Source organism: Rattus norvegicus, chromosome 6 (assembly GCF_021556685.1).
Source record: "Rattus norvegicus strain SHRSP/BbbUtx chromosome 6, alternate assembly SHRSP_T2T, whole genome shotgun sequence".
Classification (NCBI taxonomy): Eukaryota; Metazoa; Chordata; class Mammalia; order Rodentia; family Muridae; genus Rattus; species Rattus norvegicus.
In genome coordinates this window covers 1,572,624-2,726,056 of record NC_141539.1, presented here as the reverse complement: position 1 = coordinate 2,726,056, position 1,153,433 = coordinate 1,572,624, and the positions used below count along the sequence as shown (strand labels likewise).

Here is a 1,153,433-nt window from a genome sequence, read left to right as displayed (position 1 = left end):
GATAAATCTTCAAATGTACACATATTACAAGAGCCTGCTACTGGGAACTAACTGAATTCACAAAGAAACAGTGTTTCAGTTTTTTAAAACGTTGCTCTATCTTGAATAACAAGCTTATTACATGCGAATTATATTGGGATCCTACTGAATTCACCATGATACTTAGATTCTATTCCTTAAAATGTTGCTATATATTGAAAAGCACACTCATACAAGCATGTCCCATTGGGAACTCTCTGAATTCGCCTAGAAATTTTGATTCCATTCGTGAAAATTTTTCTATATCCCGAACAGTCCACTTATTACTACTGCCCCCTATTGGAACTAATCGAATTCACCAAGCTGCTGTGATTCGGCTCAACAAATTTTGATAAATCATTAAAAGTACACATATTAAATGAGCCTGGTACTGGGAACTAACTGAATTCACAAAGAAACAGTGTTTCAGTTCGTTAAAACGTTGCTCTATCTTGAATAACAAGCTTATTACATGCGAATCCTAATGGGAACCTACTGAGTTCACCATGATACTTAGATTCCGTTCCTTAAATGTTAGTATATATTGAAAAGCACACTCATACAAGCATGTCCCATTGGGAACTCACTGATTTGCTTAAAATTATGATTCCATTCGTGAAAATTTTTCTATATCCCGAACACTCCACTTATTATTACTGCGGCCTATTGGGAACTAACCGAATTCACCAAGTTACTGAGATTCGGCTCACCAAACTTTGATAAATCTTTAAAAGTGCACATATTACAAGAGCTTGCTACTGGGAACTAACTGAGTTCACAAAGAAACAGTGTTTCAGTTCCTTAAATCGTTGCTCTATCTTGAATAACAAGCTTATTACATGCGAATCCTATTGGGGACCTACTGAATTCACCATGATACTTAGATTCCGTTCCTTAAAATGTTGCTATATACGGAATAGCACACTCATACAAGCATGTCCCATTGGGAACTCACTGATGTCGCCTAGAAATTTTGATTCCATTCGTGAAAATTTTTCTATATCCTGAACAGTCCACTTATTACTACTGCGGCCTAGTGGGAACTAACCGAATTCAACAAGTTACTGAGATTCGGCTCACCAAATTTTGATAAATCTTTAAAAGTACACATATTAAATGAGCCTGGTACTGGGAACTAATTGAATTCACAAAGAAACAGTGTTTCAGTTCGTTAAAACGTTGCTCTATCTTGAATAACAAGCTTATTACATGCGAATCCTATTGGGAACCTACTGAGTTCACCATGATACTTAGATTCCGTTCCTTAAATGTTGCTATATATTGAAAAGCACACTCATACAAGCATGTCCCATTGGGAACTCACTGATTTGCTTAGAAATTTTGATTCCATTCGTGAAAATTTTTCTATATCCCGAACACTCCACTTATTATTACTGCGGCCTATTGGGAACTAACCGAATTCACCAAGTTACTGAGATTCGGCTCACCAAACTTTGATAAATCTTTAAAAGTGCACATATTACAAGAGCTTGCTACTGGGAACTAACTGAATTCACAAAGAAACAGTGTTTCAGTTCCTTAAATCGTGCTCTATCTTGAATAACAAGCTTATTACATGCGAATCCTATTGGGGACCTACTGAATTCACCATGATACTTAGATTCCGTTCCTTAAAATGTTGCTATATATTGAAAAGCATACTCATACAAGCATGTCACATTGGAAACTCACTGACTTTGCCTAGAAATTTTTATTACATTCGTGAAAATTTTTCTATATCACGAACAGTCCACTTATTAATACTGCGGCCTATTGGGAACTAACCGAATTCACCAAGTTCCTGAGATTCTGCTCACCAAATTTGATAAATATTTAAAAGTACACATATTACAAGAGCCGGCTATTTGGACCTAACTGAATTCACAAAGAAACAGTGTTTCAGTTTGTTAAAACGTTGCTCTATCTTGAACAACAAGCTTATTACATGCGAATCCTTTTGGGAACCTACTGAATTCACCATGATACTTAGATTCTGTTCCTTAAATGTTGCTATATATTGAGAAGCACACTCATACAAGCATGTCCCACTGGGAACTCACTGATTTGCCTAGAAATTTTGATTCCATTCTTGAATATTTTTCTATCTGAACAGTCCACTTATTACTACTGCGGCCTATTGGGAACTAACCGAATTCACCATGTTACTCAGATTCGGCTCACCAAATTTTGATAAATCTTTAAAAGTACACATACTACATGAGCCTGCAACTGGGAACTAAGTGAATTCACAAAGAAACAGTGTTTCAGTTCGCTAAAACTTTGCTCTATCTTGAATAACAAGCTTATTACATGCGAATCCTATTGGAGATCTACTGAATTCACCGTGTTACTTTATTCCGTTCCTTAAAATGTTGCTATATATTAAAAAGCAAACTCATACAAGCATGTCCCGTGGGAACTCACTGAATTTGCCTAGAAATTTTCATTCCATTCGTGAAAATTTTTCTATATCCCGAACAGTCCACTTATTACTACTGCGGCCTATTTGGAACTAACCGAATTCACCAAGTAACTGAGATTCGGCTCACCAAATTTTGATAAATCTTTAAAAGTACACATATTACAAGAGCTTGCTACTGGGAACTAACTGAATTCACAAAGAAACAGTGTTTCAGTTCGTTAGAACTTTGATCTATCTTTAATAACAAGCTTATTACATGTGAATCCTATGGGGACCTACTGAATTCACCATGATACTTAGATTCCTTTCCTTAAAATATTGCTATATATTGAAAAGCACACTCATACAAGCATGTCCCATGGAAACTCACTAAATTCGCCTAGAAATTTTGAATCCATTCTTGAAAATTTTCTATATACCGAACAGTCCACTTATTCCTACTGCGGCTTAATGTGAACTAAACGAATTCACCAAGTTACTGAGATTCGACTCACCAAATTTTGATAAATCTTTAAAAGTACACATATTACAAGAGCCTGCTACTGGGAACTAACTGAATTCACAAAGAAACAGTGTTTCAGTTCGTTACAACGTTGCTCTATCTTGAATAACAAGCTTATTACATGCGAATCCTATTGGGAACCTACTGAATTCACCATGATACTTAGATTCCGTTCCTTAAAATGTTGCCATATATTGAAAAGCACACTCATACAAGCATGTCTCATTGGGAAATCACTGAATTCGCCTAGAAATTTTGATTCCATTCGTGAAAATTTTTCTATATCCCGAACAGTCCACTAATTACTACTGCGGCCTATTGGAAACTAACCGAATTCACCAAGTTACTCAGATTAGGCTCAGGAAATTTTGATTAAACTTTAAAAGTACACATATCACAAGAGCCTGCTACTGGGAACTAATTGATTTCACATAGTAACAGTGTTTCAGTTCGTGAAAACGATGCTCCATCTTGAATAACAATTTTATTACATGCGAATCCTATTGGGAACCTACTAAATTCAACGTGATACTTAGATTCCATTCCTTAAATGTTGCTATATATTGAAAAACACACTCATAGAAGCATGTCCCATGGGAACTCACTGAATTCTCCTAGAAATTTTTATTCCATTCATGAAAATTTTTCTGTATCCCGAACAGTCCACTTATTACTACTGCGGCCTTTTGGGAACTAACCATATTCACCAAGTTCCTGAGATTCGGCTCACCAAATTTTGATAAATCTTCAAATGTACACATATTACAAGAGCCTGCTACTGGGAACTAACTGAATTCACAAAGAAACAGTGTTTCAGTTTTTTAAAACGTTGCTCTATCTTGCATAACAAGCTTATTACATGCGAATTATATTGGGATCCTACTGAATTCACCATGATACTTAGATTCTATTCCTTAAAATGTTGCTATATATTGAAAAGCACACTCATACAAGCATGTCCCATGGGAACTAACTGAATTCGCCTAGAAATTTTGATTCCATTCGTGAAAATTTTTCTATATCCCGAACAGTCCACTAATTACTACTGCGGCCTATTGGGAACTAACCGAATTCACCAAGTTACTCAGATTAGGCTCAGGAAATTTTGATTAAACTTTAAAAGTACACATATCACAAGAGCCTGCTACTGGGAACTAATTGATTTCACATAGTAACAGTGTTTCAGTTCGTGAAAACGATGCTCCATCTTGACTAACAATTTTATTACATGCGAATCCTATTGGGAACCTACTAAATTCAACGTGATACTTAGATTCCATTCCTTAAATGTTGCTATATATTGAAAAACACACTCATAGAAGCATGTCCCATGGGAACTCACTGAATTCTCCTAGAAATTTTTATTCCATTCATGAAAATTTTTCTATATCCCGAACAGTCCACTTATTACTACTGCGGCATTTTGGGAACTAACCATATTCACCAAGTTCCTGAGATTCGGCTCACCAAATTTTGATAAATCTTCAAATGTACACATATTACCAGAGCCTGCTACTTGGAACTAACTGAATTCACAAAGAAACAGTGTTTCAGTTTTTTAAAACGTTGCTCTATCTTGAATAACAAGCTTATTACATGCGAATTATATTGGGATCCTACTGAATTCACCATGATACTTAGATTCTATTCCTTAAAATGTTACTATATATTGAAAAGCACACTCATACAAGCATGTCCCATTGGGAACTCTCTGAATTCGCCTAGAAATTTTGATTCCATTCGTGAAAATTTTTCTATATCCCGAACAGTCCACTTATTACTACTGCCCCCTATTGGAACTAATCGAATTCACCAAGCTGCTGTGATTCGGCTCAACAAATTTTGATAAATCATTAAAAGTACACATATTAAATGAGCCTGGTACTGGGAACTAACTGAATTCACAAAGAAACAGTGTTTCAGTTCGTTAAAACGTTGCTCTATCTTGAATAACAAGCTTATTACATGCGAATCCTATTGGGAACCTACTGAGTTCACCATGATACTTAGATTCCGTTCCTTAAATGTTGCTATATATTGAAAAGCACACTCATACAAGCATGTCCCATTGGGAACTCACTGATTTGCTTAGAAATTTTGATTCCATTCTTGAAAATTTTTCTATATCCCGAACACTCCACTTATTATTACTGCGGCCTATTGGGAACTAACCGAATTCACCAAGTTACTGAGATTCGGCTCACCAAACTTTGATAAATCTTTAAAAGTGCACATATTACAAGAGCTTGCTACTGGGAACTAACTGAGTTCACAAAGAAACAGTGTTTCAGTTCCTTAAATCGTTGCTCTATCTTGAATAACAAGCTTATTACATGCGAATCCTATTGGGGACCTACTGAATTCACCATGATACTTAGATTCCGTTCCTTAAAATGTTGCTATATATTGAAAAGCACACTCATACAAGCATGTCACATTGGAAACTCACTGACTTTGCCTAGAAATTTTTATTCCATTCGTGAAAATTTTTCAATATCCCGAACAGTCCACTTATTAATACTGCGGCCTATTGGGAACTAACCGAATTCACCAAGTTCCTGAGATTCTGCTCACCACATTTGATAAATATTTAAAAGTACACATATTACAAGAGCGGGTTTTTGGACCTAACTCAATTCACAAAGAAACAGTGTTTCAGTTTGTTAAAACGTTGCTCTATCTTGAATAACAAGCTTATTAAATGCGAATCCTTTTGGGAACCTACTGAATTCACCATGATACTTAGATTCTGTTCCTTAAATGTTGCTATATATTGAGAAGCACACTCATACAAGCATGTCCCACTGGGAACTCACTGATTTGCCTAGAAATTTTGATTCCATTCTTGAATATTTTTCTATCTGAACAGTCCAATTATTACTACTGCGGCCTATTGGGAACTAACCGAATTCACCATGTTACTCAGATTCGGCTCACCAAATTTTGATAAATCTTTAAAAGTACACATATTACATGAGCCTGCAACTGGGAACTAACTGAATTCAAAAGAAACAGTGTTTCAGTTCGCTAAAACTTTGCTCTATCTTGAATAACAAGCTTATTACATGCGAATCCTATTGGAGATCTACTGAATTCACCGTGTTACTTTATTCCGTTCCTTAAAATGTTGCTATATATTAAAAAGCAAACTCATACAAGCATGTCCCGTGGGAACTCACTGAATTTGCCTAGAAATTTTCATTCCATTCGTGAAAATTTTTCTATATCCCGAACAGTCCACTTATTACTACTGCCCCCTATTGGAACTAATCGAATTCACCAAGCTGCTGTGATTCGGCTCAACAAATTTTGATAAATCTTTAAAAGTACACATATTAAATGAGCCTGGTACTGGGAACTAACTGAATTCACAAAGAAACAGTGTTTCAGTTCGTTAAAACGTTGCTCTATCTTGAATAACAAGCTTATTACATGCGAATCCTATTGGGAACCTACTGAGTTCACCATGATACTTAGATTCCGTTCCTTAAATGTTGCTATATATTGAAAAGCACACTCATACAAGCATGTCCCATTGGGAACTCACTGATTTGCTTAGAAATTTTGATTCCATTCGTGAAAATTTTTCTATATCCCGAACACTCCACTTATTATTACTGCGGCCTATTGGGAACTAACCGAATTCACCAAGTTACTGAGATTCGGCTCACCAAACTTTGATAAATCTTTAAAAGTGCACATATTACAAGAGCTTGCTACTGGGAACTAACTGAATTCACAAAGAAACAGTGTTTCAGTTCCTTAAATCGTGCTCTATCTTGAATAACAAGCTTATTACATGCGAATCCTATTGGGGACCTACTGAATTCACCATGATACTTAGATTCCGTTCCTTAAAATGTTGCTATATATTGAAAAGCATACTCATACAAGCATGTCACATTGGAAACTCACTGACTTTGCCTAGAAATTTTTATTACATTCGTGAAAATTTTTCTATATCACGAACAGTCCACTTATTAATACTGCGGCCTATTGGGAACTAACCGAATTCACCAAGTTCCTGAGATTCTGCTCACCAAATTTGATAAATATTTAAAAGTACACATATTACAAGAGCCGGCTATTTGGACCTAACTAAATTCACAAAGAAACAGTGTTTCAGTTTGTTAAAACGTTGCTCTATCTTGAACAACAAGCTTATTACATGCGAATCCTTTTGGGAACCTACTGAATTCACCATGATACTTAGATTCTGTTCCTTAAATGTTGCTATATATTGAGAAGCACACTCATACAAGCATGTCCCACTGGGAACTCACTGATTTGCCTAGAAATTTTGATTCCATTCTTGAATATTTTTCTATCTGAACAGTCCACTTATTACTACTGCGGCCTATTGGGAACTAACGGAATTCACCATGTTACTCAGATTCGGCTCACCAAATTTTGATAAATCTTTAAAAGTACACATATTACATGAGCCTGCAACTGGGAACTAACTGAATTCACAAAGAAACAGTGTTTCAGTTCGCTAAAACTTTGCTCTATCTTGAATAACAAGCTTATTACATGCGAATCCTATTGGAGATCTACTGAATTCACCGTGTTACTTTATTCCGTTCCTTAAAATGTTGCTATATATTAAAAAGCAAACTCATACAAGCATGTCCCGTGGGAACTCACTGAATTTGCCTAGAAATTTTCATTCCATTCGTGAAAATTTTTCTATATCCCGAACAGTCCACTTATTACTACTGCGGCCTATTTGGAACTAACCGAATTCACCAAGTAACTGAGATTCGGCTCACCAAATTTTGATAAATCTTTAAAAGTACACATATTACAAGAGCTTGCTACTGGGAACTAACTGAATTCACAAAGAAACAGTGTTTCAGTTCGTTAGAACTTTGATCTATCTTTAATAACAAGCTTATTACATGTGAATCCTATGGGGACCTACTGAATTCACCATGATACTTAGATTCCTTTCCTTAAAATATTGCTATATATTGAAAAGCACACTCATACAAGCATGTCCCATGGAAACTCACTATATTCGCCTAGAAATTTTGAATCCATTCTTGAAAATTTTCTATATACCGAACAGTCCACTTATTACTAATGCGGCCTATTTGGAACTAAACGAATTCACCAAGTAACTGAGATTCGGCTCACCAAATTTTGATAAATCTTTAAAAGTACACATATTACAAGAGCTTGCTACTGGGAACTAACTGAATTCACAAAGAAACAGTGTTTCAGTTCGTTAGAACTTTGATCTATCTTTAATAACAAGCTTATTACATGTGAATCCTATGGGGACCTACTGAATTCACCATGATACTTAGATTCCTTTCCTTAAAATATTGCTATATATTGAAAAGCACACTCATACAAGCATGTCCCATGGAAACTCACTAAATTCGCCTAGAAATTTTGAATCCATTATTGAAAATTTTTCTATATCCCGAACAGTCCACTAATTACTACTGCGGCCTATTGGGAACTAACCGAATTCACCAAGTTACTCAGATTAGGCTGAGGAAATTTTGATTAAACTTTAAAAGTACACATATCACAAGAGCCTGCTACTGGGAACTAATTGATTTCACATAGTAACAGTGTTTCAGTTCGTGAAAATGATGCTCCATCTTGAATAACAATTTTATTACATGCGAATCCTATTGGGAACCTACTAAATTCAACGTGATACTTAGATTCCATTCCTTAAATGTTGCTATATATTGAAAAACACACTCATAGAAGCATGTCCCATGGGAACTCACTGAATTCTCCTAGAAATTTTTATTCCATTCATGAAAATTTTTCTATATCCCGAACAGTCCACTTATTACTACTGCGGCCTTTTGGGAACTAACCATATTCACCAAGTTCCTGAGATTCGGCTCACCAAATTTTGATAAATCTTCAAATGTACACATATTACAAGAGCCTGCTACTGGGAACTAACTGAATTCACAAAGAAACAGTGTTTCAGTTTTTTAAAACGTTGCTTTATCTTGAATAACAAGCTTATTACATGCGAATTATATTGGGATCCTACTGAATTCACCATGATACTTAGATTCTATTCCTTAAAATGTTGCTATATATTGAAAAGCACACTCATACAAGCATGTCCCATTGGGAACTCTCTGAATTCGCCTAGAAATTTTGATTCCATTCGTGAAAATTTTTCTATATCCCGAACAGTCCACTTATTACTACTGCCCCCTATTGGAACTAATCGAATTCACCAAGCTGCTGTGATTCGGCTCAACAAATTTTGATAAATCTTTAAAAGTACACATATTAAATGAGCCTGGTACTGGGAACTAACTGAATTCACAAAGAAACAGTGTTTCAGTTCGTTAAAACGTTGCTCTATCTTGAATAACAAGCTTATTACATGCGAATCCTATTGGGAACCTACTGAGTTCACCATGATACTTAGATTCCGTTCCTTAAATGTTGCTATATATTGAAAAGCACACTCATACAAGCATGTCCCATTGGGAACTCACTGATTTGCTTAGAAATTTTGATTCCATTCGTGAAAATTTTTCTATATCCCGAACACTCCACTTATTATTACTGCGGCCTATTGGGAACTAACCGAATTCACCAAGTTACTGAGATTCGGCTCACCAAACTTTGATAAATCTTTAAAAGTGCACATATTACAAGGGCTTGCTACTGGGAACTAACTGAATTCACAAAGATACAGTGTTTCAGTTCCTTAAATCGTTGCTCTATCTTGAATAACAAGCTTATTACATGCGAATCCTATTGGGGACCTACTGAATTCACCATGATACTTAGATTCCGTTCCTTAAAATGTTGCTATATATTGAAAAGCACACTCATACAAGCATGTCACATTGGAAACTCACTGACTTTGCCTAGAAATTTTTATTACATTCGTGAAAATTTTTCTATATCACGAACAGTCCACTTATTAATACTGCGGCCTATTGGGAACTAACCGAATTCACCAAGTTCCTGAGATTCTGCTCACCAAATTTGATAAATATTTAAAAGTACACATATTACAAGAGCCGGCTATTTGGACCTAACTGAATTCACAAAGAAACAGTGTTTCAGTTTGTTAAAACGTTGCTCTATCTTGAATAACAAGCTTATTACATGCGAATCCTTTTGGGAACCTACTGAATTCACCATGATACTTAGATTCTGTTCCTTAAATGTTGCTACATATTGAGAAGCACACTCATACAAGCATGTCCCACTGGGAACTCACTGATTTGCCTAGAAATTTTGATTCCATTCTTGAATATTTTTCTATCTGAACAGTCCAATTATTACTACTGCGGCCTATTGGGAACTAACCTAATTCACCATGTTACTCAGATTCGGCTCACCAAATTTTGATAAATCTTTAAAAGTACACATATTACATGAGCCTGCAACTGGGAACTAACTGAATTCACAAAGAAACAGTGTTTCAGTTTGCTAAAACTTTGCTCTATCTTGAATAACAAGCTTATTACATGCGAATCCTATTGGAGATTTACTGAATTCACCGTGTTACTTTATTCCGTTCCTTAAAATGTTGCTATATATTAAAAAGCAAACTCATACAAGCATGTCCCGTGGGAACTCACTGAATTTGCCTAGAAATTTTCATTCCATTCGTGAAATTTTTTCTATATCCCAAACAGTCCACTTATTACTACTGCGGCCTATTTGGAACTAACCGAATTCACCAAGTAACTGAGATACGGCTCACCAAATTTTGATAAATCTTTAAAAGTACACATATTACAAGAGCTTGCTACTGGGAACTAACTGAATTCACAAAGAAACAGTGTTTCAGTTCGTTAGAACTTTGATCTATCTTTAATAACAAGCTTATTACATGTGAATCCTATGGGGACCTACTGAATTCACCGTGTTACTTTATTCCTTTCCTTAAAATATTGCTATATATTGAAAAGCACACTCATACAAGCATGTCCCATGGAAACTCACTAAATTCGCCTAGAAATTTTGAATCCATTCTTGAAAATTTTCTATATACCGAACAGTCCACTTATTACTACTGCGGCTTAATGTGAACTAAACGAATTCACCAAGTTACTGAGATTCGACTCACCAAATTTTGATAAATCTTTAAAAGTACACATATTACAAGAGCCTGCTACTGGGAACTAACTGAATTCACAAAGAAACAGTGTTTCAGTTCGTTACAACGTTGCTCTATCTTGAATAACAAGCTTATTACATGCGAATCCTATTGGGAACCTACTGAATTCACCATGATACTTAGATTCCTTTCCTTAAAATGTTGCCATATATTGAAAAGCACACTCATACAAGCATGTCCCATTGGGAAATCACTGAATTCGCCTAGAAATTTTGATTCCATTCGTGAAAATTTTTCTATATCCCGAACAGTCCACTAATTACTACTGCGGCCTATTGGGACTAACCGAATTCACCAAGTTACTCAGATTAGGCTCAGGAAATTTTGATTAAACTTTAAAAGTACACATATCACAAGAGCCTGCTACTGGGAACTAATTGATTTCACATAGTAAGAGTGTTTCCGTTCGTGAAAACGATGCTCCATCTTGAATAACAATTTTATTACATGCGAATCCTATTGGGAACCTACTAAATTCAACGTGATACTTAGATTCCATTCCTTAAATGTTGCTATATATTGAAAAACACACTCATAGAAGCATGTCCCATGGGAACTCACTGAATTCTCCTAGAAATTTTTATTCCATTCATGAAAATTTTTCTATATCCCGAACAGTCCACTTATTACTACTGCGGCCTTTTGGGAACTAACCATATTCACCAAGTTCCTGAGATTCGGCTCACCAAATTTTGATAAATCTTCAAATGTACACATATTACAAGAGCCTGCTACTGGGAACTAACTGAATTCACAAAGAAACAGTGTTTCAGTTTTTTAAAACGTTGCTCTATCTTGAATAACAAGCTTATTACATGCGAATTATATTGGGATCCTACTGAATTCACCATGATACTTAGATTCTATTCCTTAAAATGTTGGTATATATTGAAAAGCACACTCATACAAGCATGTCCCATTGGGAACTCTCTGAATTCGCCTAGAAATTTTGATTCCATTCGTGAAAATTTTTCTATATCCCGAACAGTCCACTTATTACTACTGCCCCCTATTGGAACTAATCGAATTCACCAAGCTGCTGTGATTCGGCTCAACAAATTTTGATAAATCTTTAAAAGTACACATATTAAATGAGCCTGGTACTGGAAACTAACTGAATTCACAAAGAAACAGTGTTTCAGTTCGTTAGAACTTTGATCTATCTTTAATAACAAGCTTATTACATGTGAATCCTATGGGGACCTACTGAATACACCGTGATACTTAGATTCGTTTCCTTAAAATATTGCTATATATTGAAAAGCACACTCATACAAGCATGTCCCATGGAAACTCACTAAATTCGCCTAGAAATTTTGAATCCATTCTTGAAGATTTTCTATATACCGAACAGTCCACTTATTACTACTGCGGCTTAATGTGAACTAAACGAATTCACCAAGTTCCTGAGATTCTGCTCACCAAATTTGATAAATATTTAAAAGTACACATATTACAAGAGCTGGCTATTTGGACCTAACTGAATTCACAAAGAAACAGTGTTTCAGTTTGTTAAAACGTTGCTCTATCTTGAATAACAAGCTTATTACATGCGAATCCTTTTGGGAACCTACTGAATTCACCATGATACTTAGACTCTGTTCCTTAAATGTTGCTATATATTGAGAAGCACACTCATACAAGCATGTCCCACTGGGAACTCACTGATCTGCCTAGAAATTTTGATTCCATTCTTGAATATTTTTCTATCTGAACAGTCCACTTATTACTACTGTGGCCTATTGGGAACTAACCGAATTCACCATGTTACTCAGATTCGGCTCACCAAATTTTGATAAATCTTTAAAAGTACACATATTACATGAGCCTGCAACTGGGAAGTAACTGAATTCACAAAGAAACAGTGTTTCAGTTCGCTAAAACTTTGCTCTATCTTGAATAACAAGCTTATTACATGTGAATCCTATTGGAGATCTACTGAATTCACCGTGTTACTTTATTCCGTTCCTTAAAATGTTGCTATATATTAAAAAGCAAACTCATACAAGCATGTCCATTGGGAACTCACTGAATTTGCCTAGAAATTTTCATTCCATTCGTGAAAATTTTTCTATATCCCAAACAGTAAACTTATTACTACTGCGGCCTATTTGGAACTAACCGAATTCACCAAGTAACTGAGATTCGGCTCACCAAATTTTGATAAATCTTTAAAAGTACACATGTTACAAGAGCTTGCTACTGGGAACTAACTGAATTCACAAAGAAACAGTGTTTCAGTTCGTTAGAACTTTGATCTATCTTTAATAACAAGCTTATTACATGTGAATCCTATGGGGACCTACTGAATTCACCATGATACTTAGATTCCTTTCCTTAAAATATTGCTATATATTGAAAAGCACACTCATACAAGCATGTCCCATGGAAACTCACTAAATTCGCCTAGAAATTTTGAATCCATTCTTGAAAATTTTCTATATACCGAACAGTCCACTTATTCCTACTGCGGCTTAATGTGAACTAAACGAATTCACCAAGTTACTGAGATTCGACACAACAAATTTTGATAAATCTTTAAAAGTACACATATTACAAGAGCCTGCTACTGGGAACTAACTGAATTCACAAAGAAACAGTGTTTCAGTTCGTTACAACGTTGCTCTATCTTGAATAACAAGCTTATTACATGCGAATCCTATTGGGAACCTACTGAATTCACCATGATACTTAGATTCCGTTCTTTAAAATGTTGCCATATATTGAAAAGCACACTCATACAAGCATGTCCCATTGGGAAATCACTGAATTCGCCTAGAAATTTTGATTCCATTCGTGAAAATTTTTCTATATCCCGAACAGTCCACTAATTACTACTGCGGCCTATTGGGAACTAACCGAATTCACCAAGTTACTCAGATTAGGCTCAGGAAATTTTGATTAAACTTTAAAAGTACACATATCACAAGAGCCTGCTACTGGGAACTAATTGATTTCACATAGTAACAGTGTTTCAGTTCGTGAAAACGATGCTCCATCTTGAATAACAATTTTATTACATGCGAATCCTATTGGGAACCTACTAAATTCAACGTGATACTTAGATTCCATTCCTTAAATGTTGCTATATATTGAAAAACACACTCATAGAAGCATGTCCCATGGGAACTCACTGAATTCTCCTAGAAATTTTTATTCCATTCATGAAAATTTTTCTATATCCCGAACAGTCCACTTATTACTACTGCGACCTTTTGGGAACTAACCATATTCACCAAGTTCCTGAGATTCGGCTCACCAAATTTTGATAAATCTTCAAATGTACACATATTACAAGAGCCTGCTACTGGGAACTAACTGAATTCACAAAGAAACAGTGTTTCAGTTTTTTAAAACTTTGCTCTATCTTGAATAACAAGCTTATTACATGCGAATCCTATTGGGGACCTACTGAGTTCACCATGATACTTAGATTCCGTTCCTTAAATGTTGCTATATATTGAAAAGCACACTCATACAAGCATGTCCCATTGGGAACTCACTGATTTGCTTAGAAATTTTGATTCCATTCTTGAAAATTTTTCTATATCCCGAACACTCCACTTATTATTACTGCGGCCTATTGGGAACTAACCGAATTCACCAAGTTACTGAGATTCGGCTCACCAAACTTTGATAAATCTTTAAAAGTGCACATATTACAAGAGCTTGCTACTGGGAACTAACTGAGTTCACAAAGAAACAGTGTTTCAGTTCCTTAAATCGTTGCTCTATCTTGAATAACAAGCTTATTACATGCGAATCCTATTGGGGACCTACTGAATTCACCATGATACTTAGATTCCGTTCCTTAAAATGTTGCTATATATTGAAAAGCACACTCATACAAGCATGTCACATTGGAAACTCACTGACTTTGCCTAGATATTTTTATTCCATTCGTGAAAATTTTTCAATATCCCGAACAGTCCACTTATTAATACTGCGGCCTATTGGGAACTAACCGAATTCACCAAGTTCCTGAGATTCTGCTCACCACATTTGATAAATATTTAAAAGTACACATATTACAAGAGCGGGTTTTTGGACCTAACTCAATTCACAAAGAAACAGTGTTTCAGTTTGTTAAAACGTTGCTCTATCTTGAATAACAAGCTTATTAAATGCGAATCCTTTTGGGAACCTACTGAATTCACCATGATACTTAGATTCTGTTCCTTAAATGTTGCTATATATTGAGAAGCACACTCATACAAGCATGTCCCACTGGGAACTCACTGATTTGCCTAGAAATTTTGATTCCATTCTTGAATATTTTTCTATCTGAACAGTCCAATTATTACTACTGCGGCCTATTGGGAACTAACCGAATTCAACATGTTACTCAGATTCGGCTCACCAAATTTTGATAAATCTTTAAAAGTACACATATTACATGAGCCTGCAACTGGGAACTAACTGAATTCAAAAGAAACAGTGTTTCAGTTCGCTAAAACTTTGCTCTATCTTGAATAACAAGCTTATTACATGTGAATCCTATTGGAGATCTACTGAATTCACCGTGTTACTTTATTCCGTTCCTTAAAATGTTGCTATATATTAAAAAGCAAACTCATACAAGCCTGTCCCGTGGGAACTCACTGAATTTGCCTAGAAATTTTCATTCCATTCGTGAAAATTTTTCTATATCCCGAACAGTCCACTTATTACTACTGCCCCCTATTGGAACTAATCGAATTCACCAAGCTGCTGTGATTCGGCTCAACAAATTTTGATAAATCTTTAAAAGTACACATATTAAATGAGCCTGGTACTGGGAACTAACTGAATTCACAAAGAAACAGTGTTTCAGTTCGTTAAAACGTTGCTCTATCTTGAATAACAAGCTTATTACATGCGAATCCTATTGGGAACCTACTGAGTTCACCATGATACTTAGATTCCGTTCCTTAAATGTTGCTATATATTGAAAAGCACACTCATACAAGCATGTCCCATTGGGAACTCACTGATTTGCTTAGAAATTTTGATTCCATTCGTGAAAATTTTTCTATATCCCGAACACTCCACTTATTATTACTGCGGCCTATTGGGAACTAACCGAATTCACCAAGTTACTGAGATTCGGCTCACCAAACTTTGATAAATCTTTAAAAGTGCACATATTACAAGAGCTTGCTACTGGGAACTAACTGAGTTCACAAAGAAACAGTGTTTCAGTTCCTTAAATCGTGCTCTATCTTGAACAACAAGCTTATTACATGCGAATCCTTTTGGGAACCTACTGAATTCACCATGATACTTAGATTCTGTTCCTTAAATGTTGCTATATATTGAGAAGCACACTCATACAAGCATGTCCCACTGGGAACTCACTGATTTGCCTAGAAATTTTGATTCCATTCTTGAATATTTTTCTATCTGAACAGTCCACTTATTACTACTGCGGCCTATTGGGAACTAACCGAATTCACCATGTTACTCAGATTCGGCTCACCAAATTTTGATAAATCTTTAAAAGTACACATATTACATGAGCCTGCAACTGGGAACTAACTGAATTCACAAAGAAACAGTGTTTCAGTTCGCTAAAACTTTGCTCTATCTTGAATAACAAGCTTATTACATGCGAATCCTATTGGAGATCTACTGAATTCACCGTGTTACTTTATTCCGTTCCTTAAAATGTTGCTATATATTAAAAAGCAAACTCATACAAGCATGTCCCGTGGGAACTCACTGAATTTGCCTAGAAATTTTCATTCCATTCGTGAAAATTTTTCTATATCCCGAACAGTCCACTTATTACTACTGCGGCCTATTTGGAACTAACCGAATTCACCAAGTAACTGAGATTCGGCTCACCAAATTTTGATAAATCTTTAAAAGTACACATATTACAAGAGCTTGCTACTGGGAACTAACTGAATTCACAAAGAAACAGTGTTTCAGTTCGTTAGAACTTTGATCTATCTTTAATAACAAGCTTATTACATGTGAATCCTATGGGGACCTACTGAATTCACCATGATACTTAGATTCCTTTCCTTAAAATATTGCTATATATTGAAAAGCACACTCATACAAGCATGTCCCATGGAAACTCACTATATTCGCCTAGAAATTTTGAATCCATTCTTGAAAATTTTCTATATACCGAACAGTCCACTTATTACTAATGCGGCCTATTTGGAACTAACCGAATTCACCAAGTAACTGAGATTCGGCTCACCAAATTTTGATAAATCTTTAAAAGTACACATATTACAAGAGCTTGCTACTGGGAACTAACTGAATTCACAAAGAAACAGTGTTTCACTTCGTTAGAACTTTGATCTATCTTTAATAACAAGCTTATTACATGTGAATCCTATGGGGACCTACTGAATTCACCATGATACTTAGATTCCTTTCCTTAAAATATTGCTATATATTGAAAAGCACACTCATACAAGCATGTCCCATGGAAACTCACTAAATTCGCCTAGAAATTTTGAATCCATTCTTGAAAATTTTTCTATATCCCGAACAGTCCACTAATTACTACTGCGGCCTATTGGGAACTAACCGAATTCACCAAGTTACTCAGATTAGGCTGAGGAAATTTTGATTAAACTTTAAAAGTACACATATCACAAGAGCCTGCTACTGGGAACTAATTGATTTCACATAGTAACAGTGTTTCAGTTCGTGAAAACGATGCTCCATCTTGAATAACAATTTTATTACATGCGAATCCTATTGGGAACCTACTAAATTCAACGTGATACTTAGATTCCATTCCTTAAATGTTGCTATATATTGAAAAACACACTCATAGAAGCATGTCCCATGGGAACTCACTGAATTCTCCTAGAAATTTTTATTCCATTCATGAAAATTTTTCTATATCCCGAACAGTCCACTTATTACTACTGCGGCCTTTTGGGAACTAACCATATTCACCAAGTTCCTGAGATTCGGCTCACCAAATTTTGATAAATCTTCAAATGTACACATATTACAAGAGCCTGCTACTGGGAACTAACTGAATTCACAAAGAAACAGTGTTTCAGTTTTTTAAAACGTTGCTCTATCTTGAATAACAAGCTTATTACATGCGAATTATATTGGGATCCTACTGAATTCACCATGATACTTAGATTCTATTCCTTAAAATGTTGCTATATATTGAAAAGCACACTCATACAAGCATGTCCCATTGGGAACTCTCTGAATTCGCCTAGAAATTTTGATTCCATTCGTGAAAATTTTTCTATATCCCGAACAGTCCACTTATTACTACTGCCCCCTATTGGAACTAATCGAATTCACCAAGCTGCTGTGATTCGGCTCAACAAATTTTGATAAATCTTTAAAAGTACACATATTAAATGAGCCTGGTACTGGGAACTAACTGAATTCACAAAGAAACAGTGTTTCAGTTCGTTAAAACGTTGCTCTATCTTGAATAAGAAGCTTATTACATGCGAATCCTATTGGGAACCTACTGAGTTCACCATGATACTTAGATTCCGTTCCTTAAATGTTGCTATATATTGAAAAGCACACTCATACAAGCATGTCCCATTGGGAACTCACTGATTTGCTTAGAAATTTTGATTCCATTCGTGAAAATTTTTCTATATCCCGAACACTCCACTTATTATTACTGCGGCCTATTGGGAACTAACCGAATTCACCAAGTTACTGAGATTCGGCTCACCAAACTTTGATAAATCTTTAAAAGTGCACATATTACAAGGGCTTGCTACTGGGAACTAACTGAATTCACAAAGATACAGTGTTTCAGTTCCTTAAATCGTTGCTCTATCTTGAATAACAAGCTTATTACATGCGAATCCTATTGGGGACCTACTGAATTCACCATGATACTTAGATTCCGTTCCTTAAAATGTTGCTATATATTGAAAAGCACACTCATACAAGCATGTCACATTGGAAACTCACTGACTTTGCCTAGAAATTTTTATTACATTCGTGAAAATTTTTCTATATCACGAACAGTCCACTTATTAATACTGCGGCCTATTGGGAACTAACCGAATTCACCAAGTTCCTGAGATTCTGCTCACCAAATTTGATAAATATTTAAAAGTACACATATTACAAGAGCCGGCTATTTGGACCTAACTGAATTCACAAAGAAACAGTGTTTCAGTTTGTTAAAACGTTGCTCTATCTTGAATAACAAGCTTATTACATGCGAATCCTTTTGGGAACCTACTGAATTCACCATGATACTTAGATTCTGTTCCTTAAATGTTGCTACATATTGAGAAGCACACTCATACAAGCATGTCCCACTGGGAACTCACTGATTTGCCTAGAAATTTTGATTCCATTCTTGAATATTTTTCTATCTGAACAGTCCAATTATTACTACTGCGGCCTATTGGGAACTAACCTAATTCACCATGTTACTCAGATTCGGCTCACCAAATTTTGATAAATCTTTAAAAGTACACATATTACATGAGCCTGCAACTGGGAACTAACTGAATTCACAAAGAAACAGTGTTTCAGTTTGCTAAAACTTTGCTCTATCTTGAATAACAAGCTTATTACATGCGAATCCTATTGGAGATTTACTGAATTCACCGTGTTACTTTATTCCGTTCCTTAAAATGTTGCTATATATTAAGAAGCAAACTCATACAAGCATGTCCCGTGGGAACTCACTGAATTTGCCTAGAAATTTTCATTCCATTCGTGAAAATTTTTCTATATCCCAAACAGTCCTCTTATTACTACTGCGGCCTATTTGGAACTAACCGAATTCACCAAGTAACTGAGATACGGCTCACCAAATTTTGATAAATCTTTAAAAGTACACATATTACAAGAGCTTGCTACTGGGAACTAACTGAATTCACAAAGAAACAGTGTTTCAGTTCGTTAGAACTTTGATCTATCTTTAATAACAAGCTTATTACATGTGAATCCTATGGGGACCTACTGAATTCACCGTGTTACTTTATTCCTTTCCTTAAAATATTGCTATATATTGAAAAGCACACTCATACAAGCATGTCCCATGGAAACTCACTAAATTCGCCTAGAAATTTTGAATCCATTCTTGAAAATTTTCTATATACCGAACAGTCCACTTATTACTACTGCGGCTTAATGTGAACTAAACGAATTCACCAAGTTACTGAGATTCGACTCACCAAATTTTGATAAATCTTTAAAAGTACACATATTACAAGAGCCTGCTACTGGGAACTAACTGAATTCACAAAGAAACAGTGTTTCAGTTCGTTACAACGTTGCTCTATCTTGAATAACAAGCTTATTACATGCGAATCCTATTGGGAACCTACTGAATTCACCATGATACTTAGATTCCTTTCCTTAAAATGTTGCCATATATTGAAAAGCACACTCATACAAGCATGTCCCATTGGGAAATCACTGAATTCGCCTAGAAATTTTGATTCCATTCGTGAAAATTTTTCTATATCCCGAACAGTCCACTAATTACTACTGCGGCCTATTGGGACTAACCGAATTCACCAAGTTACTCAGATTAGGCTCAGGAAATTTTGATTAAACTTTAAAAGTACACATATCACAAGAGCCTGCTACTGGGAACTAATTGATTTCACATAGTAAGAGTGTTTCCGTTCGTGAAAACGATGCTCCATCTTGAATAACAATTTTATTACATGCGAATCCTATTGGGAACCTACTAAATTCAACGTGATACTTAGATTCCATTCCTTAAATGTTGCTATATATTGAAAAACACACTCATAGAAGCATGTCCCATGGGAACTCACTGAATTCTCCTAGAAATTTTTATTCCATTCATGAAAATTTTTCTATATCCCGAACAGTCCACTTATTACTACTGCGGCCTTTTGGGAACTAACCATATTCACCAAGTTCCTGAGATTCGGCTCACCAAATTTTGATAAATCTTCAAATGTACACATATTACAAGAGCCTGCTACTGGGAACTAACTGAATTCACAAAGAAACAGTGTTTCAGTTTTTTAAAACGTTGCTCTATCTTGAATAACAAGCTTATTACATGCGAATTATATTGGGATCCTACTTAATTCACCATGATATTTAGATTCTATTCCTTAAAATGTTGGTATATATTGAAAAGCACACTCATACAAGCATGTCCCATTGGGAACTCTCTGAATTCGCCTAGAAATTTTGATTCCATTCGTGAAAATTTTTCTATATCCCGAACAGTCCACTTATTACTACTGCCCCCTATTGGAACTAATCGAATTCACCAAGCTGCTGTGATTCGGCTCAACAAATTTTGATAAATCTTTAAAAGTACACATATTAAATGAGCCTGGTACTGGAAACTAACTGAATTCACAAAGAAACAGTGTTTCAGTTCGTTAGAACTTTGATCTATCTTTAATAACAAGCTTATTACATGTGAATCCTATGGGGACCTACTGAATACACCGTGATACTTAGATTCGTTTCCTTAAAATATTGCTATATATTGAAAAGCACACTCATACAAGCATGTCCCATGGAAACTCACTAAATTCGCCTAGAAATTTTGAATCCATTCTTGAAGATTTTCTATATACCGAACAGTCCACTTATTACTACTGCGGCTTAATGTGAACTAAACGAATTCACCAAGTTCCTGAGATTCTGCTCACCAAATTTGATAAATATTTAAAAGTACACATATTACAAGAGCTGGCTATTTGGACCTAACTGAATTCACAAAGAAACAGTGTTTCAGTTTGTTAAAACGTTGCTCTATCTTGAATAACAAGCTTATTACATGCGAATCCTTTTGGGAACCTACTGAATTCACCATGATACTTAGACTCTGTTCCTTAAATGTTGCTATATATTGAGAAGCACACTCATACAAGCATGTCCCACTGGGAACTCACTGATCTGCCTAGAAATTTTGATTCCATTCTTGAATATTTTTCTATCTGAACAGTCCACTTATTACTACTGTGGCCTATTGGGAACTAACCGAATTCACCATGTTACTCAGATTCGGCTCACCAAATTTTGATAAATCTTTAAAAGTACACATATTACATGAGCCTGCAACTGGGAAGTAACTGAATTCACAAAGAAACAGTGTTTCAGTTCGCTAAAACTTTGCTCTATCTTGAATAACAAGCTTATTACATGCGAATCCTATTGGAGATCTACTGAATTCACCGTGTTACTTTATTCCGTTCCTTAAAATGTTGCTATATATTAAAAAGCAAACTCATACAAGCATGTCCATTGGGAACTCACTGAATTTGCCTAGAAATTTTCATTCCATTCGTGAAAATTTTTCTATATCCCAAACAGTAAACTTATTACTACTGCGGCCTATTTGGAACTAACCGAATTCACCAAGTAACTGAGATTCGGCTCACCAAATTTTGATAAATCTTTAAAAGTACACATGTTACAAGAGCTTGCTACTGGGAACTAACTGAATTCACAAAGAAACAGTGTTTCAGTTCGTTAGAACTTTGATCTATCTTTAATAACAAGCTTATTACATGTGAATCCTATGGGGACCTACTGAATTCACCATGATACTTAGATTCCTTTCCTTAAAATATTGCTATATATTGAAAAGCACACTCATACAAGCATGTCCCATGGAAACTCACTAAATTCGCCTAGAAATTTTGAATCCATTCTTGAAAATTTTCTATATACCGAACAGTCCACTTATTCCTACTGCGGCTTAATGTGAACTAAACGAATTCACCAAGTTACTGAGATTCGACACACCAAATTTTGATAAATCTTTAAAAGTACACATATTACAAGAGCCTGCTACTGGGAACTAACTGAATTCACAAAGAAACAGTGTTTCAGTTCGTTACAACGTTGCTCTATCTTGAATAACAAGCTTATTACATGCGAATCCTATTGGGAACCTACTGAATTCACCATGATACTTAGATTCCGTTCTTTAAAATGTTGCCATATATTGAAAAGCACACTCATACAAGCATGTCCCATTGGGAAATCACTGAATTCGCCTAGAAATTTTGATTCCATTCGTGAAAATTTTTCTATATCCCGAACAGTCCACTAATTACTACTGCGGCCTATTGGGAACTAACCGAATTCACCAAGTTACTCAGATTAGGCTCAGGAAATTTTGATTAAACTTTAAAAGTACACATATCACAAGAGCCTGCTACTGGGAACTAATTGATTTCACATAGTAACAGTGTTTCAGTTCGTGAAAACGATGCTCCATCTTGAATAACAATTTTATTACATGCGAATCCTATTGGGAACCTACTAAATTCAACGTGATACTTAGATTCCATTCCTTAAATGTTGCTATATATTGAAAAACACACTCATAGAAGCATGTCCCATGGGAACTCACTGAATTCTCCTAGAAATTTTTATTCCATTCATGAAAATTTTTCTATATCCCAAACAGTCCACTTATTACTACTGCGACCTTTTGGGAACTAACCATATTCACCAAGTTCCTGAGATTCGGCTCACCAAATTTTGATAAATCTTCAAATGTACACATATTACAAGAGCCTGCTACTGGGAACTAACTGAATTCACAAAGAAACAGTGTTTCAGTTTTTTAAAACGTTGCTCTATCTTGAATAACAAGCTTATTACATGCGAATTATATTGGGATCCTACTGAATTCACCATGATACTTAGATTCTATTCCTTAAAATGTTGCTATATATTGAAAAGCACACTCATACAAGCATGTCCCATTGGGAACTCTCTGAATTCGCCTAGAAATTTTGATTCCATTCGTGAAAATTTTTCTATATCCCGAACAGTCCACTTATTACTACTGCCCCCTATTGGAACTAATCGAATTCACCAAGCTGCTGTGATTCGGCTCAACAAATTTTGATAAATCTTTAAAAGTACACATATTAAATGAGCCTGGTACTGGGAACTAACTGAATTCACAAAGAAACAGTGTTTCAGTTCGTTAAAACGTTGCTCTATCTTGAATAAGAAGCTTATTACATGCGAATCCTATTGGGAACCTACTGAGTTCACCATGATACTTAGATTCCGTTCCTTAAATGTTGCTATATATTGAAAAGCACACTCATACAAGCATGTCCCATTGGGAACTCACTGATTTGCTTAGAAATTTTGATTCCATTCGTGAAAATTTTTCTATATCCCGAACACTCCACTTATTATTACTGCGGCCTATTGGGAACTAACCGAATTCACCAAGTTACTGAGATTTGGCTCACCAAACTTTGATAAATCTTTAAAAGTGCACATATTACAAGGGCTTGCTACTGGGAACTAACTGAATTCACAAAGATACAGTGTTTCAGTTCCTTAAATCGTTGCTCTATCTTGAATAACAAGCTTATTACATGCGAATCCTATTGGGGACCTACTGAATTCACCATGATACTTAGATTCCGTTCCTTAAAATGTTGCTATATATTGAAAAGCACACTCATACAAGCATGTCACATTGGAAACTCACTGACTTTGCCTAGAAATTTTTATTACATTCGTGAAAATTTTTCTATATCACGAACAGTCCACTTATTAATACTGCGGCCTATTGGGAACTAACCGAATTCACCAAGTTCCTGAGATTCTGCTCACCAAATTTGATAAATATTTAAAAGTACACATATTACAAGAGCCGGCTATTTGGACCTAAATGAATTCACAAAGAAACAGTGTTTCAGTTTGTTAAAACGTTGCTCTATCTTGAATAACAAGCTTATTACATGCGAATCCTTTTGGGAACCTACTGAATTCACCATGATACTTAGATTCTGTTCCTTAAATGTTGCTACATATTGAGAAGCACACTCATACAAGCATGTCCCACTGGGAACTCACTGATTTGCCTAGAAATTTTGATTCCATTCTTGAATATTTTTCTATCTGAACAGTCCAATTATTACTACTGCGGCCTATTGGGAACTAACCTAATTCACCATGTTACTCAGATTCGGCTCACCAAATTTTGATAAATCTTTAAAAGTACACATATTACATGAGCCTGCAACTGGGAACTAACTGAATTCACAAAGAAACAGTGTTTCAGTTCGCTAAAACTTTGCTCTATCTTGAATAACAAGCTTATTACATGCGAATCCTATTGGAGATCTACTGAATTCACCGTGTTACTTTATTCCGTTCCTTAAAATGTTGCTATATATTAAAAAGCAAACTCATACAAGCATGTCCCGTGGGAACTCACTGAATTTGCCTAGAAATTTTCATTCCATTCGTGAAAATTTTTCTATATCCCAAACAGTCCACTTATTACTACTGCGGCCTATTTGGAACTAACCGAATTCACCAAGTAACTGAGATACGGCTCACCAAATTTTGATAAATCTTTAAAAGTACACATATTACAAGAGTTTGCTACTGGGAACTAACTGAATTCACAAAGAAACAGTGTTTCAGTTCGTTAGAACTTTGATCTATCTTTAATAACAAGCTTATTACATGTGAATCCTATGGGGACCTACTGAATTCACCGTGTTACTTTATTCCTTTCCTTAAAAAATTGCTATATATTGAAAAGCACACTCATACAAGCATGTCCCATGGAAACTCACTAAATTCGCCTAGAAATTTTGAATCCATTCTTGAAAATTTTCTATATACCGAACAGTCCACTTATTACTACTGCGGCTTAATGTGAACTAAACGAATTCACCAAGTTACTGAGATTCGACTCACCAAATTTTGATAAATCTTTAAAAGTACACATATTACAAGAGCCTGCTACTGGGAACTAACTGAATTCACAAAGAAACAGTGTTTCAGTTCGTTACAACGTTGCTCTATCTTGAATAACAAGCTTATTACATGCGAATCCTATTGGGAACCTACTGAATTCACCATGATACTTAGATTCCTTTCCTTAAAATGTTGCCATATATTGAAAAGCACACTCATACAAGCATGTCCCATTGGGAACGCACTGAATTCGCCTAGAAATTTTGATTCCATTCGTGAAAATTTTTCTATATCCCGAACAGTCCACTAATTACTACTGCGGCCTATTGGGACTAACCGAATTCACCAAGTTACTCAGATTAGGCTCAGGAAATTTTGATTAAACTTTAAAAGTACACATATCACAAGAGCCTGCTACTGGGAACTAATTGATTTCACATAGTAAGAGTGTTTCCGTTCGTGAAAACGATGCTCCATCTTGAATAACAATTTTATTACATGCGAATCCTATTGGGAACCTACTAAATTCAACGTGATACTTAGATTCCATTCCTTAAATGTTGCTATATATTGAAAAACACACTCATAGAAGCATGTCCCATGGGAACTCACTGAATTCTCCTAGAAATTTTTATTCCATTCATGAAAATTTTTCTATATCCCGAACAGTCCACTTATTACTACTGCGGCCTTTTGGGAACTAACCATATTCACCAAGTTCCTGAGATTCGGCTCACCAAATTTTGATAAATCTTCAAATGTACACATATTACAAGAGCCTGCTACTGGGAACTAACTGAATTCACAAAGAAACAGTGTTTCAGTTTTTTAAAACGTTGCTCTATCTTGAATAACAAGCTTATTACATGCGAATTATATTGGGATCCTACTTAATTCACCATGATATTTAGATTCTATTCCTTAAAATGTTGGTATATATTGAAAAGCACACTCATACAAGCATGTCCCATTGGGAACTCTCTGAATTCGCCTAGAAATTTTGATTCCATTCGTGAAAATTTTTCTATATCCCGAACAGTCCACTTATTACTACTGCCCCCTATTGGAACTAATCGAATTCACCAAGCTGCTGTGATTCGGCTCAACAAATTTTGATAAATCTTTAAAAGTACACATATTAAATGAGCCTGGTACTGGAAACTAACTGAATTCACAAAGAAACAGTGTTTCAGTTCGTTAGAACTTTGATCTATCTTTAATAACAAGCTTATTACATGTGAATCCTATGGGGACCTACTGAATACACCGTGATACTTAGATTCGTTTCCTTAAAATATTGCTATATATTGAAAAGCACACTCATACAAGCATGTCCCATGGAAACTCACTAAATTCGCCTAGAAATTTTGAATCCATTCTTGAAGATTTTCTATATACCGAACAGTCCACTTATTACTACTGCGGCTTAATGTGAACTAAACGAATTCACCAAGTTCCTGAGATTCTGCTCACCAAATTTGATAAATATTTAAAAGTACACATATTACAAGAGCTGGCTATTTGGACCTAACTGAATTCACAAAGAAACAGTGTTTCAGTTTGTTAAAACGTTGCTCTATCTTGAATAACAAGCTTATTACATGCGAATCCTTTTGGGAACCTACTGAATTCACCATGATACTTAGACTCTGTTCCTTAAATGTTGCTATATATTGAGAAGCACACTCATACAAGCATGTCCCACTGGGAACTCACTGATCTGCCTAGAAATTTTGATTCCATTCTTGAATATTTTTCTATCTGAACAGTCCACTTATTACTACTGCGGTCTATTTGGAACTAACTGAATTCACCAAGTTACTGAGATTTGGGTCACCAAATTTAGATAAATCTTTAAAAGTACACATATTACAAGAGCCTGCTACTGGGAACTAACTGAATTCACAAAGAAACAGTGTTTCAGTTCGTTAAAACGTTGCTCTATCTTGAATAACAAGCTTAATACATGAGAATCCTATTTGGAACCTATCGTATTCACGATGATAATTAGATTCCCTTTGTTAAAATGTTGCTATATATTGAAAAGCACACTCATACAAGCATGACCCATTGGGAACTCACTGAATTCACCTAGAAATTTTGATTCCATTAGTGAAAAATTTTCTATATCCCGAACAGTCCACTTATTACTACTGCGGCCTATTGGGAACCTACCGAATTCACCAAGCTACTGAGATTCGGCTCAACAAATTTTGAAAAATATTTAAAAGTAAACACATTACAAGAGCCTGCTACTGGGAACTAACTGAAATCACAAAGAAACAGTGTTTAACTTCGTTAAAACTTTGCTCTATCTTGAATAACAAACTTATTACATGCAAATCCTATTTGGAACCTATTGAATTCACAATGGTACTTAGATTCCGTTCCTTAAAATGTTGCTTTATATTTATAATCACACTCATACAAGCATGTCCCATTGGGAACTCACTGAATCCGCCTAGAAATTTTGATTCCGTTCGTGAAAATTGTTCTATATCCTGAACAGTCCACTTATTACTACTGCGGCCTATTGGTAACTAACCAAATTCAAAAATTACTGAGATTCGGATCACCAAATTTTGATTAATCTTTAAAAGTACACTTATTACAAGAGCCTGCTACTGGGAACTAACGGAATTCACAAAGAAACAGTGTTTCAGTTCGTTAAAACATTGCTCTATTTGAATAACAAGTATAATACATGCGAATCCTACTGGGAACCTACTGAATTCACCAAGATACTTAGATTCCGTTCCTTAAAATGTTGCTATATATTGAAAAGCACACTCATACAAGCATGTCCCATTGGGAACTCACTGAATTCGCCTAGAAATTCTGATTCTATTCATGAAAATTTTCTATATTCCGAAAAGTCCACTTATTACTACTGCCGCCTATTGGGAACTAACCGAATTCACAAAGTTACTCAGATGCGGCTCACCAAATTTTGATAAATCTTTAAAAGTACACATATTACAAGAGCCTGCCACTGGGAACTAACTGAATTCACAAAGAAACAGTGCTTCATTTCGTCAAAACGTTGCTCTATCTTGAATAACAAGTTTATTATACGTGTATCCTATTGGGAACCTACTGAATTCACCATGATACTTAGATTCCGTTCCTTAAAATGTTGCTATATATTGAAAAGCACGGTCATACAAGCGTGTCCCATGGGAACTCACTGAATTCGCCTAGAAATATTGATTCCATTCATGAAAATTTTTGTATATCCTGAACAGACTATTTATTACTACTGCATCCTATTGGGAACTAACCGAATTTTCCACGTTATTGAGATTCAGCTCACCAAATTTTGATTAATCTTTAAAAGTACACATATTACAAGATCCTGCTACTGGGAACTAACGTAATTCACAAAGGAACAGTGTTTCAGTTCGTTAAAACGTTGCTCTATCTTGAATAACAAGCTTATTACATGCGTTTCCTATTCGGAACCTACTGAATTCACCATGATACTTAGATTCCGTTCCTTAAAATTTTGCTATATATTGAAAAGCACACTCATACAAGCATGTCCCATTTGGAAATCACTGAATTCGTCTAGAAATTCTGATTCCATCATGAAAATTTTTCTATATTCCGTGCAGTCCACTTATTACTACTGCGGCCTATTGGGAACTAACCGAATTCACCATGTTACTCAGATTAGGCTCACCAAATTTTGATAAATCTTTAAAAGTACACATATTACAAGAGCAGGCTACTGGGAACTAACTGAATTCACAAAGAAACAGTGTTTCAGTTCGTTAAAACGTTGCTCTATCTTGAATAACAAGCTTATTACATGCGAATCCTATTGTGAACCTATTGAATTCACCATGATACTTAGAATCAGTTCCTTAAAATGTTGCTATATATAGAAAGAAACACTCATACAAGCATGTCCCATTGGGAACGCACTGAATTCGCCTAGAAATTTTGATTCCATTCGTGAAAATTTTTCTATAACCCGAATAGTCTATTTATTACTACTGCGGCCTATTGGGCACTAACCGAATTCTCCACGTTATTGAGATTCGGCTCAGGAAATTTTTTTTATTAACTTGAGTATTTCTTATATATATTTCAAGTGTTATTCCCTTTCCCGGTTTCTGGGCAAACATCCCCCCCTCCCCTTCCTTGTGGGTGTTCCCCTCCCAACCCTCCCCCCATTGCCACCTTCCCACCATAGTCTAGTTCACTTGGGGTTCAGACTTAGCAGGACCCAGCGCTTCCTCTTCCACTTGTGCTCTTACTAGGATATTCATTGCTACCTATGGGGTCAGCGTCCAGGGTCAGTCCATGTATAGTATTTAGGTGGTGACTTAGTCCCTGGAAGCTCTGGTTGCTTGACATTGTTGTACTTTTGGGGTCTCGAGTCCCTTCAAGCTCTTCCAATTCTTTCTCTGATTCCTTCAACGGGGGACTTATTCTCAGTTCAGTGGTTTGCTGCTGGCATTCGCCTCTGTATTTGCTGTATTCTGGCTGTGTCTCTCAGGAGCGATCGACATCCGGCTCCTGTCGGTCTGCACTTCTTTGCTTCATCCATCTTGTCTAATTGGGTGGCTGTATATGTATGGGTCACATGTGGGGCAGGTTCTGAATGGGTGTTCCTTCAGTCTCTGTTTTAATCTTTGCCTCTCCCTTCCCTGCCAAGGGTATTCTTTTTCCTCATTTAAAGAAGGAGTGAAGCATTCACATTTTGATCATCCGTCTTGAGTTTCGTTTGTTTTAGGGATCTAGGGTAATTCAAGCATTTGGGCTAAAAGCCACTTATCAATGAGTGCATACCATGTATGTCTTTCTGTGATTGGGTTAAGGAAATTTTGATAAATCTTTAAAAGTACACATATTACAAGATCCTGCTACTGGGAACTAACTGAATTCACAAGGATACAGTGTTTCAGTCGTTAAAACGTTGCTCTATCTTTAATAACAAGCTTATTACATGCGAATCCTATTGGGAACCTACTGAATTCACCATGATACTTAGATCCCGTTCCTTAAAATGTTGCTATATATTGAAAAGCACACTCATACAAGCATATCCCATTGGAAACTCACTGAATTCGCCTAGAAATTTTGATTCCATTCGTGAAAATTTTTCTATATTCCGAACAGTCCACTTATTACTACTGCGGCCTATTGGGAAGTAACCGAATTCACCAATTACTGAGATTGGCCCACGAAATTTTGATAAATCTTTAAAAGTACACATATTACAAGAGCCTGCTACTGGGAACTAACTGAATTCACAAAGAAACAGTGTTTCAGTTCGTTAAAACGTTGCTCTATATTGAATAACAAGCTTAATACATGAGAATCCTATTTGGAACCTATCGTATTCACGATGATAATTAGATTCCCTTTCTTAAAATGTTGCTATATATTGAAAAGCACACTCATACAAGCATGACCCATTGGGAACTCACTGAATTCACCTAGAAATTTTGATTCCATTAGTGAAAAATTTTCTATATCCTGAACAGTCCACTTATTACTACTGCGGCCTATTGGGAACCTACAGAATTCACCAAGCTACTGAGATTCGGCTCACCAAATTTTGATAAATCTTTAAAAGTAAACACATTACAAGAGCCTGCTACTGGGAACTAACTGAAATCACAAAGAAACAGTGTTTAACTTCGTTAAAACTTTGCTCTATCTTGAATAACAAGCTTAATACATGCAAATCCTATTTGGAACCTATTGAATTCACAATGGTACTTAGATTCCGTTCCTTAAAATGTTGCTTTATATTTAAAATCACACTCATACAAGCATGTCCCATTGGGAACTCACTGAATCCGCCTAGAAATTTTGATTCCGGTCGTGAAAATTGTTCTATATCCTGAACAGTCCACTTATTACTACTGCGGCCTATTGGTAACTAACCAAATTCAAAAATTACTGAGATTCGGATCACCAAATTTTGATTAATCTTTAAAAGTACACTTATTACAAGAGCCTGCTACTGGGAACTAACGGAATTCACAAAGAAACAGTGTTTCAGTTCGTTAAAACATTGCTCTATCTTGAATAACAAGTATAATACATGCGAATCCTACTGGGAACCTACTGAATTCACCAAGATACTTAGATTCCGTTCCTTAAAATGTTGCTATATATTGAAAAGCACACTCATACAAGCATGTCCCATTGGGAACTCACTGAATTCGCCTAGAAATTCTGATTCTATTCATGAAAATTTTCTATATTCCGAAAAGTCCACTTATTACTACTGCCGCCTATTGGGAACTAACCGAATTCACAAAGTTACTCAGATGCGGCTCACCAAATTTTGATAAATCTTTAAAAGTACACATATTACAAGAGCCTGCCACTGGGAACTAACTGAATTCACAAAGAAACAGTGCTTCATTTCGTCAAAACGTTGCTCTATCTTGAATAACAAGTTTATTATACGTGTATCCTATTGGGAACCTACTGAATTCACCATGATACTTAGATTCCGTTCCTTAAAATGTTGCTATATATTGAAAAGCACGGTCATACAAGCGTGTCCCATGGGAACTCACTGAATTCGCCTAGAAATATTGATTCCATTCATGAAAATTTTTGTATATCCTGAACAGACTATTTATTACTACTGCATCCTATCGGGAACTAACCGAATTTTCCACGTTATTGAGATTCAGCTCACCAAATTTTGATTAATCTTTAAAAGTACACATATTACAAGATCCTGCTACTGGGAACTAACTTAATTCACAAAGGAACAGTGTTTCAGTTCGTTAAAACGTTGCTCTATCTTGAATAACAAGCTTATTACATGCGTATCCTATTCGGAACCTACTGAATTCACCATGATACTTAGATTCCGTTCCTTAAAATTTTGCTATATATTGAAAAGCACACTCATACAAGCATGTCCCATTGGGAAATCACTGAATTCGCCTAGAAATTTTGATTCCATTCGTGAAAATTTTTCTATATCCCGAACAGTCCACTTATTACTACTGCAGCCTATTGGGAACTAACCGAATTCACCAAGTTACTGAGATTCGGCTCACCAAATTTTCATAAATCTTTAAAGCTACACACATTACAAGAGCCTGTTACTGGGAACTAATTGTATTCACAAAGAAACAGTGTTTCACTTCGTTAAAACTTTGCTCTATCTTGAATAAAAAGCTTATTACATGCAAATCCTATTGGGAACCTACTGAATTCACCATGATACTTAGATTCCCTTCCTTAAAATGTTGCTATATATTGAAAAGCACACTCATACAAGCATGTCCCATTTGGAAATCACTGAATTCGTCTAGAAATTCTGATTCCATCATGAAAATTTTTCTATATTCCGTGCAGTCCACTTATTACTACTGCGGCCTATTGGGAACTAACCGAATTTACCATGTTACTCAGATTCGGCTCACCAAATTTTGATAAATCTTTAAAAGTACACATATTACAAGAGCAGGCTACAGTGAACTAACTGAATTCACAAAGAAACAGTGTTTCAGTTCGTTAAAACGTTGCTCTATCTTGAATAACAAGCTTATTACATGCGAATCCTATTGGGAACCTATTGAATTCACCATGATACTTAGAATCAGTTCCTTAAAATGTTGCTATATATAGAAAGACACACTCATACAAGCATGTCCCATTGGGAACGCACTGAATTTGCCTAGAAATTTTGATTCCATTCGTGAAAATTTTTCTATATCCCGAATAGTCTATTTATTACTACTGCGGCCTATTGGGCACTAACCGAATTCTCCACGTTATTGAGATTCGGCTCAGGAAATTTTTTTTATTAACTTGAGTATTTCTTATATATATTTCAAGTGTTATTCCCTTTCCCGGTTTCTGGGCAAACATCCCCCCCTCCCCTTCCTTGCGGGTGTTTCCCTCCCAACCCTCCCCCCATTGCCACCTTCCCCCCATAGTCTAGTTCACTGGGGCTTCAGACTTAGCAGGACCCAGGGCTTCCTCTTCCACTGGTGCTCTTACTAGGATATTCATTGCTACCTATGGGGTCAGCGTCCAGGGTCAGTCCATGTATAGTATTTAGGTGGTGACTTAGTCCCTGGAAGCTCTGGTTGCTTGACATTGTTGTACTTTTGGGGTCTCGAGTCCCTTCAAGCTCTTCCAATTCTTTCTCTGATTCCTTCAACGGGGGACTTATTCTCAGTTCAGTGGTTTGCTGCTGGCATTCTCCTCTGTATTTGCTGTATTCTGGCTGTGTCTCTCAGGAGCGATCGACATCCGGCTCCTGTCGGTCTGCACTTCTTTGCTTCATCCATCTTGTCTAATTGGGTGGCTGTATATGTATGGGTCACATGTGGGGCAGGTTCTAAATGGGTGTTCCTTCAGTCTCTGTTTTAATCTTTGCCTCTCCCTTCCCTGCCAAGGGTATTCTTTTTCCTCATTTAAAGAAGGAGTGAAGCATTCACATTTTGATCATCCGTCTTGAGTTTCGTTTGTTTTAGGGATCTAGGGTAATTCAAGCATTTGGGCTAAAAGTACTTATCAATGAGTGCATACCATGTATGTCTTTCTGTGATTGGGTTAAGGAAATTTTGATAAATCTTTAAAAGTACACATATTACAAGATCCTGCTACTGGGAACTAACTGAATTCACAAGGATACAGTGTTTCAGTCGTTAAAACGTTGCTCTATCTTTAATAACAAGCTTATTACATGCGAATCCTATTGGGAACCTACTGAATTCATGATGATACTTAGATCCCGTTCCTTAAAATGTTGCTATATATTGAAAAGCACACTCATACAAGCATATCCCATTGGAAACTCACTGAATTCGCCTAGAAATTTTGATTCCATTCGTGAAAATTTTTCTATATTCCGAACAGTCCACTTATTACTACTGCGGCCTATTGGGAAGTAACCGAATTCACCAATTACTGAGATTGGCCCACGAAATTTTGATAAATCTTTAAAAGTACACATATTACAAGAGCCTGCTACTGGGAACTAACTGAATTCACAAAGAAACAGTGTTTCAGTTCGTTAAAACGTTGCTCTATCTTGAATAACAAGCTTAATACATGAGAATCCTATTTGGAACCTATCGTATTCAAGATGATAATTAGATTCCCTTCCTTAAAATGTTGCTATATATAGAAAATCACACTCATACAAGCATGTCCCATTGGGAACCCACTGAATTCGTCTAGAAATTCTGATTCCATTCTTGAAAATTTTTCTATATTCCGAACAGTCCACTTATTACTACTGCGGCCTATTGGGAACTAACCGAATTCACATATGTTACTCAGATTCGGCTCACCAAATTTTGATAAATCTTTAAAAGTGCACATATTACACGAGCAGGCTAGTGGGAACTAACTGAATTCACAAAGAAACAGTGTTTCAGTTCGTTAAAACGTTGCTCTATCTTGAATAACAAGCTTATTACATGCGAATCCTATTGGGAACCTACTGAATTCACCGTGAAACTTAGATTCCGTTCCTTAATATGTTGCTATATATAGAAAGGCGCACTCATACAAGCATGTCCCATTGGGAGCTCACTGAATTCTTCTAGAAATTCTGATTCCATTTATGAAAATTTTCTATATCCCGAACAGTCCACTTATTACGACTGCGCTCTATTGGGAACTAACTGAATTCACCAAGTTACTGAGATTTTGGTCACCAAATTTTGATAAATCTTTAAAAGTACACATATTACAAGAGCCTGCTACTGGACACTAACCGATTTCACAAAGAAACAGTGTTTCAGTTCGTTAAAACTTTGCTCTCTCTTGATAACAAGCTTATTACATGCGAATCCTATTGGGTACCTACTGAATTCACCATGATACTTTGATTCCGTTCCTTAAAATGTTGCTATATACTGAAAAGCACACTCATACAAGCATGTCCCATTGGGAAATCACTGAATTCGTCTAGAAATTTTGATTCCATTCGTGAAAATTTTTCTATATCCCGAATAGTCTATTTATTACTTCTGCGGCATATTGGGAACTAACAAAATTCTCCACGTTATTCAGATTCGGCTAAACAAATTTTGATAAATCTTTAAAAGTACACATATTACAAGATCCTGCTACTGGGAACTAACTGAATTCACAGGGATACAGTGTTTCAGTCGTTAAAACGTTACTCTATCTTGAATAACAAGCTTATTACATGCGAATCCTATTGGGATATTACTGAATTCACAATGATACTTAGATTCCGTTCCTTAAAATGTTGCTATATATTGAAAAGCACACTCATACAAGCATGTCCCATTGGGAACTCACTGAATTCGCCGAGAAATTTTGATTCCATTCGTGAAAATTTTTCTATACCCCGAACAGTCCTCTTATTACTACTGCGGTCTATTGAGAACTAACTGAATTCACCAAGTTACTGAGATTTGGGTCACCAAATTTTGATAAATCTTTAAAAGTACACATATTATAAGAGCCTGCTACTGGAGATAATGGAATTCACAAAGAAAACGTGTTTCAGTTCGTTAAAACGTTGCTCAATCTTGACAAGCTTATTACATGTGAATCCTCTTGGTTACCTACTGAATTCACCATGATACTTAGATTCCGTTCCTTAAAATGTTGCTATATATTGAAAAGCAGACTCATACTAGCATGTAGCATTGGGAACTCACTGAATACGCCTTGAAATACTGATTTCGTTCGAGAATATTTTATTATATCCTGAACAGTCCACTTATTACCTCTGCGCCAATACGGAACTAATTGAATTCACCAAGTTACTGAAAATCGGCTCACCAAATTATGGTAAATCTTTAAAAGAACACATATTACAAGAGCCTGCTACTGGGAACTAACTGAATTCACAAAGAAACAGTGTTTCAGTTCGTTAAAACGTTGCTCTATCTTGAATAACAAGCTTAATACATGCGAATCCTATTTGGAACCTATCGAATTCACGATGATACTTAGATTCCCTTCCTTAAAATGTTGCTATATATTGAAAAACAAACTCATACAAGCATGACCCATTGGGAACTCACTGAATTCACCTAGAAATTTTGATTCCATTCGTGAAAATTTTTCTATATCCCGAACAGTCCACTTATTACTATTGCGGCCTATTGGGAACCTACCGAATTCACCAAGCTACTGAGATTCGGCTCAGCAAATTTTGATAAATCTTTAGAAGTACACACATTACAAGAGCCGGCTACTGGGAACTAACTGAATTCACAAAGAAACTGTTTCACTTCGTTAAAACGTTGCTCTATCTTGAATAACAAGTATAATACATGCAAATCCTATTTGGAACCTATTGAATTCACAATGATACTTAGATTCCGTTCCTTAAAATGTTGCTATATATTTAAAATCACACTCATACAAGCATGTCCCATTTGGAACTCACTGAATTCCCCTAGAAATTTTGATTCCATTCTTTGAAATTTTTCTATATCCCGAAGAGTCCACTTATTACTACTGCGGCTTATTGGGAACTAACCAAATTCAACAATTACTGAGATTCGGATCACCAAATTTTGATTAATCTTTAAAAGGACACATATTACAAGAGCCTGCTACTGGGAACTAACGGAATTCACAAAGAAACAGTGTTTCAGTTGGTTAAAACATTGCTCTATCTTGAATAACATGTATAATACAAGCGAATACTATTGGGAACCTACTGAATTCACCAAGATACTTAGATTCCGTTCCTTAAAATGTTGCTATATATTGAAAAGCACACTCATACAAGCATGCCCCATTGGGAACTCACTGAATTCGCCTAGAAATTCTGATTCCATTCGTGAAAATTTTTCTATATCCCGAAAAGTCCACTTATTACTACTGCGGCCTATTGGGAACTAACCGAAACCACCAAGTTACTGAGATTCGGCTCAACAAATTTTGATTAATCTTTAAAGTACACCCATTACTGGTGCTTGCTACTGGGAACTAACTGAATTCACATGGAATAGTGTTTCAGTTCGTTAGAACGTTGCTCTATCTTGATTAAGAAGCTTATTACATGCGAATCCTATGGGGACCTACAGAATTCACCATGATACTTAGATTCCGTTCCTTAAAATGTTGCTATATATTTAAAAGCATACTCATACAAGCATGTCCCATTGGCAACTCACTGAATTCCCCTAGAAATTTTGATTCCATTCGTGAAAATTTTTCTATATCCCGAGGTGTCCAGTTATTACTACTGCGGCCTATTGGAACTAACCGAATTCACCAAGTTACTGAGATTCATCTCACCAAATTTTGATAAATCTTTAAAAGTACACATATTACAAGAGCCTGCTACTGGGAACCAACTGAATTCACAAAGATACAGTGTTTCAGTTCATTAAAATGTTGCTCATTCTTGAATAACAAGATTATTACATGCGAATCATATTGAAACCTACTGAATTCACCATGATACTTAGATTCCGTTCCTTAAAATGTTGCTATATATTGAAAAGCACACTCATACAAGCATGTCACATTGGAAACTCACTGTCTTTGCCTAGAAATTTTGATTCCATTCGTGAAAATTTTTCTATATCCCGAAAAGTCCACTTATTACTACTGCGGCCTATTGGGAACTAACCGAATTCAACAAGTTACTCAGACTCGGCTCACAAAATTTTGATAAATCTTTAAAAGTACACATATTACAAGAGCCTGCTACTGGGAACTCACTGAATTCACAAAGAAACAGTGTTTCAGTTCGTTAAAACGTTGCTCTATCTTGAACAAAATGCTTATTACAGGCGAAACCTATTGGGAACCTAGTGAATTCACTATGATACTTAGATTCCATTCCTTAAAATATTGCTATATATTGAAATGCACACCCATACAAGCACATTCTATTGGAACTCACTGAATTCGCCTAGAAATTTTGATTCCATTCGTGAAAATTTTTCTATATCCCGAACAGTCCACTTATTACTACTGCGGCCTATTGGGAACTAACCGAATAATCTTTAAAAGTACACATATTACAAGAGCCTGCTACTGGGAATTCACTGAATTCACAAAGAAACAGTGTTTCAGTTCGTTAAAACGTTTCTCTATCTTGAACAACATGCTTATTACATGCGAATCCTTTTGGGAACCTACTGAATTCACGATGTTACTTAGATTCCGTTTCTTAAAATGTTGGTATATACGGAAAAGCACACTCATACAAGCATGTCACATTGGGAACTCACTGAATTCGCCTAGAAATTTTGATTCCATTCTTTAAATTTTTTTTATACCCCGAACAGTCCACTTATTACTACTGCGGCCTATTGGGAACTAACCGAATTCACCATGTTACTCAGATTCGGCTCACCAAATTTTGTTAAATCTTTAAAAGTACACATATTACAAGAGCCTGCTACTAGCAACTAACTGAATTCACGAAGAAACAGTGTTTCAGTTCGTTAAAACGTTGCTCTATCTTGAATAACAAGCTTATTACATGCGAATCCTATTTGGAACCTACTGAATTCACCATGATACTTAGATTCCGTTCCTAAAATGTTGCTATATATTGAAAAGCTCACTCATACAATCATGTCCCATTGGGAACTCACTGAATTCGCCTAGAAATTTTGATTCCATTCGTCTAAATTTTTCAATACCCGAACACTCCACTTATTACTACTGCGGCCTACTGGGAACTAAACGAATTCACAAATTTACTGAGAATCGGCTCAGCAAATTTTGATAAATCTTTAAAAGTACACATATCACAAGAGCCTGCTACTGGGATCTCACTGAATTCACAAAGAAACAGGGTTTAGATTGTTAAAACTTTGCTCTATCTTGAACAACAAGCTTATTACATGCAAATCCTAATGGGAACCTACTAAATTCACAATGATACTTAGATTCCGTTCCTTATAATGTTGATATATATTGAAAAGCACACTCATACAAGCATGTGCCACTGGGAAGTCACTGAATTCGCCTAGAAATTTTGATTCCATTCATGAAAATTTTTCTATATCCTGAACTGTCCACTTATTTCTACTGCGGCCTAACGGGAACCTACCGAATTCACCAAGTTACTGAGATTCGGCTCACCAAATTTTCATGAATCTTTAAAAGTACACACATTACAAGAGCCTGCTACTGGGAACTAATTGAATTCACAAAGAAACAGTGTTTCACTTCGTTAAAACGTTGCTCTATCTTGAATAAAAAGCTTATTACATGCAAATCCTAATGGGAACCTACTAAATTCACAATGATACTTAGATTCCGTTCCTTATAATGTTGCTATATATTGAAAAGCACACTCATACAAGCATGTGCCACTGGGAAGTCACTGAATTCGCCTAGAAATTTTGATTCCATTCCAGAAAATTTTTCTATATCCCAAAGAGTCCACTTATTACTACTGCGGCCTATTGGGAACTAACCGAATTCACTAAGTTACTGAGATTCGGCTCACCAAATTTTGATAAATCTATAAAAGTACACATATTACAAGAGCCTGCTATTGGGAACTAACTGATTTCACACAGAAACAGTGTTTCAGTTCGTTAAAACGTTGCTCTATCTTGAATAACAAGCTTATACATGCGAATCCTATTGGGAACCTACTTAATTCACCATGATACTTAGAAACCGTTCCTTAAAATGTTGCTATATATAGAAAAGCACACTCATACAAGCATGTCCCATTGGGAACCCACAGAATTCGTCTAGAAATTCTGATTCCATTCATGAAAATTTTTTCTATATTCCGAACAGTCCACTTATTACTACTGCGGCCTATTGGGAACTAACCGATTTCACCAATTTACTGAGATTCGGCTCACCAAATTTTTGATAAATCTTTAAAAGTACACATATTACAAGAGCAGGCTACTGGGATCTAACTGAATTCACAAAGAAACAGTGTTTCAGTTCGTTAAAACGTGGCTCTATCTTGAATAACAAGCTTATTACATGCAAATCCTATTGGGAACCTATTGAATTCACCATGTTACTTAGATTCCGTTCCTTAAAATGTTGCTATATATAGAAAGACACACTCATACAAGCATGTCCCATTGGGAACGCACTGAATTCGCCTAGAAATTTTGATTCCATTCGTGAAAATTTTTCTATATCCCGATTAGTCTATTTATTACTACTGTGGCCTATTGGGCACTAACCGAATTCTCCACGTTATTGAGATTCGGCTCAGGAATTTTTTTTTATTAACTTGAGTATTTCTTATATATATTTCAAGTGTTATTCCCTTTCCCGGTTTCTGGGCAAACATCCCCCTCCCCCCTCCCCTTCCTTATGGGTGTTCCCCCCAAAACCTCCCCCCATTGCCGCCCTCCCCCCATAGTCTAGTTCACTGGGGGTTCAGACTTAGCAGGACCCAGGGCTTCCCCTTCCACTGGTGCTCTTACTAGGATATTCATTGCTACCTATGGGGTCAGAGTCCAGGGTCAGTCCATGTATAGTATGTAGGTAGTGACATAGTCCCTGGAAGCTCTGGTTGCTTGACATTGTTGTACTTTTGGGGTCTCGAGCCCCTTCAAGCTCTTCCAGTTCTTTCTCTGATTCCTTCAACGGGGGACTTATTCTCAGTTCAGTGGTTTGCTGCTGGCATTCGCCTCTGTATTTGCTGTATTCTGGCTGTGTCTCTCAGGAGCTATCTACATCTGGCTCCTGTCGGTCTGCACTTCTTTGCTTCATCCATCTTGTCTAATTGGGTGGCTGTATATGTATGGGTCACATGTGGGGCAGGTTCTGAATGGGTGTTCCTTCAGTCTCTGTTTTAATCTTTGCCTCTCCCTTCCCTGCCACGGGTATTCTTTTTCCTCATTTAAAGAAGGAGTGAAGCATTCACATTTTGATCATCCGTCTTGAATTTCGTTTGTTCTAGGGATCTAGGGTAATTCAAGCATTTGGGCTAAAAGCCACTTATCAATGAGTGCATACCATGTATGTCTTTCTGTGATTGGGTTAAGGAAATTTTCATAAATCTTTAAAAGTACACATATTACAAGATCCTGCTACTGGGAGCTAACTGAATTCACAAGGATACAGTGTTTCAGTCATTAAAACGTTGCTCTATCTTGAATAACAAGCTTATTACATGCGAATCATATTGGGAACCTACTGAATTCACCAGGATACTTAGATTCCGTTCCTTAAAATGTTGCTATATACGGAAAAGCACACTCATACAAGCATGTCCCATTGGGAACTCACAGAATTCGCCTAGAAATTTTGATTCCAATCGTGACAATTTTTCTATATCCCAAACAGTCCACTTATTACTACTGCGGCCTATTGGGAACTAAACAAATTCAACAATTACTGAGATTCGGATCACCAAATTTTGATTAATCTTTAAAAGTACACTTATTACAAGAGCCTGCTACTGGGAACTAACGGAATTCACAAAGTAACAGTGTTTCAGTTCGTTAAAACATTGCTCTATCTTGAATAACAAGTATAATACATGCGAATCCTACTGGGAACCTACTGAATTCACCAAGATACTTAGATTCCGTTCCTTAAAATGTTGCTATATATTGAAAAGCACACTCATACAAGCATGTCCCATTGGGAACTCACTGAATTCGCCTAGAAATTCTGATTCCATTCATGAAAATTTTCTATATTCCGAAAAGTCCACTTATTACTACTGCCGCCTATTGGGAACTAACCGAATTCACAAAGTTACTCAGATGCGGCTCACCAAATTTTGATAAATCTTTAAAAGTACACATATTACAAGAGCCTGCTACTGGAAACTAACTGAATTCACAAAGAAACAGTGTTTCAGTTCGTTAAAACGTTGCTCTATCTTGAAAAACAAGCTTATTACATGCGAATCCTATTGGGAACCTACTGAATCACCATGATACTTAGATTCCGTTCCTTAAAATGTTGCTATATATTGAAAAGCACTCCTATGCAAGCATGTCCCATTGTGAACTCACTGAATTCGCCTAGAAATTTTGATTCCATTCGAGAAAATTTTTCTATATCCCGAATAGTCTATTTATTACTTCTGCGGCCTATTGGAAACTAACCGAATTCTCCACGTTATTCAGATTCGGCTCACCAAATTTTGATAAATCTTTAAAAGTACACATATTACAAGATCCTGCTACTGGGAACTAACTGAATTCACAAGGATACAGTGTTTCAGTCGTTAAAACGTTGCTCTATCTTGAATAACAAGCTTATTACATGCGAGTCCTTTTGGGAACCTACTGAATTCAACATGACACTTAGAATCCGTTCCTTAAAATGTTGCTATATATTGAAAAGCACACTCATACAAGCATGTCCCATTGGGAACTCACTGAATTCGCCTAGAAATTTTGATTCCATTCGTGACAATTTTTCTATACCCTGAACAGTCCTCTTATTACTACTGCGGTCTATTGGGAACTAACTGAATTCACCAAGTTACTGAGATTTGGGTCACCAAATTTTGATAAATCTTAAAAAGTACACATATTACAAGAGCCTGCTACTGGGAACTAATTGAATTCACAAATTTACCGTGTTTCAGTTCGTTAAAACGTTGCTCAATAGTGACAACAATCTTATTACATGTGAATCCTATTGGGTACCTACTGAATTCACCATGATACTTAGATTCCGTTCCTGAAAATGTTGCTATATATTGAAAAGCAGACTCATACTAGCATGTCCCATTGGGAACTCACTGAATTCGCCTAGAAATACTGATTCCATTCGTGAAAATGTTTCTATATCCCGAACAGTCCACTTATTACTACTGCGTCCTACTGGGAACTAACCGAATACACCAAGTTACTCAGATTCGGCTCAGGATATTTTGATAAATCTTTAAAAGTACACATATTACAAGAGCCTGCTACTGGGAACTAATTGAATTCACAAAGAAACAGTGTTTCAGTTCGTTAAAACGTTGCTCTATCTTGAATAACAAGCTTCTTACATGCGAATCCTATAGGGAACCTACTGAATTCAATATGATACTTAGATTCCATTCCTTAAAATGTTGATATATACTGAAAAGCACACTCCTACAAGCATGTCCCATCGGGAACTCAATGAATTCGCCTAGAAATTTTGATTCCATTCTCGAAAATTTTTCTATATCCCGAATACTCCACATATTACTTCTGTGGCCTATTGGGAAGTAATTGAATTCAGCAAGTTACTGAAATTCGGCTCACCAAATTTTGGTAAATCTTTAAAAGTACACATATTACAAGAGCCTGCTACTGGGAACTAACTGAATTCACAAAGAAACACTGTTTCAGTTCGTTAAAACTTTGCGCTATCTTGAATAACAAGCTTAATACATGTGAATCCTATTTGGAACCTATCGAATTCACGATGATACTTAGATTCCCTTCATTAAAATGTTGCTATATATTGAAAAGCACACTCATACAAGCATGTCCCATTGGGAACTCACTGAATTCACCTAGAAATTTTGATTCCATTCGTGAAAATTTTTCTATATCCCGAACAGTCCTCTTATTACTACTGCAGCCTATTGGGAACCTACCGAATTCACCAAGTTACTGAGATTCAGCTCACCAAATTTTGATAAATCTTTAAAAGTACACACATTACAAGAGCCTGCTACTGGGAACTAATTGAATTCACAAAGAAACCGTGTTTCACTTCGTTAAAACGTTGCTCTATCTTGAATAACAAGCTTATTACATGCAAATCCTCTTTGGAACCTATTGATTTCACAATAATACTTAGATTCCGTTCCTTAAAATGTTGCTATATATTGAAAGCACACTCATTCAAGCATGTCCCATTTGGAACTCACTGAATTGGGCTAGAAATTTTGATTCCATTCGTGACAATTTTTCTATATCCCGAACAGTCCACTTATTACTACGGCGGCGTATTGGGAACTAACCGAATTCAACAATTACTGAGATTGGCTCATCAAAATTTGATAAATCTTTAAAAGTACACATATTACAAGAGCCTGCTACTGGGAACTAACTGAATTCACAAAGAAACAGTGTTCCAGTTCGTTAAAACGTTGCTCTATCTTGAAAAACAAGCTTAATACATGCGAATCCTATTTGGAACCTATCGAAATCACGATGATTCTTAGATTCCCTTCCTTAAAATGTTGCTATATATTGAAAAGCACAGTCATACAATCATGACCCATTGGGAACTCACTTAATTCGCCTAGAAATTTTGATTCCATTAGTGAAAAATTTTCTATATCCCGAACAGTCCACTTATTACTACTGCGGCCTATTGGGAACCTCCAGAATTCACCAAGCTACTGAGATTCGGCTCACCAAATTTTGATAAATCTTTAAAGTACACCCATTACTGGTGCTTGCTACGGGGAACTAACTGAATTCACATGGAATAGTGTTTCAGTTCGTTAGAACGTTGCTCTATCTTGATTAAGAAGCTTATTACATGCGAATCCTATGGGGACCTACAGAATTCACCATGATACTTAGATTCCGATCCTTAAAATGTTGCTATATATTGAAAAGCACACTCATACAAGCATGTCCCATTGGGAACTCACTGAATTCCCCTAGAAATTTTGATTCCATTCGTTAAAATTTTTCTATACCCCGAACAGTCCCCTAATTACTACTGCGGCCTATTTGGAACTAACCGAATTCAAAAGTTACTCAGATTCGGCTTACCAAATTTTGATAAATTAAAAGTACACATATTACAAGAGCCTGCTACCAGCAACTAACTGAATTCTCAAAGAAAGAGTGTTTCAGTTCGTTAAAACGTTGCTCTATCTTGAATAACAAGCTTGTTACATGCAAATCCTATTGGGAACCTACTGTATTCACCATGATACTTAGATTCTGTTCCTATAATGTTGCTATATATTGAAAAGCTCACTCATACAAGCATGTCCCATTGGGAACTCACTGAATTCGTCTAGAAATTTTGACTCCATTCGTGAAAATGTTTCTATATCCGGAACACTCCACTTATTACTACTGCAGCCTATTGGGAACTAATCGAATTCAACAAGTTACTGATATTCTGCTCACCAAATTTTGATAAATCTTTAAAAGTACACATATTACAAGAGCCTGCTACTGGGAACTCACTGAATTCACAAAGAAACAGTGTTTCAGTTCATTAAAACTTTGCTCTATCTTGAAAAACGAGCTTATTACATGCGAATCCTATTAGGAACCTACTGAATTAACCATGATACTTAGATTCCGTTCCTTAAAATGTTGCTATATATTGAAATGCACACTCATACAAGCACATCATATTGGGCACTCATGGAATACGCCTAGAAATTTTGATTCCATTCGTGAAAATTTTTCTATATCCTGACCAGTCCACTTATTACTACTGCGGCCTATTGGGAACTAATCGAATTCACCAAGTAACTGAGATTCGGCTCAGGAAATTTTGATAAATCTTTAAAAGGACACATATCACAAGAGCCTGTTACTGGGAACTAACTGAATTCACAAAGAAACATTTTTTCAGTTCATTAAAACGTTGCTCTATCTAGATTAACTAGCTTATTACATGCGAATCCTATTGGGAACCTACTGAATTCACCATGATACTTAGATTCCGTTTCTAAAATTGTTGCTATATACGGAAAAGCACACTCATACAAGCATGTCCCATTGGGAACTCACTGAATTCGCCTAGAAATTTTGATTCCATTCGTTGAAATTTTTCTATATCCCGAACACTCCACTTATTACGACTGCGGCCTATTTGGAACTAACCGAATTCCCCATGTTACTCAGGTTCGGCTCAACAAATTTTGATAAATCTTTAAAAATACACATATTACAAGAGCCTTCTACTAACAACTAACTGAATTCACACAGAAACAGTGTTTCAGTTCGTTAAAACGTTGCTCTATCTTGAACAACATGCTTATTACATGCGAATTTTATTGGGAACCTACTGAATTCACCATGATACTTAGATTCCGTTCCTTCAAATATTGCTATATATTGAAAAGCACACTCCTACAAGCATGTCCCATTGGGAAGTCACTGAATTCTCCTAGAAATTTTGATTCCATTCGTGCAAATTTTTCTATATCCCGACAGTCCACTTATTACTACTGCGGCCTATTGGGAACTAATCGAATTCACCAAGTTACTGAGATTCGGCTCACCAAATTTTGATAAATCTTTAAAAGTACACATATTACAAGAGCCTGCTACTGGGAACTAACTGAATTCACAAAGAAACAGTGTTTCAGTTCGTTAAAACTTTGCTCTATCTTGAATAACAAGCTTATTACATGCGAATCCTATTGGGGACCTACTGAATTCACCCTGACACTTAGATTCCGTTATTTAAAATGTTGCTTTATATTGAAATGCACACTCATACAAGCATGTCCCATTGGGAATTCTCCGAAATCATCTAGAAATTTTGACTCCATTCGTGAAAATTTTTCTATATCCCGAACAGACCACTTATTAATTCTGTGGCCTACTGGGAACTAACCGAATTCAACAAGTTACTGAGATTCGGCACACCAAATTTTGATAAATCTTTAAAAGTACACATATTACAAGAGCCTGCTACTGGGAAATAACTGAATTCACAAAGAAACAGTGTTTCAGTTCGTTAAAACGTTGCTCTATCTTGAATAAAAAGCTTATTACATGCGAATCCTATTGGGAACCTACTGAATTCACCATGATACTTAGATTCCGTTCCTTAAAATGTTGTTGTATATTGAAAAGCACACTCATTCTAGCACGTCCCATTGGGAACTGACTGAATTCGCCAAGAAATTTTGATTCCATTCGTGAAAATTTTTCTATACCCCGAACAGTCCAATTATTACTACTGCGGCCTATTTGGAACTAACCGAATTCACCATGTTACTGAGATTCTGCACAACAAATTTTGATAAATCTTTAAAAGTACACATATTACAAGAGCCTGCTACTGGGAACTCACTGAATTCACAAAGAAACAGTGTTTCAGTCGTTAAAACGTTGCTCTAACTTGAACAAAATTCTTACTATATGCGAATCCTATTGGGAACCTACCGAATTCACCATGATACTTAGATTCCGTTCCTTAAAATGTTGCTAATACGGAAAAGCACTCTCATACAAGCATGTCCCATGGGAACTCACTGAATTCGCCTAGAAATTTTGATTCCATTCGTTAAAATTTTTCTATATCCCGAACACTCCACTTATTACTACTGAGGCCTATTTGGAACAAACCGAATTCCCCATGTTACTCAGATACGGCTCATCAAATTTTGATAAATCTTTAAAAGTACACATATTACAAGAGCCTGCTACTAGCAACTAACTGAATTCACAAAGAAACAGTGTTTCAGTCCGTTAAAACGTTGCTCTATCTTGAATAACAAGCTTATTACATGCGAATCCTAATGCGAACCTACTGAATTCACCTTGATACTTAGATTCTGAACCTAAAATTTTGGTATATATTGAAAAGCTCACGCATACAATCATGTCCCATTGGGAACTCACTGAATTCGCCTTGAAATTTTGATTCCATTCGTGAAAATTTTTCTATATCCCGAACACTCCACTTAATACTACTGCGGCCTATTGGGACCTAACCGAATTCACCAATTTTCTGAGATTCGGTCACCAAATTTTGATAAATCTTTAAAAGTACACATATCACAAGAGCCTGCTACTGGGAACTAACTGAATTCACAAAGAAACAGTGTTTCAGTTCGTTAAAACATTGCTCTATCTTGAAAAACAAGCTTATTACATGCGAATCCTATTGGGAACCTACTGAATTCAACATGATACTTTGATTCCGTTCCTTAAAATGTTGCTATATATTGAAAAGCAAACTCATAAAAGCATGTCCCATTGGGAACTCACTGAATTCTCCTAGAAATTTTGATTCCATTCGTGATAATTTGTCTATATCCCGAACAGTCCACTTATTGCTACTGCGGCCTATTGGGAACTAATTGAATTCACCAAGTTACTGAGATTCGGCTGACCAATTTTGATAAATATTTAAAAGTACACATATTATAAGTGCCTGCTACTGGGAACTAACTGAATTCACAAAGAAACAGTGTTTCAGTTCGTTAAAACGATGCTCTATCTTGAATAACAAGCTTATTACATGCGAATCCTATTGGGGACCTACTGAATTCACAGTGATACTTAGATTCCGTTCTTTAAAATGTTGCTATATATTGAATGCACACTCATACAAGCATGTCCCATTGGGAACTCTCTGAAATAATCTAGAAATTTTGACTCCATTCGTGAAAATTTTTCTATATCCGGAACAGTCCACTTATTACTTCTGTGGCCTATTGGGAACTAACCGAATTCAATAAGTTACTGAGATTCGGATCACCAAATTTTGATAAATCTTTAAAAGTACACATATTACAAGAGCCTTCTACTTGCAACTAACTGAATTCACAAAGAAACAGTGTTTCAGTTCATTAAAACTTTGCTCTATCTTGAAAAACGAGTTTATTACATGCGAATCCTATTGGGAAACTACTGAATTAACCATGATACTTAGATTCCGTTCCTTAAAATGTTGGTATATATTGAAAAGCATACTCAGACAAGCACATCATATTGGGAATTCATGGAATTCGCCTAGAAATTTTGATTCCATTCGTGAAATTTTTCTATATCCCGACCAGTCCACTTATTACTACTGCGGCCTCTTGGGAACTAACCGAATTCACCAAGTTACTGAGATTCGGCTCAGGAAATTTTGATAAATCTTTAAAAGGACACATATAACAAGAGCCTGCTACTGGGAACTAATTGAATTCACAAAGAAACAAGATTTCAGTTCGTTAAAACTTTGCTCTATATAGATTAACAAGCTTATTACATGCGAATCCTATTGGGAACCTACTGAATTCACCATGATACTTAGATTCCGTTTCTAAAATTGTTGCTATATACGGAAAAGCACACTCATACAAGCATGTCCCATTGGGAACTCACTGAATTCGCCTAGAAATTTTGCTTCCATTCGTTGAAATTTTTCTATACCCCAAACAGTCCACTTATTACGACTGCGGCCTATTTGGAACTAACCGAATTCCCCATGTTACTCAGGTTCGGCTCAACAAATTTTGATAAATCTTTAAAAATACACATATTACAAGAGCCTTCTACTAACAACTAACTGAATTCACACAGAAACAGTGTTTCAGTTCGTTAAAACGTTGCTCTATCTTGAACAACATGCTTATTACATGCGAATCCTATTGGGAACCTACTGAATTCACCATGATACTTAGATTCCGTTCCTTCAAATGTTGCTATATATTGAAAAGCACACTCCTACAAGCATGTCCCATTGGGAAGTCACTGAATTCTCCTAGAAATTTTGATTCCATTCGTGCAAATTTTTCTATATCCGGACAGTCCACTTATTACTACTGCGGCCTATTGGGAACTAATCGAATTCACCAAGTTACTGAGATTCGGCTCACCAAATTTTGATAAATCTTTAAAAGTACACATATTACAAGAGCCTGCTACTGGGAACTAACTGAATTCACAAAGAAACAGTGTTTCAGTTCGTTAAAACTTTGCTCTATCTTGAATAACAAGCTTATTACATGCGAATCCTATTGGGGACCTACTGAATACACCCTGACACTTAGATTCCGTTACTTAAAATGTTGCTTTATATTGAAATGCACACTCATACAAGCATGTCCCATTGGGAACTCTCCGAAATCATCTAGAAATTTTGACTCCATTCGTGAATATTTTTCTATATCCCGAACAGACCACTTATTAATTCTGTGGCCTACTGGGAACTAACCGAATTCAACAAGTTACTGAGATTCGGCACACCAAATTTTGATAAATCTTTAAAAGTACACATATTACAAGAGCCTGCTACTGGGAAATAACTGAATTCACAAAGAAACAGTGTTTCAGTTCGTTAAAACTTTGCTCTATCTTGAACAACAAGCTTATTACATGCGAATCCTATTGGGAACCTACTGAATTCACCATGATACTTAGATTCCGTTCCTTAAAATGTTGTTATATATTGAAAAGCACACTCATTCAAGCACGTCCCATTGGGAACTCACTGAATTCGCCTTGAAATTTTGATTCCATTCGTGAAAATTTTTCTATATCCCGAACAGTCCACTTATTACTACTGCGGCCTATTGGGACCTAACCGAATTCACCAATTTTCTGAGATTCGGTCACCAAGTTTTGATAAATCTTTAAAAGTACACATATCACAAGAGCCTGCTACTGGGAACTAACTGATTTCACAAAGAAACAGTGTTTCAGTTCGTTAAAACTTTGCTCTATCTTGAACAACAAGCTTATTACATGCGAATCCTATTGGGACCTACTGAATTCAACATGATACTTTGATTACGTTTCTTAAAATGTTGCTATATATTGAAAAGCAAACTCATAAAAGCATGTCCCATTGGGAACTCACTGAATTCTCCTAGAAATTTTGATTCCATTCGTGATAATTTGTCTATATCCCGAACAGTCCACTTATTGCTACTGCGGCCTATTGGGAACTAATTGAATTCACCAAGTTACTGAGATTCGGCTGACCAAATTTTGATAAATCTTAAAAAGTACACATATTACAAGAGCCTGCTACTGGGAACTAATTGAATTCACAAAGAAACCGTGTTTCAGTTCGTTAAAACGTTGCTCAATATTGACAACAATCTTATTACATGTGAATCCTATTGGGTACCTACTGAATTCACCATGATACTTAGATTCCGTTCCTGAAAATGTTGCTATATATTGAAAAGCTGACTCATACTAGCATATCCCATTGGGAACTCACAGAATTCGCCTAGAAATACTGATTCCATTCGTGAAAATTTTTCTATATCCCGAACAGTCCACTTATTACTACTTCGGCCTACTGGGAACTAACCGAATACACCAAGTTACTCAGATTCGGCTCAGGATATTTTGATAAATCTTTAAAAGTACACATATCACAAGAGCCTGCTACTGGGAACTAATTGAATTCACAAAGAAACAGTGTTTCAGTTCGTTAAAACGTTGCTCTATCTTGAATAACAAGCTTCTTACATGCGAATCCTATTGGGAACCTACTGAATTCACCATGATACTTAGATTCCATTCCTTAAAATGTTGATATATACTGAAAAGCACACTCCTACAAGCATGTCCCATCGGGACCTCCATGAATTCGCCTAGAAATTTTGATTCCATTCTCGAAAATTTTTCTATATCCCGAATACTCCACATATTACTTCTGTGGCCTACTGGGAACTAATTGAATTCAGCAAGTTACTGAAATTCGGCTCACCAAATTTTGGTAAATCTTTAAAAGTACACATATTACAAGAGCCTGCTACTGGGAACTAACTGAATTCACAAAGAAACACTGTTTCAGTTCTTTAAAACTTTGCTCTATCTTGAATAACAAGCTTAATACATGTGAATCCTATTTGGAACCTATCGAATTCACGATGATACTTAGATTCCCTTCATTAAAATGTTGCTATATATTGAAAAGCACACCCATACAAGCATGTCCCATTGGGAACTCACTGAATTCACCTAGAAATTTTGATTCCATTCGTGAAAATTTTTCTATATCCCGAAAAGTCCTCTTATTACTACTGCGGCCTATTGGGAACCTACCGAATTCACCAAGTTACTGAGATTCGGCTCACCAAATTTTGATAAATCTTTAAAAGTACACACATTACAAGAGCCTGCTACTGGGAACTAATTGAATTCACAAAGAAACCGTGTTTCACTTCGTTAAAACGTTGCTCTATCTTGAATAACAAGCTTATTACATGCAAATCCTCTTTGGAACCTATTGATTTCACAATGATACTTAGATTCCGTTCCTTAAAATGTTGCTATATATTGAAAGCACACTCATTCAAGCATGTCCCATTTGGAACTCACTGAATTGGCCTAGAAATTTTGATTCCACTCGTGACAATTTTTCTATATCCCGAACAGTCCACTTATTACTACGGCGGCGTATTGGGAACTAACCGAATTCACCAATTACTGAGATTGGCTCATCAAAATTTGATAAATCTTTAAAAGTACACGTATTACAAGAGCCTGCTACTGGGAACTAACTGAATTCACAAAGAAACAGTGTTCCAGTTCGTTAAAACGTTGCTCTATCTTGAAAAACAAGCTTAATACATGCGAATCCTATTTGGAACCTATCGAAATCACGATGATTCTTAGATTCCCTTCCTTAAAATGTTGCTATATATTGAAAAGCACACTCATACAAGCATGACCCATTGGGAACTCATTTAATTCGCCTAGAAATTTTGATTCCATTAGTGAAAAATTTTCTATATCCCGAACAGTCCACTTATTACTACTGCGGCCTATTGGGAACTAACCGAATTCACCAATTTTCTGAGATTCGGTCACCAAATTTTGATAAATCTTTAAAAGTACACATATCACAAGAGCCTGCTACTGGGAACTAACTGAATTCACAAAGAAACAGTGTTTCAGTTCGTTAAAACGTTGCTCTATCTTGAACAACAAGCTTATTACATGCGAATCCTATTGGGACCTACTGAATTCAACATGATACTTTGATTCCGTTTCTTAAAATGTTGCTATATATTGAAAAGCAAACTCATAAAAGCATGTCCCATTGGGAACTCACTGAATTCTCCTAGCAATTTTGATTCCATTCGTGATAATTTGTCTATATCCCGAACAGTCCACTTATTGCTACTGCGGCCTATTGGGAACTAATTGAATTCACCAAGTTACTGAGATTCGGCTCACCAAATTTTGATAAATATTTAAAAGTACACATATTATAAGTGCCTGCTACTGGGAACTAACTGAATTCACAAAGAAACAGTGTGTCAGTTCGTTAAAACGATGCTCTATCTTGAATAAGAAGCTTATTACATGCGAATCCTATTGGGGACCTACTGAATTCACAGTGATACTTAGATTCCGTTCTTCAAAATGTTGCTATATATTGAATGCACACTCATACAAGCATGTCCCATTGGGAACTCTCTGAAATAATCTAGAAATTTTGACTCCATTCGTGAAAATTTTTCTATATCCGGAACAGTCCACTTATTACTTCTGTGGCCTATTGGGAACTAACCGAATTCAACAAGTTACTGAGATTCGGATCACCAAATTTTGATAAATCTTTAAAAGTAAACATATTACAAGAGCCTTCTACTTGCAACTAACTGAATTCACAAAGAAACAGTGTTTCAGTTCATTAAAACTTTGCTCTATCTTGAAAAACGAGTTTATTACATGCGAATCCTATTGGGAAACTACTGAATTAACCATGATACTTAGATTCCGTTCCTTAAAATGTTGGTATATATTGAAAAGCACACTCAGACAAGCACATCATATTGGGAATTCATGGAATTCGCCTAGAAATTTTGATTCCATTCGTGAAAATTTTTCTATATCCCGACCAGTCCACTTATTACTACTGCGGCCTCTTGGGAACTAACCGAATTCACCAAGTTACTGAGATTCGGCTCAGGAAATTTTGATAAATCTTTAAAAGGACACATATCACAAGAGCCTGCTACTGGGAACTAATTGAATTCACAAAGAAACAAGGTTTCAGTTCGTTAAAACCTTGCTCTATATAGATTAACAAGCTTATTACATGCGAATCCTATTGGGAACCTACTGAATTCACCATGATACTTAGATTCCGTTTCTAAAATTGTTGCTATATACGGAAAAGCACACTCATACAAGCATGTCCCATTGGGAACTCACTGAATTCGCCTAGAAATTTTGATTCCATTCGTGAAAATTTTTCTATACCCCGAACAGTCCCCTAATTACTACTGCGGCCTATTTGGAACTAACCGAATTCAAAAGTTACTCAGATTCGGCTTACCAAATTTTGATAAATTAAAAGTACACATATTACAAGAGCCTGCTACCAGCAACTAACTGAATTCTCAAAGAAAGAGTGTTTCTCTTCGTTAAAACGTTGCTCTATCTTGAATAACAAGCTTGTTACATGCAAATCCTATTGGGAACCTACTGTATTCACCATGATACTTAGATTCTGTTCCTATAATGTTGCTATATATTGAAAAGCTCACTCATACAAGCATGTCCCATTGGGAACTCACTGAATTCGTCTAGAAATTTTGACTCCATTCGTGAAAATGTTTCTATATCCGGAACACTCCACTTATTACTACTGCAGCCTATTGGGAACTAACCGAATTCAACAAGTTACTGATATTCTGCTCACCAAATTTTGATAAATCTTTAAAAGTACACATATTACAAGAGCCTGCTACTGGGAACTCACTGAATTCACAAAGAAACAGTGTTTCAGTTCATTAAAACTTTGCTCTATCTTGAAAAACGAGCTTATTACATGCGAATCCTATTAGGAACCTACTGAATTAACCATGATACTTAGATTCCGTTCCTTAAAATGTTGCTATATATTGAAATGCACACTCATACAAGCACATCATATTGGGCACTCATGGAATACGCCTAGAAATTTTGATTCCATTCGTGAAAATTTTTCTATATCCTGACCAGTCCACTTATTACTACTGCGGCCTATTGGGAACTAATCGAATTCACCAAGTTACTGAGATTCGGCTCAGGAAATTTTGATAAATCTTTAAAAGGACACATATCACAAGAGCCTGTTACTGGGAACTAACTGAATTCACAAAGAAACATTTTTTCAGTTCATTAAAACGTTGCTCTATCTAGATTAACTAGCTTATTACATGCGAATCCTATTGGGAACCTACTGAATTCACCATGATACTTAGATTCCGTTTCTAAAATTGTTGCTATATACGGAAAAGCACACTCATACAAGCATGTCCCATTGGGAACTCACTGAATTCGCCTAGAAATTTTGATTCCATTCGTTGAAATTTTTCTATATCCCGAACACTCCACTTATTACGACTGCGGCCTATTTGGAACTAACCGAATTCCCCATGTTACTCAGGTTCGGCTCAACAAATTTTGATAAATCTTTAAAAATACACATATTACAAGAGCCTTCTACTAACAACTAACTGAATTCACACAGAAACAGTGTTTCAGTTCGTTAAAACGTTGCTCTATCTTGAACAACATGCTTATTACATGCGAATTTTATTGGGAACCTACTGAATTCACCATGATACTTAGATTCCGTTCCTTCAAATATTGCTATATATTGAAAAGCACACTCCTACAAGCATGTCCCATTGGGAAGTCACTGAATTCTCCTAGAAATTTTGATTCCATTCGTGCAAATTTTTCTATATCCCGACAGTCCACTTATTACTACTGCGGCCTATTGGGAACTAATCGAATTCACCAAGTTACTGAGATTCGGCTCACCAAATTTTGATAAATCTTTAAAAGTACACATATTACAAGAGCCTGCTACTGGGAACTAACTGAATTCACAAAGAAACAGTGTTTCAGTTCGTTAAAACTTTGCTCTATCTTGAATAACAAGCTTATTACATGCGAATCCTATTGGGGACCTACTGAATTCACCCTGACACTTAGATTCCGTTATTTAAAATGTTGCTTTATATTGAAATGCACACTCATACAAGCATGTCCCATTGGGAATTCTCCGAAATCATCTAGAAATTTTGACTCCATTCGTGAAAATTTTTCTATATCCCGAACAGACCACTTATTAATTCTGTGGCCTACTGGGAACTAACCGAATTCAACAAGTTACTGAGATTCGGCACACCAAATTTTGATAAATCTTTAAAAGTACACATATTACAAGAGCCTGCTACTGGGAAATAACTGAATTCACAAAGAAACAGTGTTTCAGTTCGTTAAAACGTTGCTCTATCTTGAATAAAAAGCTTATTACATGCGAATCCTATTGGGAACCTACTGAATTCACCATGATACTTAGATTCCGTTCCTTAAAATGTTGTTGTATATTGAAAAGCACACTCATTCTAGCACGTCCCATTGGGAACTGACTGAATTCGCCAAGAAATTTTGATTCCATTCGTGAAAATTTTTCTATACCCCGAACAGTCCAATTATTACTACTGCGGCCTATTTGGAACTAACCGAATTCACCATGTTACTGAGATTCTGCACAACAAATTTTGATAAATCTTTAAAAGTACACATATTACAAGAGCCTGCTACTGGGAACTCACTGAATTCACAAAGAAACAGTGTTTCAGTCGTTAAAACGTTGCTCTAACTTGAACAAAATTCTTACTATATGCGAATCCTATTGGGAACCTACCGAATTCACCATGATACTTAGATTCCGTTCCTTAAAATGTTGCTAATACGGAAAAGCACTCTCATACAAGCATGTCCCATGGGAACTCACTGAATTCGCCTAGAAATTTTGATTCCATTCGTTAAAATTTTTCTATATCCCGAACACTCCACTTATTACTACTGAGGCCTATTTGGAACAAACCGAATTCCCCATGTTACTCAGATACGGCTCATCAAATTTTGATAAATCTTTAAAAGTACACATATTACAAGAGCCTGCTACTAGCAACTAACTGAATTCACAAAGAAACAGTGTTTCAGTCCGTTAAAACGTTGCTCTATCTTGAATAACAAGCTTATTACATGCGAATCCTAATGCGAACCTACTGAATTCACCTTGATACTTAGATTCTGAACCTAAAATTTTGGTATATATTGAAAAGCTCACGCATACAATCATGTCCCATTGGGAACTCACTGAATTCGCCTTGAAATTTTGATTCCATTCGTGAAAATTTTTCTATATCCCGAACACTCCACTTAATACTACTGCGGCCTATTGGGACCTAACCGAATTCACCAATTTTCTGAGATTCGGTCACCAAATTTTGATAAATCTTTAAAAGTACACATATCACAAGAGCCTGCTACTGGGAACTAACTGAATTCACAAAGAAACAGTGTTTCAGTTCGTTAAAACATTGCTCTATCTTGAAAAACAAGCTTATTACATGCGAATCCTATTGGGAACCTACTGAATTCAACATGATACTTTGATTCCGTTCCTTAAAATGTTGCTATATATTGAAAAGCAAACTCATAAAAGCATGTCCCATTGGGAACTCACTGAATTCTCCTAGAAATTTTGATTCCATTCGTGATAATTTGTCTATATCCCGAACAGTCCACTTATTGCTACTGCGGCCTATTGGGAACTAATTGAATTCACCAAGTTACTGAGATTCGGCTGACCAATTTTGATAAATATTTAAAAGTACACATATTATAAGTGCCTGCTACTGGGAACTAACTGAATTCACAAAGAAACAGTGTTTCAGTTCGTTAAAACGATGCTCTATCTTGAATAACAAGCTTATTACATGCGAATCCTATTGGGGACCTACTGAATTCACAGTGATACTTAGATTCCGTTCTTTAAAATGTTGCTATATATTGAATGCACACTCATACAAGCATGTCCCATTGGGAACTCTCTGAAATAATCTAGAAATTTTGACTCCATTCGTGAAAATTTTTCTATATCCGGAACAGTCCACTTATTACTTCTGTGGCCTATTGGGAACTAACCGAATTCAATAAGTTACTGAGATTCGGATCACCAAATTTTGATAAATCTTTAAAAGTACACATATTACAAGAGCCTTCTACTTGCAACTAACTGAATTCACAAAGAAACAGTGTTTCAGTTCATTAAAACTTTGCTCTATCTTGAAAAACGAGTTTATTACATGCGAATCCTATTGGGAAACTACTGAATTAACCATGATACTTAGATTCCGTTCCTTAAAATGTTGGTATATATTGAAAAGCATACTCAGACAAGCACATCATATTGGGAATTCATGGAATTCGCCTAGAAATTTTGATTCCATTCGTGAAATTTTTCTATATCCCGACCAGTCCACTTATTACTACTGCGGCCTCTTGGGAACTAACCGAATTCACCAAGTTACTGAGATTCGGCTCAGGAAATTTTGATAAATCTTTAAAAGGACACATATAACAAGAGCCTGCTACTGGGAACTAATTGAATTCACAAAGAAACAAGATTTCAGTTCGTTAAAACTTTGCTCTATATAGATTAACAAGCTTATTACATGCGAATCCTATTGGGAACCTACTGAATTCACCATGATACTTAGATTCCGTTTCTAAAATTGTTGCTATATACGGAAAAGCACACTCATACAAGCATGTCCCATTGGGAACTCACTGAATTCGCCTAGAAATTTTGCTTCCATTCGTTGAAATTTTTCTATACCCCAAACAGTCCACTTATTACGACTGCGGCCTATTTGGAACTAACCGAATTCCCCATGTTACTCAGGTTCGGCTCAACAAATTTTGATAAATCTTTAAAAATACACATATTACAAGAGCCTTCTACTAACAACTAACTGAATTCACACAGAAACAGTGTTTCAGTTCGTTAAAACGTTGCTCTATCTTGAACAACATGCTTATTACATGCGAATCCTATTGGGAACCTACTGAATTCACCATGATACTTAGATTCCGTTCCTTCAAATGTTGCTATATATTGAAAAGCACACTCCTACAAGCATGTCCCATTGGGAAGTCACTGAATTCTCCTAGAAATTTTGATTCCATTCGTGCAAATTTTTCTATATCCGGACAGTCCACTTATTACTACTGCGGCCTATTGGGAACTAATCGAATTCACCAAGTTACTGAGATTCGGCTCACCAAATTTTGATAAATCTTTAAAAGTACACATATTACAAGAGCCTGCTACTGGGAACTAACTGAATTCACAAAGAAACAGTGTTTCAGTTCGTTAAAACTTTGCTCTATCTTGAATAACAAGCTTATTACATGCGAATCCTATTGGGGACCTACTGAATTCACCCTGACACTTAGATTCCGTTATTTAAAATGTTGCTTTATATTGAAATGCACACTCATACAAGCATGTCCCATTGGGAACTCTCCGAAATCATCTAGAAATTTTGACTCCATTCGTGAATATTTTTCTATATCCCGAACAGACCACTTATTAATTCTGTGGCCTACTGGGAACTAACCGAATTCAACAAGTTACTGAGATTCGGCACACCAAATTTTGATAAATCTTTAAAAGTACACATATTACAAGAGCCTGCTACTGGGAAATAACTGAATTCACAAAGAAACAGTGTTTCAGTTCGTTAAAACTTTGCTCTATCTTGAACAACAAGCTTATTACATGCGAATCCTATTGGGAACCTACTGAATTCACCATGATACTTAGATTCCGTTCCTTAAAATGTTGTTATATATTGAAAAGCACACTCATTCAAGCACGTCCCATTGGGAACTCACTGAATTCGCCTTGAAATTTTGATTCCATTCGTGAAAATTTTTCTATATCCCGAACAGTCCACTTATTACTACTGCGGCCTATTGGGACCTAACCGAATTCACCAATTTTCTGAGATTCGGTCACCAAATTTTGATAAATCTTTAAAAGTACACATATCACAAGAGCCTGCTACTGGGAACTAACTGATTTCACAAAGAAACAGTGTTTCAGTTCGTTAAAACTTTGCTCTATCTTGAACAACAAGCTTATTACATGCGAATCCTATTGGGACCTACTGAATTCAACATGATACTTTGATTACGTTTCTTAAAATGTTGCTATATATTGAAAAGCAAACTCATAAAAGCATGTCCCATTGGGAACTCACTGAATTCTCCTAGAAATTTTGATTCCATTCGTGATAATTTGTCTATATCCCGAACAGTCCACTTATTGCTACTGCGGCCTATTGGGAACTAATTGAATTCACCAAGTTACTGAGATTCGGCTGACCAAATTTTGATAAATCTTAAAAAGTACACATATTACAAGAGCCTGCTACTGGGAACTAATTGAATTCACAAAGAAACCGTGTTTCAGTTCGTTAAAACGTTGCTCAATATTGACAACAATCTTATTACATGTGAATCCTATTGGGTACCTACTGAATTCACCATGATACTTAGATTCCGTTCCTGAAAATGTTGCTATATATTGAAAAGCTGACTCATACTAGCATGTCCCATTGGGAACTCACAGAATTCGCCTAGAAATACTGATTCCATTCGTGAAAATTTTTCTATATCCCGAACAGTCCACTTATTACTACTTCGGCCTACTGGGAACTAACCGAATACACCAAGTTACTCAGATTCGGCTCAGGATATTTTGATAAATCTTTAAAAGTACACATATCACAAGAGCCTGCTACTGGGAACTAATTGAATTCACAAAGAAACAGTGTTTCAGTTCGTTAAAACGTTGCTCTATCTTGAATAACAAGCTTCTTACATGCGAATCCTATTGGGAACCTACTGAATTCACCATGATACTTAGATTCCATTCCTTAAAATGTTGATATATACTGAAAAGCACACTCCTACAAGCATGTCCCATCGGGACCTCCATGAATTCGCCTAGAAATTTTGATTCCATTCTCGAAAATTTTTCTATATCCCGAATACTCCACATATTACTTCTGTGGCCTACTGGGAACTAATTGAATTCAGCAAGTTACTGAAATTCGGCTCACCAAATTTTGGTAAATCTTTAAAAGTACACATATTACAAGAGCCTGCTACTGGGAACTAACTGAATTCACAAAGAAACACTGTTTCAGTTCTTTAAAACTTTGCTCTATCTTGAATAACAAGCTTAATACATGTGAATCCTATTTGGAACCTATCGAATTCACGATGATACTTAGATTCCCTTCATTAAAATGTTGCTATATATTGAAAAGCACACCCATACAAGCATGTCCCATTGGGAACTCACTGAATTCACCTAGAAATTTTGATTCCATTCGTGAAAATTTTTCTATATCCCGAAAAGTCCTCTTATTACTACTGCGGCCTATTGGGAACCTACCGAATTCACCAAGTTACTGAGATTCGGCTCACCAAATTTTGATAAATCTTTAAAAGTACACACATTACAAGAGCCTGCTACTGGGAACTAATTGAATTCACAAAGAAACCGTGTTTCACTTCGTTAAAACGTTGCTCTATCTTGAATAACAAGCTTATTACATGCAAATCCTCTTTGGAACCTATTGATTTCACAATGATACTTAGATTCCGTTCCTTAAAATGTTGCTATATATTGAAAGCACACTCATTCAAGCATGTCCCATTTGGAACTCACTGAATTGGCCTAGAAATTTTGATTCCACTCGTGACAATTTTTCTATATCCCGAACAGTCCACTTATTACTACGGCGGCGTATTGGGAACTAACCGAATTCACCAATTACTGAGATTGGCTCATCAAAATTTGATAAATCTTTAAAAGTACACGTATTACAAGAGCCTGCTACTGGGAACTAACTGAATTCACAAAGAAACAGTGTTCCAGTTCGTTAAAACGTTGCTCTATCTTGAAAAACAAGCTTAATACATGCGAATCCTATTTGGAACCTATCGAAATCACGATGATTCTTAGATTCCCTTCCTTAAAATGTTGCTATATATTGAAAAGCACACTCATACAAGCATGACCCATTGGGAACTCATTTAATTCGCCTAGAAATTTTGATTCCATTAGTGAAAAATTTTCTATATCCCGAACAGTCCACTTATTACTACTGCGGCCTATTGGGAACTAACCGAATTCACCAATTTTCTGAGATTCGGTCACCAAATTTTGATAAATCTTTAAAAGTACACATATCACAAGAGCCTGCTACTGGGAACTAACTGAATTCACAAAGAAACAGTGTTTCAGTTCGTTAAAACGTTGCTCTATCTTGAACAACAAGCTTATTACATGCGAATCCTATTGGGACCTACTGAATTCAACATGATACTTTGATTCCGTTTCTTAAAATGTTGCTATATATTGAAAAGCAAACTCATAAAAGCATGTCCCATTGGGAACTCACTGAATTCTCCTAGCAATTTTGATTCCATTCGTGATAATTTGTCTATATCCCGAACAGTCCACTTATTGCTACTGCGGCCTATTGGGAACTAATTGAATTCACCAAGTTACTGAGATTCGGCTCACCAAATTTTGATAAATATTTAAAAGTACACATATTATAAGTGCCTGCTACTGGGAACTAACTGAATTCACAAAGAAACAGTGTGTCAGTTCGTTAAAACGATGCTCTATCTTGAATAAGAAGCTTATTACATGCGAATCCTATTGGGGACCTACTGAATTCACAGTGATACTTAGATTCCGTTCTTCAAAATGTTGCTATATATTGAATGCACACTCATACAAGCATGTCCCATTGGGAACTCTCTGAAATAATCTAGAAATTTTGACTCCATTCGTGAAAATTTTTCTATATCCGGAACAGTCCACTTATTACTTCTGTGGCCTATTGGGAACTAACCGAATTCAACAAGTTACTGAGATTCGGATCACCAAATTTTGATAAATCTTTAAAAGTAAACATATTACAAGAGCCTTCTACTTGCAACTAACTGAATTCACAAAGAAACAGTGTTTCAGTTCATTAAAACTTTGCTCTATCTTGAAAAACGAGTTTATTACATGCGAATCCTATTGGGAAACTACTGAATTAACCATGATACTTAGATTCCGTTCCTTAAAATGTTGGTATATATTGAAAAGCACACTCAGACAAGCACATCATATTGGGAATTCATGGAATTCGCCTAGAAATTTTGATTCCATTCGTGAAAATTTTTCTATATCCCGACCAGTCCACTTATTACTACTGCGGCCTCTTGGGAACTAACCGAATTCACCAAGTTACTGAGATTCGGCTCAGGAAATTTTGATAAATCTTTAAAAGGACACATATCACAAGAGCCTGCTACTGGGAACTAATTGAATTCACAAAGAAACAAGGTTTCAGTTCGTTAAAACCTTGCTCTATATAGATTAACAAGCTTATTACATGCGAATCCTATTGGGAACCTACTGAATTCACCATGATACTTAGATTCCGTTTCTAAAATTGTTGCTATATACGGAAAAGCACACTCATACAAGCATGTCCCATTGGGAACTCACTGAATTCGCCTAGAAATTTTGATTCCATTCGTTGAAATTTTTCTATACCCCCAAACAGTCCACTTATTACGACTGCGGCCTATTTGGAACTAACCGAATTCCCCATGTTACTCAGGTTCGGCTCAACAAATTTTGATAAATCTTTAAAAATACACATTTTACAAGAGCCTTCTACTAACAACTAACTGAATTCACACAGAAACAGTGTTTCAGTTCGTTAAAACGTTGCTCTATCTTGAACAACATGCTTATTACATGCGAATCCTATTGGGAACCTACTGAATTCACCATGATACTTAGATTCCGTTCCTTCAAATGTTGCTATATATTGAAAAGCACACTCCTACAAGCATGTCCCATTGGGAAGTCACTGAATTCTCCTAGAAATTTTGATTCCATTCGTGCAAATTTTTCTATATCCGGACAGTCCACTTATTACTACTGCGGCCTATTGGGAACTAATCGAATTCACCAAGTTACTGAGATTCGGCTCACCAAATTTTGATAAATCTTTAAAAGTACACATATTAAAAGAGCCTGCTACTGGGAACTAACTGATTCACAAAGAAACAGTGTTTCAGTTCGTTAAAACGTTGCTCTATCTTGAATAACAAGCTTATTACATGCGAATCCTATTGGGAACCTACTGAATTCACCCTGACACTTAGATTCCGTTTTTTAAAATGTTGCTTTATATTGAAATGCACACTCATACAAGCATGTCCCATTGGGAACTCTCCGAAATCATCTAGAAATTTTGACTCCATTCGTGAAAATTTTTCTATATCCCGAACAGACCACTTATTAATTCTGTGGCCTACTGGGAACTAACCGAATTAAACAAGTTACTGAGATTCGGCACAACAAATTTTGATAAATCTTTAAAAGTACACATATTACAAGAGCCTGCTACTGGGAAATAACTGAATTCACAAAGAAACAGTGTTTCAGTTCGTTAAAACGTTGCTCTATCTTGAATAACAAGCTTATTACATGCGAATCCTATTGGGAACCTACTGAATTCACCATGATACTTAGATTCCGTTCCTTAAAATGTTGTTATATATTGAAAAGCACACTCATTCAAGCACGTCCCATTGGGAACTGACTGAATTCGCCAAGAAATTTTGATTCCATTCGTGAAAATTTTTCTATACCCCGAACAGTCCAATTATTACTACTGCGGCCTATTTGGAACTAACCGAATTCACCATGTTACTGAGATTCTGCACAACAAATTTTGATAAATCTTTAAAAGTACACATATTACAAGAGCCTGCTACTGGGAACTCACTGAAGTCACAAAGAAACAGTGTTTCAGTCGTTAAAACTTTGCTCTATCTTGAACAAAATTCTTATTATATGCGAATCCATTGGGAACCTACCGAATTCACCATGATACTTAGATTCCGTTCCTTAAAATGTTGCTAATACGGAAAAGCACTCTCATACAAGCATGTCCCATGGGAACTCACTGAATTCGCCTAGAAATTTTGATTCCATTCGTTAAAATTTTTCTATATCCCGAACACTCCACTTATTACTACTGAGGCCTATTTGGAACAAACCGAATTCACCATGTTACTCAGATACGGCTCATCAAATTTTGATAAATCTTTAAAAGTACACATATTACAAGATCCTGCTACTAGCAACTAACTGAATTCACAAAGAAACAGCGTTTCAGTCCGTTAAAACGTTGCTCTATCTTAAATAACAAGCTTATTACATGTGAATCCTAATGCGAACCTACTGAATTCACCATGATACTTAGATTCTGAACCTAAAATTTTAATATATATTGAAAAGCTCACACATACAATCATGTCCCATTGGGAACTCACTGAATTCGCCTTGAAATTTTGATTCCATTCGTGAAAATTTTTCTATATCCCGAACACTCCACTTAATACTACTGCGGCCTATTGGGACCTAACCGAATTCACCAATTTTCTGAGATTCGGTCACCAAATTTTGATAAATCTTTAAAAGTACACATATCACAAGAGCCTGCTATTGGGAACTAACTGAATTCACAAAGAAACAGTGTTTCAGTTCGTTAAAACGTTGCTTTATCTTGAAAAACAAGCTTATTACATGCGAATCCTATTGGGAACCTACTGAATCACCATGATACTTAGATTCCGTTCCTTAAAATGTTGCTATATATTGAAAAGCAAACTCATAAAAGCATGTCCCATTGGGAACTCACTGAATTCTCCTAGAAATTTTGATTCCATTCGTGATAATTTGTCTATATCCCGAACAGTCCACTTATTGCTACTGCGGCCTATTGGAAACTAATTGAATTCACCAAGTTACTGAGATTCGGCTGACCAAATTTTGATAAATCTTTAAAAGTACACATATTATAAGTGCCTGCTACTGGGAACTAACTGAATTCACAAGGATACAGTGTTTCAGTCGTTAAAACGTTGCTCTATCTTGAATAACAAGCTTATTACATGCGAATCCTATTGGGAACCTACTGAATTCACAATGATACTTAGATTCCGTTCCTTAAAATGTTGCTATATATTGAAAAGCACACTCATACAAGCATGTCCCATTGGGAACTCACTGAATTCGCCTAGAAATTTTGATTCCATTCGTGACAATTTTTCTATACCCTGAACAGTCCACTTATTACTACTGCGGTCTATTGGGAACTAACTGAATTCACCAAGTTACTGAGATTTGGGTCACCAAATTTTGATAAATCTTAAAAAGTACACATATTACAAGAGCCTGCTACTGGGAACTAATTGAATTCACAAAGAAACCGTGTTTCAGTCCGTTAAAACGTTGCTCTATCTTAAATAACAATCTTATTACATGTGAATCCTATTGGGTACCTACTGAATTCACCATGATACTTAGATTCCGTTCCTGAAAATGTTGCTATATATTGAAAAGCTGACTCATACTAGCATGTCCCATTGGGAACTCAGAGAATTCGCCTAGAAATACTGATTCCATTCGTGAAAATTTTTCTATATCCCGAACAGTCCACTTATTACTACTTCGGCCTACTGGGAACTAACCGAATACACCAAGTTACTCAGATTCGGCTCAGGATATTTTGATAAATCTTTAAAAGTACACATATCACAAGAGCCTGCTACTGGGAACTAATTGAATTCACAAAGAAACAGTGTTTCAGTTCGTTAAAACGTTGCTCTATCTTGAATAACAAGCTTCTTACATGCGAATCCTATTGGGAACCTACTGAATTCACCATGATACTTAGATTCCATTCCTTAAAATGTTGATATATACTGAAAAGCACACTCCTACAAGCATGTCCCATCGGGACCTCCATGAATTCGCCTAGAAATTTTGATTCCATTCTCGAAAATTTTTCTATATCCCGAATACTCCACATATTACTTCTGTGGCCTACTGGGAACTAATTGAATTCAGCAAGTTACTGAAATTCGGCTCACCAAATTTTGGTAAATCTTTAAAAGTACACATATTACAAGAGCCTGCTACTGGGAACTAACTGAATTCACAAAGAAACACTGTTTCAGTTCGTTAAAACTTTGCTCTATCTTGAATAACAAGCTTAATACATGTGAATCCTATTTGGAACCTATCGAATTCACGATGATACTTAGATTCCCTTCATTAAAATGTTGCTATATATTGAAAAGCACACCCATACAAGCATGTCCCATTGGGAACTCACTGAATTCACCTAGAAATTTTGATTCCATTCGTGAAAATTTTTCTATATCCCAAAAAGTCCTCTTATTACTACTGCGGCCTATTGGGAACCTACCGAATTCACCAAGTTACTGAGATTCGGCTCACCAAATTTTGATAAATCTTTAAAAGTACACACATTACAAGAGCCTGCTACTGGGAACTAATTGAATTCACAAAGAAACCGTGTTTCACTTCGTTAAAACGTTGCTCTATCTTGAATAACAAGCTTATTACATGCAAATCCTCTTTGGAACCTATTGATTTCACAATGATAATTAGATTCCGTTCCTTAAAATGTTGCTATATATTGAAAGCACACTCATTCAAGCATGTCCCATTTGGAACTCACTGAATTGGGCTAGAAATTTTGATTCCATTCGTGACAATTTTTCTATATCCCGAACATTCCACTTATTACTACGGCGGCGTATTGGGAACTAAGCGAATTCACCAATTACTGAGATTGGCTCATCAAAATTTGATAAATCTTTAAAAGTACACATATTACAAGAGCCTGCTACTGGGAACTAACTGAATTCACAAAGAAACAGTGTTCCAGTTCGTTAAAACGTTGCTCTATCTTGAAAAACAAGCTTAATACATGCGAATCCTATTTGGAACCTATCGAAATCACGATGATTCTTAGATTCCCTTCCTTAAAATGTTGCTATATATTGAAAAGCACACTCATACAAGCATGACCCATTGGGAATTCATTTAATTCGCCTAGAAATTTTGATTCCATTAGTGAAAAATTTTCTATATCCCGAACAGTCCACTTATTACTACTGCGGCCTATTGGGAACTAACCGAATTCACCAATTTTCTGAGATTCGGTCACCAAATTTTGATAAATCTTTAAAAGTACACATATCACAAGAGCCTGCTACTGAGAACTAACTGAATTCACAAAGAAACAGTGTTTCAGTTCGTTAAAACGTTGCTCTATCTTGAACAACAAGCTTATTACATGCGAATCCTATTGGGATCTACTGAATTCAACATGATACTTTGATTCCGTTCCTTAAAATGTTGTTATATATTGAAAAGCACACTCATTCAAGCACGTCCCATTGGGAACTGACTGAATTCGCCAAGAAATTTTGATTCCATTCGTGAAAATTTTTCTATACCCCGAACAGTCCAATTATTACTACTGCGGCCTATTTGGAACTAACCGAATTCACCATGTTACTGAGATTCTGCACAACAAATTTTGATAAATCTTTAAAAGTACACATATTACAAGAGCCTGCTACTGGGAACTCACTGAAGTCACAAAGAAACAGTGTTTCAGTCGTTAAAACTTTGCTCTATCTTGAACAAAATTCTTATTATATGCGAATCCATTGGGAACCTACCGAATTCACCATGATACTTAGATTCCGTTCCTTAAAATGTTGCTAATACGGAAAAGCACTCTCATACAAGCATGTCCCATGGGAACTCACTGAATTCGCCTAGAAATTTTGATTCCATTCGTTAAAATTTTTCTATATCCCGAACACTCCACTTATTACTACTGAGGCCTATTTGGAACAAACCGAATTCACCATGTTACTCAGATACGGCTCATCAAATTTTGATAAATCTTTAAAAGTACACATATTACAAGATCCTGCTACTAGCAACTAACTGAATTCACAAAGAAACAGCGTTTCAGTCCGTTAAAACGTTGCTCTATCTTAAATAACAAGCTTATTACATGTGAATCCTAATGCGAACCTACTGAATTCACCATGATACTTAGATTCTGAACCTAAAATTTTAATATATATTGAAAAGCTCACACATACAATCATGTCCCATTGGGAACTCACTGAATTCGCCTTGAAATTTTGATTCCATTCGTGAAAATTTTTCTATATCCCGAACACTCCACTTAATACTACTGCGGCCTATTGGGACCTAACCGAATTCACCAATTTTCTGAGATTCGGTCACCAAATTTTGATAAATCTTTAAAAGTACACATATCACAAGAGCCTGCTATTGGGAACTAACTGAATTCACAAAGAAACAGTGTTTCAGTTCGTTAAAACGTTGCTTTATCTTGAAAAACAAGCTTATTACATGCGAATCCTATTGGGAACCTACTGAATCACCATGATACTTAGATTCCGTTCCTTAAAATGTTGCTATATATTGAAAAGCAAACTCATAAAAGCATGTCCCATTGGGAACTCACTGAATTCTCCTAGAAATTTTGATTCCATTCGTGATAATTTGTCTATATCCCGAACAGTCCACTTATTGCTACTGCGGCCTATTGGAAACTAATTGAATTCACCAAGTTACTGAGATTCGGCTGACCAAATTTTGATAAATCTTTAAAAGTACACATATTATAAGTGCCTGCTACTGGGAACTAACTGAATTCACAAGGATACAGTGTTTCAGTCGTTAAAACGTTGCTCTATCTTGAATAACAAGCTTATTACATGCGAATCCTATTGGGAACCTACTGAATTCACAATGATACTTAGATTCCGTTCCTTAAAATGTTGCTATATATTGAAAAGCACACTCATACAAGCATGTCCCATTGGGAACTCACTGAATTCGCCTAGAAATTTTGATTCCATTCGTGACAATTTTTCTATACCCTGAACAGTCCACTTATTACTACTGCGGTCTATTGGGAACTAACTGAATTCACCAAGTTACTGAGATTTGGGTCACCAAATTTTGATAAATCTTAAAAAGTACACATATTACAAGAGCCTGCTACTGGGAACTAATTGAATTCACAAAGAAACCGTGTTTCAGTCCGTTAAAACGTTGCTCTATCTTAAATAACAATCTTATTACATGTGAATCCTATTGGGTACCTACTGAATTCACCATGATACTTAGATTCCGTTCCTGAAAATGTTGCTATATATTGAAAAGCTGACTCATACTAGCATGTCCCATTGGGAACTCAGAGAATTCGCCTAGAAATACTGATTCCATTCGTGAAAATTTTTCTATATCCCGAACAGTCCACTTATTACTACTTCGGCCTACTGGGAACTAACCGAATACACCAAGTTACTCAGATTCGGCTCAGGATATTTTGATAAATCTTTAAAAGTACACATATCACAAGAGCCTGCTACTGGGAACTAATTGAATTCACAAAGAAACAGTGTTTCAGTTCGTTAAAACGTTGCTCTATCTTGAATAACAAGCTTCTTACATGCGAATCCTATTGGGAACCTACTGAATTCACCATGATACTTAGATTCCATTCCTTAAAATGTTGATATATACTGAAAAGCACACTCCTACAAGCATGTCCCATCGGGACCTCCATGAATTCGCCTAGAAATTTTGATTCCATTCTCGAAAATTTTTCTATATCCCGAATACTCCACATATTACTTCTGTGGCCTACTGGGAACTAATTGAATTCAGCAAGTTACTGAAATTCGGCTCACCAAATTTTGGTAAATCTTTAAAAGTACACATATTACAAGAGCCTGCTACTGGGAACTAACTGAATTCACAAAGAAACACTGTTTCAGTTCGTTAAAACTTTGCTCTATCTTGAATAACAAGCTTAATACATGTGAATCCTATTTGGAACCTATCGAATTCACGATGATACTTAGATTCCCTTCATTAAAATGTTGCTATATATTGAAAAGCACACCCATACAAGCATGTCCCATTGGGAACTCACTGAATTCACCTAGAAATTTTGATTCCATTCGTGAAAATTTTTCTATATCCCAAAAAGTCCTCTTATTACTACTGCGGCCTATTGGGAACCTACCGAATTCACCAAGTTACTGAGATTCGGCTCACCAAATTTTGATAAATCTTTAAAAGTACACACATTACAAGAGCCTGCTACTGGGAACTAATTGAATTCACAAAGAAACCGTGTTTCACTTCGTTAAAACGTTGCTCTATCTTGAATAACAAGCTTATTACATGCAAATCCTCTTTGGAACCTATTGATTTCACAATGATAATTAGATTCCGTTCCTTAAAATGTTGCTATATATTGAAAGCACACTCATTCAAGCATGTCCCATTTGGAACTCACTGAATTGGGCTAGAAATTTTGATTCCATTCGTGACAATTTTTCTATATCCCGAACATTCCACTTATTACTACGGCGGCGTATTGGGAACTAAGCGAATTCACCAATTACTGAGATTGGCTCATCAAAATTTGATAAATCTTTAAAAGTACACATATTACAAGAGCCTGCTACTGGGAACTAACTGAATTCACAAAGAAACAGTGTTCCAGTTCGTTAAAACGTTGCTCTATCTTGAAAAACAAGCTTAATACATGCGAATCCTATTTGGAACCTATCGAAATCACGATGATTCTTAGATTCCCTTCCTTAAAATGTTGCTATATATTGAAAAGCACACTCATACAAGCATGACCCATTGGGAATTCATTTAATTCGCCTAGAAATTTTGATTCCATTAGTGAAAAATTTTCTATATCCCGAACAGTCCACTTATTACTACTGCGGCCTATTGGGAACTAACCGAATTCACCAATTTTCTGAGATTCGGTCACCAAATTTTGATAAATCTTTAAAAGTACACATATCACAAGAGCCTGCTACTGAGAACTAACTGAATTCACAAAGAAACAGTGTTTCAGTTCGTTAAAACGTTGCTCTATCTTGAACAACAAGCTTATTACATGCGAATCCTATTGGGATCTACTGAATTCAACATGATACTTTGATTCCGTTTCTTAAAATGTTGCTATATATTGAAAAGCAAACTCATAAAAGCATGTCCCATTGGGAACTCACTGAATTCTCCTAGAAATTTTGATTCCATTCGTGATAATTTGTCTATATCCCGAACAGTCCACTTATTGCTACTGCGGCCTATTGGGAATTAATTGAATTCACCAAGTTACTGAGATTCGGCTGACCAAATTTTGATAAATATTTAAAAGTACACATATTATAAGTGCCTGCTACTGGGAACTAACTGAATTCACAAAGAAACAGTGTTTCAGTTAGTTAAAACCATGCTCTATCTTGAATAACAAGCTTATTACATGCGAATCCTATTGGGGACCTACTGAATTCACAGTGATACTTAGATTCCGTTCTTTAAAATGTTGCTATATATTGAATGCACACTCATACAAGCATGTCCCATTGGGAACTCTCTGAAATAATCTAGAAATTTTGACTCCATTCGTGAAAATTTCTATATCCGGAACAGTCCACTTATTACTTCTGTGGCCTATTGGGAACTAAACGAATTCAACAAGTTACTGAGATTCGGATCACCAAATTTTGATAAATCTTTAAAAGTACACATATTACAAGAGCCTTCTACTTGCAACTAACTGAATTCACAAAAAAACAGTGTTTCAGTTCATTAAAACTTTGCTCTATCTTGAAAAACGAGTTTATTACATGCGAATCCTATTGGGAAACTACTGAATTAACCATGATACTTAGATTCCGTTCCTTATAATGTTGGTATATATTGAAAAGCACACTCAGACAAGCACATCATATTGGGAATTCATGGAATTCGCCTAGAAATTTTGATTCCATTCGTTAAAATTTTTCTATATCCCGACCAGTCCACTTATTACTACTGCGGCCTCTTGGGAACTAACCGAATTCACCAAGTTACTGAGATTCGGCTCAGGAAATTTTGATAAATCTTTAAAAGGACACATATCACAAGAGCCTGCTACTGGGAACTAATTGAATTCACAAAGAAACAAGGTTTCAGTTCGTTAAAACCTTGCTCTATATAGATTAACAAGCTTATTACATGCGAATCCTATTGGGAACCTACTGAATTCACCATGATACTTAGATTCCGTTTCTAAAATTGTTGCTATATACGGAAAAGCACACTCATACAAGTATGTCCCATTGGGAACTCACTGAATTCGCCTAGAAATTTTGATTCCATTCGTTGAAATTTTTCTATACCCCAAACAGTCCACTTATTACGACTGCGGCCTATTTGGAACTAACCGAATTCCCCATGTTACTCACGTTCGGCTCAACAAATTTTGATAAATCTTTAAAAATACACATATTACAAGAGCCTTCTACTAACAACTAACTGAATTCACACAGAAACAGTGTTTCAGTTCGTTAAAACGTTGCTCTATCTTGAACAACATGCTTATTACATGCGAATCCTATTGGGAACCTACTGAATTCACCATGATACTTAGATTCCGTTCCTTCAAATGTTGCTATATATTGAAAAGCACACTCCTACAAGCATGTCCCATTGGGAAGTCACTGAATTCTCCTAGAAATTTTGATTCCATTCGTGCAAATTTTTCTATATCCCGACAGTCCACTTATTACTACTGCGGCCTATTGGGAACTAATCGAATTCACCAAGTTACTGAGATTCGGCTCACCAAATTTTGATAAATCTTTAAAAGTACACATATTACAAGAGCCTGCTACTGGGAACTAACTGAATTCACAAAGAAACAGTGTTTCAGTTCGTTAAAACTTTGCTCTATCTTGAATAACAAGCTTATTACATGCGAATCCTATTGGGAACCTAGTGAATTCACTAGGATACTTAGATTCCATTCCTTAAAATATTGCTATATATTGAAAAGCAAACTCATAAAAGCATGTCCCATTGGGAACTCACTGAATTCTCCTAGAAATTTTGATTCCATTCGTGATAATTTGTCTATATCCCGAACAGTCCACTTATTGCTACGGCGGCCTATTGGGAACTAATTGAATTCACCAAGTTACTGAGATTCGGCTGACCAAATTTTGATAAATATTTAAAAGTACACATATTATAAGTGCGTGCTACTGGGAACTAACTGAATTCACAAAGAAACAGTGTTTCAGTTCGTTAAAACGTTGCTCTATCTTGAATAACAAGCTTATTACATGCGAATCCTATTGGGAACCTACTGAATTCACCATGATACTTAGATTCCGTTCCTTAAAATGTTTATATATATTGAAAAGCACACTCATTCAAGCACGTCCCATTGGGAACTGACTGAATTCGCCAAGAAATTTTGATTCCATTCGTGAAAATTTTTCTATACCCCGAACAGTCCAATTATTACTACTGCGGCCTATTTGGAACAAACCGAATTCACCATGTTACTCAGATACAGCTCATCAAATTTTGATAAATCTTTAAAGTACACATATTACAAGAGCCTGCTACTAGGAACTAACTGAATTCACAAAGAAACAGTGTTTCAGTCCGTTAAAACGTTGCTCTATCTTGAATAACAAGCTTATTACATGTGAATCCTAATGCGAACCTCCTGAATTCACCATGATACTTAGATTCTGAACCTAAAATTTTGATATATATTGAAAAGCTCACGCATACAATCATGTCCCATTGGGAACTCACTGAATTCGCCTAGAAATTTTGATTCCATTCGTGAAAAGTTTACTATATCCCGAACACTCCACTTAATACTACTGCGGCCTATTGGGACCTAACCGAATTCACCAATTTTCTGAGATTCGGTCACCAAATTTTGATAAATCTTTAAAAGTACACATATCACAAGAGCCTGCTATTGGGAACTAACTGAATTCACAAAGAAACAGTGTTTCAGTTCATTAAAACGTTGCTCTATCTTGAACAAAATTCTTATTATATGCGAATCCATTGGGAACCTACCGAATTCACCATGATACTTAGATTCCGTTCCTTAAAATGTTGCTAATACGGAAAAGCACTCTCATACAAGCATGTCCCATGGGAACTCACTGAATTCGCCTAGAAATTTTGATTCCATTCGTTAAAATTTTTCTATATCCCGAACACTCCACTTAATACTACTGCGGCCTATTGGGACCTAACCGAATTCACCAAGTTTCTGAGATTCGGTCACCAAATTTTGATAAATCTTTAAAAGTACACATATCACAAGAGCCTGCTATTGGGAACTAACTGAATTCACAAAGAAACAGTGTTTCAGTTCGTTAAAACGTTGCTCTATCTTGAAAAACAAGCTTATTACATGCGAATCCTATTGGGACCTACTGAATTCAACATGATACTTTGATTCCGTTTCTTAAAATGTTGCTATATATTGAAAAGCAAACTCATAAAAGCATGTCCCATTGGGAACTCACTGAATTCTCCTAGAAATTTTGATTCCATTCGTGATAATTTGTCTATATCCCGAACAGTCCACTTATTGCTACTGCGGCCTATTGGGAACTAATTGATTTCACCAAGTTACTGAGATTCGGCTGACCAAATTTTGATAAATATTTAAAAGTACACATATTATAAGTGCCTGCTACTGGGAACTAACTGAATTCACAAAGAAACAGTGTTTCAGTTCGTTAAAACGATGCTCTATCTTGAATAACAAGCATATTGCATGCGAATCCTATTGGGGACCTACTGAATTCACAGTGATACTTAGATTCCGTTCTTTAAAATGTTGCTATATATTGAATGCACACTCATACAAGCATGTCCCATTGGGAACTCTCTGAAATAATCTAGAAATTTTGACTCCATTCGTGAAAATTTTTCTATATCCGGAACAGTCCACTTATTACTTCTGTGGCCTATTGGGAACTAACCGAATTCAACAAGTTACTGAGATTCGGATCACCAAATTTTGATAAATCTTTAAAAGTACACATATTACAAGAGCCTTCTACTTGCAACTAACTGAATTCACAAAGAAACAGTGTTTCAGTTCATTAAAACTTTGCTCTATCTTGAAAAACGAGTTTATTACATGCGAATCCTATTGGGAAACTACTGAATTAACCATGATACTTAGATTCCGTTCCTTAAAATGTTGGTATATATTGAAAAGCACACTCAGACAAGCACATCATATTGGGAATTCATGGAATTCGCCTAGAAATTTTGATTCCATTCGTGAAAATTTTTCTATATCCCGACCAGTCCACTTATTACTACTGCGGCCTCTTGGGAACTAACCGAATTCACCAAGTTACTGAGATTCGGCTCAGGAAATTTTGATAAATCTTTAAAAGGACACATATCACAAGAGCCTGCTACTGGGAACTAATTGAATTCACAAAGAAACAAGGTTTCAGTTCGTTAAAACCTTGCTCTATATAGATTAACAAGCTTATTACATGCGAATCCTATTGGGAACCTACTGAATTCACCATGATACTTAGATTCCGTTTCTAAAATTGTTGCTATATACGGAAAAGCACACTCATACAAGCATGTCCCATTGGGAACTCACTGAATTCGCCTAGAAATTTTGATTCCATTCGTTGAAATTTTTCTATACCCCAAACAGTCCACTTATTACGACTGCGGCCTATTTGGAACTAACCGAATTCCCCATGTTACTCAGGTTCGGCTCAACAAATTTTGATAAATCTTTAAAAATACACATTTTACAAGAGCCTTCTACTAACAACTAACTGAATTCACACAGAAACAGTGTTTCAGTTCGTTAAAACGTTGCTCTATCTTGAACAACATGCTTATTACATGCGAATCCTATTGGGAACCTACTGAATTCACCATGATACTTAGATTCCGTTCCTTCAAATGTTGCTATATATTGAAAAGCACACTCCTACAAGCATGTCCCATTGGGAAGTCACTGAATTCTCCTAGAAATTTTGATTCCATTCGTGCAAATTTTTCTATATCCCGACAGTCCAATTATTACTACTGCGGCCTATTGGGAACTAATCGAATTCACCAAGTTACTGAGATTCGGCTCACCAAATTTTGATAAATCTTTAAAAGTACACATATTAAAAGAGCCTGCTACTGGGAACTAACTGAATTCACAAAGAAACAGTATTTCAGTTCGTTAAAACTTTGCTCTATCTTGAATAACAAGCTTATTACATGCGAATCCTATTGGGGACCTACTGAATTCACCCTGACACTTAGATTCCGTTTTTTAAAATGTTGCTTTATATTGAAATGCACACTCATACAAGCATGTCCCATTGGGAACTCTCCGAAATCATCTAGAAATTTTGACTCCATTCGTGAAAATTTTTCTATATCCCGAACAGACCACTTATTAATTCTGTGGCCTACTGGGAACTAACCGAATTCAACAAGTTACTGAGATTCGGCACACCGAATTTTAATAAATCTTTAAAAGTACACATCGTACAAGAGCCTGCTACTGGGAAATAACTGAATTCACAAAGAAACAGTGTTTCAGTTCGTTAAAACGTTGCTCTATCTTGAATAACAAGCTTATTACATGCGAATCCTATTGGGACCCTACTGAATTCACCATGATACTTAGATTCCGTTCCTTAAAATGTTGTTATATATTGAAAAGCACACTCATTCAAGCACGTCCCATTGGGAACTGACTGAATTCGCCAAGAAATTTTGATTCCATTCGTGAAAATTTTTCTATACCCCGAACAGTCCAATTATTACTACTGCGGCCTATTTGGAACTAACCGAATTCACCATGTTACTGAGATTCTGCACAACAAATTTTGATAAATCTTTAAAAGTACACATATTACAAGAGCCTGCTACTGGGAACTCACTGAATTCACAAAGAAACACTGTTTCAGTCGTTAAAACTTTGCTCTATCTTGAACAAAATTCTTATTATATGCGAATCCATTGGGAACCTACCGAATTCACCATGATACTTAGATTCCGTTCCTTAAAATGTTGCTAATACGGAAAAGCACTCTCATACAAGCATGTCCCATGGGAACTCACTGAATTCGCCTAGAAATTTTGATTCCATTCGTTAAAATTTTTCTATATCCCGAACACTCCACTTATTACTACTGAGGCCTATTTGGAACAAACCGAATTCCCCATGTTACTCAGATACGGCTCATCAAATTTTGATAAATCTTTAAAAGTACACATATTACAAGAGCCTGCTACTAGCAACTAACTGAATTCACAAAGAAACAGGGTTTCAGTCCGTTAAAACGTTGCTCTATCTTAAATAACAAGCTTATTACATGTGAATCCTAATGCGAACCTACTGAATTCACCATGATACTTAGATTCTGAACCTAAAATTTTGATATATATTGAAAAGCTCACGCATACAATCATGTCCCATTGGGAACTCACTGAATTCGCCTTGAAATTTTGATTCCATTCATGAAAATTTTTCTATATCCCGAACACTCCACTTAATACTACTGCGGCCTATTGGGACCTAACCGAATTCACCAATTTACTGAGATTCGGTCACCAAATTTTGATAAATCTTTAAAAGTACACATATCACAAGAGCCTGCTATGGGGAACTAACTGAATTCACAAAGAAACAGTGTTTCAGTTCGTTGAAACGTTGCTCTATCTTGAAAAACAAGCTTATTACATGCGAATCCTATTGGGAACCTACTGAATCACCATGATACTTAGATTCCGTTCCTTAAAATGTTGCTAATACGGAAAAGCACTCTCATACAAGCATGTCCCATGGGAACTCACTGAATTCGCCTAGAAATTTTGATTCCATTCGTTAAAATTTTTCTATATCCCGAACACTCCACTTAATACTACTGCGGCCTATTGGGACCTAACCGAATTCACCAAGTTTCTGAGATTCGGTCACCAAATTTTGATAAATCTTTAAAAGTACACATATCACAAGAGCCTGCTATTGGGAACTAACTGAATTCACAAAGAAACAGTGTTTCAGTTCGTTAAAACGTTGCTCTATCTTGAAAAACAAGCTTATTACATGCGAATCCTATTGGGACCTACTGAATTCAACATGATACTTTGATTCCGTTTCTTAAAATGTTGCTATATATTGAAAAGCAAACTCATAAAAGCATGTCCCATTGGGAACTCACTGAATTCTCCTAGAAATTTTGATTCCATTCGTGATAATTTGTCTATATCCCGAACAGTCCACTTATTGCTACTGCGGCCTATTGGGAACTAATTGATTTCACCAAGTTACTGAGATTCGGCTGACCAAATTTTGATAAATATTTAAAAGTACACATATTATAAGTGCCTGCTACTGGGAACTAACTGAATTCACAAAGAAACAGTGTTTCAGTTCGTTAAAACGATGCTCTATCTTGAATAACAAGCATATTGCATGCGAATCCTATTGGGGACCTACTGAATTCACAGTGATACTTAGATTCCGTTCTTTAAAATGTTGCTATATATTGAATGCACACTCATACAAGCATGTCCCATTGGGAACTCTCTGAAATAATCTAGAAATTTTGACTCCATTCGTGAAAATTTTTCTATATCCGGAACAGTCCACTTATTACTTCTGTGGCCTATTGGGAACTAACCGAATTCAACAAGTTACTGAGATTCGGATCACCAAATTTTGATAAATCTTTAAAAGTACACATATTACAAGAGCCTTCTACTTGCAACTAACTGAATTCACAAAGAAACAGTGTTTCAGTTCATTAAAACTTTGCTCTATCTTGAAAAACGAGTTTATTACATGCGAATCCTATTGGGAAACTACTGAATTAACCATGATACTTAGATTCCGTTCCTTAAAATGTTGGTATATATTGAAAAGCACACTCAGACAAGCACATCATATTGGGAATTCATGGAATTCGCCTAGAAATTTTGATTCCATTCGTGAAAATTTTTCTATATCCCGACCAGTCCACTTATTACTACTGCGGCCTCTTGGGAACTAACCGAATTCACCAAGTTACTGAGATTCGGCTCAGGAAATTTTGATAAATCTTTAAAAGGACACATATCACAAGAGCCTGCTACTGGGAACTAATTGAATTCACAAAGAAACAAGGTTTCAGTTCGTTAAAACCTTGCTCTATATAGATTAACAAGCTTATTACATGCGAATCCTATTGGGAACCTACTGAATTCACCATGATACTTAGATTCCGTTTCTAAAATTGTTGCTATATACGGAAAAGCACACTCATACAAGCATGTCCCATTGGGAACTCACTGAATTCGCCTAGAAATTTTGATTCCATTCGTTGAAATTTTTCTATACCCCAAACAGTCCACTTATTACGACTGCGGCCTATTTGGAACTAACCGAATTCCCCATGTTACTCAGGTTCGGCTCAACAAATTTTGATAAATCTTTAAAAATACACATTTTACAAGAGCCTTCTACTAACAACTAACTGAATTCACACAGAAACAGTGTTTCAGTTCGTTAAAACGTTGCTCTATCTTGAACAACATGCTTATTACATGCGAATCCTATTGGGAACCTACTGAATTCACCATGATACTTAGATTCCGTTCCTTCAAATGTTGCTATATATTGAAAAGCACACTCCTACAAGCATGTCCCATTGGGAAGTCACTGAATTCTCCTAGAAATTTTGATTCCATTCGTGCAAATTTTTCTATATCCCGACAGTCCAATTATTACTACTGCGGCCTATTGGGAACTAATCGAATTCACCAAGTTACTGAGATTCGGCTCACCAAATTTTGATAAATCTTTAAAAGTACACATATTAAAAGAGCCTGCTACTGGGAACTAACTGAATTCACAAAGAAACAGTATTTCAGTTCGTTAAAACTTTGCTCTATCTTGAATAACAAGCTTATTACATGCGAATCCTATTGGGGACCTACTGAATTCACCCTGACACTTAGATTCCGTTTTTTAAAATGTTGCTTTATATTGAAATGCACACTCATACAAGCATGTCCCATTGGGAACTCTCCGAAATCATCTAGAAATTTTGACTCCATTCGTGAAAATTTTTCTATATCCCGAACAGACCACTTATTAATTCTGTGGCCTACTGGGAACTAACCGAATTCAACAAGTTACTGAGATTCGGCACACCGAATTTTAATAAATCTTTAAAAGTACACATCGTACAAGAGCCTGCTACTGGGAAATAACTGAATTCACAAAGAAACAGTGTTTCAGTTCGTTAAAACGTTGCTCTATCTTGAATAACAAGCTTATTACATGCGAATCCTATTGGGACCCTACTGAATTCACCATGATACTTAGATTCCGTTCCTTAAAATGTTGTTATATATTGAAAAGCACACTCATTCAAGCACGTCCCATTGGGAACTGACTGAATTCGCCAAGAAATTTTGATTCCATTCGTGAAAATTTTTCTATACCCCGAACAGTCCAATTATTACTACTGCGGCCTATTTGGAACTAACCGAATTCACCATGTTACTGAGATTCTGCACAACAAATTTTGATAAATCTTTAAAAGTACACATATTACAAGAGCCTGCTACTGGGAACTCACTGAATTCACAAAGAAACACTGTTTCAGTCGTTAAAACTTTGCTCTATCTTGAACAAAATTCTTATTATATGCGAATCCATTGGGAACCTACCGAATTCACCATGATACTTAGATTCCGTTCCTTAAAATGTTGCTAATACGGAAAAGCACTCTCATACAAGCATGTCCCATGGGAACTCACTGAATTCGCCTAGAAATTTTGATTCCATTCGTTAAAATTTTTCTATATCCCGAACACTCCACTTATTACTACTGAGGCCTATTTGGAACAAACCGAATTCCCCATGTTACTCAGATACGGCTCATCAAATTTTGATAAATCTTTAAAAGTACACATATTACAAGAGCCTGCTACTAGCAACTAACTGAATTCACAAAGAAACAGGGTTTCAGTCCGTTAAAACGTTGCTCTATCTTAAATAACAAGCTTATTACATGTGAATCCTAATGCGAACCTACTGAATTCACCATGATACTTAGATTCTGAACCTAAAATTTTGATATATATTGAAAAGCTCACGCATACAATCATGTCCCATTGGGAACTCACTGAATTCGCCTTGAAATTTTGATTCCATTCATGAAAATTTTTCTATATCCCGAACACTCCACTTAATACTACTGCGGCCTATTGGGACCTAACCGAATTCACCAATTTACTGAGATTCGGTCACCAAATTTTGATAAATCTTTAAAAGTACACATATCACAAGAGCCTGCTATGGGGAACTAACTGAATTCACAAAGAAACAGTGTTTCAGTTCGTTGAAACGTTGCTCTATCTTGAAAAACAAGCTTATTACATGCGAATCCTATTGGGAACCTACTGAATCACCATGATACTTAGATTCCGTTCCTTAAAATGTTGCTATATATTGAAAAGCAAACTCATAAAAGCATGTCCCATTGGGAACTCACTGAATTCTCCTAGAAATTTTGATTCCATTCGTGATAATATGTCTATATCCCGAACAGTCCACTTATTGCTACTGCCGCCTTTTTGGGAACTAATTGAATTCACCAAGTTACTGAGATTCAGCTCACCAAATTTTGATAAATCTTTAAAAGTACACATATTATAAGTGCCTGCTACTGGGAACTAACTGAATTCACAAGGATACAGTGTTTCAGTCGTTAAAACGTTGCTCTATCTTGAATAACAAGCTTATTACATGCGAATCCTATTGGGAACCTACTGAATTCACAATGATACTTAGATTCCGTTCCTTAAAATGTTGCTATATATTGAAAAGCACACTCATACAAGCATGTCCCATTGGGAACTCACTGAATTCGCCTAGAAATTTTGATTCCATTCGTGACAATTTTTCTATACCCTGAACAGTCCACTTATTACTACTGCGGTCTGTTGGGAACTAACTGAATTCACCAAGTTACTGAGATTTGGGTCACCAAATTTTGATAAATCTTAAAAAGTACACATATTACAAGAGCCTGCTACTGGGAACTAATTGAATTCACAAAGAAACCGTGTTTCAGTTCGTTAAAACGTTGCTCAATATTGACAACAATCTTATTACATGTGAATCCTCTTGGGTACCTACTGAATTCACCATGATACTTAGATTCCGTTCCTGAAAATGTTGCTATATATTGAAAAGCTGACTCATACTAGCATGACCCATTGGGAACTCACAGAATTCGCCTAGAAATACTGATTCCATTCGTGAAAATTTTTCTATATCCTGAACAGTCCACTTATTATTACTTTGGCCTACTGGGAACTAACCGAATACACCAAGTTACTCAGATTCGGCTCAGGATATTTTGATAAATCTTTAAAAGTACACATATCACAAGAGCCTGCTACTGGGAACTAATTGAATTCACAAAGAAACAGTGTTTCAGTTCGTTAAAACGTTGCTCTATCTTGAATAACAAGCTTCTTACATGCGAATTCTATTGGGAACCTACTGAATTCACCATGATACTTAGATTCCATTCCTTAAAATGTTGATATATACTGAAAAGCACACTCCTACAAGCATGTCCCATCGGGACCTCCATGAATTCGCCTAGAAATTTTGATTCCATTCTGAAAATTTTTCTATATCCCGAATACTCCACATATTACTTCTGTGGCCTACTGGGAACTAATTGAATTCAGCAAGTTACTGAAATTCGGCTCACCAAATTTTGGTAAATCTTTAAAAGTACACATATTACAAGAGCCTGCTACTGGGAACTAACTGAATTCACAAAGAAACACTGTTTCAGTTCGTTAAAACTTTGCTCTATCTTGAATAACAAGCTTAATACATGTGAATCCTATTTGGAACCTATCGAATTCACGATGATACTTAGATTCCCTTCATTAAAATGTTGCTATATATTGAAAAGCACACCCATACAAGCATGTACCATTGGGAACTCATTGAATTCACCTAGAAATTTTGATTCCATTCGTGAAAATTTTTCTATATCCCGAAAAGTCCTCTTATTACTACTGCGGCCTATTGGGAACCTACCGAATTCACCAAGTTACTGAGATTCGGCTCACCAAATTTTGATAAATCTTTAAAAGTACACACATTACAAGAGCCTGCTACTGGGAACTAATTGAATTCACAAAGAAACCGTGTTTCACTTCGTTAAAACGTTGCTCTATCTTGAATAACAAGCTTATTACATGCAAATCCTCTTTGGAACCTATTGATTTCACAATGATAATTAGATTCCGTTCCTTAAAATGTTGCTATATATCGAAAGCACACTCATTCAAGCATGTCCCATTTGGAACTCACTGAATTGGGCTAGAAATTTTGATTCCATTCGTGACAATTTTTCTATATCCCGAACAGTCCACTTATTACTACGGCGGCGTATTGGGAACTAACCGAATTCACCAATTACTGAGATTGGCTCATCAAAATTTGATAAATCTTTAAAAGTACACATATTACAAGAGCCTGCTACTGGGAACTAACTGAATTCACAAAGAAACAGTGTTCCAGTTCGTTAAAACGTTGCTCTATCTTGAAAAACAAGCTTAATACATGCGAATCCTATTTGGAACCTATCGAAATCACGATGATTCTTAGATTCCCTTCCTTAAAATGTTGCTATATATTGAAAAGCACACTCATACAAGCATGACCCATTGGGAATTCATTTAATTCGCCTAGAAATTTTGATTCCATTAGTGAAAAATTTTCTATATCCCGAACATTCCACTTATTACTACTGCGGCCTATTGGGAACTAACCGAATTCACCAATTTTCTGAGATTCGGTCACCAAATTTTGATAAATCTTTAAAAGTACACATATCACAAGAGCCTGCTACTGAGAACTAACTGAATTCACAAAGAAACAGTGTTTCAGTTCGTTAAAACGTTGCTCTATCTTGAACAACAATCTTATTACATGCGAATCCTATTGGGACCTACTGAATTCAACATGATACTTTGATTCCGTTTCTTAAAATGTTGCTATATATTGAAAAGCAAACTCATAAAAGCATGTCCCATTGGGAACTCACTGAATTCTCCTAGAAATTTTGATTCCATTCGTGATAATTTGTCTATATCCCGAACAGTCCACTTATTGCTACTGCGGCCTATTGGGAACTAATTGAATTCACCAAGTTACTGAGATTCGGCTGACCAAATTTTGATAAATATTTAAAAGTACACATATTATAAGTGCCTGCTACTGTGAACTAACTGAATTCACAAAGAAACAGTGTTTCAGTTAGTTAAAACGATGCTCTATCTTGAATAACAAGCTTATTACATGCGAATCCTATTGGGGACCTACTGAATTCACAGTGATACTTAGATTCCGTTCTTTAAAATGTTGCTATATATTGAATGCACACTCATACAAGCATGTCCCATTGGGAACTCTCTGAAATAATCTAGAAATTTTGACTCCATTCGTGAAAATTTCTATATCCGGAACAGTCCACTTATTACTACTGCGGCCTATTGGGAACCTCCAGAATTCACCAAGCTACTGAGATTCGGCTCACCAAATTTTGATAAATCTTTAAAAGTACACTTATTACAAGAGCCTGCTACTGGGAACTAACTGAATTCACAAAGAAACAGTGTTTAACTTCGTTAAAACGTTGCTCTATCTTGAATAACAAGCTTATTACATGCAAATCCTATTTGGAACCTATTGAATTCACAATGGTACTTAGATTCCGTTCCTTAAAATGTTGCTTTATATTTAAAATCACACTCATACAAGCATGTCTCATTGGGAACTCACTGAATTCGCCTAGAAATTTTGATTCCATTCGTGAAAATTTTTCTATATCCCGAACAGTCCACTTATTACTACTGCGGCTTATTGGGAACTAACCAAATTCAACAATTACTGAGATTCGGATCACCAAATTTTGATTAATCTTTAAAAGTACACATATTACAAGAGCCTGCTACTGGGAACTAACGGAATTCACAAAGAAACAGTGTTTAACTTCGTTAAAACGTTGCTCTATCTTGAATAACAAGTATAATACATGCGAATACTATTGGGAACCTACTGAATTCACCAAGATACTTACATTCCGTTCCTTAAAATGTTGCTATATATTGAAAAGCACACTCATACAAGCATGCCCCATTGGGAACTCACTGAATTCGCCTAGAAATTCTGATTCCATTCGTGAAAATTTTTCTATATCCCGAAAAGTCCACTTATTACTACTGCGGCCTATTGGGAACTAACCGAAACCACCAAGTTACTGAGATTCGGCTCAACAAATTTTGATAAATCTTTAAAAGTACACCCATTACTGGTGCTTGCTACTGGGAACTAACTGAATTCACATGGAATAGTGTTTCAGTTCGTTAGAACGTTGCTCTATCTTGATTAAGAAGCTTATTACATGCGAATCCTATGGGGACCTACAGAATTCACCATGATACTTAGATTCCGTTCCTTAAATAGTTGCTATATATTGAAAAGCACACTCATACAAGCATGTCCCATTGGGAACTCACTGAATTCCCCTAGATATTTTGATTCCATTCATGAAAATTTTTCTATATCCCGAGGTGTCCAGTTATTACTACTGCGGCCTATTGGAACTAACCGAATTCACCAAGTTACTGAGATTCGGCTAACCAAATTTTGATAAATCTTTAAAAGTACACATATTACAAGAGCTTGCTACTGGGAACCAACTGAATTCACAAAGATACAGTGTTTCAGTTCATTAAAACGTTGCTCATTCTTGAATAACAAGATTATTACATGCGAATCATATTGAAACCTACTGAATTCACAATGATACTTAGATTCCTTTCCTTAAAATGTTGCTATATATTGAAAAGCACACTCATACAAGCATGTCACATTGGAAACTCACTGTTATTGCCTAGAAATTTTTATTCCATTCGTGAAAATTTTTCTATATCCCGAACAGTCCACTTATTACTACTGCGGCCTATTGGGAACTAACCGAATTCAACAAGTTACTCAGATTCGGCTCACAAAATTTTGATAAATCTTTAAAAGTACACATATTACAAGAGCCTGCTACTGGGAACTCACTGAATTCACAACGAAACAGTGTTTCAGTTCGTTAAAACGTTGCTCTATCTTGAACAAAATGCTTATTACATGCGAATCCTATTGGGAACATAGTGAATTCACTATGATACTTAGATTCCATTCCTTAAAATATTGCTATACATTGAAATGCACACCCATACAAGCACATTCTATTGGAACTCACTGAATTCGCCTAGAAATTTTTATTCCATTCGTGAAAATTTTTCTATATCCCGAACAGTCCACTTACTACTGCGGCCTATTGGGAACTAACCGAATAATCTTTAAAAGTACACATATTACCAGAACCCGCTACTGGGAATTCACTGAATTCACAAAGAAACAGTGTTTCAGTTCGTTAAAACGTTGCTCTATCTTGAACAACATGCTTATTACATGCGAATCCTATTGGGAACCTACTGAATTCATGATGTTACTTAGATTCCGTTCCTTAAAATGTTGCTATATACGGAAAAGCACACTCATACAAGCATGTCACATTGGGAACTCACTGAATTCGCCTAGAAATTTTGATTCCATTCTTTAAATTTTTTTTATACCCCGAACAGTCCACTTATTACTACTGCGGCCTATTGGGAACTAACCGAATTCACCATGTTACTCAATTCGGCTCACCAAATTTTGATAAATCTTTAAAAGTACACATAGTACAAGAGCCTGCTACTAGCAACTAACGGAATTCACGAAGAAACAGTGTTTCAGTTCGTTAAAACTTTGCTCTATCTTGAATAACAAGCTTATTACATGCGAATCCTATTTGGAACCTACTGAATTCACCATGATACTTAGATTCCGTTCCTAAAATGTTGCTATATATTGAAAGCTCACTCATACAATCATGTCCCATTGGGAACTCACTGAATTCGCCTAGAAATTTTGATTCCATTCGTCTAAATTTTTCAATACCCGAACACTCCACTTATTACTACTGCGGCCTACTGGGAACTAAACGAATTCACAAATTTACTGAGATTCGGCTCAGCAAATTTTGATAAATCTTTAAAAGTACACATATCACAAGAGCCTGCTACTGGGATCTCACTTAATTCACAAAGAAACAGGGTTTAGTTCGTTAAAACTTTGCTCTATCTTGAACAACAAGCTTATTACATGCGAATCCTATTGGGAAACTACTGAATTCACCATGATACATAGATTCTGTTCCTAAATGTTGCTATATATGGAAAAGCTCACTCATACAATCATGTCCCATTGGGAACTCACTGAATTCCCCTAGAAATTTTGATTCCATTCGTGAAAATTTTTCTATATCCCGAAGAGTCCACTTATTACTACTGCGGCCTATTGGGACCTAACCGTATTCACCAAGTTCCTGTGATTCGGCTCACCAAATTTTGATAAATCTTCAAATGTACACATATTACAAGAGCCTGCCTCTGGGAACTAACTGAATCACAAAGAAACAGTGTTTCAGTTTTTTAAAACGTTGCTCTATCTTGAATAACAAGCTTATTACATGCGAATTATATTGGGAACCTACTGAATTCACCATGATACTTAGATTCTCTTCCTTAAAATGTTGCTAAATATTGAAAAGCACACGCATACAAGCATGTCCCATTGGGAACTCACTGAATTCGCCTAGAAATTTTGATTCCATTCGTGTAAAATTTTCTATAATCCGAAAAGTCCACTTATTACTACTGCCCCCTATTGGAACTAATCGAATTCACCAAGCTACTGTGATTCGGCTCAACAAATTTTGATAAATCTTTAAAAGTACACATATTAAATGAGCCTGGTACTGGGAACTAACTGAATTCACAAAGAAACAGTGTTTCAGTTCGTTAAAACTTTGCTCTATCTTGAATAACAAGCTTATTACATGCGAATCCTATTGGGAACCTACAAGTTCACCATGATAGTTAGATTCCGTTCCTTAAATGTTGCTATATATTGAGAAGCACACTCATACAAGCATGTCCCATTGGGAAATCACTGATTCGCTTAGAAATTTTGATTCCATTCGTGAAAATTTTTCTATATCCCGAACAGTCCAATTATTAGTACTGCGGCCTATTGGAACTAACCGAATTCAAAAAGTTACTGAGATTCGGCTCACCAAATTTTGATAAATCTTTAAAAGTACACATATTACAAGAGCTTGCTACTGGGAACTAACTGAATTCACAAAGAAACAGTGTTTCAGTTCGTTAAATCGTTGCTCTATCTTGAATAACAAGCTTATTACATGCGAATCCTATTGGGGACCTACTGAATTCACCATGACATTTAGATTCCGTTCCTTAAAATGTTGCTATATATTGAAAAGCACACTCATACAAGCATGTCACATTGGAAACTCACTGACTTTGCCTAGAAATTTTTATTCCATTCGTGAAAATTTTTCTATATCCCGAACAGTCCACTTATTACAACTGCGGCCTATTGGGAACTAACCGAAACCATCAAGTTACTGAGATTCGGCTCAACAAATTTTGATAAATCTTTAAAAGTACACCCATTACTGGTGCTTGCTACTGGGAACTAACTGAATTCACATGGAATAGTGTTTCAGTTCGTTAGAACGTTGCTCTATCTTGATTAAGAAGCTTATTACAGGAGAATCCTATGGGAACCTACTGAATTCACCATGACACTTAGATTCTGTTCCTTAAAATGTTGCTATATATTGAAAAGCACACTCATACAAGCATGACCCATTGGGAACTCACTTAATTCGCCTAGAAATTTTGATTCCATTAGTGTAAAATTTTCTATATCCCGAACAGTCCACTTATTACTACTGCGGCCTATTGGGAACCTCCAGAATTCACCAAGCTACTGAGATTCGGCTCACCAAATTTTGATAAATCTTTAAAAGTACACTTATTACAAGAGCCTGCTAATGGGAACTAACTGAATTCACAAAGAAACAGTGTTTCAGTTCGTTAAAACTTTGCTCTATCTTGAATAACAAGCTTATTACATGCAAATCCTATTTGGAACCTATTGAATTCACAATGGTACTTAGATTCCGTTCCTTAAAATGTTGCTTTATATTTGAAATCACACTCATACAAGCATGTCTCATTGGGAACTCACTGAATTCGCCTAGAAATTTTGATTCCATTCGTGAAAATTTTTCTATATCCCGAACAGTCCACTTATTACTACTGTGGCTTATTGGGAACTAACCAAATTCAACAATTACTGAGATTCGGATCACCAAATTTTGATTAATCTTTAAAAGTACACATATTACAAGAGCCTGCTACTGGGAACTAACGGAATTCACAAAGAAACAGTGTTTCAGTTGGTTAAAACATTGCTCTATCTTGAATAACAAGTATAATACATGCGAATAGTATTGGGAACCTACTGAATTCACCAAGATACTTAGATTCCGTTCCTTAAAATGTTGCTATATATTGAAAAGCACACTCATACAAGCATGTCCCATTGGGAACTCACTGAATTCGCCTAGAAATTCTGATTCCATTCGTGAAAATTTTTCTATATCCCGAACAGTCCACTTATTACTACTGCGGCCTATTGGGAACTAACCGAATAATCTTTAAAAGTACACATATTACAAGAGCCTGCTACTGGGAACTCACTGAATTCACAAAGAAACAGTGTTTCAGTTCGTTAAAACGTTGCTCTATCTTGAACAAAATGCTTATTACATGCGAATCCTATTGGGAACCTAGTGAATTCACTATGATACTTAGATTCCATTCCTTAAAATATTGCTATATATTGAAATCACACCCATACAAGCACATTCTATTGGAACTCACTGAATTCGCCTAGAAATTTTGATTCCATTCGTGAAATTTTTTCTATATCCCGAACAGTACACTTATTACTACTGCGGCCTATTGGGAACTAACCGAATAATCTTTAAAAGTACACATATTACAAGAGCCTGCTACTGGGAATTCACTGAATTCACAAAGAAACAGTGTTTCAGTTCGTTAAAACGTTGCTCTATCTTGAACAACATGCTTATTACTTGCGAATCCTATTGGAGATCTACTGAATTCACCATGATACTTAGATTCCGTTACTTAAAATGTTGCTATATATTGAAAAGCACACTCATACAAGCATGTCCCATTGGGAACTCCCTGAATTCGCCTAGAAATTTTGATTCCATTCCTGAAAATTTTTCTATATCCCGAAGAGTCCACTTTTTACTACTGCGGCCTATTGGAACTAAGTGAATTCACAAAGTTACTGATATTCGGCTCAACAAATTTTGATAAATCTTTTAAAGTACACATATTACAAGAGCTTGCTACTGGGAACTAACTGAATTCACAAAGAAACAGTGTTTCAGTTCGTTAAATCGTTGCTCTATCTTGAATAACAAGCTTATTACATGCGAATCCTATTGGGGACCTACTGAATTCACCATGTTACTTAGATTCCGTTCCTTAAAATGTTGCTATATATTGAAAAGCACACTCATACAAGCATGTCACATTGGAAACTCACTGACTTTGCCTAGAAATTTTTATTCCATTCGTGAAAATTTTTCTATATCCCGAACAGTCCACTTATTACAACTGCGGCCTATTGGGAACTAACCGAAACAACCAAGTTACTGAGATTCGGCTCAACAAATTTTGATAAATCTTTAAAAGTACACCAATTACTGGTGCTTGCTACTGGGAACTAACTGAATTCACATGGAATAGTGTTTCAGTTCGTTAGAACGTTGCTCTATCTTGATTAAGAAGCTTATTACATGCGAATCCTATGGGAACCTACTGAATTCACTATGACACTTAGATTCTGTTCCTTAAAATGTTGCTATATATTGAAAAGCTCACTCATACAATCATGTCCCATTGGGAACTCACTGAATTCCCCTAGAAATTTTGATTCCATTCGTGAAAATTTTTCTATATCCCGAGGTGTACAGTTATTACTACTGCGGCCTATTGGAACTAACCGAATTCACCAAGTTACTGAGATTCGGCTCACCAAATTTTGATAAATCTTTAAAAGTACACATATTACAAGAGCCTGCTACTGGGAACTAACTGAATTCACAAAGAAATAGTGTTTCAGTTCATTAAAACGTTGCTCATTCTTGAATAACAAGATTATTACATGCGAATCATATTGAAACCTACTGAATTCACCATGATACTTAGATTCCGTTCCTTAAAATGTTGCTATAAATGAAAAGCACACTCATACAAGCATGTCATATTGGAAACTCACTGTCTTTGCCTAGAAATTTTTATTCCATTCGTGAAAATTTTTCTATATCCCGAACAGTCCACTTATTACTACAGCGGCTTATTGGGAACTAACCGAATTCAACAAGTTACTCAGATTCGGCTCACCAAATTTTGATAAATCTTTAAAAGTACATATATTACAAGAGCCTGCTACTGGGAACTCACTGAATTCACAAAGAAACAGTGTTTCAGTTCGTTAAAACGTTGCTCTATCGTGAACAAAATGCTTATTACATGCGAATCCTATTGGGAACCTAGAGAATTCACTAAGATACTTAGATTCCATTCCTTAAAATATTGCTATATATTGAAATGCACACCCACACAAGCACATTCTATTGGAACTCACTGAATTCGCCTAGAAATTTTGATTCCATTCGTGAAAATTTTTCTATATCCCGAACAGTCAACTTATTACTACTGCGGCCTATTGGGAACTAACCGAATAATCTTTAAAAGTACACATATTACAAGAGCCTGCTACTGGGAATTCACTGAATTCACAAAGAAACAGTGTTTCAGTTCGTTAAAACGTTGCTCTATCTTGAAGAACATGCTTATTACATGCGAATCCTATTGGGAACCTACTGAATTCACCATGATACTTAGATTCCGTTCCTTAAAATGTTGGTATATACGGAAAAGTACACTCATACAATCATGTCACATTGGGAACTCACTGAATTCGCCTAGAAATTCTGATTCCATTCTTTAAATTTTTTTTATACCCCGAACAGTCCACTTATTACTACTGCGGCCTATTGGGAACTAACCGAATTCACCATGTTACTCAATTCGGCTCACCAAATTTTGATAAATCTTTAAAAGTACACATAGTACAAGAGCCTGCTACTAGCAACTAACGGAATTCACGAAGAAACAGTGTTTCAGTTCGTTAAAACTTTGCTCTATCTTGAATAACAAGCTTATTACATGCGAATCCTATTTGGAACCTACTGAATTCACCATGATACTTAGATTCCGTTCCTAAAATGTTGCTATATATTGAAAGCTCACTCATACAATCATGTCCCATTGGGAACTCACTGAATTCGCCTAGAAATTTTGATTCCATTCGTCTAAATTTTTCAATACCCGAACACTCCACTTATTACTACTGCGGCCTACTGGGAACTAAACGAATTCACAAATTTACTGAGATTCGGCTCAGCAAATTTTGATAAATCTTTAAAAGTACACATATCACAAGAGCCTGCTACTGGGATCTCACTTAATTCACAAAGAAACAGGGTTTAGTTCGTTAAAACTTTGCTCTATCTTGAACAACAAGCTTATTACATGCGAATCCTATTGGGAAACTACTGAATTCACCATGATACATAGATTCTGTTCCTAAATGTTGCTATATATGGAAAAGCTCACTCATACAATCATGTCCCATTGGGAACTCACTGAATTCCCCTAGAAATTTTGATTCCATTCGTGAAAATTTTTCTATATCCCGAAGAGTCCACTTATTACTACTGCGGCCTATTGGGACCTAACCGTATTCACCAATTCCTGAGATTCGGCTCACCAAATTTTGATAAATCTTCAAATGTACACATATTACAAGAGCCTGCCTCTGGGAACTAACTGAATCACAAAGAAACAGTGTTTCAGTTTTTTAAAACGTTGCTCTATCTTGAATAACAAGCTTATTACATGCGAATTATATTGGGAACCTACTGAATTCACCATGATACTTAGATTCTCTTCCTTAAAATGTTGCTAAATATTGAAAAGCACACGCATACAAGCATGTCCCATTGGGAACTCACTGAATTCGCCTAGAAATTTTGATTCCATTCGTGTAAAATTTTCTATAATCCGAAAAGTCCACTTATTACTACTGCCCCCTATTGGAACTAATCGAATTCACCAAGCTACTGTGATTCGGCTCAACAAATTTTGATAAATCTTTAAAAGTACACATATTAAATGAGCCTGGTACTGGGAACTAACTGAATTCACAAAGAAACAGTGTTTCAGTTCGTTAAAACTTTGCTCTATCTTGAATAACAAGCTTATTACATGCGAATCCTATTGGGAACCTACAAGTTCACCATGATAGTTAGATTCCGTTCCTTAAATGTTGCTATATATTGAGAAGCACACTCATACAAGCATGTCACATTGGGAAATCACTGATTCGCTTAGAAATTTTGATTCCATTCGTGAAAATTTTTCTATATCCCGAACAGTCCACTTATTAGTACTGCGGCCTATTGGAACTAACCGAATTCAAAAAGTTACTGAGATTCGGCTCACCAAATTTTGATAAATCTTTAAAAGTACACATATTACAAGAGCTTGCTACTGGGAACTAACTGAATTCACAAAGAAACAGTGTTTCAGTTCGTTAAATCGTTGCTCTATCTTGAATAACAAGCTTATTACATGCGAATCCTATTGGGGACCTACTGAATTCACCATGACATTTAGATTCCGTTCCTTAAAATGTTGCTATATATTGAAAAGCACACTCATACAAGCATGTCACATTGGAAACTCACTGACTTTGCCTAGAAATTTTTATTCCATTCGTGAAAATTTTTCTATATCCCGAACAGTCCACTTATTACAACTGCGGCCTATTGGGAACTAACCGAAACCACCAAGTTACTGAGATTCGGCTCAACAAATTTTGATAAATCTTTAAAAGTACACCCATTACTGGTGCTTGCTACTGGGAACTAACTGAATTCACATGGAATAGTGTTTCAGTTCGTTAGAACGTTGCTCTATCTTGATTAAGAAGCTTATTACAGGAGAATCCTATGGGAACCTACTGAATTCACCATGACACTTAGATTCTGTTCCTTAAAATGTTGCTATATATTGAAAAGCACACTCATACAAGCATGACCCATTGGGAACTCACTTAATTCGCCTAGAAATTTTGATTCCATTAGTGTAAAATTTTCTATATCCCGAACAGTCCACTTATTACTACTGCGGCCTATTGGGAACCTCCAGAATTCACCAAGCTACTGAGATTCGGCTCACCAAATTTTGATAAATCTTTAAAAGTACACTTATTACAAGAGCCTGCTAATGGGAACTAACTGAATTCACAAAGAAACAGTGTTTCAGTTCGTTAAAACTTTGCTCTATCTTGAATAACAAGCTTATTACATGCAAATCCTATTTGGAACCTATTGAATTCACAATGGTACTTAGATTCCGTTCCTTAAAATGTTGCTTTATATTTGAAATCACACTCATACAAGCATGTCTCATTGGGAACTCACTGAATTCGCCTAGAAATTTTGATTCCATTCGTGAAAATTTTTCTATATCCCGAACAGTCCACTTATTACTACTGTGGCTTATTGGGAACTAACCAAATTCAACAATTACTGAGATTCGGATCACCAAATTTTGATTAATCTTTAAAAGTACACATATTACAAGAGCCTGCTACTGGGAACTAACGGAATTCACAAAGAAACAGTGTTTCAGTTGGTTAAAACATTGCTCTATCTTGAATAACAAGTATAATACATGCGAATAGTATTGGGAACCTACTGAATTCACCAAGATACTTAGATTCCGTTCCTTAAAATGTTGCTATATATTGAAAAGCACACTCATACAAGCATGCCCCATTGGGAACTCACTGAATTCGCCTAGAAATTCTGATTCCATTCGTGAAAATTTTTCTATATCCCGAACAGTCCACTTATTACTACTGCGGCCTATTGGGAACTAACCGAATAATCTTTAAAAGTACACATATTACAAGAGCCTGCTACTGGGAACTCACTGAATTCACAAAGAAACAGTGTTTCAGTTCGTTAAAACGTTGCTCTATCTTGAACAAAATGCTTATTACATGCGAATCCTATTGGGAACCTAGTGAATTCACTATGATACTTAGATTCCATTCCTTAAAATATTGCTATATATTGAAATCACACCCATACAAGCACATTCTATTGGAACTCACTGAATTCGCCTAGAAATTTTGATTCCATTCGTGAAATTTTTTCTATATCCCGAACAGTACACTTATTACTACTGCGGCCTATTGGGAACTAACCGAATAATCTTTAAAAGTACACATATTACAAGAGCCTGCTACTGGGAATTCACTGAATTCACAAAGAAACAGTGTTTCAGTTCGTTAAAACGTTGCTCTATCTTGAACAACATGCTTATTACTTGCGAATCCTATTGGAGATCTACTGAATTCACCATGATACTTAGATTCCGTTACTTAAAATGTTGCTATATATTGAAAAGCACACTCATACAAGCATGTCCCATTGGGAACTCCCTGAATTCGCCTAGAAATTTTGATTCCATTCCTGAAAATTTTTCTATATCCCGAAGAGTCCACTTTTTACTACTGCGGCCTATTGGAACTAAGTGAATTCACAAAGTTACTGATATTCGGCTCAACAAATTTTGATAAATCTTTTAAAGTACACATATTACAAGAGCTTGCTACTGGGAACTAACTGAATTCACAAAGAAACAGTGTTTCAGTTCGCTAAATCGTTGCTCTATCTTGAATAACAAGCTTATTACATGCGAATCCTATTGGGGACCTACTGAATTCACCATGTTACTTAGATTCCGTTCCTTAAAATGTTGCTATATATTGAAAAGCACACTCATACAAGCATGTCACATTGGAAACTCACTGACTTTGCCTAGAAATTTTTATTCCATTCGTGAAAATTTTTCTATATCCCGAACAGTCCACTTATTACAACTGCGGCCTATTGGGAACTAACCGAAACAACCAAGTTACTGAGATTCGGCTCAACAAATTTTGATAAATCTTTAAAAGTACACCCATTACTGGTGCTTGCTACTGGGAACTAACTGAATTCACATGGAATAGTGTTTCAGTTCGTTAGAACGTTGCTCTATCTTGATTAAGAAGCTTATTACATGCGAATCCTATGGGAACCTACTGAATTCACTATGACACTTAGATTCTGTTCCTTAAAATGTTGCTATATATTGAAAAGCTCACTCATACAATCATGTCCCATAGGGAACTCTCTGAATTCCCCTAGAAATTTTGATTCCATTCGTGAAAATTTTTCTATATCCCGAGGTGTACAGTTATTACTACTGCGGCCTATTGGAACTAACCGAATTCACCAAGTTACTGAGATTCGGCTCACCAAATTTTGATAAATCTTTAAAAGTACACATATTACAAGAGCCTGCTACTGGGAACTAACTGAATTCACAAAGAAATAGTGTTTCAGTTCATTAAAACGTTGCTCATTCTTGAATAACAAGATTATTACATGCGAATCATATTGAAACCTACTGAATTCACCATGATACTTAGATTCCGTTCCTTAAAATGTTGCTATATATTGAAAAGCACACTCATACAAGCATGTCATATTGGAAACTCACTGTCTTTGCCTAGAAATTTTTATTCCATTCGTGAAAATTTTTCTATATCCCGAACAGTCCACTTATTACTACAGCGGCTTATTGGGAACTAACCGAATTCAACAAGTTACTCAGATTCGGCTCACCAAATTTTGATAAATCTTTAAAAGTACATATATTACAAGAGCCTGCTACTGGGAACTCACTGAATTCACAAAGAAACAGTGTTTCAGTTCGTTAAAACGTTGCTCTATCGTGAACAAAATGCTTATTACATGCGAATCCTATTGGGAACCTAGAGAATTCACTAAGATACTTAGATTCCATTCCTTAAAATATTGCTATATATTGAAATGCACACCCACACAAGCACATTCTATTGGAACTCACTGAATTCGCCTAGAAATTTTGATTCCATTCGTGAAAATTTTTCTATATCCCGAACAGTCAACTTATTACTACTGCGGCCTATTGGGAACTAACCGAATAATCTTTAAAAGTACACATTACAAGAGCCTGCTACTGGGAATTCACTGAATTCACAAAGAAACAGTGTTTCAGTTCGTTAAAACGTTGCTCTATCTTGAAGAACATGCTTATTACATGCGAATCCTATTGGGAACCTACTGAATTCACCATGATACTTAGATTCCGTTCCTTAAAATGTTGGTATATACGGAAAAGTACACTCATACAATCATGTCACATTGGGAACTCACTGAATTCGCCTAGAAATTCTGATTCCATTCTTTAAATTTTTTTTATACCCCGAACAGTCCACTTATTACTACTGCGGCCTATTGGGAACTAACCGAATTCACCATGTTACTCAATTCGGCTCACCAAATTTTGATAAATCTTTAAAAGTACACATAGTACAAGAGCCTGCTACTAGCAACTAACGGAATTCACGAAGAAACAGTGTTTCAGTTCGTTAAAACTTTGCTCTATCTTGAATAACAAGCTTATTACATGCGAATCCTATTTGGAACCTACTGAATTCACCATGATACTTAGATTCCGTTCCTAAAATGTTGCTATATATTGAAAGCTCACTCATACAATCATGTCCCATTGGGAACTCACTGAATTCGCCTAGAAATTTTGATTCCATTCGTCTAAATTTTTCAATACCCGAACACTCCACTTATTACTACTGCGGCCTACTGGGAACTAAACGAATTCACAAATTTACTGAGATTCGGCTCAGCAAATTTTGATAAATCTTTAAAAGTACACATATCACAAGAGCCTGCTACTGGGATCTCACTTAATTCACAAAGAAACAGGGTTTAGTTCGTTAAAACTTTGCTCTATCTTGAACAACAAGCTTATTACATGCGAATCCTATTGGGAAACTACTGAATTCACCATGATACATAGATTCTGTTCCTAAATGTTGCTATATATGGAAAAGCTCACTCATACAATCATGTCCCATTGGGAACTCACTGAATTCCCCTAGAAATTTTGATTCCATTCGTGAAAATTTTTCTATATCCCGAAGAGTCCACTTATTACTACTGCGGCCTATTGGGACCTAACCGTATTCACCAATTCCTGAGATTCGGCTCACCAAATTTTGATAAATCTTCAAATGTACACATATTACAAGAGCCTGCCTCTGGGAACTAACTGAATCACAAAGAAACAGTGTTTCAGTTTTTTAAAACGTTGCTCTATCTTGAATAACAAGCTTATTACATGCGAATTATATTGGGAACCTACTGAATTCACCATGATACTTAGATTCTCTTCCTTAAAATGTTGCTAAATATTGAAAAGCACACGCATACAAGCATGTCCCATTGGGAACTCACTGAATTCGCCTAGAAATTTTGATTCCATTCGTGTAAAATTTTCTATAATCCGAAAAGTCCACTTATTACTACTGCCCCCTATTGGAACTAATCGAATTCACCAAGCTACTGTGATTCGGCTCAACAAATTTTGATAAATCTTTAAAAGTACACATATTAAATGAGCCTGGTACTGGGAACTAACTGAATTCACAAAGAAACAGTGTTTCAGTTCGTTAAAACTTTGCTCTATCTTGAATAACAAGCTTATTACATGCGAATCCTATTGGGAACCTACAAGTTCACCATGATAGTTAGATTCCGTTCCTTAAATGTTGCTATATATTGAGAAGCACACTCATACAAGCATGTCACATTGGGAAATCACTGATTCGCTTAGAAATTTTGATTCCATTCGTGAAAATTTTTCTATATCCCGAACAGTCCACTTATTAGTACTGCGGCCTATTGGAACTAACCGAATTCAAAAAGTTACTGAGATTCGGCTCACCAAATTTTGATAAATCTTTAAAAGTACACATATTACAAGAGCTTGCTACTGGGAACTAACTGAATTCACAAAGAAACAGTGTTTCAGTTCGTTAAATCGTTGCTCTATCTTGAATAACAAGCTTATTACATGCGAATCCTATTGGGGACCTACTGAATTCACCATGACATTTAGATTCCGTTCCTTAAAATGTTGCTATATATTGAAAAGCACACTCATACAAGCATGTCACATTGGAAACTCACTGACTTTGCCTAGAAATTTTTATTCCATTCGTGAAAATTTTTCTATATCCCGAACAGTCCACTTATTACAACTGCGGCCTATTGGGAACTAACCGAAACCACCAAGTTACTGAGATTCGGCTCAACAAATTTTGATAAATCTTTAAAAGTACACCCATTACTGGTGCTTGCTACTGGGAACTAACTGAATTCACATGGAATAGTGTTTCAGTTCGTTAGAACGTTGCTCTATCTTGATTAAGAAGCTTATTACAGGAGAATCCTATGGGAACCTACTGAATTCACCATGACACTTAGATTCTGTTCCTTAAAATGTTGCTATATATTGAAAAGCACACTCATACAAGCATGACCCATTGGGAACTCACTTAATTCGCCTAGAAATTTTGATTCCATTAGTGTAAAATTTTCTATATCCCGAACAGTCCACTTATTACTACTGCGGCCTATTGGGAACCTCCAGAATTCACCAAGCTACTGAGATTCGGCTCACCAAATTTTGATAAATCTTTAAAAGTACACTTATTACAAGAGCCTGCTAATGGGAACTAACTGAATTCACAAAGAAACAGTGTTTCAGTTCGTTAAAACTTTGCTCTATCTTGAATAACAAGCTTATTACATGCAAATCCTATTTGGAACCTATTGAATTCACAATGGTACTTAGATTCCGTTCCTTAAAATGTTGCTTTATATTTGAAATCACACTCATACAAGCATGTCTCATTGGGAACTCACTGAATTCGCCTAGAAATTTTGATTCCATTCGTGAAAATTTTTCTATATCCCGAACAGTCCACTTATTACTACTGTGGCTTATTGGGAACTAACCAAATTCAACAATTACTGAGATTCGGATCACCAAATTTTGATTAATCTTTAAAAGTACACATATTACAAGAGCCTGCTACTGGGAACTAACGGAATTCACAAAGAAACAGTGTTTCAGTTGGTTAAAACATTGCTCTATCTTGAATAACAAGTATAATACATGCGAATAGTATTGGGAACCTACTGAATTCACCAAGATACTTAGATTCCGTTCCTTAAAATGTTGCTATATATTGAAAAGCACACTCATACAAGCATGCCCCATTGGGAACTCACTGAATTCGCCTAGAAATTCTGATTCCATTCGTGAAAATTTTTCTATATCCCGAACAGTCCACTTATTACTACTGCGGCCTATTGGGAACTAACCGAATAATCTTTAAAAGTACACATATTACAAGAGCCTGCTACTGGGAACTCACTGAATTCACAAAGAAACAGTGTTTCAGTTCGTTAAAACGTTGCTCTATCTTGAACAAAATGCTTATTACATGCGAATCCTATTGGGAACCTAGTGAATTCACTATGATACTTAGATTCCATTCCTTAAAATATTGCTATATATTGAAATCACACCCATACAAGCACATTCTATTGGAACTCACTGAATTCGCCTAGAAATTTTGATTCCATTCGTGAAATTTTTTCTATATCCCGAACAGTACACTTATTACTACTGCGGCCTATTGGGAACTAACCGAATAATCTTTAAAAGTACACATATTACAAGAGCCTGCTACTGGGAATTCACTGAATTCACAAAGAAACAGTGTTTCAGTTCGTTAAAACGTTGCTCTATCTTGAACAACATGCTTATTACTTGCGAATCCTATTGGAGATCTACTGAATTCACCATGATACTTAGATTCCGTTACTTAAAATGTTGCTATATATTGAAAAGCACACTCATACAAGCATGTCCCATTGGGAACTCCCTGAATTCGCCTAGAAATTTTGATTCCATTCCTGAAAATTTTTCTATATCCCGAAGAGTCCACTTTTTACTACTGCGGCCTATTGGAACTAAGTGAATTCACAAAGTTACTGATATTCGGCTCAACAAATTTTGATAAATCTTTTAAAGTACACATATTACAAGAGCTTGCTACTGGGAACTAACTGAATTCACAAAGAAACAGTGTTTCAGTTCGCTAAATCGTTGCTCTATCTTGAATAACAAGCTTATTACATGCGAATCCTATTGGGGACCTACTGAATTCACCATGTTACTTAGATTCCGTTCCTTAAAATGTTGCTATATATTGAAAAGCACACTCATACAAGCATGTCACATTGGAAACTCACTGACTTTGCCTAGAAATTTTTATTCCATTCGTGAAAATTTTTCTATATCCCGAACAGTCCACTTATTACAACTGCGGCCTATTGGGAACTAACCGAAACAACCAAGTTACTGAGATTCGGCTCAACAAATTTTGATAAATCTTTAAAAGTACACCCATTACTGGTGCTTGCTACTGGGAACTAACTGAATTCACATGGAATAGTGTTTCAGTTCGTTAGAACGTTGCTCTATCTTGATTAAGAAGCTTATTACATGCGAATCCTATGGGAACCTACTGAATTCACTATGACACTTAGATTCTGTTCCTTAAAATGTTGCTATATATTGAAAAGCTCACTCATACAATCATGTCCCATTGGGAACTCACTGAATTCCCCTAGAAATTTTGATACCATTCGTGAAAATTTTTCTATATCCCGAGGTGTACAGTTATTACTACTGCGGCCTATTGGAACTAACCGAATTCACCAAGTTACTGAGATTCGGCTCACCAAATTTTGATAAATCTTTAAAAGTACACATATTACAAGAGCCTGCTACTGGGAACTAACTGAATTCACAAAGAAATAGTGTTTCAGTTCATTAAAACGTTGCTCATTCTTGAATAACAAGATTATTACATGCGAATCATATTGAAACCTACTGAATTCACCATGATACTTAGATTCCGTTCCTTAAAATGTTGCTATATATTGAAAAGCACACTCATACAAGCATGTCATATTGGAAACTCACTGTCTTTGCCTAGAAATTTTTATTCCATTCGTGAAAATTTTTCTATATCCCGAACAGTCCACTTATTACTACAGCGGCTTATTGGGAACTAACCGAATTCAACAAGTTACTCAGATTCGGCTCACCAAATTTTGATAAATCTTTAAAAGTACATATATTACAAGAGCCTGCTACTGGGAACTCACTGAATTCACAAAGAAACAGTGTTTCAGTTCGTTAAAACGTTGCTCTATCGTGAACAAAATGCTTATTACATGCGAATCCTATTGGGAACCTAGAGAATTCACTAAGATACTTAGATTCCATTCCTTAAAATATTGCTATATATTGAAATGCACACCCACACAAGCACATTCTATTGGAACTCACTGAATTCGCCTAGAAATTTTGATTCCATTCGTGAAAAATTTTCTATATCCCGAACAGTCAACTTATTACTACTGCGGCCTATTGGGAACTAACCGAATAATCTTTAAAAGTACACATATTACAAGAGCCTGCTACTGGGAATTCACTGAATTCACAAAGAAACAGTGTTTCAGTTCGTTAAAACGTTGCTCTATCTTGAATAACAAGCTTATTACATGCAAATCCTATTTGGAACCTATTGAATTCACAATGGTACTTAGATTCCGTTCCTTAAAATGTTGCTATATATTGAAAAGCACACTCATACAAGCATGCCCCATTGGGAACTCACTGAATTCGCCCAGAAATTCTGATTCCATTCGTGAAAATTTTTCTATATCCCGAAAAGTCCACTTATTACTACTGCGGCCTATTGGGAACTAACCGAAACCATCAAGTTACTGAGATTCGGCTCAACAAATTTTGATAAATCTTTAAAAGTACACCCATTACTGGTGCTTGCTACTGGGAACTAACTGAATTCACATGGAATAGTGTTTCAGTTCGTTAGAACGTTGCTCTATCTTGATTAAGAAGCTTATTACATGCGAATCCTATGGGGACCTACAGAATTCACCATGATACTTAGATTCCGTTCCTTAAAATGTTGCTATATATTGAAAAGCACACTCATACAAGCATGTCCCATTGGGAACTCACTGAATTCCCCTAGAAATTTTGATTCCATTCGTGAAAATTTTTCTATATCCCGAGGTGTCCACTATTACTACTGCGGCCTATTGGAACTAACCGAATTCACCAAGTTACTGAGATTCGGCTCAGCAAATTTTGATAAATCTTTAAAAGTACACATATTAGAAGAGCCTGCTACTGGGAACCAACTGAATTCACAAAGATACAGTGTTTCAGTTCATTAAAACGTTGCTCATTCTTGAATAACAAGATTATTACATGCGAATCATATTGAAACCTACTGAATTCACCATGATACTTAGATTCCGTTCCTTAAAATGTTGCTATATATTGAAAAGCACACTCATACAAGCATGTCACATTGGAAACTCACTGTCTTTGCCTAGAAATTTTTATTCCATTCGTGAAAATTTTTCTATATCCCGAACAGTCCACTTATTACTACTGCGGCATATTGGGAACTAACCGAATTCAACAAGTTACTCAGAATCGGCTCACAAAATTTTGATAAATCTTTAAAAGTACACATATTACAAGAGCCTGCTACTGGGAACTCACTGAATTCACAAAGAAACAGTGTTTCAGTTCGTTAAAACGTTGCTCTATCTTGAACAAAATGCTTATTACATGCGAATCCTATTGGGAACCTAGTGAATTCACTATGATACTTAGATTACATTCCTTAAAATATTGCTATATATTGAAATCACACCCATACAAGCACATTCTATTGGAACTCACTGAATTCGCCTAGAAATTTTGATTCCATTCGTGAAAATTTTTCTATATCCCGAACAGTACACTTATTACTACTGCGGCCTATTGGGAACTAACCGAATAATCTTTAAAAGTACACATATTACAAGAGCCTGCTACTGGGAATTCACTGAATTCACAAAGAAACAGTGTTTCAGTTCGTTAAAACGTTGCTCAATCTTGAACAACATGCTTATTACAAGCGAATCCTAATGGGAACCTACTGAATTCACGATGTTACTTAGATTCCGTTCCTTAAAATGATGGTATATACGGAAAAGCACACTCATACAAGCATGTCACATTGGGAACTCACTGAATTCGCCTAGAAATTTTGATTCCATTCTTTAAATTTTTTTTATACCCCGAACAGTCCACTTATTACTACTGCGGCCTATTGGGAACTAACCGAATTCACCATGTTACTCAGATTCGGCTCACCAAATTTTGATAAATCTTTAAAAGTACACATATTACAAGAGCCTGCTACTAGCAACTAACTGAATTCACGAAGAAACAGTGTTTCAGTTCGTTAAAACGTTGCTCTATCTTGAATAACAAGCTTATTACATGGGAATCCTATTTGGAACCTACTGAATTCACCATGATACTTAGATTCCGTTCCTAAAATATTGCTATATATTGAAAAGCTCACTCATACAATCATGTCCCATTGGGAACTCACTGAATTCGCCTAGAAATTTTGATTCCATTCGTCTAAATTTTTCAATACCCGAACACTCCACTTATTACTACTGCGGCCTACTGGGAACTAAACGAATTCACAAATTTACTGAGATTCGGCTCAGCAAATTTTGATAAATCTTTAAAAGTACACATATCACAAGAGCCTGCTACTGGGATCTCACTGAATTCACAAAGAAACAGGGTTTAGTTCGTTAAAACTTTGCTCTATCTTGAACAACAAGCTTATTACATGCGAATCCTATTGGGAACCTACTGAATTCACCATGATACTTAGATTCTGTTCCTAAATGTTGCTATATATTGAAAAGCTCACTCATACAATCATGTCCCATTGGGAACTCACTGAATTCCCCTAGAAATTTTGATTCCATTCGTGAAAATTTTTCTATATCCCGACGAGTCCACTTATTACTACTGCGGCCTATTGGGAACTAACCGTATTCACCAAGTTCCTGAGATTCGGCTCAACAAATTTTGATAAATCTTCAAATGTACACATATTACAAGAGCCTGCCTCTGGGAACTAACTGAATTCACAAAGAAACAGTGTTTCAGTTTTTTAAAACGTTGCTCTATCTTGAATAACAAGCTTATTACATGCGAATTATATTGGGAACCTACTGAATTCACCATGATACTTAGATTCTGTTCCTTAAAATGTTGCTATATATTGAAAAGCACACGCATACAAGCATGTCCCATTGGGAACTCACTGAATTCGCCTAGAAATTTTGATTCCATTCGTGAAAAATTTTCTATAATCCGAAAAGTCCACTTATTACTACTGCCCCCTATTGGAACTAATCGAATTCACCAAGCTACTGTGATTCGGCTCAACAAATTTTGATAAATCTTTTAAAGTACACATATTACAAGAGCTTGCTACTGGGAACTAACTGAATTCACAAAGAAACAGTGTTTCTGTTCGTTAAATCGTTGCTCTATTTTGAATAACAAGCTTATTACATGCGAATCCTATTCGGGACCTACTGAATTCACCATGATACTTAGATTTCGTTCCTTAAAATGTTGCTATATATTGAAAAGCACACTCATACAAGCATGTCACATTGGAAACTCACTGTCTTTGCCTAGAAATTTTTATTCCATTCGTGAAAATTTTTCTATATCCCGAACAGTCCACTTATTACTACTGCGGCCTATTAGGAACTAACCGAATTCAACAAGTTACTCAGATTCGGCTCACAAAATTTTGATAAATCTTTAAAAGTACACATATTACAAGAGCCTGCTACTGGGAACTCACTGAATTCACAAAGAAACAGTGTTTCAGTTCGTTAAAACGTTGCTCTATCTTGAACAAAATGCTTATTACATGCGAATCCTATTGGGAACCTAGTGAATTCACTATGATACTTAGATTCCATTCCTTAAAATATTGCTATATATTGAAATCACACCCATACAAGCACATTCTATTGGAACTCACTGAATTCGCCTAGAAATTTTGATTCCATTCGTGAAAATTTTTCTATATCCCGAACAGTCCACTTATTACTACTGCGGCCTATTGGGAACTAACCGAATAATCTTTAAAAGTACACATATTACAAGAGCCTGCTACTGGGAATTCACTGAATTCACAAAGAAACAGTATTTCAGTTCGTTAAAACGTTGCTCTATCTTGAACAACATGCTTATTACAAGCGAATCCTATTGGAAACCTACTGAATTCACGATGTTACTTAGATTCCGTTCCTTAAAATGTTGCTATATATTGAAAAGCACACTCATACAAGCATGTCACATTGGAAACTCACTGACTTTGCCTAGAAATTTTTATTCCATTCGTGAATATTTTTCTATATCCCGAACAGTCCACTTATTACAACTGCGGCCTATTGGGAACTACCCGAAACCACCAAGTTACTGAGATTCGGCTCAACAAATTTTGATAAATCTTTAAAAGTACACCCATTACTGGTGCTTGCTACTGGGAACTAACTGAATTCACATGGAATAGTGTTTCAGTTCGTTTGAACGTTGCTCTATCTTGATTAAGAAGCTTATTGCATGCGAATCCTATGGGAACCTACTGAATTCACCATGACACTTAGATTCTGTTCCTTAAAATGTTGCTATATATTGAAAAGCACACTCATACAAGCATGTCCCATTGGGAACTCACTGAATTCCCCTAGAAATTTTGATTCCATTCGTGAAAATTTTTCTATATCCCGAGGTGTACAGTTATTACTACTGCGGCCTATTGGAACTAACCGAATTCACCAAGTTACTGAGATTCGGCTCACCAAATTTTGATAAATCTTTAAAAGTACACATATTACAAGAGCCTGCTACTGGGAACTAACTGAATTCACAAAGAAACAGTGTTTCAGTTCATTAAAACGTTGCTCATTCTTGAATAACAAGATTATTACATGCGAATCATATTGAAACCTACTGAATTCACCATGATACTTGGATTCCGTTCCTTAAAATGTTGCTATATATTGAAAAGCAACTCATACAAGCATGTCATATTGGAAACTCACTGTCTTTGCCTAGAAATTTTTATTCCATTCGTGAAAATTTTTCTATATCCCGAACAGTCCACTTATTACTACAGCGGCTTATTGGGAACTAACCGAATTCAACAAGTTACTCAGATTCGGCTCACAAAATTTTGATAAATCTTTAAAAGTACACATATTACAAGAGCCTGCTACTGGGAACTCACTGAATTCACAAAGAAACAGTGTTTCAGTTCGTTAAAACGTTGCTCTATCGTGAACAAAATGCTTATTACATGCGAATCCTATTGGGAACCTAATGAATTCACTAGGATACTTAGATTCCATTCCTTAAAATATTGCTATATATTGAAATGCACACCCACACAAGCAAATTCTATTGGAACTCACTGAATTCGCCTAGAAATTTTGATTCCATTCGTGAAAATTTTTCTATATCCCGAACAGTCCACTTATTACTACTGCGGCCTATTGGGAACTAACCGAATAATCTTTAAAAGTACACATATTACAAGAGCCTGCTACTGGGAATTCACTGAATTCACAAAGAAACAGTGTTTCAGTTCGTTAAAACGTTGCTCTATCTTGAACAACATGCTTATTTCATGCGAATCCTATTGGGAACCTACTGAATTCACCATGATACTTAGATTCCGTTCCTTAAAATGTTGGTATATACGGAAAAGTACACTCATACAAGCATGTCACATTGGGAACTCACTGAATTCGCCTAGAAATTCTGATTCCATTCGTTAAAATTTTTTTTATATCCCGAACAGTCCACTTATTACTACTGCTGCCTATTGGGAACTAACCGAATTCACCATGTTACTCAGATTCGGCTCACCAAATTTTGATAGTCTTTAAAAGTACACATATTACAAGAGCCTGCTACTAGCAACTAACTGAATTCACGAAGAAACAGTGTTTCTGTTCGTTAAAACGTTGCTCTATCTTGAATAACAAGCTTATTACATGCGCATCCTATTGGGAACCTACTGAATTCACCATGATACTTAAATTCCGTTCCTAAAATGTTGCTATATATTGAAAAGCTCACTCATACAATCATGTCCCATTGGGAACGCACTGAATTCGATTAGAAATTTTGATTCCATTCGTCTAAATTTTTCAATACCCGAACACTCCACTTATTACTACTGCGGCCTATTGGGAACTAACCGAATTCACAAAGTTACTCAGATGCGGCTCACCAAATTTTGATAAATCTTTAAAAGTACACATATCTCAAGAGCCTGCTACTGGGAACTCACTGAATTCACAAAGAAACAGGGTTTAGTTCGTTAAAACTTTGCTCTATCTTGAACAACAAGCTTATTACATGCGAATCCTATTGGGAACCTACTGAATTCACCATGATACTTAGATTCTGTTCCTAAATGTTGCTATATATTGAAAAGCTCACTCATACAATCATGTCCCATTGGGAACTCATTGAATTCCCCTAGAAATTTTGATTCCATTCTTGAAAATTTTTCTATATCCCGAAGAGTCCACTTATTACTACTGCGGCCTATTGGGAACTAACCATATTCACCAAGTTCCTGAGATTCGGCTCACCAAATTTTGATAAATCTTCAAATGTACACATATTACAATAGCCTGCTACTGGGAACTAACTGAATTCACAAAGAAACAGTGTTTCAGTTTTTTAAAACATTGCTCTATCTTGTATAACAAGCTTATTACATGCGAATCCTATTGGGAATCAACTGAATTCACCATGATACTTAGATTCTATTCCTTAAAATGTTGCTATATACTGAAAAGCACACTCATACAAGCATGTCCCATTGGGAACTCACTGAATTCGCTTAGAAATTTTGATTCTATTCGTGAAAATTTTTCTATATCCCGAACAGTCCACTTATTACTACTGCAGCCTATTGGGAACTAACCGAATTCACAATGTTACTCAGATTCGTCTCACAAAATTTTGAAAAATCTTTAAAAGTACACATATTACAAGAGCCTGCTACTGGGAACTCACTGAATTCCCAAAGAAACAGTGTGTCAGTTCGTTAAAACGTTGCTCTATCTTGAAAAACAAGCTTATTACATGCAAATCCTATTGGGAACCTACTGAATCACCATGATACTTAGATTCCGTTCCTTAAAATGTTGCTATATATTGAAAAGCATTCTTATGCAAGCATGTCCCATTGGGAACTCACTGAATTCGCCTAGAAATTTTGATTCCATTCGTGAAAATTTTTCTATATCCCGAATAGTCTATTTATTACTTCTGCGGCCTATTGGGAACTAACCGAATTCTCCACGTTATTCAGATTCGGCTCACCAAATTTTGATAAATCTTTAAAAGTACACATATCACAAGAGCCTGCTACTGGGAACTCACTGAATTCACAAAGAAACAGGGTTTAGTTCGTTAAAACTTTGCTCGATCTTGAACAACAAGCTTATTACATGCGAATCCTATTGGGAACCTACTGAATTCACCATGATACTTAGATTCTGTTCCTAAATGTTGCTATATATTGAAAAGCTCACTCATACAATCATTTCCCATTGGGATCTCATTGAATTCCCCTAGAAATTTTGTTTCCATTCTTGAAAATTTTTCTATATCCCGAAGAGTCCACTTATTACTACTGCGGCCTATTGGGAACTAACCATATTCACCAAGTTCCTGAGATTCGGCTCACCAAATTTTGATAAATCTTCAAATGTACACATATTACAAGAGCCTGCTACTGGGAAATAACTGAATTCACAAAGAAACAGTGTTTCACTTTTTTAAAACATTGCTCTATCTTGAATAACAAGCTTATTACCTGCGAATCCTATTGGGAATCTACTGAATTCACCATGATACTTAGATTCTATTCCTTAAAATGTTGCTATATATTGAAAAGCACACTCATACAAGCATGTCCCATTGGGAACTCACTGAATTCGCTTAAAAATTTTGATTCCATTCGTGAAAAATTTTCTAGATCCCGAACAGTCCACTTATTACTACTGCCCCCTATTGGAACTAATCGAATTCACAAAGCTACTGTGATTCGGCTCAACAAATTTTGATAAATCTTTAAAAGCAAACAATTAAAAGAGCCTGCTCTGGGAACTAAAGGAATACACAAAGAAACAGTGTTTCAGTTCGTTAAAACGTTACTCTATCTTGAATAACAAGCTTATTACATGCGAATCATATTGGGAACCTACTGAGTTCACAATGATACTTAGATTCCGCTCCTTAAAATGTTTCTATATATTGAAAAGCACACTCATACAAGCATGTCCCGTTGGGAAATCACTGAATTGGCCTAGAAATTTTGATTCTATTCGTTAAAATTTTTCTATATCCCAAAGAGTCCACTTATTACTACTGCAGCCTATTGGGAACTAACCGAATTCACAATGTTACTCAGATTCGTCTCACAAAATTTTGATAAATCTTTAAAAGTACACATATTACAAGAGCCTTCTACTGGGAACTCACTGAATTCCCAAAGAAACAGTGTTTCAGTTCGTTAAAACGTTGCTCTATCTTGAAAAACAAGCTTATTACATGCGAATCCTATTGGGAACCTACTGAGTTCACCATGATACTTAGATTTCCTTCCTTAAAATGTTGCTATATATTGAAAAGCACACTCATACAAGCATGTCCCATTGGGAACTCACTGAATTCGCCTAGAAATTTTGATTCCATTCGTGAAAATTTTTCTATATCCCGAACAGTCCACTTATTACTACTGCGGCCTATTGGGAACTAACCGAATTCTCAAAGTTACTGAGATTTGGCTCACCAAATTTTGATAAATCTTTAAAAGTACATATATTACAAGAGCTTGCTACTGGGAACTAACTGAATTCACAAAGAAACAGTGTTTCAGTTCCTTAAATCGTTGCTCTATCTTGAATAACAAGCTTATTACATGCGAATCCTATTGGGAACCTTCTGAATTCACCATGATACTTAGATTCCGTTCCTTAAAATGTTGCTATATATTGAAATGCACACTCATACAAGCATGTCCCATTGGGAACTCACTGAATTCCCCTAGAAATTTGATTCCATTCGTGAAAATTTTTCTATATCCCGAACAGTCCACTTATTACTACTGTGGCCTATTGGGAACTAACCGAATTCACCAAGTTACTGAGATTTGGCTCACCAAATTTTGATAAATCTTTAAAAGTACACATATTACAAGAGCTTGCTACTGGGAACTAACTGAATTCACAAAGAAACAGTGTTTCAGTTCCTTAAATTGTTGCTCTATCTTGAAGAACAAGCTTATTACATGCGAATCCTATTGGGAACCTACTGAATTCACCATGATACTTAGATTCCGTTCCTTAAAATGTTGCTATATATTGAAATGCACACTCATACAAGCATGTCCCATTGGGAACTCACTGAATTCCCCTAGAAATTTTGATTCCATTCGTGAAAATTTTTCTATATCCCGAACAGTCCACTTATTACTACTGTGGCCTATTGGGAACTAACCGAATTCACTAAGTTACTGAGATTCGGTTCACCAAATTTTGATAAATCTTTAAAAGTACACATATTACAAGAGCCTGCTACTGGGAACTAACTGAATTCACAAAGAAACACTGTTTCAGTTCGTTAAAACGTTGCTCTATCTTGAATAACAAGCTTAATACATGCGAATCCTATTTGGAACCTATCGAGTTCACGATGATACTTAGATTTCCTTCCTTAAAATGTTGCTATATATTGAAAAGCACACTCATAGAAGCATGTCCCATTGGGAACTCACTGAATTCGCCTAGAAATTTTGATTCCATTCGTGAAAATTTTTCTATATCCCGAACAGTCCACTTATTACTACTGCGGCCTATTGGGAACTAACCAAATTCAACAATTACTGAGATTCGGTTCACCAAATTTTGATTAATCTTTAAAAGTACACTTATTACAAGAGCCTGCTACTGGGAACTAACGGAATTCACAAAGAAACAGTGTTTCAGTTCGTTAAAACATTGCACTATCTTGAATAACAAGTATAATACATGCGAATCCTACTGGGAACCTACTGAATTCACCAAGATACTTAGATTCCGTTCCTTAAAATGTTGCTCTATATTGAAATGCACACTCATACAAGCATGTCCCATTGGGAACTCACTGAATTCCCCTAGAAATTTTGATTCCATTCGTGAAAATTTTTCTATATCCCGAACAGTCCACTTATTACTACTGTGGCCTATTGGGAACTAACCGAATTCACTAAGTTACTGAGATTCGGTTCACCAAATTTTGATAAATCTTTAAAAGTACACATATTACAAGAGCCTGCTAATGGGAACTAACTGAATTCACAAAGAAACACTGTTTCAGTTCGTTAAAACGTTGCTCTATCTTGAATAACAAGCTTAATACATGCGAATCCTATTTGGAAATTATCGAGTTCACGATGATACTTAGATTTCCTTCCTTAAAATGTTGCTATATATTGAAAAGCACACTCATAGAAGCATGTCCCATTGGGAACTCACTGAATTCGCCTAGAAATTTTGATTCCATTCGTGAAAATTTTTCTATATCCCGACCAATCCACTTATTACTACTGCGGCCTATTGGGAACTAACCAAATTCAACAATTACGGAGATTCGTTTCACCAAATTTTGATAAATCTTTAAAAGTACACTTATTACAAGAGCCTGCTACTGGGAACTAACGGAATTCACAAAGAAACAGTGTTTCAGTTGGTTAAAACATTGCTCTATCTTGAATAACAAGTATAATACATGCGAATCCTACTGGGAACCTACTGAATTCACAAAGATACTTAGATTCCGTTCCTTAAAATGTTGCTATATATTGAAAAGCACACTCATACAAGCATGTCCCATTGGGAATCTCTGAATTCGGCTAGAAATACTGATTCCATTCGTGAAAATTTTTCTATATCCCGAACAGTCCACTTATTACTACTGCGGCCTACTGAGAACTAACCGAATACACCAAGTTACTCAGATTCGGCTCAGGATATTTTGATAAATCTTTAAAAGTACACATATTACAAGAGCCTGCTACTGGGAACTAATTGAATTCACAAAGAAACAGTGTTTCAGTTCGTTAAAACGTTGCTCTATCTTGAATAACAAGCTTCTTACAAGCGAATTCTATTGGGAACCTACTGAATTCACCATGATACTTAGATTCCATTCCTTAAAATGTTGATATATACTGAAAAGCACACTCCTACAAGCATGTCCCATCGGGAACTCAATGAATTCGCCTAGAAATTTTGATTCCATTCTCGAAAATTTTTCTATATCCCGAATACTCCACATATTACTTCTGTGGCCTATTGGGAACTAATTGAATTCAGCAAGTTACTGAAATTCGGCTCACCAAATTTTGGTAAATCTTTAAAAGTACACATATTACAAGAGCCTGCTACTGGGAACTAACTGAATTCACAAAGAAACAATGTTTCCGTTCGTTAAAACTTTGCTCTATCTTGAATAACAAGCTTAATACATGTGAATCCTATTTGGAACCTATCGAATTCAGATGATACTTAGATTCCCTTCATTAAAATGTTGCTATATATTGAAAAGCACACTCATACAAGCATGTCCCATTGGGAACTCACTGAATTCCCCTAGAAATTTTGATTCCATTCGTGAAAATTTTTCTATATCCCGAACAGTCCTCTTATTACTACTGCGGCCTATTGGGAACCTACCGAATTCACCAAGTTACTGAGATTCGGCTCACCAAATTTTGATAAATCTTTAAAAGTACACACATTACAAGAGCCTGCTACTGGGAACTAATTGAATTCACAAATAAACCGTGTTTCACTTCGTTAAAACTTTGCTCTATTTTGAATAAAAAGCTTATTACATGCAAATCCTCTTTGGAACCTATTGATTTCACAATGATACTTAGATTCCGTTCCTTAAAATGTTGCTATATATTGAAAGCACACTCACTCAAGCATGTCCCATTTGGAACTCACTGAATTGGGCTAGAAATTTTGATTCCATTCGTGACAATTTTTCTATATCCCGAACAGTCCACTTATTACTACGGCGGCGTATTGGGAACTAACCGAATTCACCAATTACTGAGATTGGCTCATCAAAATTTGATAAATCTTTAAAAGTACACATATTACAAGAGCCTGCTACTGGGAACTAACTGAATTCACAAAGAAACAGTGTTCCAGTTCGTTAAAACGTTGCTCTATCTTGAAAAACAAGCTTAATACATGCGAATCCTATTTGGAACCTATCGAAATCACGATGATTCTTAGATTCCCTTCCTTAAAATGTTGCTATATATTGAAAAGCACACTCATACAAGCATGACCCATTGGGAACTCACTTAATTCGCCTAGAAATTTTGATTCCATTAGTGAAAAATTTTCTATATCCCGAACAGTCCACTTATTACTACTGCGGCCTATTGGGAACCTCCAGAATTCACCAAGCTACTGAGATTCGGCTCACCAAATTTTGATAAATCTTTAAAAGTACACTTATTACAAGAGCCTGCTACTGGGAACTAACTGAATTCACAAAGAAACAGTGTTTAACTTCGTTAAAACGTTGCTCTATCTTGAATAACAAGCTTATTACATGCAAATCCTATTTGGAACCTATTGAATTCACAATAGTACTTAGATTCCGTTCCTTAAAATGTTGCTTTATATTTAAAATCACACTCATACAAGCATGTCTCATTGGGAACTCACTGAATTCGCCTAGAAATTTTGATTCCATTCGTGAAAATTTTTCTATATCCCGAACAGTCCACTTATTACTACTGCGGCTTATTGGGAACTAACCAAATTCAACAATTACTGAGATTCAGCTCACCAAATTTTGATTAATCTTTAAAAGTACACATATTACAAGAGCCTGCTACTGGGAACTAACGGAATTCACAAAGAAACAGTGTTTCAGTTGGTTAAAACATTGCTCTATCTTGAATAACAAGTATAATACATGAGAATACTATTGGGAACCTACTGAATTCACCAAGTTACTTAGATTCCGTTCCTTAAAATGTTGCTATATATTGAAAAGCACACTCATACAAGCATGTCCCATTGGGAACTCACTGAATTCGCCTAGAAATTCTGATTCCATTCATGAAAATTTTTCTATATCCCGAAAAGTCCACTTATTACTACTGCGGCCTATTGGGAACTAACCGAAACCACCAAGTTACAGAGATTCGGCTCAACAAATTTTGATAAATCTTTAAAGTACACCCATTACTGGTACTTGCTACGGGGAACTAACTGAATTCACATGGAATAGTGTTTCAGTTCGTTAGAACGTTGCTCTATCTTGATTAAGAAGCTTATTACATGCGAATCCTATGGGGACCTACAGAATTCACCATGATACTTAGATTCCGTTCCTTAAAATGTTGCTATATATTGAAAAGCACACTCATACAAGCATGTCCCATTGGGAACTGACTGAATTCCCCTAGAAATTTTGATTCCATTCATGAAAATTTTTCTATATCCCGAGGTGTCCAGTTATTACTACTGCGGCCTATTGGAACTAACCGAATTCACAAAGTTACTGAGATTCGGCTCACCAAATTTTGATAAATCTTTAAAAGTACACATATTACAAAAGCCTGCTACTGGGAACCAACTGAATTCACAAAGATACAGTGTTTCAGTTCATTAAAACGTTGCTCATTCTTGAATAACAAGATTATTACATGCGAATCATATTGAAACCTACTGAATTCACAATGATACTTAGATTCCGTTACTTAAAATGTTGCTATATATTGAAATGCACACTCATACAAGCATGTCCCATTGGGAACTCACTGAATTCCCCTAGAAATTTTGATTCCATTCGTGAAAATTTTTCTATATCCCGAACAGTCCACTTATTACTACTGTGGCCTATTGGGAACTAACCGAATTCACTAAGTTACTGAGATTCGGTTCACCAAATTTTGATAAATCTTTAAAAGTACACATATTACAAGAGCCTGCTAATGGGAACTAACTGAATTCACAAAGAAACACTGTTTCAGTTCGTTAAAACGTTGCTCTATCTTGAATAACAAGCTTAATACATGCGAATCCTATTTGGAAATTATCGAGTTCACGATGATACTTAGATTTCCTTCCTTAAAATGTTGCTATATATTGAAAAGCACACTCATAGAAGCATGTCCCATTGGGAACTCACTGAATTCGCCTAGAAATTTTGATTCCATTCGTGAAAATTTTTCTATATCCCGACCAATCCACTTATTACTACTGCGGCCTATTGGGAACTAACCAAATTCAACAATTACGGAGATTCGTTTCACCAAATTTTGATAAATCTTTAAAAGTACACTTATTACAAGAGCCTGCTACTGGGAACTAACGGAATTCACAAAGAAACAGTGTTTCAGTTGGTTAAAACATTGCTCTATCTTGAATAACAAGTATAATACATGCGAATCCTACTGGGAACCTACTGAATTCACAAAGATACTTAGATTCCGTTCCTTAAAATGTTGCTATATATTGAAAAGCACACTCATACAAGCATGTCCCATTGGGAATCTCTGAATTCGGCTAGAAATACTGATTCCATTCGTGAAAATTTTTCTATATCCCGAACAGTCCACTTATTACTACTGCGGCCTACTGAGAACTAACCGAATACACCAAGTTACTCAGATTCGGCTCAGGATATTTTGATAAATCTTTAAAAGTACACATATTACAAGAGCCTGCTACTGGGAACTAATTGAATTCACAAAGAAACAGTGTTTCAGTTCGTTAAAACGTTGCTCTATCTTGAATAACAAGCTTCTTACAAGCGAATTCTATTGGGAACCTACTGAATTCACCATGATACTTAGATTCCATTCCTTAAAATGTTGATATATACTGAAAAGCACACTCCTACAAGCATGTCCCATCGGGAACTCAATGAATTCGCCTAGAAATTTTGATTCCATTCTCGAAAATTTTTCTATATCCCGAATACTCCACATATTACTTCTGTGGCCTATTGGGAACTAATTGAATTCAGCAAGTTACTGAAATTCGGCTCACCAAATTTTGGTAAATCTTTAAAAGTACACATATTACAAGAGCCTGCTACTGGGAACTAACTGAATTCACAAAGAAACAATGTTTCCGTTCGTTAAAACTTTGCTCTATCTTGAATAACAAGCTTAATACATGTGAATCCTATTTGGAACCTATCGAATTCAGATGATACTTAGATTCCCTTCATTAAAATGTTGCTATATATTGAAAAGCACACTCATACAAGCATGTCCCATTGGGAACTCACTGAATTCCCCTAGAAATTTTGATTCCATTCGTGAAAATTTTTCTATATCCCGAACAGTCCTCTTATTACTACTGCGGCCTATTGGGAACCTACCGAATTCACCAAGTTACTGAGATTCGGCTCACCAAATTTTGATAAATCTTTAAAAGTACACACATTACAAGAGCCTGCTACTGGGAACTAATTGAATTCACAAATAAACCGTGTTTCACTTCGTTAAAACTTTGCTCTATTTTGAATAAAAAGCTTATTACATGCAAATCCTCTTTGGAACCTATTGATTTCACAATGATACTTAGATTCCGTTCCTTAAAATGTTGCTATATATTGAAAGCACACTCACTCAAGCATGTCCCATTTGGAACTCACTGAATTGGGCTAGAAATTTTGATTCCATTCGTGACAATTTTTCTATATCCCGAACAGTCCACTTATTACTACGGCGGCGTATTGGGAACTAACCGAATTCACCAATTACTGAGATTGGCTCATCAAAATTTGATAAATCTTTAAAAGTACACATATTACAAGAGCCTGCTACTGGGAACTAACTGAATTCACAAAGAAACAGTGTTCCAGTTCGTTAAAACGTTGCTCTATCTTGAAAAACAAGCTTAATACATGCGAATCCTATTTGGAACCTATCGAAATCACGATGATTCTTAGATTCCCTTCCTTAAAATGTTGCTATATATTGAAAAGCACACTCATACAAGCATGACCCATTGGGAACTCACTTAATTCGCCTAGAAATTTTGATTCCATTAGTGAAAAATTTTCTATATCCCGAACAGTCCACTTATTACTACTGCGGCCTATTGGGAACCTCCAGAATTCACCAAGCTACTGAGATTCGGCTCACCAAATTTTGATAAATCTTTAAAAGTACACTTATTACAAGAGCCTGCTACTGGGAACTAACTGAATTTACAAAGAAACAGTGTTTAACTTCGTTAAAACGTTGCTCTATCTTGAATAACAAGCTTATTACATGCAAATCCTATTTGGAACCTATTGAATTCACAATAGTACTTAGATTCCGTTCCTTAAAATGTTGCTTTATATTTAAAATCACACTCATACAAGCATGTCTCATTGGGAACTCACTGAATTCGCCTAGAAATTTTGATTCCATTCGTGAAAATTTTTCTATATCCCGAACAGTCCACTTATTACTACTGCGGCTTATTGGGAACTAACCAAATTCAACAATTACTGAGATTCGGATCACCAAATTTTGATTAATCTTTAAAAGTACACATATTACAAGAGCCTGCTACTGGGAACTAACGGAATTCACAAAGAAACAGTGTTTCAGTTGGTTAAAACATTGCTCTATCTTGAATAACAAGTATAATACATGAGAATACTATTGGGAACCTACTGAATTCACCAAGATACTTAGATTCCGTTCCTTAAAATGTTGCTATATATTGAAAAGCACACTCATACAAGCATGTCCCATTGGGAACTCACTGAATTCGCCTAGAAATTCTGATTCCATTCATGAAAATTTTTCTATATCCCGAAAAGTCCACTTATTACTACTGCGGCCTATTGGGAACTAACCGAAACCACCAAGTTACAGAGATTCGGCTCAACAAATTTTGATAAATCTTTAAAGTACACCCATTACTGGTGCTTGCTACGGGGAACTAACTGAATTCACATGGAATAGTGTTTCAGTTCGTTAGAACGTTGCTCTATCTTGATTAAGAAGCTTATTACATGCGAATCCTATGGGGACCTACAGAATTCACCATGATACTTAGATTCCGTTCCTTAAAATGTTGCTATATATTGAAAAGCACACTCATACAAGCATGTCCCATTGGGGACTGACTGAATTCCCCTAGAAATTTTGATTCCATTCATGAAAATTTTTCTATATCCCGAGGTGTCCAGTTATTACTACTGCGGCCTATTGGAACTAACCGAATTCACAAAGTTACTGAGATTCGGCTCACCAAATTTTGATAAATCTTTAAAAGTACACATATTACAAGAGCCTGCTACTGGGAACCAACTGAATTCACAAAGATACAGTGTTTCAGTTCATTAAAACGTTGCTCATTCTTGAATAACAAGATTATTACATGCGAATCATATTGAAACCTACTGAATTCACAATGATACTTAGATTCCGTTACTTAAAATGTTGCTATATATTGAAATGCACACTCATACAAGCATGTCCCATTGGGAACTCACTGAATTCCCCTAGAAATTTTGATTCCATTCGTGAAAATTTTTCTATATCCCGAACAGTCCACTTATTACTACTGTGGCCTATTGGGAACTAACCGAATTCACTAAGTTACTGAGATTCGGTTCACCAAATTTTGATAAATCTTTAAAAGTACACATATTACAAGAGCCTGCTAATGGGAACTAACTGAATTCACAAAGAAACACTGTTTCAGTTCGTTAAAACGTTGCTCTATCTTGAATAACAAGCTTAATACATGCGAATCCTATTTGGAAATTATCGAGTTCACGATGATACTTAGATTTCCTTCCTTAAAATGTTGCTATATATTGAAAAGCACACTCATAGAAGCATGTCCCATTGGGAACTCACTGAATTCGCCTAGAAATTTTGATTCCATTCGTGAAAATTTTTCTATATCCCGACCAATCCACTTATTACTACTGCGGCCTATTGGGAACTAACCAAATTCAACAATTACGGAGATTCGTTTCACCAAATTTTGATAAATCTTTAAAAGTACACTTATTACAAGAGCCTGCTACTGGGAACTAACGGAATTCACAAAGAAACAGTGTTTCAGTTGGTTAAAACATTGCTCTATCTTGAATAACAAGTATAATACATGCGAATCCTACTGGGAACCTACTGAATTCACAAAGATACTTAGATTCCGTTCCTTAAAATGTTGCTATATATTGAAAAGCACACTCATACAAGCATGTCCCATTGGGAATCTCTGAATTCGGCTAGAAATACTGATTCCATTCGTGAAAATTTTTCTATATCCCGAACAGTCCACTTATTACTACTGCGGCCTACTGAGAACTAACCGAATACACCAAGTTACTCAGATTCGGCTCAGGATATTTTGATAAATCTTTAAAAGTACACATATTACAAGAGCCTGCTACTGGGAACTAATTGAATTCACAAAGAAACAGTGTTTCAGTTCGTTAAAACGTTGCTCTATCTTGAATAACAAGCTTCTTACAAGCGAATTCTATTGGGAACCTACTGAATTCACCATGATACTTAGATTCCATTCCTTAAAATGTTGATATATACTGAAAAGCACACTCCTACAAGCATGTCCCATCGGGAACTCAATGAATTCGCCTAGAAATTTTGATTCCATTCTCGAAAATTTTTCTATATCCCGAATACTCCACATATTACTTCTGTGGCCTATTGGGAACTAATTGAATTCAGCAAGTTACTGAAATTCGGCTCACCAAATTTTGGTAAATCTTTAAAAGTACACATATTACAAGAGCCTGCTACTGGGAACTAACTGAATTCACAAAGAAACAATGTTTCCGTTCGTTAAAACTTTGCTCTATCTTGAATAACAAGCTTAATACATGTGAATCCTATTTGGAACCTATCGAATTCAGATGATACTTAGATTCCCTTCATTAAAATGTTGCTATATATTGAAAAGCACACTCATACAAGCATGTCCCATTGGGAACTCACTGAATTCCCCTAGAAATTTTGATTCCATTCGTGAAAATTTTTCTATATCCCGAACAGTCCTCTTATTACTACTGCGGCCTATTGGGAACCTACCGAATTCACCAAGTTACTGAGATTCGGCTCACCAAATTTTGATAAATCTTTAAAAGTACACACATTACAAGAGCCTGCTACTGGGAACTAATTGAATTCACAAATAAACCGTGTTTCACTTCGTTAAAACTTTGCTCTATTTTGAATAAAAAGCTTATTACATGCAAATCCTCTTTGGAACCTATTGATTTCACAATGATACTTAGATTCCGTTCCTTAAAATGTTGCTATATATTGAAAGCACACTCACTCAAGCATGTCCCATTTGGAACTCACTGAATTGGGCTAGAAATTTTGATTCCATTCGTGACAATTTTTCTATATCCCGAACAGTCCACTTATTACTACGGCGGCGTATTGGGAACTAACCGAATTCACCAATTACTGAGATTGGCTCATCAAAATTTGATAAATCTTTAAAAGTACACATATTACAAGAGCCTGCTACTGGGAACTAACTGAATTCACAAAGAAACAGTGTTCCAGTTCGTTAAAACGTTGCTCTATCTTGAAAAACAAGCTTAATACATGCGAATCCTATTTGGAACCTATCGAAATCACGATGATTCTTAGATTCCCTTCCTTAAAATGTTGCTATATATTGAAAAGCACACTCATACAAGCATGACCCATTGGGAACTCACTTAATTCGCCTAGAAATTTTGATTCCATTAGTGAAAAATTTTCTATATCCCGAACAGTCCACTTATTACTACTGCGGCCTATTGGGAACCTCCAGAATTCACCAAGCTACTGAGATTCGGCTCACCAAATTTTGATAAATCTTTAAAAGTACACTTATTACAAGAGCCTGCTACTGGGAACTAACTGAATTCACAAAGAAACAGTGTTTAACTTCGTTAAAACGTTGCTCTATCTTGAATAACAAGCTTATTACATGCAAATCCTATTTGGAACCTATTGAATTCACAATAGTACTTAGATTCCGTTCCTTAAAATGTTGCTTTATATTTAAAATCACACTCATACAAGCATGTCTCATTGGGAACTCACTGAATTCGCCTAGAAATTTTGATTCCATTCGTGAAAATTTTTCTATATCCCGAACAGTCCACTTATTACTACTGCGGCTTATTGGGAACTAACCAAATTCAACAATTACTGAGATTCGGATCACCAAATTTTGATTAATCTTTAAAAGTACACATATTACAAGAGCCTGCTACTGGGAACTAACGGAATTCACAAAGAAACAGTGTTTCAGTTGGTTAAAACATTGCTCTATCTTGAATAACAAGTATAATACATGAGAATACTATTGGGAACCTACTGAATTCACCAAGATACTTAGATTCCGTTCCTTAAAATGTTGCTATATATTGAAAAGCACACTCATACAAGCATGTCCCATTGGGAACTCACTGAATTCGCCTAGAAATTCTGATTCCATTCATGAAAATTTTTCTATATCCCGAAAAGTCCACTTATTACTACTGCGGCCTATGGGGAACTAACCGAAACCACCAAGTTACAGATTTCGGCTCAACAAATTTTGATAAATCTTTAAAGTACACCCATTACTGGTGCTTGCTACGGGGAACTAACTGAATTCACATGGAATAGTGTTTCAGTTCGTTAGAACGTTGCTCTATCTTGATTAAGAAGCTTATTACATGCGAATCCTATGGGGACCTACAGAATTCACCATGATACTTAGATTCCGTTCCTTAAAATGTTGCTATATATTGAAAAGCACACTCATACAAGCATGTCCCATTGGGAACTGACTGAATTCCCCTAGAAATTTTGATTCCATTCATGAAAATTTTTCTATATCCCGAGGTGTCCAGTTATTACTACTGCGGCCTATTGGAACTAACCGAATTCACAAAGTTACTGAGATTCGGCTCACCAAATTTTGATAAATCTTTAAAAGTACACATATTACAAGAGCCTGCTACTGGGAACCAACTGAATTCACAAAGATACAGTGTTTCAGTTCATTAAAACGTTGCTCATTCTTGAATAACAAGATTATTACATGCGAATCATATTGAAACCTACTGAATTCACAATGATACTTAGATTCCGTTACTTAAAATGTTGCTATATATTGAAATGCACACTCATACAAGCATGTCCCATTGGGAACTCACTGAATTCCCCTAGAAATTTTGATTCCATTCGTGAAAATTTTTCTATATCCCGAACAGTCCACTTATTACTACTGTGGCCTATTGGGAACTAACCGAATTCACTAAGTTACTGAGATTTGGCTCACCAAATTTTGATAAATCTTTAAAAGTACACATATTACAAGAGCTTGCTACTGGGAACTAACTGAATTCACAAAGAAACAGTGTTTCAGTTCCTTAAATCGTTGCTCTATCTTGAATAACAAGCTTATTACATGCGAATCCTATTGGGAACCTACTGAATTCACCATGATACTTAGATTCCGTTATTAAAATGTTGCTATATATTGAAATGCACACTCATACAAGCATGTCCCATTGGGAACTCACTGAATTCCCCTAGAAATTTTGATTCCATTCGTGAAAATTTTTCTATATCCCGAACAGTCCACTTATTACTACTGTGGCCTATTGGGAACTAACCGAATTCACTAAGTTACTGAGATTCGGTTCACCAAATTTTGATAAATCTTTAAAAGTACACATATTACAAGAGCCTGCTACTGGGAACTAACTGAATTCACAAAGAAACACTGTTTCAGTTCGTTAAAACGTTGCTCTATCTTGAATAACAAGCTTAATACATGCGAATCCTATTTGGAACCTATCGAGTTCACGATGATACTTAGATTTCCTTCCTTAAAATGTTGCTATATATTGAAAAGCACACTCATAGAAGCATGTCCCATTGGGAACTCACTGAATTCGCCTAGAAATTTTGATTCCATTCGTGAAAATTTTTCTATATCCCGAACAGTCCACTTATTACTACTGCGGCCTATTGGGAACTAACCAAATTCAACAATTACTGAGATTCGGTTCACCAAATTTTGATTAATCTTTAAAAGTACACTTATTACAAGAGCCTGCTACTGGGAACTAACGGAATTCACAAAGAAACAGTGTTTCAGTTGGTTAAAACATTGCTCTATCTTGAATAACAAGTATAATACATGCGAATCCTACTGGGAACCTACTGAATTCACCAAGATACTTAGATTCCGTTCCTTAAAATGTTGCTATATATTGAAATGCACACTCATACAAGCATGTCCCATTGGGAACTCACTGAATTCCCCTAGAAATTCTGATTCCATTCGTGAAAATTTTTCTATATCCCGAACAGTCCACTTATTACTACTGCCGCCTATTGGGAACTAGCCGAATTCACAAAGTTACTCAGATGCGGCTCACCAAATTTTGATAAATCTTTAAAAGTACACATATCACAAGAGCCTGCTACTGGGAACTCACTGAATTCACAAAGAAACAGGGTTTGGTTCGTTAAAACTTTGCTCTATCTTGAACAACAAGCTTATTACATGAGAATCCTATTGGGAACCTACTGAATTCACCATGATACTTAGATTCCGTTCCTGAAAATGTTGCTATATATTGAAAAGCAGAGTCATACTAGCATGTCCCATTGGGAACTCACTGAATTCGGCTAGAAATACTGATTCCATTCGTGAAAATTTTTCTATATCCCGAACAGTCCACTTATTACTACTGCGGCCTACTGGGAACTAACCGAATACACCAAGTTACTCAGATTCGGCTCAGGATATTTTGATAAATCTTTAAAAGTACACATATTACAAGAGCCTGCTACAGGGAACTAATTGAATTCACAAAGAAACAGTGTTTCAGTTCGTTAAAACGTTGCTCTATCTTGAATAACAAGCTTCTTACAAGCGAATTCTATTGGGAACCTACTGAATTCACCATGATACTTAGATTCCATTCCTTAAAATGTTGATATATACTGAAAAGCACACTCCTACAAGCATGTCCCATCGGGAACTCAATGAATTCGCCTAGAAATTTTGATTCCATTCTCGAAAATTTTTCTATATCCCGAATACTCCACATATTACTTCTGTGGCCTATTGGGAACTAATTGAATTCAGCAAGTTACTGAAATTCGGCTCACCAAATTTTGGTAAATCTTTAAAAGTACACATATTACAAGAGCCTGCTACTGGGAACTAACTGAATTCACAAAGAAACACTGTTTCAGTTCGTTAAAACTTTGCTCTATCTTGAATAACAAGCTTAATACATGTGAATCCTATTTGGAACCTATCGAATTCACGATGATACTTAGATTCCCTTCATTAAAATGTTGCTATATATTGAAAAGCACACTCATACAAGCATGTCCCATTGGGAACTCACTGAATTCACCTAGAAATTTTGATTCCATTCGTGAAAATTTTTCTATATCCCGAACAGTCCTCTTATTACTACTGCGGCCTATTGGGAACCTACCGAATTCACCAAGTTACTGAGATTCGGCTCACCAAATTTTGATAAATCTTTAAAAGTACACACATTACAAGAGCCTGCTACTGGGAACTAATTGAATTCACAAAGAAACCGTGTTTCACTTCGTTAAAACGTTGCTCTATCTTGAATAACAAGCTTATTACATGCAAATCCTCTTTGGAACCTATTGATTTCACAATGATACTTAGATTCCGTTCCTTAAAATGTTGCTATATATTGAAAGCACACTCATTCAAGCATGTCCCATTTGGAACTCACTGAATTGGGCTAGAAATTTTGATTCCATTCGTGACAATTTTTCTATATCCCGAACAGTCCACTTATTACTACGGCGGCGTATTGGGAACTAACCGAATTCACCAATTACTGAGATTGGCTCATCAAAATTTGATAAATCTTTAAAAGTACACATATTACAAGAGCCTGCTACTGGGAACTAACTGAATTCACAAAGAAACAGTGTTCCAGTTCGTTAAAACGTTGCTCTATCTTGAATAACAAGCTTATTACATGCAAATCCTCTTTGGAACCTATTCATTTCACAATGATACTTAGATTCCGTTCCTTAAAATGTTGCTATATATTGAAAAGCACACTCATACAAGCATGACCCATTGGGAACTCACTTAATTCGCCTAGAAATTTTGATTCCATTAGTGAAAAATTTTCTATATCCCGAACAGTCCACTTATTACTACTGCGGCCTATTGGGAACCTCCAGAATTCACCAAGCTACTGAGATTCGGCTCACCAAATTTTGATAAATCTTTAAAAGTACACTTATTACAAGAGCCTGCTACTGGGAACTAAATGAATTCACAAAGAAACAGTGTTTAACTTCGTTAAAACGTTGCTCTATCTTGAATAACAAGCTTATTACATGCAAATCCTATTTGGAACCTATTGAATTCACAATGGTACTTAGATTCCGTTCCTTAAAATGTTGCTTTATATTTAAAATCACACTCATACAAGCATGTCTCATTGGGAACTCACTGAATTCGCCTAGAAATTTTGATTCCATTCGTGAAAATTTTTCTATATCCCGAACAGTCCACTTATTACTACTGCGGCTTACTGGGAACTAACCAAATTCAACAATTACTGAGATTCGGATCACCAAATTTTGATTAATCTTTAAAAGTACACATATTACAAGAGCCTGCTACTGGGAACTAACGGAATTCACAAAGAAACAGTGTTTCAGTTGGTTAAAACATTGCCTTATCTTGAATAACAAGTATAATACATGCGAATACTATTGGGAACCTACTGAATTCACCAAGATACTTAGATTCCGTTCCTTAAAATGTTGCTATATATTGAAAAGCACACTCATACAAGCATGTCCCATTGGGAACTCACTGAATTCGCCTAGAAATTCTGATTCCATTTGTGAAAATTTTTCTATATCCCGAAAAGTCCACTTATTATTACTACTGCGGCCTATTGGGAACTAACCGAAACCACCAAGTTACTGAGATTCGGCTCAACAAATTTTGATAAATCTTTAAAGTACACCCATTACTGGTGCTTGCTACGGGGAACTAACTGAATTCACATGGAATAGTGTTTCAGTTCGTTAGAACGTTGCTCTATCTTGATTAAGAAGCTTATTACATGCGAATCCTATGGGGACCTACAGAATTCACCATGATACTTAGATTCCGTTCCTTAAAATGTTGCTATATATTGAAAAGCACACTCATACAAGCATGTCCCATTGGGAACTCACTGAATTCCCCTAGAAATTTTGATTCCATTCATGAAAATTTTTCTATATCCCGAGGTGTCCAGTAATTACTACTGCGGCCTATTGGAACTAACCGAATTCACCAAGTTACTGAGATTCGGCTCAACAAATTTTGATAAATCTTTAAAAGTACACATATTACAAGAGCCTGCTACTGGGAACCAACTGAATTCACAAAGAAACAGTGTTTCAGTTCGTTAAAATGTTGCTCTATCTTGAACAAAATGCTTATTACATGCGAATCCTATTGGGAATCTAGTGAATTCACTATGATACTTAGATTCCATTCCTTAAAATATTGCTATATATTGAAATCACAGCCATACAAGCACATTCTATTGGAACTCACTGAATTCGCCTAGAAATTTTGATTCCATTCGTGAAAATTTTTCTATATCCCGAACAGTCCACTAATTACTACTGCGGCCTATTGGGAACAAACCGAATAATCTTTAAAAGTACACATGTTGCAAGAGCTTGCTACTGGGAACTAACTGAATTCACAAAGAAACAGTATTTCAGTTCGTTAAATCGACGCTCTATCTTGAATAACAAGCTTATTACATGCGAATCCTATTGGGGACCTACTGAATTCACCATGTTACTTAGATTTCGTTCCTTAAAATGTTGCTATATATTGAAAAGCACACTCATACAAGCATGTCACATTGGAAACTCACTGACTTTGCCTAGAAATTTTTATTCCATTCGTGAAAATTTTTCTATATCCCGAACAGTCCACTTATTACAACTGCGGCCTATTGGGAACTAACCGAAACCACCAAGTTACTGAGATTCGGCTCAACAAATTTTGATAAATCTTTAAAAGTACACCCATTACTGGTGCTTGCTACTGGGAACTAACTGAATTCACATGGAATAGTGTTTCAGTTCGGTAGATCGTTGCTCTATCTTGATTAAGAAGCTTATTACATGCGAATCCTATGGGAACCTACTGAATTCACCATGACACTTAGATTCTGTTCTTAAAATGTTGCTATATATTGAAAAGCACACTCATACAAGCATGTCCCATTGGGAACTCACTGAATTCCCCTAGAAATTTTGATTCCATTCGTGAAAATTTTTCTATATCCCGAGGTGTACAGTTATTACTACTGCGGCCTATTGGAACTAACCGAATTCACCAAGTTACTGAGATTCGGCTCACCAAATTTTGATAAATCTTTAAAAGTACACATATTACAAGAGCCTGCTACTGGGAACTAACTGAATTCACAAAGAAACAGTGTTTCAGTTGGTTAAAACATTGCCTTATCTTGAATAACAAGTATAATACATGCGAATACTATTGGGAACCTACTGAATTCACCAAGATACTTAGATTCCGTTCCTTAAAATGTTGCTATATATTGAAATGCACACTCATACAAGCATGTCCCATTGGGAACTCACTGAATTCCCCTAGAAATTTTGATTCCATTCGTGAAAATTTTTCTATATCCCGAACAGTCCACTTATTACTACTGTGGCCTATTGGGAACTAACCGAATTCACTAAGTTACTGAGATTCGGTTCACCAAATTTTGATAAATCTTTAAAAGTACACATATTACAAGAGCCTGCTAATGGGAACTAACTGAATTCACAAAGAAACACTGTTTCAGTTCGTTAAAACGTTGCTCTATCTTGAATAACAAGCTTAATACATGCGAATCCTATTTGGAACCTATCGAGTTCACGATGATACTTAGATTTCCTTCCTTAAAATGTTGCTATATATTGAAAAGCACACTCATAGAAGCATGTCCCATTGGGAACTCACTGAATTCGCCTAGAAATTTTGATTCCATTCGTGAAAATTTTTCTATATCCCGAACAGTCCACTTATTACTACTGCGGCCTATTGGGAACTAACCAAATACAACAATTACGGAGATTCGGTTCACCAAATTTTGATTAATCTTTAAAAGTACACTTATTACAAGAGCCTGCTACTGGGAACTAACGGAATTCACAAAGAAACAGTGTTTCAGTTCGTTAAAACATTGCTCTATCTTGAATAACAAGTATAATACATGCGAATCCTACTGGGAACCTACTGAATTCACCAAGATACTTAGTTTCCGTTCCTTAAAATGTTGCTATATATTGAAAAGCACACTCATACAAGCATGTCCCATTGGGAACTCACTGAATTCGCCTAGAAATTCTGATTCCATTCATGAAAATTTTCTATATTCCGAAAAGTCCACTTATTACTACTGCCGCCTATTGGGAACTAACCGAATTCACAAAGTTACTCAGATGCGGCTCACCAAATTTTGATAAATCTTTAAAAGTACACATATCACAAGAGCCTGCTACTGGGAACTCACTGAATTCACAAAGAAACAGGGTTTAGTTCGTTAAAACTTTGCTCTATCTTGAACAACAAGCTTATTACATGCGAATCCTATTGGGAACCTCCTGAATTCACCATGATACTTAGATTCCGTTCCTGAAAATGTTGCTATATATTGAAAAGCAGAGTCATACTAGCATGTCCCATTGGGAACTCACTGAATTCGGCTAGAAATACTGATTCCATTCGTGAAAATTTTTCTATATCCCGAACAGTCCACTTATTACTACTGCGGCCTACTGGGAACTAACCGAATACACCAAGTTACTCAGATTCGGCTCAGGATATTTTGATAAATCTTTAAAAGTACACATATTACAAGAGCCTGCTACTGGGAACTAATTGAATTCACAAAGAAACAGTGTTTCAGTTCGTTAAAACGTTGCTCTATCTTGAATAACAAGCTTCTTACAAGCGAATTCTATTGGGAACCTACTGAATTCACCATGATACTTAGATTCCATTCCTTAAAATGTTGATATATACTGAAAAGCACACTCCTACAAGCATGTCCCATCGGGAACTCAATGAATTCGCCTAGAAATTTTGATTCCATTCTCGAAAATTTTTCTATATCCCGAATACTCCACATATTACTTCTGTGGCCTATTGGGAACTAATTGAATTCAGCAAGTTACTGAAATTCGGCTCACCAAATTTTGGTAAATCTTTAAAAGTACACATATTACAAGAGCCTGCTACTGGGAACTAACTGAATTCACAAAGAAACACTGTTTCAGTTCGTTAAAACTTTGCTCTATCTTGAATAACAAGCTTAATACATGTGAATCCTATTTGGAACCTATCGAATTCACGATGATACTTAGATTCCCTTCATTAAAATGTTGCTATATATTGAAAAGCACACTCATACAAGCATGTCCCATTGGGAACTCACTGAATTCACCTAGAAATTTTGATTCCATTCGTGAAAATTTTTCTATATCCCGAACAGTCCTCTTATTACTACTGCGGCCTATTGGGAACCTACCGAATTCACCAAGTTACTGAGATTCGGCTCACCAAATTTTGATAAATCTTTAAAAGTACACACATTACAAGAGCCTGCTACTGGGAACTAACTGAATTCACAAAGAAACAGTGTTCCAGTTCGTTAAAACGTTGCTCTATCTTGAATAACAAGCTTATTACATGCAAATCCTCTTTGGAACCTATTCATTTCACAATGATACTTAGATTCCGTTCCTTAAAATGTTGCTATATATTGAAAAGCACACTCATACAAGCATGACCCATTGGGAACTCACTTAATTCGCCTAGAAATTTTGATTCCATTAGTGAAAAATTTTCTATATCCCGAACAGTCCACTTATTACTACTGCGGCCTATTGGGAACCTCCAGAATTCACCAAGCTACTGAGATTCGGCTCACCAAATTTTGATAAATCTTTAAAAGTACACTTATTACAAGAGCCTGCTACTGGGAACTAAATGAATTCACAAAGAAACAGTGTTTAACTTCGTTAAAACGTTGCTCTATCTTGAATAACAAGCTTATTACATGCAAATCCTATTTGGAACCTATTGAATTCACAATGGTACTTAGATTCCGTTCCTTAAAATGTTGCTTTATATTTAAAATCACACTCATACAAGCATGTCTCATTGGGAACTCACTGAATTCGCCTAGAAATTTTGATTCCATTCGTGAAAATTTTTCTATATCCCGAACAGTCCACTTATTACTACTGCGGCTTACTGGGAACTAACCAAATTCAACAATTACTGAGATTCGGATCACCAAATTTTGATTAATCTTTAAAAGTACACATATTACAAGAGCCTGCTACTGGGAACTAACGGAATTCACAAAGAAACAGTGTTTCAGTTGGTTAAAACATTGCCTTATCTTGAATAACAAGTATAATACATGCGAATACTATTGGGAACCTACTGAATTCACCAAGATACTTAGATTCCGTTCCTTAAAATGTTGCTATATATTGAAAAGCACACTCATACAAGCATGTCCCATTGGGAACTCACTGAATTCGCCTAGAAATTCTGATTCCATTTGTGAAAATTTTTCTATATCCCGAAAAGTCCACTTATTATTACTACTGCGGCCTATTGGGAACTAACCGAAACCACCAAGTTACTGAGATTCGGCTCAACAAATTTTGATAAATCTTTAAAGTACACCCATTACTGGTGCTTGCTACGGGGAACTAACTGAATTCACATGGAATAGTGTTTCAGTTCGTTAGAACGTTGCTCTATCTTGATTAAGAAGCTTATTACATGCGAATCCTATGGGGACCTACAGAATTCACCATGATACTTAGATTCCGTTCCTTAAAATGTTGCTATATATTGAAAAGCACACTCATACAAGCATGTCCCATTGGGAACTCACTGAATTCCCCTAGAAATTTTGATTCCATTCATGAAAATTTTTCTATATCCCGAGGTGTCCAGTAATTACTACTGCGGCCTATTGGAACTAACCGAATTCACCAAGTTACTGAGATTCGGCTCAACAAATTTTGATAAATCTTTAAAAGTACACATATTACAAGAGCCTGCTACTGGGAACCAACTGAATTCACAAAGAAACAGTGTTTCAGTTCGTTAAAATGTTGCTCTATCTTGAACAAAATGCTTATTACATGCGAATCCTATTGGGAATCTAGTGAATTCACTATGATACTTAGATTCCATTCCTTAAAATATTGCTATATATTGAAATCACAGCCATACAAGCACATTCTATTGGAACTCACTGAATTCGCCTAGAAATTTTGATTCCATTCGTGAAAATTTTTCTATATCCCGAACAGTCCACTAATTACTACTGCGGCCTATTGGGAACAAACCGAATAATCTTTAAAAGTACACATGTTGCAAGAGCTTGCTACTGGGAACTAACTGAATTCACAAAGAAACAGTATTTCAGTTCGTTAAATCGACGCTCTATCTTGAATAACAAGCTTATTACATGCGAATCCTATTGGGGACCTACTGAATTCACCATGTTACTTAGATTTCGTTCCTTAAAATGTTGCTATATATTGAAAAGCACACTCATACAAGCATGTCACATTGGAAACTCACTGACTTTGCCTAGAAATTTTTATTCCATTCGTGAAAATTTTTCTATATCCCGAACAGTCCACTTATTACAACTGCGGCCTATTGGGAACTAACCGAAACCACCAAGTTACTGAGATTCGGCTCAACAAATTTTGATAAATCTTTAAAAGTACACCCATTACTGGTGCTTGCTACTGGGAACTAACTGAATTCACATGGAATAGTGTTTCAGTTCGGTAGATCGTTGCTCTATCTTGATTAAGAAGCTTATTACATGCGAATCCTATGGGAACCTACTGAATTCACCATGACACTTAGATTCTGTTCTTAAAATGTTGCTATATATTGAAAAGCACACTCATACAAGCATGTCCCATTGGGAACTCACTGAATTCCCCTAGAAATTTTGATTCCATTCGTGAAAATTTTTCTATATCCCGAGGTGTACAGTTATTACTACTGCGGCCTATTGGAACTAACCGAATTCACCAAGTTACTGAGATTCGGCTCACCAAATTTTGATAAATCTTTAAAAGTACACATATTACAAGAGCCTGCTACTGGGAACTAACTGAATTCACAAAGAAACAGTGTTTCAGTTGGTTAAAACATTGCCTTATCTTGAATAACAAGTATAATACATGCGAATACTATTGGGAACCTACTGAATTCACCAAGATACTTAGATTCCGTTCCTTAAAATGTTGCTATATATTGAAATGCACACTCATACAAGCATGTCCCATTGGGAACTCACTGAATTCCCCTAGAAATTTTGATTCCATTCGTGAAAATTTTTCTATATCCCGAACAGTCCACTTATTACTACTGTGGCCTATTGGGAACTAACCGAATTCACTAAGTTACTGAGATTCGGTTCACCAAATTTTGATAAATCTTTAAAAGTACACATATTACAAGAGCCTGCTAATGGGAACTAACTGAATTCACAAAGAAACACTGTTTCAGTTCGTTAAAACGTTGCTCTATCTTGAATAACAAGCTTAATACATGCGAATCCTATTTGGAACCTATCGAGTTCACGATGATACTTAGATTTCCTTCCTTAAAATGTTGCTATATATTGAAAAGCACACTCATAGAAGCATGTCCCATTGGGAACTCACTGAATTCGCCTAGAAATTTTGATTCCATTCGTGAAAATTTTTCTATATCCCGAACAGTCCACTTATTACTACTGCGGCCTATTGGGAACTAACCAAATACAACAATTACGGAGATTCGGTTCACCAAATTTTGATTAATCTTTAAAAGTACACTTATTACAAGAGCCTGCTACTGGGAACTAACGGAATTCACAAAGAAACAGTGTTTCAGTTCGTTAAAACATTGCTCTATCTTGAATAACAAGTATAATACATGCGAATCCTACTGGGAACCTACTGAATTCACCAAGATACTTAGTTTCCGTTCCTTAAAATGTTGCTATATATTGAAAAGCACACTCATACAAGCATGTCCCATTGGGAACTCACTGAATTCGCCTAGAAATTCTGATTCCATTCATGAAAATTTTCTATATTCCGAAAAGTCCACTTATTACTACTGCCGCCTATTGGGAACTAACCGAATTCACAAAGTTACTCAGATGCGGCTCACCAAATTTTGATAAATCTTTAAAAGTACACATATCACAAGAGCCTGCTACTGGGAACTCACTGAATTCACAAAGAAACAGGGTTTAGTTCGTTAAAACTTTGCTCTATCTTGAACAACAAGCTTATTACATGCGAATCCTATTGGGAACCTCCTGAATTCACCATGATACTTAGATTCCGTTCCTGAAAATGTTGCTATATATTGAAAAGCAGAGTCATACTAGCATGTCCCATTGGGAACTCACTGAATTCGGCTAGAAATACTGATTCCATTCGTGAAAATTTTTCTATATCCCGAACAGTCCACTTATTACTACTGCGGCCTACTGGGAACTAACCGAATACACCAAGTTACTCAGATTCGGCTCAGGATATTTTGATAAATCTTTAAAAGTACACATATTACAAGAGCCTGCTACTGGGAACTAATTGAATTCACAAAGAAACAGTGTTTCAGTTCGTTAAAACGTTGCTCTATCTTGAATAACAAGCTTCTTACAAGCGAATTCTATTGGGAACCTACTGAATTCACCATGATACTTAGATTCCATTCCTTAAAATGTTGATATATACTGAAAAGCACACTCCTACAAGCATGTCCCATCGGGAACTCAATGAATTCGCCTAGAAATTTTGATTCCATTCTCGAAAATTTTTCTATATCCCGAATACTCCACATATTACTTCTGTGGCCTATTGGGAACTAATTGAATTCAGCAAGTTACTGAAATTCGGCTCACCAAATTTTGGTAAATCTTTAAAAGTACACATATTACAAGAGCCTGCTACTGGGAACTAACTGAATTCACAAAGAAACACTGTTTCAGTTCGTTAAAACTTTGCTCTATCTTGAATAACAAGCTTAATACATGTGAATCCTATTTGGAACCTATCGAATTCACGATGATACTTAGATTCCCTTCATTAAAATGTTGCTATATATTGAAAAGCACACTCATACAAGCATGTCCCATTGGGAACTCACTGAATTCACCTAGAAATTTTGATTCCATTCGTGAAAATTTTTCTATATCCCGAACAGTCCTCTTATTACTACTGCGGCCTATTGGGAACCTACCGAATTCACCAAGTTACTGAGATTCGGCTCACCAAATTTTGATAAATCTTTAAAAGTACACACATTACAAGAGCCTGCTAATGGGAACTAATTGAATTCACAAAGAAACCGTGTTTCACTTCGTTAAAACGTTGCTCTATCTTGAATAACAAGCTTATTACATGCAAATCCTCTTTGGAACCTATTGATTTCACAATGATACTTAGATTCCGTTCCTTAAAATGTTGCTATATATTGAAAGCACACTCATTCAAGCATGTCCCATTTGGAACTCACTGAATTGGGCTAGAAATTTTGATTCCATTCGTGACAATTTTTCTATATCCCGAACAGTCCACTTATTACTACGGCGGCGTATTGGGAACTAACCGAATTCACCAATTACTGAGATTGGCTCATCAAAATTTTATAAATCTTTAAAAGTACACATATTACAAGAGCCTGCTACTGGGAACTAACTGAATTCACAAAGAAACAGTGTTCCAGTTCGTTAAAACGTTGCTCTATCTTGAAAAACAAGCTTAATACATGCGAATCCTATTTGGAACCTATCGAAATCACGATGATTCTTAGATTCCCTTCCTTAAAATGTTGCTATATATTGAAAAGCACACTCATACAAGCATGACCCATTGGGAACTCACTTAATTCGCCTAGAAATTTTGATTCCATTAGTGAAAAATTTTCTATATCCCGAACAGTCCACTTATTACTACTGCGGCCTATTGGGAACCTCCAGAATTCACCAAGCTACTGAGATTCGGCTCACCAAATTTTGACAAATCTTTAAAAGTACACTTATTACAAGAGCCTGCTACTGGGAACTAAATGAATTCACAAAGAAACAGTGTTTAACTTCGTTAAAACGTTGCTCTATCTTGAATAACAAGCTTATTACATGCAAATCCTATTTGGAACCTATTGAATTCACAATGGTACTTAGATTCCGTTCCTTAAAATGTTGCTTTATATTTAAAATCACACTCATACAAGCATGTCTCATTGGGAACTCACTGAATTCGCCTAGAAATTTTGATTCCATTCGTGAAAATTTTTCTATATCCCGAAGAGTCCACTTATTACTACTGCGGCTTACTGGGAACTAACCAAATTCAACAATTACTGAGATTCGGATCACCAAATTTTGATTAATCTTTAAAAGTACACATATTACAAGAGCCTGCTACTGGGAACTAACGGAATTCACAAAGAAACAGTGTTTCAGTTGGTTAAAACATTGCCTTATCTTGAATAACAAGTATAATACATGCGAATACTATTGGGAACCTACTGAATTCACCAAGATACTTAGATTCCGTTCCTTAAAATGTTGCTATATATTGTAAAGCACACTCATACAAGCATGTCCCATTGGGAACTCACTGAATTCGCCTAGAAATTCTGATTCCATTTGTGAAAATTTTTCTATATCCCGAAAAGTCCACTTATTACTACTGCGGCCTATTGGGAACTAACCGAAACCACCAAGTTACAGAGATTCGGCTGAACAAATTTTGATAAATCTTTAAAGTACACCCATTACTGGTGCTTGCTACGGGGAACTAACTGAATTCACATGGAATAGTGTTTCAGTTCGTTAGAACGTTGCTCTATCTTGATTAAGAAGCTTATTACATGCGAATCCTATGGGGACCTACAGAATTCACCATGATACTTAGATTCCGTTCCTTAAAATGTTGCTATATATTGAAAAGCACACTCATACAAGCATGTCCCATTGGGAACTCACTGAATTCCCCTAGAAATTTTGATTCCATTCATGAAAATTTTTCTATATCCCGAGGTGTCCAGTTATTACTACTGCGGCCTATTGGAACTAACCGAATTCACCAAGTTACTGAGATTCGGCTCACCAAATTTTGATAAATCTTTAAAAATACACATATTACAAGAGCCTGCAACTGGGAACCAACTGAATTCACAAAGATACAGTGTTTCAGTTCATTAAAACGTTGCTCATTCTTGAATAACAAGATTATTACATGCGAATCATATTGAAACCTACTGAATTCACAATGATACTTAGATTCCGTTACTTAAAATGTTGCTATATATTGAAATGCACACTCATACAAGCATGTCCCATTGGGAACTCACTGAATTCCCCTAGAAATTTTGATTCCATTCGTGAAAATTTTTCTATATCCCGAACAGTCCACTTATTACTACTGTGGCCTATTGGGAAATAACCGAATTCACCAAGTTACTTAGATTTGGCTCACCAAATTTTGATAAATCTTTAAAAGTACACATATTACAAGAGCTTGCTACTGGGAACTAACTGAATTCACAAAGAAACAGTGTTTCAGTTCCTTAAATCGTTGCTCTATCTTGAATAACAAGCTTATTACATGCGAATCCTATTGGGAACCTACTGAATTCACCATGATACTTAGATTCCGTTCCTTAAAATGTTGCTATATATTGAAATGCACACTCATACAAGCATGTCCCATTGGGAACTCACTGAATTCCCCTAGAAATTTTGATTCCATTCGTGAAAATTTTTCTATATCCCGAACAGTCCACTTATTACTACTGTGGCCTATTGGGAACTAACCGAATTCACTAAGTTACTGAGATTCGGTTCACCAAATTTTGATAAATCTTTAAAAGTACACATATTACAAGAGCCTGCTACTGGGAACTAACTGAATTCACAAAGAAACACTGTTTCAGTTCGTTAAAACGTTGCTCTATCTTGAATAACAAGCTTAATACATGTGAATCCTATTTGGAACCTATCGAGTTCACGATGATACTTAGATTTCCTTCCTTAAAATGTTGCTATATATTGAAAAGCACACTCATAGAAGCATGTCCCATTGGGAACTCACTGAATTCGCCTAGAAATTTTGATTCCATTCGTGAAAATTTTTCTATATCCCGAACAGTCCACTTATTACTACTGCGGCCTATTGGGAACTAACCAAATTCAACAATTACTGAGATTCGGTTCACCAAATTTTGATTAATCTTTAAAAGTACACTTATTACAAGAGCCTGCTACTGGGAACTAACGGAATTCACAAAGAAACAGTGTTTCAGTTCGTTAAAACTTTGCTCTATCTTGAATAACAAGTATAATACATGCGAATCCTACTGGGAACCTACTGAATTCACCAAGATACTTAGATTCCGTTCCTTAAAATGTTGCTATATATTGAAATGCACACTCATACAAGCATGTCCCATTGGGAACTCACTGAATTCCCCTAGAAATTCTGATTCCATTCGTGAAAATTTTTCTATATCCCGAACAGTCCACTTATTACTACTGCCGCCTATTGGGAACTAACCGAATTCACAAAGTTACTCAGATGCGGCTCACCAAATTTTGATAAATCTTTAAAAGTACACATATCACAAGAGCCTGCTACTGGGAACTCACTGAATTCACAAAGAAACAGGGTTTAGTTCGTTAAAACTTTGCTCTATCTTGAACAACAAGCTTATTACATGCGAATCCTATTGGGAACCTACTGAATTCACCATGATACTTAGATTCCGTTCCTGAAAATGTTGCTATATATTGAAAAGCAGAGTCATACTAGCATGTCCCATTGGGAACTCACTGAATTCGGCTAGAAATACTGATTCCATTCGTGAAAATTTTTCTATATCCCGAACAGTCCACTTATTACTACTGCGGCCTACTGGGAACTGACCGAATACACCAAGTTACTCAGATTCGGCTCAGGATATTTTGATAAATCTTTAAAAGTACACATATTACAAGAGCCTGCTACTGGGAACTAACTGAATTCACAAAGAAACAGTGTTCCAGTTCGTTAAAACGTTGCTCTATCTTGAAAAACAAGCTTAATACATGCGAATCCTATTTGGAACCTATCGAAATCACGATGATTCTTAGATTCCCTTCCTTAAAATGTTGCTATATATTGAAAAGCACACTCATACAAGCATGACCCATTGGGAACTCACTTAATTCGCCTAGAAATTTTGATTCCATTAGTGAAAAATTTTCTATATCCCGAACAGTCCACTTATTACTACTGCGGCCTATTGGGAACCTCCAGAATTCACCAAGCTACTGAGATTCGGCTCACCAAATTTTGACAAATCTTTAAAAGTACACTTATTACAAGAGCCTGCTACTGGGAACTAAATGAATTCACAAAGAAACAGTGTTTAACTTCGTTAAAACGTTGCTCTATCTTGAATAACAAGCTTATTACATGCAAATCCTATTTGGAACCTATTGAATTCACAATGGTACTTAGATTCCGTTCCTTAAAATGTTGCTTTATATTTAAAATCACACTCATACAAGCATGTCTCATTGGGAACTCACTGAATTCGCCTAGAAATTTTGATTCCATTCGTGAAAATTTTTCTATATCCCGAACAGTCCACTTATTACTACTGCGGCTTACTGGGAACTAACCAAATTCAACAATTACTGAGATTCGGATCACCAAATTTTGATTAATCTTTAAAAGTACACATATTACAAGAGCCTGCTACTGGGAACTAACGGAATTCACAAAGAAACAGTGTTTCAGTTGGTTAAAACATTGCCTTATCTTGAATAACAAGTATAATACATGCGAATACTATTGGGAACCTACTGAATTCACCAAGATACTTAGATTCCGTTCCTTAAAATGTTGCTATATATTGTAAAGCACACTCATACAAGCATGTCCCATTGGGAACTCACTGAATTCGCCTAGAAATTCTGATTCCATTCATGAAAATTTTTCTATATCCCGAAAAGTCCACTTATTACTACTGCGGCCTATTGGGAACTAACCGAAACCACCAAGTTACAGAGATTCGGCTGAACAAATTTTGATAAATCTTTAAAGTACACCCATTACTGGTGCTTGCTACGGGGAACTAACTGAATTCACATGGAATAGTGTTTCAGTTCGTTAGAACGTTGCTCTATCTTGATTAAGAAGCTTATTACATGCGAATCCTATGGGGACCTACAGAATTCACCATGATACTTAGATTCCGTTCCTTAAAATGTTGCTATATATTGAAAAGCACACTCATACAAGCATGTCCCATTGGGAACTCACTGAATTCCCCTAGAAATTTTGATTCCATTCATGAAAATTTTTCTATATCCCGAGGTGTCCAGTTATTACTACTGCGGCCTATTGGAACTAACCGAATTCACCAAGTTACTGAGATTCGGCTCACCAAATTTTGATAAATCTTTAAAAATACACATATTACAAGAGCCTGCAACTGGGAACCAACTGAATTCACAAAGATACAGTGTTTCAGTTCATTAAAACGTTGCTCATTCTTGAATAACAAGATTATTACATGCGAATCATATTGAAACCTACTGAATTCACAATGATACTTAGATTCCGTTACTTAAAATGTTGCTATATATTGAAATGCACACTCATACAAGCATGTCCCATTGGGAACTCACTGAATTCCCCTAGAAATTTTGATTCCATTCGTGAAAATTTTTCTATATCCCGAACAGTCCACTTATTACTACTGTGGCCTATTGGGAAATAACCGAATTCACCAAGTTACTTAGATTTGGCTCACCAAATTTTGATAAATCTTTAAAAGTACACATATTACAAGAGCTTGCTACTGGGAACTAACTGAATTCACAAAGAAACAGTGTTTCAGTTCCTTAAATCGTTGCTCTATCTTGAATAACAAGCTTATTACATGCGAATCCTATTGGGAACCTACTGAATTCACCATGATACTTAGATTCCGTTCCTTAAAATGTTGCTATATATTGAAATGCACACTCATACAAGCATGTCCCATTGGGAACTCACTGAATTCCTCTAGAAATTTTGATTCCATTCGTGAAAATTTTTCTATATCCCGAACAGTCCACTTATTACTACTGTGGCCTATTGGGAACTAACCGAATTCACTAAGTTACTGAGATTCGGTTCACCAAATTTTGATAAATCTTTAAAAGTACACATATTACAAGAGCCTGCTACTGGGAACTAACTGAATTCACAAAGAAACACTGTTTCAGTTCGTTAAAACGTTGCTCTATCTTGAATAACAAGCTTAATACATGTGAATCCTATTTGGAACCTATCGAGTTCACGATGATACTTAGATTTCCTTCCTTAAAATGTTGCTATATATTGAAAAGCACACTCATAGAAGCATGTCCCATTGGGAACTCACTGAATTCGCCTAGAAATTTTGATTCCATTCGTGAAAATTTTTCTATATCCCGAACAGTCCACTTATTACTACTGCGGCCTATTGGGAACTAACCAAATTCAACAATTACTGAGATTCGGTTCACCAAATTTTGATTAATCTTTAAAAGTACACTTATTACAAGAGCCTGCTACTGGGAACTAACGGAATTCACAAAGAAACAGTGTTTCAGTTCGTTAAAACTTTGCTCTATCTTGAATAACAAGTATAATACATGCGAATCCTACTGGGAACCTACTGAATTCACCAAGATACTTAGATTCCGTTCCTTAAAATGTTGCTATATATTGAAATGCACACTCATACAAGCATGTCCCATTGGGAACTCACTGAATTCCCCTAGAAATTCTGATTCCATTCGTGAAAATTTTTCTATATCCCGAACAGTCCACTTATTACTACTGCCGCCTATTGGGAACTAACCGAATTCACAAAGTTACTCAGATGCGGCTCACCAAATTTTGATAAATCTTTAAAAGTACACATATCACAAGAGCCTGCTACTGGGAACTCACTGAATTCACAAAGAAACAGGGTTTAGTTCGTTAAAACTTTGCTCTATCTTGAACAACAAGCTTATTACATGCGAATCCTATTGGGAACCTACTGAATTCACCATGATACTTAGATTCCGTTCCTGAAAATGTTGCTATATATTGAAAAGCAGAGTCATACTAGCATGTCCCATTGGGAACTCACTGAATTCGGCTAGAAATACTGATTCCATTCGTGAAAATTTTTCTATATCCCGAACAGTCCACTTATTACTACTGCGGCCTACTGGGAACTAACCGAATACACCAAGTTACTCAGATTCGGCTCAGGATATTTTGATAAATCTTTAAAAGTACACATATTACAAGAGCCTGCTACTGGGAACTAATTGAATTCACAAAGAAACAGTGTTTCAGTTCGTTAAAATGTTGCTCTATCTTGAATAACAAGCTTCTTACAAGCGAATTCTATTGGGAACCTACTGAATTCACCATGATACTTAGATTCCATTCCTTAAAATGTTGATATATACTGAAAAGCACACTCCTACAAGCATGTCCCATCGGGAACTCAATGAATTCGCCTAGAAATTTTGATTCCATTCTCGAAAATTTTTCTATATCCCGAATACTCCACATATTACTTCTGTGGCCTATTGGGAACTAATTGAATTCAGCAAGTTACTGAAATTCGGCTCACCAAATTTTGGTAAATCTTTAAAAGTACACATATTACAAGAGCCTGCTACTGGGAACTAACTGAATTCACAAAGAAACACTGTTTCAGTTCGTTAAAACTTTGCTCTATCTTGAATAACAAGCTTAATACATGTGAATCCTATTTGGAACCTATCGAATTCACGATGATACTTAGATTCCCTTCATTAAAATGTTGCTATATATTGAAAAGCACACTCATACAAGCATGTCCCATTGGGAACTCACTGAATTCACCTAGAAATTTTGATTCCATTCGTGAAAATTTTTCTATATCCCGAACAGTCCTCTTATTACTACTGCGGCCTATTGGGAACCTACCGAATTCACCAAGTTACTGAGATTCGGCTCACCAAATTTTGATAAATCTTTAAAAGTACACACATTACAAGAGCCTGCTACTGGGAACTAATTGAATTCACAAAGAAACCGTGTTTCACTTCGTTAAAACGTTGCTCTATCTTGAATAACAAGCTTATTACATGCAAATCCTCTTTGGAACCTATTCATTTCACAATGATACTTAGATTCCGTTCCTTAAAATGTTGCTATATATTGAAAAGCACACTCATACAAGCATGACCCATTGGGAACTCACTTAATTCGCCTAGAAATTTTGATTCCATTAGTGAAAAATTTTCTATATCCCGAACAGTCCACTTATTACTACTGCGGCCTATTGGGAACCTCCAGAATTCACCAAGCTACTGAGATTCGGCTCACCAAATTTTGATAAATCTTTAAAAGTACACTTATTACAAGAGCCTGCTACTGGGAACTAACTGAATTCACAAAAAAACAGTGTTTAACTTCGTTAAAACGTTGCTCTATCTTGAATAACAAGCTTATTACATGCAAATCCTATTTGGAACCTATTGAATTCACAATGGTACTTAGATTCCGTTCCTTAAAATGTTGCTTTATATTGAAAAGCACACTCATACAAGCATGTCCCATTGGGAACTCACTGAATTCGCCTAGAAATTCTGATTCCATTCGTGAAAATTTTTCTATATCCCGAAAAGTCCACTTATTACTACTGCGGCCTATTGGGAACTAACCGAAACCACCAAGTTACTGAGATTCGGCTCAACAAATTTTGATAAATCTTTAAAGTACACCCATTACTGGTGCTTGCTACGGGGAACTAACTGAATTCACATGGAATAGTGTTTCAGTTCGTTAGAACGTTGCTCTATCTTGATTAAGAAGCTTATTACATGCGAATCCTATGGGGACCTACAGAATTCACCATGATACTTAGATTCCGTTCCTTAAAATGTTGCTATATATTGAAAAGCACACTCATACAAGCATGTCCCATTGGGAACTCACTGAATTCCCCTAGAAATTTTGATTCCATTCATGAAAATTTTTCTATATCCCGAGGTGTCCAGTTATTACTACTGCGGCCTATTGGAACTAACCGAATTCACCAAGTTACTGAGATTCGGCTCACCAAATTTTGATAAATCTTTAAAAGTACACATATTACAAGAGCCTGCTACTGGGAACCAACTGAATTCACAAAGATACAGTGTTTCAGTTCATTAAAACGTTGCTCATTCTTGAATAACAAGATTATTACATGCGAATCATATTGAAACCTACTGAATTCACAATGATACTTAGATTCCGTTCCTTAAAATGTTGCTATATATTGAAAAGCACACTCATACAAGCATGTCACATTGGAAACTCACTGTCTTTGCCTAGAAATTTTGATTCCATTCGTGAAAATTTTTCTATATCCCGAACAGTCCACTTATTACTACTGCGGCCTATTGGGAACTAACCGAATTCAACAAGTTACTCAGGTTCGGCTCACAAAATTTTGATAAATCTTTAAAAGTACACATATTACAAGAGCCTGCTACTGGGAACTCACTGAATTCACAAAGAAACAGTGTTTCAGTTCGTTAAAACGTTGCTCTATCTTGAACAAAATGCTTATTACATGCGAATCCTATTGGGAACCTAGTGAATTCACTATGATACTTAGATTCCATTCCTTAAAATATTGGTATATATTGAAATGCACACCTATACAAGCACATTCTATTGGAACTCACTGAATTCGCCTAGAAATTTTTATTCCATTCGTGAAAATTTTTCTATATCCCGAACAGTCCACTTATTACTACTGCGGCCTATTGGGAACTAACCGAATAATCTTTAAAAGTACACATATTACCAGAGCCCGCTACTGGGAATTCACTGAATTCACAAAGAAACAGTGTTTCAGTTCGTTAAAACGTTGCTCTATCTTGAACAACATGCTTATTACATGCGAATCCTATTGGGAACCTACTGAATTCACGATGTTACTTAGATTCCGTTCCTTAAAATGTTGCTATATACGGAAAAGCACACTCATACAAGCATGTCACATTGGGAACTCACTGAATTCGCCTAGAAATTTTGATTCCATTCTTTAAATTTTTTTTATACCCCGAACAGTCCACTTATTACTACTGCGGCCTATTGGGAACTAACCGAATTCACCATGTTACTCAATTCGGCTCACCAAATTTTGATAAATCTTTAAAAGTACACATAGTACAAGAGCCTGCTACTAGCAACTAACTGAATTCACGAAGAAACAGTGTTTCAGTTCGTTAAAACGTTGCTCTATCTTGAATAACAAGCTTATTACATCCGAATCCTATTTGGAACCTACTGAATTCACCATGATACTTAGATTCCGTTCCTAAAATGTTGCTATATATTGAAAAGCTCACTCATACAATCATGTCCCATTGGGAACTCACTGAATTCGCCTAGAAATTTTGATTCCATTCGTCTAAATTTTTCAATACCCGAACACTCCACTTATTACTACTGCGGCCTACTGGGAACTAAACGAATTCACAAATTTACTGAGATTCGGCTCAGCAAATTTTGATAAATCTTTAAAAGTACACATATCACAAGAGCCTGCTACTGGGATCTCACTTAATTCACAAAGAAACAGGGTTTAGTTCGTTAAAACTTTGCTCTATCTTGAACAACAAGCTTATTACATGCGAATCCTATTGGGAACCTACTGAATTCACCATGATACTTAGATTCTGTTCCTAAATGTTGCTATATATTGAAAAGCTCACTCATACAATCATGTCACATTGGGAACTCACTGAATTCCCCTAGAAATTTTGATTCCATTCGTGAAAATTTTCTATATCCCGAAGAGTCCACTTATTACTACTGCGGCCTATTGGGACCTAACCGTATTCACCAAGTTCCTGAGATTCGGCTCACAAAATTTTGATAAATCTTCAAATGTACACATATTACAAGAGCCTGCCTCTGGGAACTAACTGAATCACAAAGAAACAGTGTTTCAGTTTTTTAAAACGTTGCTCTATCTTGAATAACAAGCTTATTACATGCGAATTATATTGGGAACCTACTGAATTCACCATGATACTTAGATTCTCTTCCTTAAAATGTTGCTAAATATTGAAAAGCACACGCATACAAGCATGTCCCATTGGGAACTCACTGAATTCGCCTAGAAATTTTGATTCCATTCGTGTAAAATTTTCTATAATCCGAAAAGTCCACTTATTACTACTGCCCCCTATTGGAACTAATCGAATTCACCAAGCTTCTGTGATTCGGCTCAACAAATTTTGATAAATCTTTAAAAGTACACATATTAAATGAGCCTGGTACTGGGAACTAACTGAATTCACAAAGAAACAGTGTTTCAGTTCGTTAAAACGTTGCTCTATCTTGAATAACAAGCTTATTACATGCGAATCCTATTGGGAACCTACAAGTTCACCATGATAGTTAGATTCCGTTCCTTAAATGTTGCTATATATTGAAAAGCACACACATACAAGCATGTCCCATTGGGAAATCACTGATTCGCTTAGAAATTTTGATATCATTCGTGAAAATTTTTCTATATCCCGAACAGTCCACTTATTAGTACTGCGGCCTATTGGAACTAACCGAATTCACCAAGTTACTGAGATTCGGCTCACCAAATTTTGATAAATCTTTAAAAGTACACATATTACAAGAGCTTGCTACTGGGAACTAACTGAATTCACAAAGAAACAGTGTTTCAGTTCGTTAAATCGTTGCTCTATCTTGAATAACAAGCTTATTACATGCGAATCCTATTGGGGACCTACTGAATTCACCATGTTACTTAGATTCCGTTCCTTAAAATGTTGCTATATATTGAAAAGCACACTCATACAAGCATGTCACATTGGAAACTCACTGACTTTGCCTAGAAATTTTTATTCCATTCGTGAAAATTTTTCTATATCCCGAACAGTCCACTTATTACAACTGCGGCCTATTGGGAACTAACCGAAACCACCAAGCTACTGAGATTCGGCTCAACAAATTTTGATAAATCTTTAAAAGTACACCCATAACTGCTGCTTGCTACTGGGAACTAACTGAATTCACATGGAATAGTGTTTCAGTTCGTTAGAACGTTGCTCTATCTTGATTAAGAAGCTTATTACATGAGAATATTATGGGAACCTACTGAATTCACCATGACACTTAGATTCTGTTCCTTAAAATGTTGCTATATATTGAAAAGCACACTCATACAAGCATGACCCATTGGGAACTCACTTAATTCGCCTAGAAATTTTGATTCCATTAGTGAAAAATTTTCTATATCCCGAACAGTCCACTTATTACTACTGCGGCCTATTGGGAACCTCCAGAATTCACCAAGCTTCTGAGATTCGGCTCACCAAATTTTGATAAATCTTTAAAAGTACACTTATTACAAGAGCCTGCTACTGGGAACTAACTGAATTCACAAAGAAACAGTGTTTCAGTTCGTTAAAACTTTGCTCTATCTTGAATAACAAGCTTATTACATGCAAATCCTATTTGGAACCTATTGAATTCACAATGGTACTTAGATTCCGTTCCTTAAAATGTTGCTTAATATTTAAAATCACACTCATACAAGCATGTCTCATTGGGAACTCACTGAATTCGCCTAGAAATTTTGATTCCATTCGTGAAAATTTTTCTATATCCCGAACAGTCCACTTATTACTACTGTGGCTTATTGGGAACTAACCAAATTCAACAATTACTGAGATTCGGATCACCAAATTTTGATTAATCTTTAAAAGTACACATATTACAAGAGCCTGCTACTGGGAACTAACGGAATTCACGAAGAAACAGTGTTTCAGTTGGTTAAAACATTGCTCTATCTTGAATAACAAGTATAATACATGCGAATACTATTGGGAACCTACTGAATTCACCAAGATACTTAGATTCCGTTCCTTAAAATGTTGCTATATATTGAAAAGCACACTCAGACAAGCATGCCCCATTGGGAACTCACTGAATTCGCCTAGAAATTCTGATTCCATTCGTGAAAATTTTTCTATATCCCGAAAAGTCCACTTATTACTACTGCGGCCTATTGGGAACTAACCAAAACCACCAAGTTACTGAGATTCGGCTCAACAAATTTTGATAAATCTTTAAAAGTACACATATTACAAGAGCCTGCTACTGGGAACCAACTGAATTCACAAAGATACAGTGTTTCAGTTCATTAAAACATTGCTCATTCTTGAATAACAAGATTATTACATGCGAATCATATTGAAACCTACTGAATTCACCATGATACTTAGATTCCGTTCCTTAAAATGTTGCTATATATTGAAAAGAACACTCATACAAGCATGTCACATTGGAAACTCACTGTCTTTGCCTAGAAATTTTGATTCCATTCGTGAAAATTTTTCTATATCCCGAACAGTCCACTTATTACTACTGCGGCCTATTGGGAACTAACCGAATTCAACAAGTTACTTCAATTCGGTTCACAAAATTTTGATAAATCTTTAAAAGTACACATATTACAAGAGCCTGCTACTGGGAACTCACTGAATTCACAAAGAAACAGTGTTTCAGTTCGTTAAAACGTTGCTCTATCTTGAACAAAATGCTTATTACATGCGAATCCTATTGGGAACCTAGTGAATTCACTATGATACTTAGATTCCATTCCTTAAAATATTGCTATATATTGAAATCACACCCATACAAGCACATTCTATTGGAACTCACTGAATTCGCCTAGAAATTTTTATTCCATTCGTGAAAATTTTTCTATATCCCGAACAGTCCACTTATTACTACTGCGGCCTATTGGGAACAAACCGAATAATCTTTAAAAGTACACATGTTGCAAGTGCTTGCTACTGGGAACTAACTGAATTCACAAAGAAACAGTGTTTCAGTTCGTTAAATCGTTGCTCTATCTTGAATAACAAGCTTATTACATGCGAATCCTATTGGGGACCTACTGAATTCACCATGTTACTTAGATTCCGTTTCTTAAAATGTTGCTATATATTGAAAAGCACACTCATACAAGCATGTCACATTGGAAACTCACTGACTTTGCCTAGAAATTTTTATTCCATTCGTGAAAATTTTTCTATATCCAGAACAGTCCACTTATTACAACTGCGGCCTATTGGGAACTAACCGAAACCACCAAGTTACTGAGATTCGGCTCAACAAATATTGATAAATCTTTAAAAGTACACCCATTACTGGTGCTTGCTACTGGGAACTAACTGAATTCACATGGAATAGTGTTTCAGTTCGGTAGAACGTTGCTCTATCTTGATTAAGAAGCTTATTACATGCGAATCCTATGGGAACCTACTGAATTCACCATGACACTTAGATTTTGTTCCTTAAAATGTTGCTATATATTGAAAAGCACACTCATACAAGCATGTCCCATTGGGAACTCACTGAATTCCCCTAGAAATTTTGATTCCATTCGTGAAAATTTTTCTATATCCCGAGGTGTACAGTTATTACTACTGCGGCCTATTGGAACTAACCGAATTCACCAAGTTACTGAGATTCGGCTCACCAAATTTTGATAAATCTTTAAAAGTACACATATTACAAGAGCCTGCTACTGGGAACTAACTGAATTCACAAAGAAACAGTGTTTCAGTTCATTAAAACGTTGCTCATTCTTGAATAACAAGATTATTACATGCGAATCATATTGAAACCTACTGAATTCACCATGATACTTAGATTCCGTTCCTTAAAATGTTGCTATATATTGAAAAGCACACTCATACAAGCATGTCATATTGGAAACTCACTGTCTTTGCCTAGAAATTTTTATTCCATTCGTGAAAATTTTTCTATATCCCGAACAGTCCACTTATTACTACAGCGGCTTATTGGGAACTAACCGAATTCAACAAGTTACTCAGATTCGGCTCACAAAATTTTGATAAACCTTTAAAAGTACACATATTACAAGAGCCTGCTACTGGGAACTCACTGAATTCACAAAGAAACAGTGTTTCAGTTCGTTAAAACGTTGCTCTATCGTGAACAAAATGCTTATTACATGCGAATCCTATTGGGAACCTAGTGAATTCACTAGGATACTTAGATTCCATTCCTTAAAATATTGCTATATATTGAAATGCACACCCACACAAGCACATTCTATTGGAACTCACTGAATTCGCCTAGAAATTTGATTCCATTCGTGAAAATTTTTCTATATCCCGAACAGTCCAATTATTACTACTGCGGCCTATTGGGAACTAAACGAATAATCTTTAAAAGTACACATATTACAAGAGCCTGCTACTGGGAATTCACTGAATTCACAAAGAAACAGTGTTTCAGTTCGTTAAAACGTTGCTCTATCTTGAACAACATGCTTATTACATGCGAATCCTATTGGGAACCTACTGAATTCACCATGATACTTAGATTCCGTTCCTTAAAATGTTGGTATATACGGAAAAGTACACTCATACAAGCATGTCACATTGGGAACTCACTGAATTCGCCTAGAAATTCTGATTCCATTCGTTAAAATTTTTTTATACCCCGAACAGTCCACTTATTACTACTGCGGCCTATTGGGAACTAACCGAATTCACCATGTTACTCAGATTCGGCTCACCAAATTTTGATAAATCTTTAAAAGTACACATATTACAAGAGCCTGCTACTAGCAACTAACTGAATTCACGAAGAAACAGTGTTTCTGTTCATTAAAACGTTGCTCTATCTTGAATAACAAGCTTATTACATGCGCATCCTATTGGGAACCTACTGAATTCCCCATGATACTTAAATTCCGTTCCTAAAATGTTGCTATATATTATAAAGCTCACTCATACAATCAAGTCCCATTGGGAACGCACTGAATTCGCCTAGAAATTTTGATTCCATTCGTCTAAATTTTTCAATACCCGAACACTCCACTTATTACTACTGCGGCCTATTGGGAACTAACCGAATTCACAAATTTACTGAGATTCGGCTCACCAAATTTTGATAAATCTTTAAAAGTACACCCATTACTGGTGCTTGCTACTGGGAACTAACTGAATTCACATGGAATAGTGTTTCAGTTCATTAGAACTTTGCTCTATCTTGATTAAGAAGCTTATTACATGCGAATCCTATGGGAACCTATTGAATTCACCATGACACTTAGATTCTGTTCCTTAAAATGTTGCTATATATTGAAAAGCACACTCATACAAGCATGAGCCATTGGGAACTCACTTAATTCGCCTAGAAATTTTGATTCCATTAGTGAAAAATTTTCTATATCCCGAACAGTCCACATATTACTACTGCGGCCTATTGGGAACCTCCAGAATTCACCAAGCTACTGAGAATCGGCTCACCAAATTTTGATAAATCTTTAAAAGTACACTTATTACAAGTGCCTGCTATTGGGTACTAACTGAATTCACAAAGAAACAGTGTTTAACTTCGTTAAAACGTTGCTCTATCTTGAATAACAAGCTTATTACATGCAAATCCTATTTGGAACCTATTGAATTCACAATGGTACTTAGATTCCGTTCCTTAAAATGTTGCTTTATATTTAAAATCACACTCATACAAGCATGTCTCATTGGGAACTCACTGAATTCGCCTAGAAATTTTGATTCCATTCGTGAAAATTTTTCTATATCCCGAACAGTCCACTTATTACTACTGTGGCTTATTGGGAACTAACCAAATTCAACAATTACTGAGATTCGTATCACCAAATTTTGATTAATCTTTAAAAGTACACATATTACAAGAGCCTGCTACTGGGAACTATCGGAATTCACAAAGAAACAGTGTTTCAGTTGGTTAAAACATTGCTCTATCTTGAATAACAAGTATAATACATGCGAATACTATTGGGAACCTACTGAATTCACCAAGATACTTAGATTCCGTTCCTTAAAATGTTGCTATATATTGAAAAGCACACTCATACAAGCATGCCCCATTGGGAACTCACTGAATTCGCCTAGAAATTCTGATTCCATTCGTGAAAATTTTTCTATATCCCGAAAAGTCCACTTATTACTACTGCGGCCTATTGGGAACTAACCGAAACCACCAAGTTACTGAGATTCGGCTCAACAAATTTTGATAAATCTTTAAAGTACACCCATTACTGGTGCTTGCTACTGGGAACTAACTGAATTCACATGGAATAGTGTTTCAGTTCGTTAGAACGTTGCTCTATCTTGATTAAGAAGCTTATTACATGCGAATCCTATGGGAACCTACAGAATTCACCATGTTACTTAGATTCAGTTCCTTAAAATGTTGCTATATATTGAAAAGCACACTCATACAAGCATGTCCCATTGGGAACTCACCGAATTCCCCTAGAAATTTTGATATCATTCCTGAAAATTTTTCTATATCCCGAGGTGTCCACTATTACTACTGCGGCCTATTGGAACTAACCGAATTCACCAAGTTACTGAGATTCGGCTCACCAAATTTTGATAAATCTTTAAAAGTACACATATGACAAGAGCCTGCTACTGGGAACCAACTGAATTCAAAAAGATACAGTGTTTCAGTTCATTAAAACGTTGCTCATTCTTGAATAACAAGATTATTACATGCGAATCATATTGAAACCTACTGAATTCACCATGATACTTAGATTCCGTTCCTTAAAATGTTGCTATATATTGAAAAGCTCACTCATACAATCATGTCCCATTGGGAACTCACTGAATTCGCCTAGAAATTTTGATTCCATTCGTCTAAATTTTTCAATACCCGAACACTCCACTTATTACTACTGCGGCCTACTGGGAACTAAACGAATTCACAAATTTACTGAGATTCGGCTCAGCAAATTTTGATAAATCTTTAAAAGTACACATATCACAAGAGCCTGCTACTGGGATCTCACTTAATTCACAAAGAAACAGGGTTTAGTTCGTTAAAACTTTGCTCTATCTTGAACAACAAGCTTATTACATGCGAATCCTATTGGGAACCTACTGAATTCACCATGATACTTAGATTCTGTTCCTAAATGTTGCTATATATTGAAAAGCTCACTCATACAATCATGTCACATTGGGAACTCACTGAATTCCCCTAGAAATTTTGATTCCATTCGTGAAAATTTTCTATATCCCGAAGAGTCCACTTATTACTACTGCGGCCTATTGGGACCTAACCGTATTCACCAAGTTCCTGAGATTCGGCTCACAAAATTTTGATAAATCTTCAAATGTACACATATTACAAGAGCCTGCCTCTGGGAACTAACTGAATCACAAAGAAACAGTGTTTCAGTTTTTTAAAACGTTGCTCTATCTTGAATAACAAGCTTATTACATGCGAATTATATTGGGAACCTACTGAATTCACCATGATACTTAGATTCTCTTCCTTAAAATGTTGCTAAATATTGAAAAGCACACGCATACAAGCATGTCCCATTGGGAACTCACTGAATTCGCCTAGAAATTTTGATTCCATTCGTGTAAAATTTTCTATAATCCGAAAAGTCCACTTATTACTACTGCCCCCTATTGGAACTAATCGAATTCACCAAGCTTCTGTGATTCGGCTCAACAAATTTTGATAAATCTTTAAAAGTACACATATTAAATGAGCCTGGTACTGGGAACTAACTGAATTCACAAAGAAACAGTGTTTCAGTTCGTTAAAACGTTGCTCTATCTTGAATAACAAGCTTATTACATGCGAATCCTATTGGGAACCTACAAGTTCACCATGATAGTTAGATTCCGTTCCTTAAATGTTGCTATATATTGAAAAGCACACACATACAAGCATGTCCCATTGGGAAATCACTGATTCGCTTAGAAATTTTGATATCATTCGTGAAAATTTTTCTATATCCCGAACAGTCCACTTATTAGTACTGCGGCCTATTGGAACTAACCGAATTCACCAAGTTACTGAGATTCGGCTCACCAAATTTTGATAAATCTTTAAAAGTACACATATTACAAGAGCTTGCTACTGGGAACTAACTGAATTCACAAAGAAACAGTGTTTCAGTTCGTTAAATCGTTGCTCTATCTTGAATAACAAGCTTATTACATGCGAATCCTATTGGGGACCTACTGAATTCACCATGTTACTTAGATTCCGTTCCTTAAAATGTTGCTATATATTGAAAAGCACACTCATACAAGCATGTCACATTGGAAACTCACTGACTTTGCCTAGAAATTTTTATTCCATTCGTGAAAATTTTTCTATATCCCGAACAGTCCACTTATTACAACTGCGGCCTATTGGGAACTAACCGAAACCACCAAGCTACTGAGATTCGGCTCAACAAATTTTGATAAATCTTTAAAAGTACACCCATAACTGCTGCTTGCTACTGGGAACTAACTGAATTCACATGGAATAGTGTTTCAGTTCGTTAGAACGTTGCTCTATCTTGATTAAGAAGCTTATTACATGAGAATATTATGGGAACCTACTGAATTCACCATGACACTTAGATTCTGTTCCTTAAAATGTTGCTATATATTGAAAAGCACACTCATACAAGCATGACCCATTGGGAACTCACTTAATTCGCCTAGAAATTTTGATTCCATTAGTGAAAAATTTTCTATATCCCGAACAGTCCACTTATTACTACTGCGGCCTATTGGGAACCTCCAGAATTCACCAAGCTTCTGAGATTCGGCTCACCAAATTTTGATAAATCTTTAAAAGTACACTTATTACAAGAGCCTGCTACTGGGAACTAACTGAATTCACAAAGAAACAGTGTTTCAGTTCGTTAAAACTTTGCTCTATCTTGAATAACAAGCTTATTACATGCAAATCCTATTTGGAACCTATTGAATTCACAATGGTACTTAGATTCCGTTCCTTAAAATGTTGCTTAATATTTAAAATCACACTCATACAAGCATGTCTCATTGGGAACTCACTGAATTCGCCTAGAAATTTTGATTCCATTCGTGAAAATTTTTCTATATCCCGAACAGTCCACTTATTACTACTGTGGCTTATTGGGAACTAACCAAATTCAACAATTACTGAGATTCGGATCACCAAATTTTGATTAATCTTTAAAAGTACACATATTACAAGAGCCTGCTACTGGGAACTAACGGAATTCACGAAGAAACAGTGTTTCAGTTGGTTAAAACATTGCTCTATCTTGAATAACAAGTATAATACATGCGAATACTATTGGGAACCTACTGAATTCACCAAGATACTTAGATTCCGTTCCTTAAAATGTTGCTATATATTGAAAAGCACACTCAGACAAGCATGCCCCATTGGGAACTCACTGAATTCGCCTAGAAATTCTGATTCCATTCGTGAAAATTTTTCTATATCCCGAAAAGTCCACTTATTACTACTGCGGCCTATTGGGAACTAACCAAAACCACCAAGTTACTGAGATTCGGCTCAACAAATTTTGATAAATCTTTAAAAGTACACATATTACAAGAGCCTGCTACTGGGAACCAACTGAATTCACAAAGATACAGTGTTTCAGTTCATTAAAACATTGCTCATTCTTGAATAACAAGATTATTACATGCGAATCATATTGAAACCTACTGAATTCACCATGATACTTAGATTCCGTTCCTTAAAATGTTGCTATATATTGAAAAGAACACTCATACAAGCATGTCACATTGGAAACTCACTGTCTTTGCCTAGAAATTTTGATTCCATTCGTGAAAATTTTTCTATATCCCGAACAGTCCACTTATTACTACTGCGGCCTATTGGGAACTAACCGAATTCAACAAGTTACTTCAATTCGGTTCACAAAATTTTGATAAATCTTTAAAAGTACACATATTACAAGAGCCTGCTACTGGGAACTCACTGAATTCACAAAGAAACAGTGTTTCAGTTCGTTAAAACGTTGCTCTATCTTGAACAAAATGCTTATTACATGCGAATCCTATTGGGAACCTAGTGAATTCACTATGATACTTAGATTCCATTCCTTAAAATATTGCTATATATTGAAATCACACCCATACAAGCACATTCTATTGGAACTCACTGAATTCGCCTAGAAATTTTTATTCCATTCGTGAAAATTTTTCTATATCCCGAACAGTCCACTTATTACTACTGCGGCCTATTGGGAACAAACCGAATAATCTTTAAAAGTACACATGTTGCAAGTGCTTGCTACTGGGAACTAACTGAATTCACAAAGAAACAGTGTTTCAGTTCGTTAAATCGTTGCTCTATCTTGAATAACAAGCTTATTACATGCGAATCCTATTGGGGACCTACTGAATTCACCATGTTACTTAGATTCCGTTCCTTAAAATGTTGCTATATATTGAAAAGCACACTCATACAAGCATGTCACATTGGAAACTCACTGACTTTGCCTAGAAATTTTTATTCCATTCGTGAAAATTTTTCTATATCCAGAACAGTCCACTTATTACAACTGCGGCCTATTGGGAACTAACCGAAACCACCAAGTTACTGAGATTCGGCTCAACAAATTTTGATAAATCTTTAAAAGTACACCCATTACTGGTGCTTGCTACTGGGAACTAACTGAATTCACATGGAATAGTGTTTCAGTTCGGTAGAACGTTGCTCTATCTTGATTAAGAAGCTTATTACATGCGAATCCTATGGGAACCTACTGAATTCACCATGACACTTTGATTTTGTTCCTTAAAATGTTGCTATATATTGAAAAGCACACTCATACAAGCATGTCCCATTGGGAACTCACTGAATTCCCCTAGAAATTTTGATTCCATTCGTGAAAATTTTTCTATATCCCGAGGTGTACAGTTATTACTACTGCGGCCTATTGGAACTAACCGAATTCACCAAGTTACTGAGATTCGGCTCACCAAATTTTGATAAATCTTTAAAAGTACACATATTACAAGAGCCTGCTACTGGGAACTAACTGAATTCACAAAGAAACAGTGTTTCAGTTCATTAAAACGTTGCTCATTCTTGAATAACAAGATTATTACATGCGAATCATATTGAAACCTACTGAATTCACCATGATACTTAGATTCCGTTCCTTAAAATGTTGCTATATATTGAAAAGCACACTCATACAAGCATGTCATATTGGAAACTCACTGTCTTTGCCTAGAAATTTTTATTCCATTCGTGAAAATTTTTCTATATCCCGAACAGTCCACTTATTACTACAGCGGCTTATTGGGAACTAACCGAATTCAACAAGTTACTCAGATTCGGCTCACAAAATTTTGATAAACCTTTAAAAGTACACATATTACAAGAGCCTGCTACTGGGAACTCACTGAATTCACAAAGAAACAGTGTTTCAGTTCGTTAAAACGTTGCTCTATCGTGAACAAAATGCTTATTACATGCGAATCCTATTGGGAACCTAGTGAATTCACTAGGATACTTAGATTCCATTCCTTAAAATATTGCTATATATTGAAATGCACACCCACACAAGCACATTCTATTGGAACTCACTGAATTCGCCTAGAAATTTGATTCCATTCGTGAAAATTTTTCTATATCCCGAACAGTCCAATTATTACTACTGCGGCCTATTGGGAACTAAACGAATAATCTTTAAAAGTACACATATTACAAGAGCCTGCTACTGGGAATTCACTGAATTCACAAAGAAACAGTGTTTCAGTTCGTTAAAACGTTGCTCTATCTTGAACAACATGCTTATTACATGCGAATCCTATTGGGAACCTACTGAATTCACCATGATACTTAGATTCCGTTCCTTAAAATGTTGGTATATACGGAAAAGTACACTCATACAAGCATGTCACATTGGGAACTCACTGAATTCGCCTAGAAATTCTGATTCCATTCGTTAAAATTTTTTTATACCCCGAACAGTCCACTTATTACTACTGCGGCCTATTGGGAACTAACCGAATTCACCATGTTACTCAGATTCGGCTCACCAAATTTTGATAAATCTTTAAAAGTACACATATTACAAGAGCCTGCTACTAGCAACTAACTGAATTCACGAAGAAACAGTGTTTCTGTTCATTAAAACGTTGCTCTATCTTGAATAACAAGCTTATTACATGCGCATCCTATTGGGAACCTACTGAATTCCCCATGATACTTAAATTCCGTTCCTAAAATGTTGCTATATATTATAAAGCTCACTCATACAATCAAGTCCCATTGGGAACGCACTGAATTCGCCTAGAAATTTTGATTCCATTCGTCTAAATTTTTCAATACCCGAACACTCCACTTATTACTACTGCGGCCTATTGGGAACTAACCGAATTCACAAATTTACTGAGATTCGGCTCACCAAATTTTGATAAATCTTTAAAAGTACACCCATTACTGGTGCTTGCTACTGGGAACTAACTGAATTCACATGGAATAGTGTTTCAGTTCATTAGAACTTTGCTCTATCTTGATTAAGAAGCTTATTACATGCGAATCCTATGGGAACCTATTGAATTCACCATGACACTTAGATTCTGTTCCTTAAAATGTTGCTATATATTGAAAAGCACACTCATACAAGCATGAGCCATTGGGAACTCACTTAATTCGCCTAGAAATTTTGATTCCATTAGTGAAAAATTTTCTATATCCCGAACAGTCCACATATTACTACTGCGGCCTATTGGGAACCTCCAGAATTCACCAAGCTACTGAGAATCGGCTCACCAAATTTTGATAAATCTTTAAAAGTACACTTATTACAAGTGCCTGCTATTGGGTACTAACTGAATTCACAAAGAAACAGTGTTTAACTTCGTTAAAACGTTGCTCTATCTTGAATAACAAGCTTATTACATGCAAATCCTATTTGGAACCTATTGAATTCACAATGGTACTTAGATTCCGTTCCTTAAAATGTTGCTTTATATTTAAAATCACACTCATACAAGCATGTCTCATTGGGAACTCACTGAATTCGCCTAGAAATTTTGATTCCATTCGTGAAAATTTTTCTATATCCCGAACAGTCCACTTATTACTACTGTGGCTTATTGGGAACTAACCAAATTCAACAATTACTGAGATTCGTATCACCAAATTTTGATTAATCTTTAAAAGTACACATATTACAAGAGCCTGCTACTGGGAACTATCGGAATTCACAAAGAAACAGTGTTTCAGTTGGTTAAAACATTGCTCTATCTTGAATAACAAGTATAATACATGCGAATACTATTGGGAACCTACTGAATTCACCAATATACTTAGATTCCGTTCCTTAAAATGTTGCTATATATTGAAAAGCACACTCATACAAGCATGCCCCATTGGGAACTCACTGAATTCGCCTAGAAATTCTGATTCCATTCGTGAAAATTTTTCTATATCCCGAAAAGTCCACTTATTACTACTGCGGCCTATTGGGAACTAACCGAAACCACCAAGTTACTGAGATTCGGCTCAACAAATTTTGATAAATCTTTAAAGTACACCCATTACTGGTGCTTGCTACTGGGAACTAACTGAATTCACATGGAATAGTGTTTCAGTTCGTTAGAACGTTGCTCTATCTTGATTAAGAAGCTTATTACATGCGAATCCTATGGGAACCTACAGAATTCACCATGTTACTTAGATTCAGTTCCTTAAAATGTTGCTATATATTGAAAAGCACACTCATACAAGCATGTCCCATTGGGAACTCACCGAATTCCCCTAGAAATTTTGATATCATTCCTGAAAATTTTTCTATATCCCGAGGTGTCCACTATTACTACTGCGGCCTATTGGAACTAACCGAATTCACCAAGTTACTGAGATTCGGCTCACCAAATTTTGATAAATCTTTAAAAGTACACATATGACAAGAGCCTGCTACTGGGAACCAACTGAATTCAAAAAGATACAGTGTTTCAGTTCATTAAAACGTTGCTCATTCTTGAATAACAAGATTATTACATGCGAATCATATTGAAACCTACTGAATTCACCATGATACTTAGATTCCGTTCCTTAAAATGTTGCTATATATTGAAAAGCACACTCATACAAGCATGTCACATTGGAAACTCACTGTCTTTGCCTAGAAATTTTTATTCCAATCGTGAATATTTTTCTATATCCCGAACAGTCCACTTATTACTACTGCGGCCTATTGGGAACTAACCGAATTCAACAAGTTCCTGAGATTCGGCTCACCAAATTTTGATAAATCTTCAAATGTACACATATTACAAGAGCCTGCCTCTGGGAACTCACTGAATTCACAAAGAAACAGTGTTTCAGTTTTTTAAAACGTTGCTCTATCTTGAATAACAAGCTTATTACATGCGAATTATATTGGGAACCTACTGAATTCACCATGATACTTAGATTCTGTTCCTTAAAATGTTGCTATATATTGAAAAGCACACGCATACAAGCATGTCCCATTGGGAACTCACTGAATTCGCCTAGAAATTTTTATTCCATTCGTGAAAAATTTTCTATAATCTGAAAAGTCCACTTATTACTACTGCCCCCTATTGGAACTAATCGAATTCACCAAGCTACTGTGATTCGGCTCTACAAATTTTGATAAATCTTTTAAAGTACACATATTACAAGAGCTTGCTACTGGGAACTAACTGAATTCACAAAGAAACAGTGTTTCAGTTCGTTAAATCGTTGCTCTATCTTGAATAACAAGCTTATTACATGCGAATCCTATTGGGGACCTACTGAATTCACCATGTTACTTAGATTCCGTTCCTTAAAATGTTGCTATATATTGAAAAGCACAATCATACAAGCATGTCACATTGGAAACTCACTGACTTTGCCTAGAAATTTTTATTCCATTCGTGAAAATTTTTCTATATCCCGAACAGTCCACTTATTACAACTGCGGCCTATTGGGAACTAACCGAAACCACCAAGTTACTGAGATTCGGCTCAACAAATTTTGATAAATCTTTAAAAGTACACCCATTACTGGTGCTTGCTACTGGGAACTAACTGAATTCACATGGAATAGTGTTTCAGTTCGTTAGAACGTTGCTCTATCTTGATTAAGAAGCTTATTACATGCGAATCCTATGGGAACCTACTGAATTCACCATGACACTTAGATACTGTTCCTTAAAATGTTGCTATATATTGAAAAGCACACTCATACAAGCATGTCCCATTGGGAACTCACTGAATTCCCCTAGAAATTTTGATTCCATTCGTGAAAATTTTTCTATATCCCGAGGTGTACAGTTATTACTACTGCGGCCTATTGGAACTAACCGAATTCACCAAGTTACTCAGATTCGGCTCACCAAATTTTGATAAATCTTTAAAAGTACACATATGACAAGAGCCTGCTACTGGGAACCAACTGAATTCACAAAGATACAGTGTTTCAGTTCATTAAAACGTTGCTCATTCTTGAATAACAAGATTATTACATGCGAATCATATTGAAACCTACTGAATTCACCATGATACTTAGATTCCGTTCCTTAAAATGTTGCTATATATTGAAAAGCACACTCATACAAGCATGTCATATTGGAAACTCACTGTCTTTGCCTAGAAATTTTTATTCCATTCGTGAAAATTTTTCTATATCCCGAACAGTCCACTTATTACTACTGTGGCCTATTGGGAACTAACCGAATTCAACAAGTTACTCAGATTCGGCTCACAAAATTTTGATAAATCTTTAAAAGTACACATATTACAAGAGCCTGCTACTGGGAACTCACTGAATTCACAAAGAAACAGTGTTTCAGTTCGTTAAACGTTGCTCTATCGTGAACAAAATGCTTATTACATGCGAATCCTATTGGGAACCTAGTGAATTCACTAGGATACTTAGATTCCATTCCTTAAAATATTGCTATATATTGAAATGCACACCCACACAAGCACATTCTATTGGAACTCACTGAATTCGCCTAGAAATTTTGATTCCACTCGTGAAAATTTTTCTATATCCCGAACAGTCCAATTATTACTACAGCGGCCTATTGGGAACTAACCGAATAATCTTTAAAAGTACACATATTACAAGAGCCTGCTACTGGGAATTCACTGAATTCACAAAGAAACAGTGTTTCAGTTCGTTAAAACGTTGCTCTATCTTGAACAACATGCTTATTACATGCGAATCCTATTGGGAACCTACTGAATTCAAAATGATACTTAGATTCCGTTCCTTAAAATGTTGGTATATACGGAAAAGTACACTCATACAAGCATGTCACATTGGGAAGTCACTGAATTCGCCTAGAAATTCTGATTCCATTCGTTAAAATTTTTTTTATACCCCGAACAGTCCACTTATTACTACTGCGGCCTATTGGGAACTAACCGAATTCACCATGTTACTCAGATTCGGCTCACCAAATTTTGATAAATCTTTAAAAGTACACATATTACAAGAGCCTGCTACTAGCAACTAACTGAATTCACGAAGAAACAGTGTTTCTGTTCGTTAAAACGTTGCTCTATCTTGAATAACAAGCTTATTACATGCGCATCCTTTTGGGAACCTACTGAATTCCCCATGATACTTAAATTCCGTTCCTAAAATGTTGCTATATATTGAAAAGCTCACTCATACAATCATGTCCCATTGGGAACGCACTGAATTCGCCTAGAAATTTTGATTCCATTCGTCTAAATTTTTCAATACCCGAACACTCCACTTATTACTACTGCGGCCTATTGGGAACTAACCGAATTCACAAATTTACTGAGATTCGGCTCACCAAATTTTGATAAATCTTTAAAAGTACACCCATTACTGGTGCTTGCTACTGGGAACTAACTGAATTCACATGGAATAGTGTTTCAGTTCGTTAGAACGTTGCTCTATCTTGATTAAGAAGCTTATTACATGCGAATCCTATGGGAACCTACTGAATTCACCATGACACTTAGATTCTGTTCCTTAAAATGTTGCTATATATTGAAAAGCACACTCATACAAGCATGACCCATTGGAAACTCACTGTCTTTGCCTAGAAATTTTTATTCCAATCGTGAAAATTTTTCTATATCCCGAACAGTCCACTTATTACTACTGCGGCCTATTGGGAACTAACCGAATTCAACAAGTTCCTGAGATTCGGCTCACCAAATTTTGATAAATCTTTAAAAGTACACATATGACAAGAGCCTGCTACTGGGAACCAACTGAATTCACAAAGATACAGTGTTTCAGTTCATTAAAACGTTGCTCATTCTTGAATAACAAGATTATTACATGCGAATCATATTGAAACCTACTGAATTCACCATGATACTTAGATTCCGTTCCTTAAAATGTTGCTATATATTGAAAAGCACACTCATACAAGCATGTCACATTGGAAACTCACTGTCTTTGCCTAGAAATTTTTATTCCAATCGTGAAAATTTTTCTATATCCCGAACAGTCCACTTATTACTACTGCGGCCTAATGGGAACTAACCGAATTCAACAAGTTACTCAGATTCGGCTCACCAAATTTTGATAAATCTTCAAATGTACACATATTACAAGAGCCTGCCTCTGGAAACTCACTGAATTCACAAAGAAACAGTGTTTCAGTTCGTTAAAACGTTGCTTTATCTTGAACAAAATGCTTATTACATGCGAATCCTATTGGGAACCTAGTGAATTCACTATGATACTTAGATTCCATTCCTTAAAATATTGCTATATATTGAAATGCACACCCATACAAGCACATTCTATTGGAACTCACTGAATTCGCCTAGAAATTTTGATTCCATTCGTGAAAATTTTTCTATATCCCGAACAGTCCACTTATTACTACTGCGGCCTATTGGGAACTAACCGAATTCACCATGTTACTCAGATTCGGCTCACCAAATTTTGATAAATCTTTAAAAGTACACATATTACAAGAGCCTGCTACTGGGAACTAACTGAATTCGCAAAGAAACAGTGTTTCAGTTCCTTAAATCTTTGCTCGATCTTGAATAACAAGCTTATTACATGCGAATCCTATTAGGAACCTACTGAATTCACCATGATACTTAGATTCCGTTCCTAAAATGTTGCTATATATTGAAAAGCTCACTCATACAATCATGTCCCATTGGGAACTCACTGAATTCGCCTAGAAATTTTGATTCCATTCGTGAAAATTTTTCTATATCCCGAACAGTCCACTTATTACTACTGCGGCCTATTGGGAACTAACCGAATAATCTTTAAAAGTACACATATTACAAGAGCCTGCTACTGGGAACCAACTGAATTCACAAAGATACAGTGTTTCAGTTCATTAAAACGTTGCTCCTTCTTGAATAACAAGATTATTACATGCGAATCCTATTGGGAACCTACTGAATTCACCATGATACTTAGATTCCGTTCCTTAAAATGTTGCTATATATTGAAAAGCACACTCATACAAGCATGTCACATTGGAAACTCACTGTCTTTGCCTAGTAATTTTTTTTCCATTCGTGAAAATTTTTCTATATCCCGAACAGTCCACTTATTACTACTGCGGCCTATTGGGAACTAACCGAATTCAACAAGTTACTCAGATTCGGCTCACAAAATTTTGATAAATCTTTAAAAGTACACATATTACAAGAGCCTGCTACTGGGAACTCACTGAATTCACAAAGGAACTGTGTTTCAGTTCGTTAAAACGTTGCTCTATCTTGAAAAAAATGCTTATTACATGCGAATCCTATTGGGAACCTAGTGAATTCACTATGATACTAAGATTCCATTCCTTAAAATATTGCTATATATTGAAATGCACACCCATACAAGCACATTCTATTGGAACTCACTGAATTCGCCTAGAAATTTTGATTCCATTCGTGAAAATTTTTCTATATCCCGAACAGTCCACTTATTACTACTGCGGCCTATTGGGAACTAACCGAATAATCTTTAAAAGTACACATATTACAAGAGCCTGCTACTGGGAATTCACTGAATTCACAAAGAAACAGTGTTTCAGTTCGTTAAAACGTTGCTCTATCTTGAACAACATGCTTATTACAAGCGAATCCTATTGGGAACCTACTGAATTCACGATGTTACTTAGATTCCGTTCCTTAAAATGTTGGTATATACGGAAAAGCACACTCATACAAGCATGTCACATTGGGAACTCACTGAATTCGCCTAGAAATTTTGATTCCATTCTTTAAATTTTTTTTATACCCCAAACAGTCCACTTATTACTACTGCGGCCTATTGGGAACTAACCGAATTCACCATGTTACTCAGATTCGGCTCACCAAATTTTGATAAATCTTTAAAAGTACACATATTACAAGAGCCTGCTACTGGGAACTAACTGAATTCACAAAGAAACAGTTTTTCAGTTCCTTAAATCTTTGCTCGATCTTGAATAACAAGCTTATTACATGCGAATCCTATTGGGAACCTACTGAATTCACCATGATACTTAGATTCCGTTCCTAAAATGTTGCTATATATTGAAAAGCTCACTCATACAATCATGTCCCATTGGGAACTCACTGAATTCGCCTAGAAATTTTGATTCCATTCGTGAAAATTTTTCTATATCCTGAAGAGTCCACTTATTACTACTGCGGCCTATTGGGAACTAACCGTATTCACCAAGTTCCTGAGATTCGGCTCACCAAATTTTGATAAATCTTCAAATGTACACATATTACAAGAGCCTGCCTCTGGGAACTAACTGAATCACAAAGAAACAGTGTTTCAGTTTTTTAAAACGTTGCTCTATCTTGAATAACAAGCTTATTACATGCGAATTGTATTGGGAACCTACTGAATTCACCATTGTACTTAGATTCTCTTCCTTAAAATGTTGCTAAATATTGAAAAGCACACGCATACAAGCATGTCTTATTGGGAACTCACTGAATTCCCCTAGAAATTTTGATTCCATTCGTGTAAAATTTTCTATAATCCGAAAAGTCCACTTATTACTACTGTCCACTATTGGAACTAATCGAATTCACCAAGCTACTGTGATTCGGCTCAACAAATTTTGATAAATCTTTAAAAGTACACATATTACAAGAGCCTGCCTCTGGGAACTAACTGAATCACAAAGAAACAGTGTTTCAGTTTTTTAAAACGTTGCTCTATCTTGAATAACAAGCTTATTACATGCGAATTATATTGGGAACCTACTGAATTCACCATGATACTTAGATTCTGTTCCTTAAAATGTTGCTATATATTGAAAAGCACAAGCATACAAGCATGTCCCATTGGGAACTCACTGAATTCGCTTAGAAATTATGATTCCATTCGTGAAAAATTTTCTATAATCTGAAAAGTCCACTTATTACTACTGCCCCCTATTGGAACTAATCGAATTCACCAAGCTACTGTGATTCGGCTCAACAAATTTTGATAAATCTTTTAAAGTACACATATTACAAGAGCTTGCTACTGGGAACTAACTGAATTCACAAAGAAACAGTGTTTCAGTTCGTTAAATCGTTGCTCTATCTTGAATAACAAGCTTATTACATGCGAATCCTATTGGGGACCTACTGAATTCACCATGTTACTTAGATTCCGTTCCTTAAAATGTTGCTATATATTGAAAAGCACAATCATACAAGCATGTCACATTGGAAACTCACTGACTTTGCCTAGAAATTTTTATTCCATTCGTGAAAATTTTTCTATATCCCGAACAGTCCACTTATTACAACTGCGGCCTATTGGGAACTAACCGAAACCACCAATTTACTGAGATTCGGCTCAACAAATTTTGATAAATCTTTAAAAGTACACCCATTACTGGTGCTTGCTACTGGGAACTAACTGAATTCACATGGAATAGTGTTTCAGTTCGTTAGAACGTTGCTCTATCTTGATTAAGAAGCTTATTACATGCGAATCCTATGGGAACCTACTGAATTCACCATGACACTTAGATACTGTTCCTTAAAATGTTGCTATATATTGAAAAGCACACTCATACAAGCATGTCCCATTGGGAACTCACTGAATTCCCCTAGAAATTTTGATTCCATTCGTGAAAATTTTTCTATATCCCGAGGTGTACAGTTATTACTACTGCGGCCTATTGGAACTAACCGAATTCACCAAGTTACTCAGATTCGGCTCACCAAATTTTGATAAATCTTTAAAAGTACACATATGACAAGAGCCTGCTACTGGGAACCAACTGAATTCACAAAGATACAGTGTTTCAGTTCATTAAAACGTTGCTCATTCTTGAATAACAAGATTATTACATGCGAATCATATTGAAACCTACTGAATTCACCATGATACTTAGATTCCGTTCCTTAAAATGTTGCTATATATTGAAAAGCACACTCATACAAGCATGTCATATTGGAAACTCACTGTCTTTGCCTAGAAATTTATTCCATTCGTGAAAATTTTTCTATATCCCGAACAGTCCACTTATTACTACTGCGGCCTATTGGGAACTAACCGAATTCAACAAGTTACTCAGATTCGGCTCACAAAATTTTGATAAATCTTTAAAAGTACACATATTACAAGAGCCTGCTACTGGGAACTCACTGAATTCACAAAGAAACAGTGTTTCAGTTCGTTAAACGTTGCTCTATCGTGAACAAAATGCTTATTACATGCGAATCCTATTGGGAACCTAGTGAATTCACTAGGATACTTAGATTCCATTCCTTAAAATATTGCTATATATTGAAATGCACACCCACACAAGCACATTCTATTGGAACTCACTGAATTCGCCTAGAAATTTTGATTCCACTCGTGAAAATTTTTCTATATCCCGAACAGTCCAATTATTACTACAGCGGCCTATTGGGAACTAACCGAATAATCTTTAAAAGTACACATATTACAAGAGCCTGCTACTGGGAATTCACTGAATTCACAAAGAAACAGTGTTTCAGTTCGTTAAAACGTTGCTCTATCTTGAACAACATGCTTATTACATGCGAATCCTATTGGGAACCTACTGAATTCAAAATGATACTTAGATTCCGTTCCTTAAAATGTTGGTATATACGGAAAAGTACACTCATACAATCATGTCCCATTGGGAACGCACTGAATTCGCCTAGAAATTTTGATTCCATTCGTCTAAATTTTTCAATACCCGAACACTCCACTTATTACTACTGCGGCCTATTGGGAACTAACCGAATTCACAAATTTACTGAGATTCGGCTCACCAAATTTTGATAAATCTTTAAAAGTACACCCATTACTGGTGCTTGCTACTGGGAACTAACTGAATTCACATGGAATAGTGTTTCAGTTCGTTAGAACGTTGCTCTATCTTGATTAAGAAGCTTATTACATGCGAATCCTATGGGAACCTACTGAATTCACCATGACACTTAGATTCTGTTCCTTAAAATGTTGCTATATATTGAAAAGCACACTCATACAAGCATGACCCATTGGAAACTCACTGTCCTTGCCTAGAAATTTTTATTCCAATCGTGAAAATTTTTCTATATCCCGAACAGTCCACTTATTACTACTGCGGCCTATTGGGAACTAACCGAATTCAACAAGTTCCTGAGATTCGGCTCACCAAATTTTGATAAATCTTTAAAAGTACACATATGACAAGAGCCTGCTACTGGGAACCAACTGAATTCACAAAGATACAGTGTTTCAGTTCATTAAAACGTTGCTCATTCTTGAATAACAAGATTATTACATGCGAATCATATTGAAACCTACTGAATTCACCATGATACTTAGATTCCGTTCCTTAAAATGTTGCTATATATTGAAAAGCACACTCATACAAGCATGTCACATTGGAAACTCACTGTCTTTGCCTAGAAATTTTTATTCCAATCGTGAAAATTTTTCTATATCCCGAACAGTCCACTTATTACTACTGCGGCCTAATGGGAACTAACCGAATTCAACAAGTTACTCAGATTCGGCTCACCAAATTTTGATAAATCTTCAAATGTACACATATTACAAGAGCCTGCCTCTGGGAACTCACTGAATTCACAAAGAAACAGTGTTTCAGTTCGTTAAAACGTTGCTTTATCTTGAACAAAATGCTTATTACATGCGAATCCTATTGGGAACCTAGTGAATTAACTATGATACTTAGATTCCATTCCTTTAAATATTGCTATATATTGAAATGCACACCCATACAAGCACATTCTATTGGAACTCACTGAATTCGCCTAGAAATTTTGATTCCATTCGTGAAAATTTTTCTATATCCCGAACAGTCCACTTATTACTACTGCGGCCTATTGGGAACTAACCGAATTCACCATGTTACTCAGATTCGGCTCACCAAATTTTGATAAATCTTTAAAAGTACACATATTACAAGAGCCTGCTACTGGGAACTAACTGAATTCGCAAAGAAACAGTGTTTCAGTTCCTTAAATCTTTGCTCGATCTTGAATAACAAGCTTATTACATGCGAATCCTATTAGGAACCTACTGAATTCACCATGATACTTAGATTCCGTTCCTAAAATGTTGCTATATATTGAAAAGCTCACTCATACAATCATGTCCCATTGGGACCTCACTGAATTCGCCTAGAAATTTTGATTCCATTCGTGAAAATTTTTCTATATCCCGAACAGTCCACTTATTACTACTGCGGCCTATTGGGAACTAACCGAATAATCTTTAAAAGTACACATATTACAAGAGCCTGCTACTGGGAACCAACTGAATTCACAAAGATACAGTGTTTCAGTTCATTAAAACGTTGCTCCTTCTTGAATAACAAGATTATTACATGCGAATCCTATTGGTAACCTACTGAATTCACCATGATACTTAGATTCCGTTCCTTAAAATGTTGCTATATATTGAAAAGCACACCCATACAAGCACATTCTATTGGAACTCACTGAATTCGCCTAGAAATTTTGATTCCATTCGTGAAAATTTTTCTATATCCCGAACAGTCCACTTATTACTACTGCGGCCTATTGGGAACTAACCGAATAATCTTTAAAAGTACACATATTACAAGAGCCTGCTACTGGGAATTCACTGAATTCACAAAGAAACAGTGTTTCAGTTCGTTAAAACGTTGCTCTATCTTGAACAACATGCTTATTACAAGCGAATCCTATTGGGAACCTACTGAATTCACGATGTTACTTAGATTCCGTTCCTTAAAATGTTGGTATATACGGAAAAGCACACTCATACAAGCATGTCACATTGGGAACTCACTGAATTCGCCTAGAAATTTTGATTCCATTCTTTAAATTTTTTTTATACCCCAAACAGTCCACTTATTACTACTGCGGCCTATTGGGAACTAACCGAATTCACCATGTTACTCAGATTCGGCTCAACAAATTTTGATAAATCTTTAAAAGTACACATATTACAAGAGCCTGCTACTGGGAACTAACTGAATTCACAAAGAAACAGTTTTTCAGTTCCTTAAATCTTTGCTCGATCTTGAATAACAAGCTTATTACATGCGAATCCTATTGGGAACCTACTGAATTCACCATGATACTTAGATTCCGTTCCTAAAATGTTGCTATATATTGAAAAGCTCACTCATACAATCATGTCCCATTGGGAACTCACTGAATTCGCCTAGAAATTTTGATTCCATTCGTGAAAATTTTTCTATATCCTGAAGAGTCCACTTATTACTACTGCGGCCTATTGGGAACTAACCGTATTCACCAAGTTCCTGAGATTCGGCTCACCAAATTTTGTTAAATCTTCAAATGTACACATATTACAAGAGCCTGCCTCTGGGAACTAACTGAATCACAAAGAAACAGTGTTTCAGTTTTTTAAAACGTTGCTCTATCTTGAATAACAAGCTTATTACATGCGAATTGTATTGGGAACCTACTGAATTCACCATTGTACTTAGATTCTCTTCCTTAAAATGTTGCTAAATATTGAAAAGCACACGCATACAAGCATGTCCTATTGGGAACTCACTGAATTCCCCTAGAAATTTTGATTCCATTCGTGTAAAATTTTCTATAATCCGAAAAGTCCACTTATTACTACTGCCCACTATTGGAACTAATCGAATTCACCAAGCTACTGTGATTCGGCTCAACAAATTTTGATAAATCTTTAAAAGTACACATATTACAAGAGCCTGCCTCTGGGAACTAACTGAATCACAAAGAAACAGTGTTTCAGTTTTTTAAAACGTTGCTCTATCTTGAATAACAAGCTTATTACATGCGAATTATTTTGGGAACCTACTGAATTCACCATGATACTTAGATTCTGTTCCTTAAAATGTTGCTATATATTGAAAAGCACAAGCATACAAGCATGTCCCATTGGGAACTCACTGAATTCACTAGAAATTTTGATTCCATTCGTGAAAAATTTTCTATAATCTGAAAAGTCCACTTATTACTACTGCCCCCTATTGGAACTAATCGAATTCACCAAGCTACTGTGATTCGGCTCAACAAATTTTGATAAATCTTTTAAAGTACACATATTACAAGAGCTTGCTACTGGGAACTAACTGAATTCACAAAGAAACAGTGTTTCAGTTCGTTAAATCGTTGCTCTATCTTGAATAACAAGCTTATTACATGCGAATCCTATTGGGGACCTACTGAATTCACCATGTTACTTAGATTCCGTTCCTTAAAATGTTGCTATATATTGAAAAGCACAATCATACAAACATGTCACATTGGAAACTCACTGACTTTGCCTAGAAATTTTTATTCCATTCGTGAAAATTTTTCTATATCCCGAACAGTCCACTTATTACAACTGCGGCCTATTGGGAACTAACCGAAACCACCAAGTTACTGAGATTCGGCTCAACAAATTTTGATAAATCTTGAAAAGTACACCCATTACTGGTGCTTGCTACTGGGAACTAACTGAATTCACATGGAATAGTGTTTCAGTTCGTTAGAACGTTGCTCTATCTTGATTAAGAAGCTTATTACATGCGAATCCTATGGGAACCTACTGAATTCACCATGACACTTAGATACTGTTCCTTAAAATGTTGCTATATATTGAAAAGCACACTCATACAAGCATGTCCCATTGGGAACTCACTGAATTCCCCTAGAAATTTTGATTCCATTCGTGAAAATTTTTCTATACCCCGAGGTGTACAGTTATTACTACTGCGGCCTATTGGACCTAACCGAATTCACCAAGTTACTCAGATTCGGCTCACCAAATTTTGATAAATCTTTAAAAGTACACATATGACAAGAGCCTGCTACTGGGAACCAACTGAATTCACAAAGATACAGTGTTTCAGTTCATTAAAACGTTGCTCATTCTTGAATAACAAGATTATTACATGCGAATCATATTGAAACCTACTGAATTCACCATGATACTTAGATTCCGTTCCTTAAAATGTTGCTATATATTGAAAAGCACACTCATACAAGCATGTCATATTGGAAACTCACTGTCTTTGCCTAGAAATTTTTATTCCATTCGTGAAAATTTTTCTATATCCCGAACAGTCCACTTATTACTACTGCGGCCTATTGGGAACTAACCGAATTCAACAAGTTACTCAGATTCGGCTCACAAAATTTTGATAAATCTTTAAAAGTACACATATTACAAGAGCCTGCTACTGGGAACTCACTGAATTCACAAAGAAACAGTGTTTCAGTTCGTTAAACGTTGCTCTATCGTGAACAAAATGCTTATTACATGCGAATCCTATTGGGAACCTAGTGAATTCACTAGGATACTTAGATTCCATTCCTTAAAATATTGCTATATATTGAAATGCACACCCACACAAGCACATTCTATTGGAACTCACTGAATTCGCCTAGAAATTTTGATTCCACTCGTGAAAATTTTTCTATATCCCGAACAGTCCAATTATTACTACAGCGGCCTATTGGGAACTAACCGAATAATCTTTAAAAGTACACATATTACAAGAGCCTGCTACTGGGAATTCACTGAATTCACAAAGAAACAGTGTTTCAGTTCGTTAAAACGTTGCTCTATCTTGAACAACATGCTTATTACATGCGAATCCTATTGGGAACCTACTGAATTCAAAATGATACTTAGATTCCGTTCCTTAAAATGTTGGTATATACGGAAAAGTACACTCATACAAGCATGTCACATTGGGAAGTCACTGAATTCGCCTAGAAATTCTGATTCCATTCGTTAAAATTTTTTTTATACCCCGAACAGTCCACTTATTACTACTGCGGCCTATTGGGAACTAACCGAATTCACCATGTTACTCAGATTCGGCTCACCAAATTTTGATAAATCTTTAAAAGTACACATATTACAAGAGCCTGCTACTAGCAACTAACTGAATTCACGAAGAAACAGTGTTTCTGTTCGTTAAAACGTTGCTCTATCTTGAATAACAAGCTTATTACATGCGCATCCTATTGGGAACCTACTGAATTCCCCATGATACTTAAATTCCGTTCCTAAAATGTTGCTATATATTGAAAAGCTCACTCATACAATCATGTCCCATTGGGAACGCACTGAATTCGCCTAGAAATTTTGATTCCATTCGTCTAAATTTTTCAATACCCGAACACTCCACTTATTACTACTGCGGCCTATTGGGAACTAACCGAATTCACAAATTTACTGAGATTCGGCTCACCAAATTTTGATAAATCTTTAAAAGTACACCCATTACTGGTGCTTGCTACTGGGAACTAACTGAATTCACATGGAATAGTGTTTCAGTTCGTTAGAACGTTGCTCTATCTTGATTAAGAAGCTTATTACATGCGAATCCTATGGGAACCTACTGAATTCACCATGACACTTAGATTCTGTTCCTTAAAATGTTGCTATATATTGAAAAGTACACTCATACAAGCATGACCCATTGGAAACTCACTGTCTTTGCCTAGAAATTTTTATTCCAATCGTGAAAATTTTTCTATATCCCGAACAGTCCACTTATTACTACTGCGGCCTATTGGGAACTAACCGAATTCAACAAGTTCCTGAGATTCGGCTCACCAAATTTTGATAAATCTTTAAAAGTACACATATGACAAGAGCCTGCTACTGGGAACCAACTGAATTCACAAAGATACAGTGTTTCAGTTCATTAAAACGTTGCTCATTCTTGAATAACAAGATTATTACATGCGAATCATATTGAAACCTACTGAATTCACCATGATACTTAGATTCCGTTCCTTAAAATGTTGCTATATATTGAAAAGCACACTCATACAAGCATGTCACATTGGAAACTCACTGTCTTTGCCTAGAAATTTTTATTCCAATCGTGAAAATTTTTCTATATCCCGAACAGTCCACTTATTACTACTGCGGCCTAATGGGAACTAACCGAATTCAACAAGTTACTCAGATTCGGCTCACCAAATTTTGTAAATCTTCAAATGTACACATATTACAAGAGCCTGCCTCTGGGAACTCACTGAATTCACAAAGAAAGAGTGTTTCAGTTCGTTAAAACGTTGCTTTATCTTGAACAAAATGCTTATTACATGCGAATCCTATTGGGAACCTAGTGAATTCACTATGATACTTAGATTCCATTCCTTAAAATATTGCTATATATTGAAATGCACACCCATACAAGCACATTCTATTGGAACTCACTGAATTCGCCTAGAAATTTTGATTCCATTCGTGAAAATTTTTCTATATCCCGAACAGTCCACTTATTACTACTGCGGCCTATTGGGAACTAACCGAATTCACCATGTTACTCAGATTCGGCTCACCAAATTTTGATAAATCTTTAAAAGTACACATATTACAAGAGCCTGCTACTGGGAACTAACTGAATTCGCAAAGAAACAGTGTTTCAGTTCCTTAAATCTTTGCTCGATCTTGAATAACAAGCTTATTACATGCGAATCCTATTAGGAACCTACTGAATTCACCATGATACTTAGATTCCGTTCGAAAATGTTGCTATATATTGAAAAGCTCACTCATACAATCATGTCCCATTGGGAACTCACTGAATTCGCCTAGAAATTTTGATTCCATTCGTGAAAATTTTTCTATATCCCGAACAGTCCACTTATTACTACTGCGGCCTATTGGGAACTAACCGAATAATCTTTAAAAGTACACATATTACAAGAGCCTGCTACTGGGAACCAACTGAATTCACAAAGATACAGTGTTTCAGTTCATTAAAACGTTGCTCCTTCTTGAATAACAAGATTATTACATGCGAATCCTATTGGGAACCTACTGAATTCACCATGATACTTAGATTCCGTTCCTTAAAATGTTGCTATATATTGAAAAGCACACTCATACAAGCATGTCACATTGGAAACTCACTGTCTTTGCCTAGTAATTTTTTTTCCATTCGTGAAAATTTTTCTATATCCCGAACAGTCCACTTATTACTACTGCGGCCTATTGGGAACTAACCGAATTCAACAAGTTACTCAGATTCGGCTCACAAAATTTTGATAAATCTTTAAAAGTACACATATTACAAGAGCCTGCTACTGGGAACTCACTGAATTCACAAAGGAACAGTGTTTCAGTTCGTTAAAACGTTGCTCTATCTTGAAAAAAATGCTTATTACATGCGAATCCTATTGGGAACCTAGTGAATTCACTATGATACTAAGATTCCATTCCTTAAAATATTGCTATATATTGAAATGCACACCCATACAAGCACATTCTATTGGAACTCACTGAATTCGCCTAGAAATTTTGATTCCATTCGTGAAAATTTTTCTATATCCCGAACAGTCCACTTATTACTACTGCGGCCTATTGGGAACTAACCGAATAATCTTTAAAAGTACACATATTACAAGAGCCTGCTACTGGGAATTCACTGAATTCACAAAGAAACAGTGTTTCAGTTCGTTAAAACGTTGCTCTATCTTGAACAACATGCTTATTACAAGCGAATCCTATTGGGAACCTACTGAATTCACGATGTTACTTAGATTCCGTTCCTTAAAATGTTGGTATATACGGAAAAGCACACTCATACAAGCATGTCACATTGGGAACTCACTGAATTCGCCTAGAAATTTTGATTCCATTCTTTAAATTTTTTTTATACCCCAAACAGTCCACTTATTACTACTGCGGCCTATTGGGAACTAACCGAATTCACCATGTTACTCAGATTCGGCTCACCAAATTTTGATAAATCTTTAAAAAGTACACATATTACAAGAGCCTGCTACTGGGAACTAACTGAATTCACAAAGAAACAGTTTTTCAGTTCCTTAAATCTTTGCTCGATCTTGAATAACAAGCTTATTACATGCGAATCCTATTGGGAACCTACTGAATTCACCATGATACTTAGATTCCGTTCCTAAAATGTTGCTATATATTGAAAAGCTCACTCATACAATCATGTCCCATTGGGAACTCACTGAATTCGCCTAGAAATTTTGATTCCATTCGTGAAAATTTTTCTATATCCTGAAGAGTCCACTTATTACTACTGCGGCCTATTGGGAACTAACCGTATTCACCAAGTTCCTGAGATTCGGCTCACCAAATTTTGATAAATCTTCAAATGTACACATATTACAAGAGCCTGCCTCTGGGAACTAACTGAATCACAAAGAAACAGTGTTTCAGTTTTTTAAAACGTTGCTCTATCTTGAATAACAAGCTTATTACATGCGAATTGTATTGGGAACCTACTGAATTCACCATTGTACTTAGATTCTCTTCCTTAAAATGTTGCTAAATATTGAAAAGCACACGCATACAAGCATGTCCTATTGGGAACTCACTGAATTCCCCTAGAAATTTTGATTCCATTCGTGTAAAATTTTCTATATCCCGAACAGTCCACTTATTACAACTGCGGCCTATTGGGAACTAACCGAAACCACCAAGTTACTGAGATTCGGCTCAACAAATTTTGAATAATCTTTAAAAGTACACCCATTACTGGTGCTTGCTACTGAGAACTAACTGAATTCACATGGAATAGAGTTTCAGTTCGTTAGAACGTTGCTGTAATTTGATTAAGAAACTTATTACATGCGAATCCTATGGGAACCTACTGAATTCACCATGACACTTAGATTCTGTTCCTTAAAATGTTGCTATATATTGAAAAGCACACTCATACAAGCATGACCCATTGGGAACTCACTTAATTCGCCTAGAAATTTTGATTCCATTAGTGAAAAATTTTCTATATCCCGAACTGTCCACTTATTACTACTGCGGCCTATTGGGAACCTCCAGAATTCACCAAGCTACTGAGATTCGGCTCACCAAATTTTGATAAATCTTTAAAAGTACACTTATTACAAGAGCCTGCTACTGGGAACTAACTGAATTCACAAAGAAACAGTGTTTAGCTTCGTTAAAACGTTGCTCTATCTTGAATAACAATTTATTACATGCAAATCCTATTTGGAACCTATTGAATTCACAATGGTACTTAGATTCCGTTCCTTAAAATGTTGCTTTATATTTAAAATCACACTCATACATGCATGTCTCATTGGGAACTCACTGAAATCGCCTAGAAATTTTGATTCCATTCGTGAAAATCTTTCTATATCCCGAACAGTCCACTCATTACTACTGCGGCCTACTGGGAACTAACCGAATTCACCATGTTACTCAGATTCGGCTCACCAAATTTTGATAAATCTTTAAAAGTACACATAGTACAAGAGCAGGCTACTGGGAACTAACTGAATTCACAGAGAAACAGTGTTTCAGTTCGTTAAAACGTTGCTCTATCTTGAATAACAAGCTTATTACATGCGAATCGTATTGGGAACCTACAGAATTCACCATGATACTTAGATTCCGTTCCACAAAATGTTGCTCTATATTGAAAAGCAGACTCATACAAGCATGTCCCATTGGGAACTCACTGAATTCGCCTAGAAATTTTGATTCCATTCGTGAAAATTTTTCTATATCCCGAACAGTCCACTCATTACTACTGCGGCCTACTGGGAACTAACCGAATTCACCATGTTACTCAGATTTGGCTCACCAAATTTTGATAAATCTTTAAAAGTACACATCGTACAAGAGCAGGCTACTGGGAACTAACTGAATTCACAGAGAAACAGTGTTTCAGTTCGTTAAAACGTTGCTCTATCTTGACTAACAAGCTTATTACGTGCGAATCCTATTGGGAACCTACTGAATTCACCATGATACTTAGATTCCGTTCCACAAAATGTTGCTCTATATTGAAAAGCAGACTCATACAAGCATGTCCCATTGGGAACTCACTGAATTCGCCTAGAAATTTTGATTCCATTCGTGAAAATTTTTCTATATCCCGAACAGTCCACTCATTACTACTGCGGCCTACTGGGAACTAACCGAATTCACCATGTTACTCAGATTCGGCTCACCAAATTTTGATAAATCTTTAAAAGTACACATAGTACAAGAGCAGGCTACTGGGAACTACTGAATTCACAGAGAAACAGTGTTTCAGTTCGTTAAAACGTTGCTCTATCTTGAATAACAAGCTTATTACATGCGAATCGTATTGGGAACCTACTGAATTCACCATGATACTTAGATTCCGTTCCTTAAAATGTTGCTATATATTGAAAAGCACACTCATACAAGCATGCCCCATTGGGAACTCACTGAATTCGCCTAGAAATTCTGATTCCATTCGTGAAAATTTTTCTATATCCCGAAAAGTCCACTTATTACTACTGCGGCCTATTGGGAACTAACCGAAACCACCAAGTTACTGAGATTCGGCTCAACAAATTTTGATAAATCTTGAAAAGTACACCCATTACTGGTGCTTGCTACTGGGAACTAACTGAATTCACATGGAATAGTGTTTCAGTTCGTTAGAACGTTGCTCTATCTTGATTAAGAAGTTATTACATGCGAATCCTATGGGGACCTACAGAATTCACCATGATACTTAGATTCCGTTCCTTAAAATGTTGCTATATATTGAAAAGCACACCCATACAAGCATGTCCCATTGGGAACTCACCGAATTCCTCTAGAAATTTTGATTCCATTCGTGAAAATTTTTCTATATCCCGAGGTGTCCACTATTACTACTCCGGCCTATTGGAACTAATCGAATTCACCAAGTTACTGAGATTCGGCTCACCAAATTTTGATAAATCTTTAAAAGTACACATATTACAAGAGCCTGCTACTGGGAACCCACTGAATTCACAAAGAAACAGTGTTTCAGTTCATTAAAACGTTGCTCATTCTTGAATAACAAGATTATTACATGCGAATCATATTGAAACCTACTGAATTCACCATGATACTTAGATTCCGTTCCTTAAAATGTTGCTATATATTGAAAAGCACACTCATACAAGCATGTCACATTGGAAACTCACTGTCTTTGCCTAGAAATTTTTATTCCATTCGTGAAAATTTTTCTATATCCCGAACAGTCCACTTATTGCTACTGCGGCCTATTGGGAACTAACCGAATAATCTTTAAAAGTACACATATTACAAGAGCCTGCTACTGGGAATTCACTGAATTCACAAAGAAACAGTGTTTCAGTTCGTTAAAACGTTGCTCTATCTTGAACAACATGCTTATTACAAGCGAATCCTATTGGGAACCTACTGAATTCACGATGTTACTTAGATTCCGTTCCTTAAAATGTTGGTATATACGGAAAAGCACACTCATACAAGCATGTCACATTGGGAACTCACTGAATTCGCCTAGAAATTTTGATTCCATTCTTTAAATTTTTTTTTAACCCCGAACAGTCCACTTATTACTACTGCGGCCTATTTGGAACTAACCGAATTCACCATGTTACTCAGATTCGGCTCACCAAATTTTGATAAATCTTTAAAAGTACACATATTACAAGAGCCTGCTACTAGCAACTAACTGAATTCACGAAGAAACAGTGATTCAGTTCGTTAAAACGTTGCTCTATCTTGAATAACAAGCTTATTACATGTGAATCCTATTTGGAACCTACTGAATTCACCATGATACTTAGATCCGTTACTAAAATGTTGCTATATATTGAAAAGCTCACTCATACAATCATGTCCCATTGTGAACTCACTGAATTCGCCTAGAAATTTTGATTCCATTCGTCTAAATTTTTCAATACCAGAACACTCCACTTATTAATACTGCGGCCTACTGGGAACTAAACGAATTCACAAATTTACTGAGATTCGGCTCTGCAAATTTTGATAAATCTTTAAAAGTACACATATCACAAGAGCCTGCTACTGGGATCTCACTGAATTCACAAAGAAACAGGGTTTAGTTCGTTAAAACTTTGCTCTATCTTGAACAACAAGCTTATTACATACGAATCCTATTGGGAACCTACTGAATTCACCATGATACTTAGATTCTGTTCCTAAATGTTGCTATATACTGAAAAGCTCACTCATACAATCATGTCCCATTGGGAACTCACTGAATTCCCCTAGAAATTTTGATTCCATTCGTGAAAATTTTTCTATATCCCGACGAGTCCACTTATTACTACTGCGGCCTATTGGGAACTAACCGTATTCACCAAGTTCCTGAGATTCGGCTCACCAAATTTTGATAAATCTTCAAATGTACACATATTACAAGAGCCTGCCTCTGGGAACTAACTGAATTCACAAAGAAACAGTGTTTCAGTTTTTTAAAACGTTGCTCTATCTTGAATAACAAGCTTATAACTTGCGAATTATATTGGGAACCTACTGAATTCACCATAATACTTAGATTCTGTTCCTTAAAATGTTGCTATATATTGAAAAGCACACGCATACAAGCATATCCCATTGGGAACTCACTGAATTCGCCTAGAAATTTTGATTCCATTCGTGAAAAATTTTCTATAATCCGAAAAGTCCACTTATTACTACTGCCCCCTATTGGAACTAATCGAATTCACCAAGCTACTGTGATTCGGCTCAACAAATTTTGATAAATCTTTTAAAGTACACATATGACAAGAGCTTGCTACTGGGAACTAACTGAATTCACAAAGAAACAGTGTTTCAGTTCGTTAAATCGTTGCTCTATCTTGAATAACAAGCTTATTACATGCTAATCCTATTGGGGACTTACTGAATTCACCATGTTACTTAGATTCCGTTCCTTAAAATGTTGCTATATATTGAAAAGCACACTCATACAAGCATGTCACATTGGAAACTCACTGACTTTGCCTAGAAATTTTTATTCCATTCGTGAAAATTTTTCTATATCCCGAACAGTCCACTTATTACAACTGCGGCCTATTGGGAACTAACCGAAACCACCAATTTACTGAGATTCGGCTCAACAAATTTTGATAAATCTTTAAAAGTACACCCATTACTGGTGCTTGCTATTGGGAACTAACTGAATTCACATGGAATAGTGTTTCAGTTCGTTAGAACGTTGCTCTATCTTGATTAAGAAGCTTATTACATGCGAATCCTATGGGAACCTACTGAATTCACCATGACACTTAGATTCTGTTCCTTAAAATGTTGCTATATATTGAATAGCACACTCATACAAGCATGTCCCATTGGGAACTCACTGAATTCCCCTAGAAATTTTGATTCCATTCGTGAAAATTTTTCTATATCCCGAGGTGTACAGTTATTACTACTGCGGCCTATTGGAACTAACCGAATTCACCAAGTTACTGAGATTCGGCTCACCAAATTTTGATAAATCCTTAAAAGTACACATATTACAAGAGCCTGCTACTGGGAACTAACTGAATTCACAAAGAAACAGTGTTTCAGTTCATTAAAACGTTGCTCATTCTTGAATAACAAGATTATTACATGCGAATCATATTGAAACCTACTGAATTCACCATTATACTTAGATTCCGTTCCTTAAAATGTTGCTATATATTGAAAAGCACACTCATACAAGCATGTCATATTGGAAACTCACTGTCTTTGCCTAGAAATTTTTATTCCATTCGTGAAAATTTTTCTATATCCCGAACAGTCCACTTATTACTACAGCGGCTTATTGGGAACTAACCGAATTCAACAAGTTACTCAGATTCGGCTCACAAAATTTTGATAAACCTTTAAAAGTACACATATTACAAGAGCCTGCTACTGGGAACTCACTGAATTCACAAAGAAACAGTGTTTCAGTTCGTTAAAACGTTGCTCTATCGTGAACAAAATGCTTATTACATGCGAATCCTATTGGGAACCTAGTGAATTCACTAGGATACTTAGATTCCATTCCTTAAAATATTGCTATATATTGAAATGCACACCCACACAAGCACATTCTATTGGAACTCACTGAATTCGCCTAGAAATTTTGATTCCATTCGTGAAAATTTTTCTATATCCCGAACAGTCCACTTATTACTACTGCGGCCTATTGGGAACTAACCGAATAATCTTTAAAAGTACACATATTACAAGAGCCTGCTACTGGGAATTCACTGAATTCACAAAGAAACAGTGTTTCAGTTCGTTAAAACGTTGCTCTATCTTGAACAACATGCTTATTACATGCGAATCCTATTGGGAACCTACTGAATTCACCATGATACTTAGATTCCGTTCCTTAAAATGTTGGTATATACGGAAAAGTACACTCATACAAGCATGTCACATTGGGAACTCACTGAATTCGCCTAGAAATTCTGATTCCATTCGTTAAAATTTTTTTTATATCCCGAACAGTCCACTTATTTCTACTGCGGCCTATTCGGAACTAACCGAATTCACCATGTTACTCAGATTCGGCTCACCAAATTTTGATAAATCTTTAAGTACACATATTACAAGAGCCTGCTACTAGCAACTAACTGAATTCACGAAGAAACAGTGTTTCTGTTCGTTAAAACGTTGCTCTATCTTGAATAACAAGCTTATTACATGCGCATCCTATTGGGAACCTACTGAATTCACCATGATACTTAAATTCCGTTCCTAAAATGTTGCTATATATTGAAAAGCTCACTCATACAATCATGTCCCATTGGGAACGCACTGAATTCGCCAGAAATTTTGATTCCATTCGTCTAAATTTTTCAATACCCGAACACTCCACTTATTACTACTGCGGCCTATTGGGAACTAACCGAATTCACAAATTTACTGAGATTCGGCTCACCAAATTTTGATAAATCTTTAAAAGTACACATATCTCAAGAGCCTGCTACTGGGAACTCACTGAATTCACAAAGAAACAGGGTTTAGTTCGTTAAAACTTTGCTCTATCTTGAAAAACAAGCTTATTACATGTGAATCCTATTGGGAACCTACTGAATTCACCATGATACTTAGATTCTGTTCCTAAATGTTGCTATATATTGAAAAGCTCACTCATACAATCATGTCCCATTGGGAACTCATTGAATTCCCCTAGAAATTTTGATTCCATTCTTGAAAATTTTTCTATATCCCGAAGAGTCCACTTATTACTACTGCGGCCTATTGGGAACTAACCATATTCACCAAGTTCCTGAGATTCGGCTCACCAAATTTTGATAAATCTTCAAATGTACACATATTACAAGAGCCTGCTACTGGGAACTAACTGAATTCACAAAGAAACAGTGTTTCAGTTTTTTAAAACATTGCTCTATCTTGAATAACAAGCTTATTACATGCGAATCCTATTGGGAATCAACTGAATTCACCGTGATACTTAGATTCTATTCCTTAAAATGTTGCTATATACTGAAAAGCACACTCATACAAGCATGTCCCATTGGGAACTCACTGAATTCGCTTAAAAATTTTGATTCCATTCGTGAAAAATTTTTCTAGATCCCGAACAGTCCACTTATACTACTGCCCCCTATTGGAACTAATCGAATTCACAAAGCTACTGTGATTCGGCTCAACAAATTTTGATAAATCTTTAAAAGCACACAATTAAAAGAGCCTGCTCTGGGAACTAAATGAATACACAAAGAAACAGTATTTCAGTTCGTTAAAACGTTACTCTATCTTGAATAACAAGCTTATTACATGCGAATCATATTGGGAACCTACTGAGTTCACCATGATACTTAGATTCCGTTCCTTAAAATGTTTCTATATATTGAAAAGCACACTCATACAAGCATGTCCCGTTGGGAAATCACTGAATTCGCCTAGAAATTTTGATTCTATTCGTGAAAATTTTTCTATATCCCGAACAGTCCACTTATTACTACTGCAGCCTATTGGGAACTAACCGAATTCACAATGTTCCTCAGATTCGTCTCACAAAATTTTGAAAATCTTTAAAAGTACACATATTACAAGAGCCTGCTACTGGGAACTCACTGAATTCCCAAAGAAACAGTGTTTCAGTTCGTTAAAACGTTGCTCCATCTTGAATAAAAAGCTTATTACATGCGAATCCTATTGGGAAACTTCTGAATTCACCATGATACTTAGATTGCGTTCCTTAAAATGTTGCTATATATTGAAAAGCACACTCATACAAGCATGTCCCATCGGGAACTCACTGAATTCGCTAGAAATTTTGAATCCATTCTCGAAATTTTTCTATATCCCGAATACTCCACTTATTACCTCTGCGGCCTATTGGGAACTAATTGAATTAACCAAGTTACTGAAATTCGGCTCAACAAATTTTGATAAATCTTTAAAAGTACACATATTACAAGAGCCTGCAACTGGGTAATAACTGAATTCACAAAGAAACAGTGTTTCAGTAGGTTAAAACTTTGCTCTATCTTGAATAACAAACTTATTACATGGGAATAATATTGGGAACCAGCTGAATTCACCATGATACTTAGATTCCGTTCCTAAAAATGATGCTATATATTGAAAAGCACACTCACATAAGCATGTCCCATTGGGAACTCACTGAATTTGCCTGGAAATTTTGATTCCATTCGTGAAAATTTTTATATCCCAAACAGTCCACTTTTTACTACTGCGGCCTATGGGAACTAACCGAATTCAACAAGTTATTCTGATTCGGCCCAGGAATATTTGATAAATCTTTAAAAGTACACATATTACAAGAGCCTGCTACTGGGAACTAACTGAATTCACAAAGGAACAGTGCTTCCTTTCGTCAAAACGTTGCTCTATCTTGAATAACAAGCTTATTATACGTGTATCCTACTGTGAACCTACGGAATTCACCATGATACTTAGATTCCGTTCCTTAAAATGTTGCTATATATTGAAAAGCACGCTCATACAAGCGTGTCCCATGGGAACTCACTGAATTCGCCTAGAAATATTGATTCCATTCTTGAAAATTTTTGTATATCCTGAACAGACTATTTATTACTACTGCGGCCTATTGGGAACTAACCGAATTTTCCACGTTATTGAGATTCAGCTCACCAAATTTTGATTAATCTTTAAAAGTACACATATTACAAGATCCTGCTACTGGGAACTAACTTAATTCAAAAAGAAACAGAGTTTCAGTTCGTTAAAACGTTGCTCTATCTTGAATAACAAGCTTATTACATGCGAATTATATTGGGAACCTACTGAATTCACCATGATACTTAGATTCTGTTCCTTAAAATGTTGCTATATATTGAAAAGCACACGCATACAAGCATGTCCCATTGGGAACTCACTGAATTCACCTAGAAATTTTGATTCCATTCGTGAAATTTTTTCTATATCCCGAAGAGTCTATTTATTACTACTGCGGCCTATTGGGCACTAACCGAATTCTCCACGTTATTGAGATTCGGCTCAGGAAAATTTTTTTTATTAACTTGAGTATTTCTTATATATATTTCAAGTGTTATTCCCTTTCCCTGGTTTCTGGGCAAACATCCCCTTCCCCCCTCCCCTTCCTTATGGGTGTTCCCCTCCCAACCCTCCCCCCACTTCCACCTTCCCCCCATAGTCTAGTTCACTGGGGGTTCAGACTTAGCAGGACCCAGGGCTTCCCCTGCACTGGTGCTCTTACTAGGATATTCATTGCTACATATGGGGTCAGAGTCCAGGGTCAGTCCATGTATAGTATTTAGGTACTGACTTAGTCACTGTAAGCACTGGTTGCTTGACATTGTTGTACTTTTGGGGTCTCGAGTCCCTTCAAGCTCTTCCAGTTCTTTCTCTGATTCCTTCAACGGGGGACTTATTCTCAGTTCAGTGGTTTGCTGCTGGCATTCGCCTCTGTATTTGCTGTATTCTGGCTGTGTCTCTCAGGAGCGATCTACATCCGTCTCCTGTCGGTCTGCACTTCTTTGCTTCATCCATCTTGTCTAATTGGGTGGCTGTATATGTATGGGGCACATGTGGGGCAGGTTCTGAATGGATGTTCCTTCAGTCTCTGTTTTAATCTTTGCCTCTCCCTTCCCTGCCAAGGGTATTCTTTTTCCTCATTTAAAGAAGGAGTGAAGCATTCACATATTGATCATCTGTCTTGAGTTTCGTTTGTTCTAGGGATCTAGGGTAATTCAAGCATTTGGGCTAAAAGCCACTTATCAATGAGTGCATACCACGTATGTCTTTCTGTGATTGGGTTAAGGAAATTTTGATAAATCTTTAAAAGTACACATATAACAAGATCCTGCTACTGGGAACTAACTGAATTCACAAGGATACAGTGTTTCAGTCATTAAAACGTTGCTCTATCTTTAATAACAAGCTTATTACATGCGAATCCTATTGGGAACCTACTGAATTCACCATGATACTTAGATCCCGTTCCTTAAAATGTTGCTATATATTGAAAAGCACACTCATACAAGCATATCCCATTGGAAACTCACTGAGTTCGCCTAGAAATTTTGATTCCATTCGTGAAAATTTTTCTATATTCCGAACAGTCCACTTATTACTACTGCGGCCTATTGAGAAGTAACCGAATTCACTAAGTTACTGAGATTCGGCTCACCAAATTTTGATAAATCTTTAAAAGTACACATATTAAAAGAGCCTGCTAAAGGGAACTAACTGAATTCACAACGAAACAGTGTTTCAGTTCGTTAAAACTTTGCTCTATCTTGAATAACAAGCTTAATACATGCGAATCCTATTGGGAACCTACCGAATTCACCATGATACTTAGATTCCGTTTCTTAAAATGTTGCTATATATTGAAAATCACACTCATACAAGCATGTCCCATTGAGAACCCACTGAATTCGTCTAGAAATTCTGATTCCATTCGTGAAAATTTTTCTATATTCCGAACAGTCCACTTATTACTACTGCGGCCTATTGGGAACTAACCGAATTCACCATGTTACTCAGATTCGGCTCAACAAATTTTGATAAATCTTTAAAAGTACACATATTACAAGAGCAGGCTACTGGGAACTAAATGAATTCACAAAGAAACAGTGATGCAGTTCGTTAAAACGTTGCTCTATCTTGAATAACAAGCTTATTACTTGCGAATCCTATTGGGAACCTACTGAATTCACCATGAAACTTAGATTCCGTTCCTTAACATGTAGCTATATATAGAAAGGCGCACTCATACAAGCATGTCCCATTTGGAACTCACTGAATTCGCCTAGAAATTCTGATTCCATTCATGAAATTTTGCTATATCCTGAACAGTCCACTTATTACGACTGCGCTCTTTTGGGAACTAACTGAATTCACGAAGTTACTGAGATTTTGGTCACCAAATTTTGATAAATCTTTGAAAGTACACATATTACAAGAGCCTGCTACTGGGAACTAACCGAATTCACAAAGAAACAGTGTTTCAGTTCGTTAAAACTTTGCTCTATCTTGATAACAAGCTTATTACATGCCAATCCTATTGGGTACCTACTGAATTCACAATGATACTTAGATTCCGTTCCTTAAAATGTTGCTATTTATTGAAAAGCACACTCATGCAAGCATGACCTATTGGGAAATCACTGAATTCGTCTAGAAATTTTGATTCCATTCGTGAAAATTTTTCTTTATCCCGAATAGTCTATTTATTACTTCTGCGGCATATTGGGAACTAACCGAATTCTCCACGTTATTCAGATTCGGCTCACCAAATTTTGATAAATCTTTAAAAGTACACATATTACAAGATCCTGCTACTGGGAACTAACTGAATTCACAGGATACAGTGTTTCAGTCGTTAAAACGTTACTCTATCTTGAATAACAAGCTTATTACATGCGAATCCTATTGGGAACCTACTGAATTCACAATGATACTTAGATTCCGTTCCTTAAAATGTTGCTATATATTGAAAAGCACACTCATACAAGCATGTCCCATTGGGAACTCACTGAATTCGCCTAGAAATTTTGATTCCATTCGTGAAAATTTTCTATACCCCGAACCGTCCTCTTATTACTACTGCGGTCTATTGGGAATTAACTGAATTCACCAATTTACTGAGATTTGGGTCACCAAATTTTGTTAAATCTTTAAAAGTACACATATTACAAGAACCTGCTACTGGGAACTAATGGAATTCACAAAGAAACCGTGTTTCAGTTCCTTAAAACGTTGCTCAATCTTGACAACAAGCTTATTACATGTGAATCCTATTGGTTACCTATTGAATTCACCATGATACTTAGATTCCGTTCCTTAAAATGTTGCTATATATTGAAAAGCAGACTCATACTGGCATGTAGCATTGGGAACTCACTGAATTCGCCTAGAAATACTGATTCCATTCGTGAAAATTTTATTATATCCCGAACAGTCCACTTATTACCTCTGCGCCAATACGGAACTAATTGAATTCACCAAGTTACTGAAATTCGGCTCACCAAATTTTGGTAAATCTTTAAAAGTACACATATTACAAGAGCCTGCTACTGGGAACTAACTGAATTCACAAAGAAACAGTGTTTCAGTTTGTTAAAACGTTGCTCTATCTTGAATAACAAGCTTAATACATGCGATACCTATTTGGAACCTATCGAATTCACGATGATACTTAGATTCCCTTCCTTAAAATGTTGCTATATATTGAAAAGCACACTCATACAAGCATGACCCATTGGGAACTCACTGAATTCACCTAGAAATTTTGATTCCATTAGTGAAAATTTTTCTATATCCCGAACAGTCCACTTATTACTACTGCGGCCTATTGGGAACCTACCGAATTCACCAAGCTACTGAGATTTGGCTCACCAAATTTTGATAAATCTTTAGAAGTACACACATTACAAGAGCCTGCTACTGGGAACTAACTGAATTCACAAAGAAACAGTGTTTCACTTCGTTAAAACGTTGCTCTATCTTGAATAACAAACTTATTACATGCAAATCCTATTTGGAACCTATTGAATTCACCATGATACTTAGATTCCGTTCCTTAAAATGTTGCTATATATTGAGAAGCACACTCATACAAGCATGTCCCATTTGGAACTCAAAGAATTCGCCTACAAATTTTGATTCCATTCGTGAAAATTTTTCTATATCCCGGAACAGTCCACTTATTACTACTGCGGCCTATTGGGAACTAACCGAATTCACCAAGTTACTGAGATCGTCTCACCAAATTTTGTTAAGTCTTTAAAAGTACACATATTACAAGAGCCTGGTACTGGGAACTAACGGAATTCACAAAGAAACAGTGTTTCAATTCGTTAAAACATTGCTCTATCTTGAATAACAAGTATAATACATGCGAATCCTATTGGGAACCTACTGAATTCACCATGATACTTATATTCCGTTCCTTAAAATGTTGCTATATATTGAAAAGCACACTCATACAAGCATGTCCCATTGGGAACGCAGTGAATTCGCCTAGAAATTTTGATTCCATTCGTGAAAATTTTTCTACATCCCGAATAGTCTATTTATTACTACTGCGGCCTATTGGGCACTAACCGAATTCTCCGCGTTATTGAGATTCGGCTCAGGAAATTTTTTTTTCCTTAACTTGAGTATTTCTTATATATATATTTCAAGTGTTATTCCCTTTCCCGGTTTCTGCGCAAACATCCCCCTCACCCCTCCCCTTCCTTATGGGTGTTCCCCTCCCAACCCTCCGCCCATTGCTGCCCTCCCCCCATAGTCTAGTTCACTGGGGGTTCAGACTTAGCAGGACCCAGCGCTTCCCCTTCCACTGGTGCTCTTACTAGGATATTCATTGCTACCTATGGGGTCAGAGTCCAGGGTCAGTCCATGTATAGTATTTAGGTAGTGACTTAGTCCCTGGAAGCTCTGGTTGCTTGACATTGTTGTACTTTGGGGTCTCGAGCCCCTTCAAGCTCTTCCAGTTCTTTCTCTGATTCCTTCAACGGGGGACTTATTCTCAGTTCAGTGGTTTGCTGCTGGCATTCGCCTCTGTATTTGCTGTATTCTGGCTGTGTCTCTCAGGAGCGATCTACATCCGGCTCCTGTCGGTCTGCACTTCCTTGCTTCATCCATCTTGTCTAATTGGGTGGCTGTATATGTATGGGTCACATGTGGGGCAGGTTCTGAATGGGTGTTCCTTCAGTCTCTGTTTTAATCTTTGCCTCTCCCTTCCCTGCCAAGGGTATTCTTTTTCCTCATTTAAAGAAGGAGTGAAGCATTCACATTTTGATCATCTGTCTTGAGTTTCGTTTGTTCTAGGGATCTTGGGTAATTCAAGCATTTGGGCTACAAGCCACTTATCAATGAGTGCATACCATGTATGTCTTTCTGTGATTGGGTTAAGGAAATTTTGATAAATCTTTAAAAGTACACATATTACAAGATCCTGCTACTGGGAACTAACTGAATTCACAGGGATACAGTGTTTCAGTCGTTAAAACGTTGATCTATCTTTAATAACAAACTTATTACATGCGAATCCTTTTGGGAACCTTCTGAATTCACCATGATACTTAGATTCCGTTCCTTAAAATGTTGCTATATATTGAAAAGCACACTGATACAAGCATGTCCCATTGGGAACTCACTGAATTCGCCTAGAAATTTTGATTCCATTCGTGAAAATTTTTCTATATCCCGAAGAGTCCACTTATTACTACTGCGGCCTATTGGGAACTAACCGAATTCACCAATTACTGAGATTCGGCTAACCAAATTTTGATAAATCTTTATAAGTACACACATTACAAGAGCCTGCTACTGGGAAATAACTGAATTCACAAAGAAACAGTGTTTCACTCCGTTAAAACGTTGCTCTATCTTGAATAACAAGCTTATTACATGCAAATCCTATTTGGAACCTATTGAATTCACAATGATACTTAGATTCCGTTCCTTAAATGTTGCTATATATTGAAAAGCACACTCATACAAGCATGTCCCATTTGGAACTCAAAGAATTCGCCTACAAATTTTGATTCCATTCGTGAAAATTTTTCTATATCCCGGAACAGTCCACTTATTACTACTGCGGTCTATTGGGAACTAAGTGAATTCACCAAGTTACTGAGATTTTGGTCACCAAATTTTGATAAATCTTTAAAAGTACACATATTACAAGAGCCTGCTACTGGGAACTAACCGAATTCACAAAGAAACAGTGTTTCAGTTCGTTAAAACTTTGCTCTATCTTGATAACAAGCTTATTACATGCCAATCCTATTGGGTACCTACTGAATTCACAATGATACTTAGATTCCGTTCCTTAAAATGTTGCTATTTATTGAAAAGCACACTCATGCAAGCATGACCTATTGGGAAATCACTGAATTCGTCTAGAAATTTTGATTCCATTCGTGAAAATTTTTCTTTATCCCGAATAGTCTATTTATTACTTCTGCGGCATATTGGGAACTAACCGAATTCTCCACGTTATTCAGATTCGGCTCACCAAATTTTGATAAATCTTTAAAAGTACACATATTACAAGATCCTGCTACTGGGAACTAACTGAATTCACAGGATACAGTGTTTCAGTCGTTAAAACGTTACTCTATCTTGAATAACAAGCTTATTACATGCGAATCCTATTGGGAACCTACTGAATTCACAATGATACTTACATTCCCTTCCTTAAAATGTTGCTATATATTGAAAAGCACACTCATACAAGCATGTCCCATTGGGAACTCACTGAATTCGCCTAGAAATTTTGATTCCATTCGTGAAAATTTTCTATACCCCGAACCGTCCTCTTATTACTACTGCGGTCTATTGGGAATTAACTGAATTCACCAATTTACTGAGATTTGGGTCACCAAATTTTGTTAAATCTTTAAAAGTACACATATTACAAGAACCTGCTACTGGGAACTAATGGAATTCACAAAGAAACCGTGTTTCAGTTCCTTAAAACGTTGCTCAATCTTGACAACAAGCTTATTACATGTGAATCCTATTGGTTACCTATTGAATTCACCATGATACTTAGATTCCGTTCCTTAAAATGTTGCTATATATTGAAAAGCAGACTCATACTGGCATGTAGCATTGGGAACTCACTGAATTCGCCTAGAAATACTGATTCCATTCGTGAAAATTTTATTATATCCCGAACAGTCCACTTATTACCTCTGCGCCAATACGGAACTAATTGAATTCACCAAGTTACTGAAATTCGGCTCACCAAATTTTGGTAAATCTTTAAAAGTACACATATTACAAGAGCCTGCTACTGGGAACTAACTGAATTCACAAAGAAACAGTGTTTCAGTTCGTTAAAACGTTGCTCTATCTTGAATAACAAGCTTAATATGCGATACCTATTTGGAACCTATCGAATTCACGATGATACTTAGATTCCCTTCCTTAAAATGTTGCTATATATTGAAAAGCACACTCATACAAGCATGACCCATTGGGAACTCACTGAATTCACCTAGAAATTTTGATTCCATTAGTGAAAATTTTTCTATATCCCGAACAGTCCACTTATTACTACTGCGGCCTATTGGGAACCTACCGAATTCACCAAGCTACTGAGATTCGGCTCACCAAATTTTGATAAATCTTTAGAAGTACACACATTACAAGAGCCTGCTACTGGGAACTAACTGAATTCACAAAGAAACAGTGTTTCACTTCGTTAAAACGTTGCTCTATCTTGAATAACAAACTTATTACATGCAAATCCTATTTGGAACCTATTGAATTCACAATGATACTTAGATTCCGTTCCTTAAAATGTTGCTATATATTGAGAAGCACACTCATACAAGCATGTCCCATTTGGAACTCAAAGAATTCGCCTACAAATTTTGATTCCATTCGTGAAAATTTTTCTATATCCCGGAACAGTCCACTTATTACTACTGCGGCCTATTGGGAACTAACCGAATTCACCAAGTTACTGAGATCGTCTCACCAAATTTTGTTAAGTCTTTAAAAGTACACATATTACAAGAGCCTGGTACTGGGAACTAACGGAATTCACAAAGAAACAGTGTTTCAATTCGTTAAAACATTGCTCTATCTTGAATAACAAGTATAATACATGCGAATCCTATTGGGAACCTACTGAATTCACCATGATACTTATATTCCGTTCCTTAAAATGTTGCTATATATTGAAAAGCACACTCATACAAGCATGTCCCATTGGGAACGCAGTGAATTCGCCTAGAAATTTTGATTCCATTCGTGAAAATTTTTCTACATCCCGAATAGTCTATTTATTACTACTGCGGCCTATTGGGCACTAACCGAATTCTCCGCGTTATTGAGATTCGGCTCAGGAAATTTTTTTTTCCTTAACTTGAGTATTTCTTATATATATATTTCAAGTGTTATTCCCTTTCCCGGTTTCTGCGCAAACATCCCCCTCACCCCTCCCCTTCCTTATGGGTGTTCCCCTCCCAACCCTCCGCCCATTGCTGCCCTCCCCCCATAGTCTAGTTCACTGGGGGTTCAGACTTAGCAGGACCCAGCGCTTCCCCTTCCACTGGTGCTCTTACTAGGATATTCATTGCTACCTATGGGGTCAGAGTCCCGGGTCAGTCCATGTATAGTATTTAGGTAGTGACTTAGTCCCTGGAAGCTCTGGTTGCTTGACATTGTTGTACTTTTGGGGTCTCGAGCCCCTTCAAGCTCTTCCAGTTCTTTCTCTGATTCCTTCAACGGGGGACTTATTCTCAGTTCAGTGGTTTGCTGCTGGCATTCGCCTCTGTATTTGCTGTATTCTGGCTGTGTCTCTCAGGAGCGATCTACATCCGGCTCCTGTCGGTCTGCACTTCCTTGCTTCATCCATCTTGTCTAATTGGGTGGCTGTATATGTATGGGTCACATGTGGTGCAGGTTCTGAATGGGTGTTCCTTCAGTCTCTGTTTTAATCTTTGCCTCTCCCTTCCCTGCCAAGGGTATTCTTTTTCCTCATTTAAAGAAGGAGTGAAGCATTCACATTTTGATCATCTGTCTTGAGTTTCGTTTGTTCTAGGGATCTTGGGTAATTCAAGCATTTGGGCTACAAGCCACTTATCAATGAGTGCATACCATGTATGTCTTTCTGTGATTGGGTTAAGGAAATTTTGATAAATCTTTAAAAGTACACATATTACAAGATCCTGCTACTGGGAACTAACTGAATTCACAGGGATACAGTGTTTCAGTCATTAAAACGTTGATCTATCTTTAATAACAAACTTATTACATGCGAATCCTTTTGGGAACCTTCTGAATTCACCATGATACTTAGATTCCGTTCCTTAAAATGTTGCTATATATTGAAAAGCACACTGACACAAGCATGTCCCATTGGGAACTCACTGAATTCGCCTAGAAATTTTGATTCCATTCGTGAAAATTTTTCTATATCCCGAAGAGTCCACTTATTACTACTGCGGCCTATTGGGAACTAACCGAATTCACCAATTACTGAGATTCGGCTAACCAAATTTTGATAAATCTTTATAAGTACACACATTACAAGAGCCTGCTACTGGGAAATAACTGAATTCACAAAGAAACAGTGTTTCACTCCGTTAAAACGTTGCTCTATCTTGAATAACAAGCTTATTACATGCAAATCCTATTTGGAACCTATTGAATTCACAATGATACTTAGATTCCGTTCCTTAAATGTTGCTATATATTGAAAAGCACACTCATACAAGCATGTCCCATTTGGAACTCAAAGAATTCGCCTACAAATTTTGATTCCATTCGTGAAAATTTTTCTATATCCCGGAACAGTCCACTTATTACTACTGCGGTCTATTGGGAACTAACTGAATTCACCAAGTTACTGAGATTTTGGTCACCAAATTTTGATAAATCTTTAAAAGTACACATATTACAAGAGCCTGCTACTGGGAACTAACCGAATTCACAAAGAAACAGAGTTTCAGTTCGTTAAAACTTCGCTCTATCTTGATAACAAGCTTATTACATGCCAATCCTATTGGGTACCTACTGAATTCACAATGATACTTAGATTCCGTTCCTTAAAATGTTGCTATATATTGAAAAGCACAAGCATATAAGCATGTCCCATTGGGAACTCACTGAATTCGCCTGGAAATTTTGATTCCATTCGTGAAATTTTTTTTATATCCCAAACAGTCCACTTATTACTACTGCGGCCTATGGGAACTAACCGAATTTACCAAATTATTCTGATTCGGCCCAGGAAATTTTGATAAATCTTTAAAAGTACACATATTACAAGAGCCTGCTACTGGGAACTAAGTGAATTCACAAGGGAACAGTGTTTCAGTTCGTTAAAACGTTGCTCTATCTTGAATAACAAGCTTAATACATTTGAATCCTATTGGGAACCAACTGAATTCACCATTATATTTAGAGTCCGTTCCTTAAAATGTTGCTATATATTGAAAAGCACGCTCATACAAGCATGTCCCATGTGAACTCACTGAATTCGCCTAGAAATATTGATTCCATTCATGAAAATTTTTGTATATCCTGAAAAGACTATTTATTACTACTGCGGCCTATTGTGAACTAACCAAATTTTCCACGTTATTGAGATTCAGCTCACCAAATTTTGATTAATCTTTAAAAGTACACATATTACAAGATCCTGCTACTGGGAACTAACTGAATTCACAAGGATACAGTGTTTCAGTCGTTAAAACGTTGCTCTATCTTGAATAACAAGCTTATTACATGCGAATCCTATTGGGAACCTACTGAATTCACAATGATACTTAGATTCCGTTCCTTAAAATGTTGCTATATATTGAAAAGCACACTCAAACACGCATGTCCCATTGGGAACTCACTGAATTACCCTAGAAATTTTGTTTCCATTCGTGAAAATTTTTCTATACCCCGAACAGTCCACTTATTACTACTGCGGTCTATTGGGAACTAACTGAATTCACCAAGTTACTGAGATTTGGTTCACCAAATTATGATAAATCTTTAAAAGTACACATATTACAAGAGCCTGCTACTGGGAACTAACTGAATTCACAAAGAAACAGTGTTTCAGTTCGTTAAGACGTTGCTCTATCTTGAATAACAAGCTTATCCCATGCGAATCCTATTGGAAACCTACTGAATTCACCATGATACTTAGATTCCGTTCCTTAAATGTTGCTATATACTGAAAAGCACACTCATACAAGCATGTCCCATCGGGAACTCACTGAATTCGCCTAGAAATTTTGATTCCATTCTCGAATATTTTTCTATATCCCGTATAGTCCACTTATTACCTCTGCGGCCTAATGGGAACTATTGAATTCACCAAGTTACTGAAATTCGGCTCACCAAATTTTGGTAAATCTTTAAAAGTACACATATTACAAGAGCCTGCTACTGGGAACTAACTGAATTCACAAAGAAACAGTGTTTCAGTTCGTTAAAACGTTGCTCTATCTTGAATAACAAGTATAATACGTGCGAATCCTATTGGGAACCTACTGAATTCAACGAGATACTTAGATTCCGTTCCTTAAAATGTTGCTATATATTGAAAAGCACACTCATGCAAGCATGTCCTATTGGGAAATCACTGAATTCGTCTAGAAATTTTGATTCCATTCGTGAAAATTTTTCTTTATCCCGAATAGTCTATTTATTACTTCTGCGGCATTTTGGGAACTAACCGAATTCTCCACGTTATTCAGATTCGGCCCACCAAATTTTGATAAATCTTTAAAAGTACACATATTACAAGATCCTGCTACTGGGATAACTGAATTCACAGGATACAGTGTTTCAGTCGTTAAAACGTTACTCTATCTTGAATAACAGGCTTATTACATGCGAATCCTATTGGGAACCTACTGAATTCACAATGATACTTAGATTCCGTTCCTTAAAATGTTGCTATATATTGAAAAGCACACTCATACAAGCATGTCCCATTGGGAACTCACTGAATTCGCCTAGAAATTTTGATTCCATTCGTGAAAATTTTCTATACCCCGAACAGTCCTTTTATTACTACTGCGGTCTATTGGGAACTAACTGAATTCAACAAGTTACTGAGATTTGGGTCACCAAATTTTGTTAAATCTTTAAAAGTACACATATTACAAGAACCTGCTACTGGGAACTAATGGAATTCACAAAGAAACCGTGTTTCAGTTCGTTAAAACGTTGCTCAATCTTGACAACAAGCTTATTACATGTGAATCCTATTGGTTACCAATTGAATTCACCATGATACTTAGATTCCGTTCCTTAAAATGTTGCTATATATTGAAAAGCAGACTCATACTGGCATGTAGCATTGGAAACTCACTGAATTCGCCTAGAAATACTGATTCCATTCGTGAAAATTTTATTATATCCCGAACAGTCCACTTATTACCTCTGCGCCATTACGGAACTAATTGAATTCACCAAGTTACTGAAATTCGGCTCACCAAATTTTGGTAAATCTTTAAAAGTACACATATTACAAGAGCCTGCTACTGGGAACTAACTGAATTCACAAAGAGACAGTGTTTCAGTTCGTTAAAACGTTGCTCTATCTTGAATAACAAGCTTAATACATGCGATACCTATTTGGAACCTATCGAATTCACGATGATACTTAGATTCCCTTCCTTAAAATGTTGCTATATATTGAAAAGCACACTCATACAAGCATGACCCATTGGGAACTCACTGAATTCACCTAGAAATTTTGATTCCATTAGTGAAAATTTTTCTATATCCCGAACAGTCCACTTATTACTACTGCGGCCTATTGGGAACCTACCGAATTCACCAAGCTACTGAGATTCGGCTCACCAAATTTTGATAAATCTTTAGAAGTACACACATTACAAGAGCCTGCTACTGGGAACTAACTGAATTCACAAAGAAACAGTGTTTCACTTCGTTAAAACGTTGCTCTATCTTGAATAACAAACTTATTACATGCAAATCCTATTTGGAACCTATTGAATTCACCATGATACTTAGATTCCGTTCCTTAAAATGTTGCTATATATTGAGAAGCACACTCATACAAGCATGTCCCATTTGGAACTCAAAGAATTCGCCTACAAATTTTGATTCCATTCGTGAAAATTTTTCTATATCCCGGAACAGTCCACTTATTACTACTGCGGCCTATTGGGAACTAACCGAATTCACCAAGTTACTGAGATCGTCTCACCAAATTTTGTTAAGTCTTTAAAAGTACACATATTACAAGAGCCTGGTACTGGGAACTAACGGAATTCACAAAGAAACAGTGTTTCAATTCGTTAAAACATTGCTCTATCTTGAATAACAAGTATAATACATGCGAATCCTATTGGGAACCTACTGAATTCACCATGATACTTATATTCCGTTCCTTAAAATGTTGCTATATATTGAAAAGCACACTCATACAAGCATGTCCCATTGGGAACGACTGAATTCGCCTAGAAATTTTGATTCCATTCGTGAAAATTTTTCTACATCCCGAATAGTCTATTTATTACTACTGCGGCCTATTGGGCACTAACCGAATTCTCCGCGTTATTGAGATTCGGCTCAGGAAATTTTTTTTCCTTATCTTGAGTATTTCTTATATATATATTTCAAGTGTTATTCCCTTTCCCGGTTTCTGCGCAAACATCCCCCTCACCCCTCCCCTTCCTTATGGGTGTTCCCCTCCCAACCCTCCGCCCATTGCTGCCCTCCCCCCATAGTCTAGTTCACTGGGGGTTCAGACTTAGCAGGACCCAGGGCTTACCCTTCCACTGGTGCTCTTACTAGGATATTCATTGCTACCTATGGGGTCAGAGTCCAGGGTCAGTCCATGTATAGTATTTAGGTACTGACTTAGTCCCTGGAAGCTCTGGTTGCTTGACATTGTTGTACTTTTGGGGTCTCGAGCCCCTTCAAGCTCTTCCAGTTCTTTCTCTGATTCCTTCAACGGGGGACTTATTCTCAGTTCAGTGGTTTGCTGCTGGCATTCGCCTCTGTATTTGCTGTATTCTGGCTGTGTCTCTCAGGAGCGATCTACATCCGGCTCCTGTCGGTCTGCACTTCCTTGCTTCATCCATCTTGTCTAATTGGGTGGCTGTATATGTATGGGTCACATGTGGGGCAGGTTCTGAATGGGTGTTCCTTCAGTCTCTGTTTTAATCTTTGCCTCTCCCTTCCCTGCCAAGGGTATACTTTTTCCTCATTTAAAGAAGGAGTGAAGCATTCACATTTTGATCATCTGTCTTGAGTTTCCTTTGTTCTAGGGATCTAGGGTAATTCAAGCATTTGGGCTACAAGCCACTTATCAATGAGTGCATACCATGTATGTCTTTCTGTGATTGGGTTAAGGAAATTTTGATAAATCTTTAAAAGTACACATATTACAAGATCCTGCTACTGGGAACTAACTGAATTCACAGGGATACAGTGTTTCAGTCGTTAAAACGTTGATCTATCTTTAATAACAAACTTATTACATGCGAATCCTTTTGGGAACCTACTGAATTCACCATGATACTTAGATTCCGTTCCTTAAAATGTTGCTATATATTGAAAAGCACACTCATACAAGAATGTCCAATTGGGAACTCACTGAATTCGCCTAGAAATTATGATTCCATTCGTGAAAATTTTTCTATATCCCGAAGAGTCCACTTATTACTACTGCGGCCTATTGGGAACTAACCGAATCCACCAATTACTGAGATTCGGCTAACCAAATTTTGATAAATCTTTAAAAGTACACACATTACAAGAGCCTGCTACTGGGAACTAATTGAATTCACAAAGAAACAGTGTTTCAGTTCGTTAAAACGTTGCTCTATCTTAATAACAAGCTTATTACATGGGAATCCTATTGGGTACCTACCGAATTCACCATGATACTTAGATTCCGTTCCTTAAAATGTTGCTATATATTGAAAAGCACACTCATACAAGCATGTCCCATTGGGAAATCACTGAATTCGCCTAGAAATTTTGATTCCATTCGTGAAAATTTTTCTATATCCCGAATAGTCTATTTATTACTTCTGCCGTCTATTGGGAACTAACCGAATTCTCCACGTTATTCAGATTCGGCTCACCAAATTTTGATAAATCTTTAAAAGTACACATATTACAAGAGCCTGCTACTGGGCACTAACTGAATTCACAAGGATACAGTGTTTCAGTCGTTAAAACGTTGCTCTATCTTGAATAACAAGCTTATTACATGCGAATCCTATTGGGAACCTACTGAATTCACAATGATACTTAGATTCCGTTCCTTAAAATGTTGCTATATATTGAAAAGCACACTCAAACACGCATGTCCCATTGGGAACTCACTGAATTACCCTAGAAATTTTGTTTCCATTCGTGAAAATTTTTCTATACCCCGAACAGTCCACTTATTACTACTGCGGTCTATTGGGAACTAACTGAATTCACCAAGTTACTGAGATTTGGTTCACCAAATTATGATAAATCTTTAAAAGTACACATATTACAAGAGCCTGCTACTGGGAACTAACTGAATTCACAAAGAAACAGTGTTTCAGTTCGTTAAGACGTTGCTCTATCTTGAATAACAAGCTTATCCCATGCGAATCCTATTGGAAACCTACTGAATTCACCATGATACTTAGATTCCGTTCCTTAAATGTTGCTATATACTGAAAGCACACTCATACAAGCATGTCCCATCGGGAACTCACTGAATTCGCCTAGAAATTTTGATTCCATTCTCGAATATTTTTCTATATCCCGAATAGTCCACTTATTACCTCTGCGGCCTAATGGGAACTATTGAATTCACCAAGTTACTGAAATTCGGCTCACCAAATTTTGGTAAATCTTTAAAAGTACACATATTACAAGAGCCTGCTACTGGGAACTAACTGAATTCACAAAGAAACAGTGTTTCAGTTCGTTAAAACGTTGCTCTATCTTGAATAACAAGGATAATACGTGCGAATCCTATTGGGAACCTACTGAATTCAACGAGATACTTAGATTCCGTTCCTTAAAATGTTGCTATATATTGAAAAGCACACTCATGCAAGCATGTCCTATTGAAAAATCACTGAATTCGTCTAGAAATTTTGATTCCATTCGTGAAAATTTTTCTTTATCCCGAATAGTCTATTTATTACTTCTGCGGCATTCTGGGAACTAACCGAATTCTCCACGTTATTCAGATTCGGCCCACCAAATTTTGATAAATCTTTAAAAGTACACATATTACAAGATCCTGCTACTGGGATAACTGAATTCACAGGATACAGTGTTTCAGTCGTTAAAACGTTACTCTATCTTGAATAACAGGCTTATTACATGCGAATCCTATTGGGAACCTACTGAATTCACAATGATACTTAGATTCCGTTCCTTAAAATGTTGCTATATATATTGAAAAGCACACTCATACAAGCATGTCCCATTGGGAACTCACTGAATTCGCCTGGAAATTTTGATTCCATTCGTGAAAATTTTTCTATATCCCGAAGAGTCCCCTTATTACTACTACGGCCTATTGGGAACTAACCGAATTCACCAAGTTACTGAGATTCGGCACACCAAATTTTGATAAATCTTTAAAAGCACACAATTACAAGAGCCTGCTTCTGGGAACTAACTGAATTCACAAAGAAACAGTGTTTCAGTTCGTTAAAATTTTGCTCTATCTTGAATTACAAGCTTATTACTTGTGAATCCTATTGGGAACCTATTGAATTCACCATGATACTTAGATTCCGTTCCTTAAAATGTTGCTATATATAGAAAAGCACACTCATACAAGCATGTCCCATTGGGAACTCACTGAATTCGCTTAGAAATTTTGATTCCATTTGTGAAAATTTTTCTATATTCCTAACAGTCCACTTATTACTACTGCGGCCTATAGGAACCTAACCGAATTCACGAACTTACTCAGATTCGGCTAACCAAATTTTGATAAATCTTTAAAAGCACACAATTACAAGAGCCTACTACTGGGAACTAACTGAATTCACAAAGAAATAGTGTTTCAGTTCGATAAAACGTTGCTATATCTGGAATAACAATTTTATTACATGCGAATCCTATTGGGAACATACTGAATTCACAATGATACTTAGAAGCGGTTCCTTAAAATGTTGCTATATATTGAAAAGCACACTCATACAAGCTTGTCCCATTGGGAACTCACTGAATTTGACTAGAAATTTTGATTCCATTCCTGAAAATTTTTCTATATCCCGAACAGTCCCCTTATTACTTCTACGGCCTATTGGGAACTAATTGAATTCACAAAGTTACTGAGATTCATCTCTCCAAATCTTGATAAATCTTTAAAAGTACACATATTACAAGAGCCTGCTACTGGGTACTAACTGAATTCACAAAGAAACAGTGTTTCAGTTGGTTAAAACTTTGCTCTTTCTTGAATAACAAGCTTATTACATGTGAATCCTATTGGGAACCTACTGAATTCACAATGATACTTAGATTCCGTTCCTTAAAATGTTGCTATATATTGAAAAGCACAAGCATATAAGCATGTCCCATTGGGAACTCACTGAATTCGCCTGGAAATTTTGATTCCATTCGTGAAATTTTTTTTATATCCCAAACAGTCCACTTATTACTACTACGGCCTATGGGAACTAACCGAATTTACCAAATTATTCTGATTCGGCCCAGGAAATTTTGATAAATCTTTAAAAGTACACATATTACAAGAGCCTGCTACTGGGAACTAAGTGAATTCACAAGGGAACAGTGTTTCAGTTCGTTAAAACGTTGCTCTATCTTGAATAACAAGCTTAATACATTTGAATCCTATTGGGAACCAACTGAATTCACCATTATATTTAGAGTCCGTTCCTTAAAATGTTGCTATATATTGAAAAGCACGCTCATACAAGCATGTCCCATGTGAACTCACTGAATTCGCCTAGAAATATTGATTCCATTCATGAAAATTTTTGTATATCCTGAAAAGACTATTTATTACTACTGCGGCCTATTGTGAACTAACCAAATTTTCCACGTTATTGAGATTCAGCTCACCAAATTTTGATTAATCTTTAAAAGTACACATATTACAAGATACTGCTACTGGGAACTAACTGAATTCACAAGGATACAGTGTTTCAGTCGTTAAAACGTTGCTCTATCTTGAATAACAAGCTTATTACATGCGAATCCTATTGGGAACCTACTGAATTCACAATGATACTTAGATTCCGTTCCTTAAAATGTTGCTATATATTGAAAAGCACACTCAAACACGCATGTCCCATTGGGAACTCACTGAATTACCCTAGAAATTTTGTTTCCATTCGTGAAAATTTTTCTATACCCCGAACAGTCCACTTATTACTACTGCGGTCTATTGGGAACTAACTGAATTCACCAAGTTACTGAGATTTGGTTCACCAAATTATGATAAATCTTTAAAAGTACACATATTACAAGAGCCTGCTACTGGGAACTAACTGAATTCACAAAGAAACAGTGTTTCAGTTCGTTAAGACGTTGCTCTATCTTGAATAACAAGCTTATCCCATGCGAATCCTATTGGAAACCTACTGAATTCACCATGATACTTAGATTCCGTTCCTTAAATGTTGCTATATACTGAAAAGCACACTCATACAAGCATGTCCCATCGGGAACTCACTGAATTCGCCTAGAAATTTTGATTCCATTCTCGAATATTTTTCTATATCCCGTATAGTCCACTTATTACCTCTGCGGCCTAATGGGAACTATTGAATTCACCAAGTTACTGAAATTCGGCTCACCAAATTTTGGTAAATCTTTAAAAGTACACATATTACAAGAGCCTGCTACTGGGAACTAACTGAATTCACAAAGAAACAGTGTTTCAGTTCGTTAAAACGTTGCTCTATCTTGAATAACAAGTATAATACGTGCGAATCCTATTGGGAACCTACTGAATTCAACGAGATACTTAGATTCCGTTCCTTAAAATGTTGCTATATATTGAAAAGCACACTCATGCAAGCATGTCCTATTGGGAAATCACTGAATTCGTCTAGAAATTTTGATTCCATTCGTGAAAATTTTTCTTTATCCCGAATAGTCTATTTATTACTTCTGCGGCATTTTGGGAACTAACCGAATTCTCCACGTTATTCAGATTCGGCCCACCAAATTTTGATAAATCTTTAAAAGTACACATATTACAAGATCCTGCTACTGGGATAACTGAATTCACAGGATACAGTGTTTCAGTCGTTAAAACGTTACTCTATCTTGAATAACAGGCTTATTACATGCGAATCCTATTGGGAACCTACTGAATTCACAATGATACTTAGATTCCGTTCCTTAAAATGTTGCTATATATTGAAAAGCACACTCATACAAGCATGTCCCATTGGGAACTCACTGAATTCGCCTAGAAATTTTGATTCCATTCGTGAAAATTTTCTATACCCCGAACAGTCCTTTTATTACTACTGCGGTCTATTGGGAACTAACTGAATTCAACAAGTTACTGAGATTTGGGTCACCAAATTTTGTTAAATCTTTAAAAGTACACATATTACAAGAACCTGCTACTGGGAACTAATGGAATTCACAAAGAAACCGTGTTTCAGTTCGTTAAAACGTTGCTCAATCTTGACAACAAGCTTATTACATGTGAATCCTATTGGTTACCAATTGAATTCACCATGATACTTAGATTCCGTTCCTTAAAATGTTGCTATATATTGAAAAGCAGACTCATACTGGCATGTAGCATTGGAAACTCACTGAATTCGCCTAGAAATACTGATTCCATTCGTGAAAATTTTATTATATCCCGAACAGTCCACTTATTACCTCTGCGCCATTACGGAACTAATTGAATTCACCAAGTTACTGAAATTCGGCTCACCAAATTTTGGTAAATCTTTAAAAGTACACATATTACAAGAGCCTGCTACTGGGAACTAACTGAATTCACAAAGAGACAGTGTTTCAGTTCGTTAAAACGTTGCTCTATCTTGAATAACAAGCTTAATACATGCGATACCTATTTGGAACCTATCGAATTCACGATGATACTTAGATTCCCTTCCTTAAAATGTTGCTATATATTGAAAAGCACACTCATACAAGCATGACCCATTGGGAACTCACTGAATTCACCTAGAAATTTTGATTCCATTAGTGAAAATTTTTCTATATCCCGAACAGTCCACTTATTACTACTGCGGCCTATTGGGAACCTACCGAATTCACCAAGCTACTGAGATTCGGCTCACCAAATTTTGATAAATCTTTAGAAGTACACACATTACAAGAGCCTGCTACTGGGAACTAACTGAATTCACAAAGAAACAGTGTTTCACTTCGTTAAAACGTTGCTCTATCTTGAATAACAAACTTATTACATGCAAATCCTATTTGGAACCTATTGAATTCACCATGATACTTAGATTCCGTTCCTTAAAATGTTGCTATATATTGAGAAGCACACTCATACAAGCATGTCCCATTTGGAACTCAAAGAATTCGCCTACAAATTTTGATTCCATTCGTGAAAATTTTTCTATATCCCGGAACAGTCCACTTATTACTACTGCGGCCTATTGGGAACTAACCGAATTCACCAAGTTACTGAGATCGTCTCACCAAATTTTGTTAAGTCTTTAAAAGTACACATATTACAAGAGCCTGGTACTGGGAACTAACGGAATTCACAAAGAAACAGTGTTTCAATTCGTTAAAACATTGCTCTATCTTGAATAACAAGTATAATACATGCGAATCCTATTGGGAACCTACTGAATTCACCATGATACTTATATTCCGTTCCTTAAAATGTTGCTATATATTGAAAAGCACACTCATACAAGCATGTCCCATTGGGAACGACTGAATTCGCCTAGAAATTTTGATTCCATTCGTGAAAATTTTTCTACATCCCGAATAGTCTATTTATTACTACTGCGGCCTATTGGGCACTAACCGAATTCTCCGCGTTATTGAGATTCGGCTCAGGAAATTTTTTTTCCTTATCTTGAGTATTTCTTATATATATATTTCAAGTGTTATTCCCTTTCCCGGTTTCTGCGCAAACATCCCCCTCACCCCTCCCCTTCCTTATGGGTGTTCCCCTCCCAACCCTCCGCCCATTGCTGCCCTCCCCCCATAGTCTAGTTCACTGGGGTTCAGACTTAGCAGGACCCAGGGCTTACCCTTCCACTGGTGCTCTTACTAGGATATTCATTGCTACCTATGGGGTCAGAGTCCAGGGTCAGTCCATGTATAGTATTTAGGTACTGACTTAGTCCCTGGAAGCTCTGGTTGCTTGACATTGTTGTACTTTTGGGGTCTCGAGCCCCTTCAAGCTCTTCCAGTTCTTTCTCTGATTCCTTCAACGGGGGACTTATTCTCAGTTCAGTGGTTTGCTGCTGGCATTCGCCTCTGTATTTGCTGTATTCTGGCTGTGTCTCTCAGGAGCGATCTACATCCGGCTCCTGTCGGTCTGCACTTCCTTGCTTCATCCATCTTGTCTAATTGGGTGGCTGTATATGTATGGGTCACATGTGGGGCAGGTTCTGAATGGGTGTTCCTTCAGTCTCTGTTTTAATCTTTGCCTCTCCCTTCCCTGCCAAGGGTATACTTTTTCCTCATTTAAAGAAGGAGTGAAGCATTCACATTTTGATCATCTGTCTTGAGTTTCCTTTGTTCTAGGGATCTAGGGTAATTCAAGCATTTGGGCTACAAGCCACTTATCAATGAGTGCATACCATGTATGTCTTTCTGTGATTGGGTTAAGGAAATTTTGATAAATCTTTAAAAGTACACATATTACAAGATCCTGCTACTGGGAACTAACTGAATTCACAGGGATACAGTGTTTCAGTCGTTAAAACGTTGATCTATCTTTAATAACAAACTTATTACATGCGAATCCTTTTGGGAACCTACTGAATTCACCATGATACTTAGATTCCGTTCCTTAAAATGTTGCTATATATTGAAAAGCACACTCATACAAGAATGTCCAATTGGGAACTCACTGAATTCGCCTAGAAATTATGATTCCATTCGTGAAAATTTTTCTATATCCCGAAGAGTCCACTTATTACTACTGCGGCCTATTGGGAACTAACCGAATCCACCAATTACTGAGATTCGGCTAACCAAATTTTGATAAATCTTTAAAAGTACACACATTACAAGAGCCTGCTACTGGGAACTAATTGAATTCACAAAGAAACAGTGTTTCAGTTCGTTAAAACGTTGCTCTATCTTAATAACAAGCTTATTACATGGGAATCCTATTGGGTACCTACCGAATTCACCATGATACTTAGATTCCGTTCCTTAAAATGTTGCTATATATTGAAAAGCACACTCATACAAGCATGTCCCATTGGGAAATCACTGAATTCGCCTAGAAATTTTGATTCCATTCGTGAAAATTTTTCTATATCCCGAATAGTCTATTTATTACTTCTGCCGTCTATTGGGAACTAACCGAATTCTCCACGTTATTCAGATTCGGCTCACCAAATTTTGATAAATCTTTAAAAGTACACATATTACAAGAGCCTGCTACTGGGAACTAACTGAATTCACAAGGATACAGTGTTTCAGTCGTTAAAACGTTGCTCTATCTTGAATAACAAGCTTATTACATGCGAATCCTATTGGGAACCTACTGAATTCACAATGATACTTAGATTCCGTTCCTTAAAATGTTGCTATATATTGAAAAGCACACTCAAACACGCATGTCCCATTGGGAACTCACTGAATTACCCTAGAAATTTTGTTTCCATTCGTGAAAATTTTTCTATACCCCGAACAGTCCACTTATTACTACTGCGGTCTATTGGGAACTAACTGAATTCACCAAGTTACTGAGATTTGGTTCACCAAATTATGATAAATCTTTAAAAGTACACATATTACAAGAGCCTGCTACTGGGAACTAACTGAATTCACAAAGAAACAGTGTTTCAGTTCGTTAAGACGTTGCTCTATCTTGAATAACAAGCTTATCCCATGCGAATCCTATTGGAAACCTACTGAATTCACCATGATACTTAGATTCCGTTCCTTAAATGTTGCTATATACTGAAAAGCACACTCATACAAGCATGTCCCATCGGGAACTCACTGAATTCGCCTAGAAATTTTGATTCCATTCTCGAATATTTTTCTATATCCCGAATAGTCCACTTATTACCTCTGCGGCCTAATGGGAACTATTGAATTCACCAAGTTACTGAAATTCGGCTCACCAAATTTTGGTAAATCTTTAAAAGTACACATATTACAAGAGCCTGCTACTGGGAACTAACTGAATTCACAAAGAAACAGTGTTTCAGTTCGTTAAAACGTTGCTCTATCTTGAATAACAAGGATAATACGTGCGAATCCTATTGGGAACCTACTGAATTCAACGAGATACTTAGATTCCGTTCCTTAAAATGTTGCTATATATTGAAAAGCACACTCATGCAAGCATGTCCTATTGAAAAATCACTGAATTCGTCTAGAAATTTTGATTCCATTCGTGAAAATTTTTCTTTATCCCGAATAGTCTATTTATTACTTCTGCGGCATTCTGGGAACTAACCGAATTCTCCACGTTATTCAGATTCGGCCCACCAAATTTTGATAAATCTTTAAAAGTACACATATTACAAGATCCTGCTACTGGGATAACTGAATTCACAGGATACAGTGTTTCAGTCGTTAAAACGTTACTCTATCTTGAATAACAGGCTTATTACATGCGAATCCTATTGGGAACCTACTGAATTCACAATGATACTTAGATTCCGTTCCTTAAAATGTTGCTATATATTGAAAAGCACACTCATACAAGCATGTCCCATTGGGAACTCACTGAATTCGCCTAGAAATTTTGATTCCATTCGTGAAAATTTTCTATACCCCGAACAGTCCTTTTATTACTACTGCGGTCTATTGGGAACTAACTGAATTCAACAAGTTACTGAGATTTGGGTCACCAAATTTTGTTAAATCTTTAAAAGTACACATATTACAAGAACCTGCTACTGGGAACTAATGGAATTCACAAAGAAACCGTGTTTCAGTTCGTTAAAACGTTGCTCAATCTTGACAACAAGCTTATTACATGTGAATCCTATTGGTTACCAATTGAATTCACCATGATACTTAGATTCCGTTCCTTAAAATGTTGCTATATATTGAAAAGCAGACTCATACTGGCATGTAGCATTGGGAACTCACTGAATTCGCCTAGAAATACTGATTCCATTCGTGAAAATTTTATTATATCCCGAACAGTCCACTTATTACCTCTGCGCCATTACGGAACTAATTGAATTCACCAAGTTACTGAAATTCGGCTCACCAAATTTTGGTAAATCTTTAAAAGTACACATATTACAAGAGCCTGCTACTGGGAACTAACTGAATTCACAAAGAAACAGTGTTTCAGTTCGTTAAAACGTTGCTCTATCTTGAATAACAAGCTTAATACATGCGATACCTATTTGGAACCTATCGAATTCACGATGATACTTAGATTCCCTTCCTTAAAATGTTGCTATATATTGAAAAGCACACTCATACAAGCATGACCCATTGGGAACTCACTGAATTCACCTAGAAATTTTGATTCCATTAGTGAAAATTTTTCTATATCCCGAACAGTCCACTTATTACTACTGCGGCCTATTGGGAACCTACCGAATTCACCAAGCTACTGAGATTCGGCTCACCAAATTTTGATAAATCTTTAGAAGTACACACATTACAAGAGCCTGCTACTGGGAACTAACTGAATTCACAAAGAAACAGTGTTTCACTTCGTTAAAACGTTGCTCTATCTTGAATAACAAACTTATTACATGCAAATCCTATTTGGAACCTATTGAATTCACCATGATACTTAGATTCCGTTCCTTAAAATGTTGCTATATATTGAGAAGCACACTCATACAAGCATGTCCCATTTGGAACTCAAAGAATTCGCCTACAAATTTTGATTCCATTCGTGAAAATTTTTCTATATCCCGGAACAGTCCACTTATTACTACTGCGGCCTATTGGGAACTAACCGAATTCACCAAGTTACTGAGATCGTCTCACCAAATTTTGTTAAGTCTTTAAAAGTACACATATTACAAGAGCCTGGTACTGGGAACTAACGGAATTCACAAAGAAACAGTGTTTCAATTCGTTAAAACATTGCTCTATCTTGAATAACAAGTATAATACATGCGAATCCTATTGGGAACCTACTGAATTCACCATGATACTTATATTCCGTTCCTTAAAATGTTGCTATATATTGAAAAGCACACTCATACAAGCATGTCCCATTGGGAACGACTGAATTCGCCTAGAAATTTTGATTCCATTCGTGAAAATTTTTCTACATCCCGAATAGTCTATTTATTACTACTGCGGCCTATTGGGCACTAACCGAATTCTCCGCGTTATTGAGATTCGGCTCAGGAAATTTTTTTCCTTAACTTGAGTATTTCTTATATATATATTTCAAGTGTTATTCCCTTTCCCGGTTTCTGCGCAAACATCCCCCTCACCCCTCCCCTTCCTTCTGGGTGTTCCCCTCCCAACCCTCCGCCCATTGCTGCCCTCCCCCCATAGTCTAGTTCACTGGGGTTCAGACTTAGCAGGACCCAGGGCTTACCCTTCCACTGGTGCTCTTACTAGGATATTCATTGCTACCTATGGGGTCAGAGTCCAGGGTCAGTCCATGTATAGTATTTAGGTACTGACTTAGTCCCTGGAAGCTCTGGTTGCTTGACATTGTTGTACTTTTGGGGTCTCGAGCCCCTTCAAGCTCTTCCAGTTCTTTCTCTGATTCCTTCAACGGGGGACTTATTCTCAGTTCAGTGGTTTGCTGCTGGCATTCGCCTCTGTATTTGCTGTATTCTGGCTGTGTCTCTCAGGAGCGATCTACATCCGGCTCCTGTCGGTCTGCACTTCCTTGCTTCATCCATCTTGTCTAATTGGGTGGCTGTATATGTATGGGTCACATGTGGGGCAGGTTCTGAATGGGTGTTCCTTCAGTCTCTGTTTTAATCTTTGCCTCTCCCTTCCCTGCCAAGGGTATTCTTTTTCCTCATTTAAAGAAGGAGTGAAGCATTCACATTTTGATCATCTGTCTTGAGTTTCCTTTGTTCTAGGGATCTAGGGTAATTCAAGCATTTGGGCTACAAGCCACTTATCAATGAGTGCATACCATGTATGTCTTTCTGTGATTGGGTTAAGGAAATTTTGATAAATCTTTAAAAGTACACATATTACAAGATCCTGCTACTGGGAACTAACTGAATTCACAGGGATACAGTGTTTCAGTCGTTAAAACGTTGATCTATCTCTAATAACAAACTTATTACATGCGAATCCTTTTGGGAACCTACTGAATTCACCATGATACTTAGATTCCGTTCCTTAAAATGTTGCTATATATTGAAAAGCACACTCATACAAGAATGTCCAATTGGGAACTCACTGAATTCGCCTAGAAATTATGATTCCATTCGTGAAAATTTTTCTATATCCCGAAGAGTCCACTTATTACTACTGCGGCCTATTGGGAACTAACCGAATTCACCAATTACTGAGATTCGGCTAACCAAATTTTGATAAATCTTTAAAAGTACACACATTACAAGAGCCTGCTACTGGGAACTAATTGAATTCACAAAGAAACAGTGTTTCAGTTCGTTAAAACGTTGCTCTATCTTAATAACAAGCTTATTACATGCGAATCCTATTGGGTACCTACCGAATTCACCATGATACTTAGATTCCGTTCCTTAAAATGTTGCTATATATTGAAAAGCACACTCATACAAGCATGTCCCATTGGGAAATCACTGAATTCGCCTAGAAATTTTGATTCCATTCGTGAAAATTTTTCTATATCCCGAATAGTCTATTTATTACTTCTGCGGTCTATTGGGAACTAACCGAATTCTCCACGTTATTCAGATTCGGCTCACCAAATTTTGATAAATCTTTAAAAGTACACATATTACAAGATCCTGCTACTGGGAAATAACTGAATTCACAAGGGTACATTGTTTCAGTCGTTAAAACGTTGCTCTATCTTGAATAACAAGCTTATTACATGCGAATCCTATTGGGAACCTACTGAATTCACAATGATACTTAGATTCCGTTCCTTAAAATGTTGCTATATATTGAAAAGCACACTCATACAAGCATGTCCCATTGGGAACTCACTGAATTCGCCTAGAAATTTTGTTTCCATTCGCGAAAACTTTTCTATACCCCGAAAAGTCCACTTATTACTACTGCGGTCTATTGGGAACTAACTGAATTCAACAAGTTACTGACATTTGGGTCACCAGTTTTGATAAATCTTTAAAAGTACACATATTACAAGAGCCTGCTACTGGGAACTAACTGAATTCACAAAGAAACCGTGTTTCAGATCTTTAAAACGTTGCTCAATCTTGACAACAAGCTTATTACATGTGAATCCTATTGGGTTCCTACTGAATTCACCATGATACTTAGATTCCGTTCCTTAAAATGTTGCTATATATTGAAAAGCAGACTCATATTAGCATGTCCCATTGGGAACTCACTGAATTCCCCTAGAAATTTTGATTCCATTAGTGAAATTTTTTCTATATCCCGAACAGTCCACTTATGACTACTGCGGCCTATTGGGAACTAACCGAATTCACCAAGTTACTGAGATTTGGCTCACCAAATTTTGTTAAATCTTTAAAAGTACACATATTACAAGAGCTTGCTACTGGGAACTAACTGAATTCACAAAGAAACAGTGTTTCAGTTCCTTAAATCGTTGCTCTATCTTGAATAACAAGCTTATTACATGCGAATCCTATTGGGAACCTACTGAATTCACCATGATACTTAGATTCCGTTCCTTAAAATGTTGCTATATATTGAAAAGCACACTCATACAAGCATGTCCCATTGGGAACTCACTGAATTCCCCTAGAAATTTTGATTCCATTCGTGAAAATTTTTCTATATCCCTAACAGTCCACTTATTACTACTGTGGCCTATTGGGAACTAACCGAATTCACTAAGTTACTGAGATTCGGTTCACCAAATTATGATAAATCTTTAAAAGTACACATATTACAAGAGCCTGCTACTGGGAACTAACTGAATTCACAAAGAAACAGAGTTTCAGTTCATTAAAACGTTGCTCTATCTTGAATAACAAGCTTAATACATGCGTATCCTATTTGGAACCTATCGAGTTCACGATGATACTTAGATTTCCTTCCATAAATGTTGCTATATATTGAAAAGCACACTCATAGAAGCATGTCCCATTGGGAACTCACTGAATTCGCCTAGAAATTTTGATTCCATTCGTGAAAATTTTTCTATATCCCGAACAGTCCACTTATAACTACTGCGGCCTATTGGGAACTAACCAAATTCAACAATTACTGAGATTCGGTTCACCAAATTTTGATTAATCTTTAAAAGTACACTTATTACAAGAGCCTGCTACTGGGAACTAACGGAATTCACAAAGAAACAGTGTTTCAGTTCGTTAAAACATTACTCTATCTTGAATAACAAGTATAATACATGCGAATCCTACTGGGAACCTACTGAATTCACCAAGATACTTGGATTCCGTTCCTTAAAATGTTGCTATAGATTGAAAAGCACACTCATACAAGCATGTCCCATTGTGAACTCACTGAATTCGCCTAGAAATTCTGATTCCATTCATGAAAATTTTCTATATTCCGAAAAGTCCACTTATTACTACTGCCGCCTATTGGGAACTAACCGAATTCACAAAGTTACTCAGATGCGGCTCACCAAATTTTGATAAATCTTTAAAAGTACACATATTACAAGAGCCTGCTACTGGCAACTAACTGAATTCACAAAGAAACAGTGTTTCAGTTCGTTAAAACGTTGCTCTATCTTGAAAAACAAGCTTATTACATGCGAATCCTATTGGGAACCTACTGAATCACCATGATACTTAGATTCCGTTCCTTAAAATGTTGCTATATATTGAAAAGCACTCTTATGCAAGCATGTCCCATTGGGAACTCACTGAATTCACCTAGAAATTTTGATTCAATTCATCAAAATTTTTCTATATCCCGAACAGTCCACTTACTACTGCGGCCTACTGGGAACAAACCGAATACACCAAGTTACCCAGATTCGGCTCAGGAAATTTTGATAAATCTTTAAAAGTACACATATTACAAGAGCCTGCTACTGGGAACTAACTGAATTCACAAAGAAACACTGTCTCAGTTCGTTAAAACGTTGCTCTATCTTGAATAACAAGTTTAATACATGCGAATCCTATTTGGAACCTATCGAATTCACGATGATACTTAGATTCCCTTCATTAAATTGTTGCTATATATTGAAAAGCACACTCATACAAGCATGTCCCATTGGGAACTCACTGAATTCACCTAGAAATTTTGATTCCATTCATCAAAATTTTTCTATATCCGAACAGTCCACTTATTACTACTGCGGCCTATTGGGAACCTACCGAATTCACCAAGTTACTGAGATTCGGCTCACCAAATTTTGATAAATCTTTAAAAGTACACACATTACAAGAGCCTGCTACTGGGAACTAACTGAATTCAAAAGAAACCGTGTTTCACTTCGTTAAAACGTTGCTCTATCTTGAATAACAAGCTTATTACATGCAAATCCTGTTCGGAACCTATTGAATTCACAATGATACTTAGATTCCGTTCCTTAAAATGTTGCTATATATTGAAAAGCACACTCATTCAAGCATGTCCCATTTGGAACTCACTGAATTCGCCTAGAAATTTTGATTCCATTCGTGACAATTTTTCTATACCCTGAACAGACAACTTATTACTACTGCGGTCTATTGGGAACTAACCGAATTCACCAATTACTGAGATTGGCTCACCAATTTTGATAAATCTTTAAGAGTACATATATTACAATAGCTTGCTACTGGGAACTAACTGAATTCACAAAGAAACAGTGTTTCAGTTCGTTAAAACGTTGCTCTATCTTGAATAACAAGCTTAATACATGCGAATCCTATTTGGCACCTATCGTATTCACGATGATAATTAGATTCCCTTCCATAAATGTTGCTATATATTGAAAAGCACACTCATACAAGCATGACCCATTGGGAACTCACTGAATTCAAGTAGAAATTTTGATTCCGTTAGTGAAAAATTTTCTATATCCCGAACAGTCCACTTATTACTACTGCGGCCTATTGGGAACCTACCGAATTCACCAAGCTACTGAGATTCGGCTCACCAAATTTTGATAAATCTTTAAAAGTACACACATTACAAGAGCCTGCTACTGGGAACTAACTGAATTCACAAAGAAACAGTGTTTAACTTCGTTAAAACGTTGCTCTATCTTGAATAACAAGCTTATTACATGCAAATCCTATTTGGAACCTATTGAATTCACAAAGATACTTAGATTCCGTTCCTTAAAATGTTGCTTTATATTTAAAATCACACTCATACAAGCATGTCCCATGGGAAACTCACTGAATTCGCTTAGAAATTTTGATTCCATTCGTGAAAATTTTTCTATATCCCGAACAGTCCACTTATTACTACTGCGGCCTATTTTGAACTAACCAAATTCAACAATTACTGAGATTCGGATCACCAAATTTTGAATAATCTTTAAAAGTACACTTATTACTAGAGCCTGCTACTGGCAACTAACTGAATTCACAAAGAAACAGTGTTTCAGTTCGTTAAAACGTTGCTCTATCTTGAAAAACAAGCTTATTAGATGCGAATCCTATTGGGAACCTACTGAATCACCATGATACTTAGATTCCGTTCCTTAAAATGTTGCTATATATTGAAAAGCACTCTTATGCAAGCATGTCCCATTGGGAAGTCACTGAATTCCCCTAGAAATTTTGATTCCATTCGTGAAAATTTTTCTATATCCCGAATAGTCTATTTATTACTTCTGCGGCCTATTCGGAACTAACCGAAATCTTCACGTTATTCAGATTCGGCTCACCAAATTTTGATAAATCTTTAAAAGTACACATATTACAAGAGCCTGCTACTGGGAACTAACTGAATTCACAAGGATACAGTGTTTCAGTCGTTAAAACGTTGCTCTATCTTGAATAACAAGCTTATTACATGCGAATCCTATTGGGAACCTACTGAATTCACAATGATACTTACATTCCCTTCCTTAAAATGTTGCTATATATTGAAAAGCACACTCATACAAGCATGTCCCATTGGGAACTCACTGAATTCGCCTAGAAATTTTGATTCCATTCGTGACAATTTTTCTATACCCTGAACAGACAACTTATTACTACTGCGGTCTATTGGGAACTAACTGAATTCACCAAGTTACTGAGATTTGGGTCGCCAAATTTTGATAAATCTTTAAAAGTACACATATTACAAGAGCCTGCTTCTGGGAACTAATTGAATTCACAAAGAAACCGTGTTTCAGTTCGTTAAAACGTTGCTCAATATTGACAACAAGCTTATTACATGTGAATCCTATTGGGTACCTACTGAATTCACAATGATACTTAGATTCCGTTCCTGAAAATGTTGCTATATATTGAAAAGCAGACTCATACAAGCATGTCCCATTGGGAACTCACTGAATTCGCCTAGAAATACTGATTCCATTCGTGAAAATTTTTCTATATCCCGAACAGTCCACTTATTACTACTGCGGCCTATTGGGAACCTACCGAATTCACCAAGTTACTGAGATTCGGCTCACCAAATTTTGATAAATCTTTAAAAGTACACACATTACAAGAGCCTGCTACTGGGAACTAACTGAATTCAAAAGAAACCGTGTTTCACTTCGTTAAAACGTTGCTATATCTTGAATAACAAGCTTATTACATGCAAATCCTGTTCGGAACCTATTGAATTCACAATGATACTAAGATTCCGTTCCTTAAAATGTTGCTATATATTGAAAAGCACACTCATTAAAGCATGTCCCATTTGGAACTCACTGAATTGGGCTAGAAATTTTGATTCCATTCGTGACAATTTTTCTATACCCTGAACATTCCACTTATTACTACTGCGGTCTATTGGGAACTAACTGAATTCACCAAGTTACTGAGATTTGGGTCGCCAAATTTTGATAAATCTTTAAAAGTACACATATTACAAGAGCCTGCTACTGGGAACTAATTGAATTCACAAAGAAACCGTGTTTCAGTTCGTTAAAACGTTGCTCAATATTGACAACAAGCTTATTACATGTGAATCCTATTGGGTACCTACTGAATTCACAATGATACTTAGATTCCATTCCTGAAAATGTTGCTATATATTGAAAAGCAGACCCATACTAGCATGTCCCATTGGGAACTCACTGAATTCGCCTAGAAATACTGATTCCATTCGTGAAAATTTTTCTATATCCCGAACAGTCCACTTACTACTGCGGCCTACTGGGAACAAACCGAATACACCAAGTTACCCAGATTCGGGTCAGGAAATTTTGATAAATCTTTAAAAGTACACATATTACAAGAGCCTGCTACTGGGAACTAACTGAATTCACAAAGAAACACTGTCTCAGTTCGTTAAAACGTTGCTCTATCTTGAATAACAAGCTTAATACATGCGAATCCTATTTGGAACCTATCGAATTCACGATGATACTTAGATTCCCTTCATTAAATTGTTGCTATATATTGAAAAGCACACTCATACAAGCATGTCCCATTGGGAACTCACTGAATTCACCTAGAAATTTTGATTCCATTCATCAAAATTTTTCTATATCCCGAACAGTCCACTTATTACTACTGCGGCCTATTGGGAACCTACCGAATTCACCAAGTTACTGAGATTCGGCTCACCAAATTTTGATAAATCTTTAAAAGTACACACATTACAAGAGCCTGCTACTGGGAACTAACTGAATTCAAAAGAAACCGTGTTTCACTTCGTTAAAACGTTGCTCTATCTTGAATAACAAGCTTATTACATGCAAATCCTGTTCGGAACCTATTGAATTCACAATCATACTTAGATTCCGTTCCTTAAAATGTTGCTATATATTGAAAAGCACACTCATTCAAGCATGTCCCATTTGGAACTCACTGAATTGGGCTAGAAATTTTGATTCCATTCGTGACAATTTTTCTATATCCCGAACAGTCCACTTATTACTACGGCGGCGTATTGGGAACTAACCGAATTCACCAATTACTGAGATTGGCTCACCAATTTTGATAAATCTTTAAGAGTACACATATTACAATAGCTTGCTACTGGGAACTAACTGAATTCACAAAGAAACAGTGTTTCAGTTCGTTAAAACGTTGCTCTATCTTGAATAACAAGCTTAATACATGCGAATCCTATTTGGCACCTATCGTATTCACGATGATAATTAGATTCCCTTCCTTAAAATGTTGCTATATATTGAAAAGCACACTCATACAAGCATGACCCATTGGGAACTCAGTGAATTCAAGTAGAAATTTTGATTCCGTTAGTGAAAAATTTTCTATATCCCGAACAGTCCACTTATTACTACTGCGGCCTATTGGGAACCTACCGAATTCACCAAGCTACTGAGATTCGGCTCATCAAATTTTGATAAATCTTTAAAAGTACACACATTACAAGAGCCTGCTACTGGGAACTAACTGAATTCACAAAGAAACAGTGTTTAACTTCGTTAAAACGTTGCTCTATCTTGAATAACAAGCTTATTACATGCAAATCCTATTTGGAACCTATTGAATTCACAATGATACTTAGATTCCGTTCCTTAAAATGTTGCTTTATATTTAAAATCACACTCATACAAGCATGTCCCATGGGAAACTCACTGAATTCGCCTAGAAATTTTGATTCCATTCGTGAAAATTTTTCTATATCCCGAACAGTCCACTTATTACTACTGCGGCCTATTGGGAACTAACCAAATTCAACAATTACTGAGATTCGGATCACCAAATTTTGAATAATCTTTAAAAGTACACTTATTACTAGAGCCTGCTACTGGGAACTAACTGAATTCACAAAGAAACAGTGTTTCAGTTCGTTAAAACGTTGCTCTATCTTGAAAAACAAGCTTATTACATGCGAATCCTATTGGGAACCTACTGAATCACCATGATACTTAGATTCCGTTCCTTAAAATGTTGCTATATATTGAAAAGCACTCTTATGCAAGCATGTCCCATTGGGAAGTCACTGAATTCCCCTAGAAATTTTGATTCCATTCGTGAAAATTTTTCTATATCCCGAATAGTCTATTTATTACTTCTGCGGCCTATTGGGAACTAACCGAAATCTTCACGTTATTCAGATTCGGCTCACCAAATTTTGATAAATCTTTAAAAGTACACATATTACAAGAGCCTGCTACTGGGAACTAACTGAATTCACAAGGATACAGTGTTTCAGTCGTTAAAACGTTGCTCTATCTTGAATAACAAGCTTATTACATGCGAATCCTATTGGGAACCTACTGAATTCACAATGATACTTACATTCCCTTCCTTAAAATGTTGCTATATATTGAAAAGCACACTCATACAAGCATGTCCCATTGGGAACTCACTGAATTCGCCTAGAAATTTTGATTCCATTCGTGACAATTTTTCTATACCCTGAACAGACAACTTATTACTACTGCGGTCTATTGGGAACTAACTGAATTCACCAAGTTACTGAGATTTGGGTCGCCAAATTTTGATAAATCTTTAAAAGTACACATATTACAAGAGCCTGCTTCTGGGAACTAATTGAATTCACAAAGAAACCGTGTTTCAGTTCGTTAAAACGTTGCTCAATATTGACAACAAGCTTATTACATGTGAATCCTATTGGGTACCTACTGAATTCACAATGATACTTAGATTCCGTTCCTGAAAATGTTGCTATATATTGAAAAGCAGACTCATACTAGCATGTCCCATTGGGAACTCACTGAATTCGCCTAGAAATACTGATTCCATTCGTGAAAATTTTTCTATATCCCGAACAGTCCACTTATTACTACTGCGGCCTATTGGGAACCTACCGAATTCACCAAGTTACTGAGATTCGGCTCACCAAATTTTGATAAATCTTTAAAAGTACACACATTACAAGAGCCTGCTACTGGGAACTAACTGAATTCAAAAGAAACCGTGTTTCACTTCGTTAAAACGTTGCTATATCTTGAATAACAAGCTTATTACATGCAAATCCTGTTCGGAACCTATTGAATTCACAATGATACTAAGATTCCGTTCCTTAAAATGTTGCTATATATTGAAAAGCACACTCATTCAAGCATGTCCCATTTGGAACTCACTGAATTGGGCTAGAAATTTTGATTCCATTCGTGACAATTTTTCTATATCCCGAACAGTCCACTTATTACTACGGCGGCGTATTGGGAAGTAACCGAATTCACCAATTACTGAGATTGGCTCACCAATTTTGATAAATCTTTAAAAGTACACATATTACAATAGCCTGCTACTGGGAACTAACTGAATTCACAAAGAAACAGTGTTTCAGTTCGTTAAAACGTTGCTCTATCTTGAATAACAAGCTTAATACATGCGAATCCTATTTGGCACCTATCGTATTCACGATGATAATTAGATTCCCTTCCTTAAAATGTTGCTATATATTGAAAAGCACACTCATACAAGCATGACCCATTGGGAACTCACTGAATTCAAGTAGAAATTTTGATTCCGTTAGTGAAAAATTTTCTATATCCCGAACAGTCCACTTATTACTACTGCGGCCTATTGGGAACCTACCGAATTCACCAAGCTACTGAGATTCGGCTCACCAAATTTTGATAAATCTTTAAAAGTACACACATTACAAGAGCCTGCTACTGGGAACTAACTGAATTCACAAAGAAACAGTGTTTAACTTCGTTAAAACGTTGCTCTATCTTGAATAACAAGCTTATTACATGCAAATCCTATTTGGAACCTATTGAATTCACAATGATACTTAGATTCCGTTCCTTAAAATGTTGCTTTATATTTAAAATCACACTCATACAAGCATGTCCCATGGGAAACTCACTGAATTCGCCTAGAAATTTTGATTCCATTCGTGAAAATTTTTCTATATCCCGAACAGTCCACTTATTACTACTGCGGCCTATTGGGAACTAACCAAATTCAACAATTACGGAGATTCGGATCACCAAATTTTGAATAATCTTTAAAAGTACACTTATTACTAGAGCCTGCTACTGGGAACTAACTGAATTCACAAAGAAACAGTGTTTCAGTTCGTTAAAACGTTGCTCTATCTTGAAAAACAAGCTTATTAGATGCGAATCCTATTGGGAACCTACTGAATCACCATGATACTTAGATTCCGTTCCTTAAAATGTTGCTATATATTGAAAAGCACTCTTATGCAAGCATGTCCCATTGGGAAGTCACTGAATTCCCCTAGAAATTTTGATTCCATTCGTCAAAATTTTTCTATATCCCGAATAGTCTATTTATTACTTCTGCGGCCTATTGGGAACTAACCGAAATCTTCACGTTATTCAGATTCGGCTCACCAAATTTTGATAAATCTTTAAAAGTACACATATTACAAGAGCCTGCTACTGGGAACTAACTGAATTCACAAGGATACAGTGTTTCAGTCGTTAAAACGTTGCTCTATCTTGAATAACAAGCTTATTACATGCGAATCCTATTGGGAACCTACTGAATTCACAATGATACTTACATTCCCTTCCTTAAAATGTTGCTATATATTGAAAAGCACACTCATACAAGCATGTCCCATTGGGAACTCACTGAATTCGCCTAGAAATTTTGATTCCATTCGTGACAATTTTTCTATACCCTGAACAGACCACTTATTACTACTGCGGTCTATTGGGAATTAACTGAATTCACCAAGTTACTGAGATTTGGGTCGCCAAATTTGGATAAATCTTTAAAAGTACACATATTACAAGAGCCTGCTTCTGGGAACTAATTGAATTCTCAAAGAAACCGTGTTTCAGTTCGTTAAAACGTTGCTCAATATTGACAACAAGCTTATTACATGTGAATCCTATTGGGTACCTACTGAAATCACAATGATACTTAGATTCCGTTCCTGAAAATGTGGCTATATATTGAAAAGCAGACTCATACTAGCATGTCCCATTGGGAACTCACTGAATTCGCCTAGAAATACTGATTCCATTCGTGAAAATTTTTCTATATCCCGAACAGTCCACTTATTACTACTGTGGCCTACTGGGAACTAACCGAATACACCAAGTTACTCAGATTCGGCTCAGGAAATTTTGATAAATCTTTAATAGTACACATATTATAAGAGCCTGCTAATGGGAACTAATTGAATTCACAAAGAAACAGTGTTTCAGTTCATTAAAACGTTGCTCTATCTTGAATAACAAGCTTATTACCTGCGAATCCTATTGGGCACCTACTGAATTTACCATGATACTTAGATTCCATTCCTTAAAATGTTGATATATACTGAAAAGCACACTCATACAAGCATGTCCCATCGGGAACTCAATGAATTCGCCTAGAAATTTTGATTCCATTCTCGAAAATTTTTCTATATCCCGAATACTCCACTTATTACTTTTGTGGCCTATTGGGAACTAATTGAATTCAGCAAGTTACTGAAATTCGGCTCACCAAATTTTGGTAAATCTTTAAAAGCACACAATTACAAAAGCCTGCTACTGGGAACAAACTGAATTCACAAAGGAACAGTGTTTCAGTTCATTATAACGTTGCTCTATCTTGAATATCAAGCTTATAATAGGTGAATCCTATTGGGAACCTACTGAATTCACCATGATACTTAGATTCCGTTCTTAAAATGTTGCTATATACTGAAAAGCACACTCAAACAAGCATGTCCCATTGGGAACTCACTGAATTGGGCTAGAAATTTTGATTCCATTCGTGACAATTTTTCTATATCCCGAACAGGCCACTTATTACTACGGCGGCGTATTGGGAACTAACCGAATTCACCAATTACTGAGATTGGCTCACCAAATTTTGATAAATCTTTAAAAGTACACATATTACAAGAGCCTGCTACTGGGAACTAACTGAATTCACAAAGAAACAGTGTTTAACTTCGTTAAAACGTTGCTCTATCTTGAATAACAAGCTTATTACATGCAAATCCTATTTGGAACCTATTGAATTCACAATGGTACTTAGATTCCGTTCCTTAAAATGTTGCTTTATATTTAAAATCACACTCATACAAGCATGTCCCATTGGGAACTCACTCAATTCGCCTAGAAATTGTGATTCCATTCGTGAAAATTTTTCTGTATCCCGAAAAGTCCACTTATTACTACTGCCGCCTATTGGGAACTAACTGAATTCACAAAGTTACTCAGATGCGGCTCACCAAATTTTGATAAATCTTTAAAAGTACACATATTACAAGAGCCTGCTACTGGCAACTAACTGAATTCACAAAGAAACAGTGTTTCAGTTCGTTAAAACGTTGATCTATCTTGAAAAACAAGCTTATTACATGCGAATCCTATTGGGAACCTACTGAATCACCATGATACATATATTCCGTTCCTTAAAATGTTGCTATATATTGAAAGCACTCTTATGCAAGCATGTCCCATTGGGAACACACTGAATTCGGCTAGAAATTTTGAATCCATTCGTGAATATTTTTCTATATCCCGAACAGTCCACTTATTATTACTGCGGTCTATTGGGAACTAACTGAATTCACCATGTTACTGAGATTTGGGTCACCAAATTTTGATAAATCTTTAAAAGTACACATATTACAAGACCCTGCTACTGGGGTCTAATTGAATTAACAAAGAAACAGTGTTTCAGTTCGTTAAACGTTGCTCTATCTTGATAACAAGCTTATTACATGCGAATCCTATTGAGTACCTACTGAATTCACTATGATACTTAGATTCCGTTCCTGAAAATGTTGCTATATATTGAAAAGCAGACTCATACTAGCATGTCCCATTGGGAACTCACTGAATTCGCCTAGAAATACTGATTCCATTCGTGAAAATTTTTCTATATCCCGAACAGTCCACTTATTACTACTGCGGCCTATTGGGAACCTACCGAATTCACCAAGTTACTGAGATTCGGCTCACCAATTTTTGATAAATCTTTAAAAGTACACACATTACAAGAGCCTGCTACTGGGAACTAATTGAATTCACAAAGAAACAGTGTTTCAGTTCGTTAAAACGTTGCTCTATCTTGAATAACAAGCTTATTACCTGCGAATCCTATTGGGCACCTACTGAATTTACCATGATACTTAGATTCCATTCCTTAAAATGTTGATATATACTGAAAAGCACACTCATACAAGCATGTCCCATCGGGAACTCAATGAATTCGCCTAGACATTTTGATTCCATTCTCGAAAATTTTTCTATATCCCGAATACTCCACTTATTACTTCTGTGGCCTAATGGGAACTAATTGAATTCAGCAAGTTACTGAAATTCGGCTCACCAAATTTTGGTAAATCTTTAAAAGTACACACATTACAAGAGCCTGCTACTGGGAACTAACTGAATTCACAAAGAAACAGTGTTTAACTTCGTTAAAACGTTGCTCTATCTTGAATAACAAGCTTATTACATGCAAATCCTATTTGGAACCTATTGAATTCACAATGATACTTACATTCCGTTCCTTAAAATGTTGCTTTATATTTAAAATCACACTCATACAAGCATGTCCCATGGGAAACTCACTGAATTCGCCTAGAAATTTTGATTCCATTCGTGAAAATTTTTCTATATCCCGAACAGTCCACTTATTACTACTGCGGCCTATTGGGAACTAACCAAATTCAACAATTACGGAGATTCGGATCACCAAATTTTGAATAATCTTTAAAAGTACACTTATTACTAGAGCCTGCTACTGGGAACTAACTGAATTCACAAAGAAACAGTGTTTCAGTTCGTTAAAACGTTGCTCTATCTTGAAAAACAAGCTTATTACATGCGAATCCTATTGGGAACCTACTGAATCACCATGATACTTAGATTCCGTTCCTTAAAATGTTGCTATATATTGAAAAGCACTCTTATGCAAGCATGTCCCATTGGGAAGTCACTGAATTCCCCTAGAAATTTTGATTCCATTCGTGAAAATTTTTCTATATCCCGAATAGTCTATTTATTACTTCTGCGGCCTATTGGGAACTAACCGAAATCTTCACGTTATTCAGATTCGGCTCACCAAATTTTGATAAATCTTTAAAAGTACACATATTACAAGAGCCTGCTACTGGGAACTAACTGAATTCACAAGGTTACAGTGTTTCAGTCGTTAAAACGTTGCTCTATCTTGAATAACAAGCTTATTACATGCGAATCCTATTGGGAACCTACTGAATTCACAATGATACTTACATTCCCTTCCTTAAAATGTTGCTATATATTGAAAAGCACACTCATACAAGCATGTCCCATTGGGAACTCACTGAATTCGCCTAGAAATTTTGATTCCATTCGTGACAATTTTTCTATACCCTGAACAGACAACTTATTACTACTGCGGTCTATTGGGAACTAACTGAATTCACCAAGTTACTGAGATTTGGGTCGCCAAATTTTGATAAATCTTTAAAAGTACACATATTACAAGAGCCTGCTTCTGGGAACTAATTGAATTCACAAAGAAACCGTGTTTCAGTTCGTTAAAACGTTGCTCAATATTGACAACAAGCTTATTACATGTGAATCCTATTGGGTACCTACTGAATTCACAATGATACTTAGATTCCGTTCCTGAAAATGTTGCTATATATTGAAAAGCAGACTCATACTAGCATGTCCCATTGGGAACTCACTGAATTCGCCTAGAAATACTGATTCCATTCGTGAAAATTTTTCTATATCCCGAACAGTCCACTTATTACTACTGCGGCCTATTGGGAACCTACCGAATTCACCAAGTTACTGAGATTCGGCTCACCAATTTTGATAAATCTTTAAAAGTACACATATTACAATAGCCTGCTACTGGGAACTAACTGAATTCACAAAGAAACAGTGTTTCAGTTCGTTAAAACGTTACTCTATCTTGAATAACAAGCTTAATACATGCGAATCCTATTTGGAACCTATCGTATTCACGATGATAATTAGATTCCCTTCCTTAAAATGTTGCTATATATTGAAAAGCACACTCATACAAGCATGACCCATTGGGAACTCACTGAATTCAAGTAGAAATTTTGATTCCGTTAGTGAAAAATTTTCTATATCCCGAACAGTCCACTTATTACTACTGCGGCCTAATGGGAACCTACCGAATTCACCAAGCTACTGAGATTCGGCTCACCAAATTTTGATAAATCTTTAAAAGTACACACATTACAAGAGCCTGCTACTGGGAACTAACTGAATTCACAAAGAAACAGTGTTTAACTTCGTTAAAACGTTGCTCTATCTTGAATAACAAGCTTATTACATGCAAATCCTATTTGGAACCTATTGAATTCACAATGATACTTAGATTCCGTTCCTTAAAATGTTGCTTTATATTTAAAATCACACTCATACAAGCATGTCCCATGGGAAACTCACTGAATTCGCCTAGAAATTTTGATTCCATTCGTGAAAATTTTTCTATATCCCGAACAGTCCACTTATTACTACTGCGGCCTATTGGGAACTAACCAAATTCAACAATTACTGAGATTCGGATCACCAAATTTTGAATAATCTTTAAAAGTACACTCATTACAAGAGCCTGCTACTGGGAACTAACGGAATTCACAAAGAAACAGTGTTTCAGTTCGTTAAAACATTGCTCTATCTTGAATTACAAGTATAATACATGCGAATCCTATTGGGAACCTACTGAATTCACAATGATACTTACATTCCGTTCCTTAAAATGTTGCTATATATTGAAAAGCACACTCATACAAGCATGTCCCATTGGGAACTCACTGAATTCGCCTAGAAATTTTGATTCCATTCGTGACAATTTTTCTATACCCTGAACAGACCACTTATTACTACTGCGGTCTATTGGGAACTAACTGAATTCACCAAGTTACTGAGATTTGGGTCGCCAAATTTGGATAAATCTTTAAAAGTACACATATTACAAGAGCCTGCTTCTGGGAACTAATTGAATTCTCAAAGAAACCGTGTTTCAGTTCGTTAAAACGTTGCTCAATATTGACAACAAGCTTATTACATGTGAATCCTATTGGGTACCTACTGAAATCACAATGATACTTAGATTCCGTTCCTTAAAATGTTGCTATATATTGAAAAGCAGACTCATACTAGCATGTCCCATTGGGAACTCACTGAATTCGCCTAGAAATACTGATTCCATTCGTGAAAATTTTTCTATATCCCGAACAGTCCACTTATTACTACTGCGGCCTACTGGGAACTAACCGAATACACCAAGTTACTCAGATTCGGCTCAGGAAATTTTGATAAATCTTTAATAGTACACATATTATAAGAGCCTGCTAATGGGAACTAATTGAATTCACAAAGAAACAGTGTTTCAGTTCATTAAAACGTTGCTCTATCTTGAATAACAAGCTTATTACCTGCGAATCCTATTGGGCACCTACTGAATTTACCATGATACTTAGATTCCATTCCTTAAAATGTTGATATATACTGAAAAGCACACTCATACAAGCATGTCCCATCGGGAACTCAATGAATTCGCCTAGAAATTTTGATTCCATTCTCGAAAATTTTTCTATATCCCGAATACTCCACTTATTACTTCTGTGGCCTATTGGGAACTAATTGAATTCAGCAAGTTACTGAAATTCGGCTCACCAAATTTTGGTAAATCTTTAAAAGCACACAATTACAAGAGCCTGCTACTGGGAACAAACTGAATTCACAAAGGAACAGTGTTTCAGTTCATTATAACGTTGCTCTATCTTGAATATCAAGCTTATAATAGGTGAATCCTATTGGGAACCTACTGAATTCACCATGATACTTAGATTCCGTTCTTAAAATGTTGCTATATACTGAAAAGCACACTCAAACAAGCATGTCCCATTGGGAACTCACTGAATTGGGCTAGAAATTTTGATTCCATTCGTGACAATTTTTCTATATCCCGAACAGGCCACTTATTACTACGGCGGCGTATTGGGAACTAACCGAATTCACCAATTACTGAGATTGGCTCACCAAATTTTGATAAATCTTTAAAAGTACACATATTACAAGAGCCTGCTACTGGGAACTAACTGAATTCACAAAGAAACAGTGTTTAACTTCGTTAAAACGTTGCTCTATCTTGAATAACAAGCTTATTACATGCAAATCCTATTTGGAACCTATTGAATTCACAATGGTACTTAGATTCCGTTCCTTAAAATGTTGCTTTATATTTAAAATCACACTCATACAAGCATGTCCCATTGGGAACTCACTCAATTCGCCTAGAAATTGTGATTCCATTCGTGAAAATTTTTCTGTATCCCGAAAAGTCCACTTATTACTACTGCCGCCTATTGGGAACTAACTGAATTCACAAAGTTACTCAGATGCGGCTCACCAAATTTTGATAAATCTTTAAAAGTACACATATTACAAGAGCCTGCTACTGGCAACTAACTGAATTCACAAAGAAACAGTGTTTCAGTTCGTTAAAACTTTGCTCTATCTTGAAAAACAAGCTTATTACATGCGAATCCTATTGGGAACCTACTGAATCACCATGATACATATATTCCGTTCCTTAAAATGTTGCTATATATTGAAAGCACTCTTATGCAAGCATGTCCCATTGGGAACACACTGAATTCGGCTAGAAATTTTGATTCCATTCGTGAATATTTTTCTATATCCCGAACAGTCCACTTATTATTACTGCGGTCTATTGGGAACTAACTGAATTCACCATGTTACAGAGATTTGGGTCACCAAATTTTGATAAATCTTTAAAAGTACACATATTACAAGACCCTGCTACTGGGGTCTAATTGAATTAACAAAGAAACAGTGTTTCAGTTCGTTAAACGTTGCTCTATCTTGATAACAAGCTTATTACATGCGAATCCTATTGAGTACCTACTGAATTCACTATGATACTTAGATTCCGTTCCTTAAAATGTTGCTATATATTGAAAAGCAGACTCATACTAGAATGTCCCATTGGGAACTCACTGAATTCGCCTAGAAATACTGATTCCATTCGTGAAAATTTTTCTATATCCCGAACAGTCCACAAATTACTACTGCAGCCTACTGGGAACTAACCGAATACACCAAGTTACTGAGATTCGGCTCACCAAATTTTGATAAATCTTTAAAAGTACACATATTACAAGAGCCTGCTACTTGAAACTAACTGACAACAATGAAACAGTGTTTCAGTTCGTGAAAACGTTGCTCCATCTTGAATAAAAAGCTTATTACATGCGAATCCTATTGGGAAACTACCGAATTCACCATGATACTTAGATTGCGTTCCTTAAAATGTTGCTATATATTGAAAAGCACACTCATACAAGCATGTCCCATCAGGAACTCACTGAATTCGCTAGAAATTTTGAATCCATTCTCGAAATTTTTCTATATCCCGAATACTCCACTTATTACCTCTGCGGCCTATTGGGAACTAATTGAATTCACCAAGTTACTGAAATTCGGCTCAACAAATTTTGATAAATCTTTAAAACTACACATATTACAAGAGCCTGCTACTGGGTACTAACTGAATTCACAAAGAAACAGTGTTTCAGTAGGTTAAAACTTTGCTCTATCTTGAATAACAAGCTTATTACATGGGAATAATATTGGGAACCAGCTGAATTCACCATGATACTTAGATTCCGTTCCTTAAAATGTTGCTATATATTGAAAAGCACACTCACATAAGCATGTCCCATTGGGAACTCACTGAATTTGCCTGGAAATTTTGATTCCATTCGTGAAAATTTTTTTATATCCCAAACAGTCCACTTATTACTACTGCGGCCTATGGGAACTAACCGAATTCAACAAGTTATTCTGATTCGGCCCAGGAAAATTTGATAAATCTTTAAAAGTACACATATTACAAGAGCCTGCTACTGGGAACTAACTGAATTCACAAAGGAACAGTGCTTCCTTTCGTCAAAACGTTGCTCTATCTTGAATAACAAGCTTATTATACGTGTATCCTACTGGGATCCTACTGAATTCACCATGATACTTAGATTCCGTTCCTTAAAATGTTGCTATATATTGAAAAGCACGCTCATACAAGCGTGTCCCATGGGAACTCACTGAATTCGCCTAGAAATATTGATTCCATTCTTAAAAATTTTTGTATATCCTGAACAGACTATTTATTACTACTGCGGCCTATTGGGAACTAACCGAATTTTCCACGTTATTGAGATTCAGCTCACCAAATTTTGATTAATCTCTAAAAGTACACATATTACAAGATCCTGCTACTGGGAACTAACTTAATTCACAAAGAAACAGTCTTTCAGTTCGTTAAAACGTTGCTCTATCTTGAATAACAAGCTTATTACATGTGTATCCTATTCGGAACCTACTGAATTCACCATGATACTTAGATTCCGTTCCTTAAAATTTTGCTATATATTGAAAAGCACACTCATACAAGCATGTCCCACTGGGAAGTCACTGAATTCGCCTAGAAATTTTGATTCCATTCGTGAAAATTTTTCTATATCCCGAACAGTCCACTTATTACTACTGCGGCCTATTGGGAACCTACCGAATTCACCAAGTTACTGAGATTCGGCTCACCAAATTTTAATGAATCTTTAAAAGTACACACATTACAAGAGCCTGCTACTGGGAACTAATTGTATTCACAAAGAAACAGTGTTTCACTTCGTTAAAACGTTGCTCTATCTTGAATAAAAAGCTTATTACATGCAAATCCTATTGGGAACCTACTGAATTCACCATGATACTAGGATTCTGTTCCTTAAAATGTTGCTATATATTGAAAAGCACACTCATACAAGCATGTCCCACTTGGAAATCACAGAATTCGTCTAGAAATTCTGATTCCATTCATGAAAATTTTTCTATATTCCGAACAGTCCACTTATTACTACTGTGGCCTATTGGGAACTAACCGAATTCACCATGTTACTCAGATTCGGCTCACCAAATTTTGATAAATCTTTAAAAGTACACATATTACAAGAGCAGGCTACTGGGAACTAACTGAATTCACAAAGAAACAGTGTTTCACTCCGTTAAAACGTTGCTCTATCTTGAATAACATGCTTATTACATGCAAATCCTATTTGGAACCTATTGAATTCACAATGATACTTAGATTCCTTTCCTTAAAATGTTGCTATATATTGAAAAGCACACTCATACAAGCATGTCCCATTTGGAACTCAAAGAATTCGCCTACAAATTTTGATTCCATTCGTGAAAATTTTTCTATATCACGGAACAGTCCACTTATTACTACTGCGGCCTATTGGGAACTAACCGAATTCACCAAGTTACTGAGATCGTCTCAACAAATTTTGTTAAGTTTTTAAAAGTACACATATTACAAGAGCCTGGTACTGGGAACTAACGGAATTCACAAAGAAACAGTGTTTCAATTCGTGAAAATATTGCTCTATCTTGAATAACAAGTATAATACATGCGAATCCTATTGGGAACCTACTGAATTCACCATGATACTTAGATTCCGTTCCTTAAAATGTTGCTATATATTGAAAAGCACACTCATACAAGCATGTCCCATTGGGAACGCACTGAATTCGCCTAGAAATTTTGATTCCATTTGTGAAAATTTTTCTATATCCCGAATAGTCTATTTATTACTACTGCGGCCTATTGGGCACTAACCGAATTCTCCACGTTATTGAGATTCGGCTCAGGAAATTTTTTTTTATTAACTTGAGTATTTCTTATATATATTTCAAGTGTTATTCCCTTTCCCGGTTTCTGGGAAAACATCCCCCTCCCCCCTCCCCTTCCTTATGGGTGTTCCCCTCCCAACCCTCCCCCCATTGCCGCCCTCCCCCCATAGTCTTGTTCACTGGGGGTTCAGACTTAGCAGGACCCAGGGCTTCCCTTTCCACTGGTGCTCTTACTAGGATATTCATTGCTACCTATGGGGTCAGAGTCCAGGGTCAGTCCATGTATAGTATTTAGGTACTGACTTAGTCCCTGGAAGCTCTGGTTGCTTGACATTGTTGTACTTTTGGGGTCTCGAGCCCCTTCAAGCTCTTCCAGTTCTTTCTCTGATTCCTTCAACGGGGGACTTATTCTCAGTTCAGTGGTTTGCTGCTGGCATTCGCCTCTGTATTTGCTGTATTCTGGCTGTGTCTCTCAGGAGCGATCTACATCCGGCTCCTGTCGATCTGCACTTCTTTGCTTCATCCATCTTGTCTAATTGGGTGGCTGTATATGTATGGGTCACATGTGGGGCAGGTTCTGAATGGGTGTTCCTTCAGTCTCTGTTTTAATCTTTGCCTCTACCTTCCCTGCCAAGGGTATTCTTTTTACTCATTTAAAGAAGGAGTGAAGCATTCACATTTTGATCATCTGTCTTGAATTTCGTTTGTTCTAGGGATTTGGGTAATTCAAGCATTTGGGCTAAAAGCCACTTATCAATGCGTGCATAACATGTATGTCTTTCTGTGATTGGGTTAAGGAAATTTTGATAAATCTTTAAAGGTACACATATTACAAGATCCTGCTACTGGGAACTAACTGAATTCACAAGGATACAGTGTTTCAGTCGTTAAAACGTTGCTCTACCTTTAATAACAAACTTATTACATGCGAATCCTATTTGGAACCTATCGAATTCAAGATGATACTTAGATTCCCTTCATTAAAATGTTGCTATATATTGAAAAGCACACTCATACAAGCATGTCCCATTGGGAACTCAATGAATTCACCTAGAAATTTTGATTCAATTCGTGAAAATTTTTCTAGATCCCGAACAGTCCTCTTATTACTACTGCGGCGTATTGGGAACCTACCGAATTCACCAAGTTACTGAGATTCGGCTCACCAAATTTTGATAAATCTTTAAAAGTACACACATTACAAGAGCCTGCTACTGGGAACTAACTGAATTCAAAAGAAACCGTGTTTCAGTTCGTTAAAACGTTTCTCTATCTTGAATAACAAGCTTATTACATGCAAATCCTCTTTGGAACCTATTGAATTCACAATGATACTTAGATTCCGTTCCTTGAAATGTTGCTATATATTGAAAGCACACTCATTCAAGCATGTCCCATTTAGAACTCACTGAATTGGGCTAGAAATTTTGATTCCATTCGTGACAATTTTTCTATATCCCGAACAGTCCACTTATTACTACGGCGGCGTATTGGGAACTAACCGAATTCACCAATTACTGAGATTGGCTCATCAAAACTTGATAAATCTTTAAAAGTACACATATTACAAGAGCCTGCTACTGGGAACTAACTGAATTCACAAAGAAACAGTGTTCCAGGTCGTTAAAACGTTGCTCTGTCTTGAATAACAAGCTTATTACATGCGAATCCTATTTGGAACCTATCGAATTCACGATGATTCTTAGATTCCCTTCCTTAAAATGCTGCTATATATTGAAAAGCACACTCATACAAGCATGTCCCATCGGGAACTCACTGAATTCACCTAGAAATTTTGATTCCATTAGTGAAAAATTTTCTATATCCTGAACAGTCCACTTATTACTACTGCGGCCTATTGGGAACCTACAGAATTCACCAAGCTACTGAGATTCGGCTCACCAAATTTTGATAAATCTTTAAAAGTACACATATTACAAGAGCCTGCTACTGGGAACTAACTGAATTCACAAAGAAACAGTGTTTAACTTCGTTAAAACGTTGCTCTATCTTGAATAACCAGCTTATTACATGCAAATCCTATTTGGAACCTATTGAATTCACTATGGTACTTAGATTCCGGTCCTTAAAATGTTGCTTTATATTTAAAATCACACCCATACAAGCATGTCCCATTGTGAACTCACTATATTCGCCTAGAAATTCTGATTCCATTCGTGAAAATTTTTCTGTATCCCGAAAAGTCCACTTATTACTAATGCCGCCTATTGGGAACTAACCGAATTCACAAAGTTACTCAGATGCGGCTCACCAAATGTTGATAAATCTTTAAAAGTACACATCTTACAAGAGCCTGCTACTGCCAACTAACTGAATTCACAAAGAAACAGTGTTTCAGTTCGTTAAAACGTTGCTCTATCTTGAAAAACAAGCTTATTACATGCGAATGCTATTGGGAACCTACTGAATCACCATGATACTTAGATTCCGTTCCTTAAAATGTTGCTATATATTGAAAAGCACACTCATTCAAGCATGTCCCATTGGGAACTCACTGAATTCGCCTAGAAATTTTGATTCCATTCCTGAAAATTTTTCTATATCCCGAATAGTCTATTTATTACTTCTGTGTCCTATTGGGAACTAACCGAATTCACTAAGTTACTGAGATTCGGTTCACCAAATTTTGATAATTCTTTAAAAGTACACATATTACAAGATCCTGCTACTGGGAACTAACTGAATTCACAAGGATACAGTGTTTCAGTCGTTAAAACGTTGCTCTATCTTGAATAACAAGCTTATTACATGCGAATCCTATTGGGAACCTACTGAATTCACCATGATACTTAGATTCCGTTCCTTAAAATGTTGCTATATATTGAAAAGCACACTCATACAAGCATGTCCCATTGGGAACTCACTGAATTCGCCTAGAAATTTTGATTCCATTCGTGACAATTTTTCTATACCCTGAGCAGTCCACTTATTACTACTGCAGTCTATTGGGAACTACCCGAATTCACCATGTTACTCAGATACGGCTCACCAAATTTTGATAAATCTTTAAAAGTACACATATTACAAGAGCCTGCTACTGGCAACTAACTGAATTCACAAAGAAACAGTGTTTCAGTTCGTTAAAACGTTGCTCTATCTTGAAAAACAAGCTTATTACATGCGAATCCTATTGGGAACCTACTGAATCACAATGATACATATATTCCGTTCCTTAAAATGTTGCTATATATTGAAAAGCACTCTTATGCAAGCATGTCCCATTGGGAACACACTGAATTCGTCTAGAAATTTTGATTCCATTCGTGAATATATTTCTATTTCCCGAACAGTCCACTTATTATTACTGAGGTCTATTGGGAACTGACTGAATTCAACATGTTACTGAGATTTGGGTCACCAAATTTTGATAAATCTTTAAAAGTACACATATTACAAGAGCCTGCTACTGGGGTCTAATTGAATTAACAAAGAAACTGTGTTTCAGTTCGTTAAACGTTGCTCTATCTTGATAACAAGCTTATTACATGCGAATCCTATTGAGTACCTACTGAATTCACTATGACACTTAGATTCCGTTCCTTAAAATGTTGCTATATATTGAAAAGCAGACTTATACTAGAATGTCCCATTGGGAACTCACTGAATTCGCCTAGAAATACTGATTCCATTCGTGAAAATTTTTCTATATCCCGAACAGTCCACAAATTACTACTGCAGCCTACTGGGAACTACCGAATACACCAATTACTGAGATCCGGCTCACCAAATTTTGATAAATCTTTAAAAGTACACATATTACAAGAGCCTGCTACTGGAAACTAACTGATTCACAATGAAACAGTGTTTCAGTTCGTTAAAACGTTGCTCCATCTTGAATAAAAAGCTTATTACATGCGAATCCTATTGGGAAACTACCGAATTCACCATGATACTTAGATTGCGTTCCTTAAAATGTTGCTATATATTGAAAAGCACACTCATACAAGCATGTCCCATCGGGAACTCACTGAATTCGCTAGAAATTTTGAATCCATTCTCGAAATTTTTCTATATCCCGAATACTCCACTTATTACCTCTGCGGCCTATTGGGAACTAATTGAATTCACCAAGTTACTGAAATTCGGCTCAACAAATTTTGATAAATCTTTAAAAGTACACATATTACAAGAGCCTGCTACTGGGTACTAACTGAATTCACAAAGAAACAGTGTTTCAGTAGGTTAAAACTTTGCTCTATCTTGAATAACAAGCTTATTACATGCCAATCCTATTTGGAACCTATTGAATTCACAATGATACTTAGATTCCTTTCCTTAAAATGTTGCTATATATTGAAAAGCACACTCATACAAGCATGTCCCATTTGGAACTCAAAGAATTCGCCTACAAATTTTGATTCCATTCGTGAAAATTTTTCTATATCACGGAACAGTCCACTTATTACTACTGCGGCCTATTGGGAACTAACCGAATTCACCAAGTTACTGAGATCGTCTCAACAAATTTTGTTAAGTTTTTAAAAGTACACATATTACAAGAGCCTGGTACTGGGAACTAACGGAATTCACAAAGAAACAGTGTTTCAATTCGTGAAAATATTGCTCTATCTTGAATAACAAGTATAATACATGCGAATCCTATTGGGAACCTACTGAATTCACCATGATACTTAGATTCCGTTCCTTAAAATGTTGCTATATATTGAAAAGCACACTCATACAAGCATGTCCCATTGGGAACGCACTGAATTCGCCTAGAAATTTTGATTCCATTCGTGAAACTTTTTCTATATCCCGAATAGTCTATTTATTACTACTGCGGCCTATTGGGCACTAACCGAATTCTCCACGTTATTGAGATTCGGCTCAGGAAATTTTTTTTTATTAACTTGAGTATTTCTTATATATATTTCAAGTGTTATTCCCTTTCCCGGTTTCTGGGAAAACATCCCCCTCCCCCCTCCCCTTCCTTATGGGTGTTCCCCTCCCAACCCTCCCCCCATTGCCGCCCTCCCCCCATAGTCTTGTTCACTGGGGGTTCAGACTTAGCAGGACCCAGGGCTTCCCTTTCCACTGGTGCTCTTACTAGGATATTCATTGCTACCTATGGGGTCAGAGTCCAGTGTCAGTCCATGTATAGTATTTAGGTACTGACTTAGTCCCTGGAAGCTCTGGTTGCTTGACATTGTTGTACTTTTGGGGTCTCGAGCCCCTTCAAGCTCTTCCAGTTCTTTCTCTGATTCCTTCAACGGGGGACTTATTCTCAGTTCAGTGGTTTGCTGCTGGCATTCGCCTCTGTATTTGCTGTATTCAGTTCGTTAAAACGTTGCTCTATCTTGAATAACAAGCTTATTACATGTGTATCCTATTCGGAACCTACTGAATTCACCATGATACTTAGATTCCGTTCCTTAAAATTTTGCTATATATTGAAAAGCACACTCATACAAGCATGTCCCACTGGGAAGTCACTGAATTCGCCTAGAAATTTTGATTCCATTCGTGAAAATTTTTCTATATCCCGAACAGTCCACTTATTACTACTGCGGCCTATTGGGAACTAACCGAATTCACCAAGTTACTGAGATTCGGCTCACCAAATTTTCATAAATCTTTAAAAGTACACACATTACAAGAGCCTGCTACTGGGAACTAATTGTATTCACAAAGAAACAGTGTTTCACTTCCTTAAAACGTTGCTCTATCTTGAATAAAAAGATTATTACATGCAAATCCTATTGGGAACCTACTGAATTCACCATGATACTTAGATTCTGTTCCTTAAAATGTTGCTATATATTGAAAAGCACACTCATACAAGCATGTCCCATTTGGAAATCACTGAATTCGTCTAGAAATTCTGATTCCATTCATGAAAATTTTTCTATATTCCGAACAGTCCACTTATTACTACTGCGGCCTATTGGGAACTAACCGAATTCACCATGTTACTCAGATTCGGCTCATCAAATTTTGATAAATCTTTAAAAGTACACATATTACAAGAGCAGACTACTGGGAACTAACTGAATTCACAAAGAAACAGTGTTTCACTCCGTTAAAACGTTGCTCTATCTTGAATAACAAGCTTATTACATGCGAATCCTATTGGGAACCTATTGAATTCACCATGATACTTAGATTCCGTTCCTTAAAATGTTGCTATATATAGAAAGACACACTCATACAAGCATGTCCCATTGGGAACGCAATGAATTCGCCTAGAAATTTTGATTCCATTCGTGAAAATTTTTCTATATCCCGAATAGTCTATTTATTACTACTGCGGCCTACTGGGCACTAACCGAATTCTCCACGTTATTGAGATTCGGCTCAGGAAATTTTTTTTTATTAACTTGAGTATTTCTTATATATATTTCAAGTGTTATTCCCTTTCCCTGTTTCTGGGCAAACATCCCCCTCCCCCCTCCCCTTCCTTATGGGTGTTCCCCTCCCAACTCTCCCCCCATAGCCACCTTCCCCCCATAGTCTATTTCACTGGGGGTTCAGACTTAGCAGGACCCAGGGCTTCCCCTTCCACTGGTGCTCTTACTAGGATATGCATTGCTACCTATGGGGTCAGAGTCCAGGGTCAGTCCATGTATAGAATTTAGGTACTGACTTAGTCCCTGGAAGCTCTGGTTGCTTGACATTGTTGTACTTTTGGGGTCTAGAGTCCCTTCAAGCTCTTCCAGTTCTTTCTCTGATTCCTTCAACGGGGGACTTATTCTCAGTTCAGTGGTTTGCTGCTGGCATTCGCCTCTGTATTTGCTGTATTCTGGCTGTGTCTCTCAGGAGCGATCTACATCCGGCTCCTGTTGGTCTGCACTTCTGTGCTTCATCCATCTTGTCTAATTGGGTGGCTGTATATGTATGGGGCACATGTGGGGCAGGTTCTGAATGGGTGTTCCTTCAGTCTCTGTTTTAATCTTTGCCTCTCCCTTCCCTGCCAAGGGTATTCTTTTTCCTCATTTAAAGAAGGAGAGAAGCATTCACATATTGATCATCCGTCTTGAGTTTCGTTTGTTCTAGGGATCTAGGGTAATTCAAGCATTTGGGCTAAAAGCCACTTATTAATGAGTGCATACCACGTATGTCTTTCTGTGATTGGGTTAAGGAAATTTTGATTAATCTTTAAAAGTACACATATTACAAGATCCTGCTACAGGGAACTAACTGAATTCACAAGGATACAGTGTTTCAGTCGTTAAAACGTTGCTCTATCTTTAATAACAAGCTTATTACATGCGAATCCTATTGGGAACCTACTGAATTCACCATGATACTTAGATCCCGTTCCTTAAAATGTTGCTATATATTGAAAAGCACACTCATACAAGCATATCACATTGGAAACTCACTGAGTTCGCCTAGAAATTTTGATTCCATTCGTGAAAATTTTTCTATATTCCGAACAGTCCACTTATTACTACTGCGGCCTATTGAGAAGTAACCGAATTCACTAAGTTACTGTGATTCGGCTCACCAAATTTTGATAAATCTTTAAAAGTACACATATTACAAGAGCCTGCTACTGGAAACTAACTGATTCACAAAGAAACAGTGTTTCAGTTCGTTAAAATGTTGCTACATCTTGAATAAAAAGCTTATTACATGCGAATCCTATTGGGAAACTACCGAATTCACCATGATACTTAGATTGCGTTCCTTAAAATGTTGCTATATATTGAAAAGCACACTCATACAAGCATGTCCCATCGGGAACTCACTGAATTCGCTAGAAATTTTGAATCCATTCTCGAAATTTTTCTATATCCCGAATACTCCACTTATTACCTCTGCGGCCTATTGGGAACTAATTGAATTCACCAAGTTACTGAAATTCGGCTCAACAAATTTTGACAAATCTTTAAAAGTACACATATTACAAGAGCCTGCTACTGGGTACTAACTGAATTCACAAAGAAACAGTGTTTCAGTAGGTTAAAACTTTGCTCTATCTTGAATAACAAGCTTATTACATGGGAATAATATTGGGAACCAGCTGAATTCACCATGATACTTAGATTCCGTTCCTTAAAATGTTGCTATATATTGAAAAGCACACTCATATAAGCATGTCCCATTGGGAACTCACTGAATTTGCCTGGAAATTTTGATTCCATTTGTGAAAATTTTTTTATATCCCAAACAGTCCACTTATTACTACTGCGGCCTATGGGAACTAACCGAATTCAACAAGTTATTCTGATTCGGCCCAGGAAAATTTGATAAATCTCTAAAAGTACACATATTACAAGACCTGCTACTGGGAACTAACTGAATTCACAAAGGAACAGTGCTTCCTTTCGTCAAAACGTTGCTCTATCTTGAATAACAAGCTTATTATATGTGTATCCTACTGGGAACCTACTGAATTCACCATGATACTTAGATTCCGTTCCTTAAAATGTTGCTATATATTGAAAAGCACGCTCATACAAGCGTGTCCCATGGGAACTCACTGAATTCGCCTAGAAATATTGATTACATTCTTGAAAATTTTTGTATATCCTGAACAGACTATTTATTACTACTGCGGCCTATTGGGAACTAACCGAATTTTCCACGTTATTGAGATTCAGCTCACCAAATTTTGATTAATCTTTAAAAGTACACATATTACAAGATCCTGCTACTGGGAACTAACTTAATTCACAAAGGAACAGTGTTTCAGTTCGTTAAAACGTTGCTGTATCTTGAATAACAAGCTTATTACATGTGTATCCTATTCGGAACCTACTGAATTCACCATGATACTTAGATTCCGTTCCTTAAAATTTTGCTATATATTGAAAAGCACACTCATACAAGCATGTCCCATTTGGAAATCACTGAATTCGTCTAGAAATTCTGATTCCATTCATGAAAATTTTTCTATATTCCGAACAGTCCACTTATTACTACTGCGGCCTATTGGGAACTAACCGAATTCACCATGTTACTCAGATTCGGCTCACCAAATTTTGATAAATCTTTAAAAGTACACATATTACAAGAGCAGGTACTGGGAACTAACTGAATTCACAAAGAAACAGTGTTTCACTCCGTTAAAACGTTGCTCTATCTTGAATAACAAGCTTATTACATGCGAATCCTATTGGGATCCTATTGAATTCACCATGATACTTAGATTCCGTTCCTTAAAATGTTGCTATATATAGAAAGACACACTCATACAAGCATGTCCCATTGGGAACGCACTGAATTCGCCTAGAAATTTTGATTCCATTCGTGAAAATTTTTCTATATCCCGAATAGTCTATTTATTACTACTGCGGCCTATTGGGCACTAACCGAATTCTCCACGTTATTGAGATTCGGCTCAGGAAATTTTTTTTATTAACTTGAGTATTTCTTATATATATTTCAAGTGTTATTCCCTTTCCCGGTTTCTGGGCAAACATCCCCCTCCCCCCTCCCCTTACTTATGGGTGTTCCCCTCCAAACCCTCCCCCCATTGCCACCTTCCCCCCATAGTCTAGTTCACTGGGGGTTCAGACTTAGCAGGACCCAGGGCTTCCCCTTCCACTGGTGCTCTTACTAGGATATTCATTGCTACCTATGGGGTCAGAGTCCAGGGTCAGTCCATGTATAATATTTAGGTACTGACTTAGTCCCTGGAAGCTCTGGTTGCTTGACATTGTTGTACTTTTGGGGTCTCGAGTCCCTTCAAGCTCTTCCAGTTCTTTCTCTGATTCCTTCAACGGGGGACTTATTCTCAGTTCAGTGGTTTGCTGCTGGCATTCGCCTCTGTATTTGCTGTATTCTGGCTGTGTCTCTCAGGAGCGATCTACATCCGGCTCCTGTCGGTCTGCACTTCTGTGCTTCATCCATCTTGTCTAATTGGGTGGCTGTATATGTATGGGGCACATGTGGGGCAGGTTCTGAATGGGTGTTCCTTCAGTCTCTGTTTTAATCTTTGCCTCTCCCTTCCCTGCCAAGGGTATTCTTTTTCCTCATTTAAAGAAGGAGTGAAGCATTCACATATTGATCATCCGTCTTGAGTTTCATTTGTTCCAGGGATCTAGGGTAATTCAAGCATTTGGGCTAAAAGCCACTTATCAATGAGTGCATACCACGTATGTCTTTCTGTGATTGGGTTAAGGAAATTTTGATTAATCTTTAAAAGTACACATATTACAAGATCCTGCTAGTGGGATCTAACTAAATTCACAAGGATACAGTGTTTCAGTCGTTAAAACGTTGCTCTATCTTGAAAAACAAGCTTATTACATGCGAATCCTATTGGGAACCTACTGAATCACCATGATACTTAGATTCCGTTCCTTAAAATGTTGCTATATATTGAAAAGCACACTCATTCAAGCATGTCCCATTGGGAACTCACTGAATTCGCCTAGAAATTTTGATTCCATTCCTGAAAATTTTTCTATATCCCGAATAGTCTATTTATTACTTCTGCGTCCTATTGGGAACTAACCGAATTCACTAAGTTACTGAGATTCGGTTCACCAAATTTTGATAATTCTTTAAAAGTACACATATTACAAGATCCTGCTACTGGGAACTAACTGAATTCACAAGGATACAGTGTTTCAGTCGTTAAAACGTTGCTCTATCTTGAATAACAAGCTTATTACATGCGAATCCTATTGGGAACCTACTGAATTCACCATGATACTTAGATTCCGTTCCTTAAAATGTTGCTATATATTGAAAAGCACACTCATACAAGCATGTCCCATTGGGAACTCACTGAATTCGCCTAGAAATTTTGATTCCATTCGTGACAATTTTTCTATACCCTGAGCAGTCCACTTATTACTACTGCAGTCTATTGGGAACTACCCGAATTCACCATGTTACTCAGATACGGCTCACCAAATTTTGATAAATCTTTAAAAGTACACATATTACAAGAGCCTGCTACTGGCAACTAACTGAATTCACAAAGAAACAGTGTTTCAGTTCGTTAAAACGTTGCTCTATCTTGAAAAACAAGCTTATTACATGCGAATCCTATTGGGAACCTACTGAATCACAATGATACATATATTCCGTTCCTTAAAATGTTGCTATATATTGAAAAGCACTCTTATGCAAGCATGTCCCATTGGGAACACACTGAATTCGTCTAGAAATTTTGATTCCATTCGTGAATATATTTCTATTTCCCGAACAGTCCACTTATTATTACTGAGGTCTATTGGGAACTGACTGAATTCAACATGTTACTGAGATTTGGGTCACCAAATTTTGATAAATCTTTAAAAGTACACATATTACAAGAGCCTGCTACTGGGGTCTAATTGAATTAACAAAGAAACTGTGTTTCAGTTCGTTAAACGTTGCTCTATCTTGATAACAAGCTTATTACATGCGAATCCTATTGAGTACCTACTGAATTCACTATGACACTTAGATTCCGTTCCTTAAAATGTTGCTATATATTGAAAAGCAGACTTATACTAGAATGTCCCATTGGGAACTCACTGAATTCGCCTAGAAATACTGATTCCATTCGTGAAAATTTTTCTATATCCCGAACAGTCCACAAATTACTACTGCAGCCTACTGGGAACTAACCGAATACACCAATTACTGAGATCCGGCTCACCAAATTTTGATAAATCTTTAAAAGTACACATATTACAAGAGCCTGCTACTGGAAACTAACTGATTCACAATGAAACAGTGTTTCAGTTCGTTAAAACGTTGCTCCATCTTGAATAAAAAGCTTATTACATGCGAATCCTATTGGGAAACTACCGAATTCACCATGATACTTAGATTGCGTTCCTTAAAATGTTGCTATATATTGAAAAGCACACTCATACAAGCATGTCCCATCGGGAACTCACTGAATTCGCTAGAAATTTTGAATCCATTCTCGAAATTTTTCTATATCCCGAATACTCCACTTATTACCTCTGCGGCCTATTGGGAACTAATTGAATTCACCAAGTTACTGAAATTCGGCTCAACAAATTTTGATAAATCTTTAAAAGTACACATATTACAAGAGCCTGCTACTGGGTACTAACTGAATTCACAAAGAAACAGTGTTTCAGTAGGTTAAAACTTTGCTCTATCTTGAATAACAAGCTTATTACATGGGAATAATATTGGGAACCAGCTGAATTCACCATGATACTTAGATTCCGTTCCTTAAAATGTTGCTATATATTGAAAAGCACACTCACATAAGCATGTCCCATTGGGAACTCACTGAATTTGCCTGGAAATTTTGATTCCATTCGTGAAAATTTTTTTAAATCCCAAACAGTCCACTTATTACTACTGCGGCCTATGGGAACTAACCGAATTCAACAAGTTATTCTGATTCGGCCCAGGAAAATTTGATAAATCTTTAAAAGTACACATATTACAAGAGCCTGCTACTGGGAACTAACTGAATTCACAAAGGAACAGTGCTTCCTTTCGTCAAAACGTTGCTCTATCTTGAATAACAAGCTTATTATACGTGTATCCTACTGGGAACCTACTGAATTCACCATGATACTTAGATTCCGTTCCTTAAAATGTTGCTATATATTGAAATGCACGCTCATACAAGCGTGTCCCATGGGAACTCACTGAATTTGCCTAGAAATATTGATTCCATTCTTGAAAATTTTTGTATATCCTGAGCAGACTATTTATTACTACTGAGGCCTATTGGGAACTAACCGAATTTTCCACGTTATTGAGATTCAGCTCACCAAATTTTGATTAATCTTTAAAAGTACACATATTACAAGATCCTGCTACTGGGAACTAACTTAATTCACAAAGGAACAGTGTTTCAGTTCGTTAAAACCTTACTCTATCTTGAATAACAAGCTTATTACATGTGTATCCTATTCGGAACCTACTGAATTCACCATGATACTTAGATTCCGTTCCTTAAAATTTTGCTATATATTGAAAAGCACACTCATACAAGCATGTCCCACTGGGACGTCACTGAATTCGCCTAGAAATTTTGATTCCATTCGTGAAAATTTTTCTATATCCCGAACAGTCCACTTATTACTACTGCGGCCTATTGGGAACTAACCGAATTCACCAAGTTACTGAGATTCGGCTCACCAAATTTTCATAAATCTTTAAAAGTACACACATTACAAGAGCCTGCTACTGGGAACTAATTGTATTCACAAAGAAACAGTGTTTCACTTCCTTAAAACGTTGCTCTATCTTGAATAAAAAGCTTATTACATGCAAATCCTATTGGGAACCTACTGAATTCACCATGATACTCTGATTCTGTTCCTTAAAATGTTGCTATATATTGAAAAGCACACTCATACAAGCATGTCCCATTTGGAAATCACTGAATTCGTCTAGAAATTCTGATTCCATTCATGAAAATTTTTCTATATTCCGAACAGTCCACTTATTACTACTGCGGCCTATTGGGAACTAACCGAATTCACCATGTTACTCAGATTCGGCTCACCAAATTTTGATAAATCTTTAAAAGTACACATATTACAAGAGCAGACTACTGGGAACTAACTGAATTCACAAAGAAACAGTGTTTCACTCCGTTAAAACGTTGCTCTATCTTGAATAACAAGCTTATTACATGCGAATCCTATTGGGAACCTATTGAATTCACCATGATACTTAGATTCCGTTCCTTAAAATGTTGCTATATATAGAAAGACACACTCATACAAGCATGTCCCATTGGGAACGCAATGAATTCGCCTAGAAATTTTGATTCCATTCGTGAAAATTTTTCTATATCCCGAATAGTCTATTTATTACTACTGCGGCCTACTGGGCACTAACCGAATTCTCCACGTTATTGAGATTCGGCTCAGGAAATTTTTTTTTATTAACTTGAGTATTTCTTATATATATTTCAAGTGTTATTCCCTTTCCCGGTTTCTGGGCAAACATCCCCCTCCCCCCTCCCCTTCCTTATGGGTGTTCCCTTCCCAACTCTCCCCCCATAGCCACCTTCCCCCCATAGTCTAGTTCACTGGGGGTTCAGACTTAGCAGGACTCAGGGCTTCCCCTTCCACTGGTGCTCTTACTAGGATATGCATTGCTACCTATGGGGTCAGAGTCCAGGGTCAGTCCATGTATAGAATTTAGGTACTGACTTAGTCCCTGGAAGCTCTGGTTGCTTGACATTGTTGTACTTTTGGGGTCTAGAGTCCCTTCAAGCTCTTCCAGTTCTTTCTCTGATTCCTTCAACGGGGGACTTATTCTCAGTTCAGTGGTTTGCTGCTGGCATTCGCCTCTGTATTTGCTGTATTCTGGCTGTGTCTCTCAGGAGCGATCTACATCCGGCTCCTGTTGGTCTGCACTTCTGTGCTTCATCCATCTTGTCTAATTGGGTGGCTGTATATGTATGGGGCACATGTGGGGCAGGTTCTGAATGGGTGTTCCTTCAGTCTCTGTTTTAATCTTTGCCTCTCCCTTCCCTGCCAAGGGTATTCTTTTTCCTCATTTAAAGAAGGAGTGAAGCATTCACATATTGATCATCCGTCTTGAGTTTCGTTTGTTCTAGGGATCTGGGGTAATTCAAGCATTTGGGCTAAAAGCCACTTATTAATGAGTGCATACCACGTATGTCTTTCTGTGATTGGGTTAAGGAAATTTTGATTAATCTTTAAAAGTACACATATTACAAGATCCTGCTACAGGGAACTAACTGAATTCACAAGGATACAGTGTTTCAGTCGTTAAAACGTTGCTCTATCTTTAATAACAAGCTTATTACATGCGAATCCTATTGGGAACCTACTGAATTCACCATGATACTTAGATCCCGTTCCTTAAAATGTTGCTATATATTGAAAAGCACACTCATACAAGCATATCCCATTGGAAACTCACTGAGTTCGCCTAGAAATTTTGATTCCATTCGTGAAAATTTTTCTATATTCCGAACAGTCCACTTATTACTACTGCGGCCTATTGAGAAGTAACCGAATTCACTAAGTTACTGTGATTCGGCTCACCAAATTTTGATAAATCTTTAAAAGTACACATATTACAAGAGCCTGCTACTGGAAACTAACTGATTCACAATGAAACAGTGTTTCAGTTCGTTAAAACGTTGCTCCATCTTGAATAAAAAGCTTATTACATGCGAATCCTATTGGGAAACTACCGAATTCACCATGATACTTAGATTGCGTTCCTTAAAATGTTGCTATATATTGAAAAGCACACTCATACAAGCATGTCCCATCGGGAACTCACTGAATTCGCTAGAAATTTTGAATCCATTCTCGAAATTTTTCTATATCCCGAATACTCCACTTATTACCTCTGCGGCCTATTGGGAACTAATTGAATTCACCAAGTTACTGAAATTCGGCTCAACAAATTTTGACAAATCTTTAAAAGTACACATATTACAAGAGCCTGCTACTGGGTACTAACTGAATTCACAAAGAAACAGTGTTTCAGTAGGTTAAAACTTTGCTCTATCTTGAATAACAAGCTTATTACATGGGAATAATATTGGGAACCAGCTGAATTCACCATGATACTTAGATTCCGTTCCTTAAAATGTTGCTATATATTGAAAAGCACACTCATATAAGCATGTCCCATTGGGAACTCACTGAATTTGCCTGGAAATTTTGATTCCATTTGTGAAAATTTTTTTATATCCCAAACAGTCCACTTATTACTACTGCGGCCTATGGGAACTAACCGAATTCAACAAGTTATTCTGATTCGGCCCAGGAAAATTTGATAAATCTTTAAAAGTACACATATTACAAGACCTGCTACTGGGAACTAACTGAATTCACAAAGGAACAGTGCTTCCTTTCGTCAAAACGTTGCTTTATCTTGAATAACAAGCTTATTACATGTGTATCCTATTCGGAACCTACTGAATTCACCATGATACTTAGATTCCGTTCCTTAAAATTTTGCTATATATTGAAAAGCACACTCATACAAGCATGTCCCATTTGGAAATCACTGAATTCGTCTAGAAATTCTGATTCCATTCATGAAAATTTTTATATATTCCGAACAGTCTACTTATTACTACTGCGGCCTATTGGGAACTAACCGAATTCACCATGTTACTCAGATTCGGCTCACCAAATTTTGATAAATCTTTAAAAGTACACATATTACAAGAGCCTGCTACTGGAAACTAACTGATTCACAATGAAACAGTGTTTCAGTTCGTTAAAACGTTGCTCCATCTTGAATAAAAAGCTTATTAGATGCGAATCCTATTGGAAAACCACTGAATTCACCATGATACTTAGATTGCGTTCCTTAAAATGTTGCTATATATTGAAAAGCACACTCATACAAGCATGTCCCATCGGGAACTCACTGAATTCGCTAGAAATTTTGAATCCATTCTCGAAATTTTTCTATATCCCGAATACTCCACTTATTACCTCTGCGGCCTATTGGGAACTAATTGAATTCACCAAGTTACTGAAATTCGGCTCAACAAATTTTGATAAATCTTTAAAAGTACACATATTACAAGAGCCTGCTACTGGGTACTAACTGAATTCACAAAGAAACAGTGTTTCAGTAGGTTAAAACTTTGCTCTATCTTGAATAACAAGCTTATTACATGGGAATAATATTGGGAACCAGCTGAATTCACCATGATACTTAGATTCTGTTCCTTAAAATGTTGCTATATATTGAAAAGCACACTCACATAAGCATGTCCCATTGGGAACTCACTGAATTTGCCTGGAAATTTTGATTCCATTCGTGAAAATTTTTTTAAATCCCAAACAGTCCACTTATTACTACTGCGGCCTATGGGAACTAACCGAATTCAACAAAATATTCTGATTCGGCCCAGGAAAATTTGATAAATCTTTAAAAGTACACATATTACAAGAGCCTGCTACTGGGAACTAACTGAATTCACAAAGGAACAGTGCTTCCTTTCGTCAAAACGTTGCTCTATCTTGAATAACAAGCTTATTATACGTGTATCCTACTGGGAACCTACTGAATTCACCATGATATTTAGATTCCGTTCCTTAAAATGTTGCTATATATTGAAAAGCACGCTCATACAAGCGTGTCCCATTGGGAGCTCACTGAATTCGCCGAGAAATTCTGATTCCATTCATGAAAATTTGCTATATCCTGAACAGTCCACTTATTACGACTGCGCTCTATTGGGAACTAACTGAATTCACCAAGTTACTGAGATTTTGGTCACCAAATTTTGATAAATCTTTTAAAGTACACATATTACAAGAGCCTGCTACTGGGAACTAACCGAATACACAAAGAAACAGTGTTTCAGTTCGTTAAAACTTTGCTCTATCTTGATAACAAGCTTATTACATGCCAATCCTATTGGGTACCTACTGAATTCACCATGATAATTAGATTCCGTTCCTTAAAATGTTGCTATATATTGAAAAGCACACTCATGCAAGCATGTCCTATTGGGAAATCACTGAATTCGCCTAGAAATTTTGATTCCATTCGTGAAAATTTTTCTATATCCCGAATAGTCTCTTTATTACTACTGCGGCCTATTGGGCACTAACCGAATTCTCCACGTTATTGAGATTCGGCTCAGGAAATTTTTTTTATTAACTTGAGTATTTCTTATATATATTTCAAGTGTTATTCCCTTTCCCGGTTTCTGGGCAAACATCCCCCTCCCACCTCCCCTTCCTTATGGGTGTTCACCTCCAAACCCTCCCCCCATTGCCACCTTCCCCCCATAGTCTAGTTCACTGGGGGTTCAGACTTAGCAGGACCCAGGGCTTCCCCTTCCACTGGTGCTCTTACTAGGATATTCATTGCTACCTATGGGGTCAGAGTCCAGGGTCAGTCCATGTATAATATTTAGGTACTGACTTAGTCCCTGGAAGCTCTGGTTGCTTGACATTGTTGTACTTTTGGGGTCTCGAGTCCCTTCAAGCTCTTCCAGTTCTTTCTCTGATTCCTTCAACGGGGGACTTATTCTCAGTTCAGTGGTTTGCTGCTGGCATTCGCCTCTGTATTTGCTGTATTCTGGCTGTGTCTCTCAGGAGCGATCTACATCCGGCTCCTGTCGGTCTGCACTTCTGTGCTTCATCCATCTTGTCTAATTGGGTGGCTGTATATGTATGGGGCACATGTGGGGCAGGTTCTGAATGGGTGTTCCTTCAGTCTCTGTTTTAATCTTTGCCTCTCCCTTCCCTGCCAAGGGTATTCTTTTTCCTCATTTAAAGAAGGAGTGAAGCATTCACATATTGATCATCCGTCTTGAGTTTCATTTGTTCCAGGGATCTAGGGTAATTCAAGCATTTGGGCTAAAAGCCACTTATCAATGAGTGCATACCACGTATGTCTTTCTGTGATTGGGTTAAGGAAATTTTGATTAATCTTTAAAAGTACACATATTACAAGATCCTGCTAGTGGGATCTAACTAAATTCACAAGGATACAGTGTTTCAGTCGTTAAAACGTTGCTCTATCTTTAATAACAAGCTTATTACATGTGAATCCTATTGGGAACCTACTGAATTCACCATGATACTTAGATCCCGTTCCTTAAAATGTTGCTATATATTGAAAAGCACACTCATACAAGCATATCCCATTGGAAACTCACTGAGTTCGCCTAGAAATTTTGATTCCATTCGTGAAAATTTTTCTATATTCCGAACAGTCTACTTATTACTACTGCGGCCTATTGAGAAGTAACCGAATTCACTAAGTTACTGAGATTCGGCTCACCAAATTTTGATAAATCTTTAAAAGTACACATATTACAAGAGCCTGCTACTGGAAACTAACTGATTCACAATGAAACAGTGTTTCAGTTCGTTAAAACGTTGCTCCATCTTGAATAAAAAGCTTATTAGATGCGAATCCTATTGGAAAACCACTGAATTCACCATGATACTTAGATTGCGTTCCTTAAAATGTTGCTATATATTGAAAAGCACACTCATACAAGCATGTCCCATCGGGAACTCACTGAATTCGCTAGAAATTTTGAATCCACTCTCGAAATTTTTCTATATCCCGAATACTCCACTTATTACCTCTGCGGCCTATTGGGAACTAATTGAATTCACCAAGTTACTGAAATTCGGCTCAACAAATTTTGATAAATCTTTAAAACTACACATATTACAAGAGCCTGCTACTGGGTACTAACTGAATTCACAAAGAAACAGTGTTTCAGTAGGTTAAAACTTTGCTCTATCTTGAATAACAAGCTTATTACATGGGAATAATATTGGGAACCAGCTGAATTCACCATGATACTTAGATTCTGTTCCTTAAAATGTTGCTATATATTGAAAAGCACACTCACATAAGCATGTCCCATTGGGAACTCACTGAATTTGCCTGGAAATTTTGATTCCATTCGTGAAAATTTTTTTAAATCCCAAACAGTCCACTTATTACTACTGCGGCCTATGGGAACTAACAGAATTCAACAAAATATTCTGATTCGGCCCAGGAAAATTTGATAAATCTTTAAAAGTACACATATTACAAGAGCCTGCTACTGGGAACTAACTGAATTCACAAAGGAACAGTGCTTCCTTTCGTCAAAACGTTGCTCTATCTTGAATAACAAGCTTATTATACGTGTATCCTACTGGGAACCTACTGAATTCACCATGATACTTAGATTCCGTTCCTTAAAATGTTGCTATATATTGAAAAGCACGCTCATACAAGCGTATCCCATTGGGAGCTCACTGAATTCGCCGAGAAATTCTGATTCCATTCATGAAAATTTGCTATATCCTGAACAGTCCACTTATTACGACTGCGCTCTATTGGGAACTAACTGAATTCACCAAGTTACTGAGATTTTGGTCACCAAATTTTGATAAATCTTTTAAAGTACACATATTACAAGAGCCTGCTACTGGGAACTAACCGAATACACAAAGAAACAGTGTTTCAGTTCGTTAAAACTTTGCTCTATCTTGATAACAAGCTTATTACATGCCAATCCTATTGGGTACCTACTGAATTCACCATGATACTTAGATTCCGTTCCTTAAAATGTTGCTATATATTGAAAAGCACACTCATGCAAGCATGTCCTATTGGGAAATCACTGAATTCGTCTAGAAATTTTGATTCCATTCGTGAAAATTTTTCTTTATCCCGAATAGTCTATTTATTACTTCTGCGGCATATTGGGAACTAACCGAATTCCCCACGTTATCCAGATTCGGCTCACCAAATTTTGATAAATCTTTAAAAGTACACATATTACAAGATCCTGCTACTGGGAACTAACTGAATTCACAGGGATACAGTGTTTCAGTCGTTAAAACGTTACTCTATCTTGAATAACAAGCTTATTACATGCGAATCCTATTGGGAACCTACTGAATTCACAATGATACTTAGATTCCGTTCCTTAAAATGTTGCTATATATTGAAAAGCACATTCATACAAGCATGTCCCATTGGGAACTCACTGAATTCGCCTAGAAATTTTGATTCCATTCGTGAAAATTTTCTATACCCCGAACAGTCCTCTTATTACTACTGCGGTCTATTGGGAACTAACTGAATTCACCAAGTTACTGAGATTTGGGTCACCAAATTTTGTTAAATCTTTAAAAGTACACATATTACAAGAACCTGCTACTGGGAACTAATGGAATTCACAAAGAAACCGTGTTTCAGTTCGTTAAAACGTTGCTCAATCTTGACAACAAGCTTATTACATGTGAATCCTATTGGTTACCTATTGAATTCACCATGATACTTAGATTCCGTTCCTTAAAATGTTGCTATATATTGAAAAGCAGACTCATACTAGCATGTAGCATTGGGAACTCACTGAATTCGCCTAGAAATACTGATTCCATTCATGAAAATTTTATTATATCCCGAACAGTCCACTTATTACCTCTGCGCCAATACGGTACTAATTGAATTCACCATGTTACTCAGATTTGGCTCACCAAATTTTGATAAATCTTTAAAAGTACACATATTACAAGAGCAGGCTACTGGGAACTAACTGAATTCACAAAGAAACAGTGTTTCACTCCGTTAAAACGTTGCTCTATCTTGAATAAGAAGCTTATTACATGCGAATCCTATTGGGAACCAATTGAATTCACCATGATACTTAGATTCCGTTCCTTAAAATGTTGCTATATATAGAAAGACACACTCATACAAGCATGTCCCATTGGGATCGCACTGAATTCGCCTAGAAATTTTGATTCCATTCGTGAAAATTTTTCTATATCCCGAATAGTCTATTTATTACTACTGCGGCCTATTGGGCACTAACCGAATTCTCCACGTTATTGAGATTCGGCTCAGGAAAATTTTTTATTAACTTGAGTATTTCTTATATATATTTCAAGTGTTATTCCCTTTCCCGGTTTCTGGGCAAACATCCCCCTCCCCCCTCACCTTCCTTATGGGTGTTCCCCTCCCAACCCTCCCCCCATTGCCACCTTCCCCCCATAGTCTAGTTCACTGGGGGTTCAGACTTAGCAGGACCCAGGGCTTCCCCTTCCACTGGTGCTCTTACTAGGATATTCATTGCTACCTATGGGGTCAGAGTCCAGGGTCAGTCCATGTATAGTATTTAGGTACTGACTTAGTCCCTGGAAGCTCTGGTTGCTTGACATTGTTGTACTTTTGGGGGTCTCGAGTCCCTTCAAGCTCTTCCAGTTCTTTCTCTGATTCCTTCAACGGGGGACTTATTCTCAGTTCAGTGGTTTGCTGCTGGCATTCGCCTCTGTATTTGCTGTATTCTGGCTGTGTCTCTCAGGAGCGATCTACATCCGGCTCCTGTCGGTCTGCACTTCTTCGCTTCATCCATCCTGTCTAATTGGGTGGCTGTATATGTATGGGGCACATGTGGGGCAGGTTCTGAATGGGTGTTCCTTCAGTCTCTGTTTTAATCTTTGCCTCTCCCTTCCCTGCTAAGGGTATTCTTTTTCCTCATTTAAAGAAGGAGTGAAGCATTCACATATTAATCATCCGTCTTGAGTTTCGTTTGTTCTAGGGATCTAGGGTAATTCAAGCATTTGGGCTAAAAGCCACTTATCAATGAGTGCATACCACGTATGTCTTTCTGTGATTGGGTTAAGGAAATTTTGATAAATCTTTAAAAGTACACATATTACAAGATCCTGCTACTGGGAACTAACCGAATTCACAAGGATACAGTGTTTCAGTCGTTAAAACGTTGCTCTATCTTTAATAAGAAGCTTATTACATGCGAATCCTATTGGGAACCTACTGAATTCACCATGATACTTAGATCCCGTTCCTTAAAATGTTGCTATATATTGAAAAGCACACTCATACAAACATATCCGATTGGAAACTCACTGAGTTCGCCTAGAAATTGTGATTCCATTCGTGAAAATTTTTCTATATTCCGAACAGTCCACTTATTACTACGGCGGCGTATTGGGAAGTAACCGAATTCACCAATTACTGAGACTGGCTCACCAATTTTGATAAATCTTTAAAAGTTCACATATTACAAGAGCCTGCTATTGGGAACTAACTGAATTCACAAAGAAACAGTGTTTCAGTTCGTTAAAACGTTGCTCTATCTTGAATAACAAGCTTAATACATGTGAATCCTATTTGGAACCTATCGCATTCACGATGATACTTAGATTCCCTTCCTTAAAATGTTGCTATATATATTAAAAAGCACACTCATACAAGCATGACCCATTGGGAACTCACTGAATTCACCTAGAAATTTTGATTCCATTAGGGAAAATTTTTTTATATCCCCAACAGTCCACTTATTACTACTGCGGCCTATTGGTAACTAACCAAATTTTCCACGTTATTGAGATTCAGCTCACCAAAATTTGATAAATCTTTAAAAGTACACATAGTACAAGAGCAGGCTACTGGGAACTAACTGAATTCACAGAGAAACAGTGTTTCAGTTCGTTAAAACGTTGCTCTATCTTGAATAACAAGCTTATTACATGCGAATCCTATTGGGAACCTACTGAATTCACCATGATACTTAGATTCCGTTCCTTAAAATGTTGCTCTATTTTGAAAAGCAAACTCATACAAGCATGTCCAATGGGGAACTCACTGAATTCGCCTAGAAATTCTGATTCCATTCATGAAAATTTTTCTATATTCCGAACAGTCCACTTATTACTACTGTGGCCTCTTGGGAACTAACCGAATTCACCATGTTACTCAGATTCGTCTCACCAAATTTTGATAAATCTTTAAAAGTACACATATTACAAGAGCCTGCTACTGGCAACTAACTGAATTCACAAAGAAACAGTGTTTCAGTTCTCTAAAACGTTGCTCTTTCTTGAAAAACAAGCTTATTACATGCGAATCCTATTGGGAACCTACTGAACCACCATGATACTTAGATTCCGTTCCTTAAAATTTGCTATATATTGAAAAGCACTCTTAGGCAAGCATGTCCCATTGGAAACTCACTGAATTCGCCTAGAAATCCTGATTCCCTTAGTGAAAATTTTTCTATATCCCGAACAGTCCACTTATTACTACTGCAGCCTACTGGGAACTAACCGAATACACCAAGTTACTGAGATTCGGCTCACCAAATTTTGATAAATCTTTAAAAGTACACATATTACAAGAGCCTGCTACTGGGAACTCACTGAATTCACAATGAAACAGTGTTTCAGTTCGTTAAAACGTTGCTCCATCTTGAATAAAAAGCTTATTACATGTGAATCCTATTGGGAACCTACTGAATTCACAATGATACTTAGATTCCGTTCCTTAAAATGTTGCTATATATTGAAAGCACACTCATACAAGCATGTCCCATCAGGAACTCACTGAATTCGCCTAGAAATTTTGATTCCATTCTAGAAAATTTTTCTATATCCCGAACAGTCCACTTATTACCTCGGCAGCCTATTGGGAACTAATTGAATACACCAACTTACTGAAATTCCGCTCAACAAATTTTGATAAACCTTTAAAAGTACACATATTACAAGAGCCTGCTACTGGGTACTAACTGAATTCACAAAGAAATAGTGTTTCAGTTGGTGAAAACTTTGCTCTATCTTGAATAACAAACTTATTACATGGGAATCCTATTGAGAACCTACTGAATTCACCATGATACTTAAATTCCATTCCTTAAAATGTTGCTATATATTGAAAAGCACACACATACAAGCATGACCCATTGGGAACTCACTGTATTCACCTAGAAATTTTTATTCCATTCGTGAAAATTGTTCTATATCCCGAAGAGTCCACTTATTACTACTGCGGCCTATTGGGAACTAACCGAATTTTCCACGTTATTGAGATTCAGCTCACCAAATTTTGATTAATCTTTAAAAGTACACATATTACAAGATCCTGCTACTGGGAACTAACTTAATTCACAAAGGAACAGTGTTTCAGTTCGTTAAAACGTTGTTCTATCTTGAATAACAAGCTTATTACATGCAAATCGTATTGGGAACCTACTGAATTCACCATGATACTTAGATTCCGTTCCTTAAAATGTTGCTATATATTGAAAAGCACACTCAGACAAGCATGTCCCACTGGGAAGTCACTGAATTAGCCTAGGAATTTTTAATCCATTCCTGAAAATTTTTCTATATCCCGAACAGTCCACTTATTACTACTGCGGCCTATTGGGAACTAAACGAATTCTCCACGTGATTGAGATTCGGCTCACCAAATTTTGATAAATCTTTCAAAGTACACATATTACAAGATCCTGCTACTGGGAACTAACTGAATTCACAAGGATACAGTGTTTCAGTCATTAAAACGTTGCTCTATCTTGAATAACAAGCTTATTACATGCGAATCCTATTGGGAACCTACTGAATTCACCATGATACTTGGATTCCGTTCCTTAAAATGTTGCTATATATTGAAAAGCACACTCATACAAGCATGTCCCATTGGGACCTCACTGAATTCGCCAAGAAATATTGATTCCAATCGTCAAAATTTTACTATATCCAGAACAGTCCACTTATTACTACTGTGGTGTATTGGGAACTAAATGAACTCACCAAGTTCCTGAGATTCGGGTCACCAAATTTTGATAAATCTTTAAAAGTACACATATTACAAGAGCCTGCTACTGGGAACAAAATGAATTCACAAAGAAACAGTGTTTCAGTTCGTTAAAACGTTGCTCTATCTTGAAAACAAGCTTATTACATGCGAATCCTATTGGGAACCTACTGAATTCACCATGATACTTAGATTCCGTTCCTTAAAATGTTGCTATATATTGAAAAGCACACTCATACAAGCATGTCCCATTGGTAACTCACCGAATTCGCCTAGAAATTTTGATTCCATTCATGAAAATTTTTCTATATCCCAAACAGTCCACTTATTACTACTGTTACAAGAGCCTGCTACTGGGAACTAACAGAACTCACAAAGAAACAGTGTTTCAATTCGTTAAAACATTGCTCTATCTTGTATAACAAGCTTCTTACATGCGACTCCTATGGGGAACAAACTGAATTCACCATGATACTTAGATTCCGTTCCTTAAAATGTTGGTATATATTGAAAAGCATACTCATACAAGCATCTCCCATTGGGAAGTCACTGAATTCGCGTAGAAATTTTGATTACATTCGTGAAAATTTTTCTATATCCCGAAGAGTCCACTTATTACTACTGCGGCTTATTGGGATCTAACTGCATTCATCAAGTTACTGAGATTCGGCTCACCATATTTTGATAAATCTTTAAAAGTACACATATTACAAGAGCCTGCTACTGGGAACTAACTGAATTCACAAAGAAATAGTGTTTCAGTTCGTTAAAACGGTGCTCCATTTTGAATAACAAGCTTATTACATGCGAATCCTTTTGGGAACCTCCTGAATTCACCATAATTCTTAGTTTCCGTTCCTCAAAATTTTGCTATATATTGAAAAGCACACTCATACAAGCATGTCCCATTGGGAACTCACTGAATTCGCCTAGAAATTTTGATTCCGTTCGTGAAAATTTTTCTATATCCCGAAGAGTCCACTTATTACTACTGCGGCTCTTTGGGATCTAACTACATTCAAAAAGTTACTGAGATTCGGCTAAACAAATTTTTATAAATCTTTTAAAGTACACATAATACAAGAGACTGCTAGTGGGAACTAACTGAATTCACAAAGAAACAGTGATTCAGTTCGTTAAAACTTTGCTCTATCTTGAATAACAAGATTATTACATGCGAATACTATTGGAAACCTACTGATTGCACCATGATACTTAGATTCCGTTCCTTAAAATATTGCTACATATTGAAAAGCACACTCATACAAGCATGTGCCTTTGGGAACTCAATTAATTCGCCTAGAAATTTTGATTCCATTCGTGAAAATTTTTCTATATCCTGTACAAACCAGTTATTACTACTGTGGCCTATTGGGAACTAACCGAATTCACAATGTTACTCAGATTCGGCTCAGGAAATTTTGATAAATCTTTAAAAGTACACATAATACAAGAGCCTGCTACTGGGAACTAACTGAATTCACAAAGAAACAGTGATTCAGTTCGTTAAAACTTTGCTCTATCTTGAATAACAAGCTTATCAAATGAGAATTTTTTGGGAACCTACTGAATTCACCATGATACGTAGATTGCGTTCCTTAAAATGTTGCTATATATTGAAAAGCACACTCATACAAGCATGTGCCATTGGGAACTCACGGAATTCGCCTAGAAATTTTGTTTCCATTCGTGAAAATTTTTCTATAACCCGAACAGTCCACTTATTACTACTGAGGCCTACTGGGAACTAACTGAATTCACCAAGTTACTGAGATTCGACTCAACAAATTTTGATAAATCTTTAAAAGTACACATATTACAAGAGCCTGCTACTGGGAACTAACTGAATTCACAAAGAAACAGTGTTTCAGTTCGTTAAAACGTTGCTCTATCTTGAAAACAAGCTTATTACATGCGAATCGTATTGGGAACCAACTGAATTCACCATGATACTTAGATTCCGTTAATAAAATGTAGTTATATATTGAAAAGCACACTCATACAAGCATGTCCCATTGGGAACTCACTGAATTCGCCTAGAAATTTTGATTCCATTCGTGAAAATTTTTCTATATCCCGAACAGTCCACTTATTACTACTGAGGCCTATTGGGAACTAACTGAATTCACCAAGTTACTGAGATTCGGCTCACCAAATTTTGATGAATCTTTAAAAGTACACATATTACAGGAGCATGCTGCAGAGAACTAACTGATTTCAAAAAGAAACCGTGTTTCAGTTCGTTAAGACTTTGCTCTATCTTGAATAACAAGCTTATACATGCGAATCCTATTGGGAACCTACTGAATTCACCATGATACTTAGATTCCGTTCCTTAAAATGTTGCTATGTATAGAAAAGCACACTCATACAAGCATGTCCCATTGGGAACTCACTGAATTCACCTAGAAATTTTGATTAATTCGTGAAAATTTTTCTATATCGCGAATAGTCCACTTATTTCTACTGCGGCCTATTCGCAACTAACTGAATTGACCAAGTTACTGAGATTCGGCTCAAAAATTTTGATAAATCTATGGAAGTACACATATTACAAGAGCCTGTTACTGGGAATTAACTGAATTCACCAAGAAACAGTGTTTCAGTTCGTTAAAACGTTGCTCCATTTTGAATAACAAGCTTATTACATGTGAATCCTATTGGGAACCTACTGAATTCACCATGATACATAGATTCCGTTCCTTAAAATGTTGCTATATACTGAAAAGCACACTCATACAAGCATGTCCCATTGGGAACTCACCGAATTCGCCTAGAAATTTTGATTCCATTCGTGAAAATTTTTCTATATCCCGAACAGTCCACTTATTAATACTGCGGCCCATTGGGAAGAAACTGATTTCACAAAGTTACTGAGATTCGGCTCACCAAATTTTGATAAATCTCTAAAAGTACACATATTACAAGAGCCTACTACTGGGAACTAACTGAATTCACAAAGAAACAGTGATTCAGTTCGTTAAAACGTTGCTGTATCTTGAATAACAAGCTTATTACATGCGAATCCTATAGGGAACCTACTGAATTCACCATGATACTTAGATTCCGTTCCTTAAAGTGTTGCTATATATTGAAGAGCACAATCATACAAGCATGTCCCTTTGTTTACTCACTGAATTTACCTAGAAATTTTGAATCCATTCGTGAAAATTTTTCTATAACCTGAACATTCCACTTATTACTACTGAGGCCTATTGGGAATTAACTGAATTCACCAAGGTACTGAATTCGGCTCAACAAATTTTGAAAAATCTCTAAAAGTATATATATTACAAGAGCCCTCTACTGGGAACTAACTGGATTCACAAAGGAACAGTGTTTCAGCTCGTTAAAACGTTGCTCTATCCTGAAAAACATGCTTATACATGCGAATACTATTGGGGAACTAGAGAATTCACCATGATACTTAGATTCCGTTCCTTAAAATGTTGCTATGTATTGAAAAGCACACTCATACAAGCATGTCCCATTGGGAACTCACTGAATTCGCCTAGAAATTTTGATTACATTCGTGAAAATTTTTCTATATCCCGAAGTGTCCACTTATTACTACTGCGGCCGATTGGGAACTAACCGAATTCACCATGTTACTCAGATTCGGCTCACCAAATTTTGATAAATCTTTTAAGGTACACATATTACAAACCTGCTACTGGGAACTGACTGAATTCACAAAGAAACAGTGTTTCAGTTCGTTAAAACGTTGCTCTATCTTGAATGAAAAGCTTATACATGCGAATCCTAATGGGAACCTACTTAATATACCATGATACTTAAATTCCGTTCCTTAAATGTTGCTATATATTGAAAAGCACACTCATACAAGCATGTCCCATTAAGAACTCACTGAATTCGCCTAGACATTTTGATTCCATTCGTGAAAATTTTTCTATATCCTGAACAGTCCACTTATTACTACTTCGGCCTATTGGGAACTAAGTGAATGAACAAAGTTCCTGAGATTCAGATCACCGAATTTTGATAAATCTTTAAAAGTACACATATTACAAGAGCCTGCTAGTGGGACCTAACTGAATTCACAAAGAAAGAGTGTTTCAGTTCATTTTAACGTTGCCCTATCTTGAATAACAAGCTTATTACATGCGAATCTTATTGGGAACCTATTGAATTCACCATGATACTTAGATTCCGTTCCTTAAAATGTTGCTATATATTGAAAAGCACACTGATACTAGCATGTCCCATTGGGATCTCATTGAATTCGCCTAGAAATTTTGATTCCATTCGTGAAATTTTTCTTATCCCCAAAACTCCACTTATTACTACTGCGCCCTTTGGTAACTAACTGAATTCACCAAGTTACTGAGATTTGGCTCACCAAATTTTGATAAATCTTTAAAATCACACAATTAGAAGAGCCTGCTACTGGGAACTAACTGAATTCACAAAGAAACAGTGTTTCAGTTCGTTAAAACGTTGCTCTATCTTGAACAACAAGCTTATAACATGCGAATGCTATAGGGAACCAACTGATCTCACCATGATACTTAGACTCCATTCCTAAAATGTTGCTATATATTGAAAAGCACACTCATACAAGAATGTCTTATTGGGAACTCACCCAATTCGCCTAGAAATTTTGATTCCATTCGTGAAAAATTTTTCGATATCCCATACAGTCCACTTAATACTACTGTGGCCTATAGGGAACTAACCGAATTCACCAATTTACTGAGATTCGGCTCAACAAATTTGATAAATCTTTAAAAGTACACATATTACAAGAGCTTGCTACTGGGAACTAACTGAATTCACAAAGAAACAGTGATTCAGTTCGTTAAAACGTTGCTGTATCTTGAATAACAAGCTTATTACATGCGAATCCTATAGGGAACCTACTGAATTCACCATGATACTTAGATTCCGTTCCTTAAAGTGTTGCTATATATTGAAGAGCACAATCATACAAGCATGTCCCTTTGTTTACTCACTGAATTTACCTAGAAATTTTGAATCCATTCGTGAAAATTTTTCTATAACCTGAACATTCCACTTATTACTACTGAGGCCTATTGGGAATTAACCGAATTCACCAAGGTACTGAATTTGGCTCAACAAATTTTGAAAAATCTTTAAAAATATACATATTACAAGAGCCCTCTACTGGGAACTAACTGGATTCACAAAGGAACAGTGTTTCAGCTCGTTAAAACGTTGCTCTATCCTGAAAAACATGCTTATACATGCGAATACTATTGGGGAACTAGAGAATTCACCATGATACTTAGATTCCGTTCCTTAAAATGTTGCTATGTATTGAAAAGCACACTCATACAAGCATGTCCCATTGGGAACTCACTGAATTCGCCTAAATTTTGATTACATTCGTGAAAATTTTTCTATATCCCGAAGTGTCCACTTATTACTACTGCGGCCGATTGGGAACTAACCGAATTCACCATGTTACTCAGATTCGGCTCACCAAATTTTGATAAATCTTTTAAGGTACACATATTACAAACCTGCTACTGGGAACTGACTGAATTCACAAAGAAACAGTGTTTCAGTTCGTTAAAACGTTGCTCTATCTTGAATGAAAAGCTTATACATGCGAATCCTAATGGGAACCTACTTAATATACCATGATACTTAAATTCCGTTCCTTAAATGTTGCTATATATTGAAAAGCACACTCATACAAGCATGTCCCATTAAGAACTCACTGAATTCGCCTAGACATTTTGATTCCATTCGTGAAAATTTTTCTATATCCTGAACAGTCCACTTATTACTACTTCGGCCTATTGGGAACTAAGTGAATGAACAAAGTTCCTGAGATTCAGATCACCGAATTTTGATAAATCTTTAAAAGTACACATATTACAAGAGCCTGCTAGTGGGACCTAACTGAATTCACAAAGAAAGAGTGTTTCAGTTCGTTTTAACGTTGCCCTATCTTGAATAACAAGCTTATTACATGCGAATCTTATTGGGAACCTATTGAATTCACCATGATACTTAGATTCCGTTCCTTAAAATGTTGCTATATATTGAAAAGCACACTGATACTAGCATGTCCCATTGGGATCTCATTGAATTCGCCTAGAAATTTTGATTCCATTCGTGAAATTTTTCTTATCCCCAAAACTCCACTTATTACTACTGCGCCCTTTGGTAACTAACTGAATTCACCAAGTTACTGAGATTTGGCACACCAAATTTTGATAAATCTTTAAAATCACACAATTAGAAGAGCCTGCTACTGGGAACTAACTGAATTCACAAAGAAACAGTGTTTCAGTTCGTTAAAACGTTGCTGTATCTTGAATAACAAGCTTATTACATGCGAATGCTATAGGGAACCTACTGAATTCACCATGATACTTAGATTCCGTTCCTTAAAATGTTGCTATATATTGAAAAGCACACTCATACAAGCATGTCCCATTGGGAACTCACTAAATTCGCCTAGAAATTTTGATTCCATTCGTGAAAATTTTTTATATCCCGAAGAGTCCACTTATTACTACTAAGTCCTATTGGGAACTAAGTGAATTCACCAAGTTCCTGAGATTCGGCTCACCCAATTTTGATAAATCTTTAAAAGTACACATATTACAAGAGCCTGCTACTTGGAACTAACTGAATTCACAAAGAAACAGTGTTTCAGTTCGTTAAAACTTTGCTCTATCTTGAATAACAAGCTTATTACATGCGAATCCTATTGGGAACCTACTGAATTCACCACGATACTTAGATTCCGTTCCTTAAAATGTTGCTATATATTGAAAAGCACACTCATAGAAGCACGTCCCATTCTGAACTGACTGAATTCGCCTAGAAATTTTGATTCCATTCGTGAAATTTTTCTTATCCCCAACAGTCTACTTATTACTACTTCTACCTATTGGGAACTAACCGAATTCACAAATTTACTGAGATTCGGCTCACCAAATTTTGATAAATATTTAAAAGTACACATATTACAAGACCCTGCTACTGGGAACTAGCTGAATTCAGAAAGAAACAGTGTTTCAGTTCGTTAAAACGTTGCTCCATTTTGAATAACAAGCTTATTACATGTGAATCCTATTGGGAACCTACTGAATTCACCATGATACATAGATTCCGTTCCTTAAAATGTTGCTATATAATGAAAAGCACACTCATACAAGCATGTCCCATTGGGAACTCACCGAATTCGCCTAGAAATTTTGATTCCATTCGTGAAAATTTTTCTATATCCCGAACAGTCCACTTATTAATACTGCGGCCTATTGGGAAGAAACTGATTTCACAAAGTTACTGAGATTCGGCTCACCAAATTTTGATAAATCTCTAAAAGTACACATATTACAAGAGCCTACTACTGGGAACTAACTGAATTCACAAAGAAACAGTGATTCAGTTCGTTAAAACGTTGCTGTATCTTGAATAACAAGCTTATTACATGCGAATCCTGTAGGGAACCTACTGAATTCACCATGATACTTAGATTCCGTTCCTTAAAGTGTTGCTATATATTGAAGAGCACAATCATACAAGCATGTCCCTTTGTTTACTCACTGAATTTACCTAGAAATTTTGAATCCATTCGTGAAAATTTTTCTATAACCTGAACATTCCACTTATTACTACTGAGGCCTATTGGGAATTAACTGAATTCACCAAGGTACTGAATTTGGCTCAACAAATTTTGAAAAATCTCTAAAAGTATACATATTACAAGAGCCCTCTACTGGGAACTAACTGGATTCACAAAGGAACAGTGTTTCAGCTCGTTAAAACGTTGCTCTATCCTGAAAAACATGCTTATACATGCGAATACTATTGGGGAACTAGAGAATTCACCATGATACTTAGATTCCGTTCCTTAAAATGTTGCTATGTATTGAAAAGCACACTCATACAAGCATGTCCCATTGGGAACTCACTGAATTCGCCTAGAAATTTTGATTACATTCGTGAAAATTTTTCTATATCCCGAAGTGTCCACTTATTACTACTGCGGCCGATTGGGAACTAACCGAATTCACCATGTTACTCAGATTCGGCTCACCAAATTTTGATAAATCTTTTAAGGTACACATATTACAAACCTGCTACTGGGAACTGACTGAATTCACAAAGAAACAGTGTTTCAGTTCGTTAAAACGTTGCTCTATCTTGAATGAAAAGCTTATACATGCGAATCCTAATGGGAACCTACTTAATATACCATGATACTTAAATTCCGTTCCTTAAATGTTGCTATATATTGAAAAGCACACTCATACAAGCATGTCCCATTAAGAACTCACTGAATTCGCCTAGACATTTTGATTCCATTCGTGAAAATTTTTCTATATCCTGAACAGTCCACTTATTACTACTTCGGCCTATTGGGAACTAAGTGAATGAACAAAGTTCCTGAGATTCAGATCACCGAATTTTGATAAATCTTTAAAAGTACACATATTACAAGAGCCTGCTAGTGGGACCTAACCGAATTCACAAAGAAAGAGTGTTTCAGTTCGTTTTAACGTTGCCCTATCTTGAATAACAAGCTTATTACATGCGAATCTTATTGGGAACCTATTGAATTCACCATGATACTTAGATTCCGTTCCTTAAAATGTTGCTATATATTGAAAAGCACACTGATACTAGCATGTCCCATTGGGATCTCATTGAATTCGCCTAGAAATTTTGATTCCATTCGTGAAATTTTTCTTATCCCCAAAACTCCACTTATTACTACTGCGCCCTTTGGTAACTAACTGAATTCACCAAGTTACTGAGATTTGGCTCACCAAATTTTGATAAATCTTTAAAATCACACAATTAGAAGAGCCTGCTACTGGGAACTAACTGAATTCACAAAGAAACAGTGTTTCAGTTCGTTAAAACGTTGCTGTATCTTGAATAACAAGCTTATTACATGCGAATGCTATAGGGAACCTACTGAATTCACCATGATACTTAGATTCCGTTCCTTAAAATGTTGCTATATATTGAAAAGCACACTCATACAAGCATGTCCCATTGGGAACTCACTAAATTCGCCTAGAAATTTTGATTCCATTCGTGAAAATTTTTTATATCCCGAAGAGTCCACTTATTACTACTAAGTCCTATTGGGAACTAAGTGAATTCACCAAGTTCCTGAGATTCGGCTCACCCAATTTTGATAAATCTTTAAAAGTACACATATTACAAGAGCCTGCTACTTGGAACTAACTGAATTCACAAAGAAACAGTGTTTCAGTTCGTTAAAACTTTGCTCTATCTTGAATAACAAGCTTATTACATGCGAATCCTATTGGGAACCTACTGAATTCACCATGATACTTAGATTCCGTTCCTTAAAATGTTGCTATATATTGAAAAGCACACTCATAGAAGCACGTCCCATTCTGAACTGACTGAATTCGCCTAGAAATTTTGATTCCATTCGTGAAATTTTTCTTATCCCCAACAGTCTACTTATTACTACTTCTACCTATTGGGAACTAACCGAATTCACAAATTTACTGAGATTCGGCTCACCAAATTTTGATAAATATTTAAAAGTACACATATTACAAGACCCTGCTACTGGGAACTAGCTGAATTCAGAAAGAAACAGTGTTTCAGTTCGTTAAAACGTTGCTCCATTTTGAATAACAAGCTTATTACATGTGAATCCTATTGGGAACCTACTGAATTCACCATGATACATAGATTCCGTTCCTTAAAATGTTGCTATATAATGAAAAGCACACTCATTCAAGCATGTCCCATTGGGAACTCACCGAATTCGCCTAGAAATTTTGATTCCATTCGTGAAAATTTTTCTATATCCCGAACAGTCCACTTATTAATACTGCGGCCTATTGGGAAGAAACTGATTTCACAAAGTTACTGAGATTCGGCTCACAAAATTTTGATAAATCTCTAAAAGTACACATATTACAAGAGCCTACTACTGGGAACTAACTGAATTCACAAAGAAACAGTGATTCAGTTCGTTAAAACGTTGCTGTATCTTGAATAACAAGCTTATTACATGCGAATCCTATAGGGAACCTACTGAATTCACCATGATACTTAGATTCCGTTCCTTAAAGTGTTGCTATATATTGAAGAGCACAATCATACAAGCATGTCCCTTTGTTTACTCACTGAATTTACCTAGAAATTTTGAATCCAACGTGAAAATTTTTCTATAACCTGAACATTCCACTTATTACTACTGAGGCCTATTGGGAATTAACTGAATTCACCAAGGTACTGAATTTGGCTCAACAAATTTTGAAAAATCTCTAAAAGTATACATATTACAAGAGCCCTCTACTGGGAACTAACTGGATTCACAAAGGAACAGTGTTTCAGCTCGTTAAAACGTTGCTCTATCCTGAAAAACATGCTTATACATGCGAATACTATTGGGGAACTAGAGAATTCACCATGATACTTAGATTCCGTTCCTTAAAATGTTGCTATGTATTGAAAAGCACACTCATACAAGCATGTCCCATTGGGAACTCACTGAATTCGCCTAGAAATTTTGATTACATTCGTGAAAATTTTTCTATATCCCGAAGTGTCCACTTATTACTACTGCGGCCGATTGGGAACTAACCGAATTCACCATGTTACTCAGATTCGGCTCACCAAATTTTGATAAATCTTTTAAGGTACACATATTACAAACCTGCTACTGGGAACTGACTGAATTCACAAAGAAACAGTGTTTCAGTTCGTTAAAACGTTGCTCTATCTTGAATGAAAAGCTTATACATGCGAATCCTAATGGGAACCTACTTAATATACCATGATACTTAAATTCCGTTCCTTAAATGTTGCTATATATTGAAAAGCACACTCATACAAGCATGTCCCATTAAGAACTCACTGATTTCGCCTAGACATTTTGATTCCATTCGTGAAAATTTTTCTATATCCTGAACAGTCCACTTATTACTACTTCGGCCTATTGGGAACTAAGTGAATGAACAAAGTTCCTGAGATTCAGATCACCGAATTTTGATAAATCTTTAAAAGTACACATATTACAAGAGCCTGCTAGTGGGACCTAACTGAATTCACAAAGAAAGAGTGTTTCAGTTCGTTTTAACGTTGCCCTATCTTGAATAACAAGCTTATTACATGCGAATCTTATTGGGAACCTATTGAATTCACCATGATACTTAGATTCCGTTCCTTAAAATGTTGCTATATATTGAAAAGCACACTGATACTAGCATGTCCCATTGGGATCTCATTGAATTCGCTTAGAAATTTTGATTCCATTCGTGAAATTTTTCTTATCCCCAAAACTCCACTTATTACTACTGCGCCCTTTGGTAACTAACTGAATTCACCAAGTTACTGAGATTTGGCTCACCAAATTTTGATAAATCTTTAAAATCACACAATTAGAAGAGCCTGCTACTGGGAACTAACTGAATTCACAAAGAAACAGTGTTTCAGTTCGTTAAAACGTTGCTCTATCTTGAACAACAAGCTTATAACATGCGAATCCTATTGGGAACCAACTGAACTCACCATGATACTTAGACTCCATTCCTAAAATGTTGCTATATATTGAAAAGCACACTCATACAAGAATGTCTTATTGGGAACTCACCCAATTCGCCTAGAAATTTTGATTCCATTCGTGAAAAATTTTTCGATATCCCATACAGTCCACTTAATACTACTGTGGCCTATAGGGAACTAACCGAATTCACCAATTTACTGAGATTCGGCTCAACAAATTTGATAAATCTTTAAAAGTACACATATTACAAGAGCTTGCTACTGGGAACTAACTGAATTCACAAAGAAACAGTGATTCAGTTCGTTAAAACGTTGCTGTATCTTGAATAACAAGCTTATTACATGCGAATCCTATAGGGAACCTACTGAATTCACCATGATACTTAGATTCCGTTCCTTAAAGTGTTGCTATATATTGAAGAGCACAATCATACAAGCATGTCCCTTTGTTTACTCACTGAATTTACCTAGAAATTTTGAATCCATTCGTGAAAATTTTTCTATAACCTGAACATTCCACTTATTACTACTGAGGCCTATTGGGAATTAACTGAATTCACCAAGGTACTGAATTTGGCTCAACAAATTTTGAAAAATCTTTAAAAATATACATATTACAAGAGCCCTCTACTGGGAACTAACTGGATTCACAAAGGAACAGTGTTTCAGCTCGTTAAAACGTTGCTCTATCCTGAAAAACATGCTTATACATGCGAATACTATTGGGGAACTAGAGAATTCACCATGATACTTAGATTCCGTTCCTTAAAATGTTGCTATGTATTGAAAAGCACACTCATACAAGCATGTCCCATTGGGAACTCACTGAATTCGCCTAGAAATTTTGATTACATTCGTGAAAATTTTTCTATATCCCGAAGTGTCCACTTATTACTACTGCGGCCGATTGGGAACTAACCGAATTCACCATGTTACTCAGATTCGGCTCACCAAATTTTGATAAATCTTTTAAGGTACACATATTACAAACCTGCTACTGGGAACTGACTGAATTCACAAAGAAACAGTGTTTCAGTTCGTTAAAACGTTGCTCTATCTTGAATGAAAAGCTTATACATGCGAATCCTAATGGGAACCTACTTAATATACCATGATACTTAAATTCCGTTCCTTAAATGTTGCTATATATTGAAAAGCACACTCATACAAGCATGTCCCATTAAGAACTCACTGAATTCGCCTAGACATTTTGATTCCATTCGTGAAAATTTTTCTATATCCTGAACAGTCCACTTATTACTACTTCGGCCTATTGGGAATTAAGTGAATGAACAAAGTTCCTGAGATTCAGATCACCGAATTTTGATAAATCTTTAAAAGTACACATATTACAAGAGCCTGCTAGTGGGACCTAACTGAATTCACAAAGAAAGAGTGTTTCAGTTCGTTTTAACGTTGCCCTATCTTGAATAACAAGCTTATTACATGCGAATCTTATTGGGAACCTATTGAATTCACCATGATACTTAGATTCCGTTCCTTAAAATGTTGCTATATATTGAAAAGCACACTGATACTAGCATGTCCCATTGGGATCTCATTGAATTCGCCTAGAAATTTTGATTCCATTCGTGAAATTTTTCTTATCCCCAAAACTCCACTTATTACTACTGCGCCCTTTGGTAACTAACTGAATTCACCAAGTTACTGAGATTTGGCTCACCAAATTTTGATAAATCTTTAAAATCACACAATTAGAAGAGCCTGCTACTGGGAACTAACTGAATTCACAAAGAAACAGTGTTTCAGTTCGTTAAAACGTTGCTGTATCTTAAATAACAAGCTTATTACATGCGAATCCTATAGGGAACCTACTGAATTCACCATGATACTTAGATTCCGTTCATTAAAATGTTGCTATATATTGAAAAGCACACTCATACAAGCATGTCCCATTGGGAACTCACTAAATTCGCCTAGAAATTTTGATTCCATTCGTGAAAATTTTTTATATCCCGAAGAGTCCACTTATTACTACTAAGTCCTATTGGGAACTAAGTGAATTCACCAAGTTCCTGAGATTCGGCTCACCCAATTTTGATAAATCTTTAAAAGTACACATACTACAAGAGCCCGCTACTTGGAACTAACTGAATTCACAAAGAAACAGTGTTTCAGTTCGTTAAAACTTTGCTCTATCTTGAATAACAAGCTTATTACATGCGAATCCTATTGGGAACCTACTGAATTCACCATGATACTTAGATTCCGTTCCTTAAAATGTTGCTATATATTGAAAAGCACACTCATAGAAGCACGTCCCATTCTGAACTGACTGAATTCGCCTAGAAATTTTGATTCCATTCGTGAATTTTTTCTTATCCCCAACAGTCTACTTATTACTACTTCTACCTATTGGGAACTAACCGAATTCCCCAAGTTACTGAGATTCGCCTCACCATATTTTGATAAATCATTAAAAGCACACAATTACAAGAGCCTGCTACTGGGAACTAACTGAATTCACAAAGTTACTGAGATTCGGCTCACCAAATTTTGATAAATCTTTAAAAGTACACATAATCCTAGAGCCTGCTACAGGGAACTAACTGAATTCACAAAGAAACAGTGTTTCAGTTCGTAAAAACGTTGCTCTACCTTGAAAAACAAGCTTTTTACTTGCGAAACCTATTGGGAACCTATTGAATTCACCATGATGCTTACATTCCGTTCCATAAAATTTTGTTATATATTGAAAAGCACGTTCATACAAGCATGTCCCATTGGGAACTCACTGAATTCGCCTGGAAATTTTGATTCCATTCGTGAAAATTTTTCAATATCCCGAACAGTCCACTTATTACTACTGAGGCCTATTGGGAAGAAACTGAATTCACCAAGTTCCTGAGATTCGGCTCAACAAATTTTGATAAATCTTTAAAAGTATACATATTACAAGAGCATGCTACTGGGAAATAACTGAATTCACAAAGAAACAGTGTTTCAGTTCGTTAAAACGTTGCTCTATCTTGAATAACAAGCTTATTATATTAGAATCCTATTGGGAACCTACTGAATTCACCATGATACTTAGATTCCGTTCTTTAAATATTGCTATATATATTGAAAACCACACTCATACAAGCATGTCCCATTGGGAACTCACCGAATTCGCCTAGAAATTTTGATTCCATTCGTGAAAATTTTTCTATATCCCGAACAGTCCACTTATTACTACTGCGGCCATTTGGGAACTAACCGAATTCAACAACTTACTGAGATTCGGCTCACCAAATTTTGATAAATCTTTAAAAGTATACATATTACAAGAGCCTGCTACTGGGAACTAACTGAATTCACAAAGAAACAGTGTTTCAGTTCGTTAAAACTTTGCTCTATCTGGAATAACAACCTTATAACATGCGAATCCTACTGGGAACCTACTGAGTCACCATGATACGTAGATTCCGTTCCGTAAAATGTTGCTATATTTTGAAAAGCACACTCATACAAGAATGTCCCATTGGTACCTGACTGAATTCGCCTGGAAATTTTGATTTCATTCGTGAAAATTTTTCTATATCCCGAACAGTCCACTTATTACTACTGCGGCCTATTGGGAACTAACCGAATTCACCAATTTAATGAGATTCGGCTCAACAAATTTTGATAAATCTTTAAAAGTACACATATTACAAGAGCCTACTACTGGGAACTAACTGAATTCATATAGAAACAGTGTTTCAGTTCTTTAAAACGTTGCTCTAACTGAAATAACAAACTTATTACCTGCGAAACCTATTGGGATCCTTCTGAATTCAACGTGATACTTAGGTTCCGTTCTTTGAAATGTTGCTCTATATTGAAAAGCACACTCATGCAAGCATGTCTCAATGGGAACAAACTGAATTTGCCTAGAAATTTAGATTCCATTCCTGAAAATTTTTCTGTATCCCGAAAAGTCCACTTATTAGTACTGCGGCCTATTGGGAACTAAATGAATTCACCAAGTTACTGAGGTTCGGCTCACCAAATTTTGAGAAATCTTTAAAAGTACACATATTTCAAGGGCCTGCATTTGGGAACTAACTGAATTCACAAAGAAACAGTGTTTCAGTTCGTCAAAACGTTGCTCTGTCTTGAATGACAAGCCTATACATGCGAATCCTAATGGGAACCTACTTAATCACCATGATAATTAGATTCCGTTCCTTAAAATGTTGCTATATATTGAAAAGCACACTCAAACAAGCATGTCCCATTAAGAACTCAGTGATTACGCCTGGAAATTTTGATTCCATTCGTGAAAATTTTTCTATATCGCGAAGAGTCCACTTATTACTACTGCGGCCTATTGGGAACTAACCGAATTCACAAATTTACTGAGATTCGGCTCACCAAATTTTGATAAATATTTAAAAGTACACATATTACAAGACCCTGCTACTGGGAACTAACTGAATTCAGAAAGAAACAGTGTTTCAGTTCATTTAAACGTTGCTCTGCCTTGAATAACAAGCTTATACATGCGAATCCTAATGGGAACCTACAGAATTCACCATGATAATTAGATTCCGTTCCTTAAAATGTTGCTATATATTGAAAAGCACACTCATAAAAGCATGTGCCATTAAGAACTCACTGAATTCGCCTACAAATTTTGATTCCATTCGTGAAAATTTTTCTCTATGCCAAACAGTCCACTTATTACTACTGCGGCCTATTGGGAATAAACTGAATTCACCAAGTTACTAAGATTCGGCTCAACGAATTTTGATAAATCTTTAATAGTATACATATTACAAGAGCATGCTACTGGTAAATAACTGAATTCACTAAGAAACAGTGTTTCAGTTCGTTAAAACGTTGCTCTATCTTGAATAACAAGCTTATTATATGCGAATCCTATTGGGAACCTACTGAATTCACCATGATACGTAGATTCCGTTCCTTAAAATGTTGCGATATATTGAAAATCACACTCATACAAGCAAGTCCCATTGGGAACTGAGTGAATTCGCCTAGAAATTTTGAACCATTCGTGAAAATTTTTCTATATCCCGAACAGTGCACTTATTACTAATGTGGCCTATTGGGAACTAACTGAATTCTTCAAGTTACTGAAATTCGGCTCAGCAAATTTTGATAAATCCTTAAAAGTACACATATTACAAGAGCCTGCTACTGGGACCTAACTGAATTCACAAAGAAACACTGTTTCAGTTCGTTAAAACGTTGCTCTATCTTGAATATCAAGCTTATTACATGTGAATCCTATTGGGAACCTACTGAATTCAGCATGATACTTAGATTCCGTTCCTTAAATGATGCTATATTGAAAATCACACCCATACAAGCATGTCCCATTGGTAACTCACTGAATTCGCCTACAAATTTTGATTCCATTCCTAAAAATTTTTCTATATCCCGAACAGTCCACTTATTACTACTGAGGCCTATTGGGAACTAACTTAATTCAACATGTTACTGAGATACGGCTCACCAAATTTTGATAAGTCTTTAAAAGTACACATATTACAAGAGCCTGCTACAGGAAACTAACTGAATTCAGAAAGAAACCGTGTTTCAGTTCGTTAATACATTACTCTATCTTGAATAACAAGATTATTACATGCGAATCCTATTGGGAACCTACTGAATTCACAATGATACTTAAATATCGTTCCTTAAAATGTTGCTATATATTGAAAAGCACACTCATACAAGCATGTCCCACAGGGAAGTCACTGAATTCGCCTAGAAATTTTCATTCCATTCGTGAAAATTTTTCTATTTCACGAACAGTCCACTTATTAATACTGCGGCCTATTGGGAACTAACCGAATTCACCAAGTTACTGAGATTCGGCTCAACAAATTTTGATAAATCTTTAAAAGTACACATATTACAAGAGCCTTCTACTGGACCTAACTGAATTCACAAAGAAACAGTATTTCAGATCGTTAAAACGTTGCTCTTTCTTGAATAACAAGCTTATTACATGCGTATCCTATTGGGAACCTACTGAATTCACGATGATACTTACATTCCATTACTTAAAATGTTGCTATATATTGAAAAGCACACTCATACAAGCAAGTCCCATTGGGAACTCACTGTATTCGCCTAGAAATTTTGATTCCATTCGTGAATATTTTTCTATATCACGAACATCCACTTATTACTACTGCGGCCTATTGGGAACTAACCGACTTCACCTACTTACTGAGATTCGGCTCACCAAATTTTGATAAATGTTTAAAAGCACACAATTACAAGAGCCTGCTACTGGGAACTAACTGAATTAACAAAGAACAGGTGTTTCAGTTCTTTAAAACGTTGCTCTATCTTGAATAACAAGCTTATTATATGCGAATCCTATTTGGAACGTACTGAATTCACAATGATACTTAGATTCCGTTCCTTAAAATGTTGCTATATATTGAAAAGCACACTCAAACAAGCATGTCCCATTGGGAACACCCTGAATTTGCCTAAAAATTTTGATTCCATTCCTAAAAATTTTTCTATATCCCAAACAGTGCACTTATTACTACTGCGGCCTACTGGGAACTAACCGAATTCACCAAGTTACTGAGATTCGGCTCAACAAATTTTGATAAATCTTTAAAAGTACACATATGAAAAGAGCCTGCTACTGGGAACTAACTGAATTCACATATAAATAGTGTTTCAGTTCGATAAAACATTGCTCTATCTTGAATAACAAGCTTAATATATCCGTATCCTATTTTGAGCCTACTGAATTCACCATGATACTTACATTCCGTTCCTTAAAATGTTGCTATGTATTGAAAAGCACACTCATACAAGCATGTCCCTTTGGGAACTCACTGAATTCGCCTAGAAATTTTGATTCCATTCGTGAAAATTTTTCTATATCCTGAACAGTCCATTTATTACTACTGCGGCCTATTGGGAACTAAGTGAATTCACAAATTTACTGAGATTCGGCTCACCAAATTTTGATAAATCTTTAAAAGTACACATATTACAAGACCCTGCTACGGGGAACTAACTGAATTCACAAATAAACAGTGTTTCAGTTTGTTACATCGTTGCTTTATCTTGAATAACATGCTTATTACATGCGAATCCTATTGGGAACCTATTGAATTCACCATGTTACTTAGATTCCATTCCTAAAATGTAGTTATATATTGAAAATCAAACTCCTACAAGCATGTCCCAGTGGTAACTCACTGAATTCGCCTAGAAATTTTGATTCCATTCGTGAAAATTTTGCTATATCCCAAAGAGTCCACTTATTACTACTACGGCCTATTGGCAACTAAGTGAATTCACAAAGTTACTGAGATTCGGTACAACAAATTTTAATAAATCTTTAAAAGTACACATATTACAAGAGCCTGCTTGTGGAAACGAACTGAATTCACAAAGAAACAGTGTTTCAGTTCGTTAAAACGTTGCTCTATCTTGAATGACAAGCCTACACATGCGAATCCTAATGGGAACCTATTGAATTCACCATGATACTTAGATTCCGTTCCTTAAAATGTTGCTATATATTGAAAAGCACACTCATACAAGCATGTCCCCTTAAGAACTCACTGAATTCGCCTAGAAATTTTGATTCCATTCGTAAAAATTTTTCTATATCCCGAACAGTCCACTTATTACTACTGCGGCCTATTTGGAACTAACTGAATTCAACAAGTTACTGAGAATCGGCTCACCGAATTTTGATACATCTTTAAAAGTACACATATTACTAGAGCCTCCTACTGGGAACTAACTGAATTCCCAAAGAAACAGTGTTTCAGTTCCTTAAAACTTTGCTCTATCTTGAATAAGAAGCTTATTACATGCAAATCCTACAGGGAACCTACTGAATTCACCATGATACTTAAATACCGTTTCTTAAAATGTTGCTATATATTGAAAAGCACACTCATTCAAGCATGTCCCATTGTGAACTCACTGAATTCGCCTTGAAATTTTAATTCCATTCCTGAAAATTTTTCTATATCCCGAACAGTCCACTTATTACTACTGCGGCCTATTGGAAGTAAATGAATTCACCAAGTTACTGAGATTCGGCTCACCGAATTTTGATAAATCTTTAAAGTACACATATTACAAGAGCCTGCTACTGGGAACTAACTGAATTCACAAAGAAACAGTGTTTCAGTTCGTTAAAACGTTGCTCTATCTTGAACAAAAAGCTTATTACTTGTGAATCCTATTGGGAACCTACTGATTCACCATGTTACTTAGATTTCGTTCTTTAAAATGTTGCTATATATATTGAAAAGCACACTCATACAAGCATGTCCCATTGGGAACTCACTGAATTCGCCTGGAAATTTTGATTCCATTCGTGAAAATTTTTCTATATCCCGAAGAGTCCCCTTATTACTACTACGGCCTATTGGGAACTAACCGAATTCACCAAGTTACTGAGATTCGGCACACCAAATTTTGATAAATCTTTAAAAGCACACAATTACAAGAGCCTGCTACTGGGAACTAACTGAATTCACAAAGAAACAGTGTTTCAGTTCGTTAAAATTTTGCTCTATCTTGAATTACAAGCTTATTACTTGTGAATCCTATTGGGAACCTATTGAATTCACCATGATACTTAGATTCCGTTCCTTAAAATGTTGCTATATATAGAAAAGCACACTCATACAAGCATGTCCCATTGGGAACTCACTGAATTCGCTTAGAAATTTTGATTCCATTCGTGAAAATTTTTCTATATTCCTAACAGTCCACTTATTACTACTGCGGCCTATAGGAACCTAACCGAATTCACGAACTTACTCAGATTCGGCTAACCAAATTTTGATAAATCTTTAAAAGCACACAATTACAAGAGCCTACTACTGGGAACTAACTGAATTCACAAAGAAATAGTGTTTCAGTTCGATAAAACGTTGCTATATCTGGAATAACAATTTTATTACATGCGAATCCTATTGGGAACATACTGAATTCACAATGATACTTAGAAGCGGTTCCTTAAAATGTTGCTATATATTGAAAAGCACACTCATACAAGCTTGTCCCATTGGGAACTCACTGAATTTGACTAGAAATTTTGATTCCATTCCTGAAAATTTTTCTATATCCCGAACAGTCCCCTTATTACTTCTACGGCCTATTGGGAACTAATTGAATTCACAAAGTTACTGAGATTCATCTCTCCAAATTTTGATAAATCTTTAAAAGTACACATATTACAAGAGCCTGCTACTGGGAACTAACTGAATTCACAAAGAAACAGTGTTTCAGTTCGTTAAAACGTTGCTCTATCTTTAATAACATGCTTATTACTTGCGAATCCTATTGGGACTTATTGAATTCACCATGATACTTAGATTCCGTTCCTTAAAATGTTGCTATATATTGAAAAGCACACTCATACATGCATGTCTCATTGGGTATTCACTGAATTCGCCTAAAATTTTGATTCCATTCGTGAAAATTTTTCTATTTCCCGAAAAGTCCACTTATTACTACGGCGGCCCATTGGGAACTACGTGAATTCACCAAGTTACTGAGATTCGGCTCAACAAATTTTGATAAATATTAAGAGTACACATATGAAAAGAGCCTGCTTCTGGGAACTAACTGAATTCACATAGAAATAGTGTTTAAGTTCAATAAAACTTTGCTCTATCTTGAATAACAAGCTTAATATATACCCGAATCCTATTTTGAACCTACTGAATTCACGATGATACTTACATTCCGTTCCTTAAAATGTTGCTATACATTGAAAAGCACACAGATTCAAGAATATCCCATTGGGAACTCACTGAATTCGCCTTGAAATTTTGATTCCATTCGTGAAAATTTTTCTATATCTTGAACAGTCCACTTATTACTACTGCGGCCTATTGGGAACTAACGGTATTCACTATGTTACTGAGATTCGGCACTCCAAATTTTGATAAATCTTTAAAAGCACACAATTACAAGAGCCTGCTACTGGGAACAAACTGAATTAACAAAGAAACAGTGTTTCAGTTCATTATAACGTTGCTCTATCTTGAATATCAAGCTTATTACATGAGAATCCTATTGGGAACCTACTGAATTCAGCAAGATACTTAGAATCCGTTCCTTAAAATGTTGCTATATAATGAAAATAACACTCATACAAGCATGTCCCACTGGAAACTCACTGATTTCACCTAGAAATTTTGATTCCATTAGTGAAAATTTTTCTATATCCCGAACAGTTCACTTATTACTACTGCGGCCTATTGGGAACTAACCGAATTCACCAATTTAATGAGATTCGGCTCACCAAATTTTGATAAATATTTAAAAGTACACATATTACAAGACCCTGCTACTGGGAACTAACTGAATTCACATAGAAACAGTGTTTCAGTTCTTTAAAACGTTGCTCTAACTGAAATAACAAACTTATTACCTGCGAAACCTATTGGGAACCTTCTGAATTCAACGTGATACTTAGGTTCCGTTCTTTGAAATGTTGCTCTATATTGAAAAGCACACTCATACAAGCATGTCCCATTGGGAACAAACTGAATTTGCCTAGAAATTTAGATTCCATTCCTGAAAATTTTTCTGTATCCAGAAAAGTCCACTTATTAGTACTGCGGCCTATTGGGAACTAAATGAATTCACCAAGTTACTGAGGTTCGGCTCACCAAATTTGGAGAAATCTTTAAAAGTACACATTTTTCAAGGGCCTGCTATTGGGAACTAACTGAATTCACAAAGAATCAGTGTTTCAGTTCATTTAAACGTTGCTCTGCCTTGAATAACAAGCTTATACATGCGAATCCTAATGGGAACCTACTGAATTCACCATGATACTTAGATTCCGTTCCTTAAAATGTTGCTATATATTGAAAAGCACACTCATACAAGCATGTCCCATTAAGAACTCACTGAATTCGCCTACAAATTTTGATTCCATTCGTGAAAATTTTTCTTTATGCCGAACAGTCCACTTATTACTACTGCGGCCTATTGGGAAGAAACTGAATTCACCAAGTTACTGAGATTCGGCTCAACAAATTTTGATAAATCTTTAATAGTATACATATTACAAGAGCATGCTACTGGTAAATAACTGAATTCACAAAAAAAACAGTGTTTCAGTTCGTTAAAACGTTGCTCTATCTTGAATAACAAGCTTATTATATGCGAATCCTATTGGGAACCTACTGAATTCACCATGATACGTAGATTCCGTTCCTTAAAATGTTGCTATATATAGAAAGGCACACTCATACAAGCATGTCCCATTGGGAACTCACTGAATTCGCTTAGAAATTTTGATTCCATTCGTGAAAATTTTTCTATATTCCTAACAGTCCACTTATTACTACTGCGGCCTATAGGAACCTAACCGAATTCACGAACTTACTCAGATTCGGCTAACCAAATTTTGATAAATCTTTAAAAGCACACAATTACAAGAGCCTACTACTGGGAACTAACTGAATTCACAAAGAAATAGTGTTTCAGTTCGATAAAACGTTGCTATATCTGGAATAACAATTTTATTACATGCGAATCCTATTGGGAACATACTGAATTCACAATGATACTTAGAAGCGGTTCCTTAAAATGTTGCTACATATTGAAAAGCACACTCATACAAGCTTGTCCCATTGGGAACTCACTGAATTTGACTAGAAATTTTGATTCCATTCCTGAAAATTTTTCTATATCCCGAACAGTCCCCTTATTACTTCTACGGCCTATTGGGAACTAATTGAATTCACAAAGTTACTGAGATTCATCTCTCCAAATTTTGATAAATCTTTAAAAGTACACATATTACAAGAGCCTGCTACTGGGAACTAACTGAATTCACAAAGAAACAGTGTTTCAGTTCGTTAAAACGTTGCTCTATCTTTAATAACATGCTTATTACTTGCGAATCCTATTGGGACTTATTGAATTCACCATGATACTTAGATTCCGTTCCTTAAAATGTTGCTATATATTGAAAAGCACACTCATACATGCATGTCTCATTGGGTATTCACTGAATTCGCCTAAAATTTTGATTCCATTCGTGAAAATTTTTCTATTTCCCGAAAAGTCCACTTATTACTACGGCGGCCCATTGGGAACTACGTGAATTCACCAAGTTACTGAGATTCGGCTCAACAAATTTTGATAAATATTAAGAGTACACATATGAAAAGAGCCTGCTTCTGGGAACTAACTGAATTCACATAGAAATAGTGTTTCAGTTCAATAAAACATTGCTCTATCTTGAATAACAAGCTTAATATATACCCGAATCCTATTTTGAACCTACTGAATTCACGATGATACTTACATTCCGTTCCTTAAAATGTTGCTATACATTGAAAAGCACACAGATTCAAGAATATCCCATTGGGAACTCACTGAATTCGCCTTGAAATTTTGATTCCATTCGTGAAAATTTTTCTATATCTTGAACAGTCCACTTATTACTACTGCGGCCTATTGGGAACTAACGGTATTCACTATGTTACTGAGATTCGGCACTCCAAATTTTGATAAATCTTTAAAAGCACACAATTACAAGAGCCTGCTACTGGGAACAAACTGAATTAACAAAGAAACAGTGTTTCAGTTCATTATAACGTTGCTCTATCTTGAATATCAAGCTTATTACATGAGAATCCTATTGGGAACCTACTGAATTCAGCAAGATACTTAGAATCCGTTCCTTAAAATGTTGCTATATAATGAAAATAACACTCATACAAGCATGTCCCACTGGAAACTCACTGATTTCACCTAGAAATTTTGATTCCATTAGTGAAAATTTTTCTATATCCCGAACAGTTCACTTATTACTACTGCGGCCTATTGGGAACTAACCGAATTCACCAATTTAATGAGATTCGGCTCACCAAATTTTGATAAATATTTAAAAGTACACATATTACAAGACCCTGCTACTGGGAACTAACTGAATTCACATAGAAACAGTGTTTCAGTTCTTTAAAACGTTGCTCTAACTGAAATAACAAACTTATTACCTGCGAAACCTATTGGGAACCTTCTGAATTCAACGTGATACTTAGGTTCCGTTCTTTGAAATGTTGCTCTATATTGAAAAGCACACTCATACAAGCATGTCCCATTGGGAACAAACTGAATTTGCCTAGAAATTTAGATTCCATTCCTGAAAATTTTTCTGTATCCAGAAAAGTCCACTTATTAGTACTGCGGCCTATTGGGAACTAAATGAATTCACCAAGTTACTGAGGTTCGGCTCACCAAATTTGGAGAAATCTTTAAAAGTACACATTTTTCAAGGGCCTGCTATTGGGAACTAACTGAATTCACAAAGAATCAGTGTTTCAGTTCATTTAAACGTTGCTCTGCCTTGAATAACAAGCTTATACATGCGAATCCTAATGGGAACCTACTGAATTCACCATGATACTTAGATTCCGTTCCTTAAAATGTTGCTATATATTGAAAAGCACACTCATACAAGCATGTCCCATTAAGAACTCACTGAATTCGCCTACAAATTTTGATTCCATTCGTGAAAATTTTTCTTTATGCCGAACAGTCCACTTATTACTACTGCGGCCTATTGGGAAGAAACTGAATTCACCAAGTTACTGAGATTCGGCTCAACAAATTTTGATAAATCTTTAATAGTATACATATTACAAGAGCATGCTACTGGTAAATAACTGAATTCACAAAAAAAACAGTGTTTCAGTTCGTTAAAACGTTGCTCTATCTTGAATAACAAGCTTATTATATGCGAATCCTATTGGGAACCTACTGAATTCACCATGATACGTAGATTCCGTTCCTTAAAATGTTGCTATATATAGAAAGGCACACTCATACAAGCATGTCCCATTGGGAACTCACTGAATTCGCTTAGAAATTTTGATTCCATTCGTGAAAATTTTTCTATATTCCTAACAGTCCACTTATTACTACTGCGGCCTATAGGAACCTAACCGAATTCACGAACTTACTCAGATTCGGCTAACCAAATTTTGATAAATCTTTAAAAGCACACAATTACAAGAGCCTACTACTGGGAACTAACTGAATTCACAAAGAAATAGTGTTTCAGTTCGATAAAACGTTGCTATATCTGGAATAACAATTTTATTACATGCGAATCCTATTGGGAACATACTGAATTCACAATGATACTTAGAAGCGGTTCCTTAAAATGTTGCTACATATTGAAAAGCACACTCATACAAGCTTGTCCCATTGGGAACTCACTGAATTTGACTAGAAATTTTGATTCCATTCCTGAAAATTTTTCTATATCCCGAACAGTCCCCTTATTACTTCTACGGCCTATTGGGAACTAATTGAATTCACAAAGTTACTGAGATTCATCTCTCCAAATTTTGATAAATCTTTAAAAGTACACATATTACAAGAGCCTGCTACTGGGAACTAACTGAATTCACAAAGAAACAGTGTTTCAGTTCGTTAAAACGTTGCTCTATCTTTAATAACATGCTTATTACTTGCGAATCCTATTGGGACTTATTGAATTCACCATGATACTTAGATTCCGTTCCTTAAAATGTTGCTATATATTGAAAAGCACACTCATACATGCATGTCTCATTGGGTATTCACTGAATTCGCCTAAAATTTTGATTCCATTCGTGAAAATTTTTCTATTTCCCGAAAAGTCCACTTATTACTACGGCGGCCCATTGGGAACTACGTGAATTCACCAAGTTACTGAGATTCGGCTCAACAAATTTTGATAAATATTAAGAGTACACATATGAAAAGAGCCTGCTTCTGGGAACTAACTGAATTCACATAGAAATAGTGTTTCAGTTCAATAAAACATTGCTCTATCTTGAATAACAAGCTTAATATATACCCGAATCCTATTTTGAACCTACTGAATTCACGATGATACTTACATTCCGTTCCTTAAAATGTTGCTATACATTGAAAAGCACACAGATTCAAGAATATCCCATTGGGAACTCACTGAATTCGCCTTGAAATTTTGATTCCATTCGTGAAAATTTTTCTATATCTTGAACAGTCCACTTATTACTACTGCGGCCTATTGGGAACTAACGGTATTCACTATGTTACTGAGATTCGGCACTCCAAATTTTGATAAATCTTTAAAAGCACACAATTACAAGAGCCTGCTACTGGGAACAAACTGAATTCACAAAGAAACAGTGTTTCAGTTCATTATAACGTTGCTCTATCTTGAATATCAAGCTTATTACATGAGAATCCTATTGGGAACCTACTGAATTCAGCAAGATACTTAGAATCCGTTCCTTAAAATGTTGCTATATAATGAAAATAACACTCATACAAGCATGTCCCACTGGAAACTCACTGATTTCACCTAGAAATTTTGATTCCATTAGTGAAAATTTTTCTATATCCCGAACAGTTCACTTATTACTACTGCGGCCTATTGGGAACTAACCGAATTCACCAATTTAATGAGATTCGGCTCACCAAATTTTGATAAATATTTAAAAGTACACATATTACAAGACCCTGCTACTGGGAACTAACTGAATTCACATAGAAACAGTGTTTCAGTTCTTTAAAACGTTGCTCTAACTGAAATAACAAACTTATTACCTGCGAAACCTATTGGGAACCTTCTGAATTCAACGTGATACTTAGGTTCCGTTCTTTGAAATGTTGCTCTATATTGAAAAGCACACTCATACAAGCATGTCCCATTGGGAACAAACTGAATTTGCCTAGAAATTTAGATTCCATTCCTGAAAATTTTTCTGTATCCAGAAAAGTCCACTTATTAGTACTGCGGCCTATTGGGAACTAAATGAATTCACCAAGTTACTGAGGTTCGGCTCACCAAATTTGGAGAAATCTTTAAAAGTACACATTTTTCAAGGGCCTGCTATTGGGAACTAACTGAATTCACAAAGAATCAGTGTTTCAGTTCATTTAAACGTTGCTCTGCCTTGAATAACAAGCTTATACATGCGAATCCTAATGGGAACCTACTGAATTCACCATGATACTTAGATTCCGTTCCTTAAAATGTTGCTATATATTGAAAAGCACACTCATACAAGCATGTCCCATTAAGAACTCACTGAATTCGCCTACAAATTTTGATTCCATTCGTGAAAATTTTTCTTTATGCCGAACAGTCCACTTATTACTACTGCGGCCTATTGGGAAGAAACTGAATTCACCAAGTTACTGAGATTCGGCTCAACAAATTTTGATAAATCTTTAATAGTATACATATTACAAGAGCATGCTACTGGTAAATAACTGAATTCACAAAAAAAACAGTGTTTCAGTTCGTTAAAACGTTGCTCTATCTTGAATAACAAGCTTATTATATGCGAATCCTATTGGGAACCTACTGAATTCACCATGATACGTAGATTCCGTTCCTTAAAATGTTGCTATATATAGAAAAGCACACTCATACAAGCATGTCCCATTGGGAACTCACTGAATTCGCTTAGAAATTTTGATTCCATTCGTGAAAATTTTTCTATATTCCTAACAGTCCACTTATTACTACTGCGGCCTATAGGAACCTAACCGAATTCACGAACTTACTCAGATTCGGCTAACCAAATTTTGATAAATCTTTAAAAGCACACAATTACAAGAGCCTACTACTGGGAACTAACTGAATTCACAAAGAAATAGTGTTTTAGTTCGATAAAACGTTGCTATATCTGGAATAACAATTTTATTACATGCGAATCCTATTGGGAACATACTGAATTCACAATGATACTTAGAAGCGGTTCCTTAAAATGTTGCTATATATTGAAAAGCACACTCATACAAGCTTGTCCCATTGGGAACTCACTGAATTTGACTAGAAATTTTGATTCCATTCCTGAAAATTTTTCTATATCCCGAACAGTCCCCTTATTACTTCTACGGCCTATTGGGAACTAATTGAATTCACAAAGTTACTGAGATTCATCTCTCCAAATTTTGATAAATCTTTAAAAGTACACATATTACAAGAGCCTGCTACTGGGAACTAACTGAATTCACAAAGAAACAGTGTTTCAGTTCGTTAAAACGTTGCTCTATCTTTAATAACATGCTTATTACTTGCGAATCCTATTGGGACTTATTGAATTCACCATGATACTTAGATTCCGTTCCTTAAAATGTTGCTATATATTGAAAAGCACACTCATACATGCATGTGTCATTGGGTATTCACTGAATTCGCCTAAAATTTTGATTCCATTCGTGAAAATTTTTCTATTTCCCGAAAAGTCCACTTATTACTACGGCGGCCCATTGGGAACTACGTGAATTCACCAAGTTACTGAGATTCGGCTCAACAAATTTTGATAAATATTAAGAGTACACATATGAAAAGAGCCTGCTTCTGGGAACTAACTGAATTCACATAGAAATAGTGTTTCAGTTCAATAAAACATTGCTCTATCTTGAATAACAAGCTTAATATATACCCGAATCCTATTTTGAACCTACTGAATTCACGATGATACTTACATTCCGTTCCTTAAAATGTTGCTATACATTGAAAAGCACACAGATTCAAGAATATCCCATTGGGAACTAACTGAATTCGCCTTGAAATTTTGATTCCATTCGTGAAAATTTTTCTATATCTTGAACAGTCCACTTATTACTACTGCGGCCTATTGGGAACTAACGGTATTCACTATGTTACTGAGATTCGGCACTCCAAATTTTGATAAATCTTTAAAAGCACACAATTACAAGAGCCTGCTACTGGGAACAAACTGAATTCACAAAGAAACAGTGTTTCAGTTCATTATAACGTTGCTCTATCTTGAATATCAAGCTTATAATAGGTGAATCCTATTGGGAACCTACTGAATTCACCATGATACTTAGATTCCGTTCTTAAAATGTTGCTATATACTGAAAGGCACACTCAAACAAGCATGTCCCATTGGGAACTCACTGAATTCGCCTAGAAATTTTGATTCCATTCGTGAAAATTTTTCTATATCCCGAACAGTCCACTTATTACTACTGCGGCCTATTGGGAACTAACAGAATCCAGCAACTTACTGAGTTTCGGTTCACCAAATTTTGATAAATCTTTAGAAGCACACAATTACAAGAGCCTGTTACTGGGAACTAACTGAATTCACAAAGAAACAGTGTTTCAGTTCGTTAAAACGTTGCTCTATCTTGAATAACCAGCTTATTACTTGCGAATCCTATTGGGAACCTACTGAATTCAGCAAGATACTTAGAATCCGTTCCTTAAAATGTTGCTATATAATGAAAATAACACTCATACAAGCATGTCCCATTGGGAAATCACTGATTTCACCTAGAAATTTTGATTCCATTAGTGAAAATTTTTCTATATCCCGAAGATTCCACTTATTACTACTGCGGCCTATTAGGAATTAACTGATTTCACCACGTTACTAAGATTGTGCTCACCAAATTTTGATAAATCTTTAAAAGTACACATGTTACAAGAGCCTGCTACTGGGAACTAACTGAATTCAATAGAAACAGTGTTTAAGTTCGATAAAACTTGCTCTATCTTGAATAACAAGCTTAATATATCCGAATCCTATTTTGAACATACTGAATTCACCATGATACTTACATTCCGTTCCTTAAAATGTTGCTATACATTGAAAAGCACACTGATACAAGCATATCCCATTGGGAACTCACTGAATTCGCCTATAAATTTTGATTCCATTCGTGAAAATTTTTCTATATCCCGTAGAGTCCACTTATTACTACTGCGGCCTAATGGGAACGAAGTGAATTCCCCAAGTTACTGAGCTTCGGACGACCATATTTTGATAAATCTTTAAAAGTACACATATTACAAGAGCATGCTACTGGAAATTAACTGAATTCACAAAGAAACAGTGTTTCAGTTCGTTAAAACGTTGCTCAATCTTGAATTACAGCTTATTACCTGCGAATCCTATTGGGAACCTACTGAATTCACCATGATACTTAGAATCGGTTCCTTAAAATGTTGCTATATATTGAAAAGCACACTCATACAAGCATGTCCCATTGGTAACTCACAGAATTTTACTAGAAATTTTGATTCCATTCGTGAAAATTTTTCTATATCATGAACAGTCCGCTTATTACTACTACGGCCTATTGGGAACTAAGTGAATTTAAAAAGTTACTGAGATTCGAATCACCAAATTTTGATAAATTTTTAAAAGTACACATATTACAAGAGCCTGCTACTGGGAACTAACTGAATTCACAAAGAAACAGTGTTTCAGTTTTTAAAAGGTTGCTCTATCTTGAATAACAAGCTTATTACATGTGAATCCTATTGTGAACCTACTGAAGTCACCATGATACTTAGATTCCGTTCCTAAAAATGTTGCTATATATTAAAAAGAACACTCATACAAGCATGTCCCATTTGGAACTCACTGAATTAGCTTAGAAATTAAAATTCCATTTGTGAAAATTTTTTCTATATTCCGAACAGTCCACTTATTACTACTGCGGCCTATTGGGAACTAACTGAATTCACCAGGTTCTTGAGAATCGGCTCACCATATATTGATAAATCTTTAAAAGTACACATATTACAAGAGCCTGCTACTGGGAACTAACTGAATTCACAAAGAAACAGTGTTTCAGTTTGTTTAAACGTTGCTGTATCTTGAATAACAAGCTTATCACATGCGAATCCTATTGGGAACCTACTGAATTCACCATGATACTTAGATTCCGTTCTTTAAAATGTTGCTATATATTGAAAACCACACTAATACAAGCATGTCCCATTGGGAACTCACTGAATTTGCCTAAAAATTATGATTCCATTCGTGAAAATTTTTCTATATCCCTAACAGTCCACTAATTACTACTGTGGCCTATTGGGAACTAACTGAATTCACCAAGTTACTCTGATTCGGCTCACCGAATTTTGATAAATCGTTAAAAGTACACATATTACAAGAGCCTGCTATTGGTAACTAACTGAATTCACAAAGAAACAGTGTTTCAGTTCGTTAAAACGTTGCTCTATCTTGAATAACTAGCTTATTACATGCGAATCCTATGGGGAACCTACTGATTCACCATGATACTTAGATTCCGTTCTTTAAAATGTTGCTATATATATTGAAAAGCACACTCATACAAGCATGTCCCATTGGGAACTTACTGAATTCGCCTAGAAATTTTGATTCCATTCGTGAAAATTTTTCTATATCCCGACAGTCCACTTATTACTACTACGGCCTATTGGGAACTAACCGAATACACCAAGTTTGAGATTTGGCTCACCAAATTTTGATAAATCTGTAAAAGCACACAATTACAAGAGCCTGCTACTGGGAACTAACTGAATTCACAAAGAAACAGTGTTTGAGTTCGTTAAAACGTTGCTCTATCTTGAATAACAAGCTTATTACATGCGAATCCTATTGAGAACCTACTGAATTCACCATGATACTTAGATTCCGTTCCTTAAAATGTTGCTCTATATTGAAAAGCAAACTCATACAAGCATGTCCCATTGGGAAATCACTGAATTCGCCTTGAAATTTTGATTCCATTCGTGAAAATTTTTCTATATCCCGAAGAGTCCACTTATTACTACTGCGACCTATTGGGAAATAACACAATTCACCATGTTACTCAGATTTGGCTCAACAAATTTTGATAAATCTTTAAAAGTACACATATTACAAGAACCTGCTACTGGGAACTAACTGAATTCACAAAGAAACAGTGTTTCAGTTCGTTAAAACTTTGCTCTATCTTGAATAACAAGCTTATAATAGGTGAATCCTATTGGGAACCTACTGAATTCACCATGATACTTAGATTCCGTTCTTAAAATGTTGCTATATATTGAAAGGCACACTCATACAAGCATGTCCCATTGGGAACTCACTGAATTCGCCTAGAAATTTTGATTCCATTCGTGAAAATTTTTCTATATCCCGAACAGTCCACTTATTACTACTGAGGCCTATTGGGAACTAAACGAATTCAGCAACTTACTGAGTTTCGGCTCACCAAATTTTGATAAATTTTTAAAAGCACACAATTACAAGAGCCTGCTACTAGGAACTAACTGAATTCACAAACAAACAGTGTTTCAGTTCGTTAAAACGTTGCTCTATCTTGAATATCAAGCTTATTACATGTGAATCCTATTGGGAACCTACTGAATTCAGCAAGATACTTAGATCCGTTCCTTAAAATGTTGCTATATAATGAAAATCACACTCATACAAGCATGTCCCATTGGGAACTCACTGATTTCGCCTAGAAATTTTGATTCCATTAGTGAAAATTTTTCTATATCCCGAAGAGTGCACTTATTACTACTGCGGCCTTTGGGAATTAACTGATTTCACCACGTTACTAAGATTGGGCTCACCAATTTTTGATAAATCTTTAAAGGTACACATATTACAAGAGCCTGCTAGTGGGAACTAACTGAATTCAATAGAAAGTGTTTCAGTTCGATAAAACTTGCTCTATCTTGAATAACAAGCTTAATATATCCAAATCCTATTTTGAACATACTGAATTCACCATGATACTTACATTCCGTTCCTTAAAATGTTGCTATACGTTGAAAAGCACACTGAAACAGGCATATCCCATTGGGAACTCACGGAATTCGCCTAGAAATTTTGATTCCATTCATGAAAATTTTTCTGTATCCCTAACAGTCCACTTATTACTACTGCGGCCTATTGGGAACTAAGTAAATTCCCCCAGTTACTGAGATTCGGCCGACCAAATTTTGATAAATCTTTAAAAGTACACATATTACAAGAGCATTCTACTGGGAATTAACTGAATTCACGAAGAAACAGTGTTTCAGTACGTTAAAACGTTGCTCTATCTTGAATAACATGCTTATTACATGCGAATCCTATTGGGAACTTACTGAATTCACTATGATACTTAGATTCCGTTCCTTAAAATGTTGCTATATATTGAAAAGCACACTCATACAAGCATGTCGCATTGGGAACTCACTGAATTTGACTAAAAATTATGTTTCCATTCGTGAAAATTTTTCTATATCCCTAACAGTCCACTTATTACTACTGCGGCCTATTGGGAACTAACTGAATTCACCAAGTTACTGATATACGGCTCACCGAATTTTGATAAATCTTTAAAAGTACACATATTACAAGAGCCTGCTACTGGGAACTGACTGAATTCATAAAGAAACAGTGTTTCGGTTCGTTAAAACGTTGCTCTATCTTGAATAACAAGCTTATTACTTGCGAATCCTATTGGGACCTATTGAATTCACCATGATACTTAGATTCCGTTCCTTAAAATGTTGCTATATATTGACAAGCACACTCATACAAGCATGTCCCATTGGGAACTCACTGAATTCGCCTAGAAATTTTGATTCCATTCGTGAACATTTTTTTATATCTTGAACAGTCCACTTATTACTACTGCGGACCATTGGGAACTAACCGAATTCACCAAGTTACTGTGATTCGGCTCAACAAATTTTGATAAATCTTTAAAAGTACACATATGAATAGAGCCTGCTACTGGCAACTAAAAGACTTCACACAGAAATAGTGTTTCAGTTCGATAAAACATTGCTCTATCTTGAATAACAAGCTTAATATATCCGAATCCTATTTTGAACCTACTGAATTCACTATCATACTTACATTCCGTTCTTAAAATGTTGCAATACATTGAAAAGCACACTGATACAAGAATGTCCCATTGGGAACTCACTGAATTCGCCTTGAAATTTTGATTCCATTCGTGAAAATTTTTCTATATCTTCAACAGTCCACTTATTACTACTGCGAACTATTGAGAACCAACCGAATTCACTAAGTTACTGAGATTCGGCTCACCAAATTTTGATAAATCTTTAAAACCACACAATTACATGAGCCTGCTCCTGGGAACGAACTGAAATCACAAAGAAACAGTGTTTCAGTTCGTTAAAACGTTGCTCTATCTTGAATATCAAGCTTATTACATGCGAATCCTATTGGGAACCTACTGAATTCAGCAAGATACTGAGAATCCGTTCCTTAAAATGTTGCTATATAATGAAAATCATAGTCATACAAGCATGTCCATTTGGGAACTCACTGATTTTACCTAGAAATTTTGATTCCATTAGTGAAAATTTTTCTATATCCCGAAGATTCCACTTATTACTACTGCGGCCTATTGGGAATTAACTAATTTCACCACGTTACTAAGATTGGGCTCACCAAGTTTTGATAAATCTTTAAAAGTACACATATTAGAAGAGCCTGCTACTGGGAACTAACTGAATTCACAGAGAAACAGTGTTTCAGTTCGATAAAACTTGCTCTATCTTGAATAACAAGCTTAATATATCCGAATCCTATTTTGACATACTGAATTCACCATGATACTTACTTTCCGTTCCTTAAAATGTTGCTATATGTTGAAAAGCATACTGATACAAGCATATCCCATTGGGAACTCACTGAATTCGCCTAGAAATTTTGATTCCATTCGTGAAAATTTTTCTATATCCCGTAGAGTCCACTTATTAATACTGCGGCCTATAGGGAACTAATGAATTCCCCAAGTTACTGAGATTCGGCTGACCAAATTTGGTAAATCTTTAAAAGTACACATATTACAAGAGCATGCTACTGGGAATTAACTGAATTCACAAAGAAACAGTGTTTCAGATCGTTAAAAAGTTGCTCTATCTTGAATTACAAGCTTATTACCTGCGAATCCTATTGGGAACCTACTGATTTCACCATGACATTTAGAATCGGTTCCTTAAAATGTTGCTATATATTGAAAAGCACACTCATACAAGCATGTCCCATTTCGGAAGTCACTGAATTTGACTAGAAATTTTGATTCCATTCGTGAAAATTTTTCTATATCACCAACAGTCCACTTATTACTACTGCGGCCTATTGGGAACTAACTGAATTCACCAAGTTACTGAGATACGGCTCACCGAATTTTGATAAATCTTTAAAAGTACACATATTACAAGAGCCTGCTACTGGGAACTGACTGAATTCACAAAGAAACAGTGTTTCAGTTCGTTAAAACGTTGCTCTATCTTGAATAACAAGCTTATTACTTGTGAATCCTATTGGGACCTATTGAATTCACCATGATACTTAGATTCCGTTCCTTAAAATGTTGTTATATATTGACCAGCACACTCATACAAGCATGTCCCATTGGGAACTCACTGAATTTGACTAGTATTTTGATTCCATTCGTGAAAATTTTTCTATATCCGAACAGTCCACTTATTACTACTGCGGCATATTGGGAATTAACTGATTTCACAAAGTTACTCAGATTGCGGCTCCAAATTTTGATAAATCTTTATAAGTACACATATTACAAGAACCTGCTACTGGGAACTAACTGAATTCACACAGAAATAGTGTTTCAGTTCGATAAAACATTGCTCTATCTTGAATAACAAGCTTAATATATCCGAATCCTATTTTGAACCTACTAATTTCACGATGATACTTACATTCCGTTCTTAAAATGTTGCTATACATTGAAAAGCACACTGATACAAGAATGTCCCATTGGGAACTCACTGAATTCGCCTTGATATTTTGATTCCATTCGTGAAAATTTTTCTATATCTTGAACAGTCCACTTATTACTACTGCGGCCTATTGAGAACTAACCGAATTCACTAAGTTACTGAGATTCGGCTCACCAAATTTTGATAAATCTTTAAGAGCACACAATTACAAGAGCCTGCCACTGGGAACGAACTGAATTCACAAAGAAACAGTGTTTCAGTTCGTTAAAACGTTGCTCTATCTTGAATATCAAGCTTATTACATGCGAATCCTATTGGGAACCTACTGAATTTAGCAAGATACTTAGAATCCGTTCCTTAAAATGTTGCTATATAATGAAAATCACAGTCATACAAGCATGTCCCTTTGGGAACTCACTGATTTCACCTAGAAATTTGATTCCATTAGTGAAAATTTTTCTATATCCCGAAGATTCCACTTATTACTACTGCGGCCTATTGGGAATTAACTAATTTCACCACGTTACTAAGATTGGGCTCACCAAATTTTGATAAATCTTTAAAAGTACACATATTACAAGAGCCTGCTACTGGGAACTAACTGAATTCAATAGAAACAGGGTTTCAGTTCGATAAAACTTGCTCTATCTTGAATAACAAGCTTAATATATCCGAATCCTATTTTGACATACTGAATTCACCATGATACTTACATTCCGTTCCTTAAAATGTTGCTATATGTTGAAAACCATACTGATACAAGCATATCCCATTGGGAACTCACTGAATTCGCCTAGAAATTTTGATTACATTCGTGAAAATTTTTCTATATCCCGTAGAGTCCACTTATTAGTACTGCGGCCTATTGGGAACTAAGCGAATTCCCCAAGTTACTGAGATTCGGCCGACGAAATTTTGATAAATCTTTAAAAGTACACATATTACTAGAGCATGGTACTGGGAATTAACTGAATTCACAAAGAAACAGTGTTTCAGTTCGTTAAAAAGTTTCTCTATCTTGAATTACAAGCTTATTACCTGCGAATCCTATTGGGAACCTACTGAATTCACCATGATACATAGATTCCGTTCTTTAAGATGTTGCTATACATTGAAAAGCACAATCATACAAACATGTCCCATTGGAAACTCACTGAATTTGCCTAAAAATTATGATTCCACTCGTGATAATTTTTCTATATCCCTAACAATCCACTTATTACTACTGCGGCCTATTGGGAACTAACTGAATTCACCAAGTAACTGAGATTCGGCTCAACGAATTTTGATAAATCTTTAAAAGTACACATATTACAAGAGCCTGCTACTGGGAACTAACTGGATTCACAAAGAAACAGTGTTTCAGTTCGTTAAAATGTTGCTATATCCTGAATAACAAGCTTACTACATGCGAATCCTATGGGGAACCTACTGATTCACCATGATAATTAGAATCGGTTCCTTAAAATGTTGCTATATATTGAAAATCACACTCATACAAGCATGTCCCATTGGGAACTCACTGAATTCCCCGAGAAATTTTGATACCACTCATGAAAATTTTTATCTATCCCGAACAGTCCACTTATTACTACTGCGGCCTATAGGGAACTAAGTGAATTCACAACGTTACTGAGATTCATCTCTCCAAATTTTGATAAATCTTTAAAAGTACACATATTACAAGAGCCTGCTACTGGGAACTAACTGAATTCACAAAGAAACAGAGTTTCAGTTCGTTAAAACGTTGCTCTATCTTGAATAACAATCTTATTACTTGCGAATCCTATTGGGACCTATTGAATCCACTATGATACTTAGATTCCATTCCTTAAAATGTTGCTATGTATTGAAAAGCACCCTCATACAAGCATGTCCCATTGGGAACTCACTAAATTCGCCTAGAAATTTTGATTCCATTCGTGAAAATTTTTCAATTTCCCGTAAAGTCCACTTATTACTACTGTGGCCCATTGGGAACTAATCGAATTCACCATGTTACTCAGATTCTGCTCAACAAATTTTGATAAATCTTACAAGTACACATATTACAAGATCCTGCTACTGGGAACTAACTGAATTCACAAAGAAACAGTGTTTCAGTTCGTTAAAACTTTGCTCTATCTTAAATAACAAGCTTATTACATGCGAATCATATCGGGAACCTACTGAGTTCACCATGATACTTAGATTCCGTTCCTTAAAATGTTGCTCTATATTGAAAAGCAAACTCATACAAGCATGTCCCATTGGGAAATAACTTTATTCGCCTAGAAATATTGATTCCATTCGTGAAAATTTTTCTATATCCCGAACAGTCCACCTAATACTACTGCGGCCTATTGGTAACTAACTCAATTCACCATGTTACTCAGATTCGGCTGAACAAATTTTGATAAATCTTTAAAAGTACACATATTACAAGAGCCTGCTACTGGGAACTAACTGAATTCTCAAAGAAACAGTGTTTCAGTTCGTTAAAACGTTGCACTATCTTGAATAACAAGCTTATTATAGGTGAATCCTATTGGGAACCTACTGAATTCACCATGATACTCAGATTGCGTTCTTAAAATATTGCTATATATTGAAAGGCACACTCATACAAGCATGTCCCATTGGAACTCACTGAATTCGCCTAGAAATTTTGATTCCATTCGTGAAAATTTTTCTATATCCCAAACCGTACACTTATTACTATTCTGGCCTATTGGGAACTAAGTGAATTCACAAAGTTACTGAGATTCGACTCACCAAATTTTGATAAATCTTTAAAAGTACACATATTAAAGAGCCTGCTACTGGGAACTAACTGAATTCACAAAGAAACAGTGTTACAGTTCGTTAAAACGTTGCTCTATCTTGAATAACAAGCTTATTACTTGCGAATCCTATTGGGAACCAATTGAATTCACCATCATACTTAGATTTCGTTCCTTAAAATGTTGCTATATATTGAAAATCACACTCATACAAGCATGTCCCATTGGGAACTCACTGAATTTTCCTAGGTATTTTGATTCCATTCGTGAAAATTTTTCTATATCCCGAAGAGTACACTTATTACTACTGCGGCCTATTGGGTATTAACTGAATTCACCAAGTTACTCAGATTGGGATCACCAAATTTTGATAAATCTTTAAAAGTACACATATTACAAGAGCCTGCTACTGGGAACTAATTGAATTCTCAAAGAAACAGTGTTTCAGTTCGTTAAACGTTGCTGTATCTTGAATAACAAGCTTATTACATGGGAATCCTATTGGGAACCTAATGAATTCACCATGATACTTAGATTCCGTTCCTTAAAATGTTGCTATATATTGAAAAGCACACTCATACAAGCATACCCCATTGGGAACTCACTGAATTCGCCTAGAAATTTTGATTCCATTCATGCAAATTTTTCTATATCCCCAACAGTCCACTTATTACTACTGCTGCCTATTGGGAACTAAGTGAATTCACCAAGTTCCTGAGATTCGTCTCACCACATTTTGATAAATCTTTAAAAGTACACATATTACAAGAGCCTGCTACTGGGAACTAACTATATTCACAAAGAAACAGTGTTACAGTTCGTTAAAACATTGCTCTATCTTGAATAACAAGCTTTTTCGATGCGAATCCTATTGGGAACCTATTGAATTCACCATGATACTTAGATTCCGTTCCTTAAAATATTGCTATATATGGAAAAGCACACTAATACAAGCATGTCCCATTGGGAACTCCATGAATTCGCCTAGAAATTTTGATTCCATTCGTGAAAATTTTCCTATATCCCAAACAGTCCACTTATTACTACTGCGGCCTGTTGGGAACTAGCTGAATTCACAAAGTTACTGAGATTTGGCTCACCAAATTTTGATAAATCTTTAAAAGTACACATATTACAAGAGCCTGCTACTGGGAACTAACTGAATTCACAAAGAAACAGTGTTTCAGTTCGTTAAAACGTTGCTCTATCTTGAATAACAAGCTTATTACATGCGAATCCATTGGGAACCTACTGCTTCACCATGATACTTAGATTCTGTTCTTTAAAATGTTGCTATATATATTGAAAAGCACACTCATACAAGCATGTTCCATTGGGAACTCACAGAATTCGCCTAGAAATTTTGATTCCATTCGTGAAAATTTTTCTATATCCTGAACAGTCAACATATTACTAATGAGGCCTATTGGGAACTAACTGAATTCACCAAGTTACTGAGATTCGCCTAACCAAATTTTGATAAATCCTTAAAAGTACACATATTACAAGAGACTGCTACAGGGAACTAACTGAATTCACAAAGAAACAGTGTTTCAGTTCGTTAAAACTTTGCTATATCTTGAATATAAAACTTATAGATGCGAACCCTATTTGGAACCTACTGAATTCACCAAGATACTTAGATTTTTTTCCTTAAATGTTGGTATATATTGAAAAGCACACTCATAAAAGCATGTCCCATTGTGTACTCAGTGAATTCGCCTAGAAGTTTTGACTCAATTCGTGAAAGTTTTTCTATATCCTGAACAGTCCACTTATTACTACTGCGGCCTATTGGAACTAACTGAATTCACCAAGTTACTGAGATTTGGCTCAACAAATTTTGATAAAACTTTAAAAGTACACATATCACAAGAGCCTGCTAGTGGGAACTAACTGAATTCTCAAAGAAACAGTGTTACAGTTCGTTAAATCGTTGCTGTATCTTGAATAACAAGCTTATTACTTGCGAATCCTATTGGGAACCTATTGAATTCACCATGATACTTATTCCGTTCCTTAAAATGTTGCTATATATTGAAAATCACACTCATACAAGCATGTCCCATTGGGAACTCACTGAATTCCCCGAGAAATTTTGATACCACTCGTGAAAATTTTTCTCTATCCCGAACAGTCCACTTATTACTACTGCGGCCTATTGGGAACTAAGTGAATTCACAACGTTACTGAGATTCATCTCTCCAAATTTTGATAAATCTTTAAAAGTACACATATTACAAGAGCCTGCTACTGGGAACTAACTGAATTCACAAAGAAACAGAGTTTCAGTTCGTTAAAACGTTGCTCTATCTTGAATAACAATCTTATTACTTGCGAATCCTATTGGGATCTATTGAATCCACTATGATACTTAGATTCCGTTCCTTAAAATGTTGCTATGTATTGAAAAGCACCCTCATACAAGCATGTCCCATTGGGAACTCACTAAATTCGCCTAGAAATTTTGATTCCATTCGTGAAAATTTTTCAATTTCCCGAAAAGTCCACTTATTACTACTGTGGCCCATTGGGAACTAATCGAATTCACCATGTTACTCAGATTCTGCTCAACAAATTTTGATAAATCTTTAAAAGTACACATATTACAAGAGCCTGCTACTGGGAACTAACTGAATTCACAAAGAAACAGTGTTTCAGTTCGTTAAAACGTTGCTCTATCTTGAATAACAAGCTTATTACATGCGAATCATATCGGGAACCTACTGAGTTCACCATGATACTTAGATTCCGTTCCTTAAAATATTGCTCTATATTGAAAAGCAAACTCATACAAGCATGTCCCATTGGGAAATAACTTTATTCGCCTAGAAATATTGATTCCATTCGTGAAAATTTTTCTATATCCCGAACAGTCCACTTATTACTACTGCGGCCTATTGGTAACTAACTCAATTCACCATGTTACTCAGATTCGGCTGAACAAATTTTGATAAATCTTTAAAAGTACACATATTACAAGAGCCTGCTACTGGGAACTAACTGAATTCTCAAAGAAACAGTGTTTCAGTTCGTTAAAACGTTGCACTATCTTGAATAACAAGCTTATTATAGGTGAATCCTATTGGGAACCTACTGAATTCACCATGATACTCAGATTCCGTTCTTAAAATATTGCTATATATTGAAAGGCACACTCATACAAGCATGTCCCATTGGAACTCACTGAATTCGCCTAGAAATTTTGATTCCATTCGTGAAAATTTTTCTATATTCCAAACCGTACCCTTATTACTATTCTGGCCTATTGGGAACTAAGTGAATTCACAAAGTTACTGAGATTCGACTCACCAAATTTTGATAAATCTTTAAAAGTACACATATTAAAGAGCCTGCTACTGGGAACTAATTGAATTCTCAAAGAAACAGTGTTTCAGTTCGTTAAACGTTGCTGTATCTTGAATAACAAGCTTATTACATGGGAATCCTATTGGGAACCTAATGAATTCACCATGATACTTAGATTCCGTTCCTTAAAATGTTGCTATATATTGAAAAGCACACTCATACAAGCATACCCCATTGGGAACTCACTGAATTCGCCTAGAAATTTTGATTCCATTCGTGCAAATTTTTCTATATCCCCAACAGTCCACTTATTACTACTGCTGCCTATTGGGAACTAAGTGAATTCACCAAGTTCCTGAGATTCGTCTCACCACATTTTGATAAATCTTTAAAAGTACACATATTACAAGAGCCTGCTACTGGGAACTAACTATATTCACAAAGAAACAGTGTTACAGTTCGTTAAAACGTTGCTCTATCTTGAATAACAAGCTTTTTCGATGCGAATCCTATTGGGAACCTATTGAATTCACCATGATACTTAGATTCCGTTCCTTAAAATGTTGCTATATATTGAAAATCACACTCATACAAGCATGTCCCATTGGGAACTCACTGAATTCACCTAGAAATTTTGATTTCATTTGTGAAAATTTTTCCATATCCCCAACAGTCCACGTATTACTACTCGGGTCTATTGGGAACTAACCGTATCCAGCAACGTACTAGGATTCGGGTCACCAAATTTTGATAAATCTTTAAAAGCACAAAATAACAAGAGCCTGCTACTGGGAAATAACTGAATTCACAAAGAAACAGTGTTTCAGTTCGTTAAAACGTTGCTGTATCTTGAATAACATGCTTATTACTTGCGAATCCTATTGGGAACCTATTGAATTCACCATGATACTTAGATTCCGTTCCTAAAATGTTGCTATATATTGAAAAGCACATCCATACAAGCATATCCCATTGGGAACTCAATGAATTCGCCTAGAAATTTTGATTCCATTCGTGAAAAATTTTTTATATCCCCAACAGTCCACTTATTACTACTGAGGCCTATTGGGAACTAACCGAATTCACCAATTTACTGAGATTCGGCTCACCAAATATTGATAAATCTTTAAAAGCACACAATTACAAGAGCCTGCTACTGGGAACTAACTGAATTCACAAAGAAACAGTGTTTCAGTTCGTTAAAACTTTGCGCTATTTTGAATAACAAGCTTAACATGCGAATGCTACTGGGAACCTACTGAATTCACGATGATACTTAGAATCCGTTCCTTAAAATGTTGCTATATATTGAAAAGCACACTCATACAAGCATGTCCCATTGGGAACTCACTGAATTCGCCTAGATATTTTCATTCCATTCTTGAAAATTTTTCTATTTCCCGAAGAGTCCACTTATTACTACTGAGCCCTATTGGGAAGAAACTGAATTCACCAAGTATCTGAGATTCAGCTCAACAAATTTGATAAATCTTTAAAACTATACATATTACAAGAGCCGGCTACTGGGAACTAACTGAATTCACAATGAAACAGTGTTTCAGTTCGTTAAAACTTTGCTCTATCTTGAATAACAAGCTTATTCCTTGCGAATCCTATTTGGAACCTATTGAATTCACCATCATACTGAGATTTCGTTCCTCAAAATGTTGCTATATATTGAAAAGCACACTCATACAAGCATGTCCCATTGGGAACTCACTGAATTTACCTAGGTATTTTGATTCCATTCGTGAAAATTTTTCTATATCCCGAAGAGTCCACTTATTACTACTGCGGCCTATTGGGTATTAACTGAATTCACCAAGTTACTCAGATTGGGATCACCAAATTTTGATAAATCTTTAAAAGTACACATATTACAAGTCCTGATACTGGGAACTAACTGAATTCCAAAGAAACAGTGTTTCAGTTCGTTAAACGTTGCTGTATCTTGAATAACAAGCTTATTACATGGGAATCCTATTGGGAACCTAATGAATTCACCATGATACTTAGATTCCGTTCCTTAAAATGTTGCTATATATTGAAAAGCACACTCATACAAGCATACCCCATTGGGAACTCACTGAATTCGCCTAGAAATTTTGATTCCATTCGTGCAAATTTTTCTATATCCCCAACAGTCCACTTATTACTACTGCGGCCTATTGGGAACTAAGTGAATTCACCAAGTTCCTGAGCTTCGTCTCACCACATTTTGATAAATCTTTAAAAGTACACATATTACAAGAGCCTGCTACTGGGAACTAACTATATTCACAAAGAAACAGTGTTACAGTTCGTTAAAACGTTGCTCTATCTTGAATAACAAGCTTTTTCGATGCGAATCCTATTGGGAACCTATTGAATTCACCATGATACTTAGATTCCGTTCTTTAAAATATTGCTATATATGGAAAAGCACACTCATACAAGCATGTCCAATTGGGAACTCCCTGAATTCGCCTAGAAATTTTGATTCCATTCGTGAAAATTTTCCTATATCCCAAACAGTCCACTTATTACTACTGCGGCCTGTTGGGAACTAACTGAATTCACAAAGTTACTGAGATTTGGCTCACCAAATTTTGATAAATCTTTAAAAGTACACATATTACAAGAGCCTGCTACTGGGAACTAACTGAATTCACAAAGAAACAGTGTTTCAGTTCGTGAAAACGTTGCTCTATCTTGAATAACAAGCTTATTACATGCGAATCCTATTGGGAAACTACGGCTTCACCATGATACTTAGATTCCGTTCTTTAAAATGTTGCTATATATATTGAAAAGCACACTCATACAAGCATGTCCCATTGGGAACTCAGTGAATTCGCCTAGAAGTTTTGACTCAATTCGTGAAAGTTTTTCTATATCCTGAACAGTCCACTTATTACTACTGCGGACTATTGGGAATTAATTGAATTCACAAAGTTACTGAGATTGGGCTCACCAAATTTTGATAAATCTTTAAAAGTACACATATTACAAGAGCCTGCTACTGGGAACTGACTGAATTCACAAACACACAGTGTTTCATTTCGTTAAAACGTTGCTCTACGTTGAATAACAAGCTTATTATATGCAAATCCTATTGGGAACCTACTGATTTCACGATAATACTTAAATTTCATTCCTTAAAATGTTGCTATATATTGAAAAGCACACTCATACAAGCATGTCGCATTGGGAACTCATTGAATTCTCTTAGAAACTTTGATTCCATTCGTGAAAATTTTTCTATATCCTGAATAGTCCACTTATTACTACTGCGGCCTATTGGAACTAACTGAATTCACCAAGTTACTGAGATTTGGCTCAGCAAATTTTGATATAACTTTAAAAGTACACATATCACAAGAGCCTGCTACTGGGAACTAACTGAATTCACAAAGAAACAGTGTTACAGTTCGTTAAATCGTTGCTGTATCTTGAATAACAAGATTATTACTTGCAAATCCTATTGGGAACCTATTGAATTCACCATGATACTTATTCCGTTCCTTAAAATGTTGCTATATATTCAAAATCACACTCATACAAGCATGTCCCATTCGGAACTCACTGAATTCACCTACAAATTTTGATTCCATTTGTGAAAATTTTTCTATATCCCCAACAGTCCACTTATTACTACTCGGGTCTATTGGGAACTAACCGTATCCAGCAACGTACTGGGATTCGGGTCACCAAATTTTGATAAATCTTTAAATGCAAAAAATAACAAGAGCCTGCTACTGGGAAATAACTGAATTCACAAAGAAACAGTGTTTCAGTTCGTTAAAACGTTGCTGTATCTTGAATAACATGCTTATTACTTGCGAATCCTATTGGAAACCTATTGAATTCACCATGATACTTAGATTCCGTTCCTAAAATGTTGCTATATATTGAAAAGCACATTCATACAAGCATATCCCATTGGGAACTCAATGAATTCGCCTATAAATTTTGATTCCATTCGTGAAAAATTTTTTATATCCCCAACAGTCCACTTATTACTACTGAGGCCTATTGGGAACTAACCGAATTCACCAATTTACTGAGATTCGGCTCACCAAATTTTGATAAATCTTTAAAAGCACACAATTACAAGACCCTCTACTGGGAACTAACTGAATTAACAAAGAAACAGTGTTTCAGTTCGTTAAAACTTTGCTCTATCTTGAATAACAAGCTTAACATGCGAATGCTACTGGGAACCTAGTGAATTCACGATGATACTTAGAATCCGTTCCTTAAAATGTTGCTATATATTGAAAAGCACACTCATACAAGCATGTCCCATTGGGAACTCACTGAATTCGCCTAGAAATTTTGATTCCATTCGTGAAAATTTTTCTATATCCTGAACAGTCCACATATTACTAATGAGGCCTATTCTGAACTAACTGAATTCACCAAGTTACTGAGATTCGGCTCACCAAATTTTGATAAATCCTTAAAAGTACACATATTACAAGAGACTGCTACAGGGAACTAACTGAATTCACAAAGAAAAAGTGTTTCAGTTCGTTAAAACGTTGCTCTATCTTAAATATAAAGCTTATAGACGCGAACCCTATTTGGAACCTACTGAATTCACCATGATACTTAGATTCTGTTCCTTAAATGTTGCTATATATGGAAAAGCACAAACATACAAGCATGTCCCATTGGGAACTCACTGAATTCCCCTAGAAATTTTGATTCCATTCGGGAAAATTTTTCTATATCCGGAACAGTCCACTTATTACTACTGCAGCCTATTTGGAACTACCCGAATTCACGAAGTTACTGAGATTCGGCTCACCAAATTTTTATAAATCTTTAAAAGTACACATATCCCAAACCTGCTACTGGGAACTAACTGAATTCACAAAGAAACAGTGTTACAGTTCGTTAAATCGTTGCTGTATCTTGAATAACAAGATTATTACTTGCAAATCCTATTGGGAACCTATTGAATTCACCATGATACTTATTCCGTTCTTTAAAATGTTGCTATATATTCAAAATCACACTCATACAAGCATGTCCCATTGGGAACTCACTGAATTCACCTAGAAATTTTGATTCCATTCGGGAAAATTTTTCTATATCCGGAACAGTCCACTTATTACTACTGCAGCCTATTTGGAACTACCCGAATTCACGAAGTTACTGAGATTCGGCTCACCAAATTTTTATAAATCTTTAAAAGTACACATATCCCAAGAACCTGCTACTGGGAACTAACTGAATTCACAAAGAAACAGTGTTTCAGTTCGTTAAAACGTTGCTCTACCTTGAATATCAAGCTTATACATGCGAATCCTATTGGGAACCTACTGAATTCACCATGATACTTAGATTCCTTTCCTTAAATGTTGCTATACATTGAAAATCACACTCATACAAGTTTTCCCATAGGGAACTCACTGAATTCCCCTAGAAATTTTGATTCCATTCGTGAAAAATTTTCTATATCCCGAAGAGTCCACTTATTGCTACTGAGGCCTATTGGGAACTAACCGAATTCACTTAGTTACTTAGATTCGGTTCACCAAATTTTGATAAATCTTTAAAAGTATACATATTTCTAGAACTTCCTACTGGGAACTACCTGAATTCACAAAGAAACTGTGTTTCAGTTCGTTAAAACGTTGCTCTATCTTGAATAACAAGCTTATTATATGCGAATACTATTGGGAAACTACTGAATTCATCTTGATACTTAGATCCGTTAATTAAAATGTTGCTATATATTGAAAAGCACACTCATATAAGCATGGCCCATTGGGAACTCACTGAATTTACCTAGGAATTTTGATTCAATTCGTGAAAATTATTCTATATCCCGAACAGTCCACTTATTAATACTGCGGCCAATTGGGAATTAACTGAATTCACCAAGTTACTGATATTGGGCTCACCAATATTGATAAATCTTTATAACTATACAATTACAAGAGCCTGCTACTAGGAACTGACTGAATTCACAAAGAAACAGTGTTTCAGTTCGTTAAAACGTTGCTCTATCTTGAATAACAAGCTTATTACATGCAAATCCTATTGGGAACCTAATGAATTCACCATGATACTTAAATTCCGTTCCTCCAAATATTGCTGTATATTGAAAAGCACACTAGTACAAGCATGTTCCATTGGGAACTCACTGAATTCGCCTAGAAATTTTGATTCCGTTCGTGAAAATTTTTCTATATTCCGAACAGTCCACCTGTTACTACTGCGGCCTATTGGGAATTAACTGAATTCACCATGTTACTCAGATTTGGCTCAGGAAATATTGATCAATCTTTAAAAGTACACATATTACAAGAGCCTTCTACTGGGAACTGACTGAATTCACAAAGATACAGTGTTTCAGTTCGTTAAAACTTTGCTCTATTTTGAATAACAAGCTTATTACATGCAAATCCTATTGGTAACCTACTGAATTTACCATGATACCTAAATTCCGTTCCTTAAAATGTTGCTATATATTAAAAAGCCCACTCATACAAGCATGTCCTATTGGGAACTCACTGAATTCGCCTAGAAATTTTGATTCCATTCGTGAAAATTTTTCTATATCCTGAAGAGTCCACTTATTGCTACTGAGGCCTATTGGGAACTAACCGAATTAACTTAGTTTCAGAGATTCGGCTCACCAAATTTTGATAAAACTAAAAGTATACATATTACTAGAACTTCCTACTGGGAACTAACTGAATTCACAAAGAAACTGTGTTTCAATTCGTTAAAACGTTGCTCTATCTTGAATAACAAGCTTATTATATGCGAATTCTATTGGGAAACTACTGAATTCACAATGATACTTAGATTCCGTTCCTTAAAATGTTGCTATATATTGAAAAGAACACTCATACAAGCATGGCCCATTAGGAACTCACTGAATTCGCCTAGAAATTTTGTTTCAATGCGTGAAAAGTATTCTATATCCCGAACAGTCCACTTATTACTACAGCGGCATATTGGGAATTAACTGAATTCACCAAGTTACTGAGAGTGGGCTCACCAATATTGATAAATCTTTAAAAGTATAAAATTACAAGAGCCTGCTACTGGGAACTGACTGAATTCACAAAGAAACAGTGTTTCCATTCGTTAAAACGTTGCTCTATCTTGAATAACAAGCTTATACATGCGAATCCTATTGGGAACCTACTGAATTCACCATGATACTTAGATTCCGTTCCTTAAATGTTGCTATATATTGAAAATCACACTCATACAAGCATGCCCCATTGGAAACTCACTGAATTCCCCTAGAAATTTTGATTCAATTCGTGAAAACTTTTCTATATCCCGAAGATTCCACTTATTGCTACTGAGGTCAATTGGGAACTAACTGAATTCAACAAGTTACTGAAATTCGGCTTACCAAATTTTGATCAATCTTTAAAAGTAGACATATTACAAGAGCCTACTACTGGGAACTAAATGAATTCACAAGAAAACAGTGTTTCAGTTCGTTAAAACGTTGCTCTATCTTGAATAACAAGCTTATTACGTGTGAATCCTATTTGGAACCTACTGTATTCACCATGATACTTAGATTCCGTTCCTTAAAATGTTGCTATATATTGAAAATCACACTCATACAAGATTTTCCCATTGGTAACTCACTGAATTCGCCTAGAAATTTTGATTCCATTCGTGAAAACTTTTCTATATCCCGAAGAGTCCACTTATTGATACTGAGGCCTATTGGGAACTAACCGAATTCACTTAGTTACTGAGATTCGGCTCACCAAATTTTGATAAAACTTTAAAAGTATACATATTACTAGATCTTCCTACTGGGAACTACCTGAATTCAAAAAGATACTGTGTTTCAGTTCGTTAAAACGTTGCTCTATCTTGAATAACAAGCTTATTATTTGCGAATCCTATTGGGAAACTACTGAATTCAACATAATACTTAGATCCGTTCCTTAAAATGTTGCTATATATTGAAAAGCACACCTATACAAGCATGGCCCATTCTGAACTCACTGAATTCGCCTAGAAATTTTGATTCATTCGTGAACATTATTCTATATCCCGAACAGTCCACTTATTACTACTGCGGCCTATTGTGAATTAACTGAATTCACCAAGTTACTGAGATTGGGCTCACCAATATTGATAAATCTTTAAAAGTATACAATTACAAGAGCCTGCTACTGGGAACTGACTGAATTCACACAGAAACTGTGTTTCCATTCGTTAAAACGTTGCTCTATCTTGAATAACAAGCTTATACATGCGAATCCTATTGGGAACCTATTGAATTCACCATGATACTTAGATTCCGTTCCTTAAATGTTGCTATATATTGAAAATCACACTCATACAAGCTTTTCCCATTGGAAACTCACTGAATTCCCCTAGAAATTTTGATTCCATTCGTGAAAACTTTTCTATATCCCGAAGAGTCCACTTATTGCTACTGCGGTCTATTTGGAACTAAGTGAATTCACCAAGTTCCTGAGATTCGGCTCACCAAATTTTGATAAATCTTTAAAAGCACACAATTACAAGAGCCTGCTACTGGGAACTAACTGAATTCACAAAGAAACAGTGTTTCAGTTCCTTAAAACTTTGCTCTATCTTGAATAACAAGCTTAACATGCGAATCCTACTGGGAACCTACTGAATTCACGATGATACTTAGAATGCGTTCCTTAAAATGTTGCTATATATTGAAAAGCACACTCATACAAGCATGTCCCTTTGGGAACTCACTGAATACGCCTAGAAATTTTGATTCCATTCGTGAAAAATTTTCTAAATCCCGAAGAGTCCACTAATTACTACTGCGGCTTATTGGGATCTAATTTTATTCACAAAGTTACTGAGATTCGGGTTACCAAATTTTGGTAAGTCTTTAAAAGTACACATATTACAAGAGCCTGCTACTGGGAACGAACTGAATTCACAAAGAAATAGTGTTTCAGTTCGTTAAAACGTTGCTCTACTTTGAATATCAAGCTTATACATGCGAATCCTATTGGGAACCTACTGAATTCACCATGATACTTAGATTCCGTTCCTTAAATGTTGCTCTATATTGAAAATCACACTCATACAAGCTTTTCCCATTGGGAACTCACTGAATTCCCCTAGAAATTTTGATTCCATTCGTGAAAAATTTTCTATATCCCGAAGAGTCCACTTATTGCTACTGAGGACTATTGGGAACTAACCGAATTCACTTAGTTACTGAGATTCGGCTCACCAAATTTTGATAAAACTTTAAAAGTATACATATTTCTAGAACTTCCTACTGGGAACTACCTGAATTCACAAAGAAACTGTGTTTCAGTTCGTTAAAACGTTGCTCTATCTTGAATAACAAGCTTATTATATGCGAATACTATTGGGAAACTACTGAATTCACATTGATACTTAGATCCGTTAATTAAAATGTTGCTATATATTGAAAAGCACACTCATATAAGCATGGCCCATTGGGAACTCACTGAATTTGCCTAGGAATTTTGATTCAATTCGTGAAAATTATTCTATATCCCGAACAGTCCACTCATTACTACTGCGGCCAATTGGGAATTAACTGAATTCACCAAGTTACTGATATTGGGCTCACCAATATTGATAAATCTTTATAACTATACAATTACAAGAGCCTGCTACTAGGAACTGACTGAATTCACAAAGAAACAGTGTTTCAGTTCGTTAAAACGTTGCTCTGTCTTGAATAACAAGCTTATTACATGCAAATCCTATTGGGAACCTAATGAATTCACCATGATACTTAAATTCCGTTCCTCCAAATATTGCTGTATATTGAAAAGCACACTAGTACAAGCATGTCCCATTGGGAACTCACTGAATTCGCCTAGAAATTTTGATTCCATTCGTGAAAATTTTTCTATATTCCGAACAGTCCACTTGTTACTACTGCGGCCTATTGGGAATTAACTGAATTCACCATGTTACTTAGATTTGGCTCAGGAAATATTGATCAATCTTTAAAAATACACATATTACAAGAGCCTTCTACTGGGAACTGACTGAATTCACAAAGAAACAGTGTTTCAGTTCGTTAAAACTTTGCTCTATTTTGAATAACAAGCTTATTACATGCAAATCCTATTGGGAACCTACTGAATTCACCATGATACTTAAATTCCGTTCCTTAAAATGTTGCTATACATTAAAAAGCACACTCATACAAGTATGTCCCATTGGGAACTCACTGAATTCGCCTAGAAATTTTGATTCCATTCGTGAAAATATTTCTATATCCCGAACAGTCCACTAATTACTACTGCGGCTTATTGGGATCTAATTTTATTCACAAAGTTACTGAGATTCAGGTTACCAAATTTTGATAAATCTTTAAAAGTACACATATTACAAGAGCCTGCTACTGGGAACGAACTGAATTCACAAAGAAATAGTGTTTCAGTTCGTTAAAACTTTGCTCTACCTTGAATATCAAGCTTATACATGCGAATCCTATTGGGAACCTACTGAATTCACCACGATACTTAGATTCCGTTCCTTAAATGATGCTATATATTGAAAATCAACTCATACAAGCTTTTCCCATTGGGAACTCACTGAATTCGCCAACAAATTTTATTCCATTCGTGAAAATTTTTCTATATCCCGAAGAGTCCACTTATTGCTACTGAGGCTTATTGGGAACTAACCGAATTCACTTAGTTTCTGAGATTCGGCTCACCAAATTTTGATAAAACTAAAAGTATACATATTACTAGAACTTCCTACTGGGAACTAACTGAATTCACAAGGAAACTGTGTTTCAATTCGTTAAAACGTTGCTCTATCTTGAATAACAAGCTTATTATATGTGAATCCTATTGGGAAACTACTGAATTCACAATGATACTTAGATTCCGTTCCTTAAAATGTTGCTATATATTGAAAAGCACACTCATACAAGCATGGCCCATTGGGAACTCACTGAATTCGCCTAGAAATTTTGATTCAATGCGTGAAAACTTTTCTATATCCCGAACAGTCCACTTATTACTACTGCGGCCTATTGGGAATTAACTGAATTCACCAAGTTAATGAGATTGGGCTCACCAATATTGATAAATCTTTAAAAGTATACAATTACAAGAGCCTGCTACTGGGAACTGACTGAATTCACACAGAAACAGTGTTTCCATTCGTTAAAACGTTGCTCTATCTTGAATAACAAGCTTATACATGCGAATCCTATTGGGAACCTACTGAATTCACCATGATACTTAGATTCCGTTCCTTAAATGTTGGTATATATTGAAAATCACACTCATACAAGCTTTTCCCATTGGAAACTCACTGAATTCCCATAGATATTTTGATTCCATTCGTGAAAACTTTTCTATATCCCGAAGAGTCCACTTATTGCTACTGAGGTCTATTGGGAACTAACTGAATTCAAAAAGTTACTGAGATTCGGGTTATCCAATTTTGATCAATCTTTAAAAGTACACATATTACAAGAGCCTTCTACTGGGAACTAAATGAATTCACAAAGAAACAGTGTTTCAGTTCGTTAAAACGTTGCTCTATCTTGAATAACAAGCTTATTACATGTGAATCCTATTGGGAATCTCCTTTATTCACCATGATACTTAGATTCCGCTCCGTAAAATGTTGCTATATATTGAAAAGCACACTCATACAAGCATGGCCCATTGGGAACTCACTGAATTCGCCTAGAAATTTTGTTTCAATGCGTGAAAAGTATTCTATATCCCGAACAGTCCACTTATTACTACAGCGGCATATTGGGAATTAACTGAATTCACCAAGTTACTGAGAGTGGGCTCACCAATATTGATAAATCTTTAAAAGTATACAATTACAAGAGCCTGCTACTGGGAACTGACTGAATTCACACAGAAACTGTGTTTCCATTCGTTAAAACGTTGCTCTATCTTGAATAACATGCTTATTACATGCGAATCCTATTGGGAACCAACTGAATTCACCATGATACTTAGATTCTGTTCTTAAAATATTGCTATATATTGAAAAGCACACTCATACAAATATTTCCCATTGGGAACTCACTGAATTCGCCTAGATATTTTGCTTCCATCGTGAAAATTTTTCTATATCCCGAACAGTCCACTTATTACTACTGCGGACTATTGGGAACTAACAAAATTCACCAAGTTACTGAGATTTGGCTCACCAAATTTTGATAAATCATTAAAAGAACACATGTTACAAGAGCCTGCTACTGGGAACTAACTGAATTCACAAAGAAACAGTGTTTCAGTTCATTAAAACGTTGCTCTATCTTGAATAACAAGCTTATTACATGTGAATCCTATTGGGAATCTCCTTTATTCACCATGATACTTAGATTCCGCTCCGTAAAATGTTGCTATATATTGAAAAGCACACTCATACAAGCATGTCCCATTGGGAACTCACTGAATTCGCCTAGAAATATTGATTCCATTCGTGAAAAATTTTCTATATTCCGAACAGTCCACTTGTTACTACTGCGGCCTATTGGGAATTAACTGAATTCACCATGTTACTTAGATTTGGCTCAGGAAATATTGATCAATCTTTAAAAATACACATAGTACAAGAGCCTTCTACTGGGAACTGACTGAATTCACAAAGAAACAGTGTTTCAGTTCGTTAAAACTTTGCTCTATTTTGAATAACAAGCTTATTACATGCAAATCCTATTGGGAACCTACTGAATTCACCATGATACTTAAATTCCGTTCCTTAAAATGTTGCTATATATTAAAAAGCACACTCATACAAGCATGTCCCATTGGGAACTCACTGAATTCGCCTAGAAATTTTGATTCCATTCGTGAAAATTTTTCTATATCCTGAACAGTCCACTTATTACTAATACGGCCTATTGGGAACTAACTGAATTCACCAAGTTACTGAGATTCGGCTCACCAAATTTTGATAAATCATTAAAAGAACACATGTTACAAGAGCCTGCTACTGGGAACTAACTGAATTCACAAAGAAACAGTGTTTCAGTTCATTAAAACGTTGCTCTATCTTGAATAACAAGCTTATTACATGTGAATCCTATTGGGAATCTCCTTTATTCACCATGATACTTAGATTCCGCTCCGTAAAATGTTGCTATATATTGAAAAGCACACTCATACAAGCATGTCCCATTGGGAACTCACTGAATTCGCCTAGAAATTTTGATTCCATTCGTGAAAAATTTTCTATATTCCGAACAGTCCACTTGTTACTACTGCGGCCTATTGGGAATTAACTGAATTCACCATGTTACTTAGATTTGGCTCAGGAAATATTGATCAATCTTTAAAAATACACATAGTACAAGAGCCTTCTACTGGGAACTGACTGAATTCACAAAGAAACAGTGTTTCAGTTCGTTAAAACTTTGCTCTATTTTGAATAACAAGCTTATTACATGCAAATCCTATTGGGAACCTACTGAATTCACCATGATACTTAAATTCCGTTCCTTAAAATGTTGCTATATATTAAAAAGCACACTCATACAAGCATGTCCCATTGGGAACTCACTGAATTCGCCTAGAAATTTTGATTCCATTCGTGAAAATTTTTCTATATCCCGAACAGTCCACTTATTACTAATACGGCCTATTGGGAACTAACTGAATTCACCAAGTTACTGAGATTCGGCTCACCAAATTTTGATAAATCTTTGAAAGTACACATATTATAAGAGCCTGCTAGTGGGAACTAACTGAATTCACAAAGAAACAGTGTTTCAGTTCGTTAAAACGTTGCTCTATCTTGAATAACAAGCTTATTACGTGTGAATCCTATTGGGAACCTACTGTATTCACCATGATACTTAGATTCCGTTCCTTAAAATGTTGCTATATATTGATAATCACACTCATACAAGATTTTCCCATTGGTAACTCACTGAATTCGCCTAGAAATTTTGATTCCATTCGTGAAAACTTTTCTATATCCCGAAGAGTCCACTTATTGATACTGAGGCTTATTGGGAACTAACCGAATTCACTTAGTTACTGAGATTCGGCTCACCAAATTTTGATAAAACTTTAAAAGTATACATATTACTAGATCTTGCTACTGGGAACTAACTGAATTCAAAAAGAAACTGTGTTTCAGTTCGTTAAAACGTTGCTCTATCTTGAATAACAAGCTTATTATTTGCGAATCCTATTGGGAAACTACTGGATTCAACATGATACTTAGATCCGTTTTTTAAAATGTTGCTATATATTGAAAAGCACACCCATACAAGCATGGCCCATTCTGAACTCACTGAATTCGCCTAGAAATTTTGATTCAATGCGTGAAAACTTTTCTATATCCCGAACAGTCCACTTATTACTACTGCGGCCTATTGGGAATTAACTGAATTCACCAAGTTAATGAGATTGGGCTCACCAATATTGATAAATCTTTAAAAGTATACAATTACAAGAGCCTGCTACTGGGAACTGACTGAATTCACACAGAAACAGTGTTTCCATTCGTTAAAACGTTGCTCTATCTTGAATAAAAAGCTTATACATGCGAATCCTATTGGGAACCTACTGAATTCACCATGATACTTAGATTCCGTTCCTTAAATGTTGGTATATATTGAAAATCACACTCATACAAGCTTTTCCCATTGGAAACTCACTGAATTCCCCTAGATATTTTGATTCCATTCGTGAAAACTTTTCTATATCCCGAAGAGTCCACTTATTGCTACTGAGGTCTATTGGGAACTAACTGAATTCAAAAAGTTACTGAGATTCGGGTTACCCAATTTTGATCAATCTTTAAAAGTACACATATTACAAGAGCCTTCTACTGGGAACTAACTGATTTCACAAAGCAACAGTGTTTAAGTTCGTTAAAACGTTGCTGTATCTTGAATAACCAGCTTATTACATGCGAACCCTATTGGGAACCTACTGAATTCACCATGATACCTAGATTCCGTTCCTTAAAATGTTGCTATATATTGAAAAGCACACTCATACAAGCATGGCCCATTGGGAACTCACTGAATTCGCCTAGAAATTTTGATTCAATGCGTGAAAACTTTTCTATATCCCGAACAGTCCACTTATTACTACTGCGGCCTATTGGGAATTAACTGAATTCACCAAGTTACTGAGATTGGGCTCACCAATATTGATAAATCTTTAAAAGTATACAATTACAAGAGCCTGCTACTGGGAACTGACTGAATTCACAAAGAAACAGTGTTTCAGTTCGTTAAAACTTTGCTCTATCTTGAATAACAAGCTTATTACATGCAAATCCTATTGGGAACCTAATGAATTCACCATGATACTTAAATTCCGTTCCTCAAAATGTTGCTGTATATTGAAAAGCACACTAGTACAAGCATGTCCCATTGGGAACTCATTGAATTCGCCTATAAATTTTGATTCCATTCGTGAAAATTTTTCTATATCCCGAAGAGTCCTCTCATTACCACTGCGGCCTATTTGGAACTAAGTGAATTCACCAAGTTCCTGAGATTCGGCTCACCAAATTTTGATAAATCTTTAAAAGCACACAATTACAAGAGCCTGCTACTGGGAACTAACTGAATTCACAAAGAAACAGTGTTTCAGTTCGTTAAAACTTTGCTCTATCTTGAATAACAAGCTTAACATGAGAATCCTACTGGGAACCTACTGAATTCACGATGATACTTAGAATCCGTTCCTTAAAATGTTGCTATATATTGAAAAGCAAACTCATACAAGAATGTCCCATTGGGAACTCACTGAATTTGCCTAGAAATTTTGATTCCATTCGTGAAAATTTTTCTATATCCTGAACAGTCCACTTATTACTAATACGGCCTATTGGGAACTAACTGAATTCACCAAGTTACTGAGATTCGGGTTACCAAATTTTGATAAATCTTTAAAAGTACACATATTATAAGAGCTTGCTATTGGGAACTAATTGAATTCACAAAGAAACAGTGTTTCAGTTCGTTAAAACGTTGCTCTATCTTGAATAACAAGCTTATTACGTGTGAATCCTATTTGGAACTTACTGTATTCACCATGATACTTAGATTCCGTTCCGTAAAATGTTGCTATATATTGAAAAGCACACTCATACAAGCATGTCCCATTGGGAACTACTGAATTCGCCTAGAAATTTTGATTCCACTCGTGAAAATTTTTCTATATCTGAATAGTCCACTTATTACTACTGCGGCCTGTTGGGAACTAACCGAATTCACCAAGTTACTGAGATTCGGCTCACCAAATTTTGATAAATCTTTAAAAGTACACATATTACAAGAGCCTGCTACTGGGAACTAACTGAATTCACAAAGAAATACTGTTTCAGTTCGTTAGAACGTTGCTCTACCTTGAATAATAAGCTTATTACATGCGAATCCTATTGGGAACCTCGTGAATCCACCATGATACTTAGAATCCGTTCCTTAAAATGTTGCTATATATTGAAAATCACACTCATACAAGATTTTCCCATTGGGAACTCACTGAATTCGCCTAGAAATTTTGATTCCATTCGTGAAAACTTTTCTATATCCCTAAGAGTCCACTTATTGATACTGAGGCCTATTGGGAACTAACCAAATTCACTTAGTTACTGAGATTCGGCTCACCAAATTTTGATAAAACTTTAAAAGTATACATATTACTAGATCTTCCTACTGGGAACTTTTGAATTCAAAAAGAAACTGTCTTTCAGTTCGTTAAAACGTTGTTCTATCTTGAATAACAAGCTTATTATTTGCGAATCCTATTGGGAAACTACTGGATTCACCATGATACTTAGATCCGTTCCTTAAAATGTGGCTATATATTGAAAAGCACACTCATACAAGCATGGCCCATTCTGAACTCACTGAATTCGCCTAGAAATTTTGATTCAATTCGTGAAAATTATTCTATATCCCGAACAGTCCACTTATTACTACTGCGGCCTATTGGGAATTAACTGAATTCACCAAGTTACTGAGATTGGGCTCACCAATATTGATAAATCTTTAAAAGTATACAATTACAAGAGCCTGCTACTGGGAACTGACTGAATTCACACAGAAACAGTGTTTCCATTCGTTAAAACGTTGCTCTATCTTGAATAACAAGCTTATATATGCGAATCCTATTGGGAACCTACTGAATTCACCATGATACTTATATTCCGTTCCTTAAATGTTGCTATATATTGAAAATCACACTCATACAAGCTTTTCCCATTGGAAACTCACTGAATTCCCCTAGAAATTTTGATTCCATTCGTGAAAACATTTCTATATCCCGAAGAGTCCACTTATTGCTACTGAGGTCTATTGGGAACTAACTGAATTCAACAAGTTACTGAGATTCGGGTTACCAAAATTTGATCAATCTTTAAAAGTACACATATTACAAGAGCCTTCTACTGGGAACTAAATGAATTCACAAAGAAACAGTGTTTCAGTTCGTTAAAACGTTGCTCTATCTTGAATAACAAGCTTATTACATGTGAATCCTATTGGAAACCTCCTGTATTCACCGTGATACTTAGATTCCGCTCCGTAAAATGTTGCTATATATTGAAAAGCACAATCATACAAGCATGTCCCATTGGGACCTCACTGAATTCGCCTAGAAATTTTGATTCCATTCGTGAAAAATTTTCTATATCCCGAAGAGTCCACTAATTACTACTGCGGCTTATTGGGATCTAATTTTATTCACAAATTTACTGAGATTCGGGTTACCAAATTTTGATAAGTCTTTAAAAGTACACATATTACAACAGCCTGCTACTGGGAACGAACTGTATTCACAAAGAAATAGTGTTTCAGTTCGTTAAAACGTTGCTCTACCTTGAATATCAAGCTTATACATGCGAATCCTATTGGGAACCTACTGAATTCACCATGATACTTAGATTCCGTTCCTTAAATGTTGGTATATATTGAAAATCACACTCATACAAGCTTTTCCCATTGGGAACTCACTGAATTCCCCTAGAAATTTTGATTCCATTCGTGAAAATTTTTCTATATCCCGAAGAGTCCACTTATTGATACTGAGGCCTATTGGGAACTAACCGAATTCACTTAGTTACTGATCTTCGGCTCACCAAATTTTGATAAAACTAAAATTATACATAATACTAGAACTTCCTACTGGGAACTAACTGAATTCACAAAGCAACAGTGTTTCAGTTCTTTAAAACGTTGCTCTATCTTGAATAACAAGCTTATTATATGCGAATACTGTTGGGAAACTACTGAATTCACATTGATACTTAGATCCGTTCCTTAAAATGTTGCTATATATTGAAAAGCACACTCATATAAGCATGGCCCATTGGGAACTCACTGAATTTGCCTAGGAATTTTAATTCAGTTCGTGAAAATTATTCTATATCCCGAACAGTCCACTTATTACTACTGCGGCCAATTGGGAATTAACTGAATTCACCAAGTTACTGATATTGGGCTCACCAATATTGATAAATCTTTATAACTATACAATTACAAGAGCCTGCTACTAGGAACTGACTGAATTCACAAAGAAACAGTGTTTCAGTTCGTTAAAACTTTGCTCTGTCTTGAATAACAAGCTTATTACATGCAAATCCTATTGGGAACCTAATGAATTCATCATGATACTTAAATTCCGTTCCTCCAAATATTGCTGTATATTGAAAAGCACACTAGTACAAGCATGTCCCATTGGGAACTCACTGAATTCGCCTAGAAATTTTGATTCCATTCGTGAAAATTTTTCTATATTCCGAACAGTCCACTTGTTACTACTGCGGCCTATTGGGAATTAACTGAATTCACCATGTTACTTAGATTTGGCTCAGGAAATATTGATCAATCTTTAAAAATACACATATTACAAGAGCCTTCTACTGGGAACTGACTGAATTCACAAAGAAACAGTGTTTCAGTTCGTTAAAACTTTGCTCTATTAAAAATAACAAGCTTATTACATGCAAATCCTATTGGGAACCTACTGAATTCACCATGATACTTAAATTCCGTCCTTAAAATGTTGCTATATATTAAAAAGCACACTCATACAAGTATGTCCCATTGTGAACTCACTGAATTTGCCTAGAAATTTTGATTCCATTCGTGAAAATATTTCTATATCCCGAACAGTCCACTAATTACTACTGCGGCTTATTGGGATCTAATTTTATTCACAAAGTTACTGAGATTCAGGTTACCAAATTTTGATAAATCTTTAAAAGTACACATATTACAAGAGCCTGCTACTGGGAACGAACTGAATTCACAAAGAAATAGTGTTTCAGTTCGTTAAAACTTTGCTCTACCTTGAATATCAAGCTTATACATGCGAATCCTATTGGGAACCTACTGAATTCACCATGATACTTAGATTATGTTCTTAAAATATTGCTATATATTGAAAAGCACACTCATACAAATATTTCCCATTGGGAACTCACTGAATTCGCCTAGATATTTTGCTTCCATTCGTGAAAATTTTTCTATATCCCGAACAGTCCACTTATTACTACTGCGGACTATTGGGAACTAACAAAATTCACCAAGTTACTGAGATTTGGCTCACCAAATTTTGATAAATCATTAAAAGAACACATGTTACAAGAGCCTGCTACTGGGAACTAACTGAATTCACAAAGAAACTTTGTTTCAGTTCATTAAAACGTTGCTCTATCTTGAATAACAAGCTTATTACATGTGAATCCTATTGGGAATCTCCTTTATTCACCATGATACTTAGATTCCGCTCCGTAAAATGTTGCTATATATTGAAAAGCACACTCATACAAGCATGTCCCATTGGGAACTCACTGAATTCGCCTAGAAATTTTGATTCCATTCGTGAAAAATTTTCTATATTCCGAACAGTCCACTTGTTACTACTGCGGCCTATTGGGAATTAACTGAATTCACCATGTTACTTAGATTTGGCTCAGGAAATATTGATCAATCTTTAAAAATACACATAGTACAAGAGCCTTCTACTGGGAACTGACTGAATTCACAAAGAAACAGTGTTTCAGTTCGTTAAAACTTTGCTCTATTTTGAATAACAAGCTTATTACATGCAAATCCTATTGGGAACCTAATGAATTCACCATGATACTTAAATTCCGTTCCTCAAAATGTTGCTGTATATTGAAAAGCACACTAGTACAAGCATGTCCCATTGGGAACTCATTGAATTCGCCTATAAATTTTGATTCCATTCGTGAAAATTTTTCTATATCCCGAAGAGTCCTCTCATTACTACTGCGGCCTATTTGGAACTAAGTGAATTCACCAAGTTCCTGAGATTCGGCTCACCAAATTTTGATAAATCTTTAAAAGCACACAATTACAAGAGCCTGCTACTGGGAACTAACTGAATTCACAAAGAAACAGTGTTTCAGTTCGTTAAAACTTTGCTCTATCTTGAATAACAAGCTTAACATGAGAATCCTACTGGGAACCTACTGAATTCACGATGATACTTAGAATCCGTTCCTTAAAATGTTGCTATATATTGAAAAGCAAACTCATACAAGAATGTCCCATTGGGAACTCACTGAATTTGCCTAGAAATTTTGATTCCATTCGTGAAAATTTTTCTATATCCTGAACAGTCCACTTATTACTAATACGGCCTATTGGGAACTAACTGAATTCACCAAGTTACTGAGATTCGGGTTACCAAATTTTGATAAATCTTTAAAAGTACACATATTATAAGAGCTTGCTATTGGGAACTAATTGAATTCACAAAGAAACAGTGTTTCAGTTCGTTAAAACGTTGCTCTATCTTGAATAACAAGCTTATTACGTGTGAATCCTATTTGGAACTTACTGTATTCACCATGATACTTAGATTCCGTTCCGTAAAATGTTGCTATATATTGAAAAGCACACTCATACAAGCATGTCCCATTGGGAACTACTGAATTCGCCTAGAAATTTTGATTCCACTCGTGAAAATTTTTCTATATCTGAATAGTCCACTTATTACTACTGCGGCCTGTTGGGAACTAACCGAATTCACCAAGTTACTGAGATTCGGCTCACCAAATTTTGATAAATCTTTAAAAGTACACATATTACAAGAGCCTGCTACTGGGAACTAACTGAATTCACAAAGAAATACTGTTTCAGTTCGTTAGAACGTTGCTCTACCTTGAATAATAAGCTTATTACATGCGAATCCTATTGGGAACCTCGTGAATCCACCATGATACTTAGAATCCGTTCCTTAAAATGTTGCTATATATTGAAAATCACACTCATACAAGATTTTCCCATTGGGAACTCACTGAATTCGCCTAGAAATTTTGATTCCATTCGTGAAAACTTTTCTATATCCCTAAGAGTCCACTTATTGATACTGAGGCCTATTGGGAACTAACCAAATTCACTTAGTTACTGAGATTCGGCTCACCAAATTTTGATAAAACTTTAAAAGTATACATATTACTAGATCTTCCTACTGGGAACTACCTGAATTCAAAAAGAAACTGTCTTTCAGTTCGTTAAAACGTTGTTCTATCTTGAATAACAAGCTTATTATTTGCGAATCCTATTGGGAAACTACTGGATTCACCATGATACTTAGATCCGTTCCTTAAAATGTGGCTATATATTGAAAAGCACACTCATACAAGCATGGCCCATTCTGAACTCACTGAATTCGCCTAGAAATTTTGATTCAATTCGTGAAAATTATTCTATATCCCAAACAGTCCACTTATTACTACTGCGGCCTATTGGGAATTAACTGAATTCACCAAGTTACTGAGATTGGGCTCACCAATATTGATAAATCTTTAAAAGTATACAATTACAAGAGCCTGCTACTGGGAACTGACTGAATTCACACAGAAACAGTGTTTCCATTCGTTAAAACGTTGCTCTATCTTGAATAACAAGCTTATTACGTGTGAATCCTATTTGGAACTTACTGTATTCACCATGATACTTATATTCCGTTCCTTAAATGTTGCTATATATTGAAAATCACACTCATACAAGCTTTTCCCATTGGAAACTCACTGAATTCCCCTAGAAATTTTGATTCCATTCGTGAAAACATTTCTATATCCCGAAGAGTCCACTTATTGCTACTGAGGTCTATTGGGAACTAACTGAATTCAACAAGTTACTGAGATTCGGGTTACCAAAATTTGATCAATCTTTAAAAGTACACATATTACAAGAGCCTTCTACTGGGAACTAAATGAATTCACAAAGAAACAGTGTTTCAGTTCGTTAAAACGTTGCTCTATCTTGAATAACAAGCTTATTACATGTGAATCCTATTGGGAATCTTCTTTATTCACCATGATACTTATATTCCGCTCCGTAAAATGTTGCTATATATTGAAAAGCACACTCATACAAGCATGTCCCATTGGGAACTCACTGAATTCGCCTAGAAATTTTGATTCCATTCGTGAAAAATTTTCTATATCCCGAAGAGTCCACTAATTACTACTGCGGCTTATTGGGATCTAATTTTATTCACAAAGTTACTGAGATTCGGGTTACCAAATTTTGATAAATCTTTAAAAGTACACATATTACAAGAGCCTGCTACTGGGAACGAACTGAATTCACAAAGAAATAGTGTTTCAGTTCGTTAAAACGTTGCTCTACCTTGAATATCAAGCTTATACATGCGAATCCTATTGGGAACCTACTGAATTCACCATGATACTTAGATTCCGTTCCTTAAATGTTGCTATATATTGAAAATCACACTCATACAAGCTTTTCCCATTGGGAACTCACTGAATTCCCCTAGAAATTTTGATTCCATTCGTGAAAATTTTTCTATATCCCGAAGAGTCCACTTATTGATACTGAGGCCTATTGGGAACTAACCGATTTCAATTAGTTACTGATATTCGGCTCACCAAATTTTGATAAAACTAAAATTATACATATTACTAGAACTTCCTACTGGGAACTAACTGAATTCACAAAGCAACAGTGTTTCAGTTCGTTAAAACGTTGCTGTATCTTGAATAACCAGCTTATTACATGCGAACCCTATTGGGAACCTACTGAATTCACCATGATACCTAGATTCCGTTCCTTAAAATGTTGCTATATATTGAAAAGCACACTCATACAAGCATGGCCCATTGGAAACTCACTGAATTCGCCTAGAAATTTTGATTCAATGCGTGAAAACTTTTCTATATCCCGAACAGTCCACTTATTACTACTGCGGCCTATTGGGAATTAACTGAATTCACCAAGTTACTGAGATTGGGCTCACCAATATTGATAAATCTTTAAAAGTATACAATTACAAGAGCCTGCTACTGGGAACTGACTGAATTCACAAAGAAACAGTGTTTCAGTTCGTTAAAACTTTGCTCTATCTTGAATAACAAGCTTATTACATGCAAATCCTATTGGGAACCTAATGAATTCACCATGATACTTAAATTCCGTTCCTCAAAATGTTGCTGTATATTGAAAAGCACACTAGTACAAGCATGTCCCATTGGGAACTCATTGAATTCGCCTATAAATTTTGATTCCATTCGTGAAAATTTTTCTATATCCCGAAGAGTCCTCTCATTACTACTGCGGCCTATTTGGAACTAAGTGAATTCACCAAGTTCCTGAGATTCGGCTCACCAAATTTTGATAAATCTTTAAAAGCACACAATTACAAGAGCCTGCTACTGGGAACTAACTGAATTCACAAAGAAACAGTGTTTCAGTTCGTTAAAACTTTTCTCTATCTTGAATAACAAGCTTAACATGAGAATCCTACTGGGAACCTACTGAATTCACGATGATACTTAGAATCCGTTCCTTAAAATGTTGCTATATATTGAAAAGCAAACTCATACAAGAATGTCCCATTGGGAACTCACTGAATTTGCCTAGAAATTTTGATTCCATTCGTGAAAATTTTTCTATATCCTGAACAGTCCACTTATTACTAATACGGCCTATTGGGAACTAACTGAATTCACCAAGTTACTGAGATTCGGGTTACCAAATTTTGATAAATCTTTAAAAGTACACATATTATAAGAGCCTGCTAGTGGGAACTAATTGAATTCACAAAGAAACAGTGTTTCAGTTCGTTAAAACGTTGCTCTATCTTGAATAACAAGCTTATTACGTGTGAATCCTATTTGGAACCTACTGTATTCACCATGATACTTAGATTCCGTTCCGTAAAATGTTGCTATATATTGAAAAGCACACTCATACAAGCATGTCCCATTGGGAACTACTGAATTCGCCTAGAAATTTTGATTCCACTCGTGAAAATTTTTCTATATCTGAATAGTCCACTTATTACTACTGCGGCCTGTTGGGAACTAACCGAATTCACCAAGTTGCTGAGATTCGGCTCACCAAATTTTGATAAATCTTTAAAAGTACACATATTACAAGAGCCTGCTACTGGGAACTAACTGAATTCACAAAGAAATACTGTTTCAGTTCGTTAGAACGTTGCTCTTCCTTGAATAACAAGCTTATTACATGCGAATCCTATTGGAAACCTCGTGAATCCACCATGATACTTAGAATCCGTTCCTTAAAATGTTGCTATATATTGAAAATCACACTCATACAAGATTTTCCCATTGGGAACTCACTGAATTCGCCTAGAAATTTTGATTCCATTCGTGAAAACTTTTCTATATCCCTAAGAGTCCACTTATTGATACTGAGGCCTATTGGGAACTAACCAAATTCACTTAGTTACTGAGATTCGGCTCACCAAATTTTGATAAAACTTTAAAAGTATACATATTACTAGATCTTCCTACTGGGAACTACCTGAATTCAAAAAGAAACTGTCTTTCAGTTCGTTAAAACGTTGCTCTATCTTGAATAACAAGCTTATTATTTGCGAATCCTATTGGGAAACCACTGGATTCACCATGATACTTAGATCCGTTCCTTAAAATGTGGCTATATATTGAAAAGCACACTCATACAAGCATGGCCCATTCTGAACTCACTGAATTCGCCTAGAAATTTTGATTCAATTCGTGAAAATTATTCTATATCCCGAACAGTCCACTTATTACTACTGCGGCCTATTGGGAATTAACTGAATTCACCAAGTTACTGAGATTGGGCTCACCAATATTGATAAATCTTTAAAAGTATACAATTACAAGAGCCTGCTACTGGGAACTGACTGAATTCACACAGAAACAGTGTTTCTGTTCGTTAAAACGTTGCTCTATCTTGAATAACAAGCTTATACATGCGAATCCTATTGGGAACCTACTGAATTCACCATGATACTTATATTCCGTTCCTTAAATGTTGCTATATATTGAAAATCACACTCATACAAGCTTTCCCATTGGAAACTCACTGAATTCCCCTAGAAATTTTGATTCCATTCGTGAAAACATTTCTATATCCCGAAGAGTCCACTTATTGCTACTGAGGTCTATTGGGAACTAACTGAATTCAACAAGTTACTGAGATTCGGGTTACCAAAATTTGATCAATCTTTAAAAGTACACATATTACAAGAGCCTTCTACTGGGAACTAAATGAATTCACAAAGAAACAGTGTTTCAGTTCGTTAAAACGTTGCTCTATCTTGAATAACAAGCTTATTACATGTGAATCCTATTGGAAACCTCCTATATTCACCGTGATACTTAGATTCCGCTCCGTAAAATGTTGCTATATATTGAAAGCACAATCATACAAGCATGTCCCATTGGGACCTCACTGAATTCGCCTAAAAATTTTGATTCCATTCGTGAAAAATTTTCTATATCCCGAAGAGTCCACTAATTACTACTGCGGCTTATTGGGATCTAATTTTATTCACAAATTTACTGAGATTCGGGTTACCAAATTTTGATAAGTCTTTAAAAGTACACATATTACAACAGCCTGCTACTGGGAACGAACTGAATAAACAAAGAAATAGTGTTTCAGTTCGTTAAAACGTTGCTCTACCTTGAATATCAAGCTTATACATGCGAATCATATTGGGAACCTACTGAGTTCACCATGATACTTAGATTCCGTTCCTTAAATGTTGCTATATATTGAAAATCACACTCATACAAGCTTTTCCCATTGGGAACTCACTGAATTCCCCTAGAAATTTTGATTCCATTCGTGAAAATTTTTCTATATCCCGAAGAGTCCACTTATTGATACTGAGGCCTATTGGGAACAAACCGAATTCACTTAGTTACTGATCTTCGGCTCACCAAATTTTGATAAAACTAAAATTATACATATTACTAGAACTTCCTACTGGGAACTAACTGAATTCACAAAGCAACAGTGTTTCAGTTCTTTAAAACGTTGCTCTATCTTGAATAACAAGCTTATTATATGCGAATACTGTTGGGAAACTACTGAATTCACATTGATACTTAGATCCGTTCCTTAAAATGTTGCTATATATTGAAAAGCACACTCATATAAGCATGGCCCATTGGGAACTCACTGAATTTGCCTAGGAATTTTAATTCAATTCGTGAAAATTATTCTATATCCCGAACAGTCCACTTATTACTACTGCGGCCAATTGGGAATTAACTGAATTCACCAAGTTACTGATATTGGGCTCACCAATATTGATAAATCTTTATAACTATACAATTACAAGAGCCTGCTACTAGGAACTGACTGAATTCACAAAGAAACAGTGTTTCAGTTCGTTAAAACGTTTCTCTGTCTTGAATAACAAGCTTATTACATGCAAATCCTATTGGGAACCTAATGAATTCACCATGATACTTAAATTCCGATCCTCCAAATATTGCTGTATATTGAAAAGCACACTAGTACAAACCTGTCCCATTGGGAACTCGCTGAATTCGCCTAGAAATTTTGATTCCATTCGTGAAAATTTTTCTATATTCCGAACACTGCACTTGTTGCTACTGCGGCCTATTGGGAATTAACTGAATTCACCATGTTACTCAGATTTGGCCTAGATAATATTGATCAATCTTTAAAAGTACACATATTACAAGAGCCTTCTACTGGGAAAAGACTGAATTCACAAAGAAAGAGTGTTTCAGTTCGTTAAAACTTTGCTCTATTTTGAATAACAAACTTATTACATGCAAATCCTATTGGGAACCTACTGAATTCACCATGATACTTAAATTCCGTTCCTTAAAATGTTGCTATATATTAAAAAGCACACTCATACAAGCATGTCCCATTGGGAACTCACTGAATTCGCCTAGAAATTTTGATTCCATTCGTGAAAATTTTTCTATATCCCGAACAGTCCAATAATTACTACTGCGGCTTATTGGGATCTAATTTTATTCACAAAGTTACTGAGATTCAGGTTACCAAATTTTGATAAATCTTTAAAAGTACACATATTACAAGAGCCTGCTACTGGGAACTAACTGAATTCACAAAGAAATAGTGTTTCAGTTCGTTAAAACGTTGCTCTACCTTGAATATCAAGCTTATACATGCGAATCCTATTGGGAACCTACTGAATTCACCACGATACTTAGATTCCGTTCCTTAAATGATGCTATATATTGAAAATCAACTCATACAAGCTTTTCCCATTGGGAACTCACTGAATTCGCCTACAAATTTTATTCCATTCGTGAAAATTTTTCTATATCCCGAACAGTCCACTTATTGCTACTGAGGCCTATTGGGAACTAACCGAATTCACTTAGTTTCTGAGATTCGGCTCACCAAATTTTGATAAAACTAAAAGTATACATATTACTTAGTACTTCCTACTGGGAACAAACTGAATTCACAAAGAAACTGTGTTTCAGTTCGTTAAAACGTTGGTCTATCTTGAATAACAAGCTTATTATATGCGAATCCTATTGGGAAACTACTGAATTCACAATGATACTTCGATTCCGTTCCTTAAAATGTTGCTATATATTGAAAAGCACACTCATACAAGCATGGCCCATTGGGAACTCACTGAATTCGCCTAGAAATTTTGATTCAATGCGTGAAAACTTTTCTATATACCGAACTGTCCACTTACTACTGCGGCCTATTGGGAATTAACTGAATTCACCAAGTTAATGAGATTGGGCTCACCAATATTGATAAATCTTTAAAAGTATACAATTACAAGAGCCTGCTACTGGGAACTGACTGAATTCACACAGAAACAGTGTTTCCATTCGTTAAAACGTTGCTCTATCTTGAATAACAAGCTTATACATGCGAATCCTATTGGGAACCTACTGAATTCATCATGATACTTAGATTCTGTTCCTTAAAGGTTGCTATATATTTAAAATCACACTCATACAAGCTTTCCCATTGGAAACTCACTGAATTCCCCTAGAAATTTTGATTCCATTCGTGAAAACTTTTCTATATCCCGAAGAGTCCACTTATTGCTACTGAGGTCTATTGGGAACTAACTGAATTCAACAAGTTACTGAGATTCGGGTTACCCAATTTTGATCAATCTTTAAAAGTACACATATTACAAGAGCCTTCTACTGGGAACTAAATGAATTCAAAAGAAACAGTGTTTCAGTTCGTTTAAACGTTGCTCTATCTTGAATAACAAGCTTATTACATGTGAATCCTATTGGGAACCTCCTGTAATCACCATGATACTTAGATTCCGCTCCGTAAAATGTTGCTATATATTGAAAAGCACACTCATACAAGTATGTCCCATTGGGAACTCACTGAATTCGCCTAGAAATTTTGATTCTATTCGTAAAAAATTTTCTATATCCCGAAGAGTCCACTAATTACTACTGCGGCTTATTGGGATCTAATTTTATTCACAAAGTTACTGAGATTCGGGTTACCAAATTTTGAAAAATCTTTAAAAGTACACATATTACAAGAGCCTGCTACTGGGAACGAACTGAATTCACAAAGAAATAGTGTTTCACTTCGTTAAAACGTTGCTCTATCTTGAACAACAAGCTTATTACATGCGAATCCTATTGGGAACCTACTGAGTTCACCATGATACTTAGATTCCGTTCCTTAAATGTTGCTATATATTGAAAATCACACTCATACAAGCTTTTCCCATTGGGAACTCACTGAATTCCCCTAGAAATTTTGATTCCATTTGTGAAAATTTTTCTATATCCCGAAGAGTCCACTTATTGATACTGAGGCCTATTGGGAACAAACCGAATTCACTTAGTTACTGATCTTCGGCTCACCAAATTTTGATAAAACTAAAATTATACATATTACTAGAACTTCCTACTGGGAACTAACTGAATTCACAAAGCAACAGTGTTTCAGTTCTTTAAAACGTTGCTCTATCTTGAATAACAAGCTTATTATATGCGAATACTGTTGGGAAACTACTGAATTCACATTGATACTTAGATCCGTTCCTTAAAATGTTGCTATATATTGAAAAGCACACTCATATAAGCATGGCCCATTGGGAACTCACTGAATTTGCCTAGGAATTTTAATTCAATTCGTGAAAATTATTCTATATCCCGAACAGTCCACTTATTACTACTGCGGCCAATTGGGAATTAACTGAATTCACCAAGTTACTGATATTGGGCTCACCAATATTGATAAATCTTTATAACTATACAATTACAAGAGCCTGCTACTAGGAACTGACTGAATTCACAAAGAAACAATGTTTCAGTTCGTTAAAACGTTTCTCTGTCTTGAATAACAAGCTTATTACATGCAAATCCTATTGGGAACCTAATGAATTCACCATGATACTTAAATTCCGATCCTCCAAATATTGCTGTATATTGAAAAGCACACTAGTACAAACCTGTCCCATTGGGAACTCGCTGAATTCGCCTAGAAATTTTGATTCCATTCGTGAAAATTTTTCTATATTCCGAACACTGCACTTGTTACTACTGCGGCCTATTGGGAATTAACTGAATTCACCATGTTACTCAGATTTGGCCTAGGAAATATTGATCAATCTTTAAAAGTACACATATTACAAGAGCCTTCTACTGGGAAAAGACTGAATTCACAAAGAAAGAGTGTTTCAGTTCGTTAAAACTTTGCTCTATTTTGAATAACAAACTTATTACATGCAAATCCTATTGGGAACCTACTGAATTCACCATGATACTTAAATTCCGTTCCTTAAAATGTTGCTATATATTAAAAAGCACACTCATACAAGCATGTCCCATTGGGAACTCACTGAATTCGCCTAGAAATTTTGATTCCATTCGTGAAAATTTTTCTATATCCCGAACAGTCCAATAATTACTACTGCGGCTTATTGGGATCTAATTTTATTCACAAAGTTACTGAGATTCAGGTTACCAAATTTTGATAAATCTTTAAAAGTACACATATTACAAGAGCCTGCTACTGGGAACTAACTGAATTCACAAAGAAATAGTGTTTCAGTTCGTTAAAACGTTGCTCTACCTTGAATATCAAGCTTATACATGCGAATCCTATTGGGAACCTACTGAATTCACCATGATACTTTCATTCCGTTCCTTAAATGTTGCTATATATTGAAAATCAACTCATACAAGCTTTTCCCATTGGGAACTCACTGAATTCGCCTACAAATTTTATTCCATTCGTGAAAATTTTTCTATATCCCGAACAGTCCACTTATTGCTACTGAGGCCTATTGGGAACTAACCGAATTCACTTAGTTTCTGAGATTCGGCTCACCAAATTTTGATAAAACTAAAAGTATACATATTACTAGTACTTCCTACTGGGAACAAACTGAATTCACAAAGAAACTGTGTTTCAGTTCGTTAAAACGTTGGTCTATCTTGAATAACAAGCTTATTATATGCGAATCCTATTGGGAAACTACTGAATTCACAATGATACTTCGATTCCGTTCCTTAAAATGTTGCTATATATTGAAAAGCACACTCATACAAGCATGGCCCATTGGGAACTCACTGAATTCGCCTAGAAATTTTGATTCAATGCGTGAAAACTTTTCTATATACCGAACAGTCCACTTACTACTGCGGCCTATTGGGAATTAAGTGAATTCACCAAGTTAATGAGATTGGGCTCACCAATATTGATAAATCTTTAAAAGTATACAATTACAAGAGCCTGCTACTGGGAACTGACTGAATTCATACAGAAACAGTGTTTCCATTCGTTAAAACGTTGCTCTATCTTGAATAACAAGCTTATACATGCGAATCCTATTGGGAACCTACTGAATTCATCATGATACTTAGATTCTGTTCCTTAAATGTTGCTATATATTTAAAATCACACTCATAAAAGCTTTCCCATTGGAAACTCACTGAATTCCCCTAGAAATTTTGATTCCATTCGTGAAAACTTTTCTATATCCCGAAGAGTCCACTTATTGCTACTGAGGTCTATTGGGAACTAACTGAATTCAACAAGTTACTGAGATTCGGGTTACCAAATTTTGATCAATCTTTAAAAGTACACATATTACAAGAGCCTTCTACTGGGAACTAAATGAATTCAAAAGAAACAGTGTTTCAGTTCGTTTAAACGTTGCTCTATCTTGAATAACAAGCTTATTACATGTGAATCCTATTGGGAACCTCCTGTAATCACCATGATACTTAGATTCCGCTCCGTAAAATGTTGCTATATATTGAAAAGCACACTCATACAAGTATGTCCCATTGGGAACTCACTGAATTCGCCTAGAAATTTTGATTCTATTCGTAAAAAATTTTCTATATCCCGAAGAGTCCACTAATTACTACTGCGGCTTATTGGGATCTAATTTTATTCACAAAGTTACTGAGATTCGGGTTACCAAATTTTGAAAAATCTTTAAAAGTACACATATTACAAGAGCCTGCTACTGGGAACGAACTGAATTCACAAAGAAATAGTGTTTCAGTTCGTTAAAACGTTGCTCTACCTTGAATATCAAGCTTATACATGCGAATCCTATTGGGAACCTACTGAATTCACCATGATACTTAGATTCCGTTCCTTAATAGTTGCTATATATTGAAAATCACACTCATACAAGCTTTTCCCATTGGGAACTCACTGAATTCCCCTAGAAATTTGGATTCCATTCGTGAAAATTTTTCTATATCCCGAAGAGCCCACTTATTAATACTGTGGCCTATTGGGATCTAACCGAATTCACTTAGTTACTGAGATTCGGCTCACCAAATTTTGATAAAACCTTAAAAGTATATATATTTCTAGAACTTCCTACTGGGAACTACGTGATTTAAAAAAGAAACTGTGTTTCAGTTCGTTAAAACGTTGCTCTATCTTGAATAACAAACTTATTATACGCGACTACTATTGGGAAACTACTGAATTCACCTTGATACTTAGATCAGTTCCTTAAAATGTTGCTATATTTTGAAAAGCACACTCATATAAGCATGGCCCATTGGGAACTCACTGAATTTGCCTAGGAATTTTGATTCAATTCGTGAAAATTATTCTATATCCCGAACAGTCCACTTATTACTACTGCGGCCAATTGGGAATTAACTGAATTCACCAAGTTACTGATATTGGGCTCACCAATATTGATAAATCTTTATAACTATACAATTACAAGAGCCTGCTACTAGGAACTGACTGAATTCACAAAGAAACAGTGTTTCAGTTCGTTAAAACGTTGCTCTGTCTTGAATAACAAGCTTATTACATGCAAACCCTATTGGGAACCTAATGAATTCACCATGATACTTAAATTCCGTTCCTCCAAATATTGCTGTATATTGAAAAGCACACTAGTACAAGCCTGTCCCATTGGGAACTCGCTGAATTCGCCTAGAAATTTTGATTCCATTCGTGAAAATTTTTCTATATTCCGAACACTCCACTTGTTACTACTGCGGCCTATTGGGAATTAACTGAATTCACCATGTTACTCAGATTTGGCCTAGGAAATATTGATCAATCTTTAAGAGTACACATATTACAAGAGCCTTCTACTGGGAAAAGACTGAATTCACAAAGAAAGAGTGTTTCAGTTCGTTAAAACTTTGCTCTATTTTGAATAACAAGCTTATTACATGCAAATCCTATTGGGAACCTACTGAATTCACCATGATACTTAAATTCCGTTCCTTAAAATGTTGCTATATATTAAAAAGCACACTCATACAAGCATGTCCCATTGGGAACTCACTGAATTCGCCTAGAAATTTTGATTCCATTCGTGAAAATTTTTCTATATCCCGAACAGTCCAATAATTACTACTGCGGCTTATTGGGATCTAATTTTATTCACAAAGTTACTGAGATTCAGGTTACCAAATTTTGATAAATCTTTAAAAGTACACATATTACAAGAGCCTGCTACTGGGAACTAACTGAATTCACAAAGAAATAGTGTTTCAGTTCGTTAAAACGTTGCTCTACCTTGAATATCAAGCTTATACATGCGAATCCTATTGGGAACCTACTGAATTCACCATGATACTTTGATTCCGTTCCTTAAATGTTGCTATATATTGAAAATCAACTCATACAAGCTTTTCCCATTGGGAACTCACTGAATTCGCCTACAAATTTTATTCCATTCGTGAAAATTTTTCTATATCCCGAACAGTCCACTTATTGCTACTGAGGCCTATTGGGAACTAACCGAATTCACTTAGTTTCTGAGATTCGGCTCACCAAATTTTGATAAAACTAAAAGTATACATATTACTAGTACTTCCTACTGGGAACAAACTGAATTCACAAAGAAACTGTGTTTCAGTTCGTTAAAACGTTGCTCTATCTTGAATAACAAGCTTATTATATGCGAATCCTATTGGGAAACTACTGAATTCACAATGATACTTCGATTCCGTTCCTTAAAATGTTGCTATATATTGAAAAGCACACTCATACAAGCATGGCCCATTGGGAACTCACTGAATTCGCCTAGAAATTTTGATTCAATGCGTGAAAACTTTTCTATATCCCGAACAGTCCACTTACTACTGCGGCCTATTGGGAATTAACTGAATTCACCAAGTTAATGAGATTGGGCTCACCAATATTGATAAATCTTTAAAAGTATACAATTACAAGAGCCTGCTACTGGGAACTGACTGAATTCACACAGAAACAGTGTTTCCATTCGTTAAAACGTTGCTCTATCTTGAATAACAAGCCTATACATGCGAATCCTATTGGAAACCTACTGAATTCATCATGATACTTAGATTCTGTTCCTTAAATGTTGCTATATATTTAAAATCACACTCATACAAGCTTTCCCATTGGAAACTCACTGAATTCCCCTAGAAATTTTGATTCCATTCGTGAAAACTTTTCTATATCCCGAAGAGTCCACTTATTGCTACTGAGGTCTATTGGGAACTAACTGAATTCAACAAGTTACTGAGATTCGGGTTACCAAATTTTGATCAATCTTTAAAAGTACACATATTACAAGAGCCTTCTACTGGGAACTAAATGAAATCAAAAGAAACAGTGTTTCAGTTCGTTTAAACGTTGCTCTATCTTGAATAACAAGCTTATTACATGTGAATCCTATTGGGAACCTCCTGTATTCACCATGATACTTAGATTCCGCTCCGTAAAATGTTGCTATATATTGAAAAGCACACTCATACAAATATGTCCCATTGGGAACTCACTGAATTCGCCTAGAAATTTTTATTCTATTCGTGAAAAATTTTCTATATCCCGAAGAGTCCACTAATTACTACTGCGGCTTATTGGGATCTAATTTTATTCACAAAGTTACTGAGATTCGGGTTACCAAATTTTGAAAAATCTTTAAAAGTACACATATTACAAGAGCCTGCTACTGGGAACGAACTGAATTCACAAAGAAATAGTGGTTCAGTTCGTTAAAACGTTGCTCTATCTTGAATAACAAGCTTATTACATGCGAATCCTATTGGGAACCTACTGAATTCACCATGATACTTAGATTCCGTTCCACAAAATGTTGCTGTATATTGAAAAGCACACTCATACAAGCATGTCCCATTGGGAACTCACCGAATTCGCCTAGGAATTTTGATTCCATTTGTGAAAATTTTTCTATATCCCGAAGAGTCCACTTTATTACTACTGCGGCCTATTGGGAACTAACCGAATTCACTAAGTTACTGAGATTCGGCTCACCAAATTTTGATTAATCTTTAAAAGTACACATATTACAATAGCCTGCTACTGGGAACTAACTGAATTCACAAAAAAATAGTGTTTCAGTTCGTTAAAACGTTGCTCTACCTTGAATATCAAGCTTATACATGCGAATCCTAAGGGGAACCTACTGAATTCACCATGATACTTAGATTCCGTTCCTTAAATGTTGCTATATATTGAAAATCACACTCATACAAGCTTTTCCCATTGGGAACTCACTGAATTCCCCAAGAAATATTGATTCCATTCGTGAAAATTTTTCTATATCCCAAAGAGTCCACTTATTGCTACTGAGGCCTATTGGGAACTAACCGAATTCACTTAGTTACTGAGATTCAGCTCACCAAATTTTGATAAAACTAAAATTATACATATTACTAGAACTTCCTACTGGGAACTAACTGAGTTCACAAAGAAACAGTGTTTCAGTTTGTTAAAACGTTGCTCTACCTTGAATATCAAGCTTATGCATGCGAATCCTATTGGGAACCTACTGAATTCACCATAATACTTAGATTCCGTTCCTTAAATGTTGCTATATATTGAAAAGAACACTCATACAAGCATGTCCCATTGGGAACTCACTGAATTCGCCTAGAAATTTTGATTCCATATGTGAAAATTTTTCTATATCCCGAAGAGTCCACGTATTACTACTGCGGCCTATTGGGAACTAAGTGAATTCACAAAGTTACTGAGATTCGGCTCACCAAACTTTAATAAATCTTTAAAAGTACACATATTACAAGAGCCTGCTACTGGGAACTAACTGAATTCACAAAGAAACAGTGTTTCAGTTCGTTAAAACGTTGCTATATCTTGAATAACAAGCTTATTACTTGTAAAACCTATTGGAAACTTATTGAATTCACCATGGTTCTTAGATTCCGTTCCTTAAAATGTAGCTATATATTGAAAAGCACACTCATACAAGCATGTCCCATTGGAAACTCACTGAATTCGCTTAGAAATTTTGATTCCATTCTTGAAAATTTTTCTATATTCCGAACAGTCCACTTGTTACTACTGCGGCCTATTGGGAATTAAATGAATTCACCATGTTACTCAGATTCGGCTCAGGAAATATTAATCAATCTTTAAAAGTACACATATTTCAAGAGCCTTCTACTGGGAACTGACAGAATTCACAAAGAAACAGTGTTTCAGTTCGTTAAAACGTTGCTCTATTTTGAATAACAAGCGTATTACATGCAAATCCTATTGGGAACCTACTGAATTCAAAATGGTACTTAAATTCCGTCCCTTTAAATGTTGCTATATATTTAAAAGCACACTCATACAAGCATGTCCCATTGGGAACTCACTGAATTCGCCTAAAAATTTTGATCCATTCGTGAAAATTTTTCTACATCCCGAACAGTCCACTTATTACTACTGCGGCCTTTTGGAACTAAATGAATTCAACAAGTTACTGAGATTTAGCTCACCAAATTTAGATAAATCTTTAAAATTATACAATTACAAGAGCCTGCTACTGGGAGCTGACTGAATTCACAAAGAAACAGTGTTTCAGTTCGTTAAAACTTTGCTCTATCTTGAATAACAAGCTTATAACATGCAAATCCTATTGGGAACCTAATGAATTCACCATGATACTTAAATTCCGTTCCTCAAAATCTTGCTGTATATTGAAAAGCACACTAGTACAAGCATGTCCCATTGGGAACTCACTGAATTCGCCTAGAAATTTTGATTCCATTCGTGAAAATTTTTCTATTTCCCGAACAGTCCATTTATTACTAATGCGGCCTATTGGGAACTAACTGAATTCACCAAGTTACTGAGATTCGGCTCACCAAATTTTGATAAATCTTTAAAAGTACACATATTATAATAGCCTGCTAGTGGAAACTAACTGAATTCACAAAGAAACAGTGTTTCAGTTCGTTAAAATTTTGCTCTATCTTGAATAACAAGCTTATTACGTGTGAATCCTATTTGGAACCTACTGTATTCACCATGATACTTAGGTTCCGTTCCGTAAAGTGTTGCTATATATTGAAATGCACACTCATACAAGCATATCCCATTGGGAACTACTGAATTCGCCTAGAAATTTTGATTCCATTCGTGAAAATTTTTCTATATCCCGAACAGTCCACTTATTACTACTGCGGCCTGTTGGGAACTAACCGAATTCACCAAGTTACTGAGATTCGGCTCACCAAATTTTGATAAATCTTTAAAAGTACACATATTACAAGGGCCTGCTCCTGGGAACTAACTGAATTCAAAAAGAAATAGTGTTTCAGTTCGTTAGAACGTTGCTCTACCTTGAATAACAAGCTTATTACATGCGATCCTATTTGGAACCTACTGAATTCACCATGCTACTTAGAATCCTTTCGTTAAAATGTTGCTATATATTGAAAATCACACTCATACAAGATTTTCCCATTGGGAACTCACTGAATTCCCCTAGAAATTTTGATTCCATTCGTGAAAACTTTTCTATATCCCGAAGAGTCCACTTATTGATACTGAGGCCTATTGGGAACTAACCGAATTCACTTAGGTACTGAGATTCGGCTCACCAAATTTTGATAAAACTTTAAAAGTATACATATCACTAGATCTTCCTACTGGGAACTACCTGAATTCAAAAAGAAACTGTGTTTCAGTTCGTTAAAACGTTGCTCTATCTTGAATAACAAGCTTATTATTTGCGAATCCTATTGGGAAATTACTGGATTCACCATGATACTTAGATCCGTTCCTTAAAATGTTGCAATATATTGAAAAGCACACTCATACAAGCATGGCCCATTCTGAACTCACTGAATTCGCCTAGAAATTTTGATTCAATTCGTGAAAATTATTCTATATCCCGAACAGTCCACTTATTACTACTGCGGCCTATTGGGAATTAACTGAATTCACCAAGTTACTGAGATTGGGCTCACCAATATTGATAAATCTTTAAAAGTATACAATTACAAGAGCCTGCTACTAGGAACCGACTGAATTCACAAAGAAACAGTGTTTCAGTTCGTTAAAACTTTGCTCTATCTTGAATAACAAGCTTATTACATGCAAATCCTATTGGGAACCTAATGAATTCACCATGATACTTAAATTCCATTCCTCAAAATGTTGCTGTATACTGAAAAGCACACTAGTACAAGCATGTCCCTTTGGGAACTCACTGAATTCGCCTAGATATTTTGATTCCATTCGTAAAAATTTTTCTATATCCTGAACATTCCACTTATTACTAATGCGGCCTATTGGGAACTAACTGAATTCACCAAGTTACTGAGATTCGGCTCACCAAATTTTGATAAATCTTTAAAAGTACACATATTATAAGAGCCTGCTACTGGGAACTAACTGAATTCACAAAGAAGCAGTGTTTCAGTTTGTTAAAACGTTGTTCTACCTTGAATATCAAGCTTATACATGCGAATCCTATTGGGAACCTACTGAATTCACCATGATACTTAGATTCCGTTCCTTAAATGTTGCTATATATTGAAAAGCACACTCATACAAGCATGTCCCGTTGGGAACTCACCAAATTCGCCCTGAAATTTTGTTTCCATTTGTTAAAATTTTTCTATATCCCGAAGAGTCCATGTATTACTACTGCAGCCTATTGGGAACTAAGTGAATTCACAAAGTTACTGAGATTCGGCTCACCAAATTTTAATAAATCTTTAAAAGTATACATATTAAAAGAGCCTGCTACTGGGAACTAACTGAATTCACAAAGCAACAGTGTTTCAGTTCGTTAAAACGTTGCTGTATCTTGAATAACAAGCTTATTACATGCGAACCCTATTGGGAACCTACTGAATTCACCATGATACTTAGATTCCGTTCCTTCAAATGTTGCTATATATTGAAAAGCACACTCATACAAGCATGTCCCCTTGGGAACTCACTGAATTCGCCTAGAAATTTTGATTCCATTCGTGAAAATTTTTCTATATCCCGGTCAGTCCACTTATTACTACTGAGCCCTAATGGGAATAAACTGAATTCACCAAGTTACTGAGATTCGGCTCAACAAATTTTGATAAATCTTTTAAAGTATACATATTACAAGAGCCTGCTACTGGGAACTAACTGAATTCACAAAGACACAGTGTTTCAGTTCGTTAAAACGTTGCTCTATCTTGAATAATAAGCTTATTTTATGCGAATCCTATTGGGAACCTACTGAATAAACCAAGATACTTCGATTCTGTTACTTAAAATGTTGCTACATATTGACAAGCACACTCATACAAGCATGTCCCATTGGGAACTCACTGAATTCGCCTAGAAATTTTGATTCCATTCGTGAAAATTTTTCTATATCCCGGTTAGTCCACTTATTACTACTGAGCCCTATTGAGAACTAAGTGAATTCAAAAAGTTACTGAGATTCGGCTTAACAAATTTTGATAAATCTTTAAAAGTACACATATTACAAGAGCCTGCTACTGGGAACTAACTGAATTCACAAAGAAACAATGTTTCAGTTCGTTAAAACGTTGCTCTATCTTGAATAACAAGCTTATTACTTGCGAATTTCATTGGGAATCTATTGAATTCACCATGAACTTAGATTCTGTTCCTTAAAATGTTGCTCTATATTGAAAAGCACACTCATACAAGCATGTCCCATTAGGAACTCACTGAATTCGTGTAGAAATTTTGATTCCATTCGTCAAAATTTTTCTATATCCCGAACGTCCACTAATTACTACTGCTGCTTATTGGCATCTAATTTTATTCACAAAGTTACTGAGATTCGGGTTACCAAATTTTCATAAATCTTTAAAAGTTCACATATTACAAGAGCCTGCTACTGGGAACTAACTGAATTCACAAAGAAATAGTGTTTCAGTTCGTTAAAACGTTGCTCTACCTTGAATATCAAGCTTATACATGTGAATCCTATTGGGAACCTACTGAATTCACCATGATACTTAGATTCCGTTCCTTAAATGTTGCTATACATTGAAAATCACACTCATACAAGTTTTTCCCATTGGGAACTCACTGAATTCCCCTAGAAATTTTGATTCCATTCGTGAAAACTTTTCTATATCCCGAAGAGTCCACTTATTGCTACTGAGGCCTATTGGGAACTAACCGAATTCACCAAGTTACTGAGATTCGGCTCACCAAATTTTGATAAAACCTTAAAAGTATACATATTTCTAGAACTTCCTACTGGGAACTACGTGAATTAAAAAAGAAACTGTGTTTCAGTTCGTTAAAACGTTGCTCTATCTTGAATAACAAACTTATTATATGCGACTACTACTGGGAAACTACTGAATTCACCTTGATACTTCGATCCGTTCCTTAAAATGTTGCTATATATTGAAAAGCACACTCATAGAAGCATGGCCCATTGGGAACTCACTGAATTTGCCTAGGAATTTTGATTCAATACGTGAAAATTATTCTATATCCCGAACAGTCCACTTATTACTACTGAGGCCAATTGGGAATTAACTGAATTCACCAAGTTACAGAGATTGGGCTCACCAATATTGATAAATCTTTAAAACTATACAATTACAAGAGCCTGCTACTAGCAACTGACTGAATTCACAAAGAAACAGTGTTTCAGTTCGTTAAAACGTTGCTCTATCTTGAATAACAAGCTTATTACATGCAAATCCTATTGGGAACCTAATGATTTCACCATGATACTTAAATTCCGTTCCTCAAAATGTTGCTGTATATTGAAAAGCACACTCATACAAGCATGTCCCATTGGGAACTCACTGAATTCGCTTAGAAATTTTGATTCCATTCGTGAAAATTTTTCTATATTCCGAATAATCCACTTATTACTACTGCGGCCTACTGGGCATTAACTGAATTCACCAAGTTACTCAGAATGGGATCACCAAATTTTGATAAATCTTTAAAAGTACACATATTATCAGAGCCTGCTACTGGGAACTAACTGAATTCACAAAGAAACAAGGTTTCAGTTCCTTAAAACGTTGCTCCATCTTGAATAACAAGCTTATTACATGCGAATCCTATTGGGAACCTACTGAATTCACCATGATACTTAGATTCCGTTCCTTAAAATGTTGCTATATATATTGAAAAGCACACTCATACAAGCATGTCCCATTGGGACCTCACCGAATTCGCCTAGGAATTTTGATTCCATTCGTGAAACTTTTTCTATGTACCGAACAGTCCACTTTATTACTACTGCGGCCTATTGGGAACTAACCGAATTCACTAAGTTACTGAGATTCGGCTCACCAAAATTTGATAATTCCTTAAAAGTACACATATTACAAGAGCCTGCTACTGGGAACTAACTGAATTCACAAAGAAATAGTGTTTCAGTTCGTTAAAACGTTGTTCTACCTTGAATATGAAGCTTATACATGCGAATCCTATTGGGAACCTACTGAATTCACCATGATACTTAGATTCCGTTCCTTAAATGTTGCTATATATTGAAAATCACATTCATACAAGCTTTTCCCATTGGGAACTCACTGAATTCCCCAAGAAATATTGATTCAATTCGTGAGAATATTTCTATATCCCGAAGAGTCCACTTATTGCTACTGAGGCCTATTGGGAACTAACCGAATTCATTTAGTTACTGAGATTCAACTCACCAAATTTTGATAAAACTAAAATTATACATATTACTAGAACTTCCTACTGGGAACTAACTGAATTCACAAAGAAACAGTGTTTCAGTTTGTTAAAACGTTGCTCTACCTTGAATATCAAGCTTATGCATGCGAATCCTATTGGGAACCTACTGAATTCACCATGATACTTAGATTCCATTCCTTAAATGTTGCTATATATTGAAAAGAACACTCATACAAGCATGTCCCATTGGGAATTCCTGAATTCGCCGAGAAATTTTGTTTCCATTTGTGAAAATTTTTCTATATCCCGAAGAGTCCACGTATTACTACTGCGGCCTATTGGGAACTAAGTGAATTCTCGAATTTACTGAGATTCGTCTCACCAAACTTTAATAAATCTTTAAAAGTACACATATTACAAGAGCCTGCTACTGGGAACTAACTGAATTCACAAAGAAACAGTGTTTCAGTTCGTTAAAACGTTGCTATATCTTGAATAACAAGCTTATTACTTGTGAATCCTATTGGGAACCTATTGAATTCACCATGATACTTAGATTCCGTTCCTTAAAATGTAGCTATATATTGAAAAGCACACTCATACAAGCATGTCCCATTGGAAACTCACTGAATTCGCTTAGAAATTTTGATTCCATTCTAGAAAATTTTTCTATATTCCGAACAGTCCACTTGTTACTACTGTGGCCTATTGGGAATTAACTGAATTGACCATGTTACTCAGATTCGGCTCAGGAAATATTGATCAATCTTTAAAAGTACACATATTACAAGAGCCTTCTACAGGGAACTGAATGAATTCACAAAGAAACAGTGTTTCAGTTCGTTAAAACGTTGCTCTATTTTGAATAACAAGCTTATTACATGCAAATCCTATTGGGAACCTACTGAATTCACCATGATACTTAGATTCCGTTCCTTAGAATGTTGCTATATATTTAAAAGCACACTCATACAAGCATGTCCCATTGGGAACTCACTGAATTCCCCTAGAAATTTTGATTCCATTCGTGAAAACTTTTCTATATCCCGAAGAGTCCACTTATTGATACTGAGGCCTATTGGGAACTAACCGAATTCACTTAGTTACTGAGATTCGTCTCACAATATTTTGATAAAACTTAAAAGTATACATATTACTAGAACTTCCAACTGGGAACTAACTGAATTCAGCAATAAACTGTGTTTCAGTTCGTTAAAACTTTGCTCTATCTTGAATAACAAGCTTATTATATGCGAATCCTATTGGGAACCTACTGAATTCACCAATTCTTAGATTCCTTTCCTTAAAATGTTGCTATATATTGAAAAGAACACTCATAGAAGCATGGCCCATTGGGAACTCACTGAATTCGCCTAGATATTTTGATTCAATTCGTGAAAATTTTTCTATATCCCGAACTGTCCACTTCTTACTACTGCGGACTATTGGGAATTAACTTAATTCACCAAGTTACTGAGATTGGGCTCACCAATATTGATAAATCTTTAAAAGTACACATATTTCAAGAGCCTGCTACTGGGAACTAAGTGAATTCACAAAGATACAGTGTTTTAGTTCGTTAGAACGTTGCTCTATCTTGAATAACAAGCTTATTACATGCGAATCCTATTGGGAACCTACTGAATTCACCATGATACTTAGATTCTGTTCCGTAAAATGTTGCTATATATTGAAAAGCACACTCAAACACGCATGTCCCATTGGGAACTAACTGAATTCTCCTAGAAATTTTGATTCGATTCGTGAAAATATTTCTATATCCCGAACAGTCCACTAATTACTACTGTGGCTTATTGGGATCTAATTGTATTCACAAAGTTACTGAGATTCGGGTTACCAAATTTTGATAAATCTTTAAAAGCACACAATTACAAGAGCCTGCTACTGGGAAGTGACTGAATTCACAAAGAAACATTGTTTCAGTTCGTTAAAACGTTGCTCTATCTTGAATAACAAGCTTATTACATGCAAATCCTATTGGGCACCTAATGAATTCACCATGATACTTAAATTCGGTTCCTATAAATGTCGCTATATATGGAAAAGCACACTAGTACAAGCATGTCCCATTGGGACCTCACTGAATTCGCCTAGAAATTTTGATTCCATTCGTGAAAATTTTTCTATATCCCGAACAGTCCACTTATTACTACTGCGGCCTATTGGGAACTAACTGAATTCACCAAGTTACTGAGATTCAGCTCACCAAATTTTGATAAATCTTTAAAAGTACACATATTAGAAGAGCCTGCTACGGGGAACTAAGTGAATTCAAAAATATACAGTGTTTCAGTTCGTTAGAACTTTGCTCTATCTTGAATAACAAGCTTATTACATGCGAATCCTATTGGGAACCTACTGAATTCACCATGATACTTAGATTCCGTTCCTTAAAATGTTGCTATATATTGAAAAGCACACTCAAACACGCATGTCCCATTGGGAACTCACTGAATTCGCCTAGAAATTTTGATTACATTCGTGAAAATTTTTCTATATCCCGAAGAGTCCACTAATTACTACTGCGGCTTATTGGGATCTAATTGTATTCACAAAGTTACTGAGATTTGGGTTACCAAATTTTGATAAATCTGTAAAAGTACACATATTATAAGAGCCTGCTACTGGGAACTAACTGAATTCACAAAGAAATAGTGTTTCAGTTCCTTAAAACGTTGCTCTACCTTGAATATCAAGCTTATACATGCGAATCCTATTGGGAATCTACTGAATTCAACATGATACTTAGATTCCGTTTCTTAAATGTTGCTATATATGGAAAATCACACTCATACAAGCATGGCCCATTGGTAACTCACTGAATTCGCCTAGAAATTTTGATTCCATTGGTGAAAATTTTTCTATATCCCGAACAGTCCACTTATTACTATTGAGGCCTATTGGGAACTATCCGAATTCACTTAGTTACTGAGATTTGGCTCACCAAATTTTGATAAACTTTAAAAGTATTCATATTACTAGAACTTCCAAATGGGAACTAACTGAATTCACAAGAAACTGTGTTTCAGTTCGTCAAATCCATGTTCTATCTTGAATAACAAGCTTATTATATGCGAATCCTATTGGGAACCTACTGAATTCACCATGATACTTAGAATCCATTCCTTAAAATGTGGCTATATATTGAAAACCACACTCATACAAGCATGGCCAATTGGGAACACATTGAATTCGCCTAGAAATTTTGATTCAATTCGGGAAAATTTTTCTATATCCCGAACAGTCAACTTATTACTACTGCGGCCTATTGGGAATTAACTGAATTCACTAAGTTACTGAGATTGGTCTCACCAAATTTTGATAAATATTTAAAAGTATACATAATACAAGAGCCTGCTACTGGGAACTACCTGAATTCACAAAGAAACAGAGTTTCACTTCTTGAAAACGTTGCTCTATCTTGAATAACAAGCTTATTACATGCGAATCCTATTGGGAACATACTGAATTCAACATGAAACTTAGATTCCGTTACTTTAAATGTTGCTATATATTGAAAGCACACTCATACAAGCATGTCCGATTGGGAACTCACTGAATTCGCCTAGAAATTTTGATTCCATTCGTGAAAATTTTTCTATATCCCGAACAGTCCACTAATTACTACTGCGGCTTATTGGGATATAATTTCATTCATAAAGTTATTGGGTTTCGGGGCACCAAATTTTGATAAATCTTTAAAAGTACAATATTATAAGAGCCTGCTACTGGGAACTAACTGAAATCACAAAGAAACAGTGTTTCAATTCCTTAAAACGTTGCTCCATCTTCAATAACAAGCTTATTACATGCGAATCCTATTGGGAACCTACTGAATTCACCATGATACTTAGATTCCGTTCCTTAAAATGTTGTTATATATATTGAAAAGCACACTCATACAAGCATGTCCCATTGGGAACTCACTGAATTCGCCTAGAAATTTTGATTCCATTCGTGAAAATTTTTCTATATCCAGAACTGTACACTTATTACTAATGAGTCCTATTGGGAACTAACTGAATTCACCAAGTTACTGAGATTCGGCTCATCAAATTTTGATAAATCATTAAAAGTACACATATTACAAGAACCTGCTCCTGGGAACTAACTGAATTCATTAAGAAACAGTGTTTCAGTTCGTTAAAACGTTGCTCTAACTTGAATATCAAGCTTATACATGCGAATCCTATTGGGAACCTACTGAATACACAATGATACTTAGATTCCGTTCCTTAAATGTTGCTATATATGGAAAAGCACACTCATACAAGCATGTCCCATTGGGAACTCACTGAATTCGCCTAGAAATTTTGATACCATTCGTGAAAATTTTTCTATATCCAGTACAGTCCAAATATTACTACTGAGGCCTATTGGGAACTAACCGAATTCACTTATTTACTGATTTTCGGCTCACCAAATTTTGATAAATCTTTAAAAGTATACATATTACTAGAGCTTTCTACTGGGAACTAACTGAATTCAGAAAGAAACAGTGTTTCAGTTTGTTAAAACGTTGCTCTATCTTGAATAACAATCTTATTACATGCGAATCCTATTGGGAACCTCCTGAATTCACCATGACACTTGATTCCTTTCCTTAAAATGTTGCTATATTTTGAAAAGCACACTCATACAACCAGTCCAATTGGGAAATCACTGAATTCGCCTAGAAATTTTGATTCAATTCGTGAAAATTTTTCTATATCCCGAAGAGTCCACTTATTACCTCTGCGGCCGATTGGGAATTAACTGAATTCACCAGGTTACTGAGATTGGGCTCACCAAATTTTGATAAATCATTAAAAGTACACATATTACAAGAGCCTGCTACTGGGAACTGACTGAATTCACGAAGAAACAGTGTTTCAGTTCGTGAAAACTTTGCTCTATCTTGAATAACAAGCTTATTACATGCAAATCCTATTAGGAACCTACTGAATTCACCATGATACTTAAATTCTGTTCCTTAAAATGTTGCTATATATTGAAAAGCACACTAGTACAAGCATGTCCCATTGGGAACTCACTGAGTTCGCCTAGAAATTTTGTTTCCATTCGTGAAAATTTTTCTATATCCCGAACAGTCCACTTATTACTACTGCGGACTGTTGTGAACTAACTGAATTCACCAAGTTACTGAGATTCGGCTCACCAAATTTTGATAAATCTTTAAAAGTACACATATTACAAGAGCCTGCTACTGGGAACTAACTGAATTCACAAAGAAGTAGAATTTCAGTTCGTAAAAACGTTGCTCTATCTGGAATAACAAGCTTATTACATGCGAATCCTATTGGGAACCTACTGAATTCACCATGATACTTAGAATCCGTTCCTTAAAATGTTGCTATATATATTGAAAAGCACACTCATACAAGCATGTCCCATTGGGAACTCACTGAATTCGCCTAGAAATTTTTATACCATTCGTGAAAATTTTTCTATATCCAGTACAGTCCAAATATTACTACTGAGGCCTATTGGGAACTAACCGAATTCACTTATTTACTGATTTTCGGCTCACCAAATTTTGATAAATCTTTAAAAGTATACATATTACTAGAGCTTTCTACTGGGAACTAACTGAATTCACAAAGAAACAGTGTTTCAGTTCGTTAAAACGTTGCTCTATCTTGAATAACAATCTTATTACATGCGAATCCTATTGGGAACCTCCTGAATTCACCATGACACTTGATTCCTTTCCTTAAAATGTTGCTATATTTTGAAAAGCACACTCATACAACCAGTCCAATTGGGAACTCACTGAATTCGCCTAGAAATTTTGATTCCATTCTAGAAAATTTTTCTATATCTAGAACAATCCACTTATTACCTCTGTGGCCTATTGGGAACTAACTGAATTCACCAAGATACTGAGATTCGACTTACAAAATTTTGATAAATCCTTAAAAGTACACATATTACAAGAGCCTGCTACTGTGAACTCGCTGAATTCACAAAGAAACAGTGTTTCAGTTCGTTAAAACGTTGCTCTATCTTGAATAACAAGCTTATTATATGCGAATCCTAATGGGAACCTACTGAATTCATCATGATACTTAGATTCCGTTCCTTAATATGTTGCTATATATTGAAAAGCACACTCATACAAGCATTTCCCATTGGGAACTCATTGAATTCGTCTACAAATTTTGTATCCATTCGTGAAAATTTTTCTATATCCCGAACAGTCCACTAATTACTACTGCGGCTTATTGGGATGTAATTGCATTCACAAAGTTACTGGGATTCGGGGCACCAAATTTTGATAAATCTTTAAAAGTACACATATTACAAGAGCCTGCTACTGTGAACTAGCTGAATTCACAAAGAAACAGTGTTTCAGTTCGTTAAAATGTTGCTCTATCTTGAATAACAAGCTTATTACATGCGAATCCTATTGGGAACCTACTGAATTCACCATGATATTTAGATTCCGTTACCTAAAATGTTGCTATATATTGAAATGCACACTCATACAAGCATGGCCCATTGGGAACGCACTGAATTCGCCTAGAAATTTTGATTTCATTCATGAAAATTTTTCTATATCCCAAAGAGTCAACTTATTACTACTGCGGCCTATTGGGAATTAACTGAATTCACTAAGTTACTGAGATTGGTCTCACCAAATTTTGATAAATATTTAAAAGTATACATAATACAAGAGCCTGCTACTGGGAACTACCTGAATTCACAAAGAAACAGAGTTTCACTTCTTGAAAACGTTGCTCTATCTTGAATAACAAGCTTATTACATGCGAATCCTATTGGGAACATACTGAATTCAACATGAAACTTAGATTCCGTTACTTTAAATGTTGCTATATATTGAAAGCACACTCATACAAGCATGTCCGATTGGGAACTCACTGAATTCGCCTAGAAATTTTGATTCCATTCGTGAAAATTTTTCTATATCCCGAACAGTCCACTAATTACTACTGCGGCTTATTGGGATATAATTTCATTCATAAAGTTATTGGGTTTCGGGGCACCAAATTTTGATAAATCTTTAAAAGTACAATATTATAAGAGCCTGCTACTGGGAACTAACTGAAATCACAAAGAAACAGTGTTTCAATTCCTTAAAACGTTGCTCCATCTTCAATAACAAGCTTATTACATGCGAATCCTATTGGGAACCTACTGAATTCACCATGATACTTAGATTCCGTTCCTTAAAATGTTGTTATATATATTGAAAAGCACACTCATACAAGCATGTCCCATTGGGAACTCACTGAATTCGCCTAGAAATTTTGATTCCATTCGTGAAAATTTTTCTATATCCAGAACTGTACACTTATTACTAATGAGTCCTATTGGGAACTAACTGAATTCACCAAGTTACTGAGATTCGGCTCATCAAATTTTGATAAATCATTAAAAGTACACATATTACAAGAGCCTGCTCCTGGGAACTAACTGAATTCATTAAGAAACAGTGTTTCAGTTCGTTAAAACGTTGCTCTAACTTGAATATCAAGCTCATACATGCGAATCCTATTGGGAACCTACTGAATACACAATGATACTTAGATTCCGTTCCTTAAATGTTGCTATATATGGAAAAGCACACTCATACAAGCATGTCCCATTGGGAACTCACTGAATTCGCCTAGAAATTTTTATACCATTCGTGAAAATTTTTCTATATCCAGTACAGTCCAAATATTACTACTGAGGCCTATTGGGAACTAACCGAATTCACTTATTTACTGATTTTCGGCTCACCAAATTTTGATAAATCTTTAAAAGTATACATATTACTAGAGCTTTCTACTGGGAACTAACTGAATTCACAAAGAAACAGTGTTTCAGTTTGTTAAAACGTTGCTCTATCTTGAATAACAATCTTATTACATGCGAATCCTATTGGGAACCTCCTGAATTCACCATGACACTTGATTCCTTTCCTTAAAATGTTGCTATATTTTGAAAAGCACACTCATACAACCAGTCCAATTGGGAAATCACTGAATTCGCCTAGAAATTTTGATTCAATTCGTGAAAATTTTTCTATATCCCGAAGAGTCCACTTATTACCTCTGCGGCCGATTGGGAATTAACTGAATTCACCAGGTTACTGAGATTGGGCTCACCAAATTTTGATAAATCATTAAAAGTACACATATTACAAGAGCCTGCTACTGGGAACTGACTGAATTCACGAAGAAACAGTGTTTCAGTTCGTGAAAACTTTGCTCTATCTTGAATAACAAGCTTATTACATGCAAATCCTATTAGGAACCTACTGAATTCACCATGATACTTAAATTCTGTTCCTTAAAATGTTGCTATATATTGAAAAGCACACTAGTACAAGCATGTCCCATTGGGAACTCACTGAGTTCGCCTAGAAATTTTGTTTCCATTCGTGAAAATTTTTCTATATCCCGAACAGTCCACTTATTACTACTGCGGACTGTTGTGAACTAACTGAATTCACCAAGTTACTGAGATTCGGCTCACCAAATTTTGATAAATCTTTAAAAGTACACATATTACAAGAGCCTGCTACTGGGAACTAACTGAATTCACAAAGAAGTAGAATTTCAGTTCGTAAAAACGTTGCTCTATCTGGAATAACAAGCTTATTACATGCGAATCCTATTGGGAACCTACTGAATTCACCATGATACTTAGAATCCGTTCCTTAAAATGTTGCTATATATATTGAAAAGCACACTCATACAAGCATGTCCCATTGGGAACTCACTGAATTCGCCTAGAAATTTTTATACCATTCGTGAAAATTTTTCTATATCCAGTACAGTCCAAATATTACTACTGAGGCCTATTGGGAACTAACCGAATTCACTTATTTACTGAGATTCGGCTCACCAAATTTTAATAAATCATTAAAAGTACACATATTACAAGAGCCTGCTACTAGGAACTAACTGAATTCACGAAGAAACAGTGTTTCAGTTCGTGAAAACGTTGCTCTATAATGAATAACAAACTTATTACATACAAATCCTATTAGGCACCTACTGAATTCACCATGTTACTTAAATTCCGTTCCTTAAAATGTTGCTATATATTGAAAAGCACACTCATACAAGCATGTCCCATTGGGAACGCACTGAATTCGCCTAGACATTTTGATTCAATTCGTGATAATTTTTCTATATCCCGAACAGTCCACTTATTACTACCGCGGCCTATTGGCAATTAACAGAATTCACCAAGTTACTGAGACTGGGCTCACCAAATTTTGATAAAACTTTAAAAGTACACATATTACAAGAGCCTGCTACTTGGAACTGACCGAATTCATAAAGAAATATGGTTTCAGTTCGTTAAAACGTTGCTCTATCTTGAATAACAAGCTTATTACATCCAAATCCTATTGGGAACCTACTGAAATCACCATGATACTTAAATTCCGTTCCTTAAAATGTCTCTATATATTGAAAAGCAGACTCATACAAGCATGTCCCATTGGGAACTCACTAAATTCGCCTAGAAATTTTGATTCCATTTGTGAAAATGTTATATATCCAGAACAGTCCACTTATTACTGATGAGGCCTATTGGGAACTAACTGAATTCACCAAGTTACTGAGATTCGCATCACCAAATTTTGATAAATCATTAAAAGTACACATATTACAAGAGCCTGCTACTGGGAACTAACTGAATTCACGAAGAACCAGTGTTTCAGTTCGTTAAAACGTTGCTCTATCTTGAATAACAAGCTTATTACATGCGAATCCTATTGGGAACTTAATGAATTCACCATGATCCTTAGATTCTGTTCCTTAAAATGTTGCTATATAATGAAAAGCACACTCATACAAGCATGTCCCATTGGGAACTCACTGAATTCGCCTAGAAATATTGATACCATTCGTGAAAATTTTTCTATATCCCGAACAGTCCACTTATTACTAGTGCCCCCTATTGGACCTAATCGAATTCACAAAGCTACTGTGATTCGGCTCAGCAAATTTTGATAAATCTTTCAAAGTACACATATTATAAGGGCCTGCTAGTTTACACTAACTGAATTAACAAAGAAACTGTGTTTCAGTTCCTTAAAACGTTGCTCCATCTTGAATAACAAGCTTATTATATGCAAATCCTATTGGGAAACTACTGAATTCCCCATGATACTGAGATTCTGTTCCATAATTTTTGGTATATATTGAAAAGCACACTCATACAAGCATGTCCCATTGGGAACTCACTGAATTCGCCTAGAAATTTTGATTCCATTCATGTAAATTTTTATATATCCCGAACACAGCACTTATTACTACCGAGGCCTATTCAGAACTAACTGAAATTACCAAGTTACTGAGATTCGACTCTCCAAAATTTGATAAATCTTTAAAAGTACACATATTACAAGAGCCTGCTCTTGGGAACTAACTCAATTCACAAAGAAATAGTGTTTCAGTTCGTTAAAACGTTGCTCTATCTTGAATAACATGCTTATTACATGCGAATCCTAATGGGAACCTACTGTATTCACCATGTTACTTAGATTCCGTTCCTTAAAATGTTGCTATATATTGAAAAGCACACTCATACATTCATGTCCCTTTGGAAACTCACCGAATTCGCCTAGAAATTTTGATTCCATTCGTGAAAATTTTTCTATATCCCGAACAGTCCACTAATTTGTACTGCGGCTTATAGGGATGTAATTGCATTCACAAAGTTACTGAGGTTCGGGGCACCAAATTTTGATAAATCTTTAAAAATACACATATTATAAGAGCCTGCTAATGGGAACTAACTGAATTAACAAAGAAACAGTGTTGCAGTTCCTTAAAACGTTGCTCCATCTTGAATAACAAGCTTATTATATGCGGATCCTATTTGGAAATTACTGAATTCCCCATGATACTGAGATTCTGTTCCTTAAATTTTTGCTATGTATTGAAAAGCACACTCATACAAGCTTGTCCCATTGGGAACTCCCAAATTCGCCTAGAAATTTTGATTCCATTCGTAAAAATTTTACTATATCCCAAAGAGTCCACTTATTACTACTGCGGCCTATTGGGAACTAACCGAATTCACCAAGTTAGTGAGAATCGGCGCACTAAATTTTGATAAATCTTTAAAAGTAACCATATTACAAGAGCGTGCTACTGGGAACTAACTGAATTCACAAAGAAACAGTGTTACAGATCTTTAAAACGTTGCTCTATCTTGAATAACATGCTTATTACATGCGAATCCTATTGGGAACCTACTGAATTCACCATGATACTTAGATTCCGTTCCTTAAAATGTTGCTATATATTGAAAAGCACACTCATACAAGCATGTCCCATTGGGAACTTACTGAATTCGCCTAGAAATTTTGTTTCCATTTTTGAAAAATTTTCTATATCCCGAACAGTCCACGTATTACTACTGAGGCCCTTTGGGAACTAAATGAATTCACCAAGGTACTGAGATTCAGCTTACCAAATTTTGATAAATCTTTAAAAGTACACATATGACAAGAGCCTGCTACTGTGAACTCGCTGAATTCACAAAGAAACAATGTTTCAGTTCGTTAAAACGTTGCTCTATCTTGAATAACAAGCTTATTACATGCAAATCTTATTGGGAACCTACTGAATTCTCCATGATACTTAAATTCCGTTCCTTAAAATGTCTCTATATATTGAAAAGCACACTCATTCAAGCATGTCCCATTGGGAACTCACTGAATTCGCATAGAAACATTGATTCCATTCATGAAAATTTTTCTATATCTCGAACAGTCCACTTAAACTACTGCGGTCTATTGGGAACTAACCGAATTAACCAAGTTACTGAGAATCGGCCCACCAAATTTTGATAAATCTTTAAAAATACAAATATTACAAGAGCCTGCTACTGGCAACTAACTGAATTCACAAAGAAACAGTGTTTCAGTTCCTTAAAACGTTGCTCTATCTTGAATAACAAACTTATTACATGCGAATCCTATTGGGAACCTACTGAATTCACCATGATACTTAGTTTCCGTTCCTTAAAATGTTGCTCTATATTGAAAAGCACACTCATACAAGCATGTCCCATTGGGAACTCACTGAATTCGCCTAGAAATTTTGTTTCCATTTTTGAAAATTTTTCTATATCCCAAACAGTCCACTTATTACTACTGCGGCCTATTGGGAACTAACTGAATTCACCAAGTTACTGAGATTCAGCCTACCAAATTTTGATAAATCTTTAAAAGTACACATTTACAAGAGCCTGCTACTGGGAACTAACTGAATTCACAAAGAAACAGTGTTTCAGTTCATTAGAACGTTGCTCTATCTTGAATAACAAGCTTATTACATGCGAATCCTATTGGGAACCTACTGAATTCACCATGATACTTAGATTCCGTTCCTTTAAATTTTGCTATATATTGGAAAGCACACTCATACATTCATGTCCCATTGGAAACTTACTGAATTCTCCAAGAAATTTTGATTCCATTCGTGAAAATTTTTCTATACCCGAATAGTCCACTAATTAGTACTGCGGCTTATTGGGATGTAATTGCATTCACAAAGTTACTGAGATTCGGGGCACCAAATTTTGATAAATCTTTAAAAGTACACATATTATAAGGGCCTGCTAATGGACACTAACTGAATTAACAAAGAAACTGTGTTTAAGTTCCTTAAAACGTTGCTCCATCTTGAATAACAAGCTTATTATATGCGAATCCTATTGGGAAACTACTGAAACCCCATGATACTGAGATTCTGTTCCTTAAATTTTTGCTATATATTGAAAAGCACACTCATACAAGCATGTCCCATGGGGAACTCCCTGAAATCGCCTAGAAATTTTGTTTCCATTCGTGAAAATTTTTCTATATCCCAAAGAGTCCACTTATTACTACTGCGGCCTATTGGAACTAAGTGAATTCACCAAGTTCCTGAGATTGGGCTCACCAAATTTTGATAAATCTTTAAAAATACACATATTACAAGAGCCTACTACTGGCAACTAACTGAATTCACAAAGAAACAGTGTTTCAGTTCGTTAAAACGTTGCTCTATCTTGAATAACAAGCTTATTACATTCGAATCCTATTGGGAACCTAATGAATTCACCATGATACTTAGATTCCGTTCCTTAAAACGTTGCTATATATTGAAAAGAACACTCATACAAGCATGTCCCTTTGGAAACTCACTGAAATCGCCTGGAAATTTTGTTTCCATTTTTGAAAATTTTTCTATATCCCGAAAAGTCCACTTATTACTACTGCTACCTATTGGGAAATAAAAGAATTCACATAGTTACTGAGATTCGGCACACAAAATTTTGATCAATCTTTAAAAGTACACACATTACAAGAGCCTGCTACTGTGAACTCGCTGAATTCACAAAGAAACAGTGTTTCAGTTCATTAAAACGTTGCTCTATCTTGAACAATAAGATTATTACATGCGAATCCTATTGGGGACCTACTGAATTCACCATGATAGTTAGATTCCGTTCTATATAATGTTGCTATATATTGAAAAGCACACTCAAAGAAACAAGTCCCATTGGGAACTCACTGAATTCGCCTAGAAATTTTGATTCCATTCCTGAAAATTTTTCTATATCCGGAACAGTCCACTTATAACTTCTGTGGCCTATTGGGACCTAACCGAATTCAACAAGTTACTGAGATTCGCCTCACCAAATTTTGATAAATCTTTAAAAGTACACATATTACAAGAACCTGCTACTGGGAACTAACTGAATTCACAAAGAAACAGGGTTTCATTTCGTTAAAACGTTGCTCTATCTTGAATAACACGCTTATTACATGCGAATCCTTTAGGGAACCTACTGAATTCACCATGATACTTAGATTCCGTTCCTTAAAATGTTGCTATATATTGAAAAGCACACTCATACAAGCATGTCCAAATGGGAACTGACTGAATTCGCCTAGAAATTTTGATTCCATTCGTTAAAATTTTTCTATACACCGTACAGTCCACTTATTACTACTGCGGCCTATTTGGACTAACCGAATTCACCATGTTACTCAGATTCGGTTCACCAAATTTTGACAAATCTTTAAAAGTACACATATTACAAGAGCCTGATATTAGGAACTAACTTAATTCACAAAGAAACAGTGTTTCAGTTCGTTAAAACTTTGCTCTATCTTGAATAACAAGCTTATTACATGCAAATACTTTTGGAACCTACTGAAATCACCATGATACTTAAATTCCGTTTCTTACAATGTTGCTATATATTGAAAAGCACACTCATACAAGCATGTCCCATTGGGATCTCACTGAATTAGCCTAGAAATTTTGTTTCCATTCGTGAAAATTTTTCTATATCACGAACAGTCCCCATATTACTACTGCGGCCTATTGGGAACTAACCGAATTCACCAAGTTACTGAGATTCGGCTCACAAAATTTTTATAAGTCTTTAAAAGTACACATGTTACAAGAGCCTGCTACTGGGAACTAACTGAATTCACAAAGAAACAGTGTTTCAGTTCGTGAAAACGTTGCTCTATCTTGAATAACATGCTTATTACATGCGAATCCTATTGCGAACCTACTGAATTCACCATGATACTTAGATTCCGTTCCTTTAAATGTTGCTATATATTGAAAAGCACACTTGTCCAAGCATGTCCCATTGGGAACTCACTGAATTCGCCTAGAAATTTTTATTCATTTCGTGAAAAATTTTCTATATCCCGAACTGTCCACTTATTACTACTGCTACCTATTGGGAAATTAAAGAATTCACATAGTTACTGAGATTCGGCACACAAAATTTGATCAATCTTTAAAAGTACACATATTACAAGAGCCTGCTACTGTGAACTCGCTGAATTCACAAAGAAACAGTGTTTCAGTTCGTTAAAACGTTGCTCTATCTTGAACAATAAGATTATTACATGCGAATCCTATTGGGAACCTACTGAATTCACCATGATAGTTAGAGTCCGTTCTATATAATGTTGCTGTATATTGAAAAGCACACTCAAAGAAACAAGTCCCATTGGGAACTCACTGAATTCGCCTAGAAATTTTGATTCCATTCCTGAAAATTTTTCAATATCCGGAACAGTCCACTTATAACTTCTGTGGCCTATTGGGACCTAACCGAATTCAACAAGTTACTGAGATTCGCCTCACCAAATTTTGATAAATCTTTAAAAGTACACATATTACAAGAGCCTGCTACTGGGAACTAACTGAATTCACAAAGAAACAGGGTTTCATTTCGTTAAAACGTTGCTCTATCTTGAATAACAAGCTTATTACATGCGAATCCTATAGGGAACCTACTGAATTCACCATGATACTTAGATTCCGTTCCTTAAAATGTTGCTATATATTGAAAAGCACACTCATACAAGCATGTCTAAATGGGAACTGACTGAATTCGCCTAGAAATTTTGATTCCATTCGTTAAAATTTTTCTATACACCGTACAGTCCACTTATTACTACTGCGGCCTATTTGGACTAACCGAATTCACCATGTTACTCAGATTAGGTTCACCAGATTTTGACAAATCTTTAAAAGTACACATATTACAAGAGCCTGATATTAGGAACTAACTTAATTCACAAAGAAACAGTGTTTCAGTTCGTTAAAACTTTGCTCTAATTGAATAACAAGCTTATTACATGCAAATACTTTTGGGAACATACTGAAATCACCATGATACTTAAATTCCGTTTCTTACAATGTTGCTATATATTGAAAAGCACACTCATACAAGCATGTCCCATTGGGATCTCACTGAATTAGCCTAGAAATTTTGTTTCCATTCGTGAAAATTTTTCTATATCACGAACAGTCCCCTTATTACTACTGAGGCCTATTGGGAACTAACCGAATTCACCAAGTTACTGAGATTCGGCTCACAAAATTTTTATAAGTCTTTAAAAGTACACATATTACAAGAGCCTGCTACTGGGAACTAACTGAATTCACAAAGAAACAGTGTTTCATTTCGTGAAAACGTTGCTCTATCTTGAACAACATGCTTATTACATGCGAATCCTATTGGGAACCTACTGAATTCACCATGATACTTAGATTCTGTTCCTTAAAATGTTGCTATATATTGAAAAGCACACTTGTCCAAGCATGTCCCATTGGGACCTCACTGAATTCGCCTAGAAATTTTGATTCCATTCGCGAAAAATTTTCGATATCCCGAACAGTCCACTTTTTACTACTGCGGCCTATTGGGAACTAACCGAATTCACGAAGTTACTCAGATTCGGCTCAACAAATTTTGATAAATCTTTAAAAGTACACATATTAAAAGTGCTTGCTACTGGGAACTAACTGAATTCACAAAGAAACAGTGTTTCACTTCGTTTAAACGTTGCTGTATCTTGAATAATAAGCTTATTACATGCGAATCCTATTGGGAACCTACTGAATTCACCATTTTACTTAGATTCCGTTCCTTAAAATGTTGCTCTATATTGAAAAGCAGACTCATACAAGCATGTCCCATTCGGAACTCACTGAATTCGCCTAGAAATTTTGATTACATTCGTGAAAATTTTTCTATATGCCGAACAGTCCACTTATTACTACTGAGGCCCATTGGGAACTACCTGAATTCACCAAGGTACTGAGATTCGGCTCACCAAATTTTGATAAATCTTTAAAAGTACACATATTACAATTGCCTGCTACTGGGAACTAACTGAATTCACAAAGAAACAGTGTTTCAGTTCGTTAAAACGTTGCTCTATCTTGAATAACAAGCTTATTACATGTGAATCCTATTGGGAACCTGCTGTATTCACCATGATACTTAGAGTCTGTTCCGTATAATGTTGCTATATATTGAAAACCACACTCATACAAGCATGTCCCATTGGGAACTCACTGAATTCCCCTAGAAATTTTGATTCCATTAGTGAAAATTTTTCTATATCCCGAAGAGTCCACTTTTTACTACTGCGGCCTGTTTGGAACTAACCGAATTCACCAACTAACTGAAATTGGGCTCACCAAATTTTGAAAAATCTTTAAAAGTACTCATATTACAAGACCTTGCTACTGGGAACTCACTGAATTCACAAAGAAACAGTGTTTCAGTTCGTTAAAACGTTGCTCTGTCTTGAATAATAAGCTTGTTACATGCGAATCCTATTGGGAACTTAATGAATTCACCATGATCCTTAGATTCTGTTCCTTAAAATGTTGCTATATAATGAAAAGCACACTCATACAAGCATGTCCCATTGGAAACAAACTGAATATGCCTAGAAATTTTGATTCCATTCGTGAAAATGTTTCTATATCCGAAAAGGCCACTTATTACTACTGCGGCCTATTGGTAACTAACCGAATTCACCAAGTTACTGAGATTCTCTTCACCAAATTTTGATAAATCTTTAAAAGTACACATATTACGAGAGCCTGCTACTGGGAACTAACTGAATTCACAAAGAAACAGTGTTTCAGTTCGTTAAACGTTGCTCCATCTTGAATAACATGCTTATTACATGCGAATCCTATTGGGGACATACTGAATTCACCATGATACTTAGATTCAGTTCCTTAAAGTATTGCTATATATTGAAAAGCACACTCATACAAGCATGTCCCATGGGAACTCACTGATTTCGCCTAGAATTTTTGATTCCATTCGTGAAAATTTTTAGATATCCCAAACAGTCTACTTATAACTGCTCGGCCTATTGGGAACTAACCGAATTCACCAAGTTACTGAGATTCGGCTCACCAAATTTTGATAAATCTTTAAAAGTACTCATATTACAAGATCCTGCTATTGGGAACTAACTGAATTCACAAAGAAACAGTGTTTCAGTTCGTTAAAACGTTGCTCTATCTTGAACAACATTCTTATTACATGCGATTCCTATTGGGAACCTACTGATTTCACCATGATATTTAGATTCCGTTCCTTAAAATGTTGCTATATACTGAAAAGCACACACAAACAAACAAGTCCCATTGGGAACTCACTGAAATCGCCTAGAAATTTTGATTCCATTCGTGAAAATTTTTCTATATCCGGAACAGTCCACTTATTAATTCTGTGACCTATTTGGAATTAACCGAATTCAACAACTTACTGAGATTCGGCTCACCAAATTTTGATCAATCTTTAAAAGTACACATATTACAAGAGCCTGCTATTGGGAACTCACTGAATTCACAAAGAAACAGTGTTTCAGTTCGTTTAAACGTTGCTCTATCTTGAATAACAAGCTTATTACATGCAATTCCTTTTGGGAACCTACTGAATTCACCATGATACTTAAATTCCGTTCCTTAAAATGTTGGTATATATTGAAAAGCACACTCATACAAGCATGTCTCATTGGGAATTCACTGAATTCGCCTAGAAATTTTGTTTCAATTCGTGAAATTTTTTCTATATCCGGAACAGACAACTTATTACTACTGCGGCCCTTTGGGAACTAAGCGAATTCACCAAGTTACTGAGATTCGGCTCACCAAATTTTGATAAATCTTTAAAAGTACACATATTACAATACCTGCTACTATGAACTAGCTGAATTCACAAAGAAACAGTGTTTCAGTTCGTTAAAACGTTGCCCTATCTTGAATAACAGGCTTATTACATGCGAATCCTATTGGGAACCTTCTGTATTCACCATTATACTTAGATTCCGTTTCATAAAATGTTCCTATATATTGAAAAGCACACTCATACAAGCATGTCCCACTGGGAATTAAGCAAATTCGCATAGAAATTTTTATTCCATTCGTGACAATTTTTCTATATCCCGAACAGTCCACTTATTACTACTGTTGCCTATTGGGAACTAACTGAATTCACGAAGTTACTGAGATTCGGCTAACCAAATTTTGATAAATCTTTAAAAGTACACATATTAAAAGAGCCTGGTACTGGGAACTCACTGAATTCACAAAGAAACAGTGTTTCAGTTCGTTAAAACGTTGCTCTATCTTGAATAACAAGCTCATTACATGCGAATCCTATTGGGAACCTACTGAGTTCACCGTGATTGTTAGATTTCGTTCCTTAATATGTTGCTATATATTGAAAAGCACACTCATACAAGCATGTCCCTTTGGGAATTAAGCAAATTCGCCTAGAAATTTTGATTTCAATCGTGAAAATTTTTCTATATCCCGAATAGTCCACTTATTACTACTGCTGCCTATTGGGAACTCACCGAATTCACCAAGTTACTGAGATTCGGGTTACCAAATTTTGATCAATCTTTAAAAGTACACATATTACAAGAGCCTGCTACTGGGACGTAACTGAATTCACAAAGAAACAGTGTTTCAGTTCGTTAAAACGTTGCTCTGTCTTGAATAACAAGCTTGTTACATACGAATCCTATTGGGAACCTACAGAATTCACCATGATTCTTTGTTTCTGTTCCTTAAAATGTTGCTATATAATGAAAAGCACACTCATACAAGCATGTCCCTTTAGTTCCTCACCGAATTCGCCTAGAAACTTTCATACCATTCGTGAAAATTTTTCTATATCCCATACTGTCCACTTATTACTACTGCGGCCTATTGGGAACTAACCGAATTCACCAAGTCACAGAGATTCGGCTCACCAAATTTTGATAAATCTTTAAAAGTACACATATTACAAGATCCTGCTATTGGGAACTCACTGAATTCACTAAGAAACAGTGTTTCAGTTCGTTTAAACGTTGCTCTGTCTTGAATAACAAGCTTATTACATGCCAATCCTTCTGGGAACCTACTGAATTCACCATGTTACTTAAATTCCGTTCCTTAAAATGTTGGTATATATTGAAAAGCACACTCATACAAGCATGTCCCATTGGGAATTCACTGAATACGCCTAGAAATTTTGTTTCAATTCGTATAAATTTTTCTATATCTGGAACAGACAGCTTATTACTACTGCGGCCTATTGGGAACTAACCGAATTCACCAAGTTACTGAGATTTAGCTCACCAAATTTTGATAAATCTTTAAAAGTACACATATTACAAGAGCCTGCTACTGGGAACTAACTGAATTCACAAAGAAACAGGGTTTCATTTCGTTAAAACGTTGCTCTATCTTGAATAACAAGCTTATTACATGCGAATCCTATAGGGAACCTACTGATTTCACCATGATACTTAGATTCCGTTCCTTAAAATGTTGCTATATATTGAAAAGCACACTCATACAAGCATGTCCAAATGGGAACTGACTGAATTCGCCTAGAAATTTTGATTCCATTCGTTAAAATTTTTCTATACACCGTACAGTCCACTTATTACTACTGCGGCCTATTTGGACTAACCGAATTCACCATGTTACTCAGATTCGGTTCACCAAATTTTGACAAATCCTTAAAAGTACACATATTACAAGAGCATGATATTAGGAACTAACTTAATTCACAAAGAAACAGTGTTTCAGTTCGTTAAACTTTGCTCTATCTTGAATAACAAGCTTATTACATGCAAATACTTTTGGGAACCTACTGAAATCACCATGATACTTAAATTCCGATTCTTACAATGTTGCTATATATTGAAAAGCACACTCATACAAGCATGTCCCATTGGGATCTCACTGAATTAGCCTAGAAATTTTGTTTCCATTCGTGAAAATTTTTCTATATCACGAACAGTCCCCTTATTACTACTGCGGCCTATTGGGAACTAACCGAATTCACCAAGTTACTGAGATTCGGCTCACAAAATTTTTATAAGTCTTTAAAAGTACACATATTACAAGAGCCTGCTACTGGGAACTAACTGAATTCACAAAGAAACAGTGTTTCAGTTCGTGAAAACGTTGCTCTATCTTGAATAACATGCTTATTACATGCGAATCCTATTGGGAACCTACTGAATTCACCATGATACTTAGATTCTGTTCCTTAAAATGTTGCTATATATTGAAAAGCACACTTGTCCAAGCATGTCCCATTGGGACCTCACTGAATTCGCCTAGAAATTTTTATTCATTTCGTGAAAAATTTTCTATATCCCGAACTGTCCACTTATTACTACTGCTACCTATTGGGAAATAAAAGAATTCACATAGTTACTGAGATTTGGCACACAAAATTTTGATCAATCTTTAAAAGTACTCATATTACAAGAGCCTGCTACTGTGAACTCGCTGAATTCACAAAGAAACAGTGTTTCAGTTCGTTAAAACGTTGCTCTATCTTGAACAATAAGATTATTACATGCGAATCCTATTGGGAACCTACTGAATTCACCATGATAGTTAGATTCCGTTCTATATAATGTTGCTATATATTGAAAAGCACACTCAAAGAAACAAGTCCCATTGGGAACTCACTGAATTCGCCTAGAAATTTTGATTCCATTCGTGAAAATTTTTCTATATCCGGAACAGTCCACTTATTACTTCTGTGGCCTATTGGGACCTAACCGAATTCAACAAGTTACTGAGATTCGCCTCACCAAATTTTGATAAATCTTTAAAAGTACACATATTACAAGAGCCTGCTACTGGGAACTAACTGAATTCACAAAGAAACAGGGTTTCATTTCGTTAAAACGTTGCTCTATCTTGAATAACAAGCTTATTACATGCGAATCCTATAGGGAACCTACTGAATTCACCATGATACTTAGATTCCGTTCCTTAAAATGTTGCTATATATTTAACAGCACACTCATACAAGCATGTCCAAATGGGAACTGACTGAATTCGCCTAGAAATTTTGATTCCATTCGTTAAAATTTTTCTATACACCGTACAGTCCACTCATTACTACTGCCCCCTATTTGGACTAACCGAATTCACCATGTTACTCAGATTCGGTTCACCAAATTTTGACAAATCTTTAAAAGTACACATATTACAAGAGCCTGATATTAGGAACTAACTTAATTCACAATGAAACAGTGTTTCAGTTCGTTAAAACTTTGCTCTATCTTGAATAACAAGCTTATTACATAAATACTTTTGGGAACCTACTGAAATCACCATGATACTTAAATTCCGTTTCTTACAATGTTGCTATATATTGAAAAGCACACTCATACAAGCATGTCCCATTGGGATCTCACTGAATTAGCCTAGAAATTTTGTTTCCATTCGTGAAAATTTTTCTATATCACGAACAGTCCCCTTATTACTACTGCGGCCTATTGGGAACTAACCGAATTCACCAAGTTACTGAGATTCGGCTCACAAAATTTTGATAAGTCTTTAAAAGTACACATATTACAAGAGCCTGCTACTGTGAACTGGCTGAATTCACAAGAAACAGTGTTTCAGTTCGTGAAAACTTTGCTCTATCTTGAATAACATGCTTATTACATGAGAATCCTATTGGGAACCTTCTGAATTCACCATGATACTTATTTTCCGTTCCATAAACTGTTGCTCTATATTGAAAATCACACTCATACAAGCATGACCCATTGGGAACTCACCGAATTCGCCTAGAAATTTTGATACCATTCGTGAAAATTTTTCCATATCCGGAACAATCAAATTATTACTACTGCGGCCTATTGGGAACTAACCGAATTCACCAAGTTACTGAGATTCGGCTCACCAAATTTTGATCAATCTTTAAAAGTACACATATTACAATGCCTGCTAATATGAACTCGCTGAATTCACAAAGAAACTGTGTCAGTTCGTTAAAACATTGCTCTGTCTTGAAATACAAGCTTATTACATGCGAATCCTATTGGGAACCATCTGAATTCACCATTATACTTAGATTCCGTTCCTTAAAATGTTGCTCTGTGTTGAAAAGCACACTCATACAAGCATGTCCCATGGGAAATCACTGATTTTGCCTAGAAATTTTGATTATATTCGTGAAAATTTTTCTATATCCCGAACAGTCCACTTATTACTACTGCTGCCTATTGGGAACTAACTGAATTCACCAAGTTACTGAGATTCGGCTCACCAAATATTGATAAATCTTTAAAAGTACACATATTACAAGAGCCTGCTACTGGGAACTCACTGAATTCAAAAGAAACAGTGTTTCAGTTCGTTAAAACGTTGCTCTATCTTGAACAACATGCTTATTACATGCGAATCCTATTGGGAAACTACTGATTTCACCATGATACTTGGATTCCGTTCCTTAAAATTTTGCTATATTTTGAAAAGCACACTCATCCAAGCATGTCCATTGGGAACTCACTGAATTCGCCTAGAAATTTTTATTCATTTCGTAAAATTTTTTCTATATCCCGAACCGTCCACCTATTACTACTGCTGCCTATTGGGAAATAACAGAATTCACAAAGTTACTGAGATTCGGCACACCAAACTTTGATCAATCTATAACAGTACACATATTACAAGAGTCTGATACTGGGAACTAACTGAATTCACAAAGAAACAGTGTTTCAGTTCGTTAAAACGTTGCTCTGTCTTGAATAACAAGCTTATTACATGCCAATCCTTCTGGGAACCTACTGAATTCACCATGTTACTTAAATTCCGTTCCTTAAAATGTTGGTATATATTGAAAAGCACACTCATACAAGCATGTCCCATTGGGAATTCACTGAATACGCCTAGAAATTTTGTTTCAATTCGTATAAATTTTTCTATATCTGGAACAGACAGCTTATTACTACTGCGGCCTATTGGGAACTAACCGAATTCACCAAGTTACTGAGATTTAGCTCACCAAATTTTGATAAATCTTTAAAAGTACACATATTACAAGAGCCTGCTACTGGGAACTAACTGAATTCACAAAGAAACAGGGTTTCATTTCGTTAAAACTTTGCTCTATCTTGAATAACAAGCTTATTACATGCGAATCCTATAGGGAACCTACTGATTTCACCATGATACTTAGATTCCGTTCCTTAAAATGTTGCTATATATTGAAAAGCACACTCATACAAGCATGTCCAAATGGGAACTGACTGAATTCGCCTAGAAATTTTGATTCCATTCGTTAAAATTTTTCTATACACCGTACAGTCCACTTATTACTACTGCGGCCTATTTGGACTAACCGAATTCACCATGTTACTCAGATTCGGTTCACCAAATTTTGACAAATCCTTAAAAGTACACATATTACAAGAGCCTGATATTAGGAACTAACTTAATTCACAAAGAAACAGTGTTTCAGTTCGTTAAACTTTGCTCTATCTTGAATAACAAGCTTATTACATGCAAATACTTTTGGGAACCTACTGAAATCACCATGATACTTAAATTCCGTTTCTTACAATGTTGCTATATATTGAAAAGCACACTCATACAAGCATGTCCCATTGGGATCTCACTGAATTAGCCTAGAAATTTTGTTTCCATTCGTGAAAATTTTTCTATATCACGAACAGTCCCCTTATTACTACTGCGGCCTATTGGGAACTAACCGAATTCACCAAGTTACTGAGATTCGGCTCACAAAATTTTTATAAGTCTTTAAAAGTACACATATTACAAGAGCCTGCTACTGTGAACTCGCTGAATTCACAAAGAAACAGTGTTTCAGTTCGTTAAAACGTTGCTCTATCTTGAAGAATAAGATTATTACATGCGAATCCTATTGGGAACCTACTGAATTCACCATGATAGTTAGATTCCGTTCTATATAATGTTGCTATATATTGAAAAGCACACTCAAAGAAAGAAGTCCCATTGGGAACTCACTGAATTCGCCTAGAAATTTTGATTCCATTCGTGAAAATTTTTCTATATCCGGAACAGTCCACTTATTACTTCTGTGGCCTATTGGGACCTAACCGAATTCAACAAGTTACTGAGATTCGCCTCACCAAATTTTGACAAATCTTTAAAAGTACACATATTACAAGAGCCTGCTACTGGGAACTAACTGAATTCACAAAGAGACAGGGTTTCATTTCGTTAAAACGTTGCTCTATCTTGAATAACAAGCTTATTACATGCGAATCCTATAGGGAACCTACTGAATTCACCATGATACTTAGATTCCGTTCCTTAAAATGTTGCTATATATTTAAAAGCACACTCATACAAGCATGTCCAAATGGGAACTGACTGAATTCGCCTAGAAATTTTGATTCCATTCGTTAAAATTTTTCTATACACCGTACAGTCCACTTATTACTACTGCGGCCTATTTGGACTAACCGAATTCACCATGTTACTCAGATTCGGTTCACCAAATTTTGACAAATCTTTAAAAGTACACATATTACAAGAGCCTGATATTTGGAACTAACTTAATTCACAATGAAACAGTGTTTCAGTTCGTTAAAACTTTGCTCTATCTTGAATAACAAGCTTATTACATAAATACTTTTGGGAACCTACCTAAATCACCATGATACTTAAATTCCGTTTCTTACAATGTTGCTATATATTGAAAAGCACACTCATACAAGCATGTCCCATTGGGATCTCACTGAATTAGCCTAGAAATTTTGTTTCCATTCGTGAAAATTTTTCTATATCACGAACAGTCCCCTTATTACTACTGCGGCCTATTGGGAACTAACCGAATTCACCAAGTTACTGAGATTCGGCTCACAAAATTTTTATAAGTCTTAAAAAGTACACATATTACAAGAGCGTGCTACTGTGAACTGGCTGAATTCACAAAGAAACAGTGTTTCAGTTCGTGAAAACTTTGCTCTATCTTGAATAACATGCTTATTACATGAGAATCCTATTGGGAACCTTCTGAATTCACCATGATACTTATTTTCCGTTCCATAAACTGTTGCTCTATATTGAAAATCACACTCATACAAGCATGACCCATTGGGAACTCACCGAATTCGCCTAGAAATTTTGATACCATTCGTGAAAATTTTTCTATATCCGGAACAATCAAATTATTACTACTGCGGCCTATTGGGAACTAACCGAATTCACCAAGTTACTGAGATTCGGCTCACCAAATTTTGATCAATCTTTAAAAGTACACATATTATAATGCCTGCTACTATGAACTCGCTGAATTCACAAAGAAACTGTGTCAGTTCGTTAAAACGTTGCTCTGTCTTGAAATACAAGCTTATTACATGCGAATCCTATTGGGAACCTTCTGAATTCACCATTATACTTAGATTCCGTTCCATAAAATGTGGCTCTGTATTGAAAAGCACACTCATACAAGCATGTCCCATGGGAAATCACTGATTTTGCCTAGAAATTTTGATTATATTCGTGAAAATTTTTCTATATCCCGAACAGTCCACTTATTACTACTGCTGCCTATTGGGAACTAACTGAATTCACCAAGTTACTGAGATTCGGCTCACCAAATATTGATAAATCTTTAAAAGTACACATATTACAAGAGCCTGCTACTGGGAACTCACTGAATTCACAAAGAAACAGTGTTTCAGTTCGTTAAAACGTTGCTCTATCTTGAACAACATGCTTATTACATGCGAATCCTATTGGGAAACTACTGATTTCACCATGATACTTGGATTCCGTTCCTTAAAATTTTGCTATATTTTGAAAAGCACACTCATCCAAGCATGTCCATTGGGAACTCACTGAATTCGCCTAGAAATTTTTATTCATTTCGTAAAATTTTTTCTATATCCCGAACCGTCCACCTATTACTACTGCTGCCTATTGGGAAATAACAGAATTCACAAAGTTACTGAGATTCGGCACACCAAACTTTGATCAATCTATAAAAGTACACATATTACAAGAGTCTGATACTGGGAACTAACTGAATTCACAAAGAAACAGTGTTTCAGTTCGTTAAAATGTTTCTCAGTCTTGAATAACAAGCTTGTTACATGAGAATCCTATTGGGAACCTAATGAATTCACCATGATACTTAGATTCTGTTCCTTAAAATGTTGCTATATATTGAAAAGCACACTCATACAAGCATGTCCCATTGGAAACTCACTGAATTCGCCTAGACATTTTGATTACATTCGTGAAAATATTTCAATATCCAAACAGTCTACTTATTACTACTGCGGGCTATTGGGAACTAACCGAATTCACCAAGTTACTGATATTCGGCTGACCAAATTTTGATAAATCTTTAAAAGTACACATATTACAAGAGCCTGATACTGGGAACTAACTGAATTCACAAAGAAACAGTGTTTCAGTTCGTTAAAACGTTTCTCTGTCTTGAATAACAAGCTTATTACATGCGAATCCTATTGGGAACCTACTGAATTCACCATGATACTTAGATTCCGATCCTTAAATTGTTGCTATATATTGAAAAGCACACTCATACAAGCATTTTCCATTGGGAATTAAGCAAAATCGCCTCGTAATTTTGATTCCATTCGTGAAAATTTTTCTATATCCCGAACAGTCCACTTATACTACTGCTGCCTATTAGGAAATAACCGAATTCACAAAGTTACTGAGATTGGGCACACCAAATTTTGATCAATCTATAAAAGTACACATATTCAAGAGCCTGCTACTGGGAACTAACTGAATTCACAAAGAAACAGTGTTTCCGTTCGTTAAAACGTTGCTCTGTCTTCAATAACAAGCTTGTTACATGCGAATCCTATTGGGGACCTACTGAATTCACCATGATACTTAGATTCAGTTCCTTAAAATATTGCTATATATTGAAAAGCACACTCATACAAGCATGTCCCATGGGAACTCACTGATTTCACCTAGAATTTTTGATTCCATTCGTGAAAATTTTTCGATATCCCAAACAGTCTACTTATAACTACTCGGCCTATTGGGAACTAACATAATTCACCAATTACAGAGATTCGGCTCTGGAAATTTTGATAAATCTTTAAAAGTACACATATTACAAGAGCCTGCTACTGGGACCTAACTGAATTCACAAAGAAACAGTGTTTCCGTTCGTTAAAACGTTGCTCTATCTTGAACAACATTCTTATTGCATGCGATTCCTATTGGGAACCTACTGAATTCACCATGATACTTAGATTCCGTTCCTTAAAATGTTGCTATATACTGAAAAGCTCCCTCAAACAAACAAGTACCATTGGGAACTCACTGAAATCGCCTAGAAATTTTGATTCCATTCATGAAAAATTTTCTAAATCCGGAACAGTCCAATTATTAATTCTGTGGCCTATTGGGAACTAACCAAATTCAACAAGTTACTGAGATTCGGCTCACCAAATTTTGATAAATCTTTAAAAGTACACATATTGCAAGAGCCTGCTACTGGGAACTCACTGAATTCACAAAGAAACAGTGTTTCAGTTCGTTAAAACGTTGCTCTATCTTGAACAATATGCTTATTACATGCGAATCCTATTGGGAACCTACTGAATTCACCATGATACTTAGATACCATTCCTTAAAATGTTGCTATATATTGAAAAGCACACTCGTACAAGCATGTCCATTGGGAACTCACTGAATTCGCCTAGAAATTTTTATTCATTTGGTAAAATTTTTTCTATATCCCGAAAAGTCCACCTATTACTACTGCTGCCTATTGGGAAATAACGGAATTCACAAAGTTACTGAGATTCGGCACACCAAATTTTCATCAATCTATAAAAGTACACATATTACAAGAGCCTGATACTGGGAACTAACTGAATTCACAAAGAAACAGTGTTTCAAATCGTTAAAACGTTTCTCGGTCTTGAATAACAAGCTTGTTACATGCGAATCCTATTGGGAACCTAATGAATTCACCATGATATTTAGATTCTGTTCCTTTAAATGTTGCTATATATTGAAAAGCACACTCATACAAGCATGTCCCATTGGAAACTCACTGAATTCGCCTAGACATTTTGATTACATTCGTGAAAAGTTTTCAATATCCAAACAGTCCACCTATTACTACTGCGGGCTCTTGGGAATTAAGTGAAATTACCAAGTTACTGAGATTCGACTCACCATATTTGGAATAACCTTTAAAATCCTCATATTACAATAGCCTGCTACTGGGAACTAACTGCATTCACAAAGAAACAGTATTTCAGTTCGTTAGAACGTTGCTCTATCTTGAAAAACAAGCTTATTACATGCGAATCCTATTGGGAACGTACTAAATTCACCATTATACTTAGATTCCGTTCCTTAAAATGTTGCTATATATTGAAAAGCACACTCATACAAGCATGTCCTATTGGGTACTCACTGAATTCGCCTCGAAATTTTGATTCCATTCGTGAAAATTTTTCTACATCCCGAACTGTCCACTTATTACTCCTGCAGCCTGTTGGGAACTAACAGAATTCACCAAGTTACTGAGATTCGACTCATTAAATTTTGATAAATCTTTAAAAGTACACATATCACAAGAGCCTGCTACTGGGAACTCACTGAATTCACAAAGAAACAGTGTTTCACTTCATTTCAATGTTGCTCATTCTTGAAATACAAGCTTATTACATGCGAATCCTATTGGGAACCTACTGAATTCTCAATGATACTTACATTCCGTTCCTTAAAATATTGCTATATATTGAAAGCACACTCATACAAGCATGTCCCATTGGGAACTCACTGAATATGCCTAGAAACTTAGATTCCATTCGAGAAAATTTTTCTATATGCCGAATAGTCCACTTATTACTACTGCGGCCTATTGGGAGCTAAACATATTCACCATCTTACTGAGATTCGGCTCTCCAAATATTTATAAATCTTTAGAAGTACACATATTACAAGAGCCTGCTACTGGGAACTAACTAATTCACAAAGAAACAGTGTCTCAGTTCGTTAAAACGTTCCTCTATCTTGAATATCATGCTTATTAAGTGCGAATCCTTTTGGGAACAAACTGAATTCACCATGATAATTTGATTCCTTTCCTGAAAATGTTGCTTTATATTGAAATGCACACTCATACAAGCATGTCCCATTGGGAACTAACTGAATTCGCCTAGAAATTTTGAAACCATTCCTGAAAATTTTAGTATATCCCGAACAGTCCACTTATTACTACTGCGGCCTATTTGGAGCTAACCATATTCACCATGTTACTGAGATTCGGCTGAGGAAATTTTGATAAATCTTTAGAGTCCACATATTACAAGAGCCTGCTACTGGGAACTAACTGAATTCACAGAGAAACAGTGTTTCAGTTCATTAAAACGTTGCTCTATCTTGAAAAACAAGCTTATTACAGGGGAATCCTAGTGAGAACCTACTGATTTCACCATGATACTTAGATTCCGTTGCTTAAAATGTTGCTCTATATTTTAAAGCACACTCATACAAGCGTGTCCCTTTGGGAACTCACTGAATTCGCCTAGAAATTTTGATTCCATTTCTGAAAATTTTTCTATATCCCGAACAGTCCACTTATTACTACTGCTGCCTATTGGGAACTAACTGAATTCACCAACTTACTTAGATTCGGCTCAAATTAATTTGATAAATCTTTAAAAGTACACATATTACAAGAGCCTGCTACTGGGAACTATCTGAATTCTCAAAGAAATAGTGTTTCAGTTCGTTAAAACTTTGCTCAATCTTGAATAACAAGCTTATTACATGCGAATCCTAGTGGGAACCTACTTAATTCACCTTGATACTTAGATTCCGTTCCTTAAAATTTTGCTCTATATTGAAAAGCACACTCGTACAATCATTTCCCATTGGGAACTCACTGAATTGGCCCACAAATTTTGATTCCATTCGTGAAAATTTTTCTATATCCCGAACAGTCCACTTATTATTACTGCGGCCTTATGGGAATTAAACCGATTTCACCATGTTACTCAGATTCGGCTCACTAAATTCTGATACATCTTTCAAGTACACATATTAAAACAGCCTGCTACTGGAAACTAACTGAATTCACAAAGAACAGTGTTTCAGTTCGTTAAAACGTTGCTCTATCTTGAATAACAAGCTTATTACATGCGAAAACTATTGGGAACCTACTAATTCACCATGATACTTCGATTCCGTTCCTTAAAATGTTGCTATATATTGAAAAGCACAATCATACAAGCATGTCCCATTGGGAACTCACTGAATTCGCCTAGATATTTGATTCCATTCGTGAAAATTTTCTATATCCCGAACAGTCTACTTATTACTACTGCGGCCTATAGGGAACTAACCGAATTCATCAAGTTACTGAGATTCGCCTCAAAGTTTTGATAAATCTTTAAAAGTACACATATTACAAGAGCCTGCTTCTGGGAACTAACTGAATTCACAAAGAAATAGTGTTTCAGTTCGTTAAAACGTTGCTATATCTTGAATAACATGCTTATTACATGCGAATCCTATTGGCAACCTACTTAATTCACCATGATACTTAGATTCCGTTCCTTAAAATTTTGCTCTATATTGAAAAGCACACTCATACAAGCATGTCCCATTGCAACTCACTGATTTCGCCTAGAAATTTTGAAACGATTCGTAAAAATTTTTCTATATCTCGAACAGTCCACCTATTACTACTGCGGCCTATTGGGAGCTAACCATATTCACCATGTTACTGAGATTCGGCTGAGGATATTTTGATGAATCTTTAGAGTCCACATATTACAAGAGCCTGCTACTGGGAACTAACTGAATTCACAGAGAAACAGTGTTTCAGTTCATTAAAACGTTGCTCTATCTTGAAAAACAAGCTCATTACAGGGGAATCCTAGTGAGAACCTACTGATTTCACCATGATACTTAGATTCTGTTGCTTAAAATGTTGCTCTATATTTAAAAGCACACTCATACAAGCGTGTCCCTTTGGGAACTCACTGAATTCGCCTAGAAATTTTGATTCCATTTGTGAAAATTTTTCTATATCCCGAACAGTCCACTTATTATTATTGCTGCCCTTTGGGAACTAATTGAATTCAACAACTTAGTTAGATTCGGCTCAGGATAATTTGATAAATCTTTAAAAGTACACATATTACAAGAGCCTGCTACTGGGAACTATCTGAATTCACAAAGAAATAGTGTTTCAGTTCGTTAAAACTTTGCTCAATCTTGAATAACAAGCTTATTACATGTGAATCCTAGTGGGAACCTACTTAATTCACCTTGATACTTAGATTCCGTTCCTTAAAATTTTGCTCTATATTGAAAAGCACACTCATACAATCATTTCCCATTGGGAACTCACTGAATTCGCCCAGAAATTTTGATTCCATTCGTGAAAATTTTTCTATATCCCGAACAGACCACTTATTATTACTGCGGCCTTATGGGAATTAAACCGATTTCACCATGTTACTCAGATTCGGCTCACTAAATTCTGATAAATCTTTAAAGTACACATATTAAAAGAGCCTGCTACTGGAAACTAACTGAATTCACAAAGAACAGTGTTTCAGTTCGTTAAAACGTTGCTCTATCTTGAATAATAAGCTTATTACATGCGAATAATATTGGGAACCTACTAAATTCACCATGATACTTCGATTCCGTTCCTTAAAATGTTGCTATATATTGAAAAGCACACTCATACAAGCATGTCCCATTGGGAACTCACTAAATTCGCCTACAAATTTTGATTCCATTCGTGAAAATTTTTCTATATCCCGAACAGTCCACTTATTACTACTGCGGCCTATTTGGAACTAACCGAATTCACCATGTTACTCAGATTCAGCTCAAGATATTTTGATAAATCTTTAAAAGTACACATATTACAAGAGCCTGCTACCTGGACCTAACTGAATTCACAAAGAAACAGTGTCTCAGTTCTATAAAACGTTGCTCATTCGTGAATAAATAGCTTATTACATGCGAATCCGATTGGGAACCTACTGAATTCACCATAATACTTAATTTCCGTTCCTTAAAATGATGCTCTATATTGAAAAGCACACTCATACAAGCATGTCCCATTGGCAACTCACTGAATTCGCCTAGAAATTTTGATTCCAGTCGTGAAAATTTTTCTATATCCCGAACAGTCCACTTATTACTACTGTGGTCTATTGGGAACTAATCGAATTCACCACGTTACTCAGATTTGGCTCACCAATTTTTGATAAATCTTTAAAAGTACACCTATTACAAGATCTGGTACTAGGATTAACTGAATTCACAAAAATACAGTGTTTCAGTTCGTTAAAATTGCTCTATCTTGAATAACAAGCTTGTTACATGCGAATCCTATTGGGTATCTACTGAATTCACCATGATACTTAGATTCTGTTCCTTCAGATGTTGCTACATACGGAAAAGCACACTCATACAAGCACGTCCCATTGGGAACTCACTGAATTCGCCTAGAAATTTTGATTCCATTCGTGCAAATTTTCTATATACTGAACAGTCCACTTATTACTACTGCGGCCTATAGGAAACTAACCGAATTCACCAATTTACTGAGATTCGGCTGACCAAATTTTGATAAATCTTTAAAAGTACAAATGTTACAAGAGCCTGCTACTGGGAACTCACTGAATTCACAAGAAACAGTGTTTCTGTTCGTTAAAACGTTGCTCTACCTTGGATAACAAGCTTATTACATGCGAATCCTATTGGGAACCTACTGAATTCACAATGATACTTAGATTCCGTTCCTTGAAATATTGCTATATATTGAAAAGTACAATCATACAAGCATGTCCCATGGGAACCTACTGAATTCGTCGAGAAATTTAGATTCCATTCGTGAAAACTTTAGTATATCCCGATCAGTCCAATTATTGCTACTGCGGCCTATTGGGAACTAACCCAATTCACAAAGTTCCTGAGATTCGGCTCACCAATTTTTGATAAATATTTAAAAGTGCACATATTACAAGTGGCGGCTACTGGGAACTAACTGAATTCACAAAGAAACAGTGTTTCAGTACCTTAAAACGTTGCTCTATCTTGAATAACAAGCTTATTACATGCGAATCCTATTGGGAACCTACTGAATTCCCCATGATACTTAGATTCCGTTCCTTCAAATGTTGCTATATACGGAAAAGCACACTCATACAAGCATGTCTCATTGGGAACTCACTGAATTCGCCTAGAAATTTTGATTCCATTCGTGAAAATTTTCTATATCCCGAACAGTCCACTTAATACTACTGCGGCCTATAGGGAACTAACCGAATTCACCAAGTTACTGAGATTCGCCTCAAAGTTTTGATAAATCTTTAAAAGTACACATATTACAAGAGCCTGCTACTGGGAACTAACTGAATTCACAAAGAAATAGTGTTTCAGTTCGTTAAAACGTTGCTCTATCTTGAATAACATGCTTATTACATGCGAATCCTATTGGCAACCTACTGAATTCACCATGATAATTAGTTCCGTTCCTTAAAATTTTGCTATATATTGAGAAGCACACTCGTACAAGCATGTCCATTGTGAACCCACTGAATTCGCCTAGAAATTTTGAATCCATTCGTGAAAATTTTTCTATATCCCGAACAGGCCTCTTATTACTACTGCGGATTTATGGGAGGCAACCGATTTCACCATGTTACTCAGATTCGGCTTACTAAATTCTGATAATCTTTAAAGTACACATATTGCAAGAGCCTGTTACTGGGAACTAACTGAACTCACAAAGAAACAGTGTTTCAGTTCGTTAAAACGTTGCTCTATCTTGAATAATAAGCTTATTACAGGGGAATCCTATTGGGAGCCTACAAAATTCACCATGATACTTAGATTCCGATCCTTAAAATATTGCTCTATATTGAAAAGCCCACTCATACAAGCATATCCCATTGGTAACTATCTGAATTCGCATAGAAATTTTGATTCCATTCGTGAATTTTTTTATACCCGAACAGTCCACTTATTAGTACTACGGCCTATTGGGAACTAACCGAATGCACCATGTTACTCAGAATCGGCTCACCAAATTTTGATAAGTCTTTAAATTACACATATTACAAGAGCCTGCTACTGGGAACTAACTGAATTCACAAAGAAACAGTGTTTCAGTTTGTGAAAACGTTGCTCTAATTTGAAAAACTAGCTTCTAACCTGGGAATCCTATTGGGAAACTACTGAATTCACGATGATACTTAGATTCCGTTCCTTAAAATGTTGTTCTATATTGAAAAGCAAACTCATACAAGCATGTCCCATTCGGAACTCACTGAATTCGCCTAGAAATTTTGATTCCATTCGTGAAAATTTTTCTATATCCCGAAAAGTCCTCTTATTACTAATGTGGCCCATTGGGAACTAACAGAATTCACAATTTATTCAGATTCGGCTCAACATATTTTGATAAATCGTTAAAAGTACACATATTGGAAGAGCAGGCTACTGGGAACTAACTGAATTCACAAAGAAACAGTGGTTCAGTTCGTTAAAACGTTGCTCTATCTTGAATAACATGCTTATTACATGCGAATCCTATTCGGAACCTACTGAATTCACCATGATACTTAGGTTCCGTTCCTTAAAGTGTTGCTCTATATTGAAAAGAAAACTCATACAAGCATGTCCCATTGGGATATCACTGAATTCGCCTAGAAATTTGGATTCCATTCGTGAAAATTTTTCTATATCCCGAACAGTCCACTTATTCCTACTGCGGCCCATTGGGAACTAACCGAATTCACCATGTTACTCAGATTCGGCTCAGGAAATTTAGATAAATCTTTAAAAGTACACATATTACTAGAGCCTGCTACTGGGAACTAACTATTTCACAAAGAAACACTGTTTCAGTTCGTTAAAACGTTGCTCTATCTTGAATAACAAGCTTATTATATGTGAATCCTATTGGAAACATACTGAATTCACCATGATACTTAGATTCCTTTCTTTAAAATGTTGATCTATATTGAAAAACACACTCATACAAGCATGTCCCATTGGGAACTATCTGAATTCGCCTAGAAATTTTGATTCCATTCGTGAAATTTTTTCTATATCCCGAGAAGTCCACTTATTAGTACTGCTGCCTACTGGGAACTAACCGAATGCACCATGTTACTCTGATTCGGCTCTCCAAATTTTGATAAATCTTTAAAAGTATACATATTACAAGAGCCTGCTACTGGAACTAACTAATTCACAAAGAAACAATGTTTCAGTTCGTTAAAACGTTGCTCTATCTTGAATAACAAGGTTATTACATGCGAATCCTATTGGGAACATACTGAATTCACCATGATACTTAGATTCCTTTCTTTAAAATATTGATCTGTATTGAAAAACACACGCATACAAGCATGTCCCATTGGGAACTCACTGAATTCACCTGGAAATCTTGATTACATTCATGAAAATTTTTCTATATCCCGAAAAGTCCACTTATTAGTACTGCGGCCTATTGGGAACTAACCGAATTCACCAAGTTACTGAGATTCGGCTCTACAAATTTTTATAAATCTTTAGAAGCACACATATTACAAGAGCCTGCTACTGGGAACAAACTGAATTCACAAAGAAACAGTATTTCCGTTCGTTAAAACTTTCCTCTATCTTGAATAACAAACTTATTACATGGGAATCCTATTGGGAATCTACTGAATTCACAATGATACTTAGATTCCGTTCCTTAAAATGATGCTCTTTATTGAAAAGCACACTCATACAAACATGTCCCATTGGGAACTCACTAAATTCGCCTAGAAATTTTGATTCCATTCGTGAAAATTTTTCTATATCCCGAACAGTCCACCTATTACTACTGCGGCCTATTTGGAACTAACCGAATTCACCATGTTACTCAGATTCGGCTCAAGAAATTTTGATAAATCTTTAAAAGTACACATATTACAAGAACCTGCTACTGGGAACTAACTGAATTCACAAAGAAACAGTGTTTCAGTTCGTTAAAACGTTACTCTATCATGAATTACAAGCTTATTACATGGGAATCCTTTTGGGAGTCTACTGAATTCACCATGATACTAGGATTCCGTTCCTTAAAATGTTGCTCTATATTGAAAAGCACACTCATACAAGCATGTCCCATGGGGAACTATGTGAATTTGCCTAGATATTTTGATTCCATTCGTGAAAATTTTTCTATATCCCGAACAGTCCAATTATTACTACTGCGGCCAATTTGGAACTAACCGAATTCACCATGTTACTAAGATTCGGCTCAGGATAATTTGATAAATCTTTAGAGTACGCATATTACAAGAGTCTGCTACTGGGAACTAACTGAATTCACAGAGAAACAGTGTTTCAGTACGTTAAAACGTTGCTCTATCTTGAATAACAAGCTTATTACATGCGAATCCTTTTGGGAAACTACTGAAATCACCATGATACTTTGATTCCTTCCTTAAAATGTTCCTATATATTGAAAAGCACACTCAAACAAGCATGTCCCATTGGGAACTCACTGAATTCGCCTAGAAATTTTGAAACCATTCGTGAAAATTTTTCCATATCCCGAACACTCCACGTATACTTCTGCGGCCAATTGGGAAATAACCGAATTCACCAAGTTACTGAGATTCGGCTGACCAATATTGATAAATCTTTAAAAGTACACATATTACAAGAGCCTGCTACTGGGAACTAACTGAATTCACAGAGAAACAGTATTTCAGTACGTTAAAACGTTGCTCTATCTTGAATAACAAGCTTATTACATGCGAATCCTATTGGAAACCTACTGAATTCACCATGATACTTAGATTCCGTTCCTTAAAATGTTGCTCTACATTGAAAAGCACACTCATACATTCATGTCCCATTGGGAACTCACTGAATTCGCGTAGAAATTTGATTCCATTCGTGAAAATTTTTCTATATCCCGAACAGTCCACATATTACTACTGCGGCATATTGGGACCTAACCGAATTCACCAAGTTACTGAGATTCGGCTTACCAAATTTTGATAAATCTTTAAAAGTACACATATTACAAGGGCGTGCTACTGGGAACTAACTGAATTCAGAAAGACACAGTGTTTCAGTTCGTTGAAACGTTGCTCTATCTTGAATAACAAGCTTATAACATGCGATTCCTATGGGAACCTACTGAATTCACCATGATACTTAGAATCCGATCCTTAAAATGTTGCTAAATATTGAAAAGCACACTCATACAAGCATTTCCCATTGGGGACTCACTGAATTCGCCTAGAAATTTTGATTCCATTCGTGAAAATTTTTCTATAACCCGAACAGGCCTCTTATTACTACTGGGGATTTATGGGAAGTAACCGATTTCACCATGTTACTCAGTTTCGGCTCACTAAATTCTGATAAATCTTTAAAGTACACATATTACAAGAGCCTGTTACTGGGAACTAACTGAATTCACAAAGAAACAGTGTTTCAGTTCGTTAAAACGTTGTTCTATCTTGAATAACAAGCTTATTACATGGTAATCCTACTGGGAGCCTACAAAATTCACGATGATACTTAGATTCCGTTCCTTAAAATGTTGCTCTATATTGAAAAGCACAGTCATACAAGCATGTCCCATTGGGAATTATCTGAATTCGCCTAGAAATTTTGATTCCATTCGTGAAATTTTTTTATACCCGAACAGACCACTTATTAGTACTACGGCCTATTGGGAACTAACCGAATGCACCATGTTACTAAGATTCGGCTCACCAAATTTTGATAAATCTTTAAATTACACATATTACAAGAGCCTGCTACTGGGAACTAACTGAATTCACAAAGAAACAGTGTTTTAGTTTGTGAAAGCGTTGCAATATCTTGAAAAACTAGCTAATAACATGAGAATCCTATTGGGAAACTACTGAATTCACCATGATACTTAGGTTCCGTTCCTGAAAGTGTTGCTCTATATTGAAAAGCAAACTCATACAAGCATGTCCCATTGGGATATCACTGAATTCGCCTAGAAATTTTGATTCCATTCGTGAAAATTTTTCTATATCCTGAACAGTCCACTTATTACTACTGCCCCCTAATGGAACTATCCGATTTCACCAAGTTACTGAGATTGGGCTAACCAAATTTTGATAAATCTTTAAAAGTGCATATATTACAAGAGCCTGGTACTGGGAACTAACTGCATTCACAAAGCAACAGTGTTTCAGTTCGTTAAAACGTTGCTCTATCTTGAATAACAAGCATATTACATGTGAATTCTATTGGGAACCTACTGAATTCACCATGATACTTAGATTCCATTGCTAAAGGTTGCTGAATTCACCACAATACTTAGATTCTGTTCCTTCAAATGTTGCTATATACGGAAAAGCACAATCATACAAGCATGTCCCATTGGGAACTCACTCAATTCGCCTAGAAATTTTGATTCCATTCGTGCAAATTTTTCTACATCCTGAACAGTCCACTCATTACTACTGCGGCCCATAGATAATTAACCGAATTCACCAAGTTACTGAGATTCGGCTGACCAAATTTTGATAAATCTTTAAAAGTACATATATTACAAGAGCCTGCTAGTGGAAACTCACTGAATTCGCAAAGAAACAGTGTTTCAGTTCGTAAAAACTTTGCTCTATCTTGAATAACAAGCTTATTACATGCGAATCCTATTGGGAACCTATTGAATTCACCATGATACTTAGATTCCATTCCTAAAATGTTGCTATATATTGAAAAGCACACTCATACAAGCATGTCCCATGGGAACTCACTGAAGTCGCCTAGAAATTTTGATTCCATTCGTGAAAATTTTTCTATATCCCGAAAGTCCACTTATTACTACTGCGGTCTATTGGGAACTAACCGAATTCACCAAGTACCTGAGATTCGGCTCACCAAATTTTGATAAATATTTAAAAGCACACATATTACAAGAGCCGGCTACTGGGAACTAACTGAATTCAAAAAGAAACAGTGTTTCAGTACGTTAAAACGTTGCTCTATCTTGAATAACAAGCTTATTACATGCGAATCCTATTGGGGACCTACTGAATTCACCATGATACTTAGATTCCGTTACCTAAAATGTTGCTATGTATTGAAACGCACACTCATACAAGCATGTCCCATTGGGAACTACTGAATTCGCCTTGAAATTTTGAATCCATTCGTGAAAATTTTTCTATATCTTGAACAGTCCACATATTACTACTGCGGCCTATTGGGAACTCACCGACTTCACCAAGTTACTCAGATTCGGCTCACCAAATTTTGATAAATCTTTAAAAGTACACATATTACAAGAGCCTGCTACTGGGAACTAACTGAATTCACAGAGAAATAGTGTTTCAGTTTGTTAAAACGTTGCTCTATCTTGAATAACAAGCTTATTACATGCGCATCCTATTGGGAAACTAATTAATTCACCATGATACTTTGATTCTGTGCCTTAAAATGTTGCTATATATTGAAAAGCACACTCATACAAGCATGTCCCATTGGGAACTCACTGAATTCGCCTAGAAATATTGATACCATTCGTGAAAATTTTTCTATATCCCGAACAGTCCACTTATTACTAGTGCCCCCTATTGAACCTAATCGAATTCACCAAGCTACTGTGATTCAGCTCAGCAAATTTTGATAAATCTTTCAAAGTACACATATTACAAGAGCCGGCTACGGGGATCTAACTGCATTCACATAGAAACAGTGTTTCAGTTCGTTAAAACGTTGCTCTATCTTGAATAACAAGCTTATTACATGCGAATCCTATTGGGTACCTACTGAATTCACCATGATACTTAGATTTCGTTCCTTAAAATGTTGTTCTATATTGAAAAGCACACTCATACAAGCTTGTCCCATTGGCAACTCACTGAATTCGCCTAGATATTTTGATTCCATTCGTGAATATTTTTCTATAACCCGAACAGTACACTTATTACTGCTGCGGCCTATTGGGAACTAACCGAAGTAACCAAGTTACTGAGATTCGGCTCACCAAATTTTGATAAATCTTTAAAAGAACACATATTACAAGAACAGGCTACTGGGAACTAACTGAATTCACAAAGAAACAGGTTTTAGTTCGTTAAATGTTGCTCTATCTTGAATAACAAGCTTATTGCATGCGAATCCTATTGGGAACCAACTGAATTCACCATGATACTTAGATTCCGTTCTTAAAATATTGCTATATATTGAAAAGCACACTCATACAAGTATGTCCCATTGGGAACTCACTGAATTCGCCTAGATATTTTGATTCCATTCGTGAAAATTTTTCTATATCCCGAACCGTCCACTTATTACTAATGCGGCCTATTGGGAACTAACAAAATTCACCAAGTTCCTGAGATTCGGCTGACCAAATTTTCATAAATATTTAAAAGTACACATGTTACAAGAGCCGGATACTGGGAACTAAATGACGTCACAAAGAAACAGTGTTTCAGTACGTTAAAACGTTGCTCTATCTTTAATAACAAGCTTATTACATGCGAATCCTATTGGGAACCTAATGAATTCACCATGATACTTTGATTCTGTTCCTTAAAATGTTGCTATATATTGAAAAGCACACTCATACAAGCATGTCCCATTGCGAACTCACTGAATTCGCCTAGAAATATTGATACCATTCTTGAAAATTTTTCTATATCCCGAACAGTCCACTTATTACTACTGCCCCCTATTGGACCTAATCGAATTCACCAAGCTACTGTGATTCGGCTCACCAAATTTTGATAAATCTTTAAAAGTACACATATTACAAGAGCCGGCTACTGGGAACTAACTTCATTCACAAGGAAACAGTAATTCAGTTCGATAAAACTTTGCTCTATCTTGAATAACAAGCTTATTACATGCGAATCCTATTGGGAACCTACTGAATTCACCATGATACTTAGATCGTTCCTTAAAATGTTGCTCGACATTGAAAAGCAAACTCATACAAGCATGTCCCATTGGGAACTCACTGAGTTCGACTAGAAAATTAGATTCCATTCGTGAAAATTTTCTATATCCCGAACAGTCCACTTATTACTACTGCGGATTATAGGGAACTAACCGAATTCACCAATTTACTCAGATTCGGCTCACCAAATTTTGATAAATCTTTAAAAGAACACATATTACAAGAACAGGCTACTGGGAACTAACTGAATTCACAAAGATACAGTGTTTCAGTTCGTTAAAACGTTGCTCTATCTTGAATAACAAGCTTATTACATGCGAATCCTATAGGGAATCTACTGAATTCACCATGATACTTAGATTCTGTTCCTTCAGATGTTGCTATATACGAAAAAGCACACTCATACAGGTTTATCCCATTGGGAACTCACTGAATTCGCCTAGAAATTTTGATTCCATTCGTGCAAATTTTTATATATCCTGAACAATCCACTTATTACTACTGCGGGCTATAGGGAACTCACCGAATTCACCAAGTTACTGAGATTCGGATGAACAAATTTTGATAAATCTTTAAAAGTACAAATATTACAAGAGCCTGCTACTGGGAACTAACTGAATTCACAAAGAAACAGTGTTTCAGTTTTTTAAAACGTTGATCTATCTTGAATAACAAGCTTATGACATGCGAATCCTATAGGGTACCTACTGAATTCACCATGATACTGAGATTCCGTTCCTTAAAATGTTACTATATATTGCAAAGCACACTCATACAAGCATGTCCCATTGGGAACTCACTGAATTCGACTAGAAAATTAGATTCCATTCGTGAAAATTTTTCTATATCCCGAAGAGTCCACTTATTACTACTGCGGATTATAGGGAAGTAACCGAATTCACCAATTTACTCAGATTTGGCTCACCAAATTTTGATAAATCTTTAAAAGTACTCATATTACAAGAGCCTGGTACTGGGAAGTAACTGAATTCACAAAGAAACAGTGTTTCAGTTCGTTAAAACGTTGCTCTATCTTGAATAACAAGCATATTACATGCGAATCCTATTAGGAACCTACTGAATTCACCATGATACTTAGATTCCATTCCTAAAATGTTGCTGAACTCACCATGATACTTAGATTCTGTTCCTTCAAATGTTGCTATATACGGAAAAGCACACTCATACAAGCATGTCCCATGGGAACTATATGAGTTCGCCTAGATATTTTGATTCCATTCATGAAAATTTTTCTATATTCCTAACAGTCCACTTATTACTACTGCGGTCTATTGGGAACTAACCGAATTCAACAAGTTACTGATATTCGGCTCTCCAAATTTTGATAAATCTTTAAAAGTACACATATTACAAGAGCCTGGTACTGGGAAGTAACTGAATTCACAAAGAAACAGTGTTTCAGTTCGTTAAAACGTTGCTCTATCTTGAACAACAAGCTTATTACATGCGAATCCTATTGGGAACCAACTGAACTCACTATGATACTTAGATTATGTTTCTTAAAATAATGCTATATATTGAAAAGCACACTCATACAAGCATGTCCCATGGGAACTCACTGAATTCGCCTAGAAATTTTGATTCCATTCTTAAAAATTTTCTATATCCCGAACAGTCCACATATTCCTACTGCGGCCCTTTGGGAACTAACCAAATTCACCAAGTTTCTGACATTCGACTCAACAAGTTTTGATAAATCTTTAAAAGTACACGTATTACAAGACCCTACTACTGGGAACTAACTGAATTCACAAAGAAACAGTGTTTCAGTTCGTTAAAACGTTGCTCTATCTTGAATAAAAAGCTTATTACATGCGAATCCTATTGGGAACCAACTGAATTCACCATGATACTTAGATTCCGTTCCTAAAATGTTGCTATATATTGAAAAGCACACTCATAGAAGAATGTTCCATTGGGAACTCACTGAATTCGCCTAGAAATTTTGATTCCATTCGTGAAAATTTTTCGATATCCCGAACAGTACACTTATTACTACTGCGGTCTATTGGGAACTAACAGAATTCACCAAGTTCCTGAGATTCGGCTCACCAAATTTTGATACTCTTTAAAAGTGCACATATTACAAGAGCCTGGTACTGGGAACTAACTGCATTCACAAAGAAACAGTGTTTCAGTTCGTTAAAACTTTGCTCTATCTTGAATAACAAGCATATTACATGCGAATGCTATTGGGAACCAACTGAATTCACCATGATACTTAGATTCCGTTCCTAAAATGTTGCTATATATTGAAAAGCACACTCATAGAAGAATGTTCCATTGGGAACTCACTGAAATGGCCTAGAAATTTTGATTCCATTCGTGAAAATTTTTCGATATCCCGAACAGTCCACTTATTACTACTGCGGTCTATTGGGAACTAACAGAATTCACCAAGTTACTGAGATTCGGCTCACCAAATTTTGATAATCTTTAAAAGTACACGTATCACAAGAGCCTGCTGCTGGGAACTCACTGAATTCACAAAAAAACGGTGTTTCAGTTCGTTAAAACTTTCCTCTATCTTGAACAACAAGCTTATTACATGTGAAACCTATTGGGAAACTACTGAATTCACCAAGATACTTAGATTAAGTTTCTTAAAATAATGCTATATATTGAAAAGCACACTCATACAAGCATGTCCCATGGGAACTCACTGAATTCGCCTAGAAATTTTGATTCCATTCTTAAAAATTTTCTATATCCCGAACAGTCCACATATTACTACTGCGGCCCTTTGGGAACTAACCAAATTCACCAAGTTTCTGAGATTCGACTCAACAAGTTTTGATAAATCTTTAAAAGTACACGTATTACAAGACCCTACTACTGGGAACTAACTGAATTCACAAAGAAACAGTGTTTCAGTTCGTTAAAACGTTGCTCTATCTTGAATAACAAGCATATTACATGCGAATCCTATTGGGAACCTACTGAATTCACCATGATACTTAGATTCCATTCCTAAAATGTTGCTGAATTCACCATGATACTTAGATTCTGTTCCTTCAAATGTTGCTATATACGGAAAAGCACAATCATACAAGCATGTCCCATTGGGAACTCACTGAATTCGCCTAGAAATTTTGATTCCATTCGTACAAATTTTTCTACATCCTGAACAGTCCACTTATTACTACTGCGGCCCATAGATAATTAACCGAATTCACCAAGTTACTGAGATTCGGCTGACCAAATTTTGATAAATCTTTAAAAGTACAAATATTACAAGAGCCTGCTAGTGGGAACTCACTGAATTCACAAAGAAACAGTGTTTCAGTTCGTAAAAACTTTGCTCTATCTTGAATAACAAGCTTATTACATGCGAATCCTATTGGGAACCTATTGAATTCACCATGGTACTTAGATTCCATTCCCAAAATGTTGCTATATATTGAAAAGCACACTCATACAAGCATGTCCCATGGGAACTCACTGAAGTCGCCTAGAAATTTTGATTCCATTCGTGAAAATTTTTCTATATCCCGAACAGTCCACTTATTACTACTGCGGTCTATTGGGAACTAACCGAATTCACCAAGTACCTGAGATTCGGCTCACCAAATTTTGATAAATCTTTAAAAGTACACATATTACAAGAGCCTGCTACTGGGAACTAACTGAATTCACAGAGAAACAGTGTTTCAGTTTGTTAAAACGTTGCTCTATCTTGAATAACAAGCTTATTACATGCGCATCCTTTTGGGAACCTAATGAATTCACCATGATACTTTGATTCTGTTCCTTAAAATGTTGCTATATATTGAAAAGCACACTCATACAAGCATGTCCCATTGGGAACTCACTGAATTCGCCTAGAAATATTGATACCATTCGTGAAAATTTTTCTATATACCGAACAGTCCACTTATTACTACTGCCCCCTATTGGAACTAATCGAATTCACCAAGCTACTGTGATTCGGCCCAGCAAATTTTGATAAATCTTTCAAAGTACACATATTACAAGAGCCGGCTACTGGGATCTAACTGCATTCACATAGAAACATTGTTTCAGTTCGTTAAAACGTTGCTCTATCTTGAATAACAAGCTTATTACATGTGATTCCTATTGGGTACCTACTGAATTCACCATGATACTTAGATTCCGTTCCTTAAAATGTTGTTCTATATTGAAAAGAACACTCATACAAGCTTGTCCCATTGGCAACTCACTGAATTCGCCTAGATATTTTGATTCCATTCGTGAATATTTTTCTATAACCCAAACAGTACACTTATTACTACTGCGGCCTAATGGGAACTAACCGAAGTAACCAAGTTATTGAGATTCGGCTCACCAAATTTTGATAAATTTTAAAAGAACACATATTACAAGAACAGGCTACTGGGAACTAACTGAATTCACCAAGAAACAGGTTTTAGTTCGTTAAACGTTGCTCTATCTTGAATAACAAGCTTATTACATGCGAATCCTATTGGGAACCAACTGAATTCACCATGATACTTAGATTCTGTTCTTAAAATTTTGCTATATATTGAAAAGCACACTCATACAAGTATGTCCCATTGGGAACTCACTGAATTCGCCTAGATATTTTGCTTCCATTCGTGAAAATATTTCTATATCCCGAACCGTCCACTTATTACTATTGCGTCCTATTGGGAACTAACAAAATTCACCAAGTTACTGAGATTTGGCTCACCAAATTTTGATAAATCATTAAAAGAACTCATGTTACAAGAGCCTGCTACTGGGAACTAACTGAATTCACAAAGAAACAGTGTTTCAGTTCATTAAAACGTTGCTCTATCTTGAATAACAAGCTTATTACATGCGAATCCTATTGGGAATCTACTGAATTCACCATGATACTTAGATTCTGTTCCTTCAAATGTTGCTATATACGGAAAAGCACACTCATACTAGCATGTCCCATTGGGAACTCACTGAATTCGCCTAGAAATTTTGATTCCATTCGTGCAAATTTTTCTACATCCTGAACAGTCCACTTATTACTACTGCGGCCCATAGATAATTAACCGAATTCACCAAGTTACTGAGATTCGGCTGACCAAATTTTGATAAATCTTTAAAAGTACAAATATTACAAGAGCCTGCTAGTGGGAACTCACTGAATTCACAAAGAAACAGTGTTTCAGTTCGTAAAAACTTTGCTCTATCTTGAATAACAAGCTTATTACATGCGAATCCTATTGGGAACCTATTGAATTCACCATGGTACTTAGATTCCATTCCCAAAATGTTGCTATATATTGAAAAGCACACTCATACAAGCATGTCCCATGGGAACTCACTGAAGTCGCCTAGAAATTTTGATTCCATTCGTGAAAATTTTTCTATATCCCGAACAGTCCACTTATTACTACTGCGGTCTATTGGGAACTAACCGAATTCAACAAGTTACTGATATTTGGCTCTCCAAATTTTGATAAATCTTTAAAAGTACACATATTACAAGAGCCTGGTACTGGGAAGTAACTGAATTCACAAAGAAACAGTGTTTCAGTTCGTTAAAACGTTGCTCTATCTTGAACAACAAGCTTATTACATGTGAATCCTATTGGGAACCAACTGAACTCACTATGATACTTAGATTATGTTTCTTAAAATAATGCTATATATTGAAAAGCACACTCATACAAGCATGTCCCATGGGAACTCACTGAATTCGCCTAGAAATTTTGATTCCATTCTTAAAAATTTTCTATATCCCGAACAGTCCATATATTCCTACTGCGGCCCTTTGGGAACTAACCAAATTCACCAAGTTTCTGACATTCGACTCAACAAGTTTTGATAAATCTTTAAAAGTACACGTATTACAAGACCCTACTACTGGGAACTAACTGAATTCACAAAGAAACAGTGTTTCAGTTCGTTAAAACGTTGCTCTATCTTGAATAAAAAGCTTATTACATGCGAATCCTATTGGGAACCAACTGAATTCACCATGATACTTAGATTCCGTTCCTAAAATGTTGCTATATATTGAAAAGCACACTCATACAAGAATGTTCCATTGGGAACTCACTGAATTCGCCTAGAAATTTTGATTCCATTCGTGAAAATTTTTCGATATCCCGAATAGTCCACTTATTACTACTGCGGTCTATTGGCAACTAACAGAATTCACCATGTTACTGAGATTCGGCTCACCAAATTTGGATAATCTTTAAAAGTACACATATCACAAGAGCCTACTACTGGGAACTAACTGAATTCACAAAGAAACAGTGTTTCAGTTCGTTAAATCGTTGCTCTATCTTGAATAACAAGCTTATTACATGCGAATCCTATTGGGAACCAACTGAATTCACCATGATACTTAGATTCCGTTCCTAAAATGTTGCTATATATTGAAAAGCACACTCATACAAGAATGTTCCATTGGGAACTCACTGAATTCGCCTAGAAATTTTGATTCCATTCGTGAAAATTTTTCGATATCCCGAATAGTCCACTTATTACTACTGCGGTCTATTGGCAACTAACAGAATTCACCATGTTACTGAGATTCGGCTCACCAAATTTGGATAATCTTTAAAAGTACACATATCACAAGAGCCTACTACTGGGAACTAACTGAATTCACAAAGAAACAGTGTTTCAGTTCGTTAAATCGTTGCTCTATCTTGAATAACAAGCTTATTACATGCGAATCCTATTGGGAACCTAGTGAATTCACCATGATACTTAGATTCCGTTCCTTAAAATGTTGCTATATATTGAAAAGTACACTCATACAGGCATGTCCCATTGGGAACTCACTGAATTCGCCTAGAAATTTTGATTCCATTCGTGAAAATTTTTCGATATCCCGAACAGTACACTTATTACTACTGCGGTCTATTGGGAACTAACAGAATTCACCAAGTTCCTGAGATTCGGCTCACCAAATTTTGATACTCTTTAAAAGTACACGTATCACAAGAGCCTGCTACTGGGAACTCACTGAATTCACAAAGAAACGGTGTTTCAGTTCGTTAAAACGTTCCTCTAGCTTGAACAACAAGCTTATTACATGCGAATCCAAATGGGAACCTACTGAATTCACCATGATACTTAGATTACGTTTCTTAAAATATTGCTATATATTGAAAAGCACACTCATACAAGCATGTCCCATGGGAACTCACTGAATTCGCCTAGAAATTTTGATTCCATTCTTAAAAATTAGCTATATCCAGCACAGTCCACATATTACTACTGTGGCCCTTTGGGAACTAACCAAATTCACCAAGTTTCTGAGATTCGACTCAACAAGTTTTGATAAATCTTTAAAAGTACACATATTACAAGACCCTACTACTGGGAACTAACTGAATTCACAAAGAAACAGTGTTTCAGTTCGTTAAATCGTTGCTCTATATTGAATAACAAGCTTATTACATGCGAATCCTATTGGGAACAACTGAATTCACCATGATACTTAGATTCCGTTCCTTTAAATGTTGCAATATATTGAAAAGCACACTCATACAAGCATGTCCCATTGGGAACTCACTTAATTCGCCTAGAAATTTTGATTCCATTCGTGAAAATTTTTCTATATCCCGAATAGTCCATTTATTACTACTGCCCCCTATTGGAACTAAACGATTTCACCAAGTTACTGAGATTCGGCTAACCAAACTTTGATAAATCTTTAAAAGTGCATATATTACCAGAACCTGGTACTTGGAACTAACTGCATTCACAAAGCAACAGTGTTTCAGTTCGTTAAAACGTTGCTCTATCTTGAATAACAAGCATATTACATGCGAATCCTATTGGGAACCTACTGAATTCACCATGACATTAGATTCCATTCCTAAAATGTTGCTGAATTCACCATGATACTTAGATTCTGTTCCTTCAAATGTTGCTATATACGGAAAAGCACAATCATACAAGCATGTCCCATTGGGAACTCACTGAATTCGCCTAGAAATTTTGATTCCATTCGTGCAAATTTTTCTGCATCCTGAACAGTCCACTTATTACTACTGCGGCCCATAGATAATTAACCGAATTCACCAAGTTACTGAGATTCGGCTGACCAAATTTTGATAAATCTTTAAAAGTACAAATATTACAAGAGCCTGCCAGTGGAAACTCACTGAATTCACAAAGAAACAGTGTTTCAGTTCGTAAAAACTTTGCTCTATCTTGAATAATAAGCTTATTACATGCGAATCCTATTGGGAACCTATTGAATTCACCATGATACTTAGATTCCGTTCCTAAAATGTTGCTATATATTGAAAAGCACACTCATAGAAGAATGTTCCATTGGGAACTCACTGAAATGGCCTAGAAATTTTGATTCCATTCGTGAAAATTTTTCGATATCCCGAACAGTCCACTTATTACTACTGCGGTCTATTGGGAACTAACAGAATTCACCAAGTTACTGAGATTCGGCTCACCAAATTTTGATAATCTTTAAAAGTACACGTATCACAAGAGCCTGCTGCTGGGAACTCACTGAATTCACAAAAAAACGGTGTTTCAGTTCGTTAAAACTTTCCTCTATCTTGAACAACAAGCTTATTACATGTGAAACCTATTGGGAAACTACTGAATTCACCAAGATACTTAGATTAAGTTTCTTAAAATAATGCTATATATTGAAAAGCACACTCATACAAGCATGTCCCATGGGAACTCACTGAATTCGCCTAGAAATTTTGATTCCATTCTTAAAAATTTTCTATATCCCGAACAGTCCACATATTACTACTGCGGCCCTTTGGGAACTAACCAAATTCACCAAGTTTCTGAGATTCGACTCAACAAGTTTTGATAAATCTTTAAAAGTACACTTATTACAAGACCCTACTACTGGGAACTAACTGAATTCACAAAGAAACAGTGTTTCAGTTCGTTAAAACGTTGCTCTATCTTGAATAACAAGCATATTACATGCGAATCCTATTGGGAACCTACTGAATTCACCATGATACTTAGATTCCATTCCTAAAATGTTGCTGAATTCACCATGATACTTAGATTCTGTTCCTTCAAATGTTGCTATATACGGAAAAGCACAATCATACAAGCATGTCCCATTGGGATCTCACTGAATTCGCCTAGAAATTTTGATTCCATTCGTGCAAATTTTTCTACATCCTGAACAGTCCACTTATTACTACTGCGGCCCATAGATAATTAACCGAATTCACCAAGTTACTGAGATTCGGCTGACCAAATTTTGATAAATCTTTAAAAGTACAAATATTACAAGAGCCTGCTAGTGGGAACTCACTGAATTCACAAAGAAACAGTGTTTCAGTTCGTAAAAACTTTGCTCTATCTTGAATAACAAGCTTATTACATGCGAATCCTATTGGGAACCTATTGAATTCACCATGGTACTTAGATTCCATTCCCAAAATGTTGCTATATATTGAAAAGCACACTCATACAAGCATGTCCCATGGGAACTCACTGAAGTCGCCTAGAAATTTTGATTCCATTCGTGAAAATTTTTCTATATCCCGAACAGTCCACTTATTACTACTGCGGTCTATTGGGAACTAACCGAATTCACCAAGTACCTGAGATTCGGCTCACCAAATTTTGATAAATCTTTAAAAGTACACATATTACAAGAGCCTGCTACTGGGAACTAACTGAATTCACAGAGAAACAGTGTTTCAGTTTGTTAAAACGTTGCTCTATCTTGAATAACAAGCTTATTACATGCGCATCCTTTTGGGAACCTAATGAATTCACCATGATACTTTGATTCTGTTCCTTAAAATGTTGCTATATATTGAAAAGCACACTCATACAAGCATGTCCCATTGGGAACTCACTGAATTCGCCTAGAAATATTGATACCATTCGTGAAAATTTTTCTATATACCGAACAGTCCACTTATTACTACTGCCCCCTATTGGAACTAATCGAATTCACCAAGCTACTGTGATTCGGCCCAGCAAATTTTGATAAATCTTTCAAAGTACACATATTACAAGAGCCGGCTACTGGGATCTAACTGCATTCACATAGAAACATTGTTTCAGTTCGTTAAAACGTTGCTCTATCTTGAATAACAAGCTTATTACATGTGATTCCTATTGGGTACCTACTGAATTCACCATGATACTTAGATTCCGTTCCTTAAAATGTTGTTCTATATTGAAAAGAACACTCATACAAGCTTGTCCCATTGGCAACTCACTGAATTCGCCTAGATATTTTGATTCCATTCGTGAATATTTTTCTATAACCCAAACAGTACACTTATTACTACTGCGGCCTAATGGGAACTAACCGAAGTAACCAAGTTATTGAGATTCGGCTCACCAAATTTTGATAAATTTTAAAAGAACACATATTACAAGAACAGGCTACTGGGAACTAACTGAATTCACCAAGAAACAGGTTTTAGTTCGTTAAACGTTGCTCTATCTTGAATAACAAGCTTATTACATGCGAATCCTATTGGGAACCAACTGAATTCACCATGATACTTAGATTCTGTTCTTAAAATTTTGCTATATATTGAAAAGCACACTCATACAAGTATGTCCCATTGGGAACTCACTGAATTCGCCTAGATATTTTGCTTCCATTCGTGAAAATATTTCTATATCCCGAACCGTCCACTTATTACTACTGCGTCCTATTGGGAACTAACAAAATTCACCAAGTTACTGAGATTTGGCTCACCAAATTTTGATAAATCATTAAAAGAACTCATGTTACAAGAGCCTGCTACTGGGAACTAACTGAATTCACAAAGAAACAGTGGTTCAGTTCATTAAAACGTTGCTCTATCTTGAATAACAAGCTTATTACATGCAAATCCTATTGGGAATCTACTGAATTCACCATGATACTTAGATTCTGTTCCTTCAAATGTTGCTATATACGGAAAGGCACACTCATACAAGCATGTCCCATTGGGAACTCACTGAATTCGCCTAGAAATTTTGATTCCATTCGTGCAAATTTTTCTACATCCTGAACAGTCCACTTATTACTACTGCGGCCCATAGATAATTAACCGAATTCACCAAGTTACTGAGATTCGGCTGACCAAATTTTGATAAATCTTTAAAAGTACAAATATTACAAGAGCCTGCTAGTGGGAACTCACTGAATTCACAAAGAAACAGTGTTTCAGTTCGTAAAAACTTTGCTCTATCTTGAATAACAAGCTTATTACATGCGAATCCTATTGGGAACCTATTGAATTCACCATGGTACTTAGATTCCATTCCCAAAATGTTGCTATATATTGAAAAGCACACTCATACAAGCATGTCCCATGGGAAGTCACTGAAGTCGCCTAGAAATTTTGATTCCATTCGTGAAAATTTTTCTATATCCCGAACAGTCCACTTATTACTACTGCGGTCTATTGGGAACTAACCGAATTCAACAAGTTACTGATATTTGGCTCTCCAAATTTTGATAAATCTTTAAAAGTACACATATTACAAGAGCCTGGTACTGGGAAGTAACTGAATTCACAAAGAAACAGTGTTTCAGTTCGTTAAAACGTTGCTCTATCTTGAACAACAAGCTTATTACATGCGAATCCTATTGGGAACCAACTGAACTCACTATGATACTTAGATTATGTTTCTTAAAATAATGCTATATATTGAAAAGCACACTCATACAAGCATGTCCCATGGGAACTCACTGAATTCGCCTAGAAATTTTGATTCCATTCTTAAAAATTTTCTATATCCCGAACAGTCCACATATTCCTACTGCGGCCCTTTGGGAACTAACCAAATTCACCAAGTTTCTGACATTCGACTCAACAAGTTTTGATAAATCTTTAAAAGTACACGTATTACAAGACCCTACTACTGGGAACTAACTGAATTCACAAAGAAACAGTGTTTCAGTTCGTTAAAACGTTGCTCTATCTTGAATAAAAAGCTTATTACATGCGAATCCTATTGGGAACCAACTGAATTCACCATGATACTTAGATTCCGTTCCTAAAATGTTGCTATATATTGAAAAGCACACTCATACAAGAATGTTCCATTGGGAACTCACTGAATTCGCCTAGAAATTTTGATTCCATTCGTGAAAATTTTTCGATATCCCGAATAGTCCACTTATTACTACTGCGGTCTATTGGCAACTAACAGAATTCACCATGTTACTGAGATTCGGCTCACCAAATTTGGATAATCTTTAAAAGTACACATATCACAAGAGCCTACTACTGGGAACTAACTGAATTCACAAAGAAACAGTGTTTCAGTTCGTTAAATCGTTGCTCTATCTTGAATAACAAGCTTATTACATGCGAATCCTATTGGGAACCAACTGAATTCACCATGATACTTAGATTCCGTTCCTAAAATGTTGCTATATATTGAAAAGCACACTCATACAAGAATGTTCCATTGGGAACTCACTGAATTCGCCTAGAAATTTTGATTCCATTCGTGAAAATTTTTCGATATCCCGAATAGTCCACTTATTACTACTGCGGTCTATTGGCAACTAACAGAATTCACCATGTTACTGAGATTCGGCTCACCAAATTTGGATAATCTTTAAAAGTACACATATCACAAGAGCCTACTACTGGGAACTAACTGAATTCACAAAGAAACAGTGTTTCAGTTCGTTAAATCGTTGCTCTATCTTGAATAACAAGCTTATTACATGCGAATCCTATTGGGAACCTAGTGAATTCACCATGATACTTAGATTCCGTTCCTTAAAATGTTGCTATATATTGAAAAGTACACTCATACAGGCATGTCCCATTGGGAACTCACTGAATTCGCCTAGAAATTTTGATTCCATTCGTGAAAATTTTTCGATATCCCGAACAGTACACTTATTACTACTGCGGTCTATTGGGAACTAACAGAATTCACCAAGTTCCTGAGATTCGGCTCACCAAATTTTGATACTCTTTAAAAGTACACGTATCACAAGAGCCTGCTACTGGGAACTCACTGAATTCACAAAGAAACGGTGTTTCAGTTCGTTAAAACGTTCCTCTAGCTTGAACAACAAGCTTATTACATGCGAATCCAAATGGGAACCTACTGAATTCACCATGATACTTAGATTACGTTTCTTAAAATATTGCTATATATTGAAAAGCACACTCATACAAGCATGTCCCATGGGAACTCACTGAATTCGCCTAGAAATTTTGATTCCATTCTTAAAAATTAGCTATATCCAGCACAGTCCACATATTACTACTGTGGCCCTTTGGGAACTAACCAAATTCACCAAGTTTCTGAGATTCGACTCAACAAGTTTTGATAAATCTTTAAAAGTACACATATTACAAGACCCTACTACTGGGAACTAACTGAATTCAAAAAGAAACAGTGTTTCAGTTCGTTAAATCGTTGCTCTATATTGAATAACAAGCTTATTACATGCGAATCCTATTGGGAACAACTGAATTCACCATGATACTTAGATTCCGTTCCTTTAAATGTTGCAATATATTGAAAAGCACACTCATACAAGCATGTCCCATTGGGAACTCACTTAATTCGCCTAGAAATTTTGATTCCATTCGTGAAAATTTTTCTATATCCCGAATAGTCCATTTATTACTACTGCCCCCTATTGGAACTAAACGATTTCACCAAGTTACTGAGATTCGGCTAACCAAACTTTGATAAATCTTTAAAAGTGCATATATTACCAGAACCTGGTACTTGGAACTAACTGCATTCACAAAGCAACAGTGTTTCAGTTCGTTAAAACGTTGCTCTATCTTGAATAACAAGCATATTACATGCGAATCCTATTGGGAACCTACTGAATTCACCATGACATTAGATTCCATTCCTAAAATGTTGCTGAATTCACCATGATACTTAGATTCTGTTCCTTCAAATGTTGCTATATACGGAAAAGCACAATCATACAAGCATGTCCCATTGGGAACTCACTGAATTCGCCTAGAAATTTTGATTCCATTCGTGCAAATTTTTCTGCATCCTGAACAGTCCACTTATTACTACTGCGGCCCATAGATAATTAACCGAATTCACCAAGTTACTGAGATTCGGCTGACCAAATTTTGATAAATCTTTAAAAGTACAAATATTACAAGAGCCTGCCAGTGGAAACTCACTGAATTCACAAAGAAACAGTGTTTCAGTTCGTAAAAACTTTGCTCTATCTTGAATAATAAGCTTATTACATGCGAATCCTATTGGGAACCTATTGAATTCACCATGATACTTAGATTCCATTCCTAAAATGTTGCTATATATTGAAAAGCACACTCATACAAGCATGTCCCATGGGAACTCACTGAAGTCGCCTAGAAATTTTGATTCCATTCGTGAAAATTTTTCTATATCCCGAAGAGTCCACTTATTACTACTGCGGTCTATTGGGAACTAACCGAATTCACCAAGTACCTGAGATTCGGCTCACCAAATTTTGATAAATATTTAAAAGTACACATATTACAAGAGCCGGCTACTGGGAACTAACTGAATTCAAAAAGAAACAGTGTTTCAATACGTTAAAACGTTGCTCTATCTTGAATAACAAGCTTATTACATGCGAATCCTATTGGGGACCTACTGAATTCACCATGATACTTAGATTCCGTTACCTAAAATATTGCTATGTATTGAAACGCACACTCATACAAGCATGTCCCATTGGGAACTCACTGAATTCGCCTTGAAATTTTGAATCCATTCGTGAAAATTTTTCTATATCCTGAACAGTCCACATATTACTACTGCGGCCCATTGGGAACTAACCGACTTCACCAAGTTACTCAGATTCGGCTCACCAAATTTTGATAAATCTTTAAAAGTACACATATTACAAGAGCCTGCTACTGGGAACTAACTGAATTCACAGAGAAACAGTGTTTCAGTTTGTTAAAACGTTGCTCTATCTTGAATAACAAGCTTATTACATGCAATTCCTTTTGGGAACCTAATGAATTCACCATGATACTTTGATTCTGTTCCTTAAAATGTTGCTATATATTGAAAAGCACACTCATACAAGCATGTCCCATTGGGAACTCACTGAATTCGCCTAGAAATATTGATACCATTCGTGAAAATTTTTCTATATACCGAACAGTCCACTTATTACTACTGCCCCCTATTGGAACTAATCGAATTCACCAAGCTACTGTGATTTGGCTCATCAAATTTTGATAAATCTTTCAAAGTACACATATTACAAGAGCCGGCGACTGGGATCTAACTGAATTCACATAGAAACAGTGTTTCAGTTCGTTAAAACGTTGCTCTATCTTGAATAACAAGCTTATTACATGCGCATCCTATTGGGAACATAATGAATTCACCATGATACTTTGATTCTGTTCCTTAAAATGTTGCTATATATTGAAAAGCACACTCATACAAGCATGTCCCATTGGGAACTCACTGAATTCGCCTAGAAATATTGATACCATTCGTGAAAATTTTTCTATATCCCGAACAGTCCACATATTACTAGTGCAACCTATTGGACCTAATCGAATTCACCAAGCTACTGTGATTTGGCTCAGCAAATTTTGATAAATCTTTCAAAGTACACATATTACAAGAGCCGGCGACTGGGATCTAACTGAATTCACATAGAAACAGTGTTTCAGTTCGTTAAAACGTTGCTCTATCTTGAATAACAAGCTTATTACATGCGAATCCTATTGGGTACCTACTGAATTCACCATGATACTTAGATTCCGTTCCTTTAAATGTTGTTCTATATTGAAAAGCACACTCATACAAGCTTGTCCCATTGGCAACTCACTGAATTCGCCTAGATATTTTGATTCCATTCGTGAATATTTTTCTATAACCCGAACTGTACACTTATTACTACTGCGGCCTATTGGGAACTAACCGATGTAACCAAGTTACTGAGATTCGGCTCACCAAATTTTGATAAATCTTTAAAAGAACACATATTACAAGAACAGGCTACTGGGAACTAACTGAATTCACAAAGAAACAGGTTTTAGTTCGTTAAACGTTGCTCTATCTTGAATAACAAGCTTATTGCATGCGAATCCTATTGGGAACCAACTGAATTCACCATGATACTTAGATTCTGTTCTTAAAATATTGCTATATATTGAAAAGCACACTCATACAAGTATGTACCATTGGGAACTCACTGAATTCGCCTAGATATTTTGATTCCATTCGTGAAAATTTTTCTATATCCCGAACAGTCCACTTATTACTAATGCGGCCTATTGGGAACTAACAAAATTCACCAAGTTCCTGAGATTCGGCTGACCAAATTTTCATAAATATTTAAAAGTACACATATTACAAGAGCCGGATACTGGGAACTAAATGACGTCACAAAGAAACAGTGTTTCAGTACGTTAAAACGTTGCTCTATCTTCAATAACAAGCTTATTACATGCGAATCCTATTGGGAACCTAATGAATTCACCATGATACTTTGATTCTGTTCCTTAAAATGTTGCTATATATTGAAAAGCACACTCATACAAGCATGCCCCATTGCGAACTCACTGAATTCGCCTAGAAATATTGATACCATTCTTGAAAATTTTTCTATATCCCGAACAGTCCACTTATTACTACTGCCCCCTATTGGACCTAATCGAATTCACCAAGCTACTGTGATTCGGCTCACCAAATTTTGATCAATCTTTAAAAGTACACATATTACAAGAGCCGGCTACTGGGAACTAACTTCATACACAAAGAAACAGTAATTCAGTTCGATAAAACGTTGCTCTATCTTGAATAACAAGCTTATTACATGCGAATCCTATTGGGAACCTACTAAATTCACCATGATACTTAGATCGTTCCTTAAAATGTTGCTCGACCTTGAAAAGCAAACTCATACAAGCATGTCCCATTGGGAACTCACTGAATTCGACTAGAAAATTAGATTCCATTCGTGCAAATTTTTCTACATCGTGAACAGTCCACTTATTACTACTGCGGCCTATAGATAACTAACCGAATTCACCAAGTTACTGAGATTGGGCTGACCAAATTTTGATAAATCTTTAAAAGAACACATATTACAAGAACAGGCTACTGGGAACTAACTGAATTCACAAAGAAACAGTGATTCAGTTCGTTAAAACGTTGCTCTATCTTGAATAACAAGCTTATTACATGCGAATCCTATAGGGAATCTACTGAATTCACCATGATACTTAAATTCTGTTCCTTCAGATGTTGCTATATACGAAAAAGCACACTCATACAAGTTTATCCCATTGGGAACTCAGAATTCGCCTAGAAATTTTGATTCCATTCGTGCAAATTTTTCTATATCCTGAACAATCCACTTATTACTACTGCGGGCTATGGGGAACTCACCGAATTCACCAAGTTACTGAGATTCAGATGAACAAATTTTGATAAATCTTTAAAAGTACAAATATTACAAGAGCCTGCTACTGGGAACTAACTGAATTCACAAAGAAACAGTGTTTCAGTTCGTTAAAACGTTGATCTATCTTGAATAACAAGCTTATGACATGCGAATCCTATAGGGTACCTACTGAATTCACCATGATACTGAGATTCCGTTCCTTAAAATGTTGCTATATATTGCAAAGCACACTCATACAAGCATGTCCCATTGGGAACTCACTGAATTCGACTAGAAAATTAGATTCCATTCGTGAAAATTTTTCTATATCCCGAAAAGTCCACTTATTACTACTGCGGATTATAGGGAAGTAACCGAATTCACCAATTTACTCAGATTTGGCTCACCAAATTTTGATAAATCTTTAAAAGTAGAAATATTACAAGAGCCTGTTACTGTTAACTAACTGAATTCACAAAGAAACAGTGTTTCAGTTCGTTAAAACGTTGCTCTATCTTGAATAACAAGCTTATTACATTCGAATCCTATTGGGAACCTACTGAATTCACCATGATACTTAGATACCGTTCCTTAAAATGTTGCTAAATATTGAAAAGCACTCTCATACAAGCATGTCTCATTGGGAACTCACTGAATTCGCCTACAAATTTTGATTCCATTCGTGAAAATTTTTCTATATCCCTAACAGTCCACTTATTACTACAGCGGCCTATTGGGAACTAACCGAATTCACAAAGTTACTCAGATTCGGCTCACCAAACTTTGATAAATATTTAAAAGTACACATATTACAAGAGCCCGCTACTGGGAACGAAATGAATTCAAAAGAAACATTGTTTCAGTTCGTTAAAACTTTGCTCTATCTTGAATAACAAGCTTATTACATGCGAATCCTATTGGGAACCTACTGAATTCACCATGGTATTTAGAATCCGTTCCTTAAATTTTGCTATATATTGAAAAGCACATTCATGCAGGCATGTCCCATTGGGAACTCACTGAATTCGCCTAGAAATTTTGATTCCATTCGTGCAAATTTTTCTATATCCCGAACAGTCCACTTATTATTACTGCGGCCTATTGGGAACTAACCGAATTCACCAAGTTACTCATATTCGGCTCACCAAATTTTGATAAATTTTTAAAAGTACACATATTACAAGAGCCTGCTATTGGGAACTAACTGAATTCACAAAGAAACAGTGTTTCAGTTTGTTAAAACGTTGCTCAATCTTGAATAACAAGCTTATTACATGCGAATCCTATTGGGAACCTACTGAATTGACCATGATACTTATATTCCATTCCTTAAATGTTGCTATATATTGAAATGCACACTCATACAAGCATGTCCCATGGGAACTCACTGAATTCGCCTTGAAATTTTGATTCCATTCGTGAAAATTTTTCTATATCCCGAACAGTCCACTTATTACTACTGCAGCCTATTGGGAACTAACAGAATTCACCAAGTTCCTGAGATTCGGCTCACCAAATTTTGATAAATATTTAAAAGTACACATATTACAAGAGCCGGCTACTGGGAACTAAATTAATTCACAAAGAAACAGTGTTTCAGTACATTAAAACGTGCTCTATCTTGAATAACAAGCTTATTACATGCAAATCCTAATGGGATCCTACTGAATTGACCATGATACTTATATTCTGTTCATTAAATGTTGCGATATATTGAAAAGCACACTCATACAAGCATGTCCCATTGGGACTCAATGAATTCGCCTAGAAATTTTGATTCCATTCGTGAAAACTTTTCTATATCCTGAACAGTCCACTTATTACTACTGGGGCCTATTGGGAACTAACCGACTTCACCAAGTTTCTCAGATTCGGCTCACCATTTTGATAAATCTTGAAAAGGACACATATTACAAGAACCTGCTACTTGGAACTAACTGAATTCACAATAAACAGTGTTTCAGTTTGTTAAAACGTTGCTCTCTCTTGAATAACAAGCTTATTACATGTGAATTCTATTGGGAACCTACTGAATTTACCATGATACTTAGTTTCTGTTCCATAAAATGTTGCTATATATTGAAAAGCACACTCATACAAGAATGTCCCATTGGGAACTCACTGAATTCGCGTTGAAATTTTGATTCCATTCGTGAAAATTTTCCTATATCCCCAACAGTCCTCTAATTACTACTGCGGCCTATTGGGAACTAACCGAATTCACCAAGTTATTCAGATTAGGCTCAGGAAATTTTGATTAATCTTTAAAAGTACACATATCACAGAGGCTGCTACTGGGAACTAACGGAATTCACAAAGAAACAGTGTTTCAGTTCGTTAAAACCTTGTTCTATATTGAATGACCGGCTTATTACATGCGAATCCTACTGAGAAGCTAATGAATTCACCATGATACTCAGATTCCGTTCCTTAAAATGTTGATATATATTGAAAAGCACACTCATACAAGCATGTCCCATTGGGAACTCACTGAATTCGCCTGGAAATTTTGATTCCATTCGTGAAAATTTTTCTATATCCCGAACAGTCCACTAATTACTACTGCGGCCTATTGGGAACTAACCGAATTCACCAAGTTACTGAGATTCTGCTCAGGAAATTTTGATAAATTTTTAAAAGTACCCATATTACAAGAGCCTGCTACTGGGAACTGACTGAATTCACAAAGAAACAGTGTTTCAGTTCGTTAAAACGGTGCTGTATTTTGAATAACAAGCTTATTACATGAGAATCCTAGTGGGGACCTACTCTATTCACCGTGATACTTAGATTCCGTTCCTTAAAATGTTGCTATATATTGAAACTGACACTCATACAATCATGTCCCATGGGAACTCACTGAATTCCCCTAGAAATTTTGATTCCATTCGTGAAAATTTTTCTATATCCCGAACAGTCCCCTTATTACTACTGCGGCCTATTGGGAACTAACCGAATTCCCCAAGTTCCTGAGATTAGGCTCACCAAATTTTGATAATTCTTTAAAAGTACACATATTAGAAAAGCCTGCTACTGGGAACTAAATGAATTCACAAAGATACAGTGTTTCAGTATATTAATACATTGCTCTATCTTGAATAACAAGCTTATTACATGCGAATCCTATTGGCAACCTACTGAATTCACCATGATACTTAGATTCCGTTCCTTAAATGCTGCTTTATATTGAAAAGCACACTCAAACTAACAAGTCCCATTGGGAACTCACTGAAATCACCTAGAATATTTGACTCCATTCGTGAAAATTTTTCTATATCCGGAACAGTCCACTTATTTCTTCTGTGGTCTATTGGGAACTAACCGAATTCAACAAGTTACTCAGATTCGGCTCACCAAATTTTGATAAATCTTTAAAAGTACACATATTAAAAGAGCCTGCCACTGGGAACTAACTGAATTCACAAAGAAACAGTGTTTCAGGTCGTTAAAACGTTGCTCTATCTTGAATAACAAGCTTATTATATGCAAATTCTATTGGGAACCTACTGAATTCCCCATGATATTTAGATTCCGTTTCGTACATTGTTGCTCTATATTGAAAAGCAAACTCATACAAGCATGTCCCATTGGGAAATCACTGAATTCGCCTAGAAATTTTAATTCCATTCGTGAAAATTTTTCTGTATCCCGAACAGTCCACTTATTACTACTGCGGCCCTTTGGGAACTAACCGAATTCACCATGTTACTCAGATTCGGCTCACCAAGTTTTGATAAATCTATAAAAGTACACATATTATAAGAGCCTGCTACTGGGAACTAACTGAATTCACAAAGAAACAGTGTTTCAGTTTGTTAAAACGTTGCTCTATCTAGAATAACAAGCTTATTACATGCGAATCCAACTGGGAACCTACTGAATTCACCATTATACTTAGATTCCGTTCCTTAAAATGTTGCTCTATATTGAAAAGCAAACTCATACAATCATGTCCCATTGGGAACTCACTGAATTTTCCTAGAAATTTTGATTCCATTCGTGAAAATTTTTCTATACCCCGTACAGTCCTCTTATTACTACTGCGGACTATTGGGAACTAACTGAATTCACCATGTTACTCAGATTCGGCTCACCAAATTTTGATAAATCGTTAAAAGTACACATATTACAAGAGCAGGCTACTGGGAACTAACTGAGTTCACAAAGAAACAGTATTTCAGTTCGTTAAAACCTTGCCCTATCTTGAATAACAAGCTTATTACATGCGAATCCTATTGGGAACCTACGGAATTCACCATGATACTTAGATTCCGTTCCTTAAAATGTTTCTCTGTATTGAAAAGCAAACTCATACAAGCATGTCCCATTGGGAAATCACTGAATTCGCGTAGAAATTTTGATTCCATTTGTGAAAATTTTTCTATGTCCCGAACAGTCCACTTATTACTACAGCGGCCTATTGGGAACTAACAGAATTCACCATGTTCTTCAGCTCCGGTTCACCAAATTTTGATAAATCTTTAAAAGTACACATATTACATGAGCAGGCTACTGGGAATTAACTGAATTCACAAAGAAACAGTGATTCAATTCGTTAAAACGTTGCTCTATCTTGAATAACAATCTTATTACATGCGAATCCAATTGGGAACCTACTGAATTCACCATGATACTTAGATTCCGTTCATTAAATGTTGCTATATATTGAAAAGCACACTCATACAAGCATGTCCCATTGGGACTCACTGAATTCGCCTAGACATTTTGATTCCATTAGTGAAAATTTTTCTATATCCTGAACAGTCCACTTATCACTACTGTGGCCTATTGGGAACTAACTTACTTCAACAAGTTTCTCAGATTCGGCTCACCATTTTGATAAATCTTGAAAAGAACACATATTACAAGAACCTGCCACTTGGAACTAACTGAATTCACAATGAAACAGTGTTTCAGTTTGTTAAAACTTTGCTCTCTCTTGAATAACCAGGTTATTACATTCGAATCCTATTGGGAACCTACTGAATTCACCATGATACTTAGATTCCGTTCCATAAAATGTTGCTATATATTGAAAAGCACACACATACAAGAATGTCCCATTGGGAACTCACTGAATTCGCGTTGAAATTTTGATTCCATTCGTGAAAATTGTCCTATATCCCCAACAGTCCTCTAATTACTACTGCGGCCTATTGGGAACTAAGCGAATTCAACAAGTTATTCAGATTACGCTCAGGAAATTTTGATTAATCTTTAAAAGTACACATATCACAGAGGCTGCTACTGGGAACTAACGGAATTCACAAAGAAACAGTGTTTCAGTTCGTTAGAACCTTTTTCTATATTGAATGACCAGCTTATTACTTGCGAATTCTACTGGGAACCTACTGAATTCAACATGATACGCAGATTCCGTTCCTTAAAATGTTGATATATATTGAAAAGCACACTCAAACAAGCATGTCCCATTGGGAACTCACTGAATTCGCCTAGAAATTTTGATTCCATTCGTGAAAATTTTTCTATATCCCGAACAGTCCACTAATTACTACTGCGGCCTATTGGGAAATAACCGAATTCACCAAGTTAGTGAGATTCTGCTCAGGAAATTTTGATAAATCTTTAAAAGTACACATATTACAAGAGCCTGCTACTGGTAACTGACTGAATTCACATAGAAACAGTGTTTCAGTTCGTAAAAACGATGCTCTATTTTGAATAACAAGCTTATTACATGCGAATCCTAGTGGGGACCTACACTATTCACCGTGATACTTAGACACGTTCCTAAAAATGTTGCTATATATTGAAATTGACACTCATACAATCATATCCCATGGGAACTCACTGAATTCCCCTAGAAATTTTGATTCCATTCGTGAAAATTTTTCTATATCCCGAACAGTCCACTTATTACTACTGCGGCCTATTGGGAACTAACGGAATTCCCCATGTTCCTGAGATTAGGCTCACCAAATTTTGATAATTCTTTAAAAGTACACATATTACAAGAGCCTGCTACTGGGAACTAAATGAATTCACAAAGAAACAGTGTTTCAGTATGTTAATACGTTGCTCTATCTTGAATAACAAGCTTATTACATTCGAATCCTATTGGGAACCTACTGTATTCACCATGATACTTAGATTCCGTTCCTTAAATGTTGCTATATATTGAAAAGCACACTCAAACAAACAAGTCCCATTGGGAACTCACTGAAATCACCTAGAAATTTTGACTCCATTCGTGAAAATTTTTCTATATCCGGAACAGTCCACTTATTACTTCTGTGGTCTATTGGGAACTAACCGAATTCAACAATTACTGAGATTCGGCTCACCAAATTTTGTAAATCTTTAAAAGTACACATATTACAAGAGCAGACTACTGGGAACTAACTGAATTCACAAAGAAACTGGGTTTCAGTTCGTTAAAACTTTGATCTATGTTGAATAACAAGCTTATTACATGTGAATCCTATTCGGAACCTACTGAATTCACCATGATACTTAGATTCCGATACTTAATGTTGCTATGCATTGAAAAGCACACTCATACAAGCATGTCCCACTGGGAAGTCACTTAAGTCAGCTAGAAATTTTGATTCCATTCGTGAAAATTTTTCTATACACCGAACAGTCCACTTATTACTACTGCGGCCTATTTGGAACTAACCGAATTCACCATGTTACTCAGATTCGGCTCACCAAATTTTGATAAATCTTTAAAAGTACACATATTGCAAGAGCCTGCTACTAGGAACTAACTGAATTCACAAAGAAACAGTGTTTCAGTTCGTTAAAACGTTGCTCTATCTTGAATAACAAGCTTATTACATGTGAATCCTATTGGGAACCTAGTGAATTCACCATGATACTTAGTTTCCGTTCCTGAAAATGTTGCTATATACGGAAAAGCACACTCATACAAGCATGTCCCATTGGGAACTCATTGAATTCGCCTAGAAATTTTGATTCAATTCGTGCAAATTTTTCTATATCATGAACAGTCCACTTATTACTACTGCGGCCTATTGGGAACTAACCAAATTCACCAAGTTACTGAGATGGGCTCACAAAATTTTCATAATTCTTTTAAGGACACATATTACAAGAGCCTGCTACTGGGAACTAACTGAATTCACAAAGAAACAGTGTTTCCGTTCGTTAATACGTTGCTCTGTCTCGAAAAACAAGCTTATTACATGCGAATCTTACTGGTAACGAACTGAATTCACCATGATACTTAGATTCTGTTCCTTAAAATGTTGCAATATATTGAAAAGCACAGTCAAAAAAACAAGTCCCATTGGGAACTCACTGAAATCACCTAGAAATTTTGACTCCATTCGTGCAAATTTTTCTATATCCCGAACACTCCACTTATTACTACTGCGGCCTATTGTGAACTAACCGAATTCACCAAGTTACTGAGATTCGGCTAAACAAATTTTGATAAATCTTTAAAAGTACACATATTACAGGAGCCTGCTACTGGGAACTAACTGAATTCACAAAGAAACAGTGTTTCAGTTCATTAAAACGTTGCTCATTCTTGAATAACCAAATTATTACATGCGAATCCTATTGGGAACCTACTGAATTCACCATGATACTTAGATTCCGTTCCTTATAGTGTTGCTATATATTGAAAAGCACACTCATACAAGCATGTAAAATTGGGAATTCACTGAATTTGCCTAGAAATTTTTATTCCATTCGTGAAAATTTTTTATACCCCCATAAGTCCACTTATTACAACTGCAGCATATTGGGAACTAACCGAAACCACTACGTTACTGAGATTCGGCTCAACAAATTTTGATAAATCTTTAAAAGTACACATATTCCAACAGCTTGCTACTGGGAACTAACTGAATTCACAAAGAAACAGCGTTTCAGTTCGTTAGAACGTTGCTCTATCTTGAATAACAAGCTTATTACATGCAAATCCTATTGGGAACCTACTGAATTCACCATGATACTTAGATTCCGTTCCCTAAAATGTTGCTCTATATTGAAAAGCAAACTCATACAAGCATGTCCCATTGGGAACTCACTGAATTCGCCTAGATATTTTGATTCCATTCGTGAAATTTTTTCTATATCCCGAACAGTCCACTTATTACTACTGCGGCCTATTGGGAACTAACAGAATTCACCAAGTTACTGAGATTCGGCTCACCAAATTTTGATGAATCTTTAAAAGAACACTATTACAAGGGCAGGCTACTGGGAATTAACTGCATTCACAAAGAAACAGTGTTTCAGTTCGTTAAAACCTTGCTCTATCTTGAATAACAAGCCTATTACATGCGAATCCTATTGGGGACCTACTGAATTCACCATGATACTTAGATTCCGTTCCTTTATATGTTGCTCTATATTGAAAAGCAAATTCATACAAGCATGTCCCATTGGTAACTCACGGATTTCGACTAGAAATTTTATTCCATTCGTGAAAATTTTTCTATATCCCGAAGAGTCCACTTATTACTACTGCGGCCTAGTGGGAACTAACCGAATTCACCATGTTACTCAGATTCGGCTCACCAAATTTTGATAAATCTTTAAAAGTACACATATTAAAAGAGCCTGCCACAGGGAACTAACTGAATTCACAAAGAAACAGTGTTCCAGTTCGTTAAAACGTTGCTGTATCTTGAATAAAAAGCTTATTACATGCGCATCCTATTGGGAACCTACTGAATTCACCGTGATGATTAGATACCGTTCCTTAAAATGTTTCTCTATATTGAAAAGCACACTCATACAAGCATGTTCCATTGGGAACTCACTGAAGTCGCCAAAAAATTTTGATTCCATTTGTGAAATTTTTTCTATATCCCGAACAGTCCACTTATTACAACTGCGGCCTATTGGGAACTAACCGAATTCACCATGTTACTCAGATTCGGCTCACCAAATTTTGATAAATCTTTAAAAGTACACATATTACAAGAGCAGGCTACTGGGAACTAACTGAATTCACAATGAAACAGTGTTTCAGTTCGTTAAAACGTTGCACTATCTTGAATAACAAGCTTATTACATGCGAATCCCATTGGGAACCTACTGAATACACCATGATACTTAGATTCCGTTCCTTAAAATGTTGCTCTATATTGAAAAGGAACCTCATATAAGCATGTCCTATTGAGAACTCACTGAATTTGCCTAGAAATTTTGATTCCATTCGTGAAAATTTTTCTATATCCCGAACAGTCCACTTATTACTACTGCGGCCTATTGGGAACTAACTGAATTCACCATGTTACTCAGATTCGGCTCACCAAATTTTGATAAATCTTTAAAAGTATATATATTACAAGAGCAGGCTACTGGGAACTAACTGAATTCACAAAGAAACAGTATTTCAGTTCGTTAAGACGTTGCTCTATCTTGAATAGCATGCTTATTACATGCGAATCCTATTGGGAACCTACGGAATTCACCATGATACTTAGATTCCGTTCCTTACAATGTTTCTCTATATTGAAAAGCAAACTCATACAAGCATGTCCCATTGGGAACTCACTGAATTCGCCTAGAAATTCTGATTCCATTCGTGAAAATTTTCCTATATCACGAACAGTCCACTTATTACTACTGCGGCCTATTGGGAACTAAAGGAATTTACCGATTTACTCAGATACGGCTCTGGAAATTTTGATAAATCTTTAAAAGTACACATATTACAAGAGTCTGCTACTGGTTACTAACTCAATTCACAAAGAAAAAGTGTTACAGTTCCTTAAAACGTTGCTCTATCTTGAATAACAAGCTTATTACATGCGAATCCTATTGGGAACCTACTGAATTCACCTTGATACTTAGATTCCGTTCCTTAAAATGTTGCTCTATATTGAAAAACAAACTCATACAAGCATATCCCATTGGGATATCAGTGAATTCGCGAAGAAATTTTGATTCCATTCGTGAAAATTTTTCTATATCCCGAACAGTCCACTTATTACTACAGCGACCTATTGGGAACGAACCGAATTCACCATGTTCCTCAGCTCCCGTTCACCAAATTTTGATAAATCTTTAAAAGTACACATATTACATGAGCAGGCTACTGGGAACTAACTGAATTCACAAAGAAACAGTGTTCCAGTTTGTTAAAACGTTGTTCTATCTTCAATAACAAGCTTATTACATGCGAATCCTATTGGGAATCTAATGAATTCACCATGATACTTAGATTCCGTTCCTTAAAATGTTGCTCTATATTGAAAAGCAAACTCATACAGCATGTCCCATTGGGAACTCACTGATATTCGCCTAGAAATTTTGATTCCATTTTGAAAATTTTCCTCTATCCCGAACAGTCCACTTATTACTACTGCGGCCTATCTGGACCTAAACGAATTTACCCATTTACTCAGATACGGCTCAATAAATTTTGATAAACCTTTAAAAGTACACATATTACAAGAGTCTGCTACTGGTAACTAACTGAATTCACAAAGAAATAGTGTTTCAGTTCGTTAAAACGTTGCTCTATTTTGAATAGCAAGCTTATTACATGAGAATCCTATTGGGAACCTACTGAATTCACCATGATACTTAGATTCCGTTCCTAAAATGTTGCTATATATTGAAAAGCACACTCATACAAGCATGTCCCATTGGGAACTCACTGAATTCACCTAGAAATTTTGATTCCATTCATGCAAATTTTTCTATATCCCGAACAGTCCACTTATTACTACTGCGGCCTACTGGGAACTAACCGAATTCACCATGTTCCTCAGCTCCGGTTCACCAAATTTTGATAAATCTTTAAAAGTACACATATTACATGAGCAGGCTACTGGGAATTAACTGAATTCACAAAGAAACAGTGTTTCAGTTCGTTAAAACGTTGCTCTGTCTTGAATAACAAGCTTATTACATGCGAATCCTATTGTGAACCTACTGAATTCACGATGATACTTAGATTCCCTTCCTTAAAATGTTGCTATATATTGAAAAGCACACTCATACAAGCATGTCAAATTGGGAATTCACAGAATTTGCCTAGAAATTTTTATTCCATTCGTGAAAATTTTTTATATCCCCATAAGTCCACTTATTACACCTGCAGCATATTGGGAAGTAACCGAAAGCACTACGTTACTGAGATTCGGCTCAACAAATTTTGATAAATCTTTAAAAGTACACATATTCCAACAGCTTGATACTGGGAACTAACTGAATTCACAAAGAAACAGCGTTGCAGTTCGTTAGAACTTTGCTCTATCTTGAATAACAAGCTTATTACATGCGAATCCTTTTGGGAAGCTACTGAATTCACCATGATACTTAGAATCTGTTCCTTAAAATGTTGCTCTATATTGAAAAACAAACTCATACAAGCATATCCCATTGGGAAATCACTGAATTCGCGTAGAAATTTTGATTCCATTCTTGAACATTTTTCTATATCCCGAACAGTCCACTTATTACTACAGCGGCCTATTGGGAACTAACCGAATTCACCATGTTCTTCAGCTTCGGTTCACCAAATTTTGATAAATCTTTAAAAGTACACATATTATAAGAGCAGGCTACTTGGAACTTACTGAATTCACAAAGAAACAGTGTTTCAGTTTGTTAAAACGTTGCTCTATCTTGAATAACAAGCTTATTACATGCGAATCCTATTGGAAACCTACTAAATTCACCATGATACTTAGATTCCGTTCCTTAAAATGTTGCTCTATATAGAAAAGCAAAGTCATACAGCATGTCCCATTGGGAACTCACTGATATTCGCCTAGAAATTTTGATTCCATTCGTGAAAATTTTCCTATATCCCGAACAGTCCACTTATTAATACTGCGGCCTATTGGAACTAAACGAATTTACCCCTTTACTCAGATACAGCTCAGGAAATTTTGATAAACCTTTAAAAGTACACATATTACAAGAGTGTTCTACTGCTAACTAACTCAATTCACAAAGAAACAGTGTTTCAGTACGTTAAAACGTTGCTCTATCTTGAATAGCAAGCTTATTACATGCGAATCCTATTGGGAACCTACTGAATTCACCATGATACTTAGATTCCGTTCCTTAAAATGTTGCTATATATTGAAAAGCACACTCATACAAGCATGTCCCATTGGGAACTCACTGAATTCGCCTAGAAATTTTAATTCCATTCATGAAAATTTTTCTATATCCCGAACAGTCCCATTATTACTACTGCGGCCTAATGGTAACTAACCGAATTCACCAAGTACTCAGATTAGGCTCAGGAAATTTTGATAAATCTTTAAGAGTACACATATTACAATAGCCTGCTACTGGGAACTAAAAGAATTCACAAAGAAACAGTGTTTCAGTTTGTTAAAACCTTGCTCTATATTGAATGACCAGCTTATTACATGCGAATCCTACTTGGAACCTACTGAATTCAATATGATACTCAGATTCCGTTCCTTAAAATGTTGCTATATATTGAAAAGCACACTCATACAACAATGTCCCATTGGGAACTCACTGAATTTGCCTAGAAATTTTGATTCCATTTATGAAAATTTTTCTATATCCCGAACTGTCCACTTATTACTACTGTGGCCTATTGGGAACTAACAGAATTCACCAAGTTACTGAGACTCGGATCACCAAATTTTGATAAGTATTTAAAAGTACACATATTGCAAGAGCCTGCTACTGGGAACTAACTGAATTCACAAAGAAACAATATTTCAGTTCGTTAAAACCTTGCTCTATGTTGAATAACCAGCTTATTACATGCGAATCCTACTTGCAAACTACTGAATTCACGATGATACTCTCATTCTGTTCCTTAAAATGTTGCTATATATTGAAAAGCACACTCATTCAAGCATGTCCCATTGGGAACTCACTGAATTCGCCTAGAAATTTTGATTCCATTCCTGAAAATTTTTCTATATCCCGAACAGTCCACTTATTACTACTGCGGCCTATTGGGAACTAACCGAAATCACCATGTTACTCAGATTCGGCTCACCAAATTTTGATAAATATTTAAAAGTACACATATTACAAGAGCTTGCTACTGGGAACTAACTGAATTCACAAAGAAACAGTGTTTCAGTTCGTTAAAACGTTGCTCTATCTTGAATAACAAGCTTAATACGTGCGAATCCTATTGGCAACCAGCTGATTTCACCATGATACTTAGATTCCGTTCCTAAAAATGTTTATATTTTATATATACAAATGTTATATATTTGTATACATATTTTATATTATATACAAATTCCGTGGTTTGTCTACTCATTCCTTTAGTGACATCCTCTGCAGAGCACAGCTCTCATTTCAATAAACTCCAGCGTAATAATTCTTGTACAAATCTTGCCTTAGTGTTATACAGCTGAAAGGTCATCAGCTATCGAAGGTCATGGCTTTCTCTTTTAGCTTCTTAGAGCCTTATAATTGGTCTGAGTTAACTTCTGTGATGGTTATAAAAAAATCTGTAGCTTTCTTTCTCTAATTGTATATGGATGTCCAGTTGTTGCAGCACCATTAGCTAAAATCATGGTCTTCACTCTATCCCACTGCTTATGCCTCTGTCAGCCATTGGCTATTTAATATGGATACCGATATACATATTATATATCTATATATATTTTATATATACAAATGTTATATATTGAAAAGCACACTCATACAAGTTTGTCCCATTGGGAACTCACTGAATTCGCCTAGAAATTTTGATTCCATTCGTGACAAATTATCTATATCCCGAGGAGTCCACTTATTACTACTGCGGCCTATTGGGAACTAACCGAATTCAACAAGTTACTCAGATTCAACTAAGGAAATTTTGATAAATCTTTACAAGTACACATATTACAAGAGTGTGCTACTCGGAACTAACGGAAATCACAAAGAAACAGTGTTTCAGTTCGTTAAAACCTTGCTCTATGTTGAATAACAAGCTTATTACATGAAATCCTATTGGGAACCTACTGAATTCACCATGATACTTAGATTCCATTCCTTAAAATTTTGCTCAATATTGAAAAGCAAACTCATACAAGCATGTCCCATTGGGAACTCACTGAATTCGCCTAGATATTTTGATTCCATTCGTGAAATTTTTTCAATATCCCGAACAGTCCACTTATTACAACTGCGGCCTTTTGGGAACTAACCGAATTCACCATGTTACTCACATTCGGCTCACCAAATTTTGATAAATCTTTAAAAGTACACTATTACAAGGGCAGACTACTGGGAACTAACTGAATTCACAAAGAAACAGTGTTTCAGTTCGTTAAAACGTTGCTCTATCTTGAATTACAAGCCTATTACATGTGAATCCTATTGGGGACCTACTGAATTCACCATGACACTTAGATTCCGTTCCTTTAAATGTTGCTCTATATTGAAAAGCAAACTCATACATGCATGTCCCATTGGTAACTCACTGATTTCGCCTAGAAATTTTATTCCGTTCGTAAAAATTTTTCTATATCCCGAAGAGTCCACTTATTACTACTGCGGCCTATTGGGAATTAAGCGAAATCACCATGTTACTCAGATTCGGCTCACCAAATTTTGATAAATCTTTAAAAGTACACATATTAAAAGAGCCTGCCACAGGGAACTAACTGAATTCACAAAGCAACAGTGTTTCAGTTCGTTAAAACGTTGCTCTATCTTGAATAACAAGTTTATTATATGCGAATCCCATTGGGAACATACTGAATTCACAATGATATTTAGATTCCGTTTCGAAAAATGTTGCTCTATATTGAAAGCAAACTTATACAAGCATGTCCCATTGGGAAATCACTGAATTTGCCTAGAAATTTTGATTCCATTCGTGAAATTTTTTCTATATCCCGAACAGTCCACTTGTTACAACTATGGCCTATTGGGAACTAACCGAATTCACCATGTTACTCACATTCGGCTCACCAAATTTTGATAAATCTTTAAAAGTACACTATTACAAGGGCAGGCTACTGGGACCTAACTGAATTCACAAAGAAACAGTGTTTCAGTTCGATAAAACGTTGCTCTATCTTGAATAACTATCCTATTACATGCGAATCCTATTGGGGACCTACTGAATTCACCATGATACTTACATTCCGTTCCTTTAAATGTTGCTCTATATTGAAAAGCAAACTCATACAATAATGTCCCATTGGTAACTCACTGATTTCGCCAAGAAATTTTATTCCATTTGTGAAAATTTTTCTATATCCCGAACAGTCCACTTATTACTACTGCGGCCTATTGGGAACTAACCGAATTCACAATGTTTCTCAGATTCGGCTCACCAAATTTTGATAAATCTTTAAAAGTACACATATTAAAAGAGCCTGCCACTGGGAACTAACTGAATTCACAAAGGAACAGTGTTTCAGTTCGTTAAAACGTTGCTCTATCTTGAATAACAAGCTTATTATATGTGAATCCTATTGGGAACCTACTGAATTCACCATGATATTTAGATTCCGTTTCGTAAAATATTGCTCTATATTGAAAAGCAAACTCATACAAGCGTGTCACATTGGGAAATCACTGAATTCTTCTAGAAATTTTAATTCCATTCGTGAAAATTTTTCTGTATCCCGAACAGTCCATTTATTACTACTGCAGCCCTTTGGGAACTAACCGAATTCACCATGTTACACAGATTCGGCTCACCAAGTTTTGATAAATCTGTAAAAGTACACATATTATAAAAGCCTGCTACTGGGAACTAACTGAATTCACAAAGAAACAGTGTGCAGTTCGTTAAAACTTTGCTGTACCTTGAATAAAAAGCTTATTACATGCGCATCCTATTGGGAACCTACTGAATTCACCATGATACTTAGATTCCATTCCTTAAAATGTTGCTCTATATTGAAAAGCAAACTCATACAAGCATGTCCCATTGGGAACTCACTGAATTCGCCTAGATATTTTGATTCCATTCGTGAAATTTTTTCTATATCCCGAACAGTCCACTTATTACAACTACGGCCTATTGGGAACTAACCGAATTCACCATGTTACTCACATTCGGCTCACCAAATTTTGATAAATCTTCAAAACTACATTATTACAAGGGCAGGCTACTGGGAACTAACTGAATTCACAAAGAAACAGTGTTTCAGTTCGTTAAAACGTTGCTCTATCTTGAATAACAAGCCTATTACATGCGAATCCTTTTGGGGACCTACTGAATTCACCATGATACTTAGATTCCGTTCCTTTAAATGTTGCACTATATTGAAAAGCAAACTCATACAAGCATGTCCCATTGGTAACTCACTGATTTCGCCTAGAAATTTTTTTCCATTCATGAAAATTTTTCTATATCCCGAACAGTCCACTTATTACTACTGCGGCCTTTTGAGAATTAACCGAATTCAACATGTTACTCAGAATCGGCTCACCAAATTTTGATAAATCTTTAAAAGTACACATATTACAAGAGCAGTCTACTGGGAACTAACTGAATTCACAAAGAAACAGTGTTTCAGTTCGTTAAAACGTTGCTCTATCTTGAATAACAAGCTTATTTTATGTGAATCATATTGGGAACCTACTGAATTCACCATGAGATTTAGATTCCGTTTCGTAAAATGTTGCTCTATATTGAAAAGCAAACTCATACAAGCATGTCCCATAGGGAAATCACTGATTCGCCTAGAAATTTTGATTCCATTATTGAATATTTTTCTATCTGAACAGTCCACTTATTACTACTGCGGCGCTTTGCGAACTAACCGAATTCACCATGTTACTCAGATTCGGCTCACCAAGTTTTGATAAATCTGTTAAAGTACACATATTTTAAGAGCCTGCTACTGGGAACTAACTGAATTCACAAAGAAACAGTGTTTAAGTTCGTTAAAACGTTGCTGTATCTTGAATAACAAGCTTATTACATGCGAATCCTATTGGGAACCTACTGAATTCACCATGATACTTAGATTCCATTCCTTAAAATGTTGCTCTATATTGAAAAGCAAACTCATACAAGCATGTCCCATTGGGAACTCACTGAATTCGCCTAAGTATTTTGATTCCATTCGTGAAATTTTTTCTATATCCTGAACAGTCCAATTATTACAACTACGGCCTATTGTGAACTAACCGAATTCACCATGTTACTCACATTCGGCTCACCAAGTTTTGATAAATCTTTAAAACTACACCTTTACAAGGGCAGGCTACTGGTAACTAACTGAAATCACAAAGAAACAGTGTTTCAGTTCGTTAAAACGTTGCTCTGTCTTGAATAACAAGCCTATTACATGCGAATCCTTTGGGGACATACTGAATTCACCATGATACTTCGAATTCGTTCCTTTAAATGTTGCTCGATATTGAAAAGCAAACTAATACAAGCATGTCCCATTGTTAACTCACTGATTTCGCCTAGAAATTTTATTCCATTCGTGAAAATTTTTCTATATCCCGAACAGTCCACTTCTTACAACTGCGGCCTATTGAGAACTAACCGAATTCAACATGTTACTCCGAATCGTCTCACCAAATTTTGATAAATCTTTAAAAGTACACATATGAAAAGAGTCTGCCACTGGGAACTAACTGAATTCACAAAGAAACAGTGTTTCAGTTCGTTAAAACGTTGCTCTATCTTGAATAACAAGCTTATTATATGCGAATCCTATTGGGAACCTACTGAATTCACCATGATATTTAGATTCCGTTTCGTAAAATATTGCACTATATTGAAAAGCAAACTCATACAAGCATGTCACATTAGGAAGTCACTGAATTCGCCTAGAAATTTTAATTCCATTCGTGAAAAGTTTTCTGTATCCCGAACAGTCCACCTATTACTACTGCAGCCCTTTGGGAACTAACCGATTTCACCATGTTACTCAGATTCGGCTCACCAAGTTTTGATTAATCGGTAAAAGTACACATATTATAAAAGCCTGCTACTGGGAACTAACTGAATTCACAAGGAAACAGTGTTGCAGTTCGTTAAAACGTTGCTGTACCTTGAATAAAAAGCTTATTACATGCTCATCCTATTGGGAACCTACTGAATTCACCATGATACTTAGATTCCATTCCTTAAAATGTTGCTCTATAATGAAAAGCAAACTCATACAAGCATGTCCCATTGGGAACTCACTGAATTCGCCTAGATATTTTGATTCCATTTGTGAAATTTTTTCTTTATCCCGAATAGTCCACTTATTACAACTACGGCCTATTGGGAACTAACCGAAATCACCATGTTACTCAGATTCGGCTCACCAAATTTTGATAAATATTTAAAAGTACACATATTACAAGAGCCTGCTACTGGGAACTAACTGAATTCACAAAGAAACAGTGTTTCAGTTCGTTAAAACGTTGCTCTATCTTGAATAACAAGCTTAATACGTGCGAATCCTATTGGCAACCAGCTGATTTCACCATGATACTTAGATTCCGTTCCTAAAAATGTTTATATTTTATATATACAAATGTTATATATTTGTATACATATTTTATATTATATACAAATTCCGTGGTTTGTCTACTCATTCCTTTAGTGACATCCTCTGCAGAGCACAGCTCTCATTTCAATAAACTCCAGCGTAATAATTCTTGTACAAATCTTGCCTTAGTGTTATACAGCTGAAAGGTCATCAGCTATCGAAGGTCATGGCTTTCTCTTTTAGCTTCTTAGAGCCTTATAATTGGTCTGAGTTAACTTCTGTGATGGTTATAAAAAAATCTGTAGCTTTCTTTCTCTAATTGTATATGGATGTCCAGTTGTTGCAGCACCATTAGCTAAAATCATGGTCTTCACTCTATCCCACTGCTTATGCCTCTGTCAGCCATTGGCTATTTAATATGGATACCGATATACATATTATATATCTATATATATTTTATATATACAAATGTTATATATTGAAAAGCACACTCATACAAGTTTGTCCCATTGGGAACTCACTGAATTCGCCTAGAAATTTTGATTCCATTCGTGACAAATTATCTATATCCCGAGGAGTCCACTTATTACTACTGCGGCCTATTGGGAACTAACCGAATTCAACAAGTTACTCAGATTCAACTCCGGAAATTTTGATAAATCTTTACAAGTACACATATTACAAGAGTGTGCTACTCGGAACTAACGGAAATCACAAAGAAACAGTGTTTCAGTTCGTTAAAACCTTGCTCTATGTTGAATAACAAGCTTATTACATGAAATCCTATTGGGAACCTACTGAATTCACCATGATACTTAGATTCCATTCCTTAAAATTTTGCTCAATATTGAAAAGCAAACTCATACAAGCATGTCCCATTGGGAACTCACTGAATTCGCCTAGATATTTTGATTCCATTCGTGAAATTTTTTCAATATCCCGAACAGTCCACTTATTACAACTGCGGCCTTTTGGGAACTAACCGAATTCACCATGTTACTCACATTCGGCTCACCAAATTTTGATAAATCTTTAAAAGTACACTATTACAAGGGCAGACTACTGGGAACTAACTGAATTCACAAAGAAACAGTGTTTCAGTTCGTTAAAACGTTGCTCTATCTTGAATTACAAGCCTATTACATGTGAATCCTATTGGGGACCTACTGAATTCACCATGACACTTAGATTCCGTTCCTTTAAATGTTGCTCTATATTGAAAAGCAAACTCATACATGCATGTCCCATTGGTAACTCACTGATTTCGCCTAGAAATTTTATTCCGTTCGTAAAAATTTTTCTATATCCCGAAGAGTCCACTTATTACTACTGCGGCCTATTGGGAATTAAGCGAAATCACCATGTTACTCAGATTCGGCTCACCAAATTTTGATAAATCTTTAAAAGTACACATATTAAAAGAGCCTGCCACAGGGAACTAACTGAATTCACAAAGCAACAGTGTTTCAGTTCGTTAAAACGTTGCTCTATCTTGAATAACAAGTTTATTATATGCGAATCCCATTGGGAACATACTGAATTCACAATGATATTTAGATTCCGTTTCGAAAAATGTTGCTCTATATTGAAAGCAAACTTATACAAGCATGTCCCATTGGGAAATCACTGAATTTGCCTAGAAATTTTGATTCCATTCGTGAAATTTTTTCTATATCCCGAACAGTCCACTTGTTACAACTATGGCCTATTGGGAACTAACCGAATTCACCATGTTACTCACATTCGGCTCACCAAATTTTGATAAATCTTTAAAAGTACACTATTACAAGGGCAGGCTACTGGGAACTAACTGAATTCACAAAGAAACAGTGTTTCAGTTCGATAAAACGTTGCTCTATCTTGAATAACTATCCTATTACATGCGAATCCTATTGGGGACCTACTGAATTCACCATGATACTTACATTCCGTTCCTTTAAATGTTGCTCTATATTGAAAAGCAAACTAATACAATAATGTCCCAATGGTAACTCACTGATTTCGCCAAGAAATTTTATTCCATTTGTGAAAATTTTTCTATATCCCGAACAGTCCACTTATTACTACTGCGGCCTATTGGGAACTAACCGAATTCACAATGTTTCTCAGATTCGGCTCACCAAATTTTGATAAATCTTTAAAAGTACACATATTAAAAGAGCCTGCCACTGGGAACTAACTGAATTCACAAAGGAACAGTGTTTCAGTTCGTTAAAACGTTGCTCTATCTTGAATAACAAGCTTATTATATGTGAATCCTATTGGGAACCTACTGAATTCACCATGATATTTAGATTCCGTTTCGTAAAATATTGCTCTATATTGAAAAGCAAACTCATACAAGCGTGTCACATTGGGAAATCACTGAATTCTTCTAGAAATTTTAATTCCATTCGTGAAAATTTTTCTGTATCCCGAACAGTCCATTTATTACTACTGCAGCCCTTTGGGAACTAACCGAATTCACCATGTTACACAGATTCGGCTCACCAAGTTTTGATAAATCTGTAAAAGTACACATATTATAAAAGCCTGCTACTGGGAACTAACTGAATTCACAAAGAAACAGTGTGCAGTTCGTTAAAACTTTGCTGTACCTTGAATAAAAAGCTTATTACATGCGCATCCTATTGGGAACCTACTGAATTCACCATGATACTTAGATTCCATTCCTTAAAATGTTGCTCTATATTGAAAAGCAAACTCATACAAGCATGTCCCATTGGGAACTCACTGAATTCGCCTAGATATTTTGATTCCATTCGTGAAATTTTTTCTATATCCCGAACAGTCCACTTATTACAACTACGGCCTATTGGGAACTAACCGAATTCACCATGTTACTCACATTCGGCTCACCAAATTTTGATAAATCTTTAAAACTACATTATTACAAGGGCAGGCTACTGGGAACTAACTGAATTCACAAAGAAACAGTGTTTCAGTTCGTTAAAACGTTGCTCTATCTTGAATAACAAGCCTATTACATGCGAATCCTTTTGGGGACCTACTGAATTCACCATGATACTTAGATTCCGTTCCTTTAAATGTTGCACTATATTGAAAAGCAAACTCATACAAGCATGTCCCATTGGTAACTCACTGATTTCGCCTAGAAATTTTTTTCCATTCATGAAAATTTTTCTATATCCTGAACAGTCCACTTATTACTACTGCGGCCTTTTGAGAATTAACCGAATTCAACATGTTACTCAGAATCGGCTCACCAAATTTTGATAAATCTTTAAAAGTACACATATTACAAGAGCAGTCTACTGGGAACTAACTGAATTCACAAAGAAACAGTGTTTCAGTTCGTTAAAACGTTGCTCTATCTTGAATAACAAGCTTATTTTATGCGAATCATATTGGGAACCTACTGAATTCACCATGAGATTTAGATTCCGTTTCGTAGAATGTTGCTCTATATTGAAAAGCAAACTCATACAAGCATGTCCCATAGGGAAATCACTGATTCGCCTAGAAATTTTGATTCCATTATTGAATATTTTTCTATCTGAACAGTCCACTTATTACTACTGCGGCCCTTTGCGAACTAACCGAATTCACCATGTTACTCAGATTCGGCTCACCAAGTTTTGATAAATCTGTAAAAGTACACATATTTTAAGAGCCTGCTACTGGGAACTAACTGAATTCACAAAGAAACAGTGTTTAAGTTCGTTAAAACGTTGCTGTATCTTGAATAACAAGCTTATTACATGCGAATCCTATTGGGAACCTACTGAATTCACCATGATACTTAGATTCCATTCCTTAAAATGTTGCTCTATATTGAAAAGCAAACTCATACAAGCATGTCCCATTGGGAACTCACTGAATTCGCCTAAGTATTTTGATTCCATTCGTGAAATTTTTTCTATATCCCGAACAGTCCAATTATTACAACTACGGCCTATTGTGAACTAACCGAATTCACCATGTTACTCACATTCGGCTCACCAAGTTTTGATAAATCTTTAAAACTACACCTTTACAAGGGCAGGCTACTGGTAACTAACTGAAATCACAAAGAAACAGTGTTTCAGTTCGTTAAAACGTTGCTCTGTCTTGAATAACAAGCCTATTACATGCGAATCCTTTGGGGACATACTGAATTCACCATGATACTTCGAATTCGTTCCTTTAAATGTTGCTCGATATTGAAAAGCAAACTCATACAAGCATGCCCCATTGTTAACTCACTGATTTCGCCTAGAAATTTTTTTCCATTCGTGAAAATTTTTCTATATCCCGAACAGTCCACTTCTTACAACTGCGGCCTATTGAGAACTAACCGAATTCAACATGTTACTCCGAATCGGCTCACCAAATTTTGATAAATCTTTAAAAGTACACATATGAAAAGAGTCTGCCACTGGGAACTAACTGAATTCACAAAGAAACAGTGTTTCAGTTCGTTAAAACGTTGCTCTATCTTGAATAACAAGCTTATTATATGCGAATCCTATTGGGAACCTACTGAATTCACCATGATATTTAGATTCCGTTTCGTAAAATATTGCACTATATTGAAAAGCAAACTCATACAAGCATGTCACATTAGGAAGTCACTGAATTCGCCTAGAAATTTTAATTCCATTCGTGAAAAGTTTTCTGTATCCCGAACAGTCCACCTATTACTACTGCAGCCCTTTGGGAACTAACCGAATTCACCATGTTACTCAGATTCGGCTCACCAAGTTTTGATTAATCGGTAAAAGTACACATATTATAAAAGCCTGCTACTGGGAACTAACTGAATTCACAAGGAAACAGTGTTGCAGTTCGTTAAAACGTTGCTGTACCTTGAATAAAAAGCTTATTACATGCTCATCCTATTGGGAACCTAGTGAATTCACCATGATACTTAGATTCCATTCCTTAAAATGTTGCTCTATAATGAAAAGCAAACTCATACAAGCATGTCCCATTGGGAACTCAATGAATTCGCCTAGATATTTTGATTCCATTTGTGAAATTTTTTCTTTATCCCGAATAGTCCACTTATTACAACTACGGCCTATTGGGAACTAACCGAATTCACCATGTTACTCACATTCGGCTCACCAATTTTGATAAATCTTTAAAACTACATTATTACAAGGGCAGGCTACTGGGAACTAACTGAATTCACAAAGAAACAGTGTTTCAGTTCGTTAAAACGTTGCTCTATCTTGAATAACAAGCCTATTACATGCGAATCCTTTTGGGGACCTACTGAATTCACCATGATACTTAGATTCCGTTCCTTTAAATGTTGCTCTATATTGAAAAGCCAACTCATACAAGCATGTCCCATTGGTAACTCACTGATTTCGCCGAGAAATTTTTTTTCATTCGTGAAAATTTTTCTATATCCCGAACAGTCCACTATTACTACTGCGGCCTATTTAGAACTAACCGAATTCAACATGTTACTAAGAATCGGCTCACCAAATTTTGATAAATCTTTAAAAGTACACATATTAAAAGAGCCTGCCACTGGGAACTAACTGAATTCACAAAGAAACAGTGTTTCAGTTCGTTAAAACGTTGCTTTATCTTGAATAACAAGCTTATTATATGTGAATCCTATTGGGAAACTACTGAATTCACCATGATATTTAGATTCCGTTTCGTAAAAGGTTGCTCTATATTGAAAAGGAAACTCATACAAGCATGTCCCATTGGGAAATCACTGAATTCGCCTAGAAATTTTAATTCCATTCGTGAAAATTTTTCTGTATCCTGAACAGTCCACTTATTACTACTGCGGCCCTTTGGGAACTAACCGAATTCACCATGTTACTCAGCTTCGGCTCACCATGTGTTGATAAATCTGTAAAAGTACACATATTGTAAGAGCCTGCTACTGGGAACTAACTGAATTCACAAAGAAACAGTGTTTCACTTCGTTAAAACTTTGCTCTACATGGAATAAGAATCTTATTATATGCGAATCCTATTGGGAACCTACTGAATTCACCATGATACTTAGATTCCGTTTCGTAAAATGTTGCTCTATATTGAAAAGCAAACTCATATAAGCATGTCCCATTGAGAACTCACTGCATTCGCCTAGAAATTTTGATTCCATTCGTGAAAATTTTTCTATATCCCGAAGAGTCCACTTATTACTACTGCGGCCTATTGGGAACTAACCGAATTCACCATGTTACTCAGCTTCGGTTCAACAAATTTTGATAAATCTTTAAAAGTACACATATTAATAGAGCAGGTTACAGGGAGCTAACTGAATTCACAAAGAAACAGGGTTGCAGTTCATTAAAACGTTGCTCTATCTTGAATAACAAGCTTATTACATGCAAATCCTATTGGGAACCTACTGTATTCACCATGATATTTAGATTCCGTTCCTTAAAATGTTGCTCTATATTGAAAATCAAACTCATACAAGCATGTCCCATTGGGATATCACTGAATTGCCTAGATATTTTGATTCCATTCGTGAAATTTTTTCTATATCCCCAACAGTCCACTTATTACAACTGCGGCCTATTGGGAACTAATCGAATTCACCCCTTCACTCAGATTCGGCTCAGGAAATTTTGATAAATCTTTAAAAGTACACATATTACAAGAACCTGCTACTGGGAACTAACGGAATTCACAAAGAAACAGTGTTTCAGTTCGTAAAAACCTTGCTCTAGGTTGAATAACAAGCTTATTACATGCAAATCCTACTGGGACCCTACTGAATTCACCATGATACTTAGATTACGTTCCTTAAAATGTTGCTATATATTGAAAAGCACACTCATACAAGCAAGTCCCATTGGGAACTCACTGAATTCGCCTAGAAATTTTGATTCCATTCGTGAAAATTTTTCTATATCCCGAAAGTCCACTTATTACTAATGCGGCCTATTGGGAACTAACCGAATTCACCAAGTTCCTGAGAATTGGCTCACCAAATTTGATAAATCTGTAAAAGTACACATATTATAAAAGCCTGCTACTGAGAACTAACTGAATTCACAAAGAAACAGTGTTTCAGTTCTTTAAAACTTTGCTCTATCTAGAATAAATATCTTATTACATGCGAATCCTATTGGGAACCTCCTGAATTCACCATGATATTTAGATTACATTCCTTAAAATGTTGCTCTATTTTAAAAAGCAAACTCATACAAGCATGTCCCATTGGGAACTCACTGAATTTGCCTAGAAATTTTGATTCCATTCGTGAAAATTTTTCTATATCCAGAACAGTCCACTTATTACTAGTGCGGCCTATTGGCAACTAACTGAATATACCATGTTACTCTGATTCGGCTCACCAAATTTGATAAATCTTTAAAAGTACACATATTACAAGAGCAGGCTATTGGGAATTAACTGAATTCACAAAGAAACAGAGTTTCAGTTCTCTAAAACGTTGCTCTATCTTGAATAACAAGCTTAATACTTGCGAATCCTATTGGGAACCAACTGAATTCACCATGAGACTTAGATTCCGTTCCTTAAAATGTTGCTCTATATTGAAAAGCAAACTCATACAAGCATGTCCCATTGGGAACTCACTGAATTTGCCTAGAAATTTTGATTATATTCGTGAAAATTTTTCTATATCCTGAACAGGCCACTTATTACTACTGCGGCCTATTGTGAACTAACCGAATTCACCATGTTACTAAGATTCGGCTCACCAAATTTTGATAAATCTTTAAAAGTACACATATTAAAAGAGCAGTCTACTGGGAACTAACTGAATTCACAAAGAAACAGTGTTTCAGTTCGTTAAAACGTTGCTCTATCTTGAATAACAAGCTTATTATATACGTATCCTATTGGGAAACTACTGAATTCACCATGATACTTAGATTCCGTTCCTTAAATTGTTGCTATATATTGAAAAGGACACTCATACAAGCATGTCCCTTTGGGAACAGACTGAATTCGCTAAGAAATTTTCATTCCGTTCGTGAAAATTTTTCTATACCCCGAACAGTCCAATTATTACTACTGCGGCCTATTGGGAACTAACCGAATTCACCAATTTCCTTATTCGGCTCAACAAACTTTGAAAAATCTTTAAAAGTACACATATTACAAGAGCCTGCTATTGGGAACTAACTGAATTCACAAAGAAACAGTGTTTCAGTTCATTAAAACGTTGCTCTATCTTGAATAACAAGCTTATTACATGCGAATCCTATTGGGGACCTACTGAATTCACCATGATACTAAGATTCTGTTCCTTAAAATGTTGGTATATATTGAAAAGCACACTCATACAAGCATGTCCCATGGGAACTCACTGATTCGCCTAGAAATTTTGATTCCATTCTTGAAAATTTTTCTATATCCCAAACTGTTCACTTATTACTACTGCGGCCTATTGGGAACTAACCGAATTCACCAAGTTACTGAGATTCGGCTCATCAAATTTTCATAAATCTTTAAAAGTACACATATTACAAGAGCCATCTACTGGGAACTAACTGAATTCACAAAGAAACAGTGTTTCAGTTTGTAAAAATGTTGCTCTATCTTGAATAACAAGCTTATTACATGCGAATCCTATTGGGAACCTACTGAATACACCATGATACTTAGATTCCATTCCTTAAATGTTGCTATATATTGAAATGCACACTCATACAAGCATGTCCCATGGGAACTCACTGAATTCGCTTTGAAATTTTGATTCCATTCGTGAAAATTTTTCTATATCCCGAACAATCCACTTATTACAACTGCGGCCTATTGGGAACTAACCGAATTCACCAAGTTACTGAGATTCGGCTCAACAAATTTTGATAAATCTTTAAAAGTACACATATTACAAGAGCCTGCTACTGGGAACTAACTGAATTCACAAAGAAACCGTGTTTCAGTTCGTTAGAACGTTGCTCTATCTTGAATAACAAGCTTAATACTTGCAAATCCTATGGGGAACCTACTGAATTCACCATGATACTTAGATTCCGTTCCTTAAAATTTTTATATTTTATATATACAAATGTTATATATTTGTATATATGTTTTATATATATGTATACAAATTCCGTGGTTTGTCTACTCATTCCTTTAGTGTCATCCTCTGCAGAGCACTGCTCTCATTTAAATAAACTCCACCTTATTAATTCTTGTACAAATCTTGTCTTAGTGTAATACAGCTGAAACGTCATCAGCTATCGAAGGTCATGGCTTTCTCTTTTAGATTTTAGAGTCTTATAGTTGGTCTGAGTTAACTTCTGTGATGGTTATAACAAGATTTGTATCTCGGTTTCTCTTTTTGTACATGGATGTCCAGTTGTTGCAACACCATTAGCTAAAATCACGGTCTTCCCTCTATCCCACTTCTTATTCGTCTGTCAGTCATTGGCTAATTAATACGGATACAGATATATATTATATATCTATATCTATTTTATATATACAAATGTTATATATTAAAAAGCACACTCATACAAGCTTATCCCATTGGGAGCACACTGAATTCGTCTAGAAATTTAGATTCCATTCGTGACAAATTTTCTATATCCCGAAGAGTCCACTTATTACTCTTGCGGCCTATTGGGAACTAATCGAATTCACCAATTTACTCAGATTCGGCTCAGGAAATTTTGATAAATCTTTAAAAGTACACATATTACAAGATCCTGCTACTGGGAACTAACTGAATTCACAAAGAAACAGTGTTTCAGTTCGTTAAAACCTTGCTCTATGTTGAATAACAAGCTTATTACATGCAAATCCTATTGGGAACCAAATATATTCACCATGATACTTAGATTCCGTTCCTTAAAATGTTGTTATATATTGAAAAGCAAACTCATACAAGCATGTCAAATTGGGAACTCACTTAATTCGCCTAGAAATTTGATTCCATTCGTGAAAATTTTTCTATATCCCGAACAGTCCACTTATTACTACTGCGGCCTATTGGGAAATAACGGAATTCACAAAGTTCCTGAGATTCGGCTAACCAAATTTTGATAAATCTTTAAAAGTACACATATTACAAGAGCCTGCTACTGGGAACTAACTGAATTCACAAAGAAACAGTGTTTCAGTTCGTTAAAACTTTGCTCTATCTTGAATAACAAGCTTATTACATGCGAATCCTATTGGGAACCTACTGAATTCACCATGATACTTAGATTCCGTTCCTTAAAATGTTGCTATATATTGAAAAGCACACTCATACAAGCATGTCCCATTGGGAACTCACTGAATTAGCCTAGAAATTTTGATTCCATTCGTGATAATTTTTCTATATCCCGAACAGTCCACTTATTACTACTGCGGCCTATTGGGAACTAACCGAATTCACCAAGTTCCTGAGATTTGGCTCACCAAATTTTGATACATCTTGAAAAGGACACATATAACAAGAGCCTGCTATTGGGAACTAACTGAATTCACAAAGAAACAGTGTTTCAGTTCGTTAATACGTTGCTCTATATTGAATAACAAGCTTAATACGTGCGAATCCTACTGGGAAACTACTGAATTCACCATGATACTTAGATTCCGTTCCTTACAATTTTTATATTTTATATATACAAATGTTATATATTTGTACATGTATTTTATATATATATACAAATTCCGTGGTTTGTCTACTCATTCCTTTAGTGACATCCTCTGGAGAGCACTGCTCTCATTTCAGTAAACTCCACCTTATTAATTCTTGTACAAATCTTGTCTTAGTGTTATACAGCTGAAAGGTCATCAGCTATCAAAGGTCATGGCTTTCTCTTTTAGATTTTAGAGCCTTATAGTTGGTCTGAGTTAACTTCTGTGATGGTTTTAACAAGAATTGTATCTCGGTTTCTTTATTTTACATGGATGTCCAGTTGTTGCACCACCATTAGCTAAAATCACGGTCTTCCCTCTATCCCACTTCTTATGCGTGTGTCAGTAATTGGCTAATTAATACAGATACAGATATTTATTACATATCTATATATATTTTATATATACAAATGTTATATATTGAAAAGCACACTCATACAAGCTTATCCCATTGGGAACTCACTGAATTCGTCTAGAAATTTAGATTCCATTCGTGACAAATTTTCTATATCACGAAGAGTCCACTTACTACTAATGCGGCCTATTGGGAACTAACCTAATTCACCAGTTCCTGAGACTTGGCTCACCGAAATTTGATAAATGTTTAAAAGTACACATATTATAAGAGCCTGCTACTGGGAACTAACTGAAATCACAAAGAAACAGTGTTTCAGTTCGTTAAAACGTTGCTCTATCTAGAATAAAAAGCTTATTACATGCGCATCCTATTGGGAACCTCCTGAATTCACCATGATACTTAGATTCCATTCCTTAAAATGTTGCTCTATATTGAAAAGCAAACTCATACAAGCATGTCCCATTGGGCACTCACTGAATTTGCCTAGAAATTTTGATTCCATTCGTGAAAATTTTTCTATATCCCGAACAGTCCACTTATTACTACTGCGGCCTATTGGCAACTAACTGAATTCGCCATGTTACTCTGATTCGGCTCACCAAATTTGGTAAATCTTTAAAAGTACACATATTACAAGAGGAGGCTATTGGGAACTAACTGAATTCACAAAGAAACAGAGTTTCAGTTCTTTAAAACATTGCTCTATCTTGAATAACAAGCTTATTACATGCGAATCCTATTGGGAACCAACTGAATTCATCATGATACTTAGATTCCTTTCCTTAAAATGTTGCTCTATATTGAAAAGCAAACTCATACAAGCATGTCCCATTGGGAACTCACTGAATTTGCCTAGAAATTTTGATTCCATTCGTGAAAATTTTTCTATATCCCCAACAGTCCACTTATTACTACTGCGGCCTACTGGGAACTAACCGATTTCACCATGTTACTCAGATTCGGCTCACCAAATTTTGATAAATCTTTAAAAGTACACATATTACAAGAGCAGTCTACAGGGAACTAACTGAATTCACAAAGAAACAGTGTTTAAGTTCGTTAAAACGTTGCTGTATCTTGAATAACAAGCTTATTACATGCGCATCCTATTGGCAACCTACTGAATTCACCTTGATACTTAGATTCCATTCCTTAAAATGTTGCTCTATATTGAAAAGCAAACTCACACAAGCATGTCCCATTGGGAACTCACTGAATTCGCCTAAATATTTTGATTCCATTCGTGAAATATTTTCTATATCCCGAACAGTCCACTTATTACAACTACGGCCTATTGGGAACTAACCGAATTCACCGTGTTACTCACATTCGGCTCACCAAGTTTTGATAAATCTTTAAAACTACACTATTACAAGGGCAGGCTACTGGGACCTAACTGAGTTCAAAAAGAAACTGTGTTTCAGTTCGTTAAAACGTTGCTCTATCTTGAATAACAAGCCTATTACATGCAAATCCTTTTGGGGACCTACTGAATTCACCATGATACTTAGATTCCGTTCCTTTAAATGTTGCTCTATATTGAAAAGCAAACTCATACAAGCATGTCCCATTGGTTACTCACTGATTTCGCCTAGAAATTTTATTCCATTCGTGAAAATTTTTCTATATCCCGAACAGTCCACTTATTATTACTGTGGCCTATTGAGAACTAACCGAATTCACCATGTTACTCAGAATCGGCTCACCAAATTTTGATAAATCTTTAAAAGTACACATATTAAAAGAGCCTGCCACTGGGAACTAACTGATTTCACAAAGAAACAGTGTTTCAGTTCGTTAAAACGTTGCACTATCTTGAATAACAAGCTTATTATATGCGATTCCTATTGGGAACCTACTGAATTCACCATGATACTTAGATTCCGTTTCGTAAAATATTGCTCTATATTGAAAAGCAAACTCATACAAGCATGTCACATTGGGAAATCACTGAATTCGCCTAGAAATTTTAATTCCATTCGTGAAAATTTTTCTGTATCCCGAACAGTCCACTTATTACTACTGCCGCCCTTTGGGAACTAACCGAATTCACCATGTTATTCAGATTCGGCTCACCAAGTTTTGATAAATCTGTAAAAGTACACATATTGTAAGTGCCTGCTACTGGGAACTAACTGAATTCACAAAGAAACAGTGTTTCACTTCGTTAAAACGTTGCTCTATCTTGAATAACAAGCTTATTATATGCGAATCCTATTGGGAACCTACTGAATTCACCATGATACTTAGATTCCGTTCCTAAAATGTTGCTCTATATTGAAAAGCAAACTCATACAAGCATGTCCCATTGGGAACTCACTGAATTCGCCTAGAAATTTTGATTCTATTCGTGAAAATTTTTCTATATCCCAAAGAGTCCACTTATTACTACTGCGGGCTATTGGGAACTAACCGAATTCACCATGTTACTAAGCTTCGGTTCACCAAATTTTGATAAATCTTTAAAAGTACACATATTAACAGAGCAGGTTACAGGGAGCTAACTGAATTCACAAAGAAACAGTGTTTCAGTTCATTAAAACGTTGCTCTATCTTGAATAACAAGCTTATTACCTGCAAATCCTATTGGGAACCTACTGAAATCACCATTATATTTAGATTCCGTTCCTTAAAATGTTGCTCTATATTGAAATTCAAACTCATACAAGCATGTCCCATTGGGAACTCACTGAATTCTCCTAGAAATTTTGATTCCATTCGTGATAATTTTTCTATATCCCGAACAGTCCACTTATTACTACTGCGGCCTATTGGGAACTAACCGATTTCACCAATTTCCTTATTCGGCTCAACAAACTTTGAAAAATCTTTAAAAGTACACATATTACAAGAGCCTGCTATTGGGAACTAACTGAATTCACAAAGAAACAGTGTTTCAGTTCGTTAAAACGTTGCTCTATCTTGAATAACAAGCTTATTACATGCGAATCCTATTGGGGACCTACTGAATTCACCATGATACTAAGATTCCGTTCCTTAAAATGTTGCTATGTATTGAAAAGCACACTCATACAAGCATGTCCCATGGGAACTCACTCATTCGCCTAGAAATTTTGATTCCATTCTTGAAAATTTTTCTATATCCCAAACTGTTCACTTATTACTACTGCGGCCTATTGGGAACTAACCGAATTCACCAAGTTACTGAGATTCGGCTCATCAAATTTTCACAAATCTTTAAAAGTACACATATTACAAGAGCCAGCTACTGGGAACTAACTGAATTCACAAAGAAACAGTGTTTCAGTTTGTTAAAACGTTGCTCTATCTTGAATAACAAGCTTATTACATGCGAATCCTATTGGGAACCTACTGAAAATACCATGATACTTAGATTCCATTCCTTAAATGTTGCTATATATTGAGAAGCACACTCATACAAGCATGTCCCATGGGAACTCACTGAATTCGCCTAGAAATTTTGATTCCATTCGTGAAAATTTTTCTATATCCCGAACAGTCCACTTATTACAACTGCGGCCTATTGGGAACTAACCAAATTCACCAAGTTACTGAGATTCGGCTCAACAAATTTTGATAAATCTTTAAAAGTACACATATTACAAGAGCCTGCTACTGGGAACTAACTGAATTCACAAAGAAACCGTGTTTCAGTTCGTTAGAACGTTGCTCTATCTTGAATAACCTGCTTAATACTTGCAAATCCTATTGGGAACCTACTGAATTCACCATGATACTTAGATTCCGTTCCTTAAAATTTTTATATTTTATATATACAAATGTTATATATTTGTATATATATTTTATATATATATATATACAAATTCCGTGGTTTGTCTACTCATTCCTTTAGTGTCATCCTCTGCAGAGCACTGCTCTCATTTCAATAAACTCCACCTTATTAATTCTTTTACAAATCTTGTCTTAGTGTTATACAGCTGAAACGTCATCAGCTATCGAAGGTCATGGCTTTCTCTTTTAGATTTTAGAGTCTTATAGTTGGTCTGAGTTAACTTCTGTGATGGTTATAACAAGTTTTGTATCTCGGTTTCTCTTTTTGTACATGGATGTCCAGTTGTTGCACCACCATTAGCTAAAATCACGGTCTTCCCTCTATCCCACTTCTTATTCGTCTGTCATTCATTGGCAAATTAATACGGATACAGATATATATTATATATCTATATCTATTTTATATATACAAATGTTATATATTAAAAAGCACACTCATACAAGCTTATCCCATTGGGAGCTCACTGAATTCGCCTAGAAATTTAGATTCCATTCGTGACAAATTTTCTATATCCCGAAGAGTTCACTTATTACTAATGCGGCCTATTGGGAACTAATCGAATTCACCAATTTACTCAGATTCGGCTCAGGAAATTTTGATAAATCTTTAAAAGTACACATAATACAAGAGCCTGCTACTGGGAACTAACGGAATTCACAAAGAAACAGTGTTTCAGTTCGTTAAAACCTTGCTCTATGTTGAATAACAAGCTTATTACATGCAAATCCTATTGGGATCCAAATATATTCACCATGATACTTAGATTCCGTTCCTTAAAATGTTGTTATATATTGAAAATCAAACTCATACAAGCATGTCAAATTGGGAACTCACTTAATTCGCCTAGAAATTTGATTCCATTCGTGAAAATTTTTCTATATCCCGAACAGTCCACTTATTACTACTGCGGCCCTTTGGGAACTAACCGAATTCACCATGTTATTCAGATTCGGCTCACCAAGTTTTGATAAATCTGTAAAAGTACACATATTGTAAGTGCCTGCTACTGGGAACTAACTGAATTCACAAAGAAACAGTGTTTCACTTCGTTAAAACGTTGCTCTACCTTGAATAACAAGCTTATTACATCTGAATCCTATTGGGAACCTAGTGAATTCACAATGATACTTACATCCTTTCTTTAAATGTTGCTATATATTGAAAGGCACACTCATACAAGCATGTCCCATTTGGAACAGACTGAATTCGCCAAGAAATTTTCATTCCGTTCGTGAAAATTTTTCTATACCCCGAACAGTCCAATTATTACTTCTGCGGCCTATTTGGAAGTAACCGAATTCACCAAGTTCCTGAGATTCGGCTCAACAAATTTTGAAAAATCTTTTAAAGTACACATATTACAAGAGCCTGCTATTGGGAACTAACTGAATTCACAAAGAAACAGTGTTTCAGTTCGTTAATACGTTGCTCTATCTTGAATAACAAGCTTAATACGTGCGAATCCTATTGGGAAACTACTGAATTCACTTGATACTTAGATTCCGTTCCTTAAAATTTTTATATTTTATATATACAAATTTTATATATTTGTACATATATTTTATATATATATATATATATATATATATATATATATATATATATATATATACAAATTCCGTGGTTTGTCTACTCATTCCTTTAGTGACATCCTCTGCAGAGCACTGCTCTCATTTCAATAAACTCCACCTTATTAATTCTTGTACAAATCTTGTCTTTGTGTTATACAGCTGAAACGTCATCAGCTATCGAATGTCATGGCTTTCTCTTTTAGATTTTAGAGCCTTATTATTGGTCTGAGTTAACTTCTGTGATGGCTATAACAAGATTTGTATCTCGGTTTCTCTCTCTGTACATGGATGTCCAGTTGTTGCACCACCATTAGCTAAAATCACGGTCTTCCCTCTATCCCACTTCTTATGCGTCTGTCAGTCATTGGCTATTTAATACAGATACAGATATATATTATATATCTATATATATTTTATATATACAATTGTTATATATTGAAAAGCACACTCATACAAGCTTATCCCATTGGGAACTCACTGAATTCGCCTAGAAATTTAGATTCCATTCGTGACAAATTTTCTAAATCCCGAAGAGTCCACTTATTACTAATGCGACCTATTGGGATCTAATCGAATTCACCAATTTACTCAGATTCGGCTCTGGAAATGTTGATAAATCTTTAAAAGTACACATATTACAAGAGCCTGCTACTGGGAACTAACTGAATTCACAAAGAAACAGTTTTTCAGTTCGTTAAAACGTTGCTCTATCTTGAATAACAACCTTATTACTTGCGAATCCTATTGGGAATCTAGTGAATTCACCATGATATTAGATTCTGCTCCTTAAAATGTTGCTCTCTATTTAAAAGGAAACTCATACAAGCATGTCCCAATGGTAACTCACTGAATTCTCCTAGGAATTTTGATTCTATTCGTGAAAATTTTCCTATATCCCGAATAGTCCACTTATTACTACTGCGGCCTATTGGTAACTAAACGAATTTACCGATTTACTCAGATACGGCTCTGGAAATTTTGATAAATCTTTAAAAGTACACATATTACAAGAATCTGCTACTGGTAACTAACTCAATTCACAAAGAAACAGTGTTTCACTTCCTTAAAACGTTGCTGTATCTTGAATAACATGCTTATTACATGCGAATCCTATTGGTAACCTACTGAATTCACCATGATACTTAGATTCTGTTCCTTAAAATGTTGCTCTATATTGAAAAACAAACTCATACAAGCATATCCCATTGGAAAATCACTGATTGCGCCTAGAAATTTTGATTCCATTCATGAAAATTTTTGTATATCCCGAACAGTCCACTTATTACTACGGCGGCCTATTGGGAAATAAACGAATACACAAGGGTCCTCAGCTGCGGTTCACCAAATTTTTAAAACCTTAAAAGTACACATATTAGAAGAGCAGGCTAGTGAGAGCTAACTGAATTCACAAAGAAACAGTGTTTCAGTTGGTTAAAACGTTGCTCTATCTTGAATAACAAGCTTATTACATGCGAATCCTATTGGGAACCTACTGAATTCACCATGATACTTAGATTCTGTTCCTTAAAATGTTGCTCTATATTGAAAAGCAAACTCATACAAGCATGTCACATTGGGATATCACTGAATTTGCCTAGAAATTTTGATTCCATTCGTGAAAATTTTTCTATACCCGAACAGTCCAATTATTACTACTGCGGCCTATTGGGAAGTAAGCGAATTCACCATGTTACTCAGATTCGGCTCACCATATTTTTATAAATTTTTAAAAGTACACATATTACAAGAGCAGGCTACTGGGAATTAACTGAATTCACAAAGAAACAGTGTTTTAGTTCGTGAAAACTTGGCTCTATCTTGAATAACAAGCTTATTACATGCGCATCCTATTTGGAAACTACTGAATTCACCATGATACTTAGATTCCGTTCCTTAAAATGTTGCTCTATATTGAAAAGCAAACTCATACAACATGTCCCATTGGGAACTCACTGAAGTCGCCTAGAAATTTTGATTCCATTCGTGAAAATTTTCCTATATCCCGAAAAGTCCACTTATTTCTACTGCGCCCTAAGGGAACTAAACGAATTTACCGATTTACTCAGATACGGCTCAGGAAATTTTGATAAATCTTTAAAAGTACACATATTACAAGAGTCTGCTACTGGTAAATAACTGAATTCACAAAGAAACAATGTTTCAGTTCGTTAAATCGTTGCTCTATCTTGAATAACAAGCTTATTACATGCGAATCCTATTGGGAACCTACTGAATTCACCATGATACTTAGATTCTGTTACTTAAAATGTTGCTCTATATTGAAAAGCGATCTCATACAAGCATGTCCCATTGGGAACTCACTGAATTCGCCTAGAAATTTTGATTCCATTCGTGAAAATTTTTCTATATCTCGAACAGTCCACTTATTACTATTGCGGACTATTGGGAACTAACCAAATTCACCATGTTACTCAGCTTCGGTTCACCAAATTTTGATAAATCATGAAAAGGACACATATTACAAGAGCTGGCTACTGGGACCTAACTGAATTCACAAAGAAACAGTGTTTCAGTTCGTTAAAACGTTGCTCTATCTTGAATAACAAGCTTAATACGTGTGAATCCTATTGGAAACCTGCTGAATTCACCATGATACTTAGATTCCGTTCCTTAAAAAGTTTATATTTTATATATACATATGTTATATATTTCTATATATATTTTATATTATATACAAATTCCGTGGTTTGTCTACTCATTCCTTTAGTGACTTACTCTGCAGAGCACAGCTCTCATTTCAATAAACTCCAGCTTAATAATTCTTGTACAAATCTAGCCTTAGTGTTATACACCTGAAAGGTCATCAGCTATCGAAGGTCATGGCTTTCTCTTTTTGCTTCTTAGAGCCTTATAGTTGGTCTGAGTTAACTTCTCCGATGGTTATAACAAAATCTGTATCTCGGTTTCTCTATTCGTACATGGAAGTCCAGTTATTGCAGCACCATTAGATAAAATCATGGTCTTCACTCTATCCCACTGCTTATGCCTCCGTCAGTCATTGGCTAATTAATACGGATACCGATATATATATTATATATCTATAGGTATTTTATATATACAAATGTTATATATTGAAAAGCACTCTCATACAAGCTTGTCCCATTGGGAACTCACTGAATTCGCCTAGAAATTATGATTCCATTCGTGACAAATTATCTATATCCCGAGGAATCCACTTATTACTACTGCGGCCTATTGGGAACTAACAGAATTCACCAAGTTACTCAGATTCGGCTCAGGAAATTTTAATAAATCTTTAAAAGTACACATATTAAAAGAGCCTGCCACTGGGAACTAACTGTATTCACAAAGAAACAGTGTTTCAGTTCGTTAAAACCTTGCTCTATGTTGAATAACAAGCTTATTACATGCGAATCCTATTGGGAACTACTGAATTCACCATGATACTTAGATTCCGTTCCTTAAAATGTTGCTCTATATTGAAAAGCATACTCATACAAACATGTCAAATTGGGAACTCCCTGAATATGCCTAGAAATTTTGATTCCATTCGTGAAAATTTTTCTATATCCAGAACAGTCCACTTATTACTGCTCTGGCCTATTGGGAACTAACAGAATTCACCACGTTACTCAGATTCGGCTCACCAAATTTTGATAAATCTTTAAAAGTACACATATTACAAGAGCAGTCTACTGGGAACTAACTGAATTCACAAAGAAACAGTGCTTCAGTTCCTAAAACGTTGCTCTATCTTGAATAACAAGCTTATTACATGCAAATCCTATTGGGAACCTACTGAATTCACCATGATATTTAGATTACGTTCCTTAAAATGTTGCTCTATATTGAAAAGCAAACACATACAAGCATGTCCCATTGGGAACTCACTGAATTCGCCTAGAAATTTTGATTCCATTCGTGAAATTTTTCCTATATCCCGAACAGTCCACTTATTACTACTGCGGCCTATTGGGAACTAAACGTAATCACCATGGTTCTCAGCTTCGGTTCAACAAATTTAGATAAATCTTTAAAAGTACACATATTACAAGAGCAGGCTACTGGGACCTAACTGAATTCACAAAGAAACACTGTTTCACTTCGTTAAAACGTTGCTCTATCTTGAATAACAAGCTTATTACATGCGAATCCTATTGGGAAACTACTGAATTCACCATGATACTTAGATTCTGTTCCTTAAAATGTTGCTCTATATTGAAAAACAAACTCATACAAGCATATCCCATTGGAAAATCACTGATTGCGCCTAGAAATTTTGATTCCATTCATGAAAATTTTTGTATATCCCGAACAGTCCACTTATTACTACGGCGGCCTATTGGGAAATAAACGAATACACAAGGGTCCTCAGCTGCGGTTCACCAAATTTTTAAAACCTTAAAAGTACACATATTAGAAGAGCAGGCTAGTGAGAGCTAACTGAATTCACATAGAAACAGTGTTTCAGTTGGTTAAAACGTTGCTCTATCTTGAATAACAAGCTTATTACATGCGAATCCTATTGGGAACCTACTGAATTCACCATGATACTTAGATTCTGTTCCTTAAAATGTTGCTCTATATTGAAAAGCAAACTCATACAAGCATGTCACATTGGGATATCACTGAATTTGCCTAGAAATTTTGATTCCATTCGTGAAAATTTTTCTATACCCGAACAGTCCAATTATTACTACTGCGGCCTATTGGGAAGTAAGCGAATTCACCATGTTACTCAGATTCGGCTCACCATATTTTTATAAATTTTTAAAAGTACACATATTACAAGAGCAGGCTACTGGGAATTAACTGAATTCACAAAGAAACAGTGTTTTAGTTCGTGAAAACTTGGCTCTATCTTGAATAACAAGCTTATTACATGCGCATCCTATTTGGAAACTACTGAATTCACCATGATACTTAGATTCCGTTCCTTAAAATGTTGCTCTATATTGAAAAGCAAACTCATACAACATGTCCCATTGGGAACTCACTGAAGTCGCCTAGAAATTTTGATTCCATTCGTGAAAATTTTCCTATATCCCGAAAAGTCCACTTATTTCTACTGCGCCCTAAGGGAACTAAACGAATTTACCGATTTACTCAGATACGGCTCAGGAAATTTTGATAAATCTTTAAAAGTACACATATTACAAGAGTCTGCTACTGGTAAATAACTGAATTCACAAAGAAACAATGTTTCAGTTCGTTAAATCGTTGCTCTATCTTGAATAACAAGCTTATTACATGCGAATCCTATTGGGAACCTACTGAATTCACCATGATACTTAGATTCTGTTACTTAAAATGTTGCTCTATATTGAAAAGCGATCTCATACAAGCATGTCCCATTGGGAACTCACTGAATTCGCCTAGAAATTTTGATTCCATTCGTGAAAATTTTTCTATATCTCGAACAGTCCACTTATTACTATTGCGGACTATTGGGAACTAACCAAATTCACCATGTTACTCAGCTTCGGTTCACCAAATTTTGATAAATCATGAAAAGGACACATATTACAAGAGCTGGCTACTGGGACCTAACTGAATTCACAAAGAAACAGTGTTTCAGTTCGTTAAAACGTTGCTCTATCTTGAATAACAAGCTTAATACGTGTGAATCCTATTGGAAACCTGCTGAATTCACCATGATACTTAGATTCCGTTCCTTAAAAAGTTTATATTTTATATATACATATGTTATATATTTCTATATATATTTTATATTATATACAAATTCCGTGGTTTGTCTACTCATTCCTTTAGTGACTTACTCTGCAGAGCACAGCTCTCATTTCAATAAACTCCAGCTTAATAATTCTTGTACAAATCTAGCCTTAGTGTTATACACCTGAAAGGTCATCAGCTATCGAAGGTCATGGCTTTCTCTTTTTGCTTCTTAGAGCCTTATAGTTGGTCTGAGTTAACTTCTCCGATGGTTATAACAAAATCTGTATCTCGGTTTCTCTATTCGTACATGGAAGTCCAGTTATTGCAGCACCATTAGATAAAATCATGGTCTTCACTCTATCCCACTGCTTATGCCTCCGTCAGTCATTGGCTAATTAATACGGATACCGATATATATATTATATATCTATAGGTATTTTATATATACAAATGTTATATATTGAAAAGCACTCTCATACAAGCTTGTCCCATTGGGAACTCACTGAATTCGCCTAGAAATTATGATTCCATTCGTGACAAATTATCTATATCCCGAGGAATCCACTTATTACTACTGCGGCCTATTGGGAACTAACAGAATTCACCAAGTTACTCAGATTCGGCTCAGGAAATTTTAATAAATCTTTAAAAGTACACATATTAAAAGAGCCTGCCACTGGGAACTAACTGTATTCACAAAGAAACAGTGTTTCAGTTCGTTAAAACCTTGCTCTATGTTGAATAACAAGCTTATTACATGCGAATCCTATTGGGAACTACTGAATTCACCATGATACTTAGATTCCGTTCCTTAAAATGTTGCTCTATATTGAAAAGCATACTCATACAAACATGTCAAATTGGGAACTCCCTGAATATGCCTAGAAATTTTGATTCCATTCGTGAAAATTTTTCTATATCCAGAACAGTCCACTTATTACTGCTCTGGCCTATTGGGAACTAACAGAATTCACCACGTTACTCAGATTCGGCTCACCAAATTTTGATAAATCTTTAAAAGTACACATATTACAAGAGCAGTCTACTGGGAACTAACTGAATTCACAAAGAAACAGTGCTTCAGTTCCTAAAACGTTGCTCTATCTTGAATAACAAGCTTATTACATGCAAATCCTATTGGGAACCTACTGAATTCACCATGATATTTAGATTACGTTCCTTAAAATGTTGCTCTATATTGAAAAGCAAACACATACAAGCATGTCCCATTGGGAACTCACTGAATTCGCCTAGAAATTTTGATTCCATTCGTGAAATTTTTCCTATATCCCGAACAGTCCACTTATTACTACTGCGGCCTATTGGGAACTAAACGTAATCACCATGGTTCTCAGCTTCGGTTCAACAAATTTAGATAAATCTTTAAAAGTACACATATTACAAGAGCAGGCTACTGGGACCTAACTGAATTCACAAAGAAACACTGTTTCACTTCGTTAAAACGTTGCTCTATCTTGAATAACAAGCTTATTACATGCGAATCCTATTGGGAAACTACTGAATTCACCATGATACTTAGATTCTGTTCCTTAAAATGTTGCTCTATATTGAAAAACAAACTCATACAAGCATATCCCATTGGAAAATCACTGATTGCGCCTAGAAATTTTGATTCCATTCATGAAAATTTTTGTATATCCCGAACAGTCCACTTATTACTACGGCGGCCTATTGGGAAATAAACGAATACACAAGGGTCCTCAGCTGCGGTTCACCAAATTTTTAAAACCTTAAAAGTACACATATTAGAAGAGCAGGCTAGTGAGAGCTAACTGAATTCACATAGAAACAGTGTTTCAGTTGGTTAAAACGTTGCTCTATCTTGAATAACAAGCTTATTACATGCGAATCCTATTGGGAACCTACTGAATTCACCATGATACTTAGATTCTGTTCCTTAAAATGTTGCTCTATATTGAAAAGCAAACTCATACAAGCATGTCACATTGGGATATCACTGAATTTGCCTAGAAATTTTGATTCCATTCGTGAAAATTTTTCTATACCCGAACAGTCCAATTATTACTACTGCGGCCTATTGGGAAGTAAGCGAATTCACCATGTTACTCAGATTCGGCTCACCATATTTTTATAAATTTTTAAAAGTACACATATTACAAGAGCAGGCTACTGGGAATTAACTGAATTCACAAAGAAACAGTGTTTTAGTTCGTGAAAACTTGGCTCTATCTTGAATAACAAGCTTATTACATGCGCATCCTATTTGGAAACTACTGAATTCACCATGATACTTAGATTCCGTTCCTTAAAATGTTGCTCTATATTGAAAAGCAAACTCATACAACATGTCCCATTGGGAACTCACTGAAGTCGCCTAGAAATTTTGATTCCATTCGTGAAAATTTTCCTATATCCCGAAAAGTCCACTTATTTCTACTGCGCCCTAAGGGAACTAAACGAATTTACCGATTTACTCAGATACGGCTCAGGAAATTTTGATAAATCTTTAAAAGTACACATATTACAAGAGTCTGCTACTGGTAAATAACTGAATTCACAAAGAAACAATGTTTCAGTTCGTTAAATCGTTGCTCTATCTTGAATAACAAGCTTATTACATGCGAATCCTATTGGGAACCTACTGAATTCACCATGATACTTAGATTCTGTTACTTAAAATGTTGCTCTATATTGAAAAGCGATCTCATACAAGCATGTCCCATTGGGAACTCACTGAATTCGCCTAGAAATTTTGATTCCATTCGTGAAAATTTTTCTATATCTCGAACAGTCCACTTATTACTATTGCGGACTATTGGGAACTAACCAAATTCACCATGTTACTCAGCTTCGGTTCACCAAATTTTGATAAATCATGAAAAGGACACATATTACAAGAGCTGGCTACTGGGACCTAACTGAATTCACAAAGAAACAGTGTTTCAGTTCGTTAAAACGTTGCTCTATCTTGAATAACAAGCTTAATACGTGTGAATCCTATTGGAAACCTGCTGAATTCACCATGATACTTAGATTCCGTTCCTTAAAAAGTTTATATTTTATATATACATATGTTATATATTTCTATATATATTTTATATTATATACAAATTCCGTGGTTTGTCTACTCATTCCTTTAGTGACTTACTCTGCAGAGCACAGCTCTCATTTCAATAAACTCCAGCTTAATAATTCTTGTACAAATCTAGCCTTAGTGTTATACACCTGAAAGGTCATCAGCTATCGAAGGTCATGGCTTTCTCTTTTTGCTTCTTAGAGCCTTATAGTTGGTCTGAGTTAACTTCTCCGATGGTTATAACAAAATCTGTATCTCGGTTTCTCTATTCGTACATGGAAGTCCAGTTATTGCAGCACCATTAGATAAAATCATGGTCTTCACTCTATCCCACTGCTTATGCCTCCGTCAGTCATTGGCTAATTAATACGGATACCGATATATATATTATATATCTATAGGTATTTTATATATACAAATGTTATATATTGAAAAGCACTCTCATACAAGCTTGTCCCATTGGGAACTCACTGAATTCGCCTAGAAATTATGATTCCATTCGTGACAAATTATCTATATCCCGAGGAATCCACTTATTACTACTGCGGCCTATTGGGAACTAACAGAATTCACCAAGTTACTCAGATTCGGCTCAGGAAATTTTAATAAATCTTTAAAAGTACACATATTAAAAGAGCCTGCCACTGGGAACTAACTGTATTCACAAAGAAACAGTGTTTCAGTTCGTTAAAACCTTGCTCTATGTTGAATAACAAGCTTATTACATGCGAATCCTATTGGGAACTACTGAATTCACCATGATACTTAGATTCCGTTCCTTAAAATGTTGCTCTATATTGAAAAGCATACTCATACAAACATGTCAAATTGGGAACTCCCTGAATATGCCTAGAAATTTTGATTCCATTCGTGAAAATTTTTCTATATCCAGAACAGTCCACTTATTACTGCTCTGGCCTATTGGGAACTAACAGAATTCACCACGTTACTCAGATTCGGCTCACCAAATTTTGATAAATCTTTAAAAGTACACATATTACAAGAGCAGTCTACTGGGAACTAACTGAATTCACAAAGAAACAGTGCTTCAGTTCCTAAAACGTTGCTCTATCTTGAATAACAAGCTTATTACATGCAAATCCTATTGGGAACCTACTGAATTCACCATGATATTTAGATTACGTTCCTTAAAATGTTGCTCTATATTGAAAAGCAAACACATACAAGCATGTCCCATTGGGAACTCACTGAATTCGCCTAGAAATTTTGATTCCATTCGTGAAATTTTTCCTATATCCCGAACAGTCCACTTATTACTACTGCGGCCTATTGGGAACTAAACGTAATCACCATGGTTCTCAGCTTCGGTTCAACAAATTTAGATAAATCTTTAAAAGTACACATATTACAAGAGCAGGCTACTGGGACCTAACTGAATTCACAAAGAAACACTGTTTCACTTCGTTAAAACGTTGCTCTATCTTGAATAACAAGCTTATTACATGCGAATCCTATTGGGAAACTACTGAATTCCCCATGCTACTTAGATTCTGTTTCTTAAAATGTTGCACTATATTGAAAAGCGATCTCATACAAGCATGTCCCATTGGGAACTCAATGAATTCGCCTAGAAATTTTGATTCCATTCGTGAAAATTTTTCTATATCCCGAACAGTCCACTTATTACTATTGCGGCCTATTGGGAACTAACCGAATTCACCATGTTACTCAGCTTCGGTTCACCAAATTTTGATAAATCTTTAAAAGTACACATATTACAAGAGCTGTCTACTGGGAACTAACTGAATTCACAAAGAAACAGTGTTTTAATTCGTTAAAACGTTGCTCTATCTTGAATAACAAGCTTAATACGTGTGAATCCTATTGGAAACCTGCTGAATTCACCATGATACTTACATTCCGTTCCTTAACAGGTTTATATTTTATATATACATATGTTATATATTTCTATATATATTTTATATTATATACAAATTCCGTGGTTTGTCTACTCATTCCTTTAGTGACATACTCTGCAGAGCACAGCTCTCATTTCAATAAACTCCAGCTTAATAAATCTTGTACAAATCTTGCCTTAGTGTTATACAGCTGAAAGGTCATCAGCTATCGAAGGTCATGGCTTTCTCTTTTTGCTTCTTAGAGCCTTATAGTTGGTCTGAGTTAACTTCTCTGATGGTTATAACAAAATCTGTATCTCGGTTTCTCTATTCGTACATGGAAGTCCAGTTGTTGCAGCACCATTAGCTAAAATCATGGTCTTCACTCTATCCCACTGCTTATGCCTCTGTCAGTCATTGGCTAATTAATACGGATACCGATATATATATTATATATCTATATGTATTGTATATATACAAATGTTATATACTGAAAAGCACACTCAGACAAGCTTGTCCCATTGGGAACTCACTGAATTCGCCTAGAAATTATGATTGCATTCGTGACAAATTATCTATATCCCGAGGAGTCCACTTATTACTACTGCGGCCTATTGGGAACTAACAGAATTCACCAAGTTACTCAGATTCGGCTCAGGAAATTTTAATAAATCTTTAAAAGTATACATATTAAAAGATCCTGCCACTGGGAACTAACTGTATTCACAAAGAAACAGTGTTTCAGTTCGTTAAAACGTTGCTCTATCTTGAATAACAAGCTTATTACATGCGAATCCTATTGGGAACTACTGAATTCACCATGATACTTAGATTCCGTTCCTTAAAATGTTGCTCTGTATTGAAAAGCAAACTCATACGACATGTCCCATTGGGAACTGACTGAATTCGCCAAAAAATTTTGATTCCACTCATGTAAATTTTTTTATACCCCGAACAGTCCAATTATTACTACTGCGGCCTATTGGGAAGTAACCGAATTCACCAAGTTCCTGAGATTCGGCTCACCAAATTTTGATAAATCTTTAAAAGTACACATATTACAAGAGCCTGCTATTGGGAACTAACTGAATTCACAAAGAAACAGTGTTTCAGTTCTTTAAAACGTTGCTCTATCTTGAATAACAAGCTTATTACATGCGAAACCTATTGGGGACCTACTGAATTCACCATGATACTTAGATTACGTTCCTTAAAATGTTGCTATATATTGAAAAGCACACTCATACAAGCATGTCCCATGGGAACTCACTGATTCGCCTAGAAATTATGATTCCATTCTTGAAAATTTTTCTATATCCCAAACAGTCAACTTATTACTACTGCGGCATAAGGGAACTAAATGAATTTACCGATTTACTCAGATACGTCTCAGGAAATTTTAATAATTCTTTAAGAGTACACATATTACAAGAGCCTGCTACTGGGAACTAACTGAATTCACAAAGAAACAGTGTTTCAGTTCCTTAAAACTTTGCTCTATCTTGAATAACAAGCTTATTACAAGCGAATCCTACTGGGAATCTACTGAATTCACCATGATATTAGATTCCGTTCTTTAAAATGTTGCTCTATATTGAAAAGCAAACTCATACAAGCATGTCCCATTGGGAAATCACTGAATTCGCCTAGAAATTTTGATACCATTGGTGAAAATTTTTCTATATCCCAAACAGTCCACTTATTACTACTCCGGCCTATTTGGAAGTAAGCGAATTCACCATCTTACTCAGATTCGGCTCACCAAATTTTGATAAATTTTTAGAAGTACATATATTACAAGATCAGGCTACTGGGAACTAAATGAATTCACAAAGAAACAGGGTTTCAGTTCGTGAAAACTTTGCTCTATCTTGAATAACAAGCTTATTACATGCGAATCCTATTGGGAAACTACTGAATTCACCATGATACTTAGATTCCGTTCCTTAAAATGTTGCTCTATATTGAAAAGCAAACTCATACAGCATGTCCCATTGGGAACTCACTGAATTCGCCTAGAAATTTTGATTCCATTCGTGAAAATTTTCCTATATCCCGAACAGTCCACTTATTTCTACTGCGGCCTAAGGGAACTAAACGAATTTACCGATTTACTCAGATACGGCTCAGGAAATTTTGATAAATCTTTAAAAGTACACATATTACAAGAGTCTGCCTCTGGTAAATAACTCAATTCACAAAGAAACAGTGTTTCAGTTCGTTAAAACGTTGCTCTATCTTGAATAACAAGCTTAATACGTGCGAATCCTATTGGAAACCTGCTGAATTCACCATGATACTTAGATTCCGTTCCTTAAAATGTTTATATTTTATATATACAAATGTTATATATTTCTATATATATTTTATATTATATACAAATTCTGTGGTTTGTCTACTCATTCCTTTAGTTACATACTCTGCAGAGCACAGCTCTCATTTCAATAAACTCCAGCTTAATAATTCTTTTACAAATCTTGACTTAGTGTTATACAGCTGAAAAGTCATCAGCTATCGAAGGTCATGGCTTTCTCTTTTTTGCTTCTTAGACCCTTAGAGTTGGTCTGAGTTAACTTCAGCGATGGTTATAACCAAATCTGTATCTCAGTTTCTCTATTCGTACATGGATGTCCAGTTGTTGCAGCACCATTAGCTAAAATCATGGTGTTCACTCTATCCCACTGCTTATGCCTCTGTCATTCATTGGCTAATTAATACGGATACCGATATATATATTATATATCTATATGTATTTTATGTATACAAATGTTATATATTGAAAAGCACACTCATACAAGCTTGTCCCATTGGGAACCCACTGAATTCACCTAGAAATTTTGATTCCATTCGTGAAAATTTTTCTATATCCCGAACAGTCCCCTTATTACTACTACGGCCTATTGGGAAGTAAGCGAATTCAACATGTTACTCAGATTCGGCTCACCAAATTTTGATAAATTTTTAAAAGTACATATATTACAAGAGCAGGCTACTGGGAACTAACTGAATTCACAAAGAAACAGTGTTTCAGTTCGTGAAAACTTTGCTCTATCTTGAAAACAAGCTTATTGCCTGCGAATCCTATTGGGAAACTACTGAATTCACCATGATACTTAGATTCCGTTCCTTAAAATGTTGCTCTATATTGAAAAGCAAACTCATACAGCATGTCCCATTGGGAACTCACTGAATTCGCCTAGAAATTTTGATTCCATTCGTGAAAATTTTCCTATATCCCGAACAGTCCACTTATTTCTACTGCGGCCTAAGGGAACTAAACGAATTTACCGATTTACTCAGATACGGCTCAGGAAATTTTGATAAATATTTAAAAGTACACATATTACAAGAGTCTGCCTCTGGTATATAACTCAATTCACAATGAAACAGTGTTTCAGTTCGTTAAAACGTTGCTCTATCCTGAATAACAAGCTTAATACGTGCGAATCCTATTGGAAACCTGCTGAATTCACCATGATACTTAGATTCCGTTCCTTATAATGTTTATATTTTATATATACAAATGTTATATATTTCTATATATATTTTATATTATATACAAATTCTGTGGTTTGTCTACTCATTCCTTTATGACATACTCTGCAGAACACAGCTCTCATTTCAATAAATTCCAGCTTAATAATTCTTTTACAAATCTTGCCTTAGTTTTATACAGCTGAAAAGTCATCAGCTATCGAAGGTCATGGCTTTCTCTTTTTGCTTCTTAGACCCTTATAGTTGTTCTGAGTTAACTTCTGTGATGGTTATAACCAAATCTGTATCTCGGTGTCTCTATTCGTACATGGATGTCCAGTTGTTGCAGCACCATTAGCTAAAATCATGGTCTTCACTCTATCCCACTGCTTATGCCTCTGTCAGTCATTGGCTAATTAATATGGATACCGATATATATATTATATATCTATATGTATTTTATATATATAAATGTTATATATTGAAAAGCACACTCATACAAGCTTGTCACATTGGGAATCCACAGAATTCACCTAGAAATTTTGATTCCATTCGTGACAAATTATCTATATACCGAGGAGTCCACTTATTACTACTGCGGCCTATTGGGAATTAACCGATTTCAACAAGTTACTCAGATTCGGCTCAGGAAATTTTGATAAATCTTTACAAGTACATATATTACAAGAGCATGCTACTGGGAACTAAGGGAATTCACAAAGAAACAGTGTTTCAGTACGTTAAAACCTTGCTCTATGTTGAATAACAAGCTTATTACATGCAAATCCTATTGGGAACCTACTGAATTCACCATGATACTTAGATTCCGTTCCTTAAAATGTTGCTCTATATTGAAAAGCGAACTCATACAAGCATGTCCCATTGGGAAATCACTGAATTCGCCTAGAAATTTTAATTCCATTCGTGAAAATTTTTCTGTATCCCGAAATTCCACTTATTACTACTGCGGCCTATTGGGAACTAACCGAATTCACCAAGTTACTCAGATTCGGCTCACTAAGTTTTGATAAATCTGTAAAAGTACACATATTATAAGAGCCCGCTACTGGCAACTAACTGAATTCACAAGGAAACAGTGTTTCTGTTCGTTAAAATGTTGCTCTATCTTGAATAACATGCTTATTACATGTGACTCCTATTGGGAACCAACTGAATTCACCATGATACTTAGATTCCGTTCCTTAAAATGTTGCTCTATATTGAAAAGCAAACTCATACAAGCATGTCCCATTGGGAAATCACTGAATTCGCCTAGAAATTTTGATTCCATTCGTAAAAATTTTTCTATATCCCGAACAGTCCACTTATTACTACTGCAGCATATGGGAACTAACCGATTTCACCATATTACTCAGATTCGGCTCACCAAATTTTGAAAAATCTTTAAAAGTACATTTATTACAAGAGCAGGTTACTGGGAACTAACTGAATTCACTAAGAAACAGTGTTTCAGTTCGTTAAAACATTGTTCTATCTTGAATAACAAGCTTATTACATGCGAATCCTATTGGGCAACTACTGAATTCACCATGATACTTAGATTCCGTTCCTTAAAATGTAGCTCTATATTGAAAAGCAAACTCATACAAGCATGGCCCATTGGTCACTCACTGAATTCGCCTAGAAATTTTGATTCCATTCGTGAAAATTTTCCTATATCCGGAAGAGTCCACTTATTACTACTGCGGCCTATAGGGAACTAAATGAATTTCCCGATTTACTCAGATACGTCTCATGAAATTTTGATAAATCTTTAAGAGTACACATATTACAAGAGCCTGCTACTGGGAACTAACTGAATTCACAAAGAAACAGTGTTTCAGTTCCTTAAAACTTTGCTCTATCTTGAATAACAAGCTTATTACAAGCGAATCCTACTGGGAATCTACTGAATTCACCATGATATTAGATTCCGTTCCTTAAAATGTTGCTCTATATTGTAAAGCAAACTCATACAAGCATGTCCCATTGGGAAATCACTGAATTCGCCTAGAAATTTTGATACCATTCGTGAAAATTTTTATATATCCCGAACAATCCACTTATTACTACTTCGGCCTATTGACAACTAAACGAATTCACCATGTTACTCAGCTTCGGCTCACAAAACTTTGATAAATCTTTAAAAGTACCCACATTACAAGAGCAGGCTACTGGGATCTAAATGAATTTACAAAGAAACAGTGTTTCAGTTCGTTAAAACGTTGCTCTATCTGAATAACAAGCTTATTACATGCGAATCCTATTGGGCACCTACTGAATTCACCATGATACCTAGATTCCGTTCCTTAAAATGTTGCTCTATATTGAAAAGCAAACTCATACAAGCGTGTCCCATTGGGCACTCACTGAATTCGCCTAGAAATTTTGATGCCATTCGTGAAAAATTTTCTATTTCCCGAACAGTCCACTTATTACTACTGCGGCCTATTGACAACTAAACAAATTCACCATGGTCCTCAGCTTCGGTTCACCAAATTTTGATAAATCTTTAAAAGTACACATATTACAAGAGCAGGCTACTTACTGGGAACTAACTGAATTCACAAAGAAACACTGTTTCACTTCGTTAAAACGTTGCTCTATCTTGAATAACAAGTTATTACATGCGAATCCTATTGGGAAACTACTGAATTCACCATGCTACTTAGATTCTGTTCCTTAAAATGTTGCTCTATATTGAAAAGCGATCTCATACAAGCATGTCCCATTGGGAACTCACTGAATTCGCCTAGAAATTTTGATGCCATTCGTGAAAATTTTTCTATATCCCGAACAGTCCACTTATTACTATTGCGGCCTACTGGGTACTAACCGAATTCACCATTTTACTCAGCTTCAGTTCACCAAATTTTAATAAATCTTTAAAATTACACATATTACAAGAGTCTGCTACTGGTAAATAACTCAATTCACAAAGAAACAGTGTTTCACTTCATTAAAACGTTGCTCTATCTTGAATAACAAGCTTATTACATGCGAATCCTATTGGGAACCTACTGAATTCACCAGGCTACTTAGATTCTGTTCCTTAAAATGTTGCTCTATATTGAAAAGCGATCTCATACAAGCATGTCCCATTGGGAACTCACTGAATTCGCCTAGAAATTTTGATTCCATTCGTGAAAATTTTTCTATACCCCGAACAGTCCACTTATTACTATTGCGGCCTATTGGGAACTAACCGAATTCACCATGTTACTCAGCTTCGGTTCACCAAATTTTGATAAATCTTTAAAAGTACACATATTACAAGAGCTGGCTACTGGGAACTAACTGAATTCACAAAGAAACAGTGTTTCAGTTCGTTAAAACGTTGCTCTATCTTGAAAAACAAGCTTAATACGTGTGAATCCTATTGGAAACCTGCTGAATTCACCATGATACTTACATTCCGTTCCTTAACAGGTTTATATTTTATATATACATATGTTATATATTTCTATATATATTTTATATTATATACAAATTCTGTGGTTTGTATTCTCATTCCTTTAGTGACTTACTCTGCAGAGCACAGCTCTCATTTCAATAAACTCCAGCTTAATAATTCTTTTACAAATCTTGCCTTAGTGTTATACAGCTGAAAAGTCATTAGCTATCGAAGGTCATGGCTTTCTCTTTTTGCTTCTTAGACCCTTATAGTTGGTCTGAGTTAACTTCTGTGATGGTTATAACCAAATCTGTATCTCGGTGTCTCTATTCGTACATGGATGTCCAGTTGTTGCAGCACCATTAGCTAAAATCATGGTCCTCACTCTATCCCACTGCTTATGCCTCTGTCAGTCATTGGCTAATTAATATGGATACCGATATATATATATTATATATCTATATGTATTTTATATATATAAATGTTATATATTGAAAAGCACACTCATACAAGCTTGTCACATTGGGAATCCACAGAATTCACCTAGAAATTTTGATTCCATTCGTGACAAATTATCTATATACCGAGGAGTCCACTTATTACTACTGCGGCCTATTGGGAATTAACCGAATTCAACAAGTTACTCAGATTCGGCTCAGGAAATTTTGATAAATCTTTACAAGTACATATATTACAAGAACATGCTACTGGGAACTAAGGGAATTCACAAAGAAACAGTGTTTCAGTACGTTAAAACCTTGCTCTATGTTGAATAACAAGCTTATTACATGCAAATCCTATTGGGAACCTACTGAATTCACCATGATACTTAGATTCCGTTCCTTAAAATGTTGCTCTATATTGAAAAGCAAACTCATACAAGCATGTCCCATTGGGAAATCACTGAATTCGCCTAGAAATTTTAATTCCATTCGTGAAAATTTTTCTGTATCCCGAACAGTCCACTTATTACTACTGCGGCCTATTGGGAACTAACCGAATTCACCATGTTACTCAGATTCGGCTCACTAAGTTTTGATAAATCTGTAAAAGTACACATATTATAAGAGCCCGCTACTGGGAACTAACTGAATTCACAAGGAAACAGTGTTTCACTTCGTTAAAATGTTGCTCTATCTTGAATAACAAGCTTATTACAAGCAAATCCTACTGGGAATCTACTGAATTCACCATGTTATTAGATTCCGTTCCTTAAAATGTTGCTCTATATTGTAAAGCAAACTCATACAAGCATGTCCCATTGGTCACTCACTGAATTCGCCTAGAAATTTTGATACCATTCGTGAAAATTTTTCTATATCCCGAACAGTCCACTTATTACTACTTCGGCCTATTGGGAACTAACCGAATTCACCATGTTACTCAGCTTCGGCTCACAAAATTTTGATAAATCTTTAAAAGTACACACATTACAAGAGCAGGCTACTGGGAACTAAATGAATTCACAAAGAAACAGTGTTTCAGTTCGTTAAAACGTTGCTCTATCTGAATAACAAGCTTATTACATGCGAATCCTATTGGGCACCTACTGAATTCACCATGATACCTAGATTCCGTTTCTTAAAATGTTGCTTTATATTGAAAAGCAAACTCATACAAGCGTGTCCCATTGGGCACTCACTGAATTCGCCTAGAAATTTTGATGCCATTCGTGAAAAATTTTCTATATCCCGAACAGTCCACTTATTACTCCTGCGGCCTATTGACAACTAAACGAATTCACCATGGTCCTCAGCTTCGGTTCACCAAATTTTGATAAATCTTTAAAATTACACATATTACAAGAGCAGGCTACTTACTGGGAACTAACTGAATTCACAAAGAAACACTGTTTCACTTCGTTAAAACGTTGCTCTATCTTGAATAACAAGCTTATACATGCGAATCCTATTGGGAAACTACTAAATTCACCATGCTACTTAGATTCTGTTCCTTAAAATGTTGCTCTATATTGAAAAGCGATCTCATACAAGCATGTCCCATTGGGAACTCACTGAATTCGCCTAGAAATTTTGATTCCATTCGTGAAAATTTTTCTATATCCCGAACAGTCCACTTATTACTACTGTGGCATATTGGGAACTAACTGATTTCACCATATTACTCAGATTCGGCTCACCAAATTTTGAAAAATCTTTAAAAGTACATTTATTACAAGAGCAGGTTACTGGGAACTAACTGAATTCACTAAGAAACAGTGTTTCAGTTCGTTAAAACATTGTTCTATCTTGAATAACAAGCTTATTACATGCGAATCCTATTGGGCAACTACTGAATTCACCATGATACTTAGATTACGTTCTTTAAAATGTTGCTCTATATTGAAAAGCAAACTCATACAAGCATGGCCCATTGGTCACTCACTGAATTCGCCTAGAAATTTTGATTCCATTCGTGATAATTTTCCTATATCCGGAAGAGTCCACTTATTACTACTGCGGCCTATAGGGAACTAAATGAATTTACCGATTTACTCAGATACGTCTCAGGAAATTTTCATAAATCTTTAAGAGTACACATATTACAAGAGCCTGCTACTGGGAACTAACTGAATTCACAAAGAAACAGTGTTTCAGTTCCTTAAAACTTTGCTCTATCTTGAATAACAAGCTTATTACAAGCGAATCCTACTGGGAATCTACTGAATTCACCATGATATTAGATTCCGTTCCTTAAAATGTTGCTCTATATTGTAAAGCAAACTCATACAAGCATGTCCCATTGGGAACTCACTGAATTCGCCTAGAAATTTTGATTCCATTCGTGAAAATTTTTCTATACCCCGAACAGTCCACTTATTACTATTGCGGCCTATTGGGAACTAACCGAATTCACCATGTTACTCAGCTTCGGTTCACCAAATTTTGATAAATCTTTAAAAGTACACATATTACAAGAGCTGGCTACTGGGAACTAACTGAATTCACAAAGAAACAGTGTTTCAGTTCGTTAAAACGTTGCTCTATCTTGAATAATAAGCTTAATACGTGTGAATCCTATTGGAAACCTGCTGAATTCACCATGATACTTAGATTCCGTTCCTTAAAATGTTGCTCTATATTGAAATCAAACTCATACAAGCGTGTCCCATTGGGCACTCACTGAATTCGCCTAAAAATTTTGATTCCATTCGTGAAAATTTTTCTATATCCCGAACAGTCCACGTATTACTACTGCGGCCTATCGGGAACTAAACGAATTTACCGATTTACTCAGATACGGCTCAGCAAGTTTTGATAAATCTTTAAAAGTACATATATTTCAAGAGTCTGCTCATGGGAACTAACTGATTTCACAAAGAAACAGTGTTTCAGTTCGTTAAAACGTTGCTCTATCTGAATAACAAGCTTATTACATGCGAATCCTATTGGGCACCTACTGAATTCACCATGATACTTAGATTCCGTTCCTTAAAATGTTGCTCTATATTGAAATCAAACTCATACAAGCGTGTCCCATTGGGCACTCACTGAATTCGCCTAGAAATTTTGATTCCATTCGTGAAAATTTTTCTATATCCCGAACAGTCCACTTATTACTACTCTGGCCTATTGGGAACTAACAGATTCACGACGTTACTCAGATTCGGCTCACCAAATTTTGATAAATCTTTAAAAGTACACATATTACAAGAGCAGGCTACTGGGAACTAACTGAATTCACAAAGACACAGTGCTTCACTTCGTTAAAACGTTGCTCTATCTTGAATAACAAGCTTATTACATGTGAATCCTATTGGGAACCTACTGAATACACCATGATACTTAGATTCCGTTCCTTAAAAAGTTGCTCTATATTGAAAAGCAAACTCATACAAGCATGTCCCATTGGGACCTCACTGAATTCGCCTAGAAATTTTGATTCCATTCGTGAAAATTTTCCTATATCCCGAACAGTCCACTTATTACTACTGCGGCCTATTGGGAACTAAACGAATTCACCATGGTCCTCAGCTTCGGTTCACCAAATTTTGATAAATCTTTAAAAGTACACATATTACGAGAGCAGGCTACTGGGAACTAACTGAATTCACAAAGAAACACTGTTTCACTTCGTTAAAACGTTGCTCTATCTTGAATAACATGCTTATTACATGCGAACCTATTGGGAACCTACTGAATTCACCATGATACTTAGATTCCGTTCCTTAAAATGTTTATATTTTATATATACAAATGTTATATATTTCTATATATATTTTATATTATATACAAATTCTGTGGTTTGTATTCTCATTCCTTTAGTGACTTACTCTGCAGAGCACAGCTCTCATTTCAATAAACTCCAGCTTAATAATTCTTTTACAAATCTTGCCTTAGTGTTATACAGCTGAAAAGTCATCAGCTATCGAAGGTCATGGCTTTCTCTTTTTGCTTCTTAGACCCTTATAGTTGGTCTGAGTTAACTTCTGTGATGGTTATAACCAAATCTGTATCTCGGTGTCTCTATTCGTACATGGATGTCCTGTTGTTGCAGCACCATTAGCTAAAATCATGGTCCTCACTCTATCCCACTGCTTATGCCTCTGTCAGTCATTGGCTAATTAATATGGATACCGATATATATATATTATATATCTATATGTATTTTATATATATAAATGTTATATATTGAAAAGCACACTCATACAAGCTTGTCACATTGGGAATCCACAGAATTCACCTAGAAATTTTGATTCCATTCGTGACAAATTATCTATATACCGAGGAGTCCACTTATTACTACTGCGGCCTATTGGGAATTAACCGAATTCAACAAGTTACTCAGATTCGGCTCAGGAAATTTTGATAAATCTTTACAAGTACATATATTACAAGAACATGCTACTGGGAACTAAGGGAATTCACAAAGAAACAGTGTTTCAGTACGTTAAAACCTTGCTCTATGTTGAATAACAAGCTTATTACATGCAAATCCTATTGGGAACCTACTGAATTCACCATGATACTTAGATTCCGTTCCTTAAAATGTTGCTCTATATTGAAAAGCAAACTCATACAAGCATGTCCCATTGGGAAATCACTGAATTCGCCTAGAAATTTTAATTCCATTCGTGAAAATTTTTCTGTATCCCGAACAGTCCACTTATTACTACTGCGGCCTATTGGGAACTAACCGAATTCACCATGTTACTCAGATTCGGCTCACTAAGTTTTGATAAATCTGTAAAAGTACACATATTATAAGAGCCCGCTACTGGGAACTAACTGAATTCACAAGGAAACAGTGTTTCACTTCGTTAAAATGTTGCTCTATCTTGAATAACAAGCTTATTACAAGCGAATCCTACTGGGAATCTACTGAATTCACCATGTTATTAGATTCCGTTCCTTAAAATGTTGCTCTATATTGTAAAGCAAACTCATACAAGCATGTCCCATTGGGAAATCACTGAATTCGCCTAGAAATTTTGATACCATTCGTGAAAATTTTTCTATATCCCGAACAGTCCACTTATTACTACTTCGGCCTATTGGGAACTAACCGAATTCACCATGTTACTCAGCTTCGGCTCACAAAATTTTGATAAATCTTTAAAAGTACACACATTACAAGAGCAGGCTACTGGGAACTAAATGAATTCACAAAGAAACAGTGTTTCAGTTCGTTAAAACGTTGCTCTATCTGAATAACAAGCTTATTACATGCGAATCCTATTGGGCACCTACTGAATTCACCATGATACCTAGATTCCGTTCCTTAAAATGTTGCTCTATATTGAAAAGCAAACTCATACAAGCGTGTCCCATTGGGCACTCACTGAATTCGCCTAGAAATTTTGATGCCATTCGTGAAAAATTTTCTATATCCCGAACAGTCCACTTATTACTCCTGCGGCCTATTGACAACTAAACGAATTCACCATGGTCCTCAGCTTCGGTTCACCAAATTTTGATAAATCTTTAAAATTACACATATTACAAGAGCAGGCTACTTACTGGGAACTAACTGAATTCACAAAGAAACACTGTTTCACTTCGTTAAAACGTTGCTCTATCTTGAATAACAAGCTTATACATGCGAATCCTATTGGGAAACTACTAAATTCACCATGCTACTTAGATTCTGTTCCTTAAAATGTTGCTCTATATTGAAAAGCGATCTCATACAAGCATGTCCCATTGGGAACTCACTGAATTCGCCTAGAAATTTTGATTCCATTCGTGAAAATTTTTCTATATCCCGAACAGTCCACTTATTACTACTGCGGCCTATTGGGAACTAACCGAATTCACCATGTTACTCAGATTCGGCTCACTAAGTTTTGATAAATCTGTAAAAGTACACATATTATAAGAGCCCGCTACTGGGAACTAACTGAATTCACAAGGAAACAGTGTTTCAGTTCGTTAAAATGTTGCTCTATCTTGAATAACATGCTTATTACATGTGACTCCTATTGGGAACCAACTGAATTCACCATGATACTTAGATTCCGTTCCTTAAAATGTTGCTCTATATTGAAAAGCAAACTCATACAAGCATGTCCCATTGGGAAATCACTGAATTCGCCTAGAAATTTTGATTCCATTCGTGCAAATTTTTCTATATCCCGAACAGTCCACTTATTACTACTGCGGCATATTGGGAACTAACTGATTTCACCATATTACTCAGATTCGGCTCACCAAATTTTGAAAAATCTTTAAAAGTACATTTATTACAAGAGCAGGTTACTGGGAACTAACTGAATTCACTAAGAAACAGTGTGTCAGTTCGTTAAAACATTGTTCTATCTTGAATAACAAGCTTATTACATGCGAATCCTATTGGGCAACTACTGAATTCACCAGGATACTTAGATTACGTTCCTTAAAATGTTGCTCTATATTGAAAAGCAAACTCATACAAGCATGGCCCATTGGTCACTCACTGAATTCGCCTAGAAATTTTGATTCCATTCGTGATAATTTTCCTATATCCGGAAGAGTCCACTTATTACTACTTCGGCCTATTGGGAACTAACCGAATTCACCATGTTACTCAGCTTCGGCTCACAAAATTTTGATAAATCTTTAAAAGTACACACATTACAAGAGCAGGCTACTGGGAACTAAATGAATTCACAAAGAAACAGTGTTTCAGTTCGTTAAAACGTTGCTCTATCTGAATAACAAGCTTATTACATGCGAATCCTATTGGGCACCTACTGAATTCACCATGATACCTAGATTCCGTTCCTTAAAATGTTGCTCTATATTGAAAAGCAAACTCATACAAGCGTGTCCCATTGGGCACTCACTGAATTCGCCTAGAAATTTTGATGCCATTCGTGAAAAATTTTCTATATCCCGAACAGTCCACTTATTACTCCTGCGGCCTATTGACAACTAAACGAATTCACCATGGTCCTCAGCTTCGGTTCACCAAATTTTGATAACTCTTTAAAAGTACACATATTACAAGAGCAGGCTACTTACTGGGAACTAACTGAATTCACAAAGAAACACTGTTTCACTTCGTTAAAACGTTGCTCTATCTTGAATAACAAGCTTATTACGTGCGAATCCTATTGGGAAACTACTGAATTCACCATGCTACTTACATTCTGTTCCTTAAAATGTTGCTCTATATTGAAAAGCGATCTCATACAAGCATGTCCCATTGGGAACTCACTGAATTCGCCTAGAAATTTTGATTCCATTCGTGAAAATTTTTCTATATCCCGAACAGTCCACTTATTACTATTGCGGCCTACTGGGTACTAACCGAATTCACCATTTTACTCAGCTTCAGTTCACCAAATTTTAATAAATCTTTAAAGTACACATATTACAAGAGTCTGCTACTGGTAAATAACTCAATTCACAAAGAAACAGTGTTTCAGTTCCTTAAAACGTTGCTCTATCTTGAATAACAAGCTTATTACATGCGAATCCTATTGGGAACCTACTGAATTCACCAGGCTACTTAGATTCTGTTCCTTAAAATGTTGCTCTATATTGAAAAGCGATCTCATACAAGCATGTCCCATTGGGAACTCACTGAATTCGCCTAGAAATTTTGATTCCATTCGTGAAAATTTTTCTATACCCCGAAAGGTCCACTTATTACTATTGCGGCCTATTGGGAACTAACCGAATTCACCATGTTACTCAGCTTCGGTTCACCAAATTTTGATAAATCTTTAAAAGTACACATATTACAAGAGCTGGCTACTGGGAACTAACTGAATTCACAAAGAAACAGTGTTTCAGTTCGTTAAAACGTTGCTCTATCTTGAATAATAAGCTTAATACGTGTGAATCCTATTGGAAACCTGCTGAATTCACCATGATACTTAGATTCCGTTCCTTAAAATGTTGCTCTATATTGAAATCAAACTCGTACAAGCGTGTCCCATTGGGCACTCACTGAATTCGCCTAAAAATTTTGATTCCATTCGTGAAAATTTTTCTATATCCCGAATAGTCCACGTATTACTACTGCGGCCTATCGGGAACTAAACGAATTTACCGATTTACTCAGATACGGCTCAGCAAGTTTTGATAAATCTTTAAAAGTACATATATTTCAAGAGTCTGCTCATGGGAACTAACTGATTTCACAAAGAAACAGTGTTTCAGTTCGTTAAAACGTTGCTCTATCTGAATAACAAGCTTATTACATGCGAATCCTATTGGGCACCTACTGAATTCACCATGATACTTAGATTCCGTTCCTTAAAATGTTGCTCTATATTGAAATCAAACTCATACAAGCGTGTCCCATTGGGCACTCACTGAATTCGCCTAGAAATTTTGATTCCATTCGTGAAAATTTTTCTATATCCCGAACAGTCCACTTATTACTACTCTGGCCTATTGGGAACTAACAGATTCACGACGTTACTCAGATTCGGCTCACCAAATTTTGATAAATCTTTAAAAGTACACATATTACAAGAGCAGGCTACTGGGAACTAACTGAATTCACAAAGACACAGTGCTTCACTTCGTTAAAACTTTGCTCTATCTTGAATAACAAGCTTATTACATGTGAATCCTATTGGGAACCTACTGAATACACCATGATACTTAGATTCCGTTCCTTAAAAAGTTGCTCTATATTGAAAAGCAAACTCATACAAGCATGTCCCATTGGGACCTCACTGAATTCGCCTAGAAATTTTGATTCCATTCGTGAAAATTTTCCTATATCCCGAACAGTCCACTTATTACTACTGCGGCCTATTGGGAACTAAACGAATTCACCATGGTCCTCAGCTTCGGTTCACCAAATTTTGATAAATCTTTAAAAGTACACATATTACAAGAGCAGGCTACTGGGAACTAACTGAATTCACAAAGAAACACTGTTTCACTTCGTTAAAACGTTGCTCTATCTTGAATAACATGCTTATTACATGCGAACCTATTGGGAACCTACTGAATTCACCATGATACTTAGATTCCGTTCCTTAAAATGTTTATATTTTATATATACAAATGTTATATATTTCTATATATATTTTATATTATATACAAATTCTGTGTTTTGTATTCTCATTCCTTTAGTGACTTACTCTGCAGAGCACAGCTCTCATTTCAATAAACTCCAGCTTAATAATTCTTTTACAAATCTTGCCTTAGTGTTATACAGCTGAAAAGTCATCAGCTATCGAAGGTCATGGCTTTCTCTTTTTGCTTCTTAGACCCTTATAGTTGGTCTGAGTTAACTTCTGTGATGGTTATAACCAAATCTGTATCTCGGTGTCTCTATTCGTACATGGATGTCCTGTTGTTGCAGCACCATTAGCTAAAATCATGGTCCTCACTCTATCCCACTGCTTATGCCTCTGTCAGTCATTGGCTAATTAATATGGATACCGATATATATATATTATATATCTATATGTATTTTATATATATAAATGTTATATATTGAAAAGCACACTCATACAAGCTTGTCACATTGGGAATCCACAGAATTCACCTAGAAATTTTGATTCCATTCGTGACAAATTATCTATATACCGAGGAGTCCACTTATTACTACTGCGGCCTATTGGGAATTAACCGAATTCAACAAGTTACTCAGATTCGGCTCAGGAAATTTTGATAAATCTTTACAAGTACATATATTACAAGAACATGCTACTGGGAACTAAGGGAATTCACAAAGAAACAGTGTTTCAGTACGTTAAAACCTTGCTCTATGTTGAATAACAAGCTTATTACATGCAAATCCTATTGGGAACCTACTGAATTCACCATGATACTTAGATTCCGTTCCTTAAAATGTTGCTCTATATTGAAAAGCAAACTCATACAAGCATGTCCCATTGGGAAATCACTGAATTCGCCTAGAAATTTTAATTCCATTCGTGAAAATTTTTCTGTATCCCGAACAGTCCACTTATTACTACTGCGGCCTATTGGGAACTAACCGAATTCACCATGTTACTCAGATTCGGCTCACTAAGTTTTGATAAATCTGTAAAAGTACACATATTATAAGAGCCCGCTACTGGGAACTAACTGAATTCACAAGGAAACAGTGTTTCACTTCGTTAAAATGTTGCTCTATCTTGAATAACAAGCTTATTACAAGCGAATCCTACTGGGAATCTACTGAATTCACCATGTTATTAGATTCCGTTCCTTAAAATGTTGCTCTATATTGTAAAGCAAACTCATACAAGCATGTCCCATTGGGAAATCACTGAATTCGCCTAGAAATTTTGATACCATTCGTGAAAATTTTTCTATATCCCGAACAGTCCACTTATTACTACTTCGGCCTATTGGGAACTAACCGAATTCACCATGTTACTCAGCTTCGGCTCACAAAATTTTGATAAATCTTTAAAAGTACACACATTACAAGAGCAGGCTACTGGGAACTAAATGAATTCACAAAGAAACAGTGTTTCAGTTCGTTAAAACGTTGCTCTATCTGAATAACAAGCTTATTACATGCGAATCCTATTGGGCACCTACTGAATTCACCATGATACCTAGATTCCGTTCCTTAAAATGTTGCTCTATATTGAAAAGCAAACTCATACAAGCGTGTCCCATTGGGCACTCACTGAATTCGCCTAGAAATTTTGATGCCATTCGTGAAAAATTTTCTATATCCCGAACAGTCCACTTATTACTCCTGCGGCCTATTGACAACTAAACGAATTCACCATGGTCCTCAGCTTCGGTTCACCAAATTTTGATAAATCTTTAAAATTACACATATTACAAGAGCAGGCTACTTACTGGGAACTAACTGAATTCACAAAGAAACACTGTTTCACTTCGTTAAAACGTTGCTCTATCTTGAATAACAAGCTTATACATGCGAATCCTATTGGGAAACTACTAAATTCACCATGCTACTTAGATTCTGTTCCTTAAAATGTTGCTCTATATTGAAAAGCGATCTCATACAAGCATGTCCCATTGGGAACTCACTGAATTCGCCTAGAAATTTTGATTCCATTCGTGAAAATTTTTCTATATCCCGAACAGTCCACTTATTACTACTGCGGCCTATTGGGAACTAACCGAATTCACCATGTTACTCAGATTCGGCTCACTAAGTTTTGATAAATCTGTAAAAGTACACATATTATAAGAGCCCGCTACTGGGAACTAACTGAATTCACAAGGAAACAGTGTTTCAGTTCGTTAAAATGTTGCTCTATCTTGAATAACATGCTTATTACATGTGACTCCTATTGGGAACCAACTGAATTCACCATGATACTTAGATTCCGTTCCTTAAAATGTTGCTCTATATTGAAAAGCAAACTCATACAAGCATGTCCCATTGGGAAATCACTGAATTCGCCTAGAAATTTTGATTCCATTCGTGAAAATTTTTCTATATCCCGAACAGTCCACTTATTACTACTGCGGCATATTGGGAACTAACTGATTTCACCATATTACTCAGATTCGGCTCACCAAATTTTGAAAAATCTTTAAAAGTACATTTATTACAAGAGCAGGTTACTGGGAACTAACTGAATTCACTAAGAAACAGTGTGTCAGTTCGTTAAAACATTGTTCTATCTTGAATAACAAGCTTATTACATGCGAATCCTATTGGGCAACTACTGAATTCACCAGGATACTTAGATTACGTTCCTTAAAATGTTGCTCTATATTGAAAAGCAAACTCATACAAGCATGGCCCATTGGTCACTCACTGAATTCGCCTAGAAATTTTGATTCCATTCGTGATAATTTTCCTATATCCGGAAGAGTCCACTTATTACTACTTCGGCCTATTGGGAACTAACCGAATTCACCATGTTACTCAGCTTCGGCTCACAAAATTTTGATAAATCTTTAAAAGTACACACATTACAAGAGCAGGCTACTGGGAACTAAATGAATTCACAAAGAAACAGTGTTTCAGTTCGTTAAAACGTTGCTCTATCTGAATAACAAGCTTATTACATGCGAATCCTATTGGGCACCTACTGAATTCACCATGATACCTAGATTCCGTTCCTTAAAATGTTGCTCTATATTGAAAAGCAAACTCATACAAGCGTGTCCCATTGGGCACTCACTGAATTCGCCTAGAAATTTTGATGCCATTCGTGAAAAATTTTCTATATCCCGAACAGTCCACTTATTACTCCTGCGGCCTATTGACAACTAAACGAATTCACCATGGTCCTCAGCTTCGGTTCACCAAATTTTGATAACTCTTTAAAAGTACACATATTACAAGAGCAGGCTACTTACTGGGAACTAACTGAATTCACAAAGAAACACTGTTTCACTTCGTTAAAACGTTGCTCTATCTTGAATAACAAGCTTATTACGTGCGAATCCTATTGGGAAACTACTGAATTCACCATGCTACTTATATTCTGTTCCTTAAAATGTTGCTCTATATTGAAAAGCGATCTCATACAAGCATGTCCCATTGGGAACTCACTGAATTCGCCTAGAAATTTTGATTCCATTCGTGAAAATTTTTCTATATCCCGAACAGTCCACTTATTACTATTGCGGCCTACTGGGTACTAACCGAATTCACCATTTTACTCAGCTTCAGTTCACCAAATTTTAATAAATCTTTAAAGTACACATATTACAAGAGTCTGCTACTGGTAAATAACTCAATTCACAAAGAAACAGTGTTTCAGTTCCTTAAAACGTTGCTCTATCTTGAATAACAAGCTTATTACATGCGAATCCTATTGGGAACCTACTGAATTCACCAGGCTACTTAGATTCTGTTCCTTAAAATGTTGCTCTATATTGAAAAGCGATCTCATACAAGCATGTCCCATTGGGAACTCACTGAATTCGCCTAGAAATTTTGATTCCATTCGTGAAAATTTTTCTATACCCCGAAAGGTCCACTTATTACTATTGCGGCCTATTGGGAACTAACCGAATTCACCATGTTACTCAGCTTCGGTTCACCAAATTTTGATAAATCTTTAAAAGTACACATATTACAAGAGCTGGCTACTGGGAACTAACTGAATTCACAAAGAAACAGTGTTTCAGTTCGTTAAAACGTTGCTCTATCTTGAATAATAAGCTTAATACGTGTGAATCCTATTGGAAACCTGCTGAATTCACCATGATACTTAGATTCCGTTCCTTAAAATGTTGCTCTATATTGAAATCAAACTCGTACAAGCGTGTCCCATTGGGCACTCACTGAATTCGCCTAAAAATTTTGATTCCATTCGTGAAAATTTTTCTATATCCCGAATAGTCCACGTATTACTACTGCGGCCTATCGGGAACTAAACGAATTTACCGATTTACTCAGATACGGCTCAGCAAGTTTTGATAAATCTTTAAAAGTACATATATTTCAAGAGTCTGCTCATGGGAACTAACTGATTTCACAAAGAAACAGTGTTTCAGTTCGTTAAAACGTTGCTCTATCTGAATAACAAGCTTATTACATGCGAATCCTATTGGGCACCTACTGAATTCACCATGATACTTAGATTCCGTTCCTTAAAATGTTGCTCTATATTGAAATCAAACTCATACAAGCGTGTCCCATTGGGCACTCACTGAATTCGCCTAGAAATTTTGATTCCATTCGTGAAAATTTTTCTATATCCCGAACAGTCCACTTATTACTACTCTGGCCTATTGGGAACTAACAGATTCACGACGTTACTCAGATTCGGCTCACCAAATTTTGATAAATCTTTAAAAGTACACATATTACAAGAGCAGGCTACTGGGAACTAACTGAATTCACAAAGACACAGTGCTTCACTTCGTTAAAACTTTGCTCTATCTTGAATAACAAGCTTATTACATGTGAATCCTTGGGAACCTACTGAATACACCATGATACTTAGATTCCGTTCCTTAAAAAGTTGCTCTATATTGAAAAGCAAACTCATACAAGCATGTCCCATTGGGACCTCACTGAATTCGCCTAGAAATTTTGATTCCATTCGTGAAAATTTTCCTATATCCCGAACAGTCCACTTATTACTACTGCGGCCTATTGGGAACTAAACGAATTCACCATGGTCCTCAGCTTCGGTTCACCAAATTTTGATAAATCTTTAAAAGTACACATATTACAAGAGCAGGCTACTGGGAACTAACTGAATTCACAAAGAAACACTGTTTCACTTCGTTAAAACGTTGCTCTATCTTGAATAACATGCTTATTACATGCGAACCTATTGGGAACCTACTGAATTCACCATGATACTTAGATTCCGTTCCTTAAAATGTTTATATTTTATATATACAAATGTTATATATTTCTATATATATTTTATATTATATACAAATTCTGTGGTTTGTATTCTCATTCCTTTAGTGACTTACTCTGCAGAGCACAGCTCTCATTTCAATAAACTCCAGCTTAATAATTCTTTTACAAATCTTGCCTTAGTGTTATACAGCTGAAAAGTCATCAGCTATCGAAGGTCATGGCTTTCTCTTTTTGCTTCTTAGACCCTTATAGTTGGTCTGAGTTAACTTCTGTGATGGTTATAACCAAATCTGTATCTCGGTGTCTCTATTCGTACATGGATGTCCAGTTGTTGCAGCACCATTAGCTAAAATCATGGTCCTCACTCTATCCCACTGCTTATGCCTCTGTCAGTCATTGGCTAATTAATATGGATACCGATATATATATATTATATATCTATATGTATTTTATATATATAAATGTTATATATTGAAAAGCACACTCATACAAGCTTGTCACATTGGGAATCCACAGAATTCACCTAGAAATTTTGATTCCATTCGTGACAAATTATCTATATACCGAGGAGTCCACTTATTACTACTGCGGCCTATTGGGAATTAACCGAATTCAACAAGTTACTCAGATTCGGCTCAGGAAATTTTGATGAATCTTTACAAGTACATATATTACAAGAACATGCTACTGGGAACTAAGGGAATTCACAAAGAAACAGTGTTTCAGTACGTTAAAACCTTGCTCTATGTTGAATAACAAGCTTATTACATGCAAATCCTATTGGGAACCTACTGAATTCACCATGATACTTAGATTCCGTTCCTTAAAATGTTGCTCTATATTGAAAAGCAAACTCATACAAGCATGTCCCATTGGGAAATCACTGAATTCGCCTAGAAAGTTTAATTCCATTCGTGAAAATTTTTCTGTATCCCGAACAGTCCACTTATTACTACTGCGGCCTATTGGGAACTAACCGAATTCACCATGTTACTCAGATTCGGCTCACTAAGTTTTGATAAATCTGTAAAAGTACACATATTATAAGAGCCCGCTACTGGGAACTAACTGAATTCACAAGGAAACAGTGTTTCACTTCGTTAAAATGTTGCTCTATCTTGAATAACAAGCTTATTACAAGCGAATCCTACTGGGAATCTACTGAATTCACCATGTTATTAGATTCCGTTCCTTAAAATGTTGCTCTATATTGTAAAGCAAACTCATACAAGCATGTCCCATTGGGAAATCACTGAATTCGCCTAGAAATTTTGATACCATTCGTGAAAATTTTTCTATATCCCGAACAGTCCACTTATTACTACTTCGGCCTATTGGGAACTAACCGAATTCACCATGTTACTCAGCTTCGGCTCACAAAATTTTGATAAATCTTTAAAAGTACACACATTACAAGAGCAGGCTACTGGGAACTAAATGAATTCACAAAGAAACAGTGTTTCAGTTCGTTAAAACGTTGCTCTATCTGAATAACAAGCTTATTACATGCGAATCCTATTGGGCACCTACTGAATTCACCATGATACCTAGATTCCGTTCCTTAAAATGTTGCTCTATATTGAAAAGCAAACTCATACAAGCGTGTCCCATTGGGCACTCACTGAATTCGCCTAGAAATTTTGATGCCATTCGTGAAAAATTTTCTATATCCCGAACAGTCCACTTATTACTCCTGCGGCCTATTGACAACTAAACGAATTCACCATGGTCCTCAGCTTCGGTTCACCAAATTTTGATAAATCTTTAAAATTACACATATTACAAGAGCAGGCTACTTACTGGGAACTAACTGAATTCACAAAGAAACACTGTTTCACTTCGTTAAAACGTTGCTCTATCTTGAATAACAAGCTTATACATGCGAATCCTATTGGGAAACTACTAAATTCACCATGCTACTTAGATTCTGTTCCTTAAAATGTTGCTCTATATTGAAAAGCGATCTCATACAAGCATGTCCCATTGGGAACTCACTGAATTCGCCTAGAAATTTTGATTCCATTCGTGAAAATTTTTCTATATCCCGAACAGTCCACTTATTACTACTGCGGCCTATTGGGAACTAACCGAATTCACCATGTTACTCAGATTCGGCTCACTAAGTTTTGATAAATCTGTAAAAGTACACATATTATAAGAGCCCGCTACTGGGAACTAACTGAATTCACAAGGAAACAGTGTTTCAGTTCGTTAAAATGTTGCTCTATCTTGAATAACATGCTTATTACATGTGACTCCTATTGGGAACCAACTGAATTCACCATGATACTTAGATTCCGTTCCTTAAAATGTTGCTCTATATTGAAAAGCAAACTCATACAAGCATGTCCCATTGGGAAATCACTGAATTCGCCTAGAAATTTTGATTCCATTCGTGAAAATTTTTCTATATCCCGAACAGTCCACTTATTACTATTGCGGCATATTGGGAACTAACTGATTTCACCATATTACTCAGATTCGGCTCACCAAATTTTGAAAAATCTTTAAAAGTACATTTATTACAAGAGCAGGTTACTGGGAACTAACTGAATTCACTAAGAAACAGTGTGTCAGTTCGTTAAAACATTGTTCTATCTTGAATAACAAGCTTATTACATGCGAATCCTATTGGGCAACTACTGAATTCACCAGGATACTTAGATTACGTTCCTTAAAATGTTGCTCTATATTGAAAAGCAAACTCATACAAGCATGGCCCATTGGTCACTCACTGAATTCGCCTAGAAATTTTGATTCCATTCGTGATAATTTTCCTATATCCGGAAGAGTCCACTTATTACTACTTCGGCCTATTGGGAACTAACCGAATTCACCATGTTACTCAGCTTCGGCTCACAAAATTTTGATAAATCTTTAAAAGTACACACATTACAAGAGCAGGCTACTGGGAACTAAATGAATTCACAAAGAAACAGTGTTTCAGTTCGTTAAAACGTTGCTCTATCTGAATAACAAGCTTATTACATGCGAATCCTATTGGGCACCTACTGAATTCACCATGATACCTAGATTCCGTTCCTTAAAATGTTGCTCTATATTGAAAAGCAAACTCATACAAGCGTGTCCCATTGGGCACTCACTGAATTCGCCTAGAAATTTTGATGCCATTCGTGAAAAATTTTCTATATCCCGAACAGTCCACTTATTACTCCTGCGGCCTATTGACAACTAAACGAATTCACCATGGTCCTCAGCTTCGGTTCACCAAATTTTGATAACTCTTTAAAAGTACACATATTACAAGAGCAGGCTACTTACTGGGAACTAACTGAATTCACAAAGAAACACTGTTTCACTTCGTTAAAACGTTGCTCTATCTTGAATAACAAGCTTATTACGTGCGAATCCTATTGGGAAACTACTGAATTCACCATGCTACTTACATTCTGTTCCTTAAAATGTTGCTCTATATTGAAAAGCGATCTCATAAAGCATGTCCCATTGGGAACTCACTGAATTCGCCTAGAAATTTTGATTCCATTCGTGAAAATTTTTCTATATCCCGAACAGTCCACTTATTACTATTGCGGCCTACTGGGTACTAACCGAATTCACCATTTTACTCAGCTTCAGTTCACCAAATTTTAATAAATCTTTAAAGTACACATATTACAAGAGTCTGCTACTGGTAAATAACTCAATTCACAAAGAAACAGTGTTTCAGTTCCTTAAAACGTTGCTCTATCTTGAATAACAAGCTTATTACATGCGAATCCTATTGGGAACCTACTGAATTCACCAGGCTACTTAGATTCTGTTCCTTAAAATGTTGCTCTATATTGAAAAGCGATCTCATACAAGCATGTCCCATTGGGAACTCACTGAATTCGCCTAGAAATTTTGATTCCATTCGTGAAAATTTTTCTATACCCCGAACAGTCCACTTATTACTATTGCGGCCTATTGGGAACTAACCGAATTCACCATGTTACTCAGCTTCGGTTCACCAAATTTTGATGAATCTTTAAAAGTACACATATTACAAGAGCTGGCTACTGGGAACTAACTGAATTCACAAAGAAACAGTGTTTCAGTTCGTTAAAACGTTGCTCTATCTTGAATAATAAGCTTAATACGTGTGAATCCTATTGGAAACCTGCTGAATTCACCATGATACTTAGATTCCGTTCCTTAAAATGTTGCTCTATATTGAAATCAAACTCGTACAAGCGTGTCCCATTGGGCACTCACTGAATTCGCCTAAAAATTTTGATTCCATTCGTGAAAATTTTTCTATATCCCGAATAGTCCACGTATTACTACTGCGGCCTATCGGGAACTAAACGAATTTACCGATTTACTCAGATACGGCTCAGCAAGTTTTGATAAATCTTTAAAAGTACATATATTTCAAGAGTCTGCTCATGGGAACTAACTGATTTCACAAAGAAACAGTGTTTCAGTTCGTTAAAACGTTGCTCTATCTGAATAACAAGCTTATTACATGCGAATCCTATTGGGCACCTACTGAATTCACCATGATACTTAGATTCCGTTCCTTAAAATGTTGCTCTATATTGAAATCAAACTCATACAAGCGTGTCCCATTGGGCACTCACTGAATTCGCCTAGAAATTTTGATTCCATTCGTGAAAATTTTTCTATATCCCGAACAGTCCACTTATTACTACTCTGGCCTATTGGGAACTAACAGATTCACGACGTTACTCAGATTCGGCTCACCAAATTTTGATAAATCTTTAAAAGTACACATATTACAAGAGCAGGCTACTGGGAACTAACTGAATTCACAAAGACACAGTGCTTCACTTCGTTAAAACTTTGCTCTATCTTGAATAACAAGCTTATTACATGTGAATCCTTGGGAACCTACTGAATACACCATGATACTTAGATTCCGTTCCTTAAAAAGTTGCTCTATATTGAAAAGCAAACTCATACAAGCATGTCCCATTGGGACCTCACTGAATTCGCCTAGAAATTTTGATTCCATTCGTGAAAATTTTCCTATATCCCGAACAGTCCACTTATTACTACTGCGGCCTATTGGGAACTAAACGAATTCACCATGGTCCTCAGCTTCGGTTCACCAAATTTTGATAAATCTTTAAAAGTACACATATTACAAGAGCAGGCTACTGGGAACTAACTGAATTCACAAAGAAACACTGTTTCACTTCGTTAAAACGTTGCTCTATCTTGAATAACATGCTTATTACATGCGAACCTATTGGGAACCTACTGAATTCACCATGATACTTAGATTCCGTTCCTTAAAATGTTTATATTTTATATATACAAATGTTATATATTTCTATATATATTTTATATTATATACAAATTCTGTGGTTTGTATTCTCATTCCTTTAGTGACTTACTCTGCAGAGCACAGCTCTCATTTCAATAAACTCCAGCTTAATAATTCTTTTACAAATCTTGCCTTAGTGTTATACAGCTGAAAAGTCATCAGCTATCGAAGGTCATGGCTTTCTCTTTTTGCTTCTTAGACCCTTATAGTTGGTCTGAGTTAACTTCTGTGATGGTTATAACCAAATCTGTATCTCGGTGTCTCTATTCGTACATGGATGTCCAGTTGTTGCAGCACCATTAGCTAAAATCATGGTCCTCACTCTATCCCACTGCTTATGCCTCTGTCAGTCATTGGCTAATTAATATGGATACCGATATATATATATTATATATCTATATGTATTTTATATATATAAATGTTATATATTGAAAAGCACACTCATACAAGCTTGTCACATTGGGAATCCACAGAATTCACCTAGAAATTTTGATTCCATTCGTGACAAATTATCTATATACCGAGGAGTCCACTTATTACTACTGCGGCCTATTGGGAATTAACCGAATTCAACAAGTTACTCAGATTCGGCTCAGGAAATTTTGATGAATCTTTACAAGTACATATATTACAAGAACATGCTACTGGGAACTAAGGGAATTCACAAAGAAACAGTGTTTCAGTACGTTAAAACCTTGCTCTATGTTGAATAACAAGCTTATTACATGCAAATCCTATTGGGAACCTACTGAATTCACCATGATACTTAGATTCCGTTCCTTAAAATGTTGCTCTATATTGAAAAGCAAACTCATACAAGCATGTCCCATTGGGAAATCACTGAATTCGCCTAGAAAGTTTAATTCCATTCGTGAAAATTTTTCTGTATCCCGAACAGTCCACTTATTACTACTGCGGCCTATTGGGAACTAACCGAATTCACCATGTTACTCAGATTCGGCTCACTAAGTTTTGATAAATCTGTAAAAGTACACATATTATAAGAGCCCGCTACTGGGAACTAACTGAATTCACAAGGAAACAGTGTTTCACTTCGTTAAAATGTTGTTCTATCTTGAATAACAAGCTTATTACAAGCGAATCCTACTGGGAATCTACTGAATTCACCATGTTATTAGATTCCGTTCCTTAAAATGTTGCTCTATATTGTAAAGCAAACTCATACAAGCATGTCCCATTGGTCACTCACTGAATTCGCCTAGAAATTTTGATACCATTCGTGAAAATTTTTCTATATCCCGAACAGTCCACTTATTACTACTTCGGCCTATTGGGAACTAACCGAATTCACCATGTTACTCAGCTTCGGCTCACAATATTTTGATAAATCTTTAAAAGTACACACATTACAAGAGCAGGCTACTGGGAACTAAATGAATTCACAAAGAAACAGTGTTTCAGTTCGTTAAAACGTTGCTCTATCTGAATAACAAGCTTATTACATGCGAATCCTATTGGGCACCTACTGAATTCACCATGATACCTAGATTCCGTTCCTTAAAATGTTGCTCTATATTGAAAAGCAAACTCATACAAGCGTGTCCCATTGGGCACTCACTGAATTCGCCTAGAAATTTTGATGCCATTCGTGAAAAATTTTCTATATCCCGAACAGTCCACTTATTACTCCTGCGGCCTATTGACAACTAAACGAATTCACCATGGTCCTCAGCTTCGGTTCACCAAATTTTGATAAATCTTTAAAATTACACGTATTACAAGAGCAGGCTACTTACTGGGAACTAACTGAATTCACAAAGAAACACTGTTTCACTTCGTTAAAACGTTGCTCTATCTTGAATAACAAGCTTATACATGCGAATCCTATTGGGAAACTACTAAATTCACCATGCTACTTAGATTCTGTTCCTTAAAATGTTGCTCTATATTGAAAAGCGATCTCATACAAGCATGTCCCATTGGGAACTCACTGAATTCGCCTAGAAATTTTGATTCCATTCGTGAAAATTTTTCTATATCCCGAACAGTCCACTTATTACTACTGCGGCCTATTGGGAACTAACCGAATTCACCATGTTACTCAGATTCGGCTCACTAAGTTTTGATAAATCTGTAAAAGTACACATATTATAAGAGCCCGCTACTGGGAACTAACTGAATTCACAAGGAAACAGTGTTTCAGTTCGTTAAAATGTTGCTCTATCTTGAATAACATGCTTATTACATGTGACTCCTATTGGGAACCAACTGAATTCACCATGATACTTAGATTCCGTTCCTTAAAATGTTGCTCTATATTGAAAAGCAAACTCATACAAGCATGTCCCATTGGGAAATCACTGAATTCGCCTAGAAATTTTGATTCCATTCGTGAAAATTTTTCTATATCCCGAACAGTCCACTTATTACTACTGCGGCATATTGGGAACTAACTGATTTCACCATATTACTCAGATTCGGCTCACCAAATTTTGAAAAATCTTTAAAAGTACATTTATTACAAGAGCAGGTTACTGGGAACTAACTGAATTCACTAAGAAACAGTGTTTCAGTTCGTTAAAACATTGTTCTATCTTGAATAACAAGCTTATTACATGCGAATCCTATTGGGCAACTACTGAATTCACCATGATACTTAGATTACGTTCCTTAAAATGTTGCTCTATATTGAAAAGCAAACTCATACAAGCATGGCCCATTGGTCACTCACTGAATTCGCCTAGAAATTTTGATTCCATTCGTGATAATTTTCCTATATCCGGAAGAGTCCACTTATTACTACTTCGGCCTATTGGGAACTAACCGAATTCACCATGTTACTCAGCTTCGGCTCACAAAATTTTGATAAATCTTTAAAAGTACACACATTACAAGAGCAGGCTACTGGGAACTAAATGAATTCACAAAGAAACAGTGTTTCAGTTCGTTAAAACGTTGCTCTATCTGAATAACAAGCTTATTACATGCGAATCCTATTGGGCACCTACTGAATTCACCATGATACCTAGATTCCGTTCCTTAAAATGTTGCTCTATATTGAAAAGCAAACTCATACAAGCGTGTCCCATTGGGCACTCACTGAATTCGCCTAGAAATTTTGATGCCATTCGTGAAAAATTTTCTATATCCCGAACAGTCCACTTATTACTCCTGCGGCCTATTGACAACTAAACGAATTCACCATGGTCCTCAGCTTCGGTTCACCAAATTTTGATAACTCTTTAAAAGTACACATATTACAAGAGCAGGCTACTTACTGGGAACTAACTGAATTCACAAAGAAACACTGTTTCACTTCGTTAAAACGTTGCTCTATCTTGAATAACAAGCTTATTACATGCGAATCCTATTGGGAAACTACTAAATTCACCATGCTACTTAGATTCTGTTCCTTAAAATGTTGCTCTATATTGAAAAGCAATCTCATACAAGCATGTCCCATTGGGAACTCACTGAATTCGCCTAGAAATTTTGATTCCATTCGTGAAAATTTTTCTATATCCCGAACAGTCCACTTATTACTATTGCGGCCTACTGGGTACTAACCGAATTCACCATTTTACTCAGCTTCAGTTCACCAAATTTTAATAAATCATTAAAGTACACATATTACAAGAGTCTGCTACTGGTAAATAACTCATTTCACAAAGAAACAGTGTTTCAGTTCCTTAAAACGTTGCTCTATCTTGAATAACAAGCTTATTACATGCGAATCCTATTGGGAACCTACTGAATTCACCAGGCTACTTAGATTCTGTTCCTTAAAATGTTGCTCTATATTGAAAAGCGATCTCATACAAGCATGTCCCATTGGGAACTCACTGAATTCGCCTAGAAATTTTGATTCCATTCGTGAAAATTTTTCTATACCCCGAACAGTCCACTTATTACTATTGCGGCCTATTGGGAACTAACCGAATTCACCATGTTACTCAGCTTCGGTTCACCAAATTTTGATGAATCTTTAAAAGTACACATATTACAAGAGCTGGCTACTGGGAACTAACTGAATTCACAAAGAAACAGTGTTTCAGTTCGTTAAAACGTTGCTCTATCTTGAATAATAAGCTTAATACGTGTGAATCCTATTGGAAACCTGCTGAATTCACCATGATACTTAGATTCCGTTCCTTAAAATGTTGCTCTATATTGAAATCAAACTCATACAAGCGTGTCCCATTGGGCACTCACTGAATTCGCCTAAAAATTTTGATTCCATTCGTGAAAATTTTTCTATATCCCGAACAGTCCACGTATTACTACTGCGGCCTATCGGGAACTAAACGAATTTACCGATTTACTCAGATACGGCTCAGCAAGTTTTGATAAATCTTTAAAAGTACATATATTTCAAGAGTCTGCTCATGGGAACTAACTGATTTCACAAAGAAACAGTGTTTCAGTTCGTTAAAACGTTGCTCTATCTGAATAACAAGCTTATTACATGCGAATCCTATTGGGCACCTACTGAATTCACCATGATACTTAGATTCCGTTCCTTAAAATGTTGCTCTATATTGAAATCAAACTCATACAAGCGTGTCCCATTGGGCACTCACTGAATTCGCCTAGAAATTTTGATTCCATTCGTGAAAATTTTTCTATATCCCGAACAGTCCACTTATTACTACTCTGGCCTATTGGGAACTAACAGATTCACGACGTTACTCAGATTCGGCTCACCAAATTTTGATAAATCTTTAAAAGTACACATATTACAAGAGCAGGCTACTGGGAACTAACTGAATTCACAAAGACACAGTGCTTCACTTCGTTAAAACTTTGCTCTATCTTGAATAACAAGCTTATTACATGTGAATCCTATTGGGAACCTACTGAATACACCATGATACTTAGATTCCGTTCCTTAAAAAGTTGCTCTATATTGAAAAGCAAACTCATACAAGCATGTCCCATTGGGACCTCACTGAATTCGCCTAGAAATTTTGATTCCATTCGTGAAAATTTTCCTATATCCCGAACAGTCCACTTATTACTACTGCGGCCTATTGGGAACTAAACGAATTCACCATGGTCCTCAGCTTCGGTTCACCAAATTTTGATAAATCTTTAAAAGTACACATATTACAAGAGCAGGCTACTGGGAACTAACTGAATTCACAAAGAAACACTGTTTCACTTCGTTAAAACGTTGCTCTATCTTGAATAACATGCTTATTACATGCGAACCTATTGGGAACATACTGAATTCACCATGATACTTAGATTCCGTTCCTTAAAATGTTTATATTTTATATATACAAATGTTATATATTTCTATATATATTTTATATTATATACAAATTCTGTGGTTTGTATTCTCATTCCTTTAGTGACTTACTCTGCAGAGCACAGCTCTCATTTCAATAAACTCCAGCTTAATAATTCTTTTACAAATCTTGCCTTAGTGTTATACAGCTGAAAAGTCATCAGCTATCGAAGGTCATGGCTTTCTCTTTTTGCTTCTTAGACCCTTATAGTTGGTCTGAGTTAACTTCTGTGATGGTTATAACCAAATCTGTATCTCGGTGTCTCTATTCGTACATGGATGTCCAGTTGTTGCAGCACCATTAGCTAAAATCATGGTCCTCACTCTATCCCACTGCTTATGCCTCTGTCAGTCATTGGCTAATTAATATGGATACCGATATATATATATTATATATCTATATGTATTTTATATATATAAATGTTATATATTGAAAAGCACACTCATACAAGCTTGTCACATTGGGAATCCACAGAATTCACCTAGAAATTTTGATTCCATTCGTGACAAATTATCTATATACCGAGGAGTCCACTTATTACTACTGCGGCCTATTGGGAATTAACCGAATTCAACAAGTTACTCAGATTCGGCTCAGGAAATTTTGATAAATCTTTACAAGTACATATATTACAAGAACATGCTACTGGGAACTAAGGGAATTCACAAAGAAACAGTGTTTCAGTACGTTAAAACCTTGCTCTATGTTGAATAACAAGCTTATTACATGCAAATCCTATTGGGAACCTACTGAATTCACCATGATACTTAGATTCCGTTCCTTAAAATGTTGCTCTATATTGAAAAGCAAACTCATACAAGCATGTCCCATTGGGAAATCACTGAATTCGCCTAGAAATTTTAATTCCATTCGTGAAAATTTTTCTGTATCCCGAACAGTCCACTTATTACTACTGCGGCCTATTGGGAACTAACCGAATTCACCATGTTACTCAGATTCGGCTCACTAAGTTTTGATAAATCTGTAAAAGTACACATATTATAAGAGCCCGCTACTGGGAACTAACTGAATTCACAAGGAAACAGTGTTTCACTTCGTTAAAATGTTGCTCTATCTTGAATAACAAGCTTATTACAAGCGAATCCTACTGGGAATCTACTGAATTCACCATGTTATTAGATTCCGTTCCTTAAAATGTTGCTCTATATTGTAAAGCAAACTCATACAAGCATGTCCCATTGGTCACTCACTGAATTCGCCTAGAAATTTTGATACCATTCGTGAAAATTTTTCTATATCCCGAACAGTCCACTTATTACCACTTCGGCCTATTGGGAACTAACCGAATTCACCATGTTACTCAGCTTCGGCTCACAAAATTTTGATAAATCTTTAAAAGTACACACATTACAAGAGCAGGCTACTGGGAACTAAATGAATTCACAAAGAAACAGTGTTTCAGTTCGTTAAAACGTTGCTCTATCTGAATAACAAGCTTATTACATGCGAATCCTATTGGGCACCTACTGAATTCACCATGATACCTAGATTCCGTTCCTTAAAATGTTGCTCTATATTGAAAAGCAAACTCATACAAGCGTGTCCCATTGGGCACTCACTGAATTCGCCTAGAAATTTTGATGCCATTCGTGAAAAATTTTCTATATCCCGAACAGTCCACTTATTACTCCTGCGGCCTATTGACAACTAAACGAATTCACCATGGTCCTCAGCTTCGGTTCACCAAATTTTGATAAATCTTTAAAATTACACATATTACAAGAGCAGGCTACTTACTGGGAACTAACTGAATTCACAAAGAAACACTGTTTCACTTCGTTAAAACGTTGCTCTATCTTGAATAACAAGCTTATACATGCGAATCCTATTGGGAAACTACTAATTTCACCATGCTACTTAGATTCTGTTCCTTAAAATGTTGCTCTATATTGAAAAGCGATCTCAAACAAGCATGTCCCATTGGGAACTCACTGAATTCGCCTAGAAATTTTGATTCCATTCGTGAAAATTTTTCTATATCCCGAACAGTCCACTTATTACTACTGCGGCCTATTGGGAACTAACCGAATTCACCATGTTACTCAGATTCGGCTCACTAAGTTTTGATAAATCTGTAAAAGTACACATATTATAAGAGCCCGCTACTGGGAACTAACTGAATTCACAAGGAAACAGTGTTTCAGTTCGTTAAAATGTTGCTCTATCTTGAATAACATGCTTATTACATGTGACTCCTATTGGGAACCAACTGAATTCACCATGATACTTAGATTCCGTTCCTTAAAATGTTGCTCTATATTGAAAAGCAAACTCATACAAGCATGTCCCATTGGGAAATCACTGAATTCGCCTAGAAATTTTGATTCCATTCGTGAAAATTTTTCTATATCCCGAACAGTCCACTTATTACTACTGCGGCATATTGGGAACTAACTGATTTCACCATATTACTCAGATTCGGCTCACCAAATTTTGAAAAATCTTTAAAAGTACATTTATTACAAGAGCAGGTTACTGGGAACTAACTGAATTCACTAAGAAACAGTGTTTCAGTTCGTTAAAACATTGTTCTATCTTGAATAACAAGCTTATTACATGCGAATCCTATTGGGCAACTACTGAATTCACCATGATACTTAGATTACGTTCCTTAAAATGTTGCTCTATATTGAAAAGCAAACTCATACAAGCATGGCCCATTGGTCACTCACTGAATTCGCCTAGAAATTTTGATTCCATTCGTGATAATTTTCCTATATCCGGAAGAGTCCACTTATTACTACTGCGGCCTATAGGGAACTAAATGAATTTACCGATTTACTCAGATACGTCTCAGGAAATTTTGATAAATCTTTAAGAGTACACATATTACAAGAGCCTGCTACTGGGAACTAACTGAATTCACAAAGAAACAGTGTTTCAGTTCCTTAAAACTTTGCTCTATCTTGAATAACAAGCTTATTACAAGCGAATCCTACTGGGAATCTACTGAATTCACCATGATATTAGATTCCGTTCCTTAAAATGTTGCTCTATATTGTAAAGCAAACTCATACAAGCATGTCCCATTGGGAAATCACTGAATTCGCCTAGAAATTTTGATACCATTCGTGAAAATTTTTCTATATCCCGAACAGTCCACTTATTACTACTTCGGCCTATTGGGAACTAACCGAATTCACCATGTTACTCAGCTTCGGCTCACAAAATTTTGATAAATCTTTAAAAGTACACACATTACAAGAGCAGGCTACTGGGAACTAAATGAATTCACAAAGAAACAGTGTTTCAGTTCGTTAAAACGTTGCTCTATCTGAATAACAAGCTTATTACATGCGAATCCTATTGGGCACCTACTGAATTCACCATGATACCTAGATTCCGTTCCTTAAAATGTTGCTCTATATTGAAAAGCAAACTCATACAAGCGTGTCCCATTGGGCACTCACTGAATTCGCCTAGAAATTTTGATGCCATTCGTGAAAAATTTTCTATATCCCGAACAGTCCACTTATTACTACTGCGGCCTATTGGGAACTAACCGATTTCACCATATTACTCAGATTCGGTTCACCAAATTTTGATAAATCTTTAAAAGTACACATATTACAAGAGCAGGCTACTTACTGGGAACTAACTGAATTCACAAAGAAACACTGTTTCACTTCGTTAAAACGTTGCTCTATCTTGAATAACAAGCTTATACATGCGAATCCTATTGGGAAACTACTAAATTCACCATGCTACTTAGATTCTGTTCCTTAAAATGTTGCTCTATATTGAAAAGCGATCTCATACAAGCATGTCCCATTGGGAACTCACTGAATTCGCCTAGAAATTTTGTTTCCATTCGTGAAAATTTTTCTATATCCCGAACAGTCCACTTATTACTACTGCGGCCTATTGGGAACTAACCGAATTCACCATGTTACTCAGATTCGGCTCACTAAGTTTTGATAAATCTGTAAAAGTACACATATTATAAGAGCCCGCTACTGGGAACTAACTGAATTCACAAGGAAACAGTGTTTCAGTTCGTTAAAATGTTGCTCTATCTTGAATAACATGCTTATTACATGTGACTCCTATTGGGAACCAACTGAATTCACCATGATACTTAGATTCCGTTCCTTAAAATGTTGCTCTATATTGAAAAGCAAACTCATACAAGCATGTCCCATTGGGAAATCACTGAATTCGCCTAGAAATTTTGATTCCATTCGTGAAAATTTTTCTATATCCCGAACAGTCCACTTATTACTACTGCGGCATATTGGGAACTAACTGATTTCACCATATTACTCAGATTCGGCTCACCAAATTTTGAAAAATCTTTAAAAGTATATTTATTACAAGAGCAGGTTACTGGGAACTAACTGAATTCACTAAGAAACAGTGTTTCAGTTCGTTAAAACATTGTTCTATCTTGAATAACAAGCTTATTACATGCGAATCCTATTGGGCAACTACTGAATTCACCATGATACTTAGATTACGTTCCTTAAAATGTTGCTCTATATTGAAAAGCAAACTCATACAAGCATGGCCCATTGGTCACTCACTGAATTCGCCTAGAAATTTTGATTCCATTCGTGATAATTTTCCTATATCCGGAAGAGTCCACTTATTACTACTGCGGCCTATAGGGAACTAAATGAATTTACCGATTTACTCAGATACGTCTCAGGAAATTTTGATAAATCTTTAAGAGTACACATATTACAAGAGCCTGCTACTGGGAACTAACTGAATTCACAAAGAAACAGTGTTTCAGTTCCTTAAAACTTTGCTCTATCTTGAATAACAAGCTTATTACAAGCGAATCCTACTGGGAATCTACTGAATTCACCATGATATTAGATTCCGTTCCTTAAAATGTTGCTCTATATTGTAAAGCAAACTCATACAAGCATGTTCCATTGGGAAATCACTGAATTCGCCTAGAAATTTTGATACCATTCGTGAAAATTTTTCTATATCCCGAACAGTCCACTTATTACTACTTCGGCCTATTGGGAACTAACCGAATTCACCATGTTACTCAGCTTCGGCTCACAAAATTTTGATAAATCTTTAAAAGTACACACATTACAAGAGCAGGCTACTGGGAACTAAATGAATTCACAAAGAAACAGTGTTTCAGTTCGTTAAAACGTTGCTCTATCTGAATAACAAGCTTATTACATGCGAATCCTATTGGGCACCTACTGAATTCACCATGATACCTAGATTCCGTTCCTTAAAATGTTGCTCTATATTGAAAAGCAAACTCATACAAGCGTGTCCCATTGGGCACTCACTGAATTCGCCTAGAAATTTTGATGCCATTCGTGAAAAATTTTCTATATCCCGAACAGTCCACTTATTACTACTGCGGCCTATTGGGAACTAACCGATTTCACCATATTACTCAGATTCGGTTCACCAAATTTTGATAAATCTTTAAAAGTACACATATTACAAGAGCAGGCTACTTACTGGGAACTAACTGAATTCACAAAGAAACACTGTTTCACTTCGTTAAAACGTTGCTCTATCTTGAATAACAAGCTTATTACATGCGAATCCTATTGGGAAACTACTAAATTCACCATGCTACTTAGATTCTGTTCCTTAAAATGTTGCTCTATATTGAAAAGCGATCTCATACAAGCATGTCCCATTGGGAACTCACTGAATTCGCCTAGAAATTTTGATTCCATTCGTGAAAATTTTACTATATCCCGAACAGTCCACTTATTACTATTGCGGCCTACTGGGTACTAACCGAATTCACCATTTTACTCAGCTTCAGTTCACCAAATTTTAATGAATCTTTAAAGTACACATATTACAAGAGTCTGCTACTAGTAAATAACTCAATTCACAAAGAAACAGTGTTTCAGTTCCTTAAAACGTTGCTCTATCTTGAATAAGAAGCTTATTACATGCGAATCCTATTGGGAACCTACTGAATTCACCAGGCTACTTCGATTCTGTTCCTTAAAATGTTGCTCTATATTGAAAAGCAAACTCATACAAGCATGTCCCATTGGGAAATCACTGAATTCGCCTAGAAATTTTGATTCCATTCGTGAAAATTTTTCTATATCCCGAACAGTCCACTTATTACTACTGCGGCCTATTGGGAACTAACCGAATTCACCATATTACTCAGATTCGGCTCACCAAATTTTGAAAAATCTTTAAAAGTACATTTATTACAAGAGCAGGTTACTGGGAACTAACTGAATTCACTAAGAAACAGTGTTTCAGTTCGTTAAAACATTGTTCTATCTTGAATAACAAGCTTATTACATGCGAATCCTATTGGGCAACTACTGAATTCACCATGATACTTAGATTCCGTTCCTTAAAATGTTGCTCTATATTGAAAAGCAAACTCATACAAGCATGGCCCACTGGTCACTCACTGAATTCGCCTAGAAATTTTGATTCCATTCGTGATAATTTTCCTATATCCGGAAGAGTCCACTTATTACTACTGCGGCCTATAGGGAACTAAATGAATTTACCGATTTACTCAGATACGTCTCAGGAAATTTTGATAAATCTTTAAGAGTACACATATTACAAGAGCCTGCTACTGGGAACTAACTGAATTCACAAAGAAACAGTGTTTCAGTTCCTTAAAACTTTGCTCTATCTTGAATAACAAGCTTATTACAAGCGAATCCTACTGGGAATCTACTGAATTCACCATGATATTAGATTCCGTTCCTTAAAATGTTGCTCTATATTGTAAAGCAAACTCATACAAGCATGTCCCATTGGGAAATCACTGAATTCGCCTAGAAATTTTGATACCATTCGTGAAAATTTTTCTATATCCCGAACAGTCCACTTATTACTACTTCGGCCTATTGGGAACTAACCGAATTCACCATGTTACTCAGCTTCGGCTCACAAAATTTTGATAAATCTTTAAAAGTACACACATTACAAGAGCAGGCTACTGGGAACTAAATGAATTCACAAAGAAACAGTGTTTCAGTTCGTTAAAACGTTGCTCTATCTGAATAACAAGCTTATTACATGCGAATCCTATTGGGCACCTACTGAATTCACCATGATACCTAGATTCCGTTCCTTAAAATGTTGCTCTATATTGAAAAGCAAACTCATACAAGCGTGTCCCATTGGGCACTCACTGAATTCGCCTAGAAATTTTGATGCCATTCGTGAAAAATTTTCTATATCCCGAACAGTCCACTTATTACTCCTGCGGCCTATTGACAACTAAACGAATTCACCATGGTCCTCAGCTTCGGTTCACCAAATTTTGATAAATCTTTAAAAGTACACATATTACAAGTGCAGGCTACTTACTGGGAACTAACTGAATTCACAAAGAAACACTGTTTCACTTCGTTAAAACGTTGCTCTATCTTGAATAACAAGCTTATTACATGCGAATCCTATTGGGAAACTACTAAATTCACCATGCTACTTAGATTCTGTTCCTTAAAATGTTGCTCTATATTGAAAAGCGATCTCATACAAGCATGTCCCATTGGGAACTCACTGAATTCGCCTAGAAATTTTGATTCCATTCGTGAAAATTTTTCTATATCCCGAACAGTCCACTTATTACTATTGCGGCCTACTGGGTACTAACCGAATTCACCATTTTACTCAGCTTCAGTTCACCAAATTTTAATAAATCTTTAAAGTACACATATTACAAGAGTCTGCTACTGGTAAATAACTCAATTCACAAAGAAACAGTGTTTCAGTTCCTTAAAACGTTGCTCTATCTTGAATAACAAGCTTATTACATGCGAATCCTATTGGGAACCTACTGAATTCACCAGGCTACTTAGATTCTGTTCCTTAAAATGTTGCTCTATATTGAAAAGCGATCTCATACAAGCATGTCCCATTGGGAACTCACTGAATTCGCCTAGAAAGTTTGATTCCATTCGTGAAAAATTTTCTATATCCCGAACAGTCCACTTATTACTACTGCGGCCCATTAGGAACTAAACCAAATTACCGATTTACTCAGATACGTCTCAGGAAATTTAGATAAATCTTTAAGAGTACACATATTACAAGAGCATTCTGCTGGGAACTAACTGAATTCACAAAGAAACAGTGTTTCAGTTCGATAAAACTTTGCTCAATCTTGAATAACAAGCTTATTACAAGCGAATCCTATTGGGAATCTACTGAATTCACCATGATACTTAGATCACGTTCCTTTTAATGTTGCTCTATATTGAAAAGCAAACTCACACAAGCGTGTCCCATTGGGAAATCACTGAGTTCGCCTAGAAATTTTGATTCCATTCGTGAAAATTATTCTATATCCCGAACAGTCCACTTATTACTACTGCGGCCTATTGGGAACTAACCGAATTTACCGATTTACTCAGATACGGCTCAGCAAGTTTTGATAAATTTTTAAAAGTACATATATTTCAAGAGTCTGCTCATGGGAACTAACTGATTTCACAAAGAAACAGTGTTTCAGTTCGTTAAAACGATGCTCTATCTGAATAACAAGCTTATTACATGCGAATCCTATTGGGCACGTACTGAATTCACCATGATACTTAGATTCCGTTCCTTAAAATGTTGCTCTATATTGAAAAGCAAACTCATACAAGCGTGTCCCATTGGGCACTCACTGAATTCGCCTAGAAATTTTGATTCCATTCGTGAAAAATTTTCTATATCCCGAACAGTCCACTTATTACTGCTGCGGCCTATTGACAACTAAACGAATTCACCATGGTCCTCAGCTTCGGTTCACCAAATTTTGATAAATCTTTAAAAGTATACATATTACAAGAGCAGGCTACTGGGAACTAACTGAATTCACAAAGAAACACTGTTTCACTTCGTTAAAACGTTGCTCTATCTTGAATAACAAGCTTATTACATGCAAATCCTATTGGGAACCTACAGAATTCACCATGATACTTAGATTCCATTCCTTAAAATGTTGCTCTATATTGAAAAGCAAACTCATACATGCATGTCCCATTGGGAAATCACTGAATTCGCCTAGAAATTTTAATTCCATTCGTGAAAATTTTTCTGTATCCCTAACAGTCCACTTATTACTACTGCGGCCTATTGGGAACTAACCGAATTCACCATGTTACTCAGATTCGGCTCACCAAGTTTTGATAAATCTGTAAAAGTACACATATTATAAGAGCCTGCTACTGGGAACTAACTGAATTCACAAGGAAACAGTGTTTCACTTCGTTAAAATGTTGCTCTATCTTGAATAACATGCTTATTACATGTGACTCCTATTGGGAACCAACTGAATTCACCATGATACTTAGATTCCGTTCCTTAAAATGTTGCTGTATATTGAAAAGCAAACTCATACAAGCATGTCCCATTGGGAAATCACTGAATTCGCCTAGAAATTTTGATTCCATTCGTGAAAATTTTTCTATATCCCGAACAGTCCACTTATTACTACTGCGGCATATTGGTAACTAACCGATTTCACCATATTACTCAGATTCGGCTCACCAAATTTTGAAAAATCTTTAAAAGTACATTTATTACAAGAGCAGGTTACTGGGAACTAACTGAATTCACTAAGAAACAGTGTGTCAGTTCGTTAAAACATTGTTCTATCTTGAATAACAAGCTTATTACATGCGAATCCTATTGGGCAACTACTGAGTTCACCATGATACTTAGATTCCGATCCTTAAAATGTTGCTCTACATTGAAAAGCAAACTCATACAAGCATGGCCCATTGGCCACTCACTGAATTCGCCTAGAAATTTTGATTCCATTCGTGAAAATTTTCCTATATCCGGAAGAGTCCACTTATTACTACTGCGGCCTATAGGGAACTAAATGAATTTACCGATTTACTCAGATACGTCTCAGGAAATTTTGATAAATCTTTAAGAGTACACATATTACAAGAGCCTGCTACTGGGAACTAACTGAATTCACAAAGAAACAGTGTTTCAGTTCCTTAAAACTTTGCTCTATCTTGAATAACAAGCTTATTACAAGCGAATCCTACTGGGAATCTACTGAATTCACCATGATATTAGATTCCGTTCCTTAAAATGTTGCTCTATATTGTAAAACAAACTCATACAAGCATGTCCCATTGGGAACTCACTGAATTCACCTAGAAATTTTGATACCATTCGTGAAAATTTTTCTATATCCCGAACAGTCCACTCATTAATACTGCGGCCTATTGGGAACTAACCGAATTCACCATGTTACTCAGCTTCGGCTCACAAAATTTTGATAAATCTTTAAAAGTACACACATTACAAGAGCAGGCTACTGGGAACTAAATGAATTCACAAAGAAACAGTGCTTCAGTTCCTTAAAACGTTGCTCTATCTTGAATAACAAGCTTATTACATGCAAACCCTATTGGGCACCTACTTCATTCACCATGATACTTAGATTCCGTTCCTTTAAATGTTGCTCTATATTGAAAAGCAAACTCATACAAGCATGTCCCATTGGGAACTCACTGAATTCGTCTAGAAATTTTGATTCCATTCGTGAAAATTATTCTATATCCCAAACAGTCCACTTATTACTACTGCGGCCTATCGGGAACTAAACGAATTTACCGATTTGCTCAGATTCGGTCAGGAAGTTTTGATAAATCTTTAAAAGTACATATATTACAAGAATCTGCTACTGGGAACTAACTGATTTCACAAAGAAACAGTGTTTCATTTCTTTAAACCTTGCTCTATCTGAATTACAAGCTTATTACATGCGAATCCTACTGGCACCTACTGAATTCACCATGATACTTAGATTCCGTTCCTTAAAATGTTGCTCTATATTGAAAAGCAAACTCATACAAGCGTGTCCCATTGGGCACTCACTGAATTCGCCTAGAAATTTTGATTCCATTCGTGAAAATTTTTCTATATCCCGAACAGTCCACGTATTACTACTGCGGCCTATCGGGAACTAAACGAATTTACCGATTTACTCAGATACGGCTCAGCAAGTTTTGATAAATCTTTAAAAGTACATATATTTCAAGAGTCTGCTCATGGGAACTAACTGATTTCACAAAGAAACAGTGTTTCAGTTCGTTAAAACGTTGCTCTATCTGAATAACAAGCTTATTACATGCGAATCCTATTGGGCACCTACTGAATTCACCATGATACTTAGATTCCGTTCCTTAAAATGTTGCTCTATATTGAAAAGCAAACTCATACAAGCGTGTCCCATTGGGCACTCACTGAATTCGCCTAGAAATTTTGATTCCATTCGTGAAAAATTTTCTATATCCTGAACAGTCCACTTATTACTACTGCGGCCTATTGACAACTAAACGAATTCACCATGGTCCTCAGCTTCGGTTCACCAAATTTTGATAAATCTTTAAAAGTACACATATTACAAGAGCAGGCTACTGGGAACTAACTGAATTCACAAAGAAACACTGTTTCACTTCGTTAAAACGTTGCTCTATCTTGAATAACAAGCTTATTACATGCAAATCCTATTGGGAACCTACTGAATTCACCATGATACTTAGATTCCGTTCTTTAAAATGTTGCTCTATATTGAAAAGCAAACTCATACAAGCATGTCCCATTGGGAAATCACTGAATTCGCCTAGAAATTTTAATTACATTCGTGAAAATTTTTCTGTATCCCTAACAGTCCTCTTATTACTACTGCGGCCTATTGGGAACTAACCGAATTCACCATGTTACTCAGATTCGGCTCACCAAGTTTTGATAAATCTGTAAAAGTACACATATTATAAGAGCCTGCTACTGGGATCTAACTGAATTCACAAGGAAACAGTGTTTCACTTCGTTAAAATGTTGCTCTATCTTGAATAACATGCTTATTACATGTGACTCCTATTGGGAACCAACTGAATTCACCATGATACTTAGATTCCGTTCCTTAAAATGTTGCTGTATATTGAAAAGCAAACTCATACAAGCATGTCGCATTGGGAAATCACTGAATTCGCCTAGAAATTTTGATTCCATTCGTGAAAATTTTTCTATATCCCGAACAGTCCACTTATTACTACTGCGGCATATTGGGAACTAACCGATTTCACCATATTACTCAGATTCGGCTCACCAAATTTTGAAAAATCTTTAAAAGTACATTCATTACAAGAGCAGGTTACTGGGAACTAACTGAATTCACTAAGAAACAGTGTGTCAGTTCGTTAAAACATTGTTCTATCTTGAATAACAAGCTTATTACGTGCGAAGCCTATTGGGCAACTACTGAATTCACCATGATACTTAGATTCCGTTCCTTAAAATGTTGCTCTATATTGAAAAGCAAACTCATACAAGCATGGCCCATTGGTCACTCACTGAATTCGCCTAGAAATTTTGATTCGATTCGTGAACATTTTCCTATATCCGGAAGATTCCACTTATTACTACTGCGGCCTATCGGGAACTAAACGAATTTACCGATTTGCTCAGATACGGTCAGGAAGTTTGATAAATCTTTAAAAGTACATATATTACAAGAATCTGCTACTGGGAACTAACTGATTTCACAAAGAAACAGTGTTTCAGTTCGTTAAAACGTTGCTCTATCTGAATTACAAGCTTATTACCTGTGAATCCTATGGGCACCTACTGAATTCACCATGATACTTAGATTCCGTTCCTTAAAATGTTGCTCTATATTGAAAAGCAAACTCATACAAGCATGTCCCATTGGGAACTCACTGAATTCGTCTAGAAATTTTGATTCCATTCGTGAAAATTATTCTATATCCCGAACAGTCCATGTATTACTACTGTGGCCTATCGTGAACTACACGAATTTACCGATTTACTCAGATACGGCTCAGGAAGTTTTGATAAATCTTTAAAAGTACATATATTTCAAGAGTCTGCTCATGGGAACTAACTGATTTCACAAAGAAACAGTGTTTCAGTTCGTTAAAACGTTGCTCTATCTGACTAACAAGCTTATTACATGCGAATCCTATTGGGCACCTACTTCATTCACCATGATACTTAGATTCCGTTCCTTTAAATGTTGCTCTATATTGAAAAGCAAACTCATACAAGCATGTCCCATTGGGAACTCACTGAATTCGCCTAGAAAGTTTGATTCCATTCGTGAAAAATTTTCTATATCCCGAACAGTCCACTTATTTCTACTGCGGCCCATTAGGAACTAAACCAAATTACCGATTTACTCAGATACGTCTCAGGAAATTTAGATAAATCTTTAAGAGTACACATATTACAAGAGCATTCTGCTGGGAACTAACTGAATTCACAAAGAAACAGTGTTTCAGTTCGATAAAACTTTGCTCAATCTTGAATAACAAGCTTATTACAAGCGAATCCTATTGGGAATCTACTGAATTCACCATGATACTTAGATTACGTTCCTTTTAATGTTGCTCTATATTGAAAAGCAAACTCACACAAGCGTGTCCCATTGGGAAATCACTGAGTTCGCCTAGAAATTTTGATTCCATTCGTGAAAATTATTCTATATCCCGAACAGTCCACGTATTACTACTGCGGCCTATCGGGAACTAAATGAATTTACCGATTTACTCAGATACGGCTCAGGAAGTTTTGATAAATCTTTAAAAGTACATATATTTCAAGAGTCTGCTCATGGGAACTAACTGATTTCACAAAGAAAGAGTGTTTCAGTTCGTTAAAACGTTGCTCTATCTGAATAACAAGCTTATTACATGCGAATCCTATTGGGCACCTACTGAATTCACCATGATACTTAGATTCCGTTCCTTAAAATGTTGCTCTATATTGAAAAGCAAACTCATACAAGCGTGTCCCATTGGGCACTCACTGAATTCGCCTAGAAATTTTGATTCCATTCGTGAAAAATTTTCTATATCCCGAACAGTCCACTTATTACTACTGCGGCCTATTGACAACTAAACGAATTCACCATGGTCCTCAGCTTCGGTTCACCAAATTTTGATAAATCTTTAAAAGTACACATATTACAAGAGCAGGCTACTGGGAACTAACTGAATTCACAAAGAAACACTGTTTCACTTCGTTAAACCGTTGCTCTATCTTGAATAACAAGCTTATTACATGCAAATCCTATTGGGAACCTACTGAATTCACCATGATACTTAGATTCCGTTCCTTAAAATGTTGCTCTATATTGTAAAGCAAACTCATACAAGCATGTCCCATTGGGAACTCACTGAATTCGTCTAGAAATTTTGATTCCATTCGTGAAAATTATTCTATATCCCGAAAAGTCCACTTATTACTACTGCGGCCTATCGGGAACTAAACGAATTTACCGATTTGCTCAGATACGGTCAGGAAGTTTGATAAATCTTTAAAAGTACATATATTACAAGAATCTGCTACTGGGAACTAACTGATTTCACAAAGAAACAGTGTTTCAGTTCGTTAAAACGTTGCTCTATCTGAATTACAAGCTTATTACCTGCGAATCCTATGGGCACCTACTGAATTCACCATGATACTTAGATTCCGTTCCTTAAAATGTTGCTCTATATTGAAAAGCAAACTCATACAAGCATGTCCCATTGGGAACTCACTGAATTCGTCTAGAAATTTTGATTCCATTCGTGAAAATTATTCTATATCCCGAACAGTCCATGTATTACTACTGTGGCCTATCGTGAACTACACGAATTTACCGATTTACTCAGATACGGCTCAGGAAGTTTTGATAAATCTTTAAAAGTACATATATTTCAAGAGTCTGCTCATGGGAACTAACTGATTTCACAAAGAAACAGTGTTTCAGTTCGTTAAAACGTTGCTCTATCTGACTAACAAGCTTATTACATGCGAATCCTATTGGGCACCTACTTCATTCACCATGATACTTAGATTCCGTTCCTTTAAATGTTGCTCTATATTGAAAAGCAAACTCATACAAGCATGTCCCATTGGGAACTCACTGAATTCGCCTAGAAAGTTTGATTCCATTCGTGAAAAATTTTCTATATCCCGAACAGTCCACTTATTACTACTGCGGCCCATTAGGAACTAAACCAAATTACCGATTTACTCAGATACGTCTCAGGAAATTTAGATAAATCTTTAAGAGTACACATATTACAAGAGCATTCTGCTGGGAACTAACTGAATTCACAAAGAAACAGTGTTTCAGTTCGATAAAACTTTGCTCAATCTTGAATAACAAGCTTATTACAAGCGAATCCTATTGGGAATCTACTGAATTCACCATGATACTTAGATTACGTTCCTTTTAATGTTGCTCTATATTGAAAAGCAAACTCACACAAGCGTGTCCCATTGGGAAATCACTGAGTTCGCCTAGAAATTTTGATTCCATTCGTGAAAATTATTCTATATCCCGAACAGTCCACGTATTACTACTGCGGCCTATTGGGAACTAACCGAATTTACCGATTTACTCAGATACGGCTCAGCAAGTTTTGATAAATCTTTAAAAGTACATATATTTCAAGAGTCTGCTCATGGGAACTAACTGATTTCACAAAGAAACAGTGTTTCAGTTCGTTAAAACGTTGCTCTATCTGAATAACAAGCTTATTACATGCGAATCCTATTGGGCACCTACTGAATTCACCATGATACTTAGATTCCGTTCCTTAAAATGTTGCTCTATATTGAAAAGCAAACTCATACATGCATGTCCCATTGGGAAATCACTGAATTCGCCTAGAAATTTTAATTCCATTCGTGAAAATTTTTCTGTATCCCTAACAGTCCACTTATTACTACTGCGGCCTATTGGGAACTAACCGAATTCACCATGTTACTCAGATTCGGCTCACCAAGTTTTGATAAATCTGTAAAAGTACACATATTATAAGAGCCTGCTACTGGGAACTAACTGAATTCACAAGGAAACAGTGTTTCACTTCGTTAAAATGTTGCTCTATCTTGAATAACATGCTTATTACATGTGACTCCTATTGGGAACCAACTGAATTCACCATGATACTTAGATTCCGTTCCTTAAAATGTTGCTGTATATTGAAAAGCAAACTCATACAAGCATGTCCCATTGGGAAATCACTGAATTCGCCTAGAAATTTTGATTCCATTCGTGAAAATTTTTCTATATCCCGAACAGTCCACTTATTACTACTGCGGCATATTGGGAACTAACCGATTTCACCATATTACTCAGATTCGGCTCACCAAATTTTGAAAAATCTTTAAAAGTACATTTATTACAAGAGCAGGTTACTGGGAACTAACTGAATTCACTAAGAAACAGTGTGTCAGTTCGTTAAAACATTGTTCTATCTTGAATAACAAGCTTATTACATGCGAATCCTATTGGGCAACTACTGAGTTCACCATGATACTTAGATTCCGATCCTTAAAATGTTGCTCTATATTGAAAAGCAAACTCATACAAGCATGGCCCATTGGCCACTCACTGAATTCGCCTAGAAATTTTGATTCCATTCGTGAAAATTTTCCTATATCCGGAAGAGTCCACTTATTACTACTGCGGCCTATAGGGAACTAAATGAATTTACCGATTTACTCAGATACGTCTCAGGAAATTTTGATAAATCTTTAAGAGTACACATATTACAAGAGCCTGCTACTGGGAACTAACTGAATTCACAAAGAAACAGTGTTTCAGTACCTTAAAACTTTGCTCTATCTTGAATAACAAGCTTATTACAAGCGAATCCTACTGGGAATCTACTGAATTCACCATGATATTAGATTCCGTTCCTTAAAATGTTGCTCTATATTGTAAAACAAACTCATACAAGCATGTCCCATTGGGAACTCACTGAATTCACCTAGAAATTTTGATACCATTCGTGAAAATTTTTCTATATCCCGAACAGTCCACTCATTAATACTGCGGCCTATTGGGAACTAACCGAATTCACCATGTTACTCAGCTTCGGCTCACAAAATTTTGATAAATCTTTAAAAGTACACACATTACAAGAGCAGGCTACTGGGAACTAAATGAATTCACAAAGAAACAGTGCTTCAGTACCTTAAAACGTTGCTCTATCTTGAATAACAAGCTTATTACATGCGAACCCTATTGGGCACCTACTTCATTCACCATGATACTTAGATTCCGTTCCTTTAAATGTTGCTCTATATTGAAAAGCAAACTCATACAAGCATGTCCCATTGGGAACTCACTGAATTCGTCTAGAAATTTTGATTCCATTCGTGAAAATTATTCTATATCCCAAACAGTCCACTTATTACTACTGCGGCCTATCGGGAACTAAACGAATTTACCGATTTGCTCAGATTCGGTCAGGAAGTTTTGATAAATCTTTAAAAGTACATATATTACAAGAATCTGCTACTGGGAACTAACTGATTTCACAAAGAAACAGTGTTTCATTTCTTTAAACCTTGCTCTATCTGAATTACAAGCTTACTACATGCGAATCCTATGGGCACCTACTGAATTCACCATGATACTTAGATTCCGTTCCTTAAAATGTTGCTCTATATTGAAAAGCAAACTCATACAAGCGTGTCCCATTGGGCACTCACTGAATTCGCCTAGAAATTTTGATTCCATTCGTGAAAATTTTTCTATATCCCGAACAGTCCACGTATTACTACTGCGGCCTATCGGGAACTAAACGAATTTACCGATTTACTCAGATACGGCTCAGCAAGTTTTGATAAATCTTTAAAAGTACATATATTTCAAGAGTCTGCTCATGGGAACTAACTGATTTCACAAAGAAACAGTGTTTCAGTTCGTTAAAACGTTGCTCTATCTGAATAACAAGCTTATTACATGCGAATCCTATTGGGCACCTACTGAATTCACCATGATACTTAGATTCCGTTCCTTAAAATGTTGCTCTATATTGAAAAGCAAACTCATACAAGCGTGTCCCATTGGGCACTCACTGAATTCGCCTAGAAATTTTGATTCCATTCGTGAAAAATTTTCTATGTCCTGAACAGTCCACTTATTACTACTGCGGCCTATTGACAACTAAACGAATTCACCATGGTCCTCAGCTTCGGTTCACCAAATTTTGATAAATCTTTAAAAGTACACATATTACAAGAGCAGGCTACTGGGAACTAACTGAATTCACAAAGAAACACTGTTTCACTTCGTTAAAACGTTGCTCTATCTTGAATAACAAGCTTATTACATGCAAATCCTATTGGGAACCTACTGAATTCACCATGATACTTAGATTCCGTTCTTTAAAATGTTGCTCTATATTGAAAAGCAAACTCATACAAGCATGTCCCATTGGGAAATCACTGAATTCGCCTAGAAATTTTAATTACATTCGTGAAAATTTTTCTGTATCCCTAACAGTCCACTTATTACTAGTGCGGCCTATTGGGAACTAACCGAATTCACCATGTTACTCAGATTCGGCTCACCAAGTTTTGATAAATCTGTAAAAGTACACATATTATAAGAGCCTGCTACTGGGAACTAACTGAATTCACAAGGAAACAGTGTTTCACTTCGTTAAAATGTTGCTCTATCTTGAATAACATGCTTATTACATGTGACTCCTATTGGGAACCAACTGAATTCACCATGATACTTAGATTCCGTTCCTTAAAATGTTGCTCTATATTGAAAAGCAAACTCATACAAGCATGTCCCATTGGGAAATCACTGAATTCGCCTAGAAATTTTGATTCCATTCGTGAAAATTTTTCTATATCCCGAACAGTCCACTTATTACTACTGCGGCATATTGGGAACTAACCGATTTCACCATATTACTCAGATTCGGCTCACCAAATTTTGAAAAATCTTTAAAAGTACATTCATTACAAGAGCAGGTTACTGGGAACTAACTGAATTCACTAAGAAACAGTGTGTCAGTTCGTTAAAACATTGTTCTATCTTGAATAACAAGCTTATTACGTGCGAAGCCTATTGGGCAACTACTGAATTCACCATGATACTTAGATTCCGATCCTTAAAATGTTGCTCTATATTGAAAAGCAAACTCATACAAGCATGGCCCATTGGTCACTCACTGAATTCGCCTAGAAATTTTGATTCGATTCGTGAACATTTTCCTATATCCGGAAGATTCCACTTATTACTACTGCGGCCTATAGGGAACTAAATGAATTTACCGATTTACTCAGATACGTCTCAGGAAATTTTGATAAATCTTTAAGAGTACACATATTACAAGAGCCTGCTACTGGGAACTAACTGAATTCACAAAGAAACAGTGCTTCAGTTCCTTAAAACGTTGCTCTATCTTGAATAACAAGCTTATTACATGCGGACCCTATTGGGCACCTACTTCATTCACCATGATACTTAGATTCCGTTCCTTTAAATGTTGCTCTATATTGAAAAGCAAACTCATACAAGCATGTCCCATTGGGAACTCACTGAATTCGTCTAGAAATTTTGATTCCATTCGTGAAAATTATTCTATATCCCGAAAAGTCCACTTTTTACTACTGCGGCCTATCGGGAACTAAACGAATTTACCGATTTGCTCAGATACGGTCAGGAAGTTTGATAAATCTTTAAAAGTACATATATTACAAGAATCTGCTACTGGGAACTAACTGATTTCACAAAGAAACAGTGTTTCAGTTCGTTAAAACGTTTCTCTATCTGAATTACAAGCTTATTACATGCGAATCCTATGGGCACCTACTGAATTCACCATGATACTTAGATTCCGTTCCTTAAAATGTTGCTCTATATTGAAAAGCAAACTCATACAAGCGAGTCCCATTGGGCACTCACTGAATTCGCCTAGAAATTTTGATTCCATTCGTGAAAATTTTTCTGTATCCCTAACAGTCCACTTATTACTACTGCGGCCTATTGGGAACTAACCGAATTCGCCAGGTTACTCAGCTTCTGTTCCCCAAATTTTGATAAATCTTTAAAAGTACACATATTACAAGAGCAGGCTACTGGGAACTAACTGAATTCACAAAGAAACAGTGTTTCAGTTCGTTAAAACGTTGCTCTATCTGAATTACAAGCTTATTACCTGCGAATCCTATGGGCACCTACTGAATTCACCATGATACTTAGATTCCGTTCCTTAAAATGTTGCTCTATATTGAAAAGCAAACTCATACTAGCATGTCCCATTGGGAACTCACTGAATTCGCCTAGAAAGTTTGATTCCATTCGTGAAAAATTTTCTATATCCCGAACAGTCCACTTATTTCTACTGCGGCCCATTAGGAACTAAACCAAATTACCGATTTACTCAGATACGTCTCAGGAAATTTAGATAAATCTTTAAGAGTACACATATTACAAGAGCATTCTGCTGGGAACTAACTGAATTCACAAAGAAACAGTGTTTCAGTTCGATAAAACTTTGCTCAATCTTGAATAACAAGCTTATTACAAGCGAATCCTATTGGGAATCTACTGAATTCACCATGATACTTAGATTACGTTCCTTTTAATGTTGCTCTATATTGAAAAGCAAACTCACACAAGCGTGTCCCATTGGGAAATCACTGAGTTCGCCTAGAAATTTTGATTCCATTCGTGAAAATTATTCTATATCCCGAACAGTCCACTTATTACTACTGCGGCCTATTGGGAACTAACCGAATTTACCGATTTACTCAGATACGGCTCAGCAAGTTTTGATAAATCTTTAAAAGTACATATATTTCAAGAGTCTGCTCATGGGAACTAACTGATTTCACAAAGAAACAGTGTTTCAGTTCGTTAAAACGTTGCTCTATCTGAATAACAAGCTTATTACATGCGAATCCTATTGGGCACCTACTGAATTCACCATGATACTTAGATTCCGTTCCTTAAAATGTTGCTCTATATTGAAAAGCAAACTCATACATGCATGTCCCATTGGGAAATCACTGAATTCGCCTAGAAATTTTAATTCCATTCGTGAAAATTTTTCTGTATCCCTAACAGTCCACTTATAAATACTGCGGCCTATTGGGAACTAACCGAATTCACCATGTTACTCAGATTCGGCTCACCAAGTTTTGATAAATCTGTAAAAGTACACATATTATAAGAGCCTGCTACTGGGAACTAACTGAATTCACAAGGAAACAGTGTTTCACTTCGTTAAAATGTTGCTCTATCTTGAATAACATGCTTATTACATGTGACTCCTATTGGGAACCAACTGAATTCACCATGATACTTAGATTCCGTTCCTTAAAATGTTGCTGTATATTGAAAAGCAAACTCATACAAGCATGTCCCATTGGGAAATCACTGAATTCGCCTAGAAATTTTGATTCCATTCGTGAAAATTTTTCTATATCCCGAACAGTCCACTTATTACTACTGCGGCATATTGGGAACTAACCGATTTCACCATATTACTCAGATTCGGCTCACCAAATTTTGAAAAATCTTTAAAAGTACATTTATTACAAGAGCAGGTTACTGGGAACTAACTGAATTCACTAAGAAACAGTGTGTCAGTTCGTTAAAACATTGTTCTATCTTGAATAACAAGCTTATTACATGCGAATCCTATTGGGCAACTACTGAGTTCACCATGATACTTAGATTCCGATCCTTAAAATGTTGCTCTATATTGAAAAGCAAACTCATACAAGCATGGCCCATTGGCCACTCACTGAATTCGCCTAGAAATTTTGATTCCATTCGTGAAAATTTTCCTATATCCGGAAGAGTCCACTTATTACTACTGCGGCCTATAGGGAACTAAATGAATTTACCGATTTACTCAGATACGTCTCAGGAAATTTTGATAAATCTTTAAGAGTACACATATTACAAGAGCCTGCTACTGGGAACTAACTGAATTCACAAAGAAACAGTGTTTCAGTACCTTAAAACTTTGCTCTATCTTGAATAACAAGCTTATTACAAGCGAATCCTACTGGGAATCTACTGAATTCACCATGATATTAGATTCCGTTCCTTAAAATGTTGCTCTATATTGTAAAACAAACTCATACAAGCATGTCCCATTGGGAACTCACTGAATTCACCTAGAAATTTTGATACCATTCGTGAAAATTTTTCTATATCCCGAACAGTCCACTCATTAATACTGCGGCCTATTGGGAACTAACCGAATTCACCATGTTACTCAGCTTCGGCTCACAAAATTTTGATAAATCTTTAAAAGTACACACATTACAAGAGCAGGCTACTGGGAACTAAATGAATTCACAAAGAAACAGTGCTTCAGTTCCTTAAAACGTTGCTCTATCTTGAATAACAAGCTTATTACATGCGAACCCTATTGGGCACCTACTTCATTCACCATGATACTTAGATTCCGTTCCTTTAAATGTTGCTCTATATTGAAAAGCAAACTCATACAAGCATGTCCCATTGGGAACTCACTGAATTCGTCTAGAAATTTTGATTCCATTCGTGAAAATTATTCTATATCCCAAACAGTCCACTTATTACTACTGCGGCCTATCGGGAACTAAACGAATTTACCGATTTGCTCAGATTCGGTCAGGAAATTTTGATAAATCTTTAAAAGTACATATATTACAAGAATCTGCTACTGGGAACTAACTGATTTCACAAAGAAACAGTGTTTCATTTCTTTAAACCTTGCTCTATCTGAATTACAAGCTTACTACATGCGAATCCTATGGGCACCTACTGAATTCACCATGATACTTAGATTCCGTTCCTTAAAATGTTGCTCTATATTGAAAAGCAAACTCATACAAGCGTGTCCCATTGGGCACTCACTGAATTCGCCTAGAAATTTTGATTCCATTCGTGAAAATTTTTCTATATCCCGAACAGTCCACGTATTACTACTGCGGCCTATCGGGAACTAAACGAATTTACCGATTTACTCAGATACGGCTCAGCAAGTTTTGATAAATCTTTAAAAGTACATATATTTCAAGAGTCTGCTCATGGGAACTAACTGATTTCACAAAGAAACAGTGTTTCAGTTCGTTAAAACGTTGCTCTATCTGAATAACAAGCTTATTACATGCGAATCCTATTGGGCACCTACTGAATTCACCATGATACTTAGATTCCGTTCCTTAAAATGTTGCTCTATATTGAAAAGCAAACTCATACAAGCGTGTCCCATTGGGCACTCACTGAATTCGCCTAGAAATTTTGATTCCATTCGTGAAAAATTTTCTATGTCCTGAACAGTCCACTTATTACTACTGCGGCCTATTGACAACTAAACGAATTCACCATGGTCCTCAGCTTCGGTTCACCAAATTTTGATAAATCTTTAAAAGTACACATATTACAAGAGCAGGCTACTGGGAACTAACTGAATTCACAAAGAAACACTGTTTCACTTCGTTAAAACGTTGCTCTATCTTGAATAACAAGCTTATTACATGCAAATCCTATTGGGAACCTACTGAATTCACCATGATACTTAGATTCCGTTCTTTAAAATGTTGCTCTATATTGAAAAGCAAACTCATACAAGCATGTCCCATTGGGAAATCACTGAATTCGCCTAGAAATTTTAATTACATTCGTGAAAATTTTTCTGTATCCCTAACAGTCCACTTATTACTAGTGCGGCCTATTGGGAACTAACCGAATTCACCATGTTACTCAGATTCGGCTCACCAAGTTTTGATAAATCTGTAAAAGTACACATATTATAAGAGCCTGCTACTGGGATCTAACTGAATTCACAAGGAAACAGTGTTTCACTTCGTTAAAATGTTGCTCTATCTTGAATAACATGCTTATTACATGTGACTCCTATTGGGAACCAACTGAATTCACCATGATACTTAGATTCCGTTCCTTAAAATGTTGCTCTATATTGAAAAGCAAACTCATACAAGCATGTCCCATTGGGAAATCACTGAATTCGCCTAGAAATTTTGATTCCATTCGTGAAAATTTTTCTATATCCCGAACAGTCCACTTATTACTACTGCGGCATATTGGGAACTAACCGATTTCACCATATTACTCAGATTCGGCTCACCAAATTTTGAAAAATCTTTAAAAGTACATTCATTACAAGAGCAGGTTACTGGGAACTAACTGAATTCACTAAGAAACAGTGTGTCAGTTCGTTAAAACATTGTTCTATCTTGAATAACAAGCTTATTACGTGCGAAGCCTATTGGGCAACTACTGAATTCACCATGATACTTAGATTCCGATCCTTAAAATGTTGCTCTATATTGAAAAGCAAACTCATACAAGCATGGCCCATTGGTCACTCACTGAATTCGCCTAGAAATTTTGATTCGATTCGTGAACATTTTCCTATATCCGGAAGATTCCACTTATTACTACTGCGGCCTATAGGGAACTAAATGAATTTACCGATTTACTCAGATACGTCTCAGGAAATTTTGATAAATCTTTAAGAGTACACATATTACAAGAGCCTGCTACTGGGAACTAACTGAATTCACAAAGAAACAGTGCTTCAGTTCCTTAAAACGTTGCTCTATCTTGAATAACAAGCTTATTACATGCGGACCCTATTGGGCACCTACTTCATTCACCATGATACTTAGATTCCGTTCCTTTAAATGTTGCTCTATATTGAAAAGCAAACTCATACAAGCATGTCCCATTGGGAACTCACTGAATTCGTCTAGAAATTTTGATTCCATTCGTGAAAATTTTCCTATATCCGGAAGAGTCCACTTATTACTACTGCGGCCTATAGGGAACTAAATGAATTTACCGATTTACTCAGATACGTCTCAGGAAATTTTGATAAATCTTTAAGAGTACACATATTACAAGAGCCTGCTACTGGGAACTAACTGAATTCACAAAGAAACAGTGTTTCAGTACCTTAAAACTTTGCTCTATCTTGAATAACAAGCTTATTACAAGCGAATCCTACTGGGAATCTACTGAATTCACCATGATATTAGATTCCGTTCCTTAAAATGTTGCTCTATATTGTAAAACAAACTCATACAAGCATGTCCCATTGGGAACTCACTGAATTCACCTAGAAATTTTGATACCATTCGTGAAAATTTTTCTATATCCCGAACAGTCCACTCATTAATACTGCGGCCTATTGGGAACTAACCGAATTCACCATGTTACTCAGCTTCGGCTCACAAAATTTTGATAAATCTTTAAAAGTACACACATTACAAGAGCAGGCTACTGGGAACTAAATGAATTCACAAAGAAACAGTGCTTCAGTTCCTTAAAACATTGCTCTATCTTGAATAACAAGCTTATTACATGCGAACCCTATTGGGCACCTACTTCATTCACCATGATACTTAGATTCCGTTCCTTTAAATGTTGCTCTATATTGAAAAGCAAACTCATACAAGCATGTCCCATTGGGAACTCACTGAATTCGTCTAGAAATTTTGATTCCATTCGTGAAAATTATTCTATATCCCAAACAGTCCACTTATTACTACTGCGGCCTATCGGGAACTAAACGAATTTACCGATTTGCTCAGATTCGGTCAGGAAGTTTTGATAAATCTTTAAAAGTACATATATTACAAGAATCTGCTACTGGGAACTAACTGATTTCACAAAGAAACAGTGTTTCATTTCTTTAAACCTTGCTCTATCTGAATTACAAGCTTACTACATGCGAATCCTATGGGCACCTACTGAATTCACCATGATACTTAGATTCCGTTCCTTAAAATGTTGCTCTATATTGAAAAGCAAACTCATACAAGCGTGTCCCATTGGGCACTCACTGAATTCGCCTAGAAATTTTGATTCCATTCGTGAAAATTTTTCTATATCCCGAACAGTCCACGTATTACTACTGCGGCCTATCGGGAACTAAACGAATTTACCGATTTACTCAGATACGGCTCAGCAAGTTTTGATAAATCTTTAAAAGTACATATATTTCAAGAGTCTGCTCATGGGAACTAACTGATTTCACAAAGAAACAGTGTTTCAGTTCGTTAAAACGTTGCTCTATCTGAATAACAAGCTTATTACATGCGAATCCTATTGGGCACCTACTGAATTCACCATGATACTTAGATTCCGTTCCTTAAAATGTTGCTCTATATTGAAAAGCAAACTCATACAAGCGTGTCCCATTGGGCACTCACTGAATTCGCCTAGAAATTTTGATTCCATTCGTGAAAAATTTTCTATGTCCTGAACAGTCCACTTATTACTACTGCGGCCTATTGACAACTAAACGAATTCACCATGGTCCTCAGCTTCGGTTCACCAAATTTTGATAAATCTTTAAAAGTACACATATTACAAGAGCAGGCTACTGGGAACTAACTGAATTCACAAAGAAACACTGTTTCACTTCGTTAAAACGTTGCTCTATCTTGAATAACAAGCTTATTACATGCAAATCCTATTGGGAACCTACTGAATTCACCATGATACTTAGATTCCGTTCTTTAAAATGTTGCTCTATATTGAAAAGCAAACTCATACAAGCATGTCCCATTGGGAAATCACTGAATTCGCCTAGAAATTTTAATTACATTCGTGAAAATTTTTCTGTATCCCTAACAGTCCACTTATTACTAGTGCGGCCTATTGGGAACTAACCGAATTCACCATGTTACTCAGATTCGGCTCACCAAGTTTTGATAAATCTGTAAAAGTACACATATTATAAGAGCCTGCTACTGGGATCTAACTGAATTCACAAGGAAACAGTGTTTCACTTCGTTAAAATGTTGCTCTATCTTGAATAACATGCTTATTACATGTGACTCCTATTGGGAACCAACTGAATTCACCATGATACTTAGATTCCGTTCCTTAAAATGTTGCTCTATATTGAAAAGCAAACTCATACAAGCATGTCCCATTGGGAAATCACTGAATTCGCCTAGAAATTTTGATTCCATTCGTGAAAATTTTTCTATATCCCGAACAGTCCACTTATTACTACTGCGGCATATTGGGAACTAACCGATTTCACCATATTACTCAGATTCGGCTCACCAAATTTTGAAAAATCTTTAAAAGTACATTCATTACAAGAGCAGGTTACTGGGAACTAACTGAATTCACTAAGAAACAGTGTGTCAGTTCGTTAAAACATTGTTCTATCTTGAATAACAAGCTTATTACGTGCGAAGCCTATTGGGCAACTACTGAATTCACCATGATACTTAGATTCCGATCCTTAAAATGTTGCTCTATATTGAAAAGCAAACTCATACAAGCATGGCCCATTGGTCACTCACTGAATTCGCCTAGAAATTTTGATTCGATTCGTGAACATTTTCCTATATCCGGAAGATTCCACTTATTACTACTGCGGCCTATAGGGAACTAAATGAATTTACCGATTTACTCAGATACGTCTCAGGAAATTTTGATAAATCTTTAAGAGTACACATATTACAAGAGCCTGCTACTGGGAACTAACTGAATTCACAAAGAAACAGTGCTTCAGTTCCTTAAAACGTTGCTCTATCTTGAATAACAAGCTTATTACATGCGGACCCTATTGGGCACCTACTTCATTCACCATGATACTTAGATTCCGTTCCTTTAAATGTTGCTCTATATTGAAAAGCAAACTCATACAAGCATGTCCCATTGGGAACTCACTGAATTCGTCTAGAAATTTTGATTCCATTCGTGAAAATTTTTCTATATCCCGAACAGTCCACGTATTACTACTGCGGCCTATCGGGAACTAAATGAATTTACCGATTTACTCAGATACGGCTCAGGAAGTTTTGATAAATCTTTAAAAGTACATATATTTCAAGAGTCTGCTCATGGGAACTAACTGATTTCACAAAGAAAGAGTGTTTCAGTTCGTTAAAACGTTGCTCTATCTGAATAACAAGCTTATTACATGCGAATCCTATTGGGCACCTACTGAATTCACCATGATACTTAGATTCCGTTCCTTAAAATGTTGCTCTATATTGAAAAGCAAACTCATACAAGCGTGTCCCATTGGGCACTCACTGAATTCGCCTAGAAATTTTGATTCCATTCGTGAAAAATTTTCTATATCCCGAACAGTCCACTTATTACTACTGCGGCCTATTGACAACTAAACGAATTCACCATGGTCCTCAGCTTCGGTTCACCAAATTTTGATAAATCTTTAAAAGTACACATATTACAAGAGCAGGCTACTGGGAACTAACTGAATTCACAAAGAAACACTGTTTCACTTCGTTAAAACGTTGCTCTATCTTGAATAACTAGCTTATTACATGCAAATCCTATTGGGAACCTACTGAATTCACCATGATACTTAGATTCCGTTCCTTAAAACGTTGCTCTATATTGTAAAGCAAACTCATACAAGCATGTCCCATTGGGTACTCACTGAATTCGTCTAGAAATTTTGATTCCATTCGTGAAAATTATTCTATATCCCGAAAAGTCCACTTTTTACTACTGCGGCCTATCGGGAACTAAACGAATTTACCGATTTGCTCAGATACGGTCAGGAAGTTTGATAAATCTTTAAAAGTACATATATTACAAGAATCTGCTACTGGGAACCTACTGATTTCACAAAGAAACAGTGTTTCAGTTCGTTAAAACGTTGCTCTATCTGAATTACAAGCTTATTACATGCAAATCCTATTGGGAACCTACTGAATTCACCATGATACTTAGATTCCGTTCCTTAAAATGTTGCTCTACATTGAAAAGCAAACTCATACAAGCATGTCCCATTGGGAAATCACTGAATTCGCCTAGAAATTTTAATTCCATTCGTGAAAATTTTTTTGTATCCCGAACAGTCCACTTATTACTACTGCGGCCTATTGGGAACTAACCGAATTCACCATGTTACGCAGATTCGGCTCACCAAGTTTTTATAAATCTGTAAAAGTACACATATTATAAGAGCCTGCTACTGGGAACTAACTGAATTCACAAGGAAACAATGTTTCAGTTCGTTAAAACATTGCTCTATCTTGAATAACAAGCTTATTACAAGCGAATCCTACTGGGAATCTACTGAATTCACCATGATACTTAGATTCCGTTCCTTAAAATTTTGCTCTATAATGAAAAGCAAACTCATACAAGCGTGTCTCATTGGGAAATCACTGAGTTCGCCTAGAAATTTTGATTCCATTCGTGAAAAACTTTCTATCCCGACCAGTCCACTTATTACTACTGCGGCCTATTGGGAACTAAACGAATTTAACGATTTACTCAGATACGTCTCAGGAAATTTTGATAAATCTTTAAGAGTACACATATTACAAAAGCCTGCTACTGGGAACTAACTGAATTCACAAAGAAACAGTGTTTCAGTTTGTTAAAACGTTGCTCTATCTTGAATAACAAGCTTATTACATGCGAACCCTATTGGGAACCTACTGAAATCACCATGATACTTAGATTCCGTTCCTTAAAATGTTGCTCTATATTGAAAAGCAAACTCATACAAGCGTGTCCCATTGTGAAATCACTGAGTTCGCCTAGAAATTTTGATTATATTCCTGAAAAATTTTCTATATCCCGAATAGTCCACTTATTACTACTGCGGCCTATTGGGAACTAACCGAATTCACCATGTTACTCAGCTTCGGTTCACCAATTTTGATAAATATTTAAAAGTACACATATTACTAGAGCAGGCTACTGGGAACTAAATGAATTCACAAAGACACAGTGTTTCAGTTCGTTAAAACGTTGCTCTATCTTGAATTACAAGCTTATTACATGCGAACACTATTGGGAACCGACTGAATTCACCATGATACTTAGATTCCGTTCCTTAAAATGTTGCTCTATATTGTAAAGCAAACTCAAACAAGCATGTCCCATTGGGAAATCACTGAATTCGCCTAGAAATTTTGATTCCATTCGTGAAAATAATTCTATATCCCGAAGAGTCCACTTATTACTACTGCGGCCTATCGGGAACTAAACGAATTTTCCGATTTACTCAGATACGGCTTAGGACGTTTTGATAAATCTTTAAAAGTACATATAGTACAAGAGTCTGCTACTGAGAACTAACTGATTTCATAAAGAAACAGTGTTTCAGTTCGTTAATACGTTGCTCTATCTTGAGTAACAAGCTTATTACATGCGAATCCTATTGGGAACCTACTGATCACCATGATACTTAGATTCCGTTCCTTAAAATGTTGCTCTATATTGAAAAGCAAACTCATACAAGCGTGTCCCATTGGGAAATCACTGAGTTCGCCTAGAAATTTTGATTCCATTCCTGAAAAATTTTCTATATCCCGAATAGTCCACTTTTTACTACTGCGGCCTATTGGGAACTAACCGAATTCACCATGTTACTCAACTTCAGTTCACCAAATTTTGATAAATCTTTAAAAGTACACATATTACTAGAGCAGGCTACAGGGAACTAAATGAATTCACAAAGAAACAGTGTTTCAGTTCGTTAAAACGTTGCTCTATCTTGAGTAACAAGCTTATTACATGCGAATCCTATTGAGAACCTACTGAAATCACCATGATACTTAGATTCCGTTCCTTTAAATGTTGCTCTATATTGAAATGCAAACTCATACAAGCATGTCCCATTGGAAATCACTGAATTCGCCTTGAAATTTTGATTCCATTCCTGAAAATTTTTCTATATACCGAAAAGTCCACTTATTATTACTGCGGCCTATTGGGAACTAAACGAATTTACCGATTTACACAGATACGTCTCAGGAAATTTTGATAAATCTTTAAGAGTACACATATTACAAGAGCCTGCTACTGGGAACTCACTGAATTCACAAAGAAACAGTGTTTCAGTTCGTTAAAACTTTGCTCTATCTTGAATAACAAGCTTATTACAAGCGAATCCTATTGGAAAACTACTGAATTCACCATGATACTTAGATTCCGTTCCTTTAAATGTTGCTCTATATTGAAAAGCAAACTCATACAAACGTGTCCCATTGGGAAATCACTGAGTTCGTCTAGAAATTTTGATTCCATTCGTGAAAATTTTCTATATCCCGAACAGTCCACTTATTACTACTGCGGCCTATTGGGAACCAACCGAATTCACTATGTTACGCAGCTTCGGTTCAACAAATTTTGATAAATCTTTAAAAGTACACATATTACAAGAGCAGGCTACTGGGAACTAACTGAATTCACAAAGAAACAGTGTTTCAGTTCGTTAAAACGTTGCTCTATCTTGAATAACAAGCTTATTACATGCGAACCCTATTGGGAACTTACTGAATTCACCATGATACTTAGATTCTGTTCCTTAAAATGTTGCTCTATATTGTAAAGCAAACTCATACAAGCATGTCCGATTGGGAAATCACTGAATTCGCCTAGAAATTTTTATTCCATTTGTGAAAATTATTCTATATCCCGAAGAGTCCACTTATTACTACTGCGGCATACGGGGAACTAAACGAATTTACCGATTTACTCAGATACGGCTTAGATAGTTTTGATAAATCTTTAAAAGTACATATATTACAAAAGTCTGCTACTGGGAATTAACTGATTTCACAAAGAAACAGTGTTTCAGTTCGTTAATATGTTGCTCTATCTTGAGTAACAAGCTTATTACATGCGAATCCTATTGGGAACCTATTGATCACCATGATACTTAGATTCCGTTCCTTTAAATGTTGCTCTAAATTGAAATGCAAACTCATACAAGCATGTCCCATTGGGAACTCACTGAATTCGCCTTGAAATTTTGATTCCACTCGTGAAAAATTTTCTATATACCGAAAAGTCCACTTATTACTACTGCGGACTATTGGGAACTAAAAGAATTTAACGATTTACTCAGATACGTCTCAGGAAATTTTGATAAATCTTTAAGAGTACACATATTACAAGAGCCTGCTACTGGGAACTAACTGAATTCACAAAGAAACAGTGTTTCAGTTCGTTAAAACGTTGCTCTATCTTGAATTACAAGCTTATTACATGCGAACACTATTGGGAACCTACTGAATTCACCATGATACTTAGATTCCGTTCCTTTAAATATTGCTCTATATTGAAAAGCAAACTCATACAAGCATGTTCCATTGGGAACTCACTGAATTCGCCTAGAAATTTTGATTCCATTCGTGAAAATTATTCTATATCCCGAACAGTCCACTTATTACTACTGCGGCCTATCGGGAACTAAACGAATTTTCCGATTTACTCAGATACGGCTTAGGACGTTTTGATAAATCTTTAAAAGTACATATAGTACAAGAGTCTGCTACTGAGAACTAACTGATTTCATAAAGAAACAGTGTTTCAGTTCGTTAATACGTTGCTCTATCTTGAGTAACAAGCTTATTACATGCGAATCCTATTGGGAACCTACTGATCACCATGATACTTAGATTCCGTTCCTTAAAATGTTGCTCTATATTGAAAAGCAAACTCATACAAGCGTGTCCCATTGGGAAATCACTGAGTTCGCCTAGAAATTTTGATTCCATTCCTGAAAAATTTTCTATATCCCGAATAGTCCACTTTTTACTACTGCGGCCTATTGGGAACTAACCGAATTCACCATGTTACTCAGCTTCAGTTCACCAAATTTTGATAAATCTTTAAAAGTACACATATTACTAGAGCAGGCTACAGGGAACTAAATGAATTCACAAAGAAACAGTGTTTCAGTTCGTTAAAACGTTGCTCTATCTTGAGTAACAAGCTTATTACATGCGAATCCTATTGAGAACCTACTGAAATCACCATGATACTTAGATTCCGTTCCTTTAAATGTTGCTCTATATTGAAATGCAAACTCATACAAGCATGTCCCATTGGAAATCACTGAATTCGCCTTGAAATTTTGATTCCATTCCTGAAAATTTTTCTATATACCGAAAAGTCCACTTATTATTACTGCGGCCTATTGGGAACTAAACGAATTTACCGATTTACACAGATACGTCTCAGGAAATTTTGATAAATCTTTAAGAGTACACATATTACAAGAGCCTGCTACTGGGAACTCACTGAATTCACAAAGAAACAGTGTTTCAGTTCGTTAAAACTTTGCTCTATCTTGAATAACAAGCTTATTACAAGCGAATCCTATTGGAAAACTACTGAATTCACCATGATACTTAGATTCCGTTCCTTTAAATGTTGCTCTATATTGAAAAGCAAACTCATACAAGCGTGTCCCATTGGGAAATCACTGAGTTCGCCTAGAAATTTTGATTCCATTCGTGAAAATTTTCTATATCCCGAACAGTCCACTTATTACTACTGCGGCCTATTGGGAACCAACCGAATTCACTATGTTACGCAGCTTCGGTTCAACAAATTTTGATAAATCTTTAAAAGTACACATATTACAAGAGCAGGCTACTGGGAACTAACTGAATTCACAAAGAAACAGTGTTTCAGTTCGTTAAAACGTTGCTCTATCTTGAATAACAAGCTTATTACATGCGAACCCTATTGGGAACTTACTGAATTCACCATGATACTTAGATTCTGTTCCTTAAAATGTTGCTCTATATTGTAAAGCAAACTCATACAAGCATGTCCGATTGGGAAATCACTGAATTCGCCTAGAAATTTTGATTCCATTCGTGATAATTTTCCTATATCCGGAAGAGTCCACTTATTACTACTGCGGCCTATAGGGAACTAAATGAATTTACCGATTTACACAGATACGTCTCAGGAAATTTTGATAAATCTTTAAGAGTACACATATTACAAGAGCCTGCTACTGGGAACTCACTGAATTCACAAAGAAACAGTGTTTCAGTTCGTTAAAACTTTGCTCTATCTTGAATAACAAGCTTATTACAAGCGAATCCTATTGGAAAACTACTGAATTCACCATGATACTTAGATTCCGTTCCTTTAAATGTTGCTCTATATTGAAAAGCAAACTCATACAAACGTGTCCCATTGGGAAATCACTGAGTTCGTCTAGAAATTTTGATTCCATTCGTGAAAATTTTCTATATCCCGAACAGTCCACTTATTACTACTGCGGCCTATTGGGAACCAACCGAATTCACTATGTTACGCAGCTTCGGTTCGACAAATTTTGATAAATCTTTAAAAGTACACATATTACAAGAGCAGGCTACTGGGAACTAACTGAATTCACAAAGAAACAGTGTTTCAGTTCGTTAAAACGTTGCTCTATCTTGAATAACAAGCTTATTACATGCGAACCCTATTGGGAACTTACTGAATTCACCATGATACTTAGATTCTGTTCCTTAAAATGTTGCTCTATATTGTAAAGCAAACTCATACAAGCATGTCCGATTGGGAAATCACTGAATTCGCCTAGAAATTTTTATTCCATTTGTGAAAATTATTCTATATCCCGAAGAGTCCACTTATTACTACTGCGGCATACGGGGAACTAAACGAATTTACCGATTTACTCAGATACGGCTTAGATAGTTTTGATAAATCTTTAAAAGTACATATATTACAAAAGTCTGCTACTGGGAATTAACTGATTTCACAAAGAAACAGTGTTTCAGTTCGTTAATATGTTGCTCTATCTTGAGTAACAAGCTTATTACATGCGAATCCTATTGGGAACCTATTGATCACCATGATACTTAGATTCCGTTCCTTTAAATGTTGCTCTAAATTGAAATGCAAACTCATACAAGCATGTCCCATTGGGAACTCACTGAATTCGCCTTGAAATTTTGATTCCACTCGTGAAAAATTTTCTATATACCGAAAAGTCCACTTATTAGTACTGCGGACTATTGGGAACTAAAAGAATTTAACGATTTACTCAGATACGTCTCAGGAAATTTTGATAAATCTTTAAGAGTACACATATTACAAGAGCCTGCTACTGGGAACTAACTGAATTCACAAAGAAACAGTGTTTCAGTTCGTTAAAACGTTGCTCTATCTTGAATTACAAGCTTATTACATGCGAACACTATTGGGAACCTACTGAATTCACCATGATACTTAGATTCCGTTCCTTTAAATATTGCTCTATATTGAAAAGCAAACTCATACAAGCATGTTCCGTTGGGAACTCACTGAATTCGCCTAGAAATTTTGATTCCATTCGTGAAAATTATTCTATATCCCGAACAGTCCACTTATTACTACTGCGGCCTATCGGGAACTAAACGAATTTTCCGATTTACTCAGATACGGCTTAGGACGTTTTGATAAATCTTTAAAAGTACATATAGTACAAGAGTCTGCTACTGAGAACTAACTGATTTCATAAAGAAACAGTGTTTCAGTTCGTTAATACGTTGCTCTATCTAGAGTAACAAGCTTATTACATGCGAATCCTATTGGGAACCTACTGATCACCATGATACTTAGATTCCGTTCCTTAAAATGTTGCTCTATATTGAAAAGCAAACTCATACAAGCATGTCCCATTGGGAAATCACTGAGTTCGCCTAGAAATTTTGATTCCATTCCTGAAAAATTTTCTATATCCCGAATAGTCCACTTTTTACTACTGCGGCCTATTGGGAACTAACCGAATTCACCATGTTACTCAGCTTCAGTTCACCAAATTTTGATAAATCTTTAAAAGTACACATATTACTAGAGCAGGCTACAGGGAACTAAATGAATTCACAAAGAAACAGTGTTTCAGTTCGTTAAAACGTTGCTCTATCTTGAGTAACAAGCTTATTACATGCGAATCCTATTGAGAACCTACTGAAATCACCATGATACTTAGATTCCGTTCCTTTAAATGTTGCTCTATATTGAAATGCAAACTCATACAAGCATGTCCCATTGGAAATCACTGAATTCGCCTTGAAATTTTGATTCCATTCCTGAAAATTTTTCTATATACCGAAAAGTCCACTTATTATTACTGCGGCCTATTGGGAACTAAACGAATTTACCGATTTACACAGATACGTCTCAGGAAATTTTGATAAATCTTTAAGAGTACACATATTACAAGAGCCTGCTACTGGGAACTCACTGAATTCACAAAGAAACAGTGTTTCAGTTCGTTAAAACTTTGCTCTATCTTGAATAACAAGCTTATTACAAGGGAATCCTATTGGAAAACTACTGAATTCACCATGATACTTAGATTCCGTTCCTTTAAATGTTGCTCTATATTGAAAAGCAAACTCATACAAGCGTGTCCCATTGGGAAATCACTGAGTTCGCCTAGAAATTTTGATTCCATTCGTGAAAATTTTCTATATCCCGAACAGTCCACTTATTACTACTGCGGCCTATTGGGAACCAACCGAATTCACTATGTTACGCAGCTTCGGTTCAACAAATTTTGATAAATCTTTAAAAGTACACATATTACAAGAGCAGGCTACTGGGAACTAACTGAATTCACAAAGAAACAGTGTTTCAGTTCGTTAAAACGTTGCTCTATCTTGAATAACAAGCTTATTACATGCGAACCCTATTGGGAACTTACTGAATTCACCATGATACTTAGATTCTGTTCCTTAAAATGTTGCTCTATATTGTAAAGCAAACTCATACAAGCATGTCCGATTGGGAAATCACTGAATTCGCCTAGAAATTTTTATTCCATTTGTGAAAATTATTCTATATCCCGAAGAGTCCACTTATTACTACTGCGGCATACGGGGAACTAAACGAATTTACCGATTTACTCAGATACGGCTTAGATAGTTTTGATAAATCTTTAAAAGTACATATATTACAAAAGTCTGCTACTGGGAATTAACTGATTTCACAAAGAAACAGTGTTTCAGTTCGTTAATATGTTGCTCTATCTTGAGTAACAAGCTTATTACATGCGAATCCTATTGGGAACCTATTGATCACCATGATACTTAGATTCCGTTCCTTTAAATGTTGCTCTAAATTGAAATGCAAACTCATACAAGCATGTCCCATTGGGAACTCACTGAATTCGCCTTGAAATTTTGATTCCACTCGTGAAAAATTTTCTATATACCGAAAAGTCCACTTATTAGTACTGCGGACTATTGGGAACTAAAAGAATTTAACGATTTACTCAGATACGTCTCAGGAAATTTTGATAAATCTTTAAGAGTACACATATTACAAGAGCCTGCTACTGGGAACTAACTGAATTCACAAAGAAACAGTGTTTCAGTTCGTTAAAACGTTGCTCTATCTTGAATTACAAGCTTATTACATGCGAACACTATTGGGAACCTACTGAATTCACCATGATACTTAGATTCCGTTCCTTTAAATATTGCTCTATATTGAAAAGCAAACTCATACAAGCATGTTCCATTGGGAACTCACTGAATTCGCCTAGAAATTTTGATTCCATTCGTGAAAATTATTCTATATCCCGAACAGTCCACTTATTACTACTGCGGCCTATCGGGAACTAAACGAATTTACCGATTTACTCAGATACGGCACGGGATGTTTTGATAAATCTTATAAGTACATATATTACAAGAGTCCGCTACTGGGAACTAACTTATTTCACAAAGAAATAGTGTTTCAGTTCGTTAAAACGTTGCTCTATCTTGAGTAACAAGCTTATTACATGCGAATCCTATTGGGAACCTACTGAAATCACCATGATACTTAGATTCCGTTCCTTAAAATGTTGCTCTATATTGAAAAGCAAACTCATACAAGCGTGTCCCATTGTGAAATCACTGAGTTCGCCTAGAAATTTTGATTATATTCCTGAAAAATTTTCTATATCCCGAATAGTCCACTTATTACTACTGCGGCCTATTGGGAACTAACCGAATTCACCATGTTACTCAGCTTCGGTTCACCAATTTTGATAAATATTTAAAAGTACACATATTACTAGAGCAGGCTACTGGGAACTAAATGAATTCACAAAGACACAGTGTTTCAGTTCGTTAAAACGTTGCTCTATCTTGAATTACAAGCTTATTACATGCGAACACTATTGGGAACCGACTGAATTCACCATGATACTTAGATTCCGTTCCTTAAAATGTTGCTCTATATTGTAAAGCAAACTCAAACAAGCATGTCCCATTGGGAAATCACTGAATTCGCCTAGAAATTTTGATTCCATTCGTGAAAATAATTCTATATCCCGAAGAGTCCACTTATTACTACTGCGGCCTATCGGGAACTAAACGAATTTTCCGATTTACTCAGATACGGCTTAGGACGTTTTGATAAATCTTTAAAAGTACATATAGTACAAGAGTCTGCTACTGAGAACTAACTGATTTCATAAAGAAACAGTGTTTCAGTTCGTTAATACGTTGCTCTATCTTGAGTAACAAGCTTATTACATGCGAATCCTATTGGGAACCTACTGATCACCATGATACTTAGATTCCGTTCCTTAAAATGTTGCTCTATATTGAAAAGCAAACTCATACAAGCGTGTCCCATTGGGAAATCACTGAGTTCGCCTAGAAATTTTGATTCCATTCCTGAAAATTTTTCTATATCCCGAATAGTCCACTTTTTACTACTGCGGCCTATTGGGAACTAACCGAATTCACCATGTTACTCAGCTTCAGTTCACCAAATTTTGATAAATCTTTAAAAGTACACATATTACTAGAGCAGGCTACAGGGAACTAAATGAATTCACAAAGAAACAGTGTTTCAGTTCGTTAAAACGTTGCTCTATCTTGAGTAACAAGCTTATTACATGCGAATCCTATTGGGAACCTACTGAAATCACCATGATACTTAGATTCCGTTCCTTTAAATGTTGCTCTATATGAAATGCAAACTCATACAAGCATGTCCCATTGGAAATCACTGAATTCGCCTTGAAATTTTGATTCCATTCCTGAAAATTTTTCTATATACCGAAAAGTCCACTTATTATTACTGCGGCCTATTGGGAACTAAACGAATTTACCGATTTACACAGATACGTCTCAGGAAATTTTGATAAATCTTTAAGAGTACACATATTACAAGAGCCTGCTACTGGGAACTCACTGAATTCACAAAGAAACAGTGTTTCAGTTCGTTAAAACTTTGCTCTATCTTGAATAACAAGCTTATTACAAGCGAATCCTATTGGAAAACTACTGAATTCACCATGATACTTAGATTCCGTTCCTTTAAATGTTGCTCTATATTGAAAAGCAAACTCATACAAGCGTGTCCCATTGGGAAATCACTGAGTTCGCCTAGAAATTTTGATTCCATTCGTGAAAATTTTCTATATCCCGAACAGTCCACTTATTACTACTGCGGCCTATTGGGAACCAACCGAATTCACTATGTTACGCAGCTTCGGTTCAACAAATTTTGATAAATCTTTAAAAGTACACATATTACAAGAGCAGGCTACTGGGAACTAACTGAATTCACAAAGAAACAGTGTTTCAGTTCGTTAAAACGTTGCTCTATCTTGAATAACAAGCTTATTACATGCGAACCCTATTGGGAACTTACTGAATTCACCATGATACTTAGATTCTGTTCCTTAAAATGTTGCTCTATATTGTAAAGCAAACTCATACAAGCATGTCCGATTGGGAAATCACTGAATTCGCCTAGAAATTTTTGTTCCATTTGTGAAAATTATTCTATATCCCGAAGAGTCCACTTATTACTACTGCGGCCTATCGGGAACTAAACGAATTTACCGATTTACTCAGATACGGCTTAGATAGTTTTGATAAATCTTTAAAAGTACATATATTACAAAAGTCTGCTACTGGGAACTAACTGATTTCACAAAGAAACAGTGTTTCAGTTCGTTAATACGTTGCTCTATCTTGAGTAACAAGCTTATTACATGCGAATCCTATTGGGAACCTATTGATCACCATGATACTTAGATTCCGTTCCTTTAAATGTTGCTCTATATTGAAATGCAAACTCATACAAGCGTGTCCCATTGGGAACTCACTGAATTCGCCTTGAAATTTTGATTCCACTCGTGAAAAATTTTCTATATACCGAAAAGTCCACTTATTACTACTGCGGACTATTGGGAACTAAACGAATTTAACGATTTACTCAGATACGTCTCAGGAAATTTTGATAAATCTTTAAGAGTACACATATTACAAGAGCCTGCTACTGGGAACTAACTGAATTCACAAAGAAACAGTGTTTCAGTTCGTTAAAACGTTGCTCTATCTTGAATAACAAGCTTATTACATGCAAACCCTACTGGGAACCTACTGAATTCACCATGATACTTAGATTCCGTTCCTTTAAATATTGCTCTATATTGAAAAGCAAACTCATACAAGCATGTTCCATTGGGCACTCACTGAATTCGCCTAGAAATTTTGATTCCGTTCGTGAAAATTATTCTATATCCCGAACAGTCCACTTATTACTACTGCGGCCTATCGGGAACTAAACGAATTTACCGATTTACTCAGATACGGCACGGGATGTTTTGATAAATCTTATAAGTACATATATTACAAGAGTCCGCTACTGGGAACTAACTTATTTCACAAAGAAATAGTGTTTCAGTTCGTTAAAACTTTGCTCTATCTTGAGTAACAAGCTTATTACATGCGAATCCTATTGGGAACCTACTGAAATCACCATGATACTTAGATTCCGTTCCTTAAAATGTTGCTCTATATTGAAAAGCAAACTCATACAAGCGTGTCCCATTGTGAAATCACTGAGTTCGCCTAGAAATTTTGATTATATTCCTGAAAAATTTTCTATATCCCGAATAGTCCACTTATTACTACTGCGGCCTATTGGGAACTAACCGAATTCACCATGTTACTCAGCTTCGGTTCAACAAATTTTGATAAATCTTTAAAAGTACACATATTACAAGAGCAGGCTACTGGGAACTAACTGAATTCACAAAGAAACAGTGTTTCAGTTCGTTAAAACGTTGCTCTATCTTGAATAACAAGCTTATTACATGCGAACCCTATTGGGAACTTACTGAATTCACCATGATACTTAGATTCTGTTCCTTAAAATGTTGCTCTATATTGTAAAGCAAACTCATACAAGCATGTCCGATTGGGAAATCACTGAATTCGCCTAGAAATTTTTATTCCATTTGTGAAAATTATTCTATATCCCGAAGAGTCCACTTATTACTACTGCGGCATACGGGGAACTAAACGAATTTACCGATTTACTCAGATACGGCTTAGATAGTTTTGATAAATCTTTAAAAGTACATATATTACAAAAGTCTGCTACTGGGAACTAACTGATTTCACAAAGAAACAGTGTTTCAGTTCGTTAATATGTTGCTCTATCTTGAGTAACAAGCTTATTACATGCGAATCCTATTGGGAACCTATTGATCACCATGATACTTAGATTCCGTTCCTTTAAATGTTGCTCTAAATTGAAATGCAAACTCATACAAGCATGTCCCATTGGGAACTCACTGAATTCGCCTTGAAATTTTGATTCCACTCGTGAAAAATTTTCTATATACCGAAAAGTCCACTTATTACTACTGCGGACTATTGGGAACTAAAAGAATTTAACGATTTACTCAGATACGTCTCAGGAAATTTTGATAAATCTTTAAGAGTACACATATTACAAGAGCCTGCTACTGGGAACTAACTGAATTCACAAAGAAACAGTGTTTCAGTTCGTTAAAACGTTGCTCTATCTTGAATTACAAGCTTATTACATGCGAACACTATTGGGAACCTACTGAATTCACCATGATACTTAGATTCCGTTCCTTTAAATATTGCTCTATATTGAAAAGCAAACTCATACAAGCATGTTCCATTGGGAACTCACTGAATTCGCCTAGAAATTTTGATTCCATTCGTGAAAATTATTCTATATCCCGAACAGTCCACTTATTACTACTGCGGCCTATCGGGAACTAAACGAATTTACCGATTTACTCAGATACGGCACGGGATGTTTTGATAAATCTTATAAGTACATATATTACAAGAGTCCGCTACTGGGAACTAACTTATTTCACAAAGAAATAGTGTTTCAGTTCGTTAAAACGTTGCTCTATCTTGAGTAACAAGCTTATTACATGCGAATCCTATTGGGAACCTACTGAAATCACCATGATACTTAGATTCCGTTCCTTAAAATGTTGCTCTATATTGAAAAGCAAACTCATACAAGCGTGTCCCATTGTGAAATCACTGAGTTCGCCTAGAAATTTTGATTATATTCCTGAAAAATTTTCTATATCCCGAATAGTCCACTTATTACTACTGCGGCCTATTGGGAACTAACCGAATTCACCATGTTACTCAGCTTCGGTTCACCAATTTTGATAAATATTTAAAAGTACACATATTACTAGAGCAGGCTACTGGGAACTAAATGAATTCACAAAGACACAGTGTTTCAGTTCGTTAAAACGTTGCTCTATCTTGAATTACAAGCTTATTACATGCGAACACTATTGGGAACCGACTGAATTCACCATGATACTTAGATTCCGTTCCTTAAAATGTTGCTCTATATTGTAAAGCAAACTCAAACAAGCATGTCCCATTGGGAAATCACTGAATTCGCCTAGAAATTTTGATTCCATTCGTGAAAATAATTCTATATCCCGAAGAGTCCACTTATTACTACTGCGGCCTATCGGGAACTAAACGAATTTTCCGATTTACTCAGATACGGCTTAGGACGTTTTGATAAATCTTTAAAAGTACATATAGTACAAGAGTCTGCTACTGAGAACTAACTGATTTCATAAAGAAACAGTGTTTCAGTTCGTTAATACGTTGCTCTATCTTGAGTAACAAGCTTATTACATGCGAATCCTATTGGGAACCTACTGATCACCATGATACTTAGATTCCGTTCCTTAAAATGTTGCTCTATATTGAAAAGCAAACTCATACAAGCGTGTCCCATTGGGAAATCACTGAGTTCGCCTAGAAATTTTGATTCCATTCCTGAAAATTTTTCTATATCCCGAATAGTCCACTTTTTACTACTGCGGCCTATTGGGAACTAACCGAATTCACCATGTTACTCAGCTTCAGTTCACCAAATTTTGATAAATCTTTAAAAGTACACATATTACTAGAGCAGGCTACAGGGAACTAAATGAATTCACAAAGAAACAGTGTTTCAGTTCGTTAAAACGTTGCTCTATCTTGAGTAACAAGCTTATTACATGCGAATCCTATTGAGAACCTACTGAAATCACCATGATACTTAGATTCCGTTCCTTTAAATGTTGCTCTATATTGAAATGCAAACTCATACAAGCATGTCCCATTGGAAATCACTGAATTCGCCTTGAAATTTTGATTCCATTCCTGAAAATTTTTCTATATACCGAAAAGTCCACTTATTATTACTGCGGCCTATTGGGAACTAAACGAATTTACCGATTTACACAGATACGTCTCAGGAAATTTTGATAAATCTTTAAGAGTACACATATTACAAGAGCCTGCTACTGGGAACTCACTGAATTCACAAAGAAACAGTGTTTCAGTTCGTTAAAACTTTGCTCTATCTTGAATAACAAGCTTATTACAAGCGAATCCTATTGGAAAACTACTGAATTCACCATGATACTTAGATTCCGTTCCTTTAAATGTTGCTCTATATTGAAAAGCAAACTCATACAAGCGTGTCCCATTGGGAAATCACTGAGTTCGCCTAGAAATTTTGATTCCATTCGTGAAAATTTTCTATATCCCGAACAGTCCACTTATTACTACTGCGGCCTATTGGGAACCAACCGAATTCACTATGTTACGCAGCTTCGGTTCAACAAATTTTGATAAATCTTTAAAAGTACACATATTACAAGAGCAGGCTACTGGGAACTAACTGAATTCACAAAGAAACAGTGTTTCAGTTCGTTAAAACGTTGCTCTATCTTGAATAACAAGCTTATTACATGCGAACCCTATTGGGAACTTACTGAATTCACCATGATACTTAGATTCTGTTCCTTAAAATGTTGCTCTATATTGTAAAGCAAACTCATACAAGCATGTCCGTTGGGAAATCACTGAATTCGCCTAGAAATTTTTGTTCCATTTGTGAAAATTATTCTATATCCCGAAGAGTCCACTTATTACTACTGCGGCCTATCGGGAACTAAACGAATTTACCGATTTACTCAGATACGGCTTAGATAGTTTTGATAAATCTTTAAAAGTACATATATTACAAAAGTCTGCTACTGGGAACTAACTGATTTCACAAAGAAACAGTGTTTCAGTTCGTTAATACGTTGCTCTATCTTGAGTAACAAGCTTATTACATGCGAATCCTATTGGGAACCTATTGATCACCATGATACTTAGATTCCGTTCCTTTAAATGTTGCTCTATATTGAAATGCAAACTCATACAAGCGTGTCCCATTGGGAACTCACTGAATTCGCCTTGAAATTTTGATTCCACTCGTGAAAAATTTTCTATATACCGAAAAGTCCACTTATTACTACTGCGGACTATTGGGAACTAAAAGAATTTAACGATTTACTCAGATACGTCTCAGGAAATTTTGATAAATCTTTAAGAGTACACATATTACAAGAGCCTGCTACTGGGAACTAATTGAATTCACAAAGAAACAGTGTTTCAGTTCGTTAAAACGTTGCTCTATCTTGAATAACAAGCTTATTACATGCAAACCCTACTGGGAACCTACTGAATTCACCATGATACTTAGATTCCGTTCCTTTAAATATTGCTCTATATTGAAAAGCAAACTCATACAAGCATGTTCCATTGGGCACTCACTGAATTCGCCTAGAAATTTTGATTCCGTTCGTGAAAATTATTCTATATCCCGAACAGTCCACTTATTACTACTGCGGCCTATCGGGAACTAAACGAATTTACTGATTTACTCAGATACGGCACGGGATGTTTTGATAAATCTTATAAGTACATATATTACAAGAGTCCGCTACTGGGAACTAACTTATTTCACAAAGAAATAGTGTTTCAGTTCGTTAAAACTTTGCTCTATCTTGAGTAACAAGCTTATTACATGCGAATCCTATTGGGAACCTACTGAAATCACCATGATACTTAGATTCCGTTCCTTAAAATGTTGCTCTATATTGAAAAGCAAACTCATACAAGCGTGTCCCATTGTGAAATCACTGAGTTCGCCTAGAAATTTTGATTATATTCCTGAAAAATTTTCTATATCCCGAATAGTCCACTTATTACTACTGCGGCCTATTGGGAACTAACCGAATTCACCATGTTACTCAGCTTCGGTTCAACAAATTTTGATAAATCTTTAAAAGTACACATATTACAAGAGCAGGCTACTGGGAACTAACTGAATTCACAAAGAAACAGTGTTTCAGTTCGTTAAAACGTTGCTCTATCTTGAATAAAAAGCTTATTACATGCGAACCCTATTGGGAACTTACTGAATTCACCATGATACTTAGATTCTGTTCCTTAAAATGTTGCTCTATATTGTAAAGCAAACTCATACAAGCATGTCCGATTGGGAAATCACTGAATTCGCCTAGAAATTTTTATTCCATTTGTGAAAATTATTCTATATCCCGAAGAGTCCACTTATTACTACTGCGGCATACGGGGAACTAAACGAATTTACCGATTTACTCAGATACGGCTTAGATAGTTTTGATAAATCTTTAAAAGTACATATATTACAAAAGTCTGCTACTGGGAACTAACTGATTTCACAAAGAAACAGTGTTTCAGTTCGTTAATATGTTGCTCTATCTTGAGTAACAAGCTTATTACATGCGAATCCTATTGGGAACCTATTGATCACCATGATACTTAGATTCCGTTCCTTTAAATGTTGCTCTAAATTGAAATGCAAACTCATACAAGCATGTCCCATTGGGAACTCACTGAATTCGCCTTGAAATTTTGATTCCACTCGTGAAAAATTTTCTATATACCGAAAAGTCCACTTATTACTACTGCGGACTATTGGGAACTAAAAGAATTTAACGATTTACTCAGATACGTCTCAGGAAATTTTGATAAATCTTTAAGAGTACACATATTACAAGAGCCTGCTACTGGGAACTAACTGAATTCACAAAGAAACAGTGTTTCAGTTCGTTAAAACGTTGCTCTATCTTGAATTACAAGCTTATTACATGCGAACACTATTGGGAACCTACTGAATTCACCATGATACTTAGATTCCGTTCCTTTAAATATTGCTCTATATTGAAAAGCAAACTCATACAAGCATGTTCCATTGGGAACTCACTGAATTCGCCTAGAAATTTTGATTCCATTCGTGAAAATTATTCTATATCCCGAACAGTCCACTTATTACTACTGCGGCCTATCGGGAACTAAACGAATTTACCGATTTACTCAGATACGGCACGGGATGTTTTGATAAATCTTATAAGTACATATATTACAAGAGTCCGCTACTGGGAACTAACTTATTTCACAAAGAAATAGTGTTTCAGTTCGTTAAAACGTTGCTCTATCTTGAGTAACAAGCTTATTACATGCGAATCCTATTGGGAACCTACTGAAATCACCATGATACTTAGATTCCGTTCCTTAAAATGTTGCTCTATATTGAAAAGCAAACTCATACAAGCGTGTCCCATTGTGAAATCACTGAGTTCGCCTAGAAATTTTGATTATATTCCTGAAAAATTTTCTATATCCCGAATAGTCCACTTATTACTACTGCGGCCTATTGGGAACTAACCGAATTCACCATGTTACTCAGCTTCGGTTCACCAATTTTGATAAATATTTAAAAGTACACATATTACTAGAGCAGGCTACTGGGAACTAAATGAATTCACAAAGACACAGTGTTTCAGTTCGTTAAAACGTTGCTCTATCTTGAATTACAAGCTTATTACATGCGAACACTATTGGGAACCGACTGAATTCACCATGATACTTAGATTCCGTTCCTTAAAATGTTGCTCTATATTGTAAAGCAAACTCAAACAAGCATGTCCCATTGGGAAATCACTGATTTCGCCTAGAAATTTTGATTCCATTCGTGAAAATAATTCTATATCCCGAAGAGTCCACTTATTACTACTGCGGCCTATCGGGAACTAAACGAATTTTCCGATTTACTCAGATACGGCTTAGGACGTTTTGATAAATCTTTAAAAGTACATATAGTACAAGAGTCTGCTACTGAGAACTAACTGATTTCATAAAGAAACAGTGTTTCAGTTCGTTAATGCGTTGCTCTATCTTGAGTAACAAGCTTATTACATGCGAATCCTATTGGGAACCAACTGATCACCATGATACTTAGATTCCGTTCCTTAAAATGTTGCTCTATATTGAAAAGCAAACTCATACAAGCGTGTCCCATTGGGAAATCACTGAGTTCGCCTAGAAATTTTGATTCCATTCCTGAAAAATTTTCTATATCCCGAATAGTCCACTTTTTACTACTGCGGCCTATTGGGAACTAACCGAATTCACCATGTTACTCAGCTTCAGTTCACCAAATTTTGATAAATCTTTAAAAGTACACATATTACTAGAGCAGGCTACAGGGAACTAAATGAATTCACAAAGAAACAGTGTTTCAGTTCGTTAAAACGTTGCTCTATCTTGAGTAACAAGCTTATTACATGCGAATCCTATTGGGAACCTACTGAAATCACCATGATACTTAGATTCCGTTCCTTTAAATGTTGCTCTATATTGAAATGCAAACTCATACAAGCATGTCCCATTGGAAATCACTGAATTCGCCTTGAAATTTTGATTCCATTCCTGAAAATTTTTCTATATACCGAAAAGTCCACTTATTATTACTGCGGCCTATTGGGAACTAAACGAATTTACCGATTTACACAGATACGTCTCAGGAAATTTTGATAAATCTTTAAGAGTACACATATTACAAGAGCCTGCTACTGGGAACTCACTGAATTCACAAAGAAACAGTGTTTCAGTTCGTTAAAACTTGGCTCTATCTTGAATAACAAGCTTATTACAAGCGAATCCTATTGGAAAACTACTGAATTCACCATGATACTTAGATTCCGTTCCTTTAAATGTTGCTCTATATTGAAAAGCAAACTCATACAAGCGTGTCCCATTGGGAAATCACTGAGTTCGCCTAGAAATTTTGATTCCATTCGTGAAAATTTTCTATATCCCGAACAGTCCACTTATTACTACTGCGGCCTATTGGGAACCAACCGAATTCACTATGTTACGCAGCTTCGGTTCAACAAATTTTGATAAATCTTTAAAAGTACACATATTACAAGAGCAGGCTACTGGGAACTAACTGAATTCACAAAGAAACAGTGTTTCAGTTCGTTAAAACGTTGCTCTATCTTGAATAACAAGCTTATTACATGCGAACCCTATTGGGAACTTACTGAATTCACCATGATACTTAGATTCTGTTCCTTAAAATGTTGCTCTATATTGTAAAGCAAACTCATACAAGCATGTCCGATTGGGAAATCACTGAATTCGCCTAGAAATTTTTGTTCCATTTGTGAAAATTATTCTATATCCCGAAGAGTCCACTTATTACTACTGCGGCCTATCGGGAACTAAACGAATTTACCGATTTACTCAGATACGGCTTAGATAGTTTTGATAAATCTTTAAAAGTACATATATTACAAAAGTCTGCTACTGGGAACTAACTGATTTCACAAAGAAACAGTGTTTCAGTTCGTTAATACGTTGCTCTATCTTGAGTAACAAGCTTATTACATGCGAATCCTATTGGGAACCTATTGATCACCATGATACTTAGATTCCGTTCCTTTAAATGTTGCTCTATATTGAAATGCAAACTCATACAAGCATGTCCCATTGGGAACTCACTGAATTCGCCTTGAAATTTTGATTCCACTCGTGAAAAATTTTCTATATACTGAAAAGTCCACTTATTACTACTGCGGACTATTGGGAACTAAACGAATTTAACGATTTACTCAGATACGTCTCAGGAAATTTTGATAAATCTTTAAGAGTACACATATTACAAGAGCCTGCTACTGGGAACTAATTGAATTCACAAAGAAACAGTGTTTCAGTTCGTTAAAACGTTGCTCTATCTTGAATAACAAGCTTATTACATGCGAACCCTATTGGGAACCTACTGAATTCACCATGATACTTAGATTCCGTTCCTTTAAATATTGCTCTATATTGAAAAGCAAACTCATACAAGCATGTTCCATTGGGCACTCACTGAATTCGCCTAGAAATTTTGATTCCGTTCGTGAAAATTATTCTATATCCCGAACAGTCCACTTATTACTACTGCGGCCTATCGGGAACTAAACGAATTTACCGATTTACTCAGATACGGCACGGGATGTTTTGATAAATCTTATAAGTACATATATTACAAGAGTCCGCTACTGGGAACTAACTTATTTCACAAAGAAACAGTGTTTCAGTTCGTTAAAACTTTGCTCTATCTTGAGTAACAAGCTTATTACATGCGAATCCTATTGGGAACCTACTGAAATCACCATGATACTTAGATTCCGTTCCTTAAAATGTTGCTCTATATTGAAAAGCAAACTCATACAAGCGTGTCCCATTGTGAAATCACTAAGTTCGCCTAGAAATTTTGATTATATTCCTGAAAAATTTTCTATATCCCGAATAGTGCACTTATTACTACTGCGGCCTATTGGGAACTAACCGAATTCACCATGTTACTCAGCTTCGGTTCACCAATTTTGATAAATATTTAAAAGTACACATATTACTAGAGCAGGCTACTGGGAACTAAATGAATTCACAAAGACACAGTGTTTCAGTTCGTTAAAACGTTGCTCTATCTTGAATTACAAGCTTATTACATGCGAACACTATTGGGAACCGACTGAATTCACCATGATACTTAGATTCCGTTCCTTAAAATATTGCTCTATATTGTAAAGGAAACTCAAACAAGCATGTCCCATTGGGAAATCACTGAATTCGCCTAGAAATTTTGATTCCATTCGTGAAAATAATTCTATATCCCGAAGAGTCCACTTATTACTACTGCGGCCTATCGGGAACTAAACGAATTTTCCGATTTACTCAGATACGGCTTAGGACGTTTTGATAAATCTTTAAAAGTACATATAGTACAAGAGTCTGCTACTGGGAACAAACTGATTTCATAAAGAAACAGTGTTTCAGTTCGTTAATACGTTGCTCTATCTTGAGTAACAAGCTTATTACATGCGAATCCTATTGGGAACCTACTGATCACCATGATACTTAGATTCCGTTCCTTAAAATGTTGCTCTATATTGAAAAGCAAACATATACAAGCGTGTCCCATTGGGAAATCACTGAGTTCGCCTAGAAATTTTGATTCCATTCCTGAAAAATTTTCTATATCCCGAATAGTCCACTTTTTACTACTGCGGCCTATTGGGAACTAACCGAATTCACCATGTTACTCAGCTTCAGTTCACCAAATTTTGATAAATCTTTAAAAGTACACATATTACTAGAGCAGGCTACCGGGAACTAAATGAATTCACAAAGAAACAGTGTTTCAGTTCGTTAAAACGTTGCTCTATCTTGAATAACAAGCTTATTACATGCGAATCCTATTGGGAACCTACTGAATTCACCATGATACTTAGATTCCGTTCCTTAAAATGTTGCTCTATATTGTAAAGCAAACTCATACAAGCATGTCCGATTGGGAAATCACTGAATTCGCCTAGAAATTTTGATACCATTCGTGAAAATTATTCTATATCCCGAAGAGTCCACTTATTACTACTGCGGCCTATCGGGAACTAAACGAATTTACCGATTTACTGAGATACGGCTTAGGAAGTTTTGATAAATCTTTAAAAGTACATATATTACAAGAGTCTGCTACTGGGAACTAACTGATTTCACAAAGAAACAGTGTTTCAGTTCGTTAAAACGTTGCTCTATCTTGAGTAACAAGCTTATTACATGCGAATCCTATTGGGAACCTACTGAAATCACCATGATACTTAGATTCCGTTCCTTTAAATGTTGCTCTATATTGAAAAGCAAACTTATACAAGCATGTCCCATTGGGAACTCACTGAGTTCGCCTTGAAATTTTGATTCCATTCGTGAAAATATTTCTATATCCCGAACAGTCCACTTATTACTACTGCGGCCTATTGGGAACTAAACGAATTTAACGATTTACTCAGATACGTCTCAGGAAATTTTCATAAATCTTTAAGAGTACACATATTACAAGAGCCTGCTACTGGGAACTAACTGAATTCACAAAGAAACAGTGTTTCTGTTCGTTAAAACTTTGCTCTATCTTGAATAACAAGCTTATTACAAGCGAATCCTATTGGGAATCTACTGAATTCACCATTATACTTAGATTCCGTTCCTTAAAATGTTGCTCTATATTGAAAAGCAAACTCATACAAACGTGTCCCATTGGGAAATCACTGAGTTCGCCTAGAAATTTTGATTCCATTCGTGAAAATTTTTCTTATCCCGAAGAGTTCACTTATTACTACTGCGGCCTATTGGGAACTAACGGAATTCACCAAGTTACTGATATTCGGCCTATTCAATTTTGATCAATCTTTAAAAGTACACTTATTACAAGAGCCTGCTGCTGGGAACTAATTGAATTCACAAAGAAACAGTGTTTCAGTTCCTTAAAACGTTGCTCCTTCTTGAATAACAAGCTTATTACATGCGAGTACTATTGTTAACCTACTGAATTCACCATGATACTTAGATTACGTTCCTTAAAATGTTGCTATATATTGAAAAGCACACTCATACAAGCATGTCCCATTGGGAACTCACTGAATCGCCTAGAAATTTTGATTCCATTCGTGAAAATTTTTCTATATCCCGAACAGTCCACTTTTTCCTACTGCTGCCTATTGGGAACTAACCGAATTCACCATGTTACTCAGCTTCGGTTCACCAAATTTTGATAAATCTTTAAACGTACACATATTACAAGAGCAGGCTACTGGGAGCTAACTGAATTCACAAAGAAACAGTGTTTCAGTTCGTTAAAACGTTGCTCTATCTTGAATAACAAGCTTAATACTTGCGAATCCTATTGGAAAACTGCTGAATTCACCATGATACTTAGATTCCGTTCCTTAAAATTTTTATATTTTATATATACAAATGTAATATATTTCTATATATATTTTATATTATATACAAATTCCGTGGTTTGTCTACTCATTCCTTTAGTGACATACTCTGCAGAGCACAGCTCTCATTTCAATAAACCCCAGCTTAATAATTCTTGTACAAATCTTGCCTTAGTGTTATGCAGCTGAAAGGTCATCGGCTATCGAAGGTCATGGCTTTCTCTTTTTGCTTCTTAGACCCTTATAGTTGGTCTGAGTTAACTTCTGTGATGATTATAACAAAATCTGTATCTCGGTTTCTCTATTCGTACATGGATGTCCAGTTGTTGCAGCAACATTAGCTAAAATCATGGTCTTCACTCTATCCCACTGCTTATGCCTCTGTCAGTTATTGGTTAATTAATACGGATACCGATATATATATATTATATATCTATATATATTTTATATATACAAATGTTATATATTGAAAAGCACACTCATACAAGCTTGTCCCATTGGGAACCCACAAATTCGTCTAGAAATTTTGATTCCATTCGTGACAAATTATCTATATCCCGAGGAGTCCAATTATTACTACTGCGGCCTATTGGGAACTAACCGAATTCACCAAGATACTCAGATTCGGCTCAGGAAATTTTGATAAATCTTTACAAGTACACATATTACAAGAGCGTGCTACTGGGAACTAACTGAATTCACAAAGAAACAGTGTTTCAGTTCGTTAAAACTTTGCTCTATCTTTAATAACAAGCCTATTACATGCGAATCCTATAGGGGACCTACTGAATTCACCATGATACTTAGATTCCGTTCATTTAAATGTTGCTCTATATTGAAATACAAACTCATACCAGCATGTCCCATTGCAAACTCACTGATTTTTCCTAGAAATTTTATTCCATTCGTGAAAATTTTTCTATATCCTGAACAGTCCACTTATTACTACTGCGGCCTATTGGGAACTAAAGAATTCACCATGTTACTCAGGTTCGGCTCACCAAATTTTGATAAATCTTAAAAAGTACACATATTAAAAGAGCCTGCCAATGGGAACTAACTGTATTCATAAAGACACAGTGTTTCAGTTCGTTAAAACGTTGCTCTATCTTGAATAACAAGCTTATTACATGCGAAACCTATTGGGAACCTACTGAATTCACCATGATATTTAGAGTATGTTTCGTAAAATGTTGCTCTATATTGAAAAGCAAACTCATACAAGCATGTCCCATTGGCAAATCACTGAATTCGCCTAGAAATTTTAATTCCATTCGTGAAAATTTTTCTTTATCCCGAACAGTCCACTTAATACTACTGCGGCCTATTGGGAACTAACCGAAATCACCATGTTACTCAGATTCGGATCAGGAAATTTTGAAAAATCTTTTAAAGTCCACATATTACAAGAGCCTACTAATGGGATCTAACTGAATTCACAAAGAAACAGTGTTTCAGTTCGTTAAATCATTGCTCTATTTTGAATAACAAGCTTATTACATGCGAATCCTATTGAGAACCTACTGAATTCGAAATGATACTATGATTCCGTTTATTATAATGTTGCTATGTACTGAAAAGCTCACTCAAACAAGCATGTCCCATTGGGAAATCACTGAATTCACCTAGAAATTTTGATTCCATTCGCGATAATTTTTCTATATCCCGAACTGTCCTTTTATTACTATTGCGGCTTATTGGGAACTAACGGAATACACCAAGTTACTGAGATTCGGCTCACCAAATTTTGATTAATCTTTAAAAGTACACATATTCCAAGAGCCTGCTACTGGGAACTAACTGAATTCACAAAGAAACAGTGTTTCAGTTCGTTCAAACGTTGCTCTATCTTGAATAACAAGCTTATTACATGCGAATCCTACTGGGAACCTACTGAATTCGCAATGATAGTTAGATTCCGTTCCTTAAAATGTTGGTACATACTGAAAAGCACACTCATACAAGCATGTCCCATTGGGAACTCACTGAATTTGCCTAGAAATTTTGATTCCGTTCGAAAATTTTTCTATATCCTGAACAGTCCACTTATTACTACTCCGGATTATTGGGTACTAACCGATTTCACCAAGTTACTGAGATCGGCTCAACATTATTTGATAAATCCTTAAAACTACACATATTACAAGAGTCTGCTACTGGGAACTAACTGAATTCCCAAAAATAGGGTTTCAGTTCGTTAAAACTTTGCTCTATCTTGAATAACAAGCTTAATATATGCGAATCCTATTGGGAAACTACTGAATTCACCATGATACTTAGATTCTGTTACTTAAAATATTGCTATGTATTGAAAAGCATACTCATACAAGCATGTCCCATTGGGAACTCACTGAATTCGTCTAGAAATTTTGATTCCATTCGTGAAAATTTTTCTATATCCCGAACAGTCCACTTATTATTACTGCGGCCTATTGGGAACTAAACGAATTCACCAAGTTACTCAGATTCGGCTCAACAAATTTTGATAAATATTTGAAAGTACACATATTACAGGAGCCTGCTACTGGGAACTAACTGAATTCACAAAGAAACAGTGTTTCAGTTCGTTAAAACCTTGCTCTATCTTGAGTAACAAGCTTATTACATGCGAATCCTATTGGGAACCTACTGAATTTACATGATACTTAGATTCCGTTCCTTAAAATGTGGCTCTATATTGAAAAGCAAACTCATACAAGCATGTCTCATTGGGAAATCACTGAATTGGCATAGAAATTTTGATTCCATTCGTGAAAATTTTTCTATATCCCGAACAGTCCACTTATTACTTCTGCAGCCTAGTGGGAACTAACCGAATTCACAAAGTTACTGATATTCGGCCTACCAAATTTTGATAAATCTTTAAAAGTACAAATATTACAAGAGCCTGCTACTGGGAACTAACTGAATTCTCAAGGAAACAGTGTTTCAGTCGTTAAAACGTTGCTCTATCTTGATTAACAATCTTATTACATGCGAATCCTATTGTTAAACTACTGAATACACCATGATACTTAGATTCCGTTCCTTAAAATGTTGCTATATATTGAAAAGCACACTCATACAAGCATGTCCCATTGGGAACTCACTGATTTCGCCTAGAAATTTGGATTCCATGCGTGAAAATTTTTCTATATCCCGAACAGACCACTTATTACTACTGCGGCCTATTGGGAACTAACCGAATTCACCATGTTACTCAGATTCGTGTCAGGAAATTTTGATAAATCTTTAAAAGTACACATACTACAAGAGCCTGCTACTGAGAACTCACTGAATTCACAAAGAAACAGTGTGTCATTTCGTTAAAACTTTGCTCTATCTTGAATAACAAGCTTATTACATGCGAATCATACTGGGAACTTATGGAAATCACGATGATACTTAAATTCCGTTCCTCAAAATGTTGCTATATACTGAAAAGCACACTCATACAAGCATGTCCCATTGGGAACTCACTGAATTCGCCTAGAAATTTTTATTCCAGTCGTGTAAATTTTTCTATTTCCCGAACAGTCCACTTATTACTACTGCGGCCTATTGGGAACTAACCGATTTCACAAATTTACTGAGATTCGGCTCACCAAATTTTGATAAATCTTTTAAAGTCCACATATTACAGGAGCCTGCTAATTGGATATAACTGAATTCACAAAGAAACAGTGTTTCAGTTCGTTAAATCATTGCTCTATGTTGAATAACAAGCTTATTGCATGCGAATCCTATTGAGAAACTACTGAATTCAAAATGATACTATGATTCCTTTCATTAAAATGTTGCTATATATTGAAAAGCACACTCATACAAGCATGTCCCATTGGGAACTCACTTAATTCACCTAGAAATTTTGATTCCATTCGTGATAATTTTTCTATATACCGAACAGTCCATTTATTACTACTGCGGCTTATTGGGAACTAACGGAATACACCAAGTTACTGAGATTCGGCTCACCAAATTTTGATTAATCTTTAAAAGTACACATATTCCAAGAGCCTGCTACTGGGAACTAACTGAATTCACAAAGAAACAGTGTTTAAGTTCGTTAAAACGTTGCTCTATCTTGAATAACAAGCTTAATACATGCGGATCCTATTGTGAACCTACTGAATTCACCATGATATTTTGATTCCGTTCGTTAAAATGTTGCTCTATATTGAAAAGCAAACTCATACAAGCATGTCCCATTGGGAAATCACTGAATTCGCCTAGAAATTTTGATTCCATTCGTGAAAATTTTTCTATATCCCGAACAGTCCTCTTATTACTACTGTATCCTATGGGGAACTAACCGAATTCACCATGTTACTCATATTCGGCTCACCAAATTTTGATAAATCTTTAAAAGTACACATATTACAAGAGTAGGCTACTGGGATATAACTGAATTCACAAAGAAACAGAGTTTCAGTTCGTTAAAACATTGCTCTATATTGAATAACAAGCTTATTACATGCGAATACTATTGGGAACCTACTGAATTCACCATGATACTTAGATTCCGTTCCTTAAAATGTTGCTCTATATTGAAAAGCAAACTCATACAAGCATGTCCCATTGGGAAATCACAGAATTCGCCTAGAAATTTTAATTCCATTCGTGAAAATTTTTCTATATCCCGAACAGTCCACTTATTACGTCTGCGGCCTAGTGGGAACTAACCGAATTCACCATGTTACTCATATTCGGCTCACCAAATTTTGATAAATCTTTAAAAGTACATTTATTACGAGATCCTGCTACTGGGAACTAACTGAATTCACAAGGAAACAGTGTTTCAGTCGTTAAAACGTTGCTCTATCTTGAATAACAATCTTATTACATGCGGATCCTTTTGTTAACCTACTGAATTCACCATGATACTTAGATTCCGTTCCTTAAAATGTTGGTATATATTGAAAAGCACACTCATACCATCATGTCCCATTGGGAACTCACTGAATTCGCCTAGATATTTTGATTCCATTCGTGAAAATTTTTCTATATCCCGAACAGTCCACTTATTACTACTGCGGCCTATTGGGAACTAACGGAATTCACCAAGTTACTGATATTCGGCCTACCAAATATTGATAAATCTTTAAAAGTACACATATTACCAGAGCCTGCTACTGGGAACTAACTGAATTCACAAAGAAACAGTGTTTCAGTTCGTTAAAACGTTGCTCTATCTTGAATAACAAGCTTATTACATGCGAATCCTACTGTTAAACTACTGAATACACCATGATACTTAGATTCCGTTCCTTTAAATGTTGCTATATATTGAAAAGCACACTCATACAAGCATGTCCCATTGGGAACTCACTGAATTCGCCTAGAAATTTTGATTCCATGCGTGAAAATTTTTCTATATCCCGAACAGACCACTTATTACTACTGCGGCCTATTGGTAACTAACCGAATTCAACATGATACTCAGATTCGTGTAAGGAAATTTTGATAAATCTTTAAAAGTACACATACTACAAGAGCCTGCTACTGAGAACTCACTGAATTCACAAAGAAACCGTGTTTGAGTTCGTTAAAACTTTGCTCTATCTTGAATAACATGCTTTTTACATGCGAATCATACTGGGAACTTATGGAAATCACAATGATACTTAAATTCCGTTCCTTAAAATGTTGCTATATACTGAAAAGCACACTCATACAAGCATGTCCCATTGGGAACTCACTGAATTCGCCTAGAAATTTTTATTCCATTCGTGTAAATTTTTCTATATCCCGAACAGTCCACTTATTACTACTGCAGCCTATTGGGAACTAACCGAATTCACCAAGTTACTGAGATTCGGCTCACCAAATTTTGATACATCTTTAAAATTACACATATTACAAGATCCTGCTAATGGGATATAACTGAATTCACAAAGAAACAGTGTTTCAGTTCGTTAAATCATTGCTCTGTGTTGAATAACAAGCTTATTACATGCAAATCCTACTGAGAATCTACTGAATTCAAAATGATACTATGATTCTGTTTATTAAAATGTTGCTATATATTGAAATGCACACTCATACTAGCATGTCCCATTGGGAAATCACTGAATTCGCCTAGAAATTTTGATTCCATTCGTGAAAATTTTTCTATATCCCGAACAGTCCTCTTATTACTACTGTATCCTATGGGGAACTAACCGAATTCACCATGTTACTCATATTCGGCTCACCAAATTTTGATAAATCTTTAAAAGTACACATATTACAAGAGTAGGCTACTGGGATATAACTGAATTCACAAAGAAACAGTGTTTCAGTTCGTTAAAACATTGCTCTATATTGAATAACAAGCTTATTACATGCGAATACTATTGGGAACCTACTGAATTCACCATGATACTTAGATTCCGTTCCTTAAAATGTTGCTCTATATTGAAAAGCAAACTCATACAAGCATGTCCCATTGGGAAATCACAGAACTCGCCTAGAAATTTTAATTCCATTCGTGAAAATTTTTCTATATCCCGAACAGTCCATTTATTACGTCTGCGGCCTAGTGGGAACTAACCGAATTCACCATGTTACTCATATTCGGCTCACCAAATTTTGATAAATCTTTAAAAGTACATTTATTACGAGATCCTGCTACTGGGAACTAACTGAATTCACAAGGAAACAGTGTTTCAGTCGTTAAAACGTTGCTCTATCTTGAATAACAATCTTATTACATGCGGATCCTTTGGTTAACCTACTGAATTCACCATGATACTTAGATTCCGTTCCTTAAAATGTTGCTCTATATTGAAAAGCAAACTCATACAAGCATGTCCCATTGGGAAATCACAGAACTCGCCTAGAAATTTTAATTCCATTCGTGAAAATTTTTCTATATCCCGAACAGTCCATTTATTACGTCTGCGGCCTAGTGGGAACTAACCGAATTCACCATGTTACTCATATTCGGCTCACCAAATTTTGATAAATCTTTAAAAGTACATTTATTACGAGATCCTGCTACTGGGAACTAACTGAATTCACAAGGAAACAGTGTTTCAGTCGTTAAAACGTTGCTCTATCTTGAATAACAATCTTATTACATGCGGATCCTTTGGTTAACCTACTGAATTCACCATGATACTTAGATTCCGTTCCTTAAAATGTTGGTATATATTGAAAAGCACACTCATACCATCATGTCCCATTGGGAACTCACTGAATTCGCCTAGATATTTTGATTCCATTCGTGAAAATTTTTCTATATCCCGAACAGTCCACTTATTACTACTGCGGCCTATTGGGAACTAACGGAATTCACCAAGTTACTGATATTCGGCCTACCAAATATTGATAAATCTTTAAAAGTACACATATTACCAGAGCCTGCTACTGGGAACTAACTGAATTCACAAAGAAACAGTGTTTCAGTTCGTTAAAACGTTGCTCTATCTTGAATAACAAGCTTATTACATGCGAATCCTACTGTTAAACTACTGAATACACCATGATACTTAGATTCCGTTCCTTTAAATGTTGCTATATATTGAAAAGCACACTCATACAAGCATGTCCCATTGGGAACTCACTGAATTCGCCTAGAAATTTTGATTCCATGCGTGAAAATTTTTCTATATCCCGAACAGACCACTTATTACTACTGCGGCCTATTGGTAACTAACCGAATTCAACATGATACTCAGATTTGTGTAAGGAAATTTTGATAAATCTTTAAAAGTACACATACTACAAGAGCCTGCTACTGAGAACTCACTGAATTCACAAAGAAACAGTGTTTGAGTTCGTTAAAACTTTGCTCTATCTTGAATAACATGCTTTTTACATGCGAATCATACTGGGAACTTATGGAAATCACAATGATACTTAAATTCCGTTCCTTAAAATGTTGCTATATACTGAAAAGCACACTCATACAAGCATGTCCCATTGGGAACTCACTGAATTCGCCTAGAAATTTTTATTCCATTCGTGTAAATTTTTCTATATCCCGAACAGTCCACTTATTACTACTGCAGCCTATTGGGAACTAACCGAATTCACCAAGTTACTGAGATTCGGCTCAACAAATTTTGATACATCTTTAAAAGTACACATATTACAAGATCCTGCTAATGGGATATAACTGAATTCACAAAGAAACAGTGTTTCAGTTCGTTAAATCATTGCTCTGTGTTGAATAACAAGCTTATTACATGCAAATCCTATTGAGAATCTACTGAATTCAAAATGATACTATGATTCTGTTTATTAAAATGTTGCTATATATTGAAATGCACACTCATACTAGCATGTCCCATTGGGAATTCACTGAATTCACCTAGAAATTTTGATTCCATTCGTGATAATTTTTCTATATCCCGAACAGTCCATTTGTTACTACTGCGGCTTAGTGGGAACTAACGGAATACACCAAGTTACTGAGATTCGGCTCACCAAATTTTGATTAATCTTTAAAAGTACACATATTCCAAGAGCCTGCTACTGGGAACTAACGGAATTCACAAAGAAACAGTGTTTCAGTTCGTTAAAAGGTTGCTCTATCTTGAATAACAAGCTTATTACATGTGAATCCTATTGGGACCCTACTGAATTAACCATGATACTAGATTCCGTTCCTTAATGTTGCTATATACTGAAAAGCACACTCCTACAAGCATGTCCCATTGGAAACTCACAGAATTCGCCTAGAAATTTTGATTCCCTTCCTGTAAATTTTTCTATATCCCGAACAGTCCACTTATTAGTAGTGCGGCCTATTGGGAACTAAGCGAATTCACCAAGTTACTGAGATACGGCTTACCATTTTTTGATAAATGTTTAAAAGTACACATATTACAAGAGCCTGCTACTGGGAACTAACTGAATTCTCAAAGAAACAGGGTTTAGGTTCCTTAAAAATGTTGCTCTATCTTTAATAACAAGCATATTACATGAGAATACTCTTGGGAACCTACTGAATTCACGATGATACTTAGATTCCCTTCCATGAAATGTTGGTATATATTGAAAATCACACTCATACAACAAAGTCCCATTGGGAACTCACTGAATTCGCCTAGAAATTTTGATTCCATTCGTGGAAATTTTTCTATATCCTGAATAATCCACAAATTACTACTGCTGCCTACTGGGAAGTAACCGAATTCACCAAATTACTGAGATTCGGCTCACCAAATTTTGATTAATCTTTAAAAGTACACATATTACAAGAGCCTGCTCCTGGGAACTAACTGAATTCACAAAGAAACAGTTTTTCAGTTCTTTAAAACGTTGCTCTATATTGAATAACAAGCTTAATACATGCGAATCCTATTTGGAACCTATCGAATTAAGGATGATACTTAGATTCCCTTCCTTAAAATGTTGCTATATATTGAAAAGCACACTCATACAAGCATGTCCCACAGGGTAGTCAATGAATTCGCCTAGAAATTTTGATTCCATTCGTGAAAATTTTTCTATATCCCGAACAGTCCACTTATTACTACTGCGGCCTCTTGGGAACCTACCGAATTCACCAAGTAACTGAGATTCGGCTCACCAAATTTTGATAAATCTTTAAAAGAACACATATTACAAGAGCCTGCTACTGGGAACTAACTATATTCAAAAAGAAACAGTGTTTCAGTTCGTAAAAACGTTGCTCCATTTTGAAAAACAAGCTCATTACATGCGAATCCTATTGGGAACCTACTGAATTCACCATGATACTTAGATTCCGTTCCTTAAATTGTTCCTATATATTGAAAAGCACACTCATACAAGCATGTCCCACTGGGAAGTCACTGAATTCGCCTAGAAATTTTGATTCCATTCGTGAAAATTTTTCTATATCCCGAAGAGTCCACTTATTACTACTGCGGCCTATTGGGAACCTACCGAATTCTTCAAGTAACTGAGATTCGGCTCACCAAATTTTGATAAATTTTTAAAAAAACACATATTATAAGGACCTGCTACTGGGAACAAACTGAATTCAAAAAGAAACAGTGTTTTTGTTCATTAAAACGTTGCTCAATTTTGAATAACAATCTTATTACATGCGTATCCTATTGGGAACCTACTGAATTCACCATGATACTTAGAATCCGTTCCGTAAAATGTTGCTATATATTGAAAAGCACACTCATACAAGCATGTCCCATTGGGAACTCACTGAATTCGCCCAGAAATTTTGATTCTATTCGTGAAAATTTTTCTACATCCCGAACAGTCCACTTATTACTACGGCGGCCTATTCGCAATTAATTGAATTCACCAAGTTACTGAGATTCGGCTCACCAAATTTTGATAAATCTATAAAAGTACACATATTACAAGAGCCTGCTACTGGGAACTATCTGAACGAACTAAGAAACAGTGTTTCAGTTCGTTAAAACGTTGCTCTATCTTGAATAACACGCTTATTACATGCAAATCCTATTGGGAACCTACTGAATTCACCATGATACTTAGATTCCGTTCCGAAAAATGTTGCTATATATTGAAAAGCACACCCATACAAGCATGTCCCATTGGGAACTCACTGAAGTCGCACAGAAATTTTGATTCCATTCGTGAAAATTTTTCTATATCCCGAACAGTCCACTTATTAATACTGTGGACTATTGGGAACAAACTGAATTCACCAAACTACTGAGATTCGGCAACCAAGTTTTGATAAATGTTTAAAAGTACACATATTACAAGAGCCTGCTACTGGGAACTAACTGAATTCACAAAGAAACAGTGTTTCAGATCGTTAAAACGTTGCTCTATCTTGAATAACAAGCTTATTACCTGCGAATCCTATTGGGAACATACTGAATTCGCCATGATAGTTAGATTCCGTTCTTTAAAATGTTGCTATATATTGAAAAGCACACTCATACAAGCATGTCCCATTGGGAACTCACTGAATTCGCCAAGAAATTTTGATTCCATTCGTGAAAATTTTTCTATATCCTGAACAGTCCACTTATTACTACTCCGGACTATTGGGTACTAACCGATTTCACCAAGTTACTGAGATCGGCTCAAAAAATTTTGATAAATTCTTAAAAGTACACATATTACAAGAGCCTGTTACTGGGAACTAACTGAATTCCCAAAAATAGGGTTTCAGTTCGTTAAAACGTTGCTCTATCTTGAATACCAAGCTTAATACATGCGAATCCTATTGGGAACCTACTGAATTCACCTTGATACTTAGATTCCGTTAGTTAAAATATTCCTATGTATTGAAAAGCAGACTCATACAAGCATTTCCCATTGGGAACTCACTGAATTCGCCTAGAAATTTTGATTCCATTCGTGAAAATTTTTCTATATCCCGCACAGTCCACTTATTACTACTGCGGCCTATTTGGAACTAACCGAATTCACGAAGTTACTGAGATTCGGCTCAACAAATTTTGATAAATCTTTGAAAGTACACATATTACAAGAGTCTGGTACCTGGAACTAACTGAATTCACAAAGAAACAGTGTTTCAGTTTGTTAAACATTGCTCTATCTTGAATAAAAAACTTATTACATGCGAATCCTATTGGGAACCTACTGAATTCACCAGCATACTTAGATTCCGTTCCTTTAAATGTTGCTATATATTGAAAAGCACACTCATACAAGCATGTCCCAATGGAAACTCACTGAATTCGCCTAGAAATTTTGATTTTATTCCTAAAAATTTTTCTATATCCCGAACATTCCAATTATTACTACTGCGGCCTATTGGGTCAAACCGAATTCACCAAGTTACTGAGATTCGACTCACCAAATTTTGATAATCTTTAAAATTACACATATTACAAGACCTGCTACTGGGAACTAACTGAATTCACAAAGAAACAATGTTTCAGGTCGTTAAAACGTTGCTCTATCTCGAATAACAAGCTTATTACATGCGAATCATACTGGGAACTTCCAGAATTAACGATGATACTTAAATTCCGTTCCTTAAAATGTTGCTATATACTGAAAAGCACAGTCATACAAGCATGTCCCATTGGGAACTCACTGAATTCGCCTAGAAATTTTTATTCCATTCGTGTAACGTTTTCTATATCCCGAACAGTCCACTTATTACTACTCCGGCCTATTGGGAACTAACCGATTTCACAAAGTTACTGAGAATCGGCTCACCAAATTTTGATAAATCGTTTAAAGTCCACATATTAGAAGGGCCTGCTAATGGGATCTAACTGAATTCACAAAGAAACAGTGGTTCAGTTCGTTAAATCATTGCTCTATGTCGAATAACAAACTTATTACATGCAAATCCTATTGAGAATCTACTGAATTCAAAATGATACTATGAATCCGTTTATTAAAATGTTGCTATATATTGAAAAGCACACTCATACAAGCATGTCCCATTGGGAACTCACTGAATTCGCCAAGAAATTTTGATTCCATTCGTGAAAATTTTTCTCTATGCTGAACAGTCCACTTATTACTACTCCGGACTATTGGGTACTAACCGATTTCACCGAGTTACTGAGTTCGGCTCAACAAATTTTGATAAATCCTTAAAAGTACACATATTACAAGAGCCTGCTACTGGGAACTAACTGAATTCCCAAAAATAGGGTTTCAGTTCGTTAAAACGTTGCTCTATCTTGAATAACAAGCTTAATACATGCGAATCCTATTGGGAAACTACTGAAGTCACCATGATACTTAGATTCCGTTACTTAAAATATTGCTATGTATTGAAAAGCACACTCATACAAGCATGTCCCATTGGGAACTCACTGAATTCGCCTAGAAATTTTGATTCCATTATGAAAATTTTTCTATATCCCGAACAGTACACTTATTACTACTGGGGCTGTTGGGAACTAACCGAATTCACTATGTTACTGAGATGCGGCTCAACAAATTTTGATAAATCTTTAAAAGTACACATGTTACAAGAGCCTGCTACTGCCAACTAACTGAATTCACAAGGAAACAGTGTTTCAGCTCATTAAACGTTGCTCTATCGTGAATAACAAGCTTATTACATGAGAATCCTATTGGGAACCTACTGAATTCAACATGATACTTAGATTTTGTTCCTTAAAATGTTGCTATATAATGAAAATCAACTCATAGAAACATGTCCCATTGGGAACTCACTGAATTCGCCTAGAAATTTTGATTCCATTCGTGGAAATTTTTCTATATCCTGAATACTCCACAAATTACTACTGCGGCCTTCTGGGAACTAACCGAATTCACAAAATTACTGAGATTCGGCTCACCAAATTTGATAAATCTTTAAAAGTACACATATTACAAGAGCCTGCTCCTGGGAACTAACTGAATTCACAAAGAAACAGTGTTTCAGTTCGTTAAAACGTTGCTCTATCTTGAATAAAAGATCATAACATGCGAATCCTATTTGGAACCTATCGAATTCACAATGATACTTAGATTCCGTTCCTTAAAGTGTTGCTATATATTGAAAAGCACACTCATACAAGCATGTCCCATTGGGAACTCACTGAATTTGCCCAGAAATTTTGATTCCATTTGTGTAAATTATTCTGTATCCCGAAGGGTCCACTTATTACTACTGCGGCCTGTTGGGAACTAACAGAATTCACCACGTTATTGTGATTCGACTCACCAATTTTTGATAAATCTTTAAAAGTACACATATTACAAGAGCCTGCTACTGGACACTAACTGAATTCACATAGAAAAAGTGTTTCAGTTCGTTAAAACGTTGCTCTATCTTGAATAAAAGCTCATTACATGCGAAAGCTATTGGGAACCTACTGAATTCACCATGATACTTAGATTCCGTTCCTTAAAATGTTCCTATATATTGAAAAGCACACTCATACAAGCATGTCCCACTGGGAAGTCACTGAATTCGCCTAGAAATTTTGATTCCATTCGTGAAAATTTTTCTATATCCCGAAGAGTCCACTTATTACTACTGCGGCCTATTGGGAACCTACCGAATTCACCAAGTTACTGATATTCGGCTCAACAAATTTTGATAAATCTTTAAAAGAACACATATTATAAGGACCTGCTACTGGGAACAAACTGAATTCAAAAAGAAACAGTGTTTTTTTTCATTAAAACGTTGCTCCATTTTGAATAACAAGCTTATTACATGCGTATCCTATTGGGAACCTACTGAATTCACCATGATACTTAGAATCCGTTCCGAAAAATGTTGCTATATATTGAAAAGCACACTCATACAAGCATGTCCCATTGGGAACTCACTGAATTCGCCCAGAAATTTTGATTCTATTCGTGAAAATTTTTCTACATCCCGAACAGTCCACTTATTACTACTGCGGCCTATTCGCAATTAATTGAATTCACCAAGTTACTGAGATTCGGCTCACCAAATTTTGATAAATCTATAAAAGTACACATATTACAAGAGCCTGCTACTGGAAACTATCTGAATGAACTAAGAAACAGTGTTTCAGTTCGTTAAAACGTTGCTCTATGTTGAATAACACGCTTATTACATGCAAATCCTATTGGGAACCTACTGAATTCACCATGATACTTAGATTCCGTTCCGAAAAATGTTGCTATATATTGAAAAGCACACTCATACAAGCATGTCCCATTGGGAACTCACTGAAGTCGCACAGAAATTTTGATTACATTCGTTAAAATTTTTCTATATCCCGAACAATCCACTTATTAATACTGTGGACTATTGGGAACAAACTGAATTCACCAAGCTACTGAGATTCGGCAACCAAGTTTTGATAAATCTTTAAAATTACACATATTACAAGAGCCTGCTACTGGGAACTAACTGAATTCACAAAGAAACAGTGTTTCAGTTCGTTAAAACTTTGCTCTATCTTGAATAAACTGCTTTTTACATGCGAATATTATTGAGAAACTACAGAACTCACCATGATAGTTAGATTCCGTTCCTGAAAATGTTGCTATATATTTAAAAGCACACTCATACATGCATATCCCATTGGGAACTCACTGAATTCGCCTAGAAAATTTGATTTCATTCGTGACAATTTTTCTATATCCAGAACAGTCCACTTATTACTACTGTGGCCTATTGGGAACTAACCGAATTCACACTGTTACTCAGATTCGGATCAGGAAATTTTGATAAATCTTTAAAAGTACACATATTTCAAGAGCCTGGTACTGGGAACTAACTGAATTCACAAAGAAACAGTGTTTCAGTTCCTTAAAACTTTGCTCTATTTTGCATAACAAGCTTATTACATGCGAAGCCTATTGGGAACCTACTGAATTCAACATGATACTTAGATTCCGTTCCTTAAAATGTTGCTATATATTAAAGCACACTCATACAAGCATGTCCCATTGGGAACTCACTGAATTCGCATAAAATTTTGATTCCATTCGTGAAAATTTTTCAATATCCCGAACAGTCCACTTATTACTACTGCGGCCTATTGTGAACTAACCGATTTCACCAAGTTACTGAGATACGGCTTACCAAATTTTGATAAATGTTTAAAAGTACAAATATTACAAGAGCCTGCTACTGGGAACTAACTGAATTCACAAAGAAACAGTGTTTCAGTTTGTTAAACTTTCCTCTATGTTGAATAACAATCTTATTACATGCGAGTCCTATTGGGAACCCACTGAATTCACCAGGATACTTAGATTCCGGTCCTTAAAATGTTGCTATATATTGAAAAGCACACTCATACAAGCATGTGCCATTGGGAACTCACTGAATTCGCCTAGAAATTTGATTCCATTCGTGAAAATTTTTCTATATCGCGAATAGTCCACTTATTTCTACTGCGGCCTATTCGCAACTAACTGAATTCAACAAGTTACTGAGATTCGGCTCAAAAATTTTGATAAATCTATAAAAGTACACATATTACAAGAGACTGTTACTGGGAACTAACTGAATTCACAAAGAAACAGTGTTTCAGTTCGTTAAAACGTTGCTGCATTTTGAATAACAAGCTTATAACATGTGAATCCTATTGGGAACCTACTGAATTCACCATGATACTTTGATTCCGTTTCGTAAAATGTTGCTATATATTGAAAAGCACACTTATACAAGCATGACCCATTGGGAAATCACTGAATATCCTAGAAATTTTCATTCCATTCGTGAAAATTTTTCTATATCCCGAACAGTCCACTTATTACTTGCGGCCTTTTGGGAACTAACTGAATTCACCAAGTTCCTGAGATTCGGCTCACCAAATTTTGATAAATCTTTAAAAGTACACATATTACAAGAGCCTGCTCCTGGGAACCTACTGAATTCACAAGCAAAAAGTATCCCGAACAGTATATTCATTACTACTGCGGCCTATTGGGAACTAACGGAATTCTCCACGTAGTTGATATTCGGCGCACCAAATTTTGATAAATCTTTAAAAGTACACATATTACAAGATCCTGCTAAAGGGAACTAAATGAATTCACAAGGAAACAGTGTTTCAGTCGTTATAACGTTGCTCTATCTTGAATAACAAACTTATTACATGCGAATCCTATTGGGAACCTACTGAATTCAACATGATACTTAGATTCGGTACCTTAAAATGTTGCTATATATTGAAAAGCACACTCATACAAGCATGTCCCATTGGGAACTCACTGAATTCCCCTAGAAATTTTGATTCCATTCGAGAAAATTTTTCTATATCCCGAACAGTCCACTTATTACTACAGCGGCCTATTGGGAACTAACCGTATTCACCAAGTTACTGAGATTCGGCTCATCAAATTTTGATAAATCGTTTAAAGTCCACATATTAGAAGGGCCTGCTAATGGGATCTAACTGAATTCACAAAGAAACAGTGTTTCAGTTCGTTAAAACGTTGCTCTATCTTGAATAACAAGCTTATTACATGCGAATGCTATTGGGAACCTATTGAATTCACCATGATACTTAGATTCCGTTCTTTAAAATGTTGCTATATTGAAAAGCAAACTCATACAAGCATGTCCCATTGGGAACTCACTGAATTCGCCTAGAAATTTTGATTCCAATTGTGAAAAATTTTCTACAACCCGAACAGTCCACATATTACTACTGCGGCCTATTCGCAGCTAACTCAATTCACCAATTAACTGGGATTCGGCTCACCAAATTTTGATAAATCTTTAAATTACACATATTACAAGAGCCTGCTACTGGGAACTAACTGAATTCACAAAGAAACAGTGTTTCAGTTCGTTAAAACGTTGCTCTATCTTGAATAACATGCTTATTACATGCGAATCCTATTAGGAACCTACAGATCTCACCATGATAGTTAGATTCCGTTCCTTAAAATGTTGCTATATATTGAAAAGCACACTCATACATGCATGTCCCATTGGGAACTCACTGATTTCGCCTAGAAATTTTGATTAATTCGTGAAAATTTTTCTATATCGCGAATAGTCCACTTATTTCTACTGTGGCCTATTGGCAACTAACTGAATTCACCTAGTTACTGAGATTCGGCTCAAAAATTTTGATAAATCTATAAAAGTACACATATTACAAGAGTCTGTTACTGGGAACTAACTGAATTCACAAAGAAACAGTGTTTCAGTTCGTTAAAACGTTGCTCCATTTTGAATAACAAGCTTATAACATGAGAATCGTATTGGGAACCTACTGAATTCACCATGATACTTTGATTCCGTTCCTTAAAATGTTGCTATACATTGAAAAGCACACTCATACAAGCATATCCCATTGAAACTCATTGAATTCGCCTAGGAATTTTGATATCCATTCGTGAAATTTTTCTTATCCCCAAAAGTCCACTAATTACTACTGCGGCCTTTTGGGAACTAACCGAATTCCCCAATTTACTGAGATTCGGCTAAAGAAATTTTGATAAATCTTTAAATGCACACAATTACAAGAGCCGGCTACTGGTAACTAACTGAATTCACAAAGAAACAGTGTTTCAGTTCGTTAAAACGTTGCTCTATCTTGAATAACAAGCTTATTACATGCGAATCCTATTGAGAACAATTGAACTCTCCATGATACTTAGTATCCGTTACTTAAAATGTTGCTATATATTGAAAAGTACACGCATACCAGCATGTCCCATTGGGAACTCACTAAATTCGCCTAGAAATTTTGATTACATTCGTGAAAGTTTTTGCATATCCCGTAGAGTTCACCTATTACTACTGCGGCCTATTGGGAACTAGCTGAATTCACCAAGTTACTGAGATTCGGCTCACCAAATTTTGATTCATCTTTAAAAGTACACATATTACAAGAGCCTGCTACTGGGACCTAACTTAATTCACAAAGAAACAGTGTTTCAGTTCGTTAACACGTTGCTCTATCTTGAATAACAAGCTTATTACATGCAAATCCTATTGGGTCTACTGAATTCACGATGATACTTAGATTCCTTCCTTAAAATGTTGCTCTATATTGAAAAGCACACTCATACAAGCATGTCCCATTGGGAACTCCCTGAATTCCCCTAGAAATTTTGATTCCATTCGTGAAAATTTTCTATATCCCGAGCTGTCCACTTATTACTACTGCGGCCTATTGGGAACTAACCGCATTCACTAAGTTACTGAGATTCAGCTCACCAAATTTTGATAAATCTTTACAAGTACACATAAAGAGCCTGCTACTGGGAACTAACTGAATTCACAAAGAAACAGTGTTTCAGTTCTTTAAAACTTTGCTCTATCTTGAACAACAAGCTTATTACATGCGAATCCTATTAGGAACCTACTGAATTCATCATGATACTTAGATTCCGTTCCTTGAAATGTTGCTATATATTGAAAAGCACACTCATACAAGCATGTCCCATTGGGAACTCACTGAATTCCCCTAGAAATTTTGATTCCATTCGTGAAAATTTTTCTATATCCCGAACAGGCCACTTATTACTACTGCGCCCTATTGGGGACTAACAGTATTCACCAAGTTACTGAGATTCGGCTCACCAAATTTTGTTAAATCTTTAAAAGTACACATATTACAAGAGCCTGCTACTGGGAACTAATTGAATTCACAAAGAAACAGTTTTTCAGTTCGTTAACACGTTGCTCTATCTTGAATAACAAGCTTATTACATGCGAATCCTCTTGGGTACCTACTGAATTCACGATGATACTTAGATTCCGTTCCTTAAAATATTGCTATATATTTAAAAGCACACTCATACAAGCATGTCCCATTGGGAACTCACTGAATTCGCCTAGAAATTTTGATTCCGTTCGTGAAAATTTTTCTACATCCCGAACAGTCCACTTATTACTACTGCTGCCTATTCGCGGCTAACTGAATTCACCAAGTTACTGAGATACGGCTCAACAAATTTTGATAAATCTATAAAAGTACACATATTACAAGAGCCTGCTACTGGGAACTAACTGAATGAACAAAGAAACAGTGTTTCAGTTCGTTTAAACGTTGCTCCATTTTGAATAACAAGCTTTACATGCAAATCCTATTGGGAACCTACTGAATTCAACATGATACTTAGATTCCGTTCCGTAAAATGTTGCTATATATTGAAAAGCACACTCATACAAGCATGTCCCATTGGGAACTCACTGAAGTCACACAGAAATTTTGATTCCATTCGTGAAAATTTTTCTATGTCCCGAACAGTCCACTTATTAATACTGCGGACTATTGGGAACAAACTGAATTCACCAAGTTCCTGAGATTCGGCTAACCAATTTTTTTTAAATCTTTAAAAGTACACATATTACAAGAGCCTGCTACTGGGAACTAACTGAATTCACAAAGAAACAGTGTTTCAGTTCATTAACACGTTGCTCTATCTTGAATAACAAGCTTATTACATGCGAATCCTCTTGGGTACCTACTGAATTCACGATGATACTTAGATTCCGTTCTTAAAATATTGCTATATATTTAAAAGCACACTCATACAGGAATGTCCCATTGGGAATTCCCTGAATTCGCCTAGAAATTTTCATTCCATTCGTGAAAATTTATCTATAACCCCAACAGTCCTCTTATTACTACTGTGGCCTATTGGGATCTAAGTGAATTCACCAATTTCCTGACATTCGGTTCACCAAATTTTGATAAATCTTTAAAAGAATACATATTAGAGTGCCTGCTACTGGGAACTAACTGAATTCACAAAGAAACAGTGTTTCAGTTCGTTAAAACGTTGCTCTATCTTGAATAACCTGCTTATTACATGCCAATCCTATTGGGAACCTAGAGAACTCACCATGATAGTTAGATGCCGTTCCTTAAAATGTTGCTGTATATTGAAAACACACTCATACAAGCATGTCCCATTGGGAACTCACTGAATTCGCCTAGAAAATTTGATTCCATTCGTGAAAATTTTTCTACATCCCGAACAGTCCACTTATTACTACTGTGGCCTATTGGGAACTAACCGATTTCACATTGTTACTCAGATTCAGATCAGGAAATTTTGATAAATCTTTAAAAGTACTCATATCACAAGAGCCTGCTACTGGGAACTAACTGAATTTACAAAGAAACAGTGTTTCAGTTCATTAAAACGTTGCTCTATCTTGAAAAACAAGTTTATTTCGTGCGAATCCTATTGGGAACCTACTGAATTCAACCTGATACTTAGATTCTGTTCCTTAATATGTTGCTATATATTAAAGCACACTCATACATGCACGTCCCATTGGGAACTCACTGAATTTGCCTACAAAATTTGATTCCATTCGTGACAATTTTTCTATATCTCGAACAGTCCACTTAATACTAGTGCGGCCTATTCTGAACTAACCGCATTCACCAAGTTACTGAGATTCAGCTCACCAAATTTTGATAAATCTTTACAAGTACACATAAAGAGCCTGCTACTGGGAACTAACTGAATTCACAAAGAAACAGTGTTTCAGTTCTTTAAAACTTTGCTCTATCTTGAACAACAAGCTTATTACATGCGAATCCTATTAGGAACCTACTGAATTCATCATGATACTTAGATTCCGTTCCTTGAAATGTTGCTATATGTTGAAAAGCACACTCATACAAGCATGTCCCATTGGGAACTCACTGAATTCCCCTAGAAATTTTGATTCCATTCGTGAAAATTTTTCTATGTCCCGAACAGGCCACTTATTACTACTGCGCCCTATTGGGGACTAACAGTATTCACCAAGTTACTGAGATTCGTCTCACCAAATTTTGATAAATCTTTAAAAGTACACATATTACAAGAGCCTGCTACTGGGAACTAATTGAATTCACAAAGAAACAGTTTTTCAGTTCGTTAACACGTTGCTCTATCTTGAATAACAAGCTTATTACATGCGAATCCTCTTGGGTACCTACTGAATTCACAATGATACTTAGATTCCGTTCCCTAAAATATTGCTATATATTTAAAAGCACACTCATACAAGCATGTCCCATTGGGAACTCACTGAATTCGCCTAGAGATTTTGATTCCGTTCGTGAAAATTTTTCTACATCCCGAACAGTCCACTTATTACTACTGCGGCCTATTCGCGACTAACTGATTTCACCAAGTTACTGAGATACGGCTCACCAAATTTTGATAAATCTATAAAAGTACACATATTACAAGAGCCTGCTACTGGGAACTAACTGAATGAACAAAGAAACAGTGTTTCAGTTCGTTAAAACGTTGCTCCATTTTGAATAACAAGCTTTACATGCAAATCCTATTGGGAACCTACTGAATTCAACATGATAGTTAGATTCCGTTCCGTAAAATGTTGCTATATATTGAAAAGCACACTCATACAAGCATGTCCCATTGGGAACTCACTGAATTCACACAGAAATTTTGATTCCATTCGTGAAAATTTTTCTATGTCCCGAACAGTCCACTTATTAATACTGCGGACTATTGGGAACAAACTGAATTCACCAAGTTCCTGAGATTTGGCTAACCAAATTTTTTTAAATCTTTAAAAGTACACATATTACAAGAGCCTGCTACTGGAACTAACTGAATTCACAAAGAAACAGTGTTTCAGTTAGGTAAAACGTTGCTCCATTTTGAATAACAAGCTTATTACATGCAAATCCTATTGGGAACCTAGAGAACTCACCATGATAGTTAGATGCCGTTCCTTAATATGTTGCTATATATTAAAGCACACTCATACAAGCACGTCCCATTGGGAACTCACTGAATTTGCCTACAAAATTTGATTCCATTCGTGACAATTTTTCTATATCTCGAACAGTCCACTTAATACTAGTGCGGCCTATTCTGAAGTAACCGATTTCAACAAGTTACTGAGATACGGCTTACCAAATTTTGATAAATGTTTAAAAGTACACATATTACAAGAGCCTGCAACTGGGAACTAACTGAATTCACAAAGAAACAGTGTTTCAGTTCGTTAAAACGTTGCTCTATCTTGTATAACAAGCATATTACAGGCTAATCCTATTGGGAACCTACTGAATAAACCATCATACTTAGATTCCGTTCCTTAAAATATTGCAATATAGTGAAAAGCACACTCAACAAGTATGTCCCATTGGGATCTCACTGAATTCCCCTAGAAATTTTGATTCCAGTCGTGAAATTTTTTCTATATCCCGAACTGTCCACTTATTACTACTGCGGCCTATTGGAAACTAACCGAATTCACCAAGTTACTGAGATTCGGCTCACCAAATTTTGATACATCTTTAAAAGTAGACATATTACAAGAGCCTGCTACTGGGACCTAACTTAATTCACAAAGAAACAGTGTTTCAGTTCGTTAACACGTTGGTCTATCTTGAATAACAAGCTTATTACATGCGAATCCTATTGGGTCTACAGAATTCACGATGATACTTAGATTCCCTTCCTTAAAATGTTGCTCTATATTGAAAAGCACACTCATACAAGCATGTCCCATTGGGAACTCACTGAATTCCCCTAGAAATTTTGATTCCGTTCGTGAAAATTTTTCTACATCCCGAACAGTACGCTTATTACTACTGCGGCCTATTCGCGGCTAACTGAATTCACCAAGTTACTGAGATACGGCTCACAAAATTTTGATAAATCTATAAAAGTACACATATTACAAGAGCCTGCTACTGGGAACTAACTGAATGAACAAAGAAACAGTGTTTCAGTTCGTTAAAACGTTGCTCCATTTTGAATAACAAGCTATTACATGCAAATCCTATTGGGAACCTACTGAATTCAACATGATACTTAGATTCCGTTCCGTAAAATGTTGCTATATATTGAAAAGCACACTCATACAAGCATGTCCCATTGGGAACTCACTGAATTCACACAGAAATTTTGATTCCATTCGTGAAAATTTTTCTATATCCAGAACAGTCCACTTATTAATACTGCGGACTATTGGGAACAAACTGAATTCACCAAGTTCCTGAGATTCGGCTATCCAAATTTTTTTAAATCTTTAAAAGTACACATATTACAAGAGCCTGCTACTGGGAACTAACTGAATTCACAAAGAAACAGTGTTTCAGTTCATTAACACGTTGCTCTATCTTGAATAACAAGCTTATTACATGCGAATCCTCTTGGGTACCTACTGAATTCACGATGATACTTAGATTCCGTTCTTAAAATATTGCTATATATTTAAAAGCACACTCATACAAGCATGTACCATTGGGAACTCACTGAATTCTCCTAGAAATTTTGATTCCATTCGTGAAAATTTTTCTACATCCCGAACAGTCCACTTATTACTACTGTGGTTATTCGCGGCTAACTGAATTCACCAAGTTACTGAGATACGGCTCACCAAATTTTGATAAATCTATAAAAGTACACATATTACAAGAGCCTGCTACTGAGAACTAACTGAATGAACAAAGAAACAGTGTTTCAGTTCGTTAAAACGTTGCTCCATTTTGAATAACAAGCTTATTACATGCAAATCCTATTGGGAAGCTACTGAATTCAACATGATACTTAGATTCCGTTCCGTAAAATGTTGCTGTATATTGAAAACACACTCATACATGCATGTCCCATTGGGAACTCACTGAATTCGCCTAGAAAATTTGATTCCATTCGTGAAAATTTTTCTGTATCCTGAACAGTCCACTTATTACTACTGTGGCCTATTGGGAACTAACCGATTTCACACTGTTACTCAGATTCAGATCAGGAAATTTTGATAAATCTTTAAAAGTACCCATATCACAAGAGCCTGCTACTGGGAACTAACTGAATTTACAAAGAAACAGTGTTTCAGTTCATTAAAACGTTGCTCTATCTTGAATAACAAGTTTATTACATGCGAATACTATTGGGAACCTACTGAATTCAACCTGATACTTAGATTCTGTTCCTTAATATGTTGCTATATATTAAAGCACACTCATACAAGCACGTCCCATTGGGAACTCACTGAATTTGCCTACAAAATTTGATTCCATTCGTGACAATTTTTCTATATCTCGAACAGTCCACTTAATACTAGTGCGGCGTATTCTGAACTAACCGATTTCAACAAGTTACTGAGATACGGCTTACCAAATTTTGATAAATGTTTAAAAGTACACATATTACAAGAGCCTGCAACTGGGAACTAACTGAATTCACAAAGAAACAGTGTTTCAGTTCGTTAAAACGTTGCTCTATCTTGTATAACAAGCATATTACAGGCTAATCCTATTGGGAACCTACTGAATTCACCATCATACTTAGATTCCGTTCCTTAAAATATTGCAATATAGTGAAAAGCACACTCAACAAGTATGTCCCATTGGGATCTCACTGAATTCCCCTAGAAATTTTGATTCCAGTCGTGAAATTTTTTCTATATCCCGAACTGTCCACTTATTACTACTGCGGCCTATTGGAAACTAACCGAATTCACCAAGTTACTGAGATTCGGCTCACCAAATTTTGATACATCTTTAAAAGTACACATATTACAAGAGCCTGCTACTGGGACCTAACTTAATTCACAAAGAAACAGTGTTTCAGTTCTTTAAAACTTTGCTCTATCTTGAACAACAAGCTTATTACATGCGAATCCTATTAGGAACCTACTGAATTCATCATGATACTTAGATTCCGTTCCTTGAAATGTTGCTATATATTGAAAAGCACACTCATACAAGCATGTCCCATTGGGAACTCACTGAATTCCCCTAGAAATTTTGATTCCATTCGTGAAAATTTTTCTATATCCCGAACAGGCCACTTATTACTACTGCGCCCTCTTGGGGACTAACAGTATTAACCAAGTTACTGAGATTCGGCTCACCAAATTTTGTTAAATCTTTAAAAGTACACATATTACAAGAGCCTGCTACTGGGAACTAATTGAATTCACAAAGAAACTGTTTTTCAGTTCGTTAACACGTTGCTCTATCTTGAATAACAAGCTTATTACATGCGAATCCTCTTGGGTACCTACTGAATTCACGATGATACTTAGATTCCGTTCTTAAAATATTGCTATATATTTAAAAGCACACTAATACAAGCATGTCCCATTGGGAACTCACTGAATTCGCCTAGAAATTTTGATTCCGTTCGTGAAAATTTTTCTACATCCCGAACAGTCCACTTATTACTACTGCGGCCTATTCGCGGCTAACTGAATTCACCAAGTTACTGAGATACGGCTCACCAAATTTTGATAAATCTATAAAAGTACACATATTACAAGAGCCTGCTACTGGGTACTAACTGAATTCACAAAGAAACAGTGTTTCAGTTCGTTAACACATTGCTCTATCTTGAATAACAAGCTTATTACATGCGAATCCTCTTGGGTAGCTACTGAATTCACGATGATACTTAGATTCCGTTCTTAAAATATTGCTATATATTTAAAAGCACACTCATACAAGCATGTCCCATTGGGAACTCACTGAATTCCCCTAGAAATTTTGATTCCATTCGTGAAAATTTTTCTACATCCCGAACAGTCCACTTATTACTACTGTGGCCTATTCGCGGCTAACTGAATTCACCAAGTTACTGAGATACGGCTCACCAAATTTTGATAAGTCTATAAAAGTACACATATTACAAGAGCTGGTACTGGGAACTAACTGAATGAACAAAGAAACAGTGTTTCAGTTCGTTAAAACGTTGCTCCATTTTGAATAACAAGCTTATTACATGCAAATCCTATTGGGAACCTACTGAATTCAACATGATACTTATATTCCGTTTCGTAAAATGTTGCTATATATTGAAAAGCACACTCATACAAGCATGTCCCATTGGGAATTCACTGAATTCACACAGAAATTTTGATTCCATCGTGAAAATTTTTCTATGTCCCGAACAGTCCACTTATTAATACTGCGGACTATTGGGAACAAACTGAATTCACCAAGTTCCTGAGATTCGGCTAACCAAATTTTTATAAATCATTAAAAGTACACATATTACAAGAGCCGGCTACTGGGAACTAACTGAATTCACAAAGAAACAGTGTTTCAGTTCGTTAAAATGTTGCTCTATCTTGAATAACCTGCTTATTACATGCGAATCCTATTGGGAACCTAGAGAACTCACCATGATAGTTAGATGCCGTTCCTTAAAATGTTGCTGTATATTGAAAACACACTCATACATGCATGTCCCATTGGGAACTCACTGAATTAGCCTAGAAAATTTGATTCCATTCGTGAAAATTTTTCTGTATCCCGAACAGTCCACTTATTACTACTGTGGCCTATTGGGAACTAACCGATTTCACACTGTTACTCAGATTCAGATCAGGAAATTTTGATAAATCTTTAAAAGTACTCATATCACAAGAGCCTGCTACTGGGAACTAACTGAATTTACAAAGAAACAGTGTTTCAGTTCATTAAAACGTTGCTCTATCTTGAATAACAAGTTTATTACATGCGAATCCTATTGGGAACCTACTGAATACAACCTGATACTTAGATTCTGTTCCTTAATATGTTGCTATATATTAAAGCACACTCATACAAGCACGTCCCATTGGGAACTCACTGAATTTGACTACAAAATTTGATTCCATTCGTGACAATTTTTCTATATCTCGAACAGTCCACTTAATACTAGTGCGGCCTATTCTGAACTAACCGATTTCAACAAGTTACTGAGATACGGCTTACCAAATTTTGATAAATGTTTAAAAGTACAAATATTACAAGAGCCTGCAACTGGGAACTAACTGAATTCACAAAGAAACAGTGTTTCAGTTCGTTAAAACGTTGCTCTATCTTGTATAACAAGCATATTACAGGCTAATCCTATTGGGAACCTACTGAATTCACCATCATACTTAGATTCCGTTCCTTAAAATATTGCAATATAGTGAAAAGCACACTCAACAAGTATGTCCCATTGGGATCTCACTGAATTCCCCTAGAAATTTTGATTCCAGTCGTGAAATTTTTTCTATATCCCGAACTGTCCACTTATTACTACTGCGGCCTATTGGAAACTAACCGAATTCACCAAGTTACTGAGATTCGGCTCACCAAATTTTGATACATCTTTAAAAGTACACATATTACAAGAGCCTGCTACTGGGACCTAACTTAATTCACAAAGAAACAGTGTTTCAGTTCGTTAACACGTTGCTCTATCTTGAATAACAAGCTTATTACATGCGAATCCTATTGGGTCTACTGAATTCACGATGATACTTAGATTCCCTTCCTTAAAATGTTGCTCTATATTGAAAAGCACACTCATACAAGCATGTCCCATTGGGAACTCCCTGAATTCCCCTAGAAATTTTGATTCCATTCGTGAAAATTTTCTATATCCCGAACAGTCCACTTATTACTACTGCGGCCTATTGGGAACTAACCGCATTCACCAAGTTACTGAGATTCAGCTCACCAAATTTTGATAAATCTTTACAAGTACACACAAAGAGCCTGCTACTGGGAACTAACTGAATTCACAAAGAAACAGTGTTTCAGTTCTTTAAAACTTTGCTCTATCTTGAACAACAAGCTTATTACATGCGAATCCTATTAGGAACCTACTGAATTCATCATGATACTTAGATTCCGTTCCTTGAAATGTTGCTATATATTGAAAAGCACACTCATACAAGCATGTCCCATTGGGAACTCACTGAATTCCCCTAGAAATTTTGATTCCATTCGTGAAAATTTTTCTATATCCCGAACAGGCCACTTATTACTACTGCGCCCTATTGGGGACTAACAGTATTCACCAAGTTACTGAGATTCGGCTCACCAAATTTTGTTAAATCTTTAAAAGTACACATATTACAAGAACCTGCTACTGGGAACTAATTGAATTCACAAAGAAACAGTTTTTCAGTTCGTTAACACGTTGCTCTATCTTGAATAACAAGCTTATTACATGCGAATCCTCTTGGGTACCTACTGAATTCACGATGATACTTAGATTCCATTCCTTAAAATATTGCTATATATTTAAAAGCACACTCATACAAGCATGTCCCATTGGGAACTCACTGAATTCGCCTAGAAATTTTGATTCCGTTCGTGAAAATTTTTCTACATCCCGAACAGTCCACTTATTACAACTGCGGCCTATTCGCGGCTAACTGAATTCACCAAGTTACTGAGATACGGCTCACCAAATTTTGATAAATCTATAAAAGTACACATATTACAAGAGCCTGCTACTGGGAACTAACTGAATGAACAAAGAAACAGTGTTTCAGTTCGTTAAAACGTTGCTCCATTTTGAATAACAAGCTTATTACATGCAAATCCTATTGGGAACCTACTGAATTCAACATGATACTTAGATACGTTCCGTAAAATGTTGCTATATATTGAAAAGCACACTCATACAAGCATGTCCCATTGGGAACTCACTGAATTCACACAGAAATTTTGATTCCATTCGTGAAAATTTTTCTATGTCCCGAACAGTCCACTTATTAATACTGCGGACTATTGGGAACAAACTGAATTCACCAAGATCCTGAGATTCGGCTAACCAAATTTTTATAAATCTTTAAAAGTACACATATTACAAGAGCCTGCTACTGGGAACTAACTGAATTCACAAAGAAACAGTGTTTCAGTTCATTAACACGTTGCTCTATCTTGAATAACAAGCTTATTACATGCGAATCCTCTTGGGTACCTACTGAATTCACGATGATACTTAGATTCCGTTCTTAAAATATTGCTATATATTTAAAAGCACTCTCATACAAGCATGTCCCATTGGGAACTCACTGAATTCGCATAGAAATTTTGATTCCATTCGTGAAAATTTTTCTACATCCCGAACAGTCCACTTATTACTACTGTGGCCTATTCGCGGCTAACTGAATTCACCAAGTTACTGAGATACGGCTCACCAAATTTTGATAAATCTATAAAAGTACACATATTACAAGAGCCTGCTACTGGGAACTAACTGAATGAACAAAGAAACAGTGTTTCAGTTCGTTAAAACGTTGCTCCATTTTGAATAACAAGCTTATTACATGCAAATCCTATTGGGAAGCTACTGAATTCAACATGATACTTAGATTCCGTTCCGTAAAATGTTGCTGTATATTGAAAACACACTCATACATGCATGTCCCATTGGGAACTCACTGAATTCGCCTAGAAAATTTGATTCCATTCGTGAAAATTTTTCTGTATCCCGAACAGTCCACTTATTACTACTGTGGCCTATTGGGAACTAACCGATTTCACACTGTTACTCAGATTCAGATCAGGAAATTTTGATAAAGCTTTAAAAGTACTCATATCACAAGAGCCTGCTACTGGGAACTAACTGAATTTACAAAGAAACAGTGTTTCAGTTCATTAAAACGTTGCTCTATCTTGAATAACAAGTTTATTACATGCGAATCCTATTGGGAACCTACTGAATTCAACCTGATACTTAGAGTCTGTTCCTTAATATGTTGCTATATATTAAAGCACACTCATACAAGCACGTCCCATTGGGAACTCACTGAATTTGCCTACAAAATTTGATTCCATTCGTGACAATTTTTCTATATCTCGAACAGTCCACTTAATACTAGTGCGGCCTATTCTGAACTAACCGATTTCAACAAGTTACTGAGATACGGCTTACCAAATTTTGATAAATGTTTAAAAGTACACATATTACAAGAGCCTGCAACTGGGAACTAACTGAATTCACAAAGAAACAGTGTTTCAGTTCGTTAAAACGTTGCTCTATCTTGTATAACAAGCATATTACAGGCTAATCCTATTGGGAACCTACTGAATTCACCATCATACTTAGATTCCGTTCCTTAAAATATTGCAATATATTGAAAAGCACACTCAACAAGTATGTCCCATTGGGATCTCACTGAATTCCCCTAGAAATTTTGATTCCAGTCGTGAAATTTTTTCTATATCCCGAACTGTCCACTTATTACTACTGCGGCCTATTGGAAAATAACCGAATTCACCAAGTTACTGAGATTCGGCTCACCAAATTTTGATACATCTTTAAAAGTACACATATTACAAGAGCCTGCTACTGGGACCTAACTTAATTCACAAAGAAACAGTGTTTCAGTTCTTTAAAACTTTGCTCTATCTTGAACAACAAGCTTATTACATGCGAATCCTATTAGGAACCTACTGAATTCATCATGATACTTAGATTCCGTTCCTTGAAATGTTGCTATATATTGAAAAGCACAATCATACAAGCATGTCCCATTGGGAACTCACTGAATTCCCCTAGAAATTTTGATTCCATTCGTGAAAATTTTTCTATATCCCGAACAGGCCACTTATTACTACTGCGCCCTATTGGGGACTAACAGTATTCACCAAGTTACTGAGATTCGGCTCACCAAATTTTGTTAAATCTTTAAAAGTACACATATTACAAGAGCCTGCTACTGGGAACTAACAGAATGAACAAAGAAACAGTGTTTCAGTTCGTTAAAACGTTGCTCTATCTTGAACAACAAGCTTATTACATGCAAATCCTATTGGGAACCTACTGAATTCAACATGATACTTAGATTCCGTTCCGTAAAATGTTGCTATATATTGAAAAGCACACTCATACAAGCATGTCCCATTGGGAACTCACTGAATTCACACAGAAATTTTGATTCCATTCGTGAAAATTTTTCTATGTCCCGAACAGTCCACTTATTAATACTGCGGACTATTGGGAACAAACTGAATTCACCAATTTCCTGAGATTCGGCTAACCAAATTTTTATAAATCTTTAAAAGTACACATATTACAAGAGCCTGCTACTGGGAACTAACTGAATTCACAAAGAAACAGTGTTTCAGTTCGTTAAAACGTTGCTCTATCTTGAATAACCTGCTTATTACATGCGAATCCTATTGGGAACCTAGAGAACTCACCATGATAGTTAGATGCCGTTCCTTAAAATGTTGCTGTATATTGAAAACACACTCATACATGCATGTCCCATTGGGAACTCACTGAATTCGCCTAGAAAATTTGATTCCATTCGTGAAAATTTTTCTGTATCCCGAACAGTCCACTTATTACTACTGTGGCCTATTGGGAACTAACCGATTTCACACAGTTACTCAGATTCGGATCAGGAAATTTTGATAAATCTTTAAAAGTACTCATATCACAAGAGCCTGGTACTGGGAACTAACTGAATTTACAAAGAAACAGTGTTTCAGTTCATTAAAACGTTGCTCTATCTTGAATAACAAGTTTATTACATGCGAATCCTATTGGGAACCTACTGAATTCAACCTGATACTTAGATTCTGTTCCTTAATATGTTGCTATATATTAAAGCACACTCATACAAGCACGTCCCATTGGGAACTCACTGAATTTGCCTACAAAATTTGATTCCATTCGAGACAATTTTTCTATATCTCGAACAGTCCACTTAATACTAGTGCGGCCTATTCTGAACTAACCGATTTCATCAAATTACTGAGATACGGCTTACCAAATTTTGATAAATGTTTAAAAGTACACATATTACAAGAGCCTGCAACTGGGAACTAACTGAATTCACAAAGAAACAGTGTTTCAGTTCGTTAAAACGTTGCTCTATCTTGTATAACAAGCATATTACAGGCTAATCCTATTGGGAACCTACTGAATTCACCATCATACTTAGATTCCGTTCCTTAAAATATTGCAATATAGTGAAAAGCACACTCAACAAGTATGTCCCATTGGGATCTCACTGAATTCCCCTAGAAATTTTGATTCCAGTCGTGAAATTTTTTCTATATCCCGAACTGTCCACTTATTACTACTGCGGCCTATTGGAAACTAACCGAATTCACCAAGTTACTAAGATTCGGCTCACCAAATTTTGATACATCTTTAAAAGTACACATATTACAAGAGCCTGCTACTGGGACCTAACTTAATTCACAAAGAAACAGTGTTTCAGTTCGTTAACACGTTGCTCTATCTTGAATAACAAGCTTATTACATGCGAATCCTATTGGGTCTACTGAATTCACGATGATACTTAGATTCCCTTCCTTAAAATGTTGCTCTATATTGAAAAGCACACTCATACAAGCATGTCCCATTGGGAACTCCCTGTTTTCCCCTAGAAATTTTGATTCCATTCGTGAAAATTTTCTATATCCCGAATTGTCAACTTATTAGTACTGCGGTCTATTGGGAACTAACCGCATTCACCAAGTTACTGAGATTCAGTTCACCAAATTTTGATAAATCTTTACAAGTACACATAAAGAGCCTGCTACTGGGAACTAACTGAATTCACAAAGAAACAGTGTTTCAGTTCTTTAAAACTTTGCTCTATCTTGAACAACAAGCTTATTACATGCGAATCCTACTAGGAACCTACTGAATTCATCATGATACTTAGATTCCGTTCCTTGAAATGTTGCTATATATTGAAAAGCACACTCATACAAGCATGTCCCATTGGGAACTCACTGAATTCCCCTAGAAATTTTGATTCCATTCGTGAAAATTTTTCTATATCCCGAACAGGCCACTTATTACTACTGCGCCCTATTGGGGACTAACAGTATTCACCAAGTTACTGAGATTCGGCTCACCAAATTTTTTAAATCTTTAAAAGTACACATATTACAAGAGCCTGCTACTGGGAACTAATTGAATTCACAAAGAAACAGTTTTTCAGTGCGTTAACACGTTGCTCTATCTTGAATAACAAGCTTATTACATGCGAATCCTCTTGGGTACCTACTGAATTCACGATGATACTTAGATTCCGTTCCTTAAAATATTGCTATATATTTAAAAGCACACTCATACAAGCATGTCCCATTGGGAACTCACTGAATTCGCCTGGAAATTTTGATTCCGTTCGTGAAAATTTTTTCTATATCCCGAACAGTCCACTTATTACTACTGCGGCCTATTCGCGGCCAACTGAATTCACCAAGTTACTGAGATACGGCTCACCAAATTTTGATAAATCTATAAAAGTACACATATTACAAGAGCCTGCTACTGGGAACTCACTGAATTCTCAAAGAAACAGTGTTTCAGTTCGTTAAAACGTTGCTCCATTTTGAATAACAAGCTTATTACCTGCAAATCCTATTGGGAACCTACTGAATTCAACATGATACTTAGATTCCGTTCCGTAAAATGTTGCTATATATTGAAAAGCACACTCATACAAGCATGTCCCATTGGGAACTCACTGAATTCACACAGAAATTTTGATTCCATTCGTGAAAATTTTTCTATGTCCCGAACAGTCCACTTATTAATACTGCGGACTATTGGGAACAAACTGAATTCACCAATTTCCTGAGATTCGGCTAACCAAATTTTTATAAATCTTTAAAAGTACACATATTACAAGAGCCTGCTACTGGGAACTAACTGAATTCACAAAGAAACAGTGTTTCAGTTCGTTAAAACGTTGCTCTATCTTGAATAACCTGCTTATTACATGCGAATCCTATTGGGAACCTAGAGAACTCACCATGATAGTTAGATGCCGTTCCTTAAAATGTTGCTGTATATTGAAAACACACTCATACATGCATGTCCCATTGGGAACTCACTGAATTCGCCTAGAAAATTTGATTCCATTCGTGAAAATTTTTCTGTATCCCGAACAGTCCACTTATTACTACTGTGGCCTATTGGGAACTAACCGATTTCACACAGTTACTCAGATTCGGATCAGGAAATTTTGATAAATCTTTAAAAGTACTCATATCACAAGAGCCTGGTACTGGGAACTAACTGAATTTACAAAGAAACAGTGTTTCAGTTCATTAAAACGTTGCTCTATCTTGAATAACAAGTTTATTACATGCGAATCCTATTGGGAACCTACTGAATTCAACCTGATACTTAGATTCTGTTCCTTAATATGTTGCTATATATTAAAGCACACTCATACAAGCACGTCCCATTGGGAACTCACTGAATTTGCCTACAAAATTTGATTCCATTCGAGACAATTTTTCTATATCTCGAACAGTCCACTTAATACTAGTGCGGCCTATTCTGAACTAACCGATTTCAAAAAGTTACTGAGATACGGCTTACCAAATTTTGATAAATGTTTAAAAGTACACATATTACAAGAGCCTGCAACTGGGAACTAACTGAATTCACAAAGAAACAGTATTTCAGTTCGTTAAAACGTTGCTCTATCTTGTATAACAAGCATATTACAGGCTAATCCTATTGGGAACCTACTGAATTCACCATCATACTTAGATTCCGTTCCTTAAAATATTGCAATATATTGAAAAGCACACTCAACAAGTATGTCCCATTGGGATCTCACTGAATTCCCCTAGAAATTTTGATTCCAGTCGTGAAATTTTTTCTATATCCCGAACTGTCCACTTATTACTACTGCGGCCTATTGGAAACTAACCGAATTCACCAAGTTGCTGAGATTCGGCTCACCAAATTTTGATACATCTTTAAAAGTACACATATTACAAGAGCCTGCTACTGGGACCTAACTTAATTCACAAAGAAACAGTGTTTCAGTTCGTTAACACGTTGCTCTATCTTGAATAACAAGCTTATTACATGCGAATCCTATTGGGTCTACTGAATTCACGATGATACTTAGATTCCCTTCCTTAAAATGTTGCTCTATATTGAAAAGCACACTCATACAAGCATGTCCCATTGGGAACTCCCTGAATTCCCCTAGAATTTTTGATTCCATTCGTGAAAATTTTTCTATATCCAGAACAGTCCACTAATTACTACTGCGGCCTATTGGGAACTAACCGAATTCACCAATTTACTCAGATTCAGCTCAACAAATTTTGATAAATCTTTGAAGGTACACATATTTCAAGAGCATGCTACTGGGAACTAACTGAAATCACAAAGAAACAGTGTTTCAGTTCGTTAAAACGTTGCTCTATCTTGAAAAAAAGCTCATTACATGCGAATCCTATTGGGAACCTACTGAATTCACCATGATACTTCGATTCCGTTCCTTAAAATATTGGTATATATTGAAAAGCACACTCATACAAGCATATACCATTGGGAAATCACTGAATTCGCCTAGAAATTTTGATTCCATTCGAGAATATTTTTCTATATCGCGAACAGTCTACTTATTACTACTGGGGCCTATTGGGAACTAACCGAATTCTCCACGTTATTGAGATTCGGCTCAACAAATTTTGAGAAATCTTTAAAAGTACACATATTACAAAACTTGCTACTGGGAACTAACTGAATTCACAAGGAAACAGTGTTTCAGTCGTTAAAACGTTTCTCTATCTTGAATAACAAGCTTATTACATGCGAATCCTATTGTTAACCTACTAAATTCACCATGATACTTAGATTCCGTTCCTTGAAATGTTGCTATATATATTGAAAAGCACACTCCTACAAGCATATCCCATTGGGACGTCACTGGATTCGCCTAGAAATTTTGATTCCATTCGTGTAAATTTTTCTATATCCCGAACACACCACTTATTACTACTGCGGCCTATTGGGAACTAACCGAATTCACCAAGTTACTGAGATTCGGCTAACCAAATTTTGATAAATCTTTAAAAGTACACATAATACAAGAGCCTGCTACTGTGAACTCACTGAATTCACATAGAAACAGTGTTTCAGTTCGTTAAAACTTTGCTCCATCTTGAATAACACGCTTATTACATGCAAATTTTTTGTGAAGCTACTGAATTCACCGTAATACTTAGATTCCGTTCCTTAAAATGTTGCTATATTTTGAAAAGCACACTCATACAAGCATGTCCCATTGGGAACTCACTGAATTCGCCTACAAATTTTGATTCCATTAGTGAAAATTTTTCTATATCCTGAACAGTCCACTTATTAATACTGCGGACTATTGGGAACAAACTGAATTCACCAAGCTACTGAGATTCGGCTAACCAAATTTTGATAAATCTTTAAAAGAACACATATTACAAGAGCCTGCTACTGGGAACTAACTGCATTCACAAAGAAACAGTGTTTCAGTTCGTTAAAACGTTGCTCTATCTTGAATAATAAGCTTATTACATGCGAATCCTATTGGGAACCTACAGAACTCACCATGATAGTTAGATTCCGTTCCATAAAATGTTGCTATATATTGAAAAGCACACTCATACATGCATGTCCCATTGGGAACTCACTGAATTCGCCTAGATAATTTAATTCCAATCGTGACAATTTTTCTATATCCAGAACAGTCCACTTATTACTACTGTGGCCTATTGGGAACTAACCGAATTCACACTGTTACTCAGATTCGGATCCGGAAATTTTGATAAATCTTTAAAAGTACACATATTTCAAGAGCCTGGTACTGGGAACTAACTGAATTCACAAAGAAACAGTGTTTCAGTACCTTAAAACTTTGCTCTATCTTGAATATCAAGCTTATTACATGCGAATCCTATTGGGAACCTACTGAATTCAACATGATACTTAGATTCCGGTCCTTAAAACGTTGCTATATATTAAAGCACACTCATACAAGCATGTCCCATGGGAACATCACTGAATTCGCCTACAAATATTGATTCCATTCGTGAAAATTTTTCTATATCCCGAACAGTCCACTTATTACTACTGCGGAGTACTGGGAACTAACAGAATTCACCAGTTACTGAGATTCGGCTCACCAAATTTTGATAAATCTTTAAAAGCACACAATTCCAAGAGCTTGCTACTGGGAACTAACTGAATTCACAAAGAAACAGAGTTTCAGTTCGTTAAAACGTTGCTGTATCTTAATAACTAGGTTATTACATGCGAATCCTATTGGGAACCTACTGAATTCACCATGATACTTAGATTCCGTTCCTTAAAATATTGCTATATATTGAAAAGCACACTCATACAAGCATGTCCCATTGGGAACTCACTGAATTCAACTAGAAATTTTGATTACATTCATGGAAATTTTTCTATATCCCGAAGAGTCCACTTATTACTACTGCGGCCTACTGGGAACTAACCGAATTCACCATGTTACTCAGCTTCGGCTCACCAAATTTTGATAAATCTTTAAAAGTATACGCATTACAATTGCCTGCTACTGGGAACTAACTGAATTCACAAAGAAAGTGTGTTTCAGTTCATTAAAACTTTGCTCGATCTTGAATAACAAACTTATTATATGCAAATCCTATTGGGAACCTACTGAATTCACCATGATACTTAGATTCCGTTCCTTAAAATGTTGCTATATGTTGAAAAGCACACTCATGCAAGCATGACCCATTGGGAACTCACTTAATTCTCTTAGAAATTTTGATTCCATTCGTTAAAATTTTTCTGTATTCCGAATAGTCCACTTATTGCTATTGCGGACTATTGGGAATTAACTGAATTCACCAAGTTACTCAGATTGGGATCACCAAATTTTGATAAATCTTTAAAAGTACACATATTACAAGAGCCTCCTACTGGAAACTAACTTAATTCACTAGGACCTGTGTTTCAGTTCGATAAAACGTTGCTCTATCTTGAATAACAAGCTTATTACATACGATTCCTACTGGGAACCTACAGATTCACCATGATACTTAGATTCCGTTCTTTAAAATGTTGCTATATATATTGAAAAGCACACTGATACAAGCATGTCCCATTGGGACTCACTGAATTCGCCTAGAAATTTTGATTCCATTCGTGAAAATTTTTCTATATCGCGAATAGTCCACTTATTACTAATGAGGCCTTTTGGGAACTAACTGAATTCAAAAAGTTACAGAGTTTCGGCTCACCAAATGTTGATAAATCCTTTAAGTACACATATTACAAGAGCCTGCTACTGGGAACTAACTGAATTCACAAAGAACCAGTGTTTCAGTTCGTTAAAACGTTGCTGTATCTTGAATAACAAGCTTATTACATGCGAATCCTATTGGGAACCTACTGAATTCACAATGATACTTAGATTCAGTTCCTTAAGTCTTGCTATATATTGAAAAGCACACTCATACAAGCATGTCCCATTGGGAACTCACTGAAGTCTCCCTGAAATTTTGAAACCATTCGTGAAATGTTTCTTATCCCAAACAGTGCACTTATTTCTACTGCGGCCTATTTGGTACTAACCGAATTCACCAAGTTACTGAGATTCAGCTAAACAAATTTTGATAAATTCTTAAAAGTACACATATTACAAGAGCCTGCTACTGGGAACTAACTGAATTCACAAAGAAACAGTGTTTCAGTTCGTTAAAACGTTGCTGTATCTTGAATAACAAGCTTATTACATGCGAATCCTATTGGGAACCTACTGAATTCACAATGATACTTAGATTCCGTTCCTTAAAAGTTGCTATATATTGAAAAGCACACTGATACAAGCATGTCTCTTTGGGAACTCACTGATTTCGCCTAGAAATTTTGATTCAATTCTTGAAAATTTTTCTATATCCCGAACAGTCAACTTATTACTACCTCGGGCTATTGGGAACTAAGTGAATTCACAAAGTTACTGAGATTCATCTCAACAAATTTTAATAAATCTTTAAAAGCACACAATTACAAGAGGCTGCTACTGGGAACTAACTGAATTCACAAAGAAACAGTGTTTCATTTCGTTAAAACGTTGCTGTATCTTGCATAACATGCTTATTACATGCGAATCCTATTGGGAACCTACTGAATTCTCCATGATACTTAGATTCCGTTCCTTAAAAGTTGCTATATATTGAAAAGCACACTCATACCTCATGTACCATTGGTAACTCACTGAATTCGCCTAGAAATTTTGATTCCATTCGTGAAATTTTTCTTATCCCAAACAGTCCATTTATTACTACTGCGGCCTATTGGGAACTAACCGAATTCACCAAGTTACTGAGATTCGGCTATCCATATTTTGATAAATCTTTAAAAGCACACAATTACAAGAGCCTGCTACTGGAAACTAACTATATTCACAAAGAAACTGTGTTTCAGTTCGTTAATACATTGCTGTATCTTGAATAACAAGCTTATTACATGTGAATCCTATTGGGAACCTACTGAATTCAAAATGATACTTAGATTCCGTTCCTTAAAATGTTGCTATATATTGAAAAGCACACTCATACTTGCACATCCCATTGGGAACTCACTGACATCGCTTAGAAATTTTGATTCCATTCCTGAAAATTTTTCAATATCCCGAATAGTCCACTTATTACTACTGCGGCGTACTGGGAACTAACTGAATTCACCAAGTTACTGAGATTCGGCTAAACATATTCTGATAAATCTTTAAAAGTACACATATTACAAGAGCCTGCTACTGGGAACTAACTGAATTCACAGAGAAACAGTGTTTCAGTTCATTAAAACGTTGCTCTATCTTGAATAACAAGCTTATTACATGCGAATCCTACTGGGAACCTACTGAATTCACCATGATACTTACATTCCTATCCTTAAAATGTTGCAATATATTGAAAAGCACACTCATCCAAGCATGTCCCATTGGGAACTCACTGAATTCATCTATGAATTTTGATTCCATTCGTGAAAATTTTTCTATATCCTGAACAGTCCACTTATTACTAATGAGGCTTATTGGGAACTATCTGAATTCACCAAGGTACTGATATTCGGATCACCAAATTTTGATAAATCTTTAAAAGTACACATATTACAAGAGCCTGCTACTGGGAACTAACTGAAATCACAAAGAAACACTGTTTCAGTTCGTTAAAACGTTGCTCTATCTTGAATAACAAGCTTATTACATGCACATCCTATTATGAACCTACTGAATTCACCATGATACTTAGATTCCGTTCCTTAAAATATTGCTATATATTGAAAAGCACACTCACACAAGCATGTCCTTTTGGGAACTCACTGAAGTCGCCCTGAAATTTTGATTCCTTTCGTGAAATTTTTCTTATCCCAAACAGTCCACTTATTACTACTGCGTCCTATTGGGTACTAACCGATTTCATCAAGTTACTGAGATTTGGCTCACCAAATTTTGATAAACCTTTAAAAGTACACAATTACAAGAGCCTCCTACTGGGAACTAACTGAATTCACAAAGAAACTGTTTCAGTTCGTTAAAACGTTGCTGTCTCTTGAATAACAAGCTTATTACATGCGAATCCTATTGGGAACCTACTGAATTCACCATGATACTTGGATTCCGTTCCACAAAATGTTGCTATATATTGAAAGCACACTCATACAAGCACATCACTTTGGGAACTCACTGACATCGCTTAGAAACTTTGATTCCATTCCTGAAAATTTTTCAATATCCTGAACAGTCCACTTATTACTACTGCGGCCTACTGGGAACTAACCGAATTCACAAAGTTACTGAGATTCGGCTCACCAAATTTTGATAAACCTTTAAAGGTACACATATTACAAGAGCCTGGTACTGGGAACTAACTGAATTCACAAAGAAACAGTGTTTCAGTTCGTTTAAACGTTGCTCTCTCTTGAATAATATGCTTATTACATGTGAATCCTATTGGGAACCTACGGATTTCACCATGATACTTAGTTTCTGTTCCTTAAAATGTTGCTAAATATTGAAAAGCACACACATACAAGCACGTCCCATTGGGAAGTAACTGAATTCGCCTAGAAATTTTGATTCCATTCGTGAAATTTTTCTTATCCCCTACAATCCTGTTATTACTACTGCAGCCTATTGGGGAACTAAACGAATTCACCACGTTACTGAGATTCGGCTTACCAAATTTTGATAAATCTTTAAAAGCAAACAATTACAAGAGGCTGCTACTGGGGACTAACTGAATTCACAAAGAAACAGTGTTTCAGTTCTTTAAAACGTTGCTCTATCTTGAATAACAAGGTTATTACATGCGAATCCTATTGGGAATCTACTGAATTCACAATGTTACTTAGATTCCGTTCCTTAAAACTTTGCTATATTTTGAAAAGCACACTCATACAATCATGTCCCATTGGGAACTCACTGAATTCGCCTAGAAATTTTGATTCCATTAGTGAAAATTTTTCTATATCCCGAACATTCGACTTATTTGGACGGCAGCCTATTGGGAACTAAGTGAATTCACAAAGTTACTGAGATTCATCTCACCAAATTTTGATAAATCTTTAAAAGTACACATATTACAAGAGCCTGCTACTGGGAACTAACTGAATTCACAAAGAAACAGGGTTTCAGTTCGTTAAAACGTTGCTCTATCTTGAATAACAAGCTTATTACATGCGAATCCTATTGGGAACCTACTGATTCACCATGGTACTTAGATTCCGTTCTTTATAATGTTTCTATATATTTGAAATGCACACTCATACAAGCATGTCCCATTGGGAACTCACTGAATTCGCCTAGAAATTTTGATTCCCTTCGTGAAAATTTTTCTATATCCTGAACAGTCCACTTATTACGAATGAGGACTATTGGGAACTAACTGAATTCACCAAGGTACTGAGATTCGGCTCACCAAATTTTGATAAACCCTTAAAACTACACATATTACAAGAGCCTGCTAAAGGGAACTAACTGAATTCACAAAGAAACAGTGTTTCATTTCGTTAAAACATTGCTCTACCTTGATTAACAAGCTTATTACATGCGAATCCTATTGGGAACCTACTGAATTCACCATGATACTTAGATCCGTTCCTTAAAATGTTGCTAAAATTGAAAAGCACACTCATACAAGCATGTCCCTTTGGGACTCACTGAATTGGCCTGGAAATTTTGACTGCATTCGTGAAATTTTTCTTATCCCAAACTGTCCACTTATTACTACTGCGGTCTATGGGGAACTAAGTGAATTCACAAAGATACTAAGATTCATCTCAAAAATTTTGATAAATCTTTAAAAGTACACATATTACAAGAAACTGCTACTGGGAACTAACTGAATTCACAAAGAAACATTGTTTCCTTTCGTTAAAACGTTGCTCTATCCTGAATAACCATCTTAATACTTGCGAATCCTATAGGGACCTATTGAATTCACCATGATACTTAGATTCCGTTCCTTAAAATGTTGCTATATATTGAATAGCAAACTCATACAAGCATGTGCCATTGGGAACTCACTGTATTCGCCTAGAAATTTTGATTCCATTCGTGAAAATTTTTCTATATCCCGAACAGTCCACTTATTACTACTGAGCCCTATTGGGAAGAAACTGAATTCACCAAGTTACTGAGATTCGGCTCAACAAATTTTGATAAATCTTTAAAAGTATACATATTACAAGAACCTGCTACTGGGAACTAACATAATTCACAAAGAAACAGTGTTTTGTTCGTTAAAACGTTACTCTATCTTGAATAACAAGCTTATTACTTGCGAATCCTATTAGGAACCTACTGATTTCACCATGATACCTAGATTCCGTTCCGGGAAATGTTGATATATATTGAAAAGCACACTCATACAAGCATGTCCCCTTGGGAATTCCCTGAATTCGCCTAGAAATTTTGATTCCATTCGTGAAATTTTTTCTATATCCTGAACAGTCCACTTACTGCTACTGAGGCCGATTGGGAACTAACTGAATTCACCAATTTACTGAGATTCGGCTCACCAAATTTTGATAAACTTTAAAAGAACACATATTACATGAGCCTGCTACTGGGAACTAACTGAATTCACAAAGAAACAGTGTTTCAGTTCGTTAAACGTTGCTCTATCTTGAATAACAAGCTTATTACATGCGAATCCTATTGGGAACCTACTGATTCACCATAATACCTAGATTTCGTTCTTTAACTGTTGCTATATATTGAAAAGCACACTCATACAAGCATGTCCTATTGGGAAATCACTGAATTCGCCTAGAAATTTTGATTCCATTCATGAAAATTTTTCTATATCCTGAAGAGTCCACATATTACTACTGCGGCCTATGTTAAGTAAGTGAATTCACCAAGTTCCTGAATTCGGCTCAACAAATTTTGATAAATCTTTAAAAGTACACATATTACAAGAACCTGCTACTGGGAACTACCTGAATTCACAAAGAAACAATGTTTCTGTTCGTTAAAACGTTGCTCTTTCTTGAATAACCATCTTATTACTTGCGAATCCTATTGGGACCTATTGAATTCACCACGATACTTAGATTCCGTTCCTTAAAATGTTGCTATACATTGAAAAGCACACTCATACAAGCATGTCCCATTGGGTTCTCACTGATTTCGCCTAGAAATTTTGATTCCATTCGTGAAAATTTTTCTATATCCCGAACAGTCCACTTATTACTACTGAGCTCTATAGGGAAGAAACTGAATTCACCAAGTTACTGAGATTCGACTTACCAAATTTTGATAAATCATTAAAAGTACACATATTACAAGAACCTGCTACCGGGAACTAACTGATTTCACAAAGAAACAGTGTTTCAGTTCGTTAAAACGTTGCTCTGTCTTGAATAACAAGCTTATTACATGCGAATCCTATTGGGAACCTACTGATTCACCATGGTACTTAGATTCCGTTCTTTAAAATGTTTCTATATATTTGAAATGCACACTCATACAAGCATGTCCCATTGGGAACTCACTGAATTCGCCTAGAAATTTTGATTCCATTCGTGAAAATTTTTCTATATCCTGAACAGTCCACTTATTACGAATGAGGCCTATTGGGAACTAACTGAATTCACCAAGGTACTGAGATTCGGCTCATCAAGTTTTGATAAATCCTTAAAACTATACATATTACAATAGCCTGCTAAAGGGAACTAACTGAATTCACAAAGAAACAATGTTTCAGTTCGTTAAAACATTGCTCTATCTTGAATAACAAGCTTATTACATGCGAATCCTATTGGGAACCTACTGAATTCACCATGATACTTAGATTCCGTTCCTTAAAATGTTGCTAAAATTGAAAAGCACACTCATAAAATCATGTCCCTTTGGGAACTCACTGAATTGGCCTGGAAATTTTGATTCCATTCGTGAAATTTTTCTTATCCAAAACAGTCCACTTATTACTACTGCGGCCTATTGGGAACTAAGTAAATTCAAAAAGTACTAAGATTCATCTCAAAAATTTTGATAAATCAATTAAAGTACACATATTACAAGAACCTGCTACTGGGAACTATCTGAATTCACAAAGAAACAATGTTTCTGTTCATTAAAACGTTGCTCTATCTTGAATAACCATCTTATTACTTGCGAATCCTATTGGGACCTACTGAATTCACCATGATACTTAGATTCTGTTACTTAAAATGTTGCTATATATTGAAAAGCACACTCACACAAGCATGTCCCATTGGGAACTCACTGAAGTCGCCCTGAAATTATGATTCCATTCGTGAAATGTTTCTTATCCCAAACAGTGCACTTATTACTACTGCGGCCTATTTCGTACTAACCGAATTCACCAAGTTACTGAGATTCAGCTCAACAAATTTTGATAAATCCTTAAAAGTACACATATTTCAAGAGCCTGCTACTGGGAACTAACTGAATTCACAAAGAAAATGTGTTTCAGTTCGTTAAAACTTTGCTCTATCTTGAATAACCAGCTTATACATGCGAAGCCTAATGGGAACCTACTGAATTCACCATTATACTTAGATTCCGTTCCTTAAAATGTTGCTATATATTGAAAAGCACACTCATACATGCATCTCCCATTGGGAACTTACTGAATTCGCCTAGAAATTTTGATTCCATCGTGATAATTTTTCTATATCCCGAACAGTCCTCTTATTACTACTGCGGCCTATTGGGAACTAAATGAATTCACCAAGTTACTTAGATTCGGCTCACCAAATTTTGATAAATGTTTAAAAGTACACAATTACAAGAGACTGCTACTGGGAACTAACTAAATTCACAAAGAAACAGTGTTTCAGTTCGTTAAAACGTTGCTCTATCTTGAATAACATGCTTATTACATGTGAATCCTATTGGGAACCTACTGAAATAACCATGATACTTAGATTCCGTTCCTTAAAATGTTGCTATATATTGAAAAGCACACTCATACAAGCATGTCCCATTGGGAACTCACTGAATTCGCCTAGAAATTTTGATTCCAGTCGTGAAAATTTTTCTATATCCCGAACAGTCCACTTATTACTACTGCGGCCTATTGGGAACTAACCGAATTCACCAACTTACTGAGATTCGGCTCACCAAATTTGATAAATCTTTAAAAGAACACAATTACAAGAGCCTGCTACTGGGAACTAACTGAATTCACAAAGAAGCAGTGTTTCAGTTCGTTCAAACTTTGCTCTATCTTGAATAAATAGCTGATTCCCTGCGAATCCTATTGGGAACCTACTGAATTCACCATGATACTTGGATTCCGTTCTTTTAAATGTTGCTATATATTGAAAAGCACACTCATACAAGCATGTCCCATTGGGAACTCACTGAATTTGCCAAGAAATTTGATTCCATTCGTGAAAATTTTTCTATATCCCGAACAGTCCACTTATTACTACTGAGCCCTATTGGGAAGAAATTGAATTCACCAAGGTACTGAGATTCGGCTCAACAAATTTTGATAAATCTTTAAAAGTACACATATTACAAGAGCCTTCTACTGGGACCTAACTGAATGAACAAAGAAACAGTGTTTCAGTTCGTTAAAACTTTGCTCTACCATGAATAACAAGCTTATTACATGAGAATCCTATTGGGAACCTACTGAATTCACCATGATACTTAGATTCCTCTCCGTAAAATGTTGCTAGATATTGAAAAGCACAATCATACAAGCATGTCCCATTGGTAACTGCTTGACTTCGCCTAGAAATTTTGATTCCATTCGTGAAAAGTTTCCTATATCCCGACCAGTCCACTTAATATTATTGCGGCCTATTGGAATCTAACCGATTTCACCAAGTTACTGAGATTCCGCTCACCAAATTTTGATAAATCTTTAAAAGTACACATATTAAAAGAGCCTGCTACTGGGAACTAACAGAATTCACATAGAAACAGTGTTTCAGTTCATTAAAACGTTGCTCTGTCTTGAATAACAAGCTTATTACATGGGAATCCTATTGGGAACCTACTGAATTCACCATTATACTTAGATTCCGTTCTTTAAAATATTGCTATATACTGAAAAGCACACACATACACGCATGTCGCATTGGGAACTCACTGAATTTGCCCAGAAATTTTGATTCTTTCTTGAAAATTTTTCTATATCCTGACCAGTCCACTTAATATTATTGCGGCCTATTGGAAACTAACCGATTTCACCAAGTTACTGAGATTCCGCTCACCAAATTTTGATACATCTTTAAAAGTACACATATTACAAGAGCCTTCTACTGGAACCTAACTGAATATACAAAGAAACAGTGTTTCAGTTCGTTAAAACTTTGCTCTACCATGAATAACAAGCTTATTACATGCGAATCCTATTGGGAACCTACTGAATTCACCATGATACTTAGATTCCTCTCCGTAAAATGTTGCTAGATATTGAAAAGCACAATCATACAAGCATGTCCCATTGGTAACTGATTGACTTCGCCTAGAAACTTTGATTCCATTCGTGAAAATTTTTCTATATCCCGACCAGTCCACTTAATATTATTGCGGCCTATTGGAAACTAACCGATTTCACCAAGTTACTGAGATTCCGCTCACCAAAATTTGATAAATCTTTAAAAGTACACATATTAAAAGAGCCTGCTACTGGGAACTAACAGAATTCACATAGAAACAGTGTTTCAGTTCATTAAAACGTTGCTCTGTCTTGAATAACAAGCTTATTACATGGGAATCCTATTGGGAACCTACTGAATTCACCATTATACTTAGATTCCGTTCTTTAAAATATTGCTATATACTGAAAAGCACACACATACACGCATGTCGCATTGGGAACTCACTGAATTTGCCCAGAAATTTTGATTCTTTCTTGAAAATTTTTCTATATCCTGACCAGTCCACTTAATATTATTGCGGCCTATTGGAAACAAACCGATTTCACCAAGTTACTGAGATTCCGCTCACCAAATTTTGATACATCTTTAAAAGTACACATATTACAAGAGCCTTCTACTGGGACCTAACTGAATGAACAAAGAAACAGTGTTTCAGTTCGTTAAAACTTTGCTCTACCATGAATAACAAGCTTATTACATGCGAATCCTATTGGGAACCTACTGAATTCACCATGATACTTAGATTCCTCTCCGTAAAATGTTGCTAGATATTGAAAAGCACAATAATACAAGCATGTCCCATTGGTAACTGATTGACTTCGCCTAGAAACTTTGATTCCATTCGTGAAAATTTTTCTATATCCCGAACAGTCCACTTAATATTATTGCGGCCTATTGGAAACTAACCGATTTCACCAAGTTACTGAGATTCCGCTCACCAAATTTTGATAAATCTTTAAAAGTACACATATTAAAAGAGCCTGCTACTGGGAACTAACAGAATTCACATAGAAACAGTGTTTCAGTTCATTAAAACATTGCTCTATCTTGAATAACAAGCTTATTACATGGGAATCCTATTGGGAACCTACTGAATTCACCATTATACTTAGATTCCGTTCTTTAAAATATTGCTATATACTGAAAAGCACACACATACTCGCATGTCCCATTGGGAACTCACTGAATTTGCCCAGAAGTTTTGATTCCATTCGTGTAAATTTTTCTATATCCCGACCAGTCCACTTACTACTACTGCGGCCTATTGGGAACTAACGGAATTCACCAAGTTACTGAGATTCAGCTCAACAAATTTTGATAAATCTTTAAAGGTACACATATTACAAGAGCCTGCTACTGGGAACTAACTGAATTCACTAAGAAAATGTGTTTCAGTTCGTTAAAATGTTGCTCTATCTTGAATAACCAGCTTATACATGCGAAGCCTAAGGGGAACCTACTGAATTCACCATTATACTTAGATTCCGTTCCTTAAAATGTTGCTATATATTGAAAAGCACACTCATACATGCATCTCCAATTGTGAACTTACTGAATTCGTCTAGAAATTTTGATTCCATCGTGATAATTTTTCTATATCCCGAACAGTCCACTTATTACTACTGCGGCCTATTGGGAACTAACTGAATTCACCAATTTACTTAGATTCGGCTCACCAAATTTTGATAAATCTTTAAAAGTACACATATTACAAGAGCCTGCTACTGGGAACTAACTGAATTCACAAAGATACAGTGGTTCAGTTCGTTAAAACGTTGCTGTCTCTTGAATAACAAGCTTATTACATGTGAATCCTATTGGGAACCTACTGAATTCACCATGATACTTAGATTCCGTTCCTTAAAAGTTGGTATATATTGAAAAGCACACTCATACCTCATGTACCATTGGGAACTCACTGAATTCGCCTAGAAATTTTGATTCCATTCGTGAAAATTATTCTATATCCCGAACAGTCCACTTATTACTACTGCGGCCTATTGGGAACTAAGTGAATTCACATAGTTACTGAGATTCATCTCACCAAATTTTGATAAATCTTTAAAGGTACACATATTACAAGAGCCTGCTACTGGGAACTAACTGAATACACAAAGAAACAGTGTTTCAGTTCGTTAAAACGTTGGTCTATCTTGAATTACAATTTTACAACGTGCGAATCCTATTGGGAACGTATTGAATTCGCCATGATACTTAGATTCCGTTACTTAAAATATTGCTATATATTGAAAAGCAGACTCATACAAGCAGGTCCCATGGGGAACTCACTGAATTCGCCTAGAAATTTTGATTCCATTCGTGAAAATTTTTCTATATCCCGAACAGTCCACTTATTACTACTGCGGCCTATTGGGAACTAAGTGAATTCACATAGTTACTGAGATTCATCTCACCAAATTTTGATAAATCTTTAAAGGTACACATATTACAAGAGCCTGCTACTGGGAACTAACTGAATACACAAAGAAACAGTGTTTCAGTTCGTTAAAACGTTGGTCTATCTTGAATAACAATTTTACAACGTGCGAATCCTATTGGGAACGTATTGAATTCGCCATGATACTTAGATTCCGTTACTTAAAATATTGCTATATATTGAAAAGCAGACTCATACAAGCAGGTCCCATGGGGAACTCACTGAATTCGCCTAGAAATTTTGATTCCATTGGTGAAAATTTTTCTATATCCCGAACAGTCCACTTACTACTACTGCGGCCTATTGGGAACTAAGTGAATTCACATAGTTACTGAGATTCATCTCACCAAATTTTGATAAATCTTTAAAGGTACACATATTACAAGAGCCTGCTACTGGGAACTAACTGAATACACAAAAAAACAGTGTTTCAGTTCGTTAAAACTTTGGTCTATCTTGAATAACAATTTTACAACGTGCGAATCCTATTGGGAACGTATTGAATTCGTCATGATACTTAGATTCCGTTACTTAAAATATTGCTATATATTGAAAAGCAGACTCATACAAGCAGGTCCCATTGGGAACTCACTGAATTCGCCAAGAAATATTGATTTCATTCTGAAAATTTTTCTATATCCCGAACAGTCCACTTATTACTATGGCGGCCTATTAGGAACTAACCGAATTCACAAAGGTAAAGATTCGGCTCAACAAATTTTGATAAATCTTTAAAAGTACACATATTACAAGAGCCTGCTACTGGGAACTAACTGAATTCACAAAGAAACAGTGTTTCAGTTCGTTAAAACGTTCCTGTATCTTGAATAACAAGCTTATTACATGCGAATCCTATTGGGAACTAACTGAATTCACCATTATACTTAGATTCCGTTCCTTAAAATGTTGCTATATATTGAAAACCACACTCATACAAGCATGTCCCATTGGGAACTCACTGAATTCGCCTAGAAATTTTGATTCCAGTCGTGAAAATTTTTCTATATCCCGAACAGTCCACTTATTACTACTGCGGCCTATTGGGAACTAACCGAATTCACCAAGTTACTGAGATTCGGCTCACCAAATTTTGATAAATCTTTAAAAGAACACAATTACAAGAGCCTGCTACTGGGAACTAACTGAATTCACAAAGAAGCAGTGTTTCAGTTCGTTCAAACTTTGCTCTATCTTGAATAAATAGCTGATTCCCTGCGAATCCTATTGGGAACCTACTGAATTCACCATGATACTTAGATTCGGTTCTTTTAAATGTTGCTATATATTGAAAAGCACACTCATACAAGCATGTCCCATTGGGAACTCACTGAATTGGCCTAGAAATTTTGATTCCATTCGTGAAAATTTTTCTATATCCCGAACAGTCCACTTATTACTACTGAGCCCTATTGGGAAGAAACTGAATTCAGGAAGTATGTGAGATTCGGCTCAACAAATATTGATAAATCTTTAAAAGTATACATATTACAAGAGCCTGCTACTGGGAACAAACTGAATTCACAAAGAAACAGTGTTTCAGTTCGTTAAAACGTTGCTCTATCTTGAATAACATGCTTATTACTTGCGAATCCTATTGGGAACCTACTGAAACAAACATGATATTTGGTTTCCGTTCCTTAAACTCTTGCTATATATTGTTAACACACTAATACGAGCATGTCTCATTGGGAACTTATTGAATTCGCCTAGAAATTTTGATTTATTCGTGAAAAATTTTCTATATCGCGAACAGTCAACTTATTACTACTGCGTCCTATTGGGTCTAACCGAATTCACCAATTTACAGAGATTCGACTCACCAAATTTTGATAAATCTTTAAAAGTACACATATTACAAGAGCCTTCTACTGGGACCTAACTGAATGAACAAAGAAACAGTGTTTCAGTTCGTTAAAACTTTGCTCTACCATGAATAACAAGCTTATTACATGCGAATCCTATTGGGAACCTACTGAATTCACCATGATACTTAGATTCCTCTCCGTAAAATGTTGCTAGATATTGAAAAGCACAATCATACAAGCATGTCCCAATGGGAACTGATTGACTTCGCCTAGAAATTTTGATTCCATTCGTGAAAAGTTTCCTATATCCCGACCAGTCCACTTAATATTATTGTGGCCTATTGGAAACTAACCGATTTCACCAAGTTACTGAGATTCCGCTCACCAAATTTTGATAAATCTTTAAAAGTACACATATTAAAAGAGCCTGCTACTGGGAACTAACAGAATTCACATAGAAACAGTGTTTCAGTTCATTAAAACGTTGCTCTATCTTGAATAACAAGCTTATTACATGGGAATCCTATTGGGAACCTACTGAATTCACCATTATACTTAGATTCCGTTCTTTAAAATATTGCTATATACTGAAAAGCACACACATACACGCATGTCCCATTGGGAACTCACTGAATTTGCCCAGAAATTTTGATTCCATTCGTGAAAATTTTTCTATATCCCGACCAGTCCACTTAATTTTATTGCGGCCTATTGGAAACTAACCGATTTCACCAAGTTACTGAGATTCCGCTCACCAAATTTTGATAAATCTTTAAAAGTACACATATTACAAGAGCCTTCTACTGGGACCTAACTGAATGAACAAAGAAACAGTGTTTGAGTTCGTTAAAACTTTGCTCTACCATGAATAACAAGCTTATTACATGCGAATCCTATTGGGAACCTACTGAATTCACCATGATACTTAGATTCCTCTCCGTAAAATGTTGCTAGATATTGAAAAGCACAATCATACAAGCACATCATATTGGGAACTCACAGAATTTGCCTAGAAATTTTGATTCCATTCTTGAAAAGTTTCCTATATCCCGACCAGTCCACTTAATATTATTGTGGCCTATTGGAAACTAACCGATTTCACCAAGTTACTGAGATTCCGCTCACCAAATTTTGATAAATCTTTAAAAGTACACATATTAAAAGAGCCTGCTACTGGGAACTAACAGAATTCACATAGAAACAGTGTTTCAGTTCATTAAAACGTTGCTCTGTCTTGAAAAACAAGCTTATTACATGGGAATCCTATTGGGAACCTACTGAATTCACCATTATACTTAGATTCCATTCTTTAAAATATTGCTATATACTGAAAAGCACACACATACACGCATGTCGCATTGGGAACTCACTGAATTTGCCCAGAAATTTTGATTCCATTCGTGAAAATTTTTCTATATCCCGACCAGTCCACTTAATATTATTGCGGCCTATTGGAAACTAACCGATTTCACCAAGTTACTGAGATTCCGCTCAACCTTTTGATAAATCTTTAAAAGTACACATATTACAAGAGCCTGGTACTGGGGACTAACTGAATTCACAAAGAAACAGTATTTCAGTTCGTTAAAACGTTGCTGTATCTTGAATAACAAGCTTATTACATGCGAATCCTATTGGGAACAAAGTGAATTCACCATGATACTTAGATTCCGTTCCATAAAAGTTGCTATATATTGAAAAGCACACTGATACAAGCATGTCCCTTTGGGAACTCACTGAATTCTCCTAGAAATTTTGATTCCATTCGTGAAATTTTTCTTATCCCAAACAGTCCACTTATTACTACTGCGGCCTATTGGGAACTAATCGAATTCACCAAGTTACTGAGATTCGGCTATCCATATGTTGATAAATCTTTAAAAGCACACAATTAGAAGAGCCTGCTACTGGGAACTAACTGAATTCACAAAGAAACAGTGTTTCAGTTCATTAAAACGTTGCTCTATCTTGAATAACAAGCTTATTACATGGGAATCCTATTGGGAACCTACTGAATTAACCATTATACTTAGATTCCGTTCTTTAAAATATTGCTATATACTGAAAAGCACACACATACACGCATGTCCCATTGGGATCTCACTGAATTTGCCCATAAATTTTGATTCTTTCGTGAAAATTTTTCTATATCCTGACCAGTCCACTTAATATTATTGCGACCTATTGGAAACTAACCGATTTCACCAAGTTACTGAGATTCCGCTCACCAAATTTTGATAAATCTTTAAAAGTACACATATTACAAGAGCCTTCTACTGGGACCTAACTGAATGAACAAAGAAACAGTGTTTCAGTTCGTTAAAACTTTGCTCTACCATGAATAACAAGCTTATTACATGCGAATCCTATTGGGAACCTACTGAATTCACCATGATACTTAGATTCCTCTCCGTAAAATGTTGCTAGATATTGAAAAGCACAATCATACAAGCATGTCCACTGGTAACTGATTGACTTCGCGTAGAAATTTTGATTCCATTCGTGAAAATTTTTCTATATCCCGAACAGTCCACATAATATTATTGCGGCCTACTGGAAACTAACCAATTTCACCAAGTTACTGAGATTCCGCTCACCAAATTTTGATAAATCTTTAAAGGAACACATATTACAAGAGCCTGCTACTGGGAACTAACTGAATTCACAAAGAAAATGTGTTTCAGTTCGTTAAAATGTTGCTCTATCTTGAATAACCAGCTTATACATGCGAAGCCTAAAGGGAACCTACTGAATTCACCATTATACTTAGATTCCGTTCCTTAAAATGTTGCTATATATTGAAAAGCACACTCTTACATGCATCTCCCATTGGGAACTTATTGAATTCGCCTAGAAATTTTGATTCAATCATGATAATTTTTCTATATCCCGAACAGTCCACTTATTACTACTGCGGCCTATTGGGAACTAACTGAATTCACCAATTTACTTAGATCCGGCTCACCAAATTTTGATAAATCTTTAAAAGTACACATATTACAAGAGCCTGCTACTGGGAACTAACTGAATTCACAAAGATACAGTGTTTCAGTTCATTAAAACGTTGCTGTCTCTTGAATAACAAGCTTATTACATGCGAATCCTATTGGGAACCTATTGAATTCACCATGATACTTAGATTCCGTTCCTTAAAATGTTGCTATATATTGAAAAGCACACTCATACCTCATGTACCATTGGGAACTCACTGAATTCGCCTAGAAGTTTTGATTCCATTCGTGAAAAATTTTCTATATCCCGAACAGTCCACTTATTACTACTGCGGCCTATTGGGAACTAAGTGAATTCACATAGTTACTGAGATTCATCTCACCAAATTTTGATAAATCTTTAAAAGTACACATATTACAAGAGCCTGCTACTGGGAACTAACTGAATACACAAAGAAACAGTGTTTCAGTTCGTTAAAACGTTGCTCTATCTTGAATAACCATCTTATTACTTGCGAATCCTACTGGGACCTATTGAATTCACCATGATACTTAGATTCCGTTCCTTAAAATGTTGCTATATATTGAAAAGCAAACTCATATAAGCATGTGCCATTGGGAACTCACTGAATTCGCCTAGAAATTTTGCTTTCATTCGTGAAAAATTTTCTATATCCCGAACAGTCCAATTATTACTACTGAGCCCTATTGGGAAGAAACTGAATTCACCAAGTTACTGAGATTCGGCTCAACAAATTTTGATAAATCTTTAAAAGTATACATATTACAAGAACCTCCTACTGGGAACTAACTTAATTCACAAAGAAACAGAGTTTCAGTTCGTTAAAACGTTACTCTATCTTGAATAACAAGCTTATTATTTGCGAATCCTATTAGGAACCTACTTAATTCACCATGATACCTAGATTCCGTTCCGTAAACTGTTGCTATATATTGAAGAGCACAATCATACAAGCATGTCCCATTGGGAACTCCCTGAATTCATCTAGAAATTTTGATTCCATTCGTGAAATATTTTCTATATCCCGAAGAGTCCACTTACTGCTACTGAGGCCGATGGGGAACTAACTGAATTCACCAAGTTAGTGAGATTCGGCTCACCAAATTTTGATAAATCTGTAAAAGTACACATATTTCAAGAGCCTGCTACGGTGAACTAACTGAATTCACAAAGAAACAGTGTTTCAGTTCGTTAAAACGTTGCTAGATCTTGAATAACAAGCTTATTACTTGCGAATCCTATTGGGAACCTACTGATTCACCATGATACCTAGATTCCGTTCCTTAAACTGTTGCTATATTTGAAAGGCACACTCATACAAGAATGTCCCATTGGGAAATCAGTGAATTCGCATAGAAATTTTGATTCCATTCATGAAAATTTTTCTATATCCCGAAGAGTCCACTTATTACTACTGCGGCCTACGTTAACTAAGTGAATTCAACAAATTCCTGAATTCGGATCAACAAATTTTGATAAATATTTAAAAGTACACATATTACAAGAACCTGCTACTGGGAACTCTCTGAATTCACAAAGAAACAATGTTTCAGTTCGTTAAAACGTTGCTCTATCTTGAATAACCATCTTATTACTTGCGAATCCTATTGGGACCTATTGAATTCACCATGATACTTAGATTCCGTTCCTTAAAATGTTGCTATATATAACAAAAAGCACACTCACACAAGGATTTCCCATTGGGAACTCACTGAATTCGCCTAGAAATTTTTATTCCATTCGTGAAAATTTTTCTATATCCCGAACTTATTACTACTGAGCCCTATTGGGAAGTAATTGAATTCACCAATTACTGAGATTCGGCTCAACAAATTTTGATAAATCTTAAAAAGGATACATATTACAAGGACCTGCTACTGGGAACAAACTGAATTCACAAAGAAACAGTGTTTCAGATCGTTAAAACGTTGCTCTATCTTGAATAACAAGCTTATTACTTGCGAATACTATTGGGAACCTATTGAAATAACCATGATAATTAGATTCCTTTCCTTAAACTCTTGCTATATATTGTTAACACACTCATACAAGCATGTCTCATTGGGCACTTACTGAATTCGCCTAGAAATTTTGATTTATTCGTGAAAAATTTTCTATATCGCGAACAGTCCACTTATTACTACTGCGGCCTATTGGGTCTAACCGAATTCACCAAGTTACAGAGATTCGACTCACCAAATTTTGATAAATCTTTAAAAGTACACATATTACAAGAGCCTTCTACTGGGAACTAACTGAATGAACAAAGAAACAGTGTTTGAGTTCGTTAAAACTTTGCTCTACCATGAAGAACAAGCTTATTACATGCGAATCCTATTGGGAACCTACTGAATTCACCATGATACTTAGATTCCTCTCCGTAAAATGTTGCTAGATATTGAAAAGCACAATCATACAAGCATGTCCCATTGGGGACTGATTGACTTTGCCTAGAAATTTTGATCCCATTCGTCAAAATTTTTCTATATCCCGAACAGTCCACTTAATGCTACTGCGGCTATTGGAAACTAACCGATTTCACCAAGTTACTGAGATTCGGCTCACCAAATTTTGATAAATCTTTAAAAGTACACATATTAAAAGAGCCTGCTACACGGAACTAACTGAATTCACAAAGAAACAGTGGTTCAGTTCGTTAAAACGTTGCTCGATCTTGAATAACAAGCTTATTACATGGGAATCCTATTGGGAACCTACTGAATTCACAATGATACTTAGATTCCGATCTTTAAAATATTGCTATATACTCAAAAGCACACTCATACAAGCATGTCCCATTGGGAACTCACTGAATTTGCCTAGAAATTTTGATTCCATTGGTGAAAATTTTTCTATATACCGACCAGTCCACTTACTACTACTGCGGCCTATTGGGAACTAACTGAGTTCACCAAGTTACTGAGATTCGGCTCACCAAATTTTGATAAATCATTAAAGGTACACATATTACAAGAGCCTGCTACTGGGAACTAACTGAATTCACAAAGAAAATGTGTTTCAGTTCGTTAAAACGTTGCTCTATCTTGAATAACATGCTTATTACATGTGAATCCTATTGGGAACCTACTAAAATAACCATGATACTTAGATTCCGTTCCTTAAAATGTTGCTATATATTGAAAAGCACACTCATACAAGCATGTCCCATTGGGAACTCACTGAATTCGCCTAGAAATTTTGATTCCAGTCGTGAAAATTTTTCTATATCCCGAACAGTCCACTTATTACAACTGCGGCCTATTGGGAACTAACCGAATTCACCAACTTACTGAGATTCGGCTCACCAAATTTTGATAAATCTTTAAAAGAACACAATTACAAGAGCCTGCTACTGGGAACTAACTGAATTCACAAAGAAGCAGTGTTTCAGTTCGTTCAAACTTTGCTCTATCTTGAATAAATAGCTGATTCCCTGCGAATCCTATTGGGAACCTACTGAATTCACCATGATACTTGGATTCCGTTCTATTAAATGTTGCTATATATTGAAAAGCACACTCATACAAGCATGTCCCATTGGGAACTCACTGAATTTGCCTAGAAATTTGATTCCATTCGTGAAAATTTTTCTATATCCCGAACAGTCCACTTATTACTACTGAGCCCTATTGGGAAGAAATTGAATTCACCAGTTACTGAGATTCGGCTTAACAAATTTTGATAAATCTTTAAAAGTACACATATTACAAGAGCCTTCTACTGGGACCTAACTGAATGAACAAAGAAACAGTGTTTCAGTTCGTTAAAACTTTGCTCTACCATGAATAACAAGCTTATTACATGAGAATCCTATTGGGAACCTACTGAATTCACCATGATACTTAGATTCCTCTCCGTAAAATGTTGCTAGATATTGAAAAGCACAATCATACAAGCATGTCCCATTGGTAACTGATTGACTTCGCCTAGAAATTTTGATTCCATTCGTGAAAATTTTTCTATATCCCGACCAGTCCACTTAATATTATTGCGGCCTATTGGAAACTAACCGATTTCACCAAGTTACTGAGATTCCGCTCACCAAATTTTGATAAATCTTTAAAAGTACACATATTAAAAGAGCCTGCTACTGGGAACTAACAGAATTCACATAGAAACAGTGTTTCAGTTCATTAAAACGTTGCTCTGTCTTGAATAACAAGCTTATTACATGGGAATCCTATTGGGAACCTACTGAATTCACCATTATACTTAGATTCCGTTCTTTAAAATATTGCTATATACTGAAAAGCACACACATACACGCATGTCGCATTGGGAACTCACTGAATTTGCCCAGAAATTTTGATTCTTTCATGAAAATTTTTCTATATCCTGACCAGTCCACTTAATATTATTGCGGCCTATTGGAAACTAACCGATTTCACCAAGTTACTGAGATTCCGCTCACCAAATTTTGATACATCTTTAAAAGTACACATATTACAAGAGCCTTCTACTGGGACCTAACTGAATGAACAAAGAAACAGTGTTTCAGTTCGTTAAAACTTTGCTCTACCATGAATAACAAGTTTATTACATGCGAATCCTATTGGGAACCTACTGAATTCACCATGATACTTAGATACCTCTCCGTAAAATGTTGCTAGATATTGAAAAGCACAATCATACAAGCATGTCCCATTGGTAACTGATTGACTTCGCCTAGAAACTTTGATTCCATTCGTGAAAATTTTTCTATATCCCGACCAGTCCACTTAATATTATTGCGGCCTATTGGAAACTAACCGATTTCACCAAGTTACTGAGATTCCGCTCACCAAATTTTGATAAATCTTTAAAAGTACACATATTAAAAGAGCCTGCTACTGGGAACTAACAGAATTCACATAGAAACAGTGTTTCAGTTCATTAAAACGTTGCTCTATCTTGAATAACAAGCTTATTACATGGGAATCCTATTGGGAACCTACTGAATTCACCATTATACTTAGATTCCGTTCTTTAAAATATTGCTATATACTGAAAAGCACACACATACTTGCATGTCCCATTGGGAACTCACTGAATTTGCCCAGAAGTTTTGTTTCCATTCGTGTAAATTTTTCTATATCCCGACCAGTCCACTTACTACTACTGCGGCCTATTGGGAACTAACGGAATTCACCAAGTTACTGAGATTCGGCTCAACAAATTTTGATAAATCTTTAAAGGTACACATATTACAAGAGCCTGCTACTGGGAACTAACTGAATTCACAAAGAAAATGTGTTTCAGTTCGTTAAAATGTTGCTCTATCTTGAATAACCAGCTTATACATGCGAAGCCTAAGGGGAACCTACTGAATTCACCATTATACTTAGATTCCGTTCCTTAAAATGTTGCTATATATTGAAAAGCACACTCATACATGCATCTCCAATTGGGAACTTACTGAATTCGTCTAGAAATTTTGATTCCATCGTGATAATTTTTCTATATCCCGAACAGTCCACTTATTACTACTGCGGCCTATTGGGAACTAACTGAATTCACCAATTTACTTAGATTCGGCTCACCAAATTTTGATAAATCTTTAAAAGTACACATATTACAAGAGCCTGCTACTGGGAACTAACTGAATTCACAAAGATACAGTGGTTCAGTTCGTTAAAACGTTGCTGTCTCTTGAATAACAAGCTTATTACATGTGAATCCTATTGGGAACCTACTGAATTCACCATGATACTTAGATTCCGTTCCTTAAAAGTTGGTATATATTGAAAAGCACACTCATACCTCATGTACCATTGGGAACTCACTGAATTCGCCTAGAAATTTTGATTCCATTCGTGAAAATTATTCTATATCCCGAACAGTCCACTTATTACTACTGCGGCCTATTGGGAACTAAGTGAATTCACATAGTTACTGAGATTCATCTCACCAAATTTTGATAAATCTTTAAAGGTACACATATTACAAGAGCCTGCTCCTGGGAACTAACTGAATACACAAAGAAACAGAGTTTCAGTTCGTTAAAACGTTGGTCTATCTTGAATAACAATTTTACAACGTGCGAATCCTATTGGGAACGTATTGAATTCGCCATGATACTTAGATTCCGTTACTTAAAATATTGCTATATATTGAAAAGCAGACTCATACAAGCAGGTCCCATTGGGAACTCACTGAATTCGCCTAGAAATTTTGATTCCATTCGTGAAAATTTTTCTATATCCCGAACAGTCCACTTATTACTACTGCGGCCTATTGGGAACTAAGTGAATTCACATAGTTACTGAGATTCATCTCACCAAATTTTGATAAATCTTTAAAGGTACACATATTACAAGAGCCTGCTACTGGGAACTAACTGAATTCACAAAGAAACAGTGTTTCAGTTCGTTAAACGTTCCTGTATCTTGAATAACAAGCTTATTACATGCGAATCCTATTGGGAACTAACTGAATTCACCATTATACTTAGATTCCGTTCCTTAAAATGTTGCTATATATTGAAAACCACACTCATACAAGCATGTCCCATTGGGAACTCACTGAATTCGCCTAGAAATTTTGATTCCAGTCGTGAAAATTTTTCTATATCCCGAACAGTCCACTTATTACTACTGCGGCCTATTGGGAACTAACCAAATTCACCAAGTTACTGAGATTCGGCTCACCAAATTTTGATAAATCTTTAAAAGAACACAATTACAAGAGCCTGCTACTTGGAACTAACTGAATTCACAAAGAAGCAGTGTTTCAGTTCTTTCAAACTTTGCTCTATCTTGAATAAATAGCTGATTCCCTGCGAATCCTATTGGGAACCTACTGAATTCACCATGATACTTAGATTCCGTTCCTTAAAATGTTGCTATATAATGAAAACCACACTCATACAAGCATGTCCCATTGGGAACTCACTGAATTTGCCTAGAAATTTTGATTCCATTCGTGAAAATTTTTCTATATCCCGAACAGTCCACTTATTACTACTGAGCCCTATTGGGAAGAAACTGAATTCACGAAGTATGTGAGATTCGGCTCAAAAAATATTGATAAATCTTTAAAAGTATACATATTACAAGAGCCTGCTACTGGGAACAAACTGAATTCACAAAGAAACAGTGTTTCAGTTCGTTAAAACGTTGCTCTATCTTGAATAACATGCTTATTACTTGCGAATCCTATTGGGAACCTACTGAAATAAACATGATACTTAGATTCCGTTCCTTAAACTCTTGCTATATATTGTTAACACACTAATACAAGCATGTCTCATTCGGAACTTACTGAATTCGCCTAGAAATTTTGATTTATTCGTGAAAAATTTTCTATATCGCGAACAGTCCACTTATTACTACTGCGGCCTATTGGGTCTAACCGAATTCACCAATTTACAGAGATTCGACTCACCAAATTTTGATAAATCTTTAAAAGTACACATATTACAAGAGCCTTCTACTGGGACCTAACTGAATGAACAAAGAAACAGTGTTTCAGTTCGTTAAAACTTTGCTCTACCATGAATAACAAGCTTATTACATGCGAATCCTATTGGGAACCTACTGAATTCACCATGATACTTAGATTCCTCTCCGTAAAATGTTGCTAGATATTGAAAAGCACAATCATACAAGCATGTCCCAATGGGAACTGATTGACTTCGCCTAGAAATTTTGATTCCATTCGTGAAAAGTTTCCTATATCCCGACCAGTCCACTTAATATTATTGCGGCCTATTGGAAAATAACCGATTTCACCAAGTTACTGAGATTCCGCTCACCAAATTTTGATAAATCTTTAAAAGTACACATATTAAAAGAGCCTGCTACTGGGAACTAACAGAATTCACATAGAAACAGTGTTTCAGTTCATTAAAACGTTGCTCTATCTTGAATAACAAGCTTATTACATGGGAATCCTATTGAGAACCTACTGAATTCACCATTATACTTAGATTCCGTTCTTTAAAATATTGCTATATACTGAAAAGCACACACATACACGCATGTCCCATTGGGAACTCACTGAATTTGCCCAGAAATTTTGATTCCATTCGTGAAAATTTTTCTATATCCCGACCAGTCCACTTAATATTATTGCGGCCTATTGGAAACTAACCGATTTCACCAAGTTACTGAGATTCCGCTCAACCTTTTGATAAATCTTTAAAAGTACACATATTACAAGAGCCTGGTACTGGGAACTAACTGAATTCACAAAGAAACAGTATTTCAGTTCGTTAAAACGTTGCTGTATCTTGAATAACAAGCTTATTACATGCGAATCCTATTGGGAACAAAGTGAATTCACCATGATACTTAGATTCCGTTCCATAAAAGTTGCTATATATTGAAAAGCACACTGATACAAGCATGTCCCTTTGGGAACTCACTGAATTCGCCTAGAAATTTTGATTCCATTCGTGAAATTTTTCTTATCCCAAACAGTCCACTTATTACTACTGCGGCCTATTGGGAACTAATCGAATTCACCAAGTTACTGAGATTCGGCTATCCATATGTTGATAAATCTTTAAAAGCACACAATTAGAAGAGCCTGCTACTGGGAACTAACTGAATTCACAAAGAAACAGTGTTTCAGTTCATTAAAACTTTGCTCTATCTTGAATAACAAGCTTATTACATGGGAATCCTATTGGGAACCTACTGAATTCACCATTATACTTAGATTCCGTTCTTTAAAATATTGCTATATACTGAAAAACACACACATACACGCATGTCCCATTGGGAACTCACTGAATTTGCCCAGAAATTTTGATTCTTTCGTGAAAATTTTTCTATATCCTGACCAGTCCACTTAATATTATTGCGGCCTATTGGAAACTAACCGATTTCACCAAGTTACTGAGATTCCGCTCACCAAATTTTGATAAATCTTTAAAAGTACACATATTACAAGAGCCTTCTACTGGGACCTAACTGAATGAACAAAGAAACAGTGTTTGAGTTCGTTAAAACTTTGCTCTACCATGAATAACAAGCTTATTACATGCGAATCCTATTGGGAACCTACTGAATTCACCATGATACTTAGATTCCTCTCCGTAAAATGTTGCTAGATATTGAAAAGCACAATCATACAAGCATGTCCCATTGGTAACTGATTGACTTCGCGTAGAAATTTTGATTCCATTCGTGAAAATTTTTCTATATCCCGAACAGTCCACTTAATATTATTGTGGCCTACTGGAAACAAACCAATTTCACCAAGTTACTGAGATTCTGCTCACCAAATTTTGATAAATCTTTAAAGGAACACATATTACAAGAGCCTGCTACTGGGAACTAACTGAATTCACAAAGAAAATGTGTTTCAGTTCGTTAAAACGTTGGTCTATCTTGAATAACAATTTTACAACGTGCGAATCCTATTGGGAACGTATTGAATTCGCCATGATACTTAGATTCCGTTACTTAAAATATTGCTATATATTGAAAAGCAGACTCATACAAGCAGGTCGCATTGGGAACTCACTGAATTCGCCTAGAAATTTTGATTCCATTCGTGAAAATTTTTCTATATCCCGAACAGTCCACTTATTACTACTGCGGCCTATTGGGAACTAAGTGAATTCACATAGTTACTGAGATTCATCTCACCAAATTTTGATAAATCTTTAAAGGTACACATATTACAAGAGCCTGCTACTGGGAACTAACTGAATTCACAAAGAAACAGTGTTTCAGTTCGTTAAACGTTCCTGTATCTTGAATAACAAGCTTATTACATGCGAATCCTATTGGGAACTAACTGAATTCACCATTATACTTAGATTCCGTTCCTTAAAATGTTGCTATATATTGAAAACCACACTCATACAAGCATGTCCCATTGGGAACTCACTGAATTCGCCTAGAAATTTTGATTCCAGTCGTGAAAATTTTTCTATATCCCGAACAGTCCACTTATTACTACTGCGGCCTATTGGGAACTAACCGAATTCAACAAGTTACTGAGATTCGGTTCACCAAATTTTGATAAATCTTTAAAAGAACACAATTACAAGAGCCTGCTACTGGGAACTAACCGAATTCACAAAGAAGCAGTGTTTCAGTTCTTTCAAACTTTGCTCTATCTTGAATAAATAGCTGATTCCCTGCGAATCCTATTGGGAACCTACTGAATTCACCATGATACTTAGATTCCGTTCCTTAAAATGTTGCTATATATTGAAAACCACACTCATACAAGCATGTCCCATTGGGAACTCACTGAATTTGCCTAGAAATTTTGATTCCATTCGTGAAAATTTTTCTATATCCCGAACAGTCCACTTATTACTACTGAGCCCTATTGGGAAGAAACTGAATTCACGAAGTATGTGAGATTCGGCTCAAAAAATATTGATAAATCTTTAAAAGTATACATATTACAAGAGCCTGCTACTGGGAACAAACTGAATTCACAAAGAAACAGTGTTTCAGTTCGTTAAAACGTTGCTCTATCTTGAATAACATGCTTATTACTTGCGAATCCTATTGGGAACCTACTGAAATAAACATGATACTTAGATTCCGTTCCTTAAACTCTTGCTATATATTGTTAACACACTAATACAAGCATGTCTCATTCGGAACTTACTGAATTCGCCTAGAAATTTTGATTTATTCGTGAAAAATTTTCTATATCGCGAACAGTCCACTTATTACTACTGCGGCCTATTGGGTCTAACCGAATTCACCAATTTACAGAGATTCGACTCACCAAATTTTGATAAATCTTTAAAAGTACACATATTACAAGAGCCTTCTACTGGGACCTAACTGAATGAACAAAGAAACAGTGTTTCAGTTCGTTAAAACTTTGCTCTACCATGAATAACAAGCTTATTACATGCTAATCCTATTGGGAACCTACTGAATTCACCATGATACTTAGATTCCTCTCCGTAAAATGTTGCTAGATATTGAAAAGCACAATCATACAAGCATGTCCCAATGGGAACTGATTGACTTCGCCTAGAAATTTTGATTCCATTCGTGAAAAGTTTCCTATATCCCGACCAGTCCACTTAATATTATTGCGGCCTATTGGAAACTAACCGATTTCACCAAGTTACTGAGATTCCGCTCACCAAATTTTGATAAATCTTTAAAAGTACACATATTAAAAGAGCCTGCTACTGGGAACTAACAGAATTCACATAGAAACAGTGTTTCAGTTCATTAAAACGTTGCTCTATCTTGAATAACAAGCTTATTACATGGGAATCCTATTGGGAACCTACTGAATTCACCATTATACTTAGATTCCGTTCTTTAAAATATTGCTATATACTGAAAAGCACACACATACACGCATGTCCCATTGGGAACTCACTGAATTTGCCCAGAAATTTTGATTCCATTCGTGAAAATTTTTCTATATCCCGACCAGTCCACTTAATATTATTGCGGCCTATTGGAAACTAACCGATTTCACCAAGTTACTGAGATTCCGCTCAACCTTTTGATAAATCTTTAAAAGTACACATATTACAAGAGCCTGGTACTGGGAACTAACTGAATTCACAAAGAAACAGTATTTCAGTTCGTTAAAACGTTGCTGTATCTTGAATAACAAGCTTATTACATGCGAATCCTATTGGGAACAAAGTGAATTCACCATGATACTTAGATTCCGTTCCATAAAAGTTGCTATATATTGAAAAGCACACTGATACAAGCATGTCCCTTTGGGAACTCACTGAATTCGCCTAGAAATTTTGATTCCATTCGTGAAATTTTTCTTATCCCAAACAGTCCACTTATTACTACTGCGGCCTATTGGGAACTAATCGAATTCACCAAGTTACTGAGATTCGGCTATCCATATGTTGATAAATCTTTAAAAGCACACAATTAGAAGAGCCTGCTACTGAGAACTAACTGAATTCACAAAGAAACAGTGTTTCAGTTCATTAAAACGTTGCTCTATCTTGAATAACAAGCTTATTACATGGGAATCCTATTGGGAACCTACTGAATTCACCATTATACTTAGATTCCGTTCTTTAAAATATTGCTATATACTGAAAAGCACACACATACACGCATGTCCCATTGGGAACTCACTGAATTTGCCCAGAAATTTTGATTCTTTCATGAAAATTTTTCTATATCCTGACCAGTCCACTTAATATTATTGCGGCCTATTGGAAACTAACCGATTTCACCAAGTTACTGAGATTCCGCTCACCAAATTTTGATAAATCTTTAAAAGTACACATATTACAAGAGCCTTCTACTGGGACCTAACTGAATGAACAAAGAAACAGTGTTTGAGTTCGTTAAAACTTTGCTCTACCATGAATAACAAGCTTATTACATGCGAATCCTATTGGGAACCTACTGAATTCACCATGATACTTAGATTCCTCTCCGTAAAATGTTGCTAGATATTGAAAAGCACAATCATACAAGCATGTCCCATTGGTAACTGATTGACTTCGCGTAGAAATTTTGATTCCATTCGTGAAAATTTTTCTATATCCCGAACAGTCCACTTAATATTATTGCGGCCTACTGGAAACAAACCAATTTCACCAAGTTACTGAGATTCCGCTCACCAAATTTTGATAAATCTTTAAAGGAACACATATTACAAGAGCCTGCTACTGGGAACTAACTGAATTCACAAAGAAAATGTGTTTCAGTTCGTTAAAATGTTGCTCTATCTTGAATAACCAGCTTATACATGCGAAGCCTAAAGGGCACCTACTGAATTCACCATTATACTTAGATTCCGTTCCTTAAAATGTTGCTATATATTGAAAAGCACACTCATACATGCATCTCCCATTGGGAACTTACTGAATTCGCCTAGCAATTTTGATTCAATCACGATAATTTTTCTATATCCCGAACAGTCCACTTATTACTACTGCGGCCTATTGGGAACTAACTGAATTCACCAATTTACTTAGATTCGGCTCACCAAATTTTGATAAATCTTTAAAAGTACACATATTACAAGAGCCTGCTACTGGGAACTAACTGAATTCACAAAGATACAGTGTTTCAGTTCATTAAAACGTTGCTGTCTCTTTAATAACAAGCTTAATACATGCGAATCCTATTGGGAACCTACTGAATTCACCATGATACTTAGATTCCGTTCCTTAAAATGTTGCTATATATTGAAAAGCACACTCATACCTCATGTACCATTGGGAACTCACTGAATTCGCCTAGAAGTTTTGATTCCATTCGTGAAAATTTTTCTATATCCCGAACAGTCCACTTATTACTACTGCGGCCTATTGGGAACTAAGTGAATTCACATAGTTACTGAGATTCATCTCACCAAATTTTGATAAATCTTTAAAAGTACACATATTACAAGAGCCTGCTCCTGGGAACTAACTGAATACACAAAGAAACAGTGTTTCAGGTCGTTAAAACGTTGGTCTATCTTGAATAACAATTATACAACGTGCGAATCCTATTGGGAAAGTATTGAATTCGCCATGATACTTAGATTCCGTTACTAAAATATTGCTATATATTGAAAAGCAGACTCATACAAGCATGTCCCATTGGGAACTCACTGAATTCGCCTAGAAATTTTGATTTTATTCTGAAAATTTTTCTATATCCCGAACAGTCCACTTATTACTACTGCGGCCTATTGGAAACTAACCGAATTCACCAAGTTGCTGAGATTCGACTCACCAAATTTTGATAAATCTTTAAAAGTACACATATTACAAGAGCCTGCTACTGGGAACTAACTGATTTCACAAAGAAACAGTGTTTCAGTTCGTTAAAACGTTGCTCTACCTTGAATAACAAGCTTATTACATGCAAATCCTTGGGAACCTACTGAATTCACAATGATACTTAGATTCCGTTCCTTAAAATGTTGCTAAAATTGAAAAGCACACTCATACAAGCATGTCCCTTTGGGAACTCACTGAATTGGCCTGGAAATTTTGATTCCATTCGTGAAATTTTTCTTCTCCCAAACAGTCCACTTATTACTACTGCGGCCTATTGGGACCTAAGTGAATTCACAAAGTTAATGAGATTCATCTCAAAAATTTTGATAAATCTTTAAAAGTACACATATTACAAGAGCCTTCTATTGGGACCTAACTGAATGAACAAATAAACAGTGTTTCAGTTCGTTAAAACTTTGCTCTACCATTAATAACAAGCTTATTACATGCAAATCCTATTGGGAACCTACTGAATTCACCATGATACTTAGATTCCTCTCCGTAAAATGTTGCTAGATATTGAAAAGCACAATCATACAAGCATGTCCCTTTGGGGACTGATTGACTTTGCCTAGAAAATTTGATCCCATTCGTGAAAATTTTTCTATATCCCGAACAGTCCACTTAATACTACTGCGGCTATTGGAAACTAACCGATTTCACCAAGTTACTGAGATTCGGCTCACCAAATTTTGATAAATCTTTAAAAGTACACATAGTAAAAGAGCCTGCTACTAGGAACTAACAGAATTCACAAAGAAACAGTGTTTCAGTTCATTAAAACCTTGCTCTATCTTGAATAACAAGCTTATTACATGGGAATCCTATTGGGAACCTACTGAATTCACAATGATACTTAGATTCCGTTCTTTAAAATATTGCTATATACTGAAAAGCACACTTATTCAAGCATGTCCCATTGGGAAGTCACTGAATTTGCCAAGAAATTTTGATTCCATTGGTGAAAATTTTTCTATATCCCGACCAGTCCACTTAGTACTACTGCGGCCTATTGGGAACTAACTGAATTCACCAAGTTACTGATATTCGGCTCACCAAATTTTGATAAATCTTAAAAGTACACAATTACAAGAGCCTGCTACTGGGAACTAACTTAATTCACAAAGAAACAGTGTTTCAGTTCGTTAAAACGTTACTCTACCTTGAATAACAAGCTTATTACTTGCGAATCCTATTGGGAACCTAATGAATTCACCATGATACCTAGATTCCGTTCCTTAAACTGTTGCTATATATTGAAAAGCACACTCATACAAGCATGTCCCTTTGGAAACTCGCTGAATTGGCCTAGAAATTTTGATACCATTCCTGAAATTGTTCTTATCCCCAACAGTCCACTTATTACTACTGCGGCCTATTGGGAACTCACTGAATTCACCAAGTTACTGAGATTCGGCTCACCAAATTTTGATAAATCTTTAAAAGTACACATATTACAAGAGCCTGCTACTGGGAACTAACTGTAATCACAAAGAAACACTGTTTCAGTTCGTTAAAACGTTGCTCTATCTTGAATAACAAGCTTATTACATGCGCATCCTATTGTGAACCTACTGAATTCACCATGATACTTAGATTCCGTTCCTTAAAATATTGCTATATATTGAAAAGCACACTCATACAAGCATATCCCATTGGGAACTCCCTGAATTCGCCAAGAAATTTTGTTTCCATTCGTAAAAATTTTTCTATATCCCGAACAGTCCACTTACTGCTACTGAGGCCGATTGGGAACTAACTGAATTCACAAAGTTACTGAGATTCGGCTCACCAAATTTTGATAAATCTTTAAAAGTACACATATTACAAGAGCCTGCTACTGGGAACTAACTGAATTCACAAAGAAACAGGGTTTCAGTTCGTTAAAACGTTGCTCTATCTTGAATAACCAGCTTATTACTTGCGAAGCCTATTGGGAACCTACTGATTCAAAATGATACCTAGATTCCGTTTCTTAAACTGTTGCTATATATTTAAAAGCACACTCATACAAGCATGTCCCATTGGGAAATCACTGAATTCGCCTAGAAATTTTGATTCCATTCATGTAAATTTTTCTATATCCAGAAGAGTCCACTTATTACTACTGCGGCCTATGTTAATTAAGTGAATTCACCAAGTTCCTGAATTCGGCTCGACAAATTTTGATAAATCTTTAAAAATACACATATTACAAGAGGCTGGTACTGGGAACTAACTGAATTCACAAAGAAAGAGTCTTTCAGTTCGTTAAAACGTTGCTCTATCTTGAATAACAAGCTTATTACATGCGAATCCTATTGGGAACCTACTGATTCACCATGATACTTAGATTCCGTTCTTTAAAATGGTGCTATATATTTGAAATGCACACTCATACAAGCATGTCCCATTGGGCACTCACTGAATTCGCCTAGAAATTTTGATTCCATTCGTGAAAATTTTTCTATATCCTGAACAGTCCATTTATTACTAATGAGGCCTATTGGGAATTAACTGAATTCACAAAGGTACTGAGATTCGGCTCACCAAATTTTGATAAATCCTTAAAACTACACATATTACAAGAGCTTACCAAAGGGAACTAACTGAATTCACAAAGAAACAGTGTTTCAGTTCGTTAAAACATTGCTCTACCTTGAATAACATGCTTATTACATGTGAATCCTATTGGGAACCTACTGAATTCACAATGATACTTAGATTTCGTTCCTTAAAATGTTGCTAAAATTGAAAAGCACACTCATACAAGCATGTCCCTTGGGGAACTCACTGAATTGGTCTGGAAATTTTGATGCCATTCGTGATATTTTTCTTATCCCGAACAGTCCACTTTTTACTACTTCGGCCTATTGGGAACTACCCGAATTCACCAAGTTACTGAGATTCAGGTCACCAAATTTTGATGAATCTTTAAAAGCACACAATTACAAGAGCCTGCTACTGGGAACTAACTGAATTCACAAAGAAACAGTGTTTCAGTTCATTAAAACATTGCTGTCTCTTGAACAACAAGCTTATTACATGCGAATCCTATGGGGAACCTATTGAATTCACCAGGATACTTAGATTCCTCTCTGTAAAATGTTGCTATATATTGAGAAGGACACTCGTACAAGCATTTCCCATTGGGAACTCACTTAAATCGCCTAGAAATTTTGATTTCATTCCTGAAAATTTTTCAATATCCCGAATAGAACACTTATTACTAATGCGGCCTATTGGGAACTAACAGAATTCACCAAGTTACTGAGATTCGTCTCACCAAATTTGATAAATCTTTAAAATACACATATTACAAGAGCCTGCTACTGGGAACTAACTGAATTCACAAAGAACACTGTTTCAGTTCGTGAAAACGTTGTTCTATCTTGAATAACAAGCTTATTACATGCGTATCCTATTGGTTACCTACTGAATTCACCATGATACTTAGATTCCGTTCCTTAAAATACTGCTATATATTGAAAAGCACACTCATACAAGCATGTCCCATTGGGAACTCACTGAAGTCGCCCTGAAATTTTGATTCCATTCGTGAAATTTTTCTTATCCCAAAAAGACCACTTATTACTACTGCGGCCTATTGGGTACTAACCGATTTCAACAAGTTACTGAGATTCAGCTTAACAAATTCTGATAAATCCTTAAAAGTACACATATTACAATAGCCTGCTATTTGGAACTAACTGAATTAAAAAAAACAGTGTTTAAGTTCGTTAAAACGTTGCTCAATCTTGAATAACAAGCTTATTACATGCCAATCCTATTGGGAACCTATTGAATTCACCATGATGCTTAGATTCCGTTCCTTAAAATGTTGCTATATATTGAAAAGCACACCCATAGAAGCATGTCCCATTGGGAACTCACTGAATTCGCCTAGATATTTTGATTTTATTCGTGAAAATTTTTCTATATCCCGAACAGACCACTTATTACTACTGTGGCCTATTGGGAACTAAACGAATTCACCAAGTTACTGAGATTCGGCTCACCAAATTTTGATAAACCTTTAAAAGTACACATATCACAAGAGCCTGCTACTTGGAACTAACTGAATTCACAAAGAAACAGTTTTTCAGTGTGTTAAAACGTTGCTCTATCTTGAATAACAAGCTTGTTACATGCGAAACCTATTGGGAACCTACTGTATTCACCATGATACTTAGATTCCGTTCCTTAAAATGTGGCTATATATTGAAAAGCACACACATACAAGCACGTCCCATGGGGAACTAACTGAATTCGCCTAGAAATTTTGATTCCATTCGTTAAATTTTTCTTATCCCCAACAGTCCTCTTATTATTACTGCGGCCTATTGGGAACTAACCGAATTCACCACGTTACTGAGATTCGGCTGACCAAATTTTGATAAATCTTTAAAAGCAAACAATTACAAGAGCCTGCTACTGGGGACTAACTGAATTCACAAAGAAACAGTGTTTCAGTTCGTTAAAACGTTGCTCTATCTTGAATAACAACCTTATTACATGCGAATCCTATTGGGAACCTACTGATTCACCATGATACTTAGATTCCTTTCTTTAAAATGTTGCTATATATTTGAAATGCACACTCATACAAGCATGTCCCATTGGGAACTCACTGAATTTGCCTAGAAATTTTGATTCCATTCGTGATAATTTTTCTATATCCTGAACAGTCCACTTATTACTAATGAGGCCTATTGGGAACTAACCGAATTCGAAAAGGTACTGAGATTCGGCTCACCAAATTTTGATAAATCCTTAAAACTACACATATTACAAGAGCCTGCTAAAGGGAACTAACTGAATTCACAAAGAAAAAGTGTTTCAGTTCGTTAAAACATTGCTCTACCTTGAATAACAAGCTTATTACATGCGAATCCTATTGGGAACCTACTGAATTCACCATGATACTTAGATTCCGTTCCTTAAAATGTTGCTAAAATTGAAAAGCACACTCATACAAGCATGTCCCTTTGGGAACTCACTGAATTGGCCTGGAAATTTTGATTCCATTCGTGAAATTTTTCTTCTCCCAAACAGTCCACTTATTACTACCGCGGCCTATTGGGACCTAAGTGAATTCACAAAGTTACTGAGATTCATCTCAAAAATTTTGATAAATCTTTAAAAGTACACATATTACAAGAGCCTTCTATTGGGACCTAACTGAATGAACAAAGAAACAGTGTTTCAGTTCGTTAAAACTTTGCTCTATCTTGAATAACAAGCTTATTACATGCGAATCCTATTGGGAACCTACTGAATTCACCATGATACTTAGATTCTGTTCCACAAAATGTTGCTAGATATTGAAAACACAATCATACAAGTGTGTCCCATTGGGGACTGATTGACTTTGCCTAGAAAATTTGATCCCATTCGTGAAAATTTTTCTATATCCCGAACAGTCCACTTAATACTACTGCGGCTATTGGAAACTAACCGATTTCACAAAGTTACTGAGATTCGGCTCACCAAATTTTGATAAATCTTTAAAAGTACACATAGTAAAAGAGCCTGCTACTAGGAACTAACAGAATTCACAAAGAAACAGTGTTTCAGTTCATTAAAACCTTGCTCTATCTTGAAAAACAAGCTTATTACATGGGAATCCTATTGGGAACCTACTGAATTCACCATGATACTTAGATTCCGTTCTTTAAAATATTGCTATATACTGAAAATCACACTCATTCAAGCATGTCCCATTGAGAAGTCACTGAATTTGCCTAGAAATTTTGATTCCATTGATGAAAATTTTTCTATATCCCGACCAGTCCACTTAGTACTACTGCGGCCTATTGGGAACTAACTGAATTCACCAAGTTACTGATATTCGGCTCACCAAATTTTGATAAATCTTTAAAGGTACACATATTACAAGAGCCTGCTACTGGGAACTAACTGTATTCACAAAGAAAATGTGTTTCAGTTCGTTAAAACTTTGCTCTATCTTGAATAACCAGCTTATACATGCAAAGCCTAATGGGAACCTATTGAATTCACCATTATACTTAGATTCCGTTCCTTAAAATGTTGCTCTATATTGAAAAGCAGACTCATACAAGCATGTCCCATTGGGAACTCACTGAATTCGCCTAGAAATTTTGATTCCAGTCATGAAAATTTTTCTATATCCCGAACAGTCCACTTATTACTACTACGGCCTATTGGGAACTAAATGAATTCACAAAGTTCCTGAGCTTCATCTCAACAAATTTTGATAAATCTTATAGGTACACATATTACAAGAGCCTGCTACTGGGAACTAAGTGAATTCAAAAGAAACAGTGTTTCAGTTCGTTAAAACGTTGCTCTATCTTGAATAACAATCTTATTACTTGCGAATCCTATTGGGAACCTATTGAATTCACCGTGATGCTTAGATTCCGTTCCTTAAAATATTGCTATATATTGAAAAGCACACTCATACAAGCATGTCCCATTGGGAACTCAGTGAATTCTCGTAGATATTTTGACTTTATTCGTGAAAATTTTTCTATATCCCGAACAGTCCACTTATTACTACTGTGGCCTATTGGGAACTAACCGAATTCACCAAGTTACTGAGATTCGGATCAACAAATTTTGATAAATCCTTAAAAGTACACATATTACAATAGCCTGCTATTGGGAACTAACTGAATTCAAAAAGAAACAGTGTTTCAGTTCGTTAAAACGTTGCTCAATCTTGAATAACAAGCTTATTACATGCGAATCCTATTGGGAACCTACTGAATTCACCATGATACTTAAATTCCGTTCCTTAAAATGTTGCTATATATTAAAGCACACTCATACAAGCATGTGCCATTGGGAACTCACTGAACTCGCCTAGAAAATTTGATTCCATTCGTGAAAATTTGTCTTTATCCCGAACTTATTACTACTGAGCCCTATTGGGAACTAACCGAATTCACCAAGTTACTGAGATTCGGCTATCCATATGTTGATAAATCTTTAAAAGCACACAATTAGAAGAGCCTGCTACTGGGAACTAACTGAATTCACAAAGAAACAGAGTTTCAGTTCATTAAAACGTTGCTGTATCTTGAATAACAAGCTTATTGCATGCGAATCATACTGGGAACCTACAGAATTCACCATGATACTTACATTCCTATCCTTAAAATGTTGCAATATATTGAAAAGCACACTCATACAAGCATGTCCCATTGGGAACTCACTTAATTCGTCTATAAATTTTGATTCCATTCCTGAAAATTTTTCGATGTCCTGAAGAGTCCACTTATTACTTCTGCAGCCTATTGGGAACTAACTGAATTCACCAAGTTACTGAGATTCGGCTCACCAAATTTTGATAAATCTTTAAAAGTACACATATTACAAGAGCCTGCTACTGGGAACTAACTGTAATCACAAAGAAACACTGTTTCAGTTCGTTAAAACGTTGCTCTATCTTGAATAACAAGCTTATTACATGCGCATCCTATTGTGAACCTACTGAATTCACCATGATACTTAGATTCCGTTCCTTAAAATATTGCTAAATATTGAAAAGCACACTCATAAAAGCATGTCCCTTTGGGAACTCACTGAAGTCGCCCTGAAAGTTTGATTACTTTCGTGAAATTTTTTTTTTTTTTTTTTTTTTTTTATTAACTTGAGTATTTCTTATATACATTTCAAGTGTTATTCCCTTTCCCGGTTTCCGGGCAAACATCCCCCTCCCCCCTCCCCTTCCTTATGGGTGTTCCCCTCCCAACCCTCCCCCCATTGCCGCCCTCCCCCCATAGACTAGTTCACTGGGGGTTCAGTCTTAGCAGGACACAGAGCTTCCCCTTCCACTGGTGCTCTTACTAGGATATTCATTGCTACCTATGGGGTCAGAGTCCAGGGTCAGTCCATGTATAGTCTTTAGGTAGTGGCTTAGTCCCTGGAAGCTCTGGTTGCTTGGCATTGTTGTACTTTTGGGGTCTCGAGTCCCTTCAAGCTCTTCCAGTTCTTTCTCTGATTCCTTCAATAGGGGACCTATTCTCAGTTCAGTGGTTTGCTGCTGGCATTCGCCTCTATATTTGCTGTATTCTGGCTGTGTCTCTCAGGAGCGATCTACATCCGGCTCCTGTCGGTCTGCACTTCTTTGCTTCATCCATCTTGTCTAATTGGGTGGCTGTATATGTATGGGCCACATGTGGGGCAGGCTCTGAATGGGTGTTCGTTCAGTCTCTGTTTTAATCTTTGCCTCTCCCTTCCCTGCAAAGGGTATTCTTTTTCCTCATTTAAAGAAGGAGTGAAGCATTCACATTTTGATCATCCGTCTTGAGTTTCGTTTGTTCTAGGGATCTAGGGTAATTCAAGCATTTGGGCTAATAGCCACTTATCAATGAGTGCATACCATGTATGTCTTTCTGTGATTGGGTTAGCTCACTCAGGATGATATTTTCCAGTTCCAACCATTTGCCTACGAATTTCATAAACTCGTTGTTTTTGATAGCTGAGTAATATTCCATTGTGTAGATGTACCACAATCTGTATCCATTCCTCTGTTGAAGGGCATCTGGGTTCTTTCCATTTTCTGGCTATTATAAATAAGGCTGCGATGAACATAGTGGAGCACGTGTCTCTTTTATATGTTGAGGCATCTTTTGGGTATATGCCCAAGAGAGGTATAGCTGGATCCTCAGGCAGTTCAATGTCCAATTTTCTGAGGAACCTCCAGACTGATTTCCAGAATGGTTTTACCAGTCTGCAATCCCACCAACAATGGAGGAGTGTTCCTCTTTCTCCACATCCTCGCCAGCATCTGCTGTCACCTGAGTTTTTGATCTTAGCCAATCGCACTGGTGTGAGGTGAAATCTCAGGGTTGTTTTGATTTGCATTTCCCTTATGACTAAAGATGTTGAACATTTCTTTAGGTGTTTCTCCGCCATTCGGCATTCCTCAGCTGTGAATTCTTTGTTTAGCTCTGAACCCCATTTTTTAATAGGGTTATTTGTTTCCCTGCGGTCTAACTTCTTGAGTTCTTTGTATATTTTGGAAATAAGGCCTCTATCTGTTGTAGGATTGGTAAAGATCTTTTCCCAATCTGTTGGTTGCCGTTTTGTCCTAACCACAGTGTCCTTTGCCTTACAGAAGCTTTGCAGTTTTATGAGATCCCATTTGTCGATTGTTGATCTTAGAGCATAAGCCATTGGTGTTTTGTTCAGGAAATTTTTTCCAGTGCCCATGTGTTCCAGATGCTTCCCTAGTTTTTCTTCTATTAGTTTGAGTGTGTCTGGTTTGATGTGGAGGTCCTTGATCCACTTGGACTTAAGCTTTGTACAGGGTGATAAGCATGGATCGATCTGCATTCTTCTACATGTTGCCCTCCAGTTGAACCAGCACCATTTGCTGAAAATGCTATCTTTTTTCCATTTGATGGTTTTGGCTCCTTTGTCAAAAATCAAGTGACCATAGGTGTGTGGGTTCATTTCTGGGTCTTCAATTCTATTCCATTGGTCTATCTGTCTGTCTCTGTACCAATACCATGCAGTTTTTATCACTATTGCTCTGTAATACTGCTTGAGTTCAGGGATAGTGATTCCCCCTGAAGTCCTTTTATTGTTGAGGATAGCTTTAGCTATCCTGGGTTTTTTGTTATTCCAGATGAATTTGCAAATTGTTCTGTCTAACTCTTTGAAGAATTGGATTGGTATTTTGATGGGGATTGCATTGAATCTGTAGATTGCTTTTGGTAAAATGGCCATTTTTACTATATTAATCCTGCCAATCCATGAGCATGGGAGATCTTTCCATCTTCTGAGGTCTTCTTCAATTTCTTTCCTCAGTGTCTTGAAGTTCTTATTGTACAGATCTTTTACTTGCTTGGTTAAAGTCACACCGAGGTACTTTATATTATTTGGGTCTATTATGAAGGGTGTCGTTTCCCTAATTTCTTTCTCGGCTTGTTTCTCTTTTGTATAGAGGAAGGCAACTGATTTATTTGAGTTAATTTTATACCCAGCCACTTTGCTGAAGTTGTTTATCAGCTTTAGTAGTTCTCTGGTGGAACTTTTGGGATCACTTAAATATACTATCATGTCATCTGCAAATAGTGATATTTTGACCTCTTCTTTTCCGATCTGTATCCCTTTGATCTCCTTTTGTTGTCTGATTGCTCTGGCTAGAACTTCAAGAACTATATTGAATAAGTAGGGAGAGAGTGGGCAGCCTTGTCTAGTCCCTGATTTTAGTGGGATTGCTTCAAGTTTCTCTCCATTTAGTTTAATGTTAGCAACTGGTTTGCTGTATATGGCTTTTACTATATTTAGGTATGGGCCTTGAATTCCTATTCTTTCTAGGACTTTTATCATGAAGGGGTGTTGAATTTTGTCAAATGCTTTCTCAGCATCTAATGAAATGATCATGTGGTTCTGTTCTTTCAGTTTGTTTATATAATGGATCACGTTGATGGTTTTCCGTATATTAAACCATCCCTGCATGCCTGGGATGAAGCCTACTTGATCATGATGGATGATTGTTTTGATGTGCTCTTGAATTCGGTTTGCCAGAATTTTATTGAGTATTTTTGCGTCGATATTCATAAGGGAAATTGGTCTGAAGTTCTCTTTCTTTGTTGTGTCTTTGTGTGGTTTAGGTATAAGAGTAATTGTGGCTTCGTAGAAGGAATTCGGTAGGGCTCCATCTGTTTCAATTTTGTGGAATAGTTTGGATAATATTGGTATGAGGTCTTCTATGAAGGTTTGATAGAATTCTGCACTAAACCTGTCTGGACCTGGGCTCTTTTTGGTTGGGAGACCTTTAATGACTGCTTCTATTTCCTTAGGAGTTATGGGGTTGTTTAACTGGTTTATCTGTTCCTGATTTAACTTCGATACCTGGTATCTGTCTAGGAAATTGTCCATTTCCTGAAGATTTTCAAATTTTGTTGAATATAGGTTTTTATAGTAAGATCTGATGATTTTTTGAATTTCCTCCGAATCTGTAGTTATGTCTCCCTTTTCATTTCTGATTTTGTTAATTTGGACACACTCTCTGTGTCCTCTCGTTAGTCTGGCTAAGGGTTTATCTATCTTGTTGATTTTCTCAAAGAACCAACTTTTGGTTCTGTTGATTCTTTCTATGGTCCTTTTTGTTTCTACTTGGTTGATTTCAGCTCTGAGTTTGATTATTTCCTGCCTTCTACTCCTCCTGGGTGTATTTGCTTCTTTTTGTTCTAGAGCTTTTAGGTGTGCTGTCAAGCTGCTGACATATGCTCTTTCCTGTTTCTTTCTGCAGGCACTCAGCGCTATGAGTTTTCCTCTTAGCACAGCTTTCATTGTGTCCCATAAGTTTGAGTATGTTGTATCTTCATTTTCATTAAATTCTAAAAAGTTTTTAATTTCTTTCTTTATTTCTTCCTTGACCAGGTTATCATTGAGTAGAGCATTGTTCAATTTCCACGTATATGTGGGCATTCTTCCCTTATTATTATTGAAGACCAGTTTTAGGCCGTGGTGGTCCGATAGCACGCATGGGATTATTTCTATCTTTCTGTACCTGTTGAGGCCCGTTTTTTGACCAATTATATGGTCAATTTTGGAGAAAGTACCATGAGGAGCTGAGAAGAAGGTATATCCTTTTGCTTTAGGATAGAATGTTCTATAAATATCCGTTAAGTCCATTTGGCTCATGACTTCTCTTAGTCTGTCTACATCACTGTTTAATTTCTGTTTCCATGATCTGTCCATTGATGAGAGTGGGGTGTTGAAATCTCCCACTATTATTGTGTGAGGTGCAATGTGTGTTTTGAGCTTTAGTAAGGTTTCTTTTACGTATGTAGTTGCCCTTGTATTTGGGGCATAGATATTTAGGATTGAGAGTTCATCTTGGTTGATTTTTCCTTTGATGAATATGAAGTGTCCTTCCTTATCTTTTTTGATGACTTTTAGTTGGAAATTGATTTTATTTGATATTAGAATGGCTACTCCAGCTTGCTTCTTCTGACCATTTGCTTGGAAAGTTGTTTTCCAGCCTTTCACTCTGAGGTAGTGTCTGTCTTTGTCTCTGAGGTGTGTTTCCTGTAGGCAGCAGAATGCAGGGTCCTCGTTGCATATCCAGTTTGTTAATCTATGTCTTTTTATTGGGGAGTTGAGGCCATTGATATTGAGAGATATTAAGGAATAGTGATTATTGCTTCCCGTTATATTCATATTTGGATGTGAGGTTATGTTTGTGTGCTTTCATTCTCTTTGTTTTGTTGCCAAGACGATTAGTTTCTTGCTTCTTCTAGGGTATAGCTTGCCTCCTTATGTTGGGCTTTACCATTTATTATCCTTTGTAGTGCTGGATTTGTAGAAAGATATTGTGTAAATTTGGTTTTGTCATGGAATATCTTGGTTTCTCCATCAATGTTAATTGAGAGTTTTGCTGGATACAGTAACCTGGGCTGGCATTTGTGTTCTCTTAGTGTCTGTATGACATCAGTCCAGGATCTTCTGGCCTTCATAGTTTCTGGCGAGAAGTCTGGTGTGATTCTGATAGGTCTCCCTTTATATGTTACTTGACCTTTTTCCCTTACTGCTTTTAATATTCTTTCTTTATTTTGTGCGTTTGGTGTTTTGACAATTATGTGACGGGAGGTGTTTCTTTTCTGGTCCAATCTATTTGGAGTTCTGTAGGCTTCTTGTATGTCTATGGGTATCTCTTTTTTTAGGTTAGGGAAGTTTTCTTCTATGATTTTGTTGAAGATATTTACTGGTCCTTTGAGCTGGGAGTCTTCACTCTCTTCTATACCTATTATCCTTAGGTTTGATCTTCTCATTGAGTCCTGGATTTCCTGTATGTTTTGGACCAGTAGCTTTTTCCGCTTTACATTATCTTTGACAGTTGAGTCAATGATTTCTATGGAATCTTCTGCTCCTGAGATTCTCTCTTCCATCTCTTGTATTCTGTTGGTGAAGCTTGTATCTACAGCTCCTTGTCTCTTCTTTTGGTTTTCTATATCCAGGGTTGTTTCCATGTGTTCTTTCTTGATTGCTTCTATTTCCATTTTTAATTCCTTCAACTGTTTGATTGTGTTTTCCTGGAATTCTTTCAGGGATTTTTGCGATTCCTCTCTGTAGGCTTTTACTTGTTTATTAATGTTTTCCTGTGCTTCCCTTAAGTGTGTTCATGTCTTTCTTGAAGTCCTCCAGCATCATGATCAAATATGATTTTGAAACTAGATCTTGCTTTTCTGGTGTGTTTGGATATTCCATGTTTGTTTTGGTGGGAGAATTGGGCTCCGATGATGGCATGTAGTCTTGGTTTCTGTTGCTTGGGTTCCTGCGCTTGCCTCTCGCCATCAGATTATCTCTAGTGTTACTTTGTTCTGCTGTTTCTGACAGTGGCTAGACTGTCCTATAAGCCTGTGTGTCAGGAGTGCTGTAGACCTGTTTTCCTTTCTTTCAGTCAGTTATGGGGCCAGAGTGTTCTGCCTTGGGCGTGTAGTTTTTCCTCTCTACAGGTCTTCAGCTGTTCCTGTGGGCCTGTGTCTTGAGGTCACCAGGCAGCTTTCTTGCAGCAGAAAATTTGGTCTTACCTGTGGTCCCGAGGCTCAGGTTTGCTCGTGGGGTGCTGCCCAGGGGCTCTCTGCAGCGGCAGCAACCAGGAAGACCTGTGCCGCCCCTTCTGGGAGCTTCAGTGCACCAGGGTTCCAGATGGTCTTTGGCTTTTTCCTCTGGCGTCCGAGATGTGTGTGCAGGGAGCAGTCTCTTCTGGTTTCCCAGGCTTGTCCGCCTCTCTGAAGGTTTAGCTCTCCCTCCCACGGGATTTGGGTGCAGAGAACTGTTTATCCGGTCTGTTTCCTTCAGGGTCCGGCAGGGTCCTGCCGCTCCTGCCCCTCCCCGACGGGAGCCCAGAGGCCTTATACAGTTTCCTCTTGGGCCAGGGATGTGGGCAGGGGTGAGCAGTGTTGGTGGTCTCTTCTGCTCTGCAGCCTCAGGAGTGCCCACCTGACCAGGCGGTTGGGTTTCTCTCTCACCGGGTCTGGGAGCAGAGAGCCTCGTGAAATTTTTCTTATCCCAAACATTCCACTTATTACTACTGCGGCCTATTGGGTACTAACTGAATTCACCAAGTTACTGAGATTCGGTCTACCAAATTTGGATAAATCTTTAAAAGTACACATATTGTAAGAGCCTGCTACTGGGAACTAACTGAATACACAAAGAAACAGTGTTTCAGTTCGTTAAAACGTTGGTCTATCTTGAATAACAAGCTTATTACATTCGAATCCTATTGGGAACCTATTGAATTCACAATGATACTTAGATTCCGTTCCATAAACTGTTGCTATATATTGAAGAGCACACTCATAGAAGCATGTCCAATTGGGAACTCCCTGAATTCATCTAGAAATTTTGATTCCATTCGTGAAAAATTTTCTATATCCCGAACAGACCACTTACTGCTACTGAGGCCGATGGGGAACTAACTGAGTTCACCAAGTTACTGAGATTCGGCTCACCAAATTTTGATAAATCTGTAAAAGTACACATATTTCAAGAGCCTGCTACGGGGAACTAACTGAATTCACAAAGAAACAGTGTTTCAGTTCGTTAAAACGTTGCTAGATCTTGAATAACAAGCTTATTACTTGCGAATACTATTGGGAACCTACTGATTCACCATGATACCTAGATTCTGTTCATTAAACTCTTGCTATATATTGAAAAGCACACTCATACAAGCATGTCCCATTGGGAAATCAGTGAATTCGCCTAGAAATTTTGATTCCATTGATGAAAATTTTTCTATATCCCGAAGAGTCCACTTATTACTACTGCGGCCTATGTTACCTAAGTGAATTCACCAAATTCCTGAATTCGGATCAACAAATTTTGATAAATATTTAAAAGTACACATATTACAAGAACCTGCTACTGGGAACTGTCTGAATTCACAAAGAAACAATGTTTCAGTTCGTTAAAACGTTGCTTTATCTTGTATAACCATCTTATTACTTGCGCATCCTATTGTGAACCTACTGAATTCACCATGATACTTAGATTCCGATCTTTAAAATATTGCTATATACTCAAAAGCACACTCATACAAGCATGTCCCATTGGGAACTCACTGAATTGCCTAGAAATTTTGATTCCATTGGTGAAAATTTTTCTATATCCCAACCAGTCCACTTACTACTACTGCGGCCTATTGGGAACTAACCGAATTCACCACGTTACTGAGATTCGGCTGACCAAATTTTGATAAATCTTTAAAAGCAAACAATTACAAGAGCCTGCTACTGGGGACTAACTGAATTCACAAAGAAACAGTGTTTCAGTTCGTTAAAACGTTGCTCTATCTTGAATAACAACGTTATTACATGCGAATCCTATTGGGAAGCTACTGAATTCACATTGATACTTAGATTCTGTTCCTTAAAACGTTGCTATATATTGAAAAGCACACTCATACAAGCATGTCCCATTGGGATCTCACTGAATTCGCCTAGAAATTTTGATTCCATTAGTGACAATTTTTCTATATCCCGAACTGTCGACTTATTACTGCAGCCTATTGGGAACTAAGTGAATCGTGAATTCACCAAATTACTGAGGTTCGTCTCAACAAATTTTGATAAATCTTTAAAAGTATACATATTACAAGAACCTGCTACTGGGAACTAACTTAATTCACAAAGAAACAGTTTTCAGTTCGTTAAAACGTTACTCTACCTTGAATAACAAGCTTATAACTTGCGAATTCTATTGGGAACCTACTGAATTCACCATGATACCTAGATTCCGTTCCTTAAACTGTTGCTATATATTGAAAAGCACACTCATACAAGCATGTCCCAATGGGAACTCCCTGAATTCGCCTAAAAATTTTGATTCCATTGGTGAAAATATTTCGATATCCCGAACAGTCCACTTACTGCTACTGAGGCCGATTGGGAACTAACTGATTTCACCAAGTTACTGAGATTCGGCTAACCAAATTTTGATAAATCTTAAAAGTACACAATTACAAGAGCCTGCTACTGGGAACTAACTGAATTCACAAAGAAACAGTGTTTCAGTTCGTTCAAACGTTGCTCTATCTTGAATAACAAGCTTATTACATGTGAATCCTATTGGGAACCTACTGAAATCACCATGATACTTAGATTCCGTTCCTTAAAATGTTGATATATATTGAAAAGCACACTCATACAAGCATGTCCCTTTGGAAACTCACTGAATTGGCCTAGAAATTTTGATACCATTCCTGAAATTTTTCTTATCCCCAACAGTCAACTTATTACTACTGCGGCCTATTGGGAACTAACCGAATTCACCAAATTACTTAGATTCGGCTCACCAAATTTTGATAAATCTTTAAAAGCACACAATTACAAGAGCCTGCTACTGGGAACTAACTGAATTCACAAAGATACAGTGTTTCAGTTCGTTAAAACGTTCCTGTCTCTTGAATAACAAGCGTATTACATGCCAATCCTATTGGGAACCCAGTGAATTCTCCATGATACTTAGATTCTGTTCCTTAAAATGTTGCTCTATATTGAAAAGCACACTCATACAAGCATGTCCCATTGGGAACTCACTGAATTCGGGTAGATATTTTCACTTTATTCGTGAAAATTTTTCTATATCCCGAACAGTCCACTTATTACTCCTGTGGCAATTGGGAACTCACCGAATTCACCAAGTTACTGAGATTCGGATCAACAAATTTTGATAAATCCTTAAAAGTACACATATTACAATAGCCTGCTATTGGGAACTAACTGAATTCACAAAGAAACAGTGTTTCAGTTCGTTAAAACGTTGCTCTATCTTGAATAACCAGCTTATTACATGCGAATCCTATTGGGAAGCTACTGAATTCACCATGATACTTAGATTCCGTTCCTTAAAATGTTGCTATATATTGAAAAGCACACTCATACAAGCATGTCCCATTGGGAACTCACTGAATTCGCCTAGAAATTTTGATTCCATTCGTGAAAATTTTTCTATATCCCGAAAGGTCCACTTATTACTACTGCAGCCTATTGGGAACTAAGCGAATTCACGAAGTTACTGAGATTCATCTCAACAAATTTTGATAAATCTTTAAAAGTACACATATTACAAGAGCCTGCTACTGGGAACTAACTGAATTCAAAAGAAACAGTGTTTCAGTTCGTTAAAACGTTGCTCTATCTTGAATAACAATCTTATTACTTGCGAATCCTATTGGGAATCTATTGAATTCACCATGATACTTAGATTCCGTTCCTTAAAATGTTGCTATATATTGAAAAGCACACTCATACAAGCATGTCCCATTGGGAACTCACTGAATTCGCGTAGATATTTTCACTTTATTCGTGAAAATTTTTCTATATCCCGAACAGTCCACTTATTACTCCTGTGGCAATTGGGAACTCACCGAATTCACCAAGTTACTGAGATTCGGATCAACAAATTTTGATAAATCCTTAAAAGTACACATATTACAATAGCCTGCTATGGGGAACTAACTGAATTCAAAAAGAAACAGTGTTTCAGTTCATTAAAACGTTGCTCAATCTTGAATAACAAACTTATTACTTGCGGATCCTATTGGGAACCTACTGAATTAACCATGATACGTAGATTCCGTTCCTTAAAATGTTGCTATATATTAAAGCACACTCATACAAGCATGTGCCATTGGGAACTCACTGAAATCGCCTAGAAAATTTGATTCCATTCGTGAAAATTTTTCTATATCCCGAACTTATTACTACTGAGCCCTATTGGGAAGTAATTGAATTCACCAATTACTGAGATTCGGCTCAACAAATTTTGATAAATGTTTAAAAGTACACAATTACAAGAGCCTGCTACTGGGAACAAACTGAATTCACAAAGAAACAGTGTTTCAGTTCGTTAAAACGTTGCTCTATCTTGAATAACAAGCTTATTACTTGTGAATCCTATTGGGAACCTACTGAAATAACAATGATAATTAGATTCCGTTCCTTAAACTCTTGCTATATATTGTTAACACACTCATACAAGCATGTCCCATTGGGAACTTACTGAATTCGCCTACAAATTTTGATTTATTCGTGAAATTTGTCTATATCGCGAACAGTCCACTTATTACTACTGCGGCCTATTGGGTCTAACCGAATTCACCAAGTTACAGAGTTTCGACTCACCAAATTTTGATAAATCTTTAAAAGTACACATATTACAAGAGCCTTCTACTGGGAACTAACTGAATGAACAAAGATACAGTGTTTCAGTTCGTTAAAACTTTGCTCTATCTTGAATAACAAGCTTATTACATGAGCATCCTATTGGGTACCTACTGAATTCAACATGATACTTAGATTTCGTTCCTTAAAATATTGGTATATATTGAAAAGCACACTCATACAAGCATGTCCCATTGGGAACTCACTGAAATCGCCCTAAAATTTTGATTCCATTCGTGAAATTTTTCTTATCCCAAACAGTCCACTTAATACTACTGCGGCCTATTGGGTACTAACCGATTTCACCAAGTTACTGAGATTCAGCTCAACAAAGTTTGATAAATCCTTAAAAGTACACATATTACAATAGCCTGCTATTGAGAACTAACTGAATTCAAAAAGAAACAGTGTTTCAATTCGTTAAAAAGTTGCTAAATCTTGAATAACAAGCTTATTACATGCCAATCCTATTGGGAACCTACTGAATTCAACATGATACTTAGATTCCGTTACTTAAAATGTTGCTATATATTAAAGCACACTCATACAAGCATGTCCCATTTGGAACTCACTGAATTCGCCTAAAAATTTTGATACCATTCGTGAAATTTTTCTTATCCCCAATAGTCCACTTATTACTACTGAGCCCTACTGGGAACTAACCGAATTCACCAATTTACTGAGATTCGGCTCACCAAATTTTGATAAATCTTTAAAAGTACAGAAATACAAGAGCCTGCTACTGGGAACTAACGGAATTCACAAAGAAACAGTGTTTCAGTTCGTTAAAACGTTGCTGCATCTTAAATAACAAGCTTATTACATGCGAATCCTATTGGGAACCTACTGAATTCACCATGATACTTAGATTCCGTTCCTTAAAATGTTGCTATATATTGAAAAGCACACTCATACAAGCATGTCCCATTGGGAACTCACTGAATTCGCCTAGAAATTTTGATTCCATTCGTGAAAATTTTTCTATATCCCGAAAGGTCCACTTATTACTACTGCAGCCTATTGGGAACTAAGTGAATTCACAAAGTTACTGAGATTCATCTCAACAAATTTTGATAAATCTTTAAAAGTACACATATTACAAGAGCCTGCTACTGGGAACTAACTGAATTCAAAAGAAACAGTGTTTCAGTTCGTTAAAACGTTGCTCTATCTTGAATAACAATCTTATTACTTGCGAATCCTATTGGGAATCTTTGAATTCACCAAGATACTTAGATTCCGTTCCTTAAAATGTTGCTATATATTGAAAAGCACACTCATACAAGCATGTCCCATTGGGAACTCACTGAATTCGCGTAGATATTTTCACTTTATTCGTGAAAATTTTTCTATATCCCGAACAGTCCACTTATTACTCCTGTGGCCTATTGGGAACTCACCGAATTCACCAAGTTACTGAGATTCGGATCAACAAATTTTGATAAATCCTTAAAAGTACACATATTACAATAGCCTGCTATTGGGAACTAACTGAATTCAAAAAGAAACAGTGTTTCAGTTCGTTAAAACGTTGCTCAATCTTGAATAACAAACTTATTACTTGCGGATCCTATTGGGAACCAACTGAATTAACCATGATACGTAGATTCCGTTCCTTAAAATGTTGCTATATATTAAAGCACAGTCATACAAGGATGTGCCATTGGGAACTCACTGAAATCGCCTAGAAAATTTGATTCCATTCGTGAAAATTTTTCTATATCGAACTTATTACTACTGAGCCCTATTGGGAAGTAATTGAATTCACCAATTACTGAGATTCGGCTCAACAAATTTTGATAAATGTTTAAAAGTACACAATTACAAGAGCCTGCTACTGGGAACTAACTGAATTCACAAAGAAACAGTGTTTCAGTTCGTTAAAACGTTGCTCTATCTTGAATAACAAGCTTATTAATTGTGAATCCTATCGGGAACCTACTGAAATAACCATGATAATTAGATTCCGTTCCTTAAACTCTTGCTATATATTGTTAACACACTCATACAAGCATGTCCCATTGGGAACTTACTGAATTCGCCTAGAAATTTTGATTTATTCGTGAAATTTTTCTATATCGCGAACAGTCCACTTATTACTACTGCGGCCTATTGGGTCTAACCGAATTCACCAAGTTACAGAGTTTCGACTCACCAAATTTTGATAAATCTTTAAAAGTACACATATTACAAGAGCCTTCTACTGGGAACTAACTGAATGAACAAAGAAACCGTGTTTCAGTTCGTTAAAACTTTGCTCTTTCTTGAATAACAAGCTTATTACATGCGAATCCTATTGGGAACCTACTGAATTCACCTTGATACTTAGATTCCTCTCCGTAAAATGTTGCTAGATATTGAGAAGCACAATCATACAAGCATGTCCAACTGGGGACTGATTGATTTTGCCTAGAAATTTTGATCCCATTCGTCAAAATTTTTCTATATCCCGAACAGTCCACTTAATACTACTGCGGCTATTGGAAAGTAACCGATTTTACCAAGTTACTGAGATTCGGCTAACCAAATTTTGATAAATCTTAAAAGTACACAATTACAAGAGCCTGCTACTGGGAACTAACTGAATTCACAAATTAAAAGTGTTTCAGTTCGTTCAAACGTTGCTCTATCTTGAATAACAAGCTTATTACATGTGAATCCTATTGGGAACCTACTGAAATCACCATGATACTTAGATTCCGTTTCTTAAAATGTTGATATATATTGAAAAGCACACTCATACAAGCATGTCCCTTTGGAAACTCACTGAATTGGCCTAGAAATTTTGATACCATTCCTGAAATTTTTCTTATCCCCAACAGTCAACTTATTACTACTGAGGCCTATTGGGAACTAACCGAATTCACCAAATTACTGACATTCGGCTCACCAAATTTTGATAAATCTTTAAAAGCACACAATTACAAGAGCCTGCTACTGGGAACTAACTGAATTCACAAAGATACAGTGTTTCAGTTCGTTAAAACGTTCCTGTCTCTTGAATAACAAGCGTATTACATGCCAATCCTATTGGGAACCCACTGAATTCACCATGATACTTAGATTCCGTTCCTTAAAATGTTGCTCTATATTGAAAAGCACACTCATACAAGCATGTCCCATTGGGAACTCTCTGAATTCGCCTAGAAATTTTGATTCCATTTGTGAAAAATTTTCTATATCCCGAACAGTCCACTTATTACTACTGAGCCCTACTGGGAAGAAACTGAATTCACCAAGTTACTGAGATTCGGCTCACCAATTTTGATAAATCTTTAAAAGTATACATATTACAAGAACCTGCTACTGGGAACTAACTTAATTCACAAAGAAACAGTGTTTCAGTTCGTTAAAACGTTACTCTAACTTGAATAACAAGCTTATTACTTCCTAATCCTATTTGGATCCTACTGAATTCACCATGATACTTAGATTCCGTTCCTTAAACTGTTGCTTTATATTGAAAAGCACACTCATACAAGCATGTCCCATTGGGAACTCCCTGAATTCGCCTAGAAATTGTGATTCCATTGGTGAAAATTTTTCTATATCCCGAACAGTCCACTTACTGCTACTGAGGCAGATTGGGAACTAACTGAATTCACCAAGTTACTGAGATTCGGCTCACCAAATTTTGATAAATCTTAAAAGTACACATATTACAAGAGCCTGCTACTGGGAACTAACTGAATTCACAAAGAAACAGTGTTTCAGTTCATTAAAACGTTGCTGTCTCTTGAATAACAAGCTTATTACATGCGAATCGTATTGGGAACCTATTGAATTCACCATGATACTTAGATTCCCTTCCTTAAAATGATGCTATATATTGAAAAGGACACTCGTACAAGCAAGTCCCATTGGGAACTCACTGAAATCGCCTAGAAATTTTGATTCCATTCCTGAAAATTTTTCAATATCTCGAATTTTCCACTTATTACTACTGCTGACTATTGGGAACTAACCGAATTCACCAAGTTACTGAGATTCGGCTCACCAAATTTTGATAAATCTTTAAAGTACACATATTACAAGAGCCTGATACTGGGAACTAACTGAATTCACAAAGAAACACTGTTTCAGTTCGTGAAAAAGTTGCTCTATCTTGAATAACAAGCTTATTACATGAGCATCCTATTGCGTACCTACTGAATTCAACATGATACTTAGATTTCGTTCCTTAAAATATTGGTATATATTGAAAAGCACACTCATACAAGCATGTCCCATTGGGAACTCACTGAAGTCGCCCTGAAATTTTGATTCCATTCGTGAAATTTTTCTTATCCCAAACAGTCCACTTAATACTACTGCGGCCTATTGTGTACTAACTGATTTCACCAAGTTACTGAGATTCAGCTCAACAAATTTTGATAAATCCTTAAAAGTACACATATTACAATAGCCTGCTATTGAGAACTAACTGAATTCAAAAAGAAACAGTGTTTCAATTCGTTAAAACGTTGCTAAATCTTGAATAACAAGCTTATTACATGCCAATCCTATTGGGAACCTACTGAATTCAACATGATACTTAGATTCCGTTACTTAAAATGTTGCTATATATTAAAGCACACTCATACAAGCATGTCCCATTGGGAACTCACTGAATTCGCCTAAAAATTTTGATACCATTCGTGAAATTTTTCTTATCCCCAACTGTCCACTTATTACTACTGAGCCCTACTGGGAACTAACCGAATTCACCAATTTACTGAGATTCGGCTCACCAAATTTTGATAAATCTTTAAAAGTACAGAAATACAAGAGCCTGCTACTGGGAACTAACGGAATTCACAAAGAAACAGTGTTTCAATTCGTTAAAACGTTGCTGCACCTTAAATAACAAGCTTATTACATGTGAATCCTATTGGGAACCTACTGAATTCACCATGATACTTAGATTCCGTTCCTTAAAATGTTGCTATATATTGAAAAGCACACACATACAAGCATGTCCCATTGGGAACTCACAAATTCGCCTAGAAATTTTGATTCCATTCATGAAAATTTTTCTATATCCCCAACAGTCCACTTATTACTCCTGTGGCCTATTGGGAACTCACCGAATTCACCAAGTTACTGAGATTCGGATCAACAAATTTTGATAAATCCTTAAAAGTACACATATTACAATAGCCTGCTATTGGGAACTAACTGAATTCAAAAAGAAACAGTGTTTCAGTTCGTTAAAACGTTGCTCAATCTTGAATAACAAACTTATTACATGCGGATCCTATTGGGAACCTACTGAATTAACCATGATACGTAGATTCCGTTCCTTAAAATGTTGCTATATATTAAAGCACACTCATACAAGCATGTGCCATTGGGAACTCACTGAAATCGCCTAGAAAATTTGATTCCATTCGTGAAAATTTTTCTATATCCCGAACTTATTTCTACTGAGCCCTATTGGGAAGTAATTGAATTCACCAATTACTGAGATTCGGCTCAACAAATTTTGATAAATGTTTAAAAGTACACAATTACAAGAGCCTGCTACTGGGAACAAACTGAATTCACAAAGAAACAGTGTTTCAGTTCGTTAAAACGTTGCTCTATCTTGAATAACAAGCTTATTACTTGTGAATCCTATTGGGAACCTACTGAAATAACAATTATAATTAGATTCCGTTCCTTAAACTCTTGCTATATATTGTTAACACACCCATACAAGCATGTCCCATTGGGAACTTACTGAATTCGCCTAGAAATTATGATTCATTCTTGAAATTTTTCTATATCGCGAACAGTCCACTTATTACTACTGCGGCCTATTGGGTCTAACCGAATTTACCAAGTTACAGAGTTTCGACTCACCAAATTTTGATAAATCTTTAAAAGTACACATATTACAAGAGCCTTTTACTGGGAACTAACTGAATGAACAAAGAAACAGTGTTTCAGTTCGTTAAAACGTTGCTCTATCTTGAATAACAAGCGTATTACATGCGAATCCTATTGGGAACCTACTGAATTCACCATGATACTTAGATTCCTCTCCGTAAAATGTTGCTAGATATTGAGAAGCACAATCATACAAGCATGTCCAATTGGGGACTGATTGACTTTGCCTAGAAATTTTGATCCCATTCGTCAAAATTTTTCTATATCCCGAACAGTCCACTTAATACTACTGCGGTTATTGGAAAGTAACCGATTTTACCAAGTTACTGAGATTCGGCTAACCAAATTTTGATAAATCTTAAAAGTACACATTTACAAGAGCCTGCTACTGGGAACTAACTGAATTGACAAAGAAACAGTGTATCAGTTCATTCAAACGTTGCTCTATCTTGAATAACAAGCTTATTACATGTGAATCCTATTGGGAACCTACTGAAATACCCATGATACTTAGATTCCGTTCCTTAAAATGTTGATATATATTGAAAAGCACACTCATACAAGCATGTCCCTTTGGAAACTCACTGAATTGGCCTAGAAATTTTGATACCATTCCTGAAATTTTTCTTATCCCCAACAGTCAACTTATTACAACTGCGGCCTATTTGGAACTAACCGAATTCACCAAATTACTGAGATTCGGCTCACCAAATTTGGATAAATCTTTAAAAGCACACAATTACAAGAGCCTGCTACTGGGAACTAACTGAATTCACAAGGAAACAGTGTTTCACTTCGTTAAAATGTTGCTCTATCTTGAAAAACAAGCTTATTACATGCGAATCCTATTGGGAACTCACTGATTTCACCATGATACTTAGATTCCGTTCCTTAAAATGTTGCTCTATATTGAAAATCACTCAAACAAGCATGTCCCATTGGGAACTCACTGAATTCGCCTAGAAATTTTGATTCCATTTGTGAAAAATTTTCTATATCCCGAACAGTCCACTTATTACTACTGAGCCCTACTGGGAAGAAACTGAATTCACCAAGTTACTGAGATTCGGCTCACCAATTTTGATAAATCGTTAAAAGTATACATATTACAAGAACCTGCTACTGGGAACTAACTTAATTCACAAAGAAACAGTGTTTCAGTTCGTTAAAACGTTACTCTACCTTGAATAACAAGCTTATTACTTGCTAATCCTATTTGGATCCTACTGAATTCACCATGATACTTAGATTCAGTTCCTTAAACTGTTGCTATATATTGAAAAGCACACTCATACAAGCATGTCCCATTGGGAACTCACTGAATTTGCCTAGGTATTTTGATTCCATTCGTGAAAATTTTTCTATATCCCGAAGAGTCCACTTATTACTACTGCGGCCTATTGGGAATTAACTGAATTTACCAAGTTACTCAGATTGGGATCACCAAATTTTGATAAATCTTTAAAAGTACACATATTACAAGAGCCTGCTACTGGGAACTAAATGAATTCTCAAAGAAACAGTGTTTCAGTTCGTTAAACGTTGCTGTATCTTGAATAACAAGCTTATTACATGGGAATCCTATTGGGAACCTAATGAATTCACCATGATACTTAGATTCCGTTCCTTAAAATGTTGCTATATATTGCAAAGCACACTCATACAAGCATGTCCCATTGGGAACTCACTGAATTTGCCTAGAAATTTTGATTCCATTCGTGAACATTTTTCTATATCCCGAACAGTCCACTTATAACTAGTGCGGCCTATTGGGAACTAACCGAATTCACCAACTTACCAAGATTCGGCTCACCAAATTTTGACAAATCTTTAAAAGAACACAATTACAAGAGCCTGCTACTGGTAACTAACTGAATTCACAAAGAAGCAGTGTTTCAGTTCGTTAAAACTTTGCTCTATCTTGAATAAAAAGCTGATTCCCTGCGAATCCTATTGGGAACCTAGTGAATTCACCATGATACTTAGATTCCGTTCTTTTAAATGTTGCTATATATTGAAAAGCACACTCATACAAGCATGTCCCATTGGGAACTCACTGAATTTGCCTAGAAATTTTGATTCCATTGGTGAAAATTTTTCTATATCCCAACAAGTCCAATTACTAGTACTGCGGCCTATTGGGAACTAACTGAATTCACCAAGTTACTGAGATTCGGCTCACCAAATTTTGATAAATGTTTAAAAGTACACAATTACAAGAGCCTGCTACTGGGAACTAACTAAATTCACAAAGAAACAGTGTTTCAGTTCGTTCAAATGTTGCTCTATCTTGAATAACATGCTTATTACATATGAATCCTATTGGGAACCTACTGAATTCAACATGATACTTAGATTCCGTTCTTTTAAATGTTGCTATATATTGAAAAGCACACTCATACAAGCATGTCCCATTGGGAACTCACTGAATTTGCCTAGAAATTTTGATTCCATTCGTGAAAATTTTTCTATATCCCGAACAGTCCACTCCTTACTACTGACCCCTATTGGGAAGAAATGGAATTCACCAAGTTACTGAGATTCGGCTCAACAAATTTGGATAAATCTTTAAAAGTATACATATTACAAGAGCCTGCTACTGGGAACAAACTGAATTCACAAAGACACAGTGTTTCAGTTCGTTAAAACGTTGCTCTATCTTGAATAACAAGCTTATTACTTGCGAATCCTATTGGGAACCTACTGAAATAACAATGATACTTAGATTCCGTTCCTTAAACTCTTGCTATATATTGTTAACACACTCATACAAGCATGTCTCATTGGGAACTTACTGAATTCGCCTAGAAATTTTGATTTATTCGTGAAAAATTTTCTATATCGCGAACAGTCCACTTATTACTACTGCGGCCTTTTGGGTCTAACCGAATTCACCAAGTTACAGAGATTCGACTCACAAAATTTGATAAATCTTTAAAAGTACACATATTACAAGAGCCTTCTACTGGGACCTAACTGAATGAACAAAGATACAGTGTTTCAGTTCTTTAAAACTTTGCTCTACCATGAATAACAAGCTTATTTCATGTGAATCCTATTGGGAACCTACTGAATTCACCATGATACTTAGATTCCTCTCCGTAAAATGTTGCTAGATATTGAAAAGCACAATCATACAAGCATGTCCCATTGGTAACTGATTGACTTCGCCTAGAAATTTTGATTACATTCGTGAAAATTTTTCTATATCCCGACCAGTCCACTTAATACTATTGCGGCCTATTGGAAACTAACCGATTTCACCAAGTTACTGAGATTCCGCTCAAAAATTTTGATAAATATTTAAAAGTACACATATTAAAAGAGCCTGCTACTGGGAACTAACTGAATTCAAAAAGAAACAGTGTTTCAGTTCGTTAAAACGTTGCTCAGTCTTGAATAACAAACTTATTACATGCGAATCCTATAGGGAACCTACTGAATTCACCATGATACTTAGATTCCATTCCTTAAAATGTTGCTATATATTAAAGCACACTCATACAAGCATGTCCCATTGGGAACTCACTGAATTCGCCTAGAAATTTTGACTCCATTCGTGAAAATTTTTCTATATCCCGAACTTATTACTACTGAACCCTATTGGAAAAAATTGAATTCACCAAGTTACTGAGATTCGGCTCAACAATTTTTGATAAATCTTTAAAAGTATACATATTACAAGAGCCTGCTACTGGGAACCAACTGAATGAACAAAGAAACAGTGTTTCATTTCGATAAAACCTTGCTCTATCTTGAATAACAAGCTTATTACTTGCGAATCCTATTGGGAACCTACTGAAATAACCATGATACTCCGATTCCGTTCCTTAAACTGTTGCTATATATTGTTAACACACTCATACAAGCATGTCCCATTGGGAACTTACTGAATTCGCCAAGAAATTTTGATTTATTCGTAAAAAAATTTCTATATCGCGAACAGTCCACTTATTACTACTGCGGCCTATTGGGAACCAAGTGAATTCACAAAGTTACTGAGATTCATCTCAACAAATCTTGATAAATCTTTAAAGTACACATATTACAAGAGCCTGCTACTGGGAACTAACTGAATTCACAAAGAAACAGTGTTTCAGTTCGTTCAAACATTGCTCTATCTTGAATAACATGCTTATTACATGTGAATCCTTTTGAGAAACTACAGAATTCAACATGATACTTAGATTCCATTCCTTAATGTTGCTATATCTTGAAGCACACACTCACACAAGCATGTCCCTTTGGGAACTCACTGTATTCGAAGAGATATTTTGGTTCCATTCGTGAAATTTTTTCTATATCCCTAACAGTCCACTTATTACTACTGCGGCCTATAGGGAACTAACTCAATTCACCTAGTTACTGAGATTCGGCTCAACAATTTTGATAAATCTTTAAAAGTACACATATTACAAGAACGTGCTAATGGGGACTAACTTCATTCACAAAGAACCAGTGTTTCAATTCGTTAAATGTTGCTCTATCTTGTATAACAAGCTTATTGCATGCGAGTCCTATTGGGAACCTACTGTATTCACCAAGATACTTAGATTCCATTCGTTAAAATGTTGCTATATATTGAAAAGCACACTCATACAAGAATGTCCCATTGGAACTCACTGAATTCGCCTAGAAATTTTGATTCTATTCGTGAAAATTTTTCTATATCCCGAACAGTCCACTTATTACTAACGCGGCCTAGTGAGAACTAACTAAATTCAAGAAGTTACTGAGATTCTGCCCACGATATTTTGATAATTCTTTAAAAGTACTCATATTACAAGTACGTGCTAAAGGGAACTATCTGAATTTACGAAGTAACAGTGTTTCAGTTCGTTAAAACGTTGCTTTATCTTGAATAACATGCTTATTACGTGCGAATCCTACTGGTAACCTACTGAATTCACGATGACACTTATTTTCTGTTCGTTAAAATGGTGCTATATATTGAAAAGCACGCTAATACAAGCATGTCCCTTTGGGAACTCACTGAATTCGTCTAGAAATTATGATTCCATTCGTGAAAATTTTTCTATATCCTGAAGAGTCCACTTATACTACTGCGGCCTATTCGGAACTAACTGAATTCAAGAAGTTACTGAGATTCTGCTGAACAAATTTAAATAAATCTTTAAAAGTACACATATTACAAAAGCCTGCTACTGGGATCCAATGGAATTCACAAAGAAACAGTGTTTCAGTTCATTAAAACGTTGCTCTATCTTGAATAACAAGCTTATTACATGTGAATCCTATTGGGAACCTACTGTATTCACCAAGATACTTAGATTCCGTTCGTTAAAATGTTGCTATATATTGAAAAGCACACTCATACAAGTGTGTCCAATTGGAACTCACTGAATTCGCCTAGAAATTTTGATTCCATTCGTGAAAATTTTTCTATATCCCGAACAGTACACTTAATACTACTGAGGACTATTGGGAACTAACCGAATTCACCAACTTACTGACATTCGGCTCACCAAATTTTGATAAATCTTTAAAAGCACACAATTACAAGAGCCTGCTCCTGGGAACTAACTGAATTCACAAAGAAACAGTGTTTCAGTTCGTTAAAACGTTGCTCTATCTTGAAAAACCAGCTTATTACATGCGAATCCTATTGGGAATCTATTGAATTCACCATGTTACTTAGATTCCGTTCCTTAAAATGTTGCTATATATTGAGAAGCACACTCATACAAGCATGTCCCATTGGGAAGTCACTGAATTCTCCTAGAAATTTTCATTCCATTCGTAACAATATTTCTATATCCCGAACAGTCCACTTATTACTACTGCGGCCTATTGGGAACTAACTGAATTCACCAAGTTCCTGAGATTCATCTCACCAAATTTTGATAAATCTTTAAAAGTACACATATTACAAGAGCCTGCTACTGGGAACTAACTGAATTCACAAAGAAACAGTGTTTCAGTTCGTTAAAACGTTGCTCTATCTTGAAAAAGAAGCTTATTACATGCGAATCCTATTGGGAACCAATTGTATTCACCATGATACTTAGATTCCTTCCTTAAAATGTTGCTATATAATGTAAAGCACACTCAAACAAGCATGTCCCATTGGGAACTCACTGAATTCGCAGAGACATTTTGATTCCATTCGTGTACATTTTTCTATATCCCGAACAGTCCACTTAACACTAATGAGGTCTATTGGGAACTAACCGAATTCACCAACTTACTGACATTTGGCTCACAAACTTTTGATAAATCTTTAAAAGCACACAATTACAAGAGCCTGCTCCTGGGAACTAACTTAATTCACAAAGAAACAGTGTTTCAGTTCGTTAAACGTTGCTCTATCTTGAAAAACAAGCTTATTACATGCGAATCCTACTGGGAACCTATTGAAATCACCATGATACTTAGATTCCGTTCCTTAAAATGTTGCTATATATTGAAAAGCACACTCATACAAACATTTCCCATTGGGATCTCACTGAATTCGCCTAGAAATTTTCATTCCATTCGTGACAATATTTCTATATCCCGAACAGTCCACTTATTACTACTGCGGCCTTTTGTGAACTAAGTGAATTCACAAAGTTACTGAAATTCATCTCACCAAATTTTGATAAATCATTAAAAGTACACATATTACAAGAGCCTGCTACAGGGAACTAACTGAATTCACAAAGAAACAGTGTTTCAGTTCGTTAAAACGTTGCTCTATCTTGAAAAACAAGCTATTACATGCGAATCCTACTGGGAACCTATAGAATTCACCATGATACTTAGATTCCATTCCGTAAAATGTTGCTATATAATGAAAAGCACAATCATACAAGCATGTCCCATTGGGAACACACTGATTCCACCTAGAAATTTTGATTCCATTCCTGAAAATTTTCCTACATCCCGAACATTCCACTTATTACTACTGAGCCCTATTTGGAAGAAAATGAATTCACAAAGTATCTGAGATTCGGCTGAACAAATTTTGATAAATCTTTAAAAGTATACATATTACAAGAGCCTGCTACTGGGTACTAACTGAATTCAAAAAGAAACAGTGTTTCAGTTCGTTAAAACGTTGCTCTATCTTGAATAACAAGCTTATTATATGCGAATCCTATTGGGAACCTACTGAATTCACCATGATACTTAGAATCCGTTCCTTAAAATGTTATTATATATTGAAAAGCACACTCATACGAGCATGTCCCATTGGGAACTCCATGAATTCGCCTAGAAATTTTGATTCCATTCGTGAAAATTTTTCTATATCCCGAACAGTCCACTTATTACTACTGCGGCCTATTGGGAACTAAGTGAATTTACATAGTTACTGAGATTCGGCTCACCAAATTTTGATAAATCTTTAAAAGTACACATATTACAAGAGCCTTCTACTGAGAACTAACTGAATTCACCAAGAACAGAGTTTCAGTTCGTAAAAACGTTGCTCTATCTTGAATAACAAGCTTATTACTTGCGAATCCTATTGGGACCTATTGAATTCAACATGATACTTAGATACTGTTCCTTAATATGTTGCTAAATATTGAAAAGCACACTCATACAAGCATGTCCCATTGGGAACTCCCTGAATTCGCCTAGAAATTTTGATTCCAATCATGAAAATTTTTCTATATCCCGAAGAGTCCACTTATTACTACTGAGGCCTTTTGGGAACTAACTGAATTCACACAGTAACTGAGATTCGGCTCACCAAATTTTTATAAATCTTTAAAAGTACACATATTACAAGAGCCTGCTACTGGGATCTAACTGAATTCACAAACAAACAGTGTTTCAGTTCATTAAAACGTTGCTCTATCTTGAATAACAAACTTATTACATGGGAATCATATTGGGAACCTACGGAATTCACCATGATACTTAGATTCTGTTCCTTAAAATGTTGCTCTATATTGAAAAGCACACTCATACAAGCATGTCCCATTGGGAACTCACTGAATTCGCATAGAAATTTTGATTCCATTCGTGAACATTTTTCTATATCCTGAACAGTCCACTTAATACTACTGAGACCTATTGGGAACTAACCGAATTCAGCAACTTACTGACATTAAGCTCACCAAATTTTGATAAATCTTTAAAAGCACACAATTACAAGAGCCTGCTACTGGGAACTAATGAATTCACAAAGAAACAGTGTTTCAGTTCGTTAAAACGTTGCTCTATCTTGAAAAACAAGCTTATTACATGCGAATCCTATTGGGAACATATTGAATTCACCATGATACTTATATTCCGTTCCTTAAAATGTTGCTATATACTGAAAAGCACACTCATACAAGCATGTCCCATTGGGAACTCACTGATTCGCCTAGAAATTTTCATTACATTCGTGAAAATTTTTCTATATCCCGAACAGTCCACTTATTACTACTGCTGCCTATTGGGAACTACGTGAATTCACATAGTTACTGATATTCGGCTCACCAATTTTGATAAATCTTTAAAAGTACACATATTACAAGAGCCTGCTACTGGGAACTAACTGAATTCACAAAGAAACAGTGGTTCAGTTCGTTAAAACGTTGCTCTATCTTGAATAACAAGCTTATTACTTGCGAATCCTATTGGGACCTATTGAATTCAACATGATACTTAGATTCCGTTCCTTAAAATGTTGCTATATATTGAAAAGCACACTCATACAAGCATGTCCCATTGGGAACACGCTGAATTCGCCTAGTAATTTTCATTCCATTCGTGACAATATTTCTATATCCCGAACAGTCCACTTATTACTACTGCGGCCTATTGGGAACTACTTGAATTCACATTGTTACTGAGATTCATCTCACCAAATTTTGATTAATCTTTAAAAGTACACATATTACAAGAGTCTGCTACTGGGAACTAACTGAATTCACCAAGAAACAGTGTTTCAGTTCGTTAAAACGTTGCTCTATCTTGAAATACGAGGTTATTACTTGCGAATCCTATTGGGAACCTATTGAATTCACCATGATACTTAGATTCCGTTCCTTAAAATGTTGCTATATATTGAAAAACACACTCAAATAAGCATGTACCATTGGGAACTCACTGAATTCGCCTAGAAATTTTGATTCCATTCGTGAAAATTTTTGTATATCCCCAACAGTCCACTTATTACTACTGGGGCCTATTGGGAACTAACCGAATTCAACAACTTACTGAGATTCGACTCACCAAATTTTGATAAATCTTTAAAAGCACACTATTACAAGAGCCTGCTACTGGGAACTAACTGAATTCACAAAGAAACAGTGTTTCAGTTCGTTAAAACGTTGCTGTATCTTGAATAACAAGCTTATTACATGCGAATCCTATTGGGAACCTACTGAATACACCATGTTACTTAGATTCCGTTCCTTAAAATGTTGACATATATTGAAAAGCACACTCATACAAGCTTGTCCAATTGGGAACTCACTGAATTCGCCTAGTTATTTTGATTCCGTTCCTGAAAATTTTTCAATATCCCGATCAGTCCACTTATTACTACTGCGGCCTATTGGGAACTATGTGAATTCACAAAGTTACTGAGATTCATCTCACCAAATATTGATAAATCTTTAAAAGTACACATATTACAAGAGCCTTCTACTGGGAACTAACTGAATTCACAAATAAACAGTGTTTCAGTTCGTTAAAACGTTGCTCTATCTTGAATAACAAGCTTATTACATGTGAATCCTATTGGGAACCTATTGAATGCACCATGATACTTAGAATCCGTTCCTTAAAAGGTTGCTATATATTGAAAGCACACTCATACAAGCATGTATCTTTGGGAACTCACTGAATTCGCATTTAAATTTTGATTCCATTAGTGAAAATTTTTCAATACCCCGAACAGTCCACTTATTACTACTGCGGCCTATTGGGAACTACGTGAATTCACATTGTTACTGAGATTCATCTCACCAAATTTTGATTAATCTTTAAAAGTACACATATTACAAGAGTCTGCTACTGGGAATTAACTGAATTCACCAAGACACAGTGTTTCAGTTCGTTAAAAATTTGCTCTATCTTGAATAACGAGGTTATTACTTGCGAATCCTATTGGGAACCTATTGAATTCACCATGATACTTAGATTCCTTTCCTTAAAATGTTTCTATATATTGAAAAACACACTCATATAAGCATGTACCATTGGGAACTCACTGAATTCGCCTAGAAATTTTGATTCCATTCGTGAAAATTTTTGTATATCCCCAACAGTCCACTTATTACTACTGGGGCCTATTGGGAACTAACCGAATTCAACAACTTACTGAGATTCGACTCACCAAATTTTGATAAATCTTTAAAAGCACACTATTACAAGAGCCTGCTACTGGGAACTAACTGAATTCACAAAGAAACAGTGTTTCAGTTCGTTAAAACGTTGCTGTATCTTAAATAACAAGCTTATTACATGTGAATTCTATTGGGAACCTACTGAATACACCATGATACTTAGATTCCGTTCCTTAAACTGTTGCTATATATTGAAAAGCACACTCATACAAGCTTGTCCAATTGGGAACTCACTAAATTCGCCTAGTTATTTTGATTCCGTTCCTGAAAATTTTTCAATATCCCGAACAGTCCACTTATTTCTACTGCGGCCTATTGGGAACTATGTGAATTCACAAAGTTACTGAGATTCATCTCACCAAATTTTGATAAATCTTTAAAAGTACACATATTACAAGAGCCTGCTACTGGAAATTCACTGAATTCACAAAGAAACAGTGTTTCAGTTCGTTAAAACGTTGCTCTATCTTGAATAACAAGCTTATTACTTGCGAATCCTATTGGGACCTATTGAATTCACTATGACACTCAGATTCCGTTCCTTTAAAATGTTGCTATATATTGAAAAGCACACTCATACAAGCAAGTCCCATTGGGAACACACTGAATTCACCTAGAAATTTTGATTCCATTCCTGAAAAATTTCCTATATCCCAAACAGTTCACTTATTACTACTGAGCCCTATTGGGAAGAAACAGATTTCACAAAGTATCTCAGATTCGGCTGAACAAATTTTGATAAATCTTTAAAAGTATACATATTACAAGAGCCTGCTACTGGGTACTAATTGAATTCACAAAGAAACAGTGTTTCAGTTCGTTAAAACGTTGCTCTATCTTGAATAACAATCTTATTACTTGCGAATCCTATTGGGAACCTACTTAATTCACCATGATACTTAGATTCTGTTACTTAATGTTGCTATATAGTGAAAAGCACACTCCTGCAAGCATGTACCATTGGGGACTCACTGAATTCGCATTGAAATTTTCATTCCATTCGTGAAAAATTTTCTATATCCCGAACAGTCCAATTATTACTACTGCGGCCTATTGGGAACTAAATGAATTCACAAAGTTACTGAGATTCATCTCATCAAATTTTGAAAAATCTTTAAAAGTACACATATTACAAGAGCCTGCTACTGGGAACTAACTGAATTCACAAAGAAACAGTGTTTCAGTTCGTTAAAACTTTGCTCTATCTTGAATAACAAGCTTATTACATGTGAATCATATTAGGAACCTATTGAATTCACCATGATACTTAGAATCCGTTCCTTAAAATGTTGCTATATATTGAAAAGCACACTCATACAAGCATGTCCCATTGGGAACTCACTGAATTCGCCTAGAAATATTGATTCCATTCAGAAAATATGTTTATATCCCCAACAGTCCACTTATTACTACTGCGGCCTATTGGGAACTAAGTGAATTCACAAAGTTCCTGAGATTCATCTCACCAAATTTTGAAAAATCTTTAAAAGTACACATATTACAAGAACCTGCTACTGGGAACTAACTGAATTCACAAAGAAACAGTGGGTCAGTTCGTTAAAACGTTGCTCTATCTTGAATAACAAGCTTATTACATGTGAATCCTATTGGGAACCTATTGAATTCACGATGATACTTAGAATCCGTTCCTTAAAATGTTGCTATATATTGAAAGCACACTCATACAAGCATGTATCATTGGGAACTAACTGAATTCGCATTGAAATTTTGATTCCATTCGTGAAAATTTTTCAATATCCCGAAAAGTCCACTTATTAATACTGAGCCCTATTGGTAAGAAACTGAATTCACCAAGTATTTGAGATTCTGCTCACCAAATTTTGATAAACATTTAAAAGCACAAAATTACAAGAGCCTACTACTTGGAATTAACTGAATTCACAAAGAAACAGTGTTTCAGTTCGTTAAAACGTTGCTCTATCTTGAATAACAAGCTTATTACATGCGAATCCCATTGGGACCTACTGAATTCACCATGATACTTAGATTTCGTTCCTTAAAATGTTGCTATATATTCAAAAGCACACTCATACAAGCATGTCCCATTGGGACCTCAATGAATTCGCCTAGAAATCTTGATTCCATTCCTGAAAATTTTTCTATATCCCGAAGAGTCCACTTATTACTACTGAGCCCTATTGGGAAGAAAATGAATTCAACAAGTTACTGAGATTCGGCTCAACAAATTTTGATAAATCTTTGAAAGTATAAATATTACAAGAGCCTGCTACTGGGAACTAACTGAATTCACAAAGAAACAGTGTTTCAGTTCGTTAAAACGTTGCTCTATCTTGAAAAACAAGCTTATTACATGCGAATCCTATTGGGAACCTATTGAATTCACCATTATACTTAGATTCCGTTCCTTAAAATGTTGCTATATATTGAAAAGCACACTCATACAAGCATGTCCCATTGGGAACACACTGAATTCGCCTAGAAATTTTCATTCCATTCGTGACAATATTACTATATCCCGAACAGTCCACTTATTACTACTGCGGCCTATTGGGAACTACGTGACTTCACATTGTTACTGAGATTCATCTCACCGAATTTTGATTAATCTTTAAAAGTATACATATTACAAGAGCCTGCTACTGGGTACTAATTGAATTAACAAAGAAACAGTGTTTCAGTTCGTTAAAACGTTGCTCTATCTTGAATAACAAGCTTATTATATGCGAATCCTATTGGGAACCTACTTAATTCACCCTGATACTTAGATTCCGTTACTTAATGTTGCTATATATTGAAAAGCACACTCCTGCAAGCATGTACCATTGGGGACTCACTGAATTCGCATTGAAATTTTCATTCCATTCGTGAAAAATTTTCTATATCCCGAACAGTCCAATTATTACTACTGCGGCCTATTGGGAACTAAGTGAATTCACAAAGTTACTGAGATTCATCTCACCAAATTTTGAAAAATCTTTAAAAGTACACATATTACAAGAGCCTGCTACTGGGATCTAACTAAATTCACAAAGAAAGTGTTTGAGTTCGTTAAAACGTTGCTCTATCTTGAATAACAAGCTTATTACTTGCGAATCCTATTGGGACCTATTGAATTCAACATGATACTTAGATACTGTTCCTTAAAATTTTGCTATAATTGAGAAGCACACTCATACAAGCATGTCCCATTGGAAACTCACTGAATTCGCCTAGAAATTTTGATTCCATTCCTGAAAATTTTTCTATATCCCGAACAGTCCACTTATTACTACTGAGCCCTATTGGGAAGAAACTGAATTCACGAAGTATGTGAGATCGGCTCAACAAATTTTTTTAAGCTTTAATAGTATACATATTACAAGAGCCTGCTACTGGGAACTAACTGAATTCACAAAGAAACAGTGTTTCACTTCGTTAAAACGTTCCTCTATCTTGAATAACAAGCTTATTACATGCGAATCCTATTGGAGATCTACTGACTTCACCATGATACTTAGATTCCGTTACTTAATATATTGCTATATATTGAAAAGCACACTCATACAAGCATGTCCCATTGGGAACTCCCTGAATTCGCCTAGAAATTTTGATCCCATTCGTGAAAATTTTTCTATATCCCGAACAGTCCACTTATTACTACTGCGGCCTATTGGGAACTAACCGAATTCACCAAGTTACTGAGATTCGGCTCACCAAATTTTGATAAATCTTTAAAAGCACACAATTACAAAAGCCTGCTATTGGGAACTAACTGAATTCACAAAGAAACAGTGTTTCAGTTCGTTAAAACTTTGCTCTATCTTGAATAACAAGCTTATTACATGCGAATCCTATTGGGAACCTCCTGAATTCACCATGATACTTAGATTCCGTTCCTTAAAATGTTGCTATATATTTAAAAGCACACTCATACAAGCATGTCCCATTGGGAACTCACTGTATTCGCCTAGAAATTTTGATTCCATTCGTGAAAACTTGTCTATATCCCCAACAGTCCACTTATTACTACTGCGGCCTATTGGGAACTAAGTGAATTCACAAAGTTACTGAGATTCATCTCACCAAATTTTGATAAATCTTTAAAAGAATACATATGACAAGAGCCAGCTACTTGGAACTAACTAAATTCACAAAGAAACAGTGTTTGAGTTCGTTAAAACGTGGCTCTATCTCGAATAACAGCTTATTACTTGCGAATTCTATTGGGACCTATTGAATTCACCATGATACTTAGATTCCGTTCCTTAAAATGTTGCTATATATTGAAAAGCACACTCATACAAGCATGTCCCATTGGGAACTCACTGAATTCGCCTAGAAATTTTGATTCCATTCCTGAAACTTTTTCTATATCCCGAACAGTCCACTTATTACTACTGAGCCCTATTGGGAAAAAACTGAATTCACCAAGTATCTGAGATTCGGCTCAATAAATTTTGATAAATCTTTAAAAGTATACATATTACAAGATCCTGCTACTGGGAACTAACTGAATTAACAAAGAATCAGTGCTTCATTTCGTCAAAACGTTGCTCTATCTTGAATAACATGCTTATTATACGTGTATCCTATTTGGAACTTACTGAATTCACCATGATACTTAGATTCCGTTCCTTAAAATGTTGCTATATATTGAAAAGCACACTCATACAAGCATGTCCCATTGGGAAGTCACAGAATTCGCCTAGAAATTTTCATTCCATTAGTGAAAATTTTTCTATATCCCGAACAGTTAACTTATTACTACTACGGCCTATTGGTAACTAAGTGAATTCACCAAGTTCCTGAGATTCGGCTCACCAAATTTTGATAAATCTTAAAAGTACACATATTTCAAGAGCCTGCTACTGGGAACTAACTGAATTTACAAAGAAACAGTGTTTCACTTCGTTAAAACGTTCCTCTATCTTGAATAACAAGCTTATTACATGCGAATCCTATTGGAGATCTACTGAATTCACCATGATACTTAGATTCCATTAATTAAAATGTTGCAATATATTGAAAAGCACACTCATACAAGCATGTCCCATTGGGAACTCCCTGAATTAGCCTAGAAATTTTGACAACATTCGTGAAAATTTTTCTATATCCCGAAGAGTCCACCTATTACTACTGTGGCCTATTGGGATCTAACCGAATTCACCAAGTTACTGAGATTCGGCTCAACAAATTTTGATAAATCTTTAAAAGCATACAATTACAAAAGCCTGCTACTGGGAACTAACTGAATTCACAAAGAAACAGTGTTTCAGTTCGTTAAAACTTTGCTCTATCTTGAATAACAAGCTTATTACATGCGAATCCTATTTGGAACCTACTGAATTCACCATGATACTTAGATTCCGTTCCTTAAAATGTTGCTATATATTTAAAAGCACACTCATACAAGCATGTCCCATTGGGAACTCACTGAATTCGCCTAGAAATTTTGATTCCATTCGTGAAAATTTGTTTATATCCCCAACAGTCCACTTATTACTACTGCGGCCTATTGGGAACTAAGTGAATTCACAAAGTTACTGAGATTCATCTCACGAAATTTTGATAAATCTTTACAGTACACATATTACAAGAGCCCGCTACTGGGAACTAACTGAATTCACAAAGAAACAATGTTTCAGTTCGTTAAAACATTGCTCTATCTTGAACAACAAGCTTGTTACTTGCGAATCCTATTGGGAACATACTGAATTCACTATGATACTTAGATTCCGTTCCTTAAAATGTTGCTATATATTGAAAAGCACACTCATACAAACATTTCCCATTGGGAACTCACTGAATTCGCCTAGAAATTTTCATTCCATTCGTGACAATATTTCTATATCCCGAACAGTCCAATTATTACTACTGCGGCCTATTGGGAACTAAGTGAATTCACAAAGTTACTAAGATACGGCTCACCAAATTTTGATAAATCTTTAAAAGTACACATATTACAAGAGCCTGCTACTCAGAACTAAATTAATTCACAACGAAACAGTGTATCAATTCGTTAAAACATTGCTCTATCTTGAATAACAGGCTTATTACTTGTGAATCCTATTGGGACCTATTGAATTCACCATGATACTAAGATTCCGTTCCTTAAAATGTTGCTATATATTGAAAAGTACACTCATACAAGCATGTCCCATTGGGAACTCACTGAATTCGCCTAGAAATTTTGATTCCATTCCTGAAAATTTTTCTATATCCCGAACCGTCCACTTATTACTACTGAGCCCTATTGTGATGAAACTGAATTCACCAAGTATCTGAGATTCGGCACAATAAATTTTGATAAATCTTTAAAATTATACATATTACAAGAGCCTGCTACTGGGAACTAACTGAATTCACAAAGAAACAGTGTTTCAGTTCGTTAAAACGTTGCTCCTTCTTGAATAACAAGCTTATTACATGCGAATCCTATTGGGAACCTACTGAATTCACCATGATACTTAGATTCCCTTCCTTAAAATGTTGCTATATATTGAAAAGCACACTCATCCAAGCATATCCCATTGGGAACTCACTGAATTCGCCTAGAAATTTTGATTCCATTCGTGCAAATTTTTCGATATCCCGAACAGTCCACTTATTACTACTCTGGCCTATTTGAAACTACTCGAATTCACGAAGTTACTGAGATTAGGCTCACCAAATTTTGATAAATCTTTAAAAGCACACAATTACAAGAGCCTGCTACAGGGAACTAACTGAATTCACAAAGAAACAGTGTTTCAGTTCGTTAAAACGTTGCTCTATCTTGAATAACAAGCTTATTACATGCGAATCCTATTGGGAACCTACTGAATTCACCATGATACTTAGATTCCGTTCCTTAAAATGTTGCTACATATTGAAAAGCACACTCATAGAAGCATGTCCCATTGGGAACTCACTGAATTCGCCTAGAAATTTTGATTCCATTCGTGAAAATTTTTCTATATCCCCAACAGTCATCTTATTACTACTGCGGCCTATTGGGAACTAAGTGAATTCACCAAGTTCCTGACATTCGGCTCACCAAATTTTGAGAAATCTTTAAAAGTACACATATTACAAGAGCCTGCTACTGGAATCTAACTAAATTCACAAAGAAAGTGTTTGAGTTCGTTAAAACGTTGCTCTATCTTGAATAACAAGCTTATTACTTGCGAATCCTATTGGGACCTATTGAATTCAACATGATACTTAGATACTGTTCCTTAAAATTTTGCTATAATTGAGAAGCACACTCATACAAGCATGTCCCATTGGAAACTCACTGAATTCGCCTAGAAATTTTGATTCCATTCCTGAAAATTTTTCTATATCCCGAACAGTCCACTTATTACTACTGAGCCCTATTGGGAAGAAACTGAATTCACGAAGTATGTGAGATCGGCGCAACAAATTTTGTTAAGCTTGAATAGTATACATATTACAAGAGCCTGCTACTGGGAACTAACTGAATTCACAAAGAAACAGTGTTTCACTTCGTTAAAACGTTCCTCTATCTTGAATAACAAGCTTATTACATGCGAATCCTATTGGAGATCTACTGACTTCACCATGATACTTAGATTCCGTTACTTAATATATTGCTATATATTGAAAAGCACACTCATACAAGCATGTCCCATTGGGAACTCCCTGAATTCGCCTAGAAATTTTGATCCCATTCGTGAAAATTTTTCTATATCCCGAACAGTCCACTTATTACTACTGCGGCCTATTGGGAACTAACCGAATTCACCAAGTTACTGAGATTCGGCTCACCAAATTTTGATAAATCTTTAAAAGCACACAATTACAAAAGCCTGCTATTGGGAACTAACTGAATTCACAAAGAAACAGTGTTTCAGTTCGTTAAAACTTTGCTCTATCTTGAATAACAAGCTTATTACATGCGAATCCTATTGGGAACCTCCTGAATTCACCATGATACTTAGATTCCCTTCCTTAAAATGTTGCTATATATTTAAAAGCACACTCATACAAGCATGTCCCATTGGGAACTCACTGTATTCGCCTAGAAATTTTGATTCCATTCGTGAAAACTTGTCTATATCCCCAACAGTCCACTTATTACTACTGCGGCCTATTGGGAACTAAGTGAATTCACAAAGTTACTGAGATTCATCTCACCAAATTTTGATAAATCTTTAAAAGAATACATATGACAAGAGCCTGCTACTTGGAACTAACTAAATTCACAAAGAAACAGTGTTTGAGTTCGTTAAAACGTGGCTCTATCTCGAATAACAGCTTATTACTTGCGAATTCTATTGGGACCTATTGAATTCACCATGATACTTAGATTCCGTTCCTTAAAATGTTGCTATATATTGAAAAGCACACTCATACAAGCATGTCCCATTGGGAACTCACTGAATTCGCCTAGAAATTTTGATTCCATTCCTGAAACTTTTTCTATATCCCGAACAGTCCACTTATTACTACTGAGCCCTATTGGGAAAAAACTGAATTCACCAAGTATCTGAGATTCGGCTCAATAAATTTTGATAAATCTTTAAAAGTATACATATTACAAGATCCTGCTACTGGGAACTAACTGAATTAACAAAGAATCAGTGCTTCATTTCGTCAAAACGTTGCTCTATCTTGAATAACATGCTTATTATACGTGTATCCTATTGGGAACTTACTGAATTCACCATGATACTTAGATTCCGTTCCTTAAAATGTTGCTATATATTGAAAAGCACACTCATACAAGCATGTCCCATTGGGAAGTCACAGAATTCGCCTAGAAATTTTCATTCCATTAGTGAAAATTTTTCTATATCCCGAACAGTTAACTTATTACTACTACGGCCTATTGGTAACTAAGTGAATTCACCAAGTTCCTGAGATTCGGCTCACCAAATTTTGATAAATCTTAAAAGTACACATATTTCAAGAGCCTGCTACTGGGAACTAACTGAATTTACAAAGAAACAGTGTTTCACTTCGTTAAAACGTTCCTCTATCTTGAATAACAAGCTTATTACATGCGAATCCTATTGGAGATCTACTGAATTCACCATGATACTTAGATTCCATTAATTAAAATGTTGCAATATATTGAAAAGCACACTCATACAAGCATGTCCCATTGGGAACTCCCTGAATTAGCCTAGAAATTTTGACAACATTCGTGAAAATTTTTCTATATCCCGAAGAGTCCACCTATTACTACTGTGGCCTATTGGGATCTAACCGAATTCACCAAGTTACTGAGATTCGGCTCAACAAATTTTGATAAATCTTTAAAAGCATACAATTACAAAAGCCTGCTACTGGGAACTAACTGAATTCACAAAGAAACAGTGTTTCAGTTCGTTAAAACTTTGCTCTATCTTGAATAACAAGCTTATTACATGCGAATCCTATTTGGAACCTACTGAATTCACCATGATACTTAGATTCCGTTCCTTAAAATGTTGCTATATATTTAAAAGCACACTCATACAAGCATGTCCCATTGGGAACTCACTGAATTCGCCTAGAAATTTTGATTCCATTCGTGAAAATTTGTTTATATCCCCAACAGTCCACTTATTACTACTGCGGCCTATTGGGAACTAAGTGAATTCACAAAGTTACTGAGATTCATCTCACGAAATTTTGATAAATCTTTACAGTACACATATTACAAGAGCCCGCTACTGGGAACTAACTGAATTCACAAAGAAACAATGTTTCAGTTCGTTAAAACATTGCTCTATCTTGAACAACAAGCTTGTTACTTGCGAATCCTATTGGGAACATACTGAATTCACTATGATACTTAGATTCCGTTCCTTAAAATGTTGCTATATATTGAAAAGCACACTCATACAAACATTTCCCATTGGGAACTCACTGAATTCGCCTAGAAATTTTCATTCCATTCGTGACAATATTTCTATATCCCGAACAGTCCAATTATTACTACTGCGGCCTATTGGGAACTAAGTGAATTCACAAAGTTACTAAGATACGGCTCACCAAATTTTGATAAATCTTTAAAAGTACACATATTACAAGAGCCTGCTACTCAGAACTAAATTAATTCACAACGAAACAGTGTATCAATTCGTTAAAACATTGCTCTATCTTGAATAACAGGCTTATTACTTGTGAATCCTATTGGGACCTATTGAATTCACCATGATACTAAGATTCCGTTCCTTAAAATGTTGCTATATATTGAAAAGTACACTCATACAAGCATGTCCCATTGGGAACTCACTGAATTCGCCTAGAAATTTTGATTCCATTCCTGAAAATTTTTCTATATCCCGAACCGTCCACTTATTACTACTGAGCCCTATTGTGATGAAACTGAATTCACCAAGTATCTGAGATTCGGCACAATAAATTTTGATAAATCTTTAAAATTATACATATTACAAGAGCCTGCTACTGGGAACTAACTGAATTCACAAAGAAACAGTGTTTCAGTTCGTTAAAACGTTGCTCCTTCTTGAATAACAAGCTTATTACATGCGAATCCTATTGGGAACCTACTGAATTCACCATGATACTTAGATTCCCTTCCTTAAAATGTTGCTATATATTGAAAAGCACACTCATCCAAGCATATCCCATTGGGAACTCACTGAATTCGCCTAGAAATTTTGATTCCATTCGTGCAAATTTTTCGATATCCCGAACAGTCCACTTATTACTACTCTGGCCTATTTGAAACTACTCGAATTCACGAAGTTACTGAGATTAGGCTCACCAAATTTTGATAAATCTTTAAAAGCACACAATTACAAGAGCCTGCTACAGGGAACTAACTGAATTCACAAAGAAACAGTGTTTCAGTTCGTTAAAACGTTGCTCTATCTTGAATAACAAGCTTATTACATGCGAATCCTATTGGGAACCTACTGAATTCACCATGATACTTAGATTCCGTTCCTTAAAATGTTGCTACATATTGAAAAGCACACTCATAGAAGCATGTCCCATTGGGAACTCACTGAATTCGCCTAGAAATTTTGATTCCATTCGTGAAAATTTTTCTATATCCCCAACAGTCATCTTATTACTACTGCGGCCTATTGGGAACTAAGTGAATTCACCAAGTTCCTGACATTCGGCTCACCAAATTTTGAGAAATCTTTAAAAGTACACATATTACAAGAGCCTGCTACTGGAATCTAACTAAATTCACAAAGAAAGTGTTTGAGTTCGTTAAAACGTTGCTCTATCTTGAATAACAAGCTTATTATTTGCGAATCCTATTGGGACCTATTGAATTCAACATGATACTTAGATACTGTTCCTTAAAAGTTTGCTATAATTGAGAAGCACACTCATACAAGCATGTCCCATTGGAAACTCACTGAATTCGCCTAGAAATTTTGATTCCATTCCTGAAAATTTTTCTATATCCCGAACAGTCCACTTATTACTACTGAGCCCTATTGGGAAGAAACTGAATTCACGAAGTATGTGAGATCGGCGCAACAAATTTTGTTAAGCTTGAATAGTATACATATTACAAGAGCCTGCTACTGGGAACTAACTGAATTCACAAAGAAACAGTGTTTCACTTCGTTAAAACGTTCCTCTATCTTGAATAACAAGCTTATTACATGCGAATCCTATTGGAGATCTACTGACTTCACCATGATACTTAGATTCCGTTACTTAATATATTGCTATATATTGAAAAGCACACTCATACAAGCATGTCCCATTGGGAACTCCCTGAATTCGCCTAGAAATTTTGATCCCATTCGTGAAAATTTTTCTATATCCCGAACAGTCCACTTATTACTACTGCGGCCTATTGGGAACTAACCGAATTCACCAAGTTACTGAGATTCGGCTCACCAAATTTTGATAAATCTTTAAAAGCACACAATTACAAAAGCCTGCTATTGGGAACTAACTGAATTCACAAAGAAACAGTGTTTCAGTTCGTTAAAACTTTGCTCTATCTTGAATAACAAGCTTATTACATGCGAATCCTATTGGGAACCTCCTGAATTCACCATGATACTTAGATTCCCTTCCTTAAAATGTTGCTATATATTTAAAAGCACACTCATACAAGCATGTCCCATTGGGAACTCACTGTATTCGCCTAGAAATTTTGATTCCATTCGTGAAAACTTGTCTATATCCCCAACAGTCCACTTATTACTACTGCGGCCTATTGGGAACTAAGTGAATTCACAAAGTTACTGAGATTCATCTCACCAAATTTTGATAAATCTTTAAAAGAATACATATGACAAGAGCCTGCTACTTGGAACTAACTAAATTCACAAAGAAACAGTGTTTGAGTTCGTTAAAACGTGGCTCTATCTCGAATAACAGCTTATTACTTGCGAATTCTATTGGGACCTATTGAATTCACCATGATACTTAGATTCCGTTCCTTAAAATGTTGCTATATATTGAAAAGCACACTCATACAAGCATGTCCCATTGGGAACTCACTGAATTCGCCTAGAAATTTTGATTCCATTCCTGAAACTTTTTCTATATCCCGAACAGTCCACTTATTACTACTGAGCCCTATTGGGAAAAAACTGAATTCACCAAGTATCTGAGATTCGGCTCAATAAATTTTGATAAATCTTTAAAAGTATACATATTACAAGATCCTGCTACTGGGAACTAACTGAATTAACAAAGAATCAGTGCTTCATTTCGTCAAAACGTTGCTCTATCTTGAATAACATGCTTATTATACGTGTATCCTATTGGGAACTTACTGAATTCACCATGATACTTAGATTCCGTTCCTTAAAATGTTGCTATATATTGAAAAGCACACTCATACAAGCATGTCCCATTGGGAAGTCACAGAATTCGCCTAGAAATTTTCATTCCATTAGTGAAAATTTTTCTATATCCCGAACAGTTAACTTATTACTACTACGGCCTATTGGTAACTAAGTGAATTCACCAAGTTCCTGAGATTCGGCTCACCAAATTTTGATAAATCTTAAAAGTACACATATTTCAAGAGCCTGCTACTGGGAACTAACTGAATTTACAAAGAAACAGTGTTTCACTTCGTTAAAACGTTCCTCTATCTTGAATAACAAGCTTATTACATGCGAATCCTATTGGAGATCTACTGAATTCACCATGATACTTAGATTCCATTAATTAAAATGTTGCAATATATTGAAAAGCACACTCATACAAGCATGTCCCATTGGGAACTCCCTGAATTAGCCTAGAAATTTTGACAACATTCGTGAAAATTTTTCTATATCCCGAAGAGTCCACCTATTACTACTGTGGCCTATTGGGATCTAACCGAATTCACCAAGTTACTGAGATTCGGCTCAACAAATTTTGATAAATCTTTAAAAGCATACAATTACAAAAGCCTGCTACTGGGAACTAACTGAATTCACAAAGAAACAGTGTTTCAGTTCGTTAAAACTTTGCTCTATCTTGAATAACAAGCTTATTACATGCGAATCCTATTTGGAACCTACTGAATTCACCATGATACTTAGATTCCGTTCCTTAAAATGTTGCTATATATTTAAAAGCACACTCATACAAGCATGTCCCATTGGGAACTCACTGAATTCGCCTAGAAATTTTGATTCCATTCGTGAAAATTTGTTTATATCCCCAACAGTCCACTTATTACTACTGCGGCCTATTGGGAACTAAGTGAATTCACAAAGTTACTGAGATTCATCTCACGAAATTTTGATAAATCTTTACAGTACACATATTACAAGAGCCCGCTACTGGGAACTAACTGAATTCACAAAGAAACAATGTTTCAGTTCGTTAAAACATTGCTCTATCTTGAACAACAAGCTTGTTACTTGCGAATCCTATTGGGAACATACTGAATTCACTATGATACTTAGATTCCGTTCCTTAAAATGTTGCTATATATTGAAAAGCACACTCATACAAACATTTCCCATTGGGAACTCACTGAATTCGCCTAGAAATTTTCATTCCATTCGTGACAATATTTCTATATCCCGAACAGTCCAATTATTACTACTGCGGCCTATTGGGAACTAAGTGAATTCACAAAGTTACTAAGATACGGCTCACCAAATTTTGATAAATCTTTAAAAGTACACATATTACAAGAGCCTGCTACTCAGAACTAAATTAATTCACAACGAAACAGTGTATCAATTCGTTAAAACATTGCTCTATCTTGAATAACAGGCTTATTACTTGTGAATCCTATTGGGACCTATTGAATTCACCATGATACTAAGATTCCGTTCCTTAAAATGTTGCTATATATTGAAAAGTACACTCATACAAGCATGTCCCATTGGGAACTCACTGAATTCGCCTAGAAATTTTGATTCCATTCCTGAAAATTTTTCTATATCCCGAACCGTCCACTTATTACTACTGAGCCCTATTGTGATGAAAATGAATTCACCAAGTATCTGAGATTCGGCACAATAAATTTTGATAAATCTTTAAAATTATACATATTACAAGAGCCTGCTACTGGGAACTAACTGAATTCACAAAGAAACAGTGTTTCAGTTCGTTAAAACGTTGCTCCTTCTTGAATAACAAGCTTATTACATGCGAATCCTATTGGGAACCTACTGAATTCACCATGATACTTAGATTCCCTTCCTTAAAATGTTGCTATATATTGAAAAGCACACTCATCCAAGCATATCCCATTGGGAACTCACTGAATTCGCCTAGAAATTTTGATTCCATTCGTGCAAATTTTTCGATATCCCGAACAGTCCACTTATTACTACTCTGGCCTATTTGAAACTACTCGAATTCACGAAGTTACTGAGATTAGGCTCACCAAATTTTGATAAATCTTTAAAAGCACACAATTACAAGAGCCTGCTACAGGGAACTAACTGAATTCACAAAGAAACAGTGTTTCAGTTCGTTAAAACGTTGCTCTATCTTGAATAACAAGCTTATTACATGCGAATCCTATTGGGAACCTACTGAATTCACCATGATACTTAGATTCCGTTCCTTAAAATGTTGCTACATATTGAAAAGCACACTCATAGAAGCATGTCCCATTGGGAACTCACTGAATTCGCCTAGAAATTTTGATTCCATTCGTGAAAATTTTTCTATATCCCCAACAGTCATCTTATTACTACTGCGGCCTATTGGGAACTAAGTGAATTCACCAAGTTCCTGACATTCGGCTCACCAAATTTTGAGAAATCTTTAAAAGTACACATATTACAAGAGCCTGCTACTGGAATCTAACTAAATTCACAAAGAAAGTGTTTGAGTTCGTTAAAACGTTGCTCTATCTTGAATAACAAGCTTATTACTTGCGAATCCTATTGGGACCTATTGAATTCAACATGATACTTAGATACTGTTCCTTAAAAGTTTGCTATAATTGAGAAGCACACTCATACAAGCATGTCCCATTGGAAACTCACTGAATTCGCCTAGAAATTTTGATTCCATTCCTGAAAATTTTTCTATATCCCGAACAGTCCACTTATTACTACTGAGCCCTATTGGGAAGAAACTGAATTCACGAAGTATGTGAGATCGGCGCAACAAATTTTGTTAAGCTTGAATAGTATACATATTACAAGAGCCTGCTACTGGGAACTAACTGAATTCACAAAGAAACAGTGTTTCACTTCGTTAAAACGTTCCTCTATCTTGAATAACAAGCTTATTACATGCGAATCCTATTGGAGATCTACTGACTTCACCATGATACTTAGATTCCGTTACTTAATATATTGCTATATATTGAAAAGCACACTCATACAAGCATGTCCCATTGGGAACTCCCTGAATTCGCCTAGAAATTTTGATCCCATTCGTGAAAATTTTTCTATATCCCGAACAGTCCACTTATTACTACTGCGGCCTATTGGGAACTAACCGAATTCACCAAGTTACTGAGATTCGGCTCACCAAATTTTGATAAATCTTTAAAAGCACACAATTACAAAAGCCTGCTATTGGGAACTAACTGAATTCACAAAGAAACAGTGTTTCAGTTCGTTAAAACTTTGCTCTATCTTGAATAACAAGCTTATTACATGCGAATCCTATTGGGAACCTCCTGAATTCACCATGATACTTAGATTCCCTTCCTTAAAATGTTGCTATATATTTAAAAGCACACTCATACAAGCATGTCCCATTGGGAACTCACTGTATTCGCCTAGAAATTTTGATTCCATTCGTGAAAACTTGTCTATATCCCCAACAGTCCACTTATTACTACTGCGGCCTATTGGGAACTAAGTGAATTCACAAAGTTACTGAGATTCATCTCACCAAATTTTGATAAATCTTTAAAAGAATACATATGACAAGAGCCTGCTACTTGGAACTAACTAAATTCACAAAGAAACAGTGTTTGAGTTCGTTAAAACGTGGCTCTATCTCGAGTAACAGCTTATTACTTGCGAATTCTATTGGGACCTATTGAATTCACCATGATACTTAGATTCCGTTCCTTAAAATGTTGCTATATATTGAAAAGCACACTCATACAAGCATGTCCCATTGGGAACTCACTGAATTCGCCTAGAAATTTTGATTCCATTCCTGAAACTTTTTCTATATCCCGAACAGTCCACTTATTACTACTGAGCCCTATTGGGAAAAAACTGAATTCACCAAGTATCTGAGATTCGGCTCAATAAATTTTGATAAATCTTTAAAAGTATACATATTACAAGATCCTGCTACTGGGAACTAACTGAATTAACAAAGAATCAGTGCTTCATTTCGTCAAAACGTTGCTCTATCTTGAATAACAAGCCTATTATACGTGTATCCTATTGGGAACCTACTGAATTCACCATGATACTTAGATTCCGTTCCTTAAAATGTTGCTATATATTGAAAAGCACACTCATACAAGCATGTCCCATTGGGAAGTCACTGAATTCGCCTAGAAATTTTCATTCCATTAGTGAAAATTTTTCTATATCCCGAACAGTTAACTTATTACTACTACGGCCTATTGGTAACTAAGTGAATTCACCAAGTTCCTGAGATTCGGCTCACCAAATTTTGATAAATCTTAAAAGTACACATATTTCAAGAGCCTGCTACTGGGAACTAACTGAATTTACAAAGAAACAGTGTTTCACTTCGTTAAAACGTTCCTCTATCTTGAATAACAAGCTTATTACATGCGAATCCTATTGGAGATCTACTGAATTCACCATGATACTTAGATTCCGTTAATTAAAATGTTGCAATATATTGAAAAGCACACTCATACAAGCATGTCCCATTGGGAACTCCCTGAATTAGCCTAGAAATTTTGATCCCATTCGTGAAATTTTTTCTATATCCCGAAGAGTCCACCTATTACTACTGTGGCCTATTGGGAACTAACCGAATTCACCAAGTTACTGAGATTCGGCTCACCAAATTTTGATAAATCTTTAAAAGCATACAATTACAAAAGCCTGCTACTGGGAACTAACTGAATTCACAAAGAAACAGTGTTTCAGTTCGTTAAAACTTTGCTCTATCTTGAATAACAAGCTTATTACATGCGAATCCTATTTGGAACCTACTGAATTCACCATGATACTTAGATTCCGTTCCTTAAAATGTTGCTATATATTGAAAAGCACACTCATACAAGCATGTCCCATTGGGAACTCACTGAATTCGCCTAGAAATTTTGATTCCATTCGTGAAAATTTGTTTATATCCCCAACAGTCCACTTATTACTACTGCGGCCTATTGGGAACTAAGTGAATTCACAAAGATACTGAGATTCATCTCACAAAATTTTGATAAATCTTTACAGTACACATATTACAAGAGCCCGCTACTGGGAACTAACTGAATTCACAAAGAAACAATGTTTCAGTTCGTTAAAACATTGCTCTATCTTGAACAACAAGCTTGTTACTTGCGAATCCTATTGGGAACATACTGAATTCACCATGATACTTAGATTCCGTTCTTTAAAATGTTGCTATATATTGAAAAGCACACTCATACAAACATTTCCCATTGGGAACTCACTGAATTCGCCTAGAAATTTTCATTCCATTCGTGACAATATTTCTATATCCCGAACAGTCCAATTATTACTACTGCGGCCTATTGGGAACTAAGTGAATTCACAAAGTTACTGAGATACGGCTCACCAAATTTTGATAAATCTTTAAAAGTACACATATTACAAGAGCCTGCTACTCAGAACTAACTTAATTCACAACGAAACAGTGTTTCAATTCGTTAAAACATTGCTCTATCTTGAATAACAGGCTTATTACTTGTGAATTCTATTGGGACTTATTGAATTCACCATGATACTTAGATTCCGTTCCTTAAAATGTTGCTATATATTGAAAAGCACACTCATACAAGCATGTCCCATTGGGAACTCACTGAATTCGCCTAGAAATTTTGATTCCATTCCTGAAACTTTTTCTATATCCCGAACAGTCCACTTATTACTACTGAGCCCTATTGGGAAAAAACTGAATTCACCAAGTATCTGAGATTCGGCTCAATAAATTTTGATAAATCTTTAAAAGTATACATATTACAAGATCCTGCTACTGGGAACTAACTGAATTAACAAAGAATCAGTGCTTCATTTCGTCAAAACGTTGCTCTATCTTGAATAACAAGCCTATTATACGTGTATCCTATTGGGAACCTACTGAATTCACCATGATACTTAGATTCCGTTCCTTAAAATGTTGCTATATATTGAAAAGCACACTCATACAAGCATGTCCCATTGGGAAGTCACTGAATTCGCCTAGAAATTTTCATTCCATTAGTGAAAATTTTTCTATATCCCGAACAGTTAACTTATTACTACTACGGCCTATTGGTAACTAAGTGAATTCACCAAGTTCCTGAGATTCGGCTCACCAAATTTTGATAAATCTTAAAAGTACACATATTTCAAGAGCCTGCTACTGGGAACTAACTGAATTTACAAAGAAACAGTGTTTCACTTCGTTAAAACGTTCCTCTATCTTGAATAACAAGCTTATTACATGCGAATCCTATTGGAGATCTACTGAATTCACCATGATACTTAGATTCCGTTAATTAAAATGTTGCAATATATTGAAAAGCACACTCATACAAGCATGTCCCATTGGGAACTCCCTGAATTAGCCTAGAAATTTTGATCCCATTCGTGAAATTTTTTCTATATCCCGAAGAGTCCACCTATTACTACTGTGGCCTATTGGGAACTAACCGAATTCACCAAGTTACTGAGATTCGGCTCACCAAATTTTGATAAATCTTTAAAAGCATACAATTACAAAAGCCTGCTACTGGGAACTAACTGAATTCACAAAGAAACAGTGTTTCAGTTCGTTAAAACTTTGCTCTATCTTGAATAACAAGCTTATTACATGCGAATCCTATTTGGAACCTACTGAATTCACCATGATACTTAGATTCCGTTCCTTAAAATGTTGCTATATATTGAAAAGCACACTCATACAAGCATGTCCCATTGGGAACTCACTGAATTCGCCTAGAAATTTTGATTCCATTCGTGAAAATTTGTTTATATCCCCAACAGTCCACTTATTACTACTGCGGCCTATTGGGAACTAAGTGAATTCACAAAGATACTGAGATTCATCTCACAAAATTTTGATAAATCTTTACAGTACACATATTACAAGAGCCCGCTACTGGGAACTAACTGAATTCACAAAGAAACAATGTTTCAGTTCGTTAAAACATTGCTCTATCTTGAACAACAAGCTTGTTACTTGCGAATCCTATTGGGAACATACTGAATTCACCATGATACTTAGATTCCGTTCTTTAAAATGTTGCTATATATTGAAAAGCACACTCATACAAACATTTCCCATTGGGAACTCACTGAATTCGCCTAGAAATTTTCATTCCATTCGTGACAATATTTCTATATCCCGAACAGTCCAATTATTACTACTGCGGCCTATTGGGAACTAAGTGAATTCACAAAGTTACTGAGATACGGCTCACCAAATTTTGATAAATCTTTAAAAGTACACATATTACAAGAGCCTGCTACTCAGAACTAACTTAATTCACAACGAAACAGTGTTTCAATTCGTTAAAACATTGCTCTATCTTGAATAACAGGCTTATTACTTGTGAATTCTATTGGGACTTATTGAATTCACCATGATACTTAGATTCCGTTCCTTAAAATGTTGCTATATATTGAAAAGCACACTCATAAAAGCATGTCCCATTGGGAACTCACTGAATTCGCCTAGAAATTTTGATTCCATTCCTGAAACTTTTTCTATATCCCGAACAGTCCACTTATTACTACTGAGCCCTATTGGGAAAAAACTGAATTCACCAAGTATCTGAGATTCGGCTCAATAAATTATGATAAATCTTTAAAAGTATACATATTACAAGATCCTGCTACTGGGAACTAACTGAATTAACAAAGAATCAGTGCTTCATTTCGTCAAAACGTTGCTCTATCTTGAATAACAAGCTTATTATACGTGTATCCTATTGGGAACCTACTGAATTCACCATGATACTTAGATTCCGTTCCTTAAAATGTTGCTATATATTGAAAAGCACACTCATACAAGCATGTCCCATTGGGAAGTCACTGAATTCGCCTAGAAATTTTCATTCCATTAGTGAAAATTTTTCTATATCCCGAACAGTTAACTTATTACTACTACGGCCTATTGGTAACTAAGTGAATTCACCAAGTTCCTGAGATTCGGCTCACCAAATTTTGATAAATCTTAAAAGTACACATATTTCAAGAGCCTGCTACTGGGAACTAACTGAATTTACAAAGAAACAGTGTTTTACTTCGTTAAAACGTTCCTCTATCTTGAATAACAAGCTTATTACATGCGAATCCTATTGGAGATCTACTGAATTCACCATGATACTTAGATTCCGTTAATTAAAATGTTGCAATATATTGAAAAGCACACTCATACAAGCATGTCCCATTGGGAACTCCCTGAATTAGCCTAGAAATTTTGATCCCATTCGTGAAAATTTTTCTATATCCCGAAGAGTCCACCTATTACTACTGTGGCCTATTGGGAACTAACCGAATTCACCAAGTTACTGAGATTCGGCTCACCAAATTTTGATAAATCTTTAAAAGCATACAATTACAAAAGCCTGCTACTGGGAACTAACTGAATTCACAAAGAAACAGTGTTTCAGTTCGTTAAAACTTTGCTCTATCTTGAATAACAAGCTTATTACATGCGAATCCTATTTGGAACCTACTGAATTCACCATGATACTTAGATTCCGTTCCTTAAAATGTTGCTATATATTGAAAAGCACACTCATACAAGCATGTCCCATTGGGAACTCACTGAATTCGCCTAGAAATTTTGATTCCATTCGTGAAAATTTGTTTATATCCCCAACAGTCCACTTATTACTACTGCGGCCTATTGGGAAGTAAGTGAATTCACAAAGTTACTGAGATTCATCTCAGGAAATTTTGATAAATCTTTACAGTACACATATTACAAGAGCCTGCTACTGGGAACTAACTGAATTCACAAAGAAACAATGTTTCAGTTCGTTAAAATATTGCTCTATCTTGAACAACAAGCTTGTTACTTGCGAATCCTATTGGGAACATACTGAATTCACCATGATACTTAGATTCCGTTCCTTAAAATGTTGCTATATATTGAAAAGCACACTCATACAAACATTTCCCATTGGGAACTCACTGAATTCGCCTAGAAATTTTCATTCCATTCGTGACAATATTTCTATATCCCAAACAGTCCAATTATTACTACTGCGGCCTATTGGGAACTAAGTGAATTCACAAAGTTACTGAGATACGGCTCACCAAATTTTGATAAATCTTTAAAAGTACACATATTACAAGAGCCTGCTACTCAGAACTAACTTAATTCACAACGAAACAGTGTTTCAATTCGTTAAAACATTGCTCTATCTTTAACAACAAGGTTGTTACTTGCGAATCCTGTTGGGAACCTACTGAATTCACCAAAATACTTAGAATCCGTTCTTTAAAATGTTGCTATATTTTGAAAAGCACACTCATACAAGCATGTCCCATTGGGAACTCACTGAATTCACCTAGAAATTTTGATTCCATTCATGAAAATTTTTCTATATCCCGAACAGTCCACTTATTACTACAGAGCGCTATTGGGAAGAAACTGAATTCACCAAGTATCTGAGATTCTGCTCACCAAATTTTGATAAATATTTAAAAGCACAAAATTACAAGATCCTACTACTTGGAACTAACTTATTTCACAAAGAAATAGTGTTTCACTTCGTTAAAACGTTGCTCTAGCTTGAATAACAAGCTTTTTACATGCGAATCCTATTGGCAACCTACTGAATTCAACATGATACTTAAAATCCGTTCTTTAAAATGTTGCTATATATTGAAAAGCACACTAATACAAGCATGTCTCATTGGGAACTCACTGAATTCGCCTAGAAATTTTGATTCCATTCGTGAAAATTTTTCTATATCCCGAACAGTCCACTTATTACTACTGCGGCCTATTGGGAACTAACCGAATTCACCCAGTCACTGAGATTCCGCTCACCAAATTTTGATAAATCTTTAAAAGCACACAATTACAAGAGCCTGCTACTGGGCCTTACTGAATTCACAAAGAAACAGGGTTTCATTTCGTTAAAACGTTGCTCTATCTTGAATAACAAGCTTATTACATGCGAATCCTATTGGGAACCTACGGAATTCACCATGATACTTAGAATCTGTTCCTTAAAATGTTGCTATATATTGAAAAGCACACTCATACAAGCATGTCCCATTGGGAACTCACTGAATTCGCATAGTAATTTTCATTCCATTCGTGATAATTTTTCGATAACCAGAAGAGTCCACATATTACTCCTGCGGCGTTTTGGAAACTAAGTGAATTCAACAAGTTACTGAGATACGGCTCACCAAATTTTGATAAATCTTTAAAAGTACACATATTACTAGAGCCTGCTACTCAGAACTAACTTAATTCACAACGAAACAGTGTTTCAATTCGTTAAAACGTTGCTCTATCTTGAATAACAGGCTTATTACTTGCGAATCCTATTGGGACCTATTGAATTCACGATGATACTTAGATTCCGTTCCTTAAAATGTTGCTATATATTGAAAAGCACACTCATACAAGCATGTCCCATTGGGAACTCACTGAATTCGCCTAGAAATTTTGATTCCATTCCTGAAAATTTTTCTATATCCGGAACAGTCCACTTATTACTACTGAGCCCTATTGGGATGAAACTGAATTCACCAAGTATCTGAGATTCGGCTCAACAAATTTTGATAAATCTTTAAATGCACAAAATTACAAGAGCCTGGTACTTGGAACTAACTGAATTCACAGAGACACAGTGTTTCAGTTCGTTAAAACGTTGCTCTATCTTGAATAACAAGCTTATTACATGCGAATCCTATTGGGAACCTACTGAATTCACCATGATACTTAGATTCCGTTCCTTGAAATGTTGCTATATATTGAAAAGCACACTCATACAAGCATGTCCCATTGGGAACTCACTGAACTCGCCTAGAAATTTTGATTCCATTCGTGAAAATTTTTCGATATCCCGAACAGTCCACTTATTACTACTGTGGCCTATTTGAAACTACACGAATTCACGAAGTTACTGAGATTCGGCTCACCAAATTTTGATAAATCTCTAAAAGTACACATATTACAAGAGCATGCTACTGGGAACTAACTGAATTTACAAAGAAACAGTGTTTCAGTTCGTTAAAACGTTGCTCTATGTTGAATAACAAGCTTATTACATGCGAATCCTATTGGGAACCTACTGAATTCACCATAATACTTAGATTCCGTTCCTTAAGATGTTGCTATATATTGAAAAGTACACTCATACAAGCATGTCCCTTTGGAAACTCACTGAATTCGCCTAGAAATTTTGATTCCATTCGTGAAAATTTTTCGATATCCCGAACAGTTCACTTATTACTACTGTGGCCTATTTGAAACTAATCGAATTCACGAAGTTACAGAGATTCGGCTCACCAAATTTTGATAAATGTTTAAAAGCACACAATTACAAGAGCCTGCTACTGGGAACTAACTGAATTCACAAAGAAACAGTGTTTCAGTTCATTAAAACGTTACTCTATCTTGAATAATATGCTTATTACATGAGAATCCAATTGGGAACCTACTGAATTCACCATGATACTTAGATTCCGTTCCTTAAAATGTTGCTATATATTGAAAAGCACACTCATACAAGCATGTCCCATCGGGAACTCACTGATTTCGCATAGAAATTTTGATTCCATTCGTGAAAATTTTTCTATATCCCCAACAGTCCACTTATTATTACTGCGGCCTATTGGGATGAAACTGAATTCACCAAGTATGTGAGTTTCTGCTCACCAAATTTTGATAAATATTTAAAAGCACAAAATTACAAGAGCCTGCTACTTGGAACTAACTGAATTCACAAAGAAACAGTGTTTCAGTTCGTTAAAACGTTGCTCTATCTTGAATAACAAGCTTATTATATGCGAATCCTATTGGGAACCTACTGAATTCACCATGATACTTATATTCCGTCCTTAAAATTTTGCTATATACTTAAAAGCACACTCATACAAGCATGTCCCATTGGGAACTCACTGAATTCGCCTAGAAATTTTGATTCCATTCGTGAAAATTTTTCTATATCTCCAACAGTCAACTTATTACTACTGCGGCCTATTTGGAACTAAGTGAATTCACCAAGTTCCTGACATTCGGCTCACCAAATTTTGAGAACTCTTTAAAAGTACACATATTACAAGAGCCTGCTACTGGGAACTAACTGAATTCACAAAGAAAAAGTGTTTCAGTTCGTTAAAAAGTTGCTCTATCTTGAATAACAAATTTATTACATGCGAATCCAATTGGGAAACTATTGAATTCACCATGATACTTAGATTCCGTTCCTTAAAATGTTGCTATATATTGAAAAGCACACTAATACAAGCATGTCCCATTGGGAACTCCCTGAATTCGCCTAGAAATTTTGATTTCATTCGTGAATACTTTTCTATATCCCGAACAGTCCACTTATTACTACTGAGCCCTATTGGGAAAAAACTGAATTCACCAAGTATCTGAGATTCGGCTCAATAAATTTTGATAAATCTTTAAAAGTATACATATTACAAGATCCTGCTACTGGGAACTAACTGAATTAACAAAGAATCAGTGCTTCATTTCGTCAAAACGTTGCTCTATCTTGAATAACAAGCTTATTATACGTGTATCCTATTGGGAACCTACTGAATTCACCATGATACTTAGATTCCGTTCCTTAAAATGTTGCTATATATTGAAAAGCACACTCATACAAGCATGTCCCATTGGGAAGTCACTGAATTCGCCTAGAAATTTTCATTCCATTAGTGAAAATTTTTCTATATCCCGAACAGTTAACTTATTACTACTACGGCCTATTGGTAACTAAGTGAATTCACCAAGTTCCTGAGATTCGGCTCACCAAATTTTGATAAATCTTAAAAGTACACATATTTCAAGAGCCTGCTACTGGGAACTAACTGAATTTACAAAGAAACAGTGTTTTACTTCGTTAAAACGTTCCTCTATCTTGAATAACAAGCTTATTACATGCGAATCCTATTGGAGATCTACTGAATTCACCATGATACTTAGATTCCGTTAATTAAAATGTTGCAATATATTGAAAAGCACACTCATACAAGCATGTCCCATTGGGAACTCCCTGAATTAGCCTAGAAATTTTGATCCCATTCGTGAAAATTTTTCTATATCCCGAAGAGTCCACCTATTACTACTGTGGCCTATTGGGAACTAACCGAATTCACCAAGTTACTGAGATTCGGCTCACCAAATTTTGATAAATCTTTAAAAGCATACAATTACAAAAGCCTGCTACTGGGAACTAACTGAATTCACAAAGAAACAGTGTTTCAGTTCGTTAAAACTTTGCTCTATCTTGAATAACAAGCTTATTACATGCGAATCCTATTTGGAACCTACTGAATTCACCATGATACTTAGATTCCGTTCCTTAAAATGTTGCTATATATTGAAAAGCACACTCATACAAGCAGGTCCCATTGGGAACTCACTGAATTCGCCTAGAAATTTTGATTCCATTCGTGAAAATTTGTTTATATCCCCAACAGTCCACTTATTACTACTGCGGCCTATTGGGAACTAAGTGAATTCACAAAGTTACTGAGATTCATCTCACGAAATTTTGATAAATCTTTACAGTACACATATTACAAGAGCCCGCTACTGGGAACTAACTGAATTCACAAAGAAACAATGTTTCAGTTCGTTAAAATATTGCTCTATCTTGAACAACAAGCTTGTTACTTGCGAATCCTATTGGGAACATACAGAATTCACCATGATACTTAGATTCCGTTCCTTAAAATGTTGCTATATATTGAAAAGCACACTCATACAAACATTTCCCATTGGGAACTCACTGAATTCGCCTAGAAATTTTCATTCCATTCGTGACAATGTTTCTATATCCCGAACAGTCCAATTATTACTACTGCGGCCTATTGGGAACTAAGTGAATTCACAAAGTTACTGAGATACGGCTCACCAAATTTTGATAAATCTTTAAAAGTACACATATTACAAGAGCCTGCTACTCAGAACTAACTTAATTCACAACGAAACAGTGTTTCAATTCGTTAAAACATTGCTCTATCTTTAACAACAAGGTTGTTACTTGCGAATCCTGTTGGGAACCTACTGAATTCACCAAAATACTTAGAATCCGTTCTTTAAAATGTTGCTATATTTTGAAAAGCACACTCATACAAGCATGTCCCATTGGGAACTCACTGAATTCACCTAGAAATTTTGATTCCATTCATGAAAATTTTTCTATATCCCGAACAGTCCACTTATTACTACAGAGCGCTATTGGGAAGAAACTGAATTCACCAAGTATCTGAGATTCTGCTCACCAAATTTTGATAAATATTTAAAAGCACAAAATTACAAGATCCTACTACTTGGAACTAACTGATTTCACAAAGAAACAGTGTTTCAGTTCGTTAAAACGTTGCTCTAGCTTGAATAACAAGCTTTTTACATGCGAATCCTATTGGGAACCTACTGAATTCAACATGATACTTAAAATCCGTTCTTTAAAATGTTGCTATATATTGAAAAGCACACTAATACAAGCATGTCTCATTGGGAACTCACTGAATTCGCCTAGAAATTTTGATTCCATTCGTGAAAATTTTTCTATATCCCGAACAGTCCACTTATTACTACTGCGGCCTATTGGGAACTAACCGAATTCACCCAGTCACTGAGATTCCGCTCACCAAATTTTGATAAATCTTTAAAAGCACACAATTACAAGAGCCTGCTACTGGGCCTTACTGAATTCACAAAGAAACAGGGTTTCATTTCGTTAAAACGTTGCTCTATCTTGAATAACAAGCTTATTACATGCGAATCCTATTGGGAACCTACGGAATTCACCATGATACTTAGAATCTGTTCCTTAAAATGTTGCTATATATTGAAAAGCACACTCATACAAGCATGTCCCATTGGGAACTCACTGAATTCGCATAGTAATTTTCATTCCATTCGTGATAATTTTTCGATAACCAGAAGAGTCCACATATTACTCCTGCGGCGTTTTGGAAACTAAGTGAATTCAACAAGTTACTGAGATACGGCTCACCAAATTTTGATAAATCGTTAAAAGTACACATATTACTAGAGCCTGCTACTCAGAACTAACTTAATTCACAACGAAACAGTGTTTCAATTCGTTAAAACGTTGCTCTATCTTGAATAACAGGCTTATTACTTGCGAATCCTATTGGGACCTATTGAATTCACGATGATACTTAGATTCCGTTCCTTAAAATGTTGCTATATATTGAAAAGCACACTCATACAAGCATGTCCCATTGGGAACTCACTGAATTCGCCTAGAAATTTTGATTCCATTCCTGAAAATTTTTCTATATCCGGAACAGTCCACTTATTACTACTGAGCCCTATTGGGATGAAACTGAATTCACCAAGTATCTGAAATTCGGCTCAACAAATTTTGATAAATCTTTAAATGCACAAAATTACAAGAGCCTGGTACTTGGAACTAACTGAATTCACAGAGACACAGTGTTTCAGTTCGTTAAAACGTTGCTCTATCTTGAATAACAAGCTTATTACATGCGAATCCTATTGGGAACCTACTGAATTCACCATGATACTTAGATTCCGTTCCTTAAAATGTTGCTATATATTGAAAAGCACACTCATACAAGCATGTCCCATTGGGAACTCACTGAACTCGCCTAGAAATTTTGATTCCATTCGTGAAAATTTTTCGATATCCCGAACAGTCCACTTATTACTACTGTGGCCTATTTGAAACTACCCGAATTCACGAAGTTACTGAGATTCGGCTCACCAAATTTTGATAAATCTCTAAAAGTACACATATTACAAGAGCATGCTACTGGGAACTAACTGAATTTACAAAGAAACAGTGTTTCAGTTCGTTAAAACGTTGCTCTATGTTGAATAACAAGCTTATTACATGCGAATCCTATTGGGAACCTACTGAATTCACCATAATACTTAGATTCCGTTCCTTAAGATGTTGCTATATATTGAAAAGTACACTCATACAAGCATGTCCCTTTGGAAACTCACTGAATTCGCCTAGAAATTTTGATTCCATTCGTGTAAATTTTTCGATATCCCGAACAGTTCACTTATTACTACTGTGGCCTATTTGAAACTAATCGAATTCACGAAGTTACAGAGATTCGGCTCACCAAATTTTGATAAATGTTTAAAAGCACACAATTACAAGAGCCTGCTACTGGGAACTAACTGAATTCACAAAGAAACAGTGTTTCAGTTCATTAAAACGTTACTCTATCTTGAATAATATGCTTATTACATGAGAATCCAATTGGGAACTTACTGAATTCACCATGATACTTAGATTCCGTTCCTTAAAATGTTGCTATATATTGAAAAGCACACTCATACAAGCATGTCCCATCGGGAACTCACTGATTTCGCATAGAAATTTTGATTCCATTCGTGAAAATTTTTCTATATCCCCAACAGTCCACTTATTATTACTGCGGCCTATTGGGATGAAACTGAATTCACCAAGTATGTGAGTTTCTGCTCACCAAATTTTGATAAATATTTAAAAGCACAAAATTACAAGAGCCTGCTACTTGGAACTAACTGAATTCACAAAGAAACAGTGTTTCAGTTCGTTAAAACGTTGCTCTATCTTGAATAACAAGCTTATTATATGCGAATCCTATTGGGAACCTACTGAATTCACCATGATACTTAGATTCCGTCCTTAAAATTTTGCTATATACTTAAAAGCACACTCATACAAGCATGTCCCATTGGGAACTCACTGAATTCGCCTAGAAATTTTGATTCCATTCGTGAAAATTTTTCTATATCTCCAACAGTCAACTTATTACTACTGCGGCCTATTTGGAACTAAGTGAATTCACCAAATTCCTGACATTCGGCTCACCAAATTTTGAGAACTCTTTAAAAGTACACATATTACAAGAGCCTGCTACTGGGAACTAACTGAATTCACAAAGAAACAGTGTTTCAGTTCGTTAAAAAGTTGCTCTATCTTGAATAACAAATTTATTACATGCGAATCCAATTGGGAAACTATTGAATTCACCATGATACTTAGATTCCGTTCCTTAAAATGTTGCTATATATTGAAAAGCACACTAATACAAGCATGTCCCATTGGGAACTCCCTGAATTCGCCTAGAAATTTTGATTTCATTCGTGAATACTTTTCTATATCCCGAACAGTCCAATTATTACTACTGAGCCCTATTGGGAAAAAACTGAATTCACCAAGTCACTGAGATTCGGCTCACCAAATTTTGATAAATCTTTAAAAGCATACAATTACAAGAGCCTGCTACTGGTCCTTACTGAATTCACAAAGAATCAGGGTTTCAGTTCGTTAAAACGTTGCTCTATCTTGAATAACAAGGTTATTACATGCGAACCCTATTGGGAACCTACAGAATTCACCATGATACTTAGAATCTGTTCCTTAAAATGTTGCTATATATTGAAAAGCACACTCATACAAGCATGTCCCTTTGGGAACTCACTGAATTCGCATAGTAATTTTCATTCCATTCATGATAATTTTTCGATATCCAGAAGAGTCCACTTATTACTACTGCGGCCTATTGGAAACTAAGTGAATTCAACAAGTTACTGAGATACGGCTCACCAAATTTTGATAAATCTTTAAAAGTACACATATTACAGGAGCCTGCTACTCAGAACTAACTTAATTCACAACGAAACAGTGTTTCAATTCGTTAAAACATTGCTCTATCTTGAATAACAGGCTTATTACTTGCGAATCCTATTGGGACCTATTGAATTCACACTTATACTTAGATTCCGTTCCTAATAATGTTGCTATATATTGAAAAGCACACTCATACAAGCATGTCCCATTGGGAACTCACTGAATTCGCCTAGAAATTTTGATTCCATTCCTGAAAATTTTTCTATATCCCGAACAGTCCACTTATTACTACTGAGCCCTATTGCGATGAAACTGAATTCACCAAGTATCTGAGATTCGGCTCAACAAATTTTGATAAATATTTAAAGTATACCTATTACAAGAGCCTGCTACTGGGAACTAACGGAATTCACAAAGAAACAGTGTTTCAGTTCGTTAAAACTTTGCTCTATCTTGATTAACAAGTTCATTACATACGAATCCTATTGGGAACCTACTGAATTCGCCAAGATACTTAGATTCCGTTCCTTAAGATGTTGCTATATATTGAAAAGTACACTCATATAAGCATGTCCCTTTGGAAACTCACTGAATTCGCCTAGAAATTTTGATTCCATTCGTGAAAATTTTTCGATATCCCGAACAGTTCACTTGTTACTACTGTGGCCTATTTGAAACTAATCGAATTCACGAAGTTACAGAGATTCGGCTCACCAAATTTTGATAAATGTTTAAAAGCACACAATTACAAGAGCCTGCTACTGGGAACTAACTGAATTCACAAAGAAACAGTGTTTCAGTTCATTAAAACGTTACTCTATCTTGAATAATATGCTTATTACATGAGAATCCAATTGGGAACCTACTGAATTCACCATGATACTTAGATTCCGTTCCTTAAAATGTTGCTATATATTGAAAAGCACACTCATACAAGCATGTCCCATCGGGAACTCACTGATTTCGCATAGAAATTTTGATTCCATTCGTGAAAATTTTTCTATATCCCCAACAGTCCACTTAATATTACTGCGGCCTATTGGGATGAAACTGAATTCACCAAGTATGTGAGTTTCTGCTCACCAAATTTTGATAAATATTTAAAAGCACAAAATTACAAGAGCCTGCTACTTGGAACTAACTGAATTCACAAAGAAACAGTGTTTCAGTTCGTTAAAACGTTGCTCTATCTTGAATAACAAGCTTATTATATGCGAATCCTATTGGGAACCTACTGAATTCACCATGATACTTAGATTCCGTCCTTAAAATGTTGCTATATACTTAAAAGCACACTCATACAAGCATGTCCCATTGGGAACTCACTGAATTCGCCTAGAAATTTTGATTCCATTCGTGAAAATTTTTCTATATCTCCAACAGTCAACTTATTACTACTGCGGCCTATTGGGAACTAAGTGAATTCACCAAGTTCCTGACATTCGGCTCACCAAATTTTGAGAACTCTTTAAAAGTACACATATTACAAGAGCCTGCTACTGGGAACTAACTGAATTCACAAAGAAACAGTGTTTCAATTCATTAAAAAGTTGCTCGATCTTGAATAACAAATTTATTACATGCAAATCCAATTGGGAACCTATTGAATTCACCATGATACTTAGATTCCGTTCCTTAAAATGTTGCTATATATTGAAAAGCACACTAATACAAGCATGTCCCATTGGGAACTCCCTGAATGCGCCTAGAAATTTTGATTTCATTCGTGAATACTTTTCTATATCCCGAACAGTCCAATTATTACTACTGAGCCCTATTGGGAAAAAACTGAATTCACCAAGTATCTGAGACTCGGCTCAACAAATTTTGATAAATCTTTAAAAGTATACATACTACAAGAGCCTGCTAGTGGGAACTAACTAAATTCACAAAGAAACAGTGTTTGAGTTCGTTAAAATGTTGCTCTATCTTGAATAACAAGCTTATTATATGTGAATCCTATTGAGAACCTACTGAATTCACCATGATACTTAGATTCCGTTCGTTAAACTGTTGCTATATATTGAAAAGAACACTCATAAAAGCATGTCCCATTGGGAACTCACTAAATTCGCCTAGAAATTTTGATTCCATTCGTGATAATTTTTCTATATCCCGAACAGTCCACTTATTACTACTGAGTCCTATGGGGAAGAAACTGATTTCACCAAGTATTTGAGATTCTGCTCACCAAAATTTTATAAATATTTAAAAGCACAAAATTACAAGAGCCTACTACCTGGAACTAAATGAATTCACAAAGAAACAGTGTTTCAGTTCGTTAAAACGTTGCTCTATCTTGAATAACAAGCTTATTTCATGCGAATCCTATTGGGAACCTACTGAATTCACAATCTTACTTAGAATCCGTTCCTTAAAATGTTGCTATATATTGAAAAGCACACTCATACAAGCATGTCCCATTGCGACCTCCCTGAATTCGCCTAGAAATTTTGATTTCATTCGTGAATACTTTTCTATATCCCGAAGAGTCCACTTATTACTACTGAGCCCTATTGGGAAAAACTGAATTCACAAAGTATCTGAGATTCGGCTCAACAAATTTTGATAAATCTTTAAAAGTATACATATTACAAGAGCCTGCTAGTGGGAACTAACTAAATTCACAAAGAAACAGTGTTTGAGTTCGTTAAAATGTTGCTCTATCTTGAATAACAAGCTTATTATATGCGAATCCTATTGGGAACCTACTGAATTCACCATGATACTTAGATTCCGTTCGTTAAAATGTTGCTATATATTGAAAAGAACACTCATACAAGCATGTCCCATTGGGAACTCACTGAATTCGCATAGAAATTGTCATTCCATTCGTGTAAATTTTTGATATCCACAAGAGTCCACTTATTACTACTGCGGCCTATTGGAAACTAAGTGAATTCAACAAATTACTGAGATTCGGCTCACCAAATTTTGATAAATCTTTAAAAGTACACATATTACAAGAGCCTGCTACTCGGAACTAACTTAATTCACAACGAAACAATGTTTCAATTCGTTAAAACATTGCTCTACCTTGAATAACAGGCTTACTACTTGCGAATCCTATTGGGACCTATTTAATTCACAATGATACTTAGATTCCGTTCCTTAAAATGTTGCTATATATTGAAAAGCACACTTATACAAGCATGTCCCATTGGGAACTCACTGAATTCGCCTAGAAATTTTGATTCCATTCCTGAAAATTTTTCTATATCCCGTACAGTCCACTTATTACTACTGAGCCCTATTGGGATGAAACTGAATTCACCAAGTATCTGAGATTCGGCTCAACAAATTTTTTATAAATCTTTAAAAGCACAAAATTACAAGAGCCTGGTACTTGGATCCAACTGAATTCACAAAGAAACAGTGTTTCAGTTCGTTAAAACGTAGCTCTATCTTGAATAACAAGCTTATTACATGCGAATCCTATTGGATCCTACTGAATTCACAATGATACTTAGATTCCGTTCCTTAAAATGTTGCTACATATTGAAAAGCACACTCATACAAGCATGTCCCATTGGGAACTTACTGAATTCGCCTAGAAATTTTGATTCCATTCGTGAAAATTTTTCTATATACCGAACAGTCCACTTATTACTACTGCGGTCTATTGGGAATTACCCGAATTCACGAAGTTACTGAGATTCGGCTCATCAAATTTTGATAAATCTTTAAAAGCACACAATTACAGGAGCCTGCTACTGGGAACTAACTGAATTCACAAAGAAACAGTGTTTCAGTTCGTTAAAACTTTGCTCTATCTTGAATAACAAGCTTATTACATGTGAATCCTATTGGGAACCTACTGAATTCACCATGATACTTAGATTCCGTTCCTTAAAATGTTGCTATATATTGAAAAGAACACTCATAGAAGCATGTCCCATTGGGAACTCATTGAATTAGCCTAGAAATTTTGATTTCATTCGTTAAAATTTTTCTATATCCCCAACAGGCCACTTATTACTACTGCGGCCTATTGGGAACTAAGTGAATTCACAAAGTTACTGAGATTCATATCACGAAATTTTGATAAATCTTTAAAGGACAAATATTACAAGAGCCTGCTACTGGGAACTAACTAAATTCACAAAGAAACTGTGTTTGAGTTCGTTAAAAATTTGCTCTATCTTGAATAACAAGCTTATTACTTGCGAATCCTATTGGGACCTATTGAATTCACCATGATACTTAGATTCCGTTCCTTAAAATGTTCCTATATATTGAAAAGCACACTCATACAAGCATGTCCCATTGGGAACACACTGAATTCGCCTAGAAATTTTGATTCCATTCGTGAAAATTTTTCGATATCCCGAACAGTCCACTTATTACTACTGTGGCCTATTTGAAACTACTCGAATTCACGAAGTTACTGAGATTCGGCTCACCAAATTTTGATTAATCTTTAAAAGCACACAATTACAAGAGCCTGCTACTTGGAACTAACTGAATTCACAAAGAAACAATGTTTCAGTTCGTTAAAACATTGCTCTATCTTGAATAACAAGCTTATTACATGCGAATCCTATTGGGAACCTACTGAATTCACCATGATACTTAGATTCCGTTCCTCAAAATGTTGCTATATATTGAAAAGCACACTCATACAAGCATGTCCCATTGGGAACTCACTGATTTCGCCTAGAAATTTTGATTCCATTCGTGAAAATTTTTCTATATCCCGAACAGTCCACTTATTACTACTGAGTCCTATGGGGAAGAAACTGATTTCACCAAGTATTTGAGATTCTGCTCACCAAAATTTTATAAATATTTAAAAGCACAAAATTACAAGTGCCTACTACTTGGAACTAAATGAATTCAAAAGAAACAGTGTTTCAGTTCGTTAAAACGTTGCTCTATCTTGAATAACAAGCTTATTTCATGCGAATCCTATTGGGAACCTACTGAATTCACCATCTTACTTAGAATCCGTTCCTTAAAATGTTGCTATATATTGAAAAGCACACTCATACAAGCATGTCCCATTGCGACCTCCCTGAATTCGCCTAGAAATTTTGATTTCATTCGTGAATACTTTTCTATATCCCGAAGAGTCCACTTATTACTACTGAGCCCTATTGGGAAAAACTGAATTCACAAAGTATCTGAGATTCGGCTCAACAAATTTTGATAAATCTTTAAAAGTATACATATTACAAGAGCCTGCTAGTGGGAACTAACTAAATTCACAAAGAAACAGTGTTTGAGTTCGTTAAAATGTTGCTCTATCTTGAATAACAAGCTTATTATATGCGAATCCTATTGGGAACCTACTGAATTCACCATGATACTTAGATTCCGTTCGTTAAACTGTTGCTATATATTGAAAAGAACACTCATACAAGCATGTCCCATTGGGAACTCACTGAATTCGCATAGAAATTGTCATTCCATTCGTGAAAATTTTTGATATCCACAAGAGTCCACTTATTACTACTGCGGCCTATTGGAAACTAAGTGAATTCAACAAGTTACTGAGATTCGGCTCACCAAATTTTGATAAATCTTTAAAAGTACACATATTACAAGAGCCTGCTACTCGGAACTAACTTAATTCACAACGAAACAATGTTTCAATTCGTTAAAACATTGCTCTATCTTGAATAACAGGCTTACTACTTGCGAATCCTATTGGGACCTATTGAATTCACAATGATACTTAGATTCCGTTCCTTAAAATGTTGCTATATATTGAAAAGCACACTCATACAAGCATGTCCCATTGGGAACTCACTGAATTCGCCTAGAAATTTTGATTCCATTCCTGAAAATTTTTCTATATCCCGTACAGTCCACTTATTACTACTGAGCCCTATTGGGATGAAACTGAATTCACCAAGTATCTGAGATTCGGCTCAACAAATTTTTAATAAATCTTTAAAAGCACAAAATTACAAGAGCCTGGTACTTGGATCCAACTGAATTCACAAAGAAACAGTGTTTCAGTTCGTTAAAACGTAGCTCTATCTTGAATAACAAGCTTATTACATGCGAATCCTATTGGAACCTACTGAATTCACAATGATACTTAGATTCCGTTCCTTAAAATGTTCCTATATATTGAAAAGCACACTCATACAAGCATGTCCCATTGGGAACTCACTGAATTCGCCTAGAAATTTTGATTCCATTCGTGAAAATTTTTCTATATCTCCAACAGTCAACTTATTACTACTGCGGCCTATTTGGAACTAAGTGAATTCACCAAATTCCTGACATTCGGCTCACCAAATTTTGAGAACTCTTTAAAAGTACACATATTACAAGAGCCTGCTACTGGGAACTAACTGAATTCACAAAGAAACAGTGTTTCAGTTCATTAAAAAGTTGCTCGATCTTGAATAACAAATTTAGTACATGCGAATCCAATTGGGAACCTATTGAATTCACCATGATACTTAGATTCCGTTCCTTAAAATGTTGCTATATATTGAAAAGCACACTAATACAAGCATGTCCCATTGGGAACTCCCTGAATTCGCCTAGAAATTTTGATTTCATTCGTGAATACTTTTCTATATCCCGAACAGTCCAATTATTACTACTGAGCCCTATTGGGAAAAAACTGAATTCACCAAGTATCTGAGACTCGGCTCAACAAATTTTGATAAATCTTTAAAAGTATACATACTACAAGAGCCTGCTAGTGGGAACTAACTAAATTCACAAAGAAACAGTGTTTGAGTTCGTTAAAATGTTGCTCTATCTTGAATAACAAGCTTATTATATGTGAATCCTATTGAGAACCTACTGAATTCACCATGATACTTAGATTCCGTTCGTTAAACTGTTGCTATATATTGAAAAGAACACTCATAAAAGCATGTCCCATTGGGAACTCACTAAATTCGCCTAGAAATTTTGATTCCATTCGTGATAATTTTTCTGTATCCCGAACAGTCCACTTATTACTACTTCGGCCTATTGGGAACTACCCGAATTCACGAAGTTACTGAGATTCGGCTAATCAAATTTTGATAAATCTTTAAAAGTACACATATTACAAGAGCCTGCTACTCGGAACTAACTTAATTCACAACGAAACAATGTTTCAATTCGTTAAAACATTGCTCTATCTTGAATAACAGGCTTATTACTTGCGAATCCTGTTGGGACCTATTGAATTCACAATGATACTTAGATTCCGTTCCTTAAAATGTTGCTATATATTGAAAAGCACACTCATACAAGCATGTCCCATTGGGAACTCACTGAATTCGCCTAGAAATTTTGATTCCTTTCCTGAAAATTTTTCTATATCTCGAACAGTCCACTTATTACTACTGAGCCCTGTTGGGATGAAACTGAATTCACCAAGTATCTGAGATTCGGCTCAACAAATTTTTTATAAATCTTTAAAAGCACAAAATTACAAGAGCCTGGTACTTGGAGCCAACTGAATTCACAAAGAAACAGTGTTTCAGTTCGTTAAAACGTTGCTCTATCTTGAATAACAAGCTTATTACATGCGAATCCTATTGGAACCTACTGAATTCACAATGATACTTAGATTCCGTTCCTTAAAATGTTGCTACATATTGAAAAGCACACTCATACAAGCATGTCCCATTGGGAACTTACTGAATTCGCCTAGAAATTTTGATTCCATTCGTGAAAATTTTTCTATATACCGAACAGTCCACTTATTACTACTTCGGCCTATTGGGAATTACCTGAATTCACGAAGTTACTGAGATTCGGCTCATCAAATTTTGATAAATCTTTAAAAGCACACAATTACAGGAGCCTGCTACTGGGAACTAATTGAATTCACAAAGAAACAGTGTTTCAGTTCGTTAAAACTTTGCTCTATCTTGAATAACAAGCTTATTACATGTGAATCCTATTGGGAACCTACTGAATTCACCATGATACTTAGATTCCGTTCCTTAAAATGTTGCTATATATTGAAAAGCACACTCATAGAAGCATGTCCCATTGGGAACTCATTGAATTAGCCTAGAAATTTTGATTTCATTCGTTAAAATTTTTCTATATCCCCAACAGGCCACTTATTACTACTGCGGCCTATTGGGAACTAAGTGAATTCACAAAGTTACTGAGATTCATCTCACGAAATTTTGATAAATCTTTAAAGGACAAATATTACAAGAGCCTGCTACTGGGAACTAAATAAATTCACAAAGAAACAGTGTTTGAGTTCGTGAAAATTTGCTCTATCTTGAATAACAAGCTTATTACTTGCGAATCCTATTGGGACCTATTGAATTCACCATGATACTTAGATTCCGTTCCTTAAAATGTTCCTATATATTGAAAAGCACACTCATACAAGCATGTCCCATTGGGAACACACTGAATTCGCCTAGAAATTTTGATTCCATTCGTGAAAATTTTTCGATATCCCGAACAGTCCACTTATTACTACTGTGGCCTATTTGAAACTACTCGAATTCACGAAGTTACTGAGATTCGGCTCACCAAATTTTGATAAATATTTAAAAGCACAAAATTACAAGATCCTACTACTTGGAACTAACTGATTTCACAAAGAAACACTGTTTCACTTCGTTAAAACGTTGCTCTAGCTTGAATAACAAGCTTTTTACATGCGAATCCTATTGGGAACCTACTGAATTCAACATGATACTTAAAATCCGTTCTTTAAAATGTTGCTATATATTGAAAAGCACACTAATACAAGCATGTCTCATTGGGAACTCACTGAATTCGCCTAGAAATTTTGATTCCATTCGTGAAAATTTTTCTATATCCCGAACAGTCCACTTATTACTACTGCGGCCTATTGGGAACTAACCGAATTCACCCAGTCACTGAGATTCCGCTCACCAAATTTTGATAAATCTTTAAAAGCACACAATTACAAGAGCCTGCTACTGGGCCTTACTGAATTCACAAAGAAACAGGGTTTCATTTCGTTAAAACGTTGCTCTATCTTGAATAACAAGCTTATTACATGCGAATCCTATTGGGAACCTACGGAATTCACCATGATACTTAGAATCTGTTCCTTAAAATGTTGCTATATATTGAAAAGCACACTCATACAAGCATGTCCCATTGGGAACTCACTGAATTCGCATAGTAATTTTCATTCCATTCGTGATAATTTTTCGATAACCAGAAGAGTCCACATATTACTCCTGCGGCGTTTTGGAAACTAAGTGAATTCAACAAGTTACTGAGATACAGCTCACCAAATTTTGATAAATCTTTAAAAGTACACATATTACTAGAGCCTGCTACTCAGAACTAACTTAATTCACAACGAAACAGTGTTTCAATTCGTTAAAACGTTGCTCTATCTTGAATAACAGGCTTATTACTTGCGAATCCTATTGGGACCTATTGAATTCACGATGATACTTAGATTCCGTTCCTTAAAATGTTGCTATATATTGAAAAGCACACTCATACAAGCATGTCCCATTGGGAACTCACTGAATTCGCCTAGAAATTTTGATTCCATTCCTGAAAATTTTTCTATATCCGGAACAGTCCACTTATTACTACTGAGCCCTATTGGGATGAAACTGAATTCACCAAGTATCTGAGATTCGGCTCAACAAATTTTGATAAATCTTTAAATGCACAAAATTACAAGAGCCTGGTACTTGGAACTAACTGAATTCACAGAGACACAGTGTTTCAGTTCGTTAAAACGTTGCTCTATCTTGAATAACAAGCTTATTACATGCGAATCCTATTGGGAACCTACTGAATTCACCATGATACTTAGATTCCGTTCCTTAAAATGTTGCTATATATTGAAAAGCACACTCATACAAGCATGTCCCATTGGGAACTCACTGAACTCGCCTAGAAATTTTGATTCCATTCGTGAAAATTTTTCGATATCCCGAACAGTCCACTTATTACTACTGTGGCCTATTTGAAACTACCCGAATTCACGAAGTTACTGAGATTCGGCTCACCAAATTTTGATAAATCTCTAAAAGTACACATATTACAAGAGCATGCTACTCGGAACTAACTGAATTTACAAAGAAACAGTGTTTCAGTTCGTTAAAACGTTGCTCTATGTTGAATAACAAGCTTATTACATGCGAATCCTATTGGGAACCTACTGAATTCACCATAATACTTAGATTCCGTTCCTTAAGATGTTGCTATATATTGAAAAGTACACTCATACAAGCATGTCCCTTTGGAAACTCACTGAATTCGCCTAGAAATTTTGATTCCATTCGTGTAAATTTTTCGATATCCCGAACAGTTCACTTATTACTACTGTGGCCTATTTGAAACTAATCGAATTCACGAAGTTACAGAGATTCGGCTCACCAAATTTTGATAAATGTTTAAAAGCACACAATTACAAGAGCCTGCTACTGGGAACTAACTGAATTCACAAAGAAACAGTGTTTCAGTTCATTAAAACGTTACTCTATCTTGAATAATATGCTTATTACATGAGAATCCAATTGGGAACTTACTGAATTCACCATGATACTTAGATTCCGTTCCTTAAAATGTTGCTATATATTGAAAAGCACACTCATACAAGCATGTCCCATCGGGAACTCACTGATTTCGCATAGAAATTTTGATTCCATTCGTGAAAATTTTTCTATATCCCCAACAGTCCACTTATTATTACTGCGGCCTATTGGGATGAAACTGAATTCACCAAGTATGTGAGTTTCTGCTCACCAAATTTTGATAAATATTTAAAAGCACAAAATTACAAGAGCCTGCTACTTGGAACTAACTGAATTCACAAAGAAACAGTGTTTCAGTTCGTTAAAACGTTGCTCTATCTTGAATAACAAGCTTATTATATGCGAATCCTATTGGGAACCTACTGAATTCACCATGATACTTAGATTCCGTCCTTAAAATTTTGCTATATACTTAAAAGCACACTCATACAAGCATGTCCCATTGGGAACTCACTGAATTCGCCTAGAAATTTTGATTCCATTCGTGAAAATTTTTCTATATCTCCAACAGTCAACTTATTACTACTGCGGCCTATTTGGAACTAAGTGAATTCACCAAATTCCTGACATTCGGCTCACCAAATTTTGAGAACTCTTTAAAAGTACACATATTACAAGAGCCTGCTACTGGGAACTAACTGAATTCACAAAGAAACAGTGTTTCAGTTCGTTAAAAAGTTGCTCTATCTTGAATAACAAATTTATTACATGCGAATCCAATTGGGAAACTATTGAATTCACCATGATACTTAGATTCCGTTCCTTAAAATGTTGCTATATATTGAAAAGCACACTAATACAAGCATGTCCCATTGGGAACTCCCTGAATTCGCCTAGAAATTTTGATTTCATTCGTGAATACTTTTCTATATCCCGAACAGTCCAATTATTACTACTGAGCCCTATTGGGAAAAAACTGAATTCACCAAGTCACTGAGATTCGGCTCACCAAATTTTGATAAATCTTTAAAAGCATACAATTACAAGAGCCTGCTACTGGTCCTTACTGAATTCACAAAGAATCAGGGTTTCAGTTCGTTAAAACGTTGCTCTATCTTGAATAACAAGGTTATTACATGCGAACCCTATTGGGAACCTACAGAATTCACCATGATACTTAGAATCTGTTCCTTAAAATGTTGCTATATATTGAAAAGCACACTCATACAAGCATGTCCCTTTGGGAACTCACTGAATTCGCATAGTAATTTTCATTCCATTCATGATAATTTTTCGATATCCAGAAGAGTCCACTTATTACTACTGCGGCCTATTGGAAACTAAGTGAATTCAACAAGTTACTGAGAACGGCTCACCAAATTTTGATAAATCTTTAAAAGTACACATATTACAGGAGCCTGCTACTCAGAACTAACTTAATTCACAACGAAACAGTGTTTCAATTCGTTAAAACATTGCTCTATCTTGAATAACAGGCTTATTACTTGCGAATCCTATTGGGACCTATTGAATTCACACTTATACTTAGATTCCGTTCCTAATAATGTTGCTATATATTGAAAAGCACACTCATACAAGCATGTCCCATTGGGAACTCACTGAATTCGCCTAGAAATTTTGATTTCATTCCTGAAAATTTTTCTATATCCCGAACAGTCCACTTATTACTACTGAGCCCTATTGGGATGAAACTGAATTCACCAAGTATCTGAGATTCGGCTCAACAAATTTTGATAAATATTTAAAGTATACCTATTACAAGAGCCTGCTACTGGGAACTAACGGAATTCACAAAGAAACAGTGTTTAGTTCGTTAAAACTTTGCTCTATCTTGATTAACAAGTTCATTACATACGAATCCTATTGGGAACCTACTGAATTCGCCAAGATACTTAGATTCCGTTCCTTAAGATGTTGCTATATATTGAAAAGTACACTCATATAAGCATGTCCCTTTGGAAACTCACTGAATTCGCCTAGAAATTTTGATTCCATTCGTGAAAATTTTTCGATATCCCGAACAGTTCACTTGTTACTACTGTGGCCTATTTGAAACTAATCGACTTCACGAAGTTACAGAGATTCGGCTCACCAAATTTTGATAAATGTTTAAAAGCACACAATTACAAGAGCCTGCTACTGGGAACTAACTGAATTCACAAAGAAACAGTGTTTCAGTTCATTAAAACGTTACTCTATCTTGAATAATATGCTTATTACATGAGAATCCAATTGGGAACCTACTGAATTCACCATGATACTTAGATTCCGTTCCTTAAAATGTTGCTATATATTGAAAAGCACACTCATACAAGCATGTCCCATCGGGAACTCACTGATTTCGCATAGAAATTTTGATTCCATTCGTGAAAATTTTTCTATATCCCCAACAGTCCACTTAATATTACTGCGGCCTATTGGGATGAAACTGAATTCACCAAGTATGTGAGTTTCTGCTCACCAAATTTTGATAAATATTTAAAAGCACAAAATTACAAGAGCCTGCTACTTGGAACTAACTGAATTCACAAAGAAACAGTGTTTCAGTTCGTTAAAACGTTGCTCTATCTTGAATAACAAGCTTATTATATGCGAATCCTATTGGGAACCTACTGAATTCACCATGATACTTAGATTCCGTCCTTAAAATGTTGCTATATACTTAAAAGCACACTCATACAAGCATGTCCCATTGGGAACTCACTGAATTCGCCTAGAAATTTTGATTCCATTCGTGAAAATTTTTCTATATCTCCAACAGTCAACTTATTACTACTGCGGCCTATTTGGAACTAAGTGAATTCACCAAGTTCCTGACATTCGGCTCACCAAATTTTGAGAACTCTTTAAAAGTACACATATTACAAGAGCCTGCTACTGGGAACTAACTGAATTCACAAAGAAACAGTGTTTCAATTCATTAAAAAGTTGCTCGATCTTGAATAACAAATTTATTACATGCGAATCCAATTGGGAACCTATTGAATTCACCATGATACTTAGATTCCATTCCTTAAAATGTTGCTATATATTGAAAAGCACACTAATACAAGCATGTCCCATTGGGAACTCCCTGAATTCGCCTAGAAATTTTGATTTCATTCGTGAATACTTTTCTATATCCCGAACAGTCCAATTATTACTACTGAGCCCTATTGGGAAAAAACTGAATTCACCAAGTATCTGAGACTCGGCTCAACAAATTTTGATAAATCTTTAAAAGTATACATACTACAAGAGCCTGCTAGTGGGAACTAACTAAATTCACAAAGAAACAGTGTTTGAGTTCGTTAAAATGTTGCTCTATCTTGAATAACAAGCTTATTATATGTGAATCCTATTGAGAACCTACTGAATTCACCATGATACTTAGATTCCGTTCGTTAAACTGTTGCTATATATTGAAAAGAACACTCATAAAAGCATGTCCCATTGGGAACTCACTAAATTCGCCTAGAAATTTTGATTCCATTCGTGTAAATTTTTCGATATCCCGAACAGTCCACTTATTACTACTGTGGCCTATTTGAAACTACTCGAATTCACGAAGTTACTGAGATTCGGCTCACCAAATTTTGATAAATCTTTAAAAGCACACAATTACAAGAGCCTGCTACTTGGAACTAACTGAATTCACAAAGAAACAATGTTTCAGTTCGTTAAAACATTGCTCTATCTTGAATAACAAGCTTATTACATGCGAATCCTATTGGGAACCTACTGAATTCACCATGATACTTAGATTCCGTTCCTCAAAATGTTGCTATATATTGAAAAGCACACTCATACAAGCATGTCCCATTGGGAACTCACTGATTTCGCCTAGAAATTTTGATTCCATTCGTGAAAATTTTTCTATATCCCGAACAGTCCACTTATTACTACTGAGTCCTATGGGGAAGAAACTGATTTCACCAAGTATTTGAGATTCTGCTCACCAAAATTTTATAAATATTTAAAAGCACAAAATTACAAGAGCCTACTACTTGGAACTAAATGAATTCAAAAGAAACAGTGTTTCAGTTCGTTAAAACGTTGCTCTATCTTGAATAACAAGCTTATTTCATGCGAATCCTATTGGGAACCTACTGAATTCACCATCTTACTTAGAATCCGTTCCTTAAAATGTTGCTATATATTGAAAAGCACACTCATACAAGCATGTCCCATTGCGACCTCCCTGAATTCTCCTAGAAATTTTGATTTCATTCGTGAATACTTTTCTATATCCCGAAGAGTCCACTTATTACTACTGAGCCCTATTGGGAAAAACTGAATTCACAAAGTATCTGAGATTCGGCTCAACAAATTTTGATAAATCTTTAAAAGTATACATATTACAAGAGCCTGCTAGTGGGAACTAACTAAATTCAAAAAGAAACAGTGTTTGAGTTCGTTAAAATGTTGCTCTATCTTGAATAACAAGCTTATTATATGCGAATCCTATTGGGAACCTACTGAATTCACCATGATACTTAGATTCCGTTCGTTAAACTGTTGCTATATATTGAAAAGAACACTCATACAAGCATGTCCCATTGGGAACTCACTGAATTCGCATAGAAATTGTCATTCCATTCGTGAAAATTTTTGATATCCACAAGAGTCCACTTATTACTACTGCGGCCTATTGGAAACTAAGTGAATTCAACAAGTTACTGAGATTCGGCTCACCAAATTTTGATAAATCTTTAAAAGTACACATATTACAAGAGCCTGCTACTCGGAACTAACTTAATTCACAACGAAACAATGTTTCAATTCGTTAAAACATTGCTCTATCTTGAATAACAGGCTTACTACTTGCGAATCCTATTGGGACCTATTGAATTCACAATGATACTTAGATTCCGTTCCTTAAAATGTTGCTATATATTGAAAAGCACACTCATACAAGCATGTCCCATTGGGAACTCACTGAATTCGCCTAGAAATTTTGATTCCATTCCTGAAAATTTTTCTATATCCCGTACAGTCCACTTATTACTACTGAGCCCTATTGGGATGAAACTGAATTCACCAAGTATCTGAGATTCGGCTCAACAAATTTTTTATAAATCTTTAAAAGCACAAAATTACAAGAGCCTGGTACTTGGATCCAACTGAATTCACAAAGAAACAGTGTTTCAGTTCGTTAAAACGTAGCTCTATCTTGAATAACAAGCTTATTACATGCGAATCCTATTGGAACCTACTGAATTCACAATGATACTTAGATTCCGTTCCTTAAAATGTTCCTATATATTGAAAAGCACACTCATACAAGCATGTCCCATTGGGAACTCACTGAATTCGCCTAGAAATTTTGATTCCATTCGTGAAAATTTTTCTATATCTCCAACAGTCAACTTATTACTACTGCGGCCTATTTGGAACTAAGTGAATTCACCAAATTCCTGACATTCGGCTCACCAAATTTTGAGAACTCTTTAAAAGTACAAATATTACAAGAGCCTGCTACTGGGAACTAACTGAATTCACAAAGAAACAGTGTTTCAGTTCATTAAAAAGTTGCTCGATCTTGAATAACAAATTTATTACATGCGAATCCAATTGGGAACCTATTGAATTCACCATGATACTTAGATTCCGTTCCTTAAAATGTTGCTATATATTGAAAAGCACACTAATACAAGCATGTCCCATTGGGAACTCCCTGAATTCGCCTAGAAATTTTGATTTCATTGGTGAATACTTTTCTATATCCCGAACAGTCCAATTATTACTACTGAGCCCTATTGGGAAAAAACTGAATTCACCAAGTATCTGAGACTCGGCTCAACAAATTTTGATAAATCTTTAAAAGTATACATACTACAAGAGCCTGCTAGTGGGAACTAACTAAATTCACAAAGAAACAGTGTTTGAGTTCGTTAAAATGTTGCTCTATCTTGAATAACAAGCTTATTATATGTGAATCCTATTGAGAACCTACTGAATTCACCATGATACTTAGATTCCGTTCGTTAAACTGTTGCTATATATTGAAAAGAACACTCATAAAAGCATGTCCCATTGGGAACTCACTAAATTCGCCTAGAAATTTTGATTCCATTCGTGATAATTTTTCTATATCCCGAACAGTCCACTTATTACTACTTCGGCCTATTGGGAACTACCCGAATTCACGAAGTTACTGAGATTCGGCTAATCAAATTTTGATAAATCTTTAAAAGTACACATATTACAAGAGCCTGCTACTCGGAACTAACTTAATTCACAACGAAACAATGTTTCAATTCGTTAAAACATTGCTCTATCTTGAATAACAGGCTTATTACTTGCGAATCCTGTTGGGACCTATTGAATTCACAATGATACTTAGATTCCGTTCCTTAAAATGTTGCTATATATTGAAAAGCACACTCATACAAGCATGTCCCATTGGGAACTCACTGAATTCGCCTAGAAATTTTGATTCCTTTCCTGAAAATTTTTCTATATCTCGAACAGTCCACTTATTACTACTGAGCCCTATTGGGATGAAACTGAATTCACCAAGTATCTGAGATTCGGCTCAACAAATTTTTTATAAATCTTTAAAAGCACAAAATTACAAGAGCCTGGTACTTGGAGCCAACTGAATTCACAAAGAAACAGTGTTTCAGTTCGTTAAAACGTTGCTCTATCTTGAATAACAAGCTTATTACATGCGAATCCTATTGGAACCTACTGAATTCACAATGATACTTAGATTCCGTTCCTTAAAATGTTGCTACATATTGAAAAGCACACTCATACAAGCATGTCCCATTGGGAACTTACTGAATTCACCTAGAAATTTTGATTCCATTCGTGAAAATTTTTCTATATACCGAACAGTCCACTGATTACTACTTCGGCCTATTGGGAATTACCTGAATTCACGAAGTTACTGAGATTCGGCTCATCAAATTTTGATAAATCTTTAAAAGCACACAATTACAGGAGCCTGCTACTGGGAACTAATTGAATTCACAAAGAAACAGTGTTTCAGTTCGTTAAAACTTTGCTCTATCTTGAATAACAAGCTTATTACATGTGAATCCTATTGGGAACCTACTGAATTCACCATGATACTTAGATTCCGTTCCTTAAAATGTTGCTATATATTGAAAAGCACACTCATAGAAGCATGTCCCATTGGGAACTCATTGAATTAGCCTAGAAATTTTGATTTCATTCGTTAAAATTTTTCTATATCCCCAACAGGCCACTTATTACTACTGCGGCCTATTGGGAACTAAGTGAATTCACAAAGTTACTGAGATTCATCTCACGAAATTTTGATAAATCTTTAAAGGACAAATATTACAAGAGCCTGCTACTGGGAACTAAATAAATTCACAAAGAAACAGTGTTTGAGTTCGTGAAAATTTGCTCTATCTTGAATAACAAGCTTATTACTTGCGAATCCTATTGGGACCTATTGAATTCACCATGATACTTAGATTCCGTTCCTTAAAATGTTCCTATATATTGAAAAGCACACTCATACAAGCATGTCCCATTGGGAACACACTGAATTCGCCTAGAAATTTTGATTCCATTCGTGAAAATTTTTCGATATCCCGAACAGTCCACTTATTACTACTGTGGCCTATTTGAAACTACTCGAATTCACGAAGTTACTGAGATTCGGCTCACCAAATTTTGATAAATATTTAAAAGCACAAAATTACAAGATCCTACTACTTGGAACTAACTGATTTCACAAAGAAACACTGTTTCACTTCGTTAAAACGTTGCTCTAGCTTGAATAACAAGCTTTTTACATGCGAATCCTATTGGGAACCTACTGAATTCAACATGATACTTAAAATCCGTTCTTTAAAATGTTGCTATATATTGAAAAGCACACTAATACAAGCATGTCTCATTGGGAACTCACTGAATTCGCCTAGAAATTTTGATTCCATTCGTGAAAATTTTTCTATATCCCGAACAGTCCACTTATTACTACTGCGGCCTATTGGGAACTAACCGAATTCACCCAGTCACTGAGATTCCGCTCACCAAATTTTGATAAATCTTTAAAAGCACACAATTACAAGAGCCTGCTACTGGGCCTTACTGAATTCACAAAGAAACAGGGTTTCATTTCGTTAAAACGTTGCTCTATCTTGAATAACAAGCTTATTACATGCGAATCCTATTGGGAACCTACGGAATTCACCATGATACTTAGAATCTGTTCCTTAAAATGTTGCTATATATTGAAAAGCACACTCATACAAGCATGTCCCATTGGGAACTCACTGAATTCGCATAGTAATTTTCATTCCATTCGTGATAATTTTTCGATAACCAGAAGAGTCCACATATTACTCCTGCGGCGTTTTGGAAACTAAGTGAATTCAACAAGTTACTGAGATACGGCTCACCAAATTTTGATAAATCTTTAAAAGTACACATATTACTAGAGCCTGCTACTCAGAACTAACTTAATTCACAACGAAACAGTGTTTCAATTCGTTAAAACGTTGCTCTATCTTGAATAACAGGCTTATTACTTGCGAATCCTATTGGGACCTATTGAATTCACGATGATACTTAGATTCCGTTCCTTAAAATGTTGCTATATATTGAAAAGCACACTCATACAAGCATGTCCCATTGGGAACTCACTGAATTCGCCTAGAAATTTTGATTCCATTCCTGAAAATTTTTCTATATCCGGAACAGTCCACTTATTACTACTGAGCCCTATTGGGATGAAACTGAATTCACCAAGTATCTGAGATTCGGCTCAACAAATTTTGATAAATCTTTAAATGCACAAAATTACAAGAGCCTGGTACTTGGAACTAACTGAATTCACAGAGACACAGTGTTTCAGTTCGTTAAAACGTTGCTCTATCTTGAATAACAAGCTTATTACATTGGAATCCTATTGGGAACCTACTGAATTCACCATGATACTTAGATTCCGTTCCTTAAAATGTTGCTATATATTGAAAAGCACACTCATACAAGCATGTCCCATTGGGAACTCACTGAACTCGCCTAGAAATTTTGATTCCATTCGTGAAAATTTTTCGATATCCCGAACAGTCCACTTATTACTACTGTGGCCTATTTGAAACTACCCGAATTCACGAAGTTACTGAGATTCGGCTCACCAAATTTTGATAAATCTCTAAAAGTACACATATTACAAGAGCATGCTACTGGGAACTAACTGAATTTCAAAGAAACAGTGTTTCAGTTCGTTAAAACGTTGCTCTATGTTGAATAACAAGCTTATTACATGCGAATCCTATTGGGAACCTACTGAATTCACCATAATACTTAGATTCCGTTCCTTAAGATGTTGCTATATATTGAAAAGTACACTCATATAAGCATGTCCCTTTGGAAACTCACTGAATTCGCCTAGAAATTTTGATTCCATTCGTGTAAATTTTTCGATATCCCGAACAGTTCACTTATTACTACTGTGGCCTATTTGAAACTAATCGAATTCACGAAGTTACAGAGATTCGGCTCACCAAATTTTGATAAATGTTTAAAAGCACACAATTACAAGAGCCAGCTACTGGGAACTAACTGAATTCACAAAGAAACAGTGTTTCAGTTCATTAAAACGTTACTCTATCTTGAATAATATGCTTATTACATGAGAATCCAATTGGGAACTTACTGAATTCACCATGATACTTAGATTCCGTTCCTTAAAATGTTGCTATATATTGAAAAGCACACTCATACAAGCATGTCCCATCGGGAACTCACTGATTTCGCATAAAATTTTGATTCCATTCGTGAAAATTTTTCTATATCCCCAACAGTCCACTTATTATTACTGCGGCCTATTGGGATGAAACTGAATTCACCAAGTATGTGAGTTTCTGCTCACCAAATTTTGATAAATATTTAAAAGCACAAAATTACAAGAGCCTGCTACTTGGAACTAACTGAATTCACAAAGAAACAGTGTTTCAGTTCGTTAAAACGTTGCTCTATCTTGAATAACAAGCTTATTATATGCGAATCCTATTGGGAACCTACTGAATTCACCATGATACTTAGATTCCGTCCTTAAAATTTTGCTATATACTTAAAAGCACACTCATACAAGCATGTCCCATTGGGAACTCACTGAATTCGCCTAGAAATTTTGATTCCATTCGTGAAAATTTTTCTATATCTCCAACAGTCAACTTATTACTACTGCGGCCTATTTGGAACTAAGTGAATTCACCAAATTCCTGACATTCGGCTCACCAAATTTTGAGAACTCTTTAAAAGTACACATATTACAAGAGCCTGCTACTGGGAACTAACTGAATTCACAAAGAAACATTGTTTCAGTTCGTTAAAAAGTTGCTCTATCTTGAATAACAAATTTATTACATGCGAATCCAATTGGGAAACTATTGAATTCACCATGATACTTAGATTCCGTTCCTTAAAATGTTGCTATATATTGAAAAGCACACTAATACAAGCATGTCCCATTGGGAACTCCCTGAATTCGCCTAGAAATTTTGATTTCATTCGTGAATACTTTTCTATATCCCGAACAGTCCAATTATTACTACTGAGCCCTATTGGGAAAAAACTGAATTCACCAAGTCACTGAGATTCGGCTCACCAAATTTTGATAAATCTTTAAAAGCATACAATTACAAGAGCCTGCTACTGGTCCTTACTGAATTCACAAAGAATCAGGGTTTCAGTTCGTTAAAACGTTGCTCTATCTTGAATAACAAGGTTATTACATGCGAACCCTATTGGGAACCTACAGAATTCACCATGATACTTAGAATCTGTTCCTTAAAATGTTGCTATATATTGAAAAGCACACTCATACAAGCATGTCCCTTTGGGAACTCACTGAATTCGCATAGTAATTTTCATTCCATTCATGATAATTTTTCGATATCCAGAAGAGTCCACTTATTACTACTGCGGCCTATTGGAAACTAAGTGAATTCAACAAGTTACTGAGATACGGCTCACCAAATTTTGATAAATCTTTAAAAGTACACATATTACAGGAGCCTGCTACTCAGAACTAACTTAATTCACAACGAAACAGTGTTTCAATTCGTTAAAACATTGCTCTATCTTGAATAACAGGCTTATTACTTGCGAATCCTATTGGGACCTATTGAATTCACACTTATACTTAGATTCCGTTCCTAATAATGTTGCTATATATTGAAAAGCACACTCATACAAGCATGTCCCATTGGGAACTCACTGAATTCGCCTAGAAATTTTGATTCCATTCCTGAAAATTTTTCTATATCCCGAACAGTCCACTTATTACTAATGAGCCCTATTGGGATGAAACTGAATTCACCAAGTATCTGAGATTCGGCTCAACAAATTTTGATAAATATTTAAAGTATACCTATTACAAGAGCCTGCTACTGGGAACTAACGGAATTCACAAAGAAACAGTGTTTCAGTTCGTTAAAACTTTGCTCTATCTTGATTAACAAGTTCATTACATACGAATCCTATTGGGAACCTACTGAATTCGCCAAGATACTTAGATTCCGTTCCTTAAGATGTTGCTATATATTGAAAAGTACACTCATATAAGCATGTCCCTTTGGAAACTCACTGAATTCGCCTAGAAATTTTGATTCCATTCGTGAAAATTTTTCGATATCCCGAACAGTTCACTTGTTACTACTGTGGCCTATTTGAAACTAATCGAATTCACGAAGTTACAGAGATTCGGCTCACCAAATTTTGATAAATGTTTAAAAGCACACAATTACAAGAGCCTGCTACTGGGAACTAACTGAATTCACAAAGAAACAGTGTTTCAGTTCATTAAAACGTTACTCTATCTTGAATAATATGCTTATTACATGAGAATCCAATTGGGAACCTACTGAATTCACCATGATACTTAGATTCCGTTCCTTAAAATGTTGCTATATATTGAAAAGCACACTCATACAAGCATGTCCCATCGGGAACTCACAGATTTCGCATAGAAATTTTGATTCCATTCGTGAAAATTTTTCTATATCTCCAACAGTCCACTTAATATTACTGCGGCCTATTGGGATGAAACTGAATTCACCAAGTATGTGAGTTTCTGCTCACCAAATTTTGATAAATATTTAAAAGCACAAAATTACAAGAGCCTGCTACTTGGAACTAACTGAATTCACAAAGAAACAGTGTTTCAGTTCGTTAAAACGTTGCTCTATCTTGAATAACAAGCTTATTATATGCGAATCCTATTGGGAACCTACTGAATTCACCATGATACTTAGATTCCGTCCTTAAAATGTTGCTATATACTTAAAAGCACACTCATACAAGCATGTCCCATTGGGAACTCACTGAATTCGCCTAGAAATTTTGATTCCATTCGTGAAAATTTTTCTATATCTCCAACAGTCAACTTATTACTACTGCGGCCTATTTGGAACTAAGTGAATTCACCAAGTTCCTGACATTCGGCTCACCAAATTTTGAGAACTCTTTAAAAGTACACATATTACAAGAGCCTGCTACTGGGAACTAACTGAATTCACAAAGAAACAGTGTTTCAATTCATTAAAAAGTTGCTCGATCTTGAATAACAAATTTATTACATGCGAATCCAATTGGGAACCTATTGAATTCACCATGATACTTAGATTCCGTTCCTTAAAATGTTGCTATATATTGAAAAGCACACTAATACAAGCATGTCCCATTGGGAACTCCCTGAATTCGCCTAGAAATTTTGATTTCATTCGTGAATACTTTTCTATATCCCGAACAGTCCAATTATTACTACTGAGCCCTATTGGGAAAAAACTGAATTCACCAAGTATCTGAGACTCGGCTCAACAAATTTTGATAAATCTTTAAAAGTATACATACTACAAGAGCCTGCTAGTGGGAACTAACTAAATTCACAAAGAAACAGTGTTTGAGTTCGTTAAAATGATGCTCTATCTTGAATAACAAGCTTATTATATGTGAATCCTATTGAGAACCTACTGAATTCACCATGATACTTAGATTCCGTTCGTTAAACTGTTGCTATATATTGAATAGAACACTCATAAAAGCATGTCCCATTGGGAACTCACTAAATTCGCCTAGAAATTTTGATTCCATTCGTGATAATTTTTCTATATCCCGAACAGTCCACTTATTACTACTGAGTCCTATGGGGAAGAAACTGATTTCACCAAGTATTTGAGATTCTGCTCACCAAAATTTTATAAATATTTAAAAGCACAAAATTACAAGAGCCTACTACTTGGAACTAAATGAATTCACAAAGAAACAGTGTTTCAGTTCGTTAAAACGTTGCTCTATCTTGAATAACAAGCTTATTTCATGCGAATCCTATTGGGAACCTACTGAATTCACCATCTTACTTAGAATCCGTTCCTTAAAATGTTGCTATATATTGAAAAGCACACTCATACAAGCATGTCCCATTGCGACCTCCCTGAATTCGCCTAGAAATTTTGATTTCATTCGTGAATACTTTTCTATATCCCGAAGAGTCCACTTATTACTACTGAGCCCTATTGGGAAAAACTGAATTCACAAAGTATCTGAGATTCGGCTCAACAAATTTTGATAAATCTTTAAAAGTATACATATTACAAGAGCCTGCTAGTGGGAACTAACTAAATTCACAAAGAAACAGTGTTTGAGTTCGTTAAAATGATGCTCTATCTTGAATAACAAGCTTATTATATGCGAATCCTATTGGGAACCTACTGAATTCACCATGATACTTAGATTCCGTTCGTTAAACTGTTGCTATATATTGAAAAGAACACTCATACAAGCATGTCCCATTGGGAACTCACTGAATTCGCATAGAAATTGTCATTCCATTCGTGAAAATTTTTGATATCCACAAGAGTCCACTTATTACTACTGCGGCCTATTGGAAACTAAGTGAATTCAACAAGTTACTGAGATTCGGCTCACCAAATTTTGATAAATCTTTAAAAGTACACATATTACAAGAGCCTGCTACTCGGAACTAACTTAATTCACAACGAAACAATGTTTCAATTCGTTAAAACATTGCTCTACCTTGAATAACAGGCTTACTACTTGCGAATCCTATTGGGACCTATTGAATTCACAATGATACTTAGATTCCGTTCCTTAAAATGTTGCTACATATTGAAAAGAACACTCATACAAGCATGTCCCATTGGGAACTCACTGAATTCGCCTAGAAATTTTGATTCCATTCCTGAAAATTTTTCTATATCCCGTACAGTCCACTTATTACTACTGAGCCCTATTGGGATGAAACTGAATTCACCAAGTATCTGAGATTCGGCTCAACAAATTTTTTATAAATCTTTAAAAGCACAAAATTACAAGAGCCTGGTACTTGGATCCAACTGAATTCACAAAGAAACAGTGTTTCAGTTCGTTAAAACGTAGCTCTATCTTGAATAACAAGCTTATTACATGCGAATCCTATTGGAACCTACTGAATTCACAATGATACTTAGATTCCGTTCCTTAAAATGTTGCTACATATTGAAAAGCACACTCATACAAGCATGTCCCATTGGGAACTTACTGAATTCGCCTAGAAATTTTGATTCCATTCGTGAAAATTTTTCTATATTCCGAAGAGTCCACTTATTACTACTGCGGCCTATTGGGAATTACCCGAATTCACGAAGTTACTGAGATTCGGCTCATCAAATTTTGATAAATCTTTAAAAGCACACAATTACAGGAGCCTGCTACTGGGAACTAACTGAATTCACAAAGAAACAGTGTTTCAGTTCGTTAAAACTTTGCTCTATCTTGAATAACAAGCTTATTACATGTGAATCCTATTGGGAACCTACTGAATTCACCATTATACTTAGATTCCGTTCCTTAAAATGTTGCTATATATTGAAAAGCACACTCATAGAAGCATGTCCCATTGGGAACTCACTGAATTCGCCTAGAAATTTTGATTTCATTCGTAAAAATTTTTCTATATCCCCAACAGGCCACTTATTACTACGGCGGCCTATTGGGAACTAAGTGAATTCACAAAGTTACTGAGATTCATCTCACGAAATTTTGATAAATCTTTAAAAGTACAAATATTACAAGAGCCTGCTACTGGGAACTAACTAAATTCACAAAGAAACAGTGTTTGAGTTCGTTAAAAATTTGCTCTATCTTGAATAACAAGCTTATTACTTGCGAATCCTATTGGGACCTATTGAATTCACCATGATACTTAGATTCCGTTCCTTAAACTGTTCCTATATATTGAAAAGCACACTCATACAAGCATGTCCCATTGGGAACTCACTGAATTCGCCTAGAAATTTTGATTCCATTCGTGAAAATTTTTCGATTTCCCGAACAGTCCACTTATTACTACTGTGGCCTATTTGAAACTACTCGAATTCACGAAGTTACTGAGATTCAGCTCACCAAATTTTGATAAATCTTTAAAAGCACACAATTACAAGAGCCTGCTACTGGGAACTAACTGAATTCACAAAGAAACAGTGTTTCAGTTCGTTAAAACTTTGCTCTATCTTGAATAACAAGCTTATTACATGCGAATCCTATTGTGAACCTACTGAATTCACCATGATACTTAGATTCCGTTCCTTAAAATGTTGCTATATATTGAAAAGCACACTCATACAAGCATGTCCCATTGGGAACTCACTGATTTAGCCTAGAAATTTTGATTTCATTCGTGAAAATTTTTCTATATCCCCAACAGTCCACTTATTACTACTGCGGCATATTGGGAACTAAGTGAATTCACCAAGTTCCTGACATTCGGCTCACCAAATTTTGAGAAATCTTTTAAAGTACACATATTACAAGAGACTGCTACTGGGAACTAAATGAATTCACAAAGAAACAGTGTTTCAGTTCATTAAAACTTTGCTCTGTCTTGAATAAGAAGCTTATTACTTGCGAATCGTATTGGGACCTATTGAATTCACCATGATACTTATATTCCGTTCCTTAATATGTTGCTATATATTGAAAAGCACACTCATAGAAGCATGTCCCATTGGGAACTCCCTGAATTCGCCTAGAAATTTTGATTTCATTCGTGAAAATTTTTCTATATCCCCAACAGTCCACTTATTGCTACTGCGGCCTATTGGGAACTAAGTGAATTCACAAAGTTACTGAGATTCATCTCACGAAATTTTGATAAATCTTTAAAAGTACAAATATTACAAGAGCCTGCTACTGGGAACTAACTAAATTCACAAAGAAACAGTGTTTGAGTTAATTAAAACGTTGCTCTATCTTGAATAACAAGCTTATTACTTGCGAATCCTATTGGGACCTATTGAATTCACCATGATACTTAGATTCCGTTCGTTAAACTGTTGCTATATATTGAAAAGAACACTCATACAAGCATGTCCCATTGGGAACTCACTGAATTCGCATAGAAATTGTCATTCCATTCGTGAAAATTTTTGATATCCACAAGAGTCCACTTATTACTACTGCGGCCTATTGGAAACTAAGTGAATTCAACAAGTTACTGAGATTCGGCTCACCAAATTTTGATAAATCTTTAAAAGTACACATATTACAAGAGCCTGCTACTCGGAACTAACTTAATTCACAACGAAACAATGTTTCAATTCGTTAAAACATTGCTCTATCTTGAATAACAGGCTTACTACTTGCGAATCCTATTGGGACCTATTGAATTCACAATGATACTTAGATTCCGTTCCTTAAAATGTTGCTATATATTGAAAAGCACACTCATACAAGCATGTCCCATTGGGAAGTCACTGAATTCGCCTAGAAATTTTGATTCCATTCCTGAAAATTTTTCTATATCCCGTACAGTCCACTTATTACTACTGAGCCCTATTGGGATGGAACTGAATTCACCAAGTATCTGAGATTCGGCTCAACAAATTTTTTATAAATCTTTAAAAGCACAAAATTACAAGACCCTGGTACTTGGATCCAACAGAATTCACAAAGAAACAGTGTTTCAGTTCGTTAAAACGTAGCTCTATCTTGAATAACAAGCTTATTACATGCGAATCCTATTGGAACCTACTGAATTCACAATGATACTTAGATTCCGTTCCTTAAAATGTTGCTACATATTGAAAAGCACACTCATACAAGCATGTCCCATTGGGAACTTACTGAATTCGCCTAGAAATTTTGATTCCATTCGTGAAAATTTTTCTATATTCCGAACAGTCCACTTATTACTACTGCGGCCTATTGGGAATTACCCGAATTCACGAAGTTACTGAGATTCGGCTCATCAAATTTTGATAAATCTTTAAAAGCACACAATTACAGGAGCCTGCTACTGGGAACTAACTGAATTCACAAAGAAACAGTGTTTCAGTTCGTTAAAACTTTGCTCTATCTTGAATAACAAGCTTATTACATGTGAATCCTATTGGGAACCTACTGAATTCACCATTATACTTAGATTCCGTTCCTTAAAATGTTGCTATATATTGAAAAGCACACTCATAGAAGCATGTCCCATTGGGAACTCATTGTATTCGCCTAGAAATTTTGATTTCATTCGTAAAAATTTTTCTATATCCCCAACAGGCCACTTATTACTACGGCGGCCTATCGGGAACTAAGTGAATTCACAAAGTTACTGAGATTCATCTCACGAAATTTTGATAAATCTTTAAAAGTACAAATATTACAAGAGCCTGCTACTGGGAACTAACTAAATTCACAAAGAAACAGTGTTTGAGTTCGTTAAAAATTTACTCTATCTTGAATAACAAGCTTATTACTTGCGAATCCTATTGGGACCTATTGAATTCACCATGATACTTATATTCCGTTCCTTAATATGTTGCTATATATTGAAAAGCACACTCATAGAAGCATGTCCCATTGGGAACTCCCTGAATTCGCCTAGAAATTTTGATTTCATTCGTGAAAATTTTTCTATATCCCCAACAGTCCACTTATTGCTACTGCGGCCTATTGGGAACTAAGTGAATTCACAAAGTTACTGAGATTCATCTCACGAAATTTTGATAAATCTTTAAAAGTACAAATATTACAAGAGCCTGCTACTGGGAACTAACTAAATTCACAAAGAAACAGTGTTTGAGTTCTTTAAAACGTTGCTCTATCTTGAATAACAAGCTTATTGCTTGCGAATCCTATTGGGACCTATTGAATTCACCATTATACTTAGATTCCGTTCGTTAAACTGTTGCTATATATTGAAAAGAACACTCATACAAGCATGTCCCATTGGGAACTCACTGAATTCGCATAGAAATTGTCATTCCATTCGTGAAAATTTTTGATATCCAGAAGAGTCCACTTATTACTACTGCGGCCTATTGGAAACTAAGTGAATTCAACAAGTTATTGAGATTCGGCTCACCAAATTTTGATAAATCTTTAAAAGTACACATATTACAAGAGCCTGCTACTCGGAACTAACTTAATTCACAACGAAACAATGTTTCAATTCGTTAAAACATTGCTCTATCTTGAATAACAGGCTTATTACTTGCGAATCCTATTGGGACCTATTCAATTCACAATGATACTTAGATTCCGTTCCTTTAAATGTTGCTACATATTGAAAAGCACACTCATACAAGCATGTCCCATTGGGAACTCACTGAATTCGCCTAGAAATTTTGATTCCATTCCTGAAAATTTTTCTATATCCCGAACAGTCCACTTATTACTACTGAGCCCTATTGGGATGAAACTGAATTCACCAAGTATCTGAGATTCGGCTCAACAAATTTTTTATAAATCTTTAAAAGCACAAAATTACAAGAGCCTACTACTGGGAACTAACTGAATTCACAAAGAAACAGTGTTTCCGTTCGTTAAAACTTTGCTCTATCTTGAATAACAAGCTTAGTACATGCGAATCCTATTGTGAACCTACTGAATTCACCATGATACTTAGATTCCGTTCCTTAAAATGTTGCTATATATTGAAAAGCACACTCATACAAGCATGTCCCATTGGGAACTCACTGATTTAGCCTAGAAATTTTGATTTCATTCGTGAAAATTTTTCTATATCCCCAACAGTCCACTTATTACTACTGCAGCATATTGGGAACTAAGTGAATTCACCAAGTTCCTGACATTCGGCTCACCAAATTTTGAGAAATCTTTTAAAGTACACATATTACAAGAGACTGCTACTGGGAACTAAATGAATTCACAAAGAAACAGTGTTTCAGTTCATTAAAACTTTGCTCTGTCTTGAATAAGAAGCTTATTACTTGCGAATCGTATTGGGACCTATTGAATTCACCATGATACTTATATTCCGTTCCTTAATATGTTGCTATATATTGAAAAGCACACTCATAGAAGCATGTCCCATTGGGAACTCCCTGAATTCGCCTAGAAATTTTGATTTCATTCGTGAAAATTTTTCTATATCCCCAACAGTCCACTTATTGCTACTGCGGCCTATTGGGAACTAAGTGAATTCACAAAGTTACTGAGATTCATCTCACGAAATTTTGATAAATCTTTAAAAGTACAAATATTACAAGAGCCTGCTACTGGGAACTAACTAAATTCACAAAGAAACAGTGTTTGAGTTCTTTAAAACGTTGCTCTATCTTGAATAACAAGCTTATTACTTGCGAATCCTATTGGGACCTATTGAATTCACCATGATACTTAGATTCCGTTCGTTAAACTGTTGCTATATATTGAAAAGAACACTCATACAAGCATGTCCCATTGGGAACTCACTGAATTCGCATAGAAATTGTCATTCCATTCGTGAAAATTTTTGATATCCAGAAGAGTCCACTTATTACTACTGCGGCCTATTGGAAACTAAGTGAATTCAACAAGTTACTGAGATTCGGCTCACCAAATTTTGAGAAATCTTTTAAAGTACACATATTACAAGAGACTGCTACTGGGAACTAAATGAATTCACAAATAAACAGTGTTTCAGTTCATTAAAACGTTGCTCTGTCTTGAATAAGAAGCTTATTACTTGCGAATAGTATTGGGACCTACTGAATTCACCATGATACTTAGATTCCGTTCCTTAAAATGTTGCCATATATTGAAAAGCACACTCATAGAAGCATGTCCCATTGGGAACTCATTGAATTCGCCTAGAAATTTTGATTTCATTCGTGAAAATTTTTCTATATCCCCAACAGGCCACTTATTACTACTGCGGCCTATTGGGAACTAAGTGAATTCACAAAGTTACTGAGATTCATCTCACGATTTTGATAAATCTTTAAAAGTACAAATATTACTAGAGCCTGCTACTGGGAACTAACTAAATTCACAAAGAAACAGTGTTTGAGTTCGTTAAAAATTTACTCTATCTTGAATAACAAGCTTATTACTTGCGAATCCTATTGGGACCTATTGAATTCACCATGATACTTAGATTCCGTTCCTTAAAATGTTCCTATATATTGAAAAGCACACTCATACAAGCATGTCCCATTGGGAACTCACTGAATTCGCCTAGAAATTTTGATTCCATTCGTGAAAATTTTTCTATATCCCGAACAGTCCACTTATTACTACTGTGGCCTATTTGAAACTACTCGAATTCACGAAGTTACTGAGATTCGGCTCACCAAATTTTGATAAATCTTTAAAAGCACACAATTACAAGAGCCTACTACTGGGAACTAACTGAATTCACAAAGAAACAGTGTTTCCGTTCGTTAAAACTTTGCTCTATCTTGAATAACAAGCTTAGTACATGCGAATCCTATTGTGAACCTACTGAATTCACCATGATACTTAGATTCCGTTCCTTAAAATGTTGCTATATATTGAAAAGCACACTCATACAAGCATGTCCCATTGGGAACTCACTGATTTAGCCTAGAAATTTTGATTTCATTCGTGAAAATTTTTCTATATCCCCAACAGTCCACTTATTACTACTGCAGCATATTGGGAACTAAGTGAATTCACCAAGTTCCTGACATTCGGCTCACCAAATTTTGAGAAATCTTTTAAAGTACACATATTACAAGAGACTGCTACTGGGAACTAAATGAATTCACAAAGAAACAGTGTTTCAGTTCATTAAAACTTTGCTCTGTCTTGAATAAGAAGCTTATTACTTGCGAATCGTATTGGGACCTATTGAATTCACCATGATACTTATATTCCGTTCCTTAATATGTTGCTATATATTGAAAAGCACACTCATAGAAGCATGTCCCATTGGGAACTCCCTGAATTCGCCTAGAAATTTTGATTTCATTCGTGAAAATTTTTCTATATCCCCAACAGTCCACTTATTGCTACTGCGGCCTATTGGGAACTAAGTGAATTCACAAAGTTACTGAGATTCATCTCACGAAATTTTGATAAATCTTTAAAAGTACAAATATTACAAGAGCCTGCTACTGGGAACTAACTAAATTCACAAAGAAACAGTGTTTGAGTTCTTTAAAACGTTGCTCTATCTTGAATAACAAGCTTATTACTTGCGAATCCTATTGGGACCTATTGAATTCACCATGATACTTAGATTCCGTTCGTTAAACTGTTGCTATATATTGAAAAGAACACTCATACAAGCATGTCCCATTGGGAACTCACTGAATTCGCATAGAAATTGTCATTCCATTCGTGAAAATTTTTGATATCCAGAAGAGTCCACTTATTACTACTGCGGCCTATTGGAAACTAAGTGAATTCAACAAGTTACTGAGATTCGGCTCACCAAATTTTGAGAAATCTTTTAAAGTACACATATTACAAGAGACTGCTACTGGGAACTAAATGAATTCACAAATAAACAGTGTTTCAGTTCATTAAAACGTTGCTCTGTCTTGAATAAGAAGCTTATTACTTGCGAATAGTATTGGGACCTACTGAATTCACCATGATACTTAGATTCCGTTCCTTAAAATGTTGCCATATATTGAAAAGCACACTCATAGAAGCATGTCCCATTGGGAACTCATTGAATTCGCCTAGAAATTTTGATTTCATTCGTGAAAATTTTTCTATATCCCCAACAGGCCACTTATTACTACTGCGGCCTATTGGGAACTAAGTGAATTCACAAAGTTACTGAGATTCATCTCACGATTTTGATAAATCTTTAAAAGTACAAATATTACAAGAGCCTGCTACTGGGAACTAACTAATTTCACAAAGAAACAGTGTTTGAGTTCGTTAAAAATTTGCTCTATCTTGAATAACAGGCTTATTACTTGCGAATCCTATTGGGACCTCTTGAATTCACCATGATACTTAGATTCCGTTCCTTAAAATGTTCCTATATATTGAAAAGCACACTCAGAAAAGCATGTCCCATTGGGAACTCACTGAATTCGCCTAGAAATTTTGATTCCATTCGTGAAAATTTTTCTATATCCCGAACAGTCCACTTATTACTACTGTGGCCTATTTGAAACTACTCGAATTCACGAAGTTACTGAGATTCGGCTCACCAAATTTTGATAAATCTTTAAAAGCACACAATTACAAGAGCCTGCTACTGGGAACTAACTGAATTCACAAAGAAACAGTGTTTCAGTTCGTTAAAACTTTGCTCTATCTTGAATAATATGCTTATTACATGAGAATCCAATTGGGAACCTACTGAATTCACCATGATACTTAGATTCCGTTCCTTAAAATGTTGCTACATATTGAAAAGCACACTCATACAAGCATGTCCCATTGGGAACTTACTGAATTCGCCTAGAAATTTTGATTCCATTCGTGAAAATTTTTCTATATTCCGAACAGTCCACTTATTACTACTGCGGCCTATTGGGAATTACCCGAATTCACGAAGTTACTGAGATTCGGCTCATCAAATTTTGATAAATCTTTAAAAGCACTCAATTACAGGAGCCTGCTACTGGGAACTAACTGAATTCACAAAGAAACAGTGTTTCAGTTCGTTAAAACTTTGCTCTATCTTGAATAACAAGCTTACTACATGTGAATCCTATTGGGAACCTACTGAATTCACCATGATACTTAGATTCCGTTCCTTAAAATGTTGCTATATATTGAAAAGCACACTCATAGAAGCATGTTCCATTGGGAACTCATTGAATTCGCCTAGAAATTTTGATTCCATTCGTGAAAATTTTTCTATATCCCCAACAGTCCACTTATTACTACTGCGGCCTATTGGGAACTAAGTGAAATCACAAAGTTACTGAGATTATTCTCACGAAATTTTGATAAATCTTTAAAAGTACAAACATTACAAGAGCCTGCTACTGGGAACTAACTAAATTCACAAAGAAACAGTGTTTGAGTTCGTTAAAAATTTGCTCTATCTTGAATAACAAGCTTATTACTTGTGAATCCTATTGGGACCTATTGAATTCACCATGATACTTAGATTCCGTTCCGTAAAATGTTCCTATATATTGAAAAGCACACTCATACAAGCATGTCCCATTGGGAACTCACTGAATTCGCCTAGAAATTTTGATTCCATTTGTGAAAATTTTTCTATATCCCGAACAGTCCACTTATTACTACTGAGCCTTATTGGGAAAAAACTGAATTCACCAAGTATCTGAGATTCGGCTCAACAAATTTTGATAAATCTTTAAAGCACAAAATTACAAGAGCCTGGTACTTGGAACTAAATGAATTCACAAAGAAACAGTGTTTCAGTACGTTGAAACGTTGCTCTATCTTGAATAACAAGCTTATTACATGCGAATCCTATTGGGAACCTATTGAATTCACCATGATACTTAGATTCCGTTCCTTAAAATGTTCCTATATATTGAAAAGCACACTCATACAAGCATGTCCCATTGGGAACTCACTGAATTCGCCTAGAAATTTTGATTCCATTCGTGAAAATTTTTCGATATCCCGAACAGTCCACTTATTACTACTGTGGCCTATTTGAAACTACTCGAATTAACGAAGTTACTGAGATTCGGCTCACCAAATTTTGATAAATCTTTAAAAGCACACAATTACAAGAGCCTGCTACTGGTAACTAACTGAATTCACAAAGAAACAGTGTTTCAGTTCGTTAAAACTTTGCTCTATCTTGAATAACAAGCTTATTACATACGAATCCTATTGGGAACATACTGAATTCACCATGATACTTAGATTCCGTTCCTTAAAATGTTGCTATATATTGAAAAGCACACTCATACAAGCATGTCCCATTGGGAACTCACTGATTTCGCTTAGAAATTTTGATTCCATTCGTGAAAATTTTTCTATATACCCAACAGTCCACTTATTACTACTGCGGCATATTGGGAACTAAGTGAATTCACCAAGTTCCTGACATTCGGCTCACCAAATTTTGAGAAATCTTTTAAAGTACACATATTACAAGAGACTGCTACTGGGAACTAAATGAATTCACAAAGAAACAGTGTTTCAGTTCATTAAAACGTTGCTCTGTCTTGAATAAGAAGCCTATTACTTGCGAATCCTATTGGGACCTATTGAATTCACCATGATACTTAGATTCCGTTCCTTAAAATGTTCCTATATAGTGAAAAGCACACTCATACAAGCATGTCCCATTGGGAACTCACTGAATTCGCCTAGAAATTTTGATTCCATTCCTGAAAATTTTTCTATATCCCGAACAGTCCACTTATTACTACTGCGGCCTATTGGTAACTAAGTGAATTCACCAATTTCCTGACATTCGGCTCACCAAAGTTTGATAAATCTTTAAAAGTACACATATTCCAAGATCTGCTACTGGGAACTAACTGAATTCACAAAGAAACAGTGTTTCAGTTCGTTAAAACGTTGCTCTATCTTGATTAACAAGTTCATTACATACGAATCCTATTGGGAACCTACTGAATTCACCATGATACTTAGATTCCGTTCCTTAAAATGTTGCTATATATTGAAAAGCACACTCATACAAGCATGTCCCATTGGGAACTCACTGAATTCGCCTAGAAATTTTGATTTCATTCGTGAAAATTTTTCGATATCCCGAACAGTCCACTTATTACTACTGTGGCCTATTTGAAACTAATCGAATTCACGAAGTTACAGAGATTCGGCTCACCAAATTTTGATAAATCTTTAAAGCACACAATTACTAGAGCATGCTACTGGGAACTAACTGAATTCACAAAGGAACAGTGTTTCAGTTCGTTAAAACTTTGCTCTATCTTGAATAACAAGCTTATTACATACGAATCCTATTGGGAACATACTGAATTCACCATGATACTTAGATTCCGTTCCTTAAAATGTTGCTATATATTGAAAAGCACACTCATACAAGCATGTCCCATTGGGAACTCACTGATTTCGCTTAGAAATTTTGATTCCATTCGTGAAAATTTTTCTATATACCCAACAGTCCACTTATTACTACTGCGGCATATTGGGAACTAAGTGAATTCACCAAGTTCCTGACATTCGGCTCACCAAATTTTGAGAAATCTTTTAAAGTACACATATTACAAGAGACTGCTACTGGGAACTAAATGAATTCACAAAGAAACAGTGTTTCAGTTCATTAAAACGTTGCTCTGTCTTGAATAAGAAGCCTATTACTTGCGAATCCTATTGGGACCTATTGAATTCACCATGATACTTAGATTCCGTTCCTTAAAATGTTCCTATATAGTGAAAAGCACACTCATACAAGCATGTCCCATTGGGAACTCACTGAATTCGCCTAGAAATTTTGATTCCATTCCTGAAAATTTTTCTATATCCCGAACAGTCCACTTATTACTACTGCGGCCTATTGGTAACTAAGTGAATTCACCAATTTCCTGACATTCGGCTCACCAAAGTTTGATAAATCTTTAAAAGTACACATATTCCAAGATCTGCTACTGGGAACTAACTGAATTCACAAAGAAACAGTGTTTCAGTTCGTTAAAACGTTGCTCTATCTTGATTAACAAGTTCATTACATACGAATCCTATTGGGAACCTACTGAATTCACCATGATACTTAGATTCCGTTCCTTAAAATGTTGCTATATATTGAAAAGCACACTCATACAAGCATGTCCCATTGGGAACTCACTGAATTCGCCTAGAAATTTTGATTTCATTCGTGAAAATTTTTCGATATCCCGAACAGTCCACTTATTACTACTGTGGCCTATTTGAAACTAATCGAATTCACGAAGTTACAGAGATTCGGCTCACCAAATTTTGATAAATCTTTAAAGCACACAATTACTAGAGCATGCTACTGGGAACTAACTGAATTCACAAAGGAACAGTGTTTCAGTTCGTTAAAACTTTGCTCTATCTTGAATAACAAGCTTATTACATACGAATCCTATTGGGAACATACTGAATTCACCATGATACTTAGATTCCGTTCCTTAAAATGTTGCTATATATTGAAAAGCACACTCATACAAGCATGTCCCATTGGGAACTCACTGATTTCGCTTAGAAATTTTGATTCCATTCGTGAAAATTTTTCTATATACCCAACAGTCCACTTATTACTACTGCGGCATATTGGGAACTAAGTGAATTCACCAAGTTCCTGACATTCGGCTCACCAAATTTTGAGAAATCTTTTAAAGTACACATATTACAAGAGACTGCTACTGGGAACTAAATGAATTCACAAAGAAACAGTGTTTCAGTTCATTAAAACGTTGCTCTGTCTTGAATAAGAAGCTTATTACTTGCGAATCCTATTGGGACCTATTGAATTCACCATGATACTTAGATTCCGTTCCTTAAAATGTTCCTATATAGTGAAAAGCACACTCATACAAGCATGTCCCATTGGGAACTCACTGAATTCGCCTAGAAATTTTGATTCCATTCCTGAAAATTTTTCTATATCCCGAACAGTCCACTTATTACTACTGCGGCCTATTGGTAACTAAGTGAATTCACCAATTTCCTGACATTCGGCTCACCAAAGTTTGATAAATCTTTAAAAGTACACATATTCCAAGATCTGCTACTGGGAACTAACTGAATTCACAAAGAAACAGTGTTTCAGTTCGTTAAAACGTTGCTCTATCTTGATTAACAAGTTCATTACATACGAATCCTATTGGGAACCTACTGAATTCACCATGATACTTAGATTCCGTTCCTTAAAATGTTGCTATATATTGAAAAGCACACTCATACAAGCATGTCCCATTGGGAACTCACTGAATTCGCCTAGAAATTTTGATTTCATTCGTGAAAATTTTTCGATATCCCGAACAGTCCACTTATTACTACTGTGGCCTATTTGAAACTAATCGAATTCACGAAGTTACAGAGATTCGGCTCACCAAATTTTGATAAATCTTTAAAGCACACAATTACTAGAGCATGCTACTGGGAACTAACTGAATTCACAAAGGAACAGTGATTCAGTTCGTTAAAACGTTGCTCTATCTTGAATAATATGCTTATTACATGAGAATCCAATTGGGAACCTACTGAATTCACCATGATACTTAGATTCCGTTCCTTAAAATGTTGCTATATAATGAAAAGCACACGCATACAAGCATGTCCCATCGGGAACTCACTGATTTCGCATAGAAATTTTGATTCCATTCGTGAAAATTTTTCTATATCCCCAACAGTCCACTTATTACTACTGCGGCCTTTGGGAACTATTTGAATTCACCAAGTTCCTGACATTCTGCTCACCAAATTTTGAGAAATCTTTAAAAGTACACATATTACATGAGCCTGCTACTGGGAACTAACTTAATTCACAAAAAAACATGTTTCAGTTCTTTAAACGTTTCTCTGTCTTGAATAACAAGCTCATTACATGCGAATCCTATTGGGAACCTATTGAATTCACCATGATACTTAGATTCCGTTCCTTAAAATGTTGCTATATGTTGAAAAGCACACTCATACAAGCATGTCCCACTGGGAACTCCCTGAATTCGCCTAGAAATTTTGATTTCAATCGTTAAAATTTTTCTATATCCCGAACAGTCCACTTATTACTACTGAGCCCTATTGGGAAGAAACTGAATTCTCCAAGTATGTGAGTTTCTGCTCACCAAATTTTGATAAATATTTAAAAGCACAAAATTACAAGAGCCTACTACTTGGAACTAACTGAATTCACAAAGAAACAGTGTTTAGTTCGTTAAAACGTTGCTCTATCTTGAATAACAAGCTTATTACATGCGAATCCTATTGGGAACCTACTGAATTCACCATGATACTTAGATTCCGTTCCTTAAAATGTTGCTATATACTTAAAAGTACACTCATACAAGCATGTCCCATTGGGAACTCACTGAATTCGCCTAGAAATTTTGATTCCACTCGTGAAAATTTTTCTATATCCCCAACAGTCAACTTATTACTACTGCGGCCTATTTGGAACTAAGTGAATTCACCCAGTTCCTGACATTCGGCTCACCAAATTTTGAGAACTCTTTAAAAGTACACATATTACAAGAGCCTGCTACTGGGAACCTACTGAATTCACAAAGAAACAGTGTTTCAGTTCGTTAAAAAGTTGCTCTATCTTGAATAACAAATTTATTACATGCGAATCCAATTGGGAACCTATTGAATTCACCATGATACTTAGATTCCGTTCCTTTAAATGTTGCTATATATTGAAAAGCACACTCATACAAGCATGTCCCATTGGGAACTCCCTGAATTCGCCTAGAAATTTTGATTTCATTCGTGAATACTTTTCTATATCCCGAACAGTCCAATTATTACTACTGAGCCCTATTGGGAAAAAACTGAATTCACCAAGTATCTGAGACTCGGCTCAACAAATTTTGATAAATCTTTAAAAGTATACATACTACAAGAGCCTGCTAGTGGGAACTAACTAAATTCACAAAGAAACAGTGTTTGAGTTCGTTAAAATGTTGCTCTATCTTGAATAACAAGCTTATTATATGCGAATCCTATTGAGAACCTACTGAATTAACCATGATACTTAGATTCCGTTCGTTAAACTGTTGCTATATATTGAAAAGCACACCTATAGAAGCATGTCCCATTGGGAACTCATTGAATTCGCCTAGAAATTTTGATTGCATTTGTGAAAATTTTTCTATATCCCGAACAGTCCACTTATTACTACTGAGCCCTATTGGGAATAAACTGAATTCACCAAGTATCTGGGATTCAGCTCTACAAATTTTGATAAATCTTTAAAAGCACAAAATTACAAGAGCCTGGTACTTGGAACTAACTGAATTCACAAAGAAACAGTGTTTCAGTTCGTTAAAACGTTGCTCTATCTTGAAAAACAAGCCTATTACATGCGAATCCTATTGGGAACCTACTGAATTCACCAAGATACTTAGATTCCGTTCCTTAAAATGTTGCTATATATTGAAAAGCACACTCATACAAGCATGTCCCATTGGGAACTCACTGAATTCGCCTAGAAATTTTGATTCCATTCGTGAAAATTTTTCGATATCCCTAACAGTCCACTTATTACTACTGTGGCCTATTTGAAACTACTCGAATTCACGAAGTTACTGAGATTCGGCTCACCAAATTTTGATAAATCTTTAAAAGTACAAATATTACAAGAGCCCGCTACTGGGAACTAACTAAATTCACAAAGAAACAGTGTTTGAGTTCGTAAAAACTTTGCTCCATCTTGAATAACAAGCTTATTACTTGCGAATCCTATTGGGACCTAGTGAATTCACCATGATACTTAGATTCCGTTCCTTAAAATGTTCCTATATATTGAAAAGCACACTCATACAAGCATGTCCCATTGGGAACTCCCATAATTCGCCTAGAAATTTTTATTCCATTCGTGAAAATTTTTCTATATCCCGAACAGTCCACTTATTACTACTGAGTCCTATTGGGAAGAAACTGATTTCACCAAGTATTTGAGATTCTGCTCACCAAACTTTTATAAATATTTAAAAGCACAAAATTACAAGAGTCTACTACTTGGAACTAACTGAATTCACAAAGAAACAGTGTTTCAGTTCGTTAAAACGTTGCTCTATCTTGAATAACAAGCTTATTTCATGCGAATCCTATTGGGAACCTACTGAATTCACCATGATACTTAGATTCCGTTCCTTAAAATGTTGCTATATATTGAAAAGCACACTCATACAAGCATGTCCCATTGTGAGCTCCCTGAATTCGCCTAGAAATTTTGATTTCATTCGTGAATACTTTTCTATATCCCGAACAGTCCACTGATTACTACTGAGCCCTATTGGGAAAAAACTGAATTCACAAAGTATCTGAGATTCGGCTCAACAAATTTTGATAAATCTTTAAAAGTATACATATTACAAGAGCCTGCTAGTGGGAACTAACTAAATTCACAAAGAAACAGTGTTTGAGTTCGTTAAAATGTTGCTCTATCTTGAATAACAAGCTTATTACATGCGAATCCTATTGGGAACCTACTGAATTCACCATGATACTTAGATTCCGTTCGTTAAACTGTTGCTATATATTGAAAAGAACACTCATACAAGCATGTCCCATTGGGAACTCACTGAATTCGCATAGAAATTGTCATTCCATTCGTGAAAATTTTTGATATCCAGAAGAGTCCACTTATTACTACTGCGGCCTATTGGAAACTAAGTGAATTCAACAAGTTACTGAGATTCGGCTCACCAAATTTTGATAAATCTTTAAAAGTACACATATTACAAGAGCCTGCTACTCGGAACTAACTTAATTCACTACGAAACAATGTTTCAATTCGTTAAAACATTGCTCTATCTTGAATAACAGACTTATTACTTGCGAATCCTATTGGGACCTATTGAATTCACAATGATACTTAGATTCCGTTCCTTAAAATGTTGCTATATATTGAAAAGCACACTCATAAAAGCATGTCCCATTGGGAACTCACTGAATTCGCCTAGAAATTTTTATTCCATTACTGAAAATTTTTCTATATACCGAACAGTCCACTTATTACTACTGAGCCCTATTGGGATGAAACTGAATTCACCAAGTATCTGAGATTCGGCTCAATAAATATTTTTATAAATCTTTAAAGGCACAAAATTACAAGAGCCTGGTACTTGGATCCAACTGATTCACAAAGAAACAGTGTTTCAGTTCGTTAAAACGTTGCTCTATCTTGAATAACAAGCTTATTACATGCGAATCCTATTGGAACCTACTGAATTCACAATGATACTTAGATTCCGTTCCTTAAAATGTTGCTACATATTGAAAAGCACACTCATACAAGCATGTCCCATTGGGACCTTACTGAATTCGCCTAGAAATTTTGATTCCATTGGTGAAAATTTTTCTATATTCCGAACAGTCCACTTATTACTACTGCGGCCTATTGGGAATTACCGGAATTCACGAAGTTACTGAGATTCTGCTCATCAAATTTTGATAAATCTTTAAAAGCACACAATTACAGGAGCCTGCTACTGGGAACTAACTGAATTCACAAAGAAACAGTGTTTCAGTTCGTTAAAACTTTGCTCTATCTTGAATAACAAGCTTATTACATGTGAATCCTATTGGGAACCTACTGAATTCACCATTATACTTAGATTCCGTTCCTTAAAATGTTGCTATATATTGAAAAGCACACTCATACAAGCATGTCCCATTGGGAACTCCCTGAATTCGCCTAGAAATTTTGATTTCATTCGTGAATACTTTTCTATATCCCGAACAGTCCAATTATTACTACTGAGCCCTATTGGGAAAAAACTGAATTCACCAAGTATCTGAGACTCGGCTCAACAAATTTTGATAAATCTTTAAAAGTATACATACTACAAGAGCCTGCTAGTGGGAACTAACTAAATTCACAAAGAAACAGTGTTTGAGTTCGTTAAAATGTTGCTCTATCTTGAATAACAAGCTTATTATATGCGAATCCTATTGAGAACCTACTGAATTAACCATGATACTTAGATTCCGTTCGTTAAACTGTTGCTATATATTGAAAAGCACACCTATAGAAGCATGTCCCATTGGGAACTCATTGAATTCGCCTAGAAATTTTGATTGCATTTGTGAAAATTTTTCTATATCCCGAACAGTCCACTTATTACTACTGAGCCCTATTGGGAATAAACTGAATTCACCAAGTATCTGGGATTCAGCTCTACAAATTTTGATAAATCTTTAAAAGCACAAAATTACAAGAGCCTGGTACTTGGAACTAACTGAATTCACAAAGAAACAGTGTTTCAGTTCGTTAAAACGTTGCTCTATCTTGAAAAACAAGCTTATTACATGCGAATCCTATTGGGAACCTACTGAATTCACCAAGATACTTAGATTCCGTTCCTTAAAATGTTGCTATATATTGAAAAGCACACTCATACAAGCATGTCCCATTGGGAACTCACTGAATTCGCCTAGAAATTTTGATTCCATTCGTGAAAATTTTTCGATATCCCTAACAGTCCAATTATTACTACTGTGGCCTATTTGAAACTACTCGAATTCACGAAGTTACTGAGATTCGGCTCACCAAATTTTGATAAATCTTAAAAGCACACAATTACAAGAGCCTGCTACTCGGAACTAACTGAATTCACAAAGAAACAGTGTTTCAGTTCGTTAAAACTTTGCTCTAACTTGAATAACAAGCTTACTACATGCGAATCCTACTGGGAAGCTACTGAATTCACCATGATACTTAGATTCCGTTCCTTAAAATGTTGCTATATATTGAAAAGCACACTCATACAAGCAGGTCCCATTGGGAACTCACTGATTTCGCCTAGAAATTTTGATTCAATTCGTGAAAATTTTTCTATATCCCCAACAGTCCACTTATTACTACTGCGGCATATTGGGAACTAAGTGAATTCACCAAGTTCCTGACATTCGGCTCACCAAATTTTGAGAAATCTTTTAAAGTACACATATTACAAGAGACTGCTACGGGGAACTAAATGAATTCACAAAGAAACAGTGTTTCAGTTCATTAAAACGTTGCTCTGTCTTGAATAAGAAGCTTATTACTTGCGAATCGTATTGGGACCTATTGAATTCACCATGATACTTAGATTCCGTTCCTTAATATGTTGCTATATATTGAAAAGCACACTCATAGAAGCATGTCCCATTGGGAACTCCCTGAATTCGCCTAGAAATTTTGATTTCATTCGTGAAAATTTTTCTATATCCCCAACAGTCCACTTATTGCTACTGCGGCCTATTGGGAACTAAGTGAATTCACAAAGTTACTGAGATTCATCTCACGATATTTGATAAATCTTTAAAAGTACAAATATTACAAGAGCCCGCTACTGGGAACTAACTAAATTCACAAAGAAACAGTGTTTGAGTTCGTTAAAACTTTGCTCTATCTTGAATAACAAGCTTATTACTTGCGAATCCTATTGGGACCTATTGAATTCACCATGATACTTAGATTCCGTTCCTTAAAATGTTCCTATATATTGAAAAGCACACTCATACAAGCATGTCCCATTGGGAACTCCCTGAATTCGCCTAGAAATTTTTATTCCATTCGTGAAAATTTTTCTATATCCCGAACAGTCCACTTATTACTACTGAGTCCTATTGGGAAGAAACTGATTTCACCAAGTATTTGAGATTCTGCTCACCAAAATTTTATAAATATTTAAAAGCACAAAATTAGAAGAGTCTACTACTTGGAACTAACTGAATTCACAAAGAAACAGTGTTTCAGTTCGTTAAAACGTTGCTCTATCTTGAATAACAAGCTTATTTCATGCGAATCCTATTGGGAACCTACTGAATTCACCATGATACTTAGATTCCGTTCCTTAAAATGTTGCTATATATTGAAAAGCACACTCATACAAGCATGTCCCATTGTGAGCTCCCTGAATTCGCCTAGAAATTTTGATTTCATTCGTGAATACTTTTCTATATCCCGAACTGTCCACTTATTACTACTGAGCCCTATTGGGAAAAAACTGAATTCACAAAGTATCTGAGATTCGGCTCAACAAATTTTGATAAATCTTTAAAAGTATACATATTACAAGAGCCTGCTAGTGGGAACTAACTAAATTCACAAAGAAACAGTGTTTGAGTTCGTTAAAATGTTGCTCTATCTTGAATAACAAGCTTATTATATGCGAATCCTATTGGGAACCTACTGAATTCACCATGATACTTAGATTCCGTTCGTTAAACTGTTGCTATATATTGAAAAGAACACTCATACAAGCATGTCCCATTGGGAACTCACTGAATTCGCATAGAAATTGTCATTCCATTCGTGAAAATTTTTGATATCCAGAAGAGTCCACTTATTACTACTGCGGCCTATTGGAAACTAAGTGAATTCAACAAGTTACTGAGATTCGGCTCACCAAATTTTGATAAATCTTTAAAAGTACACATATTACAAGAGCCTGCTACACGGAACTAACTTAATTCACTACGAAACAATGTTTCAATTCGTTAAAACATTGCTCTATATGAATAACAGACTTATTACTTGCGAATCCTATTGGGACCTATTGAATTCACAATGATACTTAGATTCCGTTCCTTAAAATGTTGCTATATATTGAAAAGCACACTCATACAAGCATGTCCCATTGGGAACTCACTGAATTCGCCTAGAAATTTTTATTCCATTCCTGAAAATTTTTCTATATCCCGAACAGTCCACTTATTACTACTGAGCCCTATTGGGATGAAACTGAATTCACCAAGTATCTGAGATTCGGCTCAACAAATATTTTTATAAATCTTTAAAAGCACAAAATTACAAGAGCCTGGTACTTGGATCCAACTGATTCACAAAGAAACAGTGTTTCAGTTCGTTAAAACGTTGCTCTATCTTGAATAACAAGCTTATTACATGCGAATCCTATTGGAACCTACTGAATTCACAATGATACTTAGATTCCGTTCCTTAAAATGTTGCTACATATTGAAAAGCACACTCATACAAGCATGTCCCATTGGGACCTTACTGAATTCGCCTAGAAATTTTGATTCCATTGGTGAAAATTTTTCTATATTCCGAACAGTCCACTTATTACTACTGCGGCCTATTGGGAATTACCCGAATTCACGAAGTTACTGAGATTCTGCTCATCAAATTTTGATAAATCTTTAAAAGCACACAATTACAGGAGCCTGCTACTGGGAACTAACTGAATTCACAAAGCAACAGTGTTTCAGTTCGTTAAAACTTTGCTCTATCTTGAATAACAAGCTTATTACATGTGAATCCTATTGGGAACCTACTGAATTCACCATTATACTTAGATTCCGTTCCTTAAAATGTTGCTATATATTGAAAAGCACACTCATACAAGCATGTCCCATTGGGAACTCCCTGAATTCGCCTAGAAATTTTGATTTCATTCGTGAATACTTTTCTATATCCCGAACAGTCCAATTATTACTACTGAGCCCAATTGGGAAAAAACTGAATTCACCAAGTATCTGAGACTCGGCTCAACAAATTTTGATAAATCTTTAAAAGTATACATACTACAAGAGCCTGCTAGTGGGAACTAACTAAATTCACAAAGATACAGTGTTTGAGTTCGTTAAAATGTTGCTCTATCTTGAATAACAAGCTTATTATATGCGAATCCTATTGAGAACCTACTGAATTAACCATGATACTTAGATTCCGTTCGTTAAACTGTTGCTATATATTGAAAAGCACACCTATAGAAGCATGTCCCATTGGGAACTCATTGAATTCGCCTAGAAATTTTGATTGCATTTGTGAAAATTTTTCTATATCCCGAACAGTCCACTTATTACTACTGAGCCCTATTGAGAATAAACTGAATTCACCAAGTATCTGGGATTCAGCTCTACAAATTTTGATAAATCTTTAAAAGCACAAAATTACAAGAGCCTGGTACTTGGAACTAACTGAATTCACAAAGAAACAGTGTTTCAGTTCGTTAAAACGTTGCTCTATCTTGAAAAACAAGCTTATTACATGCGAATCCTATTGGGAACCTACTGAATTCACCAAGATACTTAGATTCCGTTCCTTAAAATGTTGCTATATATTGAAAAGCACACTCATACAAGCATGTCCCATTGGGAACTCACTGAATTCGCCTAGAAATTTTGATTCCATTCGTGAAAATTTTTCGATATCCCTAACAGTCCACTTATTACTACTGTGGCCTATGTGAAACTACTCGAATTCACGAAGTTACTGAGATTCGGCTCACCAAATTTTGATAAATCTTTAAAAGCACACAATTACAAGAGCCTGCTACTGGGAACTAACTGAATTCACAAAGAAACAGTGTTTCAGTTCGTTAAAACTTTGCTCTATCTTGAATAACAAGCTTATTACATTCGAATCCTACTGGGAAGCTACTGAATTCACCATGATACTTAGATTCCGTTCCTTAAAATGTTGCTATATATTGAAAAGCACACTCATACAAGCAGGTCCCATTGGGAACTCACTGATTTCGCCTAGAAATTTTGATTCAATTCGTGAAAATTTTTCTATATCCCCAACAGTCCACTTATTACTACTGCGGCATATTGGGAACTAAGTGAATTCACCAAGTTCCTGACATTCGGCTCACCAAATTTTGAGAAATCTTTTAAAGTACACATATTACAAGAGACTGCTACTGGGAACTAAATGAATTCACAAAGAAACAGTGTTTCAGTTCATTAAAACGTTGCTCTGTCTTGAATAAGAAGCTTATTACTTGCGAATCGTATTGGGACCTATTGAATTCACCATGATACTTAGATTCCGTTCCTTAATATGTTGCTATATATTGAAAAGCACACTCATAGAAGCATGTCCCATTGGGAACTCACTGAATTCGCATAGAAATTTTGATTTCATTCGTGAAAATTTTTCTATATCCCCAACAGTCCACTTATTGCTACTGCGGCCTATTGGGAACTGGGTGAATTCACAAAGTTAGTGAGATTCATCTCACGAAATTTTGACAAATCTTTAAAAGTACAAATATTACAAGAGCCCGCTACTGGGAACTAACTAAATTCACAAAGAAACAGTGTTTGAGTTCGTTAAAACTTTGCTCTATCTTGAATAACAAGCTTATTACTTGCGAATCCTATTGGGACCTATTGAATTCACCATGATACTTAGATTCCGTTCCTTAAAATGTTCCTATATATTGAAAAGCACACTCATACAAGCATTTCCCATTGGGAACTCACTGAATTCGCATAGAAATTGTCATTCCATTCGTGAAAATTTTTGATATCCAGAAGAGTCCACTTATTACTTCTGCGGCCTATTGGAAACTAAGTGAATTCAACAAGTTACTGAGATTCGGCTCACCAAATTTTGATAAATCTTTAAAAGTACACATATTACAAGAGCCTGCTACTCGGAACTAACTTAATTCACTACGAAACAATGTTTCAATTCGTTAAAACATTGCTCTATCTTGAATAACAGACTTATTACTTGCGAATCCTATTGGGACCTATTGAATTCACAATGATACTTAGATTCCGTTCCTTAAAATGTTGCTATATATTGAAAAGCACACTCATACAAGCATGTCCCATTGGGAACTCACTGAATTCGCCTAGAAATTTTTATTCCATTCCTGAAAATTTTTCTATATCCCGAACAGTCCACTTATTACTACTGAGCCCTATTGGGATAAAACTGAATTCACCAAGTATCTGAGATTCGGCTCAACAAATATTTTTATAAATCTTTAAAAGCACAAAATTACAAGAGCCTGGTAGTTGGATCCAACTGATTCACAAAGAAACAGTGTTTCAGTTCGTTAAAACGTTGCTCTATCTTGAATAACAAGCTTATTACATGCGAATCCTATTGGAACCTACTGAATTCACAATGATACTTAGATTCCGTTCCTTAAAATGTTGCTACATATTGAAAAGCACACTCATACAAGCATGTCCCATTGGGACCTTACTGAATTCGCCTAGAAATTTTGATTCCATTGGTGAAAATTTTTCTATATTCCGAACAGTCCACTTATTACTACTGCGGCCTATTGGGAATTACCCGAATTCACGAAGTTACTGAGATTCGGCTCATCAAATTTTGATAAATCTTTAAAAGCACACAATTACAGGAGCCTGCTACTGGGAACTAACTGAATTCACAAAGAAACAGTGTTTCAGTTCGTTAAAACTTTGCTCTACCTTGAATAACAAGCTTATTACATGTGAATCCTATTGGGAACCTACTGAATTCACCATTATACTTAGATTCCGTTCCTTAAAATGTTGCTATATATTGAAAAGCACACTCATAGAAGCATGTCCATTGGGAACTCATTGAATTCGCCTAGAAATTTTGATTTAATTCGTGAAAATTTTTCTATATCCCCAACAGTCCACTTATTACTACTGCGGCCTATTGGGAACTAAGTGAATTCACAAAGTTACTGAGATTCATCTCACGAAATTTTGATAAATCTTTAAAAGTACAAATATTACAAGAGCCTGCTACTGGGAACTAACTAAATTCACAAAGAAACAGTGTTTGAGTTCGTTAAAAATTTGCTCTATCTTGAATAACAAGCTTATTACTTGCGAAACCTATTGGGACCTATTGAATTCACAATGATACTTAGATTCCGTTCCTTAAAATGTTCCTATATATTGAAAAGCACACTCATACAAGCATGTCCCATTGGGAACTCACTGAATTCGCCTAGAAATTTTGATTCCATTCGTGAAAATTTTTCTATATCCCCAACAGTCAACTCATTACTACTGCGGCCTATTTGGAACTAAGTGAATTCACCAAGTTCCTGACATTCGGCTCACCAAATTTTGAGAACTCTTTAAAAGTACACATATTACAAGAGCCTGCTACTGGGAACTAACTGAATTCACAAAGAAACAGTGTTTCAGTTCGTTAAAACGTTGCTCTATCTTGAATAACAAATTTATTACATGCGAATCCAATTGGGAACCTATTGAATTCACCATGATACTTAGATTCCGTTCCTTAAAATGTTGCTATATATTGCAAAGCACACTCATACAAGCATGTCCCATTGGGAACTCCCTGAATTCGCCTAGAAATTTTGATTTCATTCGTGAATATTTTTCTATATCCCGAACAGTCCACTTATTACTACTGAGCCCTATTGGGAAAAAACTGAATTCACCAAGTATCTGAGATTAGGCTCAACAAATTTTGATAAATCTTTAAAAGTATACATACTACAAGAGCCTGCTAGTGGGAACTAACTAAATTCACAAAGAAACAGTGTTTGAGTTCGTTAAAATGTTGCTCTATCTTGAATAACAAGCTTATTATATGCGAATCCTATTGAGAACCTACTGAATTAAACATGATACTTAGATTCTGTTCCTTAAACTGTTGCTATATATTGAAAAGAACACTCATACAAGCATGTCCCATTGGGAACTCACTAAATTCGCCTAGAAATTTTGATTCCATTCGTGTAAATTTTTCTATATCCCGAACAGTCCACTTATTACTACTTTGGCCTATTGGGAACTACCCGAATTCACGAAGTTACTGAGATTCGGCTAATCAAATTTTGATAAATCTTTAAAAGCACACAATTACAGGAGCCTGCTACTGGGAACTAACTGAATTCACAAAGAAACAGTGTTTCAGTTCGTTAAAACGTTGCTCTATCTTGAATAACAAGCTTTTTACATGCGAATCCTATTGGGAACCTACTGAATTCACCAAGATACTTAGATTCCGTTCCTTAAAATGTTGCTATATATTGAAAAGCACACTCATACAAGCATGTCCCATTGGGAACTCACTGAATTAGCCTAGAAATTTTGATTCCATTCGTGAAAATTTTTCGATATCCCGAACAGTCCACTTATTACTACTGTGGCCTATATGAAACTACTCGAATTCACGAAGTTACTGAGATTCGGCTCACCAAATTTTGATAAATCTTTAAAAGCACACAATTACAAGAGCCTACTACTGGGAACTAACTGAATTCACAAAGAAACAGTGTTTCAGTTCGTTAAAAATTTGCTCTATCTTGAATAACAAGCTTATTACATGCTATTCCTATTGGGAACCTACTGAATTCACCATGATACTTAGATTCCGTTCCTTAAAATGTTGCTATATATTGAAAAGCACACTCATACAAGCATGTCCCATTGGGAACTCACTGATTGCGCCTAGAAATTTAGATTCCATTCGTGAAAATTTTTCTATATCCCCAACAGTCCACTTATTACTACTGCGGCCTATTGGGAACTAATTGAATTCACCAAGTTCCTGACATTCGGCTCACCAAATTTTGAGAAATCTTTTAAAGTACACATATTACAAGAGACTGCTACTGGGAACTAAATGAATTCACAAAGAAACAGTGTTTGAGTTCGTTAAAACGTTGCTCTGTCTTGAATAAGAAGCTTATTACTTGCGAATCATATTGGGACCTATTGAATTCACCATGATACTTAGATTCCGTTCCTTAAAATGTTGCTATATATTGAAAAGCACACTCATAAAGCATGTCCCATTGGGAACTCACTGAATTCGCATAGAAATTTTGATTTCATTCGTGAAAATTTTTCTATATCCCCAACTGTCCACTTATTACTACTGCGGCCTATTGGGAACTAAGTGAATTAACAAAGTTACTGAGATTCATCTCACGAAATTTTGATAAATCTTTAAAAGTACAAATATTACAAGAACCTGCTACTGGGAACTAACTAAATTCACAAAGAAACAGTGTTTGAGTTCGTTAAAATGTTGCTCTATCTTGAATAACAAGCTTATTATATGCGAATCCTATTGGGAACGTACTGAATTCACCATGATACTTAGATTCCGTTCTTTAAACTGTTGCTATATATCGAAAAGAACACTCATACAAGCATGTCCTATTGGGAACTCACTGAATTCGCCTAGAAATTTTGATTCCATTCGTGAAAATTTTTCTATATCCCGAACAGTCCACTTATTACTACCTCGGCCTATTGGGAACTACCCGAATTCACGAAGTTACTGAGATTCGGCTAATCAAATTTTGATAAATCTTTAAAAGCACACAATTACAAGAGCCTGCTACTGGGAACTAACTGAAAACAAAGAAACAGTGTTTCAGTTCGTTAAAACGTTGCTCTATCTTGAATAACAAGCTTATTACATGCGAATCCTATTGGGAACCTACTGAATTCACCATGATACTTAGATTCCGTTCCTTAAAATGTTGCTATATATTGAAAAGCACACTCATACAAGCATGTCCCTTTGGGAACTCACTGAATTCGCCTAGAAATTTTGATTCCATTCGTGAAAATTTTTCTATATCCCCAACAGTTAACTTATTACTACTACGGCCTATTTGGAACTAAATGAATTCACCAAGTTCCTGACATTCGGCTCACCAAATTTTGAGAACTCTTTAAAAGTACACATATTACAAGAGCCTGCTACTGGGAACTAACTGAATTCACAAAGAAACACTGTTTCAGTTCGTTAAACGTTACTCTATCTTGAATAACAAGCTTATTACATGCGAATCCAATTGGGAACCTAATGAATTCACAATGATACTTAGATTCCGTTCCTTAAAATGTTGCTATATATTGAAAAGCACACTCATACAAGCATGTCCCATTGGGAACTCCCTGAATTCGCCTAGAAATTTTGATTTCATTCGTGAATACTTTTCTATATCCCGAACAGTCCACTTATTACTACTGAGCCCTATTGGGAAAAAACTGAATTCACCAAGTATCTGAGATTCGGCTCAACAAATTTTGATAAATCTTTAAAAGTATACATATTACAAGAGCCTGCTAGTGGGAACTAACTAAATTCACAAAGAAACAGTGTTTGAGTTCGTTAAAATGTTGCTCTATCTTGAATAACAAGCTTAATGTATGCGAATCCTATTGGGAACCTACTGAATTCACCATGATACTTAGATTCCGTTCGTTAAACTGTTCCTATATATTGAAAAGAACACTCATACAAGCATGTCCCATTGGGAACTCACTGAATTCGCCTAGAAATTTTGATTCCATTCCTGAAAATTTTTTAATCCCGAACAGTCCACTTATTACTACTTCGGCCTATTGGGAACTACCCGAATTCATGAAGTTACTGAGATTCGGCTAATCAAATTTTGATAAATCTTTAAAAGCACACAATTATAGGAGCCTGCTACTGGGAACTAACTGAATTCACAAAGAAACAGTGTTTCAGTTCGTTAAAACGTTGCTCTATCTTGAATAACAAGCTTATTACATGCGAATCCTATTGGGAACCTACTGAATTCACCATGATACTTAGATTCCGTTCCTTAAAATGTTGCTATATATTGAATAGCACACTCATAGAAGCATGTCCCATTGGGAACTCACTGAATTCGCCTAGAAATTTTGATTGCATTTGTGAAAATTTTTCTATATCCCGAACAATCCACTTATTACTACTGAGCCCTATTGGGAATAAACTTAATTCACCAAGTATCTGAGATTCGGCTAATCAAATTTTGATAAATCTTTAAAAGCACAAAATTACAAGAGCCTGGTACTTGGAACTAACTGAATTCACAAAGAAACAGTGTTTCAGTTCGTTAAAACGTTGCTCTATCTTGAATAACAAGCTTATTACATGCGAATCCTATTGAGGAACCTACTGAATTCTCCATGATACTTAGATTCCGATCCTTAAAATGTTGCTATATATTGAAAAGCACACTCATACAAGCATGTCCCATTGGGAACTCACTGAATTCGCCTAGAAATTTTGATTCCATTCGTGAAAATTTTTCTATATCCCCAACAGTCAACTTATTACTACTGCGGCCTATTTGGAACTAAGTGAATTCACCAAGTTCCTGACATTCGGCTCACCGAATTTTGAGAACTCTTTAAAAGTAAACATAGTACAAGAGCCTGCTACTGGGAACTAACTGAATTCACAAAGAAACAGTGTTTCAGTTCGTTAAAACTTTGCTCTATCTTGAATAACAAGCTTATTACATGCGAATCCAGTTGGGAACCTATTGAATTCAACATGATACTTAGATTCCGTTCCTTAAAATGTTGCTGTATATTGAAAAGCACACTCATACAAGCATGTCCCATTGGGAACTCCCTGAATTCGCCTAGAAATTTTGATTTCATTCGTGAATACTTTTCTATATCCCGAACAGTCCACTTATTACTACTGAGCCCTATTGGGAAAAAACTGAATTCACCAAGTATCTGAGATTCGGCTCAACAAATTTTGATAAATCTTTAAAAGTATACATATTACAAGGGCCTGCTAGTGGGAACTAACTAAATTCCCAAAGAAACAGTGTTTGAGTTCGTTAAAATGTTGCTCTATCTTGAATAACAAGCTTATTATATGCGAATCCTATTGGGAACCTACTGAATTCACCATGATACTTAGATTCCGTTCGTTAAACTGTTGCTATATATTGAAAGAACACTCATACAAGCATGTCCCATTGGGAACTCACTGAATTCGCATAGAAATTGTCATTCCATTCGTGAAAATTTTTGATATCCAGAAGAGTCCACTTATTACTACTGCGGCCTATTGGAAACTAAGTGAATTCAACAAGTTACTGAGATTCGGCTCACCAAATTTTGATAAATCTTTAAAAGTACACATATTACAAGAGCCTGCTACTCGGAACTAACTTAATTCACTACGAAACAATGTTTCAATTCGTTAAAACATTGCTCTATCTTGAATAACAGACTTATTACTTGCGAATCCTATTGGGACATATTGAATTCACAATGATACTTAGATTCCGTTCCTTAAAATGTTGCTATATATTGAAAAGCACACTCATACAAGCATGTCCCTTTGGGAACTCACTGAATTCGCCTAGAAATTTTGATTCCATTCCTGAAAATTTTTCTATATCCCGAACAGTCCAATTATTACTACTGAGCCCTATTGGGAAAAAACTGAATTCACCAAGTATCTGAGACTCGGCTCAACAAATTTTGATAAATCCTTAAAAGTATACATACTACAAGAGCCTGCTAGTGGGAACTAACTAAATTCACAAAGAAACAGTGTTTGAGTTCGTTAAAATGTTGCTCTATCTTGAATAACAAGCTTATTATATGCGAATCCTATTGAGAACCTACTGAATTAACCATGATACTTAGATTCCGATCCTTAAAATGTTGCTATATATTGAAAAGCACACTCATACAAGCATGTCCCATTGGGAACTCACTGAATTCGCCTAGAAATTTTGATTCCATTCCTGAAAATTTTTCTATATCCCGTACAGTCCACTTATTACTACTGAGCCCTATTGGGATGAAACTGAATTCACCAAGTATCTGAGATTCGTCTCAACAAATTTTTTATAAATCTTTAAAAGCACAAAATTACAAGAGCCTGGTTCTTGGATCCAACTGAATTCACAAGGAAACGGTGTTTCAGTTCGTTAAAACGTTGCTCTATCTTGAATAACAAGCTTATTACATGCGAATCCTATTGGAACCTACTGAATTCACAATGATACTTAGATTCCGTTCCTTAAAATGTTGCTACATATTGAAAAGCACACTCATACAAGCATGTCCCATTGGGACCTTACTGAATTCGCCTAGAAATTTTGATTCCATTGGTGAAAATTTTTCTATATTCCGAACAGTCCACTTATTACTACTGCGGCCAATTGGGAATTACCCGAAATCACGAAGTTACTGAGATTCGGCTCATCAAATTTTGATAAATCTTTAAAAGCACACAATTACAGGAGCCTGCTACTGGGAACTAACTGAATTCACAAAGAAACAGTGTTTCAGTTCGTTAAAACTTTGCTCTATCTTGAATAACAAGCTTATTACATGTGAATCCTATTGGGAACCTACTGAATTCACCATTATACTTAGATTCCGTTCCTTAAAATGTTGCTATATATTGAAAAGCACACTCATAGAAGCATGTCCATTGGGAACTCATTGAATTCGCCTAGAAATTTTGATTTCATTCGTGAAAATTTTTCTATATCCCCAACAGTCCACTTATTACTACTGCGGCCTATTGGGAACTAAGTGAATTCACAAAGTTACTGAGATTCATCTCACGAAATTTTGATAAATCTTTCAAAGTGCAAATATTACAAGAGCCTGCTACTGGGAACTAACTAAATTCACAAAGAAACAGTGTTTGAGTTCGTTAAAATGTTTCTCTATCTTGAATAACAAGCTTATTATATGCGAATCCTATTGGGAACGTACTGGATTCACCATGATACTTAGATTCCGTTCTTTAAACTGTTGCTATATATCGAAAAGAACACTCATACAAGCATGTCCTATTTTGAACTCACTGAATTCGCCTAGAAATTTTGATTCCATTCGTGAAAATTTTTCTATATCCCGAACAGTCCACTTATTACTACCTCGGCCTATTGGGAACTACCCGAATTCAAGAAGTTACTGAGATTCGGCTAATCAAATTTGGATAAATCTTTAAAAGCACACAATTACAAGAGCCTGCTACTGGGAACTAACTGAATTCACAAAGAAACAGTGTTTCAGTTCGTTAAAACTTTGCTCTATCTTGAATAACAAGCTTATTACATGCGAATCCTATTGGGAACCTACTGAATTCACCATGATACTTAGATTCCGTTCCTTAAAATGTTGCTATATATTGAAAAGCACACTCATACAAGCATGTCCCATTGGGAACTCCCTGAATTCGCCTAGAAATTTTGATTTCATTCGTGAATACTTTTCTATATCCCGAACAGTCTACTTATTACTACTGAGCCCTATTGGGAAAAAACTGAATTCACCAAGTATCTGAGATTCGGCTCAACAAATTTTGATAAATCTTTAAAAGTATACATATTACAAGAGCCTTCTAGTGGGAACTAACTTAATTCACAAAGAAACAGTGTTTGAGTTCGTTAAAATGTTGCTCTATCTTGAATAACAAGCTTAATTTATGCGAATCCTATTGGGAACCTACTGAATTCACCATGATACTTAGATTCCGTTCGTTAAACTGTTCCTATATATTGAAAAGAACACTCATACAAGCATGTCCCATTGGGAACTCACTGAATTCGCCTAGAAATTTTGATTCCATTCGTGAAAATTTTTTAATCCCGAACAGTCCACTTATTACTACTTCGGCCTATTGGGAACTACCCGAATTCATGAAGTTACTGAGTTTCGGCTAAACAAATTTTGATAAATCTTTAAAAGCACACAATTATAGGAGCCTGCTACTGGGAACTAACTGAATTCACAAAGAAACAGTGTTTCAGTTCGTTAAAACGTTGCTCTATCTTGAATAACAAGCTTATTACATGCGAATCCTATTGAGGAACCTACTGAATTCTCCATGATACTTAGATTCCGATCCTTAAAATGTTGCTATATATTGAAAAGCACACTCATACAAGCATGTCCCATTGGGAACTCACTGAATTCGCCTAGAAATTTTGATTCCACTCATGAAAATTTTTCTATATCCCCAACAGTCAACTTATAACTACTGTGGCCTATTTGGAACTAAGTGAATTCACCAAGTTCCTGACATTCGGCTCACCAAATTTTGAGAACTCTTTAAAAGTACACATAGTACAAGAGCCTGCTACTGGGAACTAACTGAATTCACAAAGAAACAGTGTTTCAGTTCGTTAAAACGTTGCTCTATCTTGAATAACAAGCTTATTACATGCGAATCCAGTTGGGAACCTATTGAATTCAACATGATACTTAGATTCCGTTCCTTAAAATGTTGCTGTATATTGAAAAGCACACTCATACAAGCATGTCCCATTGGGAACTCCCTGAATTCGCCTAGAAATTTTGATTTCATTCGTGAAAATTTTTCTATATTCCTAACAGTCCACTTATTACTACTGAGCCCTATTGGGAAGAAACTGAATTCACCAAGTATCTGACATTCTGCTCACCAAATTTTGATAAATATTTAAAAGAGCAAAATTACAAGAGCCTACTACTTGGAACTAACTGATTTCACAAAGAAACAGTGTTTCAGTTCGTTAAAACGTTGCTCTATCTTGAATAATATGCTTATTACTTGAGAATCCAATTGGGAACCTACTGAATTCACCATGATACTTAGATTCCGTTCCTTAAAATGTTGCTACATATTGAAAAGCACACTCATACAAGCATGTCCCATTGTGAACTCACTGAATTCGCCTAGAAATTTTGATTCCATTCGTGAAAATTTTTCGATATCCCGAACAGTCCACTTATTACTACTGTGGCCTATTTGAAACTACTCGAATTCACGAAGTTACTGAGATTCGGCTCACCAAATTTTGATAAATCTTTAAAAGCACACAATTACAAGAGCCTGCTACTGGGAACTAACTGAATTCACAAAGAAACAGTGTTTTAGTTCGTTAAAACGTTGCTCTGTTTTGAATAACAAGCTTATTACATGTGAATCCTATTGGGAACATACTGAATTCACCATGATACTTAGATTCCGTTCGTGAAACTTTTGCTATATATTGAAAAGCACACTCATACAAGCATGTTCCATTGGGAACTCACTGAATTCGCCTAGAAATTTTGATTCCATTCGTGAAAATTTTTCTATATCCCGAACAGTCCACTTATTACTACTGCGGCCTATTGGTAACTAAGTGAATTCACCAAGTTCCTGACATTCGGCTCACCAAAGTTTGATAAATCTTTAAAAGTACACATATTCCAAGACCTGCTACTGGGAACTAACTGAATTCACAATGAAACAGTGTTTCAGTTCGTTAAAACGTTGCTCTATCTTGATTAACAAGCTCATTACATGCGAATCCTATTGGGAACCTATTGAATTCACCATGATACTTAGATTCCGTTCCTTAAAATGTTGCTATATATTGAAAAGCACACTCATACAAGCATGTCCCATTGGGAACTCCCTGAATTCGCCTAGAAATTTTTATTCCATTCGTGAAAATTTTTCTATATCCCAAACAGTCCACTTATTACTACTGAGCCCTATTGGGAAGAAACTGAATTCACTAAGTATGTGAGTTTCTGCTCACCAAATTTTGATTAATATTTAAAAGCACAAAATTACAAGAGCCTACTACTTGGAACTAACTGAATTCACAAAGAAATAGTGTTTCAGTTCGTTAAAACGTTGCTCTATCTTGAATAACAAGCTTTTTACATGCGAATCCTATTGGGAACCTACTGAATTCAGCATGATACTTAGATTTTGTTCCTTAAAATGTTGCTATATATTGAAAAGCACACTCATACAAGCATGTCCCATTGTGAGCTCCCTGAATTCGCCTAGAAATTTTGATTCCATTCGTGAAAATTTTTCTATATCCCCAACAGTCAACTTATTACTACTGCGGCCTATTTGGAACTAAGTGAATTCACCAAATTCCTGACATTCGGCTCACCAAATTTTGAGAACTCTTTAAAAGTACACATATTACAAGAGCCTGCTACTGGGAACTAACTGAATTCACAAAGAAACAGTGTTTCAGTTCGTTAAAACGTTGCTCTATCTTGAATAACAAATTTATTACATGCGAATCCAATTGGGAACCTATTGAATTCACCATGATACTTAGATTCCGTTCCTTAAAATGTTGCTGTATATTGAAAAGCACACTCATACAAGCATGTCCCATTGGGAACTCCCTGAATTCGCCTAGAAATTTTGATTCCATTCGTGAATACTTTTCTATATCCCGAACAGTCCACTTATTACTACTGAGCCCTATTGGGAAAAAACTGAGTTCACCAAGTATCTGAGATTCGGCTCAACAAATTTTGATAAATCTTTAAAAGTATACATATTACAAGAGCCTGCTAGTGGGAACTAACTAAATTCACAAAGAAACAGTGTTTGAGTTCGTGAAAATGTTGCTCTATCTTGAATAACAAGCTTATTATATGCGAATCCTATTGGGAACCTACTGAATTCACCATGATACTTAGATTCCGTTCGTTAAACTGTTGCTATATATTGAAAAGCACACACATACAAGCATGTCCCATTGGGAACTCACTGAATTCGCCTAGAAATTTTGATTCCATTCGTGAAAATTTTTCGATATCCCTAACAGCCCACTTATTACTACTGCGGCCTATTGGGAACTACCCGAATTCACGAAGTTACTGAGATTCGGCTCATCAAATTTTGAAAAATCTTTAAAAGCACACAATTACAAGAGCCTGCTATTGGGAACTAACTGAATTCACAAAGAAACAGTGTTTCAGTTCGTTAAAACATTGTTCTATCTTGAATAACAAGCTTATTACATGCGAATTCTATTGGGAACCTAGTGAATTCACCATGATACTTAGATTCCGTTCCTTAAAATGTTGCTATATATTGAAAACCACACTCATAGAGGCATGTCCCATTGGGAACTCACTGAATTCGCCTAGAAATTTTGATTTCATTCGTGAAAATTTTTCTATATCCCCAACAGTCCACTTATTACTACTGCGGCCTATGGGGAACTAAATGAATTCACAAAGTTACTGAGAATCATGTCACCAAATTTTGATAAATCTTTAAAAGTACAAATATTACAAGAGCCTGCACTGGGAACTAACTAAATTCACAAAGAAACAGTGTTTGAGTTCGTTATAACGTTGCTGTATCGTGAATAACATGCTTATTACTTGCGAATCCTATTGGGACCTATTGAATTCACCATGATACTTAGATTCCGTTCCTTAAAATGTTCCTATATATTGAAAAGCACACTCGTACAAGCATGTCCCATTGGGACCTCACTGAATTCGCCTAGAAATTTTGATTCCATTTGTGAAAATTTTTCTATATCCCGAACAGTCCACTTTTTACTACTGAGCCCTATTGGGAAAAAACTGAATTCACCAATTGTCTGAGCTTCGGCTCAACAAATTTTGATAAATCTTTAAAAGCACAAAATTACAAGAGCCTGGTACTTGGAACTAACTGAATTCACAAAGAAACAGTGTTTCAGTTCGTTAAAACGTTGCTCTATCTTGAATAACAAACTTATTACATGTGAATCCTATTGGGAACCTAATGAATTCACCATGATACTTAGATTCCGTTCCTTAAAATATTGCTCTATTTTGAAAAGCAAACTCATACAGCATGTCCCATTGGGACCTCACTGAATTCGCCTAGAAAGTTTGATTCCATTCTTGAAAATTTTTCGATATCCCGAACAGTCCACTTATTACTACTGTGGCCTATTTGACCTTACTCGAATTCACGATGTTACTGAGATTCGGCTCACCAAATTTTGATAAATCTTTAAAAGCACACAATTACAAGAGACTGCTACTGGGAACTAACTGAATTCACAAAGAAACAGTGTTTCAGTTCGTTAAAACGTTGCTCTATCTTGAATAACAAGCTTATTACATGCGAATCCTATTGGGAACCTATTGAATTCACCATGATACTTAGATTCCGTTCCTTAAAATGTTGCTATATATTGAAAAGCACACTCATACAAGCATGTCCCATTGGGAACTCACTGAATTCGCCTAGAAATTTTGATTCCATTAGTGAAAATTTTTCTATATCCCCAACAGTCCACTTATTACTACTGCGGCCTATGGGGAACTAAGTGAATTCACCAAGTTCCTGACATTCGGCTCACCAAATTTTGAGAAATCTTTAAAAGTACACATATTACAAGAGCCTGCTAGTGGGAACTAACTTAATTCACAAAGAAACATGTTTCAGTTCGTTAAAACGTTGCTCTGTCTTGAATAACAAGCTTATTACATGTGAATCCTATTGGGAACATACTGAATTCACCATGATACATAGATTCCGTTCGTGAAACTTTTGCTATATATTGAAAAGCACACTCATACAAGCATGTCCCATTGGGAACTCACTGAATTCGCTTAGAAATTTTGATTCCATTCGTGAAAATTTTTCGATATCCCGAACAGTCCACTTATTACTACTGTGGCCTATTTGAAACTACTCGAATTCACGAAGTTACTGAGATTCGGCTCACCAAATTTTGATAAATCTTTAAAAGCACACAATTACAAGAGCCTGCTACTGGGAACTAACTGAATGCACAAAGAAACAGTTTTTCAGTTCGTTAAAACCTTGCTCTATCTTGAATAACAAGCTTATTATGCGAATCCTATTGGGAACCTACTGAATTCACCATGATACTTAGATTCCGTTCCTTAAAATGTTGCTATATATTGAAAAGCACACTCATACAGGCATGTCCCATTGGGAACTCACTGAATTCGCCTAGAAATTTTGATTTCATTCGTGAAATTTTTCTATATCCCCAACAGTCCACTTATTACTACTGCGGCCTATTGGGAACTAAGTGAATTCACCAAGTTCCTGACATTCGGCTCACCAAATTTTGAGAAATCTTTTAAAATACACATATTACAAGAGACTGCTAATGGGAACTAACAGAATTCACAAAGAAACAGTGTTTCAGTTCGTAAAAACTTTGCTCTGTCTTGAAAAACAAGCTTAATACTTGCGAATCGTATTGGGACCTATTGAATTCACCATGATACTTAGATTCCGTTCCTTAAAATGTTGCTATATATTGAAAAGCACACTCATAGAAGCATGTCCCATTGGGAACTTACTGAATTCGCCTAGTAATTTTGATTTCATTCGTGAAAATTTTTCTATATCCCCAGCAGTCCCCTTATTACTACTGCGGCCGATGGGGAACTAAGTGAATTCACAAAGTTACTGAGATTCATCTCACGAAATTTTGATAAATCTTTAAAAGTACAAATATTACAAGAGCCTGCTACTGGGAACTAACTAAATTCACAAAGAAACAGTGTTTGAGTTCGTGAAAACGTTGCTGTATCGTGAATAACATGCTTATTACTTGCGAATCCTATTGGGACCTATTGAATTCACCATGATACTTAGATTCCGTTCCTTAAAATGTTCCTATATATTGAAAAGCACACTCATACAAGCATGTCCCATTGGGACCTCACTGAATTCGCCTAGAAATTTTGATTCCATTTGTGAAAATTTTTCTATATCCCGAACAGTCCACTTTTTACTACTGAGCCCTATTGGGAAAAAACTGAATTCACCAATTGTCTGAGCTTCGGCTCAACAAATTTTGATAAATCTTTAAAAGCACAAAATTACAAGAGCCTGGTACTTGGAACTAACTGAATTCACAAAGAAACAGTGTTTCAGTTCGTTAAAACGTTGCTCTATCTTGAATAACAAACTTATTACATGTGAATCCTTTGGGAACCTAATGAATTCACCATGATACTTAGATTCCGTTCCTTAAAATATTGCTCTATTTTGAAAAGCAAACTCATACAGCATGTACCATTGGGACCTCACTGAATTCGCCTAGAAAGTTTGATTCCATTCTTGAAAATTTTTCGATATCCCGAACAGTCCACTTATTACTACTGTGGCCTATTTGACCTTACTCGAATTCACGATGTTACTGAGATTCGGCTCACCAAATTTTGATAAATCTTTAAAAGCACACAATTACAAGAGACTGCTACTGGGAACTAACTGAATTCACAAAGAAACAGTGTTTCAGTTCGTTAAAACGTTGCTCTATCTTGAATAACAAGCTTATTACATGCGAATCCTATTGGGAACCTATTGAATTCACCATGATACTTAGATTCCGTTCCTTAAAATGTTGCTATATATTGAAAAGCACACTCATACAAGCATGTCCCATTGGGAACTCACTGAATTCGCCTAGAAATTTTGATTCCATTAGTGAAAATTTTTCTATATCCCCAACAGTCCACTTATTACTACTGCGGCCTATGGGGAACTAAGTGAATTCACCAAGTTCCTGACATTCGGCTCACCAAATTTTGAGAAATCTTTAAAAGTACACATATTACAAGAGCCTGCTAGTGGGAACTAACTTAATTCACAAAGAAACATGTTTCAGTTCGTTAAAACGTTGCTCTGTCTTGAATAACAAGCTTATTACATGTGAATCCTATTGGGAACATACTGAATTCACCATGATACTTAGATTCCGTTCGTGAAACTTTTGCTATATATTGAAAAGCACACTCATACAAGCATGTCCCATTGGGAACTCACTGAATTCGCCTAGAAATTTTGAATCCATTCGTGAAAATTTTTCTATATCCCGAACAGTCCACTTATTACTACTGCGGCCTCTTGGTAACTAAGTGAATTTTTCAAGTTCCTGACATTCGGCTCACCAAAGTTTGATAAATCTTTAAAAGCACAAAATTACAAGAGCCTGGTACTTGGAACTAAATGAATTCACAAAGAAACAGTGTTTCAGTTCGTTAAAACGTTGCTCTATCTTGAATAACAAGCTTATTACATGCGAATCCTATTGGGAACCTACTGAATTCACCATCATACTTAGATTCCGTTCCTTAAAATGTTGCTATATATTGAAAAGCACACTCATACAAGCATGTCCCATTGGGAACTCACTGAATTCGCTTAGAAATTTTGATTCCATTCGTGAAAATTTTTCGATATCCCGAACAGTCCACTTATTACTACTGTGGCCTATTTGAAACTACTCGAATTCACGAAGTTACTGAGATTCGGCTCACCAAATTTTGATAAATCTTTAAAAGCACACAATTACAAGAGCCTGCTACTGGGAACTAACTGAATTCACAAAGAAACAGTTTTTCAGTTCGTTAAAACCTTGCTCTATCTTGAATAACAAGCTTATTATGCGAATCCTATTGGGAACCTACTGAATTCACCATGATACTTAGATTCCGTTCCTTAAAATGTTGCTATATATTGAAAAGCACACTCATACAGGCATGTCCCATTGGGAACTCACTGAATTCGCCTAGAAATTTTGATTTCATTCGTGAAATTTTTCTATATCCCCAACAGTCCACTTATTACTACTGCGGCCTATTGGGAACTAAGTGAATTCACCAAGTTCCTGACATTCGGCTCACCAAATTTTGAGAAATCTTTTAAAATACACATATTACAAGAGACTGCTAATGGGAACTAACAGAATTCACAAAGAAACAGTGTTTCAGTTCGTAAAAACTTTGCTCTGTCTTGAAAAACAAGCTTAATACTTGCGAATCGTATTGGGACCTATTGAATTCACCATGATACTTAGATTCCGTTCCTTAAAATGTTGCTATATATTGAAAAGCACACTCATAGAAGCATGTCCCATTGGGAACTTACTGAATTCGCCTAGTAATTTTGATTTCATTCGTGAAAATTTTTCTATATCCCCAGCAGTCCCCTTATTACTACTGCGGCCGATGGGGAACTAAGTGAATTCACAAAGTTACTGAGATTCATCTCACGAAATTTTGATAAATCTTTAAAAGTACAAATATTACAAGAGCCTGCTACTGGGAACTAACTAAATTCACAAAGAAACAGTGTTTGAGTTCGTGAAAACGTTGCTTTATCTTGAATAACAAGCTTATTACTTGCGAATCCTATTGGGACCTATTGAATTCACCATGATACTTAGATTTCGTTCCTTAAAATGTTCCTATATATTGAAAAGCACACTCATACAAGCATGTCCCATTGGGAACTCACTCAATTCGCATAGAAATTTTGATTGCATTTGTGAAAATTTTTCTATATCCCGAATAGTCCACTTTTTCCTACTGAGACCTATTGGGAAAAAACTGAATTCACCAAGTATCTGAGATTCGGCTCAACAAATTTTGATAAATCTTTAAAAGCACAAAATTACAAGAGCCTGGTACTTGGAACTAACTGAATTCACAAAGAAACAGTGTTTCAGTTCTTTAAAACGTTGCTCTATCTTGAATAACAAGCTTATTTCATGCGAATCCTATTGGGAACCTACAGAATTCACCATGATTCTTAGATTCCGTTCCTTAAAATGTTACTATATATGGAAAAGCACACTCATAGAAGCATGTCCCATTTGGAGCTCACTGAATTCGCCTAGAAATTTTGATTTCATTCGTGAAAATTTTTCTATATCCCCAACAGGCCACTTATTACTACTGCTGCCTATTGGGAACTAAGTGAATTCACAAAGTTACTGAGATTCATCACATGACATTTTCATACATCTTTAAAAGTACAAATATTACAAGAGCCTGCTACTGGGAACTAACTAAATTCACAAAGAAACAGTGTTTGAGTTCGTTAAAACGTTGCTCTATCTTGAATAACAAGCTTATTACATGCGAATCCTAATGGGTACCTACTGAATTCACCATGATACTTAGATTCCGTTCCTAAAATGTTGCTCTATATTGAAAAGCACAATCATACTAGCATGTCCCATGGGGAACTCCCTGAATTCGCCTTGAAATTTTGATTCCATTCCTGAAAATTTTTCTATATCCGGAACAGTCCACTTATTACTACTGATCCCTATTGGGAAGAAACTGAATTCACCAATTATCTGAGATTCTGCTCAACAAATTTTGATAAATCTTTAAAAGCACAAAATTACAAGAGCCTGGTACTTGGAACTAACTGAATTCACAAAGAAACAGTGTTTCAGTTCGTTAAAACGTTACTCTATCTTGAATAACAAGCTTTTACATGCGAATCCTATTGGGAACCTACTGAATTCACCATGGTACTTAGATTCCGTTCCTTAAAATGTTGCTATATATTGAAAAGCACACTCATACAAGCATGTCCCATTGGGAACTCACTGAATTCACCTAGAAATTTTGATTCCATTCGTGAAAATTTTTCTATATCCCCAACAGTCCACTTATTAATACTGCGGCCTATTGGGAACTAAGGGAATTCACCAAGTTCCTGACATTCGGCTCACCATATTTTGAGAAATCTTTAAAAGTACACATATTACAAGAGCCTGCTACTGGGAACTAACTTAATTCACAAAGAAACATGTTTCAGTTCGTTAAAACGATGCTCTGTCTTGAATAACAAGCTTATTGCATGTGAATCCTATTGGGAACATACTGAATTCACCATGATACTTAGATTCCGTTCGTGAAACTTTTGCTATATATTGAAAAGCACACTCATACAAGCATGTCCCATTGGGAACTCACTGAATTCGCCTAGAAATTTTGATTCCATTCGTGAAAATTTTTTTATATCCCGAACAGTTCACTTATTACTACTGCAGCCTATTGGTAACTAAGTGAATTCACCAAGTTCCTGACATTCGGTTATCCAAAGATTGATAAATCGTTAAAAGTACACATATTCCTAGACCTGCTCTTGGGAACTATCTGAATTCACAAAGAAACAGTGTTTCAGTTCGTTAAAACTTTGCTCTATCTTGATTAACAAGCTCATTACATGCGAATCCTATTGGGAACCTATTGAATTCACCATGATACTTAGATTCCGTTCCTTAAAATGTTGCTATATATTGAAAAGCACACTCATACAAGCATGTCCCATTGGGAACTCACTGAATTCGCCTAGAAATTTTGATTTCATTCGTGAAAATTTTTCTATATCCCGAGCAGTCCACTAATTACTACTGCGGACTACTGGGAACTAACCGAATTCACAAATTTACTGAGGTTCGGCTCACCAAATTTTGATAAATCTTTAAAAGTAGACGTATCACAAGAGCCTGCTACTGGGAACTCACTGAATTCACAAAGAAACAGTGTTTCAGTTCGTTAAAACCTTGCTCTATCTTGAACAACAAGCTTATTACATGCGAATCCTATTGGGAACCTACTGAATTCACCATGATACTTAGATTCTGTTCCTAAAATGTTGCTATATATTGAAAAGCTCGCTCATACAATCATGTCCCATTGGGAACTCACTAAATTCGCCTAGAAATTTTGATTCCATTCGTGAAAATTTTTCTATATACCGAACACTCCACTTATTACTACTGCCGCCTATTGGGAACTACCCGAATTCACGAAGTTACTCAGATTCGGCTCATCAAATTTTGATAAAACTTTAAAAGCACACAATTACAAGAGCCTGCTACTGGGAACTAACTGAATTCACAAAGAAACAGTGTTTCAGTTCGTTAAAATGTTGCTCTATCTTGAATAACAAGCTTATTACATGCGAATCCTATTGGGAACCTACTGAATTCACCATGATACTTAGATTCCGTTCCTTAAAATGTTGCTATATATGGAAAATCACACTCATAGAAGCATGTCCCATAGGGTACTCACTGAATTCGCCTAGAAATTTTGATTTCATTCGTGAAATTTTTCTATATCCCCAACAGTCCACTTATTACTACTGCGGCCTATTGGGAACTAAGTGAATTCACAAAGTTACTGAGATTCATCTCACGAAATTTTGATAAATCTTTAAAAGTACAAATATTACAAGAGCCTGCTACTGGGAACTAAATAAATTCGCAAAGAAACAGTGTTTCAGTTCGTTAAAACGTTGCTCTATCTTGAATAACAAGCTTATTACATGCGAATCCTATTGGGAACCTACTGAATTCACCATGATACTTAGATTCCGTTCCTTAAATGTTACTATATATTGAAAAGCAGACTCATACAAGCATGTCCCATTGGGACCTCACTGAATTCGTCTAGAAATTTTGATTTCATTCGTGAAAATTTTGCTATATCCCCAACAGTCAACTTATTACTACTGCGGCCTATTGGGAACTAAGTGATTTCACCAAGTTCCTGACATTCGGCTCACCAAATTTTGAGATATCTTTAAAAGTACACATATTACAAGAGCCTGCTACTGGGAACTTACTGAATTCACAAAGAAACAGTGTTTCAGATCGTTAAAACTTTGCTCTGTTTGAATAACAAGCTTATTACATGTGAATCCTATTGGGAACTTACTGAATTCACCATGATACTTAGATTCCGTTCGTGAAACTTTTGCTATTTATTGAAAAGCACACTCATAGAAGCATGTCCCATTGTGAACTCACCGAATTCGCCTAGAAATTTTGATTCCATTCGCGAAAATTTTTCTATATCTCTCACAGTCCCCTTATTACTACTGCGGCCGATTTGGAACTACCCGAATTCAGGAAGTTACTGAGATTCGGCTCACCAAATTTTGATAAATCTTTAAAGTACACATATTACAAGAGCCTGATACTGGGAACTAACTGAATTCACAAAGAAACACTGTTTCAGTTCGTTAAAACGTTGCTCTATCTTGAATAACTAGCTTATTTACTTGCGAAAACTATTGGAGATCTACTGAATTCACAATGATACTTAGATTCCGTTCCTTAAAATGTTGCTATATATTGAAAAGCACACTCATATAAGCATGTCCCATAGGGAACTCACTGAATTCGCCTAGAAATTTTCATTCCATTCGTGAAAATTTTTCTATATCCCTAACAGTCCACTTATTACTACTGCGGCCTATTTGGAACAAAGTGAATTCACAAAGTTACTGAGATTCGGCTCACCAAATTTTGAGAAATCTTTAAAAGTACACATATTACAAGAGCCTGCTACTGGGAACTGACTGAATTAACAAGGAAACAGTGTTTCAGTTCGTTAAAACGTTGCTCTGTCTTGAATAACAAGCTTATTACATGCCAATCCTATTGGGAACATAGTGAATTCACCATGATACTTAGATTCCGTTCGTTAAACTGTTGCTATATATTGAAAAGCACACTCATACAAGCATGTCCCATTGGGAACTCATTGAATTCGACTAGAAATTTTGATTCCATTCGTGAAAATTTTTCTATATCCCGAACAGTCCACTTATTACTCCTGCGGCCTATTTGTAACTAACTGAATTCACCAAGTTCCTGACATTCGGCTCACCAATGTTTGATAAATCTTTAAAAGTACACATATTACAAGACCTGATACTGGGAACTAACTGAATTCACAAAGAAACAGTGTTTCAGTTCGTTAAAACATTGCTCTATCTTGAATAACAAGCTTATTACATGCGAATCCTATTGGGAACCTACTGAATTCACCATGATTCTTAGATTCCGTTCCTTAAAATGTTACTATATATGGAAAAGCACACTCATAGAAGCATGTCCCATTTGGAGCTCACTGAATTCGCCTAGAAATTTTGATTTCATTCGTGAAAATTTTTCTATATCCCCAACAGGCCACTTAACTACTGCTGCCTGTTGGGAACTAAGTGAATTCACAAAGTTACTGAGATTCATCTCATGACATTTTGATAAATCTTTAAAAGTACAAATATTACAAGAGCCTGCTACTGGGAACTAACTAAATTCACAAAGAAACAGTGTTTGAGTTCGTTAAAACGTTGCTGTATCTTGAATAACAAGCTTATTACATGCGAATCCTAATGGGTACCTACTGAATTCACCATGATACTTAGATTCCGTTCCACAAAATGTTGCTCTATATTGAAAAGCACAATCATACTAGCATGTCCCATGGGGAACTCCCTGAATTCGCCTTGAAATTTTGATTCCATTCCTGAAAATTTTTCTATATCCCGAACAGTCCACTTATTACTACTTAGCCCTATTGGGAAGAAACTGAATTCACCAATTATCTGAGATTCTGCTCAACAAATTTTGATAAATCTTTAAAAGCACAAAATTACAAGAGCCTGGTACTTGGAACTAACTGAATTCACAAAGAAACAGTGTTTCAGTTCGTTAAACGTTGCTCTATCTTGAATAACAAGCTTTTACATGCGAATCCTATTGGGAACCTACTGAATTCACCATGGTACTTAGATTCCGTTCCTTAAAATGTTGCTATATATTGAAAAGCACACTCATACAAGCATGTCCCATTGGGAACTCACTGAATTCACCTAGAAATTTTGATTCCATTCGTGAAAATTTTTCTATATCCCCAACAGTCCACTTATTAATACTGCGGCCTATTGGGAACTAAGGGAATTCACCAAGTTCCTGACATTCTGCTCACCATATTTTGAGAAATCTTTAAAAGTACACATATTACAAGAGCCTGCTACTGGGAACTAACTTAATTCACAAAGAAACATGTTTCAGTTCGTTAAAACGATGCTCTGTCTTGAATAACAAGCTTATTACATGTGAATCCTATTGGGAACATACTGAATTCACCATGATACTTAGATTCCGTTCGTGAAACTTTTGCTATATATTGAAAAGCACACTCATACAAGCATGTCCCATTGGGAACTCACTGAATTCGCCTAGAAATTTTGATTCCATTCGTGAAAATTTATTTATATCCCGAACAGTCCACTTATTACTACTGCAGCCTATTGGTAACTAAGTGAATTCATCTAGTTCCTGACATTCGGCTCACCAAAGTTGGATAAATCTTTTAAAGTACACATATTACAAGAGACTGCCTCTGGGAACTAACTGAATTCACAAAGAAACAGTGTTTCACTTCGTTAAAACTTTGCTCTGTCTTGAATAACAAGCTTATTACTTACAAATCGTATTGGGAACTATTGAATTCACCGTGATACTTAGATTCCGTTCCTTAAAATGTTGCTATATATTGAAAAGCACACTCATAGAAGCATGTGCCATTGGGAACTCACTGATTCGCTTAGAAATTTTGATTTCATTCGTGAAAATTTTTCTATATCCCCAACAGTCCACTTATTACTACTGCGGCCTATTGGGAACTAAGTGAATTCACAAAGTTACTGAGATTCATCTCACGAAACTTTGATAAATCTTTAAAAGTACAAATATTACAAGAGCCTGCTAATGGTAACTTACTAAATTCACAAAGAAACAGTGTTTGAGTTCGTGAAAACGTTGCTCTATCTTGAATAACAAGCTTATTACTTGCGAATCCTATTGGGACCTATTGAATTCACCATGATACTTAGATTCCGTTCCTTAAAATGTTCCTATATATTGAAAAGCACACTCATACAAGCATGTCCCATTGGGAACTCACTGAATTCGCATAGAAATTTTGATTGCATTTGTGAAAATTTTTCTATATCCCGAAAAGTCCACTTATTACTACTGAGCCCTATTGGGAAAAAACTGAATTCACCAAGTATCTGAGATTCGACTCAACACATTTTGATAAATCTTTAAAAGCACAAAATTACAAGAACCTGGTACTTGGAACTTCTGAATTCACAAAGAAACAGTGTTTCAGTTCGTTAAAACTTTGCTCTATCTTGAATAACAAGCTTATTTCATGGGAATCCTATTGGGAACCTACTGAATTCACCAGGAGTCTTAGATTCCATTCCTTAAGATGTTGCTATATATTGAAAAGCACACTCATACAAGCATGTCCCATTGGGAACTCACTGAATTCGCCTAGAAATTTTGATTCCGTTCGTGAAAATTTTTCTATATCCCCAACAGTCAACTTATTACTACTGCGGCCTATTTGGAACTAAGTGAATTCACCAAATTCCTGACATTCGGCTCACCAAATTTTGAGAACTCTTTAAAAGTACACATATTACAAGAGCCTGCTACTGGGAACTAACTGAATTCACAAAGAAACAGTGTTTCAGTTCGTTAAAACGTTGCTCTATCTTGAATAACAAACTTATTAATGCGAATCCTATTGGGAACCTACTGAATTCACCATGATACTTAGATTCCGTTCCTTAAAATGTTGCTATATATTGAAAAGCACACTCATACAAGCATGTCCCATTGGGAACTCACTGAATTCGCTTAGAAATTTTGATTCCATTCGTGAAAATTTTTCGATATCCTGAACAGTCCACTTATTACTACTGTGGCCTATTTGAAACTACTCGAATTCACGAAGTTACTGAGATTCGGCTCACCAAATTTTGATAAATCTTTAAAAGCACACAATTACAAGAGCCTGCTACTGGGAACTAACTGAATTCACAAAAAAATAGTGTTTCAGTTCCTTAAAACGTTGCTCTATCTTGAATAACATTCTTATTACATGCGAATCCTATTGGGAACCCACTGAATTCACCATGATACTTAGATTCCGTTCCTTAAAATGTTGCTATATATTGAAAAGCACACTCATACAAGCATGTCCCATTGGGAACTCACTGAATTCGCATAGAAATTTTCATTCCATTCGTGAAAATTTTTCTATATCCCGAACAGTCCACTTATTACTACTGCGGCCTATTGGTAACTAAGTGAATTCACCAAGTTCCTGACATTCGGTTATCCAAAGATTGATAAATCGTTAAAAGTACACATATTCCTAGACCTGCTACTGGGAACTATCTGAATTCACAAAGAAACAGTGTTTCAGTTCGTTAAAACTTTGCTCTATCTTGATTAACAAGCTCATTACATGCGAATCCTACTGGGAACCTATTGAATTCATCATGATACTTAGATTCCGTTCCTTAAAATGTTGCTATATATTGAAAAGCACACTCATACAAGCATGTCCCATTGGGAACTCATGAATTCGCTTAGAAATTTTGATTCCATTCGTGAAAATTTTTCGATATCCTGAACAGTCCACTTATTACTACTGTGGCCTATTTGAAACTACTCGAATTCACGAAGTTACTGAGATTCGGCTCACCAAATTTTGATAAATCTTTAAAAGCACACAATTACAAGAGCCTGCTACTGGGAACTAACTGAATTCACAAAAAAATAGTGTTTCAGTTCCTTAAAACGTTGCTCTATCTTGAATAACATTCTTATTACATGCGAATCCTATTGGGAACCCACTGAATTCACCATGATACTTAGATTCCGTTCCTTAAAATGTTGCTATATATTGAAAAGCACACTCATACAAGCATGTCCCATTGGGAACTCACTGAATTCGCATAGAAATTTTCATTCCATTCGTGAAAATTTTTCTATATCCCGAACAGTCCACTTATTACTACTGCGGCCTATTGGTAACTAAGTGAATTCACCAAGTTCCTGACATTCGGTTATCCAAAGATTGATAAATCGTTAAAAGTACACATATTCCTAGACCTGCTACTGGGAACTATCTGAATTCACAAAGAAACAGTGTTTCAGTTCGTTAAAACTTTGCTCTATCTTGATTAACAAGCTCATTACATGCGAATCCTATTGGGAACCTATTGAATTCATCATGATACTTAGATTCCGTTCCTTAAAATGTTGCTATATATTGAAAAGCACACTCATACAAGCATGTCCCATTGGGAACTCACTGAATTCGCCTAGAAATTTTGATTTCATTCGTGAAAATTTTTCTATATCCCGAGCAGTCCACTAATTACTACTGCGGACTACTGGGAACTAACCGAATTCACCAATTTACTGAGATTCGGCTCATCAAATTTTGATAAAACTTTAAAAGCACACAATTACAAGAGCCTGCTACTGGGAACTAACTGAATTCACAAAGAAACAGTGTTTCAGTTCGTTAAAATGTTGCTCTATCTTGAATAACAAGCTTATTACATGCGAATCCTATTGGGAACCTACTGAATTCACCATGATACTTAGATTCCGTTCCTTAAAAAGTTGCTATATATGGAAAATCACACTCATAGAAGCATGTCCCATTGGGTACTCACTGAATTCGCCTAGAAATTTTGATTTAATTCGTGAAATTTTTCTATATCCCCAACAGTCCACTTATTACTACTGCGGCCTATTGGGAACTAAGTGATTTCACCAAGTTCGTGATATTCGGCTCACCAAATTTTGAGATATCTTTAAAAGTACACATATTACAAGAGCCTGCTACTGGGAACTAACTGAATTCACATGGAAACAGTGTTTCAGATCGTTAAAACTTTGCTCTGTTTGAATAACAAGCTTATTACATGTGAATCCTATTGGGAACTTACTGAATTCACCATGATACTTAGATTCCGTTCGTGAAACTTTTGCTATATATTGAAAAGCACACTCATACAAGCATGTCCCATTGGGAACTCACTGAATTCGCCTAGAAATTTTGATTCCATTCGCGAAAATTTTTCTATATCTCTCACAGTCCCCTTATTACTACTGCGGCCGATTTGGAACTACCCGAATTCAGGAAGTTACTGAGATTCGGCTCACCAAATTTAATAAATCTTTAAAGTACACATATTACAAGAGCCTGATACTGGGAACTAACTGAATTCACAAAGAAACACTGTTTCAGTTCATTAAAACGTTGCTCTATCTTGAATAACTAGCTTATTAGTTGCGAATCCTATTGGAGATCTACTGAATTCACAATGATACTTAGATTCCGTTCCTTAAAATGTTGCTATATATTGAAAAGCACACTCATATAAGCATGTCCCATAGGGAACTCACTGAATTCGCCTAGAAATTTTCATTCCATTCGTGAAAATTTTTCTATATCCCTAACAGTCCACTTATTACTACTGCGGCCTATTTGGAACTAAGTGAATTCACAAAGTTACTGAGATTCGGCTCACCAAATTTTGAGAAATCTTTAAAAGTACACATATTACAAGAGCCTGCTACTGGGAACTGACTGAATTAACAAGGAAACAGCGTTTCAGTTCGTTAAAACGTTGCTCTGTCTTGAATAACAAGCTTATTACATGCCAATCCTATTGGGAACATAGTGAATTCACCATGATACTTAGATTCCGTTCGTTAAACTGTTGCTATATATTGAAAAGCACACTCATACAAGCATGTCCCATTGGGAACTCATTGAATTCGACTAGAAATTTTGATTCCATTCGTGAAAATTTTTCTATATCCCGAACAGTCCACTTATTACTCCTGCGGCCTATTGGTAACTAACTGAATTCACCAAGTTCCTGACATTCGGCTCACCAAAGTTTGATAAATCTTTAAAATTACATATTATAAGACCTGATACTGGGAACTAACTGAATTCACAAAGAAACAGTGTTTCAGTTCGTTAAAACATTGCTCTATCTTGAATAACAAGCTTATTACATGCGAATCCTATTGGGAACCTACTGAATTTACCATGATACTTAGATTCCGTTCCTTAAAATGTTGCTATATATTGAAAAGCACACTCATACAAGCATGTCCCATTGAGAACTCTCTGAATTCGCCTAGAAATTTTGTTTCCATTCGTGAAAATTTTTCGATATCCTGAACATCCTCTTATTACTACTGCGGCCTATTTGGAACTACACGAATTCACGAAGTTACTGAGATTCGGCTAACCAAATTTTGATAAATCGTTAAAAGCACACAATTTCAAGAGCCTGGTACTTGGAACTAACTGAATTCACAAAGAAACAGTGTTTCAGTTCGTTAAAACGTTGCTCTATCTTGAATAACAAGCTTATTACTCACTGAATTCGCCTAGAAATTTTGATTCCATTCCTGAAAATTTTTCTATATCCAGAACAGTCCACTTATTACTACTGCGCCCTATTGGTAACAAAGTGAATTCAAAAAGTTCCTGACATTCTGCTCACCAAAGATTGATAAATCTTTAAAAGTACACATATTAAAAACCTGCTACTGGGAACTAACTGAATTCACAAAGAGACAGTGTTTCAGTTCGTTAAAATGTTGCTCTATCTTGAATAACAAGCTTATTATATGCGAATCCTATTGAGAACCTACTGAATTAACCATGATACTTAGATTCCGTTCGTTAAACTGTTGCTATATATTGAAAAGCACACCTATAGAAGCATGTCCCATTGGGAACTCATTGAATTCGCCTAGAAATTTTGATTCCATTCGTGAACATTTTTCTATATCCCGAACAGTCCACTTATTACTACTGAGCCCTATTGGGAAGAAAATGAATTCACCATGTATCTGAGATTCTGCTCACCAAATTTTGATAAATCTTTAAAAGCATAAAATTACAAGAGCCTGCTCCTGGGAACTAACTGAATTCACAAAGAAACAGTGTTTCAGTTCGTTAAAACTTTGCTCTATCTTGAATAACATGCTTATTACATGCGAATCCTTTTGGGAACCTACTGAATTCACCTTGATATTTAGATTCCGTTCCTTAATATGTTGCTATATATTGAAAAGCACACGCATACAAGCATGTTCCATTGGGAACTCACTGAATTCGCCTAGATATTTTGATTCGATTCGTGAAAGTTTTTCTATATCCCCAACTGTCCACTTATTACTACTGCGGCCTATTGCGAACTAAGTGAATTCACAAAGTTCCTGACATTCGGCTCACCAAATTTTGAGAAATCTTTAAAAGAACAAAATTGCAAGAGCCTGGTACTTGGAACTAACTGAATTCACAAAGAAACAGTGTTTCAGTTCGTTAAAACGTTGCTCTATCTTGAATAACAAGCTTATTACATGCAATTCCTATTGGGAACCTACTGAATTCACCATGATACTTAGATTCCGTTCCTTAAGATGTTGCTATATATTGAATAGCACACTCATATAAGCATGTCCCATTGGGAACACACTGAATTTGCCTAGAAATTTTGATTCCATTTGTGAAAATTTTTCTATATCCCGAACAGTCCAATTATTACTACTGAGCCCTATTGGGAAAAAACTGATTTCACCAAGTATCTGAGAATCGGCTCAACAAATTTTGATAAACCTTTAAAATATACATATTACAAGAGCCTGCTACTGGGAACTAACTAAATTAACAAAGAAACAGTGTTTGTGTTCGTTAAAACGTTGCTCTATCTTGAATAACAAGCTTATTACTTGTGAATCCTATTGGGACCTATTGAATTCACCATGATACTTAGATTCCGTTCCTTAAAATGTTCCTATATATTGAAAAGCACAATCATACTAGCATGTCCCATGGGGAACTCCCTGAATTCGCCTAGAAATTTTGATTCCATTCCTGAAAATTTTTCTATATCCCGAACAGTCCACTTATTACTACTGAGCCCTATTGGGAAGAAACTGAATTCACCAAGTGTCTGAGATTCTGCTCAACAAATTTTGATAAATCTTTAAAAGCACAAAATTACAAGAGCCTGGACTTGGAACTAACTGAATTCACAAAGAAACAGTGTTACAGTTCGTTAAAACGTTGCTCTATCTTGAATAACAAGCTTATTACATGCGAATCCTATTGGGAACCTACTGAATTCACCATGATACTTAAATTCCGTTCCTTAAAATGTTGGTATATATTGAAAAGCACACTCATACAAGCATGTCCCATTGGGAACTCACTGAATTCGCCTAGAAATTTTGATTCCATTCCTGAAAATTTTTCTATATCCCGAACAGTCCACTTATTACTACTGCGACCTATTGGTAACTACGTGAATTCACAAAGTTCCTGACATTCTGCTCACCAAGATTGATAAATCTTTAAAAGTACACATATTACAAGACATGCTACTGGGAACTAACTGAATTCACAAAGAAACAGTGTTTCAGTTCGTTAAAACGTTGCTCTATCTTGATTAACAAGCTTATTACATGCGAATCCTATTGGGAAACTATAGAATTCACCATGATACTTAGATCCGTTCCTTTAAATGTTGCTATATATTGAAAAGCACACTCATACAAGCATGTCCCATTGGGAACTCCCTGAATTCGCCTAGAAATTTTGATCTCATTCGTGAAAATATTTCTATATCCCGAACAGTCCAATTATTACTACTGAGCCCTATTGGGAAGAAACTGAATTCACCATGTACCGGAGATTCTGCTCACCAAATTTTGATAAATCTTTAAAAGCATAAAATTACAAGAGCCTGCTACTTGGAACTAACTGAATCTACAAAGAAACAGTGTTTAAGTTCGTTAAAAAGTTGCTCTATCTTGAATAACAAGTTTATTACATGCGAATCCTATTGGAAAACTACTGAATTCACCATGATACTTAGAAACCGTTCCTTAAAATGTCTCTATATATTGAAAAGCACACTCATACAAGCATGTCCCATTGGGAACTCACTGAATTCGCCTAAAAATTTTGATTCCATTCGGGAAAATTTTTCTATATCCAGAACATTCCACTTATTACTACTGCGGCCTATTTGGAACTACACGAATTCACGAAGTTACTGAGATTCGGTTCACCAAATTTTGATGAGTCTTTAAAAGTACACATATTACAAGAGCCTGCTACTGGGAACTAACTGAATTTACAAAGAAACAGTTTTTCAGTTCGTTAAAACGTTGCTCTATCTTGAATAAAGGTTATTACATGCGAATCCTATTGGGGATCTACTGAATTCACCATGATACTTAGATTCCGTTCCTTAAAATGTTGCTATATATTGAAAAGCACACTCATACAAGCATGTTCCATTGGGAACTCACTGAATTCGCCTAGAAATTTTGATTCCATTCGTGAAAATTTTTCTATATCCCCAACAGTCCACTTATTACTACTGCGGCCTATTGGGAACTAAGTGAATTCACCAAGTTCCCGACATTCGGCTCACCAAATTTTGAGAAATCTTTAAAAGTATTCATATTACAAGAGCCTGCTACTGGGAACTAACTGAATTCACAAAGAAACATGGTTTCAGTTCGTTAAAACGTTGCTCTATCTTGTATAACAAGCTTATTACTTGCGAATACTATTGGGACCTATTGAATTCATCATGATACTTAGATTCCGTTCCTTAAAATGTTGCTATATATTGAAAAGCACACTCATACAAGAATGTTCCATTGGGAACTCCTTGAATTCGCCTAGAAATTTTGATTCCATTCCTGAAAATTTTTCTATATCCCGAACAGTCCAATGATTACTACTGAGCCCTATTGGGAAAAAACTGATTTCACCCAGTATCTGAGAATCGGCTCAACAAATTTTGATAAACCTTTAAAAGTATACATATTACAAGAGCCTGCTACTGGGAACTAACGGAATACACAAAGAAACAGTGTTTGAGTTCGTTAAAACGTTGCTCTATCTTGAATAACAAGCTTATTACTTGCGAATCCTATTGGGACCTATTGAATTCACCATGATACTTAGATTCCACTCCTTAAAATGTTCCTATATATTGAAAAGCACAATCATACAAGCTAGTCCCATTGGGAACTCCCGGAATTCGCCTAGAAATTTTGATTCCATTCGTGAAAATTTTTCTATATCCCGAACAGTCCACTTATTACTACTGCACCCTATTGGTAACTAAGTGAATTCAAAAAGTTCCTGACATTCTGCTCACCAAAGATTGATAAATCTTTAAAAGTACACATATTAAAAACCTGCTACTGCGAACTAACTGAATTCACAAGAGACAGTGTTTCAGTTCGTTAAAATGTTGCTCTATCTTGATTAACAAGCTTATTACATGCAAATCCTATTGGGAAACTATTAAATTCACCATGATACTTAGATTCCGTTCTTTAAATGTTACTATATATTAACAGCACACTCATACAAGCATGTCCCATTGGGAACTCCCTGAATTCGCCTAGAAATTTTGATTCCATTCCTGAAAATTTTTCTATATCCCGAACAGTCCACTTATTACTACTGCGCCCTATTGGTAACTAAGTGAATTCACAAAGTTCCTGACATTCTGGTCACCAAAGATTGATAAATCTTTAAAACCATAAAATTACAAGAGCCTGCTACTTGGAACTAACTGAATCCACAAAGAAACAGTGTTTCAGTTCGTTAAAACGTTGCTGTATCTTGAATAACAAGCTTATTACATACGCATCCTATTGGAAAACTACTGATTTCACCATGATACTTAGAATCCGTTCCTTAAAATGTTTCTATATATTGAAAAGCACACTCATACAAGCATGTCCCACTGGGAATTCACTGAACTCGCCAAAAAATATCGATTCCATTCGTGAAAATTTTTCTATATCCCGAACTGTCCACTTATTACTACTGCGGCCTATTTGGAACTACACGAATTCACGAAGTTACTGAGATTCTGCTCACCAAATTTTGATAAGTCTTTAAACGTACACATATTACAAGAGCCTGCTACTGGGAACTAACTGAATTTACAAAGAAACAGTGTTTCAGTTCGTTAAAACGTTGCTCTATCTTGAATAACAAGCTTATTACATGCGAATCCTATTGGAGATCTACTGAATTCACCATGATACTTAGATTCCTTCCTTAAAATGTTGCTATATATTGAAAAGCACATTCATACAAGCATGTACCATTGGGAACTCACTGAATTCGCCTAGAAATTTTGATTCCATTCGTGAACATTTTTCTATATCCCGATCAGTACACTTATTATTACTGAGGCCTATTAGGAACTACCAGAATTCACGAAGTTACTGAGATTCGGCTCAGGAAATTTTGATAAATCTTTAAAAGTACACATATTACAAGAGCCTGCTACTGAGAACTAACTAAATTCACAAAGAAACAGTGTTTGAGTACGTTAAAACGTTGCTCTATCTTGAATAACAAGCTTACTACTTGTGAATCCTATTGGGACCTACTGAATTCACCACGATACTTAGATTCCGTTCCTTAAAATATTGCTATATATTGAAAAGCACACTAATACAAGCATGTCCCCTTGGGAACTCACTGAATTCGCCTAGAAATTTTCATTCCATTCGTGAAAATTTTTCTATATCCCGAACAGTCCACTTATTACTACTGACCGCTATTGGGAAGAAACTGAATTCACGATGTATGTGAGATTCTGCTCCACAAATTATGATAAATCTTTAAAAGTATACATATTACAAGAGCCTGCTACTGGGAACTAACTGAATTTACAAAGAACAGTGCTTCAGTTCGTTAAAACGTTGCTCTATCTTGAATAACAGGCTTATTACTTGCGAATCCTATTGGGACCTATTGAATTCACCATGATACTTAGATTCCACTCCTTAAAATGTTCCTATATATTGAAAAGCACAATCATACAAGCTAGTCCCATTGGGAACTCCCTGAAGTCGCCTAGAAATTTTGATTCCATTCCTGAAAATTTTTCTATATCCCGAACAGTCCACTTATTACTACTGCGCCCTATTGGTAACTAAGTGAATTCACAAAGTTCCTGACATTCTGGTCACCAAAGATTGATAAATCTTTAAAAGCATAAAATTACAAGAGCCTGCTACTTGGAACTAACTGCATCCACAAAGAAACAGTGTTTCAGTTCGTTAAAACGTTGCTGTATCTTGAATAACAAGCTTATTACATACGCATCCTATTGGAAAACTACTGAATTCACCATGATACTAAGAATCCGTTCCTTAAAATGTTTCTATATATTGAAAAGCACACTCATACAAGCATGTCCCACTGGGAACTCACTGAACTCGCCAAAAAATATTGATTCCATTCGTGAAAATTTTTCTATATACCGAACTGTCCACTTATTACTACTGCGGCCTATTTGGAACTACACGAATTCACGAAGTTACTGAGATTCTGCTCACCAAATTTTGATAAGTCATTAAACGTACACATATTACAAGAGCCTGCTACTGGGAACTAACTGAATTTACAAAGAAACAGTGTTTCAGTTCGTTAAAACGTTGCTCTATCTTGAATAACAAGCTTATTACATGCGAATCCTATTGGAGATCTACTGAATTCACCATGATACTTAGATTCCGTTCCTTAAAATGTTGCTATATATTGAAAAGCACACTCATACAAGCATGTCCCATTGGGAACTCACTGAATTCGCCTAGAAATTTTGATTCCATTCGTGAAAATTTTTCTATATCCCCAACAGTCCACTTATTACTACTGCGGCCTATTGGGAACTAAGTGAATTCACCAAGTTCCCGACATTCGGCTCACCAAATTTTGAGAAATCTTTAAAAGTATTCATATTACAAGAGCCTGCTACTGGGAACTAACTGAATTCACAAAGAAACATGGTTTCAGTTCGTTAAAACGTTGCTCTATCTTGTATAACAAGCTTATTACTTGCGAATACTATTGGGACCTATTGAATTCATCATGATACTTAGATTCCGTTCCTTAAAATGTTGCTATATATTGAAAAGCACACTCATACAAGAATGTTCCATTGGGAACTCCTTGAATTCGCCTAGAAATTTTGATTCCATTCCTGAAAATTTTTCTATATCCCGAACAGTCCAATGATTACTACTGAGCCCTATTGGGAAAAAACTGATTTCACCCAGTATCTGAGAATCGGCTCAACAAATTTTGATAAACCTTTAAAAGTATACATATTACAAGAGCCTGCTACTGGGAACTAACGGAATACACAAAGAAACAGTGTTTGAGTTCGTTAAAACGTTGCTCTATCTTGAATAACAAGCTTATTACTTGCGAATCCTATTGGGACCTATTGAATTCACCATGATACTTAGATTCCACTCCTTAAAATGTTCCTATATATTGAAAAGCACAATCATACAAGCTAGTCCCATTGGGAACTCCCGGAATTCGCCTAGAAATTTTGATTCCATTCGTGAAAATTTTTCTATATCCCGAACAGTCCACTTATTACTACTGCACCCTATTGGTAACTAAGTGAATTCAAAAAGTTCCTGACATTCTGCTCACCAAAGATTGATAAATCTTTAAAAGTACACATATTAAAAACCTGCTACTGCGAACTAACTGAATTCACAAGAGACAGTGTTTCAGTTCGTTAAAATGTTGCTCTATCTTGATTAACAAGCTTATTACATGCAAATCCTATTGGGAAACTATTAAATTCACCATGATACTTAGATTCCGTTCTTTAAATGTTACTATATATTAACAGCACACTCATACAAGCATGTCCCATTGGGAACTCCCTGAATTCGCCTAGAAATTTTGATTCCATTCCTGAAAATTTTTCTATATCCCGAACAGTCCACTTATTACTACTGCGCCCTATTGGTAACTAAGTGAATTCACAAAGTTCCTGACATTCTGGTCACCAAAGATTGATAAATCTTTAAAACCATAAAATTACAAGAGCCTGCTACTTGGAACTAACTGAATCCACAAAGAAACAGTGTTTCAGTTCGTTAAAACGTTGCTGTATCTTGAATAACAAGCTTATTACATACGCATCCTATTGGAAAACTACTGATTTCACCATGATACTTAGAATCCGTTCCTTAAAATGTTTCTATATATTGAAAAGCACACTCATACAAGCATGTCCCACTGGGAATTCACTGAACTCGCCAAAAAATATCGATTCCATTCGTGAAAATTTTTCTATATCCCGAACTGTCCACTTATTACTACTGCGGCCTATTTGGAACTACACGAATTCACGAAGTTACTGAGATTCTGCTCACCAAATTTTGATAAGTCTTTAAACGTACACATATTACAAGAGCCTGCTACTGGGAACTAACTGAATTTACAAAGAAACAGTGTTTCAGTTCGTTAAAACGTTGCTCTATCTTGAATAACAAGCTTATTACATGCGAATCCTATTGGAGATCTACTGAATTCACCATGATACTTAGATTCCTTCCTTAAAATGTTGCTATATATTGAAAAGCACATTCATACAAGCATGTACCATTGGGAACTCACTGAATTCGCCTAGAAATTTTGATTCCATTCGTGAACATTTTTCTATATCCCGATCAGTACACTTATTATTACTGAGGCCTATTAGGAACTACCAGAATTCACGAAGTTACTGAGATTCGGCTCAGGAAATTTTGATAAATCTTTAAAAGTACACATATTACAAGAGCCTGCTACTGAGAACTAACTAAATTCACAAAGAAACAGTGTTTGAGTACGTTAAAACGTTGCTCTATCTTGAATAACAAGCTTACTACTTGTGAATCCTATTGGGACCTACTGAATTCACCACGATACTTAGATTCCGTTCCTTAAAATATTGCTATATATTGAAAAGCACACTAATACAAGCATGTCCCCTTGGGAACTCACTGAATTCGCCTAGAAATTTTCATTCCATTCGTGAAAATTTTTCTATATCCCGAACAGTCCACTTATTACTACTGACCGCTATTGGGAAGAAACTGAATTCACGATGTATGTGAGATTCTGCTCCACAAATTATGATAAATCTTTAAAAGTATACATATTACAAGAGCCTGCTACTGGGAACTAACTGAATTTACAAAGAACAGTGCTTCAGTTCGTTAAAACGTTGCTCTATCTTGAATAACAGGCTTATTACTTGCGAATCCTATTGGGACCTATTGAATTCACCATGATACTTAGATTCCACTCCTTAAAATGTTCCTATATATTGAAAAGCACAATCATACAAGCTAGTCCCATTGGAAACTCCCTGAAGTCGCCTAGAAATTTTGATTCCATTCCTGAAAATTTTTCTATATCCCGAACAGTCCACTTATTACTACTGCGCCCTATTGGTAACTAAGTGAATTCAAAAAGTTCCTGACATTCTGCTCACCAAAGATTGATAAATCTTTAAAAGTACACATATTAAAAACCTGCTACTGGGAACTAACTGAATTCACAAAGAGACAGTGTTTCAGTTCGTTAAAATGTTGCTCTATCTTGATTAACAAGCTTATTGCATGCGAATCCTATTGGGAAACTATTGAATTCACCATGATACTTAGATTCCGTTCTTTAAATGTTGCTATATATTAACAGCACACTCATACAAGCATGTCCCATTGGGAACTCCCTGAATTCGCCTAGAAATTTTGATTCCATTCCTGAAAATTTTTCTATATCCCGAACAGTCCACTTATTAGTACTGCGCCCTATTGGTAACTAAGTGAATTCACAAAGTTCCTGACATTCTGGTCACCAAAGATTGATAAATCTTTAAAAGCATAAAATTACAAGAGCCTGCTACTTGGAACTAACTGAATCCACAAAGAAACAGTGTTTCAGTTCGTTAAAACGTTGCTGTATCTTGAATAACAAGCTTATTACATACGCATCCTATTGGAAAACTACTGAATTCACCATGATACTTAGAATCCGTTCCTTAAAATGTTTCTATATATTGAAAAGCACACTCATACAAGCATGTCCCACTGGGAACTCACTGAACTCGCCATAAAATATTGATTCCATTCGTGAAAATTTTTCTATATACCGAACTGTCCACTTATTACTACTGCGGCCTATTTGGAACTACACGAATTCACGAAGTTACTGAGATTCTGCTCACCAAATTTTGATAAGTCTTTAAACGTACACATATTACAAGAGCCTGCTACTGGGAACTAACTGAATTTACAAAGAAACAGTGTTTCAGTTCGTTAAAACGTTGCTCTATCTTGAATAACAAGCTTATTACATGCGAATCCTATTGGAGATCTACTGAATTCACCATGATACTTAGATTCCGTTCCTTAAAATGTTGCTATATATTGAAAAGCACACTCATACAAGCATGTTCCATTGGGAACTCACTGAATTCGCCTAGAAATTTTGATTCCTTTCGTGAAAATTTTTCTATATCCCCAACAGTCCACTTATTACTACTGCGGCCTATTGGGAACTAAGTGAATTCACCAAGTTCCCGACATTCGGCTCACCAAATTTTGAGAAATCTTTAAAAGTATTCATATTACAAGAGCCTGCTACTGGGAACTAACTGAATTCACAAAGAAACATGGTTTCAGTTCGTTAAAACGTTGCTCTATCTTGTATAACAAGCTTATTACTTGCGAATACTATTGGGACCTATTGAATTCATCATGATACTTAGATTCCGTTCCTTAAAATGTTGCTATATATTGAAAAGCACACTCATACAAGCATGTTCCATTGGGAAATCACTGAATTCCCCTAGAAATTTTGATTCCATTCCTGAAAATTTTTCTATATCCCGAACAGTCCAATGATTACTACTGAGCCCTATTGGGAAAAAACTGATTTCACCCAGTATCTGAGAATCGGCTCAGCAAATTTTGATAAACCTTTAAAAGTATACATATTACAAGAGCCTGCTACTGGGAACTAACGGAATTCACAGAGAAACAGTGTTTGAGTTCGTTAAAACGTTGCTCTATCTTGAATAACAAGCTTATTACTTGCGAATCCTATTGGGACCTATTGAATTTTCATGATACTTAGATTCCACTTTTTAAAATGTTCCTATATATTGAAAAGCACAATCATACAAGCTAGTCCCATTGGGAACTCCCTGAATTCGCCTAGAAATTTTGATTCCATTCCTGAAAATTTTTCTATATCCCGAACAGTCCACTTATTACTACTGCGCCCTATTGGTAACTAAGTGAATTCACAATGTTCCTGACATTCTGGTCACCAAAGATTGATAAATCTTTAAAAGCATAAAATTACAAGAGCCTGCTACTTGGAACTAACTGAATCCACAAAGAAACAGTGTTTCAGTTCGTTAAAACGTTGCTGTATCTTGAATAACAAGCTTATTACATACGCATCCTATTGGAAAACTACTGAATTCACCATGATACTTAGAATCCGTTCTTTAAAATGTTTCTATATATTGAAAAGCACACTCATACAAGCATGTCCCACTGGGAACTCACTGAACTCGCCAAAAAATATTGATTCCATTCGTGAAAATTTTTCTATATACCGAACTGTCCACTTATTACTACTGCGGCCTATTTGGAACTACACGAATTCACGAAGTTACTGAGATTCTGCTCACCAAATTTTGATAAGTCTTTAAACGTACACATATTACAAGAGCCTGCTACTGGGAACTAACTGAATTTACAAAGAAACAGTGTTTCAGTTCGTTAAAACGTTGCTCTATCTTGAATAACAAGCTTATTACTTGCGAATCCTACTGGAGATCTACTGAATTCACCATGATACTTAGATTCCTTCCTTAAAATGTTGCTATATATTGAAAAGCACATTCATACAAGCATGTACCATTGGGATCTCTCTGAATTCGCCTAGAAATTTTTATTCCATTCGTGAACATTTTTCTATATCCCGATCAGTACACTTATTATTACTGAGGCCTATTAGGAACTACCAGAATTCACGAAGTTACTGAGATTCGGCTCAGGAAATTTTGATAAATCTTTAAAAGTACACATATTACAAGAGCCTGCTACTGAGAACTAACTAAATTCACAAAGAAACAGTGTTTGAGTACGTTAAAACGTTGCTCTATCTTGAATAACAAGCTTACTACTTGTGAATCCTATTGGGACCTACTGAATTCACCACGATACTTAGATTCCTTTCCTTAAAATGTTGCTATATATTGAAAAGCACACTAATACAAGCATGTCCCATTGGGAACTCACTGAATTCGCCTAGAAATTTTCATTCCATTCGTGAAAATTTTTCTATATCCCGAACAGTCCACTTATTACTACTGACCCCTATTGGGAAGAAACTGAATTCACGATGTATGTGAGATTCTGCTCCACAAATTTTGATAAATCTTTAAAAGTATACATATTACAAGAGCCTGCTACTGGGAACTAACTGAGTTTACAAAGAACAGTGCTTCAGTTCGTTAAAACGTTGCTCTATCTTGAACAACATGCTTATTACATGCGAATACTATTGGGAACCTACTGAATTCACCACGATACTTAGATTCCGTTCCTTAAAATATTGCTATATATTGAAAAGCACACTCATACAAGCATGTCCCATTGGGAACTCACTGAATTCGCCTAAAAATTTTGATTCCATTCGTGAAAATTTTTCTATATCCAGAACAGTCCACTTATTACTACTGCGGCCTATTTGGAACTACACGAATTCACGAAGTTACTGAGATTCGGCTCACCAAATTTTGATGAGTCTTTAAAAGTACACATATTACAAGAGCCTGCTACTGGGAACTAACTGAATTTACAAAGAAACAGTGTTTCAGTTCGTTAAAACGTTGCTCTATCTTGAATAAAGCTTATTACTAGCGAATCATATTAAAGATCTACTGAATTCTCCATGATACTTAGATTCCGTTCCTTAAAATGTTGCTATATATTGAAAAGCACACTCATACAAGCATGTCCCATTGGGAACTCACTGAATTCGCCTAGAAATTTTGATTTCATTCGTGAAAATTTTTCTATATCCCCAACAGTCCACTTATTACTACTGCGGCCTATTGGGAACTAAGTGAATTCACCAAGTTCCTGACATTCGGCTCACCAAATTTTGAGAAATCTTTAAAAGTATTCATATTACAAGAGCCTGCTACTGGGAACTAACTGAATTCACAAAGAAACATGGTTTCAGTTCGTTAAAACGTTGCTCTATCTTGTATAACAAGCTTATTACTTGCGAATACTATTGGGACCTATTGAATTCACCATGATACTTAGATTCCGTTCCTTAAAATGTTGCTATATATTGAAAAGCACACTCATACAAGCATGTTCCATTGGGACCTCACTGAATTCGCCTAGAAATTTTGATTCCATTCCTGAAAATTTTTCTATATCCCGAACAGTCCAATTATTACTACTGAGCCCTATTGGGAAAAAACTGATTTCACCAAGTATCTGAGAATCGGCTCAACAAATTTTGATAAACCTTTAAAAGTATACATATTACAAGAGCCTGCTACTGGGAACTAACTAAATTCACAAAGAAACAGTGTTTGAGTTCGTTAAAACGTTGCTCTATCTTGAATATCAAGCTTATTACTTGCGAATCCTATTGGGACCTATTGAATTCACCATGACACTTAGATTCCACTCCTTAAAATGTTCCTATATATTGAAAAGCACAATCATACAAGCTAGTCCCATTGGGAACTCCCTGAATTCGCCTAGAAATTTTGATTCCATTCCTGAAAATTTTTCTATATCCAGAACAGTCCACTTATTACTACTGCGCCCTATTGGTAACTAAGTGAATTCAAAAAGTTCCTGACATTCTGCTCACCAAAGATTGATAAATCTTTAAAAGTACACATATTAAAAACCTGCTACTGGGAACTAACTGAATTCACAAAGAGACAGTGTTTCAGTTCGTTAAAATGTTGCTCTATCTTGATTAACAAGCTTATTACATGCGAATCCTATTGGGAAACTATTGAATTCACCATGATACTTAGATTCCGTCCTTTAAATATTACTATATATTAACAGCACACTCATACAAGCATGTCCCATTGGGAACTCCCTGAATTCGCCTAGAATTTTGATTCCATTCCTGAAAATTTTTCTATATCCCGAACAGTCCACTTATTACTACTGCGCCCTATTCGTAACTAAGTGAATTCACAAAGTTCCTGACATACTGGTCACCAAAGATTGATAAATCTTTAAAAGCATAAAATTACAAGAGCCTGCTACTTGGAACTAACTGAATCCACAAAGAAACAGTGTTTCAGTTCGTTAAAACGTTGCTGTATCTTGAATAACAAGCTTATTACATACGCATCCTATTGGAAAACTACTGAATTCACCATGATACTTAGAATCCGTTCCTTAAAATGTTTCTATATATTGAAACGCACACTCATACAAGCAGGTCCCACTGGGAACTCACTGAACTCGCCAAAAAATATTGATTCCATTCGTGAAAATTTTTCTATATACCGAACTGTCCACTTATTACTACTGCGGCCTATTTGGAACTACACGAATTCACGAAGTTACTGAGATTCTGCTCACCAAATTTTGATAAGTCTTTAAACGTACACATATTACAAGAGCCTGCTACTGGGAACTAACTGAATTTACAAAGAAACAGTGTTTCAGTTCGTTAAAACGTTGCTCTATCTTGAATAACAAGCTTATTACATGCGAATCCTATTGGAGATCTACTGAATTCACCATGATACTTAGATTCCGTTTTTTAAAATGTTGCTATATATTGAAAAGCACACTCATACAAGCATGTCCCATTGGGAACTCACTGAATTCGCCTAGAAATTTTGATTCCATTCGTGAAAATTTTTCTATATCCCCAACAGTCCACTTATTACTACTGCGGCCTATTGGGAACTAAGTGAATTCACCAAGTTCCCGACATTCGGCTCACCAAATTTTGAGAAATCTTTAAAAGTATTCATATTACAAGAGCCTGCTACTGGGAACTAACTGAATTCACAAAGAAACATGGTTTCAGTTCGTTAAAACGTTGCTCTATCTTGTATAACAAGCTTATTACTTGCGAATACTATTGGGACCTATTGAATTCATCATGATACTTAGATTCCGTTCCTTAAAATGTTGCTATATATTGAAAAGCACACTCATACAAGCATGTTCCATTGGGAACTCACTGAATTCCCCTAGAAATTTTGATTCCATTCCTGAAAATTTTTCTATATCCCGAACAGTCCAATTATTACTACTGAGCCCTATTGTGAAAAAACTGATTTCACCCAGTATCTGAGAATCGGCTCAACAAATTTTGATAAACCTTTAAAAGTATACATATTACAAGAGCCTGCTACTGGGAACTAACGGAATTCACAGAGAAACAGTGTTTGAGTTCGTTAAAACGTTGCTCTATCTTGAATAACAAGCTTATTACTTGCGAATCCTATTGGGACCTATTGAATTCACCATGATACTTAGATTCCACTCCTTAAAATGTTCCTATATATTGAAAAGCACAATCATACAAGCTAGTCCCATTGGGAACTCCCTGAATTCGCCTAGAAATTTTGATTCCATTCCTGAAAATTTTTCTATATCCTGAACAGTCCACTTATTACTACTGCGCCCTATTGGTAACTAAGTGAATTCAAATAGTTCCTGACATTCTGCTCACCAAAGATTGATAAATCTTTAAAAGTACACATATTAAAAACCTGCTACTGGGAACTAACTGAATTCACAAAGAGACAGTGTTTCAGTTCGTTAAAATGTTGCTCTATCTTGATTAACAAGCTTATTACATGCGAATCCTATTGGGAAACTATTGAATTCACCATGATACTTAGATTCCGTTCTTTAAATGTTGCTATATATTAACAGCACACTCATACAAGCATGTCCCATTGGGAACTCCCTGAATTCGCCTAGAAATTTTGATTCCATTCCTGAAAATTTTTCTATATCCCGAACAGTCCACTTATTACTACTGCGCCCTATTGGTAACTAAGTGAATTCACAATGTTCCTGACATTCTGGTCACCAAAGATTGATAAATCTTTAAAAGCATAAAATTACAAGAGCCTGCTACTTGGAACTAACTGAATCCACAAAGAAACAGTGTTTCAGTTCGTTAAAACGTTGCTGTATCTTGAATAACAAGCTTATTACATACGCATCCTATTGGAAAACTACTGAATTCACCATGATACATAGAATCCGTTCCTTAAAATGTTTCTATATATTGAAAAGCACACTCATACAAGCATGTCCCACTGGGAACTCACTGATCTCGCCAAAAAATATTGATTCCATTCGTGAAAATTTTTCTATATCCCGAACTGTCCACTTATTACTACTGCGGCCTATTTGGAACTACACGAATTCACGAAGTTACTGAGATTCTGCTCACCAAATTTTGATAAGTCTTTAAACGTACACATATTACAAGAGCCTGCTACTGGGAACTAACTGAATTTACAAAGAAACAGTGTTTCAGTTCGTTAAAACGTTGCTCTATCTTGAATAACAAGCTTATTACTTGCGAATCCTATTGGAGATCTACTGAATTCACCATGATACTTAGATTCCTTCCTTAAAATGTTGCTATATATTGAAAAGCACATTCATACAAGCATGTACCATTGGGAACTCACTGAATTCGCCTAGAAATTTTGATTCCATTCGTGAACATTTTTCTATATCCCGATCAGTACACTTATTATTACTGAAGCCTATTAGGAACTACCAGAATTCACGAAGTTACTGAGATTCGGCTCAGGAAATTTTGATAAATCTTTAAAAGTACACATATTACAAGAGCCTGCTACTGAGAACTAACTAAATTCACAAAGAAACAGTGTTTGAGTACGTTAAAACGTTGCTCTATCTTGAATAACAAGCTTACTACTTGTGAATCCTATTGGGACCTACTGAATTCACCACGATACTTAGATTCCTTTCCTTAAAATGTTGCTATATATTGAAAAGCACACTAATACAAGCATGTCCCATTGGGAACTCACTGAATTCGCCTAGAAATTTTCATTCCATTCGTGAAAATTTTTCTATATCCCGAACAGTCCACTTATTACTACTGACCCCTATTGGGAAGAAACTGAATTCACGATGTATTTGAGATTCTGCTCCACAAATTTTGATAAATCTTTAAAAGTATACATATTACAAGAGCCTGCTACTGGGAACTAACTGAGTTTACAAAGAACAGTGCTTCAGTTCGTTAAAACGTTGCTCTATCTTGAATAACAAGCTTACTAAATGCGAATACTATTGGGAACCTACTGAATTCACCACGATACTTAGATTCCGTTCCTTAAAATATTGCTATATATTGAAAAGCACACTCATACAAGCATGTCCCATTGGGAACTCACTGAATTCGCCTAAAAATTTTGATTCCATTCGTGAAAATTTTTCTATATCCAGAACAGTCCACTTATTACTACTGCGGCCTATTTGGAACTACACGAATTCACGAAGTTACTGAGATTCGGCTCACCAAATTTTGATGAGTCTTTAAAAGTACACATATTACAAGAGCCTGCTACTGGGAACTAACTGAATTTACAAAGAAACAGTGTTTCAGTTCGTTAAAACGTTGCTCTATCTTGAATAAAGGTTATTACTAGCGAATCATATTGGAGATCTACTGAATTCTCCATGATACTTAGATTCCGTTCCTTAAAATGTTGCTATATATTGAAAAGCACACTCATACAAGCATGTCCCATTGGGAACTCACTGAATTCGCCTAGAAATTTTGATTTCATTCGTGAAAATTTTTCTATATCCCCAACAGTCCACTTATTAATACTGCGGCCTATTGGGAACTAAGTGAATTCACCAAATTCCTGACATTCGGCTCACCAAATTTTGAGAAATCTTTAAAAGTATTCATATTACAAGAGCCTGCTACTGGGAACTAACTGAATTCACAAAGAAACATGGTTTCAGTTCGTTAAAACGTTGCTCTATCTTGTATAACAAGCTTATTACTTGCGAATACTATTGGGACCTATTGAATTCACCATGATACTTATATTCCGTTCCTTAAAATGTTGCTATATATTGAAAAGCACACTCATACAAGCATGTTCCATTGGGAACTCCCTGAATTCGCCTAGAAATTTTGATTCCAACCTGAAAATTTTTCTATATCCCGAACACTCCAATTATTACTACTGAGCCCTATTGGGAAAAAACTGATTTCACCAAGTATCTGAGAATCGGCTCAACAAATTTTGATAAACCTTTAAAAGTATACATATTACAAGAGCCTGCTACTGGGAACTAACTAAATTCACAAAGAAACAGTGTTTGAGTTCGTTAAAACGTTGCTCTATCTTGAATATCAAGCTTATTACTTGCGAATCCTATTGGGAACTATTGAATTCACCATGATACTTAGATTCCACTCCTTAAAATGTTCCTATATATTGAAAAGCACAATCATACAAGCTAGTCCCATTGGGAACTCCCTGAATTCGCCTAGAAATTTTGATTCCATTCCTGAAAATTTTTCTGTATCCAGAACAGTCCACTTATTACTCCTGCGCCCTATTGGTAACTAAGTGAATTCAAAAAGTTCCTGACATTCTGCTCACCAAGATTGATAAATCTTTAAATGTACACATATTAAAAACCTGCTACTGGGAACTAACTGAATTCACAAAGAGACAGTGTTTCAGTTCGTTAAAATGTTGCTCTATCTTGATTAACAAGCTTATTACATGCGAATCCTATTGGGAAACTATTGAATTCACCATGATACTTAGATTCCGTTCTTCAAATGTTACTATATATTAACAGCACACTCATACAAGCATGTCCCATTGGGAACTCCCTGAATTCGCCTAGAATTTTGATTCCATTCCTGAAAATTTTTCTATATCCCGAACAGTCCACTTATTACTACTGCGCCCTATTCGTAACTAAGTGAATTCACAAAGTTCCTGACATTCTGGTCACCAAAGATTGATAAATCTTTAAAAGCATAAAATTACAAGAGCCTGCTACTTGGAACTAACTGAATCCACAAAGAAACAGTGTTTCAGTTCGTTAAAACGTTGCTGTATCTTGAATAACAAGCTTATTACATACGCATCCTATTGGAAAACCACTGAATTCACCATGATACTTAGAATCCGTTCCTTAAAATGTTTCTATATATTGAAACGCACACTCATACAAGCAGGTCCCACTGGGAACTCACTGAACTCGCAAAAAATATTGATTCCATTCGTGAAAATTTTTCTATATACCGAACTGTCCACTTATTACTACTGCGGCCTTTTTGGAACTACACGAATTCACGAAGTTACTGAGATTCTGCTCACCAAATTTTGATAAGTCTTTAAACGTACACATATTACAAGAGCCTGCTACTGGGAACTAACTGAATTTACAAAGAAACAGTGTTTCAGTTCGTTAAAACGTTGCTCTATCTTGAATAACAAGCTTATTACATGCGAATCCTATTGGAGATCTACTGAATTCACCATGATACTTAGATTCCTTCCTTAAAATGTTGCTATATATTGAAAAGCACATTCATACAAGCATGTACCATTGGGAACTCACTGAATTCGCCTAGAAATTTTGATTCCATTCGTGAACATTTTTCTATATCCCGATCAGTACACTTATTATTACTGAGGCCTATTAGGAACTACCAGAATTCACGAAGTTACTGAGATTCGGCTCAGGAAATTTTGATAAATCTTTAAAAGTACACATATTACAAGAGCCTGCTACTGAGAACTAACTAAATTCACAAAGAAACAGTGTTTGAGTACGTTAAAACGTTGCTCTATCTTGAATAACAAGCTTACTACTTGTGAATCCTATTGGGACCTACTGAATTCACCACGATACTTAGATTCCGTTCCTTAAAATATTGCTATATATTGAAAAGCACACTAATACAAGCATGTCCCATTGGGAACTCACTGAATTCGGCTAGAAATTTTCATTCCATTCGTGAAACTTTTTCTATATCCCGAACAGTCCACTTATTACTACTGACCCCTATTGGGAAGAAACTGAATTCACGATGTATGTGAGATTCTGCTCCACAAATTTTGATAAATCTTTAAAAGTATACATATTACAAGAGCCTGCTACTGGGAACTAACCGAATTTACAAAGAACAGTGCTTCAGTTCGTTAAAACGTTGCTCTATCTTGAATAACAGGCTTATTACTTGCGAATCCTATTGGGACCTATTGAATTCACCATGATACTTAGATTCCACTCCTTAAAATGTTCCTATATATTGAAAAGCACAATCATACAAGCTAGTCCCATTGGGAACTCCCTGAATTCGCCTAGAAATTTTGATTCCATTCCTGAAAATTTTTCTATATCCCGAAAAGTCCACTTATTACTACTGCGCCCTATTGGTAACTAAGTGAATTCAAAAAGTTCCTGACATTCTGCTCACCAAAGATTGATAAATCTTTAAAAGTACACATATTAAAAACCTGCTACTGGGAACTAACTGAATTCACAAAGAGACAGTGTTTCAGTTCGTTAAAATGTTGCTCTATCTTGATTAACAAGCTTATTACATGCGAATCCTATTGGGAAACTATTGAATTCACCATGATACTTAGATTCCGTTCTTTAAATGTTACTATATATTAACAGCACACTCATACAAGCATGTCCCATTGGGAACTCCCTGAATTCGCCTAGAAATTTTGATTCCATTCCTGAAAATTTTTCTATATCCCGAACAGTCCACTTATTACTTCTGTGCCCTATTGGTAACTAAGTGAATTCACAAAGTTCCTGACATTCTGGTCACCAAAGATTGATAAATCTTTAAAAGCATAAAATTACAAGAGCCTGCTACTTGGAACTAACTGAATACACAAAGAAACAGTGTTTCAGTTCTTTAAAACGTTGCTGTATCTTGAATAACAAGCTTATTACATACGCATCCTATTGGAAAACTACTGAATTCACCATGATACTTAGAATCCGTTCCTTAAAATGTTTCTATATATTGAAACGCACACTCATACAAGCAGGTCCCACTGGGAACTCACTGAACTCGCAAAAAATATTGATTCCATTCGTGAAAATTTTTCTATATACCGAACTGTCCACTTATTACTACTGCGGCCTATTTGGAACTACACGAATTCACGAAGTTACTGAGATTCTGCTCACCAAATTTTGATAAGTCTTTAAACGTACACATATTACAAGAGCCTGCTACTGGGAACTAACTGAATTTACAAAGAAACAGTGTTTCAGTTCGTTAAAACGTTGCTCTATCTTGAATAACAAGCTTATTACATGCGAATCCTATTGGAGATCTACTGAATTCACCATGATACTTAGATTCCTTCCTTAAAATGTTGCTATATATTGAAAAGCACATTCATACAAGCATGTACCATTGGGAACTCACTGAATTCGCCTAGAAATTTTGATTCCATTCGTGAACATTTTTCTATATCCCGATCAGTACACTTATTATTACTGAGGCCTATTAGGAACTACCAGAATTCACGAAGTTACTGAGATTCGGCTCAGGAAATTTTGATAAATCTTTAAAAGTACACATATTACAAGAGCCTGCTACTGAGAACTAACTAAATTCACAAAGAAACAGTGTTTGAGTACGTTAAAACGTTGCTCTATCTTGAATAACAAGCTTACTACTTGTGAATCCTATTGGGACCTACTGAATTCACCACGATACTTAGATTCCGTTCCTTAAAATATTGCTATATATTGAAAAGCACACTAATACAAGCATGTCCCATTGGGAACTCACTGAATTCGGCTAGAAATTTTCATTCCATTCGTGAAACTTTTTCTATATCCCGAACAGTCCACTTATTACTACTGACCCCTATTGGGAAGAAACTGAATTCACGATGTATGTGAGATTCTGCTCCACAAATTTTGATAAATCTTTAAAAGTATACATATTACAAGAGCCTGCTACTGGGAACTAACCGAATTTACAAAGAACAGTGCTTCAGTTCGTTAAAACGTTGCTCTATCTTGAATAACAGGCTTATTACTTGCGAATCCTATTGGGACCTATTGAATTCACCATGATACTTAGATTCCACTCCTTAAAATGTTCCTATATATTGAAAAGCACAATCATACAAGCTAGTCCCATTGGGAACTCCCTGAATTCGCCTAGAAATTTTGATTCCATTCCTGAAAATTTTTCTATATCCTGAACAGTCCACTTATTACTACTGCGCCCTATTGGTAACTAAGTGAATTCAAAAAGTTCCTGACATTCTGCTCACCAAAGATTGTTAAATCTTTAAAAGTACACATATTAAAAACCTGCTACTGGGAACTAACTGAATTCACAAAGAGACAGTGTTTCAGTTCGTTAAAATGTTGCTCTATCTTGATTAACAAGCTTATTACATGCGAATTCTATTGGGAAACTATTGAATTCACCATGATACTTAGATTCCGTTCTTTAAATGTTGCTATATATTAACAGCACACTCATACAAGCATGTCCCATTGGGATCTCCCTGAATTCGCCTAGAAATTTTGATTCCATTCCTGAAAATTTTTCTATATCCCGAACAGTCCACTTATTACTACTGCGCCGTATTGGTAACTAAGTGAATTCACAAAGTTCCTGACATTCTGGTCACCAAAGATTGATAAATCTTTAAAAGCATAAAATTACAAGAGCCTGCTACTTGGAACTAACTGAATCCACAAAGAAACAGTGTTTCAGTTCGTTAAAACGTTGCTGTATCTTGAATAACAAGCTTATTACATACGCATCCTATTGGAAAACTACTGAATTCACCATGATACTTAGAATCCGTTCCTTAAAATGTTTCTATATATTGAAAAGCACACTCATACAAGCATGTCCCACTGGGAACTCACTGAACTCGCCAAAAAATATTGATTCCATTCGTGAAAATTTTTCTATATCCCGAACTGTCCACTTATTACTACTGCGGCCTATTTGGAACTACACGAATTCACGAAGTTACTGAGATTCTGCTCACCAAATTTTGATAAGTCTTTAAACGTACACATATTACAAGAGCCTGCTACTGGGAACTAACTGAATTTACAAAGAAACAGTGTTTCAGTTCGTTAAAACGTTGCTCTATCTTGAATAACAAGCTTATTACATGCGAATCCTATTGGAGATCTACTGAATTCACCATGATACTTAGATTCCTTCCTTAAAATGTTGCTATATATTGAAAAGCACATTCATACAAGCATGTACCATTGGGAACTCACTGAATTCGCCTAGAAATTTTGATTCCATTCGTGAACATTTTTCTATATCCCGATCAGTACACTTATTATTACTGAGGCCTATTAGGAACTACCAGAATTCACGAAGTTACTGAGATTCGGCTCAGGAAATTTTGATAAATCTTTAAAAGTACACATATTACAAGAGCCTGCTACTGAGAACTAACTAAATTCACAAAGAAACAGTGTTTGAGTACGTTAAAACGTTGCTCTATCTTGAATAACAAGCTTACTACTTGTGAATCCTATTGGGACCTACTGAATTCACCACGATACTTAGATTCCGTTCCTTAAAATATTGCTATATATTGAAAAGCACACTAATACAAGCATGTCCCATTGGGAACTCACTGAATTCGGCTAGAAATTTTCATTCCATTCGTGAAACTTTTTCTATATCCCGAACAGTCCACTTATTACTACTGACCCCTATTGGGAAGAAACTGAATTCACGATGTATGTGAGATTCTGCTCCACAAATTTTGATAAATCTTTAAAAGTATACATATTACAAGAGCCTGCTACTGAGAACTAACTAAATTCACAAAGAAACAGTGTTTGAGTACGTTAAAACGTTGCTCTATCTTGAATAACAAGCTTACTACTTGTGAATCCTATTGGGACCTACTGAATTCACCACGATACTTAGATTCCGTTCCTTAAAATATTGCTATATATTGAAAAGCACACTAATACAAGCATGTCCCATTGGGAACTCACTGAATTCGCCTAGAAATTTTCATTCCATTCGTGAAAATTTTTCTATATCCCGAACAGTCCACTTATGACTACTGACCCCTATTGGGAAGAAACTGAATTCACGATGTATGTGAGATTCTGCTCCACAAATTTTGATAAATCTTTAAAAGTATACATATTACAAGAGCCTGCTACTGGGAACTAACTGAATTTACAAAGAACAGTGCTTCAGTTCGTTAAAACGATGCTCTATCTTGAATAACAGGCTTATTACTTGCGAATCCTATTGGGACCTATTGAATTCACCATGATACTTAGATTCCACTCCTTAAAATGTTCCTATATATTGAAAAGCACAATCATACAAGCTAGTCCCATTGGGAACTCCCTGAATTCGCCTAGAAATTTTGATTCCATTCGTGAAAATTTTTCTATATCCAGAGCAGTCCACTTATTACTACTGCGCCCTATTGGTAACTAAGTGAATTCAAAAAGTTCCTGACATTCTGCTCACCAAAGATTGATAAATCTTTAAAAGTACACATATTAAAAACCTGCTACTGGGAACTAACTGAATTTACAAAGAAACAGTGTTTCAGTTCGTTAAAACGTTGCTCTATCTTGATTAACAAGCTTATTACATGCGAATCCTATTGGGAAACTACTGAATTCTCCATGATACTTAGATTCCGTTCTTTAAATGTTGCTATATATTAACAGCACACTCATACAAGCATGTCCCATTGGGAACTCCCTGAATTCGCCTAGAATTTTGATTCCATTCCTGAAAATTTTTCTATATCCCGAACAGTCCACTTATTACTACTGCGCCCTATTCGTAACTAAGTGAATTCACAAAGTTCCTGACATTCTGGTCACCAAAGATTGATAAATCTTTAAAAGCATAAAATTACAAGAGCCTGCTACTTGGAACTAACTGAATCCACAAAGAAACAGTGTTTCAGTTCGTTAAAACGTTGCTGTATCTTGAATAACAAGCTTATTACATACGCATCCTATTGGAAAACCACTGAATTCACCATGATACTTAGAATCCGTTCCTTAAAATGTTTCTATATATTGAAACGCACACTCATACAAGCAGGTCCCACTGGGAACTCACTGAGCTCGCAAAAAATATTGATTCCATTCGTGAAAATTTTTCTATATACCGAACTGTCCACTTATTACTACTGCGGCCTATTTGGAACTACACGAATTCACGAAGTTACTGAGATTCTGCTCACCAAATTTTGATAAGTCTTTAAACGTACACATATTACAAGAGCCTGCTACTGGGAACTAACTGAATTTACAAAGAAACAGTGTTTCAGTTCGTTAAAACGTTGCTCTATCTTGAATAACAAGCTTATTACATGCGAATCCTATTGGAGATCTACTGAATTCACCATGATACTTAGATTCCTTCCTTAAAATGTTGCTATATATTGAAAAGCACATTCATACAAGCATGTACCATTGGGAACTCACTGAATTCGCCTAGAAATTTTGATTCCATTCGTGAACATTTTTCTATATCCCGATCAGTACACTTATTATTACTGAGGCCTATTAGGAACTACCAGAATTCACGAAGTTACTGAGATTCGGCTCAGGAAATTTTGATAAATCTTTAAAAGTACACATATTACAAGAGCCTGCTACTGAGAACTAACTAAATTCACAAAGAAACAGTGTTTGAGTACGTTAAAACGTTGCTCTATCTTGAATAACAAGCTTACTACTTGTGAATCCTATTGGGACCTACTGAATTCACCACGATACTTAGATTCCGTTCCTTAAAATATTGCTATATATTGAAAAGCACACTAATACAAGCATGTCCCATTGGGAACTCACTGAATTCGGCTAGAAATTTTCATTCCATTCGTGAAACTTTTTCTATATCCCGAACAGTCCACTTATTACTACTGACCCCTATTGGGAAGAAACTGAATTCACGATGTATGTGAGATTCTGCTCCACAAATTTTGATAAATCTTTAAAAGTATACATATTACAAGAGCCTGCTACTGGGAACTAACCGAATTTACAAAGAACAGTGCTTCAGTTCGTTAAAACGTTGCTCTATCTTGAATAACAGGCTTATTACTTGCGAATCCTATTGGGACCTATTGAATTCACCATGATACTTAGATTCCTTCCTTAAAATGTTGCTATATATTGAAAAGCACATTCATACAAGCATGTACCATTGGGAACTCACTGAATTCGCCTAGAAATTTTGATTCCATTCGTGAACATTTTTCTATATCCCGATCAGTACACTTATTATTACTGAGGCCTATTAGGAACTACCAGAATTCACGAAGTTACTGAGATTCGGCTCAGGAAATTTTGATAAATCTTTAAAAGTACACATATTACAAGAGCCTGCTACTGAGAACTAACTAAATTCACAAAGAAACAGTGTTTGAGTACGTTAAAACGTTGCTCTATCTTGAATAACAAGCTTACTACTTGTGAATCCTATTGGGACCTACTGAATTCACCACGATACTTAGATTCCGTTCCTTAAAATATTGCTATATATTGAAAAGCACACTAATACAAGCATGTCCCATTGGGAACTCACTGAATTCGGCTAGAAATTTTCATTCCATTCGTGAAACTTTTTCTATATCCCGAACAGTCCACTTATTACTACTGACCCCTATTGGGAAGAAACTGAATTCACGATGTATGTGAGATTCTGCTCCACAAATTTTGATAAATCTTTAAAAGTATACATATTACAAGAGCCTGCTACTGGGAACTAACCGAATTTACAAAGAACAGTGCTTCAGTTCGTTAAAACGTTGCTCTATCTTGAATAACAGGCTTATTACTTGCGAATCCTATTGGGACCTATTGAATTCACCATGATACTTAGATTCCACTCCTTAAAATGTTCCTATATATTGAAAAGCACAATCATACAAGCTAGTCCCATTGGGAACTCCCTGAATTCGCCTAGAAATTTTGATTCCATTCCTGAAAATTTTTCTATATCCCGAAAAGTCCACTTATTACTACTGCGCCCTATTGGTAACTAAGTGAATTCAAAAAGTTCCTGACATTCTGCTCACCAAAGATTGATAAATCTTTAAAAGTACACATATTAAAAACCTGCTACTGGGAACTAACTGAATTCACAAAGAGACAGTGTTTCAGTTCGTTAAAATGTTGCTCTATCTTGATTAACAAGCTTATTACATGCGAATCCTATTGGGAAACTATTGAATTCACCATGATACTTAGATTCCGTTCTTTAAATGTTACTATATATTAACAGCACACTCATACAAGCATGTCCCATTGGGAACTCCCTGAATTCGCCTAGAAATTTTGATTCCATTCCTGAAAATTTTTCTATATCCCGAACAGTCCACTTATTACTACTGTGCCCTATTGGTAACTAAGTGAATTCACAAAGTTCCTGACATTCTGGTCACCAAAGATTGATAAATCTTTAAAAGCATAAAATTACAAGAGCCTGCTACTTGGAACTAACTGAATACACAAAGAAACAGTGTTTCAGTTCTTTAAAACGTTGCTGTATCTTGAATAACAAGCTTATTACATACGCATCCTATTGGAAAACTACTGAATTCACCATGATACTTAGAATCCGTTCCTTAAAATGTTTCTATATATTGAAACGCACACTCATACAAGCAGGTCCCACTGGGAACTCACTGAACTCGCAAAAAATATTGATTCCATTCGTGAAAATTTTTCTATATCCCGAACTGTCCACTTATTACTACTGCGGCCTATTTGGAACTACACGAATTCACGAAGTTACTGAGATTCTGCTCACCAAATTTTGATAAGTCTTTAAACGTACACATATTACAAGAGCCTGCTACTGGGAACTAACTGAATTTACAAAGAAACAGTGTTTCAGTTCGTTAAAACGTTGCTCTATCTTGAATAACAAGCTTATTACATGCGAATCCTATTGGAGATCTACTGAATTCACCATGATACTTAGATTCCTTCCTTAAAATGTTGCTATATATTGAAAAGCACATTCATACAAGCATGTACCATTGGGAACTCACTGAATTCGCCTAGAAATTTTGATTCCATTCGTGAACATTTTTCTATATCCCGATCAGTACACTTATTATTACTGAGGCCTATTAGGAACTACCAGAATTCACGAAGTTACTGAGATTCGGCTCAGGAAATTTTGATAAATCTTTAAAAGTACACATATTACAAGAGCCTGCTACTGAGAACTAACTAAATTCACAAAGAAACAGTGTTTGAGTACGTTAAAACGTTGCTCTATCTTGAATAACAAGCTTACTACTTGTGAATCCTATTGGGACCTACTGAATTCACCACGATACTTAGATTCCGTTCCTTAAAATATTGCTATATATTGAAAAGCACACTAATACAAGCATGTCCCATTGGGAACTCACTGAATTCGGCTAGAAATTTTCATTCCATTCGTGAAACTTTTTCTATATCCCGAACAGTCCACTTATTACTACTGACCCCTATTGGGAAGAAACTGAATTCACGATGTATGTGAGATTCTGCTCCACAAATTTTGATAAATCTTTAAAAGTATACATATTACAAGAGCCTGCTACTGGGAACTAACCGAATTTACAAAGAACAGTGCTTCAGTTCGTTAAAACGTTGCTCTATCTTGAATAACAGGCTTATAACTTGCGAATCCTATTGGGACCTATTGAATTCACCATGATACTTAGATTCCACTCCTTAAAATGTTCCTATATATTGAAAAGCACAATCATACAAGCTAGTCCCATTGGGAACTCCCTGAATTCGCCTAGAAATTTTGATTCCATTCCTGAAAATTTTTCTATATCCCGAACAGTCCACTTATTACTACTGCGCCCTATTGGTAACTAAGTGAATTCAAAAAGTTCCTGACATTCTGCTCACCAAAGATTGTTAAATCTTTAAAAGTACACATATTAAAAACCTGCTACTGGGAACTAACTGAATTCACAAAGAGACAGTGTTTCAGTTCGTTAAAATGTTGCTCTATCTTGATTAACAAGCTTATTACATGCGAATTCTATTGGGAAACTATTGAATTCACCATGATACTTAGATTCCGTTCTTTAAATGTTGCTATATATTAACAGCACACTCATACAAGCATGTCCCATTGGGATCTCCCTGAATTCGCCTAGAAATTTTGATTCCATTCCTGAAAATTTTTCTATATCCCGAACAGTCCACTTATTACTACTGCGCCGTATTGGTAACTAAGTGAATTCACAAAGTTCCTGACATTCTGGTCACCAAAGATTGATAAATCTTTAAAAGCATAAAATTACAAGAGCCTGCTACTTGGAACTAACTGAATCCACAAAGAAACAGTGTTTCAGTTCGTTAAAACGTTGCTGTATCTTGAATAACAAGCTTATTACATACGCATCCTATTGGAAAACTACTGAATTCACCATGATACTTAGAATCCGTTCCTTAAAATGTTTCTATATATTGAAAAGCACACTCATACAAGCATGTCCCACTGGGAACTCACTGAACTCGCCAAAAAATATTGATTCCATTCGTGAAAATTTTTCTATATCCCGAACTGTCCACTTATTACTACTGCGGCCTATTTGGAACTACACGAATTCACGAAGTTACTGAGATTCTGCTCACCAAATTTTGATAAGTCTTTAAACGTACACATATTACAAGAGCCTGCTACTGGGAACTAACTGAATTTACAAAGAAACAGTGTTTTAGTTCGTTAAAACGTTGCTCTATCTTGAATAACAAGCTTATTACATGCGAATCCTATTGGAGATCTACTGAATTCACCATGATACTTAGATTCCTTCCTTAAAATGTTGCTATATATTGAAAAGCACATTCATACAAGCATGTACCATTGGGAACTCACTGAATTCGCCTAGAAATTTTGATTCCATTCGTGAACATTTTTCTATATCCCGATCAGTACACTTATTATTACTGAGGCCTATTAGGAACTACCAGAATTCACGAAGTTACTGAGATTCGGCTCAGGAAATTTTGATAAATCTTTAAAAGTACACATATTACAAGAGCCTGCTACTGAGAACTAACTAAATTCACAAAGAAACAGTGTTTGAGTACGTTAAAACGTTGCTCTATCTTGAATAACAAGCTTACTACTTGTGAATCCTATTGGGACCTACTGAATTCACCACGATACTTAGATTCCGTTCCTTAAAATATTGCTATATATTGAAAAGCACACTAATACAAGCATGTCCCATTGGGAACTCACTGAATTCGGCTAGAAATTTTCATTCCATTCGTGAAACTTTTTCTATATCCCGAACAGTCCACTTATTACTACTGACCCCTATTGGGAAGAAACTGAATTCACGATGTATGTGAGATTCTGCTCCACAAATTTTGATAAATCTTTAAAAGTATACATATTACAAGAGCCTGCTACTGAGAACTAACTAAATTCACAAAGAAACAGTGTTTGAGTACGTTAAAACGTTGCTCTATCTTGAATAACAAGCTTACTACTTGTGAATCCTATTGGGACCTACTGAATTCACCACGATACTTAGATTCCGTTCCTTAAAATATTGCTATATATTGAAAAGCACACTAATACAAGCATGTCCCATTGGGAACTCACTGAATTCGCCTAGAAATTTTCATTCCATTCGTGAAAATTTTTCTATATCCCGAACAGTCCACTTATGACTACTGACCCCTATTGGGAAGAAACTGAATTCACGATGTATGTGAGATTCTGCTCCACAAATTTTGATAAATCTTTAAAAGTATACATATTACAAGAGCCTGCTACTGGGAACTAACTGAATTTACAAAGAACAGTGCTTCAGTTCGTTAAAACGATGCTCTATCTTGAATAACAGGCTTATTACTTGCGAATCCTATTGGGACCTATTGAATTCACCATGATACTTAGATTCCACTCCTTAAAATGTTCCTATATATTGAAAAGCACAATCATACAAGCTAGTCCCATTGGGAACTCCCTGAATTCGCCTAGAAATTTTGATTCCATTCGTGAAAATTTTTCTATATCCAGAGCAGTCCACTTATTACTACTGCGCCCTATTGGTAACTAAGTGAATTCAAAAAGTTCCTGACATTCTGCTCACCAAAGATTGATAAATCTTTAAAAGTACACATATTAAAAACCTGCTACTGGGAACTAACTGAATTTACAAAGAAACAGTGTTTCAGTTCGTTAAAACGTTGCTCTATCTTGATTAACAAGCTTATTACATGCGAATCCTATTGGGAAACTACTGAATTCTCCATGATACTTAGATTCCGTTCTTTAAATGTTGCTATATATTAACAGCACACTCATACAAGCATGTCCCATTGGGAACTCCCTGAATTCGCCTAGAAATTTTGATTCCATTCCTGAAAATTTTTCTATATCCCGAACAGTCCACTTATTACTACTGAGCCCTATTGGTAACTAAGTGAATTCACAAAGTTCCTGACATTCTGGTCACCAAAGATTGATAAATCTTTAAAAGCATAAAATTACAAGAGCCTGCTACTTGGAACTAACTGAATCCACAAAGAAACAGTGTTTCAGTTCGTTAAAACGTTGCTGTATCTTGAATAACAAGCTTATTACATACGCATCCTATTGGAAAACTACTGAATTCACCATGATACTTAGAATCCGTTCCTTAAAATGTTTCTATATATTGAAAAGCACACTCATACAAGCATGTCCCACTGGGAACTCACTAAACTCGCCAAAAAATATTGATTCCATTCGTGAAAATTTTTCTATATCCCGAACTGTCCACTTATTACTACTGCGGCCTATTTGGAACTACACGAATTCACGAAGTTACTGAGATTCTGCTCACCAAATTTTGATAAGTCTTTAAACGTACACATATTACAAGAGCCTGCTACTAGGAACTAACTGAATTTACAAAGAAACAGTGTTTCATTTCGTTAAAACGTTGCTCTATCTTGAATAACAAGCTTATTACATGCGAATCCTATTGGAGATCTACTGAATTCACCATGATACTTAGATTCCTTCCTTAAAATGTTGCTATATATTGAAAAGCACATTCATACAAGCATGTACCATTGGGAACTCACTGAATTCGCCTAGAAATTTTGATTCCATTCGTGAACATTTTTCTATATCCCGATCAGTACACTTATTATTACTGAGGCCTATTAGGAACTACCAGAATTCACGAAGTTACTGAGATTCGGCTCAGGAAATTTTGATAAATCTTTAAAAGTACACATATTACAAGAGCCTGCTACTGAGAACTAACTAAATTCACAAAGAAACAGTGTTTGAGTACGTTAAAACGTTGCTCTATCTTGAATAACAAGCTTACTTCTTGTGAATCCTATTGGGACCTACTGAATTCACCACGATACTTAGATTCCGTTCCTTAAAATATTGCTATATATTGAAAAGCACACTCATACAAGCATGTCCCATTGGGAACTCACTGAATTCGCCTAAAAATTTTGATTGCATTCGTGAAAAATTTTCTATATCCAGAACAGTCCACTTATTACTACTGCGGCCTATTTGGAACTACACGAATTCACGAAGTTACTGAGAATCTGCTCACCATATTTTGATAAGTCTTTAAACGTACACATATTACAAGAGCCTGCTACTGGGAACTAACTGAATTTACAAAGAAACAGTGTTTCAGTTCGTTAAAACGTTGCTCTATTTGAATAAAAGTTATTACTAGCGAATCCTATTGGAGATCTACTGAATTCTCCATGATACTTAGATTCCGTTCCTTAAAATGTTGCTATATATTGAAAAGCACACTCATACAAGCATGTCCCATTGGGAACTCACTGAATTCGCCTAGAAATTTTGATTTCATTCGTGAAAATTTTTCTATATCCCCAACAGTCCACTTATTACTACTGCGGCCTATTGGGAACTAAGTGAATTCACCAAGTTCCTGACATTCGGCTCACCAAATTATGAGAAATCTTTAAAAGTATTCATATTACAAGAGCCTGCTACTGGGAACTAACTGAATTCACAAAGAAACATGGTTTCAGTTCGTTAAAACGTTGCTCTATCTTGTATAACAAGCTTATTACTTGCGAATACTATTGGGACCTATTGAATTCACCATGATACTTAGATTCCACTCCTTAAAATGTTCCTATATATTGAAAAGCACAATCATACAAGCTAGTCCCATTGGGAACTCCCTGAATTCGCCTAGAAATTTTGATTCCATTCCTGAAAATTTTTCTATATCCCGAACAGTCCACTTATTACTACTGCGCCCTATTGGTAACTAAGTGAATTCAAAAAGTTCCTGACATTCTGCTCACCAAAGATTGATAAATCTTTAAAAGTACACATATTAAAAACCTGCTACTGGGAACTAACTGAATTCACAAAGAGACAGTGTTTCAGTTCGTTAAAATGTTGCTCTATCTTGATTAACAAGCTTATTACATGCGAATCCTATTGGGAAACTATTGAATTCACCATGATACTTAGATTCCGTTCTTTAAATGTTGCTATATATTAACAGCACACTCATACAAGCATGTCCCATTGGGAACTCCCTGAATTCGCCTAGAAATTTTGATTCCATTCCTGAAAATTTTTCTATATCCCGAACAGTCCACTTATTACTACTGCGCCCTATTGGTAACTAAGTGAATTCACAAAGTTCCTGACATTCTGGTCACCAAAGATTGATAAATCTTTAAAAGCATAAAATTACAAGAGCCTGCTACTTGGAACTAACTGAATCCACAAAGAAAGAGTGTTTCAGTTCGTTAAACGTTGCTGTATCTTGAATAACAAGCTTATTACATACGCATCCTATTGGAAAACTACTGAATTCACCATGATACTTAGAATCCGTTCCTTAAAATGTTTCTATATATTGAAAAGCACACTCATACAAGCATGTCCCACTGGGAACTCACTGAACTCGCCAAAAAATATTGATTCGATTCGTGAAAATTTTTCTATATCCCGAACTGTCCACTTATTACTACTGCGGCCTATTTGGAACTACACGAATTCACGAAGTTACTGAGATTCTGCTCACCAAATTTTGATAAGTCTTTAAACGTACACATATTACAAGAGCCTGCTACTGGGAACTAACTGAATTTACAAAGAAACAGTGTTTCAGTTCGTTAAAACGTTGCTCTATCTTGAATAACAAGCTTATTACATGCGAATCCTATTGGAGATCTACTGAATTCACCATGATACTTACATTCCTTCCTTAAAATGTTGCTATATATTGAAAAGCACACTCATACAAGCATGTACCATTGGGAACTCACTGAATTCGCCTAGAAATTTTGATTCCATTCGTGAACATTTTTCTATATCCCGATCAGTACACTTATTATTACTGAGGCCTATTAGGAACTACCAGAATTCACGAAGTTACTGACATTCGGCTCAGGAAATTTTGATAAATCTTTAAAAGTACACATATTACAAGAGCCTGCTACTGAGAACTAACTAAATTCACAAAGAAACAGTGTTTGAGTACGTTAAAACGTTGCTCTATCTTGAATAACAAGCTTACTACTTGTGAATCCTATTGGGACCTACTGAATTCACCACGATACTTAGATTCCGTTCCTTAAAATATTGCTATATATTGAAAAGCACACTAATACAAGCATGTCCCATTGGGAACTCACTGAATTCGCCTAGAAATTTTCATTCCATTCGTGAAAATTTTTCTATATCCCGAACAGTCCACTTATTACTACTGACCCCTATTGGGAAGAAACTGAATTCACGATGTATGTGAGATTCTGCTCCACAAATTTTGATAAATCTTTAAAAGTATACATATTACAAGAGCCTGCTACTGGGAACTAACTGAATTTACAAAGAACAGTGCTTCAGTTCGTTAAAACGTTGCTCTATCTTGAATAACAGGCTTATTACTTGCGAATCCTATTGGGACCTATTGAATTCACCATGATACTTAGATTCCACTCCTTAAAATGTTCCTATATATTGAAAAGCACAATCATACAAGCTAGTCCCATTGGGAACTCCCTGAATTCGCCTAGAAATTTTGATTCCATTCCTGAAAATTTTTCTATATCCCGAACAGTCCACTTATTACTACTGCGCCGTATTGGTAACTAAGTGAATTCACAAAGTTCCTGACATTCTGGTCACCAAAGATTGATAAATCTTTAAAAGCATAAAATTACAAGAGCCTGCTACTTGGAACTAACTGAATCCACAAAGAAACAGTGTTTCAGTTCGTTAAAACGTTGCTGTATCTTGAATAACAAGCTTATTACATACGCATCCTATTGGAAAACTACTGAATTCACCATGATACTTAGAATCCGTTCCTTAAAATGTTTCTATATATTGAAAAGCACACTCATACAAGCATGTCCCACTGGGAACTCACTGAACTCGCCAAAAAATATTGATTCCATTCGTGAAAATTTTTCTATATCCCGAACTGTCCACTTATTACTACTGCGGCCTATTTGGAACTACACGAATTCACGAAGTTACTGAGATTCTGCTCACCAAATTTTGATAAGTCTTTAAACGTACACATATTACAAGAGCCTGCTACTGGGAACTAACTGAATGTACAAAGAAACAGTGTTTCAGTTCGTTAAAACGTTGCTCTATCTTGAATAACAAGCTTATTACATGCGAATCCTATTGGAGATCTACTGAATTCACCATGGTACTTACATTCCTTCCTTAAAATGTTGCTATATATTGAAAAGCACATTCATACAAGCATGTACCATTGGGAACTCACTGAATTCGCCTAGAAATTTTGATTCCATTCGTGAACATTTTTCTATATCCCGATCAGTACACTTATTATTACTGAGGCCTATTAGGAACTACCAGAATTCACGAAGTTACTGAGATTCGGCTCAGGAAATTTTGATAAATCTTTAAAAGTACACATATTACAAGAGCCTGCTACTGAGAACTAACTAAATTCACAAAGAAACAGTGTTTGAGTACGTTAAAACGTTGCTCTATCTTGAATAACAAGCTTACTACTTGTGAATCCTATTGGGACCTACTGAATTCACCACGATACTTAGATTCCGTTCCTTAAAATATTGCTATATATTGAAAAGCACACTAATACAAGCCTGTCCCATTGGGAACTCACTGAATTCGCCTAGAAATTTTCATTCCATTCGTGAAAATTTTTCTATATCCCGAACAGTCCACTTATTACTACTGACCCCTATTGGGAAGAAACTGAGTTCACGATGTATGTGAGATTCTGCTCCACAAATTTTGATAAATCTTTAAAAGTATACATATTACAAGAGCCTGCTACTGGGAACTAACTGAATTTACAAAGAACAGTGCTTCAGTTCGTTAAAACGTTGCTCTATCTTGAATAACAAGCTTATTAAATGCGAATACTTTTGGGAACCTACTGAATTCACCATGAAACTTAGATTCCGTTCGTTAAACTTTGCTATATATTGAAAAGCACACTCATACAAGCATGTCCCATTGGGAACTCCCTGAATTCGCCTAGAAATTTGATTCCATTCGTGAAACATTTTCTATATCCCGAACAGTCCACTTATTACTACAGCGGCCTATTTGGAACTACCCGAATTCAGGAAGTTACTGAGATTCGGCTCAGGAAATTTTGATAAATCTTTAAAAGTACACATGTTACAGGAGCCTGCTCTGGGAACTAACTAAATTCACAAAGAAACAGTGTTTGAGTACGTTACAACTTTGCTCTATCTTGAATAACATGCTTATTACTTGTGAATCTTACTGGGAACCTACTGAATTCACCATGATACTTAGATTCCGTTCCTTAAAATGTTGCTCTATATTGAAAAGCACACTCATACAAGCATGTCCCTTTGGGAACTCACTGAATTCGCCTAGAAATTTTGATTCCATTCCTGAAAATTTTTCTGTATCCCGAACAGTCCACTTATTACTATTGAGCAATACTGGAAGAAACTGAATTCACGAAGTATGTGAGATTCGGCTCAACAAATTTTGATAAATCATTAAAAGTATACATATTACAAGAGCCTGCTACTGGGAACTAACTGAATTCACAAAGAAACAGTGTTTCAGTTCGTTAAAACGTTGCTCTATCTTGAATAACAAGCTTATTACATGCGAATCCTATTGGGAACCTATTGAATTCACCATGATACTTAGATTCCGTTCGTTAAACTGTTGCTATATATTGAAAAGCACACTCATACAAGCATGTCCCATTGGGAACTCCCTGAATTCGCCTACAAATTTTGATATCATTCGTGATAATTTTTCTATATCCCGAAGAGTCCACTTATTACTACTGAGCCCTATTGGGAAAAAAACTAATTCACAAAGTATCTGAGATTCGGCTCACCAAATTTTGATAAATCTTTAAAAGCATAAGTTTACAAGAGCCTGCTACTTGGAACTAACTGAATTCACAAGGAAACAGTGTTTCAGTTCGTTAAAACGTTGCTCTATCTTGAATAACAAGCTTATTACATGCGAATCCTATTGGGAACCTACTGAATTCACCATGATACTTAGAGACCGTTCCTTAAAATGTTGCTATATATTGAAAAGCACACTCATACAAGCATGTCCAATTGGGAACTCACTGAATTCAGCTAGAAATTTTGATTCCATTAGTGAAAATTTTTCTATATCCCGAACAGTCCACTTATTACTACTGAGCAATACTGGAAGAAACTGAATTCACGAAGTATGTGAGATTCGGCTCAACAAAATTTGATAAATCTTTAAAATTATACATATTACAAGAGCCTGCTACTGGGAACTGACTGAATTCACAAAGAAACAGTGTTTCAGTTCATTAAAACGTTGCTCTGTCTTGAATAAGAAGCATATTACATGCGAATCCTATTGGGAACATACTGAATTCACCATGATACTTAGATTCCATTCGTTAAACTGTTGCTATATATTGAAAAGCACACTCATACAAACATGTCCCACTGGGAACTCATTGAATTCTCCTCGAAATTTTGTTTCCATTCCAGAAAATTTTTCTATATTCCCAAGAGTCCACTTATTACTTCTGCGGCCTATTGGGAACTATTCGAATTCACCAACTTACTGAGATTCGGCTCACCAAATTTTGATAAATATTTAAAAGCACACAATTACAAGAGCCTGCTACTGGGCCTTACAGAATTCACAAAGAAACAGTGTTTCAGTTCGATAAAACATTGCTCTATCTTGAATAACAAGCTTATTACATGCGAATCCTATTGGGAACTACTGAATTCACCATGTTACTTAGATTCCGTTCTTTAAAATGTTGCTATATATTGAAAAGCACACTCATACAAGCATGTCCCATTGGGAACTCACTGAATTCGCCTAGAAATTTTGATTCCATTCCTGAAAATTTTTCTGTATCCCGAACAGTCCACTTATTACTACTGAGCCCAATTGGGAAAAAACAGAATTCAAGAAGTATGTGAGATTCGGCTCAACAAATTTTGATAAATCTTTAAAAGTATACATATTACAAGAGCCTGCTACTGGGAACTGACTGAATTCACAAAGAAACAGTGTTTCAGTTCGTTAAAACTTTGCTCTGTCTTGAATAACATGCTTATTACATGCGAATCCTATTGGGAACATACTGAATTCACCATGATATTTAGAATCCGTTCGTTAAACTGTTGCTATATATTGAAAAGCACACTCATACAAGCATGTCCCTTTGGGAACTCACTGAATTCGCCTAGAAATTTTGATTCCATTCGTGAAAATTTTTCTATATCCCGAACAGTCCACTTATTACTACTGCGGCCTATTTGGAATTACCCGAAATCACGAAGTTACTGAGATTCGGCTCACCAAATTTTGATAAATCTTTAAAAGTACACATATTACAAGAGCCTCCTACTGGGAACTAACTGAATTTAAAAAGAAACAGTGTTTCAGTTCGTAAAAACGTTGCTCTATCTTGATTAACAAGCTTATTACATTCGATCCTATTGGGAACCTATTGAATTCACCATGATACTTAGATCCGTTCCTTAAAATGTTGCTATATATTGAAAAGCACCCTCATACAAGCATGTCCCATTGGGAACTCACTGAATTCGCCTAGAAATTTTGATTTCATTCGTGAAAATTTTTCTATATCCCGAAGAGTCCACTTATTACTATGAGCCCTATTGGGAAGAAACTGAATTCACCAAATATCTGAGATTCTGTTCACCAAATTTTGATAAATCTTTAAAAGCATAAATTTACAAGAGCCTGCTACTTGTAACTAACTGAATTCACAAGGAAACAGTGTTTCAGTTCGTTAAAACGTTGCTCTATCTTGAATAACAAGCTTATTACATGCGAATCCTATTGGGAACCTACAGAATTCACCATGATACTTAGAGACCGTTCCTTAAAATGTTGCTATATATTGAAAAGCACACTCATACAAGCATGTCCCATTGGGAACTCACTGAATTGGCCTAGAAATTTTGTTTCCATTAGTGAAAATTTTTCTATATCCGGAACAGTCCACTTATTACTACTGCACCCTATTTGGAACTACACGATTTCACGAAGTTACTGAGATTAGGCTCACCAAATATTGATAAATCTTTAAATGTATACATATTACAAGAGCCTGCTACTGGGAACAGACTGAATTCACAAAGAAACAGTGTTTCAGTTCATTAAAACGTTGCTCTGTCTTGAATAACAAGCTTATTACATGCGAATCCTATTGGGAATATACTGAATTCACCATGATACTTAGATTCCGTTCGTTAAACTGTTGCTATATATTGAAAAGCACACTCATACAAGCATGTCCCATTGGGAACTCATTAAATTCTCCTAGAAATTTTGTTTCCATTCCAGAAAATTTTTCTATATTCCCAAGAGTCCACTTATTACTCTGCGGCCTATTGGGAACTAATCGAATTCACCAACTTACTGAGATTCGGCTCACCAAATTTTGATAAATATTTAAAAGCACACAATTACAAGAGCCTGCTACTGGGCCTTACTGAATTCACAAAGAAACAGAGTTTCAGTTCGATAAAACATTGCTCTATCTTGAAATCAAGCTTATTACATGCGTATCCTATTGGGAACTACTGAATTCACCATGTTACTTAGATTCCGTTCTTTAAAATGTTGCTATATATTGAAAAGCACACTCATACAAGCATGTCCCATTGGGAACTCACTGAATTCGCCTAGAAATTTTGATTCCATTCCTGATATTTTTCTATATCCCGAACAGTCCACTTATTACTACTGAGCCCAATTGGGAAAAAACAGAATTCAAGAAGTATGTGAGATTCGGCTCAACAAATTTTGATAAATCTTTAAAAGTATCCATATTACAAGAGCCTGCTACTAGGAACTGACTGAATTCACAAAGAAACATTTTTTCAGTTCGTTAAAACGTTGCTCTGTCTTGAATAACAAGCTTATTACATGCGAATCCTATTGGGAACATACTGAATTCACCATGATACTTAGAATCCGTTCGTTAAACTGTTGCTATATATTGAAAAGCACACTCATACAATCATGTCCCATTGGGAACTCCTTGAATTCGCCTAGAAATTTTGATTCCATTCGTGAAAATTTTTCTATATCCCGAACAGTCCACTTTTTACTACTGCGGCCTATTGGTAACTAAGTGAATTCACCAAGTTCCTGACATTCGGCTCACCAAAGTTTGATAAATCTTTAAAAGTACACATATTACAAGACCTGCTACTGGGAAATGACTGAATTCACAAAGAAACAGTGTTTCAGTTCGTTAAAACTTTGCTCTATCTTGAATAACATGCTTATTACATGCGAATCCTATTGGGAACCTATTGAATTTACAATGATACTTAGATTCCGTTCCTTAATTGTTGCTATATATTGAAAAGCACCCTCATACAAGCATGTCCCATTGGGAAATCACTTTATTCGCCTAGAAATTTTGATTTCATTCGTGAAAATTTTTCTTATCCCAAACAGTCCACTTATTACTACTGTGCCCTATTGGGAAGAAACTGAATTCACCAAGTATCTGAGATTCTGCTCACCAAATTTTGATAAATCTTTAAAAGCACAAAATTACAAAAGCCTTCTAGTCGGAACAATCTGAATTCACAAAGAAACAATGTTTGAGTTCGTTAAAACGTTGCTCTATCTTTAATAAGAAGCTTATTATATGCGAATCCTATTGGGAACCTACTGAATTCACCATGATACTTAGATTCCGTTCGTTAAACTGTTGCTATATATTGAAAGGCAAACTCATACAAGCATGTCCCATTGGGAACTACTGAATTCGCCTAGAAATTTTGATTCCACTCGTGAAAATTTTTCTATATCCCGAACAGTCCACTTATTACTACTGCGGCCTATTTGGAACTACCCGAAATCACGAAATTACTGAGATTCGGCTCACCAAATTTTGATAAATCTTTAAAAGTACACATATTACAAGAGCCTGCTACTGGGAACTAACTGAATTTAAAAAGAAACAGTGTTTCAGTTCGTAAAAACGTTGCTCTATCTTGATTAACAAGCTTATTACATTCGAATCCTATTGGGAACCTATTGAATTCACCATGATACTTAGATTCCGTTCCTTAAAATGTTGCTATATATTGAAAAGCACACTCATACAAGCATGTCCCATTGGGAACTCACTGAATTCGCCTAGAAATTTTGATTTCATTCGTGAAAATTTTCCTATATCCCGAACAGTCCACTTATTACTACTGCGGCCTATTTGGAATTACACGAATTCACGAATTTACTGAGATTCGGCTCACCAAATTTTGATAATTCTTTAAAAGTATACATATTACAAGAGCCTGCTAGTGGGAACTAACTGAATTCAAAGAAACACGGCTTCAGTTCGTTAAAACGTTGCTCTATCTTGAATAAAAAGCTTATTAAATGCGAATCCTATTGGGAACCTACTGAATTCACCATGATACTTAGATTCCGTTCGTTAAACTGTTGCTATATATTGAAAAGCACAATCATACAAGCATGTCCCATTGGGAACTCATTGAATTCTCCTAGAAATTTTGATTCCATTCCAGAAATTTTTTCTGTATTCCGAAGAGTCCACTTATTACTACTGCGGCCTATTGGGTTCTACCCGAATTCACGAAGTTACTAAGATACGGCTCAGGAAATTTTGATAAATCTTTAAAAGTACACATATTACAAGAGCCTGCTACAGGGAATTAACTTATTCACAAAGAAACAGTGTTTGAGTACGTTAAAACGTTGCTCTATCTTGAATAACAAGCTTATTACTTGTGAATCCTATTGGGACCTACTGAATTCACCATGATACTTAGATTCCGTTACTTAAAATGTTACTATATATTGAAAAGCACACTCATACAAGCATGTCACATTGAGAACTCCCTGAATTCGCCGAGAAATTTGATTTCATTTGTGAAAATTTTTCTATATCCCGAACAGTCCACTTATTACTACTGAGCTCTATTGGGAAGAAACTGAATTCACCAAGTGACTGAGATCCTGCTCACCAAATTTTGATAAATCTATAAAAGCACAAAATTACAAGAGCCTGCTACTTGGAACTAATTGAATTCACAAAGAAACAGTGTTTCAGTTCGTTAAAACCTTGCTATATTTTGAATAACAAGCTTATTACATGCGAATCCTATTGGGAACCTACTGAATTCAACATGATACTTTGAATCCGTTCCTTAAAATGTCTATAATTGAAAAGCACACTCATACAAGCATGTGCCATTGGGAACTCACTGAATTTGCCTAGAAATTTTGATTCCATTCGTTAAAATTTTTCCATATCCCGAACAGTCCACTTATTACTACTGCGGCCTATATGGAACAACCGGAATTCACGAAGTTACTGAGATTCGGCTCAGGAAATTTTGATAAATCTTTAAAAGTACACATATTACAAGAGCCTTCTACCTGGAACTAACTAAATTCCAAAGAAACAGTGTTGAGTACGTTAAAACGTTGCTCTATCTTGAATAACAAGCTTATTACTTGTGAATCCTATTGGGACCTACTGAATTCACCATGATACTTAGATTCCGTTCCTTAAAATGTTGCTATATATTGAAAAGCACACTCATACAAGCATGTCCCATTGGGAACCTACTGAATTCGCCTAGAAATTTTGATTCCATTCCTGAAAATTTTTCTATATCCCGAACAGTCCACTTATTACTAATGACACCTACTGGAAGAAACTGAATTCACGAAGTATGTGAGATTCGGCTCAACAAATTTTGATAAATCTTTAAAGTATATATATTACAAGAGCCTGCTACTGGGAACTAACTGAATTCAAAAAACAGTGCTTCAGTTCGTTAAAACGTTGCTCTATCTTGAATAACAAGCTTATTAAATGCGCATCCTATTGGGAACCTTCTGAATTCACCATGATACTTAGATTCCGTTACTTAAAATGTTGCTATGTATTGAAAAGCACACTCATACAAGCATGTCCCATTGGGAACTCACTGAATTCGCCTAAAAATTTTGATTCCATTCGTGAAAATTTTTCGATATCCCGAGCAGTCCACTTATTACTACTGAGCCCTATTGGGAACTAAGTGAATTCACAAAGTTACTGAGATTCGGCTCACCAAATTTTGATAATCTTTAAAAGTACACATATTACAAGAGCCTGTACTGGGAACTAACTGAATTCATAGAGAAACAGTGTTTCAATTCGTTAAAACTTTGCTTAGATTCCGTTCCTTAAAATGTTGCTATATATTGAAAACCACAATCATACAAGCATGTCCCATTGGGAACTCACTGAATTCGCCTAGAAATTTTGATTCCATTCCTGAAAATTTTTATATATCCCGAAAAGTCCACTTATTACTACTGAGCCCTATTGGGAAGAAACTGAATTCACAAAGTATGTGAGATTCGGCTCAACAAATTTTGATAAATCTTTAAAAGTATACATATTACAAGAGCCTACTACTGGGAACTAACTGAATTCACAAAAAAACAGTGCTTCAGTTCGTTAAAACGTTGCTCTATCTTGAATAACAAGCTTATTACTTGTGAATCCTATTGGGACCTACTGAATTCACCATGATACTTAGATTCCGTTACTTAAAATGTTGCTATATATTGAAAAGCACACTAATACAAGCATGTCCCTTTGGGAACTCACTGAATTCGCCTAGAAATTTTCATTCCATTCGTGAAAATTTTTCTATATCCCGAACAGTCCACTTATTACTACTGACCCCTATTGGGAAGAAACTGAATTCACGATGTATGTGAGATTCTGCTCCACAAATTTTGATAAATCTTTAAAAGTATACATATTACAAGAGCCTGCTCCTGGGAACTAACTGTATTCAAAGAAACAGTGTTTCAGTTCGTTAAAACGTTGCTCTATCTTGTATAACTAGCTTATTACTTGCGAATCCTATTGGATATCTACTGAATTCACAATGATACTTAGATTCTGTTACTTAAAATGTTGCTACATAAGAAAAGCACACTCATACAAGCATGTCCCATTGGGAACTCCCTGATTTCGCCTAGAAATTTTGATTCTATTCATGAAAATTTTTCTATATCCCGAAGAGTCCACTTATTACTACTGCGGCCTATTGGCAACTAACCGAAATCACCAAGTTACTGAGATTCGGCCATAAAATTTTGATAAATCTTTAAAAGCACACAATTACAAGAGCCTGCTACTGGGCCTTACTGTATTCACCAAGAAACAGTGTTTCAGTATGATAAAACATTGCTCTATCTTGAATAACAAGCTTATTACATGCGAATCCTATTGGGAACCTACTGAATTCACCATGATACTTAGAATCCGTTCCTTAAAATGTTGCTATATATTGAAAAGCACACTCACACAAGCATGTCCCATTGGGAACTCACTGAATTCGCCTAGAAATTTTGATTCCATTCATGAAAATTTTTCTATATCCCGAACAGTCCACTTATTACTACTGAGCGCTATTGGGAAGAAACTGAATTCACCAAGTTACTGAGATTCTGCTCAGGAAATTTTGATAAATCTTTAAAAGTACACATATTACAAGAGCCTTCTACTGGGAACTAACTAAATTCAAAGAAACAGTGCTTCAGTTCGTGAAAACATTGCTCTATCTTGAATAACAAGCTTATTACATGCGAATCCTATTGGGAAACTATTGAATTTACCATGATACTTATATTACGTTCCTTAATATTTTGCTATATATTGAAAAGCACTCATACAAGCATGTCCCATTGGGAACTCCCTGAATTCGCCTAGAAATTTTGATTTCATTCGTGAAAATTTTTCTATATCCCGAACAGTCCACTTATTACTACTGAGCGCTATTGGGAAGAAACTGAATTCACCAAGTTACTGAGATTCTGCTCACCAAATTTTGATAATTCTTTAAGAGCACAAAATTACAAGAGCCTGCTACTTGGAACTAACTGAATTCACAAAGAAACAGTGTTTCAGTTCGTTAAAACGTTGCTCTATCTTGAATAACAAGCTTATTACATGCGAATCCTATTGGGAACCTACTGCATTCACCATGATACTTAGAATCCGTTCCTTAAAATGTTGCTATATATTGAAAAGAACACTCATACAAGCATGTCACATTGGGAACTCCCTGAATTCGGCTAGAAATTTTGATTCCATTCGTGAAAATATTTCTATATCCCGAACAGTCCACTTATTACTACTGCGGCCTATTTGGAACTACCGGAATTCACGAATTTACTGAGATTCGGCTCAGTAAATTTTGATAAATCTATAAAAGTACACATATTACAAGAGCCTTCTACTGGGAACTAACTAGATTCACAAAGAAACAGTGTTTGAGTACGTTAAAACGTTGCTCTATCTTGAATAACAAGCTTATTACTTGTGAATCCTATTGGGACCTACTGAATTCACCATGATACTTAGATTCCGTTCCTTAAAATGTTGCTATATATTGAAAAGCACACTCATACAAGCATGTCCCATTGGGAACTCACTGAATTCGCCTAGAAATTTTGATTCCATTCCTGAAAATTTTTCTATATCCCGAACAGTCCACTTATTACTACTGAGCCCTACTGGAAGATACTGAATTCACGAAGTATGTGAGATTCGGCTCAACAAATTTTGATAAATCTTTAAAGTATACATATTTCAAGAGCCTACTACTGGGAACTAACTGAATTCAAAGAAACAGTGCTTCAGTTCGTTAAAACGTTGCTCTATCTTGAATAACAAGCTTATTAATGCGAATCCTATTGGGAACCTACTGAATTCACCATGATACTTAGAATCCGTTCCTTAAAATGTTGCTATATATTGAAAAGCACACTCATACAAGCATGTCCTATTGGGAACTCACTGAATTCGCCTAGAAATTTTGATTCCATTCGTTAAAATTTTTCTATATCCCGAAGAGTCCACTTATTACTACTGCGGCCTATTTGGAACTACCCGAATTCACGAAGTTACTGAGATTCGGCTCAGGAAATTTTGATAAATCTTTAAAAGTACACATATTACAAGAGCCTGCTACAGGGAACTAACTAAATACACAAAGAAACAGTGTTTGAGTACGTTAAAACGTTGCTCTATCTTGAATAACAAGCTTATTACTTGTGAATCCTATTGGGACCTACTGAATTCACCATGATACTTAGATTCCTTTCCTTAAAATGTTGCTATATATTGAAAAGCACACTCATACAAGCATGTCCCATTTGGAACTCCCTGAATTCGCCTAGAAATTTTGATTCCATTAGTGAAAATTTTTCTATATCCCGAACAGTCCACTTATTACTACTGCGGCCTATTGGGAACTAACCGAATTCACCAACTTACGGAGAATCGGCTCACCAAATTTTGATAAATCTTTAAGCACACAATTACAAGAGCCTGCTACTGGGCCTTACTGAACTCACAAAGAAAAAGTGTTTCAGTTCGTTAAAACGTTGCTCTATCTTGAATAACATGCTTATTTCTTGCGAATCCTATTGGAGATCTACTGAATTCACCATGATACTTAGATTCCGTTACTTAAAATGTTGCTATATATTGAAAAGCACACTCATACAACATGTCCCATTGGGAACTCCCTGAATTCGCATAGAAATTTTGATTCCATTCCTCAATATTTTTCTATATCCCGAAGAGTCCACTTATTACTACTGCGGTCTAAGGGAACTAATCGAATTCACCAACTTACTGAGATTCGGCTCAACAATTTTGATAAATCTTTAAAAGCACACAATTACAAGAGCCTGCTCCTGGGCCTTATGAACTCACAAAGAAACAGTGTTTCAGTTCGTTAAAACGTTGCTCTATCTTGAATAACAAGTTTATTGCATGCGAATCCTATTGGGAACCGACTGAATTCACCATGATACTTAGATCCGTTCCTTAAAATGTTGCTATATATTGAAAAGCACACTCATACAAGCATGTCATATTGGGAACTCACTGAATTAGCCTAGAAATTTTGATTCCATTCATGAAAATTTTTCTATATCCCGAACAGTCCACTTATTACTACTGCGGCCTATTTGGAACTACCGGAATTCACGAAGTTACTGAGATTCGGCTCAGGAAATTTTGATAAATCTATAAAAGTACACATATTACAAGAGCCTTCTACTGGGAACTAACTAGATTCACAAAGAAACAGTGTTTGAGTACGTTAAAACGTTGCTCTATCTTGAATAACAAGCTTATTACTTGTGAACCCTATTGGGACCTACTGAATTCACCATGATACTTAGATTCCGTTCCTTAAAATGTTGCTATATATTGAAAAGCACACTCATACAAGCATGTCCCATTGGGAACTCACTGAATTCGCCTAGAAATTTTGATTCCATTCCTGAAAATTTTTCTATATCCCGAACAGTCCACTTATTACTACTGAGCCGTACTGGAAGAAACTGAATTCACGACTTATGTGAGATTCGGCTCAACAAATTTTGATAAATCTTTAAAGTATACATATTACAAGAGCCTGCTACTGGGAACTAACTGAATTCAAAGAAACAGTGCTTCAGTTCGTTAAAACGTTGCTCTATCTTGAATAACAAGCTTATTAATGCGAATCCTATTGGGAACCTACTGAATTCACCATGATACTTAGAATCCGTTCCTTAAAATGTTGCTATATATTGAAAAGCACACTCATACAAGCATGTCCCATTGGGAACTCACTGAATTCGCCTAGAAATTTTGATTCCATTCGTTAAAATTTTTCTATATCCCAAAGAGTCCACTTATTACTACTGCGGCCTATTTGGAACTACCGGAATTCACGAAGTTACTGAGATTCGGCTCAGGAAATTTTGATAAATCTTTAAAAGTACACATATTACAATAGCCTGCTACAGGAAACTAACTAAATACACAAAGAAACAGTGTTTGTGTACGTTAAAACGTTGCTCTATCTTTAATAACAAGCTTCTTACTTGTGAATCCTATTGGGAGCTACTGAATTCACCATGATAATTAGATTCCGTTCCTTAAAATGTTGATATATATTGAAAATCACACTCATACAAGCATGTCCCATTTGGAACTCCCTGAATTCGCCTAGAAATTTTGATTCCATTAGTGAAAATTTTTCTATATCCCGAACAGTCCTCTTATTACTACTGCGGCCTATTGGGAACTAACCGAATTCACCAACTTACGGAGAATCGGCTCACCAAATTTTGATAAATATTTAAGCACACAATTACAAGAGCCTGCTACTGGGCCTTACTGAATTCAAAAAGAAACAGTGTTTCAGTTCGTTAAAACGTTGCTCTATCTTGAATAACAAGCTTATTACTTGCGAATATTATTGGAGATCTACTGAATTCACCATGATACTTAGATTCCGTTACTTAAAATGTTGCTATATATTGAAAAGCACACTCATACAACATGTCCCATTGGGAACTCCCTGAATTCGCATAGAAATTTTGATTCCATTCCTCAATATTTTTCTATATCCCGAAGAGTCCACTTATTACTACTGCGGCCTAAGGGAACTAGTCGAATTCACCAACTTACTGAGATTCGGCTCACCAATTTTGATAAATCTTTAAAAGCACACAATTACAAGAGCCTGCTCCTTAGCCTTACTGAACTCACAAAGAAACAGTGTTTCAGTTCGTTAAAACGTTGCTCTATCTTGAATAACAAGTTTATTACATGCGAATCCTATTGGGAACCTAGTGAATTCACCATGATACTTAGATTCCGTTCCTTAAAATGTTGCTATATATTGAAAATCACACTCATACAAGCATGTCCCATTGGGAACTCACTGAATTTGCATAGAAATTTTCTTTCCATTCGTGAAAATTTTTCGATATCCCGAACAGTCCACTTATTACTACTGAGCCCTATTGGGAACTAAGTGAATTCACAAAGTTACTGAGATTCGGCTCACCAAATTTTGATAATCTTTAAAAGTACACATATTACAAGAGCCTGTAATGGGAACTAACTGAATTCATAAAGAAACAGTGTTTCAATTCGTTAAAACTTTGTTCTATCTTGAATAACAAGCTTATTACTTGTGAATCCTATTGGGACCCATTGAATTCACCATGATACTTAAATTCCGTTCCTTAAAATGTTGCTATATATTGAAAATCACACTCATACAAGCATGTCCCATTGGGAACTCACTGAATTAGCCTAGAAATTTTGATTCCATTCGTTAATATTTTCTATATACCGAAGAGTCCACTTATTACTACTGCGGCCTATTTGGAACTACCCGAATTCACGAAGTTACTGAGATTCGGCTCAAGAAATTTTGATAAATCTTTAAAAGTACACATATTACAAGAGCCTGCAAGAGTGAACTAACTAAATTCACAAAGAAACAGTGTTTCAGTTCGATAAAACATTGCTCTATCTTGAATAACAAGCTTATTACATGCGAATCCTATTGGGAATCTACTGCATTCACCATGATACTTAGAATCCGTTCCTTAAAATGTTGCTATATATTGAAAAGCACACTCATACAACATGTCCCATTGGGAACTCCCTGAATTCGCATAGAAATTTTGATTCCATTCCTCAATATTTTTCTATATCCCGAAGAGTCCACTTATTACTACTGCGGCCTAAGGGAACTAATCGAATTCACCAACTTACTGAGATACGGCTCACCAATTTTGATAAATCTTTAAAAGCACACAATTACAAGAGCCTGCTCCTGGGCCTTATGAACTCACAAAGAAACAGTGTTTCAGTTCGTTAAAACGTTGCTCTATCTTGAATAACAAGTTTATTGCATGCGAATCCTATTGGGAACCGACTGAATTCACCATGATACTTAGATCCGTTCCTTAAAATGTTGCTATATATTGAAAAGCACACTCATACAAGCATGTCATATTGGGAACTCACTGAATTCGCCTAGAAATTTTGATTCCATTCATGAAAATTTTTCTATATCCCGAACAGTCCACTTATTACTACTGCGGCCTATTTGGAACTACCGGAATTCACGAAGTTACTGAGATTCGGCTCAGGAAATTTTGATAAATCTATAAAAGTACACATATTACAAGAGCCTTCTACTGGGAACTAACTAGATTCACAAAGAAACAGTGTTTGAGTACGTTAAAACGTTGCTCTATCTTGAATAACTAGCTTATTACTTGTGAACCCTATTGGGACCTACTGAATTCACCATGATACTTAGATTCCGTTCCTTAAAATGTTGCTATATATTGAAAAGCACACTCATACAAGCATGTCCCATTGGGAACTCACTGAATTCGCCTAGAAATTTTGATTCCATTCCTGAAAATTTTTCTATATCCCGAACAGTCCACTTATTACTACTGAGCCGTACTGGAAGAAACTGAATTCACGACTTATGTGAGATTCGGCTCAACAAATTTTGATAAATCTTTAAAGTATACATATTACAAGAGCCTGCTACTGGGAACTAACTGAATTCAAAGAAACAGTGCTTCAGTTCGTTAAAACGTTGCTCTATCTTGAATAACAAGCTTATTAATGCGAATCCTATTGGGAACCTACTGAATTCACCATGATACTTAGAATCCGTTCCTTAAAATGTTGCTATATATTGAAAAGCACACTCATACAAGCATGTCCCATTGGGAACTCATTGAATTCTCCTAGAAATTTTGATTCCATTCCAGAAATTTTTTCTGTATTCCGAAGAGTCCACTTATTACTACTGCGGCCTATTGGGTTCTACCCGAATTCACGAAGTTACTAAGATACGGCTCAGGAAATTTTGATAAATCTTTAAAAGTACACATATTACAAGAGCCTGCTACAGGGAATTAACTTATTCACAAAGAAACAGTGTTTGAGTACGTTAAAACGTTGCTCTATCTTGAATAACAAGCTTATTACTTGTGAATCCTATTGGGACCTACTGAATTCACCATGATACTTAGATTCCGTTACTTAAAATGTTACTATATATTGAAAAGCACACTCATACAAGCATGTCACATTGAGAACTCCCTGAATTCGCCGAGAAATTTGATTTCATTTGTGAAAATTTTTCTATATCCCGAACAGTCCACTTATTACTACTGAGCTCTATTGGGAAGAAACTGAATTCACCAAGTGACTGAGATCCTGCTCACCAAATTTTGATAAATCTATAAAAGCACAAAATTACAAGAGCCTGCTACTTGGAACTAATTGAATTCACAAAGAAACAGTGTTTCAGTTCGTTAAAACCTTGCTATATTTTGAATAACAAGCTTATTACATGCGAATCCTATTGGGAACCTACTGAATTCAACATGATACTTTGAATCCGTTCCTTAAAATGTCTATAATTGAAAAGCACACTCATACAAGCATGTGCCATTGGGAACTCACTGAATTTGCCTAGAAATTTTGATTCCATTCGTTAAAATTTTTCCATATCCCGAACAGTCCACTTATTACTACTGCGGCCTATTTGGAACTACCGGAATTCACGAAGTTACTGAGATTCGGCTCAGGAAATTTTGATAAATCTTTAAAAGTACACATATTACAAGAGCCTTCTACCTGGAACTAACTAAATTCCAAAGAAACAGTGTTGAGTACGTTAAAACGTTGCTCTATCTTGAATAACAAGCTTATTACTTGTGAATCCTATTGGGACCTACTGAATTCACCATGATACTTAGATTCCGTTCCTTAAAATGTTGCTATATATTGAAAAGCACACTCATACAAGCATGTGCCATTGGGAACCTACTGAATTCGCCTAGAAATTTTGATTCCATTCCTGAAAATTTTTCTATATCCCGAACAGTCCACTTATTACTAATGACACCTACTGGAAGAAACTGAATTCACGAAGTATGTGAGATTCGGCTCAACAAATTTTGATAAATCTTTAAAGTATATATATTACAAGAGCCTGCTACTGGGAACTAACTGAATTCAAAAAACAGTGCTTCAGTTCGTTAAAACGTTGCTCTATCTTGAATAACAAGCTTATTAAATGCGCATCCTATTGGGAACCTTCTGAATTCACCATGATACTTAGATTCCGTTACTTAAAATGTTGCTATGTATTGAAAAGCACACTCATACAAGCATGTCCCATTGGGAACTCACTGAATTCGCCTAAAAATTTTGATTCCATTCGTGAAAATTTTTCGATATCCCGAACAGTCCACTTATTACTACTGAGCCCTATTGGGAACTAAGTGAATTCACAAAGTTACTGAGATTCGGCTCACCAAATTTTGATAATCTTTAAAAGTACACATATTACAAGAGCCTGTACTGGGAACTAACTGAATTCATAGAGAAACAGTGTTTCAATTCGTTAAAACTTTGCTTAGATTCCGTTCCTTAAAATGTTGCTATATATTGAAAACCACAATCATACAAGCATGTCCCATTGGGAACTCACTGAATTCGCCTAGAAATTTTGATTCCATTCCTGAAAATTTTTATATATCCCGAAAAGTCCACTTATTACTACTGAGCCCTATTGGGAAGAAACTGAATTCACAAAGTATGTGAGATTCGGCTCAACAAATTTTGATAAATCTTTAAAAGTATACATATTACAAGAGCCTACTACTGGGAACTAACTGAATTCACAAAGAAACAGTGCTTCAGTTCGTTAAAACGTTGCTCTATCTTGAATAACAAGCTTATTACTTGTGAATCCTATTGGGACCTACTGAATTCACCATGATACTTAGATTCCGTTACTTAAAATGTTGCTATATATTGAAAAGCACACTAATACAAGCATGTCCCATTGGGAACTCACTGAATTCGCCTAGAAATTTTCATTCCATTCGTGAAAATTTTTCTATATCCCGAACAGTCCACTTATTACTACTGACCCCTATTGGGAAGAAACTGAATTCACGATGTATGTGAGATTCTGCTCCACAAATTTTGATAAATCTTTAAAAGTATACATATTACAAGAGCCTGCTCCTGGGAACTAACTGTATTCAAAGAAACAGTGTTTCAGTTCGTTAAAACGTTGCTCTATCTTGTATAACTAGCTTATTACTTGCGAATCCTATTGGATATCTACTGAATTCACAATGATACTTAGATTCCGTTACTTAAAATGTTGCTACATAAGAAAAGCACACTCATACAAGCATGTCCCATTGGGAAATCCCTGATTTCGCCTAGAAATTTTGATTCTATTCGTGAAAATTTTTCTATATCCAAAGAGTCCACTTATTACTACTGCGGCCTATTGGCAACTAACCGAAATCACCAAGTTACTGAGATTCGGCCATAAAATTTTGATAAATCTTTAAAAGCACACAATTACAAGAGCCTGCTACTGGGCCTTACTGTATTCACCAAGAAACAGTGTTTCAGTATGATAAAACATTGCTCTATCTTGAATAACAAGCTTATTACATGCGAATCCTATTGGGAACCTACTGAATTCACCATGATACTTAGAATCCGTTCCTTAAAATGTTGCTATATATTGAAAAGCACACTCACACAAGCATGTCCCATTGGGAACTCACTGAATTCGCCTAGAAATTTTGATTCCATTCATGAAAATTTTTCTATATCCCGAACAGTCCACTTATTACTACTGAGCGCTATTGGGAAGAAACTGAATTCACCAAGTTACTGAGATTCTGCTCAGGAAATTTTGATAAATCTTTAAAAGTACACATATTACAAGAGCCTTCTACTGGGAACTAACTAAATTCAAAGAAACAGTGCTTCAGTTCGTGAAAACATTGCTCTATCTTGAATAACAAGCTTATTACATGCGAATCCTATTGGGAAACTATTGAATTTACCATGATACTTATATTACGTTCCTTAATATTTTGCTATATATTGAAAAGCACTCATACAAGCATGTCCCATTGGGAACTCCCTGAATTCGCCTAGAAATTTTGATTTCATTCGTGAAAATTTTTCTATATCCCGAACAGTCCACTTATTACTACTGAGCGCTATTGGGAAGAAACTGAATTCACCAAGTTACTGAGATTCTGCTCACCAAATTTTGATAAATCTTTAAGAGCACAAAATTACAAGAGCCTGCTACTTGGAACTAACTGAATTCACAAAGAAACAGTGTTTCAGTTCGTTAAAACGTTGCTCTATCTTGAATAACAAGCTTATTACATGCGAATCCTATTGGGAACCGACTGAATTCACCATGATACTTAGAATCCGTTCCTTAAAATGTTGCTATATATTGAAAAGAACACTCATACAAGCATGTCACATTGGGAACTCCCTGAATTCGGCTAGAAATTTTGATTCCATTCGTGAAAATATTTCTATATCCCGAACAGTCCACTTATTACTACTGCGGCCTATTTGGAACTACCGGAATTCACGAATTTACTGAGATTCGGCTCAGTAAATTTTGATAAATCTATAAAAGTACACATATTACAAGAGCCTTCTACTGGGAACTAACTAGATTCACAAAGAAACAGTGTTTGAGTACGTTAAAACGTTGCTCTATCTTGAATAACAAGCTTATTACTTGTGAATCCTATTGGGACCTACTGAATTCACCATGATACTTAGATTCCGTTCCTTAAAATGTTGCTATATATTGAAAAGCACACTCATACAAGCATGTCCCATTGGGAACTCACTGAATTCGCCTAGAAATTTTGATTCCATTCCTGAAAATTTTTCTATATCCCGAACAGTCCACTTATTACTACTGAGCCCTACTGGAAGATACTGAATTCACGAAGTATGTGAGATTCGGCTCAACAAAGTTTGATAAATCTTTAAAGTATACATATTTCAAGAGCCTACTACTGGGAACTAACTGAATTCAAAGAAACAGTGCTTCAGTTCGTTAAAACGTTGCTCTATCTTGAATAACAAGCTTATTAATGCGAATTCTATTGGGATCCTACTGAATTCACCATGATACTTAGAATCCGTTCCTTAAAATGTTGCTATATATTGAAAAGCACACTCATACAAGCATGTCCCATTGGGAACTCACTGAATTCGCCAAGAAATTTTGATTCCATTCGTTAAAATTTTTCTATATCCCGAAGAGTCCACTTATTACTACTGCGGCCTATTTAGAACTACCCGAATTCACGAAGTTACTGAGATTCGGCTCAGGAAATTTTGATAAATCTTTAAAAGTACACATATTACAAGAGCCTGCTACAGGGAACTAACTAAATACACAAAGAAACAGTGTTTGAGTACGTTAAAACGTTGCTCTATCTTGAATAACAAGCTTATTACTTGTGAATCCTATTGGGACCTACTGAATTCACCATGATACTTAGATTCCTTTCCTTAAAATGTTGCTATATATTGAAAAGCACACTCATACAAGCATGTCCCATTTGGAACTCCCTGAATTCGCCTAGAAATTTTGATTCCATTAGTGAAAATTTTTCTATATCCCGAACAGTCCACTTATTACTACTGCGGCCTATTGGGAACTAACCGAATTCACCAACTTACGGAGAATCGGCTCACCAAATTTTGATAAATCTTTAAGCACACAATTACAAGAGCCTGCTACTGGGCCTTACTGAACTCACAAAGAAAAAGTGTTTCAGTTCGTTAAAACGTTGCTCTATCTTGAATAACATGCTTATTTCTTGCGAATCCTATTGGAGATCTACTGAATTCACCATGATACTTAGATTCCGTTACTTAAAATGTTGCTATATATTGAAAATCACACTCATACAAGCATGTCCCATTGGGAACTCACTAAATTCGCCTAGAAATTTTGATTCCATTCGTGAAAATTTTTCTGTATCCCGAACAGTCCACATATTACTATTGCGGCCTATTGGGAACTAAGTGAATTCAAAAAGTTACTGAGATTCGGCTCACCAAATTTTGATAAATCTTTAAAAGTACACATATTACAAGATCCTGTACTGGGAACTAACTGAATTCAAAGAAACAGTGCTTCAGTTCGTTAAAACATTGCTCTATCTTGAATAACAAGCTTATTACATGCGAATCCTATTGGGGACTATTGAATTTACCATGATACTTATATTACGTTCCTTAATATTTTGCTATATATTGAAAAGCACTCATACAAGCATGTCCCATTGGGAACTCCCTGAATTCGCCTAGAAATTTTGATTTCAACGTGAAAATTTTTCTATATCCCGAACAGTCCACTTATTACTACTGAGCGCTATTGGGAAGAAACTGAATTCAACAAGTTACTGAGATTCTGCTCACCAAATTTTGATAAATCTTTAAAAGCACAAAATTACAAGAGCCTGCTACTTGGAACTAACTGAATTCACAAAGAAACAGTGTTTCAGTTCGTTAAAACGTTGCTCTATCTTGAATAACAAGCTTATTACATGCGAATCCTATTGGGAACCTACTGCATTCACAATGATACTTAGATTCCGTTCCTTAAAATGTTGCTATATATTGAAAAGAACACTCATACAAGCATGTCACATTGGGAACTCCCTGAATTCGGCTAGAAATTTTGATTCCATTCGTGAAAATATTTCTACATCCCGAACAGTCCACTTATTACTACTGCGGCCTATTTGGAACTACCGGAATTCACGAAGTTACTGAGATTCGGCTCAGGAAATTTTGATAAATCTATAAAAGTACACATATTACAAGAGCCTTCTACTGGGAACTAACTAGATTCACAAAGAAACAGTGTTTGAGTACGTTAAAACGTTGCTCTATCTTGAATAACAAGCTTATTACTTGTGAACCCTATTGGGACCTACTGAATTCACCATGATACTTAGATTCCGTTCCTTAAAATGTTGCTATATATTGAAAAGCACACTCATACAAGCATGTCCCATTGGGAACTCACTTAATTCGCCTAGAAATTTTGATTCCATTCCTGAAAATTTTTCTATATCCCGAACAGTCCACTTATTACTACTGAGCCCTACTGGAAGATACTGAATTCTCGAAGTATGTGAGATTCGGCTCAACAAATTTTGATAAATCTTTAAAGTATACATATTTCAAGAGCCTGCTACTGGGAACTAACTGAATTCAAAGAAACAGTGCTTCAGTTCGTTAAAACGTTGCTCTATCTTGAATAACAAGCTTATTAATGCGAATCCTATTGGGAACCTACTGAATTCACCATGATACTTAGAATCCGTTCCTTAAAATGTTGCTATATATTGAAAAGCACACTCATACAAGCATGTCCCATTGGGAACTCACTGAATTCGCCTAGAAATTTTGATTCCATTCGTTAAAATTTTTCTATATCCCGAAGAGTCCACTTATTACTACTGCGGCCTATTTGGAACTACCCGAATTCACGAAGTTACTGAGATTCGGCTCAGGAAATTTTGATAAATCTTTAAAAGTACACATATTACAAGAGCCTGCTACAGGGAACTAACTAAATACACAAAGAAACAGTGTTTGAGTATGTTAAAACGTTGCTCTATCTTGAATAACAAGCTTATTACTTGTGAATCCTATTGGGACCTACTGAATTCACCGTGATACTTAGATTCCTTTCCTTAAACTGTTGCTATATATTGAAAAGCACACTCATACAACATGTCCCATTGGGAACTCCCTGAATTCGCATAGAAATTTTGATTCCATTCCTCAATATTTTTCTATATCCCGAAGAGTCCACTTATTACTACTGCGGCCTAAGGGAACTAATCGAATTCACCAACTTACTGAGATTCGGCTCACCAATTTTGATAAATCTTTAAAAGCACACAATTACAAGAGCCTGCTCCTGGGCCTTATGAACTCACAAAGAAACAGTGTTTCAGTTCGTTAAAACGTTGCTCTATCTTGAATAACAAGCTTATTACATGCGAATCCTATTGGGAACCGACTGAATTCACCATGATACTTAGATCCGTTCCTTAAAATGTTGCTATATATTGAAAAGCATACTCATACAAGCATGTCTCATTGGGAACTCACTGAATTCGCCTAGAAATTTTGATTCCATTCATGAAAATTTTTCTATATCCCGAACAGTCCACTTATTACTACTGCGGCCTATTTGGAACTACCGGAATTCACGAAGTTACTGAGATTCGGCTCAGGAAATTTTGATAAATCTATAAAAGTACACATATTACAAGAGCCTTTTACTGGGAACTAACTAGATTCACAAAGAAACAGTGTTTGAGTACGTTAAAACGTTGCTCTATCTTGAATAACAAGCTTATTACTTGTGAACCCTATTGGGACCTACTGAATTCACCATGATACTTAGATTCCGTTCCTTAAAATGTTGCTATATATTGAAAAGCACACTCATACAAGCATGTCCCATTGGGAACTCCCTGAATTCGCATAGAAATTTTGATTCCATTCCTCAATATTTTTCTATATCCCGAAGAGTCCACTTATTACTACTGCGGCCTATTTGGAACTACCCGAATTCACGAAGTTACTGAGATTCGGCTCAGGAAATTTTGATAAATCTTTAAAAGTACACATATTACAAGAGCCTGCTACAGGGAACTAACTAAATTCACAAAGAAACAGTGTTTGAGTACGTTAAAACGTTGCTCTATCTTGAAAAACAAGCTTATTACTTGTGAATCCAATTGGGACCTACTGAATTCACCATGATACTTAGATTCCATTCCTTAAAATGTTGCTATATATTGAAAAACACAATCATACAAGCATGTCCCATTGGGAACTCCCTGAATTCGGCTAGAAATTTTGATTCCATTCGAGAAAATTTTTCTATATCCCGAAGAGTCCACTTATTACTACTGCGGCCTATTGGGAACTAACCGAAATCACCAAGTTACTGAGATTCGGCTCACCAAATTTTGATAAATCGTTAAAAGCACACAATTACAAGAGCCTGCTCCTGGGCCTTACTGAATTCACAAAGAAACAGTGTTTCAGTTCGATAAAACATTGCTCTATCTTGAATAACAAGCTTATTACATGCGAATCCTATTGGGAATCTACTGCATTCACCATGATACTTAGAATCCGTTCCTTAAAATGTTGCTATATATTGAAAAGCACACTCATACAAGCATGTCCCATTGGGAACTCACTGAATTCGCATAGAAATTTTCATTCCATTCGTGAAAATGTTTCTATATCCCGAACAGTCCACTTATTACTATTGCGGCCTATTGGGAACTAAGTGAATTCAAAAAGTTACTGAGATTCGGCTCACCAAATTTTGATAAATCTTTAAAAGTACACATATTACAAGAGCCTGTACTGGGAACTAACTGAATTCACAAAGAAACAGTGTTTCATTTCGTTAAAACATTGCTCTATCTTGAATAACAAGCTTATTACTTGCGAATCCTATTGGGACCTATTGAATTCACCATGATACTTAGATTCCGTTACTTAAAATGTTGCTATATATTGAAAAGCACAATCATACAAGCAAGTCCCATTGGGAACTCCCTGAATTCTCCTAGAAATTTTGATTCCATTCGAGAAAATTTTTCTATATCCCGAAGAGTCCACTTATTACTACTGCGGCCTATTGGGAACTAACCGAAATCACCAAGTTACTGAGATTCGGCTCACCAAATTTTGATAAATCTTTAAAAGCACACAATTACAAGAGCCTGCTCCTGGGCCTTACTGAATTCACAAAGATACAGTGTTTCAGTTCGATAAAACATTGCTCTATCTTGAATAACAAGCTTATTACATGCGAATCCTATTGGGAATCTACTGCATTCACCATGATACTTAGAATCCGTTCCTTAAAATGTTGCTATATATTGAAAAGCACACTCATACAAGCATGTCCCTTTGGGAACTCACTGAATTCGCCTAGAAATTTTCATTCCATTCGTGAAAATTTTTCTATATCCCGAACAGTCCACTTATTACTATTGCGGCCTATTGGGAACTAAGTGAATTCAAAAGTTACTGAGATTCGGCTCACCAAATTTTGATAAATCTTTAAAAGTACACATATTACAAGAGCCTGTACTGGGAACTAACTGAATTCACAAAGAAACAGTGTTTCAATTCGTTAAAACATTGCTCTATCTTGAATAACAAGCTTATTACTTGCGAATCCTATTGGGACCTATTGAATTCACCATTATACTTAGATTCCGTTCCTTTAAATGTTGCTATATATTGAAAATCACACTCATACAAGCATGTCCCATTGGGAACTCACTGAATTCGCCTAGAAATTTTGATTCCATTCGTAAAAATTTTTCTATATCCCGAAGAGTCCACTTATTACTACTGCGGCCTATTTGGAACTACCCGAATTCACGAAGTTACTGAGATTCGGCTCAGGAAATTTTGATAAATCTTTAAAAGTACACATATTACAAGAGCCTGCTACAGGGAACTAACTAAATTCACAAAGAAACAGTGTTTGAGTACGTTAAAACGTTGCTCTACCTTGAATAACAAGCTTATTACTTGTGAATCCAATTGGGACCTACTGAATTCATCATGATACTTAGATTCCGTTCCTTAAAATGTTGCTATATATTGAAAAGCACAATCATACAAGCATGTCCCATTGGGAACTCACTGAATTCGCCTAGAAATATTGATTCCATTCCTGAAAATTTTTCTATATCCCGAACAGTCCACTTATTACTACTGAGCCCTATTGGGAAGAAACTGAATTCACGAAGTATGTGAGATTCGGCTCAACAAATTTTGATAAATCTTTAAAAGTATACATATTACAAGAGCCTGCTACTGGGAACTAACTGAATTCACAAAGAAACAGTGCTTCAGTTCGTTAAAACGTTGCTCTATCTTGAATAACAAGCTTATTACATGCGAATCGTATTGGGAAACTACTGAATTCACCATGAAACTTAGATTCCGTTCCTTGAAATGTTGCTATATATTGAAAAGCACACTCATACAAGCATGTCCCATTTGGAACTCCCTGAATTCGCCTAGAAATTTTGATTCCATTAGTGAAAATTTTTCTATATTCCGAACAGTCCACTTATTACTACTGCGGCCTATTTGGAACTAACCGAATTCACCAACTTACAGAGAATCGGCTCACCAAATTTTGATAAATCTTTAAGCACACAATTACAAGAGCCTGCTACTGGGCCTTACTTAATTCACAAAGAAACAGTGTTTCAGTTCGTTAAAACGTTGCTCTATCTTGAATAACAAGCTTATTACTTGCGAATCCTATTGGAGATCTACAGAATTCACCATGATACTTAGATTCCGTTACTTAAAATGTTGCTATATATTGAAAAGCACACTCATACAAGCATGTCCCATTGGGAACTCCCTGAATTCGCCTAGAAATTTATATTCCATTCCTCAATATTTTTCTATATCCCGAAGAGTCCACTTATTACTACTGCGGCCTAAGGGAACTAATCGAATTCGCCAACTTACTGAGATTCGGCTCACCAAATTTGATAAATCTTTAAAAGCACACAATTACAAGAGCCTGCTCCTGGGCCTTACAGAATTCACAAAGAAACAGTGTTTCAGTTCGTTAAAACGTTGCTCTATCTTGTATAACAAGCTTATTACATGGGAATCCTATTGGGAACCTAGTGAATTCACCATGATACTTAGATTCCGTTCCTTAAAATGTTGCTATATATTTAAAATCACACTCATACAAGCATGTCCCATTGGCAACTCACTGAATTCGCATAGAAATTTTCATTCCATTCGTGAAAATTTTTCGATATCCCGAACAGTCCACTTATTACTACTGAGCCCTATTGGGAACTAAGTGAATTCACAAAGTTACTAGATTCGGCTCACCAAATTTTGATAATCTTTAAAAGTACACATATTACAAGAGCCTGTACTGGGAACTAACTGAATTCATAGAGAAACAGTGTTTCAATTCGTTAAAACTTTGCTCTATCTTGAATAACAAGCTTATTACTTGTGAATCCATTTGGGACCTACTGAATTCACCATGATACTTAGATTCCGTTCCTTAAAATGTTGCTATATATTGAAAACCACAATCATACAAGCATGTCCCATTGGGAACTCCCTGAATTCGCCTAGAAATTTTGATTCCATTCCTGAAAATTTTTCTATATCCCGAACAGTCCACTTATTACTACTGAGCCCTATCGGGAAGAAACTGAATTCAGGAAGTATGAGAGATTCGGCTCAACAAATTTTGATAAATCTTTAAAAGTATACATATTACAAGAGCCTGCTACTGGGAACTAACTGAATTCACAAAGAAACAGTGCTTCATTTCGTTAAAACGTTGCTCTATCTTGAATAACAAGCTTATTACATGCGAATCCTATTGGGAACCTACTGAATTCACCATGATACTTAGATTCTGTTCGTTAAACTGTTGCTATATATTGAAAAGCACACTCATACAAGCATGTCCCATTTGGAACTCCCTGAATTCGCCTAGAAATTTGGATTCCATTCCTGAAAATTTTTCTATATCCTGAACAGTCCACTTATTACTACTGAGCCCTACTGGAGAAACTGAATTCACGTAGTATGTGAGATTCGGCTCAACAAATTTTGATAAATCTTTAAAAGTATACATATTACAAGAGCCTGTTACTGGGAACTAACTGAATTCAAAGAAACAGTGCTTCAGTTCCTTAAAACGTTGCTCTACCTTGAATAACAAGCTAATAAAATGCGAATCCTATTGGGAACATACTGAATTCACCATGATACTTAGATTCGGTTCGTTAAACTGTTACTATATATTGAAAAACACACTCATACAAGCATGTCCCATTGGGAACTCCCTGAATTCGCCTAGAAATTTGGATTCCATTCGTGAAAATTTTTGTATATCCCGAAGAGTCCACTTATTACTACTGCGGCCTATTTGGAACTACCCGAATTCACGAAGTTACTGAGGTTCGGCTCAGGACATTTTGATAAATCTTTAAAAGTACACATATTGCAAGAGCCTGCTACAGGGAACTAACTAAATTCACAAAGAAACAGTGTTTGAGCACGTTAAAACGTTGCTCTATCTTGAATAACAAGCTTATTACTTGTGAATCCAATTGGGACCTACTGAATTCACCATGATACTTAGATTCCGTTCCTTAAAATGTTGCTATATATTGAAAAGCACAATCATACAAGCATGTCCCATTGGGAACTCCCTGAATTCTCCTAGAAATTTTGATTCCATTCGAGAAAATTTTTCTATATCCCGAAGAGTCCACTTATTACTACTGCGGCCTATTGGGAACTAACATAATCACCAAGTTACTGAGATTCGGCTCACCAAATTTTGATAAATCTTTAAAAGCACACAATTACAAGAGCCTGCTCCTGGGCCTTACTGAATTCACAAAGAAACAGTGTTTCAGTTCGATAAAACATTGCTCTATCTTGAATAACAAGCTTATTACATGCGAATCCTATTGGGAATCTACTGCATTCACCATGATACTTAGAATCCGTTCCTTAAAATGTTGCTATATATTGAAAAGCACACTCATACAAGCATGTCCCATTGGGAACTCACTGAATTCGCATAGAAATTTTCATTCCATTCGTGAAAATTTTTCTATATCCCGAACAGTCCACTTATTACTATTGCGGCCTATTGGGAACCAAGTGAATTCACAAAGTTACTGAGATTCGGCTCACCAAATTTTGATAAATCTTTAAAAGTACACATATTACAAGAGCCTTTACTGGGAATTAACTGAATTCACAAAGAAACAGTGTTTCAATTCGTTAAAACATTGCTCTATCTTGAATAACAAGCTTATTACTTGCGAATCCTATTGGGACCTATTGAATTCACCATGATACTTAGATTCCGTTCCTTAAAATGTTGCTATATATTAAAAATCACACTCATACAAGCATGTCCCATTGGGAACTAAATGAATCGCCTAGAAATTTTGATTCCATTCGTGAAAATTTTTCTATATCCCGAAGAGTCCACTTATTACTACTGCGGCCTATTTGGAACTACCCGAATTCACGAAGTTACTGAGATTCGGCTCAGGAAATTTTGATAAATCTTTAAAAGTACACATATTACAAGAGCCTGCTACAGGGAACTAACTAAATTCACAAAGAAACAGTGTTTGAGTACGTTAAAACGTTGCTCTATCTTGAATAACAAGCTTATTACTTGTGAATCCAATTGGGACCTACTGAATTCATCATGATACTTAGATTCCGTTCCTTAAAATGTTGCTATATATTGAAAAGCACAATCATACAAGCATGTCCCATTGGGAACTCACTGAATTCGCCTAGAAATATTGATTCCATTCCTGAAAATTTTTCTATATCCCGAATAGTCCACTTATTACTACTGAGCCCTATTGGGAAGAAACTGAATTAACGAAGTATGTGAGATTCGGCTCAACAAATTTTGATAAATCTTTAAAAGTATACATATTACAAGAGCCTGCTACTGGGAACTAACTGAATTCACAAAGAAACAGTGCTTCAGTTCTTTAAAACGTTGCTCTATCTTGAATAACAAGCTTATTACATGCGAATCCTATTGGGAAACTACTGAATTCACCATGAAACTTAGATTCCGTTCCTTGAAATGTTGCTATATATTGAAAAGCACACTCATACAAGCATGTCCCATTTGGAACTCCCTGAATTCGCCTAGAAATTTTGATTCCATTAGTGAAAATTTTTCTATATCCCGAACAGTCCACTTATTACTACTGCGGCCTATTGGGAACTAACCGAATTCACCAACTTACAGAGAATCGGCTCACCAAATTTTGATAAATCTTTAAGCACACAATTACAAGAGCCTGCTACTGGGCCTTACTTAATTCACAAAGAAACAGTGTTTCAGTTCGTTAAAACGTTGCTCTATCTTGAATAACAAGCTTATTACTTGCGAATCCTATTGGAGATCTACAGAATTCACCATGATACTTAGATTCCGTTACTTAAAATTTTGCTATATATTGAAAAGCACACTCATACAAGCATGTCCCATTGGGAACTCCCTGAATTCGCCTAGAAATTTTGATTCCATTCCTCAATATTTTTCTATATCCCGAAGAGTCCACTTATTACTACTGCGGCCTAAGGGAACTAATCGAATTCGCCAACTTACTGAGATTCGGCTCACCAACCTTGATAAATCTTTAAAAGCACACAATTACAAGAGCCTGCTCCTGGGCCTTACTGAATTCACAAAGAAACAGTGTTTCAGTTCGTTAAAACGTTGCTCTATCTTGAATAACTAGCTTATTACTTGCGAATCCTATTGGAGATCTACTGAATTCACCATGATACTTAGATTCCGTTACTTAAAATGTTGCTATATATTGAAAAGCACACTCATACAAGCATGTCCCATTGGGAACTCCCTGAATTCGCCTAGAAATTTTGATTCCATTCCTGAAAATTTTTCTATATCCCGAAGAGTCCACTTATTACTACTGCGGCCTATTGGGAACTAACCGAAATCACCAAGTTACTGAGATTCGGCTAACCAAATTTTGATAAAACTTTAAAAGCACACAATTACAAGAGCCTGCTCCTGGGCCTTCCTGAATTCACAAAGAAACAGTGTTTCAGTTCGATAAAACATTGCTCTATCTTGAATAACAAGCTTATTACATGCGAATCCTATTGGGAATCTACTGCATTCACCATGATACTTAGAATCCGTTCCTTAAAATGTTGCTATATATTGAAAAGCACACTCATACAAGCATGTCCCATTGGGAACTCACTGAATTCGCCTAGAAATTTTGATTCCATTCGTTAAAATTTTTCTATATCCCAAAGAGTCCACTTATTACTACTGCGGCCTATTTGGAACTACCGGAATTCACGAAGTTACTGAGATTCGGCTCAGGAAATTTTGATAAATCTTTAAAAGTACACATATTACAATAGCCTGCTACAGGAAACTAACTAAATACACAAAGAAACAGTGTTTGTGTACGTTAAAACGTTGCTCTATCTTTAATAACAAGCTTCTTACTTGTGAATCCTATTGGGACCTACTGAATTCACCATGATACTTAGATTCCGTTCCTTAAAATGTTGCTATATATTGAAAAGCACACTCATACAAGCATGTCCCATTGGGAACTCCCTGAATTCGCATAGAAATTTTGATTCCATTCCTCAATATTTTTCTATATCCCGAAGAGTCCACTTATTACTACTGCGGCCTATTTGGAACTACCCGAATTCACGAAGTTACTGAGATTCGGCTCAGGAAATTTTGATAAATCTTTAAAAGTACACATATTACAAGAGCCTGCTACAGGGAACTAACTAAATTCACAAAGAAACAGTGTTTGAGTACGTTAAAACGTTGCTCTATCTTGAAAAACAAGCTTATTACTTGTGAATCCAATTGGGACCTACTGAATTCACCATGATACTTAGATTCCGTTACTTAAAATGTTGCTATATATTGAAAAGCACACTCATACAAGCATGTCCCATTGGGAACTCCCTGAATTCGCCTAGAAATTTTGATTCCATTCCTGAAAATTTTTCTATATCCCGAAGAGTCCACTTATTACTACTGCGGCCTATTGGGAACTAACCGAAATCACCAAGTTACTGAGATTCGGCTCACCAAATTTTGATAAATCGTTAAAAGCACACAATTACAAGAGCCTGCTCCTGGGCCTTACTGAATTCACAAAGAAACAGTGTTTCAGTTCGATAAAACATTGCTCTATCTTGAATAACAAGCTTATTACATGCGAATCCTATTGGGAATCTACTGCATTCACCATGATACTTAGAATCCGTTCCTTAAAATGTTGCTATATATTGAAAAGCACACTCATACAAGCATGTCCCATTGGGAACTCACTGAATTCGCATAGAAATTTTCATTCCATTCGTGAAAATGTTTCTATATCCCGAACAGTCCACTTATTACTATTGCGGCCTATTGGGAACTAAGTGAATTCAAAAAGTTACTGAGATTCGGCTCACCAAATTTTGATAAATCTTTAAAAGTACACATATTACAAGAGCCTGTACTGGGAACTAACTGAATTCACAAAGAAACAGTGTTTCATTTCGTTAAAACATTGCTCTATCTTGAATAACAAGCTTATTACTTGCGAATCCTATTGGGACCTATTGAATTCACCATGATACTTAGATTCCGTTCCATAAATGTTGCTATATATTGAAAAGCACAATCATACAAGCAAGTCCCATTGGGAACTCCCTGAATTCTCCTAGAAATTTTGATTCCATTCGAGAAAATTTTTCTATATCCCGAAGAGTCCACTTATTACTACTGCGGCCTATTGGGAACTAACCGAAATCACCAAGTTACTGAGATTCGGCTCACCAAATTTTGATAAATCTTTAAAAGCACACAATTACAAGAGCCTGCTCCTGGGCCTTACTGAATTCACAAAGATACAGTGTTTCAGTTCGATAAAACATTGCTCTATCTTGAATAACAAGCTTATTACATGCGAATCCTATTGGGAATCTACTGCATTCACCATGATACTTAGAATCCGTTCCTTAAAATGTTGCTATATATTGAAAAGCACACTCATACAAGCATGTCCCTTTGGGAACTCACTGAATTCGCCTAGAAATTTTCATTCCATTCGTGAAAATTTTTCTATATCCCGAACAGTCCACTTATTACTATTGCGGCCTATTGGGAACTAAGTGAATTCAAAAGTTACTGAGATTCGGCTCACCAAATTTTGATAAATCTTTAAAAGTACACATATTACAAGAGCCTGTACTGGGAACTAACTGAATTCACAAAGAAACAGTGTTTCAATTCGTTAAAACATTGCTCTATCTTGAATAACAAGCTTATTACTTGCGAATCCTATTGGGACCTATTGAATTCACCATTATACTTAGATTCCGTTCCTTTAAATGTTGCTATATATTGAAAATCACACTCATACAAGCATGTCCCATTGGGAACTCACTGAATTCGCCTAGAAATTTTGATTCCATTCGTAAAAATTTTTCTATATCCCGAAGAGTCCACTTATTACTACTGCGGCCTATTTGGAACTACCCGAATTCACGAAGTTACTGAGATTCGGCTCAGGAAATTTTGATAAATCTTTAAAAGTACACATATTACAAGAGCCTGCTACAGGGAACTAACTAAATTCACAAAGAAACAGTGTTTGAGTACGTTAAAACGTTGCTCTACCTTGAATAACAAGCTTATTACTTGTGAATCCAATTGGGACCTACTGAATTCATCATGATACTTAGATTCCGTTCCTTAAAATGTTGCTATATATTGAAAAGCACAATCATACAAGCATGTCCCATTGGGAACTCACTGAATTCGCCTAGAAATATTGATTCCATTCCTGAAAATTTTTCTATATCCCGAACAGTCCACTTATTACTACTGAGCCCTATTGGGAAGAAACTGAATTCACGAAGTATGTGAGATTCGGCTCAACAAATTTTGATAAATCTTTAAAAGTATACATATTACAAGAGCCTGCTACTGGGAACTAACTGAATTCACAAAGAAACAGTGCTTCAGTTCGTTAAAACGTTGCTCTATCTTGAATAACAAGCTTATTACATGCGAATCGTATTGGGAAACTACTGAATTCACCATGAAACTTAGATTCCGTTCCTTGAAATGTTGCTATATATTGAAAAGCACACTCATACAAGCATGTCCCATTTGGAACTCCCTGAATTCGCCTAGAAATTTTGATTCCATTAGTGAAAATTTTTCTATATTCCGAACAGTCCACTTATTACTACTGCGGCCTATTTGGAACTAACCGAATTCACCAACTTACAGAGAATCGGCTCACCAAATTTTGATAAATCTTTAAGCACACAATTACAAGAGCCTGCTACTGGGCCTTACTTAATTCACAAAGAAACAGTGTTTCAGTTCGTTAAAACGTTGCTCTATCTTGAATAACAAGCTTATTACTTGCGAATCCTATTGGAGATCTACAGAATTCACCATGATACTTAGATTCCGTTACTTAAAATGTTGCTATATATTGAAAAGCACACTCATACAAGCATGTCCCATTGGGAACTCCCTGAATTTGCCTAGAAATTTATATTCCATTCCTCAATATTTTTCTATATCCCGAAGAGTCCACTTATTACTACTGCGGCCTAAGGGAACTAATCGAATTCGCCAACTTACTGAGATTCGGCTCACCAAATTTGATAAATCTTTAAAAGCACACAATTACAAGAGCCTGCTCCTGGGCCTTACAGAATTCACAAAGAAACAGTGTTTCAGTTCGTTAAAACGTTGCTCTATCTTGTATAACAAGCTTATTACATGGGAATCCTATTGGGAACCTAGTGAATTCACCATGATACTTAGATTCCGTTCCTTAAAATGTTGCTATATATTTAAAATCGCACTCATACAAGCATGTCCCATTGGCAACTCACTGAATTCGCATAGAAATTTTCATTCCATTCGTGAAAATTTTTCGATATCCCGAACAGTCCACTTATTACTACTGAGCCCTATTGGGAACTAAGTGAATTCACAAAGTTACTAGATTCGGCTCACCAAATTTTGATAATCTTTAAAAGTACACATATTACAAGAGCCTGTACTGGGAACTAACTGAATTCATAGAGAAACAGTGTTTCAATTCGTTAAAACTTTGCTCTATCTTGAATAACAAGCTTATTACTTGTGAATCCATTTGGGACCTACTGAATTCACCATGATACTTAGATTCCGTTCCTTAAAATGTTGCTATATATTGAAAACCACAATCATACAAGCATGTCCCATTGGGAACTCCCTGAATTCGCCTAGAAATTTTGATTCCATTCCTGAAAATTTTTCTATATCCCGAACAGTCCACTTATTACTACTGAGCCCTATCGGGAAGAAACTGAATTCAGGAAGTATGAGAGATTCGGCTCAACAAATTTTGATAAATCTTTAAAAGTATACATATTACAAGAGCCTGCTACTGGGAACTAACTGAATTCACAAAGAAACAGTGCTTCATTTCGTTAAAACGTTGCTCTATCTTGAATAACAAGCTTATTACATGCGAATCCTATTGGGAACCTACTGAATTCACCATGATACTTAGATTCTGTTCGTTAAACTGTTGCTATATATTGAAAAGCACACTCATACAAGCATGTCCCATTTGGAACTCCCTGAATTCGCCTAGAAATTTGGATTCCATTCCTGAAAATTTTTCTATATCCTGAACAGTCCACTTATTACTACTGAGCCCTACTGGAGAAACTGAATTCACGTAGTATGTGAGATTCGGCTCAACAAATTTTGATAAATCTTTAAAAGTATACATATTACAAGAGCCTGTTACTGGGAACTAACTGAATTCAAAGAAACAGTGCTTCAGTTCCTTAAAACGTTGCTCTACCTTGAATAACAAGCTAATAAAATGCGAATCCTATTGGGAACATACTGAATTCACCATGATACTTAGATTCGGTTCGTTAAACTGTTACTATATATTGAAAAACACACTCATACAAGCATGTCCCATTGGGAACTCCCTGAATTCGCCTAGAAATTTGGATTCCATTCGTGAAAATTTTTGTATATCCCGAAGAGTCCACTTATTACTACTGCGGCCTATTTGGAACTACCCGAATTCACGAAGTTACTGAGGTTCGGCTCAGGACATTTTGATAAATCTTTAAAAGTACACATATTGCAAGAGCCTGCTACAGGGAACTAACTAAATTCACAAAGAAACAGTGTTTGAGCACGTTAAAACGTTGCTCTATCTTGAATAACAAGCTTATTACTTGTGAATCCAATTGGGACCTACTGAATTCACCATGATACTTAGATTCCGTTCCTTAAAATGTTGCTATATATTGAAAAGCACAATCATACAAGCATGTCCCATTGGGAACTCCCTGAATTCTCCTAGAAATTTTGATTCCATTCGAGAAAATTTTTCTATATCCCGAAGAGTCCACTTATTACTACTGCGGCCTATTGGGAACTAACATAATCACCAAGTTACTGAGATTCGGCTCACCAAATTTTGATAAATCTTTAAAAGCACACAATTACAAGAGCCTGCTCCTGGGCCTTACTGAATTCACAAAGAAACAGTGTTTCAGTTCGATAAAACATTGCTCTATCTTGAATAACAAGCTTATTACATGCGAATCCTATTGGGAATCTACTGCATTCACCATGATACTTAGAATCCGTTCCTTAAAATGTTGCTATATATTGAAAAGCACACTCATACAAGCATGTCCCATTGGGAACTCACTGAATTCGCATAGAAATTTTCATTCCATTCGTGAAAATTTTTCTATATCCCGAACAGTCCACTTATTACTATTGCGGCCTATTGGGAACCAAGTGAATTCACAAAGTTACTGAGATTCGGCTCACCAAATTTTGATAAATCTTTAAAAGTACACATATTACAAGAGCCTTTACTGGGAATTAACTGAATTCACAAAGAAACAGTGTTTCAATTCGTTAAAACATTGCTCTATCTTGAATAACAAGCTTATTACTTGCGAATCCTATTGGGACCTATTGAATTCACCATGATACTTAGATTCCGTTCCTTAAAATGTTGCTATATATTAAAAATCACACTCATACAAGCATGTCCCATTGGGAACTAAATGAATCGCCTAGAAATTTTGATTCCATTCGTGAAAATTTTTCTATATCCCGAAGAGTCCACTTATTACTACTGCGGCCTATTTGGAACTACCCGAATTCACGAAGTTACTGAGATTCGGCTCAGGAAATTTTGATAAATCTTTAAAAGTACACATATTACAAGAGCCTGCTACAGGGAACTAACTAAATTCACAAAGAAACAGTGTTTGAGTACGTTAAAACGTTGCTCTATCTTGAATAACAAGCTTATTACTTGTGAATCCAATTGGGACCTACTGAATTCATCATGATACTTAGATTCCGTTCCTTAAAATGTTGCTATATATTGAAAAGCACAATCATACAAGCATGTCCCATTGGGAACTCACTGAATTCGCCTAGAAATATTGATTCCATTCCTGAAAATTTTTCTATATCCCGAATAGTCCACTTATTACTACTGAGCCCTATTGGGAAGAAACTGAATTAACGAAGTATGTGAGATTCGGCTCAACAAATTTTGATAAATCTTTAAAAGTATACATATTACAAGAGCCTGCTACTGGGAACTAACTGAATTCACAAAGAAACAGTGCTTCAGTTCTTTAAAACGTTGCTCTATCTTGAATAACAAGCTTATTACATGCGAATCCTATTGGGAAACTACTGAATTCACCATGAAACTTAGATTCCGTTCCTTGAAATGTTGCTATATATTGAAAAGCACACTCATACAAGCATGTCCCATTTGGAACTCCCTGAATTCGCCTAGAAATTTTGATTCCATTAGTGAAAATTTTTCTATATCCCGAACAGTCCACTTATTACTACTGCGGCCTATTGGGAACTAACCGAATTCACCAACTTACAGAGAATCGGCTCACCAAATTTTGATAAATCTTTAAGCACACAATTACAAGAGCCTGCTACTGGGCCTTACTTAATTCACAAAGAAACAGTGTTTCAGTTCGTTAAAACGTTGCTCTATCTTGAATAACAAGCTTATTACTTGCGAATCCTATTGGAGATCTACAGAATTCACCATGATACTTAGATTCCGTTACTTAAAATTTTGCTATATATTGAAAAGCACACTCATACAAGCATGTCCCATTGGGAACTCCCTGAATTCGCCTAGAAATTTTGATTCCATTCCTCAATATTTTTCTATATCCCGAAGAGTCCACTTATTACTACTGCGGCCTAAGGGAACTAATCGAATTCGCCAACTTACTGAGATTCGGCTCACCAACCTTGATAAATCTTTAAAAGCACACAATTACAAGAGCCTGCTCCTGGGCCTTACTGAATTCACAAAGAAACAGTGTTTCAGTTCGTTAAAACGTTGCTCTATCTTGAATAACTAGCTTATTACTTGCGAATCCTATTGGAGATCTACTGAATTCACCATGATACTTAGATTCCGTTACTTAAAATGTTGCTATATATTGAAAAGCACACTCATACAAGCATGTCCCATTGGGAACTCCCTGAATTCGCCTAGAAATTTTGATTCCATTCCTGAAAATTTTTCTATATCCCGAAGAGTCCACTTATTACTACTGCGGCCTATTGGGAACTAACCGAAATCACCAAGTTACTGAGATTCGGCTAACCAAATTTTGATAAAACTTTAAAAGCACACAATTACAAGAGCCTGCTCCTGGGCCTTCCTGAATTCACAAAGAAACAGTGTTTCAGTTCGATAAAACATTGCTCTATCTTGAATTACAAGCTTATTACATGCGAATCCTATTGGGAACCTACTGAATTCACCATGATACTTAGAATCCGTTCCTTAAAATGTTGCTATATATTGAAAAGCACACTCATACAAGCATGTCCCATTGGGAACTCGCTGAATTCGCCTAGAAATTTTGATTCCATACATGAAAATTTTTCTATATCCCGAACAGTCCACTTATTACTACTCCGGCCTATTTCGAACTACCGGAATTCACAAAGTTACTGAGATTCGGCTCAGGAAATTTTGATAAATCTTTAAAAGTACACATATTACAAGAGCCTTCTACAGGGAACTAACTGAATTCAAAGAAACAGTGCTTCAGTTCGCTAAAACATTGCCCTATCTTGAATAACAAGCTTATTACATGCGAATCCTATTGGGGACCTATTGAATTCACCATGATACTTAGATTCCGTTCCTTAATATGTTGCTATATATTGAAAAGCACACTCATACAAGCATGTCCCATTGGGAACTCCCTGAATTCGCCTAGAAATTTTGATTCCATTCCTGAAAATTTTTCTATATCCCGAAGAGTCCACTTATTACTACTCCGGCCTATTTGGAACTACCGGAATGCACGAAGTTACTGAGATTCGGCTCAGGAAATTTTGATAAATCTGTAAAAGTACACATATTACAAGAGCCTTCTACTGGGAACTAACTGAATTCACAAAGACACAGTGTTTCAGTTCGTTAAAACGTTGCTCTATCTTGAATAACAAGCTTATTACATGCGAATCCTATTGGGAACCTATTGAATTCACCATGATACTTAGATTCCGTTCCTTAATATGTTGCTATATATTGAAAAGCACACTCATACAAGCATGTCCCATTGGGAACTCCCTGAATTCGCCTAGAAATTTTGATTCCATTCCTGAAAATTCTTTCTATATCCCGAACAGTCCACTTATTACTCCTGAGCTCTATTGGGAGGAAACAGAATTCAGCAAGTTACTGAGATTCTGCTCACCAAATTTTGATAAATCTTTAAAAGCACAAAATTACAAGAGCCTGCTACTTGGAACTAACTGAATTCACAAAGAAACAGTGTTTCAGTTCATTAAAACGTTGCTCTATCTTGAATAACAAGCTTATTACATGCGAATCCTATTGGGAACCTACTGAATTCACCATGATACTTAGAATCCGTTCCTTAAAATGTTGCTATATATTGAAAAGCACACTCATACAAGCATGTCCCATTGGGAACTCACTGAATTCGCCTAGAAATTTTGATTCCATTCGTGAAAATTTTTCTATATCCCGAAGAGTCCACTTTTAACTACTGCGGCCTATTGGGAACTAACCGAATTCACCATGTTACTCAGATTCTGCTCACCAAATTTTGATAAATCTTTAAAATACACATATTACAAGAGCCTGCTACTGGGAACTAACTGAATTCACAAAGAAACAGTGTTTCAGTTCGTTAAAACGTCGCTCTATCTTGAATAACTAGCTTATTACTTGCGAATCCTATTGGAGATCTACAGAATTCGCCATGATACTTAGATTCCGTTACTTAAAATGTTGCTATATATTGAAAAGCACACTCATACAAGCATGTCCCATTGGGAACTCCCTGAATTCGCCTAGAAATTTTGATTCCATTCCTGAAAATTTTTCTATATCCCGAAGAGTCCACTTATTACTACTGCGGCCTATTGGGAACTAACCGAAATCACCAAGTTACTGAGATTCGGCTAACCAAATTTTGATAAATCTTTAAAAGCACAAATTACAAGAGCCTGCTCCTGGGCCTTACTGAATTCACAAAGAAACAGTGTTTCAGTTCGATAAAACATTGCTCTATCTTGAATAACAAGCTTATTACATGCGAATCCTATTGGGAACTTACTGAATTCACCATGATACTTAGAATCCGTTCCTTAAAATGTTGCTATATATTGAAAAGCACACTCATACAAGCATGTCCCATTGGGAACTCCCGGAATTCGCCTAGAAATTTTGATTCCATTCATGAAAATTTTTCTATATCCCGAAGAGTCCACTTATTACTACTCTGGCCTATTTGGAACTACCGGAATTCACGAAGTTACTGAGATTCGGCTCAGGAAATTTTGATAAATCTGTAAAAGTACACATATTACAAGAGCCTTCTACTGGGAACTAACGGAATTCACAAAGACACAGTGTTTCAGTTCGTTAAAGCGTTGCTCTATCTTGAATAACAATCTTATTACATGCGAATCCTATTGGGGACATATTGAATTAACCATGATACTTAGATTCCGTTCCTTAATATGTTGCTATATATTGAAAAGCACACTCATACAAGCATGTCCCATTGGGAACTCCCTGAATTCGCCTCGAAATTTTGATTCCATTCCTGAAAATTTTTCTATATCCCGAACAGTCCACTTATTACTACTGAGCTCTATTGGGAAGAAACTGAATTCACCAAGTTACTGAGATTCTGCTCACCAAATTTTGATACATCTTTAAAAGCACAAAATTACAAGAGCCTGCTACTTGGAACTAACTGAATTCACAAAGAAACAGTGTTTCAGTTCGTAAAAACGTTGCTCTATCTTGAATAACAAGCTTATTACATGCAAATCCTATTGGGAACCTACTGAATTCACCATGATACTTAGAATCCGTTCCTTAAAATGTTGCTATATATTGAAAAGCACACTCATACAAGCATGTCCCATTGGGAACTCACTGAATTCGCCTAGAAATTTTGATTCCATTCGTTAAAATTTTTCTATATCCCGAAGAGTCCACTTTTTACTACTGCGGCCTATTGGGAACTAACCGAATTCACCATGTTACTCAGATTCGGCTCACCAAATTTTGATAAATCTTTAAAATACACATATTACAAGAGCCTGCTACTGGGAACTAACTGAATTCACAAAGAAACAGTGTTTCAGTTCGTTAAAACGTTGCTCTATCTTGAATAACTAGCTTATTACTTGCGAATCCTATTGGAGATCTACTGAATTCACAATGATACTTAGATTCCGTTACTGAAAATGTTGCTATATATTGAAAAGCACACTCATACAAGCATGTCCCATTGGGAACTCCCTGAATTCGCCTAGAAATTTTGATTCCATTCCTGAAAATTTTTTATATCCCGAAGAGTCCACTTTTTACTACTGCGGCCTATTGGGAACTAACCGAAATCACCAAGTTACTGAGATTCGGCTAACCAAATTTTGATAAATCTTTAAAAGCACACAATTACAAGAGCCTGCTCCTGGGCCTTACTGAATTCACAAAGAAACAGTGTTTCAGTTCGATAAAACATTGCTCTATCTTGAATAACAAGCTTATTACATGCGAATCCTATTGGGCACCTACTGAATTCACCATGATACTTACATTCCGTTCCATAAAATGTTGCTATATATTGAAAAGCACACTCATACAAGCATGTCCCATTGGGAACTCCCTGAATTCGCCTAGAAATTTTGATTCCATTCCTGAAAATTCTTTCTATATCCCGAACAGTCCACTTATTACTCCTGAGCTCTATTGGGAGGAAACAGAATTCAGCAAGTTACTGAGATTCTGCTCACCAAATTTTGATAAATCTTTAAAAGCACAAAATTACAAGAGCCTGCTACTTGGAACTAACTGAATTCACAAAGAAACAGTGTTTCAGTTCATTAAAACGTTGCTCTATCTTGAATAACAAGCTTATTACATGCGAATCCTATTGGGAACCTACTGAATTCACCATGATACTTAGAATCCGTTCCTTAAAATGTTGCTATATATTGAAAAGCACACTCATACAAGCATGTCCCATTGGGAACTCACTGAATTCGCCTAGAAATATTGATTCCATTCCTGAAAATTTTTCTATATCCCGAATAGTCCACTTATTACTACTGAGCCCTATTGGGAAGAAACTGAATTAACGAAGTATGTGAGATTCGGCTCAACAAATTTTGATAAATCTTTAAAAGTATACATATTACAAGAGCCTGCTACTGGGAACTAACTGAATTCACAAAGAAACAGTGCTTCAGTTCTTTAAAACGTTGCTCTATCTTGAATAACAAGCTTATTACATGCGAATCCTATTGGGAAACTACTGAATTCACCATGAAACTTAGATTCCGTTCCTTGAAATGTTGCTATATATTGAAAAGCACACTCATACAAGCATGTCCCATTTGGAACTCCCTGAATTCGCCTAGAAATTTTGATTCCATTAGTGAAAATTTTTCTATATCCCGAACAGTCCACTTATTACTACTGCGGCCTATTGGGAACTAACCGAATTCACCAACTTACAGAGAATCGGCTCACCAAATTTTGATAAATCTTTAAGCACACAATTACAAGAGCCTGCTACTGGGCCTTACTTAATTCACAAAGAAACAGTGTTTCAGTTCGTTAAAACGTTGCTCTATCTTGAATAACAAGCTTATTACTTGCGAATCCTATTGGAGATCTACAGAATTCACCATGATACTTAGATTCCGTTACTTAAAATTTTGCTATATATTGAAAAGCACACTCATACAAGCATGTCCCATTGGGAACTCCCTGAATTCGCCTAGAAATTTTGATTCCATTCCTCAATATTTTTCTATATCCCGAAGAGTCCACTTATTACTACTGCGGCCTAAGGGAACTAATCGAATTCGCCAACTTACTGAGATTCGGCTCACCAACCTTGATAAATCTTTAAAAGCACACAATTACAAGAGCCTGCTCCTGGGCCTTACTGAATTCACAAAGAAACAGTGTTTCAGTTCGTTAAAACGTTGCTCTATCTTGAATAACTAGCTTATTACTTGCGAATCCTATTGGAGATCTACTGAATTCACCATGATACTTAGATTCCGTTACTTAAAATGTTGCTATATATTGAAAAGCACACTCATACAAGCATGTCCCATTGGGAACTCCCTGAATTCGCCTAGAAATTTTGATTCCATTCCTGAAAATTTTTCTATATCCCGAAGAGTCCACTTATTACTACTGCGGCCTATTGGGAACTAACCGAAATCACCAAGTTACTGAGATTCGGCTAACCAAATTTTGATAAAACTTTAAAAGCACACAATTACAAGAGCCTGCTCCTGGGCCTTCCTGAATTCACAAAGAAACAGTGTTTCAGTTCGATAAAACATTGCTCTATCTTGAATTACAAGCTTATTACATGCGAATCCTATTGGGAACCTACTGAATTCACCATGATACTTAGAATCCGTTCCTTAAAATGTTGCTATATATTGAAAAGCACACTCATACAAGCATGTCCCATTGGGAACTCGCTGAATTCGCCTAGAAATTTTGATTCCATACATGAAAATTTTTCTATATCCCGAACAGTCCACTTATTACTACTCCGGCCTATTTCGAACTACCGGAATTCACAAAGTTACTGAGATTCGGCTCAGGAAATTTTGATAAATCTTTAAAAGTACACATATTACAAGAGCCTTCTACAGGGAACTAACTGAATTCAAAGAAACAGTGCTTCAGTTCGCTAAAACATTGCCCTATCTTGAATAACAAGCTTATTACATGCGAATCCTATTGGGGACCTATTGAATTCACCATGATACTTAGATTCCGTTCCTTAATATGTTGCTATATATTGAAAAGCACACTCATACAAGCATGTCCCATTGGGAACTCCCTGAATTCGCCTAGAAATTTTGATTCCATTCCTGAAAATTTTTCTATATCCCGAAGAGTCCACTTATTACTACTCCGGCCTATTTGGAACTACCGGAATGCACGAAGTTACTGAGATTCGGCTCAGGAAATTTTGATAAATCTGTAAAAGTACACATATTACAAGAGCCTTCTACTGGGAACTAACTGAATTCACAAAGACACAGTGTTTCAGTTCGTTAAAACGTTGCTCTATCTTGAATAACAAGCTTATTACATGCGAATCCTATTGGGAACCTATTGAATTCACCATGATACTTAGATTCCGTTCCTTAATATGTTGCTATATATTGAAAAGCACACTCATACAAGCATGTCCCATTGGGAACTCCCTGAATTCGCCTAGAAATTTTGATTCCATTCCTGAAAATTCTTTCTATATCCCGAACAGTCCACTTATTACTCCTGAGCTCTATTGGGAGGAAACAGAATTCAGCAAGTTACTGAGATTCTGCTCACCAAATTTTGATAAATCTTTAAAAGCACAAAATTACAAGAGCCTGCTACTTGGAACTAACTGAATTCACAAAGAAACAGTGTTTCAGTTCATTAAAACGTTGCTCTATCTTGAATAACAAGCTTATTACATGCGAATCCTATTGGGAACCTACTGAATTCACCATGATACTTAGAATCCGTTCCTTAAAATGTTGCTATATATTGAAAAGCACACTCATACAAGCATGTCCCATTGGGAACTCACTGAATTCGCCTAGAAATTTTGATTCCATTCGTGAAAATTTTTCTATATCCCGAAGAGTCCACTTTTAACTACTGCGGCCTATTGGGAACTAACCGAATTCACCATGTTACTCAGATTCTGCTCACCAAATTTTGATAAATCTTTAAAATACACATATTACAAGAGCCTGCTACTGGGAACTAACTGAATTCACAAAGAAACAGTGTTTCAGTTCGTTAAAACGTCGCTCTATCTTGAATAACTAGCTTATTACTTGCGAATCCTATTGGAGATCTACAGAATTCGCCATGATACTTAGATTCCGTTACTTAAAATGTTGCTATATATTGAAAAGCACACTCATACAAGCATGTCCCATTGGGAACTCCCTGAATTCGCCTAGAAATTTTGATTCCATTCCTGAAAATTTTTCTATATCCCGAAGAGTCCACTTATTACTACTGCGGCCTATTGGGAACTAACCGAAATCACCAAGTTACTGAGATTCGGCTAACCAAATTTTGATAAATCTTTAAAAGCACAAATTACAAGAGCCTGCTCCTGGGCCTTACTGAATTCACAAAGAAACAGTGTTTCAGTTCGATAAAACATTGCTCTATCTTGAATAACAAGCTTATTACATGCGAATCCTATTGGGAACTTACTGAATTCACCATGATACTTAGAATCCGTTCCTTAAAATGTTGCTATATATTGAAAAGCACACTCATACAAGCATGTCCCATTGGGAACTCCCGGAATTCGCCTAGAAATTTTGATTCCATTCATGAAAATTTTTCTATATCCCGAAGAGTCCACTTATTACTACTCTGGCCTATTTGGAACTACCGGAATTCACGAAGTTACTGAGATTCGGCTCAGGAAATTTTGATAAATCTGTAAAAGTACACATATTACAAGAGCCTTCTACTGGGAACTAACGGAATTCACAAAGACACAGTGTTTCAGTTCGTTAAAGCGTTGCTCTATCTTGAATAACAATCTTATTACATGCGAATCCTATTGGGGACATATTGAATTAACCATGATACTTAGATTCCGTTCCTTAATATGTTGCTATATATTGAAAAGCACACTCATACAAGCATGTCCCATTGGGAACTCCCTGAATTCGCCTCGAAATTTTGATTCCATTCCTGAAAATTTTTCTATATCCCGAACAGTCCACTTATTACTACTGAGCTCTATTGGGAAGAAACTGAATTCACCAAGTTACTGAGATTCTGCTCACCAAATTTTGATACATCTTTAAAAGCACAAAATTACAAGAGCCTGCTACTTGGAACTAACTGAATTCACAAAGAAACAGTGTTTCAGTTCGTAAAAACGTTGCTCTATCTTGAATAACAAGCTTATTACATGCAAATCCTATTGGGAACCTACTGAATTCACCATGATACTTAGAATCCGTTCCTTAAAATGTTGCTATATATTGAAAAGCACACTCATACAAGCATGTCCCATTGGGAACTCACTGAATTCGCCTAGAAATTTTGATTCCATTCGTTAAAATTTTTCTATATCCCGAAGAGTCCACTTTTTACTACTGCGGCCTATTGGGAACTAACCGAATTCACCATGTTACTCAGATTCGGCTCACCAAATTTTGATAAATCTTTAAAATACACATATTACAAGAGCCTGCTACTGGGAACTAACTGAATTCACAAAGAAACAGTGTTTCAGTTCGTTAAAACGTTGCTCTATCTTGAATAACTAGCTTATTACTTGCGAATCCTATTGGAGATCTACTGAATTCACAATGATACTTAGATTCCGTTACTGAAAATGTTGCTATATATTGAAAAGCACACTCATACAAGCATGTCCCATTGGGAACTCCCTGAATTCGCCTAGAAATTTTGATTCCATTCCTGAAAATTTTTTATATCCCGAAGAGTCCACTTTTTACTACTGCGGCCTATTGGGAACTAACCGAAATCACCAAGTTACTGAGATTCGGCTAACCAAATTTTGATAAATCTTTAAAAGCACACAATTACAAGAGCCTGCTCCTGGGCCTTACTGAATTCACAAAGAAACAGTGTTTCAGTTCGATAAAACATTGCTCTATCTTGAATAACAAGCTTATTACATGCGAATCCTATTGGGCACCTACTGAATTCACCATGATACTTACATTCCGTTCCATAAAATGTTGCTATATATTGAAAAGCACACTCATACAAGCATGTCCCATTGGGAACTCCCTGAATTCGCCTAGAAATTTTGATTCCATTCCTGAAAATTCTTTCTATATCCCGAACAGTCCACTTATTACTCCTGAGCTCTATTGGGAGGAAACAGAATTCAGCAAGTTACTGAGATTCTGCTCACCAAATTTTGATAAATCTTTAAAAGCACAAAATTACAAGAGCCTGCTACTTGGAACTAACTGAATTCACAAAGAAACAGTGTTTCAGTTCATTAAAACGTTGCTCTATCTTGAATAACAAGCTTATTACATGCGAATCCTATTGGGAACCTACTGAATTCACCATGATACTTAGAATCCGTTCCTTAAAATGTTGCTATATATTGAAAAGCACACTCATACAAGCATGTCCCATTGGGAACTCACTGAATTCGCCTAGAAATTTTGATTCCATTCGTGAAAATTTTTCTATATCCCGAAGAGTCCACTTTTAACTACTGCGGCCTATTGGGAACTAACCGAATTCACCATGTTACTCAGATTCTGCTCACCAAATTTTGATAAATTTTTAAAATACACATACAAGAGCCTGCTACTGGGAACTAACTGAATTCACAAAGAAACAGTGTTTCAGTTCGTTAAAACGTCGCTCTATCTTGAATAACTAGCTTATTACTTGCGAATCCTATTGGAGATCTACAGAATTCGCCATGATACTTAGATTCCGTTACTTAAAATGTTGCTATATATTGAAAAGCACACTCATACAAGCATGTCCCATTGGGAACTCCCTGAATTCGCCTAGAAATTTTGATTCCATTCCTGAAAATTTTTCTATATCCCGAAGAGTCCACTTATTACTACTGCGGCCTATTGGGAACTAACCGAAATCACCAAGTTACTGAGATTCGGCTAACCAAATTTTGATAAATCTTTAAAAGCACAAATTACAAGAGCCTGCTCCTGGGCCTTACTGAATTCACAAAGAAACAGTGTTTCAGTTCGATAAAACATTGCTCTATCTTGAATAACAAGCTTATTACATGCGAATCCTATTGGGAACTTACTGAATTCACCATGATACTTAGAATCCGTTCCTTAAAATGTTGCTATATATTGAAAAGCACACTCATACAAGCATGTCCCATTGGGAACTCCCGGAATTCGCCTAGAAATTTTGATTCCATTCATGAAAATTTTTCTATATCCCGAAGAGTCCACTTATTACTACTCCGGCCTATTTGGAACTACCGGAATTCACGAAGTTACTGAGATTCGGCTCAGGAAATTTTGATAAATCTGTAAAAGTACACATATTACAAGAGCCTTCTACTGGGAACTAACGGAATTCACAAAGACACAGTGTTTCAGTTCGTTAAAGCGTTGCTCTATCTTGAATAACAATCTTATTACATGCGAATCCTATTGGGGACATATTGAATTAACCATGATACTTAGATTCCGTTCCTTAATATGTTGCTATATATTGAAAAGCACACTCATACAAGCATGTCCCATTGGGAACTCCGTGAATTCGCCTCGAAATTTTGATTCCATTCCTGAAAATTTTTCTATATCCCGAACAGTCCACTTATTACTACTGAGCTCTATTGGGAAGAAACTGAATTCACCAAGTTACTGAGATTCTGCTCACCAAATTTTGATACATCTTTAAAAGCACAAAATTACAAGAGCCTGCTACTTGGAACTAACTGAATTCACAAAGAAACAGTGTTTCAGTTCGTAAAAACGTTGCTCTATCTTGAATAACAAGCTTATTACATGCAAATCCTATTGGGAACCTACTGAATTCACCATGATACTTAGAATCCGTTCCTTAAAATGTTGCTATATATTGAAAAGCACACTCATACAAGCATGTCCCATTGGGAACTCACTGAATTCGCCTAGAAATTTTGATTCCATTCGTTAAAATTTTTCTATATCCCGAAGAGTCCACTTTTTACTACTGCGGCCTATTGGGAACTAACCGAATTCACCATGTTACTCAGATTCGGCTCACCAAATTTTGATAAATCTTTAAAATACACATATTACAAGAGCCTGCTACTGGGAACTAACTGAATTCACAAAGAAACAGTGTTTCAGTTCGTTAAAACGTTGCTCTATCTTGAATAACTAGCTTATTACTTGCGAATCCTATTGGAGATCTACTGAATTCACAATGATACTTAGATTCCGTTACTGAAAATGTTGCTATATATTGAAAAGCACACTCATACAAGCATGTCCCATTGGGAACTCCCTGAATTCGCCTAGAAATTTTGATTCCATTCCTGAAAATTTTTTATATCCCGAAGAGTCCACTTTTTACTACTGCGGCCTATTGGGAACTAACCGAAATCACCAAGTTACTGAGATTCGGCTAACCAAATTTTGATAAATCTTTAAAAGCACACAATTACAAGAGCCTGCTCCTGGGCCTTACTGAATTCACAAAGAAACAGTGTTTCAGTTCGATAAAACATTGCTCTATCTTGAATAACAAGCTTATTACATGCGAATCCTATTGGGCACCTACTGAATTCACCATGATACTTACATTCCGTTCCTTAAAATGTTGCTATATATTGAAAAGCACACTCATACAAGCATGTCCCATTGGGAACTCACTGAATTCGCCTAGAAATTTTGATTCCATTCGTTAAAATTTTTCTATATCCGGAAGAGTCCACTTTTTACTACTGCGGCCTATTGGGAACTAACCGAATTCACCATGTTACTCAGATTCGACTCACCAAATTTTGATAAATCTTTAAAATACACATATTACAAGAGCCTGCTACTGGGAACTAACTGAATTCACAAAGAAACAGTGTTTCAGTTCGTTAAAACATTGCTCTATCTTGAATAACTAGCTTATTACTTGCGAATCCTATTGAGATCTACTGAATTCACCATGATACTTAGATTCCGTTACTTAAAATGTTGCTATATATTGAAAAGCACACTCATACAAGCATGTCCCATTGGGAACTCCCTGAATTCGGGAGGAAATTTTGATTCCATTCCTGAAAATTTTTCTATATCCCGAAGAGTCCACTTATTACTACTGCGGCCTATTGGGAACTAACCGAAATCACCAAGTTACTGAGATTCGGCTAACCAAATTTTGATAAATCTTTAAAAGCACACAATTACAAGAGCCTGCTCCTGGGCCTTACTGAATTCACAAAGAAACAGTGTTTCAGTTCAATAAAACATTGCTCTATCTTGAATAACAAGCTTATTACATGCGAATCCTATTGGGAACCTACTGAATTCACCATGATACTTAGAATCCGTTCCTTAAAATGTTGCTATATATTGAAAAGCACACTCATATAAGAATGTCCCATTGGGAACTCCCTGAATTCGCCTAGAAATTTTGATTCCATTCATGAAAATTTTTCTATATCCCGAAGAGTCCACTTATTACTACTCCGGCCTATATGGAACTACCGGAATTCACGAAGTTACTGAGATTCGGCTCAGGAAATTTTGTTAAATCTGTAAAAGTACACATATTACAAGAGCCTTCTACTGGGAACTAACTGAATTGAAAGAAACAGTGCTTCAGTTCGCTAAAACATTGCCCTATCTTGAATAACAAGCTTATTACATGCGAATCCTATTGGGGACCTATTGAATTCACCATGATACTTAGATTCCGTTCCTTAATATGTTGCTATATATTGAAAAGCACACTCATACAAGCATGTCCCATTGGGAACTCCCTGAATTCGCCTAGAAATTTTGATTCCATTCCTGAAAATTTTTCTATATCCCGAACAGTCCACTTATTACTCCTGAGCTCTCTTGGGAGGAAACTGAATTCACCAAGTTACTGAGATTCTGCTCACCAAATTTTGATAAATCTTTAAAAGCACAAAATTACAAGAGCCTGCTACTTGGAACTAACTGAATTCACAAAGAAACAGTGTTTCAGTTCGTTAAAACGTTGCTCTATCTTGAATAACTAGCTTAGTACTTGTGAATCCTATTGGAGATCTACTGAATTCACCATGATACTTAGATTCCGTTACTTAAAATGTTGCTATATATTGAAAAGCACACTCATACAAGCATGTCCCATTGGGAACTCCCTGAATTCGCCTAGAAATTTTGATTCCATTCCTGAAAATTTTTCTATACCCCGAAGAGTCCACTTATTACTACTGCGGCCTATTGGGAACTAACCGAAATCACCAAGTTACTGAGATTCGGCTAACCAAATTTTGATAAATCTTTAAAAGAACACAATTACAAGAGCCTGCTCCTGGGCCTTACTGAATTCACAAAGAAACAGTGTTTCAGTTCGATAAAACATTGCTCTATCTTGAATAACAAGCTTATTACATGCGAATCCTATTGGGAACCTACTGAATTCACCATGATACTTAGAATCCGTTCCTTAAAATGTTGCTATATATTGAAAAGCACACTCATACAAGCATGTCTCATTGGGAACTCCCTGAATTCGCCTAGAAATTTTGATTCCATTCATGAAAATTTTTCTATATCCCGAAGAGTCCACTTATTACTACTCCGGCCTATTTGGAACTACCGGATTTCACGAAGTTACTGAGATTCGGCTCAGGAAATTTTGATAAATCTGTAAAAGTACACATATTACAAGAGCCTTCTACTGGGAACTAACTGAATTCAAAGAAACAGTGCTTCAGTTCGCTAAAACATTGCCCTATCTTGAATAACAAGCTTATTACATGCGAATCCTATTGGCGACTTATTGAATTCACCATGATACTTAGATTCCGTTCCTTAATATGTTGCTATATATTGAAAAGCACACTCATACAAGCATGTCCCATTGGGAACTCCCTGAATACTCCTCGAAATTTTGATTCCATTCCTGAAAATTTTTCTATATCCCGAACAGTCCACTTATTACTACTGAGCTCTATTGGGAAGAAACTGAATTCACCAAGTTACTGAGATTCTGCTCACCAAATTTTGATACATCTTTAAAAGCACAAAATTACAAGAGCCTGCTACTTGGAACTAACTGAATTAACAAAGAAACAGTGTTTCAGTTCGTTAAAACGTTGCTCTATCTTGAATAACAAGCTTATTACATGCGAATCCTATTGGGAACCTACTGAATTCACCATGATACTTAGAATCCGTTCCTTAAAATGTTGCTATATATTGAAAAGCACACTCATACAAGCATGTCCCATTGGGAACTCACTGAATTCGCCTAGAAATTTTGATTCCATTCGTGAAAATTTTTCTATATCCCGAAGAGTCCACTTATTACTACTGCGGCCTACTGGGAACTAACCGAAATCACCAAGTTACTGAGATTCGGCTAACCAAATATTGATAAATCTTTAAAAGCACACAATTACAAGAGCCTGCTCCTGGGCCTTACTGAATTCACAAAGAAACAGTGTTTCAGTTCGATAAAACATTGCTCTATCTTGAATAACAAGCTTATTACAAGCGAATCCTATTGGGAACCTACTGAATTCACCATGATACTTAGAATCCGTTCCTTAAAATGTTGCTATATATTGAAAAGCACACTCATACAAGAATGTCCCATTGGGAACTCCCTGAATTCGCCTAGAAATTTTGATTCCATTCATGAAAATTTTTCTATATCCCGAAGAGTCCACTTATTACTACTCCGGCCTATTTGGAACTACCGGAATTCACGAAGTTACTGAGATTCGGCTCAGGAAATTTTGATAAATCTTTAAAATACACATATTACAAGAGCCTGCTACTGGGAACTAACTGAATTCACAAAGAAACAGTGTTTCAGTTCGTTAAAACGTCGCTCTATCTTGAATAACTAGCTTATTACTTGCGAATCCTATTGGAGATCTACAGAATTCGCCATGATACTTAGATTCCGTTACTTAAAATGTTGCTATATATTGAAAAGCACACTCATACAAGCATGTCCCATTGGGAACTCACTGAATTCGCCTAGAAATTTTGATTCCATTCCTGAAAATTTTTCTATATCCCGAAGAGTCCACTTATTACTACTGCGGCCTATTGGGAACTAACCGAAATCAGCAAGTTACTGAGATTCGGCTAACCAAATTTTGATAAATCTTTAAAAGCACAAATTACAAGAGCCTGCTCCTGGGCCTTACTGAATTCACAAAGAAACAGTGTTTCAGTTCGATAAAACATTGCTCTATCTTGAATAACAAGCTTATTACATGCGAATCCTATTGGGAACTTACTGAATTCACCATGATACTTAGAATCCGTTCCTTAAAATGTTGCTATATATTGAAAAGCACACTCATACAAGCATGTCCCATTGGGAACTCCCGGAATTCGCCTAGAAATTTTGATTCCATTCATGAAAATTTTTCTATATCCCGAAGAGTCCACTTATTACTACTCCGGCCTATTTGGAACTACCGGAATTCACGAAGTTACTGAGATTCGGCTCAGGAAATTTTGATAAATCTGTAAAAGTACACATATTACAAGAGCCTTCTACTGGGAACTAACGGAATTCACAAAGACACAGTGTTTCAGTTCGTTAAAGCGTTGCTCTATCTTGAATAACAATCTTATTACATGCGAATCCTATTGGGGACATATTGAATTAACCATGATACTTAGATTCCGTTCCTTAATATGTTGCTATATATTGAAAAGCACACTCATACAAGCATGTCCCATTGGGAACTCCCTGAATTCGCCTCGAAATTTTGATTCCATTCCTGAAAATTTTTCTATATCCCGAACAGTCCACTTATTACTACTGAGCTCTATTGGGAAGAAACTGAATTCACCAAGTTACTGAGATTCTGCTCACCAAATTTTGATACATCTTTAAAAGCACAAAATTACAAGAGCCTGCTACTTGGAACTAACTGAATTCACAAAGAAACAGTGTTTCAGTTCGTAAAAACGTTGCTCTATCTTGAATAACAAGCTTATTACATGCAAATCCTATTGGGAACCTACTGAATTCACCATGATACTTAGAATCCGTTCCTTAAAATGTTGCTATATATTGAAAAGCACACTCATACAAGCATGTCCCATTGGGAACTCACTGAATTCGCCTAGAAATTTTGATTCCATTCGTTAAAATTTTTCTATATCCCGAAGAGTCCACTTTTTACCCATGCGGCCTATTGGGAACTAACCGAATTCACCATGTTACTCAGATTCGGCTCACCAAATTTTGATAAATCTTTAAAATACACATATTACAAGAGCCTGCTACTGGGAACTAACTGAATTCACAAAGAAACAGTGTTTCAGTTCGTTAAAACGTTGCTCTATCTTGAATAACTAGCTTATTACTTGCGAATCCTATTGGAGATCTACTGAATTCACAATGATACTTAGATTCCGTTACTGAAAATGTTGCTATATATTGAAAAGCACACTCATACAAGCATGTCCCATTGGGAACTCCCTGAATTCGCCTAGAAATTTTGATTCCATTCCTGAAAATTTTTTATATCCCGAAGAGTCCACTTTTTACTACTGCGGCCTATTGGGAACTAACCGAAATCACCAAGTTACTGAGATTCGGCTAACCAAATTTTGATAAATCTTTAAAAGCACACAATTACAAGAGCCTGCTCCTGGGCCTTACTGAATTCACAAAGAAACAGTGTTTCAGTTCGATAAAACATTGCTCTATCTTGAATAACAAGCTTATTACATGCGAATCCTATTGGGCACCTACTGAATTCACCATGATACTTACATTCCGTTCCTTAAAATGTTGCTATATATTGAAAAGCACACTCATACAAGCATGTCCCATTGGGAACTCACTGAATTCGCCTAGAAATTTTGATTCCATTCGTTAAAATTTTTCTATATCCGGAAGAGTCCACTTTTTACTACTGCGGCCTATTGGGAACTAACCGAATTCACCATGTTACTCAGATTCGACTCACCAAATTTTGATAAATCTTTAAAATACACATATTACAAGAGCCTGCTACTGGGAACTAACTGAATTCACAAAGAAACAGTGTTTCAGTTCGTTAAAACATTGCTCTATCTTGAATAACTAGCTTATTACTTGCGAATCCTATTGAGATCTACTGAATTCACCATGATACTTAGATTCCGTTACTTAAAATGTTGCTATATATTGAAAAGCACACTCATACAAGCATGTCCCATTGGGAACTCCCTGAATTCGGGAGGAAATTTTGATTCCATTCCTGAAAATTTTTCTGTATCCCGAAGAGTCCACTTATTACTACTGCGGCCTATATGGAACTACCGGAATTCACGAAGTTACTGAGATTCGGCTCAGGAAATTTTGTTAAATCTGTAAAAGTACACATATTACAAGAGCCTTCTACTGGGAACTAACTGAATTGAAAGAAACAGTGCTTCAGTTCGCTAAAACATTGCCCTATCTTGAATAACAAGCTTATTACATGCGAATCCTATTGGGGACCTATTGAATTCACCATGATACTTAGATTCCGTTCCTTAATATGTTGCTATATATTGAAAAGCACACTCATACAAGCATGTCCCATTGGGAACTCCCTGAATTCGCCTAGAAATTTTGATTCCATTCCTGAAAATTTTTCTATATCCCGAACAGTCCACTTATTACTCCTGAGCTCTCTTGGGAGGAAACTGAATTCACCAAGTTACTGAGATTCTGCTCACCAAATTTTGATAAATCTTTAAAAGCACAAAATTACAAGAGCCTGCTACTTGGAACTAACTGAATTCACAAAGAAACAGTGTTTCAGTTCGTTAAAACGTTGCTCTATCTTGAATAACTAGCTTAGTACTTGTGAATCCTATTGGAGATCTACTGAATTCACCATGATACTTAGATTCCGTTACTTAAAATGTTGCTATATATTGAAAAGCACACTCATACAAGCATGTCCCATTGGGAACTCCCTGAATTCGCCTAGAAATTTTGATTCCATTCCTGAAAATTTTTCTATACCCCGAAGAGTCCACTTATTACTACTGCGGCCTATTGGGAACTAACCGAAATCACCAAGTTACTGAGATTCGGCTAACCAAATTTTGATAAATCTTTAAAAGAACACAATTACAAGAGCCTGCTCCTGGGCCTTACTGAATTCACAAAGAAACAGTGTTTCAGTTCGATAAAACATTGCTCTATCTTGAATAACAAGCTTATTACATGCGAATCCTATTGGGAACCTACTGAATTCACCATGATACTTAGAATCCGTTCCTTAAAATGTTGCTATATATTGAAAAGCACACTCATACAAGCATGTCTCATTGGGAACTCCCTGAATTCGCCTAGAAATTTTGATTCCATTCATGAAAATTTTTCTATATCCCGAAGAGTCCACTTATTACTACTCCGGCCTATTTGGAACTACCGGATTTCACGAAGTTACTGAGATTCGGCTCAGGAAATTTTGATAAATCTGTAAAAGTACACATATTACAAGAGCCTTCTACTGGGAACTAACTGAATTCAAAGAAACAGTGCTTCAGTTCGCTAAAACATTGCCCTATCTTGAATAACAAGCTTATTACATGCGAATCCTATTGGCGACCTATTGAATTCACCATGATACTTAGATTCCGTTCCTTAATATGTTGCTATATATTGAAAAGCACACTCATACAAGCATGTCCCATTGGGAACTCCCTGAATACTCCTCGAAATTTTGATTCCATTCCTGAAAATTTTTCTATATCCCGAACAGTCCACTTATAACTACTGAGCTCTATTGGGAAGAAACTGAATTCACCAAGTTACTGAGATTCTGCTCACCAAATTTTGATACATCTTTAAAAGCACAAAATTACAAGAGCCTGCTACTTGGAACTAACTGAATTAACAAAGAAACAGTGTTTCAGTTCGTTAAAACGTTGCTCTATCTTGAATAACAAGCTTATTACATGCGAATCCTATTGGGAACCTACTGAATTCACCATGATACTTAGAATCCGTTCCTTAAAATGTTGCTATATATTGAAAAGTACACTCATACAAGCATGTCCCATTGGGAACTCACTGAATTCGCATAGAAATTTTGATTCCATTCGTGAAAATTTTTCTATATCCCGAAGAGTCCACTTATTACTACTGCGGCCTACTGGGAACTAACCGAAATCACCAAGTTACTGAGATTCGGCTAACCAAATTTTGATAAATCTTTAAAAGCACACAATTACAAGAGCCTGCTCCTGGGCCTTACTGAATTCACAAAGAAACAGTGTTTCAGTTCGATAAAACATTGCTCTATCTTGAATAACAAGCTTATTACAAGCGAATCCTATTGGGAACCTACTGAATTCACCATGATACTTAGAATCCGTTCCTTAAAATGTTGCTATATATTGAAAAGCACACTCATACAAGAATGTCCCATTGGGAACTCCCTGAATTCGCCTAGAAATTTTGATTCCATTCATGAAAATTTTTCTATATCCCGAAGAGTCCACTTATTACTACTCCGGCCTATTTGGAACTACCGGAATTCACGAAGTTACTGAGATTCGGCTCAGGAAATTTTGATAAATCTGTAAAAGTACACATATTACAAGAGCCTTCTACTCGGAACTAACTGAATTCAAAGAAACAGTGCTTCAGTTCGCTAAAACATTGCCCTATCTTGAATAACAAGCTTATTACATGCGAATCCTATTGGGGACCTATTGAATTCACCATGATACTTAGATTCCGTTCCTTAATATGTTGCTATATATTGAAAAGCACACTCATACAAGCATGTCCCATTGGGAACTCACTGAATTCGCCTAGAAATTTTGATTCCATTCCTGAAAATTTTTCTATATCCCGAACAGTCCACTTATTACACCTGAGCTATATTGGGAGGAAACTGAATTCACCAAGTATCTGAGATTCGTCTCAACAAATTTTGATAAATCTTTAAAAATATACATATTACAATAGCCTGCTACTGGGAACTAACTGAATTCACAAAGAAAAATGTTTCAGTTCGTTAAAACGTTGCTCTATCTTGAATAACAAGCTTATTACATGCGAATCCTATTTGGAACCTACTGAATTCGCCATGATACTTAGCATCCGTTTCTTAAAATGCTGCTATATATTGAAAAGCACACTCATAAAAGCATGTCCCATTGGGAATTTCCTGAATTCGCCTAGAAATTTTCATTCCATTCGTGAAAATTTTTCTATATCCCCAACAGTCCACTTATTACTACTGTGGCCTACTGGGAACTAAGTGAATTCACCAATTTCCTGACATTCGGTTCACCAAATTTTGATAAATCTTTAAAAGAATACATATTAGAGTGCCTGCTACTGGGAACTAACTGAATTCACAAAGAAACAGTGTTTCATTCGTTAAAACGTTGCTCTATCTTGAATAACAAGCTTATTACATGCGAATCGTATTGGGAACCTATTGAATTCACCATGATACTTAGATTCCGTTCCTTAAATATTGCTATATATTGAAAAGCACACTCGTTCAAGCATGTACCATTGGGATCTCACTGAGTTCGTCTAGAAATTTTGATTCCATTCGTGATAATTTTTCTATATCCCCAACAGAACCCTTATTACTACTGCGGCCTATTGGGAACGAACCGAATTCACCAACTTACTGAGATTCGGTTAACCAATTTTTGATAAATCTTTAAAAGCACACAATTACAAGAGCCTGCTACTGGGAACTAACTGAATTCACAAAGAAACAGTGTTTCAGTTGGTTAAAACGTTGCTGTATGTTGAATAACAAGCTTATTACATGCGAATCCTATTGGGAACCAACTGAATTCACCACGATACTTAGATTCCGTTCCTTAAAATGTTGCTATATATCGAAAAGCACACTCATACAAGCATGTCCCATTGGGAACTCCCTGAATTCGCCTAGAAATTTTGATTCCATTCGTTAAAATTTTTCTATATCCCGAAGAGTCCACTTATTACTACTGCAGCCTATTGGGAACTAACCGAATTCACCAAGTTACTGAGAATCGGCTCACCAAATTTTGATAAAATTTTAAAAGCACACATTTACAAGAGCCTGCTACTGGGAACTAACTGAATTAACAAAGAAACAGTGTTTCAGTTCTAAAACGTTGCTCTATCTTGAATAACAAGCTTATTACATACGAATACCATTGGGAACCTACTGAATTCACCATAATACTTAGAATCCGTTCCTTAAAATGTTGCTATATATTGAAAAGCACACTCATACAAGCATGTCCCATTGGGAACTCACTGATTTCACCTAGAAATTTTGATTCCATTCCTGAAAATTTTTCTATATCCCGAACAGTCCACTTATTACTACTGAGCCCTATTTGAAAGAAACTGAATTCACCAAGTATGTGAGATTCGGCTCAACAAATTTTGATAAATATTTAAAAGTATACATATTACAAGAGCCTACTACTGGGAACTAACTGAATTCACAAATAAACAGTGCTTCAGTTCGTTAAAACGTTGCTCTATCTTGAATAACAAGCTTATTACATGCGAATCCTATTGGGAACGTACTGAATTCACCATGATACTTAGAATCCGTTTCTTAAAATGTTGCTATATATTGAAAAGCACACTCATACAAGCATGTCCCATTGGGAACTCACTGAATTCGCCTCGAAATTTTGATTCCATTCCTGAAAATTTTTCTCTATCCCGAACAGTCCACTTCTTACTCCTGAGCCCTATTGGGGAGAACTGAATTCACCAAGTATCTGAGATTCGGCTCAACAAATTTTGATAAATCTTTAAAAATATACATATTACAATAGCCTGCTACTGGGAACTAACTGAATTCACAAAGAAAAATGTTTCAGTTCGTTAAAACGTTGCTCTATCTTGAATAACAAGCTTATTACATGCGAATCCTACTGGAGATCTACTGAATTCACCATGATACTTATATTCTGTTACTTAAAATATTGCTATATATTGAAAGGCACACTCATACAAGCATGTCCCATTGGGAACTCCCTGAATTCACCTAGAAATTTTGATTCCATTCCTGAAAATTTTTCTATAAACCGAACAGGCCACTTATTACTACTGCGGCATATTGGGAACTAACCGAATTCACCAACTTACTGAGATTCGGTTCACCAAATTTTGATAAATTTTTAAAAGTACACATATTACAAGACCCTGCTACTGGGAACTAACTGAATTCACAAAGATACTGTGTTTCAGTTTGTTAAAACGTTGCTCTATCTTGAATAACAAGCTTATTACATGCGAATCCTATTGGGCACCTACTGAATTCACCATGATACTTAGATTCCGTTCCTTAAAATGTTGCTATATATTGAAAAGCACACTCATACAAGCATGTCCCATTGGGAACTCCCTGAATTCGCCTAGAAATTTTGATTCCATTCGTTAAAATTTTTCTATATCCCGAAGTGTCCACTTATTACTACTGCGGCCTATTGGGAACTAACCGAATTCACCAAGTTACTGAGATTCGGCTCACCAAATTTTGATATATCTTTAAAAGCACACTATTACAAGAGCCTGCTACTGGGCCTTACTGAATTCACAAAGAAACAGTGTTTCAGTTCTTAAAACGTTGCTCTATCTTGAATAACAAGCTTATTACATACGAATACCAATGGGAACCTACTGAATTCACCATAATACTTAGAAGCCGTTCCTTAAAATGTTGCTATATATTGAAAAGCACACTCATACAAGCATGTCCCATTGGTAACTTACGGAATACGCCTCGAAATTTTGATTCCATTCCTGAAAATTTTTCTATATCCCGAACAGTCCACTTATTACTACTGAGCCCTATTGGGAAGAAACTGAATTCACCAATTATCTGAGATTCGGCTCAACAAATTTTGATTAATATTTAAAAGTATACATATTAGAAGAGACTGCTACTGGGAACTAACTGAATTCACAAAGAAACAGTGCTTCAGTTCGTTAAAACGTTGCTCTATCTTGAATAACTAGCTTATTACTTGCGAATCCTATTGGAGATCTACTGAATTCACCATGATACTTAGATTCCGTTACATAAAATGTTGCTATATATTGAAAAGCACACTCATACAAGCATGTCCCATTGGGAACTCCCTGAATTCGCCTAGAAATTTTGATTCCATTTTTGAAAATTTTTCTATATCCCGAAGAGTCCACTTATTACTACTCCGGCCTATTTGGAACTACCAGAATTCACGAAGTTACTGAGATTCGGCTCAGGAAATTTTGATAAATCTGTAAAAGTACACATATTACAAGAGCCTTCTACTGGGAACTAAATGAATTCAAAGAAACAGTGCTTCAGTTCGCTAAAACATTGCCCTATCTTGAATAAGAAGCTTATTACATGCGAATCCTATTGGGGACCTATTGAATTCACCATGATACTTAGATTCCGTTCCTTAATATGTTGCTATATATTGAAAAGCACATTCATACAAGCATGTCCCATTGGGAACTCCCTGAATTCGCCTAGAAATTTTGATTCCATTCCTGAAAATTTTTCTATATCCCAAACAGTCCACTTATTACTCCTGAGCTCTATTGGGAGGAAACTGAATTCACCAAGTTACTGAGATTCTGCTCACCAAATTTCGATAAATCTTTAAAAGCACAAAATTACAAGAGCCTGCTACTTGGAACTAACTGAATTCACAAAGAAACAGTGTTTCAGTTCGTTAAAACGTTGCTCTATCTTGAATAACTAGCTTATTACTTGCGAATCCTATTGGAGATCTACTGAATTCACCATGATACTTAGATTCCGTTACTTAAAATGTTGCTATATATTGAAAAGCACACTCATACAAGCATGTCCCATTGGGAACTCCCTGAATTCGCCTAGAAATTTTGATTTCATTCGTTAAAATTTTTCTATATCCCGAAGAGTCCACTTATTACTACTGCGGCCTATTGGGAACTAACCGAATTCACCAAGTTACTGAGATTCGGCTCACCAAATTTTGATAAATCTTTAAAAGCACACAAGTACAAGAGCCTGCTACTGGGAACTAACTGAATTCACAAAGAAACAGTGTTTCAGTTGGTTAAAACGTTGCTCTATCTTGAATAACAAGCTCCTTAAATGCGAATCCTATTGAGAACCTATTGAATTCACCATGATACTTAGATTCCGTTCCTTAAAATGTTGCTATATATTGAAAAGCACACTCGCACAAGCATGTCCCAAAGGGATCTCTCTGAGTTCGCCTAGAAATTTTGATTCCATTCGTGATAATTTTTCTATATCCCCAACAGAACACTTATTACTACTGCGGCCTATTGGCAACTAACCGAATTCACCAACTTACTGAGATTCGGTTCAACAAATTTTGATAAATCTTTAAAAGCACACAATTACAAGAGCCTGCTACTGGGAACTAACTGAAATCACAAAGAAACAGTGTTTCAGTTGGTTAAAACATTGCTGTATCTTGAATAACAAGCTTATTACATGCGAATCCTATTGGGAACCTACTGAATTCACCATGATACTTAGATTCCGTTCCTTAAAATGTTGCTATATATTGAAAAGCACACTCACACAAGCATGTCCCATTGGGAACTCAATGAATTCGCCTAGAAATTTTGATTCCATTCGTTAAAATTTTTCTATATTCCGAACAGTCCACTTATTACTTCTCCGGCCTATTATGAACTAAGTGAATTCACAAATTTACTGAGATTCATCTCACCAAATTTTGAGAAATCTTTAAAAGTACACATATTACAACAGCCTGCTACTGGGAACTAACTGAATTCACAAAGAAACAGTGTTTCAGTTCGTAAAACATTGCTCTATCTTGAATAACAAGCTTATTACTTGCGAATCCTATTGGGACATATTGAATTCAGCATGATACTTAGATTCCGTTCCTTAAAATGTTGCTATATATTGAAAAGCACACTCATACAAGCATGTCCCATTGGGAACTTACGGAATACGCCTAGAAATTTTGATTCCATTCCTGAAAATTTTTCTATATCCCGAACAGTCCACTTATTACTACTGAGCCCTATTGGGAAGAAACTGAATTCACCAATTATCTGAGATTCGGCTCAACAAATTTTGATAAATCTTTAAAAGCACAAAATTACAAGAGCCTGCTACTTGGAACTAACTGAGTTCACAAAGAAACAGTGTTTCAGTTCGTTAAAACGTTGCTCTATCTTGAATAACTAGCTTATTACTTGCGAATCCTATTGGAGATCTACTGAATTCACCAAGATACTTAGATTCCGTTACTTAAAATGTTGCTATATATTGAAAAGCACACTCATACAAGCATGTCCCATTGGGAACTCCCTGAATTCGCCTAGAAATTTTGATTCCATTCCTGAAAATTTTTCTATATCCCGAAGAGTCCACTTATTAATACTGCGGCCTATTGGGAACTAACCGAAATCACCAAGTTACTGAGATTCGGCTAACCAAATTTTGATAAATCTTTAAAAGCCCACAATTACAAGAGCCTGCTCCTGGGCCTTACTGAATTCACAAAGAAACAGTGTTTCAGTTCGATAAAACATTGCTCTATCTTGAATAACAAGCTTATTACATGCGAATCCTATTGGGAACCTACTGAATTCACCATGATACTTAGAATCCGTTCCTTAAAATGTTGCTATATATTGAAAAGCACACTCATACAAGCATGTCCCATTGGGAACTCACTGAATTCGCCTAGAAATTTTGATTCCATTCGTTAAAATTTTTCTATATCCCGAAGAGTCCACTTTTTACTACTGCGGCCTATTTGGAACTAACCGAATTCACCATGTTACTCAGATTCTGTTCACCAAATTTTGATAAATCTTTAAAATACACATATTACAAGAGCCTGCTACTGGGACCTAACTGAATTCACAAAGAAACAGTGCTTCAGTTCGGTAAAACGTTGCTCTATCTTGAATAACTAGCTTATTACTTGCGAATCCTATTGGAGATCTACTGAATTCACCATGATACTTAGATTCCGTTACATAAAATGTTGCTATATATTGAAAAGCACACTCATACAAGCATGTCCCATTGGGAACTCCCTGAATTCGCCTAGAAATTTTGATTCCATTTTTGAAAATTTTTCTATATCCCGAAGAGTCCACTTATTACTACTCTGGCCTATTTGGAACTACCGGAATTCACGAAGTTACTGAGATTCGGCTCAGGAAATTTTGATAAATCTGTAAAAGTACACATATTACAAGAGCCTTCTACTGGGAACTAACTGAATTCAAAGAAACAGTGCTTCAGTTCGCTAAAACATTGCCCTATCTTGAATAAGAAGCTTATTACATGCGAATCCTATTGGGGACCTATTGAATTCACCATGATACTTAGATTCCGTTCCTTAATATGTTGCTATATATTGAAAAGCACATTCATACAAGCATGTCCCATTGGGAACTCCCTGAATTCGCCTAGAAATTTTGATTCCATTCCTGAAAATTTTTCTATATCCCAAACAGTCCACTTATTACTCCTGAGCTCTATTGGGAGGAAACTGAATTCACCAAGTTACTGAGATTCTGCTCACCAAATTTCGATAAATCTTTAAAAGCACAAAATTACAAGAGCCTGCTACTTGGAACTAACTGAATTCACAAAGAAACAGTGTTTCAGTTCGTTAAAACGTTGCTCTATCTTGAATAACTAGCTTATTACTTGCGAATCCTATTGGAGATCTACTGAATTCACCATGATACTTAGATTCCGTTACTTAAAATGTTGCTATATATTGAAAAGCACACTCATACAAGCATGTCCCATTGGGAACTCCCTGAATTCGCCTAGAAATTTTGACTCCATTCGTTAAAATTTTTCTATATCCCGAAGAGTCCACTTATTACTACTGCGGCCTATTGGGAACTAACCGAATTCACCAAGTTACTGAGATTCGGCTCACCAAATTTTGATAAATCTTTAAAAGCACACAAGTACAAGAGCCTGCTACTGGGAACTAACTGAATTCACAAAGAAACAGTGTTTCAGTTGGTTAAAACGTTGCTCTATCTTGAATAACAAGCTCCTTAAATGCGAATCCTATTGAGAACCTATTGAATTCACCATGATACTTAGATTCCGTTCCTTAAAATGTTGCTATATATTGAAAAGCACACTCGCACAAGCATGTCCCAAAGGGATCTCTCTGAGTTCGCCTAGAAATTTTGATTCCATTCGTGATTATTTTTCTATATCCCCAACAGAACACTTATTACTACTGCGGCCTATTGGCAACTAACCGAATTCACCAACTTACTGAGATTCGGTTCAACAAATTTTGATAAATCTTTAAAAGCACACAATTACAAGAGCCTGCTACTGGGAACTAACTGAAATCACAAAGAAACAGTGTTTCAGTTGGTTAAAACATTGCTGTATCTTGAATAACAAGCTTATTACATGCGAATCCTATTGGGAACCTACTGAATTCACCATGATACTTAGATTCCGTTCCTTAAAATGTTGCTATATATTGAAAAGCACACTCACACAAGCATGTCCCATTGGGAACTCAATGAATTCGCCTAGAAATTTTGATTCCATTCGTTAAAATTTTTCTATATTCCGAACAGTCCACTTATTACTTCTCCGGCCTATTATGAACTAAGTGAATTCACAAATTTACTGAGATTCATCTCACCAAATTTTGAGAAATCTTTAAAAGTACACATATTACAACAGCCTGCTACTGGGAACTAACTGAATTCACAAAGAAACAGTGTTTCAGTTCGTAAAACATTGCTCTATCTTGAATAACAAGCTTATTACTTGCGAATCCTATGGGACATATTGAATTCAGCATGATACTTAGATTCCGTTCCTTAAAATGTTGCTATATATTGAAAAGCACACTCATACAAGCATGTCCCATTAGGAACTTACGGAATACGCCTCGAAATTTTGATTCCATTCCTGAAAATTTTTCTATATCCCGAACAGTCCACTTATTACTACTGAGCCCTATTGGGAAGAAACTGAATTCACCAATTATCTGAGATTCGGCTCAACAAATTTTGATAAATCTTTAAAAGCACAAAATTACAAGAGCCTGCTACTTGGAACTAACTGAGTTCACAAAGAAACAGTGTTTCAGTTCGTTAAAACGTTGCTCTATCTTGAATAACTAGCTTATTACTTGCGAATCCTATTGGAGATCTACTGAATTCACCATGATACTTAGATTCCGTTACTTAAAATGTTGCTATATATTGAAAAGCACACTCATACAAGCATGTCCCATTGGGAACTCCCTGAATTCGCCTAGAAATTTTGATTCCATTCCTGAAAATTTTTCTATATCCCGAAGAGTCCACTTATTAATACTGCGGCCTATTGGGAACTAACCGAAATCACCAAGTTACTGAGATTCGGCTAACCAAATTTTGATAAATCTTTAAAAGCCCACAATTACAAGAGCCTGCTCCTGGGCCTTACTGAATTCACAAAGAAACAGTGTTTCAGTTCGATAAAACATTGCTCTATCTTGAATAACAAGCTTATTACATGCGAATCCTATTGGGAACCTATTGAAGTCACCATGATACTTAGAATCCGTTCCTTAAAATGTTGCTATATATTGAAAAGCTCACTCATACAAGCATGTCCCATTGGGAACTCCCTGAATTCGCCTAGAAATTTTGATTCCATTCATGAAAATTTTTCTATATCCCGAAGAGTCCACTTATTAGTACTCCTGCCTATTTGGAACTACCGGAATTCACGAAGTTACTGAGATTCGGCTCAGGAAATTTTGATATATCTGTAAAAGTACACATATTACAAGAGCCTTCTACTGGAAACTAACTGAATTCAAAGAAACAGTGCTTCAGTTCGCTAAAACATTGCCCTATCTTGAATAACAAGCTTATTACATGCGAATCCTATTGGGAACCTACTGAAGTCACCATGATACTTAGATTCCGCTCCTTAATATGTTGCTATATATTGAAAAGCACACTCATACAAACATGTCCCATTGGGAACTCCCTGAATTCGCCTCGAAATTTTGATTCCATTCCTGAAAATTTTTCTATATCCCGAACAGTCCACTTATTACTACTGAGCTCTATTGGGAAGAAACTGAATTCACCAAGTTACTGAGATTCTGCTCACCAAATTTTGATACATCTTTAAAAGCACAAAATTACAAGAGCCTGCTACTTGGAACTAACTGAATTCACAAAGAAACAGTGTTTCAGTTCGTTAAAACGTTGCTCTATCTTGAATAACAAGCTTATTACATGCGAATCCTATTGGGAACCTACTGAATTCACCATGATACTTAGAATCCGTTCCTTAAAATGTTGCTATATATTGAAAAGCACACTCATACAAGCATGTCCCATTGGGAACTCACTGAATTCGCCTAGAAATTTTGATTCCATTCGTGAAAATTTTTCTATATCCCGAAGAGTCCACTTATTACTACTGCGGCCTACTGGGAACTAACCGAAATCACCAAGTTACTGAGATTCGGCTAACCAAATTTTGATAAATCTTTAAAAGCACACAATTACAAGAGCCTGCTCCTGGGCCTTACTGAATTCACAAAGAAACAGTGTTTCAGTTCGATAAAACATTGCTCTATCTTGAATAACAAGCTTATTACAAGCGAATCCTATTGGGAACCTACTGAATTCACCATGATACTTAGAATCCGTTCCTTAAAATGTTGCTATATATTGAAAAGCACACTCATACAAGAATGTCCCATTGGGAACTCCCTGAATTCGCCTAGAAATTTTGATTCCATTCATGAAAATTTTTCTATATCCCGAAGAGTCCACTTATTACTACTCCGGCCTATTTGGAACTACCGGAATTCACGAAGTTACTGAGATTCGGCTCAGGAAATTTTGATAAATCTGTAAAAGTACACATATTACAAGAGCCTTCTACTCGGAACTAACTGAATTCAAAGAAACAGTGCTTCAGTTCGCTAAAACATTGCCCTATCTTGAATAACAAGCTTATTACATGCGAATCCTATTGGGGACCTATTGAATTCACCATGATACTTAGATTCCGTTCCTTAATATGTTGCTATATATTGAAAAGCACACTCATACAAGCATGTCCCATTGGGAACTCCCTGAATTCGCCTAGAAATTTTGATTCCATTCCTGAAAATTTTTCTATATCCCGAACAGTCCACTTATTACACCTGAGCTATATTGGGAGGAAACTGAATTCACCAAGTATCTGAGATTCGTCTCAACAAATTTTGATAAATCTTTAAAAATATACATATTACAATAGCCTGCTACTGGGAACTAACTGAATTCACAAAGAAAAATGTTTCAGTTCGTTAAAACGTTGCTCTATCTTGAATAACAAGCTTATTACATGCGAATCCTATTTGGAACCTACTGAATTCGCCATGATACTTAGCATCCGTTTCTTAAAATGCTGCTATATATTGAAAAGCACACTCATAAAAGCATGTCCCATTGGGAATTTCCTGAATTCGCCTAGAAATTTTCATTCCATTCGTGAAAATTTTTCTATATCCCCAACAGTCCACTTATTACTACTGTGGCCTATTGGGAACTAAGTGAATTCACCAATTTCCTGACATTCGGTTCACCAAATTTTGATAAATCTTTAAAAGAATACATATTAGAGTGCCTGCTACTGGGAACTAACTGAATTCACAAAGAAACAGTGTTTCATTCGTTAAAACGTTGCTCTATCTTGAATAACAAGCTTATTACATGCGAATCGTATTGGGAACCTATTGAATTCACCATGATACTTAGATTCCGTTCCTTAAATATTGCTATATATTGAAAAGCACACTCGTTCAAGCATGTACCATTGGGATCTCACTAAGTTCGTCTAGAAATTTTGATTCCATTCGTGATAATTTTTCTATATCCCCAACAGAACCCTTATTACTACTGCGGCCTATTGGGAACGAACCGAATTCACCAACTTACTGAGATTCGGTTAACCAATTTTTGATAAATCTTTAAAAGCACACAATTACAAGAGCCTGCTACTGGGAACTAACTGAATTCACAAAGAAACAGTGTTTCAGTTGGTTAAAACGTTGCTGTATGTTGAATAACAAGCTTATTACATGCGAATCCTATTGGGAACCAACTGAATTCACCACGATACTTAGATTCCGTTCCTTAAAATGTTGCTATATATCGAAAAGCACACTCATACAAGCATGTCCCATTGGGAACTCCCTGAATTCGCCTAGAAATTTTGATTCCATTCGTTAAAATTTTTCTATATCCCGAAGAGTCCACTTATTACTACTGCAGCCTATTGGGAACTAACCGAATTCACCAAGTTACTGAGAATCGGCTCACCAAATTTTGATAAAATTTTAAAAGCACACATTTACAAGAGCCTGCTACTGGGAACTAACTGAATTAACAAAGAAACAGTGTTTCAGTTCTAAAACGTTGCTCTATCTTGAATAACAAGCTTATTACATACGAATACCATTGGGAACCTACTGAATTCACCATAATACTTAGAATCCGTTCCTTAAAATGTTGCTATATATTGAAAAGCACACTCATACAAGCATGTCCCATTGGGAACTCACTGATTTCACCTAGAAATTTTGATTCCATTCCTGAAAATTTTTCTATATCCCGAACAGTCCACTTATTACTACTGAGCCCTATTTGAAAGAAACTGAATTCACCAAGTATGTGAGATTCGGCTCAACAAATTTTGATAAATATTTAAAAGTATACATATTACAAGAGCCTACTACTGGGAACTAACTGAATTCACAAATAAACAGTGCTTCAGTTCGTTAAAACGTTGCTCTATCTTGAATAACAAGCTTATTACATGCGAATCCTATTGGGAACGTACTGAATTCACCATGATACTTAGAATCCGTTTCTTAAAATGTTGCTATATATTGAAAAGCACACTCATACAAGCATGTCCCATTGGGAACTCACTGAATTCGCCTCGAAATTTTGATTCCATTCCTGAAAATTTTTCTCTATCCCGAACAGTCCACTTCTTACTCCTGAGCCCTATTGGGGAGAACTGAATTCACCAAGTATCTGAGATTCGGCTCAACAAATTTTGATAAATCTTTAAAAATATACATATTACAATAGCCTGCTACTGGGAACTAACTGAATTCACAAAGAAAAATGTTTCAGTTCGTTAAAACGTTGCTCTATCTTGAATAACAAGCTTATTACATGCGAATCCTACTGGAGATCTACTGAATTCACCATGATACTTATATTCTGTTACTTAAAATATTGCTATATATTGAAAGGCACACTCATACAAGCATGTCCCATTGGGAACTCCCTGAATTCACCTAGAAATTTTGATTCCATTCCTGAAAATTTTTCTATAAACCGAACAGGCCACTTATTACTACTGCGGCATATTGGGAACTAACCGAATTCACCAACTTACTGAGATTCGGTTCACCAAATTTTGATAAATTTTTAAAAGTACACATATTACAAGACCCTGCTACTGGGAACTAACTGAATTCACAAAGATACTGTGTTTCAGTTTGTTAAAACGTTGCTCTATCTTGAATAACAAGCTTATTACATGCGAATCCTATTGGGCACCTACTGAATTCACCATGATACTTAGATTCCGTTCCTTAAAATGTTGCTATATATTGAAAAGCACACTCATACAAGCATGTCCCATTGGGAACTCCCTGAATTCGCCTAGAAATTTTGATTCCATTCGTTAAAATTTTTCTATATCCCGAAGTGTCCACTTATTACTACTGCGGCCTATTGGGAACTAACCGAATTCACCAAGTTACTGAGATTCGGCTCACCAAATTTTGATATATCTTTAAAAGCACACTATTACAAGAGCCTGCTACTGGGCCTTACTGAATTCACAAAGAAACAGTGTTTCAGTTCTTAAAACGTTGCTCTATCTTGAATAACAAGCTTATTACATACGAATACCAATGGGAACCTACTGAATTCACCATAATACTTAGAAGCCGTTCCTTAATATGTTGCTATATATTGAAAAGCACATTCATACAAGCATGTCCCATTGGGAACTCCCTGAATTCGCCTAGAAATTTTGATTCCATTCCTGAAAATTTTTCTATATCCCAAACAGTCCACTTATTACTCCTGAGCTCTATTGGGAGGAAACTGAATTCACCAAGTTACTGAGATTCTGCTCACCAAATTTCGATAAATCTTTAAAAGCACAAAATTACAAGAGCCTGCTACTTGGAACTAACTGAATTCACAAAGAAACAGTGTTTCAGTTCGTTAAAACGTTGCTCTATCTTGAATAACTAGCTTATTACTTGCGAATCCTATTGGAGATCTACTGAATTCACCATGATACTTAGATTCCGTTACTTAAAATGTTGCTATATATTGAAAAGCACACTCATACAAGCATGTCCCATTGGGAACTCCCTGAATTCGCCTAGAAATTTTGATTTCATTCGTTAAAATTTTTCTATATCCCGAAGAGTCCACTTATTACTACTGCGGCCTATTGGGAACTAACCGAATTCACCAAGTTACTGAGATTCGGCTCACCAAATTTTGATAAATCTTTAAAAGCACACAAGTACAAGAGCCTGCTACTGGGAACTAACTGAATTCACAAAGAAACAGTGTTTCAGTTGGTTAAAACGTTGCTCTATCTTGAATAACAAGCTCCTTAAATGCGAATCCTATTGAGAACCTATTGAATTCACCATGATACTTAGATTCCGTTCCTTAAAATGTTGCTATATATTGAAAAGCACACTCGCACAAGCATGTCCCAAAGGGATCTCTCTGAGTTCGCCTAGAAATTTTGATTCCATTCGTGATAATTTTTCTATATCCCCAACAGAACACTTATTACTACTGCGGCCTATTGGCAACTAACCGAATTCACCAACTTACTGAGATTCGGTTCAACAAATTTTGATAAATCTTTAAAAGCACACAATTACAAGAGCCTGCTACTGGGAACTAACTGAAATCACAAAGAAACAGTGTTTCAGTTGGTTAAAACATTGCTGTATCTTGAATAACAAGCTTATTACATGCGAATCCTATTGGGAACCTACTGAATTCACCATGATACTTAGATTCCGTTCCTTAAAATGTTGCTATATATTGAAAAGCACACTCACACAAGCATGTCCCATTGGGAACTCAATGAATTCGCCTAGAAATTTTGATTCCATTCGTTAAAATTTTTCTATATTCCGAACAGTCCACTTATTACTTCTCCGGCCTATTATGAACTAAGTGAATTCACAAATTTACTGAGATTCATCTCACCAAATTTTGAGAAATCTTTAAAAGTACACATATTACAACAGCCTGCTACTGGGAACTAACTGAATTCACAAAGAAACAGTGTTTCAGTTCGTAAAACATTGCTCTATCTTGAATAACAAGCTTATTACTTGCGAATCCTATTGGGACATATTGAATTCAGCATGATACTTAGATTCCGTTCCTTAAAATGTTGCTATATATTGAAAAGCACACTCATACAAGCATGTCCCATTGGGAACTTACGGAATACGCCTCGAAATTTTGATTCCATTCCTGAAAATTTTTCTATATCCCGAACAGTCCACTTATTACTACTGAGCCCTATTGGGAAGAAACTGAATTCACCAATTATCTGAGATTCGGCTCAACAAATTTTGATAAATCTTTAAAAGCACAAAATTACAAGAGCCTGCTACTTGGAACTAACTGAGTTCACAAAGAAACAGTGTTTCAGTTCGTTAAAACGTTGCTCTATCTTGAATAACTAGCTTATTACTTGCGAATCCTATTGGAGATCTACTGAATTCACCAAGATACTTAGATTCCGTTACTTAAAATGTTGCTATATATTGAAAAGCACACTCATACAAGCATGTCCCATTGGGAACTCCCTGAATTCGCCTAGAAATTTTGATAGCATTCCTGAAAATTTTTCTATATCCCGAAGAGTCCACTTATTAATACTGCGGCCTATTGGGAACTAACCGAAATCACCAAGTTACTGAGATTCGGCTAACCAAATTTTGATAAATCTTTAAAAGCCCACAATTACAAGAGCCTGCTCCTGGGCCTTACTGAATTCACAAAGAAACAGTGTTTCAGTTCGATAAAACATTGCTCTATCTTGAATAACAAGCTTATTACATGCGAATCCTATTGGGAACCTACTGAATTCACCATGATACTTAGAATCCGTTCCTTAAAATGTTGCTATATATTGAAAAGCACACTCATACAATCATGTCCCATTGGGAACTCACTGAATTCGCCTAGAAATTTTGATTCCATTCGTTAAAATTTTTCTATATCCCGAAGAGTCCACTTTTTACTACTGCGGCCTATTTGGAACTAACCGAATTCACCATGTTACTCAGATTCTGTTCACCAAATTTTGATAAATCTTTAAAATACACATATTACAAGAGCCTGCTACTGGGACCTAACTGAATTCACAAAGAAACAGTGCTTCAGTTCGGTAAAACGTTGCTCTATCTTGAATAACTAGCTTATTACTTGCGAATCCTATTGGAGATCTACTGAATTCACCATGATACTTAGATTCCGTTACATAAAATGTTGCTATATATTGAAAAGCACACTCATACAAGCATGTCCCATTGGGAACTCCCTGAATTCGCCTAGAAATTTTGATTCCATTTTTGAAAATTTTTCTATATCCCGAAGAGTCCACTTATTACTACTCTGGCCTATTTGGAACTACCGGAATTCACGAAGTTACTGAGATTCGGCTCAGGAAATTTTGATAAATCTGTAAAAGTACACATATTACAAGAGCCTTCTACTGGGAACTAACTGAATTCAAAGAAACAGTGCTTCAGTTCGCTAAAACATTGCCCTATCTTGAATAAGAAGCTTATTACATGCGAATCCTATTGGGGACCTATTGAATTCACCATGATACTTAGATTCCGTTCCTTAATATGTTGCTATATATTGAAAAGCACATTCATACAAGCATGTCCCATTGGGAACTCCCTGAATTCGCCTAGAAATTTTGATTCCATTCCTGAAAATTTTTCTATATCCCAAACAGTCCACTTATTACTCCTGAGCTCTATTGGGAGGAAACTGAATTCACCAAGTTACTGAGATTCTGCTCACCAAATTTCGATAAATCTTTAAAAGCACAAAATTACAAGAGCCTGCTACTTGGAACTAACTGAATTCACAAAGAAACAGTGTTTCAGTTCGTTAAAACGTTGCTCTATCTTGAATAACTAGCTTATTACTTGCGAATCCTATTGGAGATCTACTGAATTCACCATGATACTTAGATTCCGTTACTTAAAATGTTGCTATATATTGAAAAGCACACTCATACAAGCATGTCCCATTGGGAACTCCCTGAATTCGCCTAGAAATTTTGATTCCATTCGTTAAAATTTTTCTATATCCCGAAGAGTCCACTTATTACTACTGCGGCCTATTGGGAACTAACCGAATTCACCAAGTTACTGAGATTCGGCTCACCAAATTTTGATAAATCTTTAAAAGCACACAAGTACAAGAGCCTGCTACTGGGAACTAACTGAATTCACAAAGAAACAGTGTTTCAGTTGGTTAAAACGTTGCTCTATCTTGAATAACAAGCTCCTTAAATGCGAATCCTATTGAGAACCTATTGAATTCACCATGATACTTAGATTCCGTTCCTTAAAATGTTGCTATATATTGAAAAGCACACTCGCACAAGCATGTCCCAAAGGGATCTCTCTGAGTTCGCCTAGAAATTTTGATTCCATTCGTGATAATTTTTCTATATCCCCAACAGAACACTTATTACTACTGCGGCCTATTGGCAACTAACCGAATTCACCAACTTACTGAGATTCGGTTCAACAAATTTTGATAAATCTTTAAAAGCACACAATTACAAGAGCCTGCTACTGGGAACTAACTGAAATCACAAAGAAACAGTGTTTCAGTTGGTTAAAACATTGCTGTATCTTGAATAACAAGCTTATTACATGCGAATCCTATTGGGAACCTACTGAATTCACCATGATACTTAGATTCCGTTCCTTAAAATGTTGCTATATATTGAAAAGCACACTCACACAAGCATGTCCCATTGGGAACTCAATGAATTCGCCTAGAAATTTTGATTCCATTCGTTAAAATTTTTCTATATTCCGAACAGTCCACTTATTACTTCTCCGGCCTATTATGAACTAAGTGAATTCACAAATTTACTGAGATTCATCTCACCAAATTTTGAGAAATCTTTAAAAGGACACATATTACAACAGCCTGCTACTGGGAACTAACTGAATTCACAAAGAAAGAGTGTTTCAGTTCGTAAAACATTGCTCTATCTTGAATAACAAGCTTATTACTTGCGAATCCTATTGGGACATATTGAATTCAGCATGATACTTAGATTCCGTTCCTTAAAATGTTGCTATATATTGAAAAGCACACTCATACAAGCATGTCCCATTAGGAACTTACGGAATACGCCTCGAAATTTTGATTCCATTCCTGAAAATTTTTCTATATCCCGAACAGTCCACTTATTACTACTGAGCCCTATTGGGAAGAAACTGAATTCACCAATTATCTGAGATTCGGCTCAACAAATTTTGATAAATCTTTAAAAGCACAAAATTACAAGAGCCTGCTACTTGGAACTAACTGAGTTCACAAAGAAACAGTGTTTCAGTTCGTTAAAACGTTGCTCTATCTTGAATAACTAGCTTATTACTTGCGAATCCTATTGGAGATCTACTGAATTCACCATGATACTTAGATTCCGTTACTTAAAATGTTGCTATATATTGAAAAGCACACTCATACAAGCATGTCCCATTGGGAACTCCCTGAATTCGCCTAGAAATTTTGATTTCATTCGTTAAAATTTTTCTATATCCCGAAGAGTCCACTTATTACTACTGCGGCCTATTGGGAACTAACCGAATTCACCAAGTTACTGAGATTCGGCTCACCAAATTTTGATAAATCTTTAAAAGCACACAAGTACAAGAGCCTGCTACTGGGAACTAACTGAATTCACAAAGAAACAGTGTTTCAGTTGGTTAAAACGTTGCTCTATCTTGAATAACAAGCTCCTTAAATGCGAATCCTATTGAGAACCTATTGAATTCACCATGATACTTAGATTCCGTTCCTTAAAATGTTGCTATATATTGAAAAGCACACTCGCACAAGCATGTCCCAAAGGGATCTCTCTGAGTTCGCCTAGAAATTTTGATTCCATTCGTGATAATTTTTCTATATCCCCAACAGAACACTTATTACTACTGCGGCCTATTGGCAACTAACCGAATTCACCAACTTACTGAGATTCGGTTCAACAAATTTTGATAAATCTTTAAAAGCACACAATTACAAGAGCCTGCTACTGGGAACTAACTGAAATCACAAAGAAACAGTGTTTCAGTTGGTTAAAACATTGCTGTATCTTGAATAACAAGCTTATTACATGCGAATCCTATTGGGAACCTACTGAATTCACCATGATACTTAGATTCCGTTCCTTAAAATGTTGCTATATATTGAAAAGCACACTCACACAAGCATGTCCCATTGGGAACTCAATGAATTCGCCTAGAAATTTTGATTCCATTCGTTAAAATTTTTCTATATTCCGAACAGTCCACTTATTACTTCTCCGGCCTATTATGAACTAAGTGAATTCACAAATTTACTGAGATTCATCTCACCAAATTTTGAGAAATCTTTAAAAGGACACATATTACAACAGCCTGCTACTGGGAACTAACTGAATTCACAAAGAAAGAGTGTTTCAGTTCGTAAAACATTGCTCTATCTTGAATAACAAGCTTATTACTTGCGAATCCTATTGGGACATATTGAATTCAGCATGATACTTAGATTCCGTTCCTTAAAATGTTGCTATATATTGAAAAGCACACTCATACAAGCATGTCCCATTAGGAACTTACGGAATACGCCTCGAAATTTTGATTCCATTCCTGAAAATTTTTCTATATCCCGAACAGTCCACTTATTACTACTGAGCCCTATTGGGAAGAAACTGAATTCACCAATTATCTGAGATTCGGCTCAACAAATTTTGATAAATCTTTAAAAGCACAAAATTACAAGAGCCTGCTACTTGGAACTAACTGAGTTCACAAAGAAACAGTGTTTCAGTTCGTTAAAACGTTGCTCTATCTTGAATAACTAGCTTATTACTTGCGAATCCTATTGGAGATCTACTGAATTCACCATGATACTTAGATTCCCTTACTTAAAATGTTGCTATATATTGAAAAGCACACTCATACAAGCATGTCCCATTGGGAACTCCCTGAATTCGCCTAGAAATTTTGATTCCATTCCTGAAAATTTTTCTATATCCCGAAGAGTCCACTTATTAATACTGCGGCCTATTGGGAACTAACCGAAATCACCAAGTTACTGAGATTCGGCTAACCAAATTTTGATAAATCTTTAAAAGCCCACAATTACAAGAGCCTGCTCCTGGGCCTTACTGAATTCACAAAGAAACAGTGTTTCAGTTCGATAAAACATTGCTCTATCTTGAATAACAAGCTTATTACATGCGAATCCTATTGGGAACCTATTGAAGTCACCATGATACTTAGAATCCGTTCCTTAAAATGTTGCTATATATTGAAAAGCTCACTCATACAAGCATGTCCCATTGGGAACTCCCTGAATTCGCCTAGAAATTTTGATTCCATTCATGAAAATTTTTCTATATCCCGAAGAGTCCACTTATTAGTACTCCTGCCTATTTGGAACTACCGGAATTCACGAAGTTACTGAGATTCGGCTCAGGAAATTTTGATATATCTGTAAAAGTACACATATTACAAGAGCCTTCTACTGGAAACTAACTGAATTCAAAGAAACAGTGCTTCAGTTCGCTAAAACATTGCCCTATCTTGAATAACAAGCTTATTACATGCGAATCCTATTGGGAACCTACTGAAGTCACCATGATACTTAGATTCCGTTCCTTAATATGTTGCTATATATTGAAAAGCACACTCATACAAACATGTCCCATTGGGAACTCCCTGAATTCGCCTCGAAATTTTGATTCCATTCCTGAAAATTTTTCTATATCCCGAACAGTCCACTTATTACTACTGAGCTCTATTGGGAAGAAACTGAATTCACCAAGTTACTGAGATTCTGCTCACCAAATTTTGATACATCTTTAAAAGCACAAAATTACAAGAGCCTGCTACTTGGAACTAACTGAATTCACAAAGAAACAGTGTTTCAGTTCGTTAAAACGTTGCTCTATCTTGAATAACAAGCTTATTACATGCGAATCCTATTGGGAACCTACTGAATTCACCATGATACTTAGAATCCGTTCCTTAAAATGTTGCTATATATTGAAAAGCACACTCATACAAGCATGTCCCATTGGGAACTCACTGAATTCGCCTAGAAATTTTGATTCCATTCGTGAAAATTTTTCTATATCCCGAAGAGTCCACTTTTTACTACTGCGGCCTATTTGGAACTAACCGAATTCACCATGTTACTCAGATTCTGTTCACCAAATTTTGATAAATCTTTAAAATACACATATTACAAGAGCCTGCTACTGGGAACTAACTGAATTCACAAAGAAACAGTGTTTCAGTTCGGTAAAACATTGCTCTATCTTGAATAACTAGCTTATTACTTGCGAATCCTATTGGAGATCTACTGAATTCACCATGAGACTTAGATTCCGTTACTTAAAATGTTGCTATATATTGAAAAGCACACTCATACAAGCATGTCCCATTGGGAACTCCCTGAATTCGCCTAGAAATTTTGATTCCATTCCTGAAAATTTTTCTATATCCCGAAGAGTCCACTTATTACTACTGCGGCCTATTGGGAACTAACCGTAATCACCAAGTTACTGAGATTCGGCTAACCAAATTTTGATAAATCTTTAAAAGCACACAATTACAAGAGCCTGCTCCTGGGCCTACCTGAATTCACAAAGAAACAGTGTTTCAGTTCGATAAAACATTGCTCTATCTTGAATAACAAGCTTATTACATGCGAATCCTATTGGGAACCTACTGAATTCACCATGATACTTAGAATCCGTTCCTTAAAATGTTGCTATATATTGAAAAGCACACTCATACAAGCATGTCCCATTGGGAACTCCCTGAATTCGCCTAGAAATTTTGATTCCATTCATTAAAATTTTTCTATATCCCGAAGAGTCCACTTTTTACTACTGCGGCCTATTGGGAACTAACCGAATTCACCATGTTACTCAGATTCGGCTCACCAAATTTTGATAAATCTTTAAAATACACATATTACAAGAGCCTGCTACTGGGAACTAACTGAATTCACAAAGAAACAGTGTTTCATTTCGTTAAAACGTTGCTGTATCTTGAATAACTAGCTTATTACTTGCGAATCCTATTGGAGATCTACTGAATTCACCATGATACTTAGATTCCGTTCCTTAATATGTTGCTATATATTGAAAAGCACACTCATACAAGCATGTCCCATTGGGAACTCCCTGAATTCGCCTCGAAATTTTGATTCCATTCCTGAAAATTTTTCTATATCCCGAACAGTCCACTTAATACTACTGAGCTCTATTGGGAAGAAACTGAATTCACCAAGTTACTGAGATTCTGCTAACCAAATTTTGATAAATCTTTAAAAGCCCACAATTACAAGAGCCTGCTCCTGGGCCTTACTGAATTCACAAAGAAACAGTGTTTCAGTTCGATAAAACATTGCTCTATCTTGAATAACAAGCTTATTACATGCGAATCCTATTGGGAACCTACTGAAGTCACCATGATACTTAGAATCCGTTCCTTAAAATGTTGCTATATATTGAAAAGCACACTCATACAAGCATGTCCCATTGGGAACTCCCTGAATTCGCCTAGAAATTTTGATTCCATTCATGAAAATTTTTCTATATCCCGAAGAGTCCACTTATTACTACTGAGCTCTATTGGGAAGAAACTGAATTCACCAAGTTACTGAGATTCTGCTCACCAAATTTTGATACATCTTTAAAAGCACAAAATTACAAGAGCCTGCTACTTGGAACTAACTGAATTCACAAAGAAACAGTGTTTCAGTTCGTTAAAACGTTGCTCTATCTTGAATAACAAGCTTATTACATGCGAATCCTATTGGAGATCTACTGAATTCACCATGATACTTAGATTCCGTTACTTAAAATGTTGCTATATATTGAAAAGCACACTCATACAAGCATGTCCCATTGGGAACTCCCTGAATTCGCCTAGAAATTTTGATTCCATTCCTGAAAATTTTTCTATATCCCGAAGAGTCCACTTATTAATACTGCGGCCTATTGGGAACTAACCGAAATCATCAAGTTAATGAGATTCGGCTAACCAAATTTTGATAAATCTTTAAAAGCACACAATTACAAGAGCCTGCTCCTGGGCCTTACTGAATTCACAAAGAAACAGTGTTTCAGTTCGATAAAACATTGCTCTATCTTGAATAACAAGCTTATTACATGCGAATCCTATTGGGAACCTACTGAAGTCACCATGATACTTAGAATCCGTTCCTTAAAATTTTGCTATATATTGAAAAGCACACTCATACAAGCATGTCCCATTGGGAACTCCCTGAATTCGCCTAGAAATTTTGATTCCATTCATGAAAATTTTTCTATATCCCGAAGAGTCCACTTATTACTACTCCGGCCTATTTGGAACTACCGGAATTCACGAAGTTACTGAGATTCGGCTCAGGAAATTTTGATAAATCTGTAAAAGTACACATATTACAAGAGCCTTCTACTGGGAACTAACTGAATTCAAAGAAACAGTGCTTCAGTTCGCTAAAACATTGCCTATCTTGAATAACAAGCTTATTACATGCGAATCCTATTGGGGACCTATTGAATTCACCATGATACTTAGATTCCGTTCCTTAATATGTTGCTATATATTGAAAAGCACACTCATACAAACATGTCCCATTGGGAACTCCCTGAATTCGCCTCCTAATTTTGATTCCATTCCTGAAAATTTTTCTATATCCCGAACAGTCCACTTATTACTACTGAGCTCTATTGGGAAGAAACTGAATTCACCAAGTTACTGAGATTCTGCTCACCAAATTTTGATACATCTTTAAAAGCACAAAATTACAAGAGCCTGCTACTTGGAACTAACTGAATTCACAAAGAAACAGTGTTTCAGTTCGTTAAAACGTTGCTCTATCTTGAATAACAAGCTTATTACATGCGAATCCTATTGGGAACCTACTGAATTCACCATGATACTTAGAATCCGTTCCTTAAAATGTTGCTATATATTGAAAAGCACACTCATACAAGCATGTCCCATTGGGAACTCACTGAATTCGCCTAGAAATTTTGATTCCATTCGTGAAAATTTTTCTATATCCCGAAGAGTCCACTTTTTACTACTGCGGCCTATTTGGAACTAACCGAATTCACCATGTTACTCAGATTCTGTTCACCAAATTTTGATAAATCTTTAAAATACACATATTACAAGAGCCTGCTACTGAGAACTAACTGAATTCACAAAGAAACAGTGTTTCAGTTCGGTAAAACGTTGCTCTATCTTGAATAACTAGCTTATTACTTGCGAATCCTATTGGAGATCTACTGAATTCACCATGAGACTTAGATTCCGTTACTTAAAATGTTGCTATATATTGAAAAGCACACTCATACAAGCATGTCCCATTGGGAACTCCCTGAATTCGCCTAGAAATTTTGATTCCATTCCTGAAAATTTTTCTATATCCCGAAGAGTCCACTTATTACTACTGCGGCCTATTGGGAACTAACCGAAATCACCAAGTTACTGAGATTCGGCTAACCAAATTTTGATAAATCTTTAAAAGCACACAATTACAAGAGCCTGCTCCTGGGCCTACCTGAATTCACAAAGAAACAGTGTTTCAGTTCGATAAAACATTGCTCTATCTTGAATAACAAGCTTATTACATGCGAATCCTATTGGGAACCTACTGAAGTCACCATGATACTTAGAATCCGTTCCTTAAAATGTTGCTATATATTGAAAAGCACACTCATACAAGCATGTCCCATTGGGAACTCCCTGAATTCGCCTAGAAATTTTGATTCCATTCATTAAAATTTTTCTATATCCCGAAGAGTCCACTTTTTACTACTGCGGCCTATTGGGAACTAACCGAATTCACCATGTTACTCAGATTCGGCTCACCAAATTTTGATAAATCTTTAAAATACACATATTACAAGAGCCTGCTACTGGGAACTAACTGAATTCACAAAGAAACAGTGTTTCATTTCGTTAAAACGTTGCTGTATCTTGAATAACTAGCTTATTACTTGCGAATCCTATTGGAGATCTACTGAATTCACCATGATACTTAGATTCCGTTCCTTAATATGTTGCTATATATTGAAAAGCACACTCATACAAGCATGTCCCATTGGGAACTCCCTGAATTCGCCTCGAAATTTTGATTCCATTCCTGAAAATTTTTCTATATCCCGAACAGTCCACTTAATACTACTGAGCTCTATTGGGAAGAAACTGAATTCACCAAGTTACTGAGATTCTGCTAACCAAATTTTGATAAATCTTTAAAAGCCCACAATTACAAGAGCCTGCTCCTGGGCCTTACTGAATTCACAAAGAAACAGTGTTTCAGTTCGATAAAACATTGCTCTATCTTGAATAACAAGCTTATTACATGCGAATCCTATTGGGAACCTACTGAAGTCACCATGATACTTAGAATCCGTTCCTTAAAATGTTGCTATATATTGAAAAGCACACTCATACAAGCATGTCCCATTAGGAACTCCCTGAATTCGCCTAGAAATTTTGATTCCATTCATGAAAATTTTTCTATATCCCGAAGAGTCCACTTATTACTACTGAGCTCTATTGGGAAGAAACTGAATTCACCAAGTTACTGATATTCTGCTCACCAAATTTTGATACATCTTTAAAAGCACAAAATTACAAGAGCCTGCTACTTGGAACTAACTGAATTCACAAAGAAACAGTGTTTCAGTTCGTTAAAACGTTGCTCTATCTTGAATAACAAGCTTATTACATGCGAATCCTATTGGAGATCTACTGAATTCACCATGATACTTAGATTCCGTTACTTAAAATGTTGCTATATATTGAAAAGCACACTCATACAAGCATGTCCCATTGGGAACTCCCTGAATTTGCCTAGAAATTTTGATTCCATTCCTGAAAATTTTTCTATATCCCGAAGAGTCCACTTATTAATACTGCGGCCTATTGGGAACTAACCGAAATCATCAAGTTAATGAGATTCGGCTAACCAAATTTTGATAAATCTTTAAAAGCACACAATTACAAGAGCCTGCTCCTGGGCCTTACTGAATTCACAAAGAAACAGTGTTTCAGTTCGATAAAACATTGCTCTATCTTGAATAACAAGCTTATTACATGCGAATCCTATTGGGAACCTACTGAAGTCACCATGATACTTAGAATCCGTTCCTTAAAATTTTGCTATATATTGAAAAGCACACTCATACAAGCATGTCCCATTGGGAACTCCCTGAATTCGCCTAGAAATTTTGATTCCATTCATGAAAATTTTTCTATATCCCGAAGAGTCCACTTATTACTACTCCGGCCTATTTGGAACTACCGGAATTCACGAAGTTACTGAGATTCGGCTCAGGAAATTTTGATAAATCTGTAAAAGTACACATATTACAAGAGCCTTCTACTGGGAACTAACTGAATTCAAAGAAACAGTGCTTCAGTTCGCTAAAACATTGCCTATCTTGAATAACAAGCTTATTACATGCGAATCCTATTGGGGACCTACTGCATTCACCATGATACTTAGATTCCGTTCCTTAATATGTTGCTATATATTGAAAAGCACACTCATACAAACATGTCCCATTGGGAACTCCCTGAATTCGCCTCGAAATTTTGATTCCATTCCTGAAAATTTTTCTATATCCCGAACAGTCCACTTATTACTACTGAGCTCTATTGGGAAGAAACTGAATTCACCAAGTTACTGAGATTCTGCTCACCAAATTTTGATACATCTTTAAAAGCACAAAATTACAAGAGCCTGCTACTTGGAACTAACTGAATTCAAAAAGAAACAGTGTTTCAGTTCGTTAAAACGTTGCTCTATCTTGAATAACAAGCTTATTACATGCGAATCCTATTGGGAACCTACTGAATTCACCATGATACTTAGAATCCGTTCCTTAAAATGTTGCTATATATTGAAAAGCACACTCATACAAGCATGTCCCATTGGGAACTCACTGAATTCGCCTAGAAATTTTGATTCCATTCGTTAAAATTTTTCTATATCCCGAAGAGTCCACTTTTTACTACTGCGGCCTATTTGGAACTAACCGAATTCACCATGTTACTCAGATTCTGTTCACCAAATTTTGATAAATCTTTAAAATACACATATTACAAGAGCCTGCTACTGGGAACTAACTGAATTCACAAAGAAACAGTGTTTCAGTTCGGTAAAACGTTGCTCTATCTTGAATAACTAGCTTATTACTTGCGAATCCTATTGGAGATCTACTGAATTCACCATGAGACTTAGATTCCGTTACTTAAAATGTTGCTATATATTGAAAAGCACACTCATACAAGCATGTCCCATTGGGAACTCCCTGAATTCGCCTAGAAATTTTGATTCCATTCCTGAAAATTTTTCTATATCCCGAAGAGTCCACTTATTACTACTGCGGCCTATTGGGAACTAACCGAAATCACCAAGTTACTGAGATTCGGCTAACCAAATTTTGATAAATCTTTAAAAGCACACAATTACAAGAGCCTGCTCCTGGGCCTACCTGAATTCACAAAGAAACAGTGTTTCAGTTCGATAAAACATTGCTCTATCTTGAATAACAAGCTTATTACATGCGAATCCTATTGGGAACCTACTGAAGTCACCATGATACTTAGAATCCGTTCCTTAAAATGTTGCTATATATTGAAAAGCACACTCATACAAGCATGTCCCATTGGGAACTCCCTGAATTCGCCTAGAAATTTTGATTCCATTCATTAAAATTTTTCTATATCCCGAAGAGTCCACTTTTTACTACTGCGGCCTATTGGGAACTAACCGAATTCACCATGTTACTCAGATTCGGCTCACCAAATTTTGATAAATCTTTAAAATACACATATTACAAGAGCCTGCTACTGGGAACTAACTGAATTCACAAAGAAACAGTGTTTCATTTCGTTAAAACGTTGCTGTATCTTGATTAACTAGCTTATTACTTGCGAATCCTATTGGAGATCTACTGAATTCACCATGATACTTAGATTCCGTTCCTTAATATGTTGCTATATATTGAAAAGCACACTCATACAAGCATGTCCCATTGGGAACTCCCTGAATTCGCCTCGAAATTTTGATTCCATTCCTGAAAATTTTTCTATATCCCGAACAGTCCACTTAATACTACTGAGCTCTATTGGGAAGAAACTGAATTCACCAAGTTACTGAGATTCTGCTAACCAAATTTTGATAAATCTTTAAAAGCCCACAATTACAAGAGCCTGCTCCTGGGCCTTACTGAATTCACAAAGAAACAGTGTTTCAGTTCGATAAAACATTGCTCTATCTTGAATAACAAGCTTATTACATGCGAATCCTATTGGGAACCTACTGAAGTCACCATGATACTTAGAATCCGTTCCTTAAAATGTTGCTATATATTGAAAAGCACACTCATACAAGCATGTCCCATTGGGAACTCCCTGAATTCGCCTAGAAATTTTGATTCCATTCATGAAAATTTTTCTATATCCCGAAGAGTCCACTTATTACTACTCCGGCCTATTTGGAACTACCGGAATTCACGAAGTTACTGAGATTCGGCACAGGAAATTTTGATATATCTGTAAAAGTACACATATTACAAGAGCCTTCTACTGGGAACTAACTGAATTCAAAGAAACAGTGCTTCAGTTCGCTAAAACATTGCCCTATCTTGAATAACAAGCTTATTACATGCGAATCCTATTGGGGACATATTGAATTCACCATGATACTTAGATTCCGTTCCTTAATATGTTGCTATATATTGAAAAGCACACTCATACAAACATGTCCCATTGGGAACTCCCTGAATTCGCCTCGAAATTTTGATTCCATTCCTGAAAATTTTTCTATATCCCGAACAGTCCACTTATTACTACTGAGCTCTATTGGGAAGAAACTGAATTCACCAAGTTACTGAGATTCTGCTCACCAAATTTTGATACATCTTTAAAAGCACAAAATTACAAGAGCCTGCTACTTGGACTAACTGAATTCACAAAGAAACAGTGTTTCAGTTCGTTAAAACGTTGCTCTATCTTGAATAACAAGCTTATTACATGCGAATCCTATTGGAGATCTACTGAATTCACCATGATACTTAGATTCCGATACTTAAAATGTTGCTATATATTGAAAAGCACACTCATACAAGCATGTCCCATTGGGAACTCCCTGAATTCGCCTAGAAATTTTGATTCCATTCCTGAAAATTTTTCTATATCCCGAAGAGTCCACTTATTACTACTGCGGCCTATTGGGAACTAACCGAAATCACCAAGTTACTGAGATTCGGCTAACCAAATTTTGATAAATCTTTAAAAGCCCACAATTACAAGAGCCTGCTCCTGGGCCTTACTGAATTCACAAAGAAACAGTGTTTCAGTTCGATAAAACATTGCTCTATCTTGAATAACAAGCTTATTACATGCGAATCCTATTGGGAACCTACTGAAGTCACCATGATACTTAGAATCCGTTCCTTAAAATGTTGCTATATATTGAAAAGCACACTCATACAAGCATGTCCCATTGGGAACTCCCTGAATTCGCCTAGAAATTTTGATTCCATTCATGAAAATTTTTCTATATCCCGAAGAGTCCACTTATTACTACTCCGGCCTATTTGGAACTACCGGAATTCACGAAGTTACTGAGATTCGGCTCAGGAAATTTTGATATATCTGTAAAAGTACACATATTACAAGAGCCTTCTACTGGGAACTAACTGAATTCAAAGAAACAGTGCTTCAGTTCGCTAAAACATTGCCCTATCTTGAATAACAAGCTTATTACATGCGAATCCTATTGGGGACCTATTGAATTCACCATGATACTTAGATTCCGTTCCTTAATATGTTGCTATATATTGAAAAGCACACTCATACAAACATGTCCCATTGGGAACTCCCTGAATTCGCCTCGAAATTTTGATTCCATTCCTGAAAATTTTTCTATATCCCGAACAGTCCACTTATTACTACTGAGCTCTATTAGGAAGAAACTGAATTCACCAAGTTACTGAGATTCTGCTCACCAAATTTTGATACATCTTTAAAAGCACAAAATTACAAGAGCCTGCTACTTGGACTAACTGAATTCACAAAGAAACAGTGTTTCAGTTCGTTAAAACGTTGCTCTATCTTGAATAACAAGCTTATTACATGCTAATCCTATTGGAGATCTACTGAATTCACCATGATACTTAGATTCCGTTACTTAAAATGTTGCTATATATTGAAAAGCACACTCATACAAGCATGTCCCATTGGGAACTCCCTGAATTCGCCTAGAAATTTTGATTCCATTCCTGAAAATTTTTCTATATCCCGAAGAGTCCACTTATTAATACTGCGGCCTATTGGGAACTAACCGAAATCACCCAGTTACTGAGATTCGGCTTACCAAATTTTGATAAATCTTTAAAAGCACACAATTACAAGAGCCTGCTCCTGGGCCTTACTGAATTCACAAAGAAACAGTGTTTCAGTTCGATAAAACATTGCTCTATCTTGAATAACAAGCTTATTACATGCGAATCCTATTGGGAACCTACTGAAGTCACCATGATACTTAGAATCCGTTCCTTAAAATGTTGCTACATATTGAAAAGCACACTCATACAAGCATGTCCCATTGGGAACACCCTGAATTCACCTCGAAATTTTATTCCATTCCTGAAAATTTTTCTATATCCCGAACAGTCCACTTATTACTACTGAGCTCTATTGGGAAGAAACTGAATTCACCAAGTTACTGAGATTCTGCTAACCAAATTTTGATACATCTTTAAAAGCACAAAATTACAAGAGCCTGCTACTTGGAACTAACTGAATTCACAAAGAAACAGTGTTTCAGTTCGTTAAAACGTTGCTCTATCTTGAATAACAAGCTTATTACATGCGAATCCTATTGGGAACCTACTGAATTCACCATGATACTTAGAATCCGTTCCTTAAAATGTTGCTATATATTGAAAAGCACACTCATACAAGCATGTCCCATTGGGAACTCACTGAATTCGCCTAGAAATTTTGATTCCATTCGTTAAAATTTTTCTATATCCCGAAGAGTCCACTTTTTACTACTGCGGCCTATTGGGAACTAACCGAATTCACCATGTTACTCAGATTCGGCTCACCAAATTTTGATAAATCTTTAAAATACACATATTACAAGATCCTGCTACTGGTAACTAACTGAATTCACAAAGAAACAGTGTTTCAGTTCGTTAAAACCTTGCTCTATCTTGAATAACTAGCTTATTACTTGCGAATCCTATTGGAGATCTACTGAATTCACCATGATACTTAGATTCCGTTCCTTAAAATGTTGCTATATATTGAAAAGCACACTCATACAAGCATGTCCCATTGGGAACTCCCTGAATTCGCCTAGAAATTTTGATTCCATTCCTGAAAATTTTTCTATATCCCGAAGAGTTCACTTATTACTACTGCGGCCTATTGGGAACTAACCGAAATCACCAAGTTACTGAGATTCGGCTAAAGAAAATTTGATAAATCTTTAAAAGCACACAATTACAAGAGCCTGCTCCTGGGCCTTACTGAATTCACAAAGAAACAGTGTTTTAGTTCGATAAAACATTGCTCTATCTTGAATAACAAGCTTATTACATGCGAATCCTATTGGGAACCTACTGAATTCACCATGATACTTAGAATCCGTTCCTTAAAATGTTGCTATATATTGAAAAGCACACTCATACAAGCATGTCCCATTGGGAACTCCCTGAATTCGCCTAGAAATTTTGATTCCATTCATGAAAATTTTTCTATATCCCGAAGTGTCCACTTATTACTACTCCGGCCTATTTGGAACTACCGGAATTCACGAAGTTACTGAGATTCGGCTCAGGAAATTTTGATAAATCTGTAAAAGTACACAAATTACAAGAGCCTTCTATTGGGAACTAACTGAATTCAAAGAAACAGTGCTTCAGTTCGCTAAAACATTGCCCTATCTTGAATAACAAGCTTATTACATGCGAATCCTATTGGGGACCTATTGAATTCACCATGATACTTAGATTCCGTTCCTTAATATGTTGCTATATATTGAAAAGCACACTCATAAAAGCATGTCCCATTGGGAACTCCCTGAATTCGCCTAGAAATTTTGATTCCATTCCTGAAAATTTTTCTATATCCCGAACAGTCCACTTATTACTCCTGAGCTCTATTGGGAGGAAACTGAATTCACCAAGTTACTGAGATTCTGCTCACCAAATTTTGATAAATCTTTAAAAGCACAAAATTACAAGAGCCTGCTACTGGGAACTAACTGAATTCACAAAGAAACAGTGTTTCAGTTCGTTAAAACGTTGCACTATCTTGAATAACTAGCTTATTACTTGCGAATCCTATTGGAGATCTACTGAATTCACCATGATACTTAGATCCGTTACTTAAAATGTTGCTATATATTGAAAAGCACACTCATACAAGCATGTCCCATTGGGAACTCCCTGAATTCGCCTAGAACTTTTGATTCCATTCCTGAAAATTTTTCTATATCCCGAAGTGTCCACTTTTTACTACTGCGGCCTATTGAGAACTAACCGAAATCACCAATTTACTGAGATTCGGCTAACCAAATTTTGATAAATCTTTAAAAGCACACAATTACAAGAGCCTGCTCCTGGGCCTTACTGAATTCACAAAGAAACAGTGTTTCAGTTCGATAAAACATTGCTCTATCTTGAATAACAAGCTTATTACATGCGAATCCTATTGGGAACCTACTGAATTCACCATGATACTTAGAATCCGTTCCTTAAAATATTGCCATATATTGAAAAGCACACTCATACAAGCATGTCCCATTGGGAACTCCCTGAATTCGCCTAGAAATTTTGATTCCATTCATGAAAATTTTTCTATATCCCGAAGAGTCCACTTATTACTACTCCGGCCTATTTGGAACTACCGGAATTCACGAAGTTACTGAGATTCGGCTCAGGAAATTTTGATAAATCTGTAAAAGTACACATATTACAAGAGCCTTCTACTGGGAACTAACTGAATTCAAAGAAACAGTGCTTCAGTTCGCTAAAACATTGCCCTATATGGAATAACAAGCTTATTACATGCGAATCCTATTGGGGACCTATTGAATTCACCATGATACTTAGATTCCGTTCCTTAATATGTTGCTATATATTGAAAAGCACACTCATACAAGCATGTCCCATTGGGAACTCCCTGAATTCGCCTAGAAATTTGATTCCATTCCTGAAAATTTTTCTATATCGCGAACAGTACACTTGTTACTCCTGAGCTCTATTGGGAGGAAACTGAATTCAACAAGTTACTGAGATTCTGCTCACCAAATTTTGATAAATCTTTAAAAGCAAAAAATTACAGAGCCTGCTACTTGGAACTAACTGAATTCACAAAGAAACAGTGTTTTAGTTCGTTAAAACGTTGCTCTATCTTGAATAACTAGCTTATTACTTGCGAATCCTATTGGAGATCTACTGAATTCACCATGATACTTAGATTCCGTTACTTAAAATGTTGCTATATATTGAAAAGGACACTCATACAAACATGTCCCATTGGGAACTCCCTGAATTCGCCTAGAAATTTTGATTCCATTCCTGAAAATTTTTCTATATCCCGAAGAGTCCACTTTTTACTACTGCGGCCTATTGGGAACTAACCGAAATCACCAAGTTACTGAGATTCGGCTAACCAAATTTTGATAAATTTTTAAACGCACACAATTACAAGAGCCTGCTCCTGGGCCTTACTGAATTCACAAAGAAACAGTGTTTCAGTTCGATAAAACATTGCTCTATCTTGAATAACAAGCTTATTACATGCGAATCCTATTGGGAACCTACTGAATTCACCATGATACTTAGAATCCGTTCCTTAAAATGTTGCTATATATTGAAAAGCACACTCATACAAGCATGTCCCATTGGGAACTCCCTGAATTCGCCTAGAAATTTTGATTCCATTCAGGAAAATTTTTCTATATCCCAAAGAGTCCACTTATTACTACTCCGGCCTATTTGGAACTACCGGAATTCACGAAGTTACTGAGATTCGGCTCAGGAAATTTTGATAAATCTGTAAAAGTACACATATTACAAGAGCCTTCTACTGGGAACTAACTGAATTCAAAGAAACAGTGCTTCAGTTCGCTAAAACATTGCCCTATCTTGAATAACAAGCTTATTACATGCGAATCCTATTGGGGACCTATTGAATTCACCATGATATTTAGATTCCGTTCCTTAATATGTTGCTATATATTGAAAAGCACACTCATACAAGCATGTCCCATTGGGAACTCCCTGAATTCGCCTCGAAATTTTGATTCCATTCCTGAAAATTTTTCTATATCCCGAACAGTCCACTTATTACTACTGAGCTCTATTGGGAAGAAACTGAATTCACCAAGTTACTGAGATTCTGCTCACCAAATTTTGATACATCTTTAAAAGCACAAAATTACAAGAGCCTGCTACTTGGAACTAACTGAATTCACAAAGAAACAGTGTTTCAGTTCGTTAAAACGTTGCTCTATCTTGAATAACAAGCTTATTACATGCGAATCCTATTGGGAACCTACTGAATTCACCATGATACTTAGAATCCGTTCCTTAAAATGTTGCTATATATTGAAAAGCACACTCATACAAGCATGTCCCATTGGGAACTCACTGAATTCGCCTAGAAATTTTGATTCCACTCGTTAAAATTTTTCTATATCCCGAAGAGTCCACTTTTTACTACTGCGGCCTATTGGGAACTAACCGAATTCACCATGTTACTCAGATTCGGCTCACCAAATTTTGATAAATCTTTAAAATACACATATTACAAGAGCCAGCTACTGGAAACTAACTGAATTCACAAAGAAACAGTGTTTCAGTTCGTTAAAACGTTGCTCTATCTTGAATAACTAGCTTATTACTTGCGAATCCTATTGGAGATCTACTGAATTCACCATGATACTTAGATTCCGTTACTTAAAATGTTGCTATATATTGAAAAGCACACTCATACAAGCATGTCCCATTGGGAACTCCCTGAATTCGCCTAGAAATTTTGATTCCATTCCTGAAAATTTTTCTATATCCCGAAGAGTCCACTTATTACTACTGCGGCCTATTGGGAACTAACCGAAATCACCAAGTTACTGAGATTCGTCTAACCAAATTTTGATAAATCTTTAAAAGCACACAATTACAAGAGCCTGCTCCTGGGCCTTACTGAATTCACAAAGAAACAGTGTTTCAGTTCGAAAAAACATTGCTCTATCTTGAATAACAAGCTTATTACATGCGAATCCTATTGGGAACCTATTGAATTCACCATGATACTTAGAATCTGTTCCTTAAAATGTTGCTATATATTGAAAAGCACACTCATACAAGCATGTCCCATTGGGAACTCCCTGAATTCGCCTAGAAATTTTGATTCCATTCATGAAAATTTTTCTATATCCCGAAGAGTCCACTTATTACTACTCCGGCCTATTTGGAACTACCGGAATTCACGAAGTTACTGAGATTCGGCTCAGGAAATTTTGATAAATCTGTAAAAGTACACAAATTACAAGAGCCTATACTGGGAACTAACTGAATTCAAAGAAACAGTGCTTCAGTTCGCTAAAACATTGCCCTATCTTAAATAACAAGCTTATTACATGCGAATCCTATTGGGGACCTATTGAATTCACCATGATACTTAGATTCCGTTCCTTAATATGTTGCTATATATTGAAAAGCACACTCATACAAGCATGTCCCATTGGGAACTCCCTGAATTCGCCTAGAAATTTTGATTCCATTCCTGAAAATTTTTCTATATCCCGAACAGTCCACTTATTACTCCTGAGCTCTATTGGGAGGAAACTGAATTCACCAAGTTACTGAGATTCTGCTCACCAAATTTTGATAAATCTTTAAAAGCACAAAATTACAAGAGCCTGCTACTGGGAACTAACTGAATTCACAAAGAAACAGTGTTTCAGTTCGTTAAAACGTTGCTCTATCTTGAATAACTAGCTTATTACTTGCGAATCCTATTGGAGATCTACTGAATTCACCATGATACTTAGATTCCGTTACTTAAAATGTTGCTATATATTGAAAAGCACACTCATACAAGCATGTCCCATTGGGAACTCCCTGAATTCGCCTAGAAATTTTGATTCCATTCCTGAAAATTTTTCTATATCCCGAAGTGTCCACTTTTTACTACTGCGGCCTATTGGGAACTAACTGAAATCACCAATTTACTGAGATTCGGCTAACCAAATTTTGATAAATCTTTAAAAGCACACAATTACAAGAGCCTGCTCCTGGGCCTTACTGAATTCACAAAGAAACAGTGTTTCAGTTCGATAAAACATTGCTCTATCTTGAATAACAAGCTTATTACATGCGAATCCTATTAGGAACCTACTGAATTCACCATGATACTTAGAATCCGTTCCTTAAAATATTGCTATATATTGAAAAGCACACTCATACAAGCATGTCCCATTGGGAACTCCCTGAATTCGCCTAGAAATTTTGATTCCATTCATGAAAATTTTTCTATATCCCGAAGAGTCCACTTATTACTACTCCGGCCTATTTGGAACTACCGGAATTCACGAAATTACTGAGATTCGGCTCAGGAAATTTTGATAAATCTGTAAAAGTACACATATTACAAGAGCCTTCTACTGGGAACTAACTGAATTCAAAGAAACAGTGCTTCAGTTCGCTAAAACATTGCCCTATCTTGAATAACAAGCTTATTACATGCGAATCCTATTGGGGACCTATTGAATTCACCATGGTACTTAGATTCCGTTCCTTAATATGTTGCTATATATTGAAAAGCACACTCATACAAGCATGTCCCATTGGGAACTCCCTGAATTCGCCTCGAAATTTTGATTCCATTCCTGAAAATTTTTCTATATCCCGAACAGTCCACTTATTACTACTGAGCTCTATTGGGAAGAAACTGAATTCACCAAGTTACTGAGATTCTGCTCACCAAATTTTGATACATCTTTAAAAGCACAAAATTACAAGAGCCTGCTACTTGGAACTAACTGAATTCACAAAGAAACAGTGTTTCAGTTCTTTAAAACGTTGCTCTATCTTGAATAACAAGCTTATTACATGCGAATCCTATTGGGAACCTACTGAATTCACCATGATACTTAGAATCCGTTCCTTAAAATGTTGCTATATATTGAAAAGCACACTCATACAAGCATGTCCCATTGGGAACTCACTGAATTCGCCTAGAAATTTTGATTCCACTCGTTAAAATTTTTCTATATCCCGAAGAGTCCACTTTTTACTACTGCGGCCTATTGGGAACTAACCGAATTCACCATGTTACTCAGATTCGGCTCACCAAATTTTGATAAATCTTTAAAATACACATATTACAAGAGCCAGCTACTGGAAACTAACTGAATTCACAAAGAAACAGTGTTTCAGTTCGTTAAAACGTTGCTCTATCTTGAATAACTAGCTTATTACTTGCGAATCCTATTGGAGATCTACTGAATTCACCATGATACTTAGATTCCGTTACTTAAAATGTTGCTATATATTGAAAAGCACACTCATACAAGCATGTCCCATTGGGAACTCCCTGAATTCGCCTAGAAATTTTGATTCCATTCCTGAAAATTTTTCTATATCCCGAAGAGTCCACTTATTACTACTGCGGCCTATTGGGAACTAACCGAAATCACCAAGTTACTGAGATTCGTCTAACCAAATTTTGATAAATCTTTAAAAGCACACAATTACAAGAGCCTGCTCCTGGGCCTTACTGAATTCACAAAGAAACAGTGTTTCAGTTCGAAAAAACATTGCTCTATCTTGAATAACAAGCTTATTACATGCGAATCCTATTGGGAACCTATTGAATTCACCATGATACTTAGAATCTGTTCCTTAAAATGTTGCTATATATTGAAAAGCACACTCATACAAGCATGTCCCATTGGGAACTCCCTGAATTCGCCTAGAAATTTTGATTCCATTCATGAAAATTTTTCTATATCCCGAAGAGTCCACTTATTACTACTCCGGCCTATTTGGAACTACCGGAATTCACGAAGTTACTGAGATTCGGCTCAGGAAATTTTGATAAATCTGTAAAAGTACACAAATTACAAGAGCCTATACTGGGAACTAACTGAATTCAAAGAAACAGTGCTTCAGTTCGCTAAAACATTGCCCTATCTTAAATAACAAGCTTATTACATGCGAATCCTATTGGGGACCTATTGAATTCACCATGATACTTAGATTCCGTTCCTTAATATGTTGCTATATATTGAAAAGCACACTCATACAAGCATGTCCCATTGGGAACTCCCTGAATTCGCCTAGAAATTTTGATTCCATTCCTGAAAATTTTTCTATATCCCGAACAGTCCACTTATTACTCCTGAGCTCTATTGGGAGGAAACTGAATTCACCAAGTTACTGAGATTCTGCTCACCAAATTTTGATAAATCTTTAAAAGCACAAAATTACAAGAGCCTGCTACTGGGAACTAACTGAATTCACAAAGAAACAGTGTTTCAGTTCGTTAAAACGTTGCTCTATCTTGAATAACTAGCTTATTACTTGCGAATCCTATTGGAGATCTACTGAATTCACCATGATACTTAGATTCCGTTACTTAAAATGTTGCTATATATTGAAAAGCACACTCATACAAGCATGTCCCATTGGGAACTCCCTGAATTCGCCTAGAAATTTTGATTCCATTCCTGAAAATTTTTCTATATCCCGAAGTGTCCACTTTTTACTACTGCGGCCTATTGGGAACTAACTGAAATCACCAATTTACTGAGATTCGGCTAACCAAATTTTGATAAATCTTTAAAAGCACACAATTACAAGAGCCTGCTCCTGGGCCTTACTGAATTCACAAAGAAACAGTGTTTCAGTTCGATAAAACATTGCTCTATCTTGAATAACAAGCTTATTACATGCGAATCCTATTAGGAACCTACTGAATTCACCATGATACTTAGAATCCGTTCCTTAAAATATTGCTATATATTGAAAAGCACACTCATACAAGCATGTCCCATTGGGAACTCCCTGAATTCGCCTAGAAATTTTGATTCCATTCATGAAAATTTTTCTATATCCCGAAGAGTCCACTTATTACTACTCCGGCCTATTTGGAACTACCGGAATTCACGAAATTACTGAGATTCGGCTCAGGAAATTTTGATAAATCTGTAAAAGTACACATATTACAAGAGCCTTCTACTGGGAACTAACTGAATTCAAAGAAACAGTGCTTCAGTTCGCTAAAACATTGCCCTATCTTGAATAACAAGCTTATTACATGCGAATCCTATTGGGGACCTATTGAATTCACCATGGTACTTAGATTCCGTTCCTTAATATGTTGCTATATATTGAAAAGCACACTCATACAAGCATGTCCCATTGGGAACTCCCTGAATTCGCCTCGAAATTTTGATTCCATTCCTGAAAATTTTTCTATATCCCCAACAGTCCACTTATTACTACTGAGCTCTATTGGGAAGAAACTGAATTCACCAAGTTACTGAGATTCTGCTCACCAAATTTTGATACATCTTTAAAAGCACAAAATTACAAGAGCCTGCTACTTGGAACTAACTGAATTCACAAAGAAACAGTGTTTCAGTTCGTTAAAACGTTGCTCTATCTTGAATAACAAGCTTATTACATGCGAATCCTATTGGGAACCTACTGAATTCACCATGATACTTAGAATCCTTTCCTTAAAATGTTGCTATATATTGAAATGCACACTCATACAAGCATGTCCCATTGGGAACTCACTGAATTCGCCTAGAAATTTTGATTCCACTCGTTAAAATTTTTCTATATCCCGAAGAGTCCACTTTTTACTACTGCGGCCTATTGGGAACTAACCGAATTCACCATGTTACTCAGATTCGGCTCACCAAATTTTGATAAATCTTTAAAATACACATATTACAAGAGCCTGCTACTGGGAACTAACTGAATTCACAAAGAAACAGTGTTTCAGTTCGTTAAATCGTTGCTCTATCTTGAATAACTAGCTTATTACTTGCGAATCCTATTGGAGATCTACTGAATTCACCATGATACTTAGATTCCGTTACTTAAAATGTTGCTATATATTGAAAAGCACACTCATACAAGCATGTCCCATTGGGAACTCCCTGAATTCGCCTAGAAATTTTGATTCCATTCCTGAAAATTTTTCTATATCCCGAAGAGTCCACTTATTACTACTGCGGCCTATTGGGAACTAACCGAAATCACCAAGTTACTGAGATTCGGCTAACCAAATTTTGATAAATCTTTAAAAGCACACAATTACAAGAGCCTGCTCCTGGGCCTTACTGAATTCACAAAGAAACAGTGTTTCAGTTCGATAAAAGATTGCTCTATCTTGAATAACAAGCTTATTACATGCGAATCCTATTGGGAACATACTGAATTCACCATGATACTTAGAATCCGTTCCTTATAATGTTGCTATATATTGAAAAGCACACTCATACAAGCATGTCACATTGGGAACTCCCTGTATTCGCCTAGAAATTTTGATTCCATTCATGAAAATTTTTCTATATCCCGAAGAGTCCACTTATTACTACTCCGGCCTATTTGGAACTACCGGAATTCACCAAGTTACTGAGATTCGGCTAACCAAATTTTGATAAATCTTTAAAAGCACACAATTACAAGAGCCTGCTCCTGGGCCTTACTGAATTCACAAAGAAACAGTGTTTCAGTTCGATAAAACATTGCTCTATCTTGAATAACAAGCTTATTACATGCGAATCCTATTGGGAACCTACTGAATTCACCATGATACTTAGAATCCGTTCCTTAAAATGTTGCTATATATTGAAAAGCACACTCATACAAGCATGTCCCATTGGGAACTCCCTGAATTCGCCTCGAAATTTTGATTCCATTCCTGAAAATTTTTCTATATCCCCAACAGTCCACTTATTACTACTGAGCTCTATTGGGAAGAAACTGAATTCACCAAGTTACTGAGATTCTGCTCACCAAATTTTGATACATCTTTAAAAGCACAAAATTACAAGAGCCTGCTACTTGGAACTAACTGAATTCACAAAGAAACAGTGTTTCAGTTCGTTAAAACGTTGCTCTATCTTGAATAACAAGCTTATTACATGCGAATCCTATTGGGAACCTACTGAATTCACCATGATACTTAGAATCCTTTCCTTAAAATGTTGCTATATATTGAAATGCACACTCATACAAGCATGTCCCATTGGGAACTCACTGAATTCGCCTAGAAATTTTGATTCCACTCGTTAAAATTTTTCTATATCCCGAAGAGTCCACTTTTTACTACTGCGGCCTATTGGGAACTAACCGAATTCACCATGTTACTCAGATTCGGCTCACCAAATTTTGATAAATCTTTAAAATACACATATTACAAGAGCCTGCTACTGGGAACTAACTGAATTCACAAAGAAACAGTGTTTCAGTTCGTTAAATCGTTGCTCTATCTTGAATAACTAGCTTATTACTTGCGAATCCTATTGGAGATCTACTGAATTCACCATGATACTTAGATTCCGTTACTTAAAATGTTGCTATATATTGAAAAGCACACTCATACAAGCATGTCCCATTGGGAACTCCCTGAATTCGCCTAGAAATTTTGATTCCATTCCTGAAAATTTTTCTATATCCCGAAGAGTCCACTTATTACTACTGCGGCCTATTGGGAACTAACCGAAATCACCAAGTTACTGAGATTCGGCTAACCAAATTTTGATAAATCTTTAAAAGCACACAATTACAAGAGCCTGCTCCTGGGCCTTACTGAATTCACAAAGAAACAGTGTTTCAGTTCGATAAAAGATTGCTCTATCTTGAATAACAAGCTTATTACATGCGAATCCTATTGGGAACATACTGAATTCACCATGATACTTAGAATCCGTTCCTTATAATGTTGCTATATATTGAAAAGCACACTCATACAAGCATGTCACATTGGGAACTCCCTGTATTCGCCTAGAAATTTTGATTCCATTCATGAAAATTTTTCTATATCCCGAAGAGTCCACTTATTACTACTCCGGCCTATTTGGAACTACCGGAATTCACCAAGTTACTGAGATTCGGCTAACCAAATTTTGATAAATCTTTAAAAGCACACAATTACAAGAGCCTGCTCCTGGGCCTTACTGAATTCACAAAGAAACAGTGTTTCAGTTCGATAAAACATTGCTCTATCTTGAATAACAAGCTTATTACATGCGAATCCTATTGGGAACCTACTGAATTCACCATGATACTTAGAATCCGTTCCTTAAAATGTTGCTATATATTGAAAAGCACACTCATACAAGCATGTCCCATTGGGAACTCCCTGAATTCGCCTAGAAATTTTGATTCCATTCATGAAAATTTTTCTATATCCCGAAGAGTCCACTTATTACTACTCCGGCCTATTTGGAACTACCGGAATTCACGAAGTTACTGAGATTCTGCTCAGGAAATTTAGATAAATCTGTAAAAGTACACATATTACAAGAGCCTTCTACTGGGAACTAACTGAATTCAAAGAAACAGTGCTTCAGTTCGCTAAAACATTGCCCTATCTTGAATAACAAGCTTATTACATACGAATCCCATTGGGAACCTACTGAATTCACCATAATACTTAGAAGCCCTTCCTTAAAATGTCACTATATATTGAAAAGCACACTCATACAAGCATGTCCCATTGGGAACTCACTGATTTCACCTAGAAATTTTGATTCCATTCCTGAAAATTTTTCTATATCCCGAACAGTCCACTTATTACTACTGAGCCCTATTTGGAAGAAACTGAATTCACCAAGTATCTGAGATTCGGCTCAACAAATTTTGATAAATATTTAAAAGTATACATATTACAAGAGCCTACTACTGGGAACTAACTGAATTCACAGATAAACAGTGCTTCAGTTCGTTAAAACGTTGCTCTATCTTGAATAACAAGCTTATTACATGCGAATCCTATTGGGAACCTACTGAATTCACCATGATACTTAGAATCCGTTTCTTAAAATGTTGCTATATATTGAAAAGCACACTCATACAAGCATGTCCCATTGGGAACTCACTGAATTCGCCTCGAAATTTTGATTCCATTCCTGAAATTTTTTCTATATCCCGAACAGGCCACTTATTACTACTGCGGCCTATTGGGAAGAACTGAATTCACCAAGTATATGAGATTCGGCTCAACAAATTTTGATAAATCTTTAAAAATATACATATTACAATAGCCTGCTACTGGGAACTAACTGAATTGACAAAGAAAAAGTGTTTCAGTTCGTTAAAACGTTGCTCTATCTTGAATAACAAGCTTATTACATGCGAATCCTACTGGAGATCTAATGAATTCACCATGATACTTAGATTCTGTTACTTAAAATGTTGCTATATATTGAAAAGCACACTCATACAAGCATGTCCCATTGGGAACTCACTGAATTTGCCTAGAAATTTTGATTCCATTCCTGAAAATTTTTCTATATCCCGAACAGGCCACTTATTGCTACTGCGGCCTATTCGGAACTAAGTGAATTCACAACGTTACTGAGATTCGGCTCACCAAATTTTGATAAATCTTTAAAAGAACACATATTACAAGAGCCTGGTACTAGGAACTAACTGATTTCACAAAGAAACAGTGTTTCAGTTCGTTTAAACTTTGCTCTATCTTGAATAACAAGCTTATTACGTGCGAATCCTATTGGGAACCTATTGAATTCACCATGATAATTAGATTCCGTTCCTTAAAATGTTGCTATATATTGAAAAGCACACTCGTACAAGCATGTCCCATTGGGATCTCACAGAGTTCGCCTAGAAATTTGGCTTCCATTCGTTATAATTTTTCTATATCCCCAACAGAACACTTATTACTACTGCGGCCTATTGGGAACTAACCATATTCACCAACTTACTGAGATCGGTTCACCAAATTTTGATAAATCTTTAAAAGCACACAATTACAAGAGCCTGCTACTTCGAACTAACTGAATTCACAAAGAAACAGTGTTTCAGTTCGTTAAATCGTTGCTCTATCTTGAATAACTAGCTTATTACTTGCGAATCCTATTGGAGATCTACTGAATTCACCATGATACTTAGATTCCGTTACTTAAAATGTTGCTATATATTGAAAAGCACACTCATACAAGCATGTCCCATTGGGAACTCCCTGAATTCGCCTAGAAATTTTGATTCCATTCCTGAAAATTTTTCTATATCCCGAAGAGTCCACTTATTACTACTGCGGCCTATTGGGAACTAACCGAAATCACCAAGTTACTGAGATTCGGCTAACCAAATTTTGATAAATCTTTAAAAGCACACAATTACAAGAGCCTGCTCCTGGGCCTTACTGAATTCACAAAGAAACAGTGTTTCAGTTCGATAAAAGATTGCTCTATCTTGAATAACAAGCTTATTACATGCGAATCCTATTGGGAACATACTGAATTCACCATGATACTTAGAATCCGTTCCTTATAATGTTGCTATATATTGAAAAGCACACTCATACAAGCATGTCACATTGGGAACTCCCTGTATTCGCCTAGAAATTTTGATTCCATTCATGAAAATTTTTCTATATCCCGAAGAGTCCACTTATTACTACTCCGGCCTATTTGGAACTACCGGAATTCACCAAGTTACTGAGATTCGGCTAACCAAATTTTGATAAATCTTTAAAAGCACACAATTACAAGAGCCTGCTCCTGGGCCTTACTGAATTCACAAAGAAACAGTGTTTCAGTTCGATAAAACATTGCTCTATCTTGAATAACAAGCTTATTACATGCGAATCCTATTGGGAACCTACTGAATTCACCATGATACTTAGAATCCGTTCCTTAAAATGTTGCTATATATTGAAAAGCACACTCATACAAGCATGTCCCATTGGGAACTCCCTGAATTCGCCTAGAAATTTTGATTCCATTCATGAAAATTTTTCTATATCCCGAAGAGTCCACTTATTACTACTCCGGCCTATTTGGAACTACCGGAATTCACGAAGTTACTGAGATTCTGCTCAGGAAATTTAGATAAATCTGTAAAAGTACACATATTACAAGAGCCTTCTACTGGGAACTAACTGAATTCAAAGAAACAGTGCTTCAGTTCGCTAAAACATTGCCCTATCTTGAATAACAAGCTTATTACATACGAATCCCATTGGGAACCTACTGAATTCACCATAATACTTAGAAGCCCTTCCTTAAAATGTCACTATATATTGAAAAGCACACTCATACAAGCATGTCCCATTGGGAACTCACTGATTTCACCTAGAAATTTTGATTCCATTCCTGAAAATTTTTCTATATCCCGAACAGTCCACTTATTACTACTGAGCCCTATTTGGAAGAAACTGAATTCACCAAGTATCTGAGATTCGGCTCAACAAATTTTGATAAATATTTAAAAGTATACATATTACAAGAGCCTACTACTGGGAACTAACTGAATTCACAGATAAACAGTGCTTCAGTTCGTTAAAACGTTGCTCTATCTTGAATAACAAGCTTATTACATGCGAATCCTATTGGGAACCTACTGAATTCACCATGATACTTAGAATCCGTTTCTTAAAATGTTGCTATATATTGAAAAGCACACTCATACAAGCATGTCCCATTGGGAACTCACTGAATTCGCCTCGAAATTTTGATTCCATTCCTGAAATTTTTTCTATATCCCGAACAGGCCACTTATTACTACTGCGGCCTATTGGGAAGAACTGAATTCACCAAGTATATGAGATTCGGCTCAACAAATTTTGATAAATCTTTAAAAATATACATATTACAATAGCCTGCTACTGGGAACTAACTGAATTGACAAAGAAAAAGTGTTTCAGTTCGTTAAAACGTTGCTCTATCTTGAATAACAAGCTTATTACATGCGAATCCTACTGGAGATCTAATGAATTCACCATGATACTTAGATTCTGTTACTTAAAATGTTGCTATATATTGAAAAGCACACTCATACAAGCATGTCCCATTGGGAACTCACTGAATTTGCCTAGAAATTTTGATTCCATTCCTGAAAATTTTTCTATATCCCGAACAGGCCACTTATTGCTACTGCGGCCTATTCGGAACTAAGTGAATTCACAACGTTACTGAGATTCGGCTCACCAAATTTTGATAAATCTTTAAAAGAACACATATTACAAGAGCCTGGTACTAGGAACTAACTGATTTCACAAAGAAACAGTGTTTCAGTTCGTTTAAACTTTGCTCTATCTTGAATAACAAGCTTATTACGTGCGAATCCTATTGGGAACCTATTGAATTCACCATGATAATTAGATTCCGTTCCTTAAAATGTTGCTATATATTGAAAAGCACACTCGTACAAGCATGTCCCATTGGGATCTCACAGAGTTCGCCTAGAAATTTGGCTTCCATTCGTTATAATTTTTCTATATCCCCAACAGAACACTTATTACTACTGCGGCCTATTGGGAACTAACCATATTCACCAACTTACTGAGATCGGTTCACCAAATTTTGATAAATCTTTAAAAGCACACAATTACAAGAGCCTGCTACTTCGAACTAACTGAATTCACAAAGAAACAGTGTTTCAGTTCGTTAAATCGTTGCTCTATCTTGAATAACTAGCTTATTACTTGCGAATCCTATTGGAGATCTACTGAATTCACCATGATACTTAGATTCCGTTACTTAAAATGTTGCTATATATTGAAAAGCACACTCATACAAGCATGTCCCATTGGGAACTCCCTGAATTCGCCTAGAAATTTTGATTCCATTCCTGAAAATTTTTCTATATCCCGAAGAGTCCACTTATTACTACTGCGGCCTATTGGGAACTAACCGAAATCACCAAGTTACTGAGATTCGGCTAACCAAATTTTGATAAATCTTTAAAAGCACACAATTACAAGAGCCTGCTCCTGGGCCTTACTGAATTCACAAAGAAACAGTGTTTCAGTTCGATAAAAGATTGCTCTATCTTGAATAACAAGCTTATTACATGCGAATCCTATTGGGAACATACTGAATTCACCATGATACTTAGAATCCGTTCCTTATAATGTTGCTATATATTGAAAAGCACACTCATACAAGCATGTCACATTGGGAACTCCCTGTATTCGCCTAGAAATTTTGATTCCATTCATGAAAATTTTTCTATATCCCGAAGAGTCCACTTATTACTACTCCGGCCTATTTGGAACTACCGGAATTCACCAAGTTACTGAGATTCGGCTAACCAAATTTTGATAAATCTTTAAAAGCACACAATTACAAGAGCCTGCTCCTGGGCCTTACTGAATTCACAAAGAAACAGTGTTTCAGTTCGATAAAACATTGCTCTATCTTGAATAACAAGCTTATTACATGCGAATCCTATTGGGAACCTACTGAATTCACCATGATACTTAGAATCCGTTCCTTAAAATGTTGCTATATATTGAAAAGCACACTCATACAAGCATGTCCCATTGGGAACTCCCTGAATTCGCCTAGAAATTTTGATTCCATTCATGAAAATTTTTCTATATCCCGAAGAGTCCACTTATTACTACTCCGGCCTATTTGGAACTACCGGAATTCACGAAGTTACTGAGATTCTGCTCAGGAAATTTAGATAAATCTGTAAAAGTACACATATTACAAGAGCCTTCTACTGGGAACTAACTGAATTCAAAGAAACAGTGCTTCAGTTCGCTAAAACATTGCCCTATCTTGAATAACAAGCTTATTACATACGAATCCCATTGGGAACCTACTGAATTCACCATAATACTTAGAAGCCCTTCCTTAAAATGTCACTATATATTGAAAAGCACACTCATACAAGCATGTCCCATTGGGAACTCACTGATTTCACCTAGAAATTTTGATTCCATTCCTGAAAATTTTTCTATATCCCGAACAGTCCACTTATTACTACTGAGCCCTATTTGGAAGAAACTGAATTCACCAAGTATCTGAGATTCGGCTCAACAAATTTTGATAAATATTTAAAAGTATACATATTACAAGAGCCTACTACTGGGAACTAACTGAATTCACAGATAAACAGTGCTTCAGTTCGTTAAAACGTTGCTCTATCTTGAATAACAAGCTTATTACATGCGAATCCTATTGGGAACCTACTGAATTCACCATGATACTTAGAATCCGTTTCTTAAAATGTTGCTATATATTGAAAAGCACACTCATACAAGCATGTCCCATTGGGAACTCACTGAATTCGCCTCGAAATTTTGATTCCATTCCTGAAATTTTTTCTATATCCCGAACAGGCCACTTATTACTACTGCGGCCTATTGGGAAGAACTGAATTCACCAAGTATATGAGATTCGGCTCAACAAATTTTGATAAATCTTTAAAAATATACATATTACAATAGCCTGCTACTGGGAACTAACTGAATTGACAAAGAAAAAGTGTTTCAGTTCGTTAAAACGTTGCTCTATCTTGAATAACAAGCTTATTACATGCGAATCCTACTGGAGATCTAATGAATTCACCATGATACTTAGATTCTGTTACTTAAAATGTTGCTATATATTGAAAAGCACACTCATACAAGCATGTCCCATTGGGAACTCACTGAATTTGCCTAGAAATTTTGATTCCATTCCTGAAAATTTTTCTATATCCCGAACAGGCCACTTATTGCTACTGCGGCCTATTCGGAACTAAGTGAATTCACAACGTTACTGAGATTCGGCTCACCAAATTTTGATAAATCTTTAAAAGAACACATATTACAAGAGCCTGGTACTAGGAACTAACTGATTTCACAAAGAAACAGTGTTTCAGTTCGTTTAAACTTTGCTCTATCTTGAATAACAAGCTTATTACGTGCGAATCCTATTGGGAACCTATTGAATTCACCATGATAATTAGATTCCGTTCCTTAAAATGTTGCTATATATTGAAAAGCACACTCGTACAAGCATGTCCCATTGGGATCTCACAGAGTTCGCCTAGAAATTTGGCTTCCATTCGTTATAATTTTTCTATATCCCCAACAGAACACTTATTACTACTGCGGCCTATTGGGAACTAACCATATTCACCAACTTACTGAGATCGGTTCACCAAATTTTGATAAATCTTTAAAAGCACACAATTACAAGAGCCTGCTACTTCGAACTAACTGAATTCACAAAGAAACAGTGTTTCAGTTCGTTAAATCGTTGCTCTATCTTGAATAACTAGCTTATTACTTGCGAATCCTATTGGAGATCTACTGAATTCACCATGATACTTAGATTCCGTTACTTAAAATGTTGCTATATATTGAAAAGCACACTCATACAAGCATGTCCCATTGGGAACTCCCTGAATTCGCCTAGAAATTTTGATTCCATTCCTGAAAATTTTTCTATATCCCGAAGAGTCCACTTATTACTACTGCGGCCTATTGGGAACTAACCGAAATCACCAAGTTACTGAGATTCGGCTAACCAAATTTTGATAAATCTTTAAAAGCACACAATTACAAGAGCCTGCTCCTGGGCCTTACTGAATTCACAAAGAAACAGTGTTTCAGTTCGATAAAAGATTGCTCTATCTTGAATAACAAGCTTATTACATGCGAATCCTATTGGGAACATACTGAATTCACCATGATACTTAGAATCCGTTCCTTATAATGTTGCTATATATTGAAAAGCACACTCATACAAGCATGTCACATTGGGAACTCCCTGTATTCGCCTAGAAATTTTGATTCCATTCATGAAAATTTTTCTATATCCCGAAGAGTCCACTTATTACTACTCCGGCCTATTTGGAACTACCGGAATTCACCAAGTTACTGAGATTCGGCTAACCAAATTTTGATAAATCTTTAAAAGCACACAATTACAAGAGCCTGCTCCTGGGCCTTACTGAATTCACAAAGAAACAGTGTTTCAGTTCGATAAAACATTGCTCTATCTTGAATAACAAGCTTATTACATGCGAATCCTATTGGGAACCTACTGAATTCACCATGATACTTAGAATCCGTTCCTTAAAATGTTGCTATATATTGAAAAGCACACTCATACAAGCATGTCCCATTGGGAACTCCCTGAATTCGCCTAGAAATTTTGATTCCATTCATGAAAATTTTTCTATATCCCGAAGAGTCCACTTATTACTACTCCGGCCTATTTGGAACTACCGGAATTCACGAAGTTACTGAGATTCTGCTCAGGAAATTTAGATAAATCTGTAAAAGTACACATATTACAAGAGCCTTCTACTGGGAACTAACTGAATTCAAAGAAACAGTGCTTCAGTTCGCTAAAACATTGCCCTATCTTGAATAACAAGCTTATTACATACGAATCCCATTGGGAACCTACTGAATTCACCATAATACTTAGAAGCCCTTCCTTAAAATGTCACTATATATTGAAAAGCACACTCATACAAGCATGTCCCATTGGGAACTCACTGATTTCACCTAGAAATTTTGATTCCATTCCTGAAAATTTTTCTATATCCCGAACAGTCCACTTATTACTACTGAGCCCTATTTGGAAGAAACTGAATTCACCAAGTATCTGAGATTCGGCTCAACAAATTTTGATAAATATTTAAAAGTATACATATTACAAGAGCCTACTACTGGGAACTAACTGAATTCACAGATAAACAGTGCTTCAGTTCGTTAAAACGTTGCTCTATCTTGAATAACAAGCTTATTACATGCGAATCCTATTGGGAACCTACTGAATTCACCATGATACTTAGAATCCATTTCTTAAAATGTTGCTATATATTGAAAAGCACACTCATACAAGCATGTCCCATTGGGAACTCACTGAATTCGCCTCGAAATTTTGATTCCATTCCTGAAATTTTTTCTATATCCCGAACAGGCCACTTATTACTACTGCGGCCTATTGGGAAGAACTGAATTCACCAAGTATATGAGATTCGGCTCAACAAATTTTGATAAATCTTTAAAAATATACATATTACAATAGCCTGCTACTGGGAACTAACTGAATTGACAAAGAAAAAGTGTTTCAGTTCGTTAAAACGTTGCTCTATCTTGAATAACAAGCTTATTACATGCGAATCCTACTGGAGATCTAATGAATTCACCATGATACTTAGATTCTGTTACTTAAAATGTTGCTATATATTGAAAAGCACACTCATACAAGCATGTCCCATAGGGAACTCACTGAATTTGCCTAGAAATTTTGATTCCATTCCTGAAAATTTTTCTATATCCCGAACAGGCCACTTATTGCTACTGCGGCCTATTCGGAACTAAGTGAATTCACGAAGTTACTGAGATTCGGCTCACCAAATTTTGATAAATCTTTAAAAGAACACATATTACAAGAGCCTGGTACTAGGAACTAACTGATTTCACAAAGAAACAGTGTTTCAGTTCGTTTAAACTTTGCTCTATCTTGAATAACAAGCTTATTACGTGCGAATCCTATTGGGAACCTATTGAATTCACCATGATAATTAGATTCCGTTCCTTAAAATGTTGCTATATATTGAAAAGCACACTCGTACAAGCATGTCCCATTGGGATCTCACTGAGTTCGCCTAGAAATTTTGCTTCCATTCGTTATAATTTTTCTATATCCCCAACAGACACTTATTACTACTGCGGCCTATTGGGAACTAACCGAATTCACCAACTTACTGAGATCGGTTCACCAAATTTTGATAAATCTTTAAAAGCACACAATTACAAGAGCCTGCTACTTCGAACTAACTGAATTCACAAAGAAACAGTGTTTCAGTTGGTTAAAACGTTGCTCTATCTTGAATAACAAGCTTACTACATGCGAATCCTATTGGGAACCTACTGAATTCACCATGATACTTAGCATCCGTTTCTTAAAATGTTGCTATATATTGAAAAGCACACTCATACAAGCATGTCCCATTGGGAATTCACTGAATTCGCCTAGAAATTTTCATTCCATTCGTGAAAATTTTTCTATATCCCCAACAGTCCACTTATTACTACTGTGGCCTATTGGGAACTAAGTGAATTCACCAATTTCCTGACATTCGTTTCGCCAAATTTTGATAAATCTTTAAAAGAATACATATTAGAGTGCCTGCTACTGGGAACTAACTGAATTCACAAAGAAACAAGGTTTCAGTTCGTTAAAACGTTGCTGTATCTTGAATAACAAGCTTATTACATGCGAATCCCATTGGGAACCTAATGAATTCACCATGATACTTAGATTCCGTTCCTTAAAATGTTGCTCTATATTGAAAAGCACACTCATACAAGCATGTCCCATTGGGAACTCACTGAATTCGCCTCGAAATTTTGATTCCATTCCTGAAAATTTTTCTATATCCCGAACAGGCCACTTATTACTACTGCGGCCTATTTGGAATTAAGTGAATTCACCATGTTACTGAGATTCTGCTCACCAAATTTTGATAAATCTTTAAAAGTAAACATATTACAAGAACCTGCTACTGGGAACTAACTGATTTCACAAAGAAACATTGTTTCAGTTCGTTAATACGTTGCTCTATCTTGAATAACTAGCTTATTACTTGCGAATCCTATTGGGAACCTATTGAATTCACCATGATACTTAGATTCCGTTCCTTAAATGTTGCTATATATTGAAAAGCACACTCATACAAGCATGTACCATTGGGATCTCACTGAGTTCGTCTAGAAATTTTGATTCCATTCGTGATAATGTTTCTATATCCCCAACAGAACCCTTATTACTACTGCGGCCTATTGGAAACTAACCGAATTCACCAACTTACTGAGATTCGGTTAACCAAATTTTGATAAATCTTTAAAAGCACACAATTACAAGAGCCTGCTACTGGGAACTAACTGACTTCACAAAGAAACAGTGTTTCAGTTGGTTAAAACGTTGCTGTATGTTGAATAACAAGCTTATTACATGCGAATCCTATTGGGAACCAACTGAATTCACAATGATACTTAGATTCCGTTCCTTAAAATGTTGCTATATATTGAAAAGCACACTCATACAAGCATGTGCCATTGGGAACTCCCTGAATTCGCCTAGAAATTTTGATTCCATTCGTTAAAATTTTTCTATATCCCGAAGAGTCCACTTATTACTACTGCGGCCTATTGGGAACTAACCGAATTCACCAAGTTACTGAGAATCGGCTCACCAAATTTTGATAAAATTTTAAAAGCACACATTTACAAGAGCCTGCTACTGGGAACTAATTGAATTCACAAAGAATCAGTGTTTCAGTTCGTTAAAACGTTGCTCTATCTTGAATAACAAGCTTATTACTTGCGAATCCTATTGGGAACCTATTGAATTCACCATGATACTTAGATTCCGTTCCTTAAAATATTGCTATATATTGAAAAGCACACTCGCACAAGCATGTCCCATTGGGATCTCACTGAGTTCGCCTAGAAATTTTGATTCCATTCGTGATAATTTTTCTATAAACCCAAAAGAACACTTATTACTACTGCGGCCTATTGGGAACTAACCGAATTCACCAACTTACTGAGATTCGGTTCAACAAATTTTGATAAATCTTTAAAAGCACACAATTACAAGAGCCTGCTACTGGGAAATAACTGAAATCACAAAGAAACAGTGTTTCAGTTGGTTAAAACGTTGCTGTATCTTGAATAACAAGCTTATTGCATGCGAATCCTATTGGGAACCTACTGAATTCACCATGATACTTAGATTCCGTTCCTTAAAATGTTACTATATAATGAAAAGCACACTCATACAAGCATGTCCCGTTGGGAACTCCCTGAATTCGCCTAGAAATTTTGATTCCATTCGTGAAAATTTTTCTCTATCCCGAAGAGTCCACTTATTACTACTGCGGCCTATTGGGAACCTACCGAATTCACCAACTTTCTGAGATTCGGCTCACCAAATTTTGATAAATCTTTAAAAGTATACATATTACAAGAGCCTGCTACTGGGAACTAACTGAATTCACAAAGAAACAGTGCTTCAGTTCGTTAAAACGTTGCTCTATCTTGAATAACAAGCTTATTACATGCGAATCCTATTGGGAACCTACTGAAATAACCATGATACTTAGATTCCGTTCCTTAAACTCTTGCTATATATTGTTAACACACTCATACAAGCATGTCTCATTGGGAACTTACTGAATTCGCCTAGAAATTTTGATTTATTCGTGAAAAATTTTCTATATCGCGAACAGTCCACTTATTACTACTGCGGCCTTTTGGGTCTAACCGAATTCACCAAGTTACAGAGATTCGACTCACCAAATTTTGATAAATCTTTAAAAGTACACATATTACAAGAGCCTTCTACTGGGACCTAACTGAATGAACAAAGAAACAGTGTTTCAGTTCGTTAAAACTTTGCTCTACCATGAATAACAAGCTTATTACATGCGAATCCTATTGGGAACCTACTGAATTCACCATGATACTTAGATTTCTCTCCGTAAAATGTTGCCAGATATTGAGAAGCACAATCATACAAGCATGTCCCATTGGTAACTGATTGACTTCGCCTAGAAATTTTGATTCCATTCGTGAAAATTTTTCTATATCCCGACCAGTCCACTTAATACTATTGCGGCCTATTGGAAACTAACCGATTTCACCAAGTTACTGAGATTCCGCTCAACAAATTTTGATAAATCTTTAAAAGTACACATATTAAAAGAGCCTGCTACTGGGAACTAATAGAATTCACATAGAAATAGTGTTTCAGTTCATTAAAACGTTGCTCTATCTTGAATAACAAGCTTATTACATGGGAATCCTATTGGGAACCTACTGAACTCATCATGATACTTAGATTCCGTTCTTTAAAATATTGGTATATACTGAAAAGCACACACATACACTCATGTCCCATTGGGAACTCACTGAATTTGCCTAGAAATTTTGATTCCATTCGTTAAAATTTTTCTATACCCCGACCAGTCCACTTACTAATACTGCGGCCCATTGGGAACTAACTGAATTCACCAAGTTACTGAGATTTGGCTCACCAAATTTTGATAAAATTTTAAAAGCACACATTTACAAGAGCCTGCTACTGGGAACTAACTGAATCAACAAAGGAACAGTGTTTCAGTTCTTAAAACGTTGCTCTATCTTGAATAACAAGCTTATTATATGCGAATCATATTGGGAACCTACTGAATTCACCATGATACTTAGATTCCGTTCGTTTAACTGTTGCTATATATTGAACAGCACACTCATACAAGCATGTCCCATTGGGAACTCCCTAAATTCGCCTAGAAATTTTGATTGCAATCGTGAAAATTTTTCAAAATCCTGAACGGTCCACTTATTACTACTGAGCCCTATTGGGAAGACACTGAATTCACTAAGACTCTGAGATTCGGCTCAACAAATTTTGATAATTCTTTAAAAGTATAAATATTACAAGAGCCTGCTACTGGGAACTAACTGAATTCACAAAGTAACAGTGTTTCAGTTCGTTAAAACGTTGCTCTATCTTAAAAAACAAGCTTATTACATGTGAATCATATTGGGAACCTACTGAATTCACAATGATACTTAGAATCCGTTCTTTAAAATGTTGCTATATTTTGAAAAGCACACTCATACAAGCATGTCCCATTGGGAACTCCCTGAATTCTCCTAGAAATTTTGATTCCATTCGTGAAAATTTTTCTATATCCCGAACAGTACACTTATTACTACTGCAGCCTATTGGGAACTAAGTGAATTCACCAATTTCCTGACATTCGGCTCACCAAATTTTGATAAATCTTTAAAAGTATACATAATAGAAGAGCCTGCTACTGGGAACTAACTGAATTCACAAAGAAACAGTGTTTCAGTTCGTTAAAACTTTGCTCTATCTTGAATAACAAGCTTATTTCATGCGAATCCTATTGGGAACCTACAGAATTCACCATGATACTTAGATTCCGTTCCTTAAAATGTTGCTCTATATTGAAAAGCACACCCATACAAGCATGTCCCATTGGGAACTCACTGAATTCGCCACGAAATTTTGATTCCATTCGTGAAAATTTTTCTATATCCCGAACAGGCCACTTAAACTACTGCGGCCTATTGGGAACTAACCGAATTCACCAAATTACTGAGATTCGGTTCACCAAATTTTGATTCATCTTTAAAAGCACACAATTACAAGAGCCTGCTACTGGGAACTAACTGAATTCGCAAAGAAACAGTTATTCAGTTGGTTAAAACGTTGCTGTATCTTGAATAACAAGCTTATTACCTGCGAATCCTATTGGGAACCTACTGAATTCACCATAATACTTAGAAGCCGTTCCTTAAAATGTTACTATATATTGAAAAGCACACTCACAATGCATGTCCCATTGGGAACTCACTGAATTCGCCGAGAAATTTTGATTCCATTCCTGAACATTTTTCGATATCCCGAACAGTCCACTTATTACTACTGAGCCCTATTTGGAAGAAACTGAATTCACCAAGTATCTGAGATTCGGCTCAACAAATTTTGATAAATATTTAAAAGTATACATATTATAAGAGACTGCTACTGGGAACTAACTGAATTCACAAAGAAACAGTGCTTCAGTTCGTTATAACGATGCTCTATCTTGAATAACAAGCTTATTACATGCGAATCCTATTGGGAATCTACTGAATTCACCATGATACTTAGAATCCGTTTCTTAAAATGTTGCTATGTAATGAAAAGCACACTCATACAAGCATGTCCCATTGGGAATTCCCTGAATTCGCCTAGAAATTTTCATTCCATTCGTGAAAATTTTTCTATATCCCCAACAGTCCACTTATTACTACTGCGGCCTATTGGGAACTAAGTGAATTCACCAATTTCCTGACATTCGGCTCACCAAATTTTGATAAATCTTTAAAAGTATACATATTAGAAGAGCATGCTACTGGGAACTAACTGAATTCACAAAGAAACAGTGTTTCAGTTCGTTAAAACTTTGCTGAATGTTGAATAACAAGCTTATTACATGCGAATCATATTGGGAACCTACTGAATTCACAATGATACTTAGAATCCGTTCTTTAAAATGTTGCTATATTTTGAAAAGCACACTCATACAAGCATGTCCCATTGGGAACTCCCTGAATTCTCCTAGAAATTTTGATTCCATTCGTGAAAATTTTTCTGTATCCCGAACAGTACACTTATTACTACTGCAGCCTATTGGGAACTAACCGAATTCCCCAAATTACTGAGATTCGGCTCAGCAAATTTTGATAAATCTTTAAAAGGACACAATTACAAGAGCCTGCTACTGGGAACTGACTGAATGAACAAAGAAACAGTGTTTCACTTCGTTAAAACTTTGCTCTATCTTGAATAACAAGCTTAACATGCGATCCTACCGGGAACCTACACAATTCACGATGATACTTAGAATCCGTTCCTTTAAATGTTGCTATATATTGAAAAGCACACTCATAGAAGCATGTCCCATTGGGAACTCACTGAATTCGCATAGAAATTTTGATTCTATTCCTGAAAACTTTTCTCTATCCCAAACAGTCCTCTTACTACTACTGAGCCCTATTGGGAATAACTGAATTCAACATGTATCTGAGATTCGGCTCACCACATTTTGATAAATCTTTAAAAGTACACATATTAAAGAACCTGCGACTGGGAACTAACTGAATTCAAAAAGAAACAGTGTTTCAGTTCGTTAAACGATGCTCTATTTGAATAACAAGCTTATTACTTGCGAATCCTATTGGGAACCTACTGAATTCAACATCATACTTAGATTTCGTTCCTTAAAATGTTGCTATATATTGAAAAGGACACTCATACAAGCATGTCCCATTGGGAACACACTGAATCGCTTAGAAATTTTGATTCCATTCGTGAAAATTTTTCTATATCCCGAAGAGTCCACTTATTACTAATGCGGCCTATTGGGCATTAACTGAATTCACAAAGTTACTCAGATTGGAATCACCAAATTTTGATAAATCTTTAAAAGTACACATATCACAAGAGCCTGCTACTGGGAACTAACAGAATTCACGAAGAAACAGTGTTTCAATTCGTTAAAACGTTGCTCTATCTTGAATAACAAGCTTATACATGCGAATCCTAATGGATACCTACTGAATTCACCATGATACTTAGAATCCGTTCCTTAAAATATTGCTATATATTGAAAGCACACGCATACAAGCATGTCCCATTGGGAAGTCACAAAATTCGCCTAGAAATTTTGATTACATTTACAAATTTTTCTATATCCCCAACAGTCCACTTATTACTACTGTGGCCTATTGGGAACTAAGTGAATTCACCAATTTCCTGACATTCGGCTCACCAAATTTTGATAAATCTTTAAAAGTATACATAATAGAAGAGCCTGCTACTGGGAACTAACTGAATTCACAAAGAAACAGTGTTTCAGTTCGTTAAAACTTTGCTCTATCTTGAATAACAAGCTTATTTCATGCGAATCCTATTGGGAACCTACAGAATTCACCATGATACTTAGATTCCGTTCCTTAAAATGTTGCTCTATATTGAAAAGCACACCCATACAAGCATGTCCCATTGGGAACTCACTGAATTCGCCACGAAATTTTGATTCCATTCGTGAAAATTTTTCTATATCCCGAACAGGCCACTTAAACTACTGCGGCCTATTGGGAACTAACCGAATTCACCAAATTACTGAGATTCGGTTCACCAAATTTTGATTCATCTTTAAAAGCACACAATTACAAGAGCCTGCTACTGGGAACTAACGGAATTCGCAAAGAAACAGTTATTCAGTTGGTTAAAACGTTGCTGTATCTTGAATAACAAGCTTATTACCTGCGAATCCTATTGGGAACATACTGAATTCACCATAATACTTAGAAGCCGTTCCTTAAAATGTTACTATATATTGAAAAGCACACTCACAATGCATGTCCCATTGGGAACTCACTGAATTCGCCGAGAAATTTTGATTCCATTCCTGAACATATTTCGATATCCCGAACAGTCCACTTATTACTACTGAGCCCTATTTGGAAGAAACTGAATTCACCAAGTATCTGAGATTCGGCTCAACAAATTTTGATAAATATTTAAAAGTATACATATTATAAGAGACTGCTACTGGGAACTAACTGAATTCACAAAGAAACAGTGCTTCAGTTCGTTATAACGATGCTCTATCTTGAATAACAAGCTTATTACATGCGAATCCTATTGGGAATCTACTGAATTCACCATGATACTTAGAATCCGTTTCTTAAAATGTTGCTATGTAATGAAAAGCACACTCATACAAGCATGTCCCATTGGGAATTCCCTGAATTCGCCTAGAAATTTTCATTCCATTCGTGAAAATTTTTCTATATCCCCAACAGTCCACTTATTACTACTGCGGCCTATTGGGAACTAAGTGAATTCACCAATTTCCTGACATTCGGCTCACCAAATTTTGATAAATCTTTAAAAGTATACATATTAGAAGAGCATGCTACTGGGAACTAACTGAATTCACAAAGAAACAGTGTTTCAGTTCGTTAAAACTTTGCTGAATGTTGAATAACAAGCTTATTACATGCGAATCCTACTGGGAACCTACTGAATTCACCATGATACTTAGATTCCGTTCCTTAAAATGTAGCTCTATATTGAAAAGCACACTCATACAAGCATGTCCCATTGGGAACTCACTGAATTCGCCTCGAAATTTTGATTTCATTCCTGAAAATTTTTCTATATCCCGAACAGGCCACTTATTACTACTGCGCCCTATTGGGAACTAAGTGAATTCACCATGTTACTGAGATTCTGCTCACCAAATTTTGATAAATCTTTAAAAGTACACATATTACAAGAACCTGCTACTGTGAACTAACTGATTTCACAAAGAAACAGTGTTTCAGTTCGTTAATACGTTGCTCTATCTTGAATAACAAGCTTATTACTTGCGAATCCTATTGGGAACCTATTGAATTCTCCGTGATACTTAGATTCCGTTCCTTAAAATGTTGCTATATATTGAAAAGCACACTCGTACAAGCATGTCCCATTGGGATCTCACTGAGTTCGCCTAGAAATTTTGCTTCCATTCGTGATAATTATTCTATATCCCCAACAGAACCCTTATTACTACTGCGGCCTATTGGGAACTAACCGAATTCACCAACTTACTGAGATTCGGTTAACCAAATTTTGATAAATCTTTAAAAGCACACATATTACAAGAGCCTGCTACTGGGAACTAACTGAATTCACAAAGAAACAGTGTTTCAGTTGGTTAAAACGTTGCTGTATCTTGAATAACAAGCTTATTACATGCGAATCCTATTGGGAACCTACTGAATTCACCATGATACTTAGATTCCGTTCCTTAAAATGTTGCTATATATTGAAAAGCACACTCATACATGCATGTCCCTTTGGGAACTCCCTGAATTCGCCTAGAAATTTTGATTCCATTCGTTAAAATTTTTCTATATCCCGAAGAGTCCACTTATTACTACTGCGGCCTATTGGGAACTAACCGAATTCACCAAGTTACTGAGATTCGGCTCACCAAATTTTGATAAATCTTTAAAAGCACACAATCACAAGAGCCTGCTACTGGGAACTAACTGAATTCACAAAGAAACAGTGTTTCAGTTCTTAAAACGTTGCTCTATCTTGAATAACAAGCTTATTACATACGAATACCAATGGGAACCTACTGAATTCACCATAATACTTAGAAGCCGTTCCTTAAAATGTTGCTATATATTGAAAAGCACACTCACACAAGCATGTCCCATTAGGAACTCAATGAATTCGCCTAGAAATTTTGATTCCATTCGTTAAAATTTTTCTATATTCCGAACAGTCCACTTATTACTACTCCGGCCTATTATGAACTAAGTGAATTCACAAATTTACTGAGATTCATCTCACCAAATTTTGATAAATCTTTAAAAGTACACATATTACCTCAGCCTGCTACTGGGAACTAACTGAATTCACAAAGAAACAGTGTTTCAGTTCGTAAAACATTGCTCTATCTTGAATAACAAGCTTATTACTTGCGAATCCTATTGGGACCTATTGAATTCAGCATGATACTTAGATTCCGTTCCTTAAAATGTTGCTATATATTGAAAATCACACTCATACAAGCATGTCCCTTTGTGTACTTACGGAATACGCCTCAAAATTTTGATTCCATTCCTGAAAATTTTTCTATATCCCGAACAGTCCACTTATTACTACTGAGCCCTATTGGGAAGAAACTGAATTCACCAAGTATATGAGATTCGGCTCAACAAATTTTGATTAATATTTAAAAGTATACATATTACAAGAGCCTGCTACTTGGAACTAACTGAATTCACAAAGCAACAGTGTTTCAGTTCGGTAAAACGTTGCTCTATCTTGAATAACAAGCTTATTACATGCGAATCCTATTGGGAACCTACTGAATTCACCATGATACTTAGAATCCGTTCCTTGAAATGTTGCTATATATTGAAAAGCACACTCATACAAGCATGTCCCATTGGGAAATCCCTAAGTTCGCCTAGAAATTTTGATTCCATTTGTGAAAATTTTTCTATATCCCGAACAGTCCACTTATTACTACTGAGCCCTATGGGGAAGACACTGAATTCACTAAGATTCTGAGATTCGTCTCAACGAGTTTTGATAATTCTTTAAAAGTATAAATATTACAAGAGCCTCCTACTGGGAACTAACTGAATTCACAAAGTAACAGTGTTTCAGTTCGTTAAAACGTTGCTCTATCTTGAATAACAAGCTTAACATGCGATCCTACTGGGAACCTACACAATTCACGATGATACGTAGAATCCGTTCCTTAAAATGTTGCTATATATTGAAAAGCACACTCATAGAAGCATGTCCCATTGGGAACTCACTGAATTCGCGTAGAAATTTTGATTCCATTCATGAAAACTTTTCTCTATCCCGAACAGACCACTTATTACTACTGAGCCCTATTGGGACGAACTGAATTCAACAAGTATCTGAGATTCGGCTCACCACATTTTGATAAATCTTTAAAAGTACACATATTACAAGAGCCTGCTACTGGGAACTAACTGAATTCAAAAAGAAACAGTGTTTCAGTTCGTTAAACGATGCTCTATTTGAATAACAAGCTTATTACTTGCGAATCCTATTGGGAACCTACTGAATTCAATACCATACTTAGATTTCGTTCCTTAAAATGTTGCTATATATTGAAAAGCACACTCATACAAGCATGTCCCATTGGGAACTCACTGAATTCGCTTAGAAATTTTGATTCCATCCTGAAAATTTTTCTATATCCCGAAGAGTCCACTTATTACTACTGCGGCCTATTGGGCATTAACTGAATTCACAAAGTTACTCAGATTGGAATCACCAAATTTTGATAAATCTTTAAAAGTACACATATTACAAGAGCCTGCTACTGGGAACTAACAGAATTCACAAAGAAACAGTGTTTCAATTCGTTAAAACGTTGCTCTATCTTGAATAACAAGCTTATACATGCGAATCCTAATGGGAACCTACTGAATTCACCATGATACTTAGAATCCGTTCTTTAAATGTTGCTATATATTGAAAGCACACGCATACAAGCATGTCCCATTGGGAAGTCACAAAATTCGCCTAGAAATTTTGATTACACTTACAAATTTTTCTATAACCCCAACCATCCACATATTACTACTGCGGCCTATTGGGAAATAAGTGAATTCAAAAATTACTGAGATTCATCTCACCAAATTTTGATATCTGTAAAAGTACACATATTACAAGAGCCTGCCACTGGGAACTAACTGAATGAACAAAGAAACAGTGTTTCAGTTCGTTAAAACGTTGCTCTACCTTGAATAACAAGCTTATTACATCTGAATCCTATTGGGAACCTAGTGAATTCACAATGATATTTAGATCCTTTCTTTAAACGTTGCTGTATATTGAAAGGCACACTAATACAAGCATGTCCCATTGGGAACTCACTGAATTCGTCTAGAAATTTTGATTCCATTCGTGAAAATTTTTCTATATCCCGAACAGTCCACTTACTATTGCGGTCTATTGGGAACTAACTGAATTTACCAAGTTACTGAGATTCTAGTCACCAAATTTTGATAAATCTTTAAAAGTACCCATATCACAAGAGCCTGCTACTGGGAACTAACTGAATTCACAAAGAAAGAGTGTTTCAGTTTGTTAAAACGTTGCTCTATCTTGATAACAAGCTTATTACATGCGAATCCTATTGGGAACCTACTGATTTCACCATGATAGTTAGATTCCGTTCCTTAAAATGTTGCTATATATTGAAAAGCACACTCATACAAGCATGTCCCATTGGGAACTCACTGAATTCGCCTAGAAATTTTGATTCCATTCTTGCAAATTTTTCTATATCCCGAACAGTCCACTTATTACTACTGCGGCCTATTGGGAACTAACTGAATTCACCAACTTACTGAGATTCGGATCACCAAATTTTGATAAATCTTTAAAAGCACACAATTACAAGAGCCTGCTACTGGGAACTAAATGAATTCACAAAGAAACAGTGTTTCAGTTCGTTAAAACATTGCTCTATCTTGAATAACAAACTTAACATGCGAACCTTATTGGAAACCTACTGATTTCACGATGATACTTAGAATCCGTTCCTTAAATGTTGATATATATTGAAAAGCACACTCATACAAGCATGTCCCATTGGGAACTCACTAAATTCGCCTAGAAATTTTGATTCCATTCTTGCAAATTTTTCTATATCCCCAACAGTCCACTTATTACTACTGCCGCCTATTGGGAACTCAGTGAATTCACAAAATCACTGAGATTCATATCACCAAATGTTTTAAATCTTTACAAGTACACATATTAAAAGAGCCTGCTACTGGGAACTAACTGAATTCACAAAGAAACAGTGTTTCAGTTCATTAAAACTTTGCTCTATCTTGAATAACAAGCTTATTACATGCGAATCCTATTGGGAACCTACTGAATTCACCATGATACTTAGAATCCGTTCCTTGAAATGTTGCTATATATTGAAAAGCACACTCATACAAGCATGTCCCATTGGGAAATCCCTAAGTTCGCCTAGAAATTTTGATTCCATTTGTGAAAATTTTTCTATATCCCGAACAGTCCACTTATTACTACTGAGCCCTATGGGGAAGACACTGAATTCACTAAGATTCTGAGATTCGTCTCAACGAGTTTTGATAATTCTTTAAAAGTATAAATATTACAAGAGCCTCCTACTGGGAACTAACTGAATTCACAAAGTAACAGTGTTTCAGTTCGTTAAAACGTTGCTCTATCTTGAATAACAAGCTTAACATGCGATCCTACTGGGAACCTACACAATTCACGATGATACGTAGAATCCGTTCCTTAAAATGTTGCTATATATTGAAAAGCACACTCATAGAAGCATGTCCCATTGGGAACTCACTGAATTCGCGTAGAAATTTTGATTCCATTCATGAAAACTTTTCTCTATCCCGAACAGACCACTTATTACTACTGAGCCCTATTGGGACGAACTGAATTCAACAAGTATCTGAGATTCGGCTCACCACATTTTGATAAATCTTTAAAAGTACACATATTACAAGAGCCTGCTACTGGGAACTAACTGAATTCAAAAAGAAACAGTGTTTCAGTTCGTTAAACGATGCTCTATTTGAATAACAAGCTTATTACTTGCGAATCCTATTGGGAACCTACTGAATTCAACACCATACTTAGATTTCGTTCCTTAAAATGTTGCTATATATTGAAAAGCACACTCATACAAGCATGTCCCATTGGGAACTCACTGAATTCGCTTAGAAATTTTGATTCCATCCTGAAAATTTTTCTATATCCCGAAGAGTCCACTTATTACTACTGCGGCCTATTGGGCATTAACTGAATTCACAAAGTTACTCAGATTGGAATCACCAAATTTTGATAAATCTTTAAAAGTACACATATTACAAGAGCCTGCTACTGGGAACTAACAGAATTCACAAAGAAACAGTGTTTCAATTCGTTAAAACGTTGCTCTATCTTGAATAACAAGCTTATACATGCGAATCCTAATGGGAACCTACTGAATTCACCATGATACTTAGAATCCGTTCTTTAAATGTTGCTATATATTGAAAGCACACGCATACAAGCATGTCCCATTGGGAAGTCACAAAATTCGCCTAGAAATTTTGATTACACTTACAAATTTTTCTATAACCCCAACAGTCCACATATTACTACTGCGGCCTATTGGGAAATAAGTGAATTCACAAAGTTACTGAGATTCATCTCACCAAATTTTGATATCTGTAAAAGTACACATATTACAAGAGCCTGCCACTGGGAACTAACTGAATGAACAAAGAAACAGTGTTTCAGTTCGTTAAAACGTTGCTCTACCTTGAATAACAAGCTTATTACATCTGAATCCTATTGGGAACCTAGTGAATTCACAATGATATTTAGATCCTTTCTTTAAACGTTGCTGTATATTGAAAGGCACACTCATACAAGCATGTCCCATTGGGAACTCACTGAATTCGTCTAGAAATTTTGATTCCATTCGTGAAAATTTTTCTATATCCCGAACAGTCCACTTACTATTGCGGTCTATTGGGAACTAACTGAATTTACCAAGTTACTGAGATTCTAGTCACCAAATTTTGATAAATCTTTAAAAGTACACATATTACAAGAGCCTGCTACTGGGACCTACCTGAATTCACAAAGAAAGAGTGTTTCAGTTTGTTAAAACGTTGCTCTATCTTGATAACAAGCTTATTACATGCGAATCCTATTGGGAACCTACTGATTTCACCATGATAGTTAGATTCCGTTCCTTAAAATGTTGCTATATATTGAAAAGCACACTCATACAAGCATGTCCCATTGGGAACTCACTGAATTCGCCTAGAAATTTTGATTCCATTCCTGAAAATTTTTCTATATCCCGGACAGTCCACTTATTACTACTGCGGCCTATTGGGAACTAACTGAATTCACCAACTTACTGAGATTCGGATCACCAAATTTTGATAAATCTTTAAAAGCACACAATTACAAGAGCCTGCTACTGGGAACTAAATGAATTCACAAAGAAACAGTGTTTCAGTTCGTTAAAACATTGCTCTATCTTGAATAACAAGCTTAACATGCGAACCTTATTGGAAACCTACTGATTTCACGATGATACTTAGAATCCGTTCCTTAAATGTTGATATATATTGAAAAGCACACTCATACAAGCATGTCCCATTGGGAACTCACTAAATTCGCCTAGAAATTTTGATTCCATTCTTGCAAATTTTTCTATATCCCCAACAGTCCACTTATTACTACTGCCGCCTATTGGGAACTCAGTGAATTCACAAAATCACTGAGATTCATATCACCAAATGTTTTAAATCTTTACAAGTACACATATTAAAAGAGCCTGCTACTGGGAACTAACTGAATTCACAAAGAAACAGTGTTTCAGTTCATTAAAACTTTGCTCTATCTTGAATAACAAGCTTATTACATGCGAATCCTATTGGGAACCTACTGAATTCACCATGATACTTAGAATCCGTTCCTTGAAATGTTGCTATATATTGAAAAGCACACTCATACAAGCATGTCCCATTGGGAAATCCCTAAGTTCGCCTAGAAATTTTGATTCCATTTGTGAAAATTTTTCTATATCCCGAACAGTCCACTTATTACTACTGAGCCCTATGGGGAAGACACTGAATTCACTAAGATTCTGAGATTCGTCTCAACGAGTTTTGATAATTCTTTAAAAGTATAAATATTACAAGAGCCTCCTACTGGGAACTAACTGAATTCACAAAGTAACAGTGTTTCAGTTCGTTAAAACGTTGCTCTATCTTGAATAACAAGCTTAACATGCGATCCTACTGGGAACCTACACAATTCACGATGATACGTAGAATCCGTTCCTTAAAATGTTGCTATATATTGAAAAGCACACTCATAGAAGCATGTCCCATTGGGAACTCACTGAATTCGCGTAGAAATTTTGATTCCATTCATGAAAACTTTTCTCTATCCCGAACAGACCACTTATTACTACTGAGCCCTATTGGGACGAACTGAATTCAACAAGTATCTGAGATTCGGCTCACCACATTTTGATAAATCTTTAAAAGTACACATATTACAAGAGCCTGCTACTGGGAACTAACTGAATTCAAAAAGAAACAGTGTTTCAGTTCGTTAAACGATGCTCTATTTGAATAACAAGCTTATTACTTGCGAATCCTATTGGGAACCTACTGAATTCAACACCATACTTAGATTTCGTTCCTTAAAATGTTGCTATATATTGAAAAGCACACTCATACAAGCATGTCCCATTGGGAACTCACTGAATTCGCTTAGAAATTTTGATTCCATCCTGAAAATTTTTCTATATCCCGAAGAGTCCACTTATTACTACTGCGGCCTATTGGGCATTAACTGAATTCACAAAGTTACTCAGATTGGAATCACCAAATTTTGATAAATCTTTAAAAGTACACATATTACAAGAGCCTGCTACTGGGAACTAACAGAATTCACAAAGAAACAGTGTTTCAATTCGTTAAAACGTTGCTCTATCTTGAATAACAAGCTTATACATGCGAATCCTAATGGGAACCTACTGAATTCACCATGATACTTAGAATCCGTTCTTTAAATGTTGCTATATATTGAAAGCACACGCATACAAGCATGTCCCATTGGGAAGTCACAAAATTCGCCTAGAAATTTTGATTACACTTACATATTTTTCTATAACCCCAACAGTCCACATATTACTACTGCGGCCTATTGGGAAATAAGTGAATTCACAAATTTACTGAGATTCATCTCACCAAATTTTGATATCTGTAAAAGTACACATATTACAAGAGCCTGCCACTGGGAACTAACTGAATGAACAAAGAAACAGTGTTTCAGTTCGTTAAAACGTTGCTCTACCTTGAATAACAAGCTTATTACATCTGAATCCTATTGGGAACCTAGTGAATTCACAATGATATTTAGATCCTTTCTTTAAACGTTGCTGTATATTGAAAGGCACACTCATACAAGCATGTCCCATTGGGAACTCACTGAATTCGTCTAGAAATTTTGATTCCATTCGTGAAAATTTTTCTATATCCCGAACAGTCCACTTACTATTGCGGTCTATTGGGAACTAACTGAATTTACCAAGTTACTGAGATTCTAGTCACCAAATTTTGATAAATCTTTAAAAGTACACATATTACAAGAGCCTGCTACTGGGACCTACCTGAATTCACAAAGAAAGAGTGTTTCAGTTTGTTAAAACGTTGCTCTATCTTGATAACAAGCTTATTACATGCGAATCCTATTGGGAACCTACTGATTTCACCATGATAGTTAGATTCCGTTCCTTAAAATGTTGCTATATATTGAAAAGCACACTCATACAAGCATGTCCCATTGGGAACTCACTGAATTCGCCTAGAAATTTTGATTCCATTCCTGAAAATTTTTCTATATCCCGGACAGTCCACTTATTACTACTGCGGCCTATTGGGAACTAACTGAATTCACCAACTTACTGAGATTCGGATCACCAAATTTTGATAAATCTTTAAAAGCACACAATTACAAGAGCCTGCTACTGGGAACTAAATGAATTCACAAAGAAACAGTGTTTCAGTTCGTTAAAACATTGCTCTATCTTGAATAACAAGCTTAACATGCGAACCTTATTGGAAACCTACTGATTTCACGATGATACTTAGAATCCGTTCCTTAAATGTTGATATATATTGAAAAGCACACTCATACAAGCATGTCCCATTGGGAACTCACTAAATTCGCCTAGAAATTTTGATTCCATTCTTGCAAATTTTTCTATATCCCCAACAGTCCACTTATTACTACTGCCGCCTATTGGGAACTCAGTGAATTCACAAAATCACTGAGATTCATATCACCAAATGTTTTAAATCTTTACAAGTACACATATTAAAAGAGCCTGCTACTGGGAACTAACTGAATTCACAAAGAAACAGTGTTTCAGTTCATTAAAACTTTGCTCTATCTTGAATAACAAGCTTATTACATGCGAATCCTATTGGGAACCTACTGAATTCACCATGATACTTAGAATCCGTTCCTTGAAATGTTGCTATATATTGAAAAGCACACTCATACAAGCATGTCCCATTGGGAAATCCCTAAGTTCGCCTAGAAATTTTGATTCCATTTGTGAAAATTTTTCTATATCCCGAACAGTCCACTTATTACTACTGAGCCCTATGGGGAAGACACTGAATTCACTAAGATTCTGAGATTCGTCTCAACGAGTTTTGATAATTCTTTAAAAGTATAAATATTACAAGAGCCTCCTACTGGGAACTAACTGAATTCACAAAGTAACAGTGTTTCAGTTCGTTAAAACGTTGCTCTATCTTGAATAACAAGCTTAACATGCGATCCTACTGGGAACCTACACAATTCACGATGATACGTAGAATCCGTTCCTTAAAATGTTGCTATATATTGAAAAGCACACTCATAGAAGCATGTCCCATTGGGAACTCACTGAATTCGCGTAGAAATTTTGATTCCATTCATGAAAACTTTTCTCTATCCCGAACAGACCACTTATTACTACTGAGCCCTATTGGGACGAACTGAATTCAACAAGTATCTGAGATTCGGCTCACCACATTTTGATAAATCTTTAAAAGTACACATATTACAAGAGCCTGCTACTGGGAACTAACTGAATTCAAAAAGAAACAGTGTTTCAGTTCGTTAAACGATGCTCTATTTGAATAACAAGCTTATTACTTGCGAATCCTATTGGGAACCTACTGAATTCAACACCATACTTAGATTTCGTTCCTTAAAATGTTGCTATATATTGAAAAGCACACTCATACAAGCATGTCCCATTGGGAACTCACTGAATTCGCTTAGAAATTTTGATTCCATCCTGAAAATTTTTCTATATCCCGAAGAGTCCACTTATTACTACTGCGGCCTATTGGGCATTAACTGAATTCACAAAGTTACTCAGATTGGAATCACCAAATTTTGATAAATCTTTAAAAGTACACATATTACAAGAGCCTGCTACTGGGAACTAACAGAATTCACAAAGAAACAGTGTTTCAATTCGTTAAAACCTTGCTCTATCTTGAATAACAAGCTTATACATGCGAATCCTAATGGGAACCTACTGAATTCACCATGATACTTAGAATCCGTTCTTTAAATGTTGCTATATATTGAAAGCACACGCATACAAGCATGTCCCATTGGGAAGTCACAAAATTCGCCTAGAAATTTTGATTACACTTACAAATTTTTCTATAACCCCAACAGTCCACATATTACTACTGCGGCCTATTGGGAAATAAGTGAATTCACAAATTTACTGAGATTCATCTCACCAAATTTTGATATCTGTAAAAGTACACATATTACAAGAGCCTGCCACTGGGAACTAACTGAATGAACAAAGAAACAGTGTTTCAGTTCGTTAAAACGTTGCTCTACCTTGAATAACAAGCTTATTACATCTGAATCCTATTGGGAACCTAGTGAATTCACAATGATATTTAGATCCTTTCTTTAAACGTTGCTGTATATTGAAAGGCACACTCATACAAGCATGTCCCATTGGGAACTCACTGAATTCGTCTAGAAATTTTGATTCCATTCGTGAAAATTTTTCTATATCCCGAACAGTCCACTTACTATTGCGGTCTATTGGGAACTAACTGAATTTACCAAGTTACTGAGATTCTAGTCACCAAATTTTGATAAATCTTTAAAAGTACACATATTACAAGAGCCTGCTACTGGGACCTACCTGAATTCACAAAGAAAGAGTGTTTCAGTTTGTTAAAACGTTGCTCTATCTTGATAACAAGCTTATTACATGCGAATCCTATTGGGAACCTACTGATTTCACCATGATAGTTAGATTCCGTTCCTTAAAATGTTGCTATATATTGAAAAGCACACTCATACAAGCATGTCCCATTGGGAACTCACTGAATTCGCCTAGAAATTTTGATTCCATTCCTGAAAATTTTTCTATATCCCGGACAGTCCACTTATTACTACTGCGGCCTATTGGGAACTAACTGAATTCACCAACTTACTGAGATTCGGATCACCAAATTTTGATAAATCTTTAAAAGCACACAATTACAAGAGCCTGCTACTGGGAACTAAATGAATTCACAAAGAAACAGTGTTTCAGTTCGTTAAAACATTGCTCTATCTTGAATAACAAGCTTAACATGCGAACCTTATTGGAAACCTACTGATTTCACGATGATACTTAGAATCCGTTCCTTAAATGTTGATATATATTGAAAAGCACACTCATACAAGCATGTCCCATTGGGAACTCACTAAATTCGCCTAGAAATTTTGATTCCATTCTTGCAAATTTTTCTATATCCCCAACAGTCCACTTATTACTACTGCCGCCTATTGGGAACTCAGTGAATTCACAAAATCACTGAGATTCATATCACCAAATGTTTTAAATCTTTACAAGTACACATATTAAAAGAGCCTGCTACTGGGAACTAACTGAATTCACAAAGAAACAGTGTTTCAGTTCATTAAAACTTTGCTCTATCTTGAATAACAAGCTTATTACATGCGAATCCTATTGGGAACCTACTGAATTCACCATGATACTTAGAATCCGTTCCTTGAAATGTTGCTATATATTGAAAAGCACACTCATACAAGCATGTCCCATTGGGAAATCCCTAAGTTCGCCTAGAAATTTTGATTCCATTTGTGAAAATTTTTCTATATCCCGAACAGTCCACTTATTACTACTGAGCCCTATGGGGAAGACACTGAATTCACTAAGATTCTGAGATTCGTCTCAACGAGTTTTGATAATTCTTTAAAAGTATAAATATTACAAGAGCCTCCTACTGGGAACTAACTGAATTCACAAAGTAACAGTGTTTCAGTTCGTTAAAACGTTGCTCTATCTTGAATAACAAGCTTAACATGCGATCCTACTGGGAACCTACACAATTCACGATGATACGTAGAATCCGTTCCTTAAAATGTTGCTATATATTGAAAAGCACACTCATAGAAGCATGTCCCATTGGGAACTCACTGAATTCGCGTAGAAATTTTGATTCCATTCATGAAAACTTTTCTCTATCCCGAACAGACCACTTATTACTACTGAGCCCTATTGGGACGAACTGAATTCAACAAGTATCTGAGATTCGGCTCACCACATTTTGATAAATCTTTAAAAGTACACATATTACAAGAGCCTGCTACTGGGAACTAACTGAATTAAAAAAGAAACAGTGTTTCAGTTCGTTAAACGATGCTCTATTTGAATAACAAGCTTATTACTTGCGAATCCTATTGGGAACCTACTGAATTCAACACCATACTTAGATTTCGTTCCTTAAAATGTTGCTATATATTGAAAAGCACACTCATACAAGCATGTCCCATTGGGAACTCACTGAATTCGCTTAGAAATTTTGATTCCATCCTGAAAATTTTTCTATATCCCGAAGAGTCCACTTATTACTACTGCGGCCTATTGGGCATTAACTGAATTCACAAAGTTACTCAGATTGGAATCACCAAATTTTGATAAATCTTTAAAAGTACACATATTACAAGAGCCTGCTACTGGGAACTAACAGAATTCACAAAGAAACAGTGTTTCAATTCGTTAAAACCTTGCTCTATCTTGAATAACAAGCTTATACATGCGAATCCTAATGGGAACCTACTGAATTCACCATGATACTTAGAATCCGTTCTTTAAATGTTGCTATATATTGAAAGCACACGCATACAAGCATGTCCCATTGGGAAGTCACAAAATTCGCCTAGAAATTTTGATTACACTTACAAATTTTTCTATAACCCCAACAGTCCACATATTACTACTGCGGCCTATTGGGAAATAAGTGAATTCACAAATTTACTGAGATTCATCTCACCAAATTTTGATATCTGTAAAAGTACACATATTACAAGAGCCTGCCACTGGGAACTAACTGAATGAACAAAGAAACAGTGTTTCAGTTCGTTAAAACGTTGCTCTACCTTGAATAACAAGCTTATTACATCTGAATCCTATTGGGAACCTAGTGAATTCACAATGATATTTAGATCCTTTCTTTAAACGTTGCTGTATATTGAAAGGCACACTCATACAAGCATGTCCCATTGGGAACTCACTGAATTCGTCTAGAAATTTTGATTCCATTCGTGAAAATTTTTCTATATCCCGAACAGTCCACTTACTATTGCGGTCTATTGGGAACTAACTGAATTTACCAAGTTACTGAGATTCTAGTCACCAAATTTTGATAAATCTTTAAAAGTACACATATTACAAGAGCCTGCTACTGGGACCTACCTGAATTCACAAAGAAAGAGTGTTTCAGTTTGTTAAAACGTTGCTCTATCTTGATAACAAGCTTATTACATGCGAATCCTATTGGGAACCTACTGATTTCACCATGATAGTTAGATTCCGTTCCTTAAAATGTTGCTATATATTGAAAAGCACACTCATACAAGCATGTCCCATTGGGAACTCACTGAATTCGCCTAGAAATTTTGATTCCATTCCTGAAAATTTTTCTATATCCCGGACAGTCCACTTATTACTACTGCGGCCTATTGGGAACTAACTGAATTCACCAACTTACTGAGATTCGGATCACCAAATTTTGATAAATCTTTAAAAGCACACAATTACAAGAGCCTGCTACTGGGAACTAAATGAATTCACAAAGAAACAGTGTTTCAGTTCGTTAAAACATTGCTCTATCTTGAATAACAAGCTTAACATGCGAACCTTATTGGAAACCTACTGATTTCACGATGATACTTAGAATCCGTTCCTTAAATGTTGATATATATTGAAAAGCACACTCATACAAGCATGTCCCATTGGGAACTCACTAAATTCGCCTAGAAATTTTGATTCCATTCTTGCAAATTTTTCTATATCCCCAACAGTCCACTTATTACTACTGCCGCCTATTGGGAACTCAGTGAATTCACAAAATCACTGAGATTCATATCACCAAATGTTTTAAATCTTTACAAGTACACATATTAAAAGAGCCTGCTACTGGGAACTAACTGAATTCACAAAGAAACAGTGTTTCAGTTCATTAAAACTTTGCTCTATCTTGAATAACAAGCTTATTACATGCGAATCCTATTGGGAACCTACTGAATTCACCATGATACTTAGAATCCGTTCCTTGAAATGTTGCTATATATTGAAAAGCACACTCATACAAGCATGTCCCATTGGGAAATCCCTAAGTTCGCCTAGAAATTTTGATTCCATTTGTGAAAATTTTTCTATATCCCGAACAGTCCACTTATTACTACTGAGCCCTATGGGGAAGACACTGAATTCACTAAGATTCTGAGATTCGTCTCAACGAGTTTTGATAATTCTTTAAAAGTATAAATATTACAAGAGCCTCCTACTGGGAACTAACTGAATTCACAAAGTAACAGTGTTTCAGTTCGTTAAAACGTTGCTCTATCTTGAATAACAAGCTTAACATGCGATCCTACTGGGAACCTACACAATTCACGATGATACGTAGAATCCGTTCCTTAAAATGTTGCTATATATTGAAAAGCACACTCATAGAAGCATGTCCCATTGGGAACTCACTGAATTCGCGTAGAAATTTTGATTCCATTCATGAAAACTTTTCTCTATCCCGAACAGACCACTTATTACTACTGAGCCCTATTGGGACGAACTGAATTCAACAAGTATCTGAGATTCGGCTCACCACATTTTGATAAATCTTTAAAAGTACACATATTACAAGAGCCTGCTACTGGGAACTAACTGAATTAAAAAAGAAACAGTGTTTCAGTTCGTTAAACGATGCTCTATTTGAATAACAAGCTTATTACTTGCGAATCCTATTGGGAACCTACTGAATTCAACACCATACTTAGATTTCGTTCCTTAAAATGTTGCTATATATTGAAAAGCACACTCATACAAGCATGTCCCATTGGGAACTCACTGAATTCGCTTAGAAATTTTGATTCCATCCTGAAAATTTTTCTATATCCCGAAGAGTCCACTTATTACTACTGCGGCCTATTGGGCATTAACTGAATTCACAAAGTTACTCAGATTGGAATCACCAAATTTTGATAAATCTTTAAAAGTACACATATTACAAGAGCCTGCTACTGGGAACTAACAGAATTCACAAAGAAACAGTGTTTCAATTCGTTAAAACGTTGCTCTATCTTGAATAACAAGCTTATACATGCGAATCCTAATGGGAACCTACTGAATTCACCATGATACTTAGAATCCGTTCTTTAAATGTTGCTATATATTGAAAGCACACGCATACAAGCATGTCCCATTGGGAAGTCACAAAATTCGCCTAGAAATTTTGATTACACTTACAAATTTTTCTATAACCCCAACAGTCCACATATTACTACTGCGGCCTATTGGGAAATAAGTGAATTCACAAAGTTACTGAGATTCATCTCACCAAATTTTGATATCTGTAAAAGTACACATATTACAAGAGCCTGCCACTGGGAACTAACTGAATGAACAAAGAAACAGTGTTTCAGTTCGTTAAAACGTCGCTCTACCTTGAATAACAAGCTTATTACATCTGAATCCTATTGGGAACCTAGTGAATTCACAATGATATTTAGATCCTTTCTTTAAACGTTGCTGTATATTGAAAGGCACACTCATACAAGCATGTCCCATTGGGAACTCACTGAATTCGTCTAGAAATTTTGATTCCATTCGTGAAAATTTTTCTATATCCCGAACAGTCCACTTACTATTGCGGTCTATTGGGAACTAACTGAATTTACCAAGTTACTGAGATTCTAGTCACCAAATTTTGATAAATCTTTAAAAGTACACATATTACAAGAGCCTGCTACTGGGACCTACCTGAATTCACAAAGAAAGAGTGTTTCAGTTTGTTAAAACGTTGCTCTATCTTGATAACAAGCTTATTACATGCGAATCCTATTGGGAACCTACTGATTTCACCATGATAGTTAGATTCCGTTCCTTAAAATGTTGCTATATATTGAAAAGCACACTCATACAAGCATGTCCCATTGGGAACTCACTGAATTCGCCTAGAAATTTTGATTCCATTCCTGAAAATTTTTCTATATCCCGGACAGTCCACTTATTACTACTGCGGCCTATTGGGAACTAACTGAATTCACCAACTTACTGAGATTCGGATCACCAAATTTTGATAAATCTTTAAAAGCACACAATTACAAGAGCCTGCTACTGGGAACTAAATGAATTCACAAAGAAACAGTGTTTCAGTTCGTTAAAACATTGCTCTATCTTGAATAACAAGCTTAACATGCGAACCTTATTGGAAACCTACTGATTTCACGATGATACTTAGAATCCGTTCCTTAAATGTTGATATATATTGAAAAGCACACTCATACAAGCATGTCCCATTGGGAACTCACTAAATTCGCCTAGAAATTTTGATTCCATTCTTGCAAATTTTTCTATATCCCCAACAGTCCACTTATTACTACTGCCGCCTATTGGGAACTCAGTGAATTCACAAAATCACTGAGATTCATATCACCAAATGTTTTAAATCTTTACAAGTACACATATTAAAAGAGCCTGCTACTGGGAACTAACTGAATTCACAAAGAAACAGTGTTTCAGTTCATTAAAACTTTGCTCTATCTTGAATAACAAGCTTATTACATGCGAATCCTATTGGGAACCTACTGAATTCACCATGATACTTAGAATCCGTTCCTTGAAATGTTGCTATATATTGAAAAGCACACTCATACAAGCATGTCCCATTGGGAAATCCCGAAGTTCGCCTAGAAATTTTGATTCCATTTGTGAAAATTTTTCTATATCCCGAACAGTCCACTTATTACTACTGAGCCCTATGGCGAAGACACTGAATTCACTAAGATTCTGAGATTCGTCTCAACGAGTTTTGATAATTCTTTAAAAGTATAAATATTACAAGAGCCTCCTACTGGGAACTAACTGAATTCACAAAGTAACAGTGTTTCAATTCGTTAAAACGTTGCTCTATCTTGAATAACAAGCTTAACATGCGATCCTACTGGGAACCTACACAATTCACGATGATACTTAGAATCCGTTCCTTAAAATGTTGCTATATATTGAAAAGCACACTCATAGAAGCATGTCCCATTGGGAACTCACTGAATTCGCGTAGAAATTTTGATTCCATTCATGAAAACTTTTCTCTATCCCGAACAGACCACTTATTACTACTGAGCCCTATTGGGACGAACTGAATTCAACAAGTATCTGAGATTCGGCTCACCACATTTTGATAAATCTTTAAAAGTACACATATTACAAGAGCCTGCTACTGGGAACTAACTGAATTCAAAAAGAAACAGTGTTTCAGTTCGTTAAACGATGCTCTATTTGAATAACAAGCTTATTACTTGCGAATCCTATTGGGAACCTACTGAATTCAACACCATACTTAGATTTCGTTCCTTAAAATGTTGCTATATATTGAAAAGCACACTCATACAAGCATGTCCCATTGGGAACTCACTGAATTCGCTTAGAAATTTTGATTCCATCCTGAAAATTTTTCTATATCCCGAAGAGTCCACTTATTACTACTGCGGCCTATTGGGCATTAACTGAATTCACAAAGTTACTCAGATTGGAATCACCAAATTTTGATAAATCTTTAAAAGTAAACATATTACAAGAGCCTGCTACTGGGAACTAACAGAATTCACAAAGAAACAGTGTTTCAATTCGTTAAAACGTTGCTCTATCTTGAATAACAAGCTTATACATGCGAATCCTAATGGGAACCTACTGAATTCACCATGATACTTAGAATCCGTTCTTTAAATGTTGCTATATATTGAAAGCACACGCATACAAGCATGTCCCATTGGGAAGTCACAAAATTCGCCTAGAAATTTTGATTACACTTACAAATTTTTCTATAACCCCAACAGTCCACATATTACTACTGCGGCCTATTGGGAAATAAGTGAATTCACAAAGTTAATGAGATTCATCTCACCAAATTTTGATATCTGTAAAAGTACACATATTACAAGAGCCTGCCACTGGGAACTAACTGAATGAACAAAGAAACAGTGTTTCAGTTCGTTAAAACGTTGCTCTACCTTGAATAACAAGCTTATTACATCTGAATCCTATTGGGAACCTAGTGAATTCACAATGATATTTAGATCCTTTCTTTAAACGTTGCTGTATATTGAAAGGCACACTCATACAAGCATGTCCCATTGGGAACTCACTGAATTCGTCTAGAAATTTTGATTCCATTCGTGAAAATTTTTCTATATCCCGAACAGTCCACTTACTATTGCGGTCTATTGGGAACTAACTGAATTTACCAAGTTACTGAGATTCTAGTCACCAAATTTTGATAAATCTTTAAAAGTACACATATTACAAGAGCCTGCTACTGGGACCTACCTGAATTCACAAAGAAAGAGTGTTTCAGTTTGTTAAAACGTTGCTCTATCTTGATAACAAGCTTATTACATGCGAATCCTATTGGGAACCTACTGATTTCACCATGATAGTTAGATTCCGTTCCTTAAAATGTTGCTATATATTGAAAAGCACACTCATACAAGCATGTCCCATTGGGAACTCACTGAATTCGCCTAGAAATTTTGATTCCATTCCTGAAAATTTTTCTATATCCCGGACAGTCCACTTATTACTACTGCGGCCTATTGGGAACTAACTGAATTCACCAACTTACTGAGATTCGGATCACCAAATTTTGATAAATCTTTAAAAGCACACAATTACAAGAGCCTGCTACTGGGAACTAAATGAATTCACAAAGAAACAGTGTTTCAGTTCGTTAAAACATTGCTCTATCTTGAATAACAAGCTTAACATGCGAACCTTATTGGAAACCTACTGATTTCACGATGATACTTAGAATCCGTTCCTTAAATGTTGATATATATTGAAAAGCACACTCATACAAGCATGTCCCATTGGGAACTCACTAAATTCGCCTAGAAATTTTGATTCCATTCTTGCAAATTTTTCTATATCCCCAACAGTCCACTTATTACTACTGCCGCCTATTGGGAACTCAGTGAATTCACAAAATCACTGAGATTCATATCACCAAATGTTTTAAATCTTTACAAGTACACATATTAAAAGAGCCTGCTACTGGGAACTAACTGAATTCACAAAGAAACAGTGTTTCAGTTCATTAAAACTTTGCTCTATCTTGAATAACAAGCTTATTACATGCGAATCCTATTGGGAACCTACTGAATTCACCATGATACTTAGAATCCGTTCCTTGAAATGTTGCTATATATTGAAAAGCACACTCATACAAGCATGTCCCATTGGGAAATCCCGAAGTTCGCCTAGAAATTTTGATTCCATTTGTGAAAATTTTTCTATATCCCGAACAGTCCACTTATTACTACTGAGCCCTATGGGGAAGACACTGAATTCACTAAGATTCTGAGATTCGTCTCAACGAGTTTTGATAATTCTTTAAAAGTATAAATATTACAAGAGCCTCCTACTGGGAACTAACTGAATTCACAAAGTAACAGTGTTTCAATTCGTTAAAACGTTGCTCTATCTTGAATAACAAGCTTAACATGCGATCCTACTGGGAACCTACACAATTCACGATGATACTTAGAATCCGTTCCTTAAAATGTTGCTATATATTGAAAAGCACACTCATAGAAGCATGTCCCATTGGGAACTCACTGAATTCGCGTAGAAATTTTGATTCCATTCATGAAAACTTTTCTCTATCCCGAACAGACCACTTATTACTACTGAGCCCTATTGGGACGAACTGAATTCAACAAGTATCTGAGATTCGGCTCACCACATTTTGATAAATCTTTAAAAGTACACATATTACAAGAGCCTGCTACTGGGAACTAACTGAATTCAAAAAGAAACAGTGTTTCAGTTCGTTAAACGATGCTCTATTTGAATAACAAGCTTATTACTTGCGAATCCTATTGGGAACCTACTGAATTCAACATCATACTTAGATTTCGTTCCTTAAAATGTTGCTATATATTGAAAAGCACACTCATACAAGCATGTCCCATTGGGAACTCACTGAATTCGCTTAGAAATTTTGATTCCATCCTGAAAATTTTTCTATATCCCGAAGAGTCCACTTATTACTACTGCGGCCTATTGGGCATTAACTGAATTCACAAAGTTACTCAGATTGGAATCACCAAATTTTGATAAATCTTTAAAAGTACACATATTACAAGAGCCTGCTACTGGGAACTAACAGAATTCACAAAGAAACAGTGTTTCAATTCGTTAAAACGTTGCTCTATCTTGAATAACAAGCTTATACATGCGAATCCTAATGGGAACCTACTGAATTCACCATGATACTTAGAATCCGTTCTTTAAATGTTGCTATATATTGAAAGCACACGCATACAAGCATGTCCGATTGGGAAGTCACAAAATTCGCCTAGAAATTTTGATTACACTTACAAATTTTTCTATAACCCCAAATGTCCACATATTACTACTGCGGCCTATTGGGAAATAAGTGAATTCACAAAGTTACTGAGATTCATCTCACCAAATTTTGATATCTGTAAAAGTACACATATTACAAGAGCCTGCCACTGGGAACTAACTGAATGAACAAAGAAACAGTGTTTCAGTTCGTTAAAACGTTGCTCTACCTTGAATAACAAGCTTATTACATCTGAATCCTATTGGGAACCTAGTGAATTCACAATGATATTTAGATCCTTTCTTTAAACGTTGCTGTATATTGAAAGGCACACTCATACAAGCATGTCCCATTGGGAACTCACTGAATTCGTCTAGAAATTTTGATTCCATTCGTGAAAATTTTTCTATATCCCGAACAGTCCACTTACTACTGCGGTCTATTGGGAACTAACTGAATTTACCAAGTTACTGAGATTCTAGTCACCAAATTTTGATAAATCTTTAAAAGTACACATATTACAAGAGCCTGCTACTGGGACCTACCTGAATTCACAAAGAAAGAGTGTTTCAGTTTGTTAAAACGTTGCTCTATCTTGATAACAATCTTATTACATGCGAATCCTATTGGGAACCTACTGATTTCACCATGATAGTTAGATTCCGTTCCTTAAAATGTTGCTATATATTGAAAAGCACACTCATACAAGCATGTCCCATTGGGAACTCACTGAATTCGCCTAGAAATTTTGATTCCATTCCTGAAAATTTTTCTATATCCCGGACAGTCCACTTATTACTACTGCGGCCTATTGGGAACTAACTGAATTCACCAACTTCCTGAGATTCGGATCACCAAATTTTGATAAATCTTTAAAAGCACACAATTACAAGAGCCTGCTACTGGGAACTAAATGAATTCACAAAGAAACAGTGTTTCAGTTCGTTAAAACATTGCTCTATCTTGAATAACAAGCTTAACATGCGAACCTTATTGGAAACCTACTGATTTCACGATGATACTTAGAATCCGTTCCTTAAATATTGATATATATTGAAAAGCACACTCATACAAGCATGTCCCATTGGGAACTCACTAAATTCGCCTAGAAATTTTGATTCCATTCTTGCAAATTTTTCTATATCCCCAACAGTCCACTTATTACTACTGCCGCCTATTGGGAACTCAGTGAATTCACAAAATCACTGAGATTCATATCACCAAATGTTTTAAATCTTTACAAGTACACATATTAAAAGAGCCTGCTACTGGGAACTAACTGAATTCACAAAGAAACAGTGTTTCAGTTCATTAAAACTTTGCTCTATCTTGAATAACAAGCTTATTACTTGCGAATCCTATTGGGAACCTACTGAATTCAACATCATACTTAGATTTCGTTCCTTAAAATGTTGCTATATATTGAAAAGCACACTCATACAAGCATGTCCCATTGGGAACTCACTGAATTCGCTTAGAAATTTTGATTCCATCCTGAAAATTTTTCTATATCCCGAAGAGTCCACTTATTACTACTGCGGCCTATTGGGCATTAACTGAATTCACAAAGTTACTCAGATTGGAATCACCAAATTTTGATAAATCTTTAAAAGTACACATATTACAAGAGCCTGCTACTGGGAACTAACAGAATTCACAAAGAAACAGCGTTTCAGTTCGTTAAAACGTTGCTCTATCTTGAATAACAAGCTTATACATGCGAATCCTAATGGGAACCTACTGAATTCACCATGATACTTAGAATCCGTTCTTTAAATGTTGCTATATATTGAAAGCACACGCATACAAGCATGTCCCATTGGGAAGTCACAAAATTCGCCTAGAAATTTTGATTACACTTACAAATTTTTCTATAACCCCAAATGTCCACATATTACTACTGCGGCCTATTGGGAAATAAGTGAATTCACAAAGTTACTGAGATTCATCTCACCAAATTTTGATATCTGTAAAAGTACACATATTACAAGAGCCTGCCACTGGGAACTAACTGAATGAAAAAAGAAACAGTGTTTCAGTTCGTTAAAACGTTGCTCTACCTTGAATAACAAGCTTATTACATGCGAATCCTATTGGGAACCTACTGAATTCACCATGATACTTAGATTCCGTTCCTTAAAATGTTGCTATATATTGAAAAGCACACTCGTAAAAGCATGTCGCATTGGGAACTCACAGAATGCGCCAAGAAATTTTGATTCCATTCAGGAAAATTTTTCTAAATCCCCAACAGTCCCCTTATTACTACTGCGGCCTATTGGGAACTAAGTGAATTCACAAAGGTACTGAGATTCGGCTCTCCAAATTTTGATAAATCTCTAAAAGTACACATATTACAAGAGCCTGCTACTGGGAACTAACGGAATTCACAAAGAAACAGTGTTTCAGTTCGTTAAAACGTTGCCCTATCTTGAATAACAAGATTATTACATGTGAATCCTATTGGGAACCTATAATTCACCATGATACTTAGATTCCATTCCTTAAAATGTTGCTATATATTGAAAAGCACACTCATACAAGCATGTCCCATTGGGAACTCCCTGGATTCGCCAAGGTATTTTGATTCCATTCGTGAAAATTTTTCTATATCCCGAACAGTCCACTTATTACTACTGAGGCCTTTTGGGAACTAACCGAATTTACCAAGTTACTGAGATTCGGCTCACCAAATTTTGATAAACTTTTAAAAGCACACAATTACAAGAGCCTCCTACTGGGAACTAACTGAATTCACAAAGAAACAGTGTTTCAATTCGTTAAAACGTTGCTCTATCTTGAATAACAAGCTTAACATGCGATCCTACTGGGAACCTACACAATTCACGATGATACTTAGAATCCGTTCCTTAAAATGTTGCTATATATTGAAAAGCACACTCATAGAAGCATGTCCCATTGGGAACTCACTGAATTCGCGTAGAAATTTTGATTCCATTCATGAAAACTTTTCTCTATCCCGAACAGACCACTTATTACTACTGAGCCCTATTGGGACGAACTGAATTCAACAAGTATCTGAGATTCGGCTCACCACATTTTGATAAATCTTTAAAAGTACACATATTACAAGAGCCTGCTACTGGGAACTAACTGAATTCAAAAAGAAACAGTGTTTCAGTTCGTTAAACGATGCTCTATTTGAATAACAAGCTTATTACTTGCGAATCCTATTGGGAACCTACTGAATTCAACATCATACTTAGATTTCGTTCCTTAAAATGTTGCTATATATTGAAAAGCACACTCATACAAGCATGTCCCATTGGGAACTCACTGAATTCGCTTAGAAATTTTGATTCCATCCTGAAATTTTTTCTATATCCCGAAGAGTCCACTTATTACTACTGCGGCCTATTGGGCATTAACTGAATTCACAAAGTTACTCAGATTGGAATCACCAAATTTTGATAAATCTTTAAAAGTACACATATTACAAGAGCCTGCTACTGGGAACTAACAGAATTCACAAAGAAACAGTGTTTCAATTCGTTAAAACGTTGCTCTTTCTTGAATAACAAGCTTATACATGCGAATCCTAATGCGAACCTACCGAATTCACCATGATACTTAGAATCCGTTCTTTAAATGTTGCTATATATTGAAAGCACACGCATACAAGCATGTCCCATTGGGAAGTCACAAAATTCGCCTAGAAATTTTGATTACACTTACAAATTTTTCTATAACCCCAACAGTCCACATATTACTACTGCGGCCTATTGGGAAATAAGTGAATTCAAAAATTACTGAGATTCATCTCACCAAATTTTGATATCTGTAAAAGTACACATATTACAAGAGCCTGCCACTGGGAACTAACTGAATGAACAAAGAAACAGTGTTTCAGTTCGTTAAAACGTTGCTCTACCTTGAATAACAAGCTTATTACATCTGAATCCTATTGGGAACCTAGTGAATTCACAATGATATTTAGATCCTTTCTTTAAACGTTGCTGTATATTGAAAGGCACACTCATACAAGCATGTCCCATTGGGAACTCACTGAATTCGTCTAGAAATTTTGATTCCATTCGTGAAAATTTTTCTATATCCCGAACAGTCCACTTACTATTGCGGTCTATTGGGAACTAACTGAATTTACCAAGTTACTGAGATTCTAGTCACCAAATTTTGATAAATCTTTAAAAGTACACATATTACAAGAGCCTGCTACTGGGACCTACCTGAATTCACAAAGAAAGAGTGTTTCAGTTTGTTAAAACGTTGCTCTATCTTGATAACAAGCTTATTACATGCGAATGCTATGGGGAACCTACTGATTTCACCATGATAGTTAGATTCCGTTCCTTAAAATGTTGCTATATATTGAAAAGCACACTCATACAAGCATGTCCCATTGGGAACTCACTGAATTCGCCTAGAAATTTTGATTCCATTCCTGAAAATTTTTCTATATCCCGGACAGTCCACTTATTACTACTGCGGCCTATTGGGAACTAACTGAATTCACCAACTTACTGAGATTCGGATCACCAAATTTTGATAAATCTTTAAAAGCACACAATTACAAGAGCCTGCTACTGGGAACTAAATGAATTCACAAAGAAACAGTGTTTCAGTTCGTTAAAACATTGCTCTATCTTGAATAACAAGCTTAACATGCGAACCTTATTGGAAACCTACTGATTTCACGATGATACTTAGAATCCGTTCCTTAAATATTGATATATATTGAAAAGCACACTCATACAAGCATGTCCCATTGGGAACTCACTAAATTCGCCTAGAAATTTTGATTCCATTCTTGCAAATTTTTCTATATCCCCAACAGTCCACTTATTACTACTGCCGCCTATTGGGAACTCAGTGAATTCACAAAATCACTGAGATTCATATCACCAAATGTTTTAAATCTTTACAAGTACACATATTAAAAGAGCCTGCTACTGGGAACTAACTGAATTCACAAAGAAACAGTGTTTCAGTTCATTAAAACTTTGCTCTATCTTGAATAACAAGCTTATTACTTGCGAATCCTATTGGGACCTATTGAATTCACCATGATACTTAGATTCTCTTCCTAAAATGTTGCTATATATTGAAAAGCACACTCATACAAGCATGTCCCATTGGGAACTCCTTGAATTCGCCTAGAAATTTTGATTCAATTCGTAAAAATTTTTCTATATCCCGAAGAGTCTACTTATTACTACTGCGGACTATTTGGAACTAAGTGAATTCCCCAAGTTCCTGAGTTTAGGCTCACCAAATTAAGATAAATCTTTAAAAGTATACATATTACAAGAGCCTGCTACTGGGAACTAACTGAATTCACAAAGAAACAGCGTTTCAGTTCGTTAAAACTTTGCTCTATATTGAATAACAAGCTTATTACATGCGAATCCTATTGGGAATATATTGAATTCACCATGATACTTAGATTCCGTTCCTTAAAATATTGCTCATATTGAAACGAACACTCATACAAGCATGTCCCTTCGGGAACTCCCTGAATTCGCTTAGATATTTTGATTCCATTCGTGAAAATTTTTTTATATCACAAACAGTCCACTTATTACTACTGAGGCCTATTGGGAACTAACCGAATTCACCAAGTTACTGAGATTCGGCTCACCAAATTTGATTAATCTTTAAAAGCACACAATTACAAGAGCCTGCTACTGGGAACTAACTGAATTCACAAATAACAGTGTTTCAGTTCGTTAAAACTTTGCTCTATCTTGAATAACATCCTTATTACATGTGAATCCTACTTGGAAACTACTGAATTCACCATGATACTTAGATTCCGTTCCTTAATATGTTGCTATATATTGAAAAGCACACTCATACAAGCATGTCCCATTGGGAACTCACTCAATTCGCCTAGAAATTTTGATTACATTCGTGAAAATTTTTCTATGTCCCGATCAGTCCACTTATTACCACTGAGCCCTATTGGGAAGAAACTGTATTCACCAAATTACTGAGATTCTGCTCAACAAATTTTGATAAATCTTTAAAAGTATACATATTACAAGAGAAGCTACTGGGAACTAACTGAATTCACAAAGAATCAGTGTTTCAGTTCGTTAAAACGTTGCTCTGTCTTGAATAACAAGCTTATTATATGCGAATCGTATTCGAGATCTACTGAATTAACCATGATACTTAGATACCGTTCGTTAAACAGTTGCTATATATTGAAAGGAACACTCATACAAGCATGTCCCATTGGGAACTCACTGAATTCGCCTAGACATTTTGATTCCATTCGTGATAATTTTTCTATATCCCCAACAGTCCACTTATTAAAAAAGAGCCCTATTAGGAAGAAACTGAATTCACTGAGTTACTGAGATTCGTCTCAACAAATTTTGATAAACCATTAAAAGTATACATATTACAAGAGACTGCTACTGGGAACTAACTGAATTCACAAAGAAACAGTGTTTCAGTTCGTTAAAACGTTGCTCTATATTGAATTACAAGCTTATTACATGCGAATCCTGTTGGGAACCTATTGAATTCACCATGATACTTAGATTCCGTTCCTTCAAATGTTGCTATATATTGAAAAGCACACTCATACAATCACGTCCCATTGGGAACTCACTGAATTCGCCTAGAAATTTTGATTCCATTCGTGAAAATTTTTCTATATCCTGAAGAGTCTACTTATTACTACTGCGGCCTATTTGGAACTAACTGAATTCACCAAGTTACTGAGATACGGCTCACCAAATTTTGATAAATCTTTAAAAGTACACATATTACAAGAGCCCGCTATGGGAAGTAACTGAATGAACAAAGAAACAGTGTTTCAGGTCATTAATACGTTGCTCACCTTTAATAACAAGCTTATTACATGCGAATCCTATTGGTAACCTCCTGAATTCACCATGATACTTAGATTCCGCACCGTAAAATTGCTATATGTTGAAAAGCACACTCATACAAGGATGTCCCATTGGGAACTGACTGAATTCGCATAGAAATTTTGATTCCATTCGTGAAAATTTTTCTATATCCCTAAAAGTCCACTTATTACTACTGTGGAGTATTGGGAAGTAACTGATTCACAATGTTACTGAGATTTGACTGACCAAGTTTTGATAAACCTTAAAAGTACACATATTACAAGAGCCTGCTACTGGGAACTAACTGAATTCACAAAGAAACAGTGTTTCAGTTCGTTAAAACGTTGCTCTATATTGAATAGCAAGCTTATTACATGCGAATCCTATTGGGAACATACTGAATTCACCATGATACTTAGATTCCGTTCTTTAAAATGTTGCTATGTATAGAAAAGCACACTCATACAAGCATGTCCCATTGGGAACTCACTGAATTTGCCTAGAAATATTGATTCCATTCCTGAAAATTTTTCTAAATCCCGAACAGTCCACTTATTACTACAGCGGCCTATTGAGAACCAACTGAATTCACAATGTTACTGAGATTCGGCTCACCAAATTTTGATAAATCTTTAAAAGTACACGTATTACAAGAGCCTTCTACTGGGAACTAACTGAATTCACAAAGAAACAGTGTTTCAGTTCGTTAAAACGTTGCTCTATCTTTAATAACAAGCTTATTACATGCGAATCCTATTGGGAACCTACTGAATTCACCATGATACTTAGATTCCGTTCCTTAAAATGTTGCTATATATTGAAAAGCACACTCGTAAAAGCATGTCGCATTGGGAACTCACAGAATGCGCCAAGAAATTTTGATTCCATTCAGGAAAATTTTTCTAAATCCCCAACAGTCCCCTTATTACTACTGCGGCCTATTGGGAACTAAGTGAATTCACAAAGGTACTGAGATTCGGCTCTCCAAATTTTGATAAATCTCTAAAAGTACACATATTACAAGAGCCTGCTACTGGGAACTAACGGAATTCACAAAGAAAAAGTGTTTCAGTTCGTTAAAACGTTGCCCTATCTTGAATAACAAGATTATTACATGTGAATCCTATTGGGAACCTATAATTCACCATGATACTTAGATTCCATTCCTTAAAATGTTGCTATATATTGAAAAGCACACTCATACAAGCATGTCCCATTGGGAACTCCCTGGATTCGCCAAGGTATTTTGATTCCATTCGTGAATATTTTTCTATATCCCGAACAGTCCACTTATTACTACTGAGGCCTATTGGGAACTAACCGAATTTACCAAGTTACTGAGATTCGGCTCACCAAATTTTGATAAACTTTTAAAAGCACACAATTACAAGAGCCTCCTACTGGGAACTAACTGAATTCACAAAGAAACAGTGTTTCGGTTCGTTAAAACTTTGCACTATGTTGAATAACATGCTTATTACTTGCGAATCCCTTGGGACCTATTGAATTCACCATGATACTTAGGTTCCGTTCCTAAAATGTTGCTATATATTGAAAAGCACACTCATACAAGCATGTCCCATTGGGAACTCACTGAATTCGGCTAGAAATTTTGATTCCATTCGTGAAAATTTTTTTATATACCAAAGAGTCTACTTATTACTACTGCGGCCTATTTGGAACTAAGTGAATTCACCATGTTCCTTAGGTTCGGCTCACCAAATTTTGATAAATCTTTAAAAGTACACATATTACAAGAGCCTGCTACTTGGAACTAACTGAATTCACAAAGCAACAGTGTTTCAGTTCGGTAAAACGTTGCTCTATCTTGAATAACAAGCTTATTACATGCGAATCCTATTGGGAACCTACTGAATTCACCATGATACTTAGAATCCGTTCCTTGAAATGTTGCTATATATTGAAAAGCACACTCATACAAGCATGTCCCATTGGGAAATCCCTAAGTTCGCCTAGAAATTTTGTTTCCATTTGTGAAAATTTTTCTATATCCCGAACAGTCCACTTATTACTACTGAGCCCTATGGGGAAGACACTGAATTCACTAAGATTCTGAGATTCGTCTCAACGAGTTTTGATAATTCTTTAAAAGTATAAATATTACAAGAGCCTCCTACTGGGAACTAACTGAATTCACAAAGTAACAGTGTTTCAGTTCGTTAAAACGTTGCTCTATCTTGAATAACAAGCTTAACATGCGATCCTACTGGGAACCTACACAATTCACGATGATACGTAGAATCCGTTCCTTAAAATGTTGCTATATATTGAAAAGCACACTCATAGAAGCATGTCCCATTGGGAACTCACTGAATTCGCGTAGAAATTTTGATTCCATTCATGAAAACTTTTCTCTATCCCGAACAGACCACTTTTTACTACTGAGCCCTATTGGGACGAACTGAATTCAACAAGTATCTGAGATTCGGCTCACCACATTTTGATAAATCTTTAAAAGTACACATATTACAAGAGCCTGCTACTGGGAACTAACTGAATTCAAAAAGAAACAGTGTTTCAGTTCGTTAAACGATGCTCTATTTGAATAACAAGCTTATTACTTGCGAATCCTATTGGGAACCTACTGAATTCAACATCATACTTAGATTTCGTTCCTTAAAATGTTCCTATATATTGAAAAGCACACTCATACAAGCATGTCCCATTGGGAACTCACTGAATTCGCTTAGAAATTTTGATTCCATCCTGAAAATTTTTCTATATCCCGAAGAGTCCACTTATTACTACTGCGGCCTATTGGGCATTAACTGAATTCACAAAGTTACTCAGATTGGAATCACCAAATTTTGATAAATCTTTAAAAGTACACATATTACAAGAGCCTGCTACTGGGAACTAACAGAGTTCACAAAGAAACAGTGTTTCAATTCGTTAAAACGTTGCTCTATCTTGAATAACAAGCTTATACATGCGAATCCTAATGGGAACCTACTGAATTCACCATGATACTTAGAATCCGTTCTTTAAATGTTGCTATATATTGAAAGCACACGCATACAAGCATGTCCCATTGGGAAGTCACAAAATTCGCCTAGAAATTTTGATTACACTTACAAATTTTTCTATAACCCCAAATGTCCACATATTACTACTGCGGCCTATTGGGAAATAAGTGAATTCACAAAGTTACTGAGATTCATCTCACCAAATTTTGATATCTGTAAAAGTACACATATTACAAGAGCCTGCCACTGGGAACTAACTGAATGAACAAAGAAACAGTGTTTCAGTTCGTTAAAACGTTGCTCTACCTTGAATAACAAGCTTATTACATCTGAATCCTATTGGGAACCTAGTGAATTCACAATGATATTTAGATCCTTTCTTAAACGTTGCTGTATATTGAAAGGCACACTCATACAAGCATGTCCCATTGGGAACTCACTGAATTCGTCTAGAAATTTTGATTCCATTCGTGAAAATTTTTCTATATCCCGAACAGTCCACTTACTACTGCGGTCTATTGGGAACTAACTGAATTTACCAAGTTACTGAGATTCTAGTCACCAAATTTTGATAAATCTTTAAAAGTACACATATTACAAGAGCCTGCTACTGGGACCTACCTGAATTCACAAAGAAAGAGTGTTTCAGTTTGTTAAAACGTTGCTCTATCTTGATAACAAGCTTATTACATGCGAATCCTATTGGGAACCTACTGATTTCACCATGATAGTTAGATTCCGTTCCTTAAAATGTTGCTATATATTGAAAAGCACACTCATACAAGCATGTCCCATTGGGAACTCACTGAATTCGCCTAGAAATTTTGATTCCATTCCTGAAAATTTTTCTATATCCCGGACAGTCCACTTATTACTACTGCGGCCTATTGGGAACTAACTGAATTCACCAACTTACTGAGATTCGGATCACCAAATTTTGATAAATCTTTAAAAGCACACAATTACAAGAGCCTGCTACTGGGAACTAAATGAATTCACAAAGAAACAGTGTTTCAGTTCGTTAAAACATTGCTCTATCTTGAATAACAAGCTTAACATGCGAACCTTATTGGAAACCTACTGATTTCACGATGATACTTAGAATCCGTTCCTTAAATGTTGATATATATTGAAAAGCACACTCATACAAGCATGTCCCATTGGGAACTCACTAAATTCGCCTAGAAATTTTGATTCCATTCTTGCAAATTTTTCTATATCCCCAACAGTCCACTTATTACTACTGCCGCCTATTGGGAACTCAGTGAATTCACAAAATCACTGAGATTCATATCACCAAATGTTTTAAATCTTTACAAGTACACATATTAAAAGAGCCTGCTACTGGGAACTAACTGAATTCACAAAGAAACAGTGTTTCAGTTCATTAAAACTTTGCTCTATCTTGAATAACAAGCTTATTACATGCGAATCCTATTGGGAACCTACTGAATTCACCATGATACTTAGATTCCGTTCCTTAAAATGTTGCTATATATTGAAAAGCACACTCGTAAAAGCATGTCGCATTGGGAACTCACAGAATGCGCCAAGAAATTTTGATTCCATTCAGGAAAATTTTTCTAAATCCCCAACAGTCCCCTTATTACTACTGCGGCCTATTGGGAACTAAGTGAATTCACAAAGTTACTGAGATTCGGCTCTCCAAATTTTGATAAATCTCTAAAAGTACACATATTACAAGAGCCTGCTACTGGGAACTAACGGAATTCACAAAGAAACAGTGTTTCAGTTCGTTAAAACGTTGCCCTATCTTGAATAACAAGATTATTACATGTGAATCCTATTGGGAACCTATAATTCACCATGATACTTAGATTCCATTCCTTAAAATGTTGCTATATATTGAAAAGCACACTCATACAAGCATGTCCCATTGGGAACTCCCTGGATTCGCCAAGGTATTTTGATTCCATTCGTGAAAATTTTTCTATATCCCGAACAGTCTACTTATTACTACTGAGGCCTATTGGGAACTAACCGAATTTACCAAGTTACTGAGATTCGGCTCACCAAATTTTGATAAACTTTTAAAAGCACACAATTACAAGAGCCTCCTACTGGGAACTAACTGAATTCACAAAGAAACAGTGTTTCGGTTCGTTAAAACTTTGCACTATGTTGAATAACATGCTTATTACTTGCGAATCCCTTGGGACCTATTGAATTCACCATGATACTTAGGTTCCGTTCCTAAAATGTTGCTATATATTGAAAAGCACACTCATACAAGCATGTCCCATTGGGAACTCACTGAATTCGGCTAGAAATTTTGATTCCATTCGTGAAAATTTTTTTATATACCAAAGAGTCTACTTATTACTACTGCGGCCTATTTGGAACTAAGTGAATTCACCATGTTCCTTAGGTTCGGCTCACCAAATTTTGATAAATCTTTAAAAGTACACATATTACAAGAGCCTGCTACTTGGAACTAACTGAATTCACAAAGCAACAGTGTTTCAGTTCGGTAAAACGTTGTCTATCTTGAATAACAAGCTTATTACATGCGAATCCTATTGGGAACCTACTGAATTCACCATGATACTTAGAATCCGTTCCTTGAAATGTTGCTATATATTGAAAAGCACACTCATACAAGCATGTCCCATTGGGAAATCCCTAAGTTCGCCTAGAAATTTTGATTCCATTTGTGAAAATTTTTCTATATCCCGAACAGTCCACTTATTACTACTGAGCCCTATGGGGAAGACACTGAATTCACTAAGATTCTGAGATTCGTCTCAACGAGTTTTGATAATTCTTTAAAAGTATAAATATTACAAGAGCCTCTTACTGGGAACTAACTGAATTCACAAAGTAACAGTGTTTCAATTCGTTAAAACGTTGCTCTATCTTGAATAACAAGCTTAACATGCGATCCTACTGGGAACCTACACAATTCACGATGATACTTAGAATCCGTTCCTTAAAATGTTGCTATATATTGAAAAGCACACTCATAGAAGCATGTCCCATTGGGAACTCACTGAATTCGCGTAGAAATTTTGATTCCATTCATGAAAACTTTTCTCTATCCCGAACAGACCACTTATTACTACTGAGCCCTATTGGGACGAACTGAATTCAACAAGTATCTGAGATTCGGCTCACCACATTTTGATAAATCTTTAAAAGTACACATATTACAAGAGCCTGCTACTGGGAACTAACTGAATTCAAAAAGAAACAGTGTTTCAGTTCGTTAAACGATGCTCTATTTGAATAACAAGCTTATTACTTGCGAATCCTATTGGGAACCTACTGAATTCAACATCATACTTAGATTTCGTTCCTTAAAATGTTCCTATATATTGAAAAGCACACTCATACAAGCATGTCCCATTGGGAACTCACTGAATTCGCTTAGAAATTTTGATTCCATCCTGAAAATTTTTCTATATCCCGAAGAGTCCACTTATTACTACTGCGGCCTATTGGGCATTAACTGAATTCACAAAGTTACTCAGATTGGAATCACCAAATTTTGATAAATCTTTAAAAGTACACATATTACAAGAGCCTGCTACTGGGAACTAACAGAATTCACAAAGAAACGGTGTTTCAATTCGTTAAAACGTTGCTCTATCTTGAATAACAAGCTTATACATGCGAATCCTAATGGGAACCTACTGAATTCACCATGATACTTAGAATCCGTTCTTTAAATGTTGCTATATATTGAAAGCACACGCATACAAGCATGTCCCATTGGGAAGTCACAAAATTCGCCTAGAAATTTTGATTACACTTACAAATTTTTCTATAACCCCAACAGTCCACATATTACTACTGCGGCCTATTGGGAAATAAGTGAATTCACAAAGTTACTGAGATTCATCTCACCAAATTTTGATATCTGTAAAAGTACACATATTACAAGAGCCTGCCACTGGGAACTAACTGAATGAACAAAGAAACAGTGTTTCAGTTCGTTAAAACGTTGCTCTACCTTGAATAACAAGCTTATTACATCTGAATCCTATTGGGAACCTAGTGAATTCACAATGATATTTAGATCCTTTCTTTAAACGTTGCTGTATATTGAAAGGCACACTCATACAAGCATGTCCCATTGGGAACTCACTGAATTCGCTTAGAAATTTTGATTCCATCCTGAAAATTTTTCTATATCCCGAAGAGTCCACTTATTACTACTGCGGCCTATTGGGCATTAACTGAATTCACAAAGTTACTCAGATTGGAATCACCAAATTTTGATAAATCTTTAAAAGTACACATATTACAAGAGCCTGCTACTGGGAACTAACTGAATTCAAAAAGAAACAGTGTTTCAGTTCGTTAAACGATGCTCTATTTGAATAACAAGCTTATTACTTGCGAATCCTATTGGGAACCTACTGAATTCAACATCATACTTAGATTTCGTTCCTAAAATGTTGCTATATATTGAAAAGCACACTCATACAAGCATGTCCCATTGGGAACTCACTGAATTCGGCTAGAAATTTTGATTCCATTCGTGAAAATTTTTCTATATCCCGAACAGTCCACTTACTATTGCGGTCTATTGGGAACTAACTGAATTTACCAAGTTACTGAGATTCTAGTCACCAAATTTTGATAAATCTTTAAAAGTACACATATTACAAGAGCCTGCTACTGGGACCTACCTGAATTCACAAAGAAAGAGTGTTTCAGTTTGTTAAAACGTTGCTCTATCTTGATAACAAGCTTATTACATGCGAATCCTATTGGGAACCTACTGATTTCACCATGATAGTTAGATTCCGTTCCTTAAAATGTTGCTATATATTGAAAAGCACACTCATACAAGCATGTCCCATTGGGAACTCACTGAATTCGCCTAGAAATTTTGATTCCATTCCTGAAAATTTTTCTATATCCCGGACAGTCCACTTACTACTACTGCGGCCTATTGGGAACTAACTGAATTCACCAACTTACTGAGATTCGGATCACCAAATTTTGATAAATCTTTAAAAGCACACAATTACAAGAGCCTGCTACTGGGAACTAAATGAATTCACAAAGAAACAGTGTTTCAGTTCGTTAAAACATTGCTCTATCTTGAATAACAAGCTTAACATGCGAACCTTATTGGAAACCTACTGATTTCACGATGATACTTAGAATCCGTTCCTTAAATGTTGATATATATTGAAAAGCACACTCATACAAGCATGTCCCATTGGGAACTCACTAAATTCGCCTAGAAATTTTGATTCCATTCTTGCAAATTTTTCTATATCCCCAACAGTCCACTTATTACTACTGCCGCCTATTGGGAACTCAGTGAATTCACAAAATCACTGAGATTCATATCACCAAATGTTTTAAATCTTTACAAGTACACATATTAAAAGAGCCTGCTACTGGGAACTAACTGAATTAACAAAGAAACAGTGTTTCAGTTCATTAAAACTTTGCTCTATCTTGAATAACAAGCTTATTACATGCGAATCCTATTGGGAACCTACTGAATTCACCATGATACTTAGATTCCGTTCCTTAAAATGTTGCTATATATTGAAAAGCACACTCGTAAAAGCATGTCGCATTGGGAACTCACAGAATGCGCCAAGAAATTTTGATTCCATTCAGGAAAATTTTTCTAAATCCCCAACAGTCCCCTTATTACTACTGCGGCCTATTGGGAACTAAGTGAATTCACAAAGGTACTGAGATTCGGCTCTCCAAATTTTGATAAATCTCTAAAAGTACACATATTACAAGAGCCTGCTACTGGGAACTTACGGAATTCACAAAGAAACAGTGTTTCAGTTCGTTAAAACGTTGCCCTATCTTGAATAACAAGATTATTACATGTGAATCCTATTGGGAACCTATAATTCACCATGATACTTAGATTCCATTCCTTAAAATGTTGCTATATATTGAAAAGCACACTCATACAAGCATGTCCCATTGGGAACTCCCTGGATTCGCCAAGGTATTTTGATTCCATTCGTGAAAATTTTTCTATATCCCGAACAGTCCACTTATTACTACTGAGGCCTATTGGGAACTAACCGAATTTACCAAGTTACTGAGATTCGGCTCACCAAATTTTGATAAACTTTTAAAAGCACACAATTACAAGAGCCTCCTACTGGGAACTAACTGAATTCACAAAGAAACAGTGTTTCGGTTCGTTAAAACTTTGCACTATGTTGAATAACATGCTTATTACTTGCGAATCCCTTGGGACCTATTGAATTCACCATGATACTTAGGTTCCGTTCCTAAAATGTTGCTATATATTGAAAAGCACACTCATACAAGCATGTCCCATTGGGAACTCACTGAATTCGGCTAGAAATTTTGATTCCATTCGTGAAAATTTTTTTATATACCAAAGAGTCTACTTATTACTACTGCGGCCTATTTGGAACTAAGTGAATTCACCATGTTCCTTAGGTTCGGCTCACCAAATTTTGATAAATCTTTAAAAGTACACATATTACAAGAGCCTGCTACTTGGAACTAACTGAATTCACAAAGCAACAGTGTTTCAGTTCGGTAAAACGTTGCTCTATCTTGAATAACAAGCTTATTACATGCGAATCCTATTGGGAACCTACTGAATTCACCATGATACTTAGAATCCGTTCCTTGAAATGTTGCTATATATTGAAAAGCACACTCATACAAGCATGTCCCATTGGGAAATCCCTAAGTTCGCCTAGAAATTTTGATTCCATTTGTGAAAATTTTTCTATATCCCGAACAGTCCACTTATTACTACTGAGCCTTATGGGGAAGACACTGAATTCACTAAGATTCTGAGATTCGTCTCAACGAGTTTTGATAATTCTTTAAAAGTATAAATATTACAAGAGCCTCCTACTGGGAACTAACTGAATTCACAAAGTAACAGTGTTTCAATTCGTTAAAATGTTGCTCTATCTTGAATAACAAGCTTAACATGCGATCCTACTGGGAACCTACACAATTCACGATGATACTTAGAATCCGTTCCTTAAAATGTTGCTATATATTGAAAAGCACACTCATAGAAGCATGTCCCATTGGGAACTCACTGAATTCGCGTAGAAATTTTGATTCCATTCATGAAAACTTTTCTCTATCCCGAACAGACCACTTATTACTACTGAGCCCTATTGGGACGAACTGAATTCAACAAGTATCTGAGATTCGGCTCACCACATTTTGATAAATCTTTAAAAGTACACATATTACAAGAGCCTGCTACTGGGAACTAACTGAATTCAAAAAGAAACAGTGTTTCAGTTCGTTAAACGATGCTCTATTTGAATAACAAGCTTATTACTTGCGAATCCTATTGGGAACCTACTGAATTCAACATCATACTTAGATTTCGTTCCTTAAAATGTTCCTATATATTGAAAAGCACACTCATACAAGCATGTCCCATTGGGAACTCACTGAATTCGCTTAGAAATTTTGATTCCATCCTGAAAATTTTTCTATATCCCGAAGAGTCCACTTATTACTACTGCGGCCTATTGGGCATTAACTGAATTCACAAAGTTACTCAGATTGGAATCACCAAATTTTGATAAATCTTTAAAAGTACACATATTACAAGAGCCTGCTACTGGGAACTAACAGAATTCACAAAGAAACGGTGTTTCAATTCGTTAAAACGTTGCTCTATCTTGAATAACAAGCTTATACATGCGAATCCTAATGGGAACCTACTGAATTCACCATGATACTTAGAATCCGTTCTTTAAATGTTGCTATATATTGAAAGCACACGCATACAAGCATGTCCCATTGGGAAGTCACAAAATTCGCCTAGAAATTTTGATTACACTTACAAATTTTTCTATAACCCCAACAGTCCACATATTACTACTGCGGCCTATTGGGAAATAAGTGAATTCACAAAGTTACTGAGATTCATCTCACCAAATTTTGATATCTGTAAAAGTACACATATTACAAGAGCCTGCCACTGGGAACTAACTGAATGAACAAAGAAACAGTGTTTCAGTTCGTTAAAACGTTGCTCTACCTTGAATAACAAGCTTATTACATCTGAATCCTATTGGGAACCTAGTGAATTCACAATGATATTTAGATCCTTTCTTTAAACGTTGCTGTATATTGAAAGGCACACTCATACAAGCATGTCCCATTGGGAACTCACTGAATTCGTCTAGAAATTTTGATTCCATTCGTGAAAATTTTTCTATATCCCGAACAGTCCACTTACTATTGCGGTCTATTGGGAACTAACTGAATTTACCAAGTTACTGAGATTCTAGTCACCAAATTTTGATAAATCTTTAAAAGTACACATATTACAAGAGCCTGCTACTGGGACCTACCTGAATTCACAAAGAAAGAGTGTTTCAGTTTGTTAAAACGTTGCTCTATCTTGATAACAAGCTTATTACATGCGAATCCTATTGGGAACCTACTGATTTCACCATGATAGTTAGATTCCGTTCCTTAAAATGTTGCTATATATTGAAAAGCACACTCATACAAGCATGTCCCATTGGGAACTCACTGAATTCGCCTAGAAATTTTGATTCCATTCCTGAAAATTTTTCTATATCCCGGACAGTCCACTTATTACTACTGCGGCCTATTGGGAACTAACTGAATTCACCAACTTACTGAGATTCGGATCACCAAATTTTGATAAATCTTTAAAAGCACACAATTACAAGAGCCTGCTACTGGGAACTAGATGAATTCACAAAGAAACAGTGTTTCAGTTCGTTAAAACATTGCTCTATCTTGAATAACAAGCTTAACATGCGATCCTTATTGGAAACCTACTGATTTCACGATGATACTTAGAATCCGTTCCTTAAATGTTGCTATATATTGAAAAGCACACTCATACAAGCATGTCCCATTGGGAACTCAATAAATTCGCCTAGAAATTTTGATTCCATTCTTGCAAATTTTTCTATATCCCCAACAGTCCACTTATTACTACTGCCGCCTATTGGGAACTCAGTGAATTCACAAAATCACTGAGATTCATATCACCAAATGTTTTAAATCTTTACAAGTACACATATTAAAAGAGCCTGCTACTGGGAACTAACTGAATTCACAAAGAAACAGTGTTTCAGTTCATTAAAACTTTGCTCTATCTTGAATAACAAGCTTATTACTTGCGAATCCTATTGGGACCTATTGAATTCACCATGATACTTAGATTCTGTTCCTAAAATGTTGCTATATATTGAAAAGCACACTCATACAAGCATGTCCCATTGGGAACTCCCTGAATTCGCCTAGAAATTTTGATTCCATTCGTAAAAATTTTTCTATATCCCGAAGAGTCTACTTATTACTACTGCGGACTATTTGGAACTAAGTGAATTCCCCAAGTTCCTGAGATTAGGCTCACCAAATTTTGATAAATCTTTAAAAGTATACATATTACAAGAGCCTGCTACTGGGAACTAACTGAATTCACAAAGAAACAGCGTTTCAGTTCGTTAAAACTTTGCTCTATATTGAATAACAAGCTTATTACATGCGAATCCTATTGGGAATATATTGAATTCACCATGATACTTAGATTCCGTTCCTTAAAATGTTGCTCATATTGAAACGAACACTCATACAAGCATGTCCCTTCGGGAACTCCCTGAATTCGCTTAGATATTTTGATTCCATTCGTGAAAATTTTTTTATATCACAAACAGTCCACTTATTACTACTGAGGCCTATTGGGAACTAACCGAATTCACCAAGTTACTGAGATTCGGCTCACCAAATTTGATAAATCTTTAAAAGCACACAATTACAAGAGCCTGCTACTGGGAACTAACTGAATTCACAAATAACAGTGTTTCAGTTCGTTAAAACTTTGCTCTATCTTGAATAACAACCTTATTACATGCGAATCCTACTTGGAACCTACTGAATTCACGATGATACTTAGAATCCATTCCTTAAAATGTTGCCTAATATTGAAAAGCACACTCATACAATCATGTCCCTTTGGGAACTCACTGAATTCCTCTAGAAATTTTGATTCCATTCGTGAAAATTTTTCTATATCCCGAACCGTCCACTTATTACTACTGCAGCCTCTTGGGAACTAAGTGAATTCACAAAGTTACTGAGATTCATCTCACCAAATTTTGATAAATATTTAATAGTACACATATTACAAGAGCCTGCTACTGGGAACTAACTGAATTCACAAAGAAACAGTGTTTCAGTTCATTAAAACTTTGCTCTATTTTGAATAACAAGCTTATTACTTGCGAATCCTATTGGAAACCTACTGAATTCACCATGATACTTAGATTCCGTTCCTTAATATGTTGCTATATATTGAAAAGCACACTCATACAAGCATGTCCCATTGGGAACTCACTCAATTCGCCTAGAAATTTTGATTACATTCGTGAAAATTTTTCTATGTCCCGATCAGTCCACTTATTACTACTGAGCCCTATTGGGAAGAAACTGTATTCACCAAATTACTGAGATTCTGCTCAACAAATTTTGATAAATCTTTAAAAGTATACATATTACAAGAGAAGCTACTGGGAACAAACTGAATTCACAAAGAATCAGTGTTTCAGTTCGTTAAAACGTTGCTCTGTCTTGAATAACAAGCTTATTATATGCGAATCTTATTGGAGATCTACTGAATTAACCATGATACTTAGATACCGTTCGTTAAACAGTTGCTATATATTGAAAGGAACACTCATACAAGCATGTCCCATTGGGAACTCACTGAATTCGCCTAGAAATTTTGATTTCATTCGTGAAAATTTTTCTATAACCAGAGTCCACTTATTATTACTGGGGCATATTGGGAATTAAGTTAATTCACCAATTTACTCAGATTGGGATCACCAAATTTTGATTACTCTTTAATGGTACATATATTACAAGAGCCTGCTACTGGGAAATAACTGAATTCACAAAGAAACAATGTTTCAGTTCGTTAAAACGTTGCTCTATCTTGAATAACAAGCTTATTACTTGCGAATCCTATTGGGACCTATTCAATTCACTGTGATACTTAGATTCTGTTCCCTAAAATGTTGCTATATATTGAAAAGCACACTAATACAAGCATTTCCCATTGGGAACTCACTGAATTCGCCTAGACATTTTGATTCCATTCGTGATAATTTTTCTATATCCCCAACAGTCCACTTATTAAAAAAGAGCCCTATTTGGAAGAAACTGAATTCACTGAGTTACTGAGATTCGTCTCAACAAATTTTGATAAACCATTAAAAGTATACATATTACAAGAGACTGCTACTGGGAACTAACTGAATTCACAAAGAAACAGTGTTTCAGTTCGTTAAAACGTTGCTCTATATTGAATTACAAGCTTATTACATGCGAATCCTGTTGGGAACCTATTGAATTCACCATGGTACTTAGATTCCGTTCCTTCAAATGTTGCTATATATTGAAAAGCACACTCATACAAGCATGTCCCATTGGGAACGCACTGAATTTGCCTAGAAATATTGATTCCATTCCTGAAAATTTTTCTAAATCCCGAACAGTCCACTTATTACTACAGCGGCCTATTGAGAACCAACTGAATTCACAATGTTACTGAGATTCGGCTCACCAAATTTTGATAAATCTTTAAAAGTACACGTATTACAAGAGCCTTCTACTGGGAACTAACTGAATTCACAAAGAAACACTGTTTCAGTTCGTTAAAACGTTGCTCTATCTTTAATAACAAGCTTATTACATGCGAATCCTATTGGGAACCTACTGAATTTACCATGATACTTAGATTCCGTTCCTTAAAATGTTGCTATATATTGAAAAGCACACTCGTAAAAGGATGTCGCATTGGGAACTCACAGAATGCGCCAAGAAATTTTGATTCCATTCAGGAAAATTTTTCTAAATCCCCAACAGTCCCCTTATTACTACTGCGGACTATTGGGAACTAAGTGAATTCACAAAGGTACTGAGATTCGGCTCTCCAAATTTTGATAAATCTCTAAAAGTACACATATTACAAGAGCCTGCTACTGGGAACTAACGGAATTCACAAAGAAACAGTGTTTCAGTTCGTTAAAACGTTGCACTATCTTGAATAACAAGATTATTACATGTGAATCCCATTGGGAACCTATAATTCACCATGATACTTAGATTCCATTCCTTAAAATGTTGCTATATATTGAAAAGCACACTCATACAAGCATGTCCCATTGGGAATTTCCTGGATTCGCCAAGGTATTTTGATTCCATTCGTGAAAATTTTTCTATATCTGGAACAGTCCACTTATTACTACTGAGTCCTATTGGGAACTAACCGAATTTACCAAGTTACTGAGATTCGGCTCACCAAATTTTGATAAACTTTTAAAAGCACACAATTACAAGAGCCTCCTACTGGGAACTAACTGAATTCACAAAGAAACAGTGTTTCGGTTCGTTAAAACTTTGCACTATGTTGAATAACATGCTTATTACTTGCGAATCCCTTGGGACCTATTGAATTCACCATGATACTTAGGTTCCGTTCCTAAAATGTTGCTATATATTGAAAAGCACACTCATACAAGCATGTCCCATTGGGAACTCACTGAATTCGGGTAGAAATTTTGATTCCATTCGTGAAAATTTTTTTATATACCAAAGAGTCTACTTATTACTACTGCGGCCTATTTGGAACTAAGTGAATTCACCATGTTCCTTAGGTTCGGCTCACCAAATTTTGATAAATCTTTAAAAGTACACATATTACAAGAGCCTGCTACTTGGAACTAACTGAATTCACAAAGCAACAGTGTTTCAGTTCGGTAAAACGTTGCTCTATCTTGAATAACAAGCTTATTACATGCGAATCCTATTGGGAACCTACTGAATTCACCATGATACTTAGAATCCGTTCCTTGAAATGTTGCTATATATTGAAAAGCACACTCATACAAGCATGTCCCATTGGGAAATCCCTAAGTTCGCCTAGAAATTTTGATTCCATTTGTGAAAATTTTTCTATATCCCGAACAGTCCACTTATTACTACTGAGCCCTATGGGGAAGACACTGAATTCACTAAGATTCTGAGATTCGTCTCAACGAGTTTTGATAATTCTTTAAAAGTATAAATATTACAAGAGCCTCCTACTGGGTACTAACTGAATTCACAAAGTAACAGTGTTTCAATTCGTTAAAATGTTGCTCTATCTTGAATAACAAGCTTAACATGCGATCCTACTGGGAACCTACACAATTCACGATGATACTTAGAATCCGTTCCTTAAAATGTTGCTATATATTGAAAAGCACACTCATAGAAGCATGTCCCATTGGGAACTCACTGAATTCGCGTAGAAATTTTGATTCCATTCATGAAAACTTTTCTCTATCCCGAACAGACCACTTATTACTACTGAGCCCTATTGGGACGAACTGAATTCAACAAGTATCTGAGATTCGGCTCACCACATTTTGATAAATCTTTAAAAGTACACATATTACAAGAGCCTGCTACTGGGAACTAACTGAATTCAAAAAGAAACAGTGTTTCAGTTCGTTAAACGATGCTCTATTTGAATAACAAGCTTATTACTTGCGAATCCTATTGGGAACCTACTGAATTCAACATCATACTTAGATTTCGTTCCTTAAAATGTTGCTATATATTGAAAAGCACACTCATACAAGCATGTCCCATTGGGAACTCACTGAATTCGCTTAGAAATTTTGATTCCATCCTGAAAATTTTTCTATATCCCGAAGAGTCCACTTATTACTACTGCGGCCTATTGGGCATTAACTGAATTCACAAAGTTACTCAGATTGGAATCACCAAATTTTGATAAATCTTTAAAAGTACACATATTACAAGAGCCTGCTACTGGGAACTAACAGAATTCACAAAGAAACAGTGTTTCAATTCGTTAAAACGTTGCTCTATCTTGAATAACAAGCTTATACATGCGAATCCTAATGGGAACCTACTGAATTCACCATGATACTTAGAATCCGTTCTTTAAATGTTGCTATATATTGAAAGCACACGCATACAAGCATGTCCCATTGGGAAGTCACAAAATTCGCCTAGAAATTTTGATTACACTTACAAATTTTTCTATAACCCCAACAGTCCACATATTACTACTGCGGCCTATTGGGAAATAAGTGAATTCACAAAGTTGCTGAGATTCATCTCACCAAATTTTGATATCTGTAAAAGTACACATATTACAAGAGCCTGGCACTGGGAACTAACTGAATGAACAAAGAAACAGTGTTTCAGTTCGTTAAAACGTTGCTCTACCTTGAATAACAAGCTTATTACATCTGAATCCTATTGGGAACCTAGTGAATTCACAATGATATTTAGATCCTTTCTTTAAACGTTGCTGTATATTGAAAGGCACACTCATACAAGCATGTCCCATTGGGAACTCACTGAATTCGTCTAGAAATTTTGATTCCATTCGTGAAAATTTTTCTATATCACGAACAGTCCACTTACTATTGCGGTCTATTGGGAACTAACTGAATTTACCAAGTTACTGAGATTCTAGTCACCAAATTTTGATAAATCTTTAAAAGTACACATATTACAAGAGCCTGCTACTGGGACCTACCTGAATTCACAAAGAAAGAGTGTTTCAGTTTGTTAAAACGTTGCTCTATCTTGATAACAAGCTTATTACATGCGAATCCTATTGGGAACCTACTGATTTCACCATGATAGTTAGATTCCGTTCCTTAAAATGTTGCTATATATTGAAAAGCACACTCATACAAGCATGTCCCATTGGGAACTCACTGAATTCGCCTAGAAATTTTGATTCCATTCCTGAAAATTTTTCTATATCCCAGACAGTCCACTTATTACTACTGCAGCCTATTGGGAACTAACTGAATTCACCAACTTACTGAGATTCGGATCACCAAATTTTGATAAATCTTTAAAAGCACACAATTACAAGAGCCTGCTACTGGGAACTAAATGAATTCACAAAGAAACAGTGTTTCAGTTCGTTAAAACATTGCTCTATCTTGAATAACAAGCTTAACATGCGATCCTTATTGGAAACCTACTGATTTCACGATGATACTTAGAATCCGTTCCTTAAATGTTGCTATATATTGAAAAGCACACTCATACAAGCATGTCCCATTGGGAACTCACTAAATTCGCCTAGAAATTTTGATTCCATTCTTGCAAATTTTTCTATATCCCCAACAGTCCACTTATTACTACTGCCGCCTATTGGGAACTCAGTGAATTCACAAAATCACTGAGATTCATATCACCAAATGTTTTAAATCTTTACAAGTACACATATTAAAAGAGCCTGCTACTGGGAACTAACTGAATTCACAAAGAAACAGTGTTTCAGTTCATTAAAACTTTGCTCTATCTTGAATAACAAGCTTATTACTTGCGAATCCTATTGGGACCTATTGAATTCACCATGATACTGAGATTCTGTTCCTAAAATGTTGCTATATATTGAAAAGCACACTCATACAAGCATGTCCCATTGGGAACTCACTGAATTCGCCTAGAAATTTTGATTCCATTCCTGAAAATTTTTCTATATCCCGGACAGTCCACTTATTACTACTGCGGCCTATTGGGAACTAACTGAATTCACCAACTTACTGAGATTCGGATCACCAAATTTTGATAAATCTTTAAAAGCACACAATTACAAGAGCCTGCTACTGGGAACTAAATGAATTCACGAAGAAACAGTGTTTCAGTTCGTTAAAACATTGCTCTATCTTGAATAACAAGCTTAACATGCGATCCTTATTGGAAACCTACTGATTTCACGATGATACTTAGAATCCGTTCCTTAAATGTTGCTATATATTGAAAAGCACACTCATACAAGCATGTCCCATTGGGAACTCACTAAATTCGCCTAGAAATTTTGATTCCATTCTTGCAAATTTTTCTATATCCCCAACAGTCCACTTATTACTACTGCCGCCTATTGGGAACTCAGTGAATTCACAAAATCACTGAGATTCATATCACCAAATGTTTTAAATCTTTACAAGTACACATATTAAAAGAGCCTGCTACTGGGAACTAACTGAATTCACAAAGAAACAGTGTTTCAGTTCATTAAAACTTTGCTCTATCTTGAATAACAAGCTTATTACTTGCGAATCCTATTGGGACCTATTGAATTCACCATGATACTTAGATTCTGTTCCTAAAATGTTGCTATATATTGAAAAGCACACTCATACAAGCATGTCCCATTGGGAACTCCCTGAATTCGCCTAGAAATTTTGATTCCATTCGTAAAAATTTTTCTATATCCCGAAGAGTCTACTTATTACTACTGCGGACTATTTGGAACTAAGTGAATTCCCCAAGTTCCTGAGATTAGGCTCACCAAATTTTGATAAATCTTTAAAAGTATACATATTACAAGAGCCTGCTACTGGGAACTAACTGAATTCACAAAGAAACAGCGTTTCAGTTCGTTAAAACTTTGCTCTATATTGAATAACAAGCTTATTACATGCGAATCCTATTGGGAATATATTGAATTCACCATGATACTTAGATTCCGTTCCTTAAAATGTTGCTCATATTGAAACGAACACTCATACAAGCATGTCCCTTCGGGAACTCCCTGAATTCACTTAGATATTTTGATTCCATTCGTGAAAATTTTTTTATATCACAAACAGTCCACTTATTACTACTGAGGCCTATTGGGAACTAACCGAATTCACCAAGTTACTGAGATTCGGCTCACCAAATTTGATAAATCTTTAAAAGCACACAATTACAAGAGCCTGCTACTGGGAACTAACTGAATTCACAAATAACAGTGTTTCAGTTCGTTAAAACTTTGCTCTATCTTGAATAACAACCTTATTACATGCGAATCCTACTTGGAACCTACTGAATTCACGATGATACTTAGAATCCATTCCTTAAAATGTTGCCTAATATTGAAAAGCACACTCATACAATCATGTCCCTTTGGGAACTCACTGAATTCCTCTAGAAATTTTGATTCCATTCGTGAAAATTTTTCTATATCCCGAACCGTCCACTTATTACTACTGCAGCCTCTTGGGAACTAAGTGAATTCACAAAGTTACTGAGATTCATCTCACCAAATTTTGATAAATATTTAATAGTACACATATTACAAGAGCCTGCTACTGGGAACTAACTGAATTCACAAAGAAACAGTGTTTCAGTTCATTAAAACTTTGCTCTATTTTGAATAACAAGCTTATTACTTGCGAATCCTATTGGAAACCTACTGAATTCACCATGATACTTAGATTCCGTTCCTTAATATGTTGCTATATATTGAAAAGCACACTCATACAAGCATGTCCCATTGGGAACTCACTCAATTCGCCTAGAAATTTTGATTACATTCGTGAAAATTTTTCTATGTCCCGATCAGTCCACTTATTACTACTGAGCCCTATTGGGAAGAAACTGTATTCACCAAATTACTGAGATTCTGCTCAACAAATTTTGATAAATCTTTAAAAGTATACATATTACAAGAGAAGCTACTGGGAACTAACTGAATTCACAAAGAATCAGTGTTTCAGTTCGTTAAAACGTTGCTCTGTCTTGAATAACAAGCTTATTATATGCGAATCTTATTGGAGATCTACTGAATTAACCATGATACTTAGATACCGTTCGTTAAACAGTTGCTATATATTGAAAGGAACACTCATACAAGCATGTCCCATTGGGAACTCACTGAATTCGCCTAGAAATTTTGATTTCATTCGTGAAAATTTTTCTATAACCAGAGTCCACTTATTATTACTGGGGCATATTGGGAATTAAGTTAATTCACCAATTTACTCAGATTGGGATCACCAAATTTTGATTACTCTTTAATGGTACATATATTACAAGAGCCTGCTACTGGGAAATAACTGAATTCACAAAAAAACAATGTTTCAGTTCGTTAAAACGTTGCTCTATCTTGAATAACAAGCTTATTACTTGCGAATCCTATTGGGACCTATTCAATTCACTGTGATACTTAGATTCTGTTCCCTAAAATGTTGCTATATATTGAAAAGCACACTAATACAAGCATTTCCCATTGGGAACTCACTGAATTCGCCTAGACATTTTGATTCCATTCGTGATAATTTTTCTATATCCCCAACAGTCCACTTATTAAAAAAGAGCCCTATTTGGAAGAATTCACTGAGTTACTGAGATTCGTCTCAACAAATTTTGATAAACCATTAAAAGTATACATATTACAAGAGACTGCTACTGGGAACTAACTGAATTCACAAAGAAACAGTGTTTCAGTTCGTTAAAACGTTGCTCTATATTGAATTACAAGCTTATTACATGCGAATCCTGTTGGGAACCTATTGAATTCACCATGATACTTAGATTCCGTTCCTTCAAATGTTGCTATATATTGAAAAGCACACTCATACAATCACGTCCCATTGGGAACTCACTGAATTCGCCTAGAAATTTTGATTCCATTCGTGAAAATTTTTCTATATCCTGAAGAGTCTACTTATTACTACTGCGGCCTATTTGGAACTAACTGAATTCACCAAGTTACTGAGATTCGGCTCACCAAATTTTGATAAATCTTTAAAAGTACACATATTACAAGAGCCCGCTATGGGAAGTAACTGAATGAACAAAGAAACAGTGTTTCAGGTCATTAATACGTTGCTCACCTTTAATAACAAGCTTATTACATGCGAATCCTATTGGTAACCTCCTGAATTCACCATGATACTTAGATTCAGCACCGTAAAATTGCTATATGTTGAAAAGCACACTCATACAAGGATGTCCCATTGGGAACTGACTGAATTCGCATAGAAATTTTGATTCCATTCGTGAAAATTTTTCTATATCCCTAACAGTCCACTTATTACTACTGTGGAGTATTGGGAAGTAACTGATTCACAATGTTACTGAGATTTGACTGACCAAGTTTTGATAAACCTTAAAAGTACACATATTACAAGAGCCTGCTACTGGGAACTAACTGAATTCACAAAGAAACAGTGTTTCAGTTCGTTAAAACGTTGCTCTATATTGAATAGCAAGCTTATTACATGCGAATCCTATTGGGAACATACTGAATTCACCATGATACTTAGATTCCGTTCTTTAAAATGTTGCTATGTATAGAAAAGCACACTCATACAAGCATGTCCCATTGGGAACTCACTGAATTTGCCTAGAAATATTGATTCCATTCCTGAAAATTTTTCTAAATCCCGAACAGTCCACTTATTACTACAGCGGCCTATTGAGAACCAACTGAATTCACAATGTTACTGAGATTCGGCTCACCAAATTTTGATAAATCTTTAAAAGTACACGTATTACAAGAGCCTTCTACTGGGAACTAACTGAATTCACAAAGAAACACTGTTTCAGTTCGTTAAAACGTTGCTCTATCTTTAATAACAAGCTTATTACATGCGAATCCTATTGGGAACCTACTGAATTCACCATGATACTTAGATTCCGTTCCTTAAAATGTTGCTATATATTGAAAAGCACACTCGTAAAAGCATGTCGCATTGGGAACTCACAGAATGCGCCAAGAAATTTTGATTCCATTCAGGAAAATTTTTCTAAATCCCCAACAGTCCCCTTATTACTACTGCGGACTATTGGGAACTAAGTGAATTCACAAAGGTACTGAGATTCGGCTCTCCAAATTTTGATAAATCTCTAAAAGTACACATATTACAAGAGCCTGCTACTGGGAACTAACGGAATTCACAAAGAAACAGTGTTTCAGTTCGTTAAAACGTTGCCCTATCTTGAATAACAAGATTATTACATGTGAATCCCATTGGGAACCTATAATTCACCATGATACTTAGATTCCATTCCTTAAAATGTTGCTATATATTGAAAAGCACACTCATACAAGCATGTCCCATTGGGAATTTCCTGGATTCGCCAAGGTATTTTGATTCCATTCGTGAAAATTTTTCTATATCTGGAACAGTCCACTTATTACTACTGAGTCCTATTGGGAACTAACCGAATTTACCAAGTTACTGAGATTCGGCTCACCAAATTTTGATAAACTTTTAAAAGCACACAATTACAAGAGCCTCCTACTGGGAACTAACTGAATTCACAAAGAAACAGTGTTTCGGTTCGTTAAAACTTTGCACTATGTTGAATAACATGCTTATTACTTGCGAATCCCTTGGGACCTATTGAATTCACCATGATACTTAGGTTCCGTTCCTAAAATGTTGCTATATATTTAAAAGCACACTCATACAAGCATGTCCCATTGGGAACTCACTGAATTCGGCTAGAAATTTTGATTCCATTCGTGAAAATTTTTTTATATACCGAAGAGTCTACTTATTACTACTGCGGCCTATTTGGAACTAAGTGAATTCACCATGTTCCTTAGGTTCGGCTCACCAAATTTTGATAAATCTTTAAAAGTACACATATTACAAGAGCCTGCTACTGGCAACTAACTGAATTCACAAAGAAACAGTGTTTCAGTTCGTTAAAACTTTCCTCTATCTTGAATAACAAGCTTCTTACATGTGAATCCTATTGGGAACCTACTGAATTCACCATGATACTTAGAATCCGTTCATGAAAATATTGCTATATATTTAAAAGCACACTCATACAAGCATGTCCCATTGGGAACTCCCTGAATTAGCCTAGAAATTTTGATTCCATTCGGGAAAATTTTTCTATATCCCCAACAGTCCACTTATTACTTATGCGGCCTATTGGGATCTAAGTGAATTCACAAAGGTACTGAGATTCGGCTCTCCAAATTTTGATAAATCTCTAAAAGTACACATATTACAAGAGCCTGCTACTGGGAACTAACTGAATTCACAAAGAAACAGTGTTTCAGTTCGTTAAAACGTTGCCCTATCTTGAATAACAAGCTTATTACATGTGAATCCTTTTGGGAACCTATTGAATTCACTATGATACTTAGATTCCATTTCTTAAAATGTTGCTATATATTGAAAAGCACACTCATACAAGCATGTCCCATTGGAAACTCACTGAATTCGCATAGAAATTTTCATTCCATTCGTTAAAATTTTTCTATATCCTGAACAGTCCACTTATTACTACTGCGGCCTATTGGGGACTAACTGAATTCACCAAGTTACTGAGAATCGGCTCACCAAATTTTGATAAATCTTTAAAAGTACATATATTACAAGAGCCTGCTACTGGGAACTAACTGAATGAACAAAGAAACAGTGTTTCAGTTCGTTAATACATTGTTCACCTTTAATAACAAGCTTATTACATGCGAATCCTAAGGGGAACCTACTGAATTCACCATGATACTTAGATTCCGCTCCGTAAAATATTGCTATATGTTGAAAAGCACACTCATACAAGGATGTCCCATTGGGAACTGACTGAATTCGCCTAGAAATTTTGATTCCATTCGTGAAAATTTTTCTATATCCCTAACAGTCCACATATTACTTCTGTGGCCTATTTTGAACTAACCGAATTCACCATGTTACTGACATTCGGCTCATCAAATTTTGATAAATCTTTAAAAGTACACATATTAAAAGAGCTTGCTACTGGGAACTAACTGAATTCACAAAGGAACATTGTTTCAGTTCGTTAAATCTTTGCTCTATATTGAATAACACGCTTATTACATGCGAAGCCATTTGGGAACCTACTGAATTCACCATGATACTTAGATTCCGTTCCTTAAAATGTTGCTATATATTGAAACGCAAACTCATACAAGCATGTCCCATTGGGACCTGACGGAATTCGCCTAGAAATTTTGATTCCATTCGTGAAAATTTTTCTATATCCCGAACAGTCCACTTTTTAATACTGTGGCCTATTGGGAACTAAGTGAATTTACAATGTTAGTGAGATTCGACTCACCAAATTTTGAAAAAATTTTAAAAGTACACATATTACAAGAGCCTGCTACTGGGAACTAACTGAATTCACAAATAAACAATATTTCAGTTCGTTAGAACGTTGCTCTATCTTGAAAAACAAACTTATTACATGCGAATCCTATTGGGAACCTACTATATTCACAAGGTTACTTTGATTCCGTTCCTTAAAATGTTGCTATATGTTGAAAAGCACACTCATACAAGCATGTCCCATTGGGAACTCACTGAATTCGCCTAGAAATTTTGATTCCATTTGTGAAAATTTTTCTATATCCCGAACGGTCCATTTATTCCTACTGTGGCTTACTGGGATCTAATTGCATTCACGAAGTCACTGAGATTCGGCTCACTAAATTTTGATAAATCTTTAAAAGTACACATATTAAAAGAGCCTGCTACTGGGAACTAACTGAATTCACAAAGAAACAGTGTTTCAGTTCGTTAAAACGTTGCTCTATCTTGAATAACAAGCTTATTACATGCGAATCCTATTTGGAACCTACTGAATTCACCAAGAACTTAGATTCCGTTCCTTAAAATATTGCTATATATTGAATAGCACACTCATACAAGCATGTCCTATTGGGAACTCACTGAATTCGCCTAGAAATTTTGATTCCATTCGTGAAAATTTTTCTATATCCCGAACAATCCACTTATTAATAATGTGGCCTATTGGGAACTAACCGAATTCATCAAGTTACTGAGATTCGGCTCACCAAATTTTGATAAATCTTTAAAAGTACACATATTACAAGAGCCTGCAACTGAGAACTAACTGAATTCACAAAGAAACATTGTTTCAGTTCGTTAAAACGTTGCTCAATCTTGAATAACAAGCTTATTACATGCGAATCATATTGGAGATCTACTGAATTCACCGTGTTACTTAGATTCCGTTCCTTAAAATGTTGCTATATATTGAAAAGCAAACTCATACAAGCATGTCCCGTGGGAACTCACTGAATTTGCCTAGGAATTTTCATTCCATTCGTGAAAATTTTTCTATATCCCAAAGAGTCCACTTAATACTACTGCGTCCTATAGGGAACTAACCGAATTCACCAAGTTACTGAGGTTCGGCTCAGGAAATTTTGATAAATCTTTAGAAGTACACATATTACAAGAGCATGCTACTGGGAACTAAATGAATTCACAAAGAAACAGTGTTTCAGTTCGTTAAAACGTTGCTCTATCTTGAATAACAAGCTTATTACATGCGAATCCTATTGGGAACCTACTGAATTCACCATGCTACTTAGATTTCGTTCCTTAAAATGTTGCTATATATTGAAAAGCACACTCAAACAAACAAGTAACATTGGGAACTCACTGAAGTCGCCTAGAAATTTTGATTCCATTCGTGAAAAATTTTCTGTATCCCGAACAGTCCACTTATTACTTCTGTGGCCTATTGGGAACTCACCGAATTCAATAAGTTACTGAGATTCGGCTTCCAAATTTGATAAATCTTTAAAAGTACACATATTACAAGAGCCTGCTACTGGGAACTAACTGAATGAACAAAGAAACAGTGTTTCAGTTCGTTTATACGTTGCTCACCTTTAATAAGAAGCTTATTACATGTGAATCCTATTGGGAACCTACTGAATTCACCAAGATACTTAGATTCCGCTCCGTAAAATGTTGCTATATGTTGAAAAGCACACTCGTACAAGGATGTCCCATTGGGGACTTACTGAATTCGACTAGAAATTTTGATTCCATTCGTGAAAATTTTTCTATATCCCTAACAGTCCACATATTACTTCTGTGGCCTATTTTGAACTAACCGAATTCACCATGTTACTGACATTCGGCTCATCAAATTTTGATAAATCTTTAAAAGTACACATATTAAAAGAGCTTGCTACTGGGAACTAACTGAATTCACAAAGGAACAGTGTTTCAGTTCGTTAAATCTTTGCTCTATATTGAATAACACGCTTATTACATGCGAAGCCATTTGGGAACCTACTGAATTCACCATGATACTTAGATTCCGTTCCTTAAAATGTTGCTATATATTGAAACGCAAACTCATACAAGCATGTCCCATTGGGACCTGACGGAATTCGCCTAGAAATTTTGATTCCATTCGTGAAAATTTTTCTATATCCCGAACAGTCCACTTTTTAATACTGTGGCCTATTGGGAACTAAGTGAATTTACAATGTTAGTGAGATTCGACTCACCAAATTTTGAAAAAATTTTAAAAGTACACATATTACAAGAGCCTGCTACTGGGAACTAACTGAATTCACAAATAAACAATATTTCAGTTCGTTAGAACGTTGCTCTATCTTGAAAAACAAACTTATTACATGCGAATCCTATTGGGAACCTACTATATTCACAAGGTTACTTTGATTCCGTTCCTTAAAATGTTGCTATATGTTGAAAAGCACACTCATACAAGCATGTCCCATTGGGAACTCACTGAATTCGCCTAGAAATTTTGATTCCATTTGTGAAAATTTTTCTATATCCCGAACGGTCCATTTATTCCTACTGTGGCTTACTGGGATCTAATTGCATTCACGAAGTCACTGAGATTCGGCTCACTAAATTTTGATAAATCTTTAAAAGTACACATATTAAAAGAGCCTGCTACTGGGAACTAACTGAATTCACAAAGAAACAGTGTTTCAGTTCGTTAAAACGTTGCTCTATCTTGAATAACAAGCTTATTACATGCGAATCCTATTTGGAACCTACTGAATTCACCAAGAACTTAGATTCCGTTCCTTAAAATATTGCTATATATTGAATAGCACACTCATACAAGCATGTCCTATTGGGAACTCACTGAATTCGCCTAGAAATTTTGATTCCATTCGTGAAAATTTTTCTATATCCCGAACAATCCACTTATTAATAATGTGGCCTATTGGGAACTAACCGAATTCATCAAGTTACTGAGATTCGGCTCACCAAATTTTGATAAATCTTTAAAAGTACACATATTACAAGAGCCTGCAACTGAGAACTAACTGAATTCACAAAGAAACATTGTTTCAGTTCGTTAAAACGTTGCTCAATCTTGAATAACAAGCTTATTACATGCGAATCATATTGGAGATCTACTGAATTCACCGTGTTACTTAGATTCCGTTCCTTAAATGTTGCTATATATTGAAAAGCAAACTCATACAAGCATGTCCCGTGGGAACTCACTGAATTTGCCTAGGAATTTTCATTCCATTCGTGAAAATTTTTCTATATCCCAAAGAGTCCACTTAATACTACTGCGTCCTATAGGGAACTAACCGAATTCACCAAGTTACTGAGGTTCGGCTCAGGAAATTTTGATAAATCTTTAGAAGTACACATATTACAAGAGCATGCTACTGGGAACTAAATGAATTCACAAAGAAACAGTGTTTCAGTTCGTTAAAACGTTGCTCTATCTTGAATAACAAGCTTATTACATGCGAATCCTATTGGGAACCTACTGAATTCACCATGCTACTTAGATTTCGTTCCTTAAAATGTTGCTATATATTGAAAAGCACACTCAAACAAACAAGTAACATTGGGAACTCACTGAAGTCGCCTAGAAATTTTGATTCCATTCGTGAAAAATTTTCTGTATCCCGAACAGTCCACTTATTACTTCTGTGGCCTATTGGGAACTCACCGAATTCAATAAGTTACTGAGATTCGGCTTCCAAATTTGATAAATCTTTAAAAGTACACATATTACAAGAGCCTGCTACTGGGAACTAACTGAATGAACAAAGAAACAGTGTTTCAGTTCGTTTATACGTTGCTCACCTTTAATAAGAAGCTTATTACATGTGAATCCTATTGGGAACCTACTGAATTCACCAAGATACTTAGATTCCGCTCCGTAAAATGTTGCTATATGTTGAAAAGCACACTCGTACAAGGATGTCCCATTGGGGACTTACTGAATTCGACTAGAAATTTTGATTCCATTCGTGAAAATTTTTCTATATCCCTAACAGTCCACTTATTACTACTGCGGCCTGTTGGGAACTAACCGAATTCACCATGTTACTGAGATTCGGCTCACCAAATTTTGATAAATCTTTAAAGGTACACATATTAAAAGAGCCTGCTGCTGGGAACTAACTGAATTCACAAACGAACAGTGTTTCAGTTCGTTAAAACTTTGCTCTATATTGAATAACAAGCTTATTACATGCGAAGCCATTTGGGAATCTACTGAATTCACCATGATACTTAGATTCCGTTCCGTATAGTGTTGCTATATATTGAAAAGCACACCCATACAAGCATGTCCCATTGGGAACTCACTGAATTTACCTAGAAATTTTGATTCCATTCGTGAAAATTTTTCTATATCCCGAACAGTCCACTTATTACTACTGCGGCCTATTGGGAACTAACCGAAATCACCAAGTTCCTGAGATTCGGCTCACCAAATTTTGATAAATCTTTAAAAGTACACATATTACAAGAGCCTGCTATAGGGAACTAAATGAATTAACATAGAAACAGTGTTTCAGATCATTAAAGCGTTGCTCTCTCTTCAAAAACAAGCTTAATACATGCGAATCCTATTGGGCATTAACTGAATTCACAAAGTTACTCAGATTGGAATCACCAAATTTTGATAAATCTTTAAAAGTACACATATTACAAGAGCCTGGTAGGGGAACTAACTGAATTCACAAAGAAGCAGTGTTTCAGTTCGTTAAAATGTTGCTCTATGTTGAATAACAAGCTTATACATGCGAATTCCTAATGGGAACCTACTGAATTCATCATGATACTTAGATTCCGTTCCTTAAATTGTTGCTATATATTGAAAAGCACACTCATACAAGCATTTCCCATTGGGAAATCACGGAATTCGCCTAGAAATTTTGATTCCATTCGTGAAAATTTTTCAATATCCCAACAGTCCACTTTTTCCTTCTGCGGCCTATTCAGAACTAACCGAGTTCACCAAGTTATTGAGATTCGGCTCACCAAATTTTGATAAATCTTTAAAGGTACACAATTACAAGAGCTTGCTACGGGGAACTAACTGAACTCACAAAGAAACAGTGTTTCAATTCGTTAAAACGTTGCTCTATCTTGAATAACAAGCTTATTATATGCGCATCCTATTGGGAACCTACTGAATTCACCATGATACTTAGATTCCGTTCCTTAAAATGTTTCTCTATATTGAAAAGCACACTCATACAAGCATGTCCCATTGGGAACACACCGAATTCGCCTAGAAATTTTGATTCCATTAGTGAACATTTTTCTATATCCCAAAGAGTCCACTTAATACTACTGTGGCCTATAGGGAACTAACCGAATTCACCAAGTTACTGAGGTTCGGCTCAGGAAATTTTGATAAATCTTTAGAAGTACACATATTACAAGAGCATGCTACTGGGAACTAAATGAATTCACAAAGAAACAGTGTTTCAGTTCGTTAAAACGTTGCTCTATCTTGAATAACAAGCTTATTACATGCGAATCCTATTGGGAACCTACTGAATTCACCATGATACTTAGATTTCGTTCCTTAAAATGTTGCTATATATTGAAAAGCACACTCAAACAAACAAGTAACATTGGGAACTCACTGAAGTCGCCTAGAAATTTTGATTCCATTCGTGAAAATTTTTCTGTATCCCGAACAGTCCACTTATTACTTCTGTAGCCTATTGTGAACTCACCGAATTCAATAAGTTACTGAGATTCGGCTTCCAAATTTGATAAATCTTTAAAAGTACACATAATACAAGAGCCTGCTACTGGGAACTAACTGAATGAACAAAGAAACAGTGTTTCAGTTCGTTTATACGTTGCTCACCTTTAATAAGAAGCTTATTACATGTGTATCCTATTGGGAACCTACTGAATTCACCAAGATACTTAGATTCTGCTCCGTAAAATGTTGCTATATGTTGAAAAGCACACTCGTACAAGGATGTCCCATTGGGGACTTACTGAATTCGACTAGAAATTTTGATTCCATTCGTTAAAATTTTTCTATATCCCTAACAGTCCACTTATTACTACTGCGGCCTGTTGGGAACTAACCGAATCACAATGTTACTGAGATTCGGCTCACCAAATTTTGATAAATCTTTAAAGGTACACATATTAAAAGAGCCTGCTACTGGGAACTAACTGAATTCACAAACGAACAGTGTTTCAGTTTGTTAAAACTTTGCTCTATATTGAATAACAAGCTTATTACATGCGAAGCCATTTGGGAATCTACTGAATTCACCATGATACTTAGATTCCGTTCTATATAGTGTTGCTATATATTGAAAAGCACACCCATACAAGCATGTATCATTGGGAACTCACTGAATTTACCTAGAAATTTTGATTCCATTCGTGAAAATTTTTCTATATCCAGAACAGTCCACTTATTACTACTGCGGCCTATTGGGAACTAACCGAATTCACCAAGTTCCTGAGATTCGGCTCACCAAATTTTGATAAATCTTTAAAAGTACACATATTACAAGAGCCTGCTATAGGGAACTAAATGAATTAACATAGAAACATTGTTTCAGATCATTAAAGCGTTGCCTTCTCTTCAAAAACAAGCTTAATACATGCGAATCCTATTGGGCATTAACTGAATTCACAAAGTTACTCAGATTGGAATCACCAAATTTTGATAAATCTTTAAAAGTACACATATTACAAGAGCCTGGTAGGGGAACTAACTGAATTCACAAAGAAGCAGTGTTTCAGTTCGTTAAAACGTTGCTCTATGTTGAATAACAAGCTTATACATGCGAATTCCTAATGGGATCCTACTGAATTCATCATGATACTTAGATTCCGTTCCTTAAATTGTTGCTATATATTGAAAAGCACACTCCTACAAGCATTTCCCATTGGGAAATCACGGAAATCGCCTAGAAATTTTGATTCCATTCGTGAAAATTTTTCAATATCAAAACAGTCCACTTTTTCCTTCTGCGGCCTATTCAGAACTAACCGAGTTCACCAAGTTATTGAGATTCGGCTCACCAAATTTTGATAAATCTTTAAAAGTACACAATTACAAGAGCTTGCTACGGGGAACTAACTGAACTCACAAAGAAACAGTGTTTCAATTCGTTAAAACGTTGCCCTATCTTGAATAACAAGTTTATTACATGCGCATCCTATTGGGAACCTACTGAATTCACCATGATACTTAGATTCTGTTCCTTAAAATGTTTCTCTATATTGAAAAGCACACTCATACAAGCATGTCCCATTGGGAACACACCGAATTCGCCTAGAAATTTTGATTCCATTAGTGAACATTTTTCTACATCCCAAAGAGTCCACTTAATACTACTGCGGCCTATGGGGAACTAACTGAATTCACCAAGTTACTGAGATTCGGCTCACCAAATTTTGATAAATCTTTAAAAGTACACATATTACAAGAGCCTGCTATTCGGAACTAACTGAATTCACAAAGAAACAGTGTTTCAGTTCGTTCAAACGTTTCTCTATCTTGAAATACAAGCTGATTACATGTTAATCCTATTTTGAACCTACTGAATTCACCAAGATACTTAGATTCCGTTCCTTAAAATATTGCTATATATTGAATAGCACACTCATACAAGCATGTCCCATTGGGAACTCACTGAATTCGCCTAGAAATTTTGATTCCATTCGTGAAAATTTTTCTATATCCCAAAGAGTCCACTTATTAATACTGTGGCCTATTGGGAACTAACCGATTTCATCAAGTTACTGAGATTCGGCTCACCAAATTTTGATCAATCTTTAAAAGTACACATATCACAAGAGCCTGCTACTGGGAACTCACTGAATTCACAAAGAAACAATATTTCAGTTCGTTAGAACGTTGCTCTATCTTGAAAAACAAGCTTAATACATGCGAAACCTATTGGGAACCTACTATATTCACAAGGTTACTTTGATTCCGTTCCTTAAAATGTTGCTATATATTGAAAAGCACACTCATACAAGCATTTCCCATTGGGAACTCACTGAATTTGCCTAGAAATTTTGATTCCATTCGTGAAAATTTATCTACATACCGAACAGTCCATTTATTGCTACTGCGGCTTACTGGGATCTAATAGCATTCACCAAGTTACTGAGATTCGGCTCACCAAATTTTGATAAACCTTTAAAAGTACACATATTACAAGAGCCTGCAACTGGGAACTAACTGAATTCACAAAGAAACAGTGTTTCAGTTCGCTAAAACGTTGCTCTATCTTGAAAAACATGCTTATTACATGCGAATCCTATTGGGAACCTACTGAATTCATCATGATACATAGATTCCGTTCCTAAAATGTTGCTATATATTGAAAAGCACACTTATACAATCATGTCCCATTGGGAACTCACTGAATTCGCCTAGAAATTTTGATTCCATTCGTGAAAATTTTGCGATATCCCGAACAGTCCACTTTTTACTACTGCGGCCTATTGGGAACTAACCGAATTCACCAATTTACTCAGAATCGGCTCACCAAATTTTGATAAATCTTTAAAAGTACACATATTACAAGAGCCTGCTACTGGGAACTAACTGGATTCACAAAGAAACAGTATTTCAGTTCGTTAGAACTTTGCTCTATCTTGAAAAACATGCTTATACATGCAAATCCTATTGGGAACCTACTAAATTCACAAGGATTCTTTGATTCCGTTCCTTAAAATGTTGCTATATATTGAAAAGCACACTCATACATGCATCCCCCATGGGAACTCACTGAATTTGCCTAGAAATTTTCATTCCATTCATGAAAATTTTTCTATATCCCGAACAGTCCACTTATTACTACTGCGGCCTACTGGGAACTAACTGAATTCACCAAGTTACTGAGATTCAGCTCACCAAATTTCGATAAATCTTTAAAAGTACACTTATTACAAGAGCCTGCTACTGGGAACTAAACGAATTCACAAAGAAAGAGTGTTTCAGTTCGTTAAAACGTTGCTCTATCTTGAAAAACAATGGTATTACATGCGAATCCTATTGGGAACCTACTGAATTCACCATGAGTTTTAGATTCCGTTCCTTAAAATATTTCTATATATTGGAAACCACACTCAAACAAACAAGTCCCATTGGGAACTCACAGAACTCGCCTAGAAATTTGGTTCCATTCGTGAAAATTTTTCTATATCCGGAACAGTCCACTTATTACTTCTGTGGCCTATTGGGAACTAACCGTTTTCAACAAGTTACTGAGTTTCGGCTCACCAAATTTTGATAAATCTTTAAAAGTACACATATTACACGAGCCTGCTACTGGGAACTAATTGAATTCACAAAGAAACAGTGTTTCAGTTCGTTAAAACGTAGCTCTATGTAGAATAACAAGCTTATTACATGCGAATTCTATTGGGAACCTACTGAATTCACAATGATACTTAGATTCCGTTCCTTAAAATGTTGCTATATACGGAAAAGCACACGCATACAAGCCTGTCCCATTGGGAACTCACTGAATTCGCCTAGAAATTTTGATTCCAGTTGTTAAAATTTTTCTATACCCTGAAGAGTCCACGTATTAGTACTGCGGCCTATTGGGAACTAACCGAATTCACCAATTTACTGAGATTTGGCTCACCAAATTTTGATAAATCTTTAAAAGTACACATATCACAAGAGCCTGCTACTGGGAACTCACTGAATTCACAAAGAAACAGTGTTTCAGTTCGTTAAAACGTTGCTCTATCTTGAAGAAAAGCTTATTACATGCGAATCCTATTGTTTACCTACTGTATTCACCATGATACTTAGATTCCGTTCCTTAAAATGTTGTTATATATTGAAAAGCACACTCTAACAAGCATGTCCCATTGGGAACTCACTGAATTCTCCTAGAAATGTTGATTCCATTCGTGACAATTTTTCGATATCCCAAACAGTCCACTTATTTTTACTGCAGACTATTGGGAACTAACCGAATTCACCATGTTACTGAGATTCGGCTCACTAAATTTTGATAAATCTTTAAAAGGACACATATTACAAGAGCCTGCTACTGGAGTCCTACTGAATTCACAAAGAAACAGTGTTTCAGTTCGTTAAAACTTTGCTCTATCTTGAACAACATGCTTATTACATGCGAATCCTATTGGAAACCTACTGAATTCACCATGATACTTAGATTCCGTTCCTTAAAATATTGCTATATATTGAAATGCACACTCATACAAGCACATCATATTGGGAACTCACTGAATTCGCCTAGAAATTTTGATTCCATTCGTGCAAATTTTCTATATCCCGAACAGTCCACTTATTACTACTGCGGCCTATTGGGAGCTAACTGAATTCACCAAGTTACTGAGGTTCGGCTCACCAAATTTTGATAATTCTTTAAAACTATACATATTACAAGAGCCTGCTACTGGGAACTAACTGAATTCACAAAGAAACAGGGTTTCAGTTCGTTAAGACGTTGCTCTATCTTGAATAACACGCTTATTACATGCGAATCCTATTGGAGATCTACTGAATTGCCGTGTTACTTAGATTCCGTTCCTTAAAATGTTGCTATATATTGAAGGCAAAGTCATACAAGCATGTCACATGGGATCTCACTGAAGTTGCCTAGAAATTTTCGTTCCATTCGTGAAAATTTTTCTATATCCCGAAGAGTCCACTTATTACTACTGCGGCCTATTGGGAACTAACCGAATTCACCAAGTTACTGAGATTCGGCTCAGGAAATTTTGATACATATTTAGAAGTACACATATTACAAGACCCTGCTACTGGGAATTAAATGAATTCACAAAGAAACAGTGTTTCAGTTCGTTAAAACGTTGCTCTATCTTGAAACATAATGTTACTACATGCGAATACTATTGTTAACCTACTGAATAAACCATGAGTCTTAGATTCCATTCCTTAAAATGTTGCTATATATTGAAAAGCACACTCTAACAAACAAGTCCCATTGGGAACTCACTAAAATCGCCTAGAAATTTTGATTCCATTCGTTAATATTTTTCTGTATCTGGAACAGTCCACTTATTACTTCTTTGGCCTATTGGGAACTAACGGAATTCAACAAGTTACTGAGATTGGGCTCACCAAATTTTGATACATCTTTAAAAGTACACATATTACACGAGCCTGCTACTGGGAACTAATTGATTTCACAAAGAAACAGGGTTTCAGTTTGTTAAAACGTTGCTCTATCTTGAATAACTAGCTTATTACATGCGAATCCAATTGGGAACCTACTAAATTCACAAGGATATTTTGATTCCGTTCCTTAAAATGTTGCTATATATTTAAAAGCACATTCATACAAGCATATCCCATTGGAAACTCACTGAATTCGGCTAAAAATTTTGGTTCCATTCGTGATAATTTTTCTATATCCCCAACAGTCCACTTATTACTACTGCGGCCTACGGGGAAATAACCGAATTCACCAAGTTACTGAGATTCGGCTAACCAAATTTTGATAAATCTTTAAAAGTACTCATATTACATGGGCATGCTACTAGGAACTAACTGAATTCACAAAGAAACAGTGTTTCAGTTCGTTAAAACGTTGCTCTATCTTGAATAACAAGCTTATTACATGCGAATCCTATTGGAAACCTTCTGAATTCACCATGATACTTAGATACCGTTCCTTAAAATATTGCTATATATTGAAATGCACACTCATACAAGCACATCATATTGGGAACTCACTGAATTCGCCTAGAAATTTTGATTCCATTCGTGCAAATTTTTCTATATCCCGAACACTCCACTTATTACTACTGCGGCCTATTGGGAGCTAACTGAATTCAACAAGTTACTGAGATTCGGCTCACCAAATTTTGATAATTCTTTAAAACTACACATATTACAAGAGCCTGCTACTGGGAACTAACTGAATTCACAAAGAAAAAGTGTTTCAGTTCGTTAAGACGTTGCTCTATCTTGAATAACATGCTTATTACATGCGAATACTATTGGAGATCTACTGAATTCACCGTGTTACTTAGATTTCGTTCCTTAAAATGTTGCTATATTTTGAAGGCAAACTCATACAAGCATGTCCCATGGGAACTCACTGAAGTTGCCTAGAAATTTTCGTTCCATTCGTGAAAATTTTTCTATATCCCGAACTGTCCACTTATTACAACTGCGGCCTATTGGGAACTAAGCAAATTCACCTAGTAACTGAGATTCGGCTCAGGAAATTTTGATAAATCTTCAAAAGGACACATATCACAAGAGCCTGCTACTGGGAACTAATTGAATTCACAAAGAAACAGGGTTTCAGTTCGTTAAAACGTTGCTCTATCTAGAATAACAAGCTTATTACATGCGAATCCTTTTGGGAACCTACTGAATTCACCATGATACTTAGATTCCATTTCTTATAATGTTGCTATATACGGAAAAGCACACTCATACAAGCATGTCCCATTGGGAACTCACTGAATTCGCCTAGAAATTTTGATTCCATTCGTGAAAATTTTTCTATATCCCGAACAATCCACTTATTAATAATGTGGCCTATTGGGAACTAACCGAATTCATCAAGTTACTGAGATTCGGCTCACCAAATTTTGATAAATCTTTAAAAGTACACATATTACAAGAGCCTGCAACTGAGAACTAACTGAATTCACAAAGAAACATTGTTTCAGTTCGTTAAAACGTTGCTCAATCTTGAATAACAAGCTTATTACATGCGAATCATATTGGAGATCTACTGAATTCACCGTGTTACTTAGATTCCGTTCCTTAAAATGTTGCTATATATTGAAAAGCAAACTCATACAAGCATGTCCCGTGGGAACTCACTGAATTTGCCTAGGAATTTTCATTCCATTCGTGAAAATTTTTCTATATCCCAAAGAGTCCACTTAATACTACTGCGTCCTATAGGGAACTAACCGAATTCACCAAGTTACTGAGGTTCGGCTCAGGAAATTTTGATAAATCTTTAGAAGTACACATATTACAAGAGCATGCTACTGGGAACTAAATGAATTCACAAAGAAACAGTGTTTCAGTTCGTTAAAACGTTGCTCTATCTTGAATAACAAGCTTATTACATGCGAATCCTATTGGGAACCTACTGAATTCACCATGCTACTTAGATTTCGTTCCTTAAAATGTTGCTATATATTGAAAAGCACACTCAAACAAACAAGTAACATTGGGAACTCACTGAAGTCGCCTAGAAATTTTGATTCCATTCGTGAAAAATTTTCTGTATCCCGAACAGTCCACTTATTACTTCTGTGGCCTATTGGGAACTCACCGAATTCAATAAGTTACTGAGATTCGGCTTCCAAATTTGATAAATCTTTAAAAGTACACATATTACAAGAGCCTGCTACTGGGAACTAACTGAATGAACAAAGAAACAGTGTTTCAGTTCGTTTATACGTTGCTCACCTTTAATAAGAAGCTTATTACATGTGAATCCTATTGGGAACCTACTGAATTCACCAAGATACTTAGATTCCGCTCCGTAAAATGTTGCTATATGTTGAAAAGCACACTCGTACAAGGATGTCCCATTGGGGACTTACTGAATTCGACTAGAAATTTTGATTCCATTCGTGAAAATTTTTCTATATCCCTAACAGTCCACATATTACTTCTGTGGCCTATTTTGAACTAACCGAATTCACCATGTTACTGACATTCGGCTCATCAAATTTTGATAAATCTTTAAAAGTACACATATTAAAAGAGCTTGCTACTGGGAACTAACTGAATTCACAAAGGAACAGTGTTTCAGTTCGTTAAATCTTTGCTCTATATTGAATAACACGCTTATTACATGCGAAGCCATTTGGGAACCTACTGAATTCACCATGATACTTAGATTCCGTTCCTTAAAATGTTGCTATATATTGAAACGCAAACTCATACAAGCATGTCCCATTGGGACCTGACGGAATTCGCCTAGAAATTTTGATTCCATTCGTGAAAATTTTTCTATATCCCGAACAGTCCACTTTTTAATACTGTGGCCTATTGGGAACTAAGTGAATTTACAATGTTAGTGAGATTCGACTCACCAAATTTTGAAAAAATTTTAAAAGTACACATATTACAAGAGCCTGCTACTGGGAACTAACTGAATTCACAAATAAACAATATTTCAGTTCGTTAGAACGTTGCTCTATCTTGAAAAACAAACTTATTACATGCGAATCCTATTGGGAACCTACTATATTCACAAGGTTACTTTGATTCCGTTCCTTAAAATGTTGCTATATGTTGAAAAGCACACTCATACAAGCATGTCCCATTGGGAACTCACTGAATTCGCCTAGAAATTTTGATTCCATTTGTGAAAATTTTTCTATATCCCGAACGGTCCATTTATTCCTACTGTGGCTTACTGGGATCTAATTGCATTCACGAAGTCACTGAGATTCGGCTCACTAAATTTTGATAAATCTTTAAAAGTACACATATTAAAAGAGCCTGCTACTGGGAACTAACTGAATTCACAAAGAAACAGTGTTTCAGTTCGTTAAAACGTTGCTCTATCTTGAATAACAAGCTTATTACATGCGAATCCTATTTGGAACCTACTGAATTCACCAAGAACTTAGATTCCGTTCCTTAAAATATTGCTATATATTGAATAGCACACTCATACAAGCATGTCCTATTGGGAACTCACTGAATTCGCCTAGAAATTTTGATTCCATTCGTGAAAATTTTTCTATATCCCGAACAATCCACTTATTAATAATGTGGCCTATTGGGAACTAACCGAATTCATCAAGTTACTGAGATTCGGCTCACCAAATTTTGATAAATCTTTAAAAGTACACATATTACAAGAGCCTGCAACTGAGAACTAACTGAATTCACAAAGAAACATTGTTTCAGTTCGTTAAAACGTTGCTCAATCTTGAATAACAAGCTTATTACATGCGAATCATATTGGAGATCTACTGAATTCACCGTGTTACTTAGATTCCGTTCCTTAAATGTTGCTATATATTGAAAAGCAAACTCATACAAGCATGTCCCGTGGGAACTCACTGAATTTGCCTAGGAATTTTCATTCCATTCGTGAAAATTTTTCTATATCCCAAAGAGTCCACTTAATACTACTGCGTCCTATAGGGAACTAACCGAATTCACCAAGTTACTGAGGTTCGGCTCAGGAAATTTTGATAAATCTTTAGAAGTACACATATTACAAGAGCATGCTACTGGGAACTAAATGAATTCACAAAGAAACAGTGTTTCAGTTCGTTAAAACGTTGCTCTATCTTGAATAACAAGCTTATTACATGCGAATCCTATTGGGAACCTACTGAATTCACCATGCTACTTAGATTTCGTTCCTTAAAATGTTGCTATATATTGAAAAGCACACTCAAACAAACAAGTAACATTGGGAACTCACTGAAGTCGCCTAGAAATTTTGATTCCATTCGTGAAAAATTTTCTGTATCCCGAACAGTCCACTTATTACTTCTGTGGCCTATTGGGAACTCACCGAATTCAATAAGTTACTGAGATTCGGCTTCCAAATTTGATAAATCTTTAAAAGTACACATATTACAAGAGCCTGCTACTGGGAACTAACTGAATGAACAAAGAAACAGTGTTTCAGTTCGTTTATACGTTGCTCACCTTTAATAAGAAGCTTATTACATGTGAATCCTATTGGGAACCTACTGAATTCACCAAGATACTTAGATTCCGCTCCGTAAAATGTTGCTATATGTTGAAAAGCACACTCGTACAAGGATGTCCCATTGGGGACTTACTGAATTCGACTAGAAATTTTGATTCCATTCGTGAAAATTTTTCTATATCCCTAACAGTCCACTTATTACTACTGCGGCCTGTTGGGAACTAACCGAATTCACCATGTTACTGAGATTCGGCTCACCAAATTTTGATAAATCTTTAAAGGTACACATATTAAAAGAGCCTGCTGCTGGGAACTAACTGAATTCACAAACGAACAGTGTTTCAGTTCGTTAAAACTTTGCTCTATATTGAATAACAAGCTTATTACATGCGAAGCCATTTGGGAATCTACTGAATTCACCATGATACTTAGATTCCGTTCCGTATAGTGTTGCTATATATTGAAAAGCACACCCATACAAGCATGTCCCATTGGGAACTCACTGAATTTACCTAGAAATTTTGATTCCATTCGTGAAAATTTTTCTATATCCCGAACAGTCCACTTATTACTACTGCGGCCTATTGGGAACTAACCGAAATCACCAAGTTCCTGAGATTCGGCTCACCAAATTTTGATAAATCTTTAAAAGTACACATATTACAAGAGCCTGCTATAGGGAACTAAATGAATTAACATAGAAACAGTGTTTCAGATCATTAAAGCGTTGCTCTCTCTTCAAAAACAAGCTTAATACATGCGAATCCTATTGGGCATTAACTGAATTCACAAAGTTACTCAGATTGGAATCACCAAATTTTGATAAATCTTTAAAAGTACACATATTACAAGAGCCTGGTAGGGGAACTAACTGAATTCACAAAGAAGCAGTGTTTCAGTTCGTTAAAATGTTGCTCTATGTTGAATAACAAGCTTATACATGCGAATTCCTAATGGGAACCTACTGAATTCATCATGATACTTAGATTCCGTTCCTTAAATTGTTGCTATATATTGAAAAGCACACTCATACAAGCATTTCCCATTGGGAAATCACGGAATTCGCCTAGAAATTTTGATTCCATTCGTGAAAATTTTTCAATATCCCAACAGTCCACTTTTTCCTTCTGCGGCCTATTCAGAACTAACCGAGTTCACCAAGTTATTGAGATTCGGCTCACCAAATTTTGATAAATCTTTAAAGGTACACAATTACAAGAGCTTGCTACGGGGAACTAACTGAACTCACAAAGAAACAGTGTTTCAATTCGTTAAAACGTTGCTCTATCTTGAATAACAAGCTTATTATATGCGCATCCTATTGGGAACCTACTGAATTCACCATGATACTTAGATTCCGTTCCTTAAAATGTTTCTCTATATTGAAAAGCACACTCATACAAGCATGTCCCATTGGGAACACACCGAATTCGCCTAGAAATTTTGATTCCATTAGTGAACATTTTTCTATATCCCAAAGAGTCCACTTAATACTACTGTGGCCTATAGGGAACTAACCGAATTCACCAAGTTACTGAGGTTCGGCTCAGGAAATTTTGATAAATCTTTAGAAGTACACATATTACAAGAGCATGCTACTGGGAACTAAATGAATTCACAAAGAAACAGTGTTTCAGTTCGTTAAAACGTTGCTCTATCTTGAATAACAAGCTTATTACATGCGAATCCTATTGGGAACCTACTGAATTCACCATGATACTTAGATTTCGTTCCTTAAAATGTTGCTATATATTGAAAAGCACACTCAAACAAACAAGTAACATTGGGAACTCACTGAAGTCGCCTAGAAATTTTGATTCCATTCGTGAAAATTTTTCTGTATCCCGAACAGTCCACTTATTACTTCTGTAGCCTATTGTGAACTCACCGAATTCAATAAGTTACTGAGATTCGGCTTCCAAATTTGATAAATCTTTAAAAGTACACATAATACAAGAGCCTGCTACTGGGAACTAACTGAATGAACAAAGAAACAGTGTTTCAGTTCGTTTATACGTTGCTCACCTTTAATAAGAAGCTTATTACATGTGTATCCTATTGGGAACCTACTGAATTCACCAAGATACTTAGATTCTGCTCCGTAAAATGTTGCTATATGTTGAAAAGCACACTCGTACAAGGATGTCCCATTGGGGACTTACTGAATTCGACTAGAAATTTTGATTCCATTCGTTAAAATTTTTCTATATCCCTAACAGTCCACTTATTACTACTGCGGCCTGTTGGGAACTAACCGAATCACAATGTTACTGAGATTCGGCTCACCAAATTTTGATAAATCTTTAAAGGTACACATATTAAAAGAGCCTGCTACTGGGAACTAACTGAATTCACAAACGAACAGTGTTTCAGTTTGTTAAAACTTTGCTCTATATTGAATAACAAGCTTATTACATGCGAAGCCATTTGGGAATCTACTGAATTCACCATGATACTTAGATTCCGTTCTATATAGTGTTGCTATATATTGAAAAGCACACCCATACAAGCATGTATCATTGGGAACTCACTGAATTTACCTAGAAATTTTGATTCCATTCGTGAAAATTTTTCTATATCCAGAACAGTCCACTTATTACTACTGCGGCCTATTGGGAACTAACCGAATTCACCAAGTTCCTGAGATTCGGCTCACCAAATTTTGATAAATCTTTAAAAGTACACATATTACAAGAGCCTGCTATAGGGAACTAAATGAATTAACATAGAAACATTGTTTCAGATCATTAAAGCGTTGCCTTCTCTTCAAAAACAAGCTTAATACATGCGAATCCTATTGGGCATTAACTGAATTCACAAAGTTACTCAGATTGGAATCACCAAATTTTGATAAATCTTTAAAAGTACACATATTACAAGAGCCTGGTAGGGGAACTAACTGAATTCACAAAGAAGCAGTGTTTCAGTTCGTTAAAACGTTGCTCTATGTTGAATAACAAGCTTATACATGCGAATTCCTAATGGGATCCTACTGAATTCATCATGATACTTAGATTCCGTTCCTTAAATTGTTGCTATATATTGAAAAGCACACTCCTACAAGCATTTCCCATTGGGAAATCACGGAAATCGCCTAGAAATTTTGATTCCATTCGTGAAAATTTTTCAATATCAAAACAGTCCACTTTTTCCTTCTGCGGCCTATTCAGAACTAACCGAGTTCACCAAGTTATTGAGATTCGGCTCACCAAATTTTGATAAATCTTTAAAAGTACACAATTACAAGAGCTTGCTACGGGGAACTAACTGAACTCACAAAGAAACAGTGTTTCAATTCGTTAAAACGTTGCCCTATCTTGAATAACAAGTTTATTACATGCGCATCCTATTGGGAACCTACTGAATTCACCATGATACTTAGATTCTGTTCCTTAAAATGTTTCTCTATATTGAAAAGCACACTCATACAAGCATGTCCCATTGGGAACACACCGAATTCGCCTAGAAATTTTGATTCCATTAGTGAACATTTTTCTACATCCCAAAGAGTCCACTTAATACTACTGCGGCCTATGGGGAACTAACTGAATTCACCAAGTTACTGAGATTCGGCTCACCAAATTTTGATAAATCTTTAAAAGTACACATATTACAAGAGCCTGCTATTCGGAACTAACTGAATTCACAAAGAAACAGTGTTTCAGTTCGTTCAAACGTTTCTCTATCTTGAAATACAAGCTGATTACATGTTAATCCTATTTTGAACCTACTGAATTCACCAAGATACTTAGATTCCGTTCCTTAAAATATTGCTATATATTGAATAGCACACTCATACAAGCATGTCCCATTGGGAACTCACTGAATTCGCCTAGAAATTTTGATTCCATTCGTGAAAATTTTTCTATATCCCAAAGAGTCCACTTATTAATACTGTGGCCTATTGGGAACTAACCGATTTCATCAAGTTACTGAGATTCGGCTCACCAAATTTTGATCAATCTTTAAAAGTACACATATCACAAGAGCCTGCTACTGGGAACTCACTGAATTCACAAAGAAACAATATTTCAGTTCGTTAGAACGTTGCTCTATCTTGAAAAACAAGCTTAATACATGCGAAACCTATTGGGAACCTACTATATTCACAAGGTTACTTTGATTCCGTTCCTTAAAATGTTGCTATATATTGAAAAGCACACTCATACAAGCATTTCCCATTGGGAACTCACTGAATTTGCCTAGAAATTTTGATTCCATTCGTGAAAATTTATCTACATACCGAACAGTCCATTTATTGCTACTGCGGCTTACTGGGATCTAATAGCATTCACCAAGTTACTGAGATTCGGCTCACCAAATTTTGATAAACCTTTAAAAGTACACATATTACAAGAGCCTGCAACTGGGAACTAACTGAATTCACAAAGAAACAGTGTTTCAGTTCGCTAAAACGTTGCTCTATCTTGAAAAACATGCTTATTACATGCGAATCCTATTGGGAACCTACTGAATTCATCATGATACATAGATTCCGTTCCTAAAATGTTGCTATATATTGAAAAGCACACTTATACAATCATGTCCCATTGGGAACTCACTGAATTCGCCTAGAAATTTTGATTCCATTCGTGAAAATTTTGCGATATCCCGAACAGTCCACTTTTTACTACTGCGGCCTATTGGGAACTAACCGAATTCACCAATTTACTCAGAATCGGCTCACCAAATTTTGATAAATCTTTAAAAGTACACATATTACAAGAGCCTGCTACTGGGAACTAACTGGATTCACAAAGAAACAGTATTTCAGTTCGTTAGAACTTTGCTCTATCTTGAAAAACATGCTTATACATGCAAATCCTATTGGGAACCTACTAAATTCACAAGGATTCTTTGATTCCGTTCCTTAAAATGTTGCTATATATTGAAAAGCACACTCATACATGCATCCCCCATGGGAACTCACTGAATTTGCCTAGAAATTTTCATTCCATTCATGAAAATTTTTCTATATCCCGAACAGTCCACTTATTACTACTGCGGCCTACTGGGAACTAACTGAATTCACCAAGTTACTGAGATTCAGCTCACCAAATTTCGATAAATCTTTAAAAGTACACTTATTACAAGAGCCTGCTACTGGGAACTAAACGAATTCACAAAGAAAGAGTGTTTCAGTTCGTTAAAACGTTGCTCTATCTTGAAAAACAATGGTATTACATGCGAATCCTATTGGGAACCTACTGAATTCACCATGAGTTTTAGATTCCGTTCCTTAAAATATTTCTATATATTGGAAACCACACTCAAACAAACAAGTCCCATTGGGAACTCACAGAACTCGCCTAGAAATTTGGTTCCATTCGTGAAAATTTTTCTATATCCGGAACAGTCCACTTATTACTTCTGTGGCCTATTGGGAACTAACCGTTTTCAACAAGTTACTGAGTTTCGGCTCACCAAATTTTGATAAATCTTTAAAAGTACACATATTACACGAGCCTGCTACTGGGAACTAATTGAATTCACAAAGAAACAGTGTTTCAGTTCGTTAAAACGTAGCTCTATGTAGAATAACAAGCTTATTACATGCGAATTCTATTGGGAACCTACTGAATTCACAATGATACTTAGATTCCGTTCCTTAAAATGTTGCTATATACGGAAAAGCACACGCATACAAGCCTGTCCCATTGGGAACTCACTGAATTCGCCTAGAAATTTTGATTCCAGTTGTTAAAATTTTTCTATACCCTGAAGAGTCCACGTATTAGTACTGCGGCCTATTGGGAACTAACCGAATTCACCAATTTACTGAGATTTGGCTCACCAAATTTTGATAAATCTTTAAAAGTACACATATCACAAGAGCCTGCTACTGGGAACTCACTGAATTCACAAAGAAACAGTGTTTCAGTTCGTTAAAACGTTGCTCTATCTTGAAGAAAAGCTTATTACATGCGAATCCTATTGTTTACCTACTGTATTCACCATGATACTTAGATTCCGTTCCTTAAAATGTTGTTATATATTGAAAAGCACACTCTAACAAGCATGTCCCATTGGGAACTCACTGAATTCTCCTAGAAATGTTGATTCCATTCGTGACAATTTTTCGATATCCCAAACAGTCCACTTATTTTTACTGCAGACTATTGGGAACTAACCGAATTCACCATGTTACTGAGATTCGGCTCACTAAATTTTGATAAATCTTTAAAAGGACACATATTACAAGAGCCTGCTACTGGAGTCCTACTGAATTCACAAAGAAACAGTGTTTCAGTTCGTTAAAACTTTGCTCTATCTTGAACAACATGCTTATTACATGCGAATCCTATTGGAAACCTACTGAATTCACCATGATACTTAGATTCCGTTCCTTAAAATATTGCTATATATTGAAATGCACACTCATACAAGCACATCATATTGGGAACTCACTGAATTCGCCTAGAAATTTTGATTCCATTCGTGCAAATTTTCTATATCCCGAACAGTCCACTTATTACTACTGCGGCCTATTGGGAGCTAACTGAATTCACCAAGTTACTGAGGTTCGGCTCACCAAATTTTGATAATTCTTTAAAACTATACATATTACAAGAGCCTGCTACTGGGAACTAACTGAATTCACAAAGAAACAGGGTTTCAGTTCGTTAAGACGTTGCTCTATCTTGAATAACACGCTTATTACATGCGAATCCTATTGGAGATCTACTGAATTGCCGTGTTACTTAGATTCCGTTCCTTAAAATGTTGCTATATATTGAAGGCAAAGTCATACAAGCATGTCACATGGGATCTCACTGAAGTTGCCTAGAAATTTTCGTTCCATTCGTGAAAATTTTTCTATATCCCGAAGAGTCCACTTATTACTACTGCGGCCTATTGGGAACTAACCGAATTCACCAAGTTACTGAGATTCGGCTCAGGAAATTTTGATACATATTTAGAAGTACACATATTACAAGACCCTGCTACTGGGAATTAAATGAATTCACAAAGAAACAGTGTTTCAGTTCGTTAAAACGTTGCTCTATCTTGAAACATAATGTTACTACATGCGAATACTATTGTTAACCTACTGAATAAACCATGAGTCTTAGATTCCATTCCTTAAAATGTTGCTATATATTGAAAAGCACACTCTAACAAACAAGTCCCATTGGGAACTCACTAAAATCGCCTAGAAATTTTGATTCCATTCGTTAATATTTTTCTGTATCTGGAACAGTCCACTTATTACTTCTTTGGCCTATTGGGAACTAACGGAATTCAACAAGTTACTGAGATTGGGCTCACCAAATTTTGATACATCTTTAAAAGTACACATATTACACGAGCCTGCTACTGGGAACTAATTGATTTCACAAAGAAACAGGGTTTCAGTTTGTTAAAACGTTGCTCTATCTTGAATAACTAGCTTATTACATGCGAATCCAATTGGGAACCTACTAAATTCACAAGGATATTTTGATTCCGTTCCTTAAAATGTTGCTATATATTTAAAAGCACATTCATACAAGCATATCCCATTGGAAACTCACTGAATTCGGCTAAAAATTTTGGTTCCATTCGTGATAATTTTTCTATATCCCCAACAGTCCACTTATTACTACTGCGGCCTACGGGGAAATAACCGAATTCACCAAGTTACTGAGATTCGGCTAACCAAATTTTGATAAATCTTTAAAAGTACTCATATTACATGGGCATGCTACTAGGAACTAACTGAATTCACAAAGAAACAGTGTTTCAGTTCGTTAAAACGTTGCTCTATCTTGAATAACAAGCTTATTACATGCGAATCCTATTGGAAACCTTCTGAATTCACCATGATACTTAGATACCGTTCCTTAAAATATTGCTATATATTGAAATGCACACTCATACAAGCACATCATATTGGGAACTCACTGAATTCGCCTAGAAATTTTGATTCCATTCGTGCAAATTTTTCTATATCCCGAACACTCCACTTATTACTACTGCGGCCTATTGGGAGCTAACTGAATTCAACAAGTTACTGAGATTCGGCTCACCAAATTTTGATAATTCTTTAAAACTACACATATTACAAGAGCCTGCTACTGGGAACTAACTGAATTCACAAAGAAAAAGTGTTTCAGTTCGTTAAGACGTTGCTCTATCTTGAATAACATGCTTATTACATGCGAATACTATTGGAGATCTACTGAATTCACCGTGTTACTTAGATTTCGTTCCTTAAAATGTTGCTATATTTTGAAGGCAAACTCATACAAGCATGTCCCATGGGAACTCACTGAAGTTGCCTAGAAATTTTCGTTCCATTCGTGAAAATTTTTCTATATCCCGAACTGTCCACTTATTACAACTGCGGCCTATTGGGAACTAAGCAAATTCACCTAGTAACTGAGATTCGGCTCAGGAAATTTTGATAAATCTTCAAAAGGACACATATCACAAGAGCCTGCTACTGGGAACTAATTGAATTCACAAAGAAACAGGGTTTCAGTTCGTTAAAACGTTGCTCTATCTAGAATAACAAGCTTATTACATGCGAATCCTTTTGGGAACCTACTGAATTCACCATGATACTTAGATTCCATTTCTTATAATGTTGCTATATACGGAAAAGCACACTCATACAAGCATGTCCCATTGGGAACTCACTGAATTCGCCTAGAAATTTTGATTCCATTCGTTAAAATTTTTCTATACCCCGAACAGTCCACTTATTACGACTGCGGCCTATTTGGAACAAACCGAATTCACCATGTTACTCAGATTCGGCTCACCAAATTTTGATAAATCTTTAAAACTACACATATTACAAGAGCCTGCTACTGGGAACTAACTGAAATCACAAAAAAACAGTGTTTCAGTTCGTTAAAACGTTGCTCTATCTTGAACAACATGCTTATTACATGCGAATACTATTGGGAAGCTACTGAATTCACAATGATACTTAGATTCCGTTCCTAAAATGTTGCTATATATTGAAATGCACACTCATACAATCATGTCCCATAGGGAACTCAATGAATTCGCTTAAAAATTTTGATTCCATTCGTGAAAATTTTTCGAAATACCGAACACTCAACTTATTGCTACTGTGGCTTATTGGGAACTAACCGAACGCACCAATTTACTGAGATTCTGCTCACCAAATTTTGATAAATATTTAAAAGTACTCATATTACAAGGGCCTGATACTAGGAACTAACTGAATTCACAAAGAAACAGTGTTTCAGTTCGTTAAAACGTTGCTCTATCTTGAATAACAAACTTATTACATGCGAATACTATTGGGAACCTACTGAATTCACCATGATACTTAGATACCGTTCCTTAAAATACTGCTATATATTGAAATGCACACTCATACAAGCACATCATATTGGGAACTCACTGAATTCGCCTAGAAATTTTGATTCCATTCGTGCAAATTTTTCTATATCCCGAACACTCCACTTATCACTACTGCGGCCGATTGGGAGCTAACTGAATTCAACAAGTTACTGAGATTCGGCTCACCAAATTTTGATAATTCTTTAAAACTACACATATTACAAGAGCCTGCTACTGGGAACTAACTGAATTCACAAAGAAAAAGTGTTTCAGTTCGTTAAGACGTTGCTCTATCTTGAATAACATGCTTATTACATGCGAATACTATTGGAGATCTACGGAATTCACCGTGTTACTTAGATTCCGTTCCTTAAAATGTTGCTATATATTGAAGGCAAACTCATACAAGCATGTCCCATGGGAACTCACTGAAGTTGCCTAGAAATTTTCGTTCCATTCGTGAAAATTTTTCTATATCCCGAACTGTCCACTTATTACAACTGCGGCCTATTGGGAACTAAGCAAATTCACCTAGTAACTGAGATTCGGCTCAGGAAATTTTGATAAATCTTCAAAAGGACACATATCACAAGAGCCTGCTACTGGGAACTAATTGAATTCACAAAGAAACAGGGTTTCAGTTCGTTAAAACGTTGCTCTATCTAGAATAACAATCTTATTACATGCGAATCCTTTTGGGAACCTACTGAATTCACCATGATACTTAGATTCCATTTCTTATAATGTTGCTATATACGGAAAAGCACACTCATACAAGCATGTCCCATTGGGAACTCACTGAATTCGCCTAGAAATTTTGATTCCATTCGTTAAAATTTTTCTATACCCCGAACAGTCCACTTATTACGACTGCGGCCTATTTGGAACTAACCGAATTCACCATGTTACTCAGATTCGGCTCACCAAATTTTGATAAATCTTTAAAACTACACATATTACAAGAGCCTGCTACTGGGAACTAACTGAAATCACAAAGAAACAGTGTTTCAGTTCGTTAAAACGTTGCTCTATCTTGAACAACATGCATATTACTTGCAAATACTATTGGGAAGCTACTGAATTCACCATGATACTTAGATTCCGTTCCTAAAATGTTGCTATATATTGAAATGCACACTCATACAATCATGTCCCATAGGGAACTCAATGAATTCGCCTAAAAATTTTGATTCCATTCTTGAAAATTTTTCGAAATTCCGAACACTCAACTTATTGCTACGGTGGCCTATTGGGAACTAACCGAACGCACCAATTTACTGAGATTCTGCTCACCAAATTTTGATAAATATTTAAAAGTACTCATATTACAAGGGCCTGATACTAGGAACTAACTGAATTCACAAAGAAACAGTGTTTCAGTTCGTTAAAACGTTGCTCTATCTTGAATAACAAGCTTATTACATGCGAATACTATTGGGAACCTACTGAATTCACCATGATACTTAGATTCCGTACCTTCAAATGTTGCTATATACGGAAAAGCACACTCATACAAGCATATCCCATTGGGAACTCACTGAATTCGCCTAGAAATTTTGATTCCATTCGTGCTAATTTTTCGATATCCCAAACAGTCCACTTATTACTACTGTGGACTATTGGGAAGTAACCTAATTCACCATGTTACTGAGATTCTGCTCACTAAATTTTGATAAATCTTTAAAAGTACACATATTACAAGAGCCTGCTACTGGAGACCTACTGAATTCACAAAGAAACAGTGTTTCAGTTCGTTAAAACGTTGCTCTATCTAGAATAACAAGCTTATTACATGCGAATCCTATTGGGAACTTACTGAATTCACCATGATACTTAGATTCCGTTCCTTCAAATGAGCTATATACGGAATAGCACACTCATACAAGCATGTCCCATTGGGAACTCACTGAATTCGCCTAGAAGTTTTGATTCCATTCGTGAAAATTTATCTATATCCCGAACAGTCCACTTATTACTACTGCGGCCTGTTGGGAAATAACCGAATTCACAAAGTTACTGAGATTCCGCTCACCAACTTTTGATAAATCTTAAAAGTACACATATTACAAGAGCCTGCTACTGGGAACTCACTGAATTCACAAAGGAAGAGTGTTTCAGTTGGTTAAAACGTTGCTCTATCTTGAACAAGATGCTTATTACATGCGAATCCTATTGGGAACCTACTGAATTCACCATGAAACTTAGATTCCGCTCCTTAAAATATTGCTATATATTGAAATGCACACTTATAAAAGCACATAATATTGGGAACTCACTGAATTCGCCTAGAACTTTTGGTTCCATTCGTGCTAATTTTTCTATATCCCGAACAGTCCACTTATTACTGCTGCGGCCTATTGGGAACTAACGGAATTCACCAAGTAACTGAGATTCGGCTCACCAAATTTTGATAAATCTTGAAAAGTACTCATATTACAAGGGCATGCTACTAGGAAATAACTGAATTCACAAAGAAACAGTGTTTCAGTTCGTTAAAACGTTGCTCTATCTTGAACAAAATTCTTATTACATGCGAATCCTATTGGAAACATACAGAATTCACCATGATACTTAGATTCCATTCCTTAAAATATTGCTATATATTGAAATGCACACTCATACAAGCACATCATATTGGGAACTCACTGAATTCGCCTAGAAATTTTGATTCCATTCGTGCAAATTTTTCTATATCCCGAACACTCCACTTATTACTACTGCGGCCTATTGGGAGCTAACTGAATTCACCAAGTTACTGAGATTCGGCTCATCAAATTTTGATAATTCTTTAAAACTACACATATTACAAGAGCCTGCTACTGGGAACTAACTGAATTCACAAAGAAATAGTGTTTCAGTTCGTTAAGACGTTACTCTATCTTGAATAACATGCTTATTACATGCGAATCCTATTGGAGATCTACTGAATTCACCGTGTTACTTAGATTCCGTTCCTTCAAATGTTGCTATATATTGAAGGCAAACTCATACAAGCATGTCCCATGGGAACTCACTGAAGTAGCCTAGAAATTTTCCTTCCATTCGTGAAAATTTTTCTATATCCCGAACTGTTCACTTATTACAACTGCGGCCTATTGGGAACTAACCAAATTCACCAAGTAACTGAGATTCGGCTCAGGAAATTTTGATAAATCTTCAAAAGGACACATATCACAAGAGCCTGCTACTGGGAAATAATTGAATTCACAAAGAAACAGTGTTTCAGTTCATTAAAAGGATTCTCTATCTTGAATAACAACTTATTACATGCGAATCCTTTTGGGGACCTACTGAATTGACCGTGATACTTAGATTCCGTTCTTTAAAATGTTGCTCTATATTGAAAAGCAAATTCATACAAGCATGTCCCATTGGGAACTCACTGAATTCTCCTAGAAATTTTGATTCCATCCGTGATAATTTTTCTATATCCCGAACAGTCCACTTATTACTACTGCGGCCTATTGGGAACTAATCGAATTCACCAAGTAACTGAGATACGGCTCAGGAAATTTTGATAAATCTTCAAAAGGACACATATCACAAGAGCCTGCTACTGGGAACTAATTGAATACAGAAAGAAACAGGGTTTCAGTTCGTTAAAACGTTGCTCTATTTAGAATAACAAGCTTATTACATGGGAATCCTTTAGGGAACCTACTGAACTCACCATGATACTTAGATTCCATTTCTTAAAATGTTGCTATATACGGAAAAGCACACTCATACAAGCATGTCCCATTGGGACCTCACTGAATTCGCCTAGAAATTTTGATTCCATTCGTTCAAATTTTTCTATACCCCGAACAGTCCACTTCTTACGACTGCGGCCTATTTGGAACTAACCGAATTCACGAAGTTACTCAGATTAGGCTCACCAAATTTTGATAAATCTTTAAAAATACACATATTACAAGAGCCTGCTACTAACAACTAACTGAATTCACAAAGAAACAGTGTTTCAGTTCGTTAAAACGTTGCTCTATCTTGAACAACATGCTTATTACATGCGAATACTATTGGGAACCTACAGAATTCACAATGATACTTAGATTCCGTTCCTTAAAATATTGCTATATATTGAAATGCACACTCATACAAGCACATCATATTGGGAACTCACTGAATTCGCCTAGAACTTTTGATTCCATTCGTGATAATTTTTCTATATCCCGAACAGTCCACTTATTACTACTGCAGCCTATTGGGAACTAACGGAATTCACCAAGTTACTGAGATACGGCTTACCAAATTTTGGTAAATCATTAAAAGTACATATATTACAAGAGCCTGCTACTGGGAACTCACTGAATTTACAAAGAGACGGTGTTTCAGTTGGTTAAACGTGGCTCTATCTTGAACAACATGCTTATTACATGCGAATCCTATTGGGAACTTACTGAATTCACCATGATACTTAGATTCCGTTCCTTCAAATGTTGCTATATACGGAAAAGCACACTCATACAAGCATGTCCCATTGGGAACTCACTCAATTTGCCTAGAAGTTTTGATTCCATTCGTGAAAATTTTTCTATATCCCGAAGTGTCCACTTATTACTACTGCGGCCTATTGGGAACTAACCGAATTCACAAAGTTACACAGATTCCGCTCACCAAATTTTGATAAATCTTAAAAGTACACATATTACAAGAGCCTGCTACTGGGAACTCACTGAATTCACAAAGGAAGAGTGTTTCAGTTGGTTAAAACGTTGCTCTATCTTGAACAACATGCTTATTACATGCGAATCCTATTGGGAACCTACTGAATTCACTATGATGCTTAGATTCCGTCCCTTAAAATATTGCTATATATTGAAATGCACACTCATACAAGCACATCATATTGGGAACTCACTGAATTTGCCTAGAAATTTTGATCCATTCGTGAAAATTTTTCTATATCCCGAACAGTCCACTTATTACTACTGCGGCCTATTGGGAACTAACCGAATTCACAAAGTTACTGAGATTCGGCTGACCAAATTTTGATAAATCTTTCAAAGTACACATATTACAAGAGCCTGCTACTGGGAACTCACTGAATTCACAAAGAAACGGTGTTTCAGTTCGTTAAAACGTTGCTCTATCTTGAACAACATGCTTATTACATGCCAGTCCTATTGGGAACCTACTGAATTCACCATGATACTTAGATTCCATTCCTTAAAATATTGCTATATATTGAAATGCACACTCATACAAGCACATCATATTGGGAACTCACTGAATTCGCCTAGAAATTTTGATTCCATTCGTGATAATTTTTCTATATTCCGAATAGTCCACTTATTACTACTGCGGCCTATTTGGAACTAACCGAATTCACCATGTTACTCAGATTCGGCTCAACAAATTTTGATAAATTTTTAAAAGTACACATATTAAAAGAACCTGCTATTAGCAACTAACTGAATTCACAACGAAACAGTGTTTCAGTTCGTTAAAACGTTGCTCTTTCTTGAATAACATGCTTATTACATGCGAATCCTATTCGACATCTACTGAATTGACCGTGATACTTAGATTCCATTGTTTAAAATGTTGCTATATATTGAAATGCACACTAATACAAGCATGTCCCATTGGGAACTCACTGAAATCATCTATAAATTTTTACTCCGTTCGTGAAAATATTTCTATATCCCGAACAGTCCACATATTACTTCTGTGGCCTCTTGGGAACTAACCGAATTCAACAAGTTACTGAGATTCAGCTCACCAAATTTTGATAAATCTCTAAAAGTACACATATTACAAGAACCTGCTATTGGGAACTAACTGAATTCACAAAGAAACAGTGTTTCAGTTCATTAAAACTTTGCTCTATCTTGAATAACAAGCTTATTACTTGCGAATCCTATTGGGAACCTACTGAATTCACCATGATACTTAGATTCTGTTCCTAAAATGTTGCTATATATTGAAAAGCTCACTCATACAATCATGTCCCATTGGGAACTCACTGAATTCGCCTAGAAATTTGGTTACATTCGTGAAAATTTTTCTATATCCCGAACACTCCAGTTATTACTACTGCTGCGTATTGGGAACTAACCGAATTCACCATTTTACTGATATTCGGCTCACCACATTTTGATAAATCTTTAAAAGTACACATATCACAAGAGCCTGCTACTGGGAACTCACTGAATTCACAAAGAAACAGTGTTTCAGTTCGTTAAAACGTTGCGCTATCTTGAACAACAAGCTTATTACATGCGAATCCTACTGGGAACCTTCATAATTCACCATGATACTTAGATTCTGTTCCTAAAATGTTGCTATATATTGAAAATCTAACTCATACAATCATGTCCCATTGGGAACTCACTGAATTCACCTAGAAATTTTGATTCCATTCGTGAAAATTTTTCGAAATCCCGAACACTCCACTTATTACGAGTGCGGACTTTTGGAACTAACCGTATTCACCAATTTACTGAGATTCGGCTGACCAAATTTTGATAAATCTTTAAAGGTACACATATTACAAGAGCCTGCTACTGGGAACTAACTGAATTCACAAAGAAACGGTGTTTCAGTTCGTTAAAACGTTGCTCTATCTTGAACAACATGCTTATTACATGCGAATACTATTGGGAACCTACTGAATTCACCATGATACTTAGATTCCGTTCCTTAAAATATTGCTATATATTGAAATGCACACTCATACAAGCACATCATATTGGGAAGTCACTGAATTCGCCTAGAACTTTTGATTCCACCCGTGCTAATTTTTCTATATCCCAAACAGTCCACTTATTACTACTGCGGCCTATTGGGAACTAACCGAATTCAACAAGTTACTGAGATTCGGCTCACAGAATTTTGATAAATCTTTAAAAGTAGTCATATTACAAGGGCATGCTACTAGGAACTAAATGAATTCACAAAGAAACAGTGTTTCAGTTCGTTAAAACGTTGCTCTATCTTGAATAACAAGCTTATTACATGCGAATACTATTGGGAACCTACTGAATTCACCATGATACTTAAGTTCCGTACCTTCAAATGTTGCTATATATGGAAAAGCACACTCATACAAGCATATCCCATTGGGAACTCACTGAATTCGCCTAGAAATTTTGATTCCATTCGTGAAAATTTTTCTATATCCCGAACAGTCCACTTATTACTCCTGCGGCCTATTGGGAGCTAACTGAATTCACCAAGTTACTGAGATTCGGCTCACCAAATTTTGATAATTCTTTAAAACTACACATATTACAAGAGCCTGCTACTGGGAACTAACTGAATTCACAAAGAAAAGTGTTTCAGTTCGTTAAGACGTTTCTCTATCTTGAATAACATGCTTATTACATGCGAATCCTATTGGAGATCTACGGAATTCACCGTGTTACTTAGATTCCATTCCTTCAAATGTTGCTATATATTGAAGGCAAACTCATACAAGCATATCCCATGGGAACTCACTGAAGTAGCCTAGAAATTTTCCTTCCATTCGTGAAAATTTTTCTATATCCCGAACTGTCCACTTATTACAACTGCGGCCTATTGGGAACTAACCAAATTCACCAAGTAACTGAGATTCGGCTCAGGAAATTTTGATAAATCTTCAAAAGGACACATATCACAAGAGCCTGCTACTGGGAACTAATTGAATTCACAAAGAAACAGTGTTTCAGTTCGTTAAAACGTTGCTCTATCTAGAATAACAAGCTTATTACATGGGAATCCTTTTGGGAACCTACTGAATTCACCATGATACTTAGATTCCGTTCCTAATGTTGCTATATATTGAAAAGCACACTCAAACAATCATGTCCCATAGGGAACTCACTGAATTCGCCTAGAAATTTTGATTCCATTCGTGAAAATTTTCCGAAATCCCGAACACTCCACTTATTGCTACTGTGGCCTATTGGGAACTAAAAGAATGCACCAATTTCCTGAGATTCGGCTCATCAAATTTCGATAAATCTTTAAAAGGACACATATCACAAGAGCCTGCTACTGGGAATTCACTGAATTCACAAAGAAACAGTGTTTTAGTTCGTTAAAACGTTGCTCTATCTTGAACAACAAGCTTATTACATGCGAATCCTATTGGGTACCTACTGAATTCACCGTGATACTTAGATTCCGTTGCTTAAAATGTTGCTATATATTGAAAAGCACACTTATACAAGCATGTCCCATTAGGAACTCATTGAATTCTCCTAGGAATTTTATTCCACTCGTGATGATTTTTCTATATCCCAAAGAGTCCACTTATTACTACTGCGGCCTATTGGGAACTAACCGAATTCACCAAGTTACTGAGATTCTGCTCAGCAAATTTTGAAAAATCTTTAAAAGTACACATATTACAAGAGCCTGCTACTGGTAACTCACTGAATTCACAAAGAAATAGTGTTTCAGTTCGTTAAAACGTTGCTCTATCTTGAACAACAAGCTTATTACATGCGAATCCTATTGGGAACTTACTGAATTCACCATGATACTTAGATTCCGTTCCTTCAAATGTTACTATATACGGAAAACCACACTCATACAAGCATGTCCCATTGGGAACTCACTGAATTCGCCTATAAGTTTTGATTCCATTCGTGAAAATTTTTCTATATCCCGAAGAGTCCACTTATTACTACTGCGGCCTATTTGGAACTAACCGAATTCACAAAGTTACTGAGATTCCACTCACCAAATTTTGATAAATCTTAAAAGTACACATATTACAAGAGCCTGCTACTGGGAACTCACTGAATTCACAAAGGAAGAGTGTTTCAGTTGGTTAAAACGTTGCTCTATCTTGAACAACATGCTTATTACATGCGAATCCTATGGGGAAACTCCTGAATTCACCATGATACTTAGATTCTGTTCCTTAAAATATTGCTATATATTGAAATGCACACTCATACAAGCACATCATATTGGGAACTCACTGAATTTGCCTAGAAATTTTGATTCCATTCGTGAAAATTTTTCTATATCCCGAACAGTCCACTTATTACTACTGCGGCCTAATGGGAACTAACAGAATTCCCCAAGTTACATCGATTCGGCTGACCAAATTTTGATAAATCTTTAAAAGCACACATATTACAAGAGCCTGCTACTGGGAACTCACTGAATTCAGAAAGAAACGGTGTTTCAGTTCGTTAAAACGTTGCTCTATCTTGAACAACATGCTTATTACATGCGAGTCCTATTGGGAACCTACTGAATTACATGATACTTAGATTCCGTTCCTTCAAATGTTGCTATATATTGAAAAGCACACTCATACAAGCATGTCCCATTGGGAACTCCCTGAATTCGCCTAGAAATTTTGATTCCATTCCTGAAAATTTTTCAATATCCCGAATAGTCCACTTATTACTTCTGTGGCCTATTGGGAACTAACCGAATTCAACAAGTTACTGAGATTCGGCTCACCAAAATTTGATAAATCTTTAAAAGTACACATATTACAAGAGCCTGCTATTGGGTACTAACTGAATTCACAAAGAAACAGTGTTTCAGTTCCTTAAAACTTTGCTCTATCTTGAATAACAAGCTTATTACTTGCGAATCCTATTGGGACCTACTGAAAACACCATGATACTTAGAGTCCGTTCCTTAAAATGTTGCTATATATTGAAAAGTACACTCATAGAAGCATGTCCCATCGGGAACTGACTGAATTCGCCAAGAAATTTTGATTCCATTCGTAAAAATTTTTCTATACCCGGAACAGTCTACTTATTACTACTGCGGCCTATTGGGAACTAACCGAATTCACCAATTTACTGAGATTCGGCACACCAAATTTTGATAAATCTTTAAAAGTACACATATCACAAGAGCCTGCCTCTGGGAACTCACTGATTCACAAAGAAACAGTGTTTCAGTTCGTTAAAACCTTGCTCTATCTTGAACAACAAGCTTATAACATGCGAATCCTATTGGGAACCTACTGAATTCACAATGATACTTAGATTCTGTTCCTAAAATGTTGCTATATATTGAAAAGCTCACTCATACAATCATGTCCCATTGGGAACTCACTGAATTCGCATAGAAATTTTGATTCCATTCGTGAAATTTTTTCTATATCCCGAACACTCCACTTATTAATACTGCGGCCTATTGGGAAATAACCGAATTCACAAATTTACTGAGATTCGCCTCACCAAATTTTGATAAATCTTTAAAAGTACACATAACACAAGAGCCTGGTACTGGGAACTCACTGAATTCACAAAGAAACAGTGTTTCAGTTCGTTAAAACCTTGCTCTATCTTGAACAACATGCTTATTACATGCGAATCCTATGGGAACCTACTGAATTCACCATGATACTTAGATTCTGTTCCTAAAATGTTGCTATTTATTGAAAAGCTCCCTCATACAGTTATGTCCCATTGGGATCTTACTGAATTCACCTAGAAATTTTGATTCCATTCGTGAAAATTTTTCGATATCCTGAACACTCCACTTATTATGAGAGCGGACTTTTGGGAACTAACCGAATTCAAAAATTTACTGAGATTCGGCTGACCAAATTATGATAAATCTTTAAAGGTACACATATTACAAGAGCCTGTTACTGGGAACTAACTGAATTCACAAAGAAACGGGGTTTCAGTTCGATAAAACGTTGCTCTCTCTTGAACAACATGCTTATTACATGCGAATCCTATTGGGAACTTACTGAATTCACCATGATACTAGATTCCGTTCTTTAAAATGTTGGTATATATTGAAATGCACACTCATAGAAGCATGTCCCATTGGGAACTCTCTGAAATGGTCTAGAAATTTTGACTCCATTCGTGAAAATTTTTCTATATCCGGAACAGACCACTTATTAATTCTGTGGCCTATTGGGACCTAACCGAATTGAACAAGTTACTGAGATTCGGCTCACCAAATTTTGATAAATCTTTAAAAGTACACGTATTACAAGAGCCTGCTACTGGGAACTAACTGAATTCACAAAGAAACAGGGTTTCAGTTCATTAAAACGTTGCTCTACCTTGAATAACAAGCTTATTACATGCGAATCCTATTGGGAACCTACTGAGTTCACGATGATAATTAGATTCTGTTCCTTAAAATGTTGCTATATATTGAAAAGCACACTCATACAAGCATGTCCCATTGGGAACTCACTGATTCGCCTAGACATTTTGATTCCATTCTTGAATATTTTTCTATATCCCGAATAGTCCAATTATTACTACTGCGGCCTATTTGGAACTAACCGAATTCACCATGTTACTGAGATTCTGCTCACCAAATTTGATAAATCTTTAAAAGTACACATATTACAAGAGCCTGCTACTGGGAACTCACTGAATTCACAAAGAAACAGTGTTTCAGTTCGCTAAAACGTTGCTCTATCTTGAACAACATGCTTATTACATGTGAATCCTATTGGGAACCTACTGAATTCACCATGATCCTTAGATTCCGTTCCTTAAAATATTGCTATATATTGTAATGCACACTCATACAAGCACATCCTATTGGGAACTCACTGAATTCGCCTAGAAATTTTGATTCTATTTGGGATAATTTTTCTATATCCCGAACAGTCCACTAATTACTACTGCGGCCTACTTGGAACTAACCGAATTCACCAAATTACTGAGATTCGGCTCACCAAATTTTGATAAATCTTTAAAAGTAGACGTATCACAAGAGCCTGCTACTGGTAACTCACTGAATTCACAAAGAAACAGTGTTTCAGTTCGTTAAAACCTTGCTCTATCTTGAACAACAAGCTTATTACATGCGAATCCTATTGGGAACCTACTGAATTCACCATGATACTTATATTCTGTTCCTAAAATGTTGCTATATATTGAAAGCTCGCTCATACAATCATGTCCCATTGGGAACTCACTGAATTCGCCTAGAAATTTTGATTCCATTCGTGAAAATTTTTCTATATACCGAACACTCCACTTATTACTACTGCGGCCTATTTGGAACTAACCGAATTCACCATGTTACTGAGATTCGGCTCACCAAATTTTGATAAATCTTTAAAAGTACACATATTACACGAGCCTGCTACTGGGAACTCACTAAATTCACAAAGAAACAGTGTTTCAGTTCGCTAAAACGTTGCTCTATCTTGAACAACATGCTTATTACATGCGAATCCTATTGGGAACCTACTGAATTCACCATGATACTTAGATTCTGTTCTTTCAAATGTTGCTATATATTGAAAAGCACACTCATACAAGCATGTCCCATTGGGAACTCACTGAATTCTCCTAGAAATTTTGATTCCATTCGTGATAATTTTTCTATATCCCGAACAGTCCACTTGTTACTACTACGGCCTATTGGGAACTAATCGAATTCACCAAGTTACTGAGATTCGGCTCACCAAATTTTGATGAATCTTTAAAAGTACACATATTACAAGAGTCTATTACTGGGAACTACCTGAATTCACAAAGAAACAGTGTTTCAGTTCGTTAAAACGATGCACTATTTCAATAACAAGCTTATTACATGCGAATCCTATCGGGGACCAACTGAATTCATCGTGATACTTAGATTCCGTTCTTTAATATGTTGCTATATATTGAAATGCACACTCATACAAGCACATCATATTGGGAACTCACTGAATTTGCCTAGAAATTTTGATTCCATTCGTCAAAATTTTTCTATATCCCGAACAGTCCACTTATTACTACTGCGGCCTATTGGGAACTAACCGAATTAACCAAGTTACTGAGATTCGGCTCACCAAATTTTGATAAATCTCAAAAAGTACACATATTACAAGAGCCTGCTACTAGCAACTAACTGAATTCACAAAGAAACAGTGTTTCCGTTCGTTAAAACGTTGCTCTACTTTGAACAACAAGCTTATTACATGCGAATCCTATTGGGAACCACCTGAATTCACCATGAAACTTAGATTCCGCTCCTTCAAATGTAGCTATATATTGAAAAGCACACTCATACAAGCATGTCCCATTGGGAACTCATTGAATTCTCCTACAAATTTTGATTCCATTCCTGATAATTTTTCTCCATCCCGAACAGTCCACTTATTACTACTGCGGCCTGATGGGAACTAATCGAATTCACCAAGTTACTGAGATTCGGCTCACCAAATTTTGATAAATCTTTAAAAGTACACATATTACAAGAGCCTGTTCCTGGGAACTAACTGAATTCACAAAGAAACAGTGTTTCAGTTCGTTAAAACATTGCTCTATCTTGAACAACATGCTTATTACATGCGAATCCTATTGGGAACCTACTGAATTCACAATGATACTTAGATTCCGTTCCTTCAAATGTTGCTATATACGGAAAAGCACACTCATACAAGCATGTCCCATTGGGAACTCACTGAATTCGCCAAGAAATTTTGATTCCATTCGTGCAAATTTTTCTATATCCCGAACACTCGACTTATTACTACTGCGGCCTATTGGGAACTAACCGAATTCACCAATTTACTGAGATTCGACTCACCAAATTTTGATAAATCTTTAAAAGTACACATATCACAAGAGCCTGCTACTGGGAACTCACTGAATTCACAAAGAAACAGTGTTTCAGTTCGTTAAAACGTTGGTCTATCTTGAACAACAAGCTTATTACATGCGAATCCTATTGGGAACCTTCTGAATTCACCATGATACTTAGATTCCGTTCCTTAAAATGTTGCTATATATTGAAAAGCAAACTCAGAAAAGCATGTCCCATTTGGAACTCACTGAATTCTCCTAGAAATTTTGATTCCATTCGTGATAATTTTTCTATATCCCGAACAGTCCACTTATTACTACTGCGACCTATTGGGAACTAAACGAATTCACCAGGTTACTGAGATTAGGCTCAGGAAATTTTGATAAATCTTTAAAAGGAAACATATCACAAGAGCCTGCTACTGTGAATTAATTGAATTCACAAAGAAACAGGGTTTCAGTTCGTTAAAACGTTGCTCTATCTAGATTAACAAACTTATTACATGCGAATCCTATTGGGGACCTACTGAATTCACCGTGATACTTAGATTCCGTTCTTTAAAATGTTGCTATATATTGAAATGCACACACATACAAGCATGTCCCATTGGGAACTGACTGAATTCGCCAAGAAATTTTGATTCCCTTCGTAAAAATTTTTCTATATCCCGAACAGTCCACTTATTAGTACTGCGGCCTATTTGGAACTAACCGAATTCACCATGTTACTGAGATTCTGCACACCAAATTTTGATAAATCTTTAAAAGTGCTCATATTACAAGGGCCTGCTACTAGGATCTAACTGAATTCACAAAGAAACAGTGTTTTAGTTCGTTAAAACGTTGCTCTATCTTGAACAAATTGCTTATTACATGCGAATCCTATTGGGAACCTACTGAATTCACCTTGATCCTTAGATTCCGTTCCTTAAAATATTGCTATATATTGAAATGCACACTCATACAAGCACATCATATTGGGAATTCACTGACTTCGCCTAGAAATTTTGATTCCATTCGTAAAAATTTTTCTATATCCCGAACCGTCCACTTATTACTACTGCAGCCTATTGGGAACTAACCGAATTCACCAAGTTAATGAGATTCGGCTCACCAAATTTTGATAAATCTTTAAAAGTACACATATTACAAGAGCCTGCTACTGGGAACTCACTGAATTCACAAAGAAACGTTGTTTCAGTTCGTTAAAACGTTGGTCTATATTGAACAACATGCTTATGACAGGCGAATCCTATTGGGAACCTACTGAATTCACCATGATACTTAGATTACGTTCCTTCAAATGTTGCTATATACGGAAAAGCACACTCATACAAGCATGTCCCTTTGGGAACTCACTGAATTCGCCTAGAAATTTTGATTCCATTCGTGAAAATTTTTCTATATCCCGAACAGTCCACTTATTACTACTGCGGCCTAATGGGAACTAACAGAATTCCCCAAGTTACATCGATTCGGCTGACCAAATTTTGATAAATCTTTAAAAGCACACATATTACAAGAGCCTGCTACTGGGAACTCACTGAATTCAGAAAGAAACGGTGTTTCAGTTCGTTAAAACGTTGCTCTATCTTGAACAACATGCTTATTACATGCGAGTCCTATTGGGAACCTACTGAATTACATGATACTTAGATTCCGTTCCTTCAAATGTTGCTATATATTGAAAAGCACACTCATACAAGCATGTCCCATTGGGAACTCCCTGAATTCGCCTAGAAATTTTGATTCCATTCCTGAAAATTTTTCAATATCCCGAATAGTCCACTTATTACTTCTGTGGCCTATTGGGAACTAACCGAATTCAACAAGTTACTGAGATTCGGCTCACCAAAATTTGATAAATCTTTAAAAGTACACATATTACAAGAGCCTGCTATTGGGTACTAACTGAATTCACAAAGAAACAGTGTTTCAGTTCCTTAAAACTTTGCTCTATCTTGAATAACAAGCTTATTACTTGCGAATCCTATTGGGACCTACTGAAAACACCATGATACTTAGAGTCCGTTCCTTAAAATGTTGCTATATATTGAAAAGTACACTCATAGAAGCATGTCCCATCGGGAACTGACTGAATTCGCCAAGAAATTTTGATTCCATTCGTAAAAATTTTTCTATACCCGGAACAGTCTACTTATTACTACTGCGGCCTATTGGGAACTAACCGAATTCACCAATTTACTGAGATTCGGCACACCAAATTTTGATAAATCTTTAAAAGTACACATATCACAAGAGCCTGCCTCTGGGAACTCACTGATTCACAAAGAAACAGTGTTTCAGTTCGTTAAAACCTTGCTCTATCTTGAACAACAAGCTTATAACATGCGAATCCTATTGGGAACCTACTGAATTCACAATGATACTTAGATTCTGTTCCTAAAATGTTGCTATATATTGAAAAGCTCACTCATACAATCATGTCCCATTGGGAACTCACTGAATTCGCATAGAAATTTTGATTCCATTCGTGAAATTTTTTCTATATCCCGAACACTCCACTTATTAATACTGCGGCCTATTGGGAAATAACCGAATTCACAAATTTACTGAGATTCGCCTCACCAAATTTTGATAAATCTTTAAAAGTACACATAACACAAGAGCCTGGTACTGGGAACTCACTGAATTCACAAAGAAACAGTGTTTCAGTTCGTTAAAACCTTGCTCTATCTTGAACAACATGCTTATTACATGCGAATCCTATGGGAACCTACTGAATTCACCATGATACTTAGATTCTGTTCCTAAAATGTTGCTATTTATTGAAAAGCTCCCTCATACAGTTATGTCCCATTGGGATCTAACTGAATTCACCTAGAAATTTTGATTCCATTCGTGAAAATTTTTCGATATCCTGAACACTCCACTTATTATGAGAGCGGACTTTTGGGAACTAACCGAATTCAAAAATTTACTGAGATTCGGCTGACCAAATTATGATAAATCTTTAAAGGTACACATATTACAAGAGCCTGTTACTGGGAACTAACTGAATTCACAAAGAAACGGGGTTTCAGTTCGATAAAACGTTGCTCTCTCTTGAACAACATGCTTATTACATGCGAATCCTATTGGGAACTTACTGAATTCACCATGATACTAGATTCCGTTCTTTAAAATGTTGGTATATATTGAAATGCACACTCATAGAAGCATGTCCCATTGGGAACTCTCTGAAATGGTCTAGAAATTTTGACTCCATTCGTGAAAATTTTTCTATATCCGGAACAGACCACTTATTAATTCTGTGGCCTATTGGGACCTAACCGAATTGAACAAGTTACTGAGATTCGGCTCACCAAATTTTGATAAATCTTTAAAAGTACACGTATTACAAGAGCCTGCTACTGGGAACTAACTGAATTCACAAAGAAACAGGGTTTCAGTTCATTAAAACGTTGCTCTACCTTGAATAACAAGCTTATTACATGCGAATCCTATTGGGAACCTACTGAGTTCACGATGATAATTAGATTCTGTTCCTTAAAATGTTGCTATATATTGAAAAGCACACTCATACAAGCATGTCCCATTGGGAACTCACTGATTCGCCTAGACATTTTGATTCCATTCTTGAATATTTTTCTATATCCCGAATAGTCCAATTATTACTACTGCGGCCTATTTGGAACTAACCGAATTCACCATGTTACTGAGATTCTGCTCACCAAATTTGATAAATCTTTAAAAGTACACATATTACAAGAGCCTGCTACTGGGAACTCACTGAATTCACAAAGAAACAGTGTTTCAGTTCGCTAAAACGTTGCTCTATCTTGAACAACATGCTTATTACATGTGAATCCTATTGGGAACCTACTGAATTCACCATGATCCTTAGATTCCGTTCCTTAAAATATTGCTATATATTGTAATGCACACTCATACAAGCACATCCTATTGGGAACTCACTGAATTCGCCTAGAAATTTTGATTCTATTTGGGATAATTTTTCTATATCCCGAACAGTCCACTAATTACTACTGCGGCCTACTTGGAACTAACCGAATTCACCAAATTACTGAGATTCGGCTCACCAAATTTTGATAAATCTTTAAAAGTAGACGTATCACAAGAGCCTGCTACTGGTAACTCACTGAATTCACAAAGAAACAGTGTTTCAGTTCGTTAAAACCTTGCTCTATCTTGAACAACAAGCTTATTACACGCGAATCCTATTGGGAACCTACTGAATTCACCATGATACTTATATTCTGTTCCTAAAATGTTGCTATATATTGAAAGCTCGCTCATACAATCATGTCCCATTGGGAACTCACTGAATTCGCCTAGAAATTTTGATTCCATTCGTGAAAATTTTTCTATATACCGAACACTCCACTTATTACTACTGCGGCCTATTTGGAACTAACCGAATTCACCATGTTACTGAGATTCGGCTCACCAAATTTTGATAAATCTTTAAAAGTACACATATTACACGAGCCTGCTACTGGGAACTCACTAAATTCACAAAGAAACAGTGTTTCAGTTCGCTAAAACGTTGCTCTATCTTGAACAACATGCTTATTACATGCGAATCCTATTGGGAACCTACTGAATTCACCATGATACTTAGATTCTGTTCTTTCAAATGTTGCTATATATTGAAAAGCACACTCATACAAGCATGTCCCATTGGGAACTCACTGAATTCTCCTAGAAATTTTGATTCCATTCGTGATAATTTTTCTATATCCCGAACAGTCCACTTGTTACTACTACGGCCTATTGGGAACTAATCGAATTCACCAAGTTACTGAGATTCGGCTCACCAAATTTTGATGAATCTTTAAAAGTACACATATTACAAGAGTCTATTACTGGGAACTACCTGAATTCACAAAGAAACAGTGTTTCAGTTCGTTAAAACGATGCACTATTTCAATAACAAGCTTATTACATGCGAATCCTATCGGGGACCAACTGAATTCATCGTGATACTTAGATTCCGTTCTTTAATATGTTGCTATATATTGAAATGCACACTCATACAAGCACATCATATTGGGAACTCACTGAATTTGCCTAGAAATTTTGATTCCATTCGTCAAAATTTTTCTATATCCCGAACAGTCCACTTATTACTACTGCGGCCTATTGGGAACTAACCGAATTAACCAAGTTACTGAGATTCGGCTCACCAAATTTTGATAAATCTCAAAAAGTACACATATTACAAGAGCCTGCTACTAGCAACTAACTGAATTCACAAAGAAACAGTGTTTCCGTTCGTTAAAACGTTGCTCTACTTTGAACAACAAGCTTATTACATGCGAATCCTATTGGGAACCACCTGAATTCACCATGAAACTTAGATTCCGCTCCTTCAAATGTAGCTATATATTGAAAAGCACACTCATACAAGCATGTCCCATTGGGAACTCATTGAATTCTCCTACAAATTTTGATTCCATTCCTGATAATTTTTCTCCATCCCGAACAGTCCACTTATTACTACTGCGGCCTGATGGGAACTAATCGAATTCACCAAGTTACTGAGATTCGGCTCACCAAATTTTGATAAATCTTTAAAAGTACACATATTACAAGAGCCTGTTCCTGGGAACTAACTGAATTCACAAAGAAACAGTGTTTCAGTTCGTTAAAACATTGCTCTATCTTGAACAACATGCTTATTACATGCGAATCCTATTGGGAACCTACTGAATTCACAATGATACTTAGATTCCGTTCCTTCAAATGTTGCTATATACGGAAAAGCACACTCATACAAGCATGTCCCATTGGGAACTCACTGAATTCGCCAAGAAATTTTGATTCCATTCGTGCAAATTTTTCTATATCCCGAACACTCGACTTATTACTACTGCGGCCTATTGGGAACTAACCGAATTCACCAATTTACTGAGATTCGACTCACCAAATTTTGATAAATCTTTAAAAGTACACATATCACAAGAGCCTGCTACTGGGAACTCACTGAATTCACAAAGAAACAGTGTTTCAGTTCGTTAAAACGTTGGTCTATCTTGAACAACAAGCTTATTACATGCGAATCCTATTGGGAACCTTCTGAATTCACCATGATACTTAGATTCCGTTCCTTAAAATGTTGCTATATATTGAAAAGCAAACTCAGAAAAGCATGTCCCATTTGGAACTCACTGAATTCTCCTAGAAATTTTGATTCCATTCGTGATAATTTTTCTATATCCCGAACAGTCCACTTATTACTACTGCGACCTATTGGGAACTAAACGAATTCACCAGGTTACTGAGATTAGGCTCAGGAAATTTTGATAAATCTTTAAAAGGAAACATATCACAAGAGCCTGCTACTGTGAATTAATTGAATTCACAAAGAAACAGGGTTTCAGTTCGTTAAAACGTTGCTCTATCTAGATTAACAAACTTATTACATGCGAATCCTATTGGGGACCTACTGAATTCACCGTGATACTTAGATTCCGTTCTTTAAAATGTTGCTATATATTGAAATGCACACACATACAAGCATGTCCCATTGGGAACTGACTGAATTCGCCAAGAAATTTTGATTCCCTTCGTAAAAATTTTTCTATATCCCGAACAGTCCACTTATTAGTACTGCGGCCTATTTGGAACTAACCGAATTCACCATGTTACTGAGATTCTGCACACCAAATTTTGATAAATCTTTAAAAGTGCTCATATTACAAGGGCCTGCTACTAGGATCTAACTGAATTCACAAAGAAACAGTGTTTTAGTTCGTTAAAACGTTGCTCTATCTTGAACAAATTGCTTATTACATGCGAATCCTATTGGGAACCTACTGAATTCACCTTGATCCTTAGATTCCGTTCCTTAAAATATTGCTATATATTGAAATGCACACTCATACAAGCACATCATATTGGGAATTCACTGAATTCGCCTAGAAATTTTGATTCCATTCGTAAAAATTTTTCTATATCCCGAACCGTCCACTTATTACTACTGCAGCCTATTGGGAACTAACCGAATTCACCAAGTTAATGAGATTCGGCTCACCAAATTTTGATAAATCTTTAAAAGTACACATATTACAAGAGCCTGCTACTGGGAACTCACTGAATTCACAAAGAAACGTTGTTTCAGTTCGTTAAAACGTTGGTCTATATTGAACAACATGCTTATGACAGGCGAATCCTATTGGGAACCTACTGAATTCACCATGATACTTAGATTACGTTCCTTCAAATGTTGCTATATACGGAAAAGCACACTCATACAAGCATGTCCCTTTGGGAACTCACTGAATTCGCCTAGAAATTTTGATTCCATTCGTGAAAATTTTTCTATATCCCGAACAGTCCACTTATTACTACTGCGGCCTAATGGGAACTAACAGAATTCCCCAAGTTACATCGATTCGGCTGACCAAATTTTGATAAATCTTTAAAAGCACACATATTACAAGAGCCTGCTACTGGGAACTCACTGAATTCAGAAAGAAACGGTGTTTCAGTTCGTTAAAACGTTGCTCTATCTTGAACAACATGCTTATTACATGCGAGTCCTATTGGGAACCTACTGAATTACATGATACTTAGATTCCGTTCCTTCAAATGTTGCTATATATTGAAAAGCACACTCATACAAGCATGTCCCATTGGGAACTCCCTGAATTCGCCTAGAAATTTTGATTCCATTCCTGAAAATTTTTCAATATCCCGAATAGTCCACTTATTACTTCTGTGGCCTATTGGGAACTAACCGAATTCAACAAGTTACTGAGATTCGGCTCACCAAAAATTGATAACTCTTTAAAAGTACACATATTACAAGAGCCTGCTATTGGGTACTAACTGAATTCACAAAGAAACAGTGTTTCAGTTCCTTAAAACTTTGCTCTATCTTGAATAACAAGCTTATTACTTGCGAATCCTATTGGGACCTACTGAAAACACCATGATACTTAGAGTCCGTTCCTTAAAATGTTGCTATATATTGAAAAGTACACTCATAGAAGCATGTCCCATCGGGAACTGACTGAATTCGCCAAGAAATTTTGATTCCATTCGTAAAAATTTTTCTATACCCGGAACAGTCTACTTATTACTACTGCGGCCTATTGGGAACTAACCGAATTCACCAATTTACTGAGATTCGGCACACCAAATTTTGATAAATCTTTAAAAGTACACATATCACAAGAGCCTGCCTCTGGGAACTCACTGATTCACAAAGAAACAGTGTTTCAGTTCGTTAAAACCTTGCTCTATCTTGAACAACAAGCTTATAACATGCGAATCCTATTGGGAACCTACTGAATTCACAATGATACTTAGATTCTGTTCCTAAAATGTTGCTATATATTGAAAAGCTCACTCATACAATCATGTCCCATTGGGAACTCACTGAATTCGCATAGAAATTTTGATTCCATTCGTGAAATTTTTTCTATATCCCGAACACTCCACTTATTAATACTGCGGCCTATTGGGAAATAACCGAATTCACAAATTTACTGAGATTCGCCTCACCAAATTTTGATAAATCTTTAAAAGTACACATAACACAAGAGCCTGGTACTGGGAACTCACTGAATTCACAAAGAAACAGTGTTTCAGTTCGTTAAAACCTTGCTCTATCTTGAACAACATGCTTATTACATGCGAATCCTATGGGAACCTACTGAATTCACCATGATACTTAGATTCTGTTCCTAAAATGTTGCTATTTATTGAAAAGCTCCCTCATACAGTTATGTCCCATTGGGATCTTACTGAATTCACCTAGAAATTTTGATTCCATTCGTGAAAATTTTTCGATATCCTGAACACTCCACTTATTATGAGAGCGGACTTTTGGGAACTAACCGAATTCAAAAATTTACTGAGATTCGGCTGACCAAATTATGATAAATCTTTAAAGGTACACATATTACAAGAGCCTGTTACTGGGAACTAACTGAATTCACAAAGAAACGGGGTTTCAGTTCGATAAAACGTTGCTCTCTCTTGAACAACATGCTTATTACATGCGAATCCTATTGGGAACTTACTGAATTCACCATGATACTAGATTCCGTTCTTTAAAATGTTGGTATATATTGAAATGCACACTCATAGAAGCATGTCCCATTGGGAACTCTCTGAAATGGTCTAGAAATTTTGACTCCATTCGTGAAAATTTTTCTATATCCGGAACAGACCACTTATTAATTCTGTGGCCTATTGGGACCTAACCGAATTGAACAAGTTACTGAGATTCGGCTCACCAAATTTTGATAAATCTTTAAAAGTACACGTATTACAAGAGCCTGCTACTGGGAACTAACTGAATTCACAAAGAAACAGGGTTTCAGTTCATTAAAACGTTGCTCTACCTTGAATAACAAGCTTATTACATGCGAATCCTATTGGGAACCTACTGAGTTCACGATGATAATTAGATTCTGTTCCTTAAAATGTTGCTATATATTGAAAAGCACACTCATACAAGCATGTCCCATTGGGAACTCACTGATTCGCCTAGACATTTTGATTCCATTCTTGAATATTTTTCTATATCCCGAATAGTCCAATTATTACTACTGCGGCCTATTTGGAACTAACCGAATTCACCATGTTACTGAGATTCTGCTCACCAAATTTGATAAATCTTTAAAAGTACACATATTACAAGAGCCTGCTACTGGGAACTCACTGAATTCACAAAGAAACAGTGTTTCAGTTCGCTAAAACGTTGCTCTATCTTGAACAACATGCTTATTACATGTGAATCCTATTGGGAACCTACTGAATTCACCATGATCCTTAGATTCCGTTCCTTAAAATATTGCTATATATTGTAATGCACACTCATACAAGCACATCCTATTGGGAACTCACTGAATTCGCCTAGAAATTTTGATTCTATTTGGGATAATTTTTCTATATCCCGAACAGTCCACTAATTACTACTGCGGCCTACTTGGAACTAACCGAATTCACCAAATTACTGAGATTCGGCTCACCAAATTTTGATAAATCTTTAAAAGTAGACGTATCACAAGAGCCTGCTACTGGTAACTCACTGAATTCACAAAGAAACAGTGTTTCAGTTCGTTAAAACCTTGCTCTATCTTGAACAACAAGCTTATTACATGCGAATCCTATTGGGAACCTACTGAATTCACCATGATACTTATATTCTGTTCCTAAAATGTTGCTATATATTGAAAGCTCGCTCATACAATCATGTCCCATTGGGAACTCACTGAATTCGCCTAGAAATTTTGATTCCATTCGTGAAAATTTTTCTATATACCGAACACTCCACTTATTACTACTGCGGCCTATTTGGAACTAACCGAATTCACCATGTTACTGAGATTCGGCTCACCAAATTTTGATAAATCTTTAAAAGTACACATATTACACGAGCCTGCTACTGGGAACTCACTAAATTCACAAAGAAACAGTGTTTCAGTTCGCTAAAACGTTGCTCTATCTTGAACAACATGCTTATTACATGCGAATCCTATTGGGAACCTACTGAATTCACCATGATACTTAGATTCTGTTCTTTCAAATGTTGCTATATATTGAAAAGCACACTCATACAAGCATGTCCCATTGGGAACTCACTGAATTCTCCTAGAAATTTTGATTCCATTCGTGATAATTTTTCTATATCCCGAACAGTCCACTTGTTACTACTACGGCCTATTGGGAACTAATCGAATTCACCAAGTTACTGAGATTCGGCTCACCAAATTTTGATGAATCTTTAAAAGTACACATATTACAAGAGTCTATTACTGGGAACTACCTGAATTCACAAAGAAACAGTGTTTCAGTTCGTTAAAACGATGCACTATTTCAATAACAAGCTTATTACATGTGAATCCTATCGGGGACCAACTGAATTCATCGTGATACTTAGATTCCGTTCTTTAATATGTTGCTATATATTGAAATGCACACTCATACAAGCACATCATATTGGGAACTCACTGAATTTGCCTAGAAATTTTGATTCCATTCGTCAAAATTTTTCTATATCCCGAACAGTCCACTTATTACTACTGCGGCCTATTGGGAACTAACCGAATTAACCAAGTTACTGAGATTCGGCTCACCAAATTTTGATAAATCTCAAAAAGTACACATATTACAAGAGCCTGCTACTAGCAACTAACTGAATTCACAAAGAAACAGTGTTTCCGTTCGTTAAAACGTTGCTCTACTTTGAACAACAAGCTTATTACATGCGAATCCTATTGGGAACCACTTGAATTCACCATGAAACTTAGATTCCGCTCCTTCAAATGTAGCTATATATTGAAAAGCACACTCATTAAAGCATGTCCCATTGGGAACTCATTGAATTCTCCTACAAATTTTGATTCCATTCCTGATAATTTTTCTCCATCCCGAACAGTCCACTTATTACTACTGCGGCCTGATGGGAACTAATCGAATTCACCAAGTTACTGAGATTCGGCTCACCAAATTTTGATAAATCTTTAAAAGTACACATATTACAAGAGCCTGTTCCTGGGAACTAACTGAATTCACAAAGAAACAGTGTTTCAGTTCGTTAAAACATTGCTCTATCTTGAACAACATGCTTATTACATGCGAATCCTATTGGGAACCTACTGAATTCACAATGATACTTAGATTCCGTTCCTTCAAATGTTGCTATATACGGAAAAGCACACTCATACAAGCATGTCCCATTGGGAACTCACTGAATTCGCCAAGAAATTTTGATTCCATTCGTGCAAATTTTTCTATATCCCGAACACTCGACTTATTACTACTGCGGCCTATTGGGAACTAACCGAATTCACCAATTTACTGAGATTCGACTCACCAAATTTTGATAAATCTTTAAAAGTACACATATCACAAGAGCCTGCTACTGGGAACTCACTGAATTCACAAAGAAACAGTGTTTCAGTTCGTTAAAACGTTGGTCTATCTTGAACAACAAGCTTATTACATGCGAATCCTATTGGGAACCTTCTGAATTCACCATGATACTTAGATTCCGTTCCTTAAAATGTTGCTATATATTGAAAAGCAAACTCAGAAAAGCATGTCCCATTTGGAACTCACTGAATTCTCCTAGAAATTTTGATTCCATTCGTGATAATTTTTCTATATCCCGAACAGTCCACTTATTACTACTGCGACCTATTGGGAACTAAACGAATTCACCAGGTTACTGAGATTAGGCTCAGGAAATTTTGATAAATCTTTAAAAGGAAACATATCACAAGAGCCTGCTACTGTGAATTAATTGAATTCACAAAGAAACAGGGTTTCAGTTCGTTAAAACGTTGCTCTATCTAGATTAACAAACTTATTACATGCGAATCCTATTGGGGACCTACTGAATTCACCGTGATACTTAGATTCCGTTCTTTAAAATGTTGCTATATATTGAAATGCACACACATACAAGCATGTCCCATTGGGAACTGACTGAATTCGCCAAGAAATTTTGATTCCCTTCGTAAAAATTTTTCTATATCCCGAACAGTCCACTTATTACTACTGCGGCCTATTTGGAACTAACCGAATTCACCATGTTACTGAGATTCTGCACACCAAATTTTGATAAATCTTTAAAAGTGCTCATATTACAAGGGCCTGCTACTAGGATCTAACTGAATTCACAAAGAAACAGTGTTTTAGTTCGTTAAAACGTTGCTCTATCTTGAACAAATTGCTTATTACATGCGAATCCTATTGGGAACCTACTGAATTCACCTTGATCCTTAGATTCCGTTCCTTAAAATATTGCTATATATTGAAATGCACACTCATACAAGCACATCATATTGGGAATTCACTGAATTCGCCTAGAAATTTTGATTCCATTCATAAAAATTTTTCTATATCCCGAACCGTCCACTTATTACTACTGCAGCCTATTGGGAACTAACCGAATTCACCAAGTTAATGAGATTCGGCTCACCAAATTTTGATAAATCTTTAAAAGTACACATATTACAAGAGCCTGCTACTGGGAACTCACTGAATTCACAAAGAAACGTTGTTTCAGTTCGTTAAAACGTTGGTCTATATTGAACAACATGCTTATGACAGGCGAATCCTATTGGGAACCTACTGAATTCACCATGATACTTAGATTACGTTCCTTCAAATGTTGCTATATACGGAAAAGCACACTCATACAAGCATGTCCCTTTGGGAACTCACTGAATTCGCCTAGAAATTTTGATTCCATTCGTCCAAATTTTTCTATATCCCGAACAGTCCACTTATTACTACTACGGACTATTTGGAACTAACCGAATTCACAAAGTTACTGAGATTCGGCACACCAAGTTTTGATAAATCTTTAAAAGTACAGATATTACAAGAGCCTGTTACTGGGAACTAACTGAATTCACAAAGAAACAGTGTTTCAGTTCGTTAAAACGTTGCTCTATCTTGAATAACAAGCTTATTACATGCGAATCCTATTGGGAACCTAGTGAATTAACCATGATACTTAGATTCCGTTTCTTAAAATGTTGCTATATACGGAAAAGCACACTCATACAAGCATGTCCCATTGGTAACTCACTGAAATCTCCTAGAAATTTTGATTCCATTCGTGACAATTTTGTATATCCCGAACAGTCCACTTATTACTACTATGGCCTATTGGGAACTAATCGAATTCACCATGTTACTGAGATTCGGCACACCAAATTTTGATAAATCTTTAAAAGTTCACATATTACAAGAACCTGCTACTGGGAACTCACTGAATTCACAAAGAAACAGTGTTTTAGTTCGCTAAAACGTTGCTCTATCTTGAACAACATGCTTATTACATGTGAATACTATTGGGAACCTAATGAATTAACCATTATACTTAGATTCCGTTCCTTAAAATATTGCTATATTTTGGAATGCACACTCATACAAGCACATCCTATTGGGAAATCAATATATTCGCCTAGAAATTTTGATTCCATTTGTGATAATTTTTCTATATTTTCCCGAAAAGTCCGCTAACAACTACTGCAGCCTATTGGGAACTAACCGAATTCACCAAGTTACTCAGATTCGGCTCAACAAATTTTTATAAATGTTTAAAAGTAAACATATTACAAGAGCCTGCTACTAGCAACTAAATGAATTCACAAAGAAACAGTGTTTCAGTTCGTTAAAACGTTGCTCTATCTTGAATAACAAGCTTATTACATGCGAATCCTATTGGGAACCTACAGAATTCACCATGAAACTTAGATTCCGTTTCTTAAAATGTTGCTATATACGGAAAAGCACACTCATACAAGCATGTCCCATTGGGAACTCACTGAATTCACCTAGAAATTTTGATTCCATTCGTTAAAATATTTCTATGCCACGAACAGTCCACATATTACGACTGTGGCCTATTTGGAACTAACCGAATTCACCATGTTACTCAGATTCGGCTCACCAAATTTTGATAAATCTTTAAAAATACACATATTACATGAGCCTGCTACTAACAACTAACTGAATTCACAAAGAAACAGTGTCAGTTCGTTAAAACGTTGCTCTATCTTAAACAACATGCTTATTACATGCGGATAATATTGGGAACCTACTGAATTCACCATGATACTTAGATTCATTCCTAAAATGATACTATATATTGAAGAGCACACTGATACAAGCATGTTCCATTGGGATCTGACGGAATTCGCCAAGAAATTTTGATTCCATTCGTAAAAATTTTTCTGTACACCGAACAGTCCATTTAATACTACTGCGGCCTTTTTGGAACTAACAGAATTCACCACGTTACTGAGATTCTGCTCACCAAATTTTGATAAATCTTTAAAAGTACTCATATTACAAGGGCCTGCTACTAGGATCTAACTGAATTCACAAAGAAACAGTGTTTCAGTTCGTTAAAATTTTGCTCTATCTTGAATAACAAGCTTATTACATGCGAATCCTATTGGGAACCTACTGAATTCACCATGATACTTACATTCCGTTCCTTAAAATGTTGCTATATATTGAAAAGCAAACTCATACAAGCATATCCCATTGGGAACTCACTGAATTCGCCAAGAAATTTTGATTCCATTCGTGAAAATTTTTCTATATCCCGAACTGTCCACTTATTACTACTGCCCCATATTGGAACTAATCGAATTCACCAAGCTACTGTGATTTGGCTCAACAAATTTTGATAAATCTTTATAAGTACACATATTACAAGAGCCTGCTACTGGGAACTAACTGAATTCACAAAGAAACAGGGTTTCAGTTCGTTAAAACGTTGCTCTATCTTGAATAACAAGCTTATTACATGCGAATCCTATTGGGAACCTACTGAATTCACCATGATACTTAGATTCCGTTCCTTATAATATTGCTATATATTGAAATGCACACTCATACAAGCACATCCTATTGGGAACTCACTGAATTCGCCTAGAAATTTTGATTCCATTTGTGATAATTTTTCTATATCCTGAACAGTCCACTAATTACTACTGCGGCCTATTGGGAACTAACCGAATTCACCAAGTTACTCAGATTCGGCTCAACAAATTTTGATAAATCTTTAAATGTACACATATTACAAGAGCCTGCTACTAGCAACTAACTGAATTCACAAAGAAACAGTGTTTCAGTTCGTTAAAACGTTGCTCTATCTTGAATAACAAGCTTATTACATGCGAATCCTATTGGGAACCTACTGAATTCACCATGATACTTAGATTCCGTTCCTTAAAATGTTGCTATATATTGAAAAGCACACTCATCCAAGCATGTCCCATTGGGAACTCACTGAATTCTCCTAGTAATTTTGATTCCATTCGTGATAATTTTTCCATATCCCGAACTGTCCACTTATTACTACTACGGCCTATTGGGAACTAATCGAATTCACCAAGTTACTGAGATTCGGCTCACCAAATTTTGATAAATCTTTAAAAGTACACATATTACAAGAGCCTGCTACTGTGAACTAACTGAATTCACAAAGAAACAGTGTTTCAGTTCGTTAAAACGATGCTCTATCTTGAATAACAAGCTTATTACATGCGAATCCTATTGGGGACCTACTGAATTCACCGTGATACTTAGATTCCGTTCTTTAAAATGTTTCTATATATTTAAATGCACACTCATACAAGCATGTCCCATTGGGAACTCTTTGAAATCATCTAGAAATTTTGACTCCATTCGTGAAAATTTTTCTATATCCGGAACAATCCACTTATTTCTTCTGTGGCCTATTGGGAACTAACCGAATGCAAAAAGTTACTGAGATTCGGCACACCAAATTTTGATAAATCTTTGAAAGTACAGATATTACAAGAGCCTGCTACTGGGAACTCACTGAATTCACAAAGAAACAGGGTTTCAGTTATTTAAAACTTTGCCCTATCTTGAATAACAAGCTTATTACATGCGAATCCTATTGTGAACCTAGTGAATTCACCATGATACTTAGATTCCATGCCTTAAAATGTTGCTATATATTGAAAAGTACACTCATACAAGCATGTCCCATTGGGAACTGACTGAATTCGCCAAGAAATTTTGATTCCATTCGTGAAAATTTTTCTATACCCCGAACAGTCCAATTATTACTACTGCGGCCTATTTGGAACTAACCGAATTCACCAGGTTAATGAGATTCTGCTCACCAAATTTTGATAAATCTTTAAAAGTACACATATTACCAGAGCCTGCTACTGGGAACTCACTGAATTCACAAATAAACAGTGTTCCAGTTCGCTAAAACGTGGCTCTATCTTGAACAACATGCTTATTACATACGAATCCTATTGGGAAACTAGTGAATTCAACATGATACTTAGATTCCGTTCCTTAATATGTTGCTATATATTGAAAAGTACACTCATACAAGCATGTCCCATTCGGAACTGACTGAATTCGACAAGAAATTTTGATTCCACTCGTAAAAATTTTTCTATACCCCGAACAGTCCAATTATTAATATTGCGGCCTATTTGGAACTAACCGAATTTACCATGTTACTGAGATTCTGTCCACCAAATTTTGAGAAATCTTTAAAAGTACTCATATTACAAGGGCCTGCTACTAGGAACTAACTGAATTCACAAAGAAACAGTGTTTCAGTTCGTTAAAACGTTGCTCTATCTTGAACAACACGCTTATTACATGAGAATCCTATTGGGAACCTACTGAATTCACCATGATACTTAGATTCCGTTCCTTAAAATATTGCTATATATTGTAATGCACACTCATACAAGCACATCATATTGGGAACTCACAGAATTTGCCTAGAAATTTTGATTCCATTCGTGAAAATTTTCTATACCACGAACAGTCCACTTATTACGACTATGGCCTATTTGGAACTAACCGAATTCACCATGTTACTCAGATTCGGCTCACCAAATTTTGATAAATCTTTAAAAATACACATATTACAAGAGCCTGCTACTAACAACTAACTGAATTCACAAAGAAACAGTGTTTCAGTTCGTTAAAACTTTGCTCTATCTTGAACAACAGGCTTATTACATGCGGATACTATTGGGAACCTACTGAATTCACCATGATACTTAGATTCAGTTTCTAAAATGTTGCTATATATTGAAAAGCACACTCATCCAATCATGTCCCTTTGGGAACCTACTGAATTCGCCTAGAAATTTTGATTCCATTCGTGAAAATTTTTCTATATCCCGAACAGTCCACTTATTACTACTGCGGCCTATTGGGAACTAACCGAATTCACCAAGTTACTGAGATTCTGCTCAGCAAATTTTGATAAATCTTTAAAAGTACACATATTACAAGAGCCTGCTACTGGTAACTCACTGAATTCACAAAGAAACAGTGTTTCAGTTCGTTAAAACGTTGTTCTATCTTGAATAACAAGCTTATTACATGCGAATCCTATTGGGAACATATTGTATTCAACGTGATAGTTAGATTCCGTTCCTTCAAATGTTGCTATATACGGAAAAGCACACTCATACAAGCATATCCCATTGGGAACTCACTGAATCCGCCTAGACATTTTGATTCCATTCGTGCTAATTTTTCGATATCCCGAACAGTCCACATATTACTTTTGCGGAGTATTGGGAACTAACCGAATTCACCAAGTTACTGAGATTCGGTTCACCAAATTTTGATAAATCTTTAAAACTACACATATTACAAGACCCTGCTACTGGGAACTCACTGAATTCACAAAGAAACAGTGTTTCAGTTCGTTAAAACGTTGCTCTATCTTGAACAACATGCTTATTACATGCGATTCCTATTGGGAACGACCGAATTCACCATGATACTTAGATTCCGTTCCTTAAAATATTGCTGTATATTGAAATGCACACTCATACAAGCACATCATATTGGGATCTCACTGAATTCGCCTAGAAATTTTGATTCCATTCGTGAAAATTTTTCTATATCCCGAACACTCCACTTATTACTACTGCGGCCTATTGGGAACTAACCGAATTCACTACGTTACTGAGATTCGGCTGACCAAATATTGATAAATCTTTAAAAGTACACATTACAAGAGCCTGCTACTGGGAACTAACTGAATTCACAAAGAAAAAGTGTTTCAGTTCGTTAAGACGTTGCTCTATCTTGAATAACATGCTTATTTCATGCGAATCCTATTGGAGATCTACTGAATTCACCGTGTTACTTAGATTCCGTTCCTTAAAATGTTGCTATATATTGAAAAGCAAACTCATACAAGCATGTCCCATGGGACTCACTGAAGTTGCCTAGAAATTTTCGTTCCATTCGTGAAAATTTTTCTATATCGCGAACTGTCCATTTCTAACTACTGCGGCCTATTTGGAACTAACCGAATTCACCAAGTAACTGAGATTCGGTTCAGGAAAATTTGATAAATCTTTAAAAGGACACATATCACAAGAGCCTGCTACTGGGAACTAACTGAATTCACAAAGAAATAGGGTTTCAGTTCGTTAAAACGTTGCTCTATCTCGAATAACAAGCTTATTACATGCGAATCCTTTTGGGAACCTACTGAATTCTCCATGATACTTAGTTTCCGTTTCTAAAAATGTTGCTATATATGGAAAAGCACACTCATACAAGCATGTCCTTGGGAACTCACTGAATTCGCCTAGAAATTTTGATTCCATTCGTTAAAATTTTTCTATACCCCGAACAGTCCACTTATTACGACTGCAGCCTATTTGGAACTAACCGAATTCACCATGTTTCTCAGATTCGGCTCACCAAATTTTGATAACTCTTTAAAAATACACATATTACAAGAGCCTGCTACTAACAACTAACTGAATTCACAAAGAAACAGTGTTTCAGTTCGTTAAAACGTTGCTCTATCTTGAACAACAAGCTTACTACATACGAATCCTATTGGGTACCTACTGAATTCACCATGATACTTAGATTCCATTCCTTAAAATGTTGCTATATATTGAAAAGCACACTCATACAAGCATGTCCCATTGGGAACTCACTGAATTCTCCTAGAAATTTTGATTCCATTCGTGAAATTTTTTCTATATCCAGAACAGTCCACTTATTACTACTGCGGCCTATTGGGAACTAACCGAATTCACCATGTTACTGAGATTCTGCTCACCAAATTTTGATAAATCTCTAAAAGTACTCATATTACAAGGGCCTGATACTAGGAACTAACTGAATTCACAAAGAATCAGTGTTTCAGTTCGTTAAAACGTTGCTCTATCTTGAATAAGAAGCTTATTACATGTGAATCCTATTGGGAACTTACTGAATTCACCATGATACTTTGATTCCGTTCCTTCAAATGTTACTATGTACGGAAAACCACACTCATACAAGCATGTCCCATTGGGAACTCACTGAATTCGCCTAGAAATTTTGATTCCATTCGTACAAATTTTTCTATATCCCGAACAGTCCACTTATTACTACTGCGGCCTATTGGGAACTAACCGAATTCACAAGTTACTGAGATTCGGCTCATCAAATTTTGATAAATCTTTAAAAGTACACATATTACAAGAACCTGATACTGGGATCTCACTGAATTCACAAAGAAACATGGTTTCAGTTCGTTAAAACTTTGCTCTATCTTGAACAACATGCTTATTACATGCGAATCCTATTGGGAACTTACTGAATTCACCATGATACTTAGAATCCGTTCCTTAAAATATTGCTATATATTGAAATGCACACTCATACAAGCACATCATATTGGGAACTCACTGAATTCACCAAGAAATTTTGATTCCATTCGTGATAATTTTTCTATATCCCGAACAGTCCACTTATTACTGCTGCGACCTATTGGGAACCTACGGAATTCACCAAGTTACTGAGATACGGCTTACCAAATTTTGGTAAATCATTAAAAGTACATATATTACAAGAGCCTGCTACTGGGATCTCACTGAATTTACAAAGAGACGGTGTTTCAGTTGGTCAAAACGTGGCTCTATCTTGAACAACATGCTTATTACATGCGAATCCTATTGGGAACCTACTGAATTCACCATGATACTTAGATTCCGTTCCTTCAAATGCTGATATATACGGAAAGCACACTCATACAAGCATGTCCCATTGGGAACTCACTGAATTCGCCTATAAGTCTTGATTCCATTCGTGAAAATTTTTCTATATCCCGAAGAGTCCACTTATTACTACTGCGGCCTATTTGGAACTAACCGAATTCACAAAGTTACTGAGATTCCGCTCACCAAATTTTGATAAATCTTAAAAGTACACATATTACAAGAGCCTGCTACTGGGAACTCACTGAATTCACAAAGGAAGAGTGTTTCAGTTGTTTAAAACGTTGCTCTATCTTGAACAACATGCTTATTACATGCGAATCCTATTGGGAACCTACTGTATTCACCATGATACTTAGATTCCGTTCCTTAAAATATTGCTATATATTGAAATGCACACTCATACAAGCACATCATATTGGGAACTCACTGAATTTGCCTAGAAATTTTGATTCAATTCGTGAAAATTTTTCTATATCCCGAACAGTCCACTTATTACTACTGCGGCCTAATGGGAACTAACAGAATTCCCCAAGTTACTTCGATTCGGCTGACCAAATTTTGATAAATCTTTAAAAGCACACATATTACAAGAGCCTGCTACTGGGAACTCACTGAATTCAGAAAGAAACGGTGTTTCAGTTCGTTAAAACGTTGCTCTATCTTGTACAACATGCTTATTACATGCGAGTCCTATTGGGAACCTACTGAATTACATGATACTTAGATTCCGTTCCTTCAAATGTTGCTATATATTGAAAAGCACACTCATACAAGCATGTCCCATTGGGAACTCCCTGAATTCTCCTAGAAATTTTGATTCCATTCGTGATAATTTTTCAATATCCCGAATAGTCCACTAATTACTTCTGTGGCCTATTGGGAACTAACCGAATTCAACAAGTTACTGAGATTCGGCTCACCAAAATTTGATAAATCTTTAAAAGTACACATATTACAAGAGCCTGCTATCGGGAACTAACTGAATTCACAAAGAAACAGTGTTTCAGTTCCTTAAAACTTTGCTCTATCTTGAATAACAAGCTTATTACTTGCGAATCCTACTGGGACCTACTGAATTCACCATGATACTTAGAGTCCGTTCCTTAAAATGTTGCTATATATTGAAAAGTACACTCATAGAAGGATGTCCCATCGGGAACTGACTGAATTCGCCAAGAAATTTTGATTCCATTCGTAAAAATTTTTCTATACCCGGAACAGTCTACTTATTACTACTGCGGCCTATTGGGAACTAACCGAATTCACCAATTTACTGAGATTCGGCACACCAAATTTTGATAAATCTTTAAAAGTACACATATCACAAGAGCCTGCCTCTGGGAACTCACTGATTCACAAAGAAACAGTGTTTCAGTTCGTTAAAACCTTGCTCTATCTTGAACAACAAGCTTATAACATGCGAATCCTATTGGGAACCTACTGAATTCACCATGATACTTAGATTCTGTTCCTAAAATGTTGCTATATATTGAAAAGCTCACTCATACAATCATGTCCCATTGGGAACTCACTGAATTCGCATAGAAATTTTGATTCCATTCGTGAAAATTTTTCTATATCCCGAACACTCCACTTATTAATACTGCGGCCTATTGGGAAATAACCGAATTCACAAATTTACTGAGATTCGCCTCACCAAATTTTGATAAATCTTTAAAAGTACACATAACACAAGAGCCTGGTACTGGGAACTCACTGAATTCACAAAGAAACAGTGTTTCAGTTCGTTAAAACGTTGCTCTATCTTGAATAACAAGCTTATTACATGCGAATCCTATTGGGAACCTACTGAATTCACAATGATACTTAGATTCCGTTCCTTCAAATGTTGCTATATACGGAAAAGCACACTCATACAAGCATGGCCCATTGGGAACTCACTGAATTCGCCAAGAAATTTTGATTCCATTCGTGCAAATTTTTCTATATCCTGAACACTTGACTTATTACTACTGCGGCCTATTGGGAACTAACCGAATTCACCAATTTACTGAGATTCGGCTCACCAAATTTTGATAAATCTTTAAAAGTACACATATCACAAGAGCCTGCTACTGGGAACTCACTGAATTCACAAAGAAACAGTGTTTCAGTTCGTTAAAACGTTGGTCTATCTTGAACAACAAGCTTATTACATGCGAATCCTATTGGGAACCTTCTGAATTCACCATGATACTTAGATTCCGTTCCTTAAAGTGTTGCTATATATTGAAAAGCAAACTCAGAAAAGCATGTCCCATTTGGAACTCACTGAATTCTCCTAGAAATTTTGATTCCATTCGTGATAATTTTTCTATATCCCGAACAGTCCACTTATTACTACTGCGACCTATTGGGAACTAAACGAATTCACCAGGTTACTGAGATTAGGCTCAGGAAATTTTGATAAATCTTTAAAAGGAAACATATCACAAGAGCCTGCTACTGTGAATTAATTGAATTCACAAAGAAACAGGGTTTCAGTTCGTTAAAACGTTGCTCTATCTAGATTAACAAGCTTATTACATGCGAATCCTATTGGGGACCTACTGAATTCACCGTGATACTTAGATTCCGTTCTTTAAAATGTTGCTATAAATTGAAATGCACACACATACAAGCATGTCCCATTGGGAACTCTCTGAAATCGTCTAGAAATTTTGACTCCATTCATAAAATTTTTCTATATCCGGAACAAACCACTTATTACTTCTGTGGCCTATTTGGAACTAACCGAATTCAACAAGTTACTGAGATTCGGAACAGCAAATTTTGATAAATCTTTAAAAGTACACATATTAAAAGAGCCTGCTACTGGGAACTAACGGAATTCACAAAGAAACAGGGTTTTAGTTCGTTAAAACGTTGCTCTACCTTGAATAACAAGCTTATTACATGCGAATCCTATTGGGAACCTAGTGAATTCACCATGATACTTAGATTCCGTTCCTTAAAACGTTGCTATATATTGAAAAGCACACTCATACAAGCATGTCCCATTGGGAACTGACTGAATTCGCCAAGAAATTTTGATTCCCTTCGTAAAAATTTTTCTATATCCCGAACAGTCCACTTATTAATACTGCGGCCTATTTGGAACTAACCGAATTCACCATGTTACTGAGATTCTGCACACCAAATTTTGATAAATCTTTAAAAGTGCTCATATTACAAGGGCCTGCTACTAGGATCTAACTGAATTCAAAAAGAAACAGTGTTTCAGTTCGTTAAAACGTTGCTCTATCTTGAACAAATTGCTTATTACATGCGAATCCTATTGGGAACCTACTGAATTCACCTTGATCCTTAGATTCCGTTCCTTAAAATATTGCTATATATTGAAATGCACACTCATACAAGCACATCATATTGGGAACTCACTGAATTCGCCTAGAAATTTTGATTCCATTCGTAAAAATTTTTCTATATCCCGAACCGTCCACTTATTACTACTGCAGCCTATTGGGAACTAACCGAATTCACCAAGTTAATGAGATTCGGCTCACCAAATTTTGATAAATCTTTAAAAGTACACATATTACAAGAGCCTGCTACTGGGAACTCACTGAATTCACAAAGAAACGTTGTTTCAGTTCGTTAAAACGTTGGTCTATATTGAACAACATGCTTATGACATGAGAATCCTATTTGGAACCTACTGAATTCACCATGATACTTAGATTCCGTTCCTTCAAATGTTGCTATATACGGAAAAGCACACTCATACAAGCATGTCCCTTTCGGAACTCACTGAATTCGCCTAGAAATTTTGATTCCATTCGTCCAAATTTTTCTATATCCCGAACAGTCCACTTATTACTACTACGGACTATTTGGAACTAACCGAATTCACAAAGTTACTGAGATTCGGCACACCAAATTTTGATAAATCTTTAAAGGTACAGATATTACAAGAGCCTGTTACTGGGAACTAACTGAATTCACAAAGAAACAGTGTTTCAGTTCGTTAAAACGTTGCTCTATCTTGAATAACAAGCTTATTACATGCGAATCCTATTGGGAACCTAGTGAATTCACCATGATACTTAGATTCTGTTCCTTCAAATGTTGCTATATATTGAAAAGCACACTCATACAAGCATGTCCCATTGGTAACTCACTGAAATCTCCTAGAAATTTTGATTCCATTCGTGACAATTTTTGTATATCCCGAACAGTCCACTTATTACTACTAGGGCCTATTGGGAACTAATCGAATTCACCAAGTTACTGAGATTCGGCACACCAAATTTTGATAAATCTTTAAAAGTTCACATATTACAAGAACCTGCTACTGGGAACTCACTGAATTCACAAAGAAACATTGTTTTAGTTCGCTAAAACGTTGCTCTATCTTGAACAACATGCTTATTACATGTGAATACTATTGGGAATCTACTGAATTAACCATTATACTTAGATTCCGTTCATTAAAGTATTGCTATATTTTGGAATGCACACTCATACAAGCACATCCTATTGGGAAATCAATATATTCGCCTAGAAATTTTGATTCCATTTGTGATAATTTTTCTATATTTTCCCGAAAAGTCCACTAATTACTACTGCAGCCTATTGGGAACTAACCGAATTCACCAAGTTACTCAGATTCGGATCAACAAATTTTTATAAATCTTTAAAAGTACACATATTACAAGAGCCTGCTACTAGCAACTAAATGAATTCACAAAGAAACAGTGTTTCAGTTCGTTAAAACGTTGCTCTATCTTGAATAACAAGCTTATTACATGCGAATCCTATTGGCAACCTACTGAATTCACCATGATACTTAGATTCCGTTCCACAAAATGTTGCTCTATATTGAAAAGCAGACTCCTACAAGCATGTCCCATTGGGAACTCACTGAATTCGCCTAGCAATTTTGATTCCATTCGTGAAAATTTTTCTATATCCCGAACAGTCCACTCATTACTACTGCGGCCTACTGGGAACTAACCGAATTCACCATGTTACTCAGATTCGGCTCACCAAATTTGGATAACTCTTTAAAAGTACTCATATTACAAGGGCCTGATACTAGGAACTAACTGAATTCACAAAGAATCAGTGTTTCAGTTCGTTAAAACGTTGCTCTATCTTGAATAACAAGCTTATTACATGCGAATCCTATTGGGAACTTACTGAATTCACCATGATAGATTCCGTTCCTTCAAATGTTACTATATACGGAAAACCACACTCATACAAGCATGTCCCATTGGGAACTCACTGAATTCGCCTAGAAATTTTGATTCCATTCGTACAAATTTTTCTATATCCCGAACAGTCCACTTATTACTACTGCGGCCTATTGGGAACTACCGAATTCACAAGTTACTGAGATTCGGCTCATCAAATTTTGATAAATCTTTAAAAGTACACATATTACAAGAAACTGCTACTGGGATCTCACTGAATTCACAAAGAAACATGGTTTCAGTTCGTTAAAACTTTGCTCTATCTTGAACAACATGCTTATTACATGCGAATCCTATTGGGAACCTACTGAATTCACCATGATACTTAGAATCCGTTCCTTAAAATATTGCTATATATTGAAATGCACACTCATACAAGCACATCATATTGGGAACTCACTGAATTCACCTAGAAATTTTGATTCCATTCGTGATAATTTTTCTATATCCCGCACAGTCCACTTATTACTGCTGCGACCTATTGGGAACCTACGGAATTCACCAATTTACTGAGATACGGCTTACCAAATTTTGGTAAATCATTAAAAGTACATATATTACAAGAGCCTGCTACTGGGATCTCACTGTATTTACAAAGAGACGGTGTTTCAGTTGGTCACAACGTGGCTCTATCTTGAACAACATGCTTATTACGTGCGAATCCTATTGGGAACCTACTGAATTCACCATGATACTTAGATTCCGTTCCTTCAAATGCTGCTATATACGGAAAAGCACACTCATACACGCATGTCCCATTGGGAACTCACTGAATTCGCCTATAAGTTTTGATTCCATTCGTGAAAATTTTTCTATATCCCGAAGAGTCCACTTATTACTACTGCGGCCTATTTGGAACTAACCGAATTCACAAAGTTACTGAGATTCCGCTCACCAAATTTTGATAAATCTTAAAAGTACACATATTACAAGAGCCTGCTACTGGGAACTCACTGAATTCACAAAGGAAGAGTGTTTCAGTTGGTTAAAACGTTGGTCTATATTGAACAACATGCTTATGACATGCGAATCCTATTGGGAACCTACTGAATACACCATGATACTTAGAATTCGTTCCTTAAAATATTGCTATATATTGAAATGCACACTCATACAAGCACATCATATTGGGAACTCACTGAATTTGCCTAGAAATTTTGATTCCATTCGTGAAAATTTTTCTATATCCCAAACAGTCCACTTATTACTACTGCGGCCTAATGGGAACTAACAGAATTCCCCAAGTTACTTCGATTCGGCTGACCAAATTTTGATAAATCTTTAAAAGCACACATATTACAAGAGCCTGCTACTGGGAACTCACTGAATTCAGAAAGAAACGGTGTTTCAGTTCGTTAAAACGTTGCTCTATCTTGTACAACATGCTTATTACATGCGAGTCCTATTGGGAACCTACTGAATTACATGATACTTAGATTCCGTTCCTTCAAATGTTGCTATATATTGAAAAGCACACTCATACAAGCATGTCCCATTGGGAACTCCCTGAATTCTCCTAGAAATTTTGATTCCATTCGTGATAATTTTTCAATATCCCGAATAGTCCACTTATTACTTCTGTGGCCTATTGGGAACTAACCGAATTCAACAAGTTACTGAGATTCGGCTCACCAAAATTTGATAAATCTTTAAAAGTACACATATTACAAGAGCCTGCTATCGGGAACTAACTGAATTCACAAAGAAACAGTGTTTCAGTTCCTTAAAACTTTGCTCTATCTTGAATAATAAGCTTATTACTTGCGAATCCTACTGGGACCTACTGAATTCACCATGATACTTAGAGTCCGTTCCTTAAAATGTTGCTATATATAGAAAAGTACACTCATAGAAGCATGTCCCATCGGGAACTGACTGAATTCGCCAAGAAATTTGATTCCATTCGTAAAAATTTTTCTATACCCGGAACAGTCTACTTATTACTACTGCGGCCTATTGGGAACTAACCGAATTCACCAATTTACTGAGATTCGGCACACCAAATTTTGATAAATCTTTAAAAGTACACATATCACAAGAGCCTGCCTCTGGGAACTCACTGATTCACAAAGAAACAGAGTTTCAGTTCGTTAAAACCTTGCTCTATCTTGAACAACAAGCTTATAACATGGGAATCCTATTGGGAACCTACTGAATTCACCATGATACTTAGATTCTGTTCCTAAAATGTTGCTATATATTGAAAAGCTCACTCATAAAATCATGTCCCATTGGGAACTCACTGAATTCGCATAGAAATTTTGATTCCATTCGTGAAAATTTTTCTATATCCCGAACACTCCACTTATTAATACTGCGGCCTATTGGGAAATAACCGAATTCACAAATTTACTGAGATTCGCCTCACCAAATTTTGATAAATCTTTAAAAGTACACATAACACAAGAGCCTGGTACTGGGAACTCACTGAATTCACAAAGAAACAGTGTTTCAGTTGGTTAAAACCTTGCTCTATCTTGAACAACATGCTTATTACATGCGAATCCTATGGGAACCTACTGAATTCACCATGATACTTAGATTCTGTTCCTAAAATGTTGCTATTTATTGAAAAGCTCCCTCATACAATTATGTCCCATTGGGATCTTATTGAATTCACCTGGAAATTTTGATTCCATTCGTGAAAATTTTTCGATATCCCGAACACTCCACTTATTACGAGTGCGGACTTTTGGGAACTAACCGAATTCACCAATTTACTGAGATTCGGCTGACCAAATTATGATAAATCTTTAAAGGTACACATATTACAAGAGCCTGTTACTGGGAACTAACTGAATTCACAAAGAAACAGGGTTTCAGTTCATTAAAATGTTGCTCTACCTTGAATAACAAGCTTATTACATGCGAATCCTATTGGGAACCTACTGAGTTCACGATGATAATTGGATTCCGTTCCTTAAAATGTTGCTATATATTGAAAAGCACACTCATACAAACATGTCCCATTGGGAACTCACTGATTCGCCTAGACATTTTGATTCCATTCTTGAATATTTTTCTATATCCCGAACAGTCCAATTATTACTACTGCGGCCTATTTGGAACTAACCGAATTCACCATGTTACTGAGATTCTGCTCACCAAATTTGATAAATCTTTAAAAGTACACATATTACAAGAGCCTGCTACTGGGAACTCACTGAATTCACAAAGAAACAGTGTTTCAGTTCGCTAAAAGGTTGCTCTATCTTGAACAACATGCTTATTACATGTGAATCCTATTGGGAACCTACTGAATTCACCATGATACTTAGATTCCGTTCCTTAAAATATTGCTATATATTGTAATGCACACTCATACAAGCACATCCTATTGGGAACTCACTGAATTCGCCTAGAAATTTTGATTCTATTTGGGATAATTTTTCTATATCCCGAACAGTCCACTAATTACTACTGCGGCCTACTGGGAACTAACCGAATTCACCAATTTACTGAGATTCGGCTCACCAAATTTTGATAAATCTTTAAAAGTACACATATTACACGAGCCTGCTTCTGGGAACTCACTAAATTCACAAAGAAACAGTGTTTCAGTTCGCTAAAACGTTGCTCTATCTTGAACAACATGCTTATTACATGCGAATCCTATTGGGAACCTACTGAATTCACCATGATACTTAGATTCTGTTCCTTCAAATGTTGCTATATATTGAAAAGCACACTCATACAAGCATGTCCCATTGGGAACTCACTGAATTCTCCTAGAAATTTTGATTCCATTCGTGATTATTTTTCTATATCCCGAACAGTCCACTTGTTACTACTACGGCCTATTGGGAACTAATCGAATTCACCAAGTTACTGAGATTCGGCTCACCAAATTTTGATAAATCTTTAAAAGTACACATATTACAAGAGTCTATTACTGGGAACTACCAGAATTCACAAAGAAACAGTGTTTCAGTTCGTTAAAACGATGCACTACCTTCAATAACAAGCTTATTACATGCGAATCCTATCGGGGACCAACTGAATTCATCGTGATACTTAGATTCCGTTCTTTAAAATGTTGCTATATATTGAAATGCACACTCATACAAGCACATCATATTGGGAACTCACTGAATTTGCCTAGAAATTTTGATTCCATTCGTCAAAATTTTTCTATATCCCGAACAGTCCACTTATTACTACTGCGGCCTATTGGGAACTAACCGAATTAACCAAGTTACTGAGATTCGGCTCACCAAATTTTGATAAATCTTTAAAAGTACACATATTACAAGAGCCTGCTACTAGCAACTAACTGAATTCACAAAGAAACAGTGTTTCAGTTCGTTAAAACGTTGCTCTATCTTGAACAACAAGCTTATTACATGCGAATCCTATTGGGAACCACCTGAATTCACCATGATAATTAGATTCCACTCCTTCAAATGTTGCTATATATTGAAAAGCACACTAATACAAGCATGTCCCATTGGGAACTCACTGAATTCTCCTACAAATTTTGATTCCATTCCTGATAATTTTTCTCCATCCCGAACAGTCCACTTATTACTACTGCGGCCTAATGGGAACTAATCGAATTTACCAAGTTACTGAGATTCGGCTCACCAAATTTTGATAAATCTTTAAAAGTACACATATTACAAGAGCCTGTTCCTGGGAACTAACTGAATTCACAAAGAAACAGTGTTTCAGTTCGTTAAAATATGCTCTATGTTGAATAACAAGCTTATTACATGCGAATCCTTTTGGGGACCTACTGATTTGACCGTGATACTTAGATACCGTTCTTTAAAATGTTGCTCTATATTGAAAAGCAAATTCATACAAGCATGTCCCATTGGGAACTCACTGAATTCTCCTAGAAATTTTGATTCCATCCGGGATCATTTTTCTATATCCGGAACAGTCCACTTATTACTTCTGTGGCGTATTGGGAACTAACCGAATTCAACAATTTACTGAGATTCGGCTCACCAAATTTTGATATATCTTTAAAAGTACACATATTACAAGAGCCTGCTACTGGGAACTAATTGAATTCACAAAGAAACATGGTTTGAGTTCGTTGAAACGTTGCTCTATCTTGAATAACAAGCTTATTACATGCGAATCCTATTGGGAACCTACTGAATTCACCATGATACTTAGATTCCGTTCCTTAAAATGTTGCTATATATTGAAAAACACACTGATACAAGCATGTCCCATTGGGAACTGACTGATTACGCCAAGGAATTTTGATAACATTCGTAAAAATTTTTCTATACCCCGAAGAGTCCATTTATTACTACTTCGGCATATTTGGAACTAACAGAATTCACCATGTTACTGAGATTCTGCTCAACAAATTTTGATAAATCTTTAAAAGTACTCATATTACAAGGGCCTGCTACTAGGAAATAACTGAATTCACAAAGAAACAGTGTTTCAGTTCGTTAAAACGTTGCTCTATCTTGAATAAGAAGCTTATTATATGCGAATCCTATTGGGAACCTACTGAATTCACCATGATACTTAGATTCCGTTCCTTAAATGTTGCTATATATTGAAAAGCACACTCAAACAATCATGTCCCATAGGGAACTCACTGAATTCGCCTAGAAATTTTGATTCCATTCGTGAAAATTTTTCGAAATCACGAACACTCCACTTATTGCTACTGTGGCCTATTGGGAACTAACAGAATGCACCATGTTACTGAGATTCGGCTCATCAAATTTCGATAAATCTTTAAAAGTACTCATATTACAAGGGCCTGATACTAGCAACTAACTGAATGAACAAAGAAACAGTGTTTCAGTTCGTTAAAACGTTGCTCTATCTTGAATAACAAACTTATTACATGCGAATCCTATTGGGAACCTACTGAATTCTCCAAGATACTTAGATTACGTTCCTTCAAATGTTGCTATATACGGAAAAGCACACTCATACAAGCATGTCCCATTGGGAACTCACTGAATTCGCCTAGAAATTTTGATTCCATTCGTGCAAATTTTTCTATATCCCGAAGAGTCCACTTATTACTACTGCGGCCTATTGGGAACTAATCGAATTCACCAAGTTACTGTGATTCGGCTCACTAAATTTTGATAAATATTTAAAAGTACACATATTACAAGAGTCTGCTACTGGGAACTAACTGAATTCACAAAGAAACAGTGTTTCACTTCGTTAAAACGATGCTCTATCTTGAATAACAAGCTTATTACATGCGAATCCTATTGGGGACCTACTGAATTCACCATGATACTTAGATTCCGTTCTTTAAAATGTTGCTATATATTGTAATGCATACTCATAGAAGCATGTCCCATTTGGAACTCTCTGAAATCGTCTAGAAAATTTGACTCCATTCGTGAAAATTTTTCTATATCCGGAACAGACCACCTATTACTTCTGTGGCCTATTGGGAACTAACCAAATCCAAAAAGTTACTGAGATTCTGCACACCAAATTTTGATAAATCGTTAAAAGTACACATATTACAAGAGCCTGCTACTGGGAACTAACTGAATTCACAAAGAAACAGGGTTTCAGTTCGTTAAAACGTTGCTCTATCTTGAATAACAACTTATTACATGTTAATCCTATTGGGAACCTACTGAATTCACTATGATACTTAGATTCCGTTCCTTAAAATGTTTCTATACATTGAAAAGCACACTCATACATGCATGTCCCATTGGGAACTCACTGAATTCTCCTAGAAATTTTGATTCCATTCGTGATAATTTTTCTATATCCCGAACAGTCCACTTATTACTACTGCGGCCTATTGGGAACTAACCGAATTCACCAAGTTCCTGAGATTCTGCTCACCAAATTTTGATAAATCTTTAAAAGTACTCATATTACAAGGGCCTGCTACTAGGAAATAACTGTATTCACAAAGAAACAGTGTTTCAGTTCGTTAAAACGTTGCTCTATCTTGAATAACATACTTATTACATGCGAATCCTATTGGAGATCTACTGAATTCACCGTGTTACTTAGATTCCGTTCCTTAAAATGTTGCTATATATTGAAAAGCAAACTCATACAAGCATGTCCCATGGGAAATCACTGAAGTTGCCTAGAAATTTTCCTTCCATTCGTGAAAATTTTTCTATGTCCCGAACAGTGCACTTATTACTACCTCGGCCTATTGGGATCTAACCGAATTCACCAAGTTACTGAGATTCGGCTCAGGAAATTTTGATAAATCTTTAAAAGGACACATATCACAAGAACCTCCTACTGGGAACTAATTGAATTCACAAAGAAACAGTGTTTCAGTTCGTTAAAACGTTGCTCTATCTAGAATAACAAGCTGATTACATGCGAATCCTATTGGGAACCTACTGAATTCACCATGATACTTAGATTCCGTTTCTTAAAATGTTGCTATATACGGAAAAGCACACTCATAAAAGCATGTCCCATTGGGAACTCAATGAATTCACCTAGAAATTTTGATTCCATTCGTTAAAATTTTCTTTACCACGAACAGTCCACTTATTACGACTATGACCTATTTGGAACTAACCGAATTCACCATGTTACTCAGATTCGGCTCACCAAATTTTGATAAATCTTTAAAAATACACATATTACAAGAGCCTGCTACTAACAACTAACTGAATTCACAAAGAAACAGTGTCAGTTCGTTAAAACGTTGCTCTAACGTGAATAACAAGCTTATTACATGCGAATCCTATTGGGGACCTACTGAATTCACCGTGATACTTAGATTCCGTTCTTTAAAATGTTTCTATATATTTAAATGCACACTCATACAAGCATGTCCCATTGGCAACTCTCTGAAATCATCTAGAAATTTTGACTCCATTCGTGAAAATTTTTCTATATCCGGAACAATCCACTTATTTCTTCTGTGGCCTATTGGGAACTAACCGAATTCAAAAAGTTACTGAGATTCGGCACACCAAATTTTGATAAATCTTTGAAAGTACAGATATTACAAGAGCCTGCTACTGGGAACTCACTGAATTCACAAAGAAACAGGGTTTCAGTTATTTAAAACGTTGCCCTATCTTGAATAACAAGCTTATTACATGCGAATCCTATTGTGAACCTACTGAATTCACCATGATACTTAGATTCCATGCCTTAAAATGTTGCTATATATTGAAAAGTACACTCATACAAGCATGTCCCATTGGGAACTGACTGAATTCGCCAAGAAATTTTGATTCCATTCGTGTAAATTTTTCTATACCCCGAACAGTCCAATTATTACTACTGCGGCCTATTTGGAACTAACCGAATTCACCATGTTAATGAGATTCTGCTCACCAAATTTTGATAAATCTTTAAAAGTACACATATTACCAGAGCCTGCTACTGGGAACTCACTGAATTCACAAATAAACAGTGTTTCAGTTCGCTAAAACGTGGCTCTATCTTGAACAACATGCTTATTACATGCGAATCCTATTGGGAAACTAGTGAATTCAACATGATACTTAGATTCCGTTCCTTAATATGTTGCTATATATTGAAAAGTACACTCATACAAGCATGTCCCATTCGGAACTGACTAAATTCGACAAGAAATTTTGATTCCACTCGTAAAAATTTTTCTATACACCGAACAGTCCAATTATTAATATTGCGGCCTATTTGGAACTAACCGAATTTACCATGTTACTGAGATTCTGTCCACCAAATTTTGAGAAATCTTTAAAAGTACTCATATTACAAGGGCCTGCTACTAGGAACTAACTGAATTCACAAAGAAACAGTGTTTCAGTTCGTTAAAACGTTGCTCTATCTTGAACAACACGCTTATTACATGAGAATCCTATTGGGAACCTACTGAATTCACCATGATACTTAGATTCCGTTCCTTAAAATATTGCTATATATTGAAATGCACACTCATACAAGCACATCATATTGGGAACTCACAGCATTTGCCTAGAAATTTTGATTCCATTCGTGAAAATTTTCTATACCACGAACGGTCCACTTATTACGACTATGGCCTATTTGGAACTAACCGAATTCACCATGTTACTCAGATTCGGCTCACCAAATTTTGATAAATCTTTAAAAATACACATATTACAAGAGCCTGCTACTAACAACTAACTGAATTCACAAAGAAACAGTGTTTCAGTTCGTTAAAACGTTGCTCTATCTTGAACAACAGGCTTATTACATGCGGATACTATTGGGAACCAACTGAATTCACCATGATACTTAGATTCAGTTTCTAAAATATTGCTATATATTGAAAAGCACACTCATACAATCATGTCCCTTTGGGAACCTACTGAATTCGCCTAGAAATTTTGATTCCATTCGTGAAAATTTTTCTATATCCCGAATAGTCCACTTATTACTACTGCGGCCTATTGGGAACTAATCGAATTCACCAAGTTACTGAGATTCGGCTCACCAAATTTTGATAAATATTTAAAAGTACACATATTACAAGAGTCTGCTACTGGGATCTAACTGAATTCAGAAAGAAACAGTGTTTCACTTCGTTAAAACGATGCTCTATCTTGAATAAAAACTTAATACATGCGAATCCTATTGGGGACCTACTGAATTCACCGTGATACTTAGATTCCGTTCTTTAAAATGTTGCTATATATTGAAATGCACACTCATACAAGCATGTTCCATTGGGAACTCTCTGAAATCATCTAGAAATTTTGACTCCATTCGTGAAAATTTTTCTATATCCGGAACAGTCCACTTATTACTTCTGTGGCGTATTGGGAACTAACCGAATTCAACAATTTACTGAGATTCGGCTCACCAAATTTTGATATATCTTTAAAAGTACACATATTACAAGAGCCTGCTACTGGGAACTAATTGAATTCACAAAGAAACATGGTTTGAGTTCGTTGAAACGTTGCTCTATCTTGAATAACAAGCTTATTACATGCGAATCCTATTGGGAACCTACTGAATTCACCATGATACTTAGATTCCGTTCCTTAAAATGTTGCTATATATTGAAAAGCACACTGATACAAGCATGTCCCATTGGGAACTGACTGATTACGCCAAGGAATTTTGATAACATTCGTAAAAATTTTTCTATACCCCGAAGAGTCCATTTATTACTACATCGGCATATTTGGAACTAACAGAATTCACCATGTTACTGAGATTCTGCTCACCAAATTTTGATAAATCTTTAAAAGTACTCATATTACAAGGGCCTGCTACTAGGAAATAACTGAATTCACAAAGAAACAGTGTTTCAGTTCGTTAAAACGTTGCTCTATCTTGAATAAGAAGCTTATTATATGCGAATCCTATTGGGAACCTACTGAATTCACCATGATACTTAGATTCCGTTCCTTAAATGTTGCTATATATTGAAAAGCACACTCAAACAATCATGTCCCATAGGGAACTCACTGAATTCGCCTAGAAATTTTGATTCCATTCGTGAAAATTTTTCGAAATCACGAACACTCCACTTATTGCTACTGTGGCCTATTGGGAACTAACAGAATGCACCATGTTACTGAGATTCGGCTCATCAAATTTCGATAAATCTTTAAAAGTACTCATATTACAAGGGCCTGATACTAGCAACTAACTGAATGAACAAAGAAACAGTGTTTCAGTTCGTTAAAACGTTGCTCTATCTTGAATAACAAACTTATTACATGCGAATCCTATTGGGAACCTACTGAATTCTCCAAGATACTTAGATTACGTTCCTTCAAATGTTGCTATATACGGAAAAGCACACTCATACAAGCATGTCCCATTGGGAACTCACTGAATTCGCCTAGAAATTGTGATTCCATTCGTGCAAATTTTTCTATATCCCGAACAGTCCACTTATTACTACTGCGGCCTATTGGGAACTAATCGAATTCACCAAGTTACTGTGATTCGGCTCACTAAATTTTGATAAATATTTAAAAGTACACATATTACAAGAGTCTGCTACTGGGAACTAACTGAATTCACAAAGAAACAGTGTTTCACTTCGTTAAAACGATGCTCTATCTTGAATAACAAGCTTATTACATGCGAATCCTATTGGGGACCTACTGAATTCACCATGATACTTAGATTCCGTTCTTTAAAATGTTGCTATATATTGTAATGCATACTCATAGAAGCATGTCCCATTTGGAACTCTCTGAAATCGTCTAGAAAATTTGACTCCATTCGTGAAAATTTTTCTATATCCGGAACAGACCACCTACTACTCTGTGGCCTATTGGGAACTAACCAAATTCAAAAAGTTACTGAGATTCTGCACACCTAATTTTGATAAATCGTTAAAAGTACACATATTACAAGAGCCTGCTACTGGGAACTAACTGTATTCACAAAGAAACAGGGTTTCAGTTCGTTAAAACGTTGCTCTATCTTGAATAACAACTTATTACATGTTAATCCTATTGGGAACCTACTGAATTCACTATGATACTTAGATTCCGTTCCTTAAAATGTTTCTATTCATTGAAAAGCACACTCATACATGCATGTCCCATTGGGAACTCACTGAATTCTCTTAGAAATTTTGATTCCATTCGTGATAATTTTTCTATATCCCGAACAGTCCACTTATTACTACTGCGGCCTATTGTGAACTAACCGAATTCACCAAGTTCCTGAGATTCTGCTCACCAAATTTTGATAAATCTTTAAAAGTACTCATATTACAAGGGCCTGCTACTAGGAAATAACTGTATTCACAAAGAAACAGTGTTTCAGTTCGTTAAAACGTTGCTCTATCTTGAATAACATACTTATTACATGCGAATCCTATTGGAGATCTACTGAATTCACCGTGTTACTTAGATTCCGTTCCTTAAAATGTTGCTATATATTGAAAAGCAAACTCATACAAGCATGTCCCATGGGAAATCACTGAAGTTGCTTAGAAATTTTCCTTCCATTCGTGAAAATTTTTCTATGTCCCGAACAGTGCACTTATTACTACTGCGGCCTATTGGGAACTAACCGAATTCACCAAGTTACTGAGATTCGGCTCAGGAAATTTTGATAAATCTTTAAAAGGACACATATCACAAGAACCTCCTACTGGGAACTAATTGAATTCACAAAGAAACAGTGTTTCAGTTCGTTAAAACGTTGCTCTATCTAGAATAACAAGCTGATTACATGCGAATCCTATTGGGAACCTACTGAATTCACCATGATACTTAGATTCCGTTTCTTAAAATGTTGCTATATACGGAAAAGCACACTCATACAAGCATGTCCCATTGGGAACTCAATGAATTCACCTAGAAATTTTGATTCCATTCGTTAAAATTTTCTTTACCACGAACAGTCCACTTATTACGACTATGACCTATTTGGAACTAACCGAATTCACCATGTTACTCAGATTCGGCTCACCAAATTTTGATAAATATTTAAAAGTACACATATTACAAGAGTCTGCTACTGGGATCTAACTGAATTCAGAAAGAAACAGTGTTTCACTTCGTTAAAACGATGCTCTATCTTGAATAAAAACTTAATACATGCGAATCCTATTGGGGACCTACTGAATTCACCGTGATACTTAGATTCCGTTCTTTAAAATGTTGCTATATATTGAAATGCACACTCATACAAGCATGTTCCATTGGGAACTCTCTGAAATCACCTAGAAATTTTGACTCCATTCGTGAAAATTTTTCTATATCCGGAACAGTCCACTTATTACTTCTGTGGCGTATTGGGAACTAACCGAATTCAACAATTTACTGAGATTCGGCTCACCAAATTTTGATAAATCTTTAAAAGTACACATATTACAAGAGCCTGCTACTGGGAACTAATTGAATTCACAAAGAAACATGGTTTGAGTCGTTGAAACGTTGCTCTATCTTGAATAACAAGCTTATTACATGCGAATCCTATTGGGAACCTACTGAATTCACCATGATACTTAGATTCCGTTCCTTAAAATGTTGCTATATATTGAAAAGCACACTGATACAAGCATGTCCCATTCGGAAGTGACTGATTACGCCAAGGAATTTTGATAACATTCGTAAAAATTTTTCTATACCCCGAAGAGTCCATTTATTACTACTTCGGCATATTTGGAACTAACAGAATTCACCATGTTACTGAGATTCTGCTCACCAAATTTTGATAAATCTTTAAAAGTACTCATATTACAAGGGCCTGCTACTAGGAAATAACTGAATTCACAAAGAAACAGTGTTTCAGTTCGTTAAAACGTTGCTCTATCTTGAATAAGAAGCTTATTACATGCGAATCCTATTGGGAACCTACTGAATTCTCCATGATACTTAGATTACGTTCCTTCAAATGTTGCTATATACGGAAAAGCAAACTCATACAAGCATGTCCCATTGGGAACTCACTGTATTCGCCTAGAAATTTTGATTCCATTCGTGCAAATTTTTCTATATCCCGAATAGTCCACTTATTACTACTGCGGCCTATTGGGAACTAATCGAATTCACCAAGTTACTGTGATTCGGCTCACTAAATTTTGATAAATATTTAAAAGTACACATATTACAAGAGTCTGCTACTGGGAACTAACTGAATTCACAAAGAAACAGTGTTTCACTTCGTTAAAACGATGCTCTATCTTGAATAACAAGCTTATTACATGCGAATCCTATTGGGGACCTACTGAATTCACCATGATACTTAGATTCCGTTCTTTAAAATGTTGCTATATATTGTAATGCATACTCATAAAAGCATGTCCCATTTGGAACTCTCTGAAATCGTCTAGAAAATTTGACTCCATTCGTGAAAATTTTTCTATATCCGGAACAGACCACCTATTACTTCTGTGGCCTATTGGGAACTAACCAAATTCAAAAAGTTACTGAGATTCTGCACACCAAATTTTGATAAATCGTTAAAAGTACACATATTACAAGAGCCTGCTACTGGGAACTAACTGAATTCACAAAGAAACAGGGTTTCAGTTCGTTAAAACGTTGCTCTATCTTGAATAACAACTTATTACATGTTAATCCTATTGGGAACCTACTGAATTCACTATGATACTTAGATTCCGTTCCTTAAAATGTTTCTATACATTGAAAAGCACACTCATACATGCATGTCCCACTGGGAACTCACTGAATTCTCCTAGAAATTTTGATTCCATTCGTGATAATTTTTCTATATCCCGAACAGTCCACTTATTACTACTGTGGCCTATTGGGATCTAACCGAATTCTCCAAGTTCCTGAGATTCTGCTTACAAAATTTTGATAAATCTTTAAAAGTACTCATATTACAAGGGCCTGCTACTAGGAAATAACTGTATTCACAAAGAAACAGTGTTTCAGTTCGTTAAAACGTTGCTCTATCTTGAATAACATGCTTATTACATGCGAATCCTATTGGAGATCTACTGAATTCACCATGATACTTAGATTCAGTTCCTTAAAATGTTTATATTTTATATATACAAATGTTATATATTTGTATATATATTTTACTTTATATACAAATTCCGTGGTTTGTCTACTCATTCTTTTAGTGACATCCTCTGCAGAGCACAGCTCTCATTTCAATAAAATCCAGCTTATTAATTCTTGTTCAAATCTTGCCTATTGTTACACAGCTGAAAGGTCATCAGCTATCGAAGGTCATGGCTTTCTCTTTTAGCTTCTTAGAGCCTTATAGTTGGTCAGAGTTAACTTCTGTGATGGTTATAACAAGATCTGTATCTCGGCTTCTCTATTTGTACATGGATGTCCAGTTGTTGCAGCACCATTAGCTAAAATCATGGTCTTCACTCTATCCCACTGCTTATGCTTCTGTCAGTCATTGGCTAATTAATACGGATACAGATATATGTATATATACATTATATATCTATATATATTTTATATATACAAATGTTATATATTGAAAAGCACACTCATACAAGCTTGTCCCATTGGGAACTCACTGAATTCACCTTGAAATTTTGATTCCATTCGTGACAAATTATCTATATCCCGAAGAGTCCACTTATTACTACTGCGGCCTGTTGGGAACTAACAGAATTCAACAAGTTACTCAGATTCGGCTCAGGAAATTTTGATAAATCTTTAAAAGTACACATATTACAAGAGCGTGCTACTGGGAACTAACCGAATTCACAAAGAAAAAGTGTTTCAGTTCGTTAAAACCTTGCTCTATGTTGAATAACAGCTTATTACATGCAAATCCTATTGGGAACCTATTGAATTCACCATGATACTTAGACTCTGTTCCTTAAATGTTGCTATATATTGAAAAGCACACTCATACAAGCATGTCCCATGGGAACTCACTGAATTCGACTAGAAATTTTGATTCCATTCGTGAAAATTTTTCTATATCCCGAACAGTCCACTTATTACTATTGCGGCCTATAGGGAACTAACCGAATTCATCAAGTTACTGATATTCGGCTCACCAAATTTTGATGAATCTGTAAAATTACACATATTACAAGAGCCTGCTACTGGGAACAAACTGAATTCACAAAGAAACAGTGTTTCAGTTCGTTAAAACGTTGCTCTATCTTGAATAACAAGCTTATTACATGCGAATCCTATTGAGGACCTACTCAATTTCCATGATACTTAGATTCCGTTCCTTGAAATGTTACTAGATATTGAAAAGCAAACCCATACAAGCATATCCCATGGGAAGTCACTGAATTCGCTTAGAAATTTTGATTCCATTCGTGAAAATTTTTCTATATCCTGACAAGTCCACTTATTACTACTGCGGCCTACTGGGAAATAACCGAATGCAAAAAGATACTCAGATTAGGCTCAGGAAATTTTGATAAATTTTAAAAGTACACATATTACAAGAGCCTGCTACTGGGAACTAACGGAATTCACAAAGAAACAGTGTGTCAGTTCGTTAAAACGTTGCTCTATGTTGAATAACAAGCTTATAAAAAACACAAATCCTATTGGGAACGTACAGAATTCACCATGATACTCAGATTCCGTTCCTTAAAATGTTGCTATATATTGAAAAGCACACTCATACAAGCATGTCCCATTGGGAATTCACTATTTTGCGTAGAAATTTTGATTCCATGCGTGTAAATTTTTCTATATCACGAACACTCCACTTATTACTACAGCGGCCTATAGGGAACTAACCTAATTCACCTAGTTACTGAGATTCGGCTCAGGAAATTTTGATAAACCTTTAAAAGTACACATATTACAAGAGCCTGCTACTGGGAACTAACTGAATTCACAAAGAAACAGTGTGTCAGTTCGTTAAAACTGTGCTCTATCTTGAATAACAAGCTTATTACATGCGAATCCTATTGGGAACCTACTGAATTCACCATGATACTTAGATTCCGTTCCTTAAAATGTTGCTATATATTGAAAAGCACACTCATACACGCATGTCTCATTGGGAACTCATTGAATTCGCCTAGAAATTTTGATTCCATTCGTGAAAATTTTTCGAAATCACGAACACTCCACTTATTGCTACTGTGGCCTATTGGGAACTAACAGAATGCACCATGTTACTGAGATTCGGCTCATCAAATTTCGATAAATCTTTAAAAGTACTCATATTACAAGGGCCTGATACTAGGAACTAACTGAATTCACAAAGAAACAGTGTTTCAGTTCGTTAAAACGTTGCTCTATCTTGAATAACAAACTTATTACATGCGAATCCTATTGGGAACCTACTGAATTCTCCATGATACTTAGATTACGTTCCTTCAAATGTTGCTATATACGGAAAAGCACACTCATACAAGCATGTACCATTGGGAACTCACTGTATTCGCCTAGAAATTTTGATTCCATTCGTGCAAATTTTTCTATATCCCGAATAGTCCACTTATTACTACTGCGGCCTATTGGGAACTAATCGAATTCACCAAGTTACTGTGATTCGGCTCACTAAATTTTGATAAATATTTAAAAGTACACATATTACAAGAGTCTGCTACTGGGAACTAACTGAATTCACAAAGAAACAGTGTTTCACTTCGTTAAAACGATGCTCTATCTTGAATAACAAGCTTATTACATGCGAATCCTATTGGGGACCTACTGAATTCACCATGATACTTAGATTCCGTTCTTTAAAATGTTGCTATATATTGTAATGCATACTCATAAAAGCATGTCCCATTTGGAACTCTCTGAAATCGTCTAGAAAATTTGACTCCATTCGTGAAAATTTTTCTATATCCGGAACAGACCACCTATTACTTCTGTGGCCTATTGGGAACTAACCAAATTCAAAAAGTTACTGAGATTCTGCACACCAAATTTTGATAAATCGTTAAAAGTACACATATTACAAGAGCCTGCTACTGGGAACTAACTGAATTCACAAAGAAACAGGGTTTCAGTTCGTTAAAACGTTGCTCTATCTTGAATAACAACTTATTACATGTTAATCCTATTGGGAACCTACTGAATTCACTATGATACTTAGATTCCGTTCCTTAAAATGTTTCTATACATTGAAAAGCACACTCATACATGCATGTCCCACTGGGAACTCACTGAATTCTCCTAGAAATTTTGATTCCATTCGTGATAATTTTTCTATATCCCGAACAGTCCACTTATTACTACTGTGGCCTATTGGGAACTAACCGAATTCTCCAAGTTCCTGAGATTCTACTTACCAAATTTTGATAAATCTTTAAAAGTACTCATATTACAAGGGCCTGCTACTAGGAAATAACTGTATTCACAAAGAAACAGTGTTTCAGTTCGTTAAAACGTTGCTCTATCTTGAATAACATGCTTATTACATGCGAATCCTATTGGAGATCTACTGTAATCACCATGATACTTAGATTCAGTTCCTTAAAATGTTTATATTTTATATATACAAATGTTATATATTTGTATATATATTTTACTTTATATACAAATTCCGTGGTTTGTCTACTCATTCTTTTAGTGACATCCTCTGCAGAGCACAGCTCTCATTTCAATAAAATCCAGCTTATTAATTCTTGTACAAATCTTGCCTATTGTTACACAGCTGAAAGGTCATCAGCTATCGAAGGTCATGGCTTTCTCTTTTAGCTTCTTAGAGCCTTATAGTTGGTCAGAGTTAACTTCTGTGATGGTTATAACAAGATCTGTATCTCGGCTTCTCTATTTGTACATGCATGTCCAGTTGTTGCAGCACCATTAGCTAAAATCATGGTCTTCACTCTATCCCACTGCTTATGCTTCTGTCAGTCATTGGCTAATTAATACGGATACAGATATATGTATATATACATTATATATCTATATATATTTTATATATACAAATGTTATATATTGAAAAGCACACTCATACAAGCTTGTCCCATTGGGAACTCACTGAATTCACCTTGAAATTTTGATTCCATTCGTGACAAATTATCTATATCCCGAAGAGTCCACTTATTACTACTGCGGCCTGTTGGGAACTAACAGAATTCAACAAGTTACTCAGATTCGGCTCAGGAAATTTTGATAAATCTTTAAAAGTACACATATTACAAGAGCGTGCTACTGGGAACTAACGGAATTCACAAAGAAAAAGTGTTTCAGTTCGTTAAAACCTTGCTCTATGTTGAATAACAGCTTATTACATGCAAATCCTATTGGGAACCTATTGAATTCACCATGATACTTAGACTCTGTTCCTTAAATGTTGCTATATATTGAAAAGCACACTCATACAAGCATGTCCCATGGGAACTCACTGAATTCGACTAGAAATTTTGATTCCATTCGTGAAAATTTTTCTATATCCCGAACAGTCCACTTATTACTATTGCGGCCTATAGGGAACTAACCGTATTCATCAAGTTACTGATATTCGGCTCACCAAATTTTGATGAATCTGTAAAATTACACATATTACAAGAGCCTGCTACTGGGAACAAACTGAATTCACAAAGAAACAGTGTTTCAGTTCGTTAAAACGTTGCTCTATCTTGAATAACAAGCTTATTACATGCGAATCCTATTGAGGACCTACTCAATTTCCATGATACTTAGATTCCGTTCCTTGAAATGTTACTAGATATTGAAAAGCAAACCCATACAAGCATATCCCATGGGAAGTCACTGAATTCGCTTAGAAATTTTGATTCCATTCGTGAAAATTTTTCTATATCCTGACAAGTCCACTTATTACTACTGCGGCCTACTGGGAAATAACCGAATGCAAAAAGATACTCAGATTAGGCTCAGGAAATTTTGATAAATTTTAAAAGTACACATATTACAAGAGCCTGCTACTGGGAACTAACGGAATTCACAAAGAAACAGTGTGTCAGTTCGTTAAAACGTTGCTCTATGTTGAATAACAAGCTTATAAAAAACACAAATCCTATTGGGAACGTACAGAATTCACCATGATACTCAGATTCCGTTCCTTAAAATGTTGCTATATATTGAAAAGCACACTCATACAAGCATGTCCCATTGGGAATTGACTATTTTGCGTAGAAATTTTGATTCCATGCGTGTAAATTTTTCTATATCACGAACACTCCACTTATTACTACAGCGGCCTATAGGGAACTAACCTAATTCACCTAGTTACTGAGATTCGGCTCAGGAAATTTTGATAAACCTTTAAAAGTACACATATTACAAGAGCCTGCTACTGGGAACTAACTGAATTCACAAAGAAACAGTGTTTCAGTTCGTTAAAACTGTGCTCTATCTTGAATAACAAGCTTATTACATGCGAATCCTATTGGGAACCTACTGAATTCACCATGATACTTAGATTCCGTTCCATAAAATGATGCTATATATTGAAAATCACACTCAAACAAACATGTCCCATAGGGTATTCACTGAAATCAACCTGAACTTTTGATTCCATTCGGTGAAAATTTTTCTATATCCTGAAGAGTCCACTTATTACTTCTGTGGCCTATTGGGTACTAACCGATTTCACCAAGTTACTGAGTTTAGCTCACCAAATTTTGATAAATCTTTAAAAGTACACATATTACACGAGCCTGCTACTGTGAAGTAACTGAATTCACAAAGAAACAGGATTTCAGTTCCTTAAATCGTTGCTCTATCTTGAATAACAAGCTTATTACATGCGAATCCTATTGGGAACCTACTCTAATCACCATGATACATAGATTCCGTTCCATAAAATGTTGCTATATATTGAAAAGCACAATCATACAAGCATGTACCATTGGGAACTCACTGAATTCGCCTACAAATTTTGATTCCATTAGTGAGATTTTTTCTATATCCCGAACAGTCCACTTATTACGACTGTGGTCGATTGGGAACTAACCGAATTCACCAAGTTCCTGAGATTCGGCTCACCAAATTTTGATAAATCTTAAAAAGGACACATATTACAAGAGCCTGCTACTGGCAACAAACTGAACTCACAAAGAAACAGTGTTTCAGTTCGTTAAAACGTTTCTCTATCTTGAATAACAAGCTTATTACATACGAATCCTATTGGGAACCTACTGAATTCACAATGATACTTAGATTCCGTTCCTTAAATGTTGCTATAAATTGAAAAGCACACTCATACAAGCATGTCCTATGGAAACTCACTGAATTCGCCTAGAAATTTTGATTCCATTCGTGAAAATTTTTCTATAACCCGAACAGTCCACTTATTACTACTGCGGCCTATTGGAAACTAACCGAATTCACCAAGTTACTCAGATTAGGCTCAGGAAATTTTGATAAATCTTTAAAAGTACACATATTACAATAGCAGGCTAATGGGAACTAACTGAATTCACAAAGAAACAGTGTTTCAGTTCGTAAAAACGTTGCTCTATCTTGAATTACAAGCTTATTACATGCGAATCCAATTGGGAACCTACTGAATTCACCATGATACTTAGATACCGTTCCTTAAAATGTTGCTATATATTGAAAAGCACACTCATACAAGCATGTCCCATTGGGAACTCACTGAATTCGCCTAGAAATTTTGATTCCATTCGTGAGAATTTTTCTATATCCCGGACAGTCCACTTATTACGACTGTCGCCTACTGGGAACTAACCGAATTCACAAAGTTACTGAGATTCGGCTCACCAAATTTTGATAAATCTTAAAAAGGACACATATTACAAGAGCCTGGTACTGGGAACTAACTGAATTCACAATGAAACAGTGTTTCAGTTCGTTAAAACGTTGCTCTATCATGAATTACAAGCTTATTACATGCGAATCCTATGGGGAACCTACAGAATTCACCATGATACTTAGATTCCGTTCCTTAAAATGTGGCTATATATTGAAAAGCACACTCATACAAGCATGTCCCATTGGGAACTCACTGAATTCGCCTAGAAATTTTGATTCCATTCGTGAAAATTTTTCTATATCCCGAACAGTCCACTTATTACGACTGTGGCCTATTGGGAACTAACCAAATTCACCAAGTTCCTGAGATTCGGCTCACCAAATTTTGATAAATCTTGAAAAGGACACATATTACAAGAGCCTGCTACTGGCAACTAACTGAATTCACAAAGAAACAGTGTTTCAGTTCGTCAAAACGTTGCTCTATCTGTAATAACAAGCTTATTACAAGAGAATCCTACTGGGAACCTACTGAATTCACCATGATACTTAGATTCCGTTCCTTAAATGTTGCTATGAATTGAAAAGCACACTCATACAAGCATGTCCCATGGGAACTCACTGAATTCGCTTAGAAATTTTGATTCCATTCGTGAAAATTTTTCTATATCCCGAACAGTCCATTTATTACTACTGCTGCCTATTGGGAACTAACCGAATTCACCAAGTTACTCAGATTAGGCTCAGGAAATTTTGATAAATCTTTAAAAGTACACATATTACAAGAGCAGGCTACTGGGAACTAAATGAATTCACAAAGAAACAGTGTTTCAGTTCGTTATAACCTTGCTCTATATTGAATAACCACCTTATTATATGCGAATCCTACTGGGAACCTACTAAATCACAATGGTACTCAGATTCTGTTCCTTAAAATGTTGCTATATATTGCAAAGCACACTCATACAAGCATGTCCCATTGGGAACTCACTGAATTCGCCTAGAAATTTTGATTCCATTCGTGAAAATTTTTCTATATCCCGAACAGTCCACTTATTACTACTGCGGCCTATTGGGAACTAACCGAATTCACAAAGTTACTGAGATTCGGCTCAGGAAATTATGATAAATCTTTAAAAGTACACATATTACAGGAGCCTGCTACTGGGAACTAACTGAGTTCACAAAGAAACATTGTTTCAGTTCGTTAAAACGTTGCTCTATCTTGAATAACAAGCTTAATACGTGCGAATCCTATTTGAAACCTACTGAATTCACCATGATACTTAGATTCCGTTCCTTAAAATGTTTATATTTTATATATACAAATGTTATATATTTGTCTATATATTTTATATATATACAAATTCCGTGGTTTGTCTACTCATTCCTTTAGTGACATCCTCTGCAGAGCACAGCTCTCATTTCAATAAACTCCAGCTTATTAATTCTTGTACATATCTTGCCTTAGTGTTACACAGCTGAAAGGTCATCAGCTATCGAAGGTCATGGCCTTCTCTTTTAGCTTCTTAGAGCCTCATAGTTGGTCTGAGTTAACTTCGGTGATGGTTATAACAAGACCTGTATCTCGGTTTCTCTATTTGTACATGGATGTCCAGGTGTTGCAGCACCATTAGCTAAAATCATGGTCTTCACTCTATCCCACTGCTTATGCCTCTGTCAGTCATTGGCTAATTAATACGGATACAGATATATATATATATATATATATTATATATCTATAAATATTTTATATATACAAATGTTATATATTGAAAAGCACACTTATACAAGCTTGTCCCATTGGGAACTCACTGAATTCGCCTAGAAATTTTTATTCCATTCGTGACAAATTATCTATATCCCGAAGAGTCCACTTATTACTACTGCGGCCTACTGGGAACTAACCGAATTCAACAAGTTACTCAGATTTGGCTGGGGAAATTTTGGTAAATCTTTAAAAGTACACATATTACAAGAGCCTGCTTCTGGGAACTAACGGAATTCACAAAGAAAAAGTGTTTCAGTTCGTTAAAACCTTGCTCTATGTTGAATAACAAGCTTATTACATGCAAATCCTATTGGGAATGTACAGAATTCACCAGGTTACTTAGATTCCGTTCCGTAAAATGTTGCCATATATTGAAAAGCAAACTCATACAAGCATGTACCAGTGGGAATTCACTGATTTTGCCTAGAAATTTTGATTCCATTCGTGTAAATTTTTCTATATCACGAACACTCCACTTATTACCACTGTGGCCTATTTGGAACTAACCGATTTCACCAAGTTACTGAGATTCAGCTCACCAAATTTTGATAAATCTTTAAAAGTACACATATTACACGAGCCTGCTACTGGGAACTAACTGAATTCACAAACAAACAGGATTTCAGTTCCTTTAAACGTTGCTCTTTCTTGAATAACAAGCTTATTACATGCGAATCCTATTGGGAACCTACTGAATTCACCATGATACTTAGGTTCCGTTCCTTAAAATGTTGCTCTATATTAAAAGCAAACTCATACAAGCATGTCCCATTGGGAACTCATTGAATTCGCCTAGAAATTTTCATTCCATTCGTGAAAATATTTCTATACCCCGAACAGTCCACTTATTACTACTGCGGCCTATAGGGAACTAACCGAATTCAATAAGTTACTCAGATTCGGCTCACCAAATTTTGATAAATCATTAAAAATACACATATTACAAGAGCTTGCTACTGGAAACTAACTGAATTCACAAAGAAACAGTGTTTCAGTTCGTTAAAACGTTGCTCTATGTTGAATAACAACCTTATTACATGCAAATCCTATTTGGAACCTACTGAATTCACCATGATACTTTGATTCCGTTCCTTAAAATGTTGCCATATATTGAAAAACACAATCATACAAGCATATCCCATGGGAACTCACTGAATTCGCCTAGAAATTTTGATTCCATTCGTGAAAATTTTTCTATATCCCGAACAGTCCACTTATTACGACTGTGGCCTATTGGGAACTAACCAAATTCACCAAGTTCCTGAGATTCGGCTCACCAAATTTTGATAAATCTTGAAAAGGACACATATTACAAGAGCCTGCTACTGGCAACTAACTGAATTCACAAAGAAACAGTGTTTCAGTTCGTCAAAACGTTGCTCTATCTGTAATAACAAGCTTATTACAAGAGAATCCTACTGGGAACCTACTGAATTCACCATAATACTTAGATTCCGTTCCTTAAATGTTGCTATGAATTGAAAAGCACACTCATACAAGCATGTCCCATGGAACTCACTGAATTCGCTTAGAAATTTTGATTCCATTCGTGAAAATTTTTCTATATCCCGAACAGTCCATTTATTACTACTGCTGCCTATTGGGAACTAACCGAATTCACCAAGTTACTCAGATTAGGCTCAGGAAATTTTGATAAATCTTTAAAAGTACACATATTACAAGAGCAGGCTACTGGGAACTAAATGAATTCACAAAGAAACAGTGTTTCAGTTCGTTTTAACCTTGCTCTATATTGAATAACCACCTTATTATATGCGAATCCTACTGGGAACCTACTAAATCACAATGGTACTCAGATTCTGTTCCTTAAAATGTTGCTATATATTGCAAAGCACACTCATACAAGCATGTCCCATTGGGAACTCACTGAATTCGCCTAGAAATTTTGATTCCATTCGTGAAAATTTTTCTATATCCCGAACAGTCCAATATTACAACTGCGGCCTATTGGGAACTAACGGAATTCACCAAGTTACTGACATTCGGCTCACGATATTTTGATGAATCTTTAAAAGTACACATATTACAAGAGCCTGCTAATGGGAACTAATTGAATTCACAAAAAAAGAGTGTTTCAGTTCGTTAAAACTTTGCTCTATATTGAATAACAAGCTTAATACATGAGAATCCTATTGGGAACCTACTGAATTCAGCATGATACTTTGATTCCGTTCCTTAAAATGTTGCTATATATTGAAAAGCACAATCATACAAGCATATCCCATGGAAACTCACTGATTTCATCTAGAAATTTGGATTCCATTCGTGTAAATTTTACTATATCACGAACAGTCCACTTATTACTACTGCGGCCTATTGGGAACTAACCGAATTCACCAAGTCACTGAGATTCGGCTCAAGAAATTTTGATAAATCTTTAAAAGTACACATATTACAATAGCAGGTTACGGGTAACTAACTGAATTCACAAAGAAACAGTGTTTCAGTTTGTTAAAACGTTGCTCTATCTTGAATAACAAGGTTACTACATGCGAATCCTATTGGGAACCTACTGAATTCAGCATGATACTTAGATTCCGTTCCTTAAAATGTTGCTATATATTGAAAAGCACACTCAAACAAACATTTCCCATTGGGAACTCACTGAAATCGAATATAAATTTTGATTCCATTCGTGAAAATTTTTCAATATTCCGAGGAGTCCACTTATTACTTCTGTGGCCTATTGGGAACTAACCGAATTCACCAAGTTACTGAGTTTCGGCTCAACAAATTTTGATAAATCTTTAAAAGTACACATATTACACGAGCCTGCTACTGGAACTAACTGAATTCACAAAGAAACAGTGTTTCAGTTCGTTAAAACTATGCTCTATCTTGAATAACAAGCTTATTACATGCGAATCCTATTGGGAACCTACTGAATTCACCATATTACTTAGACTCCGTCCCTTAAAATGTTGCTATATATTGAAAAGCAAAATCATACAAGCATGTCCCATTGGAAACTCACTGAATTCGCCTAGAAATTTTCATTACATTCTTGACAATTTTTCTATAACCCGAAAATTCCACTTATTACAACAGCGGCATATAGGGAACTAACCGAATTGAATAATTTACTCAGATTAGGCTCAGGAAATTTTGATAAATCTTTAAAAGTACACATATTACAAGAGCCTGCTACTGGGAACAAACTAAATTCACAAAGGAACAGTGTTTCAGTTCGTTAAAACGTTGCTCTATCTTGAATAACAATCTTATTACATGCGAAACCTTTTGGGAACCTACTGAATTCACCATGATACTTATATTCCGTTCCTTAAAATGTTGCTATATATTGAAAAGCACACTCATACAAGCATGTCCCATGGGAAAACACTGATTTTGCCTAAAAATTTTGATTCTATTCGTGAATATTTTTCTATATCACGAACAGTCCACTTATTACCACTGCGGCCTATTGGGAAGTAACCGAATTCACCAAGTTACTGAGATTCGGCTCAGGATATTTTGATAAATCTTTAAAAGTACACATATTACAAGAGCCTGCTACTGGGAACTTCCTGAATTCACAAAGAAAGAGTGTTTCAGTTCGGTAAAACTTTGGTCTATATTGAATAACAAGCGTAATACATGCGAATCCTATTGGGAACCTACTGAATTCACCATGATACTTAGATTCTGTTTCTTCAAATGTTGCTATATATTGAAAAGCACACTCATACAAGCATGTCCCATTGGGAACTCATTGAATACGCCTAGAAATTTTCATTCATTTGTGAAAATTTTTCTATAAGCCGAAAAATCCACTTATTACTTCTGTGGCCTATAGGGAACTAACTGAATTGAATAAGTTACTCAGATTCGGCTCACCAATTTTTATAAATCTTTAAAAGTACACACATTACAAGAGCCTCCTACTGGGAACTAACGGAATTCACAAAGAAACAGTGTTTCAGTTCGTTAAAACGTTGCTCTATCTTGAATAACAATCATATTACATCTGAATCCTCTTGGGAACCTCATGAATTCACCATGATACTTAGATTCCGTTCCTTAAAATGTTGCTATATATTGAAAAGCACACTCATACAAGCATGTCCCTTTGGGAACTCACGGAATTCGCCTAGAAATTTTGATTCCATTCATGAAAATTTTTCTATAGCCCGAAAATTCCACTTATTACTACTGCGGCCTATAGGGAACTAACCGAATTGAATAAGTTACACAGATTCGGCTCACCAAATTTTATATATCTTGAAAAGGACACATATTACAAGAGCCTGCTTCTGGCAACTAACTGAATTCACAAAGAAACAGTGTTTCAGTTCGTTAAAACGTTACTCTATCTTGAATAACAATCTTATTACATGCGAATCCTATTGGGAACCTACTGAATTCACCATGATACTTAGATTCCGTTCCTTAAATGTTGCTATAAATTGAAAAGCACACTCATACAAGCATGTCCCATGGGAAGTCACTGAATTCGCCTAGAAATGTTGATTCCATTCGTGAAAATTTTTCTATATCCGGAACAGTCCACTTATTACTACTTTGACCTATTGGGAACTAACAGAATTCACCAAGTTACTCAGATTAGGCTCAGGAAATTTTGATAAATCTTCAAAGTACACATATTACAAGAGCAGGTACTGGGAACTAACAGAATTCCCAAAAAACTGTGTTTCAGTTCGTTAAAACATTGCTCTATATTGAATTACCAGCCTATTACATGCGAATCCTACTGGGAACCTACTGAATTCACCATGATACTCAGATTCCGTTCCTTAAAATGTTGCTATATATTGCAAAGCACACTCATACAAGCATGTCCCATTGGGAGGTCACTGAATTTGCCTAGAAATTTTGATTCCATTTGTGAAAATTTTTCTATATCCCGAACAGTCCAATTATTACTACTGCGGCCTGTTGGGAACTAAAATTCAACAAGTTACTGAGATTCGGCTCAGGAAATTTTGATAAATCTTTAAAAGTACACATATTACAAGAGCCTGGTACTGGGAACTAACTGAATTCACAATGAAACAGTGTTTCAGTTCGTTAAAACGTTGCTCTATCATGAATTACAAGCTTATTACATTCGAATCCTATTGGGAACTACTGAATTCACCATGATACATAGATATCGTTCCTTCAAATTTTGCTATACATTGCAAAGCACACTAATACAAGCATGTCCCATTGGGAACTCACTGAATTCGCCTAGAAATTTTGATTCCATTCGTGAAAATTTTTCTATATCCCGAACAGTCCACTTATTACTACTGCGGCCTATTGGGAACTAATAGAATTCACCAAGTTACTGAGATTCGGCTCAGGAAATTTTGATAAATCTTTAAGAATACACATATTACTAGAGCCTGGTACTGGGAACTAACTGAATTCACAATGAAACAGTGTTTCAGGTCATTAAAACGTTGCTCTATCATGAATTACAAGCTTATTACATGAGAATCCTATTGGGAACCTACTGAATTCACCATGATACTTAGATTCCGTTCCTTCAAATGTTGCTATATATTGAAAAGCACACTCATACAAGCATGTCCCATTGGGAACTCACTGAATTCGTCTAGAAATTTTGATTCCATTCGTGTAAATTTTACTATATCACGAACAGTCCACTTATTACTACTGCGGCCTATTGGGAACTAACCGAATTCACCAAGTTACTGAGATTCGGCTCAACAAATTTTGATAAATCTTTAAAAGTACACATATTACACGAGCCTGCTACTGGAACTAACTGAATTCACAAAGAAACAGTGTTTCAGTTCGTTAAAACTATGCTCTATCTTGAATAACAAGCTTATTACATGCGAAACCTATTGGGAACCTACTGAATTCACCATAATACTTAGACTCCGTCCCTTAAAATGTTGCTATATATTGAAAAGCAAACTCATACAAGCATGTGCCTTTGGAAACTCACTGAATTCGCCTACAAATTTTCATTACATTCTTAACAATTTTTCTATGACCCGAAAATTCCACTTATTACAACAGCGGCATATAGAGAACTAACCGAATTGAATAAAATACTCAGATTAGGCACAGGAAATTTTGATAAATCTTTAAAAGTACACATATTACAAGAGCCTGCTACTGGTAACTAACTGAACTCACGAAAAAACAGTGTTTCAGTTCGTTAAAACTTTGCTCTATCTTGAATAACAATCTTATTACATGCGAATCCTTTTGGGAACCTACTGAATTCACCATGATACTTATATTCCGTTCCTTAAAATGTTGCTATATATTGAAAAGCACACTCATACAAGCATGTCCCATGGGAAATCACTGATTTTGCCTAGAAATTTTGATTCCATTCGTGAACATTTTTCTATATCACGAACAGTCCACTTATTACTACTGCGGCCTATTGGGAAGTAACCGAATTCACCAAGTTACTGAGATTGGGCTCAGGTTATTTTGATAAATCTTTAAAAATACACATATTACAAGAGCCTGCTACTGGGAACTACCTGAATTCACAAAGAAACAGTGTTTCAGTTCGTTAAAACTTTGCTCTATATTGAATAACAAGCTTAATACATGCGAATCCTATTGGGAACCTACTGAATTCACCATGATACTTATAATCCGTTCCTTCAAATGTTGCTATATATTGAAAAGCGCACTCATACAAGCATGTCCCATTGGGAACTCACTGAATACGCCTAGATATTTTCATTCATTCGTGAAAATTTTTCTATAAGCCGAAAATTCCACTTATTACTACTGCGGCCTATAGGGAACTAACTGAATTGAATAAGTTACTCAGATTCGGCTCACCAAATATGATTAATCTTTAAAAGTACACATATTACAAGAGCCTGCTACTGGGAACTAACGGAATTCACAAAGAAACAGTGTTTCAGTTCGTTAAAACGTTGCTCTATCTTGAATAACAATCATATTACATATGAATCCTCTTGGGAACCTCCTGAATTCACCATGATACTTAGATTCCGTTCCATAAAATGTGGCTATATATTGAAAAGCACACTCTTACAAGCATGTCCCTTTGGAAACTCACGGAATTCGCCAAGAAATTTTCAATCCATTCGTGAAAATTTTTCTATATCTCGACCTGTTAACTTATTACTACTGCGGCCTACAGGGAACTAACCGAATTCAATAAGTTTCTCAGATTCGGCTCACCAAATTTTGATAAATCTCGAAAAGGACACATATTACAAGACCCTGCTACTGGGAACTAAATGAATTCACAAAGAAACAGTGTTTCAGTTCGTTAAAACGTTGCTCTATATTGAATTACAAGCTTATTACATGCGAATCCTACTGGGAACCTACTGAATTCACCATGATACTTAGATTCTGTTCCTTAAAATGTTGCTGTATATTGAAAAGCACACTCGTACAAGCATGTCCCATTGGGTACTCACTGAATACGCCTAGAAATTTTGATTCCATTCATGAAAATTTTTCTATAGCCCGAAAATTCCACTTATTACTACTGCGGCCTATAGGAAACTAACCGAATTGAATAAGTTACACAGATTCGGCTCACCAAATTTTGATATATCTTGAAAAGGACACATATTACAAGAGCCTGCTTCTGGCAACTAACTGAATTCACAAAGAAACAGTGTTTCAGTTCGTTAAAACGTTACTCTATCTTGAATAACAATCTTATTACATGCGAATCCTATTGGGAACCTACTGAATTCACCATGATACTTAGATTCCGTTCCTTAAATGTTGCTATAAATTGAAAAGCACACTCATACAAGCATGTCCCATGGGAAGTCACTGAATTCGCCTAGAAATGTTGATTCCATTCGTGAAAATTTTTCTATATCCGGAACAGTCCACTTATTACTACTTTGACCTATTGGGAACTAACAGAATTCACCAAGTTACTCAGATTAGGCTCAGGAAATTTTGATAAATCTTCAAAGTACACATATTACAAGAGCAGGTACTGGGAACTAACAGAATTCACAAAGAAACTGTGTTTCAGCTCGTTAAAACATTGCTCTATATTGAATTACCAGCCTATTACATGCGAATCCTACTGGGAACCTACTGAATTCACCATGATACTCAGATTCCGTTCCTTAAAATGTTGCTATATATTGCAAAGCACACTCATACAAGCATGTCCCATTGGGAGCTCACTGAATTTGCCTAGAAATTTTGATTCCATTTGTGAAAATTTTTCTATATCCCGAACAGTCCAATTATTACTACTGCGGCCTGTTGGGAACTAAAATTCAACAAGTTACTGAGATTCGGCTCAGGAAATTTTGATAAATCTTTAAAAGTACACATATTACAAGAGCCTGGTACTGGGAACTAACTGAATTCTCAAAGAAACAGTGTTTCAGTTCGTTAAAACCTTGCTCTATATTGAATAACCAGCTTATTACATGCGAATCCTATTGGGAACCTACTGAATTCACCATGATACTCAGATTCCGTTCCTTAAAATGTTGCTATATATTGATAAGTACACTCATACAAGCATGTCCCATTGGGAACTCACTGAATTCGCCTAGAAATTTTGATTCCATTCGTGAAAATTTTTCTATAAGCCGAAAATTCCACTTATTACTACTGCGGCCTATAGGGAACTAACTGAATTGAATAAGTTACTCAGACTCGGCTCACCAATTTTGATAAATCTTTAAAAGTACACATATTACAAGAGCCTCCTACTGGGAACTAACGGAATTCACAAAGAAACAGTGTTTCAGTCGTTAAACGTTGCTCTATCTTGAATAACAAGCTTATTACATGCGAATCCTATTGGGCACCTACTGAATTCACCATGATACTTAGATTCCGTTCCTTAAAATGTTCCTATATATTGAAAAGCACACTCTTAAAAGCATGTCCCTTTGGGAACTCACGGAATTCGCCTAGAAATTTTCAATCCATTCGTGAAAATTTTTCTATATCTCAACCTGTTAACTTATTGCTACTGCGGACTACAGGGAACTAACCGAATTCAATAATTTTCTCAGATTCGGCTCACCAAATTTTGATAAATCTTGAAAAGGACACATATTACAAGAGCCTGCTACTGGCAACTAACTGAATTCACAAAGAAACAGTGGTTCAGTTCGTTATAACGTTGCTCTATCTTGAATAACAATCTTATTACATGCGAATCCTATTGGGAACCTACTGAATTCACCATGATACTTAGATTCCGTTCCTTAAATGTTGCTATAAATTGAAAAGCACACTCATACAAGCATGTCCCATGAGAAGTCACTGAATTCGCCTAGAAATGTTGATTCCATTCGTGAAAATTTTTCTATATCCGGAACAGTCCACGTATTACTACTGCGACCTATTGGGAACTAACAGAATTCACCAAGTTACTCAGATTAGGCTCAGGAAATTTTCATAAATCTTCAAAGTACACATATTACAAGAGCAGGTACTGGGAACTAACTGAATTCACAAAGAAACAGTGTTTCAGTTCGTTAAAACCTTGCTCTATATTGAATTACCAGCCTATTACATGCAAATCCTACTGGGAACCTACTGAATTCACCATGATACTCAGATTCCGTTCCTTAAATTGTTGCTATATATTGCAAAGCACACTCATACAAGCATGTCCCTTTGGGAACTCACTGAATTTGCCTAGAAATTTTGATTCCATTTGTGAAAATTTTTCTATATCCCGAACAGTCCAATTATTACTACTGCGGCCTATTGGGAACTAACCGAATTCACCAAGTTACTGAGATTCGGCTCAGGAAATTTTGATAAATCTTTAAAAGTACACATATTACAAGAGCCGTGTACTGGGAACTAACTGAATTCACAATGAAACAGTGTTTCAGTTCGTTAAAACATTGCTCTATCTTGAATTACAAGCTTATTACATTCAAATCCTATTGGAAACTACTGAATTCACCATGATACATAGATATCGTTCCTTAAAATGTTGCTATATATTGCAAAGCACACTAATACAAGCATGTCCCATTGGGAACCACTGAATTCGCCTAGAAATTTGATTCCATTCGTGAAAATTTTTCTATATCCCGAACAGTCCACTTATTACTACTGCGGCCTACTGGGAACTAATCGAATTCACCAAGTTACTGAGATTCGGCTCAGGAAATTTTGATAAATCTTTAAAAGTACACATATTACTAGAGCCTGGTACTGGGAACTAACTGAATTCACAATGAAACAGTGTTTCAGGTCGTTAAAACGTTGCTCTACCATGAATTACAAGCTTATTACATGCGAATCCTATGGGGAACCTACTGAATTCACCATGATACTTAGATTCCGTTCCTTCAAATATTGCTATATATTGAAAAGCACACTCATACAAGCATGTACCATTAAGAACTCACTTAATTCGCCTAGAAATTTTGATTCCATTCGTGAAAATTTTTCTATATCCCGAACAGTCCACTTATTACGACTGCGGCCTATTGGGAACTAACGGAATTCACCAAGTTCCTGAGATTCGGCTCACCAAATTTTGATAAATCTTTAATAGTACACATATTTCAAGAGCCTGCTACTGGAACTAACTGAATTCACAAAGAAACAGTGTATCAGTTCGTTAAAACCTTGCTCTATATTGAATAACCAGCTTATTACATGCGAATCCTATTGGGAACCTACTGAATTCACCATGATACTTAGATTCCGTTCCTTAAAATGTTGCTATATATTTAAAAGCACACTCATACAACCATGTCCCATTGGGAACTCCCTGAATTCGCCTAGAAATTTTGATTTCATTCGTGAAAATTTTTCTATATCCCGAACAGTCCACTTATTACTACTGCGGCCCATTGGGAACTAACGGAATTCTCAAATTTCCTGAGATTCGGCTCACCAAATTTTGATAAATCTTGAAAAGGACACATATTACAAGAGCCTGCTTCTGGCAACTAACTGAATTCACAAAGAAACAGTGGTTCAGTTCGTTCAAACGTTGCTCTATCTTGAATAACAATCTTATTACATGCGAATCCTATTGGGAACCTACTGAATTCACAATGATACTTAGATTCCGTTCCTTCAAATGTTGCTATATATTGACAAGCACACTCATACCAGCATGTACCATTGGGAACTCACTGAATTCGCCTAGAAATTTTGATTCCATTCGTGAAAATTTTTCTATATCCCGAACAGTCCAATATTACGACTGCGGCCTATTGGGAACTAACGGAATTCACCAAGTTTCTGAGATTCGGCTCACCAAATTTTGATAAATCTTTAAAAGTACATATTTCAAGAGCCTGCTACTGGCAACTAACTGAATTCACAAAGAAACAGTGTTTCAGTTCGTTAAAACCTTGCTCTATATTGAATAACCAGCTTATTACATGCGAATCCTATTGGGAACCTACTGAATTCACCATGATACTCAGATTCCGTTCCTTAAAATGTTGCTATATATTGAAAAGTACACTCATTCAAGCATGTCCCATTGGGAACACACTGAATTCGCCTAGAAATTTTGAATCCATTCGTGAAAATTTTTCTATATCCGGAACAGTCCACTTATTACTACTGCGACCTATTGGGAACTAACAGAATTCACCAAGTTACTCAGATTAGGCTCAGGAAATTTTGATAAAGCTTCAAAGTACACATATTACAAGAGCAGGTACTGGGAACTAACTGAATTCACAAAGAAACAGTGTTTCAGTTTGTTAAAACCTTGCTCTATATTGAATTACCAGCCTATTACATGCAAATCCTACTGGGAACCTACTGAATTCACCATGATACTCAGATTCCGTTCCTTAAAATGTTGCTATATATTGCAAAGCACACTCATACAAGCATGTCCCATTGGGAACTCACTGAATTTGCCTAGAAATTTTGATTCCATTTGTGAAAATTTTTCTATATCCCGAACAGTCCAATTATTACTACTGCGGCCTATTGGGAACTAACCGAATTCACCACGTTACTGAGATTCGGCTCAGGAAATTTTGATAAATCTTTAAAAGTACAAATATTAGAAGATCCTGGTACTGGGAACTAACTGAATTCACAATGATACAGTGTTTCAGTTCGTTAAAACGTTGGTCTATCTTGAATTACAAGCTTATTACATTCGAATCCTATTGGAAACTATTGAATTCACAATGATACATAGATATCGTTCCTTAAAATGTTGCTATATATTGCAAAGCACACTAATACAAGCATGTTCCATTGGGAACCACTGAATTCGCCTAGAAATTTGATTCCATTCGTGAAAATTTTTCTATATCCCGAACAGTCCACTTATTACTACTGCGGCCTACTGGGAACTAATCGAATTCACCAAGTTAGTGAGATTTGGCTCAGGAAATTTTGATAAATCTTTAAAAGTACACATATTACTAGAGCCTGGTACTGGGAACTAACTGAATTCACAATGAAACAGTGTTTCAGGTCGTTAAACATTGCTCTATCATGAATTACAAGCTTATTACATGCGAATCCTATTGGGAACCTACTGAATTCACCATGATACTTAGATTCCGTTCCTTCCAATGTTGCTATAATTTGACAAGCACACTCATACAAGCATGTACCATTGGGAACTCACTGAATTCGCCTAGAAATTTTGATTCCATTCGTGAAAATTTTTCTATATCCCGAACAGTCCAATATTACGACTGCGGCCTATTGGGAACTAACGGAATTCACCAAGTTTCTGAGATTCGGCTCACCAAATTTTGATAAATCTTTAAAAGTACATATTTCAAGAGCCTGCTACTGGCAACTAACTGAATTCACAAAGAAACAGTGTTTCAGTTCGTTAAAACCTTGCTCTATATTGAATAACCAGCTTATTACATGCGAATCCTATTGGGAACCTACTGAATTCACCATGATACTCAGATTCCGTTCCTTAAAATGTTGCTATATATTGAAAAGTCCACTCATACAAGCATGTCCCATTGGGAACACACTGAATTCGCCTAGAAATTTTGAATCCATTCGTGAAAATTTTTCTATATCCGGAACAATCCACTTATTACTACTGCGACCTATTGGGAACTAACAGAATTCACCAAGTTACTCAGATTAGGCTCAGGAAATTTTGATAAAGCTTCAAAGTACACATATTACAAGAGCAGGTACTGGGAACTAACTGAATTCACAAAGAAACAGTGTTTCAGTTTGTTAAAACCTTGCTCTATATTGAATTACCAGCCTATTACATGCAAATCCTACTGGGAACCTACTGAATTCACCATGATACTCAGATTCCGTTCCTTAAAATGTTGCTATATATTGCAAAGCACACTCATACAAGCATGTCCCATTGGGAACTCACTGAATTTGCCTAGAAATTTTGATTCCATTTGTGAAAATTTTTCTATATCCCGAACAGTCCAATTATTACTACTGCGGCCTATTGGGAACTAACCGAATTCACCACGTTACTGAGATTCGGCTCAGGAAATTTTGATAAATCTTTAAAAGTACACATATTAGAAGATCCTGGTACTGGGAACTAACTGAATTCACAATGATACAGTGTTTCAGTTCGTTAAAACGTTGGTCTATCTTGAATTACAAGCTTATTACATTCGAATCCTATTGGAAACTATTGAATTCACAATGATACATAGATATCGTTCCTTAAAATGTTGCTATATATTGCAAAGCACACTAATACAAGCATGTTCCATTGGGAACCACTGAATTCGCCTAGAAATTTGATTCCATTCGTGAAAATTTTTCTATATCCCGAACAGTCCACTTATTACTACTGCGGCCTACTGGGAACTAATCGAATTCACCAAGTTAGTGAGATTCGGCTCAGGAAATTTTGATAAATCTTTAAAAGTACACATATTACTAGAGCCTGGTACTGGGAACTAACTGAATTCACAATGAAACAGTGTTTCAGGTCGTTAAAACATTGCTCTATCATGAATTACAAGCTTATTACATGCGAATCCTATTGGGAACCTACTGAATTCACCATGATACTTAGATTCCGTTCCTTCAAATGTTGCTATATATTGACAAGCACACTCATACAAGCATGTACCATTGGGAACTCACTGAATTCGCCTAGAAATTTTGATTCCATTCGTGAAAATTTTTCTATATCCCGAACAGTCCAATATTACGACTGCGGCCTATTGGGAACTAACGGAATTCACCAAGTTTCTGAGATTCGGCTCACCAAATTTTGATAAATCTTTAAAAGTACATATTTCAAGAGCCTGCTACTGGCAACTAACTGAATTCACAAAGAAACAGTGTTTCAGTTCGTTAAAACCTTGCTCTATATTGAATAACCAGCTTATTACATGCGAATCCTATTGGGAACCTACTGAATTCACCATGATACTCAGATTCCGTTCCTTAAAATGTTGCTATATATTGAAAAGTACACTCATACAAGCATGTCCCATTGGGAACACACTGAATTCGCCTAGAAATTTTGAATCCATTCGTGAAAATTTTCTATATGCCGAAAATTCCACTTATTAATACGCGGCCTATATGGAACTAACTGAATTGAATATGTTACTCAGACTCGGCTCACCAATTTTGATAAATCTTTAAAAGTACACATATTACAAGAGCCTCCTACTGGGAACTAACGGAATTCACAAAGAAACAGTGTTTCAGTTCGTTAAAACTTTGCTCTATCTTGAATAACAATCATATTACTTATGAATCCTCTTGGGAACCTCCTGAATTCACCATGATACTTAGATTCCGTTCCTTAAAATGTTGCTATATATTGAAAAGCACACTCTTAAAAGCATGTCCCTTTGGGAACTCACGGAATTCGCCTAGAAATTTTCAATCCATTCGTGAAAATTTTTCTATATCTCGACCTGTTAACTTATTACTACTGAGGCCTACAGGGAACTAACCGAATTCAATAAGTTTCTCAGATTCGGCTCACCAAATTTTGATAAATCTTGAAAAGGACACATATTACAAGAGCCTGCTACTGGCAACTAACTGAATTCACAAAGAAACAGTGTTTCAGTTCGTTAAAACGTTACTCTATCTTGAATAACAATCTTATTACATGCGAATCCTATTGGGAACCTACTGAATTCACCATGATACTTAGATTCCGTTCCTTAAATGTTTTATAAATTTAAAAGCACACTCATACAAGCATGTCCCATGGGAACTCACTGAATTCGCCTAGAAATGTTGATTCCATTCGTGAAAATTTTTCTATATCCGGAACTGTCCACGTATTACTACTGCGACCTATTGGGAACTAACAGAATTCACCAAGTTACTCAGATTAGGCTCAGGAAATTTTGATAAATCTTCAAAGTACACATATTACAAGAGCAGGTACTGGGAACTAACTGAATTCACAAAGAAACAGTGTTTCAGTTCGTTAAAACCTTGCTCTATATTGAATTACCGGCCTATTACATGCGAATCCTACTGGGAACCTACTGAATTCACCATGATACTCAGATTCTGTTCCTTAAAATGTTGCTATATATTGCAAAGCACACTCATACAAGCATGTCCCATTGGGAACTCACTGAATTTGCCTAGAAATTTTGATTCCATTTGTGAAAATTTTTCTATATCCCGAACAGTCCAATTATTACTACTGTGGCCTATTGGGAACTAACTGAATTCACCACGTTACTGAGATTCGGATGACCAAATTTTGATAAATCTTTAAAAGTACACATATTGCAAGAGCCTGGTACTGGGAACTAACTGAATTCACAAGGAAACAGTGTTTCAGTTCGTTAAAACGTTGCTCTATCTTGAATTACAAGCTTATTACATTCGAATCCTATTGGGACTACTGATTTCACCATGATACATAGATATCGTTCCTTAAAATGTTGCTATATATTGCAAAGCACACTAATACAAGCATGTCCCATTGGGAACTCACTGAATTCGCCTAGAAATTTGATTCCATTCGTGAAAATTTTTCTATATCCCGAACAGTCCACTTATTACTACTGCGGCCTACTGGGAACTAACCGAATTCACCAAGTTACTGACATTCGGCTCAGGAAATTTTGATAAATCTTTAAAAGTACCCAGATTACAAGAGCCTGCTACTGGGAAATAATTGAATTCACAAAGAAACAGTGTTTCAGTTCGTCAAAACGTTGCTCTATCTTGAATAACAAGCTTAATACGTGCGAATCCTATTGGAAACCTACTGAATACAACATGATACTTAGATTCCGTTCCTTTAAATGTTTATATTTTATATATACAAATGTTATATATTTGTATATATATTTTATATAAATATACATATTCCGTGGTTTGTCTACTCATTCCTTTAGTGACATCCTCTGCAGAGAACAGCTCTCATTTCAATAAACTCCAGCTTATTAATTCTTGTACAAATCTTGCCTTAGTGTTACACAGCTGAAAGGTCATCAGCTATCGAAGGTCATGGCCTTCTCTTTTAGCTTCTTAGAGCCTTAAGTTGGTCTGAGTTAACTTCTGTGATGGTTATAACAAGATCTGTATCTCGGTTTCTCTATTTGTACATGGATGTCCAGTTGTTGCAGCAGCATTAGCTAAAATCATGGTCTTCACTCTGTCCCACTGCTTATGCCTCTGTCGTTCATTGGCTAATTAATACGGATACAGATATATATTATATATATATATTTTATATATACAAATGTTATATATTGAAAGCACAATCATACAAGCTTGTCCCATTGAGAACTCACTGAATTCGCCTAGAAATTTTGATTCCATTCGTGACAAATTATCTATATCCCGAAGAGTCCACTTATTACTACTGCGGCCTATTGGGAGCAAACGGAATTCAACAAGTTATTCAGATTCAGCTAAGGAAATTTTGATAAATCTTTAAAAGTACACATATTACAAGAGCCTGCTACTGGGAACTAACGGAATTCACAAAGAAAAAGTGTTTCAGTTCGTTAAAACCTTGCTCTATGTTGAATAACAAGCTTATTACATGCAAATCCTATCGGGAACCTACTGAATTCACCATGATACTTAGATTCCGTTCCTTAAATGCTGCTATATATTGAAAAGCACACTCATACAAGCATGTCCCATGGGAACTCACTGAATTCGCCTAGAAATTTTGATTCCATTCGTGAAAATTTTTCTATATCCGGAACAGTCCACTTATTAGTATTGCGGCATATATGGAACTAACCGAATTCATCAAGTACTGATATTCGGCTCACCAAATTTTGATAAATCGTTAAAAGTACACATATTACAAGGGCAGGCTACTGGGAACTAACTGAATTCACAAAGAAACAGTGTTTCAGTTCGTTAAAACGTTGCTCTATCTTGAATAACAAGCTTATTACATGCGAATTATATTGGGGACCTACTCAATTTCCATGATACTTAGATTCCGTTCCTTAAAATGTTGCTGTATATTGAAAAGCAAACTCATACAAGCATATCCCATGGGAACTCACTGAATTCGCCTAGAAATTTTGATTCCATTCGTGAAAATTTTTCTATATCCTGAACAGTCCACTTATTACTACTGCCGCCTACTGGGAAATAACCGAATTCAAAAATATACTCAGATTAGGCTCAGGAAATTTTGATAAATTTGAAAAGTACACATATTACAAGAGCCTGCTACTGGGAACTAACTGAATTCACAAAGAAACAGTGTGTCAGTTCGTTAAAACCTTGCTCTATGTTGAATAACAATCTTATTACACACATATCCTATTAGAACGTACAGAATTCACCAGGTTACTTAGATTCCGTTCCTTAAAATGTTGCTATATATTGAAAAGCACACTCATAAAAGCATGTCCCATTGGGAATTCACTGATTTTGCGTAGAAATTTTGATTCGATTCGTGTAAATTTTTCTAAATCACGAACACTCCACTTATTACTTCTGTGGCCTTTTGGGAACTAACCGATTTCACCAAGTTACTGAGATTCAGCTCACGAAATTTTGATAAATCTTTAAAAGTACACATATTACAAGAGCCTGCTAATGGGAACTAACTGAATTCACAAAGAAACAGTGTTTCAGTTCGTTAAAACTGTGCTCTATCTTGAATAACAAGCTTATTACATGCAAATCCTATTGGGAACCTACTGAATTCACAATGATACTTAGATTCCGTTCCATAAAATGATTCTATATATTGAAGAGAAAACTCATACAAGCATGTCCCATTGGGAACGCACTGAATTCGCCTAGAAATTTTGATTCCATTCGTGAAAATTTTTCTATATCCGGAACAGTCCACTTATTACTACTGCGACCTATTGGGAACTAACAGAATTCACCAAGTTACTCAGATTAGGCTCAGGAAATTTTGATAAATCTTCAAAGTACACATATTACAAGAGCAGGTACTGGGAACTAACTGAATTCACAAAGAAACAGTGTTTCAGTTTGTTAAAACCTTGCTCTATATTGAATTACCAGCCTATTACATGCAAATCCTACTGGGAACCTACTGAATTCACCATGATACTCAGATTCCGTTCCTTAAAATGTTGCTATATATTGCAAAGCACACTCATACAAGCATGTCCCATTGGGAACTCACTGAATTTGCCTAGAAATTTTGATTCCATTTGTGAAAATTTTTCTATATCCCGAACAGTCCAATTATTACTACTGCGGCCTATTGGGAACTAACCGAATTCACCACGTTACTGAGATTCGGCTCAGGAAATTTTGATAAATCTTTAAAAGTACACATATTAGAAGATCCTGGTACTGGGAACTAACTGAATTCACAATGATACAGTGTTTCAGTTCGTTAAAACGTTGGTCTATCTTGAATTACAAGCTTATTACATTCGAATCCTATTGGAAACTATTGAATTCACAATGATACATAGATATCGTTCCTTAAAATGTTGCTATATATTGCAAAGCACACTAATACAAGCATGTTCCATTGGGAACCACTGAATTCGCCTAGAAATTTGATTCCATTCGTGAAAATTTTTCTATATCCCGAACAGTCCACTTATTACTACTGCGGCATACTGGGAACTAATCGAATTCACCAAGTTAGTGAGATTCGGCTCAGGAAATTTTGATAAATCTTTAAAAGTACACATATTACTAGAGCCTGGTACTGGGAACTAACTGAATTCACAATGAAACAGTGTTTCAGGTCGTTAAAACATTGCTCTATCATGAATTACAAGCTTATTACATGCGAATCCTATTGGGAACCTACTGAATTCACCATGATACTTAGATTCCGTTCCTTCAAATGTTGCTATATATTGACAAGCACACTCATACAAGCATGTACCATTGGGAACTCACTGAATTCGCCTAGAAATTTTGATTCCATTCGTGAACATTTTTCTATATCTCGACCTGTTAACTTATTACTACTGAGGCCTACAGGGAACTAACCGAATTCAATAAGTTTCTCAGATTCGGCTCACCAAATTTTGATAAATCTTGAAAAGGACACATATTACAAGAGCCTGCTACTGGCAACTAACTGAATTCACAAAGAAACAGTGTTTCAGTTCGTTAAAACGTTACTCTATCTTGAATAACAATCTTATTACATGCGAATCCTATTGGGAACCTACTGAATTCACCATGATACTTAGATTCCGTTCCTTAAATGTTTTATAAATTGAAAAGCACACTCATACAAGCATGTCCCATGGGAACTCACTGAATTCGCCTAGAAATGTTGATTCCATTCGTGAAAATTTTTCTATATCCGGAACTGTCCACGTATTACTACTGCGACCTATTGGGAACTAACAGAATTCACCAAGTTACTCAGATTAGGCTCAGGAAATTTTGATAAATCTTCAAAGTACACATATTACAAGAGCAGGTACTGGGAACTAACTGAATTCACAAAGAAACAGTGTTTCAGTTCGTTAAAACCTTGCTCTATATTGAATTACCGGCCTATTACATGCGAATCCTACTGGGAACCTACTGAATTCACCATGATACTCAGATTCCGTTCCTTAAAATGTTGCTATATATTGCAAAGCACACTCATACAAGCATGTCCCATTGGGAACTCACTGAATTTGCCTAGAAATTTTGATTCCATTTGTGAAAATTTTTCTATATCCCGAACAGTCCAATTATTACTACTGTGGCCTATTGGGAACTAACTGAATTCACCACGTTACTGAGATTCGGATGACCAAATTTTGATAAATCTTTAAAAGTACACATATTGCAAGAGCCTGGTACTGGGAACTAACTGAATTCACAAGGAAACAGAGTTTCAGTTCGTTAAAACGTTGCTCTATCTTGAATTACAAGCTTATTACATTCGAATCCTATTGGGACTACTGATTTCACCATGATACATAGATATCGTTCCTTAAAATGTTGCTATATATTGCAAAGCACACTAATACAAGCATGTCCCATTGGGAACTCACTGAATTCGCCTAGAAATTTGATTCCATTCGTGAAAATTTTTCTATATCCCGAACAGTCCACTTATTACTACTGCGGCCTACTGGGAACTAACCGAATTCACCAAGTTACTGACATTCGGCTCAGGAAATTTTGATAAATCTTTAAAAGTACCCAGATTACAAGAGCCTGCTACTGGGAAATAATTGAATTCACAAAGAAACAGTGTTTCAGTTCGTCAAAACGTTGCTCTATCTTGAATAACAAGCTTAATACGTGCGAATCCTATTGGAAACCTACTGAATACAACATGATACTTAGATTCCGTTCCTTTAAATGTTTATATTTTATATATACAAATGTTATATATTTGTATATATATTTTATATAAATATACATATTCCGTGGTTTGTCTACTCATTCCTTTAGTGACATCCTCTGCAGAGAACAGCTCTCATTTCAATAAACTCCAGCATATTAATTCTTGTACAAATCTTGCCTTAGTGTTACACAGCTGAAAGGTCATCAGCTATCGAAGGTCATGGCCTTCTCTTTTAGCTTCTTAGAGCCTTAAGTTGGTCTGAGTTAACTTCTGTGATGGTTATAACAAGATCTGTATCTCGGTTTCTCTATTTGTACATGGATGTCCAGTTGTTGCAGCAGCATTAGCTAAAATCATGGTCTTCACTCTGTCCCACTGCTTATGCCTCTGTCGTTCATTGGCTAATTAATACGGATACAGATATATATTATATATATATATATTTTATATATACAAATGTTATATATTGAAAGCACAATCATACAAGCTTGTCCCATTGAGAACTCACTGAATTCGCCTAGAAATTTTGATTCCATTCGTGACAAATTATCTATATCCCGAAGAGTCCACTTATTACTACTGCGGCCTATTGGGAGCAAACGGAATTCAACAAGTTATTCAGATTCAGCTAAGGAAATTTTGATAAATCTTTAAAAGTACACATATTACAAGAGCCTGCTACTGGGAACTAACGGAATTCACAAAGAAAAAGTGTTTCAGTTCGTTAAAACCTTGCTCTATGTTGAATAACAAGCTTATTACATGCAAATCCTATCGGGAACCTACTGAATTCACCATGATACTTAGATTCCGTTCCTTAAATGCTGCTATATATTGAAAAGCACACTCATACAAGCATGTCCCATGGGAACTCACTGAATTCGCCTAGAAATTTTGATTCCATTCGTGAAAATTTTTCTATATCCGGAACAGTCCACTTATTAGTATTGCGGCATATATGGAACTAACCGAATTCATCAAGTACTGATATTCGGCTCACCAAATTTTGATAAATCGTTAAAAGTACACATATTACAAGGGCAGGCTACTGGGAACTAACTGAATTCACAAAGAAACAGTGTTTCAGTTCGTTAAAACGTTGCTCTATCTTGAATAACAAGCTTATTACATGCGAATTATATTGGGGACCTACTCAATTTCCATGATACTTAGATTCCGTTCCTTAAAATGTTGCTGTATATTGAAAAGCAAACTCATACAAGCATATCCCATGGGAACTCACTGAATTCGCCTAGAAATTTTGATTCCATTCGTGAAAATTTTTCTATATCCTGAACAGTCCACTTATTACTACTGCCGCCTACTGGGAAATAACCGAATTCAAAAAGATACTCAGATTAGGCTCAGGAAATTTTGATAAATTTGAAAAGTACACATATTACAAGAGCCTGCTACTGGGAACTAACTGAATTCACAAAGAAACAGTGTGTCAGTTCGTTAAAACCTTGCTCTATGTTGAATAACAATCTTATTACACACATATCCTATTAGAACGTACAGAATTCACCAGGTTACTTAGATTCCGTTCCTTAAAATGTTGCTATATATTGAAAAGCACACTCATACAAGCATGTCCCATTGGGAATTCACTGATTTTGCGTAGAAATTTTGATTCGATTCGTGTAAATTTTTCTAAATCACGAACACTCCACTTATTACTTCTGTGGCCTTTTGGGAACTAACCGATTTCACCAAGTTACTGAGATTCAGCTCACGAAATTTTGATAAATCTTTAAAAGTACACATATTACAAGAGCCTGCTAATGGGAACTAACTGAATTCACAAAGAAACAGTGTTTCAGTTCGTTAAAACTGTGCTCTATCTTGAATAACAAGCTTATTACATGCAAATCCTATTGGGAACCTACTGAATTCACAATGATACTTAGATTCCGTTCCATAAAATGATTCTATATATTGAAGAGAAAACTCATACAAGCATGTCCCATTGGGAACTCACTGAATTCGCCTAGAAGTTTTGATTCCATTCGTGAACATTTTTCTATATCCCTAACAGTCCACTTATTACTACTATGTCATATTTGGAACTTACTGAATTCACCAATTTACTCAGATTCGGCTCACCAAATTTTGATAAATCTTTAAAAGTACACATATTCCAAGAGACTGCTACTGGGAACTAACTGAATTCACAAAGAAACAGTGATTCAGTTCGTTAAAACGTTGCTCTGCTTGTGTAACAAACTTATTACATGTGAATCCTATTGGGAGCTACTGAATTCACCATGATACTTAGATTCCGTTAATTAAAATCTTGCTATATAGTGAAAAGCAAACTCATACAAGCATGTCCCAATGGGAGCTCACTGAATTCGCCTAGAAATATTGATTCCTTTCGTCAAAATTTTTCTACATCCCGAACAGTCCACTTATTACTACTGCTGTCTATTGTGAACTACCCCAATTCACGAAGTTACTGAGATTCGGCTCACCAAATTTTGATAAATCTTTAAAAGTACACATATTACAAGAGCCTGCTACTGACACTAACTGAATTCACAAAGAAAGAGTGTTTCAGTTCGTTAAAACTTTGCTAGGTCTTGAATAACAAGCTTATTACTTGCGAATCCAATTGGGAACCTACTGAATTCACCATGATACTTAGATTCCGTTCCTTAAAATGTTGCTCTATATTAAAAGCAAACTCATACAAGCCTGTCCCATTGGGAAATCAGTGAATTTGCCTAGAAATTTTGATTATATTCATGAAAATGTTTCTATATTCCGAACAGTCCACGTATTACTACAGAGGCCCATTGGGAACTAACCGAATTCACCATGTTACTCAGGTTTCGCTCACCAAATTTTGATAAATCTTTAAAAGTACACATATTACAAGAGCCTGCTACTGGGAACTCACTGAATTCACAAAGAAACAGTGTTTCACTTCGTTAAAACGTTGCTCTATTTTGAATAACAAGCTTATTACATGCGAATCCTATTGGGAACCTACTTAATTCACCATGATACTTAGGTTCCGTTCCTTAAAATGTTGCTCTATATTGAAAAGCAAACTCATACAAGCATGTCCCGTTGGGAACTCACTGAATTCGCCTAGAAATTTTGATTCCATTCGTGAACATTTTTCTATATCCCGAACAGTCCAATTATTACTACTGCGGCCTATTGGGAACTAACCGAATTCACCATGTTACTCAGATTCGTTTCACCAAATTTTGATATATCATTAAAAATACACAATTACAAGAGCCTGCTACTGGGAACTAACAGAATTCACAAAGAATCAGTGTTTCAGTTCGTTAAAACGTTGCTCTATCTTGAATAACAAGCTTATTACAAGCGAAACCTATTGGGGACCTAATGAATTCACAATGATACTCAGATTCCGTTCCTTAAAATATTGCTATATATTGAAAAGCACACTCATACAAGCATGTCCCATGGGAACGCACTGAATTCGCCTAGAAATTTTGATTCCATTCGTGAAAATTTTTCTATATCCCGAACAGTCCATTTATTACTACTGCAGCCTATTGTGAACTAACCGAATTCACAAAGTTACTGAGATTTGGCTCACCAAATTTTGATAAATCTTTACAAGTACAGATATTACAAGAGCCTGCTACTGGGAACTAACTGATTTCACAAAGAAACAGTGTTTCAGTTCGTTAAAACGTTGCTCTATCTTGAATAACAAGCTTATTACATGCGAATCCTATTGGGCAACTACTGAATTCACCATGATACTTAGATTCCGTTTTTAAATGTTGCTATATATTGAAAAGCACACTCATACAATCAAGTCCCATTGGGAGCTCACCGAATTCGCCTAGAAATTTTGATTCCATTCGTGAAAATTTTTCTATGTCCCGAACAGTCGTCTTGTACTACTGCGGCCTTTTGGAACTACCAAATCATAAAGTTACTGAGATTCGGCTCCACAAACTTTGGTAAATCTTTAAAAGTACACATATTACAAGGTCAGGCTACTGTGAACTAACTGAATTCACAAAGAAACAGTGTTTCAGTTCGTTAAAACGTTGCTCTATCTTGAATAACAGCCTTATTACATGTGAATCCTATTGGGAACCAACTGAATTCACCATGATACTTAGATTCCGTTCGTTAAAATGTTGCTCTATATTGAAAAGCAAACTCAAACAAGCATGTCCCATTGGGAACTCACTGAATTCGCCTAGAAATTTTGATTCCATTCGTGAAAATTTTTCTATATCCCGAACAGGCCACTTATTACTACTGCGGTCTACTGGGAACTAAACGATTTACCGATTTACTCAGATAAGGCTCCGGATATTTTGATAAATCTTTAAAAGTACACATATTATGAGAGTCTGCTACTGGGAACTAACTGAATTCACAAAGAAACAGTGTTTCAGTTCATTAAAACGTTGCTCTATCTTGAATAACAAGCTTATTACATGTGAATCCTATTGGGTACCTACTGAATTAACCATGATACTTACATTCCGTTCCTTAAAATGTTGCTCTACATTGAAAAGCAAACTCATACAAGCATGTCCCATTGGGAAATCACTGAATTCGCCTAGAAATTTTGATTCCATTCGTGAAAATTTTTCTATATCCCGAACAGTCCACTTATTACTACTGCGGCCTATTGGGAACTAAACGATTTACCGATTGACTCAGATACGGCTCAGGAAATTTTGATAAATCTTTAAAAGTACATATATTACAAGAGTCTGCTACAGGGAACTAACTGAATTCACAAAGAAACAGTGTTTCAGTTCGTTAAAACGTTGCTCTATCTTGAATATAAAGCTTATACATGTGATTCCTATTGGGAACCTACTGATTCACCATGATACTTAGATTCCGTTCCTTAAAATATTGCTCTATATTGAAAAGCAAACTCATACAAGCATGCCCCTTTGGGAAATCACGGAATTCGCCTAGAAATTTTGATTATATTCATGAAAATTTTTCTATATCCCGAACAGTCCATTTATTACTACTGCGGCTTATTGGGAACTAACCGAATTCACAATGTTACTCAGATTCGGCTCACCAAATTTTGATAAATCTTTGAAAGTACACATATTACAATAGCCTGTTATTGGGAACTAACTGTATTCACAAAGAAACAGTGTTTCAAGTTGCTCTATCTTGAATAACAAGCTTATTACATGCGAATCCTTTTGGGAACCTACTGAATTCACCATGATAATTAGATTCCGTTCCTTAAAATGTTGCTCTATATTGAAAAGCAAACTCATACAAGCATGTCCCATTGGGAACTCACTGAATTCCCCTAGAAATTTTGATTCCATTCGTGAAAATTTTTCTATATCCCGAACAGTCCACTTATTACTACTGCGGCCTATTGGGAACTAACCGAATTCACCATGTTACTCAGATTCGGCTCACCAAATTTTGATAAATCGTTAAGTACAAATATTATAAAAGCCTGCTACCTGGAACTAACTGAATTCACAAAGAAACAGTGTTTCACTTCGTTAAAATGTTGATCTATCTTGAATAACAAGCTTATTATATGCGAATCCAATTGGCACCTACTGAATTCACCATGATACTTAGATTCCGTTCCTAAAATGTTGCTCTATATTGAAAAGCAAACTCAAACAAGCATGTCCCATTGGGAAATCACTGAATTCGCCTAGAAATTTTGATTCCATTCGTGAAAATTTTTCTATATCCCGAATAGTCCACTTATTACTACTGCGGCCTATTGGGAACTAACCGAATTCACCATGTCACTCAGATTCGGCTCACCAAATTTTGATAAATCGTTAAAAGTACACATATTATAAGAGCCTGCTACTGGGAATAACTGAATTCACAAAGCTACAGTGTTTCAGTTCGTTAAAACTTTGCTCTATCTTGAATAACACGATTATTACATGCGAATCCTATTTGGAACCTACTGAATTCACCATGATACTTAGATTCCGTTCCTTAAAATGTTGCTCTATATTGAAAAGCAAACTCATACAAGCATGTCCCATTGGGAAATCACTGTATTCGCCTAGAAATTTTGATTCCATTCGTGAAAATTTTTCTGGATCCCGAACTGTCCACTTATTACTACTGCGGCCTATTGGGAACTAACCGAATTCACCATGTCACTCAGATTCGGCTCACCAAATTTTGATAAATCGTTAAAAGTACACATATTATAAGAGCCTGATACTGGGAATAACTAAATTCACAAAGCTACAGTGTTTCAGTTCGTTAAAACTTGCTCTATCTTGAATAACACGATTATTACATGCGAATACTATTGGGAACCTACTGAATTCACGATGATACTTAGATTCCGTTCCTTAAAATGTTGCTCTATATTGAAAAGCAAACCCATACAAGCATGTCCCATTGGGAAATCAATGAATTCGCCTAGAAATTTAGATTCCATTCGTGAAAATTTTTCTGGATCCCGAACTGTCCACTTATTACTACTGCGGCCTATTGGGAACTAACCGAATTCACCATGTTACTCAGATTCGGCTCACCAATTTTGATAAATCTTTAAAAGTACACATATTACAAGGTCAGGCTACTGTGAACTAATTGAATTCACAACGAAACACTTTTTCAGTTCGTTAAAACGTTGCTCTATCTTGAATAACAAGCTTATTACATGCGAATCCTCTTGGGAATCTACTGAATTCACCATGATACTTAGATTCTGTTCCTTAAAATGTTGCTCTATATTGAAAAGCAAACTCAGACAAGCATGTCCCATTGGGAACTCCCTGAATTCGCCTAGAAATTTTGATTCCATTCGTGAAAATTTTTCTATATCCCGAACAGTCCACTTATTACTACTGCGGCCTACTGGGAACTAAACGATTTACCGATTTACTCAGAAACTGCTCCGGATATTTTGATAAATCTTTAAAAGTACACATATTACGAGAGTCCTCTACTGGGAACTAACTGAATTCACAATGAAACAGTGTTTCAGTTCGTTAAAACGTTGCTCTATGTTGAATATCAAGATTATTAAATGCGAATCCTATTGGGAACCTACTGAATTCACCATGATACTTAGATTCCGTTCCTTAAAATGTTGCTCTATATTGAAAAGCAAACTCATACAAGCATGTCCCATTTGGAACTCACTGAATTCGCCTAGATATTTTGATTCCCTTCGTGAAATTTTTCTATATCCCGGACAGTCCACTTATTACAACTGTGGCCTATTGGGAACTAACCGAATTCACCATGTTACTCAGAATCGGCTCACCAATTTTTGATAAATCTTTAAAAGTACACATATTACAAGAGCCTGCTACTGGGAACTAACTGAATTCACAAAGAAACAGTGTTTCATTTCATTAAAACGTTGCTCTATCTTGAATAACAAGCTTATTGCATGCGATTCCTATTTGGAACCTACTGAATTCACCATTATACTTAGATTCCGTTCCTTAAATTGTTGCTCTATATTGAAAAACAAACTCATACAAGCATGTCCCTTTGGGAACTCACTGAAATCGCCTAGAAATTTTGATTCCATTCGTGAAAACTTTTCGATATCCCGAACAGTCCACTTATTCCTTTTAGGCCTATTGGGGACTAACTGAATTCACCAAGTTACTGAGATTCGGCTGACCACATTTTGATAAATCTTTAAATGTACACATATTTCAAGAGCCTGCTCCTGGGAAGTAACTGAATTCACAAAGAAACAGTGTTTCAGTTCGTTAAAACGTTGCTCTATCTTAAATAACAAGCTTATTCAATGCGAATCCTATTGGGAACCTACTGAATTCACCATGATACTTAGATTCCGTTCCTTAAAATGTTGCATTATTTTGAAAATCACACTTATGCAAACATGTTCCATTGGAACTCACTGAATTCACCTAGAAATTCTGATTCCATTCATGAATATTTTTCTATATTCCGAACAGTCCTCTAATTACTACTGCCGCCTATTTGGAACTAACTGAATTCACAAAGTTAGTCAGATTCGGCTCACCAAATTTTGATAAATCTTTAAAAGTACACATATTACAAGAACAGGCTACTGGGAACTAACTGAATCCACAAAGAAACAGTGTTTCTGTTCGTTCAAACGTTGCTCTATCTTTAATAACAAGCTTATTACATGCTAATCCTACTGGGAACCTACTGAATTCACCATGATACTTAGATTCCATTCCTTAAAATGTTGCTCTATATTTAGAGGCACACTCATACAAGCATGTCCCATGGGGAACTCACTGAATTCGCCAAGAAATTTTGATTCCATTCGTGTAAATTTTTCTATAAGCCGAACAATCCACTTATTCCACTTAGGCCTATTGGGGACTAACTGAATTCACCAAGTTACAGAGATTCGGCTCACCAAATTTTGATAAATCTTTAAAAGTACACATATTAGAAGACCCTGCTACTGGGAACTAACTGAATTCACAAAGAAACAGTTTTTCAGTTCATTAAAACGTTGCTCTATCGGAAAAACAAGCTTATTACATGCGAATCCTATTGGGAACCTCCTGAATTCACCATGATACTTAGATTCCGTTCCTTAAAATGTTGTTATATATTGAAAAGCACACTCATACAAGCATGTCCCATTGGGAGCTCACTGAATTCGCCTAGAAATTTTGATTCCATTCTTGAAAATATTTCTATATCCCGAGCAGTCTATTTATTACTACTGCGGACTATTGGGCACTAACCGATTTTTCTACGTTATTGAGATTCTGCTCAGCGAATTTTGATTAATCTTTAAAAGTACACATATTACAAGAGCAGGATACTGGGAACTAACTGAATCCACAAAGAAACAGTGTTTCAGTTCGTTCAAACGTTGCCCTATCTAGAATAACAAGCTTATTACATGAAAATCCTACAGGGAACCTACTGAATTCACCATGATACTTAGATTCCGTTCCTTAGAATGTTGCTCTATATTTAGGGGCACACTCATACAAGCATGTCCCATGGGGAACTCACTGAATTCGCCTAGAAATTCTGATTCCATTCATGAAAATTTTTTTATATTCCGAACAGTCCACTTATTACTACTGCCGCCTATTGGGAACTAACCGAATTCACAAAGTTACTCAGATTCGGCTAACCAAATTTTGAAAAATCTTTAAAAGTACACATATTACAAGAGCCTGCTACTAGGTACTAACTGAATTCACAAAGAAACAGTGTTTCAGTTTGTCAAAACGTTGCTCTATCTTGAATAACAACCTTATTGCATGCGATACCTATTTGGAACCTACTGAATTCACCATTATACTTAGATTCCGTTCCTTAAATTGTTGCTCTATATTGAAAAGCAAACTCATACAAGCATGTCCCTTTGGGAACTCACTGAAATCGCCTAGAAATTTTGATTCCATTCGTGAAAACTTTTCGATATCCCGAACAGTCCACTTATTTCTTTTAGGCCTATTGGGGACTAACTGAATTCACCAAGTTACTGAGATTCGGCTGACCACATTTTGATAAATCTTTAAAAGTACACATATTTCAAGAGCCTGCTCCTGGGAAGTAACTGAATTCACAAAGAAACAGTGTTTCAGTTTGTTAAAACGTTGCTCTATCTTAAATAACAAGCTTATTCAATGCGAATCCTATTGGGAACCTACTGAATTCACCATGATACTTAGATTCCGTTCCTTAAAATGTTGCTATATATTGAAAAGCAGACTTATACAAGCATGTAACATTGGGAACTCACTGAATTCGCATAGAAATACTGATTCCATTTGTGAAAATTTTTCTATATCCCGAACAGTCCACTTAATACTACTGCGGCCTACTGGGAATTAACCGAATTCACCAAGTAACTCAAATTCGGCTCAGGAAATTTTTATAAATCTTGAAAAGTACACATATTACAAGAGCCTGCTACTGGGAACTAACTGAATTCACAATGAAGGAGTGTTTCAGTTCGGTAAAACGTAGCTCTATCATGAATAACAAGCTCATTACATGCGAATCCTATTGGGAACCTACTGAATTCACCATGATACTTAGATTCTGTTCCTTAAAATGTTGCTATACATTGAAAAGCACACTCATACAAGCATGTCCCATTGGGAACTCACTGAATTCGCCTAGAAATTTTGATTCAATTCCTGAAAATTTTTCTACATCCCGAACAGTCTATTTATTACTACTGCGGCCTATTGGGCACTAACCGATTTTTCCACGTTATTGAGATTCGGCTCAGCAAATTTTGATTAATCGTTAAGAGTACACATATTACAAGATCCTGCTTAAGGGAACTAACTGAATTCACACGAAACAGTGTTTCAGTCGTTAAACGTTGCTCTATCTTGAATAACAAGCTTATTACATGCGAATCCTATTGGGCACCTACTGAATTCACCATGATACTTAGATTCCGTTCCTTAAAATGTTGCTATATATTGAAAAGCACACTCATACAAGCATGTCCCATTGGGAACTCACTGAATTCGCCTAGTAATTCTGACTCCATTCATGAAAATTTTTCTTATCGAACAGTCCACTTGTTACTACTGCCGCCTATTGGAAATTAACCGAATTCACAAAGTTACTCAGATTCGGCTATCCAAATTTTGATAAATCTTTAAAGGCACACATATTACAAGAGCCTGCTACTGGGAAGTTACTGAATTCACAAAGAAACAGTGTTTCAGTTCGTTAAAACGTTGCTCTACCTTGAATAACAAGCTTATTACATCCGAATCCTATTGGGAACCTAGTGAATTCACAATGATACTTAGATCCGTACTTTAAATGTTGCTATATATTGAAAGGCACACTCATACAAGCATGTCCCATTGGTAACTCACTGAATTCGTCTAGAAATTTTATTCCATGCGTGAAAATTTTTCTATATCCCGAACAGTCCACTTACTATTGCTGTCTATTGGGAACTAACTGAATTCACCAAGTTACTGAAATTCGGCTCACCAAATTTTGATAAATCTTTAAAAGTACACATATTAAAGAGCCTGCTACTGGGTACTAACTGAATTCAGAACGAAACAGTGTTTCAGTTCGTTAAAACTTTCCTCTATCTTGAATAACAAGCTGATTACATGCGAATCCTATTGGGATCCTATTGAATTCACAATGATACTTAGATTCCGTTCCTTAAAATGTTGCTATATATTGAAAAGCAGACTCATACAAGCATGTACCATTGGGAACTCACTGAATTCGCATAGAAATACTGATTTCATTCGTGAAAATTTTTCTATATCCCGAACAGTCCACTTATTACTACTGCGGTCTACTGGGAACTAAACGATTTACCGATTTACTCAGATAAGGCTCCGGATATTTTGATAAATCTTTAAAAGTACACATATTATGAGAGTCTGCTACTGGGAACTAACTGAATTCACAAAGAAACAGTGTTTCAGTTCATTAAAACGTTGCTCTATCTTGAATAACAAGCTTATTACATGTGAATCCTATTGGGTACCTACTGAATTAACCATGATACTTACATTCCGTTCCTTAAAATGTTGCTCTACATTGAAAAGCAAACTCATACAAGCATGTCCCATTGGGAAATCACTGAATTCGCCTAGAAATTTTGATTCCATTCGTGAAAATTTTTCTATATCCCGAACAGTCCACTTATTACTACTGCGGCCTATTGGGAACTAAACGATTTACCGATTGACTCAGATACGGCTCAGGAAATTTTGATAAATCTTTAAAAGTACATATATTACAAGAGTCTGCTACAGGGAACTAACTGAATTCACAAAGAAACAGTGTTTCAGTTCGTTAAAACGTTGCTCTATCTTGAATATAAAGCTTATACATGTGATTCCTATTGGGAACCTACTGATTCACCATGATACTTAGATTCCGTTCCTTAAAATATTGCTCTATATTGAAAAGCAAACTCATACAAGCATGCCCCTTTGGGAAATCACGGAATTCGCCTAGAAATTTTGATTATATTCATGAAAATTTTTCTATATCCCGAACAGTCCATTTATTACTACTGCGGCTTATTGGGAACTAACCGAATTCACAATGTTACTCAGATTCGGCTCACCAAATTTTGATAAATCTTTGAAAGTACACATATTACAATAGCCTGTTATTGGGAACTAACTGTATTCACAAAGAAACAGTGTTTCAAGTTGCTCTATCTTGAATAACAAGCTTATTACATGCGAATCCTTTTGGGAACCTACTGAATTCACCATGATAATTAGATTCCGTTCCTTAAAATGTTGCTCTATATTGAAAAGCAAACTCATACAAGCATGTCCCATTGGGAACTCACTGAATTCCCCTAGAAATTTTGATTCCATTCGTGAAAATTTTTCTATATCCCGAACAGTCCACTTATTACTACTGCGGCCTATTGGGAACTAACCGAATTCACCATGTTACTCAGATTCGGCTCACCAAATTTTGATAAATCGTTAAGTACAAATATTATAAAAGCCTGCTACCTGGAACTAACTGAATTCACAAAGAAACAGTGTTTCACTTCGTTAAAATGTTGATCTATCTTGAATAACAAGCTTATTATATGCGAATCCAATTGGCACCTACTGAATTCACCATGATACTTAGATTCCGTTCCTAAAATGTTGCTCTATATTGAAAAGCAAACTCAAACAAGCATGTCCCATTGGGAAATCACTGAATTCGCCTAGAAATTTTGATTCCATTCGTGAAAATTTTTCTATATCCCGAATAGTCCACTTATTACTACTGCGGCCTATTGGGAACTAACCGAATTCACCATGTCACTCAGATTCGGCTCACCAAATTTTGATAAATCGTTAAAAGTACACATATTATAAGAGCCTGCTACTGGGAATAACTGAATTCACAAAGCTACAGTGTTTCAGTTCGTTAAAACTTTGCTCTATCTTGAATAACACGATTATTACATGCGAATCCTATTTGGAACCTACTGAATTCACCATGATACTTAGATTCCGTTCCTTAAAATGTTGCTCTATATTGAAAAGCAAACTCATACAAGCATGTCCCATTGGGAAATCACTGTATTCGCCTAGAAATTTTGATTCCATTCGTGAAAATTTTTCTGGATCCCGAACTGTCCACTTATTACTACTGCGGCCTATTGGGAACTAACCGAATTCACCATGTCACTCAGATTCGGCTCACCAAATTTTGATAAATCGTTAAAAGTACACATATTATAAGAGCCTGATACTGGGAATAACTAAATTCACAAAGCTACAGTGTTTCAGTTCGTTAAAACTTGCTCTATCTTGAATAACACGATTATTACATGCGAATACTATTGGGAACCTACTGAATTCACGATGATACTTAGATTCCGTTCCTTAAAATGTTGCTCTATATTGAAAAGCAAACCCATACAAGCATGTCCCATTGGGAAATCAATGAATTCGCCTAGAAATTTAGATTCCATTCGTGAAAATTTTTCTGGATCCCGAACTGTCCACTTATTACTACTGCGGCCTATTGGGAACTAACCGAATTCACCATGTTACTCAGATTCGGCTCACCAATTTTGATAAATCTTTAAAAGTACACATATTACAAGGTCAGGCTACTGTGAACTAATTGAATTCACAACGAAACACTTTTTCAGTTCGTTAAAACGTTGCTCTATCTTGAATAACAAGCTTATTACATGCGAATCCTCTTGGGAATCTACTGAATTCACCATGATACTTAGATTCTGTTCCTTAAAATGTTGCTCTATATTGAAAAGCAAACTCAGACAAGCATGTCCCATTGGGAACTCCCTGAATTCGCCTAGAAATTTTGATTCCATTCGTGAAAATTTTTCTATATCCCGAACAGTCCACTTATTACTACTGCGGCCTACTGGGAACTAAACGATTTACCGATTTACTCAGAAACTGCTCCGGATATTTTGATAAATCTTTAAAAGTACACATATTACGAGAGTCCTCTACTGGGAACTAACTGAATTCACAATGAAACAGTGTTTCAGTTCGTTAAAACGTTGCTCTATGTTGAATATCAAGATTATTAAATGCGAATCCTATTGGGAACCTACTGAATTCACCATGATACTTAGATTCCGTTCCTTAAAATGTTGCTCTATATTGAAAAGCAAACTCATACAAGCATGTCCCATTTGGAACTCACTGAATTCGCCTAGATATTTTGATTCCCTTCGTGAAATTTTTCTATATCCCGGACAGTCCACTTATTACAACTGTGGCCTATTGGGAACTAACCGAATTCACCATGTTACTCAGAATCGGCTCACCAATTTTTGATAAATCTTTAAAAGTACACATATTACAAGAGCCTGCTACTGGGAACTAACTGAATTCACAAAGAAACAGTGTTTCATTTCATTAAAACGTTGCTCTATCTTGAATAACAAGCTTATTGCATGCGATTCCTATTTGGAACCTACTGAATTCACCATTATACTTAGATTCCGTTCCTTAAATTGTTGCTCTATATTGAAAAACAAACTCATACAAGCATGTCCCTTTGGGAACTCACTGAAATCGCCTAGAAATTTTGATTCCATTCGTGAAAACTTTTCGATATCCCGAACAGTCCACTTATTCCTTTTAGGCCTATTGGGGACTAACTGAATTCACCAAGTTACTGAGATTCGGCTGACCACATTTTGATAAATCTTTAAATGTACACATATTTCAAGAGCCTGCTCCTGGGAAGTAACTGAATTCACAAAGAAACAGTGTTTCAGTTCGTTAAAACGTTGCTCTATCTTAAATAACAAGCTTATTCAATGCGAATCCTATTGGGAACCTACTGAATTCACCATGATACTTAGATTCCGTTCCTTAAAATGTTGCATTATTTTGAAAATCACACTTATGCAAACATGTTCCATTGGAACTCACTGAATTCACCTAGAAATTCTGATTCCATTCATGAATATTTTTCTATATTCCGAACAGTCCTCTAATTACTACTGCCGCCTATTTGGAACTAACTGAATTCACAAAGTTAGTCAGATTCGGCTCACCAAATTTTGATAAATCTTTAAAAGTACACATATTACAAGAACAGGCTACTGGGAACTAACTGAATCCACAAAGAAACAGTGTTTCTGTTCGTTCAAACGTTGCTCTATCTTTAATAACAAGCTTATTACATGCTAATCCTACTGGGAACCTACTGAATTCACCATGATACTTAGATTCCATTCCTTAAAATGTTGCTCTATATTTAGAGGCACACTCATACAAGCATGTCCCATGGGGAACTCACTGAATTCGCCAAGAAATTTTGATTCCATTCGTGTAAATTTTTCTATAAGCCGAACAATCCACTTATTCCACTTAGGCCTATTGGGGACTAACTGAATTCACCAAGTTACAGAGATTCGGCTCACCAAATTTTGATAAATCTTTAAAAGTACACATATTAGAAGACCCTGCTACTGGGAACTAACTGAATTCACAAAGAAACAGTTTTTCAGTTCATTAAAACGTTGCTCTATCGGAAAAACAAGCTTATTACATGCGAATCCTATTGGGAACCTCCTGAATTCACCATGATACTTAGATTCCGTTCCTTAAAATGTTGTTATATATTGAAAAGCACACTCATACAAGCATGTCCCATTGGGAGCTCACTGAATTCGCCTAGAAATTTTGATTCCATTCTTGAAAATATTTCTATATCCCGAGCAGTCTATTTATTACTACTGCGGACTATTGGGCACTAACCGATTTTTCTACGTTATTGAGATTCTGCTCAGCGAATTTTGATTAATCTTTAAAAGTACACATATTACAAGAGCAGGATACTGGGAACTAACTGAATCCACAAAGAAACAGTGTTTCAGTTCGTTCAAACGTTGCCCTATCTAGAATAACAAGCTTATTACATGAAAATCCTACAGGGAACCTACTGAATTCACCATGATACTTAGATTCCGTTCCTTAGAATGTTGCTCTATATTTAGGGGCACACTCATACAAGCATGTCCCATGGGGAACTCACTGAATTCGCCTAGAAATTCTGATTCCATTCATGAAAATTTTTTTATATTCCGAACAGTCCACTTATTACTACTGCCGCCTATTGGGAACTAACCGAATTCACAAAGTTACTCAGATTCGGCTAACCAAATTTTGAAAAATCTTTAAAAGTACACATATTACAAGAGCCTGCTACTAGGTACTAACTGAATTCACAAAGAAACAGTGTTTCAGTTTGTCAAAACGTTGCTCTATCTTGAATAACAACCTTATTGCATGCGATACCTATTTGGAACCTACTGAATTCACCATTATACTTAGATTCCGTTCCTTAAATTGTTGCTCTATATTGAAAAGCAAACTCATACAAGCATGTCCCTTTGGGAACTCACTGAAATCGCCTAGAAATTTTGATTCCATTCGTGAAAACTTTTCGATATCCCGAACAGTCCACTTATTTCTTTTAGGCCTATTGGGGACTAACTGAATTCACCAAGTTACTGAGATTCGGCTGACCACATTTTGATAAATCTTTAAAAGTACACATATTTCAAGAGCCTGCTCCTGGGAAGTAACTGAATTCACAAAGAAACAGTGTTTCAGTTTGTTAAAACGTTGCTCTATCTTAAATAACAAGCTTATTCAATGCGAATCCTATTGGGAACCTACTGAATTCACCATGATACTTAGATTCCGTTCCTTAAAATGTTGCTATATATTGAAAAGCAGACTTATACAAGCATGTAACATTGGGAACTCACTGAATTCGCATAGAAATACTGATTCCATTTGTGAAAATTTTTCTATATCCCGAACAGTCCACTTAATACTACTGCGGCCTACTGGGAATTAACCGAATTCACCAAGTAACTCAAATTCGGCTCAGGAAATTTTTATAAATCTTGAAAAGTACACATATTACAAGAGCCTGCTACTGGGAACTAACTGAATTCACAATGAAGGAGTGTTTCAGTTCGGTAAAACGTAGCTCTATCATGAATAACAAGCTCATTACATGCGAATCCTATTGGGAACCTACTGAATTCACCATGATACTTAGATTCTGTTCCTTAAAATGTTGCTATACATTGAAAAGCACACTCATACAAGCATGTCCCATTGGGAACTCACTGAATTCGCCTAGAAATTTTGATTCAATTCCTGAAAATTTTTCTACATCCCGAACAGTCTATTTATTACTACTGCGGCCTATTGGGCACTAACCGATTTTTCCACGTTATTGAGATTCGGCTCAGCAAATTTTGATTAATCGTTAAGAGTACACATATTACAAGATCCTGCTTAAGGGAACTAACTGAATTCACACGAAACAGTGTTTCAGTCGTTAAACGTTGCTCTATCTTGAATAACAAGCTTATTACATGCGAATCCTATTGGGCACCTACTGAATTCACCATGATACTTAGATTCCGTTCCTTAAAATGTTGCTATATATTGAAAAGCACACTCATACAAGCATGTCCCATTGGGAACTCACTGAATTCGCCTAGTAATTCTGACTCCATTCATGAAAATTTTTCTTATCGAACAGTCCACTTGTTACTACTGCCGCCTATTGGAAATTAACCGAATTCACAAAGTTACTCAGATTCGGCTATCCAAATTTTGATAAATCTTTAAAGGCACACATATTACAAGAGCCTGCTACTGGGAAGTTACTGAATTCACAAAGAAACAGTGTTTCAGTTCGTTAAAACGTTGCTCTACCTTGAATAACAAGCTTATTACATCCGAATCCTATTGGGAACCTAGTGAATTCACAATGATACTTAGATCCGTACTTTAAATGTTGCTATATATTGAAAGGCACACTCATACAAGCATGTCCCATTGGTAACTCACTGAATTCGTCTAGAAATTTTATTCCATGCGTGAAAATTTTTCTATATCCCGAACAGTCCACTTACTATTGCTGTCTATTGGGAACTAACTGAATTCACCAAGTTACTGAAATTCGGCTCACCAAATTTTGATAAATCTTTAAAAGTACACATATTAAAGAGCCTGCTACTGGGTACTAACTGAATTCAGAACGAAACAGTGTTTCAGTTCGTTAAAACTTTCCTCTATCTTGAATAACAAGCTGATTACATGCGAATCCTATTGGGATCCTATTGAATTCACAATGATACTTAGATTCCGTTCCTTAAAATGTTGCTATATATTGAAAAGCAGACTCATACAAGCATGTACCATTGGGAACTCACTGAATTCGCATAGAAATACTGATTTCATTCGTGAAAATTTTTCTATATCCCGAACAGTCCACTTATTACTACTGCGGTCTACTGGGAACTAAACGATTTACCGATTTACTCAGATAAGGCTCCGGATATTTTGATAAATCTTTAAAAGTACACATATTATGAGAGTCTGCTACTGGGAACTAACTGAATTCACAAAGAAACAGTGTTTCAGTTCATTAAAACGTTGCTCTATCTTGAATAACAAGCTTATTACATGTGAATCCTATTGGGTACCTACTGAATTAACCATGATACTTACATTCCGTTCCTTAAAATGTTGCTCTACATTGAAAAGCAAACTCATACAAGCATGTCCCATTGGGAAATCACTGAATTCGCCTAGAAATTTTGATTCCATTCGTGAAAATTTTTCTATATCCCGAATAGTCCACTTATTACTACTGCGGCCTATTGGGAACTAACCGAATTCACCATGTCACTCAGATTCGGCTCACCAAATTTTGATAAATCGTTAAAAGTACACATATTATAAGAGCCTGCTACTGGGAATAACTGAATTCACAAAGCTACAGTGTTTCAGTTCGTTAAAACTTTGCTCTATCTTGAATAACACGATTATTACATGCGAATCCTATTTGGAACCTACTGAATTCACCATGATACTTAGATTCCGTTCCTTAAAATGTTGCTCTATATTGAAAAGCAAACTCATACAAGCATGTCCCATTGGGAAATCACTGTATTCGCCTAGAAATTTTGATTCCATTCGTGAAAATTTTTCTGGATCCCGAACTGTCCACTTATTACTACTGCGGCCTATTGGGAACTAACCGAATTCACCATGTCACTCAGATTCGGCTCACCAAATTTTGATAAATCGTTAAAAGTACACATATTATAAGAGCCTGATACTGGGAATAACTAAATTCACAAAGCTACAGTGTTTCAGTTCGTTAAAACTTGCTCTATCTTGAATAACACGATTATTACATGCGAATACTATTGGGAACCTACTGAATTCACGATGATACTTAGATTCCGTTCCTTAAAATGTTGCTCTATATTGAAAAGCAAACCCATACAAGCATGTCCCATTGGGAAATCAATGAATTCGCCTAGAAATTTAGATTCCATTCGTGAAAATTTTTCTGGATCCCGAACTGTCCACTTATTACTACTGCGGCCTATTGGGAACTAACCGAATTCACCATGTTACTCAGATTCGGCTCACCAATTTTGATAAATCTTTAAAAGTACACATATTACAAGGTCAGGCTACTGTGAACTAATTGAATTCACAACGAAACACTTTTTCAGTTCGTTAAAACGTTGCTCTATCTTGAATAACAAGCTTATTACATGCGAATCCTCTTGGGAATCTACTGAATTCACCATGATACTTAGATTCTGTTCCTTAAAATGTTGCTCTATATTGAAAAGCAAACTCAGACAAGCATGTCCCATTGGGAACTCCCTGAATTCGCCTAGAAATTTTGATTCCATTCGTGAAAATTTTTCTATATCCCGAACAGTCCACTTATTACTACTGCGGCCTACTGGGAACTAAACGATTTACCGATTTACTCAGAAACTGCTCCGGATATTTTGATAAATCTTTAAAAGTACACATATTACGAGAGTCCTCTACTGGGAACTAACTGAATTCACAATGAAACAGTGTTTCAGTTCGTTAAAACGTTGCTCTATGTTGAATATCAAGATTATTAAATGCGAATCCTATTGGGAACCTACTGAATTCACCATGATACTTAGATTCCGTTCCTTAAAATGTTGCTCTATATTGAAAAGCAAACTCATACAAGCATGTCCCATTTGGAACTCACTGAATTCGCCTAGATATTTTGATTCCCTTCGTGAAATTTTTCTATATCCCGGACAGTCCACTTATTACAACTGTGGCCTATTGGGAACTAACCGAATTCACCATGTTACTCAGAATCGGCTCACCAATTTTTGATAAATCTTTAAAAGTACACATATTACAAGAGCCTGCTACTGGGAACTAACTGAATTCACAAAGAAACAGTGTTTCATTTCATTAAAACGTTGCTCTATCTTGAATAACAAGCTTATTGCATGCGATTCCTATTTGGAACCTACTGAATTCACCATTATACTTAGATTCCGTTCCTTAAATTGTTGCTCTATATTGAAAAACAAACTCATACAAGCATGTCCCTTTGGGAACTCACTGAAATCGCCTAGAAATTTTGATTCCATTCGTGAAAACTTTTCGATATCCCGAACAGTCCACTTATTCCTTTTAGGCCTATTGGGGACTAACTGAATTCACCAAGTTACTGAGATTCGGCTGACCACATTTTGATAAATCTTTAAATGTACACATATTTCAAGAGCCTGCTCCTGGGAAGTAACTGAATTCACAAAGAAACAGTGTTTCAGTTCGTTAAAACGTTGCTCTATCTTAAATAACAAGCTTATTCAATGCGAATCCTATTGGGAACCTACTGAATTCACCATGATACTTAGATTCCGTTCCTTAAAATGTTGCATTATTTTGAAAATCACACTTATGCAAACATGTTCCATTGGAACTCACTGAATTCACCTAGAAATTCTGATTCCATTCATGAATATTTTTCTATATTCCGAACAGTCCTCTAATTACTACTGCCGCCTATTTGGAACTAACTGAATTCACAAAGTTAGTCAGATTCGGCTCACCAAATTTTGATAAATCTTTAAAAGTACACATATTACAAGAACAGGCTACTGGGAACTAACTGAATCCACAAAGAAACAGTGTTTCTGTTCGTTCAAACGTTGCTCTATCTTTAATAACAAGCTTATTACATGCTAATCCTACTGGGAACCTACTGAATTCACCATGATACTTAGATTCCATTCCTTAAAATGTTGCTCTATATTTAGAGGCACACTCATACAAGCATGTCCCATGGGGAACTCACTGAATTCGCCAAGAAATTTTGATTCCATTCGTGTAAATTTTTCTATAAGCCGAACAATCCACTTATTCCACTTAGGCCTATTGGGGACTAACTGAATTCACCAAGTTACAGAGATTCGGCTCACCAAATTTTGATAAATCTTTAAAAGTACACATATTAGAAGACCCTGCTACTGGGAACTAACTGAATTCACAAAGAAACAGTTTTTCAGTTCATTAAAACGTTGCTCTATCGGAAAAACAAGCTTATTACATGCGAATCCTATTGGGAACCTCCTGAATTCACCATGATACTTAGATTCCGTTCCTTAAAATGTTGTTATATATTGAAAAGCACACTCATACAAGCATGTCCCATTGGGAGCTCACTGAATTCGCCTAGAAATTTTGATTCCATTCTTGAAAATATTTCTATATCCCGAGCAGTCTATTTATTACTACTGCGGACTATTGGGCACTAACCGATTTTTCTACGTTATTGAGATTCTGCTCAGCGAATTTTGATTAATCTTTAAAAGTACACATATTACAAGAGCAGGATACTGGGAACTAACTGAATCCACAAAGAAACAGTGTTTCAGTTCGTTCAAACGTTGCCCTATCTAGAATAACAAGCTTATTACATGAAAATCCTACAGGGAACCTACTGAATTCACCATGATACTTAGATTCCGTTCCTTAGAATGTTGCTCTATATTTAGGGGCACACTCATACAAGCATGTCCCATGGGGAACTCACTGAATTCGCCTAGAAATTCTGATTCCATTCATGAAAATTTTTTTATATTCCGAACAGTCCACTTATTACTACTGCCGCCTATTGGGAACTAACCGAATTCACAAAGTTACTCAGATTCGGCTAACCAAATTTTGAAAAATCTTTAAAAGTACACATATTACAAGAGCCTGCTACTAGGTACTAACTGAATTCACAAAGAAACAGTGTTTCAGTTTGTCAAAACGTTGCTCTATCTTGAATAACAACCTTATTGCATGCGATACCTATTTGGAACCTACTGAATTCACCATTATACTTAGATTCCGTTCCTTAAATTGTTGCTCTATATTGAAAAGCAAACTCATACAAGCATGTCCCTTTGGGAACTCACTGAAATCGCCTAGAAATTTTGATTCCATTCGTGAAAACTTTTCGATATCCCGAACAGTCCACTTATTTCTTTTAGGCCTATTGGGGACTAACTGAATTCACCAAGTTACTGAGATTCGGCTGACCACATTTTGATAAATCTTTAAAAGTACACATATTTCAAGAGCCTGCTCCTGGGAAGTAACTGAATTCACAAAGAAACAGTGTTTCAGTTTGTTAAAACGTTGCTCTATCTTAAATAACAAGCTTATTCAATGCGAATCCTATTGGGAACCTACTGAATTCACCATGATACTTAGATTCCGTTCCTTAAAATGTTGCTATATATTGAAAAGCAGACTTATACAAGCATGTAACATTGGGAACTCACTGAATTCGCATAGAAATACTGATTCCATTTGTGAAAATTTTTCTATATCCCGAACAGTCCACTTAATACTACTGCGGCCTACTGGGAATTAACCGAATTCACCAAGTAACTCAAATTCGGCTCAGGAAATTTTTATAAATCTTGAAAAGTACACATATTACAAGAGCCTGCTACTGGGAACTAACTGAATTCACAATGAAGGAGTGTTTCAGTTCGGTAAAACGTAGCTCTATCATGAATAACAAGCTCATTACATGCGAATCCTATTGGGAACCTACTGAATTCACCATGATACTTAGATTCTGTTCCTTAAAATGTTGCTATACATTGAAAAGCACACTCATACAAGCATGTCCCATTGGGAACTCACTGAATTCGCCTAGAAATTTTGATTCAATTCCTGAAAATTTTTCTACATCCCGAACAGTCTATTTATTACTACTGCGGCCTATTGGGCACTAACCGATTTTTCCACGTTATTGAGATTCGGCTCAGCAAATTTTGATTAATCGTTAAGAGTACACATATTACAAGATCCTGCTTAAGGGAACTAACTGAATTCACACGAAACAGTGTTTCAGTCGTTAAACGTTGCTCTATCTTGAATAACAAGCTTATTACATGCGAATCCTATTGGGCACCTACTGAATTCACCATGATACTTAGATTCCGTTCCTTAAAATGTTGCTATATATTGAAAAGCACACTCATACAAGCATGTCCCATTGGGAACTCACTGAATTCGCCTAGTAATTCTGACTCCATTCATGAAAATTTTTCTTATCGAACAGTCCACTTGTTACTACTGCCGCCTATTGGAAATTAACCGAATTCACAAAGTTACTCAGATTCGGCTATCCAAATTTTGATAAATCTTTAAAGGCACACATATTACAAGAGCCTGCTACTGGGAAGTTACTGAATTCACAAAGAAACAGTGTTTCAGTTCGTTAAAACGTTGCTCTACCTTGAATAACAAGCTTATTACATCCGAATCCTATTGGGAACCTAGTGAATTCACAATGATACTTAGATCCGTACTTTAAATGTTGCTATATATTGAAAGGCACACTCATACAAGCATGTCCCATTGGTAACTCACTGAATTCGTCTAGAAATTTTATTCCATGCGTGAAAATTTTTCTATATCCCGAACAGTCCACTTACTATTGCTGTCTATTGGGAACTAACTGAATTCACCAAGTTACTGAAATTCGGCTCACCAAATTTTGATAAATCTTTAAAAGTACACATATTAAAGAGCCTGCTACTGGGTACTAACTGAATTCAGAACGAAACAGTGTTTCAGTTCGTTAAAACTTTCCTCTATCTTGAATAACAAGCTGATTACATGCGAATCCTATTGGGATCCTATTGAATTCACAATGATACTTAGATTCCGTTCCTTAAAATGTTGCTATATATTGAAAAGCAGACTCATACAAGCATGTACCATTGGGAACTCACTGAATTCGCATAGAAATACTGATTTCATTCGTGAAAATTTTTCTATATCCCGAACAGTCCACTTATTACTACTGCGGTCTACTGGGAACTAAACGATTTACCGATTTACTCAGATAAGGCTCCGGATATTTTGATAAATCTTTAAAAGTACACATATTATGAGAGTCTGCTACTGGGAACTAACTGAATTCACAAAGAAACAGTGTTTCAGTTCATTAAAACGTTGCTCTATCTTGAATAACAAGCTTATTACATGTGAATCCTATTGGGTACCTACTGAATTAACCATGATACTTACATTCCGTTCCTTAAAATGTTGCTCTACATTGAAAAGCAAACTCATACAAGCATGTCCCATTGGGAAATCACTGAATTCGCCTAGAAATTTTGATTCCATTCGTGAAAATTTTTCTATATCCCGAACAGTCCACTTATTACTACTGCGGCCTATTGGGAACTAAACGATTTACCGATTGACTCAGATACGGCTCAGGAAATTTTGATAAATCTTTAAAAGTACATATATTACAAGAGTCTGCTACAGGGAACTAACTGAATTCACAAAGAAACAGTGTTTCAGTTCGTTAAAACGTTGCTCTATCTTGAATATAAAGCTTATACATGTGATTCCTATTGGGAACCTACTGATTCACCATGATACTTAGATTCCGTTCCTTAAAATATTGCTCTATATTGAAAAGCAAACTCATACAAGCATGCCCCTTTGGGAAATCACGGAATTCGCCTAGAAATTTTGATTATATTCCTGAAAATTTTTCTATATCCCGAACAGTCCATTTATTACTACTGCGGCTTATTGGGAACTAACCGAATTCACAATGTTACTCAGATTCGGCTCACCAAATTTTGATAAATCTTTGAAAGTACACATATTACAATAGCCTGTTATTGGGAACTAACTGTATTCACAAAGAAACAGTGTTTCAAGTTGCTCTATCTTGAATAACAAGCTTATTACATGCGAATCCTTTTGGGAACCTACTGAATTCACCATGATAATTAGATTCCGTTCCTTAAAATGTTGCTCTATATTGAAAAGCAAACTCATACAAGCATGTCCCATTGGGAACTCACTGAATTCCCCTAGAAATTTTGATTCCATTCGTGAAAATTTTTCTATATCCCGAACAGTCCACTTATTACTACTGCGGCCTATTGGGAACTAACCGAATTCACCATGTTACTCAGATTCGGCTCACCAAATTTTGATAAATCGTTAAGTACAAATATTATAAAAGCCTGGTACCTGGAACTAACTGAATTCACAAAGAAACAGTGTTTCACTTCGTTAAAATGTTGATCTATCTTGAATAACAAGCTTATTATATGCGAATCCAATTGGCACCTACTGAATTCACCATGATACTTAGATTCCGTTCCTAAAATGTTGCTCTATATTGAAAAGCAAACTCAAACAAGCATGTCCCATTGGGAAATCACTGAATTCGCCTAGAAATTTTGATTCCATTCGTGAAAATTTTTCTATATCCCGAATAGTCCACTTATTACTACTGCGGCCTATTGGGAACTAACCGAATTCACCATGTCACTCAGATTCGGCTCACCAAATTTTGATAAATCGTTAAAAGTACACATATTATAAGAGCCTGCTACTGGGAATAACTGAATTCACAAAGCTACAGTGTTTCAGTTCGTTAAAACTTTGCTCTATCTTGAATAACACGATTATTACATGCGAATCCTATTTGGAACCTACTGAATTCACCATGATACTTAGATTCCGTTCCTTAAAATGTTGCTCTATATTGAAAAGCAAACTCATACAAGCATGTCCCATTGGGAAATCACTGTATTCGCCTAGAAATTTTGATTCCATTCGTGAAAATTTTTCTGGATCCCGAACTGTCCACTTATTACTACTGCGGCCTATTGGGAACTAACCGAATTCACCATGTCACTCAGATTCGGCTCACCAAATTTTGATAAATCGTTAAAAGTACACATATTATAAGAGCCTGATACTGGGAATAACTAAATTCACAAAGCTACAGTGTTTCAGTTCGTTAAAACTTGCTCTATCTTGAATAACACGATTATTACATGCGAATACTATTGGGAACCTACTGAATTCACGATGATACTTAGATTCCGTTCCTTAAAATGTTGCTCTATATTGAAAAGCAAACCCATACAAGCATGTCCCATTGGGAAATCAATGAATTCGCCTAGAAATTTAGATTCCATTCGTGAAAATTTTTCTGGATCCCGAACTGTCCACTTATTACTACTGCGGCCTATTGGGAACTAACCGAATTCACCATGTTACTCAGATTCGGCTCACCAATTTTGATAAATCTTTAAAAGTACACATATTACAAGGTCAGGCTACTGTGAACTAATTGAATTCACAACGAAACACTTTTTCAGTTCGTTAAAACGTTGCTCTATCTTGAATAACAAGCTTATTACATGCGAATCCTCTTGGGAATCTACTGAATTCACCATGATACTTAGATTCTGTTCCTTAAAATGTTGCTCTATATTGAAAAGCAAACTCAGACAAGCATGTCCCATTTGGAACTCACTGAATTCGCCTAGATATTTTGATTCCCTTCGTGAAATTTTTCTATATCCCGGACAGTCCACTTATTACAACTGTGGCCTATTGGGAACTAACCGAATTCACCATGTTACTCAGAATCGGCTCACCAATTTTTGATAAATCTTTAAAAGTACACATATTACAAGAGCCTGCTACTGGGAACTAACTGAATTCACAAAGAAACAGTGTTTCATTTCATTAAAACGTTGCTCTATCTTGAATAACAAGCTTATTGCATGCGATTCCTATTTGGAACCTACTGAATTCACCATTATACTTAGATTCCGTTCCTTAAATTGTTGCTCTATATTGAAAAACAAACTCATACAAGCATGTCCCTTTGGGAACTCACTGAAATCGCCTAGAAATTTTGATTCCATTCGTGAAAACTTTTCGATATCCCGAACAGTCCACTTATTCCTTTTAGGCCTATTGGGGACTAACTGAATTCACCAAGTTACTGAGATTCGGCTGACCACATTTTGATAAATCTTTAAATGTACACATATTTCAAGAGCCTGCTCCTGGGAAGTAACTGAATTCACAAAGAAACAGTGTTTCAGTTCGTTAAAACGTTGCTCTATCTTAAATAACAAGCTTATTCAATGCGAATCCTATTGGGAACCTACTGAATTCACCATGATACTTAGATTCCGTTCCTTAAAATGTTGCATTATTTTGAAAATCACACTTATGCAAACATGTTCCATTGGAACTCACTGAATTCACCTAGAAATTCTGATTCCATTCATGAATATTTTTCTATATTCCGAACAGTCCTCTAATTACTACTGCCGCCTATTTGGAACTAACTGAATTCACAAAGTTAGTCAGATTCGGCTCACCAAATTTTGATAAATCTTTAAAAGTACACATATTACAAGAACAGGCTACTGGGAACTAACTGAATCCACAAAGAAACAGTGTTTCTGTTCGTTCAAACGTTGCTCTATCTTTAATAACAAGCTTATTACATGCTAATCCTACTGGGAACCTACTGAATTCACCATGATACTTAGATTCCATTCCTTAAAATGTTGCTCTATATTTAGAGGCACACTCATACAAGCATGTCCCATGGAGAACTCACTGAATTCGCCAAGAAATTTTGATTCCATTCGTGTAAATTTTTCTATAAGCCGAACAATCCACTTATTCCACTTAGGCCTATTGGGGACTAACTGAATTCACCAAGTTACAGAGATTCGGCTCACCAAATTTTGATAAATCTTTAAAAGTACACATATTAGAAGACCCTGCTACTGGGAACTAACTGAATTCACAAAGAAACAGTTTTTCAGTTCATTAAAACGTTGCTCTATCGGAAAAACAAGCTTATTACATGCGAATCCTATTGGGAACCTCCTGAATTCACCATGATACTTAGATTCCGTTCCTTAAAATGTTGTTATATATTGAAAAGCGCACTCATACAAGCATGTCCCATTGGGAGCTCACTGAATTCGCCTAGAAATTTTGATTCCATTCTTGAAAATATTTCTATATCCCGAGCAGTCTATTTATTACTACTGCGGACTATTGGGCACTAACCGATTTTTCTACGTTATTGAGATTCTGCTCAGCGAATTTTGATTAATCTTTAAAAGTACACATATTACAAGAGCAGGATACTGGGAACTAACTGAATCCACAAAGAAACAGTGTTTCAGTTCGTTCAAACGTTGCCCTATCTAGAATAACAAGCTTATTACATGAAAATCCTACAGGGAACCTACTGAATTCACCATGATACTTAGATTCCGTTCCTTAGAATGTTGCTCTATATTTAGGGGCACACTCATACAAGCATGTCCCATGGGGAACTCACTGAATTCGCCTAGAAATTCTGATTCCATTCATGAAAATTTTTTTAAATTCCGAACAGTCCACTTATTACTACTGCCGCCTATTGGGAACTAACCGAATTCACAAAGTTACTCAGATTCGGCTAACCAAATTTTGAAAAATCTTTAAAAGTACACATATTACAAGAGCCTGCTACTAGGTACTAACTGAATTCACAAAGAAACAGTGTTTCAGTTTGTCAAAACGTTGCTCTATCTTGAATAACAACCTTATTGCATGCGATTCCTATTTGGAACCTACTGAATTCACCATTATACTTAGATTCCGTTCCTTAAATTGTTGCTCTATATTGAAAAGCAAACTCATACAAGCATGTCCCTTTGGGAACTCACTGAAATCGCCTAGAAATTTTGATTCCATTCGTGAAAACTTTTCGATATCCCGAACAGTCCACTTATTTCTTTTAGGCCTATTGGGGACTAACTGAATTCACCAAGTTACTGAGATTCGGCTGACCACATTTTGATAAATCTTTAAAAGTACACATATTTCAAGAGCCTGCTCCTGGGAAGTAACTGAATTCACAAAGAAACAGTGTTTCAGTTTGTTAAAACGTTGCTCTATCTTAAATAACAAGCTTATTCAATGCGAATCCTATTGGGAACCTACTGAATTCACCATGATACTTAGATTCCGTTCCTTAAAATGTTGCTATATATTGAAAAGCAGACTTATACAAGCATGTAACATTGGGAACTCACTGAATTCGCATAGAAATACTGATTCCAGTTGTGAAAATTTTTCTATATCCCGAACAGTCCACTTAATACTACTGCGGCCTACTGGGAATTAACCGAATTCACCAAGTAACTCTAATTCGGCTCAGGAAATTTTTATAAATCTTGAAAAGTACACATATTACAAGAGCCTGCTACTGGGAACTAACTGAATTCACAATGAAGGAGTGTTTCAGTTCGGTAAAACGTAGCTCTATCATGAATAACAAGCTCATTACATGCGAATCCTATTGGGAACCTACTGAATTCACCATGATACTTAGATTCTGTTCCTTAAAATGTTGCTATACATTGAAAAGCACACTCATACAAGCATGTCCCATTGGGAACTCACTGAATTCGCCTAGAAATTTTGATTCAATTCCTGAAAATTTTTCTACATCCCGAACAGTCTATTTATTACTACTGCGGCCTATTGGGCACTAACCGATTTTTCCACGTTATTGAGATTCGGCTCAGCAAATTTTGATTAATCGTTAAGAGTACACATATTACAAGATCCTGCTTAAGGGAACTAACTGAATTCACACGAAACAGTGTTTCAGTCGTTAAACGTTGCTCTATCTTGAATAACAAGCTTATTACATGCGAATCCTATTGGGCACCTACTGAATTCACCATGATACTTAGATTCCGTTCCTTAAAATGTTGCTATATATTGAAAAGCACACTCATACAAGCATGTCCCATTGGGAACTCACTGAATTCGCCTAGTAATTCTGACTCCATTCATGAAAATTTTTCTTATCGAACAGTCCACTTGTTACTACTGCCGCCTATTGGAAATTAACCGAATTCACAAAGTTACTCAGATTCGGCTATCCAAATTTTGATAAATCTTTAAAGGCACACATATTACAAGAGCCTGCTACTGGGAAGTTACTGAATTCACAAAGAAACAGTGTTTCAGTTCGTTAAAACGTTGCTCTACCTTGAATAACAAGCTTATTACATCCGAATCCTATTGGGAACCTAGTGAATTCACAATGATACTTAGATCCGTACTTTAAATGTTGCTATATATTGAAAGGCACACTCATACAAGCATGTCCCATTGGTAACTCACTGAATTCGTCTAGAAATTTTATTCCATGCGTGAAAATTTTTCTATATCCCGAACAGTCCACTTACTATTGCTGTCTATTGGGGACTAACTGAATTCACCAAGTTACTGAAATTCGGCTCACCAAATTTTGATAAATCTTTAAAAGTACACATATTAAAGAGCCTGCTTCTGGGTACTAACTGAATTCAGAACGAAACAGTGTTTCAGTTCGTTAAAACTTTCCTCTATCTTGAATAACAAGCTGATTACATGCGAATCCTATTGGGATCCTATTGAATTCACAATGATACTTAGATTCCGTTCCTTAAAATGTTGCTATATATTGAAAAGCAGACTCATACAAGCATGTACCATTGGGAACTCACTGAATTCGCATAGAAATACTGATTTCATTCGTGAAAATTTTTCTATATCCCGAACAGTCCACTTATTACTACTGCGGTCTACTGGGAACTAAACGATTTACCGATTTACTCAGATAAGGCTCCGGATATTTTGATAAATCTTTAAAAGTACACATATTATGAGAGTCTGCTACTGGGAACTAACTGAATTCACAAAGAAACAGTGTTTCAGTTCATTAAAACGTTGCTCTATCTTGAATAACAAGCTTATTACATGTGAATCCTATTGGGTACCTACTGAATTAACCATGATACTTACATTCCGTTCCTTAAAATGTTGCTCTACATTGAAAAGCAAACTCATACAAGCATGTCCCATTGGGAAATCACTGAATTCGCCTAGAAATTTTGATTCCATTCGTGAAAATTTTTCTATATCCCGAACAGTCCACTTATTACTACTGCGGCCTATTGGGAACTAAACGATTTACCGATTGACTCAGATACGGCTCAGGAAATTTTGATAAATCTTTAAAAGTACATATATTACAAGAGTCTGCTACAGGGAACTAACTGAATTCACAAAGAAACAGTGTTTCAGTTCGTTAAAACGTTGCTCTATCTTGAATATAAAGCTTATACATGTGATTCCTATTGGGAACCTACTGATTCACCATGATACTTAGATTCCGTTCCTTAAAATATTGCTCTATATTGAAAAGCAAACTCATACAAGCATGCCCCTTTGGGAAATCACGGAATTCGCCTAGAAATTTTGATTATATTCCTGAAAATTTTTCTATATCCCGAACAGTCCATTTATTACTACTGCGGCTTATTGGGAACTAACCGAATTCACAATGTTACTCAGATTCGGCTCACCAAATTTTGATAAATCTTTGAAAGTACACATATTACAATAGCCTGTTATTGGGAACTAACTGTATTCACAAAGAAACAGTGTTTCAAGTTGCTCTATCTTGAATAACAAGCTTATTACATGCGAATCCTTTTGGGAACCTACTGAATTCACCATGATAATTAGATTCCGTTCCTTAAAATGTTGCTCTATATTGAAAAGCAAACTCATACAAGCATGTCCCATTGGGAACTCACTGAATTCCCCTAGAAATTTTGATTCCATTCGTGAAAATTTTTCTATATCCCGAACAGTCCACTTATTACTACTGCGGCCTATTGGGAACTAACCGAATTCACCATGTTACTCAGATTCGGCTCACCAAATTTTGATAAATCGTTAAGTACAAATATTATAAAAGCCTGCTACCTGGAACTAACTGAATTCACAAAGAAACAGTGTTTCACTTCGTTAAAATGTTGATCTATCTTGAATAACAAGCTTATTATATGCGAATCCAATTGGCACCTACTGAATTCACCATGATACTTAGATTCCGTTCCTAAAATGTTGCTCTATATTGAAAAGCAAACTCAAACAAGCATGTCCCATTGGGAAATCACTGAATTCGCCTAGAAATTTTGATTCCATTCGTGAAAATTTTTCTATATCCCGAATAGTCCACTTATTACTACTGCGGCCTATTGGGAACTAACCGAATTCACCATGTCACTCAGATTCGGCTCACCAAATTTTGATAAATCGTTAAAAGTACACATATTATAAGAGCCTGCTACTGGGAATAACTGAATTCACAAAGCTACAGTGTTTCAGTTCGTTAAAACTTTGCTCTATCTTGAATAACACGATTATTACATGCGAATCCTATTTGGAACCTACTGAATTCACCATGATACTTAGATTCCGTTCCTTAAAATGTTGCTCTATATTGAAAAGCAAACTCATACAAGCATGTCCCATTGGGAAATCACTGTATTCGCCTAGAAATTTTGATTCCATTCGTGAAAATTTTTCTGGATCCCGAACTGTCCACTTATTACTACTGCGGCCTATTGGGAACTAACCGAATTCACCATGTCACTCAGATTCGGCTCACCAAATTTTGATAAATCGTTAAAAGTACACATATTATAAGAGCCTGATACTGGGAATAACTAAATTCACAAAGCTACAGTGTTTCAGTTCGTTAAAACTTGCTCTATCTTGAATAACACGATTATTACATGCGAATACTATTGGGAACCTACTGAATTCACGATGATACTTAGATTCCGTTCCTTAAAATGTTGCTCTATATTGAAAAGCAAACCCATACAAGCATGTCCCATTGGGAAATCAATGAATTCGCCTAGAAATTTAGATTCCATTCGTGAAAATTTTTCTGGATCCCGAACTGTCCACTTATTACTACTGCGGCCTATTGGGAACTAACCGAATTCACCATGTTACTCAGATTCGGCTCACCAATTTTGATAAATCTTTAAAAGTACACATATTACAAGGTCAGGCTACTGTGAACTAATTGAATTCACAACGAAACACTTTTTCAGTTCGTTAAAACGTTGCTCTATCTTGAATAACAAGCTTATTACATGCGAATCCTCTTGGGAATCTACTGAATTCACCATGATACTTAGATTCTGTTCCTTAAAATGTTGCTCTATATTGAAAAGCAAACTCAGACAAGCATGTCCCATTTGGAACTCACTGAATTCGCCTAGATATTTTGATTCCCTTCGTGAAATTTTTCTATATCCCGGACAGTCCACTTATTACAACTGTGGCCTATTGGGAACTAACCGAATTCACCATGTTACTCAGAATCGGCTCACCAATTTTTGATAAATCTTTAAAAGTACACATATTACAAGAGCCTGCTACTGGGAACTAACTGAATTCACAAAGAAACAGTGTTTCATTTCATTAAAACGTTGCTCTATCTTGAATAACAAGCTTATTGCATGCGATTCCTATTTGGAACCTACTGAATTCACCATTATACTTAGATTCCGTTCCTTAAATTGTTGCTCTATATTGAAAAACAAACTCATACAAGCATGTCCCTTTGGGAACTCACTGAAATCGCCTAGAAATTTTGATTCCATTCGTGAAAACTTTTCGATATCCCGAACAGTCCACTTATTCCTTTTAGGCCTATTGGGGACTAACTGAATTCACCAAGTTACTGAGATTCGGCTGACCACATTTTGATAAATCTTTAAATGTACACATATTTCAAGAGCCTGCTCCTGGGAAGTAACTGAATTCACAAAGAAACAGTGTTTCAGTTCGTTAAAACGTTGCTCTATCTTAAATAACAAGCTTATTCAATGCGAATCCTATTGGGAACCTACTGAATTCACCATGATACTTAGATTCCGTTCCTTAAAATGTTGCATTATTTTGAAAATCACACTTATGCAAACATGTTCCATTGGAACTCACTGAATTCACCTAGAAATTCTGATTCCATTCATGAATATTTTTCTATATTCCGAACAGTCCTCTAATTACTACTGCCGCCTATTTGGAACTAACTGAATTCACAAAGTTAGTCAGATTCGGCTCACCAAATTTTGATAAATCTTTAAAAGTACACATATTACAAGAACAGGCTACTGGGAACTAACTGAATCCACAAAGAAACAGTGTTTCTGTTCGTTCAAACGTTGCTCTATCTTTAATAACAAGCTTATTACATGCTAATCCTACTGGGAACCTACTGAATTCACCATGATACTTAGATTCCATTCCTTAAAATGTTGCTCTATATTTAGAGGCACACTCATACAAGCATGTCCCATGGAGAACTCACTGAATTCGCCAAGAAATTTTGATTCCATTCGTGTAAATTTTTCTATAAGCCGAACAATCCACTTATTCCACTTAGGCCTATTGGGGACTAACTGAATTCACCAAGTTACAGAGATTCGGCTCACCAAATTTTGATAAATCTTTAAAAGTACACATATTAGAAGACCCTGCTACTGGGAACTAACTGAATTCACAAAGAAACAGTTTTTCAGTTCATTAAAACGTTGCTCTATCGGAAAAACAAGCTTATTACATGCGAATCCTATTGGGAACCTCCTGAATTCACCATGATACTTAGATTCCGTTCCTTAAAATGTTGTTATATATTGAAAAGCGCACTCATACAAGCATGTCCCATTGGGAGCTCACTGAATTCGCCTAGAAATTTTGATTCCATTCTTGAAAATATTTCTATATCCCGAGCAGTCTATTTATTACTACTGCGGACTATTGGGCACTAACCGATTTTTCTACGTTATTGAGATTCTGCTCAGCGAATTTTGATTAATCTTTAAAAGTACACATATTACAAGAGCAGGATACTGGGAACTAACTGAATCCACAAAGAAACAGTGTTTCAGTTCGTTCAAACGTTGCCCTATCTAGAATAACAAGCTTATTACATGAAAATCCTACAGGGAACCTACTGAATTCACCATGATACTTAGATTCCGTTCCTTAGAATGTTGCTCTATATTTAGGGGCACACTCATACAAGCATGTCCCATGGGGAACTCACTGAATTCGCCTAGAAATTCTGATTCCATTCATGAAAATTTTTTTATATTCCGAACAGTCCACTTATTACTACTGCCGCCTATTGGGAACTAACCGAATTCACAAAGTTACTCAGATTCGGCTAACCAAATTTTGAAAAATCTTTAAAAGTACACATATTACAAGAGCCTGCTACTAGGTACTAACTGAATTCACAAAGAAACAGTGTTTCAGTTTGTCAAAACGTTGCTCTATCTTGAATAACAACCTTATTGCATGCGATTCCTATTTGGAACCTACTGAATTCACCATTATACTTAGATTCCGTTCCTTAAATTGTTGCTCTATATTGAAAAGCAAACTCATACAAGCATGTCCCTTTGGGAACTCACTGAAATCGCCTAGAAATTTTGATTCCATTCGTGAAAACTTTTCGATATCCCGAACAGTCCACTTATTTCTTTTAGGCCTATTGGGGACTAACTGAATTCACCAAGTTACTGAGATTCGGCTGACCACATTTTGATAAATCTTTAAAAGTACACATATTTCAAGAGCCTGCTCCTGGGAAGTAACTGAATTCACAAAGAAACAGTGTTTCAGTTTGTTAAAACGTTGCTCTATCTTAAATAACAAGCTTATTCAATGCGAATCCTATTGGGAACCTACTGAATTCACCATGATACTTAGATTCCGTTCCTTAAAATGTTGCTATATATTGAAAAGCAGACTTATACAAGCATGTAACATTGGGAACTCACTGAATTCGCATAGAAATACTGATTCCAGTTGTGAAAATTTTTCTATATCCCGAACAGTCCACTTAATACTACTGCGGCCTACTGGGAATTAACCGAATTCACCAAGTAACTCAAATTCGGCTCAGGAAATTTTTATAAATCTTGAAAAGTACACATATTACAAGAGCCTGCTACTGGGAACTAACTGAATTCACAATGAAGGAGTGTTTCAGTTCGGTAAAACGTAGCTCTATCATGAATAACAAGCTCATTACATGCGAATCCTATTGGGAACCTACTGAATTCACCATGATACTTAGATTCTGTTCCTTAAAATGTTGCTATACATTGAAAAGCACACTCATACAAGCATGTCCCATTGGGAACTCACTGAATTCGCCTAGAAATTTTGATTCAATTCCTGAAAATTTTTCTACATCCCGAACAGTCTATTTATTACTACTGCGGCCTATTGGGCACTAACCGATTTTTCCACGTTATTGAGATTCGGCTCAGCAAATTTTGATTAATCGTTAAGAGTACACATATTACAAGATCCTGCTTAAGGGAACTAACTGAATTCACACGAAACAGTGTTTCAGTCGTTAAACGTTGCTCTATCTTGAATAACAAGCTTATTACATGCGAATCCTATTGGGCACCTACTGAATTCACCATGATACTTAGATTCCGTTCCTTAAAATGTTGCTATATATTGAAAAGCACACTCATACAAGCATGTCCCATTGGGAACTCACTGAATTCGCCTAGTAATTCTGACTCCATTCATGAAAATTTTTCTTATCGAACAGTCCACTTGTTACTACTGCCGCCTATTGGAAATTAACCGAATTCACAAAGTTACTCAGATTCGGCTATCCAAATTTTGATAAATCTTTAAAGGCACACATATTAAAAGAGCCTGCTACTGGGAAGTTACTGAATTCACAAAGAAACAGTGTTTCAGTTCGTTAAAACGTTGCTCTACCTTGAATAACAAGCTTATTACATCCGAATCCTATTGGGAACCTAGTGAATTCACAATGATACTTAGATCCGTACTTTAAATGTTGCTATATATTGAAAGGCACACTCATACAAGCATGTCCCATTGGTAACTCACTGAATTCGTCTAGAAATTTTATTCCATGCGTGAAAATTTTTCTATATCCCGAACAGTCCACTTACTATTGCTGTCTATTGGGAACTAACTGAATTCACCAAGTTACTGAAATTCGGCTCACCAAATTTTGATAAATCTTTAAAAGTACACATATTAAAGAGCCTGCTACTGGGTACTAACTGAATTCAGAACGAAACAGTGTTTCAGTTCGTTAAAACTTTCCTCTATCTTGAATAACAAGCTGATTACATGCGAATCCTATTGGGATCCTATTGAATTCACAATGATACTTAGATTCCGTTCCTTAAAATGTTGCTATATATTGAAAAGCAGACTCATACAAGCATGTACCATTGGGAACTCACTGAATTCGCATAGAAATACTGATTTCATTCATGAAAATTTTTCTATATCCCGAACAATTCACTTATTACTACTGAGGCCTATTGGAAACTAACTGAATACACAAAGTTACTCAGGATCGGCTCTGTCAATTTTGATAAATCTTTAAAAGTACACATATTACAAGAGCCTGCTACTGGGAACTAACTGAATTCACAAAAAAACAGTTTTTCAGGTCGTTAAAACGTTGCTCTATCTTGAAAAACAACCTTATTACATGCGAGTCCTATTATGCACCTACTGAATTCACCATGATAATTAGATTCCGTTCCTTAAAATGTTGCTATATATTGAAAAGCACACTCATACAAGCATGTCCCATTGGGAACTCACTGAATTCGCCTAGAAATTCTGAGTAAATTCATGAAAATTTTTCTATATCCCGATCTGTCCACTTATTACTACTGCCGCCTAATGGAAACTAACCGAATTCACCAAGTTACTGAGATACGGCTTACCAAATTTTGATAAATCTTTAAAAGTACACATATTACAAGAGCCTGCTACTGCGAACTTCTGAATTCTCAAAGAAACAGTGTTTAGGTTCGTTAAAAACGTTGCTCTATCTTGAATAACAAGCATATTACATGCGAATCCTATTGGGACCCTAATGAACTCACGATGATACTTAGATTCCCTTCCTTGAAATGTTGCTATATATTGAAAAGCACACTTATGCAAGCATGTCCCATTGGGAACTTACTGAATTCGCCTAGAAATTCTGATTGCATTCATAAAAATTTTTCTATATCCCGAACAGTCCACTTATTACTACTGAGGCCTATTGGGAACTAATTGAATTCACCAACTTACTGAGTATCGGCTCACCAAATTTTGATAAATCATTAAAAGTACACACATTACATAGCCTGCTACTGGGAACTAACGGAATTCACAAAGAAACAGTGTTTCACTTCGTTAAAACATTGCTCTGTCTTGAATAACAAGCTTATTACATGCAAATCCTATTGGGAACCTACTGAATTCACAATGATACATAGATTGCGTTCCTTAAAATGTTGCTATATTGAAAAGCAGACTCATACAAGCATGTCCCATTGGGAACTCACTGAATTCACAAAGAAATTTTGATTCCATTCGTGAAAATTTTTCTATATCCCGAACAGTCCACTTATTACTACTGCGGCCTATTGGGAACTAACCGAATTCACCAAGTTACTGAGATTCGGCTCCCCAAATTTTGATAAATCTTCAAAAGTACACATATTAAAAGAGCCTGCTACTGGTATCTAACAGATTTCATGAAGAAACAGTGTTTCACTTCGTTATAAAGTTGCTCTATCTTGAATAACAAGCATATTAGTTGCGAATTCTATTGAGAACCTACTGAATTCACCATGATACTTAGATTCCTTTCCTTAAAATGTTGCTATATATTGAAAAGCACACTCATACAAGCATGTCCCATTGGGAACTCACTGAATTCGCCTAGCAATTCTGACTAAATTCATGAAAAATTTTCTATATCCCGAACTGCTATATTACTACTGCCGCCTATTGGAAACTAACCGAATTCACAATGTTACTCAGATTCGGCTTACCATATTTTGATAAATCTTTAAAAGTACACATATTACCAGAGCCTGCTACTGGGAACTAACTGAATTCACACAGAAACAGTGTTTTAGTTCGTTAAAACGTTGCTCTACCTTGAATAACAAGCTTATTACATCCAAATCCTATTGGGAACCTAGTGAATTCACAATGATACTTACATCCTTTATTCAAATGTTGCTATATATTGAAAGGCACACTCATACAAGCATGTCCCATTGGGAACTCACTAAATTCGCATAGAAATTTTGATTCCATTCATGAAAATTTTTCTATATCCCGAACAGTCCACTTACTATTGCGGTCTATTGGGAACTAACTGAATTCACCAAGTTACTGAGATTTGAGTCACCAAATTTTGATAAATCTTTAAATAACACATATTACAAGAGCCTGCTACTGGGAACTAACTGAATTCACAAAGAAACAGTTTTTCAGGTCGTTAAAACGTTGCTCTATCTTGAAAAACAAGCTTATTACATGCGAGTCCTATGGGGCACCTACTGAATTCACCATGATAATTAGATTCCCTTCCTTCAAATGTTGCTATATATTGAAAAGCACACTCATACAAGCATGTCCCATTGGGAACTCACTGAATTCGACTAGAAATTTTGATTCCATTCCTGAAAATTTTTCTATATCCCGAACTGTCCACTTATTTCTAGTGCGGCCTATTGGGAACTAACCGAATTCACCAAGTTACTGAGATACGGCTTACCAAATTTTGATAAATCTTTAAAAGTACACATAATACAAGAGCCTGCGACTGCGAACTTCTGAATTCTCAAAGAAACAGTGTTTAGGTTCGTTAAAAACGTTGCTCTATCTTGAATAACAAGCATATTACATGCGAATCCTAATGGGACCCTAATGAACTCACGATGATACTTAGATTCCCTTCCTTGAAATGTTGCTATATATTGAAAAGCACACTTATGCAAGCATGTCCCATTGGGAACTTACTGAATTCGCCTAGAAATTCTGATTCCATTCATAAAAATTTTTCTATATCCCGAACAGTCCACTTATTACTACTGCGGCCTATTGGGAACTAAATGAATTCACCAACTTACTGAGAATCGGCTCACCAAATTTTGATAAATCATTAAAAGTACACACATTGCAAGAGCCTGCTACTGGGAACTAACGGAATTCACAAAGAAACAGTGTTTCTCTTCGTTATAAAGTTGCTCTATCTTGAATAACAAGCATATTACTTGCGAATTCTATTGTGAACCTACTGAATTCACCATGATACTTAGATTCCGTTCCTTAAAATGTTGCTGTATATTGAAAAGCACACTCATACAAGCATGTCCCATTGGGAACTCACTGAATTCGCATAGAAATTCTGAGTAAATTCATGAAAATTTTTCTATATCCCGATCTGTCCACTTATTACTACTGCCGCCTAATGGAAACTAACCGAATTCACCAAGTTACTGAGATACGGCTTACCAAACTTTGATAAATCTTTAAAAGTACACATATTACAAGAGCATGCTACTGCGAACTTCTGAATTCTCAAAGAAACAGTGTTTAGGTTCGTTAAAAACGTTGCTCTATCTTGAATAACAAGCATATTACATGCGAATCCTATTGGGACCCTAATGAACTCACGATGATACTTAGATTCCCTTCCTTGAAATGTTGCTATATATTGAAAAGCACACTTATGCAAGCATGTCCCATTGGGAACTTACTGAATTCGCCTAGAAATTATGATTCCATTCATAAAATTTTTTTTATATCCCGAACAGTCCACTTATTACTACTGAGGCCTATTGGGAACTAACCGAATTCACCAAGTTACTGAGATTCGGCTCAACAAATGTTGATAAATCTCCAAAAGTACACATATTAAAAGAGCCTGCTACTGGTATCTAACAGATTTCATGAAGAAACAGTGTTTCACTTCGTTATAAAGTTGCTCTATCTTGAATATCAAGAATATTAGTTGTGAATTCTATTGAGAACCTACTGAATTCACCATGATACTTAGATTCCGTTCCTTAAAATGTTGCTATATATTGAAAAGCACACTCATACAAGCATGTCCCATTGGGAACTCACTGTATTCGCCTAGAAATTCTGACTAAATTCTTGAAAATTTTTGTATATCCCGAACTGTCCACTTATTACTACTGCCGCCTATTGGAAACTAACCGAATTCACAAAGTTACTCAGATTCGGCTTACCAAATTTTGATAAATCTTTAAAAGTACACATATTACCAGAGCCTGCTACTGGGAACTAACTGAATTCACACAGAAACAGTGTTTCAGTTCGTTAAAACGTTGCTCTACCTTGAATAACAAGCTTATTACATCTGAATCCTATTGGGAACCTAGTGAATTCACAATGATACTTACATCCTTTCTTTAAATGTTGCTATATATTGAAAGGCACACTCATACAAGCATGTCCCATTGGGAACTCACTGAATTAGACTTGAAATTTTGATTCCATTCGTGAAAATTTTTCTATATCCCGAAAAGTCCACTTACTATTGCGGTCTATTGGGAACTAACTGAATTCACCAAGTTACTGAGATTCGAGTCACCAAATTTTGATAAATCTTTAAATAACACATATTACAAGAGCCTGCTACTGGGAACTAACTGAATTCACAAAGAAACAGTTTTTCAGGTCGTTAAAACGTTGCTCTATCTTGAAAAACAAGCTTATTACATGCGAGTCCTATGGGGCACCTACTGAATTCACCATGATAATTAGATTCCGTTCCTTAAAATGTTGCTATATATTGAAAAGCACACTCATACAAGCATGTCCCATTGGGAACTCACTGAATTCGACTAGAAATTTTGATTCCATTCGTGAAAATTTTTCTATATCCCGAACTGTCCACTTATTTCTAGTGCGGCCTCTTGGGAACTAACCGAATTCACCAATTTACTGAGATACGGCTTACCAAATTTTGATAAATCTTTAAAAGTACACATAATACAAGAGCCTGCTACTGCGAACTTCTGAATTCTCAAAGAAACAGTGTTTAGGTTCGTTAAAAACGTTGCTCTATCTTGAATAACAAGCATATTACATGCGAATCCTATTGGGACCCTAATGAACTCACGATGATACTTAGATTCCCTTCCTTGAAATGTTGCTATATATTGAAAAGCACACTTATGCAAGCATGTCCCATTGGGAACTTACTGAATTCGCCTAGAAATTCTGATTGCATTCATAAAAATTTTTCTATATCCCGAACAGTCCACTTATTACTACTGCGGCCTATTGGGAACTAAATGAATTCACCAACTTACTGAGAATCGGCTCACCAAATTTTGATAAATCATTAAAAGTACACACATTGCAAGAGCCTGCTACTGGGAACTAACGGAATTCACAAAGAAACAGTGTTTCACTTCATTAAAACGTTGCTCTATCTTGAATAACATGCTTATTACATGCAAATCCTATTGGGAACCTACTGAATTCACAATGATACTTAGATTGCGTTCCTTAAAATGTTGCTATATTGAAAAGCAGACTCATACAAGCATGTCCCATTGGGAACTCACTGAATTCGCATAGAAATTTTGATTCCATTCGTGAAAATTTTTCTATATCCCAAACAGTCCACTTATTACTACTGCGGCCTATTGGGAACTAACCGAATTCACCAAGTTACTGAGATTCGGCTCACCAAATTTTCATAAATCTTTAAAAGTACACACATTACAAGAGCCTGCTACTGGTAACTAACTGAGTTCACAAAGAAACAGTGTTTCACAGTCATACAAGCATGTCCCATCATGTCTGTGTACCTAGTTCTATAAGAGAAGACATAATCTGCAACCTTGGAGTCCCTGTCATCAGAGGCTCTTTCTGCTGTAAAGAGGAAGCAGGAAAGCTTGTGGTATTAGTGATCAAAAATAGATCAGGACCTTCTGTCCTATTATTAACGGAAGTCTCTGTCTAAACCAAGATCATTCTCAGAATCAAAGAAAAAATAAAGAAAAAACTGCTGACAACAATCTTTCCCATGACCCAGATGCCCATCAGCTTAGAGCCAAGTTTGTAGCAGGGGGCAAGTCCAGGTGCACATCTTCTTGGAGTCCGCCGCACGCAAGCAGGGGGCTTAACCGCGTGTGGTGCGAACCCTCGAACCGGCTCCCACTCAGGCGTCATGTCTGCCCCGGAGCTCGGTTATCTCTGCTGTAGGAGCGGCAGTTCCTCTTTTTTTATTTTTTAAAAGCACCAAATTGAGATCTGCTTGAACCTGGGCAATGGAATCTGTAAAGCATCGGAATATAATTGGGAAGATCATTAGTACAACAACAAGTAGTAAAATCCCAACTCCAATAAAAATAAAATATTGTGTCTAATCGATTGGATTTAATGATTTAACTCCATTCGCAAAGGATCTTGCCAATCCAGAGAGGTCCACTGCATCTACATGTTGCTTATTCATTTTTGTGATTAAGGACGTCAATTCTTGAATATTATAAGAAATGTTATCATCATGGCATATGTCTAGCAAATATGTTTTGGTCCTTTCTCATTTTTCTGTAGCATTATAAGGTAAAGGAGTCACACAAATAAAATCATAATTAGCGTGACAGCGTGTGGCCATCCTAGTCTTAATGTTTGTAACATCTCGTCCTAATTCTAATACTACCTCTTCTAGGGCATTTAATCTAGTTTCTAATTTCAAATCTATAATCTTCTGTTCTGATAATGTAAGGGTAACATTCTTATGGAGATCATTAACAAAAGTGGCAATCTGCATTTCCTTAACCAAAGCAGTAGTAGAAACAGCAAAAGAAGTAACAATAGCTATCAAAGCGGTTATACCTAGAATTAAGGCTGTTACAAATCTTTTTGCCCTAATCAAACCCGTAGCATACATAATAGTCTGGATGGCAGAATCATCAAACCATGGCTCATCTCCCAAGTCTACCGGTAACAAAACATAAGGAGGTATCCTGACAATCAATATAACAGATCCCGATACAGTGGAATCAATGCAATTAATCAGCTTGCATGATGTACACTTAATACTAAAAATAGATTCAACCTTATCTATGCTAATCAATTGTGGCAATCCTTCTAATATTGCATAGGGATAGGTAACACAAGCAGAAACTGAAACAGCATCATAATCAGCAGCTCCTGTTTTCTTCAGCAAAAGTTTCTCACTAGAAGCAACCAGTCGGAACAGTTCTGGATGTTCTATCAGTGGTTTGTTCTGTCTATCAGGGAGGTTTCTGTGGAGTGGCTCCCAGAACCATGTCGGTTCTACCCACCCCGCATCATACCATCTTTTGATCAGTTTTCCAACTGGAGGCACATAGTTCCCATAAGGTTTTGAGTTGGAGGAGAGATAATTGCTCTGATCTTTATCAGGTGAGGACATGGAGAAGTCCCAGAGAAGTCTAGCAGCGCCTAAGGGAGAGAATCTTACCCCATTGTCAGGGAAGGCACATGGAAGCCAGCGCGGGAAAGCATTCTCATCTCCCTCCCAAAGGGCGTCCTTTTTAAATGCTGTTTTGTAATGGGGGTAGCGCGGCGGAAGATTCTTTACTGTGGTATAATATTGTCTTTTTTCTTCTTTATCGCTCACGGTGGTCATTCACAGTTCCCACATACGCCGCCCATTGCCCTTTCATCTGGTTCGATATTGTCCAAGGTGGGGGTATCTCTGTTAAACACCCTTTTTCCCACTTGAAATCAGCCCACTGGCACCGAAGGGGAGAAAGAGAAGCAAATTGGCAGAGAATCGGACTTTCCCTCAAAATCTACATAACCCGAGCTGTTCTTTAGAAGGTGAAAGTCAGGCGATCCCCCTATCACTAATGTTTGATTGGTTAAAACCTTGATGTGATCCGACACCTCCCACCCTACAGGATGTAATATGGGTGGCTTTGGTAAGTAAGCCCAAAACTTTCCCCTAAAGCGGTGGGCGCACTCATGACTGTAAGCATAGCCACAAACAGCAAGGTTGTCGTTTCCGGGGCATGTGTAGCCTTCAATACTTCCTTTGCCTGAGCTGTCAGGGTTTTAAGCTGTGTCCACGTCGGCGTCTGGCGTGATTTTGTTTTTGGCTCTAGGCGAGTCGCCTTGATCTTTTTGGCCAGGTTCCGCATTATCTGGCGGTTCGGCCTCTTTCGGCGTGGGTGACGGATGTCCGTTTCCTTTGCCTGGCCTGATGAGTCTGTCTGGGACCCAAATTGGTGATTCGGCATCCTGTGGGAAAACACAAGCATAGCCTCGTCCAGAGGCAATTAGCACATCTGGCCCCTTCCATAGGCCAGTTAATTGGTCTTTCCATCTGACCAGGGGTTTAGGAGCACTCTCTTTCTCCGCCCAATGTCTTTCGGTGGCTGTAAGCCCCTGGTTATCTGTATTTACATGATTCAAAACGAATAGGGAATGGCTAAGCAATTGATGGGGAGTTGTATACTTACCTGTTGACCTTAACTTTTGAATCTGTGCTTTAATATTCTAATGTATACGTTCCACAATGCCTTGCCCTTGTGGGTTGTATGGAATTCCTGTGACATGGGCTATGTTCCACTGTTGATAAAAATGCTCTAAGGTTTTTGGCACATAGGCAGGTGCATTGTCAGTCTTTATTTTCTTCGGGATACCCATGTAAGAGAAACTCTGCACCAGGTGTTGTATTACATCTTTCACTGCCTCTCCCGTTCTGGCAGAGGCAAACACCATGTGTGAGTAGGTGTCCACTGTGACATGGACATAACTCAATTTTCCAAACTCTGATATGTGAGTCACATCCATTTGCCATAAAATGTGAGGTTTTAATCCTCGTGGATTAACTCCCATCTTTAATGTATGTCCCCAATCTGGACAATGAGGACAAGATTTAATTATTTTTCTTGCCTGTTCACGAGTAACTTGAAAATGATATCTAAGTGTAGTAGCATTTTGATGATGTAGATCATGACTCTTTTAGCTGTCTCTACAGCCTGTATGATTTTTGTTAGTGAATCTGTTAAAGCATTTCCTTGGGCTATAGGACCTGGAAGCCCCGAGTGGCCCCTCACGTGCCCTATAAAATATTTATTCTGTCTCTGTTGAATAGATTCTTGTAACTGTTTTAATTTGAGATAAATCTTGGTTCTCGGCGACAGGACTATCGACTCTATTTCCGGAAACAAGTTAAATATATATTTGGAGTCTGTGTAAAGGTTGAAAGCCTGTTTTACTTCTGTAAAAGCTATTAAGACTGTTTTAATTTCAGCCTGTTGAGCTGAATATCTTGAATTCTTCTTAATAATGGAGTCCCTATTTTGTATACACACCACTGATCGTCCATTTGAGGACCCATCAGTGATTATATTGATTCTATCTTCTAATGGAGTTTTAGAATATCCTCTAGGGAAAATCACCTCATTTTCTAATACAAAAGTTAAAACTGGGTCCTGAGGTAAATGGAAAATTATTTTCCCTGTAAAGCCAATTAAGGATATGATCCATTCATCATTTTTTGTAATAATTGTTCTAGTTGAGCTTTATTATATGGGATGACAATAATATACACATCTCTTCTAAATAATTCCTTAGACCTGTGTCTTCCCTTGATAATCAATTGAGTGCATAGGGTATCATAAGAAACCAAAACTTTATGTAAAATATGAGGTAAATGAATCCATTCCAATATCCCATTCTGCCACAGGCAGGCTGGGGGGTATAATTAGTTTTTAGAATGTACAAGGACCACTCTTCAGCAGGATCCAAGCGTTGGACCCTTGTTAGAGTCAATTTTTCATTTACTTTGTTTAATGCCTCACAGGCCTCAATAGTCAATTGTCTGGTAGATATGGGGTTAGGATCTCCATTAAGTATCTCAAATAATGGTTTTAACTCTCCGGTAGTTATTTTCAAGTAGGGTCTGATCCAATTAATATTACCCAAAAGCTTTTGAAAATCATTTAACGTTCTTAGTCTATCATGTCTTATCTGTAATTTCTGATATGTTATATTATTATCTCTAATATTGGTACCTAAATACTTCAAATTATCATATTTCTGAATTTTCTCCTCAGAGACAATCAAGCCAAATTCCTCCAAAGCATTTACAAGGTCAAATAATTGTTGGTCCACTAAGGCCCTCTGAGTGTGGGCTATCAATATATCATCCATATAATGAATCATATATGAATTTTTACATTTTTTCTTGACGGAAGAAATGGCCTGATCCACAAATTTTTGACATAATGTGGGACTATTTTTTATCCCCTGGGGGAGTACTTTTCATTGATATCGTTGATAGGGTCGTTGGTAATTTGAAGAAGAACACTAAAGGCAAATCTCTTACAATCTTTAGGATGTAACTTTATATTAAAGAAACAATCTTGTAGATCTATAATTATTACCTCCCAGTTCTTGGGGACTGCCACCGGGGATGGCAGTCCAGGCTGGAGGGCCCCCATGTCATGTATGGTGCTATTAATTGCCCTTAGGTCTTGTAGTAATCTCCATTTACCTGATTTCTTCTTTATAACAAACACCGGAGTGTTCCATGGGCTATTGGTTTCCTCTATGTGTCCTAGCCTCAATTGTTCCTGGACTAATTCCTGTAAAGCCTGTAATTTTTCTTCTTTTAGGGGCCATTGATTGAGCCATACAGGCTGCTCAGATCTCCATGATATTTGATCTGCGAACAGGTTGTCCTCAATGGCCCCCATCAAAAAACCTGTTCTGTTGTGACCAATTTTACCTCCAAGTCTTTCATAATGTCTCTTCCCAAGGGGGGTAAATGGTAATGTCGGTATGACATAAGACTGTATGTTACCTGTCTTGTTCTCATGTTCCCAAATCAGAGGCTCACTGCTTCTGGCTATTCCTGAGGCCATGTCTAAGCCCTGTAGGGAATTCTCTGTTTGATGGATGGCCCAATGAGAAGGCCAGTCTTTTCCTGAAATGCATGTCTAATCTGCCCCTGTGTCAAGAAGGCCTACAAACTTTCTACCATTAAGATAAATAGTGAGCATTGGCCTGCTTTCCTTGATTTCTTTGACCCAATGTATGTGGTCAGTAGATCCAAACTCTCCCAGTCCTCTTTCTGACTGGAGCACTGGATTGGGCAGCTTTAAATATGGCAAGAGTAATATCTGGGCGATACGCTCTCCTTGGTGTATGATGACTGTATGTTTGGTTGTTTTAACCATAATTTTTATTTCCCCTTGATAATCTGTATCTATGACTCCTGGAAGGACCTCTAGGCCCTTCTTATACTTGGAACTTCTTCCTATAAAGAGCCCTGTAACTCCGTCAGGTAGAGTTCCCCTTACTGCTGTAGGGACTAAAACCGTCCCTTCTTCCATAGAAATGATGATATCGAACTTGGAAGAGAGATCTAAACCCGCGCTTCCGGGTGTAGCTCAGGAAGGTCATGAATAGTGAATGGAATGGCATCGGGGTTTAACTCCGAGGTTTGACCTTTATTTTTCTCTCTTTGTATGGGGCTGAGAGGCTGCCCCTCATCTAGTTTTTTGTTTCTTCTTCCTTTTTATCTGTAATCAAATTTCTATCCTTGTCATACTTTGATCTACACTCACTTTTCCAATGCCTGCCCTTCTTTTAGCGCGGGCACAGGCCAGGAGGGGGGCGTTTGCCCTCCCCTTGACCTCTTTTGTAATCTTTTATTAAATGTCCCACTTCTCCACATGAGTAACAAGTGGGGCCAGAGTTGTCCCTAGCATTGTTTCCTCCATATGTTTATTTAACAAAGGCTGAGTATTTCTGTCCTCTCATGGCAGCAGCATAGTCCATCCCCTGTACCACTGTAGGAGAGGCATCTATGCAGGCCTTGACATAGTCCTGTATACTTCCCGTTTTTCTCACTGATCTTATAAGATCCTGGCATAGTGAATTAGCATTTTCCCATGCCAATTGCTTTAAGAGCATTTTAGCCCCTTCTCCTGGGGGCATCATTCTGTGGATAGCTTCCTCCAGTCTAGAGACAAAGGTCTCATAAGATTCCTCATTTCCTTGTTTTATTCCTGCCAAGACAGTCTTTTTTGACCCAGGAGGCGGGATTGCTCTCCAGGCCAAAACAGCGTTGGTAGTAACCTCTTTTAGGATAAACTTGGGTATTTTTACCTGAGAAGCAGGGGCAACAAATGCTCCTGTCCCCAGCATCATCTCTAAAGTTACCTCGGGCCCCCTTTTTCCTGAGGATTTTTGTACAGTTTCTTTGCTCTTGTCTTCATATTCTGTCCTCCAGAGGATATAATCCCCCGGGGAGAGAGTTGCTTTGGCAGTCTGGTGCCAGTCATGCGGAGTTAACCATTGGCTGGCCACCATGTCCACTATCTGTATAGTGTAGGGCGCCGAAGGCCCCATGGTTCGTATTGCAGCTTGTAATTCCTTTAATGTTTTTAGGGGTAATGGTTCTCATGTGGGGGAATCTTCATCATCACTGTCTCCTGTATAGACCACTGGGAAAACGAAGAAAGTGTCACCTTGCTCCCTAGCTTGAGCCATGGCCCCTGCGAAACCCACTGGAGGTAGTAGTTTTCTATGAGCGGCTGGTATTGGGCGTGCTTTAGGTCCCTTGGATCCCTTTTTCACTGTAAAGACCAGATCATCATCATGGTGATATCTAGCTGCCTCTTCTTCTAGATCATCCCAATCCCCTGGGGAGAGGTCATCGTCATCATCCAATCCCAAGAGGTTCATCTTTGAGGGGGTCTTTCTTAACAAGGGGTTTATTAGTTCCATAAGTCTTTTCCCTGACTTCCTTAACCTTAACTTCAGTAACATCATCATAAGGCAAATCATACACTGGTTCCTCAACATCCTTCTCTGATTGTGCCTCAGCTGATAACAAGATCAAATCCGACTGTTCTGCCAAGATTTCCCTCATCTGTAACCATATGGGATATTCCTGTTTAGGAATGGTTTCTTCTCCATGCTTAACGGTGTATCTTCTCATTTCTCTACCTACTTTCTTCTAATCTTCTAGATTAAAATCTCCCTTTTCTGGGAACCAGGGGGAAACCTTCATGAGGAATTGATAAAATTCCACAACACTACTTTCCTTGACTTTGAGGCCTCTTTCTGCTAAGAGACTCTGTAATACTGAGACAAAATTTTTTGTCCCTTTGAGCCCGTTCCTCCCATAATGAGTGACTCAGCCTCACCTACCTCTTCTCCATAGGCGGGACTGCAGTTCCCTTCGGTGAGTCCGTTCCGCTCCTGTAGTGATTCCAGTTCTAAAGCAAGAGGACATAAGAAAAACAGGAAAAGCACAAGAAGACAACAGCATGCACGTGTCCGGGGGTCCCTGTTCGGGCGCCAGCAGCCGCGGTCGGCAATCTTGGAGGTTCCAAGGATCCGCGGGGGGGCACCTGTTGAGGACACGCGTGGAGCGGAGACAGGATGGCGAACAGAGACACAGACACAGAGAGAGTGTGGTCAGCTGTTGTAACTTTACTGAGAGAGCATCAGACATTTATACACAATTTTCATTGTATAACAATCTTGGACCATGGCCAAGGACATTGGATTTTTCTGTAAAAAGGTATAGCTTGCTTTTTTTTTAGACGAGCCGCAGTCAGCCAGCCCAGTCTAATTCTCCGTTTGTCACATCAAGGAGGAAGTTTCGGGGGACCGCATGTCTGGCATATCTTACGCCATCATGTCTGTGTACCTAGTTCTATTGCTCTAGTTAACCCTTTGATTCCATCTTTGTTAGTCCTGTAGATGTACATCTAAGGCTTGGGGCAATAATATTGTATGTCCGATCCCTGTCTAAAGTATCTGATGATCTGTGACCTTACCTCCCATTTCTCTTCTTCTGAGAGCACACACCAAGGTGGACGGGCTCTTGTCAATCTTTCTGACCAAGGCAGTGACAAATACCTGACCCTATATCCATCCTTAGTAACACACCTATCAAAATTCAAATCATATTCTCCAGTATATGGTAATGGAGCATCCGTTGGTCGATGCACATATGGTCCCCTGTAAGTACCTGGTTGTCACCACCTGTTTCTATACTCTGTAAAATTTTCATAGCCGACCCAAATCTCAAGGAATCATACTCAACAGTTCTACCAACACCCTAATAGAAGAAGCATCACTATCCTTATAAGTATAATTCTTTGTTAAATCTTTGATTTCCTTATCTATAAGAGAAGACATAATCTGCAACCTTGGAGTCCCTGTCATCAGAGGCTCTGTCTGCTGTAAAGAGGAAGCAGGAAAGCTTGTGGTATTAGTGATCAAAAATAGATCAGGACCTTCTGTCCTATTATTAAAGGAAGTCTCTGTCTTACCAAGATCATTCTCAGAATCAAACAAAGAAAAAATAAATAAAAACTGCTGACAACAATCTTTCCTATGACCCAGTTGCCCATCAGCCCAGAGCCAAGTTTGTAGCAGGGGGCAAGTCCAGGTGCACATCTTCTTAGAGTATACAACATGCAATCAGGGGGCTTAACCACGTGTGGTGCGAACCCTCAAACTGGCTCCCAGTCAGTAGTCATGTCTGCCCCGGAGCTCCGTTAACTCTGCTGTAGGCGCGGCACACTGAGAACTCACTGAATTCGCCTAGATTTTGAATACATTCGTGAAAATTTTTCTATATCCCGAACAGTCTACTTATTACTAATGTGGCCTATTGGGAACTAAACGAATTCACAAAGTTACTGAGATTCGGCTCACCAAATGTTGATAAATCTATAAAGGTACACATATTACAAGAGCCTGCTACTGGGAACTAACTGAATTCACAAACAAACAGTGTTTCAGTTTGTTAAAACGTTGCTCTATCTTGATTAACAAGCTTATTACATGCGAATCCTATTGGGAACCTACTGAATTAACCATGATACTTAGATTCCGTTCCTTAAAATGTTGCTATATATTGAAAAGCACACTAATACAAGCATGTCCCATTGGGAACTCACTGAATTCGCCTAGAAATTTTGATTCCATTCGTGAAAATTTTTCTATATCCCGAAGAGTCCACTTACTACTACTGCGGCTTATTGGGATCTAACTACATTCAAAAAGTTACTGAGATTCGGCTCACCAAATTTTGATAAATCTTTTAAAGTACACATAATACAAGAGCCTGCTACTGGGAACTAACTGAAATCACAAAGAAACAGTGTTTCAATTCGTTAAAACTTTGCTCTATCTTGAATAACAAGCTTATTACATGCGAATCCTATTGGGAACCTACTGAATTCACCATGATACTTAGATTCCGTTCCTTAAAATGTTGCTATATATTGAAAAGCACACTCATACAAGCATGTCCCATTGGGAACTCACTGAATTCGCCTAGAAATTTTGATTCCATTCGTAAAATTTTTCTATATCCTGTACAGACCACTTATTACTACTGTGGCCTATTGGGAACTAACAGAATTCACAATGTTACTCAGATTCGGCTCAGGAAATTTTGATAAATCTTTAAAAGTACACATATTACAAGAGCCTGCTACTGGGAACTAACTGAATTCACAAAGAAACAGTGTTTCAGTTCGTTAAAACGTTGCTCTATCTTGAATAACAAGCTTATCACATGCGAAGTTTTTGGGAACTTACTGAATTCACCATGATACGCAGATTGCGTTCCTCAAAATGTTGCTATATATTGAAAAGCACATTCATACAAGCATGTCCCATTGGTAACTCACTGAATTCGCCTAGAAATATTGATTCCATTCGTGAAAATTTTACTATATCCCGAAGAGTCCACTTATTACTACTGCGGCCTTTTGGTAACTAAGGGAACTCACAAAGTTCCTGAGATTCGGGTCAACAAATATTGATAAATCTTTAAAAGTTCACATATTACAAGAGCCTGCTACTGGGAACTAACTGAATTCACAAAGAAACAGTATTTCAGTTCGTTAAAACCTTGCTCCATTTTGAATAACAAGCTTATTACATGCGAAATCTACTGGGAATCTCCTGAATTCACCATAATACTTAGATTCCGTTCCTTAAAATGTTCCTATATATTGAAAAGCACACTCATACAATCATGTCCCATTGGGAACTCACTGAATTCGCCTAGAAATTTTGTTTCCATTCGTGAAAATTTTTCTATATCCCGAAGAGTCCACTTATTACTACTGCGGCTTCTGGGATCTAAATACATTCAAAAAGTTACTGAGATTCGGCTCACCAAATTTTGATAAATCTTTAAAAGTACACAATTACAAGAGCCTGCTACTGGGAACTAACTGAATTCACAAAGAAACAGTGTTTCAATTCGTTAAAACGTTGCTCTATCTTGAATAACAAGCTTATTACATGCGAATCCATTTGGGAACCTACTGAATTCACCATGACACTAAGATTCCGTTCCGTATAATGTTGCTATATATTGAAAAGCACACAGATACAAGCATGTCCCAATGGGAAATCCCTGAATTCGCCTAGAAATTTTGATTCCATTCATGAAAATTTTTCTATATCCCGAAGAGTCCACTTATTACTACTGCGTCTTATTGGGATCTAACTGCATTTATCAAGTTACTGAGATTCGGCTCACCGAATTTTGATAAATCTTTAAAAGTACACATATTACAAGAGCCTGCTACTGGGAACTAACTGAATTCACAAAGAACCAGTGTTTCAGTTCATTAAGACATTGCTCCATTTTGAATAACAAGCTTATTACATGCGAATCCTATTGGGAACCTCCTGAAATCACCATGATACTTAGATTCCGTTCCTAAAATGTTGCTATATATTAAAAAGCACACTCAGACAAGCATGTCCCATTGGGAACTCACTGAATTCGCCTAGAAATTTTGATTCCATTCGTTAAAATTTTTCTATATCCCGAATAGTCCACTTATTACTACTGCGACTTATTGCGATCTAACTACATTCAAAAAGTTACTGAAATTCGGCTCAACAAATATTGATAAATCTTTTAAAGTACACATAATACAAGAGCCTGCTACTGGGAACTAAGTGAATTCACAAAGAAACAGTGTTTCAGTTCATTAAAACGTTGCTCTATCTTGAATAACAAGCTTATTACATGCGAATCCTATTGGGAACCTACTGAATTCACCATGATACTTAGATTCCGTACCTTAAAATGTTGCTATATATTGAAAAGCACACTCATACAAGCATGTGCCATTGGGAACTCACTGAATTCGCCTAGAAATTTTGCTTCCATTCGTGAAAATTTTTCTATAACCCGAACAGTCCACTTATTACTCCTGTGTCCTATGGGGAACTAAGTGAATTCACCAAGTTCCTGAGATTCGGCTCACTGAATTTTGATAAATCTTTAAAAGTACACATATTACAAGAGCCTGCTACTGGGAACTAACTGAATTCACAAAGAAACAGTGTTTCAGTTCGTTAAAACGTTGCTCTATCTTGAATAACAAGCTTATTACGTCCTATTGGGAACCTATTGAATTCACCATGATATTTAGATTCTGTTCCTTAAAATTTTGCTATATATTGAAAAGCACACACATACAAACATGTCCCATTGGGAACTCACTGAATTCGCCTAGAAATATTGATTAATTCGTGAAAATTTTTCTATATCCCGAACAGTCCACTTATTACTACTGCGGCCTTGGGAACTAACTGAATTCACCAAGTTCCTAAGATTCGGCCACAAAATTTTGATAAATCTTTAAAAGTACACATATTACAAGAGCCTGCTACTGGGAACTAACTGAACTCAAAAAGAAACAGTGTTTCAGTTCGTTAAAACGAGGCTCTATCTTGAATAACTAGCTTATTACATGCGACTCCTATTGGGAACCTACTGAATTCACCATGATACTTAGATTCCGTTCCTTAAAATGTTGCTATATATTGAAAAGCACACTCATACAAGCATGTCCCATTGGGAACTCACTGAATTCACCTAGAAATTTTCGTTCCATTCGTGAAAATTCTTTCAAAATCCCGAAGAGTCCATTTATGACTACTGCGGCCTACTGGGAACTAAGTGAATTTACAAAGTTACTGAGATTCGGCTCAACAAATTTTGATAAATCTTTAAAAGTACCCAATTACAAGAGCCTGCTACTGGGAACTAACTGAATTCACAAAGAAAGAGTGTTTCAGTTAGTTAAAACGGTGCTGAATCTTGAATAACAAGCTTATTACATGATATACATGATATACCATGATATTTAGATTCTGTTCCTTAAATTTTGCTATATATTGAAAAGCACACACATACAAGCATGTCCCATTGGGAACTCACTGAATTCGCCTAGAAATATTGATTAATTCGTGAAAATTTTTCTATATCCCGAACAGTCCACTTATTACTACTGCGGCCTTGGGAACTAACTGAATTCACCAAGTTCCTAAGATTCGGCCACAAAATTTTGATAAATCTTTAAAAGTACACATATTACAAGAGCCTGCTAGTGCAAACTAACTGAATTTACAAAGAAACAGTGTTTCAGTTCGTTAAAACGTTACTCTATTTTGAATAACAAGCTTATTACATGCAAATCCTATTGGGAACCTACTGAATTCACCATGATACTTAGATTCCGTTCCTTCAAATGTTGCTATATATTGAAAAGCACACTCATACAAGCATGTCCCATTGGGAACTCATGAATTCGCCTAAAAATTTTGATTCCATTCGTGAAAATTTTTCTATATCCCAAACAGTCCACTTATTACTACTATTACAAGAGCCTGCTACTGGGAAGTAACAGAACTCACAAAGAAACAGTGTTTCAGTTCGTTAAAACGTTGCTCTATCTTGAATAACAAGCTTATTACATGCGACTCGTATTGGGAACCTATTGAATTCACCATGATACTTAGATTCCATTCCTTAAAATGTTGCTATGTATTGAAAAGCACACGCATACAAGCACAGCCCATTGGGAAGTCACTGAATTCGCCCTGAAATTTTGATTCCATTCGTGAAAATTCTTTCAATATCCCGAAGAATCCACTTATACTACTGCGTCCTATGGGAACTAACCGAATTCACCAAGTTACTGAGATTCGGCTCACCAAATTTTGATAAATCTTTAAAAGCACACAATTACAAGAGCCTGCTACTGGGAACTAACTGAATTCACAAAGAAACAGTGTTTCAGTTCGTTAAAACGTTGCTCCATTTTGAATAACAAACTTATAACATGTGAATCCTATTGGGAACCTACTGAATTCACCATGATACTTAGATTCCGTTCCTTAAAATGTTGCTATATTGAAAAGCACACTCATACAAGCATGTCCCATTGGGAACTCACTGAATTCGCCTATGAATTGTGATTCCATTCGTGAAAATTTTACTATATCCCGAACAGTCCACTTATGACTACTGCGGCCTATTGGGAACTAAGTGAATTCACAAAGTTACTGAGATTCATCTCACCAAATTTTGAGAAATCTTTTAAAGTACACATATTACAAGAGCCTGCTACTGGGAACTAACTGAATTCATAAAGAAACAGTGCTTCAGTTCGTTAAAACGTTGCTCTATCTTGAATACCAAGCTTATTACATGCCAATCCTTTTGAGAACCTACTGAATTCACCATGATACTTGGATTCTGTTCGGTAAAATGTTGCTATATATTGAAAAGCACACTCATACAAGCATGTCCCATTGGGAACTCACTGAATTCGCCTAGAAATATTGATTCCATTCGTGAAAATTTTACTATATCCCGAAGAGTCCACTTATTACTACTGCGGCCTATTGGGAACTAAGTGAACTCACCAAGTTCCTGAGATTCGGGTCACCAAAATTTGATAAATCTTTATAAGCACACATATTACAAGAGCCTGATACTGGGAACTAACTGAATTCACAAAGAAACAGTGTTTCAGTTCGTTAAAACGTTGCTCTATTTTGAATAACAAGCTTATTACATGCGAATCCTACTGGGAACCTACTGAATTCACCATGATACTTAGATTCCGTTCCTTAAAATGTTGCTATATATTGAAAATCACACTCATACAAGCATGTCCCATTGGGAACTCACTGAATTCGCCTAAAAATTTTGATTCCATTCGTGAAAATTTTTCTATATCCCAAACAGTCCACTTATTACTACTATTACAAGAGCCTGCTACTGGGAACTAACAGAACTCACAAAGAAACAGTGTTTCAGTTCGTTAAAACGTTGCTCTATCTTGAATAACAAGCTTATTACATGCGACTCCTATTGGGAACCTATTGAATTCACCATGATACTTAGATTCCGTTCCTTAAAATGTTGCTATATATTGATAAGCACACTCATACAAGCACGGCCCATTGGGAAGTCACTGAATTCGCCCTGAAATTTTGATTCCATTCGTGAAAATTCTTTCAATATCCCGAAGAATCCACTTATTACTACTGCGGCTTATTGGGATCTAACTGTATTCATCAAGTTACTGAGATTCGGCTCACCATATTTGGATAAATCTTTAAAAGTACACATATTACAAGAGCCTGCTACTAGGAAATAACTGAATTCACAAAGAAACAGTGTTTCAGTTCGTTAAAACGTTGCTCCATTTTGAATAACAAGCTTATTACATGCGAATCCTATTGGGAACCTCCTGAATTCACCATAATACTTAGTTTCCGTCCCTTAAAATGTTGCTATATATTGAAAAGCACACTCATACAAGCATGTCCCATTGGGAACTCACTGAATTGGCCTAGAAATTTTGATTCCATTCGTGAAAATTTTTCTATATCCCGAAGAGTCCACTTATTACTACTGCGGCTTATTGGAATCTAACTACATTTAAAAAGTTACTGAGATTCGGCTCACCAAATTTTTATAAATCTTTTAAAGTACACATAATACAAGAGACTGCTACTGGGAACTAACTGAATTCAGAAAGAAACAGTGTTTCAGTTCGTTAAAACTTTCCTCTATCTTGAATAACAAGCTTATTAAATGCGAATACTATTGGGAACCTACTGAATGCACGATGATACTTAGATTCCGTTCCTTAAAATATTGCTATATATTGAAAAGCACACTCATACAAGCATGTCCCATTGGGAACTCAATGAATTCGCCTAGAAATTTTGATTCCATTCGTGAAAATTTTTCTACATCCTGTACAGACCACTTATTACTACTGTGGCCTATTGGGAACTAACTGAATTCACAATGTTACTCAGATTCGGCTCAGGAAATTTTGATAAATCTTTAAAAGTACACATAATACAAGAGACTGCTACTGTGAACTAACTGAATTCACAAAGAAACAGAGTTTCAGTTCGTTAAAACTTTGCTCTATCTTGAATAAGAAGCTAATCTCATGCGAATTTTGTGGAACCTACTGAATTCACCATGATACGTAGATTGCGTTCCTTAAAATGTTGCTATATATTGAATAGCACACTCATACAAGCATGTCCCATTTGGAACTCAATGAATTCGCCTAGAAATTTTGTTTCCATTCGTGAAATTTTTCTATAACCCGAACAGTCCACTTATTACTACTGAGGCCTATTGGGAACTAAATGAATTCACCAAGTTACTGAGATTCGACTCAACCAATTTTGATAAATCTTTAAAAGTATACATATTACAAGAGCCTGCTACTGGGAACTAACTGGATTTATAAAGAAACAGTGTTTCAGTTCGTTAAAATGTTGCTCTATCTTGAATAACAAGCTAGTACATGCGAATCTTATTGGGCATCTACTGAATTCACCATGATACTTAGATTCCTTTCCTTAAAAGGTTGCTATGTATAGAAAAGCACACTCATACAAGCATGTCCCATTGGGAACTCACTGAATTCGCCTAGAAGTTTTGATTCCATTCGTGAAAATTTTTCTATATCCCGAAGAGTCCACTTATTACTACTGCGGCCTATTGGGTTTTAACTGAATTCACCTAGTTCCTGCGATTCGGCTCACCAAATTTTGATAAATCTGTAAAAGTACACATATTACAAGAGGCTGCTACTGGGAACTAACTGAATTCACAAAGAAACAGTGTTTCAGTTCGTTAAAACGTTGCTGTATCTTGAATAACAAGCTTATTACATGCGAATCCTTTTGGGAACCTACTGAATTCACCATGATACTTAGATTCCGTTCCTTAAATGTTGCTACATATTGAAAAGCACACTCATACAAGCATGTCCCATTGGGATCTCAGTGTATTCGCCTAGAAATTTTGATTCCATTCGTGAAAATATTTCAATATCCCGTAGACTCCACTTATTACTACTGCGGCCTATTGGGAACTAACCAAATTCACCATGTTACTCAGATTCGGCTCAGGAAATTTTGATAAATCTTTAAAAATACACATATTACAAGAGCCTGCTACTGGCAACTAACTGAATTCACAAAGAAACAGTGTTTCAGTTCGTTACAATTTTGCTCTATCTTGAATAACAAGCTTATTACCTGTGAATCCTATTGGGAACCTATTGAATTCACCATGATACTTAGATTCCATTCCGTAAAATGTTGCTATATATTGAAAAGCACACTCATACAAGCATGTCCCATTGGGAACTCACTGAATTCGCCTAGAAATTTTGATTCCATTTGTGAAAATTTTTCTATATCCCGAACAGTCCACTTATTAATACTGCGGCCTTTTGGGAACTAACTGAATTCAAGAAGTTACTGAGGTTCGGCTCAGCAAATTTTGATAAATCTTTAAAAGTACACATATTGCAAGAGCCTGCTTCTGGGAACTAACTGAAGTCACAAAGAAACAGTGTTTCAGTTCGTTAAAACGTTGCTCTATCTTGAATAACAAGCTTATTACATGCGAATCCTATTGGGAACCTACAGAATTCACCATGGTACTTAGATTCCGTTCCTAAAATGGTGCTATATATTGAAAAGCACACTCATACAAGCATGTTCCATTGGGAACTCACTAAATTCACATGGAAATTTTGATGCCATTCGTGAAATTTTTTCTGTATCCCGAACAGTTCTCTTATAACTATTGTGGCCTATTAGGAACTAACCGAATTCACCTCGTTACTCAGATTCAGCTCAGGAAATTTTGATAAATCTTTAAAAGTACACATATTACAAGAGCCTGCTTCTGGGAACTAACTGAAGTCACAAAGAAACAGTGTTTCAGTTCGTTAAAACGTTGCTCCATTTTGAATAACAAGCTTATAACATGTGAATCCTACTGGGAACCTACTGAATTCACCATGATACTTTGATTCCGTTCCGTCAAATGTTGCTATATATTGAAAAGCACAGTCATAGAAGCAGGTCCCATTGGGAAATCACTGAATTCGCCTAGAAATTTTCATTCCATTCCGGAAAATTTTTCTTTATCCCAAACAGTCCACTTATTACTACTGCGGCCTATTGGGAACTAACCGAATTCACTAAGTTACTGAGATTCGGCTCACCAAATTTTGATAAATCTCTTAAAGTACACATATTACAAGAGCCTGCTACTGGGAACTAACTGAATTCACAAAGAAACAGTGTTTCAGTTCGTTAAAACTTTGCTGTATCTTGAATTATAAGCTTATTACATGCTAATCCTATTGGGAACCTACTGAATTCACCATGATACTTAGATTCCGTTCCTTAAGGTGTGGCTATATATTGAAAAGCACACTCATACAAGCATGTCCCTTTGGGAACTCACTGAATTCGCCTAGAAATTTTGCTTCCATTCGTGAAAATTTTTCTATAACCCGAACAGTCCACTTATTACTCCTGTGTCCTATGGGGAACTAAGTGAATTCACCAAGTTCCTGAGATTCGGCTCACTGAATTTTGATAAATCTTTAAAAGTACACATATTACAAGAGCCTGCTACTGGGAACTAACTGAATTCACAAAGAAACAGTGTTTCAGTTCGTTAAAACGTTGCTCTATCTTGAATAACAAGCTTATTACGTCCTATTGGGAACCTATTGAATTCACCATGATATTTAGATTCTGTTCCTTAAAATTTTGCTATATATTGAAAAGCACACACATACAAACATGTCCCATTGGGAACTCACTGAATTCGCCTAGAAATATTGATTAATTCGTGAAAATTTTTCTATATCCCGAACAGTCCACTTATTACTACTGCGGCCTTGGGAACTAACTGAATTCACCAAGTTCCTAAGATTCGGCCACAAAATTTTGATAAATCTTTAAAAGTACACATATTACAAGAGCCTGCTACTGGGAACTAACTGAACTCAAAAAGAAACAGTGTTTCAGTTCGTTAAAACGAGGCTCTATCTTGAATAACTAGCTTATTACATGCGACTCCTATTGGGAACCTACTGAATTCACCATGATACTTAGATTCCGTTCCTTAAAATGTTGCTATATATTGAAAAGCACACTCATACAAGCATGTCCCATTGGGAACTCACTGAATTCACCTAGAAATTTTCGTTCCATTCGTGAAAATTCTTTCAAAATCCCGAAGAGTCCATTTATGACTACTGCGGCCTACTGGGAACTAAGTGAATTTACAAAGTTACTGAGATTCGGCTCAACAAATTTTGATAAATCTTTAAAAGTACCCAATTACAAGAGCCTGCTACTGGGAACTAACTGAATTCACAAAGAAAGAGTGTTTCAGTTAGTTAAAACGGTGCTGAATCTTGAATAACAAGCTTATTACATGATATACATGATATACCATGATATTTAGATTCTGTTCCTTAAATTTTGCTATATATTGAAAAGCACACACATACAAGCATGTCCCATTGGGAACTCACTGAATTCGCCTAGAAATATTGATTAATTCGTGAAAATTTTTCTATATCCCGAACAGTCCACTTATTACTACTGCGGCCTTGGGAACTAACTGAATTCACCAAGTTCCTAAGATTCGGCCACAAAATTTTGATAAATCTTTAAAAGTACACATATTACAAGAGCCTGCTAGTGCAAACTAACTGAATTTACAAAGAAACAGTGTTTCAGTTCGTTAAAACGTTACTCTATTTTGAATAACAAGCTTATTACATGCAAATCCTATTGGGAACCTACTGAATTCACCATGATACTTAGATTCCGTTCCTTCAAATGTTGCTATATATTGAAAAGCACACTCATACAAGCATGTCCCATTGGGAACTCATGAATTCGCCTAAAAATTTTGATTCCATTCGTGAAAATTTTTCTATATCCCAAACAGTCCACTTATTACTACTATTACAAGAGCCTGCTACTGGGAAGTAACAGAACTCACAAAGAAACAGTGTTTCAGTTCGTTAAAACGTTGCTCTATCTTGAATAACAAGCTTATTACATGCGACTCGTATTGGGAACCTATTGAATTCACCATGATACTTAGATTCCATTCCTTAAAATGTTGCTATGTATTGAAAAGCACACGCATACAAGCACAGCCCATTGGGAAGTCACTGAATTCGCCCTGAAATTTTGATTCCATTCGTGAAAATTCTTTCAATATCCCGAAGAATCCACTTATACTACTGCGTCCTATGGGAACTAACCGAATTCACCAAGTTACTGAGATTCGGCTCACCAAATTTTGATAAATCTTTAAAAGCACACAATTACAAGAGCCTGCTACTGGGAACTAACTGAATTCACAAAGAAACAGTGTTTCAGTTCGTTAAAACGTTGCTCCATTTTGAATAACAAACTTATAACATGTGAATCCTATTGGGAACCTACTGAATTCACCATGATACTTAGATTCCGTTCCTTAAAATGTTGCTATATTGAAAAGCACACTCATACAAGCATGTCCCATTGGGAACTCACTGAATTCGCCTATGAATTGTGATTCCATTCGTGAAAATTTTACTATATCCCGAACAGTCCACTTATGACTACTGCGGCCTATTGGGAACTAAGTGAATTCACAAAGTTACTGAGATTCATCTCACCAAATTTTGAGAAATCTTTTAAAGTACACATATTACAAGAGCCTGCTACTGGGAACTAACTGAATTCATAAAGAAACAGTGCTTCAGTTCGTTAAAACGTTGCTCTATCTTGAATACCAAGCTTATTACATGCCAATCCTTTTGAGAACCTACTGAATTCACCATGATACTTGGATTCTGTTCGGTAAAATGTTGCTATATATTGAAAAGCACACTCATACAAGCATGTCCCTTTGGGAACTCACTGAATTCGCCTAGAAATTTTGATTCCATTCGTGAAAATTTTTCTATAACCCAAACAGTCCACCTATTACTACTGAGGCCTATTGGGAATTAACTGAATTCACAAAGTTACTGAAATTCGGCTCATCAAATTTTGAAAAATCTTTAAAAGAATACATATTACAAGAGCCTGCTACTGAGAACTAACTGGATTCACAGAGAAACAGAGTTTCAGTTGGATAAAAAGTTGCTCTATCTTGAATAACATGCTTATTACATGCGAATCCTATTGGGAACCTACTGAATTCACCATGATACTTAGATTCCGTACCTTAAAATGTTGCTATATATTGAAAAGCACACTCATACAAGCATGTGCCATTGGGAACTCACTGAATTCACCTAGAAATTTTGCTTCCATTCGTGAAAATTTTTCTATAACCCGAACAGTCCACTTATTACTCCTGTGTCCTATGGGGAACTAAGTGAATTCACCAAGTTCCTGAGATTCGGCTCACTGAATTTTGATAAATCTTTAAAAGTACACATATTACAAGAGCCTGCTACTGGGAACTAACTGAATTCACAAAGAAACAGTGTTTCAGTTCGTTAAAACGTTGCTCTATCTTGAATAACAAGCTTATTATGTCCTATTGGGAACCTATTGAATTCACCATGATATTTAGATTCTGTTCCTTAAAATTTTGCTATATATTGAAAAGCACACACATACAAACATGTCCCATTGGGAACTCACTGAATTCGCCTAGAAATATTGATTAATTCGTGAAAATTTTTCTATATCCCGAACAGTCCACTTATTACTACTGCGGCCTTGGGAACTAACTGAATTCACCAAGTTCCTAAGATTCGGCCACAAAATTTTGATAAATCTTTAAAAGTACACATATTACAAGAGCCTGCTACTGGGAACTAACTGAACTCAAAAAGAAACAGTGTTTCAGTTCGTTAAAACGAGGCTCTATCTTGAATAACTAGCTTATTACATGCGACTCCTATTGGGAACCTACTGAATTCACCATGATACTTAGATTCCGTTCCTTAAAATGTTGCTATATATTGAAAAGCACACTCATACAAGCATGTCCCATTGGGAACTCACTGAATTCACCTAGAAATTTTCGTTCCATTCGTGAAAATTCTTTCAAAATCCCGAAGAGTCCATTTATGACTACTGCGGCCTACTGGGAACTAAGTGAATTTACAAAGTTACTGAGATTCGGCTCAACAAATTTTGATAAATCTTTAAAAGTACCCAATTACAAGAGCCTGCTACTGGGAACTAACTGAATTCACAAAGAAAGAGTGTTTCAGTTAGTTAAAACGGTGCTGAATCTTGAATAACAAGCTTATTACATGATATACATGATATACCATGATATTTAGATTCTGTTCCTTAAATTTTGCTATATATTGAAAAGCACACACATACAAGCATGTCCCATTGGGAACTCACTGAATTCGCCTAGAAATATTGATTAATTCGTGAAAATTTTTCTATATCCCGAACAGTCCACTTATTACTACTGCGGCCTTGGGAACTAACTGAATTCACCAAGTTCCTAAGATTCGGCCACAAAATTTTGATAAATCTTTAAAAGTACACATATTACAAGAGCCTGCTAGTGCAAACTAACTGAATTTACAAAGAAACAGTGTTTCAGTTCGTTAAAACGTTACTCTATTTTGAATAACAAGCTTATTACATGCAAATCCTATTGGGAACCTACTGAATTCACCATGATACTTAGATTCCGTTCCTTCAAATGTTGCTATATATTGAAAAGCACACTCATACAAGCATGTCCCATTGGGAACTCATGAATTCGCCTAAAAATTTTGATTCCATTCGTGAAAATTTTTCTATATCCCAAACAGTCCACTTATTACTACTATTACAAGAGCCTGCTACTGGGAAGTAACAGAACTCACAAAGAAACAGTGTTTCAGTTCGTTAAAACGTTGCTCTATCTTGAATAACAAGCTTATTACATGCGACTCGTATTGGGAACCTATTGAATTCACCATGATACTTAGATTCCATTCCTTAAAATGTTGCTATGTATTGAAAAGCACACGCATACAAGCACAGCCCATTGGGAAGTCACTGAATTCGCCCTGAAATTTTGATTCCATTCGTGAAAATTCTTTCAATATCCCGAAGAATCCACTTATACTACTGCGTCCTATGGGAACTAACCGAATTCACCAAGTTACTGAGATTCGGCTCACCAAATTTTGATAAATCTTTAAAAGCACACAATTACAAGAGCCTGCTACTGGGAACTAACTGAATTCACAAAGAAACAGTGTTTCAGTTCGTTAAAACGTTGCTCCATTTTGAATAACAAACTTATAACATGTGAATCCTATTGGGAACCTACTGAATTCACCATGATACTTAGATTCCGTTCCTTAAAATGTTGCTATATTGAAAAGCACACTCATACAAGCATGTCCCATTGGGAACTCACTGAATTCGCCTATGAATTGTGATTCCATTCGTGAAAATTTTACTATATCCCGAACAGTCCACTTATGACTACTGCGGCCTATTGGGAACTAAGTGAATTCACAAAGTTACTGAGATTCATCTCACCAAATTTTGAGAAATCTTTTAAAGTACACATATTACAAGAGCCTGCTACTGGGAACTAACTGAATTCATAAAGAAACAGTGCTTCAGTTCGTTAAAACGTTGCTCTATCTTGAATACCAAGCTTATTACATGCCAATCCTTTTGAGAACCTACTGAATTCACCATGATACTTGGATTCTGTTCGGTAAAATGTTGCTATATATTGAAAAGCACACTCATACAAGCATGTCCCATTGGGAACTCACTGAATTCGCCTAGAAATATTGATTCCATTCGTGAAAATTTTACTATATCCCGAAGAGTCCACTTATTACTACTGCGGCCTATTGGGAACTAAGTGAACTCACCAAGTTCCTGAGATTCGGGTCACCAAAATTTGATAAATCTTTATAAGCACACATATTACAAGAGCCTGATACTGGGAACTAACTGAATTCACAAAGAAACAGTGTTTCAGTTCGTTAAAACGTTGCTCTATTTTGAATAACAAGCTTATTACATGCGAATCCTACTGGGAACCTACTGAATTCACCATGATACTTAGATTCCGTTCCTTAAAATGTTGCTATATATTGAAAAGCACACTCATACAAGCATGTCCCATTGGGAACTCATGAATTCGCCTAAAAATTTTGATTCCATTCGTGAAAATTTTTCTATATCCCAAACAGTCCACTTATTACTACTATTACAAGAGCCTGCTACTGGGAACTAACAGAACTCACAAAGAAACAGTGTTTCAGTTCGTTAAAACGTTGCTCTATCTTGAATAACAAGCTTATTACATGCGACTCGTATTGGGAACCTATTGAATTCACCATGATACTTAGATTCCATTCCTTAAAATGTTGCTATGTATTGAAAAGCACACGCATACAAGCACAGCCCATTGGGAAGTCACTGAATTCGCCCTGAAATTTTGATTCCATTCGTGAAAATTCTTTCAATATCCCGAAGAATCCACTTATACTACTGCGTCCTATGGGAACTAACCGAATTCACCAAGTTACTGAGATTCGGCTCACCAAATTTTGATAAATCTTTAAAAGCACACAATTACAAGAGCCTGCTACTGGGAACTAACTGAATTCACAAAGAAACAGTGTTTCAGTTCGTTAAAACGTTGCTCCATTTTGAATAACAAACTTATAACATGTGAATCCTATTGGGAACCTACTGAATTCACCATGATACTTAGATTCCGTTCCTTAAAATGTTGCTATATTGAAAAGCACACTCATACAAGCATGTCCCATTGGGAACTCACTGAATTCGCCTATGAATTGTGATTCCATTCGTGAAAATTTTACTATATCCCGAACAGTCCACTTATGACTACTGCGGCCTATTGGGAACTAAGTGAATTCACAAAGTTACTGAGATTCATCTCACCAAATTTTGAGAAATCTTTTAAAGTACACATATTACAAGAGCCTGCTACTGGGAACTAACTGAATTCATAAAGAAACAGTGCTTCAGTTCGTTAAAACGTTGCTCTATCTTGAATACCAAGCTTATTACATGCCAATCCTTTTGAGAACCTACTGAATTCACCATGATACTTGGATTCTGTTCGGTAAAATGTTGCTATATATTGAAAAGCACACTCATACAAGCATGTCCCTTTGGGAACTCACTGAATTCGCCTAGAAATTTTGATTCCATTCGTGAAAATTTTTCTATAACCCAAACAGTCCACCTATTACTACTGAGGCCTATTGGGAATTAACTGAATTCACAAAGTTACTGAAATTCGGCTCATCAAATTTTGAAAAATCTTTAAAAGAATACATATTACAAGAGCCTGCTACTGAGAACTAACTGGATTCACAGAGAAACAGAGTTTCAGTTGGATAAAAAGTTGCTCTATCTTGAATAACATGCTTATTACATGCGAATCCTATTGGGAACCTACTGAATTCACCATGATACTTAGATTCCGTACCTTAAAATGTTGCTATATATTGAAAAGCACACTCATACAAGCATGTGCCATTGGGAACTCACTGAATTCGCCTAGAAATTTTGCTTCCATTCGTGAAAATTTTTCTATAACCCGAACAGTCCACTTATTACTCCTGTGTCCTATGGGGAACTAAGTGAATTCACCAAGTTCCTGAGATTCGGCTCACTGAATTTTGATAAATCTTTAAAAGTACACATATTACAAGAGCCTGCTACTGGGAACTAACTGAATTCACAAAGAAACAGTGTTTCAGTTCGTTAAAACGTTGCTCTATCTTGAATAACAAGCTTATTATGTCCTATTGGGAACCTATTGAATTCACCATGATATTTAGATTCTGTTCCTTAAAATTTTGCTATATATTGAAAAGCACACACATACAAACATGTCCCATTGGGAACTCACTGAATTCGCCTAGAAATATTGATTAATTCGTGAAAATTTTTCTATATCCCGAACAGTCCACTTATTACTACTGCGGCCTTGGGAACTAACTGAATTCACCAAGTTCCTAAGATTCGGCCACAAAATTTTGATAAATCTTTAAAAGTACACATATTACAAGAGCCTGCTACTGGGAACTAACTGAACTCAAAAAGAAACAGTGTTTCAGTTCGTTAAAACGAGGCTCTATCTTGAATAACTAGCTTATTACATGCGACTCCTATTGGGAACCTACTGAATTCACCATGATACTTAGATTCCGTTCCTTAAAATGTTGCTATATATTGAAAAGCACACTCATACAAGCATGTCCCATTGGGAACTCACTGAATTCACCTAGAAATTTTCGTTCCATTCGTGAAAATTCTTTCAAAATCCCGAAGAGTCCATTTATGACTACTGCGGCCTACTGGGAACTAAGTGAATTTACAAAGTTACTGAGATTCGGCTCAACAAATTTTGATAAATCTTTAAAAGTACCCAATTACAAGAGCCTGCTACTGGGAACTAACTGAATTCACAAAGAAAGAGTGTTTCAGTTAGTTAAAACGGTGCTGAATCTTGAATAACAAGCTTATTACATGATATACATGATATACCATGATATTTAGATTCTGTTCCTTAAATTTTGCTATATATTGAAAAGCACACACATACAAGCATGTCCCATTGGGAACTCACTGAATTCGCCTAGAAATATTGATTAATTCGTGAAAATTTTTCTATATCCCGAACAGTCCACTTATTACTACTGCGGCCTTGGGAACTAACTGAATTCACCAAGTTCCTAAGATTCGGCCACAAAATTTTGATAAATCTTTAAAAGTACACATATTACAAGAGCCTGCTAGTGCAAACTAACTGAATTTACAAAGAAACAGTGTTTCAGTTCGTTAAAACGTTACTCTATTTTGAATAACAAGCTTATTACATGCAAATCCTATTGGGAACCTACTGAATTCACCATGATACTTAGATTCCGTTCCTTCAAATGTTGCTATATATTGAAAAGCACACTCATACAAGCATGTCCCATTGGGAACTCATGAATTCGCCTAAAAATTTTGATTCCATTCGTGAAAATTTTTCTATATCCCAAACAGTCCACTTATTACTACTATTACAAGAGCCTGCTACTGGGAAGTAACAGAACTCACAAAGAAACAGTGTTTCAGTTCGTTAAAACGTTGCTCTATCTTGAATAACAAGCTTATTACATGCGACTCGTATTGGGAACCTATTGAATTCACCATGATACTTAGATTCCATTCCTTAAAATGTTGCTATGTATTGAAAAGCACACGCATACAAGCACAGCCCATTGGGAAGTCACTGAATTCGCCCTGAAATTTTGATTCCATTCGTGAAAATTCTTTCAATATCCCGAAGAATCCACTTATACTACTGCGTCCTATGGGAACTAACCGAATTCACCAAGTTACTGAGATTCGGCTCACCAAATTTTGATAAATCTTTAAAAGCACACAATTACAAGAGCCTGCTACTGGGAACTAACTGAATTCACAAAGAAACAGTGTTTCAGTTCGTTAAAACGTTGCTCCATTTTGAATAACAAACTTATAACATGTGAATCCTATTGGGAACCTACTGAATTCACCATGATACTTAGATTCCGTTCCTTAAAATGTTGCTATATTGAAAAGCACACTCATACAAGCATGTCCCATTGGGAACTCACTGAATTCGCCTATGAATTGTGATTCCATTCGTGAAAATTTTACTATATCCCGAACAGTCCACTTATGACTACTGCGGCCTATTGGGAACTAAGTGAATTCACAAAGTTACTGAGATTCATCTCACCAAATTTTGAGAAATCTTTTAAAGTACACATATTACAAGAGCCTGCTACTGGGAACTAACTGAATTCATAAAGAAACAGTGCTTCAGTTCGTTAAAACGTTGCTCTATCTTGAATACCAAGCTTATTACATGCCAATCCTTTTGAGAACCTACTGAATTCACCATGATACTTGGATTCTGTTCGGTAAAATGTTGCTATATATTGAAAAGCACACTCATACAAGCATGTCCCTTTGGGAACTCACTGAATTCGCCTAGAAATTTTGATTCCATTCGTGAAAATTTTTCTATAACCCAAACAGTCCACCTATTACTACTGAGGCCTATTGGGAATTAACTGAATTCACAAAGTTACTGAAATTCGGCTCATCAAATTTTGAAAAATCTTTAAAAGAATACATATTACAAGAGCCTGCTACTGAGAACTAACTGGATTCACAGAGAAACAGAGTTTCAGTTGGATAAAAAGTTGCTCTATCTTGAATAACATGCTTATTACATGCGAATCCTATTGGGAACCTACTGAATTCACCATGATACTTAGATTCCGTACCTTAAAATGTTGCTATATATTGAAAAGCACACTCATACAAGCATGTGCCATTGGGAACTCACTGAATTCGCCTAGAAATTTTGCTTCCATTCGTGAAAATTTTTCTATAACCCGAACAGTCCACTTATTACTCCTGTGTCCTATGGGGAACTAAGTGAATTCACCAAGTTCCTGAGATTCGGCTCACTGAATTTTGATAAATCTTTAAAAGTACACATATTACAAGAGCCTGCTACTGGGAACTAACTGAATTCACAAAGAAACAGTGTTTCAGTTCGTTAAAACGTTGCTCTATCTTGAATAACAAGCTTATTATGTCCTATTGGGAACCTATTGAATTCACCATGATATTTAGATTCTGTTCCTTAAAATTTTGCTATATATTGAAAAGCACACACATACAAACATGTCCCATTGGGAACTCACTGAATTCGCCTAGAAATATTGATTAATTCGTGAAAATTTTTCTATATCCCGAACAGTCCACTTATTACTACTGCGGCCTTGGGAACTAACTGAATTCACCAAGTTCCTAAGATTCGGCCACAAAATTTTGATAAATCTTTAAAAGTACACATATTACAAGAGCCTGCTACTGGGAACTAACTGAACTCAAAAAGAAACAGTGTTTCAGTTCGTTAAAACGAGGCTCTATCTTGAATAACTAGCTTATTACATGCGACTCCTATTGGGAACCTACTGAATTCACCATGATACTTAGATTCCGTTCCTTAAAATGTTGCTATATATTGAAAAGCACACTCATACAAGCATGTCCCATTGGGAACTCACTGAATTCACCTAGAAATTTTCGTTCCATTCGTGAAAATTCTTTCAAAATCCCGAAGAGTCCATTTATGACTACTGCGGCCTACTGGGAACTAAGTGAATTTACAAAGTTACTGAGATTCGGCTCAACAAATTTTGATAAATCTTTAAAAGTACCCAATTACAAGAGCCTGCTACTGGGAACTAACTGAATTCACAAAGAAAGAGTGTTTCAGTTAGTTAAAACGGTGCTGAATCTTGAATAACAAGCTTATTACATGATATACATGATATACCATGATATTTAGATTCTGTTCCTTAAATTTTGCTATATATTGAAAAGCACACACATACAAGCATGTCCCATTGGGAACTCACTGAATTCGCCTAGAAATATTGATTAATTCGTGAAAATTTTTCTATATCCCGAACAGTCCACTTATTACTACTGCGGCCTTGGGAACTAACTGAATTCACCAAGTTCCTAAGATTCGGCCACAAAATTTTGATAAATCTTTAAAAGTACACATATTACAAGAGCCTGCTAGTGCAAACTAACTGAATTTACAAAGAAACAGTGTTTCAGTTCGTTAAAACGTTACTCTATTTTGAATAACAAGCTTATTACATGCAAATCCTATTGGGAACCTACTGAATTCACCATGATACTTAGATTCCGTTCCTTCAAATGTTGCTATATATTGAAAAGCACACTCATACAAGCATGTCCCATTGGGAACTCATGAATTCGCCTAAATTTTGATTCCATTCGTGAAAATTTTTCTATATCCCAAACAGTCCACTTATTACTACTATTACAAGAGCCTGCTACTGGGAAGTAACAGAACTCACAAAGAAACAGTGTTTCAGTTCGTTAAAACGTTGCTCTATCTTGAATAACAAGCTTATTACATGCGACTCGTATTGGGAACCTATTGAATTCACCATGATACTTAGATTCCATTCCTTAAAATGTTGCTATGTATTGAAAAGCACACGCATACAAGCACAGCCCATTGGGAAGTCACTGAATTCGCCCTGAAATTTTGATTCCATTCGTGAAAATTCTTTCAATATCCCGAAGAATCCACTTATACTACTGCGTCCTATGGGAACTAACCGAATTCACCAAGTTACTGAGATTCGACTCACCAAATTTTGATAAATCTTTAAAAGCACACAATTACAAGAGCCTGCTACTGGGAACTAACTGAATTCACAAAGAAACAGTGTTTCAGTTCGTTAAAACGTTGCTCCATTTTGAATAACAAACTTATAACATGTGAATCCTATTGGGAACCTACTGAATTCACCATGATACTTAGATTCCGTTCCTTAAAATGTTGCTATATTGAAAAGCACACTCATACAAGCATGTCCCATTGGGAACTCACTGAATTCGCCTATGAATTGTGATTCCATTCGTGAAAATTTTACTATATCCCGAACAGTCCACTTATGACTACTGCGGCCTATTGGGAACTAAGTGAATTCACAAAGTTACTGAGATTCATCTCACCAAATTTTGAGAAATCTTTTAAAGTACACATATTACAAGAGCCTGCTACTGGGAACTAACTGAATTCATAAAGAAACAGTGCTTCAGTTCGTTAAAACGTTGCTCTATCTTGAATACCAAGCTTATTACATGCCAATCCTTTTGAGAACCTACTGAATTCACCATGATACTTGGATTCTGTTCGGTAAAATGTTGCTATATATTGAAAAGCACACTCATACAAGCATGTCCCATTGGGAACTCACTGAATTCGCCTAGAAATATTGATTCCATTCGTGAAAATTTTACTATATCCCGAAGAGTCCACTTATTACTACTGCGGCCTATTGGGAACTAAGTGAACTCACCAAGTTCCTGAGATTCGGGTCACCAAAATTTGATAAATCTTTATAAGCACACATATTACAAGAGCCTGATACTGGGAACTAACTGAATTCACAAAGAAACAGTGTTTCAGTTCGTTAAAACGTTGCTCTATTTTGAATAACAAGCTTATTACATGCGAATCCTACTGGGAACCTACTGAATTCACCATGATACTTAGATTCCGTTCCTTAAAATGTTGCTATATATTGAAAATCACACTCATACAAGCATGTCCCATTGGGAACTCACTGAATTCGCCTAAAAATTTTGATTCCATTCGTGAAAATTTTTCTATATCCCAAACAGTCCACTTATTACTACTATTACAAGAGCCTGCTACTGGGAACTAACAGAACTCACAAAGAAACAGTGTTTCAGTTCGTTAAAACGTTGCTCTATCTTGAATAACAAGCTTATTACATGCGACTCCTATTGGGAACCTATTGAATTCACCATGATACTTAGATTCCGTTCCTTAAAATGTTGCTATATATTGATAAGCACACTCATACAAGCACGGCCCATTGGGAAGTCACTGAATTCGCCCTGAAATTTTGATTCCATTCGTGAAAATTCTTTCAATATCCCGAAGAATCCACTTATTACTACTGCGGCTTATTGGGATCTAACTGTATTCATCAAGTTACTGAGATTCGGCTCACCATATTTGGATAAATCTTTAAAAGTACACATATTACAAGAGCCTGCTACTAGGAAATAACTGAATTCACAAAGAAACAGTGTTTCAGTTCGTTAAAACGTTGCTCCATTTTGAATAACAAGCTTATTACATGCGAATCCTATTGGGAACCTCCTGAATTCACCATAATACTTAGTTTCCGTCCCTTAAAATGTTGCTATATATTGAAAAGCACACTCATACAAGCATGTCCCATTGGGAACTCACTGAATTGGCCTAGAAATTTTGATTCCATTCGTGAAAATTTTTCTATATCCCGAAGAGTCCACTTATTACTACTGCGGCTTATTGGAATCTAACTACATTTAAAAAGTTACTGAGATTCGGCTCACCAAATTTTTATAAATCTTTTAAAGTACACATAATACAAGAGACTGCTACTGGGAACTAACTGAATTCAGAAAGAAACAGTGTTTCAGTTCGTTAAAACTTTCCTCTATCTTGAATAACAAGCTTATTAAATGCGAATACTATTGGGAACCTACTGAATGCACGATGATACTTAGATTCCGTTCCTTAAAATATTGCTATATATTGAAAAGCACACTCATACAAGCATGTCCCATTGGGAACTCAATGAATTCGCCTAGAAATTTTGATTCCATTCGTGAAAATTTTTCTACATCCTGTACAGACCACTTATTACTACTGTGGCCTATTGGGAACTAACTGAATTCACAATGTTACTCAGATTCGGCTCAGGAAATTTTGATAAATCTTTAAAAGTACACATAATACAAGAGACTGCTACTGTGAACTAACTGAATTCACAAAGAAACAGAGTTTCAGTTCGTTAAAACTTTGCTCTATCTTGAATAAGAAGCTAATCTCATGCGAATTTTGTGGAACCTACTGAATTCACCATGATACGTAGATTGCGTTCCTTAAAATGTTGCTATATATTGAATAGCACACTCATACAAGCATGTCCCATTTGGAACTCAATGAATTCGCCTAGAAATTTTGTTTCCATTCGTGAAATTTTTCTATAACCCGAACAGTCCACTTATTACTACTGAGGCCTATTGGGAACTAAATGAATTCACCAAGTTACTGAGATTCGACTCAACCAATTTTGATAAATCTTTAAAAGTATACATATTACAAGAGCCTGCTACTGGGAACTAACTGGATTTATAAAGAAACAGTGTTTCAGTTCGTTAAAATGTTGCTCTATCTTGAATAACAAGCTAGTACATGCGAATCTTATTGGGCACCTACTGAATTCACCATGATACTTAGATTCCTTTCCTTAAAAGGTTGCTATGTATAGAAAAGCACACTCATACAAGCATGTCCCATTGGGAACTCACTGAATTCGCCTAGAAGTTTTGATTCCATTCGTGAAAATTTTTCTATATCCCGAAGAGTCCACTTATTACTACTGCGGCCTATTGGGTTTTAACTGAATTCACCTAGTTCCTGCGATTCGGCTCACCAAATTTTGATAAATCTGTAAAAGTACACATATTACAAGAGGCTGCTACTGGGAACTAACTGAATTCACAAAGAAACAGTGTTTCAGTTCGTTAAAACGTTGCTGTATCTTGAATAACAAGCTTATTACATGCGAATCCTTTTGGGAACCTACTGAATTCACCATGATACTTAGATTCCGTTCCTTAAATGTTGCTACATATTGAAAAGCACACTCATACAAGCATGTCCCATTGGGATCTCAGTGTATTCGCCTAGAAATTTTGATTCCATTCGTGAAAATATTTCAATATCCCGTAGACTCCACTTATTACTACTGCGGCCTATTGGGAACTAACCAAATTCACCATGTTACTCAGATTCGGCTCAGGAAATTTTGATAAATCTTTAAAAATACACATATTACAAGAGCCTGCTACTGGCAACTAACTGAATTCACAAAGAAACAGTGTTTCAGTTCGTTACAATTTTGCTCTATCTTGAATAACAAGCTTATTACCTGTGAATCCTATTGGGAACCTATTGAATTCACCGTGATACTTAGATTCCATTCCGTAAAATGTTGCTATATATTGAAAAGCACACTCATACAAGCATGTCCCATTGGGAACTCACTGAATTCGCCTAGAAATTTTGATTCCATTTGTGAAAATTTTTCTATATCCCGAACAGTCCACTTATTAATACTGCGGCCTTTTGGGAACTAACTGAATTCAAGAAGTTACTGAGGTTCGGCTCAGCAAATTTTGATAAATCTTTAAAAGTACACATATTACAAGAGCCTGCTTCTGGGAACTAACTGAAGTCACAAAGAAACAGTGTTTCAGTTCGTTAAAACGTTGCTCTATCTTGAATAACAAGCTTATTACATGCGAATCCTATTGGGAACCTACAGAATTCACCATGGTACTTAGATTCCGTTCCTAAAATGGTGCTATATATTGAAAAGCACACTCATACAAGCATGTTCCATTGGGAACTCACTAAATTCACCTGGAAATTTTGATGCCGTTCGTGAAATTTTTTCTGTATCCCGAACAGTTCTCTTATAACTATTGTGGCCTATTAGGAACTAACCGAATTCACCTCGTTACTCAGATTCAGCTCAGGAAATTTTGATAAATCTTTAAAAGTACACATATTACAAGAGCCTGCTCCTGGGAACTAACTGAAGTCACAAAGAAACAGTGTTTCAGTTCGTTAAAACGTTGCTCCATTTTGAATAACAAGCTTATAACATGTGAATCCTACTGGGAACCTACTGAATTCACCATGATACTTTGATTCCGTTCCGTCAAATGTTGCTATATATTGAAAAGCACAGTCATAGAAGCAGGTCCCATTGGGAAATCACTGAATTCGCCTAGAAATTTTCATTCCATTCCGGAAAATTTTTCTTTATCCCAAACAGTCCACTTATTACTACTGCGGCCTATTGGGAACTAACCGAATTCACTAAGTTACTGAGATTCGGCTCACCAAATTTTGATAAATCTCTTAAAGTACACATATTACAAGAGCCTGCTACTGGGAACTAACTGAATTCACAAAGAAACAGTGTTTCAGTTCGTTAAAACTTTGCTGTATCTTGAATTATAAGCTTATTACATGCTAATCCTATTGGGAACCTACTGAATTCACCATGATACTTAGATTCCGTTCCTTAAGGTGTGGCTATATATTGAAAAGCACACTCATACAAGCATGTCCCTTTGGGAACTCACTGAATTCGCCTAGAAATTTTGATTCCATTCGTGAAAATTTTTCTATAACCCAAACAGTCCACCTATTACTACTGAGGCCTATTGGGAATTAACTGAATTCACAAAGTTACTGAAATTCGGCTCATCAAATTTTGAAAAATCTTTAAAAGAATACATATTACAAGAGCCTGCTACTGAGAACTAACTGGATTCACAGAGAAACAGAGTTTCAGTTGGATAAAAAGTTGCTCTATCTTGAATAACATGCTTATTACATGCGAATCCTATTGGGAACCTTCTGAATTCATCATGATACTTAGATTCCGTTTCGTGAAATGTTGCTATATATTGAAAAGCACACTCATACAAGCATGTCCCATTGGGAACTCACTGAATTCGCCTAGAAATTTTGATTCCATTCGTGAAAATTTTTCTATATCCCAAAGAGTCCACTTATTACTACTGAGGCCTATTGGGATCTAACCGAACACACCAAATTACTGAGATTGGACTCACAAATTTTGATAAATCTTTAAAAGTGCACATATTACAAGAGCCTGCTTGGGAATTAACTGAATACACAAAGAAACAGTGTTTCAGTTCGTTAAAACGTTGCTCTATCTTGAATAACAAGCTTAAGCATTCGAATCCTATTGGGAACCTACTGAATTGACAATGATTCTTCGATTCCGTTCCTTAAAATGTTGCTATATATTGGGGCTGGGGATTTAGCTCAGTGGTAGAGCGCTTACCTAGGAAGCGCAAGGCCCTGGGTTTGGTCCCCAGCTCCGAAAAAAAGAACCAAAAAAAATGTTGCTATATATTGAAAAGCACACTCATACAACCATGTCCCATTGGGAACTCACTGAATTCGCCCTGAAATTTTGATTCCATTCGTTAAAATTCTTACAATATCCTGAAGAATCCACTTATTACTACTGCGATCTATGGGAACTAACCGAATTCAATAAGTTACTGAGATTCGGCTCACCAAATTTTGATAAATCTTTAAAAGCACACAATTACAAGAGCCTGCTACTGGGAACTAATTGAATTCACAAAGAAACAGTGTTTCAGTTCGTTAAAACTTTGCTCTATCTTGAATAACAAGTTTATTACATTCGAATCGTTTGGGAACCTACTGAATGCACCATGATACTTAGATTCCGTTCATTAAAGTTGCTGTATATGGAAAAGCACACTCATACAAGCATGTCCCACTGGGAACTCACTGAATTCGCCTAGAAATTTTGATTCCATTCGTGAAAATTTTTCTATGTAACAAAGAGTCCACTTATTACTACTGAGGCCTATTGGGATCTAACCGAATTCACCAAATTACTGAGATTGGACTCACAAATTTTGATAAATCTTTAAAAGTGCACCTATTACAAGAGCCTGCTTGGGAATTAAATGAATTCACAAAGAAACAGTGTTTCAGTTCGTTAAAAGGTTGCTCTATCTTGAATAACAAGCTTAGACATTCGAATCCTATTGGGAACCTACTGAATTGACCATGATTCTTAGATTCCGTTCCTTAAAATGTTGCTATATATTGAAAAGCACACTCATACAAGCATGTCCCATTGGGAACTAACTGAATTCGCCTAGAAATTTTGATTAATTCTTGAAAATTTTAGTATATCGCGAATAGTCCACTTATTTCTACTGCGGCCTATTCGCAACTAACTGAATTCACCAAGTTACTGAGATTCGGTTCAAAAATTTTGATAAATCTATAAAAGTACACATATTACAAGAGCCTGTTCCTGGGAACTAACTGAATTCACAAAGAAACAGTGTTTCAGTTCGTTAAAACGTTGCTCCATTTTGAATAACAAGCTTATAACATGTGAATCCTATTGGGAACCTACTGAATTCACCATGATACTTTGATTCCGTTCCGTAAAATGTTGCTATATATTGAAAAGCACACTGATACAAGCATGTCCCATTGGGAAATCACTGAATTCGCCTAGAAATTTTCATTCCATTCGTGAAAAATTTTCTATATCCCGAACAGTCCACTTATTACTACTGCGGCCTATTGGGAAGTAACTGAATTCACCAAGTTCCTGAGATTTGGCTCACCAAATTTGATAAATCTTTAAAAGTACACATATTTCAAGAGCCTGCTCCTGGGAACTAACTGAATTCACAAAGAAACAGTGTTTCAGTTCATTAAAACGTTGCTCTATATTGAATAACAAGCTTAGACATTTGAATCCTATTGGGAAACTATATAATTCACCATGATACTTAGATTCCGTTGCTTAAAATGTTGCTATATATTGAAAAGCACACTCATACGAGCATGTCCCATTGGGAACTCACTGAATTCGCCTAGAAATTTTGATTCCATTCGTGAAATTTTTTTTATATCCCGAAGGGTCCACTTATTGCTACTGCGGCCTATTTGGAACTAAGTGAATTTACCAATTTCCAGAGATTCGAATCACCAAATTTTGATAAATCTTTAAAAGTACACATGTTACAAGAACCGGCTACAGGGAACAAACTGAATTCACAAAGAAACAGTGTTTCAGTTCGTTAAAACGTTGCTCTATCTTGAATAACAAGCTTATTACATGCGAATCCTATTGGGAACAATTGAACTCACCATGATACTTAGTATCCGTTAATTAAAATGTTGCTATATATTGAAAAGCACACTCATACAAGCACGCCCCTTTGGGAACTCACTGAATTCGCCTAGAAATTTTGATTCCATTCGTGAAAATTTTTCAATATCCCGAAATTCCACTATTAATACTGCGGCCTATTGGGAAGAAACTGAATTCACAAAGTTACTGAGATTCGGCTCACCAAATTTTGATATCTCTAAAAGTACACATATTACAAGAGCCTGCTACTGGGAACTAAGTGAATTCACAAAGAAAGAGTGTTTCAGTTCGTTAAAACTTTGCTCTATCTTGAATAACAAGCATATTACTTGCGATTCCTATTGGGAACCTATTGAATTCACCATGATACTTAGATTCCGTTCCTTAAAATGTTGCTATATATTGAAAAGAATACTCATAAAAGCAAGTCCCATTAAGAACTCACTGAATTCGACCAGAAATTTTGATTCCATTCGTGAGAATTTTTCTGTATCCGAAACAGTCCACATATTACTACTATTACAAGAGCCTGCTACTGGGAACTAACAGAACTCACAAAGAAACAGTGTTTCAGTTCGTTAAAACTTTGCTCTATCTTGAATAACAAGCTTATTACATGCGACTCCTATTGGGAACCTATTGAATACACCATGATACTTAGATTCCGTTCCTTAAAATGTTGCTATATATTGAAAAGCACACTCATACAAGCACGCCAATTGGGAAGTCGCTGAATTCGCCCTGAAATTTTGATTCCACTCGTGAAAATTCTTTCAATATCCCGAAGAATCCAATTATTACTACTGCGACCTATGGGAACTAACCGAATTCACCAAGTTACTGAGATTCGGCTCACCAAATTTTGATAAATCTTTAAAAGCACACAATTACAAGAGCCTGCTACTGCGAACTAACTGAATTCATAAAGAAACAGTGTTTCAGTTCGTTAAAACGTTGCTCTATCTTGAATAAAAAGCCTATTACATGCGAATGCTATTGGGAACCTCCTGAATTCACCATAATACTTAGTTTCCGTTCCTTAAAATGTTGCTATATATTGAAAAGCACACTCATACAAGCATGTCCCATTGGGAACTCACTGAATTCGCCTAGAAATTTTGATTCCATTCGTGAAAATTTTTCTATATCCCGAAGAGTCCACTTATTACTACTGCGGCTTATTGGAATCTAACTACATTCAAAAAGTTACTGAGATTCGGCTCACCAAATTTTTATAAATCTTTTAAAGTACACATAATACAAGAGACTGCTACTGGGAACTAACTGAATTCACAAAGAAACAGTGTTTCAGTTCGTTAAAACTTTCCTCTATCTTGAATAACAAGCTTATTACATGCGAATACTATTGGGAACCTACTGAATGCACCATACTTAGATTCCATTCCTTAAAATATTGCTATATATTGAAAAGCACACTCATACAAGCATGTCTCATTGGGAACTCAATGAATTCGCCTAGAAATTTTGATTCCATTCGTGAAAATTTTTCTATATCCTGTACAGACCACTTATTACTACTGTGGCCTATTGGGAACTAACCGAATTCACAATGTTACTCAGATTCGGCTCAGGAAATTTTGATAAATCTTAAAAAGTACACATAATACAAGAGACTGCTACTGTGAACTAACTGAATTCACAAAGAAACAGTGTTTCAGTTCGTTAAAACTTTGCTCTATCTTGAATAAGAAGCTTATCACATGCGAATTTTTTGGGAACCTACTGAATTCACCATGATACGTAGATTGCGTTCCTTAAAATGTTGCTATATATTAAAAAGCACACTCATACAAGCATGTCCCATTGGGAACTCACTGAATTCGCCTAGAAATTTTGTTTCCATTCGTGAAATTTTTCTATAACCCGAACAGTCCACTTATTACTACTGAGGCCTATTGGGAACTAAATGAATTCACCAAGTTACTGAGATTCGACTCAACCAATTTTGATAAACCTTTAAAAGTATACATATTACAAGAGCCTGCTACTGGGAACTAACAGAACTCACAAAGAAACAGTGTTTCAGTTCGTTAAAACGTTGCTCTATCTTGAATAACAAGCTAATACATGCGAATATTATTGGGCACCCACTGAATTCACCATGATACTTAGATTCCGTTCCTTAAAATGTTGCTTGTATAGAAAAGCACACTCATACAAGCATGTCCCTTTGGGAACTCACTGAATTCGCCTAGAAGTTTTGATTCCATTCGTGAAAATTTTTCTATATCCAGAAGAGTCCACTTATTACTACTGCGGCCTATTGGGTTTTAACTGAATTCAGCTAGTTCCTGAGATTCGTCTCACCAAATTTTGATAAATCTGTAAAAGTACACATATTACAAGAGCCTGCTACTGGGAACTAACTGAATTCACAAAGAAACAGTGTTTCAGTTCGTTAAAACGTTGCTGTATCTTGAATAACAAGCTTAGTACATGCGAATCCTATTGGGAACCTACTGAATTCACCATGATACTTAGATTCCGTTCCTTAAATGTTGCAACATATTGAAAAGCACACTCATACAAGCATGTCCCATTGGGATCTCAGTGTATTCGCCTAGAAATTTTGATTCCATTCGTGAAAATATTTCTAAATCCCGTAGAGTCCACTTATTACTACTGCGGCCTATTGGGAACTAACCAAATTCACATCGTTACTCAGATTCGGCTCAGGAAATTTTGATAAATCTTTAAAAGTATTAATATTACAAGAGCCAGCTCCTGGGAACTAACTGAATTCAAAAAGAAAGAGTGTTTCAGTTCGTTAAAACGTAGCTATATCTTGATTAACAAGCTTCGACATTCGTATCCTATTGGGAACCTACTGATTTGACCATGATACTTAGATTCCGTTCCGTAAAATGTTGCTATATACTGAAAAGCACACTCATACAGGCATGTCCCACTGGAAACTCACTGAATTCGCCTGGAAATTTTGATTAATTCGTGAAAATTTTTCTATATCGCGAATAGTCCACTTATTTCTACTGCGGCCTATTCGCAACTAACTGAATTCACCAAGTTACTGAGATTCGGCTCAAATATTTTGATAAATCTATAAAAGTACACATATTACAAGAGCCTGCTACTGGAACTAACTGAATTCACAAAGAAACAGTGTTTCAGTTCGTTAAAACGTTGCTCCATTTTGAATAACAAGCTTATTACATGTGAATCCTATTGGGAGCCTACTGAATTCACCATGATACTTTGATTACGTTCGGTAAAATGTTGCTATATATTGAAAAGCACACTCATACGAGCATGTCCCATTGGGAACTCACTGAATTCGCCCTGAAATTTTGATTCCATTCGTTAAAATTCTTTCAATATCCCGAAGAATCCACTGATTACTACTGCGAGCTATGGGAACTAACCGAATTCAATAAGTTACTGAGATTCGGCTCACCAAATTTTGATAAATCTTTAAAAGTACATATATTACAAGAGCCTGCTACTGGGAACTAATTGAATTCACAAAGAAACAGTGTTTCAGTTCGTTAAAACTTTGCTCTATCTTGAATAACAAGTTTATTACATTCGAATCGTTTGGGAACCTACTGAATGCACCATGATACTTAGATTCCGTTCATTAAAGTTGCTGTATATGGAAAAGCACACTCATACAAGCATGTCCCACTGGGAACTCACTGAATTCGCCTAGAAATTTTGATTCCATTCGTGAAAATTTTTCTATGTAACAAAGAGTCCACTTATTACTACTGAGGCCTATTGGGATCTAACCGAATTCACCAAATTACTGAGATTGGACTCACAAATTTTGATAAATCTTTAAAAGTTCACATATTACAAGAGCCTGCTTGGGAATTAAATGAATTCACAAAGAAACAGTGTTTCAGTTCGTTAAAAGGTTGCTCTATCTTGAATAACAAGCTTAGACATTCGAATCCTATTGGGAACCTAATGAATTGACCATGATTCTTAGATTCCGTTCCTTAAAATGTTGCTATATATTGAAAAGCACACTCATACAATCATGTCCCATTGGGACCTAACTGAATTCGCCTAGAAATTTTGATTAATTCTTGAAAATTTTAGTATATCGCGAATAGTCCACTTATTTCTACTGCGGCCTATTCGCAACTAACTGAATTCACCAAGTTACTGAGATTCGGCTCAAAAATTTTGATAAATCTATAAAAGTACACATATTACAAGAGCCTGTTCCTGGGAACTAACTGAATTCACAAAGAAACAGTGTTTCAGTTCGTTAAAACGTTGCTCCATTTTGAATAACAAGCTTATAACATGTGAATCCTATTGGGAACCTACTGAATTCACCATGATACTTTGATTCCGTTCCGTAAAATGTTGCTATATATTGAAAAGCACACTGATACAAGCATGTCCCATTGGGAAATCACTGAATTCGCCTAGAAATTTTCATTCCATTCGTGAAAAATTTTCTATATCCCGAACAGTCCACTTATTACTACTGCGGCCTATTGGGAAGTAACTGAATTCACCAAGTTCCTGAGATTCGGCTCACCAAATTTGATAAATCTTTAAAAGTACACATATTTCAAGAGCCTGCTACTGGGAACTAACTGAATTCACAAAGAAACAGTGTTTCAGTTCATTAAAACGTTGCTCTATATTGAATAACAAGCCTATTACATGCCAATCATATTGGGAACCTACTGAATTCACCATGATACTTTGATTCCGTTCCTTCAAATGTTGCTATATATTGAAAACCACACTCATACAAGCATGTCCCAATGGGAAGTCACTGAATTCGCCTAGAAATTTTGATTTCATTCGTGAAAATTTTTCTATATCCCGAAGAGTCCACTTATTACTACTGCGGCTTATTGGGATCTAACTGCATTCATCAAGTTACTGAGATTCGGGGGTTGGGGATTTAGCTCAGTGGTAGAGCGCTTGCCTAGGATGCGCAAGGCCCTGGGTTCGGTCCCCAGCTCCGAAAAAAAAAAAAAAAAAAAAAGTTACTGAGATTCGGCTCACCATATTTTGATAAATCTTTAAAAGTACACATATTACAAGAGCCTGCTACTAGGAACTAACTGAATTCACAAAGAAACAGTGTTTCAGTTCGTTAAAACGTTGCTCCATTTTGAATAACAAGCTTATTACATGCGAATCCTATTGGGAACCTCCTGAATTCACCATAATACTTAGTTTCCGTTCCTTAAAATGTTGCTATATATTGAAAAGCACACTCATACAAGCATGTCCCATTGGGAACTCACTGAATTCGCCTAGAAATTTTGATTCCATTCGTGAAAATTTTTCTATATCCCGAAGAGTCCACTTATTACTACTGCGGCTTATTGGAATCTAACTACATTCAAAAAGTTACTGAGATTCGGCTCACCAAATTTTTATAAATCTTTTAAAGTACACATAATACAAGAGACTGCTACTGGGAACTAACTGAATTCACAAAGAAACAGTGTTTCAGTTCGTTAAAAGTTTCCTCTATCTTGAATAACAAGCTTATTACATGCGAATACTATTGGGAACCTACTGAATGCACCATACTTAGATTCCATTCCTTAAAATATTGCTATATATTGAAAAGCACACTCATACAAGCATGTCTCATTGGGAACTCAATGAATTCGCCTAGAAATTTTGATTCCATTCGTGAAAATTTTTCTATATCCTGTACAGACCACTTATTACTACTGTGGCCTATTGGGAACTAACCGAATTCACAGTGTTACTCAGATTCGGCTCAGGAAATTTTGATAAATCTTAAAAAGTACACATAATACAAGAGACTGCTACTGTGAACTAACTGAATTCACAAAGAAACAGTGTTTCAGTTCGTTAAAACTTTGCTCTATCTTGAATAAGAAGCTTATCACATGCGAATTTTTTGGGAACCTACTGAATTCACCATGATACGTAGATTGCGTTCCTTAAAATGTTGCTATATATTGAAAAGCACACTCATACAAGCATGTCCCATTGGGAACTCACTGAATTCGCCTAGAAATTTTGTTTCCATTCGTGAAATTTTTCTATAACCCGAACAGTCCACTTATTACTACTGAGGCCTATTGGGAACTAAATGAATTCACCAAGTTACTGAGATTCGACTCAACCAATTTTGATAAATCTTTAAAAGTATACATATTACAAGAGCCTGCTACTGGGAACTAACAGAACTCACAAAGAAACAGTGTTTCAGTTCGTTAAAATGTCGCTCTATCTTGAATAACAAGCTAATACATGCGAATATTATTGGGCACCCACTGAATTCACCATGATACTTAGATTCCGTTCCTTAAAATGTTGCTATGTATAGAAAAGCACACTCATACAAGCATGTCCCTTTGGGAACTCACTGAATTCGCCTAGAAGTTTTGATTCCATTCGTGAAAATTTTTCTATATCCCGAAGAGTCCACTTATTACTACTGCGGCCTATTGGGTTTTAACTGAATTCAGCTAGTTCCTGAGATTCGGCTCACCAAATTTTGATAAATCTGTAAAAGTACACATATTACAAGAGCCTGCTACTGGGAACTAACTGAATTCACAAAGAAACAGTGTCTCAGTTCGTTAAAACGTTGCTGTATCTTGAATAACAAGCTTAGTACATGCGAATCCTATTGGGAACCTACTGAATTCACCATGATACTTAGATTCTGTTCCTTAACGTATTGCTATATATTGAAAAGCCCACTCATACAAGCATGTCCATTTGGGAACTCACTGAATTCACCTAGAAATTTTGATTCCATTCCTGAAAATTTTTCTATATCCCGAACATTCTACTTATTACTACTGAGGCCTTTTGGGAATTAACTGAATTGACCAAGTTACTGAGATTCGGCTCAACAAATTTTGAAAAAATCTTTAAAAGTATACATATTACAAGAGCCTGCTACTGGTAACTAACTGGATTCACAAAGAAACAGTGTTTCAGTTCATTCAAACGTTGCTCTATCTTGAATAACAAGCTTCGACATGCGAATTCTATTGGGAACCTACAGAATTCACCATAATACTTAGATTCCGTTCCTTAAAATGTTGCTTTATATTGAAAAGCACACTCATACAAGCATGTCCCATTGGGAACTCACTGAATTCGCCTAGAAATTTTGCGTCCATTCGTGAAAATTTTTCTATATCCCGAACAGTCCACTTATTAATACTGCGGCCTATTGGGAACAAACTGAATTCACCAAGTTACTGAGATTCGGCTCAGCAAATTTTGATAAATCTTTAAAAGTACACATATTTCCAGAGCCTGCGACTGGGAACTAACTGAATTCACAAAGAAACAGTGTTTCAGTTCGTTAAAATGTGGCTCTATCTTGAATAACAAGCTTATTACATGCGAATCCTATTGTGAACCTACTGAATTCACCATGTCACTTAGATTCCGTTCCTTAAAATGTTGCTATATATTAAAAAGCACACTCATACAAGCATGTCCCTTTGGTAACTCACTGAATTCGCCTAGAAATTTTGATTCCATTCGTGAAAAGTTTTCTATAACCCGAACAGTCCACTTATTACTACTGAGGCCTATTAGGAATTAACTGAATTCACCAAGTTACTGAAATTCGGCTCAACAAATTTTGAAAGATCTTTAAAAGTATACATATTACAAGAGTCTGCTACTGGGAACTAACTGAATTCACAAAGGATCAGTGTTTCAGCTCGTTAAATCGTTGCTCTATCCTAAAAACATGCTTATACATGCGAATCCTATTGGGAACCTACTGAATACCATGATACTTAGATTCCGTTCCTTAAAATGTTGCTATGTATTGAAAAGCACACTCATACAAGCATGTCCCATTGGGAACTCACTGAATTCGGCTAGAAATTTTGATTCCATTCGTGAAAATTTTTCTATATGCCAAAGAGCCCACTTATTACTTCTGAGGCCTATTGGGATCTAACCGAATTCACCAAATTACTGAGATTGGACTCACAAATTTTGATAAATCTTTAAAAGTGCACATATTACAAGAGCCTGCTTGGGAATTAACTGAATTCACAAAAAAACAGTGTTTCAGTTCGTTAAAACGATGCTCTATCTTGAATAACAAGCTTAGACATTCGAATCCTATTGGGAACCTACTGAATTGACCATGATTCTTAGATTCCGTTCCTTAAAATGTTGCTATATATTGAAAAGCACACTCAAACGAGCATGTCCCATTGGGAACTCACTGAATTCGCCTAGAAATTTTGATTAATTCATGAAAAATTTTCTATATCGCGAATAGTCCACTTATTTCTACTGCGGCCTATTCGCAATTAACTGAATTCACCAAGTTACTGAGATTCGGCTCAAAAATTTTGATAAATCTATAAAAGTACACATATTACAAGGGCCTGTTACTGGGAACTAACTGAATTCACAAAGAAACAATGTTTCAGTTCTTTAAAACGTTGCTCCATTTTGAATAACAAGCTTATAACATGTGAATCCTATTGGGAACCTACTGAATTCACCATGATACTTTGATTCCGTTCCGTAAAATGTTGCTATATATTGAAAAGCACAGTCATAGAAGCAGGTCCCATTGGGAAATCACTGAATTCGCCTAGAAATTTTCATTCCATTCCGGAAAATTTTTCTATATCCCAAACAGTCCACTTATTACTACTGCGGCCTATTGTGAACTAACCGAATTCACTAAGTTACTGAGATTCGGCTCACCAAATTTTGATAAATCTCTTAAAGTACACATATTACAAGAGCCTGCTACTGGGAACTAACTGAATTCACAAAGAAACAGTGTTTCAGTTCGTTAAAACTTTGCTGTATCTTGAATTATAAGCTTATTACATGCTAATCCTATTGGGAACCTACTGAATTCACCATGATACTTAGATTCCGTTCCTTAAGGTGTGGCTATATATTGAAAATCACACTCATACAAGCATGTCCCTTTGGGAACTCACTGAATTCGCCTAGAAATTTTGATTCCATTCGTGAAAATTTTTCTATAACCCAAACAGTCCACCTATTACTACTGAGGCCTATTGGGAATTAACTGAATTCACAAAGTTACTGAAATTCGGCTCATCAAATTTTGAAAAATCTTTAAAAGAATACATATTACAAGAGCCTGCTACTGAGAACTAACTGGATTCACAGAGAAACAGAGTTTCAGTTGGTTAAAACGTTGCTCTATCTTGAATAACATGCTTATTACATGCGAATCCTATTGGGAACCTTCTGAATTCATCATGATACTTAGATTCCGTTCCGTGAAATGTTGCTATATATTGAAAAGCACACTCATACAAGCATGTCCCATTGGGAACTCACTGAATTCGCCTAGAAATTTTGATTCCATTCGTGAAAATTTTTCTATATCCCGAACTGTCCACCTATTACTACTGCGGCCTATTGTGAATTAACCGAATTCACCAAGTTACTGAGAGTGGGCTCACCAAATTCTGATAAATCTTTAAAAGTAGACATGTTACAAGAGTCTGCGACTGGGAAGTAACTGAATTCACAAAGAAACAGTGTTTCAGTTCGTTAAAACGTTACTCTATCTTGAATAACAAGCTTATTACTTGTGAATCCTATTGGGAACCTACAGAATTCACCATGATACTTAGATTCCGTTCCTTAAAATGTTGCTATGTATTGAAAAGCACACTCATACAAGCATGTCCCATTGGGTTCTCACTGAATTCGCCTAGAAATTTTGATTCCATTCGTGAAAATTTTTCTATATCCCAAAGAGTGCACTTATTACTACTGAGGCCTATTGGGATCTAACCGAACACACCAAATTACTGAGATTGGACACACAAATTTTGATAAATCTTTAAAAGTGCACATATTACAAGAGCCTGCTTGGGAATTAACTGAATACACAAAGAAACAGTGTTTCAGTTCGTTAAAACGTTGCTCTATCTTGAATAACAAGCTTAAGCATTCGAATCCTATTGGGAACCTACTGAATTGACAATGATTCTTCGATTCCGTTCCTTAAAATGTTGCTATATATTGGGGCTGGGGATTTAGCTCAGTGGTAGAGCGCTTACCTAGGAAGCGCAAGGCCCTGGGTTCGGTCCCCAGCTCCGAAAAAAATAACCAAAAAAATGCTGCTATATATTGAAAAGCACACTCATACAACCATGTCCCATTGGGAACTCACTGAATTCGCCCTGAAATTTTGATTCCATTCGTTAAAATTCTTTCAATATCCCGAAGAATCCACTTATTACTACTGCGAGCTATGGGAACTAACCGAATTCAATAAGTAACTGAGATTCGGCTCACCAAATTTTGATAAATCTTTAAAAGCACACAATTACAAGAGCCTGCTACTGGGAACTAATTGAATTCACAAAGAAACAGTGTTTCAGTTCGTTAAAACTTTGCTCTATCTTGAATAACAAGTTTATTACATTCGAATCCTTTGGGAACCTACAGAATTCACCATGATACTTAGATTCCGTTCATTAAAGTTGCTGTATATGGAAAAGCACACTCATACAAGCATGTCCCTTTGGGAACTCACTGAATTCGCCTAGTTTTTTGATTCCATTCGTGAAAATTTTTCTATATAACAAAGAGTCCACTTATTACTACTGAGGCCTATTGGGATCTAACCGAATTCACCAAATTACTGAGATTGGACTCACAAATTTTGATAAATCTTTAAAAGTGCACATATTACAAGAGCCTGCTTGGGAATTAAATGAATTCACAAAGAAACAGTGTTTCAGTTCGTTAAAAGGTTGCTCTATCTTGAATAACAAGCTTAGACATTCGAATCCTATTGGGAACCTACTGAATTGACCATGATTCTTAGATTCCGTTCCTTAAAATGTTGCTATATATTGAAAAGCACACTCATACAAGCATGTCCCATTGGAAACTAACTGAATTCGCCTAGAAATTTTGATTAATTCTTGAAAATTTTAGTATATCGCATATAGTCCACTTATTTCTACTGCGGCCTATTCGCAGCTAACTGAATTCACCAAGTTACTGAGATTCGGCTCAAAAATTTTGATAAATCTATAAAAGTACACATATTACAAGGGCCTGTTACTGGGAACTAACTGAATTCACAAAGAAACAGTGTTTCAGTTCGTTAAAACGTTGCTCCATTTTGAATAACAAGCTTATAACATGTGAATCCTATTGGGAACCTACTGAATTCACCATGATACTTTGATTCCGTTCCGTAAAATGTTGCTATATATTGAAAAGCACACTGATACAAGCATGTCCCATTGGGAAATCACTGAATTCGCCTAGAAATTTTCATTCCATTCGTGAAAATTTTTCTATATCCCGAACAGTCCACTTATTACTACTGCGGCCTATTGGGAAGTAACTGAATTCACCAAGTTCCTGAGATTCGGCTCACCAAATTTGATAAATCTTTAAAAGTACACATATTTCAAGAGCCTGCTACTGGGAACTAACTGAATTCACAAAGAAACAGTGTTTCAGTTCATTAAAACGTTGCTCTCACACTGCCGGAACCTGAAGGAAACAGACCGGATAAACAGTTCTCTGCACCCAAATCCCGTGGGAGGGAGAGCTGAACATTCAGAGAGGCGGACACGCCTGGGAAACCAGAAGAGACTGCACTCTGTGCACATCCAGGCGCCAGAGGAAAACACCAAACGCCATCTGGAACCCTGGTGCACGGAGGCTCCTGGAAAGAGCAGCGCAGATCTTCCCGGTTGCTGCCACAGCGGAGGGGACTTAGGCAGTACCCCACGAGCAAACTTGAGCCTTGGAACTGCAGGTAGGACCAACTTTTCCCCTGCAAGAGACCTGCCTGGTGAACTCAGGAAACACAGAGGCAAAATTCCTCTAAGGCCGGGCACTTCCTGTGTTTACCGGAAGTCCCACACCAGCGGATCCCGGACCGCAGCAGCTCTCTGCTCCCAAACCCCGTGGGAGAGAGACCTCACCGCCTGATCAGGTGGGCACTCCTGAGGCTGCAGAGCGGAGGAGACCACCAACACTGCCTACCCCTGCCCACATCCCTGGCCCAAGAGGCAACTGTATAAGGCCTCTGGGTTCCCGTAGGGGAGGGCCCGGGAGCGGCAGGACCCCTGCGCCTGAGACACTGCCGGAACCTGAAGGAAACAGACCTGATAAACAGTTCTCTGCACCCAAATCCCGTGGGAGGGAGAGCTGAACCTTCAGAGAGGCGGACACGCCTGGGAAACCAGAAGAGACTGCACTCTGTGCACATCCAGGCGCCAGAGGAAAACACCAAACGTCATCTGAAACCCTGGTGCACGGAGGCTCCCGGAAGGAGCGGCACAGATTTTCCCGGTTGCTGCCACAGCGGAGAGGACTTAGGCAGTACCCCACGAGCAAACTTGAGCCTTGGAACCACAGGTAGGACCAATTTTTCCCCTGCAAGAAACCTGCCTGGTGAACTCAAGACACAGGCCCACAGGAACAGCTGAAGACCTGTAGAGAGGAAAAACTACACGCCCGAAAGCAGAACACTCTGTCCCCATAACTGGCTGAAAGAAAACAGGAAAACAGGTCTACAGCACTCCTGACACACAGGTTATAGGACAGTCTAGCCACTGTCAGAAATAGCAGAACAAAGTAACACTAGAGATAATCTGATGGCGAGAGGCAAGCACAGGAACCCAAGCAACAGAAACCAAGACTACAAGGCATCATCGGAGCCCAATTCTCCCACCAAAGCAAACACGGAATATCCAAACACACCAGAAAAGCAAGACCTAGTTTCAAAATCATATTTGATCATGATGCTGGAGGACTTCAAGAAAGACATAAAGAACTCCCTTAGAGAACAAGTAGAAGCCTACAGAGAGGAATCGCAAAAATCCCTGAAAGAATTCCAGGAAAACACAATCAAACAGTTGAAGGAATTAAAAATGGAAATAGAAGCAATCAAGAAAGAACACATGGAAACAACCCTGGACATAGAAAATCAAAAGAAAAGACAAGGAGCTGTAGATACAAGCTTCACCAACAGAATTCAAGAGATGGAAGAGAGAATCTCGGGAGCAGAAGATTCCATAGAAATCATTGACTCAACTGTCAAAGATAATGTAAAGCGGAAAAAGCTACTGGTCCAAAACATACAGGAAATCCAGGACTCAATGAGAAGATCAAACCTAAGGATAATAGGTATAGAAGAGAGTGAAGACTCCCAGCTCAAAGGACCAGTAAATATCTTCAACAAAATCATAGAAGAAAACTTCCCTAACCTAAAAAAAGAGATACCCGTAGGCATACAAGAAGCCTACAGAACTCCAAATAGATTGGACCAGAAAAGAAACACCTCCCGTCACATAATTGTCAAAACACAAAACGCACAAAATAAAGAAAGAATATTAAAAGCAGTAAGGGAAAAAGGTCAAGTAACATATAAAGGCAGACCTATCAGAATCACACCAGACTTCTCGCCAGAAACTATGAAGGCCAGAAGATCCTGGACAGATGTCATACAGACCCTAAGAGAACACAAATGCCAGCCCAGGTTACTGTATCCTGCAAAACTCTCAATTAACATAGATGGAGAAACCAAGATATTCCATGACAAAACCAAATTTACACAATATCTTTCTACAAGTCCAGCACTACAAAGGATAATAAAGGGTAAAGCCCAACATAAGGAGGCAAGCTATACCCTAGAAGCAAGAAACTAATCATCTTGGCAACAAAACAAAGAGAATGAAAGCACACAAACATAACCTCACTTCCAAATATGAATATAACGGGAAGCAATAATCACTATTCCTTAATATCTCTCAATATCAATGGCCTCAACTCCCCAATAAAAAGACATAGATTAACAAACTGGATACGCAACGAGGACCCTGCATTCTGCTGCCTACAGGAAACACACCTGAGAGACAAAGACAGACATTACCTCAGAGTGAAAGGCTGGAAAACAATTTTCCAAGCAAATGGTCAGAAGAAGCAAGCTGGAGTAGCCATTCTAATATCAAATAAAATCAATTTTCAACTAAAAGTCATCAAAAAAGATAAGGAAGGACACTTCATATTCATCAAAGGAAAAATACATCAAGATGAACTCTCAATCCTAAATATCTATGCCCCAAATACAAGGGCGCCTACATATGTAAAAGAAACCTTACTAAAGCTCAAAACACACATTGCACCTCACACAATAATAGTGGGAGATTTCAACACCCCACTCTCATCAATGGACAGATCATGGAAACAGAAATTAAACAGAGATGTAGACAGACTAAGAGAAGTCATGAGCCAAATGGACTTAACAGATATTTATAGAACATTCTATCCTAAAGCAAAAGGATATACCTTCTTCTCAGCTCCTCATGGTACTTTCTCCAAAATTGACCATATAATTGGTCAAAAAACGGGCCTCAACAGGTACAGAAAGATAGAAATAATCCCATGCGTGCTATCGGACCACCACGGCCTAAAACTGGTCTTCAATAACAATAAGGGAAGAATGCCCACATATACGTGGAAATTGAACAATGCTCTACTCAATGACAACCTGGTCAAGGAAGAAATAAAGAAAGAAATTAAAAACTTTTTAGAATTTAATGAAAATGAAGGTACAACATACCCAAACTTATGGGACACAATGAAAGCTGTGCTAAGAGGAAAACTCATAGCGCTGAGTGCCTGCAGAAAGAAACAGGAAAGAGCATATGTCAGCAGCTTGACAGCACACCTAAAAGCTCTAGAACAAAAAGAAGCAAATACACCCAGGAGGAGTAGAAGGCAGGAAATAATCAAACTCAGAGCTGAAATCAACCAAGTAGAAACAAAAAGGACCATAGAAAGAATCAACAGAACCAAAAGTTGGTTCTTTGAGAAAATCAACAAGATAGATAAACCCTTAGCCAGACTAACGAGTGGACACAGAGAGTGCGTCCAAATTAACAAAATCAAAAATGAAAAGGGAGACATAACTACAGATTCAGAGGAAATTCAAAAAATCATCAGATCTTACTATAAAAACCTATATTCAACAAAACTTGAAAATCTTCAGGAAATGGACAATTTCCTAGACAGATACCAGGTATCGAAGTTAAATCAGGAACAGATAAACCAGTTAAACAACCCCATAACTCCTAAGGAAATAGAAGCAGTCATTAAAGGTCTCCCAACCAAAAAGAGCCCAGGTCCAGACGGGTTTAGTGCAGAATTCTATCAAACCTTCATAGAAGACCTTACACCAATATTATCCAAACTATTCCACAAAATTGAAACAGATGGAGCCCCACCGAATTCCTTCTATGAAGCCACAATTACTCTTATACCTAAACCACACAAAGACCCAACAAAGAAAGAGAACTTCAGACCAATTTCCCTTATGAATATCGATGCAAATATACTCAATAAAATTCTGGCAAACCGAATTCAAGAGCACATCAAAACAATCATCCACCATGATCAAGTAGGATTCATCCCAGGCATGCAGGGATGGTTTAATATACGGAAAACCATCAACGTGATCCATCATATAAACAAACTGAAAGAACAGAACCACATGATCATTTCATTATATGCTGAGAAAGCATTTGACAAAATTCAACACCCCTTCATGATAAAAGTCCTGGAAAGAATAGGTATTCAAGGCCCACACCTAAACATAGTAAAAGCCATATACAGCAAACCAGTTGCTAACATTAAACTAAATGGAGAGAAACTTGAAGCAATCCCACTAAAATCAGGGACTAGACAAGGCTGCCCACTCTCTCCCTACTTATTCAATATAGTTCTTGAAGTTCTAGCCAGAGCAATCAGACAACAAAAGGAGATCAAGGGGATACAGATCGGAAAAGAAGAAGTCAAAATATCACTATTTGCAGATGACATGATAGTATATTTAAGTGATCCCAAAAGTTCCACCAGAGAACTACTAAAGCTGATAAACAACTTCAGCAAAGTGGCTGGGTATAAAATTAACTCAAATAAATCAGTTGCCTTCCTCTATACAAAAGAGAAACAAGCCGAGAAAGAAATTAGGGAAACGACACCCTTCATAATAGACCCAAATAATATAAAGTACCTCGGTGTGACTTTAACCAAGCAAGTAAAAGATCTGTACAATAAGAACTTCAAGACACTGAGGAAAGAAATTGAAGAAGACCTCAGAAGATGGAAAGATCTCCCATGCTCATGGATTGGCAGGATTAATATAGTAAAAATGGCCATTTTACCAAAAGCAATCTACAGATTCAATGCAATCCCCATCAAAATACCAATCCAATTCTTCAAAGAGTTAGACAGAACAATTTGCAAATTCATCTGGAATAACAAAAAACCCAGGATAGCTAAAGCTATCCTCAACAATAACAGGACTTCAGGGGGAATCACTATCCCTGAACTCAAGCAGTATTACAGAGCAATAGTGATAAAAACTGCATGGTATTGGTACAGAGACAGACAGATAGACCAATGGAATAGAATTGAAGACCCAGAAATGAACCCACACACATATGGTCACTTGATTTTTGACAAAGGAGCCAAAACCATCCAATGGAAAAAAGATAGCATTTTCAGCAAATGGTGCTGGTTCAACTGGAGGGCAACATGTAGAAGAATGCAGATCGATCCATGCTTATCACCCTGTACAAAGCTTAAGTCCAAGTGGATCAAGGACCTCCACATCAAACCAGACACACTCAAACTAATAGAAGAAAAACTAGGGAAACATCTGGAACACATGGGCACTGGAAAAAATTTCCTGAACAAAACACCAATGGCTTATGCTCTAAGATCAAGAATCGACAAATGGGATCTCATAAAACTGCAAAGCTTCTGTAAGGCAAAGGACACTGTGGTTAGGACAAAACGGCAACCAACAGATTGGGAAAGGATCTTTACCAATCCTATAACAGATAGAGGCCTTATATCCAAAATATACAAAGAAGTCAAGAAGTTAGACCGCAGGGAAACAAATAACCCTATTAAAAAATGGGGTTCAGAGCTAAACAAAGAATTCACAGCTGAGGAATGCCAAATGGCTGAGAAACACCTAAAGAAATGTTCAACATCTTTAGTCATAAGGGAAATGCAAATCAAAACAACCCTGAGATTTCACCTCACACCAGTGAGAATGGCTAAGATCAAAAACTCAGGTGACAGCAGATGCTGGTGAGGATGTGGAGAAAGAGGAACACTCCTCCATTGTTGGTGGGATTGCAGACTGGTAAAACCATTCTGGAAATCAGTCTGGAGGTTCCTCAGAAAATTGGACATTGAACTGCCTGAGGATCCAGCCATACCTCTCTTGGGCATATACCCAAAAGATGCCTCAACATATAAAAGAGACACGTGTTCCACTATGTTCATCGCAGCCTTATTTATAATAGCCAGAAACTGGAAAGAACCCAGATGCCCTTCAACAGAGGAATGGATACAGAAAATGTGGTACATCTACACAATGGAATATTACTCAGCTATCAAAAACAACGAGTTTATGAAATTCGTAGGCAAATGGTTGGAACTGGAAAATATCATCCTGAGTGAGCTAACCCACTCACAGAAAGACATACATGGTATGCACTCATTGATAAGTGGCTATTAGCCCAAATGCTTGAATTACCCTAGATCCCTAGAACAAAGGAAACTCAAGACGGATGATCAAAATGTGAATGCTTTACTCCTTCTTTAAATGAGGAAAAAGAATACCCTTGGCAGGGAAGGGAGAGGCAAAGATTAAAACAGAGACTGAAGGAACACCCATTCAGAGCCTGCCCCACAGGTGGCCCATACATATACAGCCACCCAATTAGACAAGATGGATGAAGCAAAGAAGTGCAGACCGACAGGAGCCGGATGTAGATCGCTCCTGAGAGACACAGCCAGAATACAGCAAATACAGAGGCGAATGCCAGCAGCAAACCACTGAACTGAGAATAGGTCTCCTGTTGAAGGAATCAGAGAAAGAACTGGAAGAGCTTGAAGGGGCTCGAGACCCCAAAAGTACAACAATGTCAAGCAACCAGAGCTTCCAGGGACTAAGCCACTACCTAAAGACTATACATGGACTGACCCTGGACTCTGTCCCCATAGGTAGCAATGAATATCCTAGTAAGAGCACCAGTGGAAGGGGAAGCCCTGGGTTCTGCTAAGACTGAACCCCCAGTGAACTAGACTATGCGGGGAGGGTGGCAATGGGGGGAGGTTTGGGAGGGGAACACCAATAAGGAAGGGGAGGGGGGACGTTGATGTTTGTCCGGAAACCGGGAAAGGGAATAACACTTGAAATGTATATAAGAAATACTCAAGTTAATAAAAAAAAAAAAGAAAAAAAAATCCACAAAGACCTAAAAGGAGTTAAACAAAAAAAAAACAAAACAAAACAAAAAAAAAAAAAAACTAGTACCATTGTATGCACATTAATATATAAGACCATGACTTTATTAAGACTTCTTGTTATATTGGTAAAGAACATACCTAGAGGGGAAAATGTTTGAAGTAATTTATTAAATATGCAAATGATTTAAAAAAAACGTTGCTCTATATTGAATAACAAGCTTAGACATTTGAATCCTATTGGGAAACTATTTAATTCACCATGATACTTAGATTCCGTTGCTTAAAATGTTGCTATATATTGAAAAGCACACTCATACGAGCATGTCCCATTGGGAACTCACTGAATTCGCCTAGAAATTTTGATTCCATTAGTGAAATTTTTTTTATATCCCGAAGGGTCCACTTATTGCTACTGCGGCCTATTTGGAACTAAGTGAATTTACCAATTTCCAGAGATTCGAATCACAGAATTTTGATAAATCTTTAAAAGGACACATATTACAAGAGCCGGCTACAGGGAACAAACTGAATTCACAAAGAAACAGTGTTTCAGTTCGTTAAAACGTTGCTCTATCTTGAATAACAAGCTTATTACATGCGAATCCTATTGGGAACAATTGAACTCACCATGATACTTAGTATCCGTTAATTAAAATGTTGCTATATATTGAAAAGCACACTCATACAAGCATGTCCCATTGAGAATTCACTAAATTCGCCTAGAAATTTTGATTACATTCGTGAAAATTTTTGTATATCCCGAAGAGTCCACCTATTACTACTGCGGCCTATTGGGAACTGACTGAATTCACCAAGTTCCTGAGATTCGGCTCAGGAAATTTTGATAAATCTTTAAAAGTACACATATTACAAGAGCCTGCTACTTGGAACTAACTGAATTCATAATAAACAGTGTTTCAGTTCGTATTAACGTTGATCTATCTTGAATAACAAGCTTATTACATGCGAATCCCTTTGGGAACCTACTGTATTCACCATGATACTTACATTCCGTTCCTTAAAATGTTGCTATATATTGAAAAGCACACTCATAAAAGCATGTCCCATTAAGAACTCACTGAATTCGCCTAGAACTTTTGATTCCATTCCTGAAAATTTTTCTATATTCCGAACAGTCCACTTATCATTACTGATGCCTATTGGGAAGTCACTGAATTCACTAAGGTACTGAGATTCGGCTCACCAAATTTTAATAAATCTTTAAAAGTACACATATTACAAGAGCCTGCTACTGGGAACTAACTGAATTCACAAAGACACAGTGTTTCAGTTCGTTAAAACTTTGCTCTATCTTGAATAGCAAGCTTATTACATGTGAATCCTATTGGGAACCTACTGAATTCACCATGATACTTAGATTCCGTTCCTTAAAATGTTGCTATATATTGAAAATCACACTCATACAAGCATGTCCCATTGGGAACTCACTGAATTCGCTTAGAAATTTTGATTCCATGAGTGAAAAATTTTCAATATCCCGAACAGTCCACTTATTACTACTGCTGCCTTTGGAAACTAATTGAATTCACCAAGTTACTGAGATTCGGCTCACCAAATTTGGATAAATCTTTAAAAGCACACATTTACAAGAGCCTGCTACAGGAACTAACTGAATTCACAAATAAACAGTGTTTCAGTTCGTTAAAACGTTGCTTTATCTTGAATAACATGCTTATTACATGCGAATCCTATTGGGAACCTATTGAATTCATCATGATACTTAGATTCCTTTCCTAAAATGTAGTTATATATTGAAAATCACACTCATACAAACATGTCCCATTGGGAACTCACTGAATTCGCCTAGAAATTTTGATTCCATTCGTGAAAATTTTTCTATACCCCGAACAGTCCACTTATTACTACTGAGGCCTATTGGGAACTAAGTGAATTCACCAAGTTCCTGAGATTCGGCTCACCAAATATTGATAAATCTTTAAAAGTACACATATTACAAGAGCCTGCTACTGGGAACTAACTGAATTCACAAAGACACAGTGTTTCAGTTCGTTAAAACGTTGCTCTATCTTGAATAACAATCTTATTACATGTGAATCCTATTGGGTGCCTACTGAATTCACCATGATACTTTGATTCCGTTCGGTAAAATGTTGCTATATATTGAAAAGCACACTCATACAAGCATGTCTCATTGGGAACTCAATGAATTCGCCTAGAAATTTTGATTCCATTCGTGAAAATTTTTCTATATCCTGTACAGACCACTTATTACTACTGTGGCCTATTGGGAACTAACCGAATTCACAATGTTACTCAGATTCGGCTCAGGAAATTTTGATAAATCTTAAAAAGTACACATAATACAAGAGACTGCTACTGGGAACTAAGTGAATTCACAAAGAAACAGTGTTTCAGTTCGTTAAAACGTTGCTCTATCTTGAATAACAAGCATATTTCTTGCGATTCCTATTGGGAACCTATTGAATTCACCATGATACTTAGATTCCGTTCCTTAAAATGTTGCTATATATTGAAAAGAATACTCATAAAAGCAAGTCCCATTAAGAACTCACTGAATTCGCCCAGAAATTTTGATTCCATTCGTGAGAATATTTTTGTATCCGAAACAGTCCACATATTACTACTATTACAAGAGCCTGCTACTGGGAACTAACAGAACTCACAAAGAAACAGTGTTTCAGTTCGTTAAAACGTTGCTCTATCTTGAATAACAAGCTTATTACATGCGACTCCTATTGGGAACCTATTGAATACACCAGGATACTTAGATTCCGTTCCTTAAAATGTTGCTATATATTGAAAAGCACACTCATACAAGCACGCCAATTGGGAAGTCGCTGAATTCGCCCTGAAATTTTGATTCCACTCGTGAAAATTCTTTCAATATCCCGAAGAATCCAATTATTACTACTGCGACCTATGGGAACTAACCGAATTCACCAAGTTACTGAGATTCGGCTCACCAAATTTTGATAAATCTTTAAAAGCACACAATTACAAGAGCCTGCTACTGCGAACTAACTGAATTCACAAAGAAACAGTGTTTCAGTTCGTTAAAACGTTGCTCTATCTTGAATAACAAGCCTATTACATGCCAATCATATTGGGAACCTACTGAATTCACCATGATACTTTGATTCCGTTCCTTCAAATGTTGCTATATATTGAAAACCACACTCATACAAGCATGTCCCAATGGGAAGTCACTGAATTCGCCTAGAAATATTGATTCCATTCGTGAAAATTTTTCTATATCCCGAAGAGTCCACTTATTACTACTGCGGCTCATTGGGATCTAAATGCATTCATCAAGTTACTGAGATTCGGCTCACCATATTTTGATAAATCTTTAAAAGTACACATATTACAAGAGCCTGCTACTAGGAACTAACTGAATTCACAAAGAAACAGTGTTTCAGTTCGTTAAAACGTTGCTCCATTTTGAATAACAAGCTTATTACATGCGAATCCTATTGGGAACCTCCTGAATTCACCATAATACTTAGTTTCCGTTCCTTAAAATGTTGCTATATATTGAAAAGCACACTCATACAAGCATGTCCCATTGGGAACTCACTGAATTCGCCTAGAAATTTTGATTCCATTCGTGAAAATTTTTCTATATCCCGAAGAGTCCACTTATTACTACTGCGGCTTATTGGAATCTAACTACATTCAAAAAGTTACTGAGATTCGGCTCACCAAATTTTTATAAATCTTTTAAAGTACACATAATACAAGAGACTGCTACTGGGAACTAACTGAATTCACAAAGAAACAGTGTTTCAGTTCGTTAAAACTTTGCTCTATCTTGAATAAGAAGCTTATCCCATGCGAATTTTTTGGGAACCTACTGAATTCACCATGATACGTAGATTGCGTTCCTTAAAATATTGCTATATATTGAAAAGCACACTCATACAAGCATGTCCCTTTGGGAACTCACTGAATTCGCCTAGAAGTTTTGATTCCATTCGTGAAAATTTTTCTATATCCCGAAGAGTCCACTTATTACTACTGCGGCCTATTGGGTTTTAACTGAATTCAGCTAGTTCCTGAGATTCGGTAAACCAAATTTTGATAAATCTGTAAAAGTACACATATTACAAGAGCCTGCTACTGGGAACTAACTGAATTCACAAAGAAACAGTGTTTCAGTTCGTTAAAACGTTGCTGTATCTTGAATAACAAGCTTAGTACATGCGAATCCTATTGGGAACCTACTGAATTCACCATGATACTTAGATTCCGTTCCTTAAATGTTGCTACATATTGAAAAGCACACTCATACAAGCATGTCCCATTGGGATCTCAGTGTATTAGCCTAGAAATTTTGATTCCGTTCGTGAAAATATTTCTATATCCCGTAGAGTCCACTTATTACTACTGCGGCCTATTGGGAACTAACCAAATTCACATCGTTACTCAGATTCGGCTCAGGAAATTTTGATAAATCTTTAAAAGTATTAATATTACAAGAGCCAGCTCCTGGGAACTAACTGAATTCAAAAAGAAACAGTGTTTCAGTTCGTTAAAACGTAGCTATATCTTGAATAACAAGCTTCGACATTCGTATCCTATTGGGAACCTACTGAATTGACCATGATACTTAGATTCCGTTCCGTAAAATGTTGCTATATACTGAAAAGCACACTCATACAGGCATGTCCCACTGGGAACTCACTGAATTCGCTTGGAAATTTTGATTAATTCGTGAAAATTTTTCTATATCGCGAATAGTCCACTTATTTCTACTGCGGCCTATTCGCAACTAACTGAATTCACCAAGTTACTGAGATTCAGCTCAAATATTTTGATAAATCTATAAAAGTACACATATTACAAGAGCCTGCTACTGGAACTAACTGAATTCACAAAGAAACAGTGTTTCAGTTCGTTAAAACGTTGCTCCATTTTGAATAACAAGCTTATTACATGTGAATCCTATTGGGAGCCTACTGAATTCACCATGATACTTTGATTGCGTTCGATAAAATGTTGCTATATATTGCAAAGCACACTCATACGAGCATGTCCCATTGGGAACTCACTGAATTCGCCTAGAAATTTTGATTCCATTCGTGAAAATTTTTCTATATCCTGAAGAGTCCACTTATTAATACTGCGGCCTATTGGGAAGAAACTGAATTCACAAAGTTACTGAGATTCGGCTCACCAAATTTTGATATCTCTAAAAGTACACATATTACAAGAGCCTGCTACTGGGAACGCACTGAATTCACAAAGAAACACTGTTTCATTTCGTTAAAACGTTGCTGTATCTTGAATAACAAGCTTATTACATGCGAATCCTATTGGGAACCTACAGAATTCACCATGATACTTAGATTCTGTTCCTTAACGTGTTGCTATATATTGAAAAGCCCACTCATACAAGCATGTCCCATTGGGATCTCATTGAATTCGCCTAGAAATTTTGATTCCATTCGTGAAATTTTTCTTATCCCCAACAGTCCACTTATTACTACTGTGGCCTTTGGGAACTAACTGAATTCACCAAGTTACTGAGATTCGGCTCACCAAATTTTGATAAATCTTTAAAAGTACACATATTTCAAAAGCCTGCTATTGGAACTAACTGAATTCAAAAAGAAACAGTTTCAGTTCGTTAAAACATTGCTTTATCTTGAATAACATGCTTATTACATGCGAATTCTATTGGGAACCTATTGAATTCGCCATTATACTTAGATTCCGTTCCTAAAATGTAGTTATATATTGAAAATCACACTCATACAAGCATGTCCCATTGGGAACATACTGAATTCGCCTAGAAATTTTGATTCCATTCGTGAAAATTTTTTATATCCCGAACAGTCCACTTATTACGACTGAGGCTTATTGGGAACTAAGTGAATTCACCAAGTTCCTGAGATTCGGCTCAGGAAATTTTGATAAATCTTTAAAAGTACACATATTACAAGAGCCTACTACTTGGAACTAACGGAATTCACAAAGACACAGTGTTTCAGTTCGTTAAAAAGTTGCTCTATCTTGAATAACAATCTTATTACATGCTAATCCTATTGGTAACCTACTGAATTCACCATGATACTTAGATTCCGTTCCTAAAATGTTGCTATATATTGAAAAGCACACTCATACAAGCACGCCCCATTGGGAACTCACTGAATTCGCCTAGAAATTTTGATTCCATTCGTGAAAATTTTTCTATATCCCGAAAGTCCACTATTAATTCTGCGGCCTATTGGGAAGAAACTGAATTCACAAAGTTACTGAGATTCGGCTCACCAAATTTTGATATCTCTAAAAGTACACATATTACAAGAGCCTGCTACTGGGAACTAAGTGAATTCACAAAGAAACAGTGTTTCAGTTCGTTAAAACGTTGCTCTATCTTGAATAACAAGCATATTACTTGCGATTCCTATTGGGAACCTATTGAATTCACCATGATACTTAGATTCCGTTCCTTAAAATGTTGCTATATATTGAAAAGAATACTCATAAAAGCAAGTCCCATTAAGAACTCACTGAATTCGCCCAGAAATTTTGATTCCATTCGTGAGAATTTTTCTGTATCCGAAACAGTCCACATATTACTACTATTACAAGAGCCTGCTAC

At 36.0% G+C, this 1,153,433-nt stretch overlaps 1 pseudogene; it reads right to left on the bottom strand.

Moving 5' to 3' along the window:
* Positions 1-1,092,336: 1,092,336 nt before the first annotated feature.
* LOC148005009 (endogenous retrovirus group K member 19 Env polyprotein-like) lies at positions 1,092,337-1,094,101 on the bottom strand (annotated as a pseudogene).
* Positions 1,094,102-1,153,433: the final 59,332 nt, after the last annotated feature.